The sequence below is a fragment of the Penicillium atrosanguineum genome (genome assembly GCF_028827265.1).
Source record: "Penicillium atrosanguineum strain IBT 20685 chromosome Unknown utg000005l_segment0_segment0, whole genome shotgun sequence".
Classification (NCBI taxonomy): Eukaryota; Fungi; Ascomycota; class Eurotiomycetes; order Eurotiales; family Aspergillaceae; genus Penicillium; species Penicillium atrosanguineum.
This window is the reverse complement of record NW_026623137.1, coordinates 1-879,664: the sequence shown is the minus strand read 5'-3', so window position 1 is coordinate 879,664 and position 879,664 is coordinate 1. Positions and strand designations below refer to the sequence as shown.

The window sequence follows — 879,664 nt, the reverse complement described above, 5'->3', positions numbered from 1 at the left end:
CTTGTCCCAACTTTGAACCGGCGTGACACTTGTGATACTACGCGGGCTTATCTTCCCGAGGATGGAGGCGATTTGGCTACTACATTCATTTATAGTTGACTCTTCGTACGAGAAAAGCTCTGGAGGGCGAAGGCGAGTCAAGAGTGGGCGAATCGCAACAAACTCCGTGGTAGACCCTGAGCGAGCATTTTTGAGCGCTGGTAGGGCGAATCCGACTTTGGTAGCGAGTATGCCGAATTGTCGCCAGAGTTCCGAGCGATCAAACTAGGAGGGATAAGACAAATTCTTGAATCCAAGCGGGCGAGAATTGGTCAGACCAAAGAAATGACGCATGGCAAATAGAAATAACTGGCGGTACGCCGACCAAAACCCGTACTCTTTCGATGCCGTTTGCTTAGCAAAGTCATTCCCTGAGACTTGAATCTCGGACTCAGAATTTTTGGGATGAATATAATATCTCAGCATTACTTAGCGAATGGTGCCCTTATATCTCAGTGGTAGGACACGTTTGATAACGTCCGTCATGACCCTAAGATACTTAGTGTTCTCAAGGAATATACGCAAAGAAGGTATGACCCTTAGAAAATCCAACACAGCCTACTAAATCTGAAGTCGTAAGGCTAAATCATGGACCAATGGGAATGTAGTGCCATCTTCAAAGATTTGCACGATATATCGACGATCCGCTGTTGACAAGCGAGGGCAGCGCCCCTCGAGATTTTCTAGAGTGCGTGGGTCAAGATAGTCAGGATTTTGACATGTGAGAGACTGCCATACTTCATATATTGCGGACAAAGACTCTGCAAGCTCCTATGCAAGTAAATTAAGTGTGTTATTAGGGACCGGGAGACTTTTACCTCTGGACATCTAAGGCTGGGCAAGTGTGTACCCATATACCATGCGGTCCATAGAGCTGGGAAAGCTAGGACTTGGTCTAACTTTTCTCCAAGAAAGCGATATTCGTCTGCATTGTTCTTTGGCGCGTATATTCGATTGAACTCTTGGCATTTAGTTGGTGACCATCTCCCCGGCCATTCTCGTGCAGCTTCTGTATCTCCGCGTTGCTAATAATACCGAATACCGAACGTTGCGAAATATTTCCCCATCGCCAAAGTTTTATATGCATGCATCACGCTCTCGAAGTCTGCGGCGACATTCGCCATTAAGCTTCTGCGAATCATAGAGATTAAAATTCCACCATAAATCACCCAGTGCTAGCCAACTTTGTGCAGCGGCAATTCGGTGTTGGCCCTGGAAACAATGTAGTCTCCAGCTGTTCGGTAAGATAAGTTCTTTTGGTTGACCGATAACCAAAGCTTCTGTCAGTAGTGGTTTGAGTTCAAGTGAGGAGATTTCACAAGGAATCCACGTAAGAGGGTCAAGTCGTCGGCAACCTTCATGTTCAAAGCAATAGATGAGCTGATCAACTCTAGTTTGCCGGAGAGCTCGCGCCCCAAGAACATCGATATCATCAAAGAAAAGCTGATGGAAGCTTTGGATTCTAACAGAACCTATCAAGGCTGCCTGTAACTGCTGTGAAACCTCAAGACCATTTGCCGACATAATAACGGTAGACAATGTCAACCTGAAAAAAAAAAACAGATTCCTCGTAGGCCGGTAATATGGGCGTAAGATCAGAAAAGACAGTCTCAAAGGTGCTTTAAAACCGTGGCCATTCACGATTCCGCGATTGATTCGACAGATCCTGCGTCCGCAGTGTCGTACAGGCCTATCATGACACAGGCCAGGGTAATGGAACACCCATTTTCGAGGCATTGTGAGGCAAGCACGGTTTCATTATCTTCAAAGAAGGCCATACATTCTTTGTCAATCGTCGCCGTGAAACCCACTGTGGTGGCCGGAAAACGGGTTTATCCTGTATTTGTTATTTACTGCACATTTATACTTCTTGCCAGTGAAAAACTGTCAACTATTCTGTGAGTGATTACCGGTGTAATTGTTAACGATTCATCTTTCGACGATGCTGAAAAACTCTGCAGACATTGGAAAGACTTCAACTCAAGGATTACAATGAGCTTGAATTCCTTCTCTCCAGGCGCAGAAAATGAGCCTCACAAATATCTCACCAAGCCGCCTTAGTGATTGTTGCTGAAAGTGTCACGCCGACATTCATCGTTAGAGAATGTCGTCTACAATAACGTATTGGCATCAACACCCCGTGAAATAGTCGCGACTCTGGCTAAAAGAGCCATTATAAACCCTTGAAGCCCTGAGAATAGCCTAATTAGCTCGCTATAAGAGTTATCGCTTATACTATTTAGACCACTGACGATCTCTGATGCCCTTCTAAAAATGCTAGGCTCATTAAAATCCTCATTTTTGCCCTCTCCTATTTCGCGTAGACACTCTTAATTCGTAAGGGAGCCTCACTGCCCACGCGGGGCCACAGTTTTCGCTCCCTTCTACTCTGGGTAGGCACTCTTTTGTACGAGAGCTTCACTACCCACACAGGGCCGCGGTTTTCGCTATATTCTATTTCGCGTAGGTATCCCTACGTACACGATCTGCTACCTACGCGATTTCACTACGTACGAAGAGCCACGGTTTTCGCTATCTTCTATTTCGCGTAGGCGCTCTTACTACGTACGCAACTTCACTACCTACGAAGGGCCACGGTCGGGGGTCTTTCTCCTTCGCGTAAGCGGGTTTACTTTGTATAGGGCTTCACCGGAAGTGTTTACAGCCTCTAGTGCGAGAGACCCTTAGAGTGCGAGCTGTAACTAGACCAGGATGGATATTGTTACGCGACCGGTAGAGGAAGTGACCTTACCGCTCTGACTGCAGAGCTATATATATCTGTTATTAAGACAGAAACGGAGGATGAAGCCAACGCTGGTGCTAGCGATATGGATACCTGTCGGCCGCGGAGGGAGGCGGATACAACGAAGCTTTTCGTGGCGCGGGGTACGCTTTTGCTGATGCTTCCCCACCACGGACCGTTGACTATCCGACCAAGGAAGGGTTGATCGGATAAAGATAGAAAAGAATAAGATAGAGTGCAAAGGGCTTATGCACTCTAAATGAGCACAATCCACAATCCTCAAACAAAGGACTAAGCAGAAGGTCTTTCTAAGCAGATAGAAAGGGATAGTAGAATATTTGAAGAGAGTGAAAGGTCTGTTCTTTCTACTTGTTACTATATAGCATATATCGCTATATTTGTGAGTGATGAGCAAGTGTACATAATAGGATAAAGACTATAGATAGCTACGTTCAGAAAATCGATAATAAGAACTGGACTAGAAAGGATATCGCAAAGTATAGCATAGACTGGACTAAGGAGATCTATACTAGTGATATCCGAATCAGTTTGCTAACCCTACCCTATAGGTCGACTGGCCCCGTAACTAAGAGACGGAGATATAATTTATTATGATATATCCGTATCAAAGATAATTATTTAACTTTAGATACTCCGGAATCTGGCACGTGGGAGGAAGTATCCGTAGCGTATAGAGACCTTATTTAAGCTACTAAAACGCCTTTAGGGTTCACTAGTAGTAAGTATAGGCACCTATAGTATATATTCCCTACGGTACTACGGTTCTATAGTGAGGGTTTAATCTCTGACTGCTTAGTTAGCCGTGCTCGATAGACTGATCCTAGTGTTTCGACCGAGCTAGACATCCTATTCGGGCAAGATAAAGTCGCTGTAACCGCCTATATTGCCTTATAGAGAAGATATACGTAGCAGACGTACGCCGGCCTATTCCTAGAGATAAAAAAGGCCGAGAAGTAGGTATTCGGTAAGGATTCTTTCTTTTACCGCAATAAATCCGGGCTGCCCACTAGCCCCCTATAGCCAGAAGTTACTTAGCTAGAGGCTAATAGTGGCGGTGGTTCTTAAAGTGTTAGTACTTGCGGTGGAAATGGTGAGAGTCCCGATTAACTAAGGGACGGTTAATTTATAAAGGGGGGTAGTATGTAGTGGTGGAACATATAACATAATAAGTATAGTTACGGCCTAAGGTGTCACGAATATCTTAGGTGTAAGTAATAGCTTCTATAGGAGAAAGGAGAGGGCTACAGTATCTACCCAATTCATTCCAGTAGTCACCACATTCTTTAATTCATGATGTCGTATTAAGTACATTCCATATGGCCTCAGTCGGAAAACCGTACGGCCTCATTTAGGTTTGCTGCGTTCAGGATTGCTCGTACGGTTCCACGACCCAACCCGTACGACCTCGCGGCCTCACCAAGGACACTTATGATCTCCACTAGGACAACCCACACTACGTGTTGGTTGTTGGTGTGCTATCTATTGGTTGTTGTTGCCCAGTCTGCGTTGCCAGACAGCCATCGAGCCATCCCCATTTCAATAGGTATTATCTCGTTTTTTGAGCAAATTTGGTCGAAATGTCGAGTTAAAGGATTCCTATTAAAACCTAGTAGTCGCTATCGGCCTTACGTACGGCTATTTATTGACGGAATGAATTGCTTTGAAGCCATCGAAGGCCAATCTCGTCGGTCGTCTATCCATTTGCGCTTACTTCAAAGCGCCAGTCACGTGGAAGGTCATCAAACTATGATTTGATATAAAATTTACCCTGGAATATAATTATTAGCGGAAGAGCCCACGCAGAAGAGCTAACTGGCTCAATTGTAGTCGCCCACTACGTAGTATTCTGCTCGGGTAATAACCTTTGCGGTCGCTGTAAGGCCTATCGCGAAGCCAGTCTCGTCAAAGTTGTAGATATCCTCTGGTAGGATGCGCATGTTGTTATAACACGCTTGGCAAGCTTAAACCAATCTTGAATAACCTTTGGATCCTCTTGTTTTGTTCTCTGATAGTCGTATCATCGTGAAAAGCGAGACTCAAGCTGCGGAGTGCGTCGAATGAAGTTTGAGACCCAGTTCTTACCAACCTGGTCAGAACTTGCGCTAAAAGTAGGACATCGGCCATTTCTTGGACAGTAGTTGGTCGCGGCGATGCTCCACGTTCATCCATAGAGAGGATCCACTGTTTGAGCGAATTCTCATCGATTTGGGTCAGTTTATGGTTGTTGGCGTGTCTTTCAGAGCGATTTTGGTGGCCATTAATACGATCAGCGAGCGTAGGACGCGGAACGTTCAATTAGCGCGCTGCGACTCGAATAAAGCTGATTTTCTTCCTTTTCTATAGCTTATATAGCTAATAAAAGGCGGCCTTCCTGCTCAGCAGAATCTCGGCTTGATCGGGAGCGATTTGGTGGCATAACGTCTGGTAGGAAGTAGGACAGACGCGTTAGGACGCGTAAATCTAGTTGGGTGGCCGGGTGGATTGGGAATCATGTTACGCGTTTGGTAATGATTATTTAAGGTGATCCACCAGTGAGTTAATAGTCAAGGGATAGATACATGTGCTATTCATAGGACAATAGGGGAGAGAAATGGAGGAAATCTCGCTATGCGTGTAATCAAATCAATTCTCCAAAGCTCCTGTTCACCGAATTACCAAGGAACTAAGACATTCCGGCACTAGCCAGACTAAGCGAGTGGATATTTTAAGGGAACCTTGCGGGAAGAAAGTCACTCCTTCAGAGTGTTTCATGACATGTTAATGTGCAGCGGGCCCTTCCATTCGTGATTCTTTACTCCTTTAGCAGGTCACCAAGTTACATCGGGCACAGAATTTCATAGTCGGTCTTTTCCGTGGTTTCATCAATACCAAAGTTAGAGCACAAACTTTGGCTAACTTGGATTGCCAAGATTGGCGTCACGCTAATCGATCCCGAGCCAGATAAATATCGAGACATTCCCACCTAAGTTCTCAGGGTCTCTCCACCAGGGTAGAAAGGTCCTTAATTGCCCCCTCAGACTCCGGATGGATCTGTACATACTCTTTTACCTCTTGTTGTTGTTGCTCTTCGGATACTTTGTGGTCTTTCACTATCCAAATATGACTTCCGACACCCCTGCTTCTTCCCTGCTAACTCGCGATCTAGCTGAAATCAACAAATTGGTGACGGAACAAGATGACAACTCTTTCTACCATCACCCTTTATGGTCGGAGCGATGGTCACACCCTGAGTTCATAGGCCACTACTCAAATAATTGGCTTAAAGCTCCCTGGATTAAACAGACTAAGCGGCGCACAACAAGATTTCTGTACCCCTCGGTGGACTCTAAATTCCCCTGGGGCTACATCATATACCGAACAGTCTACACCGCCGAATCAGATGAGCTCTGGCCTATCGCTATGGATAAACTGGCTAAAGTCATAAATTACTCTATCGACTCTGATTTTCTCGCCGAAATTCAATACAAGGAACCCGAGGATCCAGAGCCAGATGCAGACGCAGAACGATTGGTGAAGGAAACGCATAAGGACGTCATTTTCTCAGACAAACAGTTTTGGGATGGAGCAAGTACCGAGCAAGTTCGCCAACATTTTTCTGAGTACCTTCGCGCAAGCAAAGGCCGAGGGACCGGTCGATTCGAAGGCTGCCTCCTTATTGATGAGCGATCACTGAAGTCAATCGTTGCCAGTCCCGATCCCCAGCCCTGGGTCAAGGGAAGAAGGACTAAGAAGCCTAGTCAACCTTGGGGATTCATTGGTATGATCGATGGGCGGTATCCTGAGAATCGGTATGAGCCGCGCTATACCGGCTATATGCGGGTGGAAATTTTTTCCTTGTGGAATCTGTATACTGCTTTGACATTCAGATACATGCAGGAGCTCTGCCCCTCTGTTCCTGATGGATTGATTCCGGTTTATGACAGTGGAACTGGGAAAGCGCAAGACGAGGAGGGAAATGTTTTCCCTACAGCAGCCGATCGGACGACTCGAATATTTTGATGGATTATCGCTAGCTGACACTCAGAATATGTGCTAGCTTGCAGTTCTTCGGTATTATCGTTCTTTGTGACTTTATATCGTTTCTTTCTAGCTCTTTTCTGTGGACGTGGTGGACTATTATTGAAAGAAGGGGTTTCGAGAACAAAGGGGGTCTTGGATACGTGCCTAAAAATGGGAGAGGCTCTTAAATCAGAAACCATTACAATGGACTCTATGAAGTGAAGTGAAATTGGAGCGTAACTCTATGGTGACGTGATAAGTGACTGCTTTAGTGTTTGAAGGGTCTGCATTTCTATTATATTAATAGCCTATAGTGAGATTCTAGCTAGCATAGATCATCCATACATTTCTGAAACACGAGATATTTAACTTATCCTATATCTCTCCGTATTTGTAACATATGGAAATATTGATGTATGTTCCGGTGTATTTTCTAAGTACAGACTAGTGGTCCTAGGAGCTCCGGTAAGAAAAATAATGAAGAGAGTAGGTGGTGACCCATTTTCGGAACTACTGTAAAACCTCAGAGTTTCGAGACGTACTATACACATAGCGAAGACTATAACTAGCCTTGATAGCGAACCTTCGTATATTGGACTGAGCGGGCCACGTGGCGACGATACAAACTTCCTATATCGATTGTGAGTAGACTACGCCAAAACCTATTCCTAGAATCAAAGCCCAACCTAACCTAACGTAGGTTCGGGTTCTACGTGAGGTACCAATATTCAGAATAGCCGCGATTCTCATCTTTTCGCTTATTTTCTTAGGCTTCGTGGGCGCACAAGCCTCCTTACACCAAGTGTAAAAGCTATTCAAGAGTATCCGAGCATACTTTCCGGTGTCGTGGCATCTCCAAAATTTGAAATAAAAAGAAACAGGTCAGCACAATGCCAGGATAGCTTGCTCTTCGTTAGCCACGTTTGTATTTGGTCGTTGCTGATATTGGCTCGGAAGAACTATATCTCATACAAAGCCGTGTTTAATGCACTAATTATGCTGTTCCAGCGATGCATCATTACATCACGTTGACTCATTTGTTATTCTGCTTGCATCTTCTGGTCCCCTGATAAAGGTTATCATAGATGCCACGCCAGCTTGAATAATTTCGATGCCGCTTACTGGAGATTTATTGGGCAGTTGTGCGACAATGCGATCGTAAGGACTCCATCCACGGCTCCTCATTCCATTCTCCTATCCAGTTTTAAAAGGTGAACTCAAGAAGAAGAAGGCGGCGGAAGCAACTATATGTGGCATTGTAATTAACCGCAAAGCTGGGATGAAATGCGTTAATCCTCTGAGCATTGCAATCAGAGCTTATTGTGAAGACATGCCTTTGACTTCTTGGCCAGGTTAGAGGCATTGATATCTTGACTTCAATAAGCACATACTGAATATCCTGACATAACCAACTTGTCGAGTAGGCATCAAAACCAAGCTTGCCGGTGACCTATACCTACTATCGAAGACATCTCCAATGTGTACGGGGTCATAGTGAGGTAGAGTCTCCTCATCGATGGGCATTTCCATCGGTAGCCTAACAAATGATCTTGGAGAGAGATGTGAAATTGTCCTAAAGGCAGCTTCCAAAGCGCCCAAGCGTGGAGCCATGTTCTGGCGTGGTAGAAGAGAACGTTTACTACAATTCTTGAGATCCGTAGCTCTTTAGGGAGCCACGCTGCTCCCAAGAAGTTCTAGACCGCTGAGTCACGTGCATTACCCAATGTTCAGCATCCCCGAGCCTTCTGTCAAAATGATTCTATCCATTCACTATGCGGAGGGTTAAGCAGGGATGAGCATAGAGAGCAGGTCTTTCACTCGTGGTAATCAACCCTCTTGCTCGCTGTGCACCACGTATCTCTCCTGGAAGTGGCGCTGAGGCTCCCTGCATTAACACTTAACATGATTCGTGATGTGATGTTTAGCAAATCAGACCGACGTTATAGATGGCCGAAGCCGCCAGAGTATAAATTAGCGACCGTTCAAAGCACGTAAGATAATGACTCACGTCAGGATTAAATTCGGGCCGACGGAAAGCCCCGCGCATGCCGATCATTTCATGAGGGGCGCTCGTTAGCATAGACCACTTTTGGAGAACACCATACATTTCAAAGCATCATTCCCGTGCAGGTAGCCTGAGGATTCAATCAAAGTTCCAGGGCGGGCAGTTATTAATGTCATCATCTTCCTAAGCGTATTTAATTGAAAGATACTCCGCATTATAGGAAAGGTGATGGGACACCAGACGAGCAGATGATACGTCGTAAAAAGTACATCATCGATGCTAAACGGTAGCTGCTCACTCCCCGCCCTTTCAAGCTCGTATTCATCGGACAAAGTGACGCCCACGAGCTATTTCAATCAGCAAGAGACCCAGGATCCGACAGTTCAAAACCCTACCGTCTTTACTTTCTGTTTAAGCGTATAGGGGGCCTCTTTGCCTCTCTCTTCGTTACAGAACATCGCGAAGTATCTCGCGGTGGTCAAGAAAGCCTGCCTTTTCTTAAGATTGTGCTCATCGAGGTACCATATCAGGAAACCTTCAATCATCTTCAAGCCGAAGTTTTCATCGCGGAGCCAGAACATCCAGTCCGTGACAGGCAGTTCTTCAATCCAGCTATAGACGTAGGGAACAATATAGGACAGGGACCGAAGGGGAATGAACCCTTGAAAAAGCTTCTTCACGTCTTCCACTTTCCGCCGGGTCGATCGTACCCAGCCCTCTTTGAGTTCCCTCTCTGGTGCGCGGAAGAAAGCTTCCCAGTCCCTTTTCTGCTTAGATTCTTGCTTAGGCGGCATTGTGGGCAGTCACTTAAGGAAAAAAATCCTCAAAGAACGAGTAGCCCTGAGTGACTAGGCGCTTTATATCTTCCACGACCCATGATGAAGCCGCCGCTAGGCAATTGATGTTTTAACAGGCAACATCAAGGAAGTAGATCTGATTGGGTAAAGCTTCTGAGCGCTATTGAGGTGGGGGCCGCCGTCCTCGTCCGTCCACGGTGGAAATACCATGGTTTTCGACAGGCAATGCCACGGTTTCGTGACACAACGCCACGCACAACCGTGGCCTTTTCACAGTCACCCTCGAGTTATCATGCATGTATCGTTAACACCGATAAGGTCCTGGGATCGAGCCCCAGTCTGGTCATTTCTTTTTTTTTGTGTCTACGTCGTCTGTGAATACTTCACACCTGCGTTGTAACACGCAGTACTAGCCTTTCCGACTACCGGGAAGCTCTCAACAGCAATCTCCAAGATAGTTCTTCGATCAACTCGTTCGATTGGTTCCCTCAGCACTAGTTGGTATGTACGGAAATCCTTTGGCCCGACAGATCTCGGTAATCTAAGAGACCCCGAATCCCTGATTCAATACGGATCCATGTATTATTGAAGTGGATACTTCCAAGTTTTCGTATGGAACGCCGAGTGGCATGGTATATACCTGAGGTTCAAAAGGTCTATTGAAGAGAGCATTTATCCGCGCCCGCACGCCGCGCATCTATCATTTTCACTCCCTCCACCAAAAAACGATCTTACAATGGCCGCACAAAGCCCTGAACGTCGGCCGCCATTGACAGTACAAAGTCCCGGGCTTCTTCAATTACCTGCTGAGATTTTATTGTTGGTCGCATCATTTTTTGCCAAATCGAGATCTCGAATCCTTGCGCTTGGCAAGCAAACTACTAGGCGAGACGACGCCACTGTCATTCTCGCGCGTGTTTTCTTCAGCCAATTCGCTGGATATCAAGGTTTTGCGCTCTGTAGCGAATCATCTAGACTTCAGGGAGCACTTAGTATTCGACGAAGGTACGAAACTGAGGAAGAAACCAAGTGTTAAGCGCTGCGAGCTCAGCGTACAATCGCTCGCTAGTCCCAATCGGGTTAGTCAGGCTCTTCCATTTAGGTCTATATATCAGTGGTCAGTCCTATGCGTCACATCTTTCACTCTCGCTGGTGATGATGGGAGAGACTTCAAGATATTTCCTTGTCAAGTTTTCGCGGAGAGGACGAAGCGATGTAGATCCGACAAATCTGGGGGGAAGGTGGGGGGTGGCATCGTAAACACTTAGGGGGTACTGTATTATTTGATTATAACGAAATGAGAATACAGTTGCCGTATGGCTGAACTTATCTTCTGAAATTCAGAACCCATTTCACAGTTTGGACTGACCTCTTTGTCAGGTCGGGTGAAGATAATCACGTTGGGGGATTGTTGAGTTCGAGTTACTCAATTGTGCAATGCATTCAGGGCCACACAAAATAATCAGACCCACTTCTCTCCGTGTTGAAACAGATGTCAAATACCGGCTGTTGAGCATGGTATACTGGAACCGCATCGGAACACCGCGGCGGGAAACCTGTGTTGAGAAACTAAGCGCCGGCAATGCCCATTCATGCCGGGTGCAAAACAGGCCTGTTTTATCCGACTGGCTTGACCGAGAGCATCAAGTTCAATTCAGATGCGCTTAATTATATCTATGGACCTTTTTCGGCTTTCAAATTGCCCTGAATCTTTCTGTGACAGAACCTAAAACAACCTACATCAACTCGGAAAAGTCGCTACCATTACAATTGGGAAGCTCTCCAGAGAAATGTCGGGGAATTTTGAAAACCAGATGATATTGATATCATGAAGTCGGGCTGTCGTGACATACTAGCAAGAGAGTATGGATATGTAGGGTATCAACAATACAGCGAGGATCACAAAATGGTGTCCACAAAGTCTTTAAAGTCTTGATCGCTAAGCACCAAGTCACCCTCCGTGACTCTTGGTGGCCGGTTATAAAGAGCCTCGAATGGAAGCACCATAGGGGCATTGTCAACTCGAGGGGCACCTGCAACGCCACTTGAGGTGACATCGACCTCATGGTGAGAGTACATCTGTTGGATACCTGTAGCCTGCTGAATAAGAGGCGGTAGATGTCGCCGGCGTAGAGAGTCGATGTAGACTCGCGTAAGAAGGTGGGGTGAATTTGGCGGGGCTAACTGCCAAAGCTCAAACTCGACTTTGGTTTGCTTGATACTAATAACCAACACCATCCGAACTTCTCCACCGGAGTTATTGAACCACCATTGGGCATCTTCGCGGAGCCGCGGAAGAGACTCTGAAACACCCGTTTCAATCACGAATGTTGGCCAGCCGACAGGTTGTCCAGGGGAGGCACGGCGGCACGGCGGGATGAAACATTGGTCAGCCTGCTTGCCCTTGCTGGCGGTAGGCTTGTAGGTTGTTGTCATAGCCCATTTTCTATCGACCGATCGGATTCCCATCGCCAATAAGTACTCATCGATGGTCCGAGTGACTTGATCGGTAGTGGCGTCGTGTGCATGCGATGGGACCACTTTGATGAGTCCAACAGTTCCCTCCCATTGAAAGCGATAGTCCAAGCCGTATAAGCGTTGATTCTCGAGTCTTTCGATGCCACGCTTGGAGAGTCCGAGCAGAACAAGGTACTGGTTTCCATTTTCTTCGTTGTCTTGGAGCACCTTCAGGATGTTCGAGGTGTCTATCTGCAGTTGTTTGAAAGTTGTAAAGCTCCGCATAACATATCCAAGAGGGAGATTCGCCATTAACGAAGAGGGTTCAGCGATAGCGGAGTCTGGGTTCGACATGGCGCTGAATCGAGGAGCACTTTCAACGGTGTCAGAAAATAGAGAGGGCATGACTATAACGCGGAAGAGTTTTCAAACATGGGGACAGGAGAGAGGAGTTTACCAATGACATTTACACTGACATTTACACGGCCTTTCTCGACTCTGAATGATGGAAGGAAGGATGATGGAAGGAAGGAGCATCTGTGCCCGCATATAATGCGAACGTCATTAGTTCGTGCTTCCACCCTGATCGGGACTAGTACCCAAGACCACAGGAGGCGGCGAGTTACGCCTACGGCCCGCCAACGTGGAGAGCACGCACCGGGCCAAAACAAGGTCCAGGTAAACAACCAACCTGCTAGGAAAATCTAGAAAATTTTGTTACTATTCGGATCGAGGGCTAGAAGAGTGGTACTTTTCAAAGTTATTTCCTACACAGCCCACTTTCTCTTAGGTCGAGGGCTTATATCCCTTCTGATATATAGGATCTAGGCCGGGGGGGGGGGGGGGTGCACGGACGAAGGTATTCCAGTCAGTGACTTTTGGCACCTTGAGATTTTTCTTTGACCGCATCTCGAACTGTGGAAGCCGAGAGACTCACATATAATCTAAAAGGCAAGTCTAAGACCGTGGACCTTTACCCAACTTTACGTTTCCCCCTCCACTAGAACTCACATTGGGGCGGTGGCAGGGTTATTTTAGATTGGAGTTCAAGGTTGGGGCTTATTGGGTAGAGCTTAGTCTGTGGCGGGGGACACGCGACGCCAGGTGGGAAGATTATGCTTTTGCGAGAGATTGCCACAATCTTTTCCATAATATATCCAAGAGGGAGAAATCTTCTCCATATTAGGAGTTTTCAGTAAGGCAGGAACTGATAATTTACACATCGACAACATATTTGGCTAGCTGCAACGAAAATATTTCAATATAGACACCTCGTTCCTACCCAGGTGCTTGTGCCATGAATGCTGTTCAGTATAATCATGTCTTTGCATTTACTATTAAAGTAGTATGGTATAGCTTGACGATTAATCAATTCATATTCGCCGCTAATAAATATCATACATGCGAACCTTCACACAGATTATTATAGAAATAGCATTAACAAACACCCGATTCTTGGGCAATAACCAGGTCAATGGCTATCGTAAGGTTCCAAATTAGACAAAAGGACATATGAGCCTTAAATCACTGTGCTATGCACCACGTGCGAGCTTGTGCTGACCGGAATTTTCTCGCGACACTGGATATTGGTTTTTCAGGAAAATATTTCTGCCAGCAGGAAAACGGAAACAGGTCAAAAATAAGACAATCTCAAATTTCAGGTACTAGTTTCACTGAACTCTAGCTCACAGCATATGACCATCTGATCATCAGCCTACTTTCTCAACGGTAAATGACCACATTCAAGCCGTTGCCTCGTCCTGCTCAAGTAAACGTACCACCTCAGCCTTTTTCTCCGGTAGAGTCTCTAAACAAGCCTCTATGTATTCTTTGTCATCTTTACCGCGGATCACGACATAGTCCTCTCGCAACATCGGCGTCTTTGCAGCTTGCAGAGCGGAGGCAAAGGGTGCGTTCTCGACTTGGAGATTGACATTCGCTCCGGCATCAATCAGGCATTCAACGCAGTCCTTTTCTCCGATGTAAGCCGCAGCAATCAACGCGCTTCCATACTTTCCAACGGGGCTGGAATTCACGTCCGCTCCAGCTTCAATCACTCTTCGCATGACCTGAGTTCTCCCAGATAGCGTAGCCATGGTGAGAGGACTACCGTATAGCGCCATCTCACCCGTCAGCGGCAGGTTGGGATTTGCACCTCCTTCCAGCAAGGCTGCGATATTGTCTTCTTCTTCTGCATATATCGCCACCATCAGGGCACTGGCGTGCTTTCCGGCCAGCAGCTTGTTGACATCCGCTCCATTATTAATCATGAAGCGAATCGAGTCACCCATATTGAATTTCGAAGATATGGCTGCGATAGCGCTGTGCTTCCAGTAAGGCCTGCATGTTCTCCGTATGACCAAAACTTGATTCGACTGCTGCTGCTGCTGCAAGGGCACTTCCAAATTCGCCGTGTTTGAGTGGCATATTAGGGTCGGCTCTTGCTTCGAGCAGGATTTTGGTGATTTTGACTCTGCTCCAATGCGCGGCCGCCGCTGATAGTGCACTGCCGTATTGCCCGCTCTCAAGTGGCACATCCACAATTGCTCCGGCCTCCAGAAGTTAGCGGACAAGTTCAGCCTCAGACGTGGCTACTGCTGCTGTGAAGGCACTGCCCTACTGAGCATTCACGAGTGGTGTGTTCAAATCTGCTCCTTCTTGAAGCAACAACTTGACAATCTCGATTGAGTTGGCAGATGCTGCTGCTGCCAGAGCACTGCCATACTCACCACTGACGAGCTTGTGTACATCTGCCCCCTTTTCGAGGAGACTCTGAACAGTATACACATTACCACTCGACGCTGCCGCCACGAGTGAGCTTCCATACTTCCTACTGACTATCATGTTGACATCTGCCCCCTTTTCAAGGACAAGGTGGACCATACCAGTGTTGCCTGTGGATGCTGCCATCACAAGAGAGCTACCATAGTCGCCACTGACTGCGAGATTGACATCTGCTCCATTCTCAAGGAGATAAATAGCACCTTCATAACCATCAGAATCTCTCATTGCCGCAATAAGAGGGCTTCCGTAGCTGACTTCATCGAGTGATTTGTTAGGATCTGCCCCCGCGGAGCGAATTGAATGGCAATATCTCCAGCCTTCTCTAGCCATCCAACAATCTTTGTGGTGTAGTTTCGGAGAACTATATCATCATCTCCGATGGAAACACGCCAGAACTTCTTTTCCACCTCCTCTTGTTTCTTGTTCACGAGACCCACCAAGTCATCGATCTCAGATTCAACGGAGCTGGAGCTGAGCTTTCCAGTCCCATGCTCTTCAGTTTCTCTTGCTTAGCCGGGGGCAATTACTGGAGAGCAATTTCCCACCGAACTTTTGCAGGGGCATCTGGCTTCTTGGGTGGTTGCGTCTTGGACTGTGTGGCGCTCTCTTTGATCTCAGTGGTGGACTGCTTGGCCGGGGCAGTTGGGGCAGGGGCTGGTGCTAAAGCGGGAGCTTTATTCACTTTTTCCAGTTCTCGTTCGTCCTAGAATAGCGATGGTTAGTATCACCGTGGAGCCTAGGCTCGGAAATTGCACTTACAGGCTCTCTTGATTCATCTTTTTCGCCCTGGCTCTTATGGCGATGGAGCTTACTCTTCAATTTGTCAAACATTTTCTGGGGGCCTATACGGTGAAAATTGTACAGCGAAGTATTGTTAGTTAGTTAACTAACTAGCGTGAGAGTGTTTTATTCGCCCCTTTTGAATATTTTGTCTATAGAAAAGGCCTAAAAGCGATAAAAATTTCGGTCTGATATTTAACATATATCGAGATGGGAATGGCTCGATGGCTGTCTAACAATGCAGACTGGACAGCAGCAACCAACGGACAACACACACACAACCAGCAAGTAGCATAGGTCGTCCTGGGGGAGATCGCAAGTGTCCTTGTTGAGGCCGTGAGGCCGGGCAATCTTGAACGCAGCAATCCTAAATGAGGCCGTACGGTTTACCGACTGAGGCCATGTGGAATGTACTTAATACGGCATCATGAACTAAAGAATGCGGTGGCAACTGGAATGCATTGGGTAGATGATCCTCCTCCCTCTCTATCTCATGTAGAAGCTATTGCTTACACCCAAGGGATTCGTGACACCTCAGGCCGCAACTGTATTCATTATGTTATGCGTTCCACCTCTACAATAAATAATATAGGATAGGATATAAGAATTATAAATAGGACTAAAGAACTTAATTCATTATAATATTAGAGATAAGCTATTACGATGCCTTTTTTCTGCCAGCAGAAAAATTAGTATAATTTAGTGAGGTTAGGGTTAGATAATATTGTATAATTTAGGTATAAGTTTATATAAACTTGTGTATAAGCGCTGAGCGGGACTCAGGATTAGTCATGATTTCCTGGGTCCCGCTCAGCTGGAACCCGCGATTTATGTATGTAAACTTATGCCTATTTAACTACACACTATCACCTAAGGGTTCAGCCTAGGTTAAACCCCTACCTCTCTAAATCGCACTACATCTCTTTGAAAAGGGGCAAATAAAGGACAGAAATTTTAATTTCGCGCTGAAAAATAGTATAATCTAGAATCCTGGGTCCCAGCCAGCTCCCACACCTGGCTGGGACCCAGGATTAACCATTGTTTTCTGGGTCCATCAGCTGGCACTAAATAGTGTACGAGATTAAATTTGAGCTGGTCACGGCAGCTAGCTAAATTCTACTTGGTGATCAAAAAGCGGCGAGTGTTGAACACTAAAGCGGAAAAACAAATCCAAGAGTTGCCAGACATTATATGGTATACATGTACCTAGCCTAAACGTGCCTATCTTTCAAGGAATCGGAGACCAGGAAGACAGTTCAAGCGGTATATCAAGAATTGACCATATTATTATATATGGATATCTACCGGCTGTATTTCTGCAATGTCCCCAACAAGGTCTTCGCGTTTGGGAACCCTACCGAAAACGGTAGGGTTCTTGGTGGAAACTTACACTAGCCTAGCGTATCCAAATAGGACTTTGCGAAGTGTTATACCTTACTTGGTCTAAAGGAATCATCTTCTTTATTTAAAAAGCCTATTCCCTGCGTAAAAGGTAAAGTTAAATGAAAAGATTTACTACTATTTGAACAAGTATACATGATGTAGGCTGGCGAGAAATAAGCTTTTGAACTAAGTGGAAACAGAGCTTTGCCCTTGACCAACATACAAAAAACCCACAAGTTGTAACGACCCAGAAAACTTGTGATTTCCAAAGTACATTGAAACAAAGAGCCGATCAATTGATTAAAAACTTTTCATAACGTGTATGCGTATATGCATGGTGCAATTAAGTGCAAGGATTATCGTAAAAAGTCTATGAAACAAGCAAAGAAACTAAGGCTATACCCTTTCCAATCATGCCAAAGACACTATTTAAGACCAGTGAGGTGCATTGAGGAACAGGCCCATAAGGCATCCACCAATGGTACCGGCAATGGGGATGGTCATGATCCAGGCAAGGAGCAGGAGACCGACACGCTGGAAGTTGACTGCCTTCAGGCTACCGTTGCACAGACCGACGCCGACGGTGGCACCGGTGATACACATGGATGTGGAGACGGGGAGGGAGAATTGCGAGAAGACCAGGACAGTGATAGCAGCGCCGAGTTCCATGGAGGAGCCACGGCTAGGGGAGTGGTAGGTGATCTTGTTACCCATGACTATAATGAGTTAGTAATTGCTCGGGCTAGGTTTTTGAGGAGGATGCGGCTTACCCTTCATGATGTTGTAACCGTAGGTGATGAGACCGATGGAAATGCAAATAGCCAAAACAGCGAGCTGCCAGACGGGGACGGCGGCCTTGGAAGAGACGGGATCGCCGGTCGACCAGGCGGAGTAAATAGCAGCCCAGGGGCCGACGGAGTTTCCGATATCGTTGGCACCGTGAGCGAAGGACGCAGTGCAAGCAGTCAAGACCTGGACGAAGGAGTAGGTGTGCTCGACCTCATTGGGGTACTTCTCGGCGGCATCGTAGACACGCTTCATGCGCTCACCCTCAGGAGTACCGGCAGTGCCGCTCTGAGCAGTGTGAATATCGTAGTGAGCACCGTAGGTGAGACCGACGACGATCTTAGGGGGAATGCGCTTGAACATGATGATAATATTGCGGATTTCGTAGATCTCACCGTTGCCCATGGGGTTGTCGCGGAGGAAGCGCAGGGCCCAACCCAGAGGACCCTTGCCCTTAAGGAGCTTCGCGTGGTGCTTGGCCTCGGACAGAGCCATGATCTCCTTGTAGGTGAGTTGGTTGGTCTCGGTGGCGACGAGGCCCTTCTCGTGGTCCTCGGTGGGAATGGAGGTGGTCTGGGCATCCTTGTCGATGGAGCCGTGGGTGTGGGTGGAAACGGCGTAGTCATCCTCATCCTGGACAACAGCGTAGTTGGGAACCTTGGCTGTCTCACCGTCGGCGGGAGCAGGGCGCTTCCAGAGGAGGGGACCGTAGATGACCATCCACCACTTGACGGTGTAATCCTTCTTGATAACGCGAGCGTGAACGAAGGGAAGGAAGAAAAGAGCAGACAGGAGGAAGACACCACCACCGGTGCCCAGGGTCACAGCAGCAATGTACCAGGCGGGCTTCTTGCTCAGACCAAGGTTAGGGGAGCCCTTGTAGACAATGGACAGGGTACAGATGGTAGAAGCAACGAGGAACCAGAAGGGAGAGCTGAAGACGGCCCAGGGAACGGGATTCTTGCGCATGTGGACAATGACCTTGATGAGCATGAAGATGATCGCACCGAAGCAACCGGAGATGACAGGGGCCATTCCGAGACCAGCGAAGATAGCACCCAGACCCTTTCCGCCGTTCCATCCCCACTGGACCTGGGAGGCACCAGCAGTAGCAACACCAACACCAGCGACAGCCGAAATAAGAGAGTAGGTAGATGAGACGTGAGCGGAGTGGCGAGTGCACCACATCACCCAGGACGAAGCAGCAGCCAGAGCACAGGTAAAGGCGAGCATCTGAACACCGGCATCGCCCTTGAAGGCAGATGTAGGAATGATACCGTTCTTGATAGTATCAGCAGTACGAGAACCGACAGTGACAGCGCCAAGGAATTCGAAGATGGTGCCGAGGACCATAGCCTGTCTGTAGGAGATGGATCGGGAGGAGACACTGGTAGCCCAAGAGTTGGCAACATCGTCTATATCAGTCAGTATGAAGCCTTCCAAATCATATCGAAGATCCAATTCTATACTCACTTGCACCGTTGTTGAAGGCATCTAGCATGGCAAACAGAGTGCCAATAGCAAAGATGTAATCATACTCGTGGAGATACATTTTGACGAGGAAAGAGCCACTTCAGGCAAGTCAGGGATCAACGGTGGAAAGTACGATTTTAGGAATCAGGAGAGACAATTCGGGTCTTATGTACACGCAAGATATCTCGATCAAAATCGCCCCCATCACATCGCATAGAACATACTTCGGTGAGAGCGAGACACGCGGTGGCCCCAGGGCAATTTCCAGCTCGTTTACGGGTCAATTTCCATTCTACCTGGCCCTCACCCCAACACACGTGCAGAGACGACTCGAAACTGGCCGTCGCAGCCATCGTTCACGGCCAGCTTGGCAGGTATCTAGTGCCAAAGTAACCTGTCTGGTGGCGGTCAAATGGGGTGTCGCTTGCGGGCAAAATCACGCAATAGAAGGGTCGGCCAAGACAACCAGGAGTAAAAAATGCGGGCTTGGATGCTGAGAAGCAAAATTGGCGACCTTGGCGGACCTTGGCAAATCTGGGCGATGGCGGGCTTTATAGTAATGACCCATAGTTAACTCACGCCCAATTTGGGTGTAGTCCGACGGCGGCTCTTGGCGGGGCCGCGGTGCAGGGGCCACGCAGTGGGACTTGTCCCTATCATCACCATGGATCCACCCACGTGGGATGCCGGATAGGCTGTCAGCAACCCCGGAGTTCGGTTCTAGAAGTATGCCTTATCAAATGTCATCTTCCCATACTCGCTTGGCAAGCACCCAGGTCAGAATGTCTGCCCTGCACGTGGTGGCCCTACGTGCATAGCATGTACAGTAGCAAGGCAAAATGCAACTCTATCGGGGCGGGGATACGATCTATGCCCTGAACGGGTTCCTGTGGATGGAGTTCCAAGGTTAGTTCGGTATGTTGTACATTTACTCCTTTCGAGTAGATGCGCGTGCTCGCGTGCTCTGGCCTTGTCAATTTTTGGTCATCATGCTATGCCCTTTCCAGGATGGTATTATTGTGGCATGGTTCATATCAACGCCTTCTAGACTTTCCAGGCCGTCTAATTGAGCCAATGGAAAAACGCTATGAACATCGTGACTTTCATGAGTGTGTCTGGGTGGCAGAAACTGCCAAGTACTCAGACACAAGGTACCAGAACGCCTTGAATGCGCGTCTGCATCCCGTCCTGATTCTGTACAGTCCAATCTAAACCCACAGTTCACGCACATCCACGCCCCAACCCCACTGTGCTATACACATGGCCCCCAAGCTCATGAGAGCCGCCATAAGAGTGTTCACTCCATTGTTGTCCAGCCAATCATGGCCGGTTTCAATCCGCCGGCTCTCGTGACCTTCGTGAGCTTGCCCGGCTTGATTTCCCTGTAGAGTTACCGTGTCCACAACAGCCTCGGTCTTGCGCAGTCGGGCGCTTCCCGCTGACTCGGCTGACTCCGAGATGCCAATGGTGGGCGCCCCTTTGGTGGATCCCGGGTGAATGAGGACCTGTAGAAGAAATAAGTAAGAACTTTCTCGCATGTAATTGGCCAAAATCGACTTACCTTTCTGCCGCCACTTCCTTCGACAACCTTGCCACTCCTCTTATCCACAACACTGGCTTGTAAAAGTCCGCCCAGCACGCTGTCCAAGACACTTCCCATCAGACCCCAGAATGAGATAGCCACCGTCCACACTAGACGGTCCTGGATACTCGACTCGGCGCAAAATGGAAGAAAAATGCCAGATGTCAAAGCAATTGTGAAAGATCCCAACAGGCCAGCAACAAGACCCCAGGCAGTCACGCCGCCATTGGTACCCGGCGGCACTTGACGGAGAGTGAGGGATGTAATAAGGCGAGGGCTCGATTTGGAGAGAATTCCCAGTTCAGAAGAGAATGTATCGGCAGCGGTGGCGGCATAGTTCCTAGAAAGGTTCCTGTAAGCTGGTGTATGGAGCTGAAAGAGCGCAGATCACTCACGCTACCACCCCCACCATTAAAATATCTGCGGAGCTATGGCCGAAGCACGACTGCGCGGGCGATCTGGCTAGGACCATTGTGTGTACAATGCTCAATATCATCGCAACGCCCGAGTTTGCCAGCACCTGGATGTGGTTTCGCGGTCCTTCGCCACCTTCAGTGCCGGTCGCCGAAAGGGTCAAGCGCGCTTTCACATCGTGTTTTACCTAGTGTCGTGCGTCGTCAGCTGTGTTCAGATACTCTATATAGCTCCAAGAGCTGGAAAAATTCTTCAATCTCACCCTGGTAGCCTTGGTTCCGCCATAGTAGAATATCGCGAGCAGCAAAAACGGTGTTGACCACGGGTGGAGGGCATGGGCGGTCGCGGAGATCGCGGCGACCACCAAGCCAAGAGGGGTGAGCGATTTGCGAGCCCAGGCTCGATAGACAAGTGCAGCAACTGCTGTGAGGCCAATAATGGGCTTCATCGTAAATGGGGGAGAAGAAGATCTTAATGGTCGAGAGCTGACAGAGCTGTCAAGAGTTGACAGAGCCCGGAGGTCGGAGCTCGGGTGGGGCCCTATGATGTTACACATTCCACTGGCAGCCGGATCAAGGATATAATACAAAGGCTTCTAGACAGGCAACCGTGACTTTCCCTGTATTTATTCAAAGCCTTTTCAAACAGAGGTTTAAGAGAGTTGCTCAGAAAGACGTCAAACAAGAGCTAAACAGATCTTGTACATAGGCATAATTAGATTATCTTCTCGGTCGGGCTGTAGCCATCGTAAAATCAATGGTTTAGTTCATTTCACATTATCTCTATGATAATCCGTCAAATGAGTTTTTCCAGGCATCCCAGCCAGTCGTGTCATAGGCAGGCCTTGTTGGCTTGCGGCGCTTCTCAGCATGAGTTTCCGCCGTCCAGCCGTCATTGTCGCGTCGTTGTGGATTCACTTTCCCCGTAGCCATGAGCAGCCTGACCGCATCAACCTGGTGTGTTTGTGCAGCCCACATCAACGGTGTCTGGCCCTTATGATCCGGGGCATCGAGATTGACCTTGTCGCACGCGAGAAGTTGCTCGATAATATCGAGTGGGTCATACCTGGGTGGCGCTCCACAAGTTCCCCGTGGCCGTGACTCCTGGGCAGGAGGGAATGCCATCTCTGTTCTCCCTTGTAGAAGATGGCAGATATCGCGATATTCCTGTGCGATATCGGGATATGCCTCTGCTGTACCGTTGTGCTTGTAATTGTTCGAATAATGCAAACTTCCGGCAGCCAAGGATAGGGGTGTCCTTCCATCTTCATCCCTGGAATTGAGGTCGACACGTCGCGTTTCCAGCAGTATTTTGAAATTATCACGGACTCCAATGTGGGCAGCCCAAGATAATGGCGTTCGACCCATACAACACTTAGATTCCGGATCCACTTTGCCTGTCGCAAGTAAGAAACTCACTGCTGCTGGCTCCCCGTTCACTGCTGCATGGGATAATGGTGTGCGTCGCATACTATCTCGGGTATCTGGATCGACCTTGTCAGATCCTAGTAGTAGCTTCATGACACCCGTATGACCGCACTTCGCAGCATCGGAGAGTGGGGTTACCGTGCTCATGTCTTTCACGTCAGGGTCGACATCATCTCGGTCGAGGAGTATTCTGACAAGGTTCTCGTGTCCTCCAGATGCAGCACAGTGAAGTGGTGTTCGGCCATACCTGTCTTTCTCGCTGGGATCCAGTCTGCCATCGTCCAACAACAGTCTCATAATGCCCTCGTGTCCCTCGGATGCGGCGCAAGAGAGCGGGCACTTTTCCCAGTACTGGTCTCTGTGGAATGCTCCTTGCAGACACATTTTGACGAGAATTTCATTGCCTCCTTCTGAAGCTGCAGACAAGCTATTACGATCCAACTTGAATCGCCCATCCTCCATTAAGATTCGCACTAACTCTTCGTTTCCCCCAGCTAGAGCCTCATTGAGCGGTTCTTTGTTTTTAAGGTGATAAGAACCTCCCATGATCTCATCGAGGTCTTGTTGATTTTCGGATGGGTCAATAATTGATTGAGTAAGGAGAATCTTCACAACCTCGATATGTCCTCTTGAAATTGCAATCTTGAGCGCTCTATCTCCACATCCGCTTGTCGCGTGGACGATACTCGGGTCATGCTTCAGGAGAAGCTTGACTATCTCTTTGTTTCCCTCTTCCACGGCGAGTATCAAAGGTCCACAGGACTCACCTCTGTCGTCGCATCTATTAGTCGCCCCCAGCTGCAGCATCGCGAGAGCCAAGTCTTGATTGTTTTTCTGACATGCCCAGCTCAGCACAAAATTTAACCGATTTTCTCTGGTTCTATTGTATAATGCTTCTCGTAGCTGAGGCAGGCTATAAGCCAGTCGATGGCTCATCATGAACGCTTTGACGCCAGCTTGTGTTGGGATACGCTCTCCGATCATGCAGATGATCTCAATAGGTAAAGTTGAGAGCGGCATGTTTTGCGATTGCCTTGGGCTGGTCAAGCTCGCGCACGTTGTCTATTGCTTGAGCCTTGGAGCAATAGTGGTTGCTCATTGTACGAGAAAGGGGCGTAGATTGATAGATAGATGCCCAGGTGTTTTGGCGGGAGTGCCGAAATTAGTAAGAATCCCACCTGCGGCTGTTCCGAAGCAACTTGAACTTTTTGTCTCTTTGAATTCAAAATCTACTCTTTTACATAGTACATTACTACTTAATAGGATAATGGTTATTCGTGCACATTTGTCATGATAACTTTGAGTCATTCTATCAAGAAAATCCATCGGCTTCCGGTAAACCGTGCACTAGCTCCACGTCAACTCGGAAGTTCTTTCACTTACCGTCACTTAGGGTTGAATAAGAAACATCCAATCATACCTATGCGTAAGGCAATTACTGGGTGGGTGAATCAATGGAGTTTTGGAGCGAACCGAGTACTAGTTTACGCTAAGTGTTCAAATGGTGAAGCATCAATGCCAGGCCCTCATACATGCAGAATGCACGCAAATTGAGCAATTATATATTTCAAAGAGCGAAACCCCAAAACCTCAAAACCTCAATTTTAGTATAAAAAATTGGAACTCAGTGGGACTTGAACAGGTAAATTCGGCGGACTTTAATAACGCAACTCAAAAATGAACTTTTTCATTGCAAAGGACACATGAAAGTGCGGATGTTGATGTCTCTGCCCTGTAAATCAGTGAGGGAGTGGTACCATCTCGAGACACTATTACTGTTAGTCATCTTAACTTGATCGACTGGCCCAGTGGTTAAGGCGCCCGTCTTACACACGGGAGATCGCAGGTTCGAACCCTGCGTCGATCATAATTTTCTTTTTACTTTAATCACAATTGGACTCGGCTTTTTCTCGGGCTCAACTGTTTTTATTAAAATGGAAATAATCTTTTTTTTGGTTATTTCAGAAACCAGTTTCTGTTGTTATACCAGTTCACTACGGATTAGGGTCTACGCGATCACGCAATTCAGGGACCTAGCGGTCACGTTAATCGTTAATTCCCGAGCTTGATTGTTCTGTGTTCAAAAGTGCCTCTCGACCGAGAATCGGTAATTGCCGCTATACTATTGGTAGCCGTGCGGTGAGCAAAGGCAGAAGTTAGATTCATTCCTGTGGTCGATAACTGGAGATACAGAGGAAACATGTAGCGAATTGACCATATATCAAATCTAACAAAACATCTAGATCTATACAAAAGTCAAAAAACCGCCGGCAATAAATGGTGAGCTGCAGGCTGAATTCCAGAAAAAAAGCAAAAGCCGGCGCTGACGTGCTCGCAGCCGGTCACGGGTCCCCCGCATACTAGGCCCAAAAAAGTATGTTTGCAATGTTTGCAATGTATTCTTGCAACGATGTCGTGATCGTCCGCCAATCAGAAGGCTGCTGATCTAACCCCGATGGCGGAGAACTGACTGGATGATGGGATGAAATCCCACGGTCAACTTTTTTTTTCCCCTTATAGGTTGTTGGATCAGAGAGAACGGACATTGCATTGTGTCAAATCTTCTATCCTTCTTGCATTCATAAGACAATTTACGTCAAGTGGGAAATCGCCGGGCGCCGACAAGCCCTATCCCGCGAGTGATTTCTCAGCCCACTTGAGCTGTGAACTCACAGCATCTGCCCGCCATGGCCTCCATTACAACTGCTGCTGATGCAGGTAAGCTATCTGTCCATAATATAACTGAAAACCAATTGCTAACGTGTATTCCAAGTGGCGAGAATCGCCTACCAGGCCAGTGACGTTGTCCTCTCCGTCCAACCTTCCTTGCGGACGGACTCATTGTTCTCCAAGTCCCTCAAGGCCTTGAAGGCAAACAAGACCGCAAGCGCCGTCTCAAGGGGTACTCCCGAGGTGGGTGCACTGCTACATAGCGGAATAATGGACGCGACATTCAGCTAACTTCGTCATCAGGTGCAAGCCATTCGCTACAACGAGGACCCTCTGCTGTCTGCTTTCCACCCCCTGCAAAAAGGCGAGACTGTGTCCGTTGTCACCAGCTCATCAATCTTGATTTCCTCTGTTCCTCACCTCTATCGCCTTGCCAACTTCCCCGTTGTCATTCATGTCGCTCTGGAGCCCACCCCGTTCCCCGATTACTCAGTGATTAGCTCCATCCGCCAGTGCGGCTTCACATTCCTGCACTCTGAGACCGTGCAGGAAGCTCAAGATATTGCCATTACCGCTCATGCATTGGCCATTAAGTCTGGAAAGGGTGTTATCCACTTCTTCGACCCCGCCAACTCCGCCAAGGATCCCGCTATCACTGCTGAGGATACCGAGGTTGTGAAGAAGATCCTCAACCTGGGTGGAAATGTGGCTACTCACACTTCCTCCGGAGCCGAAACTCTGTATGCTGACTCTGGCCGCGTTGCCACTGTCTCTGCTGAGGACCTAGAAGTTGCTCCTGCTGGCCAGGGTGAGACTTCCGCCAACTTGAATGTGCCTTCTCAGACGCAGACCCCATCAAACGTTAGCGTCGAAAACTCGTCTGTTGGCTCTTCCCGCCGCGACAGCAGCGCTGGTAGCGAGGCTCCCAGCTCTACCGCCACCACCGTGGATAACGCCAGTGTGCGTCCCGTCAATGCTGCCGATATCTTCGAGTGGACCTCCCAGATCTGGACTGCTCTGTCCAAAGAGGTTGGCCGTACCTACAGTGCCATCGAATACACCGGACCTGCTGACGCCAAGTCCGCCGTCTTCGTCTTTGGATCTTCCGGTGTCTTCGCTGATGCCCTGTCTCACCCTCAGGCTAACAGCGAACTTGAGAACATTGGTCTCATCACCGCTCGCCTCTACCGCCCTTGGGTCGGTGGTCAGATCGTGAACTCTATCCCCGCCTCGGTTGAGAAGATTGCCGTCTTGGAGCAGGTTCGCAAGACCACTAAGTGGGGTCCTTCATTCATGGACCTGCTTTCCAGCGTGACTCCCTCCACCGTCCGTGGTCAGACCCTCAAAGTCGTTGGATACCGTCTTGGATACGTTGAGCCCTCCACTGCTGTCCAGGCTCTCCGTGGTGTTCTCCAGAATCTGCAGGCTTCTTCCCCCATTCAGAACCTGGATATCGGTAGCTCCAATGTTCCCACCGCCGAGGAGGCTCTTGAGCAGCCCCACATTGAGAATGCTTATATCAAGATTCTCAGCCAGCTCTTTGGTGAGCGTCTTTACATTGCGAACCAGCTCGGTGCCCAGAACGCCGGTGTCTCGTCCACTATCGCTGCCAGCCCCGAGTATGGCTTCGGTTCTCTTCTTGCTCGTAAGGAGCACCGTGAGCGCTTTATTCGTGAGGTTGAGGAGGCCTCCAAGTCTAGCACCTTTGCGACTGATGTGCCTAAGGACTGGTTGTCGCGCTGGGCTTTGAGTGCCAAGGAGGCTGCCAAGGCTAACAAGATCGCTCCCGATGTCATTTCTCGCCTCTCCAACGACGGATCCAAGCTGTCCCGTGAGCTGCTTCAGTCAAAGCAGCTGTTCTACGAGGAGTCTCAGTGGCTGATTGGCTCCGATGCCTGGGCCTACGATCTGGGCAACTCTGGTGTTCACCAGGTCCTCGCCTCTGGCGCCAATGTCAACATGTTGATCATTGATTCGAAGCCCTACTCCGAGCGCACCGCTGCTGATGCAACTCGCCGCAAGAAGGACATTGGTCTTTATGCTATGAACTTTGGCAATGCCTATGTTGCCTCTACTGCTGTCTACGGCTCTTACACCCAGGTTCTTCAGGCCATGGCTGAGGCCGAGCAGTACAAGGGCCCCTCCGTTATTGTCGCCTACCTTCCCTACCACCAGGAAGACGACTCCGCTCTTACTGTTCTCCAGGAGACCAAGAAGGCCATTGATCTTGGCTACTGGCCTCTGTACCGCTGGAACCCCGCAAATGATGGGACGAGCGAGCCCAAGTTCGCTCTGGACTCCGAGCGCATCAAGCGCGAGTTGGAGGAGTTCCTTCGCCGGGATAACCAGCTAACCCAGATCATGAACCGTCACCCCAAGTACTCACCTGTGCTTTCTGAATCTTACGGCACTGAGGTCCGTGCCTTGCAGAAGCGCAAGGCCAAGGACTCATATGAGAAGCTTTTGGATGGCCTTTTCGGTGCTCCCCTGACCATTCTCTTTGCATCCGACGGCGGTAACGCCCAGAACATTGCAACTCGCCTTGGTAACCGTGGTCGCGCCAGAGGTCTGAAGACTATGGTCATGGCTATGGATGAATACCCGGCCGACGACCTCGCTACTGAGGAGAACATTGTATTCATTTCCAGTGTTGCCGGTCAAGGTGAGTTCCCTGTCAACGGCCGTAGTCTTTGGGAGCACATCAAAAACTCCGGTGACTTGGATTTGTCTTCCATCAACTATTCCGTCTTCGGTCTTGGTGACAGCCACTACTGGCCCCGCAAGGAGGACAAGATCTATTACAACAAGCCCGCCAAGGACCTCGATGCCCGCATTGCCTTCCTGGGTGGCCGTAAGCTGACCGACCTTGGTCTCGGTGATGACCAGGATCCTGATGCTTACCAGACCGGCTACTCCGAGTGGGAGCCCCGTCTTTGGCAGTCTCTGGGTGTTGACAAGGTCGAGGGCCTGCCCGAGGAACCCGCCCCGATAACGAATGAGGACATTAAGGTCCAGTCGAACTTCCTGCGTGGAACCATTATGGAGGGTCTTCTGGATGAGTCCACTGGTGCCATCTCTGCCAGCGACGCCCAGCTGACCAAGTTCCACGGCACTTATATGCAGGATGACCGTGATGTTCGTGACGAGCGCAAGGCTCAGGGTCTCGAGCCTGCCTACAGCTTCATGATTCGTTGCCGTCTTCCCGGTGGTGTCGCTACCCCTAAGCAGTGGCTGCAGATGGATGCCATCAGCAGCTCGCACGGTAATGAGACCATGAAGCTCACTACCCGTCAGACTTTCCAGTTCCATGGTGTCATCAAGCGCAAGCTTCGTGGCGCTATGCAGGCTATTAACGCGTCTCTCATGGATACTCTCGCTGCTTGTGGTGATGTCAACCGTAACGTTATGTGCAGTTCCCTCCCCGAGCTGTCTGACTTCCACCGCGAGACCTGGGCTTTCTCCAAGAAGATCAGTGAACATCTTCTGCCCTCGACCACAGCCTACCACGAGATCTGGCTGAAGGACGAGAACGACAAGAAGGTTCAGGTTGCTGGTGATGCCGTCGTCGACTTCGAGCCCCTATATGGTCCCACATACTTGCCCCGCAAGTTCAAGATCACCATTGCCATTCCTCCTCACAACGACACTGATGTCTACGCCCACGATATTGGTCTGATTGCCATCAAGGGTGCTGATGGAAAACTGGAGGGCTTCAACGTTCTTGCTGGTGGTGGTATGGGTACCACCCACAACAACAAGAAGACCTACCCCCAGACTGGTCGTATGTTCGGCTTCTTCCCCAAGGAAACTGTTCACCTTGCTTGTGAGAAGATCATGCTCGTCCAGCGTGACAACGGTGACCGCAAGAACCGCAAGCACGCCCGTCTCAAGTACACCATTGACGACATGGGTGTCGAGGTTTTCAAGAGCAAGGTCGAGGATCTTTTGCCCGAGGGCTTGAAGTTCACCGAGCCCCGCCCCTTCAAGTTCGACTCCAACGTCGACACCTTCGGCTGGCTGAAGGACGAGAAGGGCTTGAATCACTTCACTTTCTTCATCGAGAACGGTCGTATCGAGGACACCGCCGAGTTCGCCATGCGCACTGGTCTCCGCGAGCTGGCTGAGCTCGGCAAGGGCGAGTTCCGTCTCACCGGTAATCAGCACTTGATTATCTCTAACGTCACCGACGAGGACCTGCCCCTGGTCAAGGAGCACATGGCCAAGTACAAGCTTGACAACACGAACTTCTCTGGCATGCGTCTTTCCTCCTCTGCCTGCGTCGCTTTCCCCACTTGCGGTCTCGCCATGGCTGAGTCTGAGCGCTACCTGCCCGTCTTAATTTCCAAGCTCGAGTCCACCCTCGAGGAGAACGGTCTTGGCCGTGACAGCATTGTCATGCGTATGACCGGTTGCCCCAACGGCTGTGCCCGTCCCTGGTTGGCTGAGGTTGCCTTCGTCGGCAAGGCCTACGGTGCCTACAACATGTACCTGGGAGGTGGCTACCACGGCCAGCGCCTGAACAAGCTCTACCGCTCTTCCATCAAGGAAGACGAGATCCTCGAGATCATGAAGGATCTCCTCAAGCGTTACGCCCAGGAGCGCAACACCGACGGCGATACCCCGGAGCGCTTCGGTGACTTCTGTATCCGCGCCGGCGTCATCAAGGCGACCACCAACGGAACTAACTTCCATGAGGGTGTAAGTGATGCTTCCTCAAATCTACCCAAACTTCAATTCTAACTTCTCCATAGGTCGCCGAAGAGGAAGAGGAAGAAGAGGAGTAAATATTCACACCGAAAACCCAACGTGTTATGATTACCACGGGAAACCCAAAATCTTGTTCATTTCATTTTGCGATAATATCTGTCCATGTCCTTTGATGCCTCTAGACGCATTGTTTCTTGGCGAACGAATGGTTCCGCTCGTGCAAAACATTGCTGATATCTCTCTGTTCTTGTTTTTATTTTACCCTTCATGTACTCTTGGGTGTATCTATGAACCATCTGCTAGAATGCGTCAATACCACGATTTCATGTTCAAGAAATCTTCATAGAGCTGGGCCAAAAAAATGTTATAACTTGATGTGAGGTAGGCAGTCGTGACTTTGTTATTGGGCGTATTCGGAGAAAAATCTAAATAACAGAATGCCTTTCAAGACGAATTGACAGATATTTCACTAGAAGATGAGGTCCACGGGTGATTCGGCGTAGCAAAGACATCTCCGTTGTCGGGCTGGAGGGGCCTCTCATTGTTTGATCAAGCTCCACAAAATACGATTTTAGAGTAGACAATATTCAGGTAATTAAACTTTGATTGATTGATTGATGTTTAAAATCCTGCTCGAGCCCATCCCATCTCCACCAACAGTGAAAGCCAATAAGCCACCGCCGAACTACTCTACCTAACCAGATAGCACATCATGGGCCACGGTCGTATTGGCCTGCTTCAGTTCTTTGGTAATACAAGATCAAGGTTACATGATCAGGTCGGGCCGATGAGAGGCCCTGTGTTAAGACTATGTCTGTCCGACCAGATGTCAAGGACGACTATGTCAATAGGTTCAATAATTTGCAAACATATCGCGGGTCAGACCAGTATTTTGGTCCAGGCCCCGATCTGAAATGCGGGTAGTTTCCGAATGGTGTGTTCGAATGGGTGGTTGGTGCATCGTCAACTGTCTGCTCGGCGGCTCCTTAGCCTGAATGAGCGACGTCTCAAAGAGTGCGTCTCACACACTAGGAAGGCATTGAGATTGAACTCAATGGGGAGAGTATGCAAGGATGGGAGGGAGGACTGGTGATAAATCCCCACGGCATGACTCTCGGGTCCTCAGAAGAGAGGAAAAAGAAACCAGGGGCATCGCGTTTCGTACACAAAAAGAAAGGCGGTGGGATGAGCTATTTTCTGCCGCACCCCCGCTTATCGAACCGGATAACCGCTAGAAAAAAAGAACGATTTGAGAGGCAGGCTTCTTCCTGCTTCACTACCGTCTCTAATTATTTAATATTGCTCATTTATTCGCAGGGAGACTACTGATACACTTGTCAACCATGAGATCCACCGACGATGATCCGGTGATCGCCTCCTACGACATTGTCCTGACCGACTCAGACATCTCTCGATATGTCTTTCAATACCTCGACCGACCTGCCAAACTCCCCTACAATGCGCGAAGGGGCCAGAAGCCTACCTCACTGCGAATGAAGCCCGGCACCGGCATGGTAGAGATCGAAGTTCCCATCCAGACCCGAGGCACCTACGACGTGAACAAGGGCCTCAAATACGGCGATGCGATGAAAAAGAGTCGCGCCAATCGTGATGGTGGCGCCTTCGGAATGGCTGGTGGCTTCAGCTCTGGAAGTCTGGCCAGTGGTGGAGGTCGAGTCAAGGCCGAGGGAAGCGGCGATATTGAAGTGCTGGACAGTAGGAAGATGGTGGACCCGTCGTCATTGGTCACTACACAAGCGCTTGGAGGCCGCATTAAGCCCCAGGAAGAAGGAGATCCGGTCTACATGCTCGCTACGTTCAAAGGAAGTGAGTGTGCAGTCTTCCGGTGTTTCTGTGATCCGTACGCTAACAGCCATACTCAGAAAATCTGCACCTTTCCCCGGTTTCTGCAGTTGTCCAATTACACCCCCAGCTTCACCATCTCGATGCGCTAGATGAAGCTCCCAAGGGTCGTGGCTCCAAGGGCAAGAAAGATGACGAAGATCGCCCGGCTGAGTCCGAGGCGCGTGCTATTGATGTGAAGATCAAGGGCGCCGAAGATGGAGGCGCCGTCCTTCAGGGAAACCTGGAGCTTCTGAAAAAGATGCAAGAGGAGAAATGGAAGAAATTTGAGTGGGTAGATGCCGAGGTATGTTAGATTCGACAACCCGACCTTGACAGTGAACGATAGCTAATCGAAACTTCTGTTTAGACCGAGGACTCATGGTTCACATATGAAAACTACATGATGAACCCGAACGTTGACGAACTGCCACAACTTGAAGCAACCATCAACAGTGAAGACTATCTTGATGGAATGAGTGCTCCTCGAATTGATCCTGCACGGCCAGAGATGACGGGATGGGCCATGAAGCAGAACCGGCAGAAGCAAAGAGAAGGACGGTCAGACGGCGAGGATGAAGAGGGGTGATACGGGCTATTGAAACAAAACTCCCATTGCATAAGATATCAATAAAGGCGCTCTTCTGGTTCACGAACATATTTGATCTCCGCACAACTTGACCATTGGACGATATATTGCAGATTGTCTTGAATAAATAGCACATGCCTATAAGACCAAAGTCTAGCCCTGGGGTAAAATTTAAATAGTAGCCTCCCTCAAGTTCCCACAGCTCTACTTAGCTTCAATATTTTTACGGTTGCCACTCGTATTGTGATCCGCCAATCGGAACTGCGATTAGATCGGATAAGGTCACGTGAAGTCACGCGTTCCGCGACGCTTTTTTTCCGCTGAATCTCCGTTCGCTCTCGTGCTCAACATCCCTTTTGATTCTCACCCGTTCCTTTCCTTTTCTGTCCTTCTTATCACTCGGGTTGAGGCTGCGGGACGGCATCGGAAACAATCTCGACAGAATTGTCGACCAAGTCTCTGTCTTTTTAACCGGTGGAATCGTTCAGTCGCTTCCCCTGCTTCAGCTGTCGCAGTTGTCCTCATGCTATCCATTTAATCGCCCACCCATCGATTCGCATCCATCTATATTCGTTTAATCCCTGTTATTGAAGCGCTACATGCATCATGTTGTCACGCGTGGCCCGTCAGAAAAATGCCCTCTTTCACCTCCGGAAGGCTAATGCCCATCGGGCATTGGCTGGCTCCTCCATGCTGCGTCTTCATTCCAGTTCCAGTGTTTCGAGCCCGATCCTGAACTCGCAAACTACATCGACTCAGACCCGACACCGACGACCATCTTTCCAGTCACAGCGCAATCTCGCCACAGCAACCGACCAGTCTGTCCTCGACCAGGGATCCTACATGCCCTTGGACGACACCCCCTACTCCGCATCTATGGATATAAAGAGTCCCTTCGACAAGCCGGCTTTCGGCATGACCAACCCTTTTGATGCTTCCTCCCTGGTTATCCTCGATGAGACTCCCCAGTCTCAGCCGAAAGTCCACCGCAAAGTCAGAGGTATTGGCGGCGACCAGGAGGAGATGCTGGCGAACTTCGATATGTCGATGAAAGTTGGCCGGTTTGATCGAGCTGCAGCGTTGCTCAGTCGCTTAGGCTCTAATTTCGCCATCGGCTCTCCTGAGTACTTAGCCCTCCATAACCGTTACCTGAAAGAAATGGTTTCCCATATGATCATCACTCGACAGGAATACATGGTTCTGCCGTTGCAAAAATGGTTCGAGGTGGATATGCCCGCGGCTGGTGTCTTTGCGAACGCCGAGACTTTTGCCGCCATGATTCGCATGGCATTGCGCATGTTCCACGGGGGCAAGCGGGAGAGAGCGGTGCGACGGTATTGGGAACTGGCGAAGAAAGTGGACCTTCACGAGGAACTTCTGGCAGTCGAGGTTCTCACTGATCTGGATCTTGGAGAGCTGTCCAAGGTTTGTGCCCTTCTGATTTAATTGGAAAACTGCATGGATTTTACTAACGCTTGATTTGTAGATCTGTTGGTACGACCTACGTCAACCCTCCCTTGACCACTTCAATCTCGACGATACTACAACACAAGAGCAGGCGATTGCCGTTGAGAACGAAGTTGCGGATGTCCTTGCGGCAGAACAAAAAGGCCTCGGTCTCTCGTCGTTGAAGGAGTCGCTCTCCCTATTCTCAGATAACTCTCAAGTCTCTGTACCGGACAATTTTGAGGGCACCGAGGAAGAGAAGGAATATCTTGTCACCAAGCTCAGACAACAAAGGCTCGAAGCCGATACGATTAAAGCAGCCACTGCTCGCTGGCGCGCCGAGTTCGATGAAAGGACAAAGGCTGGCCTGGACATGATTTCGGGAAAGAGAAACGTCAATGCCGCGATGAGTCAATGGCACACCGATCTTGTGGCCGCTATCAAGGAGGAAATTCAATTTGCCACCAAGGCTGAAACAGAGCCAGTCCGGACTCGTGAAGCAAAGGAACGTCTTGAATACGGCGTGTACCTGCAGTCCTTGGACGCAGAAAAATTATCAGCCATCACAATTTTGGCTGTGATGTCTGTTTTCAGCCGCGGAGGAATGGAGAAGGGAATCAAGCTCTCTACTCTTGCGTCTTTCATTGGCCGTGAGGTCCAGGATGAGTTGATTGCTCAGGCTTACATGAAGAAGAGCGCGAGCTCAGATACTCGACGCACCGAAATGCTCAAGGACATGCTCGCAGGGCGCAAGGGCAAAGACGGCCGACCCCGATGGAGACACTTGGTTGAATCAGTGACCCACGAGGACCCTGAATTGCACTGGGGCCAGCGAACCACAGTCAGAGTTGGAGCAGTGTTGATGAAATTGCTATTTGATGTCGGCAAAGTCACTGTTCCCAACAAAGACGCCAAAGCTGGCGAGGCGAAGATTATCGTGAAACCTGCCTTTTTGCATGCATACGAAATTACATTTGGAAAGCGTCTCGGTCTCATCCACATGCACCCTGAGATTGTCAGAATGGTGGCCAAGGAGCCTCCTGCAGAGCTCATTGGTCGTCATCTTCCCATGGTATGCAAGCCCAAGCCTTGGACGGGCCTCAAGGAAGGCGGATATATGCTCTACCAAAGCAACATCATTCGCACAACACCTGGCGAGTCTTTGCAACCAGCCTATATCAAAGCTGCCTTGGAACAGAATGGCCTTGAAGCAATCCGGGATGGTCTCAATGTGCTCGGAAACACCGGTTGGGTCATCAACAAAGAGGTCTTCGAGGTCATGCTTGAAGCCTGGAACAAGGGCGATGCCCTTGCGAGTCTAGCACCTCTTGAACCAGATCTTCCGGTACCACCCAAGCCTGCCACTGATGCGGGCTATGATGCCGAGAAGAAATGGCAGACTCTCATGCGTGAAATGGAGAATCTTCGGGCAGGATATCACTCAGTGCGATGCTTCCAGAATTTCCAATTAGAAGTCGCGCGAGCTTTCCGTAATGAGACGTTCTATCTGCCTCACAACCTGGATTTCCGTGGACGAGCTTACCCGCTACCTCCTTACCTCAACCAGATGGGAGCTGATAACTCTAGAGGCCTTCTCTTGTTCAGTGAGGCCAAGCCGCTTGGTGTCAGTGGTTTGCGTTGGCTGAAAATTCAAATTTCCAACCTTGCCGGATTTGACAAGGCGAGCATGTCTGAACGTGAACAGTTTGCCATGGACCACCTTGACGATATTCTCGACTCTGCCAACAACGGTCTTAACGGCAAACGGTGGTGGCTGAAGGCCGAAGATCCATGGCAGTGCTTAGCAGCTTGCTGCGAACTCCGCAATGCTTTGCGTTGTGAAGATCCCACTACATACCTCTCTCGCCTGCCCATTCACCAAGATGGTTCTTGCAACGGTCTTCAGCATTACGCTGCTCTAGGCGGTGACCTTGTTGGCGCCCAGCAGGTCAATCTCGAGCCCTCTGATCGGCCGTCCGATGTTTACACTGGTGTCTCCGAATTTGTGAAGATTGCAGTGGAAAAAGATGCGGCCGAGGGTGTCGAGATTGCCAAAGTTCTTAACGGAAAGATCACCCGAAAGGTCGTCAAGCAGACAGTCATGACTAACGTCTATGGTGTGACTTTCATGGGTGCTATGCGCCAAGTCAGGAAGCAGCTGAATGATCACTACCCCGAGCTTGATCCCGAAACGAAAAAGGCTGGTTCTTTGTATATTGCCGGAAAGATCTTCGAGGCCTTGGGATCCATGTTCAACGGAGCCCACGAGATTCAATACTGGCTCGGTGACTGTGCCAGCCGTATCACTCAGAGTTTGACCCCAGACCAAGTCGAGACACTTGCGAACGAGGCATTGCTGCCCAATGGTGACTATGCCCCCGGTGACAGAAGCATTTCCAAGCTTCTTGACCCAGTTAAGAAGTTCCGGTCTACTGTCATCTGGACCACTCCTCTGGGACTCCCAGTTGTCCAGCCTTACCGTACCCGGAAGGCTCGTCGTGTGTCCACTAGTTTACAGGACCTCAATATTGTGGACGTCAACTCTGACGATGTGGTCTCCCGACGCAAGCAGCTGCAGGCATTCCCGCCAAACTTCATCCACTCCCTCGATGCGACACACATGATTATGTCTGCTAATGCCTGCAACAAAGCTGGCCTCGCTTTCTCCGCAGTCCACGATTCTTTCTGGACCCATGCCGGTGATGTCGACAAGATGAACTCAGTTCTTCGTGATGCATTCGTCCAGTTGCACTCTGACGACATCATTGGGCGGCTTGCTTCGGAATTCAAAGTTCGTTATGGCAAGAATCTATTTTTGGGCAAAATTTCGGCCTCCAGCAAACTTGCTCGTGCCATCAGAGAATCGCGCAACAAGAAAGCATACCGATTGAAAAATACGAGACTCTTGGAGCTGATCGACGAGAACCGGCGCCAACAGCTTCTACGATCCGAGGACCCAGCGGAACAGGCTGAAGGCCGTGCTATGGAGACTCCTGCCGCTCTGTTCGAGAAAATGGGCTGCACAGCAGAGGATTTGATCATCTCCAACTCTCTGGGTGAGAATAAAGTTGGTCACATCCCCGAAGATATTGAAGCCGCTGAACGGAGACCTGATGCCGCGGGCATTGACCCCAATGACCCGGCCGTTCAGAGTCTGTTCAATGAAGTTGATTTGATGGATTCGAAGCCAACCCCCAAAGCCGATGCTGAAGGTCTCAACGACTCAGTTGAAGTTACCGAGAAGAAGCCCAAGAAGAGCAGCGGATCGGCGCCTCTCTGGCTTTGGCTACCCATGAGCTTCCGTGACGTGCCTAAGAAGGGCGACTGGGACTTGACTCGGATTCGCCGCAGTGAATACTTCTTTTCTTAAAGATATATCTCCTCTTTCGGAGACCGTTGCACGCATTTGGTTGGAGTTGTTACACTACATTTGGATTCATATTGTCGGGTGGTCAACCGACTGTATATTACGTCTATCCTGGCAGATGGCTGTCAGGACGCATTTTATTTTGCATGTACATTATACGCACGATTTTAGCATCAATAGCGAAAAAGTAAATAATACTCATCATCATACGATTGAATCTCTCAATCTTAATCAGCTTATATTTTATTGGATTGAATTCCAATAGAAACCAAAGGGAAGCGGTAGTTAGTCGCAGGCTGCTGTATATGGACTCCACAGCAGCCGGTAGAGACAAGGGGCTTTATATCCCTTCTCGCTTGCCCACCTCTACTTAACCCGCTTATATCTCAAGTGCTTGTATAGCCGGACCAAAAAAACATTTAAAAAAACCTAAAGAGCTAGATGTGTTTCGGTGCCGCTCGGGAGATTACTCTAATATTCAATCTGGATATTCACACTCTGGAAATCCACTGCCATTCATGGTAGTGGACAATGTAGCAAGGGGTCGAAATATTGACACTCTGGTTGTGTCTGATAAATGAGGTGTGTGAATCGATGTTCATTGTAAAGTAGAGAAAAAATAAGTTCTTGAATCCAATGGATGATAGAGGATTGATTTTGAGGTAATAATATCAATGGTCCGTCCGGTCAAGACCATATTCGAATTATCAAGTACTTCGTCAAGGAACGTATTAAAATCAAGACTCTTTGCTGAACCTCTCGATTGGAAATGATGGAAAAGAGTGAAAGATCTCAAGCCAGAGTTCTCGGCAAGCCATTTCATGTGACATGTTCGACACCACATATGCCGACAGAGGATTACGAAACAAAGGCCACAAAGAGAGACAATGCACCATGTAAAAGTGGGGAACCATCGGGTGAACCTAGCAAACCTGTGCACTTACAGAGACCAGTTCACAACCATCGAGATTCTCGGTTGAAGAAGTCTTTCAGATCGAACTAGCACTCAAGGTTAATAATCTATCAGGTGCTTGATCTAGTGTCTACCAGATAGTCAATCCCTACCCTCGGCTGGCAAGTTATTGGCTTCTGGAAGAAAGAAAATACTCAGACCAACAATTCACCCAGGGACAACGAAAAGAAGTTGGGTTTTACAAATGTAACCGAGATAAAGATTAGAGGTATGATCAGTGCCATATGAACTGTAGAAAAAAATTCAAGTGCCATGAGTGTCTCAATTGAGAGACACGAAACTATAAGTCGATTTAGTCAAAATGGATGCAGTGATGTCTGTACACACATTTTCATTGATCCCCAAACTCCGACTCAAAATAAGCCAATCCTACGTCAACTTACCTTCGTGTTCCTTGCAGGTCTGTATTGTATTAGCTGAAAAAGGCACATGGGCGATAGTTATTTTTTGTGAAAGAGAGGCGGGAGCAAGGGCGCACCAGTCTGATTAATGATAATATAATGAACTAAAGAATGTGCCTGCATATGGGGATATCGACATTCCACATGGAAGTGAAAGTAGCATTTCCACATATACAGTAGCCGATGTGCGTGCTGATCGATCACTCAGTCAGCCCAATTTGGATCACTTTGAGTACACTGAATTAAAAACCTGGAGTAATGACGAAAAATAACGAGTACTATCGGCCCCACTCCAACGAATGTTATCAGGAACTAAAGCAGTCTGTTCCCTCCCTTATCCCTTAAGCAGGTTTCGAGATCTTGCAGGTTTCTGATGTCTTTACCTGACTAGTGATTGGGTAATTCGCCCCTCATGATTCTTGGATGGTTGTTTCTATCCTTGGAATATGCCTGGCCTGTTAGTATGATGACGTCATTTAGAATCATCGGTCCATGGCGAACCCCGTATGCCCATAATCTATATTAATTGGCGAATGCCTTACAATGTATTTGACCAGTCAATCTAATAATTCCACAAAAACTCATCTTACCGAGTCACGATCGTGAGAAAGTATCGTTTAAAAGCAAACAAAACGCGACCTCGTCACTCAAAATGGCGCCTTCAGATTCCAGACCTATGCTCGGGAAGAAAGCCGCACCAGCGGCTGAAGAGGATAGCATTAAAGAACAAAGTCAACGCGATCCCGCCCCGAACACAGCAGAGCATCCAGATTCCAGACCTATGCTAGCGAAAAAGACCCCACTGGCAGCCGAAGAGGAAAGCGTGAAAGAACAAACCCAGAGCGATTCCACTCAGAACAAAACGACTTCTGGGGGAAAATCGGCACTATGAGGCTGGTCAGTGAATGGAGCGAGATTCTCGATGGAGGGGAGCTGCGGGTAGAGAAGGATTTTGATCCAGAACTAAGTTGAATTATTCCTGCTGGGGTGCTTTACAACCATCGTTCTCGGAAAGTAATACTGAGAAGGACAGAGGCAAGCATGCTAGAAGTGGGACGGGCGAACAATACGCATGGTATCTTCGTATTAAATGTATAAGCGTGGTCTTACCCTTGTCAATCAAATTAAATTGTCTATTCCTCTACTGAAATAGAAATTAACGTAATCAGGTGATAGCTGAACTAAAGAACAGTGAAAATGAAGTCAATAAAGATAGTGGAAAAGACACATATTGATGAAAGAATTTTATTATCAATAAGATGAAGATACCAATTTGAACATATTGGGGGCGAAGTAATTGATCGCGTTGATACCTGCGGCCGTAAGCTAAGTTGAGTGACACCGGGATGTGAGACTTAATTAGGAATCGCTGGGTATTTATTAGGAATTTTGAAGCCAAAAACGGCAGTGCAGAGTCTCTGTCTATAGGGAAAGAACAGCTGGAATCGGCTCATGTTCAATGATAACATGTGTAGCTTGGAAACCTGGGGAATCCGGAACCACCCCCCCCGGGAATATTTCCAGCTCGGAGGCTGCCCGACGTAAACAACATATGGAGAAGTGATAGAATGGGAAAGGTGGCATGAGTAGAGTTGGAAAATCTCGGAGCACTGACGGATGACATGGTCAATACCGGAAGGGGGGGGGGGGGGGGTGAAGTGGTGTTTCGGCGCATATTAGTCCAAGGGCGATCTCCGGCGGCCGATAGAGAAATTCGACTTATAAAATTTTCGGACCAGCAGGATCTCAGCCTGTGAACTGATAGCCAGACCAAAAAGAGGTCTCAAAAGGGCCTCCATATTTGTCTTTAGTTGTTTCTTGACATCTTTTTTGGCATCCTTCTTAAACTCTTCTTAGACAACTTTTTGTTTCTTATTCAAAGTGCCCTTCTCGATACCATTCGAATATGTCGAGGGGAATACGGCAAGGCCGCCTTTTTGGAACTACTTACATTATTTACTGGTCCGTCGATATACTATTTGAAGATCTACTCACGTAACCTATGTATTGTAGTGGTGAAACACATGACATAATAGATGCCAGTTGCGGCCTGGGGTGTCATGAATACCCTGAGCGTATGCAATATTCTCTTCATGAAGATAGAGATAGAAAAGATATCTACCCAATTCATTACAGTTTTCACCACATTCTTTGATTCATATTACAGCATTAAGGGTAGTACGCAGCACCTCATTCAGAACAACCTCCGCCAGCTTCTTGCAGAGCCTGAGAGTGGTTGTGTGTATTCTCCTAGTTAGTGTTACCTACTCTGCCGAGCCAGTCTGCCATCGAGCCATCCCCATTCCAGTATACAGCTCGAAAATGGAGCCTAGGAAGGTAAGCCTAAAAGGATTACGAGTCGGATTTTTCTGTCGGCCGTCGTAGCGGTCAGCTTTCGACTGAAAAACTTTTACCAAATCTCAATATGATAAAAGCTAAGCATAGTTGAATTGGCAGTCTAGAAGAGATCGACACAACAGATTTGGAATACATATGCTGTGTTATAGAGAATCTCTGAGAGTTTTGGAAACAGTGAGTGCCAATTGCTAATTTGATCTTGCCGATGAAAATGATCATCAAACATGGCTTAGGAAGGGCCTTTTACTGGCGCGAGTATCCAAATTTGAAAAAAGCAATCACATGGAATATCATGTCCTTTATTCATCTCGACACTTGGAGAGACTGATACCCACAAGCCAAACCACCGTGTTAGCCTCCTTTTGGGTGACCCCTTATTTGCACTGTTTTAATCCTTAGCCACCTGCTGTCATGTCTGACGATATGAGGTCCTAAATTAAAGGCAATTTCAGACTTACCAGATTTCCCGAACAAGTTCCCTGGCCCGGGCAACACAAGAAAGTGCCTCCGTTGCAGGATTGTCCCCTCTGGGAGCACCCAGCTCTCGCTTCCAAGTTGGGTCCTGCATCGGCTGCAGCAAAGGCAGCTAGTGCAAGCAGAGCAATATACAGCTTCATAGTTGAGTATTTGACTTGTAAAGACTTTTTGAGATAATTAAAGGGGGCCGAGAGGCTTGTGTAGAGAAGATGAAGTATTTAGATGTACTCGTGCTGTTGAGGAATGAAGCTCACCATCTTCACAGGCGGTGGGCTTTATATAGACCCATTCCCATTCTAAATAGTTTCCAATACGCATTTGCGAGACTTGGCATACGCATACTTGGAATTGGATGCCTAATTGCTACACCGAAAATACCTCAAGACCATTAATTGGTTTCAAGTTTGAGGTTACATTGCAGAAATTTGATCAGATGACAACTGCAATGCCTCGGAATTGGATAATCTTGAAAGGCAGCTCATAAAAATGCACTTAACCAGCATGGTATTTCCGGCGATCATTCTTGGCGCTTCCTGGATCACGAGTGACCATTTGTCAAGTTTGCCTTGGCGTGTTCGAACCTATGCATGTAAGACTACACGAGTTGGGGCAAAACCCCGAAGTGGCAAAATCCATCTTCTATGCCAAGCGCTATGGTATGTATGCAAGTATGATAAACTAACAATCATATACCTGGGAAGTGCCTATATGATTGAGCAAGTGTATATAAGGCAGACAACCAGATGTCTTTTATTTAAAGTATCATAAGAACAATTTTCAACTTTCTGAAATACCTACTTGAACACAATTTCCAAGCCCCATCCCAAAACTACTACCCACCCATAAATTCCCTCAAGATGCATTTCTACATTGTGACTATTGCAACTATCGTCGGCCTAGCATTTGCGACGCCGATTGCAGTAGACAAAAGAGTGGTTTGTCTTTCAAAAAAGCTGTATTGCGAGATGATCATAAGCTGACACAATTGAACTTTACAGCCGGTCAACAATTGCTTCACCCTCTGCAAAATTGACGGTGGCGTGGGTTTATTCTGCTCGAACAAGATTGGGCTTTGGCTAACAACATCGATTACAACAGGGCGACCAGGAATGCCTCAAGAAATGTTCTGGAAGTTAAGATGCAGCTCAACATCGAGGATGAGAGAGGGAGATTCAGCCTAATCAGTCCACAGATCTCATTCCTGATATTGGCAAATCGTGTGTGGGGTTTTTCTCATGAACACGCGCGTGTAAAGCGAGACATACTGGAATAACAGAGGACCAAGATAGGCCACATTCGTTTATACATGATAATATCAGTCCAGACCTATTGGATTCTTGACTTGTATCGAAATTTCTTATGGTGTTTAGGTGAAAGGTTTTACACCTATGGGTTTGTCAATATTGTCTGCGATGGCAATACGTACAGATTGGTCCTCCATCTTTTTGCTTGGGACCTTCCATATTATTGGCATTAAATCCAGATTCAGACGGAATAGCGTATCTATTTGTCGAATGGTAGTCACAGGAGACCGTTGGGCCAGGATTTTCGTAAGGAAGAACTAGCGTCCTATGCATTGCTAGGCTAGTTTCGCGGACCAGGGCAGAATACGGGAGATCGACGTCTCTGGCTGCATGTCTTGGCAGTCAGCCTGCATAATTAAAGTATGCAGGGAAACGGCAGCTCATGCTATCCAGGCTCTTGGCTTCTTGGCACATGCACAGGGCCAGTCATGATACCATAATATGCTGTCCATGAGCTGACCTCTGCCCGAAAAGAGAAGTATGCGGCGCCACTGCTGCAGTGGAATAGACATAATTGCTTACTGCAAGCTGTAGTTAATTTGTGCCATGGCTATTTTTCGATCTATGATTCCTTAGATTAGGCGCGATTGACTAAAAAGAAGCTCAATAAGAGAGGAGTTGGTTTTCATTATTTGACATTAATAGAGAATTATGATAACTGCTCTGGACTTAAACTCTGTGGAGAAACGCATAAGTAGATAATATAGTAGCATTTGACGTCAATTCTCCGAATTGAACGTGCCTTCTTTTGGACACTATTAAAGCTATATTCGGGCCCCTGTTATGCTATCCTTGTCAGCTGCCAAGAGACTTGAAAGTGTTCCTTTTCCTAAATCAAGACTTTTAGCCCCTTTGAAATACATCGAGTCTTCCTATTTTTGAGTAAAGGGTAGCTATGGAAGGTTGAAGCGCGGGGTGTCTCCGTATTGGGATGATCGGCACGATGCAAGGGGCCAACCACACAAGGGATCGTCATCGGATCACCAACAACGCGTGGTTCGCATGGCCCGCTTCATACCACCTGCATACCACACTAGTCAATAACCAAGAATCTTTCTTACGTTGCTAAGAAATAGAGAAGTTCCAAGTAAAACTCGATGCGACCCTATATCTTGGCTGTGAAACGATTACGAGGAACTTCTATGTGGGAAACGAATCTAGACTATTCAATGGCGATCAGGCGTCCAGTGGCCAAATCAGTCGCCTCTCTGATGACTGTGATTATGTCCAACGGAATGCACTTGTTGACCCAAGAAATGTGACCATTGAGGTTCTAGCAATAGTGGCGGTGTGCTGGGTACCATTCATTGAGAACGTCTCAACACTGAGTACCTATTGGAAACATGCGAAGATATAAATATGACATTCAGCCTTCCAAATTAGCATTCACCAAAAGATTCCGAGTCAACTGATTCATTTCAACTCTCACATCGAATTACTTGAAGCTCTTGATCAATCATGAAGTTTGTTTCTATCCCCTTGGCTCTTGTCCTATCTCTCGCTACCTTCGCGGCAGCGTCACCTACCGAGATGGACAAGAGAAATTGTGTTCAGCTACACTGTTCTGCCGCAAACCCGTCTACTTGTTGCCCCGACAAGTATGGATATTGCAACAAGGATACGGGTTTATGCCATTGTGGAAAGGACTGTTTCTAGTCATTGAAGGTAGGACAGTGCTCGATTTACTCCTATACAAAAACGAAATTAAACAGAGGTATTATAGTAGCATCCCAGCTTGAACAGTCGACATTTGATCAGGATGATTTCAAAGAATGTCTGACTTGACTCCCGATCGCGTTATAACTGTCAATACGGCATGGCTCGGCATACCTCAACATAACGCGCAGTCTCAAGGAGAATTGCAATTTGAGCTGGGATCAGATCAACATGAGCCACTCAGGTCTATGTTAGCGAAGAAAGAAGGTTTTTGGAAGTTATAGTAGCTTGTTTTCATGTACTCATCAAGTTACAAGGATTTTCAATTCGTGGGCTTTCTATCGTAATTATCCAACAGTGTAGAATTTGACTAGCTAGGCTCTTACCCTGGATCAGATATTCTGAGCCACCCTGGATCATTGTTGACCGGAAGGTAATCAAACGCCTCAGCCTCCCCAGTGCTGGGAAATCCGTCGAGGCCCTCGAAAATGTCTTTATCCCACACTGTATCCTCGAATAACAATTGAAGAGTGGGGTCAACTGCCGAAGCCGCTGATTGAGCTTCTCCATTGTCTGACATGGGTTCCAAATTCTTGTATTCGGGTTGACAATTGCCCTGTGACGTAGGATCTGACTGCGATGACTGAGATCTATCCCGTATCCTGTCCAGCACAGCTAGACACCGCATTGCAGCTTTGCTATTTTGACTTAAAGAAGCTAAACAGTCGCGAGATCTTGAAATCGAAGACAGCCAGAGCTCCTGGCTAACCTCTGCTAAGCCCGTAACAATGGGCTGAAGCGGGCGAAGATGATGGATGCTGAGGACAACAGCCGCTTGGAACAGAAAGTAAGTTGCATACCAGCTGAGACTAGTATGTAGAATCTCAGTATTTCCATGGCAGAAGTTAGTGATTTCTTGGATCGTTTCAACGGCTGTGAAATGGCACATGTTTTGGGCCTCTTCTCGGTCTGAAGATAGATTACACATGCGCTGGCTTCCCCACCACAACATCATTCGCAAGTTTTGTTCTTTCCAGATCACGACCGATCTTGGACCACGAAACCACTTTGGAGCCTCATGGTCTGTGAAATAAGCTGGAAGTGATAATTTCCATGCTCTAAACTGGCAGTTGATGGATCGCGAGATCTTGAGGTCACACGAGCTTTTGTTGGAGGATATTAGTTCACTAAAAACCACGTTTCCAATGGAGGCCAGTCGCGCTTGCGCAATTATGGCCGAGTAGACAGTTGGTTGCTCTGTGGTGACAGAGAGGGAAGATTCCAAGGCACAGGCCTGCGACTCGATGTTAGCAAAATAGACATTAATTGTAATGTGCGTTGCTTTCGTACCGAATCGTCAATATTCCGAGGTAGGCGAGTCTCAATGAAGGAGTCGGAGACGGTTAATGGTCTTCCAGTTGTTAAACTGAGACCACTGTCAAAGCAATAAACAATCCACCATACGACTCTTCTCCGCTCATTGAAGAGTGTATCTCGTATTGTCCCAGCAGGTGGTTCGCGATGAAGGCCCAAACCGAGCGCCATGCGATACGCGATTCCGATAAAGTTATACCCCGTATTTGGTCGATCTCGCTTTTGGAGATAGTTTCCCTATTGAGCAGGTATTGCCTCAGTACGAGACGGTGTCTGCTGGGAATACGAAAGAGCTTACCATAAGTAGAAAGGCTTGAACATTCAGAAGTGTCCCTGATTCTAACATACGCATTGACATGCGTGAACGGGCAGCAGTATAATACCCAGATTGCTCTGCCTCGGAGCCTTCTGTCAAGATCCAATGACCGATTGCCATAACAAGAAAGAATAATGGGTGCCAACTAGACCGAGGGTGGATTTGCTGCCGATTCTGATACTTTTCTCGGAATGTTTTCTCGTGTAGAATAGGGTATGATGGGTTATACCATGAAAAATAAGCGTCGATAAGGCCTTCCAAAGTAGCTGTGTTTGCAAGGTGTACTGACAGCGAGGGACTTGCACCTGTTCGGTTAGTGTTAGCAGGCGAAGGCTGCTCTTGTTGATCGATCCGTAAATTGGATTTCTCTGGGATAAGATCTGAGATTGTCCTCAAAATAGTTGTTCCCGAGCTGCTGCCTGTTATTTGCGTTAGTAAAAGCCCCCGAGTGTTTGTTTGCATATTTACCAAGATACCCAGACTCCGTCCTCCCTGTCGGTAAGGACGCCATTCCATCCAGCGGGCTCTTTTGTGTGCCAGACGGTGAGGCTAATGATGCTTCCCTCCACTCAAATCTATCCGATAAAGCAGTACTCTCAACATCCGATTCCAAGTCTTGTGAGTTCACAAAGGATACCGCAGGATCTCCATCCAGGTAACTTGCTGTACCTTCTAAAGCAGCCTCGACATCAACCCCGGGATTAAGCTTGCGGATGATAGACACTAAGCTCATACAGCGAGTTTCTGCGGCATCAAGATTTCTATCTAGAGTGAGCTCACCGCTAGTTGAGCTGCAAATGAAAAGTCTTACTTTCTTGTCAAAGTTGTGCGCGAGGGAGCAGGACCAAACACACAGTGCTTGTTCGTCCGAGCACAATAGGAGCATGGTGCTGATCCAGAGCACTTTTTTCGGGCGTCAGTGATCCTAGAGCATAAGTAGTCTGTCTGTTCAGGTATCACACCTTGCTCTTCCGTTTCTGTCATCGGACATCAGTGAGTCATAGGGCATATTGGATACAGCTTGCCGCTTACCCGGCATTCAGTACACTAATCACGGAGCATAGTCAGTTAAGCTGTTAATGAATGGCGGATCGGAGCATTACCGCTTGACGATTATGAGAGCCTGGTGTTGACCGGCCCGCTTTGGGCATTGTTGATGATTTCGGTCAAATGTCGTCTTGACATGAATAAGTAGTCATAACCTTCGAAACATTCACTGTTGAGACGAAACTATCTTCTTGAGTTCTTGGAATACCTGGCGAATTTTGTTTGACGACAGTGTAGATCCTACCGACGAGTTTGTGGTGGGATGATCTCATCGGACCGCAGACGTCCGACCTTCGAAAGTCCAAAAGGTAATGAACCGGAGTCCCACATGAGCACTCGGCCTTTCGATCCGAGGAAGCTTGAAAGCAAGCTGATGATTCTGAGGCCATAGAAACTTTGTAATGATTTTACTGCAAAATGTTCGGCATGAAAATAACATGGGATGTACCACACGTCCTGCTCGTCATTGACGGCCGGCGCAATGCCTTTCGCAGGAGTTTATTCTGCCTCCAAGGCGGCCATGACCAGCTTGACTTAGGTTCTGCGCTTGGAACTTGAGTCCTTCAACATCAGAGTGATCAATTTGATGACAGGAGCGGTTCGATCAACCTTCCACAGCAACGCCCTCTGCCTTCCAATTCGCTCTATAATGGGGCAAAAGAAATCGTTGAGAAGGCAATGGCTGGTAGCGATGTTGACAACAAAGCCGGCATGCGACGCACTCTACAATATCTTAAAATTCCCCCGACCAGCGGAGAATACAGGAACCAACGAATTAAGCCCGTTTCTTATCTGGGGTGCATCCAGCAGTGTCGGGCTCTCGGCTGTTCAACTAGCTCGGGCTAGTGGGATAAAGGTCGGTAAGCGGGTGAGCCATTTAAGCCAGCTGCGCACCCTAAAACACATAGTAAATGCCAGATGCTATATCAACAACCACGAGTTCTTTTTACTCGATTATTGGTGTACTAACTTTGAGTAGAGTATCATCTTGTGATGGCGGGTTACTTGTGAGCTCCGTACCAATTTGCGTCAATGCATTCCGATATTATTAATCACGGTTGTGATCCTCATCCACTTGGCATTGTTTTAAGTTAGTTAACCACCTGGTCTTAGTAATGACCGGCGTTTGCATTTTCACCGACTTTATGTCCGGGCTTAACAATCAGCCTCGATATCTAGAGTCTGGTGGGGGGTATCACAATTATAAATATTTGAAATGGAGACAGTATCTCGGTTTATAACTTCAAATAAGTTGAAACGATCCTTTCAGATTATGCCCCTCACTCATCAAAATGTCCACCCGCCCTCTTGCTCTAATTACCGGTGCCAACCAAGGGATCGGTCTCGCCGTAGCCCAAAGCCTCGCCAGAGACCATTCCTTTCGCGTGCTCATTGGCTGCCGTAACATCGACGCCGGTGAAAAGGCAGCATCTGAGCTTCGCAGTGACGGCCACGAAGCCTCGGCCATTGAACTTGATCTCACCTCTTCGGACTCCATCCAGGCTGCAATTTCCCGGATCGAAAAGGATCACGGCTACTTGGACGTCTTGATCAACAATGCTGGCATCCTCATTGATGTCGATACTTCACTTAGTACCTGGGATCTATTCCAGAGGACTTTTTCCACCAATGTCATCGGCCCAGCTACTCTCACAGAGGGTCTGCTTCCCTTGCTGCGCAAAGCCGAGGTAGGGCCTCCACGCCTTGTTTTTGTCAGCAGTATCATGGGCAGTCTGGGGGTATCGACAGACGAGACTATGCCTTGGTACAACATTGATTACAAGGCCTATGACGCAAGCAAGGCGGCCGTCAATATGCTGACAATCAACTACAACCGCATTTTGGCGGACACGGCTGCACGTGTCAACTCAGCTTGCCCTGGGCTTGTCAGGACGCAGCTGACCGGGTACATGGAAGGCGCAACAACTACAGACCTTGGAGCTAAGCGTATTGTTGAGTTGGCTACTCTGGGGCCTGATGGGCCGACGTGTACTTTCAGCAATCTCCAGGGACCCATTGCTTGGTAGATTTGATATAACAGAGAGAAGGAAAGAGGGATTGATCATTATCATGTTTATGTAACGTGGTTCACAAGCGAGTGACGCGCCCAAGCGAGTGACGCACCCACCCAAATTTTCTACACTTTTATGCATATTAATCAACCACAACGCCTTTATATTGATTAATCTCTAGCTTTACAGGCATTCCTTCTATGTCCGATCACTCCGCAATTAGTGCATTGAGGTGGACGACGCGTCTTCGGTGCTGGTGTGTCCCGCGGTAGTAGGCTTAGTGGAGCTAGTATTACCTGAGGGGGCTCTTTATGAGCTTCCTCGAGCTCTAATGCTTCTCGTACGGATAGACCGTTATCGTGGGCTATCCATCTATTCTTGCGAGCACGTTTTTGCTTTTGCGTAGCGTTTGCGGCACGTAGTTGCTTATTTTCTTGCTCAAGAAGGATACCGTTTTGCATTGCGATCTGATAGCCTTTGATAAGCTGGTTTAACGCGGTTTGCGAAGGCGATAGCGGGCTTTTTTGAGCGTCGCTTTAAGAAAGCTTTAATTGAGGATGCTTGCTTCAAAAGCTCGTCGACGTTCGCGGGCGTATGTGGGTAAAACGCGCTTGATTGACTACCGCGGCTTATAGGAGGTGTCGGTGTCCGAAGTTGAATATTTAGCTTTGATAGCACTTATTGAGGATTAATTGGCACTAGTCCTACTACTCGGAAGCTATTTTGTATTGTAGTTGGTTTATAGGCGTCGACGCGAGCTTATGGGTATGTGAAAAGGAAGTCAAGTTTGTCGATATGGTTAATCCCGAGCCGCATCTTTTGGTCGATTAAACTGCCGTACGAACGCTTTAATATAGCGAAACATCCGATATCAAGAGGCTGAAGTAGATACGAGGAATGCGGCGGTATATAGATCGGAATAATATTATAATCCGCGTAGATTTGATCGAACTCTGGCGTTAGATGACTTCCGTGTCCGTTAAGGACTAGAAGGCGATATCGTCCACGCGTACGATGATTTGTTGACGGAATAAACTGTTTTTGAAGCCAGCGAAGGCCTATCTCGTCGGTTGTCCATCCATTTACACTGACTTCGAAGCGCCAGTCGGGTGGAAGGTCTTTAAACCATACTTGATTATATAGCTTGCCTTTAAAGATAAGCGTTGGTGGAAGCGCCCACCCCGAAGCGTTTATTGACTCAATCGCAGTCACTCACTCGCGGTTTCCTGGCTATAAAACTGATCTCCGACCGTAGTATTCTGATCGAGTGATCACTTTTTGGGCCGTACAGAGGCCCATCGCGAAGCTAGTCTCATCAAAATTATAGATATCGTCTGGTAGGATACCGTATTGCTGAATTGTGGCTTGTACGAGGTCAAACCACGCTCGAATGATCTTTGGATCCTCTTGTTCTGCTCGCTGATAATTATATCGTCGGGAAAAGCGAGATTTAAGTTCTGGGCGTCATTTAATAAAGTTATATACCCAATTTTTGCTAACAGTCTGGATGGGGGTAGAACCGCGCGTTACAAGGAGAATATTCGCCATATCTCGTACATGAGCTTGTGTAGGGGCTGCTCCGCGTAGATCGAGCGATAGAATCCGTTTTTGAAGCGTCTCTTCTTCAATATCTGTCAGTTTAAGACTATTTGCGCGAGTGTCAGCGCGATTTGTAGTACCGCGTAGTCGACGGCGGAGCGTAGCTTCAGGCACATTAAAACGACGTGCCGTCTCGCGTATAGAACTGATTTCTTTATTCTGAATAGCCTGTATAGCAATTGATATACGGCCCTCTTGCTGGATAGAATCTTGGCTTGATCTGACGCGAATTGGAGGCATGGTGCTTGATAGAAGATGAATGGACGCGCGGAGACGCGAAAAAATGGGTGGGTGCGTCACTCGCTTGGGCGCGTCACTCGCTTGTGAACCACGTTATCATAAGATTATTACGTAATTAATCCTCTTTAGTTATTGTTGGATGTCCATAATAGCATGGCAAGGGCTTTGCTCGCAATGAGATGAAAAGAATCGACCCCCGTCCCCTCCCCCAAAATAATCTTAATTTTTTAAAGTAAGATTAAAGGCTACTATTCCGAGACAAATCTAGTGTTTTCTTCGCATGGGTCACCGTCTCAGCTGTCCGAAAAGGAAACTCTTCTCAAAATCTCTATTAGAATGATTATTCAGACTTTAAGGGGTTATCTCTACAAAAACCTAAATCGCTTGCCCCGGGGTGGGGGGCAAAGTTCTCGACGGAATGAAAACCCATTCCGACTGAAAGACGCGCATAGACCGGCAAAATATGGAACACATCAACAGAACTTTCTCAAGAGCTTAATTCAAAGATATGAAACGAGGATACAAGTTTCAGTGAGAATATCTTTCTTCATCAAATATGTAGCCAAAAACTTCAATCCTTCTCATTCACACATTCGCTTTAGTCTGATTCTTCAACTTCTCTTCCATCACATTTAGTCCAACTGATTTTTTCATGGCCCTATCCAAAAAGCCAATCGGTAAAAGTGAAGCCAAGCGGATCAACGCCGAGTATGTACCACTCCATACCGAATAGGGCGGGCGGTTCTTACTGAGGCTTCGAACAACCTGAGCGGCCCAAATTTCAGGACCAAGTTTGGTCTACATTAAGCATATCCCGATCGAGTTTCACGGTTCATTGATCAGATCGTGGTTTATCTAAAATACAATAGCACCACCATCAATGACAATATCTGAACCATTCATGTATGTCCCTGCAGTACTGGCAAGAAGAACAATTGCCCCCGTCAGCTCAGATGGGCTGCCCATTCTCCCACTAGGATTCCGCTCGGCCCATATCTTCCTGTGCAATGCGATTCCATCACCCTCGTTTAAGACAGTGTCCATATATCCAGGGCTCACACTATTGGTCCGGATACCGTAGCGAGCCCATTCTGCCGCAAGACAGCTCTTGAGCATGAGAAGAGCAGACTTGCTCACATTGTAAGCCACTTGTGGCTGCGGATAGTTGACGCGGTGTGCCGAGATCGACGCGACAAAAGTAATCGAGCCTCCATTTCCTTTCTTCACCATCTCACGTGCTGCTGCTTGGGCGCAAATGAAGGATCCGGTGGTGTTAATGTCCAAAACTTTGCGCCACTGGGACACGGGCATGTCGAGTGTTTCCACGCAGCCAACAACACCTACGAAGCAGACAAGTGTATCGATCGATCCAAGAACGCGCACCGTTTTCTCCATGGCTTCCTTGACGGTTTCTTCATCTGTGACATCGACCTTTTGGACATGGATTTTGGCGTCAGGAAATTTGGTTTTCATTCGGGCAATGTCTTTTTGACAGTTATCCGGGTTGATGTCGAAGATCATGAGGCCCTGAAGGCCGTGCTCAAGGAGAGCATCGCAAGAGTGCAGACCCAGGGTCCCGGCACCTCCGGCGAGAACAGCATTTCCCTGAACATGGAATCGTTTCTGAGCACCAACTGCAGCGTCGGACTCGATGTCGAAAGCGGGCATTGGGGTCATCGAAGAAGCGCTGCCATCACTGAGAACCATCGAAGGTACGACGCGTGATGTAAGAGCCTCGCGCCCTGGTAGCGTAGGAGACTCCATGGTTGCGGTGTTCGTCAATACAGATCGATCAGAGGGAAGATTTTGGAAAGCCAAAGAGCAGACGGATCTAATAAATGCAAGTTAAGTCATCGACACTCTAGCGCTTCAGCTCGATTTGTTCCACGTCGATGTTTTGGGTCCTTTTACTGAGGGATCGGTCAACTGTATTCCGGAGCAGAGTTGACAATCGTCCAAACGTAGGGAGAGTTTTATTTGTGCCCTGCCAGTGTGACGCCACTGACTACTTCGTTTAAGGTAGCGCCCCCGCTTCACTTACCATTGGAGACCTTGAATTTTCTTTCCAGCAATGATTTAATTTTCTCATTCACGGAGCCTAGATCAACTGAGTCAGTTAGTATACATACACGGAACATGGCGGGGTAAACGTGGTGAGCGGGGCCTAATAGTGTCGGGCGACAAGGCGCCGATGAGCGGGGTTGGAGAGGACTTACCTCAGGAACGAAGAGTATCGACTTTTCCTGTGCTCCAAAGGCGTAGGACTGAACTACTAAATTACACAAATTGAACTCTCGCCAGCTATCGTTGAATATCAATGAGACTTTTAAAGTAAAGGTAGCCTTTCATCCATTGCAAAGCACGGTCTTGCGACCTTGGCCAATTCCCCAAGCTCGGTTAAACTAATTGCATAATATAACTAATTTTACCCGTCGGTCAACGAAGCAACCGAAGACTATAGTGAGTGAAAATATCACAAAATTCTCAAATGACAGACTTTTAGCATTCAAAGAGCAAGCTAGAAGCTCAACCAGTATCCTATATCCCACAAAACAGTCTACCTAGTACTAAGACCACATTAATTTACCGAGACGTGCTACCTTCGGGTGACAGACCACCGTAGAGAAGTGGGTCAGCCAGCCCAGTCCCGCAGCCGGTTCTTTATAAAGAGATCATTGCAGATTCAAACTCATCTACTACCAAAGTCACGCCGCCTCTGTTTCACTTCTCTTCAACATGTCTATGTCAATTCAAGACGCCGGCCAGGTCCGAGATGGATTCCCCCGCCCATTCCCCAACACCCCTTCCAATGTTTTGGATCAGCTTCGCATGGCTGGCAAGGTGGTAGTTGTCACTGGTGCAGCTGATGGAATCGGCCTAGCTGTGACGGAGGCTATGGCCGAGGCCGGTGCTAACGTTGTCTTGTGGTATAACTCGTATGTGATGATGACATGATGTTAAATGAACATGAGAGGGAAGCTCACGCTTTTCTTTTTTACAGAAACACAGCTGCTGTTGATAAGTCCCAGGATCTGGCAGAGACTCACAACGTGAAGAGTGCTGCTTATCAAGTTGATGGTATGCGAAGCAGGTTATCTGACCCAAATGGCAAAATACTCATTATTGATCTGCAGTTTCCGAGTCCGATCAAGTTTCCGAGACGATTAAAAAGGTTGTTGAACAGTTTGGCAAAATTGATGTATTTGTTGCCAATGCAGGTGAGAATGATATTCTCCTTCAGAGAGAGTTACCATTGCTAACATTAATCAAGGCATGGCTATTTCAAAGCCCATCCTGGAACAGACATTGCCAGAGTATAAGAAACAGATGTCCGTCAATGGTAAGCACTTTATGCTGGGCCAGGATTGAAGATTTCGATACTAACCCATTTCAGTGGATGGAATTGTTTACTGCTCCAAGTATGTTGGCGAGGTATTCCACCGCCAGGGCTTCGGAAATCTCATCATCACCTCAAGCATGAGCGGCCACGTCGTTAATGTTCCCGCCGACCAGCCAGTCTATAATGCCACGAAAGCATATGTGACTCACTTTGGAAAATCACTTGCTCGCGAGTGGCGGGAGTTCGCTCGCGTTAACATCGTCTCCCCAGGCTTCTTCGATACTAAGATGGGCGCTAGTCCTCTGTGCATCAATGAGGCATACCGCATGTCGCCTATGGGACGCCAGGGACACACGAAGGAAATTAAGGGACTTTATCTTTACCTTGCTAGTGATGCTTCTACCTACATGACTGGAAGTGATGTTCTTATTGACGGAGGCTATGTTTTGCCTTGAGAGTATGTTTCGAATTTTGAAGAAAATATAATTGAATAGACTTACGTACGGCAGAAAGCCCGAACAAGGAGATAAATTAAAGAGGACTAAGATCTGTGTTCTTTTGGTCCTTCTCATCCTCTCCCTAGAAGGTCCTTGTAAGGATCGGAGAGAGAGAGCTTTGGACATGTGTCTTAGGAGGGCGAATGCGAATCACGCTTCATTCACCAGCTGGACCGTGCTCAGTCATCCCAGTGCTGAGAGGAGTGAGAGACAAAAGATAAGTAAGAGGGCAAGTTGGATATTGCTAGAGCACAGCCAAGGCAGGGGCCACCGTAGCCTCCTCAGTGATGCTATACCGCCTTTCCCAAGGCTAGAGAATGTATTGACAATACATATCCTGAAGCTTTGGATAAAAGTAAATTTTAAATGAAAAACGCTATTCTCATTGGCCTCACAAAACCGCCATAACCCAGCCTTCACAGCAGCATCCCTAACCGAAGCAAGCTCTTCATCACGCACAGCACGATTGATCTCAGCGTACCGAACCTCCTCAGGTGCATCGCCCTCTCCAAGGCGTACTCGCCTCGTCACTCGCCTTTTTTTGCCAACATATGCATCAGGATGATATTGCTCCATAATGTGCACATATAGATCACGGGACACGTTCTCCGCAAGCCAGCGTACGATCTCTCTCCCCTCATCCTCCTTACCAGGCATAACTAGATGACGAAGCAAAACTCTTTTCTTTGCAATACCATCAGAGGTGAATGCGAGGTCCCCTACTTGGCGATGCATTTCTTTTATGCTCTCCATCGCCGTGGAGGTGTAATCGTCTGCTTTGAGTAGTCGCTTCGATGTACTACTCCGCCATACCTTGAAATCAGGGAGATATATGTCGACCAGACCGTCAAGTAGCTTTAATGAATCCAGAGAGTCAAAGGAAGATGTGTTGTATATGATCGGTATACGTAGTCCCATGTCCCTAGCAGCTAGGATTGAAAGAGCGACCTGCGGGACGACGTGTTCAGGCGTGACAAGATTGATATTGTGAACATTGCCAACGGTTTGTAATTTTATGAACCACTCGCCGAGCTCTTCGGGAGTGAGATCGAATCCGTTGCGTTGGTGCGCGATATCCTAATTGTGAGGTTAGCTGTAGAGCTTCAAGTCCACCGGATGGCGCACGTGATTCTGGCAGCGTACACAGCGAAGATTGCATCCAGAGAAGAACACAGATCCACTGCCATAAAGCCCCTGGATACATGGCTCTTCTCCGCGATGCGGCGCAAATGGTGGATTCGACTTGGCCATGCACAAGGACCATTGCTGACGGTTTCTTTTGAAGCTAGAAAAGAAATTGAGGATGCAGAGAATATGTATTCAAATAGAGGGTATTCGTATGTGCTAAATAAAAATCAACAAGAAGTATCTGCACTCCTCCGCGCCTTGGGTATGTCCATCCAGTGCCAAAATTAGTATACAAAAGAACAAGAGTAGGCAGGAGTATGAAGCCCTGACCAGCATCTCATACTCATCGGACAGTAAATCAAAGAGCTAGGCCACTGCCATCACCACTCCAACGGTAAAGAGCGAGCACCTCGCGTCTACGTTGCTGTTGTTCACCGAAGTCTTCGGGAACGCGGCCACGAACTTGAGCAAGAGCCGACCGCATCACTTTTCGGAATGTTCTCTGGAAGAATGAAAGTCAGTAATCGGATCTATTCTGTGGTAGAAGATGAGGTCATACCTGGTATTCGGTATTGAGAGTCACGACACACACCTCGTGCGCTCGCACGATTGTCTCACAAGCCCTCACAACACTTGGACTTGCGTCCCCTTGCAACTTGTCTGCCGTCAGGAGCAATAAGAAACTTCCCTGCAAAAGGTAGATCCCAAAGAAGAAGGGCATGAAACTCAGGTCTGGGTCAAAATCAAGGATATCGGCAGCTGCCTCGGCAGCGCTGACAGCATGACCCATTGCTAAAATAAATGATTCAGAGGAAATCCAGAGGTCGTTGTCATCGAGTAGGTTGATCGGGTCCCATTTACCAGCGAGTAGGATGTGCAGAACGTGCATTATGTGGGTGCCATAGGCAACGACCATCTTCGTATGAACGATGTTTTCGCTCGCGTGAGAGCCAACCGTACTACTTGAGCGGCCAGAGGGACTGACATGGTTGATGTGAGCTCCATCCATTGCCGTGTCATTGTCACCAGGTCCAAGTGCCAGGGAACTAGTGTAGCGAGCCTCGAACTCTTTCAGGCTTTGCGCATAGACATCGAGCTGGCGGGTGATCTCCATAGCTTGGATCTCCCATTCTCCGCTGTTGCGGAAATGAAGGCCAAATCGTGGATGATTTCGGGAATGTTGCAAATCCACGATTTCTCCGAGGATGGCCATAAGCGGCAAGAAATAGCCGAACATGCTATGGCTGGTGCATTCGAATGCTGGGCCAGCACGTCGGTAGCCAGCAGCTGAAAAATCGCCTGTCTGCCAGAGATCATCATTCATCGGCTGCAAAAGGCTTTCGCACTCCTTATCCAGCAAAGTTAATGGGCGGTTGTAGCAGAGCGCCAAGTGGCGATCCATCGCATATAGTAACCACCAAATGCGTCGGCGCTCCTCTCGCTCCTCTTCTGTCAAATTCACCGCCGAGTTTCCAGGGCCAGAACCCATGGAATTCAGAAGTGATGGCGCTTGTCTCTTGTTTCCATTCAAGCCCATCTCCGATTCACCCTCCAATTCACCATCTTGACGGTTCGTGTTGGATGGCAATTCGCGACCGAGTTTGAGCTCTCGCGAGAGTGACCACGCTGCAGTCCACCAGCGCATACTAGCTCCCTTGTATTCACTTGCCGAGACAACAGTCGCCAAATGGACGTATGTCGCAACGTCATCGACGGCCCCAGTTGCGCTACTCTGTGCGCCTAGCTGATCCATCGAGACACCAAAGCCTCCAAGGGCCACGCCGTTGATGACCATGTTTGCGGGGTAATTTGGTGACGCTTCTCCAGAGGCAGGGCCGTGTATGAGTGGTCGAAGCAACCCAATCGTGAGCTCAAGTAGCTTTTGGCATACCCGCCCTCGTGCAGACGGAGGCGACGTTAAGAATGCAGCCTCACTCGTCTGTGCCGCTACCCAGAGCATGCTAGCCAAAAGACCAGGACTGCATTGTCTTGGTTTCGTTGGATGGAGAAATGATTGTTTGCGGAAGACGAATCCAACAACATATGGTGACAAGGGAGATATATGCGAGGATGAGGAGCTGGTGAAGTAGACATCCAAGAGATCGCAAGCAAGGGATTGGGGAATTATAGACGCAATATGGGGAAGAACCGGTTGCAGGACGGGGTATCGTAAAGAGCTAGAGAAAGGAGCCATGCTGAAAGATGGGAAATTCGCTGGAGAGGGAGACGGAAGAGGGAGCCAGCTGGGCGACTGGGCTGGAGGGGTGAATCCCAGGAACGATGCCGATGGGTTTTCTCCAGAGCCGCCCAAGCGGAATTGGTTCATTGAAGCCGAGTTTGCTTCCTGCGAGTTCATCAAAGGGTATGCGTTATCGTTATACCCCGACCCAAATCCTTGAGATTGTAGCATTGCAGATGGAGATCGAGGATGGCCATTCGAATGCTGCATTATATTCATGGAGCGGAGATCGGGAACAGACATCGGGGGCCGGTTGGTGTCAGGAACGCTCCCATAGTTCATAGTCATTCCATCCATGCTGGAACCAACGGCCTGCTGCGAATGAACGGGCTCTGGATGTTGATTTTGCATTCTGCCGACTCCTGGGTTACGTAAATGTGGTTGGGCTGAATCGGACAGTGTCCGGGCAGCATCGAAGGCCGAATCATAGGAACCAACTTCTTGCGTATTTTGTCCATTTGGCGATTCAATTTGTCCAGATGCACTGTCGTTGACGCCTCTGTCGCTGCCGGAACTGGTAGCGGTTACTCCCGCAAGATCCTTTTTGGAGGCCTTCCCGCGTTTCTTGCGCTGCCGGGCATATTCGCAGCTAAGTCCAAATTCTAGAGAATATAAGCGACACAGGAAGATAAATATGTAGGGCAAGGTTGCCTACCAACGCAATGCGCACATGGTTGTTGCCCATCGCATTTCGTGCGTAACTGATTGCACTGATCGCAAGCTCGGCTAATTCTCCGGCGTACTGGAGTGGACGAAGAGTCCTTCCGAATGGCCGAGCGCGCTTCGGCTTGGGGGTCTCGTTGCTGTTTAGGGCCCTTTAAACCATCTGATGAGCCATTTTGTTCGGTATATAGGTGATGAACTTGTGATTGTAAGGGCTCGGCATCGATGAGGGGTTTGCTGTCAGGATCGATCGGAGGATTGGACGACGCCCCAGCTTGACGAGCCAGCTGCAGCTGCTCGAGCGCATACTGGGAGCCTTCTGCGAGTGTGTCCAGTCCGGGCGTTTGAGACTGGGACATTCGATTGGGTTGCGACCGGGCCGAGAAAAGTGAATAGGAACTGCCAAAGGATTGGAGGGAGCCCGTCGACATGCTTCTCCGCGGAGTGTGAGCTACCGCGACATGCAGACCAGTAAGATAGGATGACCTGAGATCGCGTAGATCCGAAGGAACAATGGGCGAAAATTGAATCGCGTCAGAGACCGAGCGACATTGCCGAGTGGTGTCAGAAGAAAGTACCCCAGACCGCAGTGGAGGCGATCCGTTTTTTGCCCGAACCCGAGCCCCGAGAGCTTATTCGGCAAGCCCGTTCGGTAGAGCACCAAGTTTGGCAGGAAAGGGTTTTCAGAAGTTCAATGGGATTTTATAGAAGAATGCAGGAAGGGAAATGACCCTTGATGATGCGCGACGGGCAAATCTGGAGAAGGCGGGGAAGCGGCACGTGGTGAACGTTGACATTCAGTGGTCAGATTATCAGGCCTGACTACGTAAATGGGTCTACGCTTTAATTTGCCCTAAGGAGTCACTTCCGTCCCCTTTCAGCTTATGGTGCTCGGTTCTTTACTCTCGAGTCTTGCAGTCGGCAAGATCTGCGCCTCGCTTATGCCGTTAGCTCGAACTCGGCAGAGCGGCATTGTGATCTATAGATGGCCCCATCTCCACCATACCTACTGGACCCTTCTCAAGGAAGTCATAGAAAGGCTAGATTGACTTCATCTTCTCATAATTCAATACCTCGAGTGTTGCCTTCCCGAGAGGGCCAAGGATAGATAATTTTGGGTAAATCTTGAAACAGCTTCAGATGTGCCTATGTAACCCTGTCAGGGGGTCGGCCAAAAGTCCCGATCGGAAGGCTAGCCCTAGCAACTTGGATGTGAATGATTTGGATGATTTGAAAAGTCGACTGATGCTGGATAAAATCCATGCGGGCGTGAATGGATACTTTGTGCTCTAGAATAGAGAGCACTTCGGAAATACAAGAGCGATCGTCAGTGACGGACAGGAATGTTCCTGTACTTGCATCTTCGTATGATCAACAGAGAAGAGCCAAAATCGGTCCTGGAGTCTTCAGTCTAACCCCGATCCCGGCTGTATCTAGCATTTTGCCTAAATCCGGGTACGTGGGGCCTGGGGTAAACCTGCATCTAGGGTCTATTCTCGTTCCTGGACTCGGCATGTGGGGAAGACAACTCTAGAAAGTCCTGTCATCCATTAGAGATTGACGTATTCACTATGAAGAGAATAGCATCTAGATTTGCTTGCATAGATGTTTGGGTACATCCAGACCAGATCAATGTACCCGGTAGATACGGGGATGCCCCTCACTCGATAAAAAGCGGAGTCACCCGGTCACCACTTGTCTTCTTCAACTCTCAACAAGATGCCAGCCGATCAAAAATCCATCAAGGCCATCCTCGATACCATCGCCCTTCGCTACCGTGGACCGGGCGGTGCAATCGCTGTCCTAAAGGATGGCGAGGTTGTTGGTCAACGTATCTGGGGATGGGCAGACATGGATGAGCGGATTCCCCTGACAGCTCAAATCCAAATGCCTATCTGCTCTATCACCAAACAATTCGTCTGTGCCCTGCTCATTGATCTTGAGCGCAACCCGACGCCAGCAATGGCTGCCAAGGGCGATGTTCAGAAGCAATTCTCCGTCGCTCTTGGTGAAATTTTGCAGCCTGAGATTCTCAAGGACAGCGGATTGACTATCCAGAACCTGGTCGATATGCAATCCGGCTTGCGTGACTACTGGGCCATGACCACTCTCTGGGGTGCTAAGCCCGAAGACGAATTCCTGGTAGAACGCGACGGGCCTCCGGCGATGGAACGCACGAAGTCTTTCCACTTCAAGCCCGGGACGGAATACTCATACTCCAATATCAACTTCTACGTGGTTGCGCGAGTCATCGAGCGAGTCACCGGGGAGCCGCTCGATAGGCTGTTGAAGGAACGCCTTCTCGGTCCGGCTGGAATGGAAACTGCGTTCCTATGCGCTAACACCGCACACCACCCTTCTCCCTGTGTTGGGTACGAAGGAAATGAGATAAATGGATACTATGCTGCAGTGAACCGGATGGAATGGGCTGGTGATGCTGGGTTAGTAGCTTCTCTTGATGATATGATCGCCTGGGAAAAGCACCTAGAGAAGAGTTTCGCAGACCCCCAAAGCTGGTATCAGATCATCTACGAACCGCAGACGTACACAGATGGCAATATTGCTAAATATCATTATGGAATGGCGCATATTGACATTGACGGTGTGGATTCGATTGGTCATGGTGGTGCGCTTCGTGGATACCGTCTTCACCGACGCCACGCACCACACGAGCATCTGTCAGTTGTTGTTTTGTTCAACCACGAGGCTGATGCATCGGCGGCCGTTGACGACGTCTTGCGCGGTATTTTGGACAAACCCAAGGTCGAGAGTACCCCTATTGCAGCAAGCGCGGATTGGGCTGGTATCTTCCTCGACCAGGATACCCAGCTTAGCGTCACTGTGGCCAAGGGGTCGCGGGAAGGAGACGTCCTTATAACTTATGCGCGCCATCATGAAACAATCAGGTTGACTGATGCTACGCATGGGAAATCTAGTTCTATGACAGCGACTATCGATGGAGATAACCTACGCATCCATCGTGTTGTAGAGAACCGCAAGCTGAACGCCAAACGTCTGATCAAAGACGAATCTTCCGCCAAAAATACACCTCTTCAGGGTCAATATCAATGCGCAGAGGCTCAATCTACGTTCCACTGCACTGGTGACTTAGGAATGCTGTACGGATCCTTCGATGGATACCTTGGCCAAGGACCCGCGACCCCTATGCGATACCTGGCCGGTGATGCCTGGGCTCTGACTTGCCCTCGCGGTCTAGATGCACCTGCTCCGGGTGACTGGACCATGGTGCTTCAGCGTGATGAAAGCGGGTCTGTCGTCGGATTCAAGGTTGGATGCTGGCTAGCCCGAGGACTCGATTTTGTGAAGAAATAGAGCATATGTAGAGGGGGGAGGGTCTCCTATGTCGAGCCTAATCTCGAGCCTAATCTCAAATCTGATGAGTTGAGATACGTGGTTAACTTATTCAAGAGCCACCCAGCGGTTTTTTTTATCCATTCACGTGTCTTCTCATATGCAGGGAACCCCCATTTTACCATTCATTCCGATGCCGCCATCATAGACGCGGTGGGTATCTTTTCAGCTATGACTACCAAACATTGGGTGTAGCGTAGACAATAAAGCCATAATCTCATCTGGGCCATATTTTTCCACAAGATTTTCCCACGATGGTCCTGTAAAATTAGTTGAAATCGATTCTTAAGGGGTTGAAAAATATCCCGGCCCACTACAGGTCGGCCTTCTCCACCCAAGTATTGATGGCGCGCCTCCCGCAGTCCCCACCATTGAAAGGGACGGTAACCTAGAGCCTCGACCTGCTGAGATATAATATCGCCTTCTTCCGAAGCTAGTCCTCAAAAAGCAGCCGCTGTCCCTGGATAGCCTATATGGCACACATCATAGACCACACATCGCAATAGAACGATAATAGCCTTTGTGGTTCGAAAAATATTTCAGGTGCTGCATAAAGACGAGTGATTCGGCAGTTTAACACCATCTAGACCCTGTGGGGGTCTGTTGGAGATTCATTTGATCCATCCACCTTAAATGGGCCCAGGAAGGTTGGAATCATCGCACGCCCTAGATCGCAACCATTAGAGGAGTATGCCAGGGGTTTCAATATGTCGCCTTTGTCACTTCTTGTGTCAGCTCGGCCAACCTTCACTGCTGCATAATGTCGTATTCGCTCGTCGTTTGCAAGCCATATTGTGGAGAATGTCCCGTAGCCAAGCTTGTGAACAACCCGGTACTTGTCTTTCAGGGTGTCGCCTATGAGGACTGGTTGAAAGCCGCCTGGTCGATAAAATTTATAGTTAGTCTAAGGTAGTCCTACTCATATTATTGATAAACGTCGTCCTGGGAAGTCGTGGGGCTGTGTCTCGTTTGACTGCGGGATATAGATATATTGAACGAGACTTTTGGAACTTTTGGAACAGTTGACGGGACTCTTCGTGATTGTACGGGAAAGATACCAACTTGACAAGGATTCCTCTTAGCCTCATCTTTCCGGCACCGTTTTCTTTGGTACGTCTAGACATACAGAATGACAAAAGAATCAATAGGAATTCTGAGTTGTTATCTTTGAATGATGAAATGTATTCCGAAATGCTAAAAGAAGATATGGTGCCGTTCAAACCCCAAAGGTCCACTTCAATCGCTCGTAAACCAAGAAACTAGTCGCAACCATCGGCACAACTTTAATATACCCAATAGTTAACCCGACCCAGAATCCTCGAAATCCATTCTCTGCCCAGATTTTATAACAGGTGCTAACAATCCCAAGATTATGGCCACCGTGCATAACATTACCTACTTGCATGCGACGACGGATGACCTCGAAGGGGTATGAGGTTGTTTGGGCAATCACCCCGGCGAGGGCACCCGCCAGTAGCTCAGCAGAAAGGACAAGCTGGGGTCTTTCTGAGAGTGTGTAGCTCCGGCGGTTTGCTCGCGACTTCACAGCTGATTGTGGGATGATTGTGTACGGTGCAAGTGACGGGTGGCGAAGCCAATCGCCCACGATATCATGGATGAAAAAAGACATCCCTGCATAAGGCAGCATCCCGAGTAGCGTCGGGCTAAAGCCACGATAGAAATTGGCTAAGCCGAACTGCGGAAAACTCGTATAGAAGGCGCGAGATATGGTGTGACTGGCGGGTCCGGTATCTGCCGCAACTGCGGTAGCTGTTAAACCAGCACGGGTGTGCCCGGGCTCATAATGAATCTGACGACATATTTCTCTTAAAGAAGACCACTGCGAGCCAGTCGTCTCAATTGCAAGACGAACCCGAACGAGTTCTAGCGGATAAGTGAAAAATATTGATATACAACCTGCAAGGCTACCGGATAATAGCCGGCGCAGCGGTGTTTCCTTGTCTTTTGACGGGATTATCGTTGCTCTGATCTGCTCGTATGCAAGGAAATTGATAGCAGAGTAAGGAAACTTCTGGAGAAGTGTAGCTGAATGGCCTTTGAACAGGCCCATCCAGCCTTCGCAGCGTCTGATTACTGAGATAGCAGACAAAAAGCCTGCCCAACTACCGGTATATCTGGTATACTCCGGAGTTGATGTCTGGAAAAGAATCTTTATACGATCAAGCGGTGCAACAACGGTTTTTGCCTATCGTTATTATTATCTGCTATCGATAGGAAGACCGCATGGAGCAGTACTTACAGCACACCCTGCCAGACCTCCCGCCAGTCCACTCTTCAATACATACTCGAAGCTCCGCTCTTTTGCTATTGGTTTGCTCTTTTGGTCTCTCTTTTGCTCCGCCGATGGTGACTTCATAACGAATGACATTGCTGCTCGTTCACGTTTCCAAAAGCATTCTTCGGTGAAGTTTTATTCGGCGCAATGCCCCTCATCTGGACTTGAGACCCCTGCGAGGGTTAATAGTTTGCCGTCGGGAATCTCAAGGCAAACGCGCGGAGCTCGCCGATGGACCCCGTAAGGTTGCATACCACCACCACACCGCCTGCCTGACGCGCTTATGGCATTATAATCTTCATCAGGACCTCGAAAATCATCTATTGATAATTGAGATCAAGTGATCCTGTGATAGTCAAGGGTTGGTGACTCTCAATGTGATAGATTGATATTCTAGGATGCATGTGATAGCCGAAGACTAAAACTAACAAATGGCAGAAACGATACCTCTAAAAACCCCCAAGACAAAAATACAAAATCCCGCAGTAGAATAGTAGCCAATGGAAGTCCCAAATGATTGACAACGGCCTGCCGGAAGCTCATTGTACGAGCTTCATATTAAACCGAGTATAGAATAATCGTCAATTTAGATCTTCTGAAGTTTTGAGAGTTGTCCGACCGGAAATCCAACAGGGATGCACTCATGAATGCCGTTTTTCTCCCATAGTTAAGCAAAAGCCCTATTTGGTATGCATTGCACCCTACCAACCTCCATGGGCTAGTGAGCTTTTCAAGAGAAGTGGGGGTGCACTGACCATAGAGTCACCGCCCAAATGCGGCGTTCTTTCCATACGATAAGTCGTTCTTCGCTTACCTGTGCAGAGTCCAAAGATGCCACCGCGTTCATCGGTAGGTGCAACACAGCGAGACGCCCAACGTTGGATATGGGCTTACTTACATCTTAGGATAACCTCGTGCCAGAGGGATGGTCTGACTACGCCGATGACCTGGAAATCGATGACATATGGGGCAGCAGCGTGCCTGGAACAAGCAACATCTCCGGCGCGATACACTGGGTCCAAAATCCCAAGCCAGTGATGTGTACCGTGCCAGGCCAAAGACTGTACATCGCGCAGTCCGGCTCTGACTTCTACCTCTGGAAACAGCCAGAAGATGAATGCTACAAGATTGAAGGCGTGAAATCAAGAAAAGTCCTCATTAAGGCTATCAAGCAGACCGGTGTTGAAGGACTCTCTCTTAAACAACTTAAGTCGTTAGAGCTCAGCATCTGTGGCGGTCAGGAGCCTCCGACTCCGTGGCCTTTTAATGAAATGTAGATAATAGCCAAGGATAAGACTCGCACAATCCGGACCGACATTGTGTAGGGTCCAACTGATTACTTTTATGTCTTCCACACTGCTATATGATAATTGTTGAACATGCGACAAAAGGATAGGAGGATGACCTGAAAAGAGGGAAAGGGTGTAGATCAGAACTTGCGGAGCTTCAAACGCCGCACATTCCGCCAGAGCCCAACAAAGAAAGCCTCAAACACCATCCTCGTGACCCAAAAATTGCTAGGCCTCATCATGCCTCCATCCCAGTGCTCCTTGATTGCCCTTCCGAACCGAGATGACTCCAAGCTCTGAATTCGAACCAAAATAGAATCTTCTCCGTAGCGGACCTCATATAGTATAGGCCCCGAGTTATCGATCCAAAGTGGAAGTCGTTGGTCAAGGGATATTTCTGGCCGATGCCATAGTCGATGCCGTGCTCGGCCTAGCACTCCTATGAGTACTTTCCATGTGATGCCGTACTCGAGGAGACCAATGATGCCTCCGGCGAATGATATCAGCTCTTCGAATGGGACATGGAATTGTTCGGCTGCTGTGCCGACGAGGTAGATGCCAGCTGCGTCGAATTGGATGCAGAACATATGGGGTGAAGATTGAGATCGAGACGCAGATGTTTCAATTGAAAAGATAGATGTAGGTGTCTTTTGAAGACTTCTCTTTCGGAGCAGGAGTTCAACCCTGTGTCCCACGAGGCTCCTCTCGGATACCTGATACGTTCAGTATGATTATCAGTAGAAAGCTCATCTGAGCCGACAGCTTACCAGGAAGAATAGCTTTGGTATACAAAATCATTGTGAAATAAGGGAAATCGAGACCAGAGAGAGGTATGAAACAGCCAGGAGTATATGGATATAAAGTTGCGGATATCAGAAGCGGATACACCGTGTGATGTTATGGAGAATCCTGTCACTCCTAAGCCACACGCCGAACACGACGATCCGAACTCAAAATGCGCGATTTGAGGTGCCTGGCACTACCGAGAACCCTTTTAGAGCCTAATCTTGGCCCATTCGGGTAATCATCGGCGAGATCTTTTCTGATATCGGGCATCCATTGGGCATTGAGGCGCTTTAATAGGCAGCGAGGTTACGGGAATAGGGGCTGATTATGCAAGATGTATCGTCATGCAAGTCTATTTGCACTGTCGGAGATCCATTAATGCACTTCAGATTGACTGATTTGCGAGCAGAGATCGACGAAGAACGGTGGATCGAGGAATCAGTACATCGGTTGTGCCATGAAACATGTGATTGATCAGGCTGGTCAACTTATCGATGCCTAAAGGCCATTGCAGGGATCGTCTCTTGCTATGAAAGAAATTCTTCAATTTTGGAAAATACGTGCGTGAAATAAGTGGATATCAAAGCTCGGAATTTTGGGAAACTGGGAGTCGTGAGAGTGTATGCATGTATGGTATATAAAGTGTACAGAGATGAAGTTCCCGGGCCTATCCAAGAGACAGACGAAGACGTTGCAGCTATGTAGTGGATCGTACCGAAAGCGCCGACAAAGTAGACCCGTCCTGATTCCATGCCGGTGTACGGGTCATGACGCCCGAAGATAAAATGCACACCAAGAGTCAGTCTCTCGCCACCGTCGTAATAAGAACGCCGTAATAACCGGAACGCCTCACAAAACCCGGAGAAAAATGACAGTGGGTGGTGATATAACATAGTACGCAGACAAGATCGTGTTCATGATTCTCTTGTCAGGTGAAGAAACGTGGATATGTTACCAAAGCACAGACCTTGCAACTAGATAGTTTTCGGTGCGAAATTCTGTAAGTGCTTCTTCGCAGTGGCCGTTGGTTAAACGATAGGATGGAGACAAGGGCCAATTGGGTCGTCTCCATGGCTAGATGCGCCGCGGGGAATTGAGGCGGATCTGCGTTTATAGGGAGATTCAAGCAGCGCGATAGGGGTGGTGAAACTGCCAGCTGAAAAGAAACCGCTGGCGACCGGGGCTTGCCACTACTGCGGGCGTGGCTAAAAAATCATTTATCGAGGCTCGGTCCAGTCCTGCATCTTGACGTTCGCTCCAGGCGGATGCTCATTGATTTGCTGCAAGTTGCCACTTCTGATAATCGAGGGAGAAGGCTGAGGGGGGCCGGTTCCCGAGCGGCGTCTCCGCTCGCGCTCAAGGGGGCCAGGAAGTTCTGTACTAGGGGTGCTGCGGTGGAGGAACTTTTGGTTGATGCCGCTCAACCAGTTTCCATCCTCCTCATCACCAAGCCAGTAACTGTGGCCGATACTGACCATGATACGGCCCAACTTGCCCTTCCAACCCTGTCCGTCGGGGCTGTAAGCCGTGAATGGCTCACGGTCGATATCTGCCACACTTGCGATCGACACGTTGCGACTGTGGGTGGGTAGTTGGGTGTGTCGGGGGACGGCTACCCAGAGGCGAAGAGTTTGGCGGGCAAAAGCGAGCATCACCAGAACGAAATAGACACGGATTGCCCATAGCAACGAGATGAAGACGATGCTCTGGAAGCTCTCGGGCTGGTAAACCGCGTTGCTGAGGTTGTCGACACTGCGAGGAGGGTGCGCAATGAATTTATTGCCATCTTTCGTGTTCTGAATCTCGACGTAAGCCGCATCGTACTTGGGGCTAGTGAATCCGGCGGTCTGGGACATCGTCTCACCCCCGGGGGCGTTGGCGCTATCATAGTTCTGCGACACGACAAGGAACCAAGTCACACCGAAGGCGGCGGTATAGGCGGCGTTGATCAGACTGTCGAACAGATAGAGGTAGGCGAGAGCGAGGCACTCCAGGGGAGACTGTTTGCGGATGTGCGGGAAGAGCAGAGCGGCGATGGCGAGTGCAATGAGGGAGTAGAGGTACATGGACAGTTGGACGGGAGAGAGATGATAGCCAGTCAACAGAGCCAGGAGGCCATATAGACCACTAATCTTGTTTAGTAGCAGCGACAGGGTAATTAACGACGCGCCCGTCTCCAGGCTCATCACGTAGAGAAAGGTCTGCAACGTCACCAGGCGGTTAGCAGGGAGGTGTTTAGAAGGAATCAAATGGGAAACTCACCTCTGGCCGCGGAAAGCGGAAAAATCGAGAAAGGAACCCCATCTTGACAGAATAGATCAAGAATGAGAATGAGAATAGTTGATGATGCTGATGAAGGGTGAGAAAGGAAAGGCAAGTACAGCGGCGCACACGAGCCAGGGGCGTTGTTTCCCGGCGGATCCGTGCAGATCGCTGCCCGATTGGCTCTGCACTAATTTTATGCGCGACACCCTCATTTTTCAGGGTTTCCATTTTTTTTGACTTGATACTACCCTAGGCTGCTTACTCTGCCGTGATTTTTGAGCTCTATAGTTTAATTTCTCCCAATGTCCGGATCAGCCGCATCCGCCACACCTCCACTTCCATTTCTAGCGTCTGCTAGCGAATCACTTTTGGTTTTCCCAAATCCTATTGAGCCTCGTTGGCCTTTCTTGGTCTAGGGTGTTCTAACCTCTGTCTCAAGCAGGTTCGGCATTTAAAATCCAATAGATGGCCAATCCGATCGATAGATGGTATCGACAAAGTAAAGTCTATATCGAACCGCTTGGCAGCATAACGGCTTGGCAAACTCATAAGCTTCTTCATGGTCTTCAAGACTTTCTGAAATAACTTCTCTATTATCTATCATCTTACACCCTGTCAAATCTCCAAAGACTTCTTCAAAATGGATATCAATTTCCTCATAGTTATCTTGCGTCCGCTTGAACGTGAAATTCAACCCTCTGCAGTGTGTATTAATATCGTCCCAGCTTGAGCAGAAGCTATCACAAGGGCTCGAGGACCTACTACCAGAACACTATTTCAGAGCTCGGCTTTCAGGGAATTTGCCCACCCTCCGAATTGTTGATAGCGGAGATTACATTCAGATGAAGAAGCAGAAGAAAATCGGTGATTGGCTTGGAGAATTCTTCTCTGGATCTGGTCCAAGCTTCCTAGACTATGATAGCTCATTTTGTCTTACAGCTAAATATGGAGGGCCCAGAGACTCGATGGAGAGAGAGAGTCAAGACTCTTACAGTGTCATGGTCAAGCAAAGTCTAGATGACCAAGGGCCCAACAATAACTGGGAGCGTCATTGCCACAAGTAAAATGGTATTTTAATTTCCACATTTGGTTCAGAGGTGCTTGCACGTCATTAATATGTTATGCGATGAGGAGTTGCGCGCAGCGAATGTGATTGGATTGGATGCTTTTAAGAAGATTGATCCTCTTTCTCAGGTGTCTGGGTCTTGCTAGGCAGAAATAAATGACCCGAAGGTCCCCCTCAACTGCAGGTCATGCTTAGATACATTGGTTGCGGTATCGGCAAGAGGTCCGAACCTTTTCGAAATCCAAGAAGGGGAGAGGGTGGGGCGTTGTCTGATGTTTCATCGTACATTTCATCCGGGCACAATCAAGGTCGATGACCGTTGAAGCCATGCCACGCTGAACATAAATTCGCAGCTTGTCCGCTGCGTGCTGAAAATCGGTAAATGATCCTGGAGTTGTCAATCACTGTGTTGGAAATTTGTTGATTTTGCTTAAAGTTTCCATTTATACGATCTGGAGTGAATCTTGTATAGCCTCCATATGATCAATGCTCAGCTCCAAATGGTGGAGCTTTTTAAGGTATCGATGTACGTATCTGGAACGTGGCTTTGCGTCTCCACATGGTGCAATTCCGATTTTAAACCGACTTCAAGGTCAATTGGAATGAAGAGACTCATCTCAGAAGTTGATTGGAATCATGTGCATCGTCTGATGAATAGGGAGCATAAAGAGAGTGGAGCATAATACATAAAGTAACACATGAGTTCCGATCTAACCGTACTTCCGTGTTGTTGATGATGATCTTGGAAGATTCCATCAATGCTTAGGTCAAACGCTTACAAACCGATGGACCCAGGTGGCATACTCGGCATTGCGCGATCGTCCTTTCCGGAACGGCGTCGCATTCCAAGGTTATTCTCGGCGACAGACAAAATTTAATAAGCGGCACCACCTGAATCATCGGGACCCAATGATGACATCAGAACAAGGTTTACGAGTAATAGTTTACCACTAATACGTACGAAGACCCACAATTTTGGATAATCTCGACTTCAGAGGGGCGAATGCAGCTTCAGGCTCTGAACTCGATTTCCGTTCACCACCAAGATCTGAGGTCTGCATCTTAAGGGATCGAGGTCAATTTGCTCAAAGACATTTGCAGCATCAGAGTCTGCTAGTTGTGCCGCAAGATTCCTGTCTAACACAATTTCTCATGGAATGTCGGCATTTGCGATCATAGTAGTAGCCGTCTATTGGTGGGTCAGCACGGTTAAGTCGGAATCAATTCCACTTTAGCGCCGTTTTCTTTTTCATAACCCATCGCTTCTGGAAGGCGATCTCCTTTTTATATAGGGAATCAGGCAGCTACTCTGAAAATTTCTCTTCGCTGTCCAACTCCGAAAATTTGATGCCGCACGCATCTGCGGCCTCTTGACCAAGCTTGACACTACCAGACGCGCCGATCACCATGAGCGTAAACAAAGCCGACGAAGATCTTCAGCGGGCTGAGATCGATGCCCAGACGCAATCCTCCCAGTATCATGAAAAGCCCACCACAGAGGCTGAAAGGCCGGGGACCTCTGGGACCTCCTCAACGGGCTCAAGCAGCTCCATCGACTATGATCCCCAATTTCGTAGGTTGCAGTCGCGCAATACAGAGGTCGATCTGGAGCGCCAGCGAACGAACTTGTCCCAGGCGCTGAGTCGCATTGAAACCCAACGCCTCCAACATTCTATGACTGTTGGTGAGAGCTTGAAATCACGGCAATCCAAGCTTCCCCTCCCGGCATTCGGCGCTGGGAAACCTTATCCACCGCCGTTGCCAAATCGTGAGGACTACGTTGTCGAATTTGATGGGCCAGATGATCCTCTTTACCCCCAGAACTGGCCTTTGAGAACAAAGTAAGTCACTTATTTTCACGAAGCGTGATATGGTTCATAGCTGACTCCGTTACAGAATTTACATTAGCGCTATGCTCGCATATACAAGTATCTGCTCGACCTTTGATTCCGCCATTTTCAGCGCCTCTTCGAAAAATGTCTCCGCGCATTTTAACGTCGGTCTCGAAGTCTCTGTTCTATCCAGCACCCTTTACATTGTCGGCTACGCTTCTGGACCCCTACTCTGGGCACCACTTTCCGAGCTTAAGGGCCGTCGCCCCGGTATCATCATTGCCATGCTGGGCTTCGGTATCTTTAATACGGCAGTGGCTGTCTCAAAAGATATACAGACACTCATGATCTGTCGATTCTTCTGCGGTATCTTTGGAAGTTCGCCCCTAGCGGTCGTCGCTGCTGTGTTCTCTGACATCTATAACAATCGTACCCGTGGTATTGCGATCGCTTGTTTCTCTGGAACTGTGTTCCTGGGTCCTCTTGTCGCGCCTTTCATTGGAGGCTTCATCAACATGTCATATCTGGGCTGGCGTTGGACAGCCTATATCCCTGCGTTCATGGGATATGCGGCTTTCGTGCTGAACCTCTTCTTCCTCAAGGAATCCTACCCGCCTGTTGTGCTTATCGAGAAAGCTTCGGAGCTACGCCGTCGCACGAAGAATTGGGGAATTCACGCCAAGCAAGAGGAAATTGAAGTGGACTTCAAGGAGCTGATGATCAACAACTTCTCGCGCCCGCTCCGCTTGCTTTTCGGCGAGCCGCTTATCCTGGCAGTGACGATCTACCTCAGTTTCATCTACGGTCTGCTCTACTGTTTTTTGACGGCCTATACCGTTGTCTTCCAGGGTGTGTATGGCTTCAACGCAGGTGTCAGTGGCCTTCCCTTGTTCGGCATGGTCGTTGGTCTGTTCATTGCTGCATCATACATCATCATTTCCAGCAAATCGTATAACAAAAAGCTTGACGCGAACGGCGGCGTGCCTATTCCCGAGTGGCGCTGCCCTCCTGTGATCGTTGGAGGTGCTCTCTTTGCTGCTGGACTTTTCTGGTTCGGATGGACTGGATTCTCAGGCACTGTCCACTGGATCGTGCCAACCCTGAGTGGTCTGTTCACTGGATTCGGTCTTCTGATCATTTTCATTCAACTGTTCAACTATCTGATCGATACCTATCTCATGTTGTGAGTGTTTTCAACCCCCAGCTACCACTCATCGTCATCTAACATTGTCAATAGTGCCGCATCTGCCATCGCCGCCAACACATTCTGCCGTTCAATGGTCGCCGCCAGTTTCCCCCTGTTCTCACGCCAAATGTTCGAGAACATGGGCATCCAATGGGCCTCGACTCTGCTTGGCTGTCTTGCCCTTTGCCTTGTTCCTATTCCGGTAGGATTTTATTTCTACGGTAAGAGACTCAGAATGAAAAGCAAGTTTGCTCCCTTCTTCGAGCCTGCCGAGGAAGCAACTGCGCCAGAGGAGGAGACTGGCGAGGAGACCGAAGTTGCTGAGACTTCCTAGTTCCTACGATTCTTACAAAACTGTATATTACCCCGACCTGTACAGTGGTCACAAAATAATCTCTGAATATTAAACTCTGCAATGATGTGATAAGCAGCCACGAAAATATCCAAATAGACTTCTTTCTTTTTAACAGCGGATGGCTCGGCTACCAGAAATACGAGGGCTTTGACTTGCACATGCGTTCGATGCAGTTTCGTTAGACACAAAAGTTTAGCGAAAAAGCCACAATCTAACCCAACAGACCCCGGTAAACCTAATCTTCGTAATTTGCAACGCTGGTTGGCTCGGCGTTCTTGTCGCTTTAGTCATCTCGTTTTTATGCCCCGGATGCATGGCTAGTTTCATGGAGCAATCGAGGGTCTGATTTTGAAATTGGGATAGAGAGGTAGGACGACTATTCACTCGCATCTTTCGTCGACATCCTACAGCCCATCCGAGAAGATGATCTAAAGGAACTGGAGATTTTGTTCTCGGTCTTTTTTCTCAACCTCTCTCCATAGAATTTCAGGAAGGCCCTTCTAGGCATATATCTCCTCCTTTCTAATATAATTTAAATATGTATCTTAAATTAACATAGGAAGACCGGATATAGCCGCTTCTTCTAAAGTATCTACGGTATCTCCTCGGCCAGGCTGTAGAAAGCCTGGTGGAAAGCCAGTTTTTCAAGACAGCTGCCATCAAGGCAGACGTCAATACTTTGTACAATGTTAGATCTACAATCAGCCTTGTAATTTGAGAAAATATTCATGAAGATGCCATAATGTACAGCTTCATCGATTATACCACATGCGAAACCGTTAGCCTAAGGGCCATTCGGGCCAGGACGGCCTCCAAATGAGTCAAGAAGCAACTCCAGGTGGACAATGGAAACAAGATATAATGCGGAGCGAACGGAAATCACAAACGCCCACCATCCAGGCAACAACTCGCAAACGTGGACGCAACCGCTTTCAAGACTGAAAGATCTAACCACATGCTATTCACCCGACGAGCAACGAGAAAGGAAACATGTACATCTTAAAAATATCGGTGCATATCATGGACAGACTCGACAATAGTAATCGGTCAGAAGTGTGTAAATGGAAAAGAGTGGAGTGGAGTGAGATATTTAGCAAGCACAGCCATCGTTGTTAGTGGTTTCCTTGGGGTGGATGTTCACATCGATCACTGTGAAGTGGTTAGTATCTGCAGTAGAGTCGTCTCAGCGCTTCCAATGCGTGGTGACGTACTTGTGCTTTCCCCTTGCTTGGCCTCACCCTCCATTCCTGGCAAAGCCTGCGCAATTCTCCGGAAAAGTTGCTTCACGTTGTGTCCGACCTTGGCACTAGTCTCAATGAACATCAAGTTGTTCTTTTTCGCCTCCTCCTCGCCTTGTGCCGTTGTGACTTCGCGCTTGTCGTTCAAATCGGTCTTGTTGCCCACCAGCACAATGATCACGTCGTTTCCGCGCTCTCCACGCACATCATCAATCCATTTCCGGGTGTTCTGGAAGGACTTGGCGTTCGAAATATCGTAGACCACAACGGCGACACTCGAGTCTCGGATGTAAGAGGGGATAAGGGAGCGGAATCGTTCTTGACCGGCGGTATCCCAGAGCTGAAGACGGACGGTGCGATCCTCAAGATACATAGTCTAGGGGGGAACAGAGTTAGATTCAGCTGCTGGAGACAATGTAATGTAGGATCGCATCAATGAATCCGGAGTAGAAGTACCTTGGACAAAAAGTCGATGCCGATGGTAGCCTGGTATGTGTTGTCGAACGAGTCGTACATGAACCGAGTGATCAAAGATGTTTTTCCAACTAGAACAATCATCAGAACCATCTTCCTTACTCGTTTGTGCCCCCTGGTAATCGTGAATGTGGTGCGAAGATCGAGGAGGCCATACCGCTTTGTTCACCCAAGAACACCAACCTAGGTCTCACGTTAGTACCATGATCTCACCAAATTCGTCTTCAGCTATGCAACTCACTTGAACTTCTTCAAAGGGTTCGAATACGAACCTACCCCGGAGGCGGAGGCCATGATGTCCGAGATATGAGGAGGGGAGGATTCAGGGGGGTCAAAATTCAACGCGCGGCGGGACCAAGGGCACTCCTGTCAATAAGGACAAAGAGAATGGGAATGCAATGGCAGAAAACAGAGCCAAAGCAACAGTGTGTCCGTCAACCCTCTTGTAGGTGAAAGCGTGGATCTGGGGAAACACGGCGAGTGTCGTCCACCGCCCCGGAGCAGTTAATCCGGTCCGGCCAGCGAGTCCCAATCCTCCTCCACCTCATAGCTTCAGCTACCTTATCGGGTTTCTTCCACGTCTACCCTTTTCATTCCTTCATCTTCAGGCTGAGGTCGCCATGGCTCTCCGGTACCTCTTTGGTCTCTCCACGACCGCCCTCCTCGTGGTTGGATTGTGTGCGTGTCAAACCCCCCAATCCCGCTCTCGGCCCCAAGTCCATAGCTAACTGTCTTTCCAGATATGCTCTTCCAGGGGGAAGGTGAAGCATTCAATGTATGATCGGCCCTCGATCCAGCTAGCGATGCTGGTCGCGAGCTTTACTGACGTGACACTTGTTAGGTTGGCCGCTTCCTCGAAGAGGTGTCCCCTTACGCCTGGGCGAACATCGGTATCGCGATGTGTATTGGATGTTCGGTGGTCGGAGCTGCATGGTACGGCAATGCTTGATAGTTGATCAATGTCTTGTCCTTATTAACCTCCGTATTTATTGCAGGGGTATCTTCCTCACTGGTTCCTCGATCGTCGGCGGCGGTGTGCGCGCTCCCCAAATCCGCACCAAGAACTTGATTTCCATCATTTTCTGCGAAGTCGTCGCTATCTACGGCGTTATCATGGCGATCATCTTCTCCTCAAAGCTCACCCCCGTCCCCGAGACTGAGATCTACACCAAGAGCAACTTCTACACTGGATATGCGCTATTCTGGGGCGGTATTACCGTCGGATTCTGCAATCTGATTTGCGGTATTTCCGTCGGTATTAACGGCAGTGGCGCTGCTCTTGCGGACGCTGCGGATGGTACCCTGTAAGTCATCACTCGAGTTGTACTGCCAGCGTGACAGTACGAAATTGTCGAGCTGGGAGACAGACGACTAACCTCGACCATAGGTTCGTCAAGATTCTCGTTATTGAGATTTTCAGTTCAGTCCTGGGACTGTTCGGTCTGATCATCGGCCTTTTGGTTGGCGGTAAGGCCCTCGATATGGGTGCGGCTTAAATCGAAACGTTCCCCCGCCGCTAGACGGCTACGGTTGCCCGAACGGGCTATCACAAGGGGTAACGACTAGCCCCGGTATGATTCTTGGGCAACTTGCTCTTTTTATTTTCCGTCAAAACCTTCGTGTTTTACATGTATACACAGCATTGGGGCGTCTGGATTCGATATCGTAGAGAGCACAGCTGAATTGCATCAGCGTGGAGATATGTATGTGTACAGTAATGAGTTGCAAATGAAGGCCAAACCTGTACCGCACTTTTATCATCGACATCATCCGATTCCGTAGACGTAGACGTAGGCGTAGGCGTAAACGTAAACGCAGATGCCGACGCAGCACGGACCGCTCGCGAGAGGTTACAGATAATCCACTGACGCGATACCCCGGACCCAAAGATAAAAAGACCTGCCTTTCCCCCACTTTTCTCCTTCCAACCACCCTCTACAATGGACCGACTTAAGGCAGCCATTCTGATCGTCTCCGACACAGCCTCTCAGGACCCCGCGTCCGACAAGACGGCCTCCGCTCTGACGCCCATCTTGACCGCAGAGGGGAAGTGGGAATCCCCCGCAATCAAGATCGTTCCCGACAACGTGTTCCACATTCAACAGGCGGTTTGCGACTGGACCGATGGACCCAATTGGCATAACCTGATTCTACTCAGCGGAGGGACCGGCTTCGCAGTCAGAGATATCACTCCCGAGGTAAGGAACCGGCTTGATTTGGTCCAATAATGCATCTTCCCCTCTGATGACATCACGCAGGCTGTCTCTCCCCTGATACATCGACATGCCCCGGGCCTCGTGTGAGTATAGCGTCTAGGCGTCGGTGGTCGTGCGCTAACATGAACTAATTTCCCCAGTCATGGTATGATCGCCGCTTCGTTGAAAGTAACTCCATGTGAGATGACATCACCCCATGTCTGTATTCGACTATTTACATCCCGCTGACCCCCCATCCAGTTGCTATGATGTCCAGACCAGTTGCTGGTGTTCGCGACAAGACTTTAATCATTACTCTACCTGGCTCTCCAAAAGGAGCCGTGGAAAATCTCGAAGCTATTGTAAAGCTTCTTCCTCACGCCTGTCTCCAATCCGCTGGAGCTAACTCTCGCAACATGCATGCCGCTGGAGTAAAGTCGTTGGAGGCCGAGGCTGGCTTTTCATCGGGCTCATCTGTCACCCAAACTCAACACAATCACCATCATCATCACCATCATGGCCATGGCCATGGTCATGTAGTCGTGAAGGCACACACTACTCCCCGCTCCAACGACCCAGCAGCCGGTCCTGGCCGCCGTTACCGTGCGTCACCGTACCCAATGCTCTCAGTGGAGAAGGCGCTCTGCGAGATTAGCGAGCACACTCCCGAGCCCATTGTCATTGAAGCCCCTGTGAACGCATCCACCGTGGGCTGTGTCGTCGCTGAAGACGTTTACGCCGCCGAGGCGGTGCCGGCATACCGTGCCAGTACCGTTGACGGCTACGCCATCATTGCCTCCGAAGGAGCGAACACAAGCGGCACTTTCCCCGTAGCATCAATCACTCATGCCAACGTCGGCGGTGTTCTGGTGCCACTTCAGCCAGGAACTGTCGCTAGAATCACCACTGGCGCGCCTCTCCCTCCCAATGCGAATGCCGTAGTCATGGTCGAAGACACCGAGCTGGCCACCACCACCCCCGACGGCAATGAAGAAGCAACTATCCAGATTCTCGCCGAGGACATCCTTCCTGGTGAAAATGTCCGCGAACCCGGCAGCGACGTTGCTCTCGGTTCAAAGATTCTTTCGCGCGGGGACATCATCTCTCCCATCGGCGGTGAGATCGGTTTGCTTGCTGCCACCGGCACCCAGACGGTTAAGGTATTCAAGAAGCCCACCGTAGGCGTCTTGAGTACTGGAGACGAACTTGTGGAGCACGACGATCCCCGCCCTCTCACTGGTGGGCAGATCCGGGACTCCAATCGTCCCTCGCTCATCTCATGCCTTCAATCATGGGGCTTCTCTACTGTCGATCTCGGCATTGCACGCGACACACCCGTCGGTGAATTGGAACATGCTCTACGCGACTCACTGCGCGGCGTTGGCCGTGCCTCTTCCAGTGTTGACGTGATCGTCACCACCGGTGGTGTATCAATGGGTGAGCTGGATCTCCTCAAGCCAACCATCGAACGATCTCTGGGCGGCACTATTCACTTCGGCCGTGTTTCTATGAAGCCCGGAAAGCCTACTACTTTTGCTACTATCCCCTTCAAGGCGGCTACTAGTGACTCGGGAGCCCTCACCCAGCAAGAACGCCAATCAAAACTCATCTTCTCTCTCCCCGGAAACCCCGCCTCTGCCCTGGTCACTCTCAACTTGTTTGTCCTTCCCTCACTGCATAAGCTCTCTGGTCTTGGCGAGAATTCCCAGGCACTGTCCACTAAGCCCTGGATGGCGCCGCAGCTCGGACTGCCCCGCGTTGCCGTCGTCCTGACGCACCACTTCCCTCTCGACCCCAAGCGCACCGAGTACCACCGTGCCGTGGTGACGGGCTCCCGCTCCGATGGCCGTCTGTATGCCACCAGTACCGGTATCGATGGCGTCGGACAGCGAAGCTCCCGTGTGGGCAGCCTTGCCGCCGCGAACGCCCTAGTCATCCTGCGCCCTGGCCGTGGCGTGGGCATCAAGGGCGAGATCATGGAAGCGTTGATGATGGGGCCTGTCCATGCATCCGACACCCGGATCATCTGCTAAGAATACATGAAGCGTGCCTTATATACCATGGGGACTGGATTCCCCGGAATTTTCTGATTCTTTGAACATGTCTTTTATTTCTCTCTTCTTTCTTTTCGGTGTTCTTCTTCGGTGTTGTCTCCTGCTCGATTTATACAGATACAATGTCTCTAGACTGCCAGAACGTATTCATGAGCCAATGAGATTATGACGCAGTTAATTCTCTACTATCCCACATGTAGCGAGTTGGTCTTACTAGCTGAGGCACTAGTGACCCTTGGCTATAGGCCATGTAACCTTCCGGGAAATATCGGAATAGGTTGCAGTGCAACGGCCAGGCTTACTATGGGGCCAAATAACCAATAGTAACCCCCGCCATCCTTGCCACATAGATCAGGTTTTCGATGGGCTGGGGGAAGATCTGTGAGATAAGCAATGCCATACTTGAATGCTTCCGTAGTAGGCTAAATCTAATAATGTTAGTTTCATGGGAATATGCTTGTCACGAATATACTAAGACGATTGCATTATTGGCTGCCCAGTAGCCCTATAGTATGAATTAAGATTAAATTCGTTCGTTTGCACGACGCTGGCCGTCTTCGCCTCAAAATCACCGAGCTGCAAGCTTATGCCCGCGCGTTGTTGGCTCACTTCCTCAGTTGGTCTGTTTCGTTGGTAATAGCTAGCCTCGATTTCGACTCAACTGACCTATTCAGATCTTCATGAACTTCCATGAATCTCCCGTAGACCCTCCCGCCCGCCATACAGCAGCTACATGGTACCAGCCGTAAATTTCTCTCTCGGCTCTTGGTCTGGAGAATTAGTGTTTAAAAAGAGATCAGAAATGTCTAGAAAGAACGTAGGATTCAATGCCTCCGTAGAAGAAGGCCCAAAATTGACCTTTGTAGATCGATCAATGCGGATTGTGAGGTAATATAGGGAGTAATGTAGGAGGTCATATAGAGGGGAAAGGTTGCCAAGAGCACTAGAATCAAAAGGTATCAACAGAGGGTTATATCGTTTGATGTCAGATCATTTCTTTCAAAAGGATCACAGGTGGCCTAGTAGAGAAATGCAGGCTCGAGAGTCTGGAGAACCCCTCTCGAGGAGCTCAGCAGAGTTCAATTCACAGATCTGCTTTGACATTGATTTTTGTGGACCCTTCGTTATTTGGATAAAGAGAATGTCGGGACATTGATGTATTTGACTTTTCCTCTTTCTCGCGGATGGTATGGTTGGACACAACAAGGTCCACTCGCAATATGTCGGTGACCGGGCTGTAGATAGCCATGGACGGGACGAAGGCTTCTGGAATATTATTCGAACAGATCATTTCTAGATTCATCGATCCAAGCCCCTCACTGGAAATTGTGCCGTTGAGAAATAAATAAATTACTATTTGTAGATCTGCTCGATTGAACCACGGTCGGCAATGTTTCGAGAAACGCCATTCAGCCAACGTTAATCTCAGGGGTGAATTAGCGAAAGCCCCCGAACCCCCGAATCACACGATCAACAAATGAATCCAACGCGACGTCAACAACATTGTCCAGACCTGGTGTCTCACTCAAAACGACAATCACAAAGTCCAGAACCCAACCTAGATCAAAAATGAGACAATGGGCCCCAATTTTCGCCAATAGTTCGCACAACGGTTCGGCTAGCGTGCCAAATAACCCCCCATCAAACAAGATTAAGACCGGAAAAATAGTCCCCCGCCCAAAAAAGACCAGTCTAGGCCATACGCCCTGACTCCATCACACCCAAACACCAGTTCGCTGGTCCTGGGGAGAGCAGGCCGTCATCGCGTAGGACAATGTCCCACCCACTCAGGTACTCGATTCACAGAGTCAGGGTCCACCGGTACCTGACAATGACACACTCCTGACCCGTGGCTCACGAAATTCAAGATCCAGCGCAGGCACAGCTGTGTAACTGTTTATTTTGATTATGATTTCTATTTTTTGGACGAATCTTTGACGACCGGGTTGATTGTGTAGCTTGGTTGTTAGGTAGAGGTACAGTGTACAGTAGTGTAGTTGTTGCTGTGTATCTGTAACAGCTAGATTCAGACCGGCGAATGCTACCTCGGCTCTACGAATGAAAATGCTCGTGTTCCTGTTCACCGGCGACCACGAAATTAAATGGGAAAAGTAAATTAATCAAAAAACAGCCACCAGTTGACTCATTCATCAATACGCCCGTGACGCCTCTATACATGTACAGTTCAAAGAAAACCCTTGGGCAAAGAACAGATGGAATGAAGTAATCCAGTTCCCTCGGGGTCCTATCCACCCCCATAAAATAAAATCATCACATCGTTATCACAAAGGAGGGGCATCTCCTGCGTCCGGCGCGATCAAGTCCCCTTGCCAAACCGACCAGATCAAGATCAATCAAACCAGTCAAGAACGAAACAAGTACATATCCCCCTTCGCCCTCATTTCTCCCCTTTTTTTTTTTTCATCTAGTTCCGAAGCCCGTAACCATCGGGTTTTCATACACCGCATGAAACGTGAATCGAACACCGCTCGTAAACAAAATATCTTCCCGTCGTGAATATCCGTAATCGTGTCGTTCGTGCCTCGGCGAGGAGTAGAGATGTTCCTTTCAGCCTCTTGAACCCTGTAGAAACTAGGAGTTCCGGCGCGGCTGCACGAGGATACTACTAATGCGCTTCCAGCGCTGCGTGGGAGAAGCGGAGTTTGTCCGCGCCAGGTGTGGTTTTTCGAGGGCTTTGGAGGATTGTGTCGAGGAGCATGGGCGGCTTATGGTTGCCTCGTGATCGGCGAGGACGTCCTCGAGGCGGACGTCCGAGTCGGACATGCGCATTGGGATGTCCTTGGGATCGAGGATCTCGATGAACTTGGAGGGAGTATCGCGCATTTTGAAAGTGTCAAAGCGAGAGTGAAGTGAAGAGCCCAGGTGGTTTGTTTTATAGATCTCAGGTGATGAGACAAAGAATGTTGCAGTAAGCGCGGCACCTGGGTACGTTTCACGTCGGGGAGTCAGAAAGCGAGAGTATGGGGGAAAAGTAAAAGGAAGGCCGCGGGCAGATGGGGTCTTTTTATTAACCATAGAAGGAACCACCGTGCGACTGGAATCCACTGAGAAATGGAGAAGAGATGCGAGCAGGAGTGGAACCGGCCGATGAAGATCAGGGGACTCGAGAAGCCACTAAGAATCCACGGAGAAATTGTGGTCTGGGCAGGGGTCTCACGCAACAGGGTAAATTGGGTGACCAGGGTCAACTGTGTCAACTGGTGCTGTATTCTCCCCCACAGTCTATAGCTCAGTGTGATATATGCAGAGCAGAATGCAGACGGGAGGGCCTGTTCTCTCTTTTCCCCATAGAAAAAAGCAAATCCCTTCAAAGTGACTGAAGGGTGGCTCACGTAAAATAGGACACGATCGGCGGCAGCGTGCCACTCGAACGGTGTGGTGGCGTCTGTCGTCTGGCCACTGACCGTTGTGGATGCAAAACCCACGGTCAAATGGTTCGTGAGATCTCGGTGGGGAGGGGCACTTGCGCGGCCCTCGTGAGGGTCGATTGTGCCCCGAGCCCACACCCTTAGTTTCGTGAAGACACACTAGCCCTAAGGCCTCTGCAGCCTGCGAAGGATCGGGCTCCGGATGACGTCGGGGGCTACTAGATCGTGTGCTAACGCCTAAACTACTGTAGGTTACAGGTGTGGCTAGGGTGGCTAGGGTACCTAGAGAACCTAGGGACGGTACGTCAAGGTACCCGTGGACGCCTAAACTGTTCTCTTCGGGTGATCAACATTGGAGCAATGGGATTCTATAAAAAGAACCCTCCCTGCATATCCAGGTGAGGGGAACCTCCCATTCCACCACAGTTACCATTTGATCAACTGTCGCTGTGATAATCTCCGGTTCCCTCATTCGGCAAACCGCAATTCCTGCCCCAGGTGGCTACGTAGTCAGATTTGCCCCTCGACTTTCGGCCACCACTGATGTCAAGCGAACACCGGCCCCGGCTTTACCGGCTCTGCGCAATTGAAGGAATGGCATGCCGGTCAATAGGTGGATACACCCCCCTCACCACTCGGCATATCACGATGTCCTTACGTAGGTACTGGATATCGAGCCCTGCTATCAGCCGAGTTCCCGATCAGCACGCGCCACAACTGAGGTACATCATCAGCGACAGCGATCTATCCGCCACTTGCCCGGATCAGCCCAGAGCTAGCGAGCTAATAACTAAATTAAACCACGTCACTCATGATAGTGCCGCTGACGCAGTCAGATATATACTATTCATCTGATGCCCCACCAAGCCATCTACGTCCCCGTCTACAAAGCCCATGCAATGATGTAAGTAGGTACCTCAATCGATTGAATTTGGCCAGTAGCCATGCAAGAATATCGCACTCGAACCATCAAAAACGCCTGAAGAAATAGCAACCATCGACAAATAATAAGATCCCATCCGATATTTTGATAGATCCCTTCAACCCACACTCTATGTGCATCACCGGATATCAAACTACCCAGTATCAGTATCAACCGACCATGGGACTGACTCCCAGCTCTGCGTCAGCCACAGGAACGTGCCCGTGCCCATGCCTGGCAGGCAATGCACCTCTCAATACCTTATTGTAACCCAACGTCTTTCATTTCAACGGTGCTGGCATCGCCCATCCAGAGGATGTTGTTACACCTGTTTCACGTTAGCTTTCAATTCCACTCCCTATCCCCACCTCAACTGCCGTAGGTTTGAGTGCTTCGACGTACCGGATCAACACAAGACCCAGAGATCCAGTGTGCTTTCCATCGAGATACTCCTCGGTATCACGCAGCAGGACGTTCATGTACGAGTCGATGCTCTCCAGGGTACCCTTGTACTCAGTCTGACCCCACTTCAGGCGAATGACGAGCTCGGTGCCGACTCTGTAGCCCTGTTAGTAAAAATCTACCTCAATTGTAACGACTCGAGGGAGTCGGATATGCGCTGGTGGCTCAAATGGGGATGGGAGGGGGGCCGGGGGTCGCGTACCTAGCCTGCAGGAACGGACGGGGGTTAAGAGGTTGGAACTGTTGAATAGTATTTTAGTACTTGTTCTGCGATGAGGATGGAGAGCCTGGTGGGTTGGACTTGGTCTCGTGCCAGCTTGAGCTTGATTGGGGAGACGTACGCTCATTGTGGTGGATGGGGCGGTGGGATGGTGCCGGGTTTGCTTCCGAAGGCCGAGGGGATGAGAGGGAGAGTTTTGCGAAGAGCCGGGCGGTGGAGCTTCTTCAGGGCTGATTGTGATGGATGCGCGTGCTTGGAGATCTTGGGGTTGGTTGAGCGTCACGAAAATGTGAGCTGGTCGGGATACGGTGTGGGCCAATTAGCGGGAGGGATTGTTCACCGCCTTGGGTGTCGCTTTGAAGATGTGTTGCAGTTTGGCGGCTTTGACGCTTTATTTTCCTTTGCGGTCTGCTTTTCTTGAAGTTGAGGTTCCTGATCTTGAGGATCTCAGATTGATGCTTGTTTGGGCCCAGTTGTCATGTTGCTCAGTCTACCAGTCTCCACACCCACTTCGCCTCTGGCGTTGGCGTAGCATCAATACCATGAACCTTTGTGATATCTTGGGAAATTTTAGAAAATAAGTAAAATTCATCTCAGTCTTGGACTTTGGTCCTCATCGCCAGAACACCCTTTCCAGCAACACATCATGCCTCATGCCTCATGCCTCATGCCTCATTGCCAACGCCTCACAGCAACCTTCTCAAACGAAACTCTCTTACCGACCAACGGTCCAAGTAATCTCCTTAATGCTAACCTCCTCACTCGACTTCTCATCATAGTCATACCACTCACCATCGGAGAGGTCAATACCCGAGAAAGGGGGTGTTCGACTCAGTACCCTTGACTTCCCATTCACCCTGTAAAGCGTGAGAAACGTGCCCAAGACTCGTCAAGGGTAGGTAGTACTTACATCGGGCTTGAACTCGGTGAACTCGAGTCCACGACAGTCCATGTCGATGATCTTCTGGCCGTTCCTCTTCTTCTTTGGGTCCTCCTGGACTTCGAAGACGTGAGGGCCGGCAGTGATGCTAGCGGAGTGGGTTTTCTGGAATTGTTAGTTCGAAGTTGAAACAGACGCCTGGGTTGACATATGGAAAGGGGAAGCAAGAAAGGGAAGTGTGTGTAGGTGAAGGAGAAATGAGCTCAGCGTGAATTGAGGACAAGACGACTTACGCTGCAGAGACGGCACTTCCAGACAAAATTGGCCTCACCACGGCTACCGGGGATCTCATGCTGCTCCTTTATTTCCACACATGTCAGTAAATGATTCAATTAGCGGATTTGTGGAACGGATGATACTCACAAAGCGGTTGAAGCTGATCCAGTTCGGGTGCATCTCATGGCACGAGGTGCACTTCACGCGGAAAGTGTAGAAGTACGGGTTCTCCTCGGTATCAGTAGGCCGGAGGCCCGTGACACTGCGGAAAGAAGTTAGGGATTTGTTTTTTTCAAGGTCAAAGATGCATATAACTGTGCCCGCACGCCATGCATCAAATCTTCTTTCGCGGTGCGGGGAGAGCTTCGAGCGAGGCGTCGCCGGGTGGGACCTCGGGTCTGATGGTACTCACCCCTCCAGTTCAGCAGACAGAATGAGTGAAAGCATGTTGGGGAATCGAAACGCGGTTTGTGGGGAGGTGCGTGCTCGAGGGAACAAAGTGAAGGTTTCTGGTGATGCGGGGTGGAGACTGAGGATAGATCAGTGTCTTGGCATGTGACCACGCAGGACAATAGTTTACTTCCACGCCAGAGGATTTTACTCTTTACTTGGGAGATTGAATGTTGAGAATTGTGTAATGATGATGAATTCTAATGGTATTCAAAATGAAAACTCGCAACGCCAATCATGCTCAAACAGTCGCTCCAGATGAACGATCCAAACAAGCTATATACATTCCATCTTCAAACATACACGGCGTAAAAATCCTTTAAAGACGGCTCTGCTGGGAGTCCTGGCCCAGAGACTTTGTCGCGAAGGCGTTGAAGTACTCGTTCAGGGCATCGACAGTGCCGCTGCCCTCCACCAGCTGCACGGTGCAGGCAACGTGGCTGTCGGGACGGGTGACAATGACACCACCCTTCTCGGCATCGAGACCGAGCTTCTCGTGGGCGGCGAACTTGGCGTTGGGAACGCGGACATCGGGGATGTCGTCGGCATAGAGGTGGTGGTGGTAGTCCCGGAGAACCTGGGGGACAGCCTCCATGTCGATCTCGTTCTTGACAGCAGAGTAGATGGTGGAGATGGTGAAGAGCTTGGAGTGGGGGTTGTGGCGCTCGAAGAAGGAGACATCGGCGATATCTGCGCGACGGTAGACAGAGAGGAACGAGCGCTCCTTCTCCAAGTTGGCGGCGAAATCAGCAATGGCCTTCTTGGTCTTGTTCTGGTTACCCGCGAAGATGAAGATGCGGAAAGATCCGTTGGTGGGAACCTCCTGTTCCAGCTCAACAAAGTTGGAATCGGCGAGACGGGTGACGGTGGTCGGGGTAAAGGCACGGCCAGGGGTCAAGCGGACACCGGGGATGTTGAAGAGATCAGACTTGGCAGGGTGGCTAGCATCCCAGTTGAAGACGTTGGGCTTGTAGGCAACTCCGTATCCACTGGTGAACTCGCAAGAGGACTTGAAGGTCTTGACGAACTCGTCCACCTCCTCATCATCGTCGGACTGCACCGCCTTACTGGCCTTGACTTCACCGGCATTGGGACGGCGCTTGGAGAAGAGAGCAGCATACTTGGCATCGAAGTCGAGCAGCATCTCGGCAATGTCCTTGCGCTCACTCTCGTAGGTGCTCAGAATGGAGCGGTTGGCAAAGCCGGTCTCAACGGCGTGGATCTTCCAGGCCATGTTCAAGGCGTCGTGGAAAGCAGTGTTCATACCCTGGCCAGCCTTGGGGCTGTGAGTGTGGCAGGCATCGCCGCCCATGAAGACGCGCTCGTCCAGGGTGTACTTCTCAGCGATACCCTGTCCAATGGGGTACACGGAGTACCATTCAACCCGATCCCACTCAACCCAGTAGGGCTTCAGGATGTTCTTTGCGGTTTGTTGGACCTCCTCCGCGGTGGCGGTCTTGCGGGGGTTCCAGTCAGCGTCAGTAGACGAGGCGATCTGAACGTAAAGGCGGACCATGTTGTCCTCGCGGGGAATGACCATGATCGAACCGGCATCGGAGTGGATAGTACATTTTGTCTGAGAATGTGTTAAAGGGATACTTCGGTTATATGCAGGTATGTTTTGCTTACTTCGATATCGGGGAAGTTAGTGCGGACGACACCGTCCATAACACCCCAGACGTAGGCAATGGGGTCCTTGTGCTGGATCTTGATACCGAGCTGTTCACGGACAAAGCTGCGGGCACCCTCACCACTGAAGAGGTACTTGGAGCGGACGGTCTCGATGACATTGGTGTCGAGGCACTTCAACTGGACCTCGACGGGGTAGTCGGCATTGGCACCGTCATTCTTGAAGCCGTGGATGGTCCACGGGCGCTCAACCCGGGTTCCGGCCTTCTCGATCTCGTCAATAAAGACGCGCTCGATCTTGCCCTGGTGGACCAGAGTGGTGAAGGGATAGCGGGTGTCAATGAAGCGGGGGCAGCTGGGCCAGCTACCGGTGCGGTGAATACCAGTGCCGTCACCGTTGGGGTCCCAGAAGGCAACGTCGTAGACCTTGGCAGGCTCGTAGGCCATAATTGAGCGCTTTAGACCCAAGTTGCGTAGGATCTCGGTGGAGCGCGGCTGGATGCCATCAGCGCGGCCGGTGGCAGTCGGCACAGGGCGGTTGTCGATGTGCTTGACCTTGTAACCCCAGCGCGACATGCACAGGGACAGCAGCAGGCCGACGGGGCCTGCGCCGACGATGACAATGTCATACGTCTCTTGAACCATGGTGATGGTGATGCAATATAGTACGTAAAATGGAGTGAGGGATCAAGATCAACGCCGTCAGCTTAGGAGAAAAGAAATAAAACACTCTGACGGACAGAGAGGTGGAGGGCCATGGCTTAATAAATAATCTGAGCAAGCCCGGGGTAAACGGTCCGATAGGTGGTTCTGATGATGACGGGGAGCATCCACGGCATTGAGGATCGGCTGAATCGTGGGGAGCAGCAGGCCTAAAGAAAACGGCCACCAATGAGAGGGCGTAGAAAGCAGGGACTCAGCATTTGGGACGAGCCACAGGTGCTGCAGTCAGTGTGGGGTCGCAGGGTGGGCAGCGGACAAGTCATGGACTGCCGTTCTTCAAACCGAACCGCAAGGCCTCCACAATCTGACTTCACTCGGGAGCTGAATCGGCAAGTGGAGTGGAGGGGCACGTGACCCCTCCCCGGCAACTTCGTCCGGGATGTCCATCCTAGCTTCACGTCCACGGTCTTCCGCACAAGTTATTGGTCCCTGCGATAGCGTTATTTCCGAACCGCCGATATTTGCGAGAGCCGATTGATCCACCAAGCTCCACCCAGGCTGGTAGTTTGGCCTGGCAGTTGCTCGTTGGGATACCGGTGTACCTGCCAGGACCAAGCGATGGCAAATGGGCTCGACTAGGTATTGGATTCTTTTCGTCCTTACCCTGTTCGGTTTATTTTGTCTACATGGCCTATGGCACATCATTTTCAATAGCTAGTACGGCTGCAAGGTAGCACAAAGTACCCTCTTAGATAGCCAAGATAGCCACATGCAGGTGTATGTACAGCAACGATGTCTGTGCTATCTTGATAATATCGAGCAGGTTCATACCCCGCCACCTGGACATTAACGCTATCTCCACAGCCAGGGTTATTCTGATGCCGGGGACGTACCCGTTCCTGATCGTCTACGCCCAAAGTAGCCTCGGGCGTAGCATATTACCATCTACAGCCCACTCGGGACTGAGAGTGGCAAAACTGCGAGGCCGATCCCACGGAAGCTGGGGAAGCCGAGCGACTAAGCGGCAGGCCCGGCAAAATATTCGGCTCGGCGGTTAAACGCCTAGAGATTCTTCAAACTACGAAAAAGGGTATCCACTGTAGCTTCAATATCCCCATTAGACCACAACCCGCCTCGGGCCTGACGTGGAGCATGGGATCGCGCCCAACGATCAATGTGGATCGATTCAACAATGCGATTCTCCTAATCCCTTTGGGGGTGTCATTTTCGATTGTTCTATTGAAGGGGTTGGATTTAGCCTAGCAACTGCGGAAACTTCCATGGCTCACATGTCAATTGATGTTGAAGTTTTCCTCAATTGATCTGAGTGCACCTCTCTTCAGGCTCGAACAGGCAAATGTATTGTACCTTCTCAGCCCTATGGTTGATTGAGACTTGGACACAATAGCCAATATGGCATCAATGGCCCTTATCCCCTTATTGCCCAAAGCCTTCACATACGAATCTTTCCACACCTTCTCGTATTACTCGTCTGACTCTCCCTCCTCTTCCTATCCCCTCTCCTCAACCAGTATTTGTACTTCACCAGTCAACTTCCAATGGGTATTTGATATTACTGCGTGTTAAGGGTCTCGTTCATTTCCAGGCTCAAAGCACACCAAACTCACCAACAGCCATACTGAAAATGAATAACCTCCACACTCGAACCCCAAAGGAGATCCTTGAACTCAACAAGATCCCTCGCGTGTGGAAGCCAGCCTATGTCTGGCCCGCTGACAATGATGGTATCGTTCGTGTCGTGGGAGGGTATGCATTCCTGTCCCTGAACATACAGAGCTCGTACTAACCCCAATTGCACAGCCATGATAACCCGAATGTTGCTGAACACCGCCGTCACCGGGAATGGCTGAGAGCAATGGGCGAGGAACCGGGCCCGATCGTCAATCATGTTATCTCTGCTATAACCATCAAAGAATTCCACCATGAGCACTTCCCTATGGTTAGTGCGTACCAAGGTCTGTCCCCTATGCAGGCGGAGTTCCTGGACTTGGTCCCAGGTCAGCTCAACGTGAGTAACCGGTCTTCTATTGAGCTCCTGGACCCTGATTCCGAAAGCGAGTACTCCGAAAATGACGCCGAGGCACCCATGGAGGTCTCCAAGAATACCAACCCATTTGTCATTACCATCCCTCCCCTCGATGCTTCTCTCGATGTTTCAGTTTGCACTGCTATCTCGCCTCATTTCACGTTTACATCTCCCACGACGCCTCCTAGGCCCATGAATCCCATGTCCGTGACATTCAGCCCGATCGCCGTTACCGAGCCCTTCAATCCCATCTGGTCCGCCACTCCAATTCCATCCCACACTGTCCCGGATGAATCTACGCCCACGCATATCACCACTCTCGAGAAGTTAAAAGAGCCCAGAACTCCTTTATCTAACTTCGCTCCCAAGGATGAGGGTAATTGCGGCCTCACTCTCATCGACAGACTCAATGTGCTGAAGGATCTTAATGCTCCCGGTTCTCCTACGAGCACCAGCAGTGACATACCTCTCCGCCTTATGTCCATCATTGATTCTGAATTCAAGTTGTTTGCTTCCGCTGCCAGTCGCCCCGCCGATCTCTGTTCGGATTCTAGCTTGACCAATTTCGAGACTCTGAGCTCCGCAGTCTATGTTAGTTCGCCTCAATCTTCTAATACGCACATCTTTCCCTTTGCTGTCGATCACTGCGATGGGGCTATGGTTTTGGACAGATATGAGAGCATTGACCTGGTTGCCGATGGGCTTGTCAGCTGGACCAACGACAAGCCCGACAGTATGGCCGCCGACCAGGATGTCGACATGGTCTTTTATGAAAACGCCAACATGTCAAAAATCGACAACCTCATGATCGACGCGGCCATTGTTGATGCTTCAAAGGTCAGCGCCGCTGTTATCTTCCCACAGGACGACTCCCCGCGACCCCAGAAGAGTAAGGGTGTCGACGAATTGATCATTGAAGAACATGCTTCCATCGTCGAAGAGCAGGCTCCCATTATTGATAACTCGGCTCCCAGTATTAACGACAAGCTAGCGCTAAACGTTGACAAGAGTGTTCCCATGGGCCCTGTAGCAGCATGGCGACGATCCACCATCCGTCTTAAGGAGCTGGGAAGAAAACTTCTCAAGCCAGACCTCCATGAGCAACAGCTTATTGTGGCGGTAGGTGCATGACCCTTGATCCCGAAATTCAGTTGCTGACACCTCGTTACAGATAGAGAAGGTCACGAAAAACATCCAGGTCGAGGGGACCGTGAAAAGCAACAGTTCTGTAGAGAACAATGGAAATCCGCCCCCTCTACCACCCAAGGACGGCCCCGTCACACCTCCTAAGCCCACCTTCGTTTCAGTTTCCCCAATCTCGCTGGGGCCTGGTGAACAGTCACTGCTCTACTCTAGACTGGAGTACATGGTCTGTGAGACTGCCAATAGCTTCCTGGTAGAACAGTATTTGCAGGGCCACATCGACCAGCACACCATCAACCGAGTTGTCAATAGCTGGGCTTCCAAGAACCTGCCTCAGGTCCCCGAGTTCCGATTTAACCAGGCCACCCAGCGTGATCTCATCAATGCAAACCGTCGCACCATGGAATTCACCGGCAAATGCTCTGCCAACCCCGTTCAGCTGGTAGCCAACCTTCGAGCTTGGAAATCTGTTATCCAAGACATGGACCACCGAACCTTTAGTATTCGCGACAGCGCCATTCGCAAAATGATGTATGAGATCGGAGAGGTCCTCGAGATGCTGAATGCTTCCGTCAAGACTCTGCAGGCTTTCGACAAGATTCGTACCAGCGTTCATCGGTATATGTTCACTCCCCCGGGTTCTCCGGCCTCTCCTCTCATCATTTAAGCTCTGGTCATTTGCCTATAACCTCCACTTTCATTACAGAATTTTGAGTCTCCTTTCTCCACTGATACCCCTTTCATTTTTTTTTCTCGATTTTGAGACATGGCCACTTTCCACACCGGCTGTGAAAGAACCGCTTCGCCGATAGGCAAAGACTGGTGCCAGTGCCCGAAAAGGTGTTGGACACTCCGACCAAAAGGCTACCGAGGAACTGAAAAGAACTATGCAACTTAGCTACTCAGGTAGTCAATAAAGAAGATAAATAAATGTTAATTCGAAGTTCTTTCTGTAGGCAAAAATAAAGCGATGGACGACGCGGCAAAACAAAAAGGCACGTGCAACGACGTCATCGGCTCATTTGGGGAAGCTTCACAGCTTGTGAGATATGAGATAGCCTGCCTTTGTATTTTGCTGCCTTCCCCCTCTTCCCCCTGTTCATGCAACTCTCAGTCTCTGTCCGGATGTTCCCGCCCGGCCAAGGGCGATCTGTCACAGATTTCGGGCCATGACCGTCGCCGTCTAGTGTTCAGTGTCTCGATCTCAACGAGATTTGGGCCCTGGAAAAAGTGGGACCAAGGTGTTCGCCATGACGGGCCCTTTTCATACTTATGGCCCTTCGTGCCTTTTGGCCGACGAAGAGTTAGATCTGTCGAGCTTGTACTCGCGACCTACACGGCCAGATGCCCGCTCACAGTTCTTCTACATTTCATCCCTGCCAATTGACGATCCGTTGGCCCCTTTGCCCCCCTCAACTGGGCAATCTACTGGAAACGAAAAGGCTCCGCCGAAACCATTCTCTGCTAGAGATAATCTTGCTCTGGAGACAGCTTGGCGTGATCTTGGGAAAACCTCGCAGGTCAAAGGTGTTACCAGCAGCCCCTCCCGGCCAGAGACGTCACAAGGGCGCGTCGGAATAGCTGTGCCGGGGCCAGGGCCGAGTCTTGAGGTGCAAAGACGTCGGAAGGCCACAAATCAAGACCCTACGAGCTTTGATAGTATCAGGGGCACCTCCACCTCGTTTCCAGATGATCAGCCGCCGAATCTCAAGAGCCGCTCGGGCTACTTGGCTAGTAGCTCCGATGCCCGAGCGGAGAACTACACAGATCGGCATCAACCAACATCGTCTCTGGATGATAGCTTCAACGATGGACACTTCAGAAGCAGTCTTGCATTTCGGAAGAGAGAGCGCTCTTCTTCTCTAAATGAATCACCTTCGGCTAAGAGAAGGAATTCGGTCGAAGAAGATGATACCCTGGAAGGCCACGATGGGAGTGGCAGCTTGCGTGCGTATCCATCTAGAGATGCTAGTATCAGTGGCTCTCCTTTCATAAGGGCGCCGATCTCGCAGTCACACAGCCCACTCGGTCGCTCAATGGAGCCCATGTCATCAAATGATGTGCCACAGGAAGGGCAGGCGGAGCCGCGGAGCCGACCGCCTAGCCGGATTGCACCGAAGCCTTCAAACCTGCGAGCGACTGTCAGCTTGGATGAGTTGACTCAGGATAGCTCGCGGGAAGAGACTAACCCCGAGGACTCACAGGTCAAGATCCCAGTTGGTGCTTCGCGTCTTCATTTGGTCGAATTACCAAACCTGAAGGTATGCTTATCCTTCTGTTCTAATAATTGCAAGGCTAACCGCTGCTTAGATGAAACCCATCTACTGGAATCCTCTGCATGACATTTCAGGCGTGGTTCGTGCCACCTGGTTCTACAAAAACTCCATGTTGCCCGTGGAAACAGAGCTCGCAAACAAGCTCGAAGAAGGATATGCCTCTTTGAAGCCATGGACCGATACCTGGCAAGATGAGCTGAACAGCTGCGTGGAGAATGGTGCCGATGCAGAGATCAAGGTGGCTCATCAATTATGGCCGGTGGAAGAGCCGGGGTCCGCCAGACCACCGGGAACAGCACAGGACCCAAAGGGCAATGACTTTACAACCGGGAGAGCCGATGATATCCCCAATGAATTCGATGTGAATAAGGCTGCTGGTGGAACAGCGGCTCGTTCGGAGGCTATCAAGTCTCACCTCACATCTAGTGTCATCTACGTCGATGCGAGGAATGCTCAGATCTTGCGACCCAGCTTGCTTCCATCAGCCGCCAGAGGAAGAAAACCTCTCCGTGCCATTCGCAAAGATCAACAAATCGGCATTCCTGTCGTTCGTGGGTTTAGCCGAAAGCTCTGGGACAAGGTGCACCCTTCGAAACCCAATCCTGTCGATGTACGACAATACATCCGGAAGACACAGCAGACCACCCCCGCTCCTGGTGAACAAATATGCTACGCATGTAAAATGGAAGAATCGCGCTCAAGCCCCACAGACCTCGTTTTCGTCATTCACGGCATTGGACAAAAGCTGTCGGAAAGAATGGAAAGCTTCCACTTCACGCACGCCATCAACGCTTTTCGTCGCCAAGTCAACATGGAGCTAAACAATGAACCCGTTTGGCCCCATGTAGACCCAGATCATGGTGGAATCATGGTCCTACCCGTGAACTGGCGGACAACACTATCCTTGGAAGATGCGACCCTTGAATCGCTGGATGAAGAGGATCCTACAGCCAATAACTTCTCTCTCGACGACATCACGCCCCAGACGCTTCCCGCTGTGCGATCTTTGATCAGTGATGTTATGCTCGATATTCCCTATTATCTTTCGCACCATAAGCCGAAAATGATCAGGGCGGTTGTGAGAGAGGCTAATCGCATTTTCCGACTCTGGTGTAAGAATAATCCCGGCTTCCAAGACAATGGCCGTGTGCACCTCCTTGCTCATTCCTTGGGTAGTGTGATGGCTCTCGATATCTTGAGTCATCAGCCTACCCATGTTCCTCGCTTCAACTTTTCGGAGACGCCTTTGCACCATGATATTTTAGAATTTGATACTCGGCATTTGTTCCTCTGTGGCAGTCCAGTTGGTTTCTTTTTGCTACTCAATAAAGGTATGTCAAATGCTTATTCATCTTGGCTCTCAGCACTAACGCTTTCCTTTAGCGAGCCTCCTCCCTCGCAAAGGCAGAGACAAGCCGGGAAGTGAAGGCGATGATCAACTCCGCGGTGTTGCCGGTGATGCAGGCAACTACGGCTGTCTCGCGGTAGACAATATCTACAACATCATACACACTACGGACCGTGCGTACCCGGTTTAAGATCCACCCTTTGAAACACTCATACTAACTCTCCCAAGCAATCGCTTACCGCATCAACGCAACAGTCGACAACGACCTCTCCAACAGCCTCAAAACAGCCTCAATCCCCAGCTCAACCTCAACCTTCTGGTCCTCCTTCGGCTACGTCTTCCGCTGGAACTCCACATCTTCCTTCATCCCGACGACAGCCCCAACCCGTCCCGCAGCAATGAACAAACTCCCGTCAACCGTCGAAATGGAAACGCACGACTTCTCGCGCGAAGACATTGCCGAGAAGCGCATGCTCCTGCTAAACGATAATGGCCAGATTGATTACTATCTCTCTGGTGGTGGAGGTCCGTTGAATATCCAGTATTTGAATATGCTGAGTGCGCATAGTAGTTACTGGACGTTGTCAGATTTCGTGCGCTTTTTTGTTGTGGAGATTGCGCGGAAGCAGGGGAGGGATGGAACTTTGCCTGCTTTTCGGGCGGAGAAGAAGAAGGGGTGGAAGTATTCCAAGGGGTGATTTTGATTCGAATTTTTTTTTTTTCTAATTTGGCATGGTATTGGTGCATTGCTTGTCTTTGGTGATGACTTTTTAGATTCATGCTCGAAGATGCGACCTCGTTAAATTGCAATACGCTAACCCCGTGCACGTATTGCCCGACCAAGGAGATAATCTAGAGGGACCTAAAATCTCTGTTCCCCTAGTCTTTCTCAACCCCTTCCTAGAATTTTTGCTCCATTCCAAATACAACCCAAAGAACTGGTCTAGCCGCTTATTTTGGATTATTTTGATTATCTCTCGGGTCCAGCTGTTCTGGCCTCTGTTCAAAATGCTACTATTATCCTACCAAACCCACCTTAGCTTTATTAATATAACCACTCATCCTCCTATACAAAGAGCAGTAATGCGAGTCCCGATGTGCCCGCTTGTTCGTTTGACCTATCTCAGTCACCTCAAACAAGCATAGCATTAGTTGATTGAAACGGGTGTATCTTGGAAGAATCAAGTATTCAATTCGCGGATGAGGATTGGACGGGGCCTAGGCACAAGGAAATCTTTTATTTTCGAATGGATAGCAAAGTCCAAGTTCCTCATCAGTTGAGAACATCAGCAATAGTTTCGGTGGCAGAAAGAACTTCCTCGTCCTGGAATTGCCAGCCAACAATTTGTACATGGCAAGGTGCCCCGTCCACCTCGTCAATGTTGACTAGAATGCAATCAGTCAGGGTCAGGGTGGGATCATAGTATGGTAACTTACATCCATCAATCACCTCTGTATCCAGGGCTTTGTTGGCGCGTTCGTAAGGAATAACGCTCGCAGGAAACTGAGGGCCATAGTCAGTAGGGATGCATGATAGTTGACCTCGGGTCCTGGGAGTAAAGCAGGCGAACTAACATCGAGAAAATTCCACAGCAATGTGTATACAGGAATCCCATATTTGTCATGAGGGACGGCTGTTCCCCGCGAACCTGGGCAAAGGAGGACGTCAATTTGATTTTCTCGCCAAATCTTGCCCCAGTCTTCCCTGTAGTCTTCCCTCTCAGCAACGAATCGCCACATATCGTCCAGCGAGACTCCACTTTGCCCAAGCAAGGCTGCTAGATTCATTTGGCGGACACATTCGACCGGCTCCTCTCCTGCCTCTGCCAGATATTTTGAGACTGTGTCCTCGGTATCCAATATAAACGACCGTACGGCTCCGGTTACTCCTGTGAGTATCGGTGGAGCGTTCACAGGTATAACTTCATGCCCGGCTTTCTTCAGCTTATCTGCCGCAGATTGCAATGCACGGGAGATTGGTGGGAATACCGGGAACATTGGATCGTTTAGAAAAACCCCAATAGTGAGCCGTGCCTTCTTAGGGACCTCTCGCCATGGCACAGCTAAAGCCGTCGAATCCTTCAGCCACGGCTTGGCAAGAAGAACCGATCGAACAAAGAACGTTAGATCTGATGCATAATGAGCAAGTGGCCCAGCAGCAGGGAGAACCCCCGGCCATCCTTTTCGAATAAAATCTTGCTGGCCTCCGAACGGCACACGGTTCGCGGTGGGCTTGAATCCATAGGTCCCATTGCACAGCGACGGAACTCGTATCGAGCCACCCATATCAGCACCGACACCTAGGATGGATCCTCTGATACCTATTAATGCTCCTTCGCCGGAGCTGCTTCCCCCGGCAGTCAGGCTCAGGTTATGTGGATTCATGGTGGTACCAAAGAGCCGATTATATGACTCGCATGTCTGTAAGATTTCAGAATTCAGATAAGCTCCAGAAACAAAGGACTAAGCGACTCTAAGAAATACTTACGAAAAGAGTCTGAGGCACGTTTGTCTTGGCGTACAATACTGCGCCTCCCTCGAGTAAAATGTCAACCAAGAAAGAGTTCTTCGTGGCATTTGGCTTCTTCAGGAAAGAAATAAAGCCAAGTGTGGCTGCTTGGCCTTCAACCATGAAGGAGTCCTGGGGAGAAATGATTAATGGCGGGCCCTTGCGTACCAGAGACAGAGTAAAAGACGAGGCAATTTACCTTTAGGCTTATAGGAAGGCCATGGAACGGACCCATTGGACGTCCCTTCTTCACAATGTACTCGTCGAGCTCCTTGGCTCTTTGCAGTGCCTGTTCAAAGAAGATCTCCGTCAGGCAGTTGGTCTGCAAGGCTAGGTGTTAGTGTCTGTAGTTGCTCAATCGGGAAGAAAGGCTGACCAGCTGCTGTGCAATTGCGGTGCGTTTGCAGAATGCGGTAGTCACTTCCATTGAAGTGATTTCACGGGTTGCAAGCATTCTTATGAGATTTTCTGCGCTGTATGTCTCCGTGATTTCAATTTCTATCGAACTAAGAATGGTAGTTTTCCGCAACAGCTCAAAGGCACTAACAGAAGCGTCTGGACGAACATGTTCGGTCAGATCGTGGGGAAGTCTCCATGCTGGAAAAATCCGTGAGGCACGATCATTGAGTTTTTGATCTATCAGAGCCTGTCATTCTTTGGTAATGGGCATTTCTCCGGAGAGTTGTTCAAAGAACAAATGAATTGATTCGGCAGCGCAATGCCGATAAACAAGGGATCACAAGGTTGTCGAACGACTTAACCTATGGCCACAAGTGCGGCTTTATATGTTTCGTAAAAGATAAGACCTCCAGGGTTTATACAGTCCGTCTAATCTGAGTACGGGTCTGTTAATCATCTGAGATAGAGGAAAGAGAATCGTAGTTGCTATTGATTGGTTTTTCTAAGGGGTCGCCAAGGAAATTGTGCAAATATCAGTCATTGGTGCCCTCGCCAGAAAACAATCCAACATATATAGCTAAATTAATGGTGTAAGCACCCCATTCCGCCATCGTAGCTAGTGGTGCTGTGAACATGGGATTTGACCCATTGTATGGTTTTTCAAACGAACTTTATCCTTCCTAGAAAGTGTGGGCCTTAATTTACAAAAGAAAGAGTGAAGATACGCGCAAATTGTGATTCGGTCTTCCTGTGGCTGTCAAGTAATTTGTGCAATTATCAATGATTGGTGCCCGAGCCAGGGAGCATAGTAGCCACAGGTTGTAAGAATAGCCTCGCAAAACGGTCCACACATGGTACCGTCAGGCTTTGCGAGAATTCATACTCCGATACTTTCCACATAGAAAGCCCGTGGATGGTTCTCCCTTATCGGCGTCTACTAAACCGCCCCATTGAATTACTTTGTGGTCTCCATACTTGCTGAAACTAAATCCACTCCCTACCTCACGACCGAAAGATTCTATCACGGATTCGGGGATATCCAGTGGATCATTGGCACGATAACAATGGGCTTTTCCCAAAACATAAGGGTAATCTCGATTCTTATGAAATTTATGAATCGCTCTGCTCGGAATGTCAAGTTGATTTGGTCATTTTCTGCTAGAGCTCAATCAGACAACAGCCGTAAGTCATAATGTAGAAACATGAGAGCCATCGACGTAGACGTAGACGTGGGTTGTTTATCGGCCTTATCGATGCCCCGCCAAAACTCTCCAGCTCTCCCGTCTCCGACTCACCACGCGTTGAATCCGCTCCCGTGCAATCAAGCCTCAGACCAGCCGTGTCTGCGACCGCTGTTCCACGTCAAATCCACGTGTACCTAGTACCTTCTCGTTTAACGGCAACTTACCACCGCGTTGAACGACCAGCAGCGACTCCAACCGGCCGATTCTGAACCCTCTCGATCTCATCAACTCCAGTCCCCATTGCTCCCTCTCCCCTACATCTCCAATGGCTTGGCTCCAATCGACCCCAGGCTCCAGCGGCCGCGCAGCTACGCCCACCGTATTCGAACAACAACGCGAGGAACTCGTGCGGGAAATTGCGGTGGTGAGTGATCGACTGAACCGAGACCTCAAATTGCTTCACCCGAGGCTAATCAAAGCGGTTACGAAAAGGGCATGGAACAGGTCCTCCAAAACATTAATCGACTGAACCGAAACCTGGAGAGTATTATCACGGTGGGTCATCTTCCGGTGCTGAGGTCCCGGCTTGGAGATCGCCATTGCTAATCGAGGATAGGTCGGAAACGAGTTTGGGTCTGTGGAGGCTCTCTGGTCGCAGTTTGAGAATTTTATGGGAAGACCGGAGGAAGAGGTTGAGGAGGCTTTTCAAGGGAAGAGGCATGTTAGCGGGGAGAGCGAGAAGCATGTCAAGTCGGAGACACCGCATAAGGACGATGAGTCGATGGCTCAGTGAAGATGCCCCCGGGCTACGTTACGCTTGACGCTGTTAGGATACGTTGAATTTTGGCGTTGGCTTGTTTACATTCGGAGATACCATTCACATACTGCATCTTACCATTCTACATCACGTTCTATATTTACGAATTGAACGAAGATGGAATGAAACATCAAGTCACATGTATTGTCTCGGTCACAGTTAACACATAGGTCGCTTTCGCCAACAGAACAGATCAGATAACATAAACGAGAACACCAGTCCCATGCAGGAAAGCGGCAATGACCCGAGTCATGAGTCCCTCAGAGAAGGCACAGCGGGTCATAAAACGCAGCAGAAAAAGAGAAAAAAGAACAGATGATCGACTTTCAAAAAGAAAAGAAAAGTCCAATCCAGACTGCCTCCAGCAAAGACAAGAGAAGGGCGCACAGCGACCCAAGGGGAGAAATTTTAGCAGTTCATGTCCAGCTTGCGGCGATATGGCTCATACACAATGACAGGCAAGCAAGCCGACGAAGCAACCAGGCTTGTGGTCGGACGGGTAGAAGGGAAGGAAGAGATGGGCAAGAAGAGAAGGGAGGTTGGAAGGGGATTGTGTTACAGAATCTTGCAGGACCGCTTCTTGATCTTCTTGCCTGGTCTGCTCGGTATTCCACTCGCAGAGGCTTTGCTGGTGGTACGGTTATGCGATGGTTGGCTGGCATAGCCCTCTTCTTCCATTGAACAGACCATGTCGACCGCCTTTGCGAAGACTTCGTCCACACCGCGCATCTCCTTACTGCTGCACTCGACGTAGGTTGCGCCCATTCGTTGGGCTACGCCGTGGCCTTGTTCTGGGGTGATGGGGGTTAGGCCCTGGGTCTTAAGGAGCTCGATGCAGGTGCGCTTGTTGCGGAGATCAGACTTCAGGCCGACGAGGACGATGGGTGTTGTGGGGCAGAAGTGAAGAACTTCGGGGTACCACTGATAGATTCCATGGTTGTTAGTGCGGGTCGGGAGGGGGATAGTGGGGATGGCTCACCTTATCAACGACGTTTTCCAACGATGCTGGACAGTCGATGGCAAAGCAGACAAATAGAAGATCCGTCTCGGGGTAGGACAGAGGGCGCAGGCGATCGTACTCCTCCTGTCCGGCGGTATCCCACAGTGCTAACTCGACGCCCTTGCCGGATGCCCGGTGGGTTGTCTGAGTGATGTAGTTTTCGAATACGGTGGGCACATATTTCTGTTGCGGTCAGTATCAACCTGGATCAACACCGGCTTATGTAGATCTTACCTCCGGGAAATAGCCCTGGGAGTAGCTAATCAACAAGCACGTCTTGCCGCATCCACCATCGCCAACCACCACAAACTTTTTTGAGAAAGAGGGCGGCTGCGTGATGTTGGTTGCTTCGGACATCCGTCCACTGGAGAAGCTGGTATGGGTGCTTGCGGTGCCGTTGCTTACCCGGACACTGTTGGTGCGGGTTCTGCTGTGACGTGGGGTGTTGGAGGGCGGAGGAGTAGCGAGAGAGCGGCGTCGTGAAGCCGCATAGTAGTCTCCGTCATACATCTGGCTCATCTTGGAATGCAGCCCCTGGCAAAAGTCGAGATTTGTTGTATCGAGTGTGTTCTGGAGATGAGGGGAGAGGGATGGTGAGAAGGTGTAAGGTGTAAGATGTAAGATGTACGAGGTAGGATGGCGAGAGTGAAAGAGAAGAAGAGAGGGGATAACAATCTAATTCAAAGGATCTCGATGATCGACGATGAGGGTCTTGTCAGGGCGAGACCCGTGTTTACGCCTGCTTTACACTGAGGCTGCCATGGCAACGGCCGTCTTCAATGACGCCAGGGCTCCGCTTAGTGCGATTTGCCCGGGATAGCGCCTGTCAGTTTCAACTTGATTCGATCTAAGCCGATCCGGTTTCTTTTTTCGTCTTTCCCCTCTCTTGTTGAGCCCCTCCAGTCTCCACTGTTCAGCTCTCCCTAAACCGGTTCACGGGGCGCTGGATATTGTCTCGGGGGCCCCGGCGTCATGTGATGAACATCGATCTGCAATCTGTTAGAGCTGGAACTGGAAATGGAACTGGAAATGGAGATTAGTCGAATGGTCGATTGGTCGATTGGTGTGTACCATGGGTTTCGGAGAATGTCCTGTCAGACTGGCTGAACGTGTACTATGGTATGCAGTGTGGGTAGTGTACTACTATCGCCGCTAGCCGTTGACCTCCGTTACCATTCATAGCCCACTTTCCAACCTTGGAAGGCTAAGAGACTTCGGGTCCGGCCCGAGTTGGAGTGGTTAGAGTTCCAACGTTGTACCAAGGTTGTATTGGAGGATGAATCTATTCCCCCAGCTTCCAAGTTTGTGTGCTCTATTTACCCACTGTGGAGAGTGCCCGGCAAGGCAATCCGACAATCTTGATATCTGCGCTGCTCCTAATTAACATACAATAATCAAGTACCATGTTTCGAACGAGTCCAATGTTCCTAACAACCCCCAACAATGTCAATCTGCCTACACGAGGGTCGAGCGTTGTGCCTGGTGACTAAGCACACACATGGCCAGGGGGGCCCGAGCCGCGGATGCGATGAGCGATCTTCCCGGTGCTTCCTCGAGACCTCGATTCTTTTGCGCACGACAATCCCATATTCTTTCCATCTAACTTCCATTCGCTCCTTATGTTCTCGCACTGACACTGCGTTCCGAATCGAGCGGCACCGCGGCCCGTCCATGTCCAAGGTCCTCCAATCGCCGAATCGGTAACTCCGCAAAATGGGAAAGGACTCCAAAGATCAGCCCGATGCCGGGTTGAAGAGTCTCAACCACTGTATGTAGCCCTGCGTCGGCCCTCTAAACGTGTCTCCGGACTTTGGGATCCCGCGCCACTTCAATCGCTGACGTTGCTCCGTTCGCGACTTCAATAGATTCAAGCCGACTACCCCTCTGGCGCTACTGGCCGAGACAGAAACTCCTCCCTCTGATCCGATATGAAACGCCATACCTTGCCTGGGTCCAGGAGAAAGTCCGTACCCCGACGCTGGATTCCTATTTTGCCTTCACAGCCAACCTCGGCACCCACACGTTTTTCATGGTCTTCTTGCCCTTCCTCTTCTGGTGCGGTCATACCAGCTTAGGGCGCGGGTAAGTGCTTCGACATGAGAGAGTAGCGTTATTAGCTTGTGACCCCGTTAACATTTGGCGTCTTCTCTAGACTAGTACACATTCTGGCGGCAGGTGTCTTCTTCAGCGGTTTCATTAAAGACTTGCTGTGTCTTCCTCGGCCCTTATCTCCGCCGCTTCAACGAATTACACACTCCGGCTCTGCTGCCCTGGAGTATGGCTTTCCCTCGACGCATTCCACCAACGCTGTCTCGGTTGCCGTGTACGCTATTCTCGTGCTAAATTCACCCGATTCGACCGTTAGCCCACAGACGAGCCTCTTCCTCCAAGTTGTTACTTATCTATATGTGACCTCCATTGTGTTGGGCCGCTTATACTGCGGTATGCACGGGATGCTGGACTGTGTTGTTGGCTGCGTGTTGGGTGCATTAATCGGCCTCGCCCAATTTAGCTGGGGCCCCGCATTTGATGATTACATCCTGTCTTCCTCGCTGAGGGAGATCCTCGTGATCCCCATTGCTATCCTAGTCATGGTCCGCATTCATCCAGAGCCGGCCGATGATTGCCCCTGCTTCGATGACAGTGTCGCATTTGCGGGTGTAACGCTTGGCGTGGACGTCGGTTCCTGGTACTTCACCCAATCCGACCTCGCGTGGTCCGAACCCCTTCCGGGCACTATTCCGTACGACTACCAAACTATTGGTTTCCCTAAGACCGTGATCCGTCTTGTGGTTGGTGTGCTGTGTGTTTTTGCTTGGAGAGAAATCACCAAGCCGACTTTGTTGCGCATTCTCCCGCCCATTTTCCGCAGCCTGGAGAAACTCGGTCTTCTCTTGCCCCGTCGTTTCTTCACCACTGCCTCGTAAGCCTCTCAGCTCTATCTTGTTGAATCCTCTAACCTTATTCACAGGCGCTATACCACTGTTCCCTCCAACTTGAAGGACAACGAGGTCTTCCCTAACTTCTCCGACATTCCTTCCATCCTCACTACCATCCGACACCCTAGGCGACGGGCCATCTCCGTTGGACCACAGTCAGCAGCCGATGCGTACGAGACTCTCGCATACCGGGAGAAGCGCCGCCGCGAAAGCCAATCGGGCGGCAGCCGCGGGTCCCCTGCCGACGGGGACAACAAAGTCAATGGCAACCCCATGCTCGCTCGAAAGACGTCCAAGCTGGACGACTACGAGCACATGATGGGCAGAGGCAGCCCACAATCCGGCAAAGCCGATCTAGATGTCAACGTCCCTCGCTCATCACCCCTTCCCCCTCCCGCATATGAAACAACCCGGGCGACAACCCGGGCCGACGAAAAGGAAGTATTCTCGCAGATCAAGAAGCCCCGCGTCCGATACGACGTGGAGGTCGTGACCAAATTGGTTGTATATGCAGGTAGGTACCGTCTCTCTTTTCCTGCAAACATGCACTGACCAATTTGCCAGGCATCCCATGGATCGTCATCAACGGCGCGCCCCCTGTGTTCGAAGTGCTCGGGCTCGGAGTTCCTTACTAGTTGTATGACGGAGTTTTGTTTCCTTCCCTTTCAACCCTGAGCGCGCTCGGGCCTGCTCCAGTTCAGCGGGCTGTGCTGGAAGGACCTTTCTGGGACATAGTTCGGGCCGTAGATGTACATATTGCGGTATTCTTAGGTCTTAGTGGCTCTGGCCATTGTGAGTATTCTTCCGAGGTTCACCAGATATCATAGAAAGTTGATAAACTTGATGTTTCTGTATCCTCGCAATATTGAGCTGCTCCTTGATATCTCCGACAACTTTAAAAATCGGTTCATGATCGGTCCATTAGAATATAATAGGCATTCATGCAGTAGTGACCTTCAATCATCTGGTAGACTGAGATAAGCCAATAGCAATATATTTAGCTTCCAATTTCGAATGAAAGCTGAATCAAATCGGACATTTTCCGGTCCAGAATCTGCCCGCAATCAGATACGAGGAGATCCAAGCGCACATGCATCTGCACACTTGGCGTAAGCAGAAATGATCGTCGCGGGGACTCTCTCTCTTCAGCCCTTTCGTTTTGAGGCTGAGGCGGTGAACAGCAGTTCATCACATACATGAACCCCACTGCCGACCAGGCCGAGCTGTGAGCTGTGCGCTGTGCGCTGTTGTAAAAGATGCTTACCCCAGGAAAGCGTCTCATCCTATGCTTAGATGGGACATGGGTAAACAGCGACCAAGGTTTCAACCGGCCGACCCTGGATCAGCCAAATGCCACTTTGCAAATTCCGACGAATGTCACGCGCGCCTATCGCGCCCTGAAGAAAAGGGACTCGGCCGGATGGACCCAGATCATGTACTATCATTCTGGAGTTGGTACCAGTGGAGGTCTAGCGGATTCACTCGCCGGTGGAGTCTTTGGTGCTGGTGTTTCTGAAGTGAGTGATGATTGCATTCACGTAGAAAATACGTATCTGATGACTTTCACAGAACATTAGGGAAGCATACAGCTTCATCGCAACAAACTACGAACCTGGCGATGAGATTGTCCTGGTCGGGTTCTCTCGTGGTGCATTCACTGCCCGTAGTGTCGCAGTAAGCATGCCCTCCTCTTTCCTTTAAGTGATTATGTTGTCTATACTCATGCCTTTAGGGTCTCATCACTGAGATTGGCCTCCTCACTTCCAAGGGAATGGAGTTTCTCTATCCGATCTTTAAAGATGTAGAGAATGCAAAGGACCCTCACTATAAGGACAAGTTCCCCACAGTACCGTTCAGTCACAAGCCAAGAACACCAAATAACGGAAGAGAATACAAGCGTCGGCTTGAAGAGGTGTGTGGATTTCCAGAACCATCATAACCGTCACTAAGCAACTCGCAGGATGGCCTGACGCGAGTGTATGACCCAGACGGGTATCCTATCAAGGTTCGCTGTGTTGCGGTCTGGGACACTGTTGGGAGTCTAGGTTTTTCCGCCATCTTTTGGAGCCAACAGGCCGCAATGTTGATGTTCAATAGGCATCCCGGATACAGACCTCGCAAAGAAACTCGAAATCCCACGTTCTACAAGAGAATAAGTCCCCCTAGAATCCTGATTGTACAAAAAATCCAGTCTGACAGCCTCTTACATGCAAATTCTACGACACATCACTCTCAAACGCAATCGAATATGCCTTCCAAGCACTCGCCCTCGATGAAGACCGCACATCCTTCGCCCCGGCAATATGGGAACGACCAGCGCAATGTCGCACTGACCTCCGACAAGCGTGGTTCTGTGGAGCTCACTCGAATGTCGGAGGCGGTCTCAACGACCAGGAACTAGCCAACATCACCATGGCCTGGATGATGGACCAGCTCACCTCCATCGGCGTAGCCTTCGAAGAAGACACCATTGACAGACTTTTCGAAGAAAGCGTCCGCTACTATTACCACTATCGTCAAGAAGCACAGCCCGCAACAGAAAATACCAAACGTAAGCGACGAACTGAATGGGCCATTCCTTCTATCTATGATGCACACAGACCAGTTCGACCGTGGGGTCTGGGTGAAATCATTGATCCTGTAACAGGGATTTATCACCTTGCCGGCAAGACGACTCGCACACCGGGTATGTATCGGTATACAGATCCTAGTACCGGGCGTCCAACTTCTGAATTCTTGGAGAATACGAACGAGCGCATCCACCGAAGTGTTCGCATTCGACTTTCTCTTGAAGGGTTAGGGTATAATGATGAAGAGCCTTACAAATGTCGCGCACTGCTGAAGAAGGGGCCTTGGCAGCTCAAACGAATGCGTGTAGTATCCCGCCGCCAGATTGAAGATAACTTTGGAGACGAGGAGATTGTGGAACAGGATCAAGACCGCTGGGGGTGGGTGTACGCTGGACCCAAGGAGGACGAGCCGCCGGAAACGCTCATGATGGAGGAGCCTCTGGGTCCTTTCGAGGATCAATTGCTTCGGTATAGCAAAGGTTAGTAGGACTCAATGGCAGCCGAGTGTTGATTCTAATTCTTGATGTTTCAGGCCGGGCATTCTACAAAGCTCTTCTTGCGGAGACCGAGCGATGAGGGGACGGGGATTATGCCAGAAGAAAGGAGCTTTTGTATAGTACCGACAAGCTGTCATTACCTTGTATTATTTTGTTTGGCTTAAAAAGAACATATTTTCAACATTTTCCAGGTTTAGGTGCAGAAGACATTCGATTCATAACCTTTTAGACCGGTAGAACTTTGACCACCTACGTACCGGATTTCAAGAACCCGCAGAACCCCACTTTAACCCATCAATAACCCAGAGAAACCCATCAAAAACCCATTAATAACCTATGCCTAACCTATCTTTAACTTTTGAGATCTAAAATATTTCAGATTAATGACCTCCTAAGAAGTTTAATTCCATCTGGGAGTAAAACCACAATATTTATAAACCTAATAATTTAGCATTGAATAAAAGAAGCTATAGCGAACCATTTTATATAAGAAAGTCTTTAAAAAAGGATATAGTGTCAAAATGAAAAAACTTTTGTTCCCTTTCACCAAAGGATACACCACCTTCACGTACATTCAATATATATATCAACAACTTTCCAAGTCTTTTCCCACTAATTCACCTTTCTATCCTAACACCACGCCTAGATCTTACTTTAAATATGTAAAATTAGAATTACTGCTACTAAAAAATCTATATACAACCATTTTTCTTAAAATTTCCAGCATATGAGTAGTAAAGTAGAGTAATGATGATAGTGGTACCCAAACCAGTATAAATAATAGTATTTAATTAGGATTAATTAGCTGAGTTATGTACGCCAAGACCTAGATTTTATGCAAAAATGGGTTGAAATGGGTTGAAATGGGTTATAAATGGGTTTTCAAAATAAAAATTTCAACCCAATAGGTTGGGTTCGGGTTCAAGCTTATAACCCATAACCCGCGTGCGGGGTGGGTTCGGGTTGAAGATTATAACCCATTTGCGGGTTACGGCGCAGTCTAATCATTGGGGCCCCAAGAACCATTGCGGTTTCTGACCAAGAAACCAAAAACCATTGCGGTTTCCGAAACCGGCCCCAAAACCCAAACCATTTGCGGTTTGGTTTGGTTTGGTTTTGCGGTTTTGCGGTTTTTGGCGCACTCTATATCTGCTTCTACCCCGCCTGATCTGCGTTTACCTTGCCTAGACTATAACATCATTGTCTATGGTCTATATCCTTCTATTCAGTTCTATGACTTCTATTTGAGGTATTTCCTTTGGTCCGAAGCATGTGATACGGAGGTATACTTATCTATAAATACGCGATGGATTACTAGGTAGAAGAATCAGACCGTTCACTCTCTTTGGAAACTGCCGAAGTTCCTTTCTTGCTTGTCTTGCATACAAAAGGGTAAAAGCAACCCTTAGTCAGTGTGATCATTCCTCTACGAGTTAAAGCGTGAATTGTTCTCGTTTAGGCTACATCAGTGTGTAGTCTATCCTAAGAGTCTTCCTTTGTCCAATTTGGATCGACCAGTTGGATAAAGAAACATAAGGCATTAAGGGGGTACGCAAAGCCTAGTTGGCGCCACGAACGGCTTCGTGGTATCACCGACCTTATTGTCCAACACATTCATATGCAGGTTAGACAGGCCTTGTGAAATTTTGCGGCCACGGGTACACGTGGCCCTATTAGCTCCCATAATTCTTGAATGCTTTCGCGGTGTCCACTTGTTCGTTTATTTCTCACTCGTCGGTGCCTTTCTACCTAACCGCTCCTTGAGCAGCTCTTATTTCTCGTGCTTCCACATGTCGCATGTGCACATTGCTTCTATCATGTCTATGGTATGTCTCTGGCCAGACCAACCAACCCAAAATACTTCGAACCCGTACTCACTTATGTCTTTAAGACACTGTAGGAGTAAGGTCTTATCGGCATATTTCCCGTGTTTGCAGGTAACTTCATCCTTCTCACACCAGGCCGAATCTCCCCTAGCGTGCAAGCGTATGCCAATTTCTCTTAATGCCACACAGCCATATCCTACTCCGTCCGCCCATTCCCGTGCCATCTTCGCAAACTCCCTAATGCTCTGAGCTTGATTTTGCCTAAAGTTAGAAAAAGGGCCACCTTGAGAGTCGTTAGTGTGCATGTCTAAGATAAGTGTTTTCAACGAGGGCGTCAGCCAGCTTCGACAAGCTTGTTCGTTCGGACGCTCATATGCCACGCATAAGGCCATGCTTTGGAGATAAGGGAACTTCGAAACTGGGAAGGCATTTTGATCTCGATCGTAGCCTAGCCAGCCAAGGTCGAGAACTGTCAGGTAGTCTTTCTGAGGAGACAAGGCGTCGGCTAGCAGCGTGTGATTCCAGCGGTAGGCAGCATCGGGTTCAACCTCAGCCCAGCTATAACCATCACAGACCATATCATTAAGGACAAACTGGTGTAGTTGCCTAGGCCACTCCAGAAATTCTTTAACGGATTGAGGTCGGGCATGCAGATTGTGAAATTGGAGTTTCGTGAAGTTTGCGGTTCTCGCTTGATCCTATAGACTCAACTCGTTAGGCCATAGAAATCAACTCTAGGTACGGTGCCCTACCCGCGGCTGACTTACTTTTGTTGGTCCCACAGATGAGACCCCAGGCTCATCTCTTGCCAGCTCCATCGACAATGTCCTTAAACGAGGAAGCTCACATGCGATCTTTGCGATATTGCTGCATAGGGGTTTTCCCTTTACTGCCAAGTGCTCGACGTAATTCTGTAGAAAAGGGCGGCGTAAAATTACTGTGCGGAACAGTTTCTCCTGGGGAGGGCAATTTAACCAGTGAGGCGAGATATCCAGAGACACCGTCCTGTAGAGCAAGGGAATGGCAAGCGCATGAAACCGTTTACAGGTCAAGATGAGGCTATATGCGGCTGAATACCGAAACCAGCCTCTCTGGAGCTTAGCCTCGTCCTCCTTGTAGTCCTCCCAGAAGGTATGCCAATACGGCTCACTTCCTAGCGAAAACTCGATAGGGCTGTCCACAACCGTGTGAACAATCTGCAGTTGGAGTTCAACAGGAAGCAGGAGAAATGGGACTCTTGAGTTCCGCTCGGCGGCGTCGAGGATGGAGGCATCATTACGACATTCCTTTGGTGAAGAGAAAGTCGCCGGCTCCAAGTGAGGATAATTTGGGAGCGGAACAGGCTGATAGTACACAAGTTGTCCTGTAAAGGATATACCAATGCGTGCTTGTCTTAACATGCTGGTTTGTTTGCGCATATGTTGAACTGGAAATAATTTATTCCTGATAGAAGGTTGCTTATCGCAGGAGTGAATCAGGAAGAGTGGGAAGGGGGCCGCGAAGGAAAGTAGAGTGGGGTTCTAGATATTATATATAGGGAATTGCTAATCCGACACCCCCCCTCCCCCTAATAATCCGACCCCCCTGCCTAATACATCAGGCTTATATACCTAACGTAATTCACCACCGAGTGGGCCACACCACCGAGTGGGCCACCCAACCACTTTTTCGCGTCCTACCGCGTCAATCTGTCTTCTATCAACCACCATGCGTCCAAATCGTATCGGATCAAGCCAGGATTCTATCCAGCAAGAAGGCCGCCTCCTACTTGCTATACAAGCTATCAAAAGCAAAGAAATTGGCACCATACGGCAGGCTGCAGATCAATTTCAAGTGCCTCGTTCTACGCTCACGCGTCGACTACGCGGGACTACAAATCGCGCTGAAACTCGTCCAAATGGCCATAAACTATCGCAAATCGAGGAAAATTCTCTTATCCAGTGGATTATCTCAATGGATACCCGCGGTGCAGCCCCTAGGCACTCAATGGTGCAAGAAATGGCTAATTTATTGATCCAAAAACGCGGCACGAAGGATACTACGCCGACCGGCAAGAATTAGGTCACAAAATTTATACAACGCCATCCAGAGCTTAAATCTCGCTTTTCACGACGCTATGACTACCGGCGAGCAGAACAAGAGGATCTAAGGGTTATTCAAGAGTGGTTTAACACCGTACAAGCCACAATTCAGCAATACGGTATCTTATCGGACGATATCTATAACTTCGATGAGACTGGCTTCGCGATGGGCCTCTATGCGACGCAAAAAGTGATTACCCGGTCAGAATACTATGGCCGGAGATCAGTCTTACAGCCAGGAAACCGCGAGTGGGTAACTGCGATCGAATCAATCAATGCTTCGGGGTGGGCGCTTCCACCGACGCTTATCTTTAAAGGTAAGCAATATAATCAAGCGTGGTTTAAAGACCTTCTACCCGACTGGCGCTTCGAAGTTAGCGTAAATGGGTGGACATCCGACGCGATAGGCCTTCGCTGGCTTCAAAAGCAATTTATCCCGTCGACAAATAGTCGTACGCATAGAAGATATCGACTTCTTATTCTCGACGGTCACGGAAGCTATCTTACGCCAGAATTTGATCAACTCTGCCAAGATCACGATATTATACCAATCTATATGCCAGCGCATTCCTCGCATCTTCTACAGCCGCTTGATATCGGGTGTTTCGCGGTTTTAAAGCGCTCGTACGGTAGCTTGGTCAGCCAGAATATACGGCTTGGGATCAACTATATCGACAAGTTTGATTTCCTTATAGCATATCCACAAGCTCGCGCTGACGCATTTAAACCAAATATGATTCAAAATAGCTTCCAAGCAGCAGGATTAGTACCATTCAATCCTCAGCCAGTGCTATCAAAGCTCAATATTCAACTTCGGACGCCGACACCACCTACAAGCCGCGGTAGTCAATCAAGCGCTTTTTACCCACATACGCCGGCGAACGTCGACGAGCTTCTAAAGCAAGCATCGTCTATTAAAGCTTTCTTAAAGAGACGCTCCAAAAGTCCGCCATCGCCGTCCCAGGCCGCGTTAAACCAGCTTATCAAAGGCTGTCAAATTGCAATGCAAAACGGTATATTTCTCGAGCAAGAAAATAGGCAGCTACGCGCTGCAAACGCTACGCAAAGGCAAAAACGCGCTCGTGTGAGTAGATGGATAGCCCACGATGACGGTCTATCAGTACGAGAAGCATTAGAGCTTGAGGAAGCTCATGATTCGTTCTTTCAGCCAAGAATAGGCCCAAGGGTAGCACCGGCGCAAGCTACGCAAGCACCAAGAGCGCGGCGTCTACCTAAATGTGGTAATTGTAGCGAGATAGGGCATAAAAAGAATGCCTGTCCAAGAAGAGATTAATAAATATAAAGGCGTTGTGGTTGATTTATATCAATAAAAGTGTAGAAAGGGTGGTTGGGTGGCCCACTCGGTGGTGAATTACGTTATATAGGCCTAGCATGGTAAAATATTCACCGCTTGAAACTATCATCCCGCAACTATCTACTATTATATTCACATAGCTCACCCTCAATAAACATGGCATCACTACCCATTGGGTTTCTCTTTGCTGAGCTAGAAAGCAATGATAGCGATGCATCAGGTTGTTTTGCAAGCCAGCATGATGCCACATACTAATTTATCTAGTGTCTCCAGTTACACAGCCCCTGAAAGCCCTACACCCATGATGGAGCCCCCGCCAGAGGGTATATGCTACGACACCCCAGAGCTCGGAATCGCTGCAGCGAATGCCTTCGCACGGGATCATGGCTACGGCCTTACTACTCGATGTAGTAAGCGCACGAAGAAGGGTATATTAAAGACACTTCGTCTATGCTACGATCGCGGGCGGCAGTACGATACTCGGTGGCAGGAATAAAGAGGCGATCACCTCGTGCGAGAGGCATCAACTACTATGAATGGGTGTCAGTTTGGGCTATCGCTACGGCTTCAGCATGATACGGAAACATGGCGTCTCCAGCATAATGAGGTTATTATACATAACCATGGGCCCTTAGCGCCATCAACTCATGCCGTACATCGCCGGTTCGAGCTCGCCCAGAAGGCATCAACTATCGATCATCAGATTACGCAAGGCTATTCAACACGACAGATTTTAACTAGTTTCAGAGATGACGACTCGCGCTCTGTTCTAATACCTCGGGATATCTACAATCGTCGAAGGAAGCTTAGTGAAGAGTTTCTAGCCGGCCGAACACCTATACAAGCGCTTCTAATAGAGCTCCCAAAGGATAGTGATTGGAAATTTAAGTATAAGCTTGATCGTACAGACCACATCACTACGCTTTTTTGTATGCACCGCACGTGTATCGAGATGCTCAGCATGGGCCGGCCCAACTCCTTTGAACGCTTCTATGGTAACTGGTTGCACAGTGTCGAAAGCCAAGAAGTCTACGCCTTTTTCTCAGTTCTCCATGGCAATCCCCATGTTGCAGCTCCAATTCTCTTTGTAGAGGGGGATAGCGGCGAAGTCGGGGTAGAGAGTTAACTAAGCATTCCGGTATCGAGTACGTTTCCAGTCTCAGAATAAGTAGGTATCAATTGATCGAGAATCATGTGATGCTTCCAAGACTTGCTTTCCATCATACATTGAAAATAGACAAATGGTCATGGTTGGGACATACTTTTCCAATATCAAGATTGATTTTTCCAAAGTTATTGACCATCTCTATAGTTCGCCCTACGCCCTGCAGCAGATTGCCCGATGCGGTTAATGCAGATGAGTCAGCGCGCCCCATGATGAAAGCGCGCCCTCGAGCTGATCGCAACCCTGTCCCTCAAAGACCGTAGACTCTGGTCTCTCTCAATGATGGACGCTGGGAATCCCTCCCTGACATCTTTTCTTTCTTCCCGCTTTCTACGTCCTTTGCTTCGCCCATCCTGATCTCTCACCCCCTTGATCCCACCGCCACCGCGTCTCGCGACACCTGGACAACTTCCCTTCAATTCGTCATTGTTCTCGGGCATCATTTCGACATGAGACTGCTCAACTGGTCGTGGCGCAAGTCGCAACTAGATTCTACAAAAGATGCAGAGTCCTCGGGAGCCCAAGATCCCCCCCGGAGGTACCAAAGGCCGGGAGCAGATCGAAGCTCGTGAAGGTACAGCGCGCCCATGAGACTTGCTGCGCAAAAACTAATCAAGATTTCAATACAGAAGATAACTTCAACCTGGTAATTCCGGGTGCATTCCCGTCCTCGCCACCTCTGTCACCCCGCCTTGCGCCGCTCGAGCGCGATGAGTCCGTTCCCGTGTCTGCGTTCCAGCAAATGGACATTGACATCGCTGAGAGCCCCGAACTTCCGACAGAACTTGGCTCGCATTTACATCCTAGGAGACCGGCGAAGTTTGTGTCCGCGTCAGCTTCAGCCCCTCGACGCACAAGACGCCCGTCCACCCCTCGAACACCTATCCGGCGACCCGCTGCGCAAGATGACATGGCCATCGACGATCCGTGGAACCGCCAGGCTTCGCTATTTGAACGATTACCATTCGGACGGCCGGTATCCGCTGTACAACTTTTTTCACCAAAGCCAAGGCCAATTCCCGCTAACCGTATCGCTTCTATCTACGCGACAGAATGGGAAAAACGAGCAAGGGAAAGCGCAGCTCTGGAAGGCGAGCCTGGTCGCACTGTCAGAATCGTTCCGCAGGGCCCTGCCGTGCGGGAGCTGTCCTGGGATTGGATGAACCAGATCAAAAGAGCTATGAAAGCTCCCCAAAGCATGCCAGTCGCGAAGTCAATCTCTGGAGATGCATTATACCAAAGAGACATTGCCACCTGCATCAACCATCAAGCTTGGCTCAATGATGAGATCATCAATTCCTACCTCGGTATCCTCATCCACTATTTACGCGAATCTACCGGCAATTTGAACGATAAGCCCCTCTTTCACGCTTTCAACACATTTTTCTTCTCAACTCTACGAGACAAAGGCTACCAAGGCGTGCGCCGGTGGGCTAGTCGGGCAAAGATAGGCGGTGAAGGGTTGCTGGATGTCGACACTGTCTTCATTCCCGTGCACGGGGGAGCCCACTGGACTCTGATGGTCGTGCGACCCATGGAACGAACAATAGAGTACCTTGACTCCATGGGCTCACGCGGTGCCAATCAAGTGAAAAAGGTCAAAGAATGGCTGCGCGGCGAGCTAGGAATGAAATACGACGAAGACGAGTGGACAGTGCTGAAATCAAACTCGTCTATGCAGGATAATGGCAGCGACTGTGGCGTGTTCCTTCTCACAAACGCCAAGGCCATTGCACTGGGTGTAGAGCCCACTGCTTTTGGTGCCTCGGATACAATTCTTCTGCGCAGAAAGATTGTCGCAGAGATTATGAATGGCGGGCTCAATGGAGAATTCAGTCCCATTAACAAGGAGGGTCTTTTGCAGCTCTGAGCACACTGTCAAGTGAATAGACCCGTCGACTACCCTACCATTCAACAGTCTTACCTTATACATGTCAGCCTGATGACCAAGGCACTTTCTCGACACACAAATCCCCCCTTCACCCAATATCCATGAGAATATTTTCTCTTTCACCTCCGACTCCTCTTCCACCTCCAACACTGCGATCGCTATCGCACGTGGACACAAGCATGTGAATTTCACACCGAGGCGTTTACGGTTTCTTTTCATTTGATTATTTCGGCGTGCATGGCCGGCTAGAGAAGGACAACAGGAGGGCCACCAGCCATTGTTTCGATTTCGGTTTTCCTTTCCTTATAATGTGCTGAACGAGTTTGAATGATACCCCACGAGCAGAAGTGATGCAAGGAAAGCCTTCGTGGCTTTTTTTACATGTCGCAAGGAATTTAGAAGAGCTTCTACATAACCTTGAAAATAAATTTTGAATTCTTGACACCAATTTCAAATAGACAGGGTAGAAGTAACTACTGTTCTATAAAGTGATTGAGATCAGTTACCCACTTCTACTTGGCATAGGTTGTTAATCTTGGTCGTTTTCTACTACTTGCGTAACGCTATGCCTATTAGGCTTAGTATGTCTCGAACCATGTTCTTGGCAGGTACCCTGGTCAAACGCGTCACTGTCCCTCATCTCCTTGTTAGCCTGTCTGGACACTGGGAAATTTCGTATACTTATCGTTCGTTGGTTACTCAAGACTACATGGTCAGAGAATCATTCACCAATCGCACTTTACCCACAGTCTTTTATTCCATAAGAAAATACCTCTAAGGCTCTGCAGGATAAGGCCAAGGCCCACCGTCTGGGACGCATACGCCCAAGCGACCGAACTGTAAACCACTGCACCGTTCAGATCATGCTGAACCACGAGATAATCTCAATATCCGAACCTGCTGAACGGACTTGCAACACACCAACCCATACAACCGTATTTGACGACCCAGTTGAATCGAAGATTTCGAACCCTATTGATGACGGAGATGCCGTAGGACCTCCCTACGAAGGAGGAACTTACATCATTCGAAACACCCAGACAAAACTTGCAATCACACTCAGAGATTCCCTTCTCTGTCTAGTGCCTCAGGACACAGAAAATGATCGAGCAAGTCACTGGCACTGTGAAGCAGGGACATTAAATTGGCTTGGTTTCTGCAATGCGGTGTCAGGAACCTACATAGGATACAACATCCACGGGAATATCATTGCCGAGGCGAGACACCACCTTTGGTGGGAGTATTGTTCTATACGCCCACATCCTGGTGGTGGATACCAGCTCCTTGTTTTGCACTGGTTTGAGAATAAGCCGATACGAATTGGAGATGAGGGCACACAACTAGTCTTAGGAACGAGAGAAGAAAGAGGTACATCATGGGAGTTTGTGAGAGTGGAAAATGATATCTGAACTCTCGCGAATAATCGAACAGCTACCGACAAGCAGGATTTGATCATCGCTTGCGTGATTCTTTCAATATAAATAGGGCCAGGAAAGCCCCCACAGTATCTGCGTCGATATCAAGTTTATTCTCATACAATCCTCAAATCACTAATCACTGCACCACCAACTTCAAATTACAATTGACAAAGCAGTTAGTCCTTGCTACACTGGTGATTCACATGCTTAATTTGATCTTAGAGACAGGAACTGATACTCATATAGAACAGGCAAGCACCGCGTGGGCTGAGGGAACATGGTGGCTGTGTACTTCTCAGGATACAGCCGTTGCTTACAACGCAAACACATCAGGTCATTTCGAGGATGCATGCAGCGATGTCAGCGGCAAGATGTACAAGTGCGTGTCTAAGAGCTTGGACTTCTTCAGCTACGGAGTACAAGATCAGCTGTGTAAGGTACCGGGAGGAAAAGACTGCGTCTTTGAGCAAAGCTGCAAGCAGCGTGTCTACAAAGCCTCAGCATTGGAGTACGATATCAACAACTGCGCCAATGCTGCTACCATTGGACAAGCCAGTTAGATTGTGAGTTGCGCTCTGTTTATAGTCTCCAAAGATGACTCGATGTGAATTTACTAACGCGTTACTGAAAGGTGAGAACCCCCACTGCAACAAATGAAGGAGATTTTTCGTATACCTTTTGGCCCAGCTTAAGAGTAACGTCGATGGTCAAAATGGAGAGACTGTCAATGATAATATTGAGAGCGTCAAATGCACCTTAACCTAGGCTTTCCTTGTTTCTCGTGATATCACGCCCTGCTGTTGTGAGATCTACCTCTAAGGATCCAAAGCAGAGAAATCAAGGGTGGAAGAGGTTAAAATAGAGGCAACGAGTTAACGATGATAATGAAAATGATCCTGGAAGTTTTACCCGTGGGTAGCTAGTGATAGTAGTGACAATGCCCATTGAAGCATCATCAAATTGAGACAAAGGAAAATGTAGGAATACAAATAGAGAAATCAACCACCTACGCCACGACTGCCAAGATGTAGTTCATCAATGTTACAAACACGATTGCAATGAGACTCTATCGGCTTCTCAGGTTTCTGGGGGTGTTGCTTCTTCCGGCACTTCCGGCCTTTCTTCCCTTTTTTGCATTTGCCCTGCTTCTTTTTCTTTTTCAGTCCAGTCAAGGGGTCGATCTCCGGCATCCAGGACTCTTCCCAGATGTACGCAAACTCAGAGGTGGCCACATTTAAAAGAGACTGCCGGTGGCCACCATGTTGTTGCGAAGAAGGGATATATTTGGAGCCATCGGAGGATCGATTGTAAGCCATCTCAATATATTCAATCCCCAGGTATATGCTGTCACCAAGTCTCATGTCTCCAGTCCAAGCGCCTCCATCACTCCAGAGATTGATGACCAGTCTGCTTTCCATATTGGGGACGCGGTATGTCTTGGCTTCCTGTGGCTTGTCGTTCACCCACCAGCGCGATACTTCAGAGAGCCAATCCAATCTGTGAGTTGACCAGTTTGTCCATGGGACATCCAGATCTGCAACTGTGCTAGCTCCGGGGATCATCCCATCGGTCTCGGGATCGTAGTCTGGCTGGTTTGCATAGCGCACGCGATATGAAGGATCACTTGTCAGGATCTCGATGTCTGATTCGCAGTTTGGAGGCCGATAAGTGAAGATACCAACACATGCACCTGATGGAGGTTTGCCAGCTTCGACTGGGGCTGTCAAGTTGCCTGGGACCGTGCTGTTCTTCGAGGGTGAGATAGAATTCCGTGGCTGATGCAACGGCGACTCCATTGGATATAGAACCGGCACATCGGTAGGCAGAATGCGGAATCTGACTCGTATGGAACAGCGGTAGATATTTCGCATTCGAGTCTCAATTTCCGCAGTGGAGCTGTAGTTGTCATGGCGGATGGTACGAAGGACGAGAAATGTTGCATGAGGGTCTCGTTGTCCACGGTTCTTGGTGATAAAGACATTACGCTTGGAGTTGATCATGTCTACCGGGGCGTTGGAGCTGCGAGGACGCTCCCATTGCTGAATCTTCCAGTCCTCGTTGAAAGGAGAATCAAAGAACCAAAGGGTATCAAGATGAATTTCTTGCTTGTTTCCATCGTGGCCTTTGCTGTCATGTCCTTTGTCCCATCCAGGGGAACTCAAGTCATCCTTATCGGCTTCATCGTCAGCGTCGCTTAATTGACCTGGGCTGGAACCAAGAGGAACGGCACGAAAGTCCCAGAGCTTGTAGTGTTGGAAGTAGCCGGGGTCGGGACCTGACACCGTGAAGCAGTCACAGCGTTCAAGGTCCTTCCTTGGAAATGGCTTCGTTGGCGGGCTGACAGGAGGACTTGGAGATGAGGAGACGATCGTTCCGAAGAAGACATAGGTCCCGAGAATGCCTAAAGACAGGGCACCTTGCTTCATGGTGGGCGAGTGGGTTTTAGGACAAGCTTGAGGAAGAGTAAAAGTTCCCCCAAGCAATCCAATAGTCGGTAGTCATTTTCAGGGTGTCTGGACTCGAATTGTGCAGCAGTGAGGAAGTCGCGATGCTGAGGTTAGGGCATCATGGTTTCCTAATCGGGAACACCTTGAACATCACGTCAGATGTCCCAGATTTCCGGGGATCATGGATAGTAGTGCCTACGGCCATATTTGAAAACTAATAACCTTGAAATTATTCTACCATCGGATCCTAGACATAAGAAAATATGCTATTTCGAGGACGTGAGAACAGAACGGTATACTGTAGTTGTGTTGGATCAAGACAGTCAACTGGCGACATGTTGGTAATGAGATGTCATTTTAATTACCTCGCGTCATCACACGCAGAGGCAGCCCTGCTGGATTTTAGCGCCAACTGAGTGAAAACCTTCCAGCGTATGCATGATACGGGCTACACGACCCACGAAGACCAATGATACGAGGTGGCAAGGTTTTTCGGGCGCCCAAATGCAAGTCAGCTGCGCCATGTCGCACTAGTCATGCGCCAAGCCTAGTCCGTGCTCGGGTAATGTACTGTCACGGCTGGTATTATATCAATCATGCTGTCTTCCCTTTGGTTTTCTGGATATTTGGGCTGGAAAAGTAGGTCGAAATGGATTCACAGCATGATTGAGTCAACAAGCAATAGTCTAGACTCAGAATATGAATGGTCGGCTTTGATGATGGGTGAGTAATGCTGTGTCGAGGCGTGTCGGCCCGGATGCAGTCTGACTGGTGAGGGCGGCACACAGTGGCTAGCAGTGCGACCCCCCTTCCTTCGTCGCCCTTTTCCTTCGCCCTCGCCTCACAATAGCAACTTCTACCACGATCCCCACCGACAAAATGGACGATATGCGACTCTAGATATGATCTCGCCATCTATACAACCATTAAAACTATACTGCCAACATGCCCACAATGACCACGCTGGAGAGGAGTCACTCCTGTGCCTCCAGCACTTCGCTCTCCATGTCCAGTCCGCGACCATCTCGACGCGAAACCACACCGCCTGGCTCCGAACTGTCCCTCTTCCATCTCCATGACCGCATGAATCAGCTTGACTCGCGTGTGCTCGAACTTCGATCTACCGTCCTTACTAAGGATGGCTATGTCGACCGCCGGAACCGCGAGGATGAGCACATCCGTCGTGAATTCGAGACCCACCGTGCTATCTCCCACCGTATTGACCTCAACGTCGTGGCACTACGCTCTGATGTCGACCAGATCAAGACTAGTATCTTCCAACTGAAGAGTAGTCTTGGTCAGTCTGGTACAGAGACGGTGTTCCTCCGTGGTGATGTCGATCGGATGCAGAAGAGTGTGGATCAGCTTCATGTCGACTTGGAGCAGATTAGGACAGATTCGTGTGCCACACGGATTGACATTAGCAAACTCCAAGCTACATCTAGTCAGCTTCGCACTGATTTGGTTACCTTGGATCATAAAATGTCACGCCAGTTCCACCACTTGAACTCGCGTATGGACTCTTTGGAATCGGGCGTGAACTCAATGAACTCGCGTATGGACTCTATGCAATCGCGCATGAGACACTCCGATCGTGTTCGTTTCAACTCTCTCGCCCACACCATTCTCGCTCCTATCAGCCCTGTCCCTGTCATCACCGATGACGGTGCTCTTGAATGGCCCAAATACTTCCCGCGTACGGTTTGGAAGTTCTGGTGTCTCAAGAAAAGAAGTCGAGGTACGCGTATATAAGTAGATCACTTCCCCTTTCCCCTTTTTAACATATATTTAGTTCATCGTCTGGTTGAACTCGCCGAATTCTATGAACTGGGTGGTTACCAGGATTGGTCTCGGATGCATCAGACCGACATGTTTGCCGACAGTGACTCAAGTGACTCCAGTGATGGATCCTTTGTTATATCTCGGGAAGAAGCTGTTCGTCGCTTCCCCGAAGCCGCACACCAGGCACTCGCCGCCACTCTGGGTCTTGTGTACTACAAGATTCGCAATGAGGTGGGCGAAGGCCCCAATGCCGTGCCTTCTCGTCCGCTGAAGCGTCAGCAAGAAGACGTTGCTTCTGCAAGCACAGGTTCCAAGTCTAAGCCTGTAAAGATGCCGCGTCGACCTAGTGTTTCCGACACTTTCTTGCAACGGTTGATTAATGGTCCTTCCGTGGCCGAGTCTCAGTCATCCGTATCCGAGGAATTTGACAAGTTGGGGTGGAACGCATTTTCAGATGTCTCCGAGGACGCGATGAGCAAACTGCGATCAATTGACCCGCAAGATATTGGAACCGTCCTTCGTGCTTTGGAACAAGGTCGTCTCAAGTTGAAGCCCAGTGGATCTGAGAAGGCGCGCATGTCTCCCACTGAGTCTAAGGCCAGCCATGGACTCGGCAGATCAGTTGAACAGCCCGATGTGCCTACTGTGCCAAACACTGTTCCCACCCAGCCTATTTCTTCACAGTCCAGTAAGGCTAAGCCTGCTTCTGTGCCCGACATTCCTGAGACTGCGTCCGATTCGGACAGCTCAACCTCTTGATTGGTGTGACATGAAGATTTGCTTCTGATTCACAACCTATCTTATACCCCACCTTTTGGATTGGATTCATGTCTGTAAAGAGGTCATACCTCACAGCATCGGTGCTATTCAAGAGTATACCCATCTCCGGATGGATGACGCTTCCTCTGAGGTGAATACCCACGAGCTTATAGCCCGTGAGGTCCCCTTGTGCATAGCACAGCATCTCATCCGCAATATCAACATTGCGGTTGAAGAAGTCCAGAAGTCCAACAGGCTCTGCCTATTTCAAGGTCTCAAAGGTCATGGGACGTTGAAGTAAGAACCCTGAGTGGCTGCATATATACGGTGTCATTTGTTTTGGATCTTGGATTTTGATTTATATCTGCAATTTGAGCGATTTCTGCATTGCATAGCATATCCTTGGATTATATTCTTGGATCTGGAGTTATTGTTTTTGTGTTATTTAGTTGAAATACCCTTGGGATCTTTTGGGTGTTATCGATCTTTGTGATCAATTTGATTAACTCCTTGGTGGTGCAGGTCTCCTGGCCCATCGATTGAGTGATTTTTGAAACCGTCTTAACCTCGCTTCGCTAGCCTTGTATCCTGCCCTCAATGGGCTCCGCTCGAGCCGCGCCGAGCATCGACCGCCCTGATGTCTAAACCTGCGAGTTCTGTCTCTGGGTTGTCGATGATACTATTGCAGACCTGCTCTGTAAACACGCCACATCACGCCTAAGCTTACGATGACGATCACCAGTGAACCTCGTGTCTTCGGTCGCCCAATTCTCTAGCAGGTCCTACATGGATAAGACCAACTGTATGCCCTGTCCCGAATGCAAATAACTGACATGCAACGCTAGTCTATCGTACACTGCATAAACGCCCGTAATTATGTCCAGATGTCGGATCTCGTTGGAAGAAACCCGTCTTTGAATAGCCATGCATATAATGAAGTTATGCCTCTTCCTCAGGCACAGTCTCAAATAAATCTTGCTTCAACACTTCCATCACCTTTTGCTCATCAACATTCCCAATGTCCTTGGCACCATGTAGTTCCGCGTCATTGTTCATTCCCGCGCCTTCGTTCTCTGATTCTGCAGCCTCTTCGGGTACGGCTGTTCGTAGATATTCTTCTTCTAGGATGAAACGAGATTCTTCCTCACTTGCGGCTAGGGTTTCCGCGGATTCGGGGAGGACGTAAAGGGTAGGGAACTCTAGGACTGTTCGTTCGCGCAGGGCATTTACCAATGTTGTTTGTGGGGGTATAGGGACCAGGACTGGTTTTTTGGTAGATGTTCGGGGGCGGTGGAGGTAGAAGTATACGCCGCGGTGAGAGGTGATGGGAAGATCGGATTTTGGTTCTTCTCCTGGGGCTGTAGATGTCTCCGCTGCTTCTGAAACCGGCTCTTTCTTGGTGATTGAATCCGTGGCTTCGGTCGTAGTTGCAACAGTATCGGTCGTGGTGACATCGTTCTGCTCATGGACCATAGAGCTGTTCTGCTGCTCGCCTTTTTGTCCCCGATTGGGATCCCAATTGGGTCTTTCTTCCTTTGGGATCGGGTAGACACCGTCGTATGCCTGAGCTAGAGTGCGCGTCTCAAGGCTGTTGCAGACCATTTTCTCTCCAGAGGTCGGTACCCATTCCACAGTCCAGCTAAGGCACTTGTGTCTGTAGAATAAAATTAGACCCAATCTCATAATTCTTCGACAGTGATTTCAACATACTTGGGATGCCACCTGGACGTATTCTGCTTATTCCTCGTCATGCCCCTCGGCGCGCGTAGAACCTTAACGGCGCCAGCCTCTGCTCCGCGCAAGAATCCAGCTTCACCCTTCACAAGACCCTGGCCCGGGTGCTTCCTTTTGCGTCCAGCGCCGGGTTCAAGGGATTCCTCCGCCTCTTCGCCATCTGCAGCGCTTCCACGTTGAAGTTCAATACCTCTGTTTTCGGCATCTCTGTCGGCACGCTCCAGCGAGCGCTCAATGCCCGAGATGAAGTTGAAGTCACGGTCAAAGGCCACTTCTGTGGCTAACTCGCTACGCTTGAGGTAGGCGCCCGGATCGCGCACACCGGAACATTGCGACCAGAGCTTGTGGCGCCTCGTGCAAGGGAGGGAACAGGTTCGTGTTGAGCAGCGCGGACAGCGGTATTTCGGCGGGTTGATGTGGCTGGAACGGGCAATTATGTTAGCATTTCAAGGTGGTGGCATATGAAGAGACGATCAAGCTCACCAAATCGAGCAGAGCTCACTCAGCAACGGGTCAGAGTCGTCCATGTTGTGAGTTGGTTGGTTGAGATGATCGGACTTGGTCGCGGAGCTAGAAATTTGAGTGCTTATCGATAACGAATTGCTCGCAGCCTCAGGCAACACTGCGCTCCACAGACAAGCTATATAGAGGCATTTCTAGGACCGAAAATTCGGCATTTGGCATGGAATAATGTTATTGAAGCTAATTAAAAAAAAAAGTTCGAGATGATAGAATAATCCGATAATTGTGTGGGCGTCCCACTCCCGAAATGAGATCATCCAAGTGAGTGATGATCAATCACCTCCGCATTTCTAAGCATCGGCGAGTACGTTATTGCCGACACGCCGTATTTATGTAGCTTACTTCTCCTTGCCCAACCTTCTCCCACAACCGACGGTTGAATTGATCGAAACAACATAATGGCATCCAAGGCACTTGCAATTATCGCTGGCGTGGGTCCTGGTACAGTATGCCTCCCAACAACGGCGTTCAAGACAGTATCCTAACAAAGACTATAGGGCGCTTCCATTGCTAGGCGCTTCGCTCAAACATACTCTGTCGTGCTTCTATCTCGAAACCCCGACAATTATGAGCCTCTTGTCCAGGAGATTAACTCCAAAGGTGGGCAGGCTATCGGCATCAGTACCGATGTCTCCGATGCGAATAGCGTCAACGCTGCATTTGACCAGATTGCGAAGCAGTTTCCTGACTCGGTCTTGGCCGCTACTATTTTTAATCCCGGTGGTGGAATGGTCAGAAAGCCTTTCCTTGAGCTCACGGAAGATGATTACTCTTCGGCTATAAAATCGCAGGGGTATGTACACCCGGCTTCCTGAAGCTGCCTCGATTTTCAAGACCGCCATGTCTGTAGTAGGTAGCTGACAATTAACAAAAGCAACGGAGGCTTCAACATTGCCAAGCGCGCCCTTCCCCTTCTGCTCGAAGCTAAAGACTCAATCCCTCATCCACCCACTCTGATCTTCACCGGCGCCACCGCCAGTCTGAAGGGGTCGGCCAATTTCGCAACATTTGCCTCGGCCAAATTTGCTCTACGTGCTTTGGCGCAGTCTCTTGCCCGTGAATTCGGACCTAGGGGTATCCATGTGTCCCACGCCATTATCGATGGTGTGATCGACATCCCGCGTACCAAGGCCTGGGCCTTTGAGCATGAGGATGCGAAGCTGAGTCCCGATGCTGTAAGTATAATAACAGTCTTCTGGTTTTGGACTTGAGATGAGAACTGATTTTATGTCTGTTTAGATTGCGGAATCGTACTGGCATCTGCATACTCAGCCGCGGTCGACTTTTGCTTTTGAGCTGGACTTGAGACCGTATGTCGAGAAGTGGTAAAATCATCACTGAATGAACTTATCTGTCAGATTTAATAAATTGAATCATTTGCAAACACGCGTCAATACGAAACTTAGATAAAACGTTGGATAGTTCTAAAATGTTGTAGATGATACTGATCCAGTAGGCCCACAGTCCGGAACTAAGGTACTTGGGGCTTTTGGTACATATTTTTCTTACGCACCTGTTGATTGTGCCTCTGTTTCTCGGCCTTGCTTAAATGTTGTAATGGTCAGTATCCTGTTCTCAATTCTATGTTTTCTCAGCTTCTGCCTCAGGTGTCAAATATTTGCGGCGGGAGAAATATGCTGACTCATCCCATAACGTCACTAGAGGCTGAAGCTCAGCTTCCTCATTTCAAACAACGCAACAGAGCTCACTGCCCCGACAACTTCAACCTGCGAGCGTCACCATGGTCCTAGAAGGCGCCCCGCCCGAGGCAGCCTTACCACCGAACAACAATGCCGTACCCAGTTCACCCGGCGGATACCTCACCCCAAACCCGGCCTTCGCCAGGTACTTTCCGTTGCAAGTCAAACCGGAACTGGCGGTGAAGCCGGACTTGTTCACTCTGTATTTTGGATTTTTCGGCGTAAACAACTGGAGACGCAATATCGCAAGCCATCTCACCGACCGCATCGAGACCCAATGGATCGTGACAAATCGCTACCCCACACAAAACGAAATGGACGTTTACACCACAGCCACCTCGCGTGGCCTGTATTATAAAACCATCGGCCTATCGGCCTCTGCCTTCCTCGCGACTGGGTGGGAATTTCGCAGATTGACCAAGTCACCTGCATGGCCTGGACTCGCGCCGACGCCTTCGGAGTTTTGGAGACTCCTAAAGATAACCACTCAGGTCAATGGCAGCGTCTTCCTCCAAAACGCCGGAAGATCTGCTTTTAGAATTCTCTTCTTCACCACCACTGGCTGGATGGTTACAGCTTTCATGGGAGCATATTCTGATGCTCAGACTGTGCTCATGGACCCAAGCATGGACGACTTTAAGCAGGACATAAAACACATCTCCCAAGAGGAAATTAGAAAGCGCAGGTTGTTCGCGGCTGTTGATGGGGCCCGCAGACGCAAAGCAGGCGAGGTGGATATCACTGGACAGATTGTCGAGCGCTTGAGCGGTCGCGGTGGTTATGACCAGGGTCAGAGCAACTACGATGACTCTGCTTCTCCCACCGCACTGTATGAGAGCGACAAATCCGACAACACGTCTCAGTATGACCAGGAAAATTATTCGACTGGTCAATCGCAGCCGCAGGTTTACGGCACATCCCGAGGAATGGCCAACGAGCCCACTTCCCAATCAGACTTAGGAAACGACTTCTTCTTTGGTGGTAGTGGTGACGATGCTAGTCCCACTGCCCCGGAGTACCGCAACACCAACCCCGACGGCTCCTCTACTGGCAGTGTATGGGACCGTATCCGACGGCAGAATGTCGGACCCTCTCAGCAGCCTCCTGCCCGTCCTCGCATGCAACAATGGGGCCAGCCACAGAATGCCTCTGGGTCAGAATATGCTCCTTCCAACAATCAGGATCGATACAACATGGAGAAGAGACGCGACAAGGAGCAAGCACACGCTGAATTCAATCAGATCGTGGAAAATGAGAAGAACGCGTACAGTGACACATCTGCTCAGAATCGGGGATGGGGCTCATGAACTTTCATTCATCTCATCTCTTATGTATACTACCATCGATTTCCTAGCGTTGATACACCTTGACAAATGAACTGAACTTCTCAGTGAACTCATGACACTGATATTAGCCTTCGCAGGCAGTAGCTTTAGATACAGTAGCCCTAACAACGAAATAAAGCAAACGCTCGAACAAGGTCTTGTCGATCTGCAATTCTGATAGCGGGGTGATTCCAACGAGACTCAATATGGTATACGAAAACGAAAGAAAGAAAGAAAGAAATGTCTGACGGATGGGGTTTGTGTAGGAGCAGGAGAAATTCCAAAAAAAGTGACATATGCAATGTGTACAGAACAAAAGAGAGTGAGGGTATAGGAATAGATGGAGTCGATCAGCGGAGGGGCATTCAAAGAGCAAAATTCAGCAAAACATTCTGCGCTAAACATCAAAACATGGCAAGTATTCATCAAAAGCATGCAAAAAGCAAACATGGGATCAGTTTAACATGACAGAAACTCCAGTATAAGTTCAAAGGAAACTCGTCAAATCACCCTTCACATAAGCAGGGCCTTGACTCGACGAAAAATGCCCATGCGAATGAACACTCTCATACGGCATCTCGGTATCGTGATGACTCGTCCAAGGCTCCACGCTGCGGCTATTACTTCGCATACGAGTCAAGCTGCGCAATTTATTTGTGAAGCTCTCGTTCGAGCTTCGATTCCGCCGATGGTCGAAAGACATCCGTCGTCCAACAGCTTGACGAGTCTCAGTGCTGGTCAGAGCTGGAGCGGCTGTCATTGCGCGGGGCAGGAGATGTCCCATTTCGTGATTATCGATGGCGATATCGATTGTAGCCGAAGACTCGCGAGGTGAGACTGCTTCGTGGAAGGGTGCTGGGGGTGGTGGTGGGGGCGTGTTCTTCAGGTGTTGGAGTTCGGGGAGGATTGGGGGTGGAGGAGGAGGCGGTGGGATTAGGTCAATTTGTGGCGCGGAGGGTCTATACTGCATTGCGTTTTCGATTGTTTCTTCGATGCTCACGGTAACATGGGGTGATGTGCCTGAGGATGTGCGTCTGTGACCCATGCGGCTGCGACTGTTTGAGCGGCTTCGAGGGAGATTAGGGTTGAAGCGTGGGTGCATTGGGACGTCGGAGGGTATGGTGCCGCCTCGGTGGTGTTGATCTTGAGGTACTGGGACGGACATTGAGCGGCCGATTCGTTCGGCTTCGCCTTGGTACCTCGCGTCTGTTAAGAGGAGACTTCCGAAGTTGTCTGTTGGGAGAGCTGGAACGGATGGAGGGCGAGCTTCTTCGTATCCGCCGCCGTACTTGGGATGACGCATTGCTCGAGGAGTTGCAGGAAGTCCGACTGGCATGCCTGAGCGAGACGAGCTGGAATCCGAACTGCTTTGATACTCTGGCGAGTTCTTGCTTGGAGGAATCTTGTTTCGAGATGGGACTCGAGGGAAGTATGAATTGCCATGGAATGGAGGTGGGCTTTCCACTGGTGTTCGAGCGGACTGCAACTCCCCGGGGAATGGAATATTAGGCGCGGAGGGATGGCGAGCAAGAGACAGTCGACGGGCCTCGAGCTCAGCAGCTGCCAGTTCTCGTCTCTTCCTCTCTGCCAGGCTGACAAAAGGCGTCGTTGGAGATACCAGATCCTGAGCCTCATCGTTGGAATCAGACTTGTGTTGGTTCATCGCATCGGCGAAAACATCAACTTGGCCAAATGTTTTGGCACTCAAAAGCTCCAGGCCTTGCGAATCAGCAGGAATCTGCGGTTTAGGTACCTGACGGATCTCAGGTTGACTATACGAAACCTTATGTCCGGACTTGGACTCTGTTGATGGGTCTCGTTTCGAGCTTGCTCCTCGACGACGACTAGCGCTTCTGTGACGTGAGCGTAGACGTTTCTGATTTCCAGTCACAATTCTCAATGGGTCGTCCGCATTCTCTTGCGGGGATGAATCCTGGGTTGGAAGAGACATTGGCAGCGGCGACGATGGGGATCGGACAGTAGAGCTCTGTCGGTCGACACTGCGGCCACGCGAAGAAGGATCATTCTTGTCTCCACCAAATTGGGCTGTTTTGTTTCGACTGGAAGAACGCTGGCGACTGCGTGATCCTCCCTTCCTCATTTTGCTGCTGCTTCTAGCGCGCGACTGTGTCTTTCTAGGCTCTTCTGTCTTGCCTGGTTCTCCGACATGGTATCGAGCCAGCTCTTCAGGAGACATGGGTATGGGAGATGAAGGTGATCGTTTCGCAGGTTGGATGTATCGTCGCTCGTTGCGACCACGGCTTTCTTGTGATGGATCACGAGGGTGGTGAGTGCGTGAGCTTTGGCTAGCTGTTTCATCTGTATTTCCCCTCTCACGGCCATGGCTGCGATGACCTCGATGCTTTTTTGAATGGTAGTTTGCCTCTTCCAGACTGCTAATGTACTGATCGATACTGCGTCCACTGACACTGGGACTTTTTGCCGAGCTGTAGCTGTTCAAAGTCGAAGTAGTACTCTTTGCACTAGGAACCGGAAGCAAGTCTGATTGATCGTGGCCGTCTGCAAGCAATTCTTCCGCGTGCACGAGCTCAATCTGAAGTCCGTCTGGTTTGCGATCGCGCGAGCCATTTCTGATATCGGAATACTCTCTGAGTGCTTCAATCAGCCCGGGCCCTGGAGACGGAAGACCTTTAATAGATGCAAATTTCTCGGCAGCCTGAACAGCAGTCTGGGGACTTGGCTTGAGAGACTCTCCCTCTGGAGCGTATCTTGTAGCAGACAGTAAAAGACCACCGTCACCACCTTGCTCATCTTGACTTGGTTCTTGGCCACTTGTCTCATCATTTTCAGAAGTTGATCCATAACCAGATTTTTGGTAGGATCCGGAACGTGAGAACGAGGGCGGGTGTACATCTACTGGGGTCTCTCCTATCGAGGGAAGACGACGGCGGTTCCAGGCCGGAGTACCGGATCTGGAAGTCATAGCTTGGCTGAGGCTCTGGATATTATTCAATTTCCAGGATCCCAAGCCGCCGGGAGACAAAGCAGAGTCAGCAACAGCAGATTCTGCAATGGGGGTAACACCCGGTGCATTCGTTGGTGTTCGGTCATCTGATTTGAGGCCCGGGAATCGGAAACGCTGGTTTGGTTGCGGATCAAACGATGTGATAAGCTTCAGTGCAGGAGTTTTCCCAGCCGGCCGTTGATTCGATGCTGACTTGGGTCGATTTGGAGGCAACATGAGATTTGAGCTGGATTGCATTGGATCGGGAGACGCAAGTGGTGACTTTCCTCGGATGATTTCTGCAAAGGAAGCAGCTTGCTGAGCAGCTGGTGAAGTCCATGGCTCGGTAGGCTCAGCACCAGTGCACATGAAACAGCGAATGGCAAGTTGCTGCTGAGAATGAGATACCACATACTCTCCCCATCGGCGGACAAGATATGATTGACGCTGCCAGTCCGATGGCATCAGAAGACATGTCATCAAAATGGCCTCCATGAAGTGGTTACGAGACACGTAGACCTCAATTGCATCGTTGCTGTCTCCAAGGCCGAGAAGGATCGACGCCGATGTGTGAACATCCCCCATCTCCAGCAACTTTTGTACAAAGGCTTGGCCAACCTTGTTCGCTTGAGCGTGGCCGCTCATTTGACTCAATGCTAATAACATCCAGTCCACGGTCGTCACTTGCCCGGAGCTTATCATGGCAGCCATCTGGTCTGAGTCTGTCTCGCCAAGCCATTGGGTTAGAAGAATGGCACTTTGGCTTCCAACTGCATGTCGGCTCACTATTTATGTTGTTAGCAAATTTAATGTCTGGGCGTAGGGTGAAACATAGAACATACACTCATCCCTGATCAAATCTTGAATATCTCCTTCCCATCCGAAAACCACACTCAACATTTGCTGCCGCAGATCTTCAGGTGTCAAATGAGTCTCATCAAGAGGCGGAGCCTGCTTGTAAGGCACATCGTTCAAGCGTGCGCGAGTAAAAGGGAAAAGATCAACAATATTCTTCTCGGCAGGACTCATGTGGACTTCATTGCGCAATCGAGATGCAGCACGGGAGCTTTTCACCGAGGACATCGACACCGAAGATGCGTACTGGAAAGATGCCGAGGGTTGCGGAGTATCTCGACCAGCCGAAGTTAACGAGAAGGTAGTGGCACTCTGGCCAGATCGACTAGGTGGTGAGAATGGTCGGTCAAGCTTGTATCTCCCAGAGGAAGCTTTCGAGCTAACAGATTCAGTTCGACTCCTTGAAGAAGCTGGGCTGATGAGGTCTGCTCGTTGTTGGCTCACGCTGTCCATGCCATTTGCATCGAATGGTGTTCGTCTTCCGTGTCCTTTTTCTCTGATGTTTGGAGGGTCTTGAAGGCGACGTGGGGACATTGTACGTGATCGACCATTCTCGGATGCTACAGGTCGGGAAGGGATTGGGACGTGTTGCACGTTGGCGACCATTGCCGGGTTATCGAGATCATACTGTTGTACTGTATTCTGGGGGCCAATGGTGAAGAGTGTTGCCGTAGGGCCATAATTGGCCATGCCTCGGACCCCATCAATCGTGGGAATCGGCTCGTAGGTTACATGCTTTGTTCGAACATCCCAGGACCAAGTTTCACTATATTGAAGAAAGTCGTTAATTCGGCCCCATGGTACAAGCCAGAGGATTGAGCCCGACTTACCCTTCCAGATATTGAATGATCCTTCCATTTTTTGACCAACACATCCACTTGGGATCCGCGGAATTCGAGTCTGATCTTTTCAGCACCCGAATGACCCGCGGTGATTCTTTGACAGGTGGTTTCGCCACACTCCAGACCCTTAAATCACCATTCGAAGATTGTGTTGCCAGCATGTCCGATTTCTGTTTCGATGAAGACGCATGCCAGGCAAGCGAGAGAATCGGCGAAGGTCCGCGAGAGGTTGTCAGTGTGTGGAGAATTGTAAATTGGGGAAGGAGATTCGCAATCAAGATAGACCCATTTTGGTACCTGGTACATAACATTAGCTTTACAGTTACTGTCATGCATTTTCGATGTATCTCAATACCCAATCGCATAAGTCCGACAATCTGTAGCTGGTGCAAGTGCTGTGATTGGATCGAATATCGTGCGCGCAGAGATGTGCTCAGAAGTAGGAGGCTCGAATAGAATCACTTCGCCTTTTCCATTTCCTGGGCCATAATCAGTAACCGACAATCGGGCAAGTGCACAAGCTATAGCATACCAAATGCAACACTGCCATTTCGCATCCACGATGCAACTCGCAAATGCTCGAATGAGGCAAATCTTGCAATCTCTGTACCGGTGAAAATATCCCACACGATAGCCGTTTGTCCCACATCGTAACTGACGACCAATCGGCCTGCACCACGCTCGCTCACATTGTCTACCGATATAAATTCGACATCTTCCTGGTGGCTATCGAAACGACGTTCCACAGCTAGCGTATCATGGTGAAGGCACAGGATAGTCGAGCTCTGCGCATATAGAAACAGCGAGGCCGTGGAGGCACAAGGCTCGAAGCGAGACTCCGGAGGCGGGGGCGCCATAGCTCTAACGGTCTTCAAGGGTCGCGATTCTAGTACCAAGCTTCTATTCCATGTCAACTCGGCCATTTTGTACATTTGCGAGACCAATGTGTGGGGAATATTGGAGTTATCTGCCGGAACGGCCTTGCGCGGCAACGATCACGGCCACCAGATCAGAGCAAAAGAACCGCAGAATTCCGGGAAAGAACTCCACGAGGGAGTCACAAAGAAGAAGAAAAATTTAAATCACTGACCTGACTAGCTCTGACCAGGGGGGTCTACTAATCGGTCACGACCCAGAATACCGCTCAAGGCAAAGGAAAGCAGAGTGACCAGGTAACGCCAGGCATTGGGATTGGGAGTGGGAATGCCGACTTAGTGCTTGGCAGGGAAGTTTCGAAGGAAGTGAGGCAGCTGCAGGTTGGTAGCGAAGATCCAGACCCTAATAAGGCACAGAGCGAGATGTAGGCGTTATGCGACCAGGCGAGAGCGGCGTAGCTAGGGTGCCGTACCGGGGGTTGTCTGTAGGTAATATCAAGATGCAAGAGCACAGGGATTAATTTTTGCGAGGATGACTCGCCACGTTCATCACACTTTGGAGCGTTTAGCGTGGTCGGAGGGGCTCGAGATCTGTGACAGGACGCGGGGTGGAGAGAAGTAAGGTACGGTGGCAGGGGCCCTCGGATGTATATATTATCTACGGTGTATAAGCCTGGAGCCTTGGGAGCGGTTACAAAAGGGACTTGGTAGGACAGAGAGCTTCTACGAAAAGGAGAGGGGGTAAGTCGATCAAAATCTCAGGATTCAAGCAATCGGGGTTGGCGCCGGGGTTTGGCAGGGCGCTTCATTTCACGACGGACCATACAGTCGCCGTACAGTAGTGGCAGTGGCCCGCTGGTGCAGTGGCCGAGCACCCACCGCCCCGTGTGGTAGAATCGCAGACGAGGAGAGCATCACATCATTAGCGGAGACGGTGAGATCGAGCCCATTTGGTGGCTGGGGTGCGTGGCTCTTGTGCTGCAGATGTGAACCAACGAGGATGAAGAAAGCACGAGTTCCGAAGTTAGTCGATGCAGGTAGCTCCCGAATCACAGCATCAATCAACCCTGGGCCCAAGTGGGTCTAAATCTAGTTGTGACCTACAAGATATTCTATAGTTCCCAGTAAGAAGCTATAGTAATACTTGCAGTATGAGAGAGGTCTCACACCTCTCCAAACCCCAGACTGACCTAAGGTGTCCGAGTGAACTATCCGATGGACAACAGTTAGGGACGAAAACGGGAAACAGAGAGTGTTCTGAGACAGATGTGATGGGGATCCGTGCAGAGAGTTGACAAGCTGCACCTTTCGTCACCTTCTCCGCCAATCACATCCCGTCGCTGCTGATCCCTCGGCGCCTACAACTTCACCCCTCAACCAATGCCTGCATGGATTTGCCTTATTTGCAAAAACAGGGCTAGGCAAGCGTCACTCCTGAGAGACCTTCACCAGCCTATGAACTACCCGTCACTGCGGAGAATAATCTGAAATATCGGTTCCTCCCGGTAACTCGGGAGTTTCATCTTCGTTTCTGATGCTGGACGTCGATCTCACGAATGCCTTCTTTTGAGTCTACTATACATGCTAGAGTCCGATCTGCCCCTGCCTCCCATGAGCACGTCGTATGTGATGTGACGATGTGCTCGAAAACCGGGCTGTTGCTTTCATGCACTCCAGGCACATCTATCGGGCGTTCTTACGGGAGCTTGGGCCCCTGTGACTGCAGATGAAGATACAGCATCGGAGCCACGGAGTACTTTGCAATCGAGCTTGACTTAGGTCGGGTTCTCGCCGTTGCACGAACCTGTGATCGGTCCAATTGGGGCCGGGATTCCATTAGTGACGATGTATAGTCCGATAAGATGCCGGTGTCGGGGGAGAGATCATGGGAGTGACCCAAAATATCTTGGACGCTCGCCACAATCGACCAAAGAAAATGCGATCTTTAAACATAGCTTATATGCTAAGCCTCGTATTCCAGAACTTCTCCAGTCACGCTACCTAACGCACCGTTTGGAAGATTCGTCCCACCATGACCACATCTGCCCGCTATCATCTGATCACGTAGGCGGGGCTTATCTTCCCCGGACTCGGCCTTGACTCATGCAACCCTGGACCCTCCCACGCTTTCCTCCGACCATAGATCGTAGAATCGCACTCTTAAGCCGGCCACCCCCGAATATGGCCGAGTTCGAGACTATTGTGGTTGTAGGGTAAGTTAAGTCGCAGCCTTGAATATTGGAGACCTGCGGGAATACCCACCACAACGTCAAACTCAGCTGACCCATATCAGTGCAGGTGTCGTCGGACTATCAACCGTACTATGCATCCAACAATATCTCAAGCCCTCGCAATCGGTGCTTCTAGTAGCGAGGGATTTTCCGTCTGACACGTCTGTCAACTATGCATCGCCATGGGCCGGGGCTCATTATCGTCCCGTGCCCGGCTCCTCCCCACAAGCGCTCCGTGAGGCAAAGCAGGCGCAGCGTACTTATGAGTTCTTTAAAATATTAGCCGTCAATGAGCCAGCTGCTGGTATCATCTTCCTCAAGGGCGTGGAGCATCTCGAGGCTCCGCCGCCAGAGTACTTGGACTCCCAGAGTGCGCACAATGTCTATTCCCACCTGGATGAGTTCCGATACTTGTCGGATGATGAAGTACCCGCAGGAGTAAAATGGGGTGTGGAGTATGGCACATATGTGGTGAACTCGCCTGTATACTGTGCGCACATGCTGCGTAAGTTCATCTTGAAAGGTGGCACCACGAAACGATATACCCTCGCACATTTGAAAGAGGCCTTCTCTCTCGATACAAACGTCAAGACAGTTATCAACTGCTCGGGTCTCGGCTTCGACGATCCGAAGTCCTTCATCATCAGAGGTATGTCTACCATCACATTGATCATATAAAGTCCTAACATCGGAATGAACTAACTGGTCCAGGCCAAACTTGCCTCGTCCGAAATCCCGTCTCAGCGACAATCACCCGCCAAAACACGGACGGTTCCTGGTCCTTTTGCATTCCGCGCCCGCTAGACGGAGGGACCATCATTGGCGGCACTAAGCAACCACACAACTGGGACCCTAACGCGTCTCCAGAAACCAGAGCCCAGCTTCTTGCAAAGGCATCCAAATGGTTTCCCTTCGCCTCCGAGAGTGGGGGTCAATTCGATGTCATTCACGACATCGTGGGCCGACGACCCGCCCGCGAAGGCGGCATGCGTATTGAAGTCGAGAAGCTGGAGAACGAGAAGCAGATAGTTCATGCCTATGGAGCTGGTGGGCGGGGCTTTGAGCTCTCGCATGGCGTTGCAGAGGACACAGTTGCGTTAATGCTGGAGAATGGACTGCTAAAGGAGAAAGCCGTGTTGTAACTGAATTCATAGCGGGTGTACATATTCATCACATTATGAACTTGTATGTATAATTCTTGTGCTTATATCTTGCCCCGGTCACCTCCGTGGCTTGGAAAAACATCAACTATTCTACGTGCTCCCCTACTCCATTTAGATGAAATGAAGTCGTGCATTCGTTCACTTTCCTAATTGCTTGCTCCCAAGGACAAAATTTACCATGAGGGGGGTGGTACGTGCACAGTCTTTTTCCCATACAAAAGCGGCTGTTTTTTCAAATTCGGTGGACTATGTGGAATTCAACGATCCCGTACAAAGGCACTCAAGGTTCCTCGAGTGTTCTACGTGCCCATGTACCCGGGCGAAGACATTCCAGGTCATTTGGGTCTGTTTGAAATACCAGTGGGAATCGTTGCTATTATAGCTGTGCAAATACTGGAAATGAACGGACTTTTTGCTACCCAAGCCATAACAATATATCGGTCGTTGATTCTTCCGTCACATGGAGACAAAGAGTCTAATCCCTCTGTCCCTCGTTACCAGCTTGCTGCCACCCCCCTCTCTTGCAACAGGTATGTGTAATCTTGCATAGAGGATGAATAGGCAACAAGTTGCCCGGGCCTCTAGCGACGAGGTCATACAATGCGTGCCAAATGCAGATTGTACAGATCGCTCGTTACCGGAATGCAATCCCATGGACTCGAAGAACCGAGCCGGAAAGGTCTGGTTCCAAGATTCCAAATGGGAAAGATCCTAGAGACCCACGAATCTATTCTCGTGAGAGAGCACGAGAGCTCAGCCAGCGGCTTCCTGCGCGATCGCCGCATCATCTGCCGGAGGCACCTCAACTGGGATCTCGACTGAAGGGGGGATCTCGATTCCGTTTCCTTGAAGCTTGACCAATCGATCCTTCTCTTTCTCGTCGCGGATTCGCTCGGTCTCTTTCCGCAATGTCTCCAGGTTCCAGGCATCTTCGTCTTCTTCATCCGACTCCTCGTCGCTGCTCTCGTTGTCCTTCCAGTCGCCGCTCTCGAACATGGACCGACCAGTCGCTTCCTTGGCAGTCTGTGCCTCCAATTCGGCAGCCTTCTTGTCCAGACGGCCCTTCTTCCATTCGGCGAATGTCTCGGGGGTCACGGGTGTCAATTTGCCAGTCAGCTTGTGTCGCTCCGACTCCAGCCAGTCTTCCAGAGTCAGTGTGTGGAGTGGCGACTTGTCCATCAGAGCCTTCTCGGCCGCCTTCTGATCCTTGGTCTTAAGGACGAATCTGTTAAAGAGGTCAATATATAATGGTCGGTAAAAAAAAAATAAAGAGAAGAAGAGATCCAACGCACCCTGGCGGCAAGCTGTGCTTATACATGCACTTATCACCTCCATTCGGGCAAGTCCAGAACCAGCCATACTTCTGGTTCTCCACAGCCTCGATAAAGTACTTGCAGACCTTGTCGGTAGTCGTACGAGGGTTACCGTGCTTGCTCATCACGACACTGCGCAACTTCTCCTCGTCCCATTGATCCATAGTATCCTCCTTCTTCTGCTCCTCCTTGTCCTCACGCGAGTCGGTGTAAAGATCCTTCTTGGCCGCCTTGCGCTCGATGTTCATGTCGTGACTGAACTTGCACTTCTTGCCCTTTTCACAGCCACCCTTCTTGTGGAAGATACACAGAACGGTCTTGGGGTCCACCCCGAAAGGCACCCTCTGCACCTGGACAGGCTTGAACAGATCAGCATTTTCACGCTTGGCCTTCTCGGCGGCGGCCTTTTCGGCCTCGCGCTGTGCCTTCTCGGCCTCCTTCTTCTTGGCGTCCAGTGGCTTGTTGGATGCGGCCATCGCATTCAACTGCTGGATCTGCTTTTTGGCAGCTCCTCCTTTTTTCTGTTGGGTGAGGTCAGTTATCGATGTTCTTGGTGCGAGGGTCGCGTGCTGCGCGAGGGCGTGCGGATTTTTTGACGTACGTTTTTCATACCAAAGGTCTGGTTGAAGAGAGAATATTAGTTGCTGGTCTGATAAATTGGAAGATTCTGTATCTGGAATGCGCACCCTGTCATCGACCGTCTTGGCCTTCTTCTTCGGCTGGTCAGCCTTCTTGGGAGCCATGGTGACGGTTTGGGCACACGCCGAGCTGAGTGGGAAAGAAGAGAAAGATGCGCCCGTTCGCCGAGACGCTGGTGAAGCAGAAAGAAACGCTGATGCAGAAGCGAGAGAGATCCCGTGGTTGGGAGGGTGTATAAGGTCGAAGAGGTTTTTGAGAATGACGGTCGAAAGCCTCCACAAATTCGAGGGGTGAAGTGTGGCGGGCTCAATCTTTGACTGGCCAATGATCGGGCGTGCCCTTCAAGTATATTTCACGGTCTTTTCAACACGCCCCGAATGAGAATAGGACGATGAGAAAAGTTAAGATAGATAGCCAGAAATAAAATTGAGAGACTAGTATCATCCCAGGAAACGTGCGTGCTCCATAGAAGGCAACTTGTGCCTAATTTGCAGTGCTCGGCTGGGAGTCGGCCCTTTGCGTCATCGCTGAAGTCTCCCGCACACAGCGTGGATTCGACAAAGCCCTGTCGCTATGACATGATCTACGCCTATGAAGACGTCCATCATGAACGGATGTCATAGGACAATAAACAGAAAGGGAAGTGTTCACATGCTTCTACTATACATGTCGACGTACGAGTCAAATTTTTCAGGCAATTTAGGTCCATTACCACTGCGTTCCATTGGGGATGCTTCTCTGAGATCATCATCCACCCAGGTATAAGGCAAATTCTAAGTGCAACAGTGGTCATCTTGGGTCTTATCGCATTGCTCTACAAAAAAATTGCGGAATTTTCCAAGCAATCCAAAATCTCCGGAGCACCGTAAAACCTTAAAACTCTTATTTTTCGTTTCTGGTCATCATAGAATCCGTAGAATAGGGAGATCAGAAGTTTTTATCTAAGAAACCTCCTGGATCTTGCTGGACTTAGCGTCGGTCTCCTCGAGCTCGGGCAGGTCCTCCTGTATGCGGTGATTAGCTTGCGCATCGAATGTCATCCCCGACCATCACTTACGTCGTCTTCACCCTCACCCTGAGCACCGCCAGCAGCACCAGCAAGGGCACTCAGGTCAGGCATACCTCCGGCACCGCCCATAGCACCGGCAAGAGCGCTCATGTCAGGCATACCGCCGGCACCACCCATGCCGCCGAGCTTGGAGAAATCAATGTTGCTCAAGCCACCACCAGCACCACCCTGCTCTTGGCCGTCAAAGCCACCGAAGTTGTTGGCGTAGTCATCCTCGCCAGCCTCATCCTGCTCGTCCTCATCGACCCACTAGATGCAGTCAGCGTAAAATCCCAACCTGGTTAACGCCAATGATAATCATACCTTGTCGAAGTCGGTCTTCAGGAAATGGAGCTTCTTAGCCTCCTTGAGGAGACGGGGCCAGAACTCGGCCTTGAGCTCCTTCTTGCGCAGAACGAGTTCGCAGTAGCGGTCGGTGTGGTTCACCTTGCTGTTCTCCGGGTCGATCTCGGCGTAGAGGGGCAGCGAGACACTGTATGTGACACCCTTGACAGACTTTCCAGTGAAGGAGACCTCGGTGGGGGTAATCTTAAGATCGGAATCGGCCTGGGGGACGTCGGAAACCTTGATGTTCACATAGAGGTAGTTGCGCTCGGGCTCATCGGCCGAAGAGCGCTGAGCCCAGGTGACTGAAAAAACCGAACAATCCCAGGTCAGCTTGTCATCTCTTAATTGCAGGGAAATGAATTGAGAGCCTCCCAACACCGGAGGCAAAGAATGCGATAACGTGATAGCAGCTATCCGCAAAATGTGCAGGTCCGAGTGTTTTGGTGCAGAGCGGGGAAGTCGAGCTATCACAACTTACCTTCCGGGGTGTAGGTCTGGGACATTTTTATCAAATAGTAGGGAGATGTCGATGCAGGATGGAGAGAGAGATGGGAGAGAAGAAGAAGTCTTCAAGAAAAGATGAAGATGGTGTGTGTGGCAGGAGGGAGAAGCTCACAATGAAGCGCATGTACCGCATTCAAGTGCGTTGCTAGAATGTACTGGAACCACGGGTTTGTCTTGTTTGTCTCTTTTATGCCTGGTTGCCTGATGCAGGCCATTTGGGGGCGTCATTTGATGACTCAGCAGGCTCCCCTCCGAATCGCCGCAGGCATCGCAACACTGATAAGATGCTAGGGAAGTGTCCGAGACTCTTGTGAACGGCCCTGCTTCGCTCCTGGAGCTAGTTTGTCTGAAATCGACAACTTTTTGATCGTCATTCGCGCAGACGATGCCCCTAGGCATTCCTGTTCAAACCCCACGCAGGTCATAACGGCAACTGTACGACTTACGGTTTAGAAGCACCACCCTGCTGCCTCGCAGCAATCACCTATCTCTCACATTTTGTACGTTTCCGAGGACTTCTTGAGTCATGGAGACCCTCAAGGCCGTCTTCTTTGGGCCTGACCCTGCAGCCCAGGTAAGTGGACCGCCATCGCTAGGGACCCTTTAATGACATGTTCATTCCACTGACTTATACGGCCAGATGAGGAAGTGCAATGCCCTCATCCGTGCAAACACCAGACAACTCGATCGCGACCTCGCCCACCTTAAAGCCCTCGACAGTAAGACCCGCGGACACATCATTTCTGCGTCCAAGCGAGCCCAGCGCAATCCATCCCAGGCCAAGCAAGCGATAAGTGAGACCAAAACATTTGCACGAGAGCTGGTGCGGATTCGGAAACAATCCTCCCGGCTTACGACTAGCCGAGCCCAATTGCAGAGCGTGGGAATGCAAGTCAATGAAGCGTTCTCGGTTCGCAAAATTCAAGGCAGCCTTCAGAAGTCTACTGGAATCATGAAAGACGTGAATACATTGGTACGACTACCTGAGCTGACATCGACCATGCACCAGCTCTCGACCGAATTGGTGAGGGCAGGCATCATTGAGGAGATCGTTGACGATGCTATGCCTAACGACGAGCTGTATGAAGGAGAGGACGATGAGGCAGAGGAGGAGGTGGACAAGATTCTGCAGGAGATCTTGTCGGGCAAGCTTTCTCAGCCCGCGGTCGTCAAGCCTGCCCCAGAGGCTGTCGAGGCAACACCGGTCGAAAGCGAGCCCGAATTCGATGACCAAGAAGCAACCCTGGAACAGATGCGGGGTCGTCTGGAAGCACTCAAGAGCTAATATCCTTTTTCTTCTACGATCTTTAAGCGATTCATGTTATGCACTACCCGAGTTTTCTGTTCATGCGGCCCTTTTGTTCTCATTTTGGAAGGAGTTGTGCGGCTCGTCTTTCAGTGATTTTTTTTTGTCCACAGGCTGGACCTACATAGAATGGATTCAACTATTCGACCCTGTTAACACACCTTTGCTTTTTCTTTCACCTGGGTGACATGTACAGAGGCAGATCGGGAGATAAAAACAGGCTCTGCCGCCTGCGGCTCTTCTGTCATGACCTGGCTTTCACAAGTCCCACTTGGCCTTAGGTTCATGCGCAAATTTTCTGTCCATAGTCGAATTATAATGATGCCTATTGACGCCCTATCCCATGCTCATCAGAGCAGGCAGACAGATACAAAGCCAATAAAGGAACAATACTTAGGTACCTGTCACATCGAGCGTGCAAACAAAGCAAACATGCGCCCGACCGAATCGGGACTAGTAGGGCTGACCCGCTGCGCCTCTCCCTTTTCCCTCCTCTTCCATCAGTCATTCCTCCCCCCCCCATCCCATCTTCCACTCTCTCCGGCTTTCAATCCTACTTACTGAAAAGCCTTCATCAACCTTTTTGAGAATCTTCTCATCCTTTCAATTAGACTTCCTGAACGCCGTCGCTATTAAGTGACTGCCCAGCCGTCGACGCGTTCGTATCGCGACTTCTCTCTGATCGCAAGCTGCCAGCTTTGCCAACCCGTCATCAACAAGTCTTCAGAATGTCTGCCAACCTGGACAAGTCTCTCGACGACCTCGTCGGCAGCCGCCGTCAGGCTCGCCGCCGCAGCAACAACCGTCGCGCCCCCGCCAAGCCCTCCGTTGGAGGCGTGAAGAAGTCTAAGCCTACCAAGGCTGCCCCCAAGGCTGCTCACCCAGCCCCGAAGGCTGCCGCGACTGCTTCCAGCAAGATCATCGTGAGCGGACTGGTATGTTTGATATTCTTCACTCCGCCTGCAATGACTCATTCACTAACTTCATCAGCCTGCCGATGTGTCTGAGGCCAATATCAAGGTATGTTGATCGAGAGGCCTCCTGGCTTTGATCGCCATCTTTGTTTTCGAACCCTTCGAGATGTAAACGACTGCGACGCGCGCGCCGCATTCCCCACTCCTTGTGGTTATCGCTCGATATCTAGCACAGACAGCACGCTCTTTCCGTATGCTTCTGCATATTTCTCTGGCTGGCTGGCATATTGCGAAGCAGGAAATTGAGCTATGTCGCAGTACTGAGAAAGGATGGCTTTTGCTCGCGACGAAGCCCACCCGAGGCAATCCGCCCGCATTGTCATTCTGAGTACTGTGCTAAGGATCGGAGATGAAAGATTCCCATCCTGACATCGTTTCGAGAATGAGCTCTTTCATTGAGCTTTAGAGGGCATCAGCGAGCGCACTAGAGCACCATCACACATTGTTGGAACGACACACTACTTTATACACTTGCGGCGAAGTTGGTTTTCAAGCATCTCGCCCACTCTTCTCACTGCTCCATGGGGTGAATCCTGTCACAGTGAATTCGAGGGCAACTATACAGTGGGCAACCTATACAAAGTTTTATCGTGCTACAAGATTTGTCACCTCGAGAGCGCACATGAGGACACAAGACGGGCCTCCTGGCTTTCTGCAATGCAAGTGGCACGCCTATGCATTGGCGAAAGCTTCTCGGGAGTGTGAATCCGTTGTTCGAGGACTTGTCGCACTCAGTTGATGGATTCGTGGATGGAAGGACTGTATGAATATTAGCATTGATCTTTGTCGGAAAAGTTTCGAGGGATTTTCTGGGGATTGCAAGTGTGTGGAGTATTCTTCGCATGGGAATATGGGATTCATGAATATAGGCTCAATCGGTCTACCGATCGCCGCTGTGTGCTCACTGATGCTCTTTCGCCGCCGGATCCACTCTCGCCATCATTGCGCTGTCGCCGTCGTTTTCCTTCGCTACTCGACTACCATTGTTTCAACTCAAACTTTCAGGCGAGAATACTGATCGTCTTCCGCTTTAGGAATACTTCGTCAAGTCTGCAGGCCCCGTCAAGAAGGTGATGCTCACCTACAACCAGAACGGCACGAGCCGTGGTATCGCCTCAATCATCTTCGCCAAGGCCGACACGGCTGCCAAGGCCGCCAAGGAGCTTAATGGGCTCTTGGTTGATGGCCGTCCCATGAAGGTCAGTCGCCTTTCCATACAAGTCTGCGCTTTTTCTGACAAACCCACAAAGATCGAGGTCGTTTACGATGCCTCCCACGCCCCTTCCATTCCCACGCCCAAGCCTCTTACCGAGCGTATTGCTCAGAAGTCTCAACCGAAGCCCGCCACTGCTGCTAAGGCCGCTAAGGGCAAGGGTAAGATTAACGCCAACGCCAACGCCAACGACAAGAATGCCGCTGGTCGCAACGCCAACGGCCGCCCCCGTAAGGGCCGCAACCCCGGCCGTGGCAAGCCCAAGTCTGTTGAGGAGCTCGATGCTGAGATGATCGACTACTTCTCCAACGAGAACGCCCCCGCCCAAGCCCAGGCCCAAGCCCAGGCCCCTGCCCCTGTCAACAGCGCTGTTCCTCAGGCCGCTAACAGTGGCGAGGACCTCGGAATGGCCGAAATTTCTGTACGTTCCCCACAACTTGTCGAGTCCCAAGTTCTTTGCTAACATATTATCAGTGATTACTTTATCACTGTCATTGTTTAGCGTCCTCCGGTTGCTGCCGATGTGACATGCAGATGCAGGTTTTCTTTGGAGGATTTTGATAGTTGATGCGCGGGCCATGTCTTCTGTTCTTCCTCCCCTCTTTCTTTTTTGCTCTTTTTCACGAGTGGTTTTACGGTTTTTTCGGTGCCGGTCTTAATTCTTTCTACTTGCAATGGGATGCAAGGATGTATCTACCAATCCAACAAGGTCTAAATGTGCCAAATTTTTCGCGTAAAACCGCTTAGAGTTTTTTCCACGAAGCATTCAACATAGAAACAAACAGCTTGTATTCTCAGCGCTATGCAAGTTAACGTCAATCCCAAACGCCATCCATATGTCCAGCGGAAGAACACCCCAAAATATACAACCCCTAGAAAACACCCGCCCGTGTCATTACATCATGAAACTGCTCCAAGGTGACACCCGCACTAAGTCCTGCACCCCCATTCGCCTCAAGAATCATATCCTTAAGCAACTCATCACCCACGGAATCCTCCTTCAACTCGCGCGCAATGCGCCGCAAATGACTCAGCGAGATCGGCCCGTTTCCTCCTGGCGTGAAGAGCTGGTACGCATCGTCTACCTCCGCGACCATGGCGTCGTCGTCGCGACAGCGTAGTTTCGCCGCGCATACAGAGACGAAGGGGCTGTAGGGGACATGGCCGGTTAGGGTTGGGTCGACGGCTGAGAGAATGTTTGCTAGTTCGGTTGAGTCGGTGGGCGGGAGGCCGAGCGCTCTAATGGACATGGTGTTAGTTTGGTGTTTCATGGGAATATAGGTGTATGCAGGCGGACGTACACCAGGGCTTTGCGCACGTCTTCACGGGGAATGACGCCTTCTTTCTCGCCGGGGAAGTCTTCGTGCGCATTGGCGAAGAGGTGGAAAACTTCTTTGATCTCGTTCTCTTGGTCCCCTGTTATGTCGTTCTCCTTGGCAAGCTTGGATTGGCGCGCGCGTTTGGGGCCTGCATTTGCGGAGGAGCTGGCGGGAGCTCCGCGCCTCTTGGGAGGCTGTGTGTGCGCTATGGTTAGCGGGTGGGGCGTCGCAACGAGTAGATGTTGAGGGCAGCTTACCATTTTGAGGGCTGGGGATCGTCGCAGCTTGCGCTGGAGGGGGCTGAGTATTTCGTTGACGATGATCAAGAGATCAAGAGGTTAAGAGAGCGATGATGCTGAGGTGGGGAGGTAATGCGGGATGTTGATTGGTGGGATGGTCAGAGGGTATCGACTACTTTTAGGAAGCACTGATTGTGCTTTGTAGGTGCTTTGGTCGGCATAAATGCTTACGGAGGAGAGCTCAGGCTTCTGTGTTGGGTAATAAAGATTTATCCAGGTCAGAAATTGACTCATTTTGGCGTTATCACGCTTCTATGCAAGTCATTACGGTAGGAGTTCAAGGTTATGGAACATGGAACCATGAATGGTATTGGTTTTTTAAATCTTCTTTTACAATAAATAAAAATTAGGGTTCTTCAGGGTATATGCCGCGTCACGGTCTCTGCCTTGCACTAGTTTGTCTCATGTCCACCCACGAGCCTATTCAGCATGAAGCCAAGTAGAAAACGGTCGAAGGCAGTGGACCGGCAGCTGACGTGATCGGATCGGTGCCTGCCCCAGCCCTTTATCATTTATCAACTCTACTCGCTCGAGCTGTTCCCTTGCCGATACATCAATCATGGATGTTCAACTCTACGTCTACGACCTGTCAAAGGTGCGCTACCCCTTGGTGTGTGCACTACGTGCTCTCCGCTAATTATTTCATGCAGGGTCTGGCTCGCCAGGTACGTGCAAGCGCATCAACAGGTGACGTCCTGATTCACTAATTTAATCAGTTCTCTCTCTCTTTAACTGGGACTCAAATTGATGCTATTTATCATACATCGATCGTTGTCAACGGCGTCGAGTATTACTATGGTCAAGGCATTCAGACCGCGGCTCCTGGCTCCACCCACCATGGACAGCCGATTGAGAGGCTCAAATTGGGGACGACCGAGCTTCCAGCCGAGGTGATTGAAGAATGGCTGGCCTCTCTGACTGAAATTTACACTCCAGAGGTTCGTTTAGATGTGATAACTACATCTTAGTCAAAACTAACGCATTGCAGTCCTACGATCTCTTTTTACATAATTGCAACAACTTCACCCAAGATCTTGCCATGTTCTTGGTCGGCAAGAATATTCCTGAGCACATCCGGAATCTGCCTCGTCAATTCTTGGACACTCCATTTGGTCAGATGATGAAGCCTCAGATCGAAATGGCTCTGAAAGGTGTCACGCAGGGCGCTGGTCCAGGTTTCCAGCCATCACCTTCAAGGTCTGCGCCTCCTCCTCAGATGCCTCAAATGTCAGCTGCGGCCCATCCTGTACCAAGTACAGTGCGCAATGTGAGCAATCTCGGCCAGCTTCAAAGCGAGCTGGCGGCGACATCAGACTCTTGCGCCGTGATATTCTTCACGTCAGCTACATGCCCGCCTTGCAAGGCTGTCTATCCGATATACGACGAGCTTGCAGAGGAAGTTGGGAGCAAAGGAAGGCTCATCAAGGTTGACATTGGCTTCGCACGAGACGTGGGCTTGAGGTACAGTGTGCGTGCAACACCGACTTTCATGACTTTCTTGAAGGGAGAGAAAGTCGACCAGTGGAGCGGTGGAAATCCAGCCCAATTGAAGGGTAATGTGCGCATGCTACTCGATATGGTGCATCCGCCTCATCCACACCAGAACCTTCGACTACCCAGCTTGCAACGGCCCATCTCCAACTTTGTCATGTACAAGAAAGTCCCGCCGCTTGATAAACTCTTGCAGAAACTCCCAGCCGGATTCAAGGAAGCCCAAAGCGTCGCACCCGTCATTGAATTCGTCAAGATTCGTCACGCTGCCAGTAACGGCAATTCCCCTGCAGCTGATACAAGAGTACCTGACCTTCACTCGTTTGCTACTACTCTTCAATCAACCTACCCTACACTCCCAGTCGAGAGCCATTTCGCGGTTGTGGACCTCATTCGCCTGTTGTTCCTTGACCCACGCGTGAGCGGCTACTTCGCCGAAGAGACCAATCACACCACCCTCCTCACCCTCCTATCACCACTCTCCCAAGATGACCTCTCCTCATGTCCCTATAATCTTCGCATCGTCGCTCTCCAGCTCGCTTGCAACCTTTTCAACACACCGCTCTACCCTCAACAACTCGTTTCATCCTCCTCGCCCTTGCGGGAGACCTGCCTTCGACTCGCGACAAACTCTCTCCTAGACTCACAGAACAACCTCCGCGTTGTCGCATCTTCATTTGCATACAACCTCGCCGCATATAATCACAACTCTCGATTTGAAGGAAAGCCGGACCCGCTCTCGGAAGAGGACCAAGTCGAACTGGCCGCCTCCTTGCTGGAAGCTGTCTCGCAGGAAGAGCAGAGCCCTGAGGCTCTCCGTGGTTTCCTATTTGCATTGGGTTTATTCATCTATGAAGCTCCGCTGAATGGGTTGCTCGTCGATCTTTGTCGTGCGATGGGAGTTTCGGAGACGATTGCTGCCAAATCTAAGATAGAGTCAGTGAAGAACGAACCATTGTTGAAAGAAATTGGCCAAGAGCTATTTGGGAAGGGTCTCTAGCGTCATTTTAGCCATAATAATAACTCGGTACATGTTCATTTCAAGTTCTCCGCATCTATCTCGAATTGATTTGTCTCTTTGGGTACAGCCTGCCATGTTATTCTCTTCGTCTTTCTAAACCTTCTAAATATCATTCCGTCGAATGTCTTCTTACAAGTTTATTTGGCTATTCTTCAAGACATCTCGAAGGTCTTTTCGAACATGCCCTGTGGATCGTCATAACCCCAATTTAGACCAACTTGAGCAAATACTTGTTCCGGATATCGGGTGCTATCAAGATACGTTCGACTTGATGTGGCAGATTAAGCGAGAAAGTTATCCAGTGCTCCAGACAAATTAGGAGAACTCGTTTCTTATCTCTAACTCTAACATCAATACATTCAATAGCATCCACCTCCACAACTCGTTCGCTTTCTAGTCCCTCGAGACCACGTCTAAGAATCAAGTACATATAAGTGCCGAAGTTGAATTATATGGATTTCTAGGAAGACTGTCCAAGAAATACCTAAGAGGTGTCAAGATAATGACCTTAGATTGCTAAGTGATATACCCGTTTAGGCCCTGTTCTATCTCCTTTGTCCGGGTGTGGAACAATATTGGGGTAAAGAGCGACCTCGGAACGAGTTGTGCCCTTGGTTGTAGATGGGGAACCCGCACTAAACCCAATATAGAAAGTCGAGAGAGAAAGTGACAAGTTGGTGGAGCATGGGCCTCACCTCAGTCTGGGTCACTAATCAGACCACAAGTAAAAACTATCGCCACGGTTTAATTTGCCTTTATTAAATATTCTTGCGAGGTTGAAGATGGTCGTTGGGCTTTCACCGGGCCAGCTACGTTCAGCACTTGTCAAGGTTGGTCTATGGATATTCATTAACCTCATTTCTTGCAAGTTGTTCATGAAGGTTGGGTCAGAGAATCACGAGTAGAACTACACAAGGAAGATGGACGGCAAAATTCAACTGGCTGCTGCCAACAGTTCAGCATGCGGCGAGGCATCCCACCACCAGCGGATTTTGGAGATGTTTCCTTTCCCGGTAGCTGGGCAGATCATTCTTGCTATAATTGCGTTGATTATCTGGCGCTTTCACCGATGCAAGTGGGTAGGTATCTTGGTTAACGACAGTACCATGAGAATTCTGGTTAACACTATTCATCAGTTCATTGACATCCATGAAGATGTCCAGAAAGATGTCACATCAGCACAACATCAAACTGTCGAAATCGACGAGCTTGAAAACTTCCATCTCGATTCCTCAGAGCCTCCTAAATTTCGGCCATTCAAGCCGAAGTATCACCTAACAATGGGTATGCTCATACTTGACCCACGGATAGCTTTAACTAATGAAACCAGGCCTTGAAACACTCGGTTGCAGTGACTTCTTGATATTTGATAAAACATACCCAGAGCGTCTCAAAATTCGCAGATCCTTGGCTCAACAACATCCAGAAGATGTTATTGGTATCATCAGTGATTCTGATGCACGTATTCGACTCGCTGTTGAGGAACTATACAGCCATCTCTTCAAGATCTATCTGCCTGCTCGCTATCCGTCAATTTTCAAGACAACGCGTGACAAGACTGACCATATTAACTCGGTAGAAAACCTTATCACGGGCAGCATCATACCAGCAGATGCAGAGTCAATATCTCTCCATGTCGCTTTGAAAATCATCTCAGAGAATATCGATGAAGACTTTTTTATTCTTCTACCGCACAAAACGGATGAAGATACACCCGGAGATGTCGTCTATGTCCTCGAAGCCTACTCTGCATGCTTTCCCTCTGGTTTTCAACCCAGAGATAAAATTGGAAAACGCTTGGCCGACATCCACAGACCGGTTCCGAAATACAAAGAGAAACTCCAGAAGAGCATGGACAGGTTCTTCGCACGACTTGAAGCGGGCCGTTTGGTAAAGCGGATCAACTGGGCTATTACTGTTGATGAGGAGCTCTATTCCAACTTTGACAAAAGTGGACCCGCATTCGAGGGCACACTGAAGAAAATGACCATGAAGGATTTGGACCTGAACAAGGTAAGTCCCTTTTGTCTGCCTCTATTTCATCATATACTAACAGATGTACAGACTTTCCTTCGTAGCGAGCGCCAAACTCTTCATCGTCTTCCAGCATCGGATGCTATTGTCTTTGCCTTCCATACATATCTCTACCCGATTCAAGATATCAAGGCAGAAGGCAGTGGTGAAGACCTTGCTTTAGCTATCGATGGGCTGCAAAGTGGAAGTGTCCCTGAAATATTTACGTATAAGAATGGAGAGAAATGGGCAGATGCTGTGAAACAGTATCTGAGAAGCTAGATTGAGGACATCCTATCTACACCTTATTATTTCTCGAATATCACTTTCCATATTCGGTCAGGCAGTATTTAATCGGATTGAGAACACATTACTAGATTATTCTGAAGTTCGACTTTTGATTAATGCAACAATGAAAACAAGCATAAAGATTTTGAGAAGTGAGCTTGGTTTAAAAGAAACTTAAATAAATTATGAGAAGTGGCTTCAAACCTTGGAAGGTCTGAAGTCCGACCAATATCTCTCAGTCTATCGAGCAGCTCGGCAGGGTACACGACCAAGCGTGCAGTTTCACAGAAAGGACTTTATTCGAACGGCCTGAACTGTTCTTTTGAAGTCTTTCGAGATTTTGCATAGAGGCTCAAAAAGTAGCTCATCTCTTTTCTTCTCTCGCCGTGGATTGCCATCTTCTTGAAAGATATGCATTTACATTGCCTCCGATAGCTTATTTACTCATTTCATCATCAGGGTTACGCTCCGATTGACCTGCTTTGACGGACCAGGTCACCCTTGGCGGAGCCTGATGTTCCCACTGGCAGGGAGATGCCCTTGTCTCCGTCTATCAATTCTCAGCATTGCTGCGGCTCATCTATCATTTAAGTCTCTAACGATCTATTAAAGCCAACAGAGATGAATGCAACTAATCATAATCGTCCCCTTCGAGATGCCAGTCTTCGAGTCCTCAACGACCTGATTCGAGTTGAAGGGGATTGAACTGGCTCTTCAAATTCAAACATTGAGGCGTCTTCTCTCGTTACGATATGGGCGGCCAGTGGTACTGTGTTACGGGGAAATGCTGGTCCCCAATTCAACTGACTGGAACCTCCATCTCCGGGCTCTCCGGGCTCTTATTGAAAGACACAGATAGAGAACCCGGCAAGAGGAGCCTAGAGACGCTGCTACGCGATTCCTGGTGAATGAGGTTTAAGATATTCAGATCTTTTGCACAATTGGCGCGTTCACAATAGAAACAGACTCCTTGACCGCCCTAGCTCAAAGACCTATACTCGACTCTCATTTTGGCGCTTTCACCGGACTTCTCTGGGAGATTAAAATCGAAGAAAGACATCGACACAGTCTTTCCCAAAAAGGACATATCTTACCACGTATCGGCATAGAAACCTAGCAAGCCAAAGTGAAGCACGCATATAGTGCGTCCCGAAATTGGTGCGACCACCTACACTCTTCGATGGATTCTCTAGCCCCAACGCCAAGAGGTACTTAGTCTATATTAGGAATACACCGGATCATCAATATTACGGTATCAGTTTCAATACCATGACTTACGGGCCGGGTGGGTAGTGAATTACGTTAGTTATAAAATGCCAGAACGTGGGGGTATAGCAATACAGAGTTCTTTTCCCCGTTGATTGGTCCTTAATACAGGTCACGTGGGAATGACACCTGGGTTAAGGAGCTAGTGCTGTTTGGGATCAGGGGAGTTAGTACTGTTTTGTGGTTGCTCTGGTTGTTTGCTCTCTCTTCTCGTAATTCCCTCAATTTAGAATCTTTCTGAATGGCACACGAATTATCCCGTACTGGCCGATGACACTGCGTCAATGAAATGACATTCTGAATCGCAACTTCATTCTAGGCGCCTATCCCTCGTTCGCCCCTATTTAGCCCCTCCAGGGAAAACCCTGGCCCTTGCGACTTCGACCACTATTGCAACCCAGCCCAGCCGGGAAAAGCGAAGACTACTTGACACGCTTTATGATGGATGGAATCTCGGCTGCAGCTAGCGTTATCGCGGTCATCCAACTGACAGGGAGTATCGTGAAAATTTGTGGGGGTTATATTAAGGAGGTGAAGGATGCTCGGAAGGACGTTGTTTCCTTGCAAAAGGAGGTTGAAGATTTGAGAGAAACTCTTGAGAAGCTCTCAGGCCTCTTTCAAGGAACTCACGGCATGAAGCTGTCAACCTCCCAGTCATTGGTCGATGGGACCATTAATTGCCTTTCGGTCCTCCAAGATTTAGAAGGGAAGATCGATCCCGGGAGAGGGAAAAAAGCGATGAGCAAAGTAGGGCTTCGGGCCTTGAAGTGGCCCCTAAAACGTACCGAGGTGGAGAGAATAATGAAGGATCTCGACAGATACAAAACAACATTCAGTCTATCCCTGCTAGTCGATCAGGCGTACGTACTCGCATCATTTGATAACAGAACTGGGGCTTACAGCTGCTTAGGACAACTGTTAATGATATAACTCAGACTGCCGACCGTATCGAGCGAAGTCTGCATTTAGACCAGTTGCCAATTGCGCTTGGGGCTGAGCTTGACTCGTATATGGATCAACATGAAGATGAATGCCTCCCAGGGACTAGAACCGAGCTCCGTCGCCAAATTGCTGAATGGGCTGTGTCACCACAAGGAAAATGCATATTCTGGTTGAATGGTATGGCGGGAACGGGGAAATCGACCATCTCCCGAACCGTGGCAAAATCGTTTAAACAGGCGAAGGTACTAGGAGCGAGCTTCTTCTTCAAGAGGGGAGAAGGTGACCGTGGAAATGCTGCGAAGCTTTTTCCGACTATTGCAAGACAACTTGTGGTTAGCTTCCCTCAACTCATCCCAGGTATTCAGAAAGCCATCAATGATGACCCCAGCCTTGGAACAAGGTCGCTAAAGGAGCAGTTTGACAAATTGCTTCTCCAACCACTGCTCAGCTTGGAACACTCCACTGAGCAGATCCCGACCACGGTGATAGTGATCGATGCCTTGGACGAATGTGAAGGGGATAATGACATACGCGTCATACTCCAAGTACTACCTCGGCTCCGGGAGCTAAGCGCCGTGCATCTCCGCATTTTTTTAACAAGTCGACCTGATTTGCCAATCCGACTAGGATTTTTGGGAATCGGGAATCAGGTCTATCAGAATCTGATTCTCCATGACATCCCGGAGGCAATTACAGAACACGATATATCTTTGTTCCTGAACTGGCAGCTTTTAAAGATCAGAAACGAACGCTCACTCCCTGTCGACTGGCCTAGTGACACAGATACCCAAGCTCTTGTGACACTATCTGTTCCGCTATTTATCTTCGCTGCGACCGTATGCCGCGTTTTTGAAGATCCCCAGTGGGACCCCGTGGATAGTCTCACCGAGATTCTCACCCATCGAAGTGAGGGATCTCAACTGAACGGAACATATCTTCCTGTGCTGAATCGGATTATCAACAACCAGGATGGGAAACGAAGAATGCAGCTGATTCAAGAATTTCGGGAGGTAGTGGGTACAATCGTGATGCTTGAGAGCCCACTCTCGATGACCTCACTTTCGAGGCTTATTGGTATCTCTGAGAGAATGATCGACTTAAGACTGAATTCATTGCACTCGGTGATTCGTATACCCGAAGACAAGACAAAGCCGATGCGGCCTTTTCATCTATCATTTCGAGACTTTCTTCTTAATCCAGAAACACGCAAGAAGACTGACCTGTGGCTAGACGAGAAGGCGATACATCAAAGATTGGCCATACAGTGCCTTTCCGTGTGCAACACTTTGAGACAAAATATTTGTGGACTACCAAATGATGGAACTCGGCGTATGGATATTGATCCCCGCACTATAAATCACTGCCTTACCCCAGAATTGCAATACTCTTGTCGTTACTGGGCATATCATCTGGTGCGAAGCACTGATTTAAAAACTGTGATTCATCTTGCTCTCTTATTCCTCCAGCGGCATTTCCTGCACTGGGTAGAAGCAATGAGCCTACTAGGTCTTATGTCAGAGGTTGTTGGGATTATTAGTCTTTTGCACAAGGCTATTCATGTGAGTTATTTAAGGACTCCGATGTGACGATTTACACTAACATAAATAGAGTGATACCAATTCTGCAATGTCTGAATTATTACACGATGGAATGCGCTTTGTTCTAAAGAATTACCAGATAGCTGATCGTGCGCCCCTCCAACTTTATTGCTCAGGGCTTCTATTTGCACCCAGAATGGCAATAATTCGAAGGCAATTTGAAGCAGAGCTCCCAGGTTGGATATACTTCCCAGGCGTTGAAGAAAACTGGAGCGCAGAGTTGCAGAGTTTCGAGGGTCATTGGGACTCGGTTGAGTCAGTGGCTTTCTCGCCCGACGGCCGGCTGCTAGCGTCCGGCTCCAACGACAACACTATCCGGCTCTGGGACACAGAGACGGGCGCCCTACAGCAGACCCTTGAGGGCCATTCACGCGGGGTTGAGTCAGTGGCCTTCTCGCCCGACGGCCGGCTGCTGGCGTCTGGCTCCGGCGATGCGACCGTGCGGCTCTGGGACACTGCGACGGGCGTCCTACAACAGACTCTCAAGGGCCATTCGGACTGGGTTTCGTCAGTAGTCTTCTCGCCCGATGGCCGGCTACTAGCATCCGGCTCCCACGATACGACCCTCTGGCTCTGGGACACGGCGACAGGCGCCCTACAGCAGACTCTTGAGGGCCATTCGGACTTCGTTTCGTCGGTAGCCTTTTCGCCCGACGACCGGCTGCTGGCGTCTGGCTCCGGCGATAAGACCGTGCGGCTCTGGGACACAGCGACGGGTGGCCTACAGCAGACCCTTAAGGGCCATACGGAGTTGGTCTCGTCAGTAGTCTTCTCGCCCAACGGCCAGCTACTAGCGTCTGGCTCTGATGACACTGTCCGACTCTGGGACACAGCGACAGGCGGCCTACAGCAGACCCTTAAGGGCCATACGGAATCGGTTTCGTCAGTAGTCTTCTCGCCCGACGGCCGGCTACTAGCGTCTGGCTCTGATGAAACTATCCGGCTCTGGGACACAGCGACAGGCGGCCTACAACAAACCCTTGAGGGCCATACGAGCGCAGTTTTATCGGTGGCCTTTTCGCCCGACGGCCGGCTACTAGTGTCTGGCTCCCGAGATATGACCGTCCGGCTCTGGGACATAGCGATGAGCAGCCTACAGCAGACCCTCGAGGGCCATACGGAGTCGGTTTCGTCGGTGGCCTTTTCGCCCGACGGCCGGCTACTAGCGTCCGGCTCCCACGATGACACTGTCCGGCTCTGGGACACAGAGACGGGCGGCCTACAAATGACTCTTCAGGGCCATTCGGACTGGGTTTGGTTAGTAGTCTTCTCGCCTGATGGCCGGCTGCTAGCGTCCGGCTCGCGCGATGCCACTTTCCGGCTATGGGATACGGCGACAGGCGCCCTACAACAGACTCTTAAGGGCCACACGAGAGCAGCTCATTCGGTGGCCTTCTCGCCCGACGGCCAGCTGCTAGCGTCTAGCTCCTATAATAACACTATCCGGCTCTGGGACACGGAGACGGGCGGCCTACAGCGGAGCCTTAAGGGCCATACAGGCTCAGTTTTGTCGGTGGCCTTCTCGCCCAACGGCCGACTACTAGCGTCCGGCTCCCACGATAACACTGTCCGGCTCTGGGACACGGCGACAGGCGGCCTAAAACAAACCCTTAAGGGCCATACGAGCGCGGTTTTATCGGTGGCCTTTTCGCCCGACGGCCGGCTGCTGGCGTCTAGCTCCGACGATAAGACCGTGCGGCTCTGGGACACAGCGTCGGGCGGCCTGCAGCAGACCCTCGAGGGCCATTCGGACTGGGTTTGGTCGGTAGCCTTCTCACCCGATGGCCGACTGCTAGCGTCCGGCTCCGACGATGAGACAGTGCGGTTCTGGGACACGGCGACGGGAGCACTGCAAGAGACCTTGAACCCTAAGGGAACTGTCCATAAACTCGAATTTTCTCGAGATGGTTCATATTTAATCACTAACTTAGGCACCCTCTATTTTCAGTCTGGACACGAAAATCGTGTTTCTATCTCAATCAAGAAAAATCTAGCGATCTTCATTGAGCGAGGACAATGGATAAACCTGAACGGCAAAAATGCACTATGGCTTCCTCTTGACTGTCGGCCCAACTGTTCCGCAACTAATGGGGAGTTACTTGGCTTGGGACTCCCATCAGGGCGGGTTTCTTTTCTACGATTTCGTGTATAGCACGTGTCAAGGATTCTCATGTTCATTCTTTCCTCTATGTTCTAATTCCTATGTAAAAGAAGGACCTGGGAGAAAAACAGAATTTGTAGTTACAGATCCCATGCTGTCTACACACAGTCTACAACGCCACTCATATACACCAGCCCGCCCCCTCCTCCTCCAAAACCGCAGAAATAATCACAATACCAATGACAAAACTAACCCAAGGAATTTTCTTCGTCACAGCTGGTTCAGTCCACATTATTTTCTACGACATCTTTCTCCCACTCTTCATAGCAGGAGAAGAAAGGCGGGCCAACACCACTCGACAAATCGTAGTCAAGGCCCTCTTCACCAACCTAGGAGGATCCACAACCGGACGCTGGTGCAACACGGCCGCGAACCACTTTCCAAAAGCGTTCTAGAAAAAGTCGATTAACACGCCGTCGGCAAGTGGATCACGTTCGCCTGCGAAAACGAAGCGGATAAGACCCTTCTTGATCTTTAAGGAAACTTAGCCGATGTTTTTCCTCACTTGTTGTACATATTAATAATATTATACTCCAAGCAGACACATAAATGCCAGGTGGCTTGATGATCTCCGCGTACTAATGTCGTGCTTCACATACACGTACCCAGTACATTTATATGCACCCTCCGTACCCATCGGTCACGCCGAGCTCGTATCTAGCGATCCCATTTACCGCAACGGTGGCGAACTCAAGTCAGCACGCCAGGATAAAAGATCAAAGATCGGATACAGCCCCGGGGTTATAGGGTCGGGGATGGGGTCCATGCAATGAAACGCAGCTCCAACGTGAGGAAAAATCGATAATATCCGAGTTGAGTCAAAGGAACATTTTTCCGAGATCTTGATAGCCGCTCAGGTTAATAGTTGAGTGAGGGTATGGCAGTTTAGCCGGTATTTCGTGCCGCCGGAGTAGGAATCTCCCCGGGATAATCTCACCGTTGCATGTTATCTGCAGGGCTGCTCGTCATGGCAGCTGGTGCTAGGGGCCGGGCCCCGAGGCGACCATCCACGAGTGAAAGACAACACACGAGGCTGATGGGGCTGATGTGAGGGCGTTGTGTTTCATATTTATTTTCATACTTTTTATTAGTATCAAGTTAGAATAACTCTGTATGATCTTGAGGATGTGATATCTAGGATTTTAAAGTGGATATTCTACAAGAGGAAAGAGTATTCAAGAATAGACGGCTTAATTCAAGCTAGGCTACCTGAGATAAAAAGTACCGAGTGATGGGATTGTGCCCAACATCCAGCGGCCAACTCACAATCGCACACCGACACTCGAGGGATCGAGGTGGCGTGTGGCGCGTTTTCTACCTTCCCAGGGAAAAGAGAGGGCGCTGTGCGCGGGACCGGGGGGAGAAATGGAAGAGCGAACTCGGAACGAAAATGAATAGGAGGGGTACAAGATTGGGTATTGGGTGTGGGGGTATCTAAAGGAAAACACGCTAGAACACAGGCAATGGAGAAAAAGAAGAAAACACCGGGTCCGCGATCGGATGCAGTCGTCAGAAGATCAAAGGAATAACCAGACCAGGAAAATAAGAAAAATAAAAATGAACCCGAAAAAAATGAAACAGGAGCACGTTGCAACACCAGAAAATGTCGGAGGGAAAGAAATGAGTCAGGGCGCAACCAGCGGTGTGGGGGAATATGAGGGAACCGCCGACAGCGATGAATTAGGTAAGCGCGGGGGAACCGGACATCGATGGAATGCGCGATAAGGCGCCGGGGTCACATAAGCCAAACGACCATCAGTACCACCCGGGATGCGCCTTGCGCGCTGATGATCGGCGCCGGTGACTGTGAATCTCACAGCTGCCTGGGCCGTGTCATCTGATTCGTCTTGGGCTCATGTCACAAGCTGATAGCCAGTCGGAGCAGTGGGCCCCATGGAAACTTTGGAGGGGTATCGGTATCTGTATCGGTATCGCGTGGGCGTGGGAAAAAAAAAAAAAAAAGAATAATGGTATGTGTGGTAAAAACAGTGGCTATGGCGGCATAGCGAAGAGAAGATAGTGGACAGCGCCTGCGCTGCAACCCAGTGTGATGTGCTCAGGCACTCTATGATGAATGGGTGCGACGCTTGGGGCTGGGCGCGAGGCGGCGCTTCCTAGGCTTGGACGGCGAAGGAGTGCGCTCGCTGGCCACGGACAGCTTGTCAGACTTTGCTTGTCGGAGGGCCTGGGTGGCTCGGGCGTGGGCCTCGACCTTGGCAAGGAAGCGAAGGCGATCTTCTTGTTCGGCGATTGCGCGCATGCGCTGGAGCTGCTGCTCCATGGTTGCTGAGCATACCATCTCAGGAATCTGGGGTCCGGCCTCGGTGATGGCGGCATCGGCAGCTGCGTTCTCGGGCATCCAGAGGAGGTCTTCGTCGGAGAGGTAGGCGTTGTTGGTGAATGAGTCGTTCGAGTCGGCACTGGCCAGGGAGGGACGGTTGGGCCAGGAAGGGAAGGCACATGCTGCTCCCATACCGTACTCGCTGGAGAAGGAAGATTTGCGCGGTGTGATATCGAGAAGGGAGTCTGTGGGGGTAGGAGGAGGCGCAGATGGGTTCGAAAGTGGTGAGCTTTCAAAGGAGCTGCCACTCCAGCTGAAGGTGACCTGTGCAGGATCGGTGCTGGCAACAGGCGCGATAGCAGACGCTTTGGCGAGCGTCATGTCGCGAAGACGCGACTGAATAGGAATCACCATGGCGGTGATATGATGAATAGTGATGGGGAGATGAGGTTGAAGTGAAGAGTGAAAATAATAAAAGGCGAGAGTGGAGTGAGGTGAGGTCAAGTAAAGTAGTGAAATGAAGAGGGCGAGACGTGTTTATCAAGACGGTGAGTATCAAAGCCGGGGAAAGGGCTTCTAGACTCCCGCACCCTTGCAGTCCCGACTGAGACAGATAATCAAATCACAAATCAAAAATCAAAAATCAAAAATCAAAAAATCAAAAAAATCAAAAATCGGGCGGAAGTGGCTTCCGTGCAGGACGATCAGTCAATCAGCGGCTGGGATCCGCGCATCAAATAAATAATAAATGATTATCATTTATGATGGCTGAATTATTTGACAGCCGCCCCAATCCAATGTATCGATTCCCTTGGGCACTGATCTGTGTCAGATGTACCAAAGTACGGGAGGACCTTTGCACGGGAACTGTGCAAGTGCAAGTGCGAGTGAATCTGGTGAATCTGGTGAATCTGGGGGATATGATCCCTTGCCTAGACTCTCAGACTCTCCGAAAAAATAATGAAAATAATAAAAACGGGCTGCCCAAGTGCAGCGGGGAACTGGGCCGATGAGAATCAGATTGTTCAGCGGTGAACTGAACTTGTCAACTTTGTACTTTCTGTACGCGCCCCGATTGCGATCTTCCAATCAGATAGCTCCGGATTTCACCGCTTCGAGATGTGTTGTTGATTAAGGCACAAACAGGGGATTGTTTGATCTGGTGTCTGGTTTCTGGCGTCTGGCGGTCTGATAGCGTGGTCGACGTGTAGAGAGATGGGAAAGCGAAGACACAAACAGCGAACGCGCCCGGGAAATACTTTCGAGCACCTAGGGAACGGAGTTTGGCTAGAACGCGACTTTTCCCGCTCCACTCGGGACGAGGCAGAAATGGATCCCCGTGGAGAATCCGGTGCTCACATGTGGACTAGGAACACTCTCCGAACCGCAGTCTGGAACGCCCTAAATAACGGGCGGGCCCGAATACCAACCGTTCGTCCACAAAGAACGGGAAAGCCTTAAGCCGGATCCTGTTCCTAAGACCATACACCGACACTCTCAAAGCGCTAACGGCCATTGATTGATCGCATAGTCATTATGTAGACTCGAAAAAGCGACCTGACTCCTTTGATGCATGTCCTTATAGCCTTGGGAAAGATCTCTCTTTCTCTCTCCTAAAGCCGGAATCAAAAAAAAATCCAGACTAGAACCACACTAGAGAAAAGCAGCCGGGATCGTAGAACGCGGCCTTGGTTTTCGCGCGAATCAACGGGGACCTATTTCCACCACGGAGCCGCTCCGATGCCACTCTTGGTTGCCGCGGTCTAGACTTCCCCGGTCCAACTATATGGCCTCACCCTCTGGACAAAGAACTGTCCACTACTGAGTATAGGCTAGGCTTTTGGACTGTCTCTCTCCATATTCCGACCTCCGACCCTACCAATCACCTTTTTTGCTCTAACTATTACAAGCTTCTTTAATATTGCAGCGACATCGACTCATCTTTGTGCTCGACGTGCTTAGCGCCAGCCGGGATAAAGAACAGTTCCCCCGGTCCTAAGTGGAGAAGTACCCGCCTCCCTGGGTTCCCCGAACAACGACCCCTTTTTCGGGTCTACGATCAACACTCATAAGACACATCAAATCCACTGTTGGGCACATGTGTCCCGACGTCCAGGATACTCATCTAGTATTTTGTACTTCTGCCCCCGGGGAACGGGGAAAGGGGAAACTGTGGCTGACCGGATTGTTTCTCTCCTTCCGCAATATAAACGAATTGACAGGTTCCTCGGTACCTTTGAATCATCTCCTAGGTGCCAGCTTCATCACCTCGGTTTTCCTGGCTCGGAAGACGGGTTTCGGGCCGCGGCCCATCGATCATCTCTTGTCAGGGTCGTGGTCCACCCCCTTTCCCAGGCCCTCGGTGTTTCATTAGCGTCGAACCCGTGCTAGTTACCATTTCTCTGGGTACTTTGGGTTCCAGACGGCGGTGGGTACAATATATCTCTTGCCCAACGGTGGAGGTGTGGAAATGAAGGCTGGACCTGATGATTCCTTCTGACGGAACAGGCAGGTCCATTGCCCAGAAGCATTCTTCTTGAATGTACTTGTGTAGCATGTTGAGAAAAGGAGGTGTACGGTGTTCGGCGTACGGTGAACGGATTATGCATAGGATCTATTCTAGTTCAATGGCGGTTTATCCATAGATCCTAGAAGGCGCGCTGCATTACAGATCGATTGGATATCCATCATCGAGGTCGAATCTGCCACTAGCTCGGAGCTTTGAATAGCTACCACCCGCATGGTCCCGTCGCCTATTCCGGGATGACCCTGCAGCTGCAGCTGCATCTCATATGCAAGATCCAAGATCTCATCCATATCGAGCAAAGCAAGGGCAGAGGTGCCTAGTCCTACAGCCAAAAGCCCAGAGGCTGAACACAGCGTCAACGCGATAGAAGTACGGACTAGTGATCCAATTTGAAATGTCCAGTCTCGAACTAACAAAACCAAAACTCGCTGTGTAGGAGCAATTCCGCGTCCAGTACCAGGACCTATTTTCCCCGATCCAGCCGCAGCCACAGTCCCCTCGCCACAAAGCTGCACGGGGGTCTCGCACGGAGACTCCCCCGTACTTTGTGCAAATCCAAATCCCGAACCATGGAATGCGTACCCCATGGGGGCCGGGTACTAGATCACTACACTCCACCGGAGGGAATGTGACATGGGAGGCGCAATCATTGCACAAGAAGCTGCAGTGTGAGGAACCCAATTTCGACGGGGAGGTCTATCCGGGCGCGGGGGCCTCCGTGCAGTTCTGGCTGCAGCGATCACCCACCACTGCGATTCCGACTCGTCTCGGATACGTCTGAGGCGCGCGACCAGAGCACGCCTCGCGCCTCCTGACTCACAACACGACCTTGTGAGAGTGAACGTGTCAAGATGCCACTGTTGCAGTCTGACCTCAGACACAGTTCATGCTCGGAGCTGGGGTTTGACTTGTTACTGGGCCGAGGCTGGGCCTCTCATATTATCCAGCTGACTGACACCATGATATCTGACTTCCTGATGTCAAGTAAGGCGAGTGAATGGCCGGGGAATATCGCCACCCGCGACGCGCACTCTGAAATGAAAGTCACCAATTCCAAACGGCCCGGTCCAGCCCTGGTTGATCCCAGGCGCTGCTGAGTAACGAGCGACATCGCACTTCGAGAACGCTTCGACATAGACCTAGGTGTTTACTAGTATGTGTCGTCCCGTCTGTCGGTCACCGTTATTGCAGTTGGCGCTTCCCTGCTTTCGCAACGGCTCGTGGTTTCTGCGTCCGTTTGATTTTCGGAAACCTGCCCATGCGCCCTTGTTACGCATCTAGGCGAGGTCATAGCTGCAGATGTAGAAGAATGGCGGATGTGCAGACAATAGCAGGCTAGACTGGGATGAGGGTGTACATGGTCGACAATCTCCGACCGCACAGATCCCAAGGTTCTTGAGCATGGGTCGGCACGAGCAAGGATCTAGACATTGCCAGTTCTATAGAAGTCAACTGGCGGTGAAGTATTCAAGTCTTGTCGAGATTGTTAGTCTTTGGAGGCGTTGATCTGCGCGTACTAATGCTAGAGAGTGAACTTGCGGACTTGGACTTGCGGTCTGCAGGTTGGTTTGCTTCCTTGATTTCTACTCTAACTACCCTCCTCCACCTTGAACATGGCCAGAACATAGTCTACTCGGCCGAGGAAGAGACCCAGGTCAATCTTATCTATCTCGCCGTCTCTATCTCGGAAACGAGAAGCAAACTAAAGCACACTAGCCTATCGCCTAAACCTTGCCTCTGATAACAACCTTATTATCCAACTCTTCGAGATGATCTTGATCTGTGCCTCACTATACGTACTTTATAAACTCACCTACACGCTCCAAGGGCAATGGCTAACAACTCACCCGCTCACAATCTCCAGAGTTGACAACTATAGTAATAGTGAAGCTAGTACTGGTTTACCAAAGCGGGGTTCAACCTTCCTATCTCGAACTAAGCTCGCCTACTCCACCCGAGATTCAACCGTCGCACTTCCTTATCTCTATGTTTCCCCGCGTTGCGGGTTGCGTGTTGCGGAATGCACTAAAATCGCGCCGTCCATGGCGAATTCAAGGGGTCGTAGAAAAGGACCAGGCTCTACGCTTGTCCGACCGGTAGAAACCTTTCGTAAAGCAATGCGCTGAGCTTGCGCACGATCCACACTATGGAATCCAAAGAACTGGATACCGACACTATCAAGCCCGCGCTCGTCCCAACAGATGTGGAGGTGGCCGAAGGTCGCTTGGACAAGATCGAGCTGGATAAGGACGAGGAGAATAGAAATGAAGAGTTTAGCTATGAATCGCATCGCTCTCCATTCCCCGAAGGTAATGGCACGATGCTCTTCTGAGTGAGTATTTGAACTGACAACCGCTGCAGTTAGGGCTGTCGTCCCTGAGACAGACGATCCTACGATGCCAGTCAACACCGTTCGAATGTGGTTTCTAGGCATCATCTTCACCATTCTCGGCTCGGGCATCAACCAGTTCTTCTCGCTGCGATATCCATCAGTCCACATCGTAGCCCTCGTGGCCGAACTACTAGCCTACCCGATCGGTGTATTCCTCGCAAAGACACTTCCTCTCAAATCGTTCAGTCTAGGGCCCCTGGGAACATTTGTCCTCAATCCAGACAGATCATTCAACATAAAGGAACACGCCCTTATCGTAATCATGAGCAACGTCTCCTTCGGCTACGCCAGCGCAGACTCAACGAATATCATCCAAGCAGCCAGCAAAAATTTCTACGACTTCAACCTCAAGCCAGGCTTCTACGTCCTCATCGTCCTCGTCGCCCAGCTCCTCGGCTTCGGCGTCGCAGGCCTCGCTGCCCCATGGCTCGTCGAACCAGCTCGCATCATCTGGCCCGGCGTGCTATCAAACTGCGCCATGCTGGAAACTCTGCACTCACGCGCAAACCGCGTCGCAGACGGCTGGCGCATCTCCCGCCTCCGATTCTTCATGTACGTCATGACAGGCGCGGGCATCTGGTACTTCTTCCCTGGACTGATCTTCACCGCACTCTCCTACTTCACCTGGGTCTGCTGGATCGCGCCGAAGAATGTCATCGTCAACCAACTCTTCGGGATGCAGACCGGTCTGGGTCTGAGTCCGATTACTTTCGACTGGAGCCAGATCGCATATAACACAAACCCACTACTATCGCCGGCATGGGCTGCGTTGAATGTCTTCGCTGGCTTTGCCTTCTTCTACTGGATCGTCACCCCGGCTCTCTACTACACCAATACCTGGTTCACGGCGTATCTCCCACTGATGACAGCCGATGTATACGACAACACCGGTGCAGTCTACGATACAGCCCGAGTCATCTCAGCAGATAATAGCCTTGACACGGCAGCGTATAGAAAATACTCCCCTCCCTACTTGAGCGCGACATTCGCTTTCGTATATGGGCTCTCATTCGCCGCCATCACCTCCGTCCTCAGCCATATCGCCATCTGGCATGGCCGGGATCTCTGGGCCGCTATGAAAGGCCGTAACAGGCTAGACATCCACGCTCGCCTTATCCGTGCCTCATACCGCCGGACACCGTGGTATTGGTACGCAGCCATTATCGTGGTGATGATGGCGATGGCCATTGCCATGATTGAAGTCTACGAAACTAAGCTGCCTGTTTATGGTATCTTCCTGGGTCTGTTCATCCCGGCTATCTATATGATTCCCTGTGGGATCGTGCAGGGCATCACCAACGTCGACGCGAATCAGCTAAATGTGCTCGCGGAGTTTATCGGTGGATATATGTTCGAAGGAAAGCCATTGGCGAATATGATTTTCAAGATTATTTCTACAGATGTTGTGGGACAGGGCGTATATTTCGCTATGGATATGAAGTTGGCACATTATTTGAAGGTGCCGCCAAGGGCTTGTTTCGTGGCGCAGGGTGTCGCTACTATCCTGGGTGCGCTGACTCAAGCCGGTGTGACGATGTGGATGTTGGGGAATATCTCGGGTATTTGTGAGTCTGATCAGTCAGATGGGTTTACGTGTCCGAATGGCAGGACAGTCTATTCTTCTTCCGTCATTTGGGGTCTTGTTGGGCCAAGGAGGCTCTACTCGGCTGGGAAGATTTATTCTGGATTGTTGCATTTCTTCTGGATTGGGGCTCTGGCTCCCGTTGTGACGTTCTTGCTTTATCGGTATACCAGAAAGCAGTTCTGGAAGTATATTAACTGGCCTTTGATCTTTGTGGGCACTTATAATGTCCCGCCTGGTATGTTTCACATCTCACATTTTTGTTTGGCTTCACTGACATATTTCAGCTACCGGAATCAATTACTCCAGCTGGGCTGTGGTCAACTTCATCTTCAATCACTTCATTAAGCGTCGCTTCTTTGATTGGTGGACAAAGTATAACTACATTCTCGCCGCTGCACTTGATACGGGCCTCGCTATCAGCGGCATTATCATCTTCTTCTGCATCTCGTATCCAGGCGCTACTTTCCCCGACTGGTGGGGGAATACCGTGTACCTGAACACTGCGGATGCTGAGGGTGTAGCATACAAAGCAATGCCAGCAGTTGGGTATTTCGGGCCTGCGAATGGGACGTGGAGTTAGACGAGAGATTAGTACAGCCGGACCAGGAATACAATACAAATGATTCAAACTCGGCTGCCGTGACCCATACCCTCCGACATATTCAAAAGCATTTCATTATTCAAAGTATGCTTACCTCAAGGAATGAAAGAAAAGAAAAAAAGATAAAAAGTGCTTTAGAGATATCCAGAAGAGCTAAAGAATCGAGTATTAATCTTCTTGGTCGAGCTGTATCATAAAGATAGCCCATCTCAATCACAAGAGGGGATGATTGAAGAATCTACAAAGAATCAGAGTAGTTAAGAAGTATACATTTCATGTCTAGAGCCATAAAATCAACAGTAATAACGGATATCATCACTCATAAACCCCTGACACCATTTAAATCCACCCTGAAAATGCTAAGCAACACCCAATCCAAAACAGACAAAGAAACAAAGCGCGTATATGCTAGCCTACATCTCTTCAAACGCGCAGTTGGGATGCATCACGTAGAGGATCTTATCCTCTGCGGGCTCTTGGGGATCTTCCATGAGACTAGAAGAGATGCGAAGAATGACCCGGTCCTGTAAACAATGTTAGAACAAATATAATCAATATCAGATTGGGATGGAATGGAAAACTCACTTTGACGCTGCGCTTCAATACCTTCGCAGCCAAGTCGCGCTCGCGCTGGTAGTCATCCTCGGTGTTCAGCTCGCCCTCGATTTGTTCAAGGTACCAGAGGATCAGATCCTCCTGCTCGACGCCCTCGCCCTGGTTTACCTCGTCCTCGCGGATACGCTGCACGAACAGGTTCAGGATCTTAGAGTACTTGTCGAAAGTAATCTTAGTCTTTGTCTTCTCGGCCTGCGCGTGCGTCTGGGCCTCTTCGCCGTCTTCGCGCATCGGGCTATCGCCATCACGGTCACGGTCACCCATCTCTTGGTCCTCATCCATGCCACGAGCAGCAGGGACATCGTCATCGACCTCGACGTCGTCCTTTTCGACGGTCACGATACTCTGGCGGAGAAGATCATATGCTTCGATGACGAACTTGGGAATGACTTCCTCGACACAGTTGGCCTTAGCCACGGCTTCGGACAATCGGATCAAAGATTCCAGCTGGCGGACGGTAATCCGGTACGACGAGCGACCCATACCACCTTGTGCATCATTCGCGCGGAGCTCCTTGTACTTCTCAACAAGGAGAGACTTCGCCTCATCCGTGAACACGGGCCGGAAAGTACGCGCGAACTGGATATACCGCTGCAGCTGCTCGGTGCTTAGTTCGGGCTCGACAGCCTCGTCGCGATTCATGTGCACATTGACGATGTGTTCCGCCAGACTGCGATCAACATGTTCCTTGGGCTCATCGCGGACGACGAAGAACACATCGAACCGAGACATGATGGGTGCGCTGAAGTTCAGGTTCTGACGCAGGGTGACCTTGGGGTTGTAGCGGCCGCCGATGGGGTTGGCGGCGGCTAGGATGGAGGCGCGGGCGTTGAGGGTTGTGTGGATGCCTGCTTTGGCGATGGAGATAGTTTGTTGTTCCATTGCTTCGTGGATGGCGACTTGGTCGGCGATGTCCATTTTGTCGAACTCGTCGATGGCACAGATTCCGCCTCCGTTGGCGAGCATTAGGGCTCCGGCTTCAATGGTGAATTCGCCGGTCTCGGCGTCTTTGACGACGGATGCTGTCAGACCGGCTGCGGAGGAGGCTTTGCCGGAGGTGTAGACTGCGCGGGGGTGCAGGGAACAAATGTACCTGGGGGTTGGTTAGGTTAGAATTTAGGATTTGAAATCTGCTGTAGGGGTTTGGTATACTCACTTTAGGAACTGACTCTTACTGGTGGACGGGTCGCCAACAATGCAAATGTTGATATCACCACGAAGTTGCAGGCTCTCGGCGGCCGTCTTCTTGCTGACACCACTGATCAGCTGGAGAAGAAGGCCCTTCTTAATTTGGCGATGACCGAAAATCATAGGTGCAATTGAGTCAATGAGTCGAGAGTAAATGTACTCCGAGTGGACCAGTCTCTTCAAGTCCTGGACCTCGGTGGGTGTGAGGCTCTGAAGGAATGCTTCTTGGGCCTTGTCATCGTTCATATCGGGATCGGTGTTCTGGTTCAAAGAGGCCAGAATGTTGTTCGACTGGCCGCTGAGCTGCTGTTCCGGCTTCTGGCCAGGGGTCGTAGTATCCGGAGTCACCATGCAGGCAAGGAAAGCCAGACGGTATGTCAGATCACGTACGCCTAGGGCCTTCAGTCCGGACACACCACCGCCACCGACCTCGCTGCCGCGGAAGGAGTTGTTATCACGGACAGCCTCAGGACGCACACCAGGGAGTCCCAGTTGGCTCACATCAGGCACGACGATCAGAGTACCCGTAAAGATGCAACGCTCACCGGCCTTGGCACGGTCGACCATCTCACCACGCAGGATAACATCCATAGTGCGGGGCATGCTACCAGTGGGGATCTCATGAGATGACTCCTGAAGCTTGACCTTTTGCCAGTCGACGAAAGTACTCTTGCCGATGTCCAAGCGCCAGCCATGACGGTTACCGCATGTAGCATTTGGGCACTCAGTGGGCTCGGTGTACTTGAATGTCTGCTCGACGTTTGTTACGACAGTCTTGCAGCCCTCACAGATGAAGGTGCCCAGCGACAGCTCGGGTCTAATTTCGGAGGTTCTTGTGACAGTTCCAGATACAGAAAGCAATTTTCCAATCTGGTTTGTGCGCAGCTGGCGAAGTCGTGAAACCAGCGGCAGGTTGTAGAAAGCAAGGGCAAACAACTTGTCAGTCTGCTGGTGACGAGTCTTCTCGCGAATTTGGCGCTCCAGATCGGGATTGTCGTTGACACTAGAATAAGCGGAGGCCACGGAAGCAGTGGGTTGCGTGGAAGCGTTGGAGGCCAATCTGTGAGAAACAAAGTATTCCGGTTCGTATTTGGCAACCAGATTGTGGAGAGCTTTGGTGAGGAATGGAAGGAAACGATAGTATTGTCCGGCGATGGCATCAGCCAGAATGTGATTTTCCAGTGAGGTCAAGTGGGTGAAATCTACGTAGAGAGTAGACAGCTCGAATTTCTTCATGCCCTTGATCTGTGCGATGTAGTATTTGTCGCTGAGGGCCTCGCCGGAGGAGGGAGGTGCCGATGACGAAGGCTCTTCCATAAATGTCTCCAGAAGCTCCTCGAACGCCTGCTGCACTTTCTCGCCAGCCTCATCAATTACGGGCGGGGGACCGGGAGCGTAAGGATTCCGTAGACGGCTGACAGCCGATGTGCTGGCACCAACGACCCGGTCATCGGGGAAGGCATTCATATCACTCATGGGTCCATTGCTCTCGGAGCGGCGAGAACTGGGGAGGTGGTCGGATTGAGGGTTATCCCGGGCGCTGGACCCTGGGCCCAACTCGGACTGAAGGACGGCATCAAAAAGAGAAGACATGGTAGAGAGAGCAAACGGCGAATGCAGGCCGCGGTTAAACAATGAGCTCTCACGGATACCAAGAGGGGGATGTCAAGTCAGTAATGATGATCACCTAAGGGGGGCTTCTTTTTTCGCAGGAACGCGAGACGCGAGACGCGTCCCGGCGTATAGTTGATCCGGGCCGAATGTGATCAAGGACGCGTTAAGTGGTTTCTGACTAATATTGGCATCCTTAAAAGCCTTAACGCCTTAACGCCTGACACTTTGACACCTCGGCACCCCATAATTCAGGCCCCGAATCCCCCAATTTGGCAAATTAAAGAATCCTATTTGGGAAGGTATCTTTCTATGGATCATAACCGGAACTAAACCCTTGTTGGACACAGTTCCCTTCCCCCGAGCAAAAGCCGGCATTTCTCCCTAGTAAGGCAGTCAATCCCATCCACTCACGGAGACTTGCTCAACATCAGGTAGCCTATGGTATTGTTTTCGCCCCCCTGCCTTGTTGGAGATAACTCGGAAAGGCCCACTTAGACTCCCCTCCCCGGTCCTTGTGGTCCAGTTCGGATAATACCCAAATGCCCTCGCATCCTTTTTACTTAACTCAGTCATTGGTGTGCGCACCTTCCCGTGGCGGTGACATCCCCCCCCGTTTCTTGACTTTCTTCAGCCCCGCGGAGATTACGATGATCCTGGTGTTCGCCTTGCGTTGCGTCTACTGAGTATAATTCCTATCTGCTCTAGCGTCACCCCTCCTATAGCCCTTGGGCAGATCCCGCATCCTCGCCCCTGCGTGATTTTCGCCTGCATGTCTGCGATGATTCTGTCCAAATCCCGAAAGTGTGAACGGAGGAATTTTGGCGATCATCGGGTCGGTATGCTGCTGTAGCGAGTCTCTTACTGCGTCGACCACCACTGTCCTCTGTCGCGATATGTCTGGAAACGAGCGACGGGTGGTGGATTCGACGCTTCCAACCGCAGAGTCTTCAGATTCATCTATGCCGGAGGTTCCGGGTATGTATTTCCGGCCGGCCATCCATCATGTACGATGGTCTCGTGCTAAGTGTATACCAGGTCTCTCAGGCGATGCCTCTCAAAACGCAAAAACGAGAAGGCGAAGGCGTGCGGCCGACTCGGACAATCAAAAGAACCAGATGTTCTACTTTGTCGATTCCAACTCATCGTCGAAGGAGAAGCGCGCCCATGTCATGCGCCACCACGTGCAGGAAAAAAGGAAGCAGCGCAAATTCTCTCATGGCATGATCCACGAACCGCTGAATGATTCTTTATCTTGGTCTGTTAGAAAGGAATCCGATTATGATACAGACAGTGGAAAGGATATATTCTTGATTGGTACACCGGGTCCTTCCACCGACCCGAACACTTCGGTATGGACAAGCACCCAACTTTCACGATCTATATCACAACAAACAACGACAGCAGCCTGAGTCTAACATATTGCTTTCTAGCTCCCAATGCGGTTCTCGAATGTGAACCATCACTCCCAAAAGACAGGCCCCGTGCAAGTAGGCTCCCCCATCACCATACTGGATGCGTCCCGAACGGACCCATTTTCGAGCCTACCAATGGCCCAAAATCCCGAAGATGAGGAATTGGTGGATTATTGGCACACCAAATTAACATATTGGTCTGGACAAAACCCACACATCAAGAATCAAATTTTCCGCACCGCCATGCAGCATCCGCTTTCCTTCCAGGCATGTATTCTGCTCTATTGTGCGCGGTGGAAGGCCCAATTACTTGGCCTCCCCGATGCGCCAGAAGTCCAACAACGTGTTATCGAAGCCCGCAAGCAGATTGCAGATGCTCTTTCGGGTTCTACACAGGTACCACCCGACTATCTGGCCCTGGCTCTGGCGGGTATCGCCCTCTCAGAATGGCGGTTTGGCAATATGCCAGATGCTCAAGCGTATCTTGAACAGGGTGCCCGAATCATGCGACCTCGCACTGGAGCCAATCTGCCGGTAGAGACCATGCTTCATTACGTGCGGTACATCATGCCCCCTATCAGTTCGGTGATTGAAACATCAGACCGCCATTGGCTGGTCATCTTCCTCCGAAGAGCGGACGACCTCATGCAAATGCACAACCAGATCGAATACCTGTGCATGGCTCCACGGAGACGCGACGCCTTTCAGATGGAGAGTCCGTTGTTTCCCTTATTGTCCAGTGGGCCGCGACCCTCGCAGGTGCCACAGGCGTCCCGCAAGTATGTGGTCCGTAATCTTCAGACCCAGGAGGTCAGTCGGACTGCGGCCCTCATTTACATTACTGCAGCACTCTGGGACTTCAGGGACTCGGTCAGTAAGACCAACCGATTTTTAGACTATCTACACTCGACGGTCGAGCACCATCAACTCGGCCGACACCCCGCCTGCGAGACTCTACTCTGGTTGCTGCTAGAACAGGGATGCGATCCCGACTTACAAAACCCGGAGCGATCGTGGTCTACGGGCCAGCTGCTCATGACGCACAGACGGCTACGGCCTGATCTGCAATTCCACTTTAACGAAATTCTGATGGGTTTCTTGCACCTGCATCCGCCGATACGCGGCATTGACGTGTTCGAACAAGAACTTGGGGAGATTTAGTGATAGCTCACACGAATGCAAGAAGCTACGATCTTATTGATCTGCATATCATAACGTAATTCACAAGTCATCCGCCATCACCGGCACCTGCAACCCGCCACCCTTAAAATCCAATATTAAACGCGATAAGTTACAAACCCGTATCTCAAGAACCATCGATTATTCGAACATCGAATTTTGCCTCTGGCTATAGTTTCGCATTTCATTAATATTCATTAATCCCATACATTGACAGGCATTACACTTCTTCACCAAAATTACACTAGTAATGTCGCTGAATATATATATCTCTTATGGGCTAGTTTCCGCGACGATATGATTATTCTAAGAGCCTAGAATATTATACAGTCAGCCTACTATATTCTTGGTGAGATATCAAGTTGTAATTTATTGCAATAACTATGGGGTTTGGAGGGTGGCGGGTTGCTTGTGATGGCGGATTGGATGGCTTGGGTGGGTTCCGTTAAGGTAATCGGCAGTGAATGTAGGTGAGGTAGGCCGTGTCTTGGCAGGACCCGGGTACCGGGGTCGTCAAGTGTAAGCGTCATCGAGACTCCGGGTGGACCAAGGCCATAGGGACTAAGGCCACAGGGGCCAAAAGCCTCGGCTCAAAAGTGATATCAGGCGAAAGAAACAATCTGAGATCGGCTAAGACACAAATAGGGTTGCTGAACGCGACCACCAAGTGGACCTCAGAGCGGAGAACAGTGTTGGTGCGGTGAACCGAGGAGAAGTTCTCCGAAGTCACCCTTCATAGCGACCATGCGCTAACGGTACCTGGAGGTACCTTGCAGCGCGTGCCAGCCGTACCTTGGGACAGTCGAGGAACCGTGTGCTACTGTAGCGGATCGCCGATCGCTGTGAGCGATGACCGCGATAGGAGATTATGATATCATGTACCCTGATCCAGTGATCCGGTTGTCCATTCCTCCTACAATTCCAGCAGCCCTGCAAAAGTCTATTACTTACACTAATTACGCTATTCGCGCTCCACAGTAATTGCAAGTCGCCTAAGATTTGAGGGTTTCATTTCACTAGCAATAACAAAAACTTAAGGGGGGCTGCAGATTCTGATAGTGCCGGCACGGGCCCATGGATACAGACCCCGGCCAAATAGCGCAGCCCACAGCTGAACTAGCATTTTTTTAGCGCTTTCCATCCCGTTCGATCTATTGGATCCAGCACAACAGTGCGCTCCAACTCGGCGATCCCTCTTTTTTTTTTTTTTTCTTCAAGTTGATTTTCCCCGATTGGACTTTCCATGTGATCAGTTGCGCGTTCATCTACTTGGCACGCCATTGAAACGCACCAGCCACACGAAAGCGACTCGTGCGAGGATCTATATTTCCGTTGTTTGTCTTCAATAGTGGCACATACTGTACCTAGCCTGACGTAGGTAGATATCTGAGTTTCGACCGGGCATGTGGAGAAACAGTCACCCCCTGGATTCCGCGAGGGCAATCACTTTTCGTGATGTCCACTCCTTCGCACATAACCCATCGAAAGTTGAGTACAGTATTGTTTTGCCCCCGATGCATCCCTTGCGCGCGTGGAAAACGCCCGATGGAGTCTAGGCCATAGCAGTGTGGCTGGGAATGGGCTGTGGCGGATGCGTTGGCTTGGCCATCGGTTTTCTCCGACGCCCTTACGGTGCGCAGGCAATTCTCCAAACCATGGGTGTTGTCAGAATATACAGGAATTGAGTCGCCCCGTATAGTCATCGACTGATTGTGCCACAAAAGCGGCCGATCGCAAGATGAACCAGCTCCGGCGTAAATCTGGACGGGTCGCTCACTCGCCACCGCAGAATTGAAGTGGGGAAAGAGAGTGACTGGGTGTAACAGGGGTCAGAGGAGAAATCAACTCTAGCTCTAGGACCCCTGCAAACCACAAATTAAAATTGAAACCATCTGAAATTACGTAGCCAGAGATCGCAGATCTGTACTTCCCTGCCCCTCCCCTTCTAAAGCTTAAGCTGGTCCGCCTTTTTTCTTTTTCTTCTTCCCTTTTCATCAACCTGGGGTTTTTTCCACCTGTCGCCCCCCCCCTTTTTCGACATATCCACGTGTGCCAACCCAATACTGAGGTTGAGGTTGAGGTTTATCAAATTGCGATTCTGTAGAGCTTCGCTCAATCCCATTCACCATGGCGGAACACGGCTCTCTCCACCGGTTCTTTGCCCGGGCTGACAGTGTACGTGCATCTCCATGTCCACATCACCACGCGACAATCCTGTCGAGACCGTGCTAACGTGATTTTGTAGGATGTCGGCAACACAAGCAGTTCGCTGTCTGCGTTCCTGTCTACTCTGATTCCCGCCCTGATCGTGGCCGTGGTCATGGTCATCGGTTTCATCATCCTGCGCAAGTCTCAGCGCCGTACGTACATGCCCCGAACCTACATTGGCTATCTGCGCGACTGGCAAAAGACCCCCGACACCCCTACCGGTACTTGGAACTGGATTGTCTCTATGTACAAGCTCCCCGATACCTATGTCCTTCAGCACCACTCCCTGGACGCGTACTTGCTGTTGCGCTTCATCAAGTTGTGCTCGATTCTGCTGTTCGTTGGCTGTTGTATTACCTGGCCCATTTTGTTCCCCGTCAATGCGACTGGCGGTGGTACCGGAGAGCAATTTGATCTTCTGAGTATCTCTAACATTGGCGAGGATGGCTATGCGCGCTTCTTTGCGCATAATTTCGTTGCTTGGATCTTCGTGTCCTTCGTCTTTTGGCTCATCACCCGCGAGCACATCTTCTATATCAACTTGCGCCAGGCTTACTTCTTCTCGCCTGCCTATGCCAACCGTATCTCGTCCCGCACCGTTCTTTTCTCCGCCGTTACCGAGGAGTACCTGAACAAGGACAAGATCCGCGCCATGTTCGGCAAGGAGAAGGTCCAAAATGTCTGGATCGCCAGTGATACTGCTGAGCTCGAGGACAAGGTCAAGGAGCGTGATGGTGCCGCCATGAAGCTCGAGACTGCCGAGACTAAGCTCATTGTCATGGCCAACAAGGCGCGCAACAAGGCCTTGAAGAAGGCTGCCAAGAAGGAGGGCAATGTTGAGGATGCTAACGAGGGCGAGGAGTCCATGGGCGAGTTCGATGACGAGTCTGGCTCCGTTGCTGCCAAGTGGGTTCAGGCCAAGGACCGCCCTACCCACCGTCTGAAGTTCCTTATTGGCAAGAAGGTCGACACTATCAACTGGGCCCGGTCCGAGATTGAGCGTCTCACTCCCGAAATTGAGGAGCTGCAGGCCAAGCACCGCGCTGGCGATTGCAAGCTCGTCTCGTCCGTCTTCGTCGAATTCTACCGACAGGCCGATGCTCAGTCCGCCTACCAGTCTGTCACTCACAACCTGCCTCTGCGCATGACCCCTCGCTACATCGGTCTCGAACCTACTCAGGTCATCTGGGGCAACCTCCGTATCAAGTGGTGGGAACGTATCGTTCGTCACAGTGCTACTCTCGCCTTTGTCTGCGCACTGATCATCTTCTGGGCTATCCCCACTGCCGTGGTTGGTGCCATCTCCAACATTAACCTACTGGAGGACAAGGTCCATTTCCTGCGATTCATCAACCACCTTCCCAAAGTTCTCCTGGGTCTGATCACTGGTCTTCTGCCCACTATCATGATGTCCGTTCTGATTGCGCTTGTGCCTATCATTCTTCGATGTATGTGGACTCGTCCTATCGTGTTATATTTCACATGCTAATATTTCTCTAGTGATGGCCAAGTGGGGTGGTGCTTCCTGCTCTGCTGAGGTTGAGTTGACCATTCAGAACTGGTTCTTCGCTTTTCAGGTCATCCAAGTCTTCCTGGTCGTCACCATTGCCTCTGCCGCCACCAGTGTCGTCACCCAGATCATTGCCAACCCCCAGTCTGCCGCTACCTTGCTCTCCCAGAAGATTCCCAAGGCTGCCAACTTCTACATCTCCTACATTGTCCTGCAGGGTTTGTCTTTCAGCGCTGGTGCTCTCCTGCAGATTGCCGGTCTGATTGTGGGCAAGATTCTGGGCAAGTTCCTGGACAAGACTCCCCGTAAGATGTACAGCCGCTGGTCCAGCCTCGCTGGTCTCGGCTGGGGTACCGTTTACCCTTCTATCACTCTGTTGACTGTCATTGGTATTATTTACTCTTGCATTGCCCCTCTTGTCATGGGCTTCGGTACCGTCGGCATGTACCTCTTCTACTTTGCCTACCGCTACAACTTGCTGTACGTGTCGAATGCCACCATTGACACTCAGGGTAAGGCCTATGTCCGTGCTCTGCAGCACCTCACCGTGGGCTGCTACCTGCTCATGGTTTGCCTGATTGGTCTGTTCGCCATGGGTTCTGGTGCCTCGACCATCGCTGTAGGACCTCTGGTCCTTATGATCATCTTCCTGATCTTCGTCATCCTGTACCATATCTCGATGAACAGCGCCATGGAGCCCCTGATCCACTACCTCCCCAAGAACATGGAGCACGAGGAGGAGTTCCTCCTGGCTGAGGAGCGCCTTAAGCTCTTCGGCGACGAGAAGTCCACAACCGGCACCAGCACCGCCAACAACGGCGTGACCAACATCGACAGTGGTGTGGCCAACATCGACAGTGGCGTCGGCAACGTCGACTCCGCCGAGGCCGAAAAGGGTCTCACCCACACCGCCATGCCCCCTGCGCACTCCAAGCCCAACTTCCTCATGAAGTTCCTGCGCCCGGATATCTACCACGACTATGCCACCCTGCGCCGTCTGGTCCCCAATCCGCTCGACGTCGTCCCCTACACCGAGGAAGCCGAACGTGACGCCTACTGCCACCCGGCAATCCTCTCCCAGGCCCCTCTCCTTTGGATTCCCCGCGATCCCCTCGGCATCTCCCGCCAGGAAGTCGCGCATACTTCGCGCGTGATCCCCATCACCGACGAAGACGCCTTCCTTGACGAGAACGCCAAGATTACCTGGAACGTCGACAAGGGCGAACCCCCTATCTACCAGGAGAAGGTCTACTACTAATCGTTCTTGTTTAATCGCCCATGCTCGATGTCGATGTCCAATATCTTGGAAATACCTGCCTACGGTCTTTAATCTACAGTGATACCCAGCCGACCGGAAAGAAACGACCCGGTTGGCGCTGATCTGGGCCCCAGCTCATTTGTTTGTGTGAAGTGGACGATTTATACTGGCCCTGTTGAGATTCCCTGCTAAATGCGGAGAGATCTCTCGATCTAATCTTCCTTATGAGTCTATTTTCTATTCGTAATACGCGGCTGATGTGATTGCGTCATGTCTGTTGATGGTTGATTCATGTTGTCATGTCTTGATTGACTTGAGAAGTATCCCGTGTTTCATGAAATCGGGTTGCAACCTTAAAGATGTACTATATTTTGAAACTGTCCAAATTAGTAGAACTTTCAGTTCCTTCTCTTATAGTATACGCCATGGTAACACTACCGTCTCGTAGAGCGAGTGGATACAGCTCAGAGGTAGCCAAAATTAGTTACAATTTTCTAGGTCCCCTTAGCCAGAACTCCGGACATCTAAGTCGTTCGTATCGGTAAGGAATGCTTATATGAGGCATGATGGCTCTCCGACATGTCCTGTAAGCCATACGGAACAGACTAACATATTCCAGCAGCCTTCGTCGACGGTCGATGTTCTATGAGCTTTTAAATCGAGTTCAATGGGCTTTGACGTCGTTGAGGGTTTTTTTTTAATACAGATTGAAAGGTTGCTATTTAGGGTGTCCCGATGATGTTCAAACCAAACCAACTCTATCGCTATTCCCTTCGAAGAACAAAAATTGAAATGGGAAAAACAAAAGGTCGTGCCCGGGATCGAACCGGGATCGGCGGAATCAGAATCCGCAGTGATGACCATTACACTACACAACCGTCTTGTTATATTGTCTGGCAATTTTAAAATTCAAAAGGCATAATAGTTCTGAAGATCATAGAATACGACCGACCACTTAAAAGCCCAGTTAGCTATCAAAGCAGCTAGGGATCAACCTTGAATGACCAGACCGATCAAGTTCTTACGGAATTTATTCCCAGACCTCTCAACCTTGGAACCCCGCGATCGACGCCTGTACTGTAAAAACCCCCTCTGACCACCGCTCAGTCTTCTCCCGTGTTCAATAGTTCCAAATTTAGAATGCATGGCATACCAGTAGACACCAAGACCCATCGTATCCATCCGGATCGGGAACGAAGCCACAGGCAAAAGCCCTTAGGGTTGGTGATCGGGATCCATGATCAAGCCTGCAGCCACTCCCATCTGCAACGCGAATGGACGGATACGCAAAGCCACAAACTCAAACCTAGCGATCACATCCATCACCCAGATCCCTCCAGCAATTATCCCCGCGATCATAAACCTGATGCTGAACCAAAGACCCTCTTGCCTAGCTGGGTAGGAGTCTAGAATATGCATCTCCGTGCGATAACCAGTAGAATCGAAATTTCGGCACAATCTCGAGTTAGGAATACAGCCTTGAACCTGTCCCGATTTAGCTGTACCCGCGGAAAGCCACTTCGGTCATGGGACCTCATGGAAGGCTCATTGGTTGCCTTCAGATTAAATGGACAGGGGTGGCTTTCTTTGACAGGAAGGCTAATGTGTGCTGAGGGATTCTGTAATCCCTGAAATTTACGGTCGCGTAACTGGAGTAGATTACACGTTCCTTTGTCGGAGACATACTTCTGTATCAGGTTAGGTGGGGTATTTTATGCAAATACATACATGTACTGTAGGTGTTTTCGCTTCTAGGGACGCGCGTTTCTAGTTTGGCTTGTATTTGCGCCTCTGATCCCTTTAGCTCCATTCTTGTTAGAACCTGTTGGAAATGATCCTATGGTTCTTCTGTAGGATGTGGGAAGTAGCTCCTGGCTTACACGACCGAAAACTCTGCGCTAGACCATGTCATTGACCCCTCTCTTGCATTGTACTTTTGTCAAACGCGGTTGGAAATGGCCTGGAAAGGGATATCGAAATGTGACCCCACTGAGGTGGACCAGTCAAATGGGCAGATAGGTGCCGGCGGGACGGTGTGCGGGGCTGGTTCGGTTCAAATTCTGTGTTTGTATTCTCATGGTTTGGTTGTTTGTTTGTAAATGGATTCGAGTCTACGTTATTTCCTATACACGCAGGTCCCTAGGGCCAACATCAAGATCGAAATAATATATCTATCTGAGCAGACAACGGCAGAAGATACAAATAGTAGTTGTGGGTCTTCTTCAAGCCGGCAAGTCTCTGTGCGTCTGACAGGCGGAAGCGGAAATGAATTCAGCTCCTCAATTAACGCCTTCTCCAACAAAAGTACCATGACCGTGTCCAGACCAGCCCGCGCATAGGCTGCCTCGTGGTAAATACTCGCTCCAGGTTGAATTGATCTCCAGATTGGAAACATGATCTTCATCACTCTTCCTTGCTGCTCTGCCGCTCTATGCGAAGCGATGCATGCTCTGAACTTATGCGGTGTAGTACCCCACACCCTGAAGCCGCGTACCACCCCCCTCGATTGTAACTCTACTGTATACCGTAGTTTCAGAATATATGGGGGTTGCTGGGACTGTGCAGATGTAACGAGGTCTGAACCCCAACTCTTTGATTGAAGATCGCTGCGAAGTAACCATATAGCCCCTCTGGTGTAGAAGGTTGGGTACCCATTGTCTTTAGGCTCGCACGCACAATTGGCCCCCAAGAGCCTGTCACTCCTGTCAGTGCTGTCAAATCTGCACGGCCTAGTGATGGACCCGGTGTCAGACGGCGAATCATCGAGTCTGTCAGCCGAGGGTCGGAACGACACGAAGCGACATGACAACGGTTATGCATTTTTTCACGTCGTGGACACCCGCTAATCTACGATACTGGGACGAGGGAACCAATGAGATGAAACAATGTATATTGTACACTATTATAGGGCGAGGGATTATCGCTTGTACTGCCATAGATGGAGACACATGCAGACTGCATGAAATCTCTACAGTCGAGAGTATACACCGACACAAGACATGTTTCCCAATAACCAAGGTAAAATTTCCAGGAAAAATACTGGACTGGCCAATGAACGGGCCCCCAGTGATAAACGTAGATAATGACTCGGTGGCCAACGCCGTGCGCGCCGGCAATGATGGGCTTGAACAAATGCAGAAACTTGGACAGATGGATATAGATGGTCCAATAGAGACAACAGACATAATGGAAGATTGACAAATGTGTTCAATGATAGTGGTAAAATGGGGTTGCGCAAGCCGCGAGTCGAGGCTTGATCAATGTGCAAGGTCCAAATGGAAACAATGGAATAATGGTACCTTGGGGGAAATTCGAAGGGGCTTAACCGACAGCAATGCTTTTGCTAGAAATTCCTTCAACACGCTAAATTCGCTAAAAGATGACAAGACACCTCCCTACACTCGGATCCGCGATGATCGGAAAGCAGAGAGGTCGATGGACTCGGCCGATATGGACGAGGCATCATCGACTTCAATGGTGCCAGGTGTGTCCGTTGAAGTGTGCTTGTTGGCGAGCGCGGCAATTCTGGCGAGTCGAGCGGCGGTCAGGGTTTGCAGAGGTGTCTCGTTCTCTTTGTCTTCGAGAGGTGCCTGTGCTTGTTCTTGCTTCTTCTCTTCTTCGAGACGTGTCACTTCATTGTCGACCATGTCGATCAGCATCTTGAGCTTCTCTTCCACACCGTCCAGCTCGGTCCCGCAGTCCCCTGATCGGAGGACTTGGTATGCGGCTGTCTCGCAGAGCCCGTGTGCCAGCTCCAACTGCTTGTCCACATAGTCGAACGGCGACTCCTTCTGCATGCTAGCAGCAGTTCCAGTGACACCGACGAGACCACCTGTGGTCCGCGTGCTGCGGACAGAGGACAGTCCTGACAGAGACGACGGCGCGCCTCCGGGTTGGTTATTGGTGCCAATGTTGACGGTCTTATTCAGTAGGCCTGCGCGATAAGCTGGCCGTGGCATCAAAGACATCTTCCCTCGCCGGATATTGTTCCGGGCAATACCGATATCGCGAACTACCTCCTCCAGAGCTTTCTGAGTGTGGCCGTCGTACTCGATGATCACATTGTGTCGAGTGCTGACAAGACCGTAGCGTTCATCGGAGTCGATAGATGATGCTTCATCCGCACTGCGCTTGCGACCAGCTTGCTGGGTTGTTTCTGTAGAATCCTTGACAGTGTTCGACGCCTCAGCGGCTTCCGGGGTTGGGCCCTCGCGCTGGGCAATCGGGACGAGATTATCAGTGCGGATGGAGCATACGGAGCTGTTCTTTCGACGGCGGGGTTTATATGTAGCATGTCGGCGGTAGGCTTCGGAATATTCGATATGTTTGGCGGAGGTGTGAGCGGCGAGCTCGGAGACGCGAGTGACCCATGCGGGGAGGTTGGACTGTAGGTGGGAGAAAGCTCCCAGGGCATCCATCGCCAAGGCCATGGTCTAATCAACTCAGATTAACGGTGCGACAAATTCCGTAAGCCCCCGCAGGCGTTCAAGTCGAAGGGACGTAGAGCGGGCGATTATAGTTGTAGGCCAAGGGTATTCCAAATATTTCGTTGCGTTCGTAGAATCGTGAGGGTATTGAGGTATGAGCGGGGGGAGGCGAGACCGGCAGGTTATAATACCCGCGATATGTTCACCTGAAGAGCAAGTCGCAAGAGACGGTGAAGAGTATGGGGAGGGGGTGGATGGGAAGAGAAAAGACGGGGATGGATCAAGAAAAGAGACGGGATCGCAGCGTTCTGTAATCGTACGGTATGTATCTTTGTCGTCATTTTATGCGGGTGGATGGGTTTCCATACCGTTAGATACGTTCTGAATACGCAGCGACTCGACTTCCCCGAAACAAGGATATCAAGGCCGCCTGCATGACTGCGGCCCTACGGTGTTGTACGACTATCGCAGAAGTAGCAGACTGACAGATTCATTGGACTATGAGCTTGAAGCGTACGGTTTCTAAAGGAGCGGTGTGGACTATGATATGCATCTGGGACATTGACAGTTGACAGTCGGAGTTGCAGGGCAGAAGAGCGCCAGTTTCCACGTTTTAACGACCTGATGATCTACGAAGCACCTAAACACTCAAAACCGTGAATATGAAGTGTGTCCTGAAGATCATTCCTCGTCCCAAGGGGCTTCACATGACGAATCCAAACCGTTGAGCACTTAGGATGAGACAGGGATTGTGTCGCCGCAAAATCCGACATCCATGTCGCGAACAGGAATTGCGACAGGCTAGACAAGGCATCAGGTTGGAGCTAGGATGGAGCATCCACCATCGCGATGGAGGTGCCTTTTCCAAGATGGGCTTGACACGTAACGGTCGGCGTCGGGGACTCGGGGATCACGGGGATCACGGGGACCCCATTGAAATACAGAAAGTCAGGTAATACGGGTGCGACCAGTACTAGTGCCGGGGGTCTATGGGGGCCAAAGGGCGATCCCTGCGAGACGGCAGACCGGGTGAGGCCGTGGATTGGAGTCCGGGTGGCCCCGTCGTCACGATCAGAGCTGATAATTGGCTGATCGGGGAGAATCTAAGAGAGGCCGTCAGGGCATCTTCTTGCACTGGCTTCGTTTTGCGTCTAGAGTGGAGCCCGTGCATCTTATTACATTCTTCTACCCTTGTCTGGAGCACCCGGTGTTAGTATGTATCTCTATACATGAGAAGCCACTCGTCGATGGTTCCTACTCATGGCCAGCCATCAAGCCACCCCGGAAATCAGCGAACACGTCCGAGGATGCGATCGTGATTTATGTTTCAGAGACTGTTTGAGGGGGCGAAGCTCGGACAGAAGCACAGACACACATTGCACTGGCCCTGGCACGTATATGCACGTGATGACTCGAGCCCTCTACGGAATGTCCAGGGTATGCGCGTGTTCAGAGAAAAGTAGTATGAACTCGTTAACCATGATCGTTCCAAATAAACCCCCAATGAAGATACATGATCAATCCGGATGACAAGAAAAAAGAAAGAACAAACTCCCCCGCACCGTTGTCGTGACTATCATGAGCGGAATGAATGAATGAATGCACCGAAAATGCATGCTCTTGGTTGAAAAGAAATCACTGGCCGGAAGCCCACGCGTCGACCCATGCCTGGACAGTGTCTCGGACAGATTGGGCTGACTCCTGCATGACTTGGTGAGCAGCCACGCTGGCCTGGAACTTGGCTTCATAATTATCCAATTTGCGCTGGAGCTCACGCGCGAAGATAGAATGGACCGACATGGCGATGGAGCCTTGAATCGTGCCGCTGGGCAGCTTGGGAATGATGGTCTTGCCTGCGGCGGTCTCGTTTCTAGAAAGCTTGGTGGCCTTGCCGCCCTTTGTGGTAGGGGGGCTCTTTTCGGCAACAGGAGACTCCGAGCGGCTTTTCTTCACTGAGCCTGAGCGGAGGGGACGGTCGTTGGACTTCTCCATCCTGTTGGAACGGATGCAAGAAGAGCTGGAAGCGGTTGCAGAAGTAAGGTTGGATGGCTTCTTCTCAGCAACCTGGACTGATGTGAGGAAGAGAAACGTTGAGGATGAAAGTGAGAGAAAGGGACGTGGATTTGTCTCTTACATGAAGTCCACTCACATGAAGTTCACGATGTGATCGCTTCCGGAGCCTAGTCTCCATGATGATATTGGTGTCCGCAACGAGCGAGTATTCACCTCCCCGATGGGTGCAGCGCTTCTTCTTCGACTTGCAGAGCTCACAGGCACGCAGCTTGCCACTAACAGATCGTGGACGACCACCACCGGCTTAACATGTGATAGATTAGCGAAATATTGGGGTGCGACGCCACGATCAGGCAGGAAAGCATACCTAGCTCAGCATTTATAGCACTTCCCGATGCCATGATCACTGTGCTGAGCAAAAGACGTTGTGATTCGATGCTGTCGGTCGGGAGATTTCGATCGCGATCAGTAGCCTACAAGGCGGATCTGAGCGGAGGACAAACGCGTACGCGATTAGAACATCAAAGATATTCGATTGTGCAATCACTTTTGACATCCAAGTTGACCTCCCCAACAGCGGTTTCTAGCGGTATTGTTACCGCCTACGCTTGCATGGCAATACTGCCTCTGGCTTTGCCATCGGATATAACAGCTACATCGTGTATTCATTTCTATTTTGGAATTGCTCACCGGGCAGGGATCACGGCCATAACTCGGTCTCCACCCAATGGCTCCCAGATTGGTCGTTGACCAATGTCCACTTCCATCTCTTGGGATCCTCTTGATTTGAGAGATCCAGCCGCTCAACTTCCTCCGGCAGGATAATAACGACCCTGAAATTCCCACGAGCAACAGGATCATGAAGATCTGTGACTTTCTGTCCTAGACCCAAAGATTGATCATCCGGAACCTTGGACCGCGGCTGTCCAGGGGGCGGTGCTTTGAAAGAACCTGCAGTCATAATTAGAATAAGTACGGAATTAAGCTCGAGCATGCAGGTTTGCCGGCATTGAATGGATCAAGCAAGACCGGCGAGAGGTATCCCACAAAGCGTCAAACTATGTAGGAAAGCAACATACCTCGCATAATAGGAGAATGGTTTGCAAAATACTTTGTCACGGCCTTCTCCCACGTCCACTTGGCGGCATCGCCATTGGCATCGCTCTTCACCCTAAGACCCTTTGCAGCTTCCTTCCGGGAAGCTTGTTCAACTTCCTCATCCTCACTTAGATTCCCAACTGCATAGGCTCTGCCCTTCACCCGCCACTGAGCCATGACATCCTTCAACCAGAAGATAGCCTCAGTAGCGTGCCCAGACTCCTCTAGCTGGCCCAATTTCTCCATCCGGGTATCGGAGGTGAATGTCAGCATGTCACTCTCGTAAACAGATGGGTTACCACCCTCCTCCACCTGTTCATCCATAGCTTGTTGGCCCTTCGGATGCAATTCAAGCTCCGGGAAGAAGCCGCGGTAGCCACAGGTGCGTACCCGGGGAACAAAACGACCCTGGATATCACGGCCCACGGTCGCAATCGTAAATTCATAGCCTGGTGTTTTTTCCAGGTGGGAGTCGAGAATGTCGCGCCATGGGGCGCGTTGAGTGCTTGGTGAGAGCGTCATTTTGGACGTGGTGGGAATAGACGCTGGCGCTGGTGGGTTTGCCGAGTAGACGCTAGTCGCGATAAGGTGATGACTGACTGTGTGTAATCTTTTCAAGCTGTTTCTGGGGGTACAAGCAGGCAGCATGTGTAGATCATATGATAAGCTTGCGAGCTATGAGATGTCGATACGGGTGAATTGGCGGGGTAGAGTCGAATTCTCTGATGTAGAGAAAGTATAGATGCTCTCAAATTCAAGATACAGCTCTAAGACACCTAAAAGCGGATGTGACCCAGTGCAAAGGGAAAAGTTCGTGTCGAAGATGAGAACAAGAGGGCGAGTTCCGTGAATGCAGGTATTGGTGACATCAACCCCAATTATCCGGTGGCACGTGCACGATCTTATCTCCTGAACGCGTCCACGGTAATCGGTAATCGGCATCAGACACTGACCATAAACATTGACTTCCTCAACTTTGGCATCCTGTTCGACCCCGTATTCTAGACACATCATCCGGAGTCTTAAGCGAGTGACGCCACATGGTGACAGTGCATGGTCTTACCCCTGCATGCCTGCAACCTGAACATGCATTTCTTCACCAGAGCCTGTGCCAGGCAGATGGCTTTCGGCCTTCGCATAGGAGCACCGAAGCCGAGATTGTTTGAGGTGCCAAGGAACTCTCCATTCAAACAAGTCGCCACATCGCCAAAGCGATACTCTTCCGAAGCCCCTCTCCACCATCAGCTATATGAGATTCCGCCTAGTCGACTAGAATCAAAGATCCATCCTCTAGGATGGGAGGTTATCCAAGCCCAGACTGAACCGTGGCTTGACCAACATTGGGAATTTGCTAGCGAAAAGGACAAGAAGGGATTCTTTGCACTTGGCATGTCTCGTGCTTTTAGCCAATTCTTCCCGCTTACGCTCGACGATCGAGTTGAGATGACTTGCAAGCTGCATTACTTGATTCTTCTGATCGATGGTATGTTCAAAACTGAATATATGTATTGCAAAGCCTCAGCTAATGATATTTAGATCAACTGGAGAAGATGGACCTTCTAGAGATGCTGTCCTACAGAAACCGAGTCATGCAGGTTGCGCGAGGACAAACAAAGCCCGACAAAGAAAAGGCATATGAATGGATGCTATTTGACACGTTCCAACTCATGAAAAGCACCGATGAGGCACTGGCCAAGGATCTCATCGAAGGGTTCTGCGCTCTGCTTCAGGCTCAGACGACGGAGGATCGCATGTCTGTAAAACACCTTGGACCATACCTTGAGCACCGAGAGGTTGACGTTGGCAGAACGTGAGTATTATCCATCTCAGCAAAGTAGACTTGAGCTAACCAGATTTTGAGCTTCTACTCCGCACTCATTAGATTTGGCGCGGATTTGCACCTCCACCCAGCCGAGCTTTCCCAAACCGCCGCATTGGAAAGCTGCGCTTTCCGCTTCATGGGTGTCCTGAACGACATCTACAGCTGGGACCGCGAATCAAAGGTCTATCAAGTCCACCCGACCGATGGATCTCGCCCTTTCTCCTCCATATACATCTTATCCCAAGAGACCGGTCTATCGTACACAGCCTGCAAGCGCCTAATGTACGCCTACTGCCGAGAACTCGAGATCGTGCTCAAACAATCTAGCGAAGATCTCAGACAAGAAAATGGTGGTACCCTACGCCCTGAAATGGACAAATACACCAAAGGCCTAGAGTACCTCATGAGCGGCATCGAGCAATGGAGCCAATGGACGCCGCGCTATCGGCAATAAATGAACCAAACACTGACTCTAAAGTTGACATGGTAATTAATATGCACGTGAATCATCTACAAATAAACTCAGCTATCTGTGTCCGCTGACTCATTTTCCTCCTGCTTCTTAGCCTGAATCCCCGTAGCTCCATAGAAGGAAATAAACGCCATTCCGAGGAAGGCTGAAATGCACGAGAACACCATCGCCACAATTCCCTTGGTAGTGAAGCCCGCGGGTAACCAAGCAACCTGCTTGTTCTGCCCGGTCAGATCGAGGAAATCCTCCGTGTTGGCCGCTGCGTTACCCTCGTAAGAGACACCGGCGGCCTTGCAGGTATCATACGCGGCGTCTGGGATCGTCATGCGCTCTTGAATCTGTGTCGGAGCTTCGATCATCAGCATTGCCAATCCCTGCGCCAAGTGCCAGTCGATGTGGCAGTGGAAGAACCAAACGCCCGGGTTATCGGCTACAAAGCGGATGACGAAGTTACCCATTGGAGGTGCGACGAAGGTATCGCGACGGGATGGGTATTGAGGGAAGGCTTTGTGATTGGACGCGTCGAAGGTGAGTCCGTCGGTGGAGTCCTCGTAGTCGTAGAAGTGTTTGCCGTATGATGGCTCGCGATGGAGGAGCTGGAAGTTGTGGCCGTGGAGATGGAATGGGTGAGAGCCTGTGTCGGCGTTGTTGAGAACGATGTCGACGACTTGGTTGTGCTCCAGGATCATGGGGTGCGTATAGTCGCCGTAGACCTCAGCGTTTGTGGAGAGGTTGCCGGATGACATTACGGTGTATAGTGTTGGGACCTTGGGCTTTGTGTAGGAAATGTTGTTGAAGAAGGCGTAGCCGGCGCCGTTGTCGAGGTTTGCCATGACGACTGAAAGTTCGATCGTCAAGTCGGCGTCGGGGAGTAGTTCCATCCTATCGTGGGGGATGAGGGTCATGTCGTCGTATGGGACAAGGTCGGAGGCTACGTCCACTTTCATCACGGCTTGAGGGTGGGCGGCTGTCGAGTTATACTCCAGCCAATTGGTATGGTTTAGCTGCAGGTCGGATGGAATAGTATCCAGTAGCACAGAGTCTGCTACTGTCACAATGGGATAGTTCTTTTCTGTCGAGTTCTTCATGGTGACGAGAATTGAGTACCGCTGGGCAACAGAGATGTAGAGTGTGTCGGCTTCGGTGGCGTCGACATAGACTCCGTCAATCTCGACGATCTTGAAGGTGTGATCCTCGATATAGAAGTACTGAGCAACGAAGGCGCTCACGTTGATCAGCCTGATCAGATATGTTTTCCCTGCTTTCACAGGTAGATTGGTATTCATCGTGTCGTTGACCAAGAATGCTTGTGGAATGGGCTCCGCGCCAGTCGGGTTCGCCAGAGTAATGAAGTGGGGAGCAATGTCCTCCACTAAGGTGTGATACCAATCACTCATGGTGAGCACGAACTCCTCATCGTACATATTGTGGAAATACGATTCGGTATCATGGACAATCAGCGCCTGTCTGTAGCCATCCGGGTAGCAATAGTCGGTATGACAGTGGTACCAATACGTGCCGTTCTGGTTCACGGTGAAGTTGTAGGTAAAAGAAGAGCCCGGAGGGACGGGACACTGAGTGACCATAGAAGGGCCATCCATGTTATTGGTGCCATTCTGGTACATGCCGTGGAAATGAATCGAGGTATCCTTATCCCCAAGACCGTTGAACATGTTCACGACGAGCTGGTCACCCTTGTCGACCTCAATGGTAGGTAAGGGCCACTGGTTGTTGATACCAACGACCTTACGATCGAAGAGACCATCAGGGTTGGCAGTGACCCAGGTGACATTGAAATCATAGGTGACGGTTTTGGCCTGGCAGCTCTGAAAGATGAAGAGCAGCGCCCAGAGGCGCACAAGCAGGCCTCCCACGAGGTTCGCCATGTCCAAAAGGCTGGTCTGAACTGGAGAAAAGAGGGCAAGGAAGAGAAAGCAGCTAGCTGTCGCTAGAATGTCGGCCTAGAGGAAGACTAACACCAGGACCAGGACCGAGCCCGGTTTCGCAACATCGGCTAGACTTTTTGTGTACCAGACGATAAGATTATCGATCTTACCGGTGGTCCGCGGTGGGGCTCGTAACAAAGAATTGTAAAAATTTCACACGTAGCTTAGCCCGTTTGGCTGGGTGGGCCCCTGTGGCCCTGGGTTTGCTTGTTTCTCCGGGGATCCACGTACCCCAAAGGGTTTAAACACGCGAAAGCGCTGGTGCAGATCTGTTCGACATGCACAAGGCCCTGGAACAGGACCGGAGAGGTTTGCGCGGGCGGTAGGACCTTAAGATCAGCGCACGACGATATTGATTGATTAGCTGAGAACACTGATAATCTGATTTTTCAGGATCTGTCCATTGGAGGAATGTCGCAGCATCCCTGGAACGTGGACACGAAGGGGGTCGGGCAACCAATGGATCCCCAAAGGTCGCACAGCCCATTCCTTCTAGGACCATGCCGCTAAGCTTTGCTAAGATTTCCCTGAGTCGCGCATCCCCACTGAAATGTGACCCTAAAAGTACCTTCCTTGTTTGGCTACAAACATTACAGCAGATTGAAAATTACACATCTTTCTATTATTTTCGTATATTTCATTTTTTAATTTTCTTGTGGCTTTCTGCCTGGGAAATTCTCTGCTTCTAACTTCGAATATTATTTCCAATTATGGTTCCTCCGAATACCGGGCCCTTTTCACCGTCTAAGCCGAAGAGGTCGGCCTGATAACGGTAGAAACACCGGTACCGTTTCCCTTCATGCTGAGAACGCCAGTCTCAATGGCACCACTTGCTTGAACAGGCGCAAGCTCGGGCTCAGGCTCCCATTTCTGACGGAAGATGAATGCCTTGGTGCGTCCCTTGGCATTGATCACCTTCCTCATGGCCGGGTCGATGTATGGTAGAGGACCGCGGCGCTCACGAACAAGCATTAACGAGTAGCCGATCATGACGGCGAGCCAGTAGAGGTTGTATGAGATCACAGAACCGTAGGTCGCAGAATTGGTCCAACCGAGAAGGGCGTTGAAGATACCCCAGCCACCACCTCCGCCTATTTCAGGGTTGCAGCAGTTGACGTGCCAGACACTCTGTTTGATGTTGTAGGACCCGGGACCAGAGCCGGTCTCGGAGGCATCGCCTCCAATGACCTTGCTCCAGGCATTGTTCTGGAAGTACCAGACTCCACGCGACATAAGACCAGCGGCAACCAGGTAGAGGAAGCAGGTTGAAATGATCAGGAAGATCTGCATCGATGTCTCTCGTCCACCCCTGTGAATAATTAATTCCGGCTTCGTTCCCCGTCTCGTTACATTCAACTTACTTGTAGATGATGTAGCCCACCAGGAAACCGGCTGCCAGACCACATACCACCGCAAGAGGGAAGGAGGTGGCTGGGAGTCCAAGACCAACACCACCAATGTAGACGACCGCCTCCAAACCTTCACGCAGAACTGTGATGAAGGGGAGGAAGAACATCACATACTTCTCCATGTATCTTTTGAGGCGATTTCGGCGCGTCTCGTTGGGGTTGACATCATGCTCCAGCGCCTTCGCAAGCTTGATACGCCACTTGTCCTGGAGCTTGGAAACACGCAGCAGCGCCGCACCCATGATGGTGATAATCAAGGATGCGATGATACCAAGCACGCCTTCCCAGATGTCCTCCGTGCTGGAGAAAGTATCGGTGCCGAGGCCATAAAAGGCACCGATCATACCGGCGCCAACCGCCACGCAGATAAGTAGACCTAAACCACACCCCAGCCATACTTGTTTCACAAGCCTTTTATATGTTGTTCGATCTTCTCCCATGCCCAGGGTCTGCTTGAGAAAGGCCAAAAGGACCGAGACAACCACGGTCGTTTCCAGGCATTCTCGGAAACAAATGAAAAACACTGCGCGGTCGCATCGGGTCAGTTCAAGTCCGACAGGGATATGCTAGCATTGAGCGCAATCGCAGCGCACACTTACCCGTGACGGCGAACACGTTATTTTGACCCATCTTGAGATAGCTTCACCAAAGAGCCTGCGGAGAAGAGAAGGATAGACACGGTCCTTGGGAAAAGAGGGACACAGGTGATTGATAAGACCCCGTGTCGACCTTGAAACGACGTGGTCCGCCCGAGTGAAAATTACTAGCGCCACGCCGGTATCTGATCAACCCCCGACGATGAAAGTGGCCCTCAGCTTCTCGTGCTTTTCCATGGCCCCATCAAACCCTAATCCACTTCGGCGCCCGATTTTTGCCGCACACGGCATCTGACCTCGTGCCTCGAAACACATCAGGGTACATTCAGGGCTGCGCTGTAGTAGCTGCCGACATCGGCAAATCAGCACCTGCTTCACGCTACGGGCGGCTGAAAGGGTCGGGAAAATAAAGAGATCATCAGATGAATCTGGAATGTAAAACCCTTGCAGTCCCCGCAGCGGAGAAGGAATCGGATGGAGCTGTCGTATGCCAATCAAGGGCCGACCGGGCCACACGTGAAAGGCTTGAGTTGGTCTGGATATAGAGCATCCGCGGTGTGCGCCATTTTTGCAGTTTCAAATCGGCACATTTCTTCCGAAGATAATGTTTGACAGGACGAGATTATCTGATTGATTTGATTGATTTGATGGATATGATGGATATGATTGATACCGGGTCGGTTCAACCACCCTGCACTGGAAACTCTAAATAGGCTTGCTGAAAAATAATAAGCGGAAACTTGCTTAACTACCATATAGACTTTTGGGTCAAAAAGTGTCATATTCCCAGGGTAGACTTTTGTAGCAGGTAGTCATGATGCTTAGACCTGCTACGAAATGTGGTGAAAGCTTTTTGTGCTCGGTGTCTCAGGCCTCTAAGTTTGTGGCGCTCCGTTCAACCGGCTCGGCAAAATAAACGGAATAGGAAAATTTGGTACAATTGGGCGGGCTGCAGTTACTCGTCGGATACTGGCTCTGAGAACGCCTCATCAGGCCACTTTTCTTTCACCGGTCTTGGCCTCCTCTCTTCCCAATAACTTCTCAGTGTGAATATCACACTGAGTACGATGCCCAAGCCACCGAGCCCGGTGGAGAAGTATAGCGCTCCCCGGTAACCCTTCAAGGTATCAGCTGAAGTCAAGCCCCCATTATTAACATGCATCTCTACCGTGCCTGCAAAGCCCAGACTCAGCGAAATACTGTAGTTAACAATCGTAGTCACCAATGATGCTGCGACACCCTGATGTTTCTTTTCAACAGTGTTCGATAGCATTAGAGTAGCCGCCGGGAACGACATGTCCATGCCCCAAGGGATCACTAAAAGGCAGACAAATGTCAAGCCCCAGTATGTTTGGTCGACTGGAGCGATGGCAATAAAAATATTGCCCAGCGTAAAGGCACCCATCGACATGATCATGATCCAGCCAGGACGCAGTCGAGAGATAAGGAATCCAGTGACGAAGCAGGCAACGATACCCATTGGCGCCACTGGTGTGAATTGTGCGGTCGCTAGAAGCGGACTCGTGTTGCGGTACTCCATCTCAAATCGCCAAAAGTACCAAATCCATGTACCGAATGCGCCCCATCCACACGCGATACAGCCCAACACGAACGAGACGTCAGGACTGAATGCGTGAAAGGGGATTAAAGGATGCTCCGCTATGCGGAATTCCACGATGAAGAAGGCGGCAATTAGCAAAAGGCCGATGACCAGGAGCACGTATACATAGGGTGTGCTCCAGCCTGCCGTTGGGGCCTGGTTCCAGGCAATATTCACAAATATCAGCCCTCCAACTCCACATAATGAACCAAGGGCGTCGAGCGCCTTCATGAGGCCAGAAAATGTGCTGATGTCCCGCGGGGCATCATGGTGAATCGAAGGCACGACGATGAAGCCTATAATGGCACAGATAACAGACACAATAGCCTGAACCCAGAACATCCAGGGCCACCAAACAAGCTGCCCGAATATCCCTCCAAACACAGCCCCCAATACAGCACTGTTAGGAGCAACAGCTCCGAAGAGAGCAAAGATCATTGCCTTCTTCTTGCCGGGTGGGTAAGTGTGTCCCAGGATAGCCAATCCATTCGGTAACATCATCGCAGCACCAATGCCCTGCATGACGCGCGCGAAGATAAACAAAATGTGGTTGGAAAACACACTAAATCCGACTACTAGCGACCATACCGCAAGCCAGATGAACCCAGAGAGAAACATGCGCCGGTATCCAAATAGGTCTCCACATCGCCCGAAGACGAGGATGAAAGTACCGACAGTCAATGAATACCCGGCGAGGAACCAGCTCTCGATACCAGAGTCCTCAATATCGAAACTTTCCCCAATAATGTCGAGTGGGGATAGACAAACGCCCACGTTCGTTTGGGTCATGAATTGGGCCATGCAAACAATCGTGACGAACAGCGCCTCCCGCAGAGGCGATAAGGAGTCCGAAATTGAGCGTGCTGATTGCACTGGTTTAAGACTGGGACTACCCTCCATGGCGAAGAAAGCGATCTCCGTCGCTGGGGTTGCCAATTGGAAAGATGCTCTTTTGCAGAGCCTGATCTCTGCAGAGAGACTGTAGTTGACGTTTTGAAATCCATCGGCACATCAATTCGAACAGAGCCGAGCCAGTGAGAAAAACGGCACGTCTGGTGGATAAAACAGCCAAAATAGGCTTGGTTATCAGCCCCTTAGTCAAGTGGCTGCCAGCCCGCAAAAAAGAAATTTCGGCATCGTTTTGTGGATTGAGCCGGCTTAGCAGCCCGATCCACTATGGTTGTAAACAGTCAGCGGCGAGATTTCTCCGGGCGGGTCCTACAACAGACGATGTAAGCCTTGCCTAAAAGCCAGCAAACTCAGTCTATCTTCTTCCAAAGTGCAATACGCCGTTTGAACTCGCTTCATCTCATAATACCCCCATGCTTCATTCAATTCCTAAATTTCCAATAAAGAGAAGCTAAGATAAGTATATTCTATCTTAATTTGCCAAGAATGCTCTGCATGACTACGCGTAGCTTTTTCGTAGTCTGACTCTCGTCCCCGAGCACAGTATTGCATCTCCAAGCCACAAAGTTATCAGGTCGGACCAGAATACATCCCGTCTCATCAACCCCGCGAACACGCGCCCAATCAAAGTAAACATCCTCATAGTCCTGGCGGAAACCGACAGAGTAAGCTTTGACTTGAACACCAAGCTCCTTGGAGACAGCTGAGGTAGCTGCCTTCCAAGCCTCGCCTCCAATACCAGTAAGTAGCACGAATGAACCCTTTCCAGCCAAGTCAATGGTAGAAATGCGCCGCACTGGAGTGGCGATGTTCAGCCAGACGTGAGGCAAGCGGCATCCGGGGTATGTGCTTCGAATGAGGCTTAGATCTTGATCTTTAGCAACTACTTCGCGGGTGTAGAATGGGGCCATCTCATCCGAAGTGTATACAGCAGAGCTCTGGTAAAATTGGCCCATCTCTGTACCCAGAGCGTGGTACTCATGTTCAGTCATCTCGATGGAAGCCTGAAGGGCAGCGCGACGGGCTCGACCCTCTTGGGTGGGCAGGGTCAATTCGTGAAGCGCCTTTGTCCTTTCTTCTAGAGTGGGAAGTGCAACCCCAAGCGCTTCCCAGACGGGACCATGGTGTCGGAATGACTCGTTGGCACGAGTGACCACTCCACGACCGACAGGCTGACGTTCAGCTGAGTATGACTCGAGCAGTGAGTGAGATGCTTGGCCTGGAGAATCTTAGTTAAAACAATGTAGAGACCGAATCGAGAAACAAAACATACCATTCAAAACATATGCAACCTTCCAAGCCAGGTTGTACGCATCTTGTATACAAGTATTGGAACCGAGACCATTCGATGGCGGGTGTCGGTGCACCGCATCACCAAGACAGAATCTGTAAAATTGTCAGCCACGGAACGATACAAATGGAGGGAGCCAGCATACACTCTGCCCTTCGAGAATCTTTGCGCAACGACGTCATTGATGCGCCATTTTGAAATACCCAAGATCTCCGTATGGATGGTATCATCTCCAATAAACTCTTTCATACGACCAAGCCACTCCTCATTAGTCGGATTAATCTCAAGCTCTTCTCCACGCTCTGGAAGAACGATGAAAAGCCACTCATCCCACGGTTTAACCATTCGCGCAATGCACGCCCATCCGAAAAGCGGATGCTCTCTGTCGGGCTGTAGAAGCCAGTGTAAATTGCCCGTCCTATACTGCATATAGCCCGAGAGATCTGCCTTCAGGTGAACATTAAAAGCAAGGCCCTGATCGGGTCGCACGTCCAGTGGAAGGTCAAGTTGACGGAAGACTTCGCCTCGAGCTCCATCTGCGCCGAATAAGTATTTCGAACGGATTTTGTATTTGGTTCCGGTGAGGTTATCGCGGAGTGTTGATGTAGTTCCCTTGTTGTCTTGGACGAAATCGATAAAGTTGGTGTCAAAGCGACTGCTGAAACCATTCAGTGTGGCATATCGAACAAGAATCGGCTCGAGGAGAGTCTGTGGGAGATCGACGGGGTCACAAGGACTGGCTGTTTCATAGTCACCCTGACTGGTGTCAGTCTATTTCACGACTTTAGAGGGATTATTCTTCGACATACTTTACGCTTTGGGTCGTGCCCCCAGGAGTGAATCCTTGCGTATTCTTCCCCTGCCATGCTGTATGCCCAACGGGTGTGCATCATGTTTCTTCCATTGGTTGCTAGACGGTTGCACTCGATGTCTAGACCAATGTCTCGAAGACATTCTGCTTGGTGTTAGTTACAATTCCAGAGTGTAATTGCGTGAGAAGGAGGTACCCATGGCCGCCATATTGGTGATGTGCGCTCTAGGAGTATCGGCATTAGTGGAACAAGAGCTGACCATGATCCCTCGGATACCTAGCTTTCATTAGTATGCAGAACAAAAGAGTCCGATTGATGATGGTCGCGTTGACCCTACCATAGTATGCCATAAAACATGCTAGAGAGGCACCAGCAGGGCCAGCACCAACAATGAGAACATCTGTAGTTGTGACGGGCGCTGGCTTGGCATGATCGCCATCCCCGTTGCTCAAGTTAACGATAGTCATAATTCATGAAAAACAGGCAACTTGTATAATTCAGTGAGAGAGAGCTTCGAGAGGGTGTTAGAGCAACTTAGCTAGGAGGGTTGTCGTTCTATAGCTCTTACACTCGATTAAAGTGGGCTGCGATGTAGGAAAAATTACATGCAGAAATTTTAAAATTACAATTTTTATTCAAAACTACGCATCGCTTCTTTCACGCATGTTTGATCGATGAAACGCAGGAGTTTAACCGGTTACGACTGGCCATGCCTCAATAGGAAATGATCAACTGGCCGTTGTGATTAAGATCATCGCCAGCGGGAAGCTCTGATCGTCCATCTGATAAGATGGGACGGACAAGATCGGCAAGACAACGCGACAAGTGCAGTGAAGGCTTGTCCGAGATCCACCAGCAGCAAATACCTTTACTGATCTCCACGATCTGCAAGGCTTGTAGCCCAAGCGTACGGAAACTCTCCCCTTTGATGATGTAGTTTAGGGGTGGGGGGTTGCAAACAAAGTTCAAGCTGAAGAATCAAACCTGTTTACAGTATTTCAGGCCCAGGGTTGATTGCCACGACCCAGGTAATGAAAAGTCTGCTCCCACCTTGAAAATTTGATTCAAATATCAGCATATGAAGAGGCTGTTGGTGGACTCATAGCCACTGCTTTTGAAGATGTTCGACACGAAAATTGGCCTCTTGATTGCCCGCCGCTCCGCCACTGAGACTGTATTGAATGAAATGGTAAGAGATTGGAATAGATACTAAGCACGGTTCAACCTCTAATCTCTTCCAGGCCTCTGTGATGATTGCCAAAGCTCTGCCTCAATCCACAATGGTGCCACTTCTACACCTCAATGTCTCTTTTATCCATTACTTGCGAGAGGGAAACATGTTCATACCATACTTCCGGCTTTCAAAAAACGCGACACTGTGTGGTGTTCATGACCAGATTAATTTCTTGTTGAACAGAGACCAAAAAGCTTCAAAGTAAGATATATGATAGTGGATGAATATACTACCGACACTTTGTCTTGCCCTCCTTGGACCCAGGATGATCGAAAGCACGTCATGTAATAAAGCTAAAGTCTACCGTTTACGAATCAACGACTCATTGGCATCGTAGACCGCTGCGATCAAAAAGCACTGACTACAAAGCTTGAGATTAAACTTCAACTCTGGTGATTGCTTGTTTACCCTGGGCCGCCACAAGCCATCCTTCCGATGACTTTTAAAAATCCCCTTTACGCGCAATTACGGTAATTGCTCATATTTTGACTTTGAATCACGGCATTTGACAATTTTACTTGCGGCCGGTTCCCCACTCTCTCATCCTCAGCAGAGTCTGCTCGAGATCGCTGTTTCAGACCCTCTTTGAACATGTTAGCTTCTTGATAGGGTAAAGCTCATGCTGTGATATGGTTTGAGATAGGGGTTTCTCCACCACCAGAGCACAAAGGGAATGTGAGATGACACCCGGCTCCACCTACACATGAGACCACTCGGAAGAAATCCTCTGGGAAATCTGGTTGGTCAATTGAGTACAATTGACTTTCCTGTGATTTTCCCGACATGGAAAATATCTTATCTGATCAGATTTTGCCTTTTCTCGCTTCACGCACTTTTCAACTTGATGGCAAAAATCCTGAGTTTCAGTGCAACATGTAATTGCGAAATCCGTCACAATCATGATAAGCAGTGTCTCGGATAGATAATTTTGCTGTGTTCCTGTATACTAGCCTCCCTTGGCAGGGTATAGTTGTTTCAAGGACTTCGACCCTATTCCATAAGTCGGTGAAACGAGCCCGAGCCGTTTCTCCACACCCTTGCATCATGCCGGCCGGTGGAGGATGACACCAGTCGACTCTGGTTGCCGTCCCGTTACAGGATCGGCGTCAATGTGCCGAAGCCAGAAACGTAACCGAGTTTGTGCCGAAGCAAGATACGTAACCGAGTTCGGCAAATATTCAGGGTTCGAGCACGATAGAAGCGACCGGAACAATTTCCGCTCGGTCAATTATAAACCCTGAAATACACCGATGTCAAAATATTTCGATAAAAGATTAGGACTACGTCGACCGAAACTCTATGGGTCAATAATGCGCTTCCCCTGCACTAGTATCTTCACGTTTGTGGTATCGGTCAGGCATAGAAGGCGCAGATGGATCCGCTGAAGATACCAAGGCGCAGTTCCCATTCGAATCATTCTTTCCATTTTGCTCGAATCATATGCTGATCAAGCTTGTCAGCCGGCTTGTAAAGAGTCTTGGCCGGATGTGTAATCTGTCTAGGATTGACCATTGATGTATGTTCCTGGCTATCCTAATATTAGATGTGGGTCTTTAGATCGAGTGAGATCAGTAATCTGCTCAAAAAAGGCTATAGGTGAGTGCTGACGGAATCATTAGTGATGGCCGAAGGAATCCTCTCTGGCGTGATGAGAAAGTGGAGTGCGACTATCACGTTCCAGAAAGGTTTCATGTGTCACCACAGATAGAGTATAAATAAAATGCCCCTGTTTCCAGGAAAATTGATGCGAGAGTAGACCACTCATTTTTCTCATTCGAATTACTACATTCAATATGCGCAGTCTCGTAAGTCTTGCGCTGCTTCCTTTGGCAGCCGCCATCCCCCATGCTACTCGCGGAGCCGGAACCCACCTATGACTATATCATTGTCGGAGGTGGTACAAGTGGCTTGGTAGTCGCAAACCGTCTTTCAGAGGACAGAAACACCAATGTTCTCGTTATCGAAGCTGGAGGCTCAGTGTATAATAACCCCAACGTGACCGATACGACTGGATACGGAAAAGCATTCGGTACCGATATTGACTGGGCCTACCAGACTGTGGACCAGGAATATGCCGGGAACTACTCGCAGACTGTTCGAGCCGGCAAGGCGCTTGGAGGAACATCTACCATCAATGGCATGGTGTATCTCCGGGCCCAAAATGCTCAGATTGATGCTTGGGAGACGGTGGGTAATGAGGGTTGGAACTGGAAGAACCTGATCCCCTATTACCGCAAGGGTGAGCAATTCCAAGGCGACGACTTCTCATGGCTGGAAGGTTCCGGCGTTGCATATGATCCTGCCTACCACGGTTTTGACGGACCTTTGAAGGTTGGCTGGTCCGAGTCGCAGTTGAACGATGGACTTGCACAGAAGTTGAACACGACTTATCAGAACATGCCCGTTCCTGTGCCATACAACATTGACCCCAACGGCGGCCAAATGATCGGATACACTCTTTATCCTAAGACGGTTGATTCGAAGTTGAACATCCGTGAGGACGCTGCTCGCGCGTACTACTACCCTTACAAGTCTCGGACCAACCTTCACGTGTGGCTCAATACGAATGCCAACAAGATCACTTGGAAGGCTGGCGATGATGCCACCGCTGATGGCGTCGAAGTTACCCTGGCGAATGGCACTACCACTGTTGTCAAGGCTTCCCGTGAAGTCATTCTCGCTGCGGGTGCATTGAAGTCCCCTGCTTTGCTTGAGCTATCTGGCGTCGGAAACCCAGAGTAAGTAACCTTCCCTTCAGGAAAGAGGCAGAAGCCAACCTAATTGCCTCTAGAGTTCTCTCCAAGTATGGTATTGACACCAAGGTCAACCTCCCAACAGTTGGAGAGAACCTCCAAGATCAAATGAACAACGGCCTAGCGTACGACGCCAAATCAAACTACTCTGGGGTTGCAGACTACGTCGCATACCCTTCCGCGAGTCAGCTTTTCTCCAATGCTACGGCCGTAGGTGCCAAACTCCTCAGAAAGCTCCCCGCCTATGCTACCCAGGTGGCATCCGCCAACGGAAACGTCACAAAGGCTGCCGACATCGAGCGCTTCTTCAAGATCCAGTGGGACTTGATCTTCAAGTCGCACATTCCTGTCGCCGAAATCCTGCTTGAGCCATCTGGAACCACCCTAGACACCGAATACTGGGGTTCCGTCCCATTCTCCCGTGGAAATGTACACATCTCATCCGCCGACCCGACCGCCACGGCCGCTATCGACCCGAAGTACTTCATGCTCGACTTTGATCTCCAGGCCCAGGTCCAGGCTGCCCGCTTCATCCGTCAGTTGTTCAACACCGAGCCGTTCGCTGCTATGGCTGGTGCTGAAACTAAACCTGGTCTTTCCACTGTTTCTGCAACGGCTGATGACCAGGGATGGTCGCCTTTCATCAAGAACAACTGTATGTGAATGATCTTCCACCTGCGATGGTACTCAATATACTAATAATCTACCAGTCCGTTCGAACTTCCACCCCATCAGCACGGCCGCAATGATGCCGAAGGAAATCGGCGGTGTCGTTGACACCTCGCTGAAGGTCTACGGCACCTCAAATATCCGCGTCGTGGATGCTTCCGTCATCCCCTTCCAAGTTTGTGGACACCTACAGAGCACAGTGTACGCTGTCGCTGAGCGAGCGGCCGATATTATCAAGGGCCGGATCTAGACATCCGTTTTTTACAAAGTAATTGCTGAAGAGTAAGCGAACAGGCTACCCTTGATTCCCAGGAACTGTTCCATCCAACAAGTCATTATATATGGATTGAATATCTCACTCTAACTCCCTTCAATTAATTATCTGGAATCACGAAACATTTCCGAAAAAAATTAAAAGAAAGAAGAGAAGCCAGCGATAGGTTGAAGCTATGAAGAAGGAAGAAAAGGAGAAGCAATAATCTATCTGGAAAGCCACAGGGCAAAGGCGGTGGGACTAAAGAATATTCTGCATTCTTAAGGTGGATTGCGCGAGGTGATTTTTCCTCAAATTGCTGGTCCCTTACCCTAGCTTCACAGTCTCAGATTGACGAGCAAGGACCAATTGAAAAGTGATAGGCAGAAAATGACTTCAATGTGTATACGTAAGGCAACTAACTATACGAACAAAGTTTGGCTATTCTTGGCAGCCGAATCCCGCCACCTCCGGATTCAACGGGAACGGCGAAAAGTCTTCATGCCGAGCCTGTTGACCGAGTATTAAAGTCAGATATCATTTCCACGATAGTACAATATAAAGACCAACCAACGCTTATAGACCTTCCCTTTCACATCGTTCTCCTTCAATCGCGGCGTGCAGAATGGCGTTCTCGTACACGTCTATTCCGCTTCGAGTAGAGGGCGTGAACCTCAACCTCTCCACAATCCACAACCTGAATGCCAACCCTCCAATCCTGTTCCTGCATGGGTTTGGCTCTTGCAAAGAAGATCTATCAGACATCATTCTTAACCCGGCCTTGCAACATTATGGTTTCCTCGCTTTTGATGCCCCGGGCTGCGGGCACTCCCAAAGTGACGACCTTTCCGCTATTGATATCTCTTTCCTTGTCGCAACTGCGTCCGCAGTCCTTTCACACTTCCAAATCACCAAATTTCATATTATGGGCCACTCTATGGGGGGACTCACCTCGCTTCTCCTTGCCCACAAGCATCCTGAACGAGTCTTGAGCTTTGTGAACATCAAAGGCAATCTTGCACCGGAGGACTGCTTCCTAAGCCGGCAAATCTTCAATTTCCCTTCTGATAATCCAGAGGAGTTCCTAGATATGTTCATAGCTCGCACTCGTGAGACAAAATCCTTCGCTAGCGCTTTATATGCTAGTACCTTACGCGCGCGGGTACAAGCTGGCGCTGTGCGTCCAATCTTCGAGTCCATGGTGCGGCTATCGGATAATGAAGACCTGCTCGGAAAATTTTCAGGACTGCGATGCCCTAAAATGTTCATGTTTGGCGAGGAGAACAGCGGGTTGTCGTATCTAAGGCGGTTAGAGAAGGAGGATGTGGAGTTGGCGGAGATTTCGCAAAGTGGCCATTTCCCTATGTATTCCAACCCAGTGGAGATGTGGCGTCGGATTGCGGCTTTTCTGAACAGAATCGGTTAAAAGTTGTATTCAGGATAGAAAATAGTAGAAGTAATATGGAAATTAGAGATAGAGAACTTAGTTCATAGCCAAGGCGTTTTACACTCACTGCTCGAAGATCAGGCATGATATCTCGTTCTTTTCCACAATGCACTATACCACATAAACGGCCTAAGATCTCTCAGAAATCTCATCTGTGTCGCCCTCACAATAAGGTCTTCGACTCAACTCCGCTAAATGCGTAGCCTGTGCAGATGCAAATCCAAAAGGAGCCCAAGAAGCACCTAAAACAGTACCATAGAGCAAAGCTCACTTATCGACAGTGAATCGACAGTGACTGTATTTGACACTGGCATCCTCGGCGGATAAAAAATAGGGTTAGTTGGGTATCTTACTTGCTAGAAAGCCCCAAGCGAGTTGGTAATTGTTGATCTATTTCACTATAGTACCCCCAAATACCCGTTTAGTTTACCATTTTGAAGTAAATATTTTTGAGTCCGAATTTCACTGTTTAGTTTAAGTTTTCATAATTAAATTCACCTGCTCGTCTAGGTCTTCATGACTTCGCCAATAGCATATGCCACGTATTTGACATTACCATCATTCAATCCACACAAACTCAGCCAACCCGACGGCAACAAGTAGACATGGAACTCGTTTCTGAGCCGAGAAACTTGCTCACAAGTTAGCCCTGTGTAGCTGAACATTCCAATCTGCGTCTCAACATATGCCCAGTCCTGCTGCGTCTCCTTCTCCAGCCTCTGCCTCAGCTCACATCTCATCCTTCGGATTCGTGAGCTCATCGTGTCCAAATCTGCTTCCCATTGAGCTCTCAAATCCTGATCTAAAAGGATCGTTTCAACAATACTTGCCCCGAACCGTGGCGGGTTAGAATACTCTGCCCGCACAATAGCCATTAATTCACCACGCGCACCCTGCACCGAAAGATGGCGCGGTACAATCAGGTGCAAAGCACCGACACGCTCACTGTACAGCCCGAAATTCTTCGAGAATGACTGCGCCACACACAGCCCTGGATGCGTCTCGAATGCGAGCACATCCTCTGTAAATTGGCGAATCGCCCAGGCATCGCCGTCGACATCGCCAGTCGCGAAGCCTTGATACGCACTGTCGAAGACCACAAATAGCTTTTTTCGCCGATCTAAGTCAGCGACTTGCATCCACTGAGACTTTGACAAGTCCACTCCGGTGGGGTTGTGCGCGCAGGCTTGCAGGATGACAACATCGTTGGGCTCAGTGCGATCTAGGGCATTCAGCATCCCAACAATATCAACTTCTTTTGTGACAGATGAGTAGTATGGATATTCTGCAACACTTACCCCTGCCATCTCCCAGATTGATTTGTGATTGATCCAAGTCGGAGCAGGGATGAAAACATGGCTTGGGCGGAGGTGGCAGGCCAGAAATGTGGCGGCAAGGTGGTTTGCACCTGTACCAGACACAGTTTGGATTGATGTTGAATTGTCTTGAAGTCTGGATGCGACAGACCCGAAGACAATATCTTTTGCCAGGTTTATGAAGGTTGGCGAACCTGCTATGCCCAGGTATTCGTGGGTGGTTTCCCGGAGGCGCTCCTTTGCCTAGACTAGTCGTTAATTGCTGTCCGATTTCGCAAGACTTTGTTGAAAATACTTTTTCGACACTGGGCAAGACCCAAGGTTTTCAATTTTCCTCGCGATATGCCCCGGCAATCAAAGACACTTTGCTTGGGTGAGGGTCTGCATCGAACTCGGCCTGAGACCGAACGCAGTGTCCGCGGGGGCAATCGAGAGGTCAAGATATTGTTTTCCCATTTTGAACCCGGTATTATATTACAACGTAATTCCCTTTGTGAAGACGGTTTCAACGAGGACTCGAGCGTGCGTCGAGGAAGGGATGAGGCAATTCAGTAGGCCTAGAGAGGATCATATATCAAAGAATTGACAACTTGACACGGAGAAATTGACTGTCGCCACGTACTTGGGCAAGATTCATAAATGCTGGGCGGCCATGGCATAGCCATCAGTCGCCGAGTTGGTAGATCGGAGTGTGGTGTAATACCGAATTAGCTTCCGTATCGACTGGTTTCGCCGAGCGCTTGAGTGGACCAAAAGTTGCAGATATCGGCAAGTTACCAAAACGCCGTTCATTTAGATCATCACATGCATTTCAGCCGGCCTTTACGTACTACGATAAAGCTAGCCTCAATATAATTGTGAGCACCTAATTGCATTCAGGTCGGTGTGTTTCGTTCGCGGTTTTCAGGTATGCAGGAATGTCGATGCCGTGGGCGATGACAGGGAACGCCGAACCTTGCTCACGGAGACCTTGCGGGGGAAATTTGAAACAAGAAACAGGCCCTTACTTCTTCGGCAGTATAAATTTGAGGAGCAAGGATGACGCTTGTAGCATTTCAGTACTGAACTGGGAGCATTCGTGTTATTCACAGTGCACCAGCATCCAATGCTCTTTTAACCAAATCCGAGTGAGTCATTCTGAGGCAGACAAGCGGCGACACTCCCAAAGCAGCGATAGCCGCAGTCGAACTGTGCATCGAATCATCGCTGACATGGCCGTGCTCACAATCGATGGTTATACCCTATATGATCTTTAGTAGGATCAATAAAATGAGGGAACTGAAAAACGCTGACGTCGACACCGGTCTGAGCTACCACTTGAGCTGTGCGAAAGGAAGGAAGTCCTAAGAAGGTCTTGATCGGCATTTTCTTGGAGAACGTTGAGTACGCGTAATTGTGGGTTGTGAATCAAGCTTGTCATGGCGGATGGGTACGACATTTTGCGTTAATGAAGCTTTTCGATAAAACAATTTTGAAGCTCTTTAAATTGCTGTAGCAGGCATTTTTCAGGAAAATAAGCGAGGTAATGTACAGAAGGATTCAATGAATGACAATCACATAATCGGCAGTCGTAATAATGGTGAAATAGGCATGGAATATCTTATCTGAAAGACAATCGGTTGCCCGGTGTCGAACATCGGTAACATAATTTTATCCCGAGCGGGTGTGCAATTGGCCAAGAAGAAAAGATTTCAGAGCCTATGGCCTTACCAAATGATATAACAGCATAGCCCAGCTGAGCGGTCTGTGCGATCAGCGCTCTGGCTCGAAGAAGTCTCACCAGGACAGGAAACTTAAGTAGCTCGGGAGTTGTGGATTTCACGTATACATTGAATAAGAAAAGTGTCTCAAGTTGAATAATATTCCATGCGACCAAGAAGCTATCTACTATGCCACCCAAACGCGACTCAATCTAGCCGAAAATATACTGAGAGAGATGGCAGAATCTAATTTGATATGCCAGTTTTCATTCGGAGCAAAAGTCTACCAAGTAAAAACTTCTTCCACAAGACCAGTATCACCACTAACCCGATTGTACCTTATCTTTGCCACTCTTCCCTCCCCAAAAGAAGGCGATAATGATCTGACGCGTGCAGATAGTTTAATTTCCTCGGGTCCGTATTCAGTTCCGGGTGCGATTCCGGCACCGGTTTCTTCAATCGTGACTATACGCTTTGCGATGCGACCTGCCAGCTCTGCGTCCCATAGTCCCTCACGACGTTGTGAGTAAGCCATCAGATCGATAGCGTAGTGTCGAGTAGCTGAGTCCCGACAACGAGTGGCACATAGATAAAGAGGCGTGACAACACCTAAAGATAGAGAAAAGGTAGGCGCGATCGTTTTTGAAGGTTTAGGCCGAAGAGGAAGAAAGGATGCCGTTTCCCCACCTACTGCAGATGCTGACCCATCTGGTGTCTGAGGGCCAGGCGAGCTGTTGCAAGAGGTCAGGCTGTAGGATGGAACCCCCAGCATATCCGCAACAAGAGAGTTGATAGCGATAAATGTCTCCGTATATTTGTCCCAAGTCAATTCAGATGGTGGCCATTCCAAATCGAGAAATAAACACATGACCAATCTCCAAACTTTCATCGTTATGACACGAGCGTCATTCTCGATTGTGCATGACTCCCTGAGCCACTTCTCAAAGATGTCCATCCAGCTCTGCATGTCGTTGCGAATTCGGACGTATTCCATCTGAATGTGTCTGACTTGAGCAAGAAATTCAAAGGGTTGGTTTTCGAGTTGTTCTACCAGCATTTCACAGACGGATTCAAAGCGCACAAAGCGATTGTACAGTATTTGAAAGGATCTAAGAATGTCGTCGACAGTTGAAGATGGTTGTAATAGGTTAATGATAGGATCCGAAAAAGTTGACAGTAATCTCGGTCGGTCTTCAAGGCTGAGCAATTCGTCACCCTCTATCTCCAGGATTTGGTTCTCTAAAATGCTAAAAAGCAACGTTATCGTTTCAGGTGGCATGTACATGCGCAGTGCAGTGTCGCTCGGCAAGCTTCGCTGTTGGCTGATAATCTTGAGACCAGATGTAGCATGTCGGAAAGCAGACCTGTAATGGCCCTGTAGACACTCGAAGCAGAAAAAGAGGATACAAGCGATGAGGAAAGTGTCATTGGTTTGGGGAGAGATTTGAGGGTGGACGGCAACTAATTGCCGGATCGCTTTAGTGTAGTGAAGTAGTGTGAAGTGCGTGTCTTCGCTTTTAGTCAAAAGACCCCTTTGTTCGAAAACAAAAGACCGATGAAGAGATCCGATAGCGACAGCAATGGTCCTAATGATTGGTTCGTGGTACGCTGCCCGAAGCAAAAAAGAGCCAATATCGGCTCCAAAACATTGCGTAGTATGGAGTTGGAAGAACTCGAGCGATCGATATTCGATATCGCAGATCAGATCAGCCGATTCTGAAATCTGCCACATGCGAGTGGGCTGCGAGATGCCAGGGACATGCTGCACGATACGAAGACTGCCAGAGGGGGATGAATTGCCTGATCTTGGGATTCCTTCAGGATCTCCATAACCCTCGCATTTCCTTCCGGTGGACTCGCATCTTAGACAAATAGGCTTTCCTTCATCGCATTTGACTCGTCGTATTCTGTACCGCTCATTAAAATCAAACAGACATACTCTGCCCTCGGCCGAACAGGCCAGCGTGGTCAGGCCCACTTTCTGCAGGAACTTACTTGCAAGTGGTGCAACCGTTATGCGATCTGCCTTTTGAAACTCGGCGATTGGAGCCAGCCATATCGAATAGTGGAATTGAGAGCAGGCCCCGGGCGCCCTTGCTGCAAAGGTCGGTACTCAGCGGAAATGCTTTGTGATTGCTAGACTGCGCCCGAGAACAAAAGGAACCGTCTCGGCTTGAAAGAAGTTAGCAAATACAGCTCAGCCGCGAAATCTAAGCCTAATTAGTCTAGCGTAACCGAAGGCAAAGCGTTGAATGGTTTAGAGGACGGAAGGATACCGGGCTTGAAGAACACTAAATACGCCTAAAAGACTCCGATTCATTTCCGGCAGCCTGGCCTCGAAACTATGAATAGACTTGTCAAGCTAATCGATTGCCTCTTAAGGCTGATCTTTACGAGAGACTCCAGTAGGTGAAAGAATTAGAAGTCCGTGAGGAGTGAGGCTTATGTGGGGGCCGAAACGTGTGGGGAATGCTGATTCTTCGATGAGATATTGAAGTTCACCAAGAAATGGTATAAAATGGATGATGGCCTCGACCAGGGAAATTATATCATCTGCGCAGCAAACAAGCAAGGAGGACTTGAAAGCAATCATCCCAACATGTTGACCATATCAATTTTCCTGGGAGCTCTTGGGCTTATCCCGATGTGCTCGGCCGTGCCCCACTATGTACCTTCTCGGATCGACCTGAACCATCGCCCTGTCCCCGGCATGAGGCATAAATATGGTATCGAAACAATCAGTGAAGCAAATGTGAGGTGGGCGAATGAAGCATGTGACAGTGCGCTAATAATTGATTAGCTCTTTTGGTTCGGCAGTTTCGACGTCGGCAGCTCCAAGAACCTTACCCTCCTTGTTGACACCGGTTCAGCTGACGTGATTGTCAACCCCGGCCTCTATAAGAAGGGATCGAGAGCCATTGATATCAATGAGAACTTCACAATCACCTATGCAACCACGAAAAGCGATGGATCGGGCAGTGGAACAGTATGCGAACATGAGAAATATTCGTCAGATATGACACTAACCAAGTCTTATTGTACAGGTCACCGGCCAAATGTACAACGATACCGTCAAATTTGGATCGATGGAGGCGCATCAAACGGTCGGATCTGCGGATGGAACGGCTCTGATTCCTGCCGACGGCATTGTTGGATTTGCTGGTCTGGCAGTTTCTTCCTTCCATGGCGCTGCTCCCTTCTTTCACTCGTTGTGTCAACAGGGACAAGTTGCCGATTGTCGATTTGGAATCACGCTATGGGAAGATGGAAAGGGCACGCAGGTGCTTGGAGCCTTGGACAAGTCCCTGTTCAAGGGAGAGCTTACTACGGCCTCCGTTGTCATCCAGGAGTGGGCCTTATATGCTGACATTGCGCTTGATAACAAGATCATCAAGTCCAATGCACTCGTTGAGCTGGATACTGGAACAGCCACGGTTATCGGGTAAGCATCAGTCTGGATTGCCGACATTGGAGAAACACTGCTGACATAGTACCAGCCCTTTTGAGGAAGTAATCGAGATATTCAAAGCTTCTGGCATCCAAGCTGTTGTCCAAACGACCGAAGATTCTGGCACAACCATCAAATCTGTCACCGGCTATTTTCCATGCAACCAGCCTCCCATATTCGGCTTCAGCATTCCATCACGAAAGAATGCCACCGCCGCCGCCAAGCAGCACTCTAAGCTTGTTAGCCACCGCAGCTCCATATTTAATATTGCGCCAGACCAGTGGATTGCCGCGAACAATGGAAACAACAACTGCACTGCTATTGTGTCGGGAACCAGTTCCATGCCAGTTGAAGGCCTTTGGGTCGTTGGTCAACGTGAGTACTCTGTAGTCTTGTCGAACAGTGCAGCTAATGCTGAACAGCATTTTTCCATGGAACCTATGTCGACCACAACGTCAAGGATGGAACTCTGGGCTTTGCTCCTGCAAATTGCTAGATTGGATTGATTCCGAATTGGGTAGTGTTCCAAAACTAGAGGAGACTGTGGCAGCTTTTAATTTTATTCAGACGCTACACTGTAACTCACATACATACCGGATAATTTCTGGCAACTCTTGACCGCTCTTTCTTAAACGTTGTTAAAAAAGATGTGTTAGGGCCTCGGCGAGGGCCGCTCACAAATCACTTGTCACGCAATCGGAAGATACAAATGTGAATTGGAGCTTCAGAGCCTTATTATTACAACACCAGTTTCATTTTGCAAGGGTTCAAGGTAAATAAAAGCATATAACCTTACTGTCCGTACAACACAACGCAACAGAACGCAGATTAGACGACTAATAGACCTTCTTGCATACATGATTTTCAGAGCTGTTGAATTTTGCTCATTCTGCCATATTAGGACGGACACGTTTTGTGTATTTACAAATCGAAATTTGCCAAATAAGTATAGTTGATGTGGGACTGTCCAGATGACTCCCAGAACAACATAGATGGCTTTTTATCCTCTACTAGCAGCAGCCGCAGCCTCCTTGTCAGCGGCCAACATCCCCCGTATGGCTGGCCGACTCATGCAGCGGTCCCACCAAGCACTCACAGCTTCGCGGCTGACGATGATATCTCCATACCCGCATGCGAAAAGCCTTTGGATCAGCGGAATGTAGTAAATATCCGTGAGAGTGAAGTCATTTCCAGCCATGTAGTCTTTGTGGTGTAAGAGACGTTCTGCAACGTCGAAAAACATCTCAATTGACCGCAGAGCATCTGAGACAACAGCCTCATCAGGAGACAGCCCCTTGAATTTTTTGGCAAATTTTTCGAATGCGATTCTACCTGCAGGTTCTGCGAAGTAGGTCATTTCTACCGACTGCGCCTGGTCGAACAGTGCCGTAGCTTCGATGTCGGAGTCGGGAGGTAGAAGTGGAAAGGAGTACTTCCTTGCGAGGTAAATGCAGATTGCGCGACTCTCGTAGAGAGTGAACCCCGAGGGGAAACTTATTACAGGGATTCTACCCCATGGGTGAAGTTTCATGTATTGCTCGGACTGGATTCAGCGGCGTTAGCTCCCACGAGAATTGAACGTTGCAGGTAGGGGAATAAATATTTGATGAATGGGAAAGACATCTTGAGGCTCGAAGTGATATACAAATTACGCTGGCAAAGGGAAGCCACGCCTTCCAAGAGCAACGGTAACCCACCTTTTGCTCTCCTTTTTGAAGGTTGAGAAGTACGACTTCGTAATCCGTAAAGCCACCTTCGGCGAGAGTCAAGCGGACGCGGTCGGTGTTGGTCGAACCACGAGAGCCATAAAGAGTAAAAGCCGGCATTTTGGAGCTGCGCGGTAGGTTTGACATGAATCTGGTGCGGTTTGGGAGCCTTGACATTCGGTCAGTATTCATCTCAAGAGGAATCGGGGCCAGCGACTTGGTATTTAAGCCGAGATAACTCAGCTTCGGAACGCGGCCACCATCTCTATGTAAGCTGGGAGAAGGATGAAGCCCGTCCAAAAACGGGTGTGATTGGTTGGTTCGCTCTCGCTACCCAATCGAGCTAGCGCCGACGCCCGGGAGTCGGAGATGCGCTTTATCGAAAGGCCGAGCGCGAGCTTCAGCGGATTTACGCCACGCTAGATTATTCTCTCTTTGGTGGGGGTGTGGTGCCTTCTTCATGGCCCTCGTGATGAGTCAAGCTGCATCATTCGATTCGTCTGCTCGGATTTCTTGCTTGTTACGAACCCTACCGCCGGCCCAACGATGGCCAGAACCGTTGTCGCCCGCAAACGGAACATCGAGTATAGAACCAAGGTGAAAACTGGTTGTGTAACCTGCAGGTCAGTTACAGGGCACAGATCCCGTCCCATCACCGGATTACAGCCCAAGATTGTGACTTTAGACGGAAGGTCAGCTCTGCAATGATTGTGCTGAACAGCAATAGAATTAGAAAAGTCAAATGCGACGAGAATAAGCCGTTTTGCCAAAAATGTGTCAACACTGGTCGTACTTGCGACGGCTACGAATCCCCTTTTAGGGTTTTTACCAGTCAACCCAGCAACAACGGTCATGCTGGTGGCATCACGTCAGACGTTGCTTTACAACCCATCAGGCCCATCTTGACTGAGATCACCCCTCAGGACATCGCCCTTCTCAGCCGTTACTTCTCAACCAAAACCATCTTTGACGTGAGGCTGGGCTGTGACGAAGAAGCCAGGCAAGTCCTGCAAGCCAGCCTGACTGATCCGCCTATACGACACGCAGTTTCGTCTCTCAGAGCTCTCCGGGAAGATTTCGAGACGTCCGGAGACGGTCGAGCGTCTGTCGCACAGCAGACCCCGAGCTATAGCTATGGCCTCCAGCAATACTGTATGGCTTTGGGCGGTCTCGCGTCTAACTTGTCATCTCTGGGCTCTAATGGGTTGAAGTCGGCATTACTTTGCTGTCAGATCTTCATCAGTATTGAGCAAGTGCGGGAAAATTACGCTGCTATGGCCCAGCATATCGTTCGAGGACTCAGCATCATGTACGAGTACCGGGCGAGGCCACATGTTGTTGCGGCGAGTAGGTTGGTGCCAGCACACCACGGCCAGCTACCCTTACTAGATGTTTTCATCATCAAGCTGTTCGCTGCACCATGTAAGATCGCGGATCCTCCAGCAACAGCCGATGTAAGCGGGACGAGATTATCTCTGTGTTCGATCTCGCCTAATCAACAGCCTGGTGAATCTCGCGATTTTCGCACGATTGTACCCCACATGCGGACAAAGCTTACAAGGATCGCCGCATCGACGCTCGAATTCCTCGGCAAAGTGTCGCGAGTCAAATCGATAGGAAACGCTCTTCGACTACTATCCGAGAAAACGGCTCTGCTGGACTCCTTAGAATCGTGGCTCATTGATCTTCAACTCTTTCAGACAGAGATCGGACCTCCTGGCCCCGAGCCTATTTCAGTGTCTTTCATGCGTCTCTTCCATCTAATACTGAAAATTGTTCTCTTGGGGGTACTAGACTCCTCACCATGTCTTTACCACGAGCTGTGGACCGAGAAAGACCGATTGCAGGGCGTAGCTAACAACGTGGAAAAAAGAGTCAGGGCTTATAGAACGTGGTGTCGGATTGTGAGTGATCGAGGGGAGCAGTTTAAAATGCGCTGATATTTATGGCTGGCGCAATCCTCCTTAGCTATGGACCTGAGTCTTGTCTCTTCACAATCAAGGGAATTATGAACATGCTATAAACTTTGTGAAAGGCACCGCTCGTGAGCAGCATCTCAAAGATAAAACCGTATATGTAAATTAAGTTTAGAAACAACAAGGCGGCCAGATCAATTAAACTTCAATATCTATAATAGACAGATATAGTATCACCCAGGTTTATGTATACAATATAATTGTCACATATTACCACACATACCGGAATTGCCTGTCTTCCTTATCAGTCAAATCATTCCTAGGTAATCCATTTTCGTCCAGCTCGAATTCGCGGGCCATATCAACCCCTGAAATCCCCTCTGCATCCCGATTCTTATTATCCATGGTACAGAGAACACGATAGACAATGACAGCCACAAAGAGCAAGCACCAAGTCACGATGCCAGTAATGACACCTTCGGTGTAACGTGGGCTGTGCGTCCAAAGCTGTGGCCCACCAATACAGCCAGCACAGTAGCCGATAAAAAACATCGTGTTAACAATAGATCGCTTCGTGTTGCCCTTGACGTTGGAAGCGGACAGTGAGAGAAGGATTGACCAGGGGGCGGTGATACAGGAAGCCTTTGTAGATTGTTAGAAAACCTAACCTGCAATATATAGTTTTGGTGAGAAAATACTTACCATCCAAGAAGCTACGATCAGGCCCCATTGGGCGCTCACGTCTAGCTTCAACAAGAAGACGCAACCGATAAGTGGTGGGATTATAAGGGCCAAAACCACCAGGGTCCGTTGGCGAGGGACGAGATAGACCAGGGCAGTTCCAATCCAAAGCATGGCAATCTGCACAGCCCCTGATGGAGCGGTGTATAGCATGGTGTCAAGCTTGCTATAGCCAATAGACTGGATGACAAGGGATGCGAACGTCAATACCGGCGACTGCATGGTCACCAGAACACCAAACCAGAAGACCATCCAAGCCTTGGGATCCAACATTGCTTCCTTGAGCTGTGCAAGCGAGAATGATGTCTTGTCACCACCCTCACGGTCCTGTGCCAAGCGCAAGGAAAGAACTTCCTTTTCGCGTGCGTTTAGGAACCACGCGTCTTTGGGGCCATTTGGCATGAGCATAAAAAATCCAATGCCGGCCACAACAGTGAGTGCTCCGCAAACTATAAACAAAATGCGCCAGGGGGCGATAGAAAGCGATCCGTTTTTGCCAATTCCGTACATAAGAAGGCAGCCGACAACTTGAGCGACGCCATTCATGGTGATCCAGAGGGCTGTGCGAGTGGTGTGCTCCTTTTTGCGATACCATATGCTTGTGATGGTGACAAATGCAGGGGACACGGCACCCTCGCTGAAACCGAGAAGAAAGCGCACGGCAGCGAACCCGGCGAAGTTCTTCGGGGCTGCGAGACACATACAGATAGCGCCCCAGACGATCCTACAGAGCCATTAGCAAGACGATAGAAGGGCCATTCAAATGGGTAGAAACGTACACAGTCGCGCCGACAAACTTCGTCAGTGGGAGTCGGCTCATAAGATAGATGAAAGGGTATTCGGAGACGAGTTGGCCAACGTAGAAGATGGAGCTGGTCCAGGAATACTCCGAGCTGGTCAAGTTCAAGTCATCCCTGAGTCCAAACACAGCGGCATAGCTCAAACTCTGCTTATCAAGGTACTGCAGAAAGAAGACAAAGCACATCTATCATGTCGCGTTAGCCACTTTGACCGAATCTAGGGAGAAACAGGCGAATACTCACGAATGGCAGAATGACCATGTCAATTTTGCGCAATACGGCCTTCTCCTCTTCAGCAGTGTAACCAGCGTACCCTTCACACACTCCTATGATCTCGCCGCTTGTACGTTGTGCCTCATTTTTGAATGATTCGTGTTCCTTTGAGCTGTCCATGTTCAGAGGCGGCTGGGTGTTGGACACCCAAGTTACACAGAATGGCGAGTCAACAGGGGCGGCAAGCACAATCTAAGCTCCGCGATGAAAATGTAACATCTGAGCTAGCTAAGACCGTGCACTGCAGATGTTAAATGGAAGACAATGGACAGCTTGCCGACCCCAGATTCCGTCCGCGCTGTGATCTGCCTATCTTTCACTGATATGGCAAGGATCAACGGGAGCTGATAACCTAAGTCAAGCGGGGCATCGGTCCGATGACGATGCGTCGGCAACTTGGCCACGAACGTCCAACTTCCCGATCGTGCTTTCGGCCAGAACTGCGATCGTTGTTATATTCCTATCATACCGTTGAGTATATCAGGCACGTCCTCCCGCTATCTCCCTTCACTATCGACCATTTTCCATTCGCTACCGACTATCATGTCCGACAATAGTGTGCCGGGCTCTAACATCAAGCCTTGGGCTCGTCCAGAGCCCCAGGGTTACCTATTCACAAATGCCAAGGTCGTTGATGTTCAAGAAGGGAAAATCCTCGAGAATTCGACTGTAATCACTCGCCAAGGCAAAATCCAATCAGTCTCGTCATCCTTGCCAGAGCCCTTTCCGACCGATCTAACTATCATCGATTGTGAAGGCCGCTATCTTTGCCCCGGACTTTTTGACGCTCATGTCCATCTATGTGCTGTTCCCGGATTTAACGACCTTTCCAAGGCATTCGGAAACCCCAATGATGTCCACTTGCTCAGACAGCCCTACACCGCTGCTCAGATGCTACACCGCGGTTTCACCAGCATCCGCGACTGCGGCGGGGCACAGCTAGCCTTGAAAGAGGCTATCGACGAAGGCGTCTTTCCGGGGCCACGCGTGTTCATCTCCGGACACGCTCTGTCCCAATTCGGCGGACATGGCGATCTTCGCGGCTCGCACGAACCCACTGAATGCTGTGGCGGAACCCACAGCAACAACCACCTAGGCCGCATGTGCAACGGCGTCCCTGAGTGCATGGCTGCTGTACGCGAAGAGATTCGTTGCGGTGCAGACTTTATCAAAATCATGGGATCTGGTGGTGTGGCATCTCCAACAGATAAATTGGAGCATTTACAGTTCACATCGGGCGAGATCCAAGCAATGGTTGAATGTGCTAATAATGCCGGGACTTTTGTCACTGCTCATGCCTACACGGTCAAAGCTATTCGGCACTGCATTGATAACGGTGTCAAGGGTATCGAACATGGTAACTTTGTTGATCCGCCGACCGCCAAGATGATGGCACACAAAGGTGTTTATCTGACGCCCACATTGATTGCCTATGCGCAAATGGCATCAGAGCAGTGGAAGGGATATTTGCCCCCTGAATCACAGTCAAAGAACACACAAGTCCTCAAGTCCGGTCTTGAGGCTCTGAAGATTGCGGCTGAGGCGGGTGTCACGATGTGCTACGGCTCTGATTTGCTCGGTCCTCTGGGCTCGGCTCAGACACACGAGTTTGCATTACGGTCGCAGGTGTTGAAGCCGTTGCAAGTTCTACGCAGTGCGACAATTAACCCTGCGAAAATGATGGGTTGGGAGGACGCCATTGGTCAAATTAAAGAGGGATTCCACGCGGATTTGGTTGTCTTGGGTAAGAACCCCCTGGAGGATGTAACTATCTTTGATGATCCGGAACAGTATGTGTTGGGTGTGATGAAGGATGGTCGCGTATATAAAAGTCGCTGGAGCGCGCTGCCTGAGGATTCTGAAATCCCCGTGAGAGTGAAGTATAATTGAGCTGAGATGAGATGCATGGGAAGAGTGTTGGGCGAAATTTGTGATTGAGGCGGATCGGCATGTGACTTTATTTCAAATGCTTGTACATAGAGGTTCCCCAGAGAAGTGTTACAAAATTTGACAAATGCCAGATTATTGAGAGCCCGCAGACACCTCTCAAATGCGCGATCTATAGATTGCCTCAGCGACCCATTGAGGAGACGATACCCGAATATGGGGAACGTATGAGTGTGATTTGCCGCCATGAATTGGAGCAAGGAAAGGAGGTGACTACATGGAGCCTTCGTGTAGTCGTTGCTTCCACACTGCTTGTATTCACTTAGCGCTGTCCTCTGATCGAAATTGAGGTTTGCCCGATCTGTAGGGCTTATATCCAACTGGAAAGTGTTGGTGGAGGGTGCCGGGGGCAATAGTGGCTTCCAAGAAAGCTTTATTTTCCTAGGTCTCTTTTTTCGCTTTTATCGTCTTCTCGAATGTTTCAAAGTTTATTGCGTGGGCCTTTTCTTTCGGGAAGGAGAAATACACCTTGACCTGGAGTACTGGGCGGTGATATAGCTTTCTGTGTAGATTTCCAGGTATTCCTTCGCAACGGTTACATTGAGGCTTAAATAAAGCGCCAAAAAGCCATTATTGGATTAACTTTTCATATTCAACTATAATTGACTTGTCAGGCTGGAAAAGTCCAAGGCATCAATTCCAGTCAAACCCATCAGTAATGTCTGCTCATCTGCATAAAGAGCCGAGAAGTAATGGGGCTCCCCAAGTTCCGATACTCCAGGGACTGTTGAAAATTCTGTAGAGCTTTTCGGCATAAAGGAGTTCGAGTGGCACAACTGCTCCTCCGGGGACTGCCATGAGGAGAGGCCGCCAATTGTTGATTCCAAATACTCAAACGCAGCTTGCTGTGTTGACGCTGCATCGCTGGACGAACGCTCTTGTACCGTGAGCCATTCGTTCCATTGGTTATAACCAAGAGCGACGGATGTGTCCAAGTCATGCCCAGGCCAATTTTTGTGGGAAGTGGCGCGACTCAGTTTATCCGCAGCTTCGGTCGTAATAGATTGAATTGCTTGAACAAATCTGACGCCCATCTTTGCCGTCATGTTGCCAGTGGCCATTTTAGTGAGACAATCCAAGCCGAAAGCCACTCGGGAATGGTATCCAGAATCACGTTCTATTATACCAGCAACCAATGTCACAATAGTCGCAATGCTGCAGCCTTGAAAATCAGTGAAAGAGAATCGTGTGATCTTCTGGGTCCGAGTTAAGCTCTCAAATAATTGTAAAAGTTTCCGCGCGGCTTTGCTACAAGCCTTGGCATGTTTTCTGATCCTATCACAAAGTTTTGGCGCTGAAGTTTCAGGGTGCAAGTGTTGTCGCAGGTGGGTTCGAGCAACTGTAACCAGCGCAACCTTGCCCATAGTAATCCACGCGTAGTAGTAATTTAGATGGAGATGGAGAACTGTGCGATATCTGGAGGTCTTGGGATCAATTTGATCGAGTTTGAAATCCGAAGGCAAGGATTTTTTCCATTCCTTGAGACTTGCTTCCCACTGGGCATAAGAAAGGTCCGTCTGTTCAACCGAGCCCTCTCTGATTGATTATCAGTCATAATCGAAAATATCCAAGGGTCATGACTCATACCCAATATCGGCAATTTGATCAAGAATCATTACCAGTCGAGTGTAGGCTATTTGGCAATCTATGTTGTTAAAAATTTGTGACCGGTCGAGCGGCGGATATGGCGCCGGAGAGGGTACTGTGATTATATCGGTGCTCACAGAGCGAGGTCGATTCAACTTAATCGTTGTACACCTAGAAGAGGGATAAGTGTAAGCCCCGAGCAGCCATGAGCACATGTGAAAGAAAGCTTCCGCCTCTCACTCGCCTTTCAAGAGAATATATAGACCACCAAAGCCGCCGTCGCACTTCCCTTTCTCGATCACCTATTCCTTGATCTTCTGAATGTAGATGAAGATCGGATGCCAAGGCCTTGCGTAATGCTAAGCCCATGTAGACATACGAGGACCCAACCGCGCTCGCCGGCAGCAAATACACGCCTAAGACGAAAGGCGCCTGAATTGATCTCAAGCAGGGCCGATCTATTATATCGGGTATTAACGTTCTAGCGTGACAATAAAATACCCGACCAAGATCGGCATTGCTTCGTTGCTCTTCAATGTCAGAGCTTTCGGGCCGTTCCATGGGCGTCCACTGGCTAGCCAAGGCGAAAGTGGCCATTGCGAGACAAATGAAGGCCGAGTCGAATCTCAGAGGTGAAGATGTGTCAGTGTAGAACTGATCGAGTTCGGCTAGAAATTGCGCCTGGTCAAAATAGAAGAAAGTATCCGTTGCATGTTTGGTGAAAACAGAGAAAAGAAAGTCAGCGACCGGACGGGGAGGAAAGGCGTCGGTGACCTCCCGCAGCCTCAAAAGTTCTGAAGGGTGAAGTGCCTTTGGACAGATCATACGCTTCAGAGCATTAGCACATTAATTGTGAGATTTAACGTAGATAGTAGACGCACGGCTTGCATAGCAACCATATCTCGTTCCTCTGGGGCGGCTTGGGGATCGAGAGAGAAGGCCTCCCGAAGTCGGGACAAGATATTCGGCCAGGGTACTCTCTTAGAATGGTCAGCAATAACGTGTTTAGCGAGACCCTGGGATAATGCGGAGGAAGGTGAGAGTATTTCCCCTTGGTTATCCACGGGAGCATCATCCCGAGGGGTATCGCCAATGTTGTCAGGCGTCACCATTGGCCCATGAACGGAGAATGGGGATGCCAGAGTGACATCTGGAGGCCCGGGCGATCTTTCTCTATTCGGTGGTTAGGGCAATGGTTTAATGGCAATGAATGATAGATACGTACTTCTCGAATCTGCAATCCAGATTGCCTATGGAGCATCGTTGACATCTGCCAGTCACCGACTCCACACACTTACTTTTCCTTGCTTTGCAGCGATCACACCTCATGTCTTTTAGTCGACCCGTTTGCTCCTAGCTGCATGGTATGTACTTACGCGCGGGCTGACCGCTTCCGATCCTCGTCGGCAACGCGCCGTTGTCTCTTTCTCCGCACCACGGCAGGCGAGTCTATTGTTGATCTCGCCATTTCTTTTCTTTTTTTTTTTCAAATGACACCGTCACTGGATTGAATTCAATGAACTGGCTAGATAAAGCAGTATATGGTGAAAAGTTGACATTGGGAAGAATACAAGCGAGAGAGATGGCCTCGTTGCCGAAAGGTGGCACGTCTTATCTCCCCCACATCTCGGAACTTGCCCGATTTTCTCCAAACGCGCGCTTCTACCGACCTCCCGAGAAGATTGTATTCATGATCCAGCTGTACCAGTAAACATCATTCAGATCACTTCATTGAATTCTTGAAAAATATCGACTCAGATTCTTGGATTTCTCTAGTAGAAGCATTGTTTCTACCCAGCGCTTGACCTCCTATATTGCCCCTCGTGAAGACCTGCATGAACATACACCCGACGTAAGGGTGCCCTACAAAGAAAAACGTCGAAATGGGTATGAACAATTGCAAATATGCAATAGATCCTGACACCGTTTTCAGATTCGCTCAAAAGTTATCATCTTTGATCTCAACAGTCTGACCTGTTTGCAAAGACTCCCTTACAGCCTCACAAACCATCAAGGCCGCAAGACCGGCTCCTGCCGAACAGCTCGGATCCTCTTCGCCATGAATGACTCGAACAAAATGGCTGAACTGCTTCTCAAACGGAACAGCAGGTGTGACCTCAAGTGATTCCTGGCTCAACTTTTCATTTCATGACTTTACCGGGGCGCCATCGTAGCTCCACTTGGTCATATCGGGAACACTTAAAGATGCACCGGTTCCAAAGATACGATAAAAGTCCGCTCCCGCTTTGGGAATTAAAGGATTCTCGCCTGTCCCGGACTCGAAGTTGTGCGGGGACGGCACATTGTCCGAGATCACGAATGTTCCGACCACGCCCGAGCGGAACCTAAAGACAATAGCGGCTCCTTCTTCCGCTTCATACCCACGTCCTGACTTTGTGCTTTCGGCATGAACACGCGTGATGGGTCCGAAAAGGTGATGGAGGATGTCAACTTCGTGGATAAGGTTGATCAAAACCACACCGCCAGACTTTCCACGTCGCCAGGCCGCCGGCACGTCGAAATAATCCTCGGGTTTATATGTGGTCCACATTCCACTGATAGCAGTGATGTCTCCAAGTGAGCCAGAACTGATCGCTTCCTTCGCCGCGATGACATAGGGATTGAATCTCCTATGGTGACCAACAAGCGCTTTAACACCGGACTGATTCAAGATCTCAACGAGTTCTCTTCCACTTGAAATGTCCACAGACACAGGCTTCTCGATGAGAACGTGAATTCCGGCAGCGGCCAACTCTTTAGCCAGAGACGCATGTGTGTGGTTGGGAGTGCAGATAATGGCAGCGTCGGGCTTATCGGAAGACCTTATCAGATCTTGTACCGAAGTATAATGGGCAGCTCCGAACTCTTCGGCGACCTTCGCAGTGCTCGGTTGAAGATCAACAATGGCCACGAGTCTGGCCTCGTTGCTTTCTTTCACAGTTCTGCAGTGACGAGGGCCAATGAGGCCAACTCCGATCACCGCGACATCAATCTTTCGTTCGCTAAATGACATTTTATCAAATAAGCTCGACGATAGCCAGAAAGAGACTTGGGGATTGGAGAGCAAAGCTTCCGCGAACAAGTGGCAGTCAGCTCCTCATTTAACGTATAGTGACTCAATACCTCGGATAATTCTAAAGCGTCGGGTGCCATCATACTTGACCTGCGGAGTAGTGTCAATTATTTCATTGGTGGCGAGGTCCCTGCAGTGGAGTGATGGGGGATTGTAAACCGGAAATTTCTTAACCGCACCGAAAGAAAATAAGCAGTTCTTACCAATTTAATCAATTGGGTTTGGAAGTAATAGGTTGAGATATTTAATTTTATGATAGAAAACACTACTCTGCCCGTCTAAGTTCATAATTTCCTCGGATGCCCTCTTTGCGATGAGAGGACTTTGGCCGGATAGTCTTTAACCGATGGGCTTCCATTGTTCGCACCGCCGAATCAAATCCGCCCGCCTTCGACGAGCCCACATCATGAGTCCGGGAGGCGTTATATTACTGAATTTGTAATTGATTAACTGATTAAATTGACGTGGGCATAACCTGGAGATCTCAAACATCAAATTCCTCAGTTATATACTAAAACTGGTAAAGGAAACAGAGGACCATCCTCAAATGCTGTAGGTAATATACCATTGTGCGTTGAGTGACCTGCGCAGCCCTGGGACCAACGGTCACGTATTTCTCCAGGAACACTAACATTTGAAAAATCAATGAAGTACCAAAGTAACCCTCACCACGTTAATGGCCCAAAGGTCTCTCCATCTGACACTGTCTTCTGAATTGCCGTATACAAAGAATCCTGCAAGTCTTGTATGAGAATAGGGCATGCAACGCAACCGAATTGTACACTTACCATTGTCTCATACGGAGCGATATTGCCCCACCATGCTGGGATGGAGACACCAGGGAGCGTAATCGCGAAAAAAATGACGATTGTCGATAGGATAAGGCCAGTATCCAAACCTGCAGCTGTGATGTAGTTATAGTTATGCCACCAGCCACTCCACCGACGTCGGATCCAGTAGTTGAAGATGAGACCGAACATAGCCCAGGAAGAATAGCTCAAGGGTGTGGCACTGGAAATTTATCAGTCACTTAACCTTGGATGAGTAGGAATATGATAGTGATAACTCACGGAGGCAGCCAGGCCATCGCACCCAGCATACTGGTATTCAAATTAGCAACGATTTGCCAAGCAAATGACTTCCCACTTACACTGGTGCATTGAGGAAGCGGGCCTTTGACCGAGGGAAAACTCGCATCAAAACATAAAATGTAACAGGTAGAAGGGCTCCGATAAGCCAGAACCATTGGAACTGTGTGTAAATCGCACCGGGTCCAAACATGCGATTTGGACCAATAGCCCCTGATGAAAGATCAGCAATTTGTTTTCAAAATAAGAAACAGGAATATTGTCTACCCCAAACGATGCTAGATGAGAAGAAAGCCCTTCCGTTCGGGCAAGTGAAATGCGCTGATTGTTCACTGGGTTAAGATAAGTGATATGACCAGACATGTTTTGAAGATAGACAATAGCTCACGAATTGCAAACGCCTTCGATGTTTCCTAAGGTCCAATTCATGACCGCAATCTGTACAAAACATGCCCATATTGTGGCAACAACTTGACACATGAATGTGACTCGAGGAGGCACCTTCATGTAGTGCGCCAGCTGATTGGGAGGAATTAATAAAGCAAAATATTTCCAATTTTGTTTATGCTTACCTTGAGATCCGAGCAATATGTTTGCCTAGAGCCGATATTAGCTTAAAATTAGCCATTAAGAGTGATAACTTACGCTTGGCCAAGAGTGATTGTGCTGAAAACTTTGAAGACCATGACTCCGATCGGTTTCCCGGGAATCATGAAGCCAGCTAAGAAGGGAGATATGACATTCAGTGCTGCACGCGCCAGGTTAATTCAGTTTCTTCCTAGTGTATGTTAGTGTACTTACAGAGCTGAATGTTTGTAATTGCTAAAATCATGCAAGTCGGAATCTTTCATTGTTAGCAGTGGCCTCCTCACCCAGAGAGAACTTACAATGAATACAACTGCAATTATCAGGGACACGAAATATGCCCACCCTATAATACTGTTTAGCAGAATTATTTATATATAGGAAGGCGGAAACACGTACAGGGGAGCTGGGAGTCGTAGCCCAAGATGCAGCCCAGTCCTAGTGCAATTGAGACGATGAAAAGTCCCGCATACCAAAATTCAGGGACTTCCTGGTACTTTTTCATTAGTGTCATATGAATGTCAGGCTCTTGGTTCCGAGAAAATTTGAATCGATGCCAGATCTCCTTTCGGTGGAAAAGAACTATGTGAACGATCGCTGCTGTGAGTGCGGCAAATGAAAGGCCGTAATTGAGCGCAAATGTCGGCGCCAGAAACATTGGCGAGTATGCTTTATATTTCTGTTCATCAAATGAGAAATCTGGCCCCAGAATCTTGGTCACATCGTAGGCTTGCTGTTGATTGTCGTAGGTGGAGGATGTGTTGATCGGGAGATATTCGGAGTACCTATTTTCTGGTTAGGTTTGTTAAACTGAAAAGATACCACCATAACGTACAGAGCTCCAGTATAAGCAATTCCAATTGTTGTAAGAAGCATGAAAACCACTAGTCCAATCATGGTATTGACCAAGGAGTGAACAGGTGAGAGCAATGGGTCAAGAAGGTAGGCAGAAACATATCTGAAAATTATCAGCGTAAAGAAAAACAAAGCCCAGTATAGAAACTCACGTCCAATCAAAAGTAATCGGGATGAGCGAAAGTCCAGTAAATCCGCCAAACAGTTGATTCAAAACAACATTATTTGGCTTGATCCCTGTAGACGAGCCACATTAATCCCCACGCATTGAAGTCAAGAAGAAGACTTACAGGTTATGAAAGCAAACACTGAAAGCCCCTGCCAGAGCACACCGGGGATCCTAGAGGCAATCCATTATTTTTACGAAAAGGCTGAATCGGAATTGGTCTAAACATACCAGTAGTAGACAAACATCCCACCCATGACATACATAAAGTAGCGGTAGCGTGAGATAGTCCATCCGTTGGTTTGGGATGGATCGGAAGCACTTTTGTCATGTAGAGCATAGAACAAAGTAGTGTTTGCAAATTGCGTCGGCCACACCATAGCCGCCGGCCTGAGGATATTAGTGGTTATGTAAGAATGCTTAGAAAGCTGCACTACCTACCAGACAAGGAAGCGACGAAAAATTCCAGCTAGGGCGATACCAATTATTTGACTGCTCAATGCAAAGAGCAGCTGGAATCCCCAGCCAATATCGAGATTATATAGGGCTACTTGTTGTTAGAGACGATCATTGCACCAAAAGATTTCACGTACGCTCAGCTTTCAATGCCAAGAGAGCATCTGTGCAGTATGCATATCCGATGGACACGCTGAGTTTGTTAATCATAATCTAGCATGAAAATAGTTCGAAATGACATCGCAACATACTTGGCCATGAGCTAATGGAAAGTTAGTGGTGCGCTGGAAGAAATAGATATCAAGACCCACTGTGACGACTGTGTGCTCTTTAATAGTAAAAGGACCAGTGTTTAGGGTCCATTGGACTCCAAAGGTATTGAAGACTCTTGTTGGCATATATCTGGCCCATGCGCAACCTATTGGGTAGACGAGCAATTGCACCACGATAGATGGAAATGAAATGGCCGGGCTCCTGAATTAACGTCAATAAATTTCTCAATTGCTCTAAATAGCTTCTGGAAATCGTACCTCATACTCAAAAACATGTTAAGCCCACTGCCGATCGTTGTAAAAAACATTCCTAGAATCCATGCTCGCACGGTATTTGCAACTTCCTCACCGTCGGTGTTCCGCACGGCCGCACGAACGGATTCGTAAGGTGAATCCTGAACAAAAGACTTGTCCAATTCAGCGGCCTTTTCTTGATCATTTGTGTCAACTGCCTCGTTAATTTCATCAATTTTCTCTTGAGAAAGATTTGGGTCCCATTGGTGCAGAGACTTCAGCTTAGATAGCTCCTCAACGGTGTTATCGGCTTGTTTATTGATTTCTGTTGACTCATCCGAGGAAAAAGGCTCGATGCCATCAATGGCCTGGACTTGAGAAATCATCATGCCGAAGTTGAACTGAAATGACCGGGCTCTACTATTCAACGGCCAAAGTCAACCATATATTTGAATTTGTGGCGGTCCGAGAAGGTTGCTGGCCCAAGATAAGCCTAAAACTAAAGTGGTTAACCCTTCAATTGTTCCCCGCATTCCTAAGCTTTGTATCCCTTGACGAGTGAATGCGGTTTGGCTTCAATACTTACCCGATAACAACACGTCCACTTCGGGTAAAAACGCGGAGTAAGCTACGCACTAAACCAGTCTTACTTTTCGCTTAGGGGATTCTGATGATATGGACGGGGCAACTTGACCACTCGGATCAAGCAGCGACTTTTAGTATAATGTCGGCTCTAATCAGGGTCGTAACGTGGTATTCATTCCAATGTTGTTGGTCCATGGTCGCCACGATATGCCAGGATTTGTTCCGGTCGGCAACCTATCTTCTTCACCTATCGATCGCTATTCTTCAGGCTCCCTAGACCTTTAGTGCGACGCCGCGCCCTTGATAACACTCGATTCCGAGCCGACAAACCACCACACCGGCATCACTGACCGAATCATGGTCACGATCACCTCCCCCAGGGCTATCGCCATTAGGCGTTCTCAGGTGGACTCTATACGCGAAAGAATCGAACGTATCACGGAAGATCTCAACGACATCAAGACTTTCTTTCCTATAAGAATATCCACGAAAAGAACGCAGAAGTTGAAACAGTATTTAAAAAGAGAACTTGAGCTTCTGCGTGAGCAGCCTTTCGAGTGTTATGACCAGCAAGAAAAGGTGGATTATCTGCTCATCAAAAACTACCTGGAGAGGCAACTCCGCCAGGTAGAACTCGACATTAAGCAGGACCAAAAGACTAAACCTCTTCTGCCATTCGCCGACATATTAGTAAAACTCTGCGAAGACCGTGCGCTGGTCGTTCCGATCGAGCCAAAAGATGTCGCGCAGAAGCTTTATGAGACCCAGGGGGAAATCACAACTGTAATTGCAAAGATCAAAGCCGGTTCGAAAGATCTCTCAATGGAAAAGACAAGTGCTTTTCGGGCATCGAAGACCATGGACTCACTTCGCGACAACTTGAAAGAATGGTACGGATTCTATAAAGGCTACGACCCCTCATTTGACTGGTGGGTGTCTCGTCCATACAGCGTGGTGGACACAAATCTCGAAACTGCCTCGATCACCATTCGTGAAAGACTTGTCGGTATTGACCCAGACAATGAGGATGCTATCGTCGGTGACCCAATTGGCCGGGAAGGACTTCTCAATGAGTTCCGCGCCGAAATGATCCCCTACACACCAGAGGAGGTCATTGCCATTGGAGAGAAAGAATTCCAATGGTGCATCAAAGAGCTCAAAAAGGCATCACGCGCAATGGGCTTAAAGGACAACTGGAAAGAAGCTCTGGAACAAGTCAAGAATGATTTTGTTGAGCCTGGAAAACAGACTCAACTCGTTCTAGATCTTGTGGAAGAAGCAATCTCTTTTGTTGAAGAGCATGACCTTATCACAGTACCCCAAATCGCCAAGGAGACATGGCAGATGTTCATGATGTCGCCCGAGCGTCAGAAAGTGAATCCGTTCTTTCTTGGAGGCGAATGCATCATCGTCTCCTATCCGGTCGACACCATGGACCATGAAGCAAAAATGATGAGTATGCGGGGCAACAACATCCATTTCTCGCGCGCGACAGTGTTCCATGAGATGATCCCCGGTCATCATCTCCAAATGCATATGAATGCCAGACATAAACCATATCGACGCCTGTTTGACACCCCTTTTTGGATCGAGGGATGGTCTTTGTATTGGGAGTTCATTCTGTGGGATAATGAGCGGTTCACGAAAACACCGCAGAACCGGATCGGAATGCTCTTCTGGCGCCTTCATCGATGCGCTCGAATCATTTTCTCTATCAAGTTCCACCTCGGCCAAATGGCTCCTCAGGAGTGCATTGATCTGTTAGTGGACGAAGTGGGCCACGAACGCACGACTGCAGAAGGAGAGGTAAGAAGATCTCTAAATGGAGATTATTCTCCTCTTTATCAGGCCGGTTATATGCTCGGAGCGCTGCAGATCTACGCTCTGCGGAAGGAGGTTGTGGACAAACACTATATGGCAGAGAAGGTCTTCCACGACCGATTTTTGAAGGAGAATCGCATGCCGATTGAGCTGGTTCGGGCATTAATCATGGACCAACCGTTGAGCCGAGACTACCAAACTTCATGGAAGTTTTACTCTGCTTGAATAGTGTTTGTTTACCAAGACCACAGATAGTGCTTTTCCAGTACCAGACAACGCTCATTAACGGCCCGGCAGATGTTGCGCGGTTGGGTCGGGGTCAATTTCCAGCAAGCTAGGCAGCGGATCATCATGACTTCAGCATACATTACCACAAACTGATCGCATATCGTGCTCTAGATATGTGAATGAACCAACTGAGAAGCCAACCTAAACATTGCGCACACATTTCAGGACTTCTGAGGGGACAGGTCATACCTACCCATTTAGCACCATTTATATTGTATTCCTGATCCAGCTGTAGGCCCTTTCAAACATTTGGTGAAAAAGCAGTGATAGTCCACAAGTCAGATAGAATCACGGCCTTCAAGCGGCTCTGACTACTCCAGCCCTTTTGAGGCTCTTGACGTAACTGCCTCAGTCAACCCGCCTTTTCCTCTCCGTCATTATTGTCTCTTCGCTTCATCTTCCACTCTAAACCCCCATTTCGTCTTCAATTACACTCTCAACGAACGTTTCTCAAGAGTTGTAAGCAATAAGTCTTTGGTTTCAAAGACCTCAATCCACGCTGACACAGCAGACACCCTCACGGACTTATCACACAATTTCCAGGAATAAGACCTCCCGATCACACTTGGACCAAATGGGGTATGTGTTTCCCTACACAGGATTTGATATCTCTTACGAATAATTAGTTACACGCACTACTACGAGGTCCTCGACTGGGAATCTCCGGAATGGAAGGCTGCCTGGCCCCAGCTGGTCAAAGACGCCCAGACGATAATCGACGCCGCTGGAGTCGCAGTCTGCGGGGCCACCGAGGATGAAGAAGTTGTTACGCCTCCAATTGCAAATGAGAAGGACGGTATCTACATTGGAGGAGTTGATGAGGATGCCTACGAGCGATTCATACTCGTTCCAAATTACGAGGATGTCGGCTCGAGGTTTCAGTTCTGCAAGACGGCTCGCAGGGAGTACGACGTTGTGGTTACTTGTATTCTACTCCGAGCCAAAATGCTGGCCCCAAACTCTTTTAAATTGTCGTGAGTAGCATTTCTCTTTTTCCCATTAACATGACCTGAACTTTTCCCAGCTCTGATGGCTCCTGGAGTGAGTGGAAGCCGGCACGGGATGTTTATCAACGTATTTGGCCAGATGCCTCGGTCGAATGCCCTTTCAAAGATGACGAAAGCGAGGTGGACACGGACGCTGAAGTTGATGAGGACAGTGAAGATGAAGAGAGCAGCGAAACTGAAGATGGGAGCGATGATGAACTGGATACCAGGTTGGATGCATAATCTTATGCTGAGGTCAAAGCTAACGCACAACAATCATAGCGAGAAGAACCTCGGGATCGGAGAAATTTTTATAGACAGCCAACGTAATTCCAGGGGCCGTTACTGCACCTTGATGTGAGCGATAAAAGTATTACATTCAACCACGACGAGCCTCGACTGGAAGGATTTTCTATTTTGTCTCACTGAATCGTTACATATCTAAAGCACATTCATATTTAGAGAAAGGAAATAAAGTATCCAATACCACTCCAGAAGGTGGAACTTTCCTCCTCTTCATCTCCCCTACCACCAATTGTGTCACGGTCTTGTTTAAACTTAAAGATTTAAGGTATGTATCAATCGTTCATTTCAGGCGATCGAACATGGTCCAGTGGCTAAATTTAATAAACCTTAAAGCCACCGGGCATCAAGGTCTGGAAGACACCATGAGGGTCGTACTTCTGAGCAATAGAGATCAACTTCTGGTGATTCTTCTCGCCGTAGCCGGGGAAGATAGATTGAAAGCCAGCCGAGTCACCCATGTAGTTGAACTTGTCATAGAGGCCGGCCTTCAGAGTCGCGTTGTTGATCGCGTAAGTGGTCTCCTCAATCCAATCAGCAACGATGCCGTCGTAGGCAGAACCGATCCACTCGACGACCTCGGCGTAGCAGAGGTACACCTTCGAGGAGTTCAGACCCAAAGCATTACCACCTGCTTGCTCAGAGGCTTTCATCCAGTCAGCCCCGATGGGTTGCCAGTCCAGCTGGATCGTCGAGATGTTGGCGGAGGGGATCTGCTTATACAGCTTGGGCAGCTGGTTGAAGAAGGTGGTGTTGATAATACTGATTCCTTGGTGGAGCTCCTTGTAGGTGGTGCCCTTGACGGTTCCGGCGACGAAGACATCGCTGCAGGTGATTAGCATGGGGACCTCAATAAGTAAGAATTTAGAATCAGGCTCACTTGATACCATCAACAACCATCTCACCAGTCTCAGCTGCAAACTCGGCCACGGTCTTGAAGCCCATGGTGTTGCTGATAGCGGGGATGTCGGTGAACGGTTTGAGGATCTCCGGGTAATTCTCGGTCTCGCTGTCGTAGAAGAGGATTACCGAAGCCAGAGTCGAGTCACCGGGCACCAGGGCAGGAACAACGTGAGTCTTAGGGTCATAAATGTCGGACGCAAATTCAGCCGTAGCCTGAGAGGATCAGTAAAAGTTCTCAATGTGAAATAACTCAGAGGGAACATACAGCAAGGAAGCGGTCGATATATTCAGCCGCGACGGTCCATGTTCCAGCCCAAACCTTGGAGGATCTAATGGTCTGCAGGTCAAAGCGAGTGACGAGACCAAAATTGCTGCTGCCACCCTTCAAGGCCCAAAAGAGATCGGAGTTCGAAGTCTTGTTGGCCTCAACGATCGAACCGTCGCCAAGGACGACCTCGTAATTGATGACGGTGTCGGCGGCAAAGCCAACCTGGTTACCATAAAAGTTGACACCACCAGCAAGAAGAAGGCCGGGGACACCAACAGGACCAAGGCGACCACCTGCCGCCGTCAGATTAGACTTGCCAAGGAAGGCATAGACATCGGCCCATCTGATGAGATCAGCGGATTGTTTACAGCGGGTTGGGTAGGAAATCTACCGGTAAGCAGGACCAACCGAGAGAATAGACTTGTCTTCGTTCAGTTCCATGGTGGTCAAGTTCGACATAACGACCAGCACGCCTCCGTTAATGTTGTTGGAACCCTGAACTCTACTTAGTCTACATGATTCATGTCAGGCCTCACTTTGTGGGGCACTTACTCGGATGCCCATGTGTCCGCCACCACGAACAGCAAACTCGGCATTGGCACCAACAAGCGCCTCCAACCCCTCGGCCAATTGGCTAGCGGACTGAGGACGGAACACACACCCAGGAGACAGAATCTCAGTGTTTGACCAGAAGTTACTGGACTCGTAGTTATAGACAGTGGTGCCTCGGGAGAACACCGCGTCTCCAAGGGGCTGCTTCAACGCCTGACACCCCGCGCCAATAGACCTGGCCGCGACCGTGGCAATGGCGCTTGCCAAAGGCAATGTAAAGGAAGCTACACGCATTGTCAATAGGTATGAGGTGCAACGTGGTCAAGGAGAACAGTGAAGACCTTGTAACTTCGAGATCGTCGTTGAAATCTTACTAACGACAGCAGACAATTGTATTTAGTACTCAAATACGGAATTACTGGAATGGCTTGTTCTCAGGGCGTCTGTGAGCCTTGCCTAGCTGGTTCAACTCCGGTGTTAGCACGGAACGGGCTGATTGAGGACTGTGGGTACCGATCCACTTGGTGGAGTGTTGTTATTGTGTGCTTGGCAAAAACGGAAATTGCGATGAACACGGTGCTGCAAACATATAGAAAACTGCCCCAAAGACTAATAAAGCTTTCTGTGGCTAAACCTTAGTGCAGTAGGATCTGAGCTTAGACCTCTGCCCTATCCATGGAAGCGAGTTGGGCATGGGTTGTCGGCTTCTAGTGAACGCCTCGCGGGATTTGCCGAGGTGGCTGAATCCACCATTACCAAGGTCGTAAGACTTATACAGCCCGACTGAGAAAATAATGTACATTAGCCTGAACGCTTGAATTTCACTTCTTTCTTGGCGTCTTTTTGCTCGCATCGATGAGGTCATGAGATCACGAGCGTGCCATGGCTGGTTGTTGTTGGTACTCTACATTTGTAAATTTATACATGCTAAAGGTAGGTATAATTATGTACACGATCATCCATTTTGGGAACGATCAATTCGAGAAACATATCTTGCATCATTCATCATGGCGCCGGTCGCGATGTGTTTTCCACATCGAATTCAACAGTTCGAACAATGCCAGCAGGCTCATCTGCGTCTTTGCCATGATTGGAAGACAGTTTCGAGAGAATGTGTTCTGCGCTATCATTATCAGGTCCCCTGAGCGTAGTGAGCGTTGCCGAATACTGATGCTCGCGGCCTGAGAAGTCGGGTCGCTGACTGGGTGATGAACTGAGCTGATGGGCATGCTTCCGAGAGCTTGAGCCATATCCGCCAGATGACAGACCTAACAGACGCGGGAAGTACTGTCGGATGAAGGGTCTGATCGCTGTGATACAGCCACCAAATATTCCAAGGTTGAGCTCGATTGTGCACCACATCAGTGCGTTGGTAGTTGCCCCTGTGCCAATTTCGAATTAGCCGTGGTTTTTAATGTTGATTAAATGTAGATGCTCTTACAGGTCAAATCGGGGCTCTCCAAGAGCTCGTGAAGCGACGCCAGGCGGATGCAGCTGACAATTCCCACGCTATGAATTATTCAGTACTGAATGAGGAGAAATTTCGGTTTTATGTCATTACTCACAAGCATCCCATAGCCAAAATACCTCCGACAGCAATCTTCTGCCGTAAAGGCATCTGCAGTGGGCGTAGCCACGGTCTAGACAAATTAATTATTCATTAGCCGCAGTCTTCGTACGAGCCTTGGAGGAACATACATCGGCACCACGACAGTAGCGAAGTCCGTAAATATACCCAGTCCAGCATTCGCAAAGTAGAATACCGGTCTATTCATACAATGCCCACTTGTAATAGTCAAGTCCCATGCCTTGGCGATTGGACTGCAGCTGAGAATGTTGGCGAGAATGCTAGCGATCGCGTAGCCGCTCGCAATAAACACAATGGCCCAAACGCAAATGTGAAAGTTTCGACTGGGGAAAATCCGGAGGTAGAAAACGAGAACGGAGACTTTGGTGAAGCCGGTAGCAGCGCAATAGAGAATAGCCGAAATGACGTTAAGCTGTGGGTTGGCGAATGTTAACTCTGGTGTTCATCCAGCGCGTGGTTGTACGGACCTTGAGAAACCATGGCGTCACGGAAGTTGCGGGGACATCCCACATGTGTTTACCCAACCCCCAATTAAGCACTAAATTGGTTAGCCAGCTGCTACTTCATTGGGAGGGAGCAACCTACTATCTAATGTCACACCTGTCAGGGCACATGATAGAATCTGCAAAGATTGGTCCGCATTAGTAGAGTTCCAATAGCCTGAGTACCGGCTACAGAGCTACATAGCTTCATACAAGAGCCATAGCCATAAGATCTGTAGAATAAGTCAGTGAATCGATCTCTTAGATGTGGCATTTCTTTACTTACAGTCATCCCAGCGGAAGCTCCGCACCACAAAAGCTCGAGTCCATACCCGAACACCCAAAGCAACAACAGCCAAGGGCAAAAATACACAGTTCACAACGAGAAATTTGATACCACAGTAAGGCGGGTCAACAAAATTCGACGTCTGGCCAGCCGGCGGCGCCATGGCCGCAACGATGGTACCACTAGCCATAGCGCTGGATCAGTGAGGGAGACCCATCCGCAAGTGAGGGGCAGGGTTGGCGACAACAGAAGGACAGAAAACAAGCACAGGGTCATAGATAGGGAAAGATCCCCTGAGTTGTCAGTCCTATTCTGTAGAGAGTCGAAAAGAGGGTTCTGACTTCGATCATGTCAAGAATATCATCAGAACTTAAGGAACCACAGGTCAGAGCCCGAGGTCTGACCATCGAGCCTTGCAGCTGAAGCGCATTCAAGAGAGCATCTCGTGGAGACTATAAAACAGGCTCCACAGTGGGACCCGAGTATTCGAGTTACACAGATCATCGATTTCCATGAGACCCGTTCATTCTATTGAATTTTTCATTAATTATTCCTCGTCTACACGAAAGGGGCCTCCAGGATACAGACCTCTGTCCTGTGCCTGATCGTAGGATGATGCGGGTTCTGCTGACATCCCAGAATTGGTATAAGAACTTCAAATAATCCCCAGCAGCCTCGAAGAACGGTCATCATCCTGGGCAGAAAATAAACCAGCTAGAGCTGATGCAATACACGGGGAGCATTCTGCTTGCGGGATAGCAGTCCTGCGCGTTTTGCAGGGGATAATCGCTAAATATTGGCCCTTTGCCCCAAAGCTCGATCAACAGCCTCTATTAAAAACCTAAGGAGTAAAGATTGGCGCCCTGCGAACCTCCACGGAATCTGTTTCGATCGTCGTTGGCCCGCGTTCTCCGTAGCGATGATCCGGCCGAACTTAAGCATCCACTTCGTTCGACCTAGCTTTGCGACGGGCTCGCCTAGATTGCCTGACGCCGGACTTCTGCCGGTTCGCCCAGATGAAGTCTGAAAATGCTAGGCCCAGTTACGTGGGGGGTTCGCCTCCCAATTAATTTAAATACATGTAAGTACAGATGGGACCCGCTCGGGATATCCGTGTTGTTCCATGGATGTGCCTTCAGCCTCGATCTTGGGGTGGTGGCGTCGCGACCGTGGCTCCAAATGAATTGAATTCATCATTCGCGAAATGTAATTGCTAATACCGCGTGTCTTAAGGACCTTCGAAACATAGATGGGATCTTAGAACACCCATAAACTTGAGCTGACTAGGGGATCGCCAGATTATATGAGCTATCGGAGAACTCCGCAATATTACCGCGCCCCGTGTTCAAGCTTGCCTCAAGGTGTAAGCTTTCACCCTTGAACTACCCCATGTTACGCCTCAAATTTGTGTCGTTTCAACAAGGGTTACCCTTGAAAAAGTGATCCTTGTGCGTCACATAAAGTGATGCGGTGCATAATTCAGTCAAGTTCTATGCACCATGCTCACCACTTCCCTCTCTGCCTACTTAAAAAATTGAGGCCCATATTTGGACTATTGCTCCTTTTGACAGCGCGACCAAAAGCATATTTCATGTGAGCCACGAGTTTGTTCTTTAAGGCTTTCTCAACGTCTTCCTACAATTATGCTGATTGTCTCTTGAGGCCTGTTTTTGCTTCTTTCCAGTGCATCAGCTAGACATTTCTCAAACGCCCAAGGAGACATTAAGTAATAAGCGCCTGTTTAGAAACCGGAAACCTAGGCTATCTTCCTACTCAGGCTATAATTAGAAGAAATCATTCAGCCTGATCGAGAAGATAATCTTCAGGGGTCTACACATTTGATTCTTCAGTTATTCGTCGAAGTCGTCATGGACACCTCTCTAAGGCTCTTTTAGGCCTCTTTTTGTTCTATTTTTAATGTTTTCTCTTTGATAATAGTGACCTCACCTGACGAAATAAGCCACGGCCACCTAATTAGAACAGATTGTATCATAGTCCTGGCCGGCTATACGTCACTAATGGGTTGACTCCAACAAGATTACAAATTACAATCGCGTGAACTTTAGACAGGGCTGCAGCGTGTAGGCTACTCCGGGTTCATCTTGTCCAAGTAGGGTCCCGTACCCTGGTCGTTCTATGGATCTCTCGGTGATCACTTTGTCGTTAGACAGTGGTGGATTCGTTGTGAACAAATATTACATGAAATACCTTCAAACACAAGCCATGAGGTACAGATTAGACTGCAATAGAAATATTTTTGGGTATGGACCTCGGTCCAAATGCTAGCTCCTGTACCTCGAAGGAAAAGAAAAACGGATATAGCACCCAGGTTAGATAAAACCCCGATAAACACACAACCCCGCAGATCAAAGCCAGGTATAATATGAGAATCCCAACGACCGAGATTGAAAACAAGATCAAAAACGAAACCGAGCCCAGAGAAACACAAGCATGGTATGTCCAGAAAACGCAGCTCAAATGCAACTTCACATCTGCATCTTCTCATCTCCGTCTGCATCTCCCGCGCCAATGGCTCCACCGGGTATCCGGCCTTCGTTCAGCTCCTTCTCCAGTCTTGTGATCTCCTGCAGACTCTTTGCCTCCCGGATCATTTGTTCCACGCGCTTTCGCTCGGCGGCGGTCAATTTTACTCGGATGGCTTTGTCTGCCGGGGCGCGGTCTGCGGTAGCGGAGACGTCGAAGGTTTGGGATTTGATGCCCATGACCTTGGATGCGAGAGAGGAGGGTTCTTCGATGGTGCCGAACAGTTCCTTGGCTTGGGTGCGCTCTGCGTCCTTCACTTTTTGGTAGTCGAGGAAACGGACGGAGGGGAGAAGCCAGATGACCCAGTATCGGTAGTGCTAGAAGCATGTGTTAGATGTCCTGCGGCTTTGGAGGCAAGTAGAGGCTAGAGGAGTGGTGAACCTACTTCCTTCCGTGTGATAGGGTTCTCAAGTAGGGTCAAATGTGTCAACTTCGTCAATGTCTTCAGAGGGTCGAGGTCCGCGAGCTCGGACATGTTATTTGAAGTCAAGACAAGGGTTGTCAAATTCGGCAGAGACGAAGCCAGAGTCGACTGAATGTGATTGATTCGGTTGCGCGCAAGAAGAAGGGTGTGAAGACGAGGAAAGAAAGGGAAATTGCCGAGCGAGGAGAGGTCGTTGTCCGTGAAGTCAATTGCATCTTGATGCTGCGAGAGGTTAGCAAGGCGCTTACAACAAACAGTCTGCCAGCAACTGCTCCCTGGGAGGCCAGGAATCAGCAGCGAGGCCAGAGCGCAAAGTACTTACCTTGGCAACACCTAGGTTCTCAATTGCGGGGATCTTGTGCCCTACACGCGACGCGCAAAGTTGATATCAATCCAGCTCCCTTGACAAGATGTAGTACCTGTTCCTTTCAGGCAGGCGGGGGACAGTGAAACGAACCTCGGAGATCCAGCTCGCGATCCTTGAGCGGATTAATGTATGACAGAGAGTTCTGGAGGAGCTCGACGGTCAAGCGCATGGTGGCGGTGGCGGTCGGCGACGACGATGGGGCGAGTACAGGTCTAGGTAAACAAGTCTATCGGGATATCGTAGACGGAAAATATTTCAAAAACGAGAAAATGAAGCAGAAAAACCGAAAGAGCTGCAATGGACGAAAAAGACCTGTCGCAATTTCTCTAATCGAGATCACCTTGAACCGCAGCCCTTTCTGCCGAGCGGTGAGTTTACCATCGATACACGTGACTTGATATCGATCTAGACAAAAGTTGACTTCCAATGATTACGGATTTTTGCATGCCTAGTGGTTTATTTGGAAGTTTCATATTGTGAGCGATGTATTAGTCTATGTTCATTAAGGTAAGAGTTCTGTCGCAGAGCGCTAATGGTAAAGTGCATTTCCATCGAAATCACCCGGATCAGATCGACAGCCCGAAACAGAAGAGTACTCCAGAGCACAGGATTGAATATAGTACCAAGAATCGAAAGCAGAGACCGCCTGCGAGACAGCAAAGCCTGGGGAAACAGCCCCAGATGTGGGAAGAGTCAAATCAGGCGCCACAATTGGCGCACGCGTTTAAATAGTCAACTCCAGTAGGAAATGCAATGCAGGAAGAGGGCGGCGCATGTTTCAGGAAAACATCATTCAGTATTCATCAGTCACATTAATCATCGGCGAGGGGTGTCATGTTTGGTGATTTTTGATGGTGAGATCGCGTGGGACTGCCAGCTCTTGATCGTCGACCGTTCGTAGTGGGCCCAAGAGCGATGGGAGCCAGATGGTCCCGGCTCTCGGTCCTGACCACCAAACCTGCTCGATCCATGGCAATGCCCGAATCACCGCTGATACCCAAGCCAATGGTGCCTGATGAATTGTTGTCGAGTGTGTACTTCAGACTCGGCGGGTTGTTACTGCTGCTACCCCAACTGGAGGCTCGCTTGGGCGGCCGGGGGTTGGCATCGGCCTCGGAAAGACGGCTACCATCCACATCCGACCCGTCGGAATCTGTCACGCCCAGCTCGAAATCTTGAGCCCCATCCTCCAATACGCGTTCGTACGGTTGACCGCCACGGTTCAAAAAGGGTAGCATACTCCCCAGGCCCTTTCGTTTCTTTGGATGATTAGGGTGAGAGGGCCCGCGACGAAGAATCTTGTTGATGTGATGGTACATCCACAAGCGACGGCTACGCCCACAGAGGAAGAAGCATGCGACCACGATGATGACCAGGAACAAAATCAACCCAGGAATGCGCCGGGGCGAGTCGCCATCAAAGAGTGCATCGTGCCAATGCTCACTGTGGAACCCTTCGGAATCCGGAAGCAGCTGCACGCTAGGATACTGGAAGTCCGGTGGGACACCAGGGATATTGCTGCCGAAACCAACAGGCATGGCATCTTCCACCGGTGTAGGAACCTGCGATGAAGCGTACAAGACGATCTTGCCCAATGTCCAGCTCACTTCGGTCGAGTCGATTTTGTTCACAGCTTGGAAGGCATCAAGATAGCCCTTCTCTTTGCCATGAGCCAAAACTTCTTTCGTGCCATTGTGAGAGGAACCTGAGGTATCTTCAAGACCGACACGAGGAATACCAATACCATCGTGAAGCATATTGATGATCCACGACGCTTTGAAGCAGACTTCGTAGGCCTTTTGAGCATCGACCTTCTTGCCCCACTTGTGAGCCAGAACACCACCCTCAATAGAGCTCCAGTCCTGTGAACAGAACGTCTTGACTCGCTCTTGATAAGTGTTGAAGTCGTAAGCTTTGTCTTTGTATGCCATCTCAAAAATCTCGTGAGTGGTATGCCAGTACTCGCTGATACCAATGAAATGATTCACATCAAAGTCGATCGCCGGAACGTGGATACCATGCAAGAGACACGGGTTGTCCATACAGGGAGCATCCTTGTCCAGTAAGGGGAATGTCTGACGCAGGCACTCGTCGAAACGGCCTGTTCCCAGCAAAGTGGTACTCGCATCATTCATGGAGGAAACATCTTTTCCATCCAATGATGTACGCAGGCCACTGGGCAGACATGGATCCGGTAGTTCAAGAGCGTCTGTCCCCATCGCCGCCTGCAGGGCCTCCACATACCGTCGGCGCGCCTCGTTCACACCAAACTCCAACCAGGAAGTCACAAAGACTCGGTGCTCCTGTACCGAGCCGTCGATATTCCGCAATCGCATGAGAGTTAGGTCATTGGCGTGCTTCTCCGTTTCCGTAGCGTTCGGCGCAAATGCAATCTGAGCAGATGCGCCTCCCATATCCAAAAATCCATAAGTGCTGTGACCTTTTCCGTGATCATGTTTGTCGGGAGAGTCAAAAGTTCCCATGAGGTAGTTTGTCGCAATCCATCCGTACAGTCCTTCGGTCACACCCGGAATCACCTGGATGTGAATTCCGCAGTCGGGAAGCAGGAAATCGGTATTCGCGCGCGCATAGGAGCAAATCTGATCGAGGAGGAGCTGTCGGTCGAGGTTTCCGAGGAGTCGCATGCCCGCCGTCGCGAGTAGGAAGATCGGGGTATCCTTGGCATCTTCCTCAGGGATGATACTCTTCGCATGGTCCAGAAGCTCCGCTAGATGATCGGATCCCACGGTTTCGGGTCTATTGGCGAAGGAGGAGACACCGGGGCGAATTTTCTTGACCCATTCCTCCTTAGTCTTGATTTCCGGAAGTGACTTCAGTTCATCGGCATCGGCATCCTTGCGCGCGGTTACATTGCGTAGCCAGCGATACACGTGTACTCGGGTCCCAGACGATCCAGCGTCTAGGACAACGCCATAGCGCCCTATACAAGTCAAAGTCAGCTATATTGGAGGATTGCGGAGGAGACAGTTTGGACGTACACTTGCCCATTTGGACTCGTAGGCTATACGAATAGCATGACCAGGGACAGCAATAAGTGAGAAGAGAAGGGCCTCGAAGAGGCAGACAGGCAGAAAAGCAGATGGGTGAGCGCGAGCGAGTTGAACGAGTGACAGAAGACTGATAGACTTGAAGGGAAGAACGAGAGAAGAGATAAGGGTTGTCTAAAAGCGGACGCGACAACGGGAGAGGCGATACGATACGTGACCGAAAGGCGAGGCCAAATTTTCCCTCCAAATGGGTCAAAATACGCGGCCGGGCCGTGTTCCGCATCAGGACTAATTCTATCATGATACGATGCAGTACAGTAAACTTCGCGGTGTAATCTAAGTGTCTTCCCCTCGTGTCTTTTATTGGTGAAGTTACACCCTGACGTCGTTTTTTTTCTATTATTTTCTCCACTGTCAATTTTTGGTTTATTTATTGCTATTGTCTCTCTATCCATCTCTATACATCTTTGACTTGACTGGCCCCTCAGGATCTTTCTACCTTACCGTACCTCTTTCCTCTACAGCCTTGAATGTCTCATTGATTCGGCACCTTGGAATGCAGGCCATGCAGTCCCGTGGCGTTGCATGGGAAAGTCACCTATTCCTGCTCGTGTTGATCTCGCCCTTCCACCGGCCGCGCGCTAGGCCCGCCCTAGCAGGGGGCATGGGGGCATCACGGTGCGTCAGTGTACGTCAGCTCATACCTTCCCCGGGGTCGATGGAGCCGAGCATCGTCGAATATCCCCTCTAATGCGCCAGGACTACGCAATTCTGACCTTGGCGTGTCTTTCGATGAACGCGGGGCCGATTGCATGGCATAGCCAACACCCGCGGGGCTCAGTCACGCTGCAAGTCCGACAGGCCGCGCAAGACAGTGGCAGCCCCCCACATCGGGTTTGGTTGTGATTGCTCCAGACCTGATTTCAGGGTCTTCGCTCCCTCGATCCTCGCTCACCATGCAAGCCCCACCTTTCAGCCTCTGGAATTGATTTGACGCGAGTAAAACGGTGGCACTGATCGGCTCGCATTCCTACTCTTTATGGGAATGACATGGTACGCGGCCTGCCAAAACTGTCTATCGATGTACACTTGGACCCTGAAACCCTTTTCACATCTCGATCTCCTTGGACCCTACTGACATTCCGGGCGTCCCATTCACCACACTTGCATTAGCCGGTGACGACGACATCAGAAGATCAGCGAGAATAACCCGCTCACCGATCTGTTCATCCAGGAACTGCGCCCGGTCCAATCCAATGATTTCGTCCTCCTCGTCAACTCGTAATTGCATACCGGGGATCCATTTCAGGATGTACAGCAAGATACAAGAGACGGTGAAAGAGTAGACCGAGATGGCGCACACTTCGGCCAATTGTTTCCCGACCTGCATCCCGTTGCCGTCGATACCACCGCTAGCCACGGTCGCGCCATCGAGCGCCGCAACAGACGAGGACGCAAAGATCCCGGTCAGAAACGCCCCGACCATCCCTCCAATCCCATGCAGCTTGAAGACGTCCATCCCCTCATCGATGTGCATCCAATTATTGATGTCCTGGAGGAGCGCGCAGACGATACTCGTAAGGAACCCAATGCAAGCTGCAAGCCACACGGACACAAAGCCGGCGGCTGGGGTAATTCCAACCAGCCCCGCAATAGCTCCCTCGCAGGCACCTACGACGGAGAACTTGCCGCGATGCTTAATCGAGTCCACCAACACCCACCCCAATACTCCCGTACAAGCTGCCGTGTTGGTGTTGAATGCGGCTAGCATGGCTCTCACGCTGGCATTAAGAGCTGACCCTCCCTGTAGTCCGTTAGTAAATATCACAACGGTAGAGTGAATAGGAAAACACACGTTAAATCCAAACCATCCAAACCAAATCAGCGTCGTCCCCAAGAATACCAATGTGGTATTGTGAGGCTTAGCATGCGAGGGCTCCTCAAGGTGCTTGCGCTTGCCGAGCACCAGGGCATATGCAAGGGCGGACCAGCCGGATGCAATATGCACCGGGCCGCCACCAGCGAAGTCCAGAGAGGGGAGATTGTATAACCACCCATTGCTGTTCCATGTCCAGCAGGCGATGGGACAATAGACGACGGTCGCCCAGCAGAAGCTAAAAATGAGCGCCGGAAGCATGTTGCCTCGCTCGAAGGCGCCACCGACAACTATCATCACCTGGTTTTGAGTATGAGCACAATGAACAAGAGTTGTTTTGACTTGCTGGAACCTTACCGTGCACGCGCAAAAGAGCAACTGATAGAAACAGAACACGATCTCGGGTAAAACAGCCGAGCCTGGCGACGGCGCAGCCATCACATCCTTCAATCCAAAGTTCTTCAAGGTACCGATGAAAGGACCCGCATCACGGGAATAAGCCAGGGAATAGCCCCAGAATATCCATTGAAAGGTTGTCCTAAGAGGCTGGTCAGTGACCCAATTCTGTCTTCGTTCTCTGGTAACCTAGGACACATACACGGCGACAACCATGAGCGATTGGAACAGTAACGTCAATGCCGACTTCCTTCGTGCCAGTCCACTATATAGTAGACCGATGCCCGGAATGATGAGCCAGACAATGAATCCACAGAACACGATGTATGTGTAGTTCCACTCATAGCCCACGAATTGAGCATTCACGTCGACCTTGAGCGGGTCTCCACCGCTTGGGGTGGAGGCATTGTATACTGGCTGTTCGATAGATTAATCATCGACGCACAGGAAGGTGACAAGCACAATTTGGTTGCGTGGTGATTTAGAACATACCGCAGACGCCATGCCCCGAGCTATTCCTGTCGCGGGAATATATCTGCTCGGGTATCTCAAATTACCGAATTCGATAACTTCAATATTCGAATAAAAAGGCGAAAGATTCAATCAAGGGATAGCGACCCAGATAGAGTCATATACCCCAAAACCAGACCCCATCTCGTCACCCCAAATATCAAGAGCAACTCCCCGCTGGACCCGAATTCCTTATCTACACCCGATAGCCAAGACCTCCACAACACGCATCTGGGCCTGAGACACGAGCCTCGAGCTCCGATATATAGGATCTTGGCTAAGCTCGTGGCAAAGCATGTTGGGGACATTGATCTCATGGACGATAAATCGAGGGTGTGATTGATAAGGATACGAAATGCCTCGGATGCGAGATAAGGCCGTCCAATGACGGGCGTATCCATGCAGCCCCGGATCGGGCCTCCTTCTCGGGTTTAGACTCTACGGTACTTATCTGTGAGTCTATTATCTGCGGTCAGCGGGTCTTGGTGTTCTTGGGGTTGATGAGCTATCCATAGTTGCTGCATGTGAAGATCGATGTCTGGCTTGACTTGCTACTGAGTACATATTTCTCGATTAGGGGCACCTGAATGTCGCCGAAGAAACGCGTAGACATGGCACAGAATTCAGTTGATTCTGTGCGCTCAGCCCAAGGGCCAAGGGCACGAGCCTGGATGAAAAATTGTACAATATATACACACCTGTATTCCAAGGAATGAACACCTTAAGCTCCCCGTGCACTGATGGGCTTGAAGTACTCGGAAGGAATGAATTTTTGGAACCTGTATACTTGTCCAATTTCAAAAACAAGAAGCTCTCGAACATCGAGTCAATCCTTCAAAAACGCCATCGAACATCATCATAGTTAGGTGTCATTACCAACTTCACTCAAATGCTCCCTCGTGATAAATAACATAAACAAAGCCATTGCAATATCCGTGCCAAAGTCATTTCGTACATCGTTCCTCATTAAATCCTCCGTATATACAGTGATTGATCGTTGTTCGTGTCATATTTTGAGAAATAAAAAGCTTATGGCCTATTAAGCTGTTCTCGGCGATAAAATAGGAGGAAACCAAAGCTAGAAATGACAGTAAGTAAAGAGTTTAAAGACGTGGGAGGGGGAAAAAGGGTACTTACCTAGCCAAAAGCTGGAAGAAAAGTGCAATCCAGAACCACGCATTACCGACTCTATCCAACGACGAGCCAACATCTGGAGAGATGCCAGCCGGACCAATTTTGTTGGGCGCGAAGGCACGCGCACAAATCGTGGCGATGGATCCAAGAGACTGCGCAGCCAACAGGACAAAGCAGACATGAACTCTTGTCAGTGTCTGCAAGAGAATCATCCCGAGACCGACTTGCTGGATCTCATCGAGAACGCCTAACCAGAGCCAGAGGCATCGCGAGACGAGAGCCCCGGAAGTTAGACCACCGGCCCATGGAAGGTAGTAGCCGATGTTCGATGCTCCCCACCAGGTTTGCGCCCACCGCGGTGCACCAAGACTCAGACCGAAAACAGGTAGGATCCAGCTGTGCTCCTTGGATAAGAAACGGAAGATGAGCAGAGCACAAATCCAAACAACAATAAAGAAAAAGAGAACCAAGATGAGGACTTCCCATGTCTTGGCGTGTTGAGATGACCAGAGGAATGACCAATTGCGACCGAAGACGGCGGAGAGGAACCAGTTCTGAATGATGACCATGAAGAAGAACCAGAGAACGATGCGTCGACGGAAGAGGGATGTGTAGAAGAACAGAATCTTTCCTGGGGCTTGACGGTAGTACTTGGGCAGTCCTAGAGCAAGGAGCACGCCGACGATGAAACACACCGCGGCAATGGGTAGCACGACAGCTGAGAGTCTCCATGTAGACAAGGCAGCTGTGGAAACACCTTCGACCTCCACTGCGGTGACTCGGGAACTCCAGAACCACAGGGCCACCGTGTAGAGCTGTTGGATGCCTTGAATCAGACTTGCGCGGAACATCCAATCCTTGACTGGAACAGCACCCTGATCACCAAAGTTGAGGGCAAAGAACAAAGAGCCGCTGGAAGATGCGGCGGCGTAAACGCCTGCGCCAATATTCTGCGCCCAGGCTCGACCAACAGATGAGAGCCCAAATGGCGAGACGCCAACGATAACGAATGCAATGGAGTAGATAAACCAGGGGAGACTGAGGACTATCACTGATGGGAAGCGGTAGAACAAGAACCACCAAACAACGGAAGACAGACAGTAGACTGCTGCAATCACGTAAAGCTTGACCGCAGTCTCGCCGACTTGGCCAACCAAAAGGGTGATTTGCGCTGAATTCGTGGCGATAATCTGCCCGAGACCCAAGAATAGAGCGTAGACAGGCCAATTCCCGACACGCCATCTCATGAATCTCTGGATGGCGATAGGTCTCTTGTAACCAAGACGAGAGAGCCATTGATCGATGTCATCTGCTCCATTCGGTTCATGGTGTTCAGGGGAAGGTGGGATATTCTCATACTCCGTATCATCAACAGCATGATTCAAGCCAGCTCCAGTCAAGGGACGCTCCACTATCTTGGGCTGCTTTTTCAGCTGCGCATCGGTGTACATGTCGAAGAATTTCCGCTCACTCTTCATCAAGTATACTTCGATACAGTGTTCTGTGATCGAGTTTTTCTTGTTGAGATTAGTGAGTAGCTTTTCGTAGTTGCGCGTGAAGTAGCCCATTTTGTCAGTGAACGTAGGGTCAACTTTTTGCAGATTGAAAACGGGTTGGTCGTGATCCTCAAAGACAGACACTAAGGAGAGAACAGACAAGTTGCGTGTGTGCGCAACAGGAGTAGTATTGCCATAACCAAGGCCTTCTGCACGCATAGGTGTTCTGGCTGGGGACGTGTCTCGGGAGACAAAGCGTGATGAGTCGGAGGCAGAATCGCTACGAGAATGCCTATCACCACGAGAGGATGTGTCACCGCGAGAGGATGTGCTGAGATCCTGGGATCCGAGAGTTCGATTGATGGCCGCAATTGCCTCTTCGGGAGAGATATTTTCTTCTTGTGGCGTCTCAGTGCCATCCTCATCCACATCTGTTGTGTCACCTTCGAATAGCTGACTCTCACGCAATGCCCTTTTAATGAGACGGTTTCTGCCCTGTCCAGGTCCGGATCGTCGGCCGAGAGACAGTTTGCGACCCAACATGCTATCTCTCGGGCCTTCGGACTCTTGCATATTTTTGAGCTCAGCTGCCTGTAGTTCCAGGAGAGAAGGTTGAATGGGTTCCGATACTCTTTCTGGTGTAATTTCCAAAGCCCCGGCAAGGGACTGATGAGATTCTGGGCGGGATCTGGAGAAAGGGCGCAAACCCTGCATATCCCAATCTGCCTGAGAGTCTCGCGTGTGATCAATGACACTATTCCTGTTCTTGTCGTGATGAATCTGGATTGCAGTTCGTTGCAATTTTTCGAGTCTTTGAACCCACTCGAGAACGGGGAATCGTTGTTTGGCGGAGTTTGCACGCATCACCTCTCTGGTCTCTGGGGATGAATCCAAGGCTGACTCGATCGCGGTCCTCAGCTGATGCAAGAGATGGCGAGCTGAGTCGGATTCCACAGTATACCACCAACCAGGCATCTGTCCAAGACCTCCAATGCGAGAACCGATTCCGAGAGCACCTTTGCGACCAAACTCAACGGCAACCAATCCGAAAGGCTCGTCTCGAGATGGAATCAGGGCAAAATCGGCACCAGAAAACACGTAGGGTGGAAGAATCGTAAACTCGGGCCTCGAGAATACACGACCTGGGTACATTTCCATGATGCGCTCAAGCTTGATCGCAGCTAATCTTCCATATAGGTCAACAAGGGGACCGATCACGATCAATTGCACAAGAGGCCTGGCAGACAGGATTCCCGGCATAACATCCGCAATCAAGTCTACTCCTTTCTGCTTGGACCATCGTCCCACGAACACAAGCAAGTCAGCGTTGGGGTCCTCGTTCAGGCCAGCCCATTTCTGTGCCTGGAGCTTATCATGAATGAGCTCGGCATCAGACTGAATTGTGACCGCCACTTCTGCGCCTTTCTCCACGGAGCCTGTATCGGAGGGGTCTGGATTCGGAAGGCTGCCGATGTTGCTAAGACTCCAGAAAATTGGATATCGGGCCCATGATCGCTTTCCGTACTTCTGCGACACACCCACTGCACCGAAACCGCGCTGATGGAATCGCAAATAGCTAGCACCGGTGTGCAAAAGATTGAAAACATTTCCAAATTGGCAGTATTTGGTCGCTATGTCAACTGGAAGATTGAAAACAGAGCAGACTTCTATCTTCTCTTTCTGTGTTCTCAGTGGCCAAAGTCCCTGGAATTCGGCGTTGTGCAAGGACAGGCAAACCGGAATTGTTCGAGTGGGAAGCAAGTACAGCGGTGCGACACATCCATGGAAATCATTGATATGGTAGAAATCGATGGATGGCGTTCGCTTGATTGTCTCTGCGATACACTGATTCCAAGCCGAGTAGTAAATAGCACTTTCAAGATCGTCCATACGGGGTGGGTAAGGTTCCGCTTTAGTCTGCTGCCTGAAAACCGGAGCATCAAGCAGGACATAGGTGATGTTCTCCACGATGTGGTACTGGACTTTCACCAAGTATGGCCTGTCAAGAATTCTCACAACGAAGGGTTCAATCGGTGTGTCCACGGGGTAATCGATATCACCAACACACGGCACCACCCAGATGAGATTCTGGTGCTTCAGGTTCTGGGACATGAGTTGGGCCATGACTCCCAAACCACCGATCTTGACTTTGAGTTTCCAGTCTTGGATGTCGTACTCCATGGTGGCAATCAAAACCGTACGTCTCTGTTGGTCGACCACCCCTCCCACGGCAATGCCTGTCGGCAGGACCTTTTCTGAGGTTGCGTTCTCCGAGTCATCGTGCTTCGCAAATTTGTCTTTGACTTTGCGCCAGAACAGAACAGGCAATGTCTCGGCCTTGAGAACATTGCCATCTTTGTTGAGCTTGACTTGATAGAATGTTCGGATAAAAATGAAGATTCCTGCCAGACCCATAATGATCGGGCCGATCCAGAGAAGAATGAAGAGGGCGAGTTGGGCCCATCCAGATCCGATGGGAATCTTTTCATACCGTAGGTTGCCGTCGTTGAGAGAGATCCTCCATCCAAGATGTGGGAAGGGGGGAAATTCGGTGATGTTGATTATGTTGGACGAGAGATAGGATGGGGGAAGCTTTAATATTGTGGATGAGTTTCCCACGTCACCGTAGACCTCCGTGTTGTCAGGAATACCTGATGGGTCTATACCCCAGGCATTTAACTGTCCCACAGCTGGCCATTCGTAGACAAAGTCGTAGTTCCAACGCAAAGTCTTGGAGTCAAACTGCATCTTGTTGTCCACTCCAGCATCGTAGCCGTACTGGTTGAATGGGCCGTTGAACCACAAGTTGGGGAACCTTCGGGCAGCATTTTCATTCCAGTCGTAATCACCTTCCTGGATGTAATCACTGCTCCCGGTGAGCCTTGAAAAGTATTGCACGCGAATATGGGTTCCTTTCCACGCCTGTTTGGAGGTCCCGGTGAAAGTCGGAATGGTAACACTCGTGTTGCCACCTTCATACGTTGTCCATTTCGACCAATTGCTCCCGAAATCAGCTGAGTACCGGAACTTGTCAGCACCTGCGGCGTTATGCTTGACAAAGTACCCGTCGTCGGACTTGTGCACGAGACTGGTGGAATAATTGGACAGCGGGGTGATAAGGGGATTGGTATGAACACCGACGCGGATCAAAAAGCTGTCGGTTGAATTGGTATAAATTTTAGATGTGTCAGATGTGGACATGTTGGCCACGGTTATTTGGTGAATTCCGTGATGGACATTTGTCAGGTTTGCAGACCATGTCCAAACGGTCGGGATCTCCCCGACATAGTTATTTTCTGTCGTCCTGGCTGTGACGTTGGTGCAGCTGACACTAGCAGTATCAAGAGAGGCGACGATGCCTTTCTCTGTTGTGGAGTTCAGGGTGATTGCATGGGTAATAATGTCACAGTCCATTGCCGCAGAATAGCCAAGTTGAATTGGGATGGTCTCACCCGTATCTTCTGCGGACAATAACCGAGAGTCATGACCAGGGACAAATTCAGTGACGGTAGGACCGGGCACGACGAACATGTCGGTTTCCACATAGGCTCGGTATTCCCATGGAAGCAGCTCCATACCACCGCTGATGCATCCATACGTTTCGGTGGGACCATCATCCACAGTAAGCTCATCGTAGGGATAGAAGAGGTTCCTCAACTTTTTCCCCGACGTAAATGGAGACAACAAGGCAGCGCTGCTGTTGGTGCAGCTGCCGCCATATCTCTTCGTCGAGTTACCATTTTGATACACAAGCCACAGTGTTTCATTTGCCAGGATTGCATCCGTCTGGACCGCAGGGAAGTAGGCCCGCAATACCGACCAAAGACCAGTAACCGTGGGAGTGGTAGCTGAACCACGAAGGTAGATGTCTTCTGTGAGCTGAGAAATCGTTTGAAGAAACAAGCCATCATTTGCGACCGGGTAATGAGCTCGAATCTCAAACATCCGCTTCATTATGTTGCGGAGAGGATGGGCGGGATTGCGTTGATCATAGGTGACAGTGATGTCGTTGCAGCCATCACGTCCCTTTTCAATCGGGAAATCGTAAAACTTTGTTGTATTCAGGTTGAAGCAGCCGTTTGTCCACCATGCAGTTTGAGACGACAGGGGTTGTCGGCCGTAGAGATAATTAGAGGCAGTGGCATCGAACACGTACATTGCCTGCTCTTCACCCCACAAGATGAGAGGAATGCCGGGAAGTACCAAGGTGATAACGTTCAGACCCAAAAGGTATTTCGACGTGCCGTTCTTGATGGTCGGCCAACGGAAATTATCTTGGTTAGAAACGCCATACATGTGTCGGGGATCTAACTCTCCGGTGAATGCATTGAGAAAGTCATTTGTGACAAGCATCTCATTCCAGGCTTGGATGAAATCGGTGGGCAAGTCGAAGCCAGCAACCAAGTTACCATCCATGCCCAGAAAACGGGTCATCGAACGGTAGATTGTATAATGAAATGCCGACGCATCCAATGCTTGCAATCCATCCTCTCTTAGGAAAGCTTCCTTGGAGGTGTTTGTTAGCTTGACAGCAGCACCTGCAGAGGCCGGACGCTGATTTGGCTGACGACCACGGCCAAGGTAGAGACTGCCAAAGGTATTTCCAGACGTGATCTCCCCGGGGAGGAAGAAATTGTTTTTGCCGAGCTTCTTTGCGCATTCACGGTAGACGGCCATCATCTCACTGAGGGGCTCGAGGGTCGCTTGAACAGCCTTATCAAAGCGGAACCCATCGATGTCGAGACTGGCGATTTGAAAGCAGGAGTGCCGGGTGATGACATCGCGGACCGGCTTGTGCCATTCACGCAGGCGATCTTGCACCGAGGCAAACTTTGTGAGCTGACGCTGCCAATCAGGGAAATTACCGAATGCCTCTAGTTCTCCGTACTGATCAAAATCGCTGTTATAGCAACCCTTGAGATCTTGGACACCCATGGTTGTTAACGGGAATCCATCCTCGTACCAAAAATTAGGATAGTTGCAGGTGTCGTTCCAGGTGTTCCCAAACGAAAAGTCGGCATATTGTCGTTCTGTGACCCATTCGACGTTGTATTCACCTGCTTTGAAATCCGCCGAGCCGTTCAGATGGCCTTCGAACCCGATCAGGTTGCTCAACCTATGTTTTCAGGGTGAGCTCCTCGGTACCCGAGAAAAATAAACTTTAGAAGTATGCTGGGGCATCAACTTACGTTGCAAGGGTATTGTCCACCAGCACGTACATATCCCGTTTGTGAATCTCTGTCACCATCCGTCTCCAGTCCTCCAACGTACCGTAATGCTTGTCGAGGAGAGTGGTATCAGCCGGCGAGTAGCCATCGTAGGCCCAAGGAAGGTTCTCCAGATACGTCCCGGCGAAGTAAATGGCCTGAATGTCTGGGTTAGCTTTTTAAATTTGGTCAAACTCGGCTCAACGTACCTTGAAACCCATGCCATGGATATAGTCCAGTGTATCTAACAAGCCATCCAGGTCGCCGCCGTGTCGCATCTGATTCGAGTTGACCACATGCTCGAAGTCGGTCCCGTTGATATCGTCGTTTGTCGGGTCGCCATTAGATATGCGGTCCAGAAAGATTGTATACATAGGGAAGCGCCAGTTGTCTGGCGAGGGATGATAGTCATGGTCCGGCCAGGCTCCCCAATAATCGATGGGGCCTTGAGCACTCTTGTTTTGGTTGAGATTCCAATCCACAAGAGTCTCGTCGTAAGGCCAGCACGAGACATACGTGCTGAGAAACGAGAGGATGAGGAGCGTCGAGTGCTGCATTTCCGTCTTTGATATCCAGGTATCCTGCAGGAACCTGCTGCCGGAAACTGCGCGACACCTTGAGAACGAACGAAGTAAATTTCAATACGTCTTGGCAAAAAGCGAGAGTGAGGTGAAGGAAAGAACGAGTGATTTGTCTCACCCGTAACAGCAATTCGACAGAAAATATTTTTTACCAGTATGATTACTAGGATTCTGAGACCCTTATCGGGCCGAGCAGATGGCTATTCTCCGCTATGTGTCTTGACTGCAGGACCCGCTCGGGCTGACCTTTCTCGATCAATCCACCGATGACTTATCGCCCGAGCTAAGTGGCCCCGTTCTATGTCCGTGTCTCAGACAGATCCAACGTCGGACTCCCCTCTTGATCGGTGGATGCAGCCACACAGAGGCTGCATAAGCGATGAGCAATGAGCGCATTTGGCCTCTGACTTGGCCGGCCACAATGTCAGACACCGTTTTGGCGGGGACTTCCTGGGGATTCCCTGTTTCCCTCCATGCTTCTTTCTTCGTCTCAAAAATAGCATACCACAACTCCCGGTTTGGCTCCATATCTCTATCCCACCTCCAATTAGGCTGAAACCCTCAAGTTTCCACCGGGCGCCGAGCCTTGCCCCACAGCTCCCGATGTGGTGTGAGGCGTCACAAGCATGAACCTGCATCACCAAATGTCTCGATGTCATCCGGGATTTAAATTCTCAACCCTCGTATTCAGAACCTAGAGCCTTGTCGCTAGGGTGGCAACTGCTCTCGACTCGAACTGGCTGTTGCTCGACCTTGCTTCGCCTCATACTTTGCCTCCCAATCTGACGGCTCGTATTTTTGATAGATAAAAGAGCGGTCGACGAATGAAACACGCAACCCACAAACTCCCTTCGGAACTCGTTTATTTTCGTTTATTTTCGCACCATGAAGTTTCCAGCGGCACGATGTCTTGCAGAGTAATCAACAAGGATCGCGCATTATCACTTGTCACCATATGCGAGGGGCATGATGTTTTTTTTTTTTGGGGAAACCCCGGTGCTAGGCTAGTCGTCAGCGCAGTCCTTGTCAAGTGGGATGTGGCTTGCACTCTGGAAACAGGCAACGTCATGACTTTGCTATTTTGCCATTCAATTTGTATTTTTCATCTCAAAATAAATGATCGAATAGTTCAAAAAAGGCTATCACATCCGAGTCTTCCATTCAAGGGAGAATACGTAAGCGTAACATGATGAGACCCGGGTGCATATGCCCAGGTGTGCATTGATAAGCATTTAATTATATGTACCTTTACCGACCTAAAAATAGACCGATCTGGGCGGCTGGTCAATTGATAAGTAAGTCTTGAGATTTTCTGTGAACTAACATGTAGATCCTAATTTACCCGGCCCGACCACGTTCTTCTTTCCAGATGACCACTTGATATTTTTATTTTGTGTGTTTTATTAAATTCCTTGATATTAAAAAAACTATTCACAGTGCACAGGTGCATGATAAGAGTCAATCGAGAAGTTGTCAATACTCCGTAGTTTCAGAAGTGCACAGGTAATCTTACCGAGAGCGGCTCTTGAACAAGCGAATCAGGAGCATCTAGACAGCTGCTAAACTCTGCGCTCAACTCCAGGCTCACTTCCGATTAGCTAATGCATTCTTTCTGAAATTGACCAAATTCCGAATTTTCCATCTCGGGATCACGTTAGTCTATCGTTCGCCATTATTGGTGAGTCTGGAGGCATGCTGAAGGGAAGCATTTGGGTGCGATCGGCCGGGCCGTGTAGACAGGCGACACGGTTGGGGCTGGCCGCGAAAAGGGAAAAAAAAAGGGGAAGATAGGAGATAAGAAAAAAGCAAATTCTAGCGTTTTGATATCCGCTAGTCGATACGACGAGAACATTTGAATGACTCGGAGGTCGAGTTGTAGCACCATGAGGCTGGACAGTGGGTGATACTTGGCGCCTAGGCCGGCGTAGATTAGTGGCGCAAAGTAGCTCGCAGGGCGGTGACGCGGCGCCCACGCGGTGTCGAGGCGGTTACTGTTCCAAGCCTAGTGCCGGCAGTCCAATGTTGACTGCAAATGTATTTCTAGTGAGCAGCGATATGGTTGCCCAACCGGGTACCCTGGTCTACCCTATCGTATGTCGAATGCGGGGGATTTTATAATCATGTGGAGCGAAAATAATGTCTCGTTATCGTTATTTTTTCCTAAATTTGTGCCTCCAAAGTTTTCCTACCCGATTTGGGGATTCGTGACGTTGCAGTCTCCCATCTTGAAAGCTGTACCTGACTAGCTCTGGAAAGCTTCAAAGTCGGCACTGTTCCATCCTCGGCCAGAAAGGAACGCAGTCCGCCAAAGCGTCATGGCTCTGTCCTCGGAAATTTCCATCTAACTTTCAGATCTCCACCATGTGTCCGTCTGAAGCGGACGGGGCGGAGGATGACCAGTGCCTGATCGACCATCCTGAAAATCATGGACCAAGATTCATCAATCTTTACGTTCTCGGCCAGGAGGGCTCAATAGTTGACGTGATGACGGCATTCATACTGCAGCTGGGCTCTCATGCTCCTTGAGCGGAGAAAACGATGCGTCACAGCTTTGACTATAAATTGCCGAAGAGACTGCCGTTAGCCACAGTTGTATGATCTTAGCGAGATTCAACGATAATTATCGCCAGACGGCCTATGACAGCCCGTCGACTGTACCCCTGGTGGGTACTTTGTTCCCTAGTACCGCCCTGATGGGCAAGCTTCAGCCTCCTGGGCTGAAAGCTAGGGGCACCATACGCCCAAACGCGGAACGCCAACGAGAGATCGTGAGGGGCTCTATCCAACAGGAATGATTTCCGCGCGATCTCAATTCTTCAATACTGAGCCCCTCAGTCGACCACCGGGTGGTCCCGAATCCCCAACATCTTTCCAGCCACATACTCCGAACTACATCGGCAATTCGTGGGGAATCTGCGGAGTATCATCGTGGTCTTCCGATTTTCTCCACAATGACACTGAAGGCACCAGGGACCGCCGATCCAAGGAATTAAACTCCGTACTCTCCCCAGACTCCACTTAATTCCGCGTCAAGGAAAAAAAACTTGAGATAATTCCGTTGTCTGAAGGAATTGTATTCTTTTTTTTGAAGAGCTCGTCCGATGACATCAAGCCCCTGTATGATTAAAATTCGAAATCGACAATAGCCTGCTTGCCCAAAGTTTCTCTCCGTGAAATTGTGTGGAGTATGCTCGGATCACTTCCGCTTTCAAAGAGTTCCAAGAGTCCACTACACTCGGATAGCCCATCGGATAGTGGGGAAAACGTCGACTGCCGAGGAAATCCACCTCGACCCTTCCTTGCAACGATCAAGATGCGGGGATCTAGTGTTCCACGGCAAGTTTTCGCCGGCAAATATCGCAATGGTATCAGTATAAATTGAACGATCTCCTGTTTCAAGATGAGCCCGCCACAAGAGAGCACCAAGAAGTCATCAAGTACCCATCTCCTTATCAAAATGGGCCACTCTATCAGCAGTTGCGTTCGTCAGACGCTTGCTTTGATGGCAATCTTGATCAACGTGGCCGCTGCCGATGCATTATGGCCCCTACAAACCTACAAGAGTTCCTCAATCCAAACACCATACATGAACGTCACAAAGATGGGCCAAACAGAGCCCGGATATCTATTCCTCACCCCAGAAGATATATCCCGAGGAACCGGGCACCCAGCTATCTACTCAGATGACGGCCAATTAGTATGGCAAGGCGCCAGTGGAAATTATTCCGCACTCCAGCCCCAGATACTAAACGGCGAACCGGTCATCGCATACTGGTCCGGATATACTGGCGAAGGATTTGGGTTCGGCCATATCAGTATTTTGAACAGTTCATACGACGAGATCCACCGCGTCACACTTTCCTGCCAAGAGCAGAACTTCGTCACAGTGTTTGATACAATGGCATTCGACTCTTGTATCGATATTCACGAAAGCCAAATCACTGCAAATGGCACAATTCTCGTTACTGCGGTCAATGTTACTCAGGCCGACTTGAGCTCGATTGGTGGACCGAAAGATGGCTGGATCCAGGATGGTCTTATCTATGAGATTGACATCCTAACGAACGAGATTCTTTTCCGATGGAGTGCTCATAACCATCCCGCTCAGGTCCCCTTGGCTGATGTTCGGGCTCCACTCCAGGGCTCAGGGGGCTCGGGTGTTAATTCCACTTATCCTTATGGATATCCCCATCTGAATGCTATCTACAAGTATGGCGATGACTATCTGGTGTCGTCACGGTATATGTGCAGTGTATTCTTCATTGCTCACAATGGAACGGTCATCTGGCATCTACATGTGAGTCTAATTTTCCAAAACACTTAAATCTGCAATGTACTAATATGGAAAATAGGGCCGGACCGGTGGTGATTTCACATTGGGTCTCGGAACAAGTTTCTGTTACCAGCATGACGTTCGCTTTGAATTTCAAAGTCCCGAGCGTGTAACACTGAGTATGCACAATAACGACAACACTGAGTTCACGGGTCACACATCACTGACCACTGGCCTTGTTCTTGACGTTGAGCTGCAAGGCTCGAAAGAGGTCACTCTGGTTAGTCGACTGTGGGATGCCGATGAGCCCGTATATGCCGAGTCTCAAGGTAGCTACCAGAGTCTTGGAAACGGACACGTCTTGCAAGACCATGGTGCGACGCCAAAGATCGAGGAGTATGACGAGAATGGCACAATCGTGATGCGCGCCCGTTTCGGGTATGACAACACCATGCAGACTTATCGTACATACCGTTACTCCTGGGTTGGGCGCCCATCTACGAAGCCTGATGTCGTTGCCTGTCCGACGAGCAAGGGTGGACAGACGGCTGTCTATGTGAGCTGGAATGGAGCCACGGATGTGCAGTCTTGGAAGGTATACTCGGGGTCCGAGATCAAGCAAACTGTTCCGCGGAATGGGTTTGAGACTACTGTCTTGGTTGCTGGACTTTCGGATGGCGATTCAGTGGCCGTAGAGGCCGTGGGTGGTGTGGGTGATGGAATCAGATCCGAGTCGGTTACTGTTGGCCAGGGTTGCTGATTGTTTGTCGGGTTAGCAACTATTCCAAGTAATGTCAAGTTTGAGTTAATGGTGGTTCAAAATTATCCATGTGCATGTGTGTAGGTACATAGATATATGTGTCCATACAAGAAGCGACAAAAATTGACCGATTCGACGACGTAGGGGTATTTAATTATGAACAGGGTGCGTCCGTCCCGGTCAAATAGGATCATAAAAGCAGAACCAAAGGACACAGTGATAAAAAGACGCCAGAGGGCGCATTTGCAGATGAAGATTATAGCTTGGAATCGGTTGCGATAGCCTGGCGCCGTCTCTGCTTGGAAACGACATCTGCGGGCGCAGGCGCTGCTGCGCTGTAGAAGAGTTCACGACCGACGTTATCAGACATGGTTAAAACACGCGAAGATACTGTGGCGCCATCGCGACGATTTTTACTTGATGTACTGTTAGCTTCGGCTCAAGACTTTACTCTTTGAGGGTTACTCACCCTTCACGACGGGACTGAGCGATCAACTCCGTGAAGTCCCACAGGCGTCCCTGGGGCAGAACCTTGCCCGTTGTGGGATCTCTCTCCGGGGTCCATTCTGGTGCTAGCCTGATAGATGGGCCAGCTTGGGATTCCTTGTCCTTAGCAACGAGAATGATGCCTTCTTCCTCGAAGCGCTGATAGGAATTTTTGAGGGTCTCTTTATTGACAGCTTCGAAGTATGACAGGTCGCCTTGATGATACAAGGTTTTACCAAGCTGCAAAAGATTAGCCATATATCAAAGTTCGCCCTGATTTGGTGTCAGATACTCACAAGTTGAGCACTGTCCAGAGCCCTCTTGTTGTCAAGCCAAATGTCTTTCGATCCCTCCAGAGGCGGCGTGAGACCCAGAAGAGACACTGCACCGAGCCATGATGACTCGATGAAGGGCCAGATTAGGAAACAGTAGAAGTCATAGTTTTCACGACCACAGCTCCGCTCAGAGTCACTGAGCTCGACGTACTGTGGTGTGCCAGTATTATCCCGGGTGATCTTAATCACGTCGTCCGTCTCCAAACCACGCATGGTATTTTCCATATTGGCAGTCAGACCTTCAGGCGGGAAAATGAATTCACCGCGGAAGAGCTGCAAACTATTAGAGACTTCTGCATACAAAATGTGGGGGATGAGAACATACCTGAGAAAGGAAGGAGACCTGGTTCTTCAAAGCATCGTAGGCGATCCGTTGATTTGTAGGCCCACCACCCTGCTTGATCTTGGTGTACATCGCAACGGAGACCAGTGCCTCGGTAATGAAAAGGTGGATAGTCATATTGCGATAAAAGGACAGCTGGAAGCGATCCACAGCATAGTAAGTCGGTTCCACCAAGCCTGAAATCACACCTACAAGCTTTGGTCCCATGACATCCAGGGCCCGATCAACCACCGTTTCGGTGGGCGATTTATAGAAATGGGCAACTCGGCCGCCCTTGGCGCGCACACGTTCACAGAGCCAGTTCAACCGTCGCACCAATTCGGCTTTGCCAACTCCACGACCACGGAGCGTCAGAAGGACAGTTCCGACAAGCGCGGTTGGCATCATCACAGAAACGTCGTTAATTTCGGACAAGACCCGGTATCCTAGTGTTCTGAGAAGTCGACCACGCTCACCCTGGGCCAATTTAACGTTAGTACCGATGTTCGGCAGATTGAGGCGAGTAAGCTGCTGGGTGAGGAATTCCCTGAGACTCCAAGGCTGGTGGAAGCGGACATCTACTCGTCCCAGCTGAAGGGACAATACTGATGACGAGGAAAGAAGATCAGCCAAGTTCTCCTTCGCCTTGGGCTGGCCCAAGAGTTCACTGATATAGGATCTAGATACAGGTCAGTGTTGAGTCGAGGGCTGCACTCTGAAATACATACTCTGTCTCAATGACCTTGTCATACTGAGTGCTGACAGGACAAATGATGGTGTCTTCAACCCGACCAGACAGCACACTGTCAACGATGAAGTTCAAGATTCCGAATTTCGGAGAGAGCAGTTTTCCGGTTCGCGAACGGCCACCTTCAATGAAACATTCGAAATTGTAACCCTCTTGGAGCATTGAATCAATGTAAGCTTGCACAACAGTATGGTACAGTGGGTCATTTCCAAAACTGCGCCGAATCCACATGGCACCTACGAACGAGTCAGTCTGGAAACCGAAGAAGCACCTGATGAGGGTTTGGCTTACCTGCATGTTGCAAGAAAGGCCCCAGGAGAGGGATATTCAAGTTATCGCCTGCGACAACGACGGGTAGAGCAATTCCCAGACGATAACAAATGACCTGGAGAGAGACATAGTCCACATGGGATTTGTGGCAGGGAAGAAAGACGATTGACTGCTTCTTCTTGGACGCCTCCTGCGCGACTGACCGTAAGCGCAAGACTTCTTCACTGGACACATGAATGCCTTGATGGTACGCGCGAGTCAGGAGCTGCGTTGCCATATAGTACGCGCCCCGAATGAACGACTTGCTCTCCATCTTGCAGATCATGTTGTCCATCATGTCATCCACCACTTCTCTGAGACCAGTTTCGATCTCATGTCGGCGACGTGCTCGCTTCTGGTCGAATGTGTCTCCCTCCTTGGTATCTACAAGTCCCTCCTTTTCCTCAACGGCAAGTCGAGTGCTCGCGAGCTCTCGGACTTTGTCCTGCAGCATGGGGCTACCCAAAATGGTCGATTTGATCTTTTCGGAGAACCCCGAGTAGAACACGGGTTGGCCGATCACATCGTCGTATGCGCGCCAGCCTGTACCGGACATGTACAGACTCACTTCACGGAGGAAATCAAGGGGGCGTTGGCGGAAGCGGGTATAGTTGTGAATGAGGTTCCGCTCAGTGACGCCTTCATCCTCAGCTTCGGGACCACCAGTAAAGCCGGACGGATGGATTGTAAGCTGTTTGCCGACGATTTGCAGGTCCGGGGCCGAGGACTCGTCGGCGGCGACGGGTTTGGGGGGTGGCATGGCAGGCAAAATGTAGTGATGAAGGTAGGAGATCTGGTCATAAAGAGTACAGCATTGGAGATATGGAGTAGTTGACCAGACTGAAGTAGAAGTGCGGGACAAGGGCCATAGCTCCAAATTCCCAACAAATGGGGGGATCGTCCCCGGACATTTGAATCACGGGTTTCCCCAGACAGCCGAGGCGTTAGATCACGTGGTAGGCGGAAACCGTCGGCGCAAAAAAGTTGAGCTTAATTGTTCTTTGAATGTCTAGCCATCATGTCTCGTCTAGTGACCGGTGTACGGTCCTTCTCCAGTATGTTGTCATCTAGCTTGGACTTGTTGTATTCAACGCATGCTCATGATTTGCTCTCTCCCTAGCCGCAGCCTCGTCTATGCTAGCCGGCGTCACCTCCGCACGATCTGCTGGCCACCCCTCCTCCTTCCAAGTCTTCCGTGATGTCCCTCAACTACGCCAATTGCGCCGCCAGTTGCTACGAAATGATCGCAGTGTTGGATTTGTGCCCACGATGGGTGCTCTCCATGAAGGCCACCTTTCATTGATTCGTGAAGCCGCCCGCGAGAACACCGACATCTTCGTTAGCATCTTTGTCAACCCTACTCAATTTGGTGTCAATGAGGATCTTTCTAGCTACCCACGCACTTGGGATAGTGACGTTGAAAAGCTGGAGCAATTGAACGAGGAGCTGGCTAAGGCGACGGCGGCTGGCTCCGATACACCAACGGGACGAATCTCGGCCATCTTCGCCCCCACGTCGAAAGTCATGTACCCTAGCATGCCGCCCTCATCTGAAATCGATGGTGACGGCTCCTTCGTTACTATAACCCCCCTGTCGAAGAAATTGGAGGGAGGCTCCCGCCCCGTCTTCTTCCGGGGTGTTGCAACTGTCTGTATGAAGCTGTTCAATGCTGTGACCCCTGACCGTGTCTACTTTGGCCAGAAGGATATTCAGCAGACTGTTATCATCAAGAGGATGGTTCAAGATTTCCTTATTGGCACCGAGGTGCGGATCGTGAGTACTACGCGCGAACCCACCGGTCTAGCACTTAGCTCCCGCAATGTCTACCTAGGTGAGCGCAGACGCGCCGTCGGTCTCACTATTTACAAGGCCTTGAAGGCTGCCGACGAGGCATACCGGTCTGGGAAAACTTCCCGCGAAGACATTCTGGGGGCTGCTCGAAGCGTCACCAAAAGGGTGCTCGCCGAGCAAGAAGCCCTCTCCCCCACAGAGAGAGCATTGTTCGAGGCCGACTACATTTCCCTTGCGGATCCTGATACTTTGGATGAGCTGGATCTCGTCGATCGTTCCAAGGGAGCCGTTTTGAGTGCAGCTCTGAAGATGGCGCCCTTAGAAGAGACGAAGCCTGGCGAAGACTGTGGTCTGGGCGACGGTAAAGTTGCCGTGCGATTGATCGACAACATCATCCTTCAGCCTCAACAGTAATGACACCCCCATGTAGAAAGATATCATCATTTAGCGTTAGCATCTAAAAACAAAGACCATTTTCTGCTGATAACTCCAAAGCGGTAAGTAGGGCTGGACCGTAGGGCTCGGGCCGAAAAAATTCCTGCGGGTCTTGGCTTGGCGGGAAAAAAGTCTCGATGGCAAAGCTCTGATTGTCCCTCCCCATACAACCCCGAACACCCGGGAATACATTCACTATGGCCGACGATGGAATGCTCTTGAACTTTGCCATTGGTGACTCTGTCATCAAGCCCGAGGCAAAGTTTAAAGGAGGCAGATGGCGCGACCGCCTCACGGCGAAGAAGCGCTCGCAGCATCATCCCAACCCCAACGCAGACCCGAGCAAACACGGCGAATCGAAGAACCCGAATCACATTCAAGTCCCATCTACGAGACCTGCAAAGCGACAAAGGACTTCCGACGATGCGCCCGGCGGGGGTCGTTCGCGAGGCCAGCATCAGCCATCGCAGAGAAAAAACCCCAATGATTTCGTTTCGTCGCTTTTCACCAAGAACCCCGAGGCTCAGAATGCTATCGAGCCGAAGACCAGCGAGCTTGTCGAAGATGCAAAGCCGACTAATGCTCCGCTGATCGACGGACTCGACACTTTCACAAACCTGGGCCTCTCGCCGAACTTGGCTGCGCATCTCCTCACAAAACTCGAGTTGAAGGCGCCTACTGGTATTCAAAAGAGTTCTATCTCACAATTGCTGAAAGAGGACAGCGATGCATTCATTCAGGCGGAGACTGGTTCTGGAAAGACCCTGGCTTATCTTCTGCCGCTAGTCCAGCGCATCATGGCTCTCTCGAAAGCTACAAAAGAGGCTGGTGTCCACCGCGATAGTGGATTGTTCGCAATCATCTTAGCTCCGACTCGCGAGTTGTGCAAGCAGATCTCCGTCGTTTTGGAGAATCTTCTCCGATGTGCGAACTGGATCGTCTGTGGAACCGTTATTGGTGGAGAGAAGAAGAAATCAGAGAAGGCACGGTTGAGGAAAGGACTGAATATTCTTGTCGCCACGCCTGGACGTCTCGCCGATCATCTTGATAACACGCAGGTGCTGGATGTCAGCAATGTTCGATGGCTGGTACTGGATGAGGGTGATCGTTTGATGGAACTTGGATTTGAGGAGGAACTGAAGGGTATTGTCAACAAGCTTGACGCAAGACAGCGACCTAGTCGCACTCCTGGCGTGCCGACGCGGAGGACTACTGTTTTGTGTTCCGCGACACTGAAGATGAATGTGCAACGCCTCGGAGAAATCAGTTTGAAAGATGCGGTCCATATCAAGGCAAACCCGGAGGATGGGGATGAAGACACTAAGAACGCAAGTGATGACGGAGAAGAAAACTTCCGCGTTCCCGCACAGCTCAAGCAGTCCTACGCAATTGTTGCAGCTAAGTTGCGTCTGGTCTCATTGACCGCATACTTGAAGAGAACGTTTATTCGGAAGGGCTCTGTGATGAAGGCTATTGTTTTCGTTTCATGTGCCGATGAGGTCGATTTCCTATTCGAAGTGTTCTCTAGAAAGCACGGCCAGAGGAGAGAAGATACCCCCGAAAAGGAAGGTGAGAAGAAGAGCGATGATGAAGAGAAGAAAGATAAGGACGAGCGAGAGAAGCTCTCCCCACACGGCACCATCGCCCCTGGTACAGCTTTCTCCAACCCATCGAACCCCGTTATCCTTCACCGACTCCACGGCTCCCTCCCCCAACACGTCCGAACCGCCACCCTCAATTCCTTCTCCAAGAGCACCAACGCCTCAGTCATGGTCTGTACCGACGTCGCCTCCCGCGGTCTGGATCTGCCCAACGTCGACCTAGTCATTGAATACACCCCCGCCTTCAGCTCAGACGACCACACCCACCGTATCGGTCGTACCGCCCGTCTGGGCCGCGACGGTCGGGCATGTATCTTCCTCCAGCCTGGCTCCGAAGAGAACTACGTCGAAGTCCTCAAGCGCGGCTACCGCGACGGAGGTAAAGCGCTCACCCGCACTGACGCCACCGAGATCCTGAAGCGCGGCTTCGGAAGCACCAATGGCTCGAACAGTAAGAACTGGGAAGAAAAGGCAACCGATTGGCAAATGGACGTGGAGCGCTGGGCTATGGAGAACCCAGAGTATCTCGAAATGGCCCGTCGCGCATACCAGTCCCACATTCGCGCCTACGCGACCCATATCGCTGCCGAGCGCAGCATCTTCAATATTAAGGAGCTCCATCTTGGTCATCTCGCTAAGAGTTTCGCGCTGCGTGATCGGCCTGGCAAAATCAATGTTCCCGGTCTGCGCGCTAGTCAGGAAGAGACTAAGAAGGACTTCAAGGCTGCACGTGGTGGTGCTGGACAGAAGAGGAAGGCTGGTGCTTCTGATGATGGACCATCTTCGACGAACGCCGACGATGCGGCACGGAGGATGAGGGCCAAGATGAGGGAGCACATGGCTGGTGCGAACGAGTTCAACCTTGCTTAATTTTGATTTGTGATTTGTGTTGGAGATGATGATGCATTGTAAAAAAAAAAAGCATTAGCATGTTTTCAGTAGATATCCCATAATGAAATTTTTCCATCTTTGGATCCGGCTGCTAGCCAATGTGTTCTTTGTACTTTTTCGTTTCGTTGGTTGTGGATAGCTGCGAGTGACAAGCTCTGGTCGCTGAGAATTTTCCCCGAGTCGGATTCATTTGCCTCGTCAGGAGTAGTCGGCTCTTGGGTATGAGAAGGAATTGGTTGGGAGAAAAGGTCTGCGTCTCCAAACGCGACAGTGTAACATCCTTCCTTGTGCCACTTGAGCACAGCCAGTTCCTTCATCGTTTTGCCGGAGTACACTCTAATTCTGCTGTCCCAACCCGCAGTCGCGAATATCTTCCCGTCGCTACGCATGCGCAGTCCCTGCTGACCAGAATGCTTTGTGTTGACCGTCTTGAGAGGCTTATCTTCCGCATAATTAGCTGTAGGAATGTACCCGGCGGAATGGGGACTGGGGATCGGATGCTTGATGAGGAGAGCATCGGCAGAAGACGTAATAAAATAATCACGGGTAGAAGAAACGTCAAGAGATAGGACAGGCTGGCTATGCGCGCGGCTAGCGTATAGCTTTTCCCACTTCCAGGGACTTGAAGCGATGGTGCCGAGTTCGAAACTGGCTGGCGTGAGAGCGCCCTTGTGGATGAAGACCATGACATGGCCGTCTTCGTAGGCAGACGCAACGTAGACATCCCCAGATGAAGACACGAACATATTCACAGCCATCACCATTCCTGTCTTGGTTGCTGGATCCGAGGCGATGGTAGTGATACGGCGTTCAGATGGCAGATGGAAGACATCGATTCCGCCAGAGTCGAGCGCATTCGGGACAGCAAACAAGACAACGCGGGAAGGTACTTGCTCTGGGGTGCTTTGTGCGGATTTGCTGCTCGAAATGTCCAAGAAAGTCATTGAAAATGCACAGAAGTTCAGCGCGTTGACAGGCAAGGAATGAAGCAGCCATGGCTGAGTGGCATTTTTCGAGCGCTCCGACTCTGAAACATCAACCGGCAGAGTCTTGCTGAGAAATTCCTCATCTTCCGCGCGAAGCTTCCATACACAGAGCTTGTGGTCCCGTCCATGTCTACATGGCGAATTAGCAGATGGTCTCTAAATTCCTTCGGTAACAGTCTCACGTATAAATCTCGGACACTCCTGCAGCAACCTGGAAGGCCTTGAGTTCGAGGACTGCACCCTCATGTGCCTTCCACACTGTGACGGGCCGCTTGGTGACTATATCCCAGATGACAACCCAGCCCTCCGCATCTCCAGATACAAGCCGCAGGTTCTGGGAGAAGACGTGCAGAGCGTGTATTGGGGCTGCATGGCCGCGGAGAATGTATACTGGTGTGGCCGCAGGCTGCTGCCCTTGGCTTGAAGTTTCAGACATGTCTAATTATTGAATCACCACTGTGAAATTCTTAGGATGCGAAGCTAGATGGCTGACTGGCGTGTGTGGGAATGATGGTGGTGGCCATGCGGTAACATGAGCCCAGCCCGCGCACCGCCTTTGTGGCATGCTGCCGCATCCCTATGGAACCATAGGTAATACATACAATTCGCGATCTTGACTACCACAATTGATTTTTCATATGATATTTGATTTACATAATCATTTCTCTACATAGAAAAAACATATTACCACTGTCTTAGTATGCCTTCGGGGATGATTGTCTTGCTACTTGAAATACGATACACAATGGTCCGTAACATTGCCTTGTTTTCTAGCCACTTTCCATTTCAACCTTCCCATTTCTCATCGCTTTGATTCATCATATAATATGTGACAAAGCTGACAGATCTAGGTCCACTTTGATGTTTCGAAGGCAATATGTTATGCAGGACTATGCATTCAAGTTGAGAGGGGAAACACAAGTAAAGGAAGTCAACTGGTCCCTTGTAAATGCGTCGATCATTCCTAGAACGAAGATTAGTCACCACAGCACACATACTTATCTCGGGATAAATGGGACTTACCAGTGACAGCAGCATACATTCCGAGTCCACACATCGAGAGCGATGCCAGGAAGTAAACAATATGCCAAATGTTGATGCTAACCTGGAACATGCCGCCTGCCAAGAACCCACGCATGTACCTCTGGACGGTGCTCTCATCCTGAACGACCCGTCCAGTGCTCGGATGAAAGCCGTCTCCCTGTCTAATGCCATTCTTCTGGATGTCGAAGCTAAGCGCAAACAGAGGAGGGAGGCTGTATGTAAGGTTCAGAAGCATAGATGCGGAGATCACAGACACAAAGCCCATATAATCAGGAATAGCAGCAGCGATCACGAAAGCGATGATCCACCAAATCGGACACAGAGTTGCGTATATGATCTTTCCAACCCGGGTGGTGAGCGGTGGGGCTTTGAAGATATCCAAGAATATGTTATTGTAGACAACCTTGATACCAATGTTTCCGTAGAGGCCGCCTGCAATGAGAGCTCCAATCAATGTTATCATGTTCCCGGCTGTCTGCCATCCATATGCGCTCACTCCCTGGTAGCTTGGGTTGTAGCTGTACTGCCCTTGGAGGTAGTATATAACGCAGCCGTAGATCAAATAAATACTGTAGATGAAGAACTGGGCGCCCCACATCGCTTTGATGAAGTCGCGAGGTCGTCTCATTTCGGCCATGAACTCCACAAAGAGTTGGACACCTGCATAAGCGAGAACACCCGACAACATACCGTTCAGAGAACCGATCAATCCATCCGGGGGGATGTTATTATAATGAACAATAGGGGGATAGTTGCCATCCTTGTCGGGAGTGATGGAAGCGGGGTCAACAGCACTTCCCGCAGACCCGAGCGTCGCGACCCCATAGTTGGGTGGGGAGTTTGCAATGATGCCCATAGTCATAATTATCACAAAAATGTTCAACCACACAGCACAATTCGCTATCCAGCCATAAGCACGAAGTGTGCGAATCTGCGAGACGAAGAAGCCGGCGCAGGCAAAAATCACCGGACAAACGGCATAGCAAAGCTTGAACTTCGACATCTGAGAAATATTCTGGCCAAATTGAATGGTGACTTGGCCAGTGAGAAGTAAGAGTGCGAGGCCTTGACAAACATTCGTGATATGGCGTCCATATCTGCCGACTGTTCGGAATGCTAGATCTCCGTAATTCTTTGCTGGGAACTCGTGGCTATCAACACCGAGGAAGACACGATAGACAAGGTAGCCAGAGTAGCCAGCCATGAACCCGAAGACTGTATAGAAAGCGACACCTGTCAAGATAGGTCATTAGTCCCACGACGTCCTTATAGGTATTCCCGAAAGATAGCGCACCTGGTCCCCACCCTAAGGTGCCCATAGTATAGCCCGACCCGTAAGGTCCCAGAATATCAGTCGTAATAAGGAAGAAGCCTATTGAGATCGCCAGTAAGTATCAACAACTAAAGGAAAGACCTAGACTTCTACTCACAAGCACCCGCCGACGCGGACCGGAAGGCACGACTTGCATTCGCCCATTCCTCATCGGTAATCTGCAGTCGTTTCTCAGGATTTCTAAAGTCGGCCTCAGTCAGAGTGGTGACAGGCAAGTTGTCCTGGGCATCAAGCTGGCTCTTCTTCTGGAAGAGTTGCAGAGGATTCCAATGGGGGACCTCCAGAGTCAACTGCTCCTCTCTTGTTTTGTTGGCGTAGAAGTGATATTCCTCAAAGGATACGGCTGCATCGTACGGCCCACGCGCCTGGGGTTTGGTAGGTAGGCTTGAGTCTACCTCCTGGACATAGCCAGGAGGGTCCGTCCTCAGCTTCTCGTCCATGGCTATGCGTGTTCGGCGAGCAAAAGGCGACAATGCTGAACAAAGCTGAGTAGGGGGCCCTAGCTTTAAGGGAAAGGGCTGGGAAAGTGAACTTGGGGACACAGACTATCTCACAGCTCGTGCCGTGCCCCACTCCGGGGATAACAAAGTCACATCGACTAAAAAGTACCAAGCAATGACAAGCTTCTCTAGGTGGATGCGCAGGTAAAACGCCCCGCTCAGTCAAGCGATAAGCTCGCCTTTGCTGACACACGGATTTACACTAGCTTTGATTTGGGCTTCAATTAAGCCCGCTCAATGGCTGATAAGGCACGCTCGGGCATCTGTCACCGGCTTGTGTCGGGTACTTTGGTAATGGCTGGGGAAAAATGGAAAGTGGTTCCAGGGCAAGGGGCCCGGGCGACGCCAACAAACTCGGCTCATGTAAGGCCCGAAATCATGGAGGTTGATTGCCCCTTTTTTCGAGTCTACTGCTCATGTGGTTTGATTAGATAGCCACTGAAGTCCCTAGTCCCTCATAAAACACATTTTTACTATACACACCCTTTTTCCCCTGCCGGGTGGAGCTTTCCTATATTAGCTGCCGCTGCTTTTATAGAGGCGCTCAGAGCCAGGCTCACTGAGTAAATTTGAGGACAGGCTCAAATTCACTGGGCTGCTCAGAGTCAATCATGTGATGGTTTAGTCTGAGCGCTCAGACGTTGTGATTGACTACTCACTGATCGCTCACTAATAACTCAGAGGTTGATCAGAGGCATCTCCTGAGCACTCAGTCTACGCTCAGACTATACCCAATTACTAAAGTACAAATAGAAGCTCTATGCCTCATCTCAGGCTCTCAGCCAATTTCCTTTGTATTTTACTTTCATTTTTTTATCCCAATTATAAACAACCTTGTTACTCGTTTGCTGGACCTAGAACCCTATTTCTTTTCCGATTTGGCTTGATAAAGTGACCTGATGATTATAGCATTATTCACATAGTCTAACACACAAGCCCCTTAAACCACTCCCATACTGGAAATCGGCTTTTTACCTTGATCTACTGGTTGCGCTTTGCACTATCCAGAGGAGCACCTCCGCTCTTGTCTTTCGCCTCGACATCGAGCCCCTTGTGCTGGAGGAGATCGAACCACGAGTGTGCGCGGTCGGAGTCGAGCTCAGCCACAATATGTAAAAGCGTCTGGTTGGCGGTATTTGTTTCCGTCAAGATATAGCCTCCTTGCTCAAATGCGCCGACTATCTCTTGGCGTGCGGAAGCCTATTTAGGTACTTATCTTCGGGCCCTGGGGTGCTCACAATGGTGTGAAGATGAACATGGCGTGAACTAATCACTGTGTAGACAGCAAGGAACACCTACGTAACCGAGTTGATGCGCTGCACTGCCTATATAGGTATTCATTGTGAAAGATATCCTGACTCTCGCTCAAGACATATATCCATACCTAAAATTCCTTTCTACGGATTTCTTTAGTCAAATTGTATGAATTTTTAGACGTCTTTCTAGACACTCCGCAGGTTAAGATCTTTCTAGATATGGATACCTATCTTTTAATATCTTTTGAGCGCGTTAAATAAATGTTCTTCCCTAAGGTCTCTAAAATAGGTTTGGAGAGTCAATAATGTCCGTTCTTTCCCAGTGGCCGCCATTTGCGTCTGTAAAGGCCTACCCATTGGCAAAAAGCATGGCCCATTCGATTTCATGGCTTCACGTTCAAAATTGTACATTTCGTTCTCCATTCTTTCAGTGATGTCCAACAATTTCGTCATTCTCTGCCATTTTGATTGCAATCGCCGTGTACTCATCCAAACTTTCAACAGGTAGATCAAGCGACTTGTTGTGAAGCTCACGACGGGACTGGTAGTCCCCGTCAGCAGTAGGGAAAAACATACGGCTATAAAGCTGTCTGGGGAATTCCCGAAAGTTACCCTGCTGCACAGCGGCATGAGCCTCCCTCCAGCGCTGCTCAGCTGACTCATTTGTAATGGTCCAGTCTTTATCAGTGGTTCCAGTAACACGCTTGACACTCTCAAACATGTCGAGCTGGTTTACTCGGAAGCTCGAGATGTAGACAGAACTGTTGGTGAATTGCGATAATGTAGGTGAGCTATCGGCTTCATGATCAGGGATTTCTTTGAGACTGAGCAGGTTGGCGATAGCCCGACCACACTGAGGCCAGGTGCTCGTGTTGAATGGGACGTTGCCATTATCGAACTGTATAAAAGAGCGCGTCTTGAAGTCGAACCCAAACCGATCAGATCCGCCACCTAGACTGAACTCGTACCAGAAGTTGCAGACGAGAAAGATGTAGGAGGTGTTTTGGAAAGCGTTCATCTCGGCGAGTATGCTATCGCGGCCAGGGCTTAGCATGCTGTCGTCACAGAGGCTGTTGTTGGCATTATCGTGCCCGAACCAATTTGGCAAGACATATGGAACACCAGCCTTCGACGCGGCCTGGATGAGCTTGTTGATTGTTCCTCGTGGAGCTGTGACTGCCATTGTGATGATGAGGACCTGTTGCCCTTGCATTGCCTCAATGAGTGCCACGTCGTCATCACCGCCGTAGTCAACGCGGGCAACATGCATGCCTTCCGGTAGGATGTTGGTACTGCTAGGGCGTGTAATGGCTGTTAATACATGCCTTCCAGTCTTGAGTAGCGCTTCTGCTAGATGTCTTCCCATTGTGCCACCGGCCTTCAATTTGATTAGCCATAGATCGTTTTATTCTAAGTGGGCCGGAAGAAGTCACGATTTACCCCAACAATGGCGACTCTTGAAATGCGATTCGAAAAGCCATGCGGCTGATCTTTCGCGTATTTTTTCATCATTGTGTTTGTAATTGAAGCAAATATGTGTGGCCCAACAGTTGTGTAAAGACGTTCACTTGTGCTCGTGGAAGCTCTGGAGGATAGATTAACACGAATTGATAATCTTGGATAATTCATCCTTTAAATAATCCTCTGGTCTTGAATTTTCAGCTTTACTACGTATTGTGGACATATCGGCCTTAAAAAGTTCTCTCGGTGTTTAACCCCCTCTAAGTCCGTGAGTCGGCAGTTGCCAGACCCAGACCTCAGCGGGATGTGAACGACCAATGAGCTGGCCGAGGGAGGCAAATACGGTTTCCCATTGAAATTGGACAAATTGCGATTTTCTGCCTCATATATGAACGTGTATAAAGTTGTGGGGTATTTCAAAATCAAAACAACGGAAAATCAAAAGTCATTTTCAAACAGCCGTCCCAAAGCAAAAGATCAAATCAGATAAGAATCGTAATTATAATGGTCGATCTCATGGCGAGGGGCAACATAGTACTCTTGGTAGGGGTGATTCTCCATTGAAAAATCGCCTGTATTAGAAAGAGGGTTTGAGACGCCCGCGGGGAATTCAAATGCATTCGTGATCGACAAAGCTGGGTCGAGGGTGTAAGACTGATTGTGCATCTGGGTTGGGTTCATGGTCTCTGGATGGGGGGCAGGCCACGCCCAGCTTTGTTTCAGCTCCGCCTTTATGGGCTCAGCGAACCACGCTCTGTCAGTGGAGATGGTATCAAGAATGCGAAGAGCCTCTTCCTGGGTTTCTCGGGTCTCCAGGCATTCTGCTGCAATTGCGAAACAGCGTATTGATACGCTTGGAATGCTGCGATCCTTGGTGTTTGCAAGAAGGCCGCATATGTCGTGAGCATGGACTTTTTGAATCTCCTTCATTTCCATTTGAAGATCGGACTTCATAGGATGAGTTTTAGCTAGCAATATACGAGCCGTATGGTAGAAAAGCTCAGAGAGGGTTGCCGTGCGCTTGGGTAACCTTTAATGAGGGTCAGCGAGTGGCAATAGAACCAAGGTGAGATAAACATACCATATTTTTGGAAAATAGGACTGAGAGCCACTTTGCCAGGGTTGTACATAGCCAAGAGGCTTCATTGATCGTGGAACGGATTTGTCCCATCGATCACACCAAGCACTGTAGTGATTCCATTCTTGTACTAAATCGTGGAATTGAGAGGTGTTTGCCTGTAAATTGTTCGAAGCAGACAGGTGTTGTATGCTGACTCGAAAATTTGCGATCTTCGCACAGATGTAAAGGATGCGGTGGAACCACAAATCTTCTCCTCTGCCAAAAGGGTGTATATGGTCTAAATCCATATCGACTCCCCAGATATCTGGATTCCATGATAGGGTCCATCCATGGTGTAGACAACTCAACAGCTCCATGCCTACACTGATCCAGAAACATGCTCCGCCGATCCCAGGGGTCTTGGACGTCCACCCACACTCATGAACCAATGCTCTTGATCCCACAATGTGGTTTGTCTGGGGGGCATGCTGTGGAGACAGTGCCTCAAAAACGCTCAAGGCAAGTGAAGCTGCTGCACAAAGAACCGAATCACGATTTGGATCTTGAATGGCGCCCATTAAATCTTGAGTGGCTGCCTCGTAGTAATGGGAGGCTTTCTCTTCCCCATAGGAAGAATTAGAGAGGAAGAGTTGCCGAGCGCCACATGCTAAAAAGGCCTTGAGTAACATGGGCTCGTCAATGGCGTGGAATGGCAAAATTTGTGTGAACTAAATCATGTTAGATCGAGCAAGAGCTCAAAAATGTGGGAGAAAGGACACATACATGTCTCATTGGATCCATTGAATCAATCCAAGGCCCAACCTCTTCAACATAGACCTGCAAGAGGTGGACCTGCTCGGGGTCGGTCAACGTGGAAGAGCTGTACTGCTTCGTGGCCAATTTCCGTGCAAAGTCCGATGTCCCATGAGGGAGTAGCTCATCGCCGGGCATAAGATGAGGTTCATGCCAAGCATCAGGTCCAAGTAGAAAATCCGCTGCTGCGGAGTGTGAAAAGTCAAACGTATTCGGGTCAAACGAGTGAGCGACTGATTGAAAGAGGCTCGCTAGTTGATCAGGTCCCAAAGATTGAAAAACTTCTTGCTGCAAGTGTCTCCTTTCCTGGACCGGACTCTCGGGTTGAACTGGTGGATATCTTTCAAAGCCTCCAACATACTCGGACGCGATGATTCGCGAGTCATCACGGAATGTTACTTTCGCACCATGAACTCGGTCAATGATATGGGGAGGCGCAACAGTTTGAATATCGATAAAATTCAAGCGCACACCACGTCTGCAGATTCGATCTGACTTTCTACAGTTCAGGCATCTTCCCAAAGCCTCATCGCACTTCAAGTGCCTTTCGCGACAGGTCAAACAACCCGTGCGGACCCTTTTGGCTTTATTCTCCGCTATCTCGGAGGACTTTTTGCGGTTTGCACTTGACGGTCGTGGCGAAGCTTTCTGGCTTCTTGGGATCGTCGGCTTTGGGCTCGCGGTCTGCGATTGCGACTTCAACTGTGAGCGAGTTGTGAGGTTCATCTTGTTTTTGGTCAGGAAATAGGCCCAGGTTTTAAGAAAAACGCTCTGGTTCTCTTCTCAGCCTCCAGCACCAACTGGGACAGCCAAATTATGGGCTAACAGAAATGTTCCAAATTTACAAGATCTCCCACGTAGCTGTACTCGAATGGCCATGTTCGCTGCCGGCGCAAGGGGATTAAGGTCACAAGAAAGGCCGAGTAGATCTTGAGGAGTTGTTTCGTCTTCCAACGGGCCGATGGTAGGCGGCGGCGATCAAAACGCGGAGGGGCAGAGAGGGTCGAGGATCTGTTCCGCGGTGATGTCAGCTCACGGACCGTCTGAGTCAGTCCCAGCGAACTAGACGTACCAGCCCGTTCCTCTAGACTCGATCAACGATAACAGTCCAGATGTCTGTGTGTAAGACTCAAGGTAGAGACTTAAGATGAAGAGAATGGAAGTCGAGTCGAGACTGTGGATCTAACGCGGAGGCGGGCGAGAAAAAAAAGTGGGGGCCCACCGCCCCAAGAGCGCCTTCCACTGGTTATCTCCATAACCTGCCCAAATAGGTAGTTACGAACATTGAATGATGCGGGTATCGAATGCGCACATCCCTGTTTACATTGGCGGTTGCGAGGACTGCGGAAGTATCATGTACATCATGTGGGAGAATGTAGGATCTGGACCTTGAATATATATTGAGTTCTCGACGGCTTATGGCAGGTCATCTCAGCAGACACCAGAGTCATGTTGTGAGCAATAGGGACTTTTAGGAAGGAAACAGAAGCCCTCATCCTTTTCACTTATTTCCGAGATTTACTCCCTAGTCGGGGCAATCTGAGGCGGGAGTGTAATATCAACATGATCGCGCCCGAGACAGCCGCTGACATGAACGTGACGCGAAGTGCCGTAGCATATGCGCCGATAACTAGAAGAAGGAAGGGGTCAGCCAATGGACGCAATAAGACACAATTTCATTGATATAACGAACCTTCTTGTCGATGATTCATATCAAGATCACCAATAGCACGAATCGACTTGCGAACAAGACCAATGATACGCCCCTTCTCAGCGCCAGTTACTTTCTGGTTAAGTTGATAGACAAGCGAATTTTGGAAAATCCAGCTACTGATAGCCACACCCATCACAGAACCCAGATTACGGGCTAGACCTAGCGTCGTAGTTGCCACGGCTTGATCATCTTGTTCACTTGTAGCGAGAATCGAGACCATCAAAGAAGGGAACGCGAAGCCTTGTCCAAGACTTGAAAAGGAAACACAGAGCATCGCAACTGCTGGGGCTGTGTGAACGCCCATCGTGGCTGCGGCACACCCTCCAAGCAACATGCAAACACCACCGATAATAATCGTGGGCTTCAGCCGTTTGGACCATGTAATCAGGAAACCGGTTCCGACACTAGATGCAGTAACCGCGATTGAAGCTGCCACAAGCCGCAAGCCGGAGTCAGTTGGACTGGAGAGTTTCACAGCCTGGAAATACAATGGGGCGTTGAACATCATCGTATTTACGGACATGGACCCGAAAAAGTTGCCGAAGATGATGCTGGCGCGAGGATTCTTTGAAAGCAGTTTAATCGGCAAAACTGCCCGGGGGATGTTTCTCTCGTATCGCACGAGCACAATTGATAAAATGACCGATGCGACCAAGGAGCCGATGACCAGAGGGTGAGTCCAGGGGAAGACATTTCCACCCAAATTCAATCCCATAATCAAAGCCGTGACCGCCAGAATCAAAAACAATGAGCCAGTCAAGTCGACACTTCGGATTAGACGCAAGACACTCATGCGCTCAGACCCTACCCGCTTTATTCCAAGACCCGGTGGGATCGTGCTGGATGCAGTGATGAACAGAATAAGGATAAAGGGCAGTTGAATGAGGAAAGCTCCTCTCCAACCAATCTGATCGCAAAGAAGACCACCGAACGCAAGGCCTAAGCAACTGCCAATGCCGAGGCAGAGATTAAGATATGACTGATAGGTACCGCGATACTCGATGCGCACCAGATCACTAGATACGATCTGACCCATCGAGAAAACACCACCCGCACCCATTCCGCACAGCGCCCGGGCAGCGATAAAGCTACCGATGCTCTGGGCGAGACCACACCATGCCGTTGTGAGGAAGAACATGGCTATAGAGAAGAGGTAAACCGGCTTCCGACCAAATGCATCAGAAACGCGCCCGAATAGAGGCAAGAAAGCCGTAGATGTGAGTAAGAATGCAGTCGACAACCACGATGCAGCATTAGCTGAATGGAAATACGATGTGATGACAGGGTGGCTGGAGGCCATGAGAGTCGAGTCAAAAAAGCCGATCAGGTAACCCATCAATACGCCAGAGAAGATCAGCCAAAACCTGGTGGGGGATACATCAATGAATCGCGCCGCGTAGCTGTCGTCTAGATCCTCGCAGGCGTCATTGGTGGATGTGTTCGACACCAATCTCTCTAGATTCGGTTCAATGTCCAACCCGGAGAGCGAACTGACCCGAGTGAGACCGAGTGTAGTCACCTCGTTGAAATCACCTGAGCTCGATGAGCCTGCTTCAACATCTTCGGTGACCACGCTTCGGCATTGTGTGCTTTCTCGGATTGTTTCTTCTCGCAAAAGCGGAGTGGCCTCAGATGGATGTGAAGCAGCCAGATGTCCCCCATCATGAGCACTCATGGTGACGACGAAAGGAGTGAAATATATAGATATACCGAGGACAGTAAAACGAGAATGGTGACCGCGAGAGGCAGCTGGGTCTCCGATCAACGGAGAATGCGGCGAAAATTAAGCAACAAAAGTGGGGGATAAGGGCTTAATACCCCAGATACGAACCACATGAGCCCCAACTAGGATAATGCAGCTCTGGGAGCCGAAGTCAGACGAATCGAGCAGGGTCCTGCAGTAAGCCCTGGAGATCGACGAGTAAGCCGAGTTGGAGATCAGTGGCGAAGCTGGGATCTGATCCCGCGATAAGAGGTTATCGATAATTGATAATCCAACTCGAGCCTTCATTCCCCTCCTCTCACGCCTTTGCTTACACTTGTCTTTTAACGTCTCATTTATCCCTTGCACAGGTTACTCTCGCGATATAGACACACAAACTCTCTCATACACCGGCATAATGCAGCCCCCTCTCCGAATTGCCGTCCTGGAATGCGACACCCCACTCCCCGCCGTCAACGCCCGCTACAACAACGAAGGCTACTACGGCGTCTTCAAGACACTCCTCAAATCCAGCGCCGAGAATTTAGGAAATTCACGCTTAGACCCAGACACCGGGCTCCAGATTACAAAATGGGACGTTATCGACGCGCAGGAATACCCGAGACTGGAGGATGTCGACGCTGTGCTTCTTACAGGGTCAAGTCAGTGCTCCTGACGATCGTTGAACGGTGTAACGCAATGCTAATAACCGGGTAGAACACAATTCTTTTGAAGATATTCCGTGGATCAACCGTTTGGTCGAGTTTACGCAGCAGGTCCTGGCGCAAAATCGGGTGCGAATTCTCGGAATCTGCTTCGGACATCAGATCGTGGGCCGTGCGCTGGGTGCGAAGGTTGGACGGAGTGACCAGGGATGGGAAATTGCGGTTTGTGACATGGATTTGACGGAGAAGGGGAAGGAGTTGTTCGGTTTGGAGAAGCTTGTATGTGTTTCTTTGGGGTGTTGGTATGACATTTGCTAACTAGGGCAGCGCGTTCAACAAATGCACCAGGATGTTGTGCATAACTGTCCTTCGGGTGTCACTTTGCTTGGACATTCACCGAGATGTGCTGTTCAGGGCATGTATGCGCCTCGTCGCTTTGTCACTGTTCAGGGACACCCTGAATTCACTCGCGAGATTGAGGACGTTATCATTCAGAGTAGGGCCAAGGCTGGTGTCTTGAGTGAGGACCAAGCGCAGGAGGCCCTGGCAAGAACAGGTAACGAACATGATGGTGTTTCCATCGGGGCGACATTCCTCAAGTTCCTACTAGAAGGATGAAATGAAGATTCATTCTGAAGTTTGATCAGCATTACATAGAATGATACAGGAGATGCGAGAGCTGGCCTCAAAGTTCGCATGATCGAGTATCAAGTGATAGACTAGACGTCGACGTATTTGTAAATGGTACTGGCAATTAGAGACTACTTCAATCTACAAATTTCCTCATAGGCACGACGAATCAGAAGTTTTATACCGCGAGGAACAGCAGCAGTGTTACCCGTGCAACACTATAGAGCCAAATGCGGCTCCATGCAGGGTATTACGAGTTACCCCAATGAGCCATACGGGAAAAAACCGAGTTGTAATCTCAAATAAATCCACCCAAGGTGAGAAATGCATCGATTGTGCAAATGCAAGCAAGATGTTAGGAGTGTTTCTCCAAGCGAAACATCAAAGTTAAAAAACCTCCAACCCATCGCCAAAAGAAATGCATGTCGTGATCCGTTGAGGGAGTGCTCCAGGCACATCCTCCCATGCTGATAAGTCAAAACGCCGCTCCAGCCTACCTGGCTGTTCCATGTGGCCATGCATATGACAAAAAAATGATCCCATGTGCCATATGCTTCACGCTAACGCCATCACAATGCAAGTTCGCTGCAAAATAGAGAGGAATCTAAGGCGCACAAAATAACGAAATATTGGTCCGAAACCCTGAAAGATAGGCCGTGACGCTTAAATCGGTCGAGATTTGGAGAGTCTGCCGCTGCGGCGAGGTCCTCTTCTGGAATCTGACGCAGATTGGTCGGAAGATTCCTGAGCATCATCGGTACTTGACTCGGCCCGGGCCTTTTCAGCATCTGCCTCTGCTTTCATGTGGAGATTAAGGGAAACGAGCTCGTTCTGGTCGTCTCGGAATGAGATATCGACACCCAGAGTGAGATTGGAGACAATATGTCTCTTAGGTCGCACGCGCCGGACGGCTGGTCGCGGGTCATCGGAGTCCTCGCTGTCCTCGGCAGAACGCTTGCTACCGGTACTAAAGGGTGATGATTCTCGGGATACCTGAATGCTGGAGTTGAAGGAGGGACCAGGAATGGGCTTCTTCTCCGGTACTGCATCGAGAAGGGCTGCAAATGCCCGGTCGATATCACCGCGACATCTCTGGAGCATGTCCACGATCGTGTCCCGATCATATCGGCCCCCAAGGCCTTCTTGGATGGATTGGATATCCCAGGGCGGGAAAACGTCGACGGCCAAACCGGCGTCATTTAAGGTTGTTTCAGGAGTCGTGGCTGTGGTGGTGGTCGTCGTAGGAAGAGGAATGTCGGAGGAAGAGGATGATGCAGAGGAGTGAGCCGTCTCCGCGGTGAAGTCGGGGATTTTCATGTAGATAGGACGTTTATTGTCGGAGACCTGCTCCTTCGAATCCTCGCCGAATTCTCGTAACGGGACTTGGTCAGCACTCTTTTGAATAGTAAAGAGGCCTTTATGGGTGCCATCAATAGACCGCACTGATGAGTAGTGTTTAAAGTCCTGCGTTCAGTTAGTTACAGGTTCAAGCCCCGTTTAAGCATATGTATCATACGTGAAAGGCGACGTGAATCACATCCCGATGCTCTTCATGCGAGGCGTTGACATCACGGAAGGCTTGGACACCGTCCATGGTATACACATTAATGTCCACCTTGAATACTTGACAGAAAGCCTGGAGGTGCTCGGAGCTACCCCACTCGCCATTCTTCCGGGTAAAGTTTACCATCGCCTCGAAACGTCGCTCCTTGTCCTCTTCAGATGGAGCCGACACGTCGGCGGAACGCGTAGCGTAGGCCGATTGGGCGGCTCGTTTGGGTCTTCGACGTTCACCACCCTCGGCAACGACAAATTGCATAAAGTACTCCTTATTCATCTCTATGTGGTCGGCCAGAAGTTGGCGGATCTCGTTGTCGTGATCGAAGTTTCCCCACAATTGATCCGAGAGGGAGTAGTAAAGGCAATTCCCTGTTTGACGCGTCAATAAACGGTAATTCCACAGCAACGAAGCTACTATGCTTCGTTGCTACACTATAAGGTTCTAAATAGCCAGGGGTCTTACCATCACCTTCTGTTGGCAGAGCAAATAGGTCACGTTCCTTTAAACAGGCCATTTCGAGACTTGCCAGGTCAATGGCCCTCTTGTGACGCATAGTTGCGGATTCATCTGGCTGGACCAGCAGCGAAGAAGTGTGGATGGAAGATGGTGATGGTCGAGTCTCTAGAGTAGCGGTCTCCGGGGTGGTGGTGGAGTCGGGTGGTTGTTGTTGGTGGCCCGTAAGTATGGGCACAATTCTGCCACCGTGTGTGAGGGAAGACATGGTGGAAAGAGAGTCCCTAAGGACAATATCGACATTTATGATATTGAGAGCGAATAAGGAGGCAATCAATGAATTCGAAATACAAGGGGGGAAGCAGTTAACTGCCCGCAGAGTAGAGGAGCCCTGCGGGTGCGATGAATTGAAAAAGGAATTCAAGCATCCGCCGCGATTTGAGTGCCGAGTCAGGGGCGGTGAACCATTCCCGGTACGGTGATTGGGCCGCACGTGAGACCTTTCCTTCTATGACATGGGTGACAGAGCTTATCCATAGAGCTGTTTTTACTATTCTCAATTGATTTGTTCCGTATATCTGTCATCTCCAGTTTCTCGGAACATGCTGTCCATTCCTTTCGCTTGACCATTCTCTAACCTACGCCTTGTTTAGCCCTCACATTTGAGATGTGATTCATTCATTTCTAGGGATACAGTGGAGCCCGAAATGGAGAACACGGGACTTTACGGAGAAGGCCCTTGCTCCAACATGGGGCCAATATGAAGTATAAGGTCTTTTCAATATAATATTTAGTAGACGTCTATTGAGAGAGCATCCCGTGACCTGCTGGCCTTCTTCATCTACCATACCACTCAATTAATGATCGATAGCTTCCCATGGCCTGGTCGAGTATGTGGAGACGTATTTAATTCGGTATGAGCTCTGTACTCCTCCGCGTCTCCACCTTGAAAACTTTGGCGCGTTTAAGGTAACAAACATGCCTCATTCGCTTCTGCCTACACCGCCTCTCCCGCCGTCACCTGAAAGAGTAGCAGAGAAACACCGGTCGTACGTATTGTAAATTACCCCGAGCGACTCCATTTCTCTTATCAAATTGAAAGATAACGGGAGGTTACTCCTCACCCCGCTCGAGATTAGTCTCACTCTAACACCTTTTGAGTCATTCGCGCTCAATTGATGTTCGTCACTTTTATTTTGTCATTCTCTTCAGACTGATTGATTAGCTGGACTCGGAAGGATAAACGTGAATTCAACATGCCGAAAAATATCGTCGTTCTGGGGTACAGCTACCCCGACTCCACCCATGCAAGGAGATGCATGCCTGAACGTTGAACTGACATGCGCAACAGAGCTGGTGTGTCGGGCCTAACCACGGCCTACCTGCTATCCAAAGATCCGGTCAACCAGGTCACCGTGCTGGCGAAGCATATGCCCGGAGACTACGATATTGAATATGCTTCACCATGGGCCGGCGCCAACTACATGCCGTACGCTTCATTTCCCCACTCCTTGGAGCATAACTAACCCATGTTCTTCAATTAGCGTTGGCAAGGAAGGTAGCAAGCATCAGGAATGGGAGCGGAACACCTGGGCCCCGTTGAAAGAGATCACAGAAAAGCACCCTGAAGCTGGCATCCACTTTCTGAGTACGTCTTTATCCTCCAAGCATTAGAGGAGAGTTATGATTTAATTAGATTTTCAGATACACTCATTTATAACCGCAAAAAGGACCAGGGGTCGGCTACCGGAGACTGGTTCTCAGAATTGGTGAAGCCTAACCCGTGGTACAAGGATGTTGTACCGGACGTAAGACCAGCAAACCCTAAGCTTTACAGATACATGCTTACGATATCTACAGTTTAAATCTATTCCGAAAGAGAAACTGAGTGGTGACATGGATAACGCCCAACAATTCACCTCCGTCTGCATCAACACAGCCATTTATCTCCCGTGGCTCGTGGGTCAGTGTGTGAAAAATGGCGCAGTCTTCAAGCGAGCAGTTCTTAAGCATATAACTGAAGCTGCCTCAGCTCACCACACAGGTCAACCCGCCGACGTGGTAGTGAACTGCACAGGCCTAGCATCCAAGATACTCGGTGGAGTCGCCGACGGTAAGATGTACCCTGCCCGCGGCCAGATCGTGGTAGTCCGAAACGACGCCGGTTCAATGTACTCTACTTCCGGAACCGACGACGGCCCAGATGAAGCGTTGTACACGATGACTCGTGCTATCGGTGGTGGCACTATTTTAGGCGGCACTTACCAAAAGCACAACTGGGACGCATTGCCGGATCCGAACATTGCCAACCGTATCATGAAACGTGCAATTGCAGTTGCTCCACAGCTTGTGAAGCCGGGGCAGGGAATTGAGGGTCTTGATATTATTCGCCACGGTGTTGGTCTGAGGCCACTGCGTGAGGGTGGTCCTCGTCTTGAGAAGGATGAGGTGAAGGGTGTCAAGATCGTGCATAACTATGGCCATGGTGGCTTCGGATACCAGGCATCGTTTGGCTGTGCCAATGAGGTGGTGTCCTTGGTTAAGGAAGTACTGCAAAGCAAGATTCGGGCTAAGCTTTAAACAGTGGCGGGCCATTGGGAACCAACATCAAAGGGGAGGCTTTGCCAAGCCCTTCAAATAGCCCGTTTTTCGATACACCCTATTGTGCAATTGTGACGTAAAACATACTTGAGGCTCAAATTTAGCCACTGTTGTCTTCCCAAGCGTCGTTTTCTCGACGTATTTAATGCCGTCTAACTACTCTTCAAGTTCAAATTATTCATCTAGCGATTACCCCGCAGTACCAGATTTTTCCGCCTGTAACCATCGCCATGCCGAAAGTCCAGGCGGATGATATGACCCTCCGAGTCCAGGAGGTGCTCGACAAATTCGGTAGTCCACCATTAGCTGAAACGCCACTTGCTAAGAAAGCATGCTCTCCAACCCCCGAGGGAGTGCTTGCGATGATTATTGATGCGATGCTCAAGTCACGCCCTGTTCAACATGGCCTTTCGCAAAGAACCGTCAATCACCTCATTGAAGTAGGTTATCACGACGTCAATAAGCTGTCAGACAGTACCTGGGAAGAACGCACGGACGTGCTACGAGAGAGTGGATACAATCGGTATCGAGAGCAGGCTGCGACCAACCTAGGTGCGCTGGCGGAATTTGTACAGGAGAAATATGGTATGTGCTGACACGGTAACATGGGTCTGATCATTGTTGCCTGAATGCTAATACGGCGAATCGCTAGACGGCGACCTTAACAATCTACTCCAACAAGGCCGGGCTGAAAGAGACGAAGTCGGACGCCTTGTGAAAGATATCAAGGGAGTCGGCGATCTGGCCGAGGAACTTTTTCTCAACAACGTTCAGAGCGTCTGGCCCTCTATGACCCCCTTTGTCGACTCGCGGAGCCTCAAAACGGCTGATGAGATTGGAATAGGGACAGATGTGGAAGCTATATATGACGTGGTACAGCGAGATCCTATGAAGATGAGCCGATTAGCCAACGGGCTGTCAACGGTGCGTCTAGAGTATAGGCAGCAGGGCATCAGTATCTAGACAATCCAAAAGGGCCTCGTACATCATTACCGCATTTAGCTCGTATAAAATTAGCGGCGGCGATTTCATTACGTGACTTGTTGCTGATTCAGCCACTGAGCTTGGCAGACCCGCTGCTTGCGACAGCCGCAGCTGTTTGCCCGTCTCTCTGCCCCTGTTCTGTTTCTCCATTCATTAAGCCGTGACCTGGTTTGATCACTCTCCCTTTGACTTGTCCTTCCTAGGTATGTACGACATCAAGTCCCACCCGGTTTCCCGAATTGCGAATCGCTGTGATTCCTCACCTGTGGACTTGTTCACTCTATCGATTCGATCGTTCCAAAGAGACTAACGACAGAACTAGCGAATTGACGAACCTATCTCCATCTCCTCCCGCACTCTCCATTGCCAAGCAAGTCGGATACCTCGCCCTGCGAACCTAGACCTCGCGACCCTAAAGATCCCTTCGATTCAAGTGGAAACACCCGAAAACACCATCACAATGGACTTCTCCAACATCTTGTATGTCGTCTACATGCCCTCGTAGATTGCGCCATGGATGATCTTGCCTTGGATGATCTATGGGCAGGTTGAGAACGAGCCTCCCAACTAACAAAACAAACAGCCGCCTCGTCAACATCGCGATCGGTGTGATCATGGTGCTCGGCGGTATCAGCCAGTTCTTCCCGGCTACCATGAGCTCCATCATCGTCGGCGCATACGTGATTGTCTTCGGTCTCGGTAAGTTGCACGATCCGACTCATGGCGACCCAGTACTAACGCAGTCCCAGTTGTTGGCGGTCTTGAGTTCATGCCCAACGTTCCCGATTATGCCTACCGCTACGCCTCGTTCCTGTTCTCTTTCCTCGGCCGTGGTGTCTGTACGTGATTGTGCTTTCTCTATCGTCTGGTAACCATACTGACTTCTACTAGTCTACATCTTCGTCGGCTGCATCATCCTCCACGGCCACGTCCTGCGTGAGATTGCCGCCTCCATCATCGGCATCACCGGTATTGCCTACCTCGTTCTCGAGTTCATCCCTTCTATCGAGCCTCCTTCCAACATGCGCGAGTCGGACCAGGGTTGGGGCGCCGAACAGGTCTAAGTGGCTTGCATCGGTGAGCGAGGACCCGTTCTAGATGACCCTTGTGGGTCGCATTCAAGTAATGGATCTGGTCGCTGCGCGATATACGAATACTCAACGAGTGTTATGACCTGGAACCCTGGTGCTCACTTGTGCAGGCACTAGGGATTGCGAATAGTGGAGGATCGCTTTCATTTCGAGATACCTGGGGATAGTCCATTTGGGAAGCATCTGTATTATATTTCTTGGATGAGCGTGTGGCTAGAGCTCTCGTATGAAATGTCATTTGAGTGGATCGTTCTTGGCTATGATGTAGTGTCTGAGATCAGGAAAGATCCCACGTCACGTATGGACCCTTGGGGATCGTCCTGCCCTAACCCTACAAAGGACGGACCAAATGCCTATTCGGTCCAAGCACGAACGACTGACACGGATCACCGAGGGGGTTACAGTCTCTCATAGCTAAGATGCGTTAGATACCTAAGATTCCTAGGCATTTTATTCCATCCAAGATTGTGTCCAAGGTAACAGCGTGGCAGGAAAGAAACAAACGAGTCAAACAAATCAAAACGAGGTCCAAACGGGTCAAACGGCAAGAACCGATGACTGCCGATAACCAATGAAAATGCGTACATTAACGATGACATTCGCCTGATGAACCTTCCACCAATCATCGCACAGATAAAGATGCTTGCCTGCGCATTGGCCCGCCCCGGCCTCACTTGGGAAGGTGCATTCCCACTGATTTCTTCCCCCTAAACTTCATCAGGACTCGGTGGACCCATGTAGCATACGATCTGGGGATGGATTGAAAAGAAAAGAAAAAAAAAATCTAAATATCGCTTAAGATTGCTTGCGGACATAAGAAAAGTAAAAAGATTCAGTACTAACAGGTAAGCCCAGAGAGAGAGAGAGCGAGAGAGATTAGATGAGATAGAGATAGCGATCCTCGGCAGTGTGATTAGACTGATATGATAGTCTCGTCGATCCCCCCTTCGTAGATCGATAAAGCCAACTCCCCGTATTCACTGTCTTTTTTTCTCTGATCTGCTCGATAAGCAGGCGTCTGGATCGTTCCAACCTTGCTCTCTTCTCTTTCTCTTTCCTCCATTGCCCCTGGTCAAACCACACTTGACACCTCAGACCACCCAATCTGCGCCTCCCCACTTCTTCCCTTATCTTTCTTCCTTTCTTCTTCTCTCTTCTCTCCGCCTCGAATCTCTACCCCCTTCCTAACGCGGTGTGATCACCATCTTGCAGGGCCCTAGTCACCTAGCACCTGGGTCCAGTCCTCCATTTGTTTAGCTCTTTCGGCCAGCCTCGCCGAATTTCCCCCACAGCGCCAAGTCAGCCCTTTGCACACGTTGTCAGCTGTCGCAATTGCCATCACCTGACCCGAGGCCTTTTGGTCGCCACACTCTTTGAATATTTCGTCTGCTGTTAAGACGGCCCTGTCGTCGATCGTCGATCGCTATCAAACGAGCTACTCACCCCCTTCGACGCGGCCTCCCCCTTCTTACCTGTGGTTCCTGCCGGCTGCAGTCACTCGGCTTAGGTGCTTCCCCCAGCAGTCTAGACCGACTTTTGACCTCTGGCGTGTTGTGCGCGATACGGTGAATTTGGCCTCCAACTGCAGTGCGACATAACCCTCACATCCACCGAGCATCTATTCTCCTCTCGCTTTTCGTCGTCTCCGTTTCTGCTATATCCGCTCTCCCTCCTGGTCCGATCAGACTAGCCGACAATAACCCCGGGCTCAGTATCGAAGTGGTTATGTTAGCGTCCATTTCACACATGGAATCGGTACGCTCTTATCCCGAAACTCCCACTGGCTCCATGCGACAGCCATCTTGGGAGGACTTGGACGCTGCTCAGCAGCTGATCTCGTCTGCGCAGGCGGGTCGTGAACACCTCGCTCAGCACCACGTTGATGCTTCTGGTTTCAAGACATTAGGGAGTCCTCCGCCGAATCAGGGATCCGCGACGGGCCAATTGAGTCGGGAAACATCCGCTAGTGCCCAGGACAAAACATCTCCAAGGGCGCAGAAGGATACTTCTTTTCTGGGACACTCTTGCAGGTGAGTTCCCTTCCCTCGGGTTGTCGTCTGACTGGTGGAGGAATGCTAACAATGGTTCTAGTAATTGTGGAACGAAATCCACTCCACTTTGGCGCCGCGCTCCTACGGGAGCGATGATCTGCAACGCCTGCGGTCTTTATTTGAAAGCTCGAAACGTCGCTCGTCCCACGAAACGAAATCGCATGCAACAAGGCCCGGAGGCTGATAAGCCAGCGGTGCATAACCACCAGCATGATCATTCGACTCAGTCAGAGGGCGGCTGCAAGGGCTCTTGCCCCGGTGGTGGAAGTTGCAATGGTACCGGTGGAGCAGAAGGATGCGATGGCTGCCCGGCCTACAACAACCGTATCTACAAGGCTTCGCATCGCGGTGCCGCTCCCGTTCACGGATCATGGGGTCGGACATCTGCCCCTGAGGCAGAGCCATTGCTTCCTCCTCAAGAACCGGAAGCTCCCGCGAAAAACACTTCTGCCGATAGCAACTCGACGCTGGTTGCATGCCAAAATTGTGGGACGACTGTGACTCCTCTCTGGCGACGGGATGAGCATGGTCATCCCATTTGCAATGCCTGTGGTGAGTTTTTCTGTAGCCTCAGTTCTGCCGCATTTTCGCTAACCTTCTAAAGGACTTTACTACAAGCTGCATGGCTGCTATCGCCCCACAACAATGAAAAAGTCGATTATCAAGCGTCGCAAGCGTGTTGTTCCTGCTTTGCGGGACCAGTCTCCCACTGCTGCTACCCAGTCCTCTAATGGATCATCTGCATCCCCCGAAGCATCCCCGGCTGTCCTGGCTCATCACGACGAACACTATCGTTACATGAGCAGCGAGCCTATGGATTATCCGCGGCCTACGTCGTTCGCTCCACCTCCTGTGGACTTCACCGGCTTCCACATCAGCTCTGCTGCTGTCCCCCTTCATACTCTCCCAAAACTGATGGAGCCCGAGCGCCTCGGTCATTCTCCTGGGCCACAATTCGGACGACGATCTGCGTCACCAAATACACTTGGTCTTCCAAAGAAACGGACCCTCGCCGAAGCTTCAGAAGCGGATCAAATTTCCACTTCTTTGGATTCCGGTTCCAATCAGCTGCCGCCCATTATGTCTTCTGCCAATCCATCGCCCCAAGGCCGCCTGAGCTCGATCTCCTCCATTTTGAACCAGGCGGATCCTCACGCCCGGTTGAATCCCCCTCATATTGGCCGGTCTCAGGCATACCAGCCCCCAATGACCTCAGCACCGCACCAACCGCAGACTCTTCCCGGCATTTCTTCTCTCTCAGATCCTGTCGCCGACCGCGAACGTCGCGCCCGATTGGAACGTGAAGCCGAACAGATGCGCGAGATGCTGCGTGCGAAGGAACGGGAACTGGCAGAGATGCGCCACTAATTCCGCAGTACTCACAAATGTGCTCAGGTTGTGACGAAGTTAACGAGAACAAAAATTTCCTTTTCATCTTTTATCTTTCCTTTCTGTGGGGTTCTTCCACTTGATACACGGCGCAAATACTCGGTGATTTGCGCATGATACCACTGAACGCTTGGCTGGGATGGAATGGATCCGTGCACTGTTTTACTATTAAAAATTCTAGAAAGCATTAGGAATGACTGTATTCTATAAATCAATTGCTTCTCTCAATATTACCTTATTCCATGATATCCTTTCTCAACAATAGTAATTATCCAAATGGTGCCTTCGGCCCGGTAATCATGAGTCTATCGATGTCATCATGACTTGGTTCCAACCCAACCCAATATCAACCTCAACCATCCCAAACAAAACAACCTCAACATCACGAAACCAAATTACCCGAAAATGATGAAGACCTACACGCTAACATTCACCGGCGACGTAATGCTCGCCCGCATAATTGACCAACTTTACCAAACACACATCCACGATCCATCCACCGCCGCCATCGCAGATCACTTTAAAGAAATATTCCCAACCCTATCAACCGGAACTTACACCCCCTCCTCACCATGGGGCACAGCCCTCCCACTCCTCCGTACCTCAGACCTAACACTCATAAATCTCGAAACAGCCGCAACGACATCCCCTGACCCCTGTCCTGATAAAGTATTCAATTACCGCATGCATCCTGTCAATCTGGCGCCTATCCTGCATGCTGCAAGGGTCGGGTATGTTGGGTTGGCGAATAATCATACGCTTGATTTTGGGGTTGAGGGGTTACTTGAGACTGTTAGGACTGTAAGAAGGACTGGAATTCCTTTTGCGGGGGGTGGGGAGAGTGATGAGGAGGCGTGTAGACCTGCTGTTTTGAAATTGGGGGAGGAAGGGAGTGCGTATGAGGTGCTTGTCTATGCGGCAGCTGATCATCCGAGTGAGTGGAGCGGTGTGGGGGGGTTTCATTTTATTGATTATACGTTTGAGACGAGGAGCAGGTTGAAAGAGCTTTTGATGTCTGGTAGTGCGAGATCAAAGCCGTCGTTGAAGGTTTTCTCGGTTCATTGGGGTCCGAACTATAAATGGAATCCTGGGGAGAAGATTAGAGAGTTGGCTCATTTCTTAATCGATGAGTGCGAGGTTGATATTGTACATGGTCATTCGTCGCATCATGTTCAGGGGGTCGAGTTATATCGTGGGAAATTGATTATTTACGGGTGTGGGGATTTTGTGGATGATTATGCTTTGCGTGATGAGTATAGAAATGATCTTGGGGCCGTGTGGAGGGTTCTTGTTAAAGAGAAAGATATGGAGAATGGGAAGAAGAGGCTGTTGCTTGATCAGTTGGAGGTTTTCCCTACGCGCATTGAGAGGTTTCGGGCGATGTTGCTTGGGGTTGATGATGGGGATCATGAGTGGGTGAGAAGGAAAATCGGAGCGCTTAGTCTGGAGTTGGGAACTCTGGTATGTGAGAAGATTGGTAGTGAAGATCAGATTGTTGTTGATATTAATCAGTGAAGACAAGATCCAAGGGTTGGTTCTTAGAATGAAAATTTAAAGAATGAAGTATGCTTCAAGACTACCGCCCATTTACCCAGCCGTTATTAGATATGTACAAGAATATAAGAGAACGTCTCCCGTCGCAATGCAATCGTAAATCAAAAACGTGTCACTTTCCAAAAATGGAGTTGGAGAGGGAAAGAAAAGAATCTCATACTGGGCTGGACACCAGGTGCCTTTCACTGGCAGTATCATCATGCTTGGTTGTCTCTTGCGAGACCGTCATCTCAGTGGTAACCTCGATGCCACCAAGAGAGCTGTGACTTGAGCGGTCGCCGGGCTTGACATTGATCGAGTACATGTCATAGTCCTTGTCCATGTTTTGGCTGAACAGCTCAACGCGAGGTGAGCGACTGGCAGTTGCGTCTTTCGTAGCGGTTTGTACGGTTCGCCCGTAGGTGGTGTACCGATTGTGGCTGTTGGTAGAGAGCAGCTTGGGGAAGATGCGGCTAATGATGGGTCGGAGGAAGGGGAGACAGGCGCAGATGATGGCGACGTTACATTCTGCAGCTGTCCAGTATGCAGCTCCGACGTTACTATCTTTGCGGTTGTTAGTACAAGGATCAGGAAAATAGAGAGTGGTGAAACAAACAAGATGTGTCCGTGCTCTGAGCGACAACTTGAAGACTGGAGAGACGAAGGATACTCGTAATAACAACACTGATGGCGGTTAGTTCTGGAAAGCAAAAGCAAAAGCAAAGATGGGAACATACAGAATACCCATAGCAAAGACACCCATCAGAGCAATCTTCTGAACGCGCGGGAGTTGGAGTTGCACCAGCAATGGCATAGGCAAAGCGAGAAGGGTAACATCAGTTGCAATGTTCATTGAGGCGTTGAAGAACCAGACTGCCTCGAAGTTGAGACAGCTTCCCGGCAAGTCGTGGTTCCAGAACTTGGCTACGGGTACGCAGTTGACGTAGCCGCTAACAATAGCCCAAGACGAGTATGTAGCCACAATAGCCATAACGGTATAACAGGCAATCCGGAAAGAGCGAGCAGGGAAGATGCGGAGATATTGGAAGAGAATGGAGAATTTAGTGAATGCTAGACTGGCGTTGTACATGGGAATTGCGGCCCATAGACACTGTCAAAAGGTTGTTAGCTCTGTTATTTCGACGACGATGAATTGTCGAAGGGCGTCTCGGCGTACCTTCAGTTGCTCTTGCAGAATGTGGGGAGGAATTTGATCAGAGTGAACACCCATTTTGAAATGGAATTCTAGATGCAGTCAATTAGAATGGTATAATGGGTCGCAGAATGCATGGTCTTACGGGCAGCCACAAGTGCGAGGTATATGATGGAGAATACCAGGGATATCAGAATGGACCAGTCTTCGAGCCCAGTAGATTTCATCAGCTTAAGTCGTGCAAACAATCGCATGGCGACGATAACAGCGGCAATGCTCGTCAAAACTGCTGTCACGACCATTGCTCGCTTTCCCTGGGCGTATCCATCATCTTCGCTCCGGGGAATCATCTCGTGAACAAGGTTTGCCATTATATCGTGTTAAAAAGATCGATAATGACTGGAAAGATCGTAATAGGTGGGTGGTGTTTTCAAAAGAATGTCGGTGAGGGCTTCAGTCATTCATGCCCAGCTTACAGGTCCAATGCAAACCTCGTCCAGAATCGGAATTATTGCATTGGCTGCAGAGTGTTGGTTGCTCGACGTAAAGGAAAGTCGATTAAAAGAATGACGAGTACAACTGATCAATGGACAAGCGGGGGAAGGTGCTTTTGAAACCGGCTCTGGGCTTTGAGCGATCTGTGGACTGTGGAGAATTCGTATGTGATCATGCAAAGCATCATGCGAGATCCTTGTCTCGCTTGGCTATGACCTCCGCAAAGTTTGAATAGTCGCTCAAATAGCGTACGACACCGGCGATCTCGTTGAAAATTCTATGATCTGGGACCGTCAGGCACCCGGCGTCCCAGTTCAATTTGCGCACGATGTGGTCCTGGATGGAGAATAATTCCATGGAAAAGCGCCACAGGGCGCGGGTTTCCGCCATCGACGTCTCTAGCGTGGATTTAGTCGGCTGGTCCCCACCGCATCATCGCCAGCAGTGGATCTGATCGCTGCTAAGACGGGTCCTGTGCCTCGTTTGGATGCAAATCTTGTTCAAGATGGGTATTTTGTAGCCCCATAACTTTGGAATGACGGACCTGTCTACTCAAGTTCCCTTGTCGAGCGTAGCTGCCAAATACAATCGGGTGCCACTCTTGCTAGTCAGGACCCACTGAAGACCCGGTATTACACTCTTAGTGGCCCTTCTTGCGTTTGCCCGAATCTGATGCATCGTTGCCGGCTAATACAGTAGTGGTTACATATGCATGAGGCTGCACTTTGTCCTCCGCTTACCCCGGGACTGAAAAACTAGACAGTATCTAAAATTGTTATGAAAAGTCCCAGATAATCCACGTCAAATATTTATGCAAGCTCGATGTGACCTTGCACAATATAGCTACCAAGGTACCAGACGTCAGAAGTGACAGAAAACCGTGATTTCCGCGTGGGTCTCATCCCGCCCCGAGGTCAACGCGCCCCTGACACGAAACGACTCTGCTCCCATATACCCCGGTTTATTTAACTTTTACCATCTCTCTCCATGGTTGGTTTGACAGACTATTGAATCCTAACCCAACCGAGGGCAAGCGTCAATCATTTTGTCAATCATTTCAAGGGTGCTTCCACCCCCTTGGAAATGCCTCAGCCGCGTGGAACCCACTGTCAGCACCTTCACGTGGGGCACTGCCAATTCAATAATGCCTCCCTAGGTCTCCACTGCGGACCTCCATACCTCACGAGTCCGCCCGCACATGCGAATACCCAGATGCATACCTACCACCCAAAGACTTTGCATAAGCTTGTGCTTTGACCTCGTTTTGTACCCCTGATCATCCGGCACACTTCTTCCAAGGTCGTCTTCCAAAATGGACATCTATGGGACAGAGATAAGCCTTTGAAGTACCTCGGCCCCTGATCACTGCGCCATCAACGCCATCTCGGAAACGCTATTGAAGCCTTTGCGGAGAAAACGATCGACGGGCTTCGGAGATCATTGCCATGTGGCTTACTTTCTATCCAATAGCTTCAATTGCCATACAGCTATACGTCTCATTGGTCGTTGCGCTTCCTTGCAATCCTTACGGAGTGTGCTCCCTCCTTTTCCCCGGTTTTTAACTGTGTACACAACCTTTTCGGCAAATTCATGGTCTGACTGGGCTAACGAAGTGAATTGAAATTAAAAACTTCATTCACCCAGTAGATGGCCCAGGTACAGAGCGATATAATATGTGGAGGGTTATACGTTCTTTGTCTGGATGGCCGCTTAATCGCTACCTTCACGGATCATAAGCATGTATGTCGAGCCCAGCACGAAAGATTGGTATCTCGCCTATATATATCCCGGACTTTTTAAGAAGACGGCCAGATACATAGTGCTTCAATCATCGTAGGTATTTTACTTCATCGATCAACTCAGGTTAGGCGGTGCTCTGACATTTTCGAACCAACGAAGGTTGTTACTGATATTAATAATCGAATGCTTACTACATTCAACAGATTTAGCCATCTGCGAGGCAGTCAGCGATTTGCTCAGGACCACATGCTAAATAATTTCGAATTTTGAGTTAGGGAGTCTTGGCACCATATTGAAAAAGGAAATCTGGATGTTGATGAAAGAGAGATTTAGTAGGAAGTGGTAGAAGACCGCTAAGGGGGGGCTAGGAGTGACACTATCTGCTCACCTTTGCTCACGCCTCTACCAAATAAGCAGGTGAAGTAGGTTTAGGCGAAAAGACTAGGGGGACTTAGCGATCTCGCAGTTCCTAGGAGCTTGGGGGCCCATCTCAAGTTGTCGACCTCAAAGAAAACTCGGTTGCTAGGCTAGAAACCCATAGGTTAGTTCCACCAAAGCAACATCAAAATGCGATCTCGTACTGTCCATTTGCGCCACTTGAAACAACCGGTGGCAACATGCTCTTGAAGTGATAATGTCAACGCGTGCTCTTCACCCCGCGGGATCTGGGTGGTTATCACGTCCTGCGTTAGATGGAGTGTTCTGACTCAGGTCGATCGGGTTCCTGGAACATGCTGATCCCACCTCACGCAAAACCAACAGAAAAATTGATGAACTTTGCTGTCAAAAATGAGGACGGTGATAACGGAAAGAGGTAAGCCACCGGGGGTAATGAGGGGATGGTATTGGTAGTATTTCCCGTCAGATATTAGCCCCAGCCTCACATGATGCCATTTCTCGGTACGATTCGAACCTTAGACTAACGCCAAGTAAGCTACGCGTTAGCTTGTTTTTAAATAGGGTTCAAGAAACAATCTCTAATAGTGAAGTGGTGAAATTGATTTCGATCCATTCAGTAGACAAATGCAGAAACTAGAGAAGAGAAAAGGGGTTAGTTTTCTGTCAAGATTATTGACAGTACCACATCTTTGGCCTGGAATCAGTGCGGGTGAAGGAACGCATTCTCTCGACGCCAGGGGCTTGGAAAACCCGAGAGGGGTTGCCGAAGTCCTCTTATTTAAATATTCCACGCACAGCCAATAGAAAGCAAGCATCGGAGCTGCAAAAAGTTATGAGAGAATATTTTACCTAAAGAAAATAACTAGCTGAATAGGTACTTCGCAATCTTTAGCCTATTATTCAAAACTCATCTTACCATTCAACCGAGCAATATAATCCTAGTTTCATATGGAGGATATCGCTCAGCGCCTTCCCCCGCGCTTCATTGACAGCTCACAAAAGGAGTAGATCATGAGAGTGCGGCAGACAAGCTTCAATCTCGTTCCCAGTATTCGCAAGACTCTGGACATGGTACAAAGCCTCAGTGCGCAAAACATCTTTACACCTGACCTCCAAAAACGCAGATGATATGATTTCAAATTTTTTGGCCCTCATCAGTTTTGCATACAATACATTCTCCCGGTCAGCTTTCCGGAGCATATTGCCTATTCAATTGTACCCGTTACTGCGGTATGCAGAGTTGAGAAAGGTAGACTGGCAACGGCGAACCTTAGACAATAAAGAATTCAAATTGCATTAGACAAGAAGGTTCTCCGGAGGGGAAACAGAAATGACAGGCTTCAAACCAGGGTCTCCCTTTTCCAAAGCTTTCTTAAAGGCCGGACGCTGCGAAATCCGCTCAAGATATTTCACAATGTTTGGAAACTTCTCAAAACCGTAGGGAATAAACAGGCGGAGAGTGGTCAACGACCAAACGGTCATGCAATCGGCAGCCGTAAATTCATCACCCGCCAAATAAGGGAACCTGGACAGCTGTAAGTCCATGGCTTGGAAGTTCTCGTCGATACGCTTTTGCGTATGTTGCCGACCGAAATCATCATCTGGAGTGCCATTGATGCGGCAGAACATCAAATTAATAAGGCCGGGCTGCAAAGTGCCGTTGGCTCGATGAAGCCAAAATAGGTAATCGGCATATTGCGGATGAGTCGGAGGCAGAGATAGGCGACCGTTGGCGTATTTGGTTTGGATATATTCAAAGACGGCGCCGGTTTCGGCAAGAACAATATTGCCGTCCTCGATAATTGGGGAAGTTCCGGCCCAATGGAGCTTGCGGAAATCCTCTGGGGCACTCATGGTTTGAGGGTCCCGATCGTATGACACAAGCTTGTACGGAATTTCGAGTTCTTCGCATAGCCAGGTCACTCTCTCTGATTGTGAGCGCCGAAGGTGATGGACGGTGAGCGTGGAAGACATCGCGGGGCGACTAAGAGGCAATTGAGAAGAAGTAAAAGAATATAGGTTCAAATATTGATAGACGGCCAAAAACGCCTATGGAGCCGTGATTTATACTTAAAGCATTGTAGTTCTACAACTGGGCCTTGCTACGCCTGGGCCTTACACTACAGGATAGAAAATGAATAGTGGGGTTTTTACTCATCGTAATTGAAACTAATAACACTAGTATGGACGTTCTAGATGTGAAAGATTATAAATGAGCCAGACTTGCCTCCATCACCAGACCCCCGGAAAGAAGATACCCAGCATTCCGAGTGACCCGGTGTCGGCATGAGAAACCCCCGGGTGCCGGGAAAAGTGTGATCCTTATGTTTATGCTGTTTGCATTTCTTTTTGTTAACTAGTTATGTATTGTGGTGGTGGAACGCGTGACATAGTAGATGAAGTTGCGGCCTAAGGTATCATAGATGCCTTAAGAGTATGCAGTAGTTTCCTCTCCAAGATGGAGATCGAATAAGCAACTACCCAGTATATTGCGGTTCTCACCACATGCTTTGGTTCATGATATAACATTAAGAGTGATCCGATCTCCACCTTCAGAGGCCATTCTCTCTACCTCTTGCAGGGCTTGGGAGTGGCTGTTTGTGCTCTCTTCGTTGGTGTCGTTCAGTCTGTAGAACCAGACTGTCATCGAGCCATCCCCATTTCACTATATCGATTTTCCATCTAGGGAGTTTATAATACCAGAGTTTTCAATATTGCCCGATGAGGTGACCGCTTTCTGTATTGGACATCTGCATGTGGTCACGTGACTTCGATTGAGACTGGCTGATGTTGATATTAGTCTCCAAGATAGTGAACCTTGTCAAAATTGCAGTCATCCATATATATCACTGAGCAGCTAATTATCTACCACCCTAGGAAAATTTATGATGTCGTTCGGAATCCCTGAAGTCAGTGTTGTGGAAACGATGACAACTCCGGTCATCAAGCCTTAATACCGCGTAACTCCGATGGTGAGGCCAATGGCTGATCTCAGCCACATCCCTTGTCCTTATATATATGCCCAACTCGTAGAAAACCACTTCAATTGATTCTTCTTCCTCCTAAACCCTATCAATCACTTCAGCGCGAAATTCAAGCCAATTTCAAGCCAATTTCAAGATGCATCTCATTCTCACGGGCGCCACTGGCCTGGTCGGCTCCTCTGTGCTCGACGCCATGCTCAAAACCACGAGTATCTCTAAGATCTCGATCCTAAGCCGGAGAGCCGTGCCCATGGCTGAAGACGCGAAAGACCCACGGGTTCGCGTCATCACACATCGGGATTTTGAATCTTATGGACCAGAGGTTCTGGATCAATTGAAGGGCGCTGAAGGATGCGTTTGGGCCTTGGGAATCAGCCAAAGCCAGGTCAACGCAGAGTAAGTTGACTAACGTCCTATACTTTTGAGATCGTATTGTATGAGAGTATTAGACTGACAGTGAAATAGCGAATATGTCAAAATCACCAAGGATTACGCCCTCGCTGCAGCCAACGCGTTTTCAACGCTCGAAACTACACAACCTCCCTTCCGTTTCATCTATGTATCTGGCGAAGGAGCGACACAGGATCCGGGGCGGTTCTCCCCTATCTTTGCTAGAGTCAAAGGCGAAACCGAGAAGCTCTTGGGAGAACTATCTGAACAAAATCCGCGAATCCGAGTCGACAGTATGAGACCGGGATTCGTCGATTTCGCAGCACACGATTCTATCAAGTCGTATATCCCGCAGCCAGGAATTTCCCAAAGGATACTTCTTTCCATTGCAGGTCCGCCTGTGCGTGCATTCTACAAACAGGCGCAATCTCCGACAGAGCATTTGGGTGGATTCTTGACGGAGATGGCAATGGGCCGGATGGAGGGGAAATATGAAGGTATGGGTGTATTCAAGCTTGGAGGAAGCTGGATTGTTGAGAATAAGGGTATGCGGAGGATATTGAGATTGTAATGTGTGGGCAGATCAACTAGTAGCGTGTATATCAGTTCTTTTAAAGCTTCATTAATTTTAATCAATCTGCCTGATCCGAGTTGAATGCAGAAAAGTAAAGTGAATCGTTGACTGCGACAGTAGATAAACTTCAGCAGCAGAAGTGAATTAGATAATGGTTAAATATTCAGTGTTATTTGACTTCTATTCCATCACAAACAATATACACCAAGTTCCACTTTAGGTGACATGCTCCTTCTCCTCCTCTTTGGGAATCCTAACCCAGATCACCGTCACCAGTGCAGCAGTCAACTGAGCCCCCAGCGCAAACCACCAGATGGCGTGCAATCCCTTCAATCCAATCTCGCCATCAGGGCCAGTATCGACGCGAGTACCAATAGCATCAGCGATGCTGGTCATGATCGCAGATGACAGGTTCTGGTTAGTGACGAGCAGACTACCCGCACTTCCTTGGTATGACCTAGCCACATTGCTTGTAATGAAAATCGAAGCAGCAGCAAACGCAAGGTCGGGCCCGAATGTCACCAGCGCAACTCCGGGGAAGGAAAGCTTCCAGTACATTGTGTCGGCGGTCTGCGGAAGGAAAAAGGCAGGGCCGAGAGTGAAGGCCAACATAGACACAGTATAGATATAGTGACCAGGGACGATGTGAAGGGTTCTGCTCACTATCCACGTTGCAAACACGCCTACCACGGCGTTAGGGATATGGTATAGCGCGATGTCAATCGGGCTGGCGAGTTGAATTCGCAACCAAAACTGTATCGCATAAAATTGCCAGGCTCCGAAGAACGAGCCAAAGCCCAGGAAGTAGGCAATCATAAGAGGTGTGAATCCAGGTGTCCGCCAGAGTCGGTTTGGAATGAGAGGCCGGATGGCTGCCTGCTCGGCAAAGAAGAGCCCGACGAGAAGGAGCAATCCGACAATGATCAGGACATACGTGTAAGGAGACCATGAGGCGACGGGCCCCTGGGTAAGGCCGAAAAGTAAGCAGACACATCCGCCCGCAGCGCAAGCTCCTCCAATATAATCGAAATGTCGCAGGGAAGGCGCCTCGGCGCCAGCGATATCAGCCACGGGTCGCAGAGGTGGGATGCTGAAGTAAGCGGCCACGCAGCATATAGCACAGATAATAGCATTCGTTCCAAAGATCCACTCGAGATGCTGGTAGAGGCCGCCTCCTTGGAGACAGCCGAGCGAGAACCCGAATGGAGCGCACGCAGCCATGGCGGAGAAGACGCGGTTCTTGCGAATGCCCGGCTTGTATACCCGACCAAGGATACTCATGCTACCCGATACAAGAACGCCGATCGCGAGCCCCTGCATTGCCCGCGTGATAAAGAAAAGGATGTACCGCGACGGAGTCAGTGAGAAAGCGCCGATAATGTTCCAGACACCCAGCCATGCGAACGCGCCCACAATGAGGCTTTTCGGAGGTGCCAAGTCAGATAGAGATCCAGAAATGACCACAGAAAGACCATTTGCACAGTTAAAAGCGCCCACAACCCACGGAAGCTGCGTGTTCGTGATGCCGAGCGCGGCTTTCAACTGTTCCTGCGGAGCAAGCATATCTCCGAGCAGGAAAGAAAAGAGCATCAGACCCGCTGAACAAACCATCACCAGGACGAGTTCGGCTGAGAAGCTTGATAGCTCAGGTGGGACACCCTGCCTCTTTCGGGGCGGCGATGCCGCCTCATCGGCTTCCCGGCATACCGAAGCCGATACAGAGTGCTTTCGGTTGGTCAGTCTGTTACCGATGGGCGAAAGCTCGTGTCCATCTTCGGTAGTCTGAATGATGCTTGTAATAGCCTTTGTGGTATGCACAGCGCCCTTATCAAACACATTCGAATTACCAAATAGAGGGTCTGGAGTTTGTGCTCCGGTCGCCGGCGTTGAATATTCTCTTGTGTTTGAAAAAGATGAGCGACCTGAGTCTGGAGTTGCATCTCCAGACTCTTGAGGATGCTCGCTACCTAGCATGGGTGGGTTTGAATTTGTTGGAATCTGCGGAGTGGTTTGTGGAGGGACCCCGTGGGCCACTGGACTGGAACGTGGCTGCCCAACTGGCATCCTGGAGAGATCGTGGAAAGCACCAGCAACCTAGTATGGAATCTGGTACAAGAAGGAAGATATAGGTGAAATCTGCGTCAGTCGAGGGGTTTTATCGGGCAGCATTGTGGCGAAAGGGCAGAAATATCTCATTAGATGATCTAAGACGAGTGGGGTGAGTGGAGCAGCCCCGGTTATCGAGAGAGAAAAAAAAATAAAGCCGGAGCTGCGATAAGGAGCCATGAAGCAGGAACCAGGTACCAAGTTAACAATCCCCTGTCCCTTGTGGAGGCTTGCGTGGCTGTTCAAATCGTCCGCCGATCTAGTTCAGACAGGCTCCAGGTCAATGGGGTGAATCCTGTCCGATGAGCTAGGGATGCATCTTTTCCCTGGAAATCCTCGCTAGCGCATTGATGTGCAAAGGGAGCATGAGGATCATCGACAACGGCGCCGACAATCATTGCAGCATAAACTGAGACAGTGGGCCCGTTCTGCGACTTCGCGAAGCTGTCGACAGAAACTGAATTCTTGAGGGTTGCGAATCAATCATGTGGCTCTCGCCATCGCTGGTCGACACGACCCGATCTAAATGAACTCCGTGATGTCCATGACAGTACATAAATGCATATGTGGCTTGTGACCAGATGATCCTTATGCAAATATCATGCATCCAATCGGGTCCACGGCATTTCCTCGTGGCGAGATCGTATTTTAGGCCAAACGAAGGAGAGAGATCGGTCACAGCATATGACGTGTCAAGGGGGCCCAGGGTCCAGGACCAAGTGTTATGTCAATATGCTTGTCTTAACCTTTTTAAGCTAGGTAGATGCCGAAAGGAAATGAGGAAGCGGTCGCATAGGATAGGCACATCGTGTACCTGTACAAACTTTATCCTCTAGGTTCCCGAGTTCAACTTTAAAATGCGAGATCTTCAGGAAGCTAAGTCAAAGGACCTCGGAATACCTTTACTTGCACTTTCAAGAGTTCTGTTTTTCCAACTCGGCATACTGTGTAGCAAAAGGTCAGGGTAAATGATTTTCCAAATGTTCTTATACTCGAATCTAACCACAGCGAATTGTATTTTTTGAACCGACCTCGGGTTTCTTTCGTGTTGTAAGAAATATCATAGTTTAGCACCCAGTCGGAAACAAGAATCAAGCCACCCCCGAATAAGTTCTACCAGCCCATCAATCTCCTCTTCGGTATTGCCCGCATGTAGACATACGCGCACGCGCTCCTTCCCTTCCGGGACAGTAGGAGACATGATGGCACGCGCGATATATCCATGCGTCCGACAGTGACTTGCTAGAAGACGTGGCTGTGATGTTCTAATTGAGAAGATAGGAGATGTTGGGAAGTGGTCAACCTCGAATAGCGTGACCGATGGGTCTACCTTTAGACCGCCTAGGCGCCGATGGAGATGGCGGATCAACTGCTGCAGGCGTTCTTGTAACTGTTTTCAATTAGTCCGTATCTTGTTAAGTAGATGGAAGATGATTAACCTGTTCGGTCTCCCCTGATGACAGAAGCTCGTAAGCGGTGCGGATGGAGGCTAAGAATGGAAACCCGAGAGCGGTGGTGTAAATGAGACTCCTGGCGTAGTTGATGAGATAGTCTCTTGTTTCAGGTCCGCAGAGAACCATGGCTGTTGTCTATTAGCGGTTTCCGGGAAGAGTGATTGTTTGGCCGAAAATACCTCCATGACTCGCCAGCGCTTTCCCGAAAGTATGCACTCGGATGAACATTCGGTTCTGAACGCCGAGTTGCTGCACCACACCGGCTCCCCGAGGCCCAAAGACACCCGTCGCATGCGCCTCGTCAACGATGAAATAACCGTTTCCGCCGGGAAGAAGGTCGTCCACAACCTCGATGAACTCCTTGATAGGCGCCATATCCCCATCCATGCTGTATATGGATTCGACGAGGATAAAAACATTCCGCGTACCATTTTGCACGTCACGGTCGGCTTCAATTTCGGCCTTGAGAACCTCCCTCAAAGCCATGGGAGAACTATGAGCAAACATCTTTCTCTTCCCAGCCCGGGATAACCTCATACCCTCGTGAATACTGGCATGAATGAGCTCATCGTACAGGATGAGATCGCCCGGTTGAGGAATACTGGAAAGAACGCCCACGTTGGCGTCGTATCCGGAATTGAACAGAAGGGCCGTTGGCGCCTCGTGGAAAGCAGCAACGAAACGCTCCAATTCCTCGGCATAGGCAGAATTGCCGTCCAATAGTCGAGATCCCCCGCTGGCAAAATGAGCATTCTCTGGAGCATTATTCAAATGGCCCAGATAGCGATCTCGGTAGGCTGGAGACGTTGAGAGGGATAAGAAGTCATTGGAAGAGAAGTCCCTCCCGCCCTGCGGCACGAGTGTCAGGCTGCGGCGGGCTTCCTTGGCCTCTCGACGGGCCAAAGCAGTCTTCAAGGAATCAACGAGAGTCATGATGGACGTGAGCCCATTCCTCGGGCGTAGATCGTTGAATTGTTGACGAATCTCAGTTCATGGGGAGCCAAACGGTTAGTCACGGGTGGTTCCTGGGCACGGTCGATGATGATCCGCACTTTAATTCTCTAGTTCCAGGGGCCGCGGGCTGCAACGGGAAACGAGTCCGGGGGACAAGCGGGGGAATAAGGGATGTCGTGAAGAGTCGGAGACATTCTAGACGAGACCCCAGCCACCTTTGACCGACCCGGCACGATAGAACTCAATTCCAAGCCAATCTCGTTGGGGAGCTCAACGGGGAATTCAACCTCGGTGAATTTAGGAGTCAACTTGTGTGGGCCCGCGATGGATCCACGATTCGTCAATTGACGTCAAACTTCCCGCAATCGCGACCGGCTGTGACTTTAGTACTGTGCGGGAGCTTCGGTCAAAGTCACTTTCTCTTCATTCACGTTCTCAAGATGGCCCCTGTCGGTGCTGGGCTCTGGCGCACTCTGCGCGCCCATCAGGTGTACGGCGCCAACACCGATGTCGGCAAGACCATTATGTCAACTGTGCTTTGTAATGCTATCCAACAACAGAAGCAGAAGGCGGCGTTTCTAAAGCCGGTCTCCACGGGAGCGCTGGATGATGCGGATGATCGGTAGGTGCTAGCATAATTATCCTACGGGCCTTCCCAACTGACGGTCGCAGGCACTTGAAGCGATTCGGGGCTGGGACTCTCACCAAGTGCCTCTACCAGTTCGATGAGCCGGTGAGCCCGCATATTGCCGCGAAGCTGAAGAGTGTGAGTCAGCCCTTTATTCTTGTTTACTTTTGTTGGGGTTCAAAAATGTCTAACTCCAATAGATCTCGGATGACGACTTGCTCTCATCGATTCACAAGACACTGTCCGACTGGGCCCGGTCAGAAATCGACTTCGCTCTGGTGGAAACTGCCGGCGGCGTGCACTCGCCAGGTCCCAATGGCAACTCTCAGGCAGACCTTTACAGGCCGCTACGTCTTCCTATTGTCCTCGTCGCGGACTCTCGGCTAGGTGGCATTTCATCCTCTATCTCTGCCTATGAGTCCCTACTTCTCCGCGGCTATGACATCCAGTCCGTGTTGTTATTCCGCGATGAGTATTATCAGAACCACGAATACTTGCGTGACTTCTTCAACAAAAAGAGCATCCCACTGGTTTCTTTGCCGGCACCTCCGGCCAAGCCTCTGCAACCAGACGCTGACTCGCAATTGCGAGACGAAGAGGCCATGTCTAGCTACTACCAGAAGGTATCCCAGGAGTCCGAGATCCTCCGCCTCCTCGAGGAAATGTCTGTTCAAAATACACAACGAATTGAACGCCTAGAGGAGATGGCCAACCGGGCACAAGATCTGATCTGGTATCCGTTCACTCAGCATCAGGGCATGTCCGCCAAGGACATCACAGTCATCGACTCCGCCCACGACGATTATTTCCAGACTTTCAACTCGGGTGCCTCTACTAAACCGGACAGTGAGCTGCGACCTACCTTTGATGGGTCCGCGTCATGGTGGACACAAGGCTTGGGCCACGGAAACCCGGACTTGTCTCTCTCCGCCGCGTATGCCGCCGGTCGGTACGGCCATGTCATGTTCGCTGGCGCAGTCCACGAGCCTGCGCTGTCTCTGGCTGATTACTTGTTGAAGACCCTCGACAATCCCCGCTTTGCCAAGGTCTTCTATACAGACAATGGAAGTACCGGAATGGAAGTCGCCATAAAGATGGGTCTTCGGGCGGCGTGCGATCGGTACGGTTGGGATGCTAGCCAGGAAAAGATTAATATTCTTGGTCTCAAAGGTAGCTACCACGGTGATACTATTGGTGTAATGGATTGTTCTGAGCCTTCTACCTATAATCAGAAGGTTGAGTGGTACCGTGGTCGAGGTCACTGGTTTGATTTCCCTCTGGTCAAGATGGTTGATGGGGTTTGGACTATTGCGGTTCCCGAGGAGCTGAAAGCTGACCTGGGTGATGATGTTGAGTTTGATTCGCTAAACTCGGTGTTTGATCTCGAGCTGCGTCTGCAGTCGGAATCTGGGCAGCGCTATAAGAGTTACATTCACCGGACTATTGAGAATTTGGTGCAGGAGAAAGGGATGAAGTTTGGTGCTCTGATCTTGGAACCTGTGATCTTGGGTGCCGGAGGAATGCTTTTCTGGTAAGTTTCTACAAGACCTTGGGTTAACAATCACTAACTGTTTCATTGAAAGTGACCCGCTCTTCCAGCGCTGCTTGACAGCTGTCGTCCGCGAGAATCCAGAATTGTTTTCCGCTCAGAACAATACCCCGAAATCATCGCCATCCTGGTCCGGCTTGCCCGTCATCTTTGACGAAGTATTCACCGGCCTTTATCGCCTCGGACGCCCGACGTCCGCATCTTTCCTAGATGTGCACCCTGATATTGCCGTCAATGCTAAGCTCCTCACTGGTGGCTTGATTCCTCTCTGCACGACCGTAGCTAGCCAGGAGATTTTCGACACATTCTCGAGCCCCGAGAAGAGCGATGCTCTCCTCCATGGCCACAGCTACACCGCTCACGCGGTCGGATGTACCGTCGCAGTAGATTCGCTCAAGACCATGGCTGAAATGGATCTTAACGGATCATGGGATGAATTTAAAGCAGACTGGGGAACAGACTGGGACGCTAAATCTGCCTCAGCGACGGCCACAAGCTCGGATGTGTGGAGTGTCTGGTCGCAAGGTCTCTTGACGGACCTCTCCTGTGCCGATGCGGTGGAAAGTATCTTTGCGATTGGTACTGTATTGAGCATTTCGCTACGTGATGCCCAAGGTGGAGGTATGTCTTATCCCGGAAGTCTGGGACGCCTGAGGTTGAGCTAATAATTATAGGGTATACTTCTACTGCGGCGAAAGGACTTCAGCAGAAGCTGGCCGTTGGTGGCGACCAGTTCAATGTCCACTCCCGGGTTCTGGGCAACGTGCTATACTTGATGTCGAGTGTGACTTCCAAGCAAGTCTCATTGCAAGAGATGGAGAGCCTCCTCCGGGCCTCCTTACTGTAACGAACTTGAATGAAACTTGAATTTTGCTTGTGAAAATCTATCACAGAACGATCATGAACACACCTAGTGTCATTGCAATAGCAGAACCTCCGAGGACTGCACCGAAGCCATCCCAAGTAGAACCCCTGGGCCCGAGTTTGTAGGCAGCATTGGGCGTGGAAGCGGCCGTCCCTGTAGCATTAACCCCGATAGAGCTAGTGCCCGTCGAAGTGGCTTGCACAGAATTCTTTGTAACCCCAGCTGCGTCCAGATCAGACTGATGATGAACCATAGTAATCACAGAAACATAAGACATAGCAGCCAAAAGTGTCTCGGCCTCAGGAGGGAAGGAGATTGAGGAAGTCGATGTTGTAGCGCTCACGAATGAATTTACGTCCCATGTTTGTGTCTCCGTGGTGCCGGAGTACACATGTGTCCAGGTAACCGTCTCCCAAACATAGTCGTTATCCACGTAGACCTCGCAGCCAACGCTTGGCTTATAACTCGGGACTTCGGCTGTGCATTGGCCGAGACCATCCGGTGTCATAGAACTAGAGAAGAATTAGCCTTAGTGGTACGTTTACTGAGCATGATTGTTGACATACCTCGGACAACAAAGCACCATCGTCTGACTCGGCTCCAAAACACCCGCCAACAGTGTCGCAGGCTGTTCCCAAGAAGGAACTACATCCTCGGAAGTAATCAGAAATCCAGAGGTACTGAGTGACTTATCGCCCCGTGCCGCCATACCGATCGTTTCCCAACCGGCAGGGCAGTACAGTCCCGGCGAATAGTATCCATTAGAAGCAATCCACTTTTTCTCATCGTACCATGTTGCCGATGTGGTTGTACCGGGCGGCATACAGTCCCAATCACTCGTCGATGTTGGACAAGCAACCTGGAATTGCGGCCGGACTGTATCATCGAGGATCACGCCGAGTGAGAGTCTCTCTGTCGCCGTACAGCTAGGGGCCGGGGTGAATGTTGTTGAGATGGGGCCGTAGTTCTCGAAGGTCCAGATCCCGCCGTAGACGGCTGCGGTGGTCATGACTGCAACTTGTTTAACTCAATTAACAACGAAATATTAAAGATCACTGATAAGTTCTTCAAAAGGAGATTCGAGGAAGTAGCGATATGTGGGCTTTAAGGGGACCACGCCCATCCTAGTGAAGAGTCATGTGGCTTTTCAGCCACAGCCTAAAGTTGGATAGTTAAATTACCATAGCTAGTAGGGGCCTTGGAGATGTTCGAATGAGGCTTAAACTGCTTGGCTTTCAGCGGATAGTCTCCTCCGTTCCTCTCGCTAGCCAAGCAAATTGCCGGCCTGGCCGGCTTGGCAGGGACCGAGCCAACTCTGTTCCCCAACCTAGGGCCCTTCTGGGCTAGTAATGTCTTACAGGGTTGCTTGGAGGGGTTTGCTGTCTCTTGGCTTTCTCTTTTTGAGGATCCAAGGCTGTGGATGGAGTTAAGCGAGGTGTGAATTATTGATTATTGATTCCCGATCTTCGAAAGATGGTAGCCATAATTAGTCCTCTGACATGTCAAATGAAATGTATGATCAGGAATGAAATGGCCTTTGTGACCAAATCTCATTTGACGGTTCATGATTTAGACAAGGATCAAAGCTTCTTTGCGATGGCAGCGGAGAGGGCCGGCCCATGCTTCATGGCTGCCCATCCCACAACTCCGATGGTAGGAATAGCGACAGTGACAAATTTAACGATCGCTCTAGTAACCATTGGTTGAATGAGCCCGGCAACAATGGCCTGGAATCTTGCCGGCTCGTTTCGATCGGGATATTCCTGATCGGGAATGGGCACGTTGAGGAAAGGGCAGATCTGCTCCTAACCAAGCCCACCCTCGAGCTTGATATGACATAGACGGTCGGCGGGGATTTTTCTTTTGGCCATCTCGATGCTAGAAAAGTTAGCTAATGGAACTCAGTTGACAGACTCATCTCACTTACTACTCGATATAATTCCGCCGCATCGCAACTACGTTCTCAGGCTCACCGGGCTTCGTCTTGTCCGAAAGTGTCCAGCATACAGTTTGGTTCAATCTCAGGAATAAGTTCAGTGGCCCATCGAAATACCAAAGAATCACAAGGGGGAAGCTATCGGCCATCTTCATCGTAGTACCTGCCGTGTTGTTGAAGGAAGCAACCCATTTCTCAGGATCTCTTTCCGTGAGAATGAACTTGACGTTGGGATCGTCGGCATATGCATCGATCACTGCCATTCTAAAAAAAGATCGAAATTCAACCAAGCAATGAAACACGTTAATTAATTAGTTAAGGAGGATAAGTGAGGACATCGCACATCATATTCAGCGAACCATTTTTTGAAATCGGAATTCGAGTATCGTTTTATCCTGGAGAATCTATTGTGCTGTGCTGTAATCGCCTCGTTCATGATCTCCACGTGATCTACACCATGCTCGAACAGACATTCGACGGAGTGGTAAAGTTTGAATCCTAGGATATGCATCGCTCTGTAAAGGCCTAGAGTTCCCGATCTAGTCGAAAAAGCCTCAGTCTACTAATAATATATCTAGGAGAATGTTGATATTTACCGACTTGGACTAGCAATGATCACTTTCATTAGCTGCTTGCTGGCAGGCTCACTTACTCTGTCGATCTTGCGCGACATATTTGACAATACAAAACGTAGCGTTCCGAAGTTAACTCGAGGTGAAGAAAGGATTCGATTGCTTGAGGTTTTGTATTGAATGAGGGGAAAGGAGGGAGGACAAGAAGCTGACAGCTGTGCTACTCTCCTGACGTGGGGGTCGTTTCAGCCGCACAAGACCAGCGGCTGAGTTCCTCCATCTTATTTATCATTGGCGACCGACAAAAACGTTCGATTCCCACTTCGGACCAGCAGAACCCCAGCAACATATTTTACTCTAGTCTATGCCCCTTCTGTGGTAATAATCAAACTTAAATGAACTGACATTCAATAAAATGAAATGGCATCAAGGCGACCGAACTCTATATCTGGGTTCAGGCTCCGGCAAATAAGAGAAACAATTCAAGGGTTCTTAATTGAAATAGCCTCGTTGAGGTTTTCAGTATGCCCGGAAATTCCGGGCACAAAGATGATCGTAAGGTTTTTTGTTCATTCGCCGTTGCAGTCTCCGCGGCCGCTTTGAACAACGCCGTGATCAACGAATCCGAAGTCTTTGGCTAAGATGGAGATGACAACCAGACTGGAACACGGGTCAACTTCCTCTAGTGCTGGAACTCTATACAGACTTCGTCTGGTCAATGCGTCAAATTTTCGAATGATAACCACATAATGACGGTCATCGCTAATGATCTTGTTCCTATTGAGCTATATAAGATAAAGGTGCTCAACATCGCAATGGGTTTGTTCTAAAACTTGAAATTGAGTGCGCGGCATACGTTTATCTATCCCTGGGACAAAGGTACGATGTCATCGTGAAGGCCGATCAAGCTTCGGTCACAAAGAACTTCTGGCTCCGCGCAGTTCCCCAAACAACATGTCCAGAAAACAGATCCACCACAAAAAAGTGCATCGTCTACTACGCGGACCCGCACACCACCCAAAGACTCCGGCTATAGCTACACGGGCGGCTGTGTGGACGAGAATATGTCGGAACTAACGCTTATTATTTCCGAATTCGTTTCCAACCTTCTACAACAAATCCGAGCCAGTTTTCAAGGGAGAAACGGGGCCAGTCTCTATCGATGGAAACTCAACTCCACGTCCATGCACGTTGTCTGGACAGACCCGTCCTTAGTTGAAGTTTATCGGAACCACCATTCCTGGTCTAACACTAGCGGCGTGGTTGAACTTCCCCGCAAGAATAGGTGGACCGATGTGGTCATCGAGACTGAACTTTCCGTTCCGCACCTAATTCATTTACATGATCATGATATCTTGGTGATGGCATAGGGAACTGGGACCTATAGTGGCAAAGTCACCTTCATCGCGAGCCCGCCTAAGTGTGATAATGTTGTAGAGGACGGGCACTTGGTTCTGGCTTTCAAGACCAATAACCCGAGTGTGTGGCTTATGCACTTCCAAATTGGGTGGCATACGGAGAAGGTGTTTGCTATTTAATTTGTGGAGCGATATGACGAGACAAAATCTCTGATTGAGTATGAGAAACTCCACAGCAACTGTAAGACGTGGGATGTTTTCGAAAATACGCTCAGTGTGGAGGAGGATGACTTGGGCATTTGAGTTCAGCCTAGTCCCCAGATTACAGGGGTATGATGCTAAGCTGGGGTGATCTCAAGGGGGGCTGGGGATATTTCTCCCACTTGCGTCAACGTGCGTTAGAATCTGTGTTCATTTCCGAATCCCGAGGCATATACTGGATGTGTGCGTTTTTGATTAATAATAGTGCAAATTTTCCTACCCCCTCATTTCCCACCACTCAGCAGGTCATATTCGGCATTGAGAAGGATCAACTTTTTTTGCCCCCGGAAAAAACTACCCCTGTTGAGGAGACAACGAGGTTGACGTGTGGAGAGACGGGGCCTTTGACATGGAACTGAAATAAATGCCGTCTTCTAGAATTCAGAAGAATGGGGTAGCTGTCATCTGAGTGCAAGGCCATCTAGATTGTGGAGCCTTTGCTGGCGCCTGAGACAGGTGTTTGTCATACGATGCATAGCCAAGGCGTGGGACATGCATAGTCGGACCACGGCCGAAGCTTAACGAGGTTGCCCTGACTAAAATTTTCTGGTGGTGGCAATGGCGCGCTTCGAGCCGCTGCTGGCCACGGTTGGACTCGAGTTTCTATTACATCAGAAGCCACCCGGGCTTGGCTTGAGAGCGGGTTTTTGCGGCTCTGCAGAAAACATGCTATATGGACCACCTTCCATTGTCCTGTACACTTTTACAATGATCTCAGTCGCGGTCAAGTCGCATTAGACGCGAACACATCCGTGCAATCCGAAACATGCGCAGAAATAATCTCTTGGCGTTGGAGTTATTGAACTCGGATTCGACGAGGCCGGTTACCATCGGGTCAGCCACGAGGGTCTCGGGATTCTTATTATCTAATAGATCTCCGACCCGAGCCCTTCATTGGCCGCACTCCAAATCAAAGTGGACTGGAGGCTCCATTTCGACCCACTCTGGCGCCCAGAAGTGGAGCGAAGACGCTTAAATTTTGCTGATCGCAACCGAGCATCTGTCTGCAGAAACGGGCCCAGGTCACCACGTTTACCTTCCATAATAGAATGTTGCAATCGAAATACCCTCGGTCATGATAACGCGATTGCTCCCGCCCTTCCAGAAGTCCCGGGCCCCAGAATTCTCACCCCCAGTTCCCACCAAACTCTGTCGCGGGGATTTCGGTTGGCTCATGCAACGTTGAGCTCCACCTACTCTTAGCTAAGGATTTTTTTGCACACATACATATCAATCGCTGTCTCGTGTCTTCTTTCCTTTCTCTCGTCTTGCCCTCTCGTACCCTCCCCGACCTAGCAAATCGACAATATGATCCTCGAGGGAGTCACCCCGAAGCCTGAGCCCGTCGCCGACGTGGACTCCGAGGCGGGATGGAAGGAGAAGTCGGTGGAGGAGGATGGAGTGTCGCCACGCTACCAGGATGCCTTTGGTGATGAGACCAATGCCGAGGTCAAATACAAGACCATGGAGTGGTGGTAAGTCAATGCGCATTTTCCATGATCTATATACATCTGAGTACTGACTGCGATTCCTACAGGCAAGCTGGAATGTGTAAGTTCTTTCGCGACAAGAATTGACGCACGCGTCAAGGAGACGAACAATATCTAACATAAACCAGTCATGATCGCCGAGTCTGTTTCTTTGGGTGTCCTTTCTCTGCCCGCTACTCTCGCTTCCCTGGGCATTGCGCCGGCCCTCATCCTGATTATCGGCCTCGGTCTTCTCGCTACATACACCGGTCTTCTTATTGGAAAGTTCCACCAGCGCTACCCTCACATCCAGAACCTGGCTGATGCCGGTGAGGTTTTGATGGGTGCATTTGGCCGTGAGCTTTTCGGCATTGGACAGCTTTTGTTCTCCATTTTCATCATGGGTAGCCACATCTTGACTTTCAGCGTCATGATGAACACAGTCACTGATCACGGTACCTGTACTATGGTCTTCACTGCTGTTGGCTTCGTGATCTGCATGGTGTGCTCTCTCCCTCGCACCATGAAGAATATGACCTACATTTCGTGCTGCTGTAAGATCACTTCTTTCAATTCCAGTCGCGGCTTTTATACTAATTCGAATTATTTATAGCCTTCGTCAGTATTCTGACTGCTGTTATCATCACTATGATCTCAGTCGGTGTTCAGGACCACGGATATAGTAGCCTGAAGGCTACCGTTGACACTGATCTGTATCACGCCTTTACTGCCGTGACCAATATTGTCTTCGCCTACTGTGCCCACGTTGCCTTCTTCGGTCTTCTGGCTGAGATGCGTGAGCCTAGAGATTTCCCCAAGGCTCTGTACATGTTGCAGACCTTTGAGATCATCTTCTACGTTGTTGCTGCCACTGTCATCTACTACTATGTTGGCCAGTCTGTTGCATCCCCGGCTCTGGGATCTGCTGGCCCCGTGATGAGCAAGGTTGCCTACGGCATTGCCATCCCTACTGTAAGTGGTATCCCTACAGTATATCTACAAATTGTTACTAACATGCAAAAGATTATTGGTGCTGGTGTTGTCAACGGCCACATTGGTCTCAAGTACATCTACGTCCGCCTGTTCCGCGGCACTGACCGCATGCACCGTCGCGACCTGACTTCTTACGGCTCCTGGGTTCTCATCGGTCTCATCTGCTGGATCATTGCCTGGATCATCGCCGATGCTATTCCCGTCTTCAGTGACCTGCTGAGTCTGATCAGCTCCCTGTTCGCTTCCTGGTTCAGTTACGGTCTTCCCGGTGTCTACTGGCTGCACTTGAATTGGGGCCAATGGTTCTCCTCTCCCCGCAAGATCTTCCTCACCGCACTCAACATGTGCATTGTGTTGATCGGTGGTTGTATGTGTGGTCTCGGTCTTTACGTCTCTGGTAAGGCGATTCACGACGATGCCTCCAACAACAGCTTCTCTTGCGCGAACAACGCAAAATAGAGGCGCTATGCTTCATTTGTATGATTTATGTGCATGATACCTGTACTATATCATTCTCTGTTTATATGGGATATGTTTAGATGCGACATTAGCTTTGATTTTTGTTCAAAATAGCCTGTTTATAGATTTGCTTTGGAATGCATTGATGGCATTTTTCCGACTCAATTGAATCATACTACTAAGTGACAGTTGTTCCCTTTCATTAGGAAGTTTATTGATTAAGCCAAAAAAATCACAGACAAAGTTGGGGAGAAATTTGGGAGAAATTCGGAAACAGACATTAAAAAAAATCATCGTCGGGAAAGAGACCGGGAAAGGCTCGGGAAAGGTATCGGAAAAGAGGTCGGAAAGAACGGCAAGGACCGCAGTGTTCAAACCACACTATTCAAATTGTGGCTACTTCTCAGCAGTTTCTATTTGTCAGTATCCAGAGCGACCTTTCCCTTTTTCTATATAATAGATCCCTTGCGCTTAAAAGGCTCAACATGTACCACTTCATAGGTTAAAGGATGATATTCTGCAGTCCACAAATGTACACGCCGCATCTCGCATCTCTCGTCTTCTGCTAAGAAATAGCGTACTTTTAGTTAACAAGTACACCATGTTACAGGCATAGGCCTTTTTATTCGTATATTCAAGGCACTGGTAAAGTACAACAGTAACTCGGTTATGTAGAACCAGGTAGCCCGCTAGATGGCATAAAGGCCTCCACAAACATTTGAAGAAGGCCTTGATCTCTCCACTAGTCTCGATATACCATTTCTGTTGTGTGGATCTATACTCTGGTCACTATATTACTTGAATCCACAAATTTTTAGTCTACAGACCGGGTGCCAACATTGTGGGCCTACAGGGCTCCTTCAAGTGCAGTCCCTGCTGTGTACTGGGGGAAGCAGTATTGAAATCACAGGGCAATATCGAAATTTTGTAGTTATGAATAAGCCCGAGATCACTTTCAAGAATCAAAAAGGCCGTTTGGTTACCATGTAGCCGACTTGGCCTCAGCCCACGAATCGGTCATTGTCTTAACACATGCTGCATCCTGTGATGTAAACATAACACAATACCGAAGACCGAGGTCAATTCAATCGCACAGGTATCTTAACTAGTCTCCAATTTGAAAAATTTGCCTCTCGTAGCTAGCCTGAATTCTGGGAGTGTCTGAGGCCGAAGCTTGAAACCTTCAATCACTTGGAAATGCATATACACCCTACTCCACATAGGGCCAATCAGTATTCAGAAGCATGGCACGAACGCTCAAAAAAACAAGGAGTGTCAAGACTTTAAGGACCAAAGCCTCGACTTTCTTAATCTTGAGTACTGACACACTAACAGTCAGGCCATGTTCTCCATCCTCAACGTCACTATTGGCTAATCAAGAACGTAAGCATGCCTCATTGTAGATACAACAGCACACTCTCCAAATTGACGAACTCCATTTTTAAAACCATTCTCTTGCTTTTTCTTTCTCTCCAATCAATAAAAACACTTGAAGCCATTTACCATTCCCAAGCCTCCCGAGGCTTATACTCACTAACCTCCATTAACTCTCAGCACCCGATTATAAGTAGCCACATAAATCACTTCTCTTATTACTTCTCCTCTTCCTCCATAAGGTTCTGACTTTAAAGAATCCGTGGAACAATTGTCATCTTTGTAGGAAAATATCTATTCCCGGTAAGGAGTGGAGGTAGTGAATGAATATAAAGGAAACAGAGGTTTAATAGTATCTCGAGAGTACTATAAGACCGCACTTAGTGCTAGGAAAGCAGTATGCAAGCCTCAGGTAAAGAGCTAAATGAGTAGAAAGAAACTCCAAAATAACAAGACATCAATTCATAAGTCCTCTATTCTTAACATCGTCCTAAACAGCACCCTGTAAAAAATCCCCTAAAACAAAGGCATCGTAACCCTGTCACTATAATCAACATTCGACTCCACGGACTCAATCCGCTCAGTACAGGTTCCGAAAATCCGATCCCAGAGCCTAGTCTGCTTGCCATAGTTATGGCTCTTGCGCCAGCCCTTCCGATGATGCAAATCATGATCCTCAATCACAATATCGCAATCGAACATCTGCAACAACCAGCTCAACGTCGACGGCACAGTCATATGCAACCGCAGACCACTGTGTCCGAATACCTCCGCGAACGCCACGTACTCGTGACAAATCCACCATTCGTAGAATCCCATAGGCAGACCCATAAGCTTCAGACTAAAGTACGTCATCATCGGTACACCGACCATATCGAAGAACTCCTGTTCGTGGTCTGCGTATGCCGCAAGGAGTGGGTTGGGGTGTTTAGTGAGATGGTGCGTGCGGTGGTACTTCCAAAGGAAGCTGACATCGTGCATAAGACGGTGGTACCAGTAGAACCAGAAGTCGAGCACGATGCCGTAGAGACCGATTTCGAGGGGTAGCCAGAGCCAGCTCATTTCCGAGGGGAGCATGTTGCGGTTGTAGGCGAGGTAAACCGAGAGGATGAGGCGAGATCCGGTGGTTTTGTAGAGTGATGTTACCACCTTGGCGACGCCTACATCTGGGACACCGTCGCGTTCGTGCTTGTCGCCATCTAGGAAGCCGTAGATGTGGCCTAGACGGCGGAGAACGTGGACTTGGTAGATGACTGTTGCGTTGAAGGCGAGGAAGTATAGGTTGAATGTTGTTATGGGGCCTAGGGTGTGGCCTGTATACATCATGATGGTTTGGTGGAGGATGAGTGGGAGGGCTGAGTAGAACAGGACCCATCGTTGGAGGGACCATTGGGGCATGTGAGGAATCTTTTCATCTTTGCTGTGTACTGGGACGTCTTTGTCTAGGGCGATCGGGTGGGCGTTAAGGATTTCAAGGGCCCAGTGGTGGTGGTTCCATTCTTTGCGATCGGCTGTTCGCCAGGTGGATTTCATGGAATCCTTCGATTGAGGTTTGGTATCCATGTTTGCGGTGGGTGGGTGATGGCATGGCGGCGGACGTTTAGTTTATATCAGTCCCGGTCTGGCCTGGTCGGTATAGAGTAGCATGTGAAGGGGGGCAATTCGAGACGCGAACGATCCATCAGTGGATCCCGTTTCCCCAACAAAAACTTGACGCCAAATGAAAAGATGAATATAGCTGCCCCGGCCTAGATCGGAGCTGATCTCCGATTTCCCACATGTAAAGTTTAGTTCCTCCCCGCATAGTTTGCCGAGGACTGTTCGCATGGGTATGATGAAGTCTGTGAATCATGGTTTGTTGTTAGAGACTTCAAGTGCCGGATCCAAAATGCAGTTTCTAGATGTAGATCATTGCTGCGAACAGGTGGATTGATGATGTGGGTGGTGCATCAGTGGAAGACTTGGCCTCGGTTCGTGCCATCGTGAATGCCAAGACCGTCGATCGCCCCCCCAATCGACGCATTTTGCAGCCCCTGAAATTCGCCTATTTGTTGATTAGCGTGTACCAAACCAATCAAATGACCGAAAGCCTCTCTTTAAGCGTCTTCACTAATCCTCAACATGGAAACCTATGCGATAGGCCCGGCAAACCCGGGGTGTCGCGGAGTCCTAGAGGTCTGTGGTCTTCGCCGGTAGATTATGTCTCATTCTGATTCGGTTATCTGATCGTGATCGTCTCGAAATAGCAATAAATCTCCGGTCAAGAGTTTGCGTGCTCTACTCAGGTGACTTCATATGCAACTCATATATAGGCTGTATGGCTCTCGAGCCGTTGACATCAGGTCATGTCCATGTGGCAACGGTTCAATGATAGAATAAACCTAGGACGCTTGCATTTCCATTCGAACGTGTCATCCAACGAGGAAGGTAGCCCACAGCGAGGGTTGTACGGACCTACAGCCGGACCAAGGGCATGGACAGGCGTCCATGACCTCTAAATGTACTCACTCATATGCAAAGAGTCTTTTGAGAAGACTTGAAACCCCAACGGATGGATCTACAAAGACCTGCGAAGAAATGCGAAGGACCGGGAGAATGAAGTGTTGAGCTGTAACTGCATTACTTCTTAGGCTTAGGGATAAACACAAGCAGGCACCGACCATCAGCCGCCTCCAGACATTCTCAAGCCTCAAGCACGAGAGCTCCCAGAGGAGCGCGTCCCCGCTAGTCCCACATAGGAGGTCATTGCACATCACGGACTTGAACATTGACCGACACCTTAAACCTGAGGCCCCATTTTCTATGCTCGCGCAACCTCTAGGAAACACTTTATTTCAAAGATAACTTCGTATTGAAAATTCTTTGCTCGTCATTCGGCCTCTCGTCCAGGCATCCATGAACCCTAAGCCTTGAATTTCAACATTCCGTCAACCGATTTGTCACTTTCCGATGTCGGCATGATATATTCAGGTTTATTTTGGCTTTTACTTTTTCCGATGACCGTTGAACTGTTGATCAGTGACGCACTTCGCTTTCCAGAACGAGTTTCCCGGTGTGTTTGCCTGTAAGGTTTGGCCAAGACAATTACTGTTTCGACTACTCTGTAAGGGTCTTGGCCCGTTCACAAGGTTGGAAACCCTTAGCAAACGAACGAGGCTATTTCTACGGTCGCAAGAACAATTATCAGGAGAAAAACAATTGCTTGGAATTTCAATGTATTCATAGCCATTGGGAAGGCTCGCTTGGCGCTATTGCAAGCCTAGAATCTATATAAACCTGGTCACAGTTAACACGAGCAGGAGCTGAGAGCTAAGAGCTAGCCGCGACCTGCGCGGCAGCCTCAGAATCCGCAGGAGGCGGGGTCGTAGTCTCGGCAGCCTGCTTAGGCTCCGGTCTCTCAAAGCTCTTCATGGGGTAATAGCCCCAACGGTCGAACATGACACGATCCTCGCCCCAGCCATTGCAGTCCGTAGTCAACATCTTTTCTCCAGTGAACACGGCATTAGCACCAGCGTTGAAGCAGGCGACCTGCTGTTCCTCGGTCAGAGCGATGCGGCCGGCAGCGAGGCGGACGATGGTAGCGGGCATAACGATACGGGCAGTTGCGACGGTTCGAAGGAGACGGTCGAATGGGACCATTTTCCTGTCTCCGAGGGGCGTTCCGGGGATGGGGACTAGAGCATTGACGGGGAATGATTCCGGGTGCTTGGGCAGGCTGGAGACTGTGTGCAGGAGACCAACGCGGTCTGCGTCGGTCTCGCCTAGGCCGAGGATTCCGCCGGAGCAGACGTTGATGCCTGCGTCACGGACGTGATCCAGTGTGCGGAGACGCTCGTCGTAGGAACGGGTGGTGATGACGTTGGGGTAGAATTCACGAGAGGTATCGAGATTGTGGTTGTATGCTGTTAGGCCGGCGTCTTTGAGTTCCTTGGCTTGGTGCTGGTCGATCATACCGAGGGTCACGCAGACTTCCATGCCCATCTCCCGGATTCCGGAGACCATGAGCTTCACATTCTTCAGGCTTGTTTTACGGCCGCGCATGTCGCGCCAGGCGGCGCCCATGCAGAAGCGAGTACTGCCATTTGCCTTGGCGTTTCGGGCTTTCTCGAGCACGTCTTCTACAGGGCTCATTTTGGTGGCCTTGAGTCCCGTGTCGTGCCGAGAGGACTGGGCGCAGTAAGAGCAGTCCTCGCTGCAGCCACCCGTTTTGATGTTCATCAGTGTGCACATCTGGATGGCGGAGGGGTCGTGAAACCGACGGTGCACGGCGGCCTGGGAGGCATTAGCTTGGTCTTCCGTGATGTGTTCGTCTTGGGGTGGTGCAATTGAAGCTCCAGACGGAAGCTTCGGGATGATGCAGTCGAGTTGACTTACCGAGGCATATGTGAGTTGGTTCAAGGGTGTGTTGTAAATCTGAGAGACTTCCTCCCGAGTCCAGGTAATACGAGGGGTGGTAGCATTGGTAGCCTCAACCAGAACACTGGGTACTCGACCGGCGATAGAGGCAGCACTGGGAGGGCCCTGGACGGTCCCGTAGGAGCGAAGAAGCCGAGGTAAAGACCGCGGGATAGGGAAAGACATTATGCAAGGGTATGTGTAGGAGGAAAGAAGAGAAAAGGAAAAAAGAGATCTACGAGAGGGGCAGATTCACCGGTTTGACGATTACGACGTGTGGGGAAGTGTTACCGGGCTTTGGCCCAACTTTAACTGATGGCCCCTGGACGCTCCCGTGGCCTCCCCCGACGACAAGATGAGATTATGAAATTATCGCCCGGAACAAGTAGGGAACCCTGAGAGCCCCTCTTTTCTCCGTGAGTCTCGTTGACCTGGTTGGGGTCAACATCCCTGCAGACCGCAAACCACAGGCCGCAGGCTGCGGCCTGGGACTAGGCCGATCTGTTTCCCTCGGAGATCTCTCGCTGATTAGACGGGATGATCCCAACTTCTAATTCTTATCCCGAGTGTAACCGAGGGCCAGTCTCTCCAGGGACGCCATTCTGGTTTGAAGCGTCTGGAATCTGTTGAGTTCACTCTATGCGTCATCAGTCCCGCGACTCCACACTCTGTCACCAATGATCGTCGTAGTATTAGCATCTGGCCCCATGTAAACACAATCATCTCCCTACTTCTACTGCCACCCATCTTGAAGAGTTGAAGTCAATTGATCATGAAATTCATTTAAACATAGTTGCAATACATAAACATTAATATATAGTTTCCTCATTCCTCAATGGCCACTTTTCGATTCCATGCCCCCGATACCGCCAAGAGAACGAAATATCCTCCTACAACATACCCCGACAAAGGCCATAACACAGAGAAAAACAATCGAAACAGCGCAAGAAGTACCAAAGTATACATGCAGATCCCGAGCCTCGAATTTCTGATCGTAAAATCAAAACCAAGCAGGAACTTGAGATGAGTCACTGGTTTCGTGATCCGACCGGCCTGATCTTGTGTGGAGACACTGCCGAATCGCACGAACATCATAGCGAGAACATTCTTGCCTATTTGCATGACGAAACCAATCATGTAAGAGAGTATCCAATTTGAAGACAGGCTAATGGGGAGATCCTCGTGGATCGTGGGGTGGTAAGCGGGTAAACTCTCTGGAGCACTCCGCAAGGAAACTAGCGGCAGAACCTCTAGTCTCTCTGGAACCTCTGTCGTTGACTCTTCGGGATCCGGGATACGTAGGACGGGGTAGGCAACTTGCCCCTTGGTGATGGGGTCTTGAACAGTCGAGGGCTCAGTAATATCACTGGTTTCGATGTCTTCGGGAGTGATTGGCAACGGTGGAGTAGCTTCCGTATCAAGAGGCTGCTGCTGTGTAGCCATCTGATTCTTACGGTGCTTTTCAAAAAGACTGAGCCATTTATTTTGGAGCTTTTCTCGGCACTTTGCATCATGTTTGCATTTGACAAGAATCTGCGCAAGGTCCTTGATCTCTTCCTTGGCTAGACCGCCGCTGAGGTCTTCGTATGCAATAGCATGTTGGAGAATCTTTTTCGCAGCTTGCCTCTTGTCTTTGCCGAGGCGGCTGTCGCAATTCTCGTTCTTCACGGTCGTTCCGAAGCATTTGGTGTTATCCCCCGGGAGGTTGACGAGGATGATATCACCTAGATAGAAGATGCTCGAGGAAGCCATTGCAAGATTTGGAGCGAACAAAGTGCTAAGTATTGTGTACTGCTTGGAAAGGGATGTGAAAAGAGACTGTTGAAATGGCGATTGGCTTTGGTCGAAGGTCGAAGGTCGAAGGCTGCAGGCTATGATGCCTCGAGATTGAATAGCGAAACTCATTTCAGCGGCATCTTTCGCTGATTTATGCTCTTGGTGAAGGCCAAAAACGAAGTTCCATCGGTTAGCACTTCACAGCCACGACGAACACTGCGCCTCAGGCAACAGCAGCGCAGTATGTAGGTGAATTGGGGCTATTTTGCTGTGGCTTGTGGTATTTTTGGAAATGTAATGAGGGGAGCCATTTATTTACCTACTGATGTCATGGTGCCTAGCGAGCGAATCATGAACACAGATAAAATCCTTTAAAAGGGTGCTATATCCTAAATCGAGTAAGGCGTGTGGTCCTGAGCGGGCCGGGCCATCCTGAAAGGAACCTACGCTAGAATGCTTCAGCCGCAACAAGCGTGAGCCTCGAGCCTCCAATCAGCTGATCAAGTTTGTGGGTGCCTGGAGATAGAGCAATGTAAGGCATACTGCTTTGATTCAAACTGTTACCCCCTTGAAGCACTTCGTAGCCCAAGATCATCAGTCTGCATGATTCGTTTGTTACCCAAGTACCACCTATTCCCCAGCCAGATAATTCGGAACTCATACCTTGGGTAAAGAGAGGGGATTTCGTACTTTCGTAATCGGTGTGGTCTATTCATAGACCAGGAATGCAGCTAAGAGTCCGCTATCTCCTTAGCGGAATCAGATTCCATGCACTTTTGCGCAGTCACTCCTCCCCGTCCCAAGTGACGATAAGGGAACGGAGCTGAAAATGAACGTGGTAGAAGTTTTCTCGGTAGAGTGCCGATCATTGATACGAACATAAACCTCTTGTCTAGCCGTAGCTATCCGGCGCGTGTGTAGACCGCAGGGTTCTTGTCGTACATCGCTCGCAGGATAACGCCAAGTGGAGAACAGCCTTCAACGGAATGTGCCTCCCCCGCCAACACCCCAACCCCAATTCAAGTTATACGAAAGTTCAAAAACACCGTAAACATGGAATCCGAGATCCTCATTGTCGGCGCTGGCATCTTCGGCATTAGCACCGCTTACCATCTCGCCAAACGATCGTCCCATCCCGCCTCGATCACCGTGCTAGACCGATGTCCTGCCCCCTCGCAAGATGCAGCATCGACCGACATCAACAAGATTATCCGTGCGGACTACTCTAGCTCTTTATATATGGAGCTGGGGCTTGAAGCCATCGACGCGTGGAAGAATGACCCCCTTTTCAAAGATTCAGGAGTTTATCATCAGACTGGCTGGATCATGATGGATGAGAAAGATAGCGACCTTGCCGGGCGCATTGGTGCGAACTTTCGAAAAATCCTCGGCTCCAACCCTTTGCAGCCGATGTCTGAAGATGAGGTGCGGTCAAAATGGGGCGGAGTGCTTGAGGATGCTGTTTTAAGTCCTTTTGAGGCTTTCTACTTAAATCCGCTGGCCGGCTGGGCTGACGCCGGCCGGGCTTTGACGATTATGGCTAACGAGATTATCCGGATGGGAGTGCGATATCAGGTCGATGACGCTACTCGCCTGCTGTTGGGTGAAGGTGGCATCAAGGGCGTGCAGACCAAGTCGGGCGATTTGTACTCGGCCGATAAGGTGCTTCTCTGCACCGGAGCCTGGACGAGTCAGTTGATGAGTTCTGTGGAGATTGAACTCAAGATGCCCGAGACCGATCGTGTCGAAAGTCAAGCGACTGCGGCTGGCGTTTGTGTCGCGCACTTTCAGCTCTCGGATGCCGAGCGGAAGCTGTACGACCAGCTTCCTGTGTACGTTTACGGTGAACAAGGTAAGATACACTGAAAGGCCACGATTCTTGCAAATATTAATATGCATCTAGGAGAGGTCATACCTCCAACCGATGCGGGACTGCTCAAGTTCACCACTACGCAGTCCTTCAAAAACACCAGCCACGGCTACTCGGTGCCGCCAGCCTCGGACTACCCGCTCACAACTCAACGCGTTGTTCCAGAAAAGCTTCAAAAAGAATGCATCGACTCAATACGATCGCGTCTACCCCGTTTATTCACTAGCGACCGCCAGGTGGACTATTTCCGCCTATGCTGGGACGCGATCACTCCCGACCAGCACCCATTGATCACCCAGCACCCAGACCCGCGGCTACCAAATTTATATCTAGCCATAGGAGGCTCATTCCACTGCTGGAAATTCCTACCCACGATCGGCCGATACGTTGCCAGCATGCTAGACGGAGGAAGTAACCGAGGCGATCGCGACGACGCGTGGGCGTGGAAGAAATCGCGTGAGGGCGGCGTCCACGACAGCCTTACGCCCAGCAAAGAGCTGAGCGAGTATTACTGACACACTATCTGGTAAATCCATTGACACGGAGCATATTATGCCGACCTTGTACTATGAAGCTGTGCACAGTGAAGCGCGAAACAGCCGAGGTGGACTCTCTTCCCCGCATCGGTTCCACCAAGCCCGGTGTATCCACTGGGTTTCCCAACGGAAGCTCGGCCATATTTTTAGTGACTTTGGGCCTTCGTCATCTGGCGTGCGGAGTCGCTCTGTTGTGCCGAGGATCTTTCGCTTGTTCCGCTGACAAGAGACCTTTACCCCATCTTCAATATCGCATCCCCTTGTCCACTTCACTTTCTTTGAACGAGTTTTAGAGTATCGAGCATTTTATTGCATTTATTGCATTGGTGGTTTGGTGGTTCTGTGATTTCTAGGCTACACTGCTGTGACTAGAACCGATCTATAATCTCAAAATTGAACCCCACAGTGACAATTCGGGGCTTTGCAAAGCAAAAAGATGGACCTGATGGATCTGGGTTAGTCGTCATATGTTATGGATCAAAAGCGAAGATCTGTGTATTCTAATATGATACCAGGTACTGCGGCAGCCGCCCTGGCCGGAGGCGCGACAGTGGCAGCGTACCTGAACGCCAAATTCCACCTCAAGAAAGACATTTCAGCAGTCTTGACAGCCAAGAAAGGCGAACGCGAATATGCACAAGCCGGTAAGTTGAGCAACCGCTCCACGCTCATGGGCATATACTAATATTCCCGCAGTGCAAAAGGGTCGCGGGAACCCGTGGTACGTTTTCTCAGACACAGTAAAGAGGTACCCCGACATGATCTGCCTATGGACCCGAGAAAGGTCGTATACCTACCGCGAAGTCAAAGAACAAGCCTGCCAATACGCCCATTTCTTCCTATCCCAAGGCGTGAAAAAAGGCGATCTGATCGGCTTCTACCTGCAGAATCGAGCCGAGTTCATCATTGCCTGGATCGCTACCTGGAGTATTGGTTGTGCCCCTGCTGCGATCAATTACAACCTAACTGGTGATGCACTGGTGCACTGTCTCAAGATCAGTGGAACCAAGCTCACTCTCGTTGATGAAGATGAAACCTGTCGCACTCATGTGTCTGAATGCGAGGGTATTCTGACTGGTGAGCTGGGCATGAAACTGTTGACCCTGGATGAGTCCCTCAAGGCGCAAATCCGAATCATGCCGGCTAGCCTGCCTCCTGCGGATCTCGCGAGGGACGTGGCAGGTGAATTCCCGGCGATCCTGCTCTACACCTCGGGAACAACGGGCATGCCTAAGGGCTGTGCATTTACCATGGCCCGGATCTACACGACGCTTTTCATCCGCCGTGACATGATGGGAGATAAGGATGGCCCCGACGGCGACCGCTGGTACAGCTGCATGCCTCTATACCATGGTACCGCGGCTATCAGTTTGATCGCTTCCCTGACAATGGGCGTCAGTATCGCCCTGGGACCCAAATTCAGCGTTCGCAATTTCTGGAAAGATGTGCGAGACTCCGAGTCTACCATCTTCGTCTATGTCGGTGAGACGGCTCGTTACCTCCTTGCGCCGCCTCCATCGCCCGAGGACAAGAATCACAAGGTGCGTTGCATGTATGGCAACGGCCTTCGTCCTGATGTCTGGGAAACATTCCGCACCAGATTTGGTGTCCCAGAAGTGGGTGAATTCTTCAACAGCACGGAGGGTATTTTCGGCCTATTCAATTATAACTGCGGTCCCTTCACCGCGGGTAGTGTTGGACACCATGGACTGTTGATGCGTGGCCTACTCCACAACACTTTTATCCCTGTCGCCATTGACCCGGAAACCGGCGATGCGCTCCGGGATCCCAAGACTGGCCTTGCCGTTCGCGCAAGTTATGAAGAAGGTGGCGAGATCATCGTCCACATCCCTGACGAGAATGCCTTCCAGGGCTATTGGCGCAACGACTCCGCCACAGAGAAGAAATTCCTTCGCGATGTCTTCAAGAAGGGTGACATTTACTACCGCTCCGGCGATGCTCTCCGCCGCCAAAACGACGGCCGTTGGTACTTCCTCGACCGTCTTGGTGATACATTTAGATGGAAGAGCGAGAACGTGTAAGTACCGCAGCCTCTATAAAACAAACATAACTGACCCAGTTCCAGAGCAACCGCCGAAGTCGCTGAAGTAATCGGCCAATTCCCCGGCATCGCCGAGGCAAATGTCTACGGCGTCAAACTCCCCAATCACGAAGGTCGAGCCGGCTGCGCTGCTCTTCAGATCACACCCGAAGCACGCCAGGGCTTTGACTTCGCGGCACTTGCGCGGTTTGCTCGCTCTAAGCTCCCGCGATACGCTGTCCCTGTTTTCCTGCGCGTGGTCGACACTTCATCGCATATTCACAACCACAAGCAGAATAAGGTCCCCCTCCGCGACGAAGGTGTCGATCCGGCGCTTGTTGGGACTAAAGTCCCCGAAGGGAAGAGCAATCAGTTCCTTTGGATTGCGCCCGGTGAGCAAGATTATTCATCCTTTGGGAAAGAGGACTGGGAGAAGATCGCTAGTGGGTCTGCGAGGTTGTAGGGGATTTTACACACAGTTTAGCACGTTGAAGGTCATGATGGAACAAGAATCTGGATCCAGGCTGAAGAGTCAAATATCAATCTATGAAGTTACATTAAACTCCTGCACAACACTTCTCGGCTCCTGATATGGTCCAAGACTCTTCCACTCCATATCAAGTCCAAAACCCTCAGGTCCACCCACTTTAAGTCCCCGTTCGTCGCCCGTCCAAAGAGGATGCGCTGCCATTCCGATGACATTGACGTGTAGCCCGTATCGTAGCTCTTGCGACCCAATTGCCTCGCCGTCTTGTCCTAGGATTGAGATCAAATCTGGAACTGTGCAAATGACTTCATGCCGAGAGGTGTCGTCGGGGTTAACGGCGTCGGCGTACGCGGCGTAGAGGAATTCATTTTGAAAGGGGATAATTAGGCAGCGGCTTTCATCTGAGTTTGGGGTCTCAGAAGTAAAAGAGTTTGGATCTTTTTCTTCGCTGCTCAGGGGGGCGATTGTGCATTGGCCCATAGTGTAGCCGCGGCGTACGTCGCGCTTGACGTCGATGATTTTGCCAGTGTATAGGAGACGGCCGGGGGATGTGTCGAACTTAAAGCTGTTAATTTTTGGTAGTTCAATGTGGAGTGGTTCTATAGACGTACGATTGCATCGATGATGTTAGTTTTGGAGTATCGGGCTTTGTGGACTGCACGTCCGATGTACCATGATTGAGATACGGTATTTGGGACTGCGTAACGTTTGATTGATTTGCCAGGCAATGGGGTGCAGGCCACTGCGATACTTAGGCCGAGGTCTACGCATTGTGAGCGGAGCATTGTTTCGACTCGGCGGTTGGACTCTGCTTTCTGCTAATGTGATTAGCTTTCGGAGTCCTGCTGGACAAATAATTGAAACAGTGATGGCCTACCAGGACAACAGAAGAATTTCCCTTCCCATCCGCCAATGCACAAGGCGTAATTGGTTCGCCATATACGTAAGCGGTACCTATACCCAGGAATTATCAGACGGGCTCTAACTTGGTATTATCAAGGAATGCAAATTCACCATGTTCCATGGTGGGATACGCCCTCCCCATCAAGTCCCCATCAACAACGGGAATATCATAATAGACACTAGTCGGGAAAGTAGACATTCCATTCCCACCCCCAATCTCATCCGCAATAACACCTTCGAAGTGGGTATATCCAGACATTTTGACTGCTTGATCAATTGCAGTCATGATCTCTCTGCCGGCTGGCATTCTCTCACCAGAGACACTGGGTGCTCCGTACCATGACCCGAAGACGATGATATCAGAGTCCTTAAGACTACTTGGGTCCACAACACGCATCTTGCCTTTGGCATTGGGTTGGCGGAGACTCTCGAGGCATTGTAGGTACTGGAGGTATGAGGGTCCGCCGCCTCCTGTGCCGAGGATGCCGGTGCCTGTTGCGATGAATTCGAGGTCCAAGGGAGAAATGTACCATACTCCATTACGCACTTCAGGGGCGTAGGTGTCGATATTAATGAATGCGGAGTATTTCACCAAAGATTGGAGCTTTCCAGTCGCCAATTTTTGATGGAATTCTTTTTTGGCCTCGGGCTCGGACTCTTCAATCACAGCATCAGTGGGTGTGTCATTTGTATGGGCTCCATTAATTGATATTGTGTTCAGATCTGGGAGTGCCAAGCGCCCAACCGCCTTGATTACCAGCCGAGTAGCCTTGTTCGTCACATATTGCAGAGGAATTTTATCAATAGCCACAATCTTGACGTCTGCTCTGTCTGCGCCACGAGCGACAGCAGCTTCAATGGCCTTTTCCTTCGCCTCTTCCAGAACTGCCTTCTCGTCGCGGTCTGATAAGATCTCAATACTGTCAATCTCACCGGCGACTTTGGCGATTGCTGCGCCGACTGCATTTGCGGAGTCATGATGAGGCGGGATGATGCATTCTGCAACATCCTTCAAGTCATCCATTTGCACAATGGATCCACCTCCGACTAGAAGCAGGGTAACTGGTGAATCAGAAACCTTCATGCTCTCCACCGCTTGCTCCAGAATCTTCTTGATTTGCAAACGTGCTTTGGTGATCACGTTTCCAGGAATGGCTTGGGCTCGCTTGATATCTCCGATTTCTGCCTTCCCAGAGGCAACGACAATATCGGTGGTCGTCATCACATCACCGCCGAACACAAGTGCTTGACTAGTTAAATAGTGTCCAACAGATTCAGGTCCGACATGCACTTGATCGGAATCTGGGTCGAAAACCACCCGACTACCTCCACCCAGCCCAACAGACAAAACCTCGGGCATCGAGAAGGCCGTTCGCACACCCCCGACTTCGACAAAATTCGGAGCTTGACGGGGGAAACCAGATGGAAGTAAAGCGCAGACATCGCTCGTAGTCCCTCCAACATCCATAACAAGCACTTGGGTTTCAGAGACTACACCCTTTGCACCGCGATCCAGGGATGCTAGAAATGCAGCGCCGGTCATACTATTCGTCGGACCTGAAGCAAACGTCTTGATCGGCAACTCTGCCGCAGTAGCGGCATCCGTTAACGTACCATCATTTTGCGTAAGATATAGAGGGCAATCCAGTCGCAGTTTGACTATCGCGTCACAAAATGCCCGCACTGTACGTCGTGCGAGGTTGAGAATCGAGGCATTAAGAATAGTCGCGTTCTCGCGCTCTAATAGTCCAACTCCACCGATCGCGTTTGAACACACCACTGACAAGGTCGGGTCTTGTTCCAGCATTAGGCGTTTGCATGTTTCCTCGTGTAGACCTTGGTGATCTAATGGAGAGAAGACGCCCACAATTGCGACCATTTCGATTCCTGCGTCTTGGATGCTTTTCACAGCCTCTTGCACCTGAATAGGGTTTAATGGAGTGATTTCACGTCCATCGATCTCGAGTCCTAAAAATCACAGCCCATTCATTAGCTGTGAGAACTTCCATTAGATTCTCGTTTTTACCTCCATCCAAATAAAACACCGGACCAGCCATGATATCCTTCAACTCAGGCGGAAAATCTGAGAAAGGCGGGACCTGCTTTGTAAAGGGTCCGCAAAGTCGCACTACAGCGACTTTACTCAAACGGCGCGCATCTGCCTCGACAACTGCATTCACGAAATGCGTGGTTCCGATAGCTACACTGAGAACGTCTCGCCGATTGACCGCAGATTTGGATAAGACATTCTCGATCACGGCGTGGATGCCAGATGTGACATCCACACTTGTGGGGGTCTTGCTAGATGCGCAGACTCCATGCGATTCGGAGTCTGTGGCGGCGATGTCGATGATAGCTGCGTCTGTGTTGGTACCACCGACATCGACGCCGATGCGGTAAAGACCGCTTGTTCTGGTCATGATCGACGCTTCTTCGAGGTTTACCACGAATAAGGAGATATTAGTGCGATGTATTGATAAAGAAATTCCGATTTGAATCAGAGGGCGACCAGACTGAATATGTATTATCGTTGGTGCCTTGCGAGTACCGTAGACTTCCGTCAACACCCCAGTCTCTCCATGACCTTGGAACCGAATTCGGATATCAATGCTCGCCAATGCAGACGAATGGGCGCGTTCGCCGATAAACAGACTTTAGTAAAGTTAATTCGTTGCAACCTGTCAGCCTTCGAGCGTATTCTGAAATACGAACTTGGCCGAGCCGAGAGGGGGTCTTATCACAAGATGAGGAGAAGCGTGGCGCGAGCAACCAATTGAACCCCTGATAATGGCACCCAAGTGACACTTCTCCTCCTAAGTAGCTGGCAGGACTTACCAAGGTCGCCACAACGGTACCATCTTGTTTGCCTTTTCCCAATCTAGGGAACAACTCTAAGCTATTAGTTGGACAGGTCTGGGGTCAATGCGACGGTGCCCGCGGGTGCCGTCAATAGGATTTCCTTGGTCATAGCTAGCGATGGGGAGTAATATGTCGTTATCTGGAGAAGTCTTATCATGAACTTTTTTCTTGGTAGCCGATCAGTTGATTGTTTGATCGGCTAACCTTAGAAATAAGTGCGGAGTAGATAAGTGCCAGGGAAAGTTCGGTACTAGCGTCCCAACTAGGATGTTACTACTGACACATTTGTCCACGTAGTCCTGTGTCATATCCTATTAATTTCTCCCTAGGATTACAGCGAGAGTCTATTCCTGCTGCTATGAAGGCATTCTTAAAGAAACTCGAGATCGAAAGTGAAGGTGGCCCTGAACCAGATCGGTGGATCAACAATGATATCAAACCTATCGAGGAGGGTCGTCGCACCTGGGGATTCTGGACTTTCCACAATTTCTGTATGTGCTTATTTGGATCAGAAATATGCTCGAACTGACATGGCCGCTTTAGGGATTCTTGTCAATTCAAATATATCGTCCTATATGACTGGCAGTTCTCTCATTGCTTTGGGACTGACATGGTGGCAAGCCATAATAGCTATCGTGGTTGGACAAATTATTGCTACTATCTTGGTTGTGCTGAACTCGTTACCGGGTGCATATTACTACTGTACGTCGAATTGCGAGATATACAGAACTTCCTCCTGACCATTACAGTGGGCTTCCCGGTCGTGAACAGATATGTGTGGGGAATGTATGGAAGTCAGTTCGTGATCTGGAATCGTATTTTACTCTCAATTGGTAAGCCAGTGTGTCCCGCTAACGCTACACCTGTACTAACACGCTTCACAGTTTGGTGTAAGCCCATTCTCTCGCTCAATTCAACTACAACACTAACCTACTAAAGACGGTTTCCAAGCCTGGATTGGCGGTGAAAGTGTTTACGTCTGTCTCCAAGCAATCTGGCCAAACCTCGAAGAGCGAATCCCAAACACTCTCTCCGCCTCAACAGGCACAACAACTGCGACATTCGTCTCATATATCATCTTCATGATCATCTCACTACCAGTAATCTATATCCGACCTTTCAAACTGAACTACCTGTTCTATGGATCCTCCGCAATAATCATAGTCTTTGAAATTGTTCTTCTGGTCTGGTCCCTGGCGACAATGGGGCCTGAAGGCTTTGGATCAACTATCTCCAACGCCAGCAGTAATTCATCCGGTTGGAACATCGCATTCGGAATAATCAGTACCATCGGATCTATTGCCGCTGGTATCTTGAATCAGAATGACTATGCGCGATTTGCACGCAAACCAAGAGATGCCATTTGGGGGCAAGTAATAAGTTTCCCTTTCTATGCAATTGTGTGTTGTATTATTGGGATTTTGGTCACGGCTGCTACGCAGGAACGATATGGTGAGGCAAAGTGGAACCTACCGACACTTTTTAGTGCGATTATTGAGCATGGTGGATCAAGATCTAGAGCGGCGGCTTTCTTTGGGGGTGCTGCCTTGGTTATTTCGCAAATAGGGGTTAATGTGCCCGGAAATGCTTTGGCTGGAGGTATGTATCACCCTTTTTTCTTCTCGTTCTCCTGCTGACTTGCCTACCAGGCTTTGACTTGGCAGCCACTTTCCCACGATACATCAACATTCGTCGCGGTGCTTACATTACAGCTGCTATCTCGGTCGCATGTAATCCATGGAAGCTAGTCAATACGGCGACAACATTCCTTGCTGTTCTGAGCAGTTATTCCGTGTTCTTGGGTCCTATGACCGGTCTTATGATCTCATCGTACTTCGTCATCAACCGCTGCAAAATCAAAGTGGACGATCTTTTCATCGGAGACAGCTCCAGTATCTACTGGTATACGTATGGATTGAACTGGCGCGCTATTGTTGCAGTACGTTCTATTCAACCTTTTTAACTCTCACCCTTGCTAATGTGCTCTAGTGGGTTTGCGGCACTGTGCCATCTTTACCTGGCTTCGTTGCTTATGTTAGTTCCGGTGTCACTGTTCCTATCGGTCTAACACACCTGTACTACATCTGCTTCTTGTCAGGTCTAGTTATCAGTGCCTCTGTTTATTGTGGGCTTCATTATGTCTTCCCCGTGGCTGCGATTAAGGACTTCGTGGAGAATTCCCCTCCTGCCAAGGTATTAATGCGCGAGTACCAGGAGCGCTGGGATCGTGGTGAAGAAGTAGAGACCGTCTTGGAGGCACCCAAACTCTAATACTGTTGCTATAATACTGTTGTTGAGCTACTACCTTTATGAACTATACGATATTTTAGGTATCATCTTATTTGATTATTTGACTAGAGTAAGGCTATATGGCCTAAACAAAGACATAACGGAAGCGAATTGATAAGTTACATTCTCTCTACCCTTTTAGTCCTCCAAATGTTGTGTCGGAGTGGTGTCTTCTTAGTCTAGCTATAATAGCGAATTAATCGTCTTCCAGCCTTACATTTCAACCACATTATGCTCACAGCTTCCTGATATTGACTGGGCACTACTTGAATAATGATGAGGCTTTTAAAATAATGAGTCTATTCACGATTTCTTGTCAGGGACAGCTCCCTTCGCAAGAACGCCTACACCAGCCAGATAAAACAGTCTAGGAAACAAAAGAGGAAATCAAAGTTCGCTTGCATCATTTTCATCGCTCGGCCTATATCAAACCAGCCATGATATGTTCATAACCACAGCGCTCACGCTCAACGTGCAGCTTATTTCTTAAGGAGACCGAGCAGGTTGATGCTCTTGGGGCGCTCAATGGGCATACCCAGAGCACGGTCCCAGATGAGCTGGACTAGGGGTCCAAGGGCACGGCTGACACCAAAGGCAACGGTGTAGTACAGGGGCTGCTGGAAGCCATAGTGATAGAAGAGAACACCGGAGGCAGCGTCGACGTTGGGGTGGGGGTTCTTGGTCTGGAGGTTGTTAGTGTTGATCAATAGCATTCGAATGAGGGCAACATACCTTTCCGTGCTCGGTCAAAACGCCGGGGGCAATCTCAGAGTTCTTCTTGACCAGCTGGAAGACAGGGTTGGCAAGAACATCAGGGCGGGTCGCGGCGAAGTCCATCAGGGCCTCGAAGCGAGGGTCGGGCTTGCGCAGAACACCGTGACCGTAGCCAGGAACGACTCGGCCAGACTTAAGGGTATCCCACAGATAGGTACGGACGTCCTCGTCAGTAAACTTGGTGCCGATCGTTTCCTGCATCTGCATGATCCAGCGGAGAACTTCCTGGGCGGCCAGGCCGTGCAAGGGGCCGGCCAGACCGAGAAGACCGGCACTGTAGCTGAGGAAGGGGTCACTCAGAGCACTGCCGACCAGGTGGGTGGCGTGGGCGGAGACGTTCCCACCTTCGTGGTCTCCGTGGAGAGCCAGGTACAGGCGAAGGAGATCGTGGAAGTCGCTGTTCTTCTCGCCGCCCTTGCCGAGCAGCTCAGCAAAGTTATAGGACCAATCCTGGGCAACATCCAGGGTTTGGCTGCCAACAGCGTCAATCTCGTTAGGACGGAAGACTAGCGCGGCAACACGGGGAATCTTGGCGAGCAGGGAAATGCAGTCATCGAAAGTAGGCTCCCAGTATTCGGCCTTGTTCAGGCCCTTCTCATAGGCCTGGGCAAACTTGGACTCGGTGTTCAGAGCAGCGACCGCAATAGAAAGCTGGGTCATAGGATGCATATTCTTGGGGAAAGACTTGATCAAGTCCAGGATGTGCTGGGGCAGGTAGGACTTCTCGGCGAGCTCCTTGGAGAAAGCCCGCACCTGGGAGGTGGAGGGGACCTGGCCGGTCAGGAGAAGCCAGAACATAGCTTCGGGGAGCATTTCGGTTCCAGTGGTGCCCTTAGGAAGCTCCCTTTGGCAATCCTTGATCGTCTTTCCGTGGAACCGGATACCCTCGTCGGCGTCCAGCACCGATCCCTCCCACAGCATGGCCTTGAGGCCACGCATGCCTCCAATGACGCTCCCGACCTTGGTCTCGCCAATGGTCTCATCACTTTGGGCCTTGACCTTCTGAAGAAGCTCGCGCTTGGCGGGGATAACCTCTTTCAGGGCAGTCTTCAGGTCCGGCTCGGCGGTCGCATAGTGGCGGGCCGAAAAGAGTGGACGCGAGGCCTAGGAATCTTCATTAATTGAATTGTTCTTCTTTTACATGTGCCAGCTTTCAGCCAGTTGGTCTCGTTTTGTGCTTACCTGGGCCAGTCTGGTGGCATGGCGGGTGGTTCTGAAGCTCAGGGCCATTGTGAGTGTGTACGGGTCCGGGGTAGAAGTGTGGGGGCGGGAGGTCAATTGCGGGGGCAAAGAGGAGCAGAAAACAGTCGTAACGATGCCAAACGCTCGCTATATAGATTTTCGTGAGGAAGAGGGTGAGCAGTGTTAGAAAAAGAAGCCGAACGAAGGGGGACAAAGGTACTTGTGATCGACGAGACCAACATCTGACCGCGTCGGTTGGGCGCGGGGCTTCCAATGCTCTTCTACCGAGGCCCGGGGCGGCTGCATGCGGACAGCGAAATCGGCCTTTCTCAACAGAACATGTAGGGTTCTTTTCATAGCGGTAGATTGCATTCTATGTTTGTTTCTTTTATCTACGTGTCCCGAGTTCACACTGAGTACTGTGTGAACAAGCAACATATAAATCTATAAAGTGAGACCCGCCGGCTACTCATTGGAGCCGAGGACGCCGAGGGTATATGAAACAACACCGCTTTCGGATGGAAGGATAAGCATCGGTCCGGAGAGTATAGCGGTGGCTTTCAAAGTATTGGCGATACTTTTCTGGTTAGCCATGGGAACGAGGTTAGGTTGTACCTGTACCGTTGGGGAACACGTGCTAGCCCGTGATTCCAAATCCGAAGACGCACTGCCACCATATTGATCAGGCAGTAATATACACCTGAGGCATCAACTGATAAGGCTAGCCCAAAAGGGGTTAGCTGGAGCCCATGCCAAAGCCACCGCTCCTGATTGGGCCATGTAAGCCGTCGCCTCCCAAACAAAAAAAAAAATTGCGTGGATAAGCCTGATCTGCGATTCCCTTCTTCCCCCTCCATACCTTTGTACAGACTAGGCGGGTTATAGCAGTCTGCTTCTGTCACTGCTCTTGCACCTTCTACTCTCATTTGAGATCGTTCCCTTACGACCTTCACTTGGTGCCTCTCCCCTCTTTGTCCTGCTGGTCCGGGAGTTCTTCCCCCCGCCTCCCATTGTTTGAGGCCCCCCCATTTTCACGACCTGTTCATACATACCCTTCGGTTTATTGCATCTGCTAGACCTTTCGAGTCTCGCATCGGATAATGCCGCACATCGAATCACCATCTGATTCCGCTACCATGCCTATTGTTGTTGCGAAGGGCCCCTCCGGTGTTCCCCCCACCACCGAAGAGATTTCTTCCCTCTTCAACTCTATTTTCAGCGCCGAGTCCTCTCAGGTGTCACTCGACAACTCCTATGCCTTGGCCAACCTGCTGATTCAGGGCGCCGGCTGCGCTGGTCTCCTGAACTACAATGTTCTGGCCGATGTCAAGAAGGCCGCCACCGATAAGAAGAACGGAGCTCGCCGCGAGAGTGCCATGTTGATCATCGGCGCTCTGTTCGAGCGCTTCCCTCGCGAATACCCTCTCAGTGAAGTCGTCTTCCTCTTGAATGACGGCGGTATTCTGAACGTCGTCTTGGAATCTCTTGCCGACAAGGGCGCCGTTGTTCGCGATGCTGCCCAATACGCTATCGACGCTCTGTTCGGTTGCCTGAGCCCCGAGGCTATGGTGAACGGTCTTCTGCCGTCCCTCGAGTCCTATCTCAGCAAGGGTACTGGCAAGTGGCAGGGTTTCGTTGGCGGATATGCCCTCCTTGAAAAGATGGCTTTGAAGGCCCAGATGGGCAACGGTACCATGGAGGAAGAGCGCGAAAAGGATGTTCTGCGCGATGCTATGGGAAAGACCTTGAAGACTTTGATCCCCATTGTCGAGACCGGCATGCATGATATGAAGAGTGAAGTCACCAAGCAGTCCGTCAAGGCCATGAACGCCCTGACCACCCTTCTTGACAACGACGACGTTCGTACTCGCATCCCGCTCTTGATTGAGTCCATCGAGAAGCCCTCGGCCCAGTCGCTTCAGAAGGCGATCCACGCTCTCTCGCAGACCACCTTTGTCGCTATTGTCACCTCCCCCGTGCTCGCTCTCCTGACCCCTCTGCTTGAGCGTTCTCTCAACACTCGCACTACCCCCCAGGAAACCCTCCGCCAGACCGTTGTCGTCGTGGAGAACCTGACCAAGCTGGTCCACGACCCAGCTGAGGCCCGTACCTTCCTTCCCAAGCTACAACCTGGTGTGAAGGGTGTCATGGATCGTGCCTCTCTTCCTGAGGTTCGTGAGTTGGCCACCCGCGCCCTCGATGTTATGGAGAAGGCTATGGCCGACAAGGAAGTTGCCATGGGCGGCCTCTCGAAGACCACTGTCGACGACGTCTTGGCTGTTCTCAACCCAAAGATCCAGGAGCACGGTGGCCTCACTGGCTTCGGCGATGTCAAGTTCCTCGATCTGGCCAAGAACTTCATTGCTGGTATGATCCGCGAGGATGTCAACTGCCGCATGCTCGATCGCATCCCTTCCTCCCTTGGCCCGTACCTCCGTGGCCTGCTTGCGGATGATCAGGTTGATGCTCTTGTCTCTGCTGTCCAGGCCCACTATGTTGCCGAGGATGAGCGTATCTTCGGCAAGCCTGTTCAGACCAACCCCAACGAGATTGTCATTGTGAACGCCAATTTCTCTCTCGCCTACGGTGGTATGCTCCTCCTGAACCACACCAACCTGCGTCTGGTTAAGGGTCACCGCTACGGTCTTTGCGGTCGCAACGGTGCTGGAAAGTCCACTCTTATGCGCAGTATTGCCAACGACAAGCTCGAGGGCTTCCCTCCTCCTGAGGAGGTCCGCACTTGCTTCGTGGAGCATAACCAGGGTGAGGATGCCGATCTTACCATTCTGGCCTACGTCTCCAAGGACCCTCAGATCGCCCTCCAGGGCGAGGAGCATATTAAGGAGGTTCTTCTTGAGTTCGGTTTCACCGATGGCCCAGAGGGTCGCCAGTCCCAGCCCGTCGGCTCCCTGTCTGGTGGTTGGAAGATGAAGCTCGCTTTGGCCCGTGCCATGCTCATGAAGGCCGATGTTCTCCTGCTTGACGAACCTACTAACCACTTGGATGTTGCCAACGTAAAGTGGCTCCAGGAGTATCTGAAGAGACACACCGATATCACCAGTTTGATTGTTTCTCACGACTCCGGCTTCCTCGACGAAGTCTGCACCGACATCTACCACTACGAGCAGAAGAAGCTTGTCTGCTACCCCGGCAACCTTGCCGATTTCGTCAAGGTCAAGCCCGAGGGCAAGAGCTACTACACTCTTTCTGCATCCAATGTGCAGTTCAAATTCCCTGCTCCCGGTATCCTGTCGGGTATCAAGTCCAACACTCGTGCTATTCTTCGTATGACCAACTGCACCTACACTTACCCTGGTGCCCCCAAGCCATCCCTCCAGGATGCCTCCCTTTCCCTCTCTCTTTCCTCCCGTGTTGCTATCATCGGTGGAAACGGTGCTGGAAAGTCCACCTTCATCAAGATGTTGACTGGCGAGACCATCCCCCAGGGCGGCAAGGTCGAGAAGCATCCTAACTTGCGTATGGGTTACATCAAGCAGCACGCCTTGGAGCACGTTGAGATGCATTTGGAGAAGACTCCTAGCCAGTACCTGCAGTGGCGTTACGCCAACGGTGATGACCGCGAAGTCTTCCTCAAGCAGACCCGTATCCTGACCGACGCCGACAAGGCGCAGCTGGATAAGCCCATCGATCTGAAGGATGGCCGTGGAGAGCGCAAAATTGAGGCGTTGATTGGTCGTCAAAAGTGGAAGAAATCTTTCCAGTATGAGGTCAAGTGGGTTGGCTGGCTCCCCAGGTACAACAGCATGATCTCTCGCGAGACCCTGATCGAGCTGGGCTTCTCCAAGATGGTCCAAGAGTTCGATGATCACGAGGCTTCGCGTGAAGGTCTTGGTTACCGTGTCTTGGAGCCCAAGATCATCTCCAAGCACTTCGAGGACATTGGTCTCGACCCCGAGATCGCCAACCACAACGAGATTTCCGGTCTGTCCGGTGGTCAGAAGGTCAAGGTCGTGCTGGCCGGTGCCATGTGGAACAACCCCCACTTGCTGGTTCTCGACGAGCCGACCAACTTCTTGGACCGCGACTCCCTCGGTGGTCTGGCTGTTGCCATCCGTGACTTCAAGGGTGGTGTTGTCATGATTTCTCACAACGAGGAATTCGTTGGTGCCCTCTGCCCTGAGCAGCTGCACATTGCCGATGGCCGCGTCGTTAGCCGCACCAACAACGCCATCTCCATCGACCGCTTCGAGGACAGCGCTACCAACTCGCCATCCGGCGCAGCTACTCCCGCTTCGGGCAACACCAGCGCTGCTCCTTCCGCCGCTCCTTCCGCCGTCAACTCTGGCGATGAGCAGGGCGAGCTGAACTTCCGCGCTAAGAAGAAGAAGAAGATGACTCGTGCTCAGCAGAAGGAGCGTGAGACTCGTCGCCGTCTCCGTCACATCGAATGGGTGAGTACATATCTACAACTGACTCTCATCCGAACATTTGCTAACCTCTTCATAGCTTAACTCTCCCAAGGGAACTCCTAAGCCCGTTGACACCGACGATGAGACGTAATTGCTTCCAAATACCTGGAGCACTGATGTGTAATGGTCTTTTTGATGATATTTTTGTTGCATGAGAACCTTGTCATTTGTGGCTTGCATGGGACCTAGATAGACGGCGTTTGGTTGCTTTTTCTTTTTCCACTTTGTTTCCCCCTCCCTGTTTAGTAGATACGCATCTTTGGAAGGCCGTCGCTGGTTAGATTCCGGTGGTCTATTGATAAAAAGTCTTGTTCATAATACGATTCCATCTTGTCTATCAGCTCCTAGTAGAAGGTTGAACAAACCTTCCCCTCTATCTCCCCATTACAGGCAGCGTCGGTAGAAATGACCGATAAGCACTTTGGAGAAAATATGCGTCGCCCCACACGATGCGATCGCCAGGGACTTTGACATCGAGTGGGACGTCACCTGACCCTCCCTGAGCTCTTACCTCGAACTTTCCAATCCCCATTCCACTCCATCACGAGTTCCAGTGCCATACCTGGCAAACCGCCCGTCACGCCGATAGGGTCCTCTAATGTCTTAGTCCACACCAGCATGCACGCCCTGCGCCGATAATCGAACCCCATCCACACGCCAAGCAAAACGCAATGACCAGACCAAGCGGAGGCACCGGAGCCTCAACGCGTCGACAGGGCTACTCGTCTGTGAACAACGATATATCCGATGACGAATCTCTCCTCGTCTCAGAAGATAGCTTCGAGGACCTTCGTCATGGAAAGGGGGCTCGCGTCGAGGACTTCTCCAGCGGCTCCGAAGACGAGGACAATGTGAAGCTGCTACCTGTGTCGAAAGACAAACAATACGAGGCTGCGTCTTCGAGTCGAACGAATCTGCCGATGGAAGATGTTCCTGAGAATGACCAGGATGTGGGGCTACGCATTGAGCAGGTTCTGGAGCGCGAGCGGAAGAGTATGCTCGGGGAGTCGTTTGATACGGATCTAGAGGATGGACACTCGAATCTGGTGCTCAGTGATGACGATGATGATTATGGGGTTCCGCTTGTTAAGGGCTCGCGGGGTTCTAGAGATGAGGGGGGCGTGGTGTTGAGGTCGGGATTGAGAGGTTTGATCCCGTTGACGAAATGGTGGCATGCTATTCCTTTGGGACTGGCTGCTATTGCGGTTATGTGGCTTGCTATGCAGGGTCTATACTGGCTGAGGTCTGAGAGACCCAGAAAGGACTATGTAGGCCTTCCTTTCAATTCTGACTGACTCTCAATATGTGACGCTGGTTCGGAGGTTTCTTTAGGTGAGCTGTGCTGACAATGACAATTTCAGGAATCTGTACCTTGGTATCCTACCCCGTTGGGAGGTACCGGTGCTGCGTGGAAAGAGAGCTACGATAAAGCTCATGATATGGTTGAGCGGATGACGCTGATCGAGAAGGTCAACGTTACGACTGGAACTGGTTGGCAGATGGGTCTTTGCGTTGGAAATACCGGTATGAGCTCTCGTCTTCTCTTGGTTAGCCGGGTTGCTGATGCTTTTCTTTTAAGGTCCTGCTGCAATTACTGGATTCCCATCGCTCTGTCTTCAAGATGGCCCCTTGGGTCTACGGTACGCCCAAAATATCACCGCATTCCCTGCGGGCATCACTACTGGAGCGACCTGGAATCGCGAGCTCATGCTTGAGCGCGGATTGGCTATGGGACTGGAAGCCCGTAATAAAGGAGTGAACGTTATTCTTGGCCCTTCAATGGGCGCACTGGGCATGAACCCTGCTGGTGGTCGCAATTGGGAGTCCTTTGGATCCGATCCCGTTCTACAAGCGGTTGCTGCTGCTGAGACCATTCGTGGTATTCAGCGCAACGGGGTGATGGCAACAGCAAAGCATTTCGTTATGAACGAACAGGAACACTTCCGCCAGCCGTACGAGTGGGGTATCCCAACGGCACTGTCATCGAATATTGACGACCGTACTTTGCATGAGGTGTTCATTTGGCCGTTCGCCGAGAGTATCCGAGCTGACGTCGCGAGTGTGATGTGCGCATACCAGCAGGTCAACAACAGCCATGCGTGCGAGAACAGCAAACTCTTGAATGGAATTCTCAAAGATGAGCTTGGCTTCCAGGGATTCGTGCAGTCGGATTGGTTGGCTCAACGATCAGGTGTGCAGAGCGCTCTCAGTGGTCTCGACATGAGTATGCCCGGTGATGGTCTCAAATGGGCAGATGGTGATTCGCTCTGGGGTCCCCATTTGACCCGCGCAGCATTGAACACGTCTGTCCCTATGAATCGGATCAACGATATGGTCACCCGTATTGTTGCGGCTTGGTTCCATTTCCGCCAGGACAACTGGCACCGGCCTCCGCCGGAGAGTGACGGAGGCCCGAACTTCTCTTCGTGGACCACGGAAAAGATCGGCAGTTTGCACCCCGGCAGCCCTGACGATCTTAGCAAGGAGGTTGTCAACCACTTTGTTGACGTACAGGGGACGGGAGCTCGGGCCCATTCCATTGTGGCCCGTAAGGTGGCTGCAGAGGGTACTGTGCTCTTGAAGAACATCGATAACACGCTTCCGTTCGATCGCAATGTGTCCAAATCTGAGAGAAGATACCGCGTCGGTGTCTATGGAGAAGATGCCGGTCCTGGACAGGGCCCCAACGTCTGTCCCGACCGCGGTTGCAATCAGGGTACTCTAGCTGAGGGCTGGGGCAGTGGGGCGGTCGACTTCCCATACCTGGTTACCCCCTGGGACGCTTTGCAAACTGCATGGAACTCAGAGACAGTGGACATTCGGGGTTACTTGACAAACGCTGTTGCCGAACAGGACGTGGAGGAACAGGATCTCTGCGTGGTCTTTGCCAACTCCGACGGAGGGGAAGGTTTCATCAAGAATGACGGCGTCAATGGAGACCGCAACGATTTATTCCTGCAGAGGAATGGCGTTGCACTGATTGAGCGCGTGGCCCGTCGCTGTGGAGGTGGCCATGGTAAGACGGTCGTCGTGGTGCACTCGATTGGCCCCGTTGTCCTCGGCCCCTGGATCGACTTCCCCGGTGTGCATGCCGTTGTCTACGCCAATCTTCCTGGACAAGAAAGCGGAAACGCCCTAGCCGACGTACTATTCGGCGACGTTGATGCCAGTGGTCGCTTGCCATACACGATTGGTCACTCCCTGGAGGACTACGGCCCGGGCGCGCAGGTGCTATACGAGACTGGTGATCCCGTTCCCCAAGTCACCTTCCAACAGGGGTTGTATATCGACTACCGGTATTTTGACCGTCACAACATCACGCCGCGATACGAGTTCGGCTTCGGTCTTTCTTACACGACTTTCGAATTTTCCTCGCTCAAGATCCACCCAGTTCAGGAGAAGTCCCGCCTCCCCAAATCCCGCCCAAAGGATGCAGCCGACCCTCCCCACTACGATGAAGCTCCTGGAAATCCCAGCGACTCGTTGGTCCCCGCGGGCTTCAAACTCCTCGGAAAATATATCTACCCCTACCTTCTTAGCCACGCCGGGACCAAGCCGGGCTCATACCCCTACCCAGAAGGCTACAAGACAAAGCGAACGCCATCGGCAGCAGGCGGCGGTCCCGGTGGTAATCCATTCCTCTACGAAGCCATGCTGGAACTCTCCATGCAGGTGACCAACACCGGCACACGCACAGGAAAGGAAGTGGTGCAGATTTACGTCTCCTTCCCAGACGAAGTCGCCGAACACCGCGGTCTCGGCTGGGATCGTGAGGCAATCGATTTCCCCGAGCGCGTTCTCCGGAACTTTTCCAAGATTGAACTCAGTCCTGGTGAGACCAAGACGGTCAACATGACATTGTCGCGCAAGGATTTGAGTTATTGGAGCGTGCGTGCCCAAAACTGGGTTCTGCCTACTGAAGGCAAGTTCCGGATCTGGGCTGGTAAAAGCTCGCGGGACTTGCCGTTGGTGGCTGAATACTGAGTGTCGCTATTACCGACTTCTCTTATCCGATGTAGTTTATTTATAGAGCTTTCGGCGTTGGGTCTTGCAGCGTTTGAGTGTATGGATAATTGATCACGATCTTCTCAACTATTGATGTGGCCTAATTCGGCTTCCAGGGTGCCCTTTAACGGATAAATTCAGAAATAAACATTCAAGCTCCAACTATCTGACGCCATAACCGACTTTCTTCATTAGCTACTCCGCCTTCTGAAATCTTGGAAGCTAAGACAGCTAAGACATGGATTGTTGCCTTCGCATGGGGTGTGGCGGTGCAACTTGCAGAGGCAACTGGTACTGGCGCCGATCACCTCGTTTCCCTGTCACAGATTTATTCTGCTTCTAGACGGTTCGGTGGCTCCACCTTCCGATTTCCACAGACCTTGGGAAGGGTCAATCTGTTTTCCTTGAAACACAGGATGATTATATTCTATGGAGATTACGAGCTCGACATACGGGGATTTCCGTCGAGTGCACAGCCTCCGGATCATCACACATCACCTTCAGAGAGTGATGCTAAGCGATCCGAGACACGGTGGATCCGTCGAGTTATCCATGGCTATTGACTCGCCGTTAGTTGTGTTGAGCCACACCAAAGATAGCACACTGGGTTTTTCGTTCCTGGTCCCTCGCAGCTCCACCGCGCACCCGGTGGTCCGGCGATCCCTACTACTCTCTGCGTCACTCTGGTTTCGATGAAACACTTCACCCGTCAGGGTCTTCGCTCAGATCGCGAGCGGCAAAAATACATAGTGGCAGTCTCGAAATTGCAATATTAATTCCGCTCGCCACGGCTGAGATTAATGTATCTGTGACTTGTCCACTTCTCGGTCTCGGTCGCGAAAAGCGATGAGAAGAACAACCCCGAATTGGCTCCGGGATCCCTGGAAGAGGCGTGTCGATCACTTACACTTAGCCTCTGCATGTCTCACCGTTTACCACCACTTTCCCCAATCGGGAGCTACGGTTCTTCACGGTCATGGAATAGCTTCCAAATAGGCAACGAATCCGACTCTATTGGCCCGAAGCGAGCAGTGCTATGCCTAATTACATTTCCGAATTGCTTTTACATACAGGGTGGCTCCACATTGACCTCAACACGGCAAGAATGATATCAGTCTGGCATCGGTGGTAGCGTTGCAGTCTATGCTGTCGATCTCAGATATGGAGCCACATAGAATGTCTCTCCCCTAGCACATGGGGCCATCAAGTTGGTACCAGCGAAGTACTGATGGGATATAAAGCTCCCTCTCCTTCCTACATTCCATCTGTCACGACTGTACACTATAATAGACTTCTCCGACACTCTCGCTACAAGCACACTCTCTCACAATGAAGGTCTCCGCCGTTCTGTCTTTCGCTTCCCTCGCCGCCGCCCTCCCCGGCTCGCGCACTACTAAGTCCTCCAACGCCCCCTTCGGTGTCACCGCCGCCCACTCCGGCTCCGACATCCACTTCCTGCCCTTGACTGCCTCCGGCGGCCACTTCTGGCTCGGTGGCAAGTCGCAGACCTACTGCCCCTCCTCCGTCGGGGCTAGCTGCGGAAAGCAGGACGATGCCATCATCTACGGTGGTAACGCCCTGGACGTCATCGTTCCCGGCGGCCAGCAGATCTACGTCGATGGCTCCGGTGCTTTGAGCTTCACTGTCCCCCACTCGGGATATATCCCCGCTGGCTCTTCCACCGGACCCTTCAAGTACACCCCCGGCTCTTCTTTCGGCACCTGGACCTACTCTGGTCAGGGCGCCTCTGGCTTCATGGCCTGCCCTGTTCCTCAAGCTCCTTCGTCCTCTTCCGCTACTCCCTCGGCTACTGCCACCCCTCTGACCGCTGGCCGTCGCTCTGCTCAGCCCTCCCAGTGGCAGGTGTACGCTGCTCTGCAGAATGCTACTGTTCCCTCCGGTCAGGTCTCTGACTGCCTTGGCTTCGATGCTCTTGCCATGGGCCTGAACGTCACCTCTGACCAACTCGCCTGGGAGTACATCTAAGGTCTTCATACCTAGATTTTGAGAATGCAATGTTATATAGATGGTGATTTTGTGACTCGGTACTGGGGATCGAGTACTATTGGTCCGGTTTGAATAATTTTGTTATTGGGCTTGATTTGTCAATATTGGTCTATTTACATTGTTTATATTTTATGCACAGTCACTCTTTACGAAGCCCTTTTATGAAATTCCAATCAATCATGACTGAACTCATTCTAAACCAACTTTAAGCCGTCGTAGCCCCCGAGGTTTTCAATTCTACGAAGATTCCCTCCCAACGACCTCCCAATTATCGTACACCACCTCATTAGCTCATCACGGCCAATTTTCACAACATCCAAATCCGAATCATGTAGCCCAGTATGCATATACCCTGTAGGTGTGTCCATCAATCCCCTAGAATACAAACGTCCCAAACGAACATCCCTAACTCATTGAACGGCCATATATCATCGAGCCCTGTCGATACCAAGCCAGGCCTGAAAGCAAGACTAAGCTGCCATGAGACGTAGCTTGTAAATGGTCGCGAACCTCTACTTTGACTGGTTGACCTCCCCCATGTGGAGTCTTCGATTTTTGCCTTGCGTGTTGTGGGGATAGGAACTCGCGGGGAACACCAACCTATAGTGAATAATATAACAAATCCTAATGCAAATAACATACGAGGTGATAGATGTAAAGATCCACCATAACATGTAGCTAATTAACTAAATATTTTTGGATGCCCCTCTAATTCTGGGATATCGAGAGATGTAAAACAAGGGAACAGGAAAGGTGAATGGTGATATTCCTGAGCGTGGGCAAGGTCTTTCGCCTTGGTATGTACAGTGCGCGCCTAGTTCTTGCAAGGCGTATGCGACGCATTGTATTTTGTTCGATTGCCCAGGGACGGTTTCAACATTCCATCCGATATTTTGAACTTGAATGGGTGACCACTTCCAAATTTTCAAAAACTCTCCATCGGAATTTTCTAAGTTATCATTCTGTTTGACCGCAGCGGCATGCAGGTCAGAGAATATCTGGAGTCGCCATAACGCCCTGTGGACGCGAAACTCTTCAATCCACGAAAACGGCCCTGCTCCATCATTTTGCCATTCGGATGGCAAGACAGCACTGTGCTGCACAGAAACTCTCTTAGAGATGAGCTAGACAAGCGCAAGCTAGGCGGTGGATCTGGGCGGCGATTTGGATCATCTCCAAACTAATAGATTTTGACTCGGCTTAAGACTGCGTGTGCATATGCGGAGACTCGGATGAGTTCCACGAAGCCTAAGATATAGTGCAGTATATGAAGGAGGATCTCGGTCGGGAGACCCTGGAATGGATCCATGTTATGTTTTCCGTAGGGAATCCGAGCTTAGGGGTCGTTTTCTATGAGGACGGGGCCGCATTGAGGCCAAAGCATTTAGACACAAGTAATAGCGTGAAACAATGGCCAATTGAGTTAATTGTAATTTAGATGATCTCGAGCTCAAGCTATCGGCAATTTCAACCCCGAAACTTTGATTTTAGGATCCGAGCCACAGTTCAAGATTGGTAGCTGGATTACGATCTTAAGGCGTCCAGTCAGCTTACTGATCCTTGCTAGTGCGAATTCGACATTGTTGAAGCCTAATCTCCAACCTCAACGTCTTCTCCCGCTTATGTCTATGTTTATTATCACCATTCACCATTGAGCTTGGAATACATAGAGGATACAGAATGGGAATTAGACCGGTCGTGCATAACTATTCTGGCGGCTTTTGGGGTCAGCCGACTTGTCAATCCAAGCGAGTACCACCCGCCAAGTATTGGACGATCATTGATAGCTAATATCTTGGCAGTTTCTGCGAAGAAGTACTACATTAAAACCATCAAGGCAATTGTCGTGATGTAGCTAACACTATGATTACTAGGACTATGGCGTCACTCGATACATCGCCGAATTCATCAACACCTTGACCAATCTCGTCTACGGTATCCACCCAACCCAAGCAACACGTTTCTGCTCGCAACTGCAGATATTCTAACATATTCACTAGTCATCTACGCAATATATGGAATCCGCAAATTATACATGCAGCAGAACCCAAAGGCCAATGCTTTCCGAACCATCCCTTACTGGGGTCTCATGACAGTGGGTATATGCTCAGCAGCATTCCATATGAGCTTGAAATACCATACCCAAATGAGTAATTATATGCCTTCACCACACTTTTGGTGGAGTTACTAACATCCGGGCCTCAGTGGATGACCTCTCAATGCTATTCACAACAACACCCGTCCTTCACCGAGTCTTGACCGTCAACTCCAGCCTGAAGACCTCAATCATCATGGCAGTGGTCCTCGGCACTAGCCTCATGGCTCTTGTTGTATACCATGTGATAGCAGATGAGCTTATTGTGCATTCTCTCAGCTTTGTCCTTTCTATTGCTGTCATTGGAATTCGGACTATACAGCTTATAAATGTCAGAACGGTCGAAGGATCGGCTGCACGGAGGGAGATTTGGGGGGTTGTGAGATTCGGTGCAGGTAAGAGGCATCATAAGCGGCATCATCTTAATTCATTCAATGAAGCTAATTGTATTTTTAGTCATCTTCCACATGGGATATGCTGTATGGATATTTGATGGGTGGGCATGCTTGTCTCTGAGAAGTACACGTCATTCTATAGGGCTTCCATGGGCTTTTTTCTTAGAACTTCATGGCTGGTATGTTCTATCCAGAGTGTTGCGCATTGAAAAATTCCGTCAAATTGAAGCTGACTCGTTATGATTACAGGTGGCATATTTTCACTGGTATTGGAGCATATATATTTATTGCGGTTATCGATCATCTTGCGTCGGGTGAAGACGGACCCCATGTCGATATGTATCTCGCCTGGCCAGCTCCGTGGGCTTCTCGATCTATCTTTGCTGGAAGGCTCAATACACTTCCTGCGAATGTCGATAAGAAAAGAGAATAATTCTCTCTAAAGCGACCTTCTTTCTGGAATACGGATGCTAGTGCTGCTGCCAGTTAAGAAGGCCCATACTCACGGCACGAGCCTATCTAGCCGGCGCTGGTGTGGAGTGAGCCTTAGCTGTTAACTATGTGACTTTTCTTCACTTCAGTTGCCCTTCATGACCAGACTTTTATCCCAATTTGGGCCTTTTTCGTAGAGCCAGTAGTAAATTTTCTGCTTGCTATTGATTTAACTCGCTATTCTAAGACACACATACACATGCCACCAGGAAGTAAAATATCCATAAGAAACGAATATTCAGCAAATTATCATCAATGTTCTAAATATTATACAATATATGAAAGTGCATCTAAGTTTTTGAAAACAACAGAGGGAGGGAAAGCTTCAGACCAGACTTCCGAAGCAGCATCTTCCTCTCATCAGCCTCTGAAGTGACAAGCATGCGTCCTAGTCCAAAGAAGAACGCACTGATGAGAGTGAGCCAGAACACTTGTTTGTCTATCAACCAGTCATGGATGGACAAATCTGCCGAAAAACAAAACCAATACAGCACCATACAGCCTTGTTGTCGCTGATGACATTGGCTCCAATACGGCATTCGTCCACGAGGGTTGTGAACGAAGGGGAAATGGAGCACGACGCAAATGGTACAGTAAAGGCAGATAGGGTTATAATTGCGAATATTTCATGCTTTTTCCATGGAGAGTGAGATCTTGGGTCTTCACTTTCGATCAAAATAGAAGAGATCAAACCGTATTCGAGTTGTTGCAAAAGATGTTGGCTCGGCGAGTTCAACTTCAGACATGAAGGTTTCGTTTGTTTCTAGAAGAACGCGCTTTGAATGCGCGACCAAGGTAATAGAATCAAGGAAAAGAATCGCTTGCTCAGCCTAATAGGTGAATGATGATTCTCTGATGTCTTTTACATAAAACATCTTACTATCAGAAACAAAACCTTCTCAAAACTCTCCAATATCCCATCATCTGTTAGTCTCATCTAAGCGGTACTCTTCACTCCAGCAGCACTAGAAGTGCTCGAGGAAGAAGAACCAGGCGGGGAACCAGATCCACCACCCATACCACTGCTCTCATTCTCAACACCGCCCTCCTCAGTGTAATACGCCGCAGGGGTGACATCACTATCCTCAGTCGAATCAATTCCAACATTGATCCAAGCGAAAATACCATCGCTCACATCCTCGCCAAGGTAGACGTACTCCATGAATGGATCGATGGTATCCGCCTCCTCGGACAGGATACTATCGTTCGCATTCGTAGTCAGATCCTGAGTGTTGGTGGAATAAGGAGAGGTTTTCTCGACGGCAGAGATAAGATCTTGGTCGAAGAAGAGTTGGCCGATGTGGGACGAGTGCGCGGTGTATAGGTCTGAGAGAGTTGAGTTTGCTTGTACGGAGGTGTCGTTTGCGGCGTGCGTGAGGACATGGATGTGCGTTGCACGGCTGGTGTAGTGGCCGGGGAAGATTGAGGTGAATTGGACGATGCCGTCGGCGTTGGAGGCCTGGATGCCGCGGAGGAAGGTTGCGTCGAGGTTGTCGGCGTCGGCAGAGTTGCCGTTGCCGTTGGCCTGGATGCCTGAGTAGACGCCCTACAAGATTTTAGTGATGTTCATGTGTGTAAGAGAGAAGAAAGACTCACGGTGGCGTTACAGTGCCAGATGTCCATATAGACATTGGGGAGGGGGTTGCAGGTGTTGGTGTCGATCATTTGGATGTCCATGTAGAGAGGGACACCTTTCTGGCCCTCGACGATGTTCTCGCGGATCAGTTCACCGGTGACGTCTGTATTTATTAGTATATGATGAGGAAAATGGGTTTGTTGTGAGGACTTACAGTACGGTCCCTGGGTAACATCAGGACCCAGGATGCAGGTAGCCTCGGAGCCAAAGAGGATGCTAGGGTCGGTGGACATGTCGACCTGAGTCAGGTTGGAGTGGTGGTCGGTGTTCAGGACACTATCCAGGGATCGAGCCTTGTTGAAGTGGGCATCTGCTTGATGTTAGACCATACATGATTCCGGTGCGGTCCCTTCGATGGAAGACTCAGGGGCCTAGATAGTACATACGGGTGTTGATTCCACGACGACGGCGAAGATGCTTCACAGCAGCCTGACGACGAGCAACGTTCTTGTTCTCGAGACCGCGGGCCTTGAGCTGAGAGGCACAATTGGCAAGGCTGCGAGTCTGAAGGGACGAGCTCTTGACAAAGGCTGCACGCTCGGCAGCTTCAGCGGCATGGTCGTGGCCGGGATGAGCGGACACAACGCTGGTCAGACCAAGAAGGCCGACAGCAACAGCAGAAATAATGTGAACCATTGCTGTTATATAACAAAATGAGTAGATCGAAATAAAAGAAGAGTAGGTTGCAATGATTGAAACGATAATGATCCAAGTGAGACCCACGGCTAACTCGCCGTCTTTATACTACTCGAAGACCACCCCTAAGTCCCAATCTGGACAAGGTTTCAATTCATTGAAACAAAGTTGCCTCATAGACGCGAAATGCCACTAAAGCTGACGAAATGCCCCGGCTCCAATGGCCCAACCCCCAAATCACAACCGTCACATTGCACATCAACCAGGTACACTCGCCCGTGAAGCCCAATGCCGGACCCACAGCGGGTTCCAAGCTTGATCCAGAAACACTGATGTGAATCAGCTAATTCATCATCATCAAGCCGCTGATTGGACCCGGTACTTGTCTTGCACGTAAATACCGACCACACAAATCAGCCTTGACGGGGCGCTGATGAATCCGGCGACGATCATGGGGCGTTATGGCTTTGCCAAGGCATTATAAACTAATGTTTCGAGGCGCCACGCGGACATCGAGAATTAGTGAGTTAAGGGGTGCAGGTCCAGACCCCTAGGGCACAGGGTCGGGCTGTGGGAATGACGAGTCGATGTATCGCGAGCTGATAGCTTGGGTTCGTTGAATCTGTAGCTCTGTAGCTAGGAACAACAGAGTTCGACGTCCTTTTCCGTGGTGATGATAATGTCGACACGGAAATTTAGCATTTCATCCGCTCCAAACTCGACACGGACGCTTCGCAGCCAAGCATCGTGCACGCCGTGGGCGCAGAGGCATGTCTTCGGTATGCAGATATTATTCTGGTCGATCTCTTCCAGATCAGACTTCATGCATAAATTCTACACCCTTGAACGGCATCGGGTCCCTGACGGAGTCCTGGGTCCAACGTACTGCGCGTACGTACTCGTTCTTGGCGACGGGGGTCTTCCGCATTAATCTTCATAATCCATGTCAAGCCTGGGAACGACTGCGACAGCGCCAAGTCGCACCAAGTGTTAGTACCAATGGTTGACCATTTCAGAGAGCGGAGATATTGCCGGAGAGTATTTGGCGACAATAGACCGTCTGCGCGGTGGAATGGGGCGCGGATGCCAAGATGATGATGTTCGTGGGGCTTGGCGGTGCTTGAGCCGGGGATTTGCCGTTGCTAAGGTTTCGAAGGGCTAAGTCGGCGCGTGTACGAGCGTGGATACCTAGATCGCTATCCGTACTTGTTTTTCTCTCCCGGGTGAGGGTTTCGTATTCTAGCCGCCGCCGCTTCAATGGGCGCGTTCAGAGCCGGGCTCCTTGAGTACATTTCAGTCCGGGCTTCAGACTCACTGAGCTGCTCAGAGTCAAGCACGTGATAGGTTAGTCTCCTTTCGTACTCTTACTTAGCAATACACACTCTCCCGCCTCCAGAATCTCAATAGTAAATACTTCTTAGGTAATTATTACTATCTAATAAGCCTTCCAATTTATCGACTAATTATAGGGATTTGTTAGATTAGCTTCCCATCTATAGTTATCGGCGCTTCGATGGTTTCCATCTCGTCTCTAGCGGCCGTGACAAACAATTATAGAAATTACTGCCCAGATAGATGCTTCAAACTGTAGCGATATCCTATTATCTCCTAGGGGATGCACAAACTTAAGCCCGCGTAAATGGTGGGTAGTTAGAGGGAGCCAGCGGACGACATACTCATCATGTTAGCAAACTTGAAAGAAGCTTGCACTAGGAAATCGTACTACAGGAATCCACTGTCTGATCATAACTTAGGAGAAAATTAAGATTGCCACACATCGTGTAGACTGGGCTGAATAGGGCAGCCAGTGGGCACGACAGAAACCCGGTTGTCACCGGATTCCCAGGTGACCGCACCACTAGGCTCAATCTTGTAGTACTTATACTCGAATGGAGTGCCTGGAGAAACCAGCTCCAGACTGCCAAACCACAAATTGTTCGTCTCAGTGTAAAGCCCTGCGTTGAGCGCAAGTCCGTCATTAGTGTTCCAATTTCCGAGCGCACTGATGTTACCGGAAAGGTAGACGTTCTCTCCATAGTATGTGTTCTCGATCACGTAGAATGTGATTGGCACGACATCGGTCGCGGGAACACACCCAAAAGTGGAAGTAGGGAATGTCGAAGTGGCGGCCTTATAGGTTCCGGTCACAGGTGAGGCGGAGCAGGTGGTTGGGGCAATGTTGGCAGATTTCTCGCCCCACGAGCCAGGCACGATCGAATCGCGACGTTGAGCCGCCGTCAAAAAGGAAGCAAACGACCATGTCAGATCATTAGCTGAGAGTGGAACACTGGTGTTCCGGTTGTACTGCTCGGCCAATGAGCCGTTAGCAGGGGTGTATTTCTGGACAAGGCTGACGAAGCCGTCGGCATAAGTTCGGATGGCAGATGTGAGTGTCTTGTAGGTCTGGCTATGTGCCGGGTAGGAGCCAGTCTTCACGGATGAATGGAAATCCTTGAAGAACGCCAGCGAAGTCTCGGTGACATCAAGGGTGCCAATCTTGTTCCATTGATACAGGGCGTCATAGAGCAACTCAGCCGATGCCAGGGTGGTGAGATACCTATATTATATTCTTTTCTTAGCTTCCTAGAGCGGTGGAGTATCGAAACATCTGAGATCAACTCACCATGGGTTACCCCCTTGATAGACGTCTTCTGGGTAGCGGCCAACATTGGCAGGAGAACCCTCGGCAATGCCACTATTGATCTTATAGATCGAACGGAAAGCATCAACATAAACCTTATGATTTGCCAGTGCCCTGGCCGAACAAGGTTGGAAAGTCGAATCATCACACAAAGCTTCGGGGTCGAAGGTGTGGATGCTTCCCAAAATGGTGTTTGCATCAATACCAGTACGGCTGGTGTCGAGATTGATATTTGCAGTTATGTATTTTCCATTCCAAAAACTCTGCAGGAAGCAAAGAATCTGAGGTGCTTGAGATGAACAAGCAGCGCATGACTTGCCAATCTTCTGTGCCAGAGTTGCTCCCTGCACCAAAGCGCGATGTTGAACGGCCAATGTGAAGAACGAAGATCCACTAGTCTCTTCCCAGAGGTCAAAACCGGTATCGTTCCAGTACTGGCCAACATATGCCAGATCATTCGAAATAATGGGCCACATGATGTTCAATGCTTCGGACTTTTGACCCTGGGAAAGGAGGTAGTTCGTGTATGTGATCAAAGCAGTCGCCCGGAGAGCGGGGCCGTCCCGCTGAGGCCGACCCCAGGAACCGGTGAAGGGATTCAAATCAACTTCGAACTTGGGCTCACCAAGGCCTGTGCCATCCTCCAGGGTCCCAGATGGATTGGATACATTCTGCAGAACTGCCTGCGCGGAGACATAGTTCCGAATATCGGTTTCCAACTCGCTCTTCTTCAAGCCAAAGTCGGATCTGCCGCTATCGAATAGATCAATCAAACACTTAAAGGTCAAAGCAGAATCCCGAGTCCATGTATAAAAGTCTGCGAATCAAAATCAGAATTGCAGCGCGAATTCATACTCTTTTGTTCACTCACAGTCTGGGTTCGCTGTATTGGGACTGGCAATAAATAAGCCAGCGGCTGTACCAGGTGCTTTAACACCTTTGTTTCCCAGGTTATCGATGATACCTTGGTATGATCGCAGACCCTCTTTCGATATGAAAGAGTTTAGGGAACCGGCGGTGGGGTTTGCAGCTGCCAGCTGCCCTCCCACAAGGACTCCAGCAACGCTGGTAAGAACAGTTGACCACATCTTGAATGAAAATAAAACCACGCACAGGATTGAAAGAAACCAAAATGCGCTGGTGGTTGGAGTAGCAACCAACACGGCTTGAGATGCAGTATTTATGTTTTGTTGATGTTCAACCAGATCGTGTCTGTGCGTGCAATGCGGAGATTCCGCGCCACACAATTACCGATATTTTTCCGAGGCCCAATCCCCGAACACACCACTCTGGCTCCAAGTCTGGACTTTATTTGCGGAGCGACTTGCCGATGTTCTGTAGCGAGGGATAGCAGCGGCAATAGTAATATCCTGAGAACATCCGGGCGTTGTGACATCTCATCAAACCTATACAGTAGGCGGTCGGCTCACAGTAGCAAACAAATAGTACTTCTATCGAGGAAAATATGTTTTGTGTGAATAGTGCCGGTGGTCTATTGCTGGGTAGAATGTCTCGCAGATGCACATTTGACTTATGATGTTAGTGTATATTCTTTGATGCCTACTTACAAGCCTTTCGAATAGCCGAGCAATATCTGATGGATGGCAAGATGCAACCATATTCACTACCGTCGGTAGCTCTTCAATTCATCACTCTCCTTCAATTCATCACTCTTCCAACCCGACTCGGGACAAATAATTTTCCTATTAGTTCATATGTGAATCCAACCAATTTTGATAGAGAATTTTCGGCCATCATCAAATAAACACTCAAAAACTCTAGTATAGGCTATAGTACTGATTAGTTGACCCAGTAGCAAAGTTCATTATAGCACAATTGACTACAGTAAGATTACTAGGATGAATAGGCATATTGATGGCGCCCGTACTATCTTGATAGGACAATCGAGGCAATCATGCGAGAGAGGAAAGTAAGTGCGTAGGGCTAGCGTAGTGCATCTTATTGAGGTCACTTCTTCGACTGCTCACCCCTACGCTTAGATTTTGCTCAGTGAGCCAAAAGCGGCAAGGTCTGAGCTCTAAATCGGAAAAGGAACGCCAAGAAGTGGCAGAGGAAAGCCGGTACGTAGGGAGCGGCCACAAAAGAACATCGAGAAACGGACTTGGCTGCCAAGGAAGATACCGATCAAAGCCATTCATTACAACAGAAGGATGATTCTGTCATTTACAATTACAATGAAAGATTATAAAGGAAGTTTACAAGAAAAGGTTTGAAAAATAATTAAGTAGATTCAACTGACGTAAAATTACATTCCATCATCAAAGCGATGAAGCCAATGGCACATAAAAGCATAAGGCGTGAAACTTTGGTATTGCGCTGAACAACGGGACCAGCCACCGGGGGAAAAGAATAGGAGAGTAAGATCGAAAGGCAAAAGCCAACTATCCGGAGTCATTTAGACCTCAGCGTGGGTGACGACGGGGCCGATAGCAGCCTTCTCAGTGAGGCCCATCTCGCCAGCGAAGGTGGAGTGAGGGACCCAGCCAGCAGAAGTGCGGGGGGTAGTCTCCTCCATCATCTTGTCGACCTGCTCCAGAGTAAGACCCTTGGTCTCGGGGATGAGGAAGTAGGTGTAGACGAAGGCGCAGGTGCAGAGGGAGCCCCAGAGGAAGAAGACCTTGGCGCCGAGGTTGCCCTGGTCAGAATCGACCATGTAAGGGGTGATGACGGCGATGATGCAGTTCCAGAGCCAGTTGGAGGCGGTGGAGAGAGCGACACCGCGGGAACGGATGGGGAGAGGGTAGATCTCGCCGATGACGACCCAGGCACCGGGACCCCAGGTGGAGGCGAAGAAGAAGATGTAGATACAGATGAAGGCGATCATGGCGGAAACAGCGTGGGGGTTGTCACCGTCGGTGACACCAATGATGGCCACGATGAACTGGCAGACAACCATGCCGAGAGCACCCCACAGGAGGAGGGGACGACGACCGATCTTCTCAATGGTGTAGAAGGAAATGGGGGTGGACAAGACGTTGACGATGGTAGTGATCATAGTCAGCAGGAAGGGGTTCTGAATGGTGCCGAGCTGCTTGAAGAAGGTGGTTCCGAAGTAGAAGACGAAGTTGACACCGGTCCACTGCTGCATCATCTGAAGGGAGGTACCGAGGACAGTGCGGCGGAGGTTCGAATTGGGGTGGAAGATGTTGCCGCGGAAGCAGTTGAACCAGGACTCGAAGTAGCCACTCTGGGGGATCAGAGTCTGCTCGTACTGGAAGTTGGCATCGATCTCGTTGAGCTCCTGCTCGATGAAGTCGGAGTCCTCGGGCTGGTCACGAATGCGGGCGAGAGCAGCACGAGCCTTGTCCTTCTGGCCCTTGCGGATAAAGTGACGAGGAGACTCGGGGAGCATGAAGAGACCAACTCCGAGGATCAAAGCCCACAGCATCTGGAGACCGACGGGGATACGGTAGGAGCCGGAATCGGTGCGGTTCTCGGTAGCGTAGTCGACGCAAGAAGCCAGCATGAGACCGATGGTGATGCAGAACTGGTAGCCGGAGACGATGGCACCGCGAACCTTGCGGGGGGCGATCTCAGACATGTACAGGATGATGACAGCGGAGACAAAGCCGACACCGAAACCAGCAATGAGACGACCAGCAACGAGGAGGCCAAGGCTGCTGGAAGCAGTCTGGAGAATGACACCAATGATGAAGACGAAGCAACCAGCAATGACAGTAGTGCGGCGACCGAACCAATCAGCGAGGTCACCAGCGATCAAGGCACCAAAGAAGGTTCCAGCGGAGAGAATAGAGACGATGAGGGACTTCTTCCACGAGGGAATCACAAAGGCGTCGGGGTTGGCAGTGGCTTCGCTCTGTACAATGTATTAGCAGATGACCCCGAAGCGGGTGAAAGACCAGTACGTACCATGGGCATGTTCTCGAAGGTCGAGATGAAGAAGTCCATACCAAGGACACCGGAGATGTAACCAGAGTCATAACCGAAGAAGATACCGCCAAAGGCAGCGAAGGCACACATCATGTAAGTCTTGAAGGTGACGGGGGCCTCGACGCGAGTAGCGTCGATGCTGCCCCCGCGAACAGGGCTAGCACCACCGGGCATTTGAGCGACGGTAGTAGGATGGGTAATTGTGTAAGTGTTGATGTTGGTAGTGGGGATGGGTGGAGTAGTGATGGTTTGAATGAAGATGAGACAAGGATGAGGAAGAAAAAAGTGAGGGGGATAGAAGGTGGTTTATATGCAAATTTCCCCAGGGTGGAAACACCCCGGATCCCAACCCAAGTCAAAGTGAATACGGCCCTGAGAACGATCTAGCGCCGTATAGCGGAAATTGCCTAGAGTTTGGCCACTCTCGGCCCCGCGACGGCTGCAAGCGATGCCCAGACACATGGCTGCTCGAACCTTGCCACGAGAGAAAAGAAATTAAAGAAATTAAAAAAAACCCCCCCGACAAAAAGAGCTGAAATCGCGCGCTCGCTAGGTCGAATCTGGGCTACGGAGGGCGACACTATACCGTAAACAGACGATGGACATGCCATGCGGTGTTGGAAACCCTGGGGAAATCTGCACGGGTCCAACCGTGGGTTAGGCGAACGCCGGCTGGTTGGCTGAGTGTAGTAGAGAACCTTGCGCTAGTAGGGACCCAAACCGCGCTAATTGGATCGATTTCTAAAGTTGGAGGATCTAGAATAAGCTGGCCAACTAGAAGCTCGGGTCCAGGTCGCATGGGCCGAGTTTTCCACTTCTTTTCGAAACCAAATTGAGTCCTCGGCTGCCGGCGCATCTTCTCGTTTCGGGTTAATCCCCGTGCTTTCCAGTCATGTGATTGGACAGTGCCGCACCTGCGCCACAGAACTTAGACTAGTCTTTTTTTTCTACACGTCGTGATCATTTTCTTTTGAGTCTAAGCCGATCTATACTCGGCATCCGGGGTTCACTTGCAATATCCTACGGCTTCTCGCTTTCCAGGGCCGAGTCCCGTGGGTTGATCGGGTGACCTTGTCTACGGCCATGTCCGGCTTGTCATGGTGTCACACCGACAGGGTCCAGATGTCTATCCAGCTGTGTGCTAGTCAGTTATTCTATTTTCAGTTCCATCCCTCTGTACCGTGAACAACATCCTTAGCGAAATCATAATGTGCTTGGCACGGCTATAGGGCAGACCGCACGGCCGAAGTGTCAGCCTAAAGTCAGTCTTGGCATACCATTCCAGTAACTGGTCATCTCCCGAATACCACACAACATGAATGCCACCCCCGAGCCGAATCTGGACACTGCGTCCCGTGGTCCCACAAACCACTTAGGGTCGGGGCGCGCCTAGCCACTCAATTTCCCCGCGAGCGCCTCTGGGGAAACCAAGAGCGACCAAGAAGGGGCAAGATTAAGCGGGCGCTGGCTTCAGGGTCTTGGCCGTTCACGTGGCGTCCTATAGCACCTCGCTCCGCAACTCCGCAGACCTCAGACCCTGTTCCAACCACGACTGTCGGTTTAATATCGGGCCAAGGCCCGTGAAAGGAGTTGTGGCCGAGGCCGTGAGCTCGTATGTTATGGCCCGCGTGCGACCCCACGGGACCGGGGTTTGGGTTTTGGGGTTTGCAGGGGGCCCGGGGCCGCCACTGTACATTTGGTCCTAGCAATCGAGCTGTCATTCATTCAGAACTAGTTCTTGAGGCGAGCCTTGGGTCGCCCTGCACGGACTACCTCGTTTTCCCGTGCGAGCTGAGATTTTCTCTCTACAACTGCCGAGGGGATTTACCTCTGTGGATAGTGCTGATCATGCTGACAGGGGTCTACAATAAACTCCACGCCCTGCATATATAATATTGCAAGGTATCATCGAGAACGTGCACAGGAAGTACAAGACTAGATGATACTCAAGAATGAAACAACAACCCCGGGTCTCCAAAGAAAATCCTTGTACCTGAACACAAACTACACAACCCCCTTGTAAAACACGGCGAGTAACAAAGACTTCTTCGTCAAACAATTTTCAAATTAGACTTTTACTAGCCACTAGCTCCCTCAACCCGTCCATCTAGACCTTGTCGGGGTTAGCAAAACGTAAACTTTCCCAGAGTAGAAAATTTTCATTGCTCCATATTTCGGCATCCCATGCCCAGCCCCAGGTTTCGCAATCCCCCGGGTCACCTCTGCCCGGTGAGAAAATCCAGTTAGGACCCGAATTTTACAATTCCGGGGCGACCGGGGTAGATTGTCTCGGGGATAGACTCGGGGGGGAGTGGTTCCAGCCAAGACGTGATGGATACTTGGTTGGTCATAGACCGAGGGGTGAGTGGTTGGCACTAGGACGGATGGGGGGGTCTCGAGGGTATTCGAGACAGGAATACGAGAAATGTCGGGCATTAGGGGATTGTTGCTTCCATTTCGTTGTGCCTCGTGTGGAGTATGGATACCACGCGGTAGGGCCCTTTAGTTCGAACTGGAGGAAATCCAACGTCCTCGATCTCCTCCTAACGTCAACACCAAGCACTTGCATGTGACTTTTTCTGCCAAGGAGTCAACTTCCAAGGCGAACCAGCAGCCACACGTCTCTAGGCCGCTTCTCTCGAGTACAATTTACCCAATTTCACGCACGGCTTGTACTAATCCCCTATCCACTATCATTTTAAATCCAGTCGTCCTCCTCGAATGGCAAAGTGTCTCCGCTAGTAGGACTTTGGAAAACTTCGTCGAGCGTCCGTCATCGTGCATGAATTTGAGCGCAGAACTCTTGTAAACCTGACTAATTTGGCCTCTCGGTCTTTATACTTGTTATGATGGACGTTTCGAGATTGCGCTTGGTGGGAGAATCCGACTTTCAGCTCTGAGTAATGGGTGAGGCGCGATGGATTGTAAAGAATTTTTTCCCCGGGGCTGCAGGTGCTTGCGGGTGTTCAACCGACCGTTCTCTTGGCACTTTAAGTCTGTTCGGTATTCGAAAGCTTGTCTTTGTAGCTAGGGAAGAATGCTAAAGTTTCATTGCGGACTATCACTGCCTATTCGATCTTGACAGCTCCCTCATACCGTGAGAGCGTAGGCAAGATCAGTCAATAATCTCCATCCAGGTTCCAACATGACTTCCAATAATCCACAAGGTAGGCATAATATAGCCTCGCTTGGTATTTCCAATTACCAGTGTCCCATCCTCCTTGGGGTTGGGGATAATACATTTGCCATTCGAATTGTTCCAGGGAGGCACGAGCAGCCAAATTGGGCCTTTAGGAATGAAGCCTGCCACGGGCCTCCCATCGTATTGAAAAATGGGAGCGAGGCCATTATGCTCCGCGTCGATACTCATGGTGAAGAATTAATCGATTGAAGATATTGGAACTAATCATTTCGTAAAATCGGGATTGGGACTACCTGAAGGTAGTATTTATACTGCGTCAATGTTCTAGTACGCCATATTAGCCTACTACGTCAAGCTGCATAGATCAGATATGCAAAGCGAAGCAGCTTCCTGCTTCCTTCACGATCGCCCAGTTGCCTTTCTCTGTGTCCTGAAACGTGCAGCTGCCGACAGCACATACGTTACATAAGACCCATCACCGTCACCTATGGAGCACATTTTGTGAGGTGTCAGGATCGCGGATTCGTCATTCTATGCAGATCCGGGAAATATTCCGCATGCGAGATTGTGACCATATGTAACTCTCTGTAGAAAGCGGGGAGCCAAAGACGAACAGGTGGCAAAAGGTGCAGGCAACCTGGCTGAAGCATGACCCCGCAGTCTCAAGCTCAACATCAACTTCCAGGGTATTTCGTGCGCCTTTTCTATTTGCTGAATGATTCCTTTTGTTGGCAAGAGCTCGTTGAATAGTTGAATAGCCTGAAAGATAATACTCAATCACTATGTGAGCGCCTACTGGTACATTTTTCCTTCCTTTCTGGTGAGGTTGGTCCTCCTATCAATAAGCCACACAGTGTCCCGAAGATTAATATCAATTTCTACATTTTGAAGAATGGGACTGCCACGTGGAAGACTTCTATCCCATTCACAATCTCCTTATCATCTAGAATCTACCATATCAAGTCGAGATAATTCTTTGTCTCTTATTTCTTTTCTGTATCTTTCTTATATGCGCCCTTTCAAGTCACTCGTACATTCTGATTTACAAGTTCACCAAAGTAATCAACTTAATCAACTTAAATGGCTAGGCCGAGAGCCAAGACACCTACAACAGCAATATTGCCTGAGAGCCGGCTTGCACCATTAAAGACAGGCGCCGAAGGGGATGCTGAAGCAGAGCCAACTGATGAGGTGGAAGTGCCGCCTCTGTTCGCGTCACATGCAGCCTTCTTAGACGCACAGGTCGACAGGTTTGCACCAGGGGCACCACGGCATGAATCGTACTTTGCCTGACAGCTGGAACCGGCAGCCTCACAGGCGGCCTTGTCGGAGGCGCAGGTCGATAGGTTCGCACCGGGCTTACCGCGGCAGGTATCGTATTTGGTCTGACAGTCGCTAGTGCCCGACGAGGTAGGCTGAGGAGACTCAGTCGTAGTCGAGGTGCTTCCGCCGTTCGCGTCACAGGCAGCCTTCTCGGAAGCGCAGGTCGATAGGTTCGCACCGGGCTTACCGCGGCAGGTATCGTACTTGGTCTGACAGTCGCTAGTGCCCGACGAGGTAGGCTGAGGAGACTCAGTCGTAGTCGAGGTGCTTCCGCCGTTCGCGTCACAGGCAGCCTTCTCGGAAGCGCAGGTCGATAGGTTCGCACCAGGGGCACCACGGCATGAATCGTACTTGGTCTGGCAGCTCGAACCAGCAGCCTCACAGGCGGCCTTATCAGAGGCGCAGGTCGATAGGTTCGCACCGGGCTTACCGCGGCAGGTGTCGTACTTGGTCTGACAGTCGCTAGTGCCCGACGAGGTAGGCTGAGGAGCCTCAGTTGTAGTCGAAGTGCTTCCGCCATTCGCGTCACAAGCAGCTTTCTCGGAAGCGCAGGTCGACAGGTTTGCACCGGGGGCACCACGGCAGGCATCGTATTTGGCCTGGCAACTCGAACCAGCAGCCTCACAGGCGGCCTTGTCAGAGGCGCAGGTTGATAGGTTCGCACCGGGCTTACCACGGCAGGTGTCGTACTTAGTCTGGCAGTCGCTAGTGCCCGACGAGGTGGGCTGAGGAGCCTCAGTTGTAGTCGAAGTGCTTCCGCCATTCGCGTCACAAGCAGCTTTCTCGGAAGCGCAAGTCGACAGGTTTGCACCGGGGGCACCACGGCAGGCATCGTATTTGGCCTGGCAACTCGAACTAGCAGCCTCACAGGCGGCCTTGTCAGAGGCGCAGGTCGACAAATTCGCACCAGGGGCACCACGGCAGACGTCGTACTTGAGGTCACAAGTGGAAGCCCCAGGGGCTGCCATGGTGGCACTGAAAGAAGTAATGGCCAAGGCCAAAAGTATGTTCACACGAACCATGAGGGCGGTGTATTTGGTCTCAGTGATTATTCAGAGTTCGCATACAAATTGAATTGTAATTGAAGATAAGTATGGGAGAGACCGCCCATATTTATATGGTACTATTCAAGTAACTATCTTTAGCTATTTACATACATGTCCCCCACAAGCTCGTGTCATGTCTGATGACAGGTATTTTGAGCCAATCAATTACTATGCAGGTGATACTAAAGATTGCGTAAGAATAATTGTTCTCAAGTATATTATTAGGATTGCTTGACATTGAATGACGGAGCAGGCCATAGCAAATGTCTTGCTCCGGTGGACCCTAGGAAATGCTGAGACATGGTTTCTCCGGCATATTTCACAAATTGCCTGTCTCCCGCACTAGTAGTGGAAAAAACTAAACACTAAGATGGTTTTCTCATTATCCCCTTGAATATAGGATCGCCGGGTTTTCCACTAGATCGCTAATTGACTAGATCAGCGCCGCGAAGGTCAGACCCTCTGTCCTTCTCCTACTACCAGTGGATCGCCAAGCCCTACGAGCCATGAACCAGCCCCACATGACTCACTATCATCTTCATCCAGGAAGGGGTGCTGCAGGGACCTCGTTTCATGGTACGACCAAAGAATGAACTCGGCCGGAGAGAGCAAGTTACTGTTTTTAAGCCCACAAGATCCAGGTGTATCTACTGTCGGGACTTACGGATGTCCGTCGACTTGTCAATCATTTACTAGAACTCAAGCATTGCTTGGCAACTACAGATCTATTTCTTCTAGTCGCGTTGTGACATAATCCCATATCCTCGGGGCTTGCCGTATTTCCAAGTTTAGATCTGGCTAATGAAAGTTCGCCAAGAAGTCTAGCAGAATATTCTAACATGAAGATATTCCATGGGGCCTTTCTTCCAATTTTACTATAATGTACTATATAGAGCTGCTAGATGGTTATAGTGCTCTAGATGGCAACGACAGCGGGCGTAAGCACCATAAGCTTAAAGGTGTTGTTGTGTGGGAATATGACGTCAACTTCCACGGTGCCCGTAGCGCCATCACCGAGGCGGTCACTCAGACATTCGGGTGAAAGGCTCAACAAGAACCAAAGAGAGAGGGAAAGGGAGAAGCATGTGAATGGTAAAGCAGCCAAGAGTGCCAAGACAAGGAATGTGAAAATATTAGGATGATGTCAAAGCTATGTTCACGAGTGATCGGAAAATTTCTAGCTCGGACAGAAATAGAAATGTAGGGTCGCAAGATCGCCTGGAGTGTGGGGCCTGACAGCGGGTCGACTCACCAGGAACCAAGCGAGGCGCTTTGACAGTCCATATCTGGCTAGTATCTCCAGCAACATAGTATGGATTTGGTAGAGTCAGAGGTGGAGGGTTATACTTGATAGCTTTCCCAGCCTTTCTTAGGATTTGAAGAACTATGGCTAGAGCAAGATTTATAGATAAGTTACCCCAGGTGACGGGGACTGACACCCTAGGTATGACTTTTGACACTTAATCATGAAACTTTCACCTCATTTACCCATACCCGTGCAAGAAGAAATTCCCCCCTTTTTGAACGGAAACGGTAAGCCGGCTGAAAAATCATCGGCTTAAGTATAGCCGAGCAGACGGAAAACCCTGTTCACTATGCCCTGTGGTCGTATGCCTAGAAATGACGAATACAACTTCTTATCAAACGCACCTTGTCCGGAAGACAGCCAGCTAAAAGCTATAGTGACTTTGAGAAAACCAGCCCTGTTCAAAATCACGGACGGGATGTGACAACTTCGAGGTCTTCCCCTGAATCCTGCCATTTTCCCTGCCGATAAACTATTAGTCATAATACGACGTCTAGTCACTTTTAATGATGATAGGAGCAATTTGAGACATTCTTCTGTGGGCCAACACGAGCAGAGATCAGGTCGCATTGGAGGGTCTATTCTAAGGCCCAACAAGTTTTTTAAGGAATCGTATATCTAAGTGTAGTGAGGTGATCATTGATATTCACAAGACCCTAAACTAGTCCAGATGGCCATATTTGAGCCTTTGCTGCCCATCGTAGTTCAACAGCTAAGTAGTTTGCTATAGCAGGTACAGTATTATTGTGATGGCTCATACAAACGAGTACGGCTATCACTTTGACGGTCACACGGGATTAGTTGGGCGGTAAAACTAGCGCGTGTAACAACCTGATGTGATAATATTAGACACATCGCGAAGCTTGTCTCGTCAAAATTGTAAAAATCCTCTGGCTGGATACTGTTGTCGTCAATGACGTATCTGGGGGTGTTTAACCAATCCTGAAGGGTCCCTGGATTACATTCAGGGCACGCTAGTATTCATAACGCCTAGACCACCGCGCACAAAGCTCTGGCTGGTGATGTATCAGTTCGGGTAGGGGAACACCGACACGCTATATGGGTCTGTGTCCTCCGCTGAAAGTGTATACCTCGTGTATGTCTCTGATTCCAGGGGGATTTTCTCCTGCCACTCGAGATCACTTTGGGACACCAAGACAGGAGCTGTCTAACGGGCTTGTCCGTGTAACCGTAAAGTGTAATATGTGAGTTTGTCATGTCATCTCCAAATAGTATCAACTGGTAAACTGATGGGTTGAATATACATATCGAATTAATGTAGAAAGATAGGAGGGAGAATGCCGGTGAGGGCTTTTTAGCTATTGCAAAGTACTATTATTTTTGTTGCATGTGGTGTCTTTTGCTTTCCGGGCCTTGCCAGCAACATTGTCCTGTGTGGGGGCATTCAGGCCCTGGACATCGCGCCAGACGGAATGTTTGGCCAGAGACCTGCTCCACGTCAATTTGTGGCAATGAAAATGTAGGCGAACAAAGATGACTTGCGGAGTCGAGAATACTTTGAATTGCCTGACAGCTGACTTGAAACAGCGAGCGAATGAACCGTGGATCGGAAAAGAAAGCCGCTACCTGTAGGAACGGTGCCAAGACTCAATGCGACGAATTACGTGAACTCGGCAATTTGCACTCTTTGCCCGTAAAACATGTTTTGCCAATGCCGATCAATCCCGAGGAGATCCTTACCAGGCCGTCCTGTACTCCAAAAATGGATTGGTCAACGTGACCCGAAGTTCGGTTCCAGAAATTACACTGCCATGTACCTATTTCATTGGCATCTCTGTCATGTTAGAAGACGACTGGCTAGGCTATCATCCGAATTATATCCGAATCTGACACATTTACGGGCAAAAATCCCACCACGATGAAGGCCTTTTCGGACTACAACTTTGGATTGACCTCTAAGTTCCTTCTCTCTCGTCTCCTTGGCTCTGCCTATTGTCAATAATACATTTAACATGGGGATCTTAGGCTTCATGACGTAGGTTGCATCCCATTGGAGGATGCACTTGACACCCCAAACGTATTTTCTATGGCTGGTACCTATTTTTACCCCAAACGCTGATTAAAAGAAATCATTGTGTGACCTACCTAATCAACGAAAACATCATCAACTGAGGCGTCTGCAAAAAGTCCAGACTACTGTAAATACGGGCCAAAGTCGTCTTGATGGCTGTAAAGAGTCAATGTGCTGACTTGCAGCTACGGTAGACGAACCCGTAGCCTCCGCTAGTTGGGAGCCGTACTGTGGAGGATCATTCTTGAGACTTGATAGTATCCTACTTTCAAACCACCATGGAGCATGTTTCAAGCGTTTCTCAAAGTGGTAGTCAAAGTGGTAGAAAATATTCCTATCGCCGGATGCATCTATGTCTGACGTAACTAATGCTTAGATTCGAAGAATACACTGGCCTAGCGCGTTGCGGATATCGAGCGCTTAATATATATTCACCGTGTGAGGCTGGACGAAAGGGTTTTTCGCTACAATAGATAATTTACTAGTAAGAGTAACTACAAAACCAAGCTAGACCTAAGTTGCACTGTTGAAAGCGATATTATAGCATAAGGGGAGAGAGAGAAATCAACGGTATGAAATTACGTAAAAAGGATATCTCTGATTATGAGTTAGAAGTATAATATCGGCGCTGTTTATTTCAAATAACTGATAATTTTAATCAACGGAAGTAGTAAATTAGCCTTATATGAAGCGAGCTCCTCATTTGAATCGCTATAATAACGCTCGATGGCTAAGTTAGTCTCACGCGGCGAGGGGTTATTAGGGGTCGAGCAAAGCGTGACTTTGTCTGAAATTCGTTCAAGTCGAATTATATAAAGGAGGTATCCATTGGACGCGTATTCTGGGTTCGTGGCCAAATCCATACCTAGGCTTTCGAAATACAGTAGATATAGGAGGTAGAACCGCTTCTGTAAAATTTAGGAGATTCTATGATAAGTCAGCCGCCAAAGAACACTTTCTTAATTTATAAGGTAGATATACCTACGTGGATGAGAAATAAAAATATCCAGTTATCGCTCTTTTTTCTTCCCGTCTCTAGGAGGACGAACTGATTTCGAAAACTACAGTACATGTTATGGTAGTGAGGTTGCGAATAACTTGTCTACTCTTGGCTTAAACGAGATGATAATGTTTTTGTCTACTGATTATTCGTGATCAGTACGCTTTTCGTGATGTAAAAGCGGATCATTTTTGAAATATTGGTAGCATAAGGTTATGAAAATGGTGGTGCGTAGTACGAATATATATCGTCACAATCCAAAACAAAAACCCAGCATTCAACCAGTTTGACACGAAACGGCGAGACATAAGAACTAAAAGAAAGATAGAATTCATGATTATTTATTCATCTACTTTAAACAATCAAGTTGATCGATATGTTTCTATGAGATGCGATTGAATCGCGGCATTCAAGTCGATCCCCATCCTCGGGGTTCAACTGGGGTTCAACCTTTCTTGGCATATCCGCCCTCTCAAAAAATACCGGTGAGCGCATCAAGTTAGAGCTGAAATCCTCAAAAAACGTCCGAAAAATGATTTTCCGGGGGCACGGGGAACTAATGACTCGGGAATTTCTGGCGAGCCGCGTCCACGGGTCGCGATGGATACTTAGGTGACATTGACCAACTAGTGCTCGGGCCGTTCATTCACCGGCTTTTTTCTTCATTTTCCTTCATTTTTCTTCATATGGTCGGCCATGGGGTATTGTGGCTTGAGTAATATTGGTAGTGGAGGGAGGTTTAATTTCAGGTATGGGTAGCACGCAATTTCGAAGTTTGTTAAGCGTAATTAGAACGAAGGGATCAGGAGCAAGGTGTGGCTAGTCCACGAAGAAAAGGTGTGTTAAGTTGTTCCAATGTTGTTTACCGTAGGTGGCAAATCCCCAGAAATACCTTCCCCAGAGTTGGTTGCGGGTGATCAAAATGCTGCAGAAGATGCGGGGAGATCAAGGAGTACGAATTCCAAGACCTTCGTCTCGCCCCAGTCTTCCAGAATCTTAACGTACTGATTAATCCCACCAGCCCAGGCCATGTCAACAGCCGCAACACGAGCCGAAGCCGGATCGGCGTCTCCCCTGGGGATACCGGCACCCTCCTGGGTGAAATGGCTGGTTGTGAAATTACCAAGCGCAGCAAGCGAAGCTCCCTTCATCATCACATCCATTCTTATATCCATGTCACCCTGGGGGGGATGGTTCAATCAACTGGAATTTCCTATAAGGGAATAAGTGACGTCCTTAGCTTTCACACTATTTGGGGGCATTGTGAGCTTCGTCACTATGAAGGTGGTGTGTCCGGCTATTTCGTCGAGTAGGAATGTTTGGTTGGATGATACTCTTGCTTGGAGCTTGATGGTGAAGAGAGTGGTGTTAAAAAGGACTTAGTAAAGTGAATGATGAAAGGGAATGATTGAACCTGTACTTTAGGATGTCGATGATCAAACGGAGAGGAGGTCAACTGTCATTCTCCTTTTCCTCAATGGAGCACGCGTTTCAATCAAATGGCTGTATTCATTGTTTCTCACAGAGCAGGCATGGTAACTATTCCGAACCCTATACTGGCCATCAGCCTCATACACGCCTTAAATCTACCAAGGTTCAAGCCACACCGCGAGTCATTAAAAAAGCAGCAACTTGCTTGAGGCTTCGGAAAAATTAGTCAGTTCAAGAGCCTCCCGTGCCAAGATGTTGGTTTTCCGCTCAGGAACTAACGTCCTTGCAATTGGGCAGAGGAAGACTGGCCGGCACCAGAATCGACTCCTGATCTTGGCAAAGCACAAATAAAACCAGTCCAGGCAAAATTAAACGAAGCAGCGTCTTGGACTAAATTTCGATGAGCAGAAACCACCAAGTGCCAAGGCGCTTTAGTGTCCCATTGGTCCGGTGTTGGGCGTCAGCACTAGCCACGCTTTGGACCCTGGGACGACTCTTTAGACTTTTCGGCTTTACCCGACATGAATTCGTAGATAAGTACCCTATTTACGCCCTTTGTGTTTGGACCTCGTGCGTGCTTAAGAAGAAATGGTGTTCAAATTGTCTCTTTTGCTGTCTTTGGCAGCCTTCAGAATTGTGCTAGCCGAAAAAGCTGGTTATTTTGAGGATTTGTCCGTCTGTGCTGATCCGAAGGGTCTAAAGGCTTGCTACGAAGACGCGGATACCAGGTACGCCAGCTGCATCAACAACAGCTGCGATGGCGGAGATTCTTCATGCTACAAATCATGCAATGGCGACACCTCATGCATGACTTCTCAATGTCCAAATCTGGGTGTTGACTGCATCAATGTTTGCGAATGCATCAAGAAGGACAATGAGATTGATTGCATGGCCACGAGCTGCTGGAACCAGGTAATTCTCACAAACTGAAACATCCTGCAACCAATTAACACTTTAACCAGGTTTACTCTTGCGAATATCAAAAGACTGGCGAGAACCTAATCAACTACTGCCCAAAAGTCGACCTCGAACAAATTCCCTTCTGGCCTCCTCCTGAAAACGCCCCAGGCGGTTGTTCCTGCAATTTTGCGAAGATTGACTTGCGAATCACACAGATAAGCAACTACTTGACGACGTGCGCGAACAATGAGACGAATGTGGAGCAGCTTACTGTCGAAGAAATGTCCGACTACGGCCGGGCCTGCATTTGCTGTTCCTACAGCGCGGCTGTGTCCACCATCTGGGACGAATGCCCCAATACAGATCCAGCCATTCTGGGAGCGGACTACTGGCTTGGAGGATTGATGGAAGGAGAACATGGGGAAGCATGTAGTACTTATATGGAACATTTCCCTTGTAAGAAACTTGGCTTTGGGGATAAGGTTGCGGGCGGTACGAATACTTTCTATACGCCGGACAATCTTCCTAAAAATGGGACGGAGACATTGTATAATACCGGTGGTGTGATCTCGTCTCCTGTTAGCGGGGCTAACTTTACTTGGACTTCCGGTACACTCGAGCATGCGATCACGGTGTCGTTGACAGATAATGTTGTGACAGCTACAGTTACGGGCGGGTCGGGTGGCTCTGGGAGTTCGGGCAGCACTGCCACGGAGACTGGAGCGAGTGCGACTTCGAGTGGCTTAGCTGTTGGGTACGAAGTACCCGCTTTGGCAGTTGTTGGGCCTGTTCTTGCTATTGTCTATGGTCTGTAATGAGAATGGCCGGGCCTAGTACGCGATATGGATGCTAGATTTCAACGAATGGAGAGCTTTCCAACAAGAAACTCTCATACCTGCTCACTCCCAATTCAAGTAGGTTGTAAATCGTTTCATGATCGAATTTATAGCCTCAAAATGGAGCAACCGAGAAAATCCGGGGACCCACGTGGACAGATCGTGATCAGCGCGTCGCGTCAGAAACCTCCCGAGGTCCACGCTGACACTTACACTGCCCTGGCACCCGTAAGCCAAAATACACCGACCAACCAATTTTAACTCCCACACATCCCAGAGCATCCGTACGCATCTAAAATGACCCAAACAAGCTCCACCCTCCTAGCCTTGACCATGGCAGGCGCTGGGTACCTAGCAGCCCTCTGCACAACGCCACCAAACCCCTCACCCTCCCAAAAAGATCGACACAGCACCGACCGCATCACCTGGATTGCAGGCGCCGGCGCCACCATCGCCCGCCGCACAACACTCACAGTCACTCTGTACCATGCTCTCCTGACAATAACCCCATCTTACGCGCCTGACCGGCTCCACCAAATTTGTCCGCGGCCAGAGAACCGAAACATGGCCGTCTTCACCTGGAGTCCGATTACTCTGGCGTCACTATTTGTAATCTTCCTCGGGGCGTTTGTTCGGTTGTCGGCGTTTGGGGGATTAGGGAGGAATTTCACGTTCCATCTTGCGGCGCCGGATCAGCTTGTTACTAGTGGTGTTTATCGGTGGATGCAACATCCGAGTTATACGGGGCAGTACTTGATTTATCTGGGCTGCATGGGGGTGTTTCTGAGGTGGGATGGGGTGGCGAGTTGTTATATTGGTAAGGATGTTTTGGAGAGTTTGGTGGGGTATGGGGTTCCAGTGGGGGTTGGTATTTTGGTTTGGTCGTTGACTGTGCTTGGGCTGAGGGTTAGGGATGAGGAGGGGATGTTGAGGGAGGAGTTTGGGGAGAAGTGGGAGGTTTGGCATCGGAAGACGCCGAGATTTCTTCCAGCGCTTTTTTGAGGATGTATGGATGAGTTTCTATAGCTTATGGTGGGCTGGACGCAGATGAGTAAATACATATTTGATCTGGATAGATTTTATCCTGCCTTTTGTTCTGGATGGCAGCTACTTCGGATATCCCTTGCAGCTGCCATAAGTGTAGTATATCGCTTATTTCTCGTGGTAAGTATGCTCGGACTCATGCGTAGGCGTGGTTTCCAACCCATCCACTGCCAGATCAATTCGTGGACCGGTGTAGTTCTTCCGGCCATCTACGAACCACTGGAATGCGGAGATGATGATGATGACAGCGAAAGCAACAATACAGTAGTCTGTATTCAAGTTAGCTGGATACTCAACATTAGGTTTGTGTTCAGCTTACTCATGCTGCTTCCAGTCACTGTTTTGGAAGGGGGAAGACGAAAAGCACGGTTGTCAAAATAATATATGCCAGGGAGACCTGAATCAAGTTAGTCACAGCTTGAAACGCATAGTGGATAGATACGAACGATATCGCAGAACCATCCAACGGCTTTAGGCAGCTTCCATTTTCTCTCGGGCAGGGCATTGCGTCCTTGCAGGCAGTTGATAAGGATGGGCATCATGTATGATAGATCGAGGGCTACAACGGAAGCTGAGATAATAGCATTGAAGGCGCTGAGAAGTTAGTTGGATCCGTGTTCTAGATAGGAAGTGATCATACCTGGATGAACCCAAGAAAATGCATCCAAAGCAGATAACGACCACAACGGTCAAAATGAGGGCGTTCAGAGGCAGCTTCAGCGTAGGATGCACGGTAGCGAAAAATCGAGATGCAGGGAGACCACCATCACTGTGAACGTGAGAAGACGTTTGGATTAGGTAAAGAGATGGACCTACCGTGCAAAGGCGAAGATCATTCGACTGCTTGTAGTCATCACGCTGAGAATAGCAAGCATCAAACAGACAATGGGAAGCCTTAATCACATTAGTTTATATTCTTGTAGATCCGCCGGAGCACTCACATCAAGAGACAAATGGCTCCTGCTTTATTTTTTGTAGCATCGATGAGAATTTGGAGGAGGGGACCCGCAGCGGAAGTGGTGACCGTGTCCATGTCGCCGGCAACGAATAGCAGGACAATTAGAAAGATCGCACCGGTCACGGTGCCGATACCAACACATGCGACCATGATTTTGGGCCCCTCAATGGAGGCATTAGGAACCTCTGCTTAGGTTAGAGTAGCTCAATAAATGGTAGAGATCCAATTCTTACCCTCAATCATGTGAGCAACAGCGTCCTATATCACAAGTCAATTTGGAAGTTTTGAGACTCAATGAGTAAATTGAACCTACAAAGGCCGTAACACCGAGTCCTCCTTGGAGCAACTAGGACGAAAGTCAGCTTGTCGATTGAGCCATTCCGGTGAACGGACAGACGAACTCCCAGGAGCCATGCAACACCATCAGGCCATCCTGTTGTATTGATGAAGTTGGCAAAAACGAATCTGAAAATTGTTAACTCCCAGTCAAACCCAAAAATGAAAATTCCAGCTTACTTAGCTGTGTTATAATCAGGTGAAGCGCACGCAAGCACCGTGATACAAACAACCGCGAAGCCACCAATTGACCAAGCGACTGGAAATGTTAGCCACGCTTTGAGAGCTAACACCGAATTAACTTACAAGCACCTCGGTAGATGGTGGGCAGAATAGCATTGCCGAAAGCATTAATGCAAAATGCCCCGAGGGTTAGACCGACATAGATGAGGAATTGTTGCCAGCGCTGAGGATCGTAACTCTGATTCATGCGTTAGATGAAAAATAGTACTGGAAGATAATTCTCTTACTGGATGCATAGCAGAAATAATTCCCACAATCAATTGACTTGATAAAAGTGAGTTGGTGGCCACGAGAGCAACCTTTTGGAGATTAGCAAATTCCCGCCGCTAAGGAATGAAGTGGCTTACCCATCCAGCAACGTTAATCCATCCTGTAATCCAGGAGAGTATGGGGACCCATTTGGGCCAAGCGACTATCAACTCGTCAATGGGATGTGCAGGGGGTGGAGAGTTTCAAACATACTGACTGTGCGGTGGTTAGCAAGTATTTAGGTCAATTGAAGTGTGGAAGCTTACCTGCCACCCAATGGTATTGTCCACCCGCCCTAAAAAAAGTCAATGGAATTTTCTTATACATCTGGCGCATGAAAGATGATCATACGTAGGATATGCCGAGAGAAATTCGGCTAGCGAAGTCGCGATGCAGAGATTGCAGAAGCCCGCGGTAACCAGACCTGTACAGTGTGAGTCATTTCCACAGGAGGGAGGTCATCCGTTTCAACAATTCAATCTTACCCCAGATCACACTCGTACTCCCGCCCGATGTAAGACTAATCGACAGACTGGCTGAAAGAGCAGTCCACGACTAAACCAAAATTAGACTTTCGTTGCATTCACACGGAACTGAGCACAGACATTCAACACAGCAAAGGCCAGACCCAACATCGCCCTGGCTACAGTCAGTAAAGCACTCTCTAACTCGGCAATGACAATCTCACCAAGTAGAAAACTGCCGCTTCAACTCAGGCTTATGACCCAAAGCGGCCAACTGAGCATCATCACCCTCGAGTGGAGGTCGTTTATCAACATCCATTTTTGTAAAATTCAATCAAAACAAAATGATAGGAGGGAAAAAAAACACGAAGCGAAACCAAAACCTGGACGCTGAGCCTCTAAGTATCCAACCGAATGCCCAGGAAAGCACATGGCCGTCATGAACGGATCACGGATAGCGCCGACAGGGTTGCGTTCGGATGCGGGGGAAGGCCAAATTGATTTAGTCAGAGAGATCGGTATCTCGGTATCAGCGAGTGTCATATCATACCCACTTGAGAAAAACCAATCGCCGATTGAGCTGAGGTGTGGGCCCGCGGTGAGTTCCACCCCGCGCTCCCTGCCCAGCTTCACGCGCTGTCCCTCCGCAAAGCTTAAGCCGTTCTTGGCCCGGCTTGTCCTCCCTATTTGGTCGATCGTCGCATGTACCTACCCAACTCTACGTAGCTTGGCCCCTGTCTTCTAGTGTCTATGTAATATCCACTGTGTTGATATCAAGAATTTGGCCTACCGCGGTATCGGGGTGGATCTAGATGAACATTGGATTGTCTCTGCCAGGGAATGGCGGGGAATATTTATTATGAACCAGAATGTCGCTCCTGAAGGGGGTTATTGAGCTTTCCTTTTGTTTGGAGCCACTGCAATGTTCGTTAAAAAGACGCTGTTGACAGCGCTAGTCGCGCAGACTTGTGCGGCGGCAACGGCCAAAGCCAGGGAGGAGAATGCCAAGTGCAGTAAGACTACGGTCGCGATTCTGTAAGTCGAATACATGGTATTCGGAAGACAATAGGCTAACATGTTGCTAGCGGAGGTGGAATGGCCGGTGTTGCTGCTGCTGTACGGGATTTCTTCTTAGTGTGGATCGGAGCGATGCTAATGGGTATTTAGCAAGCTCTATCCAACTCATCCATTCACGACTTTGTGATCATCGAGTACCGGGATACCCTTGGAGGTCGCGTGGCTCACACTGGCTTTGGCAAAAAGCCCAGTGGCGATCCATACACCGTTGAGATAGGTGCCAATTGGGTATGAAACTTCTGTTGGGACCAGTGGACGATCCGTGAGCTAATAGGGTGCAATAGGTGCAAGGACTTGGCTCTCCTGGAGGTCCAGGTAAGATATCATGTCATCTCAGCGCTTATGAATGATAAATAACCATGTCCAGAGAACCCCGTTTGGACCTTCGCTAAGAAGTGGGATCTGAACAACACTTACTCCAACTACAGTGCGATCCTTACTTACAATGAGACCGGGTATACTGATTACTCTGCTATTCTTGACGAGTATGAAAACATGTACGAAGGTGCTTCCGAGCAGGCAGGTATTCTCCTGAAGCAGAACCTGCAGGACCAGACTACTCGCTCTGGTCTTTCTCTTGCCGGCTGGAAGCCTAAAAAGGACGACATGAAGCGCCAGGCCGTTGAATGGTGGGAATGGGGTGAGTCTCCTAAGTATATTGCCTGTGATCTCATATTCTAACAACACCCAGACTGGGAAGATGCCAACTCGCCCGAGGAGAGCTCATTCATCTTCGGCTCCGCAGGCTCAAACCTAACCTTCAACCAATTTAGCGATGAGAACAACTACGTCTGGGACCAGCGTGGCTACAACAGGATCATCAAGAAAGAAGCCTCCACTTTCCTGAAGAAAAATGACCCCCGTCTGCACCTAAACTCAGTAATCACCAACGTGACCTACTCCGATGACGGCGTCACCATCCACAAAGAAGACGGAAGCTGCGTACAAGCCGCCTACGCAGTATGCACATTCTCTCTTGGCGTCCTACAAAACGACGCAGTCTCATTTGCCCCCGAGCTACCCTCCTGGAAGCAGACCGCTATTCAAAAATTCAGCATGGGAACCTACACAAAGATTTTCCTCCAATTCAACGAAACATTCTGGCCCCGTGATACACAGTACTTTCTCTACGCCGACCCTACAACCCGCGGCTACTACCCCGTGTGGCAATCCCTATCCGCACCAGGCTTCATCGAAGAATCAAACATTATCTTCGCAACAGTTGTTTCACAAGAGGCATACCGCATCGAGCGCCAAACGGATGAACAAACCAAAGATGAAGCCATGGCCGTTCTACGCAAGATGTTCCCCGATGTCGACATCCCCGAGCCCGAGGCATTCATGTATCCACGCTGGAGTACAACACCCTGGGCGTATGGGAGTTACTCAAATTGGCCTCCGTCGACAACTCTCGAGATGCATGAGAACCTGCGGGCGAATATCGATCGGCTGTGGTTTGCTGGTGAAGCGACTAGTGCGCAGTATTTTGGTTTCTTGCATGGTGCTTGGTTTGAGGGGAGGGATGTCGGTGAGCAGATTGCTTCACTTCTTAAGAGTGAGTGTAATAATGTGCAGAGTACGGCAGAGGACTGTGGGAATCGGGTTTACTATGAGACGCTGCATGGGTCGTCGCCGATGGCGGATTATAGCGTTTTTGACGGATGGTCGGTTAGTAGTTTCTACTCCAGCAGCTAGATGACTCCCTAGCTTGATGTTTACACTAGCTTTGTCTTGCTAGTACTTGTAACTTGAAATAATATGTGAATTTACAAAGGCTTGTTGTGTGGGCTGTGGCATTCGCATGGACGATCTGTAGTGTCATCTATGAAACACGGAAATTGTACACAAGCGACATCGCTTACAAAGGCTAGTCGATCAACTAGAACTCAACACAGCTCCACTTACCCCAGATAGCTACCTAGATAATGGCGGGTATTGTACGTAAACGAATTGAACAAAGTGACCGCCACTAACACCCATCAAGAAAGTGCAGCCAGGAATAGTTGGCACGACAATCTCCCCAGACCGTTCAGTCCCACCCCTAACGCTCCACGACCCACTAAAAATAATTAAATAGGCGAAGCGAAAGACAAGTTAGACAAAGTAAATGATTGATTCAATATAGTAGGAGCCTTCGAATATAGACTCCGGGCCCCTTAACAGGTAAGCCCAATATAACGCTCCATAAAAAATGCCAGCCCATCAACCCATGCAATCTCGATGCCAAACAGCATCATGGATATAGTTGACAAACGCCGCTTAAACGCCCTGAATGAATCGTATAATGCTCGAGATCGGGATCGATCTCGGGAATTGGAATCGGAATCACGACAACCAGCATCGCAATTTGAGTCCATCACCGACCATACATCTCAAGAGCCTGCTGAACATCATCTAACGAGTCCTTGCTCCCATAGGCATCCATCAGCTTCCTGTTGGCCGCGAGACGTTTCTGTTCCTCGATCTCGGCAAACTCGATTTTGGATTTCGTTTCGATGTAGTAGTTGTATCCGTAGAAGCCTGGTTTGTATTAGCAGGATTCTTGAAAGGAGCTAGGACAGGTGAGAAGCGTACCGAGACCAACTGCTGCCACTACGGGGATGTACCTGCCGATCGGGGTGGTTAGTCGGGTTTGGGACTGAATAGGGGTAGAATTCGTACCAGCGCCCAGGCCGAGGTTTAAGACTCGGGCCAGCCGGATGGCTGCGGTGGGAGTTGTTCAATGCGTAGTTTGACATTATTGTGGTAGTATAGTAATTTGGAGAGGTGGTTTGAAGGTGGTCCGTAGGTTGAAGTGTTTTGGAGGAGTGCTAAGGGCGAAGGCAGGGAGAGTAGTGTGGCGCGTGAGGGTTAGACATCGGCTTAGCGGAATTTAAAGGTAGCCGTGGAATGCGGGGATTGCATGACGTGGAGAACAGCTCCCTGCGTATCATGCCACACTTGAGGTAGCGGACCACGGTTACAGTCATGCTACATCAACCTGTTGTATGATTGAAAATCAGATGATTAAATTCTTATTAAATGAGGATGATTTGCAATTGATACCATCGTGGAATCGAGCTGATTGACTAGTGCCGAAGGAGTTGCCGAGATGAGAGATAGCCGGGGATCGTGTTCCCCACACTCCTTTCCGTGCACTGCCCCGGAGATCAACTTGCCACTTTGGTCCTATGTATTTCTTATGACATGAACATGATTACATGACTAGCATAGGGAAGATATCAAATCTCATATGGGGACACTTCACTTCTACTGGGCGTTGTTCTTGGGCGCGGCCGGCGCGGGGCCCTCCGGGGTGACATAGGCCTAGGGTCACATTAGCGCCACGCTATTTCCCAAGGATTCAGATTCAACTTCAACTTACCTTGCTCAATCCACCATCGACAACAAAGTCAGTGCCGTTGACGAAGCTGCTCTCGTCGCTAGCCAGGAAAAGAACCGCTTGAGCCTGCTCGACAGCCTCGCCGAATCGGCCGCTGGGGAAGTGGACCTCGCGACGGAAACGCTTGGCGTGGTCGTCGCCCAACCAGTCCTGCAGCAAGGGGGTGCTATTGAAAATGAAAGATGAGCTGATGCGACCAGATACTGATTCAGAAACAGGGTCACTTACTTCAGAGGACCGGGGCAGAGAGAGTTAAAGCGGAAGCCCTCACGAGCGTGCACAACAGCCAACTCGCGAGTCAGAGCAAGGACTGCGCCCTTGCTAGCAGTGTAGGCAAGCTGGGGTGTAGCAGCTCCCATTAAAGCGACGAAACTAGCAGTGTTGATAACGCTACCGTTCTTTTTGCTGTTACGGCGCAGAGCCAATACGGCATGCTTGCAACCGAACCAGACACCCTTGACGTTGATGTTCTGTGTAAGATCCCAGATCTTCTCGGGTGTGTCAACTGCGTCGGCGTCGTCGGCGTGCATGATGCCCGCGTTGTTGAAAATAATGTCCATACCGCCCCAGCTATCCTGAGACTCGATCATGGCCTGCACGTCGGCCTCCTTGGACACGTCGCAGCGGATGGTCTCGATACGACCTGCGTTGGGGACGACCTCCTTCACCTTGGCGATGGCTTTGGCCAGGGCGGGCTCTGAGATATCGCCCATGAGCACGCTGGCGCCCTCACGGGCGAAGAGGATGGTGGTCTCGAGGCCGATGCCACTATATTCGCGGAGACCGTTAGCTATACAATTGGAAGCATGGTTGGGAGAGCTTGCCTACCCCGCGGCACCGGTGATAACAGCGTTTTTTCCTTGGAGGCGGCCCATTATGATGTGAGGGTGGTTGAGCACTGCAAAAGAGTATAGATGTTAACAATGAATCGAGGGACGAGTCCACAAGATATGTCTGTATGCTAGCTCCACTCGTAGACCGCGGTTCAACTTACCAGACAGATGAGGTTGAACATCCCTCGCATCCACAGCGCGGTCTGTATGCGCGGGGCATGTGGATCGGTTACCTAAGCGGTGACGATACCGCGCGGATCGCGCTATCTCTTGATTACTTTCGGTCTCGGGGCCGGACCTTGATCACCCCTGCATCCAGCTGATAAGCAGTCGGTCTTCTATTTATCTTCCGACCGCGCTGCTTCAGCTTACTCCTCATTCAGACCCGTCGCCATGTCAGACCTTACTGCTGAGAATGTCGCCGATGTGCTTAAAGATGATCGTATGGTCAAAGTGGCCGGGATCGACGTTGATGGGATGCTGCGCGGCAAGCTCATGAAGAAGACCAAATTCCTCTCCATCGTCACAGAGGGCTTCGGATTCTGCTCCGTGATCTTCGGCTGGGACCAGCACGATCAAACCTACTACAAAGAGCTAACCATCAGCAACAAAGAGAACGGGTACCGTGACCTTCTCGCGATACCTGATTTGAGCAGTTTCCGGCGCATTCCTTGGGAGAACAATGTGCCTTTCTTCCTAGTCAGCTTCTTGGATCCCGATACACGCGAGCCGGTCTGCGCGTGTCCGCGGGGTCTCTTGAAGAACGCTGCTGCTAAGGCCGAGGCGGCTGGGTACCGCGCTATGGCAGGAGGTATGACGTAACCGCGCTCGCCTTTTTTCGACCACCACGCTGACTTTAGAAGCCGAGTATGAGTTTTATCAGTTCCGCGCACCGGGCGACCATCCTACTCCCGAACGAACGGCGTCGCATGCCGCGACCTTCCTGCAGAAGAATGCGGTCGATTCCTTGCCGCCGTTAACGGAGGGCATGTTCGGATACTCGATTACTCGGCCGCTTCACAACCAAGATTATTACTACGGCATTTTCGATGCCTGTGAGCAGTTCCGCTGCGATATTGAGGGATGGCACACCGAAAGTGGCCCGGGCGTGTATGAGGCAGTAAGTGGAGTCGCGGTCTGAGGCTTGCGCGGTTGCTAATATCGGGTCGCGATAGGCATTACAATTCGGAGAGGCGAAGGAGATGGCAGATAAAGCAGGATTGTTCAAGTATGGTGTATCCAAATTTCCATCGGGGCCGTGCTAACAGGTCGTTTCGAATAGATACGTCGTAAAGGCGTACGGAATCAAGCACGGCATCACACCATGCTTCATGGCGAAGCCGCGCCAGGGTCTTCCTGGTAATAGCGGACATATGCACATTTCACTTATGACAGCCGATGGCAAGAATGCCTTTATCCGTGATACCGCGGACCCCAACCCGCCCTACCCCGATGTCGAGCACCTCTCCGATCTGGGCCGACACTTTTTGGCAGGTCTGTTGGTCGGCTTGCCAGATATCATGCCTCTGTTCGCGCCAACAATCAACTCCTACAAGCGCCTGGTCGAGAATTTCTGGGCACCCGTGACCGTTTCTTGGGGACTGGAGCACCGCGCAGCATCTATCCGGCTTATCACGCCACCAACCGCCAGCGCAAAGGCCACCCGCTTTGAAGTCCGTGTCCCCGGTGCTGACGCCAACCCGCACTTTGTCCTGGCAGCTATCATGGCACTGGGATGGCGCGGAGTCGAGAAGAAGCTCGAGATCCCCACACCTCCACTGTCCAAAGGCGAGGATATGGGCGGTTCCAGTGACAAGGGCGTGCGACTCGCGAAGACCCTCAAGGAAGCGATCGTTACGTTTACGCGACCGGATAGTATTGCGCGCGAAGCATTTGGAGATGCCTTTGTGGATCACTTTGGGGGTACCCGGGAGCACGAGGTGCGTCTGTGGGAGGAGGCCGTCACCGATTGGTAAGTTGTTCGTTTTACATGGTTGCAATGGGAAGCTAACGACTCGCAGGGAGGTGCGTCGATATATCGAGACGGTTTAGGATGTCGCGTGGGCTTTGATACCATAGTAGCGTGCAATTGTACACAACGGCATTTGGCCGATTTGACTTGAGATAGAAATACATGGACAATTGATCTCAACGTGTGGATTTCAAGGTTTAGTGCGTTTGGACGGTTCCACTGCTAAAGACGGGCCGTTGATCGTAATCATGCAGAGCGTTAACGGCTAAGGATCAAATAAGCTCGGTCTAGACACCTGCAACATCACTAGATATGTATCTAGCTCAAGGTGGGCGGGACCTACTTGACCGGGTAGCTTTAGCTTTCACATGCCCATCACATGTGGCAACATGACGCATCATCGCATCACAAGCCGGAGCGAATCGGTCCAAGTCCAAACAGGCTGAACGCTGAACCGAAAGCTACCGAGAGCGCGACTGGAGCAAATGTTCAGAGGCAGCTTATCTGGAACGCTGAACCGCGGCTGATTGGACTTCTCGGGTATGCGGGGGAAAGGCAGGGACAGCCACCGATCGGGAGAGTTAGGGATAGCTTTGAGCCCAGGGTTATGGAGAGTTCGACGTGCTCGTCATCACGGATCGAGCCACACGAAGGTATAAGACCGTAGCGATTTCCGGACGAGAGAGACAGGTTCGTAGACAGCCATCCGAAGGTCGCTGCCGTGATAAGACTCGGGTTGCGGCGCATCCCGAGTGTAGCCCGACGTGACCGCCTTGGAGAAGCCGCCTTGAGTGTAGAATCCGGGGAACGGGAAATGTCGGCCGAGAGGAAGTGGCCTTCCTTCTAGTTTCCCGTCGGGAAAGTCAGCAGAACTGAGTGGTCAATTCAGATAGCTCAATGGACAAGTCCAAAGAGCATAGCCGGAGACCCGTCCATTGGCCCCCGATCGGGAGGTGCGAACAGCCGCGGCTCATGTTCCACGGTTCAACGTGACGTATTCGAGATGTGCTATCTCCGCCTTCGGTCGAATGGGTTTGTATATAGTGGCTACAATCCCGGATGAGAGTTTCTCTCGTTCCTTTTTAAAATCATTCACATTCACCCTCCCCGGCTTTGGATGATCGGTCATTCTCCATCAACTAAATCCAACATGAGCTCCATCGAAGCCAACCTGAAGGATGTTGCCATCTTCGGCAACATCCCCAACGACGCCCGCAAGATCCTGACCAAGGAGGCCTGCGCTTTCCTCGCTATTCTGCACCGTACCTTCAACCCGACTCGCAAGGCCCTGCTCCAGCGCCGCGTCGAGCGCCAGGCCAACATCGACAAGGGTGTCCTGCCCGACTTCCTCCCCGAGACCAAGCACATCCGTGAGAATGACGCATGGAAGGGTGCTCCCCCGGCCCCCGGTCTCGTCGACCGTCGTGTTGAGATCACTGGTCCTACCGACCGCAAGATGGTCGTCAACGCCCTCAACTCCGATGTCTGGACCTACATGGCCGATTTCGAGGACTCCTCCGCTCCCACCTGGGAGAACATGATCAACGGCCAGGTCAACCTGTACGATGCTATTCGCCGCCAGGTCGACTTCCAGCAGGGTGGCAAGGAGTACAAGCTCCGCACCGACCGCACCCTACCTACTCTCATTGCCCGTGCCCGTGGCTGGCACCTCGATGAGAAGCACTTCACCATCGACGGCGAGCCCATCTCCGGTGGTCTCTTCGATTTCGGTCTGTACTTCTTCCACAACGCCAAGGAGCTCGTCGCCCGCGGCCACGGCCCATACTTCTACCTCCCCAAGATGGAGTCCCACCTCGAGGCCCGCCTCTGGAACGACGTCTTCAACCTGTCCCAGGACTACATCGGTCTACCCCGCGGTACCATCCGTGGAACCGTCCTCATCGAGACCATCACCGCCGCCTTCGAGATGGACGAGATCATCTACGAGCTCCGTGACCACAGCTCCGGCTTGAACTGCGGCCGCTGGGACTACATCTTCTCCTTCATCAAGAAGTTCCGCCAACACCCCAACTTCGTCCTCCCCGACCGCTCCGCCGTCACCATGACCGTTCCTTTCATGGATGCCTACGTCAAGCTCCTTGTCAAGACCTGCCACCGTCGCGGTGTTCACGCAATGGGCGGTATGGCCGCTCAAATTCCCATCAAGAATGACCCCGCCGCCAACGACAAGGCTATGGAGTCCGTTCGTGCTGACAAGCTCCGTGAGGTCCGCGCCGGCCACGACGGAACCTGGGTCGCCCACCCGGCCCTGGCCTCCATCGCCTCGGAAGTCTTCAACAAGTACATGCCCACCCCCAACCAGCTCTTCGTCCGCCGCGAGGAAGTTCACATCACAGCCAACGACCTCCTCAACACCAACGTCCCCGGCAGCATCACCGAAGACGGTATCCGCAAGAACCTGAACATCGGTCTCTCCTACATGGAAGGCTGGCTCCGCGGCGTCGGCTGCGTCCCCATTAACTACCTTATGGAAGACGCCGCCACTGCCGAGGTCTCCCGCTCCCAGCTGTGGCAGTGGTCCAAGCACAACGTCTCCACTGCCGAAGGCAAGAAGGTCGATAAGAACTACGCTCTGCGTCTGTTGCAGGAGCAGGCTGATAGCCTTGCTGCGAATGGCCCTAAGGGTAACAAGTTCCAGCTTGCGGCGAGATACTTTGCTGGCCAGGTCACTGGTGAGGATTATGCCGACTTCTTGACCAGCCTGCTTTATAACGAGATCTCGTCGCCTGGTAGTGCTGCGAAGCTGTGAGGAGGTGGTGATTATGATTATGAATACCCGAGTTTCCTTTTGTGTTTTTTCTTTTTGAGTTACAAATTATCATGGTGATTAGCATAGTTGTATAACAATCATTGAATCTGTTCACTGTCATTCTCTTCACTAAGACTGCGGGGTAGTACCATAAATATATTAAGAGTAAGCTGGAGCTCCCGAGGCCACCCAATCAGAGAATATGTAACGGGGCGGACCTCGAGATTAAATGTGGGGATATCGATCTTTGCGGGCAACGGAAGATATTTCCCCAGCTTTGATTACTTTGTCGACGTCATCCTAGTGATCCCCTGCAAGGTGCCAGTTCAAAGACCAGGTATAAGCCCATGCTGCAAGGTGCCAGATTCGTAGGCTCTCGGAAAGAGAATTGGAGGTGATAGTGAACTAACTCGGGCCCTCACTTCTCTTTGTCGCCCTCTCTGGCAGAGGTAATGCACCGGATACATGATGGTCTACAGGGAACAGGACGCTAATTCAAGTCAAGTTCTGTACAACGGTAGACTCGTACAAGACTTATCAGTCTAGCACGCAACTTGAATCTACATCGGTATATCTAATTCTCCATTATGATCATGTACCATGAAACCAGCGGCCCGCAAAGCCCGCCGTAACCTCGGCTCCTTCACTGACGCGCCGTTTCCCCGTTTCCCGAATGCCGCTTCTCGGTCGAGAACCCCCTAACCCAGTAGATACCAAAATAGGAACTCTAGGGGCATAGTTGCCACATGCGTGAATAGTAGACCTACATAATAGCCTCAATGAGAGCCTGTAAAGCCGCGGGAAGCTCGTCCGCGGGCAAAAAAACCGCCGAAAAGCGGCGACCGAACTACCGGGATCGCATCTTTGGCGTGGCTGCTTGTTTGAGTTTGTGCAATTGGCTTTTTGCGGACTTTTGGCATGAAGGGGCTGGCGATTACTGGAGAATGAGGTATTTAACGATTGTGCAGAGAGCATGCATTGCTATTTGATGATTAATGTGTAGTTAGAATGTAGTAAGCTTGGACTAGTTTTGAGAATTCAGTAAATCCCTCATCGCCAGTCTCTCAATCGTTTCCAGCGACTGAATTAGTTCTGGCTTATCGATTTGGTGGTGTTGCATATATAGGAAGACTTCTTGGATACTGTTGAAGACGGATTGTGCAGAAGGCAACAGTTCACTGGTTGGAATGATTGTGAAAGCCTCATCTAGCTCTGCAGTCTCTGTGTCTGACCAGGACCACGGTGTATCGTTGGGTTGCTCGTCGGTTTCTTCGCCCACTGGGTTCAGGTACTGTTCGAGGGATGTTGCTGGTTGACCGGTCTGATTGTATTGAATGACGGTGTTGTAGAGCTCGTGTATTCCGTGTATCTTGGGCGCGGTGAGTTTGTGGAGTTGTGGTTCAATGAGAGTGCTTCGTCGGAAGGCTTTGAAAACTGTAGCGCTTGGAACGTCCCATCGCCAGATTCGCGTGATCCAGTCGAGGGTATAGTACAGACTCATTGTACGGACGGGACTTTGGCCGGCTTGGAAGAGCCCTTCGGCCAGATATGAGAGGTATCTTTTGCGGTAGTTGTCTTTCAGGCTCTGTGTTATACCCATTGTCAAGGGTGCTGTGATTCCATTGGCCCGCCTGGGGAAGAACTGGATGTGGACATTTGCTGGCGGAGGAGTAGTCTCGACTGCGGCCTGATGGGCATGACATTCATCAAGTAAGAGCAGAACTCTCCTATCACCAACATGTTCATAAAATGAGAGAAGCCAGTCTGACATGGTGGCCGTGGTAACCCAAGCGTTTCGGCTATGGCGCCACTGGGCGCCGATGGCCTTGAGATTCAGAGTGCGCAGCGGTTCTGGCTTTTCTTTATGTCCAATCACCCACAGTGGAAGTCGGTCTCCTCCAGTACAGTTGGTACACACCATCAAGCAGACTCGAGATCGTTCTTTGTAGAGTGATAACTGGCCCTCGTTTGGGATTGTATCGAAAGGGGCCTTTCGCCATAGAAGACCGGTTTCACCCATGCTATACAGGTCTTCGGGCATGAACTCGCCGCAGAACGTACGTAAGCCATTGATTTCTTTCCGACTCGCTGCAAGAGTCGTCGGAAGTTCAATTCCAATTCCATCGGACACGCGAACAGCATATCGCTTTCTAAATCTCGTTAGCCAGCCCTGGCTGAATTGAGGCATGACCTGCTCCTCCTCATGGACTTGGGGCCATAGCTCGCGAGCTTTGGCCATGATCTCCTCCCCATTGACTGTTCTCCCGGCTTGCTCTTGTTGGAGAAGCCAATCGGACAGCTCTTTCTCCAGCAAGGGCCATTGGGGTATTTGCTTCCGTAGAGCAGAGCTCACGGGCCCCGAGTCGAGATGGTCATATTTCTTCGACAGGATATTGGACACGGTAGATTGAGTAATGCGCTTTTGGTAGGTGCGTTCAAACCAGGCGATACAGGCTGCATGTCTTGGTCGGGTTTCTTGATTCCGAACCCAGTCGCGGAGAGCCTTTTTCTGGATTTCGGATATCCCACCGCGTGGTACCTCTCGATTTGGAGTTTGAGATATATTTGGTGCAGCGAACGGTGCCTCAGCTGGTGATTCATCCATGGCTGAGGATCGCAACTCGCATGGAGCATAATTCGACTAGAGAAAAAAGGGACTTGACTGGAGGACGCGGTTTGACGTACTGTAATTGGCCCGTAATAAGTGGATCAGACAGCTCACGATCGCGCATCTCTCGTTCTTCGAGACTCAATTCCTCCCCCTTCCTTTCAATTTGCGTCATTTTGATGATTACGATCTCTTGTATCACCCCTCGAGATATGGGTGATGACCGTGCATTGATTTCATCACATCTCCATGATCGAAAGCGTGCCTGGAAACCTTCCATAACCCGTCGGCATCCGGTTATAGGTTACCTCGAGATCGATAATTCAATCTCCCGAGCCTCAAACCGAGACCCTAGCTATGGACTCCGCTCCCGACCCTGAGAACGAGCGGTCAGCTGGCCCCTTTTTGAGATGGTCCTATAGGTACACCTCACAAGCGATAAGTGGCGACTTTAGGGGCCTCGCGTGTTCCCTGAGCTAGTGCTGAATTGGATTAAGGAATCCACTAGAGCCCTCACCAATGCATCGCTGCTTTATTTTTTTCCGGTCAATCTTACGTCAAGTCTCTCGGCCAGGCCAAGAAGTTCGAAGCTAACCTAATCGACATGATGTCTTGCTCGTTCAGTACCGGGCTCCGTGGCTGCACATTTAGGAATTGTCTAGCCATCTGCTTTCTAACAGGATAACGGTTGTCGTGACCCGATTATCAATGGACCAAGCTCTTGCAGCTTCAAAGCTTCAAAGCCGTTCCTAATACCGTATCATCACTCGATTATGCTTCAACAACAAGAAGCTTATCGGTGGAAATGCTTTGTGCAGCCAGTTTCCAGCACGAAGTTATTTTGGGATGGCACCAAAACATGTTCTCTCGGCCTGTCCGAGAGTGAGCCCTGGATGGTAAGCAATAGCACCGCCACTGAATCAGACACTTGGAAGAAAACAGCCGACGCTAAACTTGAACAGCACGGTTCCTGACTAGCACGGGCCGTAAGCTCCACTTAGTCGATCCGGACTGACGCCCCAGCAGGACTCCGATCCACTCATGCTCTCGTCGGATCTTTTTGCCTCGCTACGTTGATATCCACCAAACGGTGGATTGGTCACTGTCAGGCAGTTCGGAATGCCTTCTTTAGAGGCCATTTCCTCTCTTCTTCTCAATCATTCATTCCTCTGCTCTTGTGTTGAGTAGACTATTCACTCTTTACCTTTGAGAGCTCTGCTTCTCGTCCATTCTTTTTGAATATCGCTTCAGAGCATTCTCTGACTCAACTAGCAAGATGCGGGTTCAAACATATTCACTCTTTTCTTTGGCCGCCCTGGCATCCGTCCAGTCCGTCGGCGCCATTGTAACTGAAACTGAAACTGAAACTGGTCTGCCAGCGGTATCTGTACCTATTGTCGCCGCTCCCACTAGCTCTGCTGCCCAGGTCACGCTCTCTCCTATTGTGCCGTCTTCAGTCCCCGCACACTCGCACCATCATCATCATCATCATGAACAACATCACTGGACCTATACCCCTGGTCTTCACCGCTCGCGCAAGGCATGCTCGTCCAAGGCCGTGTCCTCAAGCGCTGTTCGGTCTTCCACTCCCTTGGCCCATACTGTGACCTCGTCCTCGAGCGTCTCACTGCGTCCTATCCGCTCACCGACTCCTCCGTCCTCTGGAGTCGCCAGCGCGACTAACAGCTCCCCCGTTGGTCCTAAGCGGCCTTCTGGCAGTCTCTCCGTTCCTGGTCACCCCATTCCCACTGGTGGAGCGGGCCACGGACACCACCCTGGGGGCAATGGTAACTCTGGAGGCCATGGCTATGGTCATGGTCATGGTCATGGTCATGGTCATGGCTCTGGCTCTGGCTCTGGTTCCGGCTCTGGCTCTGGCTCTGGCTCTGGCTCTGGCTCTGGTTCCGGCTCTGGCTCTGGCTCTGGCTCTGGCTCTGGCTCTGGCTCTGGCTCCGGAGAGTTCACTACTTCCACTGTCTTCAGCACTCGCACTTCCACAATCACTGCCTGCCCATCCACAGTCACCGACTGCCCGGCTCGCGAGAAGACCACTTTCGTTACCACCGAGACCGTTGTTGTGTCTACTACTGTCTGCCCTGCCACCGCCGAGGCCACGACGACCTCCGCCCCCACTGGCACTGGCGCAGGCTCTCCTTACGTTACCACTGAGACTGTTCTGACAACTCGCACCTCAACCATCACTGAGTGCCCGGCAACCGTTACTAACTGCCCCGCACGCGAGAAGACCACTGCGACTACCACTGAGACTCTTGTTGCTGGAACCACCGTGTATACTGTCACTCCCGCTCAAGCCATCCCTACTATTACTGAAGTTGTTGGTGCCGGTGCTACCTCCACCGGAAGCTCTGCGGGTGCCGCTGAAAGCTCGCTCACCACTGAGACTATCTACACTACTAAGGTTGAGACTATCTACAAGTGCCCTGCTACCGTCACGGACTGCCCTCTGACTGAGAAGACGGCTCACACTTCAACTCAGACTGTTGCTGTTGGCACAACCGTTTACCCTGTCACTGTTCCTGCTACTGCCACTGGATCTGTTTCTGGATCTGGATCGAGCTCGGGTATCTCGACATCTGGCTCTGAGTCCAACTCTGGCTCTGGATCTACTTCTGGCTCTGGATCTACTTCTGGCTCTGGATCTACTTCTGGCTCTGGATCTACTTCTGGCTCTGGATCTACTTCTGGCTCTGGATCTACTTCTGGCTCTGGATCTACTTCTGGCTCTGGATCTACTTCTGGCTCTGGATCTACTTCTGGCTCTGGATCTACTTCTGGCTCTGGATCTACTTCTGGCTCTGGATCTATTTCTGGCTCTGAATCTACTTCTGGTTCTACTCCCGGCTCTGGATCCGAGTCTAACTCGGGCTCTGGATCGGGTGTCAGTGCAGAGTCCTCCGTCCCTATCCATTCATTTGTCTCGCCTGTTGCCGCCGGTGTGATTTCCTCCTCCGCTTTTGCCACGTCTGCCAAGCCCTCCGGCATCCCTTCGGCTTCTTACCACACTGTCACCAAGCCCACATCCTCTCCCGTTGGTGAGAGTGGCCTTGGCTCCTCGACCACAACTTCAAGCGGCCCTGTCTACACCGGCGGTGCCGTCTTGCAGTCGAGCTTCTCGGCTGTGGTTCTTATCTGCGGACTTGGCGCCGTTTTGCCCTTCATTCTCTAGACGACTTTTTCTTGGCTCATAGCGGCCCTTTTCACTCTGATTCTCCTGTTTTATTTTGAGAACCTTAATGTACATGATTATATGCTTGGATCTATGCATATATTTAGTTATAATTCATGCACTTCGATCAATCCTACATGTACTTCACAATATATAAATGGGGAAATTTTGCGCGGAACTTATCCTGACTGCAGCATCAGTTGCCACTGTCAGTCTAAAATAGGTTTGAGTCGACTGTCTCTACCATCCACCGTAAATATTTACTCTGCCAACACCCTACGAACTTAAGATTGATCAGCAACGTGTCGCGACTAACAAAGTCCGGATCGCGCGCGAACGGGACGGTTGACAAAGGGTTAGGTGGATTTTCCGGTCGCTCTAGTTTGGGAAGCGGTGGCTAGTCGCAGACCGTGAGCTTGTTCCGTTCCTCTAACTTACCCGGACGCAGATGGAACTCTGCCGTGATTGAGCCACAGTTATCTCCAACCTGGATCCCATGGTTGTTGCCAGGGAACGATATCGATGCCATGATAACTGTGTCGTGTCAGTATCTATGGAGCACATCGAGCAGTGACTTGGTGCGCCAGCCCAGAAATGTTAGAGCATCCCAACTCGAGTCGGTCGACGACCCCGCATAACACCTCCGATGATACAAGCACTTTGTGATCGTCTTCTTGAAAGGCCCGGGCTGTATTTGGACGAGATGGCAAATTTTTTAAAGGGCATATTCAGGTTACCAATCCAAGCCTTAGAGGGGCTCTCGCTTCGGTGGGCTGGCCGAAGATGGCTCGACAGAGCAGAGGAATAGAATGTGGATTTAATAGGCTTATACTACACTCGACGGTAGATTGTACTTATAGTTATAGAGCCTCCATTCAGGAAAGAACAACAGGTCCAACGTGCGATCTAGAGTGTGAGTTAAGTCGCAACTCAACTCGCGAGGCCAAGTCTCCTGGGCAACGACTTTGATACACCCTCCGTAAGAAGTCTGACCCGTGACCATCCATCAGGTGCGACTGCCATTCCAATTGATCGTACCCGTGCTGTGAGCGATCTGGAAGCCGCTATTACTGCCCCCAAAAGACGTGTTATACGTGTTGTATGCGTTGCCAACTTCTCGGGTAGACAATTTCGAGATTGTTTGGGAAACAAGCTTGGAGGCGATTTGGTCGGCTTCCAGTAGGCGTGATTGCTTGTCAATCTCTTGGATTGCCAAAGTTCGCTGAGCATCACCGCCTTCGTCCTCATCTTCGTCCTCTGGGTATTCAAGATCCTTCTTACGCTGCAAAGCGTCGCCTTGCTTTCTCTCTGTGAGTTGGATGTGCTCCTGGATAGCAGTCTCGAGAACTCGTAGTTGCTTCTCTTTCTCCTGCTGTGCAGTCTTAGAGGAATTTTCTGATCGGACCAAAATGATCCTTACATCAATGGATTAGCATCTTCTCTCTAGCGTGCCATTAAATAACGTACAAACTAGCGCTGTCGATAGCAAAGTGGACGATAGACTGACAGGAATGGACCTGCGTCCTAAATGTCTGGACTTTTTCTTTGTTCCATAAACCGACCGTCAGTCGATCCCTGAGGGAAAGCTTCGTACTGCTGGAATGCTTCGTCCACTGCTCAAGCTTCTTTGAAAACTCCGCGCATGCCTGACCACAATTGTTCACAGCTTCAGCGACACCGGTCTTCTTCAGATCCTCTTTCGCTTCGGTATATGTTGTGTTATCAGAAAATTGAAGATTCTTGAGAGCTGAAAGCGAAAGCTGTATCGCATTTAAGTTGAAAATCACATCTTGTATAACATCGTTCGCTTCTTTAAGGCCATCAACAAGATCACGAAGATGACTGATGCTGGAAAGAGCAAATTCCGTGATGCCAAGAGCACCGACGGTGATGCTGAAAGGATCCATGTGCTCTAGGTTCTAGAATGGGACCGGCACAGTCGTGAGGCTCGTACGTCCCTCGCGGCAGATGAATATCAGACGAAATTAGATATTTGGTACCTCTATCAAGCTCTGCGGATGTCATCCAGGAAAGTGTAAGTGACTAGATGATTGCACCTATCACTTAGGCGGCTGAAAGCAATCCGGTGACTGTTTAACGACGGCCGCGGGGCAGTTACGGCTGTCAATACGTGGCGGACGGTTATTGGCGGGGCTATGAGGCTAAAAACCGATCAAGATACCTGTATGAACGCGAGAAAATGCATGCTTTGCCGATCGGCGATGGCACCTGCAAAGAAACCTCCATCTAACGGTTCTAATTTTTTCTATATATACTATTCTCTCGACCACAGTGTTCGGCCTCGTTGTTTAACTATTGTTTGACTTGTTTGCATGATTGGCGTTCTAGAAACTCTGAAGACCAAACAGGTCTAATACGAAAGCTGTTTTCATGTTATTTACAGCTGTACTGGAATTATGCCAAGAAAAGGTGTCAGGGGCAAAGTAACTGTATTTAGTTTAGTGTGTTTTGAAAAAGGGTTCGAGAGAGAACCTCTGTCTGTAAGTGGTGAAACAGATTTCGATCCATCCTGTACCAATGACATGAGGTCTGTACTACGTGTCCTACGGCAACTCAAGAATCAAGGAAGAAACGGGCGGGTTCAGATCAGCACGGACCTACGCTTTTGTGAGTTGGTGACATGGATGATGACTGGAGCAGTGGGTCTTCTGAGGATGATATATATGTAAGGCTGAAAGTTTTAATTTCTTTATTTTCCCTGCACTGTGTTACTAGTAATTCCTTGGCCGGGGAGAGCATGCAGGATTAGCCCAAGTTTCGGATCCAATCACTGTCCACAAGTCGTGCGATGATGATCAGAGAATCGCGAATAACTATGGAACGAAAATCCAGTGCTAGCAAATCCAAGATTTTCTGAATCGAAATAGAGTCTTAAAAGAAGCTGGAAAATGAAACACGTAGATCAAATTCTAGACCCCACGCTGACCCAGGTTCTCGGAATAGCCGTACCGTCTTACCCCTCCAGGATGCATGGTGTGCTGACTGCACCGCCCAGCGTTACCAACTATAGGATGAACCCTGTAAAAAAGAGCCGTTCAGCCTCTTGACATGCGCACAGGCCCAATTTCGTGATTACCATTCTAAATCTTCTTTCATTCAGAGGCGTTTCATCTACTCTAATTTTTGGGGTTGAATTTCATCCGAAGCTATACTAGTGCGTGCAGCCATTCCCTTTCCATTGAATTCAACAAAGCAGCAGTCTTCTGAAATATATCCTTTTAAGGCCAGCTGCCCGCAAATCAGTAGAAGCACATAAGCCCAATGTGGGGCAAGTCGACGCTTATGGAGAATCTAATTCGACACGAGCAAGGTCTCTTTGAGGAAAGTGTTGGCCAGACAAGAAAAATTCGTTCAAAGAACAGCCAGGGAAGTACCGCACCTTGGCCATAACCTGTAGTAGAGGCTAAGCCACGGGTGTCTCACGTTTTTCGAGTGCCACTTCCCCACGTCTCCATACTTCATCCTCGTTACCACCTGCGTTCGCACCCATACCTGCTGTTCGCATATTCTTGCGCTACTAAACTAAGGATGCTGCTTACAGGTCGAGTATTCCAGCAGCTGCTGATTTCGCTCACTTTATCGATACTGTGCAAACAATCATCCGCAGCAACCACCGCGACCCCGACGTTTGCCACGACTTCAACGGCCTCGACGACGACTTCGACCGGTATCGCAACCCACACTATTCAAGTAGGGCCAAAAACAAGCCCTCATCAGTATGTGCCTCATAGCGTCACCGCTAATGTTGGCGACATTGTAATATTCGAGTTCTATCCCACAAATCACTCGGTTGTAAAGGCGGACTTTGATGCACCATGTGTTCCCGCTAGTGCACCTATCTTTTGGTCGGGCATGTTCCATTCTTTCAATGAAGAGGATGGCCAACTTATCGGGCCAGTAAGTAAGCAAAGATGAGGAATTTTCGACATGCTGACTATTTTACCAAGCCACCCACCTGGTCACTGGTTGTCAATGATACCAAGGTAAGCATCTATGCTGGTTCCAAGTGTCTCATCATGAAATTCATGCTTCTCAATATAGCCGACATTCTTTTATTGCACCGCCATAGGCTCGTGCCTCGATAATGGCATGGTTGGTGTCATAAACCCTGTAAGTCAAACTGCATCCTAAATTTCACGTTTCCTAACATTTGTTCCTGCAGAACGCCACTCGAACGTTCGAAGAACAATACAAACGAGCTCTCACATATCCATACATGCTGGTGCCGGGCCAGTCTATGCCAGCCGAGGGAAGTGAGGGAGGCACAAGCTCAACAACCAGGCCCACCACGAGCAGCACTACTACCAGCGCAGCAGCAAGCGGTGGCTCCCATGGTCTCAGCGCCGGCGCTATCGCAGGCATCGTGGTAGCAGGTGTGGCCTTCGTCGCAATTTTAGTGGCCTTGTTTTTCGTACTCGGTCGCCAGCGCGTGTACAGTCAGTGGGTGTCATCACAAGATGGACGAACCGAACGCACCGCACGGTGGGCCATGTTTGGCCATGGTCATGGCCACCCCACTCCATCCGAGCCTCACAGTCGTAAGAGTGAGCTTGATGCACCCAAGGCTACGCCGACGGACACTGTCTTTACCCACAGCCCTGATCCAAATCGCAACACCTTCTCAAGTACTCCAGATGGTTCCACTTATGGACAAATGTCGCCGCCTATTTCAAGTGGTTGGATATGGGATGCCAATAACGTGCGCGCTAGCCCTGGGCCCACTGAGCTGGAGGCAAGCCCTATGCCGCATCAGCTGTCCGAGACCAGAGATTATCGGTGAGGTAGTAGCCAGCACAGAGGGCGTAAGTGGAGACGGTCATAATAGCAAGGAGTATATTCGGATTGACGGAGGGCAAATTTCTTGGTTTTTTGGGCGTATAACTCTCCTTTGTTTTCTGATATTGTATTCAGACACCTTCAAGTTCCATCGATTTATGCAAATAATACAGACCTCTGAATACGAGGTCATACACATCACATGACTCCCAATCGGTCGGATGTCGCGTATTTCTCCGCATCGTCACTGAAGAATCGAGATCGTCCTTGCACTACAATCATCATGATAGACGGAGACCCAACCGGCCAAACGACATTACAGCCCCGACGCCAAGGAACGAGGTCAAGATGGGGCTGCTTGAACTGGTACAGATCTTTCCCGCCTTTCTACCCACGGATCCCGACAACGCTAATTCGAGATGCAGTCGCAAACGACGCAAGAAATGCGACGAGGCCCGGCCAGCCTGTCGAATATGCACTTCACGAGGAGTAGAATGCGGCTATCCGGAGTGGACGATGGTAAAATACTCTCTCACCCGACATCGCGTACGGCAGCATGAAGATGCCAGCTCGCCATCTACCCGGCCGGCGCTACTTCCTCAACCGAGTAGCACGGAGACACGGCTCGTGTATCATTTCAACAACATTGTCGCTAGCTTGATTACGTTTTCTTTATCACAACCTGGGATTTCGAATCCGTTTCTGCTCCATGTTCTACCTCGCGTGTCAAATTCGATCCAAGTTCAGCGCGCGGTGGAAGCTGTCGCCGCTGCGCATCTTCATCATCTTGGCGGGGAGTCTCGGGAGCATGCGACACAGTTACATTCCCACGCATTGCACCTGCTAGCTATCGAGATCTCTCGACCCGAGCTGAGCGAAATGGCCCGCATGAACGTGCTTGCGGGGAGTTTACTTCTGATATACTACGAGGTAATGCATTCCTGCTAGTGACATACTCATCATTTCCGATACTAACAAACAATCAGATCGTGCTCGGTAACTCCGCTAGCAATGTTTGGTGTCATTTGCAAGGGGCCAAGATCCTACTAGATTACCAACCTGACACACCCGAAACACCATGCTTCGCATTCTTCTGCAAAGTATTCCAATACTTCAACGTCATGCTCGCCTTATCCATGGAGACCCGTCCCCTTCTAATAAACAATAGCCATGGTTCGATTTTCACAAACAAAATGGACACCGTCTTCGGTTGTACGGGCAGACTCTGGCCATTAATGCACCGTCTAGCCGATATTGTTGGCCGGCTCCGAGGGGGCAAAGACATAACCCATGAGGCGGGAGCTCTAGCTGAAAGCTTGGAAGCGTGGCCAATAGAGACTCCACCTCCCGCAGATGCCTACCTAGAGGCAATGTGTCAAATTGCTCGAGCATACAAATACTGCGGGCTACTACTTCTTCGCAAGATATTATCTGATCATTACCCCGATGAAGCAACAGGGAGGGATCGAGAGATATATCGAGCTGCTTTCGATAGCGTGCTTCGAGTTTGCGTGTTATCGACACCGATGTCTACTCTCACATGGCCACTTTATGTGGTCGGAAAGTTTGCCACTTCGACGAGCGATCGCACAGTTATCATGCACATCTTCTCACAATTTCTGGAGAAGCATCATATGAAGGTGGTTGAAGGAGCACGGAATGCGGTCGAAGCATATTGGGGACAGGGAGAGCGCGATATGAACTGGGAGCCACCTGCCCCTGTATTGCTTGGCTGACTGTATGTATAATTGGTCGCTCCATGCAGCTTTTGAACGACATAAAAGCCAGCCGTTCATGACTACATATTGCTTGGTAAGGTCGCGATATTTAGTGTCAAAAGACAGGTGGAGTGTTTAGATGGGGAGTGTTATTGTATAATAAAGTACCAGTCCGTACCTAGGTAGATATGGAGTAACTTTAAGAAAGAGGCCTCAAACTCTCTTTATCCACTAACTTCTGTGACACGTGCTTCCCCTTATTTTGCAGTGGTGAAATCTTCATGGCGATGATATAAGCGCACAAAGCCATGATGGCTACCTCCGGAAGCATGGTCATAAAGAGGTATGCTGTGGGATCGCCTTTGATAGCATTGAAAGCCATGTTGCCCGATCCAATAAAGATGAGCGAGTATACGAGGCGGACAGCCAAGATTAGGATACAAATGGTGACCCCCGTTAATGCCCATCGTTCTTCCTCGGGATATTCGGCGCGACGACGCCATAAGGCTATGAAAACACCGACCACGTACATATAGATGACAGCCAGCAAGGCCATACTGGCTTGGCTGTAGGGTGTTGGCGCGAGAGGGTACTCGACGTGCATCACGGCAACCCATCCTGCGATGGAGATACCTATGTCGATCCAGGTTATGATAGAAGGGATCAAAAAGATGCGCTTGGTGACGAATTTGATAACTTGATTTCTGTCACATCCATCCAAATTAGTGAGTGCTTCTCTGGTGAGATCGGAAAACTACTCACATTCTCTCTAGCATTTCCAGCAATAGAAAGATGATAAGAATCATTCCCAGCGACTCGCAAACGAATATGGCGGCCCATACGCCTTGCGAGTCATTACGGATCGTGACTAGCTTGCAACTTGCGCCAATAAGTCGGAGTAGAGAGAAGACGCCAATGCAAAACCAGCCGATTCGGTGCGTATATCGGAAATAAACGGCAAGTATCAAGTAGACAGAAAATGAGACGATCTGAGCGACAGAAATCCCGTCGCGATATGTGAATATTCCACCTCCGCCGGCCATAATGGTCAAAAATGCAAATTTTGAAGGAAAAGAAGCCAAGTCAAAATTGCTAATAGACCCGTGCAACTTGTTAACAGTTTTTGGGATCTTGAACAGATTTCAAGAGCTCTGCAGGTTCAGACTTTATAACAGTCACTTTGAGAGAAACCATTGCGGTCTTGGCAAATACTTGGCCCCAAATCTGATGCCCCTGTGTTGTAGGAGATCCTGGGAGAACCCGGAGCCTCTATTGGCTTACCATGGGCCCCGTAAGGCTGACTATGCCAATTCTGGGAGCCCTTGAGAGGTCAGGTGACCGGCGGTCGAATATGTTTCCGACAGGAGTGATCGACATCGTTCTAGCTTAGGCGCCAAGCAAAGCTGTGTCCTCAACTTTGAGCCGTTTTGATCGCCATCGGGAATTGTCATGACATGTCTAGAATTGCAATCGTCCCCCTCGAGGGTGGCTGGGCACACTGAACAGGCCGAGAACTGTCCACAGGTTTTCTATGTGGAAAGTATCGGGGTATTGATGGGCTTACAGCTTGACCAAGAAGATAGTGCAACGAGCTCCGAATAGACGGCCGTGACTTGCCATACCAGAGTACTAGTATCCAGAGCTATGTATTTAGGGAGAATTTAGAGAAGGAACAAAAAGAGCTCTTAAAAGAGATCTGGAGAGATGCTTAGAATGATGTCAAGAAAGAGCTTAAGAAGAAAGTGTAGAGAACCCTTTAAAATATCTTCTCGGGAGGTTGGTTTGGAACTTTTCACCGGGTAACTACGGCAATATCTGGTACGAGGTATACTTTCATAATACCTCCCAAGGTTTCATTGAAAAATCAAATAAATGGAGCGAATAATTACAACAACAAGCTTCGGCAGATAGGGAAACATCAACTTGAACAAAAGTACCTCCATCAGACAAGCTCGCAAAATCATGTTGTAACGGACATAAGAGTATAAACAGTGACCGAAGGACCAGGAGGTTTAGACGTAGTTGAAGGACAGAGCCCGGCGGGGCTGGAAAAAAAAACGATTCCAAGAAAAGTCATAAAGGCGCGGGGGAAATAATCCAAGGCAGAGCGACGCATGTTGTGTAATAAAGAAGAAGACCAAACGTCAAACCTCCCCAGCGCAGTTTTCCAGTGCAAACGTAAGGAAACTGGCTATGGAAGGTCTTTTGTGGACGCACGTCATGTAATTGACAAGACGAATGTTATCTTTTGACAATGTGCTGACGGGAGAGAGCCAAACAAGAGAGGCTGCGCCGTCCGTGAAAGTTATTTGTTCACTTGAGTGTTCAGCACAGTCTCTTGCGGGATGAGACAACTAATCAGAGCGACAAAAATCAGCCACTGACTGGCGCCGCAGCAGATACGGATGAGTACGGAAACATAATGAGCTTGCGACAAGATGCAATATGGCATAGGCTTATTGCAATACCTATATCTTATTCCCTGGAATTTAATGACTGATAAAATTCCACGATGGCATACCTCCAAGGCAGTTCCGAGGATTGTGCGTGTTGATCTCATGTGGTGATTTAGCCTCATGGGTTCAGCTAGGGCCCAAGCGGGGGTATACGGATTCCCTGCGATGAAATACGGAAAAAAAGGCAAGAAAGTCAAACGATTCCATTTACGATAGGATTGATAATTCACTGTGAAGAGTCGCCAGCCGCTCAGAGGAAACGCAGATATAGAGAAATAAATATAGATGTTCAAACGAGTAGTCCATTGTTGAATTTTGCTTCATCCAGTGATGTATATGCTCTAGATAGTACGGATCAGAGATTCCAAGTAGCTTTCCACGCGCTTCACATCGCCCAAGGCAGCAATAACACCAATATATCCATCAGGACGAACAACAGCCAAAGCACCCTCGGCCGGGTTGACGCCGTAAATGCCGTAGACATCATCAATCTCATACCCGCTGTAGAACGACATTTCAGAGTATTGCTTTAACTCTCGTGGAATATCGGTCCACATGAAGTCTTTTTCCAGGCGAGGGTGAACAGCTACCTGCTCAAGCACCGACAGTGGGAACCGAGGAATCATGGCGCCAAGCTGGGTCAGCGTCTGGGTAGAAGTGCCATTAGGATCTAGCAAATCCGTCGACGCGAGACAAAGAATGCGGAATCGTCCAGTAGACGCGAAATCTAAACCAAGTCAGACATATGATTGCAGAAAAGCAGCCGAATTGCAACTTACCATCTTGCAGATCGCGACGATAACCATCCGCATGACGGACCAAACGCACGTTCAATAGTCGCCGCCCAGGACGCAAAACGCCTGACAGATAGTCGGTACCTTTAATTGGGTTCTTCTCCCCCTTCAGGTCTCTTACCGCCGTAATGTTATCGGGGTACTCGATTCCGCACCCACTGGTGAATCCATTGCCTCGGCTGAATACTTCGAGGAATTGATCATGGGTAAGCCCTCCAACACCGTCTTCGGACGCACCAATCTTTCCCGAGAACATCGATGAGAAGTCCCGGTCGAACTCAATCAGTTGATGTGCGATAGTATGACGTTCGATGTGGTATGTGTCTAGGAGAGGATCTGGTTGTCCGCTGCTTACGCTGGGCGTAAGTTCATGGATGGCATATACTAGCTTCCAGGCCAGGTTATAAGAGTCCATCATGGAGACATTCATCCCTTGTCCTGCCTAAAGATTGAAATATGTTAGTATCTCCTAAAGTTCCTAATACTAGGCCGACTTTTACCTTCGGACTGTGTGTATGGCAAGCTACAAAAATATAATGTTAGCAAATCATTCACTTCACGGACTGAAGTGATTCCACATACCATCTCCGGCAATAAAGACACGATTTACACCTTTCGAATCCTTAACGGAGAAGCTATCCGTGACCCGCTGACCAATTTGATAAGCCGCCCACCAGTCCACGGCGCCGTCTTTCTTCGGTCGAATATAGTACGGCTTGAAGACTGCTGCAGCATTTTCAAAGATAGTCTGCTCTGTGACCTGGCCCCGGCGAGCTCTAGCATCTGCCGTGGGAGGAGTGTTCGGCCCATCCTCAGTCTGTTGATCGCTGTCCGGTTTCACATCCCCGGGCACTTGCACATACAATCTTGTCAAGTACTCGCCAGTCGCGATACGCTCACGAGGAATCACCATAACAGAGCCCGCCGGTGAATGGATGGCACATCGTCTCCTGATGTCAGGGAAATCGGTGTCAACGACGAGGTCGACGACACCCCAGATGTGATCCAGTGATTCACCCTCGAGCTTGAGGCCCATGCTGCGTCGAACAACAGAGTGTGCGCCGTCTGCGCCAACAAGATATTTTGTTCTCACGGTTCGCCTGTGTCCTTCGGTCTCAATCTCTGCCAGAACCGGAAACTCCGCATCGCCCTCCTCGTCGATCTTGGCTTCGATCAGTTTAGTGTTACGCTGTACACCGCGTTTCGAATAGCGCAACAAATCCGTTTCCAAGATTCGTTCAATTCGACCTTGGTGAATCGTAACTTCATGTGGGAAGCGAGCAGGTACAGCGACATCCTGGACAATCGATGTTCGCTCAATGATTTTATCTTTGTCGTTCGATGGGTTCCAAAATGCGACCTTTGCCGTTAGCGAAGGTTTTTTTTTTTTACCGAGGAGGGTGGAGCTTACCTGCCACATCTGACATCCTTCGGTGAGAATCTCGTCTGCCAGACCTAGCGACTTCAACGTTTCGAGTGTGCGCGGCTGAAGGCCATCGGCTTGTCCTGACTTCAGCGTGGTTGGCTTGGAGTCTACGCAGAGCAGCGACTCGTCACTCAATCCGTATCGTGCCAGAAGAAGATCCAGCATAAGCCCTGCAGGCCCGGCGCCCACAATGACGACTTCATATTTTTCTGTTGTGTTCTCTGCGAGTTGTGGAGCTAGACGCGGGAGCGGGGGTGCGAATGATGGGAGAACGCGAAGCTCGCGCGATGCGGCAGAATGTTCCGTGAAGACTGGCATGTTGGCTCGTAATAGCGAGCACGGCTCGGAGAAATTGTTTGGGATTTCGCAGTCACTAGGTAGGTACTGTGGGCGATGATTTACTTTATAGCTAGAGAGATTTCAAGGTCGGCAACGTGTGCAATGGGTCGCACCTGGCTGTATCGCGGGCAGCATTGGATGGCGGGGAATGGGGAGTGCTGTCTATGCGCCATGGTTGAATTATTGCCTTGGAACTGGTGGATCGTTTTACACGGATAGCCAGTGAAAAGTAGACGCCGATCGCTCGATGTCCGAGTTTAGTGGATTTGTGAGTCTCTGGTAATCAGTAGTCATGCCGTGGGTTCTGGGGTTATTTCCGAGGAATTACAAAACTCGGATTTAGAATGCGCCATGATTTCCCGCGTTGGATAACCTCGGATTAACACTCGCCAGTATTCTTCGGGGCCATGGTGGACAAGCGCTATGTCATGTTCCACAAATTTCTTGGTTGTTAGGCTCTATTATTTATGCACGATGCCGTCGTAGTTGAGTTCGTTGTGTACTAGTAGTGTACGGTGGAGGAAATCCCGCCAAGACAAACATAAAGTGCCAGCGCCTCCGGGCTCTTTGTGATGCTAGATATTCAATTTTGCCTATCGAGCATTGTATAATGGAGTCAACACATTCAGTGAAGACAAGCACCGGCTCCAAGGCCAGTTCGGTGATGTCCAACGCGTTACTGCATATTTGTAGCTGCCTAGTGCATTGTTTCACGTCGCACAATCACTCGCGAGACGCACCAGAGACATAGTGGACCTCTCTGCCGCAGTATTGAAAATATGCAGCGTATTATGTGGCATTCAAATATGGCATGCTTGGTCCAAAGGCTCAGAAGAAGCAAAACCTATTTTTGGAAGTCTTCCAGGCAGCGCCAGATTGTTTTGGGGGCGCTCGCCAATTGATTGCCACAATAGGTTGCTGAGGCTCAAAAGGACGATCGATCTCCAGGCGTCTAAATTTAATCAAGACCGTCCAGCTGTTGAAGACTACAATGTTTCTGCCTTGGGAGTGGCCTATATGCATAAAGCTTGTTGTTTTATAGCGGTCGCATCTAGAATAAAAGGCTCACTTTCAAAAGCCTCCAAGCCTTCCGAGTACACTCATAACCATAACCAAAATGTCTTTCTACGGTACTCGAGCTCCCGATCTTGAGTCGAATCAAGTTCAATATGGTAAGAATCGTCTCACCCTGTCTCATTCGGCATCTTTCTCATTTGTTTCATAGAGCTCCAACCTAGAAGTGGAATGGCGATAACACTTGCGAAGCGTCGCGAGATCGAAGAACAGCTTAACCATGTCATAATGAAGCAAGCTGAACTCCGACCAGCCCAGCAAGCTCTTCTCGACTCGACCACTTCAACCGAGGACCATCAATGTCGCCTTCATATCGAGTCTATCGGAAGCGACATCATGGGCTACTTTGGTGCCTCTCGTAACATGCTCGCTGAACTCAAAGGCGAGGCGAATCCTGATGACCAGCACATCCAGGCTCAGGTCCAGTACATCAGCGACAAAATAAGGCAAGACATTGAAGCGTACAGGTTATCCCAAAGTGATTTCGATCGTCAAATGCGCTCGCAGGTGCGCCGACGATATGAAATCGCCCACGACGATGCTACACCTGAGGAAATTGACCAGGGCGTAGAGAGTGTGATTATGGGTCAGGAGCAGGTGTTCAGTGTATGTTTCTACCCCAAGAACCCCAAGATGTATTCAAATAACTCATAATCAGGTCCAGGACAAGCGAAGCCAGCATGTCAGAGATGCTCGCGCTGCCGTTGCGCAGAGATCAGCCGCAATCCGCAAGATCGAGCAAGATCTGATTACTCTCGCGGAGCTATCACGCGAAGTTGCTGAGCTTGTCCATCAACATGAATATGCTGTTGTTGAGATCGACAAGACGGCAAATGAGACCCACAAAAACGTCCAACAAGCCAATATCCACTTGGACAAGGGAATTCGAAGCGTGCGCAACGCTAGGAAATGGAAGTGGTGGGCTCTCTTTCTTTGTCGTGAGTATCTCTTTAACCTTTGCTCGGAGCATCCATTAACGTGCCATCAGTTCTCATTGTACTTATTATTGTGGTTGTGGCGGTTGTATGGTGCTCGTTGAGCCATAGCTGTGGAGCCAAGTGAGGATTGAGAGATATGGAAAGCGGCTAATCTAACAACCGATGAAAGTAATATCTAATTTAATTTCAAAAGCCGTTAAGACTTCTATACTTTTCATCATCATCATTCTCACTCATATAGAGTTATATTGCTAAGAAGAAAGAGACTAAAGGTATCATACGACAGTCGCTATTAGAACTGAGAAGCTAGGCAATAACTAGGCGAGGCTCTCGGCTGACTGTGTTTTGAAACGACCCTTTCTAATTCCGCACTCTCAAATCTTCCACGTCACAAAGCGTAAGGTGCTACCCTAGAACAGGCGAGCTAGGCCCTTTGACGAGGCACCTCGGTGGATCTCATTGCCGAACTCGGCATTAGTGTGCTTGAGTACGAGATAGGTGGCGAACGGATATAGACAATGTCCGAGCCATACGAGATGCACGACTTGTTGAAACCCTGGGAGCCGGACTAATGCCGCTCGATTCCCAAGAATTCGGCTGAGCCACTAAATTATTCCTTTTTCGAACGAGGCTCCCCCAGGCTCCCCCCGCATTTTAACTCTCTGTGGAGTACTGCCACTGGGGGGATTTCCGGTTAACCAGTCACAGCGCCACGCCATTCGTCTCCCGCTCCCCCCCCCCAACAGACCGCCGCTAACGATCGTGGAAACTATGGATCCGGAAGCATGACAATGTAGTATCTATACCCGCAAATTGTGGATCGTGGATGGGGGATTTCCCGCCTCGTGATGTAGCACGAGACACTAGATCGGGGAGGAGTGTTGGAACAAGGGTTGATTTTCTGGTTATTCGCCTAATTTGGATTTGAACTAGAGCCACCGAGGCATTAAAAGAGATTCGGCTGATCGGACTATACCGGGAAACCTTTATAGCGTAAGTTCCGGAAACTATGGGTGAGTTATAACTCGCCAGATGTCTCCCCACCTGAAAGAGCCATAGACCGGACAAGGCTCGCTGGAAGTTGGCTATAACTACGATTGTCTGCGCTCCTTCTCTCCACCATCAAGCACCTTATCCCATTGATTCACGATGAAACGCCTGTCTCGTGTCTTTAGTGGCAGCCCCAAGCCCGTCCCGCAGAGAGAATACGAGGATGTGAGATCTTCCACAGCAGAGAAGCCTCTCTCACATGAGCCCAAGTCTGTCATTGAGGGACGATCCGTTGACGAAGCACGGCCACTGAGAGTTGTGGTCATTGGTGCTGGAATCTCTGGAATTCTCGCTTGTATTCGATTCGTCCAAAGAATTCCCAATATCGACCTGTGCATTTACGACAAAAACGCAGACATTGGAGGAACCTGGTTTGAAAACAGATACCCGGGATGCGCGTGTGGTAAGCTTGTCTGTGGCTCGAACTACCGGAGGGCTTTTTTATTAATTCAATTTTCCTTGCCAGATATTCCCGCTCACACCTACCAAGCTACTTTCGAGCCTAATAAAGATTGGTCTCAGTTTTATGCCAGTGCACCTGAGATCCACAGGTATTGGAAGCGTGTTGTCGACAAGTATGGTTGCATGAAGTATATCAAGTTGAAGCAACAAGTCTCAGAGGCTGCCTGGAATGAGCATAGCTCTAAGTGGGAGATACAGGTAAGCCACTCGACCACATGCAGATTGCACCAGAGCTGACGCACGCCATATCAGGTCAAAGATGTGGATAGTGGTATTGTTCGGAGTGATCAGTGTGATATTCTTATCCAGGCAACCGGCGCCTTGAACAACTGGAAGTGGCCAAGTATTCCAGGTCTGCATGACTTCAAAGGCAAGCTCTTGCACAGTGCTATCTGGGATGAGGATTATGATTACTCGGTAAGTCTAGGACCAGGCTACCCCAAACCAACTTTCGTCTAACAACCTTGGAAGAATAAAAATGTCGCAGTCGTCGGCAATGGATCAAGTGGAATCCAGATTGTTCCTGGAATCCTCCCCAAGGTCACGCACATTAACCACTATGTGCGTAGCCGGACCTGGATTGCACCCACGTTTGCCAGAGAGCAGGTCGACAAGCGTGGCGAAGGACTTGAGAACTGTACGTCCGCACACGTGTTTCTGAAATGAAAGATCTAACATTGAATAATCTAGTCAAATTCACCGCAGAAGAAATCGAGGAGTTCAAGAAAGATCACTCAAAATACCAGCAGTTCCGAAAGGGTAAGAACTGGACTCTCCATTGTGTATTAACTGAGCTGACTTACGCACTTAAAGACGTTGAACTGGCATTGCAGTCGATCCACGGGGCTACATTGATCGGAGATCCTATGCAAGTTGAAGCTCATGATATCTTTGTCGAGAACATGAAACGCCGATTGAGGAACAAGCCAGAGCTTCTCGATGACCTTGTCCCATCCTTCCCACCTGCATGTCGCCGGCTAACGCCGGGACCTGGCTATCTCGAGGCATTGACTGACGAGAAGGTGGACGTAATCAAATCTGAGATAATCAAAGTTGACGAGACTGGGATCATGACCTCAGACGGTCAGCACCGGGCAGTCGATGCGATTGTCTGCGCGACCGGATTCGATACGACGTGCACTCCACGGTTCCCTATCAAGGGACGGAATGGACGTACCCTGGAAAAGCACTGGGAGAAGACCCCCGAGACCTACATCTCGCTCGCCACCAACGAGTTCCCCAACTATTTCATTTCGCTCGGACCCAACGCTGGCCTGGGTGAGGGAAATCTGTTGCTGCTGATCGAGAAGGGTATTGATTACATGTCGGAGTGTATTCGTAAGATCCAGCGCGACAATATCCGCACAATGGCCGTGAAGGGGAATGCCGTCAAACAGTTCACTCAGTATTGTGACCAGTACTTTGAAAAAACAGTGTTTGGTGCAAAGTGCCGCAGTTGGTACAAGGGCGGCACTGAAGATGGCCGCATTGTTGCCCTTTGGCCTGGTATGTGAATCAATGTGCTACCCCTAGTTGACATGGCTAACTTAAGTAGGATCATCCCTGCACGCCATGAAGGTATTCGCCCATCCCCGTTGGGAAGATTTTGACTATGAATATGTCAATGACAATCCCACGAGCTGGTTTGGCGATGGATGGACTGAGAAGGAGAAGAACGACACAATCGACGTGGATTATTTGGATGACGACCGGATTGATTTCCCTATTCCCGTGTAGGTATGAAGAGTATAGTCAGCTGAAGGAGTACATGTCAACTTAGCAACAATACAAAGCATTGTAATTAAAACTGGAAGGAAAAGGGATCCTTGTAAAGTGGAGCAAGTCGGATCAAGTCCGCGAAGGCGGTGATCTCATTCCGTTACCGTACATTACTCACGTGTAATTCTGCACGGTAGAGCCCCACACAAAATACAGTTAGGAATACATCCACTTCGTTCACCGGCGGGAATACCAATACCAGAGGCGCTCTTCCCCCAGACTCGATCCTCACTCTTGTTTCCCCGGATCTCCCCTCCTCCCCGATGGACCACCATGAAGCCCGCCGACAAGCACTTTCGCTGCACAATATGCCAGCGGGCCTTTACGCGTATTGACCACTTGAAGAGACACCAACTGCGCCGTACGTACCCCGCTCCACATGCCCCCCGGGAGCTAGCTGCTAACCGGCGACAGATTCCGGCCAAAAACCGTACTCATGCGTGTTCTGCAACGAGTCCTTTGCGCGCTGGTACGTGCGCCTTTCCCCTATTGCTCCCAAACGTCAACTTATACCTGCTGTCTAGTGACAACTTGCGCGACCACTATGCCGATTGCGTCGAGCGTGGAGACCGGAGAATACCCGAGACCGGCCAGAGAGGCCGACGGCGACATGCGTGCCAGTCGGTAAGTTGCGCTGCACCCCTGTTTGGGTCATGTCGAGTTTACACCGACATCTCAATAGTGCACCTCGATGAAGCTTCGCTGTGACGGGAGTAGCCCCTGTGGTTCTTGTTTGAAGAGAGGGCTCGATTGCAACAATGAACGTTCCACGCAACCCAGACAACCAGGGTTGGACGAAGGTATGCTGAAACGGAATGGCAATGGAAGGCCATGACTGATGCTTCTCAGAAACCTCCCCGATTAAAGCCGAGACATACGAGCAGCCATCAGATCGCGGTTCGATCAAGTTTCTTTTAAATGGCGGCACCGATAGCTTTACCGAACAATTCAGACTACCCCCGCGCGGCGATAGGGCACGAGGGCTGGTATATCACAACAAGACTGAACTAGAGGAGGCGGCTACAGAAGAAGTCTTCCCTTTCGTGCAGAACAATCGACAAGACTATACACCTACTCTCGTCGATTCCGACCTATCGTCACTCCAATTCTTCCAAGACACATTCCTCGGCTTTTTCAATGGGCCTTTTGGGGATGGCCAGAAGACGGCTGAAGACCCCTTTACTGGGCAAATTACATACCAAGCAGCCTATCCAGGCCAAGGTCCCAATTTGTCTCTCTCGCCGGAACAGGCCGTATTTGAGCCTGAGCGACCGTTTGCCATGGCTTTAATCCAGTCCATTCTCGCTCGAGCATGGACAGTCCCATTGGATGCCAAATCCCAAGAGGAAATATCAACTAACCTTAATTTCCTGTTGACGACGGCACGTATACGAAAGTTCATCTCGTTATATTTCAAATATTGGCAACCAAGTTGTGCCATGATTCATATACCCTCTTTCGATCCAGAGACAGTCGCAATACCTCTACTTGCTTCTGTTGTCTTTATGGGAGCCATGTACAGCAGTGACCAGAGGGAGGTATACGTCGCGAAGAGGGTACTAGACTTTGCAGAGCTCTATATCTTCTCAAGTCATGTCTACTCACCAGAAAGCGAGATTGCTATCACTTTCTCAGGGAATCAAAGCTCCGATGATGAGTCTAGTGACTGGGCCAAGTTCCAGAATTTCCAAGCTGGATTTATCATCATCGTGGTCCAATATTGGGCCGGATGTCCCGTATCTCGAAACCGCGCGATGGAGAACCGCTTCAGCGAAGTTGTCAAGGTTGCTCGGCGGTTACGTCTCGTCAAGTGCCGACATACCTCGCAAGACCAACTGGAGCACCAATGGATCCAAACAGAGTGTCGTATTCGGTTCGTATCAACCCTTGAATCAATTTCTTCTCTCTAACACTCGGCAGAACTATTAGCATCATTTCATTGCTCGACTGCGCTTTCTTATTCTACCAGAATTACCCCTGTCGTTTGACGCATTCCGAAATGGAATGCGAACTGCCTTGCGAAGAGTCTCTTTTTCAGTCACCACATCCATTATCCGAACCCGATTTCCGATTCACCCGCGGTATTACCCTTTATGGCGCTTTCAAAACTCTTTTCGACCCTTCACATGTGGCTGGACAACCCCCTGATCCTACTCAGATGAACTTGACGGTCATGGATATGTTCATTCTCATTCATGGTACGCAATCGTTCTTCATTGTCTTGGTGCCTTCGCTTATCAGACTTGCAGTTTTATTCTCTTTCATCAATACGCACATGACGCTTGTCGGACTTCTCAATCAGCATGCAGGCGCAATTTCGACATCGCAATCTCCAGTCGACGGGATTGGGAGCAAGGGTACCATTCCTGAAGATTCTCTGCTTGGTTCGATCAGGATAGCCCTGAATCGTTGGCGAGATCACTGGATTGCACTGCGTAATAAGGTCTCAAGTGACGAGTGGGCCTCCATGGGCTTCTACAAGAACGGATATAACTTCTGGCTTGTTTCACAACTACTCATCACCAAAAAGGACGCCGTCGATGTTATTATGCAATTGGAGGTGCATTGCGAAGATAAGCTGGAGAGGCTGAAAGTGCTTCTTCTGGATGAATAGGATTAGCGGTGAAGGGCATCACAGCTGAAACTGAAAAACATTATGGCGGGCGTTTTAATGACCTATAAGATGGTGTTCTGGTGTTTTAACTACGGTGGCTAGAGGGTTGGCGCTCGCAAAAATTCGATATCCTGGTCTGATTTTCTGTTTTCATATCGCCCGGGGCTCTACTTGTGTTCTTTCTGTATATTCTACGATTTGCCGCATGTTCATGAAATCAACTCCAGAACTTTATTGATACCCCTGTATTCTTCCCTCCCTATTCACGCGTATCCGAGGCTCCAGAATGTCTCTATGTTCTTCCCGGTATCCTCATCAACATAAGCTGGTGCCTCTGCCAGTGTAACATGCTCTCCGTGCAGTTCTGCAACTCTTCCAGTGAGTGTCTCGTCCTCCACAAGCTGTGCTACGGCCTTCGTCGCAGTTGACATGGGCGTGAGGGCCATTGATTTGAATAGATCTGTACTGGGTGCAATGTTCGTGGCTGGGATCCTATTAGTGTACGCCCGTCAGCGAGTGATAGAGGTGGTAATACCGATTACAGCCGGAGCCAGTGCATTGATCCGAATGCTCTCTGCCTCCAACGGACGAGCGAGAGACCGCACAAGTCCGATGACACCGTGCTTTGTTGCTGAGTAGATTGGGGCCATAGGGAATGGATATAGCCCTGCATTTGAGGCAGTGCACACAATCAAACCCTTTGAAGAACCGGAGAGTTCGTTCTTAGCCATATAATGGATGGCGAGCTGCACAGCTAGATAGTCTCATATCAGTATCCATAAGACGTATTCGTATGATACCACTTACAGTATATGACCCCAACAAAATTCACATTTACGGTCGCCAAATTCGGCTTTGTCGGTCCATTGCTGTTACCGCCCTTCTCAGGTAAGAGACTTCCTTTCTCCGTGATACCCGCATTAGCGAAAACTACGTCGATTCGGCCTTGCTGTGAGTGTATTCTTTCAAACACCTCTGCTTGGCTTTCCCAGGATGAGACGTCGCATTGCTCAAATGAGACTCCAGCTGATGGAAATTCAGCCCGCAGCTGATCCAGTGTTTGCGCACCAGTTGTCGGGTTCACATCCAGAACTGTGATGTGAGTATTTGGCTCTGTGATGAAGTGCCGGGTTATACCCAGTCCAATCCCAGAGGCTCCGCCTATCCAAATAAATTATCAACTGTACTTTTGTTATTCTGCCGTGGAAGTGTGCCTTACCAGTGACGATGATACTTCTCTTAGGTGCCATCTTTGGTTGATTGAAAATGTGTATGGAGCTCAAAACAAAGGCATAGCTATATCCCTGTTCCGAAAACTTTGCTCCGTTGAATATGCTGTAATGACTTCACACCTACCCCTCCCCGTGCCTCATGTTTCCCCACATCCCGGTGGAGCAAAATTCGCTGGGGGATTTCCGGTGCCTGTGGAGCTCTGGATGATCCCTACTGTGCACTCTGGGACGCGAATGGAGGGCGGCTGCGTCCGGCCAATTAGGAAATGTTCAAGTCTCTATTTTACGAGGTCGTCGACGCCGTGGCGTTGAGACTCCATCCCCCGCATTTCATGGTAGCCGATGAGCGGAATTATCCCTCGCGCGTGGAAGGCGGAACATGCACCACAGAAGGAATGGGCATTATGATTTCTAATGGCATTCATCTCGTGTAACTTAAGGGATCTCTTATCTTAAATGCGTTTTTAAGGCTAGGCATGGAAGTTTGTTCTCTTTATCGAGTCATCGAAGAGACGGCTGCCTCTAGTACAAGAGCAATCTGTCGTGTGAATGGCTGGCACACAATGTCCCCGATGACAGATCATCATTCGTGGAGCTTTCACCCTCGGGTGGCGATTCGAGCCCAACTACCGACAAATCCTAAGGTCCTTTTCCGCACATCAATCACCCTTATGAATCAGGTAGTCCCTCCAACTGTGATTGGACGATCCCTAGTCTGGAGTCTTGGCTTCGTTCGATGGAATAGACATTAAATGTGAGCCATGGAGGCTTCCAGGTGAAAGCAGTAAATATGGGAACATGGATTTCCGTGGCAGGGTCCAGATTCTGGAATTATCGTTTCGAGTCGGCGAACCCCCGTGGGGAACCCCCAGATTCTGGCTTGAGGGTTCCCCATAATGGGGCCGGGATAGCCCCATCTTGCCTTCGAGCACCACTTCTTTTCGTGAGATTTGGTTTGGCTGAACAAGCCACGATCGAAGCAATTCTCGAGAGTCAGAATGTTTGATACCAATACGAATGCGAAATTATTCATGGGGCTAAAGTTATCTATATCAAGGCCCGATCGCCATACGGTGATTGAGCCAAGCTGCCATTTGATAGAATAGTGAAGCTAGTCTGTTGAGATCAGCGAGTCCACTAGCTCAACCCTCTTATCCTGCGTCAGCTCCGAATTCTCTTTTCTTTCTTCACTCATCTTCCAAGATAATTAATTCCTCATCCCATCCATCGCCATGCCTTTCGGTATTCTAGACGACGATAAACTGGAGCACATTCCCGGCACCGCCCCACTAAATAGTTTCGCAGATACAAATTCATACTCTGGCATAGACCCGGGTCTCCTCAAACATGACCCCACCGGTCAGATTGTGCTTGTCCCACAGCCATCCGACTCCCTCAATGACCCTCTCAACTGGTCGCGCAGAAAGAAGGAGCTCTTCACTGTCGCCTACGGCTGGGGATGCGGCTGTGTAGGAGGTAATCCCGACCTGATCTATTCATTTTTATCTATATGAATGTTATACTGAATGAATGACCCTAGCCGTCGGTCCCCTTCTCGGCGGAGCATTCGTCCCTCTCGCCGCAGACTTCGGCGTCTCGCTATCGACATTCGTCTCAGCCGTACAGGGCGGCACCATTGCAGCCATCGCCGTTGGAAGTTTACTTTTCAACTCTTTGGCAGTGAAATATGGAAAGCGCCCTGTTTATCTCGGTACCACTCTCGGCTTGATGGTGTCTTGCTTTTGGGCCGCAGGGGCTAGAAGCTTTGAATCATTTGTTGCTGCACGTGTGTTCTGTGGTCTCTGTATGGCGCCCATGGAAGCTTTGGTTCCTGCTTCGATCTCGGATATCTGGTCAGAGTTGCTTGCTTAGTTCTTTGTCCTTCGATATTGACTTCATTAGGTTTGTGCACGAGCGTGGGTATCGGACTGCAATCTTTAACCTCGGTGTCTTGGGTGGGATCAATCTTGCAGTTCCGATCGGTAAGATGGTGAATTTCAGATGAGTTTGAATTTGCGCTGATCATTGGTGATAGCTGCTGCGATCATTGAATACGGATCATACCGTATTGCGTTAAATGCTATGGGTGGTGCCTTTGCTCTGGCTTTGGTCCTCGTTTTTTTCTGGATGCCCGAATCGGCTTATGCTCGTGAGGCTCTCAATATAGATACGACTGATACGAATGTGAGTGATCCGGTGCTTTGCAAATTCTGGATACTGATTATTGTTAGATAATGCTCGACGGGAAGAGAAGCCTGGAACAAGTTGAACACGCATCCGATGCCGAATCTCCATCTACCGAGCTACCAAACTCTTGGACCAAGCAGCTTATGCCATACAGTGGCTATGTTAACCATACGTCATTCTGGAATACGCTCATCCGACCATTCTATCTCTTGGCTTCTCCGGCTGTGCTGTGGGCGGTTCTCCTGTTTACGACTTGCATCTCGTGGCTGGTCGGCATTTCTCTCACACTCTCGCAGATCTTCTCTGCCCCACCGTATAGCTTCTCTGTCGTTGGTGTCGGAGCGACAAACCTTTCGTCATTTGTCGCATCTGTTCTTGGTACTCTGACAGCAGGGCCTTTGATTGATGGTTTGATTACCCGAATGTCGAAGAAGAACGGTGGTATATTTGGTATGACCTTCATATATTTGCTTTCGATCACGTTATATTAACTTTCATATAGAGCCGGAATTCCGTCTTCCAATCATGGTCACCTACGTTCTATTCACCTCAACAGGATTCTTTGCCTGGGGCCAATCTTCATACGCCCAAGACCCATGGCCAGTGCCGGTCATCGTGTGCCTCGGCCTCATCAATTTCGGAGTCCAGCTGGGAACCACTGGTGTTGTCACTTATGTCGTCGATTGCCATCGTGAGAAGGCTGGTGAGGCCTTTGCGGCCATGAATTTTGTCAAGAACATGTTCGCTTTTGGATTATCATTTTATATCAATGGCTGGATCGATAGCCAGGGTGTTCGCGACTGCTTCTTTACTATCGGTGGTATTACTATGGGCGTGACGCTGTTTACGATTCCTATGTAAGTTCTGACTTTATTGTTGGGTCCTGTGAGTTTCAACAAATTTCTGACATCTTCAAGGTACATTTTCGGCAAACGCGCCCGCAGTTGGGTTCATCGTCATGGGATTACTGATAGATTATAAATGCCGAGACGTCTCTGCGAGTAACCTATTCTATATAGCCATCTGGAATTTAAACAGCTCCCTTTCAACAATATCTGGTTTCTTGTTCTCCAATTCCTCCATGTCCCAGTTGCTCGAGACGAAGCGTCCGCTCAACCATTCGCGTCGCTCCTGACTCAACCATACAGTGGTATCAGCAGGAAGAGTCACATCATCAACCAAAGCATCACGTAAGCTTTCCGGGAGCCTGTATTGCATATCGGGTTTGACAACACCCGGATGCACTGAGATAGCAAATCTTGGTCATGGTAGTCACTGGCCAGAAACTCGGTCAATCGACAGATTGCGAATTTTGACACGCAGTACGATGATCCGGCCGTGCGTCAGAAAAATTGGCGCTATGAGAGGACAGGTTGATAATTATCTTACTGTCTGACTTCAATACCAGCGGACGTAGGTAGTGGCTGCAGAGAAGTGTACCCTTCAAGTTAATCTACATGCCTTTCCGCCAGTCTGCCGGGCCAGATGCAGTCATGAATTTGAACTCAGGTAAATAGCCCGCATTGTTGATGAGAATGTCAAGCTTTCCACCAAATGCTTGACCGACTGTTCGGGCAGCTGTGCGGACCGACTCTTCAGAGCGACTCTTCAGAGGCGACATCAACTTGCAATGCGAGGATCTGCGGTGGTTCGCGACCGGCATTACGGACATTATTTGGGACTTGTGTCATGGCATCGTCGAGCGAGGAACGAGCAGCTATCGCCAGCTTCGCACATCCGGCCTCGGCGCACCGGATTGCAATCTCTCGTCCGATCCCATTCGATGCATCTGTGAGAAAAGCAGACTTGTCCGCTAATTATTGTCCCGACAGAATGATATAGGGGTAAGATTCATGGTGTTCTTTGACATAGGAAGCTATCGCTGCCTCGTTGTTTAATCCAAGGCGCTTGAGAAAAAGTATTGACGTTCCCCTTGATGGTTGGTGCGAGGTCAAGAATTATGGAATATTTGCCACTATGGAAGCCCAGAATCTTGGGGCTGACACCGTGTGCAACCTGGACCGTGTGGTTTGACGCGTAGCTCAGCCATTTGCTAATTGTGAACTCCGCCAACGCCCATTATTTGAAAGTAACCATCGCTAGACAAACAATTTACTATGACCAAATAAACTTTGAGGTCTTGATTTGTTTGCAGATAACCCGTGGAAGAGATGCATAAGCAAGCCCTAATGATGTACTCTGACGGGGCTCGAGCATTCTAACGTTGCCGGCCGTTCCTAGCGCTGCGTTATATTCAATAAATGCGCGACATGTTCAACCCAGAACCCTGCTATAGTCACGGTCCTGTCCACAATAAGGCATGGGAGGGTAATGTGAGCAGTAAATATTCTCAAGTATAATGCAGGTTATGAACAGACAGCTACGAGATAGATTGTTGTGGAGCTATCGACTTATCCCTTTACAAGCGATGCATGCTTTCCTCAGAAATCCCACTGTTTCATCCAGTTTTCCATCAATGGAAGGTCAATCGCCCCCAGTTTGCGTAGTGTCTTACTAGCAACTTGAGTCTTGGTGGTTTCGGTCCACGGACCAGCCTCATCCGCGAATGAGATAGCCTTGAAAAAGTCAAGGATCTTGAGAGCCGGCTTATCTTGAAGATCACGTTCTGTGGGGCTCGTGAAGCTCTCCAGGGTCTGGATCCATGTCTTAATGTCGACCTCCTCCATGTCAAAGAATTTGGTAACTGCCGGGATGAGCGATGACCATTCTGTGGCTCGGGGATTGACGATATGGAAGGCGGCGCATGGTTCGTCTTCTTGGGTCTCGCGACGGGTGCGGACGATGTCGGTGATGACCTTTGCAGTTACATCCTGAATGGTAGAATAGATTATTAGTCTTAATGGTGAAACATAGTCGGAATGTTACTTACTACTGGAACCCACTGAACGGATACCGATCCCAACCCCTTCGGAATCTGCTTTATCGTCTTGGATGTTGCAACGAGCGATGGCACCCACTCTTGCTTATTCCACATTCCCTTCTCCGTAGTTGGTCCACCAATCTGGCCAACTCGATGGATACTAGTTGGGACACCGCACTTGGCAGAGGCAGCAGCGCAGATTCTTTCAGAAATATGCTTGGACTCTCCGTATCCTTGTCTGAGTACCGAGCTGGGGTCATCGAAGATAATCTCTGGAATTGAGGGTCCTCGCTCCGGGCTGTATCCCTCGATAGTGGAGATGGAAGAAATGAAATGAATATGGGCGGTCTTCTCGCTCGCGATACTGAACTCCACAAGACGACGGACACCTTCGACGTGGGGGTTCTCGAAGGCCTCAACCCTGTGATTGAAGTTCACTTTCCAGGCGTTATGGATAATGGTGTCCACATTCCCCAACATCTCCTCATATTTAGCTTCATCGAGACCTAGTCGCTCGGCGCCAAACTGTGCTTGAAGAAACTCTACCCTCCGAGGGAACCTCTGGAAAGTCGCCAGTCCCTTGTCGCGAAGGCTTTGCAATTGTCTAGGAGCTGCATCATCCGACCGATTCAGACAGTAGATCTTGGTTACGCTAAGATCGCGGAGTAGCTCATGGAGTAGATAAGCTCCCAGTGATCCAGTGGAACCGGTAAGAATGACTGCATGATCTTTGCCGAAGTCTTCAGTGTACTTTCCGATCAGATCAGCGATTCTCGTTTCCCGGTCGGCGTCGCTCTCAATTAAAGCCGTATCGAGAGGCGAGTCATTTCCTTGCAGAAGATCAAGAACATATGCCGACAGCTGGCATATTGTCGGGCGGGAATACAACTGGGGGCTACTAAACATTGGGCCTAAGTCAGGCAAAGCAGACTTCAGAGAAGCCTGAAGGATTTGGCCCAACCGAAGGGTTTGCAGGGAGTCAAGTCCCGATGAGAAAATATCGGCATTTTCACCAAACGTTGGGACGTCCAAGATCTCTGCCACAGCTTCAGTGATATATGTGGTGATATCTTCACGCCCCGCCTCTTTGGGTATCTGTACGACATTGACTTGATCATCAGCGGCATAGAGCGCGTCGATCTCATCCGCATAGTCATTCACCACCGCACGTCGCTTCACAGTGCCTTTGACGGTCCGCTCGAAAGGTTTGGTCTGCGACGACACTCCGATGCGGTTTTTCATGAGTTGAGCATGGCCAGGGGCAGTTGCGTTGGCCTTTTGAACACTAGCCCAGATCTCATCGATCAATGCATCGGATTCACCATTCCAGGCAGACCAATTGGGCTCGATGATCGCACCGGACTGGAAACGGCCCTGGCCAACCACCAGTACCCGAGAGACAAGCGGATGACCCGAGATAATCTCTTCCATCATGGTGGGGTTGAACTTCTCTCCATTACTCAAAACGATCACATCATCATGGCGTCCAGAGTATAGCCACAAACTATCCTTCTCCGGATGAGGAGCAAAGAGATCTCCTGTTTTGTACTCATTCTTGTCAGGGTATGTGTGGAAGACAGCATGAGCTAGAGGGTCTTCTGCACGGAGGACGACGAGCTCGAAGAGGCCGTCACCGGCGTCGCGCATTTCATAGCCGGCACTGGGGTCCCACTCCAGGTATTGCCAATCACGTTTATCTTGGTGCTTCAAGCCCCGGAATACTGCGTTTTCGCTTGACCCCAAGACTGACTGCAGGTGCGTTATTTCGGAGATCCGATCCCCGACTTCCTGTGCCAGAGGCGCACCACCAAAGGTATGCATGGAGAAGGTGGACAAAGAGTTCATTCCAAGCTCAGATTGACTGAGATTCTCTAAAACAGATGGTGCCAAAATTGATGTATCAGGAGTTGTGTCCTTGACGATCTGCGCCAGGAGCTCCGCCGTGATCGGCTTCTCGGGGCTGAGAACGAATGGTGTGTTACACAGCACTGGGATCATCATACTGAGAATTCCCATCAAATGGAAGAAGGGGCTCATGACAAAAATCGGTCGACTTTGACTCATGCTGGCTGCGAAACTACTTTCTCTTCCAGTGGGGAGAGGAAAGAGAGCAGTCTGCTCGAGTGCGAGGAAGTATCCGTTGGTCAACGGGACTGGCTTGGGGAAGCCTGTCGTGACAATGAGGAGTAAATTTCAGTAATGTTCCCATCATAGAGATATACACATTGGAGAGCTCTATTTCCTCACCTGTTGTGCCCGAGCTGTGAATGTACACTGCAATCCGATTTTCAGGATCCTCTGATGTCTCCTTGATCACGGGGTCAGGCTCGTATACATTATCGAACAGCTCCCATGGACCCGGAGCTACCCATGATTGCAAAGACGGATTGGCTGTCTTTAGCTCATCAATTTGCTTAGTCCGCTCGGGGCTGTACACAATTTTCGAACATTCGGTAGCGCCCATGACGTGGCTCGAGGCCGACTCAGCATTGCGCGTGGAGAGAAGCAGTGCCTGTCCTATGTCAGTGAATCTTCAAGAGCCGATCGTTAGAACGCCCTACGGTCTGTCGTAGCCTCATACACGCGAAGACGAAGGTGCAGTAACGAATATCGTTGACCCCCATATATGCCAGCGTTTGAGGGTGCTCTGAATCAGCGACATTTTCCTTGATCCACACGGCCATGCGTTTAATAGCCCTGGAAAGGTCTGTAAAAGTGATAGTCTTCCATTCTAGCGAGAGATTTGAGGAGACAGGGTGGATACAATAGATTTGATCAGGCCGCAATTCAGCAACGGCATCGAAAATCTGCAGGGGAGTTCGTTGAGGAAGGATGGATCCCATGCTGACGCGAAGCTCAGGAAACAAAATAAAATGGAAATCCTTACCACTAGAACCAGCTTTCTGGCGATATGCCCACTATTTAATCATTGCACCGTGCTCACTGATGTTAGTCACATTTTTGTCTCGAGTCACCAATAGCATGAATCCCCCAACAACTCCCCAATGACAGCAGAAGTGCTATACGCAGAATTTGCGTAGGAACTTTAGTATAGAGCTGCATCTGCAGTTCCAGTTACACAGAAGAGGGGTACGCAGATGTGAGAGCAAATAAGAGGTAGGTTTACGGAAGATCGCCCTTTCAATGGTTCATGCTGGTGACATCTCGCAATCTGACGCATCCAAACTCTGCCATCTGCGTGCCCCGCTTCTCAGGTCACCAAGAATAAATGCTCAAGTACTCCCCACGCTTGGGTCCTCATAGTTTCAAGGAGCTAGTTGGGTACTAGCTCGATTCTGTGCTTTGATCAGCTGCATTTGCCCACAAACCATGGTTCAGCTGGATGCAGAGACGCCACAGCGCAGGAAAATGCATTGTGATCAGCCATGTAAAACTGCGGTGAGCAGCCACTTCTTTTGTCTATACGAGCTGCAATTTCTCGGTAAACTTAACTCAATTTATCTTTCGGGTGATATTTTTGTTCTTCGCTTTGCACATAGGGCTTTATGGCAAAGCTAAAATGAGCTGAGAACGATGGAGATCGTGCCTGTTCAAAATGCATTTATTGTTAGATCTCCACTATTTGTAGTGTTTTGAGTAGAGTTCTAGAGCCAATCACATATGGGTAGGCCCAGTAAAATTTACAGTATAAAGCATCGTAGCTCCGGTCATATGATCTGTCCCCAATTTTTGCCGACGTCCTCTCCTGCTAGACACCTCGAGCAGCCCCCACTTGTGTTTCAAGAAAGCTTTTTCTGATGACTAAATGTGGGAAGTGGCCAGCCACTTTGGCAAAAGACAACCCACCAGTGAGGGAATACACCATATACAGATCAAAGATGCTTCTCTCAACTTTGGTGCCCGAAGCAGCACAACAATGTCACTTCCCACTATACTCTGAGCCTATCGTTTGAATCTAGCTCTCGGACTCCCGCTATTCTTTGGCATGGAGCTCAAGCTATTGATCGATAAGGCCATATCCACAATTTGGCGTCGAAATATTTCTGCTCACGATTAATCAAAGAAATGCAAACTTTTCTGGCGTCACATGATCTCCATTCACATGGGACTAGGCGCACTGTGATTTTCTCATCTGATTCGGTAGGGGATTGCTCTTATATTGACGATATGTCAGGTAACATTTATCAGCAAGCCAAACATCTGACCTAGGCACCAACTAACACCTCTGGAAGCCTCTTCAGGATTATGTCAGTTCTCATACTTCTGCCCAAGCCACTGTTTTTAATCATTAATCAAATATCATTTCGAGAGGACTATATGCGCTGAGGCGCACCGTGTGAAGGCCGTCCAAACCTTTCACCATCAGAGTGGGCCACATTTGATTCGCAACAGAACTTGATTCTCGAATGCAAGTCCACTACACAAAGAAATATGGACCTGTGGGCCTATCTTAGCATGTTACAAAGCCCGGATGGGGATATTCCAAGTCCACGCCAAAGTAAGAGAGCCTCAGAGGTCTCAACTCTTGAAACTTATGAGAATTGGCCAAATAAGGCTTACCTCAACCACGCCACTTGCTGGCTCTTGGTGAGCGACGCCATATAAGTGCTTAAAATACCTTTATGAGGAGGAAGGGAGAAAAGAGAGGGATGTAAATTCTAGAGATGGAAGCTATGGATCTAGATCTACTATGGAGGCTGAGGCAAGAGATGCGGTGAAGAGGGGTATAATCCCTTATTCACTACGAACAACCTTCAAGGTTTTACCGATCATGATGCGCCTCCCCGTTTTCTCTCGCAGTATTGGAGACGACGTGGTAGGTCAAAGGGTCCCCATACCATCATTGGTACAGAAATGCCTCTTCTTTTGACATCAATCGTGGAGCTGTGTTAAAACCCCGTAGATTAAGTCACTCATCACGACAGGGATTCCTTTTCGTTAATCATTTTTTGAAAGCTCCCAGGTTCATTGGCCAAAGAGATTCCGACGGGAGGCCAAGAAATGCACCGGGCGCCCCCAGGACACGTATCCGTAGTCACTTGGCAGTAAATGTCAAAAAAGATTTCAATGGCCATTTTCTATCCCTTATCGGTGACTCGGCCTTCGAGGCTCCGATCTCTAGCCCGAAATTTGACAGGGATGTTCGGGCCTTAAGCCACACCGGCAATCAAGGAATATGATTTGCTAGACCACAGAACTCATCTCTAGACCCCAATTTAACGAAGCTATCGCAGCCATTTAGACTATGAGAATCACCCTGGAGTCAGGCTGCAGTGAATTCCAAGCCTCCGCTTAGCAACAATATCTCAATCGACGTCGGAAGAAGCCTATGGAAGTTTATGCGACTCAATCATTCAAAAGGAGGCAGATTCCCTTGGCCAATATTTCGATATCTCTTTACTGTCAAGGTCCCTGTAACTACCCACCTATACATCGACAGTTCACCCTCATTATCAATGGCGCCAACTCCAACCCCAACCAAAAACATCCTCATCCTAGGCGCTAGCTACGCCGGAGTATCCACAGCGCACTACCTCCTCAAACACGCCATACCCAAACTCCCAGATCCAGAGTCTTACAAGATCGTCCTGGTCAGTCCCTCGACCGAGATATTATGCCGCCCCGCCTGTCCACGGGCCATGATCTCAGATGATCTATTGCCTCAAGACAAGCTTTTCGTTTCTATCCCTGAGGTATTCAAGAAATACTCAGAGGAGAACTTCCGATTTGAGCATGCGACTGCCCTTGAGCTGGATCATGCAGGCAGAAAGGTTTTGGTTAAATCTACGGATCAGGTTGAGAAGACCATAGAGTACCATGCTCTCGTTATCGCTACGGGGGCGTCGACCCCGTCTCCGTTGCTTGGCTTGAATTCCGGTGCGGATACGCTACGAGCCGAATGGGTTGAGTTCCGTACAGAAATGTCTCGAGCGAAGAGTATTGTTATCGCAGGTGGAGGGCCTGCCGGGATTGAAACAGCTGGTGAGCTGGGCGAACACTTGAATGGGACATCTGGGTGGTTTTGCGGCAAGCTTGAGAATCCCAAAGTGCAAATCACCGTTGTTACATCGAGCTCTCAGATTCTACCTGGTCTCCGGTCTAGCATCGCCAAAAAGGCGGAGGGATTACTTGCGCGTATGGGTGTTGTTGTGGTGAAGGGAACCAAAGTCGTGGACGTGCAGCCTCCAAGTGAGGAGAAGGATACAACGGCTATAACACTTTCCGATGGAAGTGTTCTCGAGGCCGATATCTACATTCCAGCAGTCGGGACCACCCCCAATACATCCTTTATCGACAAATCCCTGTTAATAGCCGACGGTCGGGTGAATGTCACAAACGCGTTGCGCGTAGAAGGAGCAGGGGAAAGAGTCTACGCTGTGGGCGACGTAGCGTCAAATGCACGACCAGCAGTTCATGCAATTCTCAGCGCCGTACCAGTGCTCTGTGCTAACGTTAAACGCGATCTACTGCTTGCTTCCGGTGTTGATGTGTCCGGAGCTGATCGATTATTCCTTGAAGATACTCGGGAGACGCAGCTTGTTCCCATTGGGCGGAGATGGGGTGTTGGAGCTGCCATGGGGTGGCAGATACCTAGCTTCATGGTGTGGTTGATCAAGGGTCGAGATTACTGGCTTTGGACGACGGGTGGGCTGTGGAGTGGGAGTCAGTGGGATAAAGAGTCGTGATGGGTGACTGGCGATGAGTGAGGTGCTGTGGGATTGGGCTTTTGCTTCTAGTACAGGGCTTTTTGGTGTGGGCTGTCTGCGTATTGGGGCTTTTCAGTTTTTCCTGGTGACGATGGGGTAGCTTGGCATCTTGGATGCTGGGTTAGTTCCTAGATCGGAGATGAAGGTAGTTAGATGCAATCACAAGTTTCAAAGGAGAACCGATTCGATCAAAACACTATTGTCATCAAAGTCACATCAAAGAAAAAACATGCTCTCGAACGCCGCGCTAGTCTGTACTTTAAGGTTGCAGTATACAAATTGAAGCAGAATGCAACAAGGGATATCTCTCAGTCTGCGTCGTGGGAAATTAGTGTGGGAGAAAAGTACTTCACCGTACTGGTCACTGCCTAGGTGAACAGCATTACCCGAGGAAGACTGTATATCGTTAGCGAGTATCCATGACTGTGAAAGATACAGATTATCACCTTCCCATCCCCACTCTCCCATAACATTAACCCAATGCAATCGACTCCGCACAGTCCTCTCAAACTGGATGTTCTCCAATGGCGAAAGAGCCGACCCTCGTCTTTGAGATCCGCTCTTCGAAGGCGTAGATCCAGTTCTCCCTTGCATAGATCTGTCATGATGATCCGCCGAATTTATATGTCCATGAAGAGCTCGTGGCGTGGTATCCGGTGATCTCAACCCCTGGCTACCTTTCCCTTCGCTAGAGAAAGAACCGGGTCTTCTCGGTGGCGGCAAGTCCTGTTGTTTCCCTGCTCTCAGTGCGTCTCGTCGAGCCCAGACTTCTCGTAGCACGTCGAGGCAGCGATCGACGCCTCCTAGCATTAGGCGGGACTGGACAGTGTTCCATCGGTCCAAGACCCATCGCCGGTCATCTTCGCAGTCGACCTCGGCTCCGGCAGCTAAGAGGGGGAACATTTGGATGATCGTTGTACGAGATGTTGGAGGTACGGTTGCCAAGAGGATCAACACGCGCTTGGCGAGCTCTTCGGCAGACTCGGAGGGCATTTCGGGGACGGCTTGATGGAGATATAGTAATGTCGCCCAGCGATACGCATGCGCCATCTGTATACTGTGCTGAACTTCCGAAGTGGGATCTTCAGGCGGTTCAAACCAGCGCGGCGGCTGCCATTCTTCAATCAATGACTTCAGCTCCATTCCTTGTGACACAATCGATAGCGAGTTTGTTGCAGTCTTGCGCACCCGCTGAACCAATCTAGCCACTCGACCAATAAGTGGGAAAAGAGTAGCCGCACAGCCCATTAATGGATCAATCTCATGAATAGCATCACCAGGAAGATGGAAGATAGACGGATTCAGGTCCTGAGGCCCAGATTCGTCCAAGGATGTAAGTCTTGCAATGACATCCATATAGGTCCATGTATTGTACAAGAATCGAATACGATCCAACTCATCTGCACTTAGACCACCCTGTAACCCGGCGTTCAGTACCTGCAACATCAAAGCTTTGGCACCGCGCAAATGCTGGACACATGTGCGCGTGTTCTGGTCCCAGGTGTCCGCAAATGCCAATGCTAAACTGGTTGCTAATGCGGTGTCTGCGCGCATGTTTTGGATTTCTTGCCTCAGGCAGGTGATGCTCTGTCGCATGTGCTTCACGCCTTGAACTCGGAGAGACGGGTTCTCTTTGGCTGCGTGGAAGGCTGATAGAGCGAAAATTGCATGGTACAGAGCAGGAGTGTTTTTGGCGAGGGGCCATATAAGGGTACGCCATGGGTTTTCGGATACGCCATCCTTGACGGATAGAATACCACAAGTGAGCTTGTCAAAACGTAAAGCTAACATCTCCTGGCTTTCTGATACTAGTAGCGGTTGACCTGGAAGACGGGAGATGTCGAAAAAATTTCCATCCTGATCTGGGAAGGTCAAGTCCCAGGGTCCGGCCCCGGGGTCAGATTGCCTAATGATCTCCTCGATGTCTTCATTATCTTCGCCCAAGAGATGGGAGAAGCTAAGAGATTCGTAGTCATTTGGTAAGTCTGGGCTATAAGGCACCGGACCTGCACCACCATCCAGGCCTTGTTCTGGAAACAGTTCATCTGAAAATGGAATATTGTGTTGAAAGGGCTCAAGGAAAGAAAGAAAGTGGAAGGAGTCATCAGCGGGCATAGATATCCCGACCGGGGAGACTGTTTCTTCCCCCGTGGTAGTCTCATCCCGAAGGACAGGCAATTCATCAAAAGAACGGGCGTCAGCTGACTGATAACTCTTGATGCTAGCAGGGGAGCCATGCAACGAAGACTCTGGAGGAGATGTATTGATAGAATGCGAAGCGCGTATCGCTGGAGTAGGATGCTCGGTGTTTGGGGGCGTCGGGAAACTCTCAGGCTTGGTAATGATATTAGGAAGATTTGCTATATAGATAAGTAACGATCCACTTAATTACTAGCTCTCGAGGGGATTTGCTTACCCTTCTTAGCCTTGGTGGGCCGCCCCACAGCCACATTGGTCTCTTCGAAGGGTCGCCATTTGAAATCCTTCTTGTAGCCGCCACACTGAACCTTTCGTCTTTCGCACTGGTGACAGGCCGGTTTGGTTTCATCGCACTTCAGCCGCTTCGCCTTGCAGGTGATGCAACCTGGGCGATGCGGATAGATCGGGTCAGCAGTCTGCGCAGGTAGATAGGCCCAGGGGCGCTATCCACAGAAATACTATCCGGCAGGATCGTACCATTGCGGCTCTTTGTCTGTTTGGGCCTTTGCACCGCTGTTCCGATCTGCTTCGCCCTTTTGGGAGGCGAAGCAGGCTTGCCCCGCGCTGACGAGATGGTGTCGGACGAGTCTAGAATCGTGGACGGCGCTGGGATTTTAATATTTTCCATACCAAGACGTTCTTATTGATGATATATGGAAGAGTCAACAAGAAATGAAGTAGATAAAATGACAACGAAGGGAAAGGCGAAAGATAAGACGGAAGGTCCACGAATGGCAAAAGGCAGATAGGAATCCGAGGAGGAGTTGGTGATAAGGCCCATGCGGGGGTCTTCGCCGATCTTGGAGAAGCCTCTGAGGGGTTGTCCAGCGGTTCATTATTAGAATCCCAACTGACTTCTGCGTTGGCAGTTGGACCTATAGCGTCCAATATTGGAGCTAGATCAGGTAGGCCGTCTCGTGCCCTCAACCTATGGGACCTATACGATCGGCCTCGCGATCTCCGTAGAACGGGACAGGGACATGCGGGGGAAAATAAACAGAAGCCAATCTATGTTTCGGGAAGATTCCGTATTCGTGCGCCTGCAGACTACGATCTACCAGCAGAGAAAAGGCACGACAGAAAGATCTGCATTTCCGACGCTGCCTATCGCGTCATAGCTAGCTGCACTCATCTGTGCATACTTCCATTGTGCGTTCTATTGTGTTTTCTGTGTGTAGTCTATGGTTCACGCTTCTCAATGACGTATACCTTCAATATTACTGCTCTTAAGATGCCTAGGGCGCAGATTGTCAATACTCAATAACATGTTACTGGCGACAATGGCATCTATTCTTCTCAGAGTCATGAGATGTCCCACATCAATAATCCCTTCAATCTTTTCATCCCAGGCCTGAGACTTACTCTCTACCCTCTCTTTCTCTCATCATACTGTCCCTACTTTGACTGTCCCTACTGTACGGTTCGGAGAAAACGCCGGCTCTCAAGCCCATGCTGGACATGGCAATCTTTCGCACTTTCACCCGACAGCAAATCCATCTCCTGGCGAGTGGATACGACCATGGCGCTCTCTTCCAATGGGACTGCCACGATATCATTCGAGGTGTACTGGGACTGGCGCCCGGTCACGACCCCTTGATCGTGGCGCTTGAGTGGCACTTGACGGAACTCATGGGCCACCTCGTATGTGTCATCGATCCGGACTCCCCGCATGCATGGATCCTCCGCATGATTCTCGCGCCGGACTTTATCTGGCTGGGTATGCACTGGGCTGGATCCGACTCCCACAGTGAGTTTGAATTTGACGTCCTCTACCTCGAGGTGACGAAATGTTGCTGATCATGCAGTGACTCCGGCAATGTATCGCCATTGCCTGCTCAAGTTGATTCAGCACCAGCCGTTAGCTGCTGCTGCGATGTATCAGCACCCACTGCACTTCGATCAACCGTGGATGGAGCGGACGCGCGCCCTTGACATACACCTCGAACAATCGCAGGGGTCAGTGGGGCCCGTGGAGAGAATGCCCGAGCCGATGGATACCTGGCCCTTGAGTCCGTCCTGTCCATGGTCGGACTGGATGGACTGTATGCCTGATCCAGATGCAATGGACACAAGAATATAAAGGTAAAGCACCGATCGGAGTAAACAGAATGGTGACCAAGTCCCTGACTGAGAAGCTTAGTAAAGTGGCGGTTATCGGAGGCGCGGGGAACCCCAGAAAGCGTGACAACTGCACGGCCCGAGGTCGAACGGCCATGTAAACACTTCGCCGAGCCGTAACTTTTGTTCTTTCTTTCATTTCACCTTTCATCCTTCCTTCGTTCAATTACGACCTCAAATATGTTTCGATCGATACCGCGACGGCTCCCTCGTCTCCCCGTTACGACTGCTCCCCGTTTGGCCCTGCGCTCGTTCACATGCGGCTATCCTCGGATGTCGTCACCGACCGTCCAGCCCCCCGTGTCCACGACACTGCCATCCGACGCATTCCAGCTGTTGTCGACCGCAGACAAGGCTGGTTCTGCTGAAGATGCGCTCTTCGAACAGCAGGTCCGGGATGTGGAGGCATGGTGGAGCTCGCCCCGTTACGAGGGTATCAAGCGTTCTTACAGCGCGGCCGACGTCGTGAGCAAGCGTGGCTCGTTGCAACAGTCATACCCCAGCTCTTTGATGGCTCGGAAGCTATTCAATCTGTTGAATGAGCGTGCGGCTGCTGGAGAACCCGTGCATACAAGTGAGTTTTGAGCTCCCCCTTCCATTCAGACAGGGCTAACACAGCGGATATGAAGTGGGTGCTATCGATCCTGTACAGATGACCCAGCAGGCTCCCAATCAAGAGATCCTCTATATCTCTGGCTGGGCATGTTCGTCACTCTTGACTTCCACCAATGAAGTCTCTCCCGATTTTGGCGATTACCCCTACAACACAGTGCCGAACCAAGTCCAGCGTCTGTTCAAGGCTCAGTCTATGCACGATCGCAAGCAGTGGGATGCGCGACGGAAGATGTCTGCCGAAGAGCGCAAATCCACACCATATGTTGACTATATGCGACCAATCGTTGCGGACGGTGACACCGGGTATGTCCTACCTCGATGATGAAACTAACATTCGAAACTGACTTGGCTTTAAAGACACGGAGGCTTGTCGGCTGTTCTCAAGCTCGCCAAGCTATTCGCAGAGAACGGTGCCGCGGCAGTGCACTTCGAAGACCAGCTTCACGGCGGAAAGAAGTGTGGCCACTTGGCGGGTAAGGTGCTTGTCCCCATGGGCGAACACATCAATCGCTTGACTGCTGCACGATTCCAGTGGGACATGATGGGTTGCGAGAACCTTGTCATTGCACGCACTGACTCCGAGAGCGGCAAGCTGATCAGCAGCGCCATTGACGTGCGCGACCACGAGTTCATTCTTGGTATCACCGAGGAGGTGGAGCCGTTGGCCGAAACTCTGCAGGCCATGGAGCGTGAGGGCGCCACTCCTACTGAGATTGACGCTTTTGAGCTTGATTGGGTTAAGAATCATAAACTTGTCTCCTTCGATGAGGGTACGTGAGGATCAACCTAGGAATCTTTACCTATACTAACTTTCTGCAGCCGTTGACGCACACCTTCAGGCTGAGGGTGCTTCTCAATCGGCACGGGATGCCTACAAGGCTCATGTCAAGCAGAACCCCGATCTTTCCTTCTCTCGTCGTCGGGCTCTGGCTAGCGACTACACCAAGACTCCGGTGATCTGGTCGTGCGACAGCTGCCGTACTCGCGAAGGATACTACCACTACCGCGCAGGATTCCCGGCCGCGACCAAGCGCGCCAAAGAGTTTGCTCCTTACGCTGACCTGCTGTGGGTCGAGACTGGCGATCCCAACGTCGAGCAGGCTGGCACTCTCGCCGGTGAAGTTCGCGCTAAGTACCCTGGCAAGAAGCTCGTGTACAACCTTAGCCCGTCCTTCAACTGGATGGCCCAGGGCTTTGATGAGGCTTCTCTGAAGTCCTTCATCTGGGACATCGCCAAGCACGGGTAAGCTTCACATTCTGTCCATATTCAAACCCAAACTAATTCTCCCAGATTCGTCCTGCAACTGATTTCCCTGGCTGGCCTGCACAGCAATGCAACCATTACCACCGAACTCTCTCGCGCATTCAAAGATGAGGGTATGCTCGCCTACGTGAAGCTGGTCCAGTCCCGTGAGAAGGAGATGGGCGTGGATGTCCTGACACACCAGAAATGGAGTGGTGCTCCCTATATGGATGGTATCCTTGGTGCCATTCAGAGCGGAAGCAGCAGTAGCAAGAGTATGGGCGAGGGCAACACTGAGAAGGGTAAGTTCTTTCCGTATCCCGGAGACATGAAGGACGCTCACTGATATTTTCAGGCTTCTAATCCCTCTTTGGAATATTTTATGATCACTGTCGATATCAGCAAAAATTTTGATTCTGTTTAAGCCTAGTTCCAATACCTTTACATCAGTTAGACTGTTCAAAATTCAATATGTCTTAATAAATGTCTGATGCAAACCCTCAATTTGACTGTGGCATTGAAGCAAGTTGACCATCCCAATTTCCCGTATCCCCGTCTAGCGCCTAAACGACGCACAATGGAACTCAATATGAAGCAAGACTAAACACATACAGCCCTATCAGTCCGCTCAAAGAACCGAACAGGAATATTCTTCTGATACAGGAACCAGGAATTGGTAATCTCCCACTCATGTTCCTGACTCGGCAATTCCATCTGTATCCCGTTAGCAAAAACGCACCCCAAATCCTCATTCCAACCCGCAGGCGCAAGGAGACTCACATCAAAAGAACAGAAAAGCGTCGCAATCAACTTATAGCTCTCCAACTGACTCAAGTATCTCCCAAGACAAGCTCTCGACCCGGCCCCAAACGCCATATCAGCAGCCTTCATCCTCTTGACCCTTGCCTGGAACACCTCCTCCGTCTCCTCCGGCCCCTTCAACCAACGCTCCGGGATAAATGCTTCAGTATCAGCTCCGAAGACTTCTTCGTTCCTACTGATAACCCACGGATTCATACCCACGACCGTACCCTCCGGCACATATCGTTCATCAGGGAGAGTGAATCCCCCCTTCGGAACGACCCGCTCGAGAATAAGACCTACGCCCGGGTTAATACGCATCGACTCTCGCATGACCGCTTCGAGGTACGTTAGACCATTGATATCTTTCCATTTCGCGGGAAGGGTCAAATTAGCATCGCGAAGCTCGGAAACGAGTCTCTTGTGTACGGCCGGGTGCTTAAGAACATGGTAGATCGTGGCGCAGAGAGCTCCAGCGGTGGAGTCACTGCCTGCTAGTACATTCGAGAGGAGGTAGAGAATGACGGTGCCGTCATTTACAAGCTCTGGATGCTTCTTCTTGACTTCGAGGAACTTGGCTAGGAAGTCGATGTGGCTTATTGGTGTGGCTTCTTCGTAGCGGGTTTGGAGTTGTTCGACGCTGAATATGTTGGCCCAGACGAATGTTGGTGGGCCAATTCGCATGATTGGGTTTTTGTCGAAGATGTAGTCTAGCATTGGGACCTGACAAATCTAGAATTGTCTCTGGGTTAGTATGGGTTGCGTCCTATGGCTATTAGATTGGATTTTGGGTTGGGGAGCAAGGTACCGAGGCGAAATAGTCGAGTGTCTTTGTCGATCTTCCTAGGAAGCCCTTGTAATCGCAGCCTGCTTCAAGAATCCCGAGGTCCTTGGAAAATGTGATCTGGCTCATTGCGTCCCATGCAACTAAGTCAACACCGTCAGTATGGCTCAAGGTAGACAAGATGCAAAATTACATACAGAAATTGATGTATTCCGACACCTCACACGTCTTTGCCGGACGGACAAACCGCTCACGGAGCTTCTCGAGAAATAGTTCGATGGTGATATCCACGTTATGCTCCATGTCTTGTACCTTGCTCATGGAGTACAGGTTCTTGATCGGACGAATGAATGTCGAGTGCCACTTCTCATCCTGGTTCGAGAAGAGGTTTTTGTAACGGGTTCCCGAGACGATAGCATCGTTGACGTTGTACATATCACTCTAGGTCCAACGATTAGCTTAAAAGAACTTCAATGCCGAGCAGAAGTACGTTGAATTAATCTATCCCATACCTTGAGCCACGGGTTCTTGGTGTTGTACACTTGACTGATCAAGTTCGGATCGGAGAGGCTCAGGAGATTGGGACCCATCCGAACAGCGGGTCCATACTTGCGGTGTAGTTCATTATGCGTGATATCACAGCGTCCTTTGAACACGTCTTGCAGGCGCCATATGTTGGTGAAGCTGGTTGGCAGCGGGCCCGGGAAGGATCTCAGTGGGGAGCGGAGGTAGTTCCAAAGAAAGCGAGAAATGATAAGGATGCACACGGACAGAAGGACGTTGATCACTAGCTCTGAAATGGAGAACATGGTGTTGAAAATTGACTTGGAGTTGTAAGTTGAGACTACGATCGAGAATCGATTTGCGATGAGTCGAACGAGAACGTTGTACTAGCGAGGTAGATAAATGACTCTATCTTACACGCTCCCCGCAGATCCCGTTTTCATAGGCAATCGGTCTACTTCAATTCTAAGCCTAAAGCTGTGTGTGATAAAGATGCACGGACATGATGCTGGCCGATGGCGTGGCAATTCCACCAGGTGGTTGGACGGATAGTTCCAGAGTTTGACTATCATTAGACTAATAGGTGGTCAATGCAACAGGGATGGCCGTGGGAGTTCAGGCACATTCAGACTAAGTACGTCGGACAAAGACCTAGAGCTCCGTAGACCGAGCTAGGGAGCAAAGAGATTGCCCTATCACCAGTAGCCCAGTTGTGTCATGGTGCAGATCGGAGAATTTCCATTGGATCAAACAGCCCGTTTCAATTGGCATCTACACTGGTTACCGCCAGGGCAGAGAGACTTATAAGGTATACCTTGTGGTTGACAGGTCACTTTTTTTTTTGATATGACAGCTTCGGGGAATTATTACGTATTATCTTGGGTCCTAACGGTGCGGAGAAAGAAACCGGCCTAACGCTCGTTCTGTCTTAGTAGGTAAAATCAGGGGACCCGAAGGAAAGCGATCATTTATGGATCCTCTTACATTGTTTCTTTTTTCTGGTCATCTACGGGTCTTTCCCTCGAATCCACCACGACCCTGAAGAAAGGCGCCTCAACGTGCGAGACGGTCCGCGGAGCGTTGACGGCACGTCCCGCTGGGCAGAACGGGAGGCCCCGTCGATTCGGACTTGAGACTTTTAGAATGTGCTCTATCCAAAAACTATATGCAAGTCTACCTGCATCTAGTCCTTTTTGGAATAAAGCCCGAGTATGACAGCTGCAGCCCCAGCGCATGGCTTAGTGGCCGCGCACGAGCTGTGAGGGGCATAAACGGCTAAGTCCCGGAGAGCCGGACTAAAGTACGGCTGGCCGTTTCATATGCAGCCCGCAACGCTCGATTTAGTAATAGCTCCACCGTGTCAAATACCCATTGTCCAGCGGATCACCCGTGGCTGATCGCTGTCGTGCATTGTGATCTATCAAATATAATTCGAGCGTTGCGGGTGGCGGATTCCAACCTTGGGTCCATCTTTCAATTGGCAACTAGTAAAGCCAGGATGGTCCCTAGAGAATGATCTACAGTAGTGATTTAGGTCCTTCAATGGTTGTCGTTACATGTGATCGTCAGTTCTAGACCGGGATGGTACTTGTCATATTCGGGATGCAGGGTTTCACTTCCGCGCTGCGGTACCTTGTCTTGACGTGTGATTGCGGGTTTAATCACATCTTTGAGACGTCGCTTGAAGATCAAGGGTTGTATCCTTGGCCTTCCATGCTAGACTTGAGGATACGTGAATGCTAAAAGGAGGTCTTAATATTTATTAACCAGTCTTTTCACCCTCGAAGAATTGACCCACGATCGAGCTTCATTCTTTTGCTCAAGTCATCTCTATATATGCTGACAGGGGCTTCCTTTAAAACATTATGACTGCAGCTTCTGTCTCTCTGGATGACCAGAACCAGGGCCCGACTATTTTGGCAGTATGTTGGATATTGGTCCTGATTCCTGCTCTGGTGGTTGGGCTGCGAATTTGGTGCAAGGTGATGCTGAGCAGAGGACTTGGCTGGGATGACCTTGTTATTTGTCTCGCATTGGTATGAACCCCGTTAAATATTTTCTCTGGGCACCCACTGACCGCAACAGTCGATGCTTTTTACCTACACAGCGCTTATTACAAAAGCTGTGCAGATGGGAGTAGTAGGCAGGCACGTCTTTGCCATTGAGAACGAGGAAATTGTACCGCCTGCCTTGAAGCTCGTCTACATCAGTTTCGTGATTATTATCATTGGCTGCGTTCTTAGCAAGACATCCTTTGCCATCACCCTTCTTCGGATCGTGACCAAAACATGGATGAAATTTCTGTTGTGGACGATCATCGTCACCATGAACGCAATCATGTGGCTCTGTGCAATCTGCTATCTTGCTCAGTGCAGGCCTGCGTCAGCACTTTGGAATACCAAGCTCATGGCAACTGCCAAGTGCTGGCCCACCAGTGTATTTGAGACTATTGCCCTCACGGCGGGAGCATACTCCGGATGTATGGACTTTATTCTTGCTCTCTTTCCATGGGTATTACTATGGAAACTTCAAATGAAGAAGCGTGAGAAGTTTGGAATTGCCATTGCCATGAGCATGGGTGTCTTGTGAGTGAAACTAATCCTGGACTACCTCCCAAACATGAATTGAGTATATTACTAGCGCGGCAGCAACCGCCTTCATCAAAACCTCCAAGCTTGTCAACGTGTCCCAAGTACAAGACTTCACCTGTAGGTCTCTATTCCCACGCACATTTTCTCACAGTCGAACTAAGAAAAACCAGGGTTCTGCTCTACCATCATAATCTGGGCTTCCGCCGAAACAGGCCTAACCATCTTCGCCGCCTCAATCCCCTCCCTCCGAATCCTCTTCGTCCGCATGCGCTCCTCCAGCTATGACCGCACCGACCCACCCTCTTCAGAAAACTACCAACTCTCCGACAAACGCCATGGCCGTAACACATCCGCTCGGCGCGATCCGTACCATTACTACGGAGGCCGTGCCATCACGCTTTCAGATGACAGGGATGATAGTAGTGTGAAGAGTATCCTTGGCAAGCCAGGGATCACAACAACGCAAGAGGTCTCGGTGACGTATGAACAGAATATGAATGCTGACAGAGGGCTGGAGAGATCGCGGGCTGTTGTTAGTCCGATTAATCCCACGGCACGATTCTGAGCGCTGTCTTGGCATTTCATTCGCACTCAATAAGCCAGTTCTGGATGGTCCTTTGTTCTTTTCCTTATATCTGTATTGCGATATCACTGAAACCTGTTGTTGAAGCTTGTACACAAAAAGAAAGGTGGGAAGCGAAGCCAATTGTTGAAAAAGTTGAAGATTGTGGACTTTTCACTTCTACTCTTCAGTTAGATTTTTTCTCTTGGGTATAACACTAGCTTCTGCCAATTTGACCTGGCATCCGGGGGCGTGTGTTGGCATTGTGACTGGTGCCACTTTGAAGAATGCTGGTGGATGAATCTTTACGCCACTGGCTACTGGAGCTATACGGTGACTTCACACAGTCTGAAACAGGGTCTCTTGTGAACTTGAAGAGTAAAGTGAGAGTACAAGCTTACCAAGATGGTATCTTGGGCTACCTTCCATGTAGATGAGCAAGTCCTCGTCGGTCGCTTTCACATAGTGGGATACCGAAGAAGAGGCCATGGCACTCCTTTCTAGGCTTGAATTGGTATATCTCTTCGGCGACGAAAAAATAATCAGCTTAGTCTCCTTGGGAGGCAATAATACAAATAAACCAGATGACGATATGTCCAGGGCTGAAGGTCCAGGGGTAGATGAGATCGTATGTCAACCTCAGAACCGTTCGCAAGTCGCAGTTTTTATATTGAAAAAAAAAAAACAAAACATACCGAATATTCTTGGCTTATAAGTGGGTGTCAATGTCCTTCTAATGATACATGCAAAATTATCATCACGGTCGGGTTCTGAACGAAGCGTGAAAATCCAGACCAAAACTTTCGAAATATATTTCCATACCGAACTTTCGAATCTACAGTTAAAAAAACCCCCAATACAAGCGCCCACGTGGGTTAACCTTACCCCTTGATGGCCAGCCAAATAAATCCACCCACAACCAAGGTCCATCTCCACTCAAGCTCAAGACAGGAAATATACCAGGTACAGGTAAATGCAGAGTTGAGTACGGAGTACAGAAGATACACCGGATACATCAACCAGCAGTGACATGATTAGATAAAGCGGGAGGTGATCCATGGAACCCCGCCCTATGTAAATTATGGGGGAAGTCAAGCGGAGTATTAATCAGTGTAAAGGTTTGGGTTAAATAACACCAGTAATGAAAGAAACCTGAACTACGTTTAGCTAGTTTGTATTACTTGAAGGGAGCTAGCAAGGGCCGGTATAAACGGTATTGAAGCGATCGGCCATGCACTGCAGCCAAGTGGATACGTCTGTTAGTCTGGGGTAAGGCGTGAATACGTTGGATACGGGACGAGTGAATATACCAGAACGTATCGTGAACTATAACGAGTAACGAGTAAAAAAGGTATGTATACTATACTATCGTTCCACACTACATGGCTTTAATTTTATTTACTATAGATGGAAATCACAAAGTATTGCAGAGTTTAAATTCAGTACAGCTTGAAGAAGTGACTAAGAAGAAAAAACCCTAGTTCAAAATGATCGAAAAATCATAACATAATATCACAAACATTTCAAGATAGACATAAAACATACCCGGGAAACCCTGACCCATATCAAGATGTTTGTAGAAAGGAGGTACATCAGAAGTTAAAAGAAAAAGAAACGGTGGAAGACATGGCCCAAAACGGTCATTTCAGCTAGCCATGGCTCTCTGTTCACAGCCCAGATTCATTGTATTTAAAACAAGAGCCATACAAAGCTGCGCCACGAAGGAACGATCGAAACGTAAAACACCATATTTTCCCATAGTAGAACTGCAGAAAGACATCGCTCAAGAACGGCAAAACAGTCATAGTTACCATCCTGGTTTAATTGACACGGAATGAATCGAAAATTACTGGAACAAGATGAGTTAGCAAAAATGCGACGAGCGGGGCAACCTATGGAACGAAAGGCAATTTGGATGGACATACCTTCTTGGCCTCGGCGGCAACCGCTGCCAACCCACATAAGAGTGTTCAGGAAGGTGTATCGCTCATCGCCAGTTTCCATGGCCAAGTTGACGCGATATTTGTAGCTGCTGGGGTTGATGCCATCCGCCACACTGGGATCATTGACTTTCTCCAATACATCCTTCGCGCCGGTAAGCCAGCCCTCAGTCTTGACCATGATGAAAGCCGGAGGCTCGTCGGCAGTTTGGAGCAGGTAGTTGGCGCGCAGTTTTGTAGTCGAGTCTTTAGTAACGATCTGAGTATCTTGACCGCCGGGCTGTGTGCGCGTTAGCAATGGCGCATCGTGTCATCGATCATTGAAACTTACCAGAACAACACCCTTGCCCCACCGACCGGCCCATTGCCCACCAACGTATGAAACCCATTCTTGGCCACCCCAGATGCTCTGGCCGATATTCACCTTGGGGTTCAATTTGATGCTCATGCGGAAATCAAGCTCCAGCGTTGGAACGGGGATTTGAAGTGATCGCGCGACATCGCCCTCGGGGAATGTGTGTAGCAAGTTGTTGGCAGGAATCGAGTCCTTCATAACACTGAGATAGGTGGGGCATTCGAGCAAGTGCTGGCGCTGGCGACTAGTATTCTTGGCGCGAACCTGTTGGCAGTAGATGCACTGCACCGACAGACATTTGTCCTCCTCCTTGGCGCGAAACTCCACAAAAGCCGCGTGCACATCGTCCAATGGCGGCGCGGGCAGATTGGATGTGCTGCTCTTAGCCTTAGGCTTTGGGGTCGGACGCGACGGCACGACTGATGAAGGCGCAGAGCCCGGAGGTCCGGGAGGTGGACCCGGAGTTTGCATCGGTGGGCGGTTCTGCAAGGCCTGCAATGGGGTTTGCAACGGGGTCTGCATTGGAGTAGCGTGAGGGTTGACACCGTTGGTCATCAATGCGCCGTTGGGTGTAGGAATGGTAGGGCCTCCTGTAGGGACTGATGGTGTAGCTGTAGGACCATTGGGGGTACCGGGGTATCCATTGGGGGCGCCGATGCCGTTGGGAGTAGGAGTAGGCTGGGAAGGCTGAGGCGCGTTAGGGTGTCCTCGGAGACCAGGACATTCAAGCAAATGCTGCTTCTGTCTCGAGGTATTCTTTGCGCGAATTTGTTGACAATAGATACACTGCACGGAGAGGCACTAAACGAAACGGGTCTCGTATGTTAGTGACGCTGGTCTGTTGTGGTGGGTTTGAAATATTACGAAATACAGTCACACACCTTATCATCTTCCTTGGCGCGGAACTCGACGAACGCCGCATGCACCTCTTGATCGACGGTGCGACCCATTATGACGGAGATGAGATGGGGGACTGTTGCTATACCGGGAAAAACGAAGTCGTAACGCGAGGGGAAGAAACGCGGTGAGGCGAGGAGGGGGGGTTTGGTTAGGGGAAAGAGAGGAGAAAGAGAAGAAATGGAAAGACCGAGACAGAATACGAGTGGCGCGGCTGGGTAACGCGCCCTGCGTAAGTTTGAGTCCGGGTATTTCACCATTTCACTCCTTTGTATCGTATCCTCGCCGTTTTTGCTTCTTTTTATTTTTTATTCTTGATGATTCTCATTAATAGTTTATCTTTGAATGTCATGAGTGTATTACTTCTCCCCTACCGCGTGGTTATGGTGGCTATGCTCTCTTTGATCCGTTGCAATCCCGGACTGCTGCGGAAACATTGACCAATAGAGGATTACGCGTGACATTATGCCAACGCATCCAGTAAATACCACCATAGGCATCTCACAACCTAAGAAGCCATCAAAGAAAGCTCAAGACTCAATAGAAAGCCACTAAAACCAAACTGATAGTTCAATCCAACCGCGCTTCGTGGTGCCTGCCTAGGTATCTATCTAGGCGCCAAGGCCATCTCCAACCGGGCGCGCTCGGTTAAGAGACGCCAAACGCACACGAGACAGACCGATAGGATATCGATAGAAGAGGAATTAAATCCAAGGAAAGTAAAAGACGCGTCGAGGCTAAGATTCAAAAGGGCCAGTCGCTATAAAAACAGATCTATATACTTCGCAGGTATTATTACCTTTACTCAGTATTGTTCCAAAGTGTCGTCCCCGTTCCTGTATCCCATACTCCGTACGCGATACTGTCAACGTTCCGATTTACGATAGAACTTACGGGTTCCTGGTAACGTTCGCAGTAAGGCGAGTCCGCGTAAATATTGCTGGCTTACATACATGGATCGCTAATAGATCGAGATTCCAGGCACACCTTTTCAATCTATCTTTCCCAGTCTATTCCCCGACCCTGTTGCATCAGCCTTCCTGTGTCGCCCCGTGTTCCCCCACCGGCACCTAAAAATAAATCGCCGCGATATAATGTTATTTTCCATAACTGCGTGAAATCATCATGTGTCATACTGGCCAGAGCAAGTAGGGAGGCCGAAATAGCCACATCATCGAGTCAGAAATGGTAAAAATAATGGAAGGAATAAAAAGCCAGCGTAAGAATAGATCCCCGCGAAATCACATGTCTCCGGTAATTGCATCGGTGTAGTGGTAGAACTGGTGCTCATCAACTATTGCTGCTGCGCAACTCCCAGCCAGAGTTTACCGTATTGATAGCGAATACCCCAGCTTGAAGGGCCCTGATCTTGAAATGGCTCCTGGCCGACGCTGATAGCGCCTTTTGTCGCGAGCGTGAGCGCGTTCATGAAAGCCTGTGTAGCCACCGTGCGCGAGGTCTCCTTGGGCGGGAGGAGAGTTTCGAATTCGATCCGACCGCCTTTGGATGGGAGCATCTTGTCTTTGAGAAAGTCCCAAAAATTCAAAGTGCCTTGGTCAAGCATCTTGGCGATGTGCTTCTCGCCGTTGATTTTCCGCGGGTCCATTTCACTGATATCTCCTTTGTCCGGGGACAGTCCGGCTTCGAGGTATCTGGTTATCTCGAAGTCGTCCAGATCGTCACCAAAATTGCCTGAGATGTCGAGGCTGCTGTCTCGATCACGATAGCCTCGTCCGGCCAGTGGACTTGCGCTTTGGATACGACCGCGGCGTCGCGAACCGTAGGAGATTTCGCTTCCGCTTCTAAAGCGCTGGCCTCGGTGGGAGCTCTCAATCGATACAATAGTGTTCCATGGCATCAAGGAAGAGTGGTCATCTAGCACGCTGGATGGTGCGTGACGCGCGATTTCGACGTCCATAGGATTCACCTGTCCCTCTCGAGGGCGTACTTGGCGGCTCTGCTCCCCTGAATCACTGTCATCTCCGGTACCTTCTGTACGTCTCCGTTTGCGCTCAGCTTCAGGACAAAGGGCGTAATATAGCTCCTCGCCTGAGTAAGACTTAAGCGGGTGAGGTATATGTTGAGGACCGAGTGGATTGCCGACAGCGCCAATTCCCTTGCCAAGAACCCAGTAGGCGGCGTTCTTCTTTGCAATTGTTGGCAATTTGTTCAATTGCTTCTGCTTTGCGGCTTGCGCCATGTTTGCCTCATACTCACTGTTCCATCGTGCCAGGTCTGTGTTTCGTAGGGTTGTCACCACATCCGTAACAATTATTTTGGCCTCTCTTTGCCTCTGATTCAATCGTCTTTCATTCTCCATTGATCTATCGAGGCGCACAGTCTCAGTCAAGACATCTACGCCAGGTAAGATAACTTCAGCTCCGGGTTGGACATCAAGGTCCATCACGTTATCGTCACGAACGAGCACTGCTTCGTCGTTTGCCAGGACCTTTGAACCACGTCAGTTGGCGCCTCTGAGTAACGACATAGCAATATCACTCACTGTATCCCCTTGATCCTTCTGCAGATTTGGGCCCTCACTTAGCCTCGGATCGAAACTTGTTCCCCTTCTTCTGTTGGGAGAAACCCTGCTCGCATCAAACTCAACGATATCTCCGTTATCATCGAATTCGAAATCAGGATTCAACAAAACACTTTCTTCAACACTCGGCTTCGTCTTCCTGCCGAACAGACCTATCCTCTGTGCAGAGTCGTTGATATCATCCTGCCCGGCCATCACATTACCTCCAATGAGCTCGTCGAGAGGAAGCTCAAGCTGAAATTGCCCATTTTGAGACCCACTGGAACGACTGATCGCTGGAGATTTGGACCATATACTGGGGTATTGGCTGTGGGCTTCGTCTGTGATTGCGTCGAGTAAGATTACATCAATGCCCATACCGGGTAGACCAGTTTCGGGAAGGAAGGTAGGGTCGTATGGGAGGTTGAGACTCCCCGGCCTGAGAGGTATAAGACAAAATTACTCTAGCTTGAAACGAAGGTATGTCCATACTTTGACTTCCCAGCGCTGGGATCTAGACCAGCACCTGGCACAATCCTCAGCATGGTCATCATCTTGTCGTGCATTGTTTGGGCGTCGAGCAAAGTGTATCCGCACTGTTGGTTAAAGATGCGCGAAACGCCGTATCTGTATAAGGGCTTGTTAATGAACGAGTTCCTTGCAGACTTGTGAAAACTTACAGCAAGCTACCTTGCAGTCGTAGGGCCATCGGAGACTCCGGGTCGATAATGACCCTGCATGCGCTTGGCACGTCAACATCTTGTATGGCTCTTCGATTGATTCGTCGCGCGATGGACCGTGAGCCAAGAGTTGCAACGAGCCTGTGTATGTTAGACGTGTGTTGGCCTCAGCATGTTACTGCGATGGCGAAACGTCTTACCAGATAGTTGCGACACCGTGATCTGGGGAGGTGAGAACTGAAATGGGTGGCGTCGGTCATCATATATCTTCGGCTCTGTGGAAGCCTTCAGAGACTTACTTTCATGGCTGTAAAACATGGTGGCAGTGCCAGTCTTGCCACCGCAAGGTGGGCTGTTTGTTGAGGACCGTTGTATGGCTGGTCGTTCGAGTGGGTGCAGAGGGAGACGGTGAATGGGATGGAGCAGGTGAAAAGAAATAATGGAAAGAACCAGCTGCTTGGTGGTCTTGAAATGAGAACAGTGGACGTGGAAATATTGGAATGGAATGAGTGAGTTTCAAAAGAGCGTCTGAGAGGGTGAGTTCATCTGAATGGAGTTACTGGAGACAGGGTTCGATACAGAGTGTTTCTCACAAAAAGAGGACTGTCTAGAGTCATATCTAGACGATACCTGATAACTCGCCATCAATGTGCCAGGTTCTGGGGCTCCTTATAATCGACGTCAAGAATGACGGCTTAAGAGAGGCTATTATGGAGGCATGGGGCAGCATATATTAGGGTTTCACTCCAAGATGATAAGTCTCATCACTCCTACGTTCTAAAAGCCTCATCTTCATTTCACAGAAAAATCATGGATCAATTCAGAGTGCAATAAAATTACTTTTATGCTATCAAAGATCATCTCGCATCTAGAGAAACCCAGAATCAACATAAGCCTCAGCAGAGCCGAAAAAAAACCGTGAAATGGAATCTAGAGGCGAAAACAAAAACGAGACACCAACATCCAAGAGAAATACTCTTTCAGGTGAATACAACAGACAAGCACACACAAAAACGAGACCCAGTGGGCAGATCAGGTGGTAGATAGGAATGACCTCCATGCTACATCTTCAACGTCTCCAACCCATAGCGATGTATATAATGCACGCGGGGTATGAGACAAAATACATAACAGCGCACAGAACACCCTATAACTTCTTTCAATGGCAAATCAACGGGGAATTTACTCGAGGGGGATGCCCTCATACTCGGAGTAGCCAAGAGCAAGGTTCATGTTCTCTTTTAAAGGTGTTAGTTTTGGGATTGAGTATTGGGATATGTGGGGACTTACGGAGGCACTGGGTAGCGGCACCCTTGAGCAGGTTGTCAATGGTGGCGCAGACGACGACGCGCTTGCCACTGGAGTGGACAGCGAAGCCACCGATCTCGACGCCGTGGCGACCGGCAATGTCCTTCACAAGGGGAGCCTCTCCGGTGACCTTGACGAGCTTCTCGCCAGCGTAGCGGTCCTGGTAAAGGTTACGGATGTCACGGGATGTCATCTCCTTGGCAAGGGGAATGCTGATGGAGTGGTGGATACCCTGGAACCAGACAGCCACGTGGGGGATGAAGGCGATGCTAGCATCGAGCTGGGCGCTGATCTCACGCTCGTGGATGTGGTCAGTCAGACTGTAGGGGATGATGTTGTTGGTGAGGAAGTTGACGTCGTTCTTGGGGCTGGGCTTGGTGCCGGCGCCCGAGTAACCGGAGACACCGAAGACAGTGGGCTGGCCGCCGAGGAAGGGAACGAGAGGAGCAATGCCGAGCTGGGCAGCAGTGGCGTAGCAGCCGGGGTTGGCAATGCGGGTGGCACGGGCAATGTGGGACCGGTCAACGAGCTCGGGAAGACCGTAGGTCCACTTGTCGTCGAAACGGTAGTCGGCACTCAGGTCAACGATAACGTTGCCGCTCTGAGAACCTTCGTCAACGGCATCAACGAAAGGCTTGCAGACACCGTTAGGCAGAGCCATAACCCAGCAGTCGATGTCACCGTTGGCGGACATCTTGCGGACATCATCGGGGCTGAGGTTTTCGTAGATGATCTCGCGCTTCTCGTAGCCCTGGAGCTTCTTGCCAGCGAGCTCACGGGAGGAGACGTGGCGGAGATCCATGTTAGGGTGGGCGTTGAGTAGGCTGATCAAAGCCTGGCCGGTGTAGCCACGGGCACCAATGAGGGCAACCTTGGCGGGCTGGGGGTTGGAAGCGTTCTTTTCGCCAAGGGGAGGGTTGGGGTTGGTGGTAGCGTAGGTGCGGAAAGCGTTGACAGCAACGGCCGGGCGCTTGGCCCGGGTAGCACGAAGAACATTGCTGGTGGAAGAGAACGCACGCTTCTGCTCAGCAGAGGCACCGCTGGCACCGAAGCCCTTGTTGATGTTGATGGCGGCCTGGTGAGCGCGGTGGAGGCGATTCTCAAGATTAATATCACCGAACATCTGGCGGCCGTTCTTGGTGAACTCCTGGACGAGCTGCTTAACCTCATCGCCGTTCTCAACACCGTACCAGAACAGAACCTGGCCATCACGGCTCAGGCTGCCGTCGGCCTTGTCGAAGAACCAGGTCAGGTTCTCGTCATCTTCCTTGACGGTCCAAGCCAGCTTGGCGAAGTCCTTCTTGAGGCTGGAGAAGACATTGTCAGCCACGTTGGTCAACCAGCCAGACTTGGTGATGGTGAAAGTAGCAAGCTGAGCAATCTCAGAGTCCTTCTGGGGCAGGACGACAGCGAGAGCGTCCATGGGGTCATCGTAGTAGACCTTAAAGTCGCGCTCCTGTAGGCCCTCAACGTAACGGTCAACGACAGCGCGGGCATCCAGACCCTCACGATCACGGACAAGCACATCCTTCAGGGCCTGGAGATCCTGGAACTCAGACAGAGAGGTGTTGACGTTGATCTTGTTGCCGCGGCGGATCAGGGTACCAGCACCGGAGTCAGTGAACAGCTCCTTCTGGAGGTCGGCGGGGTGAATGATGGCAACGCTGGAAGAGCGGGGAAGGTCGCTCAGGAGGTCCTTCATCTCCTTGATCTTCAGACGAGTACCGTGACGCACCCACCACTGAGTCATCAGGTGGTCGTACTCCTCGTCAAGGTTGATGGCGGAGATCTTCTCACCGGTGTCGCCGTTGAACAGACCACCCTTCTCGGCAAGGTAGACGATCTTCAAAGGCTGCAGCGCGCGAGCCAGCTCACCGGCAGCGACATCGGCGTTGACGTTAAGAACCTGCCCATCGGGAGTCTCAGCCATGGAGGTCAGGATGGGAAGGCAGCCAGCGGCGATAGCCGACTCAATGGGCTTCTTGTCGACACCATTGATCTTGCCGACCAGGTTGTACTTGGGCTTGTCGAGGTAGTCGGCGGAGAAGACGCCGGCGGTGATGGGGCGGGCACGGATACCCTGGCGCTCCAACTCCTCAACCAACTTCATGTTCTCCTCAAGGAACAGCTTGCGTGCCAGCGACAGAGTCTTGCCATCAGTAACCCGGATTCCATCCTCGAACTGGGGCTCGACACCAGCGGCCTCCAGCATGCGATTGAGCTGAGGACCGGCGCCGTGAACGACGATCGGGTACAGACCGACATGGTTAAGGAAGGCGAGTGCGGACGACAGGGTCTGGAGGTGCTCGGTGATAATGGCGCCGCCGACCTTGATGACGGCGAACTGCTGGGAGGAAACGGAAGTGAAGTGGGACAGATACTGCTGGACCTCACGCTTGGAACCGATGTTACTCAGCAGCTGAACGACAGTGCTGCGGGTGGAGCTCAAGTGAGGTTCAGCAGAACGAGAGTAGGCGCGACCCTGACTCAGAGAAGTCGACACCGCACGGGCAGCGACCACTCGCAGCGGCGAGACTTGAGGTGCGGAGATCGATCGGAGGGGCTTGGTGGACGCTCTCCGCACGGCGGAGCGAAGGGACAACATCTTCACCAGCATGCGGCAGCTTCAATTGGGACTGGCGAAACGAACCCGGGGAGTCTCCCCTTTTGCGAAGAGTGTATAGAGTGGTGGGAAGGTGAAAGGTGGAAGGTGGAAGTGTGACTAACTGGGGGGGTCGAGAGATTTTACAGACTATCGGCCGGCCGTCGGAGCGATAAGTTGCCCAATGACGGGGTCGGGCGGTGGGGACCTCTTTTCTACACTAGCGAGCGTGATTTACGCCGTCCATTTCTTGTTTCGTCTGCGAAAATTGAATTGTACGAATCAGGTAAATCCTGAGATAGAATATTGAAGAACTGGGCCCGCACCTGATCTTAGTAAATGTGCTTTTTCATAGGGTCCCTGGATGGAAGACGACGACCCTTTTTCATCGTACCTCTCTGTCTACCCTAAGTACGGCCCTAAGGAACACTAAGGTACACAAAGTACCAGAATCTTCACGCACCTTGCAAAATCGTCATCAAATCTCTCGGGTCTGCAAGCGAGTCTAAGACTTCCGAGAAGCCCACCTGCAAGTCGAAGATTCCTAGAAACGTCATCCGGCTTGGGTTTAGTGTCAGTTATCTGATCCTGCCCGCGTCTCTTACTCGTCTCCCGCTATCCACTTCCTCCACCCGATTCTCTTAGTCTCGGCCTTCTTCGCTTCATTCCGTCTCTCCAACACGAGCGCTTATTTCCGATGGGCTTTATGACTGGTTTACGTCCTACGGTGAGTTATGGTGGGCTGACATTTTTGTTTTTGCCAAGGAATGGCCTCCACTCAAGGGCATACAGATCCAAAAGAAGAAGGCGAGTACGAAAGAGTTCAGTGGACCCGATGTAAGAAAATTATTCGTGAAGGTAACATAGTCGAACACGGCATCGCAGTATCATTTACATCTTTCACCCGACGAAATCGGTTATGAGGCTCAACCCCATTTGGCAGTACAGAGGCTTTCGTCGGAAAAGGCAGAAGGATTTGGTCATTCAAAGCACGCCCAAAGAACAAAACAGCAGGAGGTATTAGCAGGCTGGAAAACGACGTAGCTCCATGGCCTCAACGTGAAAACCCCGGTTAAAAAGATCATTGCCCACGTTTCCCAAACCAAAACAAAGTCGCGTAATGCAGTAGATGCATGGCTCAGTGACTAGTCTTGACGACCACTGGAAAGCAATTTGTTAGCGTCTCAAGTCCCACTCTCCGAGATCCAAGCCCCAATGCTGGGATCGGCTGGGATAGGCTGGGATCGGCTTCCGACTTACCAGGCACGATGATAACCACCAAGAGGACAACCACAAGGATCACCAGACACACGCGCATCTTCATGTCCTTCCACCACATCTGCTTGCGCACACGGTTGGCGCCCCGGCGGAAGCCCTGGGCTGATACCGCCAGGTTGTCCGTCTTGTCCTGCAGAGAGTCGAGGCGCTCACCACGTTGGGAGACCTTGTTGATGTTCTCGCGCATCACACCAACGGTGTCGTCGATTTGCTAGGGGCGAATCATGTTAGTCTCGGTTGCCATGTGAACCTTGCGACTCCCGGTCATCACAACAGAGCAGCGCATGCTCCTCGCGACACGAAAAGTGAAGCGTAGACACGTATGATGTCGCCCGGGAACTCATTCAATGGGAAAGGGAAGTGGACGAACCGCTTGCAATGCGGCGGTGCGCTGGTTGCCATTCTCCGAAGAGGAGGCCGCGGTAGCTCCGTTGGCGCCGGCGGGGATGTAGGGGTCGTAGGGGGCTTCGTTGGACATCGTGAAGTGAAGATCTGGTATCAAAGGTCTTAGAAAAAGATTCGTGAAAGGTCGATAGAGACCAGGCTACCTCTTTAGGCAGTCAGGGTCGCTTTGTTTTGAACGGGGGAAACCAACCGAGCGCGGTGGCTGCGAGGCAAAAAGGGAGACAATCGAGAGAGTCAAGAGTAAGGTATCAGTGGATAAATAGAGATCGAGAAAGCAGGGAATTCGTGGGTAGCGATTAGGGACGAACGTTGTCTGGTGAAGCTGACAAGTTGGAGTTGCCGCTGCTGGCGGGTTTCGCCCAGAGTCACGTGAGCGTGGCGCGGTCTCAAAGCGAAGGCAATTCTTTTTTTTTCTCCCTCTTTCAGTGGCTCACTTAGACCATGGACTTGGTTTCTGACTGATTACGGGATTCTCCTCCGGGTCTACGGGTTGTATGGAGTGATGGGAATGAAACGCAATCTACTACAAACAGCCACCGTAGAGGGGTTCATTGGTCGACGTTGAAGACCCTGAAAAATATCCGACATCTGTAAATATAAATCATTTTGAAAATCTTCATCTTACATAGTTATTGAGTTTATGCCAGGAAGCGAATTTTTGTTACTTAACGTGGCTGCCTATACGCAGAGTACAATTCAGCTTTCAGTACCGCAGTTGCTTGAGGAACGGAAGCTAAACATAGTAACATGCTCCGCGCGGAGTCGCAGTGCCGCCTTTGACTTCGGATCCTGTCGGAGACCTTAAAGACGAGTATCTCATTGCCGATATCCACAGGCGCACGTCTCATACTTTATACAGTGTTGTACAGTCTAATGATATCCCAAGCCCCTGGAGATTATTGGTGCAGCATGACGCACTCGGTAATTGATCTGCCGATCGCGGGGACCTGATTTTGGAGACGATGTATCCACGCGACATCGCACGACTTAGCCTGTTGACAGGGCCAACACAGCCCCATTCCTGCGACCCTGAGAGTTGCCTAGTACCCAGTGATGCGCGGCAATCGATCACGATTACTTGTATGAGAGTAATGTTCCGTCCATGTGGCAAAAAAACCGGTGATCTCGAGTCCTGTTTTCGCCTTTACTTACAGCATGCATTTCTCCGTTGTCAATGATAATCGCGTTCCCTCTTCAACATGCTATATCTACGCCACATAACTAATCCATCAAATCAAGATCTTTGGCTCGGGGCAGAACCCACCAAAGCCCTGTCTCCCTGCCGAGTGCTATCTCTGATTTGTTTAGACCATGCAATGATCGCTCTCTCCGTGACTCTGCAGGGTCTCCATCAAGCCTCGTGGCTTGCCTGTATGCCATTAGATCGAGCTACCATATTTCATCATGCCGATCATTATTTACCGTCTGACATTGATCCAACCATGCGGGGGTCTTTTTTGGCCACATGATGGTGCACGCCCTAGCTGGGGTGACTCGATGTTTCTCGTTAACCCTAACCAGGCCTCGAGCTTACTTTAAGTCTTTTTATATAGGCTTCCCCTAATAGTCTTTCCGCCTGTCTGTTGCTTACCATTGGTCCCCTTTTCAATTCGGGAACTCGCTCATCTCGTGAAGAAGATAATACAGCAACCAGCTATTGGCGTGTTGATGCTATGCCTTAGCCCACATGAAGGGCTTGAATATCTGTTTTTCACTTCGAAGAGGGATTAGACATCAACAGTTTTGTTATTGGGCTAGCAACTCAACAGGGTACGTTTGAATTCATCCTTGAGGATCCCTTCCCTTTGCTAACCACCAATAAAGCACCCCAGGATAGGGTGCGACTTATTTGTAAGGAAGAGGAAAAGAAGAAGCGAGGCTGCTAAGTTGGACGAAACGGAATCTAGAGATTATTTCAGAATAATCAAATTCGCCCGCGTCCCAATGGGAGAATGCAAATTCCTGTGTTCAAGCGAAGAAACACTCTTAGTGCAGCGCTTTTTTGAATCTTAAATCCCCGAATGAAGCCGCCATGGAGTACCGTTCCAGTTGTTCTAGTAGCGCAATAATCGTGTTTCGCTCACTCCGGGCCCCTTAACACCATCGAAAATGGCACAATGAAAGAATCCCAAAACTGCCAGAAGAGTATACTAGCCATTAAGATGACGACCTCGGATTTACAGCGAGCGAAGAATTAAACTCGGTAAAATAAGCCAAAAGGCCAGCGGCAGGGAGTGCGGAGCCTCTTTCTGCCTGGAATTGTCGCCTTCTGCCTATCGCCGGGCGGGGCCCGTCGGCCTTATATAGACTGGCTCCCTGGTCCAATCCTGTCCAACTTCTAAAGTTCTTCACCGCAATGTCTTTGCAACAGGAATCGCGATTTGACTTACCAGGTTTTACCCTCCCCTTGTTATATACCAAGGTACGTTTGGGGATTTAGTGCCCGAAGGCGCAACATACTGATCGAATTAGCGGGAATACAATGACAACAACTCCCTTTTCCCCAATGCACTCGATTTTGAAGAGGACGCATACGACGGGTAAGCTGACGCATTTATTTTCTTCTCTCATGCCGACCTAACTGATCTTAGGTTTCTCTATACCTTCCGCGAAATTCTGATGATGCGGGTGATGAACACTATCACCGATAAACCAGATTGGGATCGAAAGGTATTACCGCCACTCATACCTGCCATTCTTTACTAATATACCTAGGTGTTTGACGAAAGCATCACTAACAAATGGCGACAAGAAGTGTCCGAAAGCGGGCAGGATATCTCAAAAGCCATGATGGACTGGATCATCAAAGAGTTACAGTGGAAGACCGAGGGTCTCAAGAAAGATGGCATCATCAGTGTCTTTGACACTGGTGTGGTTAAATCGGATAATGCAATCCCAAAGGACCTCAAACAACAGCTCATAGAAGCGGTGGCACCTTTCGAAGATGTCCCAGACGACCAAAAGGACTATCACCCCGGCACTGACAACAAAGTCCTCGATCTCGTGCACCAATCGCTCTTTGCAGTTGTCTACGGACGTACCTACATTATCCGAGACAAACTCATCGGCCTGAATGACTGTCTGAACTATGTGGGTCAGGGAGAGGTGCTCCCAGTTACACCTAAACCCGCGCCAGCTCAGCGTTATTCACGAGGCCATGTGCCTGATGCGCTTAGTCACAAGTTCCAATGGCTTCCCTGTGACGTAGAATTCGTCGGAAGTGAGCCCGCATGTCGGATCACCTCCTATATCAACAACGTTCACCCTATTGAGCACAATGGTCTATATGGAGTCGTCGAGAAGATCATTGACAGGGCTATTCCGCTCTGGAACAAGAGTCTGGCACCACCTTCCCAAATGGGACAAAGGATTCCGTACGGAGAAGATATCAAATACGTCGATGGTTCTGAAGACACGGAGCCGAGACAAGGGGAAGATGAGGATGAAGAGGTCTACTGGGATCGTCACGAGGTCTGGCAAGCTGCTCGCAAGATCGAACTTCCAGAGCCAAACGTGAATTCGTTCAAGCCACCGAACCAACCCTCTTTCCGAGAGCGTGTTGATCTTCGCGAGAATTTCAAGGACAGCGGACTCCAGATTATCGTGAAGCTGGCTAATATCGAGCTCACAACCGAAAACCCCGAGTATGATGGAGGAAGCTGGCACATCGAGGGACAACTTGTAAGACTTCCTTGGACAATATGTTTTACTCTCAGACTAATCCTTCTTAGAACGAACGAATCTGCGCAACGGCCATCTACTACTACGACAGCGAAAACATCACACAGAGCACTCTCTCTTTCCGCCATCGCGCCGGAAAAGACCTCGCTGACGACTTCTATTATGAACAAGGCCGCCACGAGTTCCTTCAGCAGGTCTACGGATTTCCGGGCAGCGGAACTGACTTTGGAGATAGTCCTGATGGCATTACGCAGGATCTTGGAGGCGTTGTGTGTCGCGAGGATAGACTTCTCACATTCCCTAATGTTCTTCAGCACCGAGTGTCTCCGTTTTCACTGGCTGATCGATCGAAGCCTGGCCATCGCAAGATTCTTGCGTTGTTTCTTATTGATCCGAACGTGAGAATCATTTCGTCGGCCAATGTCCCGCCACAGCAGGAGGAGTGGAGTCAAGGACGACGGAAGTTGATTGATGGGCTTCTTGGTGAGCGCTTACCTGCGGAGTTACAGGAGATAGTGCGCCAGGATTTGCCGATGCCAGTCATGTCCTTGGAGGAGGCGAAGAAGTATAGGTTGGAATTAATGAAGGAGAGGAGCGTGAAGAGTGAAGACCATAATCAAGGATTCACTAGAGGGGAGTTCTCGCTGTGTGAGCACTAGGTGATAGGATATTCATGGGATAGTATTCATTACTGTCAAATTATGAAGAAGTAGAGATAATGCAAATCAGGTAACTATACACAAAGCCTCGAATAACAGCAGAGGCGCATTTTTTGCAATAATGCAATAAGCAAATATCGTACACACCGTAAAGATCGTCCATCGGATTCAGATGGACTGCTCCATCAAATCGTCCGGGTAACTTTTCACCGGAAGGGTAGGAAGGGTATGTTGAGATCGACAGACACACAGACAGTCGGGAGATCAAGAGATTGTGTAACAGATTCGGTAAAAGTTGAGGAAGAGGGATCGTGGCAAATCAAGTTTCCGTCAAGTCATAGAGACGGGACCGTGCGAGTTCACGATAGAGGTTGTAGATACCTGAGTCACACAGCCTCCAAACGTCCATGGCAATCATTTCTCGCCCAGCATCTCCTTTCGCATCTCTTCCCGTTGTACCCGAGTCTCCTCCTTTGCACGACGGCGCTGCGCATCGATGATCGCTTGCTTCGCATCCGCCTCTTCTTTCGCTGCGAACCAGACTGGAGGTGATGATCGCGTTAGCCTGACGATTCTGTGAAACCCAATGAAAGCATGTCGGTTCATTCCGTCAACATACTGGACTTGTCTGATTTGGACCACTCCTTCAGCTTGGTAACGTAGTCGTCGAATTCCTGCTCCTTGGCAGTTCCCTGCTCCTGGCTGCGCTTCTTCAATTCCGGGCTGTACCGCTCAACGAGCTCTTTATCGCTTGGCCGGAGCCATTGGACCATTGCCGGTCCACCAACACACAAAGCGAGACCACTGAGGTCATGGACGTCAGCCTCTTTGTCTGCAGCGGATCCATGTCGCATCACTCACCCGATGAGCGTCTTGGCCCAAATTCCAGCGCGAGACATCGTGGATACCCTGCCTCTCGTGTAATCGGAAGAGTCGGAAAGATTTTATCTCACTGACGTAGAGGGAAAGGGGGTTCGGTGGAGTGGTTCTGTGAGACACGAGGATTATCATCGGCATCATCGGAGCGCTCATTTGTTGCCGGCGGTGTGGCGCGGATGCGGCTGTGCGTGGCGCAGCATCTTTTCGTGTCTCAGGTTGCGGCTTTCCATCTTGCTTCCATTCTTCCATTGTCTTTGCTTCCCCACATTAACGGAGTTGAAATGCGAGGGGAGTATCTTTACGTTATCCACCGTCGGATGACCCTATGATCCCCTAACTATAACTATGTATTCACTTATGGGCTTCTGGTATTAACATTTTTGTATTCTCTCCGGACCCGCGGACAAGCTATGGCTCTTCCATGAAGTCATGGCCTTCTTGCCTTGGTCACAGCAAAAAAATAAAGTGTCACCTAAATGATCCCTCGGTTCCAGTTTGATTGCCGCGCTGGTTACAGTAGCAACCACCAAGTTTGGAATCCTCCTTCCTTGGGTGTTCTTCCCTTGGGTGATATACGCAGTTTTAGTTAACATTGGATGAAAATACTAACCATGAGTAAGGCGGGAAGTGATCAAGATCCTATGAGCTGACAAGGGTCTCACTTCGTCTTATTTACAAGCCTAAGCCAAAGATCGAGGTCACCTGGGCACATTACCAGTAGACATATCTATCTACCAGTGTATGCAGCATCATCCTAGAAAAGCATTCCACGGTTTTGATGCCATCATCATAGCTGACTAGGTACAATTCAACAATGATCAATTCTTTATCACGGGATAGTCAACGCACAATACTGACGTTGTTATACTCTGATCTTTTTTTAGTGCTCCAAGACAGCGGTGACAATATTTGGCTCAACACTGGATCCGTGGTAATTAGCACACTAGTGTTTGTGACTGGATGGATGTAACTCGAGTGGGACCAAGGAACGTTTATCCATGGAATCACAAAGGAGTAATCTTGTTTCATCACAACAGTCATTAAAAGGGTTGTAAAACGGGCGTGCCGCGGGAGCCTGCGAAAAAGTGGGGTCTCCGGCACTAAATAAGTGCAAAGTGGAAAATTCAATGGGACTTGTGGGTTGAGCCAGGGTCCATAACATTTGTATTAGAGAATCTCGAAGTGCTTCAAGTGCTTCAAAGCAGCATTATACTGGTAGGGCGTATTCGTATGAAAAGATTCCCAACCCTCAAATCACCGAGATTGTGCCCAGGATTGGCATTCAGCCTGGGCCATGACTGGCCTGCATCGTTCCCGTTTCCGCAGAGCCTTACCCAGTTGAGCTAGTCAGGCACCGAGGATACCCCCGATCCCCCCTAACCGAATCAGCAAGAGTAGCGATTCAGATTGTGGCGAGTATATGTCTCATGAAAGCGAGGCGCAGTCCAACGGAACCACCAGACAGCGCCAAGAGTCACGGAGGTGAAGCAGAAGGTGAAGCGCGTGAAGGTAATGACGGCGTGCCTGTGGGTCTCGCTTTTATTAAAGTCACCTGCCTGCCTTCCTTTTCCCCCTCAACCTCTCCACCCCGCGCCTTTGACTCTCTCTTCGGGGATTTCTCGATGACTACGGTGAGTCTCATGCGCGCTCCTTCGTACTCCCTGGGCACGTGGTCTGCGCCTTAGGATTGCGGACTGAACTCGTGGACTAACTTGTGCAGTGACTGGGCACCCTCCTTGCATGCGACTGAACTTGCGCGATTGCGACCTCACGGAAGTCTCGAGAGAACCAACCTGTCTGCGCCCCCTGAGCCATGGCCTACCCAGCCCCGTCAAGGCCAGCCCAAAGGCCGCCTCCGTTGAGGCAGTATAACCAGTCTCCGGCTTCACAAGCAGTACCCCCCGCCGCCTACGCGCAAGATGCGGGCTTCGGACCCGACTACAGCGCTGCAGGCTACGCCCCTGAGCCAGCATATGAAGACCCGTCCTATGGTTACTCTGGTTCTCCAGTGTCGCCGCCGAATATGTCGGCGCAACCCCGATCTATGCGCCCGCCGCCTCAGGGTGGACGACCTCCAGTCGGATATGATGACCGGCGCGGCTACCCTGGAGGTAGACCGCCCCCAGAAAAACGATCAAGAAGTGGTAGGTGAAGCCGAAACCAACTCTCTATGAACTACCATTGACAGTATGCAAAGCGGCTGGCCGTCGCCCACCAGGCGCAGGTCCTACCTTCGATAACCCATTCCCCGCCGTTCCTCCAGGTAGAGACCCTAGAGACCCCAGAGATCCCAGAGATCCCAGAGACCCCAGAGACCCCAGAGACCCCAGGAATCGCGGTCCTCCTCCTCGAGGCCTAGAGAAGGGCATGGCTGCGATGGATATTAGTGGCAGACCGCCCTCGCGTCCACATACTTCGAATTCGAACAGCCGACGACCAGATATGCGAGGACCACCTCCGCGCGGACCGCCGCCCGGCAGAGGTAGAGGAGGCTACTACCAGGGCCCCCCGCGCTCTGCTAGCGCCGCACGGATGGGGGAGCCTCCCATGGGCCCGCCCGGTCGAAGCGCGACGATGCCTCTCGGGGCCCCTCCTATGATTTATCCGCCAGGGCCCCAGCAGCCATTCTCAGACTATGATTATGCGAGCAGTCCAATCAGTCCAGTCGAGGCTCCTCTACGTCCCAGCACGGCTGGGGGAATGCGACCTTCACCGCGTCCTATTAATGATATCGATCCTGGACTAATGATCCCGCCACCGCCTGATCCTCCCAATCGAGTATCCTACGCACCCAAGGATTTCTTGGATAGCTACTATGAAAGTGGCGACGAGCCCGAGATGCCGAACTTTGATGCCATGCCGCAAATGCACATGGGTCCAATTGATGAGATGGGATTGGATACCCCGAGGCCAGCTGTGCACACACCCACTTCTCCGTCTGTCACTTCACCCAGCGGCGCATACTCTCCTTATACTCCAGATTCTGCACATGGAATCCCGCAATCGCACTCGCAGCCCAATATGCGCAATGGGGATGGCGCCAATCAGTTCGAAAATGCCGGCTTCCAATTTGATATCCCTGCAGAACCCCGCCAGCTGGAAGGATACTTCCCTAGTAGCTATGAGGCGAACGGTGCTGCTCCATACCAAGTTCAAACCAGAGCACCTGAACCTCAGCATAATCCTGATGCCTTGCCCCTTCACCCGGCGCCGTTTCGTCCGGGCCTTGATCAAAAGCCTCCCCCGGTCCGCCAATACAACACCGCACCTGTCACTACTCCCGCGCCCGCGCCGACCCCTGCCGTTGCTGCTCATATTGCTCCACAGCCTACACGTCCAGTAAGTATGGGACTTACACCTGTTACGCAGGAGGAACTGCAGCAACTTCACCAGAAAGTGCGCGGCAACCCCTCCGATCAGGCGAGTCAGCTTCTCCTTGCTAAGAAGCTAGTGGAAGCTGCTACTGTTCTTGTTGGAGATAACAATCGACTTGACCCCAAGACAAAAGCCAAGGCAAAGGAGAAGTATATCTTGGATGCACACAAGATCGTGAAGAAACTCGTTCAAGCTGGTTACGCAGATGCACAATTCTACCTGGCCGATTGCTACGGCGAAGGCCAGCTAGGGCTGGAGGCTGATCCCAAGGAGGCCTTTGCGCTGTATCACTCTGCCGCTAAGAACGGCCATGCTCAATCTGCCTACCGTGTTGCTGTCTGCTCCGAGATCGGCCAAGAAGAAGGTGGTGGTACCAAGCGGGATCCATTCAAGGCTGTGCAGTGGTACAAGCGCGCCGCGGCGCTGGGCGACACCCCGGCGATGTATAAGATGGGCATGATCCACTTGAAGGGCTTGCTGGGTCAAGCCCGAAACCCTCGTGAGGGTGTCTCATGGCTGAAGCGTGCTGCTGAGCGTGCTGACGAGGAGAACCCACATGCGCTCCACGAGCTGGCTCTCATGTACCAGAACGCTGGCGGAAATGATGTTATTATCCGTGATGAGAAATATGCCAATCAACTGTTCCACCAGGCCGCGGACCTGGGCTACAAGTTCTCGCAGTTCCGACTGGGCACGGCCTATGAATATGGCCTAATGGGCAACCCCGTCGACAACCGAATGAGTATCATTTGGTATACCCGTGCCGCCGCTCAGGGTGAGCATCAGAGTGAACTCGCTCTTAGTGGTTGGTACCTTACTGGTTCCGAAGGCATTTTGCAGCAAAACGACACGGAAGCCTATCTTTGGGCTCGCAAAGCAGCCACCGCTCATCTTGCCAAGGCAGAGTATGCCATGGGATATTTCACCGAGGTTGGAATTGGCGTTTCTGCCAACCTGGAGGACGCAAAGAGATGGTATTGGCGTGCGGCTGGTAAGTCTAACCTTAATCACTAAAACAACATTCATTAACACGTTGTTTAGCGCAAGGATTGTCCAAAGCCCGAGAACGTCTCGAGGATCTCAAGCAGGGAGGAGGTCGGATGCAAAAGACCCGCCTCTCTCGCTCAGCCGTCAACAAGCAAAGCGATGGCGACTGCATCCTAATGTAAACCTTTAATCCTTCTTATCTTATTTTCTCTCTTCGCCTTTTCGTCCACACGGGCTCCCACTGCATGTATCTTCCTAATGACCGGCGCATGATGTTGAACCAACCCTGGTTCGGATGGCCCATCTTGGGCTCGGGCTGTACATTTTTGCTTTTGTCTTTTTCACCCAAGAATCTGTTTTTGATGAATGCTTTTGGTTCTTGGCGCATGTGCATTAAATCTGAATCCTTCCTCACGGAAAGACATGACTGGTACGGGATACGATGGGGATGTAATACCCTGGAGCCGGGCCTGGCTTTGCATTCAAAGAATGGATTGCCGAGATATCGAATTTCACTTGGATATAATTCAACTACTTATCTTATGATCATTTTTACGATCATTTTTACTATTTTCTTAGAACATTGGGAATTGTTGGACGCTTGAGTGCCAAATGTATATCCGGATTTCCGAGCGGGCCCATTCCGCGCTGACATACTTTTCGGCTCGGCTTATGCTATCGGGTCCCATGTACTTCCGAAAGGCCCTCGATTTCAAACACGGATTATGGCTGGTTATTACACCTGCATTCTATAAATTTCTCTAGCGCCACCTTCTCAATCCCGCGCCTTATCACCCTAGAGCTTGACTGCATCGCGCAACCCGAAAATTGAGTGATATATGTCTTCCGAAGCTCCATCCCAGCATCCAAATAATCCACCAGGGTCCAGAAGCGACAATCGCAAACTACTTCTCGTCTCTCTTCTTACTCTACTCATCGCCGCGCTCATTGCATTTTTCGCGCGCGATACCGCCACAGTGTCTAGCTTCCGTCGCCTCTTTGGATCATCCACCCGTACCGCTCGCTCGGTAGCTCCTCTCTCGGCATCGGCATCTGTAGCCGCAGCAGCTTCCGCAAAAGCCAAATTTACTTCTGAACTCGAGAGTTCCAGTGCCAGCATGAAGACTCCAGTTTATTTCCTGAGCCATGGAGGGGTACGTGAATAATTGGACTTCATAGTTCTCACATTGGGTCTTTACTGATTGAGGCTACATGTAGCCTAATGTCATGTATGATGTCGAGCACCCAGCATACCGCAAGCTTGGAGAAATCGGGCGCGAGATTACCACCAAGGTTAAGCCCCGCGCAGTGGTTGTCTTTTCGGCGCATTGGCAGGGTGGGAAGGATACTATCTACGTCAACACAGCTGAGATGACGGATTTGATTTACGAGTATGTATTATACTCGAGACCCTCTGCGAACAAGACTAATCAATATCATTGCAGTTTCTATGGTTTCCCAGACCATTACTACAAAGAGACGTATCCCAACGTCGGCAGCAAAGAAGTCGCGCATAAAGTCCTCGACCTGCTGAAGGAAGCGGGGATCGAATCCAAGGGCGTAAAACGCGGCCTCGACCACGGCGTCTGGGCTAGCTTCAAGTGCGGTCAGTACAAGCCCCTTCTCAGCTTGAAATCTTAAAAGACTAATCCCCTTCCAGCCTTCGAACCAGAAGAGAACCCCCTAAACATCCCAATTGTGCAAGTCTCCCTCTTCGACAACGAAGACCCTATCCAACACTACCGCCTCGGCCAAGCCGTTTCCCGCCTCCGCGAAGAAAACATCTTAATCATCGTCTCGGGAATGGCAGTCCACAACCTGCGTGACCTGCGCTATGCATGGGGTAACCCGCGCCCGTTGCCGTACGCTGTTAGTTTCGATGAGGCGCTTAAGGAGGCTGTTACTTCTGCCCCGGATGAGCGGGAGCAGGCTATGGCTGCGTTGCTTAAGAGGCCTGATGCGCGCCAGGCGCATCCGACTTTCGATCATTTGCTTCCTATTCACATTGGGGCGGGCGCAGCGGGGATGGACTTGGGCAAGAGGACTTGGACGTATCCCGAGGGCAGTATGAGTTGGTCGCAGTTCAGGTTTGGGGATGTGGGGAATGCTAGTTCGTTGTAGATTTTGATAGCCTGGATAGAATTGAGAGATGTAAGGTTCAGTTTTTTATTGTCGGGTTCTTGGACGTGTTTTGATGGGAATTCAGTTATCGGAATAGAGATCCTAGATCGAGTCCGGATTTGGCCGGCTACACCCGCTCCGTGCGTACTGTGTATTGTTGCTATACCATTGAATTGGCGCATAACAGTAATCATAACATGCGAAAGACCGCATTGTTCACCATTTGAACCAATGGACCGCTCGAAGCGGAGGAGTAGGAAAGAAAGATAGTGCGAAAGACTTTCGAAGCGTGTAGTCAATTGGGACGAATTCGTCGAATTTCATCTATAGGTACACTTTATAGAACGGAGGGAAACGCGACAGGGACATAAGACAGAGGTGCTAATGGTATATGTCGTTATGAGCTCTGCTTCACCAAGTTGGTGATGCGCTCTTCAATCTGCGAGTCGGACAGGCCTGGTTCGAGTTAGCGATGTGATGCTTTGGCTCCGGGTAGACCGGGGATACGAACCAGACAGCGCTTCTTGCTTCTCCTTGCCAAGCTCTGTGCGGTCAATGGTGTTAGTTTTGTCTAGGTCCTTCGATTGCGCCTTGTCGTACCGTATCTGGCGAACACTCGCGGCTCGGTGCCCGAGGCCTCGCGCATCATGATGGGAGTGTGGGGGTTGTGCTTCTTCATGGTAGGATAGGCGCGGTTGAGGAAAGACCTGTAGCACGATTTAGCCAGAGCAATGGGTGGGTTGGTGTTGCTGGACACGGGGACATGTGGACATACCTTACGGGCGCGCTGGCCTCAGAGGTCTGGCAGAAAAGGAAGCGGAGCTCCTTCAAGCCCTTGGTGAAGACGTACTTGCCAGACATGGTGACAGTATGGCAGGTCGGAATTGAAGAACGAGACAACTTGGAGGGACGAAAGGATGTCTTATTCACCGCGGCGATGATTCGCCCGGCAGACCGTGACTGCCACCAGTCCTGATCGGGTTTAGCGCGGACAGCTTACCTCAGCCGGAAAAGCATCGCTTGAATGCGACGAGAACGAGAGCCGCGAGCTTGATGTGATACTTGAATTAGCTTCGGAGCTTTAATCTCTATCTCCTATACCTCGACCTGCCCGTGGTGGTGGTTTTTATATCTCCGTGCTATCCCCGACGGAAAACTCGAGACCCCCGATCACCGGCCGATCCCGCCCTTCTTCCCAACCCCAACACCTTTGTCACCTCCGCACCATATTCACCATGTCGTCTCGCGTGGGATTCCGTTTCCTGAACAGCACTCGCTTTGCTTTCCGCAATGCCTCTGCGCCATTCCGCCGGCCGGGTGCCCAGGGCTTCCGCTTCTCGAGCACCGAGGCCGGTGCCGATGCCACCAAGCAGAGCACTTTCCAGCGCATGTGGAACAGCCCTGTCGGTGTGAAGACTGTGCACTTCTGGTAAGAATACGCTACTCAATTTCATATTTGATATTGTTTTTGGGATGGTTGCTGATTGTTCTTGCTTAATAGGGCCCCCGTTATGAAGGTACGATGACTGCATCCGTTTCCCATTTGATAAGCGCTACGCTCCATCCATTGTCGACGAAAATACGGGCAAAAAGGCTATACTTGGAGCTGAGCTTTGGAATACATGGAGTATGAAGAACGCGAGGCTGATTTATATCTCACAGTGGTGCCTCGTTATCGCCGGCATGGCCGACTTCGCTCGTCCTGCGGAGAAGCTCTCCCTCACCCAGAACGCCGCCCTGATGGGTACCGGAGCCATCTGGACCCGCTGGTGCATGATCATCAAGCCCCGTAACGTCCTGTAAGTTTCACACTGTTCCATCCGATTATCACTCCGCTAATTATGTCATAGGCTTGCCGCTGTCAACTTCTTCCTGGGATGCGTTGGTGCCGTCCAGGTTACCCGTATCTTCATGTGGCAGCGCAGCCAGGGGGTGGCTCCGTGGAGGCCGTCAAGGAGATGGAACAGGATGCTGTTGACTCTGTCAAGGCTGTTGCCAACGCCGCCGAGGGCGCTGCTGAGAAGGCCGAGAAGAAGATCGCCGAGAAGACCGCTTAAACTTCTTGTCTGAACAGATGAAATGGAGGTTGTGCGGGTATGGAAAATAGGTTGAAGTGCTGCACTTAGATTGGCGTCCATAGAGAAGCCTTGGGTTCTGGACGAGACTCGTCTGCCACTCGTTTGGGATCAGGATTCATCATTCCCTTTGTGCGTCTTCCTCGAGGGGAGATCCGCTGTACATATAACCCATGGCAAGGTCATTGTTTTCGTTTATCCTTTCGACCCGCTCAGGGTGTAGACGCGTCGAGTATCATTTCCAAGAACTTTCCAAGGTTGAAATCACCAAAATGGACGACTGTAACGTCCTGCTCGGATTTAATGGAGCCCTGTCCAGAAATGTCGGGACTCAACATCTGGGTTAGCGCAGGTCCCAGCGACTCGTGCATTTCACCGGTAATTTTCCTCCCAATCGGTGAAATACATCTCGGATCTTCCTCCTATCAGACTCCTGCTCATTACTTTCCTCACGCAAAATAGAGCATCTCAATCTCCGAAGTCCTCATAAACATGCCAATTTAATGCGAAATGTTCTTCTCCGAGCTTTCCCCACAACATGCGATGCCATTTCCCCGGAAAAAGTCGTTGCAGAGCGGCCTACCCCGCTAAATCCACGTCTGCAGGCGTTGCTTAGCGTCGCAGCACCATAATGATGTAGACCGATGTAAGGACTGTTGTTATGTTTCACGGATATATAAAGACTCATTCCAGGAAGGATTGTCGCTTCTGTGAGACCGCAGACTTCCAACAAAAGTCCAGGCATAATTCTAATTATTGCTGATCCCCATGAAGATCTCGGCGTTGACGCAGGCTCTTAGCCTGATCGTGTCTCTCGGAGTTGCTGCTGAGGGTAAGGGACACTCACGAACAGACGCTTGCAAGCCGCACCACCCGTTCAAGCCACTTCCTTCCAGTCAAGCTAGAACCAAGACTTGCCACGTCGCTAGTCATGGCCACGGGAAAGATGATGCTTCAAACATTCTGTCTGCGTTGAAAAAGTGTAACAATGGCGGCAAAGTCGTCTTCGACGCCGATAAAACCTACACTGTCGGCACGGCGATGGATATGACTTTCCTCAAACATGTGGATCTGGGTATGTGCCACGAATGTCGTACCTAGTCTCGTGAAAAAGCTAATTGCAAATAACAGAAATCCTGGGCACTATCCAATTTACGAACGACACCGATTACTGGCAAGCCCACGCCTTTAAGCAAGTCTATCAAAATGCAACCACCTTCTTCCAGCTCGGTGGTGAAGATGTCAACGTGTACGGTGGTGGTACCTTGGATGGTAATGGCCAGGTCTGGTATGACCTCTATGCTGAGGATGCACTCATTCTGCGTCCCGTTTTGGTTGGAATCATTGGGCTGCATGGGGGCACCATCGGTCCGTTGAAGCTTCGGTACTCGCCGCAGTGGTATCATTTCGTGGCAAATTCGACGAATGTGCTGTTTGAGGGAATTGATATCAGCGGTTACAGTAAGAGCAAGAATACGGCGAAGAACACGGATGGCTGGTGAGTTGCCTGTTCCCTGATGGCCCCATGGTAGCTAATGAAATCTGTGGTTAGGGATATCTATCGATCATCGAACATTGTTATTCAGGACTCGATCATTAACAACGGCGATGGTATGCGACCCACATCGTTCCTTACTAGCTTCACGCTGACTGTCCGGCAGACTGTGTCTCTTTCAAACCTAACAGCACCGAGATTCTGGTCCAGAACCTTCACTGCAATGGCTCGCACGGTATCTCCGTTGGCTCTCTGGGCCAGTACAAAAACGAGGTTGACATTGTTGAGAATGTGCTCATCTTCAACATCTCCATGTTCAATGCCTCAGTAAGCTTCACAGCACTTGATATAAGCATACCAGATGGCCATGAACGCTAACTGAGTGACAGGACGGTGCTCGCATTAAGGTCTGGCCTGGCGTTACCTCTGCGCTCTCCACGGATCTGCAGGGTGGAGGTGGCTCTGGTAGTGTGAAGAATATCACCTATGACACAATGACAATCGACAACGTCGACTACGCTATCGAAGTCACCCAGTGTTACGGACAAAACAATCTCACTCTGTGCAATGAGTACCCCGTATGTGTCCCGGACATATTACAACACTTCAAAGACCAAACTAACCATAACTTGCCAAACACAGAGCAGCCTCACTATCTCGGATGTACTCTTCACGAATATCAAGGGAACGACATCTGGGAAGTACGACCCTGATGTTGGAACAATTGTTTGCTCGAGTCCCGATGTAAGTTGAACTGTGCGAATATGCTTTAGGGCTCGATCTGACTTTGCTCTAGGTCTGCGCGGATATCAAAGCGACAAATATCGATGTGACGAGTCCAGATGGGGATGATAACTTTGTTTGCACGAATGTAAGTCTTACGGAACAATGCATGAGAATTGCGCTAACATTTGATTGTTCAGGTTGATGACACCCTCTTGGATGTCAACTGTGCGTCCTCGGATTAAGTCTGCTGTCCAAGTGACTTTGGATGAGTGCAAGGATGTTGTTCGGCTTTAAGTGGTTGTCACGTAAATCTTATTGTTCAAGTATATATTTCATCACGGTTGATGCAAATCAAAGTCATCCAAGGTCTTGTCTGAACAAATTCCGTTCAGAGGATCTATAACAAACCAGATCATTGTAGTGATCTGATAAATCAATGCAGTCATAGCTTGGTTGAACGGAACGGCATCCATCACGCACCCCAATTTTTGCCGATGGTGGGGTTGTTTGAGCCCACTTGTATATCCACTTCCAAGGTCACATCCCGACTCGGACCATGACTTCCCGGATGACAAAACCCCGACTCTCACACCCCGTAATAGACCCCAAATTGACCCATCTCATTGGCCCATATCAACAATCCAACTCGGGCCCCGATGTCTTCAAATCCGGAGAGTCCAATAGGAAATTCCCAAGCCGGCCTCGCTTTGAGTAATATCGAAAGGATGGTTGGACCCCTCCACACTCCCGGGTACATAACGAGTCCCCCAAGACATCATTTCCCCATAAATCTTCAGACTCTGGAAGAGTGTTACACAGTCTCCCAGTTATGTCTTGCCAAAAGAAGTGTGACGGCTGTTCCTGCAGTGACGCTCCACCCAAGCCGGTCGAGATCGAGGACTGTCTCGCCGAGCTCAACGCTCTTCGCCGACGCAATCAAGAGCTTGAAACTCGTCTTGGCGTGACCTCAAGCGGCGGAAAATCTAATGTGGTCCGCAAGCCGGGCAAGACACTACGCTCGTCGGCATGGTTCGACTGTCGCAGCGACCCCGGCATGACCGCCATCTACATGGAGCGGTACTTCAACTACGGCATCACCCGTGAAGAGCTCATGTCGGGCAAACCTATGATTGGAATCGCTCAGACAGGCTCTGATATCGCGCCTTGTAACCGTCACCATCAAGAGCTGGCGAAGCGTGTTCGTGAGGGTATTCGCACAGCTGGAGGTATCGCTTTTGAATTCCCCGTACACCCTATTCAAGAAACGTCTAGACGGCCTACTGCGACTCTTGATAGGAATCTGGCTTATTTGGGCCTGGTGGAGATTTTGACGGGTTACTTCCTCGATGGTGTCGTTCTTTTGACGGGTTGTGATAAGACGACTCCTGCTTGCTTGATGGCTGCGGCTACAGTGGTCAGTAATACCACTACCATTTTGGAGAGGGAAGGATTGCCACTAACTATGAAAAGAATATTCCTGCGATTTGTCTTAACGTTGGACCTATGCTTAATGGGTACTCTAAGGGAGCCTTGACTGGAGCTGGCTCTGTTCTGTGGAAGGGCCGAGAGATGTACGCCACGGGTGAAATCGATGAGTATGAATTTATGGACTACATTTCTCGCGGGTAAGCTCCCATCGATACTTTGAACTGCAAATTTAACTAATATGGATGCAGAACCCCATCAGTGGGTCACTGCAACACAATGGGAACCGCATCTACCATGAATGCACTCGCCGAGTCTCTCGGTATGGCTCTTCCAGGCTCAGCTGCTATCCCCGCAGCATACCGTCACCGAGCCCAATGCGCCTACGAAACTGGAAAGCAGATTGTGGAGATGGTGGAAGAAGACCGCAAGCCCAGCGACCTGATGACCCGCGAAGCATTCGAGAATGCTATCGTGGCTAACGCTGCCTTTGGAGGTAGCACTAATGCTCCCATTCACATCAACGCCATTGCTCAACATATGGGTGTCCAGGTTTCAATGGATGACTGGGATAAACTTGGATCGCACATCCCTCTTCTATTGAACATGCAGCCTTCGGGTGAATATCTTGGAGAAGAGTACTTCCGCGCTGGAGGTCTCCCGGCTATTATGGCGGAGCTTCTAGACCAAGACAAGATTAACGGAGATGCTATGACTTGTAATGGAAAGACGATGGCTGAGAATGTCCGTGGCAAACACTCGTGGGATCGTCGTGTGATTCGTCCTTACAATGATCCATTGATGAAGGATGCTGGATTTATTCATCTGAAGGGTACCCTGTTTAATTCTGCTATTATGAAGACTTGTGTGATCTCGCCTGCTTTCCGGGAACGGTATTTGTCGAACCCCGAAGACCCGGAGGCCTTTGAGGGTTCAGTTGTGGTGTTCGATGGCCCAGAGGATTACAACAGCCGGCTCGAAAACATGCCCAACATTGACGAAAATACAATTCTGATCATGCGTGGCGTAGGTCCTTTGGGCTACCCCGGCGCAGCGGAGGTTGTCAACATGCATCCTCCCGGCAGATTACTCAAGCAGGGAATTGATGCACTGTTTTGTATCGGCGACGGAAGACAATCTGGAACATCAGGCTGCCCTTCGATTCTGAACGCCAGTCCCGAGGCAGCTGCCGGTGGCAATCTGGCCATTATCAAAGATGGAGACAAGCTCCGTATTGATTTGCGCAAGCGCCGTGTGGATATTCTGATTGATGACAGTGAGCTTCAGCAACGAATTGAGGAGGCTAGCAAGACGGACTACCCACTGGTTCCCAGCGGTACTCCATGGCAAGAAATCTTCCGCCAGGAAACCAGTCAACTTTCCGATGGAATGGTGTTGAAGAAGGCTGTCAAGTATCAACGTTTGGCACAGCGCGATGGCCCGCCCAGACACAACCACTGATATGATTCAAATGGCGAACTTGTACTTTTTATAACGAAATTATTACCCACATAGACACGTTCAACTGACAATAACACGGATTCTGCCCTGAATTTGAAGCAAAAAGTACATCCAGTATGATGAAAACGCATGTAAATAGATGACGTTTTAGCCATGCTAGTGGATTTAAATTCCAATTGTCCGCTCTGGGACTACACTCATTTACGGTCAGTCATGAGCAACATGATTCAATGTTCTGGAACACCGCGTCGAAAGCGACGGCTAAACCCCTTCTCCCCCGGAAGCTCTGGTCCCATATTGGTGAGACTCGGAAAGTCATATCCCGAGCTCTCCCCGCGTTTCCACCGCCCAGCCAGCCAACTATACTGCATTATTTAATTCTACACTCTGCTTGGCCTGCTCTCATCTACTGCCTAGTAGGCTAGTGAGAAGCATCTCTCATCTGTTACCTACTCATCCAGCTTGTCGATCTCAACTATCTCCATATCCCATCTAATTCCAACCCGGATCCATACAAATGGGCAAACGCATCATCGTGACCGGCGGCTCCGGAAAAGCAGGTCAATATGTGATCGATTATCTCCTTGACCAAGGCCACCAAGTCTTAAATCTAGACTTGACCCCTCTCCCCGCGCCGTTCTCAGACCGCGTGCACACGATACGAGTCGACTTAGCGGACAGTGGCCAAGTGTACAGCGCATTTACATCGCATTTCAAATTGACCGAACCATTCCGTGAGCCACTAGACTTGCTTCCTGATGCATTAATTCACCTAGCTGGGTACTCGCGAAACATGATTGTTCCCGACAACGAGACATTTCGGGGAAATGCCCTGTCCACCTACAATGTCATCGAAGCTGCCTGCAGACTAGGGATCAAGAAGATAGTCACTGCTAGTTCAGTGACTGTCTATGGCGTCAGCTATGCCGAAGGAGATGTCGATTATCCCTCGTTCCCTGTCCACGAAGAAGTCGACACACACCCCATGGACACATACGCCATTTCGAAAGTATGCGGAGAACGCATCGCTCGTGGCTTTGCCCGTCGTTTTGGAACCGATATCTACGTCCTCAGGATCGGTCCCGTTGTTGCGCCACATGAATACAAAGGTACTGTATTCGACTCTTACATCAAAACACCTGAGAAATGGGCTGCCCATGGATGGGGCTATACCGATGCTCGGGATCTAGGGCAGATGTGTGATCTAGCGGTTCAAAAAGACGGATTGAAGTTCCAGATTTTCAATGCTGTCAATGATGAGATTACGAATTATACGCCTTCTGCGGCTGGGTTTTTGGCGAGAGTGTGTCCTGATGTGCCTCATACAAGGGAAATGGATGCGAGGGAGACGCCGTGCACGAACAAGAAGATGAAGGAGGTGTTAGGATTTCGTCAGAATCACCCTTGGCAAACCTATTACGAAACTTAATGTGTGGCAAATGGTTGTTTCGCGTCCTCGAAGTTATATTGGAGGTGTTGTTTCAAGGTATCAAATCTGCATTTTGGTGGCACTGTGGTAGGCTCTCCACAAGTCGAGTACGCCTAAAAGAAGTAAAACTGTAGTGATAAAGAGATGCTAGAGCTCGCGTATGTTCAATTGAGATCCCAAGGCCAAGGATTTCGCCAATCCGGGTTATGTTCAGCCATCGGGCGGCTTTCCACCGGGACGAAACAATCCGATTGGCCAGCTATTCACAGGTCATAATGTACACATTCATCTGATTCCGACTGGATGCATAAGATAATGCAATTCTCCATCAAGCCGAAATCCTTGGGCAATAGTCTCAAGATCAAGATCCGATAATTCCCAATTTAACTGCGGAGTCCCCATATCCGTGCCCTCTGTCAAACCCTCCCGCTCAACAGCTGCCACAGCCTCTTCAACTTGCTCACCAAACCCAAGTCCAGGATCAGTACCACCATTCCAACCCTGCACCCCATCCCGAACCTCGATTCCCAAACGAGCAATCAATCTATCAAGATTCGCCCCGGCCTTCCCGGCCGCCATGTACAAACACTGATGCTCACGCAAAACAGTCCGACATAGCATAAGCGACTGGAATGAATTCGAATTCCGGCCTTTTTGTGCCACTATTCGTGCGTGGATTGTTGCACTGATGTACGTTGCGTAAGAGAGCATGTAGGGGGCTGTTGTTATTGAAAAGTTTTGGGAATAGTCGCGGAGGATTTGCACAATTTGGTTTGCGGCAGTCGTGCAGATGTTGACGGATTCGTAGGCTGTTGTGCTGTTGTGGGAATGGTTGTGAGCTGTAAAGAGAGGGCGTTGGGCGAGGATTATTAGGACATTGGAGAGGGCGCTGGAGAACCTCAGTTTAGTGGGGGCTGTTTGAATGGAGGATGGAGGGCGTACAGGAGACAGAATGATTGTGGAAGGAGGACGGATTCGGAAGAGTGAAGGAGGTAGTCGATCTGGGGTGGTAGACCTTGTCGCCATTTGCTTAGATCGGAGTTGATGTCTTTTGAGATCTTTTGGCTTTGTCTTTGGTTCATGGATTGAGATTCTGAGTATAGTTCACAGAGGATGCGTTCTGTGATTGTGGAAAGTTCGCAGAGTTTCGATAAAAGAGATACATTCAGCGAGGGAATGGCTGGTCCCTGGTGCACTGATTTATAGGTAATATCTTGGAACGAATCAAGCTCATCGTATTCATCCAAGAAATTGAGAGAGGCTTTGAAGTTAATTTGACGAAGAAGTGGGGGTCTTCCTTGGTAGAGACATTGGATTTTGTCAATTGCTAGGCGCCGAATAATTAGTAGCATTTCAGGTAATTGCGATTTTGATCGCTCACAATATGCTCCCCATAAAACCCGTTTCCGGACCTCGAGCTCCTCTGCTGACATTTTGTTGGACGAAGGAAGCACATGCAATCCAAGATCTATGATCATGTTGAAAGCATTCCCAGCGTACAACCAAGAGAGGCTTCGCTCGTCACATCTGGAAAATAGGGAGTTTGACATGATGAGCAATGCCTGAAGAGTCGTGATCTCGCTTTTATCAAAACTGTCTCGCAGGAGCTCGGTGAATCGCTGGCGGAACCTCCATCCTGCAGTGGTGATATCCTCTGGATCCGATCGGATCTCCGGTCGTGGGCAGTGCTTGGAGACAGTAAAGAAAATAGCGTTCAGTAGCAGCCTGGAAAAGTATGTCCCGCCGCAAGCCATGTCGCGCATGAAGGCTGGTCGGTAGATTATCTGAGCCGTGTAGAGCTGGCGGCTCCAGTAGATGGAGAGTAAATGCATTCCGATTTCAGGATCAACTTCATCGAAATCGAGTTTGCCTGCTGCAAGGTTGAGAGGTTCCAACTGTCCTATAAGTCCTGAATCAACAACCACATTCCAAGGTTACTGTGTTTCATATCAAGGGTACTTACTTTGTCTTGCTGTCTCTGCAAAAAGAAGGTGTCGAGTCCATTCATCTTTAATAGGAGAGTTGGATAGCTCTGTATTCTCATCTCCAGCCCCAGAGTTCGTGGTATCATCGTAGACTGCGCTGGTTGGACCATGGTACAACGATATACTATTGCGATGATGATCGCTATCGGGAACCTCTGGATGACTCCCTCGACTTGAGGGGTGGTCAATTGGCGAGAATCGGAAATCTTGAGGTGTAGAAACTGTTAGTTGGCTTCGCGTTGGACTGATAGCAACCAAGGCGGGCTCCGGTTGCATTGAGGAAGTTTCATTTGGAACATTCTCATTTCGCATTTGAAGAAATTGCCGACGAAGAGATGCATTTTCTTGTTCTAACTGTGTAATCCGATGATTAGTTGGCCTGATATTAGACATTAGTATCCCTGGGTGAATCGTCCGCAGAATTCCGGCTACCTTGGTTTATGTGGAGTGGCGCCATGTTGGCAATCAATGCTTTTGGCAAGGCAATTACTACAAGTAGGCCTCTGCGAATCGCATTTCAGCTAGAAATTTGGTCAGCAAAAAGCTTCATTCTTTAAGGTATTACAGCTTTCGAAGGCTACCTTTTTCTCGCGACAAAAGAGACATGCTGCCGGCGCTCGGCTTCTTCGGGTTGGCATAGTCGTGATCCGAGGGTACATAACCCCGCCACTCAATTTGAGAAGTATCGGTTCAGCGGTGATGGCATCATCATGGCCATTTATTAAGAATCAGCCGATCAGACTAAATGATGAATTCCCCTAGATAGTTTGAGGTCGCATATCGGATAGGATCAAGCTTCTGGACTGGACCCGTGCGGGGTGGAAAATCCTTTTTTGCGGGCCCGAAAGTCACATGGACACGATTTCGACCAGTATTGATTGGCACAACAAGATGTGTTGCAGTCCCTATTCTGGCCTAAGTATAACACCTGGGCACAATTTCTCTGCAAGTGGTAAAACTGACAAACGCGTCGTAGCAAGTTCTAGATGCAACAGCTCATTCAGTATATAAGTATAACCGCTAGTGCTTGTTATGCGATCCTTTTTAAGGAACATCCCGACTGTGCAGCATCCCCAAAGGCGGATCGTGATTGAGCAAACATAAAACCAACTCCTAGTTTGCCGCAGCACAAGCGCGATGCGGGGGACAAAATTGTAAGCGATTGAGATAATTTTCCAGGGCCACCGAGCGTGACTTCGAAAGATAGATCCGAACCAGTACGCGCAGCACATCAAAGCTGTCGGAACTGTAGTACCGACTTGATTCAATCTGGCTATGTCACATGCTGCTTACAACAATTTTGGAGAAAAAGAACGAGAAATGAAGATAAATGAGGGCCGGTCCTGTAGGAATCCGAATAAGAAACCATGCTAATGCATCCGGAAGCTTGTGTGGGTCCAGCAGGCAAAACAAAGGTGGACGGCCATGGAAATATGGTCACTCTCGGGCAACGGCCCATTCAAATAAGAACCCCCGAGTGGTCTTGAAGTTCAGAAGTTCAAAACTATTTCTTAGTACAATCCAATACCTTCTCCTCGGTCCCATCTGTTCCTTACCTAGTCCATCACCCATTACACCGGTCGCGTTGATTGCTTCGATTGTAGTAACCCATTCACGATTTCCTGGCTGTAGAAGCTTTTTCCGAGTATAGTAATCTGTATGCGTAACAACTTTGGCTGTGTGGATTAGACCTATAACGAAGCTAGTCTCATCGAAATTGTAGATATCCTCTGGTTGGATATCGAAGGTATTCATCGTTTCCTGGCTTTAAACTACGTATATATAGCCTTAGGGTCTTCGTTTTTGGTTCGTCGGTATTCGTATCGCTTCGGTAGGCGTATACTTCATTTCACCTATATGTGACAGCCGGGGGAAGGTCCGCGCTGGTCAAGGTTTATTATTCACTGCGTAAGCTGTTGCTCTTCAGATATTGATAATCGCATGTATTCGCGCATGAGGGTATGCCAGCGATGCGCTTGGCTAGTGTCATTCTAGGGATATCAAAGGTTAATACAGCCGAGCGGTCGGATTAGATAGACTTATCCTGTCTAGCCTTTTTGGCTAATAGGACCTTACCCTCTCTCTCTCTCTCTCTCTCTCTCTCTCTCTCTCTCTCTCTCTCTCTCTCTCTCTCTCTCTCTCTCTCTCTTGCGATTTCTGGCAATTTCTGACTATTTTTGGAGACATGGTGGTGGTTGGAAAAAGGAGAGTACACTATGCTAATCGATCAGACAATGAGAGTCTAAAACTCTCCACGATGCTCAGATATGATGGTAGTTATTTGAGATAATGGTCTCAATAAATTGGTCGATTGGCAAGACCTAATGCCCTCTCTTTTTTTAGCATAGGTATAAAGTTACCTCTACACTTCTTCAGTAGGCATGGGGAAGGACAACTGCCGCAGCCGTCACCGCCACCGCGTACCCGTGCCATAGTTATATCATTCTTGTACGAATCACAATAGTCGGAAATGCCGCGGATAACCATACAAGGGAACTCGGTAAGAGCTCCAGCTGCTTCCATCTCGAAACAGAGCACGTTATGCTCCTGTGATAGATCATTTTTCTTCTCAGCATCCTTGATGACGAGCTCCAAGGATGCTGAGCTCTCCAGACGCTATTGTGGCCCTATTTACAACGACAAAATAGTCATCTTCCTCGTCCATTGCTCGCTCGGTGCAGTGTTTTGGCTCACAGCCACCCTCCTCGCATAATACGCCTTTCACCTTGTGATCATAGTCTAGTGGGAGGAGGTGATCGTTCGTAGCCCCAGGAAGCTTTAAGCGATGAAGAGCTCGACGGTCAGTTTGGATTCTTTTCGTGTCCTCCTAAATCGGGTCATGATCCATTCGCTGACGCCGCACAGTCATCTCTCGTGCAACGTAGAGGAAAGCTGTTGGCGGGGGTAGAAGGGATTCTTTAAGTTCGAATTGACCTGCCATCGTTTTTCCATGATCATACTGCACTGCTCCAGAGTGTATACCCGTCGGTTCACTGACCACCACATGCCAAAAGCAGATCCCAAGGCTTCGATATTCCCTAATGCATTACTAGTTGTATACATGATGTGTCGATATCAAATATCCAGGCCTAGCTAAACTATTCAATATTAATCTGGTACCAAGATTAATCTGGTCTTGGCACCATGGTCGGTCGGGGGGGGATTTGAGCGTTGAAAGAACGGAGGGACGGAGAAAGCGATAGATGGTGCCATGGAGGGAATAAGAAGAGAAAGAAGCTGCCATCTATTAAACGAAACTAGAGGGCAAAGGCGGTCAGGCTTAACAAGCGTAAAGGCGCGAGGCGTTTTTGCATGTACCCATGGGATGAACTAGCCCTTTCGGGCAAAAACATCCCGCCCGATGACAAGATCCGACGGTGAACGGGTTCAACATTTGCATAGATTGATGTCTATGTACGTCTGAGGGAGAATAATATTGCCATCACAAGGCTACGTACAGATTGTCACAGATCAAGGACTCCTAGCGATAGTCATTGAGAACATCCCGCTAACACTCTCCAGCGATCCGATAATGACAGCTCTACATCTTTATCTCAATCTAGAGCTTCCCCTCACTAGGATCGAAGCCCCTCATACTGTCCCTGGTCTCTAATCTACTATCAGCCGCTCTGCTGGCCTGCCTAGTCTGGACATGATATCCGGACATCCTTGTGGCCAGGATTTGAGTTGCCTTCCTCTCGACCAAAGTGACTCCCATCGCGATTGCCCCCTCATGTAAAGAGGGGAATGGGTGCTGTGATGCGACAGTTATAAACCAGACTAGAGCCGGTGTCTGAAACTTCTCCTCAATACGCCCTTGTCTGTACCTCTTGCAACTCCACACTATTCATCCAGAACAATGGCGACCGCATTCACCTACCATGCTAAGGCTCAGTCTACCTTTAAGCCTCCGCTGATTGCCAACGAGAATGCTTTCCTCGGCGATGTTATCTCCAGGTAGGCCTTTACCCCGCAATGGCACTAGAAATACACGCGCTAATATTTTCTAGTGACAAGGATAATGCCGAGAAGCCCGTGTCTTGTGGATTCTACCGCCTAGAGAAAGGCACACCCCTCGTCTACACATACACCTACGACGAGATGAAGATCATCCTAGAGGGTCACTTTGAGATTTCGGATGAGACAGGTCAGAAGGTTACTGCCAGCCCTGGAGACGTGTTTTATTTCCCCAAGGGCGCCAAGATTACCTTCACAACCGAGGATTACGGGCTTGCATTCTACGTGGGTGATTCTCCCTTCCATGGAAAATATAGTACTGACCGATATCGCAGACTGGCCAGCGGGCTAAGGACGCGGCGTAAATATGACATGATGTCTATTAGTGCTTATTCTAGAAACACAATAAAATTAAAGCCCAATTTTGAACCAATTTCTGACCCGAAGACCGGGAACTCCGTGACCCCAACGGATCCATGGATGCGTTGCCTCCACTCGGGCTAGGCCATTCCCAATCCGGTAGTTTGATTACAGTGGACCGGGGTTCCTTGCGGTACACATCCAATTTCCTTGTTTAGTCGGCCATCGAGGTTGCAGAGTAACTACTACCTTGCTCCGAAGATAGTCAATAGTTGCTAGCCAGCAGAGTTAATCCCAATATCGTCGGATAGTAGCAAGGTAGCTCCTCTCTACCGAGACTATCGACTCGGCTAATGACGCCATAGACCCCCCTAGGGACCATCCCACCAGGCTATTAGTCTAAGACTTAGTAGGCATGTGAAGTTCAAGTGGCTGACTGTCAGGATGGGACTGGCTGGCCCTGAATAAGTGAAAGCGGAGTTTTTCAGCTCTTGAAACCTGGCAATGGGGGCACGCTAAACCCGATCTTGGCCCGGAAAGATGGGATGACTTGCAGGGCGAGCACCTCCGGGCGGTGGATTGAGTTCAGCTGAGTTTATCGAGCTGGTGATTCGCATCGAAAGGACCACTTTGGAGCACTAGCCTTGCACAGCCTGCATGACGTGGGGGAGTTGCTAGGGCAACACCGCAGAAGGAGGAAGCGGGCTGAAGTGGGATCGAAGGGACGGGGAAATGAAATCAAGATCGAACCGATCGGTGGAGCTGATCTGCCAGTTTCGCATAATAAACAGATTGGTCCTCGGAGGGGAAAGACAAAGGCATTGTGAAATATTTTGAAGGTGGTCAAGGTCGAGGTTCCAGTCCTGTCTATAACAAGGGGGAGCCACATCAACGCCCCTCTCCACCTTCACTTCTACAACCATCCACCATGGCTATCGATATTGCCGAAGACCGCTTGCGCTTGCCGAACCCCCGCCTCTGCTTCATACTCGCTCTGGCAATGATTCTTTCGGCCGTCCAGCGACTCCCAGCGATGGCTTTACCAGTCCCCCTCAGACTCCTCACGGCAGCCCAAGCAAATCGCGCCCGCCGCCTGGCGCACTCGATTTGCCCAACGCCTTCGACAAGGTCATGAAGTTGACCCCCACTTCGCCTACCAAGAACACTCACAACCACTTTAATCATCCCATGTTTACGGACAAAACTGGCGTGGAGGACTTTAATGAGAGTGTCATCCACCAGCGCCCCTCTAGCCCTACGCGCAAGGCCAATAAAGAGAACACCCCTCCCTCAACTCGTGCACCCAAGGACCTTCTCGGGTCGAATCCCACTGCCGCCGCACTTTCGCGACATGAGCCTTATCAGCAGCGGGATACGGATACATCCAGGCGCCAGGTCCAGCTGCGCGGGCTGACACCTGAAGAGATGGAGAAGTTGCAACAACCCCGCGTCAAGCGTCTGGTCAACGTAACACAACTCTGTATGTCCCAGAAACAAATCTACCAAGGTAAAATGATATGCTAACGAGGTGCGACAGACTTCCTCGATCACTACTTCGACCTCCTCAGCTATGTCCACAACCGTCACACCCGCCACACCCAATTCAAAGCCGCCTGCCCCGAGCCTCCTACCACACCCGCTGAGGAGTATGAGCCTCAGTTGCTGAAATATCTCGGTCGCGAGCGTGCGCATCTGCGTAAACGTCGAACGCGTCTGCGCCAACATGACTTCCAGATTTTGACCCAGGTCGGCCAGGGTGGATATGGACAGGTGTACTTGGCACAAAAGAAGGACACGCGCGAGGTCTGTGCGCTCAAGGTCATGAGCAAGAAACTGTTGTTCAAGCTGGATGAAGTTCGACACATTCTCACAGAACGCGACATCCTGACTGCCGCTAAGAGCGAATGGCTCGTCAAGTTACTGTATGCTTTCCAGGATGATAGCCAGATCTACTTGGCTATGGAGTATGTCCCTGGTGGAGATTTCCGCACTCTGTTGAACAACACTGGTGTCTTGCACAACCGACACGCTCGCTTCTATATTGCCGAGATGTTTAGTTGCGTTGATGCTCTTCATATCCTGGGCTACATTCACCGTGATCTCAAGCCTGAGAACTTCTTGATCGACTCAACCGGCCACGTCAAGTTGACTGACTTCGGTTTGGCCGCTGGCATGCTGAGCCCCGGCAAGATTGAGTCGATGCGCGTCAAGTTAGAAGAAGTTGGCAATACATCCGTCCCCTTCGGTCGCCCAATGGAACAGCGAACGATGGCCGAGCGTCGCCAAGGATACCGTACCCTGCGCGAGCGTGAAGTCAACTACGCCAAGTCCATCGTCGGCTCGCCTGATTACATGGCCCCCGAGGTGCTCAAGGGTGAACAGTACGACTTCACAGTAGACTACTGGAGTTTGGGTTGCATGCTCTTCGAGGCACTCGCCGGCTACCCGCCTTTTGCAGGTGCAACAGTCGACGAGACATGGCAGAACCTCAAGCGCTGGCAGAAGGTGCTCCGGAAGCCCGTTTACGAAGATCCTAACTACTTTTTGTCCCGCCGGACGTGGGATCTCATCACCAAGCTTGTTGCAGCGAAGGATACCCGGTTCAAGAACATCCAGGAGATCCACACTCACGACTACTTCGCCGAGGTGGACTTCGAACAGCTGCGTGAACAGCGCGCGCCATTCGTGCCGGAGCTTGACTCAGAGACTGATGCCGGTTACTTTGACGACTTCAGCAACGAGGCCGACATGGCCAAGTACAAGGAGGTCCATGATAAGCAGCGCGCGTTGGAGGACATGGCTGATCGTGATGAGAAGATGAACAAGGGTTTGTTCGTCGGGTTTACCTTCCGGTATGCACCTCCGTCTCGATTCTCATTTCTCTGAACCAACACTAACGTATCTTGAAGCCACCGTAAACCCGCTGTCGACAGCACAGGCCGCAACTCCCCGCGCAAACCCATCTCCACCGACGGCTCCAACTTCGGAACCATGTTCTAATGTGGGGGCCGGCCCAGTTTCCTCCTTCTCTTCTTCACGCTGGAGCCCGCATTGCCAAGCTGGATCTTGGGTTCTGCTGCCCAGATTTCCCGCGGATTATGAGTTTAATGGCGTTTGTTCTTTATCAGTTATCTCAAGGTACTTTCTACGCGATACGTGCAATGGCAAGGTCACGGCCTCTTTGGGGAGTTCAAACACTCTGTATCTGTATCATACATATAATAGACGGATTTGCCGGTATGAATTACCATTGTAGGATTCTCTCTACAAACGTGTAAGATGCAACAGGACCGGGTATGAGGTGTCCCTTAGTTGGTAGGCAACTGGCGCACCATGCGCAGAATCTCAGACTCGTTGTCACCAATAACAGCACGTCCATTGATCCAGTCAACAGTCTGTAGATGGGTCAGCGTCATCATCCTGAATATCCAGCCGCTCGAGAAGAAGGAAATACATACCACAGGTCGAACAAGTCGCTCAGGATCCTCCTTGAACAGCTTCAACGCCTGCTCCGCATCCTTCGCCCCCTTGACGAGCTCCGAAATTCCATAAGTGGCCTTGTCGCCCTGGCCACCAACACCGCTAACGGGGTTGACGTAATCCAGAATATTGCGCAGCTGGTCTGTCGTCGGCACGTCGGTCGACACCTCCAGCTTGAACTCGCCGCGCTGCTGCTTCGCGTGCGACGAGTGGTCAGATGCTTGGTCTTCTGTGGCGGTTTCGCCGGCGGCCGCGGAGGCTTGTTTGAGGATGTTCAGGGCCCGGGTTGAGCTGGCGAGGCTCGGGCTGTGGAAGAGGGTGATTGGGTCGAGGGTTTTGCTCTGGGGTTCAATGTTAGTGGATTGTTGGAAGGAGGTGAGATTGATGGGACGTACAAAACGAAACATCTTGGTGGTGGGATTGGGAGGTTTAGATTTGGGGGTGGGAGAGTGCTAGAAGTGATGTTGAGCGGACCTCAAGTTGCAAGCTGGAAGTTCCTGGATGATGTCATTTGTTCCGGGGTCCCGATCGGGGCAGCTCGGAATAACATTCGGTGCCAACTCCACCGGGGAAATGATGTGAACAATTGGCGAAAGGGTATTTGAATGCAGGTTTTATTCTTGATTTGCTTCAAAGGTTAGAATGCTATTCTTGTTGTTTGATGCCGTCGCTGATTCTATCTGTAGTTATGCGTGTACACTGTAGCTAGACCGACCCACGCGGAAGAATTATCCGACATGACTCGATATATCCCTTTGACGGAAAGGAATCTAAAGTAAGTAGGAATTGAATATACTGGGGCAAGATACTTCATTCTTTGACCCTCGGTTTCGCCATATTGACCTTCTTACCCCTTCCAATCTTGTTCTTAAATCGTTTCTTCTTCAAACCTGACGTCGCTTCCTTGAATTTTTGAACAATGGCAGCACGCTGCTCGTCGCTTAATTTCTCATATTCACTCCGTCCTTGTTTCACTAGTTGGATATCCAAGGATGAGATGTGTTTCCGTGAGAAATAGTGAGTGGCTTCCACTTCCAAGCCACCCAGTGGATAGGTGATGATGGCTGATAGTCCTGATGAATGTAAGTGACTGATTTTGAGCGAGGCAAAGGCAGAATTACCAGAGACTGTCTTACAGAGACCAGACAGTATGCCAATCCCAACGCCAGACAATACCTTCAGCACACTATGTCGTCGGGCACTGGAGGCGGGATATGTGATGAAGCTTGTCATGCCTTCGTAGACATCCAAGCACATTAGCTATACAGCGCTGTCAGCTAGGTACTTCGGAGCCACCAGGACGCCAGGCTACGTACCTTCCCGCCAGTCTTCAGTCCACTGGGGAAATCTTGAACCGTCTCAAGCGGCCTTATTGCGTTGTCCCCCCAGATCCTCGGGGAGTTGTGTAGACCCTGCGTAAACGCCATTCCCATATGAACCGGCGCACGCACCAGACTTGACGAAGCCCGACAGAAACCCTTCACGAAAGTACCAGCTCTCGAATCTCGGAAATGGACATCCTCTTCGCGAGTTGCTTTCTCAAAATTCCAGCTCATAGACGAACCAATTTCTCCGCACCCTTTAATGGCCGACCCAGTTGAATCAAATATCGCCAGGGCGATACCAGTTACGGGATTTCGTGGTCCAACATGGATCTTGTAACTACACGGTCGTAACCTACTTCCATTAGCATGTCGCATATCGAACGTAAAGCCAAACTCACAGCTCAAGCTTATCCAAATCAAGTAACCCCATATCCATCAAGAGCGCAGAAGAAGTCGACCCAAGCTTAATATCCGTCTTTCTCACCCGCCATGTCGCCGCACTCATCGGTGTAAGAGAACACTGCAACATCGACAAATCCAACTGCTGATGGAAAGACCTTACACCGGCCTGCACCCCATCCTCGTCATTAATAACATCCCCTATCGACCGTGACATCTTCCGCACATTACATCTCAGCGCAAACCCAATCGCATCCGCCAATTTCTCAGCTGTTAATTTCTTAAACGGAATAGGCTCAGATCCCGCTCCGACTCGCGCAATCATATTCCCCCAGAAAGGCTGGTCGCCAAAGAAAGGCACGACCACCGATGGTTTCCCCGCTGCAATCGCTGCTGCGGTTGTTCCTGCTCCGCCATGATGTACCACACAAGAGACGCGCTCGAAGATCCAGTTATGGGGACAGTCTGCGACGGTGAGGACTTCGGGTGGCATCTTTATGTCGCCTAATCCGCTCCATCCTGTGGAGAGCACAGCTCGTACGCCGGCGAGTCGGACGGCTTCCAGTAGTAGTTCGGTGAGGTATTTCGGATCATCAACAACAATTGATCCGAATCCGATGTAAATGGGGGGTCTTCCTGCGTCTAGGAAGGCCTGCAGTGTTGTTGGCGGTATGTAGTCTACAGCGGGAGGTAGAAAGTAAAATCCCGAAACTGAGATCCTGGCGCCCCAGTCATCGGGCTTGGGTATTAAAGCTGGGGACCTGAAGATTGTTAGTCATGATACTCATAATGGGGGCTTTACGTGCCAGCAGTATGTGTACGGAATCCCCAAACGTGCCACCAGATTTGGTCCTGACGATCTGTCAATTTGGGGCAAGCCGAGAGTCTTGCGTCGAAATGAATTAATCGTATATCCTAGGCCTTCCCATATCAGTTCTTCTAGAAGCATGTAAGACAGATAATTCGTGATCTTCTCTCCTAACGATGAAGATTGAATATTGGCGAGAGGGTGGGGAAATGCTTGTGTCGGGGACCAGGGCATTCTGTACATATTTAGATTAAGTGAAGCTCGACAACAGCGGGATGGTAAGTGTGCATACGTGAACATGAGATGAAGCGGAATCCCCAGCTTCTCCGCACAGTGCACATGTGCAAAAGAAGGCGGGTTCGCAATGATGGCATTTGCCAGGAATGGCGTTGCTGCCGGGTCGTCATTTTCATCTGGCAAGAAACATGATCGCCAGCATCCCTGAAGAATCTCGCGCATATCTTCTCTTTTCTCTGAGATACTTCCTTTTCGGATGGTTTCCATGCTAGGAAGAAGGCCGGGGTTTTTCACCATGTAGGCCATTAGCTTTCGAGGATCTCCGCCGATGTTGAAGAACTCTAGGCCTACTTCCAGGATGAATGAACGGAATGTCTCATGTGTCGCAACACGGACACGATGGCCTGCTTCTTTGAGGGCGATTCCTAGCGCAACAAAAGGCTGGATGTCACCTCTTGAGCCGACGACCTGGATAACTATGTTCATCATTGGTGGTGTCACGTTGATATTGCCGATCTCTGGTATGGGATTGTCTGGAAACGCTTGAGAGGTGCACCATTCGTGTCGTAGGCCAATGTTTACCCGGCCGTCGCCTGGGATGTCAGTAGGTAGTCCCGTTTGGATCAAATGGGGTTAGATGGCACCTAAGACTTCAGCACAGTTCGATTCATTATCACTGGCAGGTTCCCTATGGATTCGGCTATTCTCCATGATGAGTTCTGCAATGAACTTTGTATAATCGAGAGCTATGAGTCGCGAGGCAACTGATTTGCCGGAGACTGGCGTTTGTTTCTTATTTTCAATGAAGAAACGTGTGAGGTTGAATCTAACATGGCTTGCATTATTATAAATCAGCTGGTTGTCCAAAAAGAACCGAATTAGATAACCCTTCATCAAACCATCCAATTACTCTAGTCGCGGCTCGTTAGATGACGTTGTGATTTGTTGGAACGCGGGTCGCGACTCTCGTATCATTGGATGAACCTAACCGTCAGGCATGTCAAAGTTTTATTACCAATCACAAGCTCACAGACTCTCTCTCATCCCATAGTTCGTTATTCCGGATGTCACGGCTAGCGGGGGCGATATCTTGGCGGCGTTTAGCTCCGGGCTTTGAGCGTTAGACCGTAGCATTAACCTGATCTGTCCAACCAAACAGCATTAACGCGGGCAGCTCGAGTCGGCACTCAAGTCCTGCGACCTCTGCGGGGACACGGTTCGACAAGGGACCGTCTAATTGGCGTGCTGGTACTTGAATGCAGTGTTCTGGGTTGTGTTTCAACCCATCCAGGGTTGGCATGCGATCTTAGTCTTCATATCGCTTATGCTAGCTATATTTACATAATGCAGCTAAAACAGGCATTCATCCCTTCACCATCCGAAATTCTCAATATGCAGGTAGATCCCCTGTGCGCCAGTGCCCTTATGAACTGCCCGTTCATCGCTGAGACACACTACGCTGCGACGAACATCGTCTGCCAGCCCGCGCGGACCGCATACGACCACTGCGCTTTCACCTTCTGCCTTTTCAAGAACTTTGCGGATGATTGCACGTGGGTATGGACGGCCGGATACAAAGTTTGCTTTTGAATCTAGCGACGCTGATGTCTGGGTGTATGTCGTCTTCCCGGTCATGCTCTCTAGTTCTAGTGGCGTAGGTGCCGGGCCTGAACAAGTACACGTGCAGGTGGGAATCGCATCTTCGTCTTCGATCTGCTTCGTGCAGCAGCATCCTCCGCCAGAGAGACAGCCTTGACCAATTGCAGCAATATGTGAGGATGTAAATGATACGCCTGAAACTGAGCGCGCCGAGACATGATCTGTTTCGATCACTTCCTTCTGTTCACTGGACTCGATCATTTGGCGGTTTGCAACTCCATACGAAATCAATGGGGTTATTTGCTGGGTGGTCGGAGGCTCGAGTTTCTCGTCGCATGTGATGTAAATAGTGATATCGATCTCTTTGTTGAAGCGTGGCTGGATGCGGCGGCATTCCTCTACATCGGCCAGCACAGATTGCAACTGCTCCTCGAACAGGCTCAATTGTGATCGAGACTTGATAACCCAGACGAAGCGAGCCCGATTGGTCGCCGTCCAGCGTCGAACCTGGCCAATTCTCCTTTGATTTTCACAAGGGCTGTCTTTCTTCCAAGCTGCCACGAGATCTCTCAGCAGTGGCATGGCAAACGTTGCACCCATGCCGCCGGCTATAAGCACAACGCTGTCGAATTGGCGCAGATTTCGGATAGATCCATACGGCCCCTCGACAAAGATAGTTCGACTGCGCTCATTCGGCACTGTTTCGGCACCGAGGACCTTGTCCTTTGAGGCATACCGGAAGAATCGCCTTGTGCCACCAGTTTCGGCACGGATCAAGAATTCCATCTTGTTGTCTTCAGGGATAGATGCAATAGTGAATGGGTGGCTCTGCAACGGGACGACAGAGTGGCATGTCAGGAAGACATGCTGGCCAGGTTGCCAGTGAATACCGGGGTTCTTAACGGTCACCCTGGTGACATTTCCTGGTAGCGCAGTAAAAGTAGCCGAATGTGTCCAGAGGGCACTCTTGCTGGCCTTGCGGTGAAACATGGACAGATTGGAATATGCACCCCAAGCATACCTTGCTACACGATCAAACACTAAGAGACCAATGGGAATCCACACCCAGATCTTGACTTCATTAGGAGCATGCATCCACACAGCCGCAATGAATCCGACAAAGGTAACCAGATGTTGCAGAACAAAGACCTCATAGCTGAGTCTTCGAATAGGAGCCACCGACGTCAGCACGATAAAAGTCAGAATACACCAGGCCGCGAACCCGCGTTTTGTGAGTGGATCATTCTTCAGCTGGTATGTGATATAATCGTAGCGACCCCAGTTGCGGAACCAAAAGCCCATGTGGATCGTGGTTGTCAGCCATAAAGTGCGCGCAATCCAGCGGTGGAACCAGTTCAGTCGGGCATAGCTCATGTCTGCTAAGAAGCCGATGATGTTCTGTCGCCCTGCCAGAAGGAAGATGAGTGGTAGTTGGCAGATGGCGATAAATCCGGTGCGGTAGCCGACGTCTTCCCATTTCCACACGTTGGCTGTATCGAGTTTGTAGAAGCAGAGGACAAGGACCACGACTAGATTGGCGAGAATGATGAGGACGGGGCCAAGAGGTGGAAAATGGATGGTATATTTTCCCACTGAGATAGGGCTGATGGTGGCATAGCTCACCTCTCGGGCTATTGCTGTGAGTGTGGCATAAACGCTAAAGAAAAATGATTTGGGCTTTGCGGGGGCGAGTGAGGTGTCTCGCAGTCTGCTTTGATTAGGGTTGCACTCAGATCATGATAGAGATGAAACTCACCGATGCTGCGCCAGTACTTTATTCAAGATATTAACCACTGTGGCAGTGGCGATTGCACTCCCCACGACAGCCCAATACATCTTCTGTAAATAGAAGAGACCGGGGACGCCATCACCCATGGACATTGAGCCCATGGGCATGTCGCCCATTGACATGGACATGATGATCAGACCAGGGGGGCTGGCATAGTTTCAGAGGGAGGGAGAGAAACAGAAAACCAAATTGGGAAATCTAGGAACAAAACCAAGGCCAAGAGTGTCGAAGAGAAAGGGCTTATCAAGAATGTGCTCACTGGCGGAAACGTCAGTGGAAAGTGTGGCAGCTTGCGCCGACCCGCTAATCTGCTCGCCCTTGGCATCTCATTCAGAAGGTCCTTGCGTTCCTGATACTTCTTCTCATTCTTCTTCTTCTTCTTATTCTCCTTCTCCTTCTCCTCTTCAATCTGTTCGGAACCACACACATGGATCACTCCATGAGCTCCATGAGCTCCATGAGCAACATGGACTCCTCTTCCGGATCCGGCATGTCGATGGTCTTCACCAACACACACAGCACACCTTTGTTTTCCTCTGCATGGGCGCCCTCCTCATCAGGGACCTATGCGGGCACGTGTATCTTCCTGATTGTGCTGGCCATTATCGACCGTTGCCTCATCGCCTTCAAGGCTACTTTGGAACGCCACTGGCTGGCCTCTCACCTTGAGCGCCGCTACGTCGCCATCGCAGGCAAGACTACAGAAGCTGGGCGTATAGACTCAGATCCAGATGCTAAGATGGCCTCCCTTGTTACAGCTCAAGGTGTGGAGGAGTCAGTCAAAATCGTGCATAACGTCTCCGAGGGACCGATTCCCTGGCGCTTTAGCGTTGACTTGCCGCGAGCATTGATGTTTCTTTGCATTGCTGGTGTATCCTATCTACTGTATGTCCCACCGTTCCTTCATCTCATCATACCGGGCATGTCATACTGACACGTCTATAGCATGTTGGCCGTCATGACGATGAACATCGGCTACTTTTGCTCCGTTCTTGCGGGCGCCTTCATAGGCGAACTGGCGGTTGGCCGATATATTCAGACATTCGAGCACGGCCATTGATATTATTTACGATATACGTGATTGCATCTTCTGCATGGATAGGCGTTTTCCAATTCACTTCCAAATGGTTCCAATCCAAGAAGTAAAGTTGCCGGAAGCGGGTCAGCCCGCTGAGCAGAAATGAGCACATTTCCCTCCGCATTGGGACTAGTCCCAATCCGGGTAGCCGATGCTGCCCCAATCTCGCGCTTTGGGCCTCTTGCATGCTCATAATTATGGAAAGCAAAATTGTGCCCAGGCCTTGTGAACTCCCATTTTATATAGCTGACAGCATCGTTCGATTACGGCGTCGCTTTCCATAAATCCAAGACTTCAACTGACGCACAATTAAACCTCCAAGATAAGCAAGGCGGGGCCATCCACGATTAGGGTAAAATAAACGATGACTCAAAAATTTCGATCCAAGTTAAAAGCATCAATTGTGAACTCCAAGACCTTTGGCCTCCTGGAAGTGCATCAATACGAAACCTCTCTTTCCGCATTGATTCAAACTTGACGGTCCACGGATCCCCCATCAGCCTTAAAATGTCTACCCCACAGTTCAAGCTTATCTTCCGCGTGCCACCCTCCCACCTGGAGATGTGCAAGACGGCTGTATTCTCCGCCGGCGCAGGGAAATACCCGGGCGGCCTGTACGAAGAGGTCAGCTTTGAATATCTCGGCGTTGATCAATTCCGGCCCAGCGCTGGCTCTACACCTCATATTGGTCAGCCGGGAGTGTTGGAACGAGTTGAGGAGTATCAGGTTGAGACGCTGTGCGTTGGTGAGGAGGTTATGCGGAACGCTGTGAAGGCGTTGCGAAAGGCTCATCCTTATGAGCAGGTTGTTGTTGAGGTCGTTCAGCTTGTGGATATTGGTGATATTGATCGTCGATGAAGGTTAGATTAGCTTTTCTTAAGTTTGTGATCTGCGATCGTGCTAACGTCTACTATAGATCCGGGAGTCTCGCCCTGAAAATCTGCAGGAATTGAATCAGCAAATTTGGGGTCAAGGGCAGGTTGAGACCCAAGAAATGTATATCCTTTAGCTGGGTGATCCGACATTGCTACAACGTAGCCATTGGAGTTTGCCCAGAGAATATATTTGCCAAATTTTGGATTGTAGATAATGTGGGAACGACCACGTCCTCCAGAACCAGCGCAAGCATCGACTGTGTCAGGATCAGAAACCCTTCGTATTTCCTATTTAATTGAGCAATCTTGCTGTATATGGTGGAGAGAAAGAATCTGAAATACCAGTTGACCAGATCTAACGACGAGTAAGTCTTGATTCCATATGCTTCGCTGCCTTTAATTAGCCGGCTGTTTCTGTATAGGTAATATATACCGCCCATTGTGAGGAGTGGTTAAACGTAATCTTTCATGGTGTATAGAGAGAGAAAGCGTCTGATTCATGTCTGGTACACTGATTAGCCTCTGACGAACAAAGGCGGTGTACGGGCATAGTTGAAATATGGCACATACGCTAATAGTGTGAACAGTGTAGCAATTTTATAAAAAGCCTCTTTAACCCTCTTTCACTCTGCCCTTCAAATATGCTCTCAGCTTCATTTTCAAATCATTTTGAGAATGGATTTTGTGTTGATACTTGGGGGCGGCGGAAATGGCCAAGACTGGGAGAGCTTGCCTGCTGCATCCCATATACTAAATAATCTCATCCTTGGCGGATAGATTGAGCCTACTCTTGCGGTGATGCGTTCTTCCTACAATCTTGCTCAGGAGTACAAATTTGTCCATGGGAGCAATGCCTCCTTAATCGCCCCCACCGCCGTTTTTACATCTGCAAGATTTACATAAAGTACCTCTGGCATAGAAACTCAAATGCACGCAGATCCACAGTACACACTAAACTTGATGTAGGTGACCATCTACAGAATTACCCACCTACTACAAAGGGAAAGCAACCTGAGACCAATATCAAAATCTGAGATCCCACTCTGCGCCTCCCCAGCATTCAATATCTGTGAGTCCTCCTGCGAGACATCTCGGGCGACCGCATGAATCACAGGTCTGAGGCTCGGGCTTCGTAGGGCTTAGGGCACACAGCTTACCTGCCCCTGAATCACAGCCTCACCTTGTAGCATGTCCAATGACTATAAATACACACATAACTTTCTACCGAGTACTAATTACCAGTTGCGCAATAAATGATGGAGGAATTTCTCTTGCAACACGCTGATCGCCATCAGCACCTGATCAGGCAGTTCAAACCCAAGCCAAGACCTAATGAGGGAGACCCAGTCACTAGTCCCAAAATTACTGTTGCGACACGCATAAGGCCCTTGCTCGATGAGGAAACGGCTTCCGGTCAGGTCCCTGCGGCCTTTGCGAGGGTTGGCGAGAGTGGAGTTGTGGATCTTCATGAGTTGAGGAGGGTCGTTAGGGGTCCACCCCCGTTGAATGTTAGTCATGATCCCTTCCTATTTGAATTATGCATATTCCGCGTGTAGACTATGCAGGCATAGGTTTCTCATACTGGGTTATAGTCTTCTTCTTTTCGTGTCGGAGAAGTGTTTGGTTCCGACCGGAATACAGAGTCGATCTATGAGGATCTTGTACAGCCGCTTCTTCCGTGGGTTTGGGAAGGCCATATTGGGACTTTGTTTGCCTATGGGCAGACGGGGTCCGGAAAGACTTATTCTGTCAATGGAATTGAACGCCTAATTGCTGGCGCCTTGTTCGATGGCACTCTAGAAGGACAGCGCAGATTGCACGTTTCCATCTTCGAATTGGCAGGAAACTCTGCATTCGATTTACTGAATACCCGCGCGCCGTTCTCAATCCTGGAAGATTCTTTCGGAAATACGCAGCTGGCCGGAGCAAAAGAGCATGAAGTTACTAGTACTCCAGATCTCCTTGCTTTGATTGAGGAATCCGCCTTATTCCGACAAACAGCATCTACAGAGAAAAACGATGGATCTTCTCGCACACACGCCATCTGCCGCATCAGAGTCCAGAATCCGACACAGAATACTCTGGATGATGGCGTTTTCTACCTTGTTGACCTTGCAGGCTCAGAAGCCGCTCGAGACATCTTCAACCATTCGGCTGACCGAATGAAAGAGACCCGCGAGATTAACATCAGTCTATCCATATTGAAAGACTGTATTCGCGGGTTGGCAATCATGGATAATTCAAAGTCTTCTAAGAAGCCATATATCCCTTTTCGACAGAGCACGTTGACAAAGGTTCTCAAGCACGTTTTTGACCCCTCGGGAAATCACGAGTGTAGGACAGCGGTGCTGGCTTGTATCGGTCCAAGCTTCTTGGATACCGGGGCCACCAAAAACACCCTTCGGTATGCGGAGATGCTTCGGTCTGCTGAAATGAAGGTGATGTCTTCGGGGTACAACCCTGGTGTGCCATCGACATGGAATAACAAAGAGCTGAGAAATTATATCAAGATTCAAGTGGGTAATTCTGTGCAATAATCTCCGCATTTACTAATTCGTTGATTAGTCTGGTAATCCTTCCGTTTCACCATCTGTTCTTGCGCCAAGTGAAACTGGAGAGCAACTTCTTCGGCTATCTTCTTCCCAGTTCATATCCCGCTGTCTCAGGTCGGACGGTGTAAGCGGCGACCAGGCCAAAGCATTACACGCCAAATTTTGGAGGTTGCACATTGACTCGCAACGAAACTCTTCCGGAAAGACTTCAACGGCCAAGAAGAACGTTCAAACTCTTTGCAAAGATTCCCCATCCGAAAGATACTCATCCAGCCGCGATCCCGCGCTCGAAGGCAAGACCACTGTGCCAGATTTCAAAGAGCGCATCCGGCCAGGCATGGTCATATCCTGGACTTGCCATTCCCCATCAATATCTCCATCAGATCCATTGAAGCAAAACCTGGCCCTTGTGCTATGTCCTCAAATTGCAGATGCAGCCCAGGCACAGGCTTTCCTGGGCTTTCTCGGAGACAAAGCCCGCCAAGTATCTCAACGTGGGCAACGCTACCTTTGTGCAACAGTTTCATCGGGAGCTCTAGCGGATACGTATGAGGTCAACATGTGGCGTCAGGTTGTTGTTGATGTGAAAGATATGGAGGCCGAGGTTCTACTGGAGTATGATGCAGCCACACGATACCACCACATTACGGTCTAGACTATGGTTCGGCTATTATGTTTCAGTCTGTCAAGATCCAGGAAAGATCGAGTTCCGAATGGGTTGGATATTAAATACGCTCAAATCGACGGGCTTGGCACTTGCCCTGACTGCGTTCAATTGAGCAGATTATCCCGATGAGGTCAAGCGTCTCGGGTAAACCGACCTTTCCTAGGAACTAAACTCAAGGGAGATAAACCAATCTATGGCTTCGAACGGCAGCTGCCTTCTTTTTTTCTGTAGCGGCTCTCGGATTCAAGTAGTGACACTGTTGGCGGGGTTCACCGAATTGTTGATATAGCAAATCACTTCCCTTTTCACGCAAGCTCCCTCTCTTCCTTCCATTCATCCTGAACGTCCATATTCACAATGAAGTTCACTCTCCTCCCTCTTATGCTGGCTCCATTGGCCTCAGCCCACTTCCACCTCCAGTATCCCATCTCCCGCGGCTTCGATGAAGATACCATGCCAAACTTCCCCTGCGGTGGAATGGCCCAATCATCCAACCGCACCCAGCTTCCTATCTCCGGCTCCTTCCCAGTCGCCCTGAAAATGGGCCACGTCCAGACTGCCGTCGAGGTCCTAATTGCTCTCGGAAGTGACCCGGCAACCAACTACAATGTCACTCTCGTGCCGACTTTCCAGATCAATGGTCTCGGTGCTTTCTGTCTTCCGCATGTTGATTTCAGCACAGCGCTGCTTGGTGTCAACATTACCGATGGCATGAATGCTACTATTCAGGTCCAGAGCAACGGAGACCCGACTGGTGGACTTTACGCAGTAAGTTTCATCTTGACCTTTCTTTTCTATATCATGGCGCTGATAGTCTTTAGTGCGCCGATGTTCAATTCTCTTCTTCCACTACCTATAGCGAGCCCTCGTCTTGTACCAACAATACAAATGTCGTGGCTTCTGCCTTTGCTGGTGAAGCTGCGAGGCGCAATGCCAATGAGTCTACCGGTACGGGCGAGGCTCAGAGCTCGTCTGGTAGCAGCACCACTTCTGCTTCCAGCTCGACGTCGACATCGACTTCTAAGGGTGCTGCTGTTCCGATGCAGACCGCTGCTTGGGGCATCCTCGGTGTTGCTTTCGCCGGTGGTCTAGCTGTGCTGTAAGCTAGATGCCTATGGAAAAAAGACCTAGGTCATTATCAGTACATATTATCAGAGCTGGTTCATCACGGTGGATGAAGACATGACTTCCCTGATCCCCACCTTATGTATCTTCTAGATCATTGCTTACTCTAACAATCACCTCTTATGGGATGCTATGTCTGAGATCATCAAGCATTTGAAAGAACCATAACTACGCATTAAAAATGTTATTTTCAACCTCCTAAGAAAGACTCTTCAGTCCTCGATAGACCTCCGTTTCAACTCCAGCCCACAGCTTCAGAACCTCAATGTCGGCAAATGGAAGTATTTGCGTACACACAATACCCGCAACTCCTTTCTCTCGATCACACCACCAGAACAAGTTCGCTAATCCGGCCCAGTGTGCTGTTTTGGTAGACCTTCCGGTTACTTGACTATTGCTCAGCATAAACGACAAGCCCCAGCCTTGTGGGGCCCCTTCGGGAATTGGGTGTATATCGGGGATCGGATTTGTCAAGTCTGGCTTTGAGGCGGGAATGCCCTGGCGTCCGAAATGGGGGAATTGGGGGATCTGGTTCTCAAACATGTCTTGTACAGTTTTAGTTTGGAGAATATGTGCACCAGTACGTGGACATATCCCATCGTTAAGGAGGACCGCGAGGATTTCTGCGCAATCGTAAGTACGGTCTCGTCTCAAGCTCAGATGGCAGTCCCTTACTGCAATACTCTTGTGGCTTTGCGAATATTCCCGCACCGCCACTATTGAAGATCCTCTTCGTCTCCTTGTCATCTTTCGGATCGACAATCAATGGAGCACGAAGAAGATGGTCTCTTGGTTTCAACGTCCCATCAGCAGCTCTGGAATGCATATGCGCAAGTTTCTCACGCATTTCTTCATTCGGAATCATAGACATGTTTTCAATTTCCAGGGGTTGAAAAATATGTTGTGTCAGGTATTCGTTCAGTGATAGGCCTGTGACGCGCTCAACTGCCAGTCCCGCCCAATCTAGACTGACCTTTGGATCATGTTAGAGGCTCTATGTCTTCATGAGTGATAGTGATAGAGAGGGTTGGCTTACTCCATATTCCCACCCCTCACCAGGCTGAAACAAAAGCGGCGTTTTGATATCGTCGATTCCCCCCGAGAATTCATCCACGCCGATAGGAAGCGACCAATTTCTCAGTCGCTCATTGAAGAAAGTGTACCCGAATCCAGCAGTATGAGTCAAGAGCATTCGCAGCGTAATAGCCTTTTTCTTTTCTTCCAAGGTGTCGTCATCTCTCAACACCTTCAAATCTTTCAGCTCAGGACAGAGACTCTCGAGCTGCAATCCATTGTCTAGCTCGAGTCCGCCCTGCTCGACAAGTTGCATGCATGCGATGGCAGTAAGCAGCTTCGTGCACGATGCGATCCAGAAGATAGTATCCAGTGTCATTGGCTCGGCAGAGGAAATGCCTCTCTTACCAGCTGAGTGAGTGAATATTTCTTCGCCATCTTTCCCAATCACCGCGACTGTTGCTCCTGGTATTTTACTGCTCGTGTCCGTACAAGCGGAGTTAATTAATATTTGGAGGTTTGCGAGGGTTTCAGCGTTGAGTGGCATGACGACGATGTGAGGAAGTGATCAGTAATAACTGAAATAGTGAAAGATACTTGGGTTCCTTGTCGGCACTTCTGTCTACTGAAACCAAATATCATTTTTGAAAAATGGAGGTGAGTTTGAACTGGGGCAAAATCACTGACTCTTGGCTTCCACGGCCTTTGCAAACCCCGCAGATTCAGTATGTTTGTACAGCTCGGCGCGCTCTCCACATATGCCATCCAATGCATACCCTGTGACCCCGCAGATGTGATGCCAGGTCATTCAGTGACTATGTTTGCGTTGCAGCGGCCCGGAATGCAATACGTCGCGCCGACAAGAAGAGTTGTGCAAGATCTGGTGCTTCGGACATAGATTTTCCAGAGTTTAGAAGGTGAGACATAATCCTGGATTTTTATTCAAGATCACCTTCCATCACACCTGAAAGAACTCTCCTTTGGTATTACCGTGTTACGGCCAAGGCTTTCCAAACAGTCAATGATAGAGGACAAAATTACTCCAAACTTCAAGACCGAGCTAGTCGATTACTCGATTTTGCCCGAGAATAAATCTGGACCCTATTCCGATAATATTGAAATCGATGCCTTAATCGTCGGGGCTAGATTCGGTAAGCTATAGCTTCGTAGAAACCCCCCCCCCCCCCCCATGCCTGACTCTGACTTAAAATAAGCTAGCATATTCATGCTAAAGATCCTTCGAGACCGTGGCTTCAAAGCTGTCATTTTCGAAGCTGGGAATGATAGCGGCGGAACCTGGCGCTGGAACTGCTATCCCGGTGCCGGTGTTGACTCGGAGGTACCAGAATACGAGTTCTCCTGGCCTGAGGTCTGGAAAACCTGGAATTGGTCGAGCAATTATCCTACATACCAGGATTTGCGCGCTTACTTCGATCATGTGGATCAGATCGTTGGCATCAAGAAGGACTGTGCTTTCAATACGGTTGTTGTTGGAGCGCATTTTGATGTTGTCTCTGGAAAGTGGACTGTCTGTACACAGGATGGTCGGAAGGCCACTGCCAAGTATCTGATTCTAGGGACTGGATTTGTAAGTCAACTTTATGAATCAAGATGCGATAGTATGAAGAGAACTCACAATGACTCAGGCGGCACGCCAGTACATTCCCAACTGGCCTGGAATGGATAAATTTAAAGGCATAATCCATCATTCCTCTTTCTGGCCAGACGAGAAAGTCGAAGTGAAGAACAAGCGTTGCGCCGTGATTGGTACTGGCGCATCCGGCGTTCAAATCGTCCAAGCCTGGGTCCAGAAGCAGGCAAGGTGAAATTATTCCAACGAACCCTTAATCTTGCCGTCCCAATGCGCAAGAAAACTTTCACGGTGAAAGAGCAGGAACAAAAAAAGCATTTCTACCCAGAGCTATTCCGCTTTCGAGAGACTAGCTTCGCGGGCTTCCATTACGACTGGTATGAGAAAAATACCTTTGACGATACTCCTGAAGAGCGGGAAACCTTTTATGAAAAAGTTTGGGGCGAGGGTGGTTTCAGGTACTGGGTTGCGGTGTAGAAGGACAATCTCTTCAACGCGAAAGCTAACAAAAAATCGTATAATTTCTGGGCGAAGAAGACTCGTGCTCGCATTCAGGACCCTAGGAAGAGAGATCTCTTGGCACCTTTGGAGATGCCGCATTTCTTTCGTGTTAAGAGGCCTTGTTTGGAGTATGACTATTATGAACAGTTCAATCGGCCGAGTGTGGATTTGGTTAACATCAAACACAACCCGATCAAGGAATTCACTGAGACAGGTATTACGCTTCAGGATGGGACGCATCATGAGTTTGATGTCATTGCAGTGGCTACTGGATTTGGTGAGTTGCGAACTGTTTTTATTAATCGACGTTACTGACTGGCGCATATGATGTTGTCACTGGAGGTGAGAAAGCTCACTTCGGATTGAATATTTCTTCTGACAAGATTCTAGTCATGACACAGCTCGGCCTACAAAGTATCAACAACACCAAGCTCCAAGAAGAATGGGCCACAGGGGCCAAAACATACCTCGGCACGACAGTCTCCGGCTATCCCAACATGTTTCACATTTACGGAGCCCACGGGCCAACCCTTCTGAGTAATGGACCAACCACAGTGGAAGTACAAGGTCGTTGAATTGCCGACTTCATGCAGAAGATAGAAAGAAACAATATCAAGTACATCAACGCAAAGCCTGCTGCGGCCGAGTCTTGGAAAGAGAAGATCTTGCAACAGACGGAGATGTCCCTCTTCCCGACGACAAATTCGACCTATATGGGAGGCAACGTTCCGGGCAAGATCTATGAGCCGGTTTGTTATGCTGGTGGAATTCCAGCCTATATTAGGGAGATACGGGCTGCTCTTGATACTATGAAAGAGTTTGAGATTGTTACGCAAGAACCACCCGAGGGAAGAGGTGACGCTCGGCTTTAGATGAACTTTGTTAAGCTAATGGGCTATTGGTGGGCTGGAATACTTTTTTATGTCAGGACTATATTCACACATCTTTCTGTGGATTCCTTCAAGGGTCTTTCTCTACAGATTTCATTCTATACACTTTCCAAGGCGTCTTTTCAGCCCTTCTGTCAAAATGACCGAGCAAATAATCCATGAATGCCTATTAATTTCATTTTCAATGTCCCCTTGATCTAATTGTTGGACCTATCAATTACCGACAACTTAATCTCAAGTCGACGATTTGACATTCTACATCAGGCAAGTCGCTTCGAACCGAAATCCGTGGCCTACTGTATGGAGTCACGTGGGATAAGACCTTAAGCACCGAGCAGTTAAAATTAAACAAGCTTCCTCTTGCATCTCTCTATTGATCCCAGATTAGGATTGTTGAACCGGATCGCTATTGCTGGAATGGATCAATTTGAAAAGTTGCGGCCAGTTGGTGAGTGAACCTCCGCTCAAAACCCTTCCCCTGACCCCAATTGACCCGTATCAGGTCGCCTGGAGCAGTACTCTACGGCGCGGCATCAAATCGGTTTCTATCTGAATGTCATTGTGGCTGCGACCTATGATCTGCCGGAAACCTTCATGCTCCCCGTGAAGGATTACGTCTACCGGGCATGTGCAGCGCTTATTGCGGAGCATCCGGTGTTATCGGCCATTCCAACGGCTGATGATACTCAGGAACCGTATTTTGTGCGGTTACCCCAAATTGAATTGGATCAGGTTGTTTCTTTCCATCAACGTCAGACTACTTCATCTGAGGATGAGGATGAACCGGCCCCAGATCACGATCTGCAGATCCTGCTTGAGAAACAGCATAACTCGGGTTTCACTGCACCGAATGCCTTTTGGAGGTTATGCATTTTGACAAACAGTGACAACGAGAATCATTTTACTGCTGTCTATGTATTCCATCACGCCTTGGGCGATGGAGGCTCGGGCAAGGCTTTCCATCGATCCTTCCTACGAGCATTGAGCACAGCTGGGGAGCGTGAAACCAAATCTCTTGTCGAGTCACCGAAGATGCCCCTTCTGCCAAATATTGAAGCCCTTCACCTAATGCCTCTGTCCTTTTTCTTCCTCGCAAAGAAGCTTTTCGAAGCAAAGGTCTATTCCCGCAGAGACCCTAGACTATGGACCGCTGGTCAGATCCAACAGCCCACGAAAACCTGCATCCGACTGCTGCCAATCTCCAAAGTAATTGTCACTTCTCTACGAGACCTTTGTCGTCAAGAGAACACCACTATCACAGCTGTCCTGCAGACGGCTATCGCGAGATCCATATTTGCCCACATCCCCATCGAATACTCAAATGTCGCCTGCACAGGCGCACTCTCGTGTCGCCGCTGGCTTCCCGACGAAATCACAGAAGACGTAATGGGCGTATACGTCCAAGACTTTGAAGAGACATACATCCGCAGTATCATATCTTCCGGCGATTTTCCATGGGATGAAGCACGAAGATCACGACAGACGATCGAAGCAGCTCTCAAACGCAAAGGCAAAGATGCAGGACCTAATCTCCTGAAATATGTCAATGATTACCAGCAGGAGCTGTGTCTGTCCAAGCTCGGCCAGAACCGTGACAAGACTTTCGAAGTTTCTAATATTGGTGTTGTGCACTCTGAGTCGAGTCCTGAGAAGCCTACTATCAAAGGAATGGTATTTTCGCAGTGCGCTAGTGTTATTGGAAATGCTCTTGAGTTCTCGGTTATTACTGGTGGTGATGGGTGCTGTGTGATTTCTGTGTCCTGGCAGGAGGGTGTTGTCGAGGAATCTTTGGCTGAGGCGGTTATTGCGTCTGTGAGAGATGAATTGCGTCTTCTTGCTGGTACCACGACATCGCGCCGCGATTCGAGTTAACTAATGTTTCATCTAATGAGCTGTATATAAAAGGTAGTCTATACATATTTTATAAACTTAACACATAAATTCTCCACGCATACTAATATGACCACTCAATTGAGCTATCTGATCAGTACAAAACCCTCTAGAAACAAAAACCGACTGAGTCCCTTTGAAAGATGACCACGTAGAATCCATCACTTAAAAGCGGTGAAGCTACCGATAACCTCGGCGGCAGAATGGTGGAGTCAACAAAAGACGGCTTATCTTTTCCTTCATTCATTCTTGTACAGCATCATATCTGCATCGATTAGACCTCTATCCAACATGTCTGCACGCGCTCCCTTTGTCGTTCCCGCGCTCAAGAAGCACACCGCGACCGTGATCATGGCTCACGGTCTCGGGGACAGGTTCGTCACCCCCGCTAGCACCAAGGTATCCGCTAACAAGTACTCAATCTAGTGGCGCCGGATGGTACGAATCGAAGCCTTCATACCCTGTTCAAACAAAACTGACCATTTCAGGATGGATCTCGCCCGCACCTGGCGCCGTCGTGGCAAATTTGAGGAAGTTACCTTCATCTTCCCTAACGCACCTGCCATCCCGATCACAGTGGTACGTCCTCTCTCAAACACTCAACAACACATACTAAGGCAATCCAGAACTTTGGAATGAGCATGCCCGGCTGGTACGACATCTCCAAACTTGGTCGCGACGTAAGACTCCCTCACATCATCCCCTACAAGGGCGCACCACTAACGGCGCCCCAGCTGGACTTCGAAGAGGCAATCCGCACACAAGACGAGGCCGGCATCCTGAAATCGCGCGACTACTTCAACACTCTTATCAAGGAGCAGATGGATAAGGGTATCAAGTCGAACCGCATTGTGCTGGGCGGTTTCTCGCAGGGCGGTGCCATGTCTGTCTTCTCGGGCCTTACGAACAAGGAGAAGCTGGGTGGTGTGTTCGGTCTTTCTTGCTATATGCTTCTTAGCGATCGCATTAAGAACTACACACCTGAAGACTGGCCTAACAAGGATACACCGTTCTTCTTGGCTCATGGTGATGAGGATGAGGTGGTTCCTCATGCGTTTGGAAAGCAGTCGGCCAAGATGTTGAAGGACCTTGGTGTTGAGAATGTCGAGTTCAACACCTATCCGTATGTTCTATCACTTTTATGGGAGGGGTGTGGTATACTGACTTCATATAGTGACCTTGGCCACTCCGCTGATCCCAGCGAGATTGAAGATTTGGAGAAGTTCCTCATGAAGACGCTCCCCATGGAGGGCGACACCTCTGCTGGCTTATGAATTGATGATCGTGATACCTCGGGGAATAACACAAATCCTCAAAGGGGATACAGCTTGATCCTCGGCCTCGTGATGCTTCTGGCTGCAATTGCATGGACCAAGTACCAGCCCCCGTCATCGCGAGATAAGCAGCGCTAGTTTTTTGAACTCGTTGATTTCAACCTTCATGTAAATATGCATGATAGAAACATCGATATACTAATGCTTAGCGACCAGCAATAACTGGCATATGAATATCACCCAGCACTCAACAATCATAAACCATATCCCTCGTCATGAATCCAGAGGATCAACCCCGAATAGCTTTAGCAACGGTCTCCTCAATAACCCGAACCATCTCCTCCGTATTCTTCATATCAAACGGCACCATATGCTTTGATCCATGGTCATAGAACGCCGCCTTGCTCGGCTCGCAAAGCTGATACAACTTCATACTCTCCGGATACAGCGGATCAATCTTCCCGACAATATTCGCAGTCGGAATATTGATCGCGTACGTATCAGGCTGCGAAGCAATATAATTTAATCCCGCGCCCTCCCACGGCGCCCCGCCGCAGATAAATACGGCCGCGCGGAAGAGGGACGGCTGCTCTGGGTGGGCTTTGGCCTGGTGGGCAATCAGAGCGCTAGCTAGAGCGGCGCCTTGGGAGAAGCCCATCACTGCGTCGAAGGGGCCCTCAGTGGCGATGATGTTCAAGACATGCTCGAAGGCTTCCTTTAGATGGGCGCTAGGCACGGCGGGACTGCGTGGGTAGTGGTTATAGAAGGGGCCGTCCACGACGCCCTCCAGTTCTGGGGTTGTTAGTGGGTGTAGGATTTTCATTGTGGTGCATGTGTACCTGACTCCACCGCGGCGTCCATCTTGCCGTTCACGAATTTGAAGATGTGGCCCTTCTTTTCGAGCTGCTGGCGAATTCCACCGGTTTGGATCTCGAAAATCTGGTGTTTGGGATTAGCATTGAAGTTGTCGCGATCGAAAGTACGCACCTCGCCATTGGTGCCGGCACCGTGTAAACACAAGAAGCGCATGCTGGAAGTCGGTCTGAAAGTTTCCGGCGCAAAGGTAGATGCAAGACGCAAGATGCAGACAGAAATTGAAAATTCAACAGGAAGGACGGTGGTTCCCTGGGTGATGCGAGGTTGATGATAGTCGCGATGACATGCAGGGGGCGTCAATGTACTTGTTTGCTGCCGAAATAGGCGGGGCGGATGGGGTGCATTGGGTCAAGCTGAGATCGGAGATCGGAGATCTGAAGCCTGCATCTCATTTGACCCTTCAGATGCTTCAGAGGGGCCCCAGGCACCAGGGACACCATCACCGTCAGCTTTTGTTTCATATTGTTCTAGCTGACTTCAGGCTATCCAGGTCATGTAGAGCACTCATCGAAAGGAGAAATCCACATGTTCGGCCGCTAGTGGCGGTCAACTCCTTGGTTCCCCGTCATGAACCTCAATTTCTCCATTGATCCAAGCTTGGAACAGCTCATCAATCGCAATGAATTTCCGCGATGTGGCTGTTACTAGTTCTTTTGTTGGATACAGCTTGCGACATCCTATAGAAGGGATATCAAGCTTTGGACCTACCCTGAACGAGGCCACGTTCGGTCTGCTGGGCTCCTCCTTTAAGCCCGAGCGCGATATCGCCAGCCTCGATGGCAAGGTTGTCCTGGTCACTGGAGGTATGTGCACCATGTCTACATGTGGGATTATTCGCTCATGCCTTTCTCGCAGGCAATGCCGGGCTCGGTCGAGAGACCATTATCCAGCTGGCCAAACACACCCCGGCACGCATCTACTTGGCTGCGCGCACCGAGAGCAAGGCGCGTGATGCCATCGCTTCTATCCAGTCTGAGCTCTCCTCGCCAGCCGACATTCGCTACCTTCCTTTGGATCTAGCGTCTTTCAAGTCCATCCGGGCCGCCGCAGACGCCTTCCAATCGGACAGTGACCGTCTCGACCTCCTGATCCTCAATGCAGGAACAATGGGCAATCCGCCCACTAAGACCGAGGAAGGCTTCGAGGTCCAGCTGGGCACCAACCATGTCGGTCACTTCTTATTTACCAAGCTCCTTCTGCCCACATTGCAGAAGACCGTTGCGCAGATCCATGCCAGCGGAGCGACTCCCGATGTGCGCGTCGTGACTCTGTCATCCGCAGCTCACCTAATGAGTCCGACCACTCTCGAGGGAATGACCTCTACTCCTTCGTTGCTGGCCGGGAGCACTTGGAACCGGTATGGTGCGTCCAAGGCGGCTAATGTCTTCTTCGCAGCGGAGTTGGCACGCCGGTATCCGGAGATCCTTTCGGTCTCGGTGCACCCGGGCGCCGTCAACAGCGATCTGTACTCTCACGCCAAGGCTTCTGGCTCTTTCATGAAGCACAGTTTGACTGTCGCAGCGTCATTTTTCTTCCGGAATATCCACAGCGGGTCTCTGAATACCCTATGGGCAGCGGGTACCCAGCGAGATAACCTGGTCAACGGAGCCTATTACACCCCTGTTGGACTCCATGCCAACGGTAGCAACTTTATACAAGATGCCAATGTCGCCTATAAACTTTGGGAGTGGACTGAGGCTGAAATTGCTGAGCGGCGCTAAGCCCGAATATTAATTCTGGGCCATTTGTTTTGACCTTTTTCCTGTCTATAGCGCCAGCTTGAAGAGCCATGTACTTACTACATCTCAATTTCCAAGGACAGATTATATCATACCACGTTCTTTGATTGGCACCTTGTCATCCTCGAATTCAGGGTGAATGGTGTCATGATGACCTTCGCGTCAGTCAAAACCCTTCCCTTCCAGTCGACTCCTAGTGCAAGAAGTCCGCAACATTCATCAGAATTTGATTCCAAGTGACCAGCTACACAGCGCAATCAGCTCCGGACATATTCGCTTTCAATGCTAAGCAAATTAGGCCGCATGATCGTCCCAGACACCGAGACATTCCGATCCAACACGCAGGGCACGTACAACATCATCGAGGCATCCTGCAAACTAGGCATCCCCAATATCGTCATCGCAAGCAACACAGCCGTCTACAGCGTCTCCTTCGCCCAAGGTGACGCAGACTACACCTCTTTCCCCATTGAAGAAGACCAACATGTCAGTCCTACCGATACCTAACGCCATCGCCAAGTTATGCAACGAGCGCGTCGCTAGAGGCTTCGCGACCCGCTTCGGAAACTAGATCTACACCCTGCGCATTGGCCAGTACAATGTGGATGTTTTCTATAGTTACGTGCCCGAGCCGGGGCTGTGGAAGGTGCATGGATGGTCGTATACGGACTCGCGTGATCTGGGTGGGATGTGTGAGGCGCCGATTCAGACATTGGGGTTGGGGTGCCAGGTGTTTAATGCGACGAGTGATACGATCACGAATTGTAGGAAGACGGAGACGTTCCTGCGGGAGAAGTATCCCAATACGCCGATTACGCGGGAGATGGGCGAGTTTGAGGCGCCGTTGTCGAATGCCAAGGTCCAGCGGAGGCTTGGGTTTCCGGGAGAAACATCCAAGAAGTATTTCCGGCCATGGGATGCGACGGGTAAAAATCAGAAAGTCAATTAGGGGGAAGCATGGAGTCTGGAATCTGGAATCGAATTGGATTGACGTGAAGAGGGAACCACGTTGAGGATGGACATGGTCGGGAAGTAGAAAGTAGAAAGTCGAGAAAGTTACCAGATTAGGGTTTAGCCGAGCTGCTTCCCTCATCGCCCACAATCGAAACCACGTCCAGTACCAACCACGACTATCCGACCGGCAGAGCTCATCTCAAGATGCCTTGTAAATGTAAACAGCAAGCTGGATCACCGTAGTCCGAGTAAGGAGAATTTAGTCGTTGGCCGTCGCCGCAGCGCATTAGCGAAAATCCGCATTTGTAACTCCCCACACAAAACTCTCATGCGCATCATCACCTTCTCTCCTCCCTCCCTCCCATATCCCCACCACCACATCACTTTTCGGTACGCATTCCACGATCTCGCCGATTCCTGTCCTCGCTCTCGCTTTCGCTTTTTTTCGTCTTGCGACTTGCGATTTCACTCGGCTTTCCTTCGGGACTTATCGGCTAACGTGCACCAGGACCGAATCACCGTCACAATGGATCAGGCTAAGTTGGCTAAGATGCAGGCCTCCGTGCGCATTGGTATGTCTTTCTTGTCACTGGGTTTGGGGGTGTGAGACTTCAGCTCGCTTGATGGGAAACCGAGAGGTGTTGCGTGCTGGTGACAGCTTGTGGCTTCGTTCGTGAAGACCTCAGCTCGTGTCAGACCTGCGTCTTGGAACCTCCATCCGAGCAGCTGTATCTCAAACCTCCTGTGTGGAATTGTTTGCTGACTTCTTTCTGTCCGAATAGGGTACGTATCCTTCTATTTTAAAGCTTGAAACCCGCAACCCGCAACCCCCGCCATTCCGAGCAACGGGAAGATTCGTGCCATGGCCATCCCACATTCGCGTTCCGGCTTCGTTATTGTGCGGTGGGCGGATTGTGTTCTTTACTACCACACTTGTCCCCGCCAATTCGACCCAGTTATGCGAATGCACCACACCACGAATCCGACCTATTCTCACCCATTTCTGACCCTCCGGACAACAACTGACTTTTCAACAGAGGCAAGGGTACCCCCCGCCGCAAGGTCAAGAAGGTTACCCGTAACTCCGGCGCCGACGACAAGAAGCTGCAGGCCACCCTCAAGAAGATGAACGTCCAGCCCATCCAGGGCATCGAGGAGGTCAACATGTTCAAGGAGGACGGCAACGTTATCCACTTCGCCGCTCCCCGCGGTAAGCCCAGCTCTCATTCTCTCTCCTCAAGTGGATCCCCCCAGCTAATTCATGCAGTCCACGCCTCCGTCCCCTCCAACACCTTCGCCCTGTACGGCAACGGCGAGGAGAAGGAGCTCACCGAGCTCGTCCCCGGTATCCTGAACCAGCTCGGCCCCGACTCCCTGGCCTCCCTCCGCAAGCTCGCTGAGAGCTACCAGAACATGCAGAAGGCCCAGGGCGGTGACAAGAAGGATGATGATGAGGATGATATCCCCGACCTCGTTGAGGGCGAGAACTTCGAGAGCAAGGTTGAGTAAATAGACACTCAAGCAAAAGTCTATGGCCAATGAAATGTATTCATCCGATTGACTCTATTTTTTTCCCCTTTTCATATGGGATGCGATACCTCGGTATTTGCGCTGTTGGCTCGAATTAATGCAGAGCTTGTAGAGGGGTTCTGCCGACCGAGTGCATTGGCTACGCGGTTTGCCTGCTTATAATGCCTTTCCTATTGAGGTCTCGCAATTCCTACGGAAAGTCCTGTGCGTAAAAGAGTCCATTCTGGACGGTTCATAATGTCTACATCAAATGGCCCCGAAAGGATTATCATACAACGCAAAATTTCCCAAGACGCCGAGTAATGCTTGGGTCCCATCTGGGCCACCCTTGTGTGGTCTCGCAGTACACCTCGCTCGACATCTGCAAGCTGCAGATCGCAGCTAGACGTGTATGTAGAGAGGCTCGGTGCAGTAGACCTGCATCTCAAGCTGCCAAAACAATCTTTTTTCAAAGCGAGTACAATTAAGCCTCCTCTTTTAATCCGCAAATATCTGTTCCAAGAACTTTGTCAATTGCGTACCAGAACTTCCAGTACGCATTTGACTTGTCGTAGTCAAAGGACCCGTCTTCGCGCAATTGAGGTCCATCACCAACAATATCACCTGTGAACCAGCTCAGAATCGGGATCGAGCGTAACACACGCTCAGTGACGGTTGGTTGGGGAGGGAGCGCTTCGACTAGGGGACGGAGTTTCGCGCGGCGGACGGTGGGGATGTGCGTCATGAAGTCAGACTCGGGCTTAGGCTCGGTTGCGAGACTGCGCTGGTGCAGCGATGAGGAGCGGTCGAAGCTTGTTGAAGCTCCTGTTGCTGTAGCGGTTGCTGTGCCGGAGGTTGCGGTTGTGGTTGAGGCATCGATTGATTGAGATTCTTCCTCATTGCCGTCGGCGACACTGGAGAGGTTGTTCATTGCGAAGGATCGCGGCAGCGTGAGGCGGTCTTGCTCGCTGGGCATGCTGGACAAGAAGGCTGTCGAGTGTGTGGAGGTGAGTGTGCGAGGTGCACGGTTGCGCAGACGGTTCGCAGTAGATGAGTCTGCGAGAATGGGGGCATCCTCGGCTGGGCCGTGGCCGTGGTACAATTCACAGAAGACGAGACAGCCGTCGATCTCCTGTGGGGAGTAGAAGCACGCACGGTCGGCAGCTTGCGTCGAGTCGAAGGTCACCTTGATCCAGTGGAAGCCGCCGTCATAGCGCTTAGATTTGCGGTTTGCATCGGCGGAGAGGTTGGCGCGGATAACGACGTCGCCGCCGCTGAGCATTTGCGCAGACTGGATAAGGGAGTTGGGATCGCTGCGTGTGTAGTCTTCACATATTATGCCCTGTGAGATGCGCTCGTACTTGTCGATCACCTTCCACTCGAAGTCCTTGCCCTTGTATCCGTACAGGATGCACTCGGTCGCGACTTTTTCGGTCTGTTTGCGCGGGTTGTCGAGGCTGGAGGATGAGGAGGACTTGGGTAGACCGGTCACTTTTTCTTCTTCCTGCTGCATCGAGAATAAACGGCCGAATTCAGCGACATTGGGGTTCTCGCGCTTTGCTGGTGTGCCAGTGCGTGTTCGGGATCGGGCTTCGTATCGGGCGTTTCTCCTCTTGCCAAAGGGTCCTGACTCCTCTGGCGGTCGGCGGGGATTCCTTGATTCACTGGTCGGATGTCAGGGCTATTTCAAAGCAGAATTCAGATGAGATGGCTACTTACTCTTTGTAAATGTAGCCCCAGGGCAAAAGGTTGCCGTTCTCGTCTCTTGCGCGCTCCTCTGGAGGCACAGCGTGGTACTCCATGGTGAAAGAACACTGCTATGAGCGTGATGTAGATCGGAGCGTATTTAGAAAGCAAGAGCTTTTATAAAGATCCACTCTTGGACCTCGAATGGGGCAGAGCGCGAATCTGTCAGCCAGCGGAGGTGAAAGCGAAACTTTTGGTAAACAGTGGTTCGCCGGGATACGGGTCACGTGGTCTGTGCAGAGCTCGAGTGTTTGTACTTGAAGGTACAACACATCTCTATGAGTATAGCTTGGATTGTGTGATGGTCCCTATCTACCCGAGACGTCCGGTCACATTGGTTTTCATGTTATCGCCCTGGAGCCTTGGCCTGAAGCGTATGTTGCTTGAATGTTCACCTGGGCAAATATTATACTTCCAAGTCCATTTGTTCAAGTGCCTGCATTCACCATTGCCCCTCGGATGTGTTTGAAGTCATTTAATAGAACAGCTTTCTATATTGAAACTCTCGGGCAACTTAGGGTATCATCAAATAGAGCAAAAGTTGAGAAATACAACCTTTTCAAGTACTATAGACAAACCTAGGGTTCCGATCACCCATTTCTTGGATCTCTTCCTCTGACAACGAGGCAATTTTCTCATCTTCAAGTCCCCTCGCTCGTCGCTTGTTGATGGCACGAAGAGCGAGCCACATCATACCATAAAGAACACCGGCAAACCCAACCAAGCCTAGAGTAACTGCGTTTCCTTTGACATACCGCGGTGCTTCAGAGTTTTTATACAAGAACGGAGACATGACACCACTAACATTACCAAAGGTAAGCTGCAGCCCAGTAGCAAATGTACGCTTGCCATATCGAGGCAAATTGGTCGGGAGCCAGGCTAGCGGTAATCCGACAGTAACGTAGAGACCCAATGCAACAAGGAGGGCTCCAAAATAGTGTACTCCGGAAGGCACATCGGCGATGAGAATACCGTACCCGATGACGGAGATAGCGCTGAAAATGCAAACAAACACCGCGCGGTGCTGTGTCCGATCACTCAACCACGCCACAATCAGGTATACGATTGCACCAAGTGCATAGCACGGAATTGTGAGAGCCTGGACCTGCGGCGTAGACCAATCCCCCATCCCCTCAATAATCGTCGGAAGAAACGTACTATACCCATACAACATGGTATCAACACCAAATTGCCCGATACAAAAAGCATAGATCTTCCAATCCATCGCGCCCTCTTTAACATCCGCCCAGTGGAATTTCTGCGCAGACTCCGTCTGTCCCACGTAGCGAGCACGACGACGCACGACAAGGTCCCGCTCCTCTTTATCCAGGTAATATGCTGTGTCCGGATCATCTGCGAGGAAAAACCAAGTCACGACGCCCACAATGACAGTCGGAATTCCTTCAAGAATCATGATCCAGCGCCAGCCTCGCAGCCCGCTGATACCGTCCATGAAGCCGATTCCATAGGCGAGGAGACCGCCACAGGCTCCTGCGATTGCAGCGCTGCTGAATAGGTATCCTGTTCGCAGGGCGATCTCGCGTTTACTGTAGAAGAGGGTGAGGTAGGTCATGAATCCTGGGAAGAGGCCTGCCTCTACGACTCCGAGTAAAATTCGGCAGGCAATGAGACCGCCATAGCTTTGCGTGAGGCCTGTGAGGGTTGCGATGATTCCCCATATCACTGAGATTGTCGCGATATATCGCGAGGGTCTGAGTTTCTTGATGACCAAATTTGAAGGAACCTCGAAGAACTAGAAGTTCTGTCAGTCGGGTTCGGATTCGGGATAGAGACTGACATACGCAGTAAGTGACGAAAAGAATCGAAACCGCGATTTGGTACTGGTCACCGACCAGACCTAGGTCTTCTTCGAGGCCGTATAGGCGGGCATTGCCAATGTTTACTACGGTTCGTCAGTACCGTGTACTATTAACCAAGCTAGATCACATACCTCGATCCAGAAAACTGAATAAGTATAATAAGACCACGAACGGAAGAATGTGTAAGTCGATTTTGCGAATCAAGACGCGTTCTTGCTTCTCTTCCTCGGCTGTGGTCTCAAGCACGGGCTCAAGGGTCCTTGGACCCACGTCCTCCTTAGCTTCGTGCCCCCCCATGCCTACAATTGAGTCACTGCGAACGTATTTCAGGGGTGTGTTTCATCCGGATCGCATCTAGTTAGAGGTGATCAAGTGGTCACTGGATCTGATATCGAAATTAAAGAAGGGGGAAAATTTGCACGAGGGATAAGGTTGCCAAGAAGGAGATCGGAGTGATCGTCCTTATCGCTGCAAAAATTGGTCATTTCTGCAGTGTGACACTCCTAGTCTCTGATAATCGATCCATAACTGATCCATGATCGCTTCTTCTAGGACTGGATCCACAGGCTGACTATGTAGATGATCTCTTATATAGTTTTTATAGAGCCAGATTATGCTCTCTCGAAGCTGGCTCTTGTAGGGATGATAGTATGTCTAAGAATAGGCAAGCTGGAACTTCACGTGTTGTCTAAGGATCGTTTCTCTAAAATCTTTTGTAACTACCGGGGGCATATTGTCCTGGAGCCTCCGTTTGACGGGGTGCAGTGATTCTCCTCAGCTAAAGCCTGCTCTACCGCCTCCACTCGGTGGATTCGGCTGGCGGGTTGAAGGTGGAGAGCTTGTGGATGCTCTTTGATGTAAGTATGTTGTCATAGAACATCGACAAGAACGATCGCCTTTTGGTATACTAGGGTAGACAAGGGGCTTAACCTATGGAGAAAGAGTAAGGCAAAGCTTGGGTGATCTTGGCCCACGCGCAACCGAGGTCCCATGACTCCACCTAACGCCAACTCCCGGGTCTTCCCCAGCTTTAGCTCCTCTTCCAACTCAACCAACATGTCGGAAAATTACGGCAGCTATCAGACAGAGATCTACGGAAAGGGTGCCCTTATGGGCACCATGCCCAGCGTCACAACCGATCCCCGGTTGTTAGAGGAGCAGGCAAGCAAGGCTCTTGGAGCCAGGGCATTCAACTATGTAGCTGGGGGGGCAGGCGAAAAGGCGACCATGGATGCCAATCGCCTTGCGTTTCGTCAATGGAAGATGTATGCATTCAAGTTCGTCTTTTGCGCCATTTCTAACGGTATTCCATAGTATCCCCCGCATGATGCGAAGCGTTCGTCCGTCTCGAATGACATGATGACACCAGCTTACATACTCTAGATGACCGGTCAAGACGTTTCGGTCGAACTATTCGGGCAGAAATATGATACCCCGTTGATCATGGCACCCGTCGGTGTGCAGGGTATTTTCCACGAGGACAAAGAGACTGGCCTGGCCGAAGTCTGCGGCGAAGAGGGAGTCCCTTACACCATGAGCACAGCCAGTACCTGCCCCATTGAAGACGTGGCCAAAGCCAGCGGAGATGGAAAGCGATGGTACCAACTCTACTGGCCGAAGGATGATGATATTACGCTGTCACTTCTGAATCGGGCCAAGACCAACGGCTTCTCGGTTCTAGTTATTACGCTTGACACGTGGTCTCTGGCGTGGCGACCGGCCGATCTAGATAATGCTTACGTGCCTTTTATCAAGGGCATTGGATGCGAGGTCGGGTTCTCCGACCCGGTCTTCCGAGCCAGATTCGAAAAGGAGTCTGGAACTCAGATCGAGGATGATATTGTGGGTGCGTCACGGGCCTGGCTGGGACAGGTTTTTGCAGGTGCTCCGCACACTTGGCAGGACCTTGCTTTTGTCCGGAAGCACTGGGATGGCCCGATTGTTTTGAAGGGCATTCAGCATGTAGAGGATGCCAAAATGGCTCTAGAGTACGGTTGCGATGGAATTGTGGTATCCAACCATGGCGGTACGTTGACCACCTATGCTCCTGCAGCATTGAGAGAATTGGGGTACTGACGAACCGATAGGTCGACAAGTGGATGGAGCCATTGGTTCTCTGGATGTTCTCCCAGAGATAGTCGATGCAGTCGGCGATAAGATGACAGTGCTGTTTGACTCGGGCATCCGGACGGGTGTAGATGTCATCAAGGCACTGTGCCTGGGAGCTAAGGCTGTTATGGTTGGCCGGCCAGTGATTTATGGCCTCGGTATCAATGGACGCGACGGCGCACGACAGGTGTTGAAGGGCCTGTTGGCGGATATCTGGCAGAGCATGGGTCTATCGGGGATCCGGACTGTGAGCGACTGCAGCCGTGGGATGATCCGCAAGGTACAGCATGCGGGCGATGTGAAGGCCATGATGTGAGCGAACCTCGGAAGTAGAAGTGACTTCAATTTTGAATGTAGAGACACCGAGTAAATAAGTACCGACGTCATCCCAACGGAACGCGTTGGGAATCACATGTCAAGTCACGATAAGGGCAAATCAGGCATCGCCACTTGAACTATGGACGTATTGTCATAACCATGAGTTGACACCCTCTCTTGTTCCTAGACCTTTTGCCCATGGCTCATTATGTTTGCTAAACTCGACCCTGATCCTAATCCTAATCCGGATCCTGATCCTGAAACAAAGGAGGACAAGCAGATTGGCAGTCATGTCCCCGCGACGTCAGGCACAACTCTCCTCCCGCGTCCAGTAGCATCCTTGGTATCGCTGCTGACCCAATCGACCTCCTTGTCGTTGCGCGTGGGGACTTTTTTTGGTGGGGTTGCCCTAGATGGAGCGCGCGCGACTACTCTGACGGGGTTCGAACTGGGCCGAGCAGTCATCGAGGGGATATTGACTCGAGCGGGCAGGGATGTCGCGATCCGAAGCGGTGATGAACATGGCAGGATAGAAGCCGAATCGCTGCTTGAGCGAAGTGTAATATCTGCGTCCTTTCATCAAGAGTGAACCCAATGCTGACCACCTAAGCAGTTGGCGACTTTGCATACTACTGTGACCTCGGCATCCTTTTTCGCCGCGGCCACTTTCCATATCTCATCTGCGACGTTGGCATCGGTTTCCAATTTCTCACAGGCCCTCTTGTCCACTCTGGATGCGATCTTGGGCTCTACGGAATCGTCGAGAGCCATCGCAGCCATTATCACTCTAATACGTCGCGAGTTCAGGTCCGTGGATACTGGGGCCAGCAACGAGAATATTGGTGTCGGAGACCTGCTACTCGGCTCTGTAGGGTTTGCACTTCTGCAGCGGTGGGGCAAAAGAAATACTGAAAGAAGTCTTCGAGAGAACGGCGGAGATGAAGTGGTCTGGGATACTGTTATCTTGGATAGCGGCGCCCGGGCAGATGTTGTCGGGACGCATCAAGTCCATTTCCCTGGTGGAAACGGCGATGCAGTAGCAGATCCTGAAAGTGCTTCGTTTGTTATGCCTGGGAAAGGGGAAGAATCCTTTGATGCCGTGCAGCGACGATCTAGCATTGCTCAGACATTCAGTGGATCTCGTTTGTCGCTTCCTCTGGATGAGCAACAGCAGGTATCGGATGAAGATGTCCGCGCCTATATTATGAGCCAACTGCCCCAAGGTTGTCACGCTTCCATCAAATCAGAACTATTGACGGCTCGCACCATTACGGTAGACATCTTTGACGATGATATGGCCGATATAGCTGCTCCTCCTGGAACTACGATGGTAGAAGAACGACACCATCATGACCATGAATATGCAAATGCCAGTGCCGGCGCCCCAGATTATCAACGTTTGCCAAGGCATACAGTGGTATTCCGCACGGCCTTCAATAAATCGCAAAGCACCCAGATGCGGCCTCACGACGTGCCAGTTGGCTCAAGCCCAGTCCACACAGAGCATCTACAACGGCATTTACCTCGAGCGCCACAATCTCCGCCAAAAAAGCGTAGAAGCCAAGACCGGGATAATTCACAGTCGGATACTGCAAGTGATGTCACGATCAAGGATGTTGGTATTTCTAGTCCCGAGCCTAGAGATGATACTGGCCAAAAGCAGCCGTTCGGAAGGAACTCATTCACAAAGTTCACCCAGCGAGTGAAATCAAGTGGCTCGGAGAAGAGTGACGATACCAAGCGTCCAGCGCTGAAGAAACCTACTATCAGAGTGCCGGCTTCGTTAACTAATGGCACACGTCCACCCGTCAAACCCACCAAAGGAACGGCCTCTGTGAAAGATGCCACAGCGCGAGAAGTCTTCAGCAAGCCAGATCCCAAGAGACGGCCCCAAACACCCGATTACAGGCCAACCACTCCAGCTCCTAACAGGGGACTACGAAGATCGCCTTATCCTACATCGCCCCAGTCTCCACGCTCCCACGCCAAGCACATTCCTCGTGATGTCTCGGATCGAACGACCTCCATGTCAGGACACTTCGCGGTGCGCGAAAAGAGCCACGAGTCTCTCCTAACCCACACCGATTCCTTCTCGCGCCGTGCTGGTGACCTACGCCCCGGATCGCCTGCAGCCGCTCGAACTCATGTTCGTAGCACCAGCTCTTTGTCCGTGTCAAGGTCCGAAGCAGACGGTACTATCTCTGCAAATGACCACCGTCCCAGCTCATCGGCTTTGCTTAGGAGATCTCAATCGCATACTCCAAGCATGTATTCCGTTGCCACTGCCGGCTCCGAGACATCTCTTCTACTGGCACATCGGCCGCGCAAAAGTACATACGAAGATACGGCGACAATCCAAGCTCTCAATCGTGACGGCCTCGTGCCTGGTATCTTCCCCGAGAGGCATTTTGTCCAAAATGTTCGCCGGTTCTGCCGTTTCTCTTCCGCATCATATGGCTCCAGTGCTCTTAAAGTCATGGGTGTGCCCCGAGGTACAAAGAATCTTCCTCCCATCACCTCAGACAGCCATGAGCACCATGCATTCTCCGACCACGCAGGCCTCCCTTCTTCGACAATCCTCCTGTCATCCTTCGTCGACCCAGCCGGAGGCTCCAATGCTGCCGGTGAAACCGAAAGTGGCTTTCCGCTCGTGCACTATCTATCAATCGACCACGAATCAAAAGCCGTTGTCCTAACCCTTCGCGGAACCTGGGGGTTTGAAGACATCCTCACAGATATGACCTGCGACTACGACGACCTAGAATGGCAAGGCAGGAACTGGAAAGTGCACAAAGGCATGCACGCCTCCGCCAAACGCCTCCTGGAAGGCGGCGGTGGCCGAGTAATGATCACCCTCCGCGCAGCCCTCGAAGAATTTACAGACTACGGCGTCGTGCTATGCGGTCACTCCCTAGGCGGCGGCGTAGCAGCCCTCCTAGCAACAATGATCGCCGAACCAAACAACTCCCTTCACGGCACATCCTTCGTTACAGCATCCTACAATCCCCGTCGTCTCTTAACAGTAGACAGCGATACAAGCATCAAAGCTAAACCAGCGCAATCCTACGACCTTCCAACAGGCCGCCCGATACACGTCTACGCTTACGGTCCTCCAGCCGTCATGTCCCCGTTCCTCCGCCTCGCAACCCGCGGCCTAATAACAACAGTCGTCAACGGCTCCGACATCGTCCCCTCCCTATCCCTCGGCATTCTGCACGATATGCACACAGCCTCGTTGTCCTTTAAATCCGACATCTCAGGCGCAAAATCACACATTCGCGCCCGTCTCCACGAGCGGCTCCGTCAATCCATCATCCACAAATTCTACGTCAACCAACCTCCCCTAGTCATAAACGCCGGCGATGGCGTAGGCGAAGATGCATGGGCGTGGAAGACGCTCCGTATGCTACGTGACGAGATGCGGGCACCGAAATTAATGCCTCCCGGTGAGGTTTTTGTCGTTGAGACGATGCGCGTGTTGCAGAGGGAGGCGTTTACGGCGCCAGAGTTTGCGAAGGATAGTTATCCAAGGCTTGGGAGGCCAGCTACGAGAGTTCAGATGAGGTTTATTAAGGACGTTGATGCTTGGTTTGGAGAGTTGAAGTTTGCGAGTGGAATGTTGAGTGATCATAATCCAGCGAGATATGAGACTAGTTTGGCGGCGTTGGCGAGGGGGGTCCTGGATGAGTAGGTATTTTGGGGCTTGGGTATGGCTTGGGCATAGATAATTTATGATATGACGTGGGTGTTCATTGTGGATTGGGATAGATATGGACTTCGGGGGCCAACTACATACGGTCTTGGGAATATATTTGGGCGGTTTACAGGCACACGGACCAGTTTATATACAGTCGTTGAATTGAATCCTTTTCATTTGTCATAAGAATGGCCAGTCCTCGAGCATCTGAGATAATTTCGGGATTGAATGATTTGGAACAAAGAAACGATAGCCTGGAAAGAAGCTTGCGGCTTCCATCCCTAATCTAGAACGCCGCCATCCTTCCACCCGTGTGTGGCTTCGAGCTATGATATACTAAGTTATTTAAAGCACTCGAAATAAATGACCACTTCTCAATTGCTGACATGTGAGAACACCAGCTCCCTAACATGTGAATGTGCAGTGGCCTAGACCCAGACTCAGACCTAGATCATTAGATCCCTAGCCCTAGCCGTCATCGTATGACCGACGGAGTACACGCGCAGACCTCGTGAATCACCAGCCCACGCAGCACACCATATTCTCAGGGCGCTTACAATGACACAATTACAAGAACACAATTACTCCAGAAAGAAAGTCATCATAAGAATAATACATTGCCTCGTAATTTTGAGATATATGAAAAAGCCCCACCCATCTAGTATATCAAATCCATCCTAAAAACAAGGATCCAAGGGTATCACGGCGGTTATATAGAGCCAAACACCAGAGAAACAAAAGAAACACCATTCCATCCCAACCCGATAGTAACCCAACCCAACCCATAATAGTAACAGAGAAAAGAAAACCCAAGAAAGACCCTAAGGCCTGGCTTTTAAACCACCAGCGCTGTAGCGGCGACCGGACGACCAGAGTGACAACCGCGCTCATGGCGCTTCATGTTGCTGCGCACGGAGAAAGCCTTTCCGCAGCCGGCGTGTGTGCAGCGGAAGGGCTTCTCGCCCGTGTGGCTGTGGGAGTGGATGCGCAGCGAGGAAGGACGCGAGAAAGCCTTGTGGCAGGTGCGGCAGATGTAGCGATCGTGGTTTTGTTGGTATGGAGTTGTGCTGGAGGGGGGAAGTAGTGGTGGTGTTGCCAGGCCGGGGTAACTGGGGAGATGAGGGATGGCGATTGGGCGGGTTGGTGAATGGGGGAGGGGGCGAAGGTGGTTGTTGACGGGGGGCGGTAGTACATTGTGGTTGTGGGGGGTTGAGCTTCCACTGGGGAGGTGTGTGATGAGTAGGAGGATACGCTAGGCGCTGGGGAAGCGTAGGGGCCCATTTGAGGGTTGGAGTTGATGGAGTTGATGGAGGAGATGGAGGACCGGTGGTCCTTGGATGAGGGTGATGCATGGCCGGAGCCGGAGCCTGGACGCAGTGGAGGCGTTGGGGGCAGGCGAACATCGTATTGCACGGCGTGATCGCGCTGGGGGCTCAGGCGTTGACGCTCTAGATAGTGTGTTAGAATTGTGTGGTTATATAGTGTGATATAGTAGGTACTTACTGGCTGCGTGATCATCGGCACCCTCGAGCAGAGTTGAGATTGAGGGCAGCGAGCACTTGGGCTCTTCGGCGGGAGGCGACAGAGGCGCAGAACGCTTGCCATAGGTCTCAGTATATGACTTGGGGACGGAGCCCTGCAGGAGACTGGCCAGATCCATGATGTCGATTTGGTAGAGGGTTGGTGGAATGGGAAGAAGAGCCCCAGGATACGGGGACACACGAGGGTTTATAGTCTCGCGTGGATGATCAGCGCGGGCAATGCCGATGGGGTCAGTAAATTACGCCTGGAGCCAGGATCGAGGTTCGCCTATGCGCGCAGGCAAAGTTGAGACAGTCCGTTCCAAAGCTTAATTTAATTAACGGAAAAAAAAAATCAAAAATCAAAAATCAAAAAAAAAGATATAATATAATATGAATTAAAATAAAATAAAAATAAAAATGAAAACCAAAAGACCGGAGATTAACCCGGTGGGGAAGAAGCGTAAAGTATGACGATTTGCCCACGCGAACAGGGGCCCACCTAGGCTGCATGTGGCCAATGGTCGACTGCAGATCTCACGCTATACTCGAATAAGGAGGCCGGAAAGTCCCCGTTCAGGTCACCCATCTTGAACCCAGGGAAATCCAGCTCGGCTACACAGAGGGCTCGCTAGTGCAGATCCTGCTTACCTGTCACATACTAGCCCCATAAACGGTTGATCGCACCGAACTTGATCTGGTGTCGATCATTTTGCTTGTGGAAAAAGAGATACGAGAAGAGCATGTCCGCTCTAGGAAATGCCTAGCAATCAGGCATAAAGAAATACCTAGTTTCATTATTCAAGGAAAAAAAAAGAAAGAAAAAGGCACGCCTTTCCCCGGGGCGACAAAGGACCCCGGATCTCCCGAGTGTCGCGTGGCAGGGGCCGATCAAAAGGGAAGGTCATAACTGCCACCCGCCGCTAAGCCTAAATAGTGCTCATGTCCGTTGGGGCCGGGAATCGTGCATAACGTGTAAAGCGTATGACGGGGGTGGCGGCTCTGAGCGCTTGGGCTCCTTTCGCTTACACGAACCTTGTATCTGACTTTCTTTTTGGCGACGGAAAGTATGGAGGACTTGGTTGAGTAAATTAAAGTAGAGTGCAGCAAAGTCTAACGAGTAGCAGATTAAGCTACGAGGGCCGACGATCAATACCAATATAGAAGGTGCCAACAGATCGCAAGGGTCTCCTGAAGATCATCTACCATCCTCTTTGGGAAATCACCCTCCTCTTTGGGAAATTGAAACGATAATGATCGGCGTTCTGGAACGTAAAAGGCGACGGGCCGTGCACGATATCTGCACAGTGCACGATCGGGGATTGGCCGTTAACAGCGTGGAGCCCCGTCCCGGCCTCGTGGAAGCGAGGATCCACTCCTGTTTAGCCCTGGTCCGGGATCGCCTGCCCCGTGCGTGGCCGTTTGAAGGGGGTTGGGGATGAGGGGGGGGGCAAGACTTGGGGGGAGGGAAGAGAGGGGAGAGTGGTAGAATTCCGTGCTCCCCGGGATAAAGTGGTACGATGTCTATAGGATTGTTTTTAGTTGCAGGAGAGTCTTATGATCCATGTCCCTGTAAATGTACCAAATACATGTACACGATCCTGATCCTTTGATCTGACGGCGATCCTCCTGATCAACTTTCTAGAATGCATAGTCCAGAATATCCACCAGGATTATTATTATCATTATTATTATTGTTATTAATACTCGCTTCGGCAGTTAGCTCGGGATCGACACTCTCCCCCTTGGAGCCGACAGTTGAAATTCCACGCGTCATCATTGGCAGAAAGTGCGGCTCGGTGGAAGATGTGGGAAATGTGGACAAATATGGTCAATGGTGGAACTGACTACAATCAATTATGGGGATTCATTTCCACCCCAACCTTGTCTTGGAACTTTGTCGACGAGACATTCCTCATTTGGGATTCTTTTAATTGGGGGTAAAGTCTGGTCCGCAGAGTTCCACCAGATGGTCCTCCCGACTGCCAGGACCTCGGATCCCCATGTCGATACGAGCCTAGACTTCTCACTTACGCCGTAGCCGCTTTGGGCCATTCACCCCGAAACGGTGATCGATCGGGGATCATCCGGGGCGCCCCATGAGCCACGCGATGCCCCCTTTTTTGTTCTCTGAGTGGGGGGTGATACATCTCATTCAGTTTCCACGCGGTCAGGGTTGACGAACACATGGCACTTGCAAGATGCAGCCGCGCACAGCTGACCAGGTCGTCACCACGATCTGATCTGCGATTCGGGAGTTTGTCCTGTTCGGACGGTGGAAGTAGGAAAGGGAACGGAGATAGGGGGGCTCTCGGGGATGCGGAAGGGAAGGATCGCTAGACCCGGATCCTGGGCCCTGATCGGTGTAGATGATCAAGAAGGCACACCTCTATGGAAGCATAGATATCACTTAGGGGAGAGTCTCAGTCTCAGTCTCAGTCTCAGTCTCACGTGGAGAATCAAATGAAAATAAAATAAAATAAAAAAGTAAAACATAAAACATAAAAATAAATCCAGAGTCCTGACGTGTCTATTGACGCGGAAGCGGACCTGTCACTCTGCGTCTATCCTCCTTCCTGTTCGGGCGGGATCGCCCCGGTGGATCGCAGGATCATCCCAGACAACCGCTGGCCATAGCTCCATTCGGGCAGTGTCTCCGGTATTATTTCCATTTGAGCTATGCCCATCGGTAGGGCGTGAGTCCCGAGTCGCATTCTATCGCTAGGTATGTACTCCCTGATCCGTGCTCGCAAGCTATGAGCTATGAGCTATGAGCTATTGACTCGGCCTCCGGGGGTAACTCGGCACCATGCCATCAGGTTTCACATTTTTCAAGACATAGTCCAAGTCATAGTCTTCAATAGCCTCATGTTCAAGTAGACTCAAACTTCAAGTAGACTCAAAGTAAACTTCCGAGAGGGAAAAAAAAAAAAAAAAAGAAGTCAAATCCCGATCCGAGTGCGGATGTGAGTACGAAGGGAATACGATGCGACGAAATAAAAGAAAGCATAACCCGAAGAATCCAAAGTCACACAAACCCAAATTCCAGCCTACCTCGCCTACAGAGTGCAATACGCCTCACCCCCTGGCACTGGTCGATCGACGGATGATCATGCATCTCATGGGAACTGCCTCAGACCTTGTTGGTCTGTGTCAGTGATGAAACACGACCTGTTCGTCACAGTCGGGAGGGTCGATCGCATGCGGGATCTTAGCGACTTGCATCATACCCTTCTAGGTATAAACCCCGTAGGATCGGCCGCAGGACCTGACTCGGACTTTCCTATACCGCATTGGGGAGGTCGACTAAGATCTGTTTGTGGATCTTCATCCCTTGTTTCGTATGCTCATTTATACATTTGCCTTGATGCTACCCGTCTTTTAGTTGGCCCTTGATTCTTGCCGAGGTTCGCGATTCGTAGCTACATACCTAGCTAGGTATCCTAGCTACATAGTTTCTACTCCTATGCTTCGGACCATGTTCATTAAAGTTTCCCTTGTGCTGACTGTGGGTGCCAGAGTTTGGCCTTCTTTAAATTAGGGTCTTGCCTAATGGAGAAGCTTTGCCTGGTTTCCCCCCTGGTCCAGAAAATCTCTTGGTCAGCATCGAGTAATCCTCTGGAACTGTTGTGTAGATTAAATCTACCCTCATAGGAGGTACTGACCCGGTACATTGCCAGGGCCTGACTGGACTGGACCGGTCTGTAGATCAGCATAGAAGCAGCATGTGGACGGAGAGATCCCGCCATCCCACTCCCCAACTTTGAATCCACGGCTCGCCCACATTCCGACAGCCTATCGACATGCGCGGTCATGTTTCAGACCCTGCTTTGGGATACGGGTTACGCTAATGGTAGATCCTGGATGATCGACTACCCTAGGCTTGGACTTGGCCCTCGCGAGAGCCAAAGCCATGAAGCTTTGAAGCTTGGAAGCTTGCCGGCATAGACCTTATCCTAGCGACTAGAATTATTGCCTCATGAGGGGTGGCGAAATGTATTTCTCCTCGTAGATCATCCCACCGTTGCATCTCTTGTGAGATCCTGGAGGGTGTGTGTGCTCCTCCATTGGCCGCGATGTACCCTGTATGTTCTCCGTACTGCACGGCACCTGAAGGCGAGATGCCCTACCCCTCGAGTAAATGCTTTGCAGTCCCAGCCCGACCACTGATTCGAGGTCTGGGTCTAGTCATGATCATCAGGTCGACCGGATCGGAATCTGCTTGCTTCGTCCTCCACCCCTGAGATTTGTGCGACACGTCGTGCGACGCTGGGATCGAAACTCTCTGGCTGCCGCTGCCGTGACACCGTCCCCGGGGTTATATCTCCGAGAGCCTCCGCCACGTTGATGGGGCCGTTGGGAGGGGCGTCAGGATGATGGGCTTAGGCTTGCACTTGGGGCTTGCCAACCACCCCGGGGGCCCGTGCTAGTGGCCTCGAAGCGCCCTCGTCTACGCATCACAGGGTCGAGGACGTGATACATCGTATACATTTGATTGCCTCGCTTCCAGCCTCTCTGGAAGACAATCAAGCCACCAGCTAGATTGTAGCGTCTCCTTTTTTTTTCGTACAGTACACTACAGGGGGGTGGGGATTTGGGGACAGGATCCCAACCGTTGAAACAGGGAAAACGGCGCCACTGATCCCCGTCCGCGCGTCGGGTCTATTCCTAGGCCGGGGGTTTCTACGGCCGGGTTTCCCAGGCAGCTATTGTCGATACTGGAGAGGGGATACCATCACTGCGTCATATTTGGAGAAAGGGAATGGGGGGGGGGGAATTGAGGGGGCGGTGAATGGTGAACGGTGTAAACAATGTAGCACTGCAGTGTTGACTTTCAGTCGTTCGAACCGTCAAAGCGTAGCCCCGCCAAACATGCGGAGTCTTGGCCCAAGCGTATACAGTAGAATGCAACGTGTAAGGACAAACCGGTTCCCGGTGAGAGGTAAGAGCTTTACTGTAGGTGGATGGGGATATGTCATTCGGTGGATCTGACTGGCTAGGATCGCCATGAGGATTCTCGGCGGATCGTATAATATCGAGCCAATGATTTCCCAGCCCTCGCCGTGATGCACAGTGATGCGCAGTGTCGATCAGCCCCGTATGCTGTACATACACCTTGCTAAAGCGCTACTAGAGCGCTGCTGGAGCAGGCAGGAGACCAGGGTACTGGACAACGCATGTCCCACAGACCAAACCAGAGACGGACTGTGTCCGAAAGAGGGCAGAACTAGCAGGGGTCAACCACGGGCGCCAAAAAAAAACCCTCCCCCCCAGAACATTTAGAGTTGGCGGTAGCGAAGGGATGCCCAACGTCGCCCAACGATTGGCATCCAAAACCTCCGAGATGGAGCCTGTGATCTGCGGCGGAAACGCCCGGTCGTCGATCTGCATGACACTGCGCCCTCGTTGTCCACGAGGATCTGCCCATGAACCGGCAGTTGTTGGTACAGTCCAGAGAGAAGTAAGGAGAGGCAGAGTACTGATCTTGTCCGCTTTCGTCGTCTGATCCAAAGCATGGATGTCAATCCTTTGGGGTCCCAACCCAAAAACTGACGTCGGAGCCCTCCGGCGGAGTTGGGTGTGCGGCATTTTCTGAGCTGCGACATTTCCCTAACGATTGCTATATCGCTGGTCTGCATGTCGCGACCATAATCATGTTAGTGTGCTGCAGCCTTGTCACGTATCATGCCTGGGCTCGACCTCCCTGACCTCCTCTTCTAATCTCCGATCCCCTAACTATCTAACTACCGGGGGGGTTGTGGGGGTCGGGGTCGAGGGGCCGGTCAGAGCACAGACACGGGGACGCCGACCGTGCATGGAGCCAGAAAGGAAGAAGCAATAGGCCCGGCAGCTCTGAGTGGAGTCGGGTCATCGAACGATTCCCTGTTGGGCAGGTCCTAGTCAAACCGATTCAATATTGGGTTCTTGGGGGTCTTGGTATGTGCAGTTGCGCAGAATGATATCAGAAAATGGGCCTATCCAATATGTTCCATATTCCAGGATCCAGATGCCAGATCCAACACCGATCCCTCCCCAGAAAAGTCAAGAAAATAGAAATCGCCGGCTATGCTGTATTGAGTGTGGGGCGTATCGTATTAAGCGTAGACTCCCACAGAGTTGCTGCTCCCCGTCGCTCGCCCTTTGCCTTTGCCCTTGCCCTTGCCTTTGCCATCATCTTCGTTCTTTGCTCTGATATCCTTCATCATGCGGATCGCCAGTCTGAAGTCCAGCTTCGTGTAGTCCTCCGGCATGTGTTCGCCACTGTAGATACAGAGCACTTTCATACCCGGCTTGTAGACTAGTCCACTCAGCAGCTTCGGCGTGATCAGGAAGTACTGACCACCACCGCCGCCGCCGATGGGGTTTCCATTGTCATCTGTATCCTCCTCTTCGCTTGACGCGCAGGCAATATCTACCAGGCGACCGTGGACCATTCGCTCGTTCCGGGGGTCCATACCCTGGTTGATCTCGTCAACGACGCGAAAGGGCGATGCTGAAAGCGACTGCAGTGCCATCAGGTAGAAGATGGTGCTGACCGCACGCTCACCACCGGACTGGCGATGTGAATCCAATAGCGACAGATTCTCATTTTCTCGGAACTTGACATGAATCTGAATCGACCACTTCTCGAAGTCGCTGCCGCCAGGCTCACCATTGGGCCCGGGCTCGTCTTCTACCTTGTCCAGGCTAACCTGTCCAGCACACCCTATGCGTTTGAAGGAGTCTGAGAAGGCATCACTGATCTTGGCAATGAGAGCGTCCAGTTTGGGCTCCCAGTGAGATCGAACCTCATCGATACTTGTCTGATAGTCCGCCAGCTTCGTTTGGAAATCGGCCAGCTTGTCCTGAAGCTTCTTGATTTGTTTCTCTCGCTCCTCGAACTCTTTGATCAGGTGAGGACTGCCCCCTTGAGTCAATTCCAGGCGTGCCTTCTCGGAGTCGATGTCGGCACGGAGTTTGTCCATATTGTACTCTGGCGCGCTGAGCAAGTTGTGCACCTCTTCAGCATCGGGGTCTCCCTGGTTCTCCTCGATCACTTTCTTGGCCTGAGTGCCAAGGGCTCGTCCCTTTGTTCTGTTTGCTTTGACGGCCTCTATTGCTTCCGCCACCTCTGCGGTCTTTTTCTCGAGCATCACGGCGAATGCATGGTGCTTGTTCCTCAGAGTTTGTAGGTCCGAGGAGGCTTCCAAATGTTGAACTTCCACCTTCAGAAGATCTTCGTAGGCCTGGCGAAGCTGCTCAACGGCATCCTAGATGGTGTGAGTAAATTTTCAAGTGGGAGATAGTCAGGGTTATTTGGGAACATACGGCATATTCAATGGTAGCTTCTGCCTTCTTGACCGAAACCTCAATTTGATCTTCCCGAATCTGGCAAACCCGTTCCCTGACTTCCAAAAAGAGCTCCTGAATGCCCTTGAGCTTAGCCTGCTGCTGAGCTGCGCGAACTTAGCGACTGGATCGTCATAGAGTAGTCATGTGCAGAACCACATACCGAGCCTCTCGGGAATAGCCCGCCATTGCGTATGCGCATGTTGCTTCTCTTGTTTCTCTTTGTCAGTCTCCTCCTGCGGACAACGTTAATCATAGACCAAGGTAGATGCGGGGAGTGGCCTACCATTTCGTCCTCCAAGCGCTGAAGCGCACTGAGTAGATCCCTGGTTTTCTCCTTCTCCGCGTTTGCCTCCTCCTGTAGGTCACTGAACTCCCGATTGTACGTCTGAATGGCTTCGCGGTGTTGATGCTTGACAGAGGCATCTACGGGCTGCGACGTCCAGGCTTGAGCTGTCTTGACTTGACGGACTCGGGTCGATTTTGCCTTGTATTCGCGTCGTCGAGTAACCTGATAGCTGTGCTTTCCTGACACCCAAGAACTGATTGCTGACTCTTCCGCATTCTCCAGTGAATTATACGCTTCTTCGGAGATGTCTTGTAGGCTGACAGGCGTTTGATGTAGCCGGTTCTCGGAGCAGAGTGAGGCAATGACCGGTTCCGGGCCAGTGATAAAGTCCTTGGCCCATCCATCAAAGCCAAGTCGTCGAAGTTCTTCATTCGATACTGGTGCTTTCATAGAGCTGAGTGGCGTGGAGGATGTTTTGAGCGTGATATCGTGAAGTCCCATTTCTCTGATGAACACTCTCTGCATGGTGCGGAAATCATTCCTGTTCTGAACAGTAAAGGCCGTGAAATCCGTTTTCTGTAGTAGTGACTCAACAGCATTGGCATACTTAGGATCAGTGACGGAGCAGGTGATGAGAGGTGGGCCAAAAACTTCATTCTCAAACTTGTCTTGGTTGTCGACCATCCACTGATAGGCTTTGTAAGAGTCTGCGGACAACTTTTGCAGCTTGGCTTCCTGTCGGCCAGATTGGGAGTCCAAGTTTTCCAGTCGTCGTTCTTCTTCGCTGATCAGTGCTTTAAGTTCGTGGCATCTGGCGAGCAGTGGGGCCCGTCTATCCTTGATTTCTTTGCCTTTCGTTTCGAGTTCGCGTTTCTCGAGTCGTTTCACTCTCTAGAAAGGCATCAGTAAATTGGCTTCGTCGACCATAGCTCAAGTCCGTCAAATTACCAATTTTTCGTTGTAGTATTCCGGATCAAATTCTACCGCCTCCTCTTCCTGTTGGCGCTGCAATCTGTTGATGGTTTGTTGGGCAGCGGTCGCTTCAGTCCTGTGTTTCGTGCCGGTTTTTCTTTCAGCCTCAATTTGACCTTCGAGGTCCTTGATTTCAGACTGTAACTCGTCGATTTTGCGTTCACTGGCCACGGCTGCGCTGTGTAGTTGCTCAACCTGATGTTTGCGACGATCTCTTACTTCCTTAATTCGCTCACTGTAGCTTTGCTTAGCCGTGACAGATTGCATTGCCGGTTCGAGGTCTTGTTTGAGCTGCGCGTGCTCCTCTTGAAGCTGGAGCTTCTTGGCCTTGAGAGTTTCGTGGGTCTTAAGTTGATCGCGGTATTCAACGAACGGGCGGTAAATCTCTAAAAGTTCGAGTTTGCGCTTGACCTCAGCTCTCTGGCGCATTCGCTCTACGTCTGCTCTTTGCATTTCTTGGCGGTTTTCAAGATTCTTCAACACGTCCTGGTCCGCTCCATTGTCAATCTGGAGTTTCTTTTGCTCAGCTCGCAGCGACTTCAGAGCCTCATGCCAGTCCACCACCTCCTTTTTGGCTGCCGCGCGTTGGGTGGAATGGAGCAGTTCGACAGGTGTGAGAGCAGCGAACTCCGCCACTTTGTCCTGAGGAAGAAACTGGCAGAGATTGTCGACTTGAATTGCAAAGTCTCCTGCAAGTTTTCTGACGCTTTTCTGGTTGCTTGATTCACCATCCAGAAAGAAGCTGCTCTTGTTGCCATCGCGTTTGATGGTTCGGCGTATAACTCGATTTTGGCTGAATAAAGGAGGCCCTGCAAGTTCGATTTCGATCATCGCCTCACTGGCGCCATGCTTGACAAATTCACCGAGATCTTTGGCGCGTCCGAGATGCTAGTAATAGGTTGAGTGTTAGAAATTCCAAAGATTACATAGTAGTAACTCGAGGGTAGATAACATACCACAGGCCCCCATCCAAGGCCTAAACAGATAGCGCAAACAAGTGTACTTTTTCCAGTTCCGTTAGGCCCAATGACCATGTTCAGCTTCGGGCCAGGGAAGAACTCAGCAGACGTGTAGGTCACAAAGTTCAACATTTTGATCCGCACGATCGCGCCGGCCTTGTAGCCACCGGGGCCGACCCCAGGGTGAACTCTCCTTCGCTGTGTAGCAATTTGGGTGGACTGGTATTGACTGCCGCTGCTATCACTCTCATATTCATCACTTCTCTCCCCATCTTCAACCCCGCTGAGACGAGGACGCTTGTTGCTTGGGTCTGGGGAGAAGCGAGTGGTCGACTCGGATTCGTCACTGTCATCTTCATCGTCACGGGGCCGACGGTTAGGAACCGCAGGAGACGACATATTAATTCCGTAGGCTGTTGGCCATTCAAAGCGTGAAGTAAATGGCATGAAACCGCGAGGGGGACGCGTCTTGGTGACGATCAATATGCTCCCTCTGCGGTAGGCGGTGAAGAGCTCGGAGGTTTCTCGTTGCCCGCGCGCCTTTGACCGTGATGCATCAAAGAAAGATGCCTTCGCCTCAGAACTTTCGTCGGTTGGTCTTGACAGCTGCCGTGACCTCGATTACGATTGCAGGGTCTTTGTACGGAGCCGGACTGAAAACAAAGGAGGAGATTGCCGAGGTGAGTTGCACCGAGCTTCCGTTGAGCTCCGACCAGTCTATACAACTTTCGCTTGACAAATTAAACGCATGCTTAACTTACTTTCCTCACAGACTCAGAAGAATCGCCAGGAGGCGACTTTTGATGAACAAATGGCTGCTCTCCAAGGAATGCGATCGAACTTGACAGCCCGGAGAGGAATGATCGAGACACAGATTCGGGACCTGGAGGCAAAAATGGAAGAGAAGAAACATCGAAGTGCGGAAGGGAGTGACAAAGAGAGGCCTCAGGGAGGACGGTGAATGCATTCTTGGCCTCTCCTACGAGGCAGAGCATTCAACAATCGTCATTCAACAAGGTCTCGACAATTCCGACCTTGGTTGATTCAACTAGATCCGCACTCCCAGGTCCTCGCCCTCGGTTCCATATCTACGATAATGAGCAGCAACGGCTATCACTCGACTGCGAGACAAAATCTGATATTCCCTCCCACTCGTCGGGGGCTACAGTCAGTACCTCGAGGCGATGGTCACCTAAGCCAGGTCCCAAGTGTGTCTATCCGCTACTCGGGAAATCACATTTATGTGCAACAACAACACCTCTCCAGTCGACATCTGGAAGATCAAATCGCAAGGGACCAGCCATGTGGCCCTTTAATACATATATTAATATAGAGTGCGAATAATCGGGACCTGTGGTCGCCTGTATATAGATATATATATTGGATAATGTTTGTCAATTCAAAAGTACATATTATTGCCCAGGCCTCGTGCTCTATCAAGTTCTTGCCACCTCTTTGTATTGAAGGTTTTTGATCTACTCCCTGGCCATGTCAATGACCTCGAAAAGTATGTATGTCTTTCTCGGCATCCTTCTCCACCATCCCTCGAAACACAACAAGTATCAGAAGCTCTTTCCCTATTTGTGCTCTGGTCTGGTAGAGAAAGCGAAAGTGTGTAGTTTGGTAAAGATCCCGTGGATCGTCATCTTAAGAGAATGGTCATTTTAGTTACACTTTTTGAATAATGGTCTTGTCATCTACATTCGAATGCAGTCAACCCTTAGAGTTGTGGAGGCTTGCGCTCTCAACTTTCAGATACTGAGATTTTAGACCGTGGGATGGGATCTGTTCCAAATCCTATCCATTACTCGAAAATTCATGAAATTTCGGGGTCCGGGGTCTATTTGTTTCAATTTTCCAAATACTCCAGGCCAAAAATGATGTATGGATGTGTATATGTATGGTCAATGTGCAGGCAAGTCCGTGCCCAGATGGCAAACATTTGCATGTAACCACCCTCGTTATGTCGTATAGAGACAGAGCGTGCTGTCTTTCTTTGGATGTCTACGGCAAGGAACTCGAATGCTTTAGGCGTCCAAATTCAGCTCCTCGAGCAGAGCTTCCAGCTTCCCCATCAAAATTTCATAGTTCATGGCGTCTTCTGAAAATTCATCCTCAACAACAGCACCATCTAAAGTCCGGATTTCGCGACCGGATGCTGCGTCAACGCTTGGCTTGGAGATATCCAGGGCCTCAACCCTTTCCGTAATCTTCGCCACATCTTCAGATTGAGCATCTTCTCCATTCGGTGGAGGCACCTGCTCATCCATCAACCCGTCTATACCGGCATCATCGAATCTCAACCTAAATCGTTCATTGAGATAGAATCGAATATCGTCCAGCAATTCAATAGAATCGGTCTCCTGTCGGGCCTGAATACGAGCCGCCGACTCTTGAATGAGCTCTGCGAATTCGGGCAAATCGATATGAGCTTCAAGTCGGTATGCCAAGAATCGTGCTGCAAATTCTTCCAGTCGCTGGACACGAGTTAACCAGGCAGCACGGATGATCGCGTAGATATCGATATCATCCTCGTCTTGGCCACGAGTCTTTGCCGCGTCGGCCTGAGACACTCCACTGCCCAGGGTACTGATCACAACTGCTGCTTTTGTCTTTAATTTCTCGATGAAGAGCATGTCTGCTGCGAAGAGAACATCGACGGCGACTTCCAAAGAGAAATCGGCCCGTTCAGTGTACAGGAATGTCAGGATAATCTCTAATACATCGGGCGAGCAATCCACGTCGATAATGTGCAGATTATCCGTCATGTGAGCTTCGCGGAAAGATGACATGAACATGGCCTGGAAGAATTCCGATCGCAGGAGCATCGCCCGATGAACAGGAAACAGGGTGGATTTCTGGATCTCGCCTGCCTCCTCGGCCTCTTCCGGAAGTTCATCGGATCTAAGCAATACGTCTGCAAAGATTGGATTGTTGTGATCCCACTTCACTTTGTCAGCTTTCGACGTCTCAATGACTACCTTATGTTTGAGGACATTCCCACGGAACCAATACTCCAGCTGATCTCGCCCCCTCGCCAGCTCCGTGGTTCTCCGTTGCCTTGCACGCCTTCTGTCTCCACTATCCATGATGCTGTCCATGAGACTGGAAATTTCCAAGTACTTAGCAATCTTATCGATTCCTGCGAACACTTCGGACTCGGTGAAGCCTGTTCCAGGCCCTGCCCGCAATTCCCGAGGAGGTTCACCCAGGTATAGATATTTGATCGCAGCGCTGAATGCCTCCGGAGCGATAGTATTGGGAAGCTTCCATACTGCAGTTTCTGGTGCGTCCAAAAGCTTGCCACGGAAATATGGGGAGCGGGCGGCTAAGACGAATTTGTGTAGGGAGAGGGACTCGTCGCCGGCGGCCACCTCGATATCGGCCGTCACGGGAGAGTCGCGGGTGAGGAGGGAGGACAGATGCGCCGCGAGAGGCTGGAGGGGGTCCGTAGATTTAGAATAGTCATATTCGAGTAGGAGGTTTCGTATACGGTCGTTCAAGGCATTGTATAGACATCTAGATGGATAGTCCGTCTATTAGTTCCCGTTACTTCGGAGGATACTTGAGGTCAAATACCTTTCACCTTGGAATGTATCCCGCTCGCAAAGCGCGCCTGACTCCAGCAATAGCCGCGCAACTTCATAGTGTCCGCAGAGACTCGCCTGTGCAAGGGATTGTCCTGTTACTGTGTGCTCCGAGAAAACCGGTTCTTACAGCATGTTCTCAAGACTCACCAAAATCAGAGGTGTATAATCGTACGGGTCACGAGCATTCACATTGACACCCTCGGTGATTTTTGTCTGACAGACAACCAGATCGCCTTTACGACATGCACTGCAGAGTTCACGGAATGGCTCACTGAGGTCCAACGGATTGTCATCCTTGATATAACCTTCCTTGATCAGCTTCTTCTCATTGACCAAGCTGATCTCCAGCTGATCCTTGCGTAAAACAGTCCGCTCCGCCATCTTCAGGCCCGTTGTATATAGCTTGCCACGAAGTGGGAGAGTTGGATGGCGGGCCTCCGTTGGTCCCTCCTTATCGATAACGGGTCACGTGATCCTAGGGCTACACAGCATCCGGCCAACCCCATAATTGCTGTACTGTATGGTTCCCTAGTTTCTCAATTGAGAAACTGCATATATATATCTAAAAGAAAAGCAGAAGCCACGCAGTCTCTCTTTTCCAACTTGATGTCATCGTTAGCCTCATGCAGGTCTTTTCGTTGGTTGGACCCAGCGACCGCCTGCCCCACCGGGTCAAGCGTCATTGTCTGCGGTTGCTCAGCAACAGCGATCACCCAAACACTGCAGGGTCTCCCGAACCTCTAAACCCCATAGTGTCTGCAACTTTTCCTCTACCACTTCAATTCTTTACCTTTACTAACCAGACAGGGGACTTGTTGGCCACTTCTTCCATGCTTATTTCTCTATCCTCTTCTATCCTCCTTCGACTCCTGTGACCCCCGTTGTCTTGACCGCGTACATCTATAGCCATGGCAATTGCTTTGGCTGAGGCGGATAAGTATGAGATCTTGGAGAAGATTGGTACGTCTTGCCGTGGTCACTGCTCTCACTCGTACCCCAATGCTCATCGCCTCCTACAGGTTGTGGCTCCTTCGGGATCATTCGCAAGGTCAAGCGGAAATCGGACGGATTCGTGAGTGCTCCCAGGTCATCGCAAGCATGACATGGCTAACTTGGATGGAAGATACTATGCCGCAAGGAAATCAATTACATCAAGATGTCCCAAAAGGAACGCGAACAACTCACCGCCGAATTCAACATCCTGAGCTCGCTCCGTCACCCCAACATTGTTGCGTACTACCATCGTGAACACCTCAAAGTCAGCCAGGATCTCTACCTTTACATGGAATACTGCGGTGGTGGAGACCTTGGAATGGTCATCAAGAACCTGAAGAAGGCCAACAAGTACGCTGAGGAGGAGTTCGTCTGGCGCATCCTTTCCCAGCTAGTTACTGCCCTCTACCGCTGTCACTATGGCTCTGACGCTGTTGAGGTCGGGTCAAACATCTTGGGCCCGGCGCCCAAGTCGACTGGTCTTAAGGGGAAGCAGGGTTCAGTCACCATTCTGCACCGTGACCTGAAACCGGAGAACATCTTCCTGGGTAGCGACAATTCCGTCAAGCTTGGTGACTTCGGCCTGTCCAAGCAGATGCAGTCCCATGATTTCGCATCGACCTATGTCGGCACCCCCTTCTATATGTCTCCCGAGATCTGCGCCGCCGAGAAGTACACCCTGCGCTCGGATATTTGGGCCGTCGGTTGTATCATGTATGAGCTGTGCCAGAAGGAGCCCCCTTTCAACGCGCGAACCCACATCCAGCTCGTTCAGAAGATTCGTGAAGGCAAATTCGCCCCTCTTCCCGACTACTACTCACCAGAGCTGAAGAATGTCATCGGAAGCTGCCTGCGCGTCAACCCTGATCACCGACCGGACACTGCAGCTCTGGTCAACCTCCCCATCATTCGTCTGATGCGTAAGGAGAAGGAGGTAGTGGATCTTGGCAAGACCCTGCGCCGACGCGAAGAGGTTGCCGTCCAGAAAGTCCGTGAGATGGAGCAGAATCTGGCCAAGCTCGAAAAGGAGAAGCAGCAGATCAAGGCTGAGATTGAAAACAGTGTTCGTCGGGAATGGGAGGTTAAGGCGCGATTGGAGATCGACCGCCAAGTTCAGAGCGAACTCGACCGGCTGCGCAAGCGCTTCGAGGCTGAGGTCCAGGAGCGCGTGACTATTGAGTTGCAAAAACACAAGAGGAACAGCAACCCTACACCCCGTGAGGATGTCTTCCGGACCAGTCTTCAGCATTCGAGCTCTGGTTCTTCGGGCCGGACTAGCCAGAGCTCTAGGTCCTCTGGCGCCGTGACTGATGATAGCGATGCGCCTTCAAGCACAGACCTCGCTCAGCTCTCGCTAAAATCACCAACTTCAAATGAGAAGAAGCAACGCCAAAAGCGAGAGACTCGTACTCCGCTCTGCCGCTCGAAGACCACTGTTGTGGACTCGCCTCAAGATGTGCAAATGGCTGAGCCATCTCCCATGTCTATCGCTTCACTCTCACTCTCCCCTCGTCGTACTTCTGCTGCGGGTGGTGCCCGAAATATCTTCGCCGAGGCAGAACGCCAGAAAGCCAAATGGGAGCCTACCCTGGCCTACTCCGATGACGAGGACGATACTCCTGACCTCCCATCTCCCACGCGTCCCAAGGTGAAGCCCGATCCATTCAAGGCTCCCAGGCGCCCTCTCCTCCGACAGAACACAGCAGCCATGATGCAAAAACTGAGCAACCAGCCTCCTCTCTTCCCATCCAGTGGATCTCGCCTGCCGCAAATGGCCGGTGGGCCCTCTACCTCCCAATCCGAGGCCCAAAATACTGGCAGCGAAGGCCGCGCCAGATCCCCTCATCGGCGCCTTTCCAAAATTCCCTCCTCATCCAATTTGGCAGCTGATGCCGGATCATCCACCCGTAGCAAGAGCGGCTCCAAGCAATCCCCCACCAAGGCCGGTGGCGGCGGCGATGAGATGTTCAAGGCAGTCATGCAGCGCAACATGGGCGGCCGCACCCTAGTGGAACTTGCCCAAGCACGCGCCGGCGGTCGGCCTGTCGACGACTTCAAGCGCTGCGCCAGTGACTCTCGCACTGCCCACTCGCTGATGTGCTCTGATCGCGAACCCCCAGCTATCTGGGATCCGGAGCGCGACGAAATGCCCAGTCCATTCCTCGCTCGCGGCAAGAAGGTCATCCGCAACTTGCGATGATCCTTTTCATTTTGAAGCCCTTCCTATTTTCATTACCCTCGCATCCATGTGGAGCTGTTTCGGTATTCGGTCATGGCGTTTGGACTGGTGTTTTGGAAGACCGTGAATTCTTTGTCTTTTCATTTTGTTGCTTTCTTGTCAGTCGTTTGGATATTCTCTTCTTGCGCATACCTCTCTACGTCACGGAGTTAGGCTTTGTTGTGTTTTGGGGTTGCTTGCCGCCAGCAAATGGTGTTTGTGTTTGGTGGTGCTCTCTCCTTGGCTATATTTGGCCGGACGAAACTAACTCTCTTTTTTATTTTCCTTTGTGACGATGACATGCCCGGGTTTTCCTTAAGAGGGATGGAGTTTTCGTGTAAATTTACTTTGGTCGCGCTGGTCATATACTGGTCGCTTGAATCTTTGATACCTGAGCCCTTTGGGTTGATATTTGCTTTCCTTTCTCTTTACCCTGGCAATTAATGGGGCGTTAATTGGTAATGCTTTGGTTGTTTATGGTCTTAAATGCACAACGGGGGTGGTATGCCTTGAAAATACATATCGCCGAGCTTAAAACATCCGAATGATTACATTGCTAAAGATTCGAACTCGAAACGGTTACATATAGATCAAATTGTGTCTATTCATCCACGTATTATGACAAATTTAAAGGGTTTGCGTTCATTTAAGAGAGTTGACGTGAATAATATTGGAGCATTTCAATAAGCGGGCATCAAGTCTTATGCCTCCTCGTCCTCCACCTCTTCTATCTGTACAGTCTTCATCTCCTGTCTGAACCGTCGCTCCTCTTCTTCCAATGATAATTGTTCATCGCCAGTAGTAGAAGGTTGATCTGCCGGGGCTGTAGCATTGTACCCAGCTTTCTCAAGTCTGTCCATCTCCTCCGGCTCTAGCAATTTTCCAGTTCCCCTAATGGAGTCCTGTTTCATGCGCACTGCAGCAGGAATGAACTTGTTGACAGCTTCTTTTCGTAGATCCCGAATTTCAGGCTTGGCTTCGTAAACGGTTTTGTGCTCGACTTTGGGTGGCCGGGATGGTAGCGCATGTGGTCCACGATGCGCCGAGTCCACGTTAGCACCTGGTCCCCGTCTTCGTGGTTGCCGTGGGATAGGTGGCGGTGTATCCCGAGGCATGGGTATCCGTCGTACATCCTCGTCTGTATCGCTGCTGTCACTCTCATGTGGGTATCTCCCGTGTTCCTCATCTCTCCTCCGTTTCCCGAGCACTGCATCTCCGTCTCTTCTAGGGCCATGGCCACTTGAGAATGTCGGTGCTTTCTCGCCTAGAGCTTCGCGTGCTTTCAATACGCCCCGTAAATCTTTCTCAAGGGCCTCCAGGATCTCCTTGTCGCGTGGTCGTAACTTTTCTCCCGCCTCTTCCATAGCTTTGAAGTCGTTGATTTGTCGTTGAATTCGGTCCGGGTTGCGCCGTGCGAGTTTCTCATTGCGACGCGCTTGCGCCTCGGCCTTCCCCTTCTTCAGACTCTTCTGCTTATCCTGCTTCCGCTGCGCGGCCGCAGGGTTAACTGAGCGCTCCTTGTCCTTGGCCATCTCGACGCTCTATGATTTCCGTACGATTTCTCGAATGTAGTCGTTTACCCCCCACGCGTTCGCCAAGCCACGTTTCAGCTGTCAAATCCTGGAATTGGGATCGAGAATATGCCCGATTGAATGCGAATGACGTCGTCAGCACCCGGTGATCGACCTAGGTAAAAGGTCTGGGTCGAACGCGATCTATTGAAGAGCCTCTCACGTGGTAAGAGCCCGAAAGCAGGGCAGAGACCGGTGCGGATGTAGCGGTCAATGAGAGAGAGGCTAGAATGTCGCGGATGCAAGAGCCTGCAGCAATGTGACCAAAGCGTCAGCCTTCTCCAATCCTCCGCGAAGATCGAGTCAAGTCGGGCCGTCGGGTTGCAAGCGCCTGCAGGAAGACCTGGGGATCGGAGGAATGGGCTAACGATGCTCACGGGCTGGACGTGAGGCGCTATTCCCGGAGTGCTGGTATTGGCGGGTACGCGTCTGAGAGTTGTATGCAAGCCCCTCTACCGGAGCGTCTGTGCCAATGGAGTAGTGAAGTCGCCGTCGGTTCAGCCTCACGATTTAGGCAGCGGATGTTTTCCGACGTGATAGGGTCGGAGGATGAGGCGAAGGTATGAGGGGAGACGGTGGGAAGAAAATGGCAGCAGAAGCTAAGGCGGAGCGGGCGGAGAGCTATCCATGGTTCTGGATGGAGCCTGTCACTCGAATTTGTATACTTCAGTACCCGAGGAGTTTGGGTATCTATGTAGTGCCAGGGTACGTTATGTTATGCTGTAGTCCTAAGGGGTGACCTGCGCAATGACATCCATGCCACATCTTTTCATAGGCATTCTTTTGTTCATTCAGCCCATTTGCATATCTTCTCTTGCTGCACTAGGTACGGACCTAAATCAATAGAAGCAAGAAATCGATAAACGGAATCAAATGTTGGTATATAACAATCCCTCGCCTATACAAGATTGCTTTTTCGTTATCAAAGAGTACCTGGTCAAGCTCACAAACCCCCTCCTCATCTTTCCCGTCCGAGGTATCATATAAGCCTGTGCTCCCACCATCAACATCAGATTCCAGCCTTCCCACTGGCTCTTCTCCTGTTTCCGTGTAACAGCCATTTCACGAGCCGCCTGCCGACCACTTTTCTCTCCCCCATCTTTCATCATCTCCCTCTCCCTCTCCCTCTTTCCCTTCCCCTCTCTCTCTCTCTCCCCCCTCCCCCCCCTACCTTCTCCTCCATCATGACCTTCGGTCGGTTCGGCCTCCCATTCTTGATCGGCGCCTAGACTGGTCGGAGCATGTCTCTGCCGGGACCAAATGTCCGTCGCCTCCATCCCCGACACCTCGCTTGGCCTCACCTCCTCCGAGATCCAGATCCTCCGACAGCAGCAACAAATTGCCCTCCAGGGCCACGCCGGCAATGGCGTCGCCAGGGGCAGAGGGACAGGGAGAACCAGCAACTCCAGCTCGCGCGCGACAAGCGCTGCCTCCAGCCAAGGGCGCTTGTTGTTGGATCCCATGAGTCTTCGCGCGCTGTCGCACCAGTTGGACGGTCTGCAGGCTCAGATCCGTGGCCGCATCGAATATGTACGATATTTCCCCGCATTGCTCCCTGTCAAATTTCAATCGGGATCCGCTTGTGTTTTACCTTCTGACTTGCAAATCCAGCTGGAGGACCAAATGCAAGCCTCCATTCAAAACAGCTACGACCGCGCCGGGAACGTGATCCGTAACGCCGATGCGGAGATCGCCCGCACTCGTTCCATCCTGGCTTCCATCGACGAGCTGGATCTCGAGTTAGCCAAAATTGGCCATATTCGAGATATCGTCAAGGGATTTCGCGGTCGTATCGAGACTCTGGATCATCGTATGGATCAAAGTTCTCGCCGGCGACGCTGACACGACTACCTCACAATACCATACCCTACCTACCTTGTCTGAACACCATTTTACTCTCGAATACACAATGATTTATAACCGACCAGCCCTATCTCGGGGGTCCTCCGACTCGACTTGACACCACTGGATGGTTCATCCCATACCCTCCTGTCCTAACTTCGAACCCGATCATCTCACACCACACCACCTCTACAAAAAGAAAAAAGATATATGATACTTGTCCTCGCGGACGTCCCTCTTTTGATCCCGTGAAGCACCGTCTTCGCTTATTTCCTTGGTTTTATCGGAATTATCGACAGTCGATTGAAAGAACTGCATGCCTCACGGCACTCTGGATCTCCAGATGGGACTGCAGTATATTGATGGCGCAGGAGCTGGTTCTTTTTACACTTTCGTTCTCTTGGCCGTGGGCCTTCGCAAGTGTCACGATTTCCACGACGATGGATTTTAATGTTTTTTCTCAAGCGCATAAACATGACCTGCTTTCAGTTAAAGTGTCCTAGTTGGTTTCATCTGTGATTTCGATTCCCCTCTTTGCATGTTTTTGTGTATTTACATGGGTTTAGGTTGTCTGATTTCCTTGGCCATTGCTCAGCTCAATATGATGATTGATCCTTTCAGCTTTGCCGGTATGTAGTAAATGTCGTCTCCAGGCTAGTTCATGTGAATTTTGCATATGTAAAGTGCAATGAGAACTGGGCACAGATGATCTGAGGTCATCTTTGTCGAGACTCTGTACTCTACAGGGCTGCGAGGACGGTGGATAAATGCACGCCATCAAGCCCTTAGTGACGGCTGATTGATGAAGTTGGTCGGTATGGGTGGACGGAGAGAACCCAAATCAAAACGGACCTTGCATGCCATCGACACGCGCAAATTCATTGGCCGGTTTGTCGGGTTGCACAAGTTGCGCAGAGCTCAAGAGCTCTATGATGTTTCACTCTGCCGTAACCTCAACCCACGTCGGCGCAACAACGTCAATATCACTTGCCAGGAGACCATTTCAGACTTATCGGTTTCAGGTATCTTGAGTGAGAATGCGCCGGAGGACACTCTGCAGTTGCCGCAAATGTGGTGCCCAATTGAAGGCGACCGCCGCTCCATTCGATCAGGTATCCACTCGGAAACAAGTTGGACTAAGCCTCCGATTGATGCCCGAAGCCACAGTCGGTGATGGCGCGCAAAAAGCTCTTCCTTGACCAGACATCGAAAAAGGATAAAGCGAATGCTAGCATAGCTGCCTTCTTGTCAGGGCAGCCGCCAGAGACAACGTGGCAAATACCCTGTCCCATGAAAGAATTGAATTATAAAAGCACATTCCTGATACATCAACCTGATCCTGATCCTGATCCTGATCCTGTGGCTGAAGCTGAGGCTTGTGTTTTTCGTTGCTTCAGCTTCGTGCTTTTCCGGTCTGTCTGAGGAAACCGCTTTTCAGTACCGCAAACGAGACAGTGCACGACTAGCACGTCGGCCCACGGCTTTTTGCGTCCACGACTGGCATTGGTCACCTCACGCGTGCAATTGACTCCTGGAAGCTGAAGCGTATCGCAGCGCTTGCAGTGGGATCGCTTCACCGGGACTGGTAGCCGAGTTTGTGTCTTCAGAGATACCCCGCGCATATGAGATATTGATACTCTGGACAGGTTGGACAGTGTCTTCTTGGAAGTGTGCTGGTTCTTAGAAGTAGATATCAACTGCCCCGTGTCATATGATGCGTCTTGAGGTGTGAATGGCTCATGGGCCCCGTTATCGACCACAGTTGAGTCACCAGTGGTAGCTACTTCAGCTTGATCGGGAGATTTCGATACGCTCTGGAGATATTCTGCAGCACGATGTAAAAATTCTAGTCGTGCTTTAATATGGCTTTTTGAGTTCTTCCCTTCCTTGGGAGCTTTGGCTTTGGCCATGGTCGCTCAAGACTAGAATGAATCAAAGGACGTTACTTGGCCAAAGAATCAAATACACCGAAGACGCTAGTCCCAAAACGGAATCAGAGAAGCACACGTGACAGAAGCCGCTCAGCTTCGAACGGTATCCCTCGCCGCATCCACTCTCCCCATTTCATCTCTTTCCTCTGGTCGACACCGTCCTCTTTCACGTCAATTTCGAGGGTTTTTCGCCAGATCCCCTTTCCTGCTCTCCTTGTGACCCCTCCCCCCCTCTCCCATCTTTCTCCTTGCTTCTCGCGACGAGAAGACACGCTCCGACCCACTTACCACCCATCTCACTTCGAACCACCGCCATCATGTCCCACGAAGAAGACCTGATCGATTACTCCGACGAGGAGCTTCAGACCACCGTCCCCGCCCCTGCTGCCGCCCCCGCTGCAGCCAACGGCGATGATGACAAGAAGGGTGATCTGACTGTTTCTGGTGGCCGCCCCGACAAGAAGGGCAGCTACGTTGGCATTCACTCGACCGGTTTCCGCGACTTCCTGCTCAAGGGAGAGCTTCTTCGCGCCATCACCGACTGCGGCTTCGAGCATCCTTCGGAGGGTTAGTCTAACTTGTTTCTCCCACATGTCTTCCTCCATTATATACTCCAACGTCCGTCCATCTCCGCGAGAACTTCCATCAATCGGTATCGGCGATTTGTCGCCTTCGAATCTGCAGACGATACGAGGATCATTGTTCCACAACAATGCCACGTACATCCATCTCGGATGGTTCCTTCGACTCCTGCGCTACGGCTGCGAGGTGTCTCCTATCACATGGCCATGGCTACGGTCGTCATTTACTTCCACATATTACTCTTGACGCGAGCGATAGAAGCTCCCGGTGGAAAGCAATGCGATCTGAACTGCTGGTCTGATGATATGCGCCCCGCGCCCCTCTTGTCGTCTGCAGAAATCATTGCTGGCAAAAATTTGATATTTTCGCTTGACTGAATTCGCAGTTCCAAGCGGATCTGAAGAGGCGGGTGAAGTTTGAGCCTCGGTGTGTTTATTTGGTGGCTTCAACGAGATGGACGGACCGTGCGACACGAAATTGCTTTTACTTCATCCTGAGTCGAATTTAAGTCTAACCACCGCTCCGCATCGAACAGTTCAGCAAGTTTGCATCCCGACCGCTATCCTCAATGTCGACGTCCTTTGTCAGGCCAAGTCCGGTCTCGGTAAGACCGCCGTCTTCGTCCTGACCACTCTGCACCAGCTGGAGCCCGTCCCCGGCGAGTGCTCCATTCTCGTCATGTGCCACACTCGTGAGCTGGCCTACCAGATCAAGAACGAGTATGCCCGTTTCTCAAAGTATCTCCCCGAGGTCAAGACTGCCGTCTTCTACGGTGGTACTCCTATCCAGAAGGATATCGAGACTCTGTCGAACAAAGAGAGCTACCCGAACATCATCGTGGCCACCCCCGGTCGTCTGAACGCTCTTGTCCGCGACAAGAAGCTGAGCTTGCGCAACGTCAAGGCCTTTGTTCTCGATGAGTGTGATAAGATGCTCGATCAGATCGGTAAGTGACGACTGGTTCAACCAATCTCGGAACGTCGTCCTCTAACGTAAAGTCTTCGCCAGATATGCGCCGTGACGTCCAGGAAATCTTCCGCGCTACCCCTGCCGACAAGCAGGTTATGATGTTCAGTGCCACCCTCTCCCAGGAGGTCCGCCCTATCTGCAAGAAGTTCATGCGCAACCCGCTCGAGGTGTACGTCGATGACGATACCAAGCTCACTCTGCACGGTCTTCAGCAGTATTACATCAAGCTTAGCGAACAGGAGAAGAACCGCAAGCTGAACGACTTGCTCGACAACCTGGAGTTCAACCAGGTTATTATCTTCGTGAAGAGCACCCAGCGTGCCAACGAGCTTGACAAGCTTCTGCGGGAGTGCAACTTCCCCTCCATTGCTGTCCACTCCGGCGTCAGCCAAGAGGAGCGGTAAGTCTCGCTGCACCATCACACCTCCGGACACAACTGACAGCCCCATAGTATCAAGCGCTACAAGGAGTTCAAGGAGTTCAACAAGCGCATCTGTGTCGCCACTGATGTCTTCGGTCGTGGTATCGATATCGAGCGTATCAACTTGGCTATCAACTACGATCTCCCCGCCGATGCCGACTCCTACCTCCACCGCGTCGGTCGTGCCGGTCGTTTCGGTACCAAGGGTCTCTCTATCTCCTTCGTGAGCAACGAGGATGATGAGAAGGTCCTGAAGGAGATTGAGAAGCGCTTCGAGGTCGCTCTTCCGTATGTACCCTTCCGTCTCTCTAATTACTTCCCACACTAACCCTTTATCACAGTGAGTACCCCGAGGGTGGTGTCGACTCCTCCACCTATATGGCTTAAGTACCTTTCGATGCTTTGGTAGCCGGTCGCTTGCGGCCGCGCTGAACCCCTTTTTCTTTTTTTCTATTCTAGTCACTTTGTCTTGTTTATGGCGCAAATAGCTCGGCTATGGGTTTTTCTCGTGGGTCTCACGTGAGGCTGAATCCCCGTTGTATGTCAGATCAGAATGAAATACAAACGGTCAAAAAGTGAACACGGTTTTGTAGTCCGTAGTTGTAGTTGACTGGGCTTGTGGCATGTTACTGCTAGGCATGCCCGGGTGGTTCATCTCGCCCTAGAGCTGATGTCATGCTTGTTGCCGGATTGCCCTATCCGCGCATAACCCTTCGAGTGATGATGTTGCCAGGATTTGAGCTTTCTTCCTGAAACTTCTGGTGAATCAACTCTTCAGCACACATACCTATTCTATAGCAGGAACGCCAAGGGAGCTCTATTGTCACGGTATTCCAATTTCATCAAGGTAACTCTTACCTCCAGTCCTTTTTCCTTGTACTAGTTCAACTCCAAGTGCCGCCGATGTGGGATGCGAGCACTTGTTCAGAGTCCGTTCGTCTCCATCGAGGTTGGAATAGACCTGAATCCCTCAGCCAATAGGTCTTCATAGTTTGATTAGATAGTTAAGGCATTGCCAGTGGGGTTTCTCTTTCAACAATATATTCAGCGACCTATCGGTTGCACCTGTTATCTAACCACCAACATTCAACTGTTCACTTTAGCTTACCACCCGTATTCATCAACTGGCCCCCACGTGGATGAATTTTAATATTCCCGTGGTGGCTCAGAAACACGTTGGTTATTTTGTGATGCCAACGAATGGTGACAGACGTCAGACTTAGCAAAGACTGACATTGACTTCGAAACTCAGAGGCTTGGACCAGTTGAGCCTTGCTCAGCTAATACAACACGCAAGCTTACAGGAACCACGCTCTTATCAAATCACTTCCTAGAGACCGAGTCTGTGATAAGGTGCTCGGGGAAGTTGAAGAGCGTTCTTTCCAACGTTTTCTAGGTACCTACCCCAAGTGAAGGTCCCTATTTGAATGTCCCTGAGGTCAACATATCCTCAGGTCCTTATTTGGCGGGCCTTTGATCATGTAAAGATAATTCAGGATTTAGCACATCGCCCGAATAAGAATCTTGCAACCACCGATATCTCTCATAGATCCCGAGACCTGTGAGACTTCAGCACGAGGGCTGCAATGACAAACCTTGGTTCGACCTTGGCACCTGGGCAGTGCTTGCCTCATGAGGTTAATATATAGTGCCCGTGTAGTCTTCCGCACGGTGCCACAGACATGACTCGTGTCCCCACGGCTCTAGGTACCAGGTACCAGGCCTCATCGAGCCTGAGATATTTTTGCAATTTCCCCAACTGATTCCAGGTGATTACATCAAAAGAGACTAATTATCAATCGATTTGCCTCTCAGACCATACTTTGTATCTTCGAAGCAAGGACAAATTTTAATCTTAATCTCCATCCTGACTCGCCCGACATGCAACAAGTAGAGGAAGCCACAACGACGCGGTTCCACCAAGTTCAGCAAGACCCGCCAAAACCGGGCCCCAGGATCGATCATTTCCCAAGAAGTCCACAGCCTCTCGAACCCTGAGACCAAGCTCTGCCGAGCCGGGGCCGTCCTCAGGTCCCTTGAAAGCATGAGTATGATTGGCGGGTCTCTCTCGCTCACTCTCGCTCTTGCCATGCCCAAGCGAGCACGAGCTGCCCTGATCTGCATGGTGCTTTCATTACCCCCTATTTCCAGATTATACTTCCGCTAGGCGATTTAAATACTCGTGCAGCTTCCCTGCATGACAGCTGTTGGGAGGCAAACCGGGCCAGGGAAATTGTGACGCGGGCGGACATCAGGCAATCGTCGATCGTCGACGCGTGGAGGCCCTACTTCGGCATGAACGCCTGGGTTAAGGTTCGGGGTGAAGATGGCTCCGGCCCCAGCTGGCGTGGACTAGGACATCGAGATCGGCAGACGTTTTGTGACTAGGTCTACGAGGCAGGATGGTGGCTCGTGGTATACGGGTACGGGGGTACTTGAGAGAATAGTGCACACATCTGTGCAATGTGCGGAAATATGCAACTGACAAATTACCAATCACCAATTGGCGTTACATCTTGCGGGTTGCAAAAGTGCAGAACAAGCGTCGCTTCCAGAACAATGGTCGCTTCCATGGAAAGCGACGCCCGTAAAACCAAAGAAGCCAAGTTATTTCCAATTCCCATACGGGCAAAGAATCGCTAGACCAATCCCACAGTCCCACAAACTCAGACCACGCGGGATTCCACGATCGGCCGGCGGTAGCGCATATCAAAAACAAGGCAGCGGACGGAAGCTAAGCCAGAAAACCCTGTCTCGGACCTCGCGCCATTGTCCCACCCAGGGGCCGACTGTTCGACTCTAGCGGCGATGTGGCTTTTGTGACTGGTTTTGTGTCACGGCACTTGTCCTGAAGGCGAAAGAAATGGCGTCCAACAGAACGAGGCGTTGGGCACGGCGTTCTCCGCATGTGCTCGGTCTTTGGGCGCCATTGGCAGACGCCGCTGACTCAATTGCTCAAGTGCTCAGGAACTCTTTAAGCTCCTGAGCCCAAGAGCCGTGAGGGCGAGGCTGAGACAGGGTCCGGGTATGCCATTTCTTACTGGCCTCCGTACCCTGCTTGAAGATGGGCAGAAACATGATCGGACAATCATAATGTTTTTTTTTTTGATATTGATCAGCAGGTACTCCACTCCATACACGGTGAAAGTAGCTACAGGGACTACTGTGCAGCTCGGAGTTATACTCGCCCGGTTCACAAAACACACGAAAATGCGCGATCGGGTCGATAGCTTCCCTGTGAGCGTTGACCTGTCTTACGGAGCGGGTCCGAAAATTACTTGGTTTCGAAATTAAGAAGCCGGTTATGTACATCGTACTCTGTACCGGGTAGATTAATAGTGCAAAACGAGGACGGTGGCTCTGAGAACTCATCGATCGCCCATTCACATTCGGCCCAAGCCATGACCTCAAGCCAAGAGCCGATCGTGGCTGAGTCGGGCTGTTAGGAAATGATAATCTGAACCTGAATTGAACTGGAAGTCTCAAAATCCGAAGCTTGGAATCCGAGCAAAACAATTACCTGCATCCGGCGACCTGCAAACGTGGTTCACGTTTTTCCTGCCACTGGGCGGTATGGCCCATCGCCCATGGCCGCGTACTTACGATGCACGCGGAGTCGGAGCTTCGGAAGTCGGAGAAATTAAGTATCGGTGGATCACAATGAGAGTTGCTCTCCACTGCGATCTCCCCGGTCTGGACTTGGACCTTGGACCTCGGACCTTGGTTGTATTGATGGTTCCTGATTACGATGAAACAGACAATCCCAGTCCCAGTCCTAGTCCAAGGCTCGAGGAATCGAAGAATCCAAAATCCCCGAGAAATGTCAGTCCCTTGGGAACCAGGATGCTGCCGCATTCGGCACGCGCGTCGATCCCGGAATGTATCAACACCGCCTCCCCCTTCTCTCTCCTCCCTGGAAACCGGAAAAAGAAAAAAATTGGAGATTGACTCCGTATAGACGGTGAACTGTGAGTTGTCAATGGTGAACCTGGGCGCCCACCCTGGGGTAGTCCTCAAGTAGAGAAACCAACGGCCCGTAGTGCAACGAAGCTCAAGGGAAGAAGATATGCGGTGTGGGGAAGAAAGTCTTGGGATCTCTCCTACGATATCTGCTTTGGATGTGATCCGGGCTGTGTCACGGTTGAACTGTCAACGGCTAGCCGATGTCGATCAGGGATAAAATACTGAAGACCGAAATAGAGTACAAAGCTCCCGAGAAAAGCTCCCTGTCTAGCAAGAACGGCACGAGCTCAGTGGCTGGGGTATGTGCCCAATGCGACGTTGGCGCAGAAGGAGCCGGAGGGCATCGGATGTGCTAGATGGTCCTGCGTATGCTCAGACCGCAGGGTAGAGAGTTAATTCCTGGCCTGATTTGTAAAAAAAATTCAGTTTTTTTTTCTTTCCGCTGACTCTGCATGGCCAGACGCTAGTTGTACGTGGGTTTCAGAAGTGGATTGGGGGGTGACCAGGGACGCGGCGATATACGCGTCGATATTATTTCTAGATGGTCGTGCTGTTCACACAGACACACAGCTTCATGTTCGAGAGTGTTTAAGTGCGAAAGTTTTAAAACGACTCTGCCGATCAACGAGGGTGGAGCCATAATCATGGGAAGTTGGAAAACAGAAAACAGAAAACGGAAAAAGGACAAAGGACAAAAAGGACAAGAAGGACAAAAAGGAAAAAAAAATAAAAAAAAATGACCAAGAGTGATAATAATAGTAGCAAGGTGGGTTGGCTACATGCCAGGGCCAGACTCGTTTGAACCATTATTTACAGTCGGGTGTCCCAGCTACAAGCAAACCCGGTCTTGTCTCTGTCCATGTACCTAAAAAAACTGAGGTGTTCTGGATAGCTAGCTGCTATATAGACGAGGGTCGTCATAAATGGCTAGTTTTGAGTCCGATGTGGTTCTCTGAAGTCCTGTTTCGGGGCACATATTAAGCTATTTCGACACGTCGAGACCGTGATTGCGTGGAAGGCCACGAAACGTTGATAGCGCGGGAACTAAGTAGATAGGAACTGAGGGAAAAAAAAAAAAAAAAAAAGAAACACAAGCACAACAAGTACAGTAAAAGGCCCTGCTTGGAAAAAGGATCATTCTACCTCTGCATCCAGCATCAACAAATAGCCACCGTCCGCGGACAGCCTTTCTTATCGTCCGTTTCCGGATCGAGACTGGCGGGGGATCCACGACCGTTGAAAGCGCCGGGGATCAAGGACATTCTTTTTGCGGTCGCACTTGGAAAGTTGAGGCTCAGGTTCCTTCCTATCTCTCTCGCTCTCTCTTTCTCTCTCTCCTCTCTCCTCCTTCCCCATCTCTCTCTTACACAATTACACGCTTACACACTCGCTTCTTTCCCCCTCCCCTCCCTTCCCGCCCCTTCGCCCTGGCCCCGTGGTAAACCCCATCTTTCTCTTCCGTGGCCTTGCGCGCCGCTGGACCATTTGACTTGGTCCTTCCTCGATACCACGTCCACATTCGACCATGGCTCCTCCTCCACGTCTACGCATCCTGTCCGGTAAGTCTTCTCTTCTCTCCCCATTCGCAATGGGGCGTCCAAGACTGAAAGTTTGTGCAGTGGGTGGCAATGCGATCTCTGCCTTTTTATCGTGGCGGCTTCAGGCGACGACTTCCTGCGATGTCACCCTGGTCTGGAAATCTGGATTCGAAGCCGTGTCTCAATACGGTGTCTCCTTCAAGTACGTTTCTACCTGCTTCAGTATCTTAATCCCCCCGAAAAGAGCTTTTCACTCATCGCTCTTATCGACAGATCAAAAGCATTCGGTAATGAACGATTTAAGCCCCGTCATGGTATGATCAGTCTCTCACGCCCCCGTTGATCCCGGCTCTTTCAAGCTAACGGGTTTGCCTCCAGTTGTTCGCGCTCCCGAAGACGCTTCCTCCCGCGAACAAGCCTATGACTATGTCATTCTCTGCGTGAAGGCTCTCCCGGATGTCTATGACTTGGCTTCGGTGATCGAATCGGTCGTTACCCCCCAACACACCTGCATTCTTATCAACACCACGAACACCATCGGCCTCGAGTCCCATCTCGAACAACGATACCCGACCAACGTGGTCCTTTCTCTAGTTTCCAACGTGGAAATCACCCAAACGGGTGCTAGCGAGTTTGAGCACCTCAGTTCCAGTGAAATTATTGTGGGCGCGACCAACAAGCAGTCCTCTATTCCCGCATCTATTCAGAACGACATGGCCGCAGCATTGGCCATGACCCTGGGCTCGGGCCAGGTCGAATGCAAAGTGTCGGAAAATATTAGACAGGAACAATTTGACCGGATGATTGGGTAAGTCTGGTGGTCTCCTGAAGCAAAATCCGGTTGCTAATTCTTGTGCCAGGCCGATCGCATTCCATACCGCAAGCGTCGTTTTCGATACCCCTAATTCCACACAACTACTGGAGAAAGCCGGTGTTCGCCAATTGGTGAACGGAATTATCGACGAGCTTTTGGAGCTGGCCACTGCGCAGGGCTGCAAATTCCCGAACGACTTCCGACAGAAGACAGTTGAGAAGATGACCGCATCTGAAGCCCCCAGCACCATGTACCAGGATTTCCAGGCTCGCCGCCCGATGGAAGTTGAGACCTTCTTGGGATCCCCAATCAAGCTCGCCACCGAGTCCAACGTGCCCGTGCCTCGTATTGAGGCCATGTACGCCATGCTCCACAATGTCAACATTGTGAACCAGTCCAAGCCGCGACAAGGCGATTCTCCTCCCGCCTCAGTTATCGGTCATCCTCCTCCCAGAATGTCCTCTGCTCCTCCGCAGCGACCCCCTATGAATGGTGCTCAGATGCGATCGAGCCGCACGCACTCGAGCATGGGGTTGCCACCAAATGCACGACGAGGCCCGCCCCAGGGCATGATGCCAAGAGGCCGCGGTGGTCCTATGCCTCCTCCTGGAAATGGCGTTCCCCGTGACCCGTCATTGGAAGGTCTGGAGGAGTTCAGCCACCTGGTGGTTTACGACGGAGCTGAAGGTGAAATGCCGCACGCTAATGGCAATGGCTTCCCTGAGGGCGCTGCTGGTCCCGGTACTGATATTGCACTGAGGGAGCGTGAACTGGCTTTGCGCAAGCGCGAATTACAGCTTCGCGAGCAGGAGATGGGCATGGGCATGGGCATGGGAATGCCTATGCCTCCGGGTATGCGACGAGGCCCTGGCCCTGGCCCTAGCCCCGGCCCTCGACGACCACCTCCCCGAGCGACGGCTTTTGACGAAGAGGACGAAGATTACTTTGACCCGATGGATTCCATGGGAATTCCTCATGTCGACCCGGATCAGGTTGATATGATGAGCATCACCTCTCGCCGAGCACGCAAGGCCCCGAGCCAGAGCCAACTTAGGAATAACCCGGAGCGCTTCGCCGGCCCTCCCATGCCTAACAGCCGACCCTCCTCCTCTGCATTCGGTCGATACTTCAACCGCAAGCCCCGCCCAACTGACCGCGCCATGCAAGAAATCCCGAGTCTCCACGACTCTCTTCTCGATAACCCTTTAATGAGCTACTCTTCCGACAGATATGGATCCGTTGACCGCAGTCACTTGAATGCAGGCTCTCGCGCAAATTCCATCACTGCTAGTGCCATGGGCGATTTCGCTCCCCCGCGTCCCTACCCTACGAGTCGGCGAAACAGCCACTCCCCCGCCGCTCCCTTCCCTGGACCCCCGGGCCCTCGCATGGGTCGCCCCATGACAGCCCATGACCCCAATCTTGGAATCCCTGGTGCCCCTTCATATAACGGTCAACCGTCGCCGCCTGGAAACATGCGGACACCGGTACCCCGGAACCCGTCTGGTCACGGCCCCCCGGTTGGCCCGCAATCAGTTGAGCAACACTATGGGGTGAGCAACTCTCCTGCCAAGGGACCCCCTCCCAAGAACAAGAGTCTGACTGGAAGTGCGAGTGCCAGCGCGGAGAGTGGTGATAGCGGTGCCAGTGCGAACGTTGATTCGGCTCACAGCAGCGAGGTCAGCCTTGGTGACCAGCACATTGCAGCGGCTATCCACTGAATGCCTATTTCCCACGATACCAAAAGCGGCAATCGATGACCGACTGAATTTCATTTTCTGACGCTCGCATCCCTACTGGATGGCTATCGGCCCAACTCTTGTCATGTTTGGGCCCTGATTTTTGCATCGTTGCGTTGTCATTCTTCGGGGTTATTATTTTACGCCACCTTTACCCCCGTGGACTGCGGTATTGGTTAATACTCGGCTCTTCGCTTCTTTACATATACATGAGGGACATAGGGGGTTATTAGCTTGTTATTTGTTTTTGTTCCGGAGTGGTCGGGATGCAGGCTGTGCTTTTTGTCTGGTTTTTTTTTTTCTTTCTCCTGCATTGATACTCATCTCTCGTTTTGCGGCATTATCGACTCCTTTTCTTTTTCTTCCCCGAGGTCTGCGCATGCCTACACTGGAACATCATATCTCTTCTGCAGCATGTTGATATAGCGCCCTCGACCTCCGACTTCGATCCGATTTCTCGCTCAGTCGCAACCACCTGCCAGCTCTCCGTCTCTCTGCATGACTGTACACTACCTCAAACGGCGCCTTTCCTTTTTGTTTGACCCTCATTATCGGGGCCAGTATACGTTGCTTATTGCCCTATTATTGCCTGCGTTATTATCATCATCTGTTCCTGCTCGGGGTATCTCTCATTTGTTCCACAATGTTTCCTTTGCTGTTATCATCCGACCGGCCTGACAGTCTGGCCTGTCTCTGAGTTTCTGTGGTCTGGTCCCTGGCGCATTGCAAAAAAGAGGGGTTCGATTTATTCGGTTGTGTTGTCTTGATCTGCTTTGGCTGGGTTCGCGATTGATTGGAAATTAATGACGGGGTGTATGTCTGATGTTACACTGCCCTCTGGACAGATCGTTATTCTTCATGGAGCCCACGAACTGATAGACTTTCTCCGTTATATCACTGAGTTGCTCTCTGTGTGCTTTTGTATTATTTATAATGTTCAATGTCCTATCAACCTTTTAACTTCAACTGTTCAACTTGGTGGTTGTCCGTAAGAGTATGGTCATGTGACCGCCCCATGTAAACAAACTCCCCGCGATTGACAAAATCACCCACTACATTCTTCGCCAGATTGATCAAGCACTACAGCTTCCAATCCGCCAATCGAGTCTATTCGGCGCCGCTGACCCCGAAGATACAAGCAAAGATGCCACCCCTTCCCCCATCCCACCGTCGTCACGACTCCCAAACCTCAACCTACACTCGCGCCTCAATCCTCCCAACCTCAGGCTCAGGCTCTGGCGCCTTCAACCCCGGCGCATCTTCCATGCCCCAAGGCAGCACCGGTTCAGCTTCGATGTCTGCCGCCAAAACCCGTCAATATGCCCATCTGCACAGCCAACTCGCACAGCTCAATGCAAATCTTGCGGACACGGAGAACTTGCTCCGTATGACGGCTGTCCAAGCAGGCGATATGCGCTTCTTGGGTGGCTATGTCGGTGCAATGTTCATGGGCTCTGCGAAGATTCTCGGCGAGGAAGGCGTCAAGGGGAATGCAGACCCTGTTGAGGCCAAAATTAAGAAGGAGGAGAGTGAAGAGGACTGAGTTGATACGGTAAGTGTCTTTTCTGCTTCTCGCGTACTGTGTGCGTGTCTACGGACTATGCTAATTTGTCCTATCAGACTCAAACTACCGCGAACATGGTAAACTTTTACTCAACGACGAATCCACCTCCAAGGATAATCGCCGGCTCTTCAATATTATGGTGCTCATAGCTAGACACCGTCAGTCTGGATTCTGGGTCTTGAGATCTTGCAAATCTGTCTCGACGGCTCAACTCACCTTAATGTGCCCACACCACCGGCTTCCAGAATGAAGGCCGTCTCCGTCAACGGCTTTCCAGTCCACCGCATCGCAAATGCACGCAGGATATGTCCATGGGCAACGACGAGCACATCACCTGGACCATCTGGGTTCTCAAAGCAGGGACGGTGATACTTCTCCCTGATGTCAGCGATCACTGCATCAAGACGACGAACGATATCATCGGGGGATCTGATAGATGTTAGCATTATCCATCCAATCCCATCCAATCCAATCCAATCCAATCCGATCCATAAAGAAAACCGCCCTGATAAAAAGGAACAGGTAAGACGTACTCTCCCCCCAGGACATCCATCCGTCCAAATATTCCAAGGGCCCAACCCCAACCTCTCCCTCTCCTCTTGAATTTGCTTCGAAGTCAACCCCTCATAATGCCCATAATCCCACTCCCTAACGGCCTCCGTGATCTCTACATTCGCATCCGTGCGAATTGGATCCTCTTCCTCTGCCTTACGCCTCTCATTCCACGGCAGTCGCTCCCGACATCCTATCTTCAGTAACTCGAGAGTTCGCTGTGCGCGCGTGCGCGGGGATACATAACTAGCGGAGCCCGTTAGTATCGCCATTATCGGTGAAATGTGAACTGTGAACGCTCCCCACCTACCTAGGTAGGTAGGTGGATAGGGTATGGGATGGACTAGAGAAACTCTGATTCTCTAGTGTGGTGTAAGGCAGAAATGCCTCATGAAATGCTGTCATGGGGAGGGGGGGGGAGGAATGTCTTACACATGCACTAGGTTCTTGGGCACAATTAGCCTGTCGTCCCCCACTAGCGCTTTGCCTGTAGCTTTAACGCGCTTCTCGCCGTTTGCCGTGAGTGGGAGGTCGGATGTTCCTGTGTGTCGGCCGTTTAGGGACCATTCGGTTTCGCCGTGGCGGACGATGAAGCAGCGCGGTGCCATTGTGGTTTTTTTTCCCTAAGGTGAGGTAGGTGATGTGTGGTTTGAATGAGGTGAGCTTGTTTGGTGTTCTGAGTGTCAGCTTTACATCAGCTCCGTGGGTTCCTGATTGCGTCATGCAGGTTGTGATAAGCTCTTATCGCAGCCGGGATGTTCCCTGAGGATCAACTGTAGCTAGGGCTTACAGTACATTAACCGCTATGTGGTTTTGGATTTTAGGTTTGGGTTTGAAATTTGTTTCGCAGTGTTTGCCCTCTCTGCTCTAGATTCGTCTGGAAGGATTGCCCCTGGTGGCGTGAGGCGTTTTTGGTTTGATTGAGGCTCCTTTGGTTACCTTGGGTTATCGTGGGTCTTTTGAAACATTCGCAATCAAAAATACGAGATAGGGGCGGAAGCAATTCCCGTTTCCTAAACCTATGGTACTTGGTACCTGAGTAGCATTTCCTAGTAGTATTTCCTCTCTTGTTTTTGTCCTTGCTCAAACTTGAGAGCATTGGCAAATGCTTGGAGGGGCATTTGGAGGGGCATTTGGAGGGGGAGGGGGAGGGGTTCTGCTCCACCGCGCTATTGAGTCTAGCAGGAGTAGCAAGACTAAAGCTGCGATTAACAAAATTTCGAAAACCCGGAGGACAGACATCCGTTATAAAAAAAATGCCTCGAAAGCACCGTAACCTATTTTCGGTGTAAACAACCCGAGCATCAACCAACAAGATGCCGTAACATGCTGGGAAAGTATGGACGGTTGCCCCGAAAACGTCCGGTCGTGGATATCTTTGGATTCCGTTCGGGAAACATGTCGTCATTATGCCGCCGAGGTGGATCTCGAGTGTCCAATCACGTGCCCAGGATGAGAAATTCGATGCCGTTGGCGATAGCTACCCAGAGATCTGCTCGACCTGCAGAGATGATCTGACCGTGTTGCGGCATCTCCGGCCGCGGTCGACCCGGTATCGCCATTCGTTCAATCTCTTTCTCCCTGCGTGTTCCCGAGTCGTGGTTACATGTCCGCCACAGCCGACCATCCATCGGTGGGCTATACAGTGGATCTCGCTGCCCACCGTTACCCACCATGCGGGTTTCGGGTGTCCGCAAGCGGTAATCCGCGGCCTATGACGACGTCGGAAATGCGTGAACTGTCGTGAGTACAGTACGAAGAGAAGAAAGGGGACGATTGCAAGAAAACAGACTGAATAGGGTCGATGTAGATAGTACTGTAGTGGTTACGACAAGACTCTAGAAAAGCGGAAGGTGCGCCGAGGGGGCTTAAGCTTATTACCGCTAAGATCGGTGTTGGGAACACGACCACGAACACTGGAATTGGCATTGACACTGGAAACACCCTGTCTAACACTGATCTGGGTAATGACCACGTCATTTCTCCTTCGCTGTGGCACTAGATAATGGCAGTCGTATAGGAGGCTTGCAGAAATATGGGTCGGGCACCTGGGCTCCACTGACCGGGACGCCTGCTTTAGGGGACCGATTCACGGTTCATATTTAAAGTCAACTCATCTCCTCCTTCGTCATAGATTCGTCAATTCCCTTCTGTGACTCGAACCTAAGAGACTGCGTTTCTAGGTCAAGCTCACCTCTTTCAATTCTTACATACCCTATTCTCTATACACTTGGCTCTGTAGATCTTCCGATCTTCTCTCATCATGCCTCGCTTTGAAGATGCCGACTTTGGCGTTGACGCCGCCCCCCGGGACCCTCGTCCCAGTGATGCCCAGGCTGCTCTCTCGCCGCGCGAAGGCCGTCACCCTTCCGGCCAGGTCATCCCCGCTGAGGGCGGCGGCACACTTGAGATTCCTGCCTCACGCAGCTCTCTGGGTGCTGCCTCTGCTATGATGCACCACCTGTCCATTCAGCCCTCTATGCGGGACCGCCGTGGTTCTCGTAACTCCTTCGGCACATCTCTTCCCATTCCCCGGTCTCCGCGCATGTCGCGCCTGTCCCGTTCTTCCAGACCCAGTGTCGTTCGCCGGGATATCCTGGCTGGACAGGTCCAGTCCATGCAGTCCGAGCTGGTCGAGAAGGTGAAGAACATGGCTTTCGCCTTTGACATTGACGGTGTGCTGGCACACGGTAATGAGGCCATTGAGGAGGCTAAGGTTGCTCTCCGCATCCTGAACGGTGACAACGAGCTTGGTATGTCCCCCACACCATGAAAGAAAACTTTTTTTTTTTTTTTTTTTGGGTGAAAGAAACCAATTTGCTAATGACAAACAGGCATCCAATTCCCCTACATTCTTCTGACCAACGGTGGTGGTAAGACTGAGGAGGCTCGCTGCGCGCAGCTCACTGAGGTCCTGGGCCACCCCATCTCCACCGACCAATTCATCCAGTCCCACACTCCCATGCAGGCTCTGTCTGAGTACTACGACAACGTCCTGGTTCTCGGTGGTGAGGGCTTCAAGATTCGTGATGTTGCCGAGCAGTACGGCTTCAAGAACGTCATTCACCCCAAGGACATCGTCGCCTGGGACCCTACCATTTCTCCCTGCCGCCGCTTCACCGAGGAGGACAAGAAGCTTGCCCGCCCCCGCGACTTCTCGAACTTCAAGTTCGACGCCATCCTCTACTTCGCCGAGTCCTACGATCAGATGACCGACTTCCAGATCATCTCTGATCTCCTCAACTCTGACAACGGCCAACTCCTCACTCGCGCCACCAAGGATCAAGACCACATCCCCATCTACTTCTCCCAAGGTGATCTTCTCTGCCCCACCGAGCACAAGGGCCCGCCCCGTCTCCACCTCGGTGCTATCCGTCTCGCCGTCGAAGCCCACTACAAGGCTGTCTCCGGCAAGGAGCTCGAGCGTACCCTGTACGGTAAGCCCGAGCGCGCCACCTACATCTACGCCGACGAGGTTCTCGCCGCTTGGATGGAGGAGCTCTACGGCGAGAAGAAGCTGCCCAAGAACATCTACATGGTCGGTGACAACCCCGCCTCCGACATCATCGGTGGAAACATGTACGGCTGGAACACCTGTCTCGTCCGCACCGGTGTCTTCCAGGGCGGCGAGAACGACGAGCTGAACCCCGCCAACTTCGGTGTCTTCCCCCACGTTCTCGAGGCTGTCAAGGCCGCCCTCGCCAAGGAGCTTGGACCCGACTTCAAGCTCAAGTGGGACCCCAGGAACGCCGCTACCTCTGGCTCCGCTATCGAGTAAGGGTATGGGCTTCTTTGCATCCAAAAAGGAAAAAAAAAAACAATCCAACGCTTGCATACACCTCCAACTCCGTTGCCATTAATATGCGGAATGAGTATCAGGCGCCTGGAGAAGGATTTCTCCGTGGTCTCGTATCCTCGTATCCCTCTCTGGGGCAGTCTATTGGCCAAGGCATGGGCCTGATTCCGTGCTCTAGGCTTTCAGGATACGCCGCTTCTGACGAAAGATGTGCTGGTGTTTGGGGGGATCAATGTTCTGAACGACCTTTTCATTTCTTTTTCTTCTCACTTCTTTCCATGCTAGAGTTTCCAGACTTGATGACTTACGAGCCAAGTCGTATCACATTTGACTATATGAAATTGACGAGGAAGATATCTTCTGCGTTATTTATTCGATTGAAATTAATTCATCTCGTAAATGATAAATGTAAGAGTTAATTGCACCGTAATTCATTAAATCAATATCATCGCAAGACACTTCAGGTTTTGCTTTGATATGACTGCATGAGCTATGCATTCATCGTCGACACCAACGCATCAAACACCTGACAAATCTCCAGCTCCTCGTCTTTCGACAATTGCATCCTACTTGCATGAGCATACCCATCCCTCAGTCTCGCACCTACAATATCCTTGGGCGTCTTCGTCCTAAACGCAGCCTCAATACTCTTCGAAATCCCATGGAACGGATACGCCGTTAACCCAATAGCAGCTGCAAAGAATCAGTATTAAACCCAACCTATTCCCCCAAAAGAAAAACTTACCGGAAGGCATCTTTGTCGCCAACCCCATCGTCCCCCTAGCAAACCCCTTCATAGCTCCCTCCGGCCCTTCCTCCATGAACCCTTTCACCGGCGACGTAAAGAAGCCCGCAACACCCCCAGCCATCCCACCCACAAAATTCTTCCCACCGACCTTAACTCCAGACCTCCAATCATGCACAGTCCCATACTCCTTCGGCTTCTCCCCATACAACTGCGGCGCTCTTCTGAACCCCTCGGCCGCCGCATGCGGGGATATCAATAACAACACCCTTGAGGTAGTTTCCGTAGAATTTTCCTACGCCTGTTAATGTGCCGCCGACCATTCGTCCGCCGGTGTCGAATGGGTTCTGGGATTCGCCGGTGCGCGCTTTGTTGGCGGCGCTTTCGAGACGCGCACGTTTGTATTCTTTGTACGGGTTGTAGAGCATTTCGCCGGTCGATTTGGCCATTTCTGTTCCTGTTGCGCCCGCGGCAGAGAGGACGCCCGTTAGGGGGGTCCCAGCGTCGGTTTTCGATTATGATTGGGTTGATGGGGTAGCTGTATATCAAAGGTTAGGGGGTGCACATAAGATGTATGGTGGGGGATGTCGTACCATTTGATGTTTCGGGCATCTATCTTGTCGTGCTCGATTAGGATGTTGACTGCTGTTTTTGAGAGGATCAATCGCTGTTTTCCGATGCCGTATGTCCATACTGCTGCTTGGTCGGGCATGATGCTGCATCGCATGCGGTCAATGGGGAGGTGGCGGTGGAATGAATCTACGGCGGCTGATACACCGGACTCGACTTGCATCTTGAGCGCGATCTCGCGTGCGGCTTCAGCGGCGTCTTGGGTGAGGCAGAATTGGATTGCGGAGGCTAGGATGTCGGGGTCTAATTCGGCATGGGGAATCGGGGAAGGACCTGCGCCGGCTCGGGCTACCATATTGCCCCAAAAGGGTTGACTGGAACGGGCTTGATTAGTGTTCTGGGGGGTCCTTGAAGTAGAGAGATGAACGTACTCGCCGAAAAACGGTACGATGGTCGTTGGCCGTCCGTTCTGGAGACCGCAGGCTGTGGTTCCGGCTCCGCCATGGTGCACCACGGCGGAGACGTGCTGGAAGAGCCAGTCGTGTGGACAGTCGCCAATATAGAAGATGTTTTCATCCGATGTACCGGCTAGTTCGCTCCAGCCTTTTGAAACGATTGCACGTACTCCAGCTCTTGATACTGCTGCAAGCACCGTCTCTATCAATTTTTCGGGATTATCGACCACGATGCTACCAAAGCCGATATAAACAGGAGGTGGTCCTGCTTGCAGAAATTCCGCCAGATCAGAAGGCGGGGTGTATGAAGAGGGTTCTCCGAAGAAGAAGCCACACACGTCTACAGATAGTCAGCGATTAGGTCCACGGTGAAAGCCTCTCCTACTTACCGATATAAGATGGCCAGTCTCGGGGTTTTGGAACCAGTGCAGGAGACCAACAGTAGGTGAAAGGAATCTCCAACGCTTCAGCCAGACACGGCCCCTCTGTTGCGGGTACAGATGCAAGATCGATCGAACGTCGGAATCGATTAATCACGTCTCCCAACCTGCACAGGGTCAGTCTATTCTCACAATTTACGCAAACAGCACTTACCCCTGCCATGTAAGCCATTCCACCACACCATATGTCACCCAATTCGCCGTCCTGGGGTTCATATCGGTAGAGTTCAGATTGGCCAACGGATGTGGAAATGCCTTGGTACTACTCCACGGCATGGTAAACATAAGGTGAACGGGGATACCCAGCGCCTGCGCACAATGAACATGAGCAAAACTAGGCGGATTCGCAATGATAGCATCTGCCACAAAGGGCTCCTTGGTATCAGGATCATCTTCGATGCATGACTTCCAGCATCCATCCAGCATCTCCGCTACCATGATCTGCTTCTGTTTGATCTCCCCATCACGCAAGGTTTCAATCTGTGGAATCAAGCCTGGGTTCTTGACCATGTAGGCCATGAGTTTGGCGGGATCTCCGCCAATAGGGAAGAATTCCAGGTACGAGTCTTTGACAAATTTCTCGAAGACTCCGTGCGTGGCGATGCGGACGCGGTGGCCATGACTTTGAAGGGCGTTGCCCAGCGCGATGAAGGGTTGTACATCGCCACGGCTGCCCACGATCTGGATCACTATGTTCAGTTTCACATCACAGTAGATTCCCTCGGCGGTTTGGGCGCTGTAATCTGGCCCAGGCGGGTGGTCTTCTGGCTGCTCGTTCGCGATTTGAGCGATTTGCTTGGCGAGCTTTGATTCAAGATTGACATCAATGCGGCCGTCATCTAGGGAGAGCCATTAGTCTTGCAACTATGTACCAGGTGGTTCTACGTACAGTGGACGTTGGCCGACTCGGCGGCCAGTTGGGGATCAAGATATGGGGAATACGGCGGGGGTGAGTCCCCGTCGGGATTTGCACGGGTTCCCATCGTTGTTGACGCGCGCTCTGTCAAGGGCGAGGATGTGTGCCTTTGAGTAGGTGCGCAGGTAGAAATGACGTAGGGCGCGCAGCTAATAATTTATCCAGTGGCGAAGGTCGTCAAGGTCGTCAAGGTCGTCAAGGTTGTAAATGTTGTAAATGTCGTAAATATCGTGTCAGGTACGCGCCCGTGATACAGTATCCCCAGAGGCAACAGAAGAACCAATGATCAAGAATCTTCCAGGATCTCAAATGAAAATCCTCGCCTTGGTTTCACTTGGATTCATGTTACAGTATTTTTGTTTGTACCCTATCTTTTGCCTAGCCCCTCAACAAGTGGCAAAGGGGCCGTGCCTTGGTCGATTCCCCCGTGCTGTGGCTGTGCGGAAAGGTGGGAACGTGTTTTATCAGGTCCACGGTTCCTTTTGTCCACCTTTCGTTCCACGCGATCCGCGATGGAGGGCGACATCTATGAGGGTGTCAATCGCTCCAACCTGTCGCTGCCTCGGGGTCCAGCACCTGAGGATACGAGGCGGAGACTATTACTGATTTACATTCACGGTTTCATGGGCTCCGAAGCTAGCTTTCATGACCTCCCAGCGCATATTCACGATTTGTTAACGAGCCTGTTAAGCGATTCGCATGTGGTTTACACTCGCATTTATCCCCGATACAAGTCTTGGGGCGAGGCTGGGATTCAAACAGCCGTGACACAATTCAGCGCCTGGTACGTGGCTCATAGAATGCCAGTACTGTTGAGACTAATGTAGATGTAGGCTAGCACCACACGAGGCCGAGGATCTGGATGTCGTTCTGCTCGGCCACAGTCTCGGTGGAATCCTGGCCGCAGACGTTGCGCTGTTGCAGCTCAATGACCAGCCAAAACATCGAATCCTGGGACTCGTCAACTTTGACGTTCCCTTCCTAGGATTACATCCCCGCGTCATCCCAACTGGTGTTTTTAGCTCCATGCCAAAGAAGGATATTGCGGCTGAAGATGAGCTTGTTGGAGAACAGCAATCACTAGGCATGGAGCCGGCCTACAAGCCTTTCACCCCCAGTCCGAACTTCGACCCGCCTTTCAGGAATGATCACCGCCTGGTCCAGCGTGGCTTCTTTAAGGGACTCATGCATTTTGTGAACAAGAATACAGACAACCTCTCACGATCAATATACGATCGTGTCGCGTCATCTTTCAAGTTTGCAGGCTGCGTCAATAATTACTCCGAGCTGCGTCGGCGGTACCGACGTCTACTTGAGCTAGAAAACGCAGAATTCAAACCCGAGAGGGTCCGTTTTGTCAACTACTATACCGCAAGCACTGGGCGCATACCACGAAAGTCCAAGGAGAAGCTTGGCAATGAGGACGGGGACAGTGATCAGATCGACAATCCAACATCCCTGCCACTGGAAGGCTCTGAAACACCAAATATCTCCAAAGAAGATATCTCTAAAGAAGATGGGATAGCCGGTCCAATGAGCAACATGGACCTCGACGAACAGCAGCCAAAGCCTCGAAAGACGTCAAGTATCTGTAAAGAGAGCGAGACCAGCTCCATGAAGAGCAGCGCAGCACCGACAGAGCAAGCCATGAAGCCACCTACTCCTGATTCTCATTCCCAGACACAAAAACCACTGCCACCACCACTGCCACCGAGAAATCCACCCACTTCAGAGCAAAACTTGCAAGGTCTGGAAACCGAAGAGATCATCATGGATCGGCCATCGATTGATATCTCCAGCACCACTTTGTCTACTTCAACCCCTCACGATAGTCAGAGTCTTTCGGGAAGCGTGTCTCTTACAACATCAGACTCTGGCCTCAGCTCAGATGACACCCAGCAGAAACTTCGCAAGTTCATTCTCTTGCCCTCTCACCATTGGAAGCATAACGACAATGCTCACTGGAATTCGGTATTGATGGAGGGTATAGATGAAGTAGAAGCGCATCAATCCATGTTCATCCCACATGGTGCAAACTACGATTTCCTCGTTGGAGATACGGTCTCTCTGATTGAGCAATGGGTCCAGACCGATCTCACCAGACGCTTAATGCAAGAAAGCCTTGACTGAGTAAGACATAATCATTCATTCAATTACCAGAACTGAAAGCTTGAAGCCCCCCTGAAACCCATCGTAAAACCCATTAGAAAAAATATCAATAACACCCAATTCCAAAAACACCGAAACACCGAACACTGGACAGAAACACCAAATCACGAACATCTCACTTTATACCCTTTCACCTTCTTCGTAAACCCTCCAACATATGAACACATGTTCTGATTGTTCGCCAAGAGGGTTGTAATCTTCTTTTTCTGCGAACACACACTATCCTGATACAGCGTGACTGTGCAGTCAAAATCAAGGGTCTTCACATTGTATCCCTTCGCCCCTCCACTAGGCACATCCGTGCGGCAATCATAGGATCCATCTCCTTTCAAGGTGCGTGCGGTACGGGTGCATTTGGTGTCCTTGTAGAGGTCAAATTCCCAGTGACCCTTGCCGGCGGGAGATGCGAGGGGTGAAGCTGCTGAGGGTATGGGGCTTGATATGACTGGGATGGCGCTGGCAATGAAATATCCGGATACTAGGCCTGGGAGAGCTAGGAGGGCTAGCACTGTGACGTAGAGCCCTGCTTGAAGATTCATGGTGTATAAGCTGCTTGGGACTGTGTGTAAAATCAGTGGACTGAAACTTATTCAATTCAAGTGTTCTTACCAGGCTGTAATTTCATAAGATCAACCGAAAAGATTCCGGGTTAAACTGGTGACTAGGAAAGAAAGCAAATTCCAGAGATGAGGGGAAATTATGGCTGTTATAGAAGCAACAGTTCGATATTGAGTTGCGTAGTTGTGACTGTCCTATAGTCCTTCCTACCACGGCTCACGATGTTCCTCGGGTGGAACACCAGTCGGGCAGCACGAAGCTGCTGGGCTTTCCGAACAAAGCCATTGTTTACAAGTTTCAAGGAGTAGCTTCGCCATGTCGAACCTATCTGAATTAATCTGTTCAAGTGCTTCCTGGACTTCCCTTAGTTGCTTAACGGCGATTAATCAGTCACGTGACTGGATTGAGGCATCGCACAATGGGAATGATCAAGGATCAAACATGAACGGGAAGACGAGTGATACATAGGTCGAGGATCAAGATATGGTAATTGGACGGGGCTATTTACATACTCTGAGATTACCGTCTCTCGCCATACCTGCAATGCCCAATATCAACATCTAGCCTCGTGTCAGATCCTCCACATGCCAGCCGATCATGCCGAACCGAAAGAACACTCGGGATCTCACAAAGCTCTCAGGGAAGCCTCTGATAGAGACCATGAGGCCATCTGCTCTGAAAATGGACTCGGAAGGCTGGCTCACTTCTCCAGACCTCCATGAGCATGATCTTCACATTTCGTCTCTGGCTGTGTATGACACGGCAATTTTCCTAATGGCCAACCCAAATGTTACCTCGAGTCATCTTTTTCGTGCAGATATACTGCATGATAGCTTGTGCCTCTTGAACACAATTCATGAAAACGGAGATCGAATACCAGCCAAGCCTGCAACCAAGGTTGAAGGATTCGAGCTGATCAGGACTGTGGTACGGAGAATGATACCGCGAAATCCAAGCCTGGACAAGGCTTTGGAGCAAACGTGCCATATTTTTGCATCTCCAGGTGCTCTTCCTGGAACCACAGATGCTGTTCATAAAGCTGACGAGCAGAGTGACGCCCATCGCCTGCTTATCATGTACACCCCGCATGTCTCAGCGCAAGAAGAAATGCCCTTCTACCACCCACTCGTTAAGAGTCTCGCATATTTATACAGGTTTGACCCCTATCCTGGAACAGGCGCAGGCACGATGTCAATCCACTTCTTACCCTTTACACCCGACATACCGAACCGTCTGGAACGCACTCTCCATGTTCTTCTCAACTTCAATATCCGACTTGCTCAACAATCAAAAGCAAATAACCCCCAGGATCAAATCAAAGACACCGATCAAGGCTCATTTAAGGACAACGTGGTTCCCCGCCACATAGTCCAAGACACTTATGCCCGCCTCAAGACGCTATACGCCAAAGACCTGTGTGACCGTTGGGTTGAGAAAACCGAGCCTAGCAAGCATGTCTTCGAAGACTTGGCCATCGCTGCTTTTCTCATCGAGCTTTGGCGGTTGATGTATGACATTGATCCACCGAAAGAGAAGACAACCACCCCGAAGCAAGAAAAGGCGACAGCTTTCCAGAGCTTTGTAGATGTGGCATGTGGAAATGGTGTACTGGTTTACGTACTTCTGATGGAAGGGTACTCGGGCTGTGGCTTCGATGCTCGCCGGCGCAAGACATGGGGCATTTTTCCCATCTCCGTGCAAGAGCATTTATCTGAAAACATCTACATCCCTAAGCCCTTTGCCGATGCACTTGGTCCAGTGGACATTGGCGTGAAAACACATACTGGGGACTTCCTACAAGGAACATTCATCATCTCCAACCATGCGGATGAACTTACAGTTTGGACACCGCTCATGGCTGCTCTCGCTTGTCCGGAGTCCCCGCTGCCGTTTCTCTCCATTCCATGCTGCTCCCACTCTCTCGCTGGATCCCGATATCGGTATCCTCCACCGAAGAAGAGCAAAGGCCCGCAAATGCAGGAAGCGAAGCCAGTGGAGCAGAATCCACAACCCACATCAGGAGACCTGAGAGCTTTACGAGCCGCCAAGGACAAAGAGAAGACCGGAGACGGAATGTTGAATTCGATGTATGGCTCTCTAACAGCGAAGACAATGAGTATCGCTGAAGAAATCGGATACGAGGTCGAAAAGACCCAACTGCGTATCCCAAGCACGCGAAACTTCGGCGTGGTAGGCGCTCGGCAATTGTTCTCCCCGCGTCGAAGAAACCTGGCACCGAGCAACCTCATACGAAAACAGCCAGGTGAAGAAAGCACCGAGCTAGTTCAAAGGATCAACAGTATTGTCGAGCGAGAGTGTGCCATGGAAGGTGGTATTCAAACTTCCGCGCGGATGTGGATCGAGCGCGCTCATAGCTTGCATGAGGGCCCGGGAATGGGGAACCAGGCGCACAGTTGATAGATACCCAAATGGAAACATCACATCCAGGGAAGATTTTAGTTTGTGAGGATTGATTTGCGCTGCAATCTCGGTATTGAGGTAAGCTTTCTTCCGTACGTAGTGTTTTTCTATCTACATCAGCGCTGATTTTACTCAAATTAGAGGGTAGTGTCAAGTCTTATGGGACGGTTAAGGCGCCTGCGCGGCCACATAGAGTTGATATGCTGCGACTGAGGAAGGTAAAGCCAAATGATGAGCTGTGAATTAATGTGAAAGTGGATATCAGATGAGATTGTGCTGTGAGAAGAGTGCTCATGAGCCACCAATGTGCTCTGGAAGAAGGCTAGTTAATGTACACAGTTTAGAAAGACCCTCAACTCCGTGTCTATGAGCTGGGAATCTTGAAATCGAACGCCATATAATCAAGTGTATCCGAGGAGGTATCCAGTGAAATATGCAGGTGGAAGGCATCTAAGAATGACTTCTAAAAAGAAGCCTTGCTCGTAGTATCTGGCTAGGCAGATTCGTTCTAAGAACCGCCTTCTTTCTTTTCGCTTGGTTGGGGTTGCGCCTTGTGCAGTATATCGTTAAGGGCACCAGGTCCTCGTGAAGCGGCATTGGCAGCACCCGTGGCAGCGTTTTCACGAAGTCTGCGAATACGCTCGGATCGAGCTTCGCCTGGGAGACTGCCCCAGACCGGTTCGATGGAATCGGCACGCCAATTGGTGCGGTTATTGTTCTTTGCACCTCTGGAGGTCAGTGCTGTCAGAGAGGTGCCCCCGACGCCGGATTCACCCCACATGCGAACGCGCTGGAGCTTCCGTAGTTTGGCGAGACCGTAAACAGAAACAACTCCAGTAATGGCAAAGCAGATAGCCGAAACACCACCGAAACCAAAGTCGGATTCTTCAATAAAGTTCTTCAAGTTCATTCCGTAGAGGGCAGAGTATAAGGTTCCGGCGGCGAGAGCGAGAGTTCCGATGCTGAACTTCAAGTCCAGCAGCATTAGCGAGTTTCGATTGGCGTCGAGAATTGCTTTGACCCTGTTTAGAGTTAGAACCAGTTCGCTCCCCAAGTTGGATTAAAACTTACACTTCTTCCGTGTTGCGGATGTTGGTCACCAAATTGCCGCTGGCCTGTACAATCTCGTCGCAGACCTTATGATATGACTCCAGCAGCATTTCCACTTCCTGATGGTCATCTTCATCCCGTTCCTTGCCGGTCAATCTTTCGGTCAAGTACATTGCAGCAAGGTCATCGTCCGCCTCGAGCAGGTCATCAATGGCATCTCGCACCAAACGGGCTTTCTGCTCGAAGGTACCCAGCTTCTTGGAGTAGATCAGGAGATGCCGCAACTTATCACGATCAATATCTTCCTCGAGCGCGCGGAGAACCCGAACGACGGGTTCCCTGACTCCGTTGAACTCCTCCTCTAGGCCAGTCGTGACGCTGATAAGGACAGCTTCAAGTGCGCGGAACTCATAAGACAACGCTTGACCAGCCTGTGCTCCCTGTGGCTGTTTCTGGCGCAGTTTCCCCTCTAGATCGTAGATGAATAGCGATTGCATGTATGAGTCTTGGGATCCATACGCGTCGAAAACAAGCACTCGATCTGCCTTGATCAAGACCCGGAGATGTAACAGGTTAATTAAGATAGCGCGCGGTCTAACCAGTATATGAGGAAGTGTGGAAGAGTCGATTTTGCGGAGATCTCGGGGAAGTAGGCCGTACTATAGTAAACAACCAGTCAGAAAAGGCTCAAGGCTTAGACCCAGAGATTCAAGAAGACTAACTTTGGCGATCAACTCTGATTTCCGGAAATCTCCGTTTACCAGTGTGACGTTGCCATTCATGTCGAATTCCGTGCATCGTATCCGCAGTTCGTTCGAGGCCTTGGCCGCTAGCCCACGGCCGATGTTAAAGATGCCCTCTCCATCATCAATCAATGTAGGTCCGAGATTGCGTGCTTTCTGGTATTCGGCAGTTTTGGTTCGTTGAAAGTCGAAAAGGCGTTTGAGGAATGGCCGCCGATTCGTGGAGGCGTGTCGAATGATAAGCTGTTTGGAAATCAAAGATGACACGGCTGACTTAGGTCTTGCGCCGGGAATGCTGATGAGGCCAGTATCGAGTGATGGGCAGATGTCTGACTTGGCAGAGCATGTCCAGCTCGAGGATCTGCGCAATGATCCGGTCGCGACGGCCTCATGGCTCAGCGACCGAAGCTGCGGTCGGACGCATGCTGAAGCGCCGGTCACAAAGCCAGACTGCGAGCGCAGAAAGCGCAGCAATGTGGCGGATGGCACTGACGGTCCCATGGGAGACAACATGTCAGTTCGGTGTCGACAGTCATAACAGGGAAACCGATGATCTCAGTCGCGGCTTTTTTCCCGCGCCTCGGAATAAGGTTAATCCAGGGCCGAAGTATACCGGCATTCAAGGGCTGTTCATCAGATTGGTTCTGGTAATTCACTCATACTCTCCCCTTGTAAACTGAATGAGGCTCTTGAATAGATAGAGGAACTCACGAACTGCGGGCTGCCCAGGTGTGGGCACGCTGATGTCCCAGGCATTCTCTCCGACATACTTCTGTGAATATGACACGCCTCTTGAGAAACATTCGAATCAAAGTAAGAAAGCAAACTAATTCCATGAAAGCAAATGATCCAAAATGCGGTATATATCTCCATCGAATTGCGAATATGCCATGTTACAGATCTTTGGTCATCTCTAGATTGAGTTAGACAGTCTTCGGGATTTCTCTTCTAGAGCGACCTCACCACATTACACTTTATAATACTGAGCTGGTGGCCTAGTATACTGTCTATTTCAAATTAGGGTCAAGAGGGAGTGGGTGTCTTGTGTCTGAGTTGTGGATTCGTGGGTATCTTCCTAGTGTGGGTTTTCTCCTGATGTGGGTATTTTCCGCTTGTGGGTATCTCTCCCTGTGAGTATAGATCTGGAAACGCCGCCCACTGTCTTTCTCTTCACCTTTTTTGTCACCACAAAACACTTTGGCATAGTCTCCATTCCAAGGAGAGCCCAAATGTATTATCCAGGTAAGCAGCTCCAAGGCAACCGTGCGTAGTACGTTACTGAGTGAATGCAGTCGTCTCAACCCTGCACAGGTCTTCGCCGCGAAGTCCTGGAATAGCAGCCATGAGAGCCTCCGGAATTCTTTATGCAATGTTTCACCCAGCACTCGCACCTCCACAGAGCATCATCCCCCTGTCGGCGAGGAGATGTATCTCAACCCAGAAAATAACGACCGCGTCCGCCCACGACCGCCTCGTTGCCCAGCGTCGAAACCGCCCGATCGCCCCTCATCTCACGAACTACAAATGGCAATATGTATCTTCAGCATCCGCATTGCACCGAATCACGGGAGTGCTTCTTTCTGGAAGCTTGTATGGCCTCGCAACTTTCTACTTACTTGCCCCGACCATGGGTATTCATTTTGACTCAGCGACTCTGGTGGCTGCGTCTGGGTTCTTGCCTGTTGCTATCAAAACAGCTTTGAAGTTTTGCTTTGCCATACCCTTCACGTACCATGCGTTCAATGGCGTGAAACATTTGGTATGGGATACTGGCCGTTGGTTGGGAAAGGTTCAGAGTGGAAGGGCTTCCTGGGTCGTGTTGGCGTGCAGTGTGAGCTCGTCACTTCTATTGGCGCTGAGTAACATCTAGTCACCATACTAGGCTCGATAGATCGTTCAGATGCTGAGTATGTTTATACAAAAGTTTCATTTTGAAGGCCTCCTCAGCAGCCGGTTCACGCAAGCCATCGAACCCCTCGCAATATCACCAGTTTCGTGTAAGGGTGTCCGGAGTAAAAGCTTAGCGAAATTCCATAAGTCCGGTGCATGGGTCATGAAGCCTGCCCGATAGATTTGATCCTGGGTCAATTTGGATTGCAAACGTTCCCATAGAGACTTCCATCTTTCGAGGGCTCTCTCTATTTGTTTCGTGGCATCAGTTGTATCCCAGGGAATAGAGCGCAATTGGAACACCATTGGATGAAATGCTGATGTTTTATTAGCCTTTCGTTTTCTAGAAAACATGAAAGTCGGGTATGAGATTTACCAGATATGACAATCCAAAGTGCAAAAACGCCGATGTTATCGAGTCGCGGATCCTCAGGCCCGGTCCAGTTATCGGACAAAAGTTCGTTTACAAGTTGACTCAAGCATGGTGGCCTCCGATATTTTCTCTCATTTATCGCCCATTGACTCCATGTGACCTCGTCGGGGATGTCAATACCTTGTTCTTCGGCTGGAAGGTCGAACTGTAATTCTTTTAGGGCGAAATTTGGTGGAACATTTTGAAACATGATGAAATGACAGTCTATCATGGAAATAGAGGCCATCATCCTATCCCAAATCAGCTATTTACTGCAAGGCAAAAGAGTTATTTAGTGGCTACAAACCTGATGCAAGTCTCATTCGTGAGGAACCTCTCATGGCACAAGGAAGAATCAGGATCATGCCAGATATTCTTAATTCTCGTTAGACCGGTGATTCGAGCCACGGATATCAAAGCTGGGTATCGCTGGATCCGAACCCGACGTCTATTCTCGGGGTTGGAACTTGATATCTGTACTAAGATGATGAGTATCGCTGCCTGTATAATTTCCATGGCTCCCTTCTGCAAAGAATGACAGTTGAGTTCTTTGGTTTCGTAGGCAAGTCGCAGGAAAGATGGACTCTCAAATACAGCAGCTTCCGCAATATCTGCATATTCTAGAGCTTGGCATTTGAGACCGTCGGATACACCACAGGTCGCGCCCATGAGAAAAACAGTCAGAAGAAGGGGTGCAGACATTGAATCTAGGTCGAAAGAAGGTTTCGGGACAATGCGGGATCGAGGGCGCACTGTTTCTTCGAAGTAAGCTATTGTCGCATCATAAACGTTGCTCTCTTGAAAGAAACCCCGCGCATGATCAACATTGAAGTCTTGCCAGGCTCCGGGGTTTGCAGAACGTATTTGAAGCAAGCAATCCAGTATACTCATAGCCGCCACATGCCGTTTGTCTGGATCATTCAATCCCTCTGGAGCTGGAGAATTTCGAGAACATCTTTCGCCCTGCAAAGAGGCAAAGAAAATGTCGTATGACTCTTCAGCAAAAATGTTTTCTCTTTCAGCCCCGAGCTCGAGGCTTGGAAGAGCAGCATCGGGGCTTTCCTCCGGCTCTTCTGTGGTGGAGAGCAAAGAAAGAACATGATTGACATCTCCAGCATGACGGATGCTCGAGTCTGAATAGTTCAACAGAAATGGAAGTGAGTCATTGCCCCGGGCTTGTTGACTTTGTAGCGTAGCTCGCTGGGTAGTTTGACTTCTTGTCAATACACGGGGAGTGTTCGGGTCGGAAATAAATGGGTCATTTGGGTGATCCCCGAGACGTCGATAGGAGCAGGATTTCCCATGGGCCTTACATGTGGCACATGGAGCATCACCATCGCATGTACTGCGATTCCTGGCACAGTTGTCGCACGCCTTGCGTGAAGGACCGCGTTTGTTCGGCCCTGGCTTAGGCTGGATTCCGATCCTGGAGCAGCTCTGGTAGTGTCTCCGAAGTGCATCCCTAGACCCTTAGCACCGAAGTGAAATTCCCTGAAAGACATCTTACTTTCTTGAATAATTTTGGCCGCAAAATTCACAGGTAGCTGGTGAACACTCCGGGTTGTCTGAGGGGTTTCGTTAACCTGGTCTGTAGTGCATCAGGGTCAAAAAGAGCCTACGCGAAGCCTCGTGCCGCCGTAAATGGTTCCTGCTGGAGTATCCTCGATGGCAAACCGTGCATCTGAAATGTGAGTTCGACATTTCTTGTTAAAATGAGAAGAGTTTAAATCGGTAAAAGCCGTGGGAGCATTGGCGGTGAGATTCCATCTCCGCCCAACCATCCTACTGTTCATTAACCCCAACCCGCTCGTGGATCACTGCACTATCGGAGATCTTTGCAAAGGCGAAGTCAACTCTGGTGCTTTTCTACATGTGGCATGGTGTGCCGGGATGCCATGCCGAAGCTTATCGCTACGGTAGTTGAGGACTTTGGCCCCGGTCGAACCCCTCACGGAGACAATCTCTTGAGAAGCTTCCCCGCTCTGCGTTGACCAATGCAACCTCCCTTCAGCGCTGTAATCAGCAGAGACTTGAGCTAAATCGGCCTGAGATAATCCGCAAAAATTACGACACACCCCACGGTGGAAGAACCCCGAATCGCAAACACCGCATTGCTCGCCGCGATCCACTGAGCACTATGAGTAACCAAAGCAGCAAACCGTGGCTGCCTCAAACAGCTGCCCCAGAAATCATATTCTTCAACGCAAATGTCGTCGATGTTGAAGCTGGTGTGGTTATTCCGAAATCGACTGTCCACATCAAAAACGGCCGCATCGTAAATGTAACCATTGGAGACACAACGAAGCCAGCAACGGGGTCAAACAGAGTGGACCTACAAGGCCAATACATCTGTCCCGGCTTGATTGACTGCCATGTGCATCTCACTGCGACGCCTGGCTCGCCTTCTCTGAAGGACATGTTCTCTGCGAGTCCTAATAGCATCGCATATCGCACGGCATTCGTAGCACGCGAGATGCTTCTTCGAGGATTCACAACAGCTCGCGATACTGGCGGCGCAGATTTTGCTCTTCGCGAAGCCATCACAGAAGGACTTGTTATGGGTCCTAGGCTCTTCATAGCCGGCAAGGCACTCTCGCAAACCGGTGGACATGGTGACTTCCGTGCGAATTATCAAGGCGATGAGATCAAATGCTGCGGTGGACACTCAGTTTACCTATCTCGCGTATGTAATGGCGTTCCAGAGTGCCTCAATGCTGCTCGCGACGAGCTTAGGCAAGGTGCCGATTTCATCAAAATCATGTGTGGTGGTGGTGTTGCGTCTCCTTCAGATGCCCTTGATATGGTCCAGTTCACAGCGGAGGAAATACGTGCGATAAAGACTACTGCTAAGCAGTCAAAGACTTATGTCACCGCCCATGCGTATAGCGTGGAAGCTATTCGGCATGCTGTTGATAATGGCGTGAGAGGCATCGAGCATGGGAATTTCATTGACGAAGAGACTGCCGCCTATTGTGTGAAATTAGGCGTTGTCTTTACTCCGACTTTGGTCACCTATCACGGCATGTCACAACCACCGTTTGACAAGTTTCTTGACGGTTCCAGCCAAATCAAAAACCGACAAGTGTTGGCAAGCGGACTGGACGCGCTGTCAATTTTAAGCAAAGCTGGAGCAACGATTTGCTACGGATCCGATCTCTTGGCAGGCTTGCATGTTCTTCAAAACCAGGAGTTTTCGATACGATCGGGTGTTTTGAGTGCGAAGGAGATTCTGCAATCGGCCACCATCAATGCTGCAAAGTATTTGGGAATGGAGGGTCAACTCGGGTGTATCAAGAGAGGAAGGATTGCCGACATGCTCATCTTGACATCTAATCCCCTTGAGGATATCACGGTGCTGGATCATATTCAGGATAACCTGGTGGCCATTCTGAAGGATGGGCGCATCGTTTCCAAAAGATCAAGCTGGCTGTCTGTTGATCCTTTGTATGACCCTTGTCATGTTCAATCTCAGTGAGTATCCCATGATATCAATAGATCGAGGTCCTTTAAATTGGAGCTAGCTATTGGCTTTCGTTTTTTATATATTTGCAATAGATGAAAGGAACGCTGTTTATTTCTCAATCCTCGCCCGCAAAGAACAAAAGAACAGCCTCTGCCGCAACCTTGGAATCATCCTCCTCACCATTCCAACTAGCGCGCCAAATACCATCCAGATGAGATGCTAAAAGATCGGAAGGCCAAGCAAACTTCCGGCTAAACTGCAAGCAAAGCTCAGCAGTAGCGAAAGCATCAAACTCGAAATGGCCTTGGAGTGTTAGAACACGCCCAGGATAATAAAGACCCTGTATAAGACACTTCTCAGTACTGCCAATATTAATCCAAGGCTCAGGAAGACAAGCATTAAGTAGCTCTGCCTCCTTAAGAGGCAGCGGAGAAGGAGCCACAACATCGCCATGGATGAGCTGGAGTCTAAACGGTTCCCTCTGCTTGAATCTAGCCAAGGGCGCGAACCTTGATGCAAACGCTGGGTGAAGCGTAATTGACTGGACGCCTATCTCATGGATTGGCTGCGCCTGAACTGAGAATTTGGTCGACAGCTCTTTCAGGATAAGCGATGGGCTCTTTTCGAGTAACGCCTGGCCTATAAGCTGATGGCCGAAACAGGAACCGAACATCTTGACAAGTGGATATTTGTTATGCACCGTTTGGATGAAGGATTCGAGTGCTGGGATCCAATGAAGATCATCATATGCGGCGGCTGCGGCACTGGTGACTAGTATTGCGTCGATGGGTCTGGGCGATTTTGAACAGTCCGTGCCATTGCAGGTGTGAGATTCAGTTCTCAATTCTTCAAGATGGGGTAATAATCCTCCCACAACATCGAACGCGGTCACTCGAACATCGATTGGACCATGCTTGAGATTTCCCGGATTTTGATTTAGGCGCTCCGCAGCCGCAGTAAGGAGTACACGAAATTGCGAGCTGTACAAGCCGCGTTTCACGTAAACGGCCTGACCAGGGACATCGGTCTCGAGAACAGCAATGTGGACTTTGTTCCGAATCATCTCCCCGTAAATGGTGTCTTATCTCCGAATGGAAAGTCGGGCGATCTGAACTTACTATCGGACAGTTTCGAAGCAATAGTACAGCCGAACCTGGGTTGCCGATATAGATACACGGATGGGTGTCTTGAATGGTGGACGGCGATCTTTCTTTCTATTTTGATTTGGGCAGGTGCTCTCGGTTCGCGATTTTCGGGTCTGTTCTGGCCCTAGCTCATCTGCATGTCGGATGTCGTCCCCGATGTTCTCGGAACGGTCTCCGACCTAACAGTGAACAAGGTTACGGCAAACAACCGAAGTGGACTTAAAATCAGCGATTCCACGAAGACATCACAGGCGAATGTAGGTGGAGATGCAAGTTCCGAGTGTGGTAAATATGTGGTAAATATGCGGTAAATATGCGGCAATTATGTGGAAAATTTAGTGAATCATATCTCATATTCAATACTACATTCAATAGCCATAATGGGGCAGGTCTGATAACAAACCATACCCTCCGAATTTTTATACGCGTCATTTTTTTTACAAGCAATTGACGATACTAAGATCTTCATCTAAAAGACGACCTCGTGAGACTTCTTGCCATGGCCCCCTTTTCCGGCCTCTTTGCCGTTGCCGGGCTTAACCAGCCAAAGGTAATCGCCAATAGAGCCATCCTTACCACGGACGTACTCCCACTTCAGAGCGGTGGAGTTGACAACAGTCATCTTGCTGAAACCATACTCGCTCTTGTTCAGAATGGCGGTGATGTTGGTCAGACTCTCGCCGGAGCTGAACTCGCTGTGGCTCTCAATGTTACCGGCCATGCCGTTGATGATGTGGGTCATGGACTTTCCAGCGTTGGTCTGGTAGGTGTTGTTGTTGATGATGGAGGCGGTGTCGATCTTGCTATTGCCAAGGGGGAAGAGGCGCTCATACCAGTGAATGTGGCTGGGTAGATTGTTAGCATAGGGCCCTACCCAAATTTTATGATAAACTTACCCGGAAAGGTAGGCATCGACACCGTTATCGAGCATGAGAGCCTCAAAGGCCGCACGGATGTGCTTCTGGTAGGAGGAGTAGGCAGAGCTGTACATGGGTCGGTGGCTCATTACGACAACCCAGGGAGTCTTGGCACGGTCGACACTTTCAAGGTCTTTTTTCAACCACTGGTACTGCTCGTAGGACTTGGTGTCTGACACATTGCTGACGCGGCCGAAGGGACCGCTGTCGGTGATGAAGGTCTCAGACTCCGCGGGGTGAGTCTCGTTACCGGAAAGATCCTCGGCGAAGGACCACTCGGGGCTGTCGGCATAATCGGTCTCACCATTCATAGAGACGAAGTGAGCAAGGCCGTAGTCGAAGGAGTACCAGAAGTTTCCGACACCGCCGGTCTCCTCACCGGGCATGCGGAATCGGTGCTGGAAGGCAGTGAAGTTTCTGTGATGGGTCAGTTATAGGACGAATACAATAGATTGAGGCAACCACGAACCTCTGGGAAGGCGGGCAGCTGTAGTAAGTGAGGCCATCCTTGGCAACAGTGCCGTTGGAGATGTCGTCGTTAAGATAAGCCGTCAGGACGTTACCGGGGCCGTCGAACTCGGCACAGGCGGCCTCGTGGTTACCAGGAAGGACCATGTAAGGCATCTTCTTGGTAATCTTGCCCATCCACTGCTGCCAGAGATCCCAGTTAGACTCGTAAAGCACACTCATATCACCACCATTGGGACCACCCTGGTTGGGGATCTCGCCCTTGGGGAGCGGCGTCTCGTAAGCCTCGGTAATGACACCGCCAGGAAGCTCGCTGCTGGAGCCGTTGTAGCAAACAGGCCAGGAGCTCTCACAGGGAAGAATCCCGGAATACCAGTCATCGGCATAACTGATATCACCACCGTGCCAGGCAAAGGCGGTTCCCTCCTCGGCGGCCTGGGCGAGGTACTTGTGAGTACCCTGGGCGTTGGTATAGCCCATATCGTTCAGCACGGCGACAGTGAACTCCCTAGGATCACCCGCCTTCTGGGCGGTCTTGAAGCTAAGTACATCGGATTGAGTAGTACCATTGGCAGCCGGGATCTGGTAGTAGTAGGTCGTGGAAGACTTCAGGCTGGGAAGGGACACTTCGTGGAAGAATTCACTGCATTGAGTGACGGCCTTGACCTCAGAGCATGACGGGGTACGACCATAGCTAAGATTGTCAGTATTCTTGGCAGTGGCAATCATAGCAATCCTGCGGTAAGTACTCACGTATGGCTGAAGCCTTCTGCAACACGGTTCAGGTGGTGGGGACTGGTTCCCCACTTCACGGACGGAGCTCGGCCCAGACCGAAGGGAGTCTGATAGTGGATGTGGATGCCCTCGGGGAGATAAGACAACGAAATCACATTGACATTGTTGGTCGGATGAGACGAGGCCGGCTTGACCGCAGGCGGCTCGACCAGACGAGGGAAACCCTTGCCGTTGCCATTGATGGTCGGATTCACCCAGTCGCCAACGGGCACCTTCGGGCCAGTATAGGGGTATTTGGTATCGACCGCCGGGTGAGCATTGACGGCGGCGGAGAGCGCGAGCAGCACAGAAGCAGTAGTGGCCTTCATGGTGAGAAATTGAGCCCGTGTCGCGTTTCATGGCGGCGATGAGGCTGGGTTATAAAGCCCATCGCGTGCATTGCATATCGGGAACCTGCAGCGGTAATTGCGGATGCGTCGAATGTCCCACGTGCATTGGATAGATAGCCAAATTGGTTTATCGTCGAATCGAGTTAAATGAAAACAAGCCGTCGGTCTCCGCGTACCGGGCGCACATGGGCTCTGGATAGGGCCTTGATTGGGCGGGAACAGTCAGGTACGCGGGATCGGAATCGGCTCCAAGTACCCGCCTACCACTGTCTACCACTGACATCGATGCTATTCATCAGCGCTTTAGCCGTTTATTCTAAGCGATGGGTTTACCAGTCGCCTGGAATGGCATTAAGTCATAGTCTATCCATCTAGACTGTTCTTCCCTGAATAGTCTGGCTTTCCAGGGCCCAGTCTACCAATGCATCCACTTGGTCTTCCGCCACCTGCCTAACGGCTTTGACCCAAACGTACATGGCTTCAAGCTCATCGTACGAATCATTCCAGTGTAATACCCACGGGTTCTCTGGAAGCCAGGAGAACTTGTTTTGCTCGACCATGCGCGCCCGTAAATCAAACCATTGTTGTCGTCTCTTTCGTAAAAGCGCAAGATCAAAGTCGGTAAAGTCATCATTCTCCTCATTCCTCTCCACAAGATCACACGGCTCGCGAGCCACCTCTTGAACTTCCCTTCGGAACGATCGGGGACATTTATGGGACCAGCGCTGGAATACAGGCCAGCCGAATCCTACTCGATGCCGGAGTACACTTTTGTGGAGATCCAGGATACGCTTCAGCCATCGCAGAAGCTCCTTGCCAAGTGCGTCACGCCCGTGCTCTTGTAGAAAGCACCGGCTACAGAGCAATCCGTCCACAAATTCCTTGGTTATCCTCCTATCGTCCCAATTGGTGACGTCCACACTTCCAACCACTCTCCCCACCTCGGCTTCATACACGCCTACTCTCCCGACACTCGCTCGCCAATGCTCGTAGACTTCACCCAGTCGGAAATGCCGTAACTCCTGCCATACCGAGCATCCAGGGCATCGGACCATATGTGTTAGCCACAGATGATCACGTGCGCTGTCACGGTAAACTGCAAACACCGGCGGGGCGCACGCGGGTCGTTTGTTCCCTAGCGCATCCCCGATATCTGGGAAGTAGCGGTCGGTGATGGATGGGAAGGAGAGGCGCCGACTGATCATAATGGGCACTTTCTCCGTGCCCCCGTCTGTCCAGCCATAGGGATTGAGCTCGTTCCGCTGGTACCTGCATTCAAGGCATCTCCGCAGTCCGCGCTTGAAGCCACAGCGTACATCCTCTATGTCGCGTGCTTCTTGGACGAGTAGCTCGTGTTCTTGCTCGTCGCTAAGGTCGATAAATCTCGACAGACTCATTCCTTCGAACCTGGACATACCGCATTCTTGGAAATTGATCAGCCTTCGAGGAAGTTCATTGAATGTGCGCGGGCGGTTCCAATCATCTGAGAGTGCGAGTCCATATCGTCGCCGAGTTCGTTTCTCCTCGGGCGAATATTCAAGAGGCGGCTCTCCCTTCCGACGGGGTCTCCCGACCCTTCCAGATGGATTCCAGCTCGTAGTCAACTTCGATGCCGGTGACCCCGAAACGGGCTTTCTGTAGCGAAGCCGTAAAAGCGATCTGTCATCGAAAGCAGTGTGCGGAAGAAGGCGAAGGCAAGCGGAGCAGGCCCAGCGCATGGTTTGCCATTCCAGTCGGCTCCAGTCTGGGTTACGATGGCCCCCACTCGCCGACAAGATGGGCGTGCCACCGCCCCATTCTTCGCAGCATTCAAGGACCAGAAGTCTCTCAACGAAGTGCTGTCGCGTTGGCTTTATAATACCTCGCAGTTGAGAGTTGGTTTGACTGACGGATATCAACCCGATGGGGTCAAGGAGTTCGTAGATAGCGCATTGAATCTCCACTGGGAGTGAAATGAGAGATGGCCTCACGGTCGGCATCTCCACTTTTGAGGTTAAATAGACTTGCGTGATATCTTGCGTGATATTGAGATGAGTCAAGGAAGTCCCGGGTTCCCGAGGTTGGCTAAATATGATGTCGGACCAAGGGCCGTCATTTGTGGGGATGCAATGAGCCAAGCGGGTAACAGCCTTATTACATTCACCTTGGAGCACCCTTTTGGGCCCTCGACTTCGGGCTCCCAGAAACAGGCCAAGGTAGGAATAATTATATTTGTTGTTCTAAAATAATGCAGCCTGATGCTCAGCATCAATGATGCAAGAAGTTGCGACTGTATTTCTTTGACAGCATTTGCTATATGCTAAAGCGATTGATACTTGGGCTTCATAGACGGTTTTCCTTTCAGAAATTCTTCGCAAAATGGAAGGTCCTCGCACTGCAGTAATTTAACAACCCAAGCTGGCCCCATTCCCCGCCAAGACCACTTTGTTTTATGCCTCCAAACAGAGCAGTGGGCAGTGGTACTACACCACGGTTTACCCATACACTACCGGCCTCAAGGCGAAGAGCAATACGCTCAGCCTGCTCTGTGTTGCGACACCACAGTGTAGCACCAAGACCCTGATCAGTGCCATTCGCGCGTTGGATAACCTCCTCTTCGTCCTCCCATTTCAGAACGGGGGCGATAGGTCCGAAAGGCTCATCCTGCACCACGTGCGACTGCTCTGGTGGGTTGTCCACGATTGCTGCAGGTATGAAATATCCTGGTGTTTCCTGTTTGAAGTCGGGCCCTCCCAATGCAAATTCATAGCCCTGGTTCTGGCAGTCGGCGAAGAGGGACTTGACTTTCTCGTACTGGAGTTTGTTTTGAATAGGGCTTAAATCGAGCTTTCCCGGTATAAGCTTCTTGCATTCTTCAGTGAACTTCTTCATGAACTCATCATAGATTGATGCTTGCACGTAGATTCGCTTTGCGGCGATGCAGGTCTGTCCAGCGTGACTGAATGCTGTATTGAAATCAATTAGCAGCAGGCTCTGATTCTACTATTGTAATGGTAGACTAACTATCACCTACTATCCTGGGGATGATAGCGTCAATATCGACATCCGCACAAACGATTGCAGCGTCATTGCCGCCACTATCTTGGTTAGCCTTGACTGTTCACAGAGAGCCAAGGACGCAAACTCACAGTTCCAGTGTGACGCGCTTCAACGTCGGAGCCGGAGCCGCCATGACCTTCTTTCCCGTAGCGGACGATCCTGTGAAAGTGATCTTAGTAATTCCTGGATGAGTCGTCATCCAAGGACCCAGATCGTCATTGCCTCCCAGTGCCTGAATAACACCGGCAGGGAAGAAGTGCTGTGCCAGCTCCACCAACTTGAGGATAGTGTACGGAGTAAACGGGCTGGACAGAATTAAATCAGAGACTAAAGCAGGCAATAATGGGCACATAACTCACGAGGGTTTGATGATTATGGTGTTGCCAGTCGAAACGGCACTCGCAATCCTGCCGGCGGCAAGGAAGACTGGGAAGTTCCACGGACAAATTGCCCCGACGACACCAAGTGGATAATATTTCGTAGTCACTTTGACCTCTTCATCATCTTGCGTGGTATATTCCGGTAGGTCAAGCGTCGCTGTTTTGCCGTTAGTCAAAGCCACTGAAAGCTGGATTTTAGATCTCGCATCTCATACAAATTCCCATGAGCCATTCACAAGCTGCATCGATCTCGCTTTCCGCTAATTCTTCCTAGACGGCTGCAATCAATTGGATGCTCGATTTCCAGGTGTTGAATTTCTCGCCACCTACTGGCTGACCTGTCTCCTTGGAGATAATAGGAACCCAAATATCCTTCTGCGCCCCGAGGGCATCGGAAAAATCGTTGACTCTTCTCCGTCGTTCTTCCACGCTTGTGTGCTGCCATGTCTGGAAAGCGAGACTTGCCGCTTTCACAGCCTCTTCAAGGTCTTCCTCGGTCGCTATAGGAGCAGGCCAGAGTTTTTCCTCTGTGAATGGGTTGATGCCATGGTAGTTTTCGGTGCCACCTTTCAATTGGCCACCAATCACCTGTACGGAGCTGTTAGTTTAAACTATTGAAAATGTCTAGTTTCTTAGTCTATCAATTGCTCACGTTTTTGTAAACCTCAAAATCCAGTTCAACCATTGTGGCAAAGTCGGTATGGACCACTTGAAAAGCTTCTCAAGGGTTGCAAAATGTGGGGGAAAGGCTTGTTCTCAATGTCTAGGAAAGTAGTACTTGGCAGCGATCATTTTATAGTTCTGTTAGGACACTGCCGCGGCTCCTTGCGAATCGCAATTAGTAATGTGAAAACGCCACAAACTTTCATATTAAAATATAATACGAGGTTGTTTCCCGGTCACTCAACCGGATCATAACTGTTAGTCACTTACGTTGGGGGCTGAACTTTGGGGTCCGCACTCATGCGTATAGACATATTCGAGACATCATCGTCAAGCCTGGAATTACCCGCTCAATGTTATCATGTATGTTCAAGTCCGTAGGCTGGAACTAAAAGCTCAGAATCGTAGAAGCAGAATGAACTGGTAGTGGCCTGCAATTAGGCAATCACAATAGGCCCGTAATTACGCAATTTGATACCCGATGCAATAGTCCTTCAAGACTCGTTGTTAACGATTCTCTCAACCAGCAACTGTTATACAACGACTATATCCCTGTTGAAGCATTATTGTGTATCTCCTTTACGCAGCTACAATCTATGGACAGTTTTCTGTGCGTTAAATGTGCGTTGAATCCGCGTCTTGAGAATTATATCACCAGTCCGGGGCGATCCAATAATTTATCCAGACGACGGTATCTGCATCTCGGATCTGATCGATTTCTCCTTCCACTCCATTTATACCCACTGTCCATACACCGCTTTCAAGAAACTCTGTCCATCGGTCAAAGAGCGTCTCTAATCCTTGTTCCCCCGGCTCATCCCCAAACGGATGGAAAATGCCATGTTGAAAGAGCTCTGGAGCTGCAAAGAGCAAGACCGGTGGGATATTCTTGCCCCAATTCTCGTCGCGAGGAATGGTGGTAAACTTCTGACGCTCCGCAAAAGCTGCCTTGTTATGTAGAACTTCTAGACCTGGAGCGATCAACTCGAACCGCGGAGTCTTCATTCTTGTTAATAGTGAGCGAATAAAGCAACCCTTAGGCGCGGAGGCTGCGTCAAGATCTATAACGAGAAATAAAGGTGTATTCTGAGAGAGAGGCAGGATTGACTAGGGGGTCATCCGAGATTCGATTGCCGCTGAGTAGCGATCCATAGCAGCAACGGTGTTGTCGACTTGAGCAGGGCGGTAGGGATGACAGAACCATATTCCAATCTCCGATCTGTACATTGCCACGTGGTCGAAATCTTCATCTCCCCATGGACCAGCAGTAATTTTGCCAATATGAAACATATATATCCAGTTGGTTAGAATAGTCTCCAACGGGAACCACATATTCTCATGATCCTCGACAGGTTCTACGCTGTCCAGATTTTCAAGGGTCATGGGGAATGCGGCGCGGTAGAGCTTCTGGCCATAGACAACGCCAAGACAATGTGAGCCCAGCTCTGGGACTGTATCATAGATCACAACAAATCGATCCCTCCTCTGAAGGTCGTTGTCTTCACGGATGAAAGTTTCAAGGACAAAACTTTCATCGCAGAACATTATCGATATACCATTTAACCAGTAGAAGAAACCTGGCTCGCCAAGGAGTGGGAGGGTTGTTATATCATATCCAAAAATGAATTCAACGATACGTCAAGACGCTGGCGGACGGAATCTGTATCTTCATCCCAAAAACGCAAGGGCTGGCAGGCTAGTGCATCAAGGTCAGGTGTGTCTCGTCCGTTGCGGGCCATCCAGCCATACGCGACGAAATAATTATGTAGTCTCGCACAGCACTCATAGTCGAGGGAATTACGTATCATTGTGCGCCGGGTTTTCGGCAGAGACCAGAGCTTCCTTGATATCGAGAATTTGTTGTGGAGTGGTGTTCATGACGACTGGCGTTTTTGTCGAGGGACAAGTTGGAGGGTAGCGAAAATAAAGCCACTTTAGGGCCAAGGGCAGCACGCTATAAATTTTTTCCAAGACACCCCGCCACCTAGATCACTCCTCATAATAATGAGACAGGGAACTCAATGTTGAAGATTGGAAACGGCGATCGCTGACGTCGTTTTAAGCCTCATGTTTACTACCGTTTATCACGTGATTTCCCACGATTTCAGATCCACCATGGATGGAATTTCAACGATCATATCAATTGATCTCACATCGGTTCGAATTGCCCGCGGAATATAGTTCAACGGCGGAACTCTTCTTCCCGTGGCCTGTGCTCGTTTATTTGACCGACCACCAGCCACCATGGCCCCTCCACCCGCCAATGATCCCAAGCGCGTCGCTAGCATCATGCTGTCGTGGCACTCGTGCGACCTCGTCTCATGCACCACCTTACAGACTCTGTGGGCAGGCTACGGACACATATGTGCCATCACTGCAAGAGCTACGACTGATGGCGCAGCGAAGTACCTCAGCCAACTTTGTGGGGGGAATTGGGAGCTGCGGGGTCCACATATCCTCTCATCTTGAAGCTCATCTCACCCCCAAGGAAAAGCTCTGGTGGCCATGATGAGGGCCACCTGCGTAAGATGCTGAGCTACGAGGTGGAGCAGTGCTTTTATAGTGATGTGGTCCCGCTGCTAGGCGACGAGATTGGTGTTGCAAAATGCCTTGCTTCGACACGCAACATGGACGGCCAGCCAGGCGCGGACGAAATTGAAGGTCTGATGGCCACTATCATGGTCGATCTTCGCTCCAAATTCCCAGTTGCGGGCGAAAAGAGGAGTGTGCTAAGCCGCACACAAGTGCATGGGACTCTGGACTGGCTGGCCAGTTTTCACAGTCGCTCATGGGGCCTGCTGCCAGACAGCCTTGATGAATATGTCTTGCCACCCCTTGAAGAATATAATAGAAGACAAAGCCCAGGCAAGGATGTTGGGAGTGGGCTGTGGCTCAATGGAGGATATACGTACCTTGCAACCCGACGAAAAGAGTACGCTTCTCTAGCCCAGGACACATACTCAGAGTGGTCAGAAGCGATGTGTATGCCATTAGAAGGCTCGTCTTTATCCGTCACCGAGATGGCTGCATTATTTTTGACTCCCTGTGGAAGGCCGATCGAGTCGTACATTCATGGTGACGTTAAGTCCGAGAATCTCTTCACGACAACTACTGGAGATAAAGTCGCCTTCTTTGATTTTCAGTATGTCGGGCTAGGATTTGGAGTTTGCGATCTTGCGAAATTGTTTACGTGCTCAGTCCCTTTCCATATGCTTGCAGAGTCCAACGAATCTTTGCCCAAGCAGTTGGCGATGCGTGAACCTGAGAGACAACTGCTCGAGCGGTACCGCAACAGTCTCCTCCAGAATAAAGACTCGCATCTGTATGATTGGGAAACATTTAAACGACACTGGGAGACGGCACTGGTCGACTGGTGTAGATTCCAGGCCTCGTGGGGATTTTGGGGAAACACAGAGTGGCTCGAAGCCCGTGTGAGATCAATCTTGGGCGACCAGAAGTGGAGAGACTGGCTCCAACAAAATACCAGCAGTCGGGACGGTTTCCGGTGAAATGTTATCAGCAGGGTTCTACCACATGGTCTTGACTCTTCGCCATAAATCCTGATAGATTTCCACCCTGATGCATGATTATACGAACGTTACTTCCGTAATTGATAAAATCAAACCATGGCAATGCATTTTGTATTCAACACTTCACTCGACCAGAGAGGAGTTTATCCAAAGCCATGGTCACCAACACCCATTCTTTACAACCTCTAGCTATGCCAAACAACCTCATGAAAACAAAACTCACATAACGCGCTTGGGGTATACGCAGAAAGATAAACAGATTAGTTGCAAGCAATCAAACAATAGCTCCTAAGTAGACTCCTTGGGCTCCTTGGGCTCCGGGTTGTTGCCCTCGGTCTTGTGCTTGATGTCATAATCGGTCGGCAACTCGGGGTTGGCCCTCGTGATGGCCTCACCCGAATCCATTTCATACACTTCATCCGTGTCTCTTTCTTGCATGCCGGCTACACGAAGGGCACCCTGGTCGGGAATATCGCCTTGGAACTCGGGGTATTTGTGAGGCGCGTAGTTGCCCTCCATTTCGGCCGGTGTTTGCATCCCCCAGGCTGAAGGCGTTTGACCTCCGGGAATAGCCCGGTATCCATCTCCTGCTCCGTCAACTGCGGCATTCTGTTGACGTTGCTTCTTGCTCCGGCGCAGCCAAAAGAAAATTGCGCCTACAACGGTTGCGGTGCCGACGACGCCTCCAACAACACCACCTGCAATGGCACCTGTGTTTGACGAAGAGGACGGTTGGGATGATGATGATGATGATGCCGTGCTGGTCGTTTCGGTAAGGCCGGTGGCAGATTCGGTTTGAGTGCCCGTGCTAGTAGCGGTGGCCGAGGCAGAAGATACTCCCGTGTTCTTTGGCGCGGCTGTGCTGCCGTATCTCGAGGACCAAGAAGAGGTATAAGAGCTGAGGAATTCATCTGCAACCGTCCACAAAAGAACACTCGTCAAAGTTTCTGTGGATGCAGTCATGGTCAAAGGTGATGCGGTTGTGTATATGGAGGAAATGTCGGCAGTTGCACCGCAGCCAAATTCCTGGACTCCGAGATCGGGGTAGGTGTATGAGATGCAGGCTGGCGCTGACGAATCTGTGCAGTACATTCCGAAGGCATCGAAGGTCTTAGTGAGGGACGGGGTGGCTGACACTTTAGACGAGTCGTAGCAGAAAGTTTCAAAAGCACAGTTCTTGCTTTGACAACATCCTACCATGCCGGGGAATGCATCGTTGCTGTCGGTAGTTGTATGAAACACGCAGGTGAAGTCTTCGGCGCATTGAATACCCGCTAATCAAGTTGTTAGAGAAAAGCTGCATTGGGAAAAAAGTATACGGACCATTCGAATCGCCATTCCAGTAACCACAGACATTTGCCGATGCTTGCATATAACCGGTCTGCGTATAGGCCCACGTGGAATCGCGCCGCTGCAATAATGGACTGTTTATATCCAGTCCCGGAGTTGTCTCCGGTCTGGCTGGATTATACAATTGCCCTTGAGGTCCATCGGTTGGCACAGGAGCCTTGAAGGCGATAGCTTGTGCCAATTGCATGAACGGAAGGGCCAACAGCCCGGCAGATCGGAGGGTCGGCATGGTGATTTTGGCGTAAAAACATCACGAGTGAGGCTCGGGGTATTGCATAATAAAAAGGAGGATTTGGCCCCCACTGTGGCTCATCCTTTCTAGACTCCGCAAGACTGCATCTGCATTCGAATCATCAACACCGACCTGATCTTTTTCCTATTTCGGTTTCACGGGTCAGATTGAGTTTCGCTGTTCTTTGACCCTTTTTGCCCTGTTACTCAGCCCTGTTACTCGAAGATGGCGGAAAAGGACATACCCATTTTCTTAAGTGCATCTTCACTGCACTAGAAGACCCCTCTATAGCCCTTCAGTGCTCATCATGTGATATGTAAAAGCAGAGTTAAGCCTCAGAATTTGAGGCAGTGGGCAACTAGCGCGGTGAGGGCCGGACTTTGTCCGAGCACTCGAGCCATGCAAAGCCCCGAAGCTCGAGCCCGGCAGGCCCAATGCGCCAGCGCCATAATTAGCACCAGGGTTCTAGCTAACGGTCAATCAACGAGCGGATATCTTCATATTTTCGCCCCTTAGTCATGTACAAAATCAAAAATAAAGAAAACAACATACATGAGGCCTATCTAATTGTTTGCTCCCATTTATTCCTAGTGACAGTGATAGGAAGGGAACACTTTTGCCTTGCGGAGATCAATTTGCAGACTACCAGAAATATCGTTTGAATCTCTATTATTCACATGGTTTCTACGGTAATTCTACAGAAACTGAAGATTAAAGGAGCAAATTGGCACTCCGTGGTTATGCTACGCTTGTACAGAATTCCTTCCACTGCAACTTCGATCGAGGGTATATACACGGTATCATATTCTCTGCTCTCGAACAATCAAAGACTTTTTGGCCAAACGATGCACCAAACTGAAAAACAATGTTCAAATACACGCAAAACATGCCCGTATAGACCAGGTATTACGAAGAGATAGCCGTCCCTATAAAGAGATTGCATTTACCAATCGTCGTCATCCGACTTCTCGTCATCTAGAAGTCGCGTTAGTTCTTTTTATCATCGTATCAGGAGTATGATCATCACTTACCGCTTCCGCTGACTTTCTGTTTTCTTTTCTTCAAAGCATCCTGGAGTGCACCAGCCAATCCACCCTGTGGCGCACCTCCTGAACTAGACGCCGCAGCAGCCGACTCTTGGGCACCTCCAGGGACCATAGCACTACTGCGGTCTTTCTTGTCGGAGTCCCTGACTTTGCGCAAACCTCCTCCACCCTGGCCGCCAGAGGCACGAATGGCAGCCATGAGGCCGCCTCGTCCATCTTCGCCCACTGCTGGCAATGGAGGAGGAGGAGGTGCTCCAGAACCCCCAGACGGAGGCGGCGGTGGGGGACCACCAGGTGCACCAGCACCAGGAGGTGGCGGCGGTGGCGGAACCGACGCTGCGGGCCGACCAGGTGGTGGAGGAGGTGGGGGTCCTCCAGGGACAGCAGAACCGGGTGCCGGAGGCGGAGGAGGTAGTGAAGGGCCACGGCCCGGTGGAAGCGGAGGCGGAGGTGCTGCGGGTGCCCCGGTACCCGGTGGAGGGGGGGGGGAGGCAGGTCCTCTGGGAGGCGGAGGAGGTGCTGCTGCGATAGGGCTTGGCACGGGCCGGGGAGCTGGTGGTGGTGGGGATGCAGGTCCTCTCACGGGTGGGGGAGGTGGTGGACCAGGTGGAAGATTTGCATTTGAGACCTTGGGGGGTAGTTGCGGTGGTTGGACTGCCGGGCTGCCTGCACGAGGGGGCGGTGGTGGAGGACCTGGAGCAACTGGGCTGCGACTGGGGGGCGCAGGGGGCGCTGAGGCCTTGCGATCCCCCGCAAAAGGCGGAGGTACTCCAAATCGAGTCGGACTAGGCTGTGATTCCTCCATTGGAGTCTTTGGAGGACGTGGAGGTGGAGGGGGACCCGGTACAGCACTTGAGACGGCTCGTGGGCGCCTCGGGTGTGCTGGGCCGGCCGGCTCAGCGAACTTGCCGGCATCTGCAATCGGAGGAGGTGCAGCAAACCGTCGAACAGGCGGAGACGGTTCGCGAGGCGGAGGTGATGCCGGCTCCTCCGTGTCGGCGCGACCTTTGCGAGCAGGGGGTGGAGGTGGAGGGCCGCGTCGACCGGAGCTACCTGTGCCCTGGGGACTGATTGTATTTATCTTGGGTGCGGCGGCGGGAGGTGGTGGTGGAGCAGCTCTTCCAGTTGGGGTTGCATTCTCGGCTGCTTCGTTAGCTTGCTTTCCAGCAATCCATGACTTGATAAAGTCGGCATGCTCCGCCATTTGGTCTGCTGTGATACCCATTTGCTGGAGCTCGTCGAATAGGCCCTTTTGCGAGGGATCATTTATATCAAAGGGCAGGTCTGCCTTGGCCGCTGAAGCGCTCGGGATGTGAACGGGAGGAGCTGCGACTGGTAATGACGGCGCAGCAGCAGGAGGTGGTGGTGCAGCAGTAGCTGGAGCAGCATGGCTCGAGCGATGCAACAAGCTACCAAAGATAGATCGGCTGGGGCCTTTGCCATTGGCAATAGGCGCAGGGCCCTGCCCTCGACCTGAGGCAAAGGGAGTCTTGGTGGTCTCTTTGCTCGCGTGCTTCTCACGCTCCTGTATCTTCTTAATAAATGTCTTGGCCTCCTTCTCGTCGGCGAAGGACAGACCGGCGGGGCAGTCCTCGAGCTCGAATGTATGGAAGAAAGTGCGGTCTTGGTTATAGTGGAAGTTGTCAAAGAGTTCCTGGTCCCAGATTACGCCCTTTCCACTGGGCTGTCAAAAACCACAATGTTGTCAGCACTGGTCACCTCTTATTTCCGGGGATTTTGAGCACTCACCGAAACATCGACTATTTTGAGCCAGAATGTTCTTCCGACAAGGTCGTTGCAGATCACTGCTGCTCCTTGCACGCCTGTATATGTCCATTTCTGGGGATCTGGGTAGGCAACGTAGAGTCGCGCGACAGCTACAGCCAGGATCTTGTTGGCGGGTTTTGGGACATTTCGCTTAACGGTTTCCTTATCCGCATCGGTAAGGATCGAGGGCATGTCGAATTAACGTAAGCCCGGAGTTGCCGGTGAGGATTGGTATTGGAGGGGTGTGATGCGTTAGGTCGGTCGAAGGCGCATGGCCGGGCGGAGCGGTTGGGGGAGAGCGGGTCTAGTGTACCGTCTAGGACGAGGGCGGGAGATAAGCGGAGTCGGTCAGATGATGAGAACGTCTACCTTCAGATCGACGTCGGAAAGAGATAGATCTTGGGTGATTGGAAAGGAGCCGACCGGCGGTTGCCTTAGAAGGAGACGGTTTGGCGGGGGCAAAGTACACGGCGGTGACTTGGCGTTGCTGCTCGCTGCTGTGAAGGCACGTGGTATCTCCGATGTACTCGTGTACTATGCAAGGAGCCTCAGTTCTCCCACCATGAAGAGTTGAATTGTATAATATAACTATCGCTGAATTCAGCTGTCTTTGGTTCCTTCTAGAAACAAATAATTGGGCCGTGAACCTCGAGCACAGACACTTATAAGGCAAAAACGCTATGAGCACCATGTCACGTTAAAGAGCCCCATCTACTCTTGACGGCAGTATAAACAGAGGCATGAGATGAACGGCTAGCTCCAGATATGTCCAACGTAGAATCTATCGAACTCTACTTCCATCAGTGCTAGAAGTGCTTCAGAAGTTCGATCTATTTTAGGCATCCCTTTTTACACTTTCACGATGCGTGTGTGTTACCAACTCCCAGCGGCCGCCGACGTCATTCTGCCTAGGATCTATATAACTGGCATTTCTTGTCCCAGGACTCTTTCCCCTCATTACTTATCTTGCATACTCTTGACCCTTACATGTTCTACATGAACCACTGAATAAATTTTTGCTTGTCTCAAGAAGTCTCTCAACTTTCATCTATTCCAATATGCCTATCCTTCCTGATCCTTCCAATTTCCCATCTGCCTCGAAGAAAGGAGATGAGCCAACGAAAAATCGCGACGAAGGCGAACAGCGACAGAAAGCATCGGCTGCTGATCATACCTCCAAGGGACCTCAAATCCCAGATGGTGGGTCAATGCCTAGCTGGTTAATAGCTGTGAAGATGCTAACGCCCTGTTAGAGATGCCACCCAAGGCTTCGAAGGAAGAGATTGAAGCTAGGAAGAAAGAGCTGAACAAAGCCAAAGATCTGGATCTCGAGAAATGAGACAATGGATTTGAGTGCTGATATATGGATAATTTCCCCAGCTGTACTTTAAATGAAATACTACGACATACATGCCTTTCTCCGCCGTAATTATTGAGAAGCCATACAAAAATTTTGTATTGGCCTTATTTTAACTGATCTCTTGCAGTCTGGACATCGCTGGATTCACATCTCTACTCCCGGAATATGTTGTAGTTAGTAGATGGTCGTCGGTCCATTGCATCATAGACACGTGACTTCGCGACGGCTTTCGCCCGTCTGACCCTGCAGTCCTTCAACGCGTCAAGAAGGGCTCCTCATGCCTCCGGAACGAACCAATGTACCGGTGAAGCTGTCGCTGCCGCTGGTAAGTATTCATATCGCTCGCGATAGCCCAGACTATGCGTTGACCACCTCCATCTACAGCAATATCAGCAGCACATCTTCACCGAACTACGCACGGAGGATGAGCTGGTTGTCCTCGCTCGCGGGCTAGGACTGCTGCACCTCATAACAAACCTTCTTCACTTCTACGATGCAGCCGGAAATAACTTGGTGTTGGTGGTTGGTGCGGATGAACGGGAGAATGAATGGATCGGAGAGGGTACGCCGGCAGGACCCCGGACCCCTGCATTAACATGCGCTGACACTGTGGACGAACAGCACTGGCTGAGCATTATGCGACAAGTAAGTCCCCGCTTGCCAGGGGGCTCAAGGTGATCAACACGGAGAAGGCCACAGTGTCTATGCGGTGGGTTTCGGCTCTGTTGATTCAGCTGCACATTCGCTGATTATAAATAAGGGAACGAATATATGCCGAAGGCGGTATTCTGAGTGTGACATCCAGAATTCTCGTCGTGGACTTGCTATCGAGTATGTCAGAAGTTCTAGGACAATCTGAGAGTGGCTAATTCATTCGCTAGAGCTCCTTGATCCTGAGAAGGTCTCGGGCATGATCATCTTGCACGCTGATAAGTACGATCTATGTCTTTCCCAGACATTTGGAGCCAGCTAACAATATTATGTAGAGTGATAGCAACATCTCTTGAAGCTTTCATCGTCCGCATCTATCGGCAAGCAAACAAGCGCGGCTTTCTCAAAGCTTTCTCAGATTCACCTGAACCTTTGACCACTGGATTTGCACCGTTGGCTAATGTTCTCCGAAACTTGTTCTTGCCTAAGGCTTCATTATGGCCTAGATTCGAAGTTTCAGTCGCCGAATCTTTGGAAGGCCACCGTAAGGCAGAAGTTATCGAGTTGGAGGTGCCAATGAGTGGTAAAATGCGAGAGGTTCAGAATGCTGTTCTTGAATGTGTGGAGATTAGCATTGCGGAGCTCCGGAAGGCTAACACTGGTCTCGATATGGAGGAGTGGACCCTGGACAGCGCATTGCACAGAAACTTCGATATTTCGATCAGAAGACAACTGGATCCTATCTGGCACCGCGTAAGCTTTAGGACCCGGCAAATCGTCAGTGACTTGACAGATCTTCGAGGAATTCTCCAGTACGTCAACCCGTTTGTTCTGTTTATCACTGGAGCCTCACTAATACTACTGCAAGTGCTTTGCTCACATACGATGCCGTGTCCTTCGTGAAATATCTCGACACGATTGTGGCAGCTCATTCGCCGCCCCCTGGCTCCAACAAGCATAACTACTCACCCTGGCTCTTCCTGGACGCTGCTCATGTTCTTTTCCAAACAGCAAAGGCACGAGTGTACGAAGGCAAGCTCAACGATGATTTGTCACGTCCCTCTTCATCACTTAACTTTGCTACCGATCTGCAGCCGACCCTTGAGCCTCTTCCAAAGTGGAACGTGGTAGCAGAAGTCCTTGGTGAGATCGAGCAAGATGCTTATCTCAACCCGACCGCCCCTGATGAATCAAACAGTACGATCTTGATAATGTGCAGCGACCAGCGGACTTGCCGCCAGCTTCGCGAGTATATAAGTACCATGCATGCCAAAGTTGCACAATCAATACGAAAGGACGATGAAGATGAGGAAGGCTCTTCTGCAGAAGTTATGATGCGTCGTCGACTGCGGGACTACCTCAACTGGAAGAGATCCCTCTCAAACGTGAACAAAAATCTCTCCGATGATGACAGGTCAGGTCGGCCAGCGGGTTCAGCAACACCCCAGCCTCAAGGCCGGCCTCCCCCGAACAAGCGCCGCCGCGTACGTGGCGGCGGTGCAGTCAATTCTGCCGCTGGGCGTGTACCTAACAGCAGTGTGCAGACTGAGGTCGAGCTGCCGGGCCAGGTCGTGAGCCTACTCAACGAAATTCAGCCCACTGAGGCCGAAGAAACACAGAAGGAAGAAATCATGATTGATAATCTCGAAGACATGGAAAACTTTTACGAACTTTACGACATGAATGACCTTGTCATGATCCATCCATACGACGGCGATATGGACGATCACATACTGGAAGAAGTTCGACCGCGATACATTATCATGTACGAACCAGATGCGGCTTTTATTCGCAGGGTGGAGGTCTACCGCAGTTCTCACATGGGGCGGAATGTGAAAGTCTACTTCATCTACTATGGTGGGTCTGTTGAGGAGCAACGATATTTGAGTGCCGTTCGTCGAGAGAAAGACTCATTCACGAAACTCATTAAGGAAAAGGGGGTAAGTTCAATGCTCTACCGTCGAAGACATCTTATTGACATTATCTACAGAACATGGCGGTTACTTTGACTCATGATAAGAAAGCCGAAGATCCACAAGAACAGTTCCTTCGCACAGTCAACACTCGTATTGCTGGCGGAGGGCGATTGGCAGCCACAGCGGCTCCCCCGCGAGTAGTCGTTGATGTACGAGAGTTCCGAAGCGCCCTTCCATCACTTTTGCATGGAAACAATATGGTCGTAATCCCCTGTCAACTCACGGTAGGCGATTACATTCTCACACCAGAGATTTGTGTAGAGCGCAAGTCTATTCGTGATCTGATTTCATCCCTCCGCAACGGTCGCCTCTACAACCAGGCCGAGACTATGCTTCAGCACTACAAGAATCCTCTACTTTTGATTGAATTCGATCAAAACAAGTCTTTTACATTCGATGCATTCGCGTCCGCTACGGGCCCAACTTCCTTCCTGATGGAGCAAGGCTTCTCATCTTCAGGCCAAGCCACCAGCACGAGCAGCAGTTCAATGGCGAATTCCTCAAATCCAAAATCCGCGCAGCATATGCTGGTGCTTCTCATCCTCGCTTTTCCACGGCTCAGGATCATCTGGTCCTCATCACCCTATCAGACTGCGGAGATCTTTGCGGAGCTGAAGAAAAATGCTGCAGAACCAGACCCCCTGCGTGCCGTGCAAATCGGGTTGGATATTCAGTTAACTGATGCCGCCAACCCTGGGGATGTCATGGCTGCTGCTGGAATCGAGCATCGAACCTTCAATCTTCTCCCACAAGATATGCTCCGGGCCGTGCCCGGTGTGACGCCACATGCTCTTGAGCGACTGATTCTGGAGACTGAGAATCTCAACGATATCGCCAATATGGAGATCGATCAGCTGGATCCGATTGTCGGCAAAGAAGCCGCCCGCAAGATCTTCAAGTTTTTCCGAAAAAGCGTCTTCGACGATTAAGGATCTTCATAGTTTAACTAAGTTACATCCATAGAGCCCGGTAGCTAAGGCAACCAAATTCATAGTTCACGATATAAAAGCACATAAAGTGAATATCTCGATTGTTCGACTCGTAGCATTCCTTTGAAAACACCACGCGAAAACAAAGATCCCGAGACAGACTGAAGATTTTAACCGCAACTGCGACACATCTTGGCGCAGATCGGCCAAAATAGTAACAAACAAGGGTCCACAAGGCCCCTGAGAGTGGAACCTCCCCATAACTTATCGTCACTTCGCACCAAATGTCTTCAGCATCACAATGCATTTTAAGACGCCCTTATTGATTCCGCTGGCTGCGGTTACTGGGGCCATACAAGTTCGTGATGTCGAGCCATGCGCACAGATCACCAATCTGGTCTCGGATGTCAATCAGAGCCAAGGTGCGTCCACAGCCGGCTGATCGGAGAATGCAGCTAACGGTCGCAGTCGGCGCTAAAGTTCCCCACGATTTGGCGTCTCAATGTCTAATGTCAATGCCGTTTGACTCTGGGCGTGCGGTGACTTTCCTTGCTCAAGTTCGCAGAATCCTTGAGTTCCAGTCGACTGTTGATGTTTTGAAACGTATGGATTCGACATGTCGATCCCCTTTTTGCTAGCATGAAACTAACGTCAATCAATAGAGCCTCCTTCTGGCTATCAAATGCGATCTACGGACCTGCTTCGAGGGATTGACACGATTCAGGACAAAGTCAACAGCAATGGCTATTCGAGTCAATTCGAAATGGACCTGGAGGTTTCACATCTCATCAAGTCTGCATATGACGGACATCTGAGCTTCCAACTATGCTCGCAGTCCATCTTCAGTTATGAGCTTGACATGCCGCTGGTGTCTATTTCGACAGACGGACTTTCGCTACCACAGGTGTACACTCTGAGTACGTTTCCACAACTACGCTTCACTGCTCCAATGCTTATTTGTTTCCAGGCGATGCACAGCTTCGGCAAAATGGCGCCAATAACGTGTCACCCCTGGAAACTATCAACGGCACTGCTGTGGCCGAATACCTCGAATCATACGCCTCCCTCCAAAGTCTACAAGACCGCGATGCGCAGTATAACCGAGTGTTCCCGTCATTAGCCCGCAGCGTCACCAATACTCCGACCAACGCAAATGGCATCTGGTATACCACAAGTGACTGGACTGACGGCTCGCGATTGGACCTCAAGTATAGTAATGGGACAACTCAGACGGTGGAGAGAACAGCTACACCGTCAGAGAGATACTTCTCTTACCAAAATGGCACCGAGCTATACACCGTCAATTGCCTTCCCCAGAGCTTGCCAACCGCTTCCAGCTCCTCTTCGGGTGCCGAGGAGGCCTCCGTGGTCACTGGGCTCCCAGATACCGAATGGCGCAACTCAGATAACTCCATTGCGGGATATTTTTCCAACCTCACCGGCCTCGAAGACACAGGAATCATGTTCCTCCCTACCTTCTCATCTAGCTCCCAGCAGACCGCGCAAATCGCCACTGATTTCTTGAAAAATGCCACCGCGGCGGGTAAGAAGAACATTCTGATCGATGTTGCCGCGAATCCGGGTGGGTACATGTCCCTTGGCATCGACATGTTCCGAATCTTCTTTCCTGATGCTTTCCCCTATACCGCGACGCGGTACCGAGCGCACGAGGCTGCGAAGTACCTCACCAAGGCGTACTCTCGAGACGCCAAGCTGGACTCAAGTAACGTCTTTGCTTATAGACAGATGGTTCAGCCGAATCAAAGAGCTGGGTTTAGCTCCTGGCAAGACCTTTATGGTCCCCACGAAATTCTGGACAGCCCCTCTTCAAGCTTGATGGCTAACTTTAACTACACCGCGACATCAACTAATATCTACCCCATTAATGGTTATGGGCCTGCTCCGTTGAATCCTAGTCGCAGTTTGTTCGCAGCGGAGAACATTACCATCGTAAGCCCTTCGATTGTTGGGTTTGGCTATATGAGCAGATATCTAACATTCTCATCTAGATCACTGATGGCGACTGCGTCTCAACCTGCGCCTTCTTCGTCAAACTCATGAAACGCCAAGGCGTTCGCACCATTACGTTCGGCGGTCGCCCCAGCCAAGCACCCATGCAAGGCGTTGGCGGCGTAAAGGGCGGCCAGTCTCTGGGCATCAATTACATTAACGGCTACATCACACAAGCGAACCAGTTGATTCAGAAGTCAGCCAATACCTCAACGCCTCTTCTTACATCTACCGAGTGGAAGAAGTTCAACGAGTCCAGCCCCAGTTTGGCACCGTCATTCGCATGGAGTGGTAGCGTCAATTTACGCAATGAGTACGATCCCAATGATGATCAGACTCCGTTGCAGTTTGTCTACGAGGCTGCAGAGTGCCGGCTGTTTTATACACTCGAAAACTATCTACAGCGTGAGACTGTCTGGCAGGCAGCTGCGAAGTCGATGTTTGGGAATGGGGGTTGTGTGGAGGGGTCGACAGGTGGAGAAGGGAGTTTGGATTCTTAATGTGGTTCAACTTTTCTGTATCTATTAAGCCAGCGCAACACAAAGTAGCGTAAATAGAAATCCATTGCGCGACAACCTAGCGACCGCGAAGGTTATCGGGTTAGATCAATAGCATATCGGAGCGATTCTATTCCAGACTCATTCGGTACTGAACAAATGATCCATCGGCCATCGTATCATAGAGTCGACGTGCAGTCACATTGTCCTTTTTCGTCAGCCACTGGAGGCGGAAGCATCCCATTTCCTTAGATGCATCGGCGACAGCCTGAATCATCCTGCGGCCTTGGCCTTTTCCTCTTAGCGACGGGTCGACGAAGAGATCTATATCATGTTAGTCACACAGTCTTGAGACAAGGACTCAAATCAGATCGCATGTCAAAGAGAGCATACCATTCAAAAGCATAATGTTCTTCTCGCTCCACGGAGTCTGCTGGGGGAAGAAATGCGCAATCGCAATCATCTTGCCATCGTTTGAGTCGCCCGCTTGCTGCTGTCTCATCACCAAGGCGTACAAGTCCGACTCAGAGTCTAGAATTCGTTCAAAGGTCCTCCTGTACTGATCTTCGGGGATTGAAGTCTCATAGAAGTTGATGTATGCTCTGAAGAGGGTGGACCATTCGTCAAAGTCATTGCTTTTGAGCTTCGTGATCTTGAACTCCTCGGATGAAGTCATTGTTGAGAAGTATGACTTCAGATGCGGCTTCGCTGCAGAGTCGGTGTGGATAGGATCTATTGGAATACCTCCTTGGGTTCGGCTTGATTGAATGTCACGCGAGATGAGAATTTTTGGGATAGTATCTTTCTACTTGAGAAGGATTTCTTTGACTCAAATTTATACTTCTAGGCTGACTGTAAGGCGTGGAAGATAATCAACCTGGCTCTATTCCTACTCCACAATCGGGCTGTCTGACTGGTCGTTGAAGCCGAGCCGGACGCCGAGATTCGCGCTAACTCGTACTGGATCTCAACAAGACATCTCACACGATGCTCGTTCATAGATTTGTCTATCGCGTCACCAATTGATTAACAGGATATCTAAAGGAATAATTTATGGTAAAGTACTTTTATTCTCATGGCCTTGTTCATAACTCTATGAAAGGAATGGAAGGAAAGCAAGGCTAGGCAGAGGACATAGCATGCAATGCAATGCAAGGAAACAGCCACACAGGTTCATCATGCGTGTTGCAACCACTTTTCTCTGTAGCACGACTCCGGGCAATTGAAAGAGACGCATATGGGAATGCAAGAAGTGTGACCGACTCCAAAATACCATACCCGCCATCATCCAATCCCGAAAGCCTTTTTTGTCGAGTGCTTCGTACCCTGGTAGATTGTCGTAGCCGCCGTGTGGGGAGAGGTGCCCTTGGTCTCATTCAGGGCCGAGGAAGACCAATGTCGTGGACTGGTTGAAAGGTGCTCGTGCTGTTCGATCGAAAACAAGAGAAAAATGACCAAAGACGGAATTTACATTCCGAGTTTGATCAAGAGCATCATAGCCACGGTACTGGGCCAATCTCAGCAGTGTATGAGGGGTTGGCGGTACATAGGGAGTACCACGAAAGGAATTTTTCTTGGCACTATTGCAGGGCAGAGTATCGAGCTCTGTGAGTTGTAAGGGTGACCTTAGAGGTCGTCGACATCGATTTCCTTCTCGTCCTCGCTCTCGCGGTCCTCGTCGAACTCGACGTTGTCCTCGAGACCGTCGTTGGCGTAGGTATCGGTCTCGTTAATCTTGGCGTGCTCGGGCAGCTCACCGTAGGCCTTCAGGGAACGGGCCTCGTCGGAGGTGTACTTCATGATAACGTCGCCCTTCTCGTCCTGGTAATCACGGAGCGAGAGAAGAATGATGTCACCCTGGTTGATCCAGACCTTCTTGCGCATCTTGCCTCGGATGTGAGCCAGACGCTTCTCGCCATCGAAGCAGAGAGCCTCGAGACGACCGTTGCCCAGCATCTTCACGACCTGAGCGTATTCCTGGCCCTCCTCCTTGAAGATGAGCTCACGCTTCTCGTTGTCGTTCTCGTTCTTGCCACGACGACGGTTCTTACCGCCCTGTTTTCAAAATGTCAGATTTTGTACGTCATTTGTGCGGTGTGCAAAGATAGGGAAATCCAAGTGTGTCCCTTTGCCATTTCAATCCAAACACAAGGAGAGACCTCGGAATGTCGACAACTCATGGGTGGATGGCGGCGGGGCGACACATTCCAAGGAGAGGGATTGAATGTTTTGCGCACTTACCTTTCCCTTGTTCTTGGGCATAGTGGCGGGGTGTGACCTTCACTGGACTCAAGTCTCGCTAAGTGTAGGTACGTGATGTTTCTCCTCAAAAAAAGAGAGAAAGAAAAAAAAAATGGGTAAGTCCCCGGGTGTCTTGGTAGAAGGAAGAGCGAAGTGGGGGATCAGAGGCTGTGTCATTCAAATCTGCACTGACCTAATCAGGCACAAAGCGGCATTGTGTGGCAATTTCGTGCCTGATTAGTGAGGCTGCCACCGCCCGGTTTGGGTCGGCAGAAAAAGAGGACGCGATGAAGATCGGGAGATGAAACTGAGCTTCAGCAGCTGTCGAGGTGCAGAGCTGCCACTGCATCATTGGAAACTACGGTATACAATTTTCCTTCACTTCTTCCCTCACGATCTCTAAGTCCGTCGCTCTGGCAGATGAGCACGCGACCCCCATCGATCATCCTGAGCATATAAACTCCGCAGCTCTCACAATATCCTCGACAAACCCTCTCTATAACTCGCTATGGTTCCGATTTGTTTCTCCTATCCCAATATTTGTTACTTCCGTTCGGCGCTCCTCTGCCACCGTTAAGACCACGCCATGAAGTTGACCGCTTCAACTAAGAATTTGAGCTTGTTATACAGTTCCAAACATGTTATTCCTCCGATTGCCGCACGCTACATGGGATCCCCAGTCCATCCGATTGCCCCGAAGATCGCACACAGCTGGAAGGGTCGAGACCGTGATACGCTATGGTGGAGAGTATCTGTGTCCCACATCACGCAGCTCAAGCGAGTGGTTCGCTCTTTATGCGCTCGACAGGCACGCCTCGCGTTCGAGCTAGCCTTGAAAGAAAAAGGCTTTGATCGTTTAGGGAGACCACTCCCCTCGTCCTACTCATGGCTTCCACGGGATCCTCTCACCGGCTCGGTGGATCTCATCATCCGCCCGTCATTCGTCAAGCAGAGCTTCGAGACGGTCCAACACGATGCACGCTTGGTCTTGGAGGGCTTGTTAAAACAACGCGCAATGCATAACCAGATTGCATATCCATATCCGAGATCCGAAGCTCCTCCTGGAATGGAAAGGGCTTGACATGTACAACCTTCTTCTGTACTATATAATGATTCTCTACCTGTACATTATGGAGGACCAGCATTGCACGGCGTTTTTGTGGCGGAGACTATCCTACGTCTAGTGTTTGCACCTCTACTTGGAACTAGAAATGTATATTATTCTCACGGTTATCACACTCTCACTTTAAAAAGTAGAAGACGTTCTTTGTTGGAGTAGATATAGAATGTACCTTCAGTTCCCGCCTCAAGCCTCGCTAAGTGCCGATCTGGCGGAATCAACACCCGTACTCCGTACTCCGTACCTGACAACCACTTCCCCATCAACATCTACCACTGTACCCCCACTCAAAATCCCTCCACCATGCTGGTCTCCTTGACTGTCGGCAAGGTAGACGCCGGTGTCGCCGTGCTCCTGACCCAGGATAACCGCCTCGTAAGCTTCAACCCCCTGCCTGAAACCCAAACATGGGGAATCGTGGCCTGCGACCGTTGCGCCAGATCCCCAGTACCAATGACATGCTGACTGAGATGGATACAGATCGAATTCCCCTCCGTTCTCCTCCCTAACAACATCTCCTCCGGCAGCATCGTCGACATCACCGTTGCGCGCAACCATGCCGCTGAGACCGCCAACGCATCTGCCTTCCAGTCCCTCCAGAAGCGCATCTTGAATACCTACGGAGTCAAGACCCCGTCGCCGCCTATTCTTCGCCTGCGCAATGCTACCCAGACTTCTCTGGTCCTCGAGTGGGACCCAATCGACCTGGCAACTGCATCCCTGAAATCACTCTCCCTCTACCGTAATGGCTCCAAGGCGGGCTCGATACCCCGTCCTCTGGAGACGCGCAGTACCAAGATTTCCGGCCTGGCGATTCACTCTGAATACACTTTCCACCTGGTATTGCGCACAACGGCTGGTACGTACCAGTCCGAGAAGCTGACGTGTCGGACACACAAAATGACGGACCTGTCCGGTATTACTGTTACACCTGGAGTTCTCGATCCGCAGCGCAAGGAGGCTTTGGGTGTTGCTTTGGAACGCATTGGCGGCAAGTTGATCGACTCGGTTCGGATTGATACTACACACTTTGTTTGCACCGAGGGTCGGGGCTCGCTGTGGGAGAAGGCCGTTGAGATGAATATTCCGGTCGTCGTTCCGGAGTGGGTGGACGCTTGCGAGTCTGAGGGCACGATTGTCGGTGTGCGCGGTTACTATCTCGGTGCAGACCCCAAGGCCCGCCATCTCAGCACGATTCACGGCTCTTCCCACCAAAGAACTACCTCCACAATGTCCACGGCAACACTCGCCAACCAGAGCCGGCCTAGTGAACAACCTCAGTCTCCTCCTCGGCAGAGCCAGATTCTCGAAGAGCCGCCTCTGACGCCTTTCCCTGGGGATGAGACCAGCGCCCAACCGCAAGCACAGACAGAAGAAGTTGATTCGGAAGATGAAGACGAGGTGCCCCCTCCGCCGCCACCTAAGGACGAGACCGATGCGGAAGAGGAACCTGCTCAGACGAACGGCCATACGGAACCCGCGCCTGAGCCAGAAGAGAAGGCCGAGGAACCGGAAGACGAACCAGAGAGCAAGAGAGAGGAACTAAAAGAGACTACACTCCCTCAACACATGCCTGAAGGAGGCTCCGCACAATCAGATGACCAAAGCGCCAAGAGCAAAGGCAAAGAGGGAGAAAGCGACTTTAACGAAGTCCCTCTCTAGTAGCTTTTGATCTATCAAATTTCAGCATATCGACCATTGCGCCATCTTCTATCGAGCGGTCCGGCGCGCTGACGACTATATCCAGTACAGTTTCACGTCCACCGAGTTCGGTGCTCTTCTACAGGCAGGGGTTTGGGTTATGAATTGCAACGCTCGCCGCCTTGCTGCTTTTTGTACAGTAGATAGCTTTCTTAATGCACTGGATTTTTCAATACGCTTCCGAGATTCCCCATAATTTATCCAAATATGAGTGGTATGTAGCGAGGTCAAGCCCCAGGCTGTCATTCTCTATGAAGTCTATCATCAACAGTCGTTAAAAGGTCAAATATTCCGCCTAATGTAAATCGAAAATGCCGAAAAAGTCAAGCTTATATGCAGACTGCAGCCTGATCTATGTCCAATGTATGTACTTAAAGCACGTTGCGAATAACGTCATCAATGGCCTGCGCCACGTAATTGACGTTCTTCTCGCTCACTGTACACTGTGTCAGTATAGTGCTCCGGGGTTATAGATTCGGGTTACTTACAGCCGCTGATGGAGGCCCGGCCGGACTTGAGTAGGTAAATGTGGTACTTGTCCTTGAGAGCGTAGACCTGCTTGGGGGTAAGGCCAGTGTAGGAGAACATGCCGTTCTGTAAATTTGATTAGCAGTGTATTAACAGTATTAAACAACGAAATCAAGCTCACCTGCTCAATAATGTGCTCCCAGGTGCCAGGAGTCTGAAGGCGAACCAACTCATCATACAAAGCTTGGCGCATAGACTTGATGCGCGAACTCATAACTTCCAAATCCTGGTGCCAATCGGCAACCAGCTCCGGGCTGTTCATAATCTTCTTAACGATACTGCATCCGATACGCGGGCCCATGGAGAACTCGCCGCGGATCAAGTGGCAGAGGTTGTTGACGACAACATCACGGATGGATGTAGACTTGCGGTTAAGAACGTAGTGGTAGGCACCAACGCGCTGGCCGTACAGCCCAAAATTCTTGGAGAAACTCTGAGCAACACACATTTCCATATCGGGCTTGGTGTTGAAGAAGTAGCGAACCGCCCAGGCGTCTTCCTCGACCGAACCGGAGGCGAAGCCCTGGTAGGCTGAGTCGAAGAATGGGAAAAGCTTCTTGCGCTCGCAGAGGTCTGCGATAGCGATCCATTGCTCCTTGTTCGGGTCCAGACCGGTAGGGTTGTGTGCGCAGGCGTGCAGAAGGACGGCGTCGCCTTCCTGGGCCTCGGACTCGAGGGTCGACATCATGCCCTCGAAGTCGAAGGACCGGGTTGCGGCGTGGTAGTAGGGGTATGTCTTGCGGGGAACGCCGGCCAGCTCCCAAATGGTCATGTGGTTCGCCCACGAGGGGTTGGACAGCCAGACAGTGCGAGGCTTGTAGTGATGGGCCAGGAAGAGGGCGCCCAGATGGTTGGCACCGGTGCCAGCGACGGTCTGAACAGAGGCAACACGGGCCTTGGCCTCCTCGTCCTTGCCCTCGCCCTCGAAGCCAAACATCAGGTCCCGCGCAATCTTCAGGAACGGAACGTCGCCCTCAATGGCAGTGTATTCGTGGCGCATGAGGTCGTTGTCCTTCTCGAGTTCCTTCTCGGCCTTCTGGACAACCGGGAGCGGCCACGGCTTGCCATCATCTGTGCGGTAGACGCCAACGCCGAGGCTGACTTTCTGGGGGAAGGTATCGGCGAAGTAGGCACCGTTCAAGGCGAAGATCTCGTCCGGCGGGACGGGAGCCACATTAAGACGAGTAGGAACCGATTCCATGGTGAATTATATCGGCGCAATGAAAGATTCGAATCGTTCAGTCAATTCCCTTGGGGAGGGAATCGGAGGAAATTGCGAGTATGTAACAAAATCGGAGTCGGTCAACGCTGAGTCAACCGATATCGCCGTCCTCTTTTTTTTTGCCCCGCGGGAAGTTCCGCTTAATGCCGGTTCCCCAGCTCTTTCTTGCTTTCGACATGCCATTTCGCTTTTGGGTTGTCACAAGATCAATTGTACCGCCAATAGCCTTGGTGAATGGACTGGGTAGGTGAGAAATTTTGAAGAGTTCGACCCCAGGTCTTGGTCCTGGGGCCAGTAAACCTAAAACTTCAGAGTAGAACGTCATCGGAGGCCGGCTGACTGGCTCTTTTCATGATGGGAAGATAGCCTGGCCACGTTATCCTCTTCTGATCTAGATCATGAGACCTTTTTTGAGTCTTTGCTGTGCAAACATGATGCAAAAGAATAAGTTGATGCGTGTCAAAGTTCCAACCTGGAAAGGCGTAGATCTAAAGCGGCGGGAAATATATAGATGCCAGGACTGACGACCCCACGTCCCATCTTTCAGAGAGAAAGTCTAGAGAATGCGACTATTAAACCCAGTCAATGCTGACAGGCTCCGCATGAGTATTTGGATACTGCTGTTGTATCGAAAGGAATAGAAATTGAGAAAGGTAATCGAGATCAACAACCCCGCTTTGCGTGACGGTGAGGAGTACCCAATCAGTCTTATAAACATGGCCCAAGCCCGATCCTTCCTCATGGTTTCTTACACGTGTGCGATTGGAACAACCTTGAAGCACTTTCATATGCCCATAAGCTCAGTAGTTCCAATCAAAATGGCCCACCAAAAGTGCGATCATGGTGATTCTGCCTTGCACGCGTTTCGTGCCCAGGAAATCCAACAACCGCTCCATAATAGCATACCAGCGGAGCTTCTGCCCCGATTTGACCCCGTTTACGTCGAGTACTACAACAAGTACAATGTTGGACGTCTGCATACTCACGAAGTGCCGATAGAGGACTATCGTCAGGATCCGGCAAGGTACACGGTCTTCTACGGTAGTGAACCAGGGCCCAATGTCTTTCGCCTTACGGAACAGCAGTGTCCTGTTAAAGGAGGAGAGATCACTATCCGCATTTTCGAGCCAGCATTAAAAAACGACGATCAGGGTCAGCCTCTGAAGAGAGCAGCCTATGTCAATTTCCACGGCGGCGGATGGGTGTTTGGTGGGCTCAACACCGACCATGATTACTGCAAAAGACTTGTCCACGCTCTTGATGGAGAAATGGTTGTTTTCGATGTCGATTACCGACTGTCGCCCGAGCATCGTTTTCCTATTCCCGTAGATGACTGCTGGACAGCTTTCAATTGGGTATGCATTTGAAGGCCTGTCAGAGGATTACAGTATAACTGACCGGGTCCATCTAGATCCGCTCCCAGAAAGCAGAAGAATTCAATATCGATCCAGACCGATTCGCCGTGGGCGGACCATCAGCTGGAGGCCATCTCGCTGCCGTTGTCAGTCATCTCTGTCGTGACGCGCAGATACCTCTACGCCTACAGGTCTTGAGTGTGCCAGTGTGTGACCTGCACGGTGCCTTTACCCCAGATGGCAAGTTTGACCGCGAGAGTTGTCCCTACGATTCATATCGAGAGATGGAGTTTACTCCGGCACTTCCTATGGCTCGTATGGCATACTTCCATAAGCACTTTCTGGGAGTGCCCCGACCAGCAGCCTCAGAAGAGGTAAGTGGTGGAAACTGTTGGCATATTGAAACGCTAAGCTGACTGCTTCAGGACTGGAAAATATCACCGATGCTCGCCCCCAATTTCCAGGACTTGGCCCCTGCGTTGATCTCAACGGCAGAGCTGGATCCTCTCCGCGACGAGGGAGAAGTCTATGCGGCCAAGCTCGAAGCGGCAGGAAATGTTGTGGAGCTGTATCGATATGAGGGCACACCACATACTTTCCCATCCTTGGAGGGAATCCTGCATAGTGGGCGACTGCATAGGGAGAGAGTGGTCGAAGCGTTGAAGCGCGAGTTGCTCCAGGGATGAATGTATAAGAGCGGGTTACCATACAATACAGTTAATTACCAATAATATCCAGTGTTCCACTTGGACGGCCCGCGTAATTATGTAATGCCGATACCGGGAAGATTCGGCATTGCGAGTCGGAGTCGACTTTCGTTTTTTGTTTTTTTAAGGGAGACAGTCTGCTCTTGACCCCCTTGACCCATCGCGAGTGAAGCCAATTGGCACCTACCTATCATTTTCTGGGTAGTTCAACATCACATATTGCAATCATGAACTCTGCTACCTCCCGAGCCGCGGTGCGCTCTATGGCTACCTTGACACATGCGGCCAGAGCTGCCAACCCCGCAGCCCGCAGCCTTCTGTCGGTTGCTGCTCGCTCTCCGGCTGCTACCCGTGCTCTTAGCTCCAACCGCCAGATCGGACAGTTCCCCCGCCTTCAGACTCTGAACAAGAGAGCCTTCAGCACAACCGTCAACATGGTAGGAGGAGTCGCTGTTTGCGCCTGGAGACACCGCTAATGCTCGACGGTCTAGTCTTCCGCTCCCCGCACTGAGAGCGATGCCTTCGGCGAAATCCAGGTGAGTGAAGTCGCCGGAATCCCCGCTATATTATCCGCAGAAGCTGACTGAGGCCTTTGTGTCTAGGTCCCTGGAGACAAGTACTGGGGTGCCCAGACCCAGCGGTAAGACGACCAGACAATATCATTCGATTGCGATGGAATGCAAGTGCAGAAAGCTGATACAGTGTTGGGAATAGCTCCTTGGGTAACTTCAACATCAACCAGCCCCAGGACCGCATGCCCGCCCCTGTCGTCAAGGCTTTCGGTATCCTCAAGGGTGCTGCCGCTACCGTCAACATGAAGTACGGTCTTGGTATGTGGTGGATTGGCTTGAAACCTTGGAACGAGCCCGGGTTATTAACACGAACTAGATCCCAAGGTTGGCGAGGCCATCAAGCAGGCCGCCGCCGAGGTCGCCGAGGGTAAGCTGTTGGACCACTTCCCTCTGGTCGTCTGGCAGACCGGCTCTGGTACCCAGTCCAACATGAACTCGAACGAGGTCATCTCCAACCGCGCCATTGAGATCCTGGGCGGCACCATGGGCACCAAGAAGCCCGTTCACCCTAACGACCACGTTAACATGTCGGCCTCCTCCAACGACTCCTTCCCCACCGTCATGCACATTGCCGCCGTTGTCGAGCTCGAGAACACCCTCCTGCCCTCCCTCAAGGCCCTCCGCAACGCCCTGCAGGAGAAGGTCGAGAAGTTCGACCACATTATTAAGATTGGCCGTACCCACTTGCAGGATGCCACTCCCCTCACTCTGGGCCAGGAGTTCTCCGGATACGTCGCCCAGCTTGACCGCAACGTCGAGCGCGTCGAGGCCAGCATCCCCCACCTGCGCTTCCTCGCCCAGGGTGGTACCGCCGTCGGTACCGGTCTGAACACCTTCAAGGGCTTCGACGAGGCCGTTGCCGCCGAGATCTCCAAGATGACCGGCACCGAGTTCAAGACCGCACCCAACAAGTTCGAGGTTCTAGCCGCTCACGACTCCATTGTCGAGGCCTCCGGCTCCCTGAACACCCTTGCCGGCTCTCTCTTCAAGATCGCTCAAGATGTCCGCTACCTCGGCTCTGGTCCCCGCTGCGGTCTCGGCGAGCTGAGTCTCCCCGAGAACGAGCCCGGTTCTTCCATCATGCCTGGCAAGGTTAACCCCACCCAGTGCGAGTCCCTCACCATGGTCTGCGCCCAGGTTATGGGTAACCACGTCGCCGCTACCATTGGTGGCATGAACGGCCAATTCGAGCTGAACGTCTTCAAGCCCGTCATGATCCGCAACCTGCTCCACAGTGTGCGCATCCTGTCTGACGGCATGGACAGCTTCCGTAGCCACCTTGTGGACGGCCTGCAGGCTAACGAGGAGCGTATCAACACTCTTCTGCACGAAAGGTATGGATCTAGTTTCTCCCCCTTCCCCCCTTGATTAATGGCAAAACGCTAACCCGCTACTTAGTCTGATGCTCGTGACCTGCCTGAACCCCGTCATTGGCTACGACATGGCCTCCAAGGTGGCCAAGAACGCCCACAAGAAGGGCCTCACCCTGAAGGAGAGCGCTATGGAGCTCAAGGCTCTGAGCTCCGAGGAGTTCGACAAGTACGTCCGCCCCGAGCTGATGCTTGCTCCCAAGGAGTTCAAATGAATGGAGCAGCAATGCTGTCTCCCCTGTGCTACTATAGACAAGTCCCGATAGGGTCTGTATACTGAAACCATCTTTGTATTATGCTGGCTCTGCGGATCCCTCGTAGCGGGGCTATTTTTGGCCACGTTATAAATAGCACCCCCGGTCGGCCCTAACAACGAGGCTTGTAGAGATCGGAGATACCGATATGAAGTAGTTCATTATTGTATTTTCTTTTTGCAGAAGAACAAGAATATGCGACGCAAGAATCCACCCTAACCCGCCTGGGCACACTGGCATGGAGGGCGTATAAATAGTCAACGCAGAAATCAGGGGTGTCTCACCTGGCGGAACCGTGGACCGCACTTGTTGATCCGATCGTTTTTTCTCCTTTCAATTACTTCCTTTCGCCCTGGCTCAATCTCAAGTTCATCCTCCTCAATCCTCAATCTTCAGACCTTATTAAGATACTTTAAGACCATCACACTCGTTGATCTCCCTTGCGCTCGAACCCCGCCATTCGCCCCCTCATCAACACGGAAAGCTACTCTCTCTCTTCAACCCTCACCCCTCAAATCAACATTACACAATGGCCGCCCCCGCCATCTCTACAGCTGCTATCGACACCAAGCCCATTATGAACTCCACAGTCACCTCCATTGACCTTGAAGACGGCCCCCTCTTCCCCGCCTCCCTCATCTCCCCCGAAATCATCTCCGTCCTGCCAACAGACTACACCATCCGCCCGATCCTGCGCTCTGATTTCAACCGAGGCTACCTGGACGTTCTGCGGGTGCTGACGACCGTCGGCGATATCAGCGAGGAGGCATGGAACAAGCGCTTCGACTGGATTCGCTCCCGTAACGACGAGTACTACCTACTCGTTGTGTGCGACGGCGAGGACCGTGTCGTTGGCACCGGGTCTTTGATTGTCGAGCGCAAGTTTATTCACTCACTTGGCATGGTTGGGCACATTGAGGATATTGCCGTTGAGAAGAACCAGCAGGGCAAGAAGCTGGGATTGCGCATTATTCAGGCGTTGGATTACGTCGCTGCTCAGGTTGGCTGCTATAAGGTATGTTTCTGTCCTGTGCTTGGGATCTTCTAGTGCATGTGCTGATTATTTGCAGAGCATTCTCGACTGCTCCGAGGCCAACGAGGGCTTCTATGTCAAGTGTGGCTTCAAGCGTGCTGGTTTGGAGATGGCTCACTACTATTGAATCGGGCTTCTAGTATTATATTTGTTTCTGTTTTTTTTTTTTGATCCGGTTGTTTGACCGGTCGGTCTGGCGTTCTGGTCATTCGGATGATCTGGATATGTGTCTCTTTGCAAGACACAGTCATACATGTGGAAAAATCATAGAATTTGCCCTTTATGCTGGTGAACTGCGCCGTGCATGGTGACATCAGAAGCAATCCTGATATCGACTAAGCACTTTACCATTGGTCGCAGCTGTGCCAGGCTGACGGCGATCTCGAGAGATGGGGGCATCTTGAGCTGGGCACTTCGGTTCTAAGGACCATTGTTTGTATCATAAGCGTTTCATTTTGTTTCATTTTGTGGTCGCAAGACAGCATTCAATCTTCGGTCTTTATGGTCGATAATTAGGAGGACGGCTAAGAGGATGCATAGACGTACCGCAATCCAACTAGTACAAATATTCTGCCACAATTACCATTACAAGTTCACTACCCACGTAGAATTCTTCAATCAAGGCTACAGGCCAAGATGTTGAAAGACGTAGTTCGGGATTGATATACTTTGCGTATATCGCACGTGGAAGGCCTATGGTATAAGCATACCCAGGCGATGTCCATAGTCCAGTCCACACGGAAAGATAAGAACTTCACTGAGAAATACTCAACGGCTTATGGTAGTTGCCAATTAGTTGCCCAAGGCAGAGAAGAGAGACAAATTCATGCGTAGAGGTATTTTGTTGATTCCTTTGTTCCCATTTTTTCTGCATCGCATTGTATTGCATAAAAGTGTTTCAGAAACAAGTTAATGACCCGAGGCCGGTCCCCGTAAGTTCCATCATATCGCAACCGTCACACAAACACCTCAATTCCCAACCAGATATCGAATTTAGCGGGACTTGGCGGCGACCTTGGGGGCGGAGCCCTTAGCACCCTGCTTGGAGATGGGCTTAGCACCACCCTTGGCGGCGTTCTTGGCCTTCTCGGCCTTCTTCTTGGCCTCGTTGACGGACTTCTTGTCCTTGGCGTCCTTGATGGCCTGCTTGCGGGCGGCCTCACGAGCCTCGGGGCGGACGGCACGGCGCTCCTTGATCTGCTCAAGGGAGGCACCAACGATAGCACGCTGGTGCTTCACAACACGGCGGGTACGCTTCTTGGCAACTTCCTGTAAATCCCAAACGTAGTCAGCAATCCGTCTTAAAAGATACGTCATTCCTTGTGTGGCATCTTGGTTCATCCTCTTATTCCACCTTTCCGAGTATCGAAGTGTCGTTGAAGGCCATTCGAACCCGAAAAGGCAGCCTTGGTATTCCCCCACCACACAATCCATCAAAATTCAAGGGAGCAACGCGTGACCGACCTCAGAGATACCCTTGCGGTGCTGGCGACGGTAGAGGACAGTCCAAGCTATCCGGCGAGGGTTCTTGCGCTGAAGGAAGAGCGACTCGGACTTTCCATTTTGGAAGCGGAAGATCTTGCTGTCGCCACGGATGTACAGCTTACCCTATTGACACCAAAAAAGACAAAATTAGCACCCGAGTCATTCAAAACAAAGTGTTGTGTGCGCAAATATTCCAAGCGATCGTGGGGACGTGTCGAGAGGGTAGGTAGTGGTTGAATCGCGATGTGGTGATGATGTCGTTGATTCCGCACAAATCCTCCTCTCGCACACGTAAATCGACGGGGATGGAGAACGCACCTTGCCAGGGTAGATCTTCTGGCCGCTGAAGGAGTCGTCGTAGGTACGCATCTTGACGGGTGATGCGCTGACGAGGTGTCGATTGGCGTTGGGTGATGTTCGAAAATCGGGGATCGCGATGGTCTCGTTGCTGGGTCCAATTGTGGTGCGCCTCGCTAAAGTGCGACACGTGATCCGCTCTGCCCTTTGCGGACTATCACCACATGATTTGACTCGGAGGGGCTTATCGTGACACTAGTACTCTTTGGGACATATGATGATTAATTTTCTGGTCGTGGACGAGAACTTCATAATTTCTCCATCTTTTCCTGATTCAATTTAAACCTTTCGACTCACAGAGACCAAAGCTATTATCGTGAGAGATCCAAGTTTTCAAATCTGCAGAAACTTATACTATTTTGCCGGTTTACACTCAGCATACCAAAAGGGTTAAGTTCTAACTTGAAAGAGACATCATAGACGGGTCATAGTTCGATAGGAAGCCAGTCTACTTAGGATATCCAGAGCTATTCCCTCAATATATGATTTGCGTGGCTACGAGTTCCGCCGATGTTCGCGACATCCTCTGGTTGTAAGCACTTTCTGCTTCATCTATCTTACAGTTTAGTCAATCGAAATCTGTCAATCTAGATATCCTTTGATGGAAGACAAGTCTCACTAACTTTAAGCTCAAGATTACTGAGTTTCTGATCTACTTTCGACATGTACCGGATAGTCAAGTCAGACCCCAAAAGGATGAACGGATCATGGTTGATTAGGAAGCCTACCTGAGTGTCAGAACATGCGCTCAAATGCTATTCTTCTGCCTTGTCAGAATCACCTTCAGTTGGAATAATCCTTTTGAACAGAGCCGGAACCCTGAAGAATGATGTTTTATGAATTAAGTTACATCACTTTTGTTGCAGCTTTACCACGGCCTGCCTTGGACGCTTCGCAGACACGGAAGAGGCCATGCGGTTGACAACCTTGTTTCTCCTGGCAAACTTCAACTCGTTTCTTTTTTCCATATAGCCGACCCAATTCATCATGTAAGCAACCCAGCACCCAGATGCAATACCTCCTGTTATATGCTGCTCTTACTTGATCAAAGTGCCCGTGGCCGCATTTATGTTCGCTAGGATCTACGTACGTTTCCTTGAAGCCCGAAGCCCGAAGACTTTGGCTTACTGACCGACATTTCACTAGATTTGGCCAGATGAAGAGGGTCTGGCCGCGGAGAAGCCCCAGATAAAGCCACCAGAGCAAAAGGTAAAGGATATCGGACCACGTACTAGCTTTACCAGCCTTTAATAGCTCATTTTACCAGTGACCCTCGGCTAAAGGTGTATGATGAGCATCTAATTCTTATGTTTCTTCTCATGACGCTCTAGAAACACATGCTCGCTACACTGACTTATGGTTTACATGCTTGAAAGTTTCATTCATTCATGATCAAGCTTTACCTTTTGTATCTTTTGATTTTTCGTCCCATCTTTGCTAAAAATGAAACACTTGATTGTCAATTGTCCATTGGAAAATGAACGTTTCCATTCCACCTACAGAACAAAACAGACTTTCTAATCAACTCAAAGGCTTTATAGATGTCGAGCATTGATCTTCTAAAGGCCAAAAAGTAGACCAAAAATGTATCTCAGCAGCTGATACCTCGCCAAAGGCAGGTCACAATGATATAACTTCAGATAACACAGCGGAGTCTATGCAAAGTTCTCCGAGTCTGCATAAGCCATTGCAATCAAAATGGATGAATGTCGCGTAGTTGGTTTCACGCTCAAAAACAAAAGAAGTCCGCCTGCCCCAAGGGCCTCAACTTATCGAATGGCCGTCTCTCTCTTTTTCTCATGGTCACATCATATTTAGTCATACTCAGGTCATGGCATGTGTCCGGGTCCACTCCTTGGCGGTCTGAATCGCGGCAGGCTCGTCGTCCTTCCAGCGCTGAGCGACATCATTGGCAAGAGGGTCATCGGGGTTCGGCGCTCCAAGGAGGGCTTGGATTGAAAGCAGGATAGTGCGGATCTGGAGGGCGGGAGACCAGTTATCTGATGCGATGTTAGACGTGCAAATATATCTCAAAGGCTATTTTGTATTACTCTTCAGGACATCCAGGCAAATACGGCCAAGGCGATCGATGTTGGGGTGATAGATCTTGGTCAAGAAGCGGATCTTGGGAGGTGTCATGGGATAATCGTCGGGAAGAAAGAGCTCAAGACGGAAGATTCCACCTAGTGTGCAGAGTGTTGGTTATTTAGGACAAAAGTGAGACTTTTGAGATAGTGCATACCCTCGTATGGGGATTGAGCGGGGCCATGAATCGAGACATCGAAATACCGCAGATTATCTTCATGGGGAACAGCATTGATACCGGGGACCCTACGCGTCGCGAAACCCATTATTAGCAAAGGCTCAACTCGGTGACAGGTATGGTCTCTTACGGTTCCGCCATGAGGCGCTCCGTCTCCTTGATAATGCGTTTTGGCAAGGCCATATCGATTGCTTATCGGTGTATAGTCGGTGGGTATGGATCGGCGTCGAAGGACTGAGAGAAATGTGGCAGGAAAGACGAGCACCAGCGTCAATTCCAAAGACCCTTACAGCGAACGTGGAGGTAAATTTGAAGACGAAGCAGCCGGCAATCGACGCAACTTGCCGAGGGGCACTTGCATCGCGGGGCTCTGCCGCCGTCCGTACGTCTCACGTGATCTGCGCCTCATCAACCAGCCACATCAAGGTGCACCGCCACAGCCATTGCTCTCCGCGTTATCGCAGCTCCCCCTCCGGCACGCGACGAGCTGATACCCTGCAGGGACCCTATCGCGGACGAAACTCACCATGGGCGCATTCGCTATACACCAGCCCCCATATATTGCATGAGTTTTTAACTTTACGACTTCCGCCAAGGCCCCGATTGGCCCAGTGAGGCCATCACCGTCAATATGTCGAGCTCCATGGGACCCCGGCCGCTGACGTCGGCCTTCGAAAGCCCGACGTTCGATGAAGACAGCTCTTTCCATGTGGAACAACCGGTCGGGTCGATGTCCATATCGCCGTGTGGACGAGATGTGGTGCTGGCATCGAAGGAAGGTCTCCATGTCATCGACTTGGATTCCCCATATTCTCCACCTCGTTATCTCCCTCACCATACGCCATGGGAGGTGGCGGATGTGCAATGGTCGCCATTCGCGGCACGCGACTACTGGGTTGTAAGCACATCCAACCAGAAAGCGCTAGTGTGGAATCTGGCCATGAAGACATGGCAGAACTCCATTGAATTCGTGCTGCATGCCCACTCGCGAGCAATTACCGATATCAATTTCAACGCATTTCATCCCGATATTCTTGCAACTTGCGCCGTGGACAGCTTCGTGCACTGCTGGGATTTGCGTACGCCCTCACGCCCGGTGATTTCATTCTCCGACTGGTTTACCGGTGCAACCCAGGTTAAGTGGAATCGACAAGATCCTCATGTTGTTGCTAGTTCGCATGACCGCTTTCTTCGGATCTGGGATGACCGCATGGGCGCGTATCCAATTCGATCTATTGAAGCTCACGACACGAAGATCTATGGTGTTGATTGGAACCGTGTCCGACGAGGCGCCGTGGCAACCTGTTCGCTCGACAAGACCATAAAATTCTGGGATTATACTTCTGACACCGAAATTCCCGAGAAACTGATCCGAACACCATTTCCCGTTTGGCGAGCCAGAAACACGCCCTTTGGATGGGGAGTGTTGGCCATGCCACAGAGAGGGAACAGCGATTTACATCTCTATAGCCGAAGAGCTGGCGATGGCTCCAACCCTGATGATGACCTGCCTTTAGTTCACAGTTTCCCTGGCCACAAAGGTCAAGTAAAAGAGTTCCTTTGGAGAGCACGCGGAGGGATCGATGACGGAGTCGACCACCGGGACTTCCAGTTAGTGACATGGGGAACTGACAGAGAACTTCGTCTGCATCGAGTGGACCCACAAATCTTGGAGGGCGTTGGTTACGAAAAGGGAAAGTCTTACATCTCTACTCGCACTGTGACTCGCCTGGGTGCTGTCTATCGAAGCTTTAGAGATGTGAACTCTGACTTAGACCTGGAGGACATTGAGTCTGTGTCTTCGGTCAACCGCCTCAAACCAAGCACTAATTACCCCGGCGGGCCAGGGATGAATGCTATTTCGGTTCCCCATGCTCGCGCCTGGACCAAGAGCGGTCATCAGGAGAATGGCATGGGCATGCAACCCCGGTCAAACCTGAGAGCCGATACCAATCCAATCTCCTGGATGCGGGGCGTAAAGATCTCCGGCTGGGATATTGAAACCCTGGGGGATGAAATCAGTCACGTTGGCGATAAGTTCACCAAGGTTGTTTTCGACTCGGTTGACGTGCGGCAGCGGAAAATATCGATATCTTTGAACGGACCTTGGGGTGCAGAAGGTACTTCATTGTTCCTGAAGGTGGACATCAAGTTCCCCGTTAGCTATCCGAAGACCTCGATTCCGACATTCTCGTTTCAGAAGACAGCGGCTGTCACCGATGATCTGACTGCGAAAATAACTGCCGAACTTCGCACAATTGCCGAAACTTATATGTCCCGGAAACGTGGCTGCTTAGAAGGTGTTGTGCGCTACCTACTAGGTGAAAGCACTCTGGAGGATAGCATTGCGTGGATTCTAGGCGAAACTGGCGATCATGTCAAATCACCGGGCAACGGTGATATCGAGGGCGAGTCAAGTGACGAAGATGAAGTTGGTATGACCCAGAGTCAAGAGTTGGGAATGAGCTCCGAGCTGCTCCGACCAGTCAATGCCAATGTGATGGTGCCCGTGGCCAAAGGATGCGGTGCGCTGTGGGCAAACGACGGCCGTTTGGTGTGCTTCTTCCCGCCGAAGAAGGACAAGTCTACAGCTCTCTTCGACAATATCGGATTCAAAGAAATGAGCAGATTGTCGAGAAGCGACAAGGTCTTTGAAGGCTTCGGGCGCCTGCAGACCAGCTCCCCAGGACCGCGCATGACCGGTACAATCACGAGCACAGATGACGGCGCATCCGATTACTCTGACGATTCGTACTCCGAGACTTCCAGCTCTTCAGGTTCGTCTGCCGATATTCTCTCCGGGCTACCGGCTCGATTCCAGCCGCCGCAGACGTGGCGTAGCGCTGGTAGTATCGGCATCTATCGCCCCCGGTCTACGGATCATTCTCAGCGTTCGACTGCCGGGGCTGCCACGGCTAAATCAGCCGATACCACAAAAAACGTGGTTTCTATTCATGACTTGAGTGACATGCTACCGGTGAAGCGTGATCTTGCCAGCAAATATCGCATCTGCGGGAAAGGAACTGATGTTTGCGCTCATAATGCCGCCGTTGCCATCGACGCTGGATGTTACGAGTTGGCTCAAATATGGGGCCTTATCAAACTTATTCTGCATGTTCGAAAGAAACCCGGCTCTCCACCTCAGCCGATGATGGGACCGAAACATCTGTTGAAAGAAGAAGGCATGGATTCGAGCCAAGTTCTTGGAGTCGGACCCTACAAGGACATAGCTGGTAGTATCATTCGCTGGGGAGATCATCCCCTCGGCAGCCATTGGCTTGTGCCTGCCCTCTTCGAGCATTTTGAGCGCATCGGTGATGTTCAAATGATTGCAATGCTCTCGTGTGTGCTCCTGGAAGCCAACCACGAAGGGCGACCAGAGCAAATGCAACATATTTCCTCCGATCAACGGGCTTTCTCTGTTGAAGCATCGTCAATTGCGTCGACAGTTCAGAACAAGCCGCGGTCGCAACCAACGTCGCAGTCACAATCGCAGCTCACAACTCCTGCTTCATCTGTTCCAAGAGATCCTACTTCTATGCCCCATACGTCGGCGCGATCATCGAGCGAAATCTGGCGCGTTGATTCTACACCTCCATATTCAACCGGAACAACGCCGCCGATCACAACTCGCCCACGAGGCATCACAGCTAATCGAAAGGCTACCAGCCACAATGTGTCTATTGCGGCGTCCCCTGAACAGCAATCCCAGCCGCGTAGCGGCGGATCTGGATTCGGGTCGGTCTTAGCATCTTCATTATCTCGCTCATTTACATTCGGACCTTCTTCTGCATCACCTCCAGCAAGTGCATTGGCCAAGAAGAAAGCAAATCCTGGCGAGAGCCCGAGCGTGGGAACCATGCAATTGGTATGGATTGCAACTCTTTATTTTTTACGAGGCATCTTATTTGCTAATCTTCTAAATATGTAGCCTGTTTCAGACACCGAAAGCGATCAGCCCGTCAAAGCTACAAAGCCGACGTCGAGATTTAAGGTCACCTTCAAGAATAAGAGTGCATTTGATGGCGATGAGACGGCACCAGACTCTCTTCTCGACCGAAACAAAGAATGGCTGTGGCGATCCTATCGTGGCGCGTATGCCGACCTCTTATCGATTTGGGAGCTTCCTGTGCAGCAAAGCGAAGTCCTCAAGATCGGAGCCGTGGCCGATGATGCGGAAGAATTGCATTCGAGTCAGTACTGGAGCAGTCACAGCCACGGCTCCAAGGCGACCGCACTCCCAGAACCTACCATGCCTAGTGAAGCTGGTTTTGGAATCGAAGCCCTCGACTTCCAACGCCACTGCGCTAATTGTGGGCATGCTCTTCAGATGTCAATCTTTGCACCAGCCCTTACCGTGGCCGACTCTCCATCCAAGAATCATAGCGTAACTCCATCCCGCCGTTGCCCCAACTGCAATCCCCGGCAACCGTTGCCTACCAAGCTTCCCTGCGTCATCTGCGGCGAAGTGGTAAACGGAATGTTGGTTCCCTGCCTCAGCTGCGGCCATGTATGCTGCTTTGATTGCCACCGACGCTGGTTCCTCCGATCGGGCGATCAATTCGATCACCCATTCGATGTGGCTGATCTGGCCAATACCCTCCCATGCTGTCCCACTGGATGTGGATGTAACTGCTCTAAGCACATTTCCGTGGAAGTACCCATGCCGGCATGGGAACCTCCTTCTTCTCATGTTAAACATCAGATCCCTAGAAGCCCCCATCGGAGCTACTCATACGAGAAACGTCACCGCCGGCGCCAATCTGAACCCGCTGGCCCTGAAAACTCGGGCCGGGCTAGTCGGAGCGGAACGGGAGGTACGAATACGCCCAAAAACGGGGTTGGCCAGAATGAAGAAGATTTGGATTTGTGGCAAACATCTTCACCTTTTGCGTCTCTTGCGCGGGGCATGGGCGGCGGCCTGAGCCAAGGCCTGCGCACGAAAGATGACCGCAGAAAGAACAGTCGCTCCGTGGCGCTAGCGGTACCCAAGCGCAAATGATCTTTCTATTTGGACGGTGTTACTGCTTTACTCGACTTTACCTTGATATCCACTGTGTGTTTTTGTTCTACCGTGTTTTATATATATTGTTCGATACCATTTCGCGATGTACAACAGTGACTTCATTCGATTCGATCCAATCTTCCAATCCGGCCTTGAGTCGAGGATCCATAATATACTCCGCAATCAGCGGATCCCTGATGCTCGCCCACGAATCTGCGAGTCGTCAAAGCCGCTTACGCTGATCTCCACCATCCGAGATCTGGAGACATTTAGACGTTAGCGTTAGACGTTAGATCAAAGCACAGTTGAGCATTGACCTCCGCGGCAACAGTCCACACCCAGCCCCGCCAATCATAACCCCGGGTCCCTGGCACTAACGAGGACGTTGTAAACTGAACTATGAAATATCTACGATGTGTATCGAATGTATTTGTCATGGCTTCATTAGGATTTATTCCTCTATGTCAGACAAGAGCCCAAGGGCGATCTAGTATCTAATTCTACCCCTGAATCATTGCGCCGTCTAATCCCTTTCGTAAGGTTCAAGCTTACAGCTGCTTGAGAACGCTGGCGGCGGAGGACAGGTCGAGGGAGTTCTTAGCGACCTCCTTGGCAGCGTAGGTGACCTTGCCGTGGTCAATGATGATCACGTAGCGGTAGGTGCGGCCCTCCTCGTCAGCCCAGCCAATGGACTTGGAGAACTTGGCCTCGGGGTCGGAAAGGAACAGCTAGAACACAATTAGCGGGTGAATTGATCCAGAAGAACGGATTGTGGACATACAATGTCGTCGCCGGTGACACCGTTGGCCTTGCCCCAGGCGCTCATGACGTAAGCATCGTTGTAGGCGAGGACGGCGACCTGGTCGACACCCTTGGCGCGGAGCTCGGGGAGCTTAGCGATGTACTCGGGGACGTGGTTGGCGGAGCAGACAGGAGTGAAGGCACCTGCAGGTTGAGTGGCGGTCAGCGAAGGGAATTTTCGGGGGAAAAAAAAACAAGCGGTGACGAACCGGGAAGAGCGAAGAGGATGACCTTCTTGTCAGCCCACTTGGCGGAGGCGTTGTAGTTGATGGGGATACCGCAGGAAGTGATGGATCCAGCCTCCTCAGACCAGGGGATGTAGCTGTGAGAGGAAATTGGGTTAGTATTGTTGTTATCACAGGGAGGGGCCACGATGATGGTGGGTTGATGAAGGGACGCGGGAGAAAAAAAAAAACTTTCACATACGAGAACACGACGTCCGAGGGGAAGCTGTCACCGGCCTTGAGAGACATGGTTACGATTGAGTATGAGAAATTTGGGAGAGGGAATAGAAGTAGAGGAGTTGAAGAAGTTAAGAAGTTAGAGATAAGAGAGATTGAGTTCTAAGGGGAAGGTGGCGGTTTTAAGCGGCCAGCGGCGCTTACACATATCGGCCCATCGGGATCACCCATCTGATGGAAAGGTGGGAACATGGGCCTTATCCATGAGGTGATCCGATGCAGAAAGATACCGAACCGCATGGATTAGCAAGATGGACCGCCCGAGAACTGCCCCGCTGACTTATCAGTACCTTTTTAGCGCCGTTTGGTGCCTGATAGTGGCGGGGCTTGAGTGCCTTGGTGCCTGAGTGCCTCATTCATGACATCAGCCAAGTCCCGTGACCGCTGACTGGCCGGTGGCGTTGTCCTGATCGGGAAGTGTGTGCCTGGGGGCACAGGAGTCAAATCCCGATACGAGTCCCGACATCGGTGACCGTTTGAATAAGCATCAGTTCTTCGACCTAGAGACCTTGATCGATATTAATCAGAGGGCGAGACTCGAATTGCTGACCAGTCAGATTTTGAAACGTAGGAAGCTTCTTCCACTATCATAGTCCTGGGTCTCTCTTGATCGTAAAATGGTGTTCATGATAGGTATCTTGTCAGGCATCTTGGCAGACATCTGCTCCAATCTCTCTAGATATCGTTAGGCTTATTTTTAGGGACGTTTCTTTGATGATTGAAGGCATGACTATCATCGACCCCTTTGACCGAGTCGGCGCGGATGTCTCGAAGTATACACGGCCATGTCTCCAAGGCGGGGGCCACTAAGCAATACCTTCTGCCTTACCCCCAACAACTCACACGATATTGAGGTAGCGGCTTCCTTTCTAATCCGATTTCATTCTTGTCATGACACATAGAACCCCAGCCTACCGGCAGCATGGCCGATTGACCCTTCCGTTCGCCCAATACCCTACGACCGGGCGGCCTCCCGAGCACGCATCTAGATGCGCAACCCTTGGATTAGATCTCCTTATCGGGTTCAATAATGCTAGTGGAGGGGTAAAAAGGGTAACACGGCATTCGGAACCCCCGAAGTCTGATAGGCTTGCTTTGAGAGCCAGTCGGGCATTGGCCCGGTAGTGTACAGTCAAGATAATGAGATCTACTAATCATGGTTGATATCGCGGGGTCATGTCCTGGCGGGGCAGAGCGATAAATAAAGTCGCCGTTCTTGCTATAGGGATGACTTCAAGGCCGAAAACTTGCACACTTGATTGACTTATCGAACAATGACTCTTTGGGTTACTGGAAAGGGCCCAAGCCATGGTGTGGGTGATGTGCTCGCTGCATCATGGAATGGACTCTCAAGGCAAGCTCCTAAGGGTTCAAAGGCGCGGCGCTGTACATCTACTCTACAAGCTACTGCACAGAGCGTTCAACGACCTGCTGCACCGCTCCCACCACTCGCCGCTCTTCCCACAAAAGTCCTTCTCAGATCTCTTTTGGTTGCTACCATCTCATCAAAACCGCTCCTCCTTCGCTCGTCACTAGGGGCAATTTCCATGTTCTCCAAGCCTAACCGAGGCTTCCTGCTGAATGTGGACCGCAATCCTATCTTGCACGGCATCTTGAAGAAGACATTCTATGAGCAGTTCTGTGCCGGAGAGAATGGGAAAGAGACCAAGGCCACGATAAAAGAGTTGAAGGATATGGGATTCCGAGGTGTCATTATGACTTATGCCAAAGAGACTGTCTTTGACCACAAGACCAATACCGAGCAGGGACTTGGTGTTGCTGCTCTGGAAAAGGGCCAGGAGTTAGATCCCGCCTTGGCTCGATGTGCCACTATCGAATCATGGAGAAAAGGAACAATGGAGACCGTTGAGCAATTAGAAGATGGAGATTACCTCGCTGTGAAGTATGATCTATCCCATTCCCTTGTTATGCATCTGCGCTAACATCCCACCAGACTAACCGGGGCTGGTTCTTCGGTCACCAAAGCATTTTCCGCCGGAGAACTACCACCTCAACAAATGCTAGACGTACTGGATGAAATGTGCACCCGATGCAAAGAACGCAACGTGCGAATCCTCGTCGATGGCGAATCTCAGCACTTTCAACGGGGCATCCTTCGCGTCACCCTCGACCTGATGCGCAAATACAACCGTGATGGTTATGCCCTCGTCTACAATTCTTACCAAGCATACCTCAAAAGCACATCCGACACCTTAGCCAAGCACCTAGCTGCGGCCCAAATTGAAGGCTTCACACTCGGTCTTAAACTCGTCCGCGGTGCCTACATGGCATCGGATGAACGCTCATTGATTCACGACACAAAGGAAGACACAGATCATGCATACAACACTATCTCCCAAGGTGCACTGAAACAAACCATCGGCGAATTCGGCACCTCTAAGCTCTTCCCTTCTACAAATCTCTTCCTTGCGAGTCACAACAGGGAAAGTGTCATGGCTGCCCATCAACTCCATAAGCAGCGCCTCGCTGCTGGCTTACCTACCGTGCCTGTCGGCTTCGCCCAATTGCATGGAATGTCCGATGAAGTGAGCTTCTCACTCCTGGCACTCAAAGGGAATGATGGTACACCCGAGGTCTATAAGTGTTCTACATGGGGCGGCATGGGTGAATGTCTAGCATATCTTTTGCGGAGGGCGATTGAGAATCGGGACGCAGTGCTGCGCACGACTGATGAGTACAATGCACTTAAGGCGGAGTTCAGGCGCAGACTGAAGGCGGTGTTTTCGCTTTCCACTTAGAGATGGGTAGTGTAACCCTTGAGTTTAACAAGAGATCAATGCTATTTTTTGGCTGTGCACTTTTTTCCAGTTCCGTTCTTTGAGTTGCGTAGTACTGGTTGGGTGTTTGCGGGGAATCTGCCGGGGGGAGATTCAGCTGATCAACGGGAGCCCTCCCGAGTGGCGAGCGCATTCTGGGTCTAAAGTTGAATTCTAATTATTGGCATTGTGGGGAATGTGTTTCCTATTTTGGATAGCTAATACGCTTATTCCGACATTGTGAGATAAGGATGATGCAACTGATCTCTAGTCTGCTCCTGGTCAATTGATTGGATAATGGAAGGCGCCTTTGAAAAACGCACTCGCAGATTCCATTTCACCCTTGCCAATTCAACGATGAATTGTACCTAGATTGTTTGTTCTTGTCGATCACAGGCTTTAACCGATCTTTTATCAATAGACACATTACATCTAATATTCCTCGCCCTCACGGTCTGTGCCCACAAAAGGCTCTCTCAAGTGAGGGACTATGTTTGTTTACATAATATGTTAAGGTATAGAGGCAAGCGTTGGATTGTAGTCTTCCTATTAGTCTTTGCAACTACTAGTCTACAGAAGGGGGAAATATATGGCAATGAAGATGTCAATATCATTTTGAAACAATCAGAAGAACCTGAAAGATACACGCCAACTTCTATAGTAGTCTTATAAGCTAGTGGTTGCTGGGGTATGTGAAGCCGTGCTGAGGGAAGAACTCTTCCTTGATCAAACGAGGGCTGGTAAAGCGACGGAGAACGTCCGAGCTGCCAGCCTTGTCGTTGGTTCCACTGGCACGAGAACCACCGAAAGACTGCTGCCCGATGAGAGCAGCCGTTGTCTTGCAATCTTAAGAAATGGTCAGTTTCTGCAGCTATAACTAGAGCAAATTGTGGGAGCTCACTGATATAGAAGTTTCCTGCAGAGTAGCGAAGAGCATCTTCAGCCTCGCGGATTGCACGGCGGTCCTGGGCAAAGACAGCGCCAGTCAAAGCAAAGCCACCTCCAGCCTCATCGACCTTCTTCAAAGTGGAAGACCACTCGGCGTCGGGGTAGACGTAGACCGCCAATACGGGGCCGAAGATCTCTTCGTTGAACAACTTGTGGTCGGGGGCGTCAATCTGGTAAACAGTTGGGTTCACATAGAAGCCAACGGAGTCGTCATAAGTACCACCGGCAATGAGTTTCAGGGAAGAGTCCTTGTTGCTTTTGTCGATGATGGACTTGATCCTGTCAAATGACCGACGGTGAATCACAGGACCCATGAAAGCCTCAAGATCTTTATCCGGATTGCCCATGGTAATCTCTTTAACACCAGCCTTCAAGGCAGTGAAGAACTCCTCCGCACGAGACTCGGGGAGATACAACCGTGATGTAGCAGAGCATTTCTGACCCTGATACTCAAACGAACCACGAATAGTGTGGTTGACGGCACTTGGGATATCGGCAGAGGGGTGGACAAGGTGGAAGTTCTTGCCGCTGGTCTCAGCAACCACGCGAGGGAACTCACGGTAGGTTTTCTTCGCAATTCCTTCGCCGATTTTGCCATAGATGGAGCGGAATACATCAGAGGAGCCGATGAAATTCAGACCGGCAAAGTCGCGGTGGGAGAGTGCGACGTCAGTGATAGTCTCAGGGTCTCCGGTCACGAACTGCACCACATTCGGGGGCAGACCTGCCTCAAGCAGGATCTTGTAGACAAGGCTGCTAGCGTAGACATTGGAAGGCGAGGGCTTCCACAGCACCACGTTACCCATCAGAGCAGGTCCGGAGATCAAGTTTCCACCGATGGCAGTGAAGTTGAAAGGCGAGATGGAGTAGACGAATCCTTCAAGGGGTCGGTAATCCAAGCGACTATATCATGAATCAGCTGGCTTTCTTTTTCATGGGATCAAAATCGACTTACCTCCACATTCCATTACTGCCACGGGTCGGCTGTCTCTCAAGGATCTCAGCGGCATAGTTGCAGTTCAATCGGAAGAAATCGGCCAGCTCCGCAGCGGCATCAATCTCTCCCTGCCAGATGTTTTTGCCCTGTCCCAACATGGTTGCCGCAATCAAGTCGTACCGATACTTTCCAGTCACCAGCTCGGCAGCCTTGAGAAAAATCGCAGCTCGGTCAACGAATGGAGTCTCCTCCCAGTCCTTTTTGGCCTCCAAAGCCGACTCAATGGCGGCATTGATCTGCTCTTTGGTTGCGAGAGGGTAGTTGGTGAAGACGGTGCCATGCTCGGCAGGTAAGGGCTGATCCCAGGATTGGGCGCTCTTCTGGGCAACTCCATCAAAGACGATGTTGCTCTGAACGGGTAATTGGGATCGAAGTTTCGTCAAAGCTCCCTCGAGCTTGATGCGCTCTTCGGAGCCTCGCTTGTACGTAGGCTAGTCACTTGTTAATCCAGTAGACTTCATAGTTACGATGGCGAAACGTACGTTGGGTTCGTTTCGGGGGTCTGGAAGGCGGAAAGGCGCTGTAGCCTTACCACGAGCCTGAACCAACGGCCTCGCAAGGTGAAAGTGCGAACGAGGCGCAAAGGATCGCGCTGAGCGCATGCTCATTAGTGTGGAGGTAGACATGGCGATTGTGTGCGGTGATGAAAGCCGTGTCGATGAAGAGACATTTCAACGACAGCTCGCTCTTTATCATGGGACGCCTCGATAATGCATCGGATGGATGGCCGATGAAGCACCGAAATACCCCGCTGTACCCTGAAGCTATGATGCAGATTGCGTGGAGGCGATAGAGCTCCGCTCGGGAGACGCAGCATCGGGAGGCCATCCGATGGTCCAGTTCCCCACGTACGATAACACTTGGAGTAGGTAAACGCAAAGAAAATTAAATCTCTAAGAGCTGATATTCCGAGCAGAGGTTGATGGAAATCACCGAACTCAACAACAATCGAAAGAATGCAGCATAGATCCGAGGAGCGTCAAGGCTGGAACAGCTCTCTCATCAAGCGCCTAGCAGGCGATCTTGGTGCTGCAGCGGTGTCCGCTACATTGGTAGCTCCAGCTGTAACGATTATTGACCGGTAAGTTGTGGAAAATATTCACTGAATGGCCTTTCTGACGTCTCAGGGCACTCGTTGAGAAATCGGCATCGAACCAGCCTCTCATCCGCGGTCTTCGGAAACATGCACTCGCTGCCCTCAAACATCCTGCACGATTTGCCTTTCAATTACCGTTCGGCATCATATGGGCCCTTTATGGAGTAACATTCACGGTCGCGAATGGAGCGGACACAATCAGCCACGAACTTAAAGCGAAGGCGACGGGGCTGATCACATTTCTGTCAACAACATTGGTGAATGTCCCGATGGGAGTGTGGAAGGACATTCGCTTTGCCCAAATATTCGGATCAAATGCCACGGCTGCCGGAGTCACGCGACCTCCGTTGGTGCAAAATCGCAGTGTCGCGCGAGCAGCAACGGCCATCTTTTTACTACGCGATAGTGTGACTATCTTCGGTTCGTTCACACTGGCACCTCGACTGTCAGAGATGATACCAGATGATCTAGCTTCTCACCCACATACAAAGCCCATTATAGCACAGCTGACAGTTCCTGTCCTGACTCAATTGGTTGCAACTCCTCTGCACTTGTTGGGTCTCGATTTGTACATGCGACAGCATCAGGTACCGCTCGTCGATCGAGTAGTGCAATCTCAGAGATATCTAGCTTCGTCGACCGTGGTTAGGTGTATTCGTATCATCCCAGCTTTTGGGTTTGGGTGTCTTGCGAATATAGAGCTACGGTCCTTTTTTCAAAGAAACTTCAAATCCTAAAGAGAATATTACGCAACTGGGACGACCCTTTCTCGTATTCTTATATATCTGTTTTCCCTAAGCACAGCTCTATCTACTTAATGTTTGGTATCATTGACATGTTCCGTCGTCTCCATCAACCGGGCCAGAGTCACGGCTTCTCGAAGAGCCCGCCCGATATGGCCGCGAACACCTGCTTCTTCCATAACCATCAAACCGCCAATCGTGCAACCTTCAGGGGAGGTTCCTTGGTCTCGGAGTACAGCCGGATGCATTCCTCCCTGCAGCATTGTGGCGGTTCCTTGCATAGATTGAAAAATCATGGTATGCGCCAAATCCCTAGGAACGCCGACCGCCACGGCTGCATCAATAAGCGCGTCGCAGATCACAGCGAAGAAAGCCGGGGTGGAACCTCCAACTGCCGTGGTCGCATTCATCAATCTAGGCTCGATTTGAACCGCGCGGCCGATCTTTTCGAAGATCGCGGTTGTGATTTGGAGGTAGTGCTCGGGCGGGGTAGGCTCCGAGACCTCAATTGCTGTGAGGGATTGGGATACTTGGGCGGCGATGTTGGGGAGAGTACGAATCACCCAGGCTCGGCCCAATTTGTTGGCCGCGGTTGTTTCGCTTCCGTAGATGGTCTGCTCGAGCTTGTGTCTCGTCCAGCCGGCAGCAATGCTGATGAGGAGCTTATCTTGCAGTGCATCGCGCAGTGCATGTTGTGTCAGGACTTTCGCCATATCGGCGGGGTCAACGCCTAAGATGATCACATCAGACTCTCGCACGGCCTTGACATTGTCGCCTCGGTAGATTGACAATTTATCCAGATGGCTGGGGAATCGCTCCGTCAGCTTATGTGCCGAGCCTTCACTACGCACGCAGGCGATGTATTTGGTGAATAGAGCCTCTTCTGACGCCAAGTTGAGCAAGCTGTTGAGAATAGCACCTCCTAGGTTTCCTAGAAACAATGAGCTATGATTGTGATTGTGATTGTGATTGTGGGGATCGGAGTTACTCACCACATCCTAATAAGCACAGAGTTGAGCTCTTGGATTTAGCCATGACTGTGTTGTCGAGGAAGAACCGGTTATTCTGGTGATACTATGATACTTCTGGCACGCGAGTGTGGTCACGAGAATAACCTTCGGTTTCCCAGATAAGAAGTTCTCGCCCGCATCGGAGGGGCATCCGATGTCAGAAGTGGGTTTCTCCTCACGTAGAGCGCAGGGTTCCACTCGGGAGGTTTACCGATGTTAGCACGATAACATGCCCCGCAGTATACACTCTCGTGCCACGTCGGATAGCAAGTTCTGGACTGTATATGCTAGCGAGGTATATATGGTAGCGTGGGCACGGTTAAGAAAGCGATCGGGAATCTTTTCTTGCGTCACTCCATCATGGGTGTATCCAAGTCCGACGCGATCATTATCGTGGGTGGAGGCGCCTTCGGCCTCTCTACAGCTCTCCATCTTTCTCAAAAGGGGTACACGAATGTTTCTGTCTACGAAAAAGATGATCACATTCCGCCCCGCTTCTCCGCAGCCAACGATCTCAACAAGATTGTGCGGGCTGAGTACGAGGATCCTTTCTACACCGATCTGACCATTGTATGACCCCCTCATTGAATTCTCATACGGCGGATCTGAGCGACTAATGTATTTATAGAAAGCAATTGCAGCTTGGAAGACTCCTCTTTACGCACCTCACTTCCATCAGACTGGATTCTTGCATTGTGTATCGGGCGCAGCACCCGAGAAAGCCATTGACACCCTAAAGAGGTTCCAAGCTTCTGCGGAGCGACATCCTCAAATAAAGCCTCATCTCGTACCGATCAACGGACAAGAGGATATCCGCCAGAACGCTTGGCAGCTTACCGGCCAACTGCCCGGATGGAATGGATACCTCAACCGCTTCGACGGATACGCCCATTCCGGTAACGCCTTGGCAGCAGTATATCGCGCCGCCCAAGCAGCAGGGGTGCGCTTCTTCCTGGGTGAGCAAGGCGCAGTCGATGAAATTGTCTACGTGAGCACCTTGACCGGACGTAAGTGCGCGGGTATCCGAACAAAGAACGGGCGCTTCCACCCCTCGGCCCTGGCCATTGTAACGGCTGGCGCAGGAGTCAATCGTCTTGTTCCTCAGCTCGGAACTCAAGTTGTGGCCAAGTCGTGGTCTGTTGCACATGTGCATCTGACTGATGAAGAGACGTCTGCTCTTCGTGGCATTCCTGTCACCTATGCCCGTGATCTGGGATTCTTCTTTGAGCCCGATCCGAAGACGAACTTGCTGAAGCTGTGTCCCATGGGTGGTGGCTACATCAACACTGACCCCAAGACTGGTGTCTCTCATGCACCGGAGACTTTGAAGGAAAGTGCTTTCCTCCCGGAGGATGACGAGAAACAGTTGAGGAAGCTCCTGGCTCAAACAATGCCGACTCTCGCGGATCGTCCCCTTGTGAAGAAGTCTCTCTGTTGGTTTGCTGACACCAATGACTCGGATTTCATTGTTGATTACCTCCCCAACATGTCATCTTCTATCATTGTTTTCTCCGGTGACTCAGGACACGGCTTCAAAATGTTCCCCATTGTGGGGTCTTTCATCACCGATCTTCTTGAGGCCGTTGATGATAAGCAGCCTGTTGCGCGCTGGAGATGGAAGGATTCTGATCCTAATGCCAGTCATGGTGACTGGGGAGGTGATGTGAGTTGGCGTTTGGGGCAGTCCAAGGAGCTATCTGCAATCATGCTACCAAAGGCTTCGAAATTATAAAGCTTTTCAGTTGTAAAGTGATACAGTGGCGACCGTCATCGCCTTCTGTTGAGGAGGTATATAAGCTGCTTTCTCTAACCCTAATCACATGATAACTCGGAACTAATTTTGTTAGCTCTGTATTTAAAAGCTGTTCTGAGAACGAAAAGTAAACAATTCAAGCATACATAGCAAGAAAATTGAATCGACTGTATGCAATTGTATTAATACACCCACGTGAGCAAACTCCGCTAGGGAAATATCGCTTCAAGCAATCCTTCGAGCGAACGCCAATACCCCTCCCTCACATGGCGCGAAACATCGATTCCTGGCAGCGTGACATTATTCTTCACATGTTACGCAGTAAAAAGAGACTCATCACATCACACAAATAGCTAAGGTAGCAGTGAGCTTTCTGTTACTAACATCCGCAAGAACATGCGGTTATTCGGCAGTGCTAGGTCTCCTCCAATCTCTCCCGGTCGGCCATCGAGTATCACAAAGGTGATAATGGATGCCCTATGCGACCACCTCGCAGGGAAACCCGGCCTCTACGTCGAGGAGATGGCTAGCTTTCTATTCGAGGAGTTCAACGTGTTGCCTTCGATATCCAGCGTAAAACGTGCTCTATATCGGGCTGGGTTGTCAAAGAAGAAGGCACAGCAGAGAGCAAGCGAACAAACACCATAGCTACGAGATTTCTACCAGCATAAATTGTCAAAGTGTCGTTCCTTCCAACTAGTTTTTGTTGATGGGTCTGGATGCGATAAACGGGTGGGCTATCGGCGGACGGGTTGGTCTCCACTAGGCGTGACACCAACCCAGGTATCCAAATTTCATCGGGGCCAACGTTATCAGATACTGCCAGCCTATGCGTAAGATGGCGTTATCGTGTCTCATATTTTCAAAGGCTCGACCGTTCCTCCTTATTTGAATCCCTCATTGAGCAGCTTCTCCAGCACTGCGGTAGGTGGCCAGAGCCCAAATCCGTACTTGTGATGGATAACGCATCATTTCATCGGTCTGACCGAATCAGGCAACTATGTTCGGATTCAGGTGTCAAACTATTGTATTTGCCGCCTTATTCGCCTTATTCTAACCCCATCGAGGAGTTCTTTGCCGAACTAAAGGCTCATATCAAGAAAACTTGGTCAGCATACGAAGAGAATCCCACCCAGTCAGGAGTTTCACACCTTCCTCCGGCGGTGTGTTCAACATGTTGGTGCAAAAGGGGAAAGTGCTGAAGGCCATTTCCGACATGCGGGTATAAGGGTAGAAGAACATGAGTGATCGCCTTTGGCCACAGTTTACTTATGCTACTGTCATCGACCGGTACTTCCCGAGGTCACTCACCGTCTATCTATGCCATCATCACCCGAGATGCCTTCTGATCGGTCTTCCCTCCCATACAATTTCTCTGAGAATGCATCCTCGCGACAGTTGGCATGTCGGGGATGTCATACAAGAACTATTCCCACAACGCGTAAGAACAGAGATATCTGTTGACCAGGCACTTCACGAACTCGCGATTCCGTGATGAACACAACTTGACCCAATGAGTGCCCAGGAGGCGCCTGCGGTGGTCCTCAGAAGAGGTAGATCTTCTGCTGAAGTAATGTAGGGACGAGGTACGACCGTGGTCAGAGGTGGTGAAGTTATTCTCGGACCAATATCCGGGGAGAAAGCCTAGTGTGATCCAAGTATACTGGAGTATTGCCCTCAAATAAGCACGCCAAAACAGGGATGTAGTGGCGGCAGCCTAAAATGGAGTATCTGTTCGAATATCTTCAACAAAATCTCATGGCCAATATGTAGTCGAGTACTGTACCATTTCGTACTATTAGTTCATAAATTCCGCCCTGCCAATTCAGAGAAATTTTACCATCCCCTGGCGTTGATCAGCCCACCCCCATTTTGAAGTAACACCGTCCTTCCGAGATGCTCGATGCTATCGACAGGCCAAACTCACCGCACAGCTTAGTTTGAGTAACGTAAGCAACTCCTTAGTCCCTGATATACTTTCCTCTTGATATTCAAGCTCACCAGGAATTATGCTGTTTATCGACAGAGCACCTCCTTTGGATGGATTGATCTTGGGCAGCTCCCTTTCAAGGCGAGCATCACCTATGGCACAGCCACGGCGCAAATTTGGCCAATTATGTATAGCACATGACATACAGGATAGCTGAAACCAATCATTTAATACCCGCGGATCCTCTTGCTCTGCGTGCGAATAATTATATCGACGCGAGAAACGTATCTGGATAGCTAGTGTACGTTTGATATAGTTTCCAACCCAATTCTTACCGACCGTGGTCGGCTTCTCCGTGTTGGCCGCCGCAAGAAGAATATTGGCCATCTTACGTACTATAGCATGCCTAGGGGCTACACCGCGATCGTCCATAGATAGGATCAACTGGATAGGCGTATCCTTATATGAAATTCTTATCTAAAAGGGACATTTTAGAGGTATAGGCGCGTGTGCTCGCCATTGAATTGCGGCCCTTGATACGGTCGCGTAGCTTGGATCGCGGTATGCTATAGGCGTAGTAGCAGAAATAGAGGTAATGCCTTTTTTCTGAATAGCCTGAACTGCAAGTTCGATCCTACCTTCTCTTTGGATAGAATCTTGCTTCTTTTTAGAACGAATTGGTGGCATGGTGGGTGGCGGGCTTGGTGGAAATTACGTTAGGATTTGGATGTATGAATGACTAATATTGCCAAGCTGTTGAAAGGGCTTACGCAGTACCTTTATCGGAATGGTCCCTTGGAAAGTGACCACATCCCGAAGAGCCAGCCACCTATTTCTACGAAGGTTTTTCAAAGTAGACTTCCCCCCACACGCTACGTTTTTCTCCTAATATTTAGTATCATGTATCAAGGATGATCAAATTAACAATCCTATCTGAAAAATTGCCCGAGCTCACCAACGAACAATTCAAACATGAATTTCGCGAAGTGCATGCCAACCAAACGAAAGGTGTTGCGACCAACCTCGGTATCATCCTAAAATATGTCCAAGGGCTGGCTCTACCTCTAGTCGGCCAGAAATCGCTGCCCAATCTACCTCTGAAAGAAGGAAAAGACTGCCATTCCTACGCACAGTTGACATGGCCAGCCTTAGCGGTGATGCAAGGCTCCTTTCTAACTGAGGACTATCGCAACTCTGCTGGCAAACATCGCTTTGCAAGTCCCCAGATGATCTTCTTGACCGAACAGCTTGATCAGATCCATGGCATAGAGAGCAAAAGTGGTGATGAGATCTGCGTTGTGGTTGTGGTGCAGGCAAAGTCCGAAGGCTCAGACTTCGAAAAACGATGGGCAACCCATGCGTCATACTGCCTTTCTATTTGTCCGAAATACACAAGAAACCGTGTTGTTCCCCTAAAATACTCTCAAATCGGTACGATTTTCGCTGGGACGCAATTCGATCCCAGCCGAGTAGTTGCCTCCGGAGGTTACGAGGAATTTTGTTTTGGTGGGCACGCGGAAGCAGAAGACTTTTTTCACCGATACGGAAATAAGCTCGGGGAGTCGTATTCGCAATTTCTCGATGACACTCAGTCCTGCTGCTATGCGTTCGATCGCCTCGTCCAATTCGCTGACTCGGACCGAGGACTCTGGCAGAAAGCTTTTGGGCTTGTGGTGTCGACCGGTTTGCGAGCAAAGGTTTATTGGGGACTACCATGACGAAGGGCCAATAGAATCGGCATAAGTGTGTGTGTGAGGAAAGAACGAGATCACTATGGGAAAGGGGGCTTTTCGTCGAGCAAGATGTTTAGGGAGGGTCTACGGTTGTATTGCGCAGCAAATGATTTTGGGAATAACCTCGTTTGGGCAGGTTATGAACCCTATCCCATGGTTCTAGGTTCTGGGAGGAAGAAGTGGTCATAGACCAGACCAGATCGCCAGACAACGTATTTCCCAAGCGGGTCGCCACCCTAAGGTATCTCTGCGCCAGTTCAATCACCCACTATGCCACCAATTCGTTCTAAATCAAAGCAAAAATCTATCGAACAAGAATGTAGGATCGAGCTAGCAATTCAGGCTATTCAGAACAAAACATTATCTTCTACTTCGGCCGCTGCGCGTACGTATGGCATACCGCGATCCACGCCAACAGTCATAAATTGACCTAATTAGAAGAGGATACGCTTACCAAGTAGATTATTTCTATGGATGACCGTGGTGTAGCACCTAGGCCTAGTATAGTACGTGAAATGGCTGATTTACTGCTTATATCGCGGGGTACCGACCGTGTTGGCAAGAACTGTCGGTCGAGGAGGGAGGCGGATACCACGATAGCTTTATCGTGGCGCTGGGTACGCTTTTGCTTGCTTCCCCACCACGAAATGCGTACATGAATCTTTTCACATTTGTCATTTCAATCAGACTCGAGAGAACGATTAATCGTCTCTTTGTTTCCTATTCTTAGTTGTGCCTAGGAGGTTTCTAGCCTCTTTGTTTCAATAAAGAATTATGTGTATCGACATGGCCCCTGACAAGTGCTGTTTAGGGTCTAGGTCATTTTATAATGATCGAACTACAATGTAAATTTGTCAATTTGTCCATCTGTTCTCTTTGTGACATCTTGGGCTACAACGAAGGCGCTTTGTTCTCAATGATAAGCCCGAAAATAGCCCACGGAATATAGGAGATCGATACCACTCATTCACGTAGCCTTGCACTTGTCTGACTTATTTCCTGCAACCACAGTATCTATATCATGACAAATCGAAATCTTTAGATCAATGTACGTTAAAATTCAGGGATACGAATCCAAAGCTAATGATCTCCAGATGTGTCTTCTAGACGTCGCCGACCACTCCGGCAAATATGGCTGCGGCCACATGTATGTTCTTGATATTATACGCTGTGCAGAGGCCACCTATCGAGTGAATCGAAGCGCCTGTATCTATCCACATTCAAAAACCATCCAGCCTCGGTCAGAAACGTTCCAGGAATTGGTCCGATGGTTCAGACCCGGTTACTCAAAGCTAGCTGGTCCTTGCCCATATTGCCAAATGCAAGGATGGCCTAACTTTTACTGATGTGGAACCCGACTTGTATGGGAATGTGGAAACGGGATTTTTTCTAAGCTCACATTTGCTCATTTGTGTTCCAGTATTCGTATTTACTTATGGTCAAAGCAGATACGAAATGCATAAGGCATGATTATATCACATTACCATATGCTATGCTCAATCATCGCGTTAGACATCCACTCCGTATCAATGCTCTCAATAGAATCAGCCACGGCCATGATTTGTGTAGCAGTCAGTCCGTCAGTAAAATTAAAGTCGTCATCAATTGTTGGGCCCTGGCCCGATGATGGATCATGGTTCAAGGCATTTGTAGAAGGATGGAAAGAGCTTGCCAGTGAATCATGCGGCATTGGTGGGTTGAGGAGATTGTTTGGAAAAGAGACTGGAGCTGATAGGCATCGCGGTTGGTCTTGAGGGAAGCAGCTCAAGAGCTCATCCAGAAGCTGGAGCTCCGATCGGCGAAATTTGGCGATAAGATTCCCGCTCTCGATTATGTCTTCGAAAATCATGTATGCCTTTTCCAGCCAAGCTGGGCAGTTCCATCGGATATCGATCGCTGGGCCGATGAGAAGGACTACTGTGGAGATAAAAATGGATTCAAGGTCGAATGGGAGGAAGGTTTCTGTGGAACAAGCAGCCGCATTAGAAGTTGACCTTGGTATAGAGCGAAATTGAGGAACTTACCAAGGAGGCCTTCAATCTGAAGACTATGGAGGATGCCGATGATTTGCTGGGAAGAATCCATGCACATTTGAATTAAGTTGCGCACACTTCGGGATGTGTTCAATGCATCCGAACAATGCTCCGGTGACTCGAATCGTATCTTCAAGAAGCAAAACAAGAGCGGTCGGGTGGCGAGGACAATACATTGATGATAAAGCAGATGAAGATAGGCGGATATTCTGGACACCCCACTTACTGCTCGGTCGAGATGTAATGGGGAAGCATCTCGAAGCTCGTCTGCCAATCTGGCTATATTTGCCAATGCGGCTTTGGTGCGCATGAGGAAATTTCGATTCAAGCGCCCGTCCATAGCATAGACTGCTGTTAACATAGTAAGTGAATGATAAAGTCTAGAGAATATGTGAGGTCACTTACTGCCATTAATTTCAGCAATGATCCTGGACAGCTTGATGTGCATACCAATGGCCGCTGTACGCTGTATGGAGTAGGGAAATGCCGGGAGGTGAGCATTGACATGATCATCATTGAGAGTCTGAGGAAGCCCCATTAACGAGGTCATTTCACGGTCCAAAATGTAAACAGTCCACCAGATCTTACGACATCTTTGAACGAGATTCTCTCCCAGATACTCAATTGGCATCTGTATGTGCATACCCTCTGCCATCGCCATTCGCATCGCCTGTCCAATCTAGAGACTTTGTTAGCCAAAATGATAATTTGATAGCTTCCTTGACGTACATAGTTATGCGCCGAGGACCGAAAGTCTAAAGCTTGTAGATAAAGCGCAACGCAACATAGAATCTCTGTTGATTCGATCGGCTCCTGGTGGAGAACACTAACGTCGGGCAGTAGCTGAAGAGCATTCACAAACAACTCTGCGCCAGCTGGCTTGGTGCCTTGCTGTTTGTGCTTAACAAATCCCTTCCCGAAGGCAATGATGAGAAGAAAGTGGATATACCACAAGCTGCCCGTCGCATTCGGCTTAGGTTCTGTGTAGAACTCGTGGAGATTGCGCATAAATTCAGTTTCATCGAAAAGGTGGTATAGTTGTCCACAGCGAAACTTGACAGTATTAATCAAGTATATTGCATGATCAAATGTTGGTACAGCCGGAGTGTCCGCATTTTGAGCGGTTCGCAACCCGTCCCAGCCGAGATCATAGGTTGCACCATCGAACAGCAATGCACCTGTGGGTAGAGGTTCTTGGTAGATGTGCTCATGAGTTAGGCTCAGGACCCTACGAGTGAATGACCAGTTTGATGATGGGCCCAGGTAAACTATATTCTTGTCAGTGTCGTGAAGTCTTCCAAAGGGGGTCTCGACGCACACGTTCGCCCATTCTCGGCTGACGTAAATGCCGGTGGCCCTGATGATAACGGGTTTGTCAACCCCGATGCAGGGTCCTCGAGCTCATTTTGAAGCTGAGATTCGGTATTATCATTGAGCGATGACCTTCTGAGTTCACCTGGTGTATCATGTTGATCCTTGGGATCTGTGACGCATCAGCATGAGCCAACTGAGCTGGACAGAGGAACAGACCTGGAGATCTATCATCTGCATAGTCGGGACTAAGCGGATTAGGTGCAGGGATGGCATCTGTTTGTTCATTTCGCTGCAGATGTGCAAGTTTCTGGTGCAACTCATCGATATACCTGCAGCTTGATTAGTAGCTTGTCCCTATCTCCTGCAAGGGACGCCAATATGCTTAGGCTCTTACCCTCTAGTGACTAGAATCTTTTGGTCGCGATCGTCAAAGATGCAAGTTAGCCTTCGCTTGTTGCAGCCCTCGCATGGCTGAGATCCAGAACACTTGATCTTCTGTCTGCGGCATCGAGTGCAACTAGGCCGGGAAAATTAGCACGTTCATCGCGCGAGTTCAAGACATCAGTGCGTACGCATTCAAGGATCTTTTGGTGACCTTAGATCCATTTCCCGCCATGAGGACTGATTGTAGATACCGGGCGAGGTTCCGTCTCGGAGAGGGGAGCGTAAAATCAATGAAATTGCGGGGGAATCAGTCGGTGGAGCCTATCGACGGTTCTGCCATGGCACAAAGATAACAAAATGGCCAACCGTCCAGTTTCTTGCGATAGGTTATTATCACCATTTATGACGGTTGCTTTGATCCTAGCCTGCACATATATTAGAAATCTTGGGAATGATGATAGAGGACCAAATTGATATATTACGTACGCCTGTTGCTGAATCGAATAGTGAGGGACTCTACACTCTACAGGTTCTTTGATAATGTTTCAGACAGTAGAAGTCGATACATAAATAGATCAACTTGGCTTGAAAGAAGTGCTGTAAATTTATTTTAGTTGTAACTAATGGTAATTCTTAATATGACAGCCGTCGGCTCATGTGCCAGCAAAAATGCGTTGCGTCAACCCGTGTGAACCTCCCTTTAGTAGGGAAACAAACAGCCCTATGCGTCAGTCATATCTACCCCCACAAAGACCTTTATTTTCAATTTATACACTTGATCGCACTATCTCTGGCATCGTCTGCCAGAGTCTATGGGAGGGTTGCCGAGCGATCATCAGTATGACCCGTTGATAAGCTTCTCCACCGGCAGCCCTTCCGATGCGACCCGACACTAGTTTGATCGCGGGCGACTGATATACCGGCCTTATACGGGCAATTAGGCCTCGCTGCAATTCATACAAACAAAGTCGGGCAGGGGCTACTATTTGAAGGATCTCGAGACCCCTACAGTATGTAGGATGCCGTGGAATGCAGGATAGGAACATCGCACGCTCACCACATGATAAATCAAGGGGCAAAAATTGGCGTCAAATCTGCACCTGATGAATGGTTTTGACAGCGTTCAGATTTGAAGAAATCACCATGCTAATCAATGCTTTGTCGAGGTGCTTTATAGGCATGTAACATGTCGAGGTCCTAGAAGGCTTCTGCACCCACCCTATCCCAGGGTCAACAAAGCTGAAAGAAAGCCTAGACACGATACAATTGTATGAACAGGTGCGACTTGATTTGCGAGATACCCCGACATCCATAAAGGATAAGGTGTTAGATCGGTATTAAACTCGGAAAGCTACCCAACACTGAAAGACCAGACAGACTACCAGTGTTCCGGGCCGATCGGGACTTCATTCACGTCAACACCCTCAACAAACCACCGTCCCTCGCCATTTCCGTCTGGCCCGAGAAGCAGGTCATTGCCGCTCATCATACGCTTGCACATTTTCCCAGATTCCCTATCAAAAGTCCAATCTTCCAGTCCATAGCACCGTTTCCAACGCATTCCGTCAGTCGCATCTTGATACTCATACCAGAACTGCACGGCGATGCGATCATCACGGAAAGAAAAGAGCTCCTTGCGCAGACGGTAGTTGTGCTCGCGCTTCCATTTGGCAGTCAAAAACGCGACAATATCCTCGGTGCCAGAGAAGAAAGAAGTCCGGTTACGCCAAATGCATGTCGGAGTGTATGCCTTCGCGACTCGGGTGGGATCTCTTTTGCATGGTTAGTATCCGATCGGGTCAAGGCGTCACTTCCGCGTAGTCGCCCGAGCTCTTCAGCAAAACTAGATAAGAGATCGTAGAAGGCACCAGAATAGGGATGCCATCATGTGTCCAGGGACTCGCACGGACAAACATTGAACACTAGGGCTTGAGGAATGCAAGGGATGACGCCGCATCGCCCTGGCTTTGGCCACATGGGCCAGTCGGGATCAGGGCCCACCGGTCTAGGTGAAATCAGATGGATATCAGAACGTACTGGGTATTCCACATATCCTGGGCTGCCTTGACCTTTTGACGGGCGGTCTCCTCGGAAAACGGGGGTTTGATGTCGGCCATTGCTGGGAAAGGGTGGATAGCTCTGGAGATAGAACGGAGTGGTGGGGGAGGGGGGTTCGGGAGCGGGAGATCTGTTGAGCCAAAATATATATCCAATCTGGCCTAACCAAGATCCACAGGTAGTCGATGAGTCACTTATACCTGAGCTCCCAATAATTGACGAGAAAACACCGATTTATTTATCCCGGGGTCGTCTCTGCTAACATTTATTGTGGCTCTCGCTCATGGCCGGGATCTGAAAGTCAGAGTCGTGGACGTTGGTGGCTGATTATTGATTAGCGGAACTCGTAGCGCACAATTTGCCTCGAGGCCACCTCGGCCTATTGCCCATCGGGCACTAAAGCTAGCCACAGTGCGGGGCAAAAAAAAGCAATCACTAATCCAAGTAAGCGCTTGCGGTCAAGCGTTGGTGAGCCCCGAAATACAAATCTAACAATGCTTGACATAGTCGCACCGTGCCTAGCCCCGTCGGCTAGCGAAAGTTAATCGACTATATGTATATCCACCTACGGCTATAGTCCCATCTGTACAGAAATTATACATTCGCTTCCAAAAGAGAGATCATTCAGCTGGTTTAGAAGACAGTCCATAAAAGAGCACATGCTGAAGCGACAGAGGGTCCGGACATCCGTGAAAAGCGCAGACATCTCATCTGGTGACATTTTGGTGTATTTATTCTAATAAAAAAACCCAAACCTCCGTACCATTCAATTCGTGGCCTCGGGATATTGCCGGATGACCGACTTGTCCGACGCAAGTCGAAACTACAGAATTAAGTCTAGTGCCCATTTCAATTTGACTGGGGACTCTAGGGGAGTGGAATGCCGACGATTATGTGGAGTGGCCCCTTGGGGGCGGATGATTAAACCGATAAGGCCATAGTGAAGACGACATTGCTCCCCTCCCCCTACCGTCGGGTGGAATGTATACTTTTAGTTTCCTCACCCTAGCCCAAACAAACATCGACTTTCACCTAGTAAGGATTTACTTTCCATAGCAAACTCGTCGATCCTTTCATATGGTTTCAAGTGTCTCCACGGGAGATAGTGTTACGGAGTAAATAATGCCATAGCATCGCAAGCAACCCTCAGGCGGGCGAAGAACCAAGTAAATCAGAATTCGGGTACCAAAAGTATCATAATTCAAACAGATTTAGGTAGTTGAGCAATCATGAAGAGACCATTGAAAAGTGATAGGGTGTGGTGGTGGTAAAAGGTGTGTAGTGTGTAGTGAGGGGAAATGCATTCCAAGCCATCGACGGAATCTCACTCTTTCTCATTCCACAACAGTCGTGCTGAGGCATGCCACGGCCGACCCTTCCACCACTTCTCTTTTGATCTCTTCTGGGCTGCCACAGTTCGCGCGACTCTTGCATCTCTTCGAGTCGACTTTCGCCCTGGGTTCTCAGCTCCCACGTCTCTCGTTCGCCTTCGATCCCACGATGTTGTGTTAATTCGCCTGTCACTCTTTCAACTGCATTATTTATCCCAGTCAATCATTACCGCTAATTTTGCCCGCGACCAGCACTCCAAGTGGACGTCGACTTAATCTCTTCTTTCACGCCGTCTAATGTGAGTTGAAACCGAAGACACACACGTGAGTTGATTTGAGGGAAGAACTAACCATGACCAGCGCCCCTGTAACTATCATTTCACCGAAAACCACCGAAAACAACAACACATGCCACTGTGGGCAAGAAACATCACTACCGAGCAATGGACCAGGTGATGCTGGATCTGAACGATCCACACCGGAGACGTCAACCCTTAGTAGACGCCTCCAGCCGAATTAACCACGCCAGGTCACCAAAGGTGGAAACCCCCAAGGTTCATGTTGAGAATATCGATCTGCTGAAGACACCAGATCGTATGTCTGTCGTCATGAGCCCTAGCCCGAGAGAAAAGGAAAACCAGCGGCTCTCCGTTGCCACAGATTTTCAGTCTGACTCGGCACGAAACTCTGTCGTCTCGGCCGCTTCTATCTTGTCTAACAAGGGGAAGAGAAAGACTCATGTCGGGCCATGGCAGCTAGGAAGAACCCTCGGCAAGGGCGCTACTGGCCGCGTCCGGCTGGCTAAGCATGCTGTTACAGGTCAGACCGCCGCGATCAAGATCGTGTCCAAGAAGTCTGCCGCGATGGTGCAAAGCGAGAGCATTGCTGCCATGGATCGTAATGCCAGTAACTTCTCGGGCTTCTCAAATGCTCGCCACATGCCCTGTGGGATCGAGCGTGAGGTTGTTATCATGAAATTGATTGAACACCCTAATGTCATCAGTCTGTACGATGTTTGGGAGAACCGTGGTGAACTGTAAGTGCTGCAAGCCGTGCTCTATTGAAGTGACGTCTAACATGAATCACAGCTACCTTGTTCTCGAGTATGTTGAAGGGGGTGAACTTTTCGACTATGTCTCCAAGCATGGACCCCTACCAGAGGAGGAGGCAGTGCGACTTTTCCGTCAGATCATTGCTGGCCTCGGTTACTGCCACCGATTCAACATCTGCCACCGTGATTTAAAGCCGGAGAACATTCTGCTTGATGGACAACACAATGTCAAGCTTGCTGATTTCGGCATGGCTGCTCTGCAACCCGCTGGCCATTGGCTCAATACCTCATGTGGAAGTCCCCACTACGCAGCACCCGAGATAATCTACGGACGAAAATACCGCGGCGACAGAGCGGACATGTGGAGTTGTGGAATTATCTTGTACGCCCTTTTGACCGGATATCTGCCCTTCGATGGCGGTGATCTCCCTAACACATTGCGACTGGTCAAGAAGGGTGACTACATGATCCCCCAAGAGTTGAGTGATGAATCGGCCGATCTCATCCAGCGAATCCTTCAAAAGCGTCCTGAAGACCGCATTTCCATGCAAAATGTGTGGATGCATCCATTGTTGACAAAGTATGAAAAGCTTCACAATGCTATGGCAGATCACTACATTGGACCACCACCTGCCTTGTCCGTCAAGGATTGCGGCAACCTTGTTACAGATCGCCGTGATATCGATGGTGATATTCTGCGTAACCTGCAGACGCTCTGGCATGACGTTAAGCCCGATGCCTTGGTTGACAGGATTATGTGCCTTGAGTAAGTTTGTTGATTTCTCAGCGACTTGAGTATTGGGAACTAACTGCAATGTAGACCTACCCATGAGCGGATGTTCTACAATGCCCTTGCCAAATTCCGCGACGAACAATTGGAGAATTATCAAGGACAGCCTCTTGAATACTCAGCTAGCGACTACCACCATATTTCCCGACCTGGAGGCAAGGGTCGCCGGAACCGCAGCAACTCGAAGCGTCGCTCGCACATTTCAAAGGTCAAAGACCTCCACCGTCGCATGGGTGGCACTCAAGAACCGAAGTCTTGCGCAAGTGTTGAAAGCTATGATCCGTATCGGTCACCGAAGAACAACGGCGCCGCTGCTGAGGCCAAGTTTGCCCAGATCACCATCCACAAGGAAACCGTCGAGGTTCTTGAAATTGGTGATGTCTCTCCCGTGGTCAAGCCCCCTCTTTCCATCGCAGAAGAAGTAGAGCCTGAGGAGACAGACGATGTGACCGAGTCACCATTTACCGTACTTCAGAAGCGGAAGCACAAGCCAAGCTCTATGAAGTCTTTCCACTCGTCTAAATTGGTTCACTCTAGTTCTCGAGCGCCTGGGATGTCCACTCGGTCAACAAGCTACCGTCGGAATGTTTCATTCCATCATGCACGCAATCGATCCCAAGGCTCTACCAAGCCTAAGAGGCGAAAGACGGCACAGAAAGATCAAAACGCCCAGACTGATCTTAAGCGGTCACCCAGTGCAGCTAGCTTGCAGATAATTGCGGATGGGATGGATATCCCACCCATTCCTAGCAGCCCACCCCTTCCTGCCCAACCGACAGTGGTCCACCGAAGCGGCATGAAGGCTAGAACTGTGTGCCAGGAGAAAAGGATCCGTGTGTCTGATTTGAGTTGGAAGGAAGATGCCCGCAAGGTGTCACACGAGCTTAGCCAAATCTGTGAAGAGGCCTTCAATGGCAGCTCTATCTCGACCATTCGCAGCGCTAGCGACGAAGCCGGATATGAGACACCTGCGACTCCTGTTTCTATTGCCAGTCAAAATCAGCACGTCGCTGTTCCCACCAAGCCTTCCTCGGAAACTCCAAAGGGAGGTTTGAAGGAGTCCGGTCGCTCTTACAGTATTCACGAGCTAACCGAAACACGACGCAAGCTTGTTGAGCACAGCAAGGGAAGGAATGACAACATTCCTGCATACTTGTCTGGTGTGATCGGACATCTAGATAGGTTGATTGAGGAAGACCAAGCACAGCATCACAAGCGGAGTGAATCAGGAGAAGATGTTCCTGTCTTCATGGACCCTTTCGATACCATACCTGAAACATTGCCTGTTATCAAGGAGGAGTTTGCGAGCCCCGTCCGAGGCCCGGTTGACCTAACTCCCAAGTCGAAGTCCAAGCAGCGTCCGTCGGCCGCGAGCCGTGTGAGCGATTCTCGAGCCACAATTAGGATGGTCCCACATAGCTCCGTGCGGTCTCTTCATGAGGTCAAGCCCTTGATGATTCGTAAGAAGAATCAGCTTTCCGAGTCATATTCTGCTGAGCCTGAGTCTATGGACCCCATGCGCGCCTTCTCTGCCAGTTCTCGTCAAACCCGAAATGCTTGTGGACTGGAACCCATCGAGGAGGCTCCTGTCTCTCCTAAGCATCGATCGGCTGATGGCAAGAAGTGGTCCTGGTTCAAGCATCGGCCTCAAGCTTCTGATTCCGCCCCAGCTCTTCCGCCTAAGGATACCAAGCAAATTGTCCCCAGCACTGGCACCGTGGTCATTCACACCCCTCCTTCAACACCGACTTCGCCAATCAAGACAACCGAGGGTAGGGTACCGACTCGCAAGTCCTCCATGGAGCGATTTGGAGGAGCATTGAAGAAGCTCGTGTCGAAGAAGGCGAACAAAACCGCCCCCCAGGAAACAGGTAAATCAACTATCAACTGCTTTGCCTATACGCCGCTAAACCCCAAGAAAGACAAAGAACAGGAGAACCTTAAGGATCAACAGAATCCTCGTTCCTGCAAGGGATTTCCCGATGCAGAAAGCCCATTTGAATCTGACGACCCTCAAAATCCCGCACGCAACAAGCGCCTTTCCCTCGCCAACCAGAACTGGTTCGCTCGTGTATTCCAGATCAAGCCTGCTACTAGGGTCATTGCCCTCAATACCTCGAAGGTCAAGGGACGAAAAGAGGTCTACCGTCTCCTTCGTGAGTGGGAAGACTATGGTATGGAAGATGTTACCATGGATAAGAGCAACAGCGTTGTTCACGGACGTGTCGGCGAGGTCAACTGTCAGTTATCTCCCTATCTTTCTCTATCTCATCATTACTAACCTGTCTCCAGTCCTGCGTCTCCGAGAGGTTGAATTCACCGCAGAATTCTACACTGTTCTTGAGCACGGCCGCCAGGCAAACCTTAGTCTGGTCCGGTTCAAACAAGAGCGCGGTGCCGCATCCTCCTTCAACAAGGTGGTCGATACAATGCACATGATGCTCAAGAGCCGTGACATGATTGTTCAAGACACCGTTCGAGCCAAGAAGATGTCCCGCGTGCTGGAATCCATTCCAAACGCCTAATGCCCAAATCCCTCATCTAATTTCCGCCATTCGCTTTTCAATCAGTCACTCGCTCACACTCCCCGCATTGCTGCGTTTCAGCCCCTGCAACAAAAAAACCTCCATTGCATTTTCTGCCTCTTGTCTCCCACTTTCTACATTCGCTTGCATCCCAACTTCCGTCGAGCCCGGCGTCGGCTGTCGATACTTTCCTTCCGAATTTCCCTTTTCCCGGAGTTCCTGCTTCAATCTACCGGATTTTTCCTGATCTAATCCGACCCCACGTCTTGTTTCTTTCTTTTATTTTATTTTCTTTGCGTCTTGGATTTCTCTTTCCTTTCCTTCTTTCTTCCGTTTTGCAGCCCTGCAGGCCCTCTGCGATCTGATTTCGGATCAAAGTGTAATGCATAATGGCGGTGGATACCTAGCTAGTCTCTAGAGCTATGTTTGTACGATCCTTTCTGACTTGGATAGGATCAGACGCGACGAATGGAGAAACACATGTAGTTAGCGATCATCAACTCGTTTCAGCAAAGAACGCACGTCCGTATTAGTTGTAGAGGCGATACTGGTATCGATGATTGTAGCGTACAAAGGTTCTGTTGACTTGGCTAGTGGAGCTTGACTCATACCAGCAGCCGTCTCCAGTTCCAACCAACGGCAACAAAACCAACAAGTAGAGCTCCCAAAACCATGCCCTTCCTTCCATTGTCTGTCTTTCCTTCTGATTGTTTCAGATCCTTGAACGGAATGGAGCCCCGCAACGACCTAGCTGGAGGAGGCAGACAATCCAGCTTCGCCGCTGTGACCATAACGGCAGATTGTTTGTTGAGAAGCATAGTCTGCATGTACGGAAGAAGATAGATAAAAATCTTGCCCTTCAGTGTCGCCTTTGCCTCTATGCGTGTTAAATCACAGGCTGAATGCCAGATCTCCCCAATGCGTGGCTGGACAGTAGTCTGCCAATCTTGTAGGCAACGACGGATGTCTTCGCTTTCGTATGAAGAGGACTTTGTCAACTTCGCAAGGTAGTTGGCTAGCATTGCGGCATTCTCGATGGCCGAGTTGGCTCCTTGGCCCATGTTTGGAGTCATCTGTGAATGTATTAGGAGGATTAAACCAACAGTGATAGTTTCAAAGACACACCTTATGCACCGAATCCCCAATACAAACCTTACGGTCATGGAACCAATGCTTGTACAAAGACTCCTCCAGAGCAAGCATGTTTCGGAAGATAGCCCTCTCATAGATCTCGGAGAAAGGCACTGATCCAGTCACCGGCATCGAAAGATACGAAGCAACATGCTCGTCCATATCCTTCTGGCTGAACCGGGGGATTTCCGAGTGGCTGTATTTACGATCCATCTTCGTGAAGAGGAACCACCAGACTCGCCCTTCGCTGCCGATAATAGCAAGGAAGGAGTATCCTTCGGCGTAGGTTCGATGGACATCTCCTGGGTTCAGTCCTGGGGTGGCTGTGGCTATTCCGAAGACGCAGTTGTATTCGGATGTCATTGCTACGTCCTGTTAGCTGATGATCTGGAAGATTGTAGCGTTTGTCTAGGAAAGTAGATGTACTCGTTTTCTCGTTTTCGACTTCGGCTTGCAGATTATGTTCTTCCATGCTCTTCCACATTGACTGCCTCACAGTGCTTCGAACACCATCTGCTCCGACAACCAAGCCACCTTCGTACACAGATCCATCTGCACAGTGCACACGGACACCGTCTGGGAGATTCTCTATATCGACAGTCTTCTTGTTAACTAAGACACGGCCGCGATGATCTCCCAGCTTGCTGTACAGCTTCTCCAGAACCAACTGGCGATCCATAAAAGCAGAGCAGTAGCCATGTCTATCAAGATCAATGTCCAATCCAACAGCTCAACGCACAACTCAGACAAGTGCACTCACCTCATCTCAAATTCCACGGGACCATCATCCTCCGCAATCAGCTCGCCAGTTCCAGACCAAAACCAGCATTTCCGAAGTGGCTGTACTCCCTCAATCAAATCATCGAAGATCCCCAACTGATCCAGAATCCGCGATCCGTTAGGCAGCATCCCCAGCGCAGCGCCCTCCTGAGGATAAACCTCCCCTCGAGACTCAAGAATCACAAAATCAATGCCATTCCTGAGCAGACAATGCGCAAGAGTCAACCCGGCAATACTTCCCCCCACGATCACAACTTTCAGATTAGACGTCGGTTCCATGATACTCCCTAAGTTGTCAGACTTCGTGTTTGAAGCGGAACAAAATAAGAGGTTAAAACTGAACAAAAGAAAAAAGCAAAAAAAAAAAACACAAACGGCGCGCCTTTTCGTGCAGGTCGTGCTCAGACCCAGTGTTGGCGTAACGGAGCCTCGTACTTGCCGGAGTAAGATTACAACGGGCAAGGATCAACAGTCTGACCTTGTGTCATATGTCATACGAGCTTGCCAATGGTGTTTTGATAAGTGTACGGCTTACTATACGATCTAATCGGTGTAGTGCTTATGCTGAGCCAATTAAATCCGTTAAACGGCCCGCCACGGCTGGACCGAGACGGGACCGAGACGGGACCGAAACTATACTACGTCGAGCAGCCTTGTAGGGCTATGGAGGGGATAAAGAGGGATAGAAATAGCTGCCTTAGGCCATGTTGAGTGGTTGTCCAGCTTATATTTTGATCTCAGGACGGATGGTCTTTGGGTGCTGAAGTATTGGGCCATAACAAAAGTACAGCTGTGTTTGTATAATTGCCAAGGTATATCAGATGAGCCTACAGACATCTGGACCACATGATCAAATCTAGTTGGAAGGCTGAAAGAAATTCCCGGGGTCTGATGTCAAAAGCCATTTGGATACCCATCTTGCAAGGGAAGCTGACCGGCCCGCCCCTCGATGACGTCCTGATCACTTGATGGGTGATCTTGAACAGCGCGGCTATTAGGACCAATTAACAGCGCTAGGCCGGCAAAGTTGGCCCTAACTCTGCGGCATCTTCTCGGATGCCAAAGCCAATCTAATCTACTAGCTTCTTTACCTAGATCGGATACCACCGAAGCGTAGATATTGAATCTTACAGTGGATGTATAATCTACTCGGAGATATTATACTCAAGACACTTCACCATCGAATTCAAAAGCGCTTAACCGACGAAGAAAGTTAACAGACAGGACGCGGTAAAGGACAAAAATTTGATCAGACAGCCTCCCAGGTAAACAAAGCAAAATGATGAACTGACTCGCAAAAACTGAGATAAAAGAACTGACACAGCCGACCATATTTTGGCGCAAGGAAATTGCCTTCCGGATAATATAAGATATACGGGGAAAGAATTGGAATGGGAAAAGAGAAAAGAAAAAAGGAAAAGAAAAAGGAAAAGGAAAAGAAAGAGGAAAAAGAAAAAGTGGAATAAATCAACGCAAAAACGGACAATAGAACCGACCCAGAACAAGGAACTGCAAATGATTCAGAGATAGCCGCCCGAGATTTGTGACAATGATGTTGTTGCCGCCGTGAGGGGGAGGGGTTTCACGGGGGCCAAGGTGTTGCGGGTTTGTTGTGTGATGTAATGCAATAAGGCATGATGCTGGTTGAGACTGAAATCAAATCCTAGGATTGGTGATCCGGGGCAGGCTGAGAGATCCGAGCCTCAAGAACAGACGCCGAAACCCTCCGCAATTAAATCGGTCGATCAGAATCGAAATGTATAACAATAAAAAAAAGTCGTATGCCGATAACCGAAGACCCTGAGGCCCGATCTCGGGGTAAAGTTCGTGCGGCTCGTAAGCTCATGGGTCCGCGTTTCGTGGCCTCGCATCAAGAGATACAGAAAAGACCGTCGTCATCAATGGCCGAGCTCGGATCGCCCCGAATCCTTCCGACCTGCTTGCATGCGCTCGTTTGTCGTGGAGTTCGCCCTGGCGTTCATTGAGGGGGCTCGTGCTCGCGCTTCGCAGGGGGGCAGAGACAATGAATTCCTGGATGATCCTGGACGCGCTCGGTCCCACCGCATTGCTCCGACAGAGGCTCACGCTGCCATCAAAAGGTAACCGTAACTTCAACACATGGTCCTCCCAGAACCGTGTGGCCAGCACACGGTACATCTCTCATTCCTTCCAGATTCCCGCATTCCCGTCGCGTCGTTTCCACCGTGTGCCTCCGTCGGTTGGCACGTCCTCGATCCACATGAAGCCCTTACTTCTTATCCATGTTCAGACCGCGCCGGTTCAGCGCATTGAGCATGTCGTTATCGGTGCTGGACCGAGCCCCCGAATCGTCACCGGGGTTCAACATGTCACGCACGTTCAGACCGCCACGCTGAGAACCGCCGGGAGTCGAGGTCGGGGCGGGAGGGGGTGTCGCGCTTCCTGCCGCCGGGGGTGCCAAAGGCACATACGGCGAATTGTGGGGCGAGGCTGAGTGGCGTCCATCGTAGGGGTATCCGCCCTGCGGCGAGGTGCGCCGATCGTGCTGCTGGGGATAGTAGGGGCTAGGAGCGGTATGCGTTTGGAATCCGGGGGTAGCTCCGGAGGGCGTAACGGGAGCCAGATTCATAGGATCAGGGTAATCGAAACCCGAACCTGAGCCGCGACGCTGGCGCTACATGAATCATAACAATTAGATGAGGCCCTTGGCTAGGATTAACGACGATTGACATACCGGATCGGGCATTGGTCCTCCTGCAAGGGGTGGCGGGGGACCACCGTACGGACCGTACATCCCTTGAGGCGGCGGCAGGGTTGTTTGCGCATCATGCGCCTGCGGTGGAAGAGGCTGCCCATGAGGACCGTAGAGCTGCACATTCGGGTCGGTGCGTGTTCGGCCTTGCGAGTCGCGCAGGTGAGGGTAGGCGGCATGCGCGGGGACGAACGCCTGCGCCTGCGAGGAGACTGGAGTAAACATGCACTGTTGGTTGAAGCGCTGGCAGTTGGTGCAGCGTCCATCGTTGGAATTCTCAAAGCCCGAGCACCGGATCTATACCCCGGTCAGTGAGCTTTCCACTAGATAGTCTGGTCCACCCTCAACGTACCTTGCGTCGTCGGCAGTATCGGCAGGCAATTGCTGTTCTCTGTCGGGGTGCGGCGGCTTGATACACCACCTGAGGTTGTTGAGGTTGCCCGTACGCATCAGGGCGGTATCCCATGTAGGGGGGGGCCCTGCGCGTGAGGATGAACGGCGGCCATGCTAGACGGTGGGGGGAATTGTGAAGAGCCTGGGGGGTAGTGTGGAGGCGGCGGGTATTGCGACGGTGGCGGCGGATAGTAAGCGCGGTCGCCGTACTCGGGAGGGTAGGAAGATGGCGGGAACTGTGAGGCATATTAGGAGTTGTTCGCCAGCTTCAGTCCAAGGGCAGACATACAGGTTGAGCAGGAGGATGACCTTGATCGTCCTGGGCGTAAGGATACGGCCGATTGGGATCTGGGTAGCCCCGTCGATTGGGGTCGTCGTCGGGAGGATTGCCTGACATTTGTAGTTGGAGGAAGTGAAAGGTGGGAAATGAGATGAGTCAAGGGTACAGGGATGTGACGTCGAGTTATGAAAGGGGGAGACGAGTCGAATCACACGGGCGATGCCAGCATAGCGCGGTCACGCAGGGGAAAGTGGACGCAGGAAGATCCAAATTGGTAAGATTGGTAAGATTGGCAGGATTGGCAAGGGGGCCAAAAGGGAAAGCAAAGGAAAGGAAATAGGAAATAAGAACTAGGAAATCGGAACTAGGAAAAAAAATAATCAAAAGAGAAAAAGAGAAAAAGAGAAAAAAGGGAAGAGCCTCGGGACTATGACGTGAGCACGATGGAGTTAGGGCTGGTATAGAGACAGAGAGAGGAGAGGGAGAGAAGGGAAAAAAGACCCCACGACCAAAGAAGATAAGGGAGGTTCTGGAAAACGTAGAGAAAAGGGAAAAAAAGAAAAAAAGAAAAGGTGTCGATGAATTATTTGATTGGAAGAAAAGATGAATTTTTAGACAACGGGGTGGACCCCGGGCAGCGCGGGCTAGGGCGGCGCCTAGTGACCCGTCGACATGGACGGGGGTCCCTCAGCTGAATCGTTACAATACATAACTACCGTCCGGTCTTGGGTCTTGGGTCTTGGGTCTTTCTTTGATCTTTGGTCCTTGGTCCTGGGTCCTGGTTTTTTTTTGCTCTTTGCCCTTCCACGTACGACACCTTCAATCCGTGTGACCAGGGTTTGTTGGATAAACCCTGCTAATGCACGATGTTGGACGTGGATCGTCATGAATTCCTCCCTGATCCCTGGCTACGGCCTCCGTCACCCATGGACTAGCTGCGACTCGGTCCGTCCACGCACAACCGCAACCGGCCCCGCGGAACCAGGTTTTCTTCCCATGGCGATGGGCCCGGCTCGGGGCGAATAATTGCAACCCAATCGCATCCAGCTAAAAGGGGGAGGGAAGAAGGAAGGAGGAAATAGTAATAATAAAAGAGGGGTGGAAAGCGGGAACCGGTAAATAACCTGCTCCAGGCCATGCGCATGAAGCTACTGCAAGTATGGATACTATCGAACTGTCCTTTCTTCGCGAGGCTTAGGGAGGCGGTGTGCAGTGGCGATCAGACTTCAGCTGATGAGTGGGGTTCAGCTCTTCCGCCACCGATACGAGTCCGGTGACGAGCGCCCTAAGTTCCCAGGGCTGTAGCACTGGATCCCCAAAGCCCATCATGAGCCAAGGTAACCTGCATTAGCGTTGCGTTGTCCGCTGTGACAGGGGGGCGGGTTCCTTGTCGAAGTGCCACAACCACGTTGTACGGGGAGTGGACTGGTGGACTCGACGGGGTCCGGGCCCGGGTCTAGGTCTGGGACGTCACCTAATCCCGGTCATCATACATCCCCCATCAATCTGAATCATCGTAGCCGAGGTCATAATCAGATGACAAACTCGATTGGGAGTGAGGGGGGAAAGAGGGGAGGGGGAAGGGAGGGTAATCTCGTTTCGATTAAAAAGGACGAAACTGGGAGACGAACTTTTGCGGCCTGTGTGGTCGGGGTACTTGTCCCACGGGCCGCTCCGGCCTTCCCGCCGATCTCATGCATGTGTGCCATCTGGATTTAAAAGAAAAATGATAAAAGATAATATAAAATTTACAACAAAATAAAATAAAAAGAATGGAATGAAACCGGGAATAGCGACGAGCAGAAACAGGATGATTCGTGCCTTCATTTTCCGTATCGAACGAATGAGCCCCCGCAAGCGTCACGAATGAATTTTTTTTTCCTTCTCATTGCCACGTTTTTCTCCATATGTGCGAACCCAATCGGCGCGTTGCATTGCCGTCCGCGTCTTTCCGTTGCCGCTCTCCACTTTTTGGCCTCAGCTCTAGTTTAGCGTACCGGATTTCGTCGATGCCTTTTTCCAGAGGGATCCACTCGTCCCAGAATCGCTGGCCAGTCGATGCACTTTCTCCTAGGGACACGCTAGTCGCTTCGGTCCCAAAGAAGGACTGAGCGCAGGCTTGGAGACCCAACCGCAAGTCGGCAGGCTGCGACTTTTTTTCTATTCTGGTTTGGTTTCTTTCGGGGTTCCTGTTTTTAGTCTTCGGGGAATCGGGGACACCGGTTTCGGGGATTTTGGCCCCTCTTTTTCTTCTTCATTTTCCTTCTTGAATCCACACGGGAGCGCGTCTATGGATGGAGCCTCGTCGGGCACTAATAGACGCCGCCCGCATGGCCTTTCAGTCACGGGAACAAAATGTAGCCTATGACAGTCGCTGACCGTCCCCCCTTCTGCTTTGGGGGATCTGACGTGGCGATGTGTATGGTAGTTGCTCGGGGCAGTGCACAGTCCTGGGGGCCCCGGTCGTGTGATGGAGGTGCAGGGAAGAAGCGGTGACACACCGTTGCGATTCCAATTCGGCTGTCGGGGCAAAAGTCGTGTCATACAGCGCGGGACGATCACGTTGCTTTTTCGGCCTGCTGCCAGCCGGCGCATGAGCGATCTTCGTGTCCGTTGATTCGTGGCTCACTTGGGAATCCATGCAATCTTTGACATGATTGAAAAGTGACATCAGAAAAGATGGTATCTAGTCTGGGGCAGGTGCAGCGCACGGGGTTGACGGTGTACTGTCAAGTGAGTGACGAGGTCGCCTGAGGCCAGATTCACGTGGTCCAATACAGTACATTGGGAGAGCCTCGTCTACACTCTGATCCCTGTTTGGGCAGCAAGGTGTTCGAGCTCAGGCCGTAAGATGGCTGAATTCAGTTTTCCACCTTCACGCAGTAATTCAGAAGTTGAATCTCATGAGTCCGTCCCTTGAAAGATGCCGAGGTGAATGCGATCGTCAAACATTGATCCAACCCTATAACTAGGAAATTTCAGTTCCATTTTCTGCTCGATCAAAGGTGGGGGAGAGTAGAAGCCAAGCACCTGGGAGCTTCTTCGTGAAATAGTAGGCCCTTTGTACAGCTGGATCCTAGCTCCCAAGGGTTCAAGGTCATCTGTGAGTACTTCCGGCCCCGGAAACTATAAGATTTCTGGCGGCGTGTGTTCCCGAGGTCCGGGATTTGATAAGAGGTTCCTTTAGGGCTGTCGCCTTGTGTTCCCATTGGCAGAGTCCATGTCAGAAATTCCATTGCTAGAAACTAAATCTTCAATGCCCATTCTAATGCGGCACTTGATATCCATGAGCCCCATCGCCATGCCCAAATATAGAATGGTTGACATCCGATGATTACCCACGACTAAACATGACAGCGAGTAACATTAAAAATATCGAAATAACCTACAGGTCTCTCCGATGGAGCCTGAAAGCCACTTGCTAGAGCTTCAGAGCTATACCTTAGCTTACCTTGGGAGGACACTAGAATCCATCGTGCACCTGTGGGAAACATACATCTATACCTTGATACCTCCAGGGCTATATGACTACCTACCCATATATGAAATTTCCACAGTTACAGCTAGCCACTCATGTCCCTAACTTCATCTAACATTTGAAGCTATCAATCTTCCACAAATAGTTCAATTCGAGTTTCTGCAATATCCAAAGTGCCACCGTTTTTGCGTTCAATTCTGAAATCAAACATGACGCGCAGGTGACACATTTCGAAGTATACCTCAAGCCTAGAAGATGTGCAAACTCAGATTGACAGCCCCGTGGACAGTACCTTTGACCTAATTAGATGAATCCATAGTTTTTACCATTGAAGATCTACCTCGTGATTTACTTTAGCATAGGCTTAAACGGCTCAGGTGTTCCCCCCTGGAAAATCACCTGGAAAAGATTTTACCGGGACCTTCCACCAAAAGAGAAACACCCTCGCACCTGCATCCAACCTCTCCGCAGGCGGAACGAACCGTTCAGACACCAATCGATGCCTTACCAGGTAAGACATCTCGAGCCTCCCGCACGATCCCCTCCACCCCACCATGAATACCACCCGAAGGTCAGAAAAAAAGGCAAACCATATCCCCAAGTAGGTATAGGTATTGGTATACAGTACTCGGGCAACTTCCACAGCTGCAGAAACCAATCAATGGCCCAAGCCATTGTTTGGTTCACCAGTCAGTCCTTGCCAGACCAGGAAGGTGCTCATTGTTTTCGAAATCTGGGACGCGGCGGAGTCCCGCTCCGACCAAATCCACAAAACTTGAGAAATGGAGTCCAAGGTTTCCAAGGTTTGCCTAACGGGCTTGCCCGACAACGGGCCGAACGCGGCGTGCGGGTGCGGTGGCCACTGTTCTTCATGCGTGTCAGGGACGGTTTGCAGAATCGTACTACCATACTGGGGCTTGTTTCATTTTTATTATTATTTAGAGCGACATCTTTGAGATGGGTGTTTCGATCAAGATTGTCTACGGTCCTCGCTTACTCTGGGCAAAAGGTAAGATTTGGGTTGACTCCTTCCCCTTTTTGGGTGCTTGTTGGGGTTTGCTGCTGCGATTGGTTCTGTGGTGATGGGAACAAGGTTTGTATCGAATGTGTATCAGGCTCTACCCATGTCAGATTTGGGCTGTGTGATGGAGGGGCATTGAGAATAGGGAGGGGTAGATTGAGAAGGGCAATGCAGCCGGATGTGATGGATGTGCAGTTAACACTTCATTGCCCTGTTCCTCGCAGGACCCGGGAATGTAGCATCTCGCGGGGCGGAGACAGCCAAAGATGGCCGTGTGCATGCAGCTGGGCTGGGAATGAAGTGGGTGAAGTAGCCGGGCACGGCAAGATGTATGATTGCGGGAATGATGACCGAGTTACAGGTTTTGGCGGAAACAATTGAAAACAAGAATTCCTTCCTAGACACCTCAGATGGAACAATATTCCCCACAAGATCTCGACCGAGGCATTGACATTGATCTCTTACATATCGGGCATCACGATGCTGTTGAGATACGTCACCTAAGAAAGCGAGGGAGCGGTCAGCAATTGTGCGATTTCCCCCTCCCTTGAAGGCCCTAAGGGCTGCAGCAGAGGTGTGATGGCGGCGCGGAGCTGATTGGCAGCCAAGTGGCTAGCTCAGAAGGGAAAACGGGCTAGGCTGGACAGGGAAGGAAATGGATAGATCATGGGGGGGGGGGGGGGGGGGGGACGAAGGGCTCCATGACCCCAACCAGCGCGGCGATGCGGTCCTGTGCATCCGGCGCCAACATCTCCTTATCTGAGATGGGTCGTCCGATCGTGAAACTGCGCAACCGTAGAAGTAGAATATTGGCATTGTCGGCTTCATAGCCCTGTAAAAAAACGACAAGTCAGTAAATTCCTTTAGGGGGCTGCTTTGATTGCTTTGAGGCCCGTGGAGACTGGCGCCGAAGTGAACCATGGTACCAGATGCGACGGCGTCAAACACGAAAAATCCAGCCTCGAAGGCCAATGGTGTTCCTGTTCCAGGGGATTCGAAAATCTCGCACGCCCTCTTCCGCCACTTGGTCTTTGAGGCTGTCCTCTTTGTCAGGTGCCGTGGCTGGGTACCTCGCTACTCCTGCCCGTGGATTGGCCGAGCCGTTGGGAGACGCGTCCGGTACCATGATGACTGCAAAACGGCGCTCAACAAGGTGGTGATGGTCCCCCCAGATCTCATGGAAACATTGTAGGGGTTTGGAGAGCCCTGGCTTGCATGCTCACACAGACGAAAGATTCATTTTTATGGTCGAATCCGATCGGGGATCGAAACGGTCATCGACCGTGACCACCATGCATCAACACCCACGAAACCTTTCATCGGCATACGTTGATTCCATCGGAAAAGAGTTGGGAGGACATGGATATGGGTACCAAGATGCAAAGAAAGGATGACCACATACCTTGGGCTTCGTCTTTAGGGCAGATTCCTTGTTGCGATGAGTAAAGGCCTTCACGACTGCGTCATCATCATCAGGCGCTCCGTTCAGAAACTCGCGGCGCATCGCCGGTGCCCTGAGAACCTCCTTCCAACGACTTGCGTTCTCGTCGATATCCGCTCGCAGCAATGCTAGCGGTTCAGCCTCTGGGTGCCAGAGACCGCAGCCTACACCCAATAAGACATGGTAAGCATGGGACAAAAGACCACAATAATGAGCATGAAGTGCATGTACTTGTAATACCGCAAGTACTTTAAACAATTGCGAGACTTCGCAGTGTCGCCGTGTTGCATCGATGGCAAGGTGGAAAGTGCAGAAGACATACCGACAAAACAAGCACCAGGTTGGAAGTGGACATAGTACGCAGCATAGGGACCTTTCTTGCCGGTGCGGGACCTACACCTCTATAAGCCGGTTGCCCTCTCGCCACAGTTGCAGTCACTATCACAGTCACAGTCACTTACCAGGCCGCCGAGAAGTGAATCTATTCGTTCGTCAGCGCGCCGCTAATAAGCATCACGGTAACACAAGAACGGGGCTGGCTCGCTACAACTGGGTAGAGTCTGGTGGAGGGGCACATTGGCTTTACATACCTTGTACGGAAGGGGATTCTTGCTGAAGCGAATATCTCGGTGAATGCGAAAGACCTAGGAGTGTCAATGAAAAGGCAAAAGTAGCAGGGATCAGTGGCATTACCAGGTCCTTCACGGGCAGCTCAGGAACGGTGCCGTCGACGCCGGCGATCTTCGGAGTGAGCGTCTCGACAAACAACTCAAAATCTTTCTTTGCCGCGCGGTAGTCGGGGTCGTGCGCTACACTGTTAGCTGCGGTAACCGCGGGTTCGTTCATGAGACTTACCCTTCAGCCACTCGCGCTCGTTGTTCTCCGCTAGATCCTGCAGAAACAGCTTCGTGTTGGGGTGCAGTGTCTCATCCTCGTATGCCACGTCGCCTGCGTCACGAGCCTTCGGTTTGGGGATGAACACTTCTTTGCCGGGCCCCAGACCCGTCCGCACTCCTTCGCGCCAGAGCTCTTTGCCCTTTAGCGCGTCTGCGTCCGACGTGGCATTGCGGGTCTGCTTCCCTTGCTTCCCCTTTGCTGCCCTGGACTCCTCCTCGCTCTCGGAGGGCCCCTCTGGTTCTGACTGATGATCGGAAAGCTCTTGGTCTTCTTCCTGGTCCTGGTCCTCATAGGCAGAGCCCGAATCTCCCCCGCTCTCACTATCCTCGGGCTCAGCAGAGCTCTCGGGCTCGAAATACTTGCTTTTCTTGGTTGTGGACTTCACCCCAGATAGGTCGGCGTTGGACTTGACTCGCTTGACCTCGCCCTGCGACACGGACAACCGTGCAGAGGCGCGTCGTTTGGGCGCCGCCGCAGGCGCCTCCGGGGATGCGGGAGCGGGCCGAGATGATCGTCGAGGCATAGTTTGAGTCCAAAATTGATCTCGCTAGTCTTCTATGTGGATCGTGTAGTTTTGTGTCCTTGTTTGTTGGCTGCAAAGCGACTAACGTCAAAAGGTTGATGTAGACGGCGTTGTGGCCAAACGCAGAGGTATTTCTATTTAGGTATACAGAGAAAGAAAAAAAAGAAAAGAGAAAAAAAAGCGAAGAGAATTGAAAGGGCGGACCTGTCCATTTAAAACCGGCTTTTTAATTCAATAACAAATAAGGAAATCCACGATGAGTTAGACTCCGCCTTTTAGCCTTCCGCAACCCTTTTTTCTGCCATTGATTTTCTGCGATTTTCTGCGATGATCGGGATTATCAATTCGGCCTTGACGCAATCCTCAGCCACATTCCGTCCCTCCAAAAATATGAATCATTCTAGCTGTACATGGATCTTTCCTAATACTCTCGATAGAACTCACCTTATCTTCCCTGGTGAAGTTAGAACCAGCTATCGCGCATTTACTTTTTTTCTGCAAGGAGCAAGTCAGCTCCATTACGAACCTTTAGTAAGGTCCCCCCATAATCACGATCTCTCGCTGTATATAGTGATTGAATAATAAGACGATGATATCGGTAAGCCAACCAATTGCCGCTTAGTTGCGGAGTGATGGGCTTAGTGTGAGGCTCACTTGAAGACGGAAATGCAGCACCTAGGGCTTGTCACAGTCGTAAGTGTCGATGCTCATAGAAATGTGATCAATATAGATCTACGGAAATCATTATACAAGATCAAAGAGATGAATACAGATCGATGTGGCTTTGATCAGGCGTCTCAAGACAGAGGTATGTTCTACTCCAATGCCCGCTATACACCGACTTACTTTGATTCAGAAAGAAGCGCCTACATAGTCTCGACGCAACTAATTAGGCTCAATTAAGCTAATAGAACTTTGCTTGATGATTGATTAGTGCGTTCCCGATAGAGATGACCCGGGTATGAATACTATCGTTCCTTTAGCCAGCAATGATATAGCATGATATGCATTGTATTGAAATACCGCAAGCACTAATTATAACGATTGCATTAAATCGCAGTGCCGCCGCGTTGCAACGATCGCGAAAGAGAAATACCGACAAAACAAGCAGCAGTTTGGAAGTGTACGTAAGGCATAGCGTAAGAACCTCTCTTACGGGTCCCGTCCTACATCTCTATAAGCCATAGTGGTCGCTGTGGTCAATGAATGGTTTACCATCAATACAGAGAGGATGGGCGACTTATGGAGGGTCAGAAGAGGACAATTCTAACGTGTTAAATGGCGTCTAGTACTGCGAAATAGCCATCTTAAATCTTTTTGACAAAACCAAGATCTGAAATGTATGAATCTTTTTGCTGCTGGCCCAATTTGGCATGTCTTTCAAGCAGTCTGACACCTGTTAGAATACATGCAGTATTTGAGGTTAATGCTGCTGGGCATCCAATTTATTGATTCTACAAGTCACTTGGGATTTTGTTAAATTTTCAAGATGTTTTGACTATGATTAGGTATCTACTTCTAAGGGCTCTCAGTATAGAGAATGATGCATCCGCCACCGCTCCTCGAATCATCTCCTCCCTCCCAGATTCGGACCGTTAGATCTTGGAACAGACCGGCTTCCACATCATGCAGCAAATGAAAAGCAAGAATGAGTAGATACAGAGCAACTGTGCGGTAGCACCCCCCCCCAGGGGTGTCACATGACAGCTTAAAAAAACGTGGTTTCAGAACATCCCAATCTCAACGTCGTTTTCTTGTCTTGACCATATCGTACATTTCGTTCTTGGAGACGACGACTAGCACGAGCTCCCTACTTATGGCTTTTACCGTTAGGGCGGGGGGCTCGGTTTTGGCAGATGCTTGGAGAAAGAGCAGTTTGGCGGCTGTTCGTAGCAGAAGTAGAAACGGAGGGGTCCCAGCTCTGGCTGGACGTGTGGTAAGGAGGAAGAAAATCGTCGGTGGTGTTAGACCAGGAGTCAACATATGTGTTCAGGGATTCGATATTGCCAGGTCGCGTGGTGTTCGACGCAGTGTGAGGCACAGTCGAAGACGGTGGCGCAGCACGGTGAGGACTGCTGGGCGGCGCAGTCCCGATTGAGGAGACACGGGAGTGACTACCGTCGTTTCCATGGCCAGCGATGATGATAGAGCGGAAAATACCCAACTCGTAGGCAACTGCCTCAGCAAAAGTCTTACTCTTTGCGGCTTTTTCTCCCCATGCAAAGAGCTGCGGACCGTAGGGCCGGATCCAGTTGGAATTAGTGTGGCGATTCTCCAATCCCTGTTTCTCAGTTTGAGAAGCACGGCCACGGCTCATCAGTGATCCATAAAACTAAAAGCAATGTCAGGAAAAGAAAGGGAAGAATGATGAGACGGGCAACCATCAGAAAATCATACCGCTAAGGAAGCAACGTCGTAGGGAGCCAACCAGGTCAGAGTATCAAATGGAAACAGCGAGAGGGCATCACGCGACATGCGTTGTAGAGTAAGGTGATCTCTGCCAGCTTCGATCATTGCAAATTTCATGCGGGGATTAAAACCAGGGCACCGGAGACCGGTCTGCATCATTTCCGAAACCAGACGGTAGTCCAGGCCGACGGTACGAGAGTTTCCAATGCGATGATATAGGAGCTCCACCATCGCCAGCAAGGCGTCGAACAGTTGATTACGAGCATGCACGGTGTACATGCTAGTGGCATACCATGGGAACTAAACAATCCGTTAGAATTTGAGGAACAATAAAACAATGTTAAATATTTGATGAGAGGGGACTCACCTTCCAGATGGTGCTGATGAGGGACTCATAAGTGCGCTGAGGCACTTTTCCTGCAAATGCGCTCTGTGATGATTGTTAACTTGATGGCAAAGAAGGAGAACTGGGAGCAATTCCGCCTACTCGGTGCGGCTCTTTTGCGTGCCGAATCACACAGAACAACTCCTCATCTGTAATGAATCCATCAAAGCCAGTCGACCACCACTCAGTTGGAAGCTTGTCACGGGCAACAAAGCGATCACCTACCCAGTCAACGCACTTGGCCCTGGGGAAAAGAGCCTGCATCAGCTCTTGCTGGCTGCTCAGGGTAACATCGATATGGCGATTTCCCATACGAGGGCCGGTTTGAGACATAGTCGTAGCGTTCAAACGATCCACTGCGGCCTGCGCGCTCTCGCGGTCCTCAAATTCCACAAAGCAGCACATTGTCTTTCCAGTAGAGCGTTCCATGATGATATGAACTGGGCACTGAGACTCCGGGATCAGGTTCCCACTTCGCCCAAACATCTGGATCACTTCTGGACGAGTGAGCGAGTAGGGGATCTGTGGTATGGGTCCAATATCTGGTTAGAATAGGAAAAGAGTAGATGATTCAGATGAAATTATGCGACTAACATTGTCAATTCGAGCAACCCCGGCGAGGGAAGGCTTCCGGCGTTCAGCCTGGTTACCGATTGGCCAGTCTGGCTGGTGCAGCACTTCCTCCATGGTCTTGTCCTCGAGGACACGCATTCTGGCATTTGCATCCGCCTCTTCGGGGGGGTCGAGGGAGTGGTGATACATCTTTGAAGATGTGATCTAGAGAATATTAATGTGAGCAGACTTCGGGCGTTCATAAGGTTGACAGGATGAGAAACGCTGGAAGAGGCGTAAAAAGTAAGAAGGTGAGATACCTACCAAGGCGTTTGGATAGAAAAGGTCGAGGAAGGTGACGACGAGAAAGGAACTCCCAGGGATGAAGTGAAAGTAAGAAAAGAAAACCCACCATCAAAGCGCTGCCTAACCAGGTCACAACTACATCGATTGAAGTGAATAGGTCCTATAGCGAAAAGAGAAAGAGAAGCAAAACCAAGTATGATATTGCGGATGAGATCTGTGCGGGACGTAGATTGAGCCCTGCATCTTCATCAAACTGCTCTCCCTAGAAACCGCCTCCCCCACCTCAGCAGCTCTGCACTACGCCTTTTTAACTGAATGACAGGCGTTACGGTAAGAATAGCGACTAACTTACTAAGGAAGGGATACTCTAAGCCTCGATCGCTCGATATGACCCGGCCCTTAAGCAAGAAGAGCTCATTTACCTGGGTCTAGGACCTGCTCTAGCTCGGTCAGGGGTTCGACGGCAAAGGAACAGGGATTCGGATAGAGGACTTGGGAGAGGCACTAAATCATGTCCTCGGTGCACCAGTCGTGGGCATCAAGCAAGATGCTTGAAATGTATAGTGGAGCTGGAAATATACCCGTAGGTAGTCTTTCATTGCAAGCCTGTTTTGATGTATAGAACAAATACGGATAAGACAGGTGTATCTTTCGTCGCCAGCAACCTTGAAGAACGCCACGCAATTTAATCAAACTTGGGGGTGTTAGCAGATGGTCGAGGGATGCGAAGCGGGGAGCTGCTTACAGGAGTCAAGAAAGACTCGGCAACGAATCGGGCTCGAGCGTTCAAGAAAAGCTTCATCTCACTAGAAAGTTAGTTAGTACTAGTTCGCTTATAGACGAGGAGCCGGGATTGGCTGGCGCCTTACCTGATCTCTTTGTCCACCTCTTCCATACTAGAAGTCTGTTAGCAGAAATGCGACGCAGAAGGAAACAGGGACCAAACGAACAATTGGAGGATAAAGTCCACCAACTTATGCTTAAGGAGCGCCTCGGTGTGGTAGTTGGTCACCAGGAAGGAGATATCGTAGCCCTAAGAAGCCATTAGCAACGTAATTATGGCCCTGTGACCATGCGTGAAACTCGGCCGATCTGAAACTTACCTCAATGGGCTTCCGTCGAAGGATAAAGAAGGACTCAGCACGTTGAGTCAGGAAACGTGTGAACTTGTGTACAAGGACTATTTGAGGTTATTACTCAACAGTTCGCAGCCTGTGTGGAATAAAATAACTTACTGTGCTCAATCTCATCAGCCTGCTTAACCTTCAACGAGATTCTCACCGAGTTCACACTCGGTTCGATCAAAACACGTTCTGTGTCATTACGGCTGACCGTCAACGGGTTGAGGAGAAGCTCGGGGCTGCTAGCGGCTTCAATCTCGGGGACATTGTGACGCTCGGAGGTCTGGGAAGCGAAGTTGGAAAGGGCGAGAGCAGCGGTCAGGGAAGCGCGCACAGCCTGGAGGTAGGGGCGTAAAGATTGTGACTGATATCCTAGGTTAGATCTGCCGGGTTCGCGATGTTGGGGCCTGACGTACCATGGTGGAGGGGTAGCGTGTATGGATCGGACGAGTAAAGGGTTCTCCAAGCTTGCAATCTGGTTTAGATCACAGTCGCGACTCTGCCCTGTGAATCCCAACAAGTACCAAGAATTATCAGGGAGCCAGCAATTGCAGGAAGAGACAGGAGGCGATAACAGCGGAGAGGCGGAGGAGAGGTCGTCCCGCTCGGGCGGTGATGACGGTTGTTTGGTTGGTTTGCAAAGCCCCACGCCCGATTAGCCACCCCGGAGCTGTTTACCAATCACTCAACTCATCCAACTTCTCCCATCTCTCTCCCTCCGCAAAGTTATTCGTCAAGATGGCGTCCATACCGAGTATGTGACAGAAGGCTCTTAGATTGAAATTTGGTTGCTAACTTTGATCCTAGTTATTGTGAAGCATGCCGGCAAACGCCACGAAGTCGAGCTCGACCCTACCTCCAACGGCGAGACATTGAAGTACCAGCTGTTCTCCTTGACAGGAGTCGAACCAGATCGACAAAAGGTTCTTGTCAAGGGTGGCCAACTGAAGGATGAGACCCTGTTGTCATCTCTTAACGCCAAGCCAGGGCAGACCTTCATGATGATGGGTACCCCGTCAGGCGGCCAAGGATCTGCCGACCTGGGTCGGCCGAAGGATGCAGTCAAGTTCCTTGAGGATATGACTGCCGCGGAGGTGGCGCAACAACTAGGTGCTACCCCCGCCGGTCTGCAGAACTTGGGAAACACTTGCTACCTCAACTCCACCCTCCAAACCCTGCGCAGCGTTCCTGAGCTGCAGGAGGTGCTTCAGACGTACCGTCCGGACAACTCGTCTGGTCAGTCTGGTGCTTCTGACCTCAGCAGCTTCGGTCTTGGCGCCCTGGACGGCTCTAGAGATATGGCTGCAGCTCTTCGTGACCTGTTCAAGCAGATGTCCGAAACACAAGAGGGCATTCCTCCTCTTATGTTCCTGAATGCTCTTCGCACCGCCTTCCCCCAGTTTGCTCAGCGTGACCGTAACGGCCACGGCTATGCACAGCAGGACGCCGAGGAAGCATGGTCTCAGATTTTGAATCAACTGCGAAACAAATTGACCATCACCGATGGAAACGGAGATGCCGCCACCCGTACTTCATTTATTGAGAAATATATGGCTGGTCGCTTCGAGTCTATTACCGAGTGTGACGAGCCTGGGGCTAAAGATGCAGGCGAGGAGCCGAACAAGAGCTCTGACGTGTTCTTCAAGCTGGATTGCCATATCGGGAAGGAGACCAACCACCTTCAAGATGGTATCATGGAAGGCTTGAGGGAGCAGATTGAGAAGCAGTCCCCTACACTGAACCGCAACGCCTTGTACACTAAACAGTCCCGCATTTCTCGTCTGCCCAAGTACCTGACGGTTCACTTCGTTCGTTTTTTCTGGAAGCGCGAGACTCAAAAGAAAGCCAAGATCATGCGCAAGGTCACTTTCCCTGCCGAGCTTGACGTGGTGGAGTTTTGTACCGAGGAGCTTCGGAAGCAGCTCGTGCCCGTCCGCGACAAGGTTCGTGAGATCCGCAAGGATGAGGTTGACATTGGGCGTTCCCGCAAGCGCCAAAAGCTCAATAATCAGCGCGAAGAGGAGGACAAAAAGAACGGGAAAGAAACTGGAGGCGAAATGGAACCTATGCAGAAGAAGCAAAAGGCAACCGAAGAAAAGGGCAAGGCCAGTGACAAGGACGGCGACACCAACATGGAGGAGAACTTCAAGACCGACGCCGAGCACGAGGCAGAGATGATGGAGTCTGTCCGCGTCGCCAAACAAGAGCTGCATGATCTGCTCCAGCAGAATAGACCTGATAACGGCACCAACCAGTCTGGATTGTACGAGCTTCGTGGCGTCATTACCCACCAGGGCGCAAGTGCCGACAGTGGCCACTACACGGCCTATGTCAAGCAGCAGGAGCGGAAGTCCGATGGTGCCCAGACTGCCAGCGAGCGCCGCGAGGACGAAGGCAAGTGGTGGTGGTTCAACGACGACAAGGTCACCGAAGTGGACGCTGAGAAGATCGAGACCCTTTCCGGTGGCGGTAAGTACACAACAGACGATTTTGTGAAAGAATGCTGCTAACGAATCTCATAGGAGAGTCCCACTCTGCTCTGATCTTGCTCTATCGGGCTATTGAGCTGCCTACATTGGATTAAACTCTCCGTGTGTTGGGATTGGAGTACTATTTGCTCTAGTTCGCGACCAAAAGATACGCCTCTAGATGAATAGACGATGACCACGAGTCGATGTTGATGGTGATTTCGGTCTTTTTTGAACCAAATATATCATTCCCGTAATGAGTAGCGTAGATTTTGTCCGCAAAGAAGGTCCTTGATTCTAGAGTAAAGTGACCATACATCAGACATGTTGTCACGTGATTGAACCGCGGTTGAAGCCATTCGGATCCACGCGACTTTATCTTACCTATGACTTCTTGAATGGTGATGTGACAACTATGTATTCCCGCCGGATCCTACAACAGCCACTGCGCGCAGCTATCACCAGCGCGCCTGTCTTGACTCGGTTCTCCGTCCGGAATGCCAGCACTACCGCGAATGCGAACACCTCGGCCCAACCCTCGCGATGGAGGCGCCGCCTAATTTACGCTGGTATATTCGGAACCCTTGGCATGAGTGCTGGAAAATGGATGGACAGCAAATTCGCGGAACCGCCACTTCCAGGAACTATCGAGGACCAGGCAGAGCTCGAGCACATTCAGCGCGCCTATGAGATCGGTCTTCCGATTGTGCAGCAGTTGCGACAAAATCCCGATTTTACGGAAAAGGACGTTTACGAAAACTTCTCGGATGATCATAAGACACATCGGCTCACCTCTGGACCACTTGCTGGAAGCAGAGGCTTGGGCATGCAAGTGAGTAGTGTTGTGGTTTCCGCATTTGTTGTCCTCGGCGTGGGCGAGTCTGGAGCCTGGAGTCTGGGCGAGCCAGACCAGCAACTACCGACAGGCTTCGATACCGACCCTCGGTATCCCGTTCTTGGCTAACTCAGTTTGTGCTTGATAGAAAGTATTTTGGAACGACAAAGAGAAGAAGCTCGTTAGCGTTGTCTTCTTTGGGACTGGCATCGAAGGGTGGCCAACCATGGTGCACGGAGGTGCGCTTGGCACTGTGATCGATGAGAACCTCGGACGTGCTGCTATTCGACATTTCCCGGCTCGTACAGGGGTCACGGCGAACCTCAATATTAACTATCGCGCCCCTGTCTACTCGGGCAACTTCTATTCCCTCCACACCACGCTGGACCAGGAGCAGAGCACCGACGCAAAGGCATTTGCCAAGTGCGAGCTGCGTGACATGACCGGACGCCTTTGCGTCGAAGCGAGTGGTCTGTTTGTTGTCCCAAAGAAGCTCAAGCTCAAAGAAGTCGGGGAGCACTTTTGAGCTTGATCGATGGGTGGCGGTTAAGCTACACAAGACTCATGACTAGAGTCATTGTGGAGAATGTCAACCGAAATGGACCCGTAATTGACTTGTCCGCCACTTTGTGATCCGGACTAGTGCTCTCGCTTCGCATCAATCCTCTATGCGCGGCGGAGAATCGTGTTCCGGTTTTCCCCTTGTACGATGTACAATACGCCTCCTCAGCCCCGGGGATTCATCTGTAAATAGTTTCTCTCTCTCTCTCTTTTTTTCACACACACACACACACACACACTCACTCACAATCATATAATCATACAATGTATCAAGATCCTGCAGCAACGAAAGCAGCTAGCAAAGACCACAGATCCTTGGATAGGATACAGTTTCGGGGCTGATCCCATTGCGGAACTTGGCCCCGGACTGGCGGGGATCGAGGCCCGCATCCACCTTCTCCACGTTTTCCCCCGCATTTTGTCTGGAAGAATTGCGTCGCCCCTCCGACATTCCCTTGGATTTACTAGGGGTTCCCTAGTCAGCCTCGGTATTTTCTAGTTTTTGGACTTCAAAACCCGGCTATCGCTTATCTTGACTCCATCTCACCCCGTACTCCTTTTGCCGCCCCCGCCAATCTTTTTCCCCGGCTCGATACTATACCTGATTGGCTCCGGATTCAGACATATCCGAGATGACTTTGTTTAAGTGCTTAATGCGACTTGGCAGTGGGTCGCGATCATGTTACCTGTCTACCTTAAACGAAGCTATATCTCCCCCGTCTCCCCGCCAAGTGGATCGATGTTGCACCAGCTGGAATTGAAACCCCTCTATCCAGTTTGTATCTTTTTCTATTTCACTGGTATCTTTCCCCTTGAATATCGGCGACCCTGCCGTTAAGAAATCTGCCCACTATGACTGGGCCAATTGAAGAGTCGCCTCCGGCGCATTACAATGAAAAACACACCATCCAGCCTGAGGATAGCAAGGAGCTCGAGGGGTCGTCTCACAGTCACCAGGAGATGGTCGATGGAAGCTCTAATGAAGCGGGCCTTCATGAGTCCGAGAAGGACATTCCCGTAAGAGGAGCGTTGATCTCGTGGAGTATTAGTACTGATTGTCGCTAGATGACCTTCCGACGGTTCATGGGATTCACAGCAATGGCTTTCTTGTGGACTGGTAGCCAGATTCCGGTTTATCTCTTCGGTATGCTCCCAGTGTGAATGCTGTACATGTGCGGGGATTTCCTAACGGGCTTAAACAGGTGGTATTCCACCATATATCTATGGAGACATTGGAGGGGCGGATCGTTGGGTTTGGTTTGTAAGGACCACCATTCAGACTAATTCCGCCATAGACTAACGGTGTTCAACAGGTTCTCGCCAATCTTCTCAGTCTCGCGGGTGTTTGCCCATTTGTCGGATCTCTATCTGATCTGCTCGGCCGTCGCTATGTCGCCATCATCGGTGCCTCGTTCATCTGTCTTGGGATGATCGTCTGCAGCACAGCACACACAATGAACATCTTTATCGGTGTGTTCCCTCGAATCGTCCCTTTTTTAGAGTAACTTCTGATTTCAGTTTAGCGGGCATGGCGATTGCTGGCGCTGGCGCTGGTGTTAATGAATTAACTGCGCTAGCTGCTACTTCCGAGATGGCTCCCACCCGCAAGCGTGGTGTTTATGTCGCCGCCCTGATCTTCACCATTGTCCCCTTCTGTCCGTCCGTCCTTTGGGCTCAGCTCATTGCTTATCACAGCAGCTGGCGTTATGTTGGTGCCTTCTGTGGGGCGTGGAGCGGATTTGGTCTTTTGATCACGGTCTTCTTCTACATCCCTCCTCCTCGAACCAACTCTCTTGGACTCAGCCGGAAGGAAATTCTCAGACGCATCGACTTTGTCGGTGGCTTCCTTAGTATCACTGGATTGATTGTCTTCCTGGCCGGCCTGCAGTGGGGTGGATACATGGTATGTTTCGCTCTTCATCATTCCTGCCTTTATGCTAATCCTTGCTTGCTCAGTACCCATGGTCCTCCGCTCACGTCCTTGCGCCCTTGATCATTGGTTTCCTCCTTCTTGTCGCATTTGCATTCTGGGAGATCTACGGTGCCAAGTATCCCATCTTCCCGACCCGGCTGAAGCAGGAGCCTCGCACTCTGGGTCTTACGCTTGTCATCACCTTCATCTCTGGCGCCAACTTCTTCTCGGTGCTGATGTTCTGGCCCACCGAGTCGTTCAATGTATTTGGGCACGACCCCGTCGAGGTTGGTGTCCGCAGTTTGCCTATTGGTTTTGGTATTTTGGCTGGTGCTTGTATTGTGCTGGTGCTCTTGAGTGTGTTCCGAGGACACAACAAGGAGTTGTTGATTGTCAGCAGTATCCTCATGACGGCAGGTGCGTATCCAAAAGTCCTCCATGATATGGTGTCTTCAGATAACTAACTAGTCTTCAGGTTGCGGTGCTATGTCTATCGGGCGTCTTGACAACATGTACCAGCTGTGGGGAGTCCTCATTCTGGCCAGCCTTGGAATTGGCGGTATCGTCGTTCCCGCCTCAATTATCACCACCATCATCTGCCCCGACGTGAGTCCCTTTGATAAATGACTACCTAGTCACATATTGACACTAGTTAGGATCTGATTGCCACCATTTCTGCGCTGACCCTCTCCATTCGTGTCGTGGGTGGTGGTGTCGGCTACTGTATCTACTACAACGTCTTCATCTCCAAATTCGTCCCATTGGCACAGACCTATATTGGTGGTACAATGGTCGCGGAGCTTGGAATTACCGACGTCAAGCTCATCACAGAAGTCATTGAGCTCACCGGTGCTTCCCTCCTCGACGAAATCAAATTGATCCCCGGCATCGCTGGCAACGAAACGGCATACGAGATGGTCGTCACAGCTGGCCAGCTTGCTTATGCCGAGTCATATAAGTGGGTATACTACGTCAGTATCGCATTTGGAGGTGTGTCCATAATTGCTTCGTGCTTCTTGGGCAACATCTCCAAGTACATGACGGACCACGTTGCGGTGGTGATGTGAGTTACGTTGTGTTCTGCAAATATTTTTCACTTCACTTTATGTACTTGATGAGGATAATTTCAATTCGATCAATGAATTAATTATTTTAAGCTTTAAACATTGCGTAGACTACCACGGTGTTGGTGAAGTAGATAAGGTACAGATCGTGGGGCTGATCCATGACGCGCCAAGCCCCGGCAACCATTTTAATTCTCAACTCAGTCCGACTCAACAGCGCAGCCACCATGGCTTCCAACCCAGCAAAGCGTAAGCCTGTCCCGCCAGGAGCTCATGGAGCTACCGGCGTCTCTCGCAAGCGCGCTAAAACATTCGATGCACGCTCCCTGGCTGTGCAGTCAACCGACGCTGCGCTCTCCGTGACGGGCGAGCTCGATGTCGCCGCATACGCAGCCGCTCGGGCATTTGAGATCCAGGCCCTGGAGGATGGTATGAAGCGGTCGAAAACCGCATTGACAACTAGGGCGTTCCAAAAAGTTCCTCGTGCGTTGCGACGCCGCACCGCAAGTCACAACGTTAAACGGGTTCCGCGGAGGTTGCGGGCGCGGGCGAAACACGAGGTACGTTTGACGAGGGTATGCTCTTAGCTGCTCCAGATCTAACGTGATTCTGTTTTAGATGATTGAGGACAATACTCCGACTGTCACCGCGCGACGACGCAAGCCCACCCAGATCATGCGCATCCGTCTCGAATCCGCTCGTCGTCTACAAAATATCAATGCCAAGTTCAAGGTCCGACGTGCCGCCGCAAAAGTAAAGCGTGATCAGGAAAATGAGACCCGATCGAAAGAGGAAGGGAGCCACTCCTTTAATACAGCTCCTCGGGTACCAAAGATCAAAAAGTACAAGCTCTCCAGGCCGCCGCCAGCAGATGCTAAATATCGCAAGCGCCAAAAGTGCAAGACATGGCTCCCTACACACATGTTTCACGCAAAGCGTGCCCATATGGCTACAAGCAAGGACCCGATCTGGCGGTTCGCAATTCCCTTATCGCCAACTGAAAAAAGCTACCGACCTACACATAGAGCGCGAGGTGCTCGAGGTGCCGTGGCTTGGGATATGAGCTATATATCGACTGTTCAACTTGAAGGAACAGAGTCGTGCATTGAAGCTGTTTTGCGAGCTGTCGGTGTCGATGGTAATGAGGCGTGGGGAGCCAAGGGAAGGAAGTGGAGAGCTGGGACGAGGTCATTCCAAGCCTGGACTTTCGAAATGGACGATCGTTCCAGGCCAATTGCCCCTGTTACGCTTATCTGGTGTGCGCCGGACAAGTCCAAAGATGTGGAGATGGCCGATGCAGGTAAGGCCCAGTCAGCATCGAAAACGCCACGGCGAAAGCTCTGGATCCGGGTCCATCCCTCCGCATTTTTGCAACTATGGCGGGGTTTGCTTGAGCTGTCGAAAAGACAGAACCCTCCTGTTATGGTAGAAGACTTGCGATTTGAGATTGGCAGCGTGGAAATTACCGGACCGGGCTCTATGGAAGCACTGCTGGCTGCATTGCAGCCTGCTATGACACAGAGCGATGCTCCAGTAGGACAGAGCCCAGAAGACATTTGGTTTTCTCTTCTTGGAGTATCAAATCCGTCATCACTACCGCAAAATGCTCTCTTGGCCTTTAATGTGTCCGATCCTCGCCTTCAATTCCCGCCACGCCCACTCATGGTACCCAGCGATGAAAATTCCATGAACGAGCTGGCAGTTTTGCTATCAAAATGGTCACCCGATCAAACACAGGGCGAATCTTTCCTTTTCGATCGCCCCAGTCGCCTTGCAGCTTCTCGCCAACTTCCAAGCCAAAAGGCTATCAACCGACGTCGGACCCTCGCTGGTCCAGGCGTTTATCCTGCCAGACAGCCTAATGACCCAAAAATCCCGGTAATGATACTCACAACTCGACCGCAAGCCCGTTCAAAGAACACAACTCCAGGATCCTGGACTGTGCTACTACCTTGGAAATGCGTCGTCCCTGTTTGGTACTCGCTCATGTACCATCCTCTCTCGAGTGGAGGAAATCCGCGCTTCGGTGGTCTGAAGGAACATCAACAGCTTGCCTTTGAGGCTGGCGAGGGATGGTTCCCTGGCGATTTTCCAGGTACCCGAGCTGGATGGGAATGGACTCAGCGCGAGGCCGAGAAATCCCGCCGCCACTGGGAACGTCGCCCCAAAGGGCGTCGAGCGGAATTTGACACTCTCGTTCTTGGGGACGGTCGCCCCAAGGGAGAGATTGGACATGGATGGGCCTGTGATTGGGAGAGGCTTGTGAAAGGGCCGTCGAATGAGGGTGCTGTGCACAGCACTGTTAAGAAGGTCGATGAGCAAGAGGCCGGTCCTATCGACCCACCATCCAACATTCACACTATCCGATATACACCGGGTGACACGAATAAAATCCTTAACACCCTCAGCAAGACCAACATTGATTCCTCCTCTCTTGCCACTATCCACCTCACACTTTCCAGCCGCGGCACACCCACACCTTGTGCCCGCATCTATCGTCTGCCCACTGATCCCATCCTACGGCGCAAGTGGCTCGACCTCGCATCTGTGAGCCGCAAGTCCGGCGCGAACTTGACTTCACTTGATGATCCCACGCTTTCTGACGAGGAAGTACGCCGTCGTCTTGCCGAGTCGCTGATCTCAACTTCTGCACATGAAAACTCGACGGCTGGTCATTTGGAAGTACCATTAGAAGAAGATCTCATCGGTTTTGTGAGCACTGGTAATTACAATCTTTCAGAGGGCAAAGGCACTGGGATTGGTTCAATACAGCTGTCGAAGGTCTTGGTTCCTGACGCGAAGTTGTCTGAGCGGCGAATGTGTATTGTTAGATCTGCGGGAGAGAAACTTGGACGACTGGGAACGTGGGAGCTTGTCTGATATCTTTGTGATTTGATACCCTGTCAATGGTTGCATGGAAGCATTTTATAAAAACGAGCATTTCATGACTATCGACCTCCGTATGCAGTTCCTTACTCTCTCTCTCTCTCTCTCTCTCTCACTCTCAATCTAGCATATAAACGAAACGCTACAGCCACAAGGGCCATTCACTCAATCAAAGATCTGATCCTATGCAGATTCATGGCAAACAAAATAGTGTAATCTATACATACAGCCCAGCAGGCACGACCAAAAGCGAGCGCTCAAGTCAAAACCGCGGTTCATCGGGTTACTCAACCAACAATGCGGTCCACGAAAGCCTGCTCCATCTTGGCAACCTCACGCTTGAACGCATCAACCTCCTGCCAGCAATCCAACGGCCGACGGTCATTCAACCGCAAGCACCCAACAACATCAGCCTTTGCCTTCGAAACACCCTCATCCAACTCCGCCAACTTTCTTCGTCCATCCAACCGGCTGCGCAGCTGGTCAATTTCACTCGCCACTGAATCCCGCGAGGTATCGCGGTTGGCAACAGCCTGGGGCGCGGCGGCCGGCGCGGTGAAGACGGGGGAAGGCTCGTGCTCGCGTCCGGCGAAGGGGACTCGTGGCGCGTCGAGGTTCAAGGAACCGACTGTGTAGCCGGAGCTGGTTGAGGCGACGGGAGCGGTCGCGGCAGTCACAGGGAGAGAGCCGGTGTTCTTGACTTCGGAAAGCTTCTTCTCGATCTCGGCGAGTGTTTGCTTCTCGCGTTGGTGGAGGCGCTCGAGTTCGTGAGCGACGCGCTTCTGGATTTCGAGCTCAATGGCCTTGGTGCGCGAAGAGTCGGTCTGAGAGGGGTTGGTGTTAGTTGAGGGTGTTTGGTTCGTTTTTGAGAGTTTGGATTTACCTCGGAAGTGGACTGGAGGGCATCCACTAGGTTGGAGGAGAACTGGATGGGGGAGTTACTGGATGATAATCTCTGTCAGTGTATGGTTCAATTGGCATGATTAAAAGAAGACTGCATTCCTGAATGGGAATGTCCGGTCCTATCGCAATTGCGCTGGTTGACCGGATGGTTGTTTCGGTTTCCGGAACGAAGTGGAGTGATGGCAGATCGGAGGGGCATTACCTAGAGAAGACATGGCTAGAGCTGCCCGCAGCCTCGGGCTTAGAACTGCCAGCACCCATGATTGTGAATGGCAGATGTGAATTGCCGTCAAGTCTGGACCAGAGAAGGGCGGTTGTGAGATGCCCAGTTCACCCGAAGCTCCGATACTTCGGTCACGTGGGCGGTCTGCCACTATGAGTGTCGACTCTCTACTTTTACTTCTATTTGATTATTTACACCCAAGATCTTCGAATTATTCGATAAAATTAGCTTGAAATACTTTGAGATCATACGGGACTTAGCTCATTGCATATTTAAATAGAGAGGGGCGTCCCGGGATGAAATAATGGCATCACGACGTCATGAACACGTAGAAAACACAAAATGCACTAGAGAAAGAGTATAGCGACATCAACCCAAACATGAAATTGTGCCAATTCCTCGGTAGAGAGACTAACTCAGAGTCAAATGTTTGGTCAATATCATAAAGGTGCAAGTGTACCGTAAGCCCCCGTTTCCGACATTTTGCGATTCCTACATGCAACATCTACATGTAATTTGGTGCGGCTAGATGAACCTATTCAAGTGCATACTTTGGACTATGTGCACGAGCAAATTTCAAGCGAGTTGGTGCCAATTTCTATCCTCGAATAAGCCCAATTCAAGCCTAGTCTGCGATTGGCTTTTATAATGGGTACGTCGCCTCGAGAGAAACGCGAGTACCTATGTGGGGTACAGAGAAGGCGGGGGACGAAATTGTTGAAAAGGACCAAAAATCCCCTGGGGCAACATTAATGATCCGACTCTAGTTCGATTCGTTAGCTTGCCCAGGTGCTTCTTTGCCTCGTTCGGAGCTCCTCCGAAAACAGCGCTAAGTAAAACCAGAAGCATCTACGGGGTATAGTATGTCTTTTTCCCTGGTGTGAGAGTATTGAATCAGGAACTTCAACCATGATAGGACCTAGGAACAAAGGTCACTTCTGACGTAGCAGCCAGATCTAATTCCTTGGTGGTCTTTTCTGCTGTATAGGCCTAGTGCCGCCACCGACGCGTGAAGATCGACACCTTCCAGAGCCGGTGCCACAAGAAAAGTTGCTAAGCCATTCAATCTGAACACCAGTTAGCTACCAACGTTGCCACGTAGACATTGAAGTGCAATATATAGCAATGCAGCCTACAAGTGAATCATCGTAATTTATTCCCACTACCATTGGAACATGGAGAGTGTAGGAAGCCTGAGACAGTAAAGCCACGGGACGACTAGGGCTTAAATTTGATGGTAGTGGAATCCACCTGCCCACCATACTCCCCGTGTGTTTTAGTCACGATAATAGAAGATCGGGATTCCGTTCGGGTTCGGATGCCCTAAGGACGTCGGGAGCCGACTTCTGCTTTGCCCGTGCCGAACGATCCCGATGTTCTCCAGGGCTCTGAGCCTAACGTGGTATTTCTTGCCCAACCGTTGCTTCTCGGGTGTGCTACCCTCGATCCTGGCACGTAGTCCACCAAGGCGCCTGCATGCGACGCTGTGTGTCCGCCCTGATTCCCCTGTTCCCCCGTCCCCCGTCCCCCGTCCTCATTCTCCCGCGCCTTAACCGGTGTCGCTCACCGGTGAAGTCGGGGAAAGGCGTGCCATTGACCATTCACAGCCACTCTCCACATTGTCATCTCCGTAGTTTGGTTTTTAGCTCCAGGAAAAACATTCATGCCGTCATGAAGGAAACAAAAAAACACAAAATTACCGAAAAAAAAAAAAAAAGAAAATAAAAACCTGGCTGGTTCTGTGAAACGAGATGTTCTTAGAGAGCTGTGTGACCTCAGGAATGTAGGAGGATGCGCTGCATCCGGAAGGTTAGGAATGGTACATAAGACCATGGTGATGTCCCTATAGTTAATGATTTCAGATTCTGTTAGAACAGAAAACCAAAACCAAGTCCGAAGTGAGCATTTACAAGGCCGGTGAAGCCGGTAATTGGATGCCAAGATTGGAAAGTCGCGGACTGACCTCATGGACCCCTCCGTCATCCCGCTTAACGCCTCTTTTCTCTCTCTCTCTCTCTCTCTCTCTCTCTCGCTCTCGCTCTTTTTCTTTAAATCACTCTCCGGCTGTACATAATCTCTCCTCATCTTCGCCGGCCTTTGAACTCTCAACATGTCCTCTACACTTATTGATGAGGCTACGCGCATTGCGCGCGACTTCGACTTCCCCGCCGAGCAGGTGCAGCGCGGGGTCGCGGAGTACATCAAGCAGTCCGACGAGGGTTTGCAGAAGGAGAACTGCACCCTGAGCCAGATTCCTACCTTCGTCACCGCTGTTCCCAATGGAACCGAAAAGGTACGGTCTTGTTGCTGCGAAAATGGAATCATCGCTAACGAAATCCTCTTGTAGGGTCTGTACCTGGCCGTTGACCTTGGCGGCACCAACTTCCGTGTGTGCTCTGTTCAACTGCACGGCGACACTACCTTCAACCTCACTCAATCCAAGATCATGATCCCGCGGGAACTCATGGCCTCCGGTACCTCCAAGGACCTCTTCCTCTTCCTGGCCCGCCAAATCGAGGCCTTCCTCCGCATCCACCACAACGAGCACTTCGAGGCGCACCAGCTCCGCCGGCGCGAGGGTTCCAGCGAAGAATACATGTTCGATCTGGGCTTCACTTTCAGCTTCCCCGTCCGTCAGGTCGGAATCAACTCGGGGACCCTGATCCGGTGGACCAAGGGCTTCAACATTCCCGATGCTGTCGGCCACGATGTATGCGCCCTGCTCCAGTCTGCCATTGACGACTTGGATCTCCCTGTTCGCGTGGCCGCTCTAGTCAACGACACCGTTGGTACTCTGATGGCCCGCTCCTATACCTCTCCAGGCGAGACTGGCACCTTCCTTGGAGCCATCTTTGGAACCGGCACCAATGGCGCCTACGTTGAGAAGATCGAGAACATCACCAAACTTACACAACTGGAGGGTGCCCACTACGACAAGTCTACTGGCGAGATGATCATTAATGCCGAGTGGGGTAGCTTCGACAATCACCTCAGCGTCCTGCCCAGCACCGTGTTCGATCGCGAGTTGGATGCCGATAGCAACAACCCTGGTGTGCAAATGTTCGAGAAGCGCGTTTCTGGCATGTTCCTGGGTGAGATTCTGCGCCGCGCTCTGCTGGCCATGCACAACGACTCCAAGCTCGGTCTTTTCAAGTCTAGCCAGACCTCCAAGGTCTCCATCCCCTCCGACTCTCTCTTCTACCGCCAATGGGGCCTGGACACCAGCTTGCTGAGTCAGGTCGAGGCCGACTCCACTAAGCAAATGACCGACGTCAAGGCCGCGCTGAAGGATCACTTGAAGATTGAGAACCCGAGTGAGGAGGAGTGCAAGGCTGTCAAGATTCTCGTTCACGCCATTGGCAAGCGTGCCGCTCGTTTGAGTGCCGTCCCGATCGCCGCCATCCTCATCCACTCCAAGAAGCTCGAGACCAGCGATATGGTCGACGTTGGTGTGGACGGCAGTCTGGTCGAGTTCTACCCCAACTTCGAGGGGTACGTGCGCGAAGCTCTGCGCGAGGTGCCCCAGGTTGGCCCCGCCGGTGAGAAGAGTATTCGCATCGGTATCTCCAAGGACGGCAGCGGTGTGGGTGCCGCTTTGATCGCTTTAGTCGCCAGCAAGGACAAGACTCTGCAGAAATCCACTGAAAAATGAGCTCGGTGCCGTCACTATTCGTTGAATGCCTATTCATTGTCCAATGTTTCTGAATGCAGCATCACTTGACCGTCTGTCTGAGCTTTACCGGCTGGGCCAGTATCTTGGCTACGATCGTCGCGCGAGCGCATTACGGAGCCGAGACCGATGTCTCCACCTACCTTTCACCTACCTTTCGCTTCTCATGGCAAGGGGGACCCTTGACTGAGATATTGCGAACCCACTCTGGGACCACAATCAGCCACGTGCCATCCGCCATCCTCGTTGCTCTATTCTATTCTGCTCTTGTGTAGACCTCAAGCAGGATGTATCATTAGCTTTCCCTTTTCCGTATTTTGTTTTCCCCTATATCTTATATTTTTTTTTTGTACCACGGCGTTGCACAGTTATTGACACTGGCGCGGATTGGCATCTGATATCAGTACAGATTTGCATTTCCCAGGCTTAGCTACGATTTCATTCAATGGCATTAAATTATTTTTCAAGTTGATTTCATTCAAGTACTAGAGAGGAATGGGTCACCGGGAATTATACATCAGGCCATGCTTCACTATTTAGTTCTTTTCATACCCAATCGCTTGCTCATCCTGGACAAAATCATAGTTGCCCGCAGTCTGCATCAAGAACGACACCTTGCCACCATTGATCGCCGGGTCAACACCAATAAAGTTCCCAGGGAATCCAATATCGAGCGGACTCGCAGACTCGAGGAACTGAATCTGCTGCTCGGTCAGGCGGATCGACAGCGCCTTGATGTTATCCTTCAAATGCTCGACCTTGCGGCCGCCCACGATCGGGAACACGTTCGGCGCCTTGCAGAGCACATATGCCAATGCAATAGTCGTCACGGACTCAATACCATGCTCTGCTGCCACCGTCGCCAAGGCCTCGGAGATCTTCCGCTCCTCCTCTGACTGTTCAGCTCCGGAGATGTTGCGCAGTCCCTCGCCTGCCTTCTTACGCTCTTCCAGCTGCTTCGCCGTCTGGAAGTGACCGCTGCCGAGCACATCCCAAGGCGCAAGCGCCATGCCGAAGTGACGTGCCATGGGCAGAATATCCCGCTCAAAATCCCGGCGCATCACGTTCCACCGGCCCTGGTAGATGGAGAAGGGAGTCTTGCCATGCGCACGAGCATAGGTGTTGGCAGCTGCCACAACCCATGCCGGAGTGTCTGAGATTCCGAGGTACATGACCTTACCCTGTTCCACAAGGATGTGCAGGGAGTCCATGATCTCCTCGATAGAGGTAGTATGGTCCCACCAGTGCAGGTACAGCACGTCAATGAAGTCGGTTTGCAGCTTGCGCAGTGAGTCTCGCACGCTCAACATCATGCTTCGCTTGTGGTTCCCGCAGGCGTTGGGTGCGTTACCCTTGCCCAGTTCATGGGTGCGGTAGTCTGTAGTGAACTTGGTGGCAATGATCATCTGGTCGCGGTTCTTGCGCGCGGCCATCCATTCGCCAATCCAGGTTTCGGATTGCTCGTTTTGGTAGTTGTTGGCTGTGTCGATGAAGTTGCCGCCAGCTTCGGCATAGGCGTCGAGGAGCTTGAAGGATTGCTCTTTGTTCATGCTGCCCATGAACTGGTTCCAACTGTCTCCAATGGACATGCCGCCCAGCTGTAGGGGAGACACGCGCATCCCGGAGGTGGAGGAGAGAATGCGATACCGACCCAAAGGGGTGGCGGGCTCGGGAGCAGCTTTGAAGATTTCTTCCATGATGAGTGAATTGGGTTGGATTGAGATTGATAGTAATGAATAGCTCCTGACGAAGGATGAGTGAATTGGATGGTTGGAAAGGTGAATGATGAACTAATATCCGATGGGACAGAACTGTATTTAAATGCGATGAAATTGTATTTCTAATGGACGGCGGACATACAGGAACTAGAGGAAATAGAGAAGATAATCCTGTCATCCGTGTCATCCGGATTTAACGGCATTCGTCCGCCATGACTCGTCCGCCGTTCATGGCAGGAATCAAGTCGCGGTTGTCTATGTATATGATGTCAATATTCATAAGTCGCCCATTAAACTTCTTCATAATCGAGATCAAAATCCCATAGCGGTTAATGCAATCTGAAAACATGTCTCTGTTCCTCTAACTTAGATAAGTCGGGTATGATATCATGGCAAACTCACGACCGAATGTCCCGCATAGCTCCGGACATAACTCATTCCATTGTTCTCGCATTATGCAAATGAGACATGGCGTTTGAGTTCGAGTTCGAGTTCGAGTTCGACAACCTTCTCCTCACTTGGCCAGAGGCTACAGTTGAAGCTTAACTCCAAACTCCGCAGTTCTCATCACCCCGGCAAGCGCTAGTCCAGATCGGGGTGTCAGCGCTGACAGGGCCACCAGGCACAAAGGCACTAAGGCCATGAAGTCCGTCAACCAAGGTGTCAAGGTATCGAGGTGTCGAGGCATCAAGGGCATGTCCCTTGCGGCATCTCACACTCCTGGCAATTGACAGGTTACAAACTTTTAGGCCAGACTTGACCATAATTGCCAAACCCCCCAATCGGAGCACGGACTGCCCGAAGATGACCATCCGCTCCGAGTCTGACTCGGTTGCAATTCGAAGGCCCGTAGACATCTACATGTATTCGCTACGACAAGGGCATTCCGTGCTTCAGACAGGGGCGATTTCCCCGTCATTTCCCCTGTCCTGCATGATGATGCCTTCGTCCTGGCACTCAGAGTAAGGGATCGCCGCTATACTCACACCCTTGACCCAATTGGGCGCCACCGAGCGGAAAGGGAAAAAGGGTCAACAAACTGCAGAGACATAGCTCCGTGATCCTTGCGTGGTCTCCTGGCCGATGCAGTCCCGGCCTGGACTACGGCGGAGCCCTGGCTCCGTGGATGCCTGTCATTTGCTCGGTCAGCTAGGTTGCATGACTGACAATGCATGGTCCAAAGACAATACTAGCCGTACTACTGCGTGTGCACCGCCTGCAGGCAACGGAGCACTCCAACCCACATGGAGACCGGGGTCTCGGTTCGTAGCTTGTGCGACATTGGGAGCCAAGGACTCAAGGACGCGCAAGGTCGCCCTGGTCCATCTCGAGACCTGTACAAAAGGGCCGGCTGCGTTGCCAACCCTGCCTAACTGCAGTCCTTTTAACCTGCAGCTTCCCCTCGGGTTTCCAGTCAATCTTTCACCTACACCACTGCCATAATGCCTACTTTTTTGGTAAATCAATTCCTCCAAGGGTGGAGGATCATCCCGCCCTTAGGACTTCTAGTGATCAACAACCACCGCCCAAAGAAAGTCCTAAGCCTTCAAGCGAGAAGGAAAGCACAATGCCCGATGAGCAATTCAGAAACATTGCTGGTCTTGATACGGACAAGGAGACCACGAGTCACAGCAATAGCAATGCCAATAGTGACCCTTCGCCTGAGGCGGTGCCCAATGAAGATACCAACAAAGAGCCAGTGCTCCGCGGCGACGAGGAAAAGGAGGTCTCGAATGCAGAGAGCAATACGAGCGGTGAGGCTGATGCAGATCCCAAGGATGTGGATGACAAAGAATATCCTTCCGGCTTCAAACTCCTTCTTATTACTATCGCATTGTGTCTCTGCGTGTTCTGTGTGGCACTAGTACGTGTGTTTACTTGCCACCCAAAAATTACGATTGCTTACCATTGAATAGGACAACACAATTATCGCAACGGCCATTCCCAAAATCACGGACCAGTTCAATTCTCTGGATGATGTGGGTTGGTATGGTAGTTCCTATCTGTTGACTACGTGCGCCGTGACTTTGATATTTGGCAAATTCTACACTTTTTATTCGATCAAATGGATCTATCTGCTGGCTCTGTCGATTTTCGAAATTGGTTCTCTAATCTGCGCTACAACTCCCACGTCCGTTGGTCTGATTGTTGGTCGTGCCATTGCTGGTCTGGGAGCGGCTGGTCTCTTCTCCGGCTCTATGCTCATCATTCACCAAAGTGTGCCGCTTGTCAAGAGGCCTATATACACTGGTCTTGTCGGCTCCATGTTCGGTATTGCTAGTGTCGGGGGTCCGCTGTATGTTCCTTTGCTTCCTTTCCGGAGAATGTTGCTAACCTTCTTCCCAGCATGGGAGGTGCTTTCACCGACCGCCTGACCTGGCGCTGGTGCTTCTACATTAACCTGCCTGTTGGTGCAGTAACTTTCCTTTTCATTGTGTGCTTCTTCAAGGCCACTCCACCTCTCATCGGTAAGGGCGATCGAACCTGGAAGCAGCAAATTGCCGAGTTTGATCTCCTTGGTTCGCTGTTCTTCCTCCCTGCCATCATCGCTCTTCTATTGGCGTTGCAATGGGGCGGTACCACCTACGCATGGGGCAGTGCGCGTATCATCGCACTCTTCGTCGTCTTTGGTGTGCTTATCATCATCTTTGTCGGTCTTCAATGGTGGGGTCAGGACCGCGCCACTATTCCTCCTCGCCTGATCAAGAACCGTAATATCTGGGGTACGGCCTGGTATGCGCTGGCCATTGGTGCCGCATACTTCGTCATGATCTATTATCTCCCAATCTGGTTCCAGTCTGTCAAAGGCGCCTCCGCCATCAAGTCCGGCATCATGAACCTGCCCTTGATTATCTCCGTCGTCGTTCTCGGCATCCTCGCCGGTGGGCTGGTCACTGCCTGTGGCTACTACACTCCTTTCATGATCGCATCGTCTATCATTATGACTATCGGTGCAGGGCTCCTATCCACCCTCGAGGTGGACTCCGGCCACCCCAAGTGGATTGGATACCAGGTCGTGTTCGGTGTCGGCCTAGGCATGGGTATGCAAATGCCAATGATTGTCATACAGACGGCACTCAAGACCGAGGACATCCCCAGCGGTACTGCTATGGTCATGTTCGCTCAGACCCTGGGTGGCGCTATCTTCGTCTCTGTTGGCCAAAATGTCTTCCAGAACCAGCTTGTTCACAACATCCAGACCTATGCTCCTGGTGCTGACGCTTCTAAGATCGTTGGTGCCGGTGCCACTATGCTGCGCAGCATTCTGCCCGGTCCTGCTTTGCAACCCGTCCTGTTGGCATACAACAATGCGGTTACGCAAACTTTCTACGTTGCCGTCGCCATGGGCGCCCTGTCACTGATCGGCCCCATATTCGTTGAGTGGCTTTCCGTCAAGGGTAAGAAGATTGAAGTGGCTCCGGCTTAGGCGTTCAAACCTTCCGACTTTTTCACCCATTCATGCATATTTTTTTTTGTAATTTCTTTTGTTGTGCAGAGAGCTCTGGATTTGAAGACAGTAAAACACAGGCTCTACATACCTTCATGCTTTGAGTACTACACTTAATGGACCTAATTTTTATGCACTTTCGATACAACCGAGATCCTAGATGATTTTACCTTCAATTGTTGGAAGTGGTCTAACACCATGGAGGGAAGAAGAGACTAGAGATTGATGATGAGAAGAGCTCAAATCAAAACATAAGAAATATCCTCTAGGTCAAACACCTTCGTACCCGTGAATCCTGCGTTCTGTGCCTTGCGCCCTGCAAGGCTCTTCTCCCTGCTTCTTCCCCCATAATATCGACGAACATTATCCACGCAACCCAGGGAATTGCCCTCTAAGAGCTCCACCTTTCAAGATATCTTTATGAGTAAAAGGGTTGCTTTGTTCCTAGTTTCCAAGTCTATTTTTGTTCTTTAAGGAGTACATACCATCCCTTTATGTATTCATTTCAGTGTGTTTGAGGTCATCTAAACGCAAGTGAGCCCTAGAGACTCCATGGCCAGGTTCTTTGAAAGATTTCTTTCATGAGAAGATCTATTGCTCCAGTCATGGAGATCGTTCTTTTAGAGTAGTAGCCTCTCATTACTCCTGGTCCAAACGTCATTCCTATATACCTTGTGCCCAGGCCCTTGGAGTAGAGAAACCAATGGAACTACGTACTATATATTTCATAGAAAAGGGCAAGACAAGTGAAGATTCTAATTAGTCTATGTCCGGTCAAGGTACCAAGGCCGAAGATGAAGAATATTAAACTACCGCATAAAGACTGAGATAAATGCCCCAGATGACGCCACACGCGCTCGCAAAGACAACCCTCCGATCCACAGGAATGACCGTATACATGAGAGTGGATACAACCGGGCGATATTTCAATCTGGCATTCATGATCGGCCGGAAATCCTAGATCAAATCAGTATTCCACATATCAGGGGCTCGAGGCCAAGCACACAAAGGACACATACCAAGAGAACAAGCTCCCACACACGGCCGAAACCCTCCCCCTTTAGAATATTGATCAAAACGACGAAAAGCACGATATTCATCGCGCCCGCTAGCGTTTGGTCAAAAAAGAACTTCATCACGAAGCTATGGAGTCCCGAATGTCGCGCGGGTGCCCACTTCTCCTTGTCTTTTTGGAGGGGTAACGTGTCATTTGCTGTGGATGTGCCCAGGATGGAAGAAATGAATGAACGAAGCCATGCGAATGAAAGTAGCGACTTTAGAGAAAGAGAGCGCCACAGATTGGAGATTTCCGCACGAGAGGGGAATCCTGGATAGCGCGCCTCCAGGGCGCGTTGCCAGTAGAAGTTGATCGGCACGACCAGGATGCCATATGTCACGAACTGGAGCAGTGCCAAAGTGTTCAGAGAAAAAGGGCCCTGAGAGGTGGTTAGCTGACGTTGTATGCGTTTGGTGTAAATCGTACAGTCTTGTTGCGCTGGTCAATCAGCTGCGCCAGGACGTTAGAGAGGGCATTCAGGACAGTCGATTGCACGAACGTCACAGTTAGCTGTGAGGGCATAACGAGTGAATGTTGGACATCATCTGGCGTCTGGCGCCGAATTAAAAGATATCTTGATGCTGAATCGATGAGTTGGGGGGGCTAAGACGCGCAACCGTGTCCTGACTAAGACGCGATCGGCAAGGGTCCCCCATTTGCCATTTGCCATTTGACATTTGACACTTGACACTTTTTACATCAAGACTTGTCAGGTTGAACTTCATTCTTCATTTCATTCGTTGCCTAGTGTCCAATCTATCGTCTGGTCGGTACTACTTTTGAAAATTCTACGTTTGGTCCATTCTTCGCACTGGTGAAGTGGTCCACCAGCGCCAAATGGCCCCCAGCATCCTCACCTTGACGGTCAGCCAGCGACATGTCAAAGAGGAAGAAAAGTCGCGCCAATGTCAGGCGCATCTCCATAAACGCCATGCTCTTTCCAATGCACCCGCGTGGTCCAATACTAAACGGACAGAACGCGCGACGCGCGGTCTCGATTTCTTCCTTGCTAGTCGTCCACGATGCACCCGATGATGCGCAAGTGGCGCCCTCAATCCAACGCTCGGGAATGTAATCCTCTGGAGATCGGTAGTACTGCTCCTGACGGTGGATCGAGTAGACAGGCGTGCCGCAGTCTGTGCCTGCGGGCAGGAAGACGCCGTCAACGACGGCTCCTCCTTCCATGACCTCGCGCGGTGGCGCACCTGGGACGGCTGGTGCGAGGCGCAGAGCTTCGTCGATGCATGCTTTCAGATAGCCGAGCTCGTTGAGCTGTGCGCCACTTATGATCTCCTCAACCTCGTTGAAGGCGCCACGTACTTCGGCGCAAACCTTGGCCAGAGCAGCCGGGGACCGAACCAGGTAGAACAGTGTAGCTGCCAATGTAGTCGAAGTAGTATCGCTTCCCGCAATCATGAGCACGTTGGCCTCACCCCACAGCTCGGGTGTGCTGAGGCCCTTGCCTGTCTCGGGATCCTTTGCATTGAGCAGATAGTAGAAGAAGTCTTTCTTGGCTTCGCGACCGGCCAAGGCACGTTCTTGAGCCCGCTTGTTAGCCTCGACACGCGAGTTCATGATGAAGTTCCATCGGTCTTGCGTGAGCTGTCGAATGAAAACCTGATCGAGATGCCAGCGGTCCAAAGGCATCCACAGTCCACACTACACAGGTCAGCGGTTTCCGCCGAGTCCAGATGTGTTGTACTTACCACGTAGTGTCGATTTGCAGCGCGATCAACCAGCCCGATCATGTGTCGTCGAGTATCTCCAATGAGCATGTCAAAACTCTTTCCAAAGCACAGTTCGCCCATCACGTCGTAGGAGAGGTAGCTGAACCAATTGCCCATGTTGCGCACGACACCTTTACGATCATCGCCTTTTCTCTCATCCTTCTCATCGAATCCGGCCAAGACTGCACAGAGCTGTCGCACATGCAAGAGCATTACATCCTCCATACCCTTCAGCGCATTCTCTGAGAATGCCTGGCTGAGCACACGCCGCTTGCGTCCATGCGTCGTCTTGTCGATCGCATTGTGAGTGTTGTACACGCCCTTGATCGCGGGGAAGGCATTGTAGAAATCTGCCTTCTGCAACCTTTTTCCATGTCCATAGATATCATGAAGCCCCTTGTCCGAGTTAACCGAAACAAAGTTCGGCGCAACTCGTACATGCGTGCCGTATTTCTTGTGTTGTGCGTGCAGCCACAGATGCCGATCTCCCTTCAATCCATGGTAAAGCTGTACCCAGGGTGTGATAGATGCCAGAAAAGGCCCTGGGATGCGCCGAAGCGGGTGCACAAAGCGGTTGTAAAGGGTGTAGGCGATTGTCTGGAGCTCTGTTAGCTTTCTTGCAGCCTGTGTTTGCCTCAAATACATACCAAGACGCCCAGCACCGCGGCCAGGTCGATTGCTAGTCGCTGTGCGGACATGCTCCTCACCACTGGTTCAACAAGCATCTTGGATGGTCTTCACGTCATCAGGGGGTGCTTATCTTCCGAAGTCATGGAAGTGAGAGTTATATACTTGCCGCGCCGAAGATATCCGCGCCCAACCGTGTTTCGGAATCGATGACGATAGACCCAACAAAACTGGGGTTGTGACCTTGTGAACCTGGACTATTAATGCGACTAGATCATTCTGTATGTGGTCACGGGTACTTGCGGCTGTTTTCTGGTTTCAGTTATGTGCTTTCAAGTGAAGTGAATGGATATCTCAGAGAACCTCTCCGGCGGGGCGCGGATAAGTTAAGTTATGCTTATTTTGTGATTTTGTGATTTTGTGCTTTCATTACTTTGCACTCTTTGCGGGGAAGCTTTTCCTCTAGAACGTGGTCCAAGATAAGAACCGGTGCTTAAGACGTGTATAGAGTAACGCAACATCAGGCTTTGGGATTTATTGGTCTATGATTTAGGGTATTCGACTGCTCAGGTGAGACCCCCCTTGAGAGGATCTTTCCAAGCTACCCCTCGAACCCCACCGCGGCTTTTTAGGCGTTCTATTTGAACGCGGCCTACCGCTATTATCCGATGGGTAATCACTTATCATCTGCTCCGCAATTGGACGCGGTTGAGGCAGTGGGGAGTGTTGCACTGTGCTCCGAGTCCATGCTCGGGGGCCGTTGCTAATTCCCAGCGCAGCGCTCATTCTTTGCTGTCCTTGTATATGAATGCTGACTGTACCATGCAACTTGGCCATGGTAATGATCCTGGAATGTGCTATCCAGGCCTCTTGTGCACAAATGCGTTGGCCAGATTCGGTTCCTTGCATTATCGACATCTTCGCTTAGCAGCGCGCCGAGATGACTATGAGCTGGTCCCATGTAATCCACCATCCAGGATCCACTGCTCGTTATCGTCACTGTCGTCCTGCACGCGTCGCCATGTTTGCTTCCTTTCCGCTCGCTCGGCTCCATCTGCCGTCTTGCCGGTTGGGGCTTTCCAGACTGGACGCATCAACCCTCCTGCAGCAAGGAGAGGATTCCGACTGAAAGCATGGCCTCTCCCCGATGCCGGACCTCCCTCGGAGTCAGCGACATCCATGGAGTCCGGCTCACTAGGGTCTGGTGTTGACTCCACCTGTGCGGAATGATACACCCTCCGTACTTTGCCGCCTTTGATATCAAGGCTCATCACGGTCTTCTTCTTCTCCCATTCGGGACGAGCTTTCTCTTCCATCTCCCGTTGAATGCGCTGCTGCTTCTTCAGCGCGAGTGCTCGCTGTGCCGGGCTCATCCATATCGTTGAGGCGACATTCGGGGTCTCGAAGTCGGCTGCCTCATCAACGACCTTGGTCCGACGAGCATTTTGTGCTTGGAACTGAAGCAGTTTGTCACGATGGGCTCTAGCTGCATCCAGCTTGTTCGGAGAAGACGACCCGGATCCTGTGGGTTTCGGCCCTCCTTGATGGTGTGCACCCTCATTATGGGCTCGCATCTTTTCCTGCCCGCGTTCCTCTCGTAGCTCTCTAATCATATCCTGTACCTCTTCTGGTGAGAGGAGCGGCGTGCCGCAGAACGAGCATGGTTGTAAACCCTCGAGAGAACAGATTATCTTGCCGCATTTGACGCAGTTGGGGGCTGGATCAAATAGTGGATGAATGGAAGCGTAGCAGTTACATTTGCGGTTTTCGGTGCTCTTTGTAGGGTTGGTCGAAAGTTCCAATGCTGCAATTGCGGCCGTCAAGTCGGAGATATTGTTGGTTGTGAGGGCTGCACCGCCCTTTAAGGAACTTGCTGTACCTCCGGTTTGTTTCTGTTTGCTCGTCTTTGATCGCACATTTGGCAGCATATCGGAAAGGACAGGCCCAGAAGCAGACGGAGGCGGTTTTGAGGGAGTTGAAATCGTGGAAGACTGCGCGCGAGAGGATGCAGAGGGTCCAGGTGCAGGCAGGCTGGGGGAATTGGACATCGACTTGCTGGCGGACATGTAGTCCTCCTCCGCTCTGGACTTCATGTAGCCTCCTCCCACGTCACCATAATTGTCCGGTCGACGTGGCGGGCCAGCATTGTGTAGCGGCTTCTTCTCCTTTTTATTCTTCCCTTTCGGCCTTTCGCTGGCTGTTTCATTTCGTGTAGATGTCGCGGGCGGGCGGGGGTCGCGACGGGCATTGAATGAGGCGATAAACTCGAGAGCTGCGGGGGAATCGCCGACGAGGCTTTTCAGGTTTTCGGCGCAGGCCTCTTTCGAAAGACTGGCCGAATAGTCGATAACTTGCCTTAAGGAGTCTTCATCCAGTGGGAGAAGCTGGCTAAGCCGAGGCGTCGCCCAGGTTGTGAGGTCAGACATGGTTGTGAAAGGGAAAAAGTTGAGGTGGAGCTCCCCGCAAGGAAACCAAAGCGGAACTATACCCTTTACATTCCCCGACTCTACTTATCCCCCAGTCTTTTTTTTCAAGCTACACGGTGGGCTTGGAAGATATTGAGAACTTGGAGGAGTAGGATCGAGATCAAAGAGCTTCTGTCGATACTATGGTGAAGCGCATACATAACCTACATTGGATTACGAGCTCTCAGAGTCAGGTCAATTTCTGACGCTTTCAGCGTTGTAGCGGGTCGGTTTTCAATGGCGAGTATAAGATGATGTCCACATCCCATTGTTGGGGTCTTTTTTGGTAGCTAGCACACAGCCCAACTGAGAAGATAAAATGAACAGTTCGAAATAGGCGGCTGAGACTTGATTATCTCCATCGTATTCGAAGTCATCTGGAGAGGTCCCGGGGAATATCGTGGAAAAGGAACCAATCTTGGGAAAGAGGTCCAAAAGGAGCTTTGCGAAACCTAGAAAGATGGCGAGTAAGAGTTGAAGAATCAAGTTGGTAAGTCTATCTAAATTATAGTCTCGCTCGGATCACTGCTTTCCGAACAACTTGCGATCTTGCAACTCCCGCGAGATGGAGATCCTGCCGGGAACACAGGATATACTGGGGCAATCACCCCGGCTAAAGGGCTATACCCATCTTGCTCTCTGTTTTGCGCATCCCAAGAGCCTCTCTCGAGAAGGCACCGCTTCAGCCCTTGAAACAGCCACTCACCGGATAAGATCGGCCCTTCCATGGATCGGCGGATTTGTTGTCCACCAAGGCGAAGGCGAGGGAAGCTCTGGCACATTTGCTGTGGCTCGCAGATCTTCAGAACCCATTCTCAAGCTTCAGGATCGATCTGACATTTGCCTATCAAATGAAGAGATTGTCCAGGCGAAAGGGTCAAGCAACCTGCTAGACGTAGCCCTCTTCTCCGCAGGACCATCTCTTCCAGATAGCGACGGAGGAAACAAGTCCAGCACTTGTTCTAACCTTAACGGCAACCTGGATCAAGAATGGTCTCTTCCTGGACTGTGCCGCTCACCACAACATGCTGGACATGGGTGAAATCGACCAATTCTTCCAACTCTTAGGTACCGCACTCCGAGGCCAAGAGTTCGACGAAACCATTGTTGAAGTCAACACGCGCAACAGGCTGGATATATTTCCTCTTTTGAGTCTAGATGTGCCCAAATGCGATATCTCCCACCTGCGTTGCGCCACGTCTCTAGGGAAGCCTGCGCGTCCAACTCCCCAGCCAGATCCTCTACCAGCTTTTCACCATTTCCGATTCACTGCCACGCAACTTTCACAGCTCACGGACCTCGCTGAGACACCATCAGTCGATGATGCTCTAAGTGCATTTATCTGGAAACGACTTAGTGCGGTTCAAATGAAGCTGGGCCAGAAACCAGATACTATCACTGGCTTCCCTCGCACACTCGACTGCAGACGTGCACTTGAAGCACCCATTGAGTAAATGGGTGACATCGTAATGAAGACATACTCAACTATGACTCTTGTTGAACTGGATTGCTCCTCTCTAGTAGAGGTCGCGGCACAACTTCGTCGCGATGTTTACCGAATCAGAGATCGGGTATCTTCTTTGTACTTTGGCAACAGCCATTGCGGAGGAACCTGATAAGACCAAGCTCAACTTTGTAAAGAAATTTAATCCAGATACGTGGATAAATGCATCTTCGTGGGCGGGCGTTGCGACGTACTCCGTGAAGTTTGGCTTGCTGGGCAAGCCGACTCTCGTTCGGCGACCGACGTCGAAGCCCGTTCGGAGCTTGTTGTACTTCCGGCCACGCACGGAGCGAGGCGACATTGATATACAGCTTTGTTTACTAGATGATGAGATACAGGGGCTCAGGTGTGATCGGGAATGGGATCAATCTGCGGAATATATCGGTTGAAGGAATGATTCCCGGGGGCCTGGTTTGCCTTCTATGATGCATCTGGAAAAAAGATGAGTGCCGCTTAATATCTTGAATCAGGCGAAAGTGTCCAAGGTATAGCTACTGAATAATTCACCTCGCACCTGGGACCTTTACCTTACCAACCTTGGCTTTCAATATTAGATGTCGACGTGATCAGAGTATTCGGGGAAATTCCCCTAGCTGTCTATCTCATCCAGTCCACCTATGCTGAAGGGTGGGAATCTACAAGAAGCTCAGAGTTCACAGGACAATGCCGAGTCACGGCCCATTGTATGGTATGAAAGTAATGTACAAATCCTATTCCCCCCATCATCATCGTCATCTATGCAAATTCTGTGTAGATAGAGCCACACCAAAAGACGCCCGTGAATGAAGAAAAGCAAAAAGAAAAAAACGCCCAAAAAACACCGAGAAGACAGAATCGTCCCATCACTCTCAATCCCCATTCTCGCTCTTGACGTCGTCGTCATCCTCTGCGGTAAAGGACTGCTTGAGCTTACTGGGTCCGGGCTTGTTCATCGAGCCTTTCTTACTCGAGTTGAGCTTCTTCTTCTTTGTTGGGCTTGGGCTGCCATCGTCGTCATCGTTGTGTGGCCGCTTCGGTGCCGATGAGGTTGGGCTGCTGGCACCACTTGCTCCGCTGTCTGTGGGGGTCTTGTTGCGCGTGCTGCTGCCGCGGCCGGAGATGTTCATACATCGGTCTAGATGCTGGGCTACTCGGTTCATGACGAAGTATCGGGGGCAGATAGGGCATTTGCTGGTTGGGACTTCGGGGATTGTGCTGTCCTTCTCCGTTTTGCGTTTCTTCGGATTCGGCATCACGGCGAACATTTTCCCGTGGACGTCGTGTCCGGGTAATGTGATCAGGGGCCCATTTTGACAGTATTCACGGTTTGGGTCGGGGGGAGGTCGGTGGCCCGCGCCCACTGGGGGGTATGATAAGCGTGGGAGACGGCAGTCCGGGCAAATAATCTCCTTCACGGTGTGTAGCGGGTTTCCTTTCAGAAGAACTTTCCCGCGGTCGAAGATGGCGGCGTCCGTCTCCAGATGCGTGCTTGCTAGTTTGTTCGCATCTATGATGACTTCTCTCGGTTTGCCATCCACCACTGACTTGCTGCCAGGTTCTTCTGGTACAGTCGCCCCTTCTTCTGCCTTTTGTCTTGCAATTACAACCGCGGAGCGCATCCGCGCCATCTTCTCCTCGCGGTGGACCTTGGCGACCAGGTCATGGATGATGTTGTGGAATGTTTCGTTCAGGATATCGGTCGACTGGTAGGTCAAGTTAGAAGCCCGTCCGGTTGTTTCCTTGATACACAGGCACATACCACTTTGGCGATCGTCCCGGCAGGATAGCTCGGCCTGCTGGTGGAGTCGGCCATTTTCGGAGTCGTCCAGAGATGCCACCCTCGATTGGTCCGTTCCTGAATGGCCGACAGCTGTGTCTGGCCGCGACGCAGTCAGAACCCTCTTCGCGCCGGTTCGCAATCTACTTCTCCATAGGCCGGAAATCTATGCAGGGAGGTGCCAATCGGTGCAGCGAGGTCGAAGCCGGTCCGAGAGAATGTGGAATAGGGACCCCAGAGATCCCAAAGACAGCGTTCGGTGTTCAGTGTTCACGAAGGAGCGCAGATATCTGTGGCGAGTGCAAGTTAGTGAATGCACTATGTCTCGGGTCTCGGATGCATTGGAGGTTACCCTCGGGAGCCAAGCGCAAGTAAGCACAAGGGGGAGGGGGACAAAGGGGATGGATGGGAAGCAAAGGATGCAGATTGAGAATGAACATGAACATGAAATGGAACAATAGAACTGACCGATTGATTCCGCGTCACAACTCCGATCTCCGGGAGGATGAGAAAGAAGAGGCTGGAGCAAGTTGTTCCCTGGGCTTATCTCTTATCGTATCTCCGCACTCTTCTTTCATCATGGCTTACCAGTTCTTTAAAGACAGACCGTCTGGTCCTGCTAATAGTACTACTCCTACTCCTATTGCATCTCCTCCTCCATATCAGACTCGTCCGTCTATTCATCCTCCTCGACTTCAGCCACCTCCCGCGGCTGCGACCAGACCAAACCAGGCCCTCCAAGACGAGTACACGCCATATCCGCATGCGATTTCTATGGGCTATGCCACCCCTCACCCTCAGGTCACGATAGAAACGGTGGGAACAGGACATATCCCGTCCCTGGTGCGTATCACTGGGCTGCTCCTGCCAATACGTTACCCAAACTCCTTCTATACGGCCACCATCACGGACCCTGTCATCGCGTCTCTGTCACGCGTCGCAATCTACCATGACCACCCAGTCGCCGCTGTACCGGAGTCTGGCACCTCTGTGGGATCAGATAAAGTGATCGGGGGTATTCGTTGTCGCCTAGAGAAGCCAGATCCGCCACGAGGAACACAAGATGAATCGACAAACCTCTACATTCAGACTCTTCATCTGCTCTCGCCTTACCGTGGTCAAGGTGTGGCCGCAGCACTATTGAATGCACTGCTATTCGAAACACCGCCGAAATCTAAATCACGCGGCCGGGTTTCTGAAATAGTCAAGCATTACAATATACGGTCTGTGACTGCCCATGTCCACGAAGCGAACGAGGATGGACTCGCGTGGTATGTTGCGCGTGGGTTCAAGATCCAAGATGGCATTGTGGAAGGGTACTATCGACGACTGAAACCCTCCGGTGCGAGAATTGTCCGTCTGGATTTACCCTACGATGATGCGCAGGAGAACCCCGAGCGTAAGGAAGTTCCGAAAAGCTCACCCCAAGATGACGACTGGGAGAAGGTCGAAGCGGAGGATGGAGAAGAGGGCGATCATGGCGTTCAGCTTCTAGGTGATTCGCACGAGGAAACACCTTCGAGAAAGCGCAAGGCTGTGGATGAGAAGGGGATCCAGGCTCAGCGCAGGTGAGCGGTGCCAGGTGCATTCGAATATGTGCCATGTAGTGAGATGTTTGTTGAATACCCAGTAGATTACATTCCCCCTGCATCGGATAGAACATCCATGTATAATGCAAGTACGATTATTTATCTTGGAATCTTGATATTCATAGGACAATAGCATGTATATATGCTCAAGTAGACACATTGAGCTGAAATCATTATAGGAATATGTAATGCATTATGTACTGCCTTGAAGACGACAGGATTTGAAAACGCCAAGGGTATAAGTCGTGGGACCAAAAGTTCCGGAAATAGGATGAAACAATGAAGAAGATCGCTGAGTTAGATATTATAGTTCTCCGCATGCAAGAAGATCTCGTCTCTATTCGGATCTAGCATCACCTGCGTTTGGAGCTTGGCCACTGTGTTTGCAACCTCGATACGCATGCTAGGTGGGCCGCATACGAAGACACAAGCACGTCGGCCGAAGTTCTTCGAGAACCCGTTGAGCATCTCGGGGATGTTGGGACGGAAGTAGTCCGTCCTCCAATTTTCTCTTCGTTGTGAGGGTTGGAACACCGCGTAGCGCGGGGTGGCTCTTTGGGATACCGGTTGTGGGCCGTTGAATCCAAAGTCGAAGGGAGCATTGTTAACTCCAGGCTGTCCTGCGTAATGATCCTGGCTAAAGTGGCGGGTGGTCGCAACATGAGGTGCAGTATATGCGCCTGGGAGAGCAGCGAGGCCGTCCTCGTTTTCGCGGCGCAGTTCCTTTTCTCTCTCGGCGTCACCGGCGGCCTCTTCCCTGATCCAGGCAGAGTTGCGCTTATCAATGCCCTGCAAAATACCAGAGATCTTCTCTTGGACCAAGTCTCGCCCTTGCTGGTCGTCTTGGTTCACTGCGGTGAGAAAGAAGTGGCAATGCACGATACTGGAAGGTGCATGGTCTCGACAGATACGGAGTTCCTCTTGGAACCATTCCATTGTCTCCGGTGTCTTCAAGGACCAGATGACTTTGACTGATTTGGTCACAGCTTTACCATCACGGATCTTCTTGATTAGATCCAGCAACTGGCTAGCAATCGCAGTGATACCGCTTCCTCCTGCGAAGAAGATCACGTCGTCAAATGCGGACATCTCCCGCTGCATGCCGCCATAAGGTCCTTCGAGGAGTGCTGTGTAGGTTCTGAATGGACCATTCTCCAAGTATGTTTCAAAGGCTTTGCGTGTGAAACCCTTGGCGGGTCGGAAGACGAGGGTCAAATCTCGGTATTTCTCACCATATGCAGAGGGGAAGTCGTCGCTGCAGAGCGAGGCAATAGTAAAGGGGTGGCTCTGGAAGAAGGAGATCCTCGGCATGCGTAGATAGACGTACTGGCCCGGTCGCCAGCGCATTTGCGTGGGGACTGTGACCTTGATAGCACCTTGTGGGAGAAGCGTAATGGCCGACTCTTCTCCGATCATAAATGAGGACATCCGGAATGGGTTCATCCAATTGAGATAAAATAGTCGAATAATGTAGGTGAGGATCCAAATCACCACCGTGGTCCAAAGATAACCCCATGAGGAGAGATAGTTTTTCGTGTGCCAGAATAGCATCGAAACGAAAATCCAGGATACAGGGATATGAATGATGATGAACAGCTCATACATCCAGTGGCGGATGGATGGAAGCGAATGAATACAAAGCACGAACAGAGGAGCGGCTGCCGCGAGACCGGTACCATACGCATACATAGGTAGGTTGACAAACTTCGTATAGTTTACCATGGCTCCATCCGTCCAGATCGGAGTGATATAGAACGGGATCATGTGAACGAGACACAGGAAGAGACAGATATAGGCGGACCAGCGGTGGAGTCCATTTAGTCGCTCGGGACCTAGCCCAGTGAGCATTGTGATGAAGTTTGCCTTGGTGGCGAGTGCAACAATCCACGGGACCATGGCCACTGCAAGCATGCCCGCCCGAATGGCCAAAGGAGGTGATCCCAAGGCGATGGACCAGTAGTATAATGGCTGTGGTACGAAGCAGTATAGAGTCACGAAGATCAACGCGATCAGCACGATTATTGTCACTGCCAGAGAAGGAAAGACGATTTGGTTCTTTCCGACCCTGACCACCGGAATTGGTCTGTAGAATACCCAGCGCATCAGTGCGATCACCTTCTGCAACGGGATGATCCGTTGGAAGATGGACTCGCGTCTTTTGGGCGGAGCAATGGTCATTTGAGCTGGGAAGAAGTGTGCGCTCGAAGCATCCGTGCCAGCACTAGGGAGCTCGTACTCATCGTTGCACATGGAGGTGTTTGGGTGAATCTGAGGTCGGCTCTCTCTAAAGTAGGCAATCCGCATCTTGTCACCCCAGATATGCCAGAATCGAATGAGAGAAGTGATGACCAGCAGTATGACGGCGAAGTAGACGAATCCATATCCATATTTGGCTGACTTTGACCAGGGATCGCGCTGGGACTCCACCAGCTCGGCCTTGGTCAGCGAAGCCGAGACCACGATGTTGACTCGCTTGCCGAGAGAGAGGATAGCGTTCCGCATGGTGGAAGATGTTGGTACACGGAATCCAGTTCAGCGTGTATGTTTCCTGTCTATATCCCAAATGGTTGAGTTTCCGCGGCGGTTGCAATTTGTGGAGTGTACAACCTACCCTTCAGTCGCTCGAGGATGATCGTCACCTGCGAAGAGCTCTCTTCTCCGAGTTCTATAGATGCACCGAGCTCATTGATGTCACGGGAAACGGGAAAAATAACCACAGGGGACACCCGCCTAGATGTATGGGAACAAGGCACAGAGCGGGGGTCACAAAAGTTCGATAACTCCCTCACGCTGTGATGGGATGTCTTTGGAGCCCGCAGGCTGACCAGCGCCAAACCAATCGAGAGCCAGGTACTTGTGATCACCCACAGGGTGGCACTGCGGGCGTCTCGCCAGGGCCACCGCATCGTGCGGAGGTCAAATCTCTCGAGCTACCAGTGATGTGTGATGGTTTAGCGCCCGCGGGGCCAATCATGAGGTCAATAGTTGCAGAGGTGACGAACGGTGATCGGGCCGCATTAGCGGGCACGTCTCCTCGCCATTCCTTTCTTCCCTGCCGCTTCGCGCAGAACAAGTCAAGGTGTTCGGTGTTTCGAATTAGAAACATTTAACTTTGATCCGAAATAGTTCATTTGAGCCCGGGGCTCCGAATGCACGTCACTAGTCATGTATAGTTCGATTCGATTATTATAGAAACTACATGTGGTCCGTTCCTTTTGCTCCAATTATGGAGATGTGATAGGAAGCTCAGCTTCGTCGAATCGGATGCACTTCAAAGGATCGCGAATGATATAGAAGGGTCGTTTGAAATGTTCACTTCAAAAGGGCTTGAATCTTCCGAAGGTGAATACTCTGCATGATTACAAGGAAAATAGGTGGGAGGTGGTAGCGTTGGACGAGAGTGGGCTTCGGGTACTGTATACTATTATTTTTATTATTATTACTATCAGATGGCTAGCGTTGGCTCTTGGGCCTACTTCATGTAGGGGAAAGGACAGTGGAGGCAACGCTAGTTGCTCTTGGGTGAGAGATTGATTTGGACGAAGCTTTGGGGAAAGCTGTCTGAGAGCAGCATCTAGATTAGCGGCGGCTTGAGAGCAACTCCGCGATGTAGACCGAAAAAGAAAAAAGGCAGATGGCGACTCGGGGTCTACCATATTTTAAATGATTTTGTTTCTTTCATTATGAAAGTGATAATATCGGGCTTGTTAAGGGCCTCACCAGCAGATTCACAGCAACCTACCGAGAGGATTAAGAAAATTGCCCGTGAAAAAGTAAATCGGTGTTCACTGTTGGATGTGTTTTGTTGATCCTGTCACGTTAAAATTCTGCCTCAGTCTTAGAGAGACACCGCCTTTGATAGGGAATTATTCTGCCGGGCGATGCTGCTTTTTCATCTGCGATCGAAACGACACAGCTTGCCAGTACACAGCTCTCCATAATGGCAACTCCTGCAGCAAATGCTGCACCCTCGGTATCACCGTCTCTCTCACTCCCACCTTCTCAATTTGCTCGCCTTCAACCTCATGCCTACCTTCTTGCCCACCTCTCTCCTCCTCCGGCGAGCAACCAGCCCTCCATCCGCGCCAATGGCCGCGCCCCTTCCCAATTCCGAGTCACATCCGCCAATGCAGGCTCTCTGACGCACACAAATGGCAGCGCCGTCGTGCGCATTGGCGATACGACCGCCGTCTGCGGTGTCCGCGCTGAGATCCTACACACAGATGATATCGCTTCGTGGAGCGTATCGTCCTCGTCAACTTCCAACTCAAACAAGAGACGCCGCCTCGGCGAGAAGACGACAGACGAAGATGAAGGTCAGGATGAGAATGAAGAGGACCGCGCCCACATTGAAGATTTGAACTTGCTCGTTCCCAACCTTTCCTTGAGCACCGGCTGTGCGCCAGGCTTCACTCCTGGTGCCCCTCCCTCTGCGCTCGCTCAATCACTTTCACACCAGATCCTCTCCCTTTTGCACAGCACACGTCTCATCCGGGCGGACGATTTGCGCATTTGGTACCAGCCACCGAATCTCGGCTTGGAAGCTTTGGAACGGCATAATGAAAGCCAGCAAATGGAGATTGATGCTGGACAGGGCTCTGAAGAGAGCGACCCTCAAGAGATCAAGGCCTTTTGGGTCCTTTATATCGACGTCATGATTATTTCTCTTGCGGGTAACCCATTCGACGCTGCTTGGGCTGCTGTCTTGGCTGCTCTGCGTGACACCAAGCTTCCCAAAGCTTGGTGGGATATTGATAACGAGACTATCATCTGCTCAGACGACATCTCGGAAGCTAGCAGGCTATCTTTGCGCGGCCTGCCTGTGGCTAGTTCATTCTGTGTCTTTGAAGCTGATGCTGCAGCTGGGTGGCGCGCCGTCGTTATCCCAGATGTCAATGATCAGAAGGCCCAAAACCAGCGGAAGAAGGGTCCCCAGCAGAAATGGATTCTTGCGGATCCGGATGGCTATGAGGAGGGCTTGAGTCAGGAAAGAGCTACTCTGGTTGTTGACAAGGCGAAGAATGGAAAGAATGTCATATTGAAGATGGAGAAGCATGGTGGTTGGTCTGTTGATACTGAGGACCTCCGCCAGCTGGTTGAGATCTCGGGCCAACGATGGGACGAGATGAAGCGGATACTTGACCAATGCTAGAATATGAAAAAATATGATACCATGTCTGATTATCACTGTGCTACCCCGACTAGTTGACCTTACAATGTTTCTGACAATACTGAGCTTAAGATTGATGAGCAACATTTGAACTCGATTAGAAAATTGAAACACCGAAACACTATCATTGCATGTATCGTTACACTAGGTGAAGCAGCTTCCCATAACACCTGTTTTTGATGGTTTCACAGGTCCCGGCAGAGTGCATTTATTGCATGGAGGCCTTACGGGGCGTCCCCCGTCTCCTCTTCACTGGGGGCTCATCATCCCGGTTGCCAACACCCGGGATGCTCACCGTTCCATTGCTCTCTCCATTCTTGTTTCCTTCAGAGTTGGAATCGATTTGGCCTTGGGGCTTGCGGGGGTAAGAAATTGAGAAAAAGATCAGATCCAATCTATCTTGTGTCTCCTTCTCTTCGCACTTATCCGACTCGGACTTCTTGTCCGACGCCTTTGCCTTGTCGTTGCGCTTTTCCTTCCCCGCAGTCTCATTCCCAGATATGAGCGCTTTCAGGTCACCGGACAGGATACGCATGAAGAGGCTCTTCTGCTCAGACGTGGAAGATTTCTTGTCGGCATCTTCCTTCTCAGAACATTCTTTATCTTTGTTTTCCTCCTCGTCACCTTCTTCTTCAGCGTCAGAGAAGTGCCACATTACCTTCAGTTCCCCGCGAACGAGGGCAGTTCCCCAGAGGAATGACAGGACTCCGGGGACAAGGTACAACAGGGCAGGCTGTGCGTGATTTGAGTATTGCATGACAAGCAACGTGGCGACCATGCCAACAACATACCCAACAAGACTGGCTTTGAAGTATGTCTTTGGGAAAGATCTCGCGTCGTGGTACGGAGGCTGGAGCTCGGGCTCTCGTGACGCGATTGTCGGTGCCCAAAATCGCTCTCCCCACGCCCCAGTCGATCGTTGATATTTAGGCTTGACGATTTCCTGGCTTGAACCTTCTGTGCGTGCCTTTTGAGCGCCCTTTTGGAAGTAGTAAAGGAAGAGGTCAAAACGCAGCGCAAGGCCAACCATCATGCCGGGGATCACAATGTCTCCTAACCCCAGCATAGCCAGTGATACAGCATCTGGTTCTTGCCCGGGGGAAGGGGGACGAGGGAAGAGTAGCTTGATGGGAACGTCCAGTTTTGTAGCGACAGTAACCATCATTGGGGTGAAGAAAACAAAATAGATGTCGTAGAAGAACAAGGATCCCAGAATCAATGTTCCAGTCCAGAAGGTCGACGGTGACATGAACTGGAGAGCACCATAACAGAAGCTGAATCCAAGGAAGTTGGTCAACCACCAAGGCTTGGTAACGAATGCAAAGTATCCCACTGCAATGAGAGCGATGATTGCACTTAATAGATCCAGAAGTCCAACAAGCCCTTTCACATCAATCACATTCTTAATGTGGAGTTTGAGTCTGAGTCGCTGGTACGAGGCATTGCGGCACGCCCAAAGGAAAGAGAGAACCTTCGATGGCAAAGGGATTGAACCGAAGATTCCAGGAAGTGGTGAGCGTCGAACTTCTTCCAACGATGTGAATATGCGCTCGTGTTGCTTGGCCTTCCAAACCTTTCCTCCATGGCGATAGTACTTTGGGAAGAGGAGCGACCGCCAGATCAACAGAGCATCCTTCAAGAAAGCGACGGCGAAGAAAATGCCCATTTGGGAGAAGTAGAAACTGAGAATCTTGTTCAGAATCGCCGGGTCTTCCAACCATTTGATCACAAAGTACAAGGTTCCCAGCGTGAGGCCCGCTGTCAATGGGAACATCAGAGCATCCGAAGGCTCGAGTCCCTCCATCTTCTGAACCGGCCCACCCTGGTCCTCACCTTCATCATCCTCATCATCGGTATCGTATTCTTCATTCTCAGTATCTTTTTTGGGAGGCTTTGCGGCGGAAGAGGGTCTGGATAGAGAAGCATGGGCTCCAATATACATGGGAAACAGAGCAGAAACGAGTAGGTGGCCGTACGTGGGGAGGAGCGGCTTGATGCGGTCGAAGTGATACCACGCGTGCCCAAGCACCTCGGCGAGAGGGCTGACGTCGGACATAGCAGGAGAGTCAGGATGTAGCAATTTTCTAAGGGAGGGTATTCGAGGCTTTGATGGTAAAAAGATTGAATCAAGCCATTGTAGAGTGGGAGGTTGAGAAGTTGCTTGATCGGAGATTCAAGCTACCGCGCCAAGCTCCACTTCGCGGCTTCCGCCCTCCCAGCTTCTTCTTCTTCTTCTTCTTCTACTACTACTACTACTACTACTACTACTTTGCTTGCAACGCTCCCTCCAGAACAGCCTTCATTATGGCGACAGACGTGGTATTTGACACTTCAATGGTAATTCCTGGCTGTCACTCTGCTTTTTGAATGACTACTGACTCTCGGCAGGGCTCTTTCACCGTCGAGCTCTACAACACTCATGCGCCCAAGGTTCGTACCCCACGCTTGATAGCAGACAAACTCCAGCTGACTCTGACTTCCTAGACATGCAAGAACTTCGCGACTCTCGCGCAACGAGGTTACTACAACAACGTCATTTTCCACCGCATTATCCCAAACTTCATGGTCCAGACTGGTGATCCCACTGGCACCGGCCGCGGAGGCAGCTCGATCTACGGCGAGAAATTCGAAGACGAAATCCACGATAATCTCAAGCACACCGGTGCTGGTATTCTGAGCATGGCGAATAGCGGACCCAATACGAATGGCAGCCAGTTCTTCGTCACCCTGGCGCCGACCCCATGGCTGGATGGGAAGCACACGATCTTCGGTCGCGTCAAGAGCGGGATGCGCATTATCCAGCGCATGGGGCTGGTCAAGACCAATGGCGATGACAAGCCCATGGATGAAGTGAAGATTATTCGGGCGCGTATGGTGGAAGAGGGGGCTGAGTGAAGCAGACTCTAAGCTGTGCAATTGCCTTTCACAGCCCTCAAAGAGACTGTTCAAGAGTAGTTCGATACCTGAGATGGAGATTTATGCGTCCAAGGTACAGGAAGCATTGTGCTTCATCGCACACAACCGGGCTAAGCGCGATTGTAGCTTGGAGAAGCCTTCGCTTGCCCTGCAGACATGACCTCGGGCTCGTGCCCATTTATACGAATTACGAAACCTGTCAAAGTTGGAGAATTGACTCCCTCAACATTGACTGTTAGGCAAATGAATGTATCACTACAAAACGAACCGCTTCCATCAGATTTTTCATCCAGAGCAGCAGATACAGAGTGAAGTTTCTTCTAGCACTCCCGTGACGTGTACCAGTGAAGGTCCGCGCCATAAAACCGAGGTTGCCATGAGATAGCAGTCGGCTTGTGCAAGCACTGGGAGTGGCATGGAGAAGAGGAGGAAGTTGTGGGCCCTCAAATTTTCCTTTTGAGTGGCGTGATTAGTAAGCGGATCACCTGATGCTGTATAGATCGGGTTTACTGTAGAAGAAAGCTGAGGCACAACACTCAATCCGCAGATTAGGGGGGATGCAATGGTATAAGGTGGTAGCATTGTTTAAACAGTCATTGAAAGAAAGTTCATTGGGGTAGCTGCGCCCCCTAAATATCCTAGTCATGGGATTGAACGCAATACTGAATCTGTGAAGTGCCTGATTACACGATAACGATCTCCTTGCCGTTTTCTCTCTAGCCCCGGCTGCCACGGATATCAACCTCCCAGCGCGGAACGGAGGCTGCCAATATGACTACATAAGGACTTGTTCCAAGTGTATTAGTATCCATAATTCCTCTTTCCACCCCACTTTAGGCCCCAATGGCTAAAATTCGGTCCTTTTAAACTCTGTACTGTTGCCGCTTTACGGCAGTGTAAATCCAGACTCCAGCCACGTTGCACCCTTCAATTCTACCCACGCAACAGTTACTTAACTAAGTGTATCATGCGAGTGTCAAGCTTTCAAATGGGGCTCTGACATCGCCGCTTTGGCAATCTTCTTCTCCTAATCGGGTAACCTTGATGTGTTGTCAGCTGATGTGGCTAAAGGTCGGTGCCACGATGGAGAGCCCGGGAATGGTATAAAGCTCTGGTGCAGTTCTTTAAGTCGGTATCATCATTTCGCTTTATCTTCCAAATTCCAAACGCCCAGATATACTTGAAGTCGGGTCCGTCGATTCAGTCACTTTTCCTTCAAGAGGACTATCACTCACCTTTCTCAAATAGTCATTCACTTTCTCAGACACCATGTGCATCGCTCTTGGATTCCTTTTTAAAAACAAGTCAAAGAAAAAGGGCCACGGAGAGACTACTGCCAACTCCGAGCTTGCACCACGTCCGGTCATGACCCAGGACTCCAGTCAGCGCCAGACTCAGCCGGCATCTTCCCCGATCATCAAGGCAGGATAAAGTTTGACATGAAGTGATTGAATATGTAACATGGGACATATCCTTTTTTTTTTTTTTTTGAGAGGGGAGTTTTATAGCTTAGGGTTCACATTACAGGTGACGATAGAGCCGATGGGATAACATGTAATTGGCTTGCTTTTTGAAGATATGTCGCGATATATGCTTGTCTTTATCAAATTTTTATCCACTGCTGTTTTTCTCTTCCAATCCTGCTGGTTGGTTTCTATAGAAGCATGGCGGTATTTTGGTATACCATTATGCCAATTGGATGAAGTCTCAAGCCGTGTATTCCAGGGGCACGTCAAGTAACCAACTTTGGCTGCTGTAACTTGCCCTTGTCTTTGCTCGTTTCCTTCAAGCTCTTCCTCTTATGTTCTCAAAAGGTCATCGTGACTTTAGAATTTAAAACGCACTCCTTGGGAGTGCAGTATTGGTCTTTTGTTTGGAGCGATGCTCCATGCTCCATGCTAGGGAGAGGCCGAGAAGGACCAAGAGAACAAAGTATTTAAGATCCCATAAAATAAGTTCTCGGTCGGGCTGTAGAAGAGTTATTATTAAATCAAAGCCCTTTAGACCTTACGAGTTGCCGACGCGATGGAATGTCGGTTCTTTACCGCTATAAGCAAGTATCTTTCATATTTACGCACATTATCGACTACAAGTACAATCTGTAAAACGTAGAAAGGCATGCATAGGTGCATCGAGCCAGCTCATCTTTTTTGAGAACGATGATTAATGTCTTAAACAATTTGACCGCCCGGGGACCTTCCGAATACTCGGTTTCCATCCGGCCAGGTCATTGCTATAATTGTTCATTCGATCATAGTGGCTGTGAAATCCCCGGAATGGTGCCGTAAATCATACACCTCAGATCTTACGAGGCCTGCTGGGCAAATGATGTTTGGAATCAACCATCTTGTCTCCAGCTTTCAGATTCGCGGGTGGGGAAACTCAGCTGATAAAAATACCTCTCTGACAGAATGTGGCTTTAATATTCCTACCTTTCACACTCGGCTCTATTGAAAAGAGTAGCTTTGCGAGCTGGTTTCTTATTCTTGCTTGTGCCATCTTCACCTTCTAATCAGATATCATAAGCCGCCCAAGTGAACTGGCTGCAAGAAAAGCTCCTGGCATTATCCAGTGCACCCTATATAATTGACTTGGCGCTGAAAAGGATTTCCCACTTTCGTGTCCTTCATGGTGTAAGTTGTTCTATTCGATTTTCTACTTTTCACATTGCGCAAAGTGGCTTCTCCATATGCGCTAACCACTGTCTTGCCGACTTTTGTCTGAAGACCTAGAAGAGTATGAGATGAGCCAAGAGCTGAGAAACCAGATCAACTTTGGGAACGCGGCCAGATTGAGACCTCGGTAGGGGCAGGATCCGTCCTATCGATTTTGAGCGGCTAGTTAGTTGACAATGTAAGCTCTCAACATAGAACTTTGCTTTTCACAATCTCAAATCATTTCCAAGTAGAAACTAATAGCCCAAACAGGAATTTCAGTGATCATATGGTATCTCGGTTGGGTTTTATAGATGTTGCGCACTAGGGCCAAACACGGTATAGCTGCCATAGCGCTGACCGCCTTCCCGCACAAAAAGCTCGGCGCGTTTTTCTTTTCTCTTTTTCCGTTCGAAGCTCTCCACTCCACGGATTGAAAGTTTTTTTTTCAGTCGGAAAGCCGGATATGCTCGCAAGATTCTTGATCTCTGACCCAAAATTATGAGAGCTGGGTCTGCATCTCTCTGTAACCTACACACTTACGCGCTACAGCTCGGACCTTAGTTCTGATTGACAACATGGAAACCTTGTCAGAGACACCGTGGGACGTGATCATTGCGGGGACAGGGCTTGCCCAATCCCTACTGGCGCTGTGAGTAAATCCCTCCGAGGTTGGGCTCGACGATGTCACTGACTCGTTCTCAAGAGCCCTCTCGCGGTCGGGAAAGAAAGTCCTTCATTTGGATCGGAACCCATACTATGGAGGATCCGAGGCTGCTTTCAGCCTGGACGAGGCCCAGGAATGGATGGACGGTGTCAATCAACGTGGACAGTCTCCATTTGAGGATGTCAAGATTTTCACTTACCAGCATCCCCAAGACTCCCCGCAATCTACTCCCTCCCAAGACGGCTCCGAGAGCAGCGCACGTCCGGCAGGCACACCGGACATCCGTGCGAACCTTGCAGCTAGTCGGGCCTATACCCTTTCCCTTTCCCCATACTTTCTTTACACCCGCTCACGACTAATTTCTACCCTGATATCTTCCAAGGTCTACCGCCAGCTGGAGTTTATGGCTGTCGGAAGTTGGTGGATTCACTCCCCTGAGAATCCCAATGTCGAGGACTGTGATCTCGGTGCTACCCGGGCTTTCCATCGCGTGCCGGGTAATCGCGAAGATATTTTCGCAGATACCCATATCAGCATGAAATCGAAGAGGACATTGATGCGGTTCCTTCGGCACATCAGCAAGTCAGAAGATGAGGGAGATGTGGAAACAGACGAAGACTTGTCCATGCCCTTTGGAGAATACCTGTCTTCCAAGTTCAGTGTTCCTCAAAATCTCCATGCTCCCCTGCTCTCGCTGTCGCTGTCTCAGCTCTCACAACAGAGCACATCTGCAACTTACGCCGTTCCTCGGGTAAAGAGGCATCTTTCATCCATTGGTACTTTTGGACCTGGATTTGGAGGCGTAGTGTCGAAGTATGGCAGCGCCTCTGAAATTCTTCAGGTCGCCTGCCGGGCATCGGCCGTCGGTGGTGGTGTATATGCCCTTGACACCGGCATTCAATCACTCGCAGACGGTGATGTCACGGCAGATGCTGAGTACCCTGTTGAGGTGCAGCTGTCCAGCGGGGAGTCCGTGCGAAGTAAGGTCGTGTTTGGCTCTACCTGGGATCTCTCCGAGAAGGAGCAGCTGTCCCCTCCCACCAAGGTCGCGCGTTCAATCAGTGTTGTTTCTTCAAGTCTCGCCTCATTATTCCCCATTACGGTGGAAGGGGCGCCGATGGCTGCCAGTACGGTCCTCATGTTTCCGGGTGACACGTTGAGCAGTCCTCAATCCCCGCCGGTGTATCTCCAGGTCCACTCGAGTGACACCGGTGATTGTCCACGAGAGCAGAGTAAGTCCTATCCCCTATCGATTGCGTCGTTCCCTTCCCCTCTGCTCATATGATGAACATCTTTTACTTATCTACATTGCCTGATTTGCATTGATGAAACCATTCTATCTATAACTGATCACGAGCATACCCTCAATTTGAGATTCACTGGCGTTTTTCTTCGTCCAATGGCTAACATAAACGTCATCAGGCATTATCTACGGTAGTGTATCACTCCCTGGGCCTGAAGGCCACACTCTCCTCGAATGCGCGGTAGACCGTTTGGTTCGAGCTGAAGGCCCTCAGGCTATTGTGCTCTGGTCCATGCGGTATGACCAACTGGGCCGGCTCAGTAACGACGGCACGCCGCCGACTCTTCACACCCATTCGCCTCATGTCTTCAGCTTCCCGCCTTCGAGCCTTGATCTGGCATTGGAGGACGACACTGTTGATACGGTAAAAGAGGCGTGGACTCGAATCGTAGGAGTCGAGGTGGACCATGACGATTTTATGATCTTTGATGATCGTGACGGTGCCTCCGCTGAATGATTGTAGCATAGTATCCATAATATACCCGCCTCTATTGTCGTCTGCCTTGTACAGAATAGCAGACAGCTTGGCATTAAATTCAAGCACTCTTCGAACTACTTCATCTTCCAATTACGCTGCTCCGTCTCGTGTATATCTGAATATCCAGTCTAGACACTGGCAGATCTAGAAAAAATGTCCAAAATTGGCTAGATCCACACCGATGTCGCCCCCTATTCAAGATCAGACGCGAGCAACATAGCGCCTTCAGAGCTATCCTAGACAATAGTGGAGCAAATAAACATAGCTACGGTCCGAACGGATCTGAACCGCCTGTCTGAGCTTAGGTTCGTCCTTAGCGGGCGCCGTGGCGCCGTAGTGGGACACGTGCAAAGGAATGGCGTCGGTTATGGACACCTAGAAAACCACTGGGCTTTGCAGGGACCAGGGAATAATATCTCGGTAGTATCAGGGTATGGTGGCCCTGTAATTTCCGTGGCCCAGGTCCCTGAAATGAAGTGGGGCGTAGGTAAAACGAAGGCACACGTAGCGAGGGTATTTTATCTCCGTTATCAAAATGATATCGAACAAGGTTCTTGGGCCTCTCATTTGAGTTCCAAGATTTTTAGGCGTGGCTTTTGTAGTTATCGAGAAAAATGCGGGTATTTGGGTGCCTGAATGTCTAGAATGGATTATCTCGATATTCAGCCTATATAGACCTGGTGCTCAGGTGGGCGCTCATCAGCGTTGTCCGAATCCATTTCAAGGCCTTGACTTCGTCGAAAAGTTCCAATCTGTGGTGAGATGCAGATAGGGAACACACCAGACCACACCATCCGTTAACTACCTTCCAAAGACCAATGTTGGTGTTTTCAATATCCGGGTCTAACCATCAATTGATGTCTATGTGAAGCAAGTCGAATCTCGAGTACTATATCCATTTCTCGTTCGACCTGATCAGGGCGATCAAGCTTAATACGGACCCGCTGCCGTTTCGTTAGACTCACGCCGTTATTGAGGTTTGCTTAACAGGCCATCTGAGAAGCATCCTTTCCGTGAGACCATGCAAGTCAGAGGGGAACGAATGGCGATTGCCGCCGCTGGACAGAGGTACCATACCCCAAACGAACGATTGGACATGTCACTGATCATCGAGCAGGGTAGAGAAACCTTGCATCCATCCTTCAGTCCATGGTGCGTTTCATCATAAAATAAGCATGGGGAAGTACCAGAATCGGAGATTGCCTGACAACCTATCTCGATCCGGCCCAATTAATCTGCAGGACGTCGTTTTGGGCCTCAATCCTACCAATTTTGGCCCCGATGATGATCGGCCGATCAATCATGGAACATGACTCCAAGCAGAATGTGCAGCACATCGCATTTCCCCTCGTACAGATCAGGCCCGCAGTGGAATTCGAACTGACCAGGATGACTTCCTAGAAGGGGTTAGGGACGAGAGCAGGAGTCGAATGGCATGATCACCGTGCGTGGTGCCTGGGCTCAATATATGGGGCCGACCCTGCGCGATGAGCGTACGGAATGGCGATGGGTGGCATCATTGACCTAGCCGTTTGAAGACTCCCTTTTCGAGTTCGCGCTGTAAAGGGCACGAAGTATGAGGCCCACAGCCGAGAACGGCTTCAATTTGGTGCTTCTTTCTCCCTGGAAAGTTCGATGAGTGGACTACAGCGATCCGAACCCGAAAGGGACTGGCGATCAGGGGCCCTGTTGAAAGAGATCCACCGAACGTGACACGCTCGTTTTCAGGGTCCGTTTAATGAATAAATTACAAGTCCTCTGCTGCGCCCCCTATTTTTAATCTTACAATTTAAAGTCTCAACGATGACAGCATCGCCAAGACGGCACTGAGCTTAAGTCGAATTTTTGTTTTAATTCCATGCACCTTTGAGCCGCCGAGACGCTGAGACGCCGAGGCTGGGAGATTCGTAAGCTCACTCGAGAAGGTCGGGTACCGCGGACAGCGGTAGATGAAGCATTCTCCTGAATTTTCGCGGGTGCCTACAGGACTCCATCGTGTAGGGCGTATAGTACCTGGGCCATCCACGTTAAGGTTAAATCTCATATCACTCGCTTAGACCCGCGGTCCAGAGCCTTGGACCTCTTGGCTCCGACTGTAGGCACTTCCCCACGGTGACCATAGAATCTGAAACACAACGGGCATCGTTCTAGAGGGTTAATATATGTAGAACGCCACGACACCCATGACGCAGCTGTCTCATCGCCCTTGAAGAATCCCGCACGGCCGAAAACTCCACGGCCTGAGCCTGAAGCCAGAAGTGAATGGCTCCAGTGTCGATCTCGGCCCACTCTTTTCCATGATGGCCGACCACGGCTGAAATGGTGTCTTGCTGCCTCCGATAGGGAAGGGCGATAAGGTTTCCAGGGTCCTTCGCCTGTAGCTGAGTCTGAGACGGACTCGTAAGCCTTCTCCAGTTACTCCAACCCTCAAGTGGCAATAGACTAAGAAAAGAAACACAATATTATGTACATATGTTAAAGGGACACGCGTCGGTGGGGAAGGGTAGACCACCACAGCCCCTCCCACGGGCTGCTGACTGGCTGGGGCGGCTGGACGCCAGAGCGATCGACCTTCAAATCATTTCCTTATTGTCGTTTCATTACCAAAACCCTTACAGTTGTTTTATACCCTGTATAGTATAGTATAGTTCGTCGTTCGTCGTTCGGGGTCTCTTTGTACACACAGATCCATTCGATGTAAATTTCTATGGTCCAAGCGTACCTGGACAGTCGTGACGTATCTATAGACACGATACATTGGTAACGCATCATTATGATCGGGGTTCCGGGTACTTCTTCCATGGTGTGCTCTCTGTAATGGAGCACGGGGATTCACTGTGTGTATGTGTGTATGTGTATGTGTATGTGTGTCTATTTGATCGCTCAGCGAACCGGACGGTCCTCCGTCGGACTCGAGAGCCGGTTGGAACGATCCCCTGATCTGGATCTTCGAAGTGAGCCAGTGGCCGTCCCGGATCCGGATCTGCTGGATGCAAGCGATCATCCCAACGCCGTCTTTTAAACAGGATAGGCACCCGAGAACTCCCTATCCAAAATGCCAAGTAGACCATTGCGACGGCGGAAAAGAGCAGACCCAGTGATCTGCGGTATTCTAGGAATATTCTGATACGTATTTCCATGGATGGGATGATCATCTCCTAGGACCACCTAGCAGGTACCCGGACCAGTACCCAGCATTCCAATGTGATCAACACGGCAAAGCAAACCCGAGAGACAGGCAGGAGAACAAGAGAAAGAGAGAGATACAGTGAGCGAGAGAGAGGGAAACCATCGTAAGGATCCGGAAAACAACCCATATATCGGAGGCCGAGACTCATGATATAGTTGACTGACTGGAAAGTGCTGCAAACGGAGTTGGATCCAAAAATACGAGTCAGGGTAATACGATACCGCATTCCCTCAAGTGTGCCACCCCCCCAACTCTGCCAACTCTCTCTTTAACTGCTTTGACTTCCTCCCTTTTTTTTTTTCCCTCATCACGACTTCCCTCCTCCTTCCCTCTCTCCCAACCCCCATCGAACTCTCTCTCTCGCCCTGGACGCACTGTCCAGCCGCGTTGATCTACAACTGATTTCTTCCACCCCTTCCACCCCCCCTTTAGACCGTGTCGCGGGTCCCGACGCTGCCAGCCTCTCGTTATCTTCCGGCATTTGACTTGCCTGCCATTCTTTAAACTACTCTTGCCCCGTTCGTTCTGCTGTGATCGGCTTCAGCTGCCCAACGATACCACGGGTTTCACAATTTCGCTTCCACGCCGATTTACTGAAATAACCTAATTCGAGGGCGCCTCATTGCCTCCCTCTCTTGCGACACCGACCTTCACGTATATGTTGGAAAAATCGTCGTCTAATACCGTCAAGATGCCTCTCTTCCGGCTGAAGACGGTTTTCCCTTTGCTCGCCCTGTTGTCAATCGGTGTCTTCTTCTGGTGCATGGAACGCTATGATCGGACGGCCTTCCTCCGTTTCAAGCACCTGGACCGCGTGAACCTGGGCACCAACCAGGCTCCGTTAGATGCAACCGAGAAATTGGCTACCACAGACACCGCCAGCAACACCTGTGAGGTCGACCCCAAGCTGGCTGCTCCTCTCCCTTTCTCCGAATGGCTCCCCCGTAAGAACTACACCCGCGCCTATTTCCGCCCTCGCCTCGTGAGCCCCAAGACCGAGTTCCACACACTCGAGGAGATTGAGAAGCCCGTTCTCCCACCGATGGTCGCCATGGAGCGCGGAATGGTGGTCTCTCCCGAAAACAGCGAGGAGAATTTCGTCTGCCCGGAAATTATCGATGTTGATGTTGCCGCGGACGACGATGTCGACGAGACCTCGAAACTTTTGTTCGGTTTAGCCACTACGGTCGACCGTCTGGATCGCTTGCTCCCTTCCCTGCTTTACACCTATGGTAACACCAAGGCCGGTCTTCTCGTTCTGGTTCCCGAGTCCGACGACGATCTGGACAAGCAGGAGACCTACTTCCGCAACAGGGGTCTGGATCTGACTCTCATCGCTTCCCCGCTCGATTTCACTGCTCGCTACTTCGGTATGGTCGACGCCTTCTCGGAGCACATCCGCAAGCATCGCCCTCACACCACCTGGGTCGGTTTCAGCGACGATGATACCTTCTTCCTGTCTCTTCCTACCGTTGCCGAGGAGCTGAAGCTGTTCGATGAGAAGAAGAAGCACTATATTGGATCCCTATCTGAGGCCAGCTGGCAGGTGGACACTTTCGGCCACATCGCTTTCGGTGGTGCCGGTGTCTTCGTTTCCAAGCCTCTGCTCGATGTGCTTATGAAGTACTACGACGAGTGCCAGTCCTGGGGCGAGCAGCCGGGTGACCAGAAGCTCGGCCAGTGTATCCAGCGATTCGGCGACACTCCTCTGACTCTCTGGCCCTCGCTCTACCAGATGGATATGACCGAGCCCGTCGACGGTGTCTACGAGTCCGGTCGCAAGATCGAATCTATGCACCACTGGAACAGCTGGTATTCCAAGGACGTCGTGAAGATGACTACTGTTTCTGCGGCCGCTGGCCGGAAGTCCGTTCTCCGCCGTTGGGTTTTCGATCAGGAGGAGACTATCAACAACGCAACCGGCAAGTCTACCCGCCACTTCTGGGTCTTGACCAACGGTTACTCTATGGTCAAGTATACCTACGATGAGTTCGTTTCGGATGATGCCATCAACTTCGACGCTGTCGAGAAGACCTGGCCCGAGGACCCCCGCGGCTTCGAGGAGCGCTTGGGTCCCCTCCGTCCCGCGGAGGATGAGGGTGTCACCAAGGATCGGTGGTTGATGCACGATGCGTATGTGGTGGGTGACAACGTCCACCAGTTCTATGTGCGCGAGGAAGATGAGGGACACAGTGTGATCGAGATCGTCTGGCTCGGCCCCAAGGGCGGCGGTGGCGGTGGTCTCAGCGATCACCACATCACCGGTACCTATCAGCAATGATCTCTTCAGCCTTGCTGAGAAGCCCCTTAAGCGATTTCTCTAAGGCTGGTCCTTGGGGGCTTGTCATTTTTTATTCTCGATCGTCTCATCTTCACTTCGCTGCACATGATTTTCCATCCACTATTTATTTTTTCCCACGTCACGACGCCAAACCATTTGCATCGGCCCCGAACCACCCGCCCACTCACCTTCCCAACCTTTTTCTTTATTCCGGATGAGACTCGTGATCGTGACCTGAACTCCGCGTCCTCCAGTTTCTGATTGTTCATTTATCCGGCGTTAGCATTGGCGGAGTCCATTCCGGTGCAGCAACCTGGTGGTTTTATGTACTCCCTATATCCCCGGCTCCTTTATGTGTGGCCCCCATCTTTCTATCTGGCTGCCTTCGTACGTTGGTTGGGCCTGTGATATACATATCCTCGCCCACGCCTCGGCTTAGCTATTCGTTCATTTTTCTTTCTCTGTGCTTCTCTTGCTATCTTTGTGGATTTCCCCAATCAGAGGGAGAGGCTCCCACGCCATGCATCGTTTTGTAAAAATAGACTTGAACCGACGACCGTGTTTGGGTCGCGGTTGGTGGTGATTAGCGTTGAACTATGCCCAGGTTCATTATGCGAAGAATATGATGAATACTTCAAATATACTTATTTCCCATTCCGTTGTCGTATAGCAACATTTACATGTTACGTGCTAGGCTTCGCGGATCGGCCCGCGAGAAGCGCGACGGGGCCCATCTTCAGCCATGTGGCAAGTGAATGACTCTGTTGCCTATCCCGGCCAGATATTGATGAGGTCTCCTGGGCGTACCCTTGGCCTTTCTAGGTGAGCCAATGCCGGTGTGTCCCTCGTGTAAGGTAGCAATGTCCATACACACACCTGGCGCGGCAGACTGGGACGGTAGAGGGAGTTCTGCCTGGATCTGGGTTGTTCAACGAAGACCTTCCAAGGTTAGGATCAATGTAGAATACCCCGTTATTTAAATATTGTGGTGTGCTTCGCTTCCTTCCTTTTGGCCTTTGTTGGTGTTCACATGCAGGAGAAAGCTTCGACAAAGATATATATTGTTGGAAATGAGGCATGCATCCATATAGAATGGGCTAGAACCTTGGAATCACAAGATCAAATATTCTAATGTAGTAAAGCCACGCATCTCATGTATCGAGCCTTGGCTTCATTGCTTAATTATAGCGTTTTTTCAAGGTGATGAAACCCAAGTGCGGGTGAATTGTGTGATGAAACCGACAATGCTTGCCCCCTAGGGGTCGATGAAAAGGGAAAGGGATTGTGGCATGTACAAACACAAACACAATAACGATAAGATAGAGATAAGGAGTCCCATATCGTGCAAGGCCCCTGGATGATGTTTGTCCAAGAATAGACACTCATGCCGTGACACATACCTTATGCCTGGGGATGAAAGCCGAAAGCGACCGTCGACGGCGCTGTTTCTGCTGGAATCTAGCTCGGTCTAGACAGGCCCACTCCATACCGGGGAAGTACACCGCAGGCTGATTGTACGACGGTTGGTTTTGTTTCTTTTACAGGAGTGCATGGGAAACGGTCCATAGCGCCGTGTAAGCCCCGACGACATTGACCCTAGGTTGATAGTCAGGTACTGGCCGGGGCGAGCCCGAGGCCGGGTGCAGCGGGCAGTCAGCCGCAGCGAAGAATGCAGGGATGATCCAAGTATAGCCAGGTATGTGGAGAGTCGAGCGTCGAGCGTCGAGCGTCGAGCGTTGAGCGTCGAAAGTATCAAGTGTGCTATACTGTCCGGTACTAATGTAGTGTAGGGATGATGGAACGAAAGGAAAGTCAAAAAAGACCCGGGTCCAGACGGGTTCAAACACCGATGCAAGCGGAGGCGGAAAGTGCTTAGACCAACAGAAGGCGCGGTTTGGAGCTGCGCGTGCCTCGCGCTGAGTGGAGGACAAGGTGGGCCCGAGGAGGCACCAATTATAATGGAGAATCACGGAGAGGGGGAGGCGGATACTGTAAGTTTACCGTCCATGACATGTAAGATCGGCATTTCGGACAGAAGGTACTTGGAGGCGATATGCACTACGTATGGGCCTCAGAAGTATCCTTTTTATGGATCCTGTAATGCACCCCCACACGTGACTGACCGCCTGCCCATCGCAACTCGCACTTTGCCTTCTTCGCTCTTCCCCCCCCTTCCTTTTCTCTCTCCAACCCTGCGATCCCAAAACGCGTTACTCGATTGGGTATCTTCGATTCCCTTCCCCTTTTGGACCTTCTCCCAACTTTTGGTCTTTACCTGCCACCAATATCCTTCAACCTCCATCATGGCCGATATGACTTCCGTTGGTGAGGAGAAGCTCTCTCCTACCCACGATGACCTCCAGCAGCCCGGTAACGGCGCTGACACCCGCGGCACCAAGCGCGGCCGCATGAGCGCCGAGGACGACGACGATGATGATGACAAGCCCGGCCGTGAGCGCCGCAAGATTGAGATCAAGTTCATTCAGGACAAGTCGCGTCGCCACATCACCTTCTCCAAGCGAAAGGCCGGTATCATGAAGAAGGTACGTTCTAGTTCCACCTTTCCTTCCCCCCAAGTACCGTGCACATACAGATACCCCCGTCGCGGCTCGTTCACATCCAACCATTCTGGAAACTAACCATCTCCTTCCTTTCCAGGCTTACGAGCTGTCCGTTCTCACCGGTACCCAAGTCCTTCTGCTGGTCGTCTCCGAAACCGGCCTTGTCTATACCTTCACCACACCCAAGCTGCAGCCGCTCGTCACCAAGGCCGAGGGCAAGAACCTGATCCAGGTCAGTTGATTCGAGCAGATTATCTCGGTCGCATGATGCTAATCCCTTTACTCAGGCCTGTTTGAATGCCCCCGATCCCACCACCAACGAGAATGGCGTCGATGCCGGCGATGTGCCTCCCGAGGCCCCCGAGGATGTCGCTCACAGCAACGTCAACGCGCCCCAGGGCAACATGCCCCGTCCTGGCATGCACCCTGGCTACATGACCAATGAGCAGCAGCAGCAGATGGCATACTACCAGAACCTCCAGCAGCAACAGCAGGCCGGTGGCCAGTATCCCGGCATGCCCGTGGGCAACCGCATGCCACCGCAGCACCAACCGACCGCGTAAAACACCCACTCTCTTGCTTTGTTTTCGCGGCGCTGCGGACGGGGTCCCAGATACTGCGTCTTCCTTCTGTTTTCTCCCCCTCTCCCTCCACTGCGCAACTCAAATCTCTCGCGTTCATTTGATACCCGTCCATCCGCGCTGAATCCATCCTCCTCTCTCCTCCCCGGAGTATGATCTGCATGTCCATGCTGATCTTCCATCTCCTTGTGAAGTATACATATTCAAACACTGCGCTGGTATTTCCTGTGGATGTCTTGTCTTGTTACTGAACGTGTGTTACGGTCTTGCTTTCAACTCGAACTTGAAAGAAAATCTTGCTTCTTTTTCCTTTGCTCAAGCCATGACCTCTCTACCCCCAAATCCAAAACCCTTTTTAAAAAAAAAAAAAAAAGAGACTAAGAGCGCAAGCAAACAACTCTGGACTTCGACGCTATTCTGGCTGTTTCTGTTTCCCCTTGCCCCCTCTACCTAGACATAATGGTGGAGGCTGGTGGTGTTCGTGGTGCATTGATCTGTTGGCGAAGTGGTTCTTTTTTTTTTTTTTTTCTTTTTCCCCTTTCTATTTATCTCCCATACGACCCATTATTGATATTGTTTTCCCGCTCTTTTTCTCAAGTGTCTAATCTCATCCTGTGTTTCATTCTTGTCACCGTATCGGATTCTCGTATCTGTTGCTGACGCCTATGGCCTCTTGCTCGCCGAGATGTACATCCTGTCCTGTATCTGGTATGGATATGATGTGGCTTTCCGTCCTTACTTTGTGTAGTATGTAGTTGGTGCTGTGCTGCCGGGTGTATTTCCATGGAGTTAATGCAATTATTTCAGTGTTTGTCAGTTCTCAAGTACTTTTGAATTGCCGATTCTCCTCGTGGTCAAGGTATTTAGCTTGCAGATCTGCCGCGGGGCGAACCAGGCCCTTGATCGAGCTAGACATAGATCAGATATGATCGTCATCTACAAACAAGTCAAACTAGTGAAGCAAGGGTCCAAGGGTACAACCCTAAAAACCTTGTCTACAAGATTGAACATTTAAAAGTACAGCCCTCGTAGTTCCGAGAAACTAAGTGGACGTGTTGACGGCGAGTATTAGGGTTATACTCTGTACATCCCCACATTTTCTATTCAAAACCAACACAAACTTCGGAATCGATAACCGGGAATCAGAAAGAAAAAAAAAAAAAATATGTGGTATCGTATCATTGACTGTATCATGGCTAAGCTTTCAAACCCCCAGAATCGTGACGAATCTGACTCGCACACGTATATCGGAATCCAGATCGTCGGGCGAATGTGTTTCGGGTCTAGAACAAGACATCGAGTCTTACTGTACATAGTGCAACAAATAAAGGAACAAAAAAGGGTCTTTGGTATCAAGATGTGACGGGTCCAAGCAAAGGTGATTTAGATGTAAATGGAATAACTCAATGTTCCAAGGCTGTCAAAGCGAAGAAGACGATGGTGGCCTTCCACGTTTGGGACCGCCTGGTGATGGTATATCTCGTATCCGGGGGAGGTGGAGGTCGGCGCGAGGTAATAAAGGCGACGATGAACCTTCGTTCTCATCGTGGTCGGCTTGATTGCCCGCCTGCGGGCGCACCCATCGAGATAGATACTGGCGTCCGTATTGCCAGGCGCCGGCCAGAGTCCTCCTCGATCCCGCCAGAAGTCCAGAACCTGGGTTTCGGGGACGAATTGTTTCGTCGCTCTCATTTCCTTGAAGATCATCGTCTTCTCGGATTGTTCCGTATCCAAGGTTGCCCGTTCCCGATGAGGCAGAGAAGCTCCACAGGCTCTTTCGCTTGCGTTGTGAGCCCATGATCCCTGCCAGAGGTGCAGATGAGCGCCTCCAAAGACCGGTTTGTATCGGTGGAGGGCGGCGAGAGCCTCGTGTACGATGGTATGGCATTGCACCAATGGTTGAGTGGCGCGCGAGGACGCGCACCGAGCCGTTCAGGACTGCACTGCCGCTTGAACTGCGCGGCCGATCGCCTGAAGACCGCAACTGTGGGTCGGGAAAGTCATAGTCAGAGTCATCAAGCTCAGCCCAGATTGATGCGGCGTTGAAATCGGCAGCTTCGTGGCGGTCACCCGGTGGAATAAGCGGAAGACTAGGGGCTCGGGCTCGATGATACGACGAATACAGTCGAGGCTGGACCCCTCCAAGAAGGGGTTCTTGTTCTCCAATCTGAGATTCTTCGTCGTCCGTCCCATCTACCAGCCCGTTTGAGGTCGGGCAGTGCTGCTCCTCGACGATCCCCATGCCTGGACCAAGTCCGGTCTGTGTAGAGCCAACTGTGGTGACAGCAGCATGACTGTCGATGTCCTCCAGCCGCCAAGACAGGCAGAGAACACCGCCGAGCAGAATGACTGTTCCCAAAGCGATGAGACCAGCATGGAGCCCGCCAAGCTGGGATGTCTGCCGGAAATAGATCAGGCCATCGAGAATGGCAATAATGTTGTAGATGCAAAACACAAATGGATACAAGACACTCGTGCTGCAAAGTTTTAATCCACGATGCAGATAAAATAGCTGCGTTAAGGCCAGGGAGATCATGGCCAGCAGAATTACCCACGATTGCCAACGGTTGAACTGGTTCTTCCCATCTACCAGCGTGCGCACCAGTAGTTCTACCGCCGACTTGGCCAACAGGAGCGAGTGGGCCGATAAGATCCCACTGATAGCTCCATAGCACATGCCCCGGAACAGCCTGATTCGACTTTGTAGCCGTTGCAGATGCGGCGCGAAATGACCTCCCGGAGCAGGTTTCGTCCGGGACCCTGGTAAACAGCACTTCAACAGCTTTAATCCCACAAGAATCAACGCCACCATAAAGACTGTTCCTCCCATCCATATCAGAAAAGGCCGGCGTTGTAGAAGCTCCAAGAGCTGATTTAGAGTATGGGCCGGCTCTCCGATAGCGCCGAACGTCGCGATCAATATGGCACCGCTGCAAACAAGGAAGGTGCCTGTAAAGGAATATCGAGTAAAGGGTTCACCGAGAATGAGAGTCGCAAAGATCGTATTGAACACCAGTCCGGACTGTCACCGCTATGTTAACGTCACCCTGCCGACTCCGGGGAAGAGGATAACTAACTGCCTGGAGAGTGGAAAGAACAGGTAGAGGAAGTGTGGTGATCTGAATGGTGCTGCCCACAATATTGGATATCACAAACATTCCCATACCTAGCTGCCACCGCCGGCGCTTGTAGGGAGGGCGGCGCACATCGTATGGGTGCTTCTCGTCTTCGAGGAGGTGAGACTTGCGCTGGAGTGTGAGCCCGATAGCCTGTAAACTGGTCGAGATGAGCCCGACGAGGATGCCGATCTATGACAGAACATATTAGCCATTGAAGATCCGACATGTCAATATCCACACTCACTGCGACGCTGCCTTGCGGCGACAGGCCACCTAGGTTGCCCATCTTGGAGTCTGGTACATGGGCCACGGAGGGGCCGTAGAGCGCACAGAGAAGAAAGCACTACCGGAGTAAAGGCATAATGTGAGGGGTTCAAGGGGAGGTAGAAAGTAGGTAAGTTCAACACAAGAGGGGAGGTCTGCTGGATGCGGACGGGACGCCAAGGAGCGGATCCGAGCTTAGTTGGACACGAGTGACAACTCCCTTTCTTCCCCACGTCATTCCACCTTTACATCTCCTCTTTCCAACAATACCGCCATCATGTCGCAAAGTCATGCCCTCTCGGATGATCAGGTAGGTCCAGATCTATCATTACATCCCTTGTCCAGCCCCCGTGAACACCGGGAACACCGTGGCTGATCCCTCCAACTCCAACAGGTCGCGGGCGAGCTCCGCAAGATGACCGCCTTCATCCGGCAGGAGGCCCTCGAGAAAGCCCGTGAGATCCAGTTGAAGGCCGACGAGGAATTCGCGATCGAGAAGTCCAAGCTTGTGCGTCAGGAGACCGCCGCCATCGACACCCTCTACGAGAAGAAGTTCAAGCAGGCCTCTATGTCCCAGCAGATCACCCGCTCGACGCTCGCTAACCGGACGCGTCTCCGTGTGCTTGGTGGTCGTCAGGAGCTTTTGGATGACCTCTTCCAGCAGGCTCGCGATAAGGTCTCGACCGTCGCCGCTAACGACAAGAAGAAGTACCAGGTTATGCTGCAGGGGCTGGTCCTCGAGGGACTGTACTACTTGAATGAGGACAAGGTCGCTATCCGCTCGCGCAAGAAGGATTCTGATATCGTGAAGAAGGCCATTGAGGAGGCTGCCAAGGAGTTCAAGAAGAATGTCGGCAGAGAGATTCAGGTCGATTTGGACGAGTCAGAGCCTCTGCCGGAGGGATCGTAAGTTACCAGAGCTAGTGTATGCGGAGATCAGGGCTAACAAGGCTATAGTGCCGGTGGTGTCGCGATTGTTGGTGGCCAGGGCAAGATCGAGATTAACAACACCTTCGAGGAGCGCCTGCGACTGTTGGAGATCGATGCTCTTCCCGCTGTTCGGGAGACACTGTTTGGAAAGAACGTGAACCGGCGATTCTATGACTAGATTGGGACTCGCTTATTTCTTCACTTGTACTTTCGTTGTTTTATAGTTCGGACCCTCGCGTCTTGACCATCTCCATAGAGAAGGGAGGTTTCCTTGCACATCTCATACCTGACCTGAATTACGGTCAATCTTGCCAAGCGTTTGATTTCTCATCTATCAATGCAGATTCTCGGTATCAAATACATGCAGAAAAATGCTTCGCTCTATGATTGAAGGGTCGTAAAGTTCGTCACTGTCATTAATCCCCTTAGTGCCCTCGGATAGGCATGGCTGTACGCTCGGTCGTATCTGCGGAACTCGATATCCCGTCATCAGTGGTATCTTTAGTATCTTTGGGCCTAAATATATTGCGAATGTTGCCATCTTGCTGCTCCAAGCCATAGTGTTTGAAGAGGGTCTTCTTGGGAGGCGGTTTGGACCGGACCGCGTAAAGCACTCGATAGTGGAGCGCCTCCAAGGCTTCCTTAGCCAGCATGCGTTTGAGATGAGAAGCGCCAGAGTCTTGAATCGAGCTGAATATCTTTTTGATCTGCGTTGCCAGCTTGTCGATGATAGCGTCAAGCTCCTTCGCCGGTTCCACTTGAGCGCATCTCAAGGAGTACGGAGCGGAGTTGACGACAACGTCCAGGAGAAGAGCAATGGCAGTTAGCTCGCTATAGTCATATTCGTCTTTTGGATTGCGTAGTTGCTTATGAAATCGGTCGTCTTGGATCAAGAAGAGGGTGAGGCGTTTAAGGTCGAGAACCGCCGCAGGAGTTTCTGTCAAGGCCTCCGGGCTCTTAAGAAGAAAAGCCACGCCGAGGCGGTACCGCAGCAGTGAAATCCAGGCCGACGTGGGAAGAATATGGTGCAGCATGCGGCTTTGGAATTGGGGATCCTTGACAGTCCCATACACCGTTGCACAGATTCGACGATCCTAACTATAATTAGCAGTGCTCGTTTGGACCTCAGTCGTGTGCGTACCATCTCTTCGGTATCAGCTTCAGGCACTCTTTCCAGAAGAGCACTGAGAGCGCTTTGTAGCTCGGAATGAATGAGATTATCCGCCGTCAATGATGTGTCTAGTGTCATACGCAGCAAGATCTGAATTGCGCGCTCTCGAGTATCAATCGAAAACCTGGATATTAATCAGCTTTCAAGTTTATGTTGGAAACGAGAGGCAGCTCACAAGTCGGCAGCATCCTGGAGCAAATCAAAAGTAGAGAAAAGGACCCCTCGTACTTTGAGCTGAGGCTTCTGGGAGATTTCTGGTCCGTTTTAGATACGCGAAATTCCGGTAGCGGGAACTCAAGTCTTACGTTCGTAAGTATCCTCTACGACACTGTCTGTGAGATCCAGTGCTTGCGGCCTGGCACCCATTTGCCGAAATAGTCCATCGATATCATCCGGATGAATGAGATTCTCCACACGTTGAGCGGGCGTTTGCTGGAATCGTCATCAGTGAAGGTTCAGGGGCCTTTGAAACACCATCGACAAACCGTGAAGATCCGGCAATAAGCTTGCCTTAACTCATCCCGGGGCTCGAGTGGGACTGCATCGCCATTAGCTTTAGAAAAGGAAAAACAATTGTCACACACTTGAGCGGAAGAGCCAGCAAAGAAGCTCATCGGGCAGTTGCCGCAACGATGCAGCATATTCTAAGATGCCCGATTGGAAAGCACGAACTCGAGAGTTGGTTTCTGTAAGAGTTAGTCAAGTTGCAAGGCAGATGGGTATATTCATAAGCCAACCTCGTAGGGCGCACAGGTAAGAGTTGGGCGGAAATAGATCTCGTGGGAACTCTGGTGCGGCCGGCGTCATCTGCACCTGATCGAAGAAGCGCCAGATGCGGTCCTGGTCGAGAGCCTCAGTTCTTCGAATGGCATCCATCAGACGTCGGAAGTCTTTTCCATCCTCAGACTCCCTCAGAGCCGATGTTAACACTCCTTGAACGTCATTCTTTGTCTTTGATCCCGCGTCTTGACCAGACACAGCTCGACTGTCACTTGGCTCGAAACCCGCCCTGATCTTAGCGACGTTTGCTTCAGTCTTTTGGTCGCCAAGAGCAGAATGTACAAGCGAGTCTAAAGAGTTTTTGTATTTCGTTGGGACCGAAAGCGTTTGCAGGTATGCCTTTTCGACTCGGATCGGCTTGATCTCTTGCTTTTGCTGCCTAAACTTCGGCCCAAGCAAGAAGCTGGGATCATCGAGTGAGTCTGCTGAGTCTGTATCCTCTCCATCTGAACTGATCACGACTTCTTTGCCATCTTTGACGATGCGTTGCGAGGCAATGAAGCTTCCAAGAGATGAAGGTGGTGGTGGTGGTGGTGGTGGTGCCGACTCGGGACTTTGAAAGCTTTGTTCGGGCGGAAGAGACGAATGAGTATTGTTGCTTATTGACTGCAAAAGGGATGCACCCAGCTGGCTTCCCGGGTCATCTTGATCTTCCCAGGTCAGATCTATTCTCGAAGATGGCGGGGGATCGGATGGCGGGGACGACGGGGCTTGCGAGGGCTGTTTTGGCTGGGGTTTGCTTTTATTTCTCTCCGGGGTCGGGGGTTGTGACAAGCGCGAGAAGGCGGGTGGTTTGAAAAAATTCGTGATCGGAGGCATCGTGAATATCTGGAGAGCGAAAGATCAGTGGTTCCGCGTCGCGTACGAGCGGCGCGAAGTCACGTGGTACTATATCTCCTCATCGGGTAATTTTGAATTATTACGCATGAGCTGATTTGAATAGTACTTATTTCTTGCAAGCATCTGAGCCGTTATTGAGTTGTGATAATTATTCCGAAGGTCCAATATCCCAAGGTTTGGTGAACAGATGCTTTCGAGGATGATTTGATTGATCATCCCACTCAAGTGCTTCGAAAACCAAATTCCACCATAACGGGGCCCATAGAATCATTGCCGTGGATGAATCTGGGCTCCGCAGGCGCCTCGGATGCCCATGGGCATATATAGATGGCAACGAAAGCCACCTATGAAGTGGCTGGGATCTGAGGGTCCCCTACCTTACTTCCGATCTACAGCGCTGAAACCTTCCAAGATTTGAGACAGATGTCTCGACTGTCAAAATGCGGGCAAGTCACCCAAAAGTCAGGGGTAAGAGTAGCCGCCGATCCGATTTAAGTTGACGACTCGCACCGTCTCCACTACAGTTCGTGAGCGATCGCGCCAGCTGACGACGCCGTTAAGTTTTTGATTGACAGCCCCAGTGTTTTCAACGTCCCAAGCACCTTGTAATCTCTGCTACCGAGCCTGACCCGCAAGCGGTTGCTGCCTCTAGGCAGAGCGGAGAAAAGTCTGGATCAATCGGCAATTTTAAATGATCCTTAATAGGGCCCGCTCCAGTCGACTGGATACTTCGTTTAACGGTGGCTCCGACTCCATATGCAGAGGGGGAATAAAAAAAAACAAAATAAAAAAGGGGGGGCAAAGGCTGGATTACAGATTCTGATACAGTAGTGCGCGATCGACCAGCGGTGTATCATTCTACCCTCCCCTTTCTTTGTTTGCATAGCAAACCACACTGGAACGATGGAGCCCCGTCTTAGTAAGGTGGATCGGAACGCTCGTGCCGTGTCGGTGGTTTCAGGCTCGATCCCCCGAGTTGAACAGCCAAGGTGGCCTCTGCGTTGAGGATATTGTCTGTGATATTAAATAGCCAAGGAAAAGATTTAATTCCGTCCCAGGGACCGGCTTCTCGGCCTAAGAAGTGTCCGGTATACATAAATAAATGAACATCCCGGAAGCTCTAATACCCTATGTATTGGCCGGTGCGCCAGATGTGGAATACGAAGTGGACACTCCAGAAGTATGACGGAGGCATAACCCCGACCGTGCTAATGCAAAACGCTACTAAACGAGGTGTTTGAGGGGCCATTCCATAAATAGCGAACTATAGAACCTTGACAATAGACACGGATCGAACGGGCCTTAATAATTGCATACGGATAATTACTTACTCAGATCGGTAGATCTCCCCGTTGCCACAGTCAGAAATTTAGAATGAACCAGACAGCGAGGGCTGGGAGGCCCGGATGAGGCTGGTATGGTAATTTTACCGTAACTATGCCAACACCTGTTGCCAAGTAAGATGGAAGACGGAAGATGGAATATCTCGGCAAGATCACAGTCGATCGTAGAGTTCTAGACACCGTTGGATAGAGCAGAATCCACCAGTCAATGCTAATTCAAAGAAATATTGAAGAATACCACTCCTACTTAATTCCGAGCAGAGCCGATTTATGCGTGCCGAGTGCCAAGGCGCTGACCAAGCCGGCATGTAAGCAGCCCGTAATTACGGAGGCTACGGGGCCCGAGTCCCCATGGGTTGTCCTGTCTGTCCACTGCCTCACTCTTCCCGTCTCGCCCCCTCGAAAAAAAATAACGTTACTTCTCCCATATCCCTTTTGCCCCATTTGCATGGCCCCTCGTGGGTATTACACCCTCTCTCTTTGACTCCTACGTCGACTGTGTGAACCACCCCTCCGATTCCACCGGTCCCTCTAGACACTGTCATCATCCCGTCTGACTTCCCCCCCGTTACGCGCGAACTCGAACTCAACCCTGGTCCTTATGACATTGCAACTGTCATCGACGAACTTCCTGTGATACAAGGCCTTGTCGACTAGCCGTGCGTGGCCCTGGAATCCCGGTTCGATAAACCGGATGGTCCGCTTCGTTTAAGGCTTCCGTTCAGTTTCAAGCCCTATTGGGGCGCATCAATAGCCTAGATGGCTTCCGTGCGCTTCCCCGACGACAGTCTCAACGTGCCGGATACCGAGATTCAGGAGACGCCCAGCAATATTTCAAAACCCACCAAACGGCAAAGATGGGCGACGACACGACATGCCGGCTCCGGCGGCGTGCGGAAACGTGTCTCGATCATCGATCGTTTTCATAAAAGATCGGATTCGAGAGATGAGAAGCGTAGGTCCAACGCCCCTAGCTCGACTGCCGACAATGCTTCTACGAACGGCGTCGAACCCTCAGAATCCGGCGCGAACCGAACGATCTACTTCAACATCCCGATCCCTGAATCAGAACGCGATGAAGATGGGCATCTGATGCACACCTACCCTAGGAACAAGATTCGTACAGCCAAGTACACGGCATTGACTTTCGTTCCAAAGAACATTTGGCTGCAGTTCCACAACATTGCAAACATCTATTTCTTATTCGTCATTATTCTTAATGTACGTTCCCTATGACCCCCGAAAGGATCCGACGAAAGCAATCTGACTGACCTTGCCCTAGTTCTTCCCCATTTTCGGTGCCAACAACCCCGGACTCAACGCAGTTCCGCTAATTGTTATTATCGTGGTGACCGCGATTAAGGACGCAATCGAAGATTGGGGACGAACTGTCGTGGATAACCAAGTGAACAACTCCCCAGTGTACCGATTGATCGAATGGAGTAACGTGAACTCGACCGAGGATAGCATTGGGCTCTGGCGTCGGGTCAAGAAGGCGAGCACTCGTGGTATTATCGCTTCTTTCAAGTGGATGAAGACCGTGTTCAATAAAAAGTCCGATACCACCGACCCAGAAGATGATCAACGACGCGAATCATTCCTTACAACGGGCAATCCGCGGGCCTCAATGTATTCGAATCGCGACTCCCTTGCTGATGTCGCTATCCCGATGACCGATGTTCCTTCTCCCAAACCCGAAACCCGAGAGGAGTGGCCGAGCCGCCCCGAGAACAAGTACCTTTCTCCCGATAGCGCAGCTCGCGAAAATGTCGTGGCTCCGTCGCCTGACAAGAAGACTGGCACTGTGGTGGACAACACCAAGGTGACACCCGGCACGGCTCGTTTCAAGCGTGACTATTGGAAGAACATCCAAGTTGGTGACTTTGTTCGATTGTACAATGAAGACCCAATCCCTGCCGATATTGTGATTCTATCTACCTCCGATCCCGATGGAGCTTGTTATGTCGAAACAATGGGCTTGGACGGCGAGACCAATCTGAAGGTCCGCCATGCTCTCCACTGCGGTCGCCAGGTTCGCCATGCACGTGACTGCGAAAAGGCCGAGTTCACCATTGAGAGTGAGGCGCCTCATCCCAACTTGTACAGCTACAATGGTGCGATTCGCTGGGATCAGCGTGATCCGCGGTTCCCCGAGGCCCCCCGCAAGGAGATGGTGGAGCCTGTAACGATCAACAACATGCTGCTTCGTGGCTGCTCGTTGCGCAGTACCGAGTGGATTCTTGGCGTGGTCGTTTTCACTGGTGGAGAGAGCAAGATTATGCTTAACTCAGGTGCAACACCTGCCAAACGTGCTCGTCTGGCCAAAGATCTGAACTGGAACGTCATTTACAATTTCATCATTCTGTTCATCATGTGTCTTGTCGCCGGTATCGTTAACGGCTTTGCATGGGCTGCTCCAGACAAGTCTTTAGACTTCTTCGACTATGGTTCCTATGGAGGCACGCCCCCTGTCACGGGTATCGTTACTTTCTGGACGGCTGTCATTTTGTTCCAGAACTTGGTTCCCATTTCGCTCTACATTTCTCTTGAAATTGTTCGGACTATCCAAGCAGTCTTCATCCACAGTGATCTTTACATGTACTACGAACGGTTGGGTCTCTACTGTGTGCCCAAGTCCTGGAACATTTCTGATGATGTGGGGCAAGTCGAGTACATTTTCTCTGACAAGACCGGTACCTTGACCCAGAACGTCATGGAGTTCAAAAAGGCTACTGTCAATGGCGTCTCTTACGGTGAAGCTTATACAGAGGCCCAGATTGGCATGAGGCGCCGTGAAGGTGTCGATGCCGATGCCGAGGCTGCCGTAGCTCGTGCACAGATTGCCGCCAATGGAGTCAAGATGCTCGAGAGCCTCCGCCGCCTCCATGACAATCCATACCTGAAAGACGAGAACTTGACTTTCATTGCTCCCAACTACGTCGCAGACATTGAAGGGCAATCTGGCGAGGAGCAGAAGAAGGCCGCCGAGCATTTCATGCTGGCTCTGGCTGTTTGCCACACTGTCATCACTGAACATACTCCTGGTGATCCGCCTCAAATCGAATTCAAGGCACAGTCGCCCGACGAAGCGGCCCTGGTTAGCACTGCTCGCGACTGTGGCTTTACTGTTCTCGGTCGTGCCGGTGATGATCTGCTCTTGAACATCATGGGCGAGGAACGCACTTACACCGTCTTGAATACCCTCGAATTCAACTCCTCCCGAAAGCGTATGAGTGCTATCATCCGTATGCCTGACGGTACCATTCGTCTCTTCTGCAAGGGTGCAGACAGCATCATCTATTCTCGTTTGGCTCGTGGCCAACAGCAAGAGCTGCGACGCAAGACCGCCGAGCACCTAGAGGAATTCGCCAAGGAGGGTCTTCGAACCTTGTGTGTTGCTGATAAACTCCTTAGTGAGGATGAATATCATGCTTGGGCTCGAGAGCACGACATTGCCGCCGCCGCCATCACCGATCGTGAAGAGAAGTTGGAGAAGGTCTCGAGCGAGATCGAACAGGACTTAACGCTTATCGGCGGTACCGCTATTGAGGATCGACTGCAAGATGGTGTTCCAGACACCATCCAGTTACTCGCTGACGCTGGTATTAAGCTGTGGGTTTTGACAGGTGACAAGGTTGAGACTGCCATCAACATTGGTTTCTCTTGCAATCTGCTCAACAACAACATGGAGCTGATTGTTCTCAACATTTCGGAGACTCAGCGCGAACAAGCTACTATGGAGCTTGACAAGCACCTCCAGGCCTTTGGATTGACTGGCTCCGACGAAGAACTCGTCGCTGCTCGTAAAGAACACACCCCCCCCGAAGCCACGCATGCTGTGATTGTCGACGGAGAAACCCTCAAGCTGATGCTTGACGACGAGTTCAAGCAGAAATTCCTCTTGCTGTGCAAGCAGTGCAAGGCTGTTCTGTGCTGCCGTGTCAGTCCGGCTCAGAAGGCTGCTGTCGTCAACATGGTCCGTCATGGTTTGAACATCATGGCTCTTTCCGTTGGTGATGGTGCCAACGATGTCGCTATGATCCAAGAGGCTGACGTCGGTGTTGGTATTGCCGGTGAGGAAGGTCGACAGGCCGTGATGTCCTCGGATTATGCTATCGGACAGTTCCGTTTCCTCCAGCGTCTGCTTCTTGTGCACGGCCGATGGTCCTATCGGCGTTTGGGAGAGTGCACAGCCAACTTCTTCTATAAGAACTTGGTGTGGACTTTCGCTCTCTTCTGGTACTGTATCTTTAACGATTTCGATGGCTCTTATCTCTTCGATTACACCTATATCGTTCTAGTCAACTTGGCTTTCACTTCGTTGCCAGTCATTTTTATGGGCATTTTCGACCAGGATGTTGATGACAGGGTCTCGCTGGCAGTGCCTCAACTCTACATGAGAGGTATTGAGCGCAAGGAATGGTCACAGTTCAAGTTTTGGTTAGTCTTCCTCCCGCTCTCTGTGATGCGCATGTACTAATCCCTGAACAGGGCGTATATGACTGATGGTTTGTACCAGTCCGTGATTTGCTTCTTTATGCCCTACATGCTATACAAGCCTGCGAACTTTACCACTGAAAGTGGCCGTGACATTGCCGATCGAACGCGCATGGGTATCTTGATTGCAACTTGTGCTGTGCTTGCTAGCAACACCTACATCATGATGAACACCTACCGTTGGGATTGGTTCACGGGTCTGATCAACGCGATCAGTTCCCTCCTGATCTTCCTGTGGACCGGCATCTACTCCTCGTTTACCTCCTCGGGTCAGTTCTACCAGTCTGCTGCCGAGGTATACGGTGCTCTTAGTTTTTGGGTCGTCCTTCTCGTGACCTGCATGATCGCTCTGCTCCCTCGCTTCTCATACAACGCTGTCATGAAGGTGTTCTTCCCTCTAGATGTCGATATCATTCGTGAGCAAGTGACCATGGGCAAGTACAAGCACCTGGAGGCGAATGATGATATTCCTACCGTTCCCCCAAAAGCGGGGGAGGTGGCCGCGGTCTCGAGTAATGGGTCTGCCACCTCCTCGGAATTTGTCAAGCCCATTCAGCCCACCTTGAAGCAGGATCCTTTCAACAATCCCGATGAAGAGCGGGATTTCTATTCGCCTACCGGCACTGCCAACGGCGCTCATACCAACGGCCACAACCCCCGAAGTCAAAATGGCAGCAATGGCACCAACTACACCGCGAGCCTTGATCAGTACCCGCGGCCTCAGTCAGTGGACTACGTGCGACGGTCTCATGATCGGACTCGTCATTCCTTCGAGCGTGCACGTCAAAGTTTCGAGCAAAGCAACGACTTTACCTCGGCCGCCATGCTGCAACGCATGGAATCCAGCCACAATAATGAGCCTTCTCAGGATCCCTTCCGAGCACCTGGCGAGCCTCCTGGACATAATATGATTTGAGGCGCTGTGAACTTGGCATAGACATACTCTGACGACCCGTCCTTGACGATGATTCCCCCGGGCCGGCTAGCGAGATCTAGTCTCTTGGATTTTTTGTTTGAATGCTTTTCTCCCCCTTACATCTTCACGATCAATTTTCCTTTCCACAACTTTTTCTTGGACTTTTTTTTTTTTCACAACCCATTGAAAGCCTTGATATTCCCCTGATAGAAAGCAGGCGTTCGGTATACTACATTCGGATGGAGGCTCGGCGCATTATTTGCTTTTGCTCTCACTCGTCATTCTCTTATATTGCAAACCACCCTCTGGTGATTTCCACCTCTCCGTCATTTTTGAACTGTTTCATACTGTCCTCAGCCTTTTGTACAAAAGCGTTTTGACTTATTACAGAATTGCACGAGTCCCTCATCTGATGGTTTCGCGTTTCTTAACATTTGCTGGGGTTATTTCCTTCGGATTTGCTTTTTTGCTGTTGTCTTCCTGGAGAGGGAGCCCGGGGACGAGATTCATGTATTCTATTCCACGCCCTCCATGAGGAAAGTATTTAATGCGGCTATTTACGAATTTGTGCACTGTAGACGCTCTCGTATAATCAGCTGTTCGTGTTACAGTAAAGTATAGACTAGTGAGAATTCCCACTTGGGTTAAAATGAGACGCGTAAACGCGTTCAGTATCTCACCGCCTTCAAGATCTGCCAAATTCTGCCCACGTTTGGTGCTTGATGGCTTTCCAGCTTCTTTTGTTCGACATCTTGTGCCTCGAAGGCTGTTGCATCTGGCCGAAAGACCTCCCCCTAAAATTCTTCATATCTGCCTTTATTTGAGCCTTTCATCTTCTACCTCTTCTACTGTGTCCGGCACATGAGCAGGAGTCTTCAACACCTGAAAGTTCCAGCACGCGGATTAGAGCTTGCTTCCTCTTATTCCACGACCTCTGCAAGTCGCTTCTCATTTCAAGCTTTGCCTTGCGAATACCGTGCCTTGCTATTCACTTCGTTCATTCGCCAAATCTTACTTCAAAACATCCTGTTCTTCACCCTCCGCCACGACGAGACATCCCACGCAAACACTTCCGAAGCTTAACAGTAGACTTGGGAGATGCTATAAGGCCTAGTCTTTGCGAAAAGGCAATGTGCGTTGGAAATTTTATTGAATTTCGGTAGCCCTTCTCTGTGTCCCTGCCACTATGGAGTTTGTGGATGCCATTAAGTGAGACCCTTGCAAAGGAGTACCGAATGTCAACCAAAACTAACCACATTTTACGTCATTAGAGAATTAAAAGCTCTCCCTGAGGGCACTCACCTCCTCTGCCCGCGACAGCATGACGATGATTACGGGCGATATGATGACATGAACCAAGTGGACGAAAAAGGAGTCAGTGTCAAGGACCAGGTCGCTGAAGGTACAACACGAAAGGAGAAATTTCTCTCGTGCATGCGTATACTTGCTTATAGTGCAGATGGCGTGGAAGAGCTTCAGTCCTGGGTTTTATCCAAGTTGGATGAAACGCTGGAAAAATGCGACCTCTGCATCAAGCAGTACTACACCGGCAAGATCTGGCTCATGGACCTGCTGAAGAGAGAGAATTATCAGGATGACGACATTGAGGCATTCGCGGCGAAGGTTGACGAGTGGGATGTTAAGCGTATCACTCGAAACCTAACGACCGCGAAAACACAGCTGAGAAGCGTCCCACGCGAGAAAATTGCGTTGGATGTACTGGACCGCGCTGCCTTACTGTCTATATTCGAGACATTGAGCTGCGAGGCTATGCTGCGTGATGACGACAACCTGAAGCTGTACTTCGATGAACCATTTCAGCTCATTCAAACGAAACGAAGCCTGAAGATCTCGGATTATGTCCCTGCTGTTACCCGCTTCTTGTTTGACCCAGTACAACAACGCAATATTTGGGCTCTTCAAACATGGATGCGCTATGCTCGTCCACCTACCACAATGGAATTTGAGTGGGCCATTCGAGATGGCCTTCTAAGTGCGTTACAGGCCGCATCTCAGCCGCCAATGCAACCGCATATGCAGCAGTCAATGCAGACACACTTCGCCATTATCCAGCGTTTGTGGCGGGGCATGCAACTCATCGTACGGAGGCTGGATAAGGAACAAATTACCCATCAGCTTCGGGCTTTGCAGATTGACCCCTGTCGCCTCTCAGTCGATCATTTAGCCTTGCCTACCCCTGGGCTGCGCTTCCTCTTAAATACTATTCAGACATTGTTGGAGAAAGCCCCAGTTGATTTCTGGGATGCCATGCAGACTATCTCACCTCAGGCCATCATGGAACACACCATCCACAATCCCCAATTCCAGGCATTTCTTATACAGACTACCGAAGGCGAGGCCTATGAGAAGTCTGCGTTGAAAGACATGCTCTCATGGATCAACCCATTCCTGAACTCTCTCAAAGGAGTTCATCAGCCATCTGCATGTCGGTATTTGGTAGGTCAATTGTTAAAACGCCTTCAAGATCCTCAATATCCAAACCTCGCTCGCTATCGTTGCTTCCATGTTGGCTTGACTAGCCTCCTCCAAACTCTTCGCCGTTTCACAGATCATGAAGCCTCAAGAGGCTCCGTCGAACGGGTCGTCCTTCAAGAAACCATGGAGGTATTGAAGGATACCATCACCGTCATCCTTGAACCACCGACCTTCAATATTGAGCAAGGGAAGCAACAAGAGATCCTTTCTTTGTGTATGGATGTCGTCCGCAATGCTCTTGCTTTGGAATGTCAATCTCTTAAGAGTGACTATGAAGTCATTCTGAAGCAGGGCACTCTCTCTCACGGCGTGTCCACTTATACGGGGCCTATCTGGGACGCAGTCATCAGACACCTCCGCCAGGACAGGCTTGCCTTGTCAACGGCATCCTTGTTGGGAATCCTGCCACTCGTTGGTCTGGAGAAGTTCCCAACCAAAGGCGGGGACAACTCTGAAAAGACTCACTTCAACATGATCTATGGTCACCTCACCCACCTCTCATGCCAGATCATCGAAAGACTCGCCGAGTTCCGGCCCGATCATCTCAACACCCTTTTCAAAAGTCAAGACACCAGCAGTGCGCTCATATCCACTCTCTTCGCTGCCGACTTGAACACATACCAAGCTTCGGTGGACTTGATCAAAAACGTCAGCGGCCATTCTGCTCGACGAGATGCTATCTCGTACTTGCTTGAGACGTTCTTCACCACGACAATGTATGGCCTCAGTTGGTCGTTCCGCCGTATCTCCAACATGAAGACATTTGCTCCTGCCCCGCGAATGCTGCATACAGGTACCGATATCGTAGAAATCTTGTGTAACAGTCAAACAGGCATGCTTCGAACACGTACCTTCACGGATCGTCGAGAGGTCTTGTCGCTGCAGAAGCTCTGGGAGTTTTTGTGGCAGGCGTTGACCACTATCTTCGACGAGACTGAAGCGTGGCACATTAGGGGCAATGACAAGTCGGTGATGCTGGAGTTTTGTCGGGACACAATCCAGTTTGCCGACTTTCTCTTTGATCAGTATGGAGTCTTTCTGGGTGCCGTAGGTGCCGTGGGGGATGATGCTGGCAAAGCCACATCAGAAAACTTCCTCAAGTCCCCCACAACCACGATGAGTGCCATGGTCAAGTGGTTACGTCTCAAGGACGACTACTTAGCCACCACGCTAGTCGGGCTAGTAGCGAAGCTGCTCCGACGCCTAGGAGGGTTAAATGTGACGACAGTAAAGCAAGACGCGTTGAGCTTCATTGAGGGTGTTGCTGTAAATGGAACCATCAAAACCATTCTCACCCCCCGTGACAAGGCGGAACTTGTACGCTCGCTTGAAGCATACTACAAGAAGCCTGTCGTTACTGCATCTACCGCTTCATTCAAGAAGCAATCTTCCATCACTTCCTTCGCCAGACCCTTCGATGTCTCGAGTCCGTCTTCTCGTGCTCCCTCTGAAGACGAATTCGACGACGATATCGCCGATATAACTCTCCTCGACCTTTCTAGCTCCGTCGAACTCAACAAGGAGCGCATCGCTGCGAAACAAAAGGCTGAGCAGAACAAGTTGCCGCTCGGGGCTCTTGGTCGGCGCCAACCTGTTTCCAAGTCCATAGTATCGCGGCCTAAGGATGACGCTAGTACCGTTATGTCTTTCCGTGAGAAACGTGAGCGTGAGAAAGCGGCCAAGAAGAAACGGGACATGGAGCAACTGGCGAGGTTGAAGAAGAATTTGCCTGCGCGGGGAGTCGCGGAGCAAACTGCCGAGCAAGGCTCTGGCATCAAAGGTATTGGCATCAAGGGTAAAGACCATGCGATTCCTGCAGATAGTATGATGGTTTCATCCGGGTCTGACACGGATTCTGAGAGTGAAGATGAACTCGATAAAGAGTTATTCGGCGCAAAGCCTAAGAAGTCTGACGCCGTCCTCGCTTACGAGCAGAGCAAGAAACAGTCGTTGCAGCAGCAGCCCATTAAGAAGGTCAAGCGTGCCCGTTCGATGAAAGATATGCGCGCACGTCTGTCCCCGGATCTTTCATCTCTCCATCACTCCATCCTGTCCTGGGATTTCTTCTCAACTGGCGACCTTCCGCCGTCTCTGGACCGCCAGGATTATACCCTGGTTTCTAACACATTCCGCTCTTCCTCTGACTATCAGAACACTTTCGAACCCTTGCTGGTTCTTGAAGCCTGGCAAGGCTTCCAGCAGGCAAAGGAAGAAGGTGGCTTCCGCCCCTTCGAAGTCAAAGTAATGTCCCGATTGACTGTCGACTCCTGGATCGAATTTAGCACCCAGCCTCTAGGTCTACCCCCAAAGGACTTCTTCATCGGCGAAGGCGACCTAGTCTTGTTCTCTAGCTCATCCAATCCCACTGCGGATCCTAGTGTGGGCCACTTGCTTGCACGCGTCTGCGGCGTCAACCGCAAGGGCGGTAAGCTAGAGGTCACGTACCGTATGAATCCTGGATCTAGCAAGTTCTTGTCGTCATTCGGAACTGGCTCTACGGCCTGGGGAGCCAAGGTCACCTCCTTAACCCCGGTGGAGCGAGAATATGGTGCCCTCATGGCCCTGCAGTACTACGATCTTTGTGAGGAAGTTGTCTTGGCCAAGCCTTCTCCTATCCTGAACTACTCCGACGCGAAGCTGCAACCCATCATGGACAACTACAGCATCAACCTCGCTCAAGCTAAGGCGGTCAAATCTGCCCTGGACAATGACGCTTTCACTCTTATCCAAGGCCCCCCCGGTTCTGGAAAAACCAAGACCATTGTTGCCCTTCTCGGCAGTCTCTTGACTAGCGTCCTTGGCAACACCGCGATCTCCATCAAAACAGGCAATCAGTCCTCTAATCGAGCAACATCCCGGAAGATCCTGGTGTGTGCACCCAGCAACGCCGCCGTCGATGAAATCGTCATGCGCTTGAAGGATGGCGTGAAGACAAGTCAAGGTCGTCAGGAGAAGCTCTCCGTTGTTCGTCTGGGTAGAAGTGATGCCATCAACTCGAAGGTGCTGGATGTCACACTCGACGAGATGGTTAATGCTCGTCTCACTCAAAACCCTGCCTCTGGCAGCAACGTCGATATGCAAAAGCTGTACGAGGAGCATAAGACTACCGACACTCGATTCAAAGAGGCTCGTTCGTCACTAGACGAGTGCAGAGCCAAGGGACTGCCTGCTCCCGAGGAGCTTGAGCGCGAGTTTGAGCTCTTGAAGAAGAAGAGATCTCAGTTGAGTACGGACATCGACAAGGCTCGCGACCAGGTTCACACCTTGGCTCGTAATGCCGACATGCACAAGCGTCGTATCCAGCAAACAATCATTGACGAAGCGCATGTCATTTGTACCACCCTCAGCGGTTCCGGTCATGAGATGTTCCAGTCTATGAATGTCGAGTTTGAAACTGTTGTCATTGATGAGGCAGCTCAGTGTATCGAATTGAGCGCTTTGATTCCGCTCAAATACGGCTGCTCGAAGTGTGTTCTTGTCGGTGATCCGAAGCAGTTGCCCCCAACTGTCCTCTCAAAAATGGCATCCAAGTTCCAGTACGAGCAAAGTTTGTTCGTTCGCATGCAAAAGAATCACCCGAAGGATGTGCACTTGCTGGATGTTCAGTACCGTATGCACCCGGATATCAGTCGTTTCCCCAGTCTTACGTTCTACGATGGCAAACTTCAGGACGGTGCCGACATGGCCAAGCTTCGAGCCCGTCCGTGGCATCAGAGCGAGCTGTTGAGCCCTTACCGGTTCTTCGACGTCCAAGGTATGCACCAGAGTGCGACCAAGGGCCATTCCTTGATCAACTACGCGGAGTTGCAAGCTGCGATGCAGCTGTACGAGCGACTCATCACGGACGTCAAGGAGTATGACTTTACAGGGAAGATTGGTGTCATCACGCCTTACAAAGGTCAACTGCGAGAAATGAAGCTTCAATTCGCGGCCAGGTATGGCGAGGACATTCTGAAGAAGATCGATTTCAACACGACCGATGCTTTCCAGGGTAGGGAGAGCGAAATCATTATATTCTCTTGTGTTCGTGCATCGAACAAGGGTATTGGTTTCTTGGCTGATATCCGCCGTATGAACGTCGGTCTTACTCGTGCCAAATCCTCGCTGTGGGTTCTGGGTAATTCCCAGTCTCTGATGCAAGGTCAATTCTGGCGGGGTCTCATCAATGATGCGAAGGAGCGCAATGTGTATACCGAGGGCAACATCGCCAGAATGCTAGAGAGGCCGCAGTTTACTGGCTACAAGGAAGTCGAAATGGTGGATGCCAGTGCTCCTGGTACGCCGGGAGATACTCCATCCATGCAATCGGTTTCTCGTCCTTCATCAGAACCAATTGGACTCGACTCTCCCTCAATTTCGATGTCGGCCTCTGCGCGCGGCACACCTCCTCAATCATTGCCCGAAGGGCCTTCCGGCGGACCCAAGGGTCTGGATGAAACCAAAATGTGTGGAATATGCGGTAGTGGTGAGCACTTCACACACAATTGTGATAACGCAGACGCCAAGGAGGCCGTTCGTGGACAATGCTACCGGTGTCAAGAGTCCGGTCACTCCAAGTACTTCTGCGACGCAGAAAGGTGCCTGGAGTGCGGTGCGATCGGTCATTCTTCTATTAAGTGCCCTAACCCGTACGAACTTTCAAAACGTCAAAAGCAGCAACTCCAGAACGAGGAGCGCCGCTTGCAACAACAACGCAAAGAAAATAACGAGCGCCAGCGTCAGCGACAGAAGGGTGGCCATGATCGGAAGGTCCCCGTTGTGCAGGCAACTACGCACACGCCATCATCAAGCAACGAGAACGTAAACAGTAAGCGCAAGCGCACTGACTCGACATCCGATGTGCCCAAGGCCTCGCGTCCGCGCCCCAATTATCCGAATCCGCCGCCAAATGCCCCCAGGGGGCCTGCTCCCAAAAGTCATCCGCATGCTCCGAGGGGTCCTGCTTCTCCAAATGCTCCCAATGCCCCGAAGGATGCACCGACTGCTCCAAAAATCGCCCCCAAAGGCCCAGCGGTTTCGCGACCGCCCGCTCCCCCTGGTGTATGTAGCGATCCCAGAACTGGACAACCCTACGGCACTCTAACACTCGACCAGGGCCTTATCAAACCTTCGCGTGATGGCCCTGCTTATCCTCTAACTGGAAATCAACCAATGCCGGGAGGTCCGCCGTCGGCGCCCCGAGCCGCGCAGGTAAGCGTTTGTTCCATCGTTTGACACTTCTTTGTGATCTGTCGATCTAATCTATTTAGACTCCCCACGCGACCCAGCAGAGACGCCCGCCTCCTCAGATGCGAAAAAAGAAGGAAGTAGACCCGTTCATCCGACCCAAACCTCGGAGAAAGTAGAGTGTCTCGAGTGTCTCACTCTTTTTCACTTTCTTTGTCCCCTTCACCAGCACCCACTTCCCTCTCTTTGCGTCTCCACCGACAACCACGTTAGCAACGAACTCATACACACACACACACACACACTGTCTCACTACGAAACAAAAGAAATGACTCGTAATGGACTCGAGTCATAGAAGATCCCAAATCCCCAATCTAGCATTATACGGCGTCGTGAATTGGAGAAGAATCATCCTGTACTATGCATAGAACCTGCCCTTCAAATATCGGGCTAAGTCCCACATCCTATACTTGTTCATTTGTTAGAACGTTCTCTTAGAATTCCACAGCCAATGGATCCTCACCAGCCCGGAGGCCGTTGGGGAGGGTGACAGGTGGAGATGGGTTGACAGCTCTCATCGTGTCGTGCCGTCACCTCTAGGAGTCTCTGCGACGGGGACTGGCGTGGCCCCATGTCGGTGGTGGCTTAGTTACCGGTTCTTATTTCAAATTTTGGAGCCTGGCTATGGTTGCCCAGGTTTGATACGAGATCAGGGACTAGAAACATGACTATCGAAGAAAGTTCAACGCGGAGAATAATAGCGGAAGGCAATTTGGGCGATCAGAAACGCAAGGGTGATGCATCGCCCACAATAGCATCGGCGATCGGGCTGTCTCTCCACCTCTCTTTACTCCGCTCTCTGACGAACACTCCCTAGCTCACTGAAGAAGTCAAGGACCGCAGTGCATCCTGCGTTGGATTGACTAGGGCCCGGAGAATCCTGGATGATCCGCGGTGGACACCCGCCCAACCTGACAGCTCACATCTTTGACGTCGTTTACACTTTTCCGGAAGAGGGGGTTCCAACCTGCTGGTGTCAACGGATCGAAATTGGTTGTGATCGATGTATTATCCCTTGCGTGCGTCACTCGACCCAGCTGGGAAAATACTGTCGGAACGACCTCCTTTTCGAGGTTCCTGGCAGTTCCTGGTCCCTAGCCCCGTTCCGAGTCCGGTCCCTAGTCATGCGCTGGGGCACAGGGGATTGAAAGCACACTACTGCGTGAGATCAGTGTACTCGATATGAGATCCAGCAAGTCCAATCATCGAGCTGCACCAGCGCCCAGTTTGCCAATCCCACCAGCGGCTGTAATACATCATATTGCGGGCCATCTGATCCGAACTCCTCTAGACAGTCGATGGCTCCATGTACCGTACAGTATTGACGATCCTGCATTGTCCCCCTGGGAACTACTCATCTTGGTTCCAACCGAGCCCTTTCCGGGCTATTCGCCCATTACGGGCCTAAAGTACTCCTGCATCCTGATCGCCCAGTCTAGGGCCCTTTTTTGGCCCCTCCCTGAAGGAGAGACGACAGCTCCAACTTAAAATGCAATTATTATAAACCCGGCTCCCTCCTTCCGGTTGCCTTGTCTCAGCTGGCCCTTTCGCTTCTGTTGCTCTTCGCTCTCATTCGATTCCAATCGACGCCTCTCTTTGCCCATGTACATACGGCCCTATTTTGTACATATCCCCCCGTGTATCGGCTCCGCTGCCGCATGTACCCCCCTCTTGTCTCAGTTATAACAGGTAGGCTCCTCGTCCATGCCCTCCCTCCTTTTGTTCTCTACCTCTATACAAAAATGATCTAACATTTGAAATTAGCTCCTGCAGCTTTGCGCGTCGACAGACCTCCTATGAAGCCCGCACCTGGTCGGATTGGAAAGCCGCCCAATTGATGTCTCTATGCAGTATTGGAATACAATACATGATAGTGACGTCGCACCAAGTCCCATTGTTCCGACTTATCGGCCCGATCCACCTTCCAAGCGAAGGTATTCCAGTATGTCTTCCCCGACCTCTGCCACCGCAGAGACCGCCCGACCTAGCGTTGGTAGCATCCCGAGGCCCCAGGCTCGCTCGGCGGGTATGGCAGAACGGCCGGGGCGAAACGAGAACTTGTCAGATCTGGTTCGCTTCTTTCAAACCCAGAATATGCCCGCCCCGCCTGTGGTTACGAGTCCAGACAGTACAACTGCACTTCCAGTCGTTCACTCCCCACCAAGGGAATCCCTTGAAAGTATGGATAAGGTGGAAAATGTGGAGAAAGAGCAATCGAAGCCCCTGCATCGCCGTCTACTACAGTTTACCCAACGCCAGAAGAAGGAACCGTCGGCGTTGCCCAAGGCTAAGCAGGACGAGCAACAGAAACAGATCGAGGCCCTCATGAGGGAAGGCTATCTCTTTTCGAGCTCTTCAAAACCTGCTCCGAGCTCCAAGTCGACAAGGTCGACGAGGTCGACGAGGTCAAAGAACAGCATCGACTATAAAAGCAGTATCGATCGTGCTTCGATATCGAGTTCTAAGAGGCACGATGTCGAAACAATTGGCCAACCATGGTTAGAAAAAGAGAACCAGGGCGATAGTCCGAAGATTCCCAGCGAGAACAAACGTCACCTGGTCTCCTTGGACCTGGGAGACTTCGGTTCCATGGTTGATGTTGCCGTCTCTCTGACATCGACGGACGATTTCTCACCATCTCCTTACCGGCCATCACAAAGCAACCAACACTCTGCTTCCCAATCGACTTCAACTCTGCCACTACCAAGCTCCATGTCTGATAGTCGCCCACAGAATGCGCACAGAGCGTCTTCCTCGATCGCCTCTACCGTCGACACTCAGGGTAGTGGGTCAGGAGATGGCTTCACTCACCGGCTCTCCAGCTCTACAAATTCGAGCACTCGAGTTGTGGATCGCGGTGTCACATCCTCATCTCTGGCTCCCAGTAATGCTGCCGCGAGCATACATACCATCGCGTCGTCAGATCAGTCTATGAGTAGCGAGCCGAAGCACGAACAAGACCCAGCTAAATCCACAGACCGTGTTCCTTCAAATCCGCCTAGCTTGAAACTGTTTCCCGACGTCAGTCCACGGGTCTCCAGCAAGAACGCCCGGAGGCTGTCGGCAGTGCCTCGATATCAAAGTCCCATTGGCAAACCTTTGGGTGCCAAAGATGAACAGGCTGAGACTCCAATTACTGTTCGGCCTGCGAATAAGGAACATTCATCTGAAAGTCCTTTGCCGGATTCTGCCAATAATGAGACGAAAACTGTCTGTTCTGGCACTTTGGAGCCTTCGAATGAGTCAACTATAACATCAAAAGCCGAAGTTCCAACACCCGCGCCAGCTACTCAAAGCAAGGTCAAGCCTCGGCCACAATCGTTGACACTGGGAGCCCTTCAAGCCTTCCCTCTTCCGGCACCTACTAGGCCTTTGCCATCAATTCCTGATGCCAAATGTGCCCCCAGCACCCATCTGGATGTCAAAACAAAGTCGTCCCTTCGGGTAATGCGATCGGGATCAGGGCTCCGCATTATGGACTTGCAGCCATCGCAGCCTTCGCCTATTGCCGAGGACCCGCAAGAGCCTGAAGCTCGCCCTGCGACTGTGCTCGGATGTGTTGGTGAAGGAGACGCAGCAGATGAGCATGAGAGCTTACACTCGCGCACATCTCAAGAGCGTTCCAAGTCCACAGGGCCGGAAGAGCCCACCTCGAGGCGTCGATCATCTAGTGTCCGCGGCCCTCGCATGCAGGATCTTCAAGAAAGCCCGATAGAACGCGAGGGTGACCGGAGAATTTCAGAGGGAGAACCTATCGCAGACTCTCCTGTTCTGGGACGACAATTCACCCCCACAGAGCCTCATGGAAAGCGTCATCCTCGTAAGGATCTGCATATCAACTCCCATATCGACCGAAAGAACCTCCCCTTCGGTCTCCCTTCTCCTCCCCCGACTGCATCCCTTCCAACGGATCCTCCTCATGTGCCTATTGAGCGCTCTGTGCGGCATCGCAACTATACCGCTCCGTCGGGAGTTCAGGTGCCATCTGTAAGAAAACTGGATCATCATCGCGCCTCGATCATCTCCCGCAGCAATAGCTCTCGAAGCAGTCTTCGCCATGAGAGCATTCCCGAATCATACGAACCCAACCACTGCGAGTCCCCTATCGCTTCATCAGACGACGAGGGCTTTAGTCCCCAATCTCAATCCATGCGTGGTCGCCGTCCTGCCGAGAAACATTCCAAACGTAAGGATCCAGTCCGCCGTGGCTATGAGACCCTTGACGCCCGCCCTAGCCATGGTCGATCTCACTACGCCCATCAGTCTCGAACTTTAACGCCACAGGGTTGCAGCAACCATAGTATGGAAAAGCCTACATCGCCCCAGTCCCAGTATTCCCAATCGACGCACCGCTCTCGAGAGTCTCAGAACAGCTATCGTTCCGAACCGGCACGTGGCCCAGTTCCAAACTTCCTTGAGGATCGCATTCTCAACCTCGAGCGTCAAAACCAAGTCCTTCAGGCTGCTCTCATGGCGGCACTCAATGCTGGGATTGTCAAAAGCCAGAATCACATGGACGGTATGCCCGACGCTTCCATGTCTCCCATGTTCCCTTCCTCGAGTATGGGAAATCATTACCAGCACCGACACAACTCTCGCCCAGAGAGCTGGGTCAGTTCGTCCCGCAGCAGTGAGCACAGTGGCTTCGAGACTTCAAGTTCATTGCCAGACAGACGGGCCGATGTCCGCCAGCTCGATAACATGATCGAGGACATCGAGTCCGGCTGGCTGTCAGACAAATCAAGTCTCAGTGGACCTCACATAGCTCGCCACCGCTGATACTCCGCTATCCTTTCATTTTATGACCCGCCACGAACTTCTTTCAGCCGCCACGATTCTTTCATCTTTCTTTCTCTCTGGATGCTTTGCTTGTAATTACCATTCTTTCGACGATACCAATTCTGTTCCGTATTTACTGGATCTTGAATGTGCACATTTTATCTTGCGCATTTATATATTTATCAAACTATTCTATACCATTTGATCAATTGAACCATCTTTCCCACATAGAGGCACTATCGAGATATCTATAAAAACTGTAGGGCAATCGGGCCATGTGATCCGCTTAGTCAGTCATGTTTTGGTCTCGGAGCTTCAATCGATTGCAAGAAAACAAATATCCATTGAAGAGGAGCAAGTGCAATATTACTCGGGCGCTCGTAAAGAAAAGAAGCCGCTTATCACTGCGATGAGTTGCGTGTCCTGTTAACCCATATCCATCCGACTCGTCCACCGCCCTCCTTTCAACCTTCCACCCCCCGCAAAACAATGGCCAACCCTCCTGTGAGCAGCACTCTCCCTCTTCTGTACTCCAGGTCTGACTTTTGTTATAAAAGCAGCGCACACAGCAGGTGCCCCAGCATGTCACCGCACTCCTCTCCCACCTCACCTCCCGCCCGGGCGTCCAATCCACCCTGATTCTCTCCCGCAAAGACGGTTCTATCATCCAAAGCACCGGAGAGCTCGCGATCCAAGAGGCAACCGCTCGTCAGACGTCATTGGCTTCATCTACAGCTGACCAGAACCTGATCGCTCAATCTTCCGACTCGTCACCAGCCTCGCCCACAGCTCCTTCCCCCACATATCAGCCCTCACAAGCAGAGACTCTAGCCGCGCACATTACCGCATACGTCTCCAGCGCCTCCGCCTTGGGCATCTCTCTCTCAAAGCCTACCCAGACCAGCGAGGGCTCCGATTCGGCGTTGAACGTGTATGGAACATATGGAAACGGCACAACTCCACAAGACCGAGATGCAGACCGAGATCGTGACGAGGACGAAGTGAAGCTGCTACGTATGCGCACGCGGAAACATGAGATTGTCGTCGTGCCGGATCGGAAGTACCTGCTCTGTGTTGTCCATGATGCGGCGCATGCGAGTGCTGGACCTGGGCCTGCTGCTCGCATGCGGTAATCGGCGGGATTTCTCCTTTTGTGCTGTTGCTACACTGTCTCTTGAGTTGTTTTCGGGTCATGTCTATTCTTTTTTTTTTCTGTACAAGGGCTTTGGCTTGGTTTTCATATGGCATATACCCACCCGATCGAGGCAATACTCATTTTGCACCATGATTGTTGAGGCTTGCATTTGTAGTGTTTCTTTTATTCTCTTTTCAATTATATGGTTATAGATATGGGAAGGTGGCATCTGGTGTTCAAATGTCAAAATACCTGTACTTAACATGACCTCAAAATGTTGAGTATGGCCTGCGAGTCTGTGTACAGGCCTTGGATAGTTGCAAACTTGTCATGTTCAGCCACAGATTGAAAGAAACCGATAGCTCTCAAAGCTTGATGTTTCTCGGATCTGGGACTAGATAGATCGGATCTCGGCTGGTGGCAATGCAACTATGAGCTTTCCGGAGCAAGTCCGTTATCAAACTAGATCCACTACCCCTCTCCTCACCCGAAGGGGACCGAAGGGGAGTCGTATTCCTAATCTCTACAAGTTTCACAAACGATACTTCACATTCGCTATCATGGCTTCATTTGACGTGGCAGCCGCCCGCGCCCAATTTCCGGCTTTGCAGCAGGAGCAGATCTTTATGGACAATGCGGGTAAGTGGCATTTCGGGCAGAAAGCCCCGAAGCTGGAAAAATCCAGCCCAACTGCTCATAGGCCAGTTCAGCCTTCTATAGTTTAGTTTGATCTTATCACTAACATTTATCTAGGAGGAAGTCAGGTTCTGGGCAGTGTGGCGGATTCGTAGGCCGGTCATCTTCATGCCCACCAGAGTATATTGGCTGATGTTCATAGTATCCGATCCTATCTGTTGAACACCAACGTCCAGCTCGGTGCCACGTACAAGATCTCCCAGGCTTCAACTTCAGCATATACAGAGGCATACAAGGTTGCTGCCCGTTTTATCAATGCCAAGCCAGAAGAGGTATTTCATATTTGATTTGACGATGCTGGAGATATAGCTAACGCCTATCCAGATCAGTCTTGGAGTTTCAACCACCCAGCTCCTGCACAATCTTTCCACGGCCCTCAAATTCCAGCCCGGTGATGAGTTGATCCTGTCCAAGTTGAATCATGAAGCCAACACGGCTCCTTGGGTTCAAGCTGCAGATCGGTTGAGCCTGACGGTCAAGTGGTGGGCTGCTTCTGATCCGACAAACCCTGTCTGTGACCCTGCCGAGCTCAAGAGTCTGCTCTCGGACAAGACAAGACTAGTCGCTTGTCCTCATGCTTCCAATATTACTGGAAATATTAGTCCGGTTCGGGAAATTGCCGACGCTGTTCACGCGTATCCTCGGGTAAGTGGCTCAAGTATCCGAAGCTGCAGAATACTCACAGCCGATTGATAGGCACTACTTTGTGTGGATGGAGTGGCTCTTGCACCGCATCGACAGGTTGACGTGCAGACTCTCGGAGTCGACTTCTACGTAGGTTTCCGTTCTTTCCTCTGATGAGGCTCTCGGCTCAAGCCCCCCATTTTAGGCCTTCTCCTGGTACAAAGTCTACGGCCCACATCTGGCGCAACTATACGCCTCGCAGCGTATCCAGGACCAGGTTCAGTCACTCGCCCACTTTTTCAAGCCCACCAACACGCTAGACCTGAAGCTCAACCTGGCATCAGCCAACTACGAGCTCACTCAGAGTATTCCAGCCGTGGTGGAGTACTTTGGCGCCGAGCCGGACAAGACCTGGGCGGAAATGGCGGCCCACGAGGAGCGGCTTCAGCGGATTCTACTGGACTTCTTGACTGCGAATGACCGCATTACTGTCATCGGTGAGGCTTCTTCTAACAAGGATTTGCGCGTGCCGGTCATTAGCTTCACGGTGCGAGGCATCGGTAGCCAGCAACTGGTTGAGGCGGTCGAACGCCGGTCTGCCTACGGGTTCCGTAGTGGCCACATGTACAGCCACCGATTGCTAGCGGAAGTCTGTGGCCTAGCAGATGTCGACGACGGTGTGGTACGGGTTAGCTTCCTGCACTATAACTCCGGTACGTGATGTGGTAAATGAGGCTCTTGCCGTCATGCTAACTAGGCAACAGAGGCCGAGGTTGAGGGACTAGTGAAGGTATTAGGCGAGGTTCTGGCGTCGCTGTAGATCTGTTCAACCCTTGGCATGTTCGATTCGGTCTCTCATGGGCGTGTCGCGTGTCTGTGTATACGAAGGTCGTAAAAGAGCGGCTCTGAGAGCCTATTAGTCTGAGTCATTGGGGGGGGGGGTCATTCGGATGGATTTTCCGGTATATATTTTGCCTCTTGACTGTAAGCCTGAGAATGATAAGACCACAGTTTCAACCCAACCTCGGTACGATATCGGAGGATGTTCACAGACATGTCTAGGAGGTCGCACAGATCAGGTGTGGGATAGATATCCATGGATCTATTTAGACGGGTCGATAGATAATGACGAGGACTGGGATGGAATAAGATAGATACCCCAAGCGCTAACGAGAGACTAATAATAATAAGCGCCCGCTATCGGCCCCCAGCAAGTGGACGGCCTCCACATAATGTGCACCACCGGGGGGAAAGCAAGGTCAGCGGGGCAAACTGCATGTCTACCTTACCTGAGGATTTAAGGCAGTACTTTTGGCCACCCAACCAGTATAGAGAGTCAAATTAGCCATCTTGGGAAGACGTAGAGCAGTCCAGTGTGCCCGACCTCAGACTAGGACGACGCAGGCATCCTCAACCAGCGACGCCGATCGGAGGCAGCACCAATGAGGGTGGATATGATAGTGGGACCCCAGTGAACCCGATGAATGTCATTGGATGGGGCGAGAACAGCGTGGCAACGCTACCGAACAGGTGAGTCAAAAAGAGGGAGGTTAGGCAACATCGGTGCGGGAAGTGACATAGTCCCAGAAGGACCAGCGAGTATAGTATAGTATAGTATAGTATAGGAATAATACTAATGTAGTGTAGGATATATCATCATCATCACCATCATTCTCCGGCTCTTGAAACGAGTCAGACCAGTCCAGGTACTCGGTACTTCGTGCGGACAAGATACTGCAGTGACTCACCGTACCACGGCTGCATCCGGGATTTTCACCCTCAACTCTCTTGCGCCTCCCTTGCAATCCCGCCACCTTCTTCGCCACAGTGTGACTCCCCTCTCTTAGTCAAATGTTCTTTTAGGAGTCATACGTGGTGAGCCTAAAACCTCTTCCTCTTACCCCCAAACTACCTGATTCTTCCCCGACCCTTTCGCCTCTTCGCCTCCACCCTCTCCCCTCTTCCGCCCCCATCTCCTGCCTAGTCACTTCAACGACTGCCTTGTCACAAGATCACTCTTGTGTCCATGGTTCGTTAGGTGCCTTCAGATCTTTCTTCGACTCATCCTGCTTCAAAATGTATACTGCTTCCTCTATTCCGATCGCCCGTGTTGCCGCTATCAACTTCCGCCTCGTCACCGTTGGCTCCGTCTAAAGCCATTTCGAGTCATCTTCCTTCCGGTGTTCATATAGCCCAACACTGGTGTGATCGGTCCCTTGTCTTTTCGCCTTTACTTTCAACTTTACATACTCTTTTTTTTTTTTGTTTTTATACTTTAGCGGACTTCCTACTCCGCTACTCCCTTCCCCAATACTCTAATATCTTTCGGTGTCAACCTGGCGCTTTTCGACTTTTAGGCCTTGCCGTCGCCTGCGCTCCAAGACGGCTTCTGTCTCCTCGGCCTTCGTTCCCGGTTCTCTGATTAACGGTTTCTTGACACTACGGTTCAAATCGGACCATTCCCTTCCTCGGTTGCGCCCTGAATATCTTCCATGAATCCTTCCGCGCTTCCGGATATGTCGGGGATGGACGTCTTGGGTTTGCACCTTTCAAACCCAAGCCAAGCTAAACATCCCTATGCCTCTTCCATTTCCTCCTCCGCCTCCTCCTCGTCCTCTTCCGTCTTCTCCCTCGATGCTCAAAGTTCCATCTCGTCCACCGCCACAAACCCGGTCGATGTGATTTGGGAGAATGACGCAGACGGGCAGTTGGCCGGAAGAAACGGGACTTGCCCTCGTGCCTTCAAGGGTCATCCTAAGGTTGACGGCCCGGTGCCCGCCGAGCTGCGTATGCATCCTCGTCGCACCAACGGTACCTCTGCCAACGGTTCTGCCGCCCGTCCTCCGCCGTGTCTGCTTCGGCAGTCAGAGCGGAAGAATAACTTCGTCGATAACCTCGTCGGTAAGTCGTGTCGGATACTCTTTTCCTAATTACCTCCCGCTGAACGTGTCCTTTCCTCTCCAAAAGATACGGCGTCGCAGATCGTTGAAAATATCTGGCCGCTGTCGGCCGCAGCATCCCGCAGCGACGCTGCGACCGGGTCAAAAGGGGTTCTCCCCCTCCGGACGTTCATTCAGGAAACGCTCCGTCGCTCTCGCACTAGTTACAGTACTTTGCAAGTCGCTTTATACTATTTGATCAAGATCAAGCCTCATGTGCCTGTCCACGATCTGACCAAGGAACAACCTCGGGATCAGTCGATGATGCGGGCTATGCAGTGCGGCCGTCGTATGTTTTTGGCCGCTCTGATCCTGGCCTCCAAGTATCTGCAAGACCGCAACTACTCTGCCCGAGCCTGGAGTAAAATTTCCGGCCTGAATACATTGGAAATCAACCAAAATGAGTTGATGTTCCTCCAAGCGGTCGGTTGGCGTTTGCACATCTCCGAGGCCACCTTCCAGCGATGGACCGACCTGGTTCTCAAGTTGACACCGGGTGCCGGTGGGCCCCCGGCCGGCGAAGGCCAGTGTTGGCGCACCGTTCTGCCTCATCTGACTCCCGAGTTGGATTCTGTCGACTCGGAGCCGATGACCCCGGTTTCGGCCATGGGCGGCATGTATCTCGGCCTTGCAGAATCCCCATCGCCGCGCAGTGCTTCGAGCAACGAGTCTATCCGTTCCTCTTCCCACGAGCAGACTCCGATTTGCCCTCGGAGCCTGGCTCGGAATTTGGAGCCGACTCCGCGCATGGAGTTCACCAACCCGCCTATGCCCCCTATCCCCCGCCCTCAGATACTTCCCACACCCCAGATGACCCCTCAGTCGCATGTCGCCTCTACTCCTGCTGTGAGTATGGCTACGTGTGGTGTTCGCCACCCTTCCATCGGTACGGCCATGTCGCAGGCTCAGAACTTGGGTATGGCGCGCTCGACACTCGATCAGCGCCCGCCTCTCTCGTTTTACCCTCGGCATACCTCGTACGATGGTTACCCGGCTGCGGTTCGTCGGTCCTCTCTGGCTCGTTCGGCTTCGTCGGCCTCCTCCCCGGATTCGATGGTGTCGGATGTATCGACCCTTTCATCCCGTTCCTCGCGGTCCTCCTCGGTTTCCTCAAACGCCTCTGGCACGGGTGCTCCGGCCCCGTCTCGCCTGGCTGTCAAGGCTACCCTGCGTTGCACCAGTAACTCGCTCAAGGAGAGCCGTAAGACCCTGGCTATTGCCTCTCCCATTGATGAGAGTGCTCTGGTTGATCTGTATAGCTCCCCTGACGCGTACCCCGGTGCGATGGGCTCTGCCCCGGATCTGTCCACTTTCACGCTGGATTCGAGTCTGAGCGAAGCTGCCCAGAGTCTGTGTGAGCTATCGGGCGCGACCCCTCAATTGCGTCAGACGCGTAAACGCGGACGTACCGGTTCGGACGATCTGCTCCTCCAATCCCACGTTCGTCATCTGATCGATGCTGGTGCCTCGGGTGATTCCTCGGTGCTTCCCGACGGTCATCTGGCGAACTCTTTCCTTGTTCGCGAGGGAACTGCGGTCTCGGGACCTGCCGGCATGAAGCGAGCCTGCTGTGGCAGTGAGGCACGCAAGGTCGCGCTGAACCCGAGCCTGCGCGCGAACTACTTGAATTAAGCGGTGCGTTACGGATCTTTTTGCTCTTGTGAGGTCTAGAAAAAGCGCGTCTTTTCTCTTCCCCGGATTATGATTTCCTCCCCCTCTTTTTTTTTTTTTTTTTTTTTTTCCTTTGGCGTACCGAACCCGGGTTGTCTCTGCCTTCTGTACATACCCCTTTCGGACCCCGGGCTTCTCGGTCGCCGTGCGAGTTTGAAACAAAAGCTTCGCAAGTGTACGATGTACGTGGTTCCCCTCGTCATCTCTTTCTTTTCCATTTTTCTTTGTTGCACATGGAGTGTGATGGGCATGGGACGGGTTTGTTCTTATTTAACTACTCATGGGGACATGATGAATCTACCTTCATCCCCTGGCGCTTTGGCGCCTCGAGTGGAGATGTGCGGCGTCCGGACTGCGGAATAGGTTCGCATCATGGATAGCCAAATCGTACAGTTTTTGATCTGAACTTTTTTTGCGTAGCTTCAGTGCTGTGAGTAGATGCCTTTCCGACCTTTGATAGAATATCAACAAGGGATGAGTACAGTCTTGCCCAGGCGTATGTGTCTGTGGTCTACGCTTCTGGCCCCAGATGTCTACAAAGGGTGCACTTCTCCTCGGGCGAGTATTGCTGTATACATCTGGCTGATCCGGGGGACGAAAACTAACTATGAAACAAACACGCCACCATTTTGCCATGCAGGGCAAGTTGATAAAAATAGAACACATCATTACCCAGCCAATAGTTGCATGATCGGATACGAAATCTCCGAGTATGTTCATGGTGAATCATGAAGAGTCCATGTCGGAAAGTGGTGCCATCAGATAAGATCAGGCGACTGAATCTGCCGTGTCTCCGAATCTCCGCACTTAGTGCAAGTCTCCCCCCCCCCCTCTCTTCTAGTCGCGTTTGGTAGCTCTGCTATCTACCTTCAAGCTTATTCCTGCTTGAAATTTCACTATGCTACCTCAAGCTCTTCTGACGGGCCTTCTAGCCCTGTGCTCTGTGCCCATCTCTGCCTGGGTGATTCCGCAGTCCGTTCTGGGTACCGTAAACCCTCCGGAGTCGGCATCCCAGGAAGACGCCCATGCCCGCCCATCCTGGTTTACCTCGGCCCTGATGGCCCGTCGTATGCTGGCTCTCTCTTCATCCGGCGTGATAGCAACCACCTTCCCGGATACAATTCCACCCTCTGGTCGTACTCCGGCGTCGGTCGCAGGTCTTCCCATCGGTCTGCGTGAGTACATCGCCGACTGTGACGGGTCTCTACCGGATGAACTGTCTCATGGTGACAACGGGGACCCTACCATTCTGGCCCTGCGCGTGGCCACTACGTTCCAGAATATTGGGGCCGGTTCGAACCTCAGTCTCGAGTTGGACTGGTGGGACCATCTCGCGGATGCCAGACCCGTCTATCCCGGTCTGCCTGATAGCCCAGCTGCCCTGCCGCGTGTTACCTTGTTCGGATACCTGGAACCGCTCCCCGAGCTGTCTACTTCTGCGTCGGCGAGCCTCGAGAAGTGCTTCCTGGGGTCCCACCCGGATGCCAAAGTCTGGTTGCCTGGAGTATCGGGTTCCCCGCACGCTAGCTTCTGGGCCCGGATGGTGGTAACACAGGCTTACTGGATCGGTGGGTTTGGCGATGTGCAACAGATCGGCTGGATGAACGTGACAGAGTGGAAGGGGATTCGACGCCACGGCAGTTTGGACGTCGGCGATGGCCGGGGATGGGGAGACGTGCGACTCCCGGGGGAGAAGGGACGAGATGATAATCTATGAATACGAAGGGTGTTTTGACCTTTTAGTTTAACCGGCCACCGACCATCGTTTGGAGGTAGCTCATTCGTTCAGCATCAAACGGTGTTATCTATGCTCAGCGCTGCAGGGATGCGCTTATCACCTTATCACCCCGGCTCGTTGATACCATCTTATCACCCCGGCTTATTGATATCATCGATATCTTTGACCTGGTCACGAATTACCTAAATCCCTTGCTCTTGCTCTTGCTCCGGAATGATTATCAGATCAGTACTCGTGAAATTCCATCTCGCTTTGGCTTCTGCTTCTGTCCTACTCTTCCTGTAGAACCTTGGATCCTCCCCCTCCCGTCCTCCGCCATGCGCCTCTCCCGGCCGCGACTCCGCGTTTCGCAGGCCCAATCGGCCTTTGCAGAAGGCAATGCGCGATGGACCAACCGAGACCTAGATCCGATACCGCAGTTTGCACGGAAATGGGGCGTCTGGAGCTTAGTAGGTACGTGTGGCTAGTGCTCGTTCCGTGATCTATGCCTTCCGTAAACGTGCTGACCATCCCTAGCATACTGGATCTCAGATGCTTTCAACGCAGCAACATGGCAGTTCGCCAGCAGTATCATCGCCGTTGGCCTCACCTACAAGGAGGCTATTGCCATCGTGGCCATCGGATTCTTCATCATGTCCTTTGTTATCGCCGGTAATGGTGCTGTCGGTGCCATATATCACGTCCCTTTCCCCGTTATCGCTCGGGCCAGTTGGGGGTTCTGGGGTTCGTATATTGCGATTATATCGCGTGTCATTCTGGCTATCTTCTGGTTTGCTATTCAGAATGTGAACGGTGGCAATGCCGTGCGTGTCATGATTGGCGCCATCTGGCCGAGCTACTTGAACTTGCCAAATGGAATTCCCGAGTCCCAGGGCATCACAACCAATGGTATGGTGGCCTTTTTTATCTTCTGGCTGATTCAATTCCCCTTTCTCTGCATTCATCCGAATAAGCTGCGCTGGTTGTTCGCGGTCAAGTCGGTTCTCGTGCCTATTGCCTGGATTGCCATCTTGATCTGGGCCTTTGTATCGGAGAAGGACGGTGGAGGTGTCTTTGCCCAACAAACTGCGACTGTCTCGGGATCCCAATACAGTTGGCTGTTTTTGGCGAGCATGACTTCGGTTTTGGGCAACTATGCTACGCTCAGTGTCAATCAAGTACGTTATCCCTCTGAAACGAGGACTTTACTATGCATATCTAACCACACACAGTCTGATTTCTCTCGTTACTCTCGCGTCAACCCTCGCTGGCAACTCCTCTATATTCCGATGCTGCCAATCATCTTTACGTTCATCGCTTTTATCGGTATTGCGGCTTCATCTGCTGGCCAGACCAAATACAAACTCGCCGCCATTCCATGGGACCCAGCTGTTCTGATCAGCTACTGGCCCAACCGCGCCTGTCGCTTCTTCGGCGCTGCTTCCTTTGCACTCGCATCTCTGGGAGTGAACATCTCCGCCAATTCCCTGTCTGCCGCAAACGACTTCACCGCGCTTGCTCCTGAATACATCAACATCCGCCGTGGCCAGATCCTCTGTGCGTTGCTGTCATGGGCCCTCGTGCCCTGGAAGATTCTTGAATCGGCCGGTAACTTCTTGAGTTTCATGTCAGCTTATGCCATCTTCCTCGGCCCCATCGCTGCAATCATGCTGTTTGATTTCTGGGTTGTCAATAAGCGCAAGTATGATGTTCTTGCACTATATCAGCCCCAGAACCCCATCTATCGCTACAGCTGTGCTATACCCGGACTTTCTGGCAAAGTCGTCTCGGGGTTCAACTGGCGTGCCCTGGTGGCTTTCATCGTGGGTGTCACACCCAATCTGCCAGGTCTGATTAATGCCGTGACCCCAAGTATTGATGTCGGCGTGGGTGTTCATCCCTATCAGTTCGGCTGGTTGCTTGGCTTTTTCGCTACTAGTTTGGTCTATTTGGCATTGTCACATTGGTTTCCTGAGCGCGAAGCCCAGATCGAGCACGCTGTTCTCGCTGATGAGATCTATGAGGAGAGAGGTGCTGTGGTTGAAGGTGTGGAGACGGATAGTTCCGATCGAGTGCAGGTCTCGACGGATGAGAAGTCACTCAAAGAATTGGCGTCGGAGAAGAACGTGTAGATTGCACATGGTTTTGAATTGCCTTGAGGGTAGTTATTTACGGTCATTTGAATTCTAATGTTCAAGCAGTTTTGAGGCTGCTATGCTGTACATGATTTGATGCTTGATGCACTGTTATCCTGCTTCACTAAAGAAACTCGGCGTGGCCAGTTGGGAAGGTTTGCTTCTCGCCATCAAGCCCAAGCTTGCGAAAGTGGCCAATCTACGTCCATATCGGTCGCTAATCCTTCGCGCGTGGAAGCAGTATGCCTTCGCTTAGGTAGCGAAATAGGACCGCGTTTGAAGATCACAGAATGCACTATTTCCTGCTTCCGTAGACCATCTATTTGCTCAAATGTGTTCGAGCCTGTGCTTTTGTTTCGTGGACATTCGTTAAGAGACTCACAATCCAAGCCAGGCAGAGGTATGCCAGATATGGATGGCCGAGAAATATTAGAAAGACTGCCTTCATGGCCCTGGGCCATAAGCAACGGCCTCTTTCAGCACCTTGTTCACGCTGGACGATGCACGGCCCAGCTCGCCGCCCTCCTCCCTCGCACTCTTCAGCCCACGGTCAAGAGCCGGCAAGAAGCGGGTTTGAAATACTCGGTACCGATCCTCGCGGGTTTCATACATCTCCCCTTCTTCGTCGCGTGGCTGTCCGAACAAGTTCAGATAGGCGTACGGTGCCGTTGACTCAGTGTTCATGTGGTGGGCCGTCTGGCAAAGAGGGAAAGTCCAGGTCGAGGATTGCTCCTGATCAGATGAGTCACTAGAACCACTGGGCGGTCCAATTCCTGCATCCAAGAACTCTGCCAGAGCGCCCAATACCTTAATCATCGGCTTACCCTTGCTACCGGACTTGCCGAAGGAAGCCCGGTTTGATGACCACCGCGATGACTCCTCCGTATGCCATCCCAGTACAGACAAGAAGCAGTTCATGGTCTTGACCCATCCGCCTGCACTGGAAACCACATTCTCGCCTGCTGCCTCGACCATCCAGGACAAGATCTCGACGGCGGAGACACGAATATCTGCTGCAAGATGTGTCATGCCGGCGCGCACGTATGGAAGAAGCTGTCCAACATGGTCCTGTACATCATTGTGCGGCAGGGTACGAAGGAACTTGAGGAGCTGGGTGCGGACGTTGTTGCTTGAGTCGAGGATGAGCGGGAGTAGATTCGGCAGCATTACGCTCACTGGTTGCGGTAGAGGTTGGTTTACTGGTCGTGACGCGATTGCGGTCGTCAGGTGGGCGAGTGAGTCGCGGCGCTGGGTGTCGGATTTGGATGAGAGAAGGGAGAGGAAGTGGGAGAATTGGCTGTTGGAAGTTGGTGCGGCGACATGGAGGGATTGTTGGTTAAGAGTGATTGCTTTGGGGTGTCAGCAATTATTCTTCAAGCTCAAACTAGATGGACAATGTGCCTACCCTTGGCTCGGAAGCTGGTGTCTGTGAAGTTCTCCGGCTTGGCCTTGGCCTTACCGACCTTGAGTTTGGGTTTCTGCGTGAATTAGTCAGACTGTTCGCCATAGAAAGTGATCAATCATCCTTACCTGGAAGTCCTTTTGCTTCTCCTTCTTTCTTTTGGCGCTAGATCCCATGGCTGCGGTTAATGATGTTGAATCGAAGCGGCGCCGCTTTTTTTTTAAATGGTTATCCACACGTGATGCCGATAAGCGCCCTAAAGGTAAGGTGTCAATATAACCCCAAAAGAAAATCGTGGTTATAGTTCATCGTCCAACCGTGACGAGTACGAAACTGGGAATCTTGTAAAATCAGGCAGACGCCATTTATCAATGCTATCGAACGAGTTTGACGTGACGATAGACAGAAATGGATCTTTCGACCGGCTAACCCTATCTGGAAATCCCATTCGGATCATCAAGTACCGGGTGAATGCGAATGATATCCACCGAGAATCCACTATGCAACTTTATACACTGATCGCATAGACGGCATATGAACATAAGGCTACCACGTGGGTGACCCACGATCGCACATTCCTTCTTTCGAGTCCCGCTTCCTGTTGATCTTCCCCATCTACCTCTACCCCGGATCAATAGGACTGAATTGTGCTCCCAGCATGCATCTCCTATCACGCGCCGAAATGCCAGGCAGGTTCGAGCCTAGCCCATTTATCATGTCGGGCTATCGCTCGCCGAGTCACTCGTGGGCCGCTTCGCTTTGGCATGGAAGTATACAGTATACACAATTCCGTCTACAGAAACATACGAACCGAAGTAGGAAGTAGCAAGTAGCACAGCAATGTCATAACAATCGTAGTCAAATTCAATATCTAGTAGTGGAAAAAAACACATCAAGGTCTGCTCAGCAGCGCAAGGAAAAGAAAAGAGGCGAGATAAAAGGAATAAAATCAGAAAATCAGACAAGAGATGCGCACTTCTGCTCGGCCCTGGGCTGACTAGAACAAACAACAGAAAATAGCCGGGGTCCGAGACAGACGCGATTGTATCAATCAAATCAGATCATCAAGCAGACGTAACATATTAAAAAAACACAGGGAAAACATGAAGCATGGGATCGCAAAGCCACGCGAGACCACCAGCAAGAGGACATTAATCATGTAATGGATGGAATTAGTGGAACAGCGACCAGCTTCGTCATGTCGGGAGACATTGACAGAATGAGAAGATGAGCTCGATTAAAGACTCATGGTGAGCCATTCCCACTCCTGGCTTGCGCCCTGACCACCCGCAATACTATGGTTGGCGGGGTTGGCCGCTGCGGGTGGCATGGCTGGCGCCAGGGGCACCACCTTGGATCGACCGGAGGGTGCGCTCGCTTTGGGGCTCTCGTCTGTGTCTGGATCAGACCCGGGCGGGGCCCTTTCCAGACGACGCTGGCGGCGAGGTGCCACCTGCACACCGGCCCGAGCCTGAGCAACCCCAGCTGGGGGTCCAGCCTTGGGCGGGGCGGCAGCGATGGGGACCACGCCAGATTTACTCAACCCAGTCATCGCAGGTGGTGACTCGGATGTGGTACCACTGGGGGCGCGCGAAACAGCCGCACTGGTGGGACCGGCCTGAGCGACGGAGTTCTTGCGAGAAGACTTTTTGGAGGACCGGGAAGTGCCAACGGCGAGACTGTTGGCGCTGCTGCGGTTACGCTTTTTGATAACGTCGGTCTTCAGAGAAAGCGGCCGAACAACGCCGTGAAGCTTAAGGAACAAACCACATGCGTTGCATAGGGGTTGGCCTTCGGGGTTGCGCCGCCAGAGGGGGGTGGTCTGAGTGAAGCAGTTGGTGCATGTGGTTGGACCGGCATTGGGATCTCCATTCTTCGAACCCCCGGGGCTGGCTGGCCGAGACGGCACAGCGCTACTGAGGCCTGACTCGGGGGGCGTGTTGGGAGACGGGTGGTTGGTCGGCGGCCCACTAGCAGTGCCGTTCATATGTTGTCGCAGCAGCCCAGGGGCGTTAGGGGTAGAGGCTGTACGAGCAATTTTCTGCCGACGAGGATCCAGCTCCCGGTTGCGTACATCACTGACTGAGGCGGCTGAGCCGTGGCCACGACCCAGGCTGCCAGCGTGGTGCCATTCGGGCGGGCCGTCCATCATGTCGGTCGAGCCGATGGTAACATGCTTGCGATGCTGGCCGTTGAAACCCGGCAGCGACTGGACAGATCCGGGGAAACCGGCATCCCAGGTCATCCCTGCGTTTATATCACCAGAGTCCTCCATGGAAGCAAAGTCATGCGGCATGGCGATACCACCGCGTTCAAACTGGTTGCCATCCTCGTCCTCATTATCAGAGTCCCCGCCAAATGTGAACATGCTGCTGCTGGGCGCTGTCGTGGAAAACTCGCCGGGACCAAGCACCTGCGAGGGATCCACATGTTGGGGGCCAGGCACGGAGAACGCGGACGAGTGCATGGAGCTAGGCGGGCCACTAACACCATTCGAATGGAAATCGCCGTTGGTATTATACATGTGACGAGGCTGCAGCGAGGCTGACAAGTTCGACTGGCGGTGCTGAATGTAGTTAGGGATTCGGCGCTGAGAGTGAGACTCCGCCGAGGGGGCATCGGAGAAGAACATGGACTGTTCTCCCTCATATATGGGTTGCGGGGTCGAAACGGTCGACTGGTACCCCGAGGGGGGAGGAGAGAAGAACTCGGTGGAGTTGAGGGAAGAGGCCAAGGGAGTCTGAGCGTAGAGATTGGAGAAGGGATTGCTGGCCGCCATGGGAGAATCAGAAGGCGAGAAGGCAAAGTGCTGCTGGTAGGGACCAGCCGAGCTGATGCCAGACTCCTCGCCGCCTATTCCATACGTATCGAGACCGAAGGGAACGCCGGAGTGGTGATGCTGGTGACGACGGGGGCCGACGGTGCCGTTGCCCGGCATGGCAAAGGCCGAGGACGGATGGTCCAAAGAGTAATCAGGCAGCGCGGCCGACAGCTCCGAGTGCTGCGACAGCATGGCGTTGGACACTGGGGGCACCTGAGGGGATGCCTCGGCGGGACGCTTGCGACCGGGAACGCCGAGACCGTTGAAGAACTGACGCTCGTCGACGCTCGTCTTGCGCACTCGACGGGCCACATAGCCGAACTCGCTGTTCTTGCGCTGCTCCTGCGGGGGGTGGCCGAAGGACGCAGCGACGGTGGAATCGGTCATGGGGTGATCCTTGCGCGCTTTGATAGGGATCCCGGTCGGGGTGGCGGTAAAGTGTCGGTCGGCATGGGGATGGGAGGAGTAATCGGCGGGGGAGTCAAAGGGGACGATGAAGTCATCCAGGTTCATGGGATCGGGAGTGGCATCGTGATTCATGGTGGTCGAGTTCGACGCCTGGTCGGACAGATGCAACTGCGCGATGCCGCTCGGGGTGGGACTGATGGTATCTTGCTGGGCTTGCGAAGACCTGCAGGCCAAGACATGAGCTATCCGCTCATCGGGGGGGGGGGGTGGAAGGAATGGATGTATGGAAGATCGCCTACCTGGCCTGTTGCTGCTGTTCCCGTTCCTTCCGTTTTAAGTTCATGGCCATCATCCGCCAGGTCAAATTCTCCATGCGCTCTTGGTTCGGGAGCTGAGATTTGGTGCGAGTGTAGAGCTTCCAGATTTGCGCGGCGAGGGGATCCTGCTTCTGCAATTCCTCGGGATTGTCGCCACCGCGCGGAACACCGGTTTTCCACTCCGGGAAGATGGGATCCTGGAGCATACCGTCCTGAGCGGCAGAGTTGGTCGGACTGAATGGAGAGCCGAAGGAAAAGTCATCGGACATCATATGTGAATCGATGTCAATGTCGGGGAAAGCCAGCGGTCGGGCTCCCGCATGGCCTCCATGATGGATGTCCTCCATGTCGAAGGAGGGGGGAAAATGTCAAGAATAAATAAGGAAGAGGAGGGAGGGGGGTTTCAAGTGGATAGTCCAAATTGGAATATCCCCGTACCCGCCGTAGACGAGACCCTGGAAATAGAAAGTCGAGCGAGTGAAGCGATTGGTAGGATGGCGCAGCCAACGACCAGGGTCAGCATCGACGTCAGTACATTCCATACGGATGTGCAGATGGGCTTTGGAGGGGTACACACGATGGTCTGCCACCACCCAGTCCTATCCTAACTGTTTGGACTATCTTTTTTACCGTCCTTACTGTCGTGGAGGGGGGGCTAGACCCTCCAGACGCTCATGCCCCGAGATGCGATTGCGACGGGGAAGGGGAGTGCGACCCGAGGGAATGTGCACGGCGTGGGAGTCCACCGTAGAGCGAGGAAACGAGAGAAGCTGGAGACCAGCGTCAAGAGTGGGAGGAGAAGGGGGGAGGGGGAAGGAATATTGAGTCAAGAAGAGAGAGAGAGAGAGATCGAGAGCGAGGAATTGGGAAGTGATATGTGCCAAGTTGAACGAGGTCTGTAAATTGTAAATTGTAAATTGTAAATCGTAAATGGACTTGAATGGGTACGTGTATTACATGTATCCGGGCATCGACCGATTTACGGCGCTTCTCTTAGCTACCACTACAGCTTCACGCAGGAATCATGCGGCTAGGACGCCACTTCCGAGATCTAGGAGTCAACAGTCCCTCTCGTGGCCATAGCCTCTGACCTATAGATAATTCCACGAATCGTACTCGTGGGCAGCCTCGTGAGCCCCGGCGGCGGACCACGCACGGCCCTCATTCTCGAGGTCGCGATGGCTTCATGGCGAATGAAAATGTCGGGACGTGGGGTCGCTTGTGTATCGGGCCGAGACCGAGAATCAATTCGAGACTGTCCAGTAATGCAGGTACTTTGACTAGGCAGTTTACTTGCCAGTCTGGAGCCGAAAAGACAACCTAGGTCAAGTCCGGAGCGTGTCCAGAAGTGTAAGAGTGGAGCCGGGTGGAAAAGGTTGCTTTTCAGTGGAGTCCCGAACCGGTCTATTGTAACTGATGGGATTGGAAATAGGATGTAGGATGCAGGAGATTATGTCTATTGGCTCTTGTATCTATCAATTATAGATTATAGATCTCACTCATGTCCCGTATATGCCCTGCTTCATCAGTGTTCTGTATCGTGAGCATAGGGACCGGGGGGGTGGAAAGAGAGAGAGAGAGAGAGAGAGAAAGAAAATGAGAGCGAGCGAGGGGAGGGAAAATAAAAAGAGACGGTTCGGAGATAGCAGCGTCAGCGCGGATGGATCCCGGCGAGATAAGACATGATGCCCCCCGACCATAGAACGAGCTTAAACGGCTTCGAGGATCTAGCACCTTTGTGACCTGGGGACAAGTACTCACCGAGAGGCCACCCTAAATTACCCGAGGCCTGTATTGGTGCGGTAATGTGTATGTGACGGTATGGGTCTTTCACGGTTCAAACGTTCGCGGGGGTAACCATTCCACTTCCACTCGTTGCTCTCATTCCCCATTCCCATTTAACCATTTTCGTCCATTCTCATTCGAAACCCAGAGTTTCCCTAAACCCGGCTAATGTCAGCTCCTGAGAGGTTGCCTCTTTTTTTTCATTTTTTTTTCTTTCCCTTTTTTCTATAGGTTTGCCACCGTGCTTGGTTAACTCCATGTATCGCTGGTCTTTCCGACTGGCCTTTTGACATCACGATCATCCCCCCGGAGTGGGGGAACCGAAACACTTGCACACCTCTCGCAGGTACATCATCTCAAATCGGACATCTACTCGTGTGCCCGTTCATTTGGGCCCCACAGCTCCACCGAAGGTCGGGGCATCCAAGATATGACAAGATAAGAACGGTGATAAGCTGCCAAGCATATGGTAATTAGTGGTGGTCATGTTAGATAGTCGCCGCCGATCCCCTCGTTCACACGGCTCAACCTAGAGTGGAGTGCCTATGACGGTCATGGTGGAGGTTCGGATATTTGGTAGTGTCTTCGATCTTTTTTTTTTTGACTTTTCCAAGTGTCTTCCATCTGATGTCAGTTTTCGGATCCGTAGAGTTTGCCCTCTGTTCCTGTCGCGTGAGAGGCAAAAAAAAAGGAGGCAATGGGGATCGGCCCTCCAGCATATTGGGACGGGATACATCCCGACGTAACCCGCGTTCCATCTGCAGCTGGGCAATAATTGCCCATGGTCGATTTGGTCCGGGATGTCCAAAGTGGGCCATGGCGCACGGCGCAGTAAGATATGATAATTTGACCGGGGTCACGGAGGTGGCGGTACTTTTGACTTCTCAGGCCTCGCCCTCGTGAGGATAGGGGAGAAATAGTGACATGGGACAGGGGGGGGGGGGGGCAACATAGTACTTTCCGGCCTTTGGGTGGTTGATGTTTTTTGGGGGCTTTTCACCCGGCACCTGCGCTTAGGTTGAAATCCCATCTCGCTTCGGGCAAGGGCAACCAGTGGACAACCCTCATATGAGTGTCCAGCCCGGAGTTGCCTAGGTTGGAGGGAAGCGTGGGGGAAAAAGAAACCGACGCTGCACATATGTAAAAGGTAAACAGGCTCATGGGCCCAGGTGTCCAGGTGTCCAGGTGTCCAGGTGTCCAGGTGTCCAGGTGTCCAGGTGTCCAGGTGTCCAGGTGCCTAGGTGCCCAAGTGTCCTCATTGCAATGAAGATCCCTAACTCGGTTCAATACTCTGTTGAAGAGACCGGATGGAAATCCATGGAGGGGAGTCTGGAGGGGGGAACACTTGGGCCAACCCCTTTCCCCCTCTCCAAAGAAAACCCCGTTCTAGGGATGCGAGAAACGAGGTCTATATATCTCGAATGCCAGGCGCCGGAGCGTTCGTTTATCACTCGAAACTGTCTCGATAAGGTGTGACGCTACCGAAAGCCCGTGTGCCTGCCTGGGCGATACGACAATGGCCAACGGGGGTAATTCTGCATATCTCGGGGGTTCCAGGGGACTCAAAACGAGATAAGAACCTCCTGAAAGAGTGAGGCGCAAAAATGGAGATCATCCTGCACATATACCCCCCAAAGAAAGTCGTTATCAATGCCCTCAACTGGGGCGAATGGGTCTCCAAACAGAATTTAACTGGAGTCCGATGGGACCTATCCACTGCATCTGAACCACACCGCTACCTTTATCTACTTTTGGTGGACCAACGATTCGGATCTGCTATCTCCAGATTTTCACCCCAGACTCTCTCCGACGGTTGATCCCCAAGATGTGGCGTCGAATAATATCTTGCCATCTGTGTAAAACCCTCTTATCATCAACGGGTCAACTGCTCATCACTTCTATGACGATGATATGACTGATAAATCGGGTTTCGATGTGTCTACTCTCCGGGTCAGACTCGGCCTGATATCTCCAATGCTCACCGACTGTGTGAGATATGCTGAGATAGCAGGGAACTGATTGGACTTAAGGCACCGGGAGCGCTGACGCCATCAGCAGGGTTTTGGACCAAGAGACAATCATCTCCTCGGAGCTGCGTCGGACCTTACAGATATCATTTGAACAATCAGTCGGATCTACTATCATGGTGTCACATTTGACACAGACCCCTTGCAGGATAAGCATGGGTCGGTCCGTCCTATAAAGGGCGGTGCAAAAACAGATTTCTATTCATCTCAGTTGTTGCCCCCAGTGCATAGCGCATCCGGCATGTTCTCGGACATACGCCTTTGATAGGGTTGATGTATGCGGCTGCTGAGCCCCGAACGAGGCCGAGTAGATCTTCCAACTGGGGCACCGATTGCCTTCTGAGGACTGTGCACATAGAGAAACAGAATGGCGCGGCAACACGTCAACTGCTCATTCGCGGCAAACAATGCCCAATATGAGGCGTGACACCGATGCCGGAGTCCCACCAGGATGCACGACAAATGCCTCTGGTCAAAATGCGCCCTGTGAACGAAGATCGGAGCCAATAGTGGCCACGAGTGTGACACCTAAACTCCGCCTTATCTCGATCAGCGTCCCTGGCATCTGTAATCTCAGGATAAAGTTTATTAGATGAAACTCTTAGAGATAAGTAGATTCGTGATGCAAGAACGATAAAGTGTCCTGATCGAATGCTTGGACAAGATAAACTAGACCACAGCGAAATCTAAGAAGCCCAATGAAACAATACGCAATGAGAGATCCCATTTCCTTTTTTTTTTTTTTTTTTTTTTTTACCTTCCAACGGAAATATTTCTCCGACGGGGCGTAGATCAAGTGCGCGAAGACTTCGCCATCAAGGTTGTCCCCCCTATCCTTGTGCGGAACTTTCAATACACTACTTGAGGGTTCACACCTGGGTACGCCTACGGCAGAGAAGGTTTGGATGGAATGGATATGAAGTAGCATGCAGATCCAGCTCCGAAGGTAGAATGTAATATGTACAGCGTATGTGATCCTCATAGAACCCGGGATATACAACTTCAATAGAGATCGTGACCCCTTAGCGTCGAGGTCTCGCGTTGTGATCTCAGAAGGTGACTGGTATCGGCGTCAACTCACCCTCGCTTATCGAAAAAGTCCGATAGTCGCGCGTCATTGTGGTCCAAATCATTTTGTCCAATCACCGACCTCCCCCCTGATGTACCCTGGTCCATAAGATAGACTGGACAAGGGCAATCAAACCATGCACCAGGGTAGGAACAAATAATTTGTATCCATCGTGAAAGGGAACCAAAGTGGAAGAGGTAAGGATGGGATGAGAAGAGAACATGGGTAAGATAGAGAGATTGAAAGAGACGAGGGGAAAAAAAAGAAAGTCTATAGGTGCCCGAAAACAAAATTCTCCAAAACTAAGCCAATGTCTGTCTTCCTGATCCGAGGAAACACCACCAAATCATATCTTCCCACAGAGGAAAACGAGAAGGGGGAAAAATTAGAAATAATTCAGAGATCCTCCAATGCAAAAAGAGACACTGCTTATGAACCGCGAGTAAAGAATAAGGCTGTGGGCCATGCCATGATGGAACGAAACAAGAAATGCCACCCAAAAACCCTTGCGCCCGCTAATGACCAGCTGCAATAGCAGACCCGCCACGGTGTATGAGGATGAATAAGGCGAAATGGAATAAGGAAATAAGCGCAAATGTAAAAACCCAAAAATGTAAATCTCCCACGGGGTATTAGAAATGAAACAAGCCGTCTAAGAACCTTGAAATGTGTGGTATAACGTGACTGGTGTCCGGGTCCATAGAGAAAATAAGGTCTTATAAATGTGCCCGGAGATGAAGGAGGGGGAGGTGTGTGTGTGTGTGTGTGTGTGTGTGTGTGTGTGTGTGTGTGTTAGGGACCCGATCGTCCTGGTCCGCCGGGATGCCCCATTGGAGGAGGATTGGTGAATGGTTGTTGCTGGACGTCCCCGTACATGGGGTACTGCATCACTCCCATACCAGGCATGGCGTTCATATTAGGCCACTGTGGGAATCCCATCCCTGCTTGTGTTGGATAGGATCCGGGAGGTACCTGCATGTCGGGGGTTGGTCCTGATGCGCCTTGCGAGGCGACTGTTTGCGCGGGTGTTGTCATCCTCCGCTTGAGGTCGGGGGCCATCTGAGGTTGGAATTGTTGTGGAAAGGAAGAGCCCACATCTTGACCGGGGTAGCTCATCGCCCTTGACGGTGGGGGTGGGACTTGCCAGACCATTCCATCGGGCTGCATAGCATATGTTGCGCCGGGATTCAAAGGCTGTGCTTGGCCTGCCATGGGTGATGCTGCAGACATGGGCGAATTGGGCGGCAATCCAGCTGGCCACACGTTGGGCGACAGATTCATCATCTGGTTCTTATTTGCGTTCATAGTGGCCAGAATTTGAGGGTCAGATATCGTCGTAAACTCATCCCAAACTCCTGCTTCCATCGGATGTCTAGTGAATTCCCCTGGTCCCATAGACTGGTCTACATGCGATTTTCTTGTCAGCGATTGAACCTCACGTGGGTTCCACCTCTAATCTTTCAACCTACCTGGTACAAAGCCCGACATGGGGTTCCCAGCAAATGCGCCGGGTGGGAAAGTCGCCATATCCTGCCCTGATGAATTCATGGCGACCTGCTGATATTGATAAAACGTATCGACCGATTCCGCGTTCAAATTGGTCGGCGACGAGGAAATTGGAGTCGTCGCTGAGCCCCCAGATGCCGTCTCTAATCTCGAACTGGGCCGCGACTTCTTCTCCACCGGCGGTTGTTGATCGACTGGGAAAAATTGACAATCTTTTCGTAATCGAATACAGTTCTCACATCGTCCCTGCGGGTCGTCTGCTGCTACTAAGCATCGGATCTTTCGTCGCCGGCAATGTACTGTGCCCAAGATGTATCAGCAAAAGGGCCCCTCTATATCATCACATAGCTGACCACGCGCATAGAGTCTAGGTCTTATCTTGCGCATCTCACGCGCGACAATGCGCAAGACAGCAAGACGGCACAGCAAGCAGACAGCCAGTAAAAAAATGGAGTGACTGACCACATGCGACTGACGTCCGATGATATCCCAACTTATTACGCTTCTTGTCGTTTGCGGCGTCCATGGCGCTCTGTGAATTCGGTGTCGTTGCCATAGTCTCAACAGCCACGGGCATAGCTCCCCCCGCGAAGAGATCTTATCACTACTCCAACCCGAATCGCATCAACGGCGCTGCAACGGCGCAGCCTTCTAGACACTCGGGCTCGTATCGAAACAGTCTCGAAACGTGGTCCGGGGCGAATGCAAAGTGGAAAAACACCAGGCCATGCAGCCACCGGGGGAAAAAAAGAGAAAGAGAAAGAGAGAGAAAGTACCGGAGGGGTCGCGATTTCCGGATGATGACGCCGGTGCCTGTCTGAGCACTCCGGTTCCACCCTGCGCCACAACGGGACTGTTAATGATATTGCGCGCGTTTCAGAGCGAAGCGGTTGCAGGTCGGGGGAGGGGCCGTCGTGTATCGGCCAAGGAAGAGGTGCGCGGCGAGGGGAAGATGAACGGACGAGGGTTGATTGGAACTCAGTTTTGGGTCTCCGCGAAACCCGAGCTGTATCCGGTAATTGGTGAATTAATCAATGATAATTATAGGAATTAGAGTGCTTCATGAAAGGGGGAGTGGGCGCGCGGCGTGGGAGGATGGACTGTTTTAGGGTCTAGATTGGTATGGTTGATCCAGTATGAGATCGGAAAAAAGGGACCAGTCAAACGTCCACAGTAGGAGAATATTAGTCAGGGCGAAAGGGCAGAGAAACGAGAAACCAAAGGAGTGAATAGGGTGGATTGGGTGAAACTGGAGAGAGAGAGAAAGATCGAGGACGTCGTATAGACACGAAGAAGAACTGGGAGCTAATCGCGGGGTGAAACGCCCTGAGCCAGGTTTTGTTTTTCTTTCCCTTTTATTTTCTTTCGATTTTTTATTTTATTTTCAGAGTATATCCATACGTGGAACAAAGTGGCTCTGCATCAGACCGACACTAGGACTAAGACGGATGTATCGACTTAGCCCGAATCAACTGCAGGTCATTGTCATGGACCACATCGATGATCTCAGACCCAACTCAGGGGGGCCACGGGGCGAACCTGCTTCACACTTCTTGTACTCATACAGTAGAGAGAGAGTTCGGAACTACTATTCACAGTCTCACGTCTGTGGATTTTACTTTAGTTGATTTTTATTTTACTTGATTAATTTTTCATTAATTTCTCATTCCCAGGTAGATTATGTGCACTGTTTCCATTTTTAAACACTGGTACCAGTACTTTGCATTCCCTGGCCATGCAACCCGATTAGGTAAACTCATAGCCCCTGATTGCGTACGATAGACCCCCCGGGGCCGGTTCATGGCAAATGAGGCAGAGGGAGGAACCATGGTCTGGGAGCCCTGACACAGTGGGGTCGGTGTGGGTGTTGGAAGTTGGTCGCGCGTGTACGCTTCGGGCTTAGAGCCAGGAGGGCTACCTGTCAATCATTGATGAACTGGGGAATTCTTCCTTCAAGTCCCAGTTTGATGATTGGCGACGTAGGCTTGGGTCGGCAGCTAGAACCAATGAGCTTCTTTTCTCTAGGGTCCATTGACCCAAATAACCTTCTCTGTCTGGTCATTCCGGAGGGTGATCTCCAGAACCTTGAGGGCTTCTCGAAGGGGAGCGCATTTAAGATTAATTGCGAGATACTGTATACATCCAATAAATCCGGAGAACGCCGCTGATGTGATGATAATTATTATTATTTTGCACGAATAGTACCATTGATTCAGGAACGAACCACAGATTGATTGGTACTAAAAACAGATTCAGGGTCCACGGCTGATGTGTATGTATCAGGTTCATACCGAAGAAGCACGCAATGGGTCTTGCGGCCTTTTTTTCATTCTATTTTTCATTTTCTCTTTTGTCTTTTTTTTTTTTTTTTTTTTTTTATTACGCCCAACCCCTTTTTTTCTTACTTCCTTCCATGATTCTTCGCTCGGATCTTGGCCAGTGTCTGGGGCGTAGCTTAATTCCTTAGCGGGCTCCGTCGATGTCATCGCCTCACTTTCGAGCTCACTTTCGAGCTCACCTTTGGGTTCCAGGTTTTCTTTTTTTTTTTTTTCCACTTGCAGGGTAAAAACCAACGGCCTTCCATGATCCCAGTAATTGACGAGTGGCCAATGAGGGTTGTCGGTGGCACTTAGTCACCAAACCAGTTTTACCCGCAATACAATTGAGGAGACCAGTCGGGCTCTGGTACCTTGGTTGATGGGATTCCGGCAACCCGGTCAATCAAGACAATCTTAATCATAATCGAATCCAGCTTGTCCTCAAGGCCCTTGGATCTGATCCAGCCGAGGCTATGCCAAGACAGAGGAATTACTGTAGCCTCTTGGTTTTCCGGAGTATACCGAGCAACAGTGACATGGTTACCCTGTCGCTGGGGCAGTAGATCGGAGAAGGAAATGCACAACTACGCCCGAGATGGACAACGGTCCGATGGCTTAGACATTGGCCACCAACGGGCTCGTGGGATGATGTTGAGCGATCTTGCCGTTTTCTGCGACAGACTGGCACCAAGTGGGCCTTCACTGTCAAGGTTTAATTAAGGATCATCGTGACGCGGTAGCGCGTTACAGCCGTAGCCTTGGCACCCGTCGAAACGAGCGCACGATCTTCTTCGAAGCCAGAAGCGAGCTTCCATCGCGGACCCATAGGGAGCAGAAAGGAAGTTTCTACGAAAGCCCCCATCTTGAGAGGGTCGAGACGAGGATAGGGCGTGATCTGCGTTGGAGAAAGCGAGAGTGCTTCAGGCTTCAACGATGCTCTCCTGTCAGAGGCAAAAAAAAAGAAAAAAAAAAAAGGGGGGGGGGGGGGGGGGGGGGAGGCAACCATAGTAAGCATCAATGACCATCAGTGGCCATTTCTGATATTCTACTGGCTCAAAAGAGGCGAAGAAGCGTGTCAAGGCGTGGCTTTGGGTGTACTTCCGGTGGACGCGGTGTGCGCCTCCTAATCACCGAAAGGACATAGGGCGCCTCGTATGTGTGTACTCCGTACACACCTCCATTTCCCATTTTCTCAATCCCAAACCCTCGGGACCTCGCTCATTCTCGGCATGGCTCGACCGCCCTTTGGGCAACGATGAGAGACTCAGCCCTGGCCCCGCAGAGCACGCTCTGAGCGAAGATCGACGAAGCAGCTTCGCGAAGACCAGGAGGCAGGTCATGATTGGGTATGTGATATCCGAAGAAGTCGGGGTGCATTTACAAGGCACATGTGTTGACGCGGCGACTTGTCAAGCACGCGATAGATCTCGCAGTCGCCTGCCCCTCAGCAAGACGCCAGGGGATACGCTGGACCCAAGGTAGAATGTTTCTCTGGCCACATGTTCGTAAATCCAATCACCTCGGCCTCGCTTGGGCAATTGGGTGAGGTCCGGAACCCCCCCCCACTAGGCCCCCTCCCCCCTCGTCCTCCCAACGTTCCGATCTGAAACGAAGACTTGCGAAACAAGGGTCTAGGGCTGACTCAGATCTCTGTTTTCAAACCAAAAATTCGCGTCTATATTCTGAGACATTCGAGAAGCACTCTAGTCCTAGTTTTTAGTTTCAAACTTGTAGGGCAGTCGGAGCTCCGGCAAACCCCCATTTTCTACAATTAGCAACTGCTGGCACTACTTCGTGGACGGAGTACTCCGTACTACTCTCTTGTTCTTTCCCTTCTTCAATTACTCGCTCTTGGACCTCCTCGCTAACCTGATCCGGGCTTAGTGGGCAGCCATGTTTTCATCTGCCAAAACCAACTGCCGGTCTCAGGTGCTGCAGGTGTACGGAGTCCTCCCTAGGCCCCTAGTGTCGAGTCTGATCTTACCACCTGCGTATCCTACTGTATCGGGGGCCGAAACCCTTTCGGCAACCAATTTGGCAGGTCATTCGACCTCTTGGGTATAGAGTCGGTGTTACTCCGTGGATCGCCTGATTTGATGTACTGCACCATGTACTGTAGGTCGTCCATGGTGTCCACAAATGTGCAATCTCCCGGGAATGTTCGAGCTGAGCCCCAGTCGTGGTTCTGGGCTTTAATTCCCGAGGTGGAGCAACGCACAAGAAAACTACTCGTGTCTGAGATCTATACGTTATCATATCGTGGGCCCGATCTTGAGGGACCCAGACTTCTCTCTATGTAGCTTTTCTTCTTTTTTTTTTTTACTCAATTTTATGCATTTTCCCTGGGTGGGGTGGGAATGCAGGGACCTCACTGGCTCAAATTGCACTTCTGGAGGCAGACCCGGTTGTTTCACCATTCTCGGGCCCTTGACCCCATACGGCATTGCTCGGCTGCTCGTAATGGGTCTCCTCTTTTAACTTGTTACCTGCACTTACGCGTCCTCCCAAGACCGAAAACTTCCCCTCTGGGACCCCCCCCCCCCCCCCCTGGCAAAAAGGAAGGTGGTATTTTCTGGAGCTTTCCAGCTCGCTAATGATGCTGGCCTCAATTCCACTAGGGACCAAGGGAGAAAAAAAACGTTTTGTCTAAAAAGGGGGCTTGGGCCCGTGTGATTGTGTGAATGCCGGTATATCCCCGAAAGCTTACCTTTGGGCAGTTGTACCCTGACTTGGTCTGTTCATTGCGCGAGAAACTCATGTGCTCCATGTGGCGAACTGGAGATGCGCGTTATACACTGTACTGCATGGAGACTGGCTATTGGAATTTCCCCCAATCGCCTGCACATCCAGCTTCCCCTCCACAACTCCGTTTTGCCACCGAAATCATGTACATCGGGCGGGGGATTTGATGATCATCTCATCTGTCCAAGACACGAATTGCGCACTCACCCACTCTCACAACCACCTGAACATCCAGGGCCCTCGCCTCCCTAACACAGCACGCGACGCATGCCCTCCCCACTCGGCCGATCACCGCATGGCAGCCAATGGATGCGCACCAGGCCCGGGCGAAGGTCTCTCTGCTTCGACTGCCGCGAGCATCAATCACGAGAACTTCGGGGCTCTTTCCAGAAGACGAATCAGCCTGCGGGGCTGGCTGGTGAGCCAGAGATTCCAGCGAGATATGCCTATATGGGAAAGATCGGTGCAGCGGATGCCCTGGTAGGCGCTTGTGCTTGCTCCATTTCTTTGCTGTCGGCTCGTCCGACGAGCTATTTTGGTGGTACGCTGTAAACCCTAGCGGTGGACGGCATGCATGGGCTGATATGAAGCGCACGTGATGTGCGAGAGGGAAGGAAACCGTAGTTGGGGCTTCTATAGATCCGTAAAGGGAAAAGGAGAGCTTGGCCTGGTCACTGACAGTGATGCTTCGCTTCTCGGAAGAGGTTATCAACAGTGCTAGGGCATCAAGCTGGACATCGAGCTCTGGTCCAGCTGGTCGATCGGTAGGTAACGTAAATGACTCCGCGGTGATATCGCCCATGCCCAGAGGCGTCGACTCCATTGCAAGCTTCCCAGATTGCTTGATGCGAGGTTTACCAGCCTTGCATAGAGCCTCGCTGGCCTGGATCTCAAACCAACCAGGCTCCAAGCTCTCATTCGTAGTCGCATCGCGGGGAAGCACGTCGCAGCCCACCCAACCCATGCAGGTCTTGGCGCCCTCTAGGCTGGCTATTACACGTCCAATGATCGAAGCTTTGCTCCAGTAGCTGCGTCCTTTGTATGAAAAGCCACCGAACATATTCGCCTTAGGCCCCAGTTGCTCAATTGCATCGCCATCGTTTTCCAGAAGGGTACCGATAAGCAGATGGCAAATTGCCTCGCCCGGAACGACCAGTCCTGAAAGCAAGCTTCGAGAAATCCAGCCTAGAGGCTCGCCTGCATGCGGATCATCGTCTTCACGACATGAACTGTGAAGCTCAACACATCGACGTGACTGGCTGCGTGAGTACATGTTGTCTTTGTCCAGTGCCGTCGTCTTGGAATTAGCGGACTTATTCTCCAGTCTGCGCGAACCTTCACGCGGAATAAAAGGATCTTTTCCATTTGTCAGTTTCTGTTCGAAAGTAGACCGTACAGCGTCAACGTTTAGCCATCCGATATTCTCGGCGAAGACGTATAGGCCTTCCAGTTGCTGTCGAACGTGAGGGGAGCTGATCCGACACTGCCAGGCGGAACGAATATCAGGCCCGCCAGTAGATGCGATACGGCGACTGATGGAGTCGAGCAGGGCGAAACGTCGGCTTTTTGTAGGCGCCTTATCGGTAGGGGATGGGGGCGGGTTATCAGGGGCAGATGGTGATTCGGATGGAGAGGCGCAAGTGATCTCGAGGTTGTCAAGGAACCGACGCACGACAACCAGATCCCAGTTGACTTTACCCTCTCGCAATTTATCGAAGTGATGAAGTTCTGGAGCTGTGATCACGCCGCCATGAGGATCATGCAGCATGCCAACGTGGACGAAGGCATCAAGACGGAACAGTAGCTCTGCCGCCAGGAGCAATTGAACCAGCAACCACTTGCGTTCCATCCCAGAATTAATCCACGGCTCTTTAGACTCCCCGGGGCCAAATTTGACACAGTCCCCGTCCCCATGCGGCGGAGTCTCGTATAGAATTTGACCGATTCGCAAACGCCACTCCGGCAGGCTGAAATCGATCCAGGCCCCCGGAGTAGCTAGCACCGTGGCGAGGTTCTTAATTTGAGACTTGATGCTCTGCGGATGACTTGGTATGAGATCGGCTGGAGGTGGGCGAGCATACAGGAATTGCGTGTGGAGTAAATCATGCATCTCACGGGGAGTTTCAACGTCCAGAATCGTGATCGTCGAACCATCTTGTAGTACATTCAACCGCAGCTGTCGCAGCTGATTCATCCGCTTGGTCAGAGTATAAAGATTGATATCCCGTACCCCAATGCGTTTCCATCCTGAAGGCCCGTCCCGAATGAGTTGATGTCGATCGAAGACGGCGCCGCTCAGGCATTGCGAATACGGCTTGTTGTACGAATCCATCAATTCGAACGCTTCTGTGGCCGGGAGTGTCATTACTCGTTGCATATTCAAGGCCTGTCTCGCCTCTTGAGGACCGGTATATCGGACTGCATCGGCCAATGGAAACTCCAGGAAATGTCGGAAGCCAACAGTTCCCGGCTCCCGCCCGTTATTCGCGAGCATGTTTGGCACTTCAAACACGCCGACGTCGAAAGCAGCCCGTTTGGAAGCCCCTGATCGACGCCAATCTTGGATTTGAATTGGGACTCCGCCCTTCACTGCCCAGTCATCCGGAACTGGCAGATGGGCATGGAGAGTGCAGAGTGTGAATGATGCATGCGAAAGAGGCTTACGATCCAACATGCGCTGAATCGACGGACTATGTTCGTCCCAAGGGAATATCACTTGCGGATACCAGCGACCATGTTTGCCTCTTTCTAAGAGGAAATGGGGTGCTCCCGATAAAAGAGCCTTGACATCTCGTTTACTAAAGCAGTATCCATCATTTTGATGGGCGCCTGCATCAGTGAGGTCACCTTGGGAGCCGCAAGCCGCATTTAGTCGATATTCCAGGGCATCCTGGATATTTGTCGGCTGCTTTGGCTCCCCATGGGCCACAGCAGCAGGCGGCTCGGGACTCCCCGGATTACTACACGAGAGATCTTGTCGAGAAGACCGAGGTGAATTATGAGCCTTCTTAGATCTAGCAGTCTCAGTCGTGTCAATGCTTGGGACAACCTTCTGACCCTAAATGTTCTATTAGATGTAGCCTCACATGACGCAGGTGTAGCCTTACCGAGCCCTTAACGAGCTTGGGAGGATCTAGAGATGCGCCCTCGCTCCGTTTTCGAAAAAGGGTGTGGAAAAGGCCCGTTTCTTCATCTTGGTGGGGTCCTGATGAAGAGTGGCGTGCAAGAGTTGGTCTTGCTCTCTTATCGTGATCGTTCACGTCAGATCGGGAACGTCGACGGCCAAAGATAGATGACATCTTGACACAGGCCAACCATGCCAGCGCTGAGTCGCATATGTCCGTATATTTCAAGAAGAAGGAGCTAAACAGCTCACAGAGTGAAGAGCTTGAAATAAGGTAGACCCAGAAGCTTGAAGTGCTGATCTCGGGTCGCAGCGGAACTCAAGCGGCAACGGAAGCGGAGGCGGAGCCGAGTTTCACCCGATTTGGCAATGTGAGCGGATGAATCGGCTATTTTTTTGATGACCTGGGATATTTTGACGATCTACCTACTTCATCTATCCTAGTCTGCCACTATACAACCTTGGCAATACTGGACACTTCTACTTTTCAGATATATGCGGGCAAATATACGGTTGCAGCACTGGCTAGATTGCTCCCTTCGGAATATAGTTCATTATTCATGTTCGGTATTTTTGCAATCGGCAGTTCAAACAAGCTATACCTTACGCGTGCTGGTGGAAGAACTCAAGAACAGTCTTGTAACCGCGCTCGTACTCTTTCTTGACTTCGGCATCCTCAAGGTTCGACCGAGCCGCCATCCAGCCGTGGATCTGGGTCGAGAAGGTTTCAATGTGGTTGGGCACTTGCAGGTTGGCCTTGAAGGCTTCTACATCTTTGGTAGGTTCGTCGCCAGAGGCAAGCATCATGAAAGGCACGTTGATGTCTTTGGCGTCTTTCGGATCGACCATGGCCGGGTGGGCCTGAGCAGCAGCCTTAAAGAGCTTGTTATCAGCACCAGCGGACAGAGCGGCGATCTTTCCACCCCAGCAGAAGCCTAAGATGGACCATTGGAAGCTACCGCCGGGAGCCTGCTTGTTGGCCTCGGCCACAATGTTGGGGATCTTGGAGAGGGTCTTGGGCGGGGCGGCCTGAGTCGAGAAGAAGTCGCCCAATTTCTGCTTGTGCTCGTCGGTGGTAGGCGGGTACCACGAGATATCGGCAGGGCTGCCCTCAAAGAAGTCAGGTATGAATACCCGGTACTTCTGCTCGTTCGAGGTGGCTAGGATGTCGGCACCCTGGAGGGTCTGGTCGAAGAAGCCGAAGATATCTGGTGCAAGAACGGACACGTAAGTATAGCCCCTTCATTTCACATAACTTCATAAATTGATAGGGGCCTTTGTACTTACCGTAGATGACTAGGATGGCCTTGGTTGCCGACTCAGGACCTGTAACGTCTATTGGAGGCGTCAGTTACTTCGTCCCACATGTGAACTCGAGATCATGCGACCGAGGAAATCCGGTCCAATCTGCACACCTACAGGTCTTGAGGCCGTTGATGGTCTGATAGGTTCCCTTGGCCTGGTATCCCTTAGCCACGACGGGTGGGATGCTTTTAATACGTTAGCAGTGATTCGCGATCGGGAGGAACGTGGACGAACGAGCAGCACGCCTTGCTGATTCCAGACATGATTGGCAGTTAATCGATCGATTGAGCTTGAAGATATAGATATGTGGAAAGAAGTTCCTAGGTAGTGATTGAGGAAGATGAAGTAAATTGGAAGCTGTAACAACGGAGGTTTGGGGAAGTTCGTCCAGATTAGACCCCGCTTGACGTCATCAGGGACAATCGGCAACAAGACAGGATGCGACCTGGTGTGACTCGGTTATATGCTTCTCTCTCCGAGGCTGGTTTATTGGGTGCACCCGACTGGGAAGCTTGGAATTAATCAAACCATCGGCGATTTACCGGGTTGGTGAGGTAAAAGTGTAGACTGTATAAATGTAGGTATCGATGGTAAATATTGTTGGGTATCAAATGTACTTTAATCCATGGATATGTCGCTACACAATCGAGTCAATAACCCTGGAACCTCAGCGCCACCACATAAGCGCCACCCGACAGAGCAGAGAAGCCATCACTGTCACGTTACACAATGGACTGCACTCCACATTGACATCTACAAAGCTAGATAGACTCCAGTGCAGGTTGGAAGATCAAACAAGGAGCGAGATAACGCCAAGAACGAGAGCCTCCTAAGAATATGAGTATAAAGATATGATAGCTGCCGTACGGATTTTCCATCGACTCTTGATCGTCTATTAGAGGTATATATCGAGGACACGACATGTCGAAGGCTGTTCGTTTGCGCCCGAGGTTTCACAGGATTGTAGTGGAATGGGCTTCAAGATGCTTCGCATCCACCTCGACAGTCACTAGTTTCCACGTAATTCTATGCGTGGACAGATCGTTTGTGATTCACCGGTTCTGCGACTCGCTGCGAGAATCGGCTACTTTGTCTTGAACGACCGGGTGAAGCCCCAGCAACCAAAAAGAAAATCCAAAAAAAGAACGAAAAAAAAAATCCAAAAAAATCCAAGGACACAAGACGCACGAGGTTCCCACATTCCCAAATTCAAGACCCGACTGCAGACTCGGCGAAGCTCATGGAGGTCGATCTCCCGCATCCATTTCAAGTCGATCAACTACTATTCATGGTGAATGGTCCCAACGCCAAACCGCCTCGCCCGAAGCCACCGGCAGGAACCGAAGCGACGATCGCATGGCTCGAGCCTGAGACAAGAGCTTGGTGGATCCACCCGCGCTGTCACATCTGTAAGGTAGGAGCCGCCTTGCATGAGCACTGGAGCACTGGAGCATCGCCAGCAAATCGGCATTGACACTACCGAGGGGAACGATCAGGGCTTCGATTTCCCAATCGATGTACGCGGCTCGATCAGCATAGATGAGGGGGCCTCGATAGTCGGGCTCTATCATGGGTTTCGAGTACTGTAGAACAAATAAATCCTAAAGCTATCTAATGTCCTAGGACAGTATCAATAATTTGTATGTACTCGGTACTTGTGGTAAAAATCAAAATGGAAGAGACAGGCCAAGGGGTCGGAGACAGGGATTGTTGGGAATGTGACTAAGGGGAGGAGGAACAATCCAGAGGCAAATTGTCTCGTATGCGGTCCGTTTCCCCCCTTTTTCAGACGAGGTTACAGGAAATTGATTGCAAGCGAGACGGGAACTATAGAGTATGCAGTCCCGATCATGATCCTGTGGGAAGCCCCGATAGTGTCGAACGGGCGCGCCCGGGCAAAAGGAAAACGACAGATCTACTCGGGACTTCCGTAGTTGACGCTTACAGTTGACCACTAACACCGACACCGACATTGGCATTTTTGACAGGTGATGATGAACCGGCTAAAACACACTCTCCCCCTCCCCTTTTCATCGTAAGCCCATGCAGACACCGGCAACGAAAAGGCAACTATTGGCGGGATAAGGGGAGATAATCCCCGGGTCGTGGAAGCGAAGGTCTAAGTAAATTGACTTAGATCAAGGGGAAAGCCAGCTGAGCCCTTTCCGTTACGCCACTCCGATCGCACGCGCGCTGGTGGGTATAAAAGAGGGGACCCGACAGTATGGTGCATGTCGACTATTGGTTCTCCATCCATTGTGCCACGGTCCCGCGAGCAAGAGAGAGCGGTATCGAAAAGAACCATGGCCGGCGAACCCGGGGACTAAACCTCAATGCCATTGGGGGCCGAAAGGATGCAGATGACCAGAAAGACGGGCTAAAAAGACCCAAATAGACCGCGAGAGACTCCGGGACCCAACTTCGACTCGATCTAACGAGATCCGCTCTCGCGCGCCGGGAACCGGCGAATGACCATGCGCGTGGCTCGCTTGTCTCTGCCCATCAGAGGCGACTGCTCCAGACTCCCATGGCTCGTATTCTGGCCATTCCGGTCATGTCCGTGCGTCGCTACGCGCATTGGGCAGGAATCTGACCGGGTCTCATTGTTAGAGTGAGGAAAATACGGAGTCAGAAAATAAGAAAGGAAAAATAATAATATGTGATAGCCGGAGATGGTCAGGAATAGATTGTCTCTCCGGAGTGATACCTTCCCAGTCCCCTAATTCTGGTCCTAGCTTATCGGTAGCGCGCATTCTAGAGTTTTAATTTTTAATTTTTTTCCTCTTTTTCCCTTTTTTCCTTTTTTTCGTTTTTTTTTCTCTTTTCTTTTTTGATTTTTCCATTTTTTCCCTTTACCCTTGCCCTTTCTATTTCCTTTTTATTTATGTTTTTCTAATTTGCTTTTTCACGCGAGTCGGGACGCAAGGAGAGCCGCCGCTTTCTGCCTCTGACTTTCCGTTTTGACTCGGGTCGGTTTACCCTTTGACCTGTCCTAGTAAAGAAAATAGATAGCACATATTTCGGATGTAGGTCAAATAGAAAAAGAGGCACTAGCAGCAATAGCAAATAGTCGGATCGAGAGAGACTCAAGTTCGGAACGGTCAACCGGGGCCTGTCAACCACGTTGCCCCTCCTCTTTGGGATTTTCTCAATCTACTTTTTTTCTAGAGTCTTCGCATCGTCCATTTAGTCCATCCGTTCCATTCGTTCCCCACGCTGGCCAGACCCGCGTCGACCACGGGTCCCACCATTCTTCGCGTCCCTATACACCTATACCTCTCTTATAATTACCCTCTGCTATCCCCGCGCTTCTGCGCCTCCCCCAACGCCACGGCTTGTGCTTCTTGTCCTTTCCTCCTCTTCTTCCTACGGTTCCTTCCCCTACGCCTATACACAGATTTCAGTGATTTTGGGAAAACTCACCAGGAACACATTCTCGAGACCATGCACTTCTCGCGCTTTCGTCGACCCTGACTTTCTTTCCCTTTTAGTCGCGATCTCCCTACTCTTTCTCTTCCCCCTCCCAGGGCTGACATCCTTCACCCCCTCTTCGGAGCGTTAACTGTTCACCTCCTCTCCTTGCTCCTTAAACCTCTCCCCATCCACGCCTTCCCCTAAAAAAAAAGAACAACAAGCCAAAAAAAATACCGACTTGAGCCTCATCGATCAAGTCACTGCTTTCTCGATCGCGAGCACCAGCGATCACCGCTTGCCCCTCCTGGATCCTTCGAGCCCTTCTGGGGGCCTTACAGGTGGTCGAGACTGGTTGACTACGGGACACTCTTACGTTCCTTCCAACCTCGCTCCATCAATTTCCGAAGCCGATTTGTTTGCACGAGATCCGTCCGCTAATATGGCTGCACTCGCGGTTCCGCCTCCGATGGGATCGGCGCTGGATGGTCTGGCTTCTCAGCCGTTGGTGAGCCGTCGCCCACAAGCTCCGGCTTTGCCCAGCTTCGAACTACCGCCGCCACCATTTGGTGCGGCCCCCAAGTTTTCCGCGCATCCCGGATATCCGTCCATGTCCCATCCGCCTCCGAACGTGAGCGTGGGGAATCTGTTGACCCCCCGGCCACAAATCAATCCGGAGAGACCGCCACTGTATCACAGACCTTGGCACCGTCGACGGGGGTTTCGTCAGATTTACCTCCCGCGTACTGGCCCCAGACTTCGCCTTACGGTGCGGCCCCATCTCAGTGGGCCCCCGGTGTCAATCCCTACTCTGCGCGCAACTCTTACTCTCCATCTGGCATGATAGGACGTTCTGGACCGGCGACATCACCTCCGACGACCGACGGATTATCGCAATCCTATGAAGCGCCGCCTTTGGCCTCGTTCCATCATTCTCTCCCCGCGCCACCTTCCAGTCTCCCTCCTAACGCTCAACCGGTTTCCATGTCCCTATACGCATCAGGTCACGCTACATCGCCCGCTCCTCTCCCATCGAACGACCCCTATACACCCAAAGGCCACTCCATGTACGGCGCGACTCCTCACCAGGCCAGCTACTCCCACATGTATGGCGGTCCCTCTCCAATCGGCCATGCTGGACTGGGTATTCATCCCGGACGTATGCCTGCTCAGAACCCTGGCGCACAGCATCACCTGGCATATCCTCGCCAGCCATGGCCCTCGTACTCCCTGCCCGCGATGAATGGTCCGGTCATGACGAATGTGCACAGTCCAAATAGTCCCATGTCGGTTATGGGCGGTATGCAGCCCGGAGGGCTGCTACCAGGTTTCAACAGCGGGCATATCGCCAGCACCCAGCATATGTATGGTGCTCACCCACCACCCCACGGTCTGGCTGTGCCGGCGGCGGACCGCCCCTTTAAATGCGACCAATGTCCTCAGAGTTTCAACCGCAATCACGATCTTAAGCGCCACAAGCGCATTCATCTGGCTGTGAAGCCATTCCCTTGTGCGCACTGCGACAAAAGCTTCTCGCGCAAGGATGCTTTAAAGGTGTGTATATCCTTTTTTGAGAGTGCGACAGTGACATCGAACTAACAACATTTCCAGCGACATATTCTGGTCAAGGGCTGCGGCAAAGACGGTGATTTAGATGGCAACCAGATGGGTGCTGATGAATCCGTTAAACACGAAGGGCGCAGCGAGGACGGCAGTCCTGTCGTCAACGGACGCACCTAGACGTGCTCCGTATTTCTGCATCCCTGTGGTCTCCGTTCCAGCTCCTCAACTACAAGCCCCCGTCATTGTGTATTTACTGGAAGGCGAGGACGACGGATCGACCACAGCGGCCTTGGGAGTCGGGGTTCTTTATAATATTTTTCTGTCTTTTTCTGTTACTGGCGAAGGGTGCGTTGACTGGGCATAACTGGGATGGTCTGATCTTCTGTCTTGATCGTGTTTGATTATTGTGTTTTTTTAGCCTGACGTGTGACGTGTGTACTGATCCTTATCCTTCTCTGTGACTTGAGAGAGCGAGCACCTGGATTTGACTGTTTATTTTACGGGGGACCTCGCGAGTCCGGTGTTCGATGGTATATAGCATGAATGATCTATTGCATTACACTTGAACTGATCCACTCCCAGTCGTGCTAGAGACCTGCCCCGCCACGCGAGAAATTAAATGTGAATCATTCGTGTTCACGACCTCTGATTACAGATTAAACCCGAGAGGCGTTCTTCTGCATACAGGCAACGCGTTGTGTCTGACTCTTCAAGCAAAGAATCCGACTAGGGCCGTTGATGCCGACTGCGGCCTGCCTTGAAAGATGAATCCTCTAGCACAGTGTTGATTTTTTCCTCTTATATCGTGCTCGTATTTCTGCCCTGCATTCAGTGAATGTTCTTCCTCTTTTTCATCTTCACGGATCGTGTCACTGCAAATGTCTCTTCTCGTCATCCCCTTTGTGCTCATCTTCGGCATCTTTCGTGGAGCCGTCCGCAGTCCCTCGGGAACTTGATCATTTGACGAAAGTTTGCTTACGAGCTGAACCCGACCCTCGTATCTGGAAGTACCTTATCTCAGTCCAGCGTAATTGGGCTTTCAGGCGTTCGCAGTTTTTGAGCAGTTTGCTTTGCTTGATTAGGAATATTTGATCCTTGCTAGAATGGCTCATTCGAAGCCCCTGGGGCACTTTTGGTTTTAATTTTTTTTTCCAAGCGGTACCCAAGATCGAAATGTGCACATATACAAGGGAATGGATGAGAGCTCAGTCATGCCAATGAAGTATTTTCCAAGGGAAAAAAAAAGACGCGAGTAAACTAAGCGGGGTATCTTGCGGGATGCGCGGTAGGAAATCACATAGAAAGAAAGAATACAATAAATGTCGATCACTTCCGACTCTCCTGCTTCGCTTTCCATTCTTCCACTAGTCCTTGGTAATCCTCCGTGCCGTAGGGGTGGAAGCACTGTGCAAGCAGGCCCCGCTTGCGCTCAGTTGCCAAACCCAGATCGCGTAACATCAGATCGATATAGGGAATGGCATCAAACACAAAGTCTGGGTTGCGATGGCCGAAGCCCCCTGGGTATCGAATCCGGCCAAACTCCGTGTGTAGAGTTGTTTCCCACGCTAGGTCCAGCTCGGAGTCGTCCTCACTTTTGGAGTCCGAAGCTGCGCGTACAGCGGGCGGACAGCGCTCAGTCGCCGTGGGGGTTAGCTGATTTCCAAAGTAGGCAGAAATCCACAGTGCTTGAGTTTGAGCAATCAAGGTCGTGTTGATGGTCATGGTGATTCCCATGAAAGCCAGAGATCGCTCTTTCACGAACGAAAGTGGAACCATGAATCGAGTCATTCGGAAGGGGTGCGGAGCAGCTGCTTCTGACTGTTGACTGAGCGGTTGGTACTTGGAGTTGGGAGGAGGACCATTGCGTAGACGAGGGAATCGTCGAAGGATTTCCTTGTCCGCGGCCTTGACCATGCGCTCATCCACAGGGTCTGAGCTCCACGGGAATCCCATCTCGCGATCAATGCCTTCCGGGAGGAACTTCAAGTTGGGGGTACAACGCCAGCCTGTCGAGCAGATTAAAGCTGTGGTCGGGAGTATTTCGCTACTGGATAGGTGCACGGCATGGTCGGAAAGATGGTCAATATCGGCGATGTGCACCTTGATAGTGCCATCTTTGATCAGATCGAAGAAGTCGGTAGGATAATTGAGAATGCTGAGCGACGAGGCGATCCAGAATGGACTCACCCACGGTTTCAGCTTCTTCATTTCCGGGTTCTTGTCATAGCCGTTCAATTGCACGACATCGTCGGCCAACACAGCCCAAAAGGCGTCGACAATTTTGCGTCCCAGCCAAGTCTCATGGAGAAAGCTGCGCACACGCGTGAAGCCATCGGCGTCGCCCCAGACACACGGGCTGAACCAAGTCAAGAGGCGCGTGGTCACCAGCTTCTCTAGCCACTTCTTCAGCGGCGTTACATAGGCGGGTGCCATCCAACAAGGACCGTGGCCGGATTCACGAATGATCCAGTCCACGTTCATACCGGACGTGGCACAGGCATAGGCCGCATCCCACGCGGATTTCGAGCCGCCAAACACTGTTGCTCGTCCCTCGGCCTTGAAGACTTCAGCTTCATGCTGGAGCATGTCGCGACAGTGAAGCAGAGGTGCACCAAAGGTCTCCTGTCCCGTGAAGTCAGGCAGATAGGCCTGCGAAGTGATACCCGTGGCTACAATTAATTTTCGAGTCTCGATGGTCACCGATTTCTCTCCGTGCGACACTATCAACTGCCATGTTCCATCCAGCTTATGTCGGGCGCTTTCCACGTTATGGTCGAGTCGAACGCGATCGGCGAAACCGAACTTGTCGGCGTAAGCTTCCATGTATCGCTGGATGACATCGCAGGGAATGTGTTGACCAGGCTTCACGCCAAAGCTGGCCTCGTCCATAGGAAAATCGCTGAATTCATAGGTGCCCAACATGTTATTTGATTTGAGGCCTTTGTAGTGACGATGTTTGGCCCACACCCCGCCGATGGAGCTGGCCGCCTCCAGGAGAAAGATGTTGCTTTCCGGATTGAGATCGCGATAGGTCTTGACAGCGGCGAGCCCGCTCCAGCCTGGTGGGTTGATATTTGGTCAGAGTGCATGCCTTTCCCTGTTCCCCCGCGAAACTCACCTGCGCCAACCACCACCAGGTCCAAATTCTCCATTGCGCAAGTGAATGAGCGGTATGATTCGTTTGCGTTGAGCTCAGAGGTTTATGCACGAAACTAACTAGAGACGCGCAAAAACAGATGACCACCGAAGGAAACCAAGAAATGAGCGTTACGAGGACAGCCAGGAGCTGGGCAGCGCGTTTTCTAGCTTTTCCGCGCTTTCAGAAGTGGGACACAAGGGGGACAGGGGAAATGAGCTTCCCGCATTAGGGCTGAGACTTGTGTCCTAGTGGCACAGCCGAAGAAAATAGCCTACCGTGACGAGGGGACCAGCAATCGAGTCCTGCTTCATTCAGATGTTCCCGCTTGGCATGCAGGTGGTCGAATTGGTCGAATTCCGGCCTTGGCCCGCGATGTGATTACGTGATCATGATTTTTGTTTCTAGTTAACTATTCTCTGTGCTTTGATTGCAGCTGAACGCCCAAAAGTCAGATTTGGACTCCGTCGTTTGACATCGCGGCGTCGCGCATCCACTGGCCGATCACTAACCTTTTCAACCGTCTTCGAAGCGAGTGGGGACTTTCTGAGCGTTGGAACTAGGGGAATAGGGGCTCCACCCCAACATTGGCAATTGGGATGGTTGAATCCAATCCGTCAAGAGGCGTAAACCTGTCAACTGCTTCTTCTTGCTTTTAGACTGAGGAATCAATAGATAACCCGGGCTATGCAGCCCGCCGGTCCCTAACTGATACTACCTTGGTGTATTCGAGAGATAACCGCGTTAATGGCCAACTGCAGGCCCGATGTTCGATTGCATGCAAATCCATCGGGCAATCGGAGATGACACGATCCCTGGGACCTGCCTTATTCAATGGTTCAACGGCGCGACCCGCTGTGACCCACTGTTGGCGGAGGTGCCGTGATGCCGCTGTCATGGACATCCGAGACTGGAACTTAAGCGGAGATGCGGCCATGAACAAAGAAAAATCGTTGATATTGGTTGTTGGTTGATTTGAACTGTAATTCGAGGTATTTGATTTGATAGAAGCGGCTACGATGCGACTACGGACCCAAAATTACCTCAATTGCATTGCGAACGATTATATGTAGTACGTAGCTCTGGGGTATTAGGGGAATTTCCCCGGGGACTGATCGTCACAAAAGCCTCGCAGCGAGAGGCATTCTCATCTCGGCCCTGACCGGCTCGGCTATTGACAGATTATTGCTGCATCCTGTCGTTGCGTCACCGCACTTTCTGGTCCAGGACAAAGAAAAATACCAGTCAAATGCACACGAGTAACCCATGGTGTATATGACCTTACTGTTATCGCACTGTCATCTAACAAGCCTTGTAGCCGTGCACCATTGGACTCTTCACTGACTGAGGCAATGCCGATCGTGTACTCGGCGTCCAAAAACTAGGAAACCCGTGCATCCCAGATATTTGAGTAGTTAGACGTTTAATCAACGAAGCCGCCACCAACAGGACCCTCTAAGTCTATTCAGAAGTAGTCTCCACGCTTTGATCTCCTCAAACATGAGAGTTTCTTCATTCTATGACTTGTCTTGGGAACCCACCCATGTCCCACTGACTTGGGATCCATTTCTGCGCACTGACATTTATAAATCGACCAGGTTGAGGAATTCCTTTGTCCGGCCTGGTTCTAATGACAAGCGCTGTGGGGAAGCATCGAGGTACTGTCTGTTGCCGCCGCCCTACAAACCCCCCTGCGATTGCCTTCTTTATCTGGTGCACCCCCGGGGATCTCAAGGCCTTTTCCTTCAAAGACAAGCAAGGTAATCTTACTTGCGCGGCCATGGGTGATTTCGTTGCAGAGGCCTTCACACTTTTGGCTGTGGCCATCGTGATCATCGGCCTTAGAACTACTGCAAGATGGATTATGGTCGGGCCAAGATATTTCCAGCCAGATGATTATTTGATGCTGTTGGCAGGTGTAGGTAGGCTACCCTGAAGCTTGCGACAACCTTGCTAAGGTACACCAGATGGTTTACGGACTGGAAACAGCTGCAGCGTACATGGTAGGTGCGTGGTTTCATGGTCTCACGAACAATGCGATGACGGACGAAGAACGGATGGCTTTATCTGCCGATTCAGAGGGATACCGCCTTCGAGTTGGAGGATCCAAGGTCCAAGTGGCTGGCTGGTCATTATACACCTTGTTGCTATGGTTGCTGAAGACGTGCATGGCCATATTCTATTCTCGATTAACGTGAGTATTGCAAGCTGTGCGTGGCTATTGGAATCTATTGACCAAATTATCTAGAGCTGGTCTCATAAACATGCGAGTTCGCATCCACATCGCTTACGGGTTGATTGCTGCAACTTATATAGCCACACTTTTCTCCATTCTCTTTGGTTGCCATCCGATGCACAAGAACTGGCAGATCTACCCAAACCCTGGAAGTAAGCCATTTGTTTTACCAACATACGACAAGAACTAATTGATTATAGATTATTGCCAGCCTGCCGTGTCAATTATTGATATATATGTTACCGTTGTTCTCAATGTCGCGACCGACATTTACCTAATTAGCATTCCTGCTCCGGTATGCCGGCATATTTGTCTGCCAAACTTAAGAGAGTTTGCTAATGAAAAAAAACATCTCTCAGATGTTATTCAAAGCTCGACTCCAGTGGCGGGAAAAACTTGAGCTTCTCGTTCTCTTCAGCGGCGGGTTGTTCGTAATGATGGCGGGAATCTTGCGTTGTGTTTTGATCTTGACGGTTAGAACGCCTTCCTTCTGCAATTCTGACAGTATCATAATGCCTTTTTGTTTCTAGGCCGGTGCCAATGGTGCGGAACAAGCAGGAAGCTGGGCCTGTCGCGAGACCTTCGTCGCCGTCCTTATCGGAAACATCCCCATGATCTACCCCCTTTGCGCGGGATTCCCCACCGAGTGGGTCTCTACATTGCTACAAAGAGTGGTAGCCAGAGCTACCCTTTGTCTGATGGCGATGGAAGCGGGTATCACAAGCGCAAGAAGTTCCTGCACCCACTGTCACTTCCTGCCGATACACAGTGGAATACTGTCAGTGACGAACAGATGATATTGCCCACTTCGCGAGAGCAAGCTCCGGCCTGTACCGCTGAAGATGGTGATTGGGAAACAAATAGCCATACAAGTCAAGGTGGAGGGATCAAGGTGGTCCATGAAACGATGGTGCACAGTGCTGAGAAGGATCAAAAGTTATAGAACATATTTGAGGACTCGGAGGGGATTTTACACTTTTTCGGTTCTTTGGACATATATGGGATGTTGCATCACTCCTCTCCCTTTTGTCCCTGGACTTTCGCGTTATTTCCTAATTCCCAGTGTTATTGATAGAACTAGTGTTTCATCCAGCCTTAAATTATTCAGAAATTCATACACGCCAATCATTTCCGAGCTTTCGTCCACAGGAGCCCACGCATTGCATGATATGCGAAATGGACCAAAGGATAAATGGGGCGTACTACTCCACCGGGATAATCCTCTAAGGAGATCGGAATCATGTGGGTTCCCTCCACCGGAGAAGGTGCAGTACCTATTCTTCAGGGCAAACCTGGGGAAACGCCCCTGAAACTTTACAAAACGCCTTTATTATTATTATCTTAAAAATGAAAATCTCCGCGTTAACGAAAGGATGGAGTTCTGGGGGGTATCGGAGCTCCGCATGCTCTCTACACTGTGTATGCCCCCTTGAGGTGTGCATTATGCCGGAAAAGCGGATTGTGGAGAGAATGAATCCGGGGGAAATAAAAGGTGATCAACTTCGCTCCCATGAGGGATGTGAGTCGTAACTAATCATCGACAAGCCGGATTTGAAAATTTTTTAAGATGCACTCATTGAGAGTCCTTGCGCCCTTGCTTGTTGCAGGTCTGGCAATAGCCGATAACATCACTGCTACTGTCAATCTTGGTGTCTCCAAAGGATCAACCTCACACTGGGCATCTGGTTTTATCTATGGTATTCCTGATACTCCCAATCAGATCTCTGATCAATGGTATACCCAGATGGGGTTCCGATACGGGCGTGCTGGAGGAGCTCAGCTGGATGCTCCAGCTCGGGGCTGGATCTGGGGACTGCAGGAGTACAAAGGCCGTCTAGCATCGACCCTCTCCAACTATCAGACATGTCGCAAGTACGGAGCAGACTTCATCATTCTGCCTCACGATATCTGGGGCACTGATCATGCAAACTTCTCGACGGTATGGCCTGGCGATGGCGGAGACTGGTCAGACTATGACCTCTTTGTGAGAACTTTGATGGCCGATCTCAAGGCACACGATGCTCTCGAAGGGCTTGTTTGGGACATTTGGAATGAGCCAGACATTGAGGTCTTCTGGGTTCGATCTCAGCAGCAATGGATCGATTTGTATATTCGAACACATAAGATTCTTCGGTAAGTATTTTTTTAAGAGACCTGGGCGAGTTGCTAACACTCAGAGGCAGTGAGGATGCCGCCTTTGATCAAGTTCAACTCTCTGGGCCCACGCTTGCTTATCGCCCAGTGTCTGGCAATACCTGGTGGGCCAACTGGCTGGCCCAGATTGCAGGAAACGACACTATTCCAGAGCAGTACGCCTATCACTTGGAAGGAGAGACGGGCGATTGGGACAATGATCTTCAGAACACAAACGGCACCCTGACGGCGCTTCTGAAGAGCTACGGCCTTCCTGAGCGTCAAATCAACATCAATGAATACGCCAATTCGGCCGAACAGATCCCAGCTGGGGCAGCCTGGTGGATTTCTCGACTAGAGCGCTACGATGCATTTGGACTGCGTGGCAACTGGCTCAGCGGTTGGAACCTGCACGATCTCTTCGCCAATCTTCTCACCAAGTCCTCCGAACCCTTGGACTATAATGCGACCGACTATGCCTCGGCTCCAGAATATCAGGTTTACAAATATTACAACCTTAATATGACGGGCAAGCGAGTGGAGACCTCTGGCACTGGCGACCGTTTGTTTGACGTGTATGCGACAGTTGATTCTGACAAAGTGCGCATTCTCTCTGGAGCGCGCATTACTACGGGCAACTGGCAGATCACCGTGCACAGTATAAGCTCGGTCGGGCTTCCAAGCAAAGGCTCTGTTGATATTCAAACTTGGGGTTTCGCAGGCACCTCTGTATATGAAACGGTCGATGCTCCTAGTGACCGTGGCATCGTCTCACACGCATATTCTGGTGACACGTTGACATTCCCCATCTACCAGACCGATGCCAGCACAGCGTGGGCATTTGAGTTCAGTCGTTAGTTTATTCACAGAGTAGTTGGATCAATTTCATAGCTCCGAGGAAATCTCCCGGATGAGTGTGGACTGATTCCGTCCCCCGCATTCAAGATTCCGTAGATTCCGAAGCGACCCACGCGAACCCCACTTAAATTCCGTCTCTCGGCTTCGGCGCAATTTCCCATGTATCACCTGCGAAAAAGATGCATCCAGAGAGTAGCCAACGGGCTATCCGAGAACAAGGTTGCTCGGGAGATACGGGAGATACCAAGCCAACTTTGAAACGAAATCAACGGAGGAGATATGCCTCCAAGGCATGGTATGTCTCACCACCCTCGACGATTGAGCCAACGATTGACCTTTCGCGTCAGCGGACAATGCCAAAGGCGAAAAATTAGAGTAAGAATCAAAATGGCTTGGGAGAGCTGATTTTTCATTCCCTGACCTCTCCGAGCAGTGCGATGGCAATACTCCATGTCGAGCCTGCATCGCCAAAGCCCGTGATTGCCAGCGACATGGAACAGATATGCGAGGCCGTTGGCGATCAAAGGACAAAGTCCTGACTGGACCAGCACACATCCTGGCACCTAGGTTGAATCGGGTCGAGCGAGGTCTGAAGCTGAGGAGCCCGGTCCCGCGTACAGCTCAAGTTCCGAGGGACTCAAATGAGAGCCTATTCGCACGGGGAAATCTCTCTCTGCAAGTACCAACATTTTCCGGGGAAACATCTATTGCACACAACCTCACAGTTGTCGAGGGCCGACTGGAGCAAATGGGTGTTCATTATGGACACCGACCAGCTTCTCCGGACCACTCATTTCGATCGTGCCTAACACCGTCTCCGGAACCCCCTACTAACCATTCACCGGATCGACATGCAGACTTCATCCCCAGAGTTCTTCAGGCTCATGGCATAATACCCGATAGGAAAAAATGGGAGGGTCTAATGCACACATTTTGCGACGAGGTGCACATTCTTGTCCCGTTCTTACACCCGCCAAGCTTATGGAATCTTCATGAAGAGATATGGGAGAGCTCATTTGGTGACCAATCCGGGGACTACGACCGAAGTATGACTCGACGCATGCAAGCGGCGCATGTTTTGTTATGCGTTGCCAACGGTAGATGTGTGGAGACCTCTCGTGCTGAAGGGGGCAGTGGACCGTATTCTGCAGGTTGGAGCCTATACAGTGCTGCTCGGGGCATCTTCGGAGACCTCCTGGAGGGATTTCGTCAATGCAAGAATCATGTATTCGTGCTTCAGACTGTTCTCTTAATAGTAAGACCGAACAACTACAATGACCAGCTCCGCAATACTCTAATCGATGGCCTTGATCCAGGTTATCTATCTTTTCCGCCTTGACGCTCATGGATCCGCTGAAAAAGTCCTGGCCCTCTCAATATCACATGCGCATCATCTTGGTCTACAAAGAGAACGAGTTGTCAAGAAAATGCCTACTTTCCAAGGAGAGATGTCTCGTCGCTTATGGTGGTGCATATATCTATTGGATAGGCGACTAGCTATAGAGACTGGCCGTCCTTTTCTGATTCAAGATGTGAATATTGACGTGGGCCTTCCACACAATGTGAGTGACGAATGGCTCACCAGATGCCAAATAGTTAAAGATTCCAGTATTGCAGAGGGAACTGTGGAGTCAGGTCCTACCAAGATTCCATATCTAGTCGCCATGGCCAGCTATTCACGGGTGATTGGAAAAGTTTGGGAGGCTTTATATGGCGCTGCAACCTCTGAGTCAACTTCAAGCCCGCTTCTCAACGAATATCTAGAGCATCTCATTACCCAGTCTCAAACAGGCATTCGGCCAGAGTTCTCCTACAACCCTCACCGTCCATCCAACCACGGGCTAGATGGAATGTCCTGGTGGCAAATAAAACAACACCTCATGATGCGAATAGTACGTCCGTTTTGATGTTATCTGGGAACGGTATGCCATGTCTAACCGTGGGTCTTAGAGATGGTCCTCCCTCTATCTTTTGATTCGAAAGCCAATGCTTCAAATGCCGCGATCTCATCAAAGGCCTGCTCCCGAAACTATAGAAAATGAAGTTGTTTGCATGCGACTAGCTCGCAGCATCATAGATGACTTTGGTAATGTGCCAGAGGAGCACCCCAAGTACACTTTTCCATTTCTTCATTACCTGTCCAGCGCCACAATCATCGCGCTCGGTCTCATTATCAAACAGCCCTCGTTCAAAAGCACATACGCCACTTTGACCCTTGAGGCCGCACGATCACTTAGGGAACATTGTGCCAAAACATGGGTGTCCGGGAAGATGGCCCAGACTGTTTGGAAGCTGAACCAGATGGCCGTTGCAGCGCTAAGTTCTGACGAGCCATCACCGGCGGCGATTGAAGGCTCTACTGGAAACCATTCTGCTACTCACGTTACACATGGGCCTCGACCTGCTTTGAAGGCTGCTCAACACCAACATAATGTTGTATTCGAAGACCCGCCCATTGATGCGCAAAGGCTCATTTCAGACATGACATTCACGGGAGAGGCTGGATTCGAGCAGGATCTATCAATTCAAGATGAAATGGTAGATGGTGGAATAGAGTGGCTACAGACACTATTCGCAGATGGGCTTGACACGCAACCTCTTTCAGTTTGGGATTGATCGTTCCTGTACACTCCATATTTCTTCTTGGTTGCTACTGGGAGGACATCACAAGCTCCTTAGCGCATGTGGATTCTTTTGCTCCAGTAATTTTGAAAAAAACCTCGTTCTATCTGGCTCATCAACATGAAATTTTCAAGCATGATGTACACAATCCCCGTCGGTCGAGACTTGCTAATGAGTTCCATTTTAAAAACCCTTCACGATCATCGGACTTTGCACTCTGATCTTATGACCGTACTTGTAGAAGATAAATGGAATGGGAATTAATGTCACCTCGATAAGTGCCAACATAGTCCCAGCCCAATTAGCACCCAAAGTGCTATACAACTTAGATCCAGCAAGCGGTAGAACTCCAGCCAGGCCGTATCGCACTATCGAATTTCCGGCAAGTGCAGATGCCGCATACACAGTGTAGCTTCCAGCTATGTAGTTAGTGGCATATATGAAAACCAGACCGTTGCCAATTCCAAACGGGAGACCGGCAAGAATAGGCCATATCCAGTGAATAGGTGGTCGCGCGGTCCAAGCGAACCAGAACTCTCCGATTGGGATCAGAAAACTTCCCACACATACAGCAAACACAGCTGCTTCAGGGGTAGGGCGTCCTGTCATCGAATCTCGCGGATGCATGGCAATACATCTTCGAATCAGTGGCTCCAATGTCACAGCGATTGCAGTTCCTGTTCCAATACCACAGTAGCTAAGTCCAGCAAGGCCTGGCGCCCAGCCACGGAGCTCTTGAAACACTATCGGATAGGCCACAAAACACAGGAAGAGAACGGCATAGACCACACCAACGTAAAGATTCCAGAAAATACTATCAAGCAGTATCAGCAAGTACTCGACTCAACTTATGTTGGTGCTCGTACCAAATTGGCTCAGAGACAATCATGCGGAATGGCCGAATCAAATTTGTCCTTATGATCTCAAAGCCGGTCTCTTCATGATCATATAGACACCACCATCTTTGATCGCCTGTCTCATGTTGTATTTTCTTCGTTCGTTTTCGGAGAAGAGCTGGCGCATATGTCTCTTTGACTAGAAACATCAAGAATAAAGAGACTGCGGAGCAAATCATGACCAGCCAATTTATCCATCGCCAACCGAGGTATTGATATATAAATCCACCAATAATGGGGCCTAAATTAAATTAAGGAAACATTAGAATTAATTTGTAAACGATTTTCTGGAATACCACAATCTTACCAAGAACAGGACCATTCATTGTCCCAAGACTCCAGCAACTTAAGGCCAAGGCGCGATGTTGCTCATTCGTCACATCAGTGACAGTACCTGGGGCACTGGCAATCATGGTACCACCAAAAAAGCCCCCAAAAAATCTGCTTATGAGAACTGCTTCGATATTTCTAGCGAGAGCCACGGGTAAAATCAGGATGCCAAACAATAAAACAGAGATGAGATAGACTGGACGACGACCGTAGATCTCTGACAAAGAAGACAATACGACCGATCCAAGAGCAAGCCCAAAGAGATTCGTTGTCAATCCCAGGAGTACGACGGTCTCCGAGGAGACGTTGAATTCCTTTTGCATCCCATCCACACCAGAGGTGTACATTGTCGTGTATATTACTCTGCGTACAATGTTTCAATAATAGATATTAATTTCAGTATTTGGGTATCAAACGTACACGATAGTTGTGGAGAAAGACATTGCGGCCACAATGAACCTTCTGTACCAGACTGGCCAAGTCCGAGGATTTTCCGCATCCTCGGCCTTCCAGGTCACCTCAAACCGCGCATCACGAGCAACGACCATTTGTTCTGAAAAAGAGACAGATTGAGATATTTTATACTCCATCACGACCGTGGAAAAACTTGTGAATCGACATTTCATTCAATGAAGGGTGATTCGGCTCTTATACAAGCCGTGATCTTGCGGGGTAAGAGCAACGGAATCTTTAAAATTCTGTCATATTCAAGATTCCGTGATACATCTACTGACTCGGCAATGTCACAGGTCGACTAATAGCCTCAGTATCCAGGGTGAATAGTACGTAACTACAACGGAGTATTGTTCAATTCAATCCAGGACGACGGCTTTCCTATCCGAGTATAATTATTGCGTTGAAAACAAGCAAAGCAAGGCACCGAGGATTGAGGGTCAAGGTATCAACTGATGCGACTTAAGCAGTATATGATAGAACTAGTGAATTCTATTAATTCTATTCTGCTGATCCAAAGGTTCACTTTCACTTTAACTTGCATTTATACAATCGACAAAATCCAAGGCGTTTGGGGGCCCGATATGTTCAGGGTCTTGCCCCTACTTTTAAAAAAATAGTAGAGACTTGCTATGATGTCTATTACAGAACGTACCGAAAGAACGGATTCTGCTTGTCGGTAAGGTCATCGAAGGCGATCTTGTCACGCTGTATTTCATCCAACTCCAATGTACTTCTTGAGCGATTTTCCCTCCAGAGCACCAGGTATAAAGTAATGGCCGCGAGAATGGTGATGCAATAGCTATAATACTATTAGCATTGCAGATGATGTGCCTGACTGACTAGCTTACCAGATGATCAAGCCTGTCCATAGTTCTGGATAGTGTTGGGCCTTGGTCTCGCTCTTGATCAGCTGAGGTCCGATAATGTTTCCAACAGTATAAGCGACAAAGACCGTGGCAGCCATAACGGTTTTCTTGGTGGCTCCTGCCACGTTGCTAGCTCCGACTGTAATGATCAGGCTGACCACAGGTCCGAAGAAACCCGTAAGAGCATAGCCGACGACTGGAGTAGCGGGCTGATAGCCCCATTGTGACTTCCAAATCATTACACAGCCGGCAATAACTGGCAAGCAGCACACAATCAACATGGGAATGCGTGTGTTGGGGATCACGGTTGGAATGTATCCGCATAGAGGGATGAAGATAACACAAACTGCACCGACGGGGAATTGAAATAGAATAGAGTCTAGGGTCTCATAGCCAAATGTGGAAACGATCAGTGGCCCAAAGCCAGAAATAGCTCCGTTAATGGTGTACCTATATGAGTCAGTTCCTGTTTTGGATGATGCTGTAGATGCGAGAGAAGGAAAACTCACGCTGACGCCATCATGACGGCTACCAGGTAAATCTTGACATCCAATGAGGACTCTTTGATTTGATCAAACTTGATTTTCTGGCAACGGATGCCAGTTTGTCCCTTTCGCAGTCGCTCCACGGCGATCACTCTTTCCGCCGGGGTCAAAAACCATGCGGACACCGGCGAGTTGGGCATTGCACAGCACCAGAGACCGAATAAAAACGTCAAAGCGCCAGCAAGAATATAGATGTACTGCCATCTGGCCAAAGAACCGGACGTTATCTGGCCGAAGCCATAGTTCAGTGCTCCACCAATGATGGTGAACCAGCCTGTTCCGGAGAACCACCAAGCTTGTCGAAGAGCTTGCTCTTCTTGCGTGTAGTAGCTGCCGACAATTGTCATGAAGCTTGTCGGAATGACACTTTCAATAAAACCTGCCATTTTATTAGAGATCTTGATAACAGAGGTCTGGAAAGTAACCTAGGGAATACCAAGGAAAAAACGCTGAACAAATAGCCCTCGCCAGGATGACACGCCAGCAGTCGCGGCACAGACAAGGGCCCATAGCAGAACTACGGGACCAAGAACACATCGAATGTTAAATCTTTGTAAGATGAAAGTCATTGGGTAAAGCCCCGCCAGCATTCCAAAATAGAAAATTGACGTTGCCCAGCTGAGACGAGAGGTATCGACTGTGGCTGGAGATGTAGAATGATCGATCACTTCTAAAGCCAGATCGGTGGTCATGCCAAAGAGGGATGCACTTCCTAGAATAGCCTATTCATGACTGTTAACTGAGTGCTACATATTGAAAATAGGAGCTATGCTACCTTGTCATAGTACACCATGCCGTAACCTAAAATAGAAGTTTGCGATCAGTCGATGCTTGTTTTGTCGGAGATCGAGCAAACTTACCGATTAACATAGCGGGCATGAAATAGAGATCGATTTTTTGGAGCACTCTTTTCGCGACGACTGGATCGATTTCCTGGGCGACATCGCTGACCATTGCCAACGCGACGTCCTTATCGGAGTCAGGGGTGGTACCGACACTGGCAATACTGTCCACCTGGATCATTTTTAAGGTTTTTCCACTATAGCCCTGCTTTGTGCAGTTACACGGGTGCCAATCACTGACAACTGCTCTGCATGTAAACAAATATCATCTTCGCAAAGTTTTGAATTTGACTTTTAGAGACCTTCCTGATCGGGATCCGATATCGCGTGACTCACCGCTATCCAATGTAGGACTGTCTTACCGCCAAATAATGCGGGCGGAATAATATACGAGGAACAGACTTTTCCCGCCATCTTTGGGAGCAAATGTGGTTGGTCTAATGATGCTTATGAGGCGATTTGTTTGTCTCCGAAACTTTCTCCTTTGTGTCGTTTACTCCGCAGCTTTACTCTAATCAGATGATCGGGGATTACCGGGGAAGTATGTAGGTCAGTCATCCCATGGAAGGAAACCATTCGAGTCGCTAAGACTTAGAATATTTGATTTCCTGTAGATGACGATATCTGGGATTTATAATACATAGAATTTCCCAGGGTTTCAGGAATGTTGGGTCTCACGCACTGGTGCTATTTATCCGTGGTCATCATAGCGGCCCGAGTTAATAGGATCTATCATCGAAACTGGCCAGAGTAAACTATTGAACATTACCAAGCATTTATGCTTCTTTCGTTGGTCCAAGGGCAGTTTTATCAAGTTCCGATTTATCGGCAAGGCCGCAAGCAAGTTCTCAGAGTGATGATATCAGCGGGCCCAGTCGGTTCCGTCGAGGCCCACCAGATTGCATCACAGATTGTATCTTCTGTGACCAAACGTTGCTTGCGGGAAAGAACAGGTTGGAAAAATGTTTAATGTAGCTATTTCCCCTCCTTTTATCCCGACACACTGGGAGGTGACGTAAAAAGGTCAATGGGCTATAAAAGCTAAGCTGTCTGCCTTGCCACCGAACTTTCAGAAAACCCTGAGTATTACTCTGATACATAAAACTTTCAGAATGCCTATTGAATTTACCGTCTTCAAAGGGTCCAAAGATGGAACGATTCGAGAGGAAGTCACACGGCGCGACGAACTCAGGGGCGACAATGTGTTGGTTCGAATCACCCACTCCGGTGTTTGCTTTACCGATGTCTATTACCGAAATGTAGACATGGCCCTCGGTCACGAAGGAGCGGGTATTGTGGAAGCGACCGGCCCTGATGCCAAGATCTTGAAGAAAGGCGACCGTGTAGGTTGGGGGTACGAGCACGATTGCTGTGGCCACTGCCGCCAGTGCCTGACCGGCTGGGAAACTCTGTGCCCTGAGCGAAAGATGTACGCCGGGGCCGATTTAGATCAAGGATCATTCGGATCTCACGCCGTGTGGCGTGAAGCATTCCTTTTTAAGGTCCCCGAAAACATGAGTAACGAGGACGCCGGCCCTTTGATGTGCGGTGGATCGACTGTTTTCAACGCACTTCACGTCGCTCAGGTTCGTCCGACCGCTCGCGTGGGGGTGGTCGGAGTTGGTGGTCTGGGCCATCTGGCCATCCAATTTGCTACCAAGATGGGCTGCAAGGTCATCGTTTTCTCTGGAACGGATAGTAAGAAAGAGGAAGCTTTGAAGCTGGGCGCTTCCGAGTTTCATGCAACCAAGGGTGTCAAGGAGTTGAAACTAGAAAAGCCTATCGACAACCTCCTTGTGACTACCAGCAGCCAACCAGATTGGCAGCTGTACCTCAACGTGATGGCTCCCAACGGTGTCATTTCGCCCCTCTCGGTTGATTCGAATGACCTGAAAATCCCGTACATGCCTGTGCTATCAAACGGACTCAGGATCCAGGGAGGAATTGTGTCTGCGAGACAGGTGCACCGCGACATGCTCGAATTTGCGGCTCATCATAACATCAAGCCGATAAAAATGACATTCCCGATGAACTTGGAAGGAGTGAAGGATAGTTTGAAGACTCTGGAAGATGGCAAGATGCGGTACCGAGGTGTGCTAGTTGCTGGTAACTGAGGAGCGTGCAGGTGACTCACATGCGATTGAAAGTTATGGTCATGACTCTGGAATGATTATTACCTGTTTGTAATTTAAAAACGACAACATGAACAATATCTCAAATGAAAATGAAATTTGAAGCCTGGTTAAAGAGAAAATTTAGAAAAAGATCAGAAGGCGGGTGAGTTGTTACGTTTAACTTTAAGTGAGGACCTTGAGCCGGGCTTACGAAAAGGCATATTATGACATCCTAAACCACACGTTTTCGGATTGAGTACTAGTCTTATACGTTGCTAATTGAGATATACATTGATATTGATTCAGAGTCGACCATGGATAGGCGCTGCGTCTCTGGCGTCGGCAGCAGGAAGACGAGGTTCCGGTAATCCTAGCTCTCGTGTAACTTCTCGAGCAGCCCAAAGGCCTGTGACAAGGGCGAGACCGAGACCGCCCGCGTAACCCAGCTTAATAAATCCACCAGCATCGACTCCAGCCATGAGTAGGCCAGGGATGACGGTGTTGTCCTTGCGCATCAATTGAAACTCCACCGTACGTAAAAGTGATACTAGCATATCGTTTAGCAAAGAAAAGAGCGAAGAAATATTCCCCTCCCCTGAGCGGGTAACACATACGATGGCTGCACCTCCATGGCATAGAAAGGACCTTCACCGTCATGGTCATCTTAGCGCTGATGGACGGAAACTTTGCCTTGTATCTTACCAATTGTCATGATTCCGTCGAAGCGGTTTGCGGTGGGGTTACCACTCTCGCGCATCCATTGCACTGCTGGTAAGTACTCGTCCAGCCATGCCCGCTGCAAATCTGGATCGCCGTGTGGCACCCAAGACCTTAGTTTTTCATAAGTATTCGGCGCCCAGCTTGGCATGGGTCAGCAAAACAAAAAATATGACCCGCTAAAAGAAGAATCCACACATACAACATGCCAGCAGAAAGATTTGAAGATCCACCAACTTCTTCTTGTTTCTCAAATACCCGGGTCTTGGCTCCAGCCTCCGCTGTGAATGCAGCGCATGCCATGCCGGACATGCCTCCTCCACAAATCAACGTGTCGACTTCCGAGACTTCCATTTAGCAGTTCAATATTACTGTAACTCCGAAAGTGGAATTAATTCTGTTCAAATAGCACTGGCTTTGAGAACTAAAATGCGTTAAGGGCCTGAGGCACCGGCCTCTAAATTAAAGAGCCGGGTGGATCTTCGTACCGATGAGCGCAACTATCGACCTCACACTGTAATAAATCCTTCAAGAATTGACGAGCGGACCTCAAGCCCATAAAACACCGGGTTATGTTCCATTTCAGTGCTTTCGGTTAGGCTGAATCCGAAGCTAGGGATTTCGGGATATCCCCGCATCTCAAATTTCACCGAGTCTCGTCATTCTCACCAGCTCCGGAATCCTTGGGCTTCAGCCAAACCGGATAGATCCAGCTCGTTTTTTTTGTTGGTAACAAGGGTGATGTCATCGTCCGACACAAGAGATGGTGTTATAGGGCACCCGACACGACCGACTGCTGCAACTGCATGCGAAGCATGTCGGAAACTGAAGGTACGGCTGCCATCATCACAGAAGACACTGGTAACAATGTTGAACTCGAAAATAGATGAGGTGCACACGAACAAAAGAAAATGAGACGGGCTTTTCAAGACCGTGTGATCGTTGTGGTTGAACCAATCGAGCGTAGAGATCCAGAGCCACAACCACTGGGACGAAAGCGTGGCGCGCGAGGCCTGTGTCGTGGGTTCGAAAAAGCAGTCCACAATCTGAAGTCTGAAACGCGAAAGGCAAATATGGGTAATGAAGCAGTGAAGCTCCAGGAAATCGTCTACTCGGGAAGTGAGCAAGCGCACGAAGGACATTCCTCATCCAACCTGCCAGAAACCACCGAATATCACCAAAAGTCAATTCACTCTGAGAAAACTATGATCTCAAGCCCGTCCTTTGATCCGGCTACTTCATCAGGCTGGATTAGAAGCTCTCGTGCAGATCAAACGACCGGATCAGGAATCTCGTATTCCAACGAGGACCTGATCAATAACCCCGTTGCGCTACTAGCTGATGTATCAGATGCTGCACGCTCTCAGTTTCATCAGCCGATACCAGTAGATGCCTCCTTGGTACAGGGCTCTGAGGCAGAGACTAGAGAGCTCACTATTGATATACCGATTCGCGGAAGCCTCGGTTTGCCTATACTTAACCGCTTGGGAACCATTTCCCTTGGGCTTCACCTAGATAGAAAAAGCCTGAAATATAGTCTCGAGGCTTTATTTTATCATTCCACAGCTGAAAATTAGTATTCAAACTATTTCAGCCCGTCAGTGAACCTTCTTCGCGACGTGGGCGCCGATTTTGATTCCGTTGACCTAGGGCTTGTTACCATGGAAGAAGCCGAGTACCTCTTCCCAATGTGAGTAACTCCGTTGAGCTTTTTGTACAGAAGGCTTATAGATGATAGCTATTTTACACGATTACACCCAATAAATGGTATCCTTGATCCGGTTCTCCATACGCCGGATTTTGTTCGCTCTCGGTCTGCCTTGCTACTTACGTGGCTTCTAGCTCTCACTTCACAGTTTGATCATGCTTTTAATCGATTGCTAAGAGGCTGCGCCTACATGGTGAAAGACTATCGAAAGATGTGCATAATCGTGGCTTCAAATCTGTCGAAATCGTTCAAGGGTATTATATTTCTCTGCTGTCAGCTACTCCTGCAGAAACATTGACAGAAGAGCGTTCTTGGCTATATATGATGTATGCATTCGGCGTGGCTACGGAGTTTAGATTAGACCAGGGTACTTTTAGCAGAGAAAGGGTTTCGCAAATGCAAGACTTGGAGCCTTCGGCAACCGAGGAGGAAGCGCGAAGTCACGATACATGTCAATGGGACGCGTCTATGTACAGCCAACGATTGATTCGCAACTGTGAACGAACCTGGCTGAGGATTGTTTTGTGGCAAAGGGCCAATTGTGTGGCATATGGTCTCATTCACAGCTTCCCAGAAACCCCCTTGACCAGCAGCATCGAAAGTTGGTTGTTACACCCCCTGGCAGATTCCACGGACAGACATACCTTTATTGTGTTGAGAAGAAATCTACCTTCTTTGCAAACAGAGATACAGTCTCAAGCACTATTTTCCCATCAAGATCCCCATTGTGTACGGAATCTGATTGATAATAGTCTTGAAATGTGGTGCAGCACCTGGCTTCCTCATGCAACAATCAACCTGTCTTCTTCGCCAACTGAACAGCTATCCGAGATTTTTCTACGGTATGTCTATTTGCATGGGAGATTTTGGACGCTATATACTGCCCTTCATTGCAAAATCAACGGAAGCCACAACGTCGATGCCCTCCGAAAAGATTCTTTTGAGGCAGCGGTCAATACGTGCGAAATTGCCGTGCACAACTTACAAGCTGTCGGAGAACCACTTTACGCGATGCTTGCACCCACCTGGGAAATTATATCCTACGCTGCAGTATTGGCTTTGAAAGTGTTCCCCACAATTTATGGTCCTCGGGTTGAGGATCAGGCTGAGCTGTTTGCCTTCCTAGGCCAGGTCGCCCTTCAGCTGGAACGTGCCGGCGCGACACCATCGCATCGTTATGGAATCGCAGCTCTATATGGGCAACATCTTATGAAAATTCTCCGTACGAAAGCCGGAGATTTCAAGGAGGAACTGCAAATAGGTCTTCGCCGTGGTAATGCCACTCGCAACAGTAGAGGCACCCTCGAACCGCAGGGAGAGAAAATGTCTCAGAACGGACATTGCACATCATTTAATCTGGGAGATCAATTTGCTTGCTCGACAAGCAGCTTGTTCTTACAAGACCATTTCCTCGAGGATGGGCTTGATGATCTGTTCCGTGAGATTTTTGGACCCGGATTTGATGGTGTCTTCTAAGATGGCCGTGACTAAAAGTCACGAATGGTTATGGAATCGATTGCATTGAGCGTACGGCATAACGTGATATTTAATATATATGACTGTATCAATTTTTGGTCATGATCTTTGTAGCCTCAAAAGTACCTGGGATAAGGCTTTCTGAGCATTCGCTTTGCTCTGCCAAAAAGGATAAAGAGCCATAGCCACCTCAGTGAGCCTTTCCAAACTATTTATACCACGCATAGCATGATACTGGGGAATAAATTCACCAGGTCGGTTTAATGACTCATTGAAGACCTCGAGCGATATTGGTCCTCTGTAACCGGTCGCAAGGACGGCAGCTGTGACCAGTTCGACCGGCATATAACCACCTCTTGATTGTTCTAGCGGATACAAGCGATGGCTTCTTGACCAAGGAAGAAGAGCTGGGACCTTAGGGTCCGTAGGAGGTTGAAAGATAATTGGGTCCATCAGTTCCGCGTCGCCGCACTGGAAAAAGAAGATCCGGTCTCCGGGAACAGTCATTACAAAAGATGAAAGGGAGCCTATTAGAACCTCGAGAGATTCTTCCAGTGTTTGGTAAATCCTCCCGTGGCCGGCAGGGTTGTAAGGGTCTGCAAACTCAACCGCGAGGATATTGAAGGCGTCAACAATTAGACCGACATTCGGACGATTAGCGAATCGCACTACTTCCCATGACGCCGACCAAGTATTTCGCGTTGCCCAAGACAGACCCTCATAGCCTATCTTAGCATGCGCCCTCCATCTGCGTTGGAAAACGAGGTAGCCATGTCGCCAAACTCTGCCAGGTCCCGGCCGACGGTCTTGAGATCCGAGGTCACACCGCTGTCGGTGCGAATATTAGCACACATGAACACGAGATCGGTGTCGAAGGCTTGCATGAATGGAAAGCGCTTTGCAACCAGGCTAATGTTGGCACGACGTTCGGCTGGATCTTTCACTCCTTCGATTTGACGAAGAGGCTGTGTGCAGGTAATGCGCATACCCATTGACTTGACCAGGTCGCCTAGCTGTCGGGCAAGACATAGATTTTGCGGTGTTGTCTCCCACAACTGGTCTCCCGGTAGCCCATTCTCCTCTAAATAGGCCGCCCAGCACTTATCAAACAAATCAATTCATTTGTAGCCAGCCTTGGCGGCTGCTTCAACGCGAGGCTCAAGTCGATGCTCTCTCCAGTTCCCAAGGGATAAGGTGGCAATGCCAAATCCGTTTGTTTTCGACGAAGCCCAGTCAGTCAACACCATGGTAGCGTTGTGATGACAGGATATTTATTTAATTCCAAGCTTTCGGTGGTTGCTCCTTAAAAAAGCACAATGGATGATCAATTACCCGCGACTGCTGTCCCCGCAATACCCCACGCCGACAGACCGGAGTCATTTTTAATATGCCGGAGCTTCTAGCCTAGAAGCTAATAACAGTCCCATGGCGTACCCATATCGCTCCGGGTGTTAGTCCGCCAGGGCCCAACGTAGGTTCAGGGCCCAATGTAACATTTGAAGCTATTCAGCTTTATTTTTCCACCGTCACCATGAATTGGCCGCCAGAGCTCGAAAAAATGCGAGAATCGCATCGCTAGCGCGTAAGTTCAACGTTCCTATATCCCGGCTACGGGCGCGTCTCTAGGGTCGGTTAACTCATACGTAGCGCCCTATCACCACTAAGCGCCTAAATCACTAGTAGTAAGTAGTATTAACTAGCTAGATTAACACGTTGGGCCTTGAACTCACGTTAGGCCCTATCAGACCAACACCCGGAGCGGTGTGGGTACGCCATGGGACTATTACTGGAAAATGAAGTCCAGCATTTATTTAAGTGCCTATATACACACGGCGACTTTCCTATATTTCAAGATTGGAGATTTTTTGGAGCCTTGCAGAACCTGACTCTATCGGTCAGTAACTAGGTAGAACTCGTGCTCTCTAACTGGAGCTGTCCAATCGCAGCGGATGAAGATTGAAGCCACTCCCTCCATTCCATGCGGTAACAATAACTGGCTACGGTCGCAAACATTAGCTCTGCTGGCCAAGAAAATACTCATCTGTGAGTTTCACAGGATTGAGGTAGTTGTCTTTTTAATTAAACTTTTCTAGATCGAGGTAGAGATCTCAAGGTCAATGACAGCTGAAGCGGGCTCAATGGAAAGCCCATGTCGAGCAAAGATTTGCCTGCTAATATGACAGAAATTGGCACCTTGATGACCATGAACACATTATATCCTCCAAATCTTGACGCTATGTGCAGGATCGGTCGGCTAGACACATCATCGGGGAGCTCCGATCACCTCACATTAATCAGCCAAGGTTCCCGCCGGGAGGCAGCGCTGTCGGCTGCCTCACGTTGTTCTTTCTCTGGTTCTCTTCGCTATCTCAGCTTTAAACAATACATTCTCAAAATGACTACTCTCAAGCCCGGCGACGCGTTCCCTAGTGACGTGATCTTCAAGTGAGAACCATTGGAGCTACAACAAGGCGCCGCTAACATTATTAGGTACATTCCATTGTCCGAGGGGAGCGGGGACATTGCCGCTTGCGGCATCCCGGTCAACTACAATGCTTCTAAAGAGTGGGCGAACAAGAAAGTTGTCCTTTTTTCTGTGCCTGGTAAGCTTCAACATCGCCTCTCATGGTTACAAACTTGATTGCTGACTTGCGCGTTATCACTTGAGGTGCTTTTACCCCGACCTGTTCCGTGAACCACATGCCTGGATACATCAAGAACCTGCCAAAGCTCCGTGAGAAGGGTGTAGATATTGTGGCAGTAGTTGCATTCAATGACCCATTTGTGATGAACGCCTGGAGCAAGGCAAATAGAGTGCAAGGCAATGAGATTGTAAGTATATGAGGCTATCTTGCTCGCGTGTCGACACGGTAGCTAATATGCGGAATAGCTATTCCTCTCTGACCCAGAGGCCAAATTCTCCCACAGTATTGGCTGGGCTGATAGTGCTTCTGGCCGCACTGGCCGGTATGCGCTCGTTATCGACCACGGCAAAGTTGGTTACGCCCAGATCGAAACCGAGAGGGGTGCTGTCACGGTAAGAACGCCAAGCAGAAGCTCCGAATCCATGATTCCTCAAATCAATGCTAAGCCTAATGGCATGATACAGAAATCTGGCGCTGGTGCCGTTCTTGCTTCCCTGTAATGAGACGAGTTTGCGTGCATACTTCTGCCAATCCACCTGTGAATCCAGCAGCAATTCCAGAATAATTTGCGACCGCACTTTTCGAGATGAGACAAATATGAAAGACTGTGTCACTAGAGCTGAAAGAAAGCCATAATTGATTCATTGAAAGCTGTAATATACTTGCATCAACACCAAATCTATACCACTCTCCTTGGGGCTATGTAAATTGACCCTGCCGTATGTCAATGAGGCGAATTTTGTCACAAGGCGCAACTCGAAACATTCTCCACAACGCGACAAAGCAGGTGATAAAGATACTGCAAATCAGATAAAAAAGGGGCTCAAACTTGCAAGTTCTGAGTGAATGCGCGGTCGTGGACGCAGAATTCAACCCCCAAAGCGATACAACTCATATGGAGGGGTTCCGTGGCTTGTATATCCTTATTTTTGATAGTGTGGTTGATCATTTCTATCCTTGTGGAGCTGGCATCGCCAGAATCGTCGGCCGGGGTGTTTTGAAATGGCCCTTCAATATCTATCCGCTGGAGCTTGGGCACGCAGGTCAAGTAATTGTTGAGAGCGCCGTGGAGCTGGGATACTAGCATGGCTAAATGGCGATCCTCGTAGCATTCGATATACAGAGTTTCAATTGACCGAGGAAGACATTGGCGAGAGGCGGGGTTGGGTCGCTTTGGAATCGGACATCGAGAAGGTTCAGCAGCCGAATGCGAACTTCTTGCAAGCGTAGAAGTCTGATAGTGGTCTAAACCATTCTTCATAGTTTTGGCTCAAACTAGCGGCTGTGAAGGAATAGCGACTACCGCAGTGGTCTAGCCATAGCGCCTGTAGAGTTTCCCTGCTCCGAGCTAACGAGCGATGGAAGGCTTTTGGTTGATAACCTTGGGAGTGAATGTAGGAGTTAGAATGCTGCTTTTTTGAAAAAAAATCAGGTCCTCCATTCCTTGGTCACCGCAACTGGCACGCAAATTGATTTCAGAAACCGGAGAGAAGCCAACCCCTTTTTTGGAGTGTCTGGTGACTGAATTCGAGTCTATCAACATATCGGCATCGATTGTACGCATGGATTGAAAGTGGAAGAACAACATGAGCAGTGCAGCCGAGGGTGGTTGGGTATTATCGGAATCCCTTGGGGGTCCATGTGGCCAACTCTTTGACACGAAACTCCTTGTAGGTATTGGAAAGCAGTCCCTTTGTGGAGTGACTTCTCACCATGGACTGCCCGTTGCATGGTGAGATTAACAAAATGATTTCTTGTAGCGTATATTAATTGCAGATTCTGGAGATGAGTCAACAAAGGAAGGGCTAGTGCAATCCATGCATGTCCATGGCCCTTCCTAGGCTCTCTTGCCATTGTGGCCTCTTCAATTGAATGCGACGATTTCTTGACCAGGATTTTCAGAACCAAGTCATTCTCAATATCTTTCCATTCCTCGACTGAGACGATATATATCTTCCAACCCCGCAAATCGAGCTCTCGAACCGAAGTCCCAAGTCTGACTTGCTCAATGATGACATGAACGAAGGGCCTCATATCACGCCAGTTGTGGAGTCCAGCCTTTCCATATAAGAGCGACAAGAAAATTTGTGAAAATGCCGGCAGACGAATATCGAGTTCCAGCGATCTTCATGTTTATCGAGCTGCTCTCCCACCATGAAAAGAATCTCGTTAAGTAGTGTCGGACCCATAGTGGAATAGAACAAAAGAAGCGCCCGGCCAGGTCTCCTACTGGGCCCCTGTTTTTGAAAAACCCATAAAAATCGATAGCATCATAACGGAGAATCTTTGAAAGGAGCAACAATGTCCCAGGATCTCCTAAAGTTATGGGGAGTGAAGAAAAGAAAAAAGAGTAAGAAAGAGATCTGACGACAAATCGGCTATCAGTGGGGCGTGTAGAGCCAGATTAGAACGGCCTTTTCTAGAAGACCGCTATTTCTAATTGATCTGTTGGTAGAATGCTCTAGGCGAAGAGATTGGCCGGTGTCTGAAACCACCGGGCTGGGCGTGGACACCGGGTGGCCGTAAACACATGTGTACTCCGTTGAATTTTTCTTTGCTCCACTATATCCTTCAAGGGAGAGAATACGGAAGGGGCTCTGGCACTGGCCAAGCGATTGAGTTCACAAACATTATTGCTATCTTGAAAGCTAAGTCTTGACACTAGGTACAAAAATCCTTCTGCGCTCCTTTGGCTGAACAAGTTAACATAATCGAGGGGCAGGCTTCTTTCAAAATCAAGCTTATTGTTCCACTGGTATTCTGCACCCACTGCTACCAGGATTCAATTTAGAAAATGCACGAGGCTGCAATCTGTTTCCATTATTTACGTGAATTGATCGCAAGAAAGAGATTGAGGCCCCGGGGATCTATTGTGGTCGCTAGTTCGAGGTTCGCGGAATGGGCATCCCGTGGTAAAGACGGCTCCTCGGTTCCCGACAAGGATTATCACAACGATAGTAATTTCTCACGAGAATTGAGTTGAGGTGATGTTCTAATACTTGACCAATTGTCTAAAATGCCTAGAGAAAGGATCAATACACCCAAGGAATAAAAATGGAAGGGAAGTGAAGGAGCCTCCTGAATCGAAGGCTAAAAGCACAGACGGTTTTTTATTCCAGGCTTAGCGACCGAGACAAACACGAAACAATCAGAATTTCAAAAAGAAAATTCTTTAGTAGTGCCTGGCGTGGGTGAAGGGCCAGTTGCTTTACCCATGGTAATTTGTTTTGTCTCACCACCTTTGCCCTCTGGCTTTCCCTCTGGCTTTCTAGATAGATTGTAGCTTCTTCTTTTCATCCTTATCGCTTTCTTCCCTCCTTTCTTTATTCAGTATCTTCTTTCATTCTGGCTCGGTGTATGTGCATATATTGACACAATATGTAGCTCTCGCACTCGAATGCTTGAGTGCCCCTTTCTGCCTATGGAGTACCTGTGAATAACCAAGATCCATTATAGTAACTTATCACTTTTTTTAATCTTGGGTGCAGTATGTGTAAAATCATTCGTAGGCATATGTATTCAGTTGCCAAAGTACATGTGACTACATCTTTGCAATCTTTGTGCCGACCGCATCGGAAAATTAAAATCACTAGGCCCGCGTGATTTTGGGGCCGTCGGTAAGGTTAAGATTTGGAGTCTGTGCTACGATCGAGAAATAGGTCCCTCCAAGCACGGAGTTTTGGAATCTTGGGTAAGTACGACGCACAGTACTGACCACAAGCCGCGAAGACGGCATCAAAGTGTACAACAAGATAGATGATCGGTTAGCTCGGCAATATCTAAGCACGGGGACTCTATTTTTCAATACGTGACTTTGACTATTTACCTTTTTCGGATGCGGCACTTTTCCAGATCATCTCCGGTGGCTGGCACCGAGGTGGTAGTGAGCCCCCACTTAGCGTCTTGTCTGCAAACGCGTTCCACCAAATAGCGATAGTGGACGCGGCCCCCAGCCTGAACCGGCGGGTGGCGTTCTGTCGATGCGCCAAGTTGTGCGGGTTGAAGGCCCATTCGCTGGCGTGGTCGTGGGACTCTGGGATGACCGGAAAATATCATATGACCCACGGCTAGGAAGGTTTCCAGGCTTCATGGCATATACGGAGAATCAACACGGACAAGCTGCTAGTCAGTCTGTAGTATCAGGGGTCCAGTAGCGTATGGCGTGACAGCCAGTTCGGGTGCAAAGGCGACACGGGATCTGAAATATCTTGTTCTGAGCGAGTCGGGTTGCATCAAGATCAGAGGTTGTAGACGGCAGCCACTGGCTCAGTGGCTGGATAACCGAATTCTGGTCGAAGTTTGCCATCGTCGATCCTATACAGATTTAGCACCGTGAAACGCTAAAGGGGGAATAAAGGGGGTCGTCCGGGGAAAGAGGGGGGCCGAGGGGAACGGATCATATGCCATCAGCTTGGCAGTTGCGTTCGAAGACCGTCAAGTCTAGTCCATTTCGCATCGACATCAAGTAACTCGAATGCCACTGACCTTAGCACTAATCAAACCAGTAAATCGGAAATCGGATAGTGTTTAAAAAGCCATGGAAGACATACCGCTGGAGACAAAAGGCTTTGACGAAGGGGAATTTTCCAACAACAGCAAAAATATTGAGTAATTAAGATAGAAGGGTTAATGTGCACTGAATGGGTGGCGCGATGAAACCATGTGGCATCGCAGACGACACCTGAAGTAGTATGCACTAGCTCGTATTCGATTTAAATTGGTTCGGGATTAATTTCGTTCCAAAATCGGGACAAATCTGGGGAATCTGACCGCACCGTTGAAAGTTGATTGGTGCGTCGGGCAGCTTTAGAGCGAGCTCTGGAAGGTTTGTTATTGTATCCCGAATATTACGTGTCTAATTCCTGGTTCCAAGTAGGGCAGTAGGGCACCTATAGAGAACCCTGCTCCAGATACGCGTGGTACTAGCAGCTTAGTGACTAGCAACTTAGTGTTTCGTGGGGAAAGACTCCATCGGTTGGACCCCGCATATCCGCAAAAAAGGCGAAAAACAGCAACAATAAAAGCAAGAAAAGTGGAGCCAACTTTTCTCCTTCCATATATCTTCAACCCCCCTCCCCCTAGTAGTCACTTCTGATTCATTAATTTCCTCAACATACATTCGGGTACCACCCTTCGCTTTAGCCTCCATTATGGGCTACGTGATTGGAAATATCTATGTCATCACCACGGTGGCCGTCACTGGCGGTGCACTTTTTGGTTTTGACATCGCTTCAATGTCTGCTATGTGAGTTTACTATTTCTCCCATTTTGTTCTTGAATCTATCATGGCTCTTGCTAATTCTCTTAAAGTCTCGGTACCCAGCAGTATAAGTGCTTTTTCAACCAGACCGGCACCACCGATGGACTGTGCGGCGGTCCAACCTCCGCAAATCAAGGTGGCATCTCGGCATCTATGCCCGGTGGATCCTTTGTCGGTGCTCTCATATCTGGTATCCTGACCGATTGGCTGGGCCGAAAGCGTTCCATCCAGGTCGGCTCCCTCATTTGGTGCATCGGAAGTGCTATCGTCTGCTCCTCCTTTGGCATTCCTCAGCTTGTTGTAGGCCGCTTCATTAACGGTATCTCCGTCGGTATCCTCAGCGCCCAGGTTCCCGTCTACGTCGCCGAACTGGCTCAGCCTAGTAAGCGTGGCACTGTCGTCGGTGCCCAGCAGTGGGCTATCACCTGGGGTATCCTCATCATGTTTTACGTCTCCTACGGGTGCAGCTTCATGACTGGAAATGCTGCCTGGCGTACCCCTTGGGGCTTGCAGATGCTCCCTGCCATTTTCCTCTTTGGTATGGTCTTTCTGCTGCCCGAGTCGCCGCGTTGGTTGGCTAAGCACGACCGCTGGGAGGAAGCACACGAGGTTCTGGCGCTCGTTCACGCCAAGGGTGACCGTAATGCGTCCTTTGTCCACACTGAGTTGCAGGAGATCCGCGAAATGGTTGAGTTTGAGCGTCATAACGCGGATGCCTCGTACTTCGATCTTTTTAAGCCCAACATGATCTACCGGACCCACATCGGTATGTTTACACAGATCTGGTCCCAGCTCACAGGTATGAACGTCATGATGCTTTACATTACATACGTCTTCGGTATGGCCGGCCTGTCGGGTAACGCCAATCTCGTTGCCTCGTCTATTCAATATGTCATCAACGTCGTTATGACTATCTTCGCCCTCATCTTTATCGATCGCTGGGGTCGTCGTACCCCCCTACTGGTCGGATCCACTCTCATGATGATCTTCATGTTCGCTAACGGCGGCATCATGGCGTCTTACGGAAAGCCAGCCCCACCGGGCGGTCTGAATCACACACCCGAGCAGTCCTGGGATCTGACTGAGGCCCCCATGGCTGCAAAGGGTGTCATCGCCTGTACGTACCTGTTTGTGGCGAGCTATGCACCCACATGGGGCCCGGTCAGCTGGATTTACCCACCCGAGCTGTACCCATTGCGTTTGCGTGGCAAGGCCGTGGCACTCGCGACCTCTTCCAACTGGATCTTCAATTTTGCTCTTTCCTACTTCGTGCCTCCGGCTTTTGAAAACATTCAGTGGAAAACATATTTGGTTTTTGGCGTCTTTTGCTTCTCCATGACCGTGCACGTCTTCTTTTGTTTCCCAGAGACCGCCGGTAAGACCCTAGAGGACGTCGAGACCATGTTCAATACCCCTGGTCTCAAGCCCTGGCAAACCAAGGTTGAATTTCAACATGTGCGAAAGCTCGAATTGGGCACTATCCAATCGGACAAGTTGGCCAATTTGCACGCGGAGGAAGGGACCGCACCGGTGTCAAAATCTGTTGAGAAGGAGACTACCGTTACCCAGGTCGAGTAGGAAGTAACGTGAATCTTGCTAGGACTCATCTCTTGAAAACCTGACCTATCGGTGTGATATGCCCCTTGGATGGCGCCCTTCCCCTTCCGTCATTCTTCCTTACTATAATTAATTCTCCATCTTGGCTCCTATGATTCCTGAATCTTCTGTGAATCTGGCGAATGTTCTAATCATACCATAAACCTTCTGTGCCAAGAAGACAATATCCAGATTTTATCCTTCTTATGCTCATTGTTGACTAAGTTAGACTGGCGATTGACAACGCTTGACGAATGTCAGACATGAAGTACTTGAATCTACCGTAAATTAGTTCAATCCATTCACGATGATTAGAAAATGCTTAGCGCAAGTCTCTTCTTAAATCTCCTTTCATTTCAACGTAATACTTTTCCGATGCCTAATAATTGTCGGCTACCAGAAAATCAAAGAAAGTTAATTTCACAATAGTTCCCGTGAGATGTGCGATGTGCAAGTAAGCAAGTGGGCAGAACCTCATGAAAGATATCACACGATTGCTATCCCGTATTGTTGTTGGTCTTAGCTACGTCATATGGCGCTAGGAGTGGAACAGCCCAAGATGGGTGTCGACGGTCAACGCCTCGTTTTCAGCCCAGAAAGCTTTTTCCATCGCAACATAGAACGGACATTTCGGATAATTGGCCCAAAAATTGTTTCGGCGAGTACACACTTCTCGTTTTCAATATTTTTGCGATTGGCTTACCTGGCAAGCCATTATGAGGTTGTGGCTAGTTCACCATATGTTTTGGCCCCTTTCGCACTACGCTTCATGACCACAACAGGGTTGGGAGCTTAACTATCCCGCCGAACGACCTCCAAAATGAGTAACATTGGAGACCAAATCTCTGGTCCCATCATACGTCAAACCTTGCTTGAATCGAACATGAATACATAGCCCCCACCGAGCGGGGCTCAGATTGGAATACGAGATTCGTTACACAAAAGCCAGCTCAACCACAAACATATGAAAGTCCAGAGTAGTTAGCACCAACTTGTTCTGTTCTTGGCCTGTAATTCCCTTTTTCTGACCGTTTCCTAGCACCAAGCTTTACTGGAGATTGCACATATATTGAGACTTATTGCGAGTTGGCTCCATTTATTGACGGTGCAAATCAAGTTGCGATAGCAAGAACTAGCCGGGTTGTTTCTGGTATGATCAGACATTGATGATCTGAGGTCTGAATTTGTGGAAGGTACCGTTTTCCCGCCTTTGCAAATTTACGAACCCAAGCCGACTAACATGATTAGAAACTGATTTATCCGTAAATCATCCCATCCTAGCTAAAATCATACGGTTGATATGTATTCCTTTTCGTAAAGTTCACTCTCATGACTATTCTAGATTTGGAGTGTTAAAGGCCGAGCCCTCTGTAGCCTTGAAAGCCTAGCTCAGTTGAAGGACGGCAACACTGTAAATTAGATAATAATTAAGTGAAAAAAGAGAAAGGTGAGACCATTTTCCCTTGGCCCCCACGGTCTAATAGCCTAGCCAATCGCCCACCGCCGGTATTTGACCTTACTCGTCCCACCACCTTCCCCGGGTCCAGCTCGCTCATGTCTCTAACTCATTGGTGATTTACGTAAAATAGTGGGCTTCATCGATCTGGCCATGTTATTAATAAGTGGGGGCCTGAACACAAGTCTCGCCGTTCCACGATGAGCCAAGAGAAAACCGTACCTTAGCTTGATCCCAAGAACGCGAAGAATCTGTTAATTTACCCTGCCTGCTCTATCACTACTCTACCACCATATATAACACACGTCAAGCCACCCAAAGTATCGCGATATGGGTCAAAACCCATCCGTCCCCCGACCAGGGGCCCGCTTTCAAGTGATTGGCGCCGGGCTATCGCGTACTGGGACAGCATCATTCAGCGCTGCATTGGAAACCATCTTGGATGGGCCTGTCTACCATGGTGGAACACAAATAACGATGGGTCCTCCGATCGAGATAAAATCCTGGGTCCGGATTCTGCAATATTGGTTAGATGATAAGGGGGCAGATAGACTCACAACAATGAAACTTATACGGCACAGACTCGACGGGTTTACCGCAGTAACCGATGCACCTTGCTCTCAACTCTTCGAGGAATTGATGGAAATGTATCCCAACGCCAAGGTCATCTGCACAACCCGCGATCCAGTATCTTGGGAGGAATCTATGTCTCAGATCCATCACATGGCACTGCTGTGGTTTCTGCGTGGAGTCCTTCTTCCACTCCCGGGCATGAGACATTTCGTGCATTATATCAGTCTGCTGAAAAAGCAGTGGGTCAAGATCTATGGAACTACGAATCCTAATTGCACCATATATGAACAGCACATTGCTTGGTTGAAAGAGGTGGTGCCTGAGGATCGCTTGATGTTTTTTGATGTCAAAGATGGATGGGAGCCGCTGTGTAAGGCACTTGATAAGGAGGTGCCCAAGGATAAGCCGTTCCCTCGGATCAACGATGGGGCTGCAATTGACCAAATTGCTCGGTATCATATCCGGCGAGGGCTTACTCGATGGTCTGCAATTTGTGCTATGATTGGGGTCACCGTTGCATTAGAATTGCAGATATTCTTTAATATTTTCTACAAATGAGTTGAATTGGCACGGCTCGACCATGTGTTGCTCAATGACAATAGCATATTATTGATTTTAGCGGTCTGAAGTAATTAAGTAGCGATTTGGACCGACGAGCGAGCTGGATAACCGAAAAACCACAGTAGATACAATATTCCACCGCTCGATATCTTTAACCTCAACCGGATAATCCTAGTACTAGTCAGCACGATGTTTCTCCATCCTGACACAATAATGTACGAGCATTTTCCAAAAGGTCTGACTATGTGTAAAACAAAAGGCGATCAGAATGCTCTTGTCAGACTATATTCAATTGCTGGATACATGCATTTGGCGCACTCAATATGGGTGAGTAGACACGCCATAGGACGATTGACGTACTGTGGAATTTTGCATGGAAAGAACGTAGTGAGAGGAGTTAAGGCCAAGTATTCCCTGTGTTGGTATTCCTGATAGATACGAGAGGGCATGTCCTGTAGCTTTTCCCTCACAATACCTTTCGGCAGTTATTGCCGTTGTAGACTTGGGGGATAGCGGGGTATTAGGGAATGCACGGACCTTGGAACTGGTGGAGATCATGGAGCCACCCATCTCTATTGAGCACCGGTTTTCTTATGTTGCTGGAAGAAGGGGCCCCGACCGAAGCCAGAGATCTGCATAGGTCTCTTATAGGACCAGTGTCGGTCCCAAGTCCTATCCCTATCCTAGCATAGGACTGGTCTAGATAGAACGGTCCCCCATACTGCTTGAATATGAGTGGTTCCTATCCTCATCCCCTAATCCCCATAGAAGCCTAATATGGCATAATTTTGCCGCAAACTTTCTTGGTTATTTACTGTCATTTATAGCTTTTCCCGTCAAAACGCATACGACTAACTTACCCTTCCCCTATGTATTTTTGTAGAATAGTATCGTTCATATGCTTTTATTATTGATTTTGTCGGTCTCGCGTAAGTTAATAAGATAACTACTATTGATGTCAAGGGTGTACATCAATATCTATGAGGTAAGGCTTTAAAATATTGTAACGTGGTCGGCAAGCGAGTGAGCCATGTAAGCAAGTGAGCCACCCCAAAACACCATAGTAAATGCGATAGATTACAACTTAATATCTCCACAACCATAGCTTATCGTGGAGCCTTCCTGTATATTTATGTTCTTCGTGTTGAGTCTGACGTACTTTGAAAGTCTCGATAAATTTCAGGAGGTGGTGATTAGCTGACATATTCTTGAAGCTCAAAACGTTAAATTACAGTATAATTTTTATCAATATTGTCAAATCATAATAAATTGACCTAGACTCTTATAATAGGCTTCTCATGCTCAAAAAAAAAATTATGATACGGAAGATAGAGTGGAAAAAACTTGTGATTGTTGAGAATGATGTTCTTAAATTATTGCATTTACTATGGAGTTTTGGAGTGGCTCACTCGCTTACATGGCTCACTCGCTTACCGACCACGTTAGTGGTGGAACGCATGACATAATGAATACAGTTGCGGCCTGAGGTGTCACGAATATGTCAATACGAATACCGCGGTGGACCGGAGATATAATTAACGTGGTTCACAAGCGAGTGACGCGCCCAAGCGAGTGACGCACCCACCCAAATTTTCTACACTTTTATGCATATTAATCAACCACAACGCCTTTATATTGATTAATCTCTAGCTTTACAGGCATTCCTTCTATGTCCGATCACTCCGCAATTAGTGCATTGAGGTGGACGACGCGTCTTCGGTGCTGGTGTGTCCCGCGGTAGTAGGCTTAGTGGAGCTAGTATTACCTGAGGGGGCTCTTCATGAGCTTCCTCGAGCTCTAATGCTTCTCGTACGGATAGACCGTTATCGTGGGCTATCCATCTGTTCTTGCGAGCACGTTTTTGCTTTTGCGTAGCGTTTGCGGCACGTAGTTGCTTATTTTCTTGCTCGAGAAGGATACCGTTTTGCATTGCGATCTGACAGCCTTTGATAAGCTGGTTTAACGCGGTTTGCGAAGGCGATGGCGGGCTTTTTGAGCGTCGCTTTAAGAAAGCTTTAATTGAGGATGCTTGCTTCAAAAGCTCGTCGACGTTCGCGGGCGTATGTGGGTAAAACGCGCTTGATTGACTACCGCGGCTTGTAGGAGGTGTCGGTGTCCGAAGTTGAATATTTAGCTTTGATAGCACTTGTTGAGGATCAATTGGCACTAGTCCTGCTGCTCGGAAGCTATTTTGTATTGTAGTTGGTTTATAGGCGTCGACGCGAGCTTGTGGGTATGTGAAAAGGAAGTCAAGTTTGTCGATATGGTTAATCCCGAGCCGCATCTTTTGGTCGATTAAACTGCCGTACGAACGCTTTAATATAGCGAAACATCCGATATCAAGAGGCTGAAGTAGATGCGAGGAATGCGGCGGCATACAGATCGGAATAATATCATGATCCGCGCAGATTTGATCGAACTCTGGCGTTAGATGACTTCCGTGTCCGTCAAGGACTAGAAGGCGATATCGTCCACGCGTACGATGATTTGTTGACGGAATAAACTGTTTTTGAAGCCAGCGAAGGCCTATCTCGTCGGTTGTCCATCCATTTGCACTGACTTCGAAGCGCCAGTCGGGTGGAAGGTCTTTAAACCATGCTTGATTATATAGCTTGCCTTTAAAGATAAGCGTTGGTGGAAGCGCCCACCCCGAAGCGTTTATTGACTCGATCGCAGTCACCCACTCGCGGTTTCCTGGCTGTAAAACTGATCTCCGACCGTAGTATTCTGATCGAGTGATCACTTTTTGGGCCGTACAGAGGCCCATCGCGAAGCCAGTCTCATCAAAATTATAGATATCGTCTGGTAGGATACCGTATTGCTGAATTGTGGCTTGTACGAGGTCAAACCACGCTCGAATGATCTTTGGATCCTCTTGTTCTGCTCGCTGATAATTATATCGTCGGGAAAAGCGAGATTTAAGTTCTGGGCGTCGTTTAATAAAGTTATATACCCAATTTTTGCCAACAGTCTGGATGGGGGTAGAACCGCGCGTTGCAAGAAGAATATTCGCCATATCTCGTACATGAGCTTGTGTAGGGGCTGCTCCGCGTAGATCGAGCGATAGAATCCGTTTTTGAAGCGTCTCTTCTTCAATATCTGTCAGTTTAAGACTATTTGCGCGAGTGTCAGCGCGATTTGTAGTACCGCGTAGTCGACGGCGGAGCGTAGCTTCAGGCACATTAAAACGACGTGCCGTCTCGCGTATAGAACTGATTTCTTTATTCTGAATAGCCTGTATAGCAATTGATATACGGCCCTCTTGCTGGATAGAATCTTGGCTTGATCTGACGCGAATTGGAGGCATGGTGCTTAATAGAAGATGAATGGACGCGCGGAGACGCGAAAAAATGGGTGGGTGCGTCACTCGCTTGGGCGCGTCACTCGCTTGTGAACCACGTTATCCTTCATGTTTATTACTTATGTAATCTAGAATCCCCCTATAAATTGGCAGAATCAGGGGTAATACAAGAACAGAGCTTTTGATATCGTTGATTGGTTGCATATAAAACATTCCGACAGAATACCTTAGGTGTAAGCAGCAGCTTCTACATGAGGATAGAGAGAGAGGAGGCATCTACCCAATTCATTCTAGTTGTCACTACATTCTTTCATTCAACATGCTATATTAAGTACATTCCATACGGGCTCAGTCGGGAAAAACCGTACGGCCTCATTTAGGATTGCTGCGTCCAGGATTGCACGTACGACCTCACGGCCTCACCAAGGACATTCGCGACCTCCCCTAGGACGACCTCTACTACGTGCAGGCTGTGTGTGTGTTGTTCGTTGGTTGCTGTTGCCCAGTCTGTATTGTCAGACAGCCATCGAGCCATCCCCTTTTCAATATGTATTTCCATGCAAAGCCTACCACTATATTTCAACGGAAAACTAGATTTTAATTTTCATTCAAACCACGGATTCTATTACAATCAAAAATGCATGAAACACGTAGTATTCAACGAAGATATTGTTCGCATTGAATTGGGGATATTGCCCCTCTTCACCGCATCCTTGCCTCAGCCTCCATGATATCTAGATCCATAGCTTCATCTCTAGAATCTATCATCATTCATCTTCCATCTTCATAGGTTATGAGCTCTCTGCTCTGTTGAGGCTGTTTAACAACAGTCCAACACCCCTCACCAGTGCTTTTTCCACCTCGCCGTCGCCGACCTCGCCGTCGCTGCGAGTGTCGAGTGAGGACTTTTGTCATTGAACGACCTCATTCAGAGGCAATTTTTATCGAATTCATCAAAGACCTTCATTCAGGCATCTTCTTCGGTTCCTCTTGCATCTCTCTACCGCCACAATGGCTACAGATGACTACGGCAAGATCGCTGACCGCGTGGGTAAGCTCAAAGGCTCACACAACTACTCCAACTGGCTATTCAAGCTCAAGCGAGCTCTCAAGTCTCGCGGCGTACGCCACTGGGAGATCCTCATCGGTGAGGATCGTCCCTAATACGCTTCTTATCGCTCTGTCCCTAGCGAGCGCACGCTTCGTGAGCATATCGCAAAGGAACACAATGACAGGGCGTTGCGTGAGCATCGACGACGACCACGCTCTCGTTCGGGCTCTCACCTACATGAGGATGACGAGCCACCTACCACAATCTATCCTGATTCGGTCTCCGTTGAGGAGCTTGAAGACTACATTCGTGAGAATTACGAAGAACCAAACAAGGAACAACAAGAATGGGAAGCTCTCATGTTCACCGTCCTCGATATCTTTATCTCTTGTCTCGACTACGACCCCATGCAGCATGTCAAGCAGACTGAAGACGCATCTGAAGCCTTCAGGATCATTGAAAAGCTGTACGGTCGTCCCACGCAGCAGACTATCGCCACTAAATGGTCCAAACTCGAGTCCACCGTCTACAAAGCAGGCTATCAAAGCGCCCAGTTCATTGCTAACTGGCAGCGAGCCTACGTGGAAGTAGACGAAGCCCTAGGCGATGAGTCTCTTCCTATCGCTATCCAATACTCTATGTTCGTCCGGGCTATGGGCAACCACCCTAATACCACTGTATGGCTTCAGGGCGTCCATAAGTTCGATCTCAAGGACCCAAGATTGATGGAGAATGTCTTTGCTGACTTTGGAACTGCTGAAGACCAGCGTTACAATAACATTAAGCAGCATCCTACCCTTTCTTCAAACAATACCAAGAAAGGTAGTCAGCAACAGCAATCCCAGTCCTCCCACCCCTCCTAGCAGTCCTCGCAACAGTCCACTGGCCGACAGAAACAACAGAACAATTAATCTGGTCGCCAGCAAAGCCAACAAGCTTCTCAACAAACTCAGCAGCCTTCTAACAATCAGGGGGTGGTAGCCGAAGCAAATGGTATTGCACCTACCACGATAGAAAGTCTGCACATTCCTCTGAACAATGCTTCCTAAACCCTGCAAATGCCGGTAAGTCCTTCAACAAGGGAACTAGCACGGCAAATACGACCGCAGAGCTTCCTACAAGCCCCGAGGATATGTTTATCAACACTACGGCCGTACAAATCACTTCCATTGTGTCCATGGAGGATATCATCGCGTTCAACAAGCCGTTAAACGAGCCTACGCCTCCACAAGTCAACTTATTGGAGATAGACATCTCCACCCTCTCCACCGCGAATGCCAGTCTAAATCCACTTCGCTGGATGCTAGATTCGGGTGCCTCACACCATATGACGCCTAACCGCCACGCTTTCATTGAGTATGCTCCCTGCAGAGTCCCCGTGAAGGCTGCGAACGGCAAACGCTTCTACACATAAGGCCTAGGCACCGTCAAGCTAACCACGCTCGGCAAGGACGGCCAAATTATTAGTTCTATTATCCTGAAGAACGTCTGGCATGCCGAGGACCTCGATAACTCCCTTATCTCGTGTCGCGCGATGTTCCGTGACGATGGCATCACCTGTACGCTGTCGGATCATGCAATCCTAACCTCACCGGCCGGAGAGGCCGTAGGCTATGGAGATGCAGACAATGATCTCTACTAGTTGCGAACTGATTCGAAACATCAACTGGAGACCTTCTACGCCTCCGCATCCTTCACCACGTCCGCCACTGCTTCTGTGGTGCGAGCCATGCCCATGGAGGTCAAACCTATCTCTATGGACCTCGCACATCGCCGTTTCTGTCACGCAGGCGAACAACGTGTACGCCGCATGCCTGCCTTCGCGGAGGGCATCAAATTGATCAAGGGATCTGCCCTCAAGACTCCCTATCCTCCATGCCTCGCTGGCAAGGGCCATCAGCTTCCGTACGGTAAGGATAAGTCTATTCGTGTGCGCCCAGGTGATTCATTACATATTGACGTCTGGGGACCCATCTCCATTGCCACCAAGGAAGGCGAGACCTACTTCATATCTATCACCGACGAGGCGTCCCGTTTCTGCTAGATCTTCCTCATGAAGGCCCGTACGGACGTCGTCAAGTGCTACCAGGTCGTGGAAAGCTATCTTCTCACCCAGTTTGGCTATCAAGTCAAGTCTGTTCATGGTGATTAGGCCAAGGAATTCATCGGTCCATTGCAAGCCTATCTTGAGTCCAAAGGGACTACCTAGGATGCCTCACCGCCGTATGCCCATCAATTGAATGGCCTGGGCTGTCAGGCCTGGTATCTCATTCCATCGCAGCGCCGTGAAACCAAGCTTCATCCATATATGGCCGAAGCACGCCTGCTTGCCTACCAGACAGATGGCATTTATCGCCTGTATGACATCAAAACCAAGAAGATCGTGATCTCCCGCGATGTTATCTTTCAGGAAATGCCACCCACTGATCTACCGAAGCCATCATATGACCTAGATGCAGTCCACAAACCCTCAGCCGACCAGGCCATGAACCGCGACGAAATGGAGCGCCAGCGACGTCGCTTCGCCCCCGCTGAGTTTCTTCCATCCGGCGATGATGATCATCCTAACGAAACCGACGATATCGATCAAATTGAAGACCATACGGACCACTAGGATGATGAATTTATTGACCAAGCTGACACTTCTCGCCGCAATGAGGCTAGATATTCCCCTTCACACCCTCGAAACCGTTCATCCAGCGTCCCCGACCTCAACCCCTACCTTGCACCAATTACCGATACTCTTTACGAACACATTCAACACAGAAATAAAGGAGTGGAGGCACAAATTGAAGGGGGGCAGTACGGGATTTGCAGGTAACACCACCTATTCCCGTACGTGCGGGCTTGGATTCGAAACAACAAGCCTTAAACACTGGACACTCAGTTCCTTCATCGACCCTTCGTGATTATGAAAAAGTGTGCTTGCAGTCTTCGGACCCTATTCCACCGGTCATTCCACTGCATAAAGACGTCTTTATTCGACGGTCGGAACGTCTTGCAGCGAAGCATGCCCTTGAAACCCATAAGCTTCAGGTAGAAGAATCCTCTATCCTTATGGCGCATGCTGTTCTTCCTGCGGCAGACGAAACATTGCCCTCTCGACCCGGCGACCCTTTCACCCCGGACACCTGGACTGAGGCCATGGCTTGCCCTGATAAGGCTAAATGGCTTCAAGCTGCACACAAGGAGTTGAAGAATCATCTATCTAATGGAACCTGGCGCATCATCGACCGCGAACGCAACAAGAAACCCCTCACCTTACGCTGGGTCTTCCGTGTCAAGGATGACGGCACATACAAGGCTAGGCTGGTAGTTCGTGGCTTCCAACAGGTTCCAGGCCGGGATTTCCTCGATGTCTATGCCGTCACTGCCCGTCCCATGAGCTTCAAGGTCTTTATGGCTTTATATGCAGCTTATTCATGGGATTGCCATCATGTGGATGTCGTGGCAGCATTCCTCAATGCAGACCTAAAGGAATCAATTCAAATTGAACTTCCCGAGATAGTGAAGGACGAACACCCAGGCAAAGTTGGCCTGCTCATGCGCAGCCTTTATGGCCTACGGCAGGCCCCTCTGGAGTGGTATAATACCCTAAAAGGCGTCCTTCTATCCCTCGGCTTCACGCGCACCCATGCCGACCACTCGGTCTTCACCCATGCTGGCAAACGCATCTATGTCCTTGTCCATGTGGACGATATGCTTCTTCTGTCCCCTAAGGGGACTGGTGCGATCGATTTGCTTAAGAGTATCCTATCAAAGCATTTCCAACTTACCGACAATGGTGTTGTGAAGCGTTTTCTGGCAATAGATATCGTACGCCTCGCTGGCGACGTCTATCTCTCGCAGGAAGCCTATATCGACAAGATTCTGTCTCGGTTCACCTTCTCTTCTGTCAAACCCGTTCCCACGCCATTCAATGAGAAAGAGGTCCTTCCCCCTTACGACTCCAGTGCCCAGGCCACCCCTCAGATGGTACAGCTTTACCAAGAACAAGTTGGTTCGCTGGTGTGGGTGGTGGTGTCCACTAGGCCTGACGTCTCGTGGGCAGTCTGCAAGCTTGCGAAGTACTCACACAACCCAGCTTCCCTGCACTTCCAGGCTGTCAAACGTGTCTTCCGGTATCTGAAAGGCTCCAAACGTCTATGCCTTCATTTCTCCCCGCATCCTGCAGTCGGTCTAGCCTTGTTCGCCTACGTGGATGCCTCATGGGCAAGCCCGCACGACGACAATCGGCTTTCGACCACCGGCTATGTCTTTATGCTAGCCGGCGCCGCAATCATCTGGCAATCAAAGAGGCAAACCCTTGTCACCCTCTCTTCCACGGAGGCTGAATACGTTGCGGCTTGCCTCTGCTGCCAAGATTTATCCTGGATTCAACTCATGCTTGCTGAACTGGGTCATCAAGCCCTCGTGCCCAGACCGACAGTCATTCATGAGGATAATCAGGGCACCATTGCCCTGGCATCATCGGACAAATTCACCACCCGCTCAAAGCACATTGATGTCAAATATCACTATGTTCGGGAGAAGACTGCGTCCAATGACTGCCTCTTCCAATACGTCCCCACTGCGGAACAGGCTGCCGATGGCCTCACCAAACCACTTGCATCGACCCTCTTTCAGCGGTTCGTGAAGCAATTGGGACTGTATGCAGTTCCGCAGCCCACCTGACACATCTACACGCTTACACACAGCTCAACATTAATATTCTAACCACATTCTGATTCGACCAATGAGAGAGGCGCATTGCAAGTTGCAAATAGCCTCAGGAAAGCTTCTTGTCTATCATGGAGCCCGCTCGGCGCGAGGGGGGTGTTCGCATTGAATTGGGGATATTGCCCCCTCTTCACCGCATCCTTGCCTCAGCCTCCATGATATCTAGATCCATAGCTTCATCTCTAGAATCTATCATCATTCATCTTCCATCTTCATAGATATGAAACTGAGGAAGAAACTAAGTGTTGAGCGCTGCCAGCTCAGCGAACAATCGCTCGCTAGTCCCAATCGGGTTAGTCAGGTTCCCCATCCAGGTCCATGTATCAGTCGTCAGTCTTGTGTCAGAGATTTAAGTTATTCTTATTTGATTACATATTGTAGTGGTGGAACGTATGACATAATGAATACAGTTGCGGCCTGAGGTGTCATGAATACCTTGGGCGTAAGCAACAGCTTCTACATGAGGATAGAGATAGAAGAGGCATCTACCCAATTCATTCCAGTTGTCACTACCTTTCTTGATTCATGATGCCGTATTAAGTACAGTCCATATGGCCTTAGTCGGGAAAACCGTACGGCCTCACTTAGGATTGCTGCATTCAGGGTTGCCCGCACGGTCTCACGATCTCAACCCGTACGGCCTCACGGCCTCACCCGGGATACTTGTGACCTCCCTAACGACAACCTCTGCTAAGTGCTGGTTGTGTGTATGTGGTCCGTTGGTTGTTGTTGTCCGGTCTGCATCGTCAGACAGCCATCGAGCCATCCCCATTTCAATATACTATATTATCTGTTAAAATATTGACCAAGGCTATATAGCTGAAAATTTTCCTCTTATCTCAATATAAGACATTTAATCCTGTCATTTATCGCTTACCCCTCTCTGCGGTCTAATGATTATTTAACAGACTGCTTTACCCCTCTTACTCCGCTGAATCTATCATATTTCTGAATTATCTATATCCCCTTAACCAAAAGTATATAATTTTAAGCACTTTCTGTCTATAGATATACGTGAGATATTAAGTAGAAACAAAAGATGACTCAAGTCATAGGCTCTAGCCCAGAATAGGTCCTATTCGGCAGAATGCTGACACAAAATCGTAAGCTTATACAAGCTTACATTACTCAAGAAGTGGAGACATAGCAGCTGTGATAGCAAGTGGATTTAGTGATACAATAAAGAACTACAGATCTTGCTCTCCGTTATCAAGCTTGCGCAGCTTATTTACAGACCTTCTGACTAGTTACGTATTCTGTACGTGAGGGGATGGTTCAAAACTTGCGACCTTATAATACTGCTGCTGACCTCTGATTGAGGTTGTTCACAGTACACAAAGAGCCTTTTGCAGTCTATACTGATTCTACACTCTATGATTTGCCCTTCTATATGCTAATAAACAAAAACTGCCCATGGCCTATACTCTCCTCACAAATATATCCTCGCGTAAGGTTCATCTTGGCTTCATCGGCCCCAATAGGATCCTTGCCCACAGTAACCCACACTGGGTTCCCCACCGGAGACGTGATATTGACGCTCGTCAATCATCTATTATTATCACAGTCTAGATCGAACTCAAATTCTCCTTCAGCGCAGAGCCCTTTAGTGAATCCGCCGTTGTTCTCCGCCCAGGTTAAAGGGAGAGCTGGCAGCAGGTGAAGCAGGGTATCCTTACCTCAGGGTTAGCCAAGATAGGTAGGCGTCGCTGGGTATCACTGGATACAGTCACGGCGCTCGAGGACGCATTCTTACGATCTGCAATGGTCGCTGAAACTAGTTCGTGGCTTTGTACCAATGCTTTAGCAATACCTATAGTTGGTTAATGTCAACTTTGGCTTTCGAGACCTATTATAGATAGAACACGGCTAAAAGTCTACCTACTGGGGCCCCGAAATTGCCATTAATTTGGAAAGCTGCTGGTGGACCGGTATCCATAAATGAGGTAGGGTAGGTGTAGAGTGTCAGTTGCTGGGGAAGGTTGTCGTGCACCTGATCCGGCAGGAAGGAGCGGGCTGCAAGAGATAAAGACCACTATGAGAACGTTAGACAATCAAGAAGTTTGCAAAACTCAAGTCTTCCCGTGGCAGAAACTTTTAGCGCCTAAATTGGTACAGACGACCATAGTAACTCGTCAGATTGAACTTATTATCCTTGTTTCTATTAGTCGAAACCGCTGTGCTCCACTTTGTGGGGCGGCAGATCGCATTCCGCACGGCTACAAGCCTTCCCATACTTACTTAGAAGCCTAAATGGGTATCATCATTAATCGGCCACTAAGAATTGTCGTAAAATTGAGAATGAAATTCGCCGAATTCGGTCATTCTTTGGAGGTCATATGGGGTATTTAATTACCCGATACTAGTCACGTTTGAACCAATTTACCCTCTCCGGATCGATGTACCCCGCTTTGTTTACGTCTACTGATTCCCACACAACAACTTTCCCTGAACAGCTCATGTGGCCTCCACCGGAGCTTGCCACGATTACACAACTTGCGTCCTTTAGGCTAAGTTCAGGACAGCCCCACAGTGGCACCCAAAATCCAAAATAAGTGGTCATAATCAAGTTCGCCAACCACCAAAAGGTCAAGCATTGTTAGCCGAATGCGATGGGAAAACATGGGTCAGGGGCAGAATGCCCACCCATCGGATGGGTGGAATAAGCATGAAAGAGAGTCAATTTTAAGTGAACGATAAATTTCCAAACGGGATAGTGGGAGGATACTCGGCCATTCCAAAGGGTAGTCGCAGGAATTGATAATTGTCAGAGGGTTTTTAATGGTGGAACGGACGACTTGTGAGCGAGCGCGATCACAACCACCACTGTGGAGTTATCACAGAAATATATTGCAGCTCAAGTTTAAGCCTATCCTATGCGGGTGTTCCCATCCTATACCATCCCACCAATCCCACTGGAGAGAAATGTCTCGTTCACTCCAACCAGAGAGTCTTCATCGCCCTTGGCTCAAGATTTACCTTGAGAGTGTTCCCCCGAAGCTCAAACTGGTCGACCAAACTAACATTATGGCTATTGTCCGTCAAATATGCACTGATCTTACTCGCCTTAACCCCAGCTAAGTTGATAATCGCGTCATATGTATAATGTGCAGCATTGATTATAGGGATCGCCACAGTGCCGTTTTTGTTTTCGTAGGCACTCACGTATACATTTTCCACGTTGCTCGTTGCAGCAATGCGTACAGACCCAGGTCGAGAAAACCTAAAATATGATGCAAAGGCCCAAAGCCGCGAGGAAATTTCGTAACTGTCTCCGTTGAGTCGAATGAGTGCGTTGTCCCCGTCAGTCTGTTGCGCGCACCACCAGTGAGTGTAGCCAGAGGTGTCGCTGTTGGCGAAGGCATTGTGCATATACAGTCCCCATTGAAGGCCTTCACTGACGGGATATTAGGGGTTGAGAAGAGCCTGCGAACGGGAGGTTTACTGACGCGAGCTGGCCTGTCATATCCCAGGTGGTGTTCCATGGTCCCGAGCCCTTGGACGTAAGTGTTAGCACAACTGAATATCTTTCTATTTCAAGAGAATTTCTCACATCAGCCCATTCAGTCATGATATTTGCTTTGTTTATCACATTGAACGGCCTCTCGGGGTTGCTCTGGTAATTATGCCACGTCTTTCCTAGTTAGCTTTATGCTAGAAGAGCAAGCGAGCATATAACTGACCGCAACATCGAACAAGTCTTCACCGCCTGCCTTCTGTATTTCGTAGAGGATATTTCTTTCCTGTCTCGCTCCGGTTGCATCGCAACAACTAATCTCCAGTTCCGGGAAAGCTTTTTTCACCGTAGGATACAGCACCTCCAAGAAATCTTTAGCCTGAAATCCATCCGACAGCATACTTTCATAGGTAATTGGATTGAAGTCAGGCTCATTCCATGCTCCGAGAAGGGAAATGGAAGCCCCATTATGCTTATAGTAGTTGACATACTGCACAAGATAGTCCGCGTACGCCTGACGCCAGTCGTGAGTGCAGTTAGTTCCGCGAACACCGCAGACATAGCCACCGTCATTTTCAGTTCCGACAGTCTTCATGCAACCAGGTGCGGACCACGCGTCTGCATAGATGTAGAGGTTTGGGTTGTATTCCAGGGCCGTCTTCGTCAGTTCAAACTGGCAGTTGTCGTTTCCATCCCAGACGTAGTTAAATGGGCCAGCTGGGGTGGCTGGACATTCCGGCAAAATTGTGGTACCCGGAGAGGAACCAATACCGTTCCGTAATATGGAAAGTGCACCGATATTCTCGTCAAAGAGGATTTGGGTCACCTTTTGCTGATTTACAGAGGAAAGGCCCTCGGATCCAAATTGTTGACAGGCAACCCCGAATGCACCTGAGCATCCACCACCAATCATTGTTTGATATCGGTCAAATGCATTGATGCCAATAGTAACAGCGTCATCGAAATCCTGAGTATAATCCCATGCCGAAACATTGCCCAGGATGGCCAAGAGAATACAAATTGGGGATTTCATATTGACGAGTAGGCAACTAGAATAGCCAAGAAAAATTTTGAATTCACAGCATGTTCTTTTTATATAACTCCATTTAACCGTCAAATTTCTTAGTCAAATCTTAATTCTAGTAAGTCTCCCTAACGTTAAGTCAGCCATTATCTTTCCCCCTAAGTTCAAACGACTAGTCGATTTACCCCAATTCACCCGCGCTTTGACTTCAATCGATCTGAACGTCCTGCTAAGCTTATATTTAGGCTAATATTACCCCAACCGCCGTACACACCGGAAATTCAGAGACGCAGAGATGCAATAATAGCCCTCTGAGGACTTCTAAGAATGGCAATTTGTTTGTTGGTACTCATCAACCCGATGGCTATGCTCTAAACACAAACAGAATATTACCCAAGCGAGGATACCACACAGGCGAGTAAGCCCCCAACTGTGACGCATGGTTCGAGGACAGGTCACGTGTAGTTATCTAGTCCCGAGTGGGATACCCGGGGTAGTATTGTTTTGCAGTTGTTCGCTCTCTCCCTTTCTCTTCTCTTTCTTTCCACAGTTTACAACTTTTCTGAATGGCACACGAATTATCCCGTACTGGCCTGTGACAAAAACAGTCTAATTTTTCAATTTTTCGTGGAGAATGACACATCCGTAAATAGAAGCTAGACACATAACGAGAACGGAGGTAAGTTAGAATATTTGTGAAGAGTCAATCAGCAGTTTTATACGTCTTGGCATAAAGTAATTTAGTTAGCCAAAACGGGTATGGGCTTTGGGTCCTAGGTATAGACCCGACCCACAGCGAGGCCTACTCCAGGCGAAAGCAGCCAATCCCGGACCCCGCAGGATTGGGTCACTATGCATGTAGCGCTCATAGAGTGTATAGCTGGTCTCGAGAGTTGGAGGAGCTGAGGCCAGAGTTGTGGCGTTGGGGCTAAACCTATTTGGGAATTCAACTCTCGAGGTCAGCTGACGAAGAGGGTTTAGCGCAGTATGGTGACCAAGCCCTTGTACACATACACCTATTTTTTTTACCTTCTACCCACCCTTCACATACGGCTTTAGACCACGCTCTTCACACTAAGCTATGGCGAATTCCCAAACCTATGAAGACCAAGGTAGTACCCTCAACGATACGACCGATCGATATATCAGGGAGCGGAAAGAGAGAGAGGAAGGTTCAGAAGTACGTAGATATCTAACGAATATCTGGCAGATATCTAGCAGACGCTAACCTTAGGTAGTGGATCCCCGACTTTACTAGTCTAACCTATCTTACTAACACTAAGCGTTGGAATTTGGACTAATGCTACATTAGGTGAAGGTATCCTCTTATTCAATATAAGAAGAAGAAGAAGAAGAAAAGAAAGAGATACGAACATGATTTACCCCTCCAAACCGCTTACCCCTCTTTACCCCACCAGATCGATGACATATTCCTTATCACGCCATCAGTTCTATTATATTTCCTTCCCTGATTCTATTCTGGTTATCTGATATAAAGTATGTGACTTTGACCACTTTCTGTCTATAAATACGCGCGAGACACTAAGTAGAAATAACAGACCTTTCACTCTCTTCAAATATTCTACTATCCCTTTCTATCTGCTTAGAAAGACCTTCTGCTTAGTCCTTTGTTTGAGGATTGTGGATTGTGCTCATTTAGAGTGCATAAGCCCTTTGTACTCTATCTTATTCTTTTCTATCTTTATCCGATTAAGCCTTCCTTGGTCGGGTAGTTAACGGTCCGTGGTGGGGAAGTGTCAGCAAAAGCGTACCTCGCGCCACGAAAAGTGTCAGGACCACTGACTGATGATACTAACTACGGCCTGAGGCATACTTAGATGCCATCGGAGTATTATGTTGTTGGGCTTCACCGCCTGCAGCCGGGCCAGTCTGTATTTAAGTGAAGCCCCGCTGGACCTGGGAAGGGCCAGCGTTCAGTTTATCTTACAATCCACTATATTGTATTACACGCATATAAAGGTGTCTACCTCGCTTACCCATCCTGACCTAGAGACTACTGCGTGGTCTTATAAAAAGCTTCGTGGTATCCGCCTCCCTCCGCGGCCAACAATAACTAATAGATATCTAAGGACTTAGTTACTTATAGTGCCGTGCTCGTAGTCCGGGACCTAACAAAATATCTCTCTAATATAGATTAAGATATTATTTTCTTCGTCCTAAAAGCCTATTAGTATCTAGATATCTGCTAAATATCCTGCGAATATCTAACTTACTTTCTTATAGGGGGGGGGAGGTTAATTTTGCCTGAGGGGGTATCTTTAAGATAAAGGCAAGGTAGTTCCGGAGGAACTTAGGTTAGTTAATTTCGAAGGGCATAGAAAATGGATGTCTATCAGATATCTGCCAAATATCCCACTCCTCCGTAGGATTAACTCACTTGATTTTATCAAGGGAAGGTAGAAATTAGGTTTTTCTCATTACTAGTTAGTTCTCTGATCGACATTTAATAGATATTTGATGAATATTTGATAGATTTGATGAATTTGAGGGCTTAGGGGATAAACAGACCTTTGATTGAGGGGTGTGGAGTGGATAGAAAAGTGAGTTGTAATGCCAAGGTAATAATGTGGGTACTACCAGAGTTGGGTGCTAAACCCGATTAGGAAGTGGGAGCCACAACTCTGGTCTCAGCTCTTCCAACTCTCGAGCTCAGCTGCATCCTGGCGCTGATAAAGAAATAAAATACAAGTATACACTAAATGCTGTTAGGTATGCAGGGATCGTGTCCAAGGCCATATCGATACAAAAAAGCCGAAAAATCGCAAATATCTCAGTCTTCGCGGCGACCGAGTTCGCACGAGGTATCGGTAGCCTCGTCTCCTTGAAAGCTTATTCTCCGCAGCAACGTGGGCATCAGGCGACGCGCGTGTCGCGAAGGCGAGGATGATAAGCGGGGCGCGCTGATGATTGAAGGGACCTCGGTGTAGCGGTAACGATACTGGGCCCCTAGGAGCACGATTCGACCATAGGTCCAGAAGAGGCAGAAGCCGAAGACAGCGGCAAGGAGGAAGCCGCAGAAGGTGAGGAAAATCCAGTGTTGGCCCATCTATGTTTGTTAGCGGTGATCAAGCGGCCTGGGGTCTCGGAATATGTTACCCAGAAAATAAAATACGCGTCCTTGCCGTGCCAGCTATTTCCAGTGTGGTGGATGAAGAAACTCCAGGAGTACTTCATATACTCATCCTGCATAAGAATGCGGACACGGCTCATCTCGGACGGATAGTCTTTTATATACTCTTTCCAGATAACCGATAGGAACAGTGGCCCAGTCGAGTACATAACGGTGATATAGGGGAGGAGCCAGTGTTGGTCGTACTGCTGAAGCAATTCGATCACGCGTAGGAAGAAGGGATGCTGGGGCACCGAGCCCATCGCATCATTAGAGATACCAGTGGGTACAGTGCGACGCACCCACGCGGGGTAAGCGAGTAGGGGATCTAAGCGACGATTGCAGCCCTAGTGAGAGTTAGACTATTCGTATCAAAAGTGACTATTACTAGATAAATTTATACATCGTCCAAATCAATATAAGTTCCACCATAGTGTGCCAGAAGGAAATAGCGGATCGAGTCTGCGCGCTGGATGGGATATTTGTAACCGTCAAAAGTCTTCAGGAACCAGGGATATTGAGCGGCGATGAAGTCGCGCGATTTTTCATTCGTCCACAGCTGGAACACTCGTTAGCATGGATTCAAGTCGAGTCACACGAGGGTCGTACAATATACTCGTAGTCCGGGTGCATGTCAATGCAGCTCTGCTGGGCATCGACCCAGACCTCAGGAATAGTTTCGTTTTTGTAGGTCTGATGAATAATCTTAGGGATGATCTGGGGGCGTTCTTCGATCAGGCTGGAGTTTGGCGAGGAAAACTCGGCGCGGTGAATCGCGTCGGCGCCGGCATCTTCGACGAGTAGCGATAGCAGCGTCGAGACACTGCGAAGCAGGAGAATGAGAATGAGAAGGTTGATCAGGAGAAAGATAAGAAGACGGCGCCGCATTATGATGGTTAAGGGTGGTCCAGTCGGCAGACAAATGCGAAAAGTCAATTGAGAAAGTCTGGAGTCGTCAAATAGCTTCGGCGAGCTAGTATCACGGGCCTTCTAGCTCTAAAGATCTCGAGAGTTGCGTAGAGGATGATTAGTAGTTTTTAGCGCTGTGACATAGATTCGAGGAGGAGGCGAAGACATTAGAACCCAAGTTCGAGTGTGAGAGAGAAAAAGGGGAGAGAAAATAAATAAGAAGTGACCAAGTGGAGAACAAATCGAATTCAAAAGGACGAAAAAAGAGCGTAGGTCGAAGACGAAATAGGAAGGGGCAATCTTATTAAATGTTTTGCTTCGCTGGATGTTCGCTGGATGTTCGCTGGATGTTCGCTGGATGTTCGCTGGATAGTCGCCGGATGCAACTGCAGCCGCTCCACGGAATACGCTGGCCTATGGAATCCTCCCAAGATGGTTTTCGGTGGGATGGAGCCCTATCCGGATTCGTATCAGAGCAATATCAGCCACGCTTTCTTATCTTGCTGCCTATTTATCAACCAACTCGCCACTTATGTTACGATATCAATGGCTCAGGATATCTTCTATTGAGGCACACTGGGTTCCTGCCGCGGAGAACACATAGTCGCAGTTTGCAACAACGTCTTGAATTCGTGATTCTGCCTTCATCATGCATAATGGCGTGCGCATCGCACTGGTAGTCGCGTTAGTGGTTTTATTCTCGTTATATCTTTTGAACGAGCATCTTGAAGATCTCGAAAAACGATACCGTCTGCGCACATACGTACAAGGCTGGCTGCGCCTGCATCGACCAGGTCTCTTCTAAAGTGATAAAGATTGTCTCTATTACCAAACCTAAGGAGTCGTTTGAAACTTGTGCAGGAAATTTTCCTGGTAAGTTTTATCCATTGGTGCATGGTAAAGAATGTCCTACTGACCCGACTTCAAAAAGAGCCGACGACTTTCTATCTAGACCGCTGACGTATCTTGAGACCGGTGTGTCAATGCGCGCACTCAACGCCCTCGATCCTAAAACACGAGCCTCTGGCCTACCTTACCTATCGAGTCGATAACCAGGATGACCTATCATCTGTCATCGGTTTTTGGGCTGATCAATTGTCTTGTGGCTAGTACCACATATATGCTCACACAAATTCGACGGTCCTCTTAGTCTTCGGTTATTCTTTGAGTCAAAAGTCCTTCTTTGTGGTGTTTGCATGGTTAGATAGATCTTCAAGCTCCCTTGTCATTTTCCAAGGTTAAGCCTCCTGAATAGTGGTCTTTGGGGTGATGTTGGGATTTTTGTCATATTGAGAGTTTCTGAATTGGGATCTGTCACATTGACCAGCTCTACTAGGCGTTAAGTAGCAGCGTTAGTTGTAAGGTTGGTAAATGCCTAAACCATATCGGTAAGTTCAAGTTTGGATATAGTAAATATAATATCCACAAACGCTTAGGTGGTTTATTTCTTTTTTTAATTATTTGCGTCCATATCGTGGCTTATAATCCTGTCCAAATTGCTAGGGCTTGATTTACATAATCGCAATACCAGCTTCGTGGGCCATATGTCTATCAACACGGCCGCACTTTTACTTTTGTATAGTGTTAGAAGCGCGTAATTGATTGTTTTCTTGCTCGAGTAATATGCCGTTTTGCATCGCGATTTGACAGCCCCTAATAAGCCGGTTTAACGCGGCCTGGGATGGGGATGAGACAATTATCAGGTAGCCACTGGGGAAAGGAAAGTCTGCCTACAGTGATAAAAAAGTCATTTTGAGTTTTGAACCATTTGGAGATCTCAGAATTTGCCCTTGTTTCACCGTCCTAGCCTATTCCTGGACATTTATGCAAGTCGTCATCTTGTATGTCCTAGCCATGACGCCTCTTACTATTACGTTTGCAACTATGAGCTGAGAAAAGGAGTTTAATTGTTTGAATCTTTTACGCTGTCACGCATGGTTTGAGGACAGGTCAAGTGTAGTAAGCTAGTTGTCAAAACGAAGACCACTTGACCAAAAATGCCAATGACACTTTAAGTGTTAAGATAATCGTTATTTCGTGCCGACACTAGTCCAGATTGGGACTCGGGGGGTGGTATTGTTTTGCAGTTGTTCGCTCTCTCCCTCTCTTCTCTTTCTTTCCTCAGTTTAGAACTTTTCTGAATGGCACACGAGTTTCCAGTACTGGCCTGTGACACAGTCGGTATCTACATGCATTTACCATAGCAAGTAGCAAAATGTACCGATATCAGAATCGATAATTGGGCCTCAAGGCCTGGTGTCTAATTGGGCGCCGCCGCTTTCCAGAACAGCCACCCCACGGCCGCAACGAACTTCAGTCCCGCCGCCATCCACAGAGCCGACTCCATGCTACCGCTGCTGCGGCTGAGCCACCCACCTACAATCGCACCGATCAGCAACGACACCACCCCTCCGATCCGACTGTTCCGCTTGACGTTGGTTATGGATTTCTCTGCGATCCTGGGCTCCGACGCAATATCGAAATAGACGCTAGTCAGAACCACGGTCGGGATTTCATTAAACCCGAGCGACCTACTGCAGGTCATCGCACCGGCGGACTGGAAAGCGAGCAGACCGATAGGGATCAGCTCCAGGAAGAGCTGGCCCCCGTCCAGAGACATGTCGGTCGACGTGTGGGGGATCAGGTCGGCCTGAATAACAACAGCGGCGATGATGATCAGGATGGTCTGAACGAGGAAGGAAACGAAAAGAGTGCCGCGACGGAGAGTGCCCACGCGCCGCATGATAGTGGAGAAGATCATGGCGCCGGTGAAGAAGGAGACGATGGAGACGAGGGATTTGAGCCAGCCCCAGGGCTTGCTTTTAGGCAGAGCGGAGGCACCAAGACCCAGGAAGATGGTATTTCCTATCAAAGATCAAAGCTCACATCTTAGCCCAAGCCAGTGTGGACGTCTCTATGGAAGCGGAGTCCTGAGTCATACCGGTTTGCATTCCCAAAAAGCAGGACCAGACATTGTAGGCGCTGCTATCGCACAGTCCGGCCAGGAAACACAGCAGCAGGCACACCAGGTCGGCATGGGTAGGGTCCAGGTTCTGCCTCCACTGGCGAGAGAGAGTGGACTCCCGAGGCTTGTCCCGCCGGAGACTGGACTCGAGATCGGGGACCGCTGTGGGCCGAGAGGCTTTCTCCATCATGTGTCTGGATGAACGTGTGAAAGTTTAAGCACTCAAACTAGACAAGATTCCGGGTTTTCAGAGGTGATAGAGACCGAGCACATGGTCTTTATAAATAACTTGGGGCAAGCTGAATTCTTCACAATTTTTCTTTGGCCCCTTTCGGTTGAACTTCCTACAAAACTAAGAATTTGTGTCCTCACTCGATCAACAAGTTCCGACCATAGGTTTGGGTTGTTCACGGCGCAGCCAATGAAAAGCTTGGTCGTTGCCATCCAACTAAAGGTGTACTGAACTTTTCGTTCAACCTCATGTAGGAGGGACGGGCGGTCAAGAGGGCTTCCAGGTTCGACCTAACGAAGCCGGTTTACTTGTCCCGGCTAGTTGCGAGTGGAACATTCGAACGCCATGGTCACAGCAAAGTTCAAAGAACGGCCAAGTTTAGGTTTCTGCCAAGGAAGTGTTCATGTGTTACCACGGGACGAGCCCGACCCTAACATGTGAGCGCTTACGATCATCCATTCAGCGATGTTCTTAAATTTAGAAACATATAGGCATTGACAACAGGCTGATAAGGGACTGATAATTGAACATCACTAATAATTTTAGATGTGCTGACAGCAAATTATGAAAACATGAGGTCTCAAAATTGAAATAGCAGCATTTAAGTGTTTCTATAACCAACCGCGGTACCGAAAATAGGAGTACCGATGAAGGGAATGAACTGAGCCAAGTTTCTACGCAGCTATATAACCCTGGCACTATTGGAGATATAGATATATAAAAACGATTGCAAACTAGTTTACACACGACTGTATGGGATTACCAGCCTGTGAAATTGCCAGTTTCGTGGTAATACTTCCTGTCACCTTGATGGATAACCCGGTGTCCGGGAGGAAGTCGTGACATTGTGACACGTAGTGTAGACGTGCATGATTGATAACGTGCAGGGCTTAGGACATCAATCGGTGGAGCTGCATGTACCGCGAAGGAACTAAGCGGGTCGTATAAAAAAGCTGACAGTTCTGGACTTTGAGTAGAATGGTAATTGGCATAAAATTGACGGGCAAAAAGTGGATTTTCTTGTGGGTTTTATTGCGGAACCGAGACGGCCCTCCTTTCTAGTCTCAGCCTTGTTTCAGCCTAAACATTATTTGTCACACGTGCCGGGGTATCGAATTAACTGTGTCTGATAGTTCCTGGGCGGCAATTACAACCGGGCAAGGCTAAATGGCATTCTATGTATGGCGGGATTGCAAGCAGTGAACGGGAATTACAAAATATGGTTGAACCCGATGGCCTCCAACCCCCGCATCCACGCTAAATTCACAAATTCATTTGATCTTTAGATTGGAGGAGATCAGAATCTTGATATTCACAAGCGTGGTCAGCCTCGGCTGTGGGTGGTATACAATCTTTTGGGCGCAAGGTTTACATCTAAACGCGAGGCCAATTCTTTTGAAATTTCCATTCCACCAACGGTCAACAATTATTTGAGGGACCCTGTTCCTGAAGCAAACCAGGTTTGACCCAGGGGTCAAACCTAACACACTGAGATAGGCAAACGCACACAACCTCTCACAAGCTTCAGATCACAGATCCAAAGCCACAGTGGAGCCAGGGAAGGAAGGAACCACGGTGCTCTGGATTTACCTATTGCCATGCGCCCGTCGCCCCGGGGCCTCCCACTTCGCACTAAATTTCGGTCTTGTCACTATCGTTGATTTGGCGCGGAACCAAGACATTTCGGCTCTGATGAGAGGAGGCTTGTCTTCTATACGGTCAAACAGACGTTTCTGCTCTGGGCTTGGTCTCGAAGATATAAAGAGCAGCGGTTTCCTTCGAGGATTTGATTGTAACGCAGAAAATAAGTTCGCAATCAAGAAAATTACTATTTTATCAAAATTCTAAACATGACTATCATGATCACCGCCGAGAAGGATGGATACTACGAGGTCAACGGGGCCCGACAGGAGCCTACCGTGTCTCTCTATATGACTCCGGCAGCTTCCAAGTTCCGACGCATGCTCAAAGACACGAAAGACCTCATTGTATGTCCTGGCGTGTACGATGGCCTCTCTGCCCGCATTGCAATGGAGGTAGGGTTCAAGGGTCTCTACATGGTAAGAACTCCGAACTATGTCTTTACATTCCTGTATACTGATAAAAAACATAGACTGGTGCTGGAACTACCGCATCACGCTTGAGAATGGCGGACCTTGGCCTGGCTCAGCTTCATGATATGAAAACCAACGCTGAAATGATTGCGAATTTGGATCCATTTGGCCCCCCGTTGATAGCGGACATGGATACCGGCTACGGAGGTCAGTTATCAACGGCCCAAATCAAAACAACTTTACCTTCTGCATGAAAAATGACTGATTTACTTCAAGGCCCTTTGATGGTGTCAAAGTCCATACAAAAATACATCCAGGCTGGCGTGGCTGGCTTCCATATTGAAGACCAGATCCAGAACAAACGTTGTGGACACCTGCAAGGCAAGAAGGCCGTTGGCCTGGACGAGTACCTCACACGTATCCGTGCCGCCAAACTGACCAAGGATCGTCTGCACTCGGGCATCGTTCTTATTGCACGAACTGACGCACTCCAGCAACATGGTTATCAGGAGTGCATTCGTCGGCTGAAGGCCGCCAGGGACATTGGAGCTGATGTCGGGCTGCTCGAAGGGTTCACCTCGAAAGAGCAAGCCCGACAAGCAGTCCAGGATCTGGCTCCCTGGCCCCTTCTTCTCAACATGATGGAGAATGGGGCGACCCCTCTCATCACCACGAAAGAGGCCGAGGAGATGGGCTTCAGGATCATGGTCTTTTCATTTGCTACAATAACCCCAGCTTACCAGGGAATTAAGACGACTTTGCAGCACCTCAAGACAGAAGGAGTTGTAGGTACTCCTGAAGGACTAGGTCCAAGAACAATCTTCGAGGTCTGCGGGTTGGCGGATGCCATGAAGGTTGACACAGAATCCGAAGGCGATGGCTTTGCCGATGGTGTCTAGCAATATGTATTTGTGTATTCTTACTTTGGAGGATTAATGGAGTTCATATGGCTACTTAAATATTCAAATTGCAAACAACATTCTGAGTATTTTCAGTGATTAGCCAGAAAGGCCCTCAGCCCGGTCCGAGTCTTGGTATTGGATCTGCTCTACAATCTCGTTGACCATTGCAACCGGAAATTTCTTGGAAAATTCTGCCTCACTTTGTGCGCTTTTGATGTACTGCTGTATGAATGAGATTTAGATTATACCGACGACGTTTCAAGAACATTCTTGACAAATCGCATGGAGAGTTTTAATCCGGAGTACTGGTCAGCTTGTTCTGCAGGAATAATAAGCCGGGCTGGAAAAGGCAAAGGGGTTGGCAGCGCGTGGTTGTGACTGGATGATTGGGCTTGCAGGCGAACCTTTTTACTTGGAGACACACCCGACATTGGGGAAACTTGGAGCATTGGAGAAATCCCACTGAGATTCCAGATATCTACGGAGGTTCCTTTGGATAAGGAGGGTTGGTCTGGTTGGTGTATATTTCAGAAAGGCACGAAGGGACCCGGCCGTTTCATTGTGCCGGAAACGTCGCGCGGAAGATGGGGACTATGAATGCCTCGACTAGAGGCTTAGATTTCCGTACGACCAGGGAATCCGTTTGCCTGTGCCAAGATAAGGTTACCATCGATCTCTCACGCTAAAATTTAAGCTTTGCCAAAATAAAGAGCCACCTTTGTGTTTTGGGGTTGCCGGGTGGTGGGGCGTAGAACTTTCAACAGAACTGGAGAAGACATGATTGTGCGGTATTGGCTGGACAATACTTCCATGAACCCTAAAGTTGTTGACAGTTCTGCATCGGAACCAGTATGACATATAGAAACACCACACGAGTGGTTAGCGGTGGCTCTTGGAAACAGTGTGGACTCCATGCAGGGAGGAGTGGTGATATTGGCTCGGGTCTGTACATTCTCTCCTTTCGTTTTCTATATCGCTCCAGAAGTCAACGCGCAATCATCTCCTACCTATATACTCTCATCCTCGCCTTTGTTTTATCTCATGGAGTACACAAACGTGTATTTTCCAAAGTACAGATCAATCTACAACATGCATGAAGAGACAAACCGTGATCGCATTGCGAACGCGAAAGATTTATGAGATACAGAATTCCCACCCATTATCACAATATCATAATATGAGAGACAAATTGGTATTACAGGAACATATCACAGATCCATATGTCGCTATTTAATATCACGCACTAGAATACTGCACCATCGGGTCCCGGCCCATGCTCGGGACAATAGGAGGGCCAATTACCTTTATTTGATTTATCAGTCGCGCTATACGGCAATGGCACCATGCTCGCAAGGTATGGCTGGTGAGGCGGGAGGGGTTTCCTCTCGCCATGTTTGAGCCGTCCATGATAGTCATATTCGAGAGAAAAGTCGCTCTTCCAATGCCTAGGCTCGTAGGTTCTATAGTGAGCCAGCTCAAGAGGGTAAGCACCCGGGGATAATGGGACCGCGACAGGAATATATTCCTGATGATATGATACAGAGAGATCCCCAGATGCAGAGTGGGGCACTCCTGGCGGAGTATTGGTGGCTTCGAAAGCCATGGAGTACCACCATCCGGGTTGCAAGGTGGGATTAAGACCCAGGTCGGGAGAGACGGGGCAAGGTGGCCACGCTGCCATTGTGGGGTTGGTTGTTGGCATTGGATTGAGTATACATGAGCCAGGATAGACGGGGTACCCCAGGGTGGAAGGCATCACAGCAAATGTGGTGCTCACAATGAGACCTTTGGCGACTGGAGAGGTCCTAACCGGCTGCTCAAAGGAGGTAGCAGGCGGGTTGAGATCTCGGAAAGTTCGGGCGGCATGGGATCTGTCTGAGGTATGGAAATTCTCTACCAATGGACTCGGTACCAACTGTTGAGCCATAGAGGCTTTCCTCTTCTGGTCTATCGGCTGGGACTGCACATCTAGTAGTGCGCAGGCCGGAAGACCTGACCAATCCCAGCCTGTGGTGGATGTCCCCTTTGTCCCCGGTGATGGCCCTTCATTGTGTGGAGGAGTAGCTGAGGATCCCTTCTCATCCTTTTCAGACTCGCCGTCCCCCGAATCGTAACCAGGGGGCCTACGAATCTTACGGGAAAGCTTGGTGGCCCGCCATTTCCTCAAGCGGCTTCGCAATTGTGTCTCACTAGAAAATGCCAAATAACCACCAAAAGACACACAACTAATGGAAGCAATAGCTCACCTTGGGTTAAAATCATCCGAACGAATCTGTTTGAGGACATGCTTGAGAGGCCATTCCTCCTCCACGTATAACGTACTGATCAAAGCTTTCTTCCTTTCCCACACACATGACGATATCGAAGTTTTCATGCTTTCAGTGTTATAATAAGGGAGGGCCCTGAAGAAGGGGGCAAGAGAAGTAACGAAACGGTGACAAGGGGTTTATGTAGACACCGGAGACACTGGGAGCCAAGAAGACTGGTGAGGCTCGATATAGAATGGACCACTGAGTGATAGGATCTGGGTCTTTCCAATGTACTACACGAATCAGGCCTACAGTTCCCATAATGTGGGTTTGTCACGAACGTCCCCTCCTCTTTCCCATGTGGCGTCAAAGTACACATGGTTGATCACCTCGGGATTAGTCGATCAGGATCCAACCAAATCAACTCACCGAATGGAGTCCTTGGCGCATAGAAACAACGCAAGGCGGAGAGAGGGGAATCTCAGCCGGTCATAGGCCCACTGACACTGACTCACAGGACTAGCCTTATGGAACCACAGATCCCGACCAGATAAGTCGATTGTCCGGATTCTCCAGTCCGGTGTTGTTCCACCGGCTCATAATAAGTCCCCGCAGGATCTCCAAAACTCCAAGGTCGTCGATCGTCGTCGATCCGCCAACCTCGCGTGGTTCTTGTGTGGGTTTGGTACTGGATGGCCTCCACAAACAGCGACCCGGTCCGTTGGATGAACTCACTCGAACAATACTATTGGCTCCGTCGCGCTACATCCTCAACCGACGCCAGTTTCATCGCACCGGCTAGCTTGACTATTACAACGGGACTCTCCTTGGCTTCTCCCATCAACTTCACTTACAGCCTTCTAAAGTTGCTATGCTTAAGTATACCACAGCGCACTACTCGCAGATCTCCGAATGCGTTCTCAACCGCCAAAGTTGGTTGGTTAGCTACTTCGGTTGCATGCCTCTGTTGCATGCCGCTACCCAAGACTTCCGCGGAGCACAAGCTGTCCAATGGGGAAATGGGCCTCTCCACCTATCAGAACTCCCAGCAGTTGACTGCCAGCTCCTACTGATACCCAACTCGCCTATCACCCCATGACTTCGGCCGAAATGTTCCCATAGAACCGCTGCTCCCCATGAGACTGAGGCCTGGTATTTGCCCACCGACGGTTACCAGCAGCAGTAACTCCAGCAGCTCCCGCCGCAGTCCTTGATGATTCTGGACCAAATCTACGCTGGCAGGATGCAAAGACATAGGAAAACAGCGGAAGCACCACTGGCCCAGAATTGCTTTGACGTCTAGCATATTCGCAGTATGTCTTTACTTAGCCCCGTAAAAAGAGCGCTTGTATTTGCGTCTGTTGGGTAGCCCTAATACAACTCTTATTTGCTACGCACTTATTCACTTCGTCGATCACGTGCCATACTTTGGCTTACAACTTAAGGTTTCTTGCCAAGATCAATCTGTTCTCGAACAGAAAGCCGATTAAAAGGTGTTTTAATATCTATTACGCGTGATGGCGTTCCCGCCCCTGAAAGCAGCTCGTGATACCCTGCTTTATTGGACCAGTCTGCGTTTCATCCCGTTAGCCCCACCACTACCGTGCTCCGCGTCGCCACCCACTTAAAGATTAAACTATGATCGGTGTAATGTCAAAACTTAAATTCTCTGATTTTCGGTCAAGTTTTGGTACTAGTACTGAACTGTGAGACAATAATGGACGGATTTAGAAGGTCGCAATTTAGAACAGAAAAAAACCACGGTAACAGGTTAAACTTGTTCTGCGGGATTGGTCCCAATGTCCTTGAGTTCGTCTTTTTGCGCGACATTACTTATTAGTTGTATTCCTTCCCCCTCTCCTCAGACTTACTAAAAAGAACCAACGAATCTTCTTGGAGGTGACCCGTTTTTAAGATTGTCAAGGCTGAGGAGCGGCATACGGAGCGGGTGGTGAAACAGTTTTAGGGTTTACCATTAAGGGCCCTCCCTCAAGACTTCACATTCATTTCACTCTCTGGATGCCTGCCTAAGTTCCTTGCTTGCTTGCAAAGGGTAAAAGCCCTTAGTGTGAATTGTTCTCGTTGAGACTATGTCTGATTATAGTCTATCCTATGAGTCATCCTTTATCCGATTTGGATCGAATAGTTGGATAAAGCCCCTATTAGGCATAAGGGGGTACGTAAAGCCTAGTTGGCGCCACGAACGACTGCTTCGTGGTATCACCGCCCTTTTTGTCTAACAAACCTATATATTAAATTCAACAAAATAGCTAAAAATAAATAGTGTTTGTTTCCATAATCTAAAGGGCCAATAGCTATAGGGAAAGATATAATATAAATCAATACCGCTTATTAGGCCTCGGCATGGTGCAGTTCCAGTTCCAATATCCAGAACCGCGCACCGCACCGCATAGCATATTTTCGCGGTTCCAAAAGTGTCGCACCGCACTGCAAGAACCGCAAATGCATAAATGTGCCAAGGATCCCCTTTTCTGGATGGATTAAAAAATTTTATGATTAGGTATTATTCTAAAGGTGGCTAGTCTATATACATTTGAAAGGATATATAAGTACTGTGTTACTATAAACCCTCCTACTACTTTAGAAGTTATATAGATTACCTATATTACCTAAATAAATGTACATATATTTTCTGTTTATCTTGCTCGTAGAAACGCTGGTCCGAACCGCGAAAATGCGGTGCGGTGCGGTGCGGTGCGGTTCCGGTTCCGCGCGGTGCTATGGCGAGGCCTACCGCTCATGTAAGACTATACTTTGAGCCAGTTTTCGACTACTAGACTTCAGCCGTAGGCTTCCACTGTCCTGTGTAAGTCGCATGCGGTTACTCATAGTATCGTTTACATGCGCCGGATATGTCTGGCCTTGCGTCGATCTAGGAATTTTAAGGCGGCCGGTCCTTTTCAGTGGGGCCCAAAAGGTATAATCGTTGGATTTTCCCAATATTCTGTTACTTGTAAGATTAAAGAGTAGTGGGAATGTATTCATGAGCTCTCCGCCAAGTGTCGGTAGTCGGATCACGTTCATTCCATGTAAATCGCAAAAAGAGTTGGTCACGGCTTGGCTTCCACCTCGCAATATCGTCCTCTGTCGTTCCTTGAGGAAGCCCATCTTGTGGTCTAAAAATCCTAATGGGTCCCATGCGTGCCTCTTCCGGGATGAGAATTGATGTCGATATTGAATTTTCGAAGCCTGCAGGCATGGAATATATGCTTGCGATAGTCTCGTCGTCCGGAGCGGCGACAAGAGTGCTCAGGTCGATTTTCGAATCCTCGCTATCCTTGCATTGACTGTCGGGTAGATGATCACCGGGTGGATTGGTTGATTTCAGTAATGCAGAACTGGCTCTCGCTTGACCTGCATTCATTGCCATCCCGTATCTTTCTTCTAACGCCATGATCTGCTCCCCAAAAGTGAGCACGGAACGGGTCTGGTAGATCCCCAGCACCCGTGGAGCTCGGCGTAATAGGGCGAGTGCTGTGCGTCTGGTTCTAGGTTCGCGGCATCTGAGGCAGGTGAACCAGAGTGGAAGACCGACACTGAGTTCAAATGTGCACGGTGGTTGTGTTCCGTCCGGTCGTGCTGTCGCATGAAGCGCGATTTCGGACTGTTCCACTATGTTTTGGAAGTTTTGCGTATATGCGTCTGTATCGGTTTGTGCTGATGATAGGCAGAGGCGGAGTGTTATAAACAGCGCCTCGTAAGAAGCGAATAGCAGAGCGCCCATTCCAATCTGTTGTGGTGAGACTTCTGTTCTACGTAGGGAGTCCACTAGGATGACAAAGGCAGAGTGCCATATCTCGAGTCTGGCTGATAGGGCTGATTTTTGTCCTGTCAAGTCGTGGAGCTTTGTGAAGTTATCAGTTTCTCGTAAATACTCCACACATTCCCGTTCAAAAACTTGGGTCTCTGCGGCTATGAGGACGATGCCTTCTCGAGCAGACCTGAGGGAGTTAAATCCTTGCGTCGACGTATCCTCGATTTCTTCTAATAAAGAGTCGACTTGAAGTGCTGCAAGAGGGAGAGCGATTGATCCAAGACGAAGGAAGATCGGAACGATGACATCCTCTAAGAAAGATGTGTTGGCTGGTGGCACGATTTCGGCAGCTATTTGGGCGCGGAAAGCTATAATAAGACGCACTCCCTGGGTATAAAGCTGTGAAGCCTCCTCGACACCTCCCTGAAGAGACTCAATGCAGATGAACAGTAGACAACTGATCAGCCCGACAAACATGCTTAAGCGACCTCGCTCAATCTGTTGACGGATGGCAGACACCGAGCGCGAGTACCAACCTAACGCGTTTTGGTGATTTTGATTGAGAGTTTGAGAATGACCGCGGCGTATGGAGGTAAGATTTGGACATGGCTCGGGGCTTTCAAACAGTGCACCAATGGTAATGATAGCATCCCACACGGCAGGTTCACTCCGACAAACTTGTGGGACGATAGTCCTCCAGAAAGTGACATCTAGCACACCACCAACAGAGGGCGCGGCCTGCTGAAAGTAGTAGGCGAAAGACCGGCGTTCTTGCCACACTGTGTTTGGTGCAGATGAAACAGGATTATCGATGATGGAGATGGTGCCCTCATATTCACACTTGTGGCCTGTGGTAGCGCATCGGGTACAGTGTGGCTTTTCTTCTCCGCACTTGACTTTTCTAATTCTATGTGGCGTTTAGTTTCTTTTTTCCCTTTTCGTGAAAGAAACTGATAAATCCTAGAGGATAGAAACACCTACTTGCAGGTCTTGCACCCCTGTCTTGATTTCACATATCCGGTTGAACGGCCCTTCAAACGGGATAATAGGCCAACAGGCATATTGGTAGGACGTCTGGGCAGCTTGCTCAAGATGCCGAGCCTAATGAAGCAACTAGTGACTACAAGTCGCGCAACATTACCTGAATTTCATCCCACTGTGGTCCAGCCAGCAAGAAAACCCAACTCAAATTCTATTACATAAGCTGGTCTTGGCAAGGCCCTAGTCGTGCACGTACAGTTACCCCCATGGGATAGGTGAATTTGGCCTTCCTACAACGGACGAAAGTTAAAACTACGTAAATACCATAAATACCGGCCCGATACATATGCTATTTTTATTGTGTTATTCATAGCTGTACTGGATTACCGCCAATAGAGGTGTCCAAGGATAGAGTAGCAGTAATATGTATGCCGTGTTCCAGAAGTAGGTGAGACAAACAGTCTCCTTGTGTAAATGATGGAACTGATAACGAACCGTACTTTATTACAGCCGGAGTCGAAAACAGATTCACCTCTTAACACACTCATCAATTGTTCCACAAACCTTATTATAGCAGCGCTAATCTGACTTTGGTTAGCGTAATTTACGATCGAACAATGTTACTGTCGAATGAGGCATTATAAAATACTGTAAGGAAACGCATCTGATGCCTCGGGGCAGGTATCCCACTTCGCGCGGGTGAAGTCAGCCAAGTCGTAATCGGAGAGAGTGTTTGGGCCAATTCCAATGCCTACACCACCCGAAGTTCCCGTTGGGTAAATGTGGGTATCGTATTCTGGTATGTAGGCGTGGTAGTTGAAACCCTGGATTGGTTTAAATTTCTTCGTTTACTATAATCGGTTAAGTGACCTTGCTCACCTGCATGCTGATGATAAGATAGCCATACTCGGCAAAGTAGGTGCCGATTTCTTCAACATTCTCGGTTCTTGGCCCATTGATATCTTTGAGTTAAGGAGCGAGGGGAGGCCCGCTACATTGAAGCTCAGCGCAGTAAAGCTACCTCTAGGGGTTGTACCGACAGAGACTACTAGGGAAGGCCCGAAATTGGATAAGCTGGTTTTGGGCTAGGGTTCGGAAATTAATGTCTAAAAGAACCAGAAGAACCAAAATCGTTTGTTTCAGCCACATGACGTAAAGACGTGGAGTATGACGTGCGTCCATGCTCGTCCTTCAACCAGGTGGACTGGACCACTTTTCCGCTGTTTTCGGCCATCGAGTCGAAATTAAAAAGCTGATCGATCATGAGCTGATCCGCTCCTTCGAGTCTTAGGAGGGAGGTGAGCCGCAAATGTGGCCAATGTTTGGTGGTTTTGGTATAGGCAGTAATCCGGGCATGGGCAAGAAGCTTTTCCACAATGTATCGATTGGAAGTCTCGATTGCGATGTATAGAGGAGCATTTCCAAGGCGATTGATCGAAGTGACATTCACTTTCTTGTACTGAAGCAGAAAATCCACCATTTCCCTGTCTCCATTCTCACAGGCCTGGTGAAGGGGGTCGCAACCAGTTTGACCGCATAATCTTCAAGTGACGGTGTATCAAGAGGACTCAGCAGCCTCTTCACAATTGCCAAGTGGCCCCTCTGCACTGCCTCACGGATTGGCTGGCATATTTCTTTCATTTCATTCAAGACTAACGAGCTGGAGTCAAGAATCTTTCCAACCATTTCGTCGTTCCCGTCGCGTGCGGCACGACATAGAAGCTCTATGACCATAGAGTAGCTTGAATATTGAAAGGCCCGTAGTACAGTACAGAATAATGAGTCCACCGGTTGATTGTTTTGGTGGTTTGAATCACCAAATTCCAGAAAGGCGTCGACAATGGGGAGATCTACTTCTTCAAATGCCAAGTCAAATGATGTTTTTCCATCATTGTCCCTGACAGATATGTTGATAGACCTCCAATTAAGCAGGCGGCGTGCTATGGATTCAGACCCATTTGAGACAGCCACGTGTAACGAGGTTTGTCCAGTATCGTGTGTCCCATATTTATATCCAAATCCCTCATGAGCTCCTTGGAGGCATCGAGTATGTCATGGATGTATAAAAGAATGATTTCTTGATTGTGGTAAACTGCCATATCAAGCCATATCCGACACGTGGTGCACTGAGCTTGTACAAGTCCAAAATGTTTCTCTTGCAAAGGTTGACAAAAATCTTGGTCAAATCCAAAGATAAATCAACAAACCAGATGTGATCCGACCAGTACATCACTGCATAATCTCGGAAGAAGAAGTTATCTCGTGAATTGGAGCTTAATACCCTCGCCTCTGCAAGTGCCTTCGCCATATCGATATTTGTGTCATTCTACGATCGAAGAAGCCTCAAGGCAAGATTGCTCATACTGTCCAAGGAGTGACTAGTTGATTGAATGATGCCATTGAGCGTTCTTCCTCCCTTCATCTGAGGCATGACAAAGGTGGAAATTTGTCGATCAAAGGCGGAGGAACCGAGACACGTGACAATGATATCTGCCATCCTTTTATGTGCCTGTTCCGACGAAATAGGTTCATTGAATGTGTCTCTGAAGTCTTTCAGAACATATTGCCTGACACTGTGGCGAACCAGGCGTAAAGACAGTTCCTCCTTGTCGACAATGACAAGGCTTCCACAGCAAGCCAATGTACCACGGATGTTGTTCAAAAGCCGGTCTGGTTTCCATACTATGTCACCTGGTGTTATACTCAAGGCTTCGCGGCGTTCTTCTAATGTCAGTGGTCGTTGGGCCATAATGACCAATTATAGGACACGCCGTTGGTATGACGATCCAGATTTCTGGGACTTGTGCAAAATCCTCCGGAATGATTCAGAAAGTCCTTTTGGAAGATTTGCGAGGGCATGGCGAATAGTTTCATCAGTCTCTATGGCGCACAGAGACTCAATTTGAAGAGCTACCCAAAGCAACATTCCTTGAGATCCTTTGGTAAGAGCCTCTTGGATTTCAAGCAGAATAGAGATATCTCCGACGAGGAGTTGCTTCTGTGTAACACGTCTCTGCAATTCTTCCAAGACTAAGGCTTGGATGGCGGTCGTATTGTCGGGCATCGAGGCAATTGTAACATCATTCAGTCTTTACTGGCTAGCTTTCAATGATTCATCCGCATCCTGACGCATTGAAATTCATAGTGCAATTGAAAAGATCCCTTGAATGGTACGGAGAAATTGAATCAATTTTTGCCTCGCTGTGTCGATCAATTCATCGATGCCATCAATGACGATGAGAGCTCTGTGTTCTGACCGAAATGCCTCGCGGAGGAAAGCAATAAAACTTTCTGGTGTCTCAAAGCCTTCCAATTTTCCAAGGAGCTTCGCCTGCCTCTCAAGGTCCGAGACTCGACTTAGCAACTGTGGAGGGATGGGACCAATTACTGTCTCGGCTCTGAGACTTTCCGAGACATCGTACCGAATAAAAAAGAAGGCAACTGGTGTGGTTTCACTTCGAGTCTGGAGGTGCAAGTCGTTTACGATACTCGCAAGCATCACAGTCTTACCGGCCCCGAGTTTACCGGTATAAAGGAGCGTGGGTAAGCATGCCGTTGTTTGACCCAAATTATTACTTGTGATCCATTTGCTCTTCCAGGCCTGATAGTATGGGCATTCGCGAAACCAAGTTGTGCTTCCGACCTTGCGAATCTGCTTCCACACCACCAAATAGTCATAACTGGAGCAATATTCCAGAACTCGCTGTCGTGCCTGAACCATCTGCTGGTCTGACGCTTTTTTGAAAAACTCCTTCGAGATAGTCCTCAATTGGGGGTTCTTGTTGGCTTCTTATTCCAGACGCTTTGCCATAAGGATGCCCACTTCATCTTTGATTGTGTTCCCCAGTGATTCAAGGTCGGTCTGGAACTTTGCCAGATTGCTATCGGATAGTGAAGACCCAACCCTTTTCAGGACAGACTTGCTCGCGAACTTCAGCATTTCATGACACAGTTGAACAACGATAATGAAATATTCGCAAAATGATGATTGCAGATCCCTTGGGCGGGGATACAGCAGAGCCATGCTTTCGAATCGGGGAGCTGAACGGCCGACATTCATGAAAAGCACAGATAGTTTTTCCATATAAGCGGAGAATCCCGTCATGAGCTATTTCAATTCTGTCAGAGAATTTGATCACAAAATTAAAAAAAAATACTTTGAGCAACCCAATTAGGTTGCTAGAAACAAGCAAAACTTACCGTCAACGACGTGCGCACCTTCGTCCACATTGCACAGGCCACCAGACAATGTGATCCTCCAATTATTATGTCTCCCATTGCAGCAAATTTCTGAGCTGCCTGCAGGAAATTGACCAGCCTAGGCCCCAGGCAGCGGCCACCTTTTCCAACCGCCCGATCAATCTCGGCAGTAAGACGCATGGCATCTTGAGTACTCGGTGGTGACTGGAGTGGTTTGGCTTTGTGGTTGCGAAAAGCTGCCTTTTGCTCTCCAGAAAGGTCAACCTCAAAATCCGAGACAGCCTGTGCCAGGCGAACCTCGGGTTTCAGGCGCGAAGCGGATGTTAGTGCCAGGGACATGATGGACCTGACCCGTCAATATGGCGAGTTGGCTCTTTCCACAGTCGCTTGAGAGAGATAAAAGGATTTGAATTATCATTCAAGGCCATTTTGAGAGGGGGTTGATGAGGCTGAGGTGGGAGGCGCAGTCCATGTGGTGCCCAAGCGGGGTTGGCGCTTAATTATCGAAGGCGATATACCGATGCGGCTGATAGCTGTGATGGCAATAAAAATACCTATGCCGTATACAGATGGCTTGTTTCATATTTCCAATGATCCGAAATGGTATCTTATTCAACACTAGAGTATATACCGAATATCATATACCACGCGAAAAAGCATCCAAATGAAAGGAGTTCGGCCAGCCGTGACGTGTATGGATAATCACACTCAAAAAAACATCTATCTCTGCGTAAATCGAATTTTTGGAATCGTATAGCCACGCCAAGGGCCACGCCTACTAAACTTTGCTCAGTTCTAACTAACTTCACGCGCTATTATTTGATCCTACTCTTGAGTGGTGATCGTTATGGTGGCGGTATGGAATTTCTGGCCACCCCTTTCAGGGGTTGCGGAAGCCGAGCCACGCAATATTAACGAACGCATTATAAATGCCAACCACGATACTAAGCAGCTCCTAGAGCATATCTAGCGCCAATAAGGTCAGATCACTGGGGAGCTGGCCTAATTGTAGGATGAGTTGTCAATAAGTCAAACAGTGAAAATAATATTGTATAGTAGGCTCTAAGTAATAATGTAGGGTTAATCGCGAATAACTAAACTAAGTACATGAGAGAGTGTCCTTATATATCCTTTGTCTCTGAGCCCTAGTCGCACCCGTAGTATACCAGACCTATTCAGTTAGTAATCCCGTTGGTATACCCTGTAGTGTACTAATGCTTGGCGATATACGGTGGTATGTCTATGTTACGTGTGTCTAACTTCCCGTTACTTGACGTTATAGTGTAATAATAACTATTTAGGTGATAGAATTAAACGAACTTTATTTTTCTATTTTGGTCTCGAGTTCTATGCTCTCGAGAAATATATGGACTGTTTGTTCTTCATAGTGGATAGTCGAAAGATATATGAATGAACGTAAATTCTTAACAGACGTTTGAGTGCATGTAAGACATGAGAACAGTCAAGCATGGTAACGAAAGAGGGAGGATAGCTCAAGAAGAGTAAATATTTTTCTCGTAGCTATATATGCCATGAACATTATTCTCAGTCATGGCGCTAGCGCTTCTCATTTCAAATCGAACTTGACCATGGTTAACGCCATCGTGCAGGGCGTCAAGGCTCCTTACGCCAATATTCTGGAGAGAATACTGCACTCCGGCCACAAAATAAGGGACAAACTGGTTGATAGAGCCGCGATCAATGGCTGAGCCTGCAACACCTTGCACGACCTTGACCTTGTCGTTCTCCGAGAAGTAACGCGCAGTGCCAGCGTTGTCGCCAACTTTACTTTTGTCCTCCATAACTGCAATACTTCCCATACCACGGTAAGTTTTGACTAACTGTCCTTCGTTACTGACAAAGTAGTCTCCAGGGGTCTCTGTGGTACCAGCGAGCAGGCCTCCCATCATCACCGCTGACGCGCCCAACGGGAGTCCTTTGACGATGTGGCCCAGGTTCGAGACTCCGCCGTCCGCAATGCAAGGAACACCAAAACGTGCAGCAAAAGAAGAGACACTGCGCACAGCTGCAGCCCGGGGACGGCCAACGGCCATAACCTCCTGGGTAATACATGCACTTCCACTCCCCATGCCGATTCTCAGCCCGTCTGCACCGGCAGCAATCAATGCTGCGGCTTGCTCCCGGGTGACGATATTGCCTGCGATGACATCAAGCTGTGGAAAGTTTTCCTTGATGTACTTGATCATCGAGATTTGGTACGTGCTGTGTCCTTGGCTACAGTCGACAACAACAAGATCCAGTGCTACGTCGACTAGCTTCTGGAGACGGAACTTGTCCGCGTCATGAGTACTCACAGCTGCAGCACAAATAAGTTGCTTCGGCTGGACTTTTGATGCCAGAGGATAATGAATATTCTTCATCAGGTCATTCCGCGATAGCAGCGAAACCAAGGACCCGTTCTTGTCCACAATCGGCAGCTTTCCTTTCTTTGAACTCCGGAAAACTTCGTTGGCCTCAGCAAGAGTGGTGCCCGCGGGAGCAGTGACAAGCTTCGTCGACATGACAGTCGTGACCGGGTCATCAGACTGGCTGTGGAATTGGATATCTTGGCTAGCAACAATGCCAAGAAGCTTGGAATGCAGAGTTCCATTTTCTATAAACGAACATCACAAGGTAAGAATCGCCAAGCAGAAAGTGAATAGGAAGCGCCGTGTAGCAAAAGTTGCCAGATCATGGCCTCTTCCACCGCCCACATCAACCAACAGGACATCGCTAATCGAGGTATCGAACCCGAGATAAGACGATCCAAGACAGGGTAAAATCCCGAGTCACACCAATTTGGTTTCCCATCACGGTAAGCCCCCATGTAAGAGTTGAAGTATTGCAAATATGGGGGCGTGCTGACAAGAAACTGTGGAAAAGAGAGCTCTGTCTTGTTATTTTGGATAAGCCAATGTATCATAGACTGGCAACTCGCCTTGACAAAAGCTCACCTGGGACCAGAAAGTGTGTTGAATGAATTCACTTGGAATTTCGAGAGCGGAGATCAAAGCTCTGCTACAATCAATCAAAGCTTCCCTCGCACCAGCTTCGCTCAAATCTTTTGGCCGAACTATAAATTTCTTGGAGAACGGAAGCCGCGGAGTTGGAAGTCATCATGTATTGGATGAGAGATTCTAGACGCAGAGATAGTAGAAGGAAATTGTGCGTGATTCCCTGTCGTTTGGGCGAGGTCCTATTTGTAGCTTTCTACCGGCCCGCCCATTGGTCCTTGTGAGCGTGTTGATATACTGCTTCGCTATTTTTCAGGTTTCAGAATATCTGCTCTTTCCCTTTACCCTCTCCAACGATACGACTGGGGTCGTAATCTATAGCTGTTTACTGTTCAAGGCAATATTGGAATGGCACGACGTATTGGGGTAAAGAGAAGATAAACTGCCTAGACTACCGTGTTTGACTAGATAGGAATTGAAGGAGATGTAATAAGCTACCAGTCTAAATGTAAGTGGGGGCCCCATGTATTATACAAATAAATCACAGTATTGTCATATTTACTCGCTGGCACGTTTGTGGAGCGCTCAAGCAAAATACTTGGTATATCCAAATAGGGGCAGATCAAATCAGAACCTGCAAGTTTATAGGAGTGTAAGTTTGTCAAATAAGATTTCAAGAGATGGGGCGTGCCACTGACGGGGTATTTAGAAGTGGCATATGCCATTTGTTTCATTCTCAAGGGAAGAGTTCGTCCGCGGCAGTAGCTATCCATCTGGCATGCCAGGTAAGAAAGGTGTTTTCCTCTTGCTTATCTTCAACCAACCTGGCTTGATCATTACTAAAAGACTATAGGCCCTACGGACAGAAGAGTGCTCGATTGCTGTGGCCGGCGGCGTGAACATTCTGACCAATCCTAGAAGTATACCAGAACCTGGCTGCTACATCTTTCTTGTCTCCGACTGGAGCGTACAAGCCGTTTGATGCCGCCGCAGGTGGTTACTGCCGTGGCGAGGGCGCTGGTATTGTTGTCCCGCGGCCGTTGAAGGATGCAATCGATAACGAAGATCCCATCCTCGCTGGGATTTCCGGCTCGGCCATCAATCAGGGCTCGAACAAGTCACCCATCACCGTCCCCGACTCGGATTCTCAGCGCATGCTGTATGAGAAGACATTCTCGCAGTCCGGGGTTGCGGCGGAAGAAGTTACGTAAGTGGAGGCTCATGGCGCCAGTTTATATACGTTTTTCCCATTTCCTCTCTGGGTTTTGCTAACACAAAAAAGGAAGTCAATTCGGTGACCAAATCGAACTGGAAAGTCTACGCAGGGCTTCTAACAGCCCGCGCCGATAGCAGGATCTCTATGCGGGGTCCATAAAAGGCAACATCGGACATACCGAAACCTCCTCTGGGGTAGCTGGGCAGCTGAAGACGATCCCGATGCTGTTATAGCGGCGAATTCCGCGATTGGCAAACTTTAAGCGATTAAACCCTAAAATTGTTCCATTCCTCGACTAAAGCCGACTGATAATTCCCGTGGAGCCGACTGAGTGGGTGTCGACGAAACGGGTCGCCACGGTCAACAACTATGGTGCATCCGGGAGCAACGCTGCGCTTGTGGTGAAGGATCACCCAACATTTTCCATGGGTCCTGAGGGTAAGTCCTCAGAAAATCTCTCGGACATACCCATCTTAGTCTCTGCGCGGTCTGAAGAATCTATTCGGGCGTACTGCGGTGCCCTCTGCGAGTTCCTATCGAGCGATCCGCTATCCGACAACATAATCCGGGATTTGGCGTACAACCTCGCAAACAAGCAAAACCGAGCTTTATCTTTCAATCTAGCCATCTGCGTGTCCGCAGACTCGGCCTCATCATACTATTGTTTGGAAGCCATTGCATCAAGCACGTCCGCCGATAATATCCAGAAGCGACTAACCAGTGAACCACCAGTGGTCCTGTGCTTGGGTGGTCAAAATGATACTATAGCGAATCGAAAGATCACTTTGATAACTATGCCCTCCTACGGACGCACTTAACGGCATGCGAGCAAGAAGGTCAGACTTTGGGCCGTCCCAGTCTCTTCTCAACAATTTTCAGGCCGGATCAGATCCCGGACATCGCTCATCTGCACTTCGTGTTATTCTCTATCCAATACGCGAGTGCAAAAGCGTGGCTTGACACTGGGCTCCATGTGAACCGCATTGTCGGCCATAGCTTCGGCCAACTCACCGCGCTATCAGTGGCTGATAGCTTGAGCATTCGTGACGGTATCCGCCTCGTGTCCGAACGTGCTCATTTGATTCCGTCCAGCTGGGACTCAGAGCCCCGGGTGATGCTTGCCGTAGAAGGCACAGAGGTGGTGGTCCAGCGATTACTAGAGTAGACAGACAACGGTGATGATATTGTCTGCTATAATGAACCAGATCAGCTTGTGGTGAGTGGTACTGAGGAATCTATCCTTGCCGTCGAAAATGCTGTCGCGGCAAGCAAATTGACTGACAACGTTCTGATTAGACGACTAGATAACTCACACGCCTTCCACTCTAGACTGGTCGACAATATTGTGCCGAGCTTGGCAGAGGTCGCAGAATCGTTTGATTTCCGTCCGCCGGCGATCCCCATTGAGTCTTGTTCTGTCACTGGAGACTGGTCAACCGTCACACCAGCAAAAATCGTTGAACATAGTCGCATGCCTGTGTACTTCCAGCGTGCTATCCAACACTCCCGTCGCTAGCAAGTGTACTTATTCTTTGCTCTACCTTCAGTTTCAAATTGTCGATATTTTTAAGTAGGCGATAGGCAAAATTTCTCTTCTTATTCAAACCAGATAATCCTCCGCCTCTTTGATTGATGTTAGTAAAGAAGATCTATCCATGAAATTTTTGTTAAAGTTTGCGTGAACCAAGCCACCGACCGCTCGAAGGCTCTGGTTTTTTTTCTTTGGTTGCACAGAGAGTGTAACGGACGCGATGTGTTCCACCCAACCGTCAAGCTTGAGCCACTCGTCGAACATCTTTTCAGGGCCTTCAAATTTGCGCAGCCAAGCTCCACTTGCCGGATCACGCCGGGACGAGGTAAAAGTATAACCATGATTATATGCTGAATTCTGATGAGACAAGTAAACACAGGAGATTATCCGCGATACCGCTGTAAAGAAGCCGCGGTGTAAGATACCTGTTCCCGAAAACAGAGTAAATATAGCTCCGTTCTGACTGACACTTGGATAATTTTTTGCACAATAAGGCTGGCCATTGTCGAACGAAAACTGGTAGCTGACTTGACTTATGACTTAAAATCTATGACGTACTCAAACCGATAACTTGACCATCGCAACTGCGCCACGCTAGGCAGCTACGGACGATCGTTCCTATCTACAATTTCATATGAAGCAAGACAGGTACAACGCATTGAGTTTCAGAAAATGAGCAATGCCTTCCTATGGAGAAAGCGAGAGTGGATTTAGAACTCGCCAGAGTCCAGCGTTGGACACACTTTTGGACATCTTTTTCTCAGATAGTTACAAGGCATCTTCTTAATAAGAAGTCTGTATATTCCGTATTCTGATTGTATTTGGACTCTTGTCGTGGACTTTGGACACCTAGGGGATGTCCAATACTGGACTTTGGCGAGGTCTATGGGCTCTCACTTTCTTTAACTGCTCTCGGGAAAATCAAACATTGGACTGAATTGCGTTACACAAAATCACCATCGATGAACGAAATTAGCATTTGATCAATACTTAAACAAAAAGAAGGATACGGCGTCTATTGAATAACATTGGCTGACCGATCCCCTTCTCTGACATCCGTGCATTGTCCAATACCCTACCGCCCCCAAATCTACTAGCAATATTATTTTTCACCTAGCTCCTATAAATCTGCTCTGCGCTGAAACAATGATCCGAGTTATTAAAATAAAACATATATACAGAATATACCCCAGGAGCGATGAACATTATTTCCAGGGATGTGGACGCTTGGGTTTTACCACTAGACTAATAGGCCAAAAAGGCACATTGTTTGGTCAGCGACGAACCCAAGCTACTATATAGGGGTGTTGAAGATAAAATAGTTGCAAGAATCAACAATATCGGTTGCAATATTTCCGGAAATCAGTGTGACCACCTACACTCTTTCATTATTTCCTGGAGCCTAATGCCAAAGTACGCAAAATACCTTTGGAAAAAGCCATATCAGCCTCATTGATTTTGACGCTGTACCTCAAATTACCAGACTATCATAATAGCGGGGAATATGTTCATTACCTGTCAGGTCTCTAAACTGCCATCTCAGTGTCCCCACGTCAACTTTCCCCTTCCCACCCGGTTTTCTTGGTTGGCACTTCCACTAGCGGTGCAACAAATGATGGCTCTCAACCTACCCAATATTACGCTTGTATCCATTCGTGATATGATAAGCAGCGATGAATTAAGTATTTTGCAGAGCGCGGAAGCTGCTGGCTGCAGTAAGCGCGCCATTTTCAACATTCGGTTGAACCTGCCACTGTTCGGCAGCGTCAAAGCTCCTTGTATCGAAACTGGAGCGCCACAAAGCATCACTCCGATTATGATAGGAGCCTAGTGCGTAGATTTACTTGAAAACTCGTACTTGTATCTTCATGAAATGGAGCTTTTCTTTCCAGATGAATCTTCAAAATGGCATGTAAGCCAGTCGCATAATCTTGTTGGCCTAAAAGAGTTTACTCTGATCAGGGCAGCTAGATGAAAATTCGACTTCATTGGAATACATTTACATCTGGAAAATTCTTTATGAAATTCGATTCTTCATTCTGCAGTTCTGCAGTTCTGCTCTGTGAATCCTACTAGGCGATCAAGCTTATTTAACACCGAAAAGAGCTCCGTCGATTTGTGACCTCAGAATCTGTATAATAGAAATGCTGCGCCTTCCATAAAGCTCGACTCAGTGGTGTTCTCTTGCGACGATCCGTTTCGCAAGGGTCTGCTCCACCTTCGCAAAGAAGAAGCTTCACTATCTCCACGTGACCATTCTCAGCAGCCCATGACAGGGCAGTTCGGCCTTTCTTGCCTTTGTGCCAACGTATGCCTGAGAACGCAACGTTGAGTGCGATCTTCTTTTCTCACTGACACATCATTTGGTAAGGTGCTGTATATTCGTGAGTCCGTCTGCCGCCATGTTATTCATGGAAACCCAGCGGATAGCGTTCTCCCTGGCTTGGACGGCCTGCCGAGGCCAGTGATGGTAAATATCAACGTGGCGAGGCTTACTCCGCAGTAGACCGTGTTAGCTTCCAAGGCGGCCCCTGGGGAAATTTGCTTGTGGATCACTTGGCCCCCAATACTACATCCCATTTTAGTCACATTCAGCGCTTGGCATAAAACTGACCTTTAGCGAATCGCTTGGCCCCCAATTCTATATCCTATTTTAGTTATATCCGGCGCTGGGCATAAAATGGTTCTTTAGCGGCTCACTTATATCTGACGATCAGGGTTTCCTCAAGTATCAATGAAAAGATATGATGTCATAAGATCTCCGATTTCCAAGGTGGGGGCCGTACACGTTGAGTACACTTTGCATACACGTGTCTAGTAACTATCTGCTCTGTTGATCTATAAATTCTGGGCTGAGCTCAATGTTTCTCATTTACCAACAATCATCTATACTCTTCGACCTTCAAAGGTCCACATTTTTACTATTATACCAAGCCAAACACTGCAACAAAATCACCAAACAGCTTTATCAAATCTACATGATGAGTCTTTCAATTGCCTCCAAGCTCCTCCTCACATCCCTCGCGGTTATTCCGGCCTTTGCCGGCCAGAAAGTCCAGGCTGCATGGATGGGTAGCAATTTCAACACTGTCAGCGGTCCGGGTGGATCCGGCACAGCAGGTCATGCTAGTGGCTTTGCCCTACTTGACGAAGATGGCAAGGATATCTACAATGCTGATTACCCTGATGGCTATGTAGCATGTGCGGCGGTCGGGCAAACATTCAAACTCGATGGTGGATGCTTGACAGATGCGCTGTATTCGTTCAAATGTACATCTACCGAGGGTGGAGTTCCAAAGACCTGCGAAGTGCTTGATGGACACGGTGGCAGCCTAGGTACAGGTAAAGGTGATTCCAGTACCAGCTTTTTCGGCGTTGGTATTGCTCAAGGTGGGGGGTGTTCTGTGGAATTTGAGCTGGCGGATAATATCGAGTGTGGAGAGCAGGGTGGTTTGACCGGGCATATCCAGTGAGGGCATCCAATCGCCTAATGTACTTACAGGGACTCAACCATGCTCATGCCATTCATACATGCATTGGCTATATGTGCGGGAGCTCAAACTCATTTGGCTTCTCTTCTGCATGAGAGAGGGAATGTCTCTAAGGAAGGATATGCCCTAGTTTCTTAAAAATGCGAAGGATTACCAAAGCAATTTAACAATTCAATCTGTGCTTCAAATGTCCACCATTTCTTCAGTTGCGGCATATCCTATGGGGGTTAATTCACCGAGCCTGCGGGGTTTGTTTAGAATGGGAAAAAAGTGGGTTAAGCACTGGGCGAATTAATAGAGTGATGATTTTTTACCTACCGGTGAATTTCCGTTCCTGCTGTTGAAGTACATCCAGATTTTGGCCAGTCTTAGGTTAGCGCCGATTTGATTGTGCATTTAATTTTAGCCCGATCAGAGCTGATTGAGGGTGGTTTATGGTCGATCAAAAATTGGGCGATCTGTTGATGAGAGAGGGGTATAAAAACGCTTTTGAGAAACTCCCTGCTTCCGTGCTAAGCTTATAAAATAAGTAGCCTACCTAGGAGTAACTTAAAATAATAATATATATATATGTGATTTATCTCGAGGGGAAGGTCCTACTAGTCTCGTACCCTCACATATTTTACTACAATAAGTACTTATTTCTTATTGAAAAGGGGATGGCTCGATGGCTGTCTGACAATACAGACTGGACAACAGCAACCAACGAACAACACACACACAACCTGCACGTAGTAGAGGTCGTCCTAGGGGAGGTCGCGAGTGTCCTTGGTGAGGCCGTGAGGTCGTACGTGCAATCCTGGACGCAGCAATCCTAAATGAGGCCGTCCGGTTTTTCCCGACTGAGCCCGTATGGAATGTACTTAATATAGCATGTTGAATGAAAGAATGTAGTGACGACTGGAATGAATTGGGTAGATGCTTCTTCTCTCTCTATCCTCATGTAGAAGCTGCTGCTTACATCTAAGGTATTCGTGACACCTCAGGCCGCAACTGTATTCATTATGTCATGCGTTCCACCACTACATTATATAATATTCGGGTGATATCCGCGTGCTCTAGTCGAGAGTTTACATGTGGCGTCGCCATTGAAATCCCTTGGCACCGCCATTGAATTTACCGCTAGGCCTAATATGGTGTAGTCAATGGCGACGCGACACCTATACAATAGCGCCAAAACCACCGTATAACTAGATGGCCTAGGGTTAATAATTATCGCTTATGCTATGCACACGTTCCACTTTACTAGGCCGCACAAAGTCTAATTATAAGGATCATTAACCATGGCTACGACGTTGATGACGGAGGATGAAGATGTAAGTGCTTGTCAAGCGCTTATGTTATTTTACTAAAATATACAGGTGTCTCTAACACAGCTTACATCCACGAACCGTAACCCTTTATCCGCACAATATCTTGAGTTTTGCTAAGACCTACCAGAATACCCGCAGACCGCGAGAGATGGCTTCGCATATGTTGTATCTGTTGATTCACAAAATACCGCAGAGCAAACGACGCACTTAAGGCTAGAAGTACGGGTTGATGAGATAGTGAAAAGTGTAAGTGAGATTAAGCGCTTCCTAAGTGCTTAATGAGCGCTTAGGAGGAAGGTTGAATACTAAGTTAAGGTAAACAGATCCAATATTCGTCGAAGCAGAACCATACACGGCTTGTGCCCTGCTCTATATCGAAATCATATCTTGGTGCCACGGATTATTTCCACACAACGGCAACTTGTTCGGGCGTCAAGGTTTGCGAGTTCGCCTATCTAGACCTATTATATATGAGCCATACGTAAGTGGATCAGGATATATGGCAGAAAATCCAGGATCTTCGGCATAAAATGCCGTATCTATTAGTCGAGATACCACAGAGAAATGCGATCAAGTAAGTTAAACGCTTGACAAGCGCTTAATAAGCACTTACTAATTTAATAAAGCAACTACAAGGTGCATAAGCAATAGTTTGATCCCACAAGTACACGGCGCCCCTGTCTACTAAGACACCTCACATATAGCCCTATTATCTACCAAAGCTTAACTCTTATAAGTTATTTAGATGCTTACTGAGCGCTAAGGCTAACTAGAATAGAACGCGATTGGTCTTCCAAAAATCTATATTCAATATATTAATTGGACCGATAATCAACGAGTGAACGAGCTATACTATAGGTCAGCAGCCCTATCAAGCGCAGGCGATATTAACATTTGCCTACTTCGAGAGCTTTTCGAGGGTAAAGCAGAGACTAGACAAGCTTTATGTGGAACGGTTGAAAGATAGGCTACAAGGCTAGGCTTTTGTGGTATGTTAAGCGCTTAATAAGCGTTTAATAAGCGCTTACTTTTTATAGAATATGACCATCCACAAGGCCCCGGACGGTTCCAAAAATAAGGTTGTGCTGTGAAGTTCCACTGGTTAATACTAAAGGACCTTAAGCTTCGGCCTTATTTTATCTTTCTATCTAGAGGTGAGCATACGCATACTCCACCGCCACCAGGGAAAGCACCAGAGAATATCCTTAAGGGTATACTAGGGATCATCCGATCATCCCGGAACCCAGGCCTTACAATAGGTTAGTTAAGCACTCATTAAGCGCTTATTAAGCACTTATACATTATAGGTAAATTTCTCGTCAGCCTAGAGCTTCAGAGTTTTTGTGAAGAGCATTAGTATTAATCATTAGTGGATATCTATTAGAGTTTTAGTACTACAGATAGGATAACCGCTATAATTCAAAAGTAAAAGCTCCTATCATTCCCAGCTAGACAGGATTTAAATGTGTCGGCCTTGAAGGGAGGCGGATACCACGAAGCTTTTCGTGGCGCGGGGTACGCTTTTGTAGATGCTTCCCCACCACGGACCGTTGAACTATCCGACCAAGGAAAGGGTTGATCGGATAAAGAAAGAATAATAAGAATAAGATAGAGTGCAAAGGGCTTATGCACTCTAAATGAGTACAATCCACAATCCTCAAACAAAAGACTAAGCAGAAGGTCTTTCTAAGCAGATAGAAAGGGATAGTAGAATATTTGAAGAGAGTGAAAGGTCTGTCATTTCTACTTGATGTCTCGCGCGTATTTATAGACAGAAAGTGGTCAAAGTCACATGCTTTATATCAGATAAACAGAATAGAATCAGGGAAGGAAATGTGATAGAGCTGATGGCGTGATGAGGGATATGTCATCGATCTGGTGGGGTAAAGAGGGGTAAGCGGTTTGGAGGGGTAAAGCATGTTCGCATTTCTTTTCTTCTTCTTCTTCTTCTTCTTCTTATGTTGAATAAGAGGATACCTTCACCTAATGTAGCATTGGTTCAAATTCCAACAGTAATTGCATCGTCGAGAGAAGTGAGCTTTAAGCTCTGGATAGCGTTAGGTGAAGTTATATACCTATTTTTCGCTAACAGTCTGGATAGGGGTCGAACCGCGCTTCGCAAGAAGAATATTCGCTATTTCTCGTACGGAAGCTTACGTAGGGGTAGCTCCACGCGTATCTAGCGATAATATGCGTTCCTTTAGCACTTCTTCTTCAATTTAGGTCATTTTATGGCTATTTGCGCGAGTTTTCATGCAATTTATAGTGCCAGCGATACGGCGACGAAGGGTTATACGAGGAATCAAAGCTTAGTAAAAAAGTGCTAATTCTTTTTATTATAACTTATTATTTATTATAATAATAATATATTAGAGCGATATACAACTTCGGTAACTGAGCGAATTTCTTTATTTTGAATCGCTTGTATAGCAAGTAAGAGGCGACCTTCTTGCTGGATAGAATCATGGCTTGATCTGACGCAAATTGGAGGCATGGTGCTTGATAGAAGATAGGTAGATACGCGGAGATACGAAAAAGTGGGTTGGGTGGCCACTCGCTTACATGGGCCACTCGCTTACCGACCACTTTAAAGGGATTCTAGATTACATATGTAATAAACATGAAGGATAACGCGGTATTCGTATTGACAATCCACTGCTACCTGATTACAAAGGCATCAACTGCTGAATCAGCTCGAAAGAGCCCCTTTATTTTGCTATCAGAATTATAGAGAAATACATATCTCATGTACCGAGCAATGGCTTCATTGGCTTACTCTAGTACTAGTGCATACTGCATCTCGCGGAACCGATACAAAACAATAATAGCTTCATACGCGGCACGCGTTTCTAGAACATGCTAGTTTGGCGTGTTTTGGAAGGCCTATTATGGTAGGCGGTGGAATGAAGCTAAAAAAGCGGTGTGAAGGTTGGTCTAATACTTTTGCGGTGCCACTGTACTTCGCCGGGGTCGTCATGGAACAGTTCGGGTCATACTTATATTTTACTTTCACGCTTGCGTATGCGGTGGACTCATACTACGCGAGGACATCCGAGATGCTAATTGCCATGAAATTTGGCAAGCAGGCTATCTCATTTGGTATGGGCTCATATCTATTGGATTGGATTCTATCGAGGGGCCATGCGGTTGTCATCGCGGGAATATTTGGAGGTTTACTGCTGGCAAACAATCTTGCAGTCATTATGTTTGTTCTCTTTCGGAAATAAAATTGGAAGTATACGTCGAGATCCTGGTTGGTAAGGCTTCATCAAAGGAATGCTACGCCGGATATGACACATTATATGTATTCACTAGGTAAATGACAGATCATTGATGCTTTGATAGGGCCAGATTCCCTGGAGCCATGCAAGAGCAGATGAATTACTGTATGATCCGGACATATTCACCCTAGAGAAAAGAAGTCGCTGTATTGCAAATTGATTCCACGACTCGGGATCCACGTTCTCTCCAACGGGAGGCTCTCCAACCAAACCGTCCATTTGTATGGTAGTTTGAATTTTCATTTTTGTTTCTCGTAGCATGTCAGCACGTTGGATGAGCTCAAGCAAAGGCTCCTCGGGCACGCGACCCGCGCCCGAGGAACATTGCATCCACAGGGATGTGGTCTTGGTCACTACTTCCCAAGCACGATTCGTCTCGGGATCGTTTGGGCGAGTGCTTATCTCATCGAGAATATAAGCAATGACCTCTTTCTGCTTGTAGCTCCTACAGAGCCAGCCCCATTGCGTCGTGACATCATTTGTCTGCAAGAAATATGCAAATTCGACAAGCTCAACCGCAGTGCGAAAGACCGAGCTTTGATATTCTGACCGCGGCCCGTGCAGACCTGAAGATGGTAGTTGCTTATGTTCCGAGACCCATGCTTTGGATAAGTAAAGACGAACGATTGTGGCGAATACCCAATGGATTGGAATTCCCAGATTGAAATGATCGAGGTATCGCTCATGGAGGGTTGCACCCACAGACTTGATCAGGTCCCTCCTATCTTGCAGTGATGCGACGGAATTCAGGGGCTGTGTTGATAGATGCACTTCGTTAATCATGAAAGAGTTCATTATGCAAAGGGTGATGTCTGCAAAGCCCTTCCTCTCGGGCGGAAGCTCTAGCATATGCGGTTTAAGATCGGCCCCGTCGACATTGCTTGGAAACCGGGTATCAAAAGTTCCGGGCCGGATTTGCATATCTACGCCCTGGTCTTCTGAACAGAGCATGTCCAATATGCAAATATGCCACCAAAGACGTCGACGGATCTCCGTTTCGAATGGCGCTAGCCCAATTTTCTTCCCATCACGGTGTATACACTGCGACTGCGCAAGACGAATGATCACGGCTGACTGGACCCATACAAGCCTTGTATCTCCATCCACGCGCGCGCATAGTAGATATAGTACTGCAGCCTGCAAGGTGAAGATCTCCGGCGATTTGATGAATTCGGCCCGGCTCAGTGCCTGATGTACCGCCATTTCATAGTCTCGCAGTGCCGCTTGGTATTCCAGCCCCAGCTCCGACCGTAGTTGCTCTGGGTCTACACTGACCACAGCGGCGAAGCAAATTGAGAGCAAGAGTCCCTCCCTGGCGGAATCAATGTTGAAGCCTTTGGATGCATCCTCAAATATTCTGGCTGCGGTGGGTAGGTGAAGAACGGCAATCAAAGGTACAACATTCTTCTGATATATACACCAAAGAGTCTGTATCTGCACCTGCCCAAGGTAATGTTGCCGAAATGAATCTTGAGACCACGTCTGATTGTTTTTATCCAGCCATTTCCCCCGCGGCAGACCGAAAAGGTCTGCATAAGACCCTGGTGATTGAATCAGGTCAGGCAATTCGCTGGACTGTTGTTCATCGGCGTCCAATTCAAGATTCTTCGATGATCTAAGCCTTTGGACTTCTGTTTCCAGCTCCGTCAAGCGAGTAAGCAGCTCGCTTATCGGAGGCCTATTCAGTATCCGTGGTGCACGCTTAGGACCTGGAAAAATGCACTGATCCCCCGTCTTGATGCATGCACCACAAGGTGTGTTCCGATCGCACCGCACCTTTCTCTCGTTGCATCGTTTGCAACTCCGCTTGTTAGGAACAGTCAAAAATGGCCCTGGGCTTCTGTCTGACATATTAGGAGCCAGTTTCAAGCCCGAAAGCGATAGAGCAGGATTTAAGCCGGAACATTGCCGCCGAAAGACCGAAGACGCGAGAGACATGAGGCTAGGTCAACACTTCAGCATTCCACCGTGATAGGCCAAACATCGCCTTTCATGTGGGGCTCGGGATTGAGGTCAACGCCGACGCCTAATCTGGGTCGTCGCGATTATGAATCTCTTGGCTTTGATATCAGCTCAAAAACCTTTATATAACTGAAGGTATTTTCGTAGGTACTTTCTGGATTAATTCTACCTTTGCCTGTTGACCCGCCGGTGTTGTTCAGAACACTACAACTTCAACCACATATTGCGTACAATCCCAAGATGTCAAGAACCATTTTGATTACCGGTGCCACTGGCAAACAGGGAAGCAGCATCATTGCAGCCCTTCTCAAAGCAAAGGCAGATTTTGAAATCTTAGCTATCACCCGTGATGCATCATCTAAGGCCGCGCAAAAGCTTCCAGGGATGTCCTCGAACATCAAACTGGTCGAAGGCAATCTGAATGAGGCGGAGAAGATCTTCGCCAATGCCCATAAGGCCACTTCTCAGCCTATCTGGGGCGTTTTCAGTGTTCAGGTAAGTGGAGTGTTGTCTAAACCTACGAATCAGAGCTAACATTCTATCAGATGGTCGCTGGCGCGTCAAACGAAGAAGCCGAAGTGAAACAGGGCAAGGACCTCATTGATGCAGCCCTCAAGAACAATGTCAAACACTTCATCTACTCGTCCGTTGATCGCGGTGGTGATGTGTCTTTTGATAATCCCACGCTCGTTCCCCATTTCATCACCAAACATTATATCGAGCATCATCTGGTCGAAAAGACCAAAGGCACCGAAATGACCTGGACGATTCTACGCCCCGTCGCGTTCTTCGATAACTTGACACCTGATTTCATCGGCAAAGTCTTCGCTACTTGCTGGAAGAATACAGTAAAAGAAAAGCCACTGCAACTCATCTCGGTAGATGACATTGGCTTCTTTGGAGCGCAGGCATTCATGTACCCAGATCAGTACCGAAATAAAGCTGTCTCTCTTGCTGGTGACGAGCTCACATACGAGGAGATGACTGAAATTTTCAAGGCCAAGACAGGGAAGTCAGTTCCAACCACTTTTGGATTGGTTGGCAAGGGCGTGATGGCCATGGTAAAGGACTTAGGTTACATGTTCCAGTGGTTTTATGATGTTGGCTTTGACACGAATATTCAAGAGCTGAAGAGACTCCACCCTGAGTTGAAGGACTTCGGGACTTGGCTGGAGAATAACAGCGGCTTCGATACCAATTAGGAAGTAGATAATAGCAGATAGGTAATATGATCATTCTCCATCTTCTATTGAGGTGTGTATTCAGATCTTACTGAGCTTTCCCAACATGGCGTGAATCATGGGCAGGTCGAGTTCAACCTGCGCGGAGTGATCCCAAGGCCAGCGAGGGACCCCGAATTCTCCCAATCAGATCTTGATGTCTTGTCACTCACCGGACTGGCAAACTCAACCAGAAATCGTACCATCCACCGATCCATACGAAAAGTAGTATCTGCAGAATTCCGGCACGCCGCATGAAAAACCATCAACCGATCCATGCAAAGGTCCAAAATTGGCCAAAGGTCTCGGAGGCGAGTGAGGAAACAAAAGTTCTTTTTAACAAACGCAGCTTCGCGAATGCCACAATGAATCTACACGGTGGAAGAGATGACAGGTACGTGGCCAATCATGTTGTACTTGACGTCGCAGCCGGGTTCTTCATCAGAAGCATGGACGATGTCACATAAACTGCTGGCATGCTGCTTGCATTTATCTGCATAGTATCGGGTCTGCGTGGTAAATCCTTGAGTCGTCATGTAGGAATCGGTAGAACAGCATCTAGCCATAGTGATAATATCCCAGGTAAATGGCCGCAAAACCGCGTCCGAGACCTTGGGCGGCATACCGTTCCATATTTTCCCGGGTATCCCATATGTGATTCGGAAGTTCCTCAAACCACAAGTCAAGCTGATGCGAAAGATTTTTAATGTTGCTAGTGATAGCCTTAGGGTCTAACTCTTCTTCGGGGGCACGGACGTTGAAATCATTGATCTGTAATAGGATACGATTCAAATGGACCATCTCAGCAAGTAGTGATGATTTTCGACCCGTGTCAATGGTGACATCAAATGCTTGACTTCGGGTCATTTTAGGAATGCGATTTTATCCATGGTTAGAGACACATCTTCTTCGGCGTTAGAAGCCTAAAAAGCAAAATACAAGATGAAGACCACACGTCAATCATATTAAGGGCCCACCACACTGTAGCTTGTTAGTTTCGAGACCGCCCGCTTAGAATTGGGCGCCTTAATGCGAATATTGATTTCTTGTTCAACCCAACTCATCGCTTGGACGGAACCCTCGCAAGGCATGATGGGAGTGTATCTGTGATAACATCCTCGCAAACAGCCGGTGGGGCTGTCGAGGGCTGGGCTCCGGGATATTGGTCAAAAGTCTCAGGAGCTAGGCCAAGAGCCCCAGGCAACTGTGAAGATCTCACGTATGCCTAGTTGAATGATCAATGTTGAGGAAGCTATTATCTATTCTAGATACAAGACGTAGCGGGAGGAAGCAAAGGAAAGGTAGCTTCCTCGCGTTCAGGGGGACCCATATACACCATGTGGGCGTCCCGTAGATAATATCTCCATCGTCCTGTATGCTTCATGTATATCCCTGACACTTCTAGAGCGCTCGTTCGAGATCCCAGGGCTAGGTTTTTACTTTCGGGGATCCAAGTGGCTTATCCTTGGGACTGGCAAACTTCGTATCCACGTGCGGGCTTCTGGCCCCAGCGGATTATTCCTGTTGCGGGAAGACTGGTCCTCGGACCTCAGTATATGTTTTTGTTGATGACGACACCGGAGCTGGGAATGGAATAACTGGCTTCGGGGTCTGACTCGCTCCTGGGGCTCTTGACATATCTTCTGCAGCCCTTGGCCAGCATCCTGGAGCCCAGTCATCGACAGCCCTACCGGCTGTTTAACTAAGATGCGACTACACAGGTACACCCCCATCTAGGCTCTACGATAAAAATATAGACCCAGACGTTTGCCCTTTCCATCCCAAAGCATCCACCTATTTTCTTGATCCTGCGAAGACATGCCTGGTCATCGATAGCGTTATGGCCAAATTGCCGTCATAAATAGGGACCACAGGGCAAACATCGCAATCATCGAGATCGTGTCCATGTTCTCAATCGGGGTATTCAACGCCCTCGAAACTGTGTTCATTACGTTCGACATTGTCAAAAACGGGATCCAATAGGTCGGCGGAAATATGGACCTGGTCCGCATTGCTGGTTTCTTCTTTAAGGCTTCTAGATGCAAGGGCAACTTTGTAGCCCTTTGCGGCAAAAGCCTGAGCCACATGCTGCCCGCCGAACCAAGAATGAGAACAACCGGAGTTGTACTAGCCATATTTGAGTTTGTATGAATTAATGAGAAAGAACGACCATGGGGAAGGCATACACGTCTTATTAGATTAGCTTCAATGATCAAATAGCAGTTCCATCTGTATTATCAATCCGCGTGTTTGCTAGTTTTGCTCCGTTTGCTTGAACTTCATTATAACCTCCCTTTGAGCTGACCCACACCGCTCTGCGGGTGGGTCACCGAGCAAGTTTGTTTTGTTGCACCCTAGTTTGTGCTGTTTGTGTTGTTTGTATTGATAACTAAGGGCCAATCAACGTCGATCTGGGCGGGTTTGGCTTTGTTTGCATCATAGTTTCTGCTGTTTGTATCGATGACTAAAGACCAATCAACGCCCCAAGGTCCAAGCGGGTTGTCCCATAGTCCTGGTTTGTGTTGAATACTAGGGCCTAATAAACGCCGATGAAATCATAAGAGAATTCAATATTTAGCTTACCAAGTTTTCGGTTGTCTCGGGTGCCGAACGCCGCATGGGACATCATGACGGATTTGAAATCAGCAAAAGCGAGCAAACGATGCCCAAGCTCGATGTATAAATACGTGCGCTATTGCCGCTCTTCTGGGTTCATCAACTCTCAGAATCATCCTACGATCACATCTCAGTCTTTACAAATCTTCTAAACCATCACAATGTCTTCCTGGGTGATTACCGGAGTCTCCCGTGGCCTTGGCGTACGCTCTATTCCCTGCTTTATGCGCAAGACTTATGTAACTAATGCACATACTTCATCGTCAAGTTCGAGTTCGTCCGCCAGCTCTCTGAAGACCCAACCCAAACCGTCTTCGGCCTCGTTCGCGACAAAACAGCCGTCGAGTCCAAGGTTGCCGCTGAAATCGGCCGGAAAAATATTCACATCATTCAGGCCGACACCACGGACCCAATGGCATTAGAGGTAAGCTAATGAGTATTATATTAGAACCGAAGTCGAAAGTAACTTAAAGATATCGTAGAAAGCAGTTCAGTATGTTTCGGAGAAAACCAACGGCGCCCTTGATTATATCGTAGCCAATGCCGCGCTACAATCTAAGACTGCGCTGGTTGGCTTTGATACTCTGTAAGTTCTAGGCGGAATGGCCAAGGTCCCTGGGCTAGTTGATTCAGAGTTAATTTCTCCACAGGAGCCGCGATCCAAAAGCCCTTGAACAAGATATGATTGACCACTTCCGAGTCAATACCATCGGCGCCGTCCATCTTTTCAATGCTTTTATGCCCCTGATTTTGAATGGTCGGGCGAAGAAAGTGATTGCTATCTCCACGGGCATGTCGGACCCTGAGATGACACTCAAAGCCGATATCTACCAAGCCGCATCCTACGCAATGAGTAAGGCAGCTCTTAATATGGCTATAGCCAAGTTCAGCGCCTTGTACCGTGAGAAAGACGTCCTCTGTATGGCTATATGCCCTGGTGCTGTAGACACTGGCAGTCTTAATGTTGGTATGTAGTCGTCTTGAAAACTGAAATGGAATGCTTTTTGCTAAAGTTTTGATAGAAACGGAGGAGGAGGGACAGTTGGCTATGGCTATGTTTGGGAAGTTTAAGCAATATTCACCCACCTTCCAAGGACCTATGAAACCAGAAGACAGTGCCAAATCGGTCTTGGCTCTTATGAATAAGGCTACTGTTGACGGTGGTTATGCAGGCATCTTTCTCTCTCATACTGAGTCTAAGCCATACCTTTAAGACTGTGTAACAAGAAGTGTTAAGGCTGACAGAGAATATTAATATGTTGATTTGCTCTTGTATCCCATTTGAAGTACACCGTGGACCACGGAAGATACGTATCTTGGCTAAAAATGCACTAAGTGGGGCTGTAAGTGGGATTTCTCGAGGCACCATAGATGTCTTATCACTGGTGCCCTGGAGCTGTGTTACAAACGCCTAGGGCCAATGGAACCGGGCTAAAGGAACAGGTGTTCCTGGACCACGCGTGGCTTTCTCGTAAAGGGAAATAAGTAGACCTCGCCATGACCCGGACCGTCTTCCACGGCTCGGTCTCGCTTTTCGTCCGACACCCACAGTCAGCGTAAGATGCCCCCCTCTCCGCCGGCCTATAGCCCGAGGGGCGTGCGCCCTAAATCAAGGGCGAGCCTCAGATTTCCGGCAGCTATACGCAGCAGCTGCCTATGCAGGGCGTGGTCAACCCGCTTGCTCTACAGGGTAGTCCTCAACAGCAACAGCAGTGGTCCAATAAACCCAGCTTTAACCCTTTTGATGAGATGGACCTCATGAACTTGGCTGACTATGCCAACTTGTCTTTCAATGACAGCCAAATGGCCTCACCCATGTTTAACAGCCAGATGCCCATGAACTATATGTCGTCGGGGTTTTTCTCGACCCTAAGAACGACTGCGAAGACTTCAACCAGTTCCTCAATCCGAATCCGACAGAGATCGCCTCCATCCGTTTCCTTTTGCCTTTTTAACACCGTGTGAGATGATGCATGTATACTATACATGTTTCTTATTTGGGTTCTGGTTCTAAGTTCGGCTTCTTTCTGTTCCTGGGGCTATTATCCCCGATTGCCTGGTGCATTAGGTGTCCTTATATCAATCACTGTACAGAGAATCTACTGCTGGGCGGGGCAGTCTTTTTTGGGTTTTTTGGGGTTTGGTTCTGAGGTGTCTGGATCTTTTTATTCTTTGGTTTGATTCTTGACTCTTTTCTTCAAATAGGAGATTCCCTTCTCTTTCTTGATGGCGTTGGTTGGTCTTTTTCATGTCACCGTTACACCATTTCGATGAAATCAACTTCGATCCCAAGCCTTCGCAAAATTTGAAATAGGTTGGCAGAAAACCAATGAGAGGATAATTATTGTAAGCCGGAGGCAGGTGAGTACGTCACTAGGAGATGCGCGATCAATAATCTCGGCGGATTGCCGAGAACCGACAGTAGCTTGCAAATTGCAGTTGGCGGATTATGAAAAGTTAAGATGACCAAAGATGCCAATAATCACAGATCTTCCGAATTAATATTATCTATCAAACTGCTCATCATACGAGCGCCTAGTATTGCCGTTAAAGTCGACTCCAGCAAATGCCTGTCACCCCCCATCCTTTGTAAAGGTAACCAACCACTTGGACTGTTTGGGCTCATGAGCTAATGTCCAAAACATATCCGCATGCGCATCACCATCGATCTGCAAACCAGCTGGTCGTCCATCGGGTTTGCGCTCATCAACGAAGTAAAACTTGGACACACAAGTCAGATACAATAAATACACCTCCTGACTGGGAAGTGCCAAAAAAGAGATCGAACCTATAACTATCTTTACCATATACGTTGGCGGCATATTCTACAAGCATCGCTGCAGCCACTTTCCCAAGTGCAAAGGGCATCACGCCTGGGATAGCGATCTGGTTCAATGTGTTACCAGTATATATAAACGCTGTGGGTGTTGAAGTGGGAAGCATTCTGAAACCTTGTAAAGCCTGCTGAGCGGCGATATAGGCACTATCGAAACCGACTGTGCGAGCAGTATTGATCGTTCCCAAGGGTGCGAGGAGAGGGTCGTCGTGAGGAGTTATGAGACGGTTAGCCCCTTCAAACGTCAGCTAGTCACATAACCAAGAGAGGTATAAAAATGCACGAACCGTTAAAAACGACGATATTGGGAACGCTAAATGCTTTTCCTGCAGTTTGGAATATTGATGGAACAGAATCGGGACCAGAGAGGTCGGCCTAGATGTTAAGATAACCCTCTGCTGAAAACCGTTTCGACAAATTGCGAGCAACTAACGCGACCTTGTAGCCATTACTTGCGAACCTAGATGCGACGGACCTTCCAATACGGGGCCCGGCTCCAATGATGAGTACCACTCCTGTGAAAGGCATTGTTCCAAAACGAGAGGCAGATAGATGGATAGGACAACACTGCTAAATTTAAGAATGAGAAAGCGCGCAGAATTGGTGTGACATGCAAGCGAGTTAGGGAAGCACTATATAGTTTAAAAAGGGCAATATCCAATTTTAGGCTAAAGGAAAGCCCTACAAGCCTGTATATATATGTAAGAATTATTCGAACATTGGAAGTGATGATGCCATTTGGATGATACAGTACTCCTATTTCCGCATTGATTTCAAATCAATCCGTAATGATCTTTTCTTTGCAATAATAGTGAAAACTCAATTTACCCCTCTGCAATCCGGACTATACGTTTAAACAATCCCACTATATTATTAATTATTGCTGCGGTCCTTTTCAACTTTAGCGGCGTTTGCTATTCTAAATTTGAGACTGTTGAATACCATTCCGCTCGCGACCGAAGCGATACGCAAATAAGTGAAATTAGGCTGAATAGCATGTAGTTCAGGTGAAGTTTGCCCATGCTTTATGGGGTTGAATAACGGATTATGCAGCAAGTGGGTGTGTGTAGAAATGGGATACTTAGGCCGCAACAGAATTCAATTACAGTAATTGTACCGAGACACCAGAAATGATAGCAAGTCAGGCAGCCCAGAAGTCAATAATAAAGCAGATGACTGCAGCCGGAAGCACGACCGATGCCACTACGGGGACGATCACCGGTACGCCTATGCCCTTCAAGCAGACCGGCCATAATAACATGAAGCAGCTAATCGAGGCGTCGCAGCAGCTCGTCCGGAACGCAAGGGAGATCGTCATCGCGGGCATAGGGCCCATTAGAGTCGAGCTAGCGGGAGAGCTCGCCGAGGCGGCCGCGTAGAACGGCAAGGCCGGCCAGGTCTCTATTACACTGGTCTCGGCGACGGATCGCGTGCTCCCATCCCTTAAGCGAGGCGGCAGCACCCCTGCTAAACAGTTGCTGGAGCAAAAGAAGGTCAAAGTGATCACCTCGCGGCGGGTTACTGGCGTGGAGGAAGCGACGCCTAGCGACGGCAACAATAAATCGTGGACTGTCTCCCTGGATAACGGGGACAAGCTATCCGCGGGCCTCTATATCCCCACGACGGGCGTGCTCCCCAATAGCAGCTTTAAACCGGCTCAGTTCCTCGACAAGGATGGCTGGGTGAAGGTTTACAAGGAGCTGCGCGTGTAAGGGGACGACAGCAAGGCTTCTCTTCCGATCTATACGGCTGGCGACATCCCCAACAACTGGCAGCGGCTTGCCGTCAAGGCTGTGGAGTAGGCCGGCGTGGCGGCGGCTAACCTCAAGTCTGATATCCGGGGCAATGGTAGTAGGAAGGTCTACGACCAGGGCGGGGCGGTTATGATGGTGGTGCCTGTGGGCAAGGCTGGGGTTACCGGCCAGCTGTTCGGCATCACGTCGTGGAGCTTTGTGGTGCGGATGATCAAGGGCAAAGATTTCTTTGTGAGCAAGGCAGCGTCGCTGGTTGGGGCAAAGTAATGATCGAGTTTGAGAAATAATGTCTATGATATCCAGTTATACTAATAGTTTGTTACTATTATTGATTGATACCCGGAGTATGCTAAGTAGGTAGGTAGTAACTATTCCCACATCATTCTACAGTCACAGCACCCCCACTCAATAAGAAACCCTTGACTGCATGTCAAATTTTAATTCTTGTATACGCGGAACAGAAAATAGTAAGATATGTTTTGAAATCAGTTCGTGATAGCGATATCGGAGAGTGGCGGAATTCTCCGAGAGGGTTCCTCGCAGCGATAAGATCGGATACCTGAATTTTCGCAATATCCCGACGAAGAAAAATGCCCATCCCGATGAGGTTTTGACTTTATTGGCCCTCTTATAGGGAAGGCTGCTTAATAATAATACTTAATTCGTTGTTTTGGCGTGTAGTCGGCTATTTAAAAGACTTGGATTCAGTTCAATCCCTCTTGCTTTCAGTGACACGCAACAATCAAACCTTTTATTCCATCGTTGATACCTTCGAAAATATCTAGCTTTGACCTAATTCGGCTACGGCAAGAGAAATTATCATGCAGATCAAGGAAAGATTCCACCTTACCGCCACCGGTCACAATCTTAACTATCTTCCGGAGTATATCGCTCGCCGTCATGGTTTCTTCAGAGAGCAGGGACTCGACTTCGACTTGAACATACCAACTCCATGGGATGGTGTTCTTGACCATCTTGAGAAAGGGACCGCTGATATGGCTCTTGGCGGTATTTGGGTCCCAGCGATGTATCGGAACAGGGCGAAGAATTACACCGTGTTTGCTCAGATCGCGAACCGCTGCCCACTTGCTCTGCTTCGCCGAGGACAAGATGAGGAATTCAAATTGGCCGATGTGGCTAGAAAGACCGTCCTGATGAAGTCAGGCGGAGGAGCAAGTGTTGGTCTCTTTTTCAAAATGCTGTTACGTGAAAATGGAATCGACCCAAGATCTGTCGACTATATCCAAGACCTAGACGGTGCGATGCTGGGTACTCTGTTTGAAGGCGGCATGGGCGATTTTTTTGTGACAGATAACCTCTCTGCTATGGTTATGGTAGCAAAAAACCCGGATATTTCAATCGCAATGGAAATGGTCAAGGAAGGCGATATCCCTTGGAGTGTTTATTACCGAGAGACTACTACTATCACTCCGGTAGTACTGGATTCACAGAGGCGGTTCTGTATCGCTCTTGAAAAAGGCATTGATTGGGTTCTTAAACATAACGCGGAATCATTCCAAGATGAACTTGCCGAGTTATTCCCAGGTATACCGGTCAATGTCGTTATCGCCGTAACGAATTCTTTCCGTCAGAACGGCATGTGGTCATCAACCCGTATACCAAAAGAAGCGTTTGATCGCTGGCAAATTGGCCTTGCTGATGCATGCCTGATCACAGCGCCCTTTTCGTACGGAGAGATGGTGAATGATGGACCAGCTAAGGCAGAGCAAGTGGAAACGGAGAGTAATTAGTGATTGTGTAGCTATTGAATTTACATAGTCTATGCAGTGAATGGGGGATTCTGCCCCTCTTCACCGCATCCTTGCCTCGAGCCTCCATATTGTAGTGGTGGAACGCATGACATAATGAATACTGTTGCGGCCTGAGGTGGCATAGATATCTTGGGTGTAAGCAATGGCTTCTACATGAGGATGGGAGGGGAGACACAACAGCAGCATCTACCCAATTCATTCCAGTTGTCACCACGTTCTTTGATTCATGATGCCGCATTAAGTACATTCCATATGGCCTCAGTCAGAAAACCGTACGGCCTCATTTAGGATTGCTGCGTTCAGGATTGCCCGTACGGTCCCACAACCCAACCCGTACGACCTCACGGCCTCACCTAGGACACTTGTGATCTTCACTAGGACGACCTACACTACGAGTTGGTTGTTGGTGTGTTATCTATTGGTTGTTGTTGTCCAGTCTGCGTTGCCAGACAGCCATCGAGCCATCCCCATTTCAATATCTAGTTCCATAGCTTCCATCTCTGGAATCTACACACATTCATCGCTCATCTATTCTCCTTCCTCATTCATAATTGTAAATCGAACTAGCTCATCAGGCTTCTAAGAAAGATCTACAATCATCCCTTTTTGGAGATGTCGAGGCTCGCCTCTCCACACACATCCGTGAGTTCCAAGACAAAAACATTCAGATTGCCACCATGAGGCAGAGAAAACCAGATCTAACATACATACTGCTTTTTGAGAAAGTTGACTCATGTAAAGCTAACCAGCGTGGGACTAACGTGGAAACTCCAAATTGAGCTCATCTTTATCGTGGCACCGTGTCACTGAAATCCAAATCTTCAAATTCGGGCCACTCTGCGGCAGACCTAAGCATTTCGCAAAGTGTTGAATTGTTGGTAGACAACATAGTAGACATATCGGCGGCATTTTTCTCGTAGGCTGTGCCCATGGCTATGCTGGATGGCTGCAATCCAGACATTAAATCTTTCACATGTTTCTCAAATTCAAGTGGGTTTTGTCGTATTTCCTCGGAGTCTTTGGTGACTAGCCAGTTAATTGTTGCTGATGAGAGAGTATCAAATGCATCTCGACATCCTGAAGCACCAGGGAAAGTCTCAGACATAGCAGAGAGTGTCGAGGCGCAGGACTGAAGCGAAGAAATCACATTTCCTACAGATTTTCGGTCCCGTATCTCTTTGGAGTGCCACAGGCCGTATATCACTGCAAGTCCAGCTATGAAGAGGTGGTGAACCCATTTCCACATTATGTCAATCTTTCCTTCTCGTTGTAGGGCTTTAATGCTTGTGATCAGCTTGCAAGCCGCTTCAAATGAAATAAAAACCTCGGTCACCGAATGCAAGACTATTGAATTTGGCCGATACAGCAAAAGAATTGTGTTGTTATAGACACCGTCCCAATAAGCCTGGCAGGCGAATATGGATAACGGGTGAGCCTTGCTAGGCGGCGGAACAGTATTATACCACTCTTCAAGACGAGGCTGGATATCTTGGAGCCATGCCGAGTAGTTCACCCTAGGGTATGCTAATTTCAAAGGCCATTGATGACTGTGCAGCACGTGGCGAATCTCTGACTGAAGTTTAGACAGAGCGAATATGTGATTATGAGCTCGTTGGCTGTGGATATCAAAGTTGTAGGAGTTACTCGTAAGTGAGCGGCAAGAGACTGCCCAAGGATTTGGAAGTTGAACTTGGATGCTTTCGTCGATAATTCCAAAAGGCCGACCGAGTGTGATACACAAGTCACGGTCGAGCTGGTAAGTGGAAAACCATAAGCAGCGGCGATCATGCAACAGCCTCGGATCTATATTGATAGCCTGTTCTTCACTTTCCCAATGTAACCCTATGTCGATACATAAGCGTAGGGCAGTACCAGTAAGGTGCCATAAGCTGCCCCATGAAGGACAAAGAGCCACGAATTGTGCCAGTAAAAGAACACAACGCAGAGTCTCAACGTCACTTTCCGAGTATGTGATGAGTTTCTCGATCCAGCTGATAGCGGATCGGAAGCAACCCTCGCTTTGAGCTGGGCGACCTCCAGATGCATTGGACACGTCACAAAGAGCGATCGCGAGAACGATAAATGCAATGAAGTTGTCCTTGTCAAATGAACAATTCGACGGACGGTTATCGTCTCTGGGCAGATATGCATTCTCAACAGCTTCTTCAACTTGGGAGCGGTTCACAATTGGAAGATGAGGCGTGCGATACTGAAAATAAACATCGACAAGATGGTCCGCGGCATGGCGTGGTGGGAGAGAGGCCTCGTTTGCTACCACAGATAACCTCGAGTCATTTTTGGTCTTCGACGAGACCAGACAGGGCAGCTCGTCGATGCAAATTGCCGCCATCACTAATCGGGCAAGGGTGATGCCACTGCTTTGTCCCAAGAACCTCGGCTGTCTTGAAGGCTCGACGACGACGTCTCGGACACTTGTAACCAAGTCTTGAAAATGACTGGAATTAGAGTCAGAAACTGCGGGACTCTCCGAAGGAAAAAACCTGCGCCAATTCTCGCTGGTGATGTGCCTGGTGATGCCGTAATTTCTCCTGTGGCAGAGCGAGCTTGACTTTGGTTAGTTCGTAGCGCGAGGTTCTCTTGCCTTAGTTTCTCTAACTGTGCCTCTAGATTAGAAACGTAGTCACGAGGTATCTTTAAAAAAGTCAGCTATTTGCATTGGTATTACGTTGAAGATTTGAGGTACTCACCTCGGCTTGTTTCTCTGAGTGGTATGTCAAGCACAGAACGCGTGCACTCTGACAATTGGAGCAGTTTGGGCGTTTCAGATCACACTGTGAGCTTGCATCGTATTTAGCGAAGGGGTTTCTTTGGTTTATTTGTCGATTAAACTACTTTTTGTTTCCTCCTCCGACACCTATGTGCTTGGTCAGCCTCGGATTGTGGACTCATTGCATCCGATCCGTCCCAGATGCTACTTTGACCCACCTCTGACATGCAGTAACTGCTTTCATGATTTCTTACTCAATGCTAAGAAGGCTTCGCCTGAAATCCCAAGAGCTCTTAGCATGAGTTTCTGCAAAATTATGATTAGATCTCGTTATGTGAGGACCACGCATTCTAAGATAAAGGTCAAGCGATAGCGATCGGAATAAGCCGGGGGTATCCACTTTCAAGCGAAGTCTTATCAAGAAAGTCTATCCAATGAATGTGATTACCCCGCTTTTGCGGTCGTCAAATGTGCCTTCGAACACTGTTCGTTCCCTTCTTTGAAGCCCACAGATCATCTCCAGCGTCTTGGTATCTCTGAACACCTGCGACGCGATGAAGACACCACAACATACCCCGATCATCTAGATATGCCTAATTCAGCTGCTCTGCATGCGTAGACGAGATCAAAAACAGCTTTTGTCAATAGTAATTTGTCCTTTCCCGATGATCTTCGCCCGTCCCAACCATCTCTATATCCCGCAGCCCTTATCTTGGGGCGTTCAACATCTATGTCCAGTCACAGTAACTGCTTGTCACGTTTCTATTTACTCGTCCAGAGTGTCTCTGGAAGAAGATATATAGATTCTTAAATTGGCACAATCTTCTTTTCATTCTTAGAACACCCGCAAAGATCTCATCCGAATTTCTAAATCTCATAACAAAAGCCGTCACTTTGAGAGCCTTCAGCAATGAATATTGCACAGATGAAACACGAGACCACGAAAGTGCCCGTCGTCGATACAAAGGTCTCGAACGATAATGCATCCGAGATAGCGAGCTTTACGATATATATTGATCCCGAGAAAGAATCCGCCGCTCTGAGAAAGTTTGACGTGTACCTTCTCCCAGTCTCGGTGGTATTTCTCGTTCTTTCTGCTCTGGACCGAAACAATGTAAGAAACGTTTGCTTTCCAAGTATGTACCCCCACTGTTGCTAAGACTAAACTAGCTTGGAAATGCCCGAGTCTTTGGCTTTGATAAAGATATTGGACTCAAGGGAGACGAATTTGGCAATATTACCCTGCTGTCTAGTCTCTGCACGATAGTATTCGAAGTGCCTTGGGTGTTAGCAGTCAAACGCTTCGGTGCTAATAAATCGCTCGGTACCGCTCTTATCCTATGGAGTTGCTGTACGCTTGGGACAGCATTCATCCAAAACTACGGCCAGGCTATTGCTGTTCGTATGTTATTGAATACCTTTGAGGCTGGTCTCGCTCAGAGTTTCGCCTATCTTTTCTCCACTATTTATCCCCGAGAAAGAATAGGTAAACGCATCATGACAACTAATCTCGCGATGTGTATTTCTGGTGCTTTTGGTGGGCTCTTCGCATATTCTGTGCAGACTATGGGAAATCAACGTGGTCTTGCCGCATGGAGGTGGCTATTTATTATCGAATTCTGCATTACTGTGCTTGTTGGGGGTATCGGCTGGATCCTTCTTCCAACCTCAGCCGAAAAAGCATGGTTCTTAAGTGAAGAAGAACAGAAGACCATGCGTCTAAAGAGGCAGCGTGATTTTGTGCACCGAGGCGAAGACAACTTTGATCCTAAGTGGGTAAAGTTTGCTCTTACCGACCCCTTTATCTGGTTCCTGGGCACTGGGTTCTTCACATCATCCGTGGCGATTAATGGATTCGGTGTCTTTTGTCCAACCATCATCGCTGGCCTTGGGTATTTATTACCTCTAATAATAACCTTGTCCAAAGCACTAACTAGTTCTAGCTTTCCTTCGTTGCAAGTTAACTATTTAACTGTTCCAATCTATGTTCTTGGTGCTATTTCGCTTATCACACAAGTTTACTATTCCGATAAGCTCAACAAACGTGGCGTATTTATAGTCGGATCCTGCATTCCGGTTGCAGTTGGATACCTGATCTGTATCTTTACAGCAAATACCGTCGCTGGGTATATAGGGATGTTTGTTCTTGTTATAGGTAAGTCTTATCGCTGTAAAAGCTACCTTGGTGTATCGTGTAGAGAAATAACTCCGGCTAGGAATATACCCTATTTCTACTTTAGCTGTCACTTGGATATCTACCAATTTGTCTCCAGACTCCAAACGTGCTATTGGAATGCCCTTGGCCTATTCTATAGGCAATCTATCTTCACTGGTAGCATCGCAACTATACCCTAGCCAACAAGGCCCGCGATATATTATTGGTAATGCTACCTCTGCCGGTCTATCGCTGGTGGCTGGAGTTCTGTATGCAGGGTGCTGGCTGCTTCTCAAACGCAGGAATGCTCAGAAGGCAAAGCTTCTCGCCGAAGGCGCTACGACAAATGGTCTGGAAGGGGACATGAGCTTAGATTCGATGTACATCCTATAAGTGGCACAATGCTGTCATTGATTACCACAAATATGGTGATATGGAATAATAATATGTTAGTGCGAAGTGAGACGAATATGGCTTGTCCTGATCAGCTCAACATAGAAGTGGACAGATGTTACTTTAGTGACGGAAGAATGTCATGGCGTGTTTTGGGTCGACGCGCGCAAGAAGTAGATACAAACGTATTTTACCACTTCACCGCCATTGCCCCTTCCCCGCCACCCCAACCACTTAATTCCATATTCATGAAGCATTTACATAACCCCAACGCCTTTGCCTTCAGTTTAAACCCTATCTGAATATCTATTAACCGTATGGCCAGACTTTCTGCATATACTGCATTTATATTGCCGTCTGTTGATGCTATCACCGGTCACAAAAGCCGTCTGTCTGGGTGCTGCGGGGGACACACCACCACCTTTTGTACCACCTGGGAGACCAGAACCTTACTCATGGGCTTCATGAACAACGTACCCTTAGTCCTATCTATCTGCTTCCTAGCGCCACGAAAAGGTATCGTGGTAACGGCACCCTCCGCAAAAGCCAAGTATGGTAGATAGAACACTTCAGAAAATTGAAGTAGACCGATATAGGTAAGGAAAATATAGGATCATTGAATGTAAGCTAATAGGCCAGCCTATTTTTGCTTTTGCAGGTTGTGGTGGGTTCCCATTCCGGTCGTGGGTCGGGTTTACAAATTCAAAACTCGCTCACGGGTCTAGATGACTTTTAGTGAGGCCTAATCTACATTGATATTCCTTGAGATAGGTTTTTGCGTGTGTATAGTGTGCCATTTTCGTGACCGTAAAACCTTCGTGGCTCCATCACCTGATAAGGAAGGGACATATACTAGATAGTCTGATCGGAAAAAGCCGATCAGGACTCAGGAATGTTAACATTGCTAAGCACGACTAGTAACCTTTTCGGAGAAAAGCGATGTATATCTAGATGTATAACTGTGATCACTCTATGCAGCGATAGCAGCTTAGCAGAATCTCAAATTCAACTTGAAATGTCTCTTTCTCAATATTTATTCAACAATAACATCTACCATTTCCCGCCGGTTGAGTTTTGCTGGAATACTTTTATTGGTCTGTCACCCACCGTTTACCTGGACAGGTGAAATAAGCAATGGCTGCTAGAGCGTCAGTTAAACTATATACCAATCGGAACTGCCCGTGTGTGTTCTCTCTGTTCACCCTGAGCATATGGCCGCTGTTCCGTTGCAAAATGCTAACAAAGTCTGTTAGGGGGCACACCGTGCTCATATTGCGCTGGCAGAGCTAGATTTGCCATTCGAGGAGGAAATTATTGACTATAGCAAGCCTACTAGTCTTGAGTATCTCAAGGTTAATCCTCGTGGACAAGTTCCCACGTTGACATATGGTGACCATGTCATTTTCGAGTCGGCTATTATAACGCAGTTTCTAGCCGACTCCGTGGTGTCGACGCACTTGACTCCACGCACTGGGGAAGTCAAAGGAGCTCTCATGCGTTAGAGGATTGCCCTCTTTGTCGAAACGTACTTTTCAAAGACCAAAATTCACTACTACCTTGCAATCGAAGCCAAAATTGATGAAGATGCCGACGAGCTCGGCAGGAGCTATGTTTATGCCGTTACCAAGGAGGTTTAACCTCTCTTGCAAGACGCGAGGCCGTTCTTTGGTGGCAGTGACAAGCTGACCATGGCTGAGGTACTTACTCTAAATTCCCTTGGAACCTCTTGTTTGGTTTTCTTTTTCAAAGCAATATGGAGTCAGAATGGCTGAAACGACATACAGGTCCTGACTGCCCCCTTTATCCTGCGCATTTTCACACTGCCTTATACCGAAAACGCTCCACTGCCAAAGGCCATGGTCGATGGTTTGAAAGACAAGGCGCCAATGTTTTATGCGTGGGCTCAAGCCGTCATGAAGCATCCATCTGTAAGCGGTATCTATAACAGAGATGGTTGTGCAGCCGAGATGCGTAATCGACGAGCCAAGGCTCCTGCTTTGGCTTGATCTAAGGATCAAATCCTAGATCTTTTCCTTGACACCGCGTTTCTGCGGACCTGATATGATGGCCAGGGTGTGATTCAGCGGTTGACATCTTGCGATCTCTTTAGAACTATGATAGCAGGTTGAAGGCATCAAGCAGGAGATGGTCTGTACGAGAATAGGTGAATTAACGCGATGAATGGGTCCCGTACAGCACTGGCTGCGCACTACTACTTGCAAAATGTTAAATAGCGGCTACGCCATCTCCTACTATGTAATTGAAAGCAATTCTAGAGAGCATCACGACAACTTTACCGTGGAGAGGGCATTAGTGATCAACGACGGACAGTGTTCTCATTGTCAGAAATACTGACATCCTAGGAGTAATTCAATCACTAAATTACTCCAATTCTATCCTTCACATCTCACGAGTATTTCTTGTAGTTTTAGGTCAATAGAGAGCTTTGTGAATGGAAGTAAACAAGCCCGAGGAAAATCAATTATGGCTGGTCAACCCGAGTGAAAGCGGCACTTTGCATTTTGGATAGTACAAAACCATTAGATTCAATGGTCATACCAGCTGAGAAAGCTCATTTTCTAGGGTATGAGTATTTCCATCAGCAGCTTCATATGCACCTGTTTTGCAGAATATATGCAACGTCTAGCAACTGTAAGCATTTTGAGGACGAACCGCTTCCCGTTAGTTATTTTTTCTTACATGGTTGATCAGTAGAACGAAGTGCAGAATTTGCAGGCGACATACGTATGTTACATTGGTAGAGTCGGCATTGCAATGAGGCCAACATGTTCTACGGTGGGATTTTACATCAAGAGTTCTAGCCATGTGAAGCGTTTTTCAAGGATAAACCTGAGAAATGAATGAAGTGGCGACTACTATTTATTCAGGCCATTCTTATCATTCCGTATATATTGCGATTGCTTGGTGTTGAGTTATGGAATGTTCATGCCGCAAAAGTTCTATTGGAAGTATCGAGTTTCTCCATCGTGATGAACCTCGTTGTGTGAAAGAACTATCGAAGATCTTAGAAACACATTAAGGGTAGGCTTCACAAGTTTTCTACGATAAACCTGTCTTTAACGACATTGAATTCGTATGTAAATCGAGCGAAAAAGGGATTTAAGTGAACATATCGTCATAAATCTCCTTTTAGAGAGACTGCCGGAGAATCTCAGTCGGCGCAGAGAAGGTCTAGGTGCAAGGTTGTAACAGAGAAGAGATTCCTTGAGTGATATACCAGGCACGGGGCACCTAGAACCTTCGTACACTTGGAGCAAATTGAATGCCTCGGGTCACGTCACGTGCTCATCACAATTGCCAGTAAAATATTGGCTTCGAATCATCCCTTCAACTTAGGAACATCATTCCCTTACATCTGGGGACTTACCTCAGACAGGGTCGCTCCTTTCACAGACCTTTATCCCCGAGGCAACGAATAATTCATTTCGGGATTTTCAGGTTTACACGGTAAGTTGTGAAGGGAAGCTACACCGGGGATTCGGTGTAATCCCGCGATTTGCCCGAATGCGCAATGGTTCAATTAGTTCATGAGCCGTGGATGGCTTTATCTACCAAAGAAGTGGTTGCGATAAGATAACTTGTCTTTTCGGCTTTGTCCGATGACGTCGCGTCTTATCACTTCTTATCAAGCAGACATCGGGTTAGCGATCAAAGAAACATTAATCTTTTTCGAAAATCACCAGTAGCCATGGCTTAAGTCTTATCATGGGAGCTTGAGGCCGTTCAAGAAAGGTACCTCTTCCTTGCGCATACGTTCAGAACTGGTAATTTGAGTATCTGAGTATGAAGTATATATTGACGTGACTCGACAATGATGATAGTCATGCTCAACCCAGACACACGACCGGTTCTTCTATGCCCAACCTCATATTTCCAAGGACCTGTTTCTAACACAAGTTGCCCCAATGGAGTTTGGCTCAAAGACTGAGGATACGAAGCCCTCATTCGTCGACACTGAGATCGGCATAGATGTTCGGTCTGACCAGGCCCACTCAGTCATCTATATTGATCCTGAGAAAGAAGCAACAGCTCGGAGAAAATTCGACAAATACCTTGTACCGGTTTCCCTCATATTCATTACTCTGTCCGCGTTGGACCGAAACAATGTAAGCGGAGACTCGGCTTCGAGGGGAACTCTTCATCTCTGACCGTTGAGTAGATCGGAAATGCTGTAGTCTTTGGCTTTGATCAAGACTTAGGTCTTGTGGGCAACCAGTTTAATAACATCCAAACTCTATCCAGCTTTTGCAGTTTTGCCGGCGAGCTCCCTTGGACCCTAGTTGTCAGACGCTTTGGTGCTAGGAAGGCACTCGGTACTGCATTCCTCTTATGGAGTATCTGTACCCTCGGAACCGCCTTTATCCACACATATGGTCAAGCTATCGCCGTCCGGATGATTCTATGCGCCTGCGAAGGCGGTCTGTCTCCTGGGTTTGCCTTTGTTTACTCAACTATTTACCCCCAAGATCAAGCAGGAAAGCGTATTATGACGACCAACCTTGCCCAGTGCATTTCCGGTGCTTTTGGTGGTCTTTTTGCCTATGGAATTCAAAACATGGGAACTAAAAGAGGCCTAGCGGCTTGGAGATGGTTGTTCATTATTGAGTTTTGCGTTACTATCTTTATTGGTGGAATTGGCTGGATCTTTATCCCCGATTCGGCCGAAACTGCATGGTATCTCAACGACGAAGAAAAGGAAACTATGCGTCTTAAGAGAAAGCGAGACTATGTTGTTCGAGGAGAACAAAATTTCGATTGGAAATGGGCTACAGAATCACTAAAAGACCCCTTTGTCTACCTCCTCGGCATAGCCTTCTTCACCTCATCGGTCGCAATCAATGGCTTTGGTGTCTTCCTACCTTCTATTATTAATGGCCTAGGGTAAGTACGTTAACTCGACGGGAATTTGCGTAACTTACTGATTGAATCAGATATACTTCCCTTCAGGCTAACTACCTAACTATCCCAGTCTATATTCTTGGTGCTATCTCTCTTTTGACCCAGGTCTACTTGTCTGATAAGCTTAAGCGGCGAAGCATATTTATCATCGGCTGCTGTGTTCCGGTTGCAGTCGGTTACTTAATCTGTGTAGGGTCATCGGTCCCTGGTGCTGGCTACGCGGGAATGTTCATTCTCGTTATTGGTAAGCAAGCGCAAGTCATATATCTTCTTGATGTGCCCGTATCTAATCTCTTGACTTAGGGCTCTACCCTATTTCCACGCTCGCTGTGACCTGGGCGACTAATACGTTTGCACCGGACTCCAAACGTGCAATCGCTATGCCGATCGTATATACGATGGCCGATATTTCCTCGATGGTGTCCTCACAACTCTACCCTAGCACACAAAAGCCCCGATATATCCAGGGAAACGCAGTATCTGCTGGTTTAACATGTGTCGCTGGCCTACTCTATACCGCAAGCTGGTATTTGCTTAGGCGTAGAAACGTAAAGAAGGAGAAACTCGTCGCAGAAGGTGCAACTTCAAATGGCATGGAGGGAGATAGGAGTCTCGACTCTATGTATATTCTTTAAGCCGCAAATTCTTGCTATATATTCCATGGGCCATTGCCGAGTAAGATGCATTGTAGTTCAGATTTTAGCTTAACTATGTGACCAAAATGGACCTAGTGAGTGTATTCTATTTGATCTACCAACTGCATTCATGTATAAATTTACGATAAGATTTTGGCGCCATATCGCGCCTGCACTTTGCATACCTAATCCGGTTTAGTGCAAACTAAGCTAGGCTGAGCCGAACATGGATGACGGCGCAAGGTCGGCGTAACAAGTATATAAACCCTTTCTTGCTATACAATTCCATCCAACATCCCAAAGTCATACGAAATTGTGGCAAAGAGACAATCCGTACTAGCAGATCCCATTCTCCAACATCCACTATGCGTCTCAAGTCTTTTGCTCTACTAAGCACTCAGTTTGTTACACACACAAATTATGCAGTCATTTTCCCTTCCTAACTTGCATCACACTCGAAATGAACTAACATGGCTTATTTGGTTTAGATCGCTCAGGTAGCGTCGAGCTCGTCGATCATGTTCCAGCTTAGCAATGATACAGAGTTCGCCTTCGTCTTGGAGTCTGTCCTGTCGCTCAGTAATAACCTCGGTGCCCAGACAGGTAAAGTCCTGCGGGCCGCGAGCCGATTATTCCGGCCGACTTGGAGAGCTGGTATAAATAATTTTTGTTCCTTGGCGATTCCATTCATGCCAAGGCAGCGGCTATCAACGCCTCCCGCTTTCCCGTCTCGTCAGGCCTACTTCCGCGCGTCTACATACTACCGCAATGCCCCCTTCTTCCCGCATGGGAATGCAACTGATTCTCGAATCAATGAAATTGGAGCCCGTGCTGTCGCCAACTTCGACAACGCTGCCGCCCTGCCTGTCATCCCCCCTGTAAAGGCCAATCTCTCGGCCTCTAGCCGTAGTATCCCACCCACTTCTCCGTCCTTATCAGGTTTTTTAAAGGAAAGGCAGGCTGCGCAAAGCTTCCCACTATTATTATTATTATCGGAAACGGGTATGATGGCACGTAGGAAGACCTTTTCCACGGGATGGGCGTCGAGATTCTCCCCCACGGTTGGAATGTCATAACCTACGAGGGGCACGGTCAGCCTACAGTCCTGCGCGAGTAGAATCTCGGCTTCATCCTGGACTGGTGGAACGCTGTGACGCCCGTTGTGGACTACCTAGTTACTCGCAAAGATGTCAACATGGATCAGGTCGCACTCGTCGGCGTGTCTTTCGGCGGCGATCTCGCTCCATGCTCCACTCGCCGCCTCCCATGAGCACCGGCTGTCGGCCGTGCTGTCGGTGGATGGCTTGGATGACCTGTACTCCCTTTTCAAGGAACAGTTCACCACTGGCCTTCTAGGCCTCTACAATACTGGCCAGTTCGATGAGTTTGACAAATACATTCTGGCCACCGAGCGCAACACTTCCATCCCAACTCAGTAGCGCTAGATACTCGCCCATTCGCTATTCAGCTTCAACACCGATAGCCCTTCTGATTGGTGGCGCCGTCTGCCCGAATCTAGCGCCAACACCAGCGTCCTTGCCAATATCGACTGTCCTGTGTTCATTGGTGAGGGTGAGAACGATAGCTCCACGCCGGGTCAGGGAAAGGAGATGGCCAAGTTGCTGGGAAACAAGAGCACTTACAACCTCTTCCGCACCAGTCTCAGCGCTGGTGAGCACCGTCAGCTCGGCGCCGATGCCCAGCTAGCCCAAGTTACGCTGGATTGGCTGGGACGGGGTGAACTGACTGTGCCGCACGAGCAAATGACCAGGCAAGATGATCGCTATACCTATCACTATAAATCCATTCACTTATATTTTCTGTATCTTAAATGACCTTTGACACATACTTTTAAAAGTTCTTTTGAAGGGCCTTAAAGAACCCAGTCAATATATTTTCTCTCTCTGCATGCTGCTGCCAGGGTGATAATTCACCTAGGTTGCTATTTAATGCCGACTCGATTATTGAAAAGAAAAAGTCAGTCGAGTTTTGAACCCGGCCGAGAGTAGACTACATTCCCTAAGATGCAGGAATTAAGCCCCGAGTAACACGACTGTCCTCCGTTACCAACACTTCAGCGCGTCGAAAAGCAAACCCATAAACCGCAAAGCCACCAAACAGTTATAACAGCTACAGTACGGAAAAGTGAGAGAGCCTTCCATCCGGAGCAAGCCTCCACGGTAACGCTGCCCGTGAAAGATAATCATTGCCAAAAGACAGACGAACCACCAAATAGGCTGACGGTTTCATAAACTAGGCTTGATGAATAAAATTTCGACTATTGGTTTCCTCTTTAGAGGTTATCAGCTCCACTCCGTTGAGTGATTATTAAGAAAACTACGCTTGAAAAGTTTATTTGCACATATACAGATAGGATAAACCATCGATGAGCAAGTGATCCACGTCGACTACTAGGGGTACACGGCGACTCCAAATTCACCCCCAGAGAGTCAATAGTGGAGTAGGAAGAGCTCGGCCAGATATATAGAGACGTTCATTCCCTCACATGTATTCAGTTCTTCGTGATCGATCCTACATGATTACTGGGAATTTACTATTGCGATAGTAACTTCACTGTTTGATTTGTTGACAACCCATCCAGAGATCAGGCCAGTTCCTCAGTAACCTGACCTCATTGAAGCTCTACTTGCCACATCCTGAAAGACGACTCTATAGACCCGAGCCCGCGTAAAGCCTAGTGAAGTAGGAAACCGTAAGGTTGCAAGTCGAAATCTTGGAATTCGCAGTCGGTGCCTGGAAGGCCGTATTCAACCCGTATAGTATAGCACTCTTGTTTTAACCCACCTCATAAGAACAAGTTATGACTTGGTACGTATTACCTTCGCGCACGCAACTCACCGTGACCGGTTAGCAACGCGTAAAACTTGATTCTCTATGAAATTCCCCTTACCATAATAAAAGACGTGAATATACCCGCGTTGAATGATTCTCTGACTGGAATCGAAGTCGCAGTTCAGCTTCACTGAGCTGCTCTACGAATCCGATTGAAGAGGCGGAGCCGCGATGGGTTGCATTCTCAATTACAATGGAATTCATCAAGACAACGAGGAACCCAGATCCTTCGAAGAGATGTTCGCTTGGGTTCAGAAGCAAGTCGAGTGGGATGTCCAGCCCAAGCCCAAGCGTACACACAGGTAAAAGTCTTAACCATTCGTGAAGCCTTGCTGATGACTCCTTGCGTACCCACTACTTCAAGTACTCTCTAGCCACTCTCGAGTAGTCGGACCAGTATTGGCTTATGGTTTGTATGTATCATTCTGGCTTTGAGAGCTGCCGCTCATAGTCGGTTGGAAGGTGGGGAGGACCTGCTTGGACTGCTCGCTCTGCTTCATCTTGCCATAACCGTAGGTAAGGCCGCTAAAGAACCCTAGGAGGATATCCAAGACACCACCAAACGTAACGGGTGCATGGAAAAAGACGATGCCGCTGATGGCGAGCGGGAGCTTGTTCAGATAACCAACGAAAGAGTACGTAGTCGACGAAGTCTTGCGAATGAACCAGGCAGACGAGTACGAGATGAAGATGGCACCTACGCCAGAATAGACCATGCCAATCATGAGGTTGGTGCGTGACTCGGCAGGGAAGTTCTTAGCCAGGTTGGCCGAAGACCAGTCTTCGGTAAACAGGGAGCAGATGATCATGATAGGGAGGGAAAGCATGTTGTTATAGAATATGGCTAGTCGATTCCGGTTAGTTTGAGTTGTCAAGCCGGGTAGTTGATCAGAAACTTACTGTCCCAGTCCTTGAAGTTCAGTGAGGTGATGAACTTGCGCGTGCCCAGGACGTGTGAGGCAGTGCAGAAGACGTTGAGTCCCATCCACGCGTACCCAGCGTTCAAAGTTGAGATAGCAGCGACAGTCTCTGCCGAGTGCCTAACACCATTACTAGCCACCTCTACACACATGTGAGGCCTTTCAAAGATACTAAGTGATCTCCTGGGAGAGAAGACCCGCAAGGATATCCTCGGAGCTTGCAGGCTTGCAGACAGAGAATAGATCCTTTTTATACTTGTTTTTCTTGAATCACATATGATGAGGCAAGGAAAGTAAGATATGGACTTTTAGAAAAATGAGCTTGAATGATGATTTTGAATTTGCTAGACCTGGAACTTAGCTAGTCACGAGCTCAAGCACCACGCTCTCATACGCCTCAAATTCTAGCTAACTAGAGTTTCGTTTTCCAGCCTCGCTCAAGGAGCCTTGAGGTATAAGAGTTCTCTAAGAGCAATACATACCATTCACTCGACAGCTGGACTGTTGTGCTTATCTATACCTGCAATCGTGACCTCGAGCCAACGCATGATGTAAGGGTTTGGCTTTGTATTTTTACATTATTATATTTATTACGGCCCAAGAATTATATACATGCAATCCAATTATCTCTAGCTGCTCTGGTTGTTGAAATATTCGTCCACAAAGTTGGCAAATTCTTTTAATTCTAGAGTGCGCCAAAACCCAAACCGCGATGGTTGCGGTTTGAAACCGTGAAAACCAAATCAAACCACAAACTATTGCGGTTCCCCATTGGGGCCCCAACAAAAATCATTTTTGCATAAAATTAAGGTCTTGGCATACATAAATCTGCTATTTTATACTTTTAGATTATTGTCATTAAACAATGTTTTGGTCTTAACACTACTTAATTATATTTTTTGACTGTAAAAGCTATAAAATATAGGGTAATTCACTTTGATATAAAATTAAATTTAGAAGTAATATAATATTCCTTTATTTTAGTATATTAATCGTAGGTAGTTGGGTAGTATTAGGTATTAAGTCTCTTAGCTATATTTTATTGCGAGGATATATATATGTTTAATATATTATTAAACGTAGATTTTTAGCAGAATATGTTGGAATTTGGACCAATACTACATTAGGTGAAGGTATCCTCTTATTCAACATAAGAAGAAGAAGAAGAAGAAAAGTAAGAGATGCAGACATGATTTTACCCCTCCAAACCGCTTACCCCTCTTTACCCCACAAGATCGATGACATATCCCTCATCACACCATCAGTTCTATCACATTTCCTTCCCTGATTCTATTCTGTTTATCTGATATAAAGCATGTGACTTGGACCACTTTCTGTCTATAAATACGCGCGAGACACCAAGTAGAAATGACAGACCTTTCACTCTCTTCAAATATTCTACTATCCCTTTCTATCTGCTTAGAAAGACCTTCTGCTTAGTCCTTTGTTTGAGGATTGTGGATTGTGCTCATTTAGAGTGCATAAGCCCTTTGCACTCTATCTTATTCTTTTCCATCTTTATCCGATCAAGCCTTCCTTGGTCGGGTAGTCAACGGTCTGTGGTGGGGAAGCATCTACAAAAGCGTACCCCGCGCCGCGAAAAGCTTCGTGGTATCCGCCTCCCTTCACAGCCGACACCTACAATATGAAGGTATCCAACATCCGGATCGGGACATGGGGAGAAACCCCCGATAACCTGCAGATAACCTACATGGAAGCGAGTGCCACGTGATCCCACAAACATACAAAAGGGAGATAGATGTATCCAGTTAATCTTGCTTCGGCAAGGATTAGTTCAGTTCTATTCTATCATACGATTGGTGTTGTCGTGCCTCATCATCTTGTCCCTTAAATATTCCAACCTATCCTTAACAGATAGCTTCTAAAGCAATTGATAAACAGCCCTCCTGCTAGATAGAATCCTGGCTTGGTCCGACGCGAATTGGAGGCGTGGTGCTTGATAGAAGATAAATGGACGCGCGGAGATGCGAGAAAGTGGGCGGGTGCGTCACTTGCTTACCGACCACGTCACAATATTCACTTATAACATGCGTTTTCGCTTGGATGGAGGGCTATGCTATAACCGGAAGTTGACTGTATTGGACAGCTTATTTCAATTCGGACTACTGGAGGTTCGTCCGTGGGTCGGATCTGGGGCACTTGCCGACCCAGGCATCAGTCTTCTTGTTAATGGAGGATACAAGACGCTCCTACCGTATACGGAGAATCGCACGACCGGCGGGGTCGACACATCCACCTGTCTTGGTGGTGATGCCACCTTGTAACAAGGCTATGGGGCCGAGTTTGTTCCTAGCGATGCCGAAGCCTGTGGGTGGGCCTAGCGATGCCGAACCCTGTGGGTGGGCTTCGGCCCGTGCTTGATTGATATTGGGGGTCCACGAGACCCAGCCCTTTACCCCATAACTTGGCCAATTTCAATCCTCTTAAATCGGGCAAGATCTAGGCATGGTCAATGAGTCATAATTTGTGACTCATCTATTTAATTTTGCTTGTGGAGATCGGGTTTTAATCGGCCGGTGTTCATCCGAGTTACCCGGGGATTGGACACGATGATGTCATTATGTCGCTGTGGTGCCATTTTTTTTTATATTTAACTCAGTCCGTGCGTTATATATAACCCTCGCAATTCAGCGCACACCATTTTCGAAGAAAGCGATATATCTATCATGGTGCCAAAGACTATTATAGTGACCGGAGCATCGCGAGGTACGTCGGTCGCATATCCCTAATCTCCGAAAGTGCACACATTGATGTTTTTTTTCCACAGGGCTTGGCCTTGCCATGGCTAAGTATCTCCTGTCGGCCCCCCAACGCAATAACGTCGTGGCCGTGGCGCGTAGTCTCGAACCGCTTCAGAAGCTGAAAAGCCAATTTGATGATCAAGTACAGATCCTGGCTGGGGATTTGCGTCTTCCCTCAACTGCTCAAGATGCTGTTGCCATTGCTTTGCAATCCTTCGGAGCAATTGACGGCCTAATCCTCAATCACGGGGTCCTTGGTCAAATTGGCAACATTTCTGTGGCCGAGGTAGACCAGTGGAAACAAGGATTTGAGATCAACTTCTTCAGCTCAGTCAATTTTGTATGTGATTCCTAGATTTGTTCTTAACATGCTGCTAATGCGACCAAGATCAAAGTAGCTCTTCCGGCTCTTCGGGAATCTAAGGGCCGAATTGTCTTCACCTCTTCCGGTGCAGTGACTTCTGCCTCTAGGGGCTGGGCCATGTATGCAGCGACCAAAGCTGCGATCAATAATTTGACGCAGAGTCTGGGTGCTGAGGAGTCCGATGTTATCTGCCTGGCCATTGAGCCAGGCATGGTCAATACGGAAATGCAGCGTGAGCTTCGAGAAGAACATATTAGCAGCCTGGATGCCGAAATGCATTCTAAATTCACATCAGTGCACCAAACCAGCGATCTTCTTGAGCCCGAACAACCTGGTCACGTGATGGCAAGATTGGCTCTTGGTGCGCCAAGATCTCTCAGCGGACAGTTCTTATCGTACGTCCCTTGAATGTCCTAGGAGCAAAATTTTCCCGTTAACAATATAATCAGGTGGAACGATCCTGCACTGCAACAATTCTCGGACTGAGCAACAAGCTCCGACGACAGAGGACTAGACCTCGGCAAGGACCGCAAGTCTAGTAGTCGAAAACCGGCTCAAAGGATAGGCTTATATAAGCAGTATTCATATATATTATATTTTTCCCTATCGCAATATATCCTCTAGATTATAAAAATAAAGACTATTTATTTTTAGCTATTTAATTAGATTTAATATAGAGGTTCAAAGTTACGATCCCGAGACGGGTATGTTTGGTCCAAAATTCCGAAAGGGGTTAGCGTTTGGCCCAAAATTCCCAAAGCGGACGTGGTCCAAAATGCAGGAGAAGGCCTTAGTCCAAAATGCAGGAGAAGGCCTTGGTCCAAAATGCAGGAGAATAGAAGGCCTTGGTCCAAAATGCAGGAGAATAGCTTGGTCCAAAATGCAGGAGTGACCTTATGCATTTCGGACCAAGCTATTCTCCTGCATTTTGGACCAAGCTATTCTCCTGCATTTTGGACCAAGGCCTTCTCCTGCATTTTGGACTAAGGCCTTCTCCTGCATTTTGGACCACGCCCTATTCCTACATTTTGAACCACGCCCGATTCCTACATTCCTAACCGCATCCTTCTACCCTTTTTCCACCTAAACTCTACAATTATACGAATAACTAACTAATCGAGATAAGATAAATATAGCTCAAAATACACTAGTTAAGACTAGTTATAAATCTATAAGTTTAGTACAGTCTTAATAATATTTTTAGATAGCTATTAGAAAATATATCTAATATTATTTAAGCACCCAAATCTCATAAGAACTAATCTTCACTAATATATTTAGGCCAGTCTCTAATTATCTATATCGTATCATCCTTACAGTAACTACGTAATCTAAAATCTTTAAGCGTAGTAGTACCTTAAGTGTCTTATTTATATTATCTACTTACTTAGTGCACTAAGCTCACGCGTCTCCTCTTTAGCCCCTCTTGCTATCTCTCGCTGTCGCCGTGATTCTCTAAACTTATTTATCGAGAAATGCTCCGGATCTAGCTCTACTAAGGTTTTCTCTATCCACTTTAAAAACTCCTCTTACGTAAGCGCCCGTTTCTTCGCGAAATAGTTATAGTTATCTCGACCCTTAAATACCCTCCTATCGTGAACTAACTTCCCCTTCTTCCGTAAATCCTTTATCTACGTATCGTACTTCTATATCCGGTTCAGCGCCTTTTGGGTCTAGACACCGCGCTCCTAATGCCGGTGGGCCTACTAGCGTGCCTAGCGCTATTTATTGTAGATCGAGTTATAGTCAGCGAGCTCCGTAAGCTCTGTATCTTCGACTGCCGCTAAACGGTGGAAGCTATCTGTCGATAATATATCGCATAACGCTCGATCCTCGACCGCCTGACACTTCCTTAGGGAGTCGCTATAAGTGGTAATAAGCCATAGTTACTTTATTAGCTTCTTTGGGCTCCACGCGGCCCGCTGGGTTAGCTACCAAAGTACGTAGCGGGGTAGGAAATTCGCGTAGATCTACCGTGGGATCTCCCTATCCTTATCTAGCGGTAGGATTAGTGGCCTTTGGTCTTTGATAGTATCTAGAATACTTTCTGAAACCCACTCCGCAATTTAGCCTATAGATAGCGATAGAAGGATAACTTTGACTTAATATCTTATTGGTAGTGTTATAGTGAACGCCGCGCCGCTTCGCTCCCATCCTACCTACGGTAGTGTTGGTAGATCCGCCTGCGCCTAACGGTACTTAACGTTTCTATCCGCGGTTTGCCCTATTATCTCCTAGCGAAGATACTGGAGTAGGGTCGGGTGGGTTATACACCAGAGAGGGAGCCGGTTCCCCGTGCCCTTAGGCCAGAAGTCGCGATCCGTTAGATTCGGCAGAACCTAATAGGTACGCATAAATATCGTATGAACTAGCTTACGCCACTTCTGTGTAACCTAGTAAGAGTGAGTAACGATAATTGTATTAAAACTTTGGCGAAAGAGCTCCCGATATGCCTTTGTATTCTAATACGTTCGCTGGATAAGCCCTCCCTAGCGACTATCACTATCCCAACCCTAGAGTACCGCGAATATAACGTCGATATGCCGGATCCGCGTCCCTTTGCCTCTAAGTGGATAGGTATACTTCTCTAGCTATCCGCCCGGTAGTATATCACGGAAGGTCTGTATCGTTAGCGGCCGTTAGCCCTCGAGCGCGTTAGTAGTATATGGTCCCTAAAGGCGCTAGACCCTCGATAAGTGTTAGAATACCTCCCGACGAAAGGCTATTAGGCAAAGGTCGGCTAGGAGGCTAAGGATCCTACGCGACTGGGAGCGATTCCCTCGCTCTATCTCGAGCTAGAGAAATATATCGTGAAGAAAGACCTAATTATCTAGGCTCTACCGCACTGACTGATACCATTAATAGTATACTCTAAGGAGCGATAGGAGCCGGATAGCGAGCCTCCCGCGATGCGGTTCCCGGAAGAGCATCGATCCCTAGTCGAACTTATCTAGGAACTAGGCGTAGCTATACCGCTCTATCGTATCTCCCTATCTAAGTCCCTCGATCACTATACCAACCTCCTCGCCCTCGGTAGGTGGCTACTCCCGCTCGCTATCCCATGGGGGGTGGTGGGATGCATTGCATACCAGTTAGGGTTTTGGCTTTACTATGGGCGAAAAACGGCGCTAGTGAGTGCATACCAGTTGGACTTCTCGAGTGCATCCCAGTTGAAAATATCGGTCGGACAATCATCAAAACTTCAAAAGTTCTAAATTCGCGATCGCTCTATACCCGGTTTCAATTTAAAGATCGTACAATCAAAAGAAGAGGTAGTTACAGGGGTTAGAAATTTGGACCTTTTTTTTTGATGGGGTGCGCTTTGGCCAGTCGTGCGATACTTAGTCACCCTTAGGCTAGGGGTTTACATAAGCTTAGTATAACCCTCAAACCCTACTACTTTATTAAAGAAGGCCTTCTAGTAGCTATACTACCTTAATTAACGAATATAAATAAAAAGGGTAGATAACTTCTCTATCTCTATCCTTACGTAGGAGATACTATATATGCTCCTAGGTATGCATGACACCTTAGGCCGCAGCCGCGTTTACTATATTATATATTCCACCACTACAATATCTATATATTCTATTATAATTCGCTAAAGACGTATCTTTAATTATACTTAGTATACTAATAAGATTAATAGATAAAGAACGGGGGAAGTCACCTCATTGCAGTCGATAATAGGCTTAATGGACTCGTATAATAGGACTGAGGCAGTTATCTTAGTGTAGTCGGACAATGGGACTAAGGTAGTCATCTTATTGCAGTCAGATAATAGGACTGAGGCAGCCACCTTAATGGGAACGCACAATATGCTCTATAGTCTCGGACAATAAGGCTCAATAGACTTATACAATGGGACTGAGGCAGCCACCTCAATGCAAACGCCCAATGTGCTCAATGCAAACGCCTATTGTGCTTGACAGAATTGTACAATGGGACTGAGGCAGCCACCTCAATACAAACACGTAATATGCTCAATGCAAACGCACAATAAGGCTTAATAGAATTGTACAATGGGACTGAGGCAGCCACCTCAATGCAAACGCCCAATGTGCTCAATGCAAACGCACAATGTGCTCAATAGTCTCGGACAATAAGGCTCAATAGACTTGTACAATGGGACTGAGGCAGCTACCTCAATGCAAACGCCCAATGTGCTCAATGCAAACGCACAATGTGCTCAATAGTCTCGGACAATGAGGCTCAATAGACTTGTACAATAGGACTGAGGCAGCCACATCAATGCAAACGCATTATGGCCTCAATAGACTAGGACAATAGACGTACTTCGGATGAATGTACAATCCTCAATATATAATCAAGTTTTCTTCCTTTTCGAACTTACCTTCCTTTATATCTCTCTTACCTGACCACTTTCTCTACCTTAAAAATCAACCTTTTTTTTTTACTTCTTTTTCTAAAATCACTGATTGTCTCTCGCCCTGTGCCCCCCTTCTTCTCTCGTTTTTTGACGTACAATTACGTCAAGATGTCTCCCTTGTACGAACCCAACCCAAGCAGTGAAATCAAACTAATTCCGATTTAGTTCCTCCCTCGTCTCTCGCCGTGGTGGTGGTAGCCGTGGCGGACGTGGTGGCTCTGGATCGTTGTATGTATGCTTCCTTTCCTATAGCGATATATGTGAAACTAACTATTGTACAGCGGAGGTCGGGAGCGGAGTCCCTATGCCGGCGAAGGTATCCTGAACTTTGGTCCCGGGGAATGGAGCAGGTAAGCTCTTGACTTTTTTATGAACGATCTTTAGCTAATGTGCAATCTCTACTAGCTGGCCCTTCCCCTACACTGACCAGGATGGGAACCCTCGTCTTCCTCGTACGCACGCGGAGGGTATCCAGTCCCTCATCCAATACGCTGAACGACCAGGCGGTAACCAGGGTCAGCTTCAACTCCCAGTTGGCGGCGATGAGCTTGCCCGGATGTGCACAACTCCGGTGCAGCTCGCGATCCTTCGGGGTCGTGGACGCCCTATCTGGCATGTACGAGGCAACATTAATGGGCAGCAAATTGTCTCCCAGCGACCCTCGTACATTAATGCCCTGCTGATCCAGTCCCGTGGCAATCAACTCGTTCAGCCTTGCGAGGCGTGTGTGGACCGGTGCAAACCTTTTCCGCAGTGTATCCGACTCCCGGGTCAGTTTGGCGGCTGTTGTGGCAATTGTAAGTGGCGTGATCACGCATCTCGGTGCTCTGTACGAGATAGACAGCCCCGCAATGCTACACGGCCATGGCCACGGCACCCACCTCGTCCCTTACCCGCAACGGATATTATTGACCTAACGGACGACCGGAGTGTCGTCCGGTCGGCCCAAGGGCCATCCCGTCGGGCCTATCAACGTCCTCGTGCGGATAGCGAGGTCCAAGAGATCACTATGGTGGATTTGACTGAAGAGGAGGATAACCGGCGTCGGACCGAGCCTTCTCAACTTGCTTGGTACGAAGAGGCCTAGGGAGGACGTACAATATGGGTGGTAGGGAGTGAAGATAGCATTTTAGGCTAGAAGGGGGAATACTTACAATACCGAATGAAATCCGCATTTTTATTACTTATAATCATTCGTAGATATAGATCTTATTAAATTATATATAGTCATATATACTAAGGGTCGTCGTACAAAGCTTTGTCTTAGTGGAAACTTAGTATATTCGATCAGCCTATCATATTATTAATACTATCTAGCTTGGGTGGCGTAAGATTCAGGGGTAAAATATAAATCTTTAGCGAATTCCCACTTACTTTTTTCCTCGCCCCAACAGACTAAGCTCCGTTCTTTGTACGACCCCCGCAAATATATATTTGGACGATCTACGAAACCTTATCGTACAATGGCATCCCGCACCGCCGCGGACTTATTTTTACGGATCCCCAAGTATTCCGTGATTGTCTGTCGCCAGTGTCAGTATGCTGTCCGACCGACCCAGGTCGTGTTTCATCTGACCCATTCCCCGCATCGTACAACGATTCCCGATGCCCGGCAGGTCCAGGCGGCTATCGAGGAGTGGGACGAGGTCGAGGAGAATATTAATCAGTTATGCTTTCCCGAATGGGTGGACCAGCCTATCGAAGGCCTCGCGATGTACACTGATGGTATCCTATGCACCCGAGTCCAAGGCTGTGGATATGTATGCCGGAGTAAAGAAAGTATTCGGAAACATTGGCGTACGGAGCATCATTGGTCGCCGTACGGTCACCATCAAGGCCACCAGCAGTCTTGGCTAAATGATCTTGCCCGAGTGGCTATTCAAGACACTACCCAAGCGGTATGCTGCCAGCGGTTCTTTACCACGAAGTTTGGTTCCCACTATATCCACGTTCGCCGGCCCGGCCCGTCGTACGAGCCGATGGAGCCTCCGCCGCACCCTACTGTGGTCCAAGGGTTAGTGAACCAGCTCGAACAGTGTTTCACCGCGTCCCAGGCCAGCGACGAGACGGTCGTACAAGCCGGCGAGCTATCCCATGGGGGTGTGAGCATCCTACCACGATGCCCACATTAGGGTTTCCTTAAGTATGGGAAAAAAAAGTGGGTCAGGGGTAGGATGCCCACATTTTCGGACCCAGGATGCCCATTAATTCCACCGGACGATTACCCTCAAAAGTTTATCAGTTTTAAACTCGTACGTGATCTATAAACAGGGAGAGTTTCAAGATAACCCGGCCACATTAAAGGGTACTTGCAGGGATTCAAAAATTCGATTAGTTTTTTGATGGGGTGCGACCGAGCGCTATCACGGCCACTAGTGTTCAGTTAGGCTTAGGGTTGGACGACCACTTATTAGATAATTCAGCTTAATATTGAGGGGTAACTTAATATCTAAGATTCATACAACATTCCGTATGGCCGACCAAGTATTTTCCCGGTCCGACGCATTCCCAGTGATTATTTGCCGTACGTGTAAGCACGGTGTCCGACCGCAGCATATCGTCGGCCATTTAACGGGTAGTCCGCATCGATTATCTATTGCCGCCGCCCGTACGATCGCCCAAGAGGTTCGGAGTTGGAACGGGGTACGCGGTGACCCAGACCAAATATGGTTACCTACCCAGATCGACGAGCCTATCAGTGGGTTACCTATTTATTCGGACGGTATCTTATGTATACGTGAGCCCGATTGTGGGTACGTTTGCCGGAACCCTAAGTCGATTAAGAACCATTGGCGCCAGGAACATCAGTGGGCGATACCTCGTCCGCGCGAGCAGCCTACCGCGGCTACCGTCCAGGCCGCCGAGGATACTATTCAGGGCTCGATGCAGTCCGTCGTATGCCAGCGGTTATTTCACCGTGGGACTAACTCGCATTATATCCACGTTCGCCGGCCCGGCCCGTCGTACGAGCCGATGGAGCCTCCGCCGCACCCTATCCCATGGGGGTGTGAGCATCCTACCACGATGCCCACATTAGGGTTTCCTTAAGTATGGGTTTAGGGTTTAGGGTTTAGGGTTTAGGGTTTAGGGTTTAG

The 879,664-nt window shown here is 50.0% G+C and overlaps 339 protein-coding genes across 339 annotated transcripts; 170 read left to right on the top strand and 169 right to left on the bottom strand.

Moving 5' to 3' along the window:
- Positions 1 to 5,902: 5,902 nt before the first annotated feature.
- N7443_006572 (Mitochondrial carrier protein LEU5) lies at positions 5,903 to 6,802 on the top strand (the record flags this gene model as incomplete). Its single annotated transcript, XM_056886628.1, has 1 exon — positions 5,903 to 6,802. The coding sequence occupies one exon, from the start codon at positions 5,903 to 5,905 to the stop codon at positions 6,800 to 6,802; it is 900 nt and encodes a 299-aa protein (XP_056740277.1).
- Positions 6,803 to 9,190: 2,388 nt separating this feature from the next.
- Positions 9,191 to 9,601, bottom strand: N7443_006571 (uncharacterized protein; the record flags this gene model as incomplete). The annotated part of the gene is made up of 1 exon (XM_056886627.1): positions 9,191 to 9,601. The coding sequence occupies one exon, from the start codon at positions 9,599 to 9,601 to the stop codon at positions 9,191 to 9,193; it is 411 nt and encodes a 136-aa protein (XP_056740276.1).
- Positions 9,602 to 11,503: 1,902 nt separating this feature from the next.
- Positions 11,504 to 12,466, bottom strand: N7443_006570 (uncharacterized protein; the record flags this gene model as incomplete). The annotated part of the gene is made up of 1 exon (XM_056886626.1): positions 11,504 to 12,466. The coding sequence occupies one exon, from the start codon at positions 12,464 to 12,466 to the stop codon at positions 11,504 to 11,506; it is 963 nt and encodes a 320-aa protein (XP_056740275.1).
- Positions 12,467 to 13,803: 1,337 nt separating this feature from the next.
- On the bottom strand, positions 13,804 to 14,352 carry N7443_006569 (ankyrin repeat domain-containing protein; the record flags this gene model as incomplete). Its single annotated transcript, XM_056886625.1, has 1 exon — positions 13,804 to 14,352. One exon carries the CDS (start codon positions 14,350 to 14,352, stop codon positions 13,804 to 13,806), a length of 549 nt encoding a protein of 182 aa, XP_056740274.1.
- Positions 14,353 to 14,677: 325 nt separating this feature from the next.
- Positions 14,678 to 15,070, bottom strand: N7443_006568 (ankyrin repeat domain-containing protein; the record flags this gene model as incomplete). The annotated part of the gene is made up of 1 exon (XM_056886624.1): positions 14,678 to 15,070. The coding sequence occupies one exon, from the start codon at positions 15,068 to 15,070 to the stop codon at positions 14,678 to 14,680; it is 393 nt and encodes a 130-aa protein (XP_056740273.1).
- A 298-nt stretch (positions 15,071 to 15,368) lies between these two features.
- Positions 15,369 to 15,676, bottom strand: N7443_006567 (Ras-related protein Rab-6B; the record flags this gene model as incomplete). The annotated part of the gene is made up of 2 exons (XM_056886623.1): positions 15,369 to 15,548; positions 15,605 to 15,676. 2 exons carry the CDS (start codon positions 15,674 to 15,676, stop codon positions 15,369 to 15,371), a joined length of 252 nt encoding a protein of 83 aa, XP_056740272.1.
- A 1,761-nt stretch (positions 15,677 to 17,437) lies between these two features.
- Positions 17,438 to 19,346, bottom strand: N7443_006566 (inorganic phosphate transporter; the record flags this gene model as incomplete). The annotated part of the gene is made up of 3 exons (XM_056886622.1): positions 17,438 to 17,724; positions 17,779 to 19,209; positions 19,268 to 19,346. The coding sequence occupies 3 exons, from the start codon at positions 19,344 to 19,346 to the stop codon at positions 17,438 to 17,440; spliced, it is 1,797 nt and encodes a 598-aa protein (XP_056740271.1).
- Positions 19,347 to 20,475: 1,129 nt separating this feature from the next.
- N7443_006565 (DUF92 domain-containing protein) lies at positions 20,476 to 21,711 on the bottom strand (the record flags this gene model as incomplete). Its single annotated transcript, XM_056886621.1, has 4 exons — positions 20,476 to 20,772; positions 20,829 to 21,189; positions 21,245 to 21,450; positions 21,526 to 21,711. 4 exons carry the CDS (start codon positions 21,709 to 21,711, stop codon positions 20,476 to 20,478), a joined length of 1,050 nt encoding a protein of 349 aa, XP_056740270.1.
- Positions 21,712 to 22,045: 334 nt separating this feature from the next.
- Positions 22,046 to 23,710, bottom strand: N7443_006564 (uncharacterized protein; the record flags this gene model as incomplete). The annotated part of the gene is made up of 1 exon (XM_056886620.1): positions 22,046 to 23,710. The coding sequence occupies one exon, from the start codon at positions 23,708 to 23,710 to the stop codon at positions 22,046 to 22,048; it is 1,665 nt and encodes a 554-aa protein (XP_056740269.1).
- A 1,667-nt stretch (positions 23,711 to 25,377) lies between these two features.
- On the top strand, positions 25,378 to 30,144 carry N7443_006563 (sulfite reductase (NADPH) subunit beta; the record flags this gene model as incomplete). Its single annotated transcript, XM_056886619.1, has 4 exons — positions 25,378 to 25,408; positions 25,464 to 25,603; positions 25,664 to 30,058; positions 30,112 to 30,144. 4 exons carry the CDS (start codon positions 25,378 to 25,380, stop codon positions 30,142 to 30,144), a joined length of 4,599 nt encoding a protein of 1,532 aa, XP_056740268.1.
- Positions 30,145 to 31,410: 1,266 nt separating this feature from the next.
- N7443_006562 (uncharacterized protein) lies at positions 31,411 to 32,492 on the top strand (the record flags this gene model as incomplete). The annotated part of the gene is made up of 3 exons (XM_056886618.1): positions 31,411 to 31,894; positions 31,951 to 32,216; positions 32,280 to 32,492. Coding segments are annotated over 3 exons (963 nt in total), but the record flags the coding sequence as incomplete, so codon positions are not given.
- A 612-nt stretch (positions 32,493 to 33,104) lies between these two features.
- N7443_006561 (DNA-directed RNA polymerase) lies at positions 33,105 to 37,314 on the top strand (the record flags this gene model as incomplete). Its single annotated transcript, XM_056886617.1, has 2 exons — positions 33,105 to 33,923; positions 33,985 to 37,314. The coding sequence occupies 2 exons, from the start codon at positions 33,105 to 33,107 to the stop codon at positions 37,312 to 37,314; spliced, it is 4,149 nt and encodes a 1,382-aa protein (XP_056740266.1).
- A 2,023-nt stretch (positions 37,315 to 39,337) lies between these two features.
- N7443_006560 (uncharacterized protein) lies at positions 39,338 to 39,577 on the top strand (the record flags this gene model as incomplete). The annotated part of the gene is made up of 1 exon (XM_056886616.1): positions 39,338 to 39,577. The coding sequence occupies one exon, from the start codon at positions 39,338 to 39,340 to the stop codon at positions 39,575 to 39,577; it is 240 nt and encodes a 79-aa protein (XP_056740265.1).
- Positions 39,578 to 44,862: 5,285 nt separating this feature from the next.
- Positions 44,863 to 46,903, bottom strand: N7443_006559 (fungal specific transcription factor domain-containing protein; the record flags this gene model as incomplete). Its single annotated transcript, XM_056886615.1, has 4 exons — positions 44,863 to 45,774; positions 45,831 to 46,091; positions 46,153 to 46,589; positions 46,639 to 46,903. 4 exons carry the CDS (start codon positions 46,901 to 46,903, stop codon positions 44,863 to 44,865), a joined length of 1,875 nt encoding a protein of 624 aa, XP_056740264.1.
- Positions 46,904 to 48,509: 1,606 nt separating this feature from the next.
- On the top strand, positions 48,510 to 49,244 carry N7443_006558 (amidase; the record flags this gene model as incomplete). The annotated part of the gene is made up of 1 exon (XM_056886614.1): positions 48,510 to 49,244. One exon carries the CDS (start codon positions 48,510 to 48,512, stop codon positions 49,242 to 49,244), a length of 735 nt encoding a protein of 244 aa, XP_056740263.1.
- Positions 49,245 to 51,923: 2,679 nt separating this feature from the next.
- On the bottom strand, positions 51,924 to 52,832 carry N7443_006557 (oxidoreductase, short chain dehydrogenase/reductase family; the record flags this gene model as incomplete). The annotated part of the gene is made up of 1 exon (XM_056886613.1): positions 51,924 to 52,832. The coding sequence occupies one exon, from the start codon at positions 52,830 to 52,832 to the stop codon at positions 51,924 to 51,926; it is 909 nt and encodes a 302-aa protein (XP_056740262.1).
- A 972-nt stretch (positions 52,833 to 53,804) lies between these two features.
- On the top strand, positions 53,805 to 54,863 carry N7443_006556 (GTP-binding protein rhoC; the record flags this gene model as incomplete). Its single annotated transcript, XM_056886612.1, has 5 exons — positions 53,805 to 54,004; positions 54,070 to 54,146; positions 54,203 to 54,286; positions 54,340 to 54,408; positions 54,463 to 54,863. 5 exons carry the CDS (start codon positions 53,805 to 53,807, stop codon positions 54,861 to 54,863), a joined length of 831 nt encoding a protein of 276 aa, XP_056740261.1.
- A 1,528-nt stretch (positions 54,864 to 56,391) lies between these two features.
- On the bottom strand, positions 56,392 to 59,294 carry xlnR (putative C6 transcription factor; the record flags this gene model as incomplete). Its single annotated transcript, XM_056886611.1, has 3 exons — positions 56,392 to 56,535; positions 56,593 to 58,923; positions 59,016 to 59,294. 3 exons carry the CDS (start codon positions 59,292 to 59,294, stop codon positions 56,392 to 56,394), a joined length of 2,754 nt encoding a protein of 917 aa, XP_056740260.1.
- Positions 59,295 to 60,654: 1,360 nt separating this feature from the next.
- On the top strand, positions 60,655 to 62,268 carry N7443_006554 (uncharacterized protein; the record flags this gene model as incomplete). Its single annotated transcript, XM_056886610.1, has 1 exon — positions 60,655 to 62,268. The coding sequence occupies one exon, from the start codon at positions 60,655 to 60,657 to the stop codon at positions 62,266 to 62,268; it is 1,614 nt and encodes a 537-aa protein (XP_056740259.1).
- Positions 62,269 to 62,432: 164 nt separating this feature from the next.
- N7443_006553 (uncharacterized protein) lies at positions 62,433 to 62,859 on the bottom strand (the record flags this gene model as incomplete). Its single annotated transcript, XM_056886609.1, has 2 exons — positions 62,433 to 62,740; positions 62,799 to 62,859. 2 exons carry the CDS (start codon positions 62,857 to 62,859, stop codon positions 62,433 to 62,435), a joined length of 369 nt encoding a protein of 122 aa, XP_056740258.1.
- A 31-nt stretch (positions 62,860 to 62,890) lies between these two features.
- Positions 62,891 to 63,230, bottom strand: N7443_006552 (uncharacterized protein; the record flags this gene model as incomplete). The annotated part of the gene is made up of 2 exons (XM_056886608.1): positions 62,891 to 63,186; positions 63,227 to 63,230. 2 exons carry the CDS (start codon positions 63,228 to 63,230, stop codon positions 62,891 to 62,893), a joined length of 300 nt encoding a protein of 99 aa, XP_056740257.1.
- A 293-nt stretch (positions 63,231 to 63,523) lies between these two features.
- N7443_006551 (uncharacterized protein) lies at positions 63,524 to 64,696 on the bottom strand (the record flags this gene model as incomplete). Its single annotated transcript, XM_056886607.1, has 2 exons — positions 63,524 to 64,513; positions 64,568 to 64,696. 2 exons carry the CDS (start codon positions 64,694 to 64,696, stop codon positions 63,524 to 63,526), a joined length of 1,119 nt encoding a protein of 372 aa, XP_056740256.1.
- A 944-nt stretch (positions 64,697 to 65,640) lies between these two features.
- Positions 65,641 to 65,880, top strand: N7443_006550 (uncharacterized protein; the record flags this gene model as incomplete). Its single annotated transcript, XM_056886606.1, has 1 exon — positions 65,641 to 65,880. One exon carries the CDS (start codon positions 65,641 to 65,643, stop codon positions 65,878 to 65,880), a length of 240 nt encoding a protein of 79 aa, XP_056740255.1.
- Positions 65,881 to 66,032: 152 nt separating this feature from the next.
- Positions 66,033 to 66,479, bottom strand: N7443_006549 (Endo-1-3(4)-beta-glucanase; the record flags this gene model as incomplete). The annotated part of the gene is made up of 1 exon (XM_056886605.1): positions 66,033 to 66,479. The coding sequence occupies one exon, from the start codon at positions 66,477 to 66,479 to the stop codon at positions 66,033 to 66,035; it is 447 nt and encodes a 148-aa protein (XP_056740254.1).
- Positions 66,480 to 67,895: 1,416 nt separating this feature from the next.
- N7443_006548 (inositol phosphorylceramide synthase regulatory subunit KEI1) lies at positions 67,896 to 68,982 on the bottom strand (the record flags this gene model as incomplete). Its single annotated transcript, XM_056886604.1, has 2 exons — positions 67,896 to 68,879; positions 68,941 to 68,982. 2 exons carry the CDS (start codon positions 68,980 to 68,982, stop codon positions 67,896 to 67,898), a joined length of 1,026 nt encoding a protein of 341 aa, XP_056740253.1.
- Positions 68,983 to 71,416: 2,434 nt separating this feature from the next.
- N7443_006547 (MFS transporter) lies at positions 71,417 to 73,361 on the top strand (the record flags this gene model as incomplete). Its single annotated transcript, XM_056886603.1, has 3 exons — positions 71,417 to 71,850; positions 71,906 to 73,024; positions 73,079 to 73,361. The coding sequence occupies 3 exons, from the start codon at positions 71,417 to 71,419 to the stop codon at positions 73,359 to 73,361; spliced, it is 1,836 nt and encodes a 611-aa protein (XP_056740252.1).
- A 1,111-nt stretch (positions 73,362 to 74,472) lies between these two features.
- Positions 74,473 to 75,388, bottom strand: N7443_006546 (Rab family GTPase YPT6; the record flags this gene model as incomplete). Its single annotated transcript, XM_056886602.1, has 5 exons — positions 74,473 to 74,531; positions 74,594 to 74,996; positions 75,077 to 75,165; positions 75,252 to 75,277; positions 75,336 to 75,388. 5 exons carry the CDS (start codon positions 75,386 to 75,388, stop codon positions 74,473 to 74,475), a joined length of 630 nt encoding a protein of 209 aa, XP_056740251.1.
- Positions 75,389 to 75,714: 326 nt separating this feature from the next.
- N7443_006545 (H(+)-transporting V0 sector ATPase subunit c'') lies at positions 75,715 to 76,590 on the top strand (the record flags this gene model as incomplete). The annotated part of the gene is made up of 5 exons (XM_056886601.1): positions 75,715 to 75,772; positions 75,835 to 75,869; positions 75,936 to 76,027; positions 76,090 to 76,398; positions 76,482 to 76,590. The coding sequence occupies 5 exons, from the start codon at positions 75,715 to 75,717 to the stop codon at positions 76,588 to 76,590; spliced, it is 603 nt and encodes a 200-aa protein (XP_056740250.1).
- A 444-nt stretch (positions 76,591 to 77,034) lies between these two features.
- On the top strand, positions 77,035 to 79,322 carry N7443_006544 (bifunctional molybdopterin adenylyltransferase MobB/molybdopterin molybdotransferase MoeA family protein; the record flags this gene model as incomplete). Its single annotated transcript, XM_056886600.1, has 4 exons — positions 77,035 to 77,292; positions 77,353 to 77,393; positions 77,451 to 77,488; positions 77,551 to 79,322. 4 exons carry the CDS (start codon positions 77,035 to 77,037, stop codon positions 79,320 to 79,322), a joined length of 2,109 nt encoding a protein of 702 aa, XP_056740249.1.
- A 2,613-nt stretch (positions 79,323 to 81,935) lies between these two features.
- On the bottom strand, positions 81,936 to 82,187 carry N7443_006543 (uncharacterized protein; the record flags this gene model as incomplete). The annotated part of the gene is made up of 1 exon (XM_056886599.1): positions 81,936 to 82,187. One exon carries the CDS (start codon positions 82,185 to 82,187, stop codon positions 81,936 to 81,938), a length of 252 nt encoding a protein of 83 aa, XP_056740248.1.
- Positions 82,188 to 83,915: 1,728 nt separating this feature from the next.
- N7443_006542 (small nuclear ribonucleoprotein F) lies at positions 83,916 to 84,463 on the bottom strand (the record flags this gene model as incomplete). The annotated part of the gene is made up of 4 exons (XM_056886598.1): positions 83,916 to 83,982; positions 84,057 to 84,212; positions 84,319 to 84,356; positions 84,458 to 84,463. 4 exons carry the CDS (start codon positions 84,461 to 84,463, stop codon positions 83,916 to 83,918), a joined length of 267 nt encoding a protein of 88 aa, XP_056740247.1.
- Positions 84,464 to 85,051: 588 nt separating this feature from the next.
- N7443_006541 (CXXC motif containing zinc binding protein) lies at positions 85,052 to 85,939 on the bottom strand (the record flags this gene model as incomplete). Its single annotated transcript, XM_056886597.1, has 5 exons — positions 85,052 to 85,180; positions 85,247 to 85,381; positions 85,510 to 85,575; positions 85,640 to 85,754; positions 85,905 to 85,939. 5 exons carry the CDS (start codon positions 85,937 to 85,939, stop codon positions 85,052 to 85,054), a joined length of 480 nt encoding a protein of 159 aa, XP_056740246.1.
- Positions 85,940 to 86,261: 322 nt separating this feature from the next.
- Positions 86,262 to 88,216, bottom strand: N7443_006540 (putative FAD monooxygenase; the record flags this gene model as incomplete). Its single annotated transcript, XM_056886596.1, has 2 exons — positions 86,262 to 87,518; positions 87,572 to 88,216. 2 exons carry the CDS (start codon positions 88,214 to 88,216, stop codon positions 86,262 to 86,264), a joined length of 1,902 nt encoding a protein of 633 aa, XP_056740245.1.
- Positions 88,217 to 89,879: 1,663 nt separating this feature from the next.
- On the top strand, positions 89,880 to 92,091 carry N7443_006539 (uncharacterized protein; the record flags this gene model as incomplete). Its single annotated transcript, XM_056886595.1, has 3 exons — positions 89,880 to 90,001; positions 90,056 to 91,400; positions 91,453 to 92,091. The coding sequence occupies 3 exons, from the start codon at positions 89,880 to 89,882 to the stop codon at positions 92,089 to 92,091; spliced, it is 2,106 nt and encodes a 701-aa protein (XP_056740244.1).
- A 583-nt stretch (positions 92,092 to 92,674) lies between these two features.
- Positions 92,675 to 95,746, top strand: N7443_006538 (DDHD family phospholipase; the record flags this gene model as incomplete). Its single annotated transcript, XM_056886594.1, has 4 exons — positions 92,675 to 93,685; positions 93,735 to 95,031; positions 95,084 to 95,221; positions 95,277 to 95,746. 4 exons carry the CDS (start codon positions 92,675 to 92,677, stop codon positions 95,744 to 95,746), a joined length of 2,916 nt encoding a protein of 971 aa, XP_056740243.1.
- A 575-nt stretch (positions 95,747 to 96,321) lies between these two features.
- Positions 96,322 to 98,203, bottom strand: N7443_006537 (uncharacterized protein; the record flags this gene model as incomplete). Its single annotated transcript, XM_056886593.1, has 5 exons — positions 96,322 to 96,552; positions 96,624 to 97,469; positions 97,537 to 97,689; positions 97,757 to 97,879; positions 97,934 to 98,203. Coding segments are annotated over 5 exons (1,623 nt in total), but the record flags the coding sequence as incomplete, so codon positions are not given.
- Positions 98,204 to 99,465: 1,262 nt separating this feature from the next.
- On the top strand, positions 99,466 to 99,933 carry N7443_006536 (DASH complex subunit DAD1; the record flags this gene model as incomplete). The annotated part of the gene is made up of 3 exons (XM_056886592.1): positions 99,466 to 99,564; positions 99,633 to 99,695; positions 99,757 to 99,933. The coding sequence occupies 3 exons, from the start codon at positions 99,466 to 99,468 to the stop codon at positions 99,931 to 99,933; spliced, it is 339 nt and encodes a 112-aa protein (XP_056740241.1).
- Positions 99,934 to 100,512: 579 nt separating this feature from the next.
- Positions 100,513 to 101,476, bottom strand: N7443_006535 (Rho4-like protein; the record flags this gene model as incomplete). The annotated part of the gene is made up of 3 exons (XM_056886591.1): positions 100,513 to 100,878; positions 100,937 to 101,140; positions 101,192 to 101,476. 3 exons carry the CDS (start codon positions 101,474 to 101,476, stop codon positions 100,513 to 100,515), a joined length of 855 nt encoding a protein of 284 aa, XP_056740240.1.
- Positions 101,477 to 102,670: 1,194 nt separating this feature from the next.
- Positions 102,671 to 104,531, top strand: N7443_006534 (phosphatase PAP2 family protein; the record flags this gene model as incomplete). Its single annotated transcript, XM_056886590.1, has 5 exons — positions 102,671 to 102,725; positions 102,823 to 103,039; positions 103,110 to 103,880; positions 103,929 to 104,410; positions 104,461 to 104,531. 5 exons carry the CDS (start codon positions 102,671 to 102,673, stop codon positions 104,529 to 104,531), a joined length of 1,596 nt encoding a protein of 531 aa, XP_056740239.1.
- Positions 104,532 to 105,152: 621 nt separating this feature from the next.
- Positions 105,153 to 107,042, top strand: N7443_006533 (T6SS phospholipase effector Tle1-like catalytic domain-containing protein; the record flags this gene model as incomplete). The annotated part of the gene is made up of 6 exons (XM_056886589.1): positions 105,153 to 105,413; positions 105,466 to 105,570; positions 105,629 to 105,808; positions 105,857 to 106,052; positions 106,157 to 106,945; positions 106,999 to 107,042. 6 exons carry the CDS (start codon positions 105,153 to 105,155, stop codon positions 107,040 to 107,042), a joined length of 1,575 nt encoding a protein of 524 aa, XP_056740238.1.
- Positions 107,043 to 108,915: 1,873 nt separating this feature from the next.
- N7443_006532 (uncharacterized protein) lies at positions 108,916 to 110,189 on the bottom strand (the record flags this gene model as incomplete). The annotated part of the gene is made up of 3 exons (XM_056886588.1): positions 108,916 to 108,936; positions 108,990 to 109,487; positions 109,557 to 110,189. 3 exons carry the CDS (start codon positions 110,187 to 110,189, stop codon positions 108,916 to 108,918), a joined length of 1,152 nt encoding a protein of 383 aa, XP_056740237.1.
- Positions 110,190 to 112,489: 2,300 nt separating this feature from the next.
- Positions 112,490 to 112,681, top strand: N7443_006531 (uncharacterized protein; the record flags this gene model as incomplete). Its single annotated transcript, XM_056886587.1, has 1 exon — positions 112,490 to 112,681. The coding sequence occupies one exon, from the start codon at positions 112,490 to 112,492 to the stop codon at positions 112,679 to 112,681; it is 192 nt and encodes a 63-aa protein (XP_056740236.1).
- A 1,170-nt stretch (positions 112,682 to 113,851) lies between these two features.
- On the top strand, positions 113,852 to 115,220 carry N7443_006530 (SUMO protease ULP1; the record flags this gene model as incomplete). The annotated part of the gene is made up of 2 exons (XM_056886586.1): positions 113,852 to 113,924; positions 113,983 to 115,220. 2 exons carry the CDS (start codon positions 113,852 to 113,854, stop codon positions 115,218 to 115,220), a joined length of 1,311 nt encoding a protein of 436 aa, XP_056740235.1.
- Positions 115,221 to 116,104: 884 nt separating this feature from the next.
- Positions 116,105 to 117,219, top strand: N7443_006529 (uncharacterized protein; the record flags this gene model as incomplete). Its single annotated transcript, XM_056886585.1, has 2 exons — positions 116,105 to 116,609; positions 116,882 to 117,219. The coding sequence occupies 2 exons, from the start codon at positions 116,105 to 116,107 to the stop codon at positions 117,217 to 117,219; spliced, it is 843 nt and encodes a 280-aa protein (XP_056740234.1).
- A 438-nt stretch (positions 117,220 to 117,657) lies between these two features.
- Positions 117,658 to 119,085, bottom strand: N7443_006528 (glycoside hydrolase family 16 protein; the record flags this gene model as incomplete). Its single annotated transcript, XM_056886584.1, has 1 exon — positions 117,658 to 119,085. One exon carries the CDS (start codon positions 119,083 to 119,085, stop codon positions 117,658 to 117,660), a length of 1,428 nt encoding a protein of 475 aa, XP_056740233.1.
- A 966-nt stretch (positions 119,086 to 120,051) lies between these two features.
- N7443_006527 (uncharacterized protein) lies at positions 120,052 to 121,647 on the top strand (the record flags this gene model as incomplete). Its single annotated transcript, XM_056886583.1, has 2 exons — positions 120,052 to 120,844; positions 120,899 to 121,647. 2 exons carry the CDS (start codon positions 120,052 to 120,054, stop codon positions 121,645 to 121,647), a joined length of 1,542 nt encoding a protein of 513 aa, XP_056740232.1.
- Positions 121,648 to 122,586: 939 nt separating this feature from the next.
- Positions 122,587 to 123,908, bottom strand: N7443_006526 (zinc finger HIT domain-containing protein; the record flags this gene model as incomplete). The annotated part of the gene is made up of 3 exons (XM_056886582.1): positions 122,587 to 123,301; positions 123,358 to 123,801; positions 123,865 to 123,908. 3 exons carry the CDS (start codon positions 123,906 to 123,908, stop codon positions 122,587 to 122,589), a joined length of 1,203 nt encoding a protein of 400 aa, XP_056740231.1.
- Positions 123,909 to 124,301: 393 nt separating this feature from the next.
- On the top strand, positions 124,302 to 125,232 carry N7443_006525 (oxidoreductase, short chain dehydrogenase/reductase family; the record flags this gene model as incomplete). The annotated part of the gene is made up of 4 exons (XM_056886581.1): positions 124,302 to 124,349; positions 124,401 to 124,696; positions 124,778 to 125,078; positions 125,143 to 125,232. 4 exons carry the CDS (start codon positions 124,302 to 124,304, stop codon positions 125,230 to 125,232), a joined length of 735 nt encoding a protein of 244 aa, XP_056740230.1.
- A 412-nt stretch (positions 125,233 to 125,644) lies between these two features.
- Positions 125,645 to 126,910, top strand: N7443_006524 (putative endo-1,3(4)-beta-glucanase; the record flags this gene model as incomplete). The annotated part of the gene is made up of 1 exon (XM_056886580.1): positions 125,645 to 126,910. The coding sequence occupies one exon, from the start codon at positions 125,645 to 125,647 to the stop codon at positions 126,908 to 126,910; it is 1,266 nt and encodes a 421-aa protein (XP_056740229.1).
- A 505-nt stretch (positions 126,911 to 127,415) lies between these two features.
- Positions 127,416 to 132,522, bottom strand: N7443_006523 (WD40 repeat domain-containing protein; the record flags this gene model as incomplete). The annotated part of the gene is made up of 5 exons (XM_056886579.1): positions 127,416 to 130,678; positions 130,736 to 131,514; positions 131,579 to 131,887; positions 131,946 to 132,069; positions 132,123 to 132,522. The coding sequence occupies 5 exons, from the start codon at positions 132,520 to 132,522 to the stop codon at positions 127,416 to 127,418; spliced, it is 4,875 nt and encodes a 1,624-aa protein (XP_056740228.1).
- A 2,124-nt stretch (positions 132,523 to 134,646) lies between these two features.
- Positions 134,647 to 135,838, top strand: N7443_006522 (FAD-dependent oxidoreductase; the record flags this gene model as incomplete). The annotated part of the gene is made up of 3 exons (XM_056886578.1): positions 134,647 to 134,678; positions 134,759 to 135,345; positions 135,408 to 135,838. 3 exons carry the CDS (start codon positions 134,647 to 134,649, stop codon positions 135,836 to 135,838), a joined length of 1,050 nt encoding a protein of 349 aa, XP_056740227.1.
- A 774-nt stretch (positions 135,839 to 136,612) lies between these two features.
- On the bottom strand, positions 136,613 to 137,915 carry N7443_006521 (translation machinery-associated protein TMA46; the record flags this gene model as incomplete). The annotated part of the gene is made up of 4 exons (XM_056886577.1): positions 136,613 to 137,084; positions 137,152 to 137,693; positions 137,774 to 137,791; positions 137,859 to 137,915. The coding sequence occupies 4 exons, from the start codon at positions 137,913 to 137,915 to the stop codon at positions 136,613 to 136,615; spliced, it is 1,089 nt and encodes a 362-aa protein (XP_056740226.1).
- Positions 137,916 to 138,752: 837 nt separating this feature from the next.
- On the bottom strand, positions 138,753 to 139,710 carry wos2 (Hsp90 cochaperone SBA1; the record flags this gene model as incomplete). The annotated part of the gene is made up of 4 exons (XM_056886576.1): positions 138,753 to 138,815; positions 138,869 to 139,129; positions 139,184 to 139,509; positions 139,686 to 139,710. The coding sequence occupies 4 exons, from the start codon at positions 139,708 to 139,710 to the stop codon at positions 138,753 to 138,755; spliced, it is 675 nt and encodes a 224-aa protein (XP_056740225.1).
- Positions 139,711 to 140,237: 527 nt separating this feature from the next.
- Positions 140,238 to 140,996, top strand: N7443_006519 (ESCRT-III subunit protein VPS24; the record flags this gene model as incomplete). The annotated part of the gene is made up of 2 exons (XM_056886575.1): positions 140,238 to 140,285; positions 140,352 to 140,996. The coding sequence occupies 2 exons, from the start codon at positions 140,238 to 140,240 to the stop codon at positions 140,994 to 140,996; spliced, it is 693 nt and encodes a 230-aa protein (XP_056740224.1).
- A 749-nt stretch (positions 140,997 to 141,745) lies between these two features.
- N7443_006518 (putative RNA annealing protein Yra1) lies at positions 141,746 to 143,681 on the top strand (the record flags this gene model as incomplete). Its single annotated transcript, XM_056886574.1, has 5 exons — positions 141,746 to 141,952; positions 142,008 to 142,037; positions 143,026 to 143,190; positions 143,242 to 143,625; positions 143,679 to 143,681. 5 exons carry the CDS (start codon positions 141,746 to 141,748, stop codon positions 143,679 to 143,681), a joined length of 789 nt encoding a protein of 262 aa, XP_056740223.1.
- A 395-nt stretch (positions 143,682 to 144,076) lies between these two features.
- On the bottom strand, positions 144,077 to 144,783 carry N7443_006517 (EF-hand superfamily Ca2+-modulated protein; the record flags this gene model as incomplete). The annotated part of the gene is made up of 3 exons (XM_056886573.1): positions 144,077 to 144,443; positions 144,506 to 144,717; positions 144,781 to 144,783. 3 exons carry the CDS (start codon positions 144,781 to 144,783, stop codon positions 144,077 to 144,079), a joined length of 582 nt encoding a protein of 193 aa, XP_056740222.1.
- Positions 144,784 to 145,381: 598 nt separating this feature from the next.
- Positions 145,382 to 147,313, top strand: N7443_006516 (bifunctional C97 family peptidase/thioredoxin family protein; the record flags this gene model as incomplete). The annotated part of the gene is made up of 4 exons (XM_056886572.1): positions 145,382 to 145,417; positions 145,473 to 145,487; positions 145,539 to 145,760; positions 145,811 to 147,313. The coding sequence occupies 4 exons, from the start codon at positions 145,382 to 145,384 to the stop codon at positions 147,311 to 147,313; spliced, it is 1,776 nt and encodes a 591-aa protein (XP_056740221.1).
- Positions 147,314 to 148,254: 941 nt separating this feature from the next.
- On the top strand, positions 148,255 to 149,629 carry N7443_006515 (heme-dependent oxidative N-demethylase family protein; the record flags this gene model as incomplete). Its single annotated transcript, XM_056886571.1, has 4 exons — positions 148,255 to 148,413; positions 148,471 to 148,618; positions 148,665 to 149,347; positions 149,399 to 149,629. 4 exons carry the CDS (start codon positions 148,255 to 148,257, stop codon positions 149,627 to 149,629), a joined length of 1,221 nt encoding a protein of 406 aa, XP_056740220.1.
- A 1,710-nt stretch (positions 149,630 to 151,339) lies between these two features.
- On the top strand, positions 151,340 to 155,593 carry N7443_006514 (uncharacterized protein; the record flags this gene model as incomplete). Its single annotated transcript, XM_056886570.1, has 3 exons — positions 151,340 to 151,761; positions 151,812 to 153,402; positions 153,452 to 155,593. 3 exons carry the CDS (start codon positions 151,340 to 151,342, stop codon positions 155,591 to 155,593), a joined length of 4,155 nt encoding a protein of 1,384 aa, XP_056740219.1.
- Positions 155,594 to 157,667: 2,074 nt separating this feature from the next.
- On the bottom strand, positions 157,668 to 158,297 carry N7443_006513 (uncharacterized protein; the record flags this gene model as incomplete). The annotated part of the gene is made up of 1 exon (XM_056886569.1): positions 157,668 to 158,297. One exon carries the CDS (start codon positions 158,295 to 158,297, stop codon positions 157,668 to 157,670), a length of 630 nt encoding a protein of 209 aa, XP_056740218.1.
- A 4,259-nt stretch (positions 158,298 to 162,556) lies between these two features.
- On the top strand, positions 162,557 to 164,967 carry optD (uncharacterized protein; the record flags this gene model as incomplete). Its single annotated transcript, XM_056886568.1, has 3 exons — positions 162,557 to 162,719; positions 162,772 to 164,622; positions 164,672 to 164,967. The coding sequence occupies 3 exons, from the start codon at positions 162,557 to 162,559 to the stop codon at positions 164,965 to 164,967; spliced, it is 2,310 nt and encodes a 769-aa protein (XP_056740217.1).
- A 434-nt stretch (positions 164,968 to 165,401) lies between these two features.
- Positions 165,402 to 168,384, bottom strand: N7443_006511 (MCM DNA helicase complex subunit MCM6; the record flags this gene model as incomplete). The annotated part of the gene is made up of 3 exons (XM_056886567.1): positions 165,402 to 165,512; positions 165,574 to 166,696; positions 166,760 to 168,384. 3 exons carry the CDS (start codon positions 168,382 to 168,384, stop codon positions 165,402 to 165,404), a joined length of 2,859 nt encoding a protein of 952 aa, XP_056740216.1.
- Positions 168,385 to 169,298: 914 nt separating this feature from the next.
- Positions 169,299 to 170,978, top strand: N7443_006510 (uncharacterized protein; the record flags this gene model as incomplete). Its single annotated transcript, XM_056886566.1, has 3 exons — positions 169,299 to 169,380; positions 169,441 to 169,754; positions 169,836 to 170,978. The coding sequence occupies 3 exons, from the start codon at positions 169,299 to 169,301 to the stop codon at positions 170,976 to 170,978; spliced, it is 1,539 nt and encodes a 512-aa protein (XP_056740215.1).
- Positions 170,979 to 173,123: 2,145 nt separating this feature from the next.
- Positions 173,124 to 175,972, top strand: N7443_006509 (uncharacterized protein; the record flags this gene model as incomplete). Its single annotated transcript, XM_056886565.1, has 3 exons — positions 173,124 to 173,171; positions 173,242 to 174,652; positions 174,705 to 175,972. 3 exons carry the CDS (start codon positions 173,124 to 173,126, stop codon positions 175,970 to 175,972), a joined length of 2,727 nt encoding a protein of 908 aa, XP_056740214.1.
- A 3,395-nt stretch (positions 175,973 to 179,367) lies between these two features.
- N7443_006508 (uncharacterized protein) lies at positions 179,368 to 180,402 on the bottom strand (the record flags this gene model as incomplete). The annotated part of the gene is made up of 1 exon (XM_056886564.1): positions 179,368 to 180,402. The coding sequence occupies one exon, from the start codon at positions 180,400 to 180,402 to the stop codon at positions 179,368 to 179,370; it is 1,035 nt and encodes a 344-aa protein (XP_056740213.1).
- A 1,632-nt stretch (positions 180,403 to 182,034) lies between these two features.
- On the bottom strand, positions 182,035 to 182,813 carry N7443_006507 (uncharacterized protein; the record flags this gene model as incomplete). The annotated part of the gene is made up of 3 exons (XM_056886563.1): positions 182,035 to 182,463; positions 182,549 to 182,715; positions 182,780 to 182,813. 3 exons carry the CDS (start codon positions 182,811 to 182,813, stop codon positions 182,035 to 182,037), a joined length of 630 nt encoding a protein of 209 aa, XP_056740212.1.
- Positions 182,814 to 183,112: 299 nt separating this feature from the next.
- On the bottom strand, positions 183,113 to 184,032 carry N7443_006506 (uncharacterized protein; the record flags this gene model as incomplete). The annotated part of the gene is made up of 2 exons (XM_056886562.1): positions 183,113 to 183,363; positions 183,492 to 184,032. 2 exons carry the CDS (start codon positions 184,030 to 184,032, stop codon positions 183,113 to 183,115), a joined length of 792 nt encoding a protein of 263 aa, XP_056740211.1.
- A 564-nt stretch (positions 184,033 to 184,596) lies between these two features.
- On the top strand, positions 184,597 to 185,786 carry N7443_006505 (uncharacterized protein; the record flags this gene model as incomplete). Its single annotated transcript, XM_056886561.1, has 3 exons — positions 184,597 to 184,993; positions 185,047 to 185,320; positions 185,372 to 185,786. The coding sequence occupies 3 exons, from the start codon at positions 184,597 to 184,599 to the stop codon at positions 185,784 to 185,786; spliced, it is 1,086 nt and encodes a 361-aa protein (XP_056740210.1).
- Positions 185,787 to 185,854: 68 nt separating this feature from the next.
- On the bottom strand, positions 185,855 to 187,690 carry fetC (putative ferrooxidoreductase Fet3; the record flags this gene model as incomplete). The annotated part of the gene is made up of 1 exon (XM_056886560.1): positions 185,855 to 187,690. The coding sequence occupies one exon, from the start codon at positions 187,688 to 187,690 to the stop codon at positions 185,855 to 185,857; it is 1,836 nt and encodes a 611-aa protein (XP_056740209.1).
- An 804-nt stretch (positions 187,691 to 188,494) lies between these two features.
- Positions 188,495 to 189,789, bottom strand: N7443_006503 (FTR1 family protein; the record flags this gene model as incomplete). Its single annotated transcript, XM_056886559.1, has 3 exons — positions 188,495 to 189,059; positions 189,112 to 189,682; positions 189,759 to 189,789. The coding sequence occupies 3 exons, from the start codon at positions 189,787 to 189,789 to the stop codon at positions 188,495 to 188,497; spliced, it is 1,167 nt and encodes a 388-aa protein (XP_056740208.1).
- A 921-nt stretch (positions 189,790 to 190,710) lies between these two features.
- N7443_006502 (MFS transporter) lies at positions 190,711 to 192,255 on the bottom strand (the record flags this gene model as incomplete). The annotated part of the gene is made up of 1 exon (XM_056886558.1): positions 190,711 to 192,255. The coding sequence occupies one exon, from the start codon at positions 192,253 to 192,255 to the stop codon at positions 190,711 to 190,713; it is 1,545 nt and encodes a 514-aa protein (XP_056740207.1).
- A 476-nt stretch (positions 192,256 to 192,731) lies between these two features.
- On the bottom strand, positions 192,732 to 194,813 carry N7443_006501 (uncharacterized protein; the record flags this gene model as incomplete). Its single annotated transcript, XM_056886557.1, has 6 exons — positions 192,732 to 193,483; positions 193,538 to 193,650; positions 193,701 to 194,311; positions 194,365 to 194,510; positions 194,563 to 194,643; positions 194,705 to 194,813. Coding segments are annotated over 6 exons (1,812 nt in total), but the record flags the coding sequence as incomplete, so codon positions are not given.
- Positions 194,814 to 197,394: 2,581 nt separating this feature from the next.
- N7443_006500 (GMC family oxidoreductase) lies at positions 197,395 to 199,273 on the top strand (the record flags this gene model as incomplete). The annotated part of the gene is made up of 4 exons (XM_056886556.1): positions 197,395 to 197,406; positions 197,462 to 198,339; positions 198,393 to 199,009; positions 199,065 to 199,273. 4 exons carry the CDS (start codon positions 197,395 to 197,397, stop codon positions 199,271 to 199,273), a joined length of 1,716 nt encoding a protein of 571 aa, XP_056740205.1.
- Positions 199,274 to 199,901: 628 nt separating this feature from the next.
- On the top strand, positions 199,902 to 200,702 carry N7443_006499 (alpha/beta fold hydrolase; the record flags this gene model as incomplete). The annotated part of the gene is made up of 1 exon (XM_056886555.1): positions 199,902 to 200,702. One exon carries the CDS (start codon positions 199,902 to 199,904, stop codon positions 200,700 to 200,702), a length of 801 nt encoding a protein of 266 aa, XP_056740204.1.
- A 527-nt stretch (positions 200,703 to 201,229) lies between these two features.
- Positions 201,230 to 202,914, bottom strand: N7443_006498 (Pantothenate synthetase; the record flags this gene model as incomplete). Its single annotated transcript, XM_056886554.1, has 2 exons — positions 201,230 to 202,282; positions 202,870 to 202,914. 2 exons carry the CDS (start codon positions 202,912 to 202,914, stop codon positions 201,230 to 201,232), a joined length of 1,098 nt encoding a protein of 365 aa, XP_056740203.1.
- A 28-nt stretch (positions 202,915 to 202,942) lies between these two features.
- On the bottom strand, positions 202,943 to 203,477 carry N7443_006497 (uncharacterized protein; the record flags this gene model as incomplete). Its single annotated transcript, XM_056886553.1, has 3 exons — positions 202,943 to 203,105; positions 203,129 to 203,280; positions 203,319 to 203,477. The coding sequence occupies 3 exons, from the start codon at positions 203,475 to 203,477 to the stop codon at positions 202,943 to 202,945; spliced, it is 474 nt and encodes a 157-aa protein (XP_056740202.1).
- A 545-nt stretch (positions 203,478 to 204,022) lies between these two features.
- On the bottom strand, positions 204,023 to 205,471 carry N7443_006496 (uncharacterized protein; the record flags this gene model as incomplete). Its single annotated transcript, XM_056886552.1, has 1 exon — positions 204,023 to 205,471. One exon carries the CDS (start codon positions 205,469 to 205,471, stop codon positions 204,023 to 204,025), a length of 1,449 nt encoding a protein of 482 aa, XP_056740201.1.
- Positions 205,472 to 206,257: 786 nt separating this feature from the next.
- On the top strand, positions 206,258 to 207,683 carry N7443_006495 (pepsin-like aspartic protease; the record flags this gene model as incomplete). The annotated part of the gene is made up of 5 exons (XM_056886551.1): positions 206,258 to 206,491; positions 206,540 to 206,725; positions 206,784 to 207,181; positions 207,237 to 207,562; positions 207,610 to 207,683. The coding sequence occupies 5 exons, from the start codon at positions 206,258 to 206,260 to the stop codon at positions 207,681 to 207,683; spliced, it is 1,218 nt and encodes a 405-aa protein (XP_056740200.1).
- Positions 207,684 to 208,187: 504 nt separating this feature from the next.
- N7443_006494 (glutathione S-transferase family protein) lies at positions 208,188 to 209,013 on the bottom strand (the record flags this gene model as incomplete). Its single annotated transcript, XM_056886550.1, has 2 exons — positions 208,188 to 208,730; positions 208,885 to 209,013. 2 exons carry the CDS (start codon positions 209,011 to 209,013, stop codon positions 208,188 to 208,190), a joined length of 672 nt encoding a protein of 223 aa, XP_056740199.1.
- A 584-nt stretch (positions 209,014 to 209,597) lies between these two features.
- Positions 209,598 to 210,577, top strand: N7443_006493 (Zn(II)2Cys6 transcription factor domain-containing protein; the record flags this gene model as incomplete). Its single annotated transcript, XM_056886549.1, has 2 exons — positions 209,598 to 210,315; positions 210,447 to 210,577. 2 exons carry the CDS (start codon positions 209,598 to 209,600, stop codon positions 210,575 to 210,577), a joined length of 849 nt encoding a protein of 282 aa, XP_056740198.1.
- A 502-nt stretch (positions 210,578 to 211,079) lies between these two features.
- On the bottom strand, positions 211,080 to 212,743 carry N7443_006492 (uncharacterized protein; the record flags this gene model as incomplete). Its single annotated transcript, XM_056886548.1, has 4 exons — positions 211,080 to 211,451; positions 211,512 to 212,274; positions 212,330 to 212,535; positions 212,594 to 212,743. The coding sequence occupies 4 exons, from the start codon at positions 212,741 to 212,743 to the stop codon at positions 211,080 to 211,082; spliced, it is 1,491 nt and encodes a 496-aa protein (XP_056740197.1).
- A 423-nt stretch (positions 212,744 to 213,166) lies between these two features.
- Positions 213,167 to 214,513, top strand: N7443_006491 (metal-dependent hydrolase family protein; the record flags this gene model as incomplete). Its single annotated transcript, XM_056886547.1, has 1 exon — positions 213,167 to 214,513. One exon carries the CDS (start codon positions 213,167 to 213,169, stop codon positions 214,511 to 214,513), a length of 1,347 nt encoding a protein of 448 aa, XP_056740196.1.
- A 653-nt stretch (positions 214,514 to 215,166) lies between these two features.
- On the bottom strand, positions 215,167 to 217,625 carry N7443_006490 (fungal specific transcription factor domain-containing protein; the record flags this gene model as incomplete). Its single annotated transcript, XM_056886546.1, has 5 exons — positions 215,167 to 216,106; positions 216,158 to 216,328; positions 216,423 to 216,985; positions 217,039 to 217,330; positions 217,534 to 217,625. The coding sequence occupies 5 exons, from the start codon at positions 217,623 to 217,625 to the stop codon at positions 215,167 to 215,169; spliced, it is 2,058 nt and encodes a 685-aa protein (XP_056740195.1).
- A 471-nt stretch (positions 217,626 to 218,096) lies between these two features.
- N7443_006489 (Gfo/Idh/MocA family protein) lies at positions 218,097 to 219,170 on the bottom strand (the record flags this gene model as incomplete). The annotated part of the gene is made up of 2 exons (XM_056886545.1): positions 218,097 to 218,285; positions 218,316 to 219,170. 2 exons carry the CDS (start codon positions 219,168 to 219,170, stop codon positions 218,097 to 218,099), a joined length of 1,044 nt encoding a protein of 347 aa, XP_056740194.1.
- Positions 219,171 to 219,895: 725 nt separating this feature from the next.
- On the bottom strand, positions 219,896 to 223,272 carry N7443_006488 (uncharacterized protein; the record flags this gene model as incomplete). Its single annotated transcript, XM_056886544.1, has 20 exons — positions 219,896 to 219,964; positions 220,019 to 220,241; positions 220,301 to 220,330; positions 220,381 to 220,531; positions 220,586 to 220,650; positions 220,707 to 220,837; positions 220,891 to 220,915; positions 220,964 to 221,066; positions 221,120 to 221,162; positions 221,206 to 221,249; positions 221,303 to 221,688; positions 221,739 to 221,861; positions 221,911 to 221,995; positions 222,049 to 222,098; positions 222,156 to 222,314; positions 222,366 to 222,471; positions 222,518 to 222,573; positions 222,632 to 222,642; positions 222,692 to 222,854; positions 222,911 to 223,272. 20 exons carry the CDS (start codon positions 223,270 to 223,272, stop codon positions 219,896 to 219,898), a joined length of 2,385 nt encoding a protein of 794 aa, XP_056740193.1.
- A 556-nt stretch (positions 223,273 to 223,828) lies between these two features.
- On the top strand, positions 223,829 to 225,517 carry N7443_006487 (uncharacterized protein; the record flags this gene model as incomplete). The annotated part of the gene is made up of 1 exon (XM_056886543.1): positions 223,829 to 225,517. The coding sequence occupies one exon, from the start codon at positions 223,829 to 223,831 to the stop codon at positions 225,515 to 225,517; it is 1,689 nt and encodes a 562-aa protein (XP_056740192.1).
- A 637-nt stretch (positions 225,518 to 226,154) lies between these two features.
- Positions 226,155 to 226,809, top strand: N7443_006486 (uncharacterized protein; the record flags this gene model as incomplete). Its single annotated transcript, XM_056886542.1, has 3 exons — positions 226,155 to 226,159; positions 226,207 to 226,554; positions 226,605 to 226,809. 3 exons carry the CDS (start codon positions 226,155 to 226,157, stop codon positions 226,807 to 226,809), a joined length of 558 nt encoding a protein of 185 aa, XP_056740191.1.
- A 380-nt stretch (positions 226,810 to 227,189) lies between these two features.
- N7443_006485 (FAD-binding oxidoreductase) lies at positions 227,190 to 228,886 on the bottom strand (the record flags this gene model as incomplete). Its single annotated transcript, XM_056886541.1, has 5 exons — positions 227,190 to 227,694; positions 227,750 to 227,985; positions 228,038 to 228,383; positions 228,432 to 228,535; positions 228,593 to 228,886. The coding sequence occupies 5 exons, from the start codon at positions 228,884 to 228,886 to the stop codon at positions 227,190 to 227,192; spliced, it is 1,485 nt and encodes a 494-aa protein (XP_056740190.1).
- A 711-nt stretch (positions 228,887 to 229,597) lies between these two features.
- Positions 229,598 to 231,138, bottom strand: N7443_006484 (Capsule synthesis protein CapA; the record flags this gene model as incomplete). The annotated part of the gene is made up of 8 exons (XM_056886540.1): positions 229,598 to 229,974; positions 230,034 to 230,101; positions 230,158 to 230,232; positions 230,291 to 230,592; positions 230,648 to 230,718; positions 230,766 to 230,802; positions 230,876 to 230,895; positions 230,949 to 231,138. 8 exons carry the CDS (start codon positions 231,136 to 231,138, stop codon positions 229,598 to 229,600), a joined length of 1,140 nt encoding a protein of 379 aa, XP_056740189.1.
- A 2,296-nt stretch (positions 231,139 to 233,434) lies between these two features.
- lea1 (U2 snRNP complex subunit LEA1) lies at positions 233,435 to 234,452 on the bottom strand (the record flags this gene model as incomplete). The annotated part of the gene is made up of 4 exons (XM_056886539.1): positions 233,435 to 233,809; positions 233,878 to 234,138; positions 234,239 to 234,279; positions 234,374 to 234,452. The coding sequence occupies 4 exons, from the start codon at positions 234,450 to 234,452 to the stop codon at positions 233,435 to 233,437; spliced, it is 756 nt and encodes a 251-aa protein (XP_056740188.1).
- Positions 234,453 to 235,095: 643 nt separating this feature from the next.
- Positions 235,096 to 237,292, bottom strand: N7443_006482 (putative nucleoside diphosphatase (Ynd1); the record flags this gene model as incomplete). The annotated part of the gene is made up of 2 exons (XM_056886538.1): positions 235,096 to 237,224; positions 237,283 to 237,292. 2 exons carry the CDS (start codon positions 237,290 to 237,292, stop codon positions 235,096 to 235,098), a joined length of 2,139 nt encoding a protein of 712 aa, XP_056740187.1.
- Positions 237,293 to 238,399: 1,107 nt separating this feature from the next.
- N7443_006481 (ammonium transporter) lies at positions 238,400 to 240,067 on the bottom strand (the record flags this gene model as incomplete). The annotated part of the gene is made up of 5 exons (XM_056886537.1): positions 238,400 to 239,095; positions 239,147 to 239,467; positions 239,525 to 239,705; positions 239,766 to 239,980; positions 240,056 to 240,067. 5 exons carry the CDS (start codon positions 240,065 to 240,067, stop codon positions 238,400 to 238,402), a joined length of 1,425 nt encoding a protein of 474 aa, XP_056740186.1.
- A 1,035-nt stretch (positions 240,068 to 241,102) lies between these two features.
- Positions 241,103 to 248,467, bottom strand: ags3 (alpha-1,3-glucan synthase Ags3; the record flags this gene model as incomplete). Its single annotated transcript, XM_056886536.1, has 4 exons — positions 241,103 to 241,151; positions 241,211 to 247,819; positions 247,893 to 248,068; positions 248,120 to 248,467. The coding sequence occupies 4 exons, from the start codon at positions 248,465 to 248,467 to the stop codon at positions 241,103 to 241,105; spliced, it is 7,182 nt and encodes a 2,393-aa protein (XP_056740185.1).
- Positions 248,468 to 251,948: 3,481 nt separating this feature from the next.
- Positions 251,949 to 253,524, top strand: N7443_006479 (arylsulfotransferase family protein; the record flags this gene model as incomplete). The annotated part of the gene is made up of 2 exons (XM_056886535.1): positions 251,949 to 252,788; positions 252,844 to 253,524. 2 exons carry the CDS (start codon positions 251,949 to 251,951, stop codon positions 253,522 to 253,524), a joined length of 1,521 nt encoding a protein of 506 aa, XP_056740184.1.
- Positions 253,525 to 253,780: 256 nt separating this feature from the next.
- Positions 253,781 to 256,484, bottom strand: N7443_006478 (lysophospholipid acyltransferase family protein; the record flags this gene model as incomplete). Its single annotated transcript, XM_056886534.1, has 6 exons — positions 253,781 to 253,940; positions 253,994 to 254,250; positions 254,307 to 254,618; positions 254,671 to 255,346; positions 255,396 to 255,651; positions 255,707 to 256,484. The coding sequence occupies 6 exons, from the start codon at positions 256,482 to 256,484 to the stop codon at positions 253,781 to 253,783; spliced, it is 2,439 nt and encodes an 812-aa protein (XP_056740183.1).
- A 374-nt stretch (positions 256,485 to 256,858) lies between these two features.
- N7443_006477 (pantoate--beta-alanine ligase PAN6) lies at positions 256,859 to 257,929 on the top strand (the record flags this gene model as incomplete). Its single annotated transcript, XM_056886533.1, has 1 exon — positions 256,859 to 257,929. One exon carries the CDS (start codon positions 256,859 to 256,861, stop codon positions 257,927 to 257,929), a length of 1,071 nt encoding a protein of 356 aa, XP_056740182.1.
- A 218-nt stretch (positions 257,930 to 258,147) lies between these two features.
- On the top strand, positions 258,148 to 260,421 carry dbp7 (putative ATP-dependent RNA helicase; the record flags this gene model as incomplete). Its single annotated transcript, XM_056886532.1, has 1 exon — positions 258,148 to 260,421. One exon carries the CDS (start codon positions 258,148 to 258,150, stop codon positions 260,419 to 260,421), a length of 2,274 nt encoding a protein of 757 aa, XP_056740181.1.
- Positions 260,422 to 260,486: 65 nt separating this feature from the next.
- N7443_006475 (WD40 repeat domain-containing protein) lies at positions 260,487 to 261,864 on the bottom strand (the record flags this gene model as incomplete). The annotated part of the gene is made up of 2 exons (XM_056886531.1): positions 260,487 to 261,558; positions 261,611 to 261,864. The coding sequence occupies 2 exons, from the start codon at positions 261,862 to 261,864 to the stop codon at positions 260,487 to 260,489; spliced, it is 1,326 nt and encodes a 441-aa protein (XP_056740180.1).
- A 454-nt stretch (positions 261,865 to 262,318) lies between these two features.
- Positions 262,319 to 264,245, bottom strand: N7443_006474 (uncharacterized protein; the record flags this gene model as incomplete). The annotated part of the gene is made up of 4 exons (XM_056886530.1): positions 262,319 to 262,392; positions 262,452 to 263,705; positions 263,767 to 263,844; positions 263,903 to 264,245. The coding sequence occupies 4 exons, from the start codon at positions 264,243 to 264,245 to the stop codon at positions 262,319 to 262,321; spliced, it is 1,749 nt and encodes a 582-aa protein (XP_056740179.1).
- Positions 264,246 to 265,286: 1,041 nt separating this feature from the next.
- Positions 265,287 to 265,646, bottom strand: N7443_006473 (biotin synthase; the record flags this gene model as incomplete). The annotated part of the gene is made up of 2 exons (XM_056886529.1): positions 265,287 to 265,505; positions 265,605 to 265,646. The coding sequence occupies 2 exons, from the start codon at positions 265,644 to 265,646 to the stop codon at positions 265,287 to 265,289; spliced, it is 261 nt and encodes an 86-aa protein (XP_056740178.1).
- A 342-nt stretch (positions 265,647 to 265,988) lies between these two features.
- N7443_006472 (uncharacterized protein) lies at positions 265,989 to 267,073 on the bottom strand (the record flags this gene model as incomplete). Its single annotated transcript, XM_056886528.1, has 2 exons — positions 265,989 to 266,939; positions 267,002 to 267,073. 2 exons carry the CDS (start codon positions 267,071 to 267,073, stop codon positions 265,989 to 265,991), a joined length of 1,023 nt encoding a protein of 340 aa, XP_056740177.1.
- A 426-nt stretch (positions 267,074 to 267,499) lies between these two features.
- On the bottom strand, positions 267,500 to 269,621 carry N7443_006471 (Zn(II)2Cys6 transcription factor; the record flags this gene model as incomplete). The annotated part of the gene is made up of 3 exons (XM_056886527.1): positions 267,500 to 268,052; positions 268,104 to 268,810; positions 268,866 to 269,621. The coding sequence occupies 3 exons, from the start codon at positions 269,619 to 269,621 to the stop codon at positions 267,500 to 267,502; spliced, it is 2,016 nt and encodes a 671-aa protein (XP_056740176.1).
- Positions 269,622 to 270,571: 950 nt separating this feature from the next.
- On the bottom strand, positions 270,572 to 272,284 carry N7443_006470 (putative MFS multidrug transporter; the record flags this gene model as incomplete). The annotated part of the gene is made up of 1 exon (XM_056886526.1): positions 270,572 to 272,284. The coding sequence occupies one exon, from the start codon at positions 272,282 to 272,284 to the stop codon at positions 270,572 to 270,574; it is 1,713 nt and encodes a 570-aa protein (XP_056740175.1).
- A 418-nt stretch (positions 272,285 to 272,702) lies between these two features.
- Positions 272,703 to 273,594, top strand: N7443_006469 (type 1 glutamine amidotransferase; the record flags this gene model as incomplete). The annotated part of the gene is made up of 3 exons (XM_056886525.1): positions 272,703 to 272,973; positions 273,029 to 273,255; positions 273,304 to 273,594. Coding segments are annotated over 3 exons (789 nt in total), but the record flags the coding sequence as incomplete, so codon positions are not given.
- Positions 273,595 to 274,269: 675 nt separating this feature from the next.
- On the bottom strand, positions 274,270 to 275,888 carry N7443_006468 (OTU domain-containing protein; the record flags this gene model as incomplete). Its single annotated transcript, XM_056886524.1, has 3 exons — positions 274,270 to 275,070; positions 275,123 to 275,535; positions 275,630 to 275,888. The coding sequence occupies 3 exons, from the start codon at positions 275,886 to 275,888 to the stop codon at positions 274,270 to 274,272; spliced, it is 1,473 nt and encodes a 490-aa protein (XP_056740173.1).
- A 988-nt stretch (positions 275,889 to 276,876) lies between these two features.
- Positions 276,877 to 278,200, top strand: N7443_006467 (FAD-dependent oxidoreductase; the record flags this gene model as incomplete). Its single annotated transcript, XM_056886523.1, has 5 exons — positions 276,877 to 276,902; positions 276,972 to 277,109; positions 277,165 to 277,268; positions 277,325 to 277,428; positions 277,481 to 278,200. The coding sequence occupies 5 exons, from the start codon at positions 276,877 to 276,879 to the stop codon at positions 278,198 to 278,200; spliced, it is 1,092 nt and encodes a 363-aa protein (XP_056740172.1).
- Positions 278,201 to 278,451: 251 nt separating this feature from the next.
- Positions 278,452 to 279,184, top strand: N7443_006466 (uncharacterized protein; the record flags this gene model as incomplete). The annotated part of the gene is made up of 2 exons (XM_056886522.1): positions 278,452 to 278,806; positions 278,874 to 279,184. 2 exons carry the CDS (start codon positions 278,452 to 278,454, stop codon positions 279,182 to 279,184), a joined length of 666 nt encoding a protein of 221 aa, XP_056740171.1.
- Positions 279,185 to 279,665: 481 nt separating this feature from the next.
- N7443_006465 (TVP15 family protein) lies at positions 279,666 to 280,269 on the top strand (the record flags this gene model as incomplete). The annotated part of the gene is made up of 4 exons (XM_056886521.1): positions 279,666 to 279,685; positions 279,789 to 279,904; positions 279,955 to 280,044; positions 280,097 to 280,269. 4 exons carry the CDS (start codon positions 279,666 to 279,668, stop codon positions 280,267 to 280,269), a joined length of 399 nt encoding a protein of 132 aa, XP_056740170.1.
- Positions 280,270 to 282,021: 1,752 nt separating this feature from the next.
- sreA (siderophore transcription factor SreA) lies at positions 282,022 to 283,715 on the top strand (the record flags this gene model as incomplete). Its single annotated transcript, XM_056886520.1, has 3 exons — positions 282,022 to 282,326; positions 282,388 to 282,899; positions 282,952 to 283,715. 3 exons carry the CDS (start codon positions 282,022 to 282,024, stop codon positions 283,713 to 283,715), a joined length of 1,581 nt encoding a protein of 526 aa, XP_056740169.1.
- A 426-nt stretch (positions 283,716 to 284,141) lies between these two features.
- On the top strand, positions 284,142 to 285,251 carry N7443_006463 (CapA family protein; the record flags this gene model as incomplete). Its single annotated transcript, XM_056886519.1, has 1 exon — positions 284,142 to 285,251. One exon carries the CDS (start codon positions 284,142 to 284,144, stop codon positions 285,249 to 285,251), a length of 1,110 nt encoding a protein of 369 aa, XP_056740168.1.
- Positions 285,252 to 285,444: 193 nt separating this feature from the next.
- Positions 285,445 to 286,793, bottom strand: N7443_006462 (PTH11-like integral membrane protein; the record flags this gene model as incomplete). The annotated part of the gene is made up of 5 exons (XM_056886518.1): positions 285,445 to 285,833; positions 285,886 to 285,953; positions 286,007 to 286,380; positions 286,447 to 286,514; positions 286,568 to 286,793. 5 exons carry the CDS (start codon positions 286,791 to 286,793, stop codon positions 285,445 to 285,447), a joined length of 1,125 nt encoding a protein of 374 aa, XP_056740167.1.
- A 3,559-nt stretch (positions 286,794 to 290,352) lies between these two features.
- On the bottom strand, positions 290,353 to 291,030 carry N7443_006461 (glutathione S-transferase family protein; the record flags this gene model as incomplete). The annotated part of the gene is made up of 1 exon (XM_056886517.1): positions 290,353 to 291,030. One exon carries the CDS (start codon positions 291,028 to 291,030, stop codon positions 290,353 to 290,355), a length of 678 nt encoding a protein of 225 aa, XP_056740166.1.
- Positions 291,031 to 292,176: 1,146 nt separating this feature from the next.
- N7443_006460 (putative nucleoside-diphosphate-sugar epimerases) lies at positions 292,177 to 293,001 on the top strand (the record flags this gene model as incomplete). The annotated part of the gene is made up of 2 exons (XM_056886516.1): positions 292,177 to 292,436; positions 292,506 to 293,001. 2 exons carry the CDS (start codon positions 292,177 to 292,179, stop codon positions 292,999 to 293,001), a joined length of 756 nt encoding a protein of 251 aa, XP_056740165.1.
- Positions 293,002 to 293,220: 219 nt separating this feature from the next.
- N7443_006459 (uncharacterized protein) lies at positions 293,221 to 294,978 on the bottom strand (the record flags this gene model as incomplete). The annotated part of the gene is made up of 1 exon (XM_056886515.1): positions 293,221 to 294,978. One exon carries the CDS (start codon positions 294,976 to 294,978, stop codon positions 293,221 to 293,223), a length of 1,758 nt encoding a protein of 585 aa, XP_056740164.1.
- A 1,192-nt stretch (positions 294,979 to 296,170) lies between these two features.
- N7443_006458 (aminotransferase class I/II-fold pyridoxal phosphate-dependent enzyme) lies at positions 296,171 to 297,497 on the bottom strand (the record flags this gene model as incomplete). The annotated part of the gene is made up of 3 exons (XM_056886514.1): positions 296,171 to 296,500; positions 296,550 to 296,692; positions 296,744 to 297,497. The coding sequence occupies 3 exons, from the start codon at positions 297,495 to 297,497 to the stop codon at positions 296,171 to 296,173; spliced, it is 1,227 nt and encodes a 408-aa protein (XP_056740163.1).
- Positions 297,498 to 297,958: 461 nt separating this feature from the next.
- On the top strand, positions 297,959 to 300,542 carry bioDA (adenosylmethionine-8-amino-7-oxononanoate aminotransferase; the record flags this gene model as incomplete). Its single annotated transcript, XM_056886513.1, has 5 exons — positions 297,959 to 298,140; positions 298,191 to 298,284; positions 298,347 to 299,677; positions 299,730 to 300,316; positions 300,370 to 300,542. The coding sequence occupies 5 exons, from the start codon at positions 297,959 to 297,961 to the stop codon at positions 300,540 to 300,542; spliced, it is 2,367 nt and encodes a 788-aa protein (XP_056740162.1).
- A 40-nt stretch (positions 300,543 to 300,582) lies between these two features.
- On the bottom strand, positions 300,583 to 301,569 carry N7443_006456 (uncharacterized protein; the record flags this gene model as incomplete). Its single annotated transcript, XM_056886512.1, has 2 exons — positions 300,583 to 301,072; positions 301,127 to 301,569. 2 exons carry the CDS (start codon positions 301,567 to 301,569, stop codon positions 300,583 to 300,585), a joined length of 933 nt encoding a protein of 310 aa, XP_056740161.1.
- A 4,426-nt stretch (positions 301,570 to 305,995) lies between these two features.
- N7443_006455 (uncharacterized protein) lies at positions 305,996 to 307,608 on the top strand (the record flags this gene model as incomplete). Its single annotated transcript, XM_056886511.1, has 5 exons — positions 305,996 to 306,162; positions 306,225 to 306,238; positions 306,306 to 306,710; positions 306,770 to 307,128; positions 307,180 to 307,608. 5 exons carry the CDS (start codon positions 305,996 to 305,998, stop codon positions 307,606 to 307,608), a joined length of 1,374 nt encoding a protein of 457 aa, XP_056740160.1.
- A 1,890-nt stretch (positions 307,609 to 309,498) lies between these two features.
- On the bottom strand, positions 309,499 to 310,545 carry N7443_006454 (sterol desaturase family protein; the record flags this gene model as incomplete). Its single annotated transcript, XM_056886510.1, has 1 exon — positions 309,499 to 310,545. One exon carries the CDS (start codon positions 310,543 to 310,545, stop codon positions 309,499 to 309,501), a length of 1,047 nt encoding a protein of 348 aa, XP_056740159.1.
- Positions 310,546 to 312,291: 1,746 nt separating this feature from the next.
- Positions 312,292 to 313,563, bottom strand: N7443_006453 (biotin synthase; the record flags this gene model as incomplete). Its single annotated transcript, XM_056886509.1, has 1 exon — positions 312,292 to 313,563. The coding sequence occupies one exon, from the start codon at positions 313,561 to 313,563 to the stop codon at positions 312,292 to 312,294; it is 1,272 nt and encodes a 423-aa protein (XP_056740158.1).
- A 639-nt stretch (positions 313,564 to 314,202) lies between these two features.
- On the bottom strand, positions 314,203 to 315,282 carry N7443_006452 (uncharacterized protein; the record flags this gene model as incomplete). The annotated part of the gene is made up of 1 exon (XM_056886508.1): positions 314,203 to 315,282. The coding sequence occupies one exon, from the start codon at positions 315,280 to 315,282 to the stop codon at positions 314,203 to 314,205; it is 1,080 nt and encodes a 359-aa protein (XP_056740157.1).
- Positions 315,283 to 316,206: 924 nt separating this feature from the next.
- Positions 316,207 to 317,538, top strand: N7443_006451 (NAD(P)/FAD-dependent oxidoreductase; the record flags this gene model as incomplete). The annotated part of the gene is made up of 2 exons (XM_056886507.1): positions 316,207 to 317,005; positions 317,057 to 317,538. 2 exons carry the CDS (start codon positions 316,207 to 316,209, stop codon positions 317,536 to 317,538), a joined length of 1,281 nt encoding a protein of 426 aa, XP_056740156.1.
- Positions 317,539 to 317,995: 457 nt separating this feature from the next.
- N7443_006450 (putative very-long-chain acyl-CoA synthetase family protein (CefD1)) lies at positions 317,996 to 320,063 on the top strand (the record flags this gene model as incomplete). Its single annotated transcript, XM_056886506.1, has 4 exons — positions 317,996 to 318,014; positions 318,075 to 318,203; positions 318,256 to 319,597; positions 319,646 to 320,063. 4 exons carry the CDS (start codon positions 317,996 to 317,998, stop codon positions 320,061 to 320,063), a joined length of 1,908 nt encoding a protein of 635 aa, XP_056740155.1.
- Positions 320,064 to 320,144: 81 nt separating this feature from the next.
- N7443_006449 (uncharacterized protein) lies at positions 320,145 to 323,410 on the bottom strand (the record flags this gene model as incomplete). The annotated part of the gene is made up of 5 exons (XM_056886505.1): positions 320,145 to 320,645; positions 320,699 to 320,902; positions 320,965 to 321,041; positions 321,102 to 322,958; positions 323,017 to 323,410. 5 exons carry the CDS (start codon positions 323,408 to 323,410, stop codon positions 320,145 to 320,147), a joined length of 3,033 nt encoding a protein of 1,010 aa, XP_056740154.1.
- Positions 323,411 to 324,207: 797 nt separating this feature from the next.
- N7443_006448 (nucleobase cation symporter-1 family protein) lies at positions 324,208 to 326,120 on the top strand (the record flags this gene model as incomplete). Its single annotated transcript, XM_056886504.1, has 7 exons — positions 324,208 to 324,340; positions 324,393 to 324,551; positions 324,599 to 324,682; positions 324,734 to 324,739; positions 324,789 to 325,448; positions 325,499 to 325,788; positions 325,839 to 326,120. The coding sequence occupies 7 exons, from the start codon at positions 324,208 to 324,210 to the stop codon at positions 326,118 to 326,120; spliced, it is 1,614 nt and encodes a 537-aa protein (XP_056740153.1).
- A 497-nt stretch (positions 326,121 to 326,617) lies between these two features.
- mcsA (putative citrate synthase Cit1) lies at positions 326,618 to 328,142 on the bottom strand (the record flags this gene model as incomplete). The annotated part of the gene is made up of 3 exons (XM_056886503.1): positions 326,618 to 326,821; positions 326,871 to 328,016; positions 328,095 to 328,142. The coding sequence occupies 3 exons, from the start codon at positions 328,140 to 328,142 to the stop codon at positions 326,618 to 326,620; spliced, it is 1,398 nt and encodes a 465-aa protein (XP_056740152.1).
- A 1,052-nt stretch (positions 328,143 to 329,194) lies between these two features.
- N7443_006446 (putative mRNA-nucleus export ATPase (Elf1)) lies at positions 329,195 to 332,615 on the top strand (the record flags this gene model as incomplete). The annotated part of the gene is made up of 2 exons (XM_056886502.1): positions 329,195 to 332,506; positions 332,562 to 332,615. 2 exons carry the CDS (start codon positions 329,195 to 329,197, stop codon positions 332,613 to 332,615), a joined length of 3,366 nt encoding a protein of 1,121 aa, XP_056740151.1.
- Positions 332,616 to 333,195: 580 nt separating this feature from the next.
- On the top strand, positions 333,196 to 336,508 carry N7443_006445 (beta-glucosidase; the record flags this gene model as incomplete). Its single annotated transcript, XM_056886501.1, has 3 exons — positions 333,196 to 333,792; positions 333,886 to 334,048; positions 334,104 to 336,508. The coding sequence occupies 3 exons, from the start codon at positions 333,196 to 333,198 to the stop codon at positions 336,506 to 336,508; spliced, it is 3,165 nt and encodes a 1,054-aa protein (XP_056740150.1).
- Positions 336,509 to 337,858: 1,350 nt separating this feature from the next.
- N7443_006444 (putative IgE-binding protein) lies at positions 337,859 to 338,515 on the top strand (the record flags this gene model as incomplete). The annotated part of the gene is made up of 1 exon (XM_056886500.1): positions 337,859 to 338,515. One exon carries the CDS (start codon positions 337,859 to 337,861, stop codon positions 338,513 to 338,515), a length of 657 nt encoding a protein of 218 aa, XP_056740149.1.
- Positions 338,516 to 340,216: 1,701 nt separating this feature from the next.
- On the top strand, positions 340,217 to 341,459 carry N7443_006443 (ceramidase; the record flags this gene model as incomplete). The annotated part of the gene is made up of 6 exons (XM_056886499.1): positions 340,217 to 340,288; positions 340,411 to 340,471; positions 340,537 to 340,635; positions 340,742 to 341,026; positions 341,088 to 341,127; positions 341,276 to 341,459. 6 exons carry the CDS (start codon positions 340,217 to 340,219, stop codon positions 341,457 to 341,459), a joined length of 741 nt encoding a protein of 246 aa, XP_056740148.1.
- Positions 341,460 to 342,455: 996 nt separating this feature from the next.
- N7443_006442 (intradiol ring-cleavage dioxygenase) lies at positions 342,456 to 343,790 on the bottom strand (the record flags this gene model as incomplete). The annotated part of the gene is made up of 4 exons (XM_056886498.1): positions 342,456 to 343,064; positions 343,115 to 343,257; positions 343,309 to 343,464; positions 343,541 to 343,790. 4 exons carry the CDS (start codon positions 343,788 to 343,790, stop codon positions 342,456 to 342,458), a joined length of 1,158 nt encoding a protein of 385 aa, XP_056740147.1.
- A 1,761-nt stretch (positions 343,791 to 345,551) lies between these two features.
- N7443_006441 (putative glucan 1,4-alpha-glucosidase) lies at positions 345,552 to 347,519 on the bottom strand (the record flags this gene model as incomplete). Its single annotated transcript, XM_056886497.1, has 3 exons — positions 345,552 to 346,347; positions 346,414 to 347,248; positions 347,303 to 347,519. The coding sequence occupies 3 exons, from the start codon at positions 347,517 to 347,519 to the stop codon at positions 345,552 to 345,554; spliced, it is 1,848 nt and encodes a 615-aa protein (XP_056740146.1).
- A 1,328-nt stretch (positions 347,520 to 348,847) lies between these two features.
- Positions 348,848 to 350,517, bottom strand: N7443_006440 (sugar porter family MFS transporter; the record flags this gene model as incomplete). Its single annotated transcript, XM_056886496.1, has 2 exons — positions 348,848 to 350,269; positions 350,323 to 350,517. The coding sequence occupies 2 exons, from the start codon at positions 350,515 to 350,517 to the stop codon at positions 348,848 to 348,850; spliced, it is 1,617 nt and encodes a 538-aa protein (XP_056740145.1).
- A 2,941-nt stretch (positions 350,518 to 353,458) lies between these two features.
- On the bottom strand, positions 353,459 to 353,713 carry N7443_006439 (uncharacterized protein; the record flags this gene model as incomplete). The annotated part of the gene is made up of 1 exon (XM_056886495.1): positions 353,459 to 353,713. The coding sequence occupies one exon, from the start codon at positions 353,711 to 353,713 to the stop codon at positions 353,459 to 353,461; it is 255 nt and encodes an 84-aa protein (XP_056740144.1).
- An 848-nt stretch (positions 353,714 to 354,561) lies between these two features.
- Positions 354,562 to 355,776, bottom strand: N7443_006438 (uncharacterized protein; the record flags this gene model as incomplete). Its single annotated transcript, XM_056886494.1, has 1 exon — positions 354,562 to 355,776. The coding sequence occupies one exon, from the start codon at positions 355,774 to 355,776 to the stop codon at positions 354,562 to 354,564; it is 1,215 nt and encodes a 404-aa protein (XP_056740143.1).
- A 5,333-nt stretch (positions 355,777 to 361,109) lies between these two features.
- On the bottom strand, positions 361,110 to 361,355 carry N7443_006437 (major facilitator superfamily domain-containing protein; the record flags this gene model as incomplete). The annotated part of the gene is made up of 1 exon (XM_056886493.1): positions 361,110 to 361,355. One exon carries the CDS (start codon positions 361,353 to 361,355, stop codon positions 361,110 to 361,112), a length of 246 nt encoding a protein of 81 aa, XP_056740142.1.
- An 856-nt stretch (positions 361,356 to 362,211) lies between these two features.
- N7443_006436 (methyltransferase family protein) lies at positions 362,212 to 364,361 on the top strand (the record flags this gene model as incomplete). The annotated part of the gene is made up of 4 exons (XM_056886492.1): positions 362,212 to 362,535; positions 362,586 to 363,277; positions 363,473 to 363,587; positions 363,639 to 364,361. The coding sequence occupies 4 exons, from the start codon at positions 362,212 to 362,214 to the stop codon at positions 364,359 to 364,361; spliced, it is 1,854 nt and encodes a 617-aa protein (XP_056740141.1).
- Positions 364,362 to 364,511: 150 nt separating this feature from the next.
- On the bottom strand, positions 364,512 to 366,972 carry N7443_006435 (Male sterility NAD-binding; the record flags this gene model as incomplete). The annotated part of the gene is made up of 19 exons (XM_056886491.1): positions 364,512 to 364,672; positions 364,723 to 364,800; positions 364,846 to 364,997; positions 365,044 to 365,172; positions 365,220 to 365,297; positions 365,345 to 365,546; positions 365,595 to 365,619; positions 365,675 to 365,707; positions 365,763 to 365,826; positions 365,878 to 365,956; positions 366,004 to 366,118; positions 366,168 to 366,239; positions 366,288 to 366,352; positions 366,403 to 366,405; positions 366,456 to 366,484; positions 366,541 to 366,613; positions 366,675 to 366,744; positions 366,795 to 366,828; positions 366,878 to 366,972. The coding sequence occupies 19 exons, from the start codon at positions 366,970 to 366,972 to the stop codon at positions 364,512 to 364,514; spliced, it is 1,557 nt and encodes a 518-aa protein (XP_056740140.1).
- Positions 366,973 to 367,575: 603 nt separating this feature from the next.
- Positions 367,576 to 369,425, top strand: N7443_006434 (uncharacterized protein; the record flags this gene model as incomplete). Its single annotated transcript, XM_056886490.1, has 6 exons — positions 367,576 to 367,688; positions 367,739 to 367,769; positions 367,821 to 367,958; positions 368,015 to 368,045; positions 368,098 to 368,370; positions 368,422 to 369,425. The coding sequence occupies 6 exons, from the start codon at positions 367,576 to 367,578 to the stop codon at positions 369,423 to 369,425; spliced, it is 1,590 nt and encodes a 529-aa protein (XP_056740139.1).
- Positions 369,426 to 370,086: 661 nt separating this feature from the next.
- Positions 370,087 to 370,468, bottom strand: N7443_006433 (uncharacterized protein; the record flags this gene model as incomplete). Its single annotated transcript, XM_056886489.1, has 3 exons — positions 370,087 to 370,250; positions 370,305 to 370,336; positions 370,392 to 370,468. The coding sequence occupies 3 exons, from the start codon at positions 370,466 to 370,468 to the stop codon at positions 370,087 to 370,089; spliced, it is 273 nt and encodes a 90-aa protein (XP_056740138.1).
- A 511-nt stretch (positions 370,469 to 370,979) lies between these two features.
- Positions 370,980 to 371,987, bottom strand: N7443_006432 (putative short-chain dehydrogenase/reductase family protein; the record flags this gene model as incomplete). Its single annotated transcript, XM_056886488.1, has 4 exons — positions 370,980 to 371,036; positions 371,095 to 371,278; positions 371,341 to 371,880; positions 371,941 to 371,987. 4 exons carry the CDS (start codon positions 371,985 to 371,987, stop codon positions 370,980 to 370,982), a joined length of 828 nt encoding a protein of 275 aa, XP_056740137.1.
- A 351-nt stretch (positions 371,988 to 372,338) lies between these two features.
- Positions 372,339 to 373,997, top strand: N7443_006431 (glutamine synthetase family protein; the record flags this gene model as incomplete). Its single annotated transcript, XM_056886487.1, has 5 exons — positions 372,339 to 372,756; positions 372,809 to 373,065; positions 373,121 to 373,173; positions 373,228 to 373,917; positions 373,967 to 373,997. 5 exons carry the CDS (start codon positions 372,339 to 372,341, stop codon positions 373,995 to 373,997), a joined length of 1,449 nt encoding a protein of 482 aa, XP_056740136.1.
- Positions 373,998 to 375,067: 1,070 nt separating this feature from the next.
- N7443_006430 (malate synthase) lies at positions 375,068 to 376,687 on the top strand (the record flags this gene model as incomplete). Its single annotated transcript, XM_056886486.1, has 1 exon — positions 375,068 to 376,687. The coding sequence occupies one exon, from the start codon at positions 375,068 to 375,070 to the stop codon at positions 376,685 to 376,687; it is 1,620 nt and encodes a 539-aa protein (XP_056740135.1).
- A 1,024-nt stretch (positions 376,688 to 377,711) lies between these two features.
- On the bottom strand, positions 377,712 to 379,292 carry N7443_006429 (uncharacterized protein; the record flags this gene model as incomplete). Its single annotated transcript, XM_056886485.1, has 1 exon — positions 377,712 to 379,292. The coding sequence occupies one exon, from the start codon at positions 379,290 to 379,292 to the stop codon at positions 377,712 to 377,714; it is 1,581 nt and encodes a 526-aa protein (XP_056740134.1).
- A 1,279-nt stretch (positions 379,293 to 380,571) lies between these two features.
- Positions 380,572 to 382,482, top strand: N7443_006428 (uncharacterized protein; the record flags this gene model as incomplete). The annotated part of the gene is made up of 1 exon (XM_056886484.1): positions 380,572 to 382,482. The coding sequence occupies one exon, from the start codon at positions 380,572 to 380,574 to the stop codon at positions 382,480 to 382,482; it is 1,911 nt and encodes a 636-aa protein (XP_056740133.1).
- A 1,006-nt stretch (positions 382,483 to 383,488) lies between these two features.
- N7443_006427 (uncharacterized protein) lies at positions 383,489 to 384,389 on the bottom strand (the record flags this gene model as incomplete). The annotated part of the gene is made up of 2 exons (XM_056886483.1): positions 383,489 to 383,897; positions 383,950 to 384,389. The coding sequence occupies 2 exons, from the start codon at positions 384,387 to 384,389 to the stop codon at positions 383,489 to 383,491; spliced, it is 849 nt and encodes a 282-aa protein (XP_056740132.1).
- A 1,642-nt stretch (positions 384,390 to 386,031) lies between these two features.
- On the top strand, positions 386,032 to 387,283 carry N7443_006426 (uncharacterized protein; the record flags this gene model as incomplete). The annotated part of the gene is made up of 4 exons (XM_056886482.1): positions 386,032 to 386,400; positions 386,451 to 386,486; positions 386,545 to 386,613; positions 386,666 to 387,283. The coding sequence occupies 4 exons, from the start codon at positions 386,032 to 386,034 to the stop codon at positions 387,281 to 387,283; spliced, it is 1,092 nt and encodes a 363-aa protein (XP_056740131.1).
- Positions 387,284 to 389,196: 1,913 nt separating this feature from the next.
- N7443_006425 (Synaptobrevin) lies at positions 389,197 to 390,040 on the bottom strand (the record flags this gene model as incomplete). Its single annotated transcript, XM_056886481.1, has 2 exons — positions 389,197 to 389,701; positions 389,760 to 390,040. The coding sequence occupies 2 exons, from the start codon at positions 390,038 to 390,040 to the stop codon at positions 389,197 to 389,199; spliced, it is 786 nt and encodes a 261-aa protein (XP_056740130.1).
- Positions 390,041 to 391,794: 1,754 nt separating this feature from the next.
- Positions 391,795 to 393,991, bottom strand: N7443_006424 (putative phenol monooxygenase; the record flags this gene model as incomplete). Its single annotated transcript, XM_056886480.1, has 4 exons — positions 391,795 to 392,180; positions 392,233 to 392,689; positions 392,748 to 392,770; positions 392,830 to 393,991. The coding sequence occupies 4 exons, from the start codon at positions 393,989 to 393,991 to the stop codon at positions 391,795 to 391,797; spliced, it is 2,028 nt and encodes a 675-aa protein (XP_056740129.1).
- A 1,138-nt stretch (positions 393,992 to 395,129) lies between these two features.
- Positions 395,130 to 396,148, top strand: N7443_006423 (uncharacterized protein; the record flags this gene model as incomplete). The annotated part of the gene is made up of 4 exons (XM_056886479.1): positions 395,130 to 395,184; positions 395,238 to 395,692; positions 395,751 to 396,024; positions 396,075 to 396,148. The coding sequence occupies 4 exons, from the start codon at positions 395,130 to 395,132 to the stop codon at positions 396,146 to 396,148; spliced, it is 858 nt and encodes a 285-aa protein (XP_056740128.1).
- Positions 396,149 to 397,173: 1,025 nt separating this feature from the next.
- N7443_006422 (flavin-containing monooxygenase) lies at positions 397,174 to 399,273 on the top strand (the record flags this gene model as incomplete). Its single annotated transcript, XM_056886478.1, has 5 exons — positions 397,174 to 397,734; positions 397,789 to 397,953; positions 398,008 to 398,173; positions 398,227 to 399,042; positions 399,092 to 399,273. 5 exons carry the CDS (start codon positions 397,174 to 397,176, stop codon positions 399,271 to 399,273), a joined length of 1,890 nt encoding a protein of 629 aa, XP_056740127.1.
- An 800-nt stretch (positions 399,274 to 400,073) lies between these two features.
- Positions 400,074 to 401,929, top strand: N7443_006421 (uncharacterized protein; the record flags this gene model as incomplete). Its single annotated transcript, XM_056886477.1, has 3 exons — positions 400,074 to 400,115; positions 400,188 to 401,188; positions 401,245 to 401,929. 3 exons carry the CDS (start codon positions 400,074 to 400,076, stop codon positions 401,927 to 401,929), a joined length of 1,728 nt encoding a protein of 575 aa, XP_056740126.1.
- A 263-nt stretch (positions 401,930 to 402,192) lies between these two features.
- On the bottom strand, positions 402,193 to 403,179 carry N7443_006420 (putative short chain dehydrogenase/reductase; the record flags this gene model as incomplete). Its single annotated transcript, XM_056886476.1, has 4 exons — positions 402,193 to 402,413; positions 402,465 to 402,683; positions 402,737 to 403,090; positions 403,149 to 403,179. The coding sequence occupies 4 exons, from the start codon at positions 403,177 to 403,179 to the stop codon at positions 402,193 to 402,195; spliced, it is 825 nt and encodes a 274-aa protein (XP_056740125.1).
- A 1,214-nt stretch (positions 403,180 to 404,393) lies between these two features.
- N7443_006419 (uncharacterized protein) lies at positions 404,394 to 406,542 on the top strand (the record flags this gene model as incomplete). Its single annotated transcript, XM_056886475.1, has 7 exons — positions 404,394 to 404,637; positions 404,702 to 405,014; positions 405,064 to 405,143; positions 405,197 to 405,345; positions 405,393 to 405,798; positions 405,851 to 406,205; positions 406,368 to 406,542. 7 exons carry the CDS (start codon positions 404,394 to 404,396, stop codon positions 406,540 to 406,542), a joined length of 1,722 nt encoding a protein of 573 aa, XP_056740124.1.
- A 259-nt stretch (positions 406,543 to 406,801) lies between these two features.
- On the bottom strand, positions 406,802 to 407,020 carry N7443_006418 (uncharacterized protein; the record flags this gene model as incomplete). The annotated part of the gene is made up of 1 exon (XM_056886474.1): positions 406,802 to 407,020. The coding sequence occupies one exon, from the start codon at positions 407,018 to 407,020 to the stop codon at positions 406,802 to 406,804; it is 219 nt and encodes a 72-aa protein (XP_056740123.1).
- A 769-nt stretch (positions 407,021 to 407,789) lies between these two features.
- On the bottom strand, positions 407,790 to 411,072 carry N7443_006417 (Dihydroxy-acid/6-phosphogluconate dehydratase; the record flags this gene model as incomplete). The annotated part of the gene is made up of 4 exons (XM_056886473.1): positions 407,790 to 408,179; positions 408,239 to 410,397; positions 410,477 to 410,741; positions 410,791 to 411,072. The coding sequence occupies 4 exons, from the start codon at positions 411,070 to 411,072 to the stop codon at positions 407,790 to 407,792; spliced, it is 3,096 nt and encodes a 1,031-aa protein (XP_056740122.1).
- A 2,574-nt stretch (positions 411,073 to 413,646) lies between these two features.
- N7443_006416 (NAD(P)/FAD-dependent oxidoreductase) lies at positions 413,647 to 414,876 on the top strand (the record flags this gene model as incomplete). The annotated part of the gene is made up of 1 exon (XM_056886472.1): positions 413,647 to 414,876. One exon carries the CDS (start codon positions 413,647 to 413,649, stop codon positions 414,874 to 414,876), a length of 1,230 nt encoding a protein of 409 aa, XP_056740121.1.
- A 403-nt stretch (positions 414,877 to 415,279) lies between these two features.
- N7443_006415 (Zn(II)2Cys6 transcription factor) lies at positions 415,280 to 417,724 on the bottom strand (the record flags this gene model as incomplete). Its single annotated transcript, XM_056886471.1, has 4 exons — positions 415,280 to 415,293; positions 415,344 to 417,257; positions 417,314 to 417,481; positions 417,574 to 417,724. The coding sequence occupies 4 exons, from the start codon at positions 417,722 to 417,724 to the stop codon at positions 415,280 to 415,282; spliced, it is 2,247 nt and encodes a 748-aa protein (XP_056740120.1).
- Positions 417,725 to 418,545: 821 nt separating this feature from the next.
- N7443_006414 (ethanolamine utilization protein (EutQ)) lies at positions 418,546 to 419,315 on the top strand (the record flags this gene model as incomplete). The annotated part of the gene is made up of 3 exons (XM_056886470.1): positions 418,546 to 418,843; positions 418,902 to 419,052; positions 419,237 to 419,315. The coding sequence occupies 3 exons, from the start codon at positions 418,546 to 418,548 to the stop codon at positions 419,313 to 419,315; spliced, it is 528 nt and encodes a 175-aa protein (XP_056740119.1).
- Positions 419,316 to 419,394: 79 nt separating this feature from the next.
- Positions 419,395 to 421,435, top strand: N7443_006413 (methylisocitrate lyase ICL2; the record flags this gene model as incomplete). Its single annotated transcript, XM_056886469.1, has 6 exons — positions 419,395 to 419,788; positions 419,844 to 420,132; positions 420,187 to 420,599; positions 420,649 to 421,072; positions 421,121 to 421,374; positions 421,428 to 421,435. 6 exons carry the CDS (start codon positions 419,395 to 419,397, stop codon positions 421,433 to 421,435), a joined length of 1,782 nt encoding a protein of 593 aa, XP_056740118.1.
- Positions 421,436 to 421,672: 237 nt separating this feature from the next.
- N7443_006412 (cytochrome P450) lies at positions 421,673 to 423,466 on the bottom strand (the record flags this gene model as incomplete). Its single annotated transcript, XM_056886468.1, has 4 exons — positions 421,673 to 422,605; positions 422,682 to 422,800; positions 422,855 to 423,098; positions 423,170 to 423,466. 4 exons carry the CDS (start codon positions 423,464 to 423,466, stop codon positions 421,673 to 421,675), a joined length of 1,593 nt encoding a protein of 530 aa, XP_056740117.1.
- A 1,783-nt stretch (positions 423,467 to 425,249) lies between these two features.
- N7443_006411 (uncharacterized protein) lies at positions 425,250 to 425,750 on the top strand (the record flags this gene model as incomplete). Its single annotated transcript, XM_056886467.1, has 1 exon — positions 425,250 to 425,750. One exon carries the CDS (start codon positions 425,250 to 425,252, stop codon positions 425,748 to 425,750), a length of 501 nt encoding a protein of 166 aa, XP_056740116.1.
- A 267-nt stretch (positions 425,751 to 426,017) lies between these two features.
- N7443_006410 (uncharacterized protein) lies at positions 426,018 to 426,317 on the top strand (the record flags this gene model as incomplete). Its single annotated transcript, XM_056886466.1, has 1 exon — positions 426,018 to 426,317. One exon carries the CDS (start codon positions 426,018 to 426,020, stop codon positions 426,315 to 426,317), a length of 300 nt encoding a protein of 99 aa, XP_056740115.1.
- A 1,817-nt stretch (positions 426,318 to 428,134) lies between these two features.
- Positions 428,135 to 429,559, bottom strand: N7443_006409 (DUF3237 domain-containing protein; the record flags this gene model as incomplete). Its single annotated transcript, XM_056886465.1, has 4 exons — positions 428,135 to 428,163; positions 428,240 to 428,534; positions 428,586 to 429,410; positions 429,491 to 429,559. The coding sequence occupies 4 exons, from the start codon at positions 429,557 to 429,559 to the stop codon at positions 428,135 to 428,137; spliced, it is 1,218 nt and encodes a 405-aa protein (XP_056740114.1).
- Positions 429,560 to 430,800: 1,241 nt separating this feature from the next.
- N7443_006408 (Rad21/Rec8 N terminal domain protein) lies at positions 430,801 to 433,025 on the bottom strand (the record flags this gene model as incomplete). Its single annotated transcript, XM_056886464.1, has 6 exons — positions 430,801 to 431,955; positions 432,010 to 432,466; positions 432,520 to 432,654; positions 432,708 to 432,848; positions 432,908 to 432,944; positions 433,007 to 433,025. The coding sequence occupies 6 exons, from the start codon at positions 433,023 to 433,025 to the stop codon at positions 430,801 to 430,803; spliced, it is 1,944 nt and encodes a 647-aa protein (XP_056740113.1).
- Positions 433,026 to 433,889: 864 nt separating this feature from the next.
- argEF (bifunctional acetylglutamate kinase/N-acetyl-gamma-glutamyl-phosphate reductase) lies at positions 433,890 to 436,632 on the bottom strand (the record flags this gene model as incomplete). Its single annotated transcript, XM_056886463.1, has 2 exons — positions 433,890 to 433,945; positions 433,998 to 436,632. 2 exons carry the CDS (start codon positions 436,630 to 436,632, stop codon positions 433,890 to 433,892), a joined length of 2,691 nt encoding a protein of 896 aa, XP_056740112.1.
- Positions 436,633 to 437,755: 1,123 nt separating this feature from the next.
- On the bottom strand, positions 437,756 to 438,373 carry N7443_006406 (SNAP receptor SNC2; the record flags this gene model as incomplete). The annotated part of the gene is made up of 3 exons (XM_056886462.1): positions 437,756 to 437,778; positions 437,878 to 438,106; positions 438,266 to 438,373. 3 exons carry the CDS (start codon positions 438,371 to 438,373, stop codon positions 437,756 to 437,758), a joined length of 360 nt encoding a protein of 119 aa, XP_056740111.1.
- Positions 438,374 to 440,656: 2,283 nt separating this feature from the next.
- N7443_006405 (DUF4246 domain-containing protein) lies at positions 440,657 to 442,640 on the top strand (the record flags this gene model as incomplete). Its single annotated transcript, XM_056886461.1, has 5 exons — positions 440,657 to 440,722; positions 440,773 to 440,840; positions 440,892 to 440,970; positions 441,016 to 441,981; positions 442,032 to 442,640. The coding sequence occupies 5 exons, from the start codon at positions 440,657 to 440,659 to the stop codon at positions 442,638 to 442,640; spliced, it is 1,788 nt and encodes a 595-aa protein (XP_056740110.1).
- Positions 442,641 to 443,054: 414 nt separating this feature from the next.
- On the bottom strand, positions 443,055 to 443,539 carry N7443_006404 (uncharacterized protein; the record flags this gene model as incomplete). The annotated part of the gene is made up of 3 exons (XM_056886460.1): positions 443,055 to 443,182; positions 443,260 to 443,444; positions 443,502 to 443,539. 3 exons carry the CDS (start codon positions 443,537 to 443,539, stop codon positions 443,055 to 443,057), a joined length of 351 nt encoding a protein of 116 aa, XP_056740109.1.
- Positions 443,540 to 445,332: 1,793 nt separating this feature from the next.
- On the top strand, positions 445,333 to 448,063 carry N7443_006403 (uncharacterized protein; the record flags this gene model as incomplete). The annotated part of the gene is made up of 3 exons (XM_056886459.1): positions 445,333 to 445,663; positions 445,717 to 447,885; positions 447,936 to 448,063. 3 exons carry the CDS (start codon positions 445,333 to 445,335, stop codon positions 448,061 to 448,063), a joined length of 2,628 nt encoding a protein of 875 aa, XP_056740108.1.
- A 657-nt stretch (positions 448,064 to 448,720) lies between these two features.
- On the top strand, positions 448,721 to 450,002 carry N7443_006402 (DODA-type extradiol aromatic ring-opening family dioxygenase; the record flags this gene model as incomplete). The annotated part of the gene is made up of 4 exons (XM_056886458.1): positions 448,721 to 449,035; positions 449,100 to 449,272; positions 449,327 to 449,487; positions 449,542 to 450,002. 4 exons carry the CDS (start codon positions 448,721 to 448,723, stop codon positions 450,000 to 450,002), a joined length of 1,110 nt encoding a protein of 369 aa, XP_056740107.1.
- Positions 450,003 to 450,399: 397 nt separating this feature from the next.
- Positions 450,400 to 450,863, bottom strand: N7443_006401 (L51/S25/CI-B8 domain-containing protein; the record flags this gene model as incomplete). Its single annotated transcript, XM_056886457.1, has 4 exons — positions 450,400 to 450,458; positions 450,514 to 450,546; positions 450,603 to 450,709; positions 450,778 to 450,863. 4 exons carry the CDS (start codon positions 450,861 to 450,863, stop codon positions 450,400 to 450,402), a joined length of 285 nt encoding a protein of 94 aa, XP_056740106.1.
- A 374-nt stretch (positions 450,864 to 451,237) lies between these two features.
- On the top strand, positions 451,238 to 452,059 carry N7443_006400 (mitochondrial pyruvate carrier family protein; the record flags this gene model as incomplete). The annotated part of the gene is made up of 4 exons (XM_056886456.1): positions 451,238 to 451,431; positions 451,520 to 451,801; positions 451,853 to 451,934; positions 451,991 to 452,059. The coding sequence occupies 4 exons, from the start codon at positions 451,238 to 451,240 to the stop codon at positions 452,057 to 452,059; spliced, it is 627 nt and encodes a 208-aa protein (XP_056740105.1).
- A 786-nt stretch (positions 452,060 to 452,845) lies between these two features.
- On the top strand, positions 452,846 to 454,540 carry N7443_006399 (putative extracellular exo-polygalacturonase; the record flags this gene model as incomplete). The annotated part of the gene is made up of 8 exons (XM_056886455.1): positions 452,846 to 453,152; positions 453,209 to 453,575; positions 453,630 to 453,688; positions 453,739 to 453,899; positions 453,962 to 454,150; positions 454,215 to 454,316; positions 454,369 to 454,443; positions 454,496 to 454,540. 8 exons carry the CDS (start codon positions 452,846 to 452,848, stop codon positions 454,538 to 454,540), a joined length of 1,305 nt encoding a protein of 434 aa, XP_056740104.1.
- A 587-nt stretch (positions 454,541 to 455,127) lies between these two features.
- N7443_006398 (IlvD/Edd family dehydratase) lies at positions 455,128 to 457,184 on the top strand (the record flags this gene model as incomplete). The annotated part of the gene is made up of 3 exons (XM_056886454.1): positions 455,128 to 455,712; positions 455,769 to 455,923; positions 455,975 to 457,184. 3 exons carry the CDS (start codon positions 455,128 to 455,130, stop codon positions 457,182 to 457,184), a joined length of 1,950 nt encoding a protein of 649 aa, XP_056740103.1.
- A 517-nt stretch (positions 457,185 to 457,701) lies between these two features.
- Positions 457,702 to 458,613, top strand: N7443_006397 (NAD-dependent epimerase/dehydratase family protein; the record flags this gene model as incomplete). The annotated part of the gene is made up of 1 exon (XM_056886453.1): positions 457,702 to 458,613. The coding sequence occupies one exon, from the start codon at positions 457,702 to 457,704 to the stop codon at positions 458,611 to 458,613; it is 912 nt and encodes a 303-aa protein (XP_056740102.1).
- Positions 458,614 to 458,898: 285 nt separating this feature from the next.
- On the bottom strand, positions 458,899 to 460,976 carry N7443_006396 (fungal specific transcription factor domain-containing protein; the record flags this gene model as incomplete). The annotated part of the gene is made up of 4 exons (XM_056886452.1): positions 458,899 to 459,502; positions 459,556 to 459,940; positions 459,995 to 460,513; positions 460,577 to 460,976. Coding segments are annotated over 4 exons (1,908 nt in total), but the record flags the coding sequence as incomplete, so codon positions are not given.
- A 3,481-nt stretch (positions 460,977 to 464,457) lies between these two features.
- Positions 464,458 to 464,920, top strand: N7443_006395 (cupin domain-containing protein; the record flags this gene model as incomplete). Its single annotated transcript, XM_056886451.1, has 3 exons — positions 464,458 to 464,555; positions 464,609 to 464,840; positions 464,891 to 464,920. The coding sequence occupies 3 exons, from the start codon at positions 464,458 to 464,460 to the stop codon at positions 464,918 to 464,920; spliced, it is 360 nt and encodes a 119-aa protein (XP_056740100.1).
- Positions 464,921 to 466,103: 1,183 nt separating this feature from the next.
- On the top strand, positions 466,104 to 467,915 carry N7443_006394 (putative serine/threonine protein kinase; the record flags this gene model as incomplete). The annotated part of the gene is made up of 3 exons (XM_056886450.1): positions 466,104 to 466,395; positions 466,453 to 467,767; positions 467,825 to 467,915. 3 exons carry the CDS (start codon positions 466,104 to 466,106, stop codon positions 467,913 to 467,915), a joined length of 1,698 nt encoding a protein of 565 aa, XP_056740099.1.
- A 308-nt stretch (positions 467,916 to 468,223) lies between these two features.
- On the bottom strand, positions 468,224 to 468,802 carry N7443_006393 (uncharacterized protein; the record flags this gene model as incomplete). The annotated part of the gene is made up of 3 exons (XM_056886449.1): positions 468,224 to 468,310; positions 468,374 to 468,736; positions 468,791 to 468,802. The coding sequence occupies 3 exons, from the start codon at positions 468,800 to 468,802 to the stop codon at positions 468,224 to 468,226; spliced, it is 462 nt and encodes a 153-aa protein (XP_056740098.1).
- Positions 468,803 to 469,205: 403 nt separating this feature from the next.
- On the bottom strand, positions 469,206 to 471,653 carry N7443_006392 (glycosyltransferase; the record flags this gene model as incomplete). The annotated part of the gene is made up of 5 exons (XM_056886448.1): positions 469,206 to 469,655; positions 469,712 to 470,057; positions 470,119 to 470,880; positions 470,941 to 471,162; positions 471,220 to 471,653. The coding sequence occupies 5 exons, from the start codon at positions 471,651 to 471,653 to the stop codon at positions 469,206 to 469,208; spliced, it is 2,214 nt and encodes a 737-aa protein (XP_056740097.1).
- An 882-nt stretch (positions 471,654 to 472,535) lies between these two features.
- Positions 472,536 to 474,680, bottom strand: N7443_006391 (ferric reductase family protein; the record flags this gene model as incomplete). The annotated part of the gene is made up of 2 exons (XM_056886447.1): positions 472,536 to 474,471; positions 474,520 to 474,680. 2 exons carry the CDS (start codon positions 474,678 to 474,680, stop codon positions 472,536 to 472,538), a joined length of 2,097 nt encoding a protein of 698 aa, XP_056740096.1.
- A 311-nt stretch (positions 474,681 to 474,991) lies between these two features.
- N7443_006390 (copper transporter family protein) lies at positions 474,992 to 475,612 on the top strand (the record flags this gene model as incomplete). The annotated part of the gene is made up of 2 exons (XM_056886446.1): positions 474,992 to 475,437; positions 475,498 to 475,612. The coding sequence occupies 2 exons, from the start codon at positions 474,992 to 474,994 to the stop codon at positions 475,610 to 475,612; spliced, it is 561 nt and encodes a 186-aa protein (XP_056740095.1).
- Positions 475,613 to 476,137: 525 nt separating this feature from the next.
- Positions 476,138 to 476,488, top strand: N7443_006389 (uncharacterized protein; the record flags this gene model as incomplete). The annotated part of the gene is made up of 1 exon (XM_056886445.1): positions 476,138 to 476,488. The coding sequence occupies one exon, from the start codon at positions 476,138 to 476,140 to the stop codon at positions 476,486 to 476,488; it is 351 nt and encodes a 116-aa protein (XP_056740094.1).
- Positions 476,489 to 477,758: 1,270 nt separating this feature from the next.
- On the top strand, positions 477,759 to 479,712 carry N7443_006388 (uncharacterized protein; the record flags this gene model as incomplete). The annotated part of the gene is made up of 3 exons (XM_056886444.1): positions 477,759 to 478,013; positions 478,098 to 479,021; positions 479,071 to 479,712. 3 exons carry the CDS (start codon positions 477,759 to 477,761, stop codon positions 479,710 to 479,712), a joined length of 1,821 nt encoding a protein of 606 aa, XP_056740093.1.
- Positions 479,713 to 480,081: 369 nt separating this feature from the next.
- On the top strand, positions 480,082 to 480,827 carry N7443_006387 (putative GPI anchored protein; the record flags this gene model as incomplete). Its single annotated transcript, XM_056886443.1, has 2 exons — positions 480,082 to 480,492; positions 480,546 to 480,827. The coding sequence occupies 2 exons, from the start codon at positions 480,082 to 480,084 to the stop codon at positions 480,825 to 480,827; spliced, it is 693 nt and encodes a 230-aa protein (XP_056740092.1).
- A 220-nt stretch (positions 480,828 to 481,047) lies between these two features.
- Positions 481,048 to 482,410, bottom strand: N7443_006386 (serine hydrolase domain-containing protein; the record flags this gene model as incomplete). Its single annotated transcript, XM_056886442.1, has 3 exons — positions 481,048 to 481,472; positions 481,525 to 481,822; positions 481,886 to 482,410. 3 exons carry the CDS (start codon positions 482,408 to 482,410, stop codon positions 481,048 to 481,050), a joined length of 1,248 nt encoding a protein of 415 aa, XP_056740091.1.
- Positions 482,411 to 482,884: 474 nt separating this feature from the next.
- On the top strand, positions 482,885 to 483,689 carry N7443_006385 (flavin-containing monooxygenase; the record flags this gene model as incomplete). Its single annotated transcript, XM_056886441.1, has 3 exons — positions 482,885 to 483,014; positions 483,078 to 483,451; positions 483,510 to 483,689. The coding sequence occupies 3 exons, from the start codon at positions 482,885 to 482,887 to the stop codon at positions 483,687 to 483,689; spliced, it is 684 nt and encodes a 227-aa protein (XP_056740090.1).
- A 35-nt stretch (positions 483,690 to 483,724) lies between these two features.
- Positions 483,725 to 484,827, top strand: N7443_006384 (uncharacterized protein; the record flags this gene model as incomplete). The annotated part of the gene is made up of 4 exons (XM_056886440.1): positions 483,725 to 483,925; positions 484,103 to 484,232; positions 484,346 to 484,492; positions 484,556 to 484,827. 4 exons carry the CDS (start codon positions 483,725 to 483,727, stop codon positions 484,825 to 484,827), a joined length of 750 nt encoding a protein of 249 aa, XP_056740089.1.
- Positions 484,828 to 485,262: 435 nt separating this feature from the next.
- On the top strand, positions 485,263 to 486,717 carry N7443_006383 (uncharacterized protein; the record flags this gene model as incomplete). Its single annotated transcript, XM_056886439.1, has 2 exons — positions 485,263 to 485,293; positions 485,348 to 486,717. The coding sequence occupies 2 exons, from the start codon at positions 485,263 to 485,265 to the stop codon at positions 486,715 to 486,717; spliced, it is 1,401 nt and encodes a 466-aa protein (XP_056740088.1).
- A 309-nt stretch (positions 486,718 to 487,026) lies between these two features.
- N7443_006382 (palmitoyl-(protein) hydrolase) lies at positions 487,027 to 488,009 on the top strand (the record flags this gene model as incomplete). The annotated part of the gene is made up of 5 exons (XM_056886438.1): positions 487,027 to 487,109; positions 487,162 to 487,173; positions 487,224 to 487,314; positions 487,362 to 487,858; positions 487,910 to 488,009. The coding sequence occupies 5 exons, from the start codon at positions 487,027 to 487,029 to the stop codon at positions 488,007 to 488,009; spliced, it is 783 nt and encodes a 260-aa protein (XP_056740087.1).
- Positions 488,010 to 488,298: 289 nt separating this feature from the next.
- N7443_006381 (uncharacterized protein) lies at positions 488,299 to 489,038 on the bottom strand (the record flags this gene model as incomplete). Its single annotated transcript, XM_056886437.1, has 2 exons — positions 488,299 to 488,801; positions 488,849 to 489,038. The coding sequence occupies 2 exons, from the start codon at positions 489,036 to 489,038 to the stop codon at positions 488,299 to 488,301; spliced, it is 693 nt and encodes a 230-aa protein (XP_056740086.1).
- Positions 489,039 to 489,504: 466 nt separating this feature from the next.
- N7443_006380 (putative short-chain dehydrogenase/reductase family protein) lies at positions 489,505 to 490,606 on the top strand (the record flags this gene model as incomplete). The annotated part of the gene is made up of 2 exons (XM_056886436.1): positions 489,505 to 489,688; positions 489,741 to 490,606. The coding sequence occupies 2 exons, from the start codon at positions 489,505 to 489,507 to the stop codon at positions 490,604 to 490,606; spliced, it is 1,050 nt and encodes a 349-aa protein (XP_056740085.1).
- Positions 490,607 to 490,906: 300 nt separating this feature from the next.
- On the top strand, positions 490,907 to 491,573 carry N7443_006379 (uncharacterized protein; the record flags this gene model as incomplete). Its single annotated transcript, XM_056886435.1, has 2 exons — positions 490,907 to 491,110; positions 491,196 to 491,573. 2 exons carry the CDS (start codon positions 490,907 to 490,909, stop codon positions 491,571 to 491,573), a joined length of 582 nt encoding a protein of 193 aa, XP_056740084.1.
- A 531-nt stretch (positions 491,574 to 492,104) lies between these two features.
- Positions 492,105 to 493,087, top strand: N7443_006378 (nascent polypeptide-associated complex subunit family protein; the record flags this gene model as incomplete). Its single annotated transcript, XM_056886434.1, has 3 exons — positions 492,105 to 492,150; positions 492,618 to 492,788; positions 492,846 to 493,087. The coding sequence occupies 3 exons, from the start codon at positions 492,105 to 492,107 to the stop codon at positions 493,085 to 493,087; spliced, it is 459 nt and encodes a 152-aa protein (XP_056740083.1).
- A 484-nt stretch (positions 493,088 to 493,571) lies between these two features.
- On the bottom strand, positions 493,572 to 494,889 carry N7443_006377 (uncharacterized protein; the record flags this gene model as incomplete). The annotated part of the gene is made up of 2 exons (XM_056886433.1): positions 493,572 to 494,751; positions 494,807 to 494,889. The coding sequence occupies 2 exons, from the start codon at positions 494,887 to 494,889 to the stop codon at positions 493,572 to 493,574; spliced, it is 1,263 nt and encodes a 420-aa protein (XP_056740082.1).
- Positions 494,890 to 495,392: 503 nt separating this feature from the next.
- N7443_006376 (putative MFS transporter) lies at positions 495,393 to 496,950 on the bottom strand (the record flags this gene model as incomplete). The annotated part of the gene is made up of 3 exons (XM_056886432.1): positions 495,393 to 496,586; positions 496,636 to 496,736; positions 496,785 to 496,950. 3 exons carry the CDS (start codon positions 496,948 to 496,950, stop codon positions 495,393 to 495,395), a joined length of 1,461 nt encoding a protein of 486 aa, XP_056740081.1.
- Positions 496,951 to 497,709: 759 nt separating this feature from the next.
- N7443_006375 (uncharacterized protein) lies at positions 497,710 to 497,967 on the top strand (the record flags this gene model as incomplete). Its single annotated transcript, XM_056886431.1, has 1 exon — positions 497,710 to 497,967. The coding sequence occupies one exon, from the start codon at positions 497,710 to 497,712 to the stop codon at positions 497,965 to 497,967; it is 258 nt and encodes an 85-aa protein (XP_056740080.1).
- A 69-nt stretch (positions 497,968 to 498,036) lies between these two features.
- N7443_006374 (tRNA(Ser) Um(44) 2'-O-methyltransferase) lies at positions 498,037 to 499,078 on the top strand (the record flags this gene model as incomplete). Its single annotated transcript, XM_056886430.1, has 2 exons — positions 498,037 to 498,679; positions 498,741 to 499,078. The coding sequence occupies 2 exons, from the start codon at positions 498,037 to 498,039 to the stop codon at positions 499,076 to 499,078; spliced, it is 981 nt and encodes a 326-aa protein (XP_056740079.1).
- Positions 499,079 to 499,288: 210 nt separating this feature from the next.
- On the top strand, positions 499,289 to 502,771 carry N7443_006373 (uncharacterized protein; the record flags this gene model as incomplete). The annotated part of the gene is made up of 2 exons (XM_056886429.1): positions 499,289 to 499,639; positions 499,694 to 502,771. 2 exons carry the CDS (start codon positions 499,289 to 499,291, stop codon positions 502,769 to 502,771), a joined length of 3,429 nt encoding a protein of 1,142 aa, XP_056740078.1.
- Positions 502,772 to 503,674: 903 nt separating this feature from the next.
- Positions 503,675 to 504,437, bottom strand: N7443_006372 (uncharacterized protein; the record flags this gene model as incomplete). The annotated part of the gene is made up of 2 exons (XM_056886428.1): positions 503,675 to 504,225; positions 504,281 to 504,437. The coding sequence occupies 2 exons, from the start codon at positions 504,435 to 504,437 to the stop codon at positions 503,675 to 503,677; spliced, it is 708 nt and encodes a 235-aa protein (XP_056740077.1).
- A 5,955-nt stretch (positions 504,438 to 510,392) lies between these two features.
- N7443_006371 (DNA repair ATPase SMC5) lies at positions 510,393 to 514,245 on the bottom strand (the record flags this gene model as incomplete). Its single annotated transcript, XM_056886427.1, has 6 exons — positions 510,393 to 511,547; positions 511,606 to 511,733; positions 511,790 to 511,862; positions 511,913 to 512,806; positions 512,864 to 513,775; positions 513,844 to 514,245. 6 exons carry the CDS (start codon positions 514,243 to 514,245, stop codon positions 510,393 to 510,395), a joined length of 3,564 nt encoding a protein of 1,187 aa, XP_056740076.1.
- Positions 514,246 to 514,412: 167 nt separating this feature from the next.
- Positions 514,413 to 514,807, top strand: N7443_006370 (uncharacterized protein; the record flags this gene model as incomplete). The annotated part of the gene is made up of 2 exons (XM_056886426.1): positions 514,413 to 514,526; positions 514,619 to 514,807. The coding sequence occupies 2 exons, from the start codon at positions 514,413 to 514,415 to the stop codon at positions 514,805 to 514,807; spliced, it is 303 nt and encodes a 100-aa protein (XP_056740075.1).
- Positions 514,808 to 515,873: 1,066 nt separating this feature from the next.
- On the bottom strand, positions 515,874 to 517,817 carry N7443_006369 (ankyrin repeat and BTB/POZ domain protein; the record flags this gene model as incomplete). Its single annotated transcript, XM_056886425.1, has 3 exons — positions 515,874 to 517,365; positions 517,426 to 517,511; positions 517,584 to 517,817. 3 exons carry the CDS (start codon positions 517,815 to 517,817, stop codon positions 515,874 to 515,876), a joined length of 1,812 nt encoding a protein of 603 aa, XP_056740074.1.
- Positions 517,818 to 518,344: 527 nt separating this feature from the next.
- nimA (serine/threonine protein kinase nimA) lies at positions 518,345 to 520,629 on the top strand (the record flags this gene model as incomplete). The annotated part of the gene is made up of 3 exons (XM_056886424.1): positions 518,345 to 518,396; positions 518,456 to 518,508; positions 518,560 to 520,629. The coding sequence occupies 3 exons, from the start codon at positions 518,345 to 518,347 to the stop codon at positions 520,627 to 520,629; spliced, it is 2,175 nt and encodes a 724-aa protein (XP_056740073.1).
- A 719-nt stretch (positions 520,630 to 521,348) lies between these two features.
- On the bottom strand, positions 521,349 to 522,179 carry N7443_006367 (WW domain binding protein 11; the record flags this gene model as incomplete). The annotated part of the gene is made up of 1 exon (XM_056886423.1): positions 521,349 to 522,179. The coding sequence occupies one exon, from the start codon at positions 522,177 to 522,179 to the stop codon at positions 521,349 to 521,351; it is 831 nt and encodes a 276-aa protein (XP_056740072.1).
- Positions 522,180 to 523,478: 1,299 nt separating this feature from the next.
- N7443_006366 (uncharacterized protein) lies at positions 523,479 to 524,060 on the top strand (the record flags this gene model as incomplete). The annotated part of the gene is made up of 1 exon (XM_056886422.1): positions 523,479 to 524,060. One exon carries the CDS (start codon positions 523,479 to 523,481, stop codon positions 524,058 to 524,060), a length of 582 nt encoding a protein of 193 aa, XP_056740071.1.
- An 817-nt stretch (positions 524,061 to 524,877) lies between these two features.
- On the top strand, positions 524,878 to 525,234 carry N7443_006365 (uncharacterized protein; the record flags this gene model as incomplete). Its single annotated transcript, XM_056886421.1, has 1 exon — positions 524,878 to 525,234. The coding sequence occupies one exon, from the start codon at positions 524,878 to 524,880 to the stop codon at positions 525,232 to 525,234; it is 357 nt and encodes a 118-aa protein (XP_056740070.1).
- A 154-nt stretch (positions 525,235 to 525,388) lies between these two features.
- N7443_006364 (ribonuclease P Rpr2/Rpp21/SNM1 subunit) lies at positions 525,389 to 525,970 on the bottom strand (the record flags this gene model as incomplete). The annotated part of the gene is made up of 1 exon (XM_056886420.1): positions 525,389 to 525,970. The coding sequence occupies one exon, from the start codon at positions 525,968 to 525,970 to the stop codon at positions 525,389 to 525,391; it is 582 nt and encodes a 193-aa protein (XP_056740069.1).
- Positions 525,971 to 526,308: 338 nt separating this feature from the next.
- N7443_006363 (ATP-dependent RNA helicase SUB2) lies at positions 526,309 to 528,350 on the top strand (the record flags this gene model as incomplete). Its single annotated transcript, XM_056886419.1, has 5 exons — positions 526,309 to 526,558; positions 527,109 to 527,519; positions 527,582 to 527,942; positions 527,994 to 528,251; positions 528,305 to 528,350. 5 exons carry the CDS (start codon positions 526,309 to 526,311, stop codon positions 528,348 to 528,350), a joined length of 1,326 nt encoding a protein of 441 aa, XP_056740068.1.
- Positions 528,351 to 533,451: 5,101 nt separating this feature from the next.
- Positions 533,452 to 535,999, top strand: N7443_006362 (ketopantoate reductase family protein; the record flags this gene model as incomplete). Its single annotated transcript, XM_056886418.1, has 5 exons — positions 533,452 to 533,485; positions 533,546 to 533,666; positions 533,738 to 533,778; positions 533,843 to 534,272; positions 534,325 to 535,999. The coding sequence occupies 5 exons, from the start codon at positions 533,452 to 533,454 to the stop codon at positions 535,997 to 535,999; spliced, it is 2,301 nt and encodes a 766-aa protein (XP_056740067.1).
- Positions 536,000 to 537,161: 1,162 nt separating this feature from the next.
- Positions 537,162 to 537,560, top strand: N7443_006361 (DASH complex subunit HSK3 family protein; the record flags this gene model as incomplete). The annotated part of the gene is made up of 1 exon (XM_056886417.1): positions 537,162 to 537,560. One exon carries the CDS (start codon positions 537,162 to 537,164, stop codon positions 537,558 to 537,560), a length of 399 nt encoding a protein of 132 aa, XP_056740066.1.
- Positions 537,561 to 537,666: 106 nt separating this feature from the next.
- Positions 537,667 to 538,756, bottom strand: N7443_006360 (histidine phosphatase family protein; the record flags this gene model as incomplete). The annotated part of the gene is made up of 3 exons (XM_056886416.1): positions 537,667 to 537,730; positions 537,798 to 538,379; positions 538,566 to 538,756. Coding segments are annotated over 3 exons (837 nt in total), but the record flags the coding sequence as incomplete, so codon positions are not given.
- Positions 538,757 to 540,396: 1,640 nt separating this feature from the next.
- N7443_006359 (nucleic acid-binding protein) lies at positions 540,397 to 541,911 on the top strand (the record flags this gene model as incomplete). The annotated part of the gene is made up of 2 exons (XM_056886415.1): positions 540,397 to 540,886; positions 540,968 to 541,911. The coding sequence occupies 2 exons, from the start codon at positions 540,397 to 540,399 to the stop codon at positions 541,909 to 541,911; spliced, it is 1,434 nt and encodes a 477-aa protein (XP_056740064.1).
- A 508-nt stretch (positions 541,912 to 542,419) lies between these two features.
- N7443_006358 (putative sterol glucosyltransferase) lies at positions 542,420 to 545,122 on the bottom strand (the record flags this gene model as incomplete). Its single annotated transcript, XM_056886414.1, is given in 10 exon segments — positions 542,420 to 542,622; positions 542,675 to 542,861; positions 542,884 to 543,055; positions 543,072 to 543,212; positions 543,268 to 543,618; positions 543,676 to 544,039; positions 544,089 to 544,182; positions 544,198 to 544,246; positions 544,294 to 544,978; positions 545,029 to 545,122. The coding sequence occupies 10 exon segments, from the start codon at positions 545,120 to 545,122 to the stop codon at positions 542,420 to 542,422; spliced, it is 2,340 nt and encodes a 779-aa protein (XP_056740063.1).
- A 445-nt stretch (positions 545,123 to 545,567) lies between these two features.
- On the top strand, positions 545,568 to 547,185 carry N7443_006357 (esterase/lipase family protein; the record flags this gene model as incomplete). The annotated part of the gene is made up of 2 exons (XM_056886413.1): positions 545,568 to 545,839; positions 545,889 to 547,185. The coding sequence occupies 2 exons, from the start codon at positions 545,568 to 545,570 to the stop codon at positions 547,183 to 547,185; spliced, it is 1,569 nt and encodes a 522-aa protein (XP_056740062.1).
- Positions 547,186 to 547,328: 143 nt separating this feature from the next.
- Positions 547,329 to 547,763, bottom strand: N7443_006356 (Aspartate aminotransferase cytoplasmic; the record flags this gene model as incomplete). The annotated part of the gene is made up of 1 exon (XM_056886412.1): positions 547,329 to 547,763. The coding sequence occupies one exon, from the start codon at positions 547,761 to 547,763 to the stop codon at positions 547,329 to 547,331; it is 435 nt and encodes a 144-aa protein (XP_056740061.1).
- A 616-nt stretch (positions 547,764 to 548,379) lies between these two features.
- On the top strand, positions 548,380 to 550,200 carry trm44 (tRNA (uracil) methyltransferase; the record flags this gene model as incomplete). Its single annotated transcript, XM_056886411.1, has 1 exon — positions 548,380 to 550,200. The coding sequence occupies one exon, from the start codon at positions 548,380 to 548,382 to the stop codon at positions 550,198 to 550,200; it is 1,821 nt and encodes a 606-aa protein (XP_056740060.1).
- Positions 550,201 to 550,711: 511 nt separating this feature from the next.
- N7443_006354 (CorA family magnesium transporter) lies at positions 550,712 to 552,509 on the bottom strand (the record flags this gene model as incomplete). The annotated part of the gene is made up of 3 exons (XM_056886410.1): positions 550,712 to 551,225; positions 551,275 to 551,912; positions 551,976 to 552,509. The coding sequence occupies 3 exons, from the start codon at positions 552,507 to 552,509 to the stop codon at positions 550,712 to 550,714; spliced, it is 1,686 nt and encodes a 561-aa protein (XP_056740059.1).
- A 3,926-nt stretch (positions 552,510 to 556,435) lies between these two features.
- N7443_006353 (metal-dependent hydrolase family protein) lies at positions 556,436 to 557,773 on the top strand (the record flags this gene model as incomplete). Its single annotated transcript, XM_056886409.1, has 1 exon — positions 556,436 to 557,773. One exon carries the CDS (start codon positions 556,436 to 556,438, stop codon positions 557,771 to 557,773), a length of 1,338 nt encoding a protein of 445 aa, XP_056740058.1.
- Positions 557,774 to 557,876: 103 nt separating this feature from the next.
- N7443_006352 (60S ribosomal protein L24) lies at positions 557,877 to 558,824 on the bottom strand (the record flags this gene model as incomplete). Its single annotated transcript, XM_056886408.1, has 1 exon — positions 557,877 to 558,824. The coding sequence occupies one exon, from the start codon at positions 558,822 to 558,824 to the stop codon at positions 557,877 to 557,879; it is 948 nt and encodes a 315-aa protein (XP_056740057.1).
- A 551-nt stretch (positions 558,825 to 559,375) lies between these two features.
- On the bottom strand, positions 559,376 to 561,394 carry N7443_006351 (purple acid phosphatase family protein; the record flags this gene model as incomplete). Its single annotated transcript, XM_056886407.1, has 4 exons — positions 559,376 to 559,751; positions 559,803 to 560,240; positions 560,293 to 560,985; positions 561,045 to 561,394. 4 exons carry the CDS (start codon positions 561,392 to 561,394, stop codon positions 559,376 to 559,378), a joined length of 1,857 nt encoding a protein of 618 aa, XP_056740056.1.
- Positions 561,395 to 561,786: 392 nt separating this feature from the next.
- On the bottom strand, positions 561,787 to 563,394 carry N7443_006350 (uncharacterized protein; the record flags this gene model as incomplete). The annotated part of the gene is made up of 1 exon (XM_056886406.1): positions 561,787 to 563,394. One exon carries the CDS (start codon positions 563,392 to 563,394, stop codon positions 561,787 to 561,789), a length of 1,608 nt encoding a protein of 535 aa, XP_056740055.1.
- A 361-nt stretch (positions 563,395 to 563,755) lies between these two features.
- N7443_006349 (Redoxin) lies at positions 563,756 to 564,806 on the bottom strand (the record flags this gene model as incomplete). The annotated part of the gene is made up of 3 exons (XM_056886405.1): positions 563,756 to 564,360; positions 564,419 to 564,492; positions 564,544 to 564,806. 3 exons carry the CDS (start codon positions 564,804 to 564,806, stop codon positions 563,756 to 563,758), a joined length of 942 nt encoding a protein of 313 aa, XP_056740054.1.
- Positions 564,807 to 565,104: 298 nt separating this feature from the next.
- N7443_006348 (uncharacterized protein) lies at positions 565,105 to 566,502 on the bottom strand (the record flags this gene model as incomplete). The annotated part of the gene is made up of 2 exons (XM_056886404.1): positions 565,105 to 565,422; positions 566,374 to 566,502. 2 exons carry the CDS (start codon positions 566,500 to 566,502, stop codon positions 565,105 to 565,107), a joined length of 447 nt encoding a protein of 148 aa, XP_056740053.1.
- Positions 566,503 to 566,604: 102 nt separating this feature from the next.
- N7443_006347 (uncharacterized protein) lies at positions 566,605 to 567,042 on the bottom strand (the record flags this gene model as incomplete). Its single annotated transcript, XM_056886403.1, has 1 exon — positions 566,605 to 567,042. The coding sequence occupies one exon, from the start codon at positions 567,040 to 567,042 to the stop codon at positions 566,605 to 566,607; it is 438 nt and encodes a 145-aa protein (XP_056740052.1).
- Positions 567,043 to 567,741: 699 nt separating this feature from the next.
- On the top strand, positions 567,742 to 569,006 carry N7443_006346 (uncharacterized protein; the record flags this gene model as incomplete). The annotated part of the gene is given in 2 exon segments (XM_056886402.1): positions 567,742 to 567,919; positions 567,937 to 569,006. The coding sequence occupies 2 exon segments, from the start codon at positions 567,742 to 567,744 to the stop codon at positions 569,004 to 569,006; spliced, it is 1,248 nt and encodes a 415-aa protein (XP_056740051.1).
- Positions 569,007 to 569,315: 309 nt separating this feature from the next.
- Positions 569,316 to 570,606, bottom strand: N7443_006345 (uncharacterized protein; the record flags this gene model as incomplete). Its single annotated transcript, XM_056886401.1, has 2 exons — positions 569,316 to 570,301; positions 570,351 to 570,606. 2 exons carry the CDS (start codon positions 570,604 to 570,606, stop codon positions 569,316 to 569,318), a joined length of 1,242 nt encoding a protein of 413 aa, XP_056740050.1.
- Positions 570,607 to 571,632: 1,026 nt separating this feature from the next.
- On the bottom strand, positions 571,633 to 573,614 carry N7443_006344 (WASP family protein; the record flags this gene model as incomplete). Its single annotated transcript, XM_056886400.1, has 2 exons — positions 571,633 to 573,339; positions 573,405 to 573,614. 2 exons carry the CDS (start codon positions 573,612 to 573,614, stop codon positions 571,633 to 571,635), a joined length of 1,917 nt encoding a protein of 638 aa, XP_056740049.1.
- An 866-nt stretch (positions 573,615 to 574,480) lies between these two features.
- N7443_006343 (uncharacterized protein) lies at positions 574,481 to 574,761 on the top strand (the record flags this gene model as incomplete). The annotated part of the gene is made up of 2 exons (XM_056886399.1): positions 574,481 to 574,622; positions 574,676 to 574,761. The coding sequence occupies 2 exons, from the start codon at positions 574,481 to 574,483 to the stop codon at positions 574,759 to 574,761; spliced, it is 228 nt and encodes a 75-aa protein (XP_056740048.1).
- Positions 574,762 to 575,059: 298 nt separating this feature from the next.
- N7443_006342 (ssDNA endodeoxyribonuclease RAD1) lies at positions 575,060 to 578,338 on the top strand (the record flags this gene model as incomplete). The annotated part of the gene is made up of 8 exons (XM_056886398.1): positions 575,060 to 575,107; positions 575,167 to 575,344; positions 575,404 to 575,491; positions 575,543 to 575,613; positions 575,664 to 575,715; positions 575,769 to 576,245; positions 576,302 to 577,373; positions 577,424 to 578,338. The coding sequence occupies 8 exons, from the start codon at positions 575,060 to 575,062 to the stop codon at positions 578,336 to 578,338; spliced, it is 2,901 nt and encodes a 966-aa protein (XP_056740047.1).
- A 301-nt stretch (positions 578,339 to 578,639) lies between these two features.
- On the top strand, positions 578,640 to 580,848 carry N7443_006341 (uncharacterized protein; the record flags this gene model as incomplete). The annotated part of the gene is made up of 5 exons (XM_056886397.1): positions 578,640 to 578,760; positions 578,807 to 578,941; positions 579,001 to 579,255; positions 579,306 to 580,288; positions 580,348 to 580,848. The coding sequence occupies 5 exons, from the start codon at positions 578,640 to 578,642 to the stop codon at positions 580,846 to 580,848; spliced, it is 1,995 nt and encodes a 664-aa protein (XP_056740046.1).
- Positions 580,849 to 580,975: 127 nt separating this feature from the next.
- Positions 580,976 to 581,521, bottom strand: N7443_006340 (GNAT family N-acetyltransferase; the record flags this gene model as incomplete). Its single annotated transcript, XM_056886396.1, has 2 exons — positions 580,976 to 581,169; positions 581,239 to 581,521. 2 exons carry the CDS (start codon positions 581,519 to 581,521, stop codon positions 580,976 to 580,978), a joined length of 477 nt encoding a protein of 158 aa, XP_056740045.1.
- A 950-nt stretch (positions 581,522 to 582,471) lies between these two features.
- N7443_006339 (translation initiation complex factor eIF1A) lies at positions 582,472 to 583,107 on the bottom strand (the record flags this gene model as incomplete). The annotated part of the gene is made up of 2 exons (XM_056886395.1): positions 582,472 to 582,900; positions 583,087 to 583,107. The coding sequence occupies 2 exons, from the start codon at positions 583,105 to 583,107 to the stop codon at positions 582,472 to 582,474; spliced, it is 450 nt and encodes a 149-aa protein (XP_056740044.1).
- A 565-nt stretch (positions 583,108 to 583,672) lies between these two features.
- Positions 583,673 to 584,167, top strand: N7443_006338 (uncharacterized protein; the record flags this gene model as incomplete). The annotated part of the gene is made up of 1 exon (XM_056886394.1): positions 583,673 to 584,167. One exon carries the CDS (start codon positions 583,673 to 583,675, stop codon positions 584,165 to 584,167), a length of 495 nt encoding a protein of 164 aa, XP_056740043.1.
- Positions 584,168 to 584,509: 342 nt separating this feature from the next.
- On the top strand, positions 584,510 to 585,868 carry N7443_006337 (putative chitin biosynthesis protein (Chs5); the record flags this gene model as incomplete). Its single annotated transcript, XM_056886393.1, has 2 exons — positions 584,510 to 584,581; positions 584,687 to 585,868. The coding sequence occupies 2 exons, from the start codon at positions 584,510 to 584,512 to the stop codon at positions 585,866 to 585,868; spliced, it is 1,254 nt and encodes a 417-aa protein (XP_056740042.1).
- A 410-nt stretch (positions 585,869 to 586,278) lies between these two features.
- On the bottom strand, positions 586,279 to 587,636 carry N7443_006336 (putative aspartate transaminase; the record flags this gene model as incomplete). Its single annotated transcript, XM_056886392.1, has 3 exons — positions 586,279 to 586,343; positions 586,396 to 586,501; positions 586,557 to 587,636. 3 exons carry the CDS (start codon positions 587,634 to 587,636, stop codon positions 586,279 to 586,281), a joined length of 1,251 nt encoding a protein of 416 aa, XP_056740041.1.
- An 839-nt stretch (positions 587,637 to 588,475) lies between these two features.
- N7443_006335 (alpha/beta hydrolase) lies at positions 588,476 to 589,698 on the top strand (the record flags this gene model as incomplete). The annotated part of the gene is made up of 3 exons (XM_056886391.1): positions 588,476 to 589,012; positions 589,069 to 589,386; positions 589,438 to 589,698. The coding sequence occupies 3 exons, from the start codon at positions 588,476 to 588,478 to the stop codon at positions 589,696 to 589,698; spliced, it is 1,116 nt and encodes a 371-aa protein (XP_056740040.1).
- A 248-nt stretch (positions 589,699 to 589,946) lies between these two features.
- Positions 589,947 to 591,876, top strand: N7443_006334 (class II fumarate hydratase; the record flags this gene model as incomplete). Its single annotated transcript, XM_056886390.1, has 6 exons — positions 589,947 to 590,156; positions 590,211 to 590,255; positions 590,322 to 590,359; positions 590,434 to 590,549; positions 590,608 to 591,625; positions 591,690 to 591,876. 6 exons carry the CDS (start codon positions 589,947 to 589,949, stop codon positions 591,874 to 591,876), a joined length of 1,614 nt encoding a protein of 537 aa, XP_056740039.1.
- A 568-nt stretch (positions 591,877 to 592,444) lies between these two features.
- On the top strand, positions 592,445 to 593,075 carry gup1 (glucosamine 6-phosphate N-acetyltransferase; the record flags this gene model as incomplete). Its single annotated transcript, XM_056886389.1, has 2 exons — positions 592,445 to 592,930; positions 592,986 to 593,075. 2 exons carry the CDS (start codon positions 592,445 to 592,447, stop codon positions 593,073 to 593,075), a joined length of 576 nt encoding a protein of 191 aa, XP_056740038.1.
- Positions 593,076 to 593,941: 866 nt separating this feature from the next.
- N7443_006332 (60S ribosomal protein eL24) lies at positions 593,942 to 594,802 on the bottom strand (the record flags this gene model as incomplete). Its single annotated transcript, XM_056886388.1, has 3 exons — positions 593,942 to 594,217; positions 594,413 to 594,556; positions 594,752 to 594,802. The coding sequence occupies 3 exons, from the start codon at positions 594,800 to 594,802 to the stop codon at positions 593,942 to 593,944; spliced, it is 471 nt and encodes a 156-aa protein (XP_056740037.1).
- Positions 594,803 to 596,614: 1,812 nt separating this feature from the next.
- Positions 596,615 to 597,236, bottom strand: N7443_006331 (E2 ubiquitin-conjugating protein UBC13; the record flags this gene model as incomplete). The annotated part of the gene is made up of 4 exons (XM_056886387.1): positions 596,615 to 596,790; positions 596,842 to 596,973; positions 597,033 to 597,121; positions 597,184 to 597,236. The coding sequence occupies 4 exons, from the start codon at positions 597,234 to 597,236 to the stop codon at positions 596,615 to 596,617; spliced, it is 450 nt and encodes a 149-aa protein (XP_056740036.1).
- A 448-nt stretch (positions 597,237 to 597,684) lies between these two features.
- N7443_006330 (Mtc5p) lies at positions 597,685 to 602,055 on the top strand (the record flags this gene model as incomplete). Its single annotated transcript, XM_056886386.1, has 2 exons — positions 597,685 to 600,921; positions 600,985 to 602,055. 2 exons carry the CDS (start codon positions 597,685 to 597,687, stop codon positions 602,053 to 602,055), a joined length of 4,308 nt encoding a protein of 1,435 aa, XP_056740035.1.
- Positions 602,056 to 602,606: 551 nt separating this feature from the next.
- N7443_006329 (peroxiredoxin family protein) lies at positions 602,607 to 603,332 on the bottom strand (the record flags this gene model as incomplete). Its single annotated transcript, XM_056886385.1, has 4 exons — positions 602,607 to 602,786; positions 602,840 to 603,003; positions 603,069 to 603,181; positions 603,286 to 603,332. 4 exons carry the CDS (start codon positions 603,330 to 603,332, stop codon positions 602,607 to 602,609), a joined length of 504 nt encoding a protein of 167 aa, XP_056740034.1.
- Positions 603,333 to 604,594: 1,262 nt separating this feature from the next.
- On the top strand, positions 604,595 to 606,079 carry N7443_006328 (proline dehydrogenase family protein; the record flags this gene model as incomplete). The annotated part of the gene is made up of 2 exons (XM_056886384.1): positions 604,595 to 605,223; positions 605,275 to 606,079. 2 exons carry the CDS (start codon positions 604,595 to 604,597, stop codon positions 606,077 to 606,079), a joined length of 1,434 nt encoding a protein of 477 aa, XP_056740033.1.
- A 691-nt stretch (positions 606,080 to 606,770) lies between these two features.
- Positions 606,771 to 608,668, bottom strand: N7443_006327 (L-glutamate gamma-semialdehyde dehydrogenase; the record flags this gene model as incomplete). The annotated part of the gene is made up of 4 exons (XM_056886383.1): positions 606,771 to 606,943; positions 606,999 to 607,948; positions 608,001 to 608,473; positions 608,525 to 608,668. The coding sequence occupies 4 exons, from the start codon at positions 608,666 to 608,668 to the stop codon at positions 606,771 to 606,773; spliced, it is 1,740 nt and encodes a 579-aa protein (XP_056740032.1).
- Positions 608,669 to 608,998: 330 nt separating this feature from the next.
- Positions 608,999 to 609,875, top strand: N7443_006326 (uncharacterized protein; the record flags this gene model as incomplete). Its single annotated transcript, XM_056886382.1, has 2 exons — positions 608,999 to 609,123; positions 609,170 to 609,875. 2 exons carry the CDS (start codon positions 608,999 to 609,001, stop codon positions 609,873 to 609,875), a joined length of 831 nt encoding a protein of 276 aa, XP_056740031.1.
- Positions 609,876 to 609,952: 77 nt separating this feature from the next.
- Positions 609,953 to 610,916, bottom strand: N7443_006325 (pyrroline-5-carboxylate reductase family protein; the record flags this gene model as incomplete). The annotated part of the gene is made up of 2 exons (XM_056886381.1): positions 609,953 to 610,812; positions 610,874 to 610,916. The coding sequence occupies 2 exons, from the start codon at positions 610,914 to 610,916 to the stop codon at positions 609,953 to 609,955; spliced, it is 903 nt and encodes a 300-aa protein (XP_056740030.1).
- A 335-nt stretch (positions 610,917 to 611,251) lies between these two features.
- Positions 611,252 to 612,623, top strand: N7443_006324 (NAD(P)/FAD-dependent oxidoreductase; the record flags this gene model as incomplete). The annotated part of the gene is made up of 2 exons (XM_056886380.1): positions 611,252 to 611,461; positions 611,520 to 612,623. The coding sequence occupies 2 exons, from the start codon at positions 611,252 to 611,254 to the stop codon at positions 612,621 to 612,623; spliced, it is 1,314 nt and encodes a 437-aa protein (XP_056740029.1).
- Positions 612,624 to 615,485: 2,862 nt separating this feature from the next.
- N7443_006323 (uncharacterized protein) lies at positions 615,486 to 616,292 on the top strand (the record flags this gene model as incomplete). The annotated part of the gene is made up of 1 exon (XM_056886379.1): positions 615,486 to 616,292. The coding sequence occupies one exon, from the start codon at positions 615,486 to 615,488 to the stop codon at positions 616,290 to 616,292; it is 807 nt and encodes a 268-aa protein (XP_056740028.1).
- Positions 616,293 to 617,787: 1,495 nt separating this feature from the next.
- Positions 617,788 to 620,270, bottom strand: N7443_006322 (uncharacterized protein; the record flags this gene model as incomplete). The annotated part of the gene is made up of 8 exons (XM_056886378.1): positions 617,788 to 618,269; positions 618,332 to 618,691; positions 618,746 to 619,019; positions 619,070 to 619,608; positions 619,659 to 619,823; positions 619,871 to 619,983; positions 620,049 to 620,171; positions 620,227 to 620,270. The coding sequence occupies 8 exons, from the start codon at positions 620,268 to 620,270 to the stop codon at positions 617,788 to 617,790; spliced, it is 2,100 nt and encodes a 699-aa protein (XP_056740027.1).
- Positions 620,271 to 621,416: 1,146 nt separating this feature from the next.
- Positions 621,417 to 622,155, bottom strand: N7443_006321 (nuclear transport factor 2 family protein; the record flags this gene model as incomplete). Its single annotated transcript, XM_056886377.1, has 2 exons — positions 621,417 to 621,810; positions 622,076 to 622,155. The coding sequence occupies 2 exons, from the start codon at positions 622,153 to 622,155 to the stop codon at positions 621,417 to 621,419; spliced, it is 474 nt and encodes a 157-aa protein (XP_056740026.1).
- Positions 622,156 to 623,870: 1,715 nt separating this feature from the next.
- On the top strand, positions 623,871 to 627,793 carry N7443_006320 (serine/threonine-protein kinase; the record flags this gene model as incomplete). Its single annotated transcript, XM_056886376.1, has 4 exons — positions 623,871 to 624,463; positions 624,516 to 625,244; positions 625,299 to 627,508; positions 627,561 to 627,793. 4 exons carry the CDS (start codon positions 623,871 to 623,873, stop codon positions 627,791 to 627,793), a joined length of 3,765 nt encoding a protein of 1,254 aa, XP_056740025.1.
- A 529-nt stretch (positions 627,794 to 628,322) lies between these two features.
- On the bottom strand, positions 628,323 to 629,983 carry N7443_006319 (FAD-dependent oxidoreductase; the record flags this gene model as incomplete). The annotated part of the gene is made up of 5 exons (XM_056886375.1): positions 628,323 to 628,340; positions 628,405 to 628,866; positions 628,919 to 629,289; positions 629,351 to 629,625; positions 629,685 to 629,983. The coding sequence occupies 5 exons, from the start codon at positions 629,981 to 629,983 to the stop codon at positions 628,323 to 628,325; spliced, it is 1,425 nt and encodes a 474-aa protein (XP_056740024.1).
- A 1,969-nt stretch (positions 629,984 to 631,952) lies between these two features.
- Positions 631,953 to 633,075, bottom strand: N7443_006318 (Zn(II)2Cys6 transcription factor domain-containing protein; the record flags this gene model as incomplete). The annotated part of the gene is made up of 3 exons (XM_056886374.1): positions 631,953 to 632,357; positions 632,418 to 632,732; positions 632,788 to 633,075. The coding sequence occupies 3 exons, from the start codon at positions 633,073 to 633,075 to the stop codon at positions 631,953 to 631,955; spliced, it is 1,008 nt and encodes a 335-aa protein (XP_056740023.1).
- A 5,196-nt stretch (positions 633,076 to 638,271) lies between these two features.
- N7443_006317 (DUF2461 domain-containing protein) lies at positions 638,272 to 640,468 on the bottom strand (the record flags this gene model as incomplete). The annotated part of the gene is made up of 7 exons (XM_056886373.1): positions 638,272 to 638,439; positions 639,010 to 639,212; positions 639,371 to 639,441; positions 639,510 to 639,529; positions 639,639 to 639,692; positions 639,742 to 639,857; positions 639,904 to 640,468. 7 exons carry the CDS (start codon positions 640,466 to 640,468, stop codon positions 638,272 to 638,274), a joined length of 1,197 nt encoding a protein of 398 aa, XP_056740022.1.
- Positions 640,469 to 642,278: 1,810 nt separating this feature from the next.
- Positions 642,279 to 644,024, bottom strand: N7443_006316 (uncharacterized protein; the record flags this gene model as incomplete). Its single annotated transcript, XM_056886372.1, has 5 exons — positions 642,279 to 642,800; positions 642,866 to 643,177; positions 643,245 to 643,307; positions 643,365 to 643,784; positions 643,857 to 644,024. The coding sequence occupies 5 exons, from the start codon at positions 644,022 to 644,024 to the stop codon at positions 642,279 to 642,281; spliced, it is 1,485 nt and encodes a 494-aa protein (XP_056740021.1).
- A 781-nt stretch (positions 644,025 to 644,805) lies between these two features.
- On the bottom strand, positions 644,806 to 645,660 carry N7443_006315 (actin-related protein 2/3 complex subunit 4 family protein; the record flags this gene model as incomplete). The annotated part of the gene is made up of 7 exons (XM_056886371.1): positions 644,806 to 644,814; positions 644,866 to 644,926; positions 644,990 to 645,016; positions 645,071 to 645,153; positions 645,224 to 645,300; positions 645,356 to 645,605; positions 645,658 to 645,660. 7 exons carry the CDS (start codon positions 645,658 to 645,660, stop codon positions 644,806 to 644,808), a joined length of 510 nt encoding a protein of 169 aa, XP_056740020.1.
- Positions 645,661 to 645,979: 319 nt separating this feature from the next.
- Positions 645,980 to 647,825, top strand: N7443_006314 (ubiquitin-specific protease UBP6; the record flags this gene model as incomplete). Its single annotated transcript, XM_056886370.1, has 3 exons — positions 645,980 to 645,995; positions 646,049 to 647,710; positions 647,764 to 647,825. 3 exons carry the CDS (start codon positions 645,980 to 645,982, stop codon positions 647,823 to 647,825), a joined length of 1,740 nt encoding a protein of 579 aa, XP_056740019.1.
- Positions 647,826 to 648,124: 299 nt separating this feature from the next.
- N7443_006313 (PaaI family thioesterase) lies at positions 648,125 to 649,070 on the top strand (the record flags this gene model as incomplete). Its single annotated transcript, XM_056886369.1, has 2 exons — positions 648,125 to 648,541; positions 648,693 to 649,070. 2 exons carry the CDS (start codon positions 648,125 to 648,127, stop codon positions 649,068 to 649,070), a joined length of 795 nt encoding a protein of 264 aa, XP_056740018.1.
- An 887-nt stretch (positions 649,071 to 649,957) lies between these two features.
- On the top strand, positions 649,958 to 652,084 carry N7443_006312 (putative MFS drug efflux pump; the record flags this gene model as incomplete). Its single annotated transcript, XM_056886368.1, has 6 exons — positions 649,958 to 650,122; positions 650,401 to 650,575; positions 650,629 to 651,008; positions 651,062 to 651,434; positions 651,493 to 651,623; positions 651,674 to 652,084. The coding sequence occupies 6 exons, from the start codon at positions 649,958 to 649,960 to the stop codon at positions 652,082 to 652,084; spliced, it is 1,635 nt and encodes a 544-aa protein (XP_056740017.1).
- A 224-nt stretch (positions 652,085 to 652,308) lies between these two features.
- Positions 652,309 to 654,961, top strand: N7443_006311 (ribonuclease P/MRP protein subunit POP1; the record flags this gene model as incomplete). Its single annotated transcript, XM_056886367.1, has 2 exons — positions 652,309 to 652,641; positions 652,700 to 654,961. The coding sequence occupies 2 exons, from the start codon at positions 652,309 to 652,311 to the stop codon at positions 654,959 to 654,961; spliced, it is 2,595 nt and encodes an 864-aa protein (XP_056740016.1).
- Positions 654,962 to 655,254: 293 nt separating this feature from the next.
- Positions 655,255 to 656,131, bottom strand: N7443_006310 (Mic19 family protein; the record flags this gene model as incomplete). The annotated part of the gene is made up of 3 exons (XM_056886366.1): positions 655,255 to 655,791; positions 655,851 to 655,908; positions 656,073 to 656,131. 3 exons carry the CDS (start codon positions 656,129 to 656,131, stop codon positions 655,255 to 655,257), a joined length of 654 nt encoding a protein of 217 aa, XP_056740015.1.
- A 2,072-nt stretch (positions 656,132 to 658,203) lies between these two features.
- On the top strand, positions 658,204 to 659,745 carry glkA (glucokinase glkA; the record flags this gene model as incomplete). Its single annotated transcript, XM_056886365.1, has 2 exons — positions 658,204 to 658,386; positions 658,441 to 659,745. 2 exons carry the CDS (start codon positions 658,204 to 658,206, stop codon positions 659,743 to 659,745), a joined length of 1,488 nt encoding a protein of 495 aa, XP_056740014.1.
- A 554-nt stretch (positions 659,746 to 660,299) lies between these two features.
- On the bottom strand, positions 660,300 to 661,460 carry N7443_006308 (putative aryl-alcohol dehydrogenase Aad14; the record flags this gene model as incomplete). Its single annotated transcript, XM_056886364.1, has 1 exon — positions 660,300 to 661,460. The coding sequence occupies one exon, from the start codon at positions 661,458 to 661,460 to the stop codon at positions 660,300 to 660,302; it is 1,161 nt and encodes a 386-aa protein (XP_056740013.1).
- A 1,265-nt stretch (positions 661,461 to 662,725) lies between these two features.
- N7443_006307 (MDR family MFS transporter) lies at positions 662,726 to 664,908 on the top strand (the record flags this gene model as incomplete). Its single annotated transcript, XM_056886363.1, has 4 exons — positions 662,726 to 662,817; positions 662,877 to 663,345; positions 663,398 to 663,777; positions 663,828 to 664,908. The coding sequence occupies 4 exons, from the start codon at positions 662,726 to 662,728 to the stop codon at positions 664,906 to 664,908; spliced, it is 2,022 nt and encodes a 673-aa protein (XP_056740012.1).
- Positions 664,909 to 666,376: 1,468 nt separating this feature from the next.
- Positions 666,377 to 668,438, bottom strand: N7443_006306 (cytochrome P450; the record flags this gene model as incomplete). Its single annotated transcript, XM_056886362.1, has 4 exons — positions 666,377 to 666,496; positions 666,779 to 667,645; positions 667,696 to 668,310; positions 668,361 to 668,438. 4 exons carry the CDS (start codon positions 668,436 to 668,438, stop codon positions 666,377 to 666,379), a joined length of 1,680 nt encoding a protein of 559 aa, XP_056740011.1.
- Positions 668,439 to 669,284: 846 nt separating this feature from the next.
- N7443_006305 (C2HC5-type zinc finger protein) lies at positions 669,285 to 670,766 on the bottom strand (the record flags this gene model as incomplete). Its single annotated transcript, XM_056886361.1, has 1 exon — positions 669,285 to 670,766. The coding sequence occupies one exon, from the start codon at positions 670,764 to 670,766 to the stop codon at positions 669,285 to 669,287; it is 1,482 nt and encodes a 493-aa protein (XP_056740010.1).
- Positions 670,767 to 671,830: 1,064 nt separating this feature from the next.
- N7443_006304 (uncharacterized protein) lies at positions 671,831 to 672,259 on the top strand (the record flags this gene model as incomplete). Its single annotated transcript, XM_056886360.1, has 1 exon — positions 671,831 to 672,259. The coding sequence occupies one exon, from the start codon at positions 671,831 to 671,833 to the stop codon at positions 672,257 to 672,259; it is 429 nt and encodes a 142-aa protein (XP_056740009.1).
- Positions 672,260 to 673,157: 898 nt separating this feature from the next.
- On the bottom strand, positions 673,158 to 674,101 carry N7443_006303 (Pre-rRNA-processing protein ipi1; the record flags this gene model as incomplete). Its single annotated transcript, XM_056886359.1, has 2 exons — positions 673,158 to 673,991; positions 674,048 to 674,101. 2 exons carry the CDS (start codon positions 674,099 to 674,101, stop codon positions 673,158 to 673,160), a joined length of 888 nt encoding a protein of 295 aa, XP_056740008.1.
- A 543-nt stretch (positions 674,102 to 674,644) lies between these two features.
- N7443_006302 (Nitrogen regulatory protein nrfA) lies at positions 674,645 to 675,637 on the top strand (the record flags this gene model as incomplete). The annotated part of the gene is made up of 1 exon (XM_056886358.1): positions 674,645 to 675,637. The coding sequence occupies one exon, from the start codon at positions 674,645 to 674,647 to the stop codon at positions 675,635 to 675,637; it is 993 nt and encodes a 330-aa protein (XP_056740007.1).
- A 314-nt stretch (positions 675,638 to 675,951) lies between these two features.
- On the bottom strand, positions 675,952 to 678,156 carry N7443_006301 (putative metalloreductase transmembrane component; the record flags this gene model as incomplete). Its single annotated transcript, XM_056886357.1, has 1 exon — positions 675,952 to 678,156. The coding sequence occupies one exon, from the start codon at positions 678,154 to 678,156 to the stop codon at positions 675,952 to 675,954; it is 2,205 nt and encodes a 734-aa protein (XP_056740006.1).
- Positions 678,157 to 679,594: 1,438 nt separating this feature from the next.
- On the top strand, positions 679,595 to 680,806 carry N7443_006300 (3' exoribonuclease family protein; the record flags this gene model as incomplete). Its single annotated transcript, XM_056886356.1, has 1 exon — positions 679,595 to 680,806. The coding sequence occupies one exon, from the start codon at positions 679,595 to 679,597 to the stop codon at positions 680,804 to 680,806; it is 1,212 nt and encodes a 403-aa protein (XP_056740005.1).
- A 226-nt stretch (positions 680,807 to 681,032) lies between these two features.
- On the bottom strand, positions 681,033 to 682,880 carry N7443_006299 (aspartic endopeptidase; the record flags this gene model as incomplete). The annotated part of the gene is made up of 1 exon (XM_056886355.1): positions 681,033 to 682,880. One exon carries the CDS (start codon positions 682,878 to 682,880, stop codon positions 681,033 to 681,035), a length of 1,848 nt encoding a protein of 615 aa, XP_056740004.1.
- A 248-nt stretch (positions 682,881 to 683,128) lies between these two features.
- Positions 683,129 to 683,719, top strand: cyp1 (putative peptidyl prolyl cis-trans isomerase (CypC); the record flags this gene model as incomplete). Its single annotated transcript, XM_056886354.1, has 3 exons — positions 683,129 to 683,161; positions 683,213 to 683,254; positions 683,309 to 683,719. The coding sequence occupies 3 exons, from the start codon at positions 683,129 to 683,131 to the stop codon at positions 683,717 to 683,719; spliced, it is 486 nt and encodes a 161-aa protein (XP_056740003.1).
- Positions 683,720 to 686,972: 3,253 nt separating this feature from the next.
- On the top strand, positions 686,973 to 688,821 carry N7443_006297 (putative Rab geranylgeranyl transferase escort protein; the record flags this gene model as incomplete). Its single annotated transcript, XM_056886353.1, has 3 exons — positions 686,973 to 687,046; positions 687,101 to 688,293; positions 688,484 to 688,821. 3 exons carry the CDS (start codon positions 686,973 to 686,975, stop codon positions 688,819 to 688,821), a joined length of 1,605 nt encoding a protein of 534 aa, XP_056740002.1.
- Positions 688,822 to 692,723: 3,902 nt separating this feature from the next.
- Positions 692,724 to 694,313, top strand: gfsA (glycosyltransferase family 31 protein; the record flags this gene model as incomplete). Its single annotated transcript, XM_056886352.1, has 1 exon — positions 692,724 to 694,313. The coding sequence occupies one exon, from the start codon at positions 692,724 to 692,726 to the stop codon at positions 694,311 to 694,313; it is 1,590 nt and encodes a 529-aa protein (XP_056740001.1).
- A 2,303-nt stretch (positions 694,314 to 696,616) lies between these two features.
- Positions 696,617 to 697,437, top strand: N7443_006295 (uncharacterized protein; the record flags this gene model as incomplete). The annotated part of the gene is made up of 3 exons (XM_056886351.1): positions 696,617 to 696,856; positions 696,972 to 697,106; positions 697,162 to 697,437. The coding sequence occupies 3 exons, from the start codon at positions 696,617 to 696,619 to the stop codon at positions 697,435 to 697,437; spliced, it is 651 nt and encodes a 216-aa protein (XP_056740000.1).
- Positions 697,438 to 698,875: 1,438 nt separating this feature from the next.
- On the bottom strand, positions 698,876 to 700,860 carry N7443_006294 (uncharacterized protein; the record flags this gene model as incomplete). Its single annotated transcript, XM_056886350.1, has 3 exons — positions 698,876 to 700,477; positions 700,533 to 700,763; positions 700,819 to 700,860. 3 exons carry the CDS (start codon positions 700,858 to 700,860, stop codon positions 698,876 to 698,878), a joined length of 1,875 nt encoding a protein of 624 aa, XP_056739999.1.
- Positions 700,861 to 701,097: 237 nt separating this feature from the next.
- Positions 701,098 to 701,946, top strand: N7443_006293 (H(+)-transporting V1 sector ATPase subunit E; the record flags this gene model as incomplete). The annotated part of the gene is made up of 3 exons (XM_056886349.1): positions 701,098 to 701,148; positions 701,233 to 701,744; positions 701,796 to 701,946. Exons 1-3 carry the CDS (start codon positions 701,116 to 701,118, stop codon positions 701,944 to 701,946), a joined length of 696 nt encoding a protein of 231 aa, XP_056739998.1. The 5' UTR covers positions 701,098 to 701,115.
- A 247-nt stretch (positions 701,947 to 702,193) lies between these two features.
- N7443_006292 (uncharacterized protein) lies at positions 702,194 to 704,538 on the bottom strand (the record flags this gene model as incomplete). The annotated part of the gene is made up of 7 exons (XM_056886348.1): positions 702,194 to 702,862; positions 702,910 to 703,063; positions 703,115 to 703,193; positions 703,245 to 703,371; positions 703,425 to 703,477; positions 703,524 to 703,625; positions 703,677 to 704,538. 7 exons carry the CDS (start codon positions 704,536 to 704,538, stop codon positions 702,194 to 702,196), a joined length of 2,046 nt encoding a protein of 681 aa, XP_056739997.1.
- Positions 704,539 to 706,661: 2,123 nt separating this feature from the next.
- N7443_006291 (uncharacterized protein) lies at positions 706,662 to 711,315 on the top strand (the record flags this gene model as incomplete). The annotated part of the gene is made up of 3 exons (XM_056886347.1): positions 706,662 to 707,123; positions 707,185 to 710,342; positions 710,394 to 711,315. The coding sequence occupies 3 exons, from the start codon at positions 706,662 to 706,664 to the stop codon at positions 711,313 to 711,315; spliced, it is 4,542 nt and encodes a 1,513-aa protein (XP_056739996.1).
- Positions 711,316 to 712,501: 1,186 nt separating this feature from the next.
- On the top strand, positions 712,502 to 719,156 carry N7443_006290 (putative tRNA-splicing endonuclease; the record flags this gene model as incomplete). Its single annotated transcript, XM_056886346.1, has 4 exons — positions 712,502 to 712,524; positions 712,587 to 718,851; positions 718,906 to 719,001; positions 719,061 to 719,156. The coding sequence occupies 4 exons, from the start codon at positions 712,502 to 712,504 to the stop codon at positions 719,154 to 719,156; spliced, it is 6,480 nt and encodes a 2,159-aa protein (XP_056739995.1).
- A 1,825-nt stretch (positions 719,157 to 720,981) lies between these two features.
- Positions 720,982 to 723,816, top strand: N7443_006289 (uncharacterized protein; the record flags this gene model as incomplete). The annotated part of the gene is made up of 1 exon (XM_056886345.1): positions 720,982 to 723,816. The coding sequence occupies one exon, from the start codon at positions 720,982 to 720,984 to the stop codon at positions 723,814 to 723,816; it is 2,835 nt and encodes a 944-aa protein (XP_056739994.1).
- A 489-nt stretch (positions 723,817 to 724,305) lies between these two features.
- N7443_006288 (uncharacterized protein) lies at positions 724,306 to 724,949 on the top strand (the record flags this gene model as incomplete). Its single annotated transcript, XM_056886344.1, has 2 exons — positions 724,306 to 724,320; positions 724,374 to 724,949. The coding sequence occupies 2 exons, from the start codon at positions 724,306 to 724,308 to the stop codon at positions 724,947 to 724,949; spliced, it is 591 nt and encodes a 196-aa protein (XP_056739993.1).
- A 562-nt stretch (positions 724,950 to 725,511) lies between these two features.
- On the top strand, positions 725,512 to 727,091 carry N7443_006287 (putative aminotransferase; the record flags this gene model as incomplete). The annotated part of the gene is made up of 7 exons (XM_056886343.1): positions 725,512 to 725,590; positions 725,705 to 725,738; positions 725,790 to 725,919; positions 725,972 to 726,292; positions 726,344 to 726,421; positions 726,477 to 726,984; positions 727,036 to 727,091. The coding sequence occupies 7 exons, from the start codon at positions 725,512 to 725,514 to the stop codon at positions 727,089 to 727,091; spliced, it is 1,206 nt and encodes a 401-aa protein (XP_056739992.1).
- A 1,672-nt stretch (positions 727,092 to 728,763) lies between these two features.
- N7443_006286 (putative G1/S-specific cyclin Pcl5) lies at positions 728,764 to 730,842 on the top strand (the record flags this gene model as incomplete). The annotated part of the gene is made up of 2 exons (XM_056886342.1): positions 728,764 to 729,172; positions 729,239 to 730,842. 2 exons carry the CDS (start codon positions 728,764 to 728,766, stop codon positions 730,840 to 730,842), a joined length of 2,013 nt encoding a protein of 670 aa, XP_056739991.1.
- Positions 730,843 to 731,779: 937 nt separating this feature from the next.
- N7443_006285 (uncharacterized protein) lies at positions 731,780 to 732,598 on the top strand (the record flags this gene model as incomplete). Its single annotated transcript, XM_056886341.1, has 1 exon — positions 731,780 to 732,598. One exon carries the CDS (start codon positions 731,780 to 731,782, stop codon positions 732,596 to 732,598), a length of 819 nt encoding a protein of 272 aa, XP_056739990.1.
- A 338-nt stretch (positions 732,599 to 732,936) lies between these two features.
- On the top strand, positions 732,937 to 734,730 carry N7443_006284 (nucleobase cation symporter-1 family protein; the record flags this gene model as incomplete). The annotated part of the gene is made up of 2 exons (XM_056886340.1): positions 732,937 to 733,072; positions 733,136 to 734,730. 2 exons carry the CDS (start codon positions 732,937 to 732,939, stop codon positions 734,728 to 734,730), a joined length of 1,731 nt encoding a protein of 576 aa, XP_056739989.1.
- Positions 734,731 to 735,177: 447 nt separating this feature from the next.
- Positions 735,178 to 736,311, bottom strand: N7443_006283 (IPI1/TEX10 family protein; the record flags this gene model as incomplete). The annotated part of the gene is made up of 3 exons (XM_056886339.1): positions 735,178 to 736,082; positions 736,139 to 736,211; positions 736,264 to 736,311. 3 exons carry the CDS (start codon positions 736,309 to 736,311, stop codon positions 735,178 to 735,180), a joined length of 1,026 nt encoding a protein of 341 aa, XP_056739988.1.
- Positions 736,312 to 737,372: 1,061 nt separating this feature from the next.
- On the bottom strand, positions 737,373 to 740,028 carry N7443_006282 (uncharacterized protein; the record flags this gene model as incomplete). The annotated part of the gene is made up of 2 exons (XM_056886338.1): positions 737,373 to 739,587; positions 739,664 to 740,028. The coding sequence occupies 2 exons, from the start codon at positions 740,026 to 740,028 to the stop codon at positions 737,373 to 737,375; spliced, it is 2,580 nt and encodes an 859-aa protein (XP_056739987.1).
- Positions 740,029 to 745,354: 5,326 nt separating this feature from the next.
- On the bottom strand, positions 745,355 to 746,645 carry N7443_006281 (putative C6 finger domain protein; the record flags this gene model as incomplete). Its single annotated transcript, XM_056886337.1, has 3 exons — positions 745,355 to 745,965; positions 746,032 to 746,367; positions 746,531 to 746,645. 3 exons carry the CDS (start codon positions 746,643 to 746,645, stop codon positions 745,355 to 745,357), a joined length of 1,062 nt encoding a protein of 353 aa, XP_056739986.1.
- Positions 746,646 to 751,303: 4,658 nt separating this feature from the next.
- N7443_006280 (uncharacterized protein) lies at positions 751,304 to 754,427 on the bottom strand (the record flags this gene model as incomplete). Its single annotated transcript, XM_056886336.1, has 2 exons — positions 751,304 to 754,186; positions 754,236 to 754,427. 2 exons carry the CDS (start codon positions 754,425 to 754,427, stop codon positions 751,304 to 751,306), a joined length of 3,075 nt encoding a protein of 1,024 aa, XP_056739985.1.
- Positions 754,428 to 754,855: 428 nt separating this feature from the next.
- On the bottom strand, positions 754,856 to 755,820 carry N7443_006279 (dienelactone hydrolase family protein; the record flags this gene model as incomplete). The annotated part of the gene is made up of 4 exons (XM_056886335.1): positions 754,856 to 755,460; positions 755,540 to 755,587; positions 755,672 to 755,742; positions 755,792 to 755,820. 4 exons carry the CDS (start codon positions 755,818 to 755,820, stop codon positions 754,856 to 754,858), a joined length of 753 nt encoding a protein of 250 aa, XP_056739984.1.
- A 3,590-nt stretch (positions 755,821 to 759,410) lies between these two features.
- N7443_006278 (putative C2H2 finger domain protein) lies at positions 759,411 to 760,708 on the top strand (the record flags this gene model as incomplete). Its single annotated transcript, XM_056886334.1, has 3 exons — positions 759,411 to 759,599; positions 759,668 to 760,522; positions 760,580 to 760,708. 3 exons carry the CDS (start codon positions 759,411 to 759,413, stop codon positions 760,706 to 760,708), a joined length of 1,173 nt encoding a protein of 390 aa, XP_056739983.1.
- A 1,149-nt stretch (positions 760,709 to 761,857) lies between these two features.
- Positions 761,858 to 763,683, bottom strand: N7443_006277 (uncharacterized protein; the record flags this gene model as incomplete). Its single annotated transcript, XM_056886333.1, has 2 exons — positions 761,858 to 763,590; positions 763,650 to 763,683. The coding sequence occupies 2 exons, from the start codon at positions 763,681 to 763,683 to the stop codon at positions 761,858 to 761,860; spliced, it is 1,767 nt and encodes a 588-aa protein (XP_056739982.1).
- A 1,614-nt stretch (positions 763,684 to 765,297) lies between these two features.
- N7443_006276 (uncharacterized protein) lies at positions 765,298 to 766,846 on the top strand (the record flags this gene model as incomplete). Its single annotated transcript, XM_056886332.1, has 6 exons — positions 765,298 to 765,585; positions 765,635 to 765,861; positions 765,916 to 766,055; positions 766,104 to 766,198; positions 766,434 to 766,549; positions 766,615 to 766,846. 6 exons carry the CDS (start codon positions 765,298 to 765,300, stop codon positions 766,844 to 766,846), a joined length of 1,098 nt encoding a protein of 365 aa, XP_056739981.1.
- Positions 766,847 to 767,470: 624 nt separating this feature from the next.
- On the top strand, positions 767,471 to 768,894 carry N7443_006275 (glycoside hydrolase family 39 protein; the record flags this gene model as incomplete). Its single annotated transcript, XM_056886331.1, has 2 exons — positions 767,471 to 768,036; positions 768,087 to 768,894. 2 exons carry the CDS (start codon positions 767,471 to 767,473, stop codon positions 768,892 to 768,894), a joined length of 1,374 nt encoding a protein of 457 aa, XP_056739980.1.
- Positions 768,895 to 769,073: 179 nt separating this feature from the next.
- Positions 769,074 to 771,510, top strand: N7443_006274 (C6 zinc finger domain protein; the record flags this gene model as incomplete). The annotated part of the gene is made up of 5 exons (XM_056886330.1): positions 769,074 to 769,189; positions 769,242 to 769,269; positions 769,325 to 770,149; positions 770,211 to 770,786; positions 770,845 to 771,510. 5 exons carry the CDS (start codon positions 769,074 to 769,076, stop codon positions 771,508 to 771,510), a joined length of 2,211 nt encoding a protein of 736 aa, XP_056739979.1.
- Positions 771,511 to 771,699: 189 nt separating this feature from the next.
- Positions 771,700 to 773,290, bottom strand: N7443_006273 (uncharacterized protein; the record flags this gene model as incomplete). The annotated part of the gene is made up of 4 exons (XM_056886329.1): positions 771,700 to 772,330; positions 772,383 to 772,551; positions 772,720 to 773,105; positions 773,163 to 773,290. 4 exons carry the CDS (start codon positions 773,288 to 773,290, stop codon positions 771,700 to 771,702), a joined length of 1,314 nt encoding a protein of 437 aa, XP_056739978.1.
- A 449-nt stretch (positions 773,291 to 773,739) lies between these two features.
- On the bottom strand, positions 773,740 to 775,632 carry N7443_006272 (putative MFS transporter; the record flags this gene model as incomplete). Its single annotated transcript, XM_056886328.1, has 7 exons — positions 773,740 to 773,800; positions 773,851 to 773,997; positions 774,047 to 774,514; positions 774,574 to 774,988; positions 775,046 to 775,331; positions 775,385 to 775,410; positions 775,470 to 775,632. 7 exons carry the CDS (start codon positions 775,630 to 775,632, stop codon positions 773,740 to 773,742), a joined length of 1,566 nt encoding a protein of 521 aa, XP_056739977.1.
- Positions 775,633 to 776,563: 931 nt separating this feature from the next.
- On the top strand, positions 776,564 to 777,565 carry N7443_006271 (NAD(P)-dependent alcohol dehydrogenase; the record flags this gene model as incomplete). The annotated part of the gene is made up of 1 exon (XM_056886327.1): positions 776,564 to 777,565. One exon carries the CDS (start codon positions 776,564 to 776,566, stop codon positions 777,563 to 777,565), a length of 1,002 nt encoding a protein of 333 aa, XP_056739976.1.
- A 302-nt stretch (positions 777,566 to 777,867) lies between these two features.
- On the bottom strand, positions 777,868 to 778,636 carry N7443_006270 (CAZyme family CE10; the record flags this gene model as incomplete). Its single annotated transcript, XM_056886326.1, has 3 exons — positions 777,868 to 778,112; positions 778,268 to 778,425; positions 778,485 to 778,636. 3 exons carry the CDS (start codon positions 778,634 to 778,636, stop codon positions 777,868 to 777,870), a joined length of 555 nt encoding a protein of 184 aa, XP_056739975.1.
- A 557-nt stretch (positions 778,637 to 779,193) lies between these two features.
- N7443_006269 (uncharacterized protein) lies at positions 779,194 to 781,466 on the top strand (the record flags this gene model as incomplete). Its single annotated transcript, XM_056886325.1, has 3 exons — positions 779,194 to 779,746; positions 779,885 to 779,972; positions 780,743 to 781,466. 3 exons carry the CDS (start codon positions 779,194 to 779,196, stop codon positions 781,464 to 781,466), a joined length of 1,365 nt encoding a protein of 454 aa, XP_056739974.1.
- Positions 781,467 to 782,191: 725 nt separating this feature from the next.
- N7443_006268 (uncharacterized protein) lies at positions 782,192 to 782,713 on the bottom strand (the record flags this gene model as incomplete). The annotated part of the gene is made up of 2 exons (XM_056886324.1): positions 782,192 to 782,566; positions 782,618 to 782,713. 2 exons carry the CDS (start codon positions 782,711 to 782,713, stop codon positions 782,192 to 782,194), a joined length of 471 nt encoding a protein of 156 aa, XP_056739973.1.
- A 1,148-nt stretch (positions 782,714 to 783,861) lies between these two features.
- Positions 783,862 to 784,611, top strand: N7443_006267 (peroxiredoxin family protein; the record flags this gene model as incomplete). The annotated part of the gene is made up of 5 exons (XM_056886323.1): positions 783,862 to 783,911; positions 783,957 to 784,069; positions 784,135 to 784,298; positions 784,357 to 784,503; positions 784,576 to 784,611. 5 exons carry the CDS (start codon positions 783,862 to 783,864, stop codon positions 784,609 to 784,611), a joined length of 510 nt encoding a protein of 169 aa, XP_056739972.1.
- Positions 784,612 to 785,459: 848 nt separating this feature from the next.
- On the bottom strand, positions 785,460 to 786,300 carry N7443_006266 (uncharacterized protein; the record flags this gene model as incomplete). The annotated part of the gene is given in 3 exon segments (XM_056886322.1): positions 785,460 to 785,762; positions 785,777 to 786,169; positions 786,217 to 786,300. The coding sequence occupies 3 exon segments, from the start codon at positions 786,298 to 786,300 to the stop codon at positions 785,460 to 785,462; spliced, it is 780 nt and encodes a 259-aa protein (XP_056739971.1).
- Positions 786,301 to 789,261: 2,961 nt separating this feature from the next.
- Positions 789,262 to 790,949, top strand: N7443_006265 (sugar porter family MFS transporter; the record flags this gene model as incomplete). The annotated part of the gene is made up of 2 exons (XM_056886321.1): positions 789,262 to 789,356; positions 789,422 to 790,949. 2 exons carry the CDS (start codon positions 789,262 to 789,264, stop codon positions 790,947 to 790,949), a joined length of 1,623 nt encoding a protein of 540 aa, XP_056739970.1.
- A 1,804-nt stretch (positions 790,950 to 792,753) lies between these two features.
- N7443_006264 (sulfotransferase family protein) lies at positions 792,754 to 793,554 on the top strand (the record flags this gene model as incomplete). Its single annotated transcript, XM_056886320.1, has 1 exon — positions 792,754 to 793,554. One exon carries the CDS (start codon positions 792,754 to 792,756, stop codon positions 793,552 to 793,554), a length of 801 nt encoding a protein of 266 aa, XP_056739969.1.
- Positions 793,555 to 797,869: 4,315 nt separating this feature from the next.
- Positions 797,870 to 798,772, top strand: N7443_006263 (uncharacterized protein; the record flags this gene model as incomplete). The annotated part of the gene is made up of 2 exons (XM_056886319.1): positions 797,870 to 797,980; positions 798,053 to 798,772. The coding sequence occupies 2 exons, from the start codon at positions 797,870 to 797,872 to the stop codon at positions 798,770 to 798,772; spliced, it is 831 nt and encodes a 276-aa protein (XP_056739968.1).
- An 866-nt stretch (positions 798,773 to 799,638) lies between these two features.
- N7443_006262 (Apoptosis-inducing factor) lies at positions 799,639 to 799,953 on the top strand (the record flags this gene model as incomplete). Its single annotated transcript, XM_056886318.1, has 1 exon — positions 799,639 to 799,953. The coding sequence occupies one exon, from the start codon at positions 799,639 to 799,641 to the stop codon at positions 799,951 to 799,953; it is 315 nt and encodes a 104-aa protein (XP_056739967.1).
- Positions 799,954 to 800,217: 264 nt separating this feature from the next.
- Positions 800,218 to 800,523, top strand: N7443_006261 (periplasmic binding protein-like II; the record flags this gene model as incomplete). The annotated part of the gene is made up of 1 exon (XM_056886317.1): positions 800,218 to 800,523. One exon carries the CDS (start codon positions 800,218 to 800,220, stop codon positions 800,521 to 800,523), a length of 306 nt encoding a protein of 101 aa, XP_056739966.1.
- A 40-nt stretch (positions 800,524 to 800,563) lies between these two features.
- On the top strand, positions 800,564 to 802,583 carry N7443_006260 (Ty1/Copia family ribonuclease HI; the record flags this gene model as incomplete). Its single annotated transcript, XM_056886316.1, has 3 exons — positions 800,564 to 800,744; positions 800,797 to 801,275; positions 801,672 to 802,583. 3 exons carry the CDS (start codon positions 800,564 to 800,566, stop codon positions 802,581 to 802,583), a joined length of 1,572 nt encoding a protein of 523 aa, XP_056739965.1.
- A 2,976-nt stretch (positions 802,584 to 805,559) lies between these two features.
- Positions 805,560 to 807,115, bottom strand: N7443_006259 (high-affinity nicotinic acid transporter-like protein; the record flags this gene model as incomplete). Its single annotated transcript, XM_056886315.1, has 4 exons — positions 805,560 to 806,022; positions 806,075 to 806,121; positions 806,179 to 806,259; positions 806,309 to 807,115. The coding sequence occupies 4 exons, from the start codon at positions 807,113 to 807,115 to the stop codon at positions 805,560 to 805,562; spliced, it is 1,398 nt and encodes a 465-aa protein (XP_056739964.1).
- A 2,782-nt stretch (positions 807,116 to 809,897) lies between these two features.
- Positions 809,898 to 811,124, bottom strand: N7443_006258 (glycosyltransferase family 32 protein; the record flags this gene model as incomplete). Its single annotated transcript, XM_056886314.1, has 4 exons — positions 809,898 to 810,173; positions 810,224 to 810,583; positions 810,640 to 810,795; positions 810,846 to 811,124. The coding sequence occupies 4 exons, from the start codon at positions 811,122 to 811,124 to the stop codon at positions 809,898 to 809,900; spliced, it is 1,071 nt and encodes a 356-aa protein (XP_056739963.1).
- Positions 811,125 to 813,405: 2,281 nt separating this feature from the next.
- Positions 813,406 to 814,297, bottom strand: N7443_006257 (YoaK family protein; the record flags this gene model as incomplete). The annotated part of the gene is made up of 2 exons (XM_056886313.1): positions 813,406 to 814,010; positions 814,087 to 814,297. 2 exons carry the CDS (start codon positions 814,295 to 814,297, stop codon positions 813,406 to 813,408), a joined length of 816 nt encoding a protein of 271 aa, XP_056739962.1.
- A 1,895-nt stretch (positions 814,298 to 816,192) lies between these two features.
- N7443_006256 (isocitrate lyase/PEP mutase family protein) lies at positions 816,193 to 817,295 on the top strand (the record flags this gene model as incomplete). The annotated part of the gene is made up of 3 exons (XM_056886312.1): positions 816,193 to 816,402; positions 816,456 to 816,603; positions 816,673 to 817,295. The coding sequence occupies 3 exons, from the start codon at positions 816,193 to 816,195 to the stop codon at positions 817,293 to 817,295; spliced, it is 981 nt and encodes a 326-aa protein (XP_056739961.1).
- Positions 817,296 to 818,541: 1,246 nt separating this feature from the next.
- On the bottom strand, positions 818,542 to 819,672 carry N7443_006255 (Clr5 domain-containing protein; the record flags this gene model as incomplete). Its single annotated transcript, XM_056886311.1, has 2 exons — positions 818,542 to 819,487; positions 819,545 to 819,672. 2 exons carry the CDS (start codon positions 819,670 to 819,672, stop codon positions 818,542 to 818,544), a joined length of 1,074 nt encoding a protein of 357 aa, XP_056739960.1.
- A 2,855-nt stretch (positions 819,673 to 822,527) lies between these two features.
- Positions 822,528 to 824,383, bottom strand: N7443_006254 (uncharacterized protein; the record flags this gene model as incomplete). Its single annotated transcript, XM_056886310.1, has 2 exons — positions 822,528 to 824,229; positions 824,304 to 824,383. The coding sequence occupies 2 exons, from the start codon at positions 824,381 to 824,383 to the stop codon at positions 822,528 to 822,530; spliced, it is 1,782 nt and encodes a 593-aa protein (XP_056739959.1).
- Positions 824,384 to 824,941: 558 nt separating this feature from the next.
- Positions 824,942 to 825,188, bottom strand: N7443_006253 (uncharacterized protein; the record flags this gene model as incomplete). Its single annotated transcript, XM_056886309.1, has 2 exons — positions 824,942 to 825,127; positions 825,183 to 825,188. 2 exons carry the CDS (start codon positions 825,186 to 825,188, stop codon positions 824,942 to 824,944), a joined length of 192 nt encoding a protein of 63 aa, XP_056739958.1.
- Positions 825,189 to 828,093: 2,905 nt separating this feature from the next.
- Positions 828,094 to 828,842, bottom strand: N7443_006252 (uncharacterized protein; the record flags this gene model as incomplete). The annotated part of the gene is made up of 2 exons (XM_056886308.1): positions 828,094 to 828,411; positions 828,504 to 828,842. The coding sequence occupies 2 exons, from the start codon at positions 828,840 to 828,842 to the stop codon at positions 828,094 to 828,096; spliced, it is 657 nt and encodes a 218-aa protein (XP_056739957.1).
- A 1,154-nt stretch (positions 828,843 to 829,996) lies between these two features.
- N7443_006251 (uncharacterized protein) lies at positions 829,997 to 831,330 on the bottom strand (the record flags this gene model as incomplete). The annotated part of the gene is made up of 2 exons (XM_056886307.1): positions 829,997 to 831,117; positions 831,255 to 831,330. The coding sequence occupies 2 exons, from the start codon at positions 831,328 to 831,330 to the stop codon at positions 829,997 to 829,999; spliced, it is 1,197 nt and encodes a 398-aa protein (XP_056739956.1).
- Positions 831,331 to 832,235: 905 nt separating this feature from the next.
- On the top strand, positions 832,236 to 834,189 carry N7443_006250 (uncharacterized protein; the record flags this gene model as incomplete). Its single annotated transcript, XM_056886306.1, has 5 exons — positions 832,236 to 832,242; positions 832,376 to 832,664; positions 832,975 to 833,393; positions 833,453 to 833,811; positions 833,884 to 834,189. The coding sequence occupies 5 exons, from the start codon at positions 832,236 to 832,238 to the stop codon at positions 834,187 to 834,189; spliced, it is 1,380 nt and encodes a 459-aa protein (XP_056739955.1).
- A 2,996-nt stretch (positions 834,190 to 837,185) lies between these two features.
- Positions 837,186 to 837,677, top strand: N7443_006249 (uncharacterized protein; the record flags this gene model as incomplete). Its single annotated transcript, XM_056886305.1, has 1 exon — positions 837,186 to 837,677. The coding sequence occupies one exon, from the start codon at positions 837,186 to 837,188 to the stop codon at positions 837,675 to 837,677; it is 492 nt and encodes a 163-aa protein (XP_056739954.1).
- Positions 837,678 to 842,319: 4,642 nt separating this feature from the next.
- Positions 842,320 to 843,492, bottom strand: N7443_006248 (fungal specific transcription factor domain-containing protein; the record flags this gene model as incomplete). The annotated part of the gene is made up of 1 exon (XM_056886304.1): positions 842,320 to 843,492. The coding sequence occupies one exon, from the start codon at positions 843,490 to 843,492 to the stop codon at positions 842,320 to 842,322; it is 1,173 nt and encodes a 390-aa protein (XP_056739953.1).
- A 999-nt stretch (positions 843,493 to 844,491) lies between these two features.
- Positions 844,492 to 845,453, top strand: N7443_006247 (uncharacterized protein; the record flags this gene model as incomplete). Its single annotated transcript, XM_056886303.1, has 2 exons — positions 844,492 to 844,746; positions 844,797 to 845,453. The coding sequence occupies 2 exons, from the start codon at positions 844,492 to 844,494 to the stop codon at positions 845,451 to 845,453; spliced, it is 912 nt and encodes a 303-aa protein (XP_056739952.1).
- A 389-nt stretch (positions 845,454 to 845,842) lies between these two features.
- N7443_006246 (fungal specific transcription factor domain-containing protein) lies at positions 845,843 to 846,338 on the bottom strand (the record flags this gene model as incomplete). The annotated part of the gene is made up of 2 exons (XM_056886302.1): positions 845,843 to 846,029; positions 846,097 to 846,338. 2 exons carry the CDS (start codon positions 846,336 to 846,338, stop codon positions 845,843 to 845,845), a joined length of 429 nt encoding a protein of 142 aa, XP_056739951.1.
- A 1,044-nt stretch (positions 846,339 to 847,382) lies between these two features.
- Positions 847,383 to 848,097, bottom strand: N7443_006245 (uncharacterized protein; the record flags this gene model as incomplete). Its single annotated transcript, XM_056886301.1, has 3 exons — positions 847,383 to 847,598; positions 847,658 to 847,674; positions 848,055 to 848,097. 3 exons carry the CDS (start codon positions 848,095 to 848,097, stop codon positions 847,383 to 847,385), a joined length of 276 nt encoding a protein of 91 aa, XP_056739950.1.
- Positions 848,098 to 848,248: 151 nt separating this feature from the next.
- Positions 848,249 to 849,300, top strand: N7443_006244 (uncharacterized protein; the record flags this gene model as incomplete). Its single annotated transcript, XM_056886300.1, has 5 exons — positions 848,249 to 848,290; positions 848,356 to 848,511; positions 848,570 to 848,673; positions 848,738 to 849,054; positions 849,110 to 849,300. The coding sequence occupies 5 exons, from the start codon at positions 848,249 to 848,251 to the stop codon at positions 849,298 to 849,300; spliced, it is 810 nt and encodes a 269-aa protein (XP_056739949.1).
- Positions 849,301 to 850,660: 1,360 nt separating this feature from the next.
- N7443_006243 (Peroxisomal 2-4-dienoyl-CoA reductase) lies at positions 850,661 to 851,451 on the bottom strand (the record flags this gene model as incomplete). Its single annotated transcript, XM_056886299.1, has 4 exons — positions 850,661 to 850,847; positions 850,876 to 851,158; positions 851,211 to 851,298; positions 851,353 to 851,451. The coding sequence occupies 4 exons, from the start codon at positions 851,449 to 851,451 to the stop codon at positions 850,661 to 850,663; spliced, it is 657 nt and encodes a 218-aa protein (XP_056739948.1).
- Positions 851,452 to 852,053: 602 nt separating this feature from the next.
- Positions 852,054 to 852,944, top strand: N7443_006242 (uncharacterized protein; the record flags this gene model as incomplete). Its single annotated transcript, XM_056886298.1, has 3 exons — positions 852,054 to 852,236; positions 852,303 to 852,631; positions 852,776 to 852,944. The coding sequence occupies 3 exons, from the start codon at positions 852,054 to 852,056 to the stop codon at positions 852,942 to 852,944; spliced, it is 681 nt and encodes a 226-aa protein (XP_056739947.1).
- Positions 852,945 to 853,498: 554 nt separating this feature from the next.
- Positions 853,499 to 854,313, top strand: N7443_006241 (ABC transporter substrate-binding protein; the record flags this gene model as incomplete). The annotated part of the gene is made up of 2 exons (XM_056886297.1): positions 853,499 to 854,222; positions 854,270 to 854,313. 2 exons carry the CDS (start codon positions 853,499 to 853,501, stop codon positions 854,311 to 854,313), a joined length of 768 nt encoding a protein of 255 aa, XP_056739946.1.
- Positions 854,314 to 855,236: 923 nt separating this feature from the next.
- Positions 855,237 to 856,799, bottom strand: N7443_006240 (fungal specific transcription factor domain-containing protein; the record flags this gene model as incomplete). The annotated part of the gene is made up of 1 exon (XM_056886296.1): positions 855,237 to 856,799. The coding sequence occupies one exon, from the start codon at positions 856,797 to 856,799 to the stop codon at positions 855,237 to 855,239; it is 1,563 nt and encodes a 520-aa protein (XP_056739945.1).
- A 1,288-nt stretch (positions 856,800 to 858,087) lies between these two features.
- Positions 858,088 to 859,725, top strand: N7443_006239 (DUF706-domain-containing protein; the record flags this gene model as incomplete). The annotated part of the gene is made up of 4 exons (XM_056886295.1): positions 858,088 to 858,291; positions 858,348 to 859,069; positions 859,121 to 859,303; positions 859,635 to 859,725. 4 exons carry the CDS (start codon positions 858,088 to 858,090, stop codon positions 859,723 to 859,725), a joined length of 1,200 nt encoding a protein of 399 aa, XP_056739944.1.
- Positions 859,726 to 861,413: 1,688 nt separating this feature from the next.
- Positions 861,414 to 861,731, top strand: N7443_006238 (uncharacterized protein; the record flags this gene model as incomplete). The annotated part of the gene is made up of 2 exons (XM_056886294.1): positions 861,414 to 861,422; positions 861,510 to 861,731. 2 exons carry the CDS (start codon positions 861,414 to 861,416, stop codon positions 861,729 to 861,731), a joined length of 231 nt encoding a protein of 76 aa, XP_056739943.1.
- Positions 861,732 to 863,651: 1,920 nt separating this feature from the next.
- Positions 863,652 to 867,115, top strand: N7443_006237 (uncharacterized protein; the record flags this gene model as incomplete). The annotated part of the gene is made up of 7 exons (XM_056886293.1): positions 863,652 to 863,852; positions 863,906 to 864,627; positions 864,678 to 864,889; positions 864,949 to 865,121; positions 865,769 to 866,158; positions 866,456 to 866,715; positions 866,764 to 867,115. 7 exons carry the CDS (start codon positions 863,652 to 863,654, stop codon positions 867,113 to 867,115), a joined length of 2,310 nt encoding a protein of 769 aa, XP_056739942.1.
- Positions 867,116 to 868,537: 1,422 nt separating this feature from the next.
- On the bottom strand, positions 868,538 to 869,205 carry N7443_006236 (uncharacterized protein; the record flags this gene model as incomplete). The annotated part of the gene is made up of 2 exons (XM_056886292.1): positions 868,538 to 868,977; positions 869,034 to 869,205. The coding sequence occupies 2 exons, from the start codon at positions 869,203 to 869,205 to the stop codon at positions 868,538 to 868,540; spliced, it is 612 nt and encodes a 203-aa protein (XP_056739941.1).
- Positions 869,206 to 871,740: 2,535 nt separating this feature from the next.
- On the top strand, positions 871,741 to 872,665 carry N7443_006235 (SDR family oxidoreductase; the record flags this gene model as incomplete). The annotated part of the gene is made up of 4 exons (XM_056886291.1): positions 871,741 to 871,780; positions 871,842 to 872,155; positions 872,204 to 872,574; positions 872,629 to 872,665. 4 exons carry the CDS (start codon positions 871,741 to 871,743, stop codon positions 872,663 to 872,665), a joined length of 762 nt encoding a protein of 253 aa, XP_056739940.1.
- Positions 872,666 to 876,677: 4,012 nt separating this feature from the next.
- Positions 876,678 to 877,656, top strand: N7443_006234 (DUF3716 domain-containing protein; the record flags this gene model as incomplete). Its single annotated transcript, XM_056886290.1, has 3 exons — positions 876,678 to 876,688; positions 876,851 to 876,919; positions 876,975 to 877,656. The coding sequence occupies 3 exons, from the start codon at positions 876,678 to 876,680 to the stop codon at positions 877,654 to 877,656; spliced, it is 762 nt and encodes a 253-aa protein (XP_056739939.1).
- Between the last annotated feature and the right edge of the window lie 2,008 nt (positions 877,657 to 879,664).